Raw genomic sequence first — 1,136,908 nt, 5'->3', positions numbered from 1 at the left:
AAGCTCTTGCTCATAAAACTCAGTTCTGGTCCCACATATACATACATAGATGGTTGAGACCCTGAAATATTACATTTTATCTACAATTATTTTAACAGGAAAAGTTTAGGGTTACTATTCCCTACAGATAGCTAGTCTAGCCATTGGGGGGGTGGTGAGGATGGTTAATGAAGCACCCCCTGGGGCATCTGTTAGTAAGTAACTTGATTTCTTGGTGAAATTAGTCGCAAAATAGACCTGTGGAATAGTATAGAACTGGTGTCAGGTATCTGCCAAGATGAAAATGGACAACTTCAGCAGAGTTCATATAGCAGGACTAGTTGTCTTCAGAGGCCAATCATAGTGTAGAATTCTTTCTGTTTTCTGTAACAAGAGTGTTTGCGAGGCTGAAATTCAAAGCTTTAAGGCTTATAATAACCAGGTAAAATCCAATACAGTATACTGTTAGAACCATTCTATCACAAGCATGTCAAAAGACATGGATCATCTAATTCCATGTGAATTATTTTTTTCTTTATTGTACTCTAGTTCTCCATGGAAATAGCTACTAGGGTGCAGGTGTAACTGGTGCAGAATTAAGGTAGTGTTCGTGGGAAAGAAGAGAGATAAAGTGAAAACCAGAAGAATTTGGAACTTAATTGGATTTAAGGGTATGGGAGAAAGGAGGGAAAGAAATATGACTTTTATACTGAGAAGTGCTCTCAACTAGAAAAATAATGTTAACCTTAATAAAAACAAGAAAAGCAGGAATGATTTGTAGGGGCTGAAGATGTATTCCACAATCAAGGAGAAACACCAACAGGTAGTGGGCAAAAAGGAAGGTGAGAAAAATGGAGCTTGGGGAATCAGAAGGACAGAGAATGAAATCTACCCCTTCTTCCCTGATGTTTTATTATGAAAATTTTCAAATATAAAGCACTGAACACTCAAATACCCACCACCTATATTCTACTACTGACATTTTACTGTATTTTATCACATATCTATCCATCTAATATCTCTATTCATCCTTTAATCTGCCTTATTTTAAAAATATATATCTCAAAGTACACTTTACCCTAAATACCTAAGCATATCTGTCACTTGAGTTCAATATTTGTTTATGGGTTTTTTAAAGTAAAACTTAAGTACAATGAAATTCACAAATCTTAAGTGTATATTCCCTGAGTTTTGACAAATGCATTCACCTGTGTAACCCAAACCCCTATCAACACATAGACCGTTACTATAATTTCTGTCACCCCAGAAAATTTCATGTCCTCTCCTAGTTAATCCCTGCTCCCACCCTTCTAGAGGAAAATATTCCTCTGATTTTTTTCCCCAAAAACAATTTAGTTTTGCTTATTCTACAATTTCATATGAATGTAATGTGCACTGGGTCACCTAAAATGTTGTACCAGGAAATGCAAAATCTCAATTTTTAAATTTGATTTTTTAAGATGTTTTATTTTTTCGGGTTACAAAGGTAATGCTTGTGTTCTGGCAAGAGACAACAGAAAAACACACACACAAAATCACTATCTCACCATCTAGATGTATGTATACATATATATGTATATATATGTATATGTTTTTTATTAATAAAATTGATGTCATACTTCACATAGTTGTGTAACCATTACCATGAGATTCAAGGATGTTTTTATTATCCCACAAAGAAGCCCCACGGCCATTAGCAGTCACTCCCCATTCCACTCTACTCCCAGCCCCTGGCAACCACAAATTTACTGTCTTTGTGGATTTGCCTCTTCTGGACATGACATATAAATGCAATCATACACTACGTGACCTTTTGTGTCTAGCTTCTTTCACTTAGCATAGTGTTTTCAAGATTCATCCATGTTGAAGCATATGTCAATATCTCATTGTTTTTATGACTGAATAATATTCCAACATGTAAGTATATTGCATCTTGTTAATTTATTCATCAGCTGATGGACATTTGGATTGTTTCTACTTTGGGAATGAATAATACTGCTATGAACATGCATGCACAAGTGTACATACTCATGTACAATGTGCTTCTGTTTTGCCTGAATATATTTCTAGGTGTGAAATTGGTGTTTGACCTTTTTTTTTTTTCTCTTTAGCATTTTATTTTTTTCATTTCATATATGATATTATACATGTTTCAATGCCATTCTCCCAAATCATCCCACCCTCTCCCTCTCCCACAGAGTCCAAAGACTGTTCTATACATCTGTGTCTCTTTTGCTGTCTCGCATACAGGGTTATCATTACCATCTTTCTAAATTCCGTATATATGCGTTAGTATACTGTATTGGTGTTTTTCTTTCTGGCTTACTTCACTCTGTATAATAGGCTCCAGTTTCATCCACCTCATTAGAACTGATTCAAATATATTATTTTTAATGGCTGAGTAATACTCCATTGTGTATATGTACCACAGCTTTCTTATCCATTCGTCCACTGGTGGACATCTAAGTTGCTTCCATGTCCTGGCTATTATAAACAGTGCTGTGATGAACATTGGGGTACACATGTCTCTTTCAATTCTGGTTTCCTCGATGTGTATGCCCAGCAGTGGGATTGCTGGGTCATATGGCAGTTCTATTTCCAGTTTTTTAAGGAATCTCCACACTGTTCTCCATAGTGGCTGTACTAGTTTGCATTCCCACCAACTGTGTAAGAGGGTTCCCTTTTCTCCACACCCTCTCCAGCAGTTATTGCTTGTAGACTTTTGGATCGCAGCCATTCTGACTGGCGTGAAATTGTACCTCATTGTAGTTTTGATTTGCATTTCTCTGATAATGAGTGATGTTGAGCATCTTTTCATGTGTTTGTTAGCCATATGTATGTCTTCTTTGGAGAAATGTCTGTTTAGTTCTTTGGCCCATTTTTTGATTGGGTCGTTTATTTTTCTGGAGTTGAGCTGTAGGAGTTGCTTGTATATTTTTGAGATGAGTTGTTTGTCAGTTGCTTTGTTTGCTATTATTTTCTCCCATTCTGAAGGCTGTCTTTTCACCTTGCTGATAGTTTCCTTTGTTGTGCAGAAGCTTTTAAGTTTAATTAGGTCCCATTTGTTTATTTTTGCTTTTATTTCCAATATTCTGGGATGTGGGTCATAGAGGATCCTGCTGTGATTTATGTTGGAGAGTGTTTTGACTATGTTCTCCTCTAGGAGTTTTATAGTTTTTGGTCTTACGTTTAGATCTTTAATCCATTTTGAGTTTATTTTTGTGTATGGTGTTAGAAAGTGTTCTGCTTTCGTTCTTTTACAAGTGGTTGACCAGTTTTCCCAGTACCACTTGTTAAAGAGATTGTCTTTAATCCATTGTATATTCTTGCTTCCTATGTCAAAGATAAGGTCTCCATAGGTGCCTGGATTTATCTCTGGGCTTTCTAGTTTGTTCCATTGATCTATATTTCTGTCTTTGTGCCAGTACCATACTGTCTTGATAACTGCGGCTTTGTAGTAGAGCCTGAAGTCAGGCAGGTTGATTCCTCCAGTTCCATTCTTCTTTCTCAAGATTGCTTTGGCTATTCGAGGTTTTTTGTATTTCCATAGAAATTGTGAAATTATTTGTTCTAGCTCTGTGAAGAATACCGTTGGTAGCTTGATAGGAATTGCATTGAATCTATAGATTGCTTTGGATAGTATACTCATTTTCACTATATTGATTCTTCCGATCCATTAACATGGCATATTTCTCCATGTATTAGTGTCCTCTTTGATTTCTTTCACCAGTGTTTTATAGTTTTCTATATATAGGGCTTTAGTTTCTTTAGGTAGATATATTCCTAAGTATTTTATTCTTTTCGTTGCAATGGTGAATGGAATTGTTTCCCTAATTTCTCCTTCTATTTTCTCATTATTAGTGTATAGGAATGCAAGGGATTTCTGCGTGTTGATTTTATATCCTGCAACTTTACTATAATCATTGATTAGTTCTAGTAATTTTCTGGTGGAGTCTTTAGGGTTTTCTATGTAGAGGATCATGTCATCTGCAAATAGTGAGAGTTTTACTTCTTCTTTTCCAATTTGGATTCCTTTTATTTCTTTTTCTGCTCTGATTGCTGTGGCCAAAACTTCCAAAACTATGTTGAATAATAGTGGTGAAAGTGGGCGCCCTTGTCTTGTTCCTGACTTTAGGGGAACTGTTTTCAATTTTTCACCATTGAGGATAATGTTTGCTGTGGGTTTGTCATATATAGCTTTTATTATGTTGAGGCATGTTCCTTCTATTCCTGCTTTCTGGAGAGTTTTTATCATAAATGGGTGTTGAATGTTGTCAAAGGCTTTCTCTGCATCTATTGAGATAATCATATGGCTTTTATTTTTCCATTTGTTAATGTGGTGTATTACATTGATTGATTTGTGGATATTGAAGAATCCTTGCATCCCTGGGATAAAGCTCATTTGGTAATGGTGTATGATCTTTTTAATGTGTTGTTGGATTCTGATTGCTAGAATTTTGTTAAGGATTTTTGCATCTATGTTCATCAGTGATATTGGCCTGTAGTTTTCTGTTTTTGTGACATCTTTGTCAGGTTTTGGTATCACCATCAGGGTGATGGTGGCCTCACAAAATGAGTTTGGAAGTTTACCTTCCTCTGCAATTTTCTGGAAGAGTTTGAGTAGGATAGGTGTTAGCTCTTCTCTAAATTTTTGGTAGGATTCAGCTGTGAAGCTGTCTGGACCTGGGCTTTTGTTTGCTGGAAGATTTCTGATTACAGTTTCAATTTCCATGCTTGTGATGGGTCTGTTAAGATTTTCTATTTCTTCCTGGTTCAGTTTTGGAAAGTTGTACTTTTCTAAGAATTTGTCCATTTCTTCCACGTTGTCCATTTTATTGGCATATAATTGCTGACAGTAGTCTCATGATCCTTAGTATTTCTGTGTTGTCTGTTGTGATCTCTCCATTTTCATTTCTAATTTTATTGATTTTTCTCCCTTTGTTTCTTGATGAGTCTGGCTAATGGTTTGTCCATTTTATTTATCCTTTCAAAGAACCAGCTTTTGGCTTTGTTGATTTTTGCTATGGTCTCTTTTGTTTCTTTTGCATTTATTTCTGCCCTAATTTTTAAGATGTCTTTCCTTTTGAAAAATTGCTAAACATTTCCAAAGTGATGGCACTGTTTTACATTCCTACCAGCAATATATGAGGGTTTCAGTGTCTCCACATTCTTGCTAACCCTTGTTATTGTCTTTTTTTTTCCCCCCTATTATAGGGACTCAGGCTGATAGAGAGCCACCATTTTGCACACTGTTGTTCAGTCAGATGAAGTGGCATCCCACTGTAGTTTCAATTTGCATTTCTCTAACGACTAATGACTGTGGAATGTTCTGAAAGAGATGGGAATACCAGATCACCTGACCTGCCTCTTGAGAAATTTGTATGCTGGTCAGGAAGCAACAGTTAGAACTGGACATGGAACAACAGACTGGTTCCAAATAGGAAAAGGAGTACGTCAAGGCTGTATATTGTCACCCTGCTTATTTAACTTATATGCAGAGTACATCATGAGAAACGCTGGGCTGGAAGAAGCACAAGATGGAATCAAGATTGCTGGGAGAAATATGAATAACCTCAGATATGCAGATGACACCACTCTTATGGCAGAAAGTGAAGAGGAACTAAAAAGCCTCTTGATGAAAGTGAAAGAGGAGAGTGAAAAAGTTGGCTTAAAGCTCAGCATTCAGAACACGAAGATCATGGCATCTGGTCCCATCACTTCATGGGAAATAGATGGGGAAACAGTGTCAGACTTTATTTTTGGGGCTCCAAAATCACTGCAGATCGTGATTGTAGCCATGAAATTAAAAGACACTCGCTCCTTGGAAGGAAAATTATGACCAACCTAGATGGCATATTCAAAAGCAGAGACATTACTTTGCCAACAAAGGTCTATCTAGTCAAGGCTATGGTTTTTCCAGTGATCATGTATGGATGTGAGAGTTGGACTGTGAAGAAAGCTGAGTGCCAAAGAGTTGATGCTTTTGAACTGTGGTGTTGGAGAAGACTCTTGGGAGTCCCTTGGACTGCAAGGAGATCCAACCAGTCCATTCTAAAGGAGATCAGTCCTGGGTGTTCATTGGAAGGACTGATGCTAAAGCTGAAACTCCAATACTTTAGCCACCTCATGCGAAGAGTTGACTCATTGGAAAAGACCCTGATGCTGGGAGGGATTGGGGGCAGGAGGAGAAGGGGACGACAGAGGATAAGATGGCTGGATGGCATCACCAACTCGATGGACATGAGTTTGGGTGAACTCCGGGAGTTAGTGATGGACAGGGAGGCCTGGCGTGCTGCGATTCATGGGGTTGCAAAGAGTCGGACACGACTGAGCGACTGAACTGAATTGAATGACTAATGATATAGAGTATCTTTTCATGTGTAGAGTGGACAATTATATATATACACATATATATAGGTGGGTATATAGGTGGGTGGAAAAATGTGTATTTAAATCCTTAAAGGTTCATTTTAAAATTGGGTGTTTTTTTTTATTGTTGTGTTTAAGACGTTTTTTAAAAGATATATTTTGGATATAAGTCTTTTTCAGATATGTGATTTGCAAATATTTCCTCCTGCAAATTGTCTTTTCATACTTTTGACAGTTTTCTTAAAAGCTGTAAGGTTTTCTTTTTATTCTGATGAAGACTAATGTATCTATTTTTGCTTTCTGGCTTTTGCCTTTGGTGTCATATGTCTAATGTACCTGTAATAGTATACTTCATACTATTTAATCAATAGTATACTTCATACTATTTAATCAATAGTATGAAGAAGAGATCAAGTTAGATCAAGTTAAAAAAAATTAACTCAGTACCTGTCTATACCACTCTTATAGTCCAAAAGCTTATATACAGTTGGATCTGATTTGGGCTCATTGTCAAAGCTTTGTTAGTTTTTCTTAAGGTGACTCCCAAAGTACCCTGAGTGTGGCATCCAAAAGAATAGCATTACCTACAGTTTTGCCTCAGCTCACCTTTGTATAAACACACTCTAAGCCTTTTATTAAATGTTTATTGAGTTGAATTTAATTGGAAAACAGTTTTAGGGAAGAGAAGTGTGAACAATTTTGGAGCAGCCGACACTGTGATCCAGCACTGTTCACATTGTTCCCATTTCTGCTGAGGTCATCTCTGCTCTTGTCAAAACTCCTCTTTCAACACATTTTTCAATACAATTGAGGTCTTCGTTAGTGTTGTTTGTCAAATATTTCCAGTTCTCTCCTCTCTCTGAAGCTAGGTGTGATCACGTGCCTGGTTCCAGCAATGCAGTGAGTGAAAGCCTCCTGTGTCTGGGCCTGAGTTTGCTGGGTCGGCTGGTACTCTCCAGAGTTCTCTTTTATCTCCAGCAATGTGCAAAATGTGGTTTGATTGGATGGCATCACCGACTCAACAGACATGAATTTGAAAAATCTCCAAGAGATAGTGAAGGACAAGGAAGCCTGGCGTGCTGCAGTCCCTAGGGTCACACAGACTCGGACACGTCTTAGTGACTGAACAACAACGAAGTGCAGAATGGTGGCTGCTCTATCAGCCTGAGTTCATGAGTGGCTAAGGTTAGCAGAGCTTTCTCTTAAAGTTAAAAGAAAAAAATTTTGTTGTTTGAAGCCATTAAATTTAGGGGAGAAAGTTAATGAAGAATCACAGCTTAACCCAACCAGTATACTGATTACTATCCTCCTACTTGTAAGTCTGGGTCTGCCTTCTCGTGTGGAGGGTAAAGTATGGCTTTCAGGCAGAGCATGAAGCAGCTGGACCTGGAGGGCTTTCACACATAGGTCCCCATTCGCTCTTGTCAAATGCATAACTGCAACTACATTTTAGGGTAAGCTCACCACCTGGATACAGGACTTGAGTGTTCCAGAAGTGCTCCAGGGTCCAAAAGTGAAATGCCTGGGAAATTAACATTTCCATAAAGAGTAAAAGACATATTTATGTAATTGATCGAATAGGTAAAATTTTACAGAGGAAAAACAAAAAAATCCCAGTTTTCAGAGTAGGGCAAAACTTTCATTACATCCCAGAAATATCACTATAAAGAAATACGATTTCTAAATCACTATAAAGGAATACATTCACCCAATTTGATACATATTTAACCATTTTTGATCCGCTACAAGGCCTTTTATGCTTTATTAGTGAACATTTTATTATGCTCAATTTAATGGACGTTTACAAAACCCTTGATACTCCTACTGTGCCCATTCTCCCAAAACACTGAACACTGAGGCCTCAGCAAACTATAAATTGAGATAAGCTATGAACAATCGACATAAACAAAATAGGTGTATATATAATTTGATAAATTGATCATTTTGCATGTTGCTGCCTTGATCTAGAGCTTTTATGATCATAATGCAGATAACAGTTGAGAAAGAAAAGAGAGGAGCATTGTGCTATGGATTAAGGAGTTTTGATACACACTGGTTTGGGGGTTTTGTGTTGTTTCCTGGGTGATGATTAATTAGAATTTCAGTGTTTCTAGAAGAAAAAATCTAAGCTGAGAGTTTCAAAGGAAATTTAAGTTTATCCCCTTGGGTCTGTAAGAAACATAAAACTTCTTGGTATAAGAGCACTTCAATTAGGAAAGGATTCTACATTTTGAGGTTTAATGAACTGCCAGTATGAAATAATTATTAGCAAAGAAACTAGGACTACTATAAAACTAACTTTGGAATTAGACTTAACTATAGTATTCCACCAGCTAAATTGTATTGCCATCATTATAGGCAGGCAACTTAAACATTAACTGAAATAATACATTTTTATCATGCATTATTTTTATAAAAACCCTCACACTTTGCAGACACAAGTGTAGTTTCAAAATATGCCTGAATCAATATGTTGTATAAACATTTGATCAAATGCCTATAACCATATCTGAAGAGTAAACACTTTTAGCAAGCCAAAAGAAACAACATTTACTTTATAGATAAGTAACTGTCTTCATAGTCTGAAATCCATTATCTCCTCTCCTAACTTCCATCTGGTTAATTTTAAATCATTCTTTAACACTTGGGCTAGGCTTCCCCTTTCCAAAAGTCTTCCCTCACCCACACACACACACACACCACTTAAGGTACTTCTATGCTTACTCCTTGGAAGGAAAGTTATGACCAACCTAGATAGCATATCGGAAAAGGCAACGGCACCGCACTCCAGTACTCTTGCCTGGAAAATCCCATGGACGGAGGAGCCTAATGGGCTGCAGTCCACAGAGTCGCTAAGAGTCGGACACGACTGAGTGACTTCACTTTCACTTCTCACTTTCATGCATTGGAGAAGGAAATGGCAACCCACTCCAGTGTTCTTGCCTGGAGAATCCCAGGGACGGGGAGCCTGGTGGGCTGCCATCTATGGGATCGCACAGAGTCGGACACGACTGAAGCCACTTAGCAGCAGCAGCAGCAAGCATATTGAAAAGCAGAGACATTACTTTGCTCACAAAGGTCCATCTAGTCAAGGCTATGGTTTTTCCAGTGGTCATGTATGGATGTGAGAGTTGGATTGTGAAGAAAGCTGAGTGCCGAAGAATTGATGCTTTTGAACTGTGGTGTTGGAGAAGACTCTTGAGGGTCCCTTGGACTGCAAGGAGGTCCAACCAGTCCATCCTAAAGAAGATCAGTCCTGGGTGTTCATTGGAAGGACTGATGCTAAAGCTAAAACTCCAATACTTTGGCCACTTCATGCGAAGAGTTGACTCATTGGAAACGAGTCTGATGCTGGGAGGGATTGGGGGCAGGAGGAGAAGGGGATAACAGAGGATGAGATGGCTGGATGGCATCACCAACTCGATGGACGTGAGTTTGAGTGAACTCCGAGAGTTGGTGATGGACAGGGAGGCCTGGCATGCTGCGATGCAAAGAGTCAGACACGACTGAGCGACTGAACTGAACTGAACTGATGCCATTGTCCACCTCAAAACTCTTGCACATCTCTATCATGAGTTTTACTCTACTGTTTGCTACTTCTCCATGAGATACTCCTATTCTATCCACCATACAATAAATTCTTAAAGAAATGAATTTACCTTAATTATTTTTTATCCTCTAAGATCTAATATCAAGATGATAAATGTCTGTTGAATAAATTAATACCATGAAGTTTTCAATATAGAAATTTAGTTTGTCTATAAAATTCAAAGTCAAAATGCATAGAAGTTGTATTAATTGGAAGGAAAGCAATAAAAGTTTCACTGTTGGATTATACTAATTGCACACTTGTAAAACTCAAGAGAATCATATGAAAAATTGTTTTAAATAATAGAGTTGAATAACATGGTTGGGCACAAAATTACTGTTCAGAAATAAATCCTCTTTCTATATACAGATTCTCTAGAAACACAGCAGCCACTAGCCACATGTAACTATTTCAATTTTAATAACAATTAAACATTTTTAAAATTTGGTTTATTATTAATAACATTGTCCATATCCCAAGTTCTCTAAAGTCATTTGAAATGTGGGGGGAAAGAGCCAATTTGGAATTATTTTCCATAGGCCTGAGGAAAAAATAAACATGCAATAAAGGCCAGGAAAATCCTGAAAAAGAACAATAAGAGGGACAGTCTTATAAGACATTAAAACACAAGTTTATAACAATTAAAATGTTTGAATAGACTGATATAAATCAAACAAGTTCTAGAAAACTTACTCCAACACCTATAAAAATTTTGCATGTGACAAACAAGTTATTTCAAATCAATGGGAAAGACGAATTATTCAATAAAGCATGTTAGGACTAGCCATCTAGAGAAAAAAAATGTATCCCAATTTCACTTCTTACTTTAAAATTCCAAATGTAGCAAAGATGTAAAGATAAAAGAAAACCACATTACAGATTTGCAAAGAATTGGCAACAACCTGAATGCTCTTTAATGATTTAATAATCATGGTATATACATTCAGGGACTTCCCTGGTGGCTCAGACGGTAAAGCGTCTGTTTACAATGCAGGAGACCTGGGTTCGAGCCCTGAGTTGGGAAGATCCCCTGGAGAAGGAAATGGCAATCCACTCCAGTACTATTGCCTGGAAAATGCCATGGACAGAGGAGCCTGGTAGGCTACAGTCCATGGGGTCGCAAAGAGTCAGACACAACTGAGCGACTTCACTTTCTTTCTTTTCTTATATACATTCAATCTAATATGGCCTGCATGTCTGAAAGGAGCACACAAGAAATTGATTTCCTCTGGAGATGGGGACTAGTTGCTCTGGTTCAGGGGGTGAGAAGAGATTTCTTTTCACTGATGAGTCTTCTGTATCACTGAATTTTGCACAATATGCGTTATCTATTTTTTAAATAAATCAAATAATTTATTATAAAAGCCAAAGCCTAAAATTTATAAAAATACTGCATTTTCCCTACCTTCCATCCCTGTCCATGGTTTAGTTTCTCATATCAGAGCTGCCAAAGGCCTATGGCAGCAGGAATTTCAGGCTTCAGTGCAGTAAACCCTCATCTAGAAAGTTAGAATTTGGCAACCTACCCAGGAAGTGGTCAGTAGGAATGAGGATTTGATATCAGTGCACTCAGTAGGTCCATGTTCAGGTGGAATTTTCTGTTAATTAAAGAAGACTTTTTTCAAGGGGGTACTTTGAATTATAGCAAAAGGGCTAATGTAGTCTAGAGTCATTCCACAGTGTACAAATATAAATGAACCAGATGATGAGAAACATTCTAAACAGAAGAACACTTCACAGAGTGGAACGAAGGTCTCCAGTGCTCACTGTCCCAGCATACAGGCCACATTCTTGCAATACCCCTGCAAAGAGCCTACTATGTTTTAGGAGCCTCCCCCACCCACCCAGACACTTCTGTCTGTCTTCACAGTTTCTGAACTTACACTTAACATTCCCCAACACAAATTATATCTCATTTGCCTCTAGGAATGGAATTTTCTGATTCTACTTCTGCTGTTTGACAGCTCAGACAATTAGATCTTTTAAAAGGCAGAGTGAGTTTTTCTGGGTTCTGACAATATGTGCTTGAAGCCTGAAGAAATTATTTCAGAACAGGCTTATCTGTCAAAGACTATCCTAGCAAATCCCTGGGTAGGGGAAAAAAATTATGTCATGTAACACAATGTAACACTTAACAATTTCTTTTTATCAGTAGCTGTTTTAAAATTCAAGACAACCAACCTGAAGCATAAAAAAATCTAGTTATAATTAATTTTACTGTCCAGTGTTTATATATAGCCCTTGCTGGTTCACAGCCTTGTTGCGGAAAAGGGGCTTGCGTAACTCAATGATGCTATGAGCCATGCCATGCAGGGCCACTCAAGATGGATGGGTCATAGTGAAGAGTTGTGACAAAATGTGGTCCACTGGAGGAGGGAATGGCAAACCACTCCAGTATTGTTGCCACAAGAAACCCATGAACAATATGAAAAGGAAAAAAGATATAACACCAGAAGATGAGTCCTCCAGATCAGAAGGTGTCTACTATGCTATTGAGGAAGAGCAGAGGGCAATTACTAATAGCTCCAGAAGGAATGAAGCAGCTGGGCCAAGGAGGAAACACTGCTCAGCTGTGGCTGTGTCTGGTGGTGAAAGTAAAGTCTGATGCTGTAATGAATAGTATTGCATAGGAAACAGGAATATTAGGTCCATGAATCATGGTAAATTGGAAGTGGTCAAGCAGGAGATGGCAAGAGTAAACATCAGTGTCTTAGGAATCAGGGAACTAAAATGGATGGGAGTGGGCAAATTTAGTTCAGATAATCATTATATCTACTACTGTGGGCAAGAATCCCTTAGAAGAAATGGAGTAGCCTCATAGTCAACAAAACAGCCCGAAGTGCAGTACTTAGGTTCAATCTCAAAAATGACAGAATAATATCAGTTCATTTCCAAGGCAAACCATTCAACATCACAGTAATCCAAGTCCATGCCCAACCACTGATGCCAAAGAAGCTGTAATTGACCAGTTCTATGAAGACCTACAAGACCTTCTAGAACTAACACCAAAAAAAGATGTTCTTCTCATCATAGGGGATTGGAATGCAAAAGTAGGAAGTGAAGAGATACCTGGACTAATAGGTCAAGTTTGGCCTTGGAGTACAAAATGAAGCACGGCAAAGGCTAACAGAGTTTTGCCAGCAGAACACACTGGTCATAGCAAACACCTTTCCCCAACAACACAAGAGGTGACTCTACACACAAACATCACCAAAGGTCAATAACAAAATTAAACTGATTACATTCTTTGTAGCCAAAGATGCGGAAGATCTATACAGTCAGCAAAAACAAGACCTGGAGGTGACTGTGGCTCAGATCATGAGCTCTTTACTGCAAAATTCAGGCTTAAGTTGAAAAAAGGAGGGAAAACCACTAAGCCATTCAGAAATGACCTAATCAAATCCCTTATGATTATACAGTGGAGGTGACAAATAGATTCAAGGGATCAGATATGGTAGACAGAGTGCCTGAAGAACTACAGGAGGTTCATAACATTGTACAGGAGGCAGAGACCAAACTCATCCCAAAGGGGAAAAAAAAACTGTGAGAAGGGAAAGTGGTTGTCTGAGGAGGCTTTACAAATAGCTGAGAAAAAAGAGAAGTAAAAAGCAAAGAAGAAAGGGAAAGAAATACCTAAATGAATGCAGAGTTCAAAAGAACAGCAGGGAGAGATAAAGTTTTCTCAAGTGAACAATGCAAAGAAATGCAGGAAAACAATAGAATGGGAAACACTAGAGAGCTCTTCAAGAAAATTGGAGAGATCAGGGAACTTTTCATACAAGGATGGATACACAAAGGATAGAAATGGCAAGATCCTAACAGAGGCAGAAGAGATGAAGAAGAGGTGGCAAGAATACACAAAAGAACTATGCCAAAAAAGATCTTAATGACCCAGATATCCACGATGGTGTGATCACTCACCTAGAGCCAGACATCCCGAAGTGTGGAGTCAAGCGGGCCTTAGGAAGCATTACTGCAAACAAAGGTAGTGGAAGTGATGAATGCCAACTGAGCTAGTTAAAAACCCTAAAAGATAATGCTGTTGTAGTGCTGCACTCAATATGCCAGCAAATTTGGAAAACTCAGCAATGGTCACAGGACTGGAAAAGGTCAGTTTTCATTCCAATCTCAAAGAAAAGCAATGTCGAAGAATGTTCAAACTACCAGACAACTGTGCTCATTTCACATGCTAGTAACGCTATGCTGAAAATCATTCAAGCTAGGCTCAGCAGTATGTGAACTGAGAACTTCCAGATATAAAAGTTAGGTTTAGAAAAGGCAGTGGAACCAGAGATCAAATTGCCAGTATCCACTGGCTCATAGAGAAAGCAAGAGAATTCCAGAAAAACATCTACTTCTCCTTCATTGACTGTGTGACAGCCTTTGACTATGTGGATCACAATAAATGATGGAAAATTCCTCAAGAGATGGGAATATCAGACCACCTACCTGTCTCCTGGGAAACCTGTATGCAGGTCAAGAAGCAACAGTTAGGGAGAGGAGCTAAGATGGCGGAGGAGTAGGATGGGGAGAACACTTTCTCCCCCACAAATTCATCAAAAGAACATTTAAACGCCGAGTAAATTCCACAAAACAACTCCTGAATGCCGGCAGAGGACATTAGGCACCCAGAAAAGCAACCCAAGTCTTCGAAAGGAGGTAGGAAAAAATATAAAAGACAAAGAGACGAAAGAGGGAGGGACAGAGTTCCATCCCGGGAAGGGAGTCTTAAAAAGAGAGAAGTTTCCAAACACCAGGAAACCTAACTGCCGAATCTGTGCCGAGCCTTGGAAGCACAGAGGGCAACATAACATGGAGGAAAAATCAATAAACAATTAAAACCCGCAGATTGCGAGCCCTACAGTAACTCTCCCAGCGGAGAAGCAGCGCAGACGCCTGCACACGCCACTAGCAAGCGGGGGCTGGGTAGGGAGGCATGGTGCAGGCTGCATCCCTTAGAGTAAGGATCTGGCCTGAATACCCTGAGCGCTATCTGAGCAAAATAATTTGGGCTAGCAAACCAGACTGTGGGATATCTACCACGTGAAAAGCCAGCCCTAACCTAAGACACCGCCAGGCCCGCGCACGGAACAAAGGACTGAACAGAGATAGCCGGCTGCAGACCATCCCCTCTGGTGACAGGCAGCCAGAGCCAGAAGGGGGCAATCGCAGCCCCAGAGAGACATTATCTATAAAACTGTAAGCAGGCTTTTTTGCTAACTAAAACTTCTTGGGGGTCTGGATGGTCAACATCTGCCTGAGAAGGTGCGCCAGTTGTACACCTAGATAACCGAGCGGCGGGGAGGCGATAAGTCGCAGCAATCACCAAACACCTCATTACCTGAGCTGCTTGGACCTGGGAAGGGCACAAAACGCAGGCCCAACCGAGTCTGGGCCTCTGAGGACTACCCGAGTGCCTGAACCTGAGCTGCTTGGACCTGTGAGGTGCAGGCAGCCCAGGGCCGGCCATGGATGGTTCCCAGTGGAGCAACCTAGAGCCTGAGCAGTGTGGGCAGGGAGGCTACAGGCGCCGTGAGCAGGCGCAGACCCAGTGTGGCTGAGGCACTGCGAGCACACGCCAGTGTTATTGTTTGCAGCATCCCTTCCTTCCTCCCCACAGCGCGACTGAACAAGTGAGCCTAAAAAAAAAAAAAAAGTGTCCTCCACCGTCCCCTTTGTGTTAGGGCGGAAACCAGACACTGAAGAGACCAGCAAACAGAAGAAGCTATAACAGAGGGAACCGCCTTGGAAGCTACAGGCAATAGATTAAAACCCTGCGGTTAGTACCGACTACATAGGAAGGGGCCTATAGATCTTGAGAAATATAAGTCGGACCAAGGAACTAGCCAAAAATGAACTGAACCCACAATACTCACAACAAAACCAGAGAAAGTCCTAGATATATTTTTACTATTTTTACCATCATTCTTTTTTTTTTTAATTGAAAAAAAATTTTTAAGTCCTCTATTATTCCTTTAATTTTCACTTTTATAACCTATTACTTTGCAAAAAAAAAAAGACCCTATTTTTTTTAAAGCAAACTTCATATGTATACTTTTTATAATTTTTTTGACCTTTTTTTTTCTTCTTTTCTTTAACATTGTATTTTTGAAATTCCAAACTCTAGATTTTTAATTTTAGCTTTTTGGTATTTGTTATCAATTTTGTACCTATAGTTTTTTTTTATAATTTCTGTGACTTTTTTTTTCCCTCTGTTTCTTTCTCTTCTTCTTTTATATAACATTGCATATCTGAAAGTCCAAACTCTACTCTAGATTTTTAATTTATGCTTTTTGGTATTTGTTATCAATTTTGTACCTATATTTTCTTTATAATTTTTGCAACCTTGTTTGTTCATTTTCTCTCTCTTTCCCTTCTTTTCTTTAACATCGTATTTTTGAAATTCCAAACTCTACTCTAGATTTTTAATTTTTGCTTTTATGTATTTGTTACCAATTTTGTACCTTTAAGAACCCAATCTTCAGTACCCATTTTTCACTAGGGAGCGAGATTACTGGCTTGACTGATCTCTCTCCCTTTGGACTCTCCTTTTTCTCCACCAGGTCGCCTGTGTCTCCTCCCTAACCCCTCTCTACTCTACCCAACTCTGTGAATTTCTGTGTGTTCCAGACGGTGGAGAACACTTAGGGAACTGATTACTGGTTGGATCTGTCTCCCTCCTTTTCATTCCCCACTTTTATCCTCCTGACCACCTCTGTCTCCTTCCTCCTTCTTCTCTTCTCTGTATAACTCCGTGAACATCTCTGAGCGGTCCAGTTGTGGAGTGAACATAAGGAAGTGATTACCAGCTAGCCCACTCTCTCCTCTATTGATTCCATCTCATCTCATTCTGGTCACCTCTAACTCCCTCCTCCCTCTTCTCTTCTCCATGTAATGCTGTGAACCTCTCTGGGTGACCCTCATGGTAGAGAAACTTTTCATCTTTAACATAGATGTTTTATCAATGGTGCTGTATAGAAGGAGAAGTTTTGAAACTACTGTAAAAATAAGACCGATAACTGGAAGCAGGAGGCTTAAGTCCAAACCCTGACTCCAGGGAACTCCTAACTCCAAGGAACATTAATTGACAGGAGCTCATCAAACGCCTCCATACCGACATGGAAACCAAGCACCACACAAGGGCCAACAAGTTCCAGGGCAAAACATACCAAGCAAATTCTCCAGCAACAAAGGAACACAGCCCTGAGCTCCAAGATACAGGCTGCCCAAAGTCACCCCAAAACAATAGACATCTCATAACTCATTACTGGACACTTCATTGCACTCCAGAGAGAAGAAATACAGCTCCACCCACCAGAACACCGACACAAGCTTCCCTAACCAAGAAACCTTGACAAGCCACCTGTACAAACCCACACACAGTGAGGAAAAGCCACAATAAAGAGAACTCCACAAACTGCCAGAATACAGAAAGGACACCCCAAAATCAGCAATTTAAACAAGATGAAGAGACAGAGGAATACCCAGCAGATAAAGGAACAGGATAAATGCCCACCAAACCAAACAAAAGAGGAAGAGATAGGGAATCTACCTGATAAAGAATTCCGAATAATGATAGTGAAATTGATCCAAAATCTTGAAATTAAAATGGAATCACAGATAAATAGCCTGGAGACAAGGATTGAGAAGATGCAAGAAAGGTTTAACAAGGACCTAGAAGAAATAAAAAAGAGTCAATATATAATGAATAATGCAATAAATGAAATTAAAAACACTCTGGAGGCAACAAATAGTAGAATAACAGAGGCAGAAGATAGGATTAGTGAATTAGAAGATAGAATGGTAGAAATAAATGAGTCAGAGAGGATAAAAGAAAAACGAATTAAAAGAAATGAGGACAATCTCAGAGACCTCCAGGACAATATTAAACGCTACAACATTCGAATCATAGGGGTCCCAGAAGAAGAAGACAAAAAGAAAGACCATGAGAAAATACTTGAAGAGATAATAGTTGAAAACTTCCCTAAAATGGGGAAGGAAATAATCACCCAAGTCCAAGAAACCCAGAGAGTCCCAAACAGGATAAACCCAAGGCGAAACACCCCAAGACACATATTAATCAAATTAACAAAGATCAAGCACAAAGAACAAATATTAAAAGCAGCAAGGGAAAAACAACAAATAACACACAAGGGAATTCCCATAAGGATAACAGCTGATCTTTCAATAGAAACTCTTCAAGCCAGGGGGGAATAGCAAGACATGCTTAAAATGATGAAAGAAAATAGCCTACAGCCCAGATTATTGTACCCAGAAAGGATCTCATTCAAATATGAAGGAGAAATCAAAAGCTTTTCAGACAAGCAAAAGCTGAGAGAATTCTGCACCACCAAACCAGCTCTCCAACAAATACTAAAGGATATTATCTAGACAGGAAACACAAAAACGGTGTATAAGTTCAAACCCCAAACAATAAAGTAAATAAGAAAAAAGTCAAATAAATAACCTAACTCTACACCTAAAGCAACTAGAAAAGGAAGAAATGAAGAACCCCAGGGTTAGTAGAAGGAAAGAAATCTTAAAAATTAGGGCAGAAATAAATGCAAAAGAAACAAAAGAGACCATAGCAAAAATCAACAAAGCCAAAAGCTGGTTCTTTGAAAGGATAAATAAAATGGACAAACCATTAGCCAGACTCATCAAGAAACAAAGGGAGAAAAATCAAATCAATAAAATTAGAAATGAAAATGGAGAGATCACAACAGACAATGCAGAAATACAAAGGATCATAAGAGACTACTATCAACAATTATATGCCAATAAAATGGACAACGAGGAAGAAATGGACAAATCCTTAGAAAAGTACAACTTTCCAAAACTCGACCAGGAAGAAATAGAAAATCTTAACAGACCCATCACAAGCACAGAAATTGAAACTGTAATCAAAAATCTTCCAGCAAACAAAAGCCCAGGTCCAGATGGCTTCACAGCTGAATTCTACCAAAAATTTAGAGAAGAGCTAACACCTATCCTGCTCAAACTCTTCCAGAAAATTGCAGAGGAAGGTAAACTTCCAAACTCATTCTATGAGGCCACCATCACCCTAATACCAAAACCTGACAAAGATGCCACAAAAACAGAAAACTACAGGCCAATATCACTGATGAACATAGATGCAAAAATCCTTAACAAAATTCTAGCAATCAGAATCCAACAACACATTAAAAAGACCATACACCATGACCAAGTGGGCTTTATCCCAAGGACGCAAGGATTCTTCAATATCCGCAAATCAATCAATGTAATACACCACATTAACAAATGGAAAAATAAAAGCCATATGATTATCTCAATAGATGCAGAGAAAGCCTTTGACAACATTCAACATCCATTTATGATAAAAACTCTCCAGAAAGCAGGAAGAGAAGGAACATACCTCAACATAATAAAAGCTATATATGACAAACACACAGCAAACATTATCCTCAATGGTGAAAAATTGAAAGCATTTCCTCTAGTCAGGAACAAGACAAGGGTGCCCACTTTCACCACTACTATTCAACATAGTTTTGGAAGTTTTGGCCACAGCAATCAGAGCAGAAAAAGAAATAAAAGGAATCCAAATTGGAAAAGAAGAAGTAAAACTCTCACTGTTTGCAGATGATATGACCCTCTACATAGAAAACCCTAAAGACTCCACCAGAAAATTACTAGAACTAATCAATGAATATAGTAAAGTTGCAGGATATAAAATCAACACACAGAAATCCCTTGCATGCCTATACACTAATAATGAGAAAATAGAAAGAGGAATTAAGGAAACAATTCCATTCACCATTGAAATAGAAAGAATAAAATACTTAGGAATATATCTACCTAAAGAAACTAAAGACCTATACATAGAAAACTATAAAACACTAGTGAAAGAAATCAAAGAGGACACTAATAGATGGAGAAATATACCATGTTCATGGATTGGAAGAATCAGTATAGTGAAAATGAGTATACTACCCAAAGCAATTTATAGATTCAATGCAATCCCTATCAAGCTACCAACGGTATTCTTCACAGAGCTAGAACAAATAATTTCACAATTTGTATGGAAATACAAAAAACCTCGAATAGCCAAAGCGAGCTTGAGAAAGAAGAATGGAACTGGAGGAATCAACCTACCTGACTTCAGGCTCTACTACAAAGCCACGGTCATTAAGACAGCATGGTACTGGCACAAAGACAGAAATATAGATCAATGGAACAAAATAGAAAGCCCAGAGATAAACCCACGCACCTCTGGACACCTTATCTTTGACAAAGGAGGCAAGAATATACAATGGAGAAAAGACAATCTCTTTAACAAGTGGTGCTGGGAAAACTAGTCAACCACTTGTAAAAGAATGAAAGCAGAACACTTTCTAACACCATACACACAAAAAAAACCTCAAAATGGATTAAAGATCTAAACATAAGACCAGAAACTATAAAACTCCTAGAGGAGAACATAGGCAAAGCACTCTCTGACATACATCACAGCAGGATCCTCTATGACCCACCTCCCAGAATATTGGAAATAAAAGCAAAAATAAACAAATGGGACCTAATTAACCTTAAAAGCTTCTGCACAACAAAGGAAACTATTAGCAAGGTGAAAAGGCAGCCTTCAGAATGGGAGAAAATAATAGCAAATGAAGCAACTGACAAACAACTAATCTCAAAAATATACAAGCAACTCCTACAGCTCAACTCCAGAAAAATAAATGACCCAATCAAAAAATGGGCCAAAGAACTAAATAGACATTTCTCCAAAGAAGACATACAGATGGCTAACAAACACATGAAAAGATGCTCAACATCACTCATTATCAGAGAAATGCAAATCAAAACCACTATGAGGTACCACTTCACGCCAGTCAGAATGGCTGCGATCCAAAAGTCTACAAGCAATAAATGCTGGAGAGGGTGTGGAGAAAAGCGAACCCTCTTACACAGTTGGTGGGAATGCAAACTAGTACAGCCACTATGGAGAACAGTGTGGAGATTCCTTAAAAAACTGGAAATAGAACTGCCTTATGATCCAGCAATCCCACTGCTGGGCATACACACTGAGGAAATCAGAAGGGAAAGAAACACATGTACCCCAATGTTCATCGCAGCACTGTTTATAATAGCCAGGACATGGAAGCAACCTAGATGTCCATCAGCAGATGAATGGATAAGAAGGCTGTGGTACATATACACAATGGAGTATTACTCAGCCATTAAAAAGAATACATTTGAATCAGTTTTAATGAGGTGGATGAAACTGGAGCCTATTATACAGAGTGAAGTAAGCCAGAAAGAAAAACACCAACACAGTATACTAACGCATATATATGGAATTTAGAAAGATGATAACAATAACCCTGTGTACGAGACAGCAAAAGAGACACTGATGTATAGATCAGTCTTATGGACTCTGTGGGAGAGGGAGAGGGAGAGGGTGGGAAGATTTGGGAGAATGGCATTGAAACATGTATAATATCATGTATGAAACGAGTTGCCAATCCAGGTTCAATGCACGATACTGGATGCTTGGGGGTGGTGCACTGGGACGACCCAGAGGGATGGTATGGGGAGGGAGGAGGGTTCAGGATGGGGAACACATGTATACCTGTGGCAGATTCATTTCAATATTTGGCAAAACTAATACAATATTGTAAAGTTTAAAAAAAAAAAAAAAAAGAAGCAACAGTTAGAACTTTTCATGAAACAAGTGACTGATTCAAAATTGGAAAAGGAGTATGACAAGGCTGTATATTGTTATCCTGTTTATTTAACTTATATACAGAGTACATCATGTGAAATACCAGGCTGGATGAATCACAAGCTAGAATCAAGATTGCTGGGAGAAATATCAACAACCTCAGATATGCAGATGACACCACCTTTATGGAAGAAAGTGAAGAGGAACTAAAGAGCCTCTTGATGAAGGTGAAAGAGGAGAGTGAAAAACCTGGCTAAAATATCAACATTCAAAAAACTAACATCATGGCATCAGGTCCCATCACTTCAAGGTAAATAGATGGGGGAAAAGTGGAAACAGTGACAGACTTTATTTTCTTGGGCTCTAAAATCTGCGGATGGTGATTGCAGTCATGAAATTAAAACATGCTTGCTTCTTGGAATGAAAGCTATGACAAACCTAGATAGCATATTAGAAAGCACAGACACCTCTTTGCCAACAAAAATCCGTATAGTCAAAGCTATGGTTTTTCAAGTAGTCATGGACCATAAAGAAGGCTGAGAGCCAAAGAATTGATGCTTTTGAACTGTGGTGTTGGAGAAGACTCTTGAGAGTCCCTTGGACAGCAAGGAGATCAAACCAGTCAGTCCTAAAGGAAGTAAACCCTGAATATTCATTGGAAAACTGATGCTGAAGCTGAAGCTCCAATAATTTGGCCACCTGATGTAAAGAGTCAACTTATTGGAAAAGACCCTGATGCTGGGAAAGATTGAGAGCAGGTGGAGAAAAAGGCAACAGAGGATGAGATGGCTGAGTGGCATCACCAACTCAATGGACATGAACCTGAGCAGACTCCGGGAGGTAGTGAAGGACAGGGAAGCCTGACATGCTGCAGTCCATGGGGTCGCAAAGTTTCGGACATGAGTTGGTGACTGAACAACAACAATTTATATACAGATTTCATCGATAAAACACAGCCCCTTTGAGCCTCAATTTTTCTCATCCACCAAATAGGATAATAATATCTACTCTAATGACACTGGGTGGAGGATTACTGTGATAACTGAAGTTGTAAAAGCAATTTGAAAGATGTCAAACAATTTTAAATTGCCTATTATTATTCCTTGTTAAGAAAGAGGCAACCAATCCCTTCTAAATATATCAGATCTAATTCTTTTTGTCTTCACCACCTGTGAGATTGCCAAGTGTCCCAGCACTGAACTGTGGTTTAGTTTCTGTCCAGCAAAAGGAAAATTTTAAAACTAGATGCAAATGCTCTTTATCAGTAAAAAGTTATTGGAAATAAACTTTAAAAATAACATTATGCAGGTGAGTAGACAAAGCATTTTTACTAAGAGGAAGACGGGAATACCTCAGTAAATGACACCATTTGTGTAGTCTGTCTTAACAGATTTTTTGTCTTAACTTTTTAAACAAAATTTGAAATATAATCTATTGGCTTCCAATCATGAAAAGAGAGGTTTTCAAAATTTACAGTCCTCAATTTCATACACACACACACACACACCAAACACATGCATTTTTTTCCTCTAAACTAGAGCATAATTTCTGGTTAGATAAAAATGTAGCATTTATATTATTACACAGTAAGCTGCAGTGGATTCTGTGATAAGGCCGCAGCTTCCTCCTTAGGATAGAAGAATTTACCCTGCAGCTGTCAGAGGCCCTGCTGGCAGATGCCTCTCTACTGGCAGATGCTTTGGAATTAACTCAGCTTTTGGAAGTCATCTCCACTATAGCGAGACCCCTTCCGGGAGCAGCTGTCATTCATTCAGTGACTGCTCAGCATGAAGGTAAAAGGTGCTTGCTGCAACTTGGGACAGTTCTCGAGAGCCAGGCTTGCTGTAGAGCTCCCTATACGTTCAGCTAAGGCCTTCGTCAAGGCTCAACTTTCCCTTTGCCCAGTCCTACGTCTCTGCATTTTTTCCCTCCCACAGGTATTGACCTCAAGAGTTCTTCCTCATAAACCTCCTACTTGCCTGCCCATCTCTGACTCCAAATCTCCTTCCAAGGAACCCAACTCATAACACCAGTACCAGAAATGTTCTGAGAAAGCAGATGCTAGAATGGGATTTTGGAGCCAAATCTGCCAACTTGTTCATTGGGCCCCACTGCTGGTAGAAGGGGAGCACAGATAACACAGGTAACCATGGGACAGTTACACGCTGGTAGCAAATGCACCAGCATTGTATCAGGATTTGAACAATAGAGGGGAAATGATAACTAAAGGGACAGCAAAGGTGGCTACTGCTCAACTCAATTCATGCTGTGGAAAAAGGTAACAGACTAAGAGTGATTAATTGACTTTAAAAAGTGTGAAAGCCCAGAAGGCCTCCTCAGAAACATCTTTTTTTTTCTGCAGCAGAGATACAGAGAAAGTGGAGGACTAGGCTCAGGACTTAATCCTAAGGGTAACAGAGCTCCAAAATAGTCAGTCTCTCTGACAAGGCAGGTTTGCTATGCCAAGGTCAGGTCTCTGGTTGAAAATCAATAGGAGCCTGACATTAGGACAGAGATCTCTGGGTTCCCCTGCAGAACTGGTCCAGGCCTTCCTACAATGGGCTAGTTCCCCCCTCTCCTAGAAGAGTGCCAAAGGCCACTCCCCTATGAAACAGCAAGACCCCGACTCTTGCCCCAGCCTCCCTGCCTGGACACTGGGCCCATCATTACATGAAAGTCATAACACAACTCAGCTGAGGAGGAAAAGTGCCAGACACCGACGGGGTGCAGAACCCAGCCAACAGGTCCCTGCAGGGCCGGGAGAGACTCCACACGACGGGATTCAGAGGGTGTCGGATCAAAGCAGGCAACATCACTTGGATAAGAAAGTGTTTATTGGGAGCACTGTCTTGGAATATAGGAGATGGTGTGAACATGCTGTGAGGATGACCCCAGGAAGTAAGGAAAAAGCAATGATCCACAGTAAGTGAGATTTAAATGCCAGCATTGCCCTGGCAGATGATGGAAGAGGGGTAAGAGGCTCAGAGAAGTGGGTGCATTATAGTGGATGTATTCTATAAGGCCTAGATGACTGTGCTCTGGGGAGGGGCCAGAGTATACACAATCCTCCAAAGAAATAAGCTAGCAAGAAGGGTGCCACTGGCTCTGAGACTTTAGTGGTAGCTCTCATCTACAGACCAGGGATGAAGAGCTGTCTTTTCAGAACTGGGCTAACTGACAGTAGTGAGAGGCAAAGGATGACTCCCACCTTCCCCTCAACCCCCTCCTCACACAGCCCAGGTGGTGGTACTTCAGAAGCCAGGGAGAGAGTAGCCCCTGCTCACAGTAACTATATAAAGCCCATGTATAGCAACAAAGAACCAGCACAGTCAAAAATAAATAAATAACATTTAAATTAAAAAAAGAAAGAGGCTTGGTGCTCAGGAAGGCACAAGTATTCACAGTAGTGATTTCCTGATCCCCTAAGGGAACCATGACCATTTAATTGGGTATCTCTACACATGTGGAGAAGCTCTATACAGTCAGCAAAAACAAAACAGGGAGCAGACTGTGGCTCAGATCATGAACTCCTTATTGCCAAATTCATACTTAAATTGAAGAAAATGGGGAAAACAACTAGACCATTCAAGTACAACCTAAATAAAATCCCTTATGATTTTACAGTGGAAGTGAGAAATAGATTTAAGGGACTAGATCTGATAGACAGAGTGCCTGATGAACTATGGATGGAGGTTTGTGACATTGTACAGGAGACAGGGATCAAGACCATTCCCATGGAAAAGAAATGCAAAAAAGCAAAATGGCTGTCTGGGGAGGCCTTACAAATAGCTGTGAAAAGAAGAGAAGCAAAAAGCAAAAGAGAAAAGGAAAGATATAAGCATCTGAATGCGGAGTTTCAAAGAATAGCAAGAAGAGATAAGAAAGCCTTCTTCAGCTATCAATGCAAAGAAATAGAGGAAAACAACAGAATGGGAAAGACTAGAGACCTCTTCAAGAAAATTAGAGATACCAAGGGAACATTTCATGCAAAGATGGGCTTGATAAAGGACAGAAATGGTATGGACCTAACAGAAGCAGAAGATATTAAGAAGAGGTGGCAAGAATACACAGAAGAACTGTACAAAAAGATCTTCACGACCCAGATAATCACGATGGTGTGATCACTCACTTAGACCCAGACATCCTAGAATGTGAAGTCAAGTAGGCCTTAGAAAGCATCACTACGAACAAAGCTAGTGGAGGTGATGGAATTCCAGTTGAGCTATTCCAAATCCTGAAAGATGATGCTGTGAAAGTGCTGCACTCAATATGCCAGCAAATTTGGAAAACTCAGCAGTGGCCACAGGACTGGAAAAGGTCAGTTTTCATTCCAATCCCAAAGAAAGGCAATGTCAAAGAATGCTCAAACTACTGCACAATTGCACTCATCTCACACACTAGTAAAGTAATGCTCAAAATTCTCCAAGCCAGGCTTCAGCAATACGTGAACCGTGAACTTCCTGATGTTCAAGCTGGTTTTAGAAAAGGCAGAGGAACCAAAGATCAAATTGCCAACATCCACTGGATCATGGAAAAAGCAAGAGAGTTCCAGAAAAACATCTATTTCTGCTTTATTGACTATGCCAAAGCCTTTGACTGTGTGGATCACAATAAACTGTGGAAAATTCTGAGAGAGATGGGAATCCCAGACCACCTGACCTGCCTCTTGAGAAACCGATATGCAGGTCAGGAAGCAACAGTTGGAACTGGACGTGGAACAACAGACTGGTTCCAAATAGGAAAAGGAGTTCGTCAAGGCTGTATATTGTCACCCTGTTTATTTAACTTATATGCAGAGTACATCATGAGAAACGCTGGACTGGAAGAAACACAAGCTGGAATCAAGGTTGCCGGGAGAAATATGAATAACCTCAGATATGCAGATGACACCACCCTTATGGCAGAAAGTGAAGAGGAACTAAAGAGTCTCTTGATGAAAGTGAAAGAGGAGAGTGAAAAAGTTGGCTTAAGGCTCAACATTCAGAAAACAAAGATCATGGCATCTGGTCCCATCACTTCATGGGAAATAGATGGGGAAACAGTGTCAGACTTTATTCTTTGGGCTCCAAAATCACTGCAGATGGTGATTGCAGCCATGAAATTAAAAGACACTTGCTCCTTGGAAGGAAAGTTATGACCAACCTAGATGGCATATTCAAAAGCAGACAATACTTTGCCAACAAAGGTCCATCTAGTCAAGGCTATGGTTTTTCCAGTGGTCATGTATGGATGTGAGAGTTGGACTGTGAAGAAAGCTATTGGAGAAGACTCTTGAGAGTCCCTTGGACTGCAAGGAGATCCAACCAGTCCATTCTAAAGGAGATCTGCCCTGTGATTTCTTTGGAAGGAATGATGCTGAAGCTGAAACTCCAGTACTTTGGCCACCTCATGCGAAGAGTTGACTCATTGGAAAAGACTCTGATGCTGGGAGGGATTGGGGGCAGGAGGAGAAGGGGATGACAGAGGATGAGATGGCGGGATGGCATCACTGACTCGATGGACGTGAGTTTGGGTGAACTCCGGGAGTTGGTGATGGACAGGGAGGCCTGGCGTGCTGCTATTCATGGGGTCGCAAAGAGTTGGACACGACTGAGTAACTGAACTGAACACAGGTGGAAATGGAGGATCCAATCATTATAAGGACAGTTGGACATAGGGTCCAGGTTGACATTAATGCCCAGAGCCCTGAAACATCAGCATGGAATCCTGTTAAGAGTGGGAGTCAGGGCCAGTGTCACAGACATGTGTGTGACCTGTGAGGTTGTAAGTGTAGTTGTAAGTGACAAATAAATTCAAGGGATTAGATCTGATAGAGTGCCTGAAGAGCTACGGTTAGAGGTTCATAAAACTGTAAAGGAGGTGATGGCTAAAACTATCCCAAAGAAAAAGAAATGCAAGAAGACAAATGGTTGTCTGAGGAGGCCTTACAAATAGCTGAGAAGAGAAGAGAAGTGAAAGGCAAAGGAGAAAAGGAAAGATATACCCAAGTGAATGCAGAGTTTCAGCGAATAGCGAGGAGACATAGGAAAGCCGTATTAAGTGAACAATGCAAAGAAAGAGGGGGAAACAATAGAGTAGGAAAGACTACAGATCTCTTCAAGAAAATTAGAGATACAAAGGGAACATTTCATGCAAAGATGGGCTCAATAAAAGACAGAAACAGTAAGGACTTAACAGAAGAGAAGAGCTGAAGAAGAGATGGCAAGAATACACAGAACTGTACAAAAAAGATCTTAATGACCTAGATAACCACAATGGTGTGATCACAAACCTACAGCCAGACATCTTGGAGTGTGAAGTCAAGTGGGCCTTAGGAAGCATACTACAAACAAAGCTATTGGAGGTGATGGAATTCCAGCTGAGCTATTTCAAATCCTAAAAGATGATGTTGTTAAAGTGCTGCAATCAATACATCAGCAAAATTGGAAAGCTCATCAGTGGCCACAAGACTGGAAAAGTTCAGTTTCATTCCAATCCTGAAGAAGGGCAATGCCAAAGAATGTTCAAACTACTACACGATTGAGCTCATTTCACATGCTAGCAAGGCAATGCTCAAAATTCAAGCTACGCTTCAATAGTATGTGAATCGAGAACTTTCAGACGTACAAGCTGAATTTAGAAATGGCAGAGGAACCAGAGATCAAATTGCCATCGACTGGATCATAGAAAAAGCAAGAGAATTCCAGAAAAACATCTACTTCTGCTTCAGTGACTACACTAAAGCCTTTGACTGTGTGGATCACAACAAATGGTGGAAAATTCTGAGACGGGAATACCAGACCACCTTAGCTGTCTCCTGGGAAACCTGTATGCAGGTCAAGAAGCCACAGTTAGAACTTTACATGGAACAAGTGACTGGTTCAAAATTGGAAAAGGAGTATGACAAGGCTGTATATTGTTATCCTGTTTATTTAACTTATATGCAGAGTACATCATGTGAAATACCAGGCTGGATGAACCACAAGCTGGCATCAAGACTGCTGGGAGAAATATTAATAACCTCAGATATGCAGATGACACAACACTTACGGCAGATAGTGAAAAGGAGCCACGAAGAAAGTGAAAGAGGAGAGTGAAAAAGCTGGCTTAAAACTCAACATTTGAAAAATGAGGATCATGGCATCCAGTCCCATCACTTCATGGCAAATAGGTGGGGAAACAATGGAAAAAGTGACAGGCTTTATTTTCTTGGGCTCCAAAATCACTGCAGATGGTAACTGCAGCCATGAAATTAACAGACACTTGCTCCTTTGAAGAAAAGCTATGACCAACCTAGACAGCATATTAAAAAGCAGAGACATTACTTTGCCAGCAAAGGTCCATCTGATCAAATCTATGGTTTTTCCAATAGTCTGTATGGATGTGAGAGCTGGATTATAAAGAAGGCTGAGCACTGAAGAACTGATGCTTTTGAACTGTAGTGTTGGAGAAGACTCGAGAGTCCCTTGGACTGCAAGGAGATCAAACCAGTCAATCCTAAAGGAAATCAATCCTGAATATTCATTCTAGGGACTGATACAGAAACTGAAGCTCCAATACTTTGTCCACCTGATGCAAAGAGGCGACTCATTAGAAAAGACCCTGATGCTGAGAAATATTGAAGTCAGAAGGAGAAGGGCATGACAGAAGATGAGATGGTTGGGTGGCATTACTGACTCAATGGACATGAGTTTGAGCAAGCTCCGGGAAATGGTGAAGGACAAAGTAGCCTGTTGTGCTGCAGTCCATGGTGTCACAAAGAGTCACACATGACTTAGAGACTGTACAACAACTACAAGTGTGGTTTTATATTTGTCCAACATCCCGATATTTCCCTTTTGAAATTCTTAATTTTAGAACAAAGGGCTCTGCGTGTTCAACTTGTGCTGGGTCCTACAAAGTATGTTGTTGGCCTTGGTAGGATTATGAGTAGTCTGGAAATGAATGGAGCTCCAGGCCAGGTGTGGCTTGCTGTGCATCTACCAGGTCTGCAGACCCATCTGTAGTACTTTCCTGATCTCTGAATGTATAGTTGGCATTGACATTCCCAGTAATTGATACAATGCCATTCTTCCTCCTTGGCTGGTGGGATAAGAGATATCACGGTGAAATGGCCAAGTGGAGAGCTCTGAAACTGCCAACCCCTTACACACACACACACACACACACACACACACACACACACACACATCCATGGCCAAGATAGTAAATCAAAGACAATACTTCATCACAGAGGATCTGGCAGAAATTAGTGCCACTCTTAAAAACGTAAAAAATACAGGGGTAGTAGGAGGACCTCATAATATCTCCATATAACTGACCATTCTGCCCTCTGCAAAAAAACAAACAAAAAACAATAATTTGAAGGTAACAGTGGACTTTAAACACAAACAAGAAGTAGCCCTGATAACAGGGGCTGTGTCAGGTGTGGTATCTTTGCTAGATCCCATTTACTAGAGATTCCACCAACTCTCCAAATAATTCCTCTTTTAAGATCTAGAATCCTATATAGAAACCTACAATACATTTATATATTGATCTAAACAGTTCTGCAGTCTTTCCCTGTCTCTCAAGTCATTAACAATCTTAACACAAGATAAGACAATCATCAACCTCAGTGTGTACAATGCTTCCCATGATCGGACTTGAGCCATAGACTCTTGGAAGGAATACTGAAAAAATGATGCCCTTGGGGCTTCCCTGATGGTTCAGTGGTAAATAATCCATCTACCAATTCAGGAGACACCGGTTCAATCCCTGGTCTGAGAAGATCCCACATGCCACAGAGCACTAAGCCCGTGCAGCACAGCTATTGAGCCTGACCTCTAGAGCCTGAGACCTACAACTACTGAGCCCATGTCTCCTGGAGCCCGTGCTACACAAGAGAGACCACTGCAGTGAGAAGCCTGAGCGCCACAGTTAGAGAGGAGTCCCTACTCACTGCAACTAGAGAAAAGCCTGAGCAGCAAAGACCCAGCACAGCCAAAAATGAATAAATAAAATTATTTTTAAAATGATGCTGTGTTCTTACTTGACGCCTCACATCAGATGCACAGTGTGGACCCATCCCACTACTGGTAATATTAATTCCGATTTCCCATTATTTGGTGTCAGCCAGTTTTCTCCACTGTGAAGTGACCAGTTCCCCCTTTGTATTTAATTGGGATTTTGTGCAGGGCAATTCTGAGTGTATGCCAGTATCTGTTCCTCACCAAACCTCTACCCACAAGAGTCTTAGCCTCTATTTATGACCTTGTCTGTATCAGCTACCACTGACTATGTTGCCAGATGGTGATTATCCATTCCCATTTTCTTTCTACAATTATTAGCTGATGTCCTTTGAAAGGAAGGATTTCCTTTCTCCCTTATTTGTCTTTCTCAGTCTGGACTCATGGATTCCTATTTTAATCAAGGGCTATAATCCTATGTTTTTTATTTTTGTACTCCAATTGCCCCATTTTGGTGAGGAGACACCATTCAAGATGGCTCCTGTTTTTTTTTTTTTTTTTTTTTCCCATCTTCTCTTGTCATTCTTTGGCATTTCTTTATCTTCTGGCACAAGATGTTTCTGTGCATCCAGCCCCATGGAAAATGGTACTTAGAAACCAAGATCTGGGAAGAGAAGCTTCACTTACAGTGTTTTTTAAGTCTTCACTTGCTCCCTATAATATTTGTTTTTTCTAAGTTCCTTCTTGTTTTCTTTTTTTTTTTCCTCTCTCTCACTCTTTTAATATTTATTTATTTGGCTGTGGCATGTGACTCCTGGTTGCAGAATGTGAACCCTTGGTTGCAGCATGTGGGATCTAGTTCCCTGAACAGGGATTGAACTCAGGCCCTCTGTACTGGGAGCTCAGAATCTTAACCACTGGACCACCAGGGAAGTCCCTCTTTTTCTCTTTCATACTGGAGATGTTCTTAAAATACTGCATACCTTGGCTGTCTCTTTCACTAGAGTAAGGCACTGAAAACCTAGTTTAGAAGCCATGGGAGGCAGAGGAGGGAGAGATTATTGACTGATAGATTCGACTGTAGGTTGTAGGGTGACCTGGCCAGGCTTGGTCAGTTTCTCATAAGAATTCTCTAGTCTCCTGTCTGGACAATGCATATGTGAATGCCTATGTTTTTAGAGCTGAATTGAGTAAGAGGCTAGAATTCCACTTGCGTTATTAGATTCTCACATAATACCCACACCCAGTATAAAATCTTTAGTTCAGCTTCTCAGACTCAGGCTCTCCAAGGAATGAATTTCCAATGGTGATGGAGGGGAAAGGAGGTGGGAGGGGACAGACTGGGATTATCTACCTTTCACACAGATCTTCAGCTAATCCTGTTTTCTGGCTGGTGCCTCCACCTTCAAGCCTTTTGGGTGTTCTCTGGCCTTGACAAGCCTGCTTTCTGGATTCTCCCTAGAGATACTTTTAGTTTTTTTCTGATTCTCTAAATCAATGGCTATCAGCCAGGGCCATCTGACAATAACTGGAGATACTGAGTTTGTCACAACCGGGGAAGAGATGCTACTGGCAACTAGTAGGTAGAAGGCAGGGATGCTGTTAAACATCCTGGCTTTTTACAACAAACAGGTATCTGGCCCCCAAAGGTCAATAGTACCATGTTGAGAAACCCTGCCCTAAATCATTCAGTGCAAATATTTCTTCTAGCTTCCAGGTATTGGATGCCTCCTCATTTTTCCTTCCACTCTCACTTTTTGTGGTTTTATGCATTTAAAAGGTTTTAAAAATTCTTTACTGACATTTAAGAATTAGTTCTAGCAGAGTGATACTAAACATAATTGTTTAACTGGCACATTTAACCAAAACTCATATGGTGGAATTTGAAATTATATTTGTCAAAAATATTTCAATTCCTGTCTCAAATGCTGGCTTAGATGAATGGATAGTGTTAGGAAGCATGGGTGAACCAAAGAGTGAAACAGGAGGCTTGTGGAATTAGCAAGAAATGGACTTTGGGCCTTACGGAACATCGCATACAGTTGCTCTGAAGGCAAGCTGTCATTTTGGTAACAAATAGCAAAAACTCTACATTATTACTTGCTGCTAAATGGCACCCCACTCCAGTACTCTTGCCTGGAAAAATCCCATGGGCGGAGGAGCCTGGTAGGCTGCAGTTCATGGGGTCGCTAAGAGTTGGACGCGACTGAGCGACTTCACTTTCACTTTTCCCTTTCATACATTGGAGAAGGAAATGGCAACCCACTCCAGAGTTCTTGCCTGGAGAATCCCAGGGATGGGGGAGCCTGGTGGGCTGCCGTCTATGGGGTCGCACAGAGTCGGACACGACTGAAGTGACTTAGTCCATCGAGTCAGTGATGCCATCCAGCCATCTCATCCTCTGTCATCCCCTTCTCCTCCTGCCCCCAGTCCCTCCCAGCATCAAAGTCTTTTCCAATGAGTCAACTCTTCGCATGAGGTGCCCAAAGTACTGGAGTTTCAGCTTCAGCATCATTCCTTCCAAAGAAATCCCAGGGCTGATCTCCTTCAGAATGGACTGGTTGGATCTCCTTGCAGTCCAAGGGACTCTCAAGAGTCTTCTCCAACACCACAGTTCAAAAGCATCAATTCTTTGGTGCTCAGCCTTCTTCACAGTCCAACTCTCACATCCATACATGACCACAGGAAAAACCATAGCCTTGACTAGACGAACCTTTGTTGGCAAAGTAATGTCTCTGCTTTTGAATATGCTATCTAGGTTGGTCATAACTTTCCTTCCAAGGAGTAAGCATCTTTTAATTTCATGGCTGCAGTCACCATCTGTAGTGATTTTGGAGCCCAGAAAAATAAAGTCTGACACTGTTTCCACTGTTTCCCCATCTATTTCCCATGAAGTGATGGGACCAGATGCCATGATCTTCGTTTTCTGAATGTTGAGCTTTAAGCCAACTTTTCACTCTCCTCTTTCACTTTCATCAAGAGGCTTTTGAGTTCCTCTTCACTTTCTGCCATAAGGGTGGTGTCATCTGCATATCTGAGGTTATTCATATTTCTCCCGGCAACCTTGATTCCAGCTTGTGTTTCTTCCAGTCCAGCGTTTCTCATGATGTACTCTGCATATAAGTTAAATAAACAGGGTGACAATATACAGCCTTGACGTACTCCTTTTCCTATTTGGAACCAGTCTGTTGTTCCATGTCCAGTCCTAACTGTTGCTTCCTGACCTGCATACAAATTTCTCAAGAGGCAGGTCAGGTGGTCTGGGATTCCCATCTCTTTCAGAATTTTCCACAGTTTATTGTGATCCACACAGTCAAAGGCTTTGGCATATTCAATAAAGCAGAAATAGATGTTTTTCTGGAACTCTCTTGCTTTTTCCATGATCCAGTGGATGTTGGCAATTTGATCTCTGGTTCCTCTGCCTTTTCTAAAACCAGCTTGAACATCAGGAAGTTCACGGTTCATATATTGCTGAAGCCTGGCTTGGAGAATTTTGAGCATTACTTTACTAGCGTGTGAGATAAGTGCAATGTGCGGTAGTTTGAACATTCTTGGCATTGCCTTTCTTTGGGATTGGAATGAAAACTGACCTTTTCCAGTCCTGTGGCCACTGCTGGGCTTTCCAAATTTGCTGGCATATTGAGTGCAGCACTTTCACAGCATCATCTTTCAGGATTTGAAATAGCTCAACTGGAATTCCATCACCTCCACTAGCTTTGTTCGTAGTGATGCTTTCTAAGGCCCACTTGACTTCACATTCCAGGATGTCTTGACACATTAATAAACCCCTTTATTTATATGAAATCAAAATTGTTTTTGTAGAGTATAATTAGAAACTGCTAAAGACGATTACTCCTTGGAAGGAAAGTTTTGACCAACCTAGATAGCCTATTCAAAAGCAGAGACATTTCTTTGCCAACAAAGGTCCGTCTAGTCAAGGCTATGGTTTTTCCTGTGGTCATGTATGGATGTGAGAGTTGGACTGTGAAGAAGGCTGAGTGCTGAAGAATTGATGCTTTTGAACTGTGGTGTTGGAGAAGACTCTTGAGAGTATCTTGGACTGCAAGGAGAGCCAACCAGTCCATTCTAAAGGAGATCAGTCCTGGGTGTTCTTTGGAAAGAATGATGCTAAAGCTGAAACTCCAGTACTTTGGGCACCTCATGCCAAGAGTTGACTCATTGGGAAAGACTCTAATGCTGGGAGGGATTGAAGGCAGGAGGGACACCAGAGGATGAGATGGCTGGATGGCATCACTGACTCCATGGACATGAGTTTGGGCAAACTCCAGGTTGGTGATGGACAGGGAGGCCTGGCGTGCTGCAGTTCATGGGGTGGCAAGGAGTCAGACACCACTGAGCAACTGAACTGAACTGAACTAGAAAAGTTTTTTTTTTTTTTAATATAATTTTATCATTTTTACTTTCCCAATGGACTTTGGGAAATCAATTCATTCCTATGAAGAAGAAGAAACAAGAAACACTGTAGTAACAAGAATCGATTTTGAATACCTCTGCAAAGTAAGACTGGCGGGGTTTTGTGGAAACTAATACATGAATATAGGTTAAAATGAAGCTTTAAGGAGCAGTTTCTAAATTTATTCTTTAAAAACATTTTCCCTAATTTTAAGCTTTCTCTTATTTTCAGTCAAGTTTGTGGTTGTGTATTTGTATATGTCAATATACATATATGTATTATTGTTTAGTTGCTAAGTCATGTCCAACTTTTTTCAACCCCATGAATTGCAGCATGCCAGGTTTCCCTGCCCTTCACTCTCTCCTGAAGTTTCAGCAGACAGTTGGATTAAAGATTTACTGAGCATGGCCCTGCCCACCAGAGCAAGACCCAGTTTTCCCCACAGCCACTGCCTCCCATCAGGAAACTTACACAAGCTTACTTCTCTACCAGAGGGCAGACAGAAGAAACAAGTATAATTCCACAGTCTCCAGAACAAAAACCACCATCACAGAGAGCTAACCAAAATGATCACATGGACCACAGCCTTGTGTAACTAAATGGAGCTATGAGCCATACTGTGCAGGGCCAACCAAAATGTACAGGTCATGGTGGAGAGTTCTGACAAAATGTGGTCCACTGGAGAAGGGAATGGCAAATCATTTCACTACTCGTGCCTTGAGCACCCCATGAACATATATGCATATATATTAATAAAAACTGCCCTTTATAAGAGTTAAGCCTTTGATTGAAAATCATTCATACACTCCAACAACCACAGACTCCAGATGTGTCTTTTTCCATGAAAACCTCCATCATTCTCAAAAACACATGAGAAATACCTCAATAAATAAATCTTGATAAATTTCTATATTCACTACTAAATAATTGCTTCAATTATATAACCACTCCATTCATTATTTGAAGAGAAAGGTATTTGTGCGGCCTATAAAAAATGGAAGACTCAGTCATCATAGTCTTTAGATAAAATGGCTCTGAAACAAAATTATTTTAATATCTTGACATAAAATAAGGCAAAAACATACCATATCATTTCTCTCTCATGCCATTTTCCATTCTTATAAAGAAAAAACAAAAACTGCACTTCAAGTAAAGTATGTTGGTTGCCTAAGATTTGATCAGTTTTTAAATAATCAGAAAGTTTCTGCTTTTTGAGAAATAAGAAGTCTAGCTATGATCTGGGGTGAAATATAGAGCTCTCATAAACACAGCAATACCAAAAATCCATCTTCCAAAAATACGTGCCAAAGTCAGATGTTCCAGCCCCTCCCATGTGAGACATAGACAGTTCATTTAATTTTTTTTTTAAACTGGAGCATAATTGCTCTACAATGTTGTGTTAGTTTCTGCTAAACAATAACATGAATCAGCCATAAGTATACATATATTCCCTCCCTCTTGAACCTCCCTCTTATCAGCCCCCACCCCCACCCCCAGGTCATCACAGTGTACCAAGCTGGGATCCCTGGGGTATATAGCAGCTTCCCACTGTGTATGCCAAGTCGCTTAGTCGTATCCGACTCTGTGCGACTCCATGGACTGTAGCCCGCCAGGCTCCTCTGTCCATGGGATTCCCCAGGCAAGAATACTGGAGTCGGTTGCAAGGCCCTCCTCCAGGGGATCTTTCTAACCCAGGGGTCCAACCCACATCTCTTACATCTTCTGTATTGGCAGGCAGGCTTTTTACACTAGCACCCACCTGGGAAGCCCAAAAGCTAGCTATCTGTTTTACACATAGTAATATATATATGTGTCTCTCCCAAACACAGTTTGTCTCATACCCCTCCCCTCCCCACCCCTGTGTCCACATGTCCATTCTTCATGCTGCCTGTCTATCCCTGCCCTGTGAATAGGTTCATCTGCACCATCTACTGCACGGCGTTGAGGAGCGAAGCCTGTCATATGGTTTCTGCATCTCAGTCAGGGTGGCCTTCCTGCTGGAGGTCATCCTGGGAGGGGTTCCTGGGCAGCAGGGTCAAGGCAGCCAGTGGTGACAGAGCCAGTAGGCAGCATCATGTGACAGCTTGCCTGCGCCTCTCCGTTGTTCATGACTTTGGCTTCTAATGCCACCCAGGACACTTCAAGACAAAAAGCTAGAAATGCTACGCATCCTGAGACTTGCAGGGAAATGGTAGCTACAAGCCAACTCCTTGCCCTACACTCAGTGAAAATACTGTAATGCAAATTCCCACAGGGTTTCCACAGGGGTAAACTACAGAATTTCGGAAAATATTATTAGTAATCCAGTCATTATTTTCCTATACCTCCCCCACTCCCATCAAAATGACTATGAAATCTAGTTTGTTTGCTCTGCCAAACAGAGCAAGAAAAGAATCAGATGATCTCAAGGGAGACAGAGACAAAACAAAGACAGGGCCAAGGATCTTGTGAATGTGGGTGTCCACATTCACACAACTCCTCCTGGAGTCCCCTCTGCCGTCCCCTCCCCTGTTTACAACCCATTTTTGTTTCAATAATCCTAGGAATTGGCAAAAAGGCGGGAGGCGGGGAAGGATGCTGTTTTTCATCCAACACAAAGTATTTAGCAAGCCTCTGCAGGGAGGCAAAACTTCTCCTGTACCCTTTTACAGCTTACAGCTGGGACTGAGAATTAAATTGATAAAAGACAGATTAACAGGAGAGAAAAGCATGCAAATTCTATTTGATATTTTTACATGTACACAGGAGCCTTCACTGGAAAAAGAAGACCCCAAAGCAGTTAGGCCTAAGTGCTTATATACCAGGTTGAACAAAAAATAGTCATTGTGGAAAAGTAAAGGGCTCCCCTCATAGCTCAGTTGGTAAAGAATCTGTCCACAATGCAGGAGACCCTGGTTCAATTCCTGGATTGGGAAGATCAGCTGGAGAAGGGATAGGCTACCCATTCCAGTATTCTTGGGCTTCCCTGGTGGTTCAACTGGTAAAAAATCCAGCTGCAATGCAAGAGACCTGGGTTTGATCCCTGGGTTGGGAAGATCCCCTGGAGAAGGGAAAGGCTACCCACTCCAGTATTGTGGCCTCAAGAATTCCATGGACTATATAGTCCATGGGGTCACAAAGAGTTGGACACGACTGAATGACTTTCACTCACTTCACTAAAATATCTGTGAAGACAAAAGGAAGATGAGGGTTATTTTAGTAAACTCTGTTTGTACAGATTTCTATCAGCCTCAGCTTCCCATCTCTGCTCATCAGTATGTTTCTTTCCCCTTGGTACAGGGAAGGCATCTTTCACATGGGAGACTTATCTCCTGCTTTTAGGAAGAAAGGTGAGTTCAGCACACCCTTCATGAATGTGCTGTTTTTCAAGAGTCTTTAACTCAAAATAATCCTTATGACACAGTGGTATATTTGGGGGTATATATTCTGCCACTCTTCACCTCCACAAGCATACAAGGTGATTTTGTTGTTGTTGTTTGTTTGTTCTGGCTGCACCAGGCAGCTTGCTGGATCTTCTTAGTCCCCTGACCAGGGATTGAACCTGAGCCCCAGAAGTGAAAACACTGAGTTCTAACCACTGGACCACCAGGGAATTCCCAAACAGGTGTTAGAGACAAAATTGTGTCCCCCACCAAATTCATATGTTAGTCTTAACCCCTAGTACCTTAGAATGTGACCGCGCTTGGAGATAGGGCCATTTAATTACAGTTAAATGAGGTCATTGAAGTGAAATGAAAGTCACTCAGTCATGTCTGACTCTTTGACACCCCATGGACTGTAGCCTGCCAGGTTCCTCTGTCCATGGAATTCTCCAGGCCAGGACACTGGAATGGGTTGCCATTCCCTTCAGGGGATCTTCCCAACCCCGGGATTGAACCCAGGTCTCCCCCATTGCAGGTGGATTCTTTACCCTCTGAGCCACCAGGGAAGCTCAAATGAGGTCATATGGATGAGCTCTAATCTGATACAATTCATGTCCTTATAAAAAGAAAGAATACTGGGGCACAAGCACAGAGGAACAACCAGGTGAAGAAACAGCACGAGCGCAGCCGTCTGCCAGCCCAGGAGAGACGCTCAGAAGGACCCTACCCCACCAGCACCTGGACCTCAGGTTTCTGGCCTCCAGGACAGTGAGAAAATACATTTCTGTTGTTTGATGCACTCAGTCATGATGCTTTGTTATGGCAGCCTGAGAAGATTCGTATACGAGGCCAAAGAATACCACATAAAATGTTTCCCTGAGGAACTACCTAGACTTTCCTGTTGAAAAATCTCCTCAGTCCAGCAGTCTCACAAAACACGAGATGTATGTAAAGAAGTTCTGTAGCTACTGAATGATTAAACTCAGAGCCTGACTATTTACAATCAACACTGTCTCCAAAAGGTCACATCTTACAGGTTCTTGTCCACTGTGTGTTCCCCGCCTGGCTCCCTGATGACACTATCCTGAGTCATTGGGCAGCTCCCTAATTGGTTTTCTGTTTTCTGAGTGCCAGTTTCCTGATGAGAGCTGTTTACAGCCTCACCACTTTGGCCAGAGGAGGGGGCAGGAGGGAGACTGACTGCTGACAGAAGCTGTTTCTAAGAAACTCATCTCTTGTTTTCCCCAGATACAGTCTGTGATGGGAGAAGAGACTGAAGGGACAAACTTGAAGATAAAATATCAGATCATGAGCAGGGACGTGATTCCCAGCAGGGTGCTAGTCATTCAACCACTGTGGCTGGAGCTCCAATCCTGAGCCAGGTTCTGAGTCAGGCACTGAGGATGATGGCGAGAATCAGTGAAGATCTAGTCAAGTGTGATGTCTTAATTAATGAACCCTGAGACTAATGCTGCTCTAAGATGAAGTTGTGTGCATTTAAAACAAACAAAAAACTCACATTCTGCAGGCATCATAGAGAAGTTTGGAGCTCAGCATGAAGAAATGGGAGAAGGGAATCTAACTTCCAGAGATCTAAGTGGAAGAATCAGTAAGGAGGCAAGGACAAAGGAAGATGGGGAGACAGGGGCTGAGGAAGAGCCAGATTTGGTGAATGCAAGAGGGTTTGCCCTTCTCTCAGCTGTAACCTGCACTCATTTCACACGCTAGCTAGCAAAGTCATGCTCAAAATTCTCCAAGCTAGGCTTTAGCAGTAAATGAGCTAATAACTTCTAGAGGTTCAAGCTGGATTTAGAAAAGGCAGAGGAATCAGAGATCAAATTGTCAACGTCCATTGGATCATAGAAAAAGCAAGAGAATTTCAGAAAAACATCTGTTTCTGCTTCACTGACTATGCAAAAGCCTTTGACTCTGTGGATAACAACAAACTGAAATTTCTTAAAGAGATGGGAATACCAGACCACGTTATCTACCTCCTGAGAAACCTGTATGTAATGTAGGTCAAGAACCAATAGTTAGAACCAGACATGGAACAACGTACTGGTTCCAAATTGGGAAAGGAGTACGTCAAGGCTGTGTATTGTCACCCTGCTTATTTAACTTACATGCAGAATACATCATGTGAAATACCAGACTGGATGAAGCACAAGCCAGAATCAAGATTACTGGAAGAAATATCAATAACCTCAGATATGCAGATGACACCACCCTGATGGCAGAAAGTGAAGAGGAACTAAAGAACCCCTTGGTGAAAGTAAAAAAGAGGAGAGTGAAAAAGCTGGCTTAAAACTCAACATTTAAAAAATGAAGATCATGGCATCTGGTCCCATAACTTCATGGCAAATAGATGAGGAAATAATGGAAATAGTGACCCACTTCTGGGCTCCAAAATCACTGCAGATGGTGACTGCAGCTATGAAATTAAAACATGCTTGCTCCTTGGAAGAGAAGCTATGACCAACCTAGACAGCATATTAAAAAGCAGAGACATCACTTTGCCAACAAAGGTCCATCTAGTCAAAGTTATGGTTTTTCCAGTAGTCATGTATGAATGTGAGAGCTGAGCCATAAAGAAAGCTGAGCACCAAAGAATTGATGGTTTTCAACTCTGGTGTTGGAGAAGACTCTTGAGAGTCCCTTGGACTGCAAGGAGATCCAACAAATCCATCCTAAAGGATATCAGTCCTGAATATTCACTGGAGGGACTGATGCAGAAGCTGAAGCTCCAATACTTTGGACACTAATATGAAGAGGCGACTCATTAGAAAAGACCCTGATGCTGGGAAAGATTGAAGGCAGGATAAGGGGATGACAGAGGATGAGATGGTTGGATGGCATCACCAACTCAATGGATATGAGTTTGAGCAAGTTCCGGAAGTTAATCAAGGACAGGGAAACCTGGCTTGCTGGTCCATGGGGTTGCAAAGAGTCAGACTTGCCTGACTTGCAACTGAACAACAGCTGTAACATGAGAGCAGTCCCCACCCTCCAGCAGAAGTGCTGACACCTCTCTATGCTAGGAACGCCTTGCTATTCACAGGACTCCACCAGCTCTCTAGGGAAGAAGGGGGTGATGAGAAGGAAGGCCTGAGTTCATCATTTCTGGGGCAGGAGAGCAGCACCGGTGTGTGACTTGCAAGCTCCAGCTAGATAACCACATTGAGAGCCATCTCAGTCTCCCCCTCCCAACTTCAGACTGTCTATCAACCCCACCCCACCCCAACCGTGGGGACAGAAAGCAGATCCCCAAACAACAACTAGGTTCAACCAAACCAAAAGCTGATTCTTTGCTTTAAGTCACTACGTTTTCGGATAGTTTGTTAACACACTCATGAAAAACCAAAACACTTCTCTTCAAGTCTTTTCAATTGCTTCTTTTAAGACCTACATCAAGGGGAGGAGCCAAGATGGTGGAGAAGTAGGACGGGGAGAACACTTTCTCCCCCACAAATTCATCAAAAGAGCATTTAAACGTCAAGTAAATTCCACAAAACAACTTCTGAATGCCGGCAGAGGACATCAGGCACCCAGAAAAGCAACCCAACTCTTCGAAAGGAGAGAGAAGAAATACAGCTCCACCCACCAGAACACCGACACAAGCTTCCCTAACCAGGAAACCTTGACAAGCCACCTGTACAAACCCACACACAGCGAGGAAATGCCACAATAAAGAGAACTCCACAAACTGCCAGAATATAGAAAGGACACCCCAAACTCAGCAATTTAAACAAGATGAAGAGACAGAGGAATACCCAGCAGATAAAGGAACAGGATAAATGCCCACCAACCAAACAAAAGAGGAAGAGATAGGGAATCTACCTGATAAAGAATTCCGAATAATGATAGTGAAATTGATCCAAAATCTTGAAATTAAAATGGAATCACAGATAAATAGCCTGGAGACAAGGATTGAGAAGATGCAAGAAAGGTTTAACAAGGACCTAGAAGAAATAAAAAAGAGTCAATATATAATGAATAATGCAATAAATGAAATTAAAAACACTCTGGAGGCAACAAATAGTAGAATAACAGAGGCAGAAGATAGGATTAGTGAATTAGAAGATAGAATGGTAGAAATAAATGAATCAGAGAGGATAAAAGAAAAACGAATTAAAAGAAATGAGGACAATCTCAGAGACCTCCAGGACAATATTAAACGCTACAACATTCGAATCATAGGGGTCCCAGAAGAAGAAGACAAAAAGAAAGACCATGAGAAAATACTTGAGGAGATAATAGTTGAAAACTTCCCTAAAATGGGGAAGGAAATAATCACCCAAGTCCAAGAAACCCAGAGAGTCCCAAACAAGATAAACCCAAGGTGAAACACCCCAAGACACATATTAATCAAATTAACAAAGATCAAACACAAAGAACAAATATTAAAAGCAGCAAGGGAAAAACAACAAATAACACACAAGGGAATTCCCATAAGGATAACAGCTGATCTTTCAATAGAAACTCTTCAAGCCAGGAGGGAATGGCAAGACATACTTAAAATGATGAAAGAAAATAACCTACAGCCCAGATTATTGTACCCAGCAAGGATCTCATTCAAGTATGAAGGAGAAATCAAAAGCTTTTCAGACAAGCAAAAGCTGAGAGAATTCTGCACCACCAAACCAGCTCTCCAACAAATACTAAAGGATATTATCTAGACAGGAAACACAAAAACGGTGTATAAGTTCAAACCCAAAACAATAAAGTAAATGGCAATGGGATCATACTTATCAGTAATTACCTTAAACGTAAATGGGTTGAATGCCCCAACCAAAAGACAAAGACTGGCTGAATGGATACAAAAACAAGACCCCTACATATGTTGTCTACAAGAGACCCACCTCAAAACAGGGGACACATACAGACTGAAAGTGAAGGGCTGGAAAAAGATTTTCCATGCAAATAGGGACCAAAAGAAAGCAGGAGTAGCAATACTCATATCAGATAAAATAGACTTTAAAACAAAGGCTGTGAAAAGAGACAAAGATGGTCACTACATAATGATCAAAGGATCAATCCAAGAAGAAGATATAACAATTATAAATATATATGCACCCAACACAGGAGCACCGCAGTATGTAAGACAAATGCTAACAAGTATGAAAGGAGAAATTAACAATAACACAAGAATAGTGGGAGACTTTAATACCCCACTCACACCTATGGATAGATCAACTAAACAGAAAATTAACAAGGAAAGACAAACTTTAAATGATACAATAGACCAGTTAGATCTAATTGATATCTATAGGACATTTCATCCCAAAACAATGAATTTCACCTTTTTCTCAAGCGCACATGGAACCTTCTCCAGGACAGATCACATCCTGGGCCATAAATCTAGCCTTGGTAAATTCAAAAAAATTGAAATCATTCCAAGCATCTTTTCTGACCACAATGCAGTAAGATTACATCTCAATTACAGGAGAAAAACTGTTAAAAATTCCAACATATGGAGGCTGAACAACATGCTGCTGAATAACCAACAAATCACAGAAGAAATCAAAAAAGAAATCAAAATTTGCATAGAAACGAATGAAAATGAAAACACAACAACCCAAAACCTGTGGGACACGGTAAAAGCAGTGCTAAGGGGAAAGTAGCAATACAGGCACACCTCAAGAAATAAGAAAACAGTCAAATAAATAACCTAACTCTACACCTAAAGCAAGTAGAAAAGGAAGAAATGAAGAACCCCAGGGTTAGTAGAAGGAAAGAAATCTTAAAAATTAGGGCAGAAATAAATGCAAACGAAACAAAAGAGACCATAGCAAAAATCAACAAAGCCAAAAGCTGGTTCTTTGAAAGGATAAATAAAATGGACAAACCATTAGCCATACTCATCAAGAAACGAAGGGAGAAAAATCAAATCAATAAAATTAGAAATGAAAATGGAGAGATCACAACAGACAACACAGAAATACAAAGGATCATAAGAGACTACTATCAACAATTACATGCCAATAAAATGGACAACGTGGAAGAAATGGACAAATCCTTAGAAAAGTACAACTTTCCAAAACTCGACCAGGAAGAAATAGAAAATCTTAACAGACCCATCACAAGCACGGAAATTGAAACTGTAATCAAAAATCTTCCAGCAAACAAAAGCCCAGGTCCAGATGGCTTCACAGCTGAATTCTACCAAAAATTTAGAGAAGAGCTAACACCTATCCTGCTCAAACTCTTCCAGAAAATTGCAGAGGAAGGTAAACTTCCAAACTCATTCTATGAGGCCACCATCACCCTAATACCAAAACCTGACAAAGATGCCACAAAAACAGAAAACTACAGGCCAATATCACTGATGAACATAGATGCAAAAATCCTTAACAAAATTCTAGCAATCAGAATCCAACAACACATTAAAAAGATCATACACCATGACCAAGTGGGCTTTATCCCGGGGATGCAAGGATTCTTCAATATCTGCAAATCAATCAATGCAATACACCACATTAACAAGCAGAAAAATAAAAACCATATGATTATCTCAATAGATGCAGAGAAAGCCTTTGACAAAATTCAACACCCATTTATGATAAAAACCCTCCAGAAAGCAGGAATAGAAGGAACATACCTCAACATAATAAAAGCTATATATGACAAACACGCAGCAAACATTATCCTCAATGGTGAAAAATTGAAAGCATTTCCTCTAAAGTCAGGAACAAGACAAGGGTGCCCACTTTCACCATTACTATTCAACATAGTTTTGGAAGTTTGGGCCACAGCAATCAGAGCAGAAAAAGAAATAAAAGGAATCCAAATTGGAAAAGAAGAAGTAAAACTCTCACTATTTGCAGATGACATGATCCTCTACATAGAAAACCCTAAAGACTCCACCAGAAAAGTACTAGAACTAATCAATGACTATAGTAAAGTTGCAGGATATAAAATCAACACACAGAAATCCCTTGCATTCCTATACACTAATAATGAGAAAACAGAAAGAGAAATTAAGGAAACAATTCCATTCACCATTGCAACGGAAAGAATAAAATACTTAGGAATATATCTACCTAAAGAAACTAAAGACCTATATATAGAAAACTATAAAACACTGGTGAAAGAAATCAAAGAGGACACTAATAGATGGAGAAATATACCATGTTCATGGATTGGAAGAATCAATATAGTGAAAATGAGTATACTACCCAAAGCAATTTACAGATTCAATGCAATCCCTATCAAGCTACCAACAGTATTCTTCACAGAGCTAGAACAAATAATTTCACAATTTGTATGGAAATACAAAAAACCTCAAATCGCCAAAGCAATCTTGAGAAAGAAGGATGGAACTGGAGGAATCAACCTGCCTGACTTCAGGCTCTACTACAAAGCCACAGTTATCAAGACAGTATGGTACTGGCACAAAGACAGAAATATAGATCAATGGAACAAAATAGAAAGCCCAGAGATAAATCCACGCACATATGGACACCTTATCTTTGACAAAGGAGGCAAGAATATACAATGGATTAAAGACAATCTCTTTAACAAGTGGTGCTGGGAAAACTGGTCAACCACTTGTAAAAGAATGAAACTAGAACACCTTCTAACACCATACACAAAAATAAACTCAAAATGGATTAAAGATCTAAACATAAGACCAGAAACTATAAAACTCCTAGAGGAGAACATAGGCAAAACACTCTCTGACATACATCACAGCAGGATCCTCTATGACCCACCTCCCAGAATATCGGAAATAAAAGCAAAAATAAACACATGGGACCTAATTAACCTTAAAAGCTTCTGCACAACAAAGGAAACTATTAGCAAGGTGAAAAGGCAGCCTTCAGAATGGGAGAAAATAATAGCAAATGAAGCAACTGACAAACAACTAATCTCAAAAATATACAAGCAACTCCTACAGCTCAACTCCAGAAAAATAAATGACCCAATCAAAAAATGGGCCAAAGAACTAAATAGACATTTCTCCAAAGAAGACATACATATGGCTAACAAACACATGAAAAGATGCTCAATATCACTCATTATCAGAGAAATGCAAATCAAGACCACTATGAGGTACCACTTCACACCAGTCAGAATGGCTGCGATCCAAAAGTCTACAAATAATAAATGTTGGAGAGGGTGTGGAGAAAAGGGAACCCTCTTACACTGTTGGTGGGAATGCAAACTAGTACAGCCACTATGGAGAACAGTGTGGAGATTCCTTAAAAAACTGGAAATAGAACTGCCTTATGATCCAGCAATCCCACTGCTGGGCATACACACTGAGGAAACCAGAAGGGAAAGAGACACGTGTACCCCAATGTTCATCGCAGCACTGTTTATAATAGCCAGGACATGGAAGCAACCTAGATGTCCATCAGCAGATGAATGGATAAGAAGGCTGTGGTACATATACACAATGGAGTATTACTCAGCCATTAAAAAGAATTCATTTGAATCAGTTCTAATGAGGTGGATGAAACTGGAGCCTATTATACAGAGTGAAGTAAGCCAGAAGGAAAAACACCAATACAGTATACTAACGCATATATATGGAATTTAGAAAGATGATAACAATAACCCTGTGTACGAGACAGCAAAAGAGACACTGATGTATGGAACAGTCTTATGGACTCTGTGGGAGAGGGTGGGAAGATTTGGGAGAATGGCATTGAAACATGTAAAATATCATGTATGAAACGAGATGCCAGTCCAGGTTCAATGCACGATACTGGATGCTTGGGGCTAGTGCACTGGGACGACCCAGAGTGATGGTATGGGGAGGGAGAAGGGAGGAGGGTTCAGGATGGGGAACACAGGTATACCTGTGGCGGATTCATTTTGATATTTGGCAAAACTAATACAATTATGTAAAGTTTAAAAAAAAAAAAAAAGACCTACATCAAATCATCTTCTCTGGAAACTTATCTGACATATTCAGTGCCACCTTTATTTCATTTTATTTTATAACCTGATACAGTTTTGAATTATATAGTTCTATGCCTGCTTTTGGTCAGTGTAATAAATTAACCTCTTTTAAACTAGTAATGTTAATGGCTGATATTGAGCATCACAGACCAGGCAATATAGCTGGAAATACATAATATCATTCCCACTTTACAGATTAGGAAACTGAGGCATAAAGTGGTTAAGTAATTTGCCCAAAGGTGGTTCTGTAAAAGTACACTCCCAAATCGGCTCATTGTTCTGTAACTTTGGTGACATGCATTCTGAGCTTTAAATGCTAAAAAGGAAGCTTATGTGAAGAAAATAGCATTGCATCTATATTCCAGGCAAGAAGAAGAAGATTAAAGTAAGAGACTCAGAAACGTGTAGTATCAATACTTGGTTATTGGACTAATAATGTCATATACACTTGGGGGTATTGGCTGGGCCACCTCTGTAACGTGTGGGTCTATAGTGTGTAGAAGAGAAAAATAAGCCACAAAACCGTTGAGAAACAGGAAAGTACTGTTATGATTTTGGAAGTTTCTCAAGCCTAGTGGCATGAAGAATGGTTCTACTTTGACTGGGAGCCATGTAAGATGGTCTACTGGTGATCTGCTTTTGTTTTCTGCAACAAGATCTCTCTTTGAGCTAACTTGGATTGGTTTCTGCCTTCTGTAATGAAAAGCTCTCTGGCTAAGACTCCGTTCAGAAGATCACATCTGGATGACCAAATGAGATGGCCATAAAATAAAACATTGTAAAATCTATTTACTGGCTATGCTATTTTCTACTCAATGAACCACAGGTTTCTTGACAAATTTTATATTAGGAGAGAAATGAAGGATCATGCCAGGAAACACGAAGTTCTTCAGAAGTAATCTGATTATAAACCTATTTCCTTAATAGGATACAATTTGATTCTAACTCTCATTACCTTTTGACAAGAACATAAGACACTGGTTGCTTAGTCAACAATTCATGAAGCTTTCTCAAATGTTCACAGCCCAGTAGGGTGCATGGTAGATGCCAGCATCCATCTTCATTTTACTGATGGAATTGAACTCTACAGGACTGGAGAATATCTGAGATCATAAGGGTAAGTAAGAAGCTGGTCTGTTTTGGGGTTCTTGGTCCATTACTCTTTTTACCACTGTGTGTTATTCTATGGTGCCTTTTTTGCCCTTGTAAGCATCAAGGAAACATTTTTTCTGACCACACAGATATCCAGGTTTAATTAGAGCTTCTCCAGAGCTAAGTGTTACACACAAGCTGTTACTTTATCATGGTGAGTTAGGAAACTTCAAAATACAATGTTTATCACAAAGTCATCTTCTTGCAGATGTTTCCTTCAGAGCCCCCAAAAGTCAGTGCTCTGAGGACATTCCAGTTTTGAAATATTTTATTGAACCCACTTCTATAAATGCTGTGAAAATCACTCAAACTTCCATACTTTCAACAAGGTAACCATACAATCAAATTTTGAGGCACTGCTCACAATGGCATAGCATCCAAATAGGACAACAGAGTAATCTGTATTCACTTCCTGTGGATATTCTGGAATATGATTTTGAAAGCTCATATCTGCCTTCTGTTCCTAAAGGGGCAAGTCAGTGTGCCCCAATGTGGCCATCACCCCCTCCCAAATCAAGAGGCTTATTCTATTTGTGTATTATTTTGAAATGTTTTCAATTTTAAATTGCCATAGGAGAATTTGGTTAAGCTCCAAAGACACTTAAATATGAAAAAAATTTCAGGAGGATTTTGGAAAAAGGAATAAGCTATAACAGCAGTTCAAGTGGTGCACTGACCTAAGTTTAACATGGGAAGGTCATGTGCCATTTGGTGGGTTTTGTTTGACTCTCCTTCCCTGGTCAGGCGTGCCGTCCTTGACTCTTGCTTCCACTTGACCTGGGATTGGCCCTTATGCAACTTTAGGCAAAGGCCAAAGAGACTGTGGCCTGAAGGACTCCTGGGCCTGCCAACCTGCACCTTAGAAATTCTGCTGCTGCCTGGCTGTCTCCCTAATAGACAAGAGCAAGGATGGACTCTGTTGTCCATGTTGCATCTCTCAAAGATGGAACAGTCCCCTGTCCGTGCGCGTGCTTCTTGTGAGATGGCTAGGAAGAAGGCTTGCACCCTGACAAGTCAGGAACACCACAAAGCACCAGTTTCTCTCTCAGCTGTTTTTCTGCTTTGCCTTATTTTTTTGTGCCTCATGTTTTGATCACAAACTGAGGAAGGTAGGAGGTTGTTTAGACCTAAAGATACAGCTCCCTCTTTGGGGCTATTATCAAGAATTCCCTCTTTGGGGTTGTTGTCAAAAACAATCTAGAATATTTTTGGATCTGATTTGTGCAAATTTGAGAGAATCACACTCAATTTAGCACAGTTGTTCCTTGGTATACATGGGGAATGGCTCCGGAATCCCTGCAGATACTAAAATCCTGTGGATGCTAAGTCTCTTACATAAAATGGTGTAGTATGTGCCGATAACCTGTGCACATCTTCTCACACACTTTAATTCATCTTTAGATTACTTATAATACCTAATATGATGTCAATGTTACGTAAATAGTTGCCAGAGCATGACAAATTCAAGTTTTACTTTTTTGAAACTTCCTGGAATTTTTTTGCCAGAATATTTTTTCCCCCTTTTTTATTGTGGTAAAATATACATAGTTCAGAATTTACCATTTTAATCATTTTTTACTGTACAATTCAATGACACTAAATACATTCACAGTGTTGAGCAACTATCATCTTTATCTATTTCCAGAACTTTGTCATCATTCCAAACAAATTCAGTACCCATTACACAATAACTCCCCATTCCCTCCTCCCCTCAACCTCAGTAAACCTCTATTCTACTTTATGGATTTGCCTATCCTCAAATATTTTTTAGTAGAAGTACAGTTGATTCACCGTATTGTTAGTACCAGTTGTACAGCGAAGTGATTCAGCTATATATATAAAATTCTTTTCCAGATTATTTTCCATTACACAATAGGTTATTACAAGATATTAAATATATATCCTGGTGCTATACAGTAAATCCCTGTTGCTCATCTATTTTATGTGTAGTAGTTTATCTCTTAATCCCATACTTCTAGCTTATTGTTCCCGCACCTCCCTTTCTCCTTTGATAATCAAAAAGTTTGCTTTCTGTGTCTGTGAGTCTGTCTGTTTCTGTTTTGTATATAGATTCATTTGTATTATTTTTGAGATTCCACATAAGTGATACCAAATGATATTTGTCTTTGACTTACTTCACTTAGTATGTTTATCTCTAGGTCTTTTCATACTGCAAATGCAATATTTAGTAATACTCCATTGTCTATATGAACCACATTTTCTTAAACTAATCATATATTTACAGGCACTTGGTTTTTTTCCCATGTCTTAGCTATTGTAAATACTCCTGCTATGAACATTGAAGTGAATGTGTGTTTTCAAATGAAAGCTTTTCTCTTTTCCAGATATATGCCCAGAATCAGATTGTAGCTCTATTTTTAGTTTAAGGAACCTCCATACCATTTTTCCATAGTGTCTGCACCAACTTACATTCCCACCAGCAGTGCACAAGGGTTCCCTTTTCTCCACACCCTCTCCAGCACTTACTATTTTAGACTTTTTGATGGCAGCCATTCTGACCAGTATGATGTAATACCTCATTGTGGTTTTGATTTGCATTTCTCTAAGAATTAGCAATGTTGAGCATCTTTTATGTAGGCCACCTGTGTGTCTTCTTTGGAGAAATGTCTAATTTAGGTCTTTGGCCCATTTTTTAATTTTTATACTGAGTTATATGAGCAACAAATTGGACAACCTAGAAGAAATGGACAGGTTTCTAGAAACATACAGCTTGCCAAAATTATGCCAAGAATAAATAGATAATTTGAACAGGCTGATCACTAGAAGTAAGTCTGTTAAAAAACAAAACAAAACAATAATAACTTCCTGCAAATAAAACCAGGAAGGACCAGATGGATTCACTGGGGAATTCTTACTACACATACAAAGGAGAACTTATACCAATCCTTCTCAGACTATTCCAAAGTACTGAAGAGGAGGGAACATTCCCAAGTTCATTCTCTGAGACCGCCATTACCCTGGTACCAAAACCAAATAAAGACACTATTTAAAAAAAAAAAGAAGAAGATGACGACTACAGGCAAATATCTCCGATGAATATAGATGTAAAATCCTCAACAAAATATTACCAAACTGAATCCAACAATGCATAAAATGGATCATACACAAGGATCAAGTTAGATTCATCCCAGGGTCACAAGGATGGTTCAACATATGCAAATCAACCAATGTGGCACACCACACTAACAAAAGGAAAGACAAAACACACAATCATCTCAACAGACACAGAAAAAGCATTTGATACAATTCAACATCCAGCCATGATAGAAAAAACTCTCACCAAAGTGGGTATAGAGGGAGCATATTTCAGCATAAAAGCCATCTATGACGACAAACCTACAGACAACATAATACTCAACAGTGAACAGCTGACAGCCTCCCTGCTAACTTCAGGAACAAAACAAGGATGCCCACTCTCACCACTTCTATTCAATGTATTTTTCCCAAATATATATTTTTTTAATCATTAAAAGTCATTTTTATTGATTAAAGAATTTGAGGAATTAGAATAATTACAATTGATATAATCTTATTGAAGCATAGTATATTTATAAAATTATGTTAGTTTCAGGTGTATAACATAGAGATTCAGTGTTTTTACAGATTATAATCTATTAAACTTATTATAAAGTAATGGCTATAATTCCCTCTACTATGCAATATATCCTTGTTTCTTAACTCCCAAATATTTTTTATCCCCAACCAGTTGAATTCTTGAATGCAGAACCTACAGTTATGGAAGGACAGTTATAAATTTATTTAAACCAAAATAAGTATTCCTTAAAGGATCTACCCTGATTTATATATATTTTTTAAGCAGGCCTGAGGAATGAATTATCAACCAAGATACCCACCTTAGATTTAGCATATCTGTGCTTTAATCTCAGGACCCAGGTTAAAAACAAATTCCTCTTCCCACCAAATTAAATTCCTCAAAGTAAGCCCATCCTTTCTTCATTGGTCTAACCCTCCTCCATAGGCCTCTGTGATTCCACCAATTCATCTTAAACCTGAAAACCTGGAACAGCTGTGGATAAATGCCAGTGTTCCCCCTTTGACCCTTATGCCTTACCGTCTCATTTCTGCAGACAGAATTAATACGCTTCACAACACTGGGCAAAACTGAAGCAGAGCTTATAGGTATACTCAGAGTTTCTGAAAACTCTTCAACTCTGTGTGAATCTGTCTCCGTTTATTTCATGTGTTTTTATAAACACTAGGGGAGCAATAACCATTTGAAAGTTAAATTGATTTAACACAGTAAAATCCACTTTTTTTCAGTCTTGAAATAACACTGGACTTTGCTATTCTGACTATTTTGCTAACATTTCTCCTCAGCCCCCACCACCCACTAGTCTCGCTGCTCCTCAGGTCCCCATTACCTGCAATTCTTACTTTTTAATTTTCCAAACAACAATATTTTTTAGTATAGGTATTATTCCAAGGGACAATGCTGGGGAATATCCAGCCAAACGTTCAAGGAAATCAAATGAATTGGGAACAGAAGAGAGTGGAAAAGGAAAACTGAGAACACATATTTTCTAGGCCCCTCCAAATTAAAGCTTAAAAAACAGTACTTCACAAAATGTCACATTCAAACATCAATTTAAAAAAAACTTTTTTTGTTGGATGCACACTTTAAGCAGCCCAGGGAGGAGGCCCTGGGCTGGCCTGGGAAACCACATCCTGTGGGTCCAGGCTGACCCCAGAGGCTCAGGCCTTTCTACTAGGATAGGTAGAGAAACTTACATGGCTAATCTTTCTTACCTTTCTCCAGGCAGCAGGAGGGCATTTGAGGTCTGCAGTTAGGTCAGGGTGGTTAGGTCCACTCTTCCTCAGACACTGAGCCTGGTCTGGTGTCAAGGAAGTGGCATTCGGACACGAATCATGAGGCAAAGGGAGGAAAGAGTGTCTTCAGGTAAGGCTGCCCACGCTAGGTCTGCCCGTGAGCCTCCTGACGCCGCCGTGCAGCCCGAGGCCTCAGCCTTAGCCTTACCTGGTTCTCACCTGTGATCCAATAGAACTAATCGGGGACAGCTGTGAACTGTTCGGCGCTTAGAACACAGAATCACACTCAAAATTTAAAAGCTTCTTTTTAACAGCAGTTTTAATCATAGTTTTCCCTGTTCTTTTCAAAAGCAGGGCCTAGTCAAGATCTTGTATTGCCATGAAGAAGGTATTTGGTACTACCTTCTCTGAAGGAAGACTTCCCTGGTGATTCAGAAGGTAAAGAATCTGCCCACAGGACAGGAGACCAGGGTTTGATTCCTGGGTCAGGAAGATCCCCTGAGGAAGGGAATGACTACCCACTTCATTATTCTTGCCTGGAGAATTCCATGGACAGAGGAGCCTTGGCGGGCTACAGTCCATGGGGTCACAGAGAATCAGACAGGGCTGACCGACTAATGCTTTAATTTTCAATCCCTGAAGGAAAAACCCACCCAAAGGCCTCCCTGGCCCACTTCACAGCATGAGGTGATTAGCATGCAACTGAGAGGTTTAAGGCTTTTAATGTACTTAAGTTTACATAGAATTTGGTATTCTTCAAATTGTAACCCTTTAGAGATTGATAAAATCAATATAGTAAATTGCAAATAGCATTTTAAAAATCCACAACAAACTTACTCCCATGGCAGGTCTGATTTGAAGCCTTGAATGGTGAGGCGTATCTGGAAAAGGCCTACCCTGAGTTCTCCCACAGAGGCAGGCATCATCTCCAGCTCACTGTTTGTCCCAAGTCAGGTTTAGAGGTTTGAGGAAGATAGATGGGGAAACAGTGGAAACAGTATCAGACTTTATTTTTGGGGGCTCCAAAATCACTGCAGATGGTGACTGCAGCCATGAAATTAAAAGACGCTTACTCCTTGGAAGGAAAGTTATGACCAACCTAGATAGCATATTGAAAAGTAGAGACATTACTTTGCCAACAAAGGTCCATCTAGTCAAGGCTATGGTTTTTCCAGTGGTCATGTATGGATGTGAGAGTTGGACTATGAAGAAAGCTGAGCACTGAAGAATTGATGCTTTTGAACTGTGGTATTGGAGAAGACTCTTGAGAGTATCTTGGACTGTAAGGAGAGCCAACTAGTCCATCCTAAAGGAGATCAGTCCTGGGTGTTCATTGGAAGGACTGATGCTGAAGTTGAAACTCCAGTACTTTGGCTACTTCATGCGAAGAGTTGACTCATTGGAAAAGACCCTGATGCTGGGAGGGATTGGGGGCAGGAGGAGAAGGGGACGACAGAGGATGAGATGGCTGGATGGCATCACTGACTCGATGGACATGAGTTTGAGTGAACTCCGGAAGTGGGTGATGGACAGGGAGGCCTGGCGTGCTGTGACTCATGGGGTCACAAAGAGTCAGACACAACTGAGCGACTGAACTGAACTGAATTGAACTGAATATCCATTTCAAGGACTCACTAACACAGTGGTAACAAGTCTTTCCCCACTAGTTGCGTAGAATCTGCTTATAACGGGACACTTAGCCCATAGCCTCCTTCCCAAGCACAGGTACAGAGGGATACCTAGGCTTAGTAGTTTTTGTCTAATATAGGTTCTCTGAAAAAACATTTCTGGGGTCAAATATTTGAGAAACACTCTCTACTGTGGTCTTTTTGTAGATTCGCAGTGCACGTTAGCCTGTAAAGAGATCCGTTTAACTGTTTCACCCGTTGCATTCCCGGCACATTTGACCTTGGCTGCCCTTCATTAAACAGCCTCTATCGACAGTTCCATTTCCCCAGACCAAGCCCTTAGCCTCACAGATCCTCCCTTTGCTTACCACATCTCGGCATCACCCTTGGTCACGGGGGGACCCATGCAGCATTTACTCTGTGGTCCATGGTAGGTCCTCCACATTCACTTAATGGAGACCTGAAGTTAAGACTTGCCAAATCATCTCGACAATTCGAGGACTTTTTAACACTGGGGAAGCTGATCATAACTATCACACTTTGGCTTTCACTGAAAGACTTCCACTCTGATTTCTGCTATGACTGTGAAATTAAACTGAACTGCATCTAGTTGTTGGTCAGTTGATCGCTGTGGGTGAAGTCTGTTTCTTGGCTTTCATATTAGTTTATTTTTTTTCCTCCTTCTTCCTTGGGGCACTGTGCCATGGAGCACGATCTGAGCACCTGCTGGTGTGCACAACACGGTGAACTCAACCGTTCAGCCACCTTTTTTTTTAATTCACACAGGGACAAGCCATACTGGTCTGGAGTTCCTTAAGGAACTGAATTTATATATTGTTACAAAGTAATCAAGGCTGCAGCCTGTCCTTTAGAGACAGGTGTCAAGGGAGGAAATGTTTCATATTTTCCACATGGCCTGGAAGCTATCAGAGAGTGTTTATCCAATCAGTCTGTTTATGCAGTTAAATCATAGGTCTAGATTCTTCCTTTTGCCTCAGGTGTCTGGTTGCTGGCTCCTGGTCAACCTATCTCTGACCCTGTGTCTTTCCTGCCATTGGGTTGCTGTGCCAGCTGCCACTTCTGGGTGAAAACCTAGTTCTGGTCCCGTCCGGTATCAGCTGACTGGGCTATTTACAAGCTACTCTTTTCAACAGAGTCCCTTGGACTGAAAGGAAATCCAACCAGTCCATCCTAAAGGAGATGAGTCCTGGGTGTTCATTGGAAGGACTGATGCTGAAGTTGAAACTCCAATACTTTGGCCACCTTATGTGAAGAGTTGGCTCATTGGAAAAGACCCTGATGCTGGGAGGGATTGAGGGCAGGAAGAGAAGGGGACGACAGAGGATAAGATGGCTGGATGGCATCACTGACTCGATGGACATGAGTTTGAGTGAACTCCGGGAGTTGGTGATGGACAGGGAGGCCTGGCGTGCTGCGATTCATGGGGTCGCAAAGAGTCGGACACGACTGAGTGACTGAACTGAACTGAACTGAACTTTTCAACTAACCCTGCTTTGTCACTTCAGAAACCAATCCTGCTTTTCAGCAACTGGCTTGGACAGGGTGTTTCATGCTTGCTGACTACAGCAGCTATTTTCTGCCCCAATTAAGAGTCCCGGGGAGACACCCACCTACTCAGAGCCCCCCTGGGCAGGAGACATGAGGGGCAGCTCCCCTCAGTGCCAAAGTGAGAGGTGTCACTGCCCATGCTTCCACTCTGCCCAGCCATCTCCCACCCCTAACCCCAGTCCCCATCCTCTCTTTGTTCTAATTTCTACTTATTTTCCTCCCTTGCCTTTAAACAGCACCAATGAAATAATGCCAGTGTGAAGGCTTTTTGGGGCTTTGCACATGGCACTAGTAGTAAAGAACCTGCTGCCAATGCAGGAGATGTCAGAGACATGGGTTTGATCCCTGGGTCAGGAAGATCCCCTGGAGGAGGGCATGGCAATCCACTCCAGTATTCTTGCCTGGAGAATCTCAGGGACTGAGGAGCCTGGCGGGCTTCCAGCCATAAGGTTGTAGAGTCAGACACAACTAAAGCAATTCGGCACTCACAAAAGCTTTTTAAATGATAGGCTCTAATCATCACATTACCAAATTCTGCACGTCCCTACAAAGTAAGGCGTGGCCCTCTGAAGGTTTCATTTGTTCATTTTATAGGTATGCATGGACTGTTAACTATGTTCCAGATAGTTCGCCCTGAAGAAACAACAGGAACACAATCCCTGCCCTGGTACGTATGTGCTAATGAGGGAAGCAGATAATAAACAAAACAAGCCAACTATATAGAATGTTAGTGATGACTGACTGCTCAGGAGAGAAAATAAGGCGGTGAAGGGGGAGATGGAAGTTGGAGGCAGGGGTGGCAGGTGAGATTCTAGAGAGGGTGGCCAGGGAAGGCCCCTCTGACAAGATGCTGTTTGTATGAAGACCTGAACAGACAGAGGAGAGAGCTATGTGAGAGAAGCACATTTCAGGTCAAGGGACTGGCCTGTGTCAAGGCCCTGGGGCCCTAGGATATGCCTGGCAGGCTCAGTGTGGAGGGAGCCATAGGGCTGCTGTGAAGATTAAATGTCTATGGAGTACCTGGAGTAAAGATAGTGCTTAATAAATGGTAGCTATAATTACAATAGTCACCCATCAGATATTTGTGGTTTGATTGATGTAAATAAGTGCCTAGGTCCAAGTAGGCCCAAGTCTGTTCCTTGGCCTCAAAAGGAGTGTTTTATTACAGCCCCACAGACCTCTGAGTGTGACCCCAACCTGCAGCCCATTGACATCCATAGTTTTCCCTTTCAGTAGGGGCATAAGGTCAAAAAAGAAAAAAAAAAGAGTTGCTGAGCGGATTGATTTTTCCTACTACAGGGCAGTCATTTCCAAAGTCTCAGAAACACATGGGAACTTATTAGAGATGCCAAATCTCCAGCTGCCCCCAGATCTGCTAAGTCGGAAACTCGGATGGGGCTCAGGGATCAGGGTTTACCATACCTCCAGGTCATTTGACACAGGCTAAGCTTCAGAACCACTGTTTAAAATAGTCTCCCAGGGCAGGGGAAGGCTTCACTAAGGTCCCTTGGTCATTTCCTTTACTCTCTGTGGAACCAACTGATCAGAAAGATGGTTTGTTTTCATTGTTATTTCAGTTTCCTGAGATACCCTGTGGCTCTCTAGGGTTGTTGCTCCCCAGATCTCTAGAGATGGCCCATTTCCTATGTCACCCAATTCTGAATGAAAACTGCTGCTACTGAGCTCTGAGACCCACCTGGAGGACTCCCCCTGCCCTGATGACTCCTCTGCTGCTGCTAAGTCGCTTCAGTCGTGTCCGACTCTGTGCGACCCCATAGATGGCAGCCCACCAGGCTCCCCCATCCCTGGGATTCTCCAGGCAAGAACACTGGAGTGGGTTGCCATTTCCTTCTCCAATGCGTGAAAGTGAAAAGTGAAAGTGAAGTCGCTCAGTCGTGTCTGACTCTTAGCAACCCCATGGACTGTAGCCCGCCAGGCTCCTCCATCCATGGGCTTCTCCAGGCAAGAGTACTGGAGTAGGGTGCCATTGCTTTCTCCAGATGACTCCTCTAGCACTTGTAAAAATGATACTCCACCTCTGAGAGCTCTTCCAGGTTTTGCTATTATGGGATTTTAAAAAACAAAACTTTCAAAACCAAGATAGACCAGCTCAGATTTGCAGACACGACTCAGCGTTTTTTTTCTCTCCCTGTCCCAGGAAGATATTATCTTGCTGTTTACTGTGAATTAGATGAAGCCTGATGCTCCAGGAACCAAGGCCACTGCCAGTAACTTTTCTGGCATTGAATGGCAATGTAACCCAACTTTTCCATAGGGAAAGTGTGGTGTGGTTGACTTAGCGTGCTGACTGAGACCCTGCTGTAACAACATGGGGATGGGTGAACTGGCTGGGAGAAGAGGAAGAAGGAGGTCTTTGAAAATCTGATTTTGTTGCTTCTCAGTTTGAACCCTCTGGTAACCTCTGTTGTCCTAAGTAGCAGTTCTCCAAGATGATCTATGGCCTCAAAAGTGTGCTCAGTGAAAAAAGCCAGACACAAAATAACACCTATTGTATGATTCTATTTATATGAAATATCCTAAAAGGCAAATATATAGGGAAAGGAAACTTAGTAGCTGCCTAGGCTAGAGGTGGGAATAGGGAGTGATTAATGGGCACAAATTTCTTTTTTTTTAAGTGCTTAATAGTTTTATTTACATTAACAGTGCTTTAAATATACAGCCTTTATCAAATTTAGAAAGTTTTTAAAAATTCTTAATTGATGGACAGTTTTTATCATGAATAAGTGTTGAATCTAGAAAAATAGTAATTGTGTATGTGTGTTCAGTCATGTCTAACTCTTTGTGACCCCATGGACTATAGCCTACCAGGCTTCTCTGTCCATGGAATTTTCTAGGTAAGAATACTGGTGAGGGTAGCCATTCCCTTCTCCAGGGATCTTCCCAACCTGGGTATCCAACCCACATCTCCTTCATCTGCTACATTGGTAGGTGGATTTTTTACTTCTGGTGCCACCTAGGAAACCCATGAAAAGTGGTATGCTGCTGCTGCTGCTGCTAAGTCGCTTCAGTCGTGTCCGACTCTGTGTGACCCCATAGACGGCAGCCCACCAGGCTCCCCCATCCCTGGGATTCTCTAGGCAAGAACACTGGAGTGGGCTGCCATTTCCTTCTCTAATGCATGAAAGTGAAAAGTGAAAGTGAAGTCGCTCAGTCGTTCCCGACTCTTAGCGACCCCATGGACTGCAGCCTACCAGGCTCCTCTGTCCATGGATTTTCCAGGCAAGAGTACTGGAGTGGGGTGCCATTGCCCTCTCCAGAAAAGTGGTATAGATAATCTTATTTGCAAAACAGAAATAGAGACACAGATGTAGAGAACAAATGAATAGTTAGTTACCAAAGGGGGAAAGGGGTAGGGTGGGATGAATTGAGAGATTGCGATTGACAAATTTATTTTAGGAGTGATGGAGATGTTCTAACATTAGATTACAGTAGATGATTATATAACTTTGTAAATATACTAAAGTTCATTGAATTGTACACTTTAAATGGGCAAATTCTATGGTATGTAAAATATCTCAGTAAAACATTTTTAAAAGCAAAAAAAAAATTTTTTTAAGTTAATCCAGAAAAGACTTACCTGGGGCTCTTGTTTGAAATGTAGATACTCCTGGGACACTAAAACAAGTGCTTCTAATGCAGATAGTCCTTCATATTCTGGGGATTCTAGGAAATACATAGTTTAAATTTCTTAATTTCACAGGCAAATAATAGTTCGTTATTATGTAGAAGCTGCTCAAGACCAAGCTGCTACCTCTCAAGACCAAATCTCCTACCATTCTCCTTTTGTCATTAAGGATGATATTTGTTCTTACATTTTGGGAGTCTTTAATACATTTTATCACTTTTATAAATCTTGTTATTTTTATTCTTTCTAATTTACTTTGTTAGGAATGTCTGTTAAATTTTATTTTAAAATATTTGTAGGACTTAAAAGTTCATCAATAGATGAATGGATAAAGAAGATGTGATACACATACAATGTATATACATACATTGATATACATACAATGGCATAGTACTCAGCCATAAAAAGAATGAAGTAATGCCATTTCCAGCAACATGGATGGATCTAGAGATTATCATACTAAGTGAATAAGTCAGACATAGAAGGACAAATATATCACTTATAAGTGGATCCCCCCAAAATGCTCTCAATGAACTATTTTACAAAATAAAAATAGACTCACAGATATAGAAAAACAAACTTATGGTTACCAAAGGGGAAAGGAGGGGACAGGGATCAATTAGGAGATTTGGAATTAGCAGATGCAAACTACTATATATAAAATAGAGAAACCACAAGGACCTACAGTAGAGCACAGGGAACTATAGTCAATATCTCATAATAACTATAAGACTATAATGACTTAAGACTATAATCTAATAATCTAATGACTATAAGATATAATCAATATCTTATAATGGAAAAGAATCTGGAAAAGAATATATATATACACATAAATCTATGTTCAGCGATCTTCCTAAGGTTAGCCTCTTTTATCGTTTTAGGGATTGCCTGCCTCTCTCTCCTGGGGTCTTCAGCTTCTTTTTGGCTTAACTCTCACATTTTGATGGAGCACATCCCCCAAAGGCTTTATATGTCTATTGAAGAAGGGATACATAGAAGTTAAGCTGTTTTTAAAGATTCCAGAAAAAAAATCGTATTCTGTCTTCAAAACTGATGGTCTATTTGGCTAGGGTGTAGAATTATAGACCCGAGATAAGTTTTCTCTGAGAATTCAGAAGGCATTACTCCATTGTTTTCTGTAGAAAATTTTTGCCATTTTCATTCCTGATTCTTTGTATGTGGCTTGATCTTTTTCACTGCTTTATCCTAAGTGCTATGCAATTTCATAATAACGCATTTCGTCGGAGATTTTTCATTCTTGTGCTTGGCCCTGGGTAGACTCTCTCAATCAGTTCGCTGAACTTGATAATTTATTTGCTCTGTTTCTGTTCTCTATTTATGGAACTCCCTTATCATTCAAATATTGGATTTCCTCAACTGATCTTTGAATGTATTATCTCCTCTCTCTCTGGTTATATTTTCTTGGAAATTTCATCAAATTTGCCTTCCAATTGGGGTAACTAGATAAAGTATAAGATACGCAGGTAAATTTTAATTTCAGGCAAACTAAGCATTGCATGGGACATATTTATACTAAAAAAAAATGTTGTTTGAATCTGAAATTAAAATTAAACTGAGAATCCTGTATTTCTTTTTTGCTAATATTGACATTTCCTCTAATTCTTCTCTTGAATTATTCCCTTTTGCTATCCTATTTTTAATCTCCAATTAAAACTATATCTCTATTAGAACAGACTTGTGATTGACAAGGGAGAGGGATGGAGTGGATCGTTGAAGTTAGCAGATGTAAGCTATTATTTATGGAATGGATAAACAACAAGGTCCTACTGTGTAGCTCAGAGAACTATTTTCAGTATCCTATGACAACCCATAATGGAAAAGAATATTTAAGAGAAGAATGAACCACTTAGCTATAGAGCAGAAAGTAACACAATATTATAAATCAACTATACTTCAACAAAAAATATATATCTATAAATTGTTCTCTAAATGTTACTATTCAATTGCTTCTTTTGTTTCTTGAATATAATACCTTTTCTCTCCAGAGACATTGAGGGTTTTTTAAGTTTTCTTCTGTTGCCTATACTTTTTTCCAACTGTCTTTCTTTTTGGTCTCTGCCTTTCATATTAGATTTTCTCACAGATCTGGTGACCCTTGATTGTCTGCTTTTATTTAAAAGTGAGGCACTATATACATTAAAAAAAAAACAAAAAACAAATTTATGGTTATCAAAGGGAGCAAAGAAGGAGGGATGAATTAGGGATCTGGGATTAACAGATAAACCCTACTATACATAAAACAGATAAACAACAAGTATTTACTGTACAGCACAGGAAACTATATTCCACATCTTGTAACAACCTATAATAGAAAAGAATCTTAAAAATCTATTCCTATATCTATACACGTACACACGTATATGAGAGGGATAAGCATGAATGCTAGCGTTCTGCGAGGTATGGCACAGAAGACGACCTGGACCAAGGGATCCTACTCCTTGCTGAGGCAAGAGAGGAGACCTGGAAACCTAACTGCTTCATATATAAATTTTTACTTATTCTTTTTTATGAAAACAAGGTATTATTTTCCTCACCAATTTGGCACCATTTCCCCACAACAACAACAACAAGTGAAGTTGCTCAGTGGTGTCCGACTCTTTGTGACCCCATGGACTATAGCCTATTAGGCTCCTCCATCCGTGGAATTTTCTAGGCAAGAGTATGGAGTGGGTTGCCATTTCCTTCTCCAGGGGATCTTCCTGACCCAGGGATCGAACCTGGGTCTCCCGCATTTCGGGCAGATGCTTTACCCTCTGAGCCACCAGGAAATCCCATTTCCCCACAGAGATGCTTCATATCTCTTCTGAATCCCCCTCACTCTGCTAAAGATGAACGGTTTGATTTCCATCTTCCTTCTTTAGGCTTTCAAAGTCTTATTTTTTTCTCCCTCTCTGTCCACACATCAAAAGTTGCTATTTTGTCAAGGAAGCTCATGTCCCTGCTCTTCCCTGACTCAAACACTCCTCTCACAAAGTTACCTTGCTGGGTATGTATTTCGCTTTTTCTCTTTGGCTGCTGGCCCCTTTTAGATGGTGTTTTTCTGTGTGGGTTCTTTACATCTCAGACATGGTGGTTTATGAGTCCCAGTGATGAGAGCCCCACAGATGACAGAAGGTAAAGCCATCTCAGTCTCACAGGCTGACTTACAGAAGCTTTGGGAAATCCCCTCCCTGCAGACTCCTCACACGGCTCCAACTGCAGGGTAGAGGAGCCAGTCCCCATTCGGCTCCTCTGCAGCCTCTTGGGGTAGGAAGCCCAGTGCAGTCACACTTGGCCTATGTTGACTTGATCCCCAGTCACCCAACTCTTCTCAGTATTTGCTGCCTTCCATTCCTCCCTCCTGGCCTTTGACATCATTCTCAGGCACCTGCATAGCCAGCCCACTGGGAGAAGGAACCTCACAATTTTCTCTACTTGGAACCCACCAAAGCCCAAGGCCTCACCTGCACCCAGCCAACCACAGGAGTTAGCAGCTGTTTGGCTCCCAAGAGGAAGAAATTTAGTGTTTGAGAGTAGGAAAGATGAAAGTTGCATCCAGTTGGTCATATTCCCAGGACTCCCCTTCAGCCCTCATACTTTATTTTCATAGCCATTAATCACCTAGGGGGAGCCCTGATTAAAAGAACAGAGTTGGAATGAATAGCTGTAGTCCTGGTTCAATACCTGAATACAAGCTTATCCCATTCCTGAATTTCCTTCTGGGAAACAAACACACCCTGATTTTACCAGCACTGCATTCAGAGATAAGAGAGAACTACTGCACTTTCACTATGAAAAAAGCAATCAAAATGATGTACAATAAAAACATTTTTCCCAACCCTTCTTTATCTGATGAGATACCTATCTGCAAGGAGGAATCACTGCCAGTCTCCCCTCAGAAAGTTTAAAGATCAGGCTAGTTCTGGAAAGGAAGATTAAGTGGGCATATTATTAACCTAAATGGTATTAGGTTTCTGTTTCAATAAAGGTTCCCATTAAAGCTGAAAGCAATACAGCTTCAGCAGTGTGGCCATAACCACCCATTGCCTGTAGGAAGATGAGCTTAAATTACACATGGCTGTGCACCCCATTATCACTTTGCAAAAGGCAGTAACTTGAGGTGGACCTCTGTGGTCACAGTGTCCTTCAGGTGACAGCCTCAAAGGAATTCTAGCTTGGATGCAATCAATACTCCGAACATAATTTACTCATGTATCAGCACATGACAAGAGGCTGACAATGATTAATCAACTAATTATGATAGTCTCTCCTTCCCATTATACATAACTTATTGAATGTTTGGTATTTTTGTTTCTAGTTGCCATGAAAAGGGTACGACAGCCATATTTCATTCAAACTGTGTCCACCTGGAAAGGTAAATCAGCATCCTCAGCCTCGTCAGGCAGGTATCACCAGGGCCTACCACACTGGGGCAGGCAGCAATTCAAGAGTCTTTGTCTTCTTTGCCTATTTCCAGTCCGGTGAAAATTTCAATTCTCCTTAAAAGACTCAGGAAGGATGTGGTGCAGTGGCAGCCTGGGAGTTGCATCTAGCCCTCAGATGTCTTTTGTATGAGCAGCAGGGTTTAGAAAAATGAATTCACTGTCAAACTTTAAAATCGAAGGTTTTGACATGAAAGTCTGGACTTCCTAGCTTTTCTTGGAATAAAGATCATCTGGCCACTCTGGGCCCTGACAGCCGGCGGGTCTGAGTAGAGCTGCCCCTGTTTTGATGGGGGAGGTACTCTCTTGTTGGCCCCAGATGCAACACTTTTTTATATCCAGCAACTTCTCTTTTTTTTTTCATCAGCTGCCTGCCTACTGACTTGGCAGCAGTGAGGGGTGTGTGTGGGGGGGCGGCAATACAATGTCACCAGAAAGTTATAGTCAAGACCCCACTGCACTGGGAAACCCTGGGCCCCTAACATCACAATATGAAGGCTTTATGATATGTCAGGGAACAGGGAAGTGGCTGTCCCAGGGCATGAGTCCAGATTTCCCAGGCACCTGCAATGAAGACACTCTATGCAGGGCACAGACAAGTGCTTCCATTGCTCAGAGGCAAGGAAGGGGAGCAGGAAGAGGCAGGTGGCAGCATGCCTGTCGTGCAGGCGGTTAACCATTCCACTTCCTAGTTCCTCCACACCTGTTACTCTGGATCCAGATGAGAAGTTTGAAGAACCCCTGGGAACCTCCAGCCTGAGTCTGGCTTGGAGCACTTCTGTCCAGAGCAGAGTGCCAAGGGGAGTGTCACGTCCTGGATCCCACCCATTTGATGGGGACGTCTTCCTGGTAAATTCAGAGATCACAGAGCCCCAGGACCTTCCTGGTGATTTGAATCTGCTTTACCTTCAGCAGATGAAAACACCATCAACAGATTTAGTGGATACTGGGATCTTCTTAAAATGTAAATTCTGAATCAGAAGGTCTGTGGAGGGGCCTGAAACTCTGCATTTCTAACAAGCTCCCTGGTGAGGCTCATGCTGCAGGTCCTAGAACACTTTCAGTATAAGGGCTATAAAAACACCTTCAGTACCTGCTCAGAGACATCTTTTACTATTTTTCCTGGGGCTCTTGTCTGTTTTCTCTACCTTATCCCTCTTTTTTTCCTATCCTTCTTTTCATCTCTCCATCCATCCTTCTTCTTGTCAACTCATTATTCCTACCAGGCATCCCGACCATCTCCCAACCACCACCCCCCCCCCCCGCTTTTAAAAGATCTCCTTCCACTTCCTGCCCACAGCCCCAGACATTCATTTCCCTCTTGTCTCTTCTCAGTAGTGCCAGAGAAATAAGTCACCACTCATCGACAACAGGGTGCCAAGCACTGTCTCAGTGTGTTACTGTGAGCTGCACCCCACAGCAGAGAAGGCAATGGCAAGCCACTCCAGTACTCTTGCCTAGAAAATCCCATGGACGGAGGAGCCTGGTAGGCTGCAGTCCATGGGGTTGCGAAGAGTCGGACATGACTAAGCGACTTCACTTTCACTTTTCACTTTCACACATTGGAGAAGGAAATGGCAACCCACTCCAGTGTTCTTGCCTGGAGAATCCCAGGGACAGGGAAGCCTGGTGGGCTGCCATCTATGGGGTCGCACAGAGTCGGACACGACTAAAGTGACTTAGCAAGAGCAGCAGCACCCCCACAGACCTGCAAGCCCTGTAATTTCCCAGCTGCAAGACCCAAGAAAGAGCCCAGAGATAGAGACATCAACAATTTATTGGTTAGGGGGTCTTACAAATCTGAAGCAAAGTCCTGGAGCGACACCCCATCATTATGGCTACAAGAAGGAATCTTTGCCACTAAGGGGAGGAGGAGGCTAACATTTATAGGGGAAATTGATATCAAGTTGGCTCATTAGTTACCAGGGAAACTAGTGGCTGGCGCAGGGGGTAAGCACACAGGTAGGTACTGATTAAGCCTTATGATTAAGAGGATGGGACAGTCATGTGAGTTGGGTATAGGTGAAGTAGGGACTGATCTCGCAGGGAATGCGCACAGAGCAAGAGAACAGCCATCGTCAGTGGGCTGGCCATGTGCTGTGCTATGCTTAGCTGCTCAGTCATGTCCAACTCTTTGTGACCCCATGGACTATAGCCTTCCAGGCTCCTCTGTCCACGGGGATTCTCTAGAATACTGGAGTGGGTTGCCTTGCCTTCCTCCAGGGGATCTTTCCAACCCAGAGATCGAACCCAGGTCTCCATCATTGCAGGTGGATTCTTTACCGTCTGAACCAATACAGTTACCTATATTATTTAATTCTCACAACAACCCTACAAAGTATACATCAATACTGTCACTTTGGAAATAAGAAAATTGAGATTTGGGTAATTAAAGAAACTTTGTCTTCAACTAGGAAATAATGAGATGAGAATTTGGATCTGTCTAAAGCCAAAGGCTATAACCTTTCTACTACGTTATGCTCATATAAGATGAAATGGTCTAAAAGTCAGCAGGTAGGGGTGGGATGAGAAAAAAAGAAATTAAATGTCTCAAGCATCACTCTAGTTGTGCATCCTGTACAGTTCTCCACGCCCTCCTTTAGCAGATGCCCTATGGAACAGCTTGACACAGTAATAATAAGAGCTATTTTAGGAAAGCCCAGATTAGCTGGAGTGGGACAGGATTCCAAATAGCAGAGTAGTATTATTAAAACCCAACCTTGATAATATGCCTACATTTTCATTGGGTTCACAACTGTATACATAGAGCCTACCACCAAACAGAGAGTCCTACCATTAGCAGATCACCCAATAACATGGAGTCTAAAGGATGGTGCCAAATCTCTCTGATCAATCCACACAGGGTCCTCCTTGGATGTGTAGCCAACACCCTTCTGTCTTTCCAGTTTTTCTTCCATAACTCCACCTCTAGCATCCCTTTTTCTGCCTGACCTCAAGATCCTACCTGAGTGTCCTGGTTTCCAACCTGGGAGCCTTAGCTGATCTTAAAATCTTTGTTTCTTTCAACAGAAACAGAATCACAGACTTAGATATCAGACTGGTGGGTTGCCAAGGGAGAGGGGTTTGGTGGAGGGGTAGAGTGGGAGTTTGGGAGCAGCAGATATAAGCTTTTATATATAGAATGGATAAACAAGGTTTTACTGTTTAGAACAGAGAAGTATATTCAATATCCTATGATAAGCCATAATGGAAAAAACATAAAAAAGAAAGTATGTGTGTATATATATATATATATATATATATATATATATCTGAATCACTTTGCTGTGTAGCAGTTAACATTGCAAATCAACTATACTTCAATTTAAATAAATTAATTAAACAAATAAATAAATCCCTTTGTGTCATTCAGATTTTTCAAACTGAAGCATCTACAAAACAAACAAATCTTGCTTAAGTTGGCTATCTCACTCCCCTGACTTTTTTTAAGGCATAACAAAATTTTTAAAAATCTCCTTTTAAAGTCTCCCAAAGATCCTCCAAGGTATGAGAGGAGAAAAGGCAAGGGGTAGGGATGAACAAAATTCCATCTTGACACAAAAATTGTTGAAAGGTCTAAATTCACTCGAATGACAAGAATGAGCATTTTTTAAAAAGGAATGGACAGGGAGACTGGGAGCAGTATGCAGAAGGAGCCCTGGCCCAGGAGTCATGAGATTTTGGTTCTAAATACATCTTTGTCCCTAACCAGCTTCGCAACCTTTGATAAGCTGTATCAGTTTGTTTGATACCAGTTTCTTCATCTTTGAAGTGAGGGGATTGGATTGAATGATGGCCAAGATTCCTTTGATCTCTACTTTTCAATGTAGCATCTAAAATAAAATGAACCAGAAAGCTGTTGTGAAATAATAATGCATTTCACCAGAAAGTTAGACACAAACTAGGTTGAGTTAATGCATGAAAACAAGAAAGTAAAAAAACCAATGTTTAATAATGATAACTGAGTAATAATAATAAAATAAAAGACCAAGAAATTAAAGACCAAAAAATGGCTGATTCTATACTGTTCTCCTTAAAAAGATTTTAATTCTCTACCAAGTGGCCATCCACTATCCATAATTATCAGTTACTAGTAAAATATGTAATTGGGACAAGGCATGTTCCATTCTGCAATATATTATCATTTAAAAATTGTTTTCTAATAAAAGTATTCAATTATAAGGTCAATCACCAACATTTTTATTCTACACAATGGTAGGTAGGTCTGAAATAAAATTAGGCCAGTGTGAATAATTTCCTTCCTGGCAGGTTATGGAATTTAGTGTACATGGTATTTTCCATCTTTGAAGTTAATATGTACTTATGTTTGTTTTATGTCAACTCATCTGCCCCCAGTGTTTCAAACTGAAAAAAAGACAAAGCTGCCTGTAGCGACCATTCCCTCCATGCCTTTACCAGACCAGAAGAGAGAATTGCTGGGGCACAACAGCACTGGACTCTTGGGAAGTGTGCTTTGGGGGAGGCCCACCCAACAATAATATAATGGCAAAGGTAACATCCCTCTGTGTTTTAGAATCATCTGGATCAGTAGAAATGCTTCACTCAGTCTGCATGGACACCACCCCTCTCAGTCTGTAATTAAGGATGCCCTTCTGCATCTGGTCCTTGAAGACCTGACCTCTTCTGAAGGACTATCACTTGCCTTCTGGGAATCACCCTTCATCAACCCAAACCATGTGTGTAGGGGAATGCCTCAGCCAGGGGACTGCCTTGGCCAGGAGGACCATTTTCTGTGAGGATGCTACAGTTTGAAGGTTCATCTCATTATCTTCCTTCTGTAGCTCTCTCCTAGCCTCAGGTACCAATGGCCTCTATGCCAAAAATCACATTTAAAAATAATATTTTGATCCTTTGTCCTGAACTCCCCAAGCCTGACTTATTTACCATTGAAAGAATTCACCTTCATTAAATAGCATTCATTACCTTGGAGAACCCAAGTCCCATCATTTTGTGTCCACCATGTCCCAGATGAGGGACATGAAAGGCACCAAGAAGTCTGAAGTGTCAGAATCCTTAAGTAGATCAACAGACAAATCTGAGGGAGACTGTTTCCTCCCGCTGCTCTCCACTAGTCAGTAGGACTTGTTTACTTTTACCTTCATCAAGAACAACTGTAAACATGGCTGAAGATGTGGGTTGCAAATAGACCCAAGCCATTTGACCACTTGGAAATTATCACATCCCTGTGGTAAATATTGCTAAGTACGTGGGGTTAGAGGAGGGTATCCTTTCCCCCACCATCTCACCTCCAAGCAGGTCGTCATGGTGAAAGTCGTTCTTAGGCCAGTTTCTGCCACACATGCAAACCTTCATTAACACACAAATATCGAACCATGATATTATACACCTAAAACTTACATAGTGTCAATTACATCTCAATTTTTTAAATTACTTTACAAATGAAGGAATAAATACTTAAATTTATTAAAAACAAAAACAACCTTCCTTATCAAGCAGGCACAAAGTGGAAAAGGTGAAAGTGTGAGTCACTCAGCTGACTGTTAGTGACCCCATGGACTACAACCCACCAGGCTTCTCTGTCCATGAAATTCTCCAGGCAAGAATATTGGAGTGGGTAGCTATTTTAGCTTCTCTAGGGAATCTTCCTGACCTGGGGATCAAACCCAGGTCTCCTGCATTGGCAGGCAGACTCTTTACTGTCTGAGCCACCAGGGAAGCCCAATCAGGCACAAAAATCACCATCATATCCTTCCTTTAATCTCAGCCAAGTCCCCACACTTAGATATTAACAAGCACCTTACATGAAAAGAAGCAAGCAGACATCCCAATGTTCTGACAGCTGCTCAGCTGAGCTTCTCAGGGTATCTGGCAGCAGAGTCCCCAGGCAGTAGAAGGAGGCAGAGCCAGATGGATTTCTGGACTGGAGCACTGCCCCAACATGTAAGGCCCGTGGGCTTGTCGGAAAGATACCCTCTTCCCATGGAAGGATGGTGGGACCTATCGGTCTTCTATCCAAACTCAAAGCCTGAACTCTCTTCATTTAGCCAATTAAAAAAGTCTATTTTACATCACCTAGGCTAGTTGACTCTCTGGAATAGATTTTTATAACACTATTTACAGTGTTTACATAACCACTTCTGGATGGTGATTTCCTGATTAGTTTTCTTCACATGCTATCCATAATCCCTAGCGTGAAAATTAGAGCTAATTTATACATGTGCATCGCAGTGTTTATAATGAATTATTTTAAATTACCTAAGAGATGACTTTCTGACACATCCTATCTGCAAATTGGACATCTGAAAGCCCTCCACTACTCTCATCCATCGTACTGCTGGAGAAATTATGGAAATATGCAAATAAAATAACACCATGCTTTTTGAGTTTGCATCCCAGCTCCATGTTTAGCCATTATGGAAAATGTATTTGAATGGAGTACAGAGGAAGAAAGGCATGTGAAGACACGATGGGGAAAGAAACGGCCCAGGGACCTAGGAAGTTGTTTTAGCTTAATTAAATTGTCTTAGTAAAGCAGACTTTGCTACAAAGGATGGTGAGGGATGGGACAGAGGAAGGGATTGGAGAGGGGTGGGTGTGGGGTGGACAAAACAGTCTTCTCCACAGGCATCCTCTCTGCAAAAGGAGCCCAAGCCACTCCGTAGAGGAGCAATTCCCTTTCTGAGCTTTGCACGGTAGACACTGAGCATATTAATAGCAGTTTATAGAGCCACCGCTCAGGTAAAAGGAGCCATTGAGCAGATCCTTCCATCACCTGTTCATCAAGGGAACAAATCAAGTTCTTTCCCAGAGTCATTTTCCTTTGCAGACAACTCAGACCATTGTTCCCTGGTGCAGGACAATGACTCACTTGATCAGTAACCTGCTGTTTTTATCAATTACAGTAATTCATGCCTCACCCTCTTCTACTCATTGCTGACATTTGTTTTGGACAATAAGTTAGTAGATTAAAAGAGCAGCATAGTTTTATTTGGCCAAACACTCAGAAACACGTTCTGTACTATTCCCTATTATCTTACTTATCAAATATCAGTCTTGAGCTTTCATGGCTGAGTAGAAAGTTGTGGAAAGGGAAGAGCAATGAAAAAGAGACCTGGGTTCTTGTCCCAGCTTTCCCACTCACTAAACGTGTGGCAGCCTAGTCTCTTCTCTGAATTGAGACCAGACAACAACCTCCAAAGTCCTAGCATTCTTTCCCTTAACCATTTATTGAACATCTCCTGCCTGGGAAACATTGTTCTCGGTTGTGTCTAGAGGATCCAACAGTGAATAAAAAAGACAAAGTCCTTAATCTAATGGAACTGACATTTTAATGGAAGATAAAAAAGAAATACATATGAAAACAAATATACATCATATTTTGTGATAACTGCTATGGAGAGAAATGAAGAGGTGTAAGGGGGACAGGGTGCTGTCTTACACCAAGTGGCAGGAGAAGGCCTCATTCGCCTTTAAGCAGCAACACTGTCTCTGCGTTTACCGGGGTGAGGAGTGTTCTAGTAGAAGGAATAGCAGGTACAAAGCCCCTGAGGTAGGAATCAAAGAACAGTGATCAAAGAACAGCAAGGCAGTCAGTGTGGCCTTGCAGACTGGAGAGAGGAGGGTAGTGGAAAACAGGCTGGCGACTGGAGGGAGGGGGCAGGAGGGTATGTAGGAAGGTCTTTGGCTTGTACTCTGGGAAACTTGGGCGACCTCTGGGGGACTTTTGACCTGAGAACTGTCATGCTCTGACATATATATTGGAATAGGCTCCATCTAGTCACTGACTACGGGGGTGAAAGCCCAGACACAGGCCAGAGATGCTGGTGGCCCGGGCCATGTCAGAAGCTGAAGAGGTGGTGAAAAGTGGTTAGGTTCTGGATATAGGTTGAGAATGGGCCAATATTTGTAGGAGAAAGAAAAAAATCAAAGACATCACTAAGATTTTTGCAAATGGAAGAACAAGGTTTTGGGTTTTTTTTTTCTATTTGTTGATATAAAAATGTAGAAATGAGTTTGGCTTATGACCAGCCTCCTACCCTGCCCATACCTAAGTATGTAAAAATTTCTAGGTTAATTTTAGGTGGTGCCAGCGGTAAAGAACCTGCCTGCTAATAGAGGAGACATAAGAGACATGGGTTCCAATGTTCAGGGCAGCACTGTTTATAATAATCAGGACATGGAAGCAACCTAGATGTCCATCAGCAGATGAATGGATAAGAAAGCTGTGGTACATATACACAGTGGAGTATTACTCAGCCATTAACAAGAATACATTTGAATCAGTTCTAATGAGGTGGATGAAACTGGAGTCTTATTATATAGAGTGAAGTAAGCCAGAAAGAAAAACACCAATACAGTATACTAACGCATATATATGGAATTTAGAAAGATGGTAACCACAGTCCCCATGGCTCTGTCTGATGATTGATTATATTGGTCTGTTTTCTCATCTCTTCTACACTGAGTTTGATGGGGATCTGGGCCTTTCATCCTTGTTCCCCAGCTGAGGTCCCGGGTACCTCTCCCAGGAACATCTGCTGATCTTGCTGCTTCCATTCAATTCTCCACTCCCCCATGCTCCCTCTTCCAGAGTCATAGTTCTAAAACACTTAATTCCCTCTTTCTTTTCTATCAAAACCTTCCATTGCTTCTTATTGCCCAAACTCTGTAGCCCACAAGAATTCAAGGACCTCACCAACCCGACCCCACATTCCTCTTCCATGTTCTTGCACCATTTTGGCCATGCAGTTCATGCCCCAGCCAGGAATTCCCCAAAGGGGTCACAAAATAGCTCTCTTCCAATTTGGCTCCTGGGGTTTCTCCTATTCTGTACGTGATACGTTATCTTCCAGGTGAAACGTTACCAGTTAATGCCCTCAGCTCCTAAGCCAGAGCCCATCCCTTCTCTGGGCCCTGGTAACTCAGGCCAGCTCTGCTCAGCTTCTCCTTGGCAGACTGAGCTCCTGACTGGACACTTCAGCTGCACCAGCAGGTGGCAGCTGGGCTTGGTTGTCTGACCTTGTGCTCTGAGCCTGAGGTGAGTGCAGGGAGCTGAAGCAGCAGTGACTACCTCCCAGCGTGCGCACACACACACACACACACACCATAGACTCAAAATACACCTTGACAGCCCTTCAACAAGAGTGGACCAGCTGTCCTGCACACCAACCAGGCACCGCATTCCTCCGTGTCCATGGGTCCCTGTCCTGAACCCCATCTAGGATGGCCAGGGTTGCCTCCTCAGTGCTCTGTTACATGCTCAAGCAATCCCTATTAGCCTCAGGGCATGCATGCCCACTGGGTCCACTGCAGGCTGCTGTCAGGGAGGAAGAATTTTCCTCTACCCTTCCAAGTTCTACTGGCTGGTCTCATCTGACACAAGACAGACGAACAGAAAGTCACATGAAGTTTTAATGGCCTGCATCCATGAGGGAGACCCAGGAAAACTGAGTCATTTGCCACAATGGCTGAAGCTGCGCCTTATATACCACTCTCAGCTAAAGATTAAAGAGAAAGTTGAGGGTAGTGATTCGGGACTTCCCAGGGAGGACAATTCACCTGGAGATGGTAGAGCACACGTTTGGTAAACAGAAGTTTCCTGGGCCAGGCAGAGGCAATGGGACACAGAGAAATTTTAATAAACAGACTTTGCTAGATTCCTTCCTCTCTGCATACCTAGCTCATAATGCAACTATTTACATTGCTGTTGTTTAGTCACTAAGTCGTGTCTGACTCTCTGCAACCCCATGGACTGTAGTCCACCAGACTCCTCTGTTCATGGGATTTCTCAGGCAGGAATGCTGGAGTGGGTTGCCATTTCCTTCTCCAGGAGATCTTCCAGACCCAGGGGTCAAACTCACACCTTATGCATTGGCAGGCAGATTCTTTACCATTGAGCTACCAGGGAAGCCCCAATTATCTACATTAAAATGTAGTTAGAGGGCCGGGTCCTTGGTCTACCTACATTCTTTCATGCAGTTAAGGGAAAGATCAAAGGTTCTTTCTGAGTCTTTTTAAAACTTTTCAGCTTGAGACAATCTGCATACCAAAGAGACGCTTTTTGGGTGGCAAGTTGTATGTGCCCCCTACCCTCACGCGTGCACAGCCTTCATGAATGCTCCTTGCTACAATAGTGTCTTCATCCATTCAGGCTGCTGTCACAAAGTACCATAGACTGGGTGGCTTATAGGCAGCAGAAACATGCTGCTAACAGCAGTTCCGGCAGCTGGAAATCCCAGCTCAGGTGCTGGAAGGACTGGGTTCTGATGTGAGCCCTCTTTTAGTTTGCAGATGGCTGTCTCCTTGCTATGTCCTCACATGGTGGAGGGGGCCCTAATCCCATCCATGAGGGCTCTCTCCTCATGACCTAATCACCTCCCAGCTGCCTCATCTCCTAATAACTTTAGAATATCAACATATGAATTTTGGGGGGACACAAACATTCAAACCATAACAAGTGGAATCCACTTAAATCCTTCTGAAGAGGCAAAGAAGAAGCTCTAAAAAACCTCCATCTACCCTCTCACCAAATCTTGACAGGATCTGGTGCTTGGTTTTCTCAGGCACCCCCTGGAGAGTGGATAAGTATGGGGATGTGTACTTTCCACTCCTTCCGATGGGCCTTTCCAGACACACCTTCCCAAGCCCCGGACTGGACAGGTTAGAAGGACAGTGCAGTGTCTGGCTTTGAAATGAGTACGGACAAAACTGGATCTGTTCTAGGTGTTAAATAGGCCAAGTGCACACCAATCACAGCCACAGAAACATAGCCTGGTCCCTGCTGAATCATTTAGTCTTATCTTGGCTGTCCCCACCTCTGCAGTTACTCTTACTCACATACCTGCACCATCTCCTCCTCACTCTTTATTTGTGTGTGGGTAATATAGGCAAGGGCCTTCCTAGGTGGTATTAGTGGTAAAGAATCCACCTACCAATGCAGGAGATGCAAGAGATGCAGGTTCAATCCCTGGGTTGGAAAGACCCCTGGAGAAGGAAATGACAACGCACTCCAGTATTCTTGCCTGGGAAATCCCATGGACAGAGGAGCCTGGCTGGCTACAGATCATGGGATCGTAAAGAGTTGGACATTTCTTAGTGGCAAAAAAACAACAAGTGTAGGCAAGGAAAAAGCTTTTTCCTCTATCCTCCTAGATGTCCATCTGGGGCCCTGAAAACTAGACTGACAAAAGATGGGTTAACAAGGGAAAAACAAACAGAATTCATCACCTTGTGCATCACACACAGGAGAGAGAGATTCAGTGAAGAATAACTCAAAGGGATGGTCAGAACTTGGGCTTATATAGCATCTTAACAAAGAACAATAAATTTGTAGAGAAAGACAAGAAAATAGATTTTAGGTTTCCAAGGGCAGCAAACCTGTGGGAAGGTGAATACATGGGGGAAACTAACAGAAGATGTGTTGTTTTAGTAAGTGGATTCCTCTCCTGTTGTCACTGAGCTGATCTGATACGAGTCCCTGGTGGTAAAGAATCTAAGGCTGCTTGCAGGCAAATAGAAGGAGATGGGGGGCAGAGAGCTTTGTTTTAGCATCTGCTATTTCTCAATTGTCTTCAGCTCAAGATAATCCTTATGCCACAGTGGTGTACTTTGGAGTGGCGCATCCAGACTCCACTTAGGGGAAGCCCATGCCCTCCAGCTTCTTCCTGTCCACTGGTACTGTGCTTCTCAGAGGACCCAGGGTTTCTAGCTTCCACTGCCCTTCCAAGAAAACTGGGGCAGACGAACTTAGCAGGCTGCCTAGGGCCACATCCACGACCCTCAGCCTATGGATGGACGGAGCCCCAACACACCCTGGGGAATCTCAGAGCCTCTTCTTCCTTACTTAGAAAGGCATTTCTAAAAAGAAATTAGTTGGAAAGTACTGCAAAATATTCTCTGTACAAGCATGACTGAGTATTCCTGCCATGACAGGAGCACGGGGACTTCCTGACTCTATAGGTCTGTTTGCATATTTACACCCAGTGGCCCTCAGCCTTAAGTGATAGGAGATTATTTGAGCCTTTCTGAGGATCTGGTTCCTCATAACTGGAGAAATGCATTATTTTTTTTAAGTTTAGGTAGATGTCTTTCTGTTAAAGAGAATGCTGAGATAACACCCCCTATTCTTTACCCCCAAAGAACTCGGGACTTCCCTGGTGGCTCAGACGGTAAAATGTCTGTCTATGATGCAGGAGATCCAGGTTCGACCCCTGGGTTGGGAAGATCCCTTGGAGAAGGAAATGGCAACCCACTCCAGTACTATTGCCTGGAAAATACCATGGACAGAGGAGTCTGGTAGGCTACAGTCCATGGCGTCGTAAAGAGTCAGACACAACTGAGCGACTTCACGTTCATGTTCAAAGAGCTCATAGATGTGATAACAAAATTAGCCAGGAAGTTTCCAACTTCCCACTTTGCCCACAGCGTTGTGGTGAACCTGTCTATGTACAGAGAAAAGTTCACAGCGGGGCTGATTGTGACTTCTCACCTGCACAAAGCCTCTTCAAAGCTCTGTACCCGATTTCACATTCATAATTTGTACTTTTTCTTAAATAGAGTTCCCCAAATTGTATTAACTTTAAGCTACCCAATCCTGACTGACTCCTGCTTCTACATGTTCCTTTAATGGGCATGTGTGAGAATTTCTAAAAGACCTATGTCAAGAGGGGAACTGCTGGGTTATAAGGCATCTGTGCACTTAATTATCTACTACCAGATAATTCTCCAACCTGTTCTCCCACCAGAAGCAAGAGGAACCTCTGTACCCACACCTTGCCAATACTTGTCACTACCCAGCTTTCTAACTATGCTAGGCTAGTAGCTATATGCCTTACAGCTTAAATTCCTTTCAAATACCATAAAGTAATGATCTCTCATCATTACTTTAATTGGCATTAATTTACATTGCTCTGGTTACTAACAAGCAGTTTCTTTCATATACTTGAACAGCCTTTGGGTTTCCTCTTTTGTAAGTTGCCTATTTATATATTTAACCCATTTTTCTTTTGGTGTACTCTCTTTTCTAATGGAGTTGTGGGAGTTCTTTGTGTGTTCTAGATGTATATCCTTTGTTACTTCTAGACATCATAAACCTTATAAATCTCTTCTCCCAATCTGTCACCTATCTCTTAAATTCAATTCAACTGAGGTGCCTCGTTAAAAGAAACCCTTAATTTTGATGTAACTGGATCAATCATTTTGCCTTGTGGTTTGCACTTTCAAAATCTGATTTAAGAAGTTGTTATCCATTCCAGGTTACAACACTTTTCACCTGTTAGCTTTATAGTCTTACCTTGTGTATTTAGGTTTCTAATCCTTTGAAAATCTCCTTTGTATGTGGGGTTAGGGAGAGACCCAACTTTTTTTCCATTCTTTCTTTCACTGCCTGTTTTCCCATCACAGACTAAACAATCCATCTTTCCTCTGTTGATCTGTGGTGACAACTCTGTGTTAGATGAAGTTCACGGGTGAACACAGGGCTACCAGCAGGCTTTCAATTCCACTCCACTGCCTCATTAAAAACAACTTTGCAAGTGTCTAAATATTGGGTAGGCAATTTCCCCTTCTTTATTCTTCTGTTTCATGTTAATTTTGCTATCTGTGAAACTTATTTTTCCCTCTACACTTTAGGATATATATATCAAGTTTCTAAAAAAATTACAACTGGAATTTTTATTAGGATTACATTGAATTTATAATTTATAAATTAGAAAATATTTGATATCTTTTTAATTTAAGTTCAAGATATGTCTGAGGTAAGAAAATTGTGAGAAGAAATTAAAACAGCCATGCATGAATGTCTTTGAGCAGGCCCTGAACCCTGTTCTCACCACACCTCCTTATTTGGGTCTAGGGAGGTGTTAGTTGCTCCGTTGTGCCCGACTCTTTGAGACCCTATGGACTGCAGCTCCTCTGTCCATGAGATTTTCCAGGCAAGGGTACTGGAGTGGGTTGCCATCTCCTTCTCCAGGGGATCTTCCCAACTAGGGATCAAACCTGGGTCTCCTGCACTGCAGGCAGATTCTTTACCAACTGAGCTACAAGGGAGGTGGGGCAATAAAAAATCTCATGTTGGTCAAGGAGGAACTGGGAGGAGAGAGAACTGTGCTTTCCCAGGTGTGGGCTGGGAGCTCTGAAAGTATACAGGAGATGGCCTGACTGGCATGGTACCAGCAGTGACTGGGTGAGGGGCCAAGGATATGTCTCAGAGATGCCCACTCCCCTTCAAGGGGAAGGGAAAGCAGCCAAGTGAGCCCAAGGGACCAAGCACAGCTGGCTTGCAGACCCAAAGGAGCCTGAGATGAGGATCAGGAGAATGTGCACTTGGAGGCCTGCTGACCGGAAGCCTTGGTGGGACTGGGGGAATGAATGGTGCATGCAGTCCATGGTTATGAGGACCAGATGTGACACCTTCTGGCTGAATAGATGCTAGTTGGGAGGGTGGGCACAGAGGATGGCGATGATCCAGAAGCTTCCTCCCACCAATGCTAGGGGACTATGGTGCCCTCTTTCTCTCTGCATAGGAACTGGGATGGCCTCCAAGGAGAAGGAGGCAAAAAAAATCCAGAAATTGACTATTCAGAGGCATCTGAGTTTTAAAACAGAAGTTATCTTGAATTGGTAAGTTCAATTCTATAGAAATAAATGCTTGCTTTTTTTTGTTGTTGTTAAGTATCTGAGACGTCAGACTACAGTGGTTCTATAAATTTCATATCTACTCTACAACGTTTAGTTTCGACAGACTGGATTTCAGCAGTAGGAAAAAATCTGGTAAGGAGAGGCTGGGAGAATTAAATAAATGCCATATAACCATAAGGCAGGTAAAGGAATTAAGTCATAAAGAAACCAACAGCTTTGCTTTTCATCAGAATGAACAAATGGCAGGCAGCTACATTGTTTCCAATCCTCATTCTGGCTCTGAATTTAAACAGGTACCCTGGGAAAATTCTGGAATAACCTCCTTGAGATCACAGCCCTGCTCACAGGAGCTCTGCTTGGTCTACGATGCTAAACTGCAGAGGGAGGCGCTTTCCCCCAAGGCAGCCTGTCTCCAGGGTGATGTCACTGCCCCACAGGGAGCATCCCGCACACCAGGGCTGGCTGAGTTTCCTGTCACTGCCCATTGACCCCTCTCTCAGATAGAATGTACAGCCCCTTGCATGGCCAGGCCTTCTGCAGCTGATCTGGGAAGCCCTCCTTGTCCTGTGGTAAGATATGGCTTTGGCTTTTCAATGTTGCTCCTTGTACGTGGATTTAAAATGTTCTCTGAGGAAAGGCAGATGGTGCTGCTAAGAAGACCCACCGGTCCCAGGTCTCTTTCAGTTCTGGCACTGGGGAGCTCAGAGCATGCAGGTCCCCGGTCCCTCCAGCACAAGTAGATGAAGAGCCCCCCAGCCCCAGATACAGCCCTCCATGCCCCTCATCAGGTCCAGGACCCCAGAGGAGTGGAGAAAGGCTGCTTTCCCTCTGAGAACACCCTCATCCCACAGGGTCTCTGGGCATCAGCTGTGCCTCTGCAGTCCTTGCTGAAGTCCCCTGTCCTGTCATGGCCTCTGGCTGGGGTCTGGGCGGGTCTCTCTTCTCAGTCCAGCCTTCTCTGAACCTGCTGGCTGTAGTCAGCCTTCCCAACACTCTCTTCAAAACAAATCCAACACTGTAAAGCAATTATCCTTCAATTACCAAAAAAATGAATTGTTTTTAAAGGATGAAAAAAAAAAGCAGTCCGCCGAGCCCTGGTTTGAAGAGACTGTTGGGGAGGCTGACCGCAGCCAGCAGTTCCGAGAAGGCTGGGCTGAGAAGAGACTCGCCGCTGCTGCTCTGATGCTCCTGAACCACGGCGGACATGAAGCTTCGATAGGAGGCTCATAGCCTCCCCAGAACTCACATTGGTGGATGGGGGGAGAGCCCAAGACTTTTCAACCCTGAGGTCCCCCACATTTATTTGAGGCATCTGTTCCATACCCTGAACCCCCAGTACTCATGAAGGGCTGGAAGAAGGGACCTCAAACCTGCATCCTGTTTTGGTACAGCCCACAAGGTAAGGATGGCTCTTACATTTCTAAATGGCTGAAAAAATATCAAAATAAGAAGATTTTGTGACATATGAAAATTACATAAAATTCAAATCTAGTGACCATAAATAAAGTTTTATTGGAACACAGCAGTACCCATTCATTTACATATTGTCTGTGGCTGCTTTTGTGCTCCAAGGGGAGATGGAAGTAGCTGTGATGGAGACCATAAGACTCGCAGAACCTAAAATATCTGGTACTTTACAGTAAACATTCGTTGAGCCTTGTCAGGCATGACTTCCCTCTCCCGATTCCTGCCGACCAGTGAAAGCTATCACTGGTCTCCAAATAGTGGGGCAAAGCAGACAGAAAAGTCCCCACCAATAGACTGATAGACACCAGAGGGGGACCATGGCTTTCATCGCTGTATTAGGGATCAATACATATTCCTCCTACAGTAAATAATTTTCCAGAGCTCTAGTTATAAGTTCTCCTTATAACCTAACTAATTTTTATTTCTTTGGGGAAAAAAGGTTACTGCTTTCTTAAAATAAGTTAACTGTTCTTCAAAGTTACCATAGAGTGAATTGATAAATAACTTCCAAATAGGGAGATGATCTCAAACCAGTTCTGGTTTATTTGTAGGTGAATCAGTTGGAACCACAAACTTGGGTACTAAAACTATTGAGTACCATCCAAAATCAATTTAATTCCTCTGCACATGTGTGTTTATACATGTCTATTTCCATGTCTGTGAATGTGGGTTAGTTCAACAAACTAGACTGAGAATAGGATGGGAGAATTTACCTTCTTGAGGGAGATCTTAAAATCTGATTAAGGATTGATATTTTTAAAAATTAGCAGTGTGTCTCTAATCTCATGAAATAGGAAGGGCTTGGGGAAGAGGTGGGTGGGTGCTAGGAAACGTGGCATCATTTGTTCAACTTTGAGAGAGCCAAACTGAAGATATTGCAACCTAAGACAGTGATTGCAGGAACCAGTTTGTTCACTGGGGCTTTCAAAAATTCTCTGATTCAGTATTCATTTCCTGAGAACCCATTATTTACTATGCATAGCATTAGGAGTAAAAAGCTACAGGCCCCCATCTTTCCACACAGAAAGAATATGGTGAAGTACACAGGAGGCGGGGTCATAAGGAGCAGATGAAGGCACGCTAGCTCAGGAGGAAAAAAAAAATTTTTTTTTTTTTTTGGCAAAACTAAATGTGGAGCATTAATGGGGTTGGTCTTTCACCAACAGCCAGGGACTGGCACCAGAGGGGGCATCCTGGCACTGGTCCTGGGAAGCTCCTCTAGTTTCAGGAGACCATGGGCTCCATGGCAGGAGTTGGAGGGTCATGCCCACTGATTAATGTAGCTCAGCCTCTGCTGGGCTTGAAACTCTTCTCTCCTCCATCACTTCTGCTTGCTCATAGCTTCAATATTTTGTAATTTGGGCTCATTATGACTCATTGTGGCCTCAATTCTTACTTTCTTATTTCTAAGCATCCTACCAAGTCCTCTTCTATTGACATTTCCCTGTTTAAATTTCCAAGAAAGAAGCGGGGATTAACCCAGCTTTCATACATGTTCGTGTGTCTGCCAGGTTGTGTAATGAGTTGCTGGCCAGCCTGTTGATTGGCTGCATGTTGGCTGACCAACAGTTCAGGGCTGACCACCCTGAACTGACCAGCTGCAGAGGTGGGGTCATACAGGACAAAGCTCCACAACTTAAAGATTCTTCTTTTCGTTTCCCCTTGCAGGGTTAGTGGGAATGACACATAAATGCGAATAATTTGTTTACCCCAGAGAGAGAGACATATGAAATTAACTCTATGTTAACACTGCAAACCAAATTCACTAGGCAAACTCAGCAGCACAGGTAGTGGGAAAAAGAACCCCAAATTAGGTAGGATTGGGGGTGGGGCAACCTCTCTGTCAGCAGGGCTCCATCCCCCAGGGACAGCCAGGAGGGCAATAAGCAGAGGAGTTAGCAGCTTCAGCCTGTGTGTTGTATCCAAAGGGGTTCATGGTAGCCAGTCAGGCAGAATGGTGTGGTTCTGGGTGATGGGTCTGCTGAGAATCAGCAAGTGGTTTTATCATAACCAGGATAGGTTCTAGTCCTACAGGGAGGATCAACAAGAGTGGGACAGGATCTCCATGTTGTCTAACTTCAGAGCAAACCACTAAACCCAGTGAGGAACTGGAGTGCTAAGCAGACACCCATGATAGAGGCTCACTCTTCTGGAACATGCATGAGGCACACGTGTGTACATGTAGAGGAGCACACTGAAACAACTCTGAGGATATCAGCTGCCATAACACAGAGTCAGTAGTAACACAAATAAATTGGGACCTCCACCCATGACATGGCTTGGGCTCTTGGCCGGTGTGGAGGGGTCAGCAGGGCATCCATGTCCAGAGCTCAGAGGCTAGAGAAGGTGGGAGCAGACAGGAGTTTGTACAGAATTGGGGTAGCCATGACAGATGACTTTTCAGCTGACCTTTGTTCTAAGTATCAGAAAAAAAGGGAGAAAGGTGAAGAATTTTCCATGGTCAGTAGAACCAAAAGATTCTGAGGGCCCATCTGATATCCTCCCCTGGGCTCAAAATTGCCTACTCATCTAAGGAGATCATAAGGGAAATCAGAAGGTAAATTACTCCCAATTACAACCTCCAGACTGAGGTCCATCCAGGGAAGCCAGCGAGTAGACTGAATCGCCCTGAGTATTGGCAGGCACACTAAGAGGGGGCCCTGCTACTCTTCTCTTCAAAGAGCAGGGTCTCAGGGGCCTTTTTAATTGCTCTTTAAAAGTCTCAGCTGCTTCTGCTGCATCCATTAGTTCACCATAAAAACATACTCAGGTGGTTGCCCCAAGAGTTTTAACTATCTTTATCTGGAATCAACAGCAAAAGTTTGGCTAATTAGCAAAATGAATAATAGCAATGGCTTCTGTTGGCAAAAATAGTGATCTGTTAATTAACATAAAGGCAAGTCGCTCAGTCGTGTCTGACTCTTTTCGATCCCATGGACTGTAGCCCACCAGGCTCCTCCATCCATGGGATTCTCCAGGCAAGAGTACTGGAGTGGGTTGCCATTTCCTTCTCCAATTAACATAAAGGATATTATAAATGGGGTTTTACTGTTGAATCTTACTGGTGTTCAAGACATGAGCTTTGGCTAAAACATGAGGGGTATACTCTCTACTACATAGCTGAGAATAAGATTCGAGCCAGACCTTCAACACTCACCTTTCAGAATGGCATCAGAGGCATGATTTGGAACTTTTCCCATGCTCATCCACAATCTCAGAAAATTCTGCTTGTCTGATGCTAACTAAAATCTGGTCTTTAGAATATTGTCCTGTCACTCTCAAGAGAACTTTTCATGTAAAGTGTGGACAGAGCACCTAAAAGGTCCGGCAGCTGGACTTCTCTGCTTACAGAACCAGCTGTTTGAACATTTTTAGATCTTCTTACTTGGAGAAGGCAATGGCAACCCACTCCAGTATTCTTGCCTGGAAAATCCCATGGACAGAGCAGCCTGGTAGGCTGCAGTCCGTGGGGTCGCTAAGAGTCTGGACATGACTGAGCGGCTTCACTTTCACTTTTCACTTTCATGCATTGGAGAAGGAAATGGCAACCCACTTCAGTGTTCTTGCCTGGAGAATCCCAGGGATGGGGAAGCCTGGTGGGCTGCCATCTATGGGGTCACACAGAGTCAGACACGACTAAAGCGACTTAGCAGCAGCAGCAGATCTTCTTACTAATGAATACATATGTGTCATAGCACTTGGTCTGAGACCTTTCATTATTACATCTAGGTGGGGCTGTGGAGAGATGGGGTTAATCAGATCCCACCACGCCTTGGCTAGGAATAGGCTACCTCAGTGAAGCAGAAGTGGGATATTCTCTGTGCTGTACTCATCCATTCAGCAAATATTACTGGCATGACTTCTGTTTGCCAGTAATATTTGTGCTTGATACTGAGGGTACAATGTTGCATGGGGCAGACATGATCCCCTCCCTCAAGTAGCTCCCAGTCCAGGAGGCAAGTGATCAAGCAAATAACAACAATGAGTGGTGAGTATCACGGCAGGGGATGTACAGAGGTGTGGGAACATGGAGCAGAGAGAATATACAAACTGGGAGGTTATTGCAGTTCCTTCTTTTTTCTGGAAAAATTCAAGTGCTAGAATCGACCCCACAGGCCACTGGACAAACGCCCAAGGGCAATGATAAATCCTGACTCTGTTACAGAGTTTGCAGTTTAAGGATATTTTTGAGTTCCCGTGGTCATTCTCCTCCCACCAGTTTGAGCCCACGTGGACACCTGTCTCCCTCCTATTTTTATCCCAGAGGCCACTAGGTTCAAATCCACATGATGCAGTTGGCAGATTTCATCCCCAGAGACCGCACCATGAAGAGGCTCAGTGACTTGCCCAAGGGCATGTACTGAGTCAAGTGTAGAATTGGGAACAAAACTCAGTCACCTGATGCCAGGGCCAGCTTCCTTTCCCTTGACACATCACCTAACAGGGAAAATAATCTTCTGAAGTATCAAATAGCATTGGTCTTTTGATGAGTGAGCAAGCTGATGAGCAAATAATGAGAAAAGTGGGTATTGAATTTCCTTTAACATAACCCCTTTGGAAAATGCAGCAAAGGATGCGAGAAGAGTGTGACTTATACACGAAAGCAGAAATATTTTAAAATAGCCCCAGACGGCTGATTAACAGTCACAAGGATTAGCTGTGAGTGTCAGTGCAAAGGAGAGTGGAGAGGAAGGACAAAACATGTAAGACACTAGAGTTCTCATGCAGGCAAGAGAACCACTCAGGAGTTACAGTGTTTGCTTAGGGACTGAGGGAGCCTTTCTCATCTTCTTAGTTAAGAAACAAGAGAGGAGACATACATTTGAAACACAGATCACTTAAAGCAGCTTTGTTTTTATTTCTTTTTCCTTGGGGGATTGATCTAAGAAAATAGTGCTACAATTTATGTAGAAGAGTGTTTTGCCTATGTTCTCTTCTAGCAACTTAATGTTGTCATGTCTTACATTTAGGTCATTAAACCATTTGGAGTTTACTTTTGTATATGGTGTGAGGAAATGTTCTAATTTCATTGGTTTACATGTAGCTGTTCAGCTTTCCTAGTACCATTTGTTGAAGGGCTGTTTTTTCTTTTTCCATTGTATGTTCTTGCCTCCTTGTTGTAGATTAATTGACCATAAGAAATATAAGCAAAATTAACCAAATAGATCCTAATCAAACTTAAAAGTATTTGCACAGCAAAAAACAACCATCAACAAAACAAAAAGACAGCCCATGGAATGTGAGAAAATATTTGCAAATGATGCGACCATCATGGGATTAATATCCAAAAAATACAAACAGCTCATACAACTCAATATCAAGAAAACAAACAACCCGATCAAAAAATGGGCAGAAGACCTGAATAGACATTTTTCCAAAGAAGACATAAAGATGGCTAACAGGTACACGAAAAGATGCTCAACATCACTAATTATTAGAGAATTGTAAATCAAAACCATAATGAGGTATCATCTCACTCCAGTCAGAATGGCCATCATCAAAAACTCTATAAATAGTAAATGCTAGAGAGGATATGGAGAAAAGGCAACCTTTATACGGTGTTGGTAGAAATGTAAATTGGTGAAACCACTGTGTACAATAGTATGGAGGTTCCTCAAAAAGCTAGAAATAAGAACTACCCCATCAATCCCACTCCTGAGTATATTGTCAAAGAGAACAAAAACACTAATTCATAAAGATACATGTCCCCCAATACCCATAGCAGCATTATTTATAATAACCAAGACATGAAAGCAACTCAAGTGCTCATCAACAGACAACTGGCTTAAGAATATATATGTATACACACACAAAGCTTGCACTGAGTATACACATATACGTGTATTCCATTGTGTATATATGTATACACACGCTCACATTCGAATATTACTCAGCCATAAAAATGGAAATACTGCCATTTGCAGCAACATAGATAGATGTAGAGAATATTACGCTTAGTGGAATAAGTCAGAGAAACATGAATACTGCTGCTGCTGCTGCTAAGTCGCTTCAGTTGTGTCTGACTCTGTGCGACCCCATAGACGGCAGCCCACCAGGCTTCCCGTCCCTGGGATTCTCCAGGCAAGAACACTGGAGTGTGTTGCCATTTCCTTCTCCAATGCAGGAAAATGAAAAGTGAAAGTGAAGTCACTCAGTCGTGTCCGACTCTAGGGACCCCATGGACTGCAGCCTACCAGGCTCCTCCGTCCATGGGATTTTCCAGGCAAGAGTACTGGAGTGGGGTGCCAAATAAAAGATGAATATACATACAAAAAACAGAAACAGACTTACAGAGATAGCAAACAAACATGGTTATCAAAGGGGAGAGACAGGGAGGGACAAATCATGAATATGAAATTAATAGTTACAAACTACTATACATAAAATAGAGAAGCAACAGGATTTACTCTATAGCACAGAGAATTATACCCAATATCTTATAATAAACTATAATGAAATATAATCTACAAAAAACTGAATCACTATGTTGTATAACTAAAACTAACACAATATTGTAAATTAACTGTACTTCAGTTAAAATATTTTTTATTTTTTTTTTTTTAAAAACTGAATTACTATGTTGTATAACTAAAACACAATATTGTAAATTAACTATACTTCAGTTAAAATTTTTTTAAATGCATCAAACTTTACACTTAGAATGGGTGAATTTATTGTATAGAAATTATACCTCAATAAAGCTGGTTTTAAGAAAAATAAATGTATCCCCCTAGAAGGGCATGATACTTGGAACAGTGCCTGACACATAGTAAGTGCGTACAATGCCACTGTTAAACGAATGGATGGATGAACGAATGAATATTATTCCTTTTCCCTAGTGTTTTATACAATTGGGATAACATTTTTAAACTGATGTGTAAAAAAAGTGTTATGACTTGCCCTGACATCCCATGAATGGGATTCAAATTTCTCTCAATGACACATGTAAACATAAGACCTGTGCATGTCCTTTGGAGAAAAATGGTTCTGGAAGAACTCAGGAGACGAAGGCATCAGAGTGACACAAGCAGCAATTTCTGCTCGCCTTACGTATGGAGAGTGAGAAAAAAAAGCTGCTGGGGACAGGGGCGGGGTTGCAGGGGAGAGTGGGATGGGTGGGAGGGGGTGGCTACAGGCAGTTCTAAGTCCTGCCTGCTGAAAGTGTCCTTCCTGGAGCCCCAGGCTGACCTGGCCTCTGAAGGCACCAACACTTGCTTCCATTCCTTAGCTGCAAACACCATCTTTGTTCCCACAGACCAAGCGGCTCAGGAGAAGCAGGCAGGAACTACTGTCCAGACCACCACGTAAACGCCCAGACTCACTGCAGAGACTAGACATGCCCTGGCCTGAGATCCCCTTGACCTCAGGGGGCATGGCTTTTCCTTGGTTCACAGTGACCTAGACCCAGAGTTAGCCCTTGCTCAGTTGTCAAAGTTAGGAGTCCCTTTTCTTTAGAGAGACCTACACTTACAATCCCTACCTTTTCTTACAAAAGAAAATTTAGAGCTGGAAACAATCAGTTTGCTCATTGCTTCGTTTTCTGATGAATAAACTGAGGTCTTGGCTGGACCCTGACCAGACAGCTGGGCTAGATCTTTGTTTCCAGACGTAAGGCCAGCCACCAGCAGCCTCTTCAGAGTCCCAGGTCGATTTGTCCATCTCGAAGTGCTGCAGTGGGCACTGTGCTGCTTCTTTATGACTCAGCAGAGATTAACCCAGTTTGCTTCTCTGGTTTTCAAGAATACTTGGTTCATCAAAATAATGGATCTCAGAAATCAAATTTTCTTTCAGATTTTATCATTGAATGAATGAAGAGAACAAAAAGAGAAAAACAAATGGACTGATTTTCTGATTACACAACTCCCTTGGCTGGGGGACGAGAGACTGACTACCTGTCTTCAAATTTATCATCTCCCTGGGAGGGTGCCCACTTCTCTCCCACCTGTCCAAGCACACACAGACTACATCAGGTTCACTCTCTGCATCATTCAACACCTCCTCTTTCCCTCTCACACACCTGGTGGAGACTGTTGAATGAATAAACAGACAAGCTCATTGGAAAGTAGGTGGCATGGAATCCAGAATACATTTTCCAAAGGAAATGATGTCATGAGGGGGTTTGGGTTTCCTGAGCCTGCCCACAGAGCTGAATTAATCTATCACCCCACTGAAAGGCTATATATTCTAGTAGGAAATAAGGGGGAAAGAAGTACAGTTACCATACTCATCATAAAATAAACTAAAAGACCTGAACAAGAAATGTTTGCTGTGGGCAGATCTTATCCACACTGCACAGTGCCACTCAGAAGATGAAGGAGGGCTGTCTCTCTTTCTGAAATGAGGGATTATGCCTTGAAATTAGTGACTTCCTTTGCTAGCAGCCGAATCTCTCTCTGACAGCTGCTCGGATCAGCCAGGCATACATTACTTTCATCTTTAATAAACAGCCACTCTGAAGTCAGTGGCTGGTCTCCATGACAACCAGATCAAGTTTTTCCACTGACGCTGGGGGCAGAAAGAAAGAAGGAATAGATCACTTTTTGCTGAGGCGCTGCACCCTGAGAGGGCAGAGGAAGGTGAGTGTGGGGTACATGTACCCCCACATGGACCTCCACGTCTTTATGTGTCCCAGGAGAATGGGAAGTGACTATACCTTTTTACCGCATGTGGAGGAAGAGGAATCCTGACTGGCAATATAAGACACATGGGAAAGGGTTCCTTTGGAGAGCATAGCACACATCAAAGCCTGAACTGCCAAGCACCTAAATGCAATTCGATCTGACTGAATTTGAATTTGCTGTGTGTGCCTGGACCTCTGCTACACCCTGCAGGGGTTACTTACAGTAGAGGCTTTACAAAAAGTGAGGAGAGGCACCCTATGGTGAGGGGTGAGAAGGGGGTGGGGCAGGTTCCCAGAAAAGGCTCAGCCCCTGCCCCTCCCAGCCCAGGATGGCTGCAGCTTACAGTACCTACCCCTCCACCACCCCGCCTGCCATCAAGCTTAGCCTTACCTAGTCCTTGAACTCTAGCCAGGATGACTGGCAGCTGGTCAGGCTGAAATGAACAGTTTGTTGATGGTTCACTGAGGCAGCATCCATGGATCTTTATGACCTGGGGCCCACAGAATTTCCACCTTCTCTGAGCTCTCCCTGGTGGGTCCATTTGGTCTGCATGACTAGGATCTGAGTCACCTTGCTAACCCAGGCTGAAGCCCTGACACTCTTGCCTGGCGCTTGCCTGCCTCTTACCTCAGGCACCAGACTCATCGCTCCATATCCCCTGGTGGGGTTCTTCTCTAGGTGAGCTGGTTACCTGGAGCCACACTGACGAGACTTCTCCCTTAACTTCAGCTATCTGTGTCTCTGCCCCAGGAGGGGTCTGGACCCTCAGTTACTGATGGATGCTTACAGGAACTAAGCTGAGTCTGCCGTGGGCCCCTGGAACTGGACCCTGGCTACTAGCTCTCATTTTACCACCCCAAGATCAGTTTCCAGTCCCAAATTCTTCCCTTTCTCCACAAACCAGGTGCTGTGCTTAGTCACTCAGTTGTGTTCAACTCTTTGTGACCCCATGGACTGCAGCCCTCCAGGCTCCTCTATCCATGGGGATTCTCCAGGTGAGAATACTGGAGTGGGTTGCCGTGCCCCCCTCCAGGGGATCTTCCCAACCCAGGGATCCAACCCAGGTATCCCTCATTGTAGGCAAATCTTTACTGTCTGAGCCACCAGGGAAGCCCAAGAATACTGGAGTGGGTAGCCTACCCCTTCTCCCGGGGATCTTCCAAACCCAGAAATCGAACCAGGGTCTCCTGCCTTGTAGGCAGATTGTTTCCCTGCTGAGTTACCAGGGAAGCCCCCACAAACCAGGGCTGCTGCCAGGGGCTGGTCTGGCAGAGAGCCAGAGAGCCTCATTTTGGAGCCTGAGTGGGCTGTAATGAAGGTGGTTTTTGAGATGAGTCTTGAAAGCCAGCCAGGACTCAGATTAGGTAGGAAAGAGGACTTTCTGTCAAGACAAGGGTCCTTGATGAAAGTCAGAGGATGAGGATGCATAACTTCAGTGAGGCAATCCCAACTTCCTGCCTGCTCAGCAGGGAAGGGTGCAAGCAGTCAAGGGATCAAGTCCCACAGGGCATCTGTCTGGGGAGTTTTCTCACAATATTCTCCTGGAGTTGGGTAAGTACAGTCCCTATCCTCCCAGGATTCTTAAAGCGAAACTAGATAGCCAGATTCTGTGACCAGGATTGTAACTAAAATTTACTAAACACATTTACACATTATTTCACATTATTCATTCACAAAATAGATGGGGCTGGAGGAGCAAGCGAGGACCGGTCATGAAAGGCTCTTGTGAGCTACATTGAGGACTTAGACTTTTTAAAGAGATAATGCCAAGCTATAAAATAATTTTAATTTGGAGGTTAATGTGATCAGGTGAGGTTTTACGTTGTAGGCAGTGGAGGGAGGGGCAAGCTCAGAGCCTGAGAGGAAGGAGCCAGGACACCACTTGCCTCTCCAGCTGCTCCCTGAGGGACAGAAGACTCACAGGCTGCAGATGCCAAGGCTACAGGGGCCCTGGCCTTAGGGTCTGGTCCACTGACACCATCTGCGTTTTCACTGCGCTCTTTGCTGGGTCCCCTGCCCCCTCCTCACCCCTGCCGTGTCTTCTGTCTGTTCCCCTCGGTGTTGCCCTGCACTCACTTTCCCGGTGCTTTTCCACTTCCACCCTCACTTTAGCACCTGCTATCCTGGCCTCTCTTTTTCCTGCTTTCTGTTCCTGTTTGCCAAGTGGAGGGAAAGCTGCCCAAGAGACCCACCCTCTCCACCAGCTTTAGAGGAAAAGACTGGCCTCAGGAGACAAACACTTCCCCTCGGCTGTTGGAAACAAGCAGGCTGGTTTTTCCATCACAGAAGCAGAACGCTAAAGCTGTTGACTACACCAGTGGGTCAGCAGAAATGTCTATTAGGAACTTATTGCTCGTTTCTACCCATTCAGAGTGGAAGTGGAATATTCTGGGAGCTTCCTTTGACCCTCTCTTGACCTGAAATACCTCCTCTACTGACGCCCGAAAGCCCACCATTGAACCAGTCATTCCTGTGTGTTAATCATTATTTTTTCCCAATGGCTTTTCTTTGAACATATAAATCCTCCTGGAAGGGGAAACACATTAGCTTCCTAATGCCTTGATGTAACAAAGCACAGAGGGGAAAAATAAAAAAGGTTTCCAGTCCCTCATGAACATCATCTATGGGACTGGTGATAAATCTAATTTGACTGGATGTAGAATTAACAAGACACTTAAATTATAGAACTGTTGATATCCATATAATCATTTTCTTCTTTTACCTTTTCTTTTTATCCTCTTCACTAAAGTATAACACACAGAATAAAGTATACAAGTCTTAAGTGTACAGCTTAGTGAATTTTTACACATGTATACACCCATGTTAACTACCACCTATATTAAATATATTCCAGTACTCTAGAAGACTCTCTGTGCCTCTTCCTAGTTAATGTTCCTGCAAAGATAGTCACCATTCTGACTTCTATTATCATAGGTTAGTTCTGCCTGTCCTCAAGCTTTCTGCGAATGGAGTCATGTGGATTCCTAGCCTTTCGCTCAATACAATTTATACACACTGTTATATGTATGAGTCATCTGTCTTTTCCATTGGTGTTCAGTATTCCGTTGTATGAATATACTACAATTTCTTATTTTTCTGTTGATGAACACTTGGTGGGTATTTCTAGGGTTTGGGCTATTATGAATAAAGCAGCAGTGAACATTCTTATACAGGTTTTTGTCGTGAACACATGCACTAATTTTTCTTTGATATATATCTAGAGGTGGGATTGTTAGGTTAAAGAATAGGCATATATTTAACTTTATTAGAAACTGTCAACAAATTTCCAAAGTGACTGTGTCATTTTGCATTCTCACCAGCAAGTGTATGAGTTGCAGTTGCTCTGCATCCTTGTGAACACTGTATTGTCAGTCTTATTAATTTTAACTACTCTGGTAGAGAAACATTTATGATATGTTTGCCTGAGAGAGGTGGGTTCCTGAGCTGAGAGTTCCGAGCAGAAGAATGGAGCCCTCATATCAGTGACAGCTATGGGAGTGGAGTCCTGATGAGTTTCTGTGTTTGTTTTAATACAAAGAACCATAAGGGTGAGGCTTCCTGGGTAGGTCAGTTGGTAAAGAATCCTCCTGCAATGCAGGAGACTCTGGTTCAACTCCTGGATTGGGAAGATCCCCTGAAGGAGGGCAAGGCTACCCACTCTAGTATCTTGCCTTGAGAATCTCATGGACAGAGGAGCCTGGCAGGCTATAGTCCACAGAGTCTCAAAGAGTCGGACACGACTGGGTGACTAAGCACAGTACATAAGGGTGAGAAAACCAGAGGAATATTGTCTATTAGTATCAGCTTTAAAAAGCCAAACTTGGAGGCTGTGTCACCAAGTAGAGGAAAGAGCTAGTTTAGGCTAATTCTAGGAGAACATTCCAGACAGGATAGATTTGAAGATAACACTACACCTGTGATGGTCCAGCCAGAAAGTGATCTTGTACCAGAATTCTCGGCTGCAAGCAATGGAAACCAGCTCAGGCTAAGATAGCCAAGAGGGAATGTATTAAAAGCTATCTGGGTACTCACATGATGGATAGGAGCATCAAGGGTCAGGCCTAGAGATGGGCAGGAATCAAGGAGATTCTAAGAGGTCAGGAGCAGACAATTCAGTCTATTCAGCTTGGCTTCCTGCCAACTGTTCTGAGATCCTTGCGTCAGTTGTTCAAGGTTAAAGTTTCAGAACAGCTTATCAGATAGGTTGTGCTTAGACCACATGTCCACCCTCAGGGCTGAGAGAGGCAGAATCAGTTCTCTTTAAGAGCTTCCATGGTTCTGAGCAGACACCTGGGTTTATATCCCACTACAACTGCATATGTGGGGAAGAGGTAATTCCCTAAAAGAAATCAGACACCAACAGGAAGGGGGAATGGATGTTGAGTAGCCGAAGAAATACTATTAACACATATTTACCACAGCCCTGTCTTCCACAGCATTCCTTTCACACCAGGATGGTAATTATGGTAGAAGTGGTGACAGAACACTGGCCTGGGCCTACAGGGTGGGCAGGGAACGGGAATTTGACAGACAAGAAAGCATCACTGACTGGCTAACCTGTTTTCCAAAGGACTTGAATAAGATAAGATCATGTGATTCAACATTTTTTAACTTGTCTGTCATTTTTCAGCAAGTCTGAGTCACTCCCTGATCTCCTTAAGGTGTCTTCAACTCTGACTGAGGGAGTCTTGGGTAGATGTGAAGGGTGGGGACTGCCAAAAACAAGGGAAGATTACAGTACCCAGACGGCGCTCCTTTCTAAGTCCTCACCCCACAGGCTCTACAAGCATAGTGCCTAGGGCCCGTGAGCTTCTCAGAGACTAAGGAATTATCTGAGTCAGGGGGAAGTTACAGGTTCCAAAATACACAGAGAAAATTGCAAATTAAAAAAATATTTAATGCTTAATTAGCGTTTAGCTATCCTTTCCCCCTTTTCTGTGACACTCCTACCCCCAGCTCAGAGTTCCCCAACATTCAGCCTAAGGTGCATTGTTTCAAATTACAAAGCCACCAGCAAATGAGAGCAAGCCAGAGAGAGCAGGGGCAGTGACCTGGCTTCTCCACAACAGGTGCCTACATACTGATCATCATCTGAAATGAAGAGTCCAAGTCAGCCCTGGAAAGAAAGAACAACGACTCAAGCTTTGACCTTAGGTTCAGAGACCTAGTTTCTGAATCCCTTCTTCATTCCTCCAGGGGTTCAATGGAATTAACTTGACATGGTCCTTCCATTCAGGAAAGATTGTGAAAATGTCTGTTACCTGAAATTGGGCCAGAGGTCCCATCCGGCCTGGACATTCAGAGTGTGCATTTTCTTATAGTTACAGTACGCAGGACTGGGTGTCGGAAGACCCAAATATCATCCAGGCTGTCATGAACTCACTATGTGACCTCAGACAAGTTACCACCTTTCTTCTCTTTCCTCTTTTGTAAAATGAAGGCAGTTGATTGAATGAGCACTGAAGTATGTTCAGGTCCTATGATCACTTAAACTCTTAAGCAGATTCCTAAAACAAGGAAGAAACCACATTAGCTTTGCTGACACATCTTCCCTTATGCTCCACAGAAGACCAAACGCTATAATAAAAAGCATCTCTGTCCCCAAACCATACTTAATCTCCAAGTTATGCAACCTGTGATTAGTAGAACCTATTTTGCTGTAATTGAGCAGGGTAGTTCTAGGAAAAAATTATACTGAATTTCACTAAATGTGCATTCATTTGGTTAACCAGACCACTAAGGCTGACATACTGTACCGATTACCTAATATGAATACCATCAACATCCTTCCATTTTCGGTGAATTGGCTTTTTAGCCATCAGGCTAGAGCCCACTATAATTTATTTTCTTTGTGGTAGCGGCAAACATGTCTAAATTAGTTAAATTACTTTAATACGTGGTTGCTTTAAGACTCAAGAATTCCTGACCACTCCTTCCAAGGAAACATCAATCCACAACATGTGGAATAAATCTCCATTTTCATGTCTTTGTTTCATTTGGGGTTCTTTTCTGAATGACTTCATTTTTTGATGTTGTTGCTAAATCAACCTAAATTTGGGATCTGACTAAATACTCAGAGTTGTGCTCATCTTTTGACCAAACATTTCCCTTCATTTTGTTCCTCCAACCCCCACTGGGGAACATAATTGTGATCAATTACAAATTGCTGGATGGCAAGCTCTTCATTCTGTCCACAGCAAGATAAATGACTTCCTTGCCTAAACAACCTCTTGTGGAATAATATTCTGACCTCCTCTCGTTCTCCATCCTTCTCAGAGGAGGCCAGTCCAAGCCATGCTCTTTAGCCACGTGAATGTAATCGGAGCAGTTTGAAAAATGTGCAAACACATTATTAGCAACGTGTTTAAATAGCATCATTCCCTTAGGTGTTCATAATCCTTTAAAGCTATGATATGATTACTCCTTCCAGCATCACTCTAACACGTATACAGCACAGCAAGAATTATATTTGTCAAGAAACATGACAATTTTAAATTAATAAAAATTATTTCCCAGGTTACACACAGTATTTTTCTTTATTTATGGGATCTACTATCTTTTCTTTATTTATAGTATCTGTGTCCCTTTCAAAAGGATTTGAGTCATCTTACAAATGCTAACATTACAGCATAGCTCTAATAAAATAAGCATAAAACCACAATAGGAGGTAGGCGAGCTCTCCCCAAACAAGACAAGAAACATTAGAGTAAAGTGTGACAGATCTGATCTCACAGAAATCCAAAAGCTTTAGTTGATGAAGGTCAAGTAGCAGGCCAACAGATAAGGGGTTAACACCCAAAATATGACCTGTATAAAAATGCCTAAAACTCAACAAAAGAACAATCACTCAAGTGTGTATTTTATGCAAAGAATGTGAAGATTAGGCCAGAAGAAATAAAAATGATCAAATATGTCAGGGAAAAAAAATGCTTCATCTCTAGTTCCTACAGAAGGAGTTTCAAATTAAAACAAGGTAACACATGGATAACCAACAAGGACCTATTATATAGCACCATATAGCAACAAGGATCCCTGTATAGCACAGGGAACTCTGCTCAGTGTTATGTGGTAGCCTGGATGAGGGTAGCCGGGGGGAGTTTGGGAGAGAATGGATAAGTGTATATGTATGGCTGAGTTCCTTTGCTGTTCACCTGAAACTATCACAACATTGTTAACCTGCTATTTGTTGTTATTCAGTCACTAAGTTGTGTCCTACTCTTTGCAACCCCATGAACTGCACCACACCAGGCTTTCTTGTCCTTTACTATCTCCCAGAGTTGAGTCAGTGATTGAGTCCGTGACGCTATCCAATCATCTCATCCTCTATCACGCCTTTCTCCTCCTGCCCTCAATATTTCCCAGCATCAGGGTCTTTGTCAATGAGTCAGTTCTTCGCATTGGGTGGCCAAAGTATTGGAGCTTCAGCTTCAGTATCAGTCTCAGTCCTTCCAATGAATATTCAGGGTTGATTTCCTTTAGGATTGACTGGTTTGATCCTGTAGTCCAAGGGACTCTCAAGTGTCTTCTCCAGCTGCTGCTGCTGCTGCTGCTAAGTCGCTTCAGTCGTGTCTGACTCTGTGCGACCCCATAGATGGCAGCACCACAGTTCAAAAGCATCAGTTCTTCAGCGCTAAGCCTTCTTTATGGTCCAACTCTCACATCCATACATAACTACTGGAAAAACCATAGCTTTGACTAGATGGACCTTTGTTGGCCAAGTAATGTCTCTGCTTTTTAATACACTCTAGGTTTGTAATAGCTTTTCTTCCAAGGAGCAAGTGTCTTTTAATTTCATGGCTACAGTCACCATCCACAGTGATTTTGGAGCCCAAGAAAATAAAGTCTGTCATTGTTTCCATTTTTTCTCCATCTATTTTCTGTGAAGTGATGGGACCAGATGCCATGATCCTAATTTTTTGAATGTTGAGTTTTAAGCCAGCTTTTTCACTCTCTTCTTTCACCTTCATCAAGAGGTTTTTCAGTTCCTCTTTGCTTTCTGCCATTAGGGTGGTATCATCTGCATATCTGAAGTTGTTGATATTTCTTCCAGCAATCTTGATTCTGCTATCCTCAAATATAAAACAAAAAGTTAAAAAAAAAACCAAAAAAAATCCCAAGGTAACAGTTTGCACCCACTCAATGTCTGAAATAAAAAGAGTTATACAGTATTGTATGGCCATTTTGGTTGTTTTACATTTTATCCCAGTGCAAACATTGCTACAGTGAATGTCCTGGTACATATATCTTTTAGCAAATATACAGATATTTCTGAAGATAGGTTTCTAAAAACAAAATTGAGTTAAAATGTATATGCATTTTGAACAAAGATAAATATGGCCCATCTACTCTCCTAAAATACTGTTCTATTTAACACTTACATTCATAGCATATGAGTGTGTTGATTTCCTCTAAACATGCAATTACCACAGAACCCAGTAATTATGCTCATGGGCATTTATCCCACAGAAATATAAACTCATGTTCACACAAAAATTGTCATGAATGTTCAAAACAACTTTATTCATAATAGTCAAAAACTGGAAACATTTAAGCTGTCCTTTAGTGATTGAGAGGTTAAACCAACTGGTACATCCACACCATGGATACTACTCAGCAAGAAGAAGTTGATATACACAACCTGGTTGAATCCCAGGAAGTTATGCTGAATGAAAAAGCCAATTCCAAAAGGCGATGAACTACCTGATTACATTTATATAACATTTCTGAACTGACCAAAGGATAGAAATGGAGAACAGGTGAGTGGTTGTCTGGAGTGACAAGCAAGGGAAGGTGCGAGAGGGCAGAGGGGTGGGTATACAAGGGCAACACCAGGATCCTCATGGCGATGGAGCTGCTCTGTGTCTTGATTGTGATGGTTCACACAGGAACCTACACATGTGTAAGACTGATGGATTGTGTCACTATCAATATCCTAGTTGTGATGCTGTACTACAATTTTTCAAGAAGTTACCACTGAAGGAAACTTGCTAGAGGGTACCTGGGATCTCCCTGTTTTATTTCTTATGCTATGCTATGCTAAATCACTTCAGTCGTGTCTGACTCTTAGCGACCCCATGGATAGCAGCCTAACAGGCTTCTCCGTCCATGGGATTTTCCAAGCAAGAGTACTGGAGTGGGGTGCCATTGCCTTCTCCATTATTTCTCATAGCTTCCCATGAATCTACCACTATCTCAAAACATAAAGTTTAATTTTAAAAATATATGATAGATCTATATAACATAATATGAGGTCTAAGATATACTGCTGCATGGGAACAGCATGTCACAAAATAATAGGGACAGTATTATTCTATTTGTGATCAACAAAGTCACATGTTAGCTTATATGTGTAAGCAAAAAAATTTTTTAACACTGCTTACCTCTGAGAAGAGGAAGGAAAAAGAGAGCCCTTTTTCAGTCTGTATTTAGTGTGTCCTGTTGCAGTGCTTTACAACCAGCATGTCTGACTTACGTGACTTAAACATTTGTTTTTCATTGTAGAGAGGGATTAACTATAGCAATAATGAGGGTTAACCAACTGCTCCAGAGGACAGGCAGTATCTCCTCAAGCAAACTGGGCCAAAAGAGGTGTTCAGGGGAGAGGCAACTTTCAGTGAAGGTGACGAAGCCCAGAAGCCTGAGAGAGGCGCAGAGGATGTAGAAAAGGATTGGTCTGCAACAGAACAGGCACTGAGGGAAGGGAAGAAGGGAGAGTATCCTGAGAAGAAACTCAGACAGTCGAGAGTAAGAGGTTTCCCAGTGGGGACAGGAGTAAAAGATGGCTTTGGTGTGCATTTAGGGTAGGGCGTTTATCATTTACCAGGAGGTGGTGGCACTGCCATCAGAGCCCTCAGGGACAATGTGGGGAGCATTCCAGTTACTGGGGATGTCTCCTCCAGCTATGTATCCTGGAACAGGGGGTCCCATCAGCCTGCAGTCTCACTGGACCTCTTGACAGCTCATGTCAAGGCTCCACCATCTGATCTCAACAGCCACTCTAGTGAACCCAGATGGCATTTCTGATCAGGGGAGTTAGCATAAGCTCAGTAACAACCCCCCACAGAGCTGGACAGTGCTTTTTCCTCAGTCACCCTGATAAATGGTCCCTTGTCCCTCTAGGCTTGAGGTAAGTTGCAGAGTCCTTTCTCAAAAGGTCCTGGTCTGTGAACTGGCTTCAGTCTGGGGACTGGATGTGTTAGTCCCTCAGTCATGTCTGACTCTTTGCGACCCCATGGACTTTGCAACCCCAGGCTCCTCTGTCCATGGGATTCTCCAGGAAAGAATACTGGAGTGGGCTGCTACTCCCTTCTCCAGGGGATCTTCCTGACCCAAGGATCAAACCTGGGTCTCCTGCATTGCAAGTGGACTCTTTACCATCTGAGCTGCCAGGAAACTGAATAAGAGGCTATACATTCCCACTATGGTGATGCAACTTTGGTCCCTGCCCAGCAGAGCTAGAATTTTTCTCCCTACATTTGTAAGCAAGTAACTTAGTAAACCTCCCATCCAGTTCATTTTAGGAATCTGGTGATCAGTTAGCCATTGATTGCCACAGATCCCTGCATATAAAACTCTTATTTCTTCATCCCTATGGCTTATTAAGATAATTGCATTTATGTTGTCTCTGATGGAAACCAGAAACCAGGGAAATCAATCTCACTGCCACATCAGCATCATCATTTCTGACCTTCAGAGAGTCACGTCAGAGCTCTTCAGTGACTCTGGTGCCTCCTTCACCAGTGCATTTTCTCTTGCCATGGTTGGTCCTCCCAGGGCATTTGGAGAGGTGATGGTTTAACGGTTGGAGTAATTAATCCCTCCCAACATTCCCGTTTCCCTCGGCCTCTGGACTCTCTCCCCTCTCACAGTCTTGCTTCTCTAAGCGCAGTTCATGGACTAGCTGCATCATGGCATCACCTGAGAGCACATTAGAAACCAGGTCAGTCCTAGACCTGCCAAAGCATAATCAACATCTTAACAAAATCCCCAGGTGATTCATAAACACATTAACATTTGTTTTACAGCAGTGTTTCTTAAACTGTAATTGCAACTGATTCATTTTTGAAAGTGCAAATGCCCAGGTCCCATCTCCAGAGTTTCCAATTCTGTAAATCTAGGGTGAGATTCAAGAATTTCCATTTCTAACATATTCAAGGCTGATGTTGATGGTCCCAGGTGATGTAGTCACCACTGCATTTGAACCGCTGTTCTATATTATGCCAGAGAATTTACAGAATTTTGACCTAAAGAACCACAGGTCATCATAGACTCCAGGCTCTTGTTGGCCAATCCAGCAGACAATTCACACCAGTCCTTGGCACTTGAGCTAACCCTGAGTCTTAGGAGACGTTCCATGTCAGTATATTCAGCTGATGGATCCTTACTATCTTCCTCCAACACCCTTACAACCTCCTCCCACATACGATCTTCCTGCTCCTCCAGGTACCATGTGTTAAGATCTCGTAACTCTTTGGGTGAATAGGCTATTTTAGCTGAAAATGGCACTTTTCTATTTCTCCTTTTGGACCATATTGAGCTCTAACTCTTGTTACAGAGCTGGAGGCAAACAGAGGAGAGAGTGTGGGTCTGAGAAAAGGCAGCTCTAAAGGCAACTGCTCTGGGTGTAGTCACTGAAAATACTGTTCTGCAGAAAGAGGGCTCAGGAAAATCTAGAGCTCAAAGTTCTCAGCCTTATCCATGTCCCACCTGTGCCTTACACTGGTATTAGAGACCTAGAAAGGCTGAACTTTCAATTGGCGCTTTAATTTTACAACCTTGCAATGAGGTCCAGGGCTTGGGTGTTCATGGTAAGGACTCCAGATCAAGAGATTTCTTCAAGTTTTCCATGGAGGCTTGATTCTGAACTACAGGTGTTCTTAAATATATATATTATATATATATTCGTACTCATCATTTTGCCTATATATGTACTTTGGAGCTGTAAAAAGCAACAACAACAACAAAAACAAACTAGATGACACCACAACCTTTACAATCACTTCCTTTGACAGAGCAACTAAGTGCCACAGCCTCCTTTCCCATGTCTTGCCCTCCACTTACTCTTCATCCCTTGCTATGACCACGGATCATCTGAATCCTTATGATACTATGCATGCATTGATGATGAGTGTCCATTTCTATCCTTTGAAACTCCATGTCCCTGCAAGGTTCAGTTCCTCAAATATGATCAGCCCAATCCCAAAAGCACGTTATGAAGATCTATTGCCTGGGACAACTTCTAGTATCAATTACTCTATCAGTCAGAATACCAAACAGAAACATCAGGTGCTCATATGCAGATAATTTCAAGAGGGAACTATTTACGATAGTACAGACAGAATACATGGAAATCACAAAGGATAAGACAATAACTGGTGCTGGTAGCACTGAGCAGAACTGCCCTAGACTTGAAGAGGAGGGTCATGTGTAGATGCCTCATTAAGAGAAGCAGCGACCTTCAGTCAAGGGACTCGGGCAGCTCTTGGCAACCTCACAGACAGGGAGCTGTGGGAGTGAACACCTTGACCTCACTCTCTCCCTGGTTTCCAGTCTCTTCCCAGGGATCCCCAGTGGCCAAACCCAAGTGGAAGCCAGAGTCAAGGAAGCCAATGGATATAGTCAACTAAATCAGCCTCCTGGATGGAGAGTGGATTCAGAGGAGAAAATGAAAGGTGTCTGGCATGATGGAAAAGGCCATGACTTTAGTTCTAAACAAATGGGCTGGTGGCATCTAAGCAGAGATGTAAAGCAGGTAACTGAGAAGCTCTGGAGACTAGAGAAAAGTCTGGGCTGTTGTACAGATTCCAGAGCATAGAACTGAAGTCATGAAAGTGGGTGAGATGACTTAGACAGTGAGGAGTAAGAAAAGGAGAGGATCTAGGGTTAAACCTGAGCAGTTTCAACATTTAAAAATCAGTTAGAAGAGGAGAATCTGCCAAGGGACTGAGAAATAGAGGTGGAAGAAAAACCAGGGGAGTATGGCAGCTTAGATACCAATAAAAAATAGAAGAAGGTTAAATCAGTTCAGCTCTGCTGAGAGGTCACATACAAGGAAGACTGAGGTGTGCCCCTGAGATTTAGGGTGTGGAGGCCACCGGACACTTTAATAAAAACAGTTTTAAAAAAGAAGCAGGGGAAGATGCCAGTTAGATGAGGTTGATGGGTAAACAGGTGCTGAATGAGGGCAAAGGATGACTACGCACAATTCTCCCAACCAGTTTGGGTGTGAAGGGGAGAGAGGAAAAGAGTAGAACCACGAAGGAAATCTGGGGTCCGAGAGTGGGATTTCTTAAGTATAGGAGTGATTAGAGCATGTTCAGATGCTGACCAAAAAAATCCCTTAAGAAGGGAACAGAACGAGGCTAGAAAACGGGGGATATTTGGCAACATACCTTTTCTGAGATGGTTGGAATCCATGGCGTGGGGAAGGGAACTGACCTTTCAAGAAGGAGGAACATCACTTGCATTTTGTCAGGAGGGAAGTGCAGAGAATGGGTTCAGGTGCTGGTACAGATACAGGTTGGATTGTGGGTGCAGGTGGCAGGAATTCCCACCTGAGGGCCTCTGTTTCTTCTGTGAAGTATGAACAAAGACACCTTGCACTAGAGAGGGATGAGATGGGGCCTAAAGACTTGGAAAGTTTGAAATGGCTGTTCAAAGACTGAAAGATGAGTGGACAAGAGGACAGTGGGATTCCCCAGGGAGGGGAGTGATGATGAAGACTTTTCTAGGCTGGCGGGGGCGGTGGGGGCGGAGGGGGTGGTCCTTCTCCAGTTATGCCTTGCTGCTGAGGTAGGACGTGTAAAAAAGTATATTAATGAGTTCTTGCAGGATTGACTTTTTTCCTCCAGGTGAAAGAGTGATAAAAGGATGAGCTAGATGAGTAAGTTTAGGGTGTTGGTGAGACAGTGACTGACATGATGGACCACGTGTCTGATGTGGCTTCAAAGGGAAGCAAAAATAGGGTAGGTTGATGGATAAGGAAAAGTAGAGGGGCCGGGAGATTAAGAGCCTCAGTAAAGTTGGGGCACAGGCTTCCTAGGTAATGCTAGTGGTAAATAATCTGCCTGCCAATGCAGGAGATGCAAGAGATGAGGGTTTGATCCCTGGGTCAGAAAGATTCCATGGAGGAGGGCAAGGCAACCTACTCGTGTATTCCTGCCTGCAGAATCTCATGGACAGAGGAGCCTAGTGGGCTACAGTCCATGGGGTCACAGAGTCAAACACAACTGAAGCAATTTAGCACGCATGTATGCAAGGTTTGGTCTTCTCTGGTGGCTCAGATGGTAAAGTGTCTGCCTGCAACGCGGAAGACCTGGGTTCGACCCCTGGGTTGGGAAGATCCCCTGGAGAAGGAAATGGCAACCCACTCCAGTACTCTTGCCTGGAAAATTCCATGGACCAAGGAGCCTGGTAGGCTACAGTCCATGGCGTCACAAAGAGTCAGACATGACTGAGCGACTTCACTTTCACTTTTGTGCAAGGTTTGGGCACAGAGTGGGTAAGAAAGCAGACTAGCCTACAATGAGATGGGATTATGGACAGAGGGGAGATTTGACAGATGACAAAATCTATGGTGTAACAGAGAAGCAGGTGCTGGAAGAGATGGGGTTGATTAAAGAACTGAGAGGCCAGAATGCTGATTATGTCATCTATGGGTATCGTCCCATCTACCAGGAGGATGGCAGGGTTGCAGTGTAAGGGCATATGGTGAGCCAGAAGGAGAAGTTCTTGGGGAAGGAGAAGGAGTGTTCTGGTGGCCAGTGGGTGTCAACAACACCAGAACTTCCGAGAGCAGCCATTTTTACAGGAATGTTTGGATTCTGCACCAGGGAATGAGGACAGGTTATTCCCACCCCTTGTCCTGGGGGTGTAAGTGGTGGAAGAGTACTTGAGAGAACTGAAAAAGAATTGCTACTCTCTGGGTAGAGCTGAGTTTCAATTCAGGCAAGGAGAGAGAGGTTCTCCAGCAGCTGACGTGAACAGAGGCAGCAGGAGTGACCAGGGATGAAGAGGGAGGTTTCAACTTGAGTACATTTGGATCACAGCTTATAAAAAGAGTTGCCATTAGGAAGATTCAAAATAAGTATCTGTGTCCAGAAAGCATTATACTGCTTTTCAAAGACAGACACATATGCCAAGTCAAATCATCCTTCACTTTCAAGGGTGACCCTTTGTGTATGGTCTGGCTCTGGAGAATAATATATAACTAGAAGTATTTTTTCCATGCTCAGGGCTGTCCTCGGGTTTCTCTGGTTCCAGCTGCTGTTTGCTGAGTCTGGCATGAGTTTTACCTTCATCTCCTGTTTTCCTAGTTTGCCAGACTCTGTGGTTTGAAAAGACTCCCACCAAGGACAGTTCGGGCTTCCCAGGTGATGCTAGTGGAAAAGAACCCGCCTGCCAATGCAGGAGACATGAGAGACTTGGGTTTGATCCCTGGATCGGGAAGATCCCCTGGAGGAGGGCATGGCAACCCACTGCAGTATTCTTGCCTGGAGAATCCCACAGATAGAGAAGCCTGGGTGGCTACAGTCCATGGGGTCGCAGAGAGTCAGACGCGACTCAAGCAGTTTAGCACGCAAGAACAGTGTAGGTCACTGTTCTCAAGGATTTCTATGCTGCCTCTTACCTCATCTTTTGGCCTTGTACTTGCTCTTGTCCTCCAAAGATTTCTCTGTGCTGCTGTAACCCCTCTTCACTTCTGTGTGGGTATTCACCCTCTGCTTCAACCCATTGTCAGCACATCTAGGGCAATGAATGGAATTACTGGGCAGCCAGGGTGCTTCAAAGATCACTTGGTAGATGACGATGTAACTGATGTCTGTTCTCAATAAAAACGATGACATGAGACTAAACTTTCAGGACTTTTTAATTGTACCATCGGTGGCTAAACAAACTCTGCAGGTATCAGTAAGTAAAACAAAAGTCCATGTGTAAACTGTGAGACTGAACTTACCAATTTTCCCTTTGGCTCTCCCAATAAGCTTTTTTCCTTTCCTCCTGACTTGCTTATTAATACTAATTCTTAGGCTGAAAACTGTGACCCAGTCTTGACAAATAGATCACAAGTCTTTGTCATTGTTTTTTCTCATTCCTAGGAAGGATACTCATGCACCATAAATAAATAGGCCAAGTTAGACTACATATCTGGTTACATGTGAAAATACACTTAACAAACTGTTTCTCTATGCCACAGAGTAACTTAGAATAGTCACATAACAAATTATTGCCCTTTGGGTGCTTTCACTCAAAACTCTTCACGTAATTTTCAATCAGTGTTGTTCAATTTCATGTTGTCTTGTGATTATTGTTTGGGATTTTGTTGTTTCTGTGAGAGTCCTCAATATATTATGGGTGATGCTGTGAGCAGATTGGCTCTATTATTGGTACTATGATTATTATCATCTCTCACCTAAAATGCTTATTTGTTGCTGTTGTTCAGTTGCTAAGTCATGTCTGACTCTTTCTGACCCCATGGACAGCAACATGCCAGGCTTCCCCGTTTTCCACTCTCTCAGTGTTTGCTCAAACTCATGTCCATTGAGTCAGTGATGCCATCCAACCATCTCATCCTCTGTTATCTCTTTCTCCTCGTGCCCTCAATCCTTCCCAGCATCAGGGTCTTTTCCAATAGGTCAGCTCTTTGCACTAGGTGGCCAAAATACTGGAGCTCAGCTTCAGCATCAGTCCTTCTAATAAACACTCAGGGTTGATTTCCTTTAGGATTGACTGGTTTGATCTCCTTACAGTCCAGGGGACTCTCGCAAGTCTTCTCCAGCACCACAATTTGAAAGCATCAGTTATTGGCACTCAGCCTTTTTTTATGATCCAGCTCTCACATCTGTAAAATGCTTATAAATGGTCTCAAACAGTGTGCCCTTGCTGACTATCAGAGCTTGTCTTGAGGGACTGGAGAAATGACTGATCCTAGAGAAATCACCACAGTGCAGGTGATCATAGGCTTGTCAGTTTGCTCCTTAGCAACATAAAATAAGCGAGAATGTGATTTACTCTTGCTACAGGAGATTTACTTCTAAATGATCAAGATCGGTAGCTTCAGAACCTCCTTGATATCAGAGGCCCCTCCTAGGAACCTGAGCAGAGATTCAAGCTTAAAGTTACCCTACACATCTCAGTTTGGAAATCTTATTTCGGTAAACACTTTTCCCCTTATCAGCACAACTTAAGGTGGCTGAATCAGACTAAAGGGAAGGATTTATATTCCTTGCTTGAAGGAGGAGTTTTCTTGCTTTTTCTTTCTCCTGCTAGATGTAAACAAGTCTACATACATAACCCTGTGTGCCAGCAGATTTCTTAAAACCTGAAGAGACTCAATCTTAATGAAGACTTTGTGGAGAAAAGTGAAACAGGGAAGAGAAAATACAGGTTTTACTGACATCGCTGAGTTGCTGATTCAACCAGCCCTGGAACCTACCCTACTTCTGGAGTTTCAGTTTTGTAAGGTGATGAGTTTTTTCATAGGTAAGTCAGTTTGGCATAGTTTGCTTTTTAATTTTTTAAAATTTCTATTATTTGCCACAAAAAGCCTCCTAGGTGGCCTGTGTAACAGAGCAGGACCCAGCAGGAATATGAGTTACTGGGGGTAATTCCTGCCAATCTTTTTTTTTTTTTTTTTTAAGAATTTTTAATGTGGACCATTTTTTAAGACTTTATTGAGTTTGTTACCATATTGCTTCTGTTTCATGTTTTAGTTTTTTGGCTCTGAGGCATGTGGGATATTAGCTCCCTAACCAGGGATTGAACTCACACCCCATGTATTGGAGGGTGAAATCTTAACTGGCTGACCACTCGAGAAGTCCCCAATCTTTCCTTTATTTCCCTCCTTCAACCTGATTCCTAATATGAGGCTATTTGTGCTTTGAGTTAGCCTTCCTTTGTTTCTACCCTACCCCATCCCATTTTTTCTAGCTCTCAGAAATCCCTGTTAATCTCCATATAAATATAACATGACCTTCAAGTTGAATTTAAGCTGGAGTCAAATCAAGGTAAAATGTTTGGAGACCCCATCTGTTGGCCTCAAAGAGGAACAACAGATTATTGGGTAGGAAAAGTGTCCTCTAAAATTGCTTCCTGAAGTCAGCCAGATTCTGGGACAAGATCTGCAAATTTTGTCAGCATCACTGCTCCTTCTCAATATTTATAGCCTACCCCAGGCCCTATTATGCTTACAGAAATTCTCCTATGTCTTGTTGGTAAGTAGGTGAGACTGGGTGTTGAATCAATGACACCTAAATGGCTGAAATTATTCCATTTGGGATCTGCTGAAATTACTTTTTCTCAAATTTTTAAAATTTATAATATTTTTTTTTTTTTCACAATTTGGATTTTTTATTTAATTTTTTTTTCAGGCTGATTTTATTTTATTTTATTTTATTTTTATTATTTTTTTACTTTACAATATTGTTTTGCCATACATCAACATGCATCCACCACGGGTATACACATGTTCTCCATCCTGAACCCCCCCTCCCACCTGCCTCCCCATACCATCCCTCTGGGTCATCCCAGTGCACCAGCCCCAAGCTTCCTGTATCCTGCATCGAACCTGGACTGGTGATTCGTTTCTTATATGATATTATACATGTTTTAGTGCCATTCTCCCAAATCATCCCCCCCACCACCACCGACCAGAGTCCAAAAGACTGTTCTATACATCTGTGTCTCTTTTGCTGTCTCACATACAGGGTTGTCATTACCATCTTTCTAAATTCCATATATATGGAATTTATATATATTTATATATTCCATATATATTCCATGTATACTGTATTGGTGTTTTTCTTTCTGGCTTACTTCACTCTGTATAGTAGGCTCCAGTTTCATCCATCTCATTAGAACTGATTCAAATGTATTCTTTTTAATGGCTGAGTGATACTCCATTGTGTACATGTACCACAGCTTTCTTATCTATTCATCTGCTGATGGACATCTAGGTTGCTTCCATTACTGGCTATTATAAACAGTGCTGCGATGAACATTGGGGCACACGTGTCTCTTTCAGTTCTGGTTTCCTTGGTGTGTACGCCCAGCAGTGGGATTGCTGGGTCATATGGCAGTTCTATTTCCAGTTTTTAAGGAATCTCCACACTGTTCTCCATAGTGGCTGTACTAGTTTGCATTCCCACCAACAGTGTAAGAGGGTTCCCTTTTCTCCACATCCTCTCCAGCAATTATTGCTTATAGACTTTTGGATCACAGCCATTCTGACTGGCGTGAAATTCAAATAACCTTTTCTTCTTCATCTACTGTCTCCTCTCTTTCTGGGATTCTAATTACACATATGCTAGATTGCTTGATACTATCCTACAGCCTAAAGACCTGTTCTTTTTCTTTTACCTTTTTCCCCTCTTTGTTTAGATAATATCTATTGATTTATCTTCAAGTCTGCTGATAATTTCACATACTGCATCTTTTTTATCATGCCTAACCAATGAGTCTTCAATTTCATTCACTGTATTTGTTTGAAAGCATCAATTCTCCTGCACTCAGCCTTCTTTATGGTCCAACTTTCACATCCGTACATGACTACTGGAAAAACCATAGCCTTGACTATACAGACCTTTGTCAGCAAAGTGATGTCTCTGCTTTTAATATGCTGTCTAGGTTTGTCATAGCTTTTCTTCCAAGGAGTAAGAGTCGTTTGATTTCATGGCTACAGTCACCATCCGCAGTGGTTTTGGAACCCAAGAAAATAAAATCTGTCACTGTTTCCATTTTTGTTCCATCTATTTGCTATGAAGTGATGGGACCAGATGCCATGATCTTAGTTTTTAGAATGTTTAGTTTTAAGACAGTTTTTTCACTCTCTTTTTTCACCCTCATCAAGAGGCTCTTTAGTTTGTGGGTTAATTGACTGCTGTTTCTCTTTACTATGGATTACATTTTCCTGCCTCTTTGCACATTAATCTTTTTATTGTGTACTGAGTCTTGTGGACAATAAATTGAAGAGAATTTAGATTCTGCTATCTTTCTTTAAAGAAAGTTGAGATTTGTTGCAAGCAGTTAAATTATTAGCATATTATCTTGAACCTCTGGAGCCACAGCATTCAATACAACTTTTGTGATAGAAATGTTCTATACACGGTCCGATGCAATGGACATCAACCACAAGTGGCTACAAGCATTTAAAATGTGACCAGTGACTGATGGACTGCATTTTGAGTTTTATTTCATTTTAATCAAGTTGCTAAGGCCACATATATGTAGAGGTTACTGTATTAAATAATGCAGCTACGAAGAACTGGTTTTAAGCTCTGTCCAGGGGGGCAGTCTATTTGTGCTTTGCCTTTATTTCTAGGGTAAGGCTCTAGTCCTGGGAAGAGATCCTTACTCCTAAGGTGTGCCCTCCGGTCCCTGTGGAAAGTCTTGGGTGTTTGCCGTGCCCCCTAACCAGGCAGGAATTGAACTCTAAACTCCATCTCCCAGCATAAAGCAGCCGTAGATTAGCCTTCCAGCTATTGCTCTTCCCTGGGCTCCTGCACCTCACTCTGCACCTGCGCTGTCCAGGAGTCAGCTGGGGATTGGAGGGAAGTCTGTCCCCAGATTTGGGCACTCCCCTTCTGAGGCACCCTCCTTTCTGAGACTCCTTCCTTTCCAACTTTCAGCTGCTTGTGGAAGCCCCAAAGCCCACCTTCTGCTCCTCAGCCCCAAAGGCTGCCAGTTTCCAGTTGAGCTCTGACTCCTGCCACCATGGGAGGAAGTGAGTGCCAGCAGAGGAAATGCCTGATTGGCATAGACCTCACCCAGTGGGCTTCCCTTTTCTCAAGGTCATATCTTCTGCAGCTTTAGTCTTCAGAACAAAACCATTTTGGTTGCTCTCCAGGACCTTAGAACAGGTTTTGTTATTGTCTTGTTTTTGGTCCAGAATTTATCATTGTTTTTGGCAGAAGGATTAGTCAGATACTTAGTTGCTAAGTCAGAACTAATCTGAATGGCCAAGACTAGACACTAAAACAGTGAGTTCAGTGGGAAAGTTAGCCTATCCCTTCCTCCTGGCATACGCTCCCTTGTCTCTTTGCAACAGAAAGGGCTCAATATTTGCTGAACGAACATTTGCTGAAACTAAAAATTCTCTTGAAGGAGCCATACTTTGAAGCATTAGCAGAGTTCATAATTTACAAAGGCCAATCCTTTCCCGAAAGTATGATATGGGTCAATGAAAAAGAACAAGAGCTTCCTGGGTGTATCTGTCTTCTGATTACAAGTGGCAGAAAACATGCCTCAATTTTGGCTTAAGCAAAAGGAGAACTTGTTGACAAGCTTAGTTTAATACTCCAAGGTAGGGCTTAAGGCATAGCTGGATTTAGGGCTTATATAGTATCATCAGAAGGCAGGGGTTTTGGTTTGATTTTTGTTCCCAGCTCTCAGACCCACCTATCACACTGACAGAATTAATCTCAGCTTCCTGTGACTGCAAGAAGATGGCAACAGGTTCAGCTGTGCATCCTCTCATGTGTCCAGTCCAGGGGAGAAAGTGCAAGCCTATTTTTCATAAATACTCACAAAAATCTCACTTCCTTTCATAGGGTCTACCTGGGTTACATGCTTGGGTTACAGGACCAATCACATGGCCATGAAACAGGATGAAATGATTGGCCTAAGTGTGGCTCATCTGCTCCACTTCATAGTCAGAGGGCTGGCAGTTTCACCAGACCTACATAGGCTGAAAGTGGGGAATGGACAGGTCTCCTGACAAATTCTGCTGCTGCTGCTAAGTCAGTAAGTCATATCCAACTCTTTATGACCCCATGGACTGTAGCCTGTCAGGCTTCTCTGTCCATGGGATTTCCTAGGCAAGAATACTGGAATGGGTTGCCATTTCTTTCTCCAGGGGATCTTCCTGACCCAGGGATTGAAGCCATGTCTCCTGCGTGCCAGGCAGATTCTTTACTAGTGAGCCACCTAGGAAACCTGTCCTCTGATAAATATCTGGATTCTTATTCACTAGAAGGGCAGACACAACAGAAGCCCATTAAAAAGGTTATTGGAAGAGACTGGAACCAAGGTACCTGGAAGGGGTTAAAAGGTTACAAAATGAGAAGCAGGGAATCTAAAGGACCGGCCCCTTTTCCCACTTGCCCCTCGGCTCGAGGCTGCTGGAGGCAGGTGCTGTGCTGTGTCATTGCTTCATGGTGATAGTGCCTGGGGACCTGGGATGAGTGAAATCCACCAAGTTTAGATACCATAGCAGTATCTGTAAAAGGGATCAGGTGGAGAATGGCGTTTAATGTGGAATCCAGGCTTCCAATTAGAGGCTTGTTCCACTTGTTAAACTTGGCTTGAGTTAAATGCCCACCGACCTCTTGTCCCTATAGCATTTCATCACTGTGATGAATTCTCACAAACAAACCCTCTCCCCCACCCTTCGTAATGGTACACACTCTGTATACTGTTAGAAGTCTGAATTCTTTGCCCAGACAAATTGCCAGGACCTCCTTTCCATCTCTTCCACAGTAAGGATGAAATCCAAGGAAAAGACAACAGCGCCAGATACAGCAACGCTGCTGAACGTTCATTGACTTGGCCAATGCCTGACCGGCAGCTCCTGCAGTTCCAAACCATCCAGCAGCATCGGAGGGCGGGGGGAGTGGAGGTTTCCTCTTCTCCCCCTGCTTCCAGGAAAGCAGAGAAAATATAGCAGACCCCAGAGACCAGTGAAAAAATACCTCTGGGAGCCTCTCGATCTACTCAGTCCCCACTGACTGCTCCTAAGCACATTCTAACTTGAACCTGTTGGTCCTAAGAGAGCCCAGTAAAGGCTGGCCATTAAAAGAACTCTCCCCAATTTCTCAAAAAATGTCTGAAATTTTAGGATCTCACATTTTTCTACAATAAGCACGCTTCACTTTTGCCACAAAAAATTAAAATAAGTACGGATATTCAAAGTTTCAGGATTTTCACAATGCCTTGCCCACGTTGAAGTTCCCTCTGTAACCAGTGACTGACTCACAGTCGCTGCTCACAGTATTTCAGGCTTTTTCTGTCACTGCAGTTGCGTCTAATCATAAAAAGAAATACACTTCTGACAAATTTAAGAATGCAACATGGAAGAGACCTCTGGAAAAATTCCTATCAGCTCTTTTATACCCAGGTTCCCTCGGTGATAAAATCCTAGTCTTTTCAGGAAATCAGTTCATTCCTTGCTTGTTTTTATCAAACAGCTCACTCCCCGCTAGTCTCATCTTCTTGATGAGATGGTCCTTTTCAGGGCAGAAATACTCTGATTCCCTCCTCTTTCTTGCCCTCCCAACACTCACCCAACTTCTTCACTTGCTCTGCATCCTGCCATGCAGAGGACACCTGCCGCTGACCTCATTCTCAACTTTGTTTGTTTCCCCGATGAGATTACTGGGCAGGTGCTGTAGTCTTTGGTTTGCTGGGCAATTGGCTCCACGCAGTTCTGTGACCCGCGCCCTGGATGGCGGGACGTCTTCATTATTCACGATAAACTAGAGGTACAGTTACCAGCAGGTTCACCTCTGAAACTTGTTTAGCCAGTTTCCTTCTTTCACTGAGCTGTTCCAAGACGGGCACATGCAGATTGACAAAAACACCGAGAGTTTCTGTGTTCCCAGGAACCAGTACCACTAGAATAAGCCCAGGTCTCTTGCTGAACTATGATTCTCGATTCCTCTCCCCACACTCCCTTTCCTACAAAGCTATGGACCATCACGTTTTAATGCAGTGCTGAGTTGCTAACAAAAATGGTGCATTTTTTTTTTCCCTGAATGTCAGACAACATATGATCAAGAAGCATGCATAAAATATCAGAAAAACAAGTGTACGCTGTTCCTGCCTGGCATGCAAACGCACAAGTGGCTGGGCTTTAAAAGCTTCCGTGTTCACAAGAAGTCCTGGAGCATTAAAATTGATGCTGGGGATTAGGTTGCCTTTCAGAGCAGCAGAATCTGTATAAGCGAATCCTCCTGGGCTGAGCCATTTTCAGCCCAGGCATATAAAGCTGGCTGGCCATGAGTCAGCCTTTGTGCACACACGCACAGTATTTAACTGCACGTGCAGCAGACCCCAAATTAAAACCATATTTTGTTAGCACCACATGTTCCAGACTTGACAGTATTTATCAAAGGGGAAGCTGCTGGATTTACTGAAAGGAATGAATTTCATCAGGGTCTGGCAGACCCAACCCTGATAGGGAGTTGTTTTTTTCCCCCTGCCTGGCAAGTGGTACAGTGGCTGTGGGCACAAGGCTGTCGACCAGCTTTGGGCACCCTTTGCTACCAGATGTCTCTAGGGCCTGCCTCCCCACAGCCTGGGCCTCATGGAACATCATCAGCTCCACAGCTGTTTGTTCTTCAAGCCCCAGTTTGTGTTCCTTTCTCTTGAAAGGAAGGTCATTTCTTCCTCCCCAGATCTCTGCAGCATCACTTAGGGCTGGGATGGAAATGCAGAGTCCCAGGCTCCACCCCAGACCTCTGCATCTGCACCTATAGGTGTCTTGTAAATGCATGAGGGGCGGGGGTTGTCACAGTGGGGGGTGCCATGGGGAGGGATCCTTCCTGGCCTCCGTGGGCGGGAGGGAGCTGGGCAGTCTGCAGTGTGCAGCATGGCCCCACAGAAGAAAGACTTGGCTCATACATCATGTGACTCTCCAAAGTGCCACCAGGAGGTCAGGAAGCTGAAAAACCTTTATTTAATTCTCTAAACCTGGAACCTAATTCCCCTTTTCCACAAAGACACAAAGTGTTGTTTACACAGTTTCAGTAGCCAGTGAATTTTCTAGGAATTCAACTTCTGTGAATTGAGGGAAGACTGTGTTTTGTTTTGTTCAGAATTTTACCTTTGTTCTTCATTTTGGAAACACATCATTGACAGGAATGCTGCTCATAGCACTTCAATCTCCAGGACAATATATCTGTATCAATATGCTCTGGTAGCTGTCCCCAGAACAGTGATTTTACATCTGATGACTTCATTTGTTTTTGGTGTAAATGTGCCTGAGCATTTATATATTGAAATGTTGTTTCATTGCAAATTGATTTTATTTCTTCATATCAGAATTAAGCAATTCATTATACAGATTTTGAGTTCGTTTTATTATTCATGGATTCTGTTTTAAGAAAATAAAGCCATTTTAAATTATTAGAGAATATTGGGATCTGAGAGGGTTGAGAATCTCGGTGCTATGTCCTTCAGTTGGCCCTTATTACATGCTATCTAATCATCTTAGTTGTATTTTCTCCCCTACTAGATTATAAATATTCTTGAGGTAGAACTGATAGTTTATAAATGTGACATTCTAGACACCACTTAGTTCAGTATAATGCACCCACTGAGCATTAAGTAACTGATCACATGATTACTTTGAGGCGAGTCCCTCACCCTTCACCATATCCCTCTAATACTACTGAGTCCCTACTGTGTGCAGAGCACCAGCAGCCTGGCTACAAGAGTCATTAAGAAAGAGTTTGGCACATGGGATGAGCATAAAGCTTAACACAAAGACTTCTGAAAAAAGTGGAGGTCAGAAATGGTCCACTGGGGAAACAAACAAAATGCTAAGCGGTTGTGGAGGAGGAGACAATTCCAACATGTACATATGCACATATATAGTCTAGAGTGACAAATGTATGTATAAGTTCCCTTGTGTGTTTTATTTAACAGTTGACCACCACCATCTTTGCCCCATTGAATTAGAAGCTTTTTGAGAGCCATGCCCAAGTCCTCTAATTCCTTTGTATTACTGCCAAACTTCAGTGCTGCATCAGACAAAATCCCTTCTATTTCTTGGGACAAAGTCCACAGACACACAGTCTTTTCAATCTCGTGTGATAATATGATTGTGTGTGTGTGTGTGTGTATGTGTGTGTAGGCTAGATTGGCCCCATGGTCAGCATCTGGATTTTAATCTGTTGATAATTTGGAAAGGTCATTTTACCACTCTGGTGGTCATTTTCCTCATCAGAAAAGATAGATCAGATTGATGGTTCCCAAACTTGACTGTTCCTGGGGAGATTTTTTTAAATATAGAAATCACTGGGCTCTACTCCCAACATGTTGAAAAGACTTTGAATGTAGAATCCAAGTAGCTATAGATTTTTAAAGATATCAAATAATTCCAGTAAGTGACCAGGTTTTCTTTCTTTCTTTTTTGGCCACGTGGCATGCGAGATCTTAATTCCCTAACCAGAGATCCAACCCATACCACCTGCAGTGGGAGCTCAGAATCTTAACCACTGGACCACCAGGGAAGACCCTGGCCATGTTTTTTTTTTCAAACTTCAATGTGTATACAAATCACCTGGGAGATCTTAAGATGTAGATTTGATTCTTCCACTCAGGAGTGGGGCTTGGGGGCCTGCATCCTAACAAGCTCCCAGGTGACACAGATGCTGCTAGTCCATGAATCCTATTCCAGTGGCCAAGAATAAAAGAGTTGTAAGTATTTTTCAGTTAAATACTCTCCATCTACATCAAGGCGGTTCAAACTGTAAAGAATCTACCTACAATGTGGGAGACCTAGAATCGATCCCTGGGTCAGGAAGACCCCCTGGAGAAGGAAATGGCTACCCACTCCAGCATTCTTACTTGGAGAATTCTTTGGACAAAGGAGCCTGGAGGGCTACAGTCCATAGGGTTGAAAAAAGTTGGACATGACTGAGCGACTAACACTTTCACTTCACTTTCAATGTTATACAACAGGATACTTCATCCTCTGGGTTCTAACACCTGATGATTTGATGTGGATCTGATGTAATAAAAATAGAAATAAAGTGCACTATAAATAATGTGCACTTTAAGTAATGTGCTTGAATCATCCCCAAACCATCCCCACCCTACCCCCAGTCTGGGGAAAAATTGTCCGCCATGAAACCAGCCCCTGGTGCCATAAAGATTGGGGTCCACCATTAAAAATCATCTTTTTAGTCCATGTTTTAGTGTAAGATGACCTAGCCAAGTTAAATCATCATGGTAGAGTATGGAATCATTTCCTTCATTTATAAATTTTAAGTGATACTTTGAAGTAATCTCTGGAGGATTTTTTTCCTCTTAAGTTAGCATACCACAGTACAACATTGAAAGAGTTTTCAAAAATCCTCAGACTAGAAACAATTTTTCAACCAATCAGCAGACTTTGAACTGACCTTCTGTGGCACATGGAGCTCAAAGTCGGTGTGATCTGAATGTCATAGAAGGTGCTCTCTCTTCCCGAAACCTCCCATGGGCTAGCATATGCCTGAAGTTCCTTCAACAGAGGACAGAGTCTCTCATTCACTCTGCAATTAGTGAGGAGGCTTAAAATATCCCTGAGGAGGGTAAAGCACTGACTTTGCATCTTAGCAGAATAAAGAAATGATGCAGGAGATTTTTCAGGGAAAGAGGTTTTCACAGGAAAGAGTTGGATTGGGGGAGGTAGGCTGGAGCAGAGAGTGGAAAAGGTGTATCAGAAAGGGAAGCCAGGGGCCTGAAGTATGCTTGACCTTCTTCATAATTTTGTCAAAAGGAAACTGAACTAAGGGTTTTCAGAAAACAGCAGCAAGCCAAGAGAGCCACCATATTCTTAGGGGAGGCAGCGGAAGCAGGGTGGAGAGTGGTCTCCTCCTAAGGAACAGATATTCCGCCTAGTTTCTTTGTTCATCTCCTGCATTCCCATGAGAAGTTCTCAGGCATCTTTCTGCTGAGTTCAGTTCAATCACTCAGTCATGTCTGACTCTTTCTGACCCCACAGACTGCAGCATGCTAAGCTTCCCTGTCCATCACCAACTCCCGGAGCTTGCTCAAACTCATGTCGTCTTTCTGCTACAGTCATCTCTCTGCTACATGCTACAAACTCATGTCCTCTTTCTGCTTCAGTCCTGCAAACAAGCAGAGGAGTGGGTCCCAAGGAGGAGAAGGGTCAGAATGAGGAACATTCATGGGGTCTGAACTGACCAAGTGGGTTGCGGGAGGGAGAGGGTCCACAGGAGAACTGAGGTGGCCACTAGGAAGAGGAAGGTGCATGTGACCTAGAAGAGAAGGGGCCCCATAAAGCCAGATTTGCCTCCAACACTGCATAGTCTCAGACTCAAGTACTTGGCAACACAACCTATTCCCAATCTTCTGCAACTGATCTTGAGGTCATGACTGCCAGTTTAAGACATGTAAACAAGGCCAAGGAAATTGACCTTTCTTCCAGTAATTAAGACACTCAGTCGCTCCTACATACTTGTGACACTCAAGGACACCCACTCTCAAGGAATCAGTGAGGCAGCTGGAAGATCTTTGAGTCTGGCTGATGCCCAGGCTGGATTTGCCTCTGTGCATAGTGGCCAAGCATCTAAGAGCTGGAACCATCTCTAAGAGCAGGAGACAGACTCGGCACCTGATAGGCTGTTAAGCTGTGAAGAGCTTGCTCCAGCCACCTCCTTCTCAAGAAGTATTCTTTTAATCACCTTTCTCGAAAAGGAAGGGAGCTGAAGAGAAGCATACAGATCACATGGGCTATTGAGGTGGAGAGGAAAGGCATTCTAGATTCAAACGATAGCTCTACATCTATAAACCACATGATTCACTGAATAACAACTGACACGTGGACACTCAATTCAACTAAAACGGTGGGAGAGAAATTGTCCAGGGAAGCCTGTAGGAGCATGGCCTGACTGAGCAGGGCCATCCAAGCCTGCCACAGAGAGATGAGTGCAGGGTCACTGGTTCTTGCTGACTCATGGCAAATGGACAGAGTCTCTTCTCAGGGCCCCCGGGATGCAGGTTGCCCACCACAACTCCAGAATGAAGTCCATTTTTGAAGGACTGAAAAGAGAAGGATAAGAGAGGAGTGTTACCTTCACTAACATTAGAAGTCCCCTTAAAATCCTCCTATACTGTTCTTTGAATGTAAATTGGTACAGCCACTATGGAGAACAGTATGGAGGTTCCTTAAAAAAATTAAAATAGAGCTACCATCTGTTCCAGCAATTCCACTCCTGGGTATATATCCAGAGAAAACCACAATTTGAAAAGATAATGCAACCCAGGAATTTCCTGGAGGTCCATTGATTAGGACTCAGAGAGTTCACTGCCATAGGCCTATGTTCAAATCCTGGTCAGGGAACTAAGATTCTGCAGCTGTGAAGCCACCAAGAAAAAAAATATATGCACCCCAAAGTTCACTGCAGCACTATTTACTATAGCTAAGATACTGAAGCAACCTTAATGTCCACTGACAGAGGAATGGATGAAGAAGACGTGATACAGATATATAATGGAATACTACTCAATCATAAAAAGAACAAAATAATGGCACTTGCAGCAACATGGATGGACTAGAGGTTATCACACTAAGTGAAGGAAGTCAGAGCAAAACAAATATCATATTAAATCATTAGTAGAATATATAATAGATACTCTACATTATATCATATGTGCTTAGTCGCTCAGTCGTGTCTGACTCTTTGCGATCCCATGGACCATAGCCTGGCAGGCTCCTCTGTCCATGGGGATTCTCCAGGCAAGAATTCTGGAGTGGGTTGCCATGCCCTCCTTCAAGGGCATCTTCCCAACCCGGGGATTGAACTCAGGTCTCCCATGTTGCAAGTAGATTCTTTACCATCTGAGCCATATGTAGAATCTAATTTTTTTTAAATGATATAAAAGAATTTATTTACAAAACAGAAACAGACTCACAGTTTTCAAAAACAAACTTACGGTTATCAAAGGAGAAACATGGAGGGGGGAGAATAAATTAGGAGTTAAGGATTAACACACACACTACTATATATAAAATAGATAACCAACAAGGACCCACTGCGTAGCACAGGGAACTCTACTAAAAATTCTGCAATAACCAATATGGGAAAAGAATCTGGAAAAGAATGAATATATGTATAGCTGAATTACTATGCTATATACCTGAAACTAACACAACATTTTAAATCAACTATACTCTAATAAATTTTTTTAATAAGAAGTCACCTTACCCAATGAGACCAAAACCCAAGGTAACCTAAGGATTTTGACACTAGAATGGATGGATTTTTAGATCATTTAATTCACACTCATCATTTTATAGGTAGGAAAACTGAGGCCCAGAAAGAGAAAGAGGTTTGTACAAGTTCACAGGTAAATTCTTGGCAGTGCAGAGTCTAGAATCCAGCTGTCTCGGACCCACTCTCCTCCCTTCCCCCAAGTGCCTCCCCAGAGAATGCAGTGGCTCTCCTGGCTTGTTACAGTTTCCTGAAAAATCTGTGTTATTAGAAATCATACTCCCCGACCCTAATTTCCTCAGCCCTCTAGGTGGGGCTGGATGAGGCTCCCATCCACGCTATCCCAGCTCCAAACTTGAAGACTGGTGGGAAGAGGGTTCTTGCCAAAGGACCGCTATAGACTCAAAGAGACAAACCTTAGCTTCATGAACTTACACCACCTCCTTGAGAACTCCACTTCCAAGTTTAGGGGGAGAATTGAAAGCTCTTACTGGACCCAACTGGTGGGCTGGACCCAACTGGTGGGCCACACCCCACAGGTCTGCAAGCCTTGTAGTTGCCCAGCCCAGAGACAACAACAGAGACATCAGCAAAAGGTCCTGGAGCAACCTCCCACCATAGATGGCAGCCAGAGAAGAAGAAGCAAGGGAGAGAAGGAGGCTACCATCAATAGGTGGAATTGATGTCAGGTTGGCTCATCAGTTACCCAGGAAACCAGTGGCAGGGGCAGGGGCAAGCACATAGGCAGTTACGTATGAAGCCTTCTAAATAAGAGGATTGGATAGTTATGTGAGTAAAGCAGGGACTGGTCCAGCAGGGGATGAACAGAGAGCGAGAGAACAGCCATTTTGAATGGTCTGATCATAAACCAACTAATTCAGCACATGCTAAGACCAGCATGGGCGTGAGTCGGTACAAGGACGACTCTGGAGCCACGACTGGTTCTACATCCTGTAGTTATGATTCCACCATAGAAAATATCAGTAGCCTCCCATGGTTGGACACAAGCAGGGGCTGTACGTCCCCCACCCAACAAGCTTGCTGCCAAGTGGAGCTGTTGCAATAAATATAAGTCTCAACTCACCAAATTCTGTCAAATGCAGGGACATTTGATACACAGCAGACAAAATTAATTAAAAATGATCTCATTGGTAGTTGAGAAGACATGTCTCTCTTTTCTTCCTGCATCTCTACCACCACCCACCCTCCAAAAAGTCAACAGAAACACACAGGCAAGAGGGCTTGCTGTTCTCAACACCGTCCTTAAAGAGTGCCTTCCTCAGGCATCCTGTCCATAGAGGGTGATGTGTTCCAGGGACCCAGGAATGTGTCTACCTAGAGCTCATACCTCACCTTCTAGGCCAAGTACCCAGAGACCTCCCTGCCCAAGGGTCCTGAACTCACCTCCACAGCCTACACAGGCCTCTCCCAGGACTCTGAGTTCTGAGGATAGACTGACCCATGGCTGAGCTCACACCTAGACCTGAGGAATGGACAGAGGACAGCTCTTCACAGAGAACTGGGGAGTCCTCAACATGCGAGACAGAGTTGAGTGTGGGCTGAGAAGGGGGAGCCAAGGGGAGCAAGTGAAACCCTGATGGGTCTGAGGATTCTATATTCAGTCTGGGCATTCTGAGTCCCTCTGATGTAGTTTTCAAGGCAAGAGGACAGAATATATTCTCTAGTATAGGTTTTAGGTTAGTTTTACAGCTTTAAAATTATATTTCAGTTCAGTTCAGTTCAGTTACTCAGTTATGTCCGACTCTTTGCAACCCCATGAATCACAGCACGCTAGGCCTCCCTGTCCATTACCAACTCCCAGAGTTTACCCAAACTCATGTCCATCGAGTCGATGATGCCATCCAGCCATCTCATCCTCTGTCGTCCCCTTCTCTTCCTGCCCCCAAACCCTCCAAGCATCAGAGTCTTTTCCAATGAGTCAACTCTTCGCATGAGGTGGCTAAAGTATTGGAGTTTCAGCTTCAGCATCAGTCCTTCCAATGAACACCCAGGGCTGATCTCATTTAGAATGGACTGGCTGGATCTCCTTGCAGTCCAAGGGATTCTCAAGAGTCTTCTCCAACACCACAGTTCAAAAGCATCAATTCTTCGGTGCTCAGCTTTCTTCACAGTCCAACTCTCATATCCATACATGACCACTGGAAAAACCATAGCCTTGACTAGACGAACCTTTGTTGGCAAAGTAATGTCTCTGCTTTTCAATATGCTATCTAGATTGGTTGTAACTTTCCTTTCAAGGAGTAAGCGTCTTTTAATTTCATGGCTGCAGTCACCATCTGCAGTGATTTTGGAGCCCCCAAAAATAAAGTCTGCCACTGTTTCCACTGTTCCCCATCTATTTCCCATGAAGTGATGGGACTGGATGCCATGATCTTAGTTTTCTGAATGTTGAGCTTTAAGCCAACTTTTTCACTCTCCTCTTTCACTTTCATCAAGAGGCTTTTGAGTTCCTCTTCACTTTCTGCCATAAGGGTGGTGTCATCTGCATATCTGAGGTTATTCATATTTCCCCTGGCAATCTTGATTCCAGCTTGTGCTTCTTCCAGCCCAGTGTTTTTCATGATGTACTCTGCATAGAAGTTAAATAAGCAGGGTGACAATATGCAGCCTTGACGTACTCCTTTTCCTATTTGGAACCAGTCTGTTGTTCCATGTCCAGTCCTAACTGTTGCTTCCTGACCTGCATACAGATTTCTCAAGAGGCAGGTCAGGTGGTGTGGTATTCCCATCTCTTTCAGAATTTTCCACAGTTTATTGTGATCCACACAGTCAAAGGCTTTGGCATAGTCAATAAAGCAGAATTTGGACATGTGCAATTGGACACATGGTATATGGATCTCCACTTGTACTCTTGTCCGGTTCTTCAAACCTCTGTTGGAGGCAGACTTTTTGAAGTGAACACAAAGACTGGGCTCCTCTGGTTAATGGGTGGGGTTGGGGGAGGGTGACAGCCATCCTATCCCTGGAGACACCACAGCAGTGGGCTCCAACCCCTGGCCCTACATGAGGACATAATAGTGAGCTTGCTGATTTAAAAAAATTTTTTATTTATTATTTTATTTCCGGCTGTACTGGGTCTTTGCTGCTGCATGGGCTTTTCTCTAGATGCATCAAGCGGGGGCTCCTCTGCAGTTGCTGTGCGCTGGCTTCTCTTTGCATTGGCTTCTCTTGTTGTGGAGCACGGGCTCAGCAGTTGCAGTTCCTGGGCTCTAGAGCACAGACTCAATAGTTGTGGTGCAAGGACTTAGCTGCTCTGCGGCATGTGGGATCTTCCCATATCAGGGATCAAACCCTTGTCCCTGCATTGGCAGGCAAATTCATCACCACTGAACCACCAGCGAATCTGGGGCTTGGTGATTTTTAACCCTTATTCACACAAGGCAATTAGTCTTGTTATTGTATAAACACATATACCAAACACATACCGAAAAATCTGTGGGTCCTACTAAATCAAAAATTACTTCTAACATTTTTATGCAAATAATGCAACCTAAATTGTTGACAGAGACCAGAATTGACTTGCTTATTTTATCTACTAATTAGCCCACCCTGCCTGGAGAAGGAAATAGCAACCCACGCCAGTGTTCTGGCCTGGAGAATCCCATGGACAGAGGAGCCTGGCTACAGTGGATGGGGTTGCAGAGAGTCGGACATGCCTGAGTAACTGAGCGCACACACACCAAGAGTGAAAGGATTAGGATTTACTTGTTCACGTACATATCACATTACTCATGCCAGGGTATTTAAAAATGAATACAGGTGCCTCACAACAGCCAGCCTCCCAGGTTCCCCTTCGTTCCTCAGCTGGACATACCTAGGATGGTGCTGTGGGTCACAGCCCCCGGGGTGAGGAGTGGACCGGCCCTTGGAGCCCAAGACTAAGGGGCCCCCTGGTTTTTCCCCCCTGGAAGAGCCATGTCAGTCTCCAGAGGTGATTTATATCACTGTACCAGGCAACAGTTCTGCCACTCAACAAGCCACATGCCCCAGGTCTATCTCCAGGACTGGATAAAATATTCTCCCATATAGTCTCTCTTTTTTCCAATGCCAGTGCTCCATGTTAAGCAACTTCCCTTTATCTACACTTATTTTACAGGAACCTAAGAATTTTCTATTTACATCCATTTAGGGATTTATGTGGAGAAGGCAATAGCACCCCACTCCAGTACTCCTGCCTGGAAAATCCCATGGGCGGAGGAGCCTGGAAGGCTGCAGTCCATGGGGTCGCTGAGGGTCGGAGAACACTCAGCGACTTCACTTTCAGTTTTCACTTTGATGCGTTGGAGAAGGAAATGGCAACCCACTCCAGTGTTCTTGCCTGGAGAATCCCAGGGACGGGGGAGCCTGGTGGGCTTCCGTCTATGGGGGTCACACAGAGTCGGACACGACTGAAGTGACTTAGCAGCAGTGGCAGCAGCAGGGATTTATGGGGCTTCCCGGATGGATCAATGGTAAAGAATCTGCCTACAAGGCAGGAGACCCAGTTTTGATGCCTGGGTTGGGAATATTCCCTTGGAGGAGGGCATGGTAACCCTCTCCAGTATTCTTGCCTGAAGAATCCCATGGACAGAGGAGCCTGGTGGGCTGTGGTCCATGCGGTCACAAAGAATTGGACACAACTGAGCATGCATGTAAGCCGGGGCTTATGAGCTGGCCTGGCCAGGACCTACTACATGCTGATTTTCCTACCCTTTGCTCTGGTTACTCTTCACATAAACTTGTACTACTCTAACAATTGTTTTTCAGCATCTTCTGAACTTAAAAGAAGGCGACATTGAGCCCAAAACACAGGATCAGAGGTAAAAGCTGTGACATTTAAAAATTCCAGAGTTCTCTCCAAAATTCTGTATAAAGTCAAATAGAACCCCAGGTTAACTAACTGGGGAAAAAAATCTATATCATTTAACAACAGACAGTAGCAGATACAAACCTTAGTCTACAGATATGTAAATATTTATTTTTCTATGCATGCTACATGCTAAGTTCCTTCAGTCATGTCCAATTCTTTGTGACCTTATAGATTATAGCCTGCTAGGCTCCTCCATCCATGGGATTCTCCAGCAAGAATACTGGAGTGGGTTGCCATTTCCTTCTTCAGGGGATATTCCCCACCCAGGGATTGAAGCTGCATTCCTATGTCTCCTGCTTTGGCAGGTATGTTCTTTACCACTAATGCCACCTGGAAAGTTCCCTTATTTTTTCTATAATCCAACTTAATATCTATTTTGGCCCTCATCTCATGAGAGGAGTCAAAACTTTACCAATCTGAGGTTATGTCTTTGTTCTAGGGCACACATGGCTATATTGTGGTGGGGTGGGGGGAGGATTGGGGAAGACACCTAGTCTTTGTCATCTGTCCACATGTGCATCTGCTGAGACCATCATCATCTCATTTGACCTTGACCATCGTCCATGCAGATGGCAGCTGAGCTGCCCTCACTCCTACCCACTAAACCCTTTCAAAGCAGCCACTCTTCTCAGCCCCTCCCAGCAGCATGGAGGTAATTCCCTTGCTCTCAATCCATGCTGTGGCATGGGGAAGTTTGTGGGGCTGTTTCACAGCCCTGTCTGCCAAGACAGGTCCCAGATCCACTTCTTTAGGGTCTTGCCACTTTACCAGGGCTCCACCCTAGAAGTAAGGGGCAGGTTCCTCTTTCCAGTCTCACAACCTAATTGGTGGTTCTATCCTAGGGTTCCATTTCCAGCCACCTGGGACACACAACCCTGCCTTTAAGAATCCCTTAATGACTATACAGCTCTTGCTTTCCCTCTGCACCCCTTTATCCCCCAAATTCCCCAGAGACTGGAGACAGGGACCTTCAAGTGAAGCATCACATCTTCTCCCAAATCTCTGGTGGATGTCAGAGTCCTTCCTTCACACAGGGGCTTAGACTTGAGAAACTCAAAAGCCAGCAAAACAGGCACCTATATGCCTGTTATCTGTTGAGTTTCCATCACTGAGGTGATAAACACACACTAACCTTGCTTGAAGGAGCAAGGAGATGAGAGGTCGGTGAGAGGTGAATAAAGAGATGTTGGGAGAAGAAAGACTACTGGTATTTCAAAATTATAGCCTAGAATAATACTAACAGATGATAGAATGGTCTTTCTAAAATACAGATATGATGATCTAACTGCTAAGTCACTTCAGTCGTGTACGACTCTGTGTGACCACATAGACGGAAGCCCACCAGGCTCCCCCGTCCCTGGGATTCTCCAGGCAAGAACACTAGAGTGGGTTGCCATTTCCTTCTCCAATGCATGAAAGTGAAAAGTGAAAGTGAAGTCGCTCAGTCGTGCCCGACTCTTAGCGACCCCATGGACTGCAGCCTACCAGGCTCCTCTGTCCATGGGGTTTTCCAGGCTAGAGTACTGGAGTGGGGTGCCATTGCCTTCTCCGCTTCAAATCCTCCAGTGGTACCACATTGCCCACAAAGGCAGTCCAAAATCTTCACCTTCAGAGATGTGAAGGCAAGGCTCACTGAGCTATTCGCCTGGGAGATCTACCATTTGCATCAGCAGAGAAAGCAAATATTCACGTGGCCTACCTTACTACTAAAGCATCAGGTCCTGGAACCAATACTAACAATTTCCCAAACAGTTCTGAAACCTGGCTCTGACCTCGCCTTGGGCAAATATTCTGACCTAATTTTAGAAGATCCTGTTTGACTTCTTAAATCAAATATTCTTATCCTTCATGCACTATGGCTGATCTGAATCAACCAACACGAACAAGAGCAACATTTAAAAAATACCCCAAGGTCAATTTCAGTGTTGTCCTTCTCTCCTCCTTTCTCCTTGCCAGACTCTGGCTTCTCTTTTCCAAAACATGGCTGGAGGACCTCCTTCTCCTGAAGTCTTTGTCTCCATCGCTGACTCAATTCTTATCACACTATGGCTGTGTGAGCGGCATAGATCCTGTCTGTTGCAGTTGTGTATCATGTTGTTTTTCCCATCTTCTTTCTTTGATTAGCCTGTAAACTCTCCTGGCTGAGGCCTGCACCCCCACATCTTTTGCAGCACCCCAACGTCTTAGCACAATGGTCTGCACACAGAGGGAACATAATAAGTTTTGCAGTGTGATACTGGGTCCCTACTTCAACTGCTGCTGGGTAATCATTATCACTAAACAAATTAGTTATCAGTAAAACAGCCAAGGTTTCCGAGGGAAACATTTGTATTAGGTTGGTGCAAAACTAATTATGGTTTTACACTGTTGAACTTTGCCATTTGATACTGGAATACTTTCCTAAACAAAAGTGGTTGTGTTGTACATCATTTTAATGCACATTTCTTGCTTTATATTTTTTTGCTAATGACTTGTTACTTGCTGTTTATTTTATATTTATTTTAGACTATAGAAATGATGTTAGATAAAAAGCAAACTCAAGTGATATTTTTATTCGAGTTCAAAATAGGTCATAAAGCAGCGGAGACACCTCACAGCATCAACAACGCAGTTGGCTCAGGAACTGCTAATGAATGTACAGTGAAGTGGTGGTTCAAGGAGTTTTGCAAAGTGGTGGTTCAAGACGAGAGCTTGAAGATAAGGAGCGTAGTGGGAGGCCATTGGAAGTTGACAGCAACCAATTGAGAGCAATCATCGAAGCTGATCCTCTTACCACTACACAAGAAGTTGCCAAAGAACTCAATGTCGACCATTCTATGGTCCTTTGTCATTTGAAGCAAATTGGAAAGGTGAAAAAACTCCATAAGTGGGTGTCTCATGAGTTGACTGCCAATCAAAAAAAATCACTGTTTTGAAGTGTTGTCTTCTCTTATTTTACACAACAACAGGGAACCATTTCTCAATTAGATTGTGACGTGGGACGAAAAGTGGATTGTATACAACTGGCTGTGACCAGCTCAGAGGTTGGATTGAGAAGCTCCAAAGCACTTCCCAAAGCCAAACTTGAACCCCCAAAAAGTCATGGTCACTGTTTGGTGGTCTCCTGCCCATCTGATCCACTATAGCTTTCTGAATCTTGGCAAAACTATTACATCTGAGAAGTTCGTTCAGGACATCGATTAGGTGAACTGAAAGCTGCAATGCCTGCAGCCGGCATTGGTCAGCAGAATGGGCCCAATTCTTCTGCAAAACAATGCCCAACCCAATGTTTCAAAAACTGAATGAATTGGGCTGCGAAGTTTTGCCTTGTCTGCTGTATTCACCTGACCTCTCACCAACTGACTACCACTTCTTCAAGCATCTTGACAACTTTTTGCAGGCAAAATGCTACCACAACTGGCAGCAGGTAGAAAGTGCTTTCCAAGAGTTCATCGAATCCTGAAGCATGGATTTTTACACTACAGGAATCAGCAAACTTATTTCTCATTGGTAAAAATGTGTTGATTGTAATGGTTCCTATTTTGATTAATAAAGATATGTTTGAGCCTAGTTATAATCTAAAATTCACAGTCTGAAATCACAATTACTTTTGTACCAACCTATTGTTTCTACTGCTGGAAAAAACAACACATGCCACTCTCTTTGCAAAGAGGAATTTCAAAAGAGGAATGCGGTCATGATGCCAAGAGTGGATCTCACCTGAGAGTTCTGATACTTGTAACTCTTGGACATGGAAAGATGAATCAACTTTTGAGTCATGTGGTCCTCTGGGTTCATTTAGCCTAAAGGCGTAAAAGTCAGAGAAGGCGAATCCCATCACACCAGCAACAAGTAAGTGCACATATGGTCTTGGCTGAGCACCTGATAACAAAACTCCTGGGAGCCAAGAACCGCCTCAGCCCCTGAAGCACCCAGGATGGGCTCAGAGATGGCTCAGAGGCTGCCTTGGTCCCTACCAGGCATGGCCCCAGCCAGGTGCCAAGGCTGCTTCTTTATTAACAGTGGCTGATGCTCCTGCTGATGCCCAGAGCCTGCCTGCAGCTCTAAGCCTGTCCAGGAGAGGAAAGTCCTGTCCCTGGCCCCTCTTGGTCCCCTACTCCTGGTGGGCAGCTTCACAAGGCAGCCCAGCGCTGGGGGGAGCTTTTCCAGAAGGAATTCTTTCCCTCCACTTCCAGTCCCCACCTCCCTCTTTTCCACCTGCTACTCTCTCCCCTCACTGCGCCTTTACCAACACTAGCTGTAGTCTTGCCAGGCTCTCCCTACTACAGGGATCTGACACCTGGAGTTTGGAGTCAGACAAACTGTTCTTAAATTTTGACTCCCTCCCCAATCACTTCTCTTTCCTGAACTTCATTTTTGTCATCTGTACAATGTAGGTAATAAGACCTCCCTGTGGCGTTGTGAGGATGAGCAGCAATGTCAATAACACTGATAGCACCTAATGCCCGAGGGGCTTCTGTGTGCCGGTGCTGCGTACACTTCCCTGGAGCCCAGCATGGCGACTGGTCCAGATCAGCTTCCTTCGCATCGTCCTTTTCTCCCTCCTACCTTCCAAAGTGGGTATCTTATGAGCTGACTGCAAATCAAAGTCAAGTAGGGCCTGAAGACATAGTGTCTGGTCCCGAATGGGAGCTTTGTCCTCCCTGCAACGTCTTTCCTTCTTCCACCAGCAGTGTGGGAGCCCTCAGAACTCCCCGACTCTCCACCCACCAGAAAAGGGGATCTCTTCTCTCTCCTGCCCAAGTCCCTGCCCACCAGGGCAGCTCCACTGCATCCCTAGCCAGGTTTCCAAGCTCCACTCCCACATGGGGGTGGCCTCCAGACATGTACCTTGTTCCTGCAGGGAATGCAGTAAGTGTCAGCTAGAGCCAGGCTGGCTCCATGTACTCCTGGAACACAGAGGTGCCCCTGAGAGCCCTTTCCTTCCACCAGGGCACACAGGCATGCCTTCTGTGTCAGGCACACTGCAAAACAGGCCCAGATAACCAGTGCCTTCCCACAAATAACTTCCACCTGCCTCGAGCTCTGGAGAAGACAATGGCATCCCACTCCAGTACTTTTGCCTGGAAAATCCCATGGATGGAGGAACCTGGTGGGCTGCAGTCCATGGGGTCATGAAGAGTCGGACACGACTGAGCGACTTCACTTTCACGTTTCACTTTAATGCATTGGAGAAGGAAATGGCAATCCACTCCAATGTTCTTGCCTAGAGAATCCCAGGGATGGGGGAGCCTGGTGGGCTGCTGTCCATGGGGTCGCACAGAGTCGGACACGACTGAAGCGACTTAGCAGTAGCAGCAGCAGCCTCAAGCTCCACCCATTCCTCAGTGGCCTTTGTCAGAGCCCTTCGTGAAAAATTCATATCCTATCTTACTCTCCATGCCAATGTAGCCTAAACTTCTTTCCTTGAGGACTGTTGTGTTGGAGTCCTGACTCTTAGCTGAGACAGTCCAATTGTGTGACTTTGACTTCACTGAGACTTAGTTTCCTTCTCTGTAAAATAGATAATGTATGTGTGTGTGCTCCGTCACATCAGACTCTCAGCAACCCCATGGACAGTAGCATGCCAGGCTCCACTGTCCATGGAATACTCCAGGCAAGAATACTGGAGTGGGTTGCCATTTCCTACTCCAAAAATGAATAATAATAACATCTATTCCAGAGGGCTGGTGTTAGGATTAAATAGGCAAAACAGAAAGGTCCTAGCATAGTGTTAGCATGCAGTAAAAATTAATTATTTTACTGTAATGGTTTACTTCAGCTAATGGACTCAGATTATTTCCCTTAAGCTCTAGAAATATAAAAGAAAAACTTCAAATTAAGTTGTACTTTGCAACACGTATGTATTAAAGTTCTCACAAGAAAAATACATGGATTTTGGAAGGACCAATAAATCCTGATTGATTATTTTTTCTATTGCTATCATTTCAATGTAGATTTACATAAAGTAGTGTTCCCAAGAACTTTTTAATCCATTAATTAGATACTTTGATAGCCTCAAGGCAGAACTCAAGAAGCTCACCAGCTGCAATTTAGCTATTTGCGTATTTGGATACACTAACATATCTTGGCATACTTGACAATTAATAACATTTCTAATGATGAAGGTCAACTTGTTCATTTTAGAAAATTTAAAAATGAAAAGTATAAAATAAGAAATAAAAATTGTCTGTATACCTACCATCTAGAGACACTCAGTGTTAATACTGATTTATTGCTATCTTGTCAGCTTAAAAATTACACTTATCAAAATAAACCTGTTTTCATTGAATATTCAATAATGAGGATTTCCCATACCATTGTTCTTTTAAAGCACAATCCTTTTTTTTTTTTTAAACTTTACAATATTGTATTAGTTTTGCCAAATATTGAAATGAATCCGTCACAGGTATACCTGTGTTCCCCATCCTGAACCCTCCTCCCTCCTCCCTCCCCATACCTTCCCTCTGGGTCGTCCCAGAAAGCACAATCCTTATACTTGTATAATATTCCACAATAAATCTATCACATAATTTATGTAATCATTTCCATGTAATTGAATACTTAGATTGCTTCTCATTGCTCCCACTTTTAATGTGGACAGATAGATATCTCTGTACATAGATCTGTAAGTGATTCTGATTAGTTCCTGTATTTCCTCAGGTCTCATAACAACCTGTGGGTCAAATAAAATCAAATAACAATTTTGCCCAAATTACAGTAGTTCAGCTTTTCTTCTTTCCTCCCTCTTATCACCCGCTCACCCCCTCAACATAAAGGAAAGAACTGGATACTTGCTACAAAGTATCTGCCAGTTTCTATGGTTCTTATTTATCTCACTTGGTGTGGATAGGGCTTCTCTTGTGGCTCATCTGGTAAATAATCCGCCTGCAATGTGGGAGACCTGAGTTCAATTCCTGGATTGGGAAGATCCCCTGGAGAAGGGAAAGGCTACCCACTCCAGTATTCTGGCCTGGAGAATTCCATGGACTGTATAGTCCATGGGGTCGCAAAGAGTCAGACACGACTGAGCAACTTTCACTTCACTTCACTGGTGTGGATAGTCACACATTTAAATGAAGAAGTATTAGTATGCTTGATTACAGAGTGCTGCCCCAGAATCACCTAGAGATACATATAATATATGGTACGTGCACCATATGTCCTTACTAAAACCCAAAGTCTGACCCACAGGGTTTCCACGGTAAGTGACAATTCTCAATCTTGCTTTAGTTGGAATAATCGGGTACCCAGACCTAACTATTTTGATACAATTATTTCTCCCAGTTTTGTTTTTTAATATACCTTTCATTTTGAAACAATTACTGATTCATAGGATGTTGCAAAAATAGTTCAGAAAGATTCTGTGTACCCTCAGTTTTCCTCAGTGGTAATATCTTGAACAAAACCAGGACATTGACATTGCTACAATCCACACATTTCGTCAGTTGTACGTGTAAGTGGGTGTGTGCATTTGTGTGAGTGTGTATAGTTCTATGCAGTTTTATCCCATGTGTAGATTCAACCACCACAATCAAGATACATATTTCCACAAAGATCCTTGTGCTACCCCACCTCCCTCCTTGCCCCATTCTTAACCTCTGGCCCCATTTATTTGTGAGTCCCAAGGAGATGTGTCACAGAGAAACCTCAGACATGCTTCCCTCCTCCAAGTATGCCTGATGCTGTCACTTCCTACAGGCCCGGTGCTGTCCCTCCTGCCATCACTGTCCCTGGGTCTATGCCCTCTGGCTTCCATGACTTCCCCAAACCTACAAACCTTAGATATGCTGAATGGAGCCATGATATGTGTAGTTTACTCAGGATGATCTCATTAGAAGGACTGATGCTGAAGCTGATGCTCCAATACTTTGGCCACCTAATGAGAAGAACTGACTCATTAGAAAAGACCCTGATGCTGGGAAAGATTGAGGGAAGGAGGAGAAGGGAACGACAGAGGATGAGATGGTTGGATGGCATCACCGACTGCATGGACATGAGTTTGAGCAAGCTTCAGGAGTTGGTGATGGACAGGGAAGCCTGGCGTGCTGCAGTCCATGGGGTTGCAAAGAGTCAGACACAACTGAGTGACTGAACTGATGACTGATCTCTAAGAAATGGAAAGACTGCCCACCCTCCACCTGTGTCACACTTTGCCAGCTGGGTACCAGAGCAGGATTGCCTCTGCCAGAATGATAGACCCTCTAAACCTTGTCTTTGCTGTTCGCTTGTCTTTGGAGGTCAGCTCTAATTTCCTAGTGGCTCAGACAGTAAAGAATCTGCCTGTAATGCAGAAGACCTGGGTATGACACCTGGGTCGGGAAGATCCCCTGGAGAAGGGAATGGCAACCCACTCCAGTATTCTTGCTTGGAAAATCTCATGGACAGAGGAGCCTGGTGGGCTACAGTCCATGGGGGTCGCAAAGAGTTGGACACCACAACCAAGCAACACTTAACACTTCTAAGACCCAGTGCTGGGCTGGGCAGGCACTGCCCTTCCTCCCTGTGACTCCACCTCTGTCACCCAGGACCCTCTTTTCAAAGCTTCTTCACCACAATGTTCAGATCCCCCAGGTGTAAAGATATACCTGGGGGTTTCACTGCATACAAGTTCATCAGATAGCACCAGGCTAAAATGCAAAATCACTAAGTTAGGCTTGGCTGTGAGCCCCACTCATTTTAGGACAAATTCAACAGTTTTAAAAAGAGATAGAAAAAAAAAAAAAAAGACAGAGAGATAGAAATAACCAACTTAAGCTCAGGAACTATGTCATCAGTTTCAGTTCAGTTCAGTCACTCAGTCATGTCTGACCCTTTGTGACCCCATGAATTGCAGCATGCCAGGCCTCCTTGTCCATCACCAACTCCCAGAGTTCACCCAAACTCATGGCCATCGAGTCAGTGATGCCATCCAGCCATCTCATCCTCTGTCGTCCCCTTCTCTTCCTGCCCCCAGACCCTCCCAGTATCAGAGTCTTTTCCAATGAGTCAACAGTTCGCATGAGATTGCCCAAGTATTGGAGTTTCAGCTTTAGCATCAGTCCTTCCAAAGAACACCCAGGACTGACCTCCTTTAGAAGGGACTAGTTGGATCTCCTTGCAGTCCAAGGGACTCTCAAGAGTCTTCTCCAACACCACAGTTCAAAAGCATCAATTCTTCGGCAGTTTAGCACATCAGTAATCTCATTTAAAATATACAGGTTCTACTGAGTGTAGCTTTGGTTTAAAATGTTTGATTGTCTAAAGAAGATTCTCTCTCACTCCCCTCCCATCTAACATAAGACATATTCATGATAATTAACTGTATACTTCAGTATTTAAGTTATAGAATGGCAACAGGGGAGTGTGACTTTGCTAGGACAGGAATTAACATCACCCAAGTGACATATGAGGCACTCGGAACCTCTTTACAGGAGAGAGTAGCATGTTTTAGGTGATACAAGAATAACTGCCTCATGTGAGGCAAAAACAATGTTGCTATTGTCTTTATTTGGAAGTTAAACAGGAGTTGAAAACAAAAAAAAAAAGGGTATGAGAAAGCCAGGTTGACAAAGCATAGACTGTAGTGGCTTTGTACCTTGTGAACTGAGCTGAAATGGAACTATGTTTCCAAGAATTCCCTTCCCGGTAGGGTTCCAGGTTTGCATTGGCCACAGGCAATGTTTTGCTTCAGATCTGGAAGGCAGGAGTGAAGGAGCAGCCATGTTCTCACTTCCTGGAGGAACCTGCAGAGCCGCTGGTGAACATTGTCACCTGACCTGATGGCTTGGCTTGCTAGTGAGAGGCAACACCCAGACCATGGTTCCTCCAGCTCCTGCTAGATCTCCCCTGTCCATTTCCCTAAGGCCTGGGCCAGATGTGAGTGCAGTTCTGTCACAAAGGGCAGCAGCTTCTCCTGCAGGTCCCCTCGTAAGGAAGGTTGAGGGTAATGAGAGACAGATGGAGGTCCCAGTGTGTCTCTGCTCTCTCTGTCTGTCCTGTGCTTATCCACTTCTCAACTGTCCATCTGGCGGACCACAGCGACTTCAGGCTCAACCCTGGACGCTGGGCCAAAGATACTCACAGGCAGCTCCCTCGCCTCATCCAAGCATAAAAATAGGCCCCTATTCTGTACCCTCCAGTGCTTCTGCATCTTTAATCAACCCCGACTAACACAGAATTACGTATCGATTACCTCTCAGAGAAGAGATAACTGACAGAACTTGAAATTTGTTGATTAAACAGAAGATCAAGTGTTAACTGTGTATTGATTGCAGTTGTGGAAAATGAGCAAGAAATAAAAACACCCTCTGGAGATGCATGAAAATACATATTTTCTATCCTAAGCAAGAAACCCTGTGTGACACTGGGCCCTTCTTCTCTGACACTCAAATACCCTGCCTGTTCCTCAGACAGGAAGCATCTTTACAGGTACTCAATCGTTCATTTACTTGACAAGGTACATACTGTTTACCTCTCACGGATGTCTGCCCCAGTGCTATGCCCCACCTGGACTCAAAGATGTACAGACTATGGTTCAAAACATTTTGGCGGAGAATGAATGAATGTATATACATGACTGAGTCCCTTCCCTGTACACGTGGAGCTACCACAACATTTTTGATCAGCTATGCTGTTCTTAGTTGCTCAACCATGTCTGACTCTTTGTAACCCCATGGACTGTAGCCCGCTAGGCTCCTCTGTCCATGGGGATTCTCCAGGCAAGAATACTGGAGTGGCTTGCCATGCTCTCCTTCAGGGGATCTTCCCAACCCAGGGATTGATCCCAGGTCTCCCACAGTGCAGGCAGGTTCTTTACCAGCTGAGCTACCAGGGAAGCCCCTAATCAGCTATACAAATACAAAATGCAAAATAAAAGTTTAAAAATAAAAAGTTTGCTTATAATTCTCCTTTCTCCCACATTAGCCTTGACCCCTATCTTCTTTCACTTTAATTTTGTCTCTCAAACTGGAGGCCCTGACTCAGATCCCTGCCTTAGGATCCCTAGGTGTCACATTCATCTGTGCACCCTGGTATCTGGACCTCAATCTGCCTATGGACTCTGGCTTGACTTGGTTCTGTAGACCCTGGCACCTCTGTGGATCTTGGCAGGAACCCACAGCCCCAGCTCCTAGCAAAGTCAGCTTCTACTTTAGATGATTTGGATGGTGTTTCCCAGTGGGCCCCGAATGCAGGGCCCAGTATCCTGAAAGTGGAGTCAAGCCACATACAGAAACATAATGTAAGCATCTAAAGAGTTTTGCAGAAAGCACACTCCACTCCATCCAACCCAAGGTAATCAAGAAAGTCCTCTTGGGTTAGGTGACCTTTGCAGGACTGGTACAAATTTAGCATAACAACAGCTATATTTCACGCTCCAGGAGATGAACTTGGAAGGTAGGACAGGAAAAAAATGCTTTGGATAACAGGGGAAGATGGAGAATTAGAGCATGAGGCCTTGTGTGGATAAAAATCAGTTAAATGATTAAATTGGTGTAGAGAAAAAGATAGTGAATAAAGATGAACTCCAATTTTCTGTTCTAAAAAGGACCAAGGAAACTCTAGCCACCAAAAATAAGCTTTTAGTTTGTTGATCACTTAAAACTTGTCTTTCACAAACTTCTTCCTGGGGGTAACAAACACCTGAACAGTGAAAAAGAGGAAAAACCAGATAAATATAAAATATTAGTCTATGGTCTCCAGATTAAGAGTGCACTATTTCATAAGGGTGAGAGACAAGTACCAACTCTGAAACTTTGGGCAGTTCAGGGAAGCACACACTTCTCCTGGACCCCGTGATTGCTCTTGACAGGCTGAACTGGTAAACGTGACCTAAGAATGCATTTTTGAACCTGATAAAGCATATAAACAACTTCTCTAGTAAAATATATAGGATAAAAAAGTTACTGAAGATATTTCTGTTATAGATAAACACAGTACCACATCTTTCAGACAGCTTACGACAGTAGAAATTTTTCTAATAATAATTTTTTTTTAATTGCAAGGACATCAGCAGAATCATTGTTTCCTCTCTATTTAATAAACTCTGATTAGAAAGTTTCTTACCAGGGATTCCCTGGCTGTCCAGTTGTTAGGATTCCATGCTTCCAATGCAGGGGGCCCAGGTTCAATCCCTGGATGAACCCACAAGCCATGCCTGGCAGCCAAAATAAAATTTCTTTTTTAAAAAAGAAAATTTCGGGAGTTCCCTGGTGGCCGAGTGGTTAGGATTCTGGGCTTTCACTGCTGCAGCCCAGGTTCTATCCCTGACTGGGAAACTGAGATCCTGCAAGTTGCACGGCATGGCCAAAAAATAAAAAAGAAAATTTCTCATCTATGGTAATAACACAGGTCTTCTCAGATTCATCAGATTAGTTAAAGTAGAGATGAACTATGTCAACACTTACTGTAGACCCATTCAAAGGATTGTGACCAATCTCAGGATATCCAATCATGAAGCTGTGTGATCATAATATTGTGCCTCTGAATTGGAGCTAAGTGTAGAAAACCTTTAGAAAAGGAGGAAACACCGGAATATTTTTCATGGATAACCTGTATAGAACTGGAATCCACATGGCTGAGTCTCAGAGTTGTGTGGCGGTCAAAGAACTACAGTTCACTGCTAAGTCGCTTCAATCGTGTCCGACTCTGTGCGACCCCAGAGACGGCAGCCCACCAGGCTCCCCCGTCCCTGGGATTCTCCAGGCAAGAACACTGGAGTGGGTTGCCATTTCCTTCTCCAATGCATGAAAGTGAAAAGTGAAAGTGAAGTCGCTCAGTCACTCTTCACGACCCCATGGACTGCAGCCCACCAGGCTCCCCCACCCACGGGATTTTCCAGGCAAGAGTACTGGAATGGGGTGCCATTGCCTTCTCCAGAGATTATCATATTCAGTTCAGTAAGCCAGACAAAGATAAACATCATATGATATCATTTATATGTAGAATCTAAAACAAAACAAATAAAAACAAAGGAACTTATTCACAAAAGAGAAATAGACCCACAGACACAGAAAACAAACTTATAGTTCCTAAAGGAGAAAGGAGGGCAGGGATAAATTAGTTTAGGATCAATATCTATATATAAAAATAGATAATCAACAAGGATCTACTATATAGCACAGGGAACTCTACTCAATACTTTGTAATAATCTGTTAGGAAAAAGAATCTGAAAAAGAAATGTGGGTTGCCATTTCCTTCTCCAGGAAAAGGAAATATATATATATTATATATGTATAACTGAATCACTGTGCTATACATCTGAAACTAACACAACATTGCAAATCAACTACACTTCAATAAAAAATCCTTTTTTTATATAACAGAAAAAAACACTTCATCTCAACACATTGGTTTGTTGGTGGTGATGACGTGGAACAGACACTCTAAGACACTGCTGATGGCTGTGTTTGTTAGCACAACTTTTTTGGGAAGCAATTTGCAATATGTATCAAGAGTTATTAGCATATTCACACTCTGAGCCTGTAATTCAACTTGTAGAAACTAAAGAAAAATTTAAAACACAGAAAATGGTTTATAATGGTATATATTATGGATTCATTAATACCATTAAAATTATAAACAAATAGAAATATGATTAATATATTTTGGTAATCTCCTGAATGAAAAATTACCCCTTCATTAAAATGTGTTTTTAAAAAAAGAAAGAAAGAAAGGAATATAGTTCAGCACAAAAGGAAATTTCAAAGACTCACATTCTTTAGCTGAGGTTCTTGAAAACCATGAAGGTGCACAGCAACATTTATGAATTCTCCTTTCTTCTCTGCCCATTTCCACTCATAGCTGCTGCATTTTTTCTGAAGCATCTCTCTCCACAATTTCCTCATGCTTTTGTCCCAGCCCAACCCCACACTTGTCTTTTCTTTCTTTCTCTCCTTTTCTATCTCTTGATTGTGTACATTAATTAATACAGCCCCTCTCCCAGAAATTAAAAACAGAATATAATCACTCCCTCTTTAGGGGGGTATGGGGATGTAGAAATTGGGCAGGCCAGGATAGCATTATTTTTTGTAATCTGGGAAAGCGGGGGGGAAGGCTGGAGATATTCCCACATAATAATGTTTATCCTAGTGAACACCCTCCCTGCTAGAGAGAGATAAGAGAACTTCATTTATACTGAGATCAGGGTGGGGAATCCGATTCAGAGACAGAAATGAAACCAGGGCCACACATTCATGAAAAGCATACTTTTCAACCATCTTTGTTGGTTGATGCATTATTTCTTTATTGTAAGAGAGTAAAGTTTAAGATACTAAATAGCTCATGATTTTAAAATCATGAGGAGGCAACATAAAACCTGACTTAATGTAACAAATAAAAATAACAACAATAAATTAGGCATGCTGATACATTTCCAATTATCTCTCTTACCTTTAACAGTGTGAATAACAGAGACCTAATATTAGATCATTGGAAGGGTGTGGGGTCAGATAAAAAGCAAGGTTCTTCCTCACATAAAGGCTACCTCCTAACTCCAGCATGAGAAAACATCACAGAATTCACCCCTCATAAATCTCAGGCACTACGTCAGCCCTTAGAGCCACACCAGTGTTCCAATGTCTGTGAAGCCAGTTTTATCATTTATTAAAGCAAAATTCAATTATTGTATATATATTTCAGGGCTGGATTTTACCTCCCTGACCAAGTCGGGGCTGGGGTGGGGGTGGAGCCCTTGAGCAACGAGGGTTGCTGAGCTCCACTGCAGGAGCGTGGAATCTGGCAGAGAAGAGAGGCCTGGGAGGGAGCTGGGGGTTGGAGCTCCTGCAGATTACTCGAAGCCAAAAAGGTGTGGAGAGAAAGAACAGTAGGAACCTGACAGCCTGAAGCACATTTCTGGTGTGTGTCCAGGCAACCTGCTTTATCTGAGTTTTGGTAAAGTCCTCTCATACACAGAATTCAAGCATCCCTCTGTGACCTGCTTAAACCAGGACAAGGTGCACAGCCTATAGGAGCAAACAAGATGCCCCTCTCAACCTACCCCTAAAACAACTCAGCACAGCACTGCGCTTCAAGGACCCATAGCTCTGCCATGCAAACAAATTAATGAGCCCTGCAGCCCACAGTCAGTGACTTTACCCTCAAACCAACAAGGAATTCACCCTGGCAGGAAAATGCTGATCATATACACTACAGGTTTAGTCTGTAAACATATCTAAACAATAGAAACATTTATTTCTCACAGTCCTAGAAGCTAGAAGTTCAAGATCAAGATGCCAGCATGATCGGGTTCTGATGAAAACCTCTCTTCTTGCTCATGGCCACCTTCTTCCCGTGTCTCACCATGGTGACGAAGAGAGAGAAAACAGAAAGCTCTCTCGTGTCTCTTCTTACATGTGCACTAATTGCATTCATGAGGGCTCCACCCTCATGACCTAAACACCCTACAAATGTCCTACCTCCGAATATCATTACACTGGAGTTAGGATTTTAGCACATGGATTTGGGGGGTACACAAACATTTGGTCCATACACACACACACATATGTGCACGCGTGCACACACACAATTTATAGGCACAGGACTCCAAAATCACATAGCATGAATTCTCTTAACAGTCAACAACATTCTCTGATCATCTGTCGAAGCAGAGTTCTGCATTAAGGTCAAGAGTTTTGGGGGTTTAATTATAGGATACTGCACTTTGTTACGAAGAAGGCAATGGCACCCCACTCCAGTACTCTTGCCTGGAAAATCCCATGGACGGAGGAGCCTGGTGGGCTGCAGTCCATGGGGTCGCTAAGAGTCGGAGACGACTGAGCGACTTCACTTTCACTTTTCACTTTCATGCATTGGAGAAGGAAATGGCAACCCACTCCAGTGTTCTTGCCTGGAAAATCCCATGGACAGAGGAGCCTGGTAGGCTGCAGTCCATGGGGTTGCTAGGAGTCAGACACGACTGAAGCGACTTAGCAGCAGCAGCAGCAGCAGCACTTTGTTAAAGAATAAAGGCAGCCGCAATGATACTACTATTTATTTACTTGAGGAAGTTACTTGCCTGCTCAGAGGCTCAGTTTCCTCATTTGAAAATTTGGGGATGATAAAACCCACCTTATAGAAGTTGCATGAATACTTAAATGAATGAATGACTCTATGAAAAGCAGCTGGTCAGAAGTAGTAACAAGCAACAGAATTTAGAAAAAGGATTTGTTTGGCTCTTAACAGATGTTCTCCAAAGGGGAAAAAATGAGGTTGATGAGAAAGGCGGTTACTGGTTGATAAGGAGGCATTGAGAACTGCCTGCCTGCCACGTTTGATTTTGAAATCTCAGGCTCTTCGAAGCTTCTATAAGGGGACAAGTAGTCACAATGCTATAGCTTGTAGCGGATTGCAAAGATGCTTGTAAAACACTCAAAGCCTATTAAAAATTCCCAGCAGATCTCTTCTCCCAGATCCTTCGCCACTCCCCACCAATGAGCCGGTATACATTCAAGGGAAACAAAGAAGCAATTCTAAAGCACAAAGGAGCTGCCCAACTATTCCAGGAGTTTCCCCAGGCAGGGGAAATGTGCGTCCTGACATGCTTGGCTGGAACTGATTGGGAACCAGACTGTGTTCACTGAGCAAGTTGAGAAAGATTTGCCTCAAGCTTCGGCACATTATGATGTCATCTTTTGGCATTTTAAATATTCAAGTGTGTATCCTGAAAAGCCTCTTGCTTTCATTTCTTGTTTAGGTTGAATAAAATAGGCCTGCTTCCAGCTTGTGCTAATTTAAACTCTTAAGGCGAGCTTAGTTGCTCAGTCGTGCCCGACTCTTTGGAACCCTTTGGACTGTAGCAAGCCAGGTTCCTCTGTCCATGGGATTTTTAGGGAAAGAATACTGGAGTGGGTTGCTATTTCCTTTCTCCAGGGGATCTTCCTGACCCAGAGATCGAACCCACGTCTCCTGTGTCTCCTGTGATTGCAGGCAGATTCTTTACCTGCTGAGCCACTGGGGAAACCCAAAGCTCTTAAGGAGCCGGGTCTTATCTAACCCATTTGAGAAAAACAGTTCTGGTCTGACGGCAAGAAAGAACTGAAGTGGAAGACTGCACACTGGGTTCTGGGTCACTGCCTCGTGTGACCAGAAACGACCCAGGGACACGTTCCAGCCTCATTTCCTCGCCGGTAAGATGGACTAAGACATCTTTACGGTTCCGTTCAGCTCTGAGAGTGCACGACTTGAGGACAAACGAACCAGATAGCTAAAGGCTTGACTGTCACTTGTGGTTTCTGCTCCTTGAAAGGAGTGGGGATTAGCTGCCATTTAGACACAGGAATGCAGTGCTTTGATTATTTGGGTGTCTGTTTTCACAGGCATTGAAGCTGAACCCACTGCCAGCCGTAAGACCTGACCGGACCTCTCCTCTCCTTTGGAACTAAGCAGGCTGGGCTGATATGTGACACCATAGAGGTGTGGCCCCCCACCAGCCCCATTAGATTAAACCCCACCTTGTTGCTTACTTGGTGTGTGGCCTTGGTTAACCACAAACCCACCTAAACACCCCACTGGCAAGCCCGCTGAATACTGTTGCTTCTTACCCAGCCTCTTAGGGATATGATTAGAAGACTGACTTATAATGTCAAGATGTTACTTTCCTAAAGCCCTGGTTGTAACTCCAGGCAAGATGACTGTCTTAGCCACTTCATTCCTAGATGAGACTGAACTCACCCGGGGTCCTTGGGGTGCACGGAATAAAGAATGGTGAGTGAAAATAAAGCTTTTTTAGCAGTTAACTTAGGTTCTCTGAGCAGGTGGCAAAGGAAGAAAGTTTCGGCTTTACTTAAAAGGGCAATTAAAGTTCAGGGAGGGAAGGAAGTGTTGTTCTCCTTAATTTTTCACACTTTCCATGACCCCAACCTCCATCCCACAAATAGCCCAGGGTCCCCTTTGCTGCCAGCAGAAGTATATGGATACCTCTGGAAAGCTATGAATGATTTACAAGCTGGGTCAATAATTAAGTTGCTGGGGAATGTGTACAAGACATAACAAACCTTAACTCCTTAAATTCCAGGAGAAATGCTCCCAGGGTTGCCAAGAGAATAATGGTTGGGAACAGAACAAAATCCATGCAGATGTGAAATGTTTTGAGGTGATAAAATATGTCAGTCTGTTATTTAGGACCCGAACTTGCAACTTCTGTCTCAGATCTGCTCAGGGAGCCTGGGTGAGCTTGAGTGGACCTTTTCCTGGATCCAGCTGGAGCTCGCTCAAGGCCCTCCATCAATGAAGGTTTTTAATCACAGCAGAGCTAGATCATTCCCAAGGGAAAATCACCCCCATATACGTTTGAGGGAAGAGAGTCTGTTCTAGATCTGTGTCATGGACAGATGAGCCTGGTGGGCTACAGTCCATGGGATTGCAAAGAGTTGGACTGACTGAATGACTAACACATCTCTGCCTGATCCATGGAAGGTACAGCCCATCATCCACTCTGAAGAAGGGGTCAAGGAGAAAACCCCCAAAAGTGTCAGCAACAGAAGCCTGTGCATAGCGCAGAAAAGTTCAGAGAAGTCAGCCTCTCGGGTGGGGCAGGGCTGGATCCCAGCCTCGAGTGATGTGTGGATGAAGGACAGGACACTACAGGGTCAGACAAGAGCTTCTTTCATACAATCATCCAGCCATAAGCCTATGCTGAGTGCCACCTTCCATGGGCCAGACATGGGGCTGGGTGCTGGGCACACCTGAGTGACAGAGAAGGCCAGTGCTTAATACAGGCTGAGCTGTGTTACCCCTAATTCATATGTTGAAGCCCTAATCCCCAATACCTTAGAAATGACTGGATTTGGGGAAAGAACCTTTAAAGAGGCAATTACCTTAAAACGAGGCCACTGGGTAGGTCCTAAGCCAACCTGACTGGCATCCTTATAAGAAGAGGAAACATGGACACACAGGGAGGCGGCAGGGATACAGATGTACACGGGAAGACCATGTGAGCAGGTGAGCAGGTGCCATCCACAAGCCAAGGAGAGAGACCTCCGGAGAAGCCAAACGTGCCACAACCTTGGTCTGAGACTTCCAGCCACCAGAAGTGTGAACATGTACACAGCTGTGAAGGTGCCAGTTTGGGGCACTTTGTTATGGCAGCCCTGGTGGACTAACATGGTGCCCCCGCCCTCGCAGGGCCTGAGAGACAGAGACAATAGACACAAACGTACATTACACAATCAGTGCATGAATGACCACTGTGCCAGGTACTAGGAATGAGAGGCGTTTGAAGGCATCCAAATTGGGCAGAGGGAGTCCCAAAGCCTGGCCTCTGAGGAGCAGGGAGCATGGGGAGGAGCTGGACCTGATCAACCACAGTGGGTAGCGGAGAGACAGGCTGACAGCTCTGAAGGCTCGGGAACTTCAGAGCACAAAGCCCCTTGACACGATCAGAAGGATTCGGGCTCCATCTCCAAGGCAATGTGGAGCTCTTTCAGGTTTTCCAAGCAGGGAAACAGGAGAGTAAGACTTTGGGGAGATTTGTCTTCTGGCATATGCTGAGTGGCTGCCAGCATAGGGAAGGGCCTCCGGGAGGAGGGCTGAACCAAGGTGGAGCAGGAGGTGGGGATGGAGGGGAGAGGCTGCACTCGGAAAGCATTTTGAAGAAGTGGCAGATCTCGGTGATTGATGGAAATCTCTTTTTTAATTATCTTGTTCCTGCAGTGGCCCATCAATGATGCTACCGATTCAGGAAGGCCCTCTATAAACCCATCTCCAGGGTCAGTGGTTGCCATGGGACAGGCATTGTGCAAGGGACTTAAAGACCAAATAGAGAGTTTACCTGATACTTTCCTTCTCTGCCCCCTCCTCCCCCGCCCCCACCAGGCTGTGCACTCCTGAGACCCACAGAGCTTCTCAAATCTGCACAATGGGTCTCATCAGGACAGTGTCTGAAAGGCATTTGATCACCGCTGAAAGTAGTAATACCTGGTTAATGTCCATAAAGCCGTATTGCAGATCTCTTTCTGCGGTCTTCCAGATTCTTGCTGCATTTTCAGCTATTCGCAGCCAAAATAGGATGGCAGTGGAGGGGATGTGGGTAAAACAAATTATTGAAATAACTAAACTTCCTATGCTCCCCACCCTAAAGGGACATTCATGTCTGACTGACAGAAGCAGGCCAGCAGTTACTTAGATCTGCTGGAAAGGAGATGAAAAAATGAAACATACTGCGGCTAACATTCCAGAGTGCCTGCTGACAGCCAAAGACCATTAACTTGCAGAAACAGCCAAGCAGAGAAAGCTGTAAGAAAGTGGATCCTGGGCTGTCAAGGGCTGGATGAAGCTTGTGACCGGTGTCAAGGAGATGGGATGCCAAGCCCATGGTCAGGAAACCGTGGTTCTATGAACCAAACTTCACAACTGCAGACAGCTGCCAAGGCCAGTGTTCAAGCACAGACAGGAGAGTGTCAGCCTCATCTGACATCCATCAGGCTCCAGTGGTTAACTCAGAGGTCAAATTAGAGGCACTGCTCTCTGCAAGACCCGCATATGAAGTACATAGGTAAAAGCTAATACATGTGCATGTGGATAAAGCACAGGGCAAGAGAGTCCAGCAAAAAATCTTGGCAGGACAGCTGTCTCTAAATGCATTCTCAGGGTACTGGGGCGAGGGGGCAGAGGGACTATTTTTAAAGAGCAGATCCTTTAATAAACTATTTGTGCATGGTTGGCAGCATTCATTATTTTGCTATTATTAATACTTCTAAAAATCTCTTAGAACTATGTGACTTTAAGATGTTCCATTTGCCTTGGCGAGAAAAGCTGGTAAATGTTATTTGTAATTTGGTTCTGAAGACTGCCTGCACTAGCACGAGCCAGGAACCTGAGGCAATCAGAGAATCTCAAACCCCATCCCAGACCTGCTGAACCAGAATCCGCATATAAACAGACCCCTAAAAGCTTTGTGTACACCTTAAAAATGCTAAAAGCACCGCTTTAGAGCAAGTTAGGCAAAGAAGGGCTGAGACAGGTTGATAGCTAAGCACTGGACAGGTTGATAGCTAAGTGCTGGCTGGCTTTAAACAACAGGTAATGCTGTAGACCCTGGAGGAGGGTGTGGCAACCCACTCCAGTATTCTTGCCTGGAGAATTACATGGACAGTTGAGCCTGGCGGGCTATGGTCCATAGGGTCGCTAAGAGTCAGACACGACTGAGTGACTGAGCACGCATGATGCTCTAGCCAGGTCAGTGCCTGCTTTCACTCTCTGGGCAGAACTATTGATAGCAACACCCCCAGGGCCACAGTGAGAGGTAGAGACAGTCATGAAGAGACAGAGGAAGAAAGCCCTGCTTTGGCTTCTCCACTGAGAGGATAGTAAAGGTGTCCCTCACTCTACATATTGTCATAGGTCATCAGCCTTAAACCACAGAAGACCAAGGTCCCTAGGAATATACATAGTTCATGCAAGGAAACCTGTTCAGTTCAGTCGCTCAGTCATGTCCAACTCTTTGCGACCCCATGGACTGCAGCACGCCAGGCCTCCCTGTCCATTGCCAACTCCCGGAGTTTACTCAAACTCATGTCCATTGAGTCGGTGATACCATCCAACCTTCTCATCCTCTGTCATCCCCTTCTCCGCCTGCCTTCAATCTTTCCCAGAATCAGGGTCTCTTCCAAGGAGTCAGTTCTTCACATCAGGTGGCCAAAGTATTAGAGTTTCAGTTTCAGCATCAGTCCTTCTAATGAACACCCAGGACTGATGTCCTTTAGGATGGACTGGTTGGATCTCCTTGCAGTCCAAGGGACTCTCAAGAGTCTTCTCCAACACCACAGTTCAAAAGCATCAATTCTTCTGTGCTCAGCTTTCTTTATAGTTCAGCTTTCACATACATGACTACTGGAAAAACCATTGCTTTGACTAGATGGATCTTTTTTGGCAAAGTAATGTCTTTGTTTTTTAATATGCTGTCTAGGTTGGTCGTAGCTTTTCTTCCAAGGAGCAAGCGCCTTTTAATTTCATGGCTGCAGTTACCATCTACAGTGATTTTGGAGTCTCAAAAAATAAAGTCTGTCCCTGTTTCCACTGTTTCCCCATCTATTTCCCATGAAGTGATGGGACTGGATGCCATGATCTTAGTTTTCTGAATGTTGAGCTTTAAGCCAACTTTTTCACTCTTCTCTTTCACTTTCAACAAGAGGCTCTTTAGTTCTTCTTCACTTTCTGCCATAAGGGTGGTGTCATCTGCATATCTGAGGTTATTGATATTTCTCCTGGCAGTCTTGATTCCAGCTCGTGCTTCCTCCAGCCCAGCATTTCTCATGATGTATTCTGCATATAAGTTAAATAAGTACTCATTTCCTGATTTGGAACCAGTCTGTTGTTCCATGTCCAGTTTTAACTGTTGCTTCCTGACCTGCATACAGATTTCTCAAGTGGCAGGTCAGGTGGTCTGGGATTCCCATCTCTTTCAGAATTTTCCAGAGTTTGTTGTGGTCCACATAGTCAAAGGCTTTGGCATAGTCAATAAAGCATAAATAGATGTTTTTCTGGAACTCTCTTGCTTTTTTGATGATCCAACGGATGTTGGCAATTTGATCTCTGGTTCCTCTCCTTTTTCTAAATCCAGATTGAACATCTGGAAGCCTAAGCGACGTAAAAGAAAATAATTTGTTTTTTCAAATAACAAAGGGCAATGGACCTCTCCTAAAAACTGTGCTTGACGGTAAAAGCCACATAAGTGATTTTTCCTCTTGCTTACTTTTCCAGAGAGGCTCTACCAGGATGAACCTTGATAATTGCTTTCAGTCTGGTTGAGCAGTAACTATTCATAGTACCCATATTTCTCACTTGTAAGAACAGTGAGAAAGGGATGCAGTTCATTCAGAGTTGTGCTTGCATCCTGGCTGTTCTAGTTACCACATGACCCTGGACAAGCCTTTTATTTCCTGAAATAGAGATAGTCAACAATAAAATACTAAGTGTTCATGACAACTCATAACTCATTAGTGAGTGGAAGCGTTAGCAGCACGGTTTAGCCTGCCTAATAAAAGTCAATATTATCTCTGTTACAGCTGAGGAGACTAAAACTTTGAGAAGTATGATCCAATGTATTCCAGCTGGAAAGTGACAGGGCCCTGAACTGGTAGATGCCAGGACTGTCTCTTCCAAGAGCACAGAGGATGGTTAAACCTGATACCACAGTCTCGATGCACGGAAGGCGTGCTTTCTCTCCCAGTCCCTTCTACCCTGCCCCGTAACTGATGCTGGCACACTTTAAGATAAAACTACAAGGGAACCAGGTTTACAAAGGGGCTCATCGACAATTTCTGCTAGGAGAGTAATCAATACTCACACCGTTTATCTCACTACGCTTCTGACTGCAAAAGTCATTATTGATGTTTTAAATCGTGACCTGTTCAATCTTGGCTCTCCTTTGCTTCTGAATCATTTGATTCTTCTCTCCGGAAAACTCTAACTCTTCATGTCAACAAGAAAAATCTCAGAACAAGATGGTAAAACAAACATCCTATTGACTCTCAGACTATAAAAAATAAACTACTCCCTCTTTCTCCCCACTCCTTCCCCCTCCTCCCAGGTGGGTTTTTTTTTGTTTTTTTTATTTTTTTTGTTTTTTCTTTTAGAGCAAATGAAACTTAGCTTTGAGCTCCCTCCCAGGCTGGAGAGTAAGTATACCCTTAGCTTGAGGGAAACAGAGAAGGTTGAAACTGAAAGAGTGAATAGACTTGAATTAAAACAACTTTCTCTCAAACAATAGCATTTAAGAGAACTCAGCAAAGGTTAGGCATGCTGAGAATGCAGTATTTCCTGGTATCATCTGATTAGCTCTTACGATAATTAGTGGAGATTAGAGTATTACTTGAGCAACAACCACATTCCTGGAGAGACACAGGAAGGGGAGGGGGGTTGCTGAAAATCCTGAGCAGTAGCCCTACTGGTGCCGGGAGCCAGCGTGAGGAACTCCGCCCGTGGCAAAGGTCATGAGGAAGGAGGCTCAGCATACACAAAGGCGGGATCGAGCCTCAGGAGTCCCCTTGGAAATTCTCGAGCATCTACCCCCAAAACCAGAGTCTGCCTACTTTACTGCTTTGTGCTCTCACCTACACCTTTGACTTTACGGGGGGCTGTCCCCCACTACCTCTCTCTGAAAAAGAGTTAACTTACAGCTCTAGTTAATAAAGTTCCTGGGTGTGATAGTGTTTCAACCTACAAACTCCTTTGGAAGTCCTCTAGCCTGTCTGAATAGGTTTTTCTGGCCACATGTGATTGTTCAGAGCCTCCCAACTGTGAGGGGCATGAGATGTTCTAAACTGTCTAAATACAGATTCCTTTGAGCAGTTAAAATATTGATTAGAAATTGTATTGGTGAAGGGTTTTTCACTTGTTGGGCCAATGTTTGCTGCTAAGTCTCCATATCCCTTACCTGCTGTGTCCCTGGCAGTGTATTGATTAATATAATTGGTGTAAGTAGTAGCTTTAATGTTTGTAACCTTGGACCCTTGAGTTAATTCTTTTTTGTTGTAGCCCACCACACCTTTGCCCTATAGGAATGCAACTTTAATGCTTTTGGAGGGTGGCGCCTGACTAATCACCTTTAGAGAAAAATAAGTTTTCTGAAGAAAGGGTCTTATAATGTTAACAGGCCTCTGGGCCAGAAGATGATGCAAATCACCTAAACTTTTGCATATGATAAGTGTGCAGGAAGAAACCCTGGCTTACTGCATGACTCTACCCCTTCCCCCACTATCCTCTATGCATAACTTAAGGTATAACAACTACTTTGGAAAATAAAGTGCGGGCCTTGTTCACCAAAGCTTGGTCTCCCCATGTCGTTCTTTCTCTCACCTTCTGGCTGAATTATTCAGCCTCTTTTCTCCACTAAATTTTCTCACTGAGCTATCCTTATTTAACCACTCTTTATATCTTTAATTAACATTTAAATAAGCTGTTGTTTCCTGATCCCCGAAGCCGTCTCCCCTTTGAAACCCCTGACTCCACCAGGCATACTGGCTCACGGCTTCTTCTGCATCTGTGAATTCTCTCCCTGGCTTTAGCGACAAGTCGGTGACCGCAGGAGCAAGACTTTGATGTGTGTGTTTGGTGGCATTCACACTCCCAGCACTTTGCATGCATTATCCTTAGCTATTCATCACATCACTTTTCTGGGGGAACTATTTGCCATCCCCATCTCAAGAAGAAGGAAATAGCTGCATGCACACTCATCGTCCTCATAACAATCCTTTGTGGCACCTATTATCATTCCCATTTTGCAGATGAGGCAAGTGAGGTCTACACGAATTTAGTAACTTTCCCCATATAATCTAGTAAGTATTGAAGCTGGAATTAAACTCAACTCTCTGACTCCAGAGCCTGAGCCACAACAAGAAGTAACATTTCTGCCTTATCTTGCTTCCCTGTTTTACATCTACATTTCCACAACTGCAAGATAACAGAGACAAAAAATCATTACAACAAAAATGTCATGAATGTTCCCAATAACCAATGGGCCTCTTTTTTTTTTTTTTTTTTTACCATCTGGCTGGCCAAGCAGCCAAGCAGGTGCTGCCAGAATAGATATTCAACCAACTCTGGTTTCTTTCTCAATATGAACTACTTCTGAGTAATGGTCATAGTTTTTCTTTTTTTGACTGCACAGAATGCAGGATATTAGATCACCAACCATGGATAGAACTCATGCCCACTTCAGTGGAGGCACAGGGTTCTTAACCACTGGACTGCCAAGGAAGTCCCTGTAGTGTTTCATTTTTGAAAAATCTCTCCCAGAATTGCCACATTCTAAGAAGGAAAAAAAAAAAAAAAGGCAATTGCTGATACTTAGTGTGGGCTATGTTAGCACACAGACTGCCACACAACTCCTCCCACACTTCAACAGCCATCATTCATCAATCACACTACTCTTCCCTAGTAAGGCTGAAAGGAGCTTCAGAACTCTTCTCAACACAAAGCTTTAGACAACTATTAATACTGGCAATCAACTAGAGTTGGCACACAGGCTGACACCTATTTGTTCTTTCTCGTCTAAGTATGTGGCTGGATACTTTACCACAGTCCTTGTTAAACTACGCGGTTTCAGATGCAGGCTTGCACAGAGAAAGCAAAAGTCATCATAACACAAAAATATTCACTAAGGGAACCGACCACTCTTCTATGTCAGACCTGCTCAGCCATCCCTACACAAGTCAGTTTCCCAGAAGTAAGGATGTTATGCTCTTTGTAGACTGCTTTGCAAGGATGTATTCAAAAATGCAAAGAGATGGCAAATGTTAGGAAATAGAAACTTTCTGTGAAGTGGGAGAAAGTGATATTGGCAAACTGCTCAAATCAGACACATGAAGCCATCGATGAACGAGAATCTGGAAAAACTATACCAGCTAACAAATGAAAAAAGAGAAAATCTGAGGGTGATGACAAGACAGGTGCTTCAAAAGGGATCATTTAAATATCAAAAGGTTGGGCGGAAGCTCTTGGGAAAAACACGTAAAGCCTTGGAATATTTTTGCAAAAACAAGTGACCTTGTTTATGCATGTACTATGAAATCCAAACATAAAATGGAGGATTGTGTCAAAACCCTGCACAAGTTTGTCAAAAACCAATTATGCTGAGAAAAAAATCAATACTAGTCACTGAATTCTCAATGAAGTATTTTTGGTGGATAATTCTATACAAAAGGAATCAGATCCAGTCTCACCATTCATATTAATTTGGAATTTAATATGGAGCTTAGAGTTAGCTGGGGGGAATTTGTGGTTGTTGTTTTGTTTAAAAAGAAAAAAACCCTTAGGCCAAACCTTTTTACAAATGAATTGACTAAAGATCACAAAGAGAATCGGTGATTGGCTAAAGTCACATAGCAATCTAGGGCCTGGACTTAGTCCCAGAGACCCTGCAGATCCCCTGATCGGACACTTTCTCAGTCATGTCTCTGACCTGAACTTAAATTCCTCAGTTCCCCAGAGGTGATAATCAGTGGTGAGACTGGGTCTGATTCATTTTGTACAGAATTACCTGCAAATAAAATTTCATCAAGATTTCAAAGAAAGGCACATGTCCCATCTCCCACCCCATCAAATTTTTCACCGGTTATATCTCTCAAGAGATAAAGGGTTTCTGGTTGGTTCCTCTCCCAATCGGTAGGGCAAAGTCACAAAGCTCAAAGGGAACCTTCTACGCGAAGGCTCCTGGGAAATGTGCTCAGTGGTTAAGGCCATAGACGTTGAGTCTGACCTGGTAGAGTGTGGCTCCACAATGTACCAGCTGGGTGTCCATGAGCAGGTGAACTAATCTCTCTGAGCCTCTGTCAAACCGTTTCTGTAAAGGAGATAATAATAACCACCTCACAGTGTGTTTGTAAGGCTTAGGTCAGCAAATGCCTGCCGTGTACCCAGAGTAAGATTCAGTCAGAGACAGACTTCATTTCTCCCCTCTCCTTCCTATCCTGTCCTATCTCGGTCTTGGTCTAGACCTTTAGGAGTGCCTCCTCCCCTGTTGTAATGTTGCCAGCTCGAGGCAGAAACCTGCAATGCTGATGGCACGTAAGAGGCAAGAGGCAGAAGGAGCCTGGCTGAGCTCCCGCTGACCGTACCGCCTGAGTCCATCCTGTCCATAGTGTCATTTAAGGCCAGTGTTTCCTTATTGAATTTCTGTCTGGATGATCTGTCCACTGATGTAAGTACAGTGTCAAAGTCCTCTGCTTTTATTGTGCTACTGTAAACGTTTCCCTTTATGTCTGTTAATATTGTACTTAGGTGCTTGATGTATTTAGGTGCTCCTATGTGGGTGCTACAAGGATATATTGTACAGCAGAGGAAACATAGCCAGTATTTTAATAATAACTATAAATTGACTACAACCTTTAAACATTGTGAGTACAGCCTTTAAACATTGTCAATCACTATGTCATATACCTGAACATATAATATTGTACATCAACTATACTTCAATTCTTAAAAAAAAGGAATGCTAAGATGTGACTTGGGTTTTTTTTTTTACTTCTAATCTCTCACCAATGAACAGTGGAGTTCTCCAGCAGCTACTCAATGCTTACACATCATCAGTACTCCGATGCATGATGGAATGTGTTTGTGTTTTCTTTTGTTTTACAAATTTTTTAGCTTCAGTTTTTAATATGGTAAATATCAATAAAGGGAGCCCACTAAAGTTCTTTGAAATCAGCAATAATTTTTATGACCGTAATATATGGGTCCGAGGTACACATGCATAGACAATGAAAAGTACATTCTCCTTTTCTACCATGGTCCTCTCCCCAGAGGCAGGCACACCGTCACCCTCCTGTGATTAAGTCCTGAGATGATCAAAGCACATACAAACACATATGTGTCCCTGTGATCACCACACTAATAGCATGGGACTCCACACTTGCTCTCATCTGTCTCCCAAGTCATCTTGATGATGGTTTCCCATCACTGCAGGTCTGTACCACAATCTACTCAACCAGGCCCTTGTTGAAGGACACCTGGGTTTTCCTCTCCCTCTTCTGCAACTTAAGAACAATGCTGAGATGACTGCTATGCTAAGTCACTTCAGTCGTGTCCGACTCTGTGCGACCCCATGGACAGCAGCCCACCAGGCTCCCCCGTCCCTGGGATTCTCCAGGCAAGAACACTGGAGTGGGTTGCCATTTCCTTCTCCAGTGCATGAAAGTGAAAAGTGAAAGTGAAGTCGCTCAGTCGTGTCCAGACTCCCAGCGACCCCATGGACTGCAGCCTTCCAGGCTCCTCTGTCCATGGGATTTTCCAGGCAAGAGTACTGGAGTGGGGTGCCATTGTCTTCTCCAGCTGAGATGACTATGCCGCTACAAATGTCCTCTCACATATGGGGCAGTACGCAACTTTATCCTTTATTCCATCCTGGGAAGATACATAATTTATTTTGTCAACTCACTATTGAAAATCATTTAGGTGATTTTCAATTTTTTGTGACAAACAGTTCTGTAATGAACATCTTTGTATAGAACTCTCTTAAAATTATTCCTTAAAAAGAAATTGCTAGGTCAAAATGTGTTTGAATTTTAAATATTTGTCAATATTGCCAATTTTCCCTCCAAAGAGGTTGTACCAGCCTGCCCATCTCCCACCTGTGTTTGAGTGCCCCTCTCTCTGAAGCCTCCCCTAAACTGTTTGTTATAAAAACATTTTGATTTTTGACAATCTGACAGGTGAAAAATGTCATCTTGCTATTGTTTTTGTTAGCATTTATTTAATTATCCATGTACTTGCATTCTCCTTTATGTCAAAAAAGCATTTGTATTTCTTTTGTCTGCCTCTAGCTGATCTTTGCTCATTTTTCTACTGAGTTGTAGGTCCTTTTCTCACTGAGTCATAAAACTTTTGAAATATGTATTAAGTAAATTAGTTCTTTGCCTCCTACATATACAAATGTATGTCTCAAGTATTTCCCCAAGTTTTTATTTGTATTTTGAATGTCTTTATAGTACCTCTTTGCTATGTAGAAATTGAAATTTTGATGCAATCAACTTGCTAGTCTTTTCTTTTATAGCTTCTAGTTTCTGTATCTTAGCCTCAGAAAGTCTGGCCTCATTTAAAATTCTTTCATGTTTGTTTCTTTATGATTTCAGTTTCTTACACTTTGGTTTGTGACCACCTGGAATTTATTTTGGTGTAAGGTATAAGGGGTGTCCCACCCCCTCCTCCTGGGGTCTGTAGCAAAAGCCTAAAGCTTCCCAGGTTCTATTTGGCAGCCACATAAAACTCCTAATGAAAACATCATGTTTAAAAGGAGTACAGTGAATGATGTAGCAAAAGCAGCATACACAACTTCATTGACAACTCAAGCAAAAACTTAGAGGAAAAGGAATTTGGAGATACCATCAGCAGAGGGGCAGCCGGACAGAATGTAAAGGGCCCAGAGTGATAAGCCAGGCCTTGGCCTCTTGTTCCCGTCATGGGGCCTTGCCAAGTCTCCTCCCCTTCTCATCTATAAAATATGGAGCCAGAAAAGCCTGAGTTTCCCTCAGCAGTCACACTTGAGATTCCAGAAGTGCCTTGGAGACTCTTTCCAAGGCTTTTCCTGGATTCCCACTGACTGCTTGGTGGGATTCCCCTGAAGCAACTCACATGCTCTGAAGTATCCTTGACTTTTCTAGTTTCAGATCATGACCCTCATGACCCTAGAAGGAAGCCCCTCTTGTGTGCTGTTATTATTTTCAAAAATTTCTCATGAAACCAGCAGAGTCTCTCCGCTTCCTGGGTCTCACTCTTTGAAAGAAATAGTAAATTAGGATGATCACCCCAAGTTTAACAAGCTTCTCTTTTCAGCTAAGATACTAGAACTGAGAGACACAGCGTGTAAGGTCCTTGGAAAAGAGGAAATGCTAAAGTCCATCTCTTGATAAGGAAAAGAGGCCACTCCTGGGGGACCTTCATTCAATGTAGGCTGCATGTGTGCGTGACCCACCAAAGGTGCAGAACCCAGGTTATTGTCACTTCCACCCTGAAGCAACCAAACCAGGAAGTTCTCAACACAGTTATTGCACAAGAAATTTTGGGGATTTGGAACATGGGAATGATTGCTGCCTTTTAATAATATACATAAGTTAGGATTGTTTTCTAGGCACCCAGAAGTACACATGTCACATATAAGGCAGGCTGAAACTAAAAGCCTGGAGGCTTCCTTGAACAAGTCTAGCTAAGAGTTCATTTCAACCGCAGGCTCCACAGACCCAGATGAGATGGTGGAGGAGGAATGGGAAGCATTAAATACTAAGAATTTTGATGTGTGTGCAATTCTGGGTGAGCCAAGATTCTCTTTAGACATATTCATTACGACTTTATATTTCTAAATAGGATAGAGAAGTACAAAAAGGAAAAGAACTGAGCCTCCAACACCGAGAGGCCTTGGGATTGATAACCCAGTGGCATATTCTGGTGGTCTAAGCTTCTAAATTCCACATCTGTGGATACAGTGATTCAGCACTCAAGGTCTAAATGCTCTTTACTCATGCTGCAGAGGAAACGGCCTGAAAGGACTCATTTCCAATGTCAGCAATGTCTATATTGAAGTCCAGGATGGGGGTAAGGGAAGATAAATGGAACTTTCACTTTTTACTTTATCTGCTTCTGTGCTTTTTATTTTTTATAACAGATATGTTTTCCACTGAATGTGGCAAACACACTTTTTAAAGACCCCAGTGACATCATTAAATCCCATGAAGAAAATATGTGCCTGGACATTGCACTGGCGAGGAGGGTTTCACCAGAACTGATGGTCTCCAATTCTCCAGCCAGAGCTTCTGGTGTGAGCTGAAGTTTCCCTGGGGATTTTGTGTCATCTGCTCTCATCTCCTCTCCCACAGAGATGATTTGCCGATGAAGTTACTTTGTCAACCTGTCCTTGGGGTTAAGGCATGAGTGGGAGGCCAGAAGGGCAGTGTGGAAAATGGACCTAGCAGTCTGTGCAGGGAACCTGGAAATGAGGGAGTCAACGTCAGCCAGCAAGATCAGCATTGGAGACCCCACATGTTTGCTGGAATTCTCCACTTGCATCTTTGCCAGACTCTTATCTAGCGTTTTCAAGGCAGAGACTCGCACCTGCCGAACAAGGCAAATCCTGAGCTTTCTAATCTGGGAGGAGGGGCAATTTGGAGGGCTTCCCCTGCCAAGAGTCTGGAGAAGCTCAAAGGTGCAACAGATATCTTTTTTTTTTTTTTTAATTGGAGGCTAATTACTTTACAATATTGTGGTGGTTTTTGCCATACATTCACATGAATCAGTCAAGGGTGTACATGTGTTCCCCATCCTGAACCCCCCTCCCCATCCCATCCCAGTGCACCAGCCCTGAGCACCCTGTCTCATGGATCTAACCTGGACAGATTTCTGCTAAGAGAAATGAGAGACTAGTCCTGACCCCAGAACTAGCACAGAGCACCGAGAGAGGCTCAGGATCAAGAGAACAAGGTAAATCTCTGACTCTAACCCCTAGGGACTAGGTGACTGACTGGTTTCTCAGGGGCCCTGCTTTCCAGCTAATGGCTTTTTTTTTTTTTCCCCAGTTCATTAAATCTCTTATCAAAATTCTGGGTTAAGGTATGCCCTCTACGTAATTTTTCACCTGGTAGGGGGAGAGAGGTGGAACCAAAGAGGACTGAGATTTATGTAGTTTAAATTCCATGGAATTAATTTGTGTCTTTCTTCCCTCCCCCTAATAAAAGTTACATCATCTTTGGATATTTTCTGCATGTATACTTTGCATATACAAATACACATAATTCTCCTCCAGGTGAGAGCTTCCTATATTTCTATAGCATTGACGATCCTGCTGCTTATCTGTGTTCATTTCTGACACCTTTATACTGCTTCTATAATCTTTAGCCTCAAATCCTGGATCCAAATATCAAGCCTAATTATTTTAGATAGCTCTGTAACTTGATATAATCTCTCAGTATCATTTTTTTTTTTTTTTTTTGGTTATTTGCTTTATTTTTTGGCTCTGCTGGGTCTTCAGTGCTGCATGAGCTTTTCTCTAGTTGAGGGCATGGGCTTCTAATTGCAGTGGCTTCTCTTGTTGCAGAGCACGGGCTCTAGGGCGCTCGGGCTTCAGTAGTTGTAGCACACGGGCTCAGTAGTCACAGCTTACAGGCTCAACAGCTGTGCTGCACAAGCTAAATTGCTCCATGGAATGTGAGATCTTCCCAGATCACAACTGAACCTGTGTCTCCTGAATTAGCAGGAGGATTCTTTACCACTGAGCCACCAGGGAAGCCCCTTCAGTATCATTTTTGAACTTGAATCCAAGGTTACAACCCTTTACTTTAGCAATCTGTTCTGAAACAGACTAGAGCAGTAAGCAAGTGGCAGGTGGCCTCATGAGTGGCATCAGATTGGTGGCATTGAGCGTCCACTTTTATAAGTTTGAGTGGACTTGGATTTTTAGACAGTCTCTGATATAGACACATGGAGTCCTACCATAGAATGCTAACCTCTGACTTACGCCTCTTTCAGAAGAAAAACAGAAGTTCAACTAGTGTTTCACATCTGGCATCACCCTGGAAGAACCTTCACGGGACTGGGGGATCCTGAGGACCAAGGCTCTCACCAGGCAGACTCCCAGCTCAAGGAGGTAAGGAGGGATTTAACCTTGATAAAAAGCCTAATAGTTGCTGCTCAACTCTATCCCAGTCTGTCAAGTTTCTGGGCCCATCTCTGCTCTGCTTTTCTACCACAGCCCATACAAGCAATAATTTAACTGGAAGAAGACTTGAAAATTAACTACAAAACATCAGAATCAACAAGGTCTTCAGCACCCCCCAATTCAGCATCACTGTAGTATCTTACCCTGGACAAATAGGTAATAAAGACTTTTTTTTTGTACCTCTCTCAGGAAAGCTGAGCTAATTAAAAAATAAAAGCAAACAGCTGGTAGAGATCTTGGATCTGTGCTTTGAAGCCAATGTAATAAGCCTTTTGACTGCAAAATAAAGGACAAGGGGAAAATTCAGGGGGACTTCTGCACAGATTCTTTCTTATCATTTCATGACATGGCTTTCACATCAGATATTTAACAGTCCATCAATCTGATTATGGTACAATTAGTCCCACTTCCAAACCTGATTAGCCACTCTGGTCTTGTTTCTTACAAAGATTAATTTTAGACTTTTCTCAATTAGGATTAAATGTCAACTAAAATGTAGTACATGAAAAGTGTTATTAAAATTATCATAATAACAACTTATGCTCCCTCCACATTAAAGCATGTAACACATTTGCCTACAATGTGTGGTTGAAACTCTTTTCTTCCCAGACATAAAAGAAAAGCAAAAGATACTGGAATTGAATGTGAATGAAACATTCTGTCAAGAACTTTGTGAATGTTGCCCTAATTCATGCAAAATCAAATTTATTTCTGTTGGATTAAATTTAACTGGTTCAGATCCACATGGTTGCCAAAGATAGGGTGTTAAACTCCTTTAAGAAACAATAACTTAGGAAATATACATTGGATTCTTATACTTTTCTATTTGAACACTCAAATGCCCTTTACGAATTAGCAGTGAGATTGTACAGCACTGATTTTCCTTGGGAATTATATTAGATATTCTATTTTTAACCAGAAGCTTAAAAAGTGTGATGAAATCAATGGTTTAAATTAAGTCTGCATAAAACCTCAAGAAAAAGTTCTCATCAAAGGAACCAATGAGATTGCAAAAACTGAGGAGCAGATTGAAGAAATCCTGGCTATAATTCTTGATAGACAATAGCTGTTATTCCTTCTTGCCACAGAAGTCTGGTGTCTGAATGATGGTTTCAGAAAAGAAATTAAATGAGAAATACAACTTGCACATGATAGCCAGAAACTAGCAGAAATCCCCAGCTGCTGGCACTGAAGCTAACTTTGGCATTTATATTCAGAACCAGTTCTAGAGATGAAATTGCAAAGGCCAGGCCTGGGGGTTTAGCTGACAGAAAAATGAATTAGAAACATCTTCGATTTACATTTTGGAGAACGAAGGCAAGTATAAAAAAAAAATGCAAGCCACTCTTTATTCAACAACCCTGGAATGTAGATATAATAACTACTATTTCTAATATTTCAGGGGTCTCCAACCAATATTTTTGAGAAAGACAACTAGATCAGTTGTGTGGGTGTGTGAGTGTGTGTGTGTAGTCTTTTACAAACAAAACTGGAATTCCACATACAGATTTTACTACTGATATTCGTCAAATAGCTAACCCTACAGGCCAAGCTGTGAGAGGCTGTTCCTTCCTTTTTAACACCGATGGATGCCAGCAACCACCACAATAATGAAGGTATAAAAATGGTCTCTATGTTTCTCCTTAGGTGGCACTAGTAAGGAGCCTGCCTGCAAATGCAGGAGACGTAAGAGATTCGGGTTCGATCCCTGGGTCAAGAAGATCCCCTGGAGAAGGGCATGGCAACTCACTCTAGTATTCTTGCCCGGAGAGTCCCGTGAAGAGAGAACCTGGAGGGCTGTAGTCCATGGAGTTGCAAAGAGTCAGACACAACTGACACTACTGAGCATGCTTGTTTCTCCTTGCAGCACAAAAGCTGGTAGAATGAAGTGGGTGTAAGAGTTAATGTCCAAAGGTGGAAATCAAGGTGATATGGAGCCCATCATTTCAAAGTAATCATCAGGTTTGCTATGTTCAATTAAGGAAATCCTAGCCTTAAAAAGCTTGGCAAGGCTAGTCCTAGGAGGATGCTATATGTTCAGGAACCCATGTGACTGATGCAAGGGGAAATGGACACACAAAGGAAAGCCTTCCTGCCTCTACTGTGAGTCTTAGAACCACAAACAGGGAGAAAAGGGCACCACACTGAGCACCACTCCTCAGGTGCTCAGCCAGTCACTCTATGCATGTCATTCCCTGCAGCCCTTACAGCAACCTTGTAAGAACTTATTTTGCTATTAACAGTACTGAGGTTCACAGCCCAGACTCCCAGCTAGTAAGTGGCAGAGCCGTGACCTGAATCCAGATCTCTCCATCACTGAACCTCCCCACTATTCAACTCCATGTCACCAGAACGGGGATCCTTCTGTCGCTCGGTTACACAGAGGATTAAAGAGTACTAATGACTCCAGGTGTCTGCAGAGCCTCAGAATCCAAAATCCATCCATCCATTCACTCGACGACCACTAAGCATCTTCTATGTGCTGGGCACTGTCCCAGATGCTGGCAACGTAGCAGTGAACAAAGACAAAGCCTTTGGTTTGCGTTCAAGATAAAGAATAAACAATCTTAGAGAGACAGACTGACAGAGATAGATATATAACATGTCCGGCGCTGGTAAGAGCACACCTTGTCAAAGACGAAGGATGAAGGGACAGAGAGTGTCGGGGCAGGGCTGTGTATCAGTTTCCTGTGGCTGCCATAAAAAATCACCACAAACTTGATGCCTTAAAATAACAGACACATATTCTCTCCCAGTTCTGCAGGCCAGAAGTTCAATATCATCATTATCAGTAAGGCCCTGCTTCCTCCAGAAGGTGTCAGGGAGAGTCCCTTCTTTGCCTTTTCAGCCTCTGCAGGCTGTTAGCATTCCTGTGGCTGCAGCACTCCGCTCTCTTCCTCTGTCTGCATGTGGCCTTCTTACTGTCTGTCTGTCTCAAACCTCCCTTTGACTTTCTCTAACAAGGACACTTGGATTTAGGGCCCACCCAAACAGGGAGGGAGTAATCAAGACCATTCCCAAGAAAAAGAAATGCAAAAAGGCAAAATAGTTGTCTGAGGAGGCCTTACAAATAGCTGAGAAAAGAAGAGAAGCTAAAGGCAAAGGAGAAAAGGAAAGCTATACCCCTCTGAATTGCAGAGTTCCAAAGAATAGCAAGGAGAGATAAGAAAGCCTTCTCAGCGGGTCAATGCAAAGAAATAGAGGAAAACAATAGAATGGGAAAGTCCAGAGATCTCTTCAAGAAAATTAGAGATACCAAGGGAACATTTCATGCAAAGATGGGCTCAATAAAGGACAGAATTGGTATGGACCTAACAGAAGCAGAAGACATTAAGAAGAGACAGCAAGAATACACAGAAGAACTACACAAAAAAGATCTTCATGATCCAGTTAACCACGATGGTATGTATGATCACCCACCTAGAGCCAGATATCCTGGAATGTGAAGTCAAGTGGGCCTTAAGAAGCACCACTACGAACAAAGCTAGTGGAGGTGATGGAATTCCAGTTGAGCTATTTCAAATCCTGAAAGATGATGCTGTGAAAGTGCTGCACTCAATATGCCAGCAAATTTGGAAAATTCAGCACTGGCCACAAGACTGGAAAAGGTCAGTTTTCATTCCAATCCCAAAGAAAGGCAATGCCAAAAAATTTTCAATCTACCGCACAATTGCACTCATCTCACACGCTAGCAAAGTAATGCTCAAAATCCTCCAAGCCAGGCTTCAACAGTATGTGAACCGTGAACTTCCAGGTGTTCAACCTGGATTTAGAAAAGGCAGAGGAACCAGAGATCAAATTGCCAACATCCGTTGGCTCATCGAAAAAACAAGAGAGTTCGAGATAAACATCTATTTCTGCTTTATTGACTATGCCAAAGCCTTGACTGTGTGCACCACAATAAACTGTGGAAAATTATTCAAGAGATGGGAATACCAGACCACCTTACCTCACTCCTGAGAAATCTGTATACAGGTCAAGAAGCAACAGTTACAATTGGCCATGGAACAAGAGACTGGTTCCAAATCAGGAAAGGAGTATGTCAAGGCTGTATATTGTCACCCTGCTTATTTAACTTCTATGCAGAGTACATCATGAGAAACACTGGGCTGGAGGAAGCACAAGCTGGAATCAAGATTGCCGGGAGAAATATCAATAACTTCAGATATGACACCACCCTTATGGCAGAAAGTGAAGAAGAACTAAAGAGCCTCTTGATGAAAGTGAAAGAGGAGAGTGAAAAAGTTGGCTTAAAGCTCAACATTCAGAAAACTAAGATTATGGCATCTGGTCCCATCACTTCATGCCAAATAGATGGGGAAACAATGGAAACAGTGACAGACTTTGTTTTGGGGGGCTCCAAAATCACTGTAGATGGTGACTGCAGCCATGAAATTAAAAGACACTTGCTCCTTGGAAGAAAAGCTATGACCAAGCTAGACAGCACATTCAAAATCAGAGACATTACTTTGCCAACAAAGGTCCATCTAGTCAAAGTGATGGTTTTTCTAGTAGTCCATGTATGGATGTGAGAGTTGGACTATAAAGAAAGCTGAGTGCTGAAGAACTGATGCTTTTGAACTGTGGTGTTGGAGAAGACTCTTGAGAGTCCCTTGGACTGCAAGGAGATCCAACCAGTTCATCCTAAAGGAAATCAGTCCTGAATATTCTTTGGAAGGACTGATGCTGAAGCTGAAACTCCAATACTTTGGCCACCTGATGTGAAGAACTGACTCATTGGAAAAGACCCTGATGCTGGGAAAGATTGAAGGCAGGAGGAGAAGGGGACGACAGAGGATGAGAAGGTTGGATGGTATCACTGACTCGATGGACATGAGTTTGAGCAAGCTCTGAGAGGTGGTGATGAACAGCGAAGCCTGGCCTGCTGCAGTACATGGGGTCTCAAAGAATCAGACATGAATGAGTGACTGAACTGACCTGAACAATGTATCTGCTTATTTAAAAAATAATATATCTTTTCTGTCAACCTTTTGAGGGAAATCTTTGCACAAAAGTGTTCTGCAGAGTGGGATGGCTCTTTCTTAATGCATTGTCTTTCAGGAATGAAGGAGTTTCTTAGGAAGTAGAAAAGACTGCTGCTTCCGGTGCACACAACCCCAGCAAAGACTCTTTTCCTCCTGTTGCTGGAAGTGCTCCTAGGGCAGGCTTGGTTTCTACTCCACTTTCCTCATCAGCCACAGGCCTTGGGGAGGTCACAAAAAATACTTGAAGGCTCTGGGGGTCAGGGCCCTTCGCTGGTGCCTCTGAAGCTCCCCTGCTTGACAAGGACAGCTGTCTTCTCTGGCACCTATAGTACGCCTTATTCTGGGGTATTCCATAGATGATTTTGGGGTTTGCCTCATTGTTACGAAACTCTCTACTGCAAAAGTTAACTTCTTTTTTGCCCAGTTGTTTTGTTGGGTTTTTAAAAATATTTAGTTTTACTCATTCATTTATTTGGCTGTGCTGGGTCTTGGTTGCCACATGTGAGATCTTCTTGTTGCAGCATGTGAGATCTAACTCTCTGACCAGGGATCTGACCTGACCCCCTTCCCTGGGAGGGCAGAGGCTTAGCCACTGGACCACCAGGCACCTGCCTGGTTGTCTTTAGTCCTGCCCTTAAAGTCGGCTTACTTTTACTTCCTTCACTTTTCACATGTTGGCAGAAAATGCTTTTCTCATTTATCTTGACTCAAGTCCTTTATCCTCTCACTGTTCCCCTTTTATTCTTTTCTTCCTAGAAGCTTCTTGTCTCTTGCCATCCCACAGGGAGAGAAATGCTCCAAGGAGAAAAATGCTTTTGCTTTGTGGCATTTACCCGCAGTCTTCCTGTCTGGCGGCTTGGTAGGGGACTGGTCCCTTCAGGCAGGTGTGCAGGTAAAGGTCCAAGGAAGGCCAACCAAGGGTAATTGGATTTCTGGGGAAAGCCCATAGGCTCTCGAAAGCCCCTCTAGACAGAACTATCCACTGTTGCCATAGATATCAGAAATAATTTCTTTAGCACTGATCTGCATAAGACTCTGTCAAATACTGTTTTGAATTACAAATCAAGATTGTTCCTATATACCTTACCAAACATACATGTTAAAAGTGGCAAAGAGTAGAGTAAAGATCACTTAGAAATTTTGGTGACAATTTTGCAAGCAATTTGTTAGTACAGGTTGGAAGAGGGGGGAGGCGTAGAAAGGGTTCCAGAATGCACCATGGTGGAAGAAAAATTATTCTGAGCAGAAGACATTTGAGTTCTTGAAATTGCTTATCTGTCTCAAAGAAGAGCCAAAGTAAAGAAATTCAATTATCATAAATCCCTTCCCCCAGGAGCGACTGGAGACGACAAGTCTCCACACACTATCATAGACACTGTCACAGAATGATCACATCTTCTATCTTTTCCCCTAAGGGCTTCCCTGATGGCTCAGTAGGTAAAGAATCCACCTGCAATGCAGGAGACACAGGAGACCGGGGTTCGATCCCTGAGTTGGGAAGATCCCCTGGAGGAAGAAATGGCAACTCACTCCAGTATTCTTGCCTGGAGAATCCCATTGACAGAGGAACCTGGCAGGCTACAGTCCACAGGGTTTCAAAGAGTCAAACTCAACTGAGTGATTAAGAACAAGGGCTCCTTTATCTTTCCAGAGAGTCATGTCTTCCTGTAAATGTTGCTCCCTTCCCCTTCCCCTACGAAGATGATATGAAAGTCCCACTTTTTTTAACTGTACCTTTGAGTCACATTTTTCTGTGGATTCTTATAGATACATTAATAATAATATGCAATTAACAGGGAACTGTATTCAACATTCTGTGATAAACCGTAGTAGAAAAGAATATGAGAACCTATTTTATGGTAAACATAATAGAAAAGAACATGAAAAAGAATGCATATATATGTATAAGTGAATCACTTTGCTGTACAGTTGAAATTAACACAACATTGTAAACAAACTATACTTCAATAAAACAAATTTAAAAACAAAAATAGGGGGCTTCCCTGATGGCTCAGTAGTAAAGAATCTGCCTGCAATGCAGGAGACACAGTTTCGATCCCCGGGTTGAGAAGATCCTCCAGAGAAGAAAATGGCAACCCACTCCAGTATGCTTGCCTGGAGAATTCCATGGACAGAGGAGCCTGGTGGGCTACAGTCCATGGGGTCAAAATGGGTCGAACACAACTGAGTGACTGAGCACACACAACCACATATTTTTTAAAAAGGCAGTGGGGAAGCCCTGAAGGAGGAGCTCTCGGACATATGTCACTCACCACAGCTTACAGACACAAGCAGGAAGGAAGATTTCCTTCCCACCCCCTCATCAACTACAAGCTGCCCACCACCTGCAGCTTTGAAAAAACAAACAAACAAAAATAATATGTAATTAAATTTTGCCTTGTCTCTCACTAATATGTCTTTTTTCAGTTTAGTTTGCAGAACTTCAAGAACTATACCTAAGAGTTTAGAGGAAAAGTATATCCTCCCTGACAAGGGTTTAGGGTAGGTTAAGGGGAGAGAAATGCTGGCTGCTTAGTTACTCCAAGATAGTTAGTATTCTGCAAAGCATAAGCAAATAGAAAGTTGAAAGATTCCTTGGTATCTTTAAAATGTAAACTTTATACAAATCATGCAAATCATGATGCTTTTATACTGCCCTTCAAGTTATTTCTGGTATGTTACATTTTGCATAATACCTCCATTAACCTTGACTGCTTAATTAGAAAGCAGAATGACAGAAAAAGGACTATATTAAGGTATTAACACTGGATCTCAAGTATCCAGGATTCTAGATTGGTAGAGAAGAACAGTATTACTTCCCACTGGTCAGGAAGATCCCCGGGAGAAGAGCATGGCAACCCACTTGGGTATTTGTGCCTGAAGAATCCCATGGACAGAGGAGGCTGGTGGACTACAGTCCCTGGGGTCGCAGAGAGTCAGACATGACTGACTTAGCACAGCACAGCACAGAATTGTCTAATCTTCTAATAAACATGGTACTTCTTTTGATAACTATATTAACTGTTTAAAAATTTAAACTAGTTGTTGTTAAAAATGTACAAAATACTCTTGGTAAAACATTTAGACCGCAAACAAAATGAATGAACCAAACAGGTGAATTTCAACAGTTTCGTAAATATCAATTAGCAAATTCAAGTGCCAAAATTTTACATGAAACATTACTCCTCTTTCATAAAATCTAAGACAATGGTAATAAAGATATATAACTTTTAGAAATTTATTTGCTGCAATAAAACTCTACACAAAGGAAAGCAAGAATACATATGGCTGAGTCTCTTTGCTGTTCACCTGAAAGTACCACAACGTTGTTAGTCAACTATACCCCAATACAAAATTAAAAGTTTAAAAAAAAATTAGAAAGCAAGAGAATGATTAATTCAGGATGAAGATGATCCTGGCTTAGGTGGTGACAAGGGGATGAGATGGGAGTGAGGAAACCATGTGGCTACATGTAACTTATTAGAAAGATCTTAGCCTTTGTGTTTGTCATGGCATTTACTGCAGTATTTAATAATAAAGGAGAGAAAAGAAATCAAAGTTCACAAACAGATAAAGCATATTGGATCTCCAGTCCAATATCCGCACCTCGCCACACACACACCCCAAATATCCACTGTATCAGTTTCTCATATACCCTTCTAAATTTTTTCGTCTTAGTGTTTGTATTCTAATTCCCTATTTTAAAAGCAACAAGTAGCCTGCAAGCTCCAAGATTGGAAGAGAAGAACAATACTACTTTCCATTGGTCAGGAAGATCCCCTGGAGAAGAGCATGGCAACCCACTTGGGTATTCGTGCCTGGAGAATCCCATGGACAGAGGAGGGAACTCCTCTGGACACTCATGGACACTCCAAGGGAAAAAAGTGAGGTCATGAATGAAGTTGCTGTTGTTAACAGTGATTGCAAGAAGAGACTCTACAGTAACTTTGAAACTTTACAGTAAAGTCTTTGAAAAAGCAGTAAAATCTTAAGCAAAGAGCCTGAAAACTAGCAACAGAAACCAACAGCTTCCTCCTAGCTCAACTCAAGCTGTTTTCCCCTCAGAGTCGCTGGACAGACAAGTCTTGAAATGTTTTCTGTCTGCCCTGAATTCCTATGATTATCTAGAGCAATCAGAGGGGCTGATGAGGGCAGAGGGCTGTGAACAAAGTCCTCCATGTCTCCACCCACTAGGAAATCACAGACTTATTCAGGGCTTGTTCTCCAAAACGTCCACTTCCTCAGTCTCACCACTCAGCTCACACTCCCACTTGACTTGCGTGTGCAGAAAGAGGGCAGGAAGTAGAGATGAAAGAGGAAATTACATCCCTCACAGTTGCATCGAGGGACTTAGATGTAATTGCCTGGTTTAGGATGGTGGAATGCTGCACCAGCCCCTCTGCCCCTAACTACCAACTGAGCTGCCATCATTTCTTCAATGAGCAGTTAGATTTCATTAACATTTCACCCCACAATTGGACTATAACCAGTAGGATGCTGGTAAATACTTAAAAACTGGCTCCATGACAGAAAAGACTATAGTGTCTGTTTATTCCCATGGTGTAAATACTCCCACCATGGCCAATTTCAGGCTACCAACGTGATATCACAGAATGCACAGTTCGGAAATGATCGGTGCAACAGGCTCTCATGAGCTGGTCTGAGCAGGCGCCCTTCTATCACTAAGTCTAATACTTTCATTATAGTTTATTATTATTTGGGCAAGTCCTCTACAACTGTCTGATATTTTACAGCCAAGCCCCTGTTTCTTCATTTTTAAATACTTATTAATTTATTTAATTTTGACTGTGTCAGGGCTTAGTTGGAGCACGTGGGATTTTTGGTGCATCATGCAGGATTTTCTGTTGCTGGCACACAGACCCCTTGGTTGTGGCGTACAGGCTGAGCTACTCCACAGCACGTGGGTCTTTAGTTCCCCATCCAGGAATCGAGCTGGTATTCCCTGCATTGCAAGGCAGATTCTTAACCACTGAACTACCAGGGAAGGCCTTCATTTTTAAACGTGGGAAATAAGACCTACTTCTCCAGGCTTGTGAGGATCCAAATGACAGGCACATGAGGTTTCAGTTAATGTCAGTTCTGCTTCCCTCATCTCCTTTCCCTCTCACATTGCACTTTCACTCCTCTCCCTCATTGTGAAGTCACATTCCTACCAGGGATCTCAGTCCAGGGAAGGACCAGCTGGAGCCCAGGAGATAGAGGAGGTCTCCAACTGATGGCCAGCTGGGATGCTAAGAGGATATTTCCTCCTAGAAAGGTGCTAGCGGACTCCACACAAAATTGAGGTCTATGCCCTGAGAGGATCTCCCTGTGAAAGGTTCTGTTTGTATTTGGCATTCTCCCTAGCGGTGCCCTTGGGGATCCTTGTGGAAATAGACAATAGGTCCTACTTGGTGCAAGCTCCGGGAGATTGTGAAGGACAAGGAAGCCTGATGTGCTGCAGTCCATGGACACGACTTAGCAACTGAACAACAACGATCTATGTGGTGACAGGTCCCACACAACAGTGGGTTTCACATGGTGGTGGATGCTACAACAGCGCAGGCACCATACTGTACCACAGATGTGACATGGGTTAAACAGGCGATTTTGGGGTTGCCCCATTTCCTATGGAAGGCATTTCTCTGGGAAAATGCATTACTAGCTCCAAACTTACATAACCTATATTGAATTCAACCCATTACTATTTGGGGGTATAAATATGTAGACACTACGCTAACAAATAGATACTACAGAAGGTTTAAAAAATCTTCCTCCTCTAATTATGAAGTTACACCTCTTTCTCTTTAGAGTCAAGTTTCTAGAAAGAGCAGGATTACCTTCCCCTTGCTCAATGGCCCACATGGTCAAGTTTCTTTTTATCCAATTTCCTGACACAGCTCTGGGAGAAATCACCCATGGCTTCTGAAGTGGTTTTGAAAATATATCCACAAATTCTTGGATACTTCTCCCCTAAAGAGATGGAATGTGACTCCTGTCCCCTTGAGAGTGGACTGTGCATAGAGACTTGCTTCAAGTGAAGAGAAAATGGCACAGATGGTGGGTTATTACATCTAAGATTAGGCTGTAAAAAGACTACAGTTCTGTCTTGGATCACTTGTCATGGATAAAGCTACAGATACACCTTGGAGATACTATGGGTTTTGTTTCAGACCACCACAATAAAGCAAATGCTGAATAAAGCAAGTCGTATGAATTTTTCCAGTGCATATAAAAGTTACGTTTATATTATACTGTAGTCTATTAAGTATGAAGTAGCATGAAGTCTTTAAAAAGTACTTACCTTACTTTAAAAATACTTTATTGCTAAAAACTGCTAACCATCATCTAAGCCTTCAGTGAGTCACAGTCTTTTTGCTGGCAGAGGGTCTTGCCTTGATGCTGATGGCTGCTGACTGATCAGAGTGGTGGGTGATAAAGGCTGAGGTGGCTGTGACAATTTCTGAAAATAAGACAGTAATGAATCTTGCCTCATTAGTAGACTCTTCCTTTCATGAACGATCTCTCTGTAGCATGCAATGCTGTTTGGCGACATTTTGCCCACAGTAGAATTTCTTTCAAAATTGGAAACATTCCATTCAAACCCTGCCACAACTTTGTAAACTAAGTGTATGTGATATTCTCAACCCTTTGTCATTTCAACAATCTTCACAATGTCTTCACTAGAAATAGATTCCATTTCAAGGAACCACTTTGTTCATGCGCAGGAAGAAACTCCTCATCCGGGAAAGTTTGATCCTGAGGTCACAGCAGTTCAATGACGTCTTCAGGCTCCACTTCTAATTCTAGTTCTCTTGCTATTGAAGGTATTTCCTCCGCTGAAGTCTTGAACTCCTCAAAGTCATCCATGAAGGTTGGAATCAACTTCTTCCAACTCCAGTGAATGTTGACGTTTTAACCTCTCCCCATGAATCACGAATGTTCTTAATGGCATCTAGAATAGTGAACCCTTTCCAGAAGTCTTTCAATTTACTTTGCCCAGATCCATCAGAGGAATCATCATCTATGGCAACTACAGACTTATGAAATGTATTTCTTAAATCATAAGACTTGAAAATCAAAATTACTTCTTAATCCCTAGGCTGCAAAATAGATGTTGTGTTAGCAGGCATGAAAACAACATTCATCTCATTGTACAGTACATCTCCATCAGAGTTCTTGTGTGACCAGGTGTATTGTCAATGAGCAGTAATATTTTTCAAGGATTCTTTTTTTCTGAGAAGCAGGTCTCAACAATGGCTTAAAATATTCAACCATGTTGTAAACAAATATGCTGTTCATTTAGGCTTTGTTGTTCCATTTACAGAGCACAGGCAGAGTAGATTTATCATAATTCTTAAGGACTGTAGAATTTTTGGAATAATATCCAACTTAAAGTCACTAGCTACATTAGCCCTTAATAAGAGAGTCAGCCTGTCCTTGGAATCTTTCAAACCAGGCATTGACTTCTCCTCTCTAGCTATCAAAGTTCTATAAGTCTGTTTTGTTGACATTGAAAATCTAGTGTTTAGCATAACCACTTTCATCAACTATCTTAACGAGATCTTCGGACAACTTGCTGCAGCTTCTACATCAGCACTTGCTGCTTCATCTTGCACTTTTATGTCATGGAGATGGCTTCTTTCCTTAAAACTCGTGAACCAACGTCTGCTAGTCATATGAGTCTTTTTGCTTTTCCACTGCATATAAAAGTTAAGTTTATATTATACTGTAGTCTATTAAGTATGAAACAGCATGAAGTCTTTAAAAAGGACTTTAGTCAGTTCAGTTCAGTCACTCAGTTGTGTCCGACTCTTTGTGACCCCATGAATTGCAGCACGCCAGGCCTCCCTGTCCATCACCAACTCCCGGAGTTCACCCAAACTCGTGTGCATTGAGTCGGTGAAGCCATCTAGCCATCTCATCCTCTGTTGTCCCCTTCTCCTCCTGCCCCCAATCCCTCCCAGCATCAGGGTCTTTTCCAATGAGGCAACTCTTCGTATGAGGTGGCCAAAGTATTGGAGTTTCAGCTTCAGCATGAGTCCTTCCAATGAACACCCAGGACTGATCTCCTTTAGGATGAACTGGTTGGATCTCCTTGCAGTCCAAGGACTCTCAATAGTCTTCTCCAACACCACAGTTCAAAAGCATCAATTCTTCCCTTACTTTAAAAATACTTTATTACTAAAAACTGCTAACCACAACCTTTTCTTCTGCAGATTCCTCACTTCTTCCAGTCTTCATAGAATTGAATAGAATTAGGACCGAGCTTTGGATGAGGCTTTAGTTTAAGGGAATACTGTGGCTGGTTTGATCTTCTATTCAGACCTATAAAACTTTCTCTATATCAGCAGTGAGGTTGTTTGCTTTCTTTATCATTCATGTGTTCACAGAAGTAGCACTTTTAATTTCCTTCAGGAACTTTTCCTTTACATTCACAACTTAGCTAACAGATTGGTTCAAGGCCAAAGTCCTATCTCAGCTTTTGACATGCCTTCCTCACTAAGCTTAATCATTTCTAGTGCTTGGTTTAAGGTGAGAGACATGTGACTCGTACTTGAACACCTTAGAGGTCATTGAAGCCTAATTTCAATTTTTGTTGCATCTCAGGGAATAGGGAGGCCCCAGAAGAGGGAGAGAGATGAGGGGGTGGGTGGTCAGTAGGTGGACAGTCAGAATGCACGCATATATTGATGGAGCTTGCTGTCTTACATGGGCACAGCTTGCGGCACTTCAAAATAATTACAATAGCAACAACAAAGGTCACTGATCACAGGTCACCATAACAGATATAATAATACTGAAAAGGTTTGAAATATTACAAGAATTACCAAAATGTGGCACACAGACACAAAGTGAGCACATGCTTTGGGAAAGTGCTGCTGCCAGGCTTCTTGAGGCAGGTGCCACAGACCTTCAGCTTGTAAAAAACGCAGTAACTGCAAAGCTTAATGAAGCGAAGCACAGTAAAACACGGTGTGCCTCCATGTCTAGAGCCGGCCCTTAGAGAGGCCCACGGGGAGAACCTGAAGCCTCCAGCCAAGAGCCCTGTGAGTGACCATCTTGGGAGTCGATCCTGAGGCCCAGTCAACCCTTCAGAGGCTATAGCCCTGATTAACAACTTGACCAGCAACCCATGAGAGACCTTGAGCCAGAACCACCCAGCTAAGCCACTTCTAGATTCCTGACCCTCAGAAAGTATGTAACATATTAAATGTTTGCCGTTTTAAGTTTGTTGTTTGGGAGTGATTCATTATACAGTAATGGACAACTCAGTAGTGATATGCAGTAAGTATATCTACCTAAGATATACAGTCATGGATGACTAAGCTTTCTAGGGCACAAACCTCATGACTGTGTTTTTACCCTTTACTTGACTCAAGTTCTGTATATGTGACACTTCTTGTTCTTTTTCACATTACTTTCTAGAATCATGAAGCAGTCGGCTCCCTTATCTTCTGTATAGTCCCACTTCATGTATCAACATTTCTCTGCCCATCCCTTCCCTTGGTTCCCAGAATTTTATCTTTACCTTATTATTTTATTACTTTACACACACTGCCCTATCCACTCTCATGATTTTTATTAACACTTGTATTCTTTTGAAGGCAGCTGAGAATTCAAACTCGCTGATGAAGAGTATATTGCCTCATATAATAACTGGGTGAAGGGTTGGGGAGCAGGGCTGGCGCTCACAGAATTCCTACAAGATCTGCCAAAATTTGGCCCCAGGGACTAGAAACCCGGACTCAATACTTCCAGGACATTTCGTCTCTCATTACTTCTTATCTCTGCCTGCTCTGCTTTCTCTCTGAATGTTTGCCACATTCTTTCCCTGCTACAGACAGACTCTCTCTATAAGCTGGAGAAGACAGCACCATATCTGTCTGTCCCACTGAGACCACGTGGAGTGGCGGAGAAATACTTCTGCAAAATATTTCCATTCAGAAATAGTTCTGAAGGGATGACATCAGATAGAAGCGTCCTATGTCCACCACACTGGGAGATGGATGGATGGGTCCATCACTGGCCTAGTACTGCTTCCTAAACTCCAGAGCTGTGCCTCAACTGGCTCCCAGACATTTCCAGGTGGAAGGACATTGGGCATTGTGTTTGTGTGCTAGGGCTGCCTCCACAAAGCACCAAAACTGGTTGGCTTAGAATAGTGAAATTTATTGTCTTACAGTTAGAGAAGTCAGAAATCCCAAATCAAGCTGTTGACAAGGCCCTGCTCTCCCTCTGAAGGGCTGGGGAATGTCCCGGGGCTCTCTTGCAGCTTCTCGGCTTACGGATGCGTCACTCCAGTCTCCGCCTTCATCTTAGTGTGGTATCCTCCTTGTGTGCCTGTCTGTGTCCAAATTTCTGCCTCTTATAAGGGCACAGTCATATAGGATTAGGACCCACCCTCATGACTTCATCTTAACTTAACTGTATGCAAAGATCTCATTTCCAAAGCAGGCCACATACTGCTAGACTGGGGGTTAGGACTTCAGCATACGAGTTTCAGAGGGACACCACCAAACCAAAAACAGGCACAGGAAGAATTCCCATGGAGAATGCGTTGTCTTTGCTTGTTCTTATCCCCTTCCTGTTCTCTAAATTGATTCCTTTCCCCATATACATTGGCCTGGTTAGAGGTAATATTACATGTCCTGCCATCCAAACCAAAAAAAACTGGGTGTCATTATTTCTTCTATATTTAATCTTCATTAAGTCCTGCCAGGGCTACACCTTAAATGTCTCTTTAAATAGGTCCCTCCCTCTCCAAACCCACGGTGACAACTGCTTTAGCTCAGGTTCTTAATACTTCCTGCCTGGATGTTACAAAAAAAACCCTGCATGTTCTCTTTATTCTCCATTTTGGGCTTATTGTTCTGCCCACTCCACTCCCTCCCCTACCACCAATATATCCAATACCAAGAAGCCTGTGTGATGTCAATATACAAAAAGTTTTTTTTTTTTTAAGCTACTTCAGAACTTTCCCAGTAAGCCCCAATAAATAAAGGCAAAGCACAAAGCTATTAGTAAAGCACCCCTCCCACCCCACCCTACCCTGGACCTGATACTGTGATCTTTCACAGACTAACCTCTGGCCATGTTTCTCTCTAATCTTCTCCCAGACTGAAACGGCAGCACTTCCCTTAAGATCTCTGTTCCTCCCCACCATTTCCCTGTCAAAAGCTTCCCTATTCTTTAAGGATTAGCTTAAGAACTTTCTCTCATAAACCTTCTCTTAGTCTGTTTAGGCTGCTATAACAAGAAAGCCATCCACTGGCTGGTTTAAACAACAAACATTTATTTCTCATATTTCTAGAGATTGAGAAGTACAAGACCAAGGAGCCAGCAGATCGCGGTCTGGTAAGAGTCCACCTCCTGGCTTGTAGCAGTATGGAAGGAAAATAAAAAATGGAGTCAGTATTGCTAAGAGAGCTCCCTGAATGGAGCTAGAAAACCACTGAGGAAATGTGACTTATGTACGTCTTAGCCTGATTCTGGACAGATTCTAACCTTTTGACACTTACTATCCTAACAAAGGTACCCAGGACAGCTAACAGAAACTCAAGACACTTACCTGACTCTTACCCTAAAACAACTTGTCACACTCATCCCTGAAAGACAAATATTTCCTTTCTTGCATCAGAGCGCAACTTCATGGCTTTTGCCTTGATAGGCCCCTAGCTCTTTCTCTTCCCCAGAACACTCTTTCACTTTTACCCAAATCTCCAGAATAGCAATTCTTTTTTTCGTGAGAATACCTTTTTAACTTTTTATTTATTTATTTTATTTTGGCTGCACTTCATTGGGTCTTCATTGCTTCATTCATTTGGGTCTTCATTGCTTTTGCCTGGGCTTTCTCTAGTTGTGGTAAGCAGAGGCTCCTCTTTGGTGTACACGGGTCTCTCATCACAGCGGCTTCTCTTGTTGCAGAGCACAGGCTCTAGGCACGGGGCTTTGTCAGTGCAGCACGTGGACTCGTTGGTTGCGGTGCACAGGCTTAGTTGCTCTGCAGCAAGTGGAATCTTCTCAAACCAGGGATCCAACCTGTGTCTCCTGCATTGGTAGGTGGATTCTTATCCACTGCATCACCAGGGAAGTCTCTGAATTGCAATTCTTAAGGCCTCAAATTTTAGGACACTGACCTAGGGTCTGACAATTGCTGGTTGGTGTGGGAAAACTCCCCCTTCTTCGCTGGAATTGGAGTCAGAATCCTTTTAGGCATTGATCCCTCTGGGCAGCAGAGGGTGAGGTGCCAGATGCTGGCCAGGGGGGTTCTCTCTGGTACCAGAGGGTGGGTGGACCCACCGGCAGAGGCCCTGTCGCAGGCAGCTGGCTGGCAATGATGACCCAGGCGATGATGCTGGGCTCCTGGATCAGTGTTCCGCCCGAGGCCCTTTGCTAAGTCCTTTCACCCAACTCCTTCTGGCAGGAGGCCTCCTCCCTTCATGGGCAACTACAAAACAAACCAGCTAAGTGCCAGTCATAGAAGAGCCGGAACATTCAGTTTCTTCCATGTGACAATGGCCTCTCCTTTAGAGCATAAGCTAGGAAGGACAGGGACTGCGTCTGCAGCTTTGTAGACCCAGCACAAAGCACAGGTACACGTCGAGGGTGGTGATGCCAGCAACTGCCGTTTATGAGCACTATTCAGGTGCAGGACACTGCCAGAAGCTTAATATGTGCTCGGTCTTTTAATCTGCATAACAAGGCTCAGAGAGGTCAAGGTATTCACCCAAGGTTGCTGCTACTGCTAAGTCACTTCAGTCGTGTCCAACTCTGTACGACCCCATAGACGGCAGCCCACCAGGCTCCCCCGTCCCTCGGATTCTCCAGGCAAGAACATTGGAGTGGGTTACCATTTCCTTCTCCAATTCATGTAAGTGAAAAGTGAAAGTGAAGTTGCTCAGTCATGCCCGACTCTTAGGGAACCCATGGACTGCAGCCCACCAGGCTCCTCCATCCATGGGGCTTTCCAGGTAAGAGTACTGGAGTGGGGTGCCATTGCCTTCTCCATCACCCAAGGTTGGACACCTAGTAAGAGGCAGAGCAGGGATTTGAGCCTTGGCTGTCTGGCTCCAGAGCCCACAGTCTTAGCTTTTATACTCTATGGCTTATCAAGTAATAAGAAATAATTTTTATAAATATAAAAAAATGAACATGCCAGTATCCCACTTTATTAAAGTATACACAAAGTCACTTTTAGGGCCCCAGGAAGGTCATCTCAAGGCTGTAGTTTTCCATCCTCTAAAGCAGCTGAAACATGAAACCACTGTCTGGGCTTCACTGACTGTGCTAAAGGCTTTGACTGTGTGGATCACAACAAACTGTGGAAAATTCTTCAAGAGATGGGAATACCAGACCACCTTACCTGCCTCCTGAGAAATCTGTATGCAGGTCAGGAAGCAATAATTAGAACCAGATGTGGAACAATGGGTTGATTCAAAATTTGGAAAAGAGTACGTCAAGGCTGTATATTGTCACCTTGTTTATTTAACTTATATGCAGAGTACATCATGCGAAATGCTGGAATGGATCAAGTACAAGCTGGAATCAAGATTGCAGGGAGAAATATCAATAACCTCAGATATGCAGATGACACCACCCTTATGGTAGAAAGTGAAGAGGAACTAAAGAGCCTCTTGATAAAAGTGAAACAGGAGAGTGAAAAAGCTGGCTTAAAACTCAACATTTAAAAAACTAAGATCATGGCATCCAGTGCCATCACTTCATGGCAAACAGATGGGGAAACAGTGGAAACAGTGGGGCTCCAAAATCACTGCAGATGGTGACTGCAGCCATGAAATTAAAAGACGCTTGCTCCTTGGAAGAAAAGCTACAACCAACCTAGACAACATTTTAAAAAGCAGAGACATTACTTTGCTAACAAAGGTCTATATAATCAAAGCTATGTTTTTTCCAGTAGCCATGTACGGATGTGACAGTTGGACTATAAAGAAAGCTGAGCACCGAAGAATTGATGGAGAAGACTCTTGAGAGTCCCTTGAACTGCAAGGAGATCAAACCAGTCAATCCTAAAGGAAATCAGTCCTGAATATTCATTGGAAGGACTGATGCTGAAGCTGAAGCTCCAATACTTTGGCCACCTGATTCAAAGAACTGACTCACTGGAAAAAGACCCTGATGCTGGGAAAAATTGAAGGCAGGAAGAGAAGGGGTCAACAGAGGATGAGATGGTTGGATGGCATCACCAACTCGATGGACATGAGTTTGAGCAATCTCCAGGAGTTGGTGATGGACAGGGAAGCCTGGCATGCTGCAGTCCATGGGGCCACAAAGAGTCAGACACAATTGAGTGACTGAACTGAACTGAACAGAACAACTGGGGCTGCTTCCCAGGAAGCTCTGTGGTAAAGAACCCACCTGCTAATGCAGGAGACATGAGTTCAATCCCTGGGTCAGAAGATCCCCTGGAGGAGGAAATGGCAACACTCCAGTATTCTTGCTGGAAAATCCCATGGACAGAGGAACTTGGTGGGCTACAGTCCATGGGGTTGCAAAAGAATTGGACACGATTTAGTGACTGAACAAAACCAACAAAACAGAACAACCATTGATGAAAAAGACTGGAACTGACCAGAAAAGATTTTCTACAACTGAAGATATAATGAAGGAGCCATCATGAGGTGAGGAGGAGGTGCAATACAGTCAAGATGCATGTCCCCAGGGTAGGTGACTCACAAAAGAGAAGATGATTATTGGATTTGTTTGTTTGCTCCAAAGTTTGTTTGTTCAGTAAATATGTTGTTCAATAAAGTTCTTGGTGAAAATGAAAAAAATGTGTCTTTTATTTTTACTTAAAAGCAAAGGAACATTTTGGCCAACCCAATACCATTGTAGAGCTTTTACCAAAGGGAGTAAAGGATCCAAGATCCACATCAGGTTCCGCAGCTCAGGGTCCTGTACGAGAAAGACTAGCCCCCATATGTATGGCTTTGAAGGCCAGTGATGGTTTCACTTTCAGGAGACCCAGAGGGCTACGGGAAAGAGAGACTCTGCTCTTCACGGGCTCACACAAAATCTCACACTCTCTGGGACCCAGGACAGAGGCTGTACGTTGAAAGGAGCCTGGGTCAGACCTATCTGCTGATCTTACAGAGTCTCCCAGAGGAAGCAGCTAGAACGCACCCTGGAGACAGACACAGGTAGAAGCCCTTCTGGGGAACTCACTCTACCATGTGGACTAAGGTGCTGGAAAGAGCCATCTTGGAATTCTCCTTTTAGTTTTTTAGCACCGGGACCCAGCCGTACCCCCACCTCTGACTGATGGGCACAGCACCAGTACTGGGATGCCTCAGGCTGAGCAACTAACAACAGGGACACAACCTCACCCACCAGCATACAAAGACCCTCTGAGCCCACGGCCAGCCCTGCCCACCAGAGGTCCCAAACCAGGCCCCTTATGTCAGTGTGCAAGCACTAGGTCCAGGAACCCCAGGGGCCTGCAGTCAGAGATTCTGGGACCCAGCGCCCCCCACCAGGGGACAGATGCCTGTCCCAGAATCCCTGACCCACCCACCAGCAAGCCTGCTCTAGCAGCAAGACCAGCCTCCCCCGGCAGCTGGTATAGACACCACCGGCAGGATAACTGCAGCCCACCTGCCAGCAGGCCAGCACCAGCCCTGGACTGGCTGGGCCCTGGCACCACCCACTAGCAGGCCAACACAAGCTTCAGGACACCCTGGACTGCACAGACAGCTGTGTTAGGAAAAGGTCCCACCCATCAGCAATCCAATACCAGCTCTGGGGCCCCTGGGCCCTGCAGCCAGACCCCAGGACCCAGATCTGTCCACCAGTGGGACAACACAAGCCCAGGACCTGGCTTCACTGACCTGTGTCTGGGGTCCACCCCCAGGTCTGCTGGACCCCAACTCCACCCACAAATGAGCCAACATGAGCCCTGCCCCCTCCCAAGGTTCCACAGCCTGCTACCCTGTGACCCAGCCCTGCCAACCAGCTGCCTCTGCATGAGACAGGGCCTGGTACCAACCGGACCAGGGACCAGCTGAGCCAACCGGATCACTCTCATAGTCAGCCTGCCACAGCAGAAGGACCCACACCAGTCACACGGGGGCACCCCTATAGCTTTGGTGACGAGAAGGGAAATGTGCCTCTTGGATCATAGGATATAAATTATCACATATAAAATAAATAAGCTACAATCATATATTGGATAACACAGGGAATGTGGCCATTATTTTATAATACCAATAAGTGATGTATAACCTTTAAAATTTGGGAACCACTATGTTGTACACCCCCTTGGAGAAAGGATAGGCTACCCACTCCTGTATTCATGGACTTCCCTGGTGGCTCAGATGGTAAAGAATCTGCCTGCAATGCAGAAGACCTAGGTTCAATCCGTGGTTTGGGAAGATCCCTTGGAGGAGGGCATGGCAACCCAATCCAGTATACTTGCCTGGAGAATCCCCATGGACAGAGGAGCCTGGCAAGCTACAGTTCATGGGATCGCTAAGAGTCAGACATGACTGAGCAACTAAGCACAGCACAGCATGTTGCACACTTGAAATTTATATAATATTGTAAATCAACTGTATCTCAATAAAAAAGAGGAGGAGAGAGAAATAAGTTGCACTGAAAAAAATTAATCAGTATAGAAACCTTCAGTGTTTTTCACCTATAAACCCCAAACCAAAGCTATGAGAGCAAAGTCTCCAGTGCACCAGGGTATATTCACGATGGAGTAATTTCTCACACAGGTCACTGTTAGGGGTTGAATTTCTCCCCCCAAAAAGGTATGCTAAACTCCTAACCCCCAGCACTTCAGAATGGGACCTAATTAGGAAACAGGGTCTTTACAGATGAAGTTAGTATGAGAGTATTAGGGTGAGATATTAGGGCAATATGACCAAGCCCCTTATAAAAAGGGGAAATTTGGACACAGACATAGATACAAACACAGGGAGAATGCCAAGTGAGGATAATGGCAGAGATCAGGGGCCCCCGTCCACAAGCCAAGGAACTCTGCAGATGGCCCACAAACCCCCTCAACGGCAGGCTAGAGTGCAGGGACAGGCTGTCCCTCCCAGCCCTCGGAAGGCTCCAGCCCCGCTGACACCTTCATCTCAGACTCCCAGCCTCCAGCTGTGAGATAACATATTTCTGTTATTTAAGCCCCTACACGCCCTCAAGTTGGTGGTGGTTCCTTGTTACTGCAGCCTAGCAAGCTCACACAGCCAGTTTTTGTAGATGCCCCTGGGTGTTTGTGACTTGAATCGACACTCATGGTACATGATTCACCTGGGATTCTCCTGGGACTTAGGAGGTGAGCACAGAAATGAAAAGCAAGGGATACATAGTGTAAGTCCCAGTGGGCAGAAGAGGGCACATTGTAATCTCGGGATTGAACTGCCATCTTGAAAGATGGATGATATTAGGGCTAGCAGAGAGGAGAGGATTTTATGTGGAGGACCCAGCATGAGTAAGGGGTTGGAGGGCAAGTGTTCATGGGTGTTGGGAGAATGACTTAAGAGAAGGGGATGGTGGAGAAGAATTCATAAGACAATGACATGTAAAAATGAAAGTCTTAAAATGTCGCATAATTCTACATCAGAGATTAACAGGGAGTGCAAATAAACACTTATTCAGTAAACACATGCTCTTGAATGTTTATTGTGTTTGCAATACTGTGCCAAATGTGGGCATAATTCATGAAATCCCGAGACAAACTAAATGCTGAAACTTCAGCCAGCCTTCATCTTTGATGACAGCAGCAGTCAAACTGACTTTCCAATTTATAGCCAACTTTTAGTTCAGTGGAGTGATTTCTTTAAATAGAAATCACATTTCTTTCTGAATATGGAAACAAGATTTTTATTAATGGATCCCAGAAATGTGTGTAACAAAAGTCCTCTAGTTTTATAAGCATGCAGGTACTAACAGAGTTACCATGTCTAATGCTATGAGTTAGAAGATTTTGAGAGGAAATACATCTTTTCACTAAAGCCTTCCTGAAGTCCTCCTTCTGGTAAAGATAATCAGGAATGAAATTTAGGCCTCAAAAAAGGTATTTTAAAAAGGTAATGGGTTTCAATACTCAAGTCAGAGGTTTATTAAATTTCTTAAGTACGCTTTAATCTTTCTATAATCACCACCTGTTTTGTTCAGTTCTTATGACTGCCTACTCAGGGACACTGCTAATACAAGTCATATTTATTTTAGCTTTAGTCAATATTTGACCTTTTTAGTAAATGTTATACTGTTGATATTATACTGCTTAAACATTTATTAAGCAGTGAAAGTTGAGTCTGTACCTCATTTAGTATTTATCTTTGAACAGACCAGGTACAGCATAGATAATCATAGAATTCAGAACTAATTTTATTCAGCTTGAACAAAAGTCATTCTGTGTGCTTGGAAATGTGTGCAACCAAAGCAGTTCAACAAAGAGAAATAAACCTGTACAAGAACCTGGAAGCCCATTTATTAGTGATGCCACTAACTCCAGCCCTTGTTGGAAGAAACTAGTTGATCTTAAAATTGCTAATTAATTTTTTAATTAATCTTGAAGCAAGTGCTGAGCATGTCGGTACACTCACAGCAATTCTGTACCTTGAACAGTTCCTCATGTTCTACATTTCTTTTTTTACCAGGTAAAATTCTGAAAATACAGTGTTCTTCCTCTCCTAGCTGGAGTGCATCAGCCTCAGTGTGGCCAAAGCAGACTTGTAGAAGGTGAGAATGGAGAAGGGAGACTCACTTCTTTGATACCAGTAAGTGCTTTGAGTCTCACCAAGAAAAAGAGGAAGGCCATCATCTAGTGACTAGCCTGTGGATTTTGAATGCAAGCGCATTCATCCTCCAAATGTTTATGGAGCATCTCCTGTGTGCTACTGTGTGCCAGGCAGTATGCCAGGGGCTGAGGCTGTGATGTCAAAGCAAATAAACCACATTCCTGCTACCTTGAGGAGAGACAGAAAATAGGCAAATAAATAAGGAAACATTCAGATGTTAATTGTTTCAGGACATTTTTAATAGGATAATTTGGTAGATGATTGACTGGAGTCTCCTTTGGATTGAGCATCGAAGAAGACCCCTCTGAGGTGATGACAGCTAAGTCTGAAGGAAGAGAAGGAACCATAGGAAAAGCAGGGAGAAGAGCATGCCCAGGAGAGGACACAGTTATGCGAAGGCCCTGAGGCTGGAAGGAGTTTGTCAGCATCTAGGAATAGAAAGTCACATTTTCCCCCTAAATGTTCACAATGATCGTGTATTATTTTATAAAAAGGAAAAATACTATCCGGGAAAAAGTTCATACCCTTTAGCATATGTGGGCATCAATGTTAGTGAAATTCTGAATGAAGAAAAACCTTCTAGGCACACTGATATTCTTAGTAGCATCAGTAGTGAAAATAAAAAAATAGAAAAAAAACCTAAATGCCCAGGTCTAGCTCTGTGTTTACATAAATTGTAACATATTCGCTTGTTGGGGATTATATAAAATTTTGAGATAAAGCTAAATGAAAACAGATCGGATCAGATCTGTCGCTCAGTCGTGTCCGACTCTTTGCGACCCCATGAATCGCAGCACGCCAGGCCTCCCTGTCCATCACCAACACCCGCAGTTCATTCAGACTCACGTCCATCGAGTCAGTGATGCCATCCAGCCATCTCATCCTCTGTCGTCCCCTTCTCCTCCTGCCCCCAATCCCTCCCAGCATCAGAGTCTTTTCCAATGAGTCAACCCTTCGCATGACGTGGCCAAAGTACTGGAGTTTCAGCTTTAGTATCATTCCTTCCAAAGAAATCCCAGGGCTGATCTCCTTCAGAATGGACTGGTTGGATCTCCTTGCAGTCCAAGGGACTCTCAAGAGTCTTCTCCAATACCACAGTTCAAAAGCATCAATTCTTCAGCGCTCAGCCTTCTTCACAGTCCAACTCTCACATCCATACATGACCACTGGAAAAACCATAGCCTTGACTAGACAAACCTTTGTCGGCAAAGTAATGTCTCTGCTTTTGAATATGCTATCTAGGTTGGTCATAACTTTCCTTCCAAGGAGTAGGCGTCTTTTAATTTCATGGCTGCAGTCACCATCTGTAGTGATTTTGGAACCCAGAAAAATAAAGTCTGACACTGTTTCCACTGTTTCCCTATCTATTTCCCATGAAGTGGTGGGACTGGATGCCATGATCTTCATTTTCTGAATGTTGAGCTTTAAGCCAACTTTTTCACTCTCCACTTTCACTTTCAGCAAGAGGCTTTTGAGTTCCTCTTCACTTTCTGCCATAAGGGTGGTGTCATCTGCATATCTGAGGTTATTGATATTTCACCCGGCAATCTTGATTCCAGCTTGTGTTTCTTCCAGTCCAGCGTTTCTCATGATGTACTCTGCATATAAATTAAATAAACAGAGTGACAATATACAGCCTTGAGGAACTCCTTTTCCTATTTGGAACCAGTCTGTTGTTCCATGTCCAGTTCTAACTGTTGCTTCCTGACCTGCGTACAAATTTCTCAAGAGGCAGATCAGGTGGTCTGGGATTCCCATCTCTTTCAGAATTTTCCACAGTTTGTTGTGATCCACACAGTCAAAGGCTTTGGCATAGTCAAGAAAGCAGAAATAGATGTTTTTCTGGAACTCTCTTACTTTTTCCATGATCCAGTGGATGTTGGCAATTTGATCTCTGGTTCCTCTGCCTTTTCTAAAACCAGCTTGAACATCAGGAAGTTCATGGTTCACATATTGCTGAAGCCTGGCTTGGAGAATTTTGAGCATTACTTTACTAGCGTGTGAGATGAGTACCATTGTGCTGTAGTTTGAGCATTCTTTGGCATTGCCTTTCTTTGGGATTGGAATGAAAAATGACCTTTTCAAGTCCTGTGGCCACTGCTGAGTTTTCCAAATTTGCTGGCATATTGAGTGCAGCACTTTCACAGCATCATCTTTCAGGATTTGGAATAGCTCAACTGGAATTCCATCACCTCCACTAGCTTTGTTCGTAGTGATACTTTCTAAGGCCCACTTGACTTCACATTCCAGGATGTCTGGCTCTAGGTCAGTAATCACACCATCATGATTATCTGGGTCATGAAGATCTTTTTTGTACAGTTCTTCTGTGTATTCTTGCCATCTCTTCTTAATATCTTCTGCTTCTGTTAGGTCCATACCATTTCTGTCCTTTATCGAGCTCATCTTTGCATGAAATGTTCCTTTGGTATCTCTGATTTTCTTGAAGAGATCCCTAGTCTTTCCCATTCTGTTGTTTTCCTCTATTTCTTTGCATTGATCGCTGAAGAAGGCTTTCTTATCTCTTTTTGCTATTCTTTGGAACTCTGCATTCAGATGTTTATATCTTTCCTTTTCTCCTTTGCTTTTCACTTCTCTTCTTTTCACAGCTATTTGTAAGGCCTCCCCAGACAGCCATTTTGCTTTTTTGCATTTCTTTTCTATGGGGATGGTCTTGATCCCTGTCTCCTGTACAATGTCACGAACCTCATTCCATAGTTCATCAGGCACTCTATCTATCAGATCTAGGCCCTTACATCTATTTCTCACTTCCACTGTATAATCATAAGGGATTTGATTTAGGTCATACCTGAATGGTCTAGTGGTTTTCCCTACTTTCTTCAATTTCAGTCTGAATTTGGCAATAACCCCACATCCAAGGAGCTGTGGCTGCGCGGGCGCAGGAGGGCCTAGAGGAGCTATCCCACGTTGAAGGTCAGGAAGGGCGGCAGTGAGGAGATAACCCTCGTCCAAGTAAGGAGCAATGGCTGCGCTTTGCTGAAGTAGCCGTGAAGAGATACCCCATGCCCAAGGTAAGAGAAACCCAAGTAAGATGGTAGGTGTTGCAAGAGGGCACCAGAGGGCAAACACACTGAAACCATACTCAAAAAAAACTAGTCAATCTAATCACACTAGGACCACAGCCTTGTCTAATTCAATGAAACTAAGCCATGCCCGTGGGGCAACCCAAGACGGGCGGGTCATGGTGGAGAGATTTGACAGAATGTGGTCCACTGGAGAAGGGAATCGCAAACCACTTCAGTATTCTTGCCTTGAGAACCCCATGAACAGTATGAAAAGGCAAAATGATAGGATACTGAAAGAGGAACTCCCCAGGTCAGTAGGTGCCCAATATGCTACTGGAGATCAGTGGAGAAATAACTCCAGAAAGAATGAAGGGATGGAGCCAAAGCAAAAACAATACCCAGCTGTGGATGTGACTGGTGATAGAAGCAAGGTCCGATGCTGTAAAGAGCAATATTGCATAGGAACCTGGAATGTCAGGTCCATGAATCAAGGCAAATTGGAAGTGGTCAAACAAGAGATAGCAAGAGTGAATGTCGACATTCTAGGAATCAGCAAACTGAAATGGACTGGAATAGGTGAATTTAACTCAGATGACCATTATATCTACTACTGCGGGTAGGAATCCCTCAGAAGAAATGGAGTGGCCATCATGGTCAACAAAAGAGTCTGAAATGCAGTACTTGGATGCAATTTCAAAAACGACAGAATGATCTCTGTTCGTTTCCAAGACAAACCATTCAATATCACAGTAATCCAAGTCTATGCCCCAATCAGTAACGCTGAAGAAGCTGAAGTTGAACGGTTCTATGAAGACCTACAAGACCTTTTAGAACTAACACCCAAAAAAGATGTCCTTTTCATTATAGGGGACTGGAATGCAAAAGTAGGAAGTCAAGAAACACCTGGAGTAACAGGCAAATTCGGCCTTGGAATACGGAATGAAGCAGGGCAAAGACTGATAGAGTTTTGCCAAGAAAATGCACTGGTCATAACAAACACCCTCTTCCAACAACACAAGAGAAGACTCTATACATGGACATCACCAGATGGTCAACACCGAAATCAGATTGATTATATTCTTTGCAGCCAAAGATGGAAAAGCTCTATACAGTCAGCAAAAACAAGACCAGGAGCTGACTGTGGCTCAGATCATGAACTCCTTATTCCCAAATGAAAACAAGCAGAATATGAAATTTATGCTCTCAACTATACAAAAGTTTAAAAGGGGAAAAAAGGAAATATAAAATGTTTCAAAATTGTGTTTGGGGAATTATTAGAATTATTATATAGAATTCTATTAGAATTATTGTTAGAATTGTTTTTCTCTCTATTCTCTATTCTCCAAATGTCTTTTAATAAAATGAATTACTAATGATTTAAAAGAAACCTTCAAATAATATAGTCCTTTTTCTCCTCTCTGCTTTGGCTCCTGCAAAATGTTTTTCCCTTCCCATCCATCCTCCTCCTGAGCTTTTACTCAAGAGTGTAAACATGCATGGATTCTTCTATCTCACTGCAGTAGACATTTCTGTGTATACAAATATGTGAAATCCTGAAAGATGATGCTGTGAAAGTGCTGCACTCAATATGTCAGCAAATTTGGAAAACTCAGCAGTGGCCACAGGACTGGAAAAGGTCAGTTTTCATTCCAATCCCAAAGAAAGGCAATGCCAAAGAATGCTCAAACTACCGCACAATGGTACTCATCTCACACACTAGTAAAGTAATGCTCAAAATTCTCCAAGCCAGGCTTCAGCAATATGTGAACCATGAACTTCCTGATGTTCAAGCTGGTTTTAGAAAAGGCAGAGGAACCAGAGATCAAATTGCCAACATCCGCTGGATCGTGGAAAAAGCAAGAGAGTTCCAGAAAAACATCTACTTCTGCTTTCTTGACTATGCCAAAGCCTTTGACTGTGTGGATCACAATAAACTGTGGAAAATTCTGAAAGAGATGGGAATCCCAGACCACCTGATCTGCCTCTTGAGAAATCTGTATGCAGGTCAGGAAGCAACAGTTATTACTAGACATGGAACAACAGACTGGTTCCAAATAGGAAAAGGAGTTCCTCAAGGCTGTATATTGTCACTCTGTTTATTTGACTTATATGCAGAGTACATCATGAGAAATGCTGGACTGGAAGAAGCACAAGCTGGAATCAAGATTGCCGGGTGAAATATCAATAACCTCAGATATGCAGATGACACCACCCTTATGGCAGAAAGTGAAGAGGAACTCAAAAGCCTCTTGCTGAAAGTGAAAGTGGAGAGTGAAAAAGTTGGCTTAAAGCTCAACATTCAGAAAATGAAGATCATGGCATCCAGTCCCACCACTTCATGGGAAATAGATAGGGAAACAGTGGAAACAGTGTCAGACTTTATTTTTCTGGGTTCCAAAATCACTACAGATGGTGACTGCAGCCATGAAATTAAAAGACGCCTACTCCTTGGAAGGAAAGTTATGACCAACCTAGATAGCATATTCAAAAGCAGAGACATTACTTTGCCAACAAAGGTTTGTCTAGTCAAGGCTATGGTTTTTCCAGTGGTCATGTATGGATGTGAGAGTTGGACTGTGAAGAAGGCTGAGCGCTGAAGAATTGATGCTTTTGAACTGTGGTATTGGAGAAGACTCTTGAGAGTCCCTTGGACTGCAAGGAGATCCAACCAGTCCATTCTGAAGGAGATCAGCCCTGGGATTTCTTTGGAAGGAATGATACTAAAGCTGAAACTCCAGTACTTTGGCCACGTCATGCGAAGGGTTGACTCATTGGAAAAGACTCTGATGCTGGGAGGGATTGGGGGCAGGAGGAGAAGGGGACGACAGAGGATGAGATGGCTGGATGGCATCACTGACTTGATGGACGTGAGTCTGAATGAACTGCGGGTGTTGGTGATGGACAGGGAGGCCTGGCGTGCTGCGATTCATGGGGTCGCAAAGAGTCGGACACGACTGATCGACTTATCTGATCTCTGACGTAAACACCAATGAACCACATACTATGTAAATTGGTAGCTTTGACAGCTGACTTATACCATCAGCTCAGAGATGGCACTAAACAGTTAGCACCTGGATAATACATGAAAAGAAAAAGGCAGTTGTAGAAGGGGAGGGGATAAAAGGTTTTGATATCCTGGTAGAAGTGGAACTGCCCTGCAGGGAGGGGCACCAAAGATGAGGAAGCTAAGAGTTAGCCATGAAGCCCTGGGGGAGGATGGCTGTGGGTCTGAAAGCAGAATCGTAAAAAACTAGGGTTTGGGTTGTGTCATAGATCTGATTCCCTGGCAAATAGATAGAGATTTGCAGGCGGGTAATTTGTTGGTACTGTGGGTTGAATTGTGGCCCTTCCCCACAAAGAAATTGAAGTCCTAATACCAAATAGATAGAGATTTGCAGGCGGGTAATTTGTTGGTACTGTGGGTTGAATTGTGGCCCTTCCCCACAAAGAAATTGAAGTCCTAATCCCCATGCCTGCATATATGACCTCACTTGGAAATAGTCTTTGCAGACATAATTAGTTAAGGTGAGATCTTACTGGATTAGGATGGGCCCTTAACACAGTATGACTGGTGTCCTTATAAGAAAAAGAAAAGTTGTACACAGACAGCAGGAGACCATCATGATGTGATGGAGGCAGAGATTGGAATGATGCATCTACAAGGAACACCAAGGAATGCCAGCATCACAGGAGACTGGGAACAGACAAGATTCTCCCCTAAAGCCTTCAGGATGGAGCATGGCTCTACTGACAACTTAACTTCAGATGTCTAACCTCCAGAACTGTAAGAGAATACATTTCTGCTCTTAAAGCTGCCTAGTTTGTGATATCAGAGAAGGCAATGGCAAGCCACTCCAGTACTCTTGCCTAGAAAACCCCATGGATGGAGGAGCCTAGTAGGCTGCAGTCCATGGGGTTGCTACAAGTTGGACGCGACTGAGCGACATCACTTTCACTTTTCACTTTCATGCATTCTAGAAGGAAATGGCAACCCACTCCAGTGTTCTTGCCTGGAGAATCCCAGGGACGGCAGAGCCTGGTGGGCTGCCGTCTATGGGGTCACACAGAGTCGGACACGACTGAAGCGACTTAGCAGCAGCAGCAGTAGCAGTTTGTGATATTTTTTATGGCAGGGCAGCCTTAGGAAACAGATACAGTTGGGAAGACAAAGAGAGAGAGGTAGGACTGGGCAGTGAACTTGAACTGTGATGCGGCTGCCAAAGCAGCCTCAGCCCCTGGGAAGCTTCGGAGTTGGAAAGACCCTACAGAAATGTCTCAGATGGAGGCAGAGGGCCTTTGTGCCTCCGGCATCCATTCATCATTGGATTGACCCAGGAAGGGGTGAAACCTCAGATCAGGCAATTTCCTTCCACTGGGGGTAACATCCTAGGGAGGGACTCGGCTGTAAGCCATCAGCTTCTGTTTCAACAGCTGGGGCTTTGGGGCAGTAAGAGCCTCTGTGCTGAAGGGACAGCTGGGCAGGAGACCACAGCACCCCTTACCTGTGGCTGTGTTGTCTGAGCTTGGGAAATCTGGGGGCCCAGAGATAAAGGCCTATTTCTCTAGGGACCAACTGATTCTGGAGAGAGAACTTCAAAGGTCGGGGAGAAGCAGAGTGAACAGAGAAGATGGGCAGGGCTCTGAGAGCTTGAAGAGACATGAGATCTTTGCTGCAACCCCACAACTCAATGTCAGACTCTACCCAAAAGCAAAGGGAAGTGCAGCCTCCCTGTATGGTGACCCTCTACCTAGAGGATGTATTAATAGAAGTCCTTTCTTACTGTCAGCTGAGATCAGACTTCCTGTGACTCAGTTTTTTCCCCCTTGCCAAACCAAGCCTTTTTCACTCTCACCTACTTGTTCCCAGCAGACAGAAGATATGTTGAGCTTAATTTTTTTGTAGTTTTCTGTACAACTCTTTCCAATGACTCACATTCTCTCCCATCCCCTTTCTCAGACGCTGCTGAGGTTCACTGCTTGGGAGCACCAGGGAATGTGTCTCCCTTCCACCATCTGGTAGCTCTTCAAATACCAAAAGACAGTTAGTACGTCCTCCCTAAATCTTTTCTCCAGGCCAAATGTCCCCAGGACTGGATAAACTCTAGTTTCCTATCCAGCTATACAATTCATTACACTGGGCCATCCCTCAATCTTCTTTATATGCTCTTATTTCAAACATTCACTCAATCATCATGCGTTTATTAAGCCTCAATTTGGGGACAAGAGCTTCACTAGGTTCTGAGGATTCACCAAGAAACAAGGAAACTTCCTGCTTTATACTCTAAAGCAGAAAAGACAGGGAAAAACCAACCACAGTTGAGTGCAGAGGTGAAGAGCTCAGGACATGTAGAGATGTACTGCCTAGATTCAAATTGCATCTCCATCACTTGCTAACACTGTGTCTTCGAATTACTTAATCTCCTGACCCTAGTTCATTCATTCGTGAAAGCCATAGATACAATGCCTGCCTCATAGCGTTGTCATGAGGGATTAAGTGGACTCATACATGTGACACTCTTAAAACAATGCTGGCCACAGTGCAAGAGCTTAGTGCACGTGACCCATGGTTGTTGTCATGACTGCTACTGAATCAAAGATTCTATGGGAAAGAGAGGCATCAAGGATGATGTCCAAGGTTCTGCCAGTTCCACTGATGCAGGGTAGAATGTTTACTGAGACAAGGGGAAGGGCAGGCCCGGGATAAGGTGTTGTGTTTAGTTTTGCACATTTAGGTTTGAGGGAATGGTGCGACATTGAAAAATGTTGTCAGAAGACAACGGATGTACATTTCTGTAGCTCAATTCATAGGCACAGGTTGGAAACTTTCATAACCTCTTAGTATCCTAACATCCTCTTCTGAATTCTCTCCGTGTTCTCAGCCTCCAGGTTTTCAGAGCGAGACACAGTCCTTCACATATGACCAGAGCAGCCGGGGGCCTTATGTGTCTAGGCACGAAGGGCAGTTCTCACGTGTGGTCAGAGACAGCAAGCCCCTCCCTTTGTCAGTGCTGTGCTTCGTGCCAGGCACACAAGGATCATAACTCACACTTCTGCTCCCAAAGAGCTGGCTGTCAGCAAATCGGTCATTCCTGAGGTGGGGACAGAGCTCTGTCCTTAAACGTCCTTGGTTTTTTTAAGATCTCTATTTAATTTTCCATTAGGAGCCCCCATTCTACCGGGTGCAGAAACTCAATTTCAGTCAGTTTGGGTTTCCTCTGCCCCATCCCTGATGCTGTCTGTCTAGGCTTCAGGGGGTCTCCAGGGGCACCTGATGGAGGTCTTGGAACCTGGCCATCGTTTTTGCATTCCTCCACCGATATGGCTGTTAACCTCTCCTGCTTCTAGGTCAAGGGTCCACAGGACACCTGCAGAGCTGGCCTTCTGGTCCTCCCCTCCCACGGGGCTCCTAAGGCCCAGGGCTTGATCTCTCTCCCCTTCTCCTTCCCTACCTCCTTTTCTCCATCCGTCACTCCCCCCACCCCTTCTCCACACCTCTCTGAGATAGTCATGGGGAAAGGCTGGGAGGTCAACCAAGACACTGTTTAGCTAACACACCACAAAGCCCTTCCCATCACAGGTCCTCCTAGGAAGCCTGAGCCCCAGGGAGGCACAGGGTGCAGAGGGGTCACTTATCAGAGACCTACACTGTCTATCCACTCATTGATTCCTCTCTAAAATAGCTCCTCCAAACAAAATAAATACTATAAAATAAAGACATTCTTATTCTTTCCAAATATTATCATACCTTCCAGTCCACCCCATCTCTGCCCTGTGAAGCCAGGCGGATCCACCACCCACAAGGCTAGACTCTACAACATGTTGATTCTCATGGTTTTAACCTGATGTCCTCTCCCCATGGCCAGACTCATGGCTCCATCATTTTTCTTCCATTCTAATTAGAACTTCACTCAGTCAACCTCACTGTGGCTCAGTCAAATCCCCACCTCCAGTATCTCCTGGTGTTTGAGGCAGGAGAGTGAGGTGATCAAAACCAGAGGCAGCAAGGCAGGCAGGTCAGAGAATGTTGGCTGTAACTGTAATCTAGGCAAGATGTGATGAGGGCCTAAACTTAGGCAGGGCCAGTGGTATTCAATCCCCCTCCCTTGAGGGATGCCAAGGACATACCAAGCACCTGGCTAGAAGGTGTAGCGCCACAATCCAATCAAGGCTGAGAGATCATAAGAATCACAAAAGCAGAAAGCAGATCAAGAGGGATTCTGAAAGTATAATAAAGATGCTCCTGGCGGTTTTTGGTAGGGAGGTGTAACAATTATTAATACATTTAGAGGGACTATAGGGGACAGCCAAGGGAATGGAGAGAGTATAGGAGAGAGAGATTTACCTACAGAAATCAGCAACCAGTAGGTGTGGAGAACAAAGAACCTGACAAGCCCAAATTTCACATTGTAGGGAAGGAAAGACTTTCCTCTAGCCTCTGTGTTCAGGGACTGGGACCTGCAAATTAACCTGACAAAAGACTAGTTTAATAGGAGATCAGATCAGATCAGATCAGTCACTCAGTCATGTCCGACTCTTTTCGACCCCATGAATCGCAGCATGCCAGGCCTCCCTGTCCATCACCAACTCCTGGAGTTCACTCAGACTCATGTCCATTGAATCGGCGATGCCATCCAGCCATCTCATCCTCTGTCATCCCTTTCTCCTCTTGCCCCCAATCCCTCCCAGCATCAGAGTTTTTTCCAATGAGTCAACTCTTCGCATGACGTGGCCAAAGTACTGGAGTTTCAGCTTTAGAATCATTCCTTCCAAAGAAATCCCAGGGCTGATCTCCTTCAGAATGGACTGGTTGGATCTCCTTGCAGTCCAAGGGACTCTCAAGAGTCTTCTCCAGCACCACAGTTCAAAAGCATCAATTCTTTGGCGATCAGCCTTCTTCACAGTCCAACTCTCACATCCATACATGACCACAGGAAAAACCATAGCCTTGACTAGAGGAACCTTTGTTGGCAAAGTAATGTCTCTGCTTTTGAATATGCTATCTAGGTTGGTCATAACTTTCCTTCCAAGGAGTAGGCGTCTTTTAATTTCATGGCTGCAGTCACCATCTGTAGTGATTTTGGAACCCAGAAAAATAAAGTCTGACACTGTTTCCACTGTTTCCCCATCTATTTCCCATGAAGTGATGGGACTGGATGCCATGATCTTCATTTTCTGAATGTTGAGCTTTAAGCCAACTTTTTCACTCTCCACTTTCACCTTCATTAAGAGGCTTTTGAGTTCCTCTTCACTTTCTGCCATAAGGGTGGTGTCATCTGCATATCTGAGGTTATTGATATTTCACCCGGCAATCTTGATTCCAGCTTGTGTTTCTTCCAGTCCAGCGTTTCTCATGATGTACTTTGCATATAAATTAAATAAACAGGGTGACAATATACAGCCTTGACAAACTCCTTTTCCTATTTGGAACCAGTCTGCTGTTCCATGTCCAGTTCTTTTTTTTTTTTAATTTTATTTTTAAACTTTACATAATTGTATTAGTTTTGCCAAATATCAAAATGAATCCGCCACAGGTATACATATGTTCCCCATCCTGAACCCTCCTCCCTCCTCCCTCCCCATACCATCCCTCCGGGTCGTCCCAGTGCACCAGCCCCAAGCATCCAGTATCGTGCATCGAACCTGGACTGGCATCTCGTTTCATACATGATATTTTACATGTTTCAATGCCATTCTCCCAAATCTTCCCACCCTCTCCCTCTCCCACAGAGTAAGAGTCCATAAGACTGTTCTATATATCAGTGTCTCTTTTGCTATCTCGTACACAGGGTTATTGTTACCATCTTTCTAAATTCCATATATATGCGTTAGTATACTGTATTGGTGTTTTTCCTTCTGGCTTACTTCACTCTGTATAACAGGCTCCAGTTTCATCCACCTCATTAGAACTGACTCAAATGTATTCTTTTTAATGGCTGAATAATACTCCATTGTGTATATGTACCATAGCTTTCTTGTCCATTCATCTGCTGATGGCCATGTCCAGTTCTAACTGTTGCTTCCTGACCTGCATACAAATTTCTCAAGAGGCAGATCAGGTGGTCTGGGATTCCCATCTCTTTCAGAATTTTCCACAGTTTATTGTGATCCACACAGTCAAAGGCTTTGGCATAGTCAATAGAGCAGAAATAGATGTTTTTCTGGAACTCTCTTGCTTTTTCCATAATCCAGCAGATGTTGGCAATTTGATCTCTGGTTCCGCTGCCTTTTCTAAAACCAGCTTGAACATCTGGAAGTTCATGGTTCACATATTGCTGAAGCCTGGCTTGGAGAATTTTGAGCATTACTTTACTAGCGTGTGAGATGAGTGCAATTGTGTGGTAGTTTGAGCATTTTTTTGGCATTGCCTTTAGAAAAGGTACACAAATTTTATTTGATGTTATTATTTTAATTTTTTTTTATTGTGCACAGGAGGCCTTAATAGACAAGAAGTGAAGACCCAGAATGGCAGGTAGACTCAGTTTCTGTCTTGGAACCTGGGTGAGGAGTGGTGGCATTCGCTAATGCAGATGACCAAGGACGTGATTAGAAAAGATGAGCTCATAAGAGGTGTAGTGTGAGAGGTGGCAGTGAGAGCTAGAATCATGGAAAACAGTTTCGAGAGTGTGGTGCTGAAGGGGTACTGGCGGGGAGCAGCCAGAGTAACAGCAAAGTCCAGAATGTGGTCATGATATTGAAAAAGACAAAACTCCTTAGAAAGCACAGGCCCAGGACCTGTGAGCTGCAGGTGTCAGATGGGCGGTCCTCAGGGACAGGGATACATCGTGTGAGGTGTGAGGCCAGGCTTCCTGGCGTGGATGCTCACCCCTCTGTCACTACACACTGTATCAGCCATCCCTCCCCACCGCTGTCAGTTGAATAATCTGTGAACATTCCTTTTACATGACTCTTCAAGTTGCTGATAGAAATACTAAACAGGCCAGAGCTGAGTACTTCCCTTGAACGTGCTCGGGGAGTTCCAATTATGCTTTCAGAGTTATGAAGGATTTTGTTTTATAAAGTTAGTAAGAAATTAATGTTCTATGTAGTCAGCTGACTAATACCTCACCTCCACTTACCTTCCCATGACAGCCGGATCATAAGCCATGGCAGAGAGAGGAGACTGAGCTATTTATCTTATGGCTTATTTCCCAGATTTTCTCACGTATCAGTAAGTCAGATCTCCTGGAAGCTACTGAGTTCAGGTCCCATAGATAATCAAAAGCTGTACTTCTCTCAATAAAATATGTGCAAAATGCAAAAAGGCTCTTGGGCTTTCTAGCAGTGATGCATTTTCTGTTGCACCTGATTCTGATAAATTTCATATTCAAGGCTAGGATGGATGGTGGGGAGGGGGCAGGGAGGTAGAATAAGGGGATGCTATTGGTGGCGAACAGCCTAGAATGAAGACAAATTGAGTCACATAGCTGGATTCTCGCCCTGGCCCTGGCCTGAGCTGTGGGAAGTGGGCAGGTCACTGAGCTTCAGTTTCCTTTCCGCTAAGGAGGGATCATGCTAGTTTACTATGCTGGGGTTCATAGGTTAGTGTGGCAATAAAGGTGAGACAACGGGCTGGAAAGAGCTTTGTAAACTCTTAGCCATGAGAGATATGAAGTGAAAGTCGCTCAGTCATGTCCAACTCTTTGTAACCCCATGGACTATACAGTTGATGGAATTCTCCAGGCCAGAATACAGGAGAGGATGCTATGCTAAGTCACTTCAGTCGTGTCCGACTCTGTGCGACCCCATAGACAGCAGCCCACCAGGCTCCGCCGTCCCTGGGATTCTCCAGGCAAGAACATTGGAGTGGGTTGCCATTTCCTTCTCCAATGCATGGAAGTGAAAAGTGAAAGTGAAGTCGCTCAGTCGTGTCCGACTCTTAGCGACCCCATGGATTGCAGCCCACCAGGCTCCTCCGTCCATGGGATTTTCCAGGCAAGAGTACTGGAGTGGGGTGCCATTGCCTTCTCTGACAGGAGAGGATAGCCGTCTTTTTATGGAGAACTGCTGGACCTGTGTTTCAAACCTTCATCAAATCTTTGTTGCCATTAACTCTTTGCCCATCACTATGCACAATCTTTCCCCTCAGCAAGATTTTTTGAAACCCACGGGTTGTTTGAAGAACTGATTGATTCTGTTTGCACAGAAAAGCTTCTCCTGCCAATCTAACCTAAACCCAGGCCACCCTAGGCTCATCTTAGCACCAGGTGCAGGAGAAGAAATCTGAGTGTAAAACATCTTTTTTTTTTTTTCCTTTTTGGCTGTGCTGTGCAGCATGTGAAATCTTAGTTCTCTGACCAGGATCAAACCCATACCCCCTGCAGCAGAGTCTTAACCACTGGACAGCCTGGGAATTCCCTGAATGTAAAACATCCCAAAGAGTAGTTTTAAACTTCCTCATGGCAGAGGGTGTGCAGCCTGGGAAGAGGGAAAGTCTCCATCAGAAACATTCTCAAATCCTCATTAGATAACCCTCTCACCAAGGCCTGCTGTTCTCACTCGCGTTTTTCATTCTTAACATGGATAATTTTCAGATGCTTCTTTCCACCCATAACCTAAACAGCCCAGCAGGCCAGCTTTACAGGTACATTAGAGGAAATGCTGTGAATATGTAATTTTTTTTCCGATGACACAATGTTCCAGGTCACGGCTGCCTCTACCTTGAAGCTATGTATGCGTTGTGTCAGATTCAGCACAGTAGCAAGAGAAGAGATAAAGATCTTCAAGGCTCCACCTCCCACTCACCTCCAGCTCCTGGGCAGAGCCTGCTAACCCAGGGGGCTGCCTGCTCTCAGAAGCTGGAGGCCCTGGGTTGGTGGTTGGCTCTATGCCATGGCCCACTCCCTTCCCCTCTCTCTCCATAATAGCCACTGCTCCACAAGTTTGAGTCCCCAGGCAGGCAGGCAAGTGGCTCATAAATAGTTCAGTAAAGGGTAGCTGTTAAGATTACTAATAGCATGCTATGTGCTGTGGGCTAGTCAAGGGAAATATGACCCAACTCACATTCCAGACAGTTAAGATCTATCCATTTGGGTGAAAAGCATTTCTTAGGTTCTAATATGAGCTTCCCTTGTGACTCAGCTGGTAAAGAATCCACCTGCAATTCAGGAGACCTGGGTTCGATCCCTGGGTTGGGAAGACCCCGCTGAAGAAGGGAAAGTCTACTTTCCCTGGGTTGGGAAGATCCCTTGGAGAAGGAAAAGGCTAACGTTTTAATACAGAACCTTAAATCTGACAAGGCTTTGGGAAACCAAAGGTCTGGTCCTCTGCCTTTCAGCAGGAAGAATATCTCTAGTTTGCATATGAAGGCTCTGAGGCTTGGACAGATTGGCATTTTCCCAAGGTCATACATTTGTCTGGGGCAAGAACCAGATCTTCCTCTGGCCTTTGTTTCTCCTTAAGACAACGCTCATGTGTATTCCTCAGAAAGTAGCATTTGCCTTCTAAGTGTTAAATACAACACTAACACTGTGAACATGGATAATTCTATTGTTTCTACTCCCTTAAAGTATCTGGGTCATCTCAGGCTGAGGCTAATCAAACCCCTGGAGCTGTGTCTGCAAACCAGAAGGCAAGGGGCTGAAGTAGACACCACCTCTCCCAAGGAGGCTAGGTGGGACTTTAAGAGGGAGGGAAGAAAATGTGATGAACAACACGACAGCCATGTGACAACACCGGAAAGATCTTGAACATATTAACAACACTTTCTTTAAAAAAAGGGCAGGGGGGAGGGTGGCAAGGTGGGAAAAGGAAGAAGCAGAATGTGGCTTCAAGGAATGCAAGTACAAAGATGTGTTGACTAAGACATGTGGGTAGCTGCTCGAAGTTAGTGTAAAAGAAATAACCTGATCAGGTTAGACTCCACCAGTACAAAGAAATTAGAGAAGATGAAGATCTTTTCTCCCTTCCTTCCTTTTGGTCTCCCTGGCTCTCAGGCAGGCGTGCGCATGCGCGGCTCGCTCTCTCTCTCACTCACACACACTCGAATGGAGTAAATACTGTGACTGCAGCACAAACCACCACATCAAAGCTCATAATTATCCTATTTCAAGGTTCCTCCAACTCCAGTGCTTGAGATGATTTATTTGAAGAGCTTTTCAAATGCTACAGGCTACAAAAGTCTCTGGATGTTTCTATTTCTTACCTTTAAACTCAGCTGAAAGCCCCTTTCTTCTCCCCCTAGCTCCCTGAGATGGGAGTCTGTGATTTCATTAGCTGTTCTGAGATGGTGAACAGTGCAGTGCTGTTCGGCTGACCAGCAACTTAAATTCACCGGCTAGACTCTTGGTGGTGAAAACATCGCCTCAGAGGCCTGCCTTTGCGGTGGCTCAGAAAAATTCAGATCAGTGTTGACCACACTTCCCTTGACCCTCTAATGGCACGATTCTTCCCACACTTTCCTAGATCTGGCTTTTTGTTTTCTTTTAGTTAGTAGACCTTTTTCTTAAAAGGTTCAGGTTTATAGAAAAATTGAGCAGACAGTACAGGGTTCCCATATCCTCCTTCCCCCGTCCCAATTCCCCTGTCATTAACATCTTGCATTAAGTGCACATTGGTTATAGTTGATGAGCCAATACTGATGTTATTAACTAAAGTCCACAGTCTACATTAGGGTTCACTCTTTGCATTGTACGTCCTATGGGTTTGAACAAATGTATAATGTCATGTACCCCATGTTTCAGTATCACACAGTACTTTCACTGCCCTAAAAATTCCCTAAGCTAGTCATCACTTCCTCACCACAACCCCTGCCAACCACTCATCTTTTTATTATCTCCATAAGTTTGCCTGTTCCAGAATGTTACATCATTGGAGTCATACAGTATGTATGCATTTCAGATTGGTTTCTTTCACCTGGCAATATATATTTAAGGTTCCTCCATGTCTTTTCACAGCTTGTTAGCTCATTTCTTCTAGCACTGAATGATACTCTACTGTGGATGTCTCATAGTTTATGTATTCACCTACAGAAAAACATCTTGTTGCTTCTGAATTTTGGCAATTATGAATAAAGCTGCTAAACATCTGTGGGCATGTTTTTGTGTGAACATAATTTTTTAACTCCTTTGGGTAAATACCAAGGAGCATAATTTGCTGGATTATGTGGTAAGAGTATATTTGGTTTTGGAAGGAACTGTCAAGCTATCTTCCAGAGTGGCTTTACCATTTTGCATTCCCACCAGCAATGAGTAAGAGATCCTACACATCCTTGCCAGCTTTTGGTATTGTCACTGTTTTGGATTTTAATCATTCTTTTATGTGTGCAGTGGTATCTTATTTTAATATGCAACTCCCTAAGGATATTTTCATATACTCATTTGCTATCTGTACATCTTCTCTGGGGAAGTGTCTGCTCTAATCTTTTACCCTCTTTTCAGTTGGTTGTTCGTTTCCTTATTGCTGAGTTTTAAAAGTTCTTTATATATTTTAGATACCAGTCCTTTATCAGACATGTCTTTTGCAAGTATTTTCTCCCAGCCTGTAGTTTGTCCTTTTGTTCTACTAAAGATCCATCTATTTTTGTAAATCAATATATTTTCTAACCTTTTCTTCTCTGTTTCATTGGCAAAGTCTTCTATTTGTCTTCTGAAAACTAGAGAAAAGGATAGTTTTATACCAAAATTCCCAAGGTCCTAGGAAGGAAGTCAAACAAACCCAAGAGTCCTGAAACAACTTGACAATCTGAGTCCTAAGGAGAATTGACTCCTAACAGCTACAGCACCGGGCCCAGGAAGTAAAACCTGCTCCTGCCTTCGTGGAGCCTAGAATGGGGCACTGTAAAAGAATCTGGATGCTGTTTGCAGATTTTTAACTCCCAGAGAGAGAGGGAGCTCTGATGAGCCTGTGACTAGTTGGCCCCATCAACCCATGAACACTGCATACAGAAAGAATTAATAAATCAAATCTAAGAGAGTTAAAATGTCCACTGACAGATGAATGGATGAAGAAGATGTGGTACCTAGATACAGCCATAAAAAGGAACAAAACTGGGTCATTTCCAGAGACATGGATGGACCTAGAATCTGTCATACAGAGTGAAGTAAGTCAGAAATAGAAAAGCAAATATAGTACATTAACACATAGATGTGGAATTAGAAAAATGTTGCAGATGAACCTGTTTGCAGGGCAGGAATAGAGATGCAGATGTAGATAACTGATGCAAGGACACAGGGGTCAGGGAGGGTGGGGTGAACTGGGAGACTGGGATTGACATGTATATATATACACCATCATGTGTAAAATAGCTAGCTAGTGGGAACCCGCTGTAGAACACAGGGAGCTCAGCTCTGTGCTCTGTGATTACCTGGGGCGGTGGGATGGGGGGAGGATGAGACCCAAGAGGGAGGGGATAAATTCCCTGTGGCTGATTCACTTCATTGTACAGTAGAAACCAATAAAACATTGCAAAGCAACTATACCCCAATTTTTTAAAAAAAGGATACAGTTGCATATTCATAATAAGCTCATTATTTTCCACAGTGGTTCAGCTCTGGACTCTATCAAAGAAATTGATGGTATTGTCTAATGTAACCCAGACCACGGGAAGGAGTGCCACAGACAGGATCACACATGCATCTAAGCAGGAGGGTGCAGAGAGACCAAGAAAATAAACAACAGAAACCCAAGAGTGGTGATTCCAAAGGGAAGCCTGAAGTGTCTTCTCTAAATTGTTACAGTCTCACTTTCGCCCTGATTACTCTGTGGAAACAGGATGAACTAGTTGGATAGGTTTTACTCATTTGTTGTTGATTTTTTTTTTTTTTTTAACTGTTGCCAAACATAAGTCCCAGGAATTGTGTTTGATCTCTTACTCTCTTGCCTTTTCCAGGCCCTCTCTATTAAGCTCCATGGAATGGAAAAAAAAATCCTTGTACAGTTTATCAAGAGGGGCCTATAAAATCAGCTGTAATGTATCTAGTCTCACTGGGCAATGGGCTGGGCAAGAAAGGCCAAGAAGATTTACCTAAAAGGTAAACTGTCCCCTACATGTATCAGTTCAGTTCAGTTCAGTTCAGTTGCTCAGTTGTGTCCGACTCTCTGCAACCCCATGAATCACAGCACGCCAGGCCTCCCAGTCCATCACCATCTCCCGGAGTTCACTCAGACTCACATCCATCGAGTCGGTGATGCCATCCAGCCATCTCATCCTCTGTCGTCCCCTTTTCCTCCTGCCCCCAATCCCTCCCAGCATCAGTCTTTTCATGTATATTTCAAAATAAAATTAAACTATAAAATAAATGATGGGGAGTTTAAAATACTCTATTTTTTATAATGATTACATCAATACTTTTTTGTTTATCAAATAATATATCCTTTCTAAAATCTCTTTCTTTCTCTGCTGAAGCTGCTGATGACCTCAACAGGGACTGCGTAGCTGACCTGAATGATCTTGCATTGAAAGGGCCCAGCTTTACCCTGGGCTCCACTGGACAAATTACCCCACACTCAAGAATGGGCCAGCCCAGTCCTGGGGTTATCAAAGAGTGCTGAAGAAGATGGCTATTGACAGACATCATTAATCTTAGCTATTTTTTACGGCTTGCCCCACCTTTTCTATCACCAACTAGATCAACAAGTTGTGGTGACACAGTGTTTAATATGATGGTTGCTAAGGAAGGAAGTGGAGAAGGCAATGGCACCCCACTCCAGTACTCTTGCCTGGAAAATCCCATGGACGGAGGAGCCTGGTGGGCTGCAGACCATGGGGTCGTGAAGAGTCGGACACGACTGAGTGACTTCACTTTCACTTTTCACTTCCATGCATTGGAGAAGGAAATGGCAACCCACTCCAGTGTTCTTGCCTGGAGAATCCCAGGGATGGGGGAGCCTGGTGGGCCGCCGTCTATGGGGTTGCACAGAGTCGGACACGACTGAAGCGACTTAGAAGCAGCAGCAGCAGCAAGGAAGGAAGGGTATCTCAAAACCCCGATGGGGTTTTCTTTGCCTGTTACAAGACATTTCTTCTAGGTGGCTGACAATAAAACATTTATATCTATTTATTAATAATAAATACTACTGGATTGTCACATGTTCTGGCTTCTTTGCTATTTGACCAGTAATAGGTGAAATTTTACTTTTTTGTTTTGGCTGTGCTGCACAGCTTGTGGGATCTCAGTTCCCCAACCTGGGACTGAACCCGAGCCCTGGCATTGAAAGCCTGGAATCCTAACCCTTTGGCCACCAAGGAACTCCCAGTAAAATGTGAAATTTTAAAAAGATAAATTTTTAGACACTTTCAGGATTGGGAAATACTAATTTTCTACTCGACCTTGAGATTGTAATTTCTCTTTTTTGGCAAGATTTAACCTTTAAATTGGTTTTAAAATTAATCTGACGTTGCTTTTTTCTCTTCCTTCTCTGATCCTATTCATAATCCTCACAGTGGAGGCTGACAATTTCTTATCTTGGGAACCATAGCCACTCACATTCCAGGCCTCTCAGCCATCCCAGGTGGGGAACAAAGCACGGCTCTCTCTTCCTGCAGAGAATTTGAAGATGAAATGCAGTTCATATTAGCACAAGAGAGGCGGGTATTCCTTTTCCTGGAGATCCTTTCAGAAATAATTCTCTTGCCTAACAAACAGGTTGGCTCGGGTACTGCCCTGACTAAATAATGAGCAAGACAAGTTAGGAGACTTCTTTCTGCTGACAGATCCTTTACTGGTAATTAGGGGCAGTTTGGATTAAATTCAGAATGCAAGGTGACTCCCCCATCACAGATGGCCAACCCCATATCACTCACCTCATGGAAAAACCCTTCAGCTTATTCTCTCCAAGGTAGTAGAATATATTCATGACCACCACTAGCATCGTTGAAGAAGGGATCAATTCTACCCAAAATTCTAGGGCGAAATAATCAGGCTTAGCATAAGATGAAGAGTCTAATTCTTACTTTTATCAATGTGCTTACTAAAATTCTGATTGTTGTGACAAAGTAATTACGCAGAAGAGCTATTTATTACAGTTGATACTTTAATAAAGTCACAGCAGGGGGTTGATCCCCTAATGTTATGGGGTCAAGAATTACAGGTTGAAGCAAAAAATATAAATAAATGTCTCACTGCTCTTACATAGTTTGTATATACTAAAATTAATGGCTGGGACCTGGTGGTGCAATTAATTTGATATAAGGCCCAGGGTAGAGCATGGTAAATAGTACAGACAGATGGCCAGAGCATAATATGCAGACACATCTCTTAGCTAACTTCCCCCAAATCTGGAATGTAACTGAATGATGCAAAAGCGTCCACCACACCTGTGCTTAGAGGATAAAGGGGTTCTTTTTCAGGGTGAAGAATTTAAGAGACTGCTAAACACATGTAAATTCAACCCTAAATACCGGGACTGGCTAATCACTGCAGCAAAGGTGAGATTTTGGGCAATCATTCAAAGGAAGGCCTACAGTTTCTAGAACAGAGATAATATTTCAAAACAACCACAGATCCCACAAGCTCAAAATGTAATTTTGTATAAAATCTAATTTATGCCTAAAATGTTGACTCTCTTCTTCTGATATTTGTATTTTCACAAGGATTCTGTAGCTGTTCAGTTTCAGTTCCGAGATCGTTTTCAACAGGCTTTTTTGTTGTCCTCTAGTATTGCATCAAAGCAACTGAAACTCTGTATTTAATGTTAAGAAAGTATTCTGAAATGTCCAAGTTCTTAAGCCCCAAAGGAGATGGAGGCAAAGCTAAGCCCTTCACAAACAGTAACAGAAATGATCTCATTAAGCATTACTGTCCAAACACGTCCGCTCTTCAAACAGACCAGGTACTGAAAGAGTGAATAGAGGTGCCGGTTTCTATTTTATCTCCACCTAAAGGTTTCTCTCTTAAGCTGAAACTGAAGCTTATGTGCTTCACAGAGTTCGCTTGTTTTAGAAGGAAAGAAAAACATTCCAAAGAAATTACTCTAAAAACTAAAAATTATAGCTTAAATAATGCTATTGCCATTGGTCATATAGCCTGAAATATAAAATCAGCAACACAAAAAGACTCTTTAAGTGTTCACACGGATTTTTCCCCCTAATTTTGGTTTCCCTGCCGTACCCTCTCCACCCCCTCTCTTCCCCCATCATTCAGGGCAGCACAAGCACTCTCTGTTTCACAGCAGTTGTTTTAAGGGAAAACAAACCTCTATGCCACTTAACCCATTAGGAGCTAGTTGGTAACCTGTGAACGATTCAATTTAACAAATATTTTTGTGCATCTATTGGATGCTTAGGATACATCAGTGAAATAATCATAAAGAACCTCTACCCTTGGGGAGCTTATATTCCAGTGGGATAGACAAGCAGTAAACACTGTAAAGAGTAACTATTCGGTATGTCTGAGGATACTGAATAGAGTGGACAGGGTAGGTGTCACTGAGGAGTTGGGGGTGGGGCAGTGTCACAGAGTGGACTCCACATCCCAGGGGGAAGTCTTCTAGGCCGAGAGAAGCTGGGGTGGACGCTGGGAGGCTGGAGCAAAGCTGGAATCTTTGAATGTCCAGTGTGGCTGAAGTAGGGTGAGCAGAGGGCGAAGGGGAGTTTATTAGAGAAGGATGGCTGAATGTGGCATCCCAAAATATGCCTCTTCAGTGTAAGGATTATTTTGAGCTGATTATTTTGAGAAACAGCAAACACAGGAGAAGCTCAGAAAACAGAGTAGAAGTTCCCCTTACATAAGGGAAATTTATATTTAGAAAGAAAATTTCCCTGGGTAAGGGTGTCTCTCCCTCTCTGTACCAGGAAGAGAGTGAGTGAAATTCACTCGGTTGTGTCCGACTCTTTGCAACCCCATGGACTATACAGTCCATAGAATTCTCCAGGCCAGAATACTGGAGTGGGTAGTTGTTCCCTTTTCCAGGGAACCTTTCCAAACCAGGGATTGAACCCAGGTCTCCCACATTGCAGGCAGATTCTTTAACAGCTGAGCCATCAGGGAAGCGTACCAGGAAGAGAAGGTTCACGAAATCGCAAGAGACTCTTGTCACTGGAGAAGGCACCACTTAAAATTGTACAACAAGCCTTACCCTGTTTACCCTGTTTCCCTGGTAACTTCCTCATAACCAGTCTCCCCACTGTTGTTGTCCAGTCGCTAAGTCACGTCCAGCTGTTTGCAATCCCGTGGACAGGAGTACGCCAGGCTTCCCCGTCCTTCACCACCTCCCTGCGTTCGCTCAAACGTCTGTCCATTGAGTCGGTGATGGTGTTTAAGCTGGAGTTCTAAGTCACCACACAGGGTTTCTCATTTTTCCCTGGGTGTTTGTCCCATGCATTCATGAAGCAGACATGTTAATAAACTTCTATTTCTTTCTCTTATTAGTCTGTCTTCTGTTATAGGGGCCTTTGCTGAGAACTAAGAAATAGAATTTTTCCCCCCAACATGAAAACTCTGATTTCTCCTTCTCAAAGGAGACAAGATATTCTTAGAAAGGTACACATCTCACAGCACAGCCTTGACCCCCAGAGCACTTGTCCCATGTCTTCCCACATCAGAAGATGAAGCATGGTTTAATCTTCCTAACGTGCATAAGTCATCCCGCAAATCATTTATTGGTGTCTTTCATCCTTAACATTTAACTTGGAAATACTTTCCAGAGATAGCTCTTTCTTTTTATTTGCAGAAAAGATCTTCATTTTGGACCTTCTTGCTCTCAGATGAACATTGTAAACTTTACCTTTCTGCCGGCTACACAATTGTTGCCTCTCTGAAAAATGTTGTTTGCTTTCAATTTAGACATAAAACTTTTTTTTCCAGGCATACTTTCACCTCAATTGTGAACTTTATTAACTAAGACATTTCATCTCTTTCCAATTCTGAGTCTTCAACCCTCCACCTTCCACTCCCCCTCTTACTCCTCAGCCCTCTTTTCTGTGCTGTTTTAGAAAGGCAATTACCTCCCCATTATTCAGAGATGGGTGATCCATCTTGTGGCTCATTTATACCCTTTGCTCATTAACTTCTTTTCCTGTTTTAGTAATTTCAAATTATTATTACTAGAGAAGAGCTGGAGATAATTTTATAACACATATTTTCCCTACATGTTATAGAGAGAATGTCATTATTTCACCAAATTTTATTTTTCTCTTACTGGGCATTGGGAAACTGTTTTTCAGCTTACCTTGCTGTTCTTTGGGGCCATGTGGCTCAATGCTGGTCAGTGGGGGATGGGTGGAAGTGACATAAACCACTTCCAGGTCTGAATATTAAAATATATCATGAAGTCCTGCATCCTCTCTTCCCTTTCTTCAATAATCTTGAAGGCTACATGCTCAGGCTATATCACAAGATGATGAAAATACAGACTTCATGGTTTTCAGAAGGAGGAGAAAGTTCACTGACCTATGTCTGAATCCACTTTGGTTGTGCTAAGCCACTGAGTTTCAAAGACTGGGTTTCCATAACAATCCAGAATATTCTATCACTATATTCTATCTTATTCAATTATTATTCACTCTCCCATCTCCCTCCAAAACATTTCACAGATGGGGGAACCAGAGCTCAGTGATGCCTGTAGTCTGCATAAGCTAACGTAACTAATAAATGAGGCAGCCAGCCCCTGGGCCTCTCTACACCAAAGCCACCCTGTTTCTGGGGTTCTCAGTGTATACTTTCTGTTCTTTGTCATGTAGGAAAGGAAAAAAAATCTTTTCCCCTCTACTCTACTCAGATCTCTGGGTGGGGGCACTGCAACTCAGACTGACAAAAGACAGACTGAGAGGAAAAAATCACAGAAGTTTATTAATGCTTGTGCATACAAATGGGAGAGCACCCGAGGATGAGGAACTCAAAGAGGTGGTTAGAACTTGGGCTTATATAATGTCAGCAAAACAACAGAACATGTTTAGAGTTGTGACAAGACAAAGGAAAAGGACTTTGAGTTTCTAGGGCAGCAGATTGTAAGAAGGCACACATATGGGGAAACCACTGAAAGATACGGAGAGGGCAATGGCACCCCACTCCAGTACTCTTGCCTGGAAAATCCCATGGACGGAGGAGCCTGGAGGGCTGCAGTCCATGGGGTCGCTAAGAGTCAGACACGACTGAGCAATTTCCCTTTCACTTTTCACTTTCATGCATTGGAGGAGGAAATGGCAACCCACTCCAGTGGTTCTCGCCTGGAGAATCCCAGGGACAGGGGAGCCTGGTGGGGTTGCAGAGTCGGACACGACTAAAGCGACTTAGCAGTAGCAGCAGCAGTAATGAAAGATAAGGGTCAGTCCAGTTTATTGTGTAGATTCCTGTGGTGCCATCGCTGGGCTAATAGGGTCTAGAGTTATCTCCAGTAGTGGAGGGAAGTGAGAACTCTTTACAAATGTCCTGCTTTTAGGTAAATAGAAGGGGGACAGACAGTTTTTCTTCTATCAGTCTTCTCTCAATTGCCTTTCGCTCAAAATAGCCCTTATTCCAGAGTGGTGTATTTGGAGGTGGCATATTGTGCAGCCTTCTGTAGTGATCTACAACTCTTCTTGGGTTGTTCATCCCAAAGCATCTTACACTTAATCTCTTCAGAATGGTCATTTGCTCCTAACCACCATTACTCTATTAAAAAGCAAGGAAAAAGGGAACAGACACACTGTAGCTGTGGCCTGCTGAGGAATGATGGCAGACCTTTCTGATGTTTAGCTTATACAACCAAAACAGCCACACGTTTCATGCTTCCAGTCAAAAAGGCGAAGCAAACAAAAAGCCTTGCATCACAGCAGATGCTATTATAAGGTAGGGCCAAAGCAAATGTTACCAGCTACTATGAAAAGGGGCTGAAGCAAATCACTGTAATTCAGTATTCTCCTGTGCCACGTGGTATGGAGCCTCTACACCATCTAGTCCTTTTGCAGCAACATTGACATTTATAAATAATGATACCTCCCCAAAGACACAGCAAACATAATTCTACATTCATGGGTATGTGTGTATATGCCCAGACTTCAGAGATAACTCTGCAAATGTTCAGAATTTGAGCAATTCAGTTGAGAATTTCAGCACCCACCTGGTTATCAGAGCCAGGAGTCCAAGTGCCATCCCTGCGTCATCCGTTTTCTGCACCCAACGCCAGGTCCAATCATTCTTCACCCCGACTTCAGTCCATCTTTAGTGTTGCTTCATCTCTAACCTGAATCAATGGAGAAGCCTCATAACTGGTCTGCCAGCTTCCACCTGAAATCTCCATTAGCCCAATCTCCTCAGCAAAAGTGATCTAAACAAACAAACAAACCACAAACCAGATCATTTCATCCCTCCACCTAAATCTTTAAAATGATTTTTTATTGTGCTTACAATAGAATCTAAACTCTTCTCTGTGGCCTCCAAGATTCTCCACGACCTGGGTCCTCACCCTGATATCTCTGGCCTCATCTCACAGAGGTCTCCCCTCTCCCCACTCTCTAATCATGTCCTTCCAACAGCTCTGCCTCACCTTTGCCTTGGGATTTGCTGTTGTCTCTGCCTGGAAAGCTTTTGATTTTTAGACATCGCCTCACCAGGGAGGCCACCCTGACCACCTACATGAAGAAGGTCCCTCCCCCAGTACTGTCTATTATAGCTTTCAATCTCTTCAGAAAACCCATCACAGTCTGCAGTGATCTTAGCCATCTTGTGTCTTCTTGCCTGTTCCCCCCCGCCCCCGCCCCGAGAACATTATGTCATTAAAGGTAAAATAATAAGCTAATATTTTCTTTGTGCCAAGCACTGTCTTAAGTGTTTTATATATGCAAGTTCAGCCTGACAAATAACTCTTCAAAACACTTTTTGTTTTTTAATATACAAACTTCATAGAATGTATGTATCTCTCAATACAGAATTTGTCTGTTTTAAGATGGTATAAAATTTTATATTTACATCTCAAAAAATGTAATATATTTTAGCAAAACAATGTGGTGGAATGTTTTCCAGTTACCATCCAAAGTCAAGCAGTAGAACAGCAGGAATGATTGTAGACATTTTGAAAAGCACAGCAAGCACCCACAAAGCGGAGGTAGTCTTTGGACACTGCTGATGCTTCCAGTGACCTCCGAGCATCATGCTCAGAATGAGTCATGCCCTGTCACTGGCGCTGGTCCTGAATGCGTTTACCAGTGCTTTCCCCACTGAGCCATTGTGTTTTGCCCAGAGCTGTGTAATGAGTGCGTCCCCAGTGGCTCAGCGGTAAAGAATCCACCTGCAATGCGGAAAACATGGGTTCAGTCTCTGGATCAGGAAGATCCTCTGGAGAAGGAAATGGCAACCCACTCCAATATTCTTGCCTGAGAAATCCCATGGACAGAGGAGCCTGGCAGGCTACAGTCCATGGGGTCACAAAAGAGTCACATATGACTTAGCAACTAAACAACAACAATATACAAAGAGTACCAGAAAAGTTGAGAAAGTTTGAAGAGAATGGTGGATAAGGAATTAAAGGAATAAAAATAGCATTAACAATGGAAGAGATGCTACTATACATAAAGCAACTGTTTTAATTTTCTGGTGATCAATGTTTTAAACATTTTGCTCCTTAATGTGACCATTGTTAATAATATCTAAGTGTGTCAAGGGGAAAAAAACATTTTCTATACTCTCTTAAGTGGTGTGTGTGTGTGTGTGTGTGTGTGCACACTCAGTTGCTCAGTCATGTCTGGACTTTGTGACCCCATGGACTATAGCCCACTAGGCTCCTCTGTCCATGTGATTTCCCAGGCCAGAATACTGGAGTGGGTTGCTATTTCCTACTCCAGGGGATCCTCCTGACCCAGGAAATCTTTGAATCTCTTGAATTTCTTCAAGGGAATTTCTTCAAGGAAATTTCTTGAATCTCCTGCATTGGCAGGTGTTCTCTAGGCACCTGCAAATTAAGCTAACAAAAGACAGACTAGTGAGAAAAGACAGATTTTTATACATGTATATGTGTGTGGGAGTTCACAGAAAATGTGACTCAAGGAGGTGGTTAGAATAGTTTGCATGCCTGCTCAGTGACTTCAATGGTGTCTGACTCTTTGCAACCCCATGGACTGTAGCCCACCAGGCTCCTCAGTCCATAGGATTCTCCAGGCAAGAATACTGGAGTGGGTTGCCATACCCTCCTCCAGGGGATCTTCCCAATCCAGAGATCTAACTCTGCATCTCCTGCATGGCAGGCAGATTCTTTACTGCTGAGCCTCTCCCCAAGGCAGGTCCACATCTATCTAGTGCACCCACAGATCCCAAGGCCTGACAAGCCTCAGTCCAGAACAGATGATCAATTACTCGTCCCCAGTCAATGAATTTACAGATCAAAGGAAGCCAGAATATGTCACCCCAAAATATGCCTTTTTTTTATATGTCTCTTTGACATCAAAATTATTTTGAGCTGAAGACATTTGTTGTTGTTTGATCAGTTAGTTGCTCAGTTATGTCCAACTCTTTGCAACCCCATGAACTGCAGCACATCAGGTCTCTCTGTTCTTCACTCTCTCGTGGAGTTTGCTCACACTCATGTCCATTGAGTTGGTGATGCCATCCAACCATCTGCTCTGTTGTCCCCTTCTCCTTTTGCCTTCAATCTTTCCCAAGATCCAGGTCCTTTCCAGTGAGTCAGCTCTTCACATCAGCTGGCCAAAGTATTGGAGCTTCAGCTTCAGCATCAGTCCTTCCAATGAATATTCAGGGTTGATCTCCTTTAGGATTCACTGTTTGATCACCTTGCTATCCAGTTCACTTCAGTTCAGTTGCTCAGTTGTGTCCGACTCTTTGCAACCCCATGAATCGCAGCATGCCAGGCCTCCCTGTCCAACACCAACTCCCAGAGTTCACTCAGACTCACATCCATCGAGTCAGTGATGCCATCCAGCCATCTCATCCTCTGTCGTCCCCTTCTCCTACTGCCCCCAATCCCTCCCCGCATCAGAGTCTTTTCCAATGAGTCAACTCTTCGCATGAGGTGGCCAAAGTACTGGAGTTTCAGCTTTAGCATCAGTCCCTCCAAAGAAATCCCAGGGCTGATTTCCTTTAGAATGGACTGGTTTGATCTCCTTGCAGTCCAAGGGACTCTCAAGAGTCTTCTCCAACACCACAGTTCAAAAGCATCAAGTCTTCGGTGCTCAGTTTTCTTCACAGTCCAACTCTCACATCCATACATGACCACAGGAAAAACCATAGCCTTGACTAGATGGACCTTTGTTGGCAAAGTAATGTCTCTGCTTTTGAATATGCTATCTAGGTTGGTCATAACTTTCCTTCCAAGGAGTAAGCATCTTTTAATTTCATGGCTGCAGTCACTATCTGCAGTGATTTTGGAGCTTGCTATCCAAAGGACTCTCAAAAGTCTTCTCCAACACCACAATTTGAAGGTACCAGTTCTTCAGTGCTCAGTCTTCTTTATGGTCCAATACTTACATCCATACATGACTACTAGAAAAGCCATAGCTTTGACTATATGGACCTTTGTTAGAAAAGTGACATCTATGCTTTTTAATATGCTATCTAAGTTTGTCATAACTTTCTTTCCAAGGAGCAAATGTCTTTTAATCTTATGGTTGCAGTCACCATCCACAGTGATTTTGGAGCTCAATAAAATAAAATCTGCCACTGTTTCCACTTTCTCACCTTCTATTTGCCATGAAGTGATGGGACCAGATCCCATGATCTTCATTTTTTGAATGTTGAGTTTTAAACCAGCTTTTTTACTCTCCTCTTTCACCTTCATCAGGAGATTCTTTGGTTCTTCTTCACTTTCTGCCATTAGACGGGTATCATCTGCATATCTGAGGTTATTGATATTTCTCCAGGCAATCTTGATTTCAGATTGTGCTTCAAGCAGCCTGGTATTTTGCACGATGTATTCTGCATAGAAGTTAAATAACCAGGATAACAATATACAGTCTTGATGTACTCCTTTTCTAATTTTGAACCAGTCTGTTGTTCCATGTCTGGTTCTAACTGTTGCTTCTTGACCTGCACACAGGTTTCTCAGGAGGCAGGTAAGGTGGTCTGCTATTCTCATCTTCTTAAAAATTTTCCAGTTTGTTGTGATCCACACTGTCAAAGGCTTTAGTGTAGTCAATGAAGCAGATTCTTTTCTGGAGTTCTCTTGCTTTTTCTATGATCCAATGAATGTTGGCAATTTGATCTCTGGCTCCTCTGCCTTCTCTAAACCCAGCTTGTACATCTGGAAGTTTTCAGTTCACATACTGTTGAAGCCTAGCTTGAAGGATTTTGAGCATAACCTTGCTAGTATGCAAAATGAGCACAATTGTCTGATAGTTTGAACATTCTTTGACACTGCCCTTCTTTGGGATTGGAATGAAAACTGACCTTTTCCAGTCCTTTGGCCACTGCTGAGCTTTCCAAATTTGCTGACATATTGAGCACAACACTTTAACAACATCATCATTTAGGACTTTAAGTAGCTCACCTGGAATTCTAGCCGAACTATTTAAAATGAAGGCATTTAAGAAGCAGCAAATGCAGGAAAAGGTCTCTGAAACCTTCTCCTGTTCTGCATGAAGGCAGGATATAGATTCTCCATCTCTGAAGACAGACCCTTATCAGATGGCATAAGAGGAATCTGCAAACAACTCACTTCATTAAGTTTTCTATCATATATTTACCTTCCCACTGTTTGCCACCCTTGGAAACCTAAAACCACTTTCTTTTTCCAGTTATTTCTCTATAAATGTGTTCTTCTTTGTTGAAGGTAGTATGTAAACCAGAGTTCTAAGCCACCTCCTTCAGTTTCTCTTTCTTTGAGTTTCTCCCTTCTAGGAGACATACACATTAATAAACTTCTGTTTTTCTCTAGTTAATCTGCATTTTGTTACAAGGGCCCAACCAAAAATTTTGAAGGACAGAGGGACAAGAATTTTTTTCCTTCCCTTACAGATGAGGGTGTGTGTGTGTTAGTTGCTCAGTCGTGTCCGACTCTTTGCAACCCTACAGACTGCAGTCCACCAGGCTTCGCTGTCCATGGGCTTCTCCAGGCAAGAACACTAGAGTGGGTTGCCATTTCCTTCTCCAAAAGGAACTACAGAAAGAAAGAAAGTGAAGTCACTCAGTCATGTCCAACTCTTTGAGACCCCATGGACTATAGCCTACCAGGCTCCTCCACCCATGAAATTTTCCAGGTAAGAGTACTGGAGTGGGTTGCCATTTCCTTCTCCAGACAGAGGAGTAAGTAGATGAATTAAAATATGCTAATTAAATTTTGCCATAATATGGTGGCTTAGTCGCTGCCGTGTCTGACTCTTGCGACCCCATGGACTGTAGCCAGCCAGGGTCCTCTGTCCATGGGATTTTCCCAGGGAAGAATACTGGAGTGGGTTGCCATTTCCTTCTCCAGGGGATCTTCCCAACCCAGAGATCAAACCTGGGCCTCCTGCATTGCAGGCAGATTGTTTACCATCTGAGCCACCAGGGAAGCCCCTTTGCCATAATATATGGTCTGAAATCTTTAAAACCATTCTTCAGAAACAATGATTAGATTGAAGAAAGTCAAAGAGATATGACAACTAAATGCAGTGGATGCTCCTGAATTGAAATCTTTTGCTCTGAAGGACACTGTTAGGGCAGCCTGTGAAATCTGAATGGTGACTCTGGATTAGATGGTATTATTCATGGGACTTAAAGCCCACCTGAATGACACAAAGATTACGTCAAGGTGGGAACATTTACCCTACAACCAACTGGAAAGAACTCTTATCTGAACTTCCCTTATCTAACACATGGCTTTATGAGAGTCAGCCCCTCTCCAAGGAGACTTCCAGTCAGAGACCTGACCTTGGGCACCAAAAGATAGTGTAAACAAGCTTTATCCCAACCTTCCATCCTTTGAAGCCCCAATCACCACTACCACCCCCCTCACTAAGTTGATATGTAAACCCTTACCTCCAGCTGTTTAAGTTGCCTCTTAAAGCTGAAAGCTCCCACATGCATAAACAGACTTATCCTGTTAATCTGTCTATTGTGAGTTCATTCACAGACCACCCTCCCACCACCATTCAAATATAAAATAGTAAAAGAAAATTTTCCTTTGGATATGATCTATCTCTGTTAAGTTCCTGATGTTGATGGTTGTCATATGGTTTGTAAGAGAATGTCCTTGTTTGTCTGGAGGAAACTTGGCTCCTATGAATATTTTGCCATGGTATCAATAGGAGTTAGGGTGGTTTTTGTTTTGTTGTGGTTTTGTAACAGGAGGGAAAGGGGCAGGACACAACTTTTGAAAGAATGACATAGCCCAAGGACACAACATAAGCCAATTAGAGTCAAATGGGACCAAGACACGCAGACAAGACTAGACCTTGCTCTTCAATCAGCAGGTGAAATGACACACCCTGGGGTGCCATGGCAGTTTCAAGGCACTGTCAAAAGACCAAGGAGTGGGCAGTGGCCCAAATCCTGGAAGTTTCTACCCCTTCCCAAAAATACTTGAAATAATCCTCCCACTCATTAACATATGAAATTTCAGTTCAGTCACTCAGTATCTGACTCTTTGTGACCCTATGGACTGCAGCACGCCAGGCCTCCCTGTCCATCACCAACTCCTAGAATTTTACTCAAACTCATGTCCATTGAGTTGGGGATGCCATCCAACCTTCTCATCCTCTATTGTCCCCTTCTCCTCCTGCCCTCAATCATTCCCAGCATCAAGGTCTTTTCAAATGAGTCAGTTCTTTGCATGAGGTGGCCAAAGTATTGCAGTTTCAGCTTCAGCATCAGTCCTTCCAATGAATATTTAGGACTGATTTCCTTTAGGATGGACTGGTTGGATCTCCCTGCAGTCCAAGGGATTCTCAAGAGTCTTCTCCAACACCACAGTTCAAAAGCATCAATTCTTCAGCACTCAGCTTTCTTCACAGTCCAACTCTCACATCCATACATGACCACTAGAAAAACCATTGCTTTGACTAGACAGACCTTTGTTGACAAAGTAATGTCTCTGCTTTTTAATATGCTGTCTAGGTTGATCATAACTTTTCTTCCAAAGAGCAAGCATCTTTTAATTTTATGGCTACAATCACCATCTGCAGTGATTTTGGAGCCCAAAAAATAAAGTCTGATACTGTTTCCACTGTTTTCCCATCTATTTGCCGTGAAGTGACGGGACCAGATGCCATGATCTTAGTTTTCTGAACGTTGAGCTTTAAGTCAACTTTTTCACTCTCCTCTTTCACTTTCATCAAGAGTCTCTTTAGTTCTTCTTCAGTTTCTACTATATGAAATTACCCAGCCTATAAAAACTGACCTCGCCACATTTCACAGACACACTCTCCCTGTGCGATGGCCCACATTCTGTTTGTGGAGTGTGATTCTCTCTGTATCTGAATAAATCCACTTCTTACCTATCACTTTGTCTCCCACTGAATTCTTTCTGTGTTGAGACATCAAGAACCTGAGCTTTATTAGGCCCTGAAACCAGGTACCGTGGGTTTTGGCTGGGTTCAAGTTCAAGCCACGTAGGTTCAAGTCCCAAACTGGGTTTTGACTGGGTTCAAGTCCCAGCACATAGGTTCAAGTCCCAATCTGAGGTAAATGGTTTCAGCTTGGTTATTTTTTTAAAGTTATGAGATGAATAAAATCTGTACTCCCTTACAAGGGAAATGAAAAAGTCATAGGGCAGCAGAGGGGTGAGGGCTTATATACCCTAACCCTAACTCTAATGGCCACTTATAGCAAGGCTACAGCCGTACCCGTCAACACAGGCCAGAGTTAGTGGAACCAAGGGAACTGCTGCCAGGCTCAGACTCCCCCGAAGGCCAGGTAAATGAATCAGGAGAGGCACAATGGGCAGAAATTTGAGTGATTCTTACTCTTTTTTTTTTGGCTATGCCCACTTCCCTGATATCTCAGTTGGTAAAGAATCCATGAATGTGGGAGACACGAGTTCGATACCTGGGTTGGGAAGATCCCCTGGAGAAGGGAAAGGCTACCCACTTCAGTATTCTGGCCTGGAGAATTCCATGGACTGTATAGTCCACGGGGTCGCAAAGAGTCGGACATGACTGAGCGACTTTCACTTTCAGCAGTGAAGCACGGAGTCCTAACCACTGCCCCACCAAGGAATTCCCTGAGTGATCCTTACTCTTACGGCCATTTGACTGCCTCACATACCCCCGCCCTCCTGCAGATGATTACCATCACCTTGTGTATCCCTCTAGAGCCCACCTGGGTTCCCCAGAGTGAGACTAAGGGCAACACAGGGCTGAAGGAATGGGTTCAGAACATGCTGCCCCCAAATATGCCAATTTGACATTTTGATTATTTTTGAGCTAAAGGCACTTGAAAAGCAACAGGTGTAAGAAAGACTCCCTGATTTACTGTTTCCTTCTTGAGGACAGGAGACAGAACTCCTGTATGGAACATATCCTGCCTGAACCTGGAGGAAGAGAACATTCTTTTCTTCAGAGATGGCAAGTACAGGAGAAGAAGTATTGGAACAAAGAAACCTTGTTAAAATAACCCTTATCTTCCTTTAGTCTCCTCGTATAGTTACTTTCTCATAATTACTACTCTCTGCTCAACCTAGTACATAAAACACTTAGGCTTCACTGCCTTGGTGGTTTTCATTTCCCTGTGAAGGCTCCCACACATACATAAAGACAAAATTTGGATGCTTTTCTCCTATTAATGTTTTGCTAAATGCTAAGTCACCTCAGCTGTGTCCGACTCTTTGCGACACCATTGGCTATAGCCTGCCAGGCTCATCTGTTCATGGTATTCTCCAGGTAAGAATACTGGAGTGGGTTGCCATGCCCTCCCCCAGGGGATCTTCCCGACACAGGAATCAAACCCATTTCTCTTATGTCTCCTGCATTGGCAAGCAGCTTCTTTACCACTAGAGCCACCTGGGAAGCCCAACTTAATTTTCAGACCCAGCCAGAGTCACTAAGAGGGTAAAGGAAAATTTTTGCCTCTTCAACAAACCTAATAAAGTCCATGGAAGTTGGCAGGGGGCTGGGGACAGAGGAGAGGGTGCTCTGAAAATGGTGGCCACCAAAACAGAATTTTCCTTTTCTTTTTCAGAAGATTTGCTATCTTACAGGTACCTGGGTTTTTCTCAACGTCAACTGACCACATTTGTAACATGGCCTGTCTCCTGTGATCAGTAACTTGATTTGAGGAACAGCTTAGATTCCTGGCTCTCTGATTCCCATGCTGACACAAAGATAGATGCAATCAGTCTCAGAGACTTATTTTAATTCACTTCCATATATTAATTTGATACAAATGAATGATTAACTCCTCCACTGTATGTTTGTTCTCCTAATGTTTCCCTCTGCCACCTGGGTATCTGGGTGATTCCAACAGATGAGTGAGGGTGATTCTTAGCTGGAATATACATAAACAGCCAGTGGGGCTTCTAGTTCCTCCTTCACCTCTAGTACCAGCCATAGCAGCCTCTGTTTATGTTCTATTTGTTGAGTATCACTTTAGGCTTTATTTTCACTGTGTGGAGGATTTTATTACCCTGGTTTGACCCAGTTATTGCACCCATTTAATTATACTGCCTTACTTTCTTGTTTGGAGAAATCTCTCCAAATCTTAAGTCATTTTAGAGTGCAATCAGGCCAGTTCCCAAAAATTTACCCTTCACCACTTGAAAATTTTATTTAAAATGAGCATGGTTGTAAAAGAAAAAAAATTATTGGAGGAAAATACATCAAAATATGTTTTCTTTTTAATTTTCTATATGAGTTTATGTAATATTCATAATGAGAAAATGCAATTACATTGTTAAATAAATTGAGCCTAGAACATTTTCTTTCTTTTTAAAAAACTTTATATATATCTTTCAGTTCAGTTCAGTTGCTCAGTCGTGTCCGACTCTTTGCGACCCCATGAATCGCAGCATGCCAGGCCTTCCTGTCCATCACCATCTCCCAGAGTTCATTCAAAGTCACGTCCATCGAGTTGGTGATGCCATCCAGTCATCTCATCCTCTGTTGTCCCCTTTTCCTCCTGCCCTCAATCCCTCCCAGCATCAGAGTCTTTTCCAATGAGTCAACTCTTCTCATGAGGTGGTCAAAGTACTGGAGTTTCAGCTTTAGCATCATTCCTTCCAAAGAACACCCAGGGCTGATCTCTTTCAGAATGGACTGGTTGGATCTCCTTGCAGTCCAAGGGACTCTCAAGAGTCTTCTCCAACACCACAGTTCTTTAGATTAAAGTAAAGATAAGAATAAGATAGCCCTGGTTTGACACAATATTTTTCCCCCAAAATAACTATAAGATCTGACGCAAATCTCATTTCCAGCTGACTCTCACTGATTAATGATGTGGTTGCACTGAAAACTGTGTGGATCACAATAAACTGTGGAAGATTCTGAAAGAGATGGGAATACCAGATCACCTGACCTGCCTCTGAGAAACCTGTATGCAGGTCAGGAAGCAACAGTTAGAACTGGACATGGAACAACAGACTGGTTCCAAATAGGAAAAGGAGTACGTCAAGGCTGTATATTGTCACCCTGCTTATTTAACTTCTATGCAGAGTACATCATGAGAAACACTGGGCTGGAGGAAGCACAAGCTGGAATCAAGATTGCCAGGAGAAATATCAATAACCTCAGATATGCAGATGACACCACCCTTATGGCAGAAAGTGAAGAGGAACTCAAAAGCCTCTTGATGAAAGTGAAAGAGGAGAGTGAAAAAGTTGGCTTAAAGCTCAACATTCAGAAAACTAAAATCATGGCATGAAGTGGTCCCATCACTTCATGGCAAATAGATGGGGAAACAGTGGAAACAGTGACAGACTTTATTTTTCTGGGCTCCAAAAACACTGCAGATGGTGACTGCAGCCATGAAATTAAAAGACTCTTACTCCTTGTTAGGAAAGTTATGACCAACCTAGACAGCATATTTGGAAAAGGCAATGGCCTTCAGTGTTCTTGCCTGGAGAAGCCCAGGGATGGAGGAGCCTGGTGGGCTGCCGTCTATGGGGTCACACAGAGTCAGACACGACTGAAGCGACTTAGCAGCAGCAGCAGACAGCATATTATAAAGCAGAGATATTACTTTGTCAACAAAGGTCCATCTAGTCAAGGCTATGGTTTTTCCAGTAGTCATGTATGGATGTAAGAGTTGGACTATAAAGAAAGCTGAGCGCTGAAGAATTGATGCTTTTGAACTGTGGTGTTGGAGGAGACTCTTGAGAGTCCCTTGGACTGCAAGGAGACCCAGCCAGTCCATCCTAAAGGAGATCAGTCCTGGATGTTCACTGGAGGGGTTGATGTTGAAGCTGAAACTCCAATATTTTGGCCACCTGATGCGAAGAGCTAACTCATTGGAAAAGACCCTGATGCTGGGAATGATTGAGGGCAGGAGGAGAAGGGGACAACAGTGGATGAGATGGTTGGATGGCATCACCGACTCAATGGACATAAGTTTAGGTAAACTCTGGGAGTTGGTGATGGACAGGGAGGCCTGGCATGCTGCGGTTCATGGGGTCTCAAAGAGTTGGACATGACTGAGCGACTGAACTGATTGACACTGCACTGAAAAAAATTCTCTCACTAAAATGATGTTTTAAAAAGTTAAATAAGAAAGAATAATCTCACAAAACTACGGTAAGGTAGCATCTCACACCAGTCAGAATGGCTATCATTAAAAAGTATACAAATAATAAATGCTGGAAAGGGTGTAGAGAAAAAGGAACCCTCCTAACACTGTTGGTGGAAGCGTTAAGTTGGTGCAACCACTTCAGAAAACAGTGTGGAGGTTCCTCAGGAAACTGAAAACAGAATTACTCTATGATCCAGCAGTCCCACTCCTAGGCATATATCCAGACAAAACTATAATTCAAAAAGATATATGCACCCCTAAGTTGATAGCAACACTAGTCATGACAGCCAAGACATGGAAACAACCAAAATGTCCATTGACAGGTGAATGGCTAAAGATGTGGTACACATGTACAATGGAATACTATTTAACCATTTACAAAAGAATGGAATAATGCCATTTGCAGCAACATGAATGCAACTAGAGCTTATCATACTAAGTGAAGGCAGAAAGAGGAAGACAAATGCCATATGATATCACTTTTATGTAGAATCTAAAATATGACACAAATGAAACCATCTATGAAACAGAAACAGGATCATGGACATAGAGAACACCCTGTGGTTGCCGAGGGGAAGGGGGTTGAGGGAGGAATGGAATAAGAGGTTGGTGTTAGCACATGTAAGCTTTTATGTATAGAAAGGATAACAAGGTTCTATATAACACAGAGAACTGTATTCAATATCTTATGATAAACCACAATGGAAAAGAAGATTTAAAAAGAATATATATGTGTGTGTGTGTGTATAACTGAATCATTTTGCTGTTCAGCAAAAATTAACACAACATTATAAATATTTCAATCTTTAAAATTGGGGAAAAAAGAAACATCTCAGTAGTGAACATGTTGTACTTTTAAAAGTTGTGCGTGCTGGGATGACCCAGAGGGATGGGATTGGGAGGGAGGGAGGTGGGAGGGGGGTTCAGGATACGGAACACAGGTACACCCATGGTGGATTCATGTCAATGTATGGCAAAACCAATACAATATTATAAAGTAAAAATAATTAATTAATTAATTAAAAAAAAAAGTTGTGCATGTACTCAAAACAATGAATAATATAATTCTATTAATAAGGGAATCATTTATCTCTCCATCCATTCATTCAACAGTCATCCAATTCCTGAGCCCCCTGAAGTCTTGGGGATGTAGTGGTGAAGGAGACAGGCCCATCTGGCATTCTGAAGCTAGAGCCTGGTGAGGAATGACGGCAATGAAACAGGCCATCAGCAGTAATCAACCTGTGGGCATGGAACCCAGAGAGTAGAGACAGGGGCAGCTAGAATCTTTGAATGATGTCCCAATGAGTTTACTTAAATTCCACATTAAGACTTTTTTTAAAGATGCAAATTCCTGGGTAATTCTTTTTGGCCCACCCCTCAGCTGGGGGGAGCATGGCTCCCAGCTTTGGATGAAGCCCTTCCATCACAGCTCCTACTACTGGATATTGACATTATCTGACCCCTTCACCACCACACACACCCCAAGAGCTGATTCAATTCACCTACTCATCTTGGTATGCAGCTCAGGCCCTAGCCCAAATAATACATTTAATAAATGTTGAATGAATGGTTTGCTGGTAACAGGACTGCAGGTCCTTACTTTTTATCAGGGTACATAAGAATCACTTTATGAATCTAAGTAATGATGAACTCATGAAAATTATTATTCGTTACTGGTGGAGAGAGAGGTGAGGAGCTTAAAAGTATTATTTCTTAAGTGCAAAGTGTAAAATAGCTAACATTTATGTAATCTTGTGAGTGCTTCTCCTGATCTTATCCAGATGTGGCTATAAAGGTGACGGGAGATGATCCAGGCCAAGGGCCACTATGCATTCCACACCCGCATGCATGGGAGGGCAACATGTATCAACCCTGGTGAGTTTTCCAACTTGTCTGCTCCCTTAATCTACTCTGTGAGTCTCAACATTCTAGTCCCTTCTTCCAAGCTGTACCCCAGCCTCTGAGGACAAGCCACCTGTGACACATTTCTTCCTGGACTTTGTGTGATGGGGAAGCCAAAGGAGGATGGAAAGAGTTTGTGGGGGAGAAACCAAACAGTCTTCCTTCTACCTTTCCAGGTTCTCCAGCTGGAGCTTTGTAAATTAGACTGACCAAAAACAGATTAAGAGAAAACCAAAAACAGAAGTTTGTGAACATGTGCTTCATGCATACACATGGGAACAGTCAACAATGAGTAACTCAAAGTGCTGATTAGAACTTGGGCTTATATAGCATCTTAATAAAAGAACAATACATTTTAGAGCAGTGACAAGACAAAGGAAAAGGACCTTGAGTTTTTAGGGGTGGTAAATTGCAGGAAGGCAAACATACGGGGAAAGTAATGTTAGATGAGTACTAGTATTAGCAATGGAGAAGGCAATGGCACCCCACTCCAGTACTCTTGCCTGGAAGATCCCATGGATGGAGGAGCCTGGTAGGCTGCAGTCCATGGGGTTGCTAGAGTCAGACACGACTGAGAGACTTCACTTTCACTTTTCACTTTCATGCATTGGAGAAGGAAATGGCAACCCACTCCAGTATTCTTGCCTGGAGAATCCCAGAGACGGGGGAGCCTGGTGGGCTGCCGTCTATGGGGTCGCACAGAGTCAGACACGACTGAAGCGACTTAGCAGCAGCAGCATCAGCAAGGTTTGTTATGGAGATTCCTTGGGTGCTGACCCTGGGTTGATTGGGCTCTAGAGTTGTCTCAGGTGATCAACTTCTGTCCTTCATGGTAAATGTCTTGCATTTAGGCAAATAGAAAGAGGCCAGAGAACTTTTCTTGCATCTGTTTCTTCTCAACTGCCTTCAACTCAAACTATCCTTTATGCCATAGTGGTACAGCTAGGGGTGGCATACTCTGTTACCCTTCAAGTTCAAAGAGACTTAGTCAGTCTACAACCTGAGACTCCAGAGGAGGAGTGGAAGGAATGTAGTAGCCATGGAGAGACACCTGAGAGTGTGAATTACAGCGGAGTTTGAGGAGGAAGGAGAGAGACGTGGGAAAGACTGCTGGGAATTATAACTTAGACCTCCTTAGATGTCCTTTAAGAGACCAGAATAAAGAAAGCAATTTCCTATTTCTCTATCCACCTGTCCTAGTCCATTCAGGATGCTGTAACCAAAAACAAAACAAAACAATACAAATACCAAGCCACAAGGGTGGTTTACAAAGAGCAGAAATTCACTGCTCACAGTTCTGGAGCCTGGAGGTCAGAGACCAGAGTGCCAGCATGGTCAGGTGAGGCCTTCCTCCAGATCAGATCTCAGATTTCTTGCTGCATCCTCCCAGGGTAGAAGGGGCTAGGGAGCTCTGTGAGGTGTTCTTTATAAGAGCATTAATCCCACCCAAGGGCTCCACCCTCATGACCTAAGCACCTCTGAAAGGACCCACCTCCTAAAGTCATCACCTCTAGGGGTCAGGATTTCAAAACATTAAATGTGGTGTTCAGGGGAGGCAAACATATCTATCTACTTTGCCTTTTGGAATAGTACTTATTTAAATATTTCCAGGACTGAGTGATGAGGTCATAGTGTACTTATTAGTCTCTGCTTGGTTCTGATGAGAACTAATGAGCGTCTTACACTCCGTTTATCCAGCATTGAACTCCTGACCCTCCCCTGTAAACTGCACTACCCACAGCCCACTCCTTCTTAGCTGGTGGCAACTCCATCCTTCCAGATACCCAGGCCAAACTCTTAGTGTCCTCCACGGCTCCTTTCCCCTCAATCCAGTGTCCAATCTATCAGGAAATCCTCTAGGCTCTACCTTCCAAATACCTCCAGAACCTGACCACTTGCCTGGACCATGGCTCCTCCCAGTCAGAGCATCTGTCATCCTAGGTAACCACAAGGGCTCCCAACTGGTGTCCCCGCTTCTCCCCTCACCTTCCTACAACCTATTCTCAGCAGAACAGCCAGAATGATCCTTATATACTTTCTAACAAGATACAAAATAATTCAGCTCATTTATCTCCAATGCTTAAAATGCTGAAATGGATTTCCTTTCTGTTAAGACAAAAGCGAAAACCCTTTTAAAGGCCTAGAAGGATGTGTTCTGCCACACCCACTTCACCTGCTCTTCTCTGTTTGGAGAACTCCCCCTGCAGCCACAATGTCCTCTTCGTTCTTCTGCATGCTTACTGGGCACACACCAGCTAAAGGACTTGCTCTCTCTGCTGAAACACTGGTCTCTACAGCCACAAGGCTAACTTCCTCCACTCCTTCAAATCTTTGCTCAGATATCACCTTCTTAATGAGACCAACCCCTATCAAACTGGAATTTCATCACCTCCACTAGCTTTGTTTGTAGTGATGCTTCCTCAGGCCCACTTGAGTTCACATTCCAGGATGTCTGGCTCTAGGTCAGTGATCACACCATCGTCATTATCTGGGTCATGAAGATCTTTTTTGTACAGTTCTGTGTATTCTTGCCACCTCTTCTTGATATCTTTTGCTTCTGTTAGGTCCATACCATTTCTGTCCTTTATCAAGCCCATCTTTGCATGAAATGTTCCCTTGGTATCTCTAATTTTCTTGAAGAGATCTCTAGTCTTTCCTGTTCTGTTGTTTTCCTCTATTTCTTTGCATTGATCGCTGAAGAAGGCTTTCTTATCTCTTCTAGCTATTCTTTGGAACTCTGCATTCAGATGCTTATATCTTTCCTTTTCTCCTTTGCTTTTCACTTCTCTTCTTTTCACAGCTATTTATAAGGCCTCCCCAGACAGCCATTTTGCTTTTTTGCATTTCTTTTCCATGGGGATGGTCTTGATCCCTGTCTCCTGTATAATGTCACAAACCTCAGTCCCTAGTTCATCAGGCACTCTATCAGATCTAGTCCCCTAAATCTATTTCTCACTTCCACTGTATAATCATAAGGGATTTGATTTAGGTCATACCTGAATGGTCTAGTGGTTTTCCCTACTTTCTTCAATTTAAGTCTGAATTTGGCAATAAGGAGTTCATGATCTGAGCCACAGTCAGCCCCCAGTCTTGTTTTTGCTGACTGTATAGAGCTTCTCCATCTTTGGCTGCAAAGAATATAATCAATCTGATTTCAGTGTTGACCATCTGGTGATGTCCATGTATAGAGTCTTCTCTTGTGTTGTTGGAAGAGGGTGTTTGCTATGACCAGTGCGTTCTCTTGGCAAAACTCTATTAGCCTTTGCCCTGCTTCATTCTGTATTCCAAGGCCAAATTTGCCTGTTACCCCAGGTGTTATTTGACTTCCTACTTTTGCATTCCAGTCCCCTATAATGAAAAGGACATCTTTTTTGGGTGTTAGTTCTAAAAGGTCTTGTAGGTCTTCATAGAACCATTCAACTTAAGCTTCTTCAGTGTTACGGGTTGGGGCATAGACTTGGGTTACTGTGATATTGAATGGTTTGCCTTGGAAACGAACAGAGATCATTCTGTTGTTTTTGAGATTGCATCCAAGTACTGCATTTCGGACTCTCTTGTTGACCACGATGGCTACTCCATTTCTTCCAAGGGATTCCTGCCCGCAGTAGTAGATATAATGGTCATCTGAGTTAAATTCACCCATTCCAGTCCATTTTAGTTCTCTGATTCCTAGAATGTTGACGTTCACTCTTGCCATCTCCTGTTTGACCACTTCCAATTTGCCTTGATTCATGGACCTGACATTCCAGGTTCCTATGCAATATTGCTCTTTGCAGCATTGGATCTTGCTTCTATCACCAGTCACATCCACAACTGGGTATTGTTTTTGCTTTGGCTCCATCCCTTCATTCTTTCTGGAGTTATTTCTCCACTGATCTACAGTAGCATATTGGGCACCTACCGACCTGGGGAGTTCCTCTTTCAGTATCCTATCATTTTGCCTTTTCACACTGTTCATGGGGTTCTCAAGGCAAGAATACTGAAGTGGTTTGCGATTCCCTTCTCCAATGGACCACATTCTGTCAGGAATTCCAGTTGAGCTATTTCAAATCCTAAAAGATGATGCTGTGAAAGTGCTGCACTCACCATACCAGCAAATTTGGAAAACTCAGCAGTGGCCACAGGACTGGAAAAGGTCAGTTTTCATTCCAATCCCAAAGAAAGGCAATGCCAAAGACTGCTCAAACTACAGCACAACTGTACTCATATCACACGCTAGTAAAATAATGCTCAAAATTCTCCAAGCCAGGCTTCAGCACTATGTGAACTGTGAACTTCCTGATGTTCAAGCTGGTTTTAGAAAAGGCAGAGGAACCAGAGATCAAATTGCCAACATCCACTGGATCATGGAAAAAGCAAGAGAGTTCCAGAAAAACATCTATTTCCGCTTTATTGACTATGCCAAAGCCTTTGACTGTATGGATCACAATAAACAGTGGAAAATTCTGAAAGAGATGGGAATACCAGACCACCTGACATGTCTCTTGAGAAATCTGTATGCAGGTCAGGAAGCAACAGTAAGAACTGGATATGGAACAACAGACTGGTTTCAAATAGGAAAAGGAGTACGTCAAGGCTGTATATTGTCACCCTGCTTATTTAACTTCTATGTGTTATGTATTCTAGAGTACATCATGAGAAACGCTGGGCTGGAAGAAGCAAAAGCTGAAATCAAGATTGCCGGGAGAAATATCAGTAACCTGAGATATGCAGATGATACCACCCTTATGGCAGAAAGTGAAGAGGAACTCAAAAGCCTCTTGATGAAAGTGAAAGAGGAGAGTGAAAAAGTTGGCTTAAAGCTCAACATTCAGAAAACTAAGATCATGGCATCTGGTCCCATCACTTCATGGGAAATAGATGGGGAAACAGTGGAAACAGTGTCAGACTTTATTTTTCTGGGCTCCAAAATCACTGCAGATGGTGACTGCAGCCATGAAATTAAAAGACACCTACTCCTTGGAAGGAAAGTTATGACCAACCTAGATATCATATTCAAAAGCAGAGACATTACTTTGCCAACAAAAGTCCATCTAGTCAAGGCTATGGTTTTTCCAGTGGTCATGTATGGATGTGAGAGTTGGATTGTGAAGAAAGCTGAGCACCGAAGAATTGATGCTTTTGAACTGTGGTGTTGGAGAAGACTCTTGAGAGTCCCTTGGACTGCAAGGAGATCCAACCAGTCCATTCTAAAGGAGATCAGTCCTGGGTGTGATGCTAAAGGAATGATGCTAAAGCTGAAACTCCAGTACTTTGGCCACCTCATGTGAAGAGTTGACTCATTGGAAAAGACTCTGATGTTGGGAGGGATTGGGGGCAGGAGGAGAAGGTGATGACAGAGGATGAGATGGCTGGGTGGCATCACCGACTCGATGGATGTGAGTTTGAGTGAACTCCGGGAGTTGGTGATGGACAGGGAGGCCTGGCGTGCTGTAATTCATGGGGTCGCAAAGAGTCGAACACAACTGAGCGACTAAACTGAACTGACCCCTATCAAAAAAAAAAAAAAAAAAAATTCAGCTCTGCCCCAGGCCCCACATACCTGATCCCCTTACCCTGCTTTTTTGTTTTCAGAATTTATCACCTTATCTCTGATGCTGTTTAGCCTGACTGGATTGTAAAGTCCATGAGTCCATGAGGATGGATGTCTTTGTTTTGATCCCTATTATTCCTATCATTTGTAAAAGTGAATAGTGCAGAGCAACAGTTCAATAAGTATTTGCTGAATGAATGAAAGGAATCCATTTGTACCAACCAGCAATCAAGCATGGCTCCTAGACTAGGGGACCTGTGTCTGTGCCAGACACAGCCCTCATGTGCTAGGGAGTGAGCCTTGTCCTTATTGACAGATACAGGCTGAGGTTCATAGTCAAGCTCCAGGGACTGAACCATCTGGCACAGAGACTTTTGTCTTCATTACTAATCTGCTTTGCTGCAGGACAAAGGCAAGGACATTAATGTTGACACAATTCAAAGACAACTTCTATGGTATCTATGGAGCATAGGCTCCATTTTGTTCAAGGCTAGACATGTAGCAGGCCCAGGGGGCCAGGACAGATGAGTGCATCTGGATGGTTTCAACTAAAATCTTGTATGTATGCGATACATTTCCATATGGATATACTTGATATTCCTTTCAGAAGGTGCAAGTTGCAGACTAATTGGTCTCAAACACAATATCTGGCCTCTCTAAGCAAGGTGGAAAGGGAAGCCAGAGGGAGACTCACTGGTCTCTTTATCTCCTCCAAAGAGAAATAGTTACCTCCTCACCATTATGTTAAGAGCATTCAATGCTTGTTCCCTTCGTCAAGTACCAAACACGTGCAAATGATCTAGAGCTTCAGTCACAGGGTCTCACCAGTGAGCTGAAACCTAGTCCTGCAAGGCAGCTCCGTGAGACACCATGAACAAGATGTATCAATAGGCCCTGGGGGGAGGAAGCTGTGTGATACACATAAATAAGAAAATCGCTCTTTTTCAAGCTAGTTGAGTGTATGGATTGAACTGTGTGAATTGTATGGGTGCTAAAATTTTAGCAAAGTAAGATGAGGCAGAATTACCATATTAACTACACATTGAAATGTAATTTCATTTAAAAAAACTATTTATTTTTATTTTGGACTCTGCTGGGTCTTCACTGTGGCATAGGCTTTCTCTAGTTGTGGCGAACGTAGGCTACTATCTCTAATGACCCCATTATAACCTGATCATCTCTGTTAAGACTCTATCTCCACATGCTCACATTCTCAGGTGGGAGGGGGGTTTAAGAGTTCAGCATATGAATTTGGAGGGGGGCACACAATTGGTGATGGTGTCCGACTATTGCGACCCCATGGACTGTAGCCATCAGGCTCCTCTGAGTCACAACCCTCTGGGTTCACAAGAGTCAGACATGACTTAGCGACTAAACCAGCACCACCAAATATATGACCCCCCAAATTCACATGCTAAACTCTGAATCCCCTTCCCACCTGAGAATGTGATCATTTGGAGACAGAGTCTTAACAGAGATGATCAAGTTAAAATGAGGCCATTAGTGTGGGACCTGTCCAATATGACTGGGGTCCTTAGAAAAGGGAAAATTTGGACAAAGACATACACAGAGGGACGAGGATGTGAAGAGATATAGGGAGGAGGTGGCCATCCACAAGACAAGGAGAGAGACCTTTGACCAGATCCCTTCCTCCCAGCCCCCAGAGGGCACCAACCCTGCTGACACCTTGATCTCAGACTTCCGGCCTCCAGAGCTGTTGTTGCAGAAGTCACCCAGTTGTGGTCCTTTGTTATGGGAGCCCTGGCAGACTAACACCACAAGAAATTCCATTACAGGATCTCCCTGATGGTCTGGTGGTTAAGAATCTGCCTGCCAAAGCAGAGGGAGCAGGTTCAGTCCCTGGTCTGGGAAGACCCCACATGCCACAGGGCAACTGAGCCCATGAGCCACAACTACTGAGCCCCTGCTCTAGAATCCAGGCTTCTAGAAAGTAGTTCCCATTGGCTGCAACTAGAGAAAGCCCACGCCACAACGAAGACCCAGCAGAGTCCAAAATAAAAATTTAAAAATAACTTTTTAAAAATATAATTACCTTTCAATGTGTAGTTAATATGGTAATTCTGCCTCATTTTACTTTTCTAATATTTTAGAACTGGCTGTGATCTGATCATTTAAGTATGTAGTGCTGGGCAATGGGTACCACCAAATCACCCATATGTATTCAGTGTTTATATGTTACACAAAACTATCCACTACAGAGGTGGATGGTGTTAACTTTGGTTGCCTTTACCTGCTCTTTATTTCTCTTCCATCCAGGGTCCTCACAGGAAACTTGAAAAACTCTTCCCCAGTGTCAACACCTTCGACCCCTCCCCAAGGCAAATATTCAGTCACCTTCCAAGAATACGCTTGGTTAGTGATTTCTTTTGGCGAAACCTGATTGCTCTTTTTCTCGATTCTCTCTGAATCATCAATTCATGCCTTTCAGGCGGGCCTTCCACAGCCCTTTCCATGGCAGATTTAGTGGCCCTCTCCATCTTCCTTTTGCACGATTTAATCTGCTGCATTTTAATTGGGTAATAAAACTCTGTGTGCCACCCAGCAAAATTCCAGAGCAAGCAATCACCAGGGACATTCTCTCAGCAGCCAGTTTCTAATTATTTATTCAGGCCCAAAGCCTAATTCCACCCCTGAGTGCAGTGAATCTGAGCTGCTGCACTCCCAATAGAGGGGGGAGGGGGTGGGGCAGGCAATGCTGGGGATCCCCAACCAGCACATCCCTGGACAGCAGACTGTCTCTGAGGCAAGATGGCCTGAGTACCTGAGAAAAGCCCCTACTCTGCTGTCACAGCAGATGGGAGAACTGCCCTGGGGCGTCTGCTTTGTCAGCATCCCCACCCCCGCACCCCACATTGCTCAGGAATGAGACTGCCACAACCCATAAGGAGGTGTCCCCAACACCTAAAGAAAAACACAGGACTAGTCAACTCGTGGTGTCACAGTGTCAGCATAACTGGATAGCCATGTGGAAGCAAACCGACACAGAATAAATTCTGTATAAACAAAAACACTGAAAGACAACAGAATACCTATCCTAAAATATAACCCTGGGAGCTTAGGATCTGCCACCCCCAAATACAAGACTTTGTTAAAATATGATGCTTTGGTGCATTGATTATGTTGAGCTGAAGGCACTTAAAAAACAGCAAATACAGGAAGAAGCTTTCTCTGAACTCCCCTTATCTGCCTAAAGACAGATCCTGCAAAAGGAACTCAATTGTCTCAAATCCCCTCCCCGGAGCCTCATCAACTGGGGAGGATTGACTCCCCACAGGAGAGGAGACTAGACATCCACACGGCACCCAGACAAACTGTGTCACAAGCTGCCATACCTCCCACCTACTCTCCCAAAAGCGCATTCATCTCTCCTGAGAATCACTTCCTCTCCCCTGGGAGGGCTCCATTTCCTGTCCCCTTTCCCTGTTAGGATGGCATTTAATTCTAAATTCTAAGCCACTACAGGGAGCTCCTCGTTTTTCCCTGGATGTCTCCCATATACACATGAGGTACAAACGTTAATAAACTTGTGTTTGTCTTTCCCTAGTTAATCTGTCTTTTATTACAGGAGTCTCAGCAAAAATTCAGACAGGTCGAGGGAAAATTGTTTCTCCTCCTTTACAAGATCAATATGAGTATGAATTTATAAAAAAAATGTTACAGTAGAATGCAGAAGAATGTTTATAACTTCAGAACAGATTAGGTCTAACTATTACACAAAATCCAAAACCCTCAAAAGCAAAGACTGATATCTTTGACTATATAAAAATTAAAGTTTGTTAAAAGATGCATTCCTCTCCAAAAAAACCATAAACAGAGTCAGAAGATAATGACAGATTAGGGAAAATGTTTACAACTTATGTCACCCTGTTCAAAAACAAAATCCAACTGATACATTGTAAAGATCTTACTGGCTTTATTCATGAATCAGGCAGCACCCCAGCTAGCAAACAGAAAGGAGCTCTAAGAAGCTGTACAAAATGCAAGGTTTTTATAGGCAGAAGGGAGCAGGATCAAGGAAGTTACTAGCAAAGACTGGATTGTTTGTGGCAAGGTCACCTTCCTTGAAGGAACACAGGGGTCTAGCAGGTGGATTACCTCACTAGTGTTGACCAGGTAATTCCAGACTGACTGGTTTAAGATTCCACTTCTGGGAGAGTTTGAAACAGTAATTAAGTTAGGTATTAATTCTCAGTTTGGTGATGTGGGGCTTGGCAAATGTGACTTCATTTTTGGGCCTAATATCTCTTTTTTAACCTATATTAAAGATGTCCCCTACAAATTAGTAAGAACTATCAACAACCCAATAGAGAAGTTGCACATGTCTATGTAGAGAGTTTATTGAAGGAAAATGAGTACCTCTTAAACTTTTTTTAATGCCTATTACAAAAGAAATGAAAATTAAGATTATAAAGAAATACCATTTTTCACTTAGACTACAAAAGCTAAATCTCATACCCTTCAACCTTAAGAATTTATCTTCCAGATATACTCACATATTGTACAAAAGCTATTTATGACACATTGTCTGTAATAGCCAAAGATCAGAAGCCACCTAAATGTTTATCAAAAGAGAGTTGACTTCATCAACTGTGGTAAATCCATACAATTAAATATTCTGTAAAAGAAAAACAAAATATGGAGTTCTTAATGAATCAATATGGAAAAGTCATACAGAAGAATACAAATAGACATACCATATCTGTATGTAAAAGAGGCTGTCATGTATGTAACAGATAAAGGGGAATAAAATGCATCTACATGACTGATTTATGCATAAATATATCTGAGAGGATAAAAAAGAAAGAACAGTGTTTATTTGTTGAGGAGGAAAGGACCTAAATGAAGAGGGATAAGGTGGAAGACAGTCTTTTGCTTTATAGCTTTCTTAATTTTAATGTTTGAAACATGTGAATGTGTTACCTATCCAAAAAATTAAATTAAAAAAAAAATTTGCCTGGGGATGGGGGGACAAAGGGTATAGGGAGAGGAGAAAGGACACAGATCATACATATAGTGTGGTTTCCAAAAGGGCACTCCTCCCGGAATCCATCACAGTGATGATTGAGGTGGGGAGGAGAGGGAAGGGGATGAAGACAGAATGGCCTGAGTTCACATCCATGCAGTTCTGCTTTTGACATTGTTGTCAAATGAAATTATACATACACCATTGTATTTCTGTGTGTGAAAATGTTCCTTTGCTAAATGTAAACAACATGCAATCCTGTTTCATCCTTTCTTCTCAAGTAAAAATATACCAGGAGCCTAAAAGGAAGGAGGTCATCTAGAGTCCTTTCACCCTGGAGAAAGCTTGCCTATTGAGACTTTGTCACATCTCCTTTCTTTTCACCTTAAACTCCCCACCCTCTTCCTCCACACTGTCTATTGTATGGCAACCAACCAGTCAGTTAGTCAGTCAGTTCAGTTGCTCAGTCGTGTCCGACTCTTTGTGACCCCATGAATCACAGCACGCCAGGCCTCCCTGTCCATCACCAACTCCCAGAGTTCACTCAGACTCATGTCCATCGAGTCAGTGATGCCATCCAGCCATCTCATCCTGTGTCGTCCCCTTCTCCTACTGCCCCCAATCCCTCCCAGCATCAGAGTCTTTTCTAATGAGTCAACTCTTCACATGAGGTGGCCAAAGTACTGGAGTTTCAGCCTCAGCATCAGTCCCTCCAAAGAAATCCCAGGGCTGATCTCCTTTAGGTTGGACTGGCTAGATCTCCTTGCAGTCCAAGGGACTCTCAAGAGTCTTCTCCAACACCACAGTTCAAAAGCATCAAGTCTTCGGTGCTCAGCTTTCTTCACAGTCCAACTCTCACATACATACATGACCACTGGAAAAACCATAGCCTTGACTAGATGGACTTTTGTTGGCAAAGTAATGTCTCTGCTTTTTAATATGCTATCTAGGTTGGTCATAACTTTCCTTCCAAGGAGTAAGCGTCTTTTAATTTCATGGCTGCAATCACCATCTGCGGTGATTTTGGAGCCCCAAAAATAAAGTCTGACACTGTTTCCACTGTTTCCCCATCTGACCAGGGGCCAATCAAGCCTACCAGATCACCCACAGGAGTCAGCTTGCAACCAAACAAGGATCTGAAGAGCCCACATTGGAACACCCCTAGAGCATCTAGCCATGGTGATGAGAGGAGAGAGCATTGCTGGCACGCGTAAGACATCTTCTACAAAGGCTGCTTATCCAAAGTCAGGAAAAATAACTAACCTACCAGATACAGAGAAATACAAACAGAAGCTAGGCAAAATGAGGCAATAGAGGTACATGCTCCAAATGAAGGAAACAGATAGAAACCAGAAGACGAAATAAATGGAGTGAATATAGGCCATCTACCCTAGATAGATTTCAGGATAGTGATTGTAAAGATGATCAAACATTTGGGAGAAGAATGGATGCACAGAGTGAGAAGTTGAAAGATTTTAACAAAGCAGGAAAGCCCACAAAATATAAAAAACAACACAAATTGTGAGACGGGGCACTCGTGAATGTCCTGCCCTGGGCACCACAGTCTCCCCAAGAGGGTTTAGTCCCTCCAGTCCCATCTTTGGGGAGGTAAATAGAGGCCAGATGCTCCTGTTCCAAAGTATCTGTGCTCTTGGGAATTCAATATTCACTAAATATTTAGTGAGGGACTGCCGGAAGGTATCTTAATATAATAGGAATCTCACCACAGGGTTTCTGTGAGGCAACATCTCCATTTTGGGTTCAGTTTTGATCAACATTGCAAGGCAAGGGATGGGAATTTGTTGGCAAGGAAAAGGAACTGGTGTCTTTAAAGAAAGACAAAGCGTAGCATGAAGAAAGAAGAGCAGAGTCAGAATTCCCCCTGGGAAACTCACTACCACTGGCAACACCACATACTGTTTACTTAAAGTACCATACGGCACAAAGATTATCCAAGAGCTGACAGGAAAGACTTAGTGTTTCAGAGATAAAGTACTCAAAGGCAAACGTAAGTTTCTACAGAAAATAATGCTTAGAGAAAGACTACTCGCTCTCTGTGTGTGGAGTCACTGGTCGTATTGGTCATATATCTATGAAAGCCTGGGATTAAAAACTGCTGTTTGAAAGTCATTTTGTTTTGGGAGGTGGTTTTGTGGGGGAGAACACACTGCATGGCTTGTGGGATCTTAGTTCCCTAACCAGGAATTGAACCCAGGCCCTCAGTAGCGAGAGCAGAGTCCTAACCACTGGACTGCCAGAGAATCCCCTTGAAAGTCACTTTTGAAGCATAATTTGATAAAAAGGAGCCGTATCAAGGTACAGATTGGTTTGAGGAGGGGGACCAGGCCAAAGAAGAGGAGTCGAACCTGTCTCAGATGAAAGGAGAGGGAGCCAGAAACTAAGCCTCTCCGCCTGTGAATTCTTGGTAAAAGATCTTTTCTCTTTTCTTTTTTTGGCTGTACCTTGAGGCTTATGAGATCTTCTTAGTTCCCTGACCAGGGATCTAACCCAGGCCCTCAGCAGTGAGAGCTTGGTGTCTGAACCACTGGTCCACCAGGGCATCCCCCTAGAAGAGGTCTTCTGTATAACTGTGCACCAAGGTCCGCAGGTTGCCTGCCCCAGCAATGCAGGCATTGCCCTCCTCACGCAGCCCTCTGTCCCGCCTCAGCACCTCTTCCAGGTTCTGACGCTACTACGCTGCCGAAAACGGAGCTCCCGGAGGCCATCCCAACAACACTCCCGTTATTCTGCACCTAAGATAGAGGGCCTTGACTCTGAGGAGGGCAAAAAGACAACAGTGAGAGGTACAGGATAGGAGAAAATACTCGGGGGGGCTCATTCCTGTACGGGCCACCCGAATCCTGCAGCCTTCGTAGAAGCAGATTACCGTGAAGACGGGAGGAACACACTGCGTGGGCCCTGACTGTCCTCACCGGCCTCTGAGGCTGTTTGCCTAACGGGGAAGAGAGTTAGTAAGTGTCACACAAGGGATGAAAATGCCAAACAGATAACAAAAGAAACTTTCAGATGCCAAAAGAAATCAGCACGCATAGGTCAGGGCCAGGATGAGCGAGACCTCGGAAACTTTTTGGAACCTCAATAATTTCCTCATGTTTGCGTCTTACACTGTCTAGTGTCCTTCCTGGTAGCACAACTTGTAAAAACCATTAAAGCAAAAGGAGTCTCTGTGTTTGCTTTGAGAGCAACAGTTAATCGCGGGTGGAGTGGCCCAGGAGGCAGCCTGGAGGAACAGGGCAAGTAGGGCGGTTAGGAGAGGGCAGATGGGCATCGTGAGAAGGAGGCGGGAACAGCAATTCAGGCTGTTAGGTGTTCCAGAAACTTAGTCATTAAGGTTGCCTTAAAGCTTTGATTTTTACGCAATGATGCATTTTTGGTTTATTTGTTTATAACCTACCTTGTTCCACAAAAAGTTTAAGTAGCTTATAGAATATAAGAAATGTATACAATAAGATATAAAGTCAGGGGCAGGAAAAGGTAAATTTTTAAAAGAGATCATGACTAGGAGAAAGTTAGGATACATGTCCACATAAAGTACTGTTCAGTTACTTCATGGAAGGCTGGGGTCTTTCTCTGAATTTTCAGGCACCTGAAGAGGAAAGGGAAATCAGATGGGTTTACCCAATTCTCACTCCCCATGAGAAGACAACAGACAGTTGCTGAGGTAGGGTTTACGTGGTTCTTGTCTCTAAAAGATAAATTCTTTATGGTCCTTCATAAGATGATGGAAGAGAGATATGGTAACAACACCTTTACATTATCATCAAGAGAATAATTCATGAAGCTGTCTCTTACACACAGCTAAGAGGATGACTCCAAAGCAGAATTCACAGATGGCATTTCTATGGAAACCCTCCCCTCTCACCTAACCACAAAGTAGCAGAATGAGATTTGGAATCAGGTCATATGATGTCAGCTTCTGTTTCCTGTTCAACTCCTTTCAGCTACCTGCTTCTTACTCCTCTTTCAGCTTCAATTTAAACTTGACTTCTTTTTTAAAAAGTTTTATTTTTTATTAAAGTTCAGTTGATTTACCATGTTATGTTAGCTTCTGGTATACAGCACAGTGATTCATTTTATATATATGTATAATATGTGTGTGTGTGTGTGTGTGTATATATATATTCTTTTTCATATTCCTTTCCATTATGGTTTATTACAGGATATTGAATATAGTTCCTTGTGCTATACAATAGGAACTTGTTGTTTATCCATTTTATATATAGTATAAACTTCACTTCTTGAAAAAGATCTTCTCTGACCCTCGGCTGGGTTAGGCACCTGGATTTTCCCTATCTTTCATACATTACATTTTTTGTTTTTACTTACTTGGTGTCTATATTTATCAATGGACTGAAAGCTCATGGGAGCAGGAAACATCTGATCATCTCAATGCTGCTGCTGCTGCTGCTACTAAGTCACTTCAGTTGTGTCCGACCCTGTGTGACCCCATAGACGGCAGCCCACCAGGCTCCCCCATCCCTGGGATTCTCCAGGCAAGAACACTGGAGTGGGTTGCCATTTCCTTCTCCAATGTATGAACGTGAAAAGTGAAAGGGAAGTCGCTCAGTCATGTCCGACTCTTAGTGACCCCATGGACTACAGCCCACCAGGCTCCTCCATCCATGGGATTTTCCAGGCAAGAGTACTGGAGTGGGGTGCCATTGCCTTCTCCGGATCATCTCAATAGATGCTGGAAAAGCCTTTGACAAAATTCAGCATCCCTTTGTGATAAAATCTCTCAGCAAACCAGAACTAGATGTGACAAAGCTAACAATGGGCAACCAAGAGAAGTCTGCAGTTAACACACTGATGAAAGATTAAATGCTTTCTTTCAGAGATTAGAAACGAGGCAAGGGACTTCTCTGGTGGTACAGTGGTTAAGAGCCCACTTTGCAATGAAGGGAACACAGGTTTGATCCCTGGTCAGGAAACTAAGATCCCACCTGCCAGCAACTAAGCCCGAGTGCTCCAACTCCTGCGCCTGTGTGCTCCAGGGCCTCTGTGCAACCAGAGTCCTCACGCTGCAATGAAAGATCCAAGTGACTCACAAAGACCCCATGTGCCTGCAGCTAAGACCCAACACAGCCTGATAAACAGATAAATGTTGGGTTTAAAAAAGAAAGAAAGAAAGAAAAGAAAGAGGCAAGAATGTCCATTCACATTACTTATGTTCAACATTGTATTGGAGGTCCTAGCCAGTGAAATAATGCAAGAAAAAAATGAAATAAAAGGTATCCAGATTGGAATGGAAAAAAATAACTGCTTTTATTCACAGATGACATGAGCCATCTATGTAAAAATCCTAAGAGATTGCATCAGAAATGTGAAATACTTATGGATACACTTAACAAAAACGTGCAAGACATGTAAACTGAAATTTTGAAACATTTTTATGAGAAATTAAGGATGACCTAAATAAATGGAGATACGACTTTCCATGTTCGTGGATTGGAAGATGCAATACTGTTGAGATATCCATTCTCCCCAAATCTATCTATAGCTTCAGAGCAATCTCAAGTAAAACTGCAGAAGACTTTTTTCGTAGAAACTGACAAGCTAAATTTAAAATTCATATGGAAATACAAAGGACATAGAATAGCCAAACAATTTCATAAAAGAAATTTTGAAAGGCTCTATTACCTGATTTCAAGAATTACTGTAAAGTTATAATAATCAAGATAGTGTGATATTGCACAGGGATAAACATATAGATCAGGAGTCAGCAAACTTTTTCTATAAAGGCCCAAATAATTTGTTCGTAATTTGTAATTTGTTTCAACTCTGCCTTTGTAGCATGAAAACAGTCGTAGAGGATATTCAAACAAATGAATAGGTTTGACTGAATTCCTTGCAAAACTTTATTTACAAAACAGAGAATAGGACAGGTTTGGCCTTTGGGCCACGTTTGTTGATCCCTGACATAAAGCAGTGGAACAGAAACAGGCCCATAGATATACAGTCTACTGACTTTCAGCAAAGATGCCAATGTATCTAAATAGAGAAAGGACAATCTCATCAATGAAAGGTATTAGAACAATTAGACAATCATATACTTCATACCAAACACAAACAAAAATACCCCCAAATGAATCATAGACCAAAATATAGGAGCTACAACTATAAAATATCTAGAAAACATAGGATAAATCTCTGTATCTTTGGGTTAGGCAAAGATTACTTATGTATGACACAAAAGCACCAGCTGTAAAAAAAAAAGTGGGCTTTATCAAAATTAACCTCTATGCCAAACTTGCAAAGAATACAGTGCTGAATATGCATAAGCTGTGACTGATGGACTCAAACTTGCTCCCAGAGGTGAAGGTGGCCTCAGAGATCAAATGGTTTTTCTATATTTCAGTTTTTTAATTTGCAAAAGGAAAGTTGGACTTCCTTGGTGGGCTCAGACGGTAAAGCGTCTGTCTACAATGCGGGAGACCTGGGTTCCATCCCTGGGTCGGGAAGATCCACTGGAGAAGGAAATGGCAATCCACTCTAGTACTATTGCCTGGAAAATCCCATGGACAGAGGAGCCTGGTAGGCTACACAGTCCATGGGGTCGCAAAGAGTCAGACACGACTGAGTGACTTCACTTACCTTACCTGAGTAAAATCTCCATACAGGCCCCCATACAAACAATGTGAAACCAAGGGGAGCTCCTCTGTGCCAAGTATAGAGACCTATCTGATTTGCCTCAAGAGAAATGAGTTAACATAAGGACCCATGTGGCCAGGTACTGGAATTGAAAATCCTAGAAAGCAAAAAACTTCTAAGAGAGGGACCCTCTCAACATCTCTGTTCTCTTCAATTATCTGACTTCCTCTTTTTTATAGGCTGGCTCACTCATTCTTTTATGTTCTCTCACATACATTTGTTTTCCTGACCCAGGCCCTACCTTATGTAGCATCACTTCAGCCTCAGATCCACTGCTAACTGGGGTTTTCAGTTTCTGCTTCACATTCTCTAGAGAGATACATTGATTGGTTCTATCCATCTTGATGTCAGGTCATGCTGGCCAGCCTATGGATTTGCTTCCTACCCTGGTCCAATCAGCTGTGGCAAGGGTGGGGATAAAAGGGGCACAATGATATAGAGGGGCTTACTGTCCGGGCAGAATCCATGAAATACCTTCCGGGAGTACACGTAGTGACAGACTGATCTGTCCGGAACTGCCATTATTTCTGCCAGTCAGGTAATGATGCCATTTCATAAAGGAGTATTTCAGAGGAGGATGGAAAGTCCTGAGTCATCAGCAGAGTTAGTACTGGGTTTCTAAATTCAGTATTTGCATAATATGACTGTGATGGTTAATTTTATGTGTCATCTTGACTGGGCTGGGGGTGCCCAGATATTTGGTTAAACATTATTCTCAGTGTATCTATAGAAGCATTTCCAGAGGAGATTAGCATTTGAACTGATGACCTAAGTAAAGCAGATGGCCCGCCTCCAGTGTGGGTGGGCCTCGTCCAACCCGTCTGGGCCTGAAGAGAATAAAAGGGAGAGTCAGAGAGAATTCACTGTCTCTGCTTGTCTTTGTGCTGGACCATCAGTCTCCTGACTTCAGACTCAGACTAGAACTATAGTAATGGGTCTCCCGGGGCTCACGCCTGCATACTTGGTCGCATCTCAGCCTCCATAACTGTGTAAACCAAAACCTCACAGCGCCTATGGGCACACGTACATGTGCACACACAAAAGCTTCCTGTCGGTTTGATTCTATTTCTCTGAAGAATCCCAACTAATACAATGACTCAAATGCACAAAAATCAAACCAACAGGAACAACAGCAAGTGAAAGTGTATTTCACTCCAGACTTAGTGATTCTTCATACAGAGCTATATGGCATTCGGTTCTGCTGTGACGTCTTACCTTATACTCTCACCTACAAGATGGTAAACAAGAAACTGGAGACATGTGAGTGAGCTACATATTCACCCCCGTTTCTCTCATCATCACAAGTCCATCCCATCAACTCCCCACAGCATAAACTCCTTAGAACACTTCATGCTCCTCAGTTCAAAGAGAACCTCATGAACTGTATGCCACATATAGCCTCATTTTCTTTCCTCTGTTTACTTCATTTACTTTTATTTTTGTCTTTTTCATTGTGCAAAGTCAACTTCATATTTGGGTAAATTAGTCTTAAGTCTAATAATTCTTCCTTTAGGAGAATGCTTCTCTTTGACATTTACTAAGCATGATGAAAATTTCCAAATGTGCCCTGAACCACTAATATTTACTTCTTGTTACAAACGACCTCAGAGTTTTTTCTCCCATTAAGCACCTAAGGTGATCCCTCTTTCCTGCCAAAATAATTCCTATGGTTTTCCGTTTAGGCCATTGCTGGGAGACGCAGTGTCATAAGGAAATAGTTGATCTTGAGAACTTGGTTATTTACAGTAAGTAGATAGTGTGATTCCAGAGAAACTTCCTTGCATTACTCAGCAGGGAAGTAATCAGCTGTCACAAGTTGTACATTTGTACCTCTTTTCTCCTGAATGTCCTTTTCCATCATTCTAGGCTCACAACTGGACTTCAGTTCATGGCACTGCTCTTCAAATCTGAAAGTGCTTCCCTGGGGCGTTTCCCAATAGATCACTTTTCCCTGTGGGAACTATTAATGGTTTTTCTTTCCAGCTAAGTTTTGATAACTGGATAAAAGCAGTGTCAGTGGAATTGTGGAATGTTTCTTTCAAAAGCTCTAAGGAGACACCCGGTCTTTTAAAGCAGTCAACCATTTTCTTTTTCTTTCTTTTTTTTTAAATGTCTGTTCATATCTGCTTTGAATGTGAACTTGTTCTATTATGTATAAAGTAAGAAATAGCAAAGATTAATTCTTTGCTCTTACCAAACTAATGTGGTCAGTGTCTTCACAGGAGTATGAAACCATAAACCCTGTCACTCTAAACACATTTTCTGGTAGAGTCTAGGACACTAATGACATTTAATGTATTATAGCTTACCTGGCCACTGTCAGGATCACCACTACTTCTGAAATGGCTGTAAAATCAAGGTTTATCTAATATATCAGATGCTCTCCACAGATACTCATTTCCCACTGCTTATATTAGCTATTAGTTCCTAAATACGATCCAGACATGGTTGATGGTATTTAACAAAACCTGTTAGTCATTTTCTGTTTCTCATGCCATTCTTTATCCCAAGGTAATCTCTTTCCCATCAGAGAAAGCACAGGGCAGTTCCTAGAGATTATCAGGCCTACTGTCCCCATCTTACAGGGATGCTATAGAGGGCTGGAGGAAGCTTGATACTGGATAATCAAGGAAGATAAATATCTGTGCAGAGCCTTACCATTTTCTATTATCTAATCCTCACAAAAATCCCACAAAGTAGGTAAGACAGTTGTTATGATCATCTGTGTTAGTTACAGCAAAGGCCAACTTACTGTAACAAAGAGACCATCAACACAGTGCCTCGGAGAGCGAAGAAATGTATTTCTCATTCAAGTAACAGTGTTGAGGTGAATAATGCAGTGCTACCATACTGCTTCACACAGTTGCCGAGAGATTCTGGTTCCTTCCATCATGTAGCTCCGCCATTCCCTCAGGCATTCTTATGGTCAGAGCCGGGTAGTCAAAGATCCATCCCTGACAGAAAGGGGGTGATGGCACAAATGAAGCGCATCCAGTGTTTTGAGCCCCAGGCTCAGTGCAACATACTCACATCCCTTTCATTCACAGGCCATTGGGAAAAATGTGGCCACCTTGACTGCCAGGAGGCTGGGAAATGTAGGATAATGTGCCCACAAAGAGAATGGATTTTAGTAGGTGACTAACAATTTCCACCAACCCATTCTCATTATACAGATGAGGAAATTGAAACTCAGAGACTAATACAGATGAAACTTCTGCTCCTTAAGTCATGAAGAATTAAGTCATGAAGTAGTTTCACTTGCAAATTATATATAATTTCAAATGACAGTTATACCCCCCTCCCCAAAAATGAGCATGGTTAATGTAATAGTCAGGGTTCTCCAAAGAAACAGAATCAATAATATGGTATATACAGGGAGAGGTTTATAGAAATTCAGATCACTATAACAAGGAACTATAAATTATATAAAGGAACTGATCAAGATTAGACAACTCAATTGCTGAGATAAAAACCAAGCTAAAGGCATTGGCTATCAGATTAAATAATGCAGAATGAATAAATGATCTGGAAGATAAAATAATGGAAACTGTCCAATCAGAACAGCAGACAGAAAGACAAATTTTTTAAAATGACAGCAATATTATTGGATAATACAAAGCATGCCAACCTATGCATGATAGAAATTCCAGAAGAAGAAAGAGAAAAAGGAACTGAGAATGTATTTGATAAAATTATGGCTAAAAGCATCCCAAATCTAAAAAGAATGAAACAGATTATTCAGGGACTGGAAGCACAGAGTGTCCCAAACAAAATGAACCCAAACAGATCCAAACTGAGACATATCAAAATTAAAATGGCAAAAATTAGAGAGAGGATTCTAAAGGCAGCAAGAGAAAGAGAGTCAGTTATAAGGGAACCCCAATAAGGCTATCAACTGACTTTCCTACATAAGCTTTGCAGGCCAGAAAGGAGTGGCAAGATATACTCAAAGTCCCGAAAGATAAATTTATTTTAAGGAATTGGCTCTCCACGTGTGAGAGAGAGCCGCATGTAGGAGAGGGCAGGCTGGCAGGCTGGAGACCCAGGGAAGAGCTGATGCTGCACTTCATCTCCATAGGCTATCAGTGGGCAGAATTCCTTCTTTCTCCGGGGAGGTCAGCCTTCGTGGTATTAAAGGCCTGCAGCTGATTGGATGAGGCTCACTCATGTTATGAATGGCAATCTACCTGATTCGGAGCCCACTGATTTAAATATTAATCTGATCCTTCAGAATACCCTCACAGCAACATCCAGAATGTTTGACCAAATACTTGGTTTTCATGGCCTTGTCAAGTTGACACATAAAATTCACCATCACATTTAACTCCACAACCCCTCAGAATCTCTTTTACCCCGTGATTACATGAAATGCACCCAGTATCTAATTGAAACTGTGCCAGGAACTTCAACATCTCTGATTATCAGTTTACTCCTGAGCATCAACAGAGGAAAGGATATCATCCTTTCCCTCACATTGAGAGGATAGCAGAAGTACTGATACATGCAGCTATGTGAAGCTTTAAACAATTCTGAGCACTACCCACAGACCACTCATGCTTTTCTTCCGGGGGCCTACAGACTTAACTATTAAAAAAGAAGGGAGCAGAGAAAGGGAAGTAAGAGGGGAAAGGGTTACTGAGCACCCGTTTGCTGTACCTGTCATCTTTCAAATGTTCCCTGGAAGAGCGCTGCACGTTATCCAGCGTTATTCTCATCAAAAATTTACTGTTTTGTACTGTATTTGATGCTGTATCCAGCTAAGGGATGAACATCAGCTAAAGCAGACTTCCAATTAGAGTGTTTGAAAGCATTAGCTATCAGGTGTTTCTCCAGCTGAACAAACGAGGATGATTTGAAAAATCAACATCAATCATTTCTAGCCATTTTCTAAAAAATTTCTTTCCATCTGCACAGCACGTAGTATTCTGGAAAGTGTGTGCTCTGTTCTGACAGCAGCATACTAGAAACTTTATCCACTTCACATACTATAATGAGTATGACGAGACTGTCAGCATGGGGCTGGGCCCTCCTCCTGACCTGGCTTGGTTCACTGCCCCTCCATCCCCAACTATCCTCAGCTCTCCTTCCATCATTGTTACTTTCTTTGTAATCATCAAACTGATTTCTAAAGTGTATAAATCTGTTTTTTCAAAGTAGCTTACTACTTATGATAAAAGATAAAGCGTTCACATCACCCTTTTCCTAACAATTATAACAGAATCTCATAATTGGAATACAGATTTTGACCCTTTCACCACCTTGCAGCACACTGGTTTAAACAAGCCCTGAGATGCAGAATGTCCCACAAAGCAGCCCCAGTCCCTCTTCACACCACGCTGACTGATAAAAGTGTCTGATAATTAGTTGGTAAGACCCAGGTGGCTCAATGGCAAAGAGTCCGTCTGCAACACAGGAGACACAGGTTTGATCCTTGGGTCAGAAAGATCCCCTGGAGAAAGAAATGGCTATCCACTACAGTATTCTTGCATGGAAAATCCCATGGACAGAGGAGCCTGACGGGCTACAGTCCACAGGGTCACAAAAGAATCGGACCCGACTTGGCAACTAAACAACAACAATACAGTAAGACAGTTTATCCTTCCAGTTAATCATCTTTCTAACATGGAGTAGAACACTTTTTTCAAGATTTACTAAATACTTAGACTTTATTATTAGCATGCCCAAAGTACTATAAAATCTATGCATCTAAAAATGACAACAAAGTTGTGTGTGTAAAGCCAAGTTATCTGAGTGAATCTCACTAACTTTATTTTTGGCATATTAATAATGGTGGCAAGTGGTTTAAAAGTTAAGAAGAAAAGGCATACAGTCAAAAGTCTCCTTTTACCTCTATCATCTACCCATCCAATTCTTCCCACTTCCCTCTAAGAGAGCCACTGTTACTGACATCTGTTTCTTGTGTATACTTCTAGGGAGCCTTTATGCTGCTGCTGCTAAGTCACTTCAGTTGTGTCCGACTCTGTGCGACCCCATAGACGGAAGCCCACCAGGCTCCCCTGTCCCTGGGATTTTCTAGACAAGAACACTGGAGTGGGTTGCCATGTCCTTCTCCAACGCATGAAAGTGAAAAGTGAAAGTGAAGTCACTCAGTTGTGTCCGACCCTCAGCGACCCCATGGACTGCAGCCTTCCAGGCTCCTCCGTCCATGGGATTTTCTAGGCAAGAGTACTGGAGTGGGGTGCCATTGCCTTCTCTGAGCCTTTATGCAAACATACACAAATATGTATTCTGCCCTCCTTTTGTACAGTTGGAAGCCACCATGCACACTGTTCTGTAGGGTTTTTTTTCTGATTATGTATATCAAAGATCTACCTATATCAGAACATAAAAGAGTTGTTTTGTTTTGTTGCTTCTTATAGCTAAACAATATTCCATGGTATGGATGTATGGATATGTCATTACAGATTTAGCCAATCCCCTATTGGTGAACATGCAATCATTTCCTTTTGTGCTGTTATAAGAAGTACAGTAGCTAACATTGTATGGACTTCATTTTGCGTACACCCAGGTATGTCTATAAAGCTAAATTCTTTAAAATGAATTGCTCTGTTAAAAGATGTGCACTTTAAATTTTGACAGTCACTGCCAAATTGCCCTCCATAGATGTTGTACCAATTTATATTCCACCAGAAATATAAAGAGTGCTTGCCACCCTAATGTTTTATCCAGTATCTGGAAATTTGCCTATCTGATATGTGAAAAAAGGTATGCAATAAGTATAATTTAAATTTGTGTATCTCCTATTATGGATAATGTGGAAAATTTCTTTATTTATTATTATTATTTTTAATATAAATTTATTTATTTTAATTGGAGGCTAATTACTTTACAATATTGTATTGGTTTTGCCATACATCAACAGATATTGGACAACTCTTTGTATTTCCTTCTCTGTGGATTCTGGTCACAGCGTTTCCCCACCTTTCTACTGGGTGGTTGTTTATTTTTCTTATTAATTTGTAGAAATATGTTAAGGAGGTTATCCCATTATCTGTGACATGTGTTGGGAACATTTTTTCTGCTTGTTGTTTGTCTTATGAATGAGCTGATAGTTTTTCTGCAAAAATGTTAATATAGTTGAACCTGTCATTTTAAAATAGTTTTACATAGTTAGGAAGAATTTGTGAGGTGTTAAAATACTTTTCCCATGTTCTTTTCCATATCATTATTGTTCATTTTTTAAGATTTAAATCTTTGATCTTTTTAAAGAAATGTGAGTTATGGATACCTATTTATTGTCTTCCAGATGGCTACCCTCTTGTACCAAACACTTATGAAGATTGTATCCCTTTGGTCCCATTTATTAAACTGTTTCAGCATAGAACAAAGGCAGAGAAACTACGACCTGTGGTCCCACTCTGGCCCGCAGCCTGTTTCTGTAAACAGTGTCTGCGGTCATTCATCTCTGTACTGTCTGTGGCGACTTTTGCGCTAGGAGGCGGATGAGTGGTAGCAACAGAAGCTGCATGGCCTGCAAAGCCTAAAAGATGCAACTTTCCGGCCCTTGCCACTCTTAATACAGAAGGAGAAGAGGAGGAGTGGAGGATGGAAAAAGGAGAAAGCAAAGATATTCTGTACACAAATCGTATTTTCTGGGCATCAACTGTGCAGAGGGAAAATATTCATTAGGAGAAAAAAAAATTGAAATGAGATTGTGAGTTTATGTTCCTCTTTTATAGTCTTCTCACTTGGTAGAAGCTGAAGCTGGTACAGTTTGCTTCACAAAGACCCACAAATCTCTCATCGTTTTTCTACCAGGCAAGGCCAAAAGTCCCTACAGAAATTCCAAGTCTTGTGCCTGCTCACAAATTTAATGAGGTGTGGATGATCTCGGGGGACTCTGTGGAATGTGGAAAGCTGGGAGGTTTTTTGAACACATCTCTTTGGGATGTTGTGTACTACCACCTTTCAAATCTCCTTCTTTCTTTTAGGACTAACAAGAACACCTCTAAACTGGCTTTTATTATTACTTTTTAAAAATGTGTCGTATAGGACCCAAAGGATTTGTTTCCCCAGAAAGCAGTGTTTTTTCCTTCCAAATATTAAACAAAGGAATTTCTAGTTTGGTGTCTCAGTGGGTTACACTGGTGTTTTTATGCTCCAGCTGATTCCCTTCTGTTCTTAGACACAGTGGTTTTTCACAAGTTACTCACTAATCTCCTTAGGCCCTTTACAATCATCCTGAGCATGCTTCACCCTCTTCTCTAGCACCTATGAAGTACCAATTATTAAAAATCAGACTGACTTGCATGAGAAGTTCAAGAGGAAACAAAGTTTCTTTTATTTATGAGCTATAATTATGATGATAAACTCTAAAATGCTTCAAAAATATTTAATTTATGTTATACTATTATTTCAGGTTTTTTTTCTTTAGCAGTACTTTTTTTTTTATTTTTTTTTTACTTTACAATATTGTATTGGTTTTGCCATACATCAGTTTTATGTCTGATTATACACTGAAAAATTAAAAAAGAAGACATAAAGAGTGTCCATACATTATTATTAGAAATAAGCATTATATATGAAGAATATTTATATTTTCAAAGCACCTTTACATACATCATTCTATTTTATTCTCAGAATAATCAAAAAGGTATGAATATGTCCATTTCATAGTTGAGAAAACTGAGTCATGGGTAATTTATTATTAAAAAAAAAAAACAAAATCCACCCCCCCCCTTTTTTTTTTACCATGTCCAGAGGCATGTAGGATCTTGGTTTGGTAATCAGTGATGGAACCCATGCCTGCTGCAATAGAAGCACAGAGTCCTAACCGCTGGACCACCAGGGAAGCTCCTGCTTATTTTACAAATATAGTCAAAACATTCACATTAGTCCACATTCAAAAGGAACATAAGGGTTTACAGTGAACAACTTCCCCTCACCTCTAATACCTGTCTCTCTTCCTGGAGGCAATTGCCCTTTCCTGTGTCTTATATATTCTTCTGGAGACATGGTACGCTGATGATGAACCTAGTTCTTTTTCATTTAATTAGTTCTGAACCTTGTTCTTCTTCATGTAATGATATATTCTGGAGATACTTCATATGAGTATATAGCAAACTTCTTTCTTATGGTTTCATAGTATTTGATTGTATAATGTATTTGAAACAGTCTTACAGTGATGCACTTTTTAGGTTGCTTTTGATCTTTGCTACTTTTTCTTTTTAGCTGAGCCACATGGCTTGGGGTATCATAGTTCCTTGATTGGGAATTGAACCTGGGCCACAGGTGAAAGCCCACAGTCCTAACCACTAGGCCCCCAGAGAACTCCCTCCATCTTTGCCTTTAATGAGCAACCTTATGCATGTGGCATGTACATGTGTGCAAATGTATCTATTGGAGAATTTCTATGTTGGAATTGTTGGATCAGAAAATACATAGACTTAAAAATTTGAGAAGTATTGTGACATTTTCCTTCATCAGATTAGACAAAGATTTTAGGTGACTTAGTCAAGGCTGAAGAGCTAATTTTTAATGGATTTGGAGTTAAAACAAATGTTTCCTAACCAGAAAATAGGAGCCATGATGAATGGTACATCTGGGGGAACACTAAGTTCTTGTCAAATATAATCAATTTGGGGCATCTGCAAGAGAAGAGGAAGAAGATTCACCTTTTGGGCCTACTCCATCCTTTCTGCTGCCCTCTGGGAACTTGTTCCCTGAACTGGAGGGCCAAGTGATGAACCGACCTCAGCAAGCCCAGATGGGTTTACCTCCTGTCGTCCTGGGCCAGTCAGTCTCATAGACAACTGAGATGTGGGCTTGTACCAAAAAGTTGAAGAAATTAAAGGGCTTTACCTCAAAAAATAGAAGGCTAGGAAGAAACAGGGAATGAGTTTTAAAAGGCCTTCAAAGATACTGCTCTTCTGCAAGATGACCCCTCATGAACAGGCTCTCTTTGTGAGTCACTGTCCGTGGTGCTGACAACATCCCTGTGGGCTGAGGAGGGGTTGCTTTTCCTATTTCTGGGGCACTAAAGTGTCTTAAACAAACCCTCCTGGGGAATTCTGGGCAGGACAGAAAGGCAATCAAGGGAAACAAGAGAAGCAGAAAGGATAAGAGCTAGTTAAGTTGACTGTGAGGTGGGCGGAGAAGGAAGAGGGATTGGTATATGATTGGATATTGTCTACAAATCATAGTGATGGGGACTGGGACGAACATTTGCACATTGCGTTGGCATTCCATTATTGTATGCATGTATTTCCTGAGGACTTGAAGAATCAAGTGAGGCTATAGAAAATACCTTAGAGAAAATTATCATGTGGAATTTCTTGAGTGGACAATTTTAGAAATAAGATGGATTACCATCTGCCTGAACTGATTTAACTATAATCCTGCCAAGAGAGGGAATAGACTGAATAACCTCCGGAGAACCTCATAATATTTGAAGTTACAACTTCAGTGAAAACATTCATCCTATTCTTGCTCTTTATCTCTGAGCTTCAGGGCAGCCTGGATTTAAACTAAAGTAACATCACAAGCTATACTGATTTCGTCTTATCTATAGTCATTTGCCTTCAAGTGTTGTTTTAATACACACGAGAAGTTAATAACTCTCTCAACCTGTCAGTTCTTTCCTCAGCAGCATAAAAATATAACACAGAACATGAATTCAATAAATCCAACTCACTCCTTATCGCTGCACTGAAATTGAACAATTTTTCCTTCACATGATTAAGTCTACAAAATATTTATGTTTTGGTACAAAGAGAAACTCTTGGATTTGTATTAAATTTAAGTGTAAAAATGTGATTTTTTTTTTTAACATTTCTATCCTTGGCTTTGTTTTCATTTGAAATGCTAAATTTTCTGGTTGGAAAAACTTTATAATATTGGAAATTAGGCCAGAAACTCCATAAATGCCAAAATTTATTTTTCAATATTTTAATGGCCTCACTGGCAATGCAGTTGGCTTTGTGTGCTTGGCTGTGATTATAATCATTGCCGCTATAGGGACACACTAGTTTCAAACTGAGCTTAGGGAGCTCTTGGGCATGAGCAGTCAAAGTAACATCCAGAAAGTCTCCAAGGGCCCCTACTAGTGTATCTGTCTCCACACAGGGTGAGATTTCCCCGTAGGCCACCAAGAAAAGAAGCTGTTTTCCCCAAGGGTTATCTAATCCTGCCTGTGGGCATCGACTCCTCTAACCCTTCTCGTATTCCAAGTTTAGAGACTGCCCTCAAGTTTCACATCAAATTTCTCTATTCCAGGGCTGTGACTCAGCTTCAATCTAAAATCCACTTGAGAAAAAACACTGAAGGGAAAGAGGATCATCCTTTCTTCTGGACTGGCTCTCAACATTTTCTTTTCCTCATACACAGTTAACAAAACTGTCATCTCTTATTACACGGTGGTGATTCTTTGCCAAAGTCTGGATGGGCAGGGCAGAAGGGTTGTCCTTTTCTGCTTCACCCAGAGATACTTATCAAATGGAGAGTGGGGTAGGTGAGAAACTATAGAAAAATCAACTCACTCACACATAAATTCAACAAGCTGGCTATATTTTCTGACCAAATCTAATAAGTACCTGTCAACTCTTTTGAGTTTTCTTTGTAGACAATTACATAATCTATAAATTATCCAAATTTGCTTTTTTTGAGGTTCCATATTGTGTACTGCATGTACTATTATCATGATTATCATCAGAAACAACAACAAATACACACTGAGTGTTTACCAGGTAAAAGACTAGAACTGACCGATATAGAGATCTAAGGGATGAAGGAGACAGGCTTCTTCCTCTCCAAAGCGTGATAATTGGGACACGGTTTGTCTACTTCTTTCGCCCCTATATGTTGGCAGGATGCATGATCCTAGATGAGCCACTTAGCCACAATTCTCCATTCTCCTCTTCCTTTCCCCTTGTTTTGAACAAATGTCCAGTGCACAGTCTATGGTCTGAGTCGTGAGCATCAGATATTAGAAGTAAATGGAAAAGGAAAAGCAGAGCAGGGGAACAGCTATGGCTCACTCTGCCATTCTCTCCATTTGGCAGGGCTTCCAGACTCCCCCATAAAGCAAAGATTATCATGCCCACAAAAGACTCTGAAATCTTTTCCAGAAACCAATTGCCAGACTGGGAATTCTGAAGAACATAACACAAGTGAATATACATTATTTTCTTCTCTAAGAGCAAAAGATTATAAAAAGTAATAAAATAAATACAGTCATGAAATTTGGATTAAGGAGACAGTTATAGGCTGAGTTGCAATTTTATAGACAATTTTGAAGTATAATAGTTAAGATTTGGCTAATCCATAGCATGGATTATTATTAAAAAAAATTTAAGTGGTTTACAAAATAGGATATATAACAAAATATGTTTTCATAAAAAATAAAATAAAGGTATATTTATGTCCAGAAAAGACTATCAACTCCAATTGTTCCTAAGCACTGTGATTTTTTTAGTTCATTTTATTTACATACTGGGTCGAAATAGGGGATGAGGAAGTAAGAGACCAGACTATTTTGATAACAAAGCCCACAGAACTATTTAACTTTAAAAAATGTGAACATTTTTCTCTTTGTCAAAAATTTTAAAATCATATTTTTCAATTAAAAAATTTAATCTAGCCTTAGAAGCCAAAAAGTGCTGCTATCCAGTAAGCAGTCAATAAGTGATTGCTAATGTTATTATGCAGTGAGAATTGTCTTGAGAAAGGAAATCAGGAGTATATTGCTTCTGAAGCTTCTGTAAAATCAGACTTCACCTCACCAAGTTGTTGACAAAAGGATAACATTAGCATGGGAGCTACAAAGTAGAGTTCACGGAGCAGGAACTGGGTGGCCAGTATTAAAATCATACGGTGTCAGAATTTCCCTGATGGTGCAGTGGATAAGAATCCACCTGCCAAAGCAGGGGACATGGGTTCAATCCCTGGTCCGAGAGGATTCCACATGCAATGAGCACCTAAGCCCATGCACCACAACTCCTGAGCCTGCGCTCTAGAGCCCGCAAGCCACAAGTACTGAGCCTCGTGCCACAACAAGCTCATGCACCTGGAGCCTGTGCTCCACAACAAGAGGAGCCCCCACAATGAGAAGCCCTGTGCGCCATAACAAAGAATAGCTCCCACTCGCAGCAACTAAAGAAAAGACAGCACACAGCACAGCCAAAAATTAACTAATCTGAAAAGTCATACTGTGCCAAGGCCAGATCCTGCAGAGAAAGAGACTGGGATGCTAACTTGCTGGCAACTTGTACCCTTTGAAAGAAAGTTCATTGAGCATCACTGGGGCCATCTCCCTGACCTTTGATTCCTTGATCCTCTGCTCACCACACAACATTCTGATGGTTAGCAAAGTACAACTGGTGTGGTGACTGAAGGTTTATTTCCTTTATTGTGAACTAACTGGTTTGCACAGTAACATTGGGTGAGTGTTTTTGATGTTCCCCTGAGTTGAGGAGCAAAGTGTGTAGTGAAGGAAGTAAGCCTGGGACATAGGGGCCCAAGAACAGATAGTTCCCCTGGGAGTCTCCCTCTGAGCAGTAAGGCAGCCTCTATATAGTTCATGGCTTTCTTATCTATAATCCCAACCACAATATTCCCATGTGAAAACCAAGTGTGCACATTACCCAGAATATTTACTCTGGACCACAGCCAAAACTTGACTCGTTGATTAACGCATACACTGTTTATGGTTTTTGTTGGTCTTCCTTATCCTCCCCGCTTCTCTGGGAACTGACTGTACTCCCAAACCAGAATTGGGCATGTAAGCTGGATGAAACACAAAGTAGTCTCTACCCTTCTGTGGTCAGTGATCCTGCCAGTGATGGGAGCATGACTCAGGACAGACCCATCAGAGTCCTGCCCAGGATTGTATCCAGCTGGACTCCATTTGCAAAACAAAATATAAGACTGAGCCACTCATTCAAGTAGCCAGAAGACTGTAGCACTGGTCCAGGGAAAACAGCTGACTGACCTCAGGCAAGTCACTTAAACTCATTGGAACGAAGTTCCTTCTTCTACAAAGTAAGAACTCTGATCATGACCTCCTGGAAAGTTCTGACATTCAGAGGTGAAACCTCTCTTTTTCCTTTTATGTAGACACTGAACCAAAACAACCTGTCAGCTAGAGTCTACTGCTGTGAATTTAGTCTATTGATTCCTTCTCAGTCCAACAACTGGGTTTTCCAGGAACTCAGATAATTGCAATTGGAGGCCAAAAAAAAAAAAAAAGCACAACATAAAAAAAAAAAATCATACACCATGACCAAGTGGGAGTCTTCACAAGGATGGTTCAACATATGTAAAATCAATCACTGTGATACAACACATACACAAAAGACAAAAACCACATGATCATCTCAATATACGCAGAAAAGGCGTTTGACAAAATTCAACATCTATTCTTGATAAAAACTCTTACCACAGTGGGTATAGAGGGAACATCTCAAAAGTGTAAAAACTATTTATGACAAATCCACAGCCAATATAATACTCAATGGTGAGAAGTCAAAAGGCTTCCCACTAAAATCTGGAACAAGACAAGGATGCCCACTCTCACCACTTTTCTTCAACATAGAAGTCCTAGACACAGCAATCAGACAAGAAATAAAAAGTATCCAACTTGGAAGGAAAGAGGTAAAATTGTCATTAGACACAGATGATATGACACCATATATAAAAAATCCAAAAGACTTCACACAAAAACTACTAGAACTGAAAAATAAATTCAGCAGGGTAGCAGGACATAAGATTAATATGGTGGCATTTCTTCATACCAACAATGAAACATCAGAGAGAGAGTGTGAAAAAATATTAGTTTTTAAAATCTCTCCAAAATAATATACTTAAGAATAAACCTCACTAAGGAAGTGAAAGACTTATACACTGAGAACTATAAAACATTAATAAAGGAATTTGAAGATGATTCAAAGATATGGAAAGATAACCCATGCTCTTAGATTGGAAGAATTAATACTGTTAAATTGAACATGATATCCAAAGCAATCTTCAAATTTAAGGTGATCCCTATCAAATTACCCGTGCCCTTTCTCACAAAACTAGAACAAATAATCTTAAAATTCATATGAAACTATTAAAGACCCAGAATTGCCCAAGCAATCCTTAAGAAAAAGAACAAAGCACAAAGTCATTACCATCCCAGACTTAAGACAATATAATACAAAGCTACAGCAATCAAAACAGTGTGATACTGATACAAAAGCAGGCATACAGATCAATGGAACCGAATAGGCAGCCCAGAAATAAACTCACACACCTACAGTCAATTAATCTTCGACAAAGTAGGCAAAAACATCCAGTGGATCCAATACCAAGGAATTGGTATTGGGAAAGTTGGACAGCCTCAAGCAAATCAATGATGTTAGAACATGCTCTCTCACCATATACAAAAATAAACTGAAAATGGCTTAAAGACTTAAATATAGGATATGGCACCATGAAATTCCTAAAAGAGAACATAGGCAAGACATTCTCTGACATAAATCATACCAGTGTTTTCTTAGGTTAGTCTCCCAAAGCAATAGAAACAAAATCAAAAATAAATAAATGGGACCTAATCAAACTTACAGGCTTCTGCACAGCAAAGTAAATCATAAAAAAAATGAAAAAATCCTGAGAATGGGAGAGAATAGTTGTGAACGATGCAACTGACAAAGGCTTAATTTCCAAAATATACAAACAGCTCATACAACTTGACAACAACAACAAAAAAATAAACAACCCAATCAAAAAAGGGGCAGAAGACCTAAAAAGACATTTCTCTGAAGAAGAAATACAAATAGTCAATATATATAGGCACATGAAAAGATGCTTAGCATCACTAATCATTAGGGAAATGCCAACCAAAACTACAATGATATAGCACTTCATGCCAATCAGAATGGCCATCGTTAAAAGGGCTACAAATCACAAAAGCTGGAGAAGATGTAGAGGAAAGAGAACCCTCCCACACTGCTGTTTGGTGCAGCCACCATGGAAAACAGCATGGAGTTTCTTTAAAAACCAAAATAGAGTTACCATATGATCCAGCAATCCCAGTTCTGTGCATACATTCAGACAAAACTACAGTTTGGAAAGATACATGAACGTTCACTGCAGCACTATTTACAAACAAGCACTATTTGGAAACAACCTATAAGTCCGTTAACAGATGAATGGATAAAGCAGATGTGGTGTATATATACATATACATGCGTATATATAGATATAATAACATATGAGATATATATATCATATACTGTAGTTTTGCATAATATTACCATTGGTGAAAGTAGATAAAAATATAGGATCATTCTGCATTATTTCTTACAACTGTATATAAATCTACATGATCTCAATAAAAACCTATGGCTGATTCATGCTGAGGTTTGACAGAAAACAGCAAAATTCTGTAAAGCAATTATTCTTCAATAAAAATAAATTAATTAAAAAAGAAAAAAGTTCTAAAAAAAAGGTTCAATGGTGTAGGGGATGAAGAGGTATAAAACCTATTACGCATAAAATAAATAAATTACAAGGATATATTGTACAGCACAGGGAATAGAGCCAATATTCATGATAATTTTATTTTTTAATATAAATTTATTTATTTTAATTGGAGGCTAATTACTTTACAATCTTGTATTGGTTTTGCCATACATCAACATGAATCCACCACAGGTGTACATGTGTTGGAATATAATCTGTAAAAATATTAAATCACTACAATGTGCAACTGAAATTCTATAATATAATAAATTAACTATATTTCAATAAAAATTTTTGTAAAATAAATTTTGTTTTTATACCAGTAGAACGAAACAGGTGAAGCTTTATCCTGATAATCCAAAGAATGAATTCTTAACATGAAGCCTCATTTATCCAGGTCAGCTTTGTCCTTTATTTATGTTGTCCTTGAAATCACAAAGAGGCAAGCAAACTAGTGGTCATGATTCCTATCTTACATGGTTTAATACTGATCAGGAATGTTTAGACCTCATTTTCATAGAGTACATCATGAGAAACGCTGGACTGGAAGAAACACAAGCTGGAATCAAGATTGCTGGGAGAAATATCAATAACCTTAGATATGAGAGTCCCTTGGACTGCAAGGAGATCCAGCCAGTCCATTCTGAAGGAGATCAGCCCTGGAATTTCTTTGGAAGGAATGATGCTAAAGCTGAAACTCCAATACTTTGGCCACCTCATGGGAAGAGTTGACTCATTGGAAAAGACTCTGATGCTGGGAGGGATTGGGGGCAGGAGAAGAAGGGGATGACAGAGGATGAGCTGGCTGGATGGCATCACTGACTCAATGGACGTGAGTCTGAGTGAACTCTGGGAGTTGGTGATGGACAGGGAGGCCTGGAGTGCTGTGATTCATGGGGTCGCAAAGAGTCGGACACGACTGAGCGACTGAACTGAAGTGAACTGATGCAGATGACACCACCCTTATGGCAGAAAGTGAAGAGGAACTCAAAAACCTCTTGATGAAAGTGAAAGTGGAGAGTGAAAAATGGCTTAAATGTTGGCTTAAAGCTCAACATTCAGAAAACGAAGATCATGGCATCCGGTCCCATCACTTCATGGGAAATAGATGTGGAAACAGTGTCAGACTTTATTTTTGGGGGCTCCAAAATCACTGCAGATGGTGACTGCAGCCATGAAATTAAAAGACGCTTACTCCTTGGAAGGAAAGTTATGACCAACCTAGACAGCATATTCAAAAGCAGAGACATTACTTTGCCAACAAACGTCCAGCTAGTCAAGGCTATGGTTTTTCCAGTGGTCATGTATGGATGTGAGAGTTGGACTGTGAAGAAAGCTGAGCACTGAAGAATTGATGCTTTTGAACTGTGGTGTTGGAGAAGACTCTTGAGAGTCCCTTGGACTGCAGGATCAGCCCTGGGATTTCTTTGGAAGGAATGATGCTAAAGCTGAAACTCCAATACTTTGGCCACCTCATGCGAAGAGTTGACTCATTGGAAAAGACTCTGATGCTGGGACGGATTGAGGGCAGGAGAAGAAGGGGATGACAGAGGATGAGCTGGCTGGATGGCATCACTGACTCGATGGACGTGAGTCTGAGTGAATTCTGGGAGTTGGTGATGGACAGGGAGGTCTGGCGTGCTGCGATTCATAGGGTCGCAAAGAGTTGGACACAAGTGAGCAACTGAACTAAACTGAACTGAAAAGTGACTTACAAGTTAAAAAGTAACATTTTATGGGTATGTTAGTGGTAAAGAACTCACCTGCCACTGCAGGAGAAGTACAAGAGATGCAAGTTTGACCCCTAGGTTGGGAAGATCTCCTGAAGGAGAGTATGGCAACCCACTCAAGTAGTCTTGCCTGGGAAATCCCATAGACAGAGGAGCCTGGTGGGCTATGGTCCATAGGGTTAAAGAGTTGGCAAAGAGTTGGACATGACTGAGCAACTTAGAACATGCTATTGGGTTGGCCAAAAAGTTAGTTCAGGTTTTTCCATGTTACAGAAAACCTGAATGAACTTTTTGGCCAACCCCATACTTTTATAAATTAATATGGAGAATGGCATATAGTAAAATTTTAAACAACCTTGCAAGAAACATCATTTACAAGAGATCCACCAAAAATAGTCCTTCAGTAGGACATACTCTCCAGTACTCTTGCCTGGAAAATCCCATGGATGGAGGAGCCTGGTAGGCTGCAGTCCATGGGGTCGCAAAGAGTCGGACACGACTGAGCTACTTCACTTTCACTTTTCACTTTCCTGCATTGGAGAATGAAATGGCAACCCACTCCAGTGTTCTTGCCTGGAGAATCCCAGGGATGCGGGAGCCTGGTGGGCTGCCGTCTATGGGGTCGTACAGAGTCGGACACGACTGAGGCGACTTGGCAGCAGCAGCAGGACATACTGGTAATATTTAAGTTAGATTCTTCCCCAATACAAAAAATTAGAAAGACAGAAAAAAAAAAAACACACACACACGGATACAAAGGAAACTAAAGATATTTGTCAGTGGATACTTCATTTAACGTTACTAATATATATAAAACCTGAAGGCAGCTAAGAATTTTCTAGGAATATATGAATTATTAAATTTTATTCCATTGAGTAATGGTGGGATGAATGGAGAATCTTGACAAAGCATTTTAAAAAGTTCCAGGTCCAGATGATTTGACATGTGAATTCCTTGAAATCATCAAGAGCAGTTCTATCTATGCTATTTAAATCATTCCAGCACATAGTAAAAGAATGCAAGCCTTCCAAATATTTTTGACAGCCAGCATAGTGCTGAAAACAAAGGGCAAAAATTACAAATCAATTACAAAACACCCTAAGTATAAATACTGATGCAAGCATCTTCTGTAAAACATTACCAAGTGAATCCAGCATTAGATTAACAGAATAGTATACCAAACCAAGTAGAGTTCATTTCAAAAATGTAAAGCTGGTTCAGCATACAAATTCTATTAATAAAATTCATCATCATAATTTTTCAAGGTAAAAAACCACATCATTAAGAGATTCCAAAAGTCATTTAAAAAATTCCACATCAATTGCTGATTAATTTGATCCCCAGGTCAGGAAGATCTCCTGGAGAAGGAAATGGCAACCCACTCCAGTATTCTTGTCTGGGAAATTCCATGGACAGAGGAGCCTGGTAGACTATAGTCCATGGAGTCACCAAAGACTTGGACACATCTTGGCAGCTAAACAACAACAATATTGTGCTCAATTGACAATTAAAACCAAAGTTTAAAAAATAGTGACACAAAGATGTCTTAAACATGACAAATTATATATTCAAAATAGTGTCACATTTAATAATTAGATATAAGAATTATTTCCATAAATATAATGAATAAGCTAAAGTTGTCTATGATTTAATCTTGTAGAAGTCCTTGTCAAACAACCAGAAATGGGAAAAAAGAGGTGCAGAATATTGGAAACAGACAAAATTATCATTTTTCAGATGTTACTATCTATCTGAAAAACATGGCAGGTTGAATCGCAAAGGTATTAAAATCATTAGAGAGTTCTATTAGGTGGTCAAATTAACATTAAACACAAAGCTTTCTCAATTATACCTCAGTAAAACTGAAATTTTTTTTAAACACTAAGCTTTTTTATATGTTGACAATATCAGTTAAAAAAAAGATGGTATTCACAATAGAAACAAAATGCATAAGACACTTATAAATAAACAAAATAAGTAGTGTACAAATTAAGAAAATCATAAAACAACAAGAAACACTGCTACTGCTGCTAAGTCGCATCAGTCGTGTCCGACTCTGCGTGACCCCATAGGCGGCAGCCCACCAGACTCCCCGTCCCTGGGATTCTTCAGGCAAGAAGATTGGAGTGGGTTGCCATTTTCTTCTCCAATGCATGAAAGTGAAAAGTGAAAATGAAGTCACTCAGTCGTATCCGACTCCTAGCGACCCCATGGACTGCAGTGCACCAGGCTCCTCCGTCCATGGGGTTTTCCAGGCAAGAGCACTGGAGTGGAGTGCCATCGCCTTCTCCAACATGGGTGTACTGCACACCTATTTCTGTTGCCCTTGTTGTCATTGTTACTGCCTTTGTCCCCCAGAACATCCAGGCTTCTGTTTCTGGAACAACTGCTTCCTATTCTGTGGCTTCCCTGGTGGCTCAGACAGTAAAGAATCTGCCTGCAATGTGGGAGACTGGGGTTCGATCCCTGGGTCGGGAAGATCCCCTGGAGAAGGTAATGGCAACCCACTCCAGTATTCTTGCCTGGAGAATTCTATGGACAGAGAAGTCTGGTGGGCTACAGTCCATGGGGTTGCAAAGAATCAAATATAACTGAATGATTAACACTTTCACTTTCTGTGGGTTTCCTGTCCCACTGTGTGCAGACTTGTTATGCCTGTTATCTATGTGTCTAGCCCTTTTTCAGCCAAGGGGTAAACAAGTTACCCAAGCGAGGATCACTGAATTCTCTCCAGAATCTGAAAACTGAGCTTCGGACAGAAAGCTGGTGGATCTGAGGAATTTGAGTGGAGCTGCAGATCACTATAAGTACTCTAGCTCTTTTCATGCCCAAATCCAGTCCTTCAGCTTTTCTTCACATCTGTTAGCCCCTCCACATCCTTTCAGGAATTCCTTATGTTACATTTTTTCTTTAAGTCAGTAAAAATTTGCTTCTGATTTTTTTCAACCAAATAACTGTAACTGAGTCTATAACAGACATACTTTTACAATGATGTCAATTACCTCTAAATTAATCTATTATTCAATACAATACAGGCTCAGCTGGTTAGTAATTTGCCTGCAATGCTGGAGACCTGGGTTGGGAAGATCCCCTGGAGAAGGGAAAGGCTACCCACTCCAGTATTCTGGCCTGGAGAAAGCCATGGACTGTACAATGCATGGGGTCACAAGGAGTTGGACACGACTGAGCGACTTTCACTTTCAGTTTGCAATAAAATACACACCAAAATCATAACAGAAATGGAACCAAGCAGTCTTAAATTTCATCTTGAATCACCATCAACTTTGGTTACATGTTAGAATCATCTGAAGAGTTTTCACAACTCTCTTTTCCCAGGATGAATCCCAAAGCAATTAAATTAGGACCTCTGAGTGCAGGACCAAGTGTTTATTAGAGCTCTTTGAGTGATTATGATGTGCTGCCAACACTGAGAATTACTTCTCTAGAAGAATAAACATGTAAGACTAGTGAGAAATTTCTGGGGAGGAAAAAAAGAAAAAATGAGCAGGCTTGTCCCATGGGCAACTGAAATATAAAGCTATAGCTATATAAGTAAAGCAATGTACTCCTAGCATAAGAACTGACAGACAAATAGAACAAAATGCATACTCCAAAAGAGTCAAATCCAAATCCGTACAACTGAAAATATAATAGACATAGCATTTAAAATCATTGGGGAAAAGAGGGACTACTCTGTGAACAATGTTGGGACAACCAGCTAGCCATTTGAAACAATGAAGCCATTAAAATAAATTCTAGATGACTCAGAAGTGAAAATTAAACTATAAAAATATGCTGCTTTTGCTTATGCAATATATATCCATCCTTATCTTGGTAATGAAACCCCAGTTTTCCCTGGGAAGCTGCTCATCAGCAATTTTCAATCCATTTGACTGAGGGTTGAAGTAAAAAGATGAAAAGATATTAACTCTGTCCCTTAAAGAATATAAGAAAAGCAATGAGATATCACTTATTGACCATCATACTGGCAAAATAAAAAAAATTTTTGGTAATAGCTGGTCTTGTTTAGTATGCAACGATTAGAAACTCTCAGAGTGTAAATGGCAGCAAACACCATAAATATATATACCTTTAATCCAGTACTTCAACTTTTGGTAATATAATACAAGCTTACAGTCAATCACAACCACAAAGATTTTATTGATCATAGCTTTGTTTTCACAGTGAAAAAATAAATGTCTTTCAAGAGGATAACTATACATGTGTTGACATTAAATATGTTCATGACTCTTGACACTTATTAGAATTACTATTATTAAAACACACAGAAAATAAGTGTTAGCAAGGATGTGGAGAAATTGGAACCTTTGAGTACTATTGGTGGGAATGTAAAATGATACAGCCGCTATGGAAAATAGTATTGTGATTCCTCAAAAAATTAAACATAGAATTACCATATGATCTAGGATTTCCACTTCCACTTTGGGTATATACCCAAAAGATTTGAAAGCAGGAACTCCAACAGATATTTGTACACAGTCCTCACAACAGCATTATTTGTTGTTGGTCAAAAGTAGAAGCAACTCAAGTGTCCATCGATGGATAAATAGATAAGCAAAATGTGGCCTGTATGTTCAATGGACTATCAGCTTTAGAAAGGAAAGATATTCTGATACATGTACAACATGGATGAACTTTGAGGACATTATGCTAAATGAAATAAGAGAGTCAGCAGAGGACAAATATAATATGATTCTACTTATACGAGGATCTACAGTAGTCAAATTCATAGCAGAAAGTAGAATGGTGGTTGCCAGGGGTTGGAGGGCAGAGTAGTGAGTTCTTGTTCAATGGATAGAGTTTCAGATTTGCAAGATGAAAAAGTTCTAGAGATGGATGATGGTGATGGCTGTAGAACAATGTAAAATGTACTTACTGCCACAGAACTGTGAGCTTAAAAGTGCTTAAGATGGCAAATTTTATGTTAAACATATTTCACAATAAAATTTATTTTCTATTAAAAAAGAATTTGTTTATTTTGATTTCCTCAAGATTTGTCTTTATTAATATTGTCTGGGAAATTTGCTTTTATGATGAGTCATTCAAGAATGACTCTGAAACACAAGTTTTGCGATAAGCAGAGCTTCCTAGAGGTCATTCTTCATGGTTGCTTTTATAGTTTATGATCTTCAATCATATTTATTTGTAATCATTTTTCACAAAGTAGGAAAAGTCCTTTTTTAAATAATTTCATTAATTTATTTCTGGCTGTTGGGCCTTCATTGCCCTGCAGGCCTTTTCTCGAGCTGTGTGTGCAGGCTTCTCACTGCGGTGGCTACTCTTGTTGTGGAGTGGGGACTCTAGGGCTCACAGGCTTCAGGAAAGGCACATGGGCTTGGTAGCTGTGGCTCCCAGGCTCTAGGGCAAAGCTCAACAGTTGTGGTGCTCGGGCTTATTTACTCTGCAGCATGTGGGATCTTCCCAGATCAGGGATTGAATCCGTGTCTCCTGCATTGGCAGGCAGATTCTTAACCACTGAACCACCAAGGAAGCCCAGGAAAAGTCTTTTTAAAAAGAGAGAGAGAGCAGAACGCTTAAAAACATCAAAGAGGATCCTTATACAGGGTCAATAGCAAATGCAATTATAGAAAATTAGGTGGTGACATCATATCTTAAGTTACAAGTCAGTTCTTTGTGGGGTAATTTTCCATGTTGGAATTTTGCTTCACATTTTTTCAGCAGCCCTATTTCACTCCCAGAAGCTAGCTGCTCATAGATTCTAGTGGCTCAGTCATGCATGCCAGGGACCCAAAATCTGAGAGGATTCACTTGGTTAACCAAGAACCCTTAGCCAGAGGCAATCTGGTTTCTTTCCCAGGGCTAGTACAAAACAGTGGAAATATTTCCACTCCAAATAGAAACTACAATCTAAAAGTAGCCCCGTTCCCTTTTCTTTTAAAATTTGAACACAAGCAGAAACAAAGAGTAGGATTTCAGTTTATCTTACACTGAGGTTCAAGAAAGGAATTGTAGCAAATATAAAACAAAATTTTAACTGGCACTAGATTATATGACAACTACTACACTTAAAAACTGTATCTAGCGTTTTCATGAAGATGGCACCGAAGGCGAAGAAGGAAACCCCTGCCCCTCCTAAAGCTGAAGCCAAAGCAAAGGCTTTGAAGGCCAAGAAAGCAGTGTTGAAAGGTGTCCACAGCCACAAAAAAAAGATCTGGACGTCGCCCACCTTCCGGCGGCCCGAAACCCTGCGGCTCAGGAGGCAGACCAAATATCCTCAGAAGAGCGCCCCAGGAGAAACAAACTTGACCGCTATGCCATCATCAAATTCCCCCTCACCACCGAGTCAGCCATGAAGAAAATGGAAGACAACACACTGGTATCCATTGTGGATGTCAAGGCCAGCAAGCACCAAACTAAACAGGCTGTGAAGAAGCTCTATGACATTGACGTGGCTAAGGTCAATACTCTGATCAGGCCTGATGGAGAGAAGAAGGCATATGTTCAACTGGCTCCTGACTATGATGCTTTGGATGTTGTCGACAAAATTGGGATCATCTAAACTGAGTCCAGCTGGCTAATTCCAAATATAAAAGTTTTCACTATGTAAAAAAAAAAAAAAAAACCTGTGTCTAGTACAGTTGCTTAGTATAGAACCTGATCAGGAGAGAAGAGAAATAATGCCAACTTCTTGCCAGAAAATCAAAACACTAAGCCATCTGCATATATCTGGACAAAATTATAATTCAAAAAGATACATGCAGTCCTATGTTCATAGCAGCATTATTTACAATAGTCAAGACATAGAAGAAACAAAAGTCAATCGACAGAAGAATGGATAGAGAAGGCGTGGTAATATAAACAATGGAATCTGACTCATAAAAAGGAATGAAATAATGCCATGTGCAACAACAAGGATGGACCTAGAGGGTATCACACCAAGTGAAGTCAGTCCAAAAGAGAAAAACAAACACCATATGACATCACTTATATGTGGAATCTAAAATATTACACAAGTGATCCTATCTACAAACCAGAAACAAACTCAGACATAGAGAAAAGACTTGCAGTTGCCAAGGGGGAGAGAGGGTGAGAGAGGATGACTTGGGAGCCTGGGATGAGCTGATAGAAACTATTACATATTGAATGGATAACAACAAGGTCCTACTGTATAGCATAGCGAACCTATATTCAATACTCTGTAATAAGCCACAATGTAAAAGAAAAAAACACTAAGCCATTTGTAAGCAGATAAATACCTTCCAGTAATATCCATTTAAATATGTACTGAGGTTTATAGACAAAAGGTACCATTGTGAACACAGGTTAGGATCTTAGGATCCTATGTAATGTGATCCAAGGAACCAGATGACTTTGATGAAGTTCCCCCTTTGCAATCAAACTCAGCAATATTGTTCAAAAGGAACCAAGAGAACAGGAAAAATCTTCGGAGTCAAACCAGTTATAACTGGTCTCTGACCAGTAGTGTTTCTGTTCCAATATAAAGTCACTTTTCTAGGGGACTTCACACCATCTGTTTCTGAGGTTTATTTAGACCAGTTTTAGTGATTTTATGCCAAAGGTGCATAAAAAAGTGTTGTTTAACTCATATTTGGCAAGATATTTCTTGAATAAATGAAAGAGGCATGACACCTTCATATTTCTGACATTTTAAAAATATTTTCAAACAAAACACTGAAATACTATATAACAAAAATATTATCAAAGCTCTGCCTACTCTCATTCTTGCATGTGATTATAAATCATTCACTCCGGTCACCCACCATCCATGGGCATGCATCTAGAACTTAAGTGGCACGCTGACTCTAATAAATGCCAGACCTTGCCGAGAAACCTCAGAAATCCATCCAACAGTCGATGGCAAAGAGTCACATGACTAAAATAATCATGTGACTAATGGCTATGCTCTTAGTATAGCTGAAAATGAGAAGACCTCATGACCCAGAGATGCCAGGACTAGGTATAAATACAAAAATACACTAGGAAAAATACGAGACATGACAGCATGTTCATTCAACACTGTCTGTAGTAGCATAACTGGGAAAAACCTAAAAGTTCATCAGCAGAAAATTAGATGCATAAACTGTAATATAACTCTATAACTGAATAACAGAATTTTAACTTACAGATGTTAAAATGAATGATTACTATCCATACTAACTTAGCTCTTTAAAATATAATTTTAGTGGGTAAGAGAAATATTTAATATTTCATTCAGTATAATACCATTTATATATACTTTAAAGACATACAAATAGTGAAAATTTAAAATGACCTAAGTGTCCATAAAGAGGAGACTGGATAAACGAAGGCAGTATATAATGGAAGGTATCATTGTTTAAATGATGGTGTAGAGCTCTATTGATTGACGATGAAAAGGTCAGTGATATTTTGCTAAATGAAGATGCAGTATGTATACTATGATCTGATTTTTACTTTCCAAAAAATGTGTGTACATGCATAAGAAATGTTAACTCAGGCTATTTCTGGATGATGGGATAATTGATAGGCTTTATTTTCTTCTTTATACCCTTCTGCATTTTTCTGAATTTTTCTCTGCAATTAGTATTACTTTTATAAGCAGAAAATAACATTTTACTATAAAAAAGAAACAACAAAAATACAATGTAGCAGATTTCCAAAGATGGCTGTACCAGTATATTTCTCACCCCCCCATGCTTTTATTACAGTATGACTTTGACATTTCTCCATAGAGAGCTAGGAAGGAGCCTCTGTTCCCACCCCTTAAAAAGGGGCCAGCTTTTATGAGTTGATTCTAATGAATAGGATGCAAAGTGACTGCATTACTTCCAAGGGTAGGTCTTAAAAGATGACACAGCTTCTGCCTAGTTCATTCTCTCTCTCTTGCCATCTCTCCTTACCCTTGGAACCTAGCCACTGTGTCATGATTTAGCCCAGGTCACATGGAGAGGTTTCATGGAGATGTTCAGGCCAACAGCCCAGCTAGGGCCTCCCTTAGCTAAGAGCCAGCATTGACTACCAGACATGTGAGTGAACTAGCCTTTGAATGATTCCACTAGCCTCAGCTTTTGCTTCATTCAGTTGAGGCCCCAGACACCTCTGCGCCTTGCCCAGAATCTGTGAGCATAATCAACAGTTGCTCTGTGCCACTGTATTTTGCAGTAATTTGCTACACAGTCCTAGAAACTGGAACACACACAACAAATAATATTACTTGTTGTTTCAAGCTACACATGTGGTCAGAGTAAATTAATTGACTAAAATAATCAGTTTTAGCTATCTCATAGGGCTGAAAATGAACATATCCCCGTGGCCAAGCAACTCCATGTCTAGGTATAAACCCTGGAAAAAAAGTGCTCAGTGAAACACAGACTAGCATGTTCATGTCAACATTGCTCACAGCAGGGTAATTGGAAAAAAACTAGAAGTCCATCAGCAGGAAATTAGGCATATAAATTGAGGTGTAATTGTATAATAGAATACTCATAGATGTCAAAGTAAATAAATTATTGTATGCATTAACTTCGCATGGATTGGATACATACCAAATTCTTTATAATAATTTCTCCTAGGAGTATGGGAGGAAAATGGGACCTGAGAGAGGATCCCATGGGACTTTTAAAGGCATTTTCAAGGTCAAAAATTAAAAATAATAATAATAAAACAAATTTTTAAAAACATTGATTTGAAGCAAATATGGCAAAATGCTAACATTTATCCTAATTATGAAAATCCAGGTGATTATAACTGCCCACATACTTTTCTGTATTCACTTTCTCCCTACTACACCAAAAATAAATCTAGTATTTAAAGGTTAGTGTTTCTCTGACATAAACCACAGCAGGATCCTCTATAATCCACCTCCCAGAATATTGGAAATAAAAGCAAAAATGAACAAATGGGACCTAATTAAAATTAAAAAGCTTCTGCACAACAAAGGAAACTACAAGCAAGGTGAAAAGACAGCCTTCAGAATGGGAGAAAATAATAGCAAATGAAGCAATGGACAAATAATTAATCTCAAAAATATACAAGCAACTCCTGTAGCTCAATTCCAGAAAAATAAACAACCCAGTCAAAAAGTGGGCCAAAGAACTAAACAGACATTTCTCCAAAGAAGACATACAGATGGCTAACAAGCATATGAAAAGAGGCTCAACATCACTCATTATCAGAGAAATGCAAATCAAAACCACAATGAGGTACCATTTTACACCAGTCAAAATGGCTGCTATCCAAAACTCTACAAGCAATAAATGCTGGAGAGGGTGTGGAGAAAAGGGAACCCTCTTACACTATTGGTGGGAATGCAAACTAGTACAGCCACTATGGAGAACAGTGTGGAGATTCCTTAAAAAACTGGAAACAGAACTGCCTTATGATCCAGCAATCCCACTCCTGGGCATACACACTGAGGAAACCAGAAGTGAAAGAGACACATGTACCCCAATGTTCATCACAGCACAGTTTATAATAGCCAGGACATGGAAGCAACCTAGATGTCCACCAGTGGACGAATGGATAAGAAAGCTGTGGTACATATACATAATGTAATATTACTAAGCCACTAAAAAGAATACACTTGAATCAGTTCTAATGAGGTGGATGAAACTGGAGCCTATCATACAGAGTGAAGTAAGCCAGAAAGAAAAACACCAATACAGTATGCTGCTGCTGCTGTCACTTCAGTCGTGTCCGACTCTGTGCGACCCCATAGACGGCAGCCCACCAGGTTCCCCCGTCCCTGGGATTCTCCAGGCAAAAACACTGGAGTGGGTTACCACTTCCTTCTCCAATGCAGGAAAGTGAAAAGTGAAAGTGAAGTCGCTCAGTCATGTCCGACCCTCAGCGACCCCATGGATTCCAGCCTACCAGGCTCCTCCATCCATGGGATTTTCCAGGCAAGAGTACTGGAGTGGGGTGCCATTGCCAATACAGTATACTAATGCATATATTGGAGAAGGCAATGGCACCCCACTCCAGTACTCTTGCCTGGAAAATCCCATGGACAGAGGAGCCTGGTAGGCTGCAGTCCACGGGGTCGCTAAGAGTTGGACATGACTGAGCGACTTCACTTTCACTGTTCACTTTCCTGCCTTGGAGAAGGAAATGGCAACCCACTCCAGCGTTCTTGCCTAGAGAATCCCAGGGATGGGGGAGCCTGGTGGGCTGCCGTCTATGGGGTCGCACAGAATCTGACACAACTGAAGCGACAGCAGCAGCAGCAGCAGCAATGCATATATATGGAATTTAGAAAGATGGTAACGATAACCCTGTATTCGAGATAGCAAAAGAGACACAGATGTATAGAACAGTCTTTTGGACTCTGTGGGAGAGGGCAAGGGTGGGATGATATGGGAGAATGGCATTGAAACATGTAAAATATCATATGTGAAACGAATTGCCAGTCCAGGTTTGATGCATGATACAGGGTGCTCGGGGCTGGTGCTCTGGGGTGACCCAGAGAGATGGGATGGGGAGGGAGGTGGGAGGGATTTCAGGATGGGGAACACATGTACACCCATGGTGTACTCATGTCAATGTATGGCAAAACCAATACAATATTGTAAAATAAAAATAAATAAATAAATAAAACTGAAAAAAAGAAAAAATAAAAAGGTTCGTGTTTTGGGGGTTTTTTTGGTTGTTGTTTCCCTCTCTACTGGAAACAATAAATTCCTTAATTAAAAAATATCTTCACACAAAGTTAATCACTTAAGGATCCAACTTAAAATCCTTGACAATTTCTCTTGATAATTTGAAAGGGGTTTTTTTTGTTTGTTTTTTAGGAAAGTTACTTTATGATGTCAAGGTAGAAATTGATGTTATACATTGAAATATACACATTATGTTGCTATAGATTGAAACATATGCAAAATACGCATTACCATATGTAAAATATATAGCCAGTGGGAGTTTGATGTATGACCCAGGGAACCCAAAGCCATTGCTCTGGGACAACCTGTAGGGATAGGCTATGGAGGGAGGAGGAATGCGGGGCTCAGGAGAGAGGGAACATGTGTATGCCTATGGCCTATTCATGTTTAATTATCCTATTAAATAAATAAATTTTAAAAAAGGAATTGATGCTATAATTATTTGTGAACATATTTCCAGATAATAATAGATCAATAATAATATAATATGGGAGGAGCAACTCCACGTCCAAGGAGCGGCAGCTGCGCGGGTGCAGGATGGCCGAGAGTAGCTACTCCACGTTCAAGGTCAGGAGGGGCGGCCCTGAGGAGATACCCCTCATCCAAGGTAAGGAGCAGCGGCTGCACTTTGCTGCACTTTACCCCACAACCAAGGTAAGAGAAACCCAAGTAAGACAGTAGGTGTTGCGAGAGGGCATCAGAGGGCAGACACATTGAAACCATAGTCCCTTTGACTATGCTAAAGTCTTTGACTGTGTGGATCACAATAAACTGTGGAAAATTTTGAAAGAGATGGGAATACCAGACCACCTGACCTGCCTCTTGAGAAACCTGTGTGCAGGTTAGGAAGCAACAGTTAGAACTGGACATGGAACAACAGACTGGTTCCAAATAGGAAAAGGAGTACGTCAAGGCTGTATACTGTCAACTGCTTATTTAACTTATATGCAGAGTACATCCTGAGAAATGCTGGGCTGGAAGGAGCACAAGCTGGAATCAAAATTGCTGGGGAAAATATCAATAACCTCAGATATGCAGATGACACCACCCTTATGGCAGAAAGTGAAGAGGAACTAAAGAGCCTCTTGATGAAAGTGAAAGTGGAGAGTGAAAAAGTTAGCTTTAGCTCAATATTCAGAAGACTAAGATCATGGCATCTGGTCCCATCACTTCATGGGAAATAGATGGGGAAACAGTGGAAACAGTGTCAGACTTTATTTTTGGGGGCTCCAAAATTACTGCAGATGGTGACTGCAGCCATGAAATTAAAAGACACTTACTCCTTGGAAGGAAAGTTATGACCAACCTAGATAGCATATTGAAAAGCAGATACATTACTTTGCCAACAAAGGTCCGTCTAGTCAAGGCTATGGTTTTTCCTGGATCATGTATGGATGTGAGAGTTGGACTGTGAAGAAAGCTGAGCACCGAAGAGTTTATGCTTTTGAACTGTGGTGTTGGAGAAGACTCTTGAGAGTCCCTTGGAGATCCAACCAGTCCATTCTAAAGGAGATCAGTCCTGTGTGTTCATTGGAAGGACTGATGCTAAAAGCTAAAACTCCAGTACTTTGGCCACCTCATGCGAAGAGTTGACTCATTGGAAAAGACCCTGATGCTGGGAGGGATTGTGGGCAGGAGGAGAAGGGGATGACGGAGGATGAGCTGGCTGGATGGCATCATTGACTCGATGGACATGAGTTTGAGTAAACTTCGGGAGTTGGTGAGGGCCTAGGCCTGGCGTGCTGCGATTCATGGGGTTGCAAAGAGTCAGACACAACTGAGTGACTGAACTGGAACTGGAATAATATAATATAATAATATTATATATATCAATAATATAATAATAAATATGCTAAAACTCCTCCATGGTAAATGGAAACTGTGCTTCCTGGATCCATGTTCTATATGAAGAGTCAATAAGTTTTAGGGACAGGCCACTCCACTCTAGACAGTGGCTTTGTGTATATCATATTGGGGAGAAATCTGCCAGGAGTTCCATGAGGGGCTTTGTCACTTTCCCATTCTAACTCTGGGCAGGAACCAATCATGGGCTACACTAAGTCATGTTGGCTCAGTACAGGCTCAGGGAGTACAAGCTTATTGCAAGGCAGTCCCCAACCATGACCAGCACTCAGGACCACTGCAGACATCCTACAGACCAAGAGAGGGACTGGATCAGATAATATGAGAGGGTAAACTAAGATGTCTTGGAGGGTCCCCTATGTTTTAACTGTGATCTTTGGGGTGAGCCAAACGAACATATAACAGGCAGGGCCCTGAAAACACTGAAAGTACACCAAAAAGGTTTAACTGAAGCAAACTGAATGAAGGAGTTACTTGCAAAAACATCAGGGTTAAGGTTCCCAAAGAAGGAAAGTGAAGCACACAGTCCAGCAACAGTGAGTGCTGACCTCCCTCAAGGGCCACAGCGTTACTGGAGTGGGAGAGAATTGCCCTGTGGAAGAGCACACAGAGGGAGGCGCCCACTGACCAGACCGAAGCCCAGTTGCTAAGGAAGTAAATACCTCAGCCCGCTCCTCCCACCCTCCAGCCTCCTGCCAGTGCCCCCACTAACTGACCCAACCAGTAGCTAGAGGTCAAGGGCATCCAGCAATGAAGCCCGAGCAAGGCAGCACCGCGGGACACAGAGCAGGGCAGAGAAAAGCAGAGAATGAGTCTTGGGGCCAAACAGAAAGTTAACCAACACATACTTCCCTCAGAGAAGACGGAAAGACAGAATTATCCTATGGCATAGTCTGATTGCCAAAAAGTATCCACCAGAGGCAGATTATACAGGTGAAGATCAAACACTCTAAAACCCCAAACTCTGTATGTTTTGTAGATGTTAATAGATAGTAACCTACAAAATAGTTCACGTCCAGGTTATTTAAGAAAACGTTTGAAATAATCTTTGGAAGTATACAATAAGTTAAATTACTTAATGTTGGCATTCTATTGATCATTTTATATGCTACATATAGCTGATAGCTAGAGATATAGACACAGAACATATATAAATATATAGAATGTATTCTATATGGACAGAATATAGAAGTATATATTATATATATTGTATATATAGAGAGAGAGCATTTTATTATATGTCTGTATATAGAATAGGAGAAAACATTTGCAAATCATATATCCAATGAGGGGGTAATATCCAAAATATGTAAAGAATTCATACAACTTAATTACAAAAAACAAAACAATCCAATTAAAATATGGGCAGAGGATTTGAACAGGCATTTTTCTAAAGAAGACATACAGATGGCTAACATGTACACGGAAAGATGTTCAGCATCATTAATTAGAAAAATGCAAATCAAAACCACAAAGAGATATCACCTTACATCTGTTAGAATGACTATAATTAAAAAGACAAGAAATAAGTGTTGGTGAGAAAGTAGAGAAAATGGATCACTTGTACGCTATTGAGAAGGTAAACTGGTGCAATTACTATGGAAAATACTATGGAAGTTCCTCAAAAAATTAAAAATAGAACAACTATATGATCCATCAATTCCACTTCTGGAGAGTTACCAGAATAAAACAAAAACACTAACTCCAAAGGATATATACACCCCAATGTTCAGCATTATTTACAATAGCCAAGATATGGAAACAACTAACAACCAACAGATGAATGAAGAATGCAGCATACACACACACACACACACACACACAGAAATATTCTTCAGCCATAGAAAAGATGAAATCTTGCCATTTGCAACCACATAAATGGATCTGGAGGGTACTATGCCAGGTGAAATAAGTCAGAGAAAGAAAAATACCATATGATCTCACTTTTATTTGGAATCTTTAAAAAGAAAAAAAAAAGCAAACTCATAGATACAGAAAAGAGTGGTGGTTGCCAGAGACAGAGGGTGGGTGGTAGGCAATATGGGTGAAGAAAGTCAAAAAGTACAAACGCCGGGTTATAAAATACATCAGTCATGGGGATGTAAGGTACAGCACAGCAACAGTTAACAACACTGTATTGCATATTTCAAAGTTACTGAGAGAGTAAATCTTAAAAGTTCTCATCACAAGAAAAAAGTTATGTTGACTATACCTGGTAACCAATATTAACTAGACTTATTGGGCTTCAGCAATATGTGAACCATGAACTTCCTGATGTTCAAGCTGGTTTTAGAAAAGGCAGAGGAACCAGAGATCAAATTGCCAACATCCGCTGGATCATGGAAAAAGCAAGAGAGTTCCAGAAAAACATCTATTTCTGCTTTATTGACTATGCCAAAGCCTTTGACTGTGTGGATCACAATAAACTGTGGAAAATTCTGAAAGAGATGGGAATCCCAGACCACCTGATCTGCCTCTTGAGAAATCTGTATGCAGGTCAGGAAGCAACAGTTAGAACTGGACATGGAACAACAGACTGGTTCCAAATCAGGAAAGGAGTACATCAAGGCTGTATATTGTCACCTGCTTATTTAACTTATATGCAGAGTACATCATGCGAAATCCTGGGCTGGATGAAGCACAAGCTGGAATCAAGATTGCCAGGAGAGATATCAACAACCTCAGATATGCAGATAGTACCACCCTTATGGCAGAAAGTAAAGAAGAACTAAAGGGCCTCTTGATGAAAGTGAAAGAGGAGAAAGAAAAAGTTGGCTTAAAATTCAGCATTCAGAAAACTAAGATCATGGCATCTGGTCCCATCACTTCACGGCAAACAGATGGGGAAACAGTGGAAACAGTGACAGAGTTTATTTTCTTGGACTCCAAAATCACTGCAGATGGTGAGTGCAGCCATGAAATTTAAAGACACTTGCTCCTTGGAAGAAAAGTTATGACCAACCTAGATAGCATATTAAAAAGCAGAGACATTACTTTGCCAACAAATGTCCATCTAGTCAAAGCGATAGTTTTTCCAGTAGTTACGTATGGATGTGAGAGTTGGACTATAAAGAGAGCTGAGCGCCGAAGAACTGATGCTTTTGAACTGTGGTGTTAGAGAAGACTCTTGAGAGTCCCTTGGACTGCAAGGAGATCCAACCAGTTCATCCTAAAGGAAATCAGTCCTGAATATTCACTGGAAGGACTGATGCTAAAGCTGAAACTCAAATACTTTAGCCACCTGATGCAAAGAACTGACTCATTTGGAAAGACCCTGATGCTGGGAAAGATTGAAGGCACAAGGAGAAGGAAATGACAGAGGATGAGATGGTTGGATGGCATCACTGACTCGGTAGACATGAGTTTGAGCAAGCTCCGGAAGTTGGTGATGGACAGGGAAGCCTGGTGTGCTGCAGTCCATGTGTCACAAAGAGTTGGACATGACTGAGCAACTAAACTGAGCTGTACCTACCCTGACCACTTTCTAATCAGTTCTCAGCTGCATCTTTCCAAAATAAACATTTAATCACATCACCCCATCCCACTCCCAACCTTCAGTGACTTTCCTTTTGGGTTCGTTTGTTAGGGCTACCATAACAAAACACCACAGGCTGCGTGGCTTCAACAGTAGAAATTAATTTCCTCACAGTTCTGGAAATTATACTGGCAGAGCTGATTTCTTCTCAGGCCTCTCCCCTTGACTTGTAGGTGCTAACTTCTCTGTCCACAGACCGTCTTCCCTCTGTGCATGTCTGTGTTCTAATCTCTTCTCATAAAGACACCAGTCATTGAATTAGGGCCCACCCATGTGACTTCATTTTACCTGAATTACCTCTTTTAGGGTCCTATCTCCAAATACAGTCACATTATGAGGTACTAGGCTTAGGATTTCAACATATAAAGGGGGAGGGGATGGACACCATTCAGCCTCGAACACCACTGCTCTTAGGGTAAATCCAAGGTTGTGTCCATGGCCAGGCTGGAGATCTGTGGTTTGCTCCTCCCGATTCACTCTCTACTCAGCCTCACCCCGTCCACTCAGCCTAGAGGCTGACCTAATGGAACATGCTCTCTGGCTGCCAGGAGGGCCTGGCAAACCGAAGGGACCAGTAGGAGATCTGGAGGGTGGAAGGTGGGTAAGTTTGAGGCACCTTCCCCAGCCTTCTCTTCTGCCAGTCACCTCAGGATGACTGCATCACAGTACTGAAAAGCCACAGCTCCTGGCAGGCAGCCCTCTCCACACAGTGAATAGCTCAGTTCCAGTACCTGCTCCTTCAAGCTTTGGTCATTAAGGGCACCCTGCTAGCACCAGAGATAATGTCCATGCCTATCAACCTTTACTAAACTCTGTCCACATCTTTGAAAGTCATCTCATCGCTGAACTGTCCTCACATTACCCAACCTGATGTGTCATCTGCTTCCTGCCATGCCCCAATGTGCCACTTTGCAGTCCTTCATGGTCTGGCCCTTGCAAAACTCTGCACACTCATCTTACACTGTTCTCCCCCTCCCCCTCTCGGCTACTACCACTCTAGCCTCCTTTCAGTTCTGCAGACAGGCCCACCGATTTGAACTATTAACAAGGATATATCCCTGTTGTTTTAACACTATTTAGAATTCTCTAAAACCGTATGTAACATTTTTGCCTTAGGTCAGGTTCCCAGGGGAGCAGATGCTGACAGGAGATCACCTGCAGAGGTGGTAGGGAGACGCCCTGTGAGTCACACCTATGAAGGGGAGGGAAGTGGTCCTGGGCATAAAGATCAGCTGGGCTGTGATGCATCAGAAACAAAGGCCCTACCAGATCCCAGCAAATTTGAAAAACTCAGCAGTGGCCACAGGACTGGAAAAGGTCAGTTTTCATTCCAATCCCAAAGAAAGGCAATGCCAAAGAATGCTCAAACTACCACACAACTGTACTCATCTCACACGCTAGTAAAGTAATGCTCAAAATTCTCCAAACCAGGCTTCAACAGCACATGAATCATGAACTTTGAGATATTCAAGCTGGATTTAGAAAAGGCAGAGGAACCAGAGATCAAATTGCCAACATCCGCTGGATCATCAAAAAAGCAAGAGAGTTCCAGAAAAATATGGACTTCTGCTTTTATTGACTATGCCAAAGCCTTTGATTGTGTGGACCACAACAAACTGGAAAATTCTTAAAGAGATGGGAATACCAGACCACTTGACCTGCCTCTTGAGAAATCTGTATGCAGATCAGGAAGCTAACAGTTTGAACTGGACATGGAACAACAGACTGATTCCAAATAGGAAAAGGAGTACATCAAGGCTGTATATTGTCAACTGCTTATTTAACTTATATGCAGAGTACATCATGCGAAATCCTGGGCTGGATGAAGCACAAGCTGGAATCAAGATTGCTGGGAGAAATACCAATAACCTCAGATATGAAGATAGTACCACCATTATGGCAGAGAGTGAAGAACTAAAGAGCCTCTTGATGAAAGTGAAAGAGGAGAGTGAAAAAGTTGGCTTAAAGCTCAACATTCAGAAAACTAAGACCATGGCATCTGGTCCCATCACTTCATGGCAAACAGATGGGGAATCAGTAGAAACAGTGACAGAGTTTATTTTCTTGGGCTCCAAAATCTCTGTAGATGGTGACTGCAGCCATGAAATTAAAAGATGTTTGCTCCTGAAAGAAAAGCTATGACCAACCTAGACAACATATTAAAAAGCAGAGACATTACTTTGCCAACAAAAGTCTGTCTAGTCAAAGCTATGGTTTTTCCACTAGTCATGTATGGCTGTGAGAGTTGGACTATAAAGAAAGCTGAGTGCCAAAGAATTGATGCTTTTGAACTGTGGTGTTGGAGAAGACTCTTGAGAGTCCCTTGGACTACAAGGAGATCCAACTAGTCCATCCTAAAGGAAATCAGTCCTGAATATTCATCATAAGGACTGATGCTGAAGTTGAAACTTGAATACTTTGGCCACCTGATGCGAATAATGGACTCATCTGAAAAGACCCTGATGCTGGGAAAGATTGAAGGCAGGAAGAGAAGCGGACAACAGAGAATGAGATGGTTGGATGTCATCACCAACTCAATGGACGTGAGTTTGAGTAAACTCCAGGAGTTGGCAATGGACAGGGAAACCTACAGTCCATGCGGTTGCAAAGAGTCGGACATGACTGAGCGACTGAACTGAACTGATCCCAGGAGCCGGAGCTGGGCTGGCATGCCAGAGCTGACTGAGATCGTGGCAAGGAGACTGGGCCTTTTGACCTCCACAACCACAACCGCCAGATGTGAACTGCCCCAGAGGAGGGCAGAATCTTAGGAAGAGGCAACTTCTTTCAGCCAAGGGAGGTCTTGGGAAGGGATCGGTTGTGAGCTGTCAGCAGTCACACTCTCAGAAGTGGGGAAATGAGTTGCTGGGTCCTGAAGGGAGAATCCAGGTGACAGCCACAACATCTGCCAAAAAAATCCTACTCCTAAGAATTCACTAAAAGGAAACAGAGGGACTTCCCTTGTGGTCCAGTGGCTGAGACTCTATACTTCCAATGCAGGGTGTGCAGGTTCAATTCCTGGTTGGGGAACTAGGATCCCACATGCTGCAAGGAACAGCCAAAAAGTAAAATCAAAATTTATATTTAAAAAATGTCAAGTTATAACTTAAAAAAATGGAAATACCAATGAAGAGATTTGGAGGAAAAAACAAGGAAATAGAGCTTTCCAGCAACTGTGAAGCTGGAGTGATCCAAGTGAGGAAATCTCATTGTCCTCCCAGTCCTTCAACCCTCCTCCAAAGCCCCTCAATAAAATGGTTTGACCTTGTCCCCCTCAAAAAGGGAAAGAGATCAGATCAGATCAGTCACTTAGTCGTGTCCAACTCTTTGCAACCCCATGAATCGAAGCACGCCAGGCCTCCCTGTCCATCACCAACTCCCAGAGTTCACTCAGACTCAAGTCCATTGAGTCAGTGATGCCATCTAGCCATCTCATCCTCTGTCATCCCCTTCTCCTTCTGCCCCCAATCCCTCCCAGCATCAGAGTCTTTTCCAATGAGTCAACTCTTCACATGACGTGGCCAAAGTACTGGAGTTTCAGCTTTAGCATCATTCCTTCCAAAGAAATCCCAGGGCTGATCTCCTTTAGAATGGACTGGTTGGATCTCCTTGCAGTCCAAGTGACTCTCAAGAGTCTTCTCCAACACCACAGTTCAAAAGCATCAATTCTTTGGCGCTCAGCCTTCTTCACAGTCCAACTCTCACATCCATACATGATCACAGGAAAAACCGTAGCCTGGACTAGACGGACCTTTGTTGGCAAAGTAATGTCTCTGCTTTTGAATATGCTCTCTAGGTTGGTCATAACTTTCCTTCCAAGGAGTAAGCATCTTTTAATTTCATGGCTGCAGTCACCATCTGCAGTGATTTTGGAGCCCCCAAAAATAAAGTCTGACACTGTTTCCACTGTTTCCCCATCTATTTCCCATGAAGTGGTGGGACCGGATGCCATGATCTTCGTTTTCTGAATGTTGAGCCTTAAGCCAACTTTTTCACTCTCCACTTTCACTTTCATCAAGAGGCTTTTGAGTTCCTCTTCACTTTCTGCCATAAGGGTGGTGTCATCTGCATATCTGAGGTTATTGATATTTCTCCCAGCAATCTTGATTCCAACTTGTGTTTCTTCCAGTCCAGCGTTTCTCATGATGTACTCTGCATATAAATTTAAAAAACGGGGTGACAATATACAGCCTTGACGTACTCCTTTTCCTATTTGGAACCAGTCTGTTGTTCCATATCCAGTTCTAACTGTTGCTTCCTGACCTGCATACAGATTTCTCAAGAGGCAGGTCAGGTGGTCTGGGATTCCCATCTCTTTCAGAATTTTCCACAGTTTATTGTGATCCACACAGTCAAAGGCTTTGGCATAGTCAAGAAAGCAGAAATAGATGTTTTTTCTGGAACTCTCTTGCTTTTTCCATGATCCAGCGGATGTTGGCAATTTGATCTCTGGTTCCTCTGCCTTTTCTAAAACCAGCTTGAACATCAGGAATTTCACGGTTCACACATTGCTGAAGCCTGGCTTGGAGAATTTTGAGCATTACTTTACCAGCGTGTGAGATGAGTGCAACTGTGCGGTAGTTTGAGCATTCTTTTGGCATTGCCCTTCTTTGGGATTGGAATGAAAACTGACCTTTTCCAGTCCTGTGATCTAAGCAAAGAACTAGGTTAAAAGATATTTATTAAAATATTATTTATTTATTTATAACTGGGAGAACATTGGATGGGCTTCCCAGGTGGGGCCAGTGGTGAAGAACCTGCCTGCCAATGAGAAAACATAAAAGGCAATGATTTGATCCCTGGGTCAGGAATATCCCTGGGTCGGGAAGATCCCCTGGAGGAGGGCATGGCAACCCACTCCAGAATTCTTGCTTAGAGATTCCTGTGGATAGAGGAACCTGGCAGATTACAGTTCATAGGGTCACAAAGAGCCAGATACGACTAAAGAGACTTAGCATGCATGCTAAGTTGGATACAATCTAAATATTCAACAACAGATTTGAGTAGAAGATACACAGATTAAGTATAAGACACCTGAAGAATATATTATGTAGATATTTTAAAAACATGTTGCAGAAATTACCAATGGTGCAATAATAATTATATTAAAAGGCATGTAATAAAACAATTTTGTTGAATTATATGTTTGTATGTACAAGTATCTGTATAAATGCATGGGGGGAGCAAAGGAAGACTGGAACATGCAAGTTGTAGGTATTTCTGGTTGTAGGATAATAGGTGACTTGTACCTTCTTCTTTATACTTTTTCTCCTTTATTTTTAACAATGAACATATCAGTTCAGTTCAGTTCAGTCACTCAGTCATATCCGACTCTTTGCGACCCCATGAATCGCAGCACGCCAGGCCTCCCTGTCCATCACCAACTCCCAGAGTTCACTCAGACTCACGTCCATCGAGTCAGTGATGCCATCCAGCCATCTCATCCTCTGTCGTCCCCTTCTCCTTCTGCCCCCAATCCCTCCCAGCATCAGAGTCTTTTCCAATGAGTCAACTCTTCGCATGACGTGGCCAAAGTACTGGAGTTTCAGCTTTAGCATCATTCCTTCCAAAGATATCCCAGGGCTGATCTCCTTCAGAATGGACTGGTTGGATCTCCTTGCAGTCCAAGGGACTCTCAAGAGTCTTCTCCAACACCACAGTTCAAAAGCATCAATTCTTTGGCGCTCAGCTTTCTTCACAGTCCAACTCTCACATCTATACATGACCACTGGAAAAACCATAGCCCTGACTAGACGGACCTTTGTTGGCAAAGTAATGTCTCTGCTTTTGAATATGCTATCTAGGTTGGTCATAACTTTCCTTCCAAGGAGTAAGCATCTTTTAATTTCATGGCTGCAGTCACCATCTGCAGTGATTTTGGAGCCCCCAAAAATAAAGTCTAACACTGTTTCCACTGTTTCCCCATCTATTTCCAATGAAGTGATGGGACCAGATGCCATGATCTTCGTTTTCTGAATGTTGAGCTTTAAGCCTGATGATCAAGCTGGTTTTAGAAAAGGCAGAGGAACCAGAGATCAAATTGCCAACATCCGCTGGATCATGGAAAAAGCAAGAGAGTTCCAGAAAAAACATCTATTTCTGCTTTCTTGACTATGCCAAAGCCTTTGACTGTGTGGATCACAATAAACTGTGGAAAATTCTGAAAGAGATGGGAATACCAGACCACCTGACCTGCCTCTTGAGAAATCTGTATGCAGGTCAGGAAGCAACAGTTAGGACTGGACATGGAACAACAGACTGGTTCCAAATAGGAAAAGGAGTACATCAAGGCTGCATATTGTCACCCTGCTTATTTAACTTCTATGCAGAGTACATCATGAGAAACGCTGGACTGGAAGAAACACAAGCTGGAATCAAGATTGCCGGGAGAAATACTAATAACCTCAGATATGCAGATGACACCACCCTTATGGCAGAAAGTGAAGAGGAACTCAAAAGCCTCTTGATGAAAGTGAAAGAGGAGAGTGAAAAAGTTGGTTTAAAGCTCAACATTCAGAAAATGAACGTATACTGCTTACGTAATCAGAAAGAAGCAGTAAATTTGGAGACTGAAAAATATTATTGTGGTTGCAATGGCAGAGAACACTAATTTTCTAATTGTTTTGCCTTGGAAATTTTTGCCTAATTGACATTTAGACATAAACCCTAAAAAGGAAATAGATTACCATGGCAGTGCTCTGCTTGGGAAGGGGTTAGAGGGGAGAGGGAAGTGGAGAGGAAAATGTGGTGAGGCCTAGTCTGCTCAGTTTTCTCCATCATCTGCCCCCACCCCATGTGCCTCATGGGGGTCCCTTCACATCCTCAACAGAGGTGATGATGGTACGGTGGCTAAGAAGAAGGAGCCACAGGACATGGCTTCAAATACCAGTTCACTATGGGGTAACCTTGGGCAAGCTATGGAATGTCTTTCTTCTTTTTTTTTTCTCAGAGCTCCTAAGATTATTTTATTTTTAATTTAAAAATATTTTATACAAATTTTAAAGGTTACTTTTCATTTTTAGTTGTTACTAACATTGGATATATTCCCCGTGTTGTACAACATATCCTTGAGCCCATCTCATACCTCCCATCCCCCACCCCTGTACTGCCCCTCCCCGCACTGGCAACCACTGTCTTGTTCTCTGCATCTGGGGTCTGTTTATTTTTTGTTGCATTCACTAGTTTGTTGTCATTTTTAGCTTCCACATATAAGTGATACCACACGATATTTGTCCTAAGATTATTTAAGACAAAGTACTGGGACAAAGTGTTAGTCGCTCAGTAGTATCCAACTCTTTGCAACCCTACGGACTGTAGCCAACTAGGCTCCTTAGAAATATGTCAAGTATTAAATGGACAATTATATGTAAAAGCATTTAGGAGAGTTACTGATACATGCCATTTGCCATTATTTTCTGCTTAATTTATATAAAAAGCTCAATTATGGAACTTCTCTGGTGGTCCAGTGGCTAAGACTCCCAGTTCCCAAAGGAGGAGGCCCAGGTTCAATCCCCTCGGAGAACTAGATCCCCCACTTGCCACAACTAAAGAACCCTCATGCCACAAGGAAAATTGAAGATCCCCCATGCCACAACTAAGACCCAGTGCAGCCAAATAAATAATTTTTTTTTTAAAAAAAAGCTCAATTACAAAAAAGAATATTCATGCAGCATGTTGGCCATATATTCCTCTAAATATTCTGGGTTTTTTCCCTATAAATAGTCAACTAGAGAGGCACAGATTTGGTTAAAACTATTTTGGCTGCTGAAAAAAATATGTCTGCTAAATTATGCTTTGCTGTGTCACTTGTCTGGATGAAAATGATTAGAAATAGACATCCATTACAAACTCGCTGTTGCCACTGCTGCAGGAATGGTGTCAATGACATTGACCGTATTCACCCAGAGGCCTCCTCCTACAGATCCACACTAGAAGCTTTCCCCAGAACACGGTACTTATGGTTTACTCACATATTTTAAATGCACAGGCAATTAAGCTTCTGTTTCTAATCATGGCTCTTTTCTTCCAGTGACTACAGGAGCTACTCATGACCTTACGACAAGCGTTCTCAATCCTATCCATGAATTCACGGTTTCCTTCTACCCTTATTTATCCTCTACCTGAAATTCCTCATCTATTTGTAACCTGGTGTATAATGCATGTTTCTGTAAGCGGACTCAAGAAATTTTTTAATTGGAATAAAACATAGAATAAATAAGTAATAAGTAAACACAAAACCAAATGCATACTGATAACATAGTGTCAATGAGGAGGCTAATAAGGGAAACTGTTTCCTCACTGCGTTCACACCCAAGCCTCAACAAAGGTTGTGTCACTGGTCACATTTCACAAGCCCAGTCAAACAGTTCAAAGTTGTTGCAATCTCATTTAAATTGAACAGCAACTACCAATTAGACTATGCTAATCTATCATTAAGAGAACCCTTTTCCAAGTCTTCAGAAAATGCAGTAGAATGCAAAATGACAACCGAATAACAGAACAAATGAGTATGATGAACGCCCAGTATCTCAAGTAATAACAATGAATTTGCATTAATTTTTGTAGACTCAGCATGGAGTACTGAACCAATTTTTTCATGGATGTGAGAACAGGCTCCCAAAAGCTTGGGGGTTGGGGGAGGCGGGGATCTGAATCACAGAATTTAAGTTGGATGAAATCTTTATATTTTTCAACTAGAAAATATCTCCAAAAAGCCCAATCCTCTTAAAGCCCAGAGAGGCTTCCAGAGCCCATGGAGCAAGTTTTCAGAACCAGGACTGGCACCTGTATCTACTTATGATGCTGGCTGAAGCGCTAGAACCAGAGGACTCTAGCATGAGTCTCTGTGTCCTTTCTGAGTTGGGTAGAAATCCAAACAATGGACTAAAGTGACCTTACCTGCCTCCAAGCACAGCTAACCCTGCTGTGAGCATCTTTGGTAGTCACAGGGATCTGAAGCCAGGAGCCAGGTCTGTGTCTGACTCCCCAGCCACTGCCAGCCAAATGATCTAAAAGAGCAGAGCTGCCCAAAGCTGCTCTCAGGCCCGTGCTTCACAATTTGGCTGCACTTTAGAATCACCTGGGGAGCTTTTTAAAACTACGATGACTAACCTCCACCCAGACCAATTAAATCAGAACTCTCTAAGTAGGCAAAGGTGACAGGCATCACCTTTTTAAAAAGCTTCCCAAGTGATTCTAATATGTAGTCAGAGTTGAGAACCATTGTTGCAGATAAGCAGGTTGCCTATCTGATGAAAGCTGAGCAGCCACTAGGGACCAGCCTGTTTAGAAATAGCCCTAACTACCTTCTTGTGCTTCCCCCCAAGACCTAATATAGTATCAGAGAATTTCCTTCCCCTCCCCCAGTTACACCACTGCTAAGATACCACTGCTGGCTGTTTTACTAACTCAGTATTAACTGAGCACCTACTCTCAGTCACACATCAGGAATCCAGAAATGAAACGTGGCAAAGTTCCTGCCTTCAAGGGGCATAGACAAGCCAATGCAATGTCCACACATTTGTAAGAAAGAATGCTGGCCAGTGTTTATTGAGTACTAGCAATGTTCCAGATTCTAAAACTTTATTGATAGGTACCTTTATTATCAAGCTCATTACAGACAGGACTCCTGGGCCACAGAGAATTTATGTCCATGCCTGGGCTCCTTTCACTAGTCACAGCTGGGCTAGAAGTCAAACTGAGGCAGCCTGGCTCTAGCACCCACACCTTTAATCGCTATACTCAGTTGGATGCATGGAGGCATTCAAAGCCATGGAGGCATAAAAAGACATTGTTGATTCAGAGAACAGTGGGCAATGCAGTATGACTGAAAATGGGGCTGAAAAGGGGCTGGGACCAGGCTATGGGAAAGCCTTAAGGTCTGTGAATGGAGGTTTCTATTCTATCTTCTATCAGCCAAGTGTAGCCAAACTTTTTAAGTTAGGAGCAAAATGATCACATCTATATTTCAGAGAAGCGCCACAGGGTGGAAAGACCAAGGGCAGAAAGGCACGGCTTTGACAGAGGATGCAAGTCAGAAGAAAGCAGCAGAGTGCGGAGAGAGGCAAGATGCTCAGACATTTCTGATTCAGAAGTGACAGGGTTTTGTGGCTGATTGGAGACTGGGAGAGAAGAGGAAGGAAGCTCCTGGGTTTGTGATGAGAGTGACTTGGCAGGTAGGTGCTCTGAATAGAGAAGCAGCGGGTCTGTGGAGGGGAAGTAATGAGTTCAGTTTTGGACATGTTCAGTTCAGTTCAGTTCAGTCACTCAGTCGTGTCCGACTCTTTGCGACCCCACGAATCGCAGCACGCCAGGCCTCCCTGTCCATCACCAACTCCCAGAGTTCACTCAGACTCACATCCATCGAGTCAGTGATGCCATCCAGCCATCTCATCCTCTGTCGTCCCCTTCTCCTTCTGCCCCCAATCCCTCCCAGCATCAGAGTCTTTTCCAATGAGTCAACTCTTCGCATGACGTGGCCAAAGTACTGGAGTTTCAGCTTTAGCATCATTCCTTCCAAAGATATCCCAGGGCTGATCTCCTTCAGAATGGATTGGTTGGATCTCCTTGCAGTTCAAGGGACTCTCAAGAGTCTTCTCCAACACCACAGTTCAAAAGCATCAATTCTTCGGCGCTCAGCCTTCTTCACAGTCCAACTCTCACATCCATACATGACCACAGGAAAAAACATAGCCTTGACTAAATGAATTTTTATTGGCAAAGTAATGTTTCTGCTTTTGAATATGCTATCTAGGTTGGTCATAACTTTCCTTCCAAGGAGTAAGCGTCTTTTAATTTCATGGCTGCAGTCACCATCTGCAGTGATTTTGGAGCCCCCAAAAATAAAGTCTGACACTGTTTCCACTGTTTCCCCATCTATTTCCCATGAAGTGAGGGGACCGGATGCCATGATCTTCGTTTGCTGAATGTTGAGCTTTAAGCCAACTTTTTCACTCTCCACTTTCACTTTCATCAAGAAGATTTTTAGTTCCTCTTCACTTTCTGCCATAAGGGTGGTGTCATCTGCACATCTGAGGTTGTTGATATTTCTCCCAGCAATCTTGATTCCAGCTTGTGTTTCTTCCAGTCCAGAGTTTCTCATGATGTACTCTGCATATAAGTTAAATAAGCAAGGTGACAATATACAGCTTTGACGTACTCCTTTTCCTATTTGGAACCAGTCTGTTGTTCCATGTCCAGTTCTAACTGTTGCTTCCTGACCTGCATATAAATTTCTCAAGAGGCAGATCAGGTGGTCTGGTATTCCCATCTCTTTCAGAATTTTCCACAGTTTATTGTGATCCACACAGTCAAAGGCTTTGGCATAGTCAATAAAGCAGAAATAGATGTTTTTCTGGAACTCTCTTGCTTTTTCCATGATCCAGCGGATGTTGGCAATTTGATCTCTGGTTCCTCTGCCTTTTCTAAAACCAGCTTGAACTCTCTTGCTTTTTCCATGATCCAGTGGATGTTGGCAATTTGATCTCTGGTTCCTCTGCCTTTTCTAAAACCAGCTTGAACATCAGGAAGTTCACAGTTCACATATTGCTGAAGCCTTCGAGAATTTTGAGCATTACTTTACTAGCGTGTGAGATGAGTGCAATTGTGCAGTAGTTTGAGCATTCTTTGGCATTGCCTTTCTTTGGGATTAGAATGAAAACTGACCTTTTCCAGTCCTGTGGCCACTGCTGAGTTTTCCAAATTTGCTGGCATATTGAGTGCAGCACTTTCACAGCATCATCTTTCAGGATTTGAAATAGCTCAACTGGAATTCCATCATCTCCACTAGCTTTGTTCATAGTGATGCTTTCTAAGGCCCACTTGACTTTACATTCCAGGATGTCTGGCTCTAGGTCAGTGATCACACCATCGTGATTATCTGGGTCGTGAAGATATTTTTTGTGCAGTTCTGTGTATTCTTGTCATCTCTTCTTAATATCTTCTGCTTCTATTAGATCCAAATATCTTCTGCTTCTGTTAGATCCATATCACTTCTGTCCTTTATCGAGCCCATCTTTGCAGGGAATGTTCCTTTGGTACCTCTGATTTTCTTGAAGAGATCCCTAGTCTTTCCCATTCTGTTGTTTTCCTCTATTTCTTTGCATTGATCGCTGAAGAAGGCTTTCTTATCTCTTCTTGCTATTCTTTGGAACTCTGCATTCAGATGCTTATATCTTTCCTTTTCTCCTTTGCTTTTCACTTCTCTTCTTTTCACAGCTATTTGTAAGGCCTCCCCAGACAGCCATTTTGCTTTTTTGCATTTCTTTTTCTTGGGGATGGTCTTGATCCCTGTCTCCTGTACAATGTCACGAACCTCATTCCATAGTTCATCAGGCACTCTATCTATCAAATCTAGGCCCTTAAATCTATTTCTCACTTCCACTGTATAATCATAAGGGATTTGATTTAGGTCATACCTGAATGGTCTAGTGGTTTTCCCTACTTTCTTCAATTTCAGTCTGAATTTGGCAATAAGGAGTTCATGGTCTGAGCCACAGTCAGCTCCTGGTCTCGTTTTGGCTGACTGTATAGAGCTTCTCCATCTTTGGCTGCAAAGAATATAATCAGTCTGATTTCGGTGTTGACCATCTGGTGATGTCCATGTATAGAGTCTTCTCTTGTGTTGTTGGAAGAGGGTGTTTGTTATGACCAGTGCATTTTCTTGGCAAAACTCTATTAGTCTTTGCCCTGCTTCATTCTGTATCCGCAAACCTTAACATTTGCCAATTGCTAACAGGCATAACAGTTAAACCTTTGGGCTCACAAAGAGATTTCTTTGCAAAATCATAAATATGGAAACTTCCTAAAGTTTCTTAGAAATGCATATGATTTTAAATTTAGATGTAATTTGAAGAGAAACTGACAAGTAAATCATGATGATGATTGTGTTGTTTCAAAAAGTGCCATCCTAATAAAGTTAGAAAAAATACTCTCTTTATACTAAGGAAAGAATCCAAAAATAATCAAGCTAACCCCAAATAAGGTCTATGAGGAACGAAAAACACATACTTTTCAGCTACCTAAATATTTGAGCTCTATTTTAAGGACGGTGGCATTGGGTGTGTGTGTTTAGAATATGTTTAGTTCTAAACAGATTTTTCTCATCTTAACCCTATCCTTAACCTTTTCCCTAAATTATCTGCTTTTATCTGCTAAGGCTCAACTTAGTTCGAGAGACACCCATACAATGGCTACTCATTACTCAATTTAGCCATAAATTATATGACTAGTATTTCAGCATGAATATTTAGAGTATAACCCCAAAATAGAAATTTGGGTATTTTTCTAATAAAACAGTTCATGTTTGTTTAAAGCTATTTTCAAAGAACAGTTGAAAAACTAGTTATATTTCGTCCTCCATGAGTATCGATGATTACTTCTTAAAAAACTAAACTCAGCTTTTTCATTGCTTTTCTATAAATTTATGTTAGACCCAGGGTTGGTATCAATAGTCTCTTTCAAGATTTCAGAGCAAAGCTCTGCCATCCTCGGCAGGCAGAAACCCTTCCTGAAGAAGCAGGATTGGGCTTGTTGCTGGGCTTTAGTAAAGACTGAATGCTTGAGGGGATTGAAGGGCTTCTCTCATGGCTCAGTGGCTAAGACTCTGAACTCGCAAGGCAAGGGGCCTGAGTGTGATCCCTGGTCAGGGAACTAGATCTCACCTGCTGCAACTAAGAGTTCAAACGCCACAGCTAAAAGACCCCATATGCCACAACGAAGACAAAAGATGCCGTGTGCCACAATTAAGACCCAGGGCAGCCAGATAAACAAATACATATAAATATTTTTTAAAAAAAGACTGAATGCGTAACCACAGACCACCATGCAGCCTGAGCTATCCATGATGACCTGGGTATGGTCTAATCATCAACCCATAAAACTGGCTGTGCACAATAGCACCCCATTGTCAAATAAAGGTGGCATGGAGGATGTTGAGCTTCAGGAGGCCCTAAATATACATACAGTAAGTCACCTACATAGAAATGAGTTCTGTTCTGACAGTACGTTCGTAAGTCCAATTTGTTTGTAAGTCCAACAAAATTACCCAAGGTACTCAACGAACACAATTGGCTATGTAGTACTGTATTGTCATAGGTCTATATTTTTCACACAATACATAAAAAAAATACAAAAAAAATAAAGAAAACATTTTTAATCTTACAGTACAGTGCCTTGAAAAGCACAGTACAACAGCTGGCATACAGGGGCTGGCATTGAGTCAATAAGCAAGAGGAGTTACTGGCTGGAAGAGGGAGAGGAAGTGGGAGATGGTAGAGCCAAAGGATTGTTAGCAATAGGAGATGGAGGGCAAGCTGTAATTTCAATCATGCCTGATGCTGATGGCACAGGTTCCGTTTCCTTCTATTTAACTGCTTGAAAAAATAGGATCCAGCGATGTCCAGGTGTAGTTCCTTTTTTCTCATCACAGACGACACGGCAGCACTGGATTGCACTCTAAATGGCTGCTGAGACCTTCGTGTACCATTCCAAGTTCGGGTCCTGTGCCTCAGAACCAACAGTGGCTCCTCCAATAAAGACAATTCCCTGCCATTTCCTGCATCGTGAATGTCTTCAGTTATCCAGTTACTTCTTTCTTTCATATTTCTTTGTCCTTTCTCTGGGCTTCCAATTCCATCAGTTCTTCATTAGTAAGCTTCATGTTTGCATCTTCAAAAGTTCACATGTAGGGGACTTTATATACTAGTAAGTTACAGGAGAAAGTGGTCCAAATGCCCCTGGGCTGTAATTTTGCTACATTACCATCTCTCTCCTAGTCTGTACCTATGTCTTTGTGAGGAGTTAATGATTACCAGCTGACTGAGGAAGAGAAAACTTGGACCTGGTTTACAGAAGGTGCTGTACAATAAGCAGGCGACACCTCAAAGTGGACAGCTCCAGCTGTACAACCCCTTTCTGGGACACCCATCAAGGACAGTGGTAAAGGGAAATACCTCCAGTGGGCAGAATTAAAAGCAGTGCACCTGGTTGTTCATTTTGCTTCAAAGTAGAAGTGGCCAGAGGTGTAAATCTATACTAACTCGTGGTCTGTGGCCAACAGTTTGGCTGGATGGACTTGGAAACAATATGATTGGAAAACTGGTGACAAGGCAAGCTGAGAAAGGTATGTGGATAGACCTCTCCAAATGGGAATCTGAAGATATTAGTGTCCCATGTGAATGCTCACTAAAAGGTAACCACAGCAAAGAGGGGTTTTAATAATCAGGTGGATAAGATGGGTGTGGATGCAGACCCCTGACCGTTCTGGTTATCAGTCGGCTCATGAACAAAGTGGCCACAATGGCAGGACAGAGATTATGCATGGTCCCAGCAACGTTGGCATATGTGAAGACTGATCTGGTCACAGCCACTGCTGAGTGCTCAGTCTGCTACATCAGAAACCAACACCAAGTTCCTTATATGCTCCATTGCTTGAGGTGACCAGCCAGGTGGAATATTGACTACATGGGACCACATCATCTAGAAGGGTAGCATTTTATTCTTAAAGAAATAAACAGTTATTCTGAATATGGATTTGCCTTCCCCGCATACAATGCGTCTATCAAAACTACTATCCTTGGACTCACAGAAAATCCTATCAACCATCATGGAGACCCACGCAACATTTCTTCTGATCAAGGAACTTACTACCAAATTGCAGCCTTTCTCTGGCTAGAGCTAAAAGTCCAGGGCTTCCCAGGTGGTGCTAGTGGTAAAGAATCCACCTGCCAATGCAGAAGACACAAGAGTCATAGATTCAATCCCTGGTTCGAGAAGATCTCATGAAATAAGAAATGGCAACCCACTTCAGTATTCTTGCCTGGAAGATTCCATGGACAGACAACAGCCTGGCAGGCTACAGTCCACAGGGCTGCAAAGAGTTGGACACGATTAAGCAACTAAGCAGCGGAAGTCCAGGACTACACTTTAATAAGAGTCAAAAGAGTTCAGTACTAAAGGAGCAGATGGAAATGTGGCCTCCTGTACAGATATGAAAATAGTGCCAGTGATTAAGCAGACTAAAGGATTTAGCTTGTGTTGTTCCCCCCACCATGATTTCCTCCAGATCCTCCATGCTGCTGCTGCTGCTAAGTCGCTTCAGTCGTGTCCAACTCTGTGCGACCCCATAGACGGCAGCCCACCAGGCTCCCCCGTCCCTGGGATTCTCCAGGCAAGAACACTGGAGTGGGTTGCCATCTCCTTCTCCAATGCATGAGAGTGAAAAGTGAAAGGGAAGTCGCTCAGTCGTGTCCGACTCTTAGCGACCCCATAGACTGCAGCCTACCAGGCTCCTCCATCCATGGGATTTTCCAGGCAAGAGTGCTGGAGTGGGGTGCCATTGCCTTCTCCTCCATACCTCAGCTTAAATGTCCAAGACCATCCATACTCAGTCACAGCTCATGACTTGCCACTCTGGCCTGTTTTCCTCACAGCACTACTTGCCAGTGTACTGCCTATTTGTCATTATGCATACTCTTTTTCTCAATTATAGTAAAAAGCCTTGTCGAGCAAGTTCAGCATTCAATCAAACTTCAGTATCCTGACGCATAGCTGGCATTCAATAGTTGCTGAGTAAGGGATGCCCACTTAAAGCCTGAAAGATGTCATTTTTCAGATGAATCCTTTAATCAAGACATGTTGCTAGTTGCCAATGCAAAACAGCTTAAAATGTTCTGTTTAATAGGAAAATATTGAGGTATGTCCCTAGTGGTTTAAATACTCATACAACCATGACAAACTCACAAAGTATTCCAGGCATTGGGAAAAACTTATAATTCAATGGATTGCTCTTCCAGCCATCTCTTTTTATTTACAGTTTGTGTTTAATGCAAATCAATTTCATAACATGAAAAGTTACTATGAATCAAAGCATAAATACACAAACACAATATACAATCCAAAACAGATATACAGCATTCAGGTGTGAAACAAAAGGGAATGTTCATTCACACACACAGTAGCTTGAGATCTGTTGGATATGTTTATTCCAGTGTTGGTTTCTAAAGATGGAAAAAAAAATGACTTTGGTTTTCAAAACTACTGTGGCCATATTAGATTCTGGAATATCTAAGCATCAGTGTGTGACCATGTGAACAAAAGACTTTAGGGAGTATCTATTTTTAAAAAGGTTACTGTGCATCAAGGCAGTTGTGAGAAGATTTATTTTCCAAAATCAAGCCCATTTTAGGCTTAGGACCAGGTTCTAACTACCTAAAAATATCAAATGATAACAAAAAGTGTTCCAAATGTGGCTACTCTGATTCAGTTTAAAAAGAAGTATTTACAGAAAAGAGTATAAAAGTTTTTCTAAATTCAATGTAAGCAAGCTTCCAGTATTGACTTCACAAATATTTGATTTAGTTTGGCTCCTTCACATATTAGCCTTTTTCCATTTCAAAATTTGTCAATTTTACCTTCAAAACAGATCATTTTTTTAAACTGTAAAAGTTATTCAATGTATGCAGAAATAAAAAATATTTTGAAATTCATTGACAGCAATGTACTTCTATTCTTTGTTATCTGTTTAAATGAATCTAGTGTTCTTTTTGAATAGGAATAGTATGTAAGCAAAATGCATTCATTATGCTTGAATTTGGGGTAGATTAATCCATCTTTGCCCTGGCACTATATAAAAAGTCAAATGCAATGTCAGCCCAAAGCCCCAGAGGAAAAGTTCAGTTCCCAAGAGAACAGTTGATAGCTTAACATAAAATTTTAATCTATCGTATGTCAGCATTAAATTAGTACTGCTGAAACAACACTTTGAGAATTTACAGGAACTCCTGGAAGTTTCTGCTAATGTACATACAAATAGAATCATAGAAGCTTTCTGTTTTACCTAATTGTTTTATGGCCTTATAAATTTAACAAACCAAATGCAAACTGAATCTGTTCCACAGCCCATTCTTTATCTCTAAGTAAGATAAAATCTATTCTCATTTTCAAGGTAGAGCTTTATGTGTCCATACTTCTTAAGCCACATTTAAGGAAATCATCTCAACTAATTTTGGACGTTGTCTCTCTTCATCTTGTACAGGTAACTCCAGCAGATTTAATATTGGCATTCATCATCTAGTCAGACCCTTCACATGCTCTTCAAACAAATTTGGGATCCTCAATAATTTCTGTCAATTAAATAAGGTGTGGAATTAGCAGATTTATTCAATGAAGACTTCTTTTTCTCTCTTTTTTTTTCCTTTGTCACACAGGATGTATAGATGCCATTTGAACTGGATTTAGAAGATGGTGGAGTACAGATGTTTCTTCGCCTGAGTCTCTTAACAGTAGAGATGTAGAAGGGAGACCGAGATCACAAAGAGACTGGCTGTTGACTGCAGAGTACCATCGCTTGCCTTGGTGGTGGCATTGGCTGGATGAGGGGCAGGTGAGGTAGTCTGGGAGGAGTTACTTGGTGTTACAACAGTTGTTTGATTTGAGTAAGTCTAAAATATATAAAAAGTTACACTGATCAATTTCCACATTACAGTTGTCTCTCCACATACATTTTATATGCCATTAAGATAGATGATACAGTCTCAGGTTGGTTTTTTTTCCCCATTATTCCCTTACCCACATCATTTCATTCTGAATTTCTTAGTCCCACCAAGATCCTTTAGTTTCAAAAACAACTACCTAGTGATGATTAATGACTGCAAGTAACAATAACCAAAAACAAGCAAACAAAAATGTTCTTCAATAACTATGTAACTCCCAAGTATATGACTTGACCCTTAATTCTTTATAAAGTAATAAGGAACCAAGGTAACTAACCCACTTTCTGTGATTATACTGACTGACTGGTGTTACAAATAGGCTTCTTCTACTTTCTCAAGAAGGGGGAGATTTTAAAGTTGCACTAATAATTTGGATTTTAAAATACAGTAATTTGAGACATATGTTATGAGAATTGAGTCTCTGTCTTCCTGAATTCGCTGGATAACTTTCACCTACCTGTTTAATACAACCTTGCACTAAAAGTAAGGGGCCCTGGATATCTTATCTGCTCCTTTGAAGTCTGGAAACAGTATACAGCCCTTCTCAAAAACGGCCACAATATTTGTTTTAAGTTGAAAAATATAATGAGCCTCTGCCTTAAGGCAAAATGATTTCACCCAAAGCATCATAAAGTCGGAATGACTTCACAACAGACGAGACGGTTTGATGTTGGTTTCACGAGCAGCAGCCCTCCTGCCTGGTCACTAAGCCCAGCACTGTGGCCAAGGACCAAGGTCCCCCAGCACCCCAGTGCCTAAGTGGCATCATTCACCACACTGTTTTTCAAGTCATAAAATGCACAGTCCAGCAGGGCACATGGTAATCTCTTCTTTGTCAGGGAACAAAGGCAGATGGGAGATTTCAGCTCTCACTGCAAGAGAGGGTTTTAAAGGGCTTCTGATTACAGCTGGAACAAGAACCTGGCACCAAGCAGGTCTGGGCCACATGTATGTTTGGCTACCAATCAATTCAAAGATAAAACCATTTTATCCTTTGTTGTAAATCCATAGAAAACCCAGCTTCTTTTGTTGTAAAACCCATAAGGACATTCAGCAAACATCGACTAAAAATTTTATAAAGCCTATCTAAAATAGACTAATTTTAAAAATCTCAATGAAATCAAATATATTTATTTGGCACCTACCCAACAGAGTGTGCTACCAAGAAGAAAAGCACTCCTAGTAAAAGGAAAGCATTAATAATATGGGGAACAATTTAAAACAGGGCTCCTTATTTGGGGGCAGGACCTGATTTGGGATCCCTGAAGGTAATCTGTTCTTATCCAACAAAGCCTTGGTGCATCAGGTGAGTTTAAAAAAAAACAAACCAGAGCCCAGTGCATCCATAGGAGAATCAAAGGGTCCTCCACACCAATGAAAAAAACTAATGTTAATATATGAAATTGACAGTAAACATAAATTTCCCTACTAAGCTATCAAAGATTTATTTGCTTAACCTCAAACCTCTGAAATTTAGGGGTGTGGGACGGAATCTGGCTGGGAAAGGAGATGGGGCGGGGTGGGAGAGACCAGCGTTTCCAGTGGCCACGCCCCTCCCCCACCGAGGAATAGAGAAAGGCTCGGGAGAGCAGCCGACCCGCAAAACAATAGGGTACAGTTACCCGGTCCGCGGAGCGGAAGACGAGGAGCGCACCTCTCTCAGGCTGCGCTCCCAGGTGAGCCCGGCGGCTGGATGTCTGGGGACCTGGCGCACCCAACTTTTTCGGAAGAAGTGCTAAGGAGACCCTCCTCAGAAAGCCCCAACGGAAGGCGATGGAGACCCAACCGCTCGGGCACCCCTACCTACCCTCCAAGTCCAAGCTACCGGAGACAAATGCCCCTTTCTTGCCCTCCCAGCGCCCCCCGACTTCGGTCTCTCAGGCTCAGCCGCCGCTGGCCTCCCTCGCGGCCGCTGCGCACCCACCCGCCGGACACCGTGGGCAAGATGTGTTCCCGGGACAGAGGATCTGAGGAGGCCGCGGGGACAGGGACAAAGCCTGGCGGGGAATCGGGACACAAATGTCCCATCCGCCGCCTGTCCAGAGATAGCCAATCTGGCTAACAGAGGGTTCCGTTGGTGACTTGTAAGGTCGTCCCCAGGATAGCACAGGGTCAGGAGAGGGTCCCCCCCCCCCCCAGACTTCAGCCCCGAAACACGCGGGACTGGGGTGGCTTAACAGGGTCAGTAACTGGGGCTTGCTAGGGATCCACGAACTAGCTCTGAGTGGAGGATGGGCGAGAGCTGCGCCCCCCGAAGGGGATCTTCCTCTCTCTTTGTGTGATGCGCTAGGGGACGCGAAGACACTCGTACAGGGAAGCGGGGCGCTCGTGGGATCCAGGGACGACCTCCCCAAAGGGTCTGAGGTCTCTGGGTGCTCCAGGGGTAGGGAGAGCGCCTTCTTTCCCGCTCTGCATGAAAGCGGGCAGTGGGCGACAGGCAGCCTGTGAAGGGCTATACGAAACCTGGGGTGGGGCAAGGTCCTCCTAGCCCACGCGTGTAGGTGCTTTGTTCTCGGGGCTGCCTAAAGGGTGGGGACAGCCTGCTAGGAAGTGGAAAGTGGGCTCCAAATTGCCGCCCCCTCTCCCCCCAGATCAGATTGTACTAGATTCTCTCTCCTAGTTCGGGTCCACAACCGAAGGTGGGGGCGCAGACCGGTTCCCTGGGGGCGGTCCCACCCGCCTCGGGCGCGGCCCCTGAGCCCCCTCGCCGGGCGCCAGGACCTCACCTGCGTAGGTAAGAGCAGCGCCAGAAGCAGCAGCCCCAGTCCGAGCCTGGCTACGATCGCTCTCCCCATGTCCGCTCCGTCGGTGCGCAGCGCGTCTCGCTGGATTGCAGGGTGCCGAAGGATCGCTGGCGGGGTGCAGGCAAGGTGGGGAGCGCGGCCGGCGGGCGGGACCTTATATACCGGGCCAGCCACAATAGCCGTGACGTGGCGCCGCCCGCCCACCCGCGCTCCCCTCCTCCACCGCCGCCCCCCGCGCGCGCCCGCCAGCCGCCTCCCCTCCTCCCTGCCTCCCGGCCCCGGCCGGGTTCGCAGCGCCCTCTCCTTCCGCCGGCCCGGAGACCCCGGGGCGGCAGGTGGGCGGCCGGCGCCGCCGGCTCCCGGAGGGATGCTTTATGTTTTCCCCCGGCGGGCAGTGTGCAGGCTGGCGCAGGGCGCCCAGTGACTCCCACACAGGACCCGGGGCGAACTCGTGAGCCGCACACTCCGCTCCCAGGCCCGGGCCCAAGTTTCCTTTGTTTCCCCCGACCTGCCATCTTATCCCCCCAAAAGAAAAGTCTTCAGCCTCCCGCGCAACGCGCAGCCTCCAGTCCTGGCTCTAGCTGCTGCGCGGACCCCGACTTGGGTTTTCTCAAATCTCCGCCCCATAGGAAAGGGGAGTTTTCGGGCTTTGCGGTGTCCCGGACCTGGCAAGGGGCACCGGGTGCCGGCAGGCGCGCTCCCTTCTCAGGCTGGTCGGTCGGGCTCGCAGGCGGCGCCCGCGCTCGGAGCACCGCGTGTGCTCTGCCCCTCGCCGGTCGCGCCTTCCCCTTCCCCCCGCCACTCGCTTTGTTTTTGGAGCTCCTCGTGCTCGCCGGTCTGTGAGGGTTCCCTGGGGCATCCCACGTCCGCATCCTCCCGAGAGGTGGGGAGCCGCCCACCGGGCGCAGACTGGCTGCCCTGACACTGGCGACAACTGAGTTTTGGTTCTCGGCGCTCCACCCTGCCGCCGCTGGCGGACAGGGGCGAAGAGACCGTGACCTGCCCTGACGGATGGTCCCCCTCCCCAGCCCTAAAGGCCCCTTCAGCCCTCCCCACGTGGCTTTGCTACTAGGTCCCACCCAGGGAGCGGGAACCTCCCTGGCGGTCCCTCTAGAATTCGCTGCCCCAGTGGAATTCCTGGGGACAGGCTTTTTTGGCCTCTGTTGCAACGCACTTGCTCGTTGTTTTCTGTTTAAAGAGCAAAAGCTTTTGGGATAAGGCTATTACTTTTCCATAGCTGCCATTAGGCAGTTTAATGAACTGGCGCCTGTAGGAGATTAGTCCTTATTATGCAGATTTGAGTGGAATATATTTTCCAACCATCCTACTGTGAAAACTTTCAAGAATACAGTGAAAAGTAGAAACTATTTTACTGGTGGATATTTAAAAATTTAATTTGTAATTGCGTTACTTAATCTTTTTTACTTAAAGTTTGCCGACTGTTTTCAGGTCTTGGAAGCAGAGTCCAGACATAGTAAAGCTATTGTTTAGTGGCTCAGTCCTGTCCAACTCTTTGCAACCCCATGGACTGTAGCCCGCCAGGCTCCTCTCTGTCCATGGGATTTTCTGGCAAGAATACTTGGGTGGGTTGCCCATTCCACCTCCAGGGGATCTTCCCGACCCAGGGATGAAACCACATCTCCTGCTTGGCAGGCAGATTCATTATGGCTGAGCCACCGGGAAGCAGTATGGCTGTAAATGTATTTAACTGTTACTTTTGCAGAACAGCCTAGTTAAACAAGGTTTGTTTTATGGGAGCAGAGTAGAGATGGAATCCACAGTACCCGGTCTGTGACTGAATGGGCTTGTGCCCTTCTGGCCAGTCACTTTAACTCAGTAACTTTCCACTTTAGTACATACTTGGGAACACAGGAATTTCTGTCCTGCACCAGTGGACTTTCCTGTTTTACAGTGTTATCACACTGTTTAGAAATAACCTGGTCTTTTCCAGGGCATGAATGGGCTGTGGCCCAGAAGTGCCTAGTCCCAGGGGAGGTCCCATAGTAAGTTCTTCAGAGAATGCTTGTTGAACTAAATGGTGGTATTCACAGGATACATTAATTATTTTGTCCTTCATCTTCTTTTCCTATTCCTTCTTTCCTCCTCCTCCCTCCTCCTTGTTACTGATTTCAAGAGATGAACTAATGGAGTGCTAAAGAAGACTCTAGAGCCAGCTCTCCTTGGTCCAAATCCTGGTTGTGCTACTTCTACCTGCGGCAAAAAGCCTGTTTCTTCATCTTTAAATTGAAGATGATGGAGACATTATTAAATTTATATAAAGGGTTATTGCGGGACTTGCCTGGCGGTCCCGTGGCTATGCCTCCACACTGCCAATGCAGGGGGCCCAAGTTCAATTCCTGGTCAGGGAACTAGATCCCACATGCCGCAACTGGGAGTTCTCATGCCACGACTAAAAGATCCTGAGTGCCGCAACTAACAATCCCACATACCAGAACGAAGATCAAAACTCCCATGTGCCGCAGCCAAAACCTGGCCCAGCCAAATTAATGAATAAATATTAAAGGGTTGTTGTCTATAAAGTGTTAGAACAGAGCCTGTCTTACACTGGGAGCTCTCAGGTAATGTTTGTTCCTGCCCTGAAGGTGCCAGGAACCTTCTTTGCAGCTGTATGATTCATGAAAGACATACCAAGCACCAAAAAGTACTTAAATCTGGTAAGGCAACTCATCACCAGTTAATGATCACGCATAATTCACAAAGCAAGACCCTTCAGATCTGTCTAGCAGTTCCTCTGGACATCCTATAAGGGGCATTACCTATGGCCATTTTGTGGCCTGGAGGCTTAACGCTCCTAGGGAAGTCCTCATTACAAACTCCCATGCTGCTCTATTTCCTATATGGCAAGAATCTCAAGTAAACCGCTTAAACCTTTCTTCCAGGTTTCTTTCAGTGAATTCCTTCTTCCTATTCATTCTTCTTTTCTGGTTTTCCATAGTGGTTTGCTTTTCCCTTTAGCCAATAATAGTTCATACTCCTAAGACTAAATTGAGAATCTCAATGGTTATCCTGGAATATTTAAGACACATGGCCAATTTACATTTTTATAAAGAAAGTATTTCATGGAATGATCTTGAAACTGATGGATTCCATAAATTGGAATCGTAGCTTTAAGTTTTAATATTTTTTCATGAGATAGCATGTGACCCAACTTTTAGATGCTAGTTCTAAGTAAAATTAAGGGAGTGATACATACAATTTCTAAATGCAGAACTGTGAAGAGTGATGAAGAACCTGAGCCTAGGTAGACTCTGGGGTCAGACCTGGACTTAAACCCTGCTCTATCACTTTCTAGGGATCTGACTTTGAGTGAGTTTTCCAACCTCCAATGACTCAATTTTCTCATCTGGAAAATGGGCCAATAATACCTGCCTCACAGGGCTATGATCTTCAATGAGATGACATGTACATTTAGCAGAGTGCCTGGCACATAGTAAGGACTCACTAAGCTGCCATTTCTACTGCTGTAGGATCTAGTAATTATAATGTGTCTTTTGAAATCTTTCATTTGTTTAGCAATTACTCTTTTTTTCAGCATCTTTGCAGGTGGTATTTTCTACGGGCACCTATGAGGTCAGTAAGGCAAACTTCATTTCTGAGGCACAGAGAAGTTAAGTTGCTTACCCACAGCCACATAGCCAGTTTATAGTGCCTCACCTAAAGCCAGAACCAAGGTTTCCTGACCCAGGTCCCAAGTGTTTTCTGAGAGGCCCATCTCCCTTACCCCACATTCTCTTCATTGAGCACTCAAACAATATTTACTAGCTGAATAGGCTAATATTAAGGGAGCAGATTAATTTGCTTTTTAAGGCAAAATAGTAATCCTAATTCTAGGGGGACAGAAGATATTATTTGACATGTTTAGCAATTGTCAACAAAATGGATGTGAAATGTGATAGAAATTCCATGTATTTAATTTTGATCTATCCTGGTTTTTTAGCTAAGCTTTTGTTCCACACCCAGGAACTCCAGCTGGGAGATGGCAGTGAAGGTAACCAAGTGAAGGAGCATTTTTAGTTGAGTAGGTTCCAAGTCCCCTTGCTAGAGTTTGTTCAATCAGCAGATGATGCAGCCGGACTCTCTGTGGGGACATGCTGCCCCCTACTGGCCATATAAACCCCTCAGTTCTCACTGCCAGAAAATAAAACCCCTCTGTTGTGCGAACCATAAAAGCCTTGAAATGTTGAAGACTTGTAAAGCTAATAAACTTTACTAAAGAATCCCCTGATGAAGGTAAGAGAATGAAAAAGTTGGCTTAAAATTCAACATTCAAAAAACTAAGATCATGGCATGTGGTCCCATTACTTCATGGCAAATAGATGGGGGTCGGGGGCGGGGGGGGAGTGAAACAGCAGCAGATTTTCTTGGGCTCCAAAATCACCGCAAACGGTGACTATAGCCACAAAATTAAAAGCCGCTTGCTCCTTGGAAGGAGAGCTATGACAAGCCTAGACAGCATATTAAAAAACAAATGTCACTTTGATGACAAAAATCTCTATAGTCAAAGCTATGGTTTTTCCAGTAGTCCCGTATAGATGTGAGAGTTGGACAATAAAGAAGACTGAGTGCTGAAGAAATTATGCTTTCGGACTGTGGTGCTGGAGAAGACTCTTGAGAGTCCCTTTGGACAGCAAGGAGATCCAACCAGTCCGTCCTAAAGGAGATCAGTCCTGGGTGTTCATTGGAAGGGATGATGTTGAAGCTGAAGCTCCAATACTTTGGCCGCCTGATCCGAAGAGCTGACTCATTGGAGAAGACCCTGATGCTGGGAAAGATTGAGGGCAGGAGAAGGGGGTGACAGAGGATGAGATGGTTGGATGGCATCATCGACTCAATGGACATGAGTTTGAGCCAACTCCGGGAGATGGTGAAGGATAGGGAAGCCTGGCATGCTGCAGTCCATTGGGTCACAGAGTTGGACACAACTGAGCAACAACAATCAATCTCTTAGGCGAATTTGGTGTCTCCATTGTGTTTTGACAAGGATGTAAGAAAGCCAGTCTTCTCATCCATGCTGATGGGATTATGGAATGGAATTTTATATTTATCAATATTAAAAATATATGTCCCCTTAGACCTAGCAGTTCTAATTTTAGGAACTTAGCCTACAGATATACTTACAGAAATGCAAAAGGGTATATGTTCAAGGATATTTTGCAGCATTGCTTTTAAGAGTAAAGCATTAGAAATTACCTAATTATCTGCAGATAATGTCCCAACTAATGATAGTATATCCAAATATCACAAAATATTATAAATCATTTAGAAAAGCACAATATGTACTACAAAGGAAAATATCCAAATAAATTCTTAAGTGAAAAAAAGTAATGTACAGAATAATGTATATACTAGGGAACTGTGTTTTACAAAGAGAGAAAGAAAAGGCTAGGCAGAAAGAAATTATTATTATTTCCAAAGGAATAGGCGAGAAATAGATAGTGGCACTTGCCACTGAGGAGGAAGCTGGCTGGTCAGGCCACAGAAGAAATAAGAGCCATTTTTCATTACATGCTGGTTTGTACTCCATTCACAAATAGATAAAATTATTTAAATAAAGTAATGTCAATACATTCTGTAGCTGACTCCTATAAAGCAAGTGTGTTTGCATGCCCCCTCCCACCAAGGAGCCCTCCTTCCATCATTGACAGGTTCTTGAAATTATAGTTTTGCATCAGTTCATCCATTCTATGACAACTCGTCCCATTAAAAGAGTAATATAGGTCCAATATAGAAAATTTTGGAAAATACAAAAAAATTATAGTAAAGAATATTAAAATTACCCATAGCCCGCTAACCAGAAATAACCACTAATAATAAATTTTTAATATTTTCTTTTTGATTATATATGTATATATTCAGATTTAGAGTTTGCTGACTGACTTGTTTTGCTGAACTAGGAGCAAATGTGCATAAAGTTATCTTTTTTTCCCACTCAATAGAAAATAGTAAAAAACAATCATAAAATTTGAAATCACATTACATGATTAATGAAATGATAGGGTGACCTGTGCAGGTGACAACCAGGGTTTCTGCAAGATCCAAATTCACCTAGGGCTTCCTGGCTTCAGTTTGGTGCACTGGGAGCAATTATCTGCTCCAAATATTGACGGGGATGATTCAGGCTTTGGGGGTTGGCAGGACTTCTGAGATAGCAGTGTCAATTTCTGGATGTTTTTGGAGCTGGGAGTACACTGGGGTATCTGCATCCCTGATCTCCAAGAAGGGATGTCTGTGGTCCCCCTGCCCAACCTTGTCCTCCCTCTATTCCCAACACCCTAGAAAGACTTTAGTTCAGCCTTATTAGCATTAGACAAGAGGAGCCAATAAGGATGACAGCCAGTAGCATTGTATCTGAATTCGTGTTATCTCAGGACATATTTTTGGCAGGCTTTACTGTATTTTTCTTTGTCATTACATATTCTTCAAAAATATTATTCATAATGACTTTACAAAATTCTTTTTTATTGGATGTTTGTTCCTCTTATAGATAACCTCATAAACATCCTAACACGCATTTTGTTTTCATTTCTAGCTATTTTCTTACGATACATTCCTGGTTTGGATCCTGAAATAAACTGCCAAGTTGTTGTCTAGAAATGTGCACTTAAAACAGCAATGTGTGGGATTGCCAAATCCACAAATCTTTGCTAAATGTGAGAATTATATATTTTTTAAAATTTCATAGGACAAAAATCTCATTTTTATTTGCATTTTCACTATTGTTGTTAAGTCACAAAGTTGTGTCTGACTCTTTGTGACTCCGTAGACTGCAGTACACCAGGCTTCCCTGTCCTTCACCGCTCTCCCAGAGTTGGCACAAACTCATGTCCATTGAGTCGGTGATGCCATCCAACCATCTCATCCTCTGTCATCCCCTTCTCCTCCTGCCTTCAGTCTTTTCCAGCATCAGGGTCTTTTCCAGTGAGTCAGTTCTTCGCATCAGGTGGTCAAAGTATTGGAGCTTCAGATTCAGTATCAGTCCTTCCAATAAATATTCAGGATTGATCTCCTTTAGGACTGACTGGTTTTTATCAGCTATTTGTTAGTCATTTGGAATTTTCTTTCTATGAATTGTTCTGCATACATTTTTCATATCCACAAAAGTGACGTGTCATGAGTGTGCTCAGGGTGAGGAGACAGTAGACTCAGATGTTACTTGGTTAGTTCATCTAGAACCTACATATGGAAGGGTTGCAGAGGTAGGTCAGTGTAGTCAGCAGGGTTTCACAGAGAGATCTGCAATATATTTTCCAAGATAGTCAGAACATGTCTTCAGACCCTGAAATCCTTGGGGGTACATAATCGCAGGTGATAAAATCTGGGTGAATGAGGGTGAGATCAGACTTTCTGTAAGCTTACTGGTCTCTCTTGACACTTGGTCTTACATACATGAGAGTAAAACAACTCTGTAGGTAAACTCTAAACATGTACTACAGGCCACAGCCATGAGACCTGGAACATCTCTTCAATCCTAGAGATACACTACACACTTCATGATTACAGGGTATGGTACCCTGAGGCACGAACTTGGTCCTCTTAATCACTTTCAGCCTCAAAGAGGAACACATCCTAGTTCAAATACATTTGGAAGTTAGAATATTTACTGTAGGTCTTAGTTCACATATCTGTGGGTATCAAGCTAATAAGTTCTTGAGTCAGCTAAAAGGCTCTCCCTGTTCTGTTCTTATGTGTTGTAAGAACCCTCTGTTGGTGTTTAGTTGCTGAGTCTTGTCTGGCTCTTTTACAACCCTAAGGACTGTAGCCCGCCAGGCTCCTCTGTTCATGGGATTTCCCAGGCCAGAATACTAGAGTGGGTTGCCATTTCCTTCTCCAGGGGATCTTCCCAACCCAGGGATCAAACCCACGTCTCTTGTGTCTCCTGCATTGGCAGGCGGATTCTTTACCACTGAGCCACCTGGGAAGCACTAAGAACTCTTTACATATTAAGAATCATTTGCTCATTAGAGATTCATATGAGTGAGGCGTTTGCTCATATGCTTATAACTGACAAGAGTCCAATTAAGGCTGAGGGTGGCCAGACAGTACCAAGTGTACCAATCTAGAAGGGACCCTACAGTATCATCAGAAGTAAAATGAGAAAGAAAACATTTTCTTTAAAACTATCCTCTTCAGAAAATTCTGTATGTGGTTAAAAGAAATATTTGATATGCACATGGGGAAGTACTCAATGCAGTAATATCCCAACTGTTACCTGTTTTCTTATTTATTTTGCCAGCTAATTTGTTTGAGATAATGGAGGACATGTTGAATGGTGCAGCCACTGGGAGCCCCTCTTCCTTCAATTTCTGAAACTCTTCTCTCAAGAAAGGTAGAAATGGACTTCCCTGGTGGTTCAGTGGTAAAGATCCACCTGCCAAGGCAGAGGACACAGGTTCAACCCCTGGTCCGGGAAGATCCCACATGCTGCTAAGCAACTAAGTCCGAGCACCACAACCTCCAAGCCCTTGCTCTGGAGCCCGTGAGCCACAACTACTGAAGCCCACATGCCTACAGCCCCTGCTCTGCAACAAGAGAAGCCACCACAAGAAGTCTACACACCGCAACCAGAGAGTAGCCCGTGTGCAGCGAGGAAGATCCAGCACAGTCCAAAAAAATTATGATATAAAAAAGAAAAGTAGAAATATTCTAAAATATTGAAGACAGTCTACACACCGCAACCAGAGAGTAGCCCGTGTGCAGCGAGGAAGATCCAGCACAGTCCAAAAAAATTATGATATAAAAAAGAAAAGTAGAAATATTCTAAAGTATTGAAGGCACAACAGTTAGTCATCCTGCCCAGGGTACCCAAATACCTTGGTGACCTTCTACGTATTCTCAGCACTTTTTTTCTGCCCCAACAAGCTACATTAGCACCAGTAGCTCTGTTAGTTGTTCCGTCATGTCTGACTCTTTGCGACCCCATGGACTGTAGCCCACCAGGCTCCTCTGTCCATGGAATTTTCCAGGCAAGAATACTGGAGTGAATAGCCATTCCCTTCTCCAGGAGATCTTCCCGACCCAGGGATCGACCCTGGGTCTTCTGCATTGCAGGTATATTTTTTACCATATCAGCCACCAGGGAAGCCCAGTAACTCTGGACAGCAACCAATTCCCAGGGGAGTCATTGGGAGCACAAGTCTGGGGAAAGTCAGGCCTTCAAAGGGCATGTGGTTTGAAAGAGTTTCCTAGAGTTTAAGATCACTAGGGATAGCATTATAGCTTTATTAATTAACCACAGAGGGTATAACATAAGTTATAAAGCATTAATCAGTAAAAGGCACACCTATGACCCAATGAGTAAACAAATAATTCAAAATAATTAGCATTTATTCCCTGGTTGTGTAGCTGCCATTGCAAATAAGGAGTTTCAAAATATAGTGCTTAATTTGTAATTTTTTCCTTTAATTGCATCTGCCACCTGCTGTTAATTTGAAGCAAATTAAACCCCGAAGGCAGCATCCAAAAGTAAGAAGACTAAGCAGATTTCAGCTTCGGGCAAAAATTATACAACAACTTCCCCCATCTTCAAAAGGGTGAATCATTCTTTTCCAGATGTGACAAACTATTTTCTGATGAACTGTTTCCATAGCATACCCCAAGAAGTGACAGGTGATACTCAGGGTATAACAATCAACTCCCTTCAGCATGCTGGGTTACAAAAGCTCCATGAAACCCTTATCTCCCTGGGGTTCTACACCTGTGCTGTCCAATATCATTATAATGCAAGCCACATATTGTAAATGTTCAATTTTCTAGTAACGACATTAAAAAAGTAAAAAGAAACAGGTAAAATTAATTTTGGTAAGGTATTCTATTTAACCCAATATATCCAAAATATTATCATTTCAACATGTACTTAATATTAAATTATTGATGATGGAATTTATATTCTTTTTGGGTTCTCTATTAGTTATCTATTGCAGCACAATGAATTACTACAAACTTAGCAGCTGAAAAGAACACATTTGTTATCTCATAGTTTCTGAGTATCAGGAATCTAGGCATGATTTAGTAGGTTCTCTGCTTCAAGGTCTCTCAGTCAAGAGAGCTGCAATCAAGGTATAAAACCGAGGAGGGTCTCATCCAAGGCTTGACTGGGGAAACCATCCTCTTTCAAGCTCACATAACTGTTGGCAGGATTCAGTTCTTTGTGGGCAGTCAGACTAAGGGGCTCACCTTGCCGCTGGCTATCAGCTGGAATCCACTCTCAGTTTCTTGCCACATGGGTCTCTCCATATGGTGGGTTAGTGAGGTATCATTAAAGCCAGCAAATGAGCATCAGTAGAAAGAGTTTACTGATCGGATGGAAATTACAATCTATGTCATCTGATTGTAGAAACATCATCCCATCACTTTTGCTATATTCTGTTAGGTATAAGTGAGTCAGGTCCCACCCACATTCAAAGGGGAGGAAATTCCACAAAGGTATAAGGCAAGGATTATTGGGAGCCATCCTAGAATCTGTCTATCCACAGTTGGGGTCTTTGAGATCCACTTTGTATTTTCCACTTACAATGCATCTCAAGTAAGACCAACCACATTTTAAATGCTCAGTAGCCACCGACTAGTGGCTACCATATTGGGCTGCACTATTCTGTAATAACTAAGCCCAGATATCTGGGAATTACAGGGGACCCAAACACTGATGTAAAAAATGTGTTTATATAGATAACTAAAACTCAAAAAATTGAAAGTATAAAGATATAGAAGTTTAAAAATATTTTGTTGCTTTTAATAGGTAAAGAACTTAGTACTATCATTTTAAATCTGGATCCTCAAATCATGTAAAGCCTGGAAAATAGTTTTGCATTTGTTTTTACAATTTTATACTTCACACTTCCCCTGGCTTATTGGGCAAGTCCTATAGGCTGAGAGAATGAGCTAAACAAAGGCAATTTGCAGAAGGGTTAGGTGACCATAATATCACAGGGCTCCCAGGAAGATATCTTGGTAAGTAATCTTATACTTTTCCCCTTGATTCCTAGCAGGACCACTTTAGCCAGTCAACACAAAGAATCGATCCTTGCAAAACATTTTACTAGAAATAGGAGGCTCAGAGGAGGGATGAAGCTGGGGATACTTTCCAAGCAATTCTCCAGTTTCCCACTTGACCCCTGTGTGAGGGAGCCCTGTGTGAAGAGGATCTGATTCCTGTTAAATTAATTAAACAGGGATGCCATTAGTCTGAGGTGGCTCTATGCCTTGGCAGCCTACATAAGCAAACCCAAACCCAAGCCTGTCAATGCCTCAAGGTTATGAAATTGAAACCTAAAGACAAGCCAGCACAAACAGCCAACTAGGTTTTCCCAAATAAGGCAAACACTTCAGCTCTACAGCCAGTCAAAAACTGCCTTGCTTTACTTCTGCATCTGTTCTCTAAAAGTCTTGCCCCAGCCCCTGTCGGTGGGTCTCTCCGAACCACTTCTGGTTTGATATTGCCCAATTGGAATGGACGTTTGGTTAAGTAAACTCTTCACAGGTTTAATGTGCCTCAGTTTATCTCGTAACAATCCCGAGCATGAGCTGGTAGTCAGAGAAGTCTGCAGAGGGACGGCTTCTTTACCAGAGCCTGCGCACCCCATCACTCCAGCTTCTCTGAGCTCTTCGGGCCACATCACATACAGTTCAAACATTAACTTCATATGCAAATGTGCACTTGTTTCAGCTGTTGACGTGATCTGTTCTCAGGCCTTTTGCTGTCACTTCTCTTAAGACTGCTCTAAACCTACCCTGACTCCTTGTGGGAATTTACAGTCCCACCTCACCAACTGTCTCCTGGATGTTTCACTCTGAATATTCCCCTTCTGTTTTCCGCTCCGCATATCTAACAGCCAAAGTCAAACATTAAATGCCCTTCCATGGGCTAGTCAACCTCAGTAAGGACTGGTGAGGTGAGGGACTGGAGGTGTTCTGTGGAACAGAAGATGAGTGTGTGTGTTGGGGGGTTTGGGGGGTGTGCATCAGAAGCCATGCAGTGGCACTGCCCAGGTCAGGGCTATTTCCACACAATAAATAGATCCCATAATTTGAAAGCGTTTAATCTTCTCCATGTATATAATCTGGAGAAGGCAATGGCACCCCACTCCAGTACTCTTGCCTGGAAAATCCCATGGACGGAGGAGCCTGGTAGGCAGCAGTCCATGGGGTCGCTAGAGTTGGACACGACTGAGCAACTTCACTTCCACTTTTCACTTTCATGCACTGGAGAGGGAAATGGCAACCCACTCCAGTGTTCTTGCCTGGAGAATCCCAGGGACGGGGAAGCCTGGTGGGCTGCCGTTTATGGGATCACACAGAGTCGGACACGACTGAAGCGACTTAGCAGCAGCAACAGAGTGTATATAATCATATAGGTAGACATGAATGAATCAGAGTTATTTTCCCCTTGTGTCCCAGAAAGCCCTTGCCTCTGAGAAGGGAAGTACTCCATTAGTGTGCCTCAGTGTCTTAGTCAGTCCCTCCCTTCTTCAAACACCAAGGCTATAGGGACATTCCTGGTCTTGGGGAAACGGAAAAAAGAAACTCCCAACTCATGGTTCCCCTGGTGACGATAACTGGTAGTACAAAATCATCCTAAATCTTCATCAGTGACTCACAGTCAGATGAAATATAAGATTCATAAAACTGGCACCCAGGGTACAGAAGTGATAGCACCAAATTTGATTTTATGTGACGAATAGCTAATGAAGGGGAAGGATAATGTACTGAAACAAATGTCCTCACTCGTTAAATTCTTATAGTAGAAAGAGTAACATCGTTTTACAAATCGTATAAAACAAAGAATATCATGATGGTGTGACGTTATCATACTCCTCCACTTACCTTTTATCAAACCATTCTAAGAGACCAAAATTTCATTTATCACCAAGACCTGAGCTAATATATGTATATTCTAAATTGAAGCATAGTTGATTTACTGAGCTAATATATTTGTAATATCAACCTAAAAAACAGTCACAGCCTAAAAGTTGAGAGCTGTTTTATTTGCTGGGAATTTTTAGGACTTCAAGTCTGGGAGACAGCATCTCAGGTGACCCTGAGAGAATTGGTCCAAGGAGGTCAGGGGTGGGAGGGGAGGAGTCAGGTTATATAGAAGTTCGCAATGAGTGGCAGGTAGCCGGAACATCAAAAGTATTTTTGTGAATGAAAGAAAACCAGATACCTCAAGTTAAGGAATTTAGCGATTTTCTGTGTATGGGAAGATGCAAGAATCTAGTCTCCCTGAAATCATTCCTTTCATAGGCATCTCAGCTATCTGGAGTCAGTATCCTGTGACTTTCACAACCTGAGTTCCTCAGGACTCCCTGAAAGGAGTGGCTGCAGCCTAATCTTTCTCCTTTCTGAGTCCCCTGAAGGGCTGGAATCCCTGATGACTATGACAATTTGTTTATTGATATGGCAGGAAATATTCCAATTCTCAGTAATAAAATTCCAGACCCTGGGTGCTATAGACTGAATGTCTCCCCCTAAAATTCATATTGTAGAAGGGAAAAAGTAATTTTTTTCCTCCATCATTCTAAGCTCTTGGCTGGGGCCCCTGTAACAAGACAGATTAACAAGGAAAAAAAAAATAGGAAAAAAGAGTTCTTTAACATGCATACTTCATGTATACATGGGAGATAGCCAGGAGAAAAATTAGTAAGTCTCAGAGAGGTGGCTTAGAATTCAGGCTTAAACGTCATCTTCAGCTAAATTAAAAAAAAAAAAAAAGGAAAGATGTAGGGGACCAATTATGGGTAGGTGACCAGGAGAAGTTTGGTGCCTTCACCACTGACAAGTCTTTAGCGATTTAATCTTCCCTTCCTGGTAAAGCCCCTGGTGGCTCAGACAGTAAAAGAATCTGCCTGCAATGCAGGAGATCTGGGTTTGATTTCTGGGTTGGGAAGATGCCCTGGAGAAGAGAATGGCAACCCACTTCAGTATTCTTGCCTGGAGAATCCCATGGACAAAGGAGCCTGGTGGGCTACAGTCCCTGGGGTCACAAAGAGTCAGACATGAATGAGTGACTAACAATTTCAATTTCAACAATTTCCCTTCCTGGTACAGGGAGGGAGTCACCCTTACAAATGGAGATTTCCTTTGTAAATACAAATTCTCCTTACAAAAGGTAACTTCTGGTTTTTAGAGGTTCTCTTGTGTCTACTGTTTTTCAAAATCATCCCCTCAACATGATCCAAAGGGACATATTTTATGGTGGCATATTTTGCCATCCCACAATATGTTGAAACCTAATCCCCAAGATGATGGTATTTGTAGGTTGGGCCTAGGGAACTGTTAGGGATTAACGCCCTTATAAAGAATCCCCATAGAGCGCCCTCACTGTTTCTGCCAAAGGAGGACTCAGAGAGAAGAGGGCTATTTATGAACCAGAAAGTAGGAAGAAACAGAATCTGCTGGTGCCTTGATCTTGGACTTCCCAGCCTGCAGAACTGTTAGAAATACATGTGTTGTTTATAAGCCATCCAGGCTGTGGTATCCTGTTGCAGCAGCCAGAACTGAATAAGACAAGGTGTAGGCACATCTAGGCATGTACTCTGGCCACCTGATGTGAAGTCAACTCATGGGAGAAGACCCTGATGCTGGGAAAGATGGAAGGGGAAGGAGAAGAGGGTAACAGAAAATGAGATGGTGGGATGCCATCACCAAATCAATGGACATGAACTTGGGCAAACTCCAGGAGATAGTGAGGGACAGGCTGGCATGCTACAGTCCCTGAGGTCGCAAAGAGTCGGACACAACTTAGCAACTGTTCGGTCTCGCTCAACAACAAGACACACCTAAGCCTATGCTACACCCAGATGAGGCGGCCCCAGCCCGCGCCTGTGCACCTGTGCACCTGTGCCTCTAGGATGCATCCACTCTGTGACTAAGGCCAAGCACTTCTCCACATCTCTCACCCTCTGTCCTCAAGACAAAGGCAGGTCAGTTGGTGGGTTGGGCCACTGCCAAAGTGGAAGATGGACATTGCCTCGGCTGTGGGAAAGATGTGAAGGGCACAAACATTTAAGTAAGAGAAAAACTGAATTAATTTACTTGCCAGTCCTCCCTCTGAGATGCAGTAGGTTTTCACATAATGGACTACAGTTTCTCTGAGGCCTGAAACTGCTGCTGTTTGTGTTGTCATTTGAAGTTCTGGAGGGTCTCATGGCCCTTCAGCAGGTCATGGAGACTGGGATTCAACACAATTGTCTACAGCTGCTGAGGAGCATCTTGCAACATGAAACAGAAATTTTCATACAGATAAACTTGCTGTACCATGCATGAAGCAAGATGTCAGTTCTTTACACTGGAAACAAGGTGGATACTGACCACAAGAATTTTAATTGCTTTGCTTTCACAAAACTATTAAATAGTATTTAAATTAAAAAAAAATAAATTCAAGATGTTTTATTTTATTCTTTAATGCTTTGAAGAATTTTGATTTAAAATGTTGATATTCATTAAAAATTTGCTCTTTACTTTTTAATTTTAGCAGATAATTTGACTATTTCAGAATGAAAGTAAGGTTGAAATACATATATTAAATAATTAAAATTTCTATTGTTTGTATAAACTTTAATATACAGTTTAATGATACACACTACTATATATAAAATAGATAACCAATAAGGACCTATTGTATAGCACAGGGAACGATATTCAATGTTTTATAATAACCTACAAGGGAAAAGAATCTGAAAAAGCATGTTATATATATATATATGGGCTTCCCCAGTGGTTCAGCAGTATAGAATCCACCTGCATGCAGGAGGTACAGGAGACATGGGTTTGATCCCTGGGTCAGGAAGATCCCCTGGAGAAGGCAATGGTAACCCACTCCAGTATTCTAGCCTGGAGAATTTCATGGACAGAGGAACCTCACAGGCTACAGTCTATGGAGTCACAAAGAGTTGGACACAACTAAGCCACTAAGACTTTCACACATATATATATATATATATCTGAATCACTTTGTTGTATACCTGAAACTGACACATTGTAAATCAACTATACTTCAATAAAAAAAAATAGCCTGCATAAGCTATGTAATCATAAATATATATACACACACACACACATACACAGCTTAATGGAAATCTCTTCAAATAATACTTGAATACAACTATATTTTCATTTTTAATCCTCTGCTGCTGCTGCTAAGTCACATCAGTTGTGTCTGACTCTGTGCGACCCCATAGACAGCAGCCCACCAGGCTCCCCCGTCCCTGGGATTCTCCAGGCAAGAACACTGGAGTGGGTTGCCATTTCCTTCTCCAATGCATGAAAGTGAAAAGTGAAAGTGAAGTCGCTCAGTCGTGTCAGATTCTTAGGCATCCCATGGACTGCAGCTTACCAGGCTCCTCCGTCCAGGGGGTTTTCCAGGCAAGAGTACTGGAATGGGGTTTTAATCCTCTAGGCCATTGCTAAAAATCTTGATAACATTATTAGTAATTTTGCTGAAGTGAAAGAAAAACAGATTTACAGAAATACTTATGAATTATGTATCTTTTTTTAATCTCATCCAAACATGAGTAGCTCATCAACAGAACACTCAAACATGTGCAATTAATAATAAGATGTAGTCAAATTTAAACTTCCTGTCATATAAAAACCATCTCTTTAAACATGTTTTATTTTTGTCATTATGAAGGTATATTTATCAATGTAGGAGGGCAAAGCATACTTTATTTAACAGCTGTTAGCTTGATTTATAACTTTTAAATACGTAAACACTTGGAATGTGCCTCCATTTGAATGCTTGCCCTGCATTTTAGTGACCCAGGATGAATTAGGTGCCTGTTACCAATCCATCAGAATTAAAAGCAGTTTCTGTCTGGCACATTTACTCACAACTGAAATCCCTGGGGTCATTCAGAAATAGAGAGTCTTTTTAAAAAATGAAGCTATTCCTGAAAATTGTCCATTTATAATGCTGCCTTATGACAGAATGTCACGGACAGAGACAGACCAGAGACATCCTTTGTAAAGTCATATGCAAAAAGGTCATATATCATAAAGGGACAAGAAAACCTCAGCAGGAGATAGAAAACAGATAAACTGAAGGAAACATATTTACTGTTGTTGAAAGGACCGTATCAATGAGCCCCTAATAGACAGGAGGGTAAGATTCTGTTAGACTTTATCACCAGGGAAATGAGAAATCAGTCACTCCTGCAGACAGCAATATACTATGGACAAGTTGATAAGCAACTTAAGAGAGGATCAAAAAAAAAAAAAAGAGAGGATCAAACCTGCAAGGAAAAAAGGACAGGAATTAAGGGTTGCTGAAGCATCTAAGATACTCTGATGCCTTCAACTACATGACACACCAGTTTTTAACAGGATTTAATATATTAAAGCTATAGAAGGGAGGCTACTTAACCTTTAATGTAATTAAGCAATGGGCTCGTTTGCCCACCTTGCAGAAAGCCAAACGGCAAGCATTTTCAGCAAAATCAGGGTGTATTGTAGAGCATTGAGCAAGGAAATGGACAACAAGCCTTAGATCCACTCCAACTTGGTCTCTGAGTTGGGAAAGTCTTAAAGAGGAAGAACCAAGTAGCTGGGATTAATCATCGTCTTGTGACATTTCTTTATCGTAATCTCAGGAGTCTAGATGCCTATGATTTATGAGTCTCTGGTCTGGTGGTGCATGACCCCGGGGTCTGTGAGCTCATCTTGCCCTGGAGAAACAACCTGAGTCTGTGCATTAACAGCAGCAACAGCAATTTCAGTACTCTGACTCTGGTTGATTAGTATTCAGTTAGCACAGGATTGTGGTCAGAGGGGACAAGACAGGGAATTAAGTTTTGGGTAGACAGGTTGATCATAAACTCAGCAGTGGAACTGGGTTTTAGCGGGTTGCATTAATGCCTATAGCTTCCCAGGTGGCACAGGGATAAGGAATCCCCCTGCCACTGCAGGAGACTCAAGAGACAAGGATTCAACCCCTGGGTCGGGAAGATCCCCTGAAGTAGGAAATGGCAACCCACTCCAGTATTCTTGCCTGGAAAATTCCATGGACAGAGGAGCCTGGTGGATTACAATCCATGGGGTCACGGGAGTCAGACATGACTGAACATGCATGCATATACGTGCACACATACACACACATTAAGTTTATTAAGCAAGTTCAAACTGGCTAGTGTTGACTTAAAAAATAGTCACCACCTTAAAGTTGAGCATTATGTTTTATTTGGCAGAAACTTTTAGGACTTAAGCCCAGGAGGCAGCATCTCAAGTGGTCTTGAGAGAACTGCTCGGAGGAAGAAAGGAAAGGAGAAGGTCATATAGAAGTTTTATAACAAAGGGCAGGTAGCCTGAATATCAAGAGATTATTATTAATTAAAGGAAACCAGATATCTCAAGTTAAGGGATTTAGTGATTTTCTATGTATGGGAAGATGCAAGAGTCTGAGCTCATTGAAATTATTCCTTTCTACACATCTCTGCAATCCGCAGCCAGTGTCCTGTTTCCACATCCTAGGTTCCTCAGGGCTCCCCATAGGGAGTGGGTGCAGCCTGATGGCTACCAGATCCCACAGGTATTCTTTTCCTTTCTGAGTGGCCTGGAGGGCTGGAATTATTGATGACTGTGACATCACTCACCTAGAGCCAGACATTCTGGAATGCGAAGTCAAGTGGGTCTCAGGAAGCATTACTATGAACAACGCTAGTGGAGGCGATGGAATTCCAGTTGAGTTATCTCAAATCCTAAAAGATGATGCTGTGAAAGTGCTGTACTCAATATGCCAGCAAATTTGGAAAACTCAGCAGTGGCCACAGGACTGGAATGGGTGAGTTTTCATCCCAAAGAAAGGCAATGCCAAAGAATGTTCAAACTACCACACAATTGCACTCATCTCACATGCTAGCAAAGTAATGCTCAAAATTCTCCAAACCAGGCTTCAACAGTATGTGAACTGTGAACTTTCAGAGGTTCAAACTGGATTTAGGAAAGGCAGAGGAACCAGAGATCAAATTGTCAACATCCTCTGGACCACTGAAAAAGCAAGAGAATGCCAGAAAAACATCTACTTCTGCTTTATTGACTATGCCAAAGCCTTTGATTGTGTGGATCACAACAAACTGTGGAAACAAGAAGCAACAGTTAAAACCAGACATGGAACAGCCTGGTTTAAAATTGGGAAAGAAGTACATCAAGGCTGTACATTGTCACCCTGTTTATTTAACTTATATGCAGAGGATATCATGCGAAATGCTAGGCTGGATGAAGTACAAGCTGGAATCAAGATTGCCAGGAGAAATATCAACCTCAGATACGCAGATAACACCACCCTTATGGCAGAAAGTGAAGAAGAACTAAAGAGCCTCTTGATGAAAGTGCAAGATGAGAGTGAAAAAGTTGGCTTGAAACTCAACATTAAAAATACTAAGATCATGGCAACCGGTCCCATCACTCCATGGCAAATAGATGGGGAAACAGTGGAAACAGTGACCAACTATTTTCTTGGGCTCCAAAATCACAACAGATGGTGACTGCAGCCATGAAATTAAAAGACACTTGCTCCTTGGAAGAAAAGCTATGACCAACATAGACAGCATATTAAAAAGCAGAAATATTAACTTTGCCGACAAAGGTCCATCTAGTCAAAGCTATGGTTTTTCCTGTAGTCGTGTATGGATGTGAGAGTTGGACCATAAAGAAAGCTGAACACCGAAGAATTAGTGCTTTTGAACTGTTGTGTTGGAGAAGACGCTTGAGAGTCCCTTGGACTGCAAGGAAATCAAACCAGTCAATCCAAAAGGAGATCAGTCCTGAGTATTCATTGGAAGGACTGATGCTGAAGCTGAAACTCCAATACTTTGGCCACCTGATGCAAAGAATTGACTCCTTGGAAAAGATCCTGATGCTGGGAAAGATTGAAGGCAGGAGGAGAAGAGGACAGAGGGTAAGATGGTTGGATGGCATCATTTCATCAATGGACACGTGTTTGAGAAAGCTCTGGGAACTGGTGATGAACAGGGAAGCCTGGTGTGCTACAGTCCATGGGGTTGCAAAGAGTCAGACACGACTAAGCGACTGAACTGAGCTGTGACATCTTTGTTTATTGATATGGCAGAAAATACTCCATTTCTTACTAGTAAGCTTCCTGCCACCTGTGTCCTCCTGGCCCTAATTAGCCACCCAATCTCCCCCTCCCCCAGCATACTGCCCTTCTCACTGTCCCTAGCACACCAGCCATTTCATGCCTCTGTGCCTTTGCTCATACTGGTCATGTCACGTGGCTGGGGATGCCTTAATCCACTGGCAAAATCCTACCCATCCTGCAAGCCTCAGCCTGAAACAGAGGACAATGTGGGGTTCCTGGGCACGGAAGGCTTTCTGCATCCCGTTTCTTGTTTGTAGGAAATAGGCTTTAGCCTTTATGACCTTCCCTGAGTTCCAAAGGGTAGATTCAAACCATTGCTAAACAAGGAAGGGAGGGGATATGGAGACAGGGAGAAGCAGTCAGAAACAATAGTGCAGCCTTGGGGCAGGGTCCTGGTTCCACCTCAAAGGATACACCTAACAATATCTTTGAGCTCTTCCGAAGAACCAAAATCCCCAACAAACACATTAACTACTTGATGAGGCATTCTTCATTCCAGAGAGGTCACAGTTTGATAACCTCAGGGACCACAGAAGCTCATCAGGAGACTACCTGAGGCCCTGCACACACCCTGACCCTTATCAGCAACGCCACCTTTCAACATTGCCATAAAACTCCCCACCAGATCCACCTGGGTTGGGATACAAAGTTTTGAGGGCAGTAACCCACTATGTTCCCATTTTCCTGGCAAAGCAATAAAGCTATTTTTTCTACTTCACCTAAACTCTGTCTCTGAGATTCGATTCGGCACCAGTGCACTGAGGCTGAGATTCAGCACCAATCTCAAATATCGCCTTCTCTGTGATATTTTATCAAACTCTTCCAGGCCCAGGAAGTTTATTTCCTCTGTCTCCATAAAAGCTTCCACATCATCATATATATTACAATATGTCATGCTGCATTACCATGACCTGTTCTTATGCCTGTCTCCTCTAGACAGTAGTTCCTCATGGACAGGGCAGTGTCTCAGCACCTACACTATTCCTGGAACACAACAGGGATGCAATAAATGCACACTGACTAAAAGAGTAATTGAATGAATATACACAGGTACTATTTACTGAACAATAACATGTAAACAACAGACATGTGAGCAACTATCTAGAATATCTCAGAGGAGCTCACTTTCCTTTTAGTTCAGTCTGCTGAATGAGATCTGAGCATTACCTTTTCTCACCAGTTTGTTTGTTTTTTGGCCATGTCATACAAAATGTGGGATCCTAGGCCCCCAACCAGTGGAAGTCCCTACACTCCTTTCTTGGTAATATCTTTGAGTCTTATCTTTGAGGCAATCTTGATTCCAGCCAGCCCAGCATTTCTCATGATATGCTCTGCATGTAAGTTAAATAAGCAGGGTGACAATACACAGCCTTGACATACTCCTTTCCTGATTTGGAACCAGTCTGTTATTCCATGTTCAGTTCTAACTGTAGCTTCTTGGCTTGCATACAGATTTCTCAGGAGGCGGGTCAGGTGGTCTGGTATTCCCATCTCTTGAAGAATTTTCCACAGTTTGTTGTGCTCCACACAAACAAGTGAGTGATTCAAATGATGTGACTTTGAATCATATAACGTGCCAACAGTAGATCACTTTAGACCTGTGCATCCAACAGAACATTCAGCAGTGATGGAAATACTCTGTTTTCACTTGCACAAATGGTAGCCACTAGTTAAATGCAGTTACTGAGCACCTGAAATGTGGAAAGTGCAAATAAGAAACTTAATTTTTAATTTTAAATAATTGAAAATAACTACATGTGACAAGTAGCTACTATATTGGACAACATACCCTTCAATTCAGTTCAGTCACTCAGTCGTGTCCGACTCTTTGCAACCTCATGGACTGCAGCACGTCAGGCTTCCCTGTCCATCACCATCTCCCGGAGCTTGCTCAAACTCATGTCTATCGAGTCGGTGATGCCATCCAACCATCTCATCCTCTGTTGTTCCCTTCTCCTCCTGCTTTCAATCTTCCCCAGCATCAGGGTCTCCTCCAATAAGTTAGTTCTTTGCATCAAGTGGCCAAAGTATTGGAATTTCAGCTTCAGCATCAGTCCTTCCAAAGAATATTCAGGATTGATTTCCTTTAGGATGGACTGGTTGGATCTCCTTGAAGTCCAAGGGACTCTCAAGAGTCTGCTCCAACATCACAGTTCAAAAGCATCAATTCTTTGGCACTCAGCTTTCTTTATAGTCCAACTCTCACATCCATACATGATTACTGGAAAAACCATAGCTTTGACTAGACGGACCTTTGTTGGCAAAGTAATATCTCTGCTTTTAAATATGCTGTCTATGTTGGTCATACTTTTCTTCCAAGGAACAAGAGTCTTTTAATTTCATGGCTGCAGTCATCATCTGCAGTGATTTTGGAGCCCCCAAAATAAAATCTCTCACTGTTTCCATGAAGTGATGGGACGGGGTGCCATGTTCTTTGTTTTCTGAATGTTGAATTTTAAGCCAACTTTTTCACTCTCCTCTTTTACTTTCATGAAGAGGCTCTTTAGTTCTTCACTTTCTGCCATAAGAGTGGTGTCATCTGCATATCTGAGGTTGATATTTCTCCTTGATTCCAGACAGCCCAGCATTTCTCATGATGTACTCTGCATTTAAGTTAAATAAGCAGGGTGACAATACACAACCTTGACATACTCCTTTCCTGATTTGGAACCAGTCTGCTGTTCCATGTTCAGTTCTAACTGTTGCTTCTTGACCTGCATACAGATTTCTCAGGAGGCAGGTCAGGTGGGCTGGTATTCCCATCTCTTGAAGATTTTTCCAATTTGTTGTGATCCACATAGTCAAAGGCTTTGGCATAATCAGTAAAGCAGAAGTAGATGTTTTTCTGGCATTCTCTTGCTTTTTCAATGATCCAACAGATGTTGGTAATTTGATCTCTGGTTCCTTTGCCTTTCCTAAATCCAGCTTGAACCTCTGGAATTTCACTGTTCACATACTGTTGAAGCCTGGCTTGGAGAATTTTGAGCATTACTTTACTAGCGTGTGAGATGAGTGCAATTGTGTGGTAGTTTGAACATTCTTCGGCATTGCCTTTCTTTGGGATAGGAATGAAAACTGACCCATTCCAGTCCTGTGGCCACTGCTGAGTTTTCCAAATTTGCTGGAATATTGAGTGCAACACTTTAACAGCATCATCTTTTAAGATTTAAAATAGTTCAACTGAAATTCCATCACCTCCACTAGCTTTGTTCATAGTGATGCTTCCTAAGGCCCACTTGACTTTGTGATCCAGGGTGTCTGGCTCTAGGTGAGTGATCACATCATCATGGTTATCTGGGTCATGAAGATCTTTTTTGTACAGTTCTTCTGTGTATTCTTGCCACCTCTTCTTCATCTCCTCTGCTTCTGTAAGGTCCATACCATTTCTGTCCTTTATTATGCCCATCTTTGCATGAAATGTTCCCTTGGTATCTCTAATTTTCTTGAAGAGATCTCTAGTCTTTCTCATTCTGTTGTTTTCCTCTATTTCTTTGCATTGATCACGGAAGAAGACTTTCTTATTTCTCCCTGCTATTCTTTGGAACTCTGCATTCAAATGGGTATATCTTTCCTTTTCTCCTTTGCATAGCTTTAGACAAGTTTAACCCAAAACATTGTAGGGAAGTTCTACTTCATAATTTTTCTGTATAAAACCCCCAAAACTTAGCCACTAACAAACTAGGTAATCTTGAGAACTTTCTCAACTTTTCCATTATCTCCTTCTCCTGTAATGCCAGCAATGCTGCTGCTAAGGCGCTTCAGTCATGTCCGACTCTGTGCGACCCCATAGATGGCAGCCCACTAGGCTCCTCTGTCCCTGGGATTCTCCAGGCAAGAATACTGGAGTGGGTTGCCATTTCCTTCTCCAATGCATGAAAGTGAAAAGTAAAAGTGAAGTCACTCAGTCGTGCCCGACTCTTAGCGACCCCATGGACTGGAGCCTACCAGGCTCCTCCATCCATGGGATTTTCCAGGCAAGAGTACTGGAGTGGGGTGAATGCCAGCAATAGGGACTAGATAATGGAAGACTGATAGCTCAGAGCTCTGGGGATGTAAAGCTCTGGGGCTCGGCTGTCTTTGCACAGCAAACCATCTGGAGGGACAGCAGATGGAAGCACCCCTCAACCTCTTTCCAGGGTGAAAGGGCAGGCATAGGCTTATGCACCCACAGGGATTCCAGAGGTTTGAATTACAAATGGTAGGATCATTCCAACCTATGAGTGAGATGACCATACTGAAAACACCTAAGGTCACTGGGGGAAATTCTATGTTCTAAATCTTTAAGAAGAATGAGAAAAGGCCTCACTGCTGCAAAGCACTGCATCCTCAGGCCCTTTCTGTTCTTCAGGTTGGAGCTGTCTCAGGTAGCCACCTGGGTCGGGGTAAATCATTCAGCTTCTTTCATTTAGGGTTTTGAGTCTTAAAAGAGTGAGGCTTGTAAGGCGAGCTGAGTTTATAATCATGTTTATTAAGCCTGTTATCTAATTTCCACTTGTTAAGAAAAGGGAAAAAAAAAGCACTTTGCAATTCCCCAGCTCCAAGGAGAGAAAATGCTAAATCTCCTTCCTAAGTTCTCAGAAAACTGGACTCATGTGTACATAAGTTGGAAACACCTAGCCCATCCCTTCGGAGAAGGCAATGGCACCCCACTCCAGTACTCTTGCCTGGAAAATCCCATGGGCAGAGGAGCCTAGTGGGCCGCCGTCTATGGGGTCGCACAGAGTTGGACACGACTGAAGCGACAGCAGCAACGGCAGCAGCACCACCTGGGACGTGCAAAAGGAGGACAAGGGTATCATTTACTGATTATAGCAAAAATCAGATTCATAATTTCCAAGAATGTGAGTCAGCACAGTACACACACAAGGGGAGTGCAAAAAACATCAGATATTGGAACCCCATGACACCCCTGAAGACGAGACTACTGCAATTCAACAACTAAACTATTCTAGGGGACAGATGGCAGTAACAACATAATAAGAGTGCACTCTGGAACATCAGAGTTTGAAGTTATTCAAATGTTCTTCATTTGACAGTTAATACTGCCTGACAGTAAATGAGTGAATTGTACTTAGTTCTTTGTGATATTGACTCTTTCTGCTCTCCCCCTCAACTCCCCATATCAGTCATTTCCCCCCCAAGTTGTTTAAAAGAAAACAAAGCCCATTAACAGTGTGCTGAGCAACTGAAATGCCACCAGTTCCCTGCTTTAGACTCAAAGTACAAAAAAAAAGGCTTATTTCTTGATCAGATCCCAATGGTTTATCAGAAGTTCAACATTCATTTAGTAGCCTTGGATTTTAAGGTTTACCAATTGTGACACAATTACTTATGGTGGTTCTTTAACTTTCTCCCATTTTTTTCTCTTAGCAGAAAAGAGAGTTTCCATGACAATGCCATAGATTTGCTTCCACTCAAGCTCTAAATATTCACATTTGAGCCATATGAAATTGGCATCTTTGTAGGTTAAAAATGGTTAAATATCTCATGCAGTTCGACCTAATGTAAATATACCCAATACACTTGCCATTTGCAATGACATGGGTGAACCCGGAGAACATTATACTAAGCAAAATAAGCCGGACACACAAGAAAAAAATCTGCATGATCTCAATGATATGTGAAATCTAAAAATGTCAGATACATAAAAAGCAGAGAGCAGATGGTGTCAGGTGGGGGAAATGAGTTTGGTCAAAAGTTACAAAGTTGCAGGTATGTAAGATGACTAAGAGGATGTAATATACCATATGATAACTATAGTTAAAAATACAGTATTGAATATAGAAATTTACTGAGAATAGATCCCAGGTGCTCTCACCACACACACAAATGGAATAATTATGTAACGAGATAATATGTTAATTAGGTCAACTATAGTAATCATTAGAAGACTTTATACATGGACATCACCAGATGGTCAACACCGAAATCAGATTGATTATATTCTTTGCAGCCAAAGATGGAGAAGCTCTATACAGTCAGCCAAAACAAGACCAGGAGCTGACTGTGGCTCAGACCATGAACTCCTTATTGCCAAATTCAGACTTAAATTGAAGAAAGTAGGGAAAACCACTAGACCATTCAGGTATGACCTAAATCAAATCCCTTATGATTATACAGTGGAAGTGAGAAATAGATTTAAGGGCCTAGATTTGATAGATAGAGTGCCTGATGAACTATGGAATGAGGTTCATGACACTGTACAGGAGACAGGGATCAAGATCATTCCCATAGAAAAGAAATGCAAAAAAGCAAAATGGCTGTCTGGGGAGGCCTTATAAATAGCTGTGAAAAGAAGAGAAGCAAAAAGCAAAGGAGAAAAGGAAAGATATAAACATCTGAATGCAGAGTTCCAAAGAATAGCAAGAAGAGATAAGAAAGCCTTCCTCAGCGATCAATGCAAAGAAATAGAGGAAAACAACAGAATGGGAAAGACTAGGGATCTCTTCAAGAAAATCAGAGATACCAAAGGAACATTTCATGCAAAGATGAGCTCGATAAAGGACAGAAATGGTATGGACCTAACAGAAGCAGAAGATATTAAGAAGAGATGGCAAGAATACACAGAAGAACTGTACAAAAAAGATCTTCACAACCCAGATAATCACGATGGTGTGATCACTGACCTAGAGCCAGACATCCTGGAATGTGAAGTCAAGTGGGCCTTAGGAAGCATCACTACGAACAAAGCTAGTGGAGATGATGGAATACCAGTTGAGCTATTCCAAATCCTGAAAGATGATGCTGTGAAAGTGCTGCACTCAATATGCCAGCAAATTTGGAAAACTCAGCAGTGGCCACAGGACTGGAAAAGGTCAGTTTTCATTCCAATCCCAAAGAAAGGCAATGCCAAAGAATGCTCAAACTACTGCACAATTGCACTCATCTCACACGCTAGTAAAGTAATGCTCAAAATTCTCAAAGGCTTCAGCAATATGTGAACTGTGAACTTCCTGATGTTCAAGCTGGTTTTAGAAAAGGCAGAGGAACCAGAGATCAAATTGCCAACATCCGCTGGATCATGGAAAAAGCAAGAGAGTTCAAGCTGGTTTTAGAAAAGGCAGAGGAACCAGAGGTCAAATTGCCAACATCCGCTGGATCATGGAAAAAGCAAGAGAGTTCAAGCTGGTTTTAGAAAAGGCAGAGGAACCAGAGGTCAAATTGCCAACATCCGCTGGATCATGGAAAAAGCAAGAGAGTTCAAGCTGGTTTTAGAAAAGGCAGAGGAACCAGAGATCAAATTGTCAACATCCGCTGGTTCATGGAAAAAGCAAGAGAGTTCAAGCTGGTTTTAGAAAAGGCAGAGGAACCAGAGATCAAATTGCCAACATCCGCTGGATCATGGAAAAAGCAAGGGAGTTCCAGAAAAACATCTATTTTTGCTTTATTGACTATGCCAAAGCCTTTGACTGTGTGGATCACAATAAACTGTGGAAAATTCTGAAAGAGATGGGAATCCCAGACCACCTGATCTGCCTCTTGAGAAATCTGTATGCAGGTCAGGAAGCAACAGTTAGAACTGGACATAGAACAACAGACTGGTTCCAAATAGGAAAAAGAGTTCATCAAGGCTGTATATTGTCACCCTGTTTATTTAACTTATATGCAGAGTACATCATGAGAAATGCTGGACTGGAAGAAACACAAATTGGAATCAAGATTGCCAGGAGAAATATCAATAACCTCAGATATGCAGATGACACCACCCTTATGGCAGAAAGTGAAGAGGAACTCAAAAGGCTCTTGATGAAAGTGAAAGTGGAGAGTGAAAAAGTTGGCTTAAGGCTCAACATTCAGAAAACGAAGATCATGGCATCCGGTCCCCTCACTTCATGGGAAATAGATGGGGAAACAGTGGAAACAGTGTCAGACTTTATTTTTCTGGGCTCCAAAATCACTGTAGATGGTGACTGCAGCCATGACATTAAAAGACGCTTACTCCTTGGAAGGAAAGTTATGACCAACACAGATAGCATATTCAAAAGCAGAGACATTACTTTGCCAACAAAGGTTCGTCTAGTCAAGGCTATGTTTTTTCCTGTGGTCATGTATGGATGTGAGAGTTGGACTGTCAAGAAGGCTGAGCGCCAAAGAATTGATGCTTTTGAACTGTGGTGTTAGAGAAGACTCTTGAGAGTCCCTTGGACTGCAAGGAGATCCAACCAGTCCATTCTGAAGGAGATCAGCCCTGGGATTTCTTTGGAAGGAATGATGCTAAAGCTGAAACTCCAGTACTTTGGCCACATTATGCGAAGAGTTGACTCATTGGAAAAGACTCTGATGCTGGGAGGGATTGGGGGCAGGAGGAGAAGGGGACGACAGAGGATGAGATGGCTGGATGGCATCACTGACTCGATGGACTTGAGTCTCAGTGAACTCAGAGAGTTGGTGATGGACAGGGAGGCCTGGCGTGCTGGGATTCATGGGGTCGCAAAGAGTCGGACACGACTGAGCAACTGATCTGATCTGATCTGATCGTAATCATTTCGTTATGTATACATATATCAAATCATCATGTTGCATAAACATAAAATTTTTATTAAAAAATAAAAAATTTAAAACATGCATGATATATAAATAAATGCAATCCTCCTTCATTCTTCTTGATCAGTTCACTCAGTCATTTCTGACTCTTTGCAACCCCATGGACTGTAGGACACCAGTTTTCTCTGTTCATCACCAGTTCCCAGAGCTTTCTCAAACACATGTCCATCAAGTCAGTGATGCCATCCAACCATCTTACCCTCTGTCCCCTTTTCCTCCTGCCTTCAATCTTTCCCAGCATCAGGGTCTTTTCCAATGAGTCAGTTCTTCGAATCAGGTGGCCAAAGTATTGGAGTTTCAGCTTCAGCATCAGTCCTTCCAATGAATATTGAGGATTGATTTCCTTTAGGATTGACTGGTTTGATCTCCATGCTATCCAAGGGACTCTAGAGTCTTCTGCAATACCACAGTTCAAAAGCATCAGTTCTTCAGCGCTCAGCTTTCTTCATGGTCCAACTCTCACATTCATACATGACTACAGGAAATAACCATAGCTCTGACTATACAGACCTTTGTCAGTAAAGTAATGTCTTTGCTTTTTAATATGCTGTCTAGGTTAGTCATAGCTTTTTTCCCAAGGAGCAAGCATCTTTTAATTTCATGGCTGCAGTCACCATCTGCAGTGATTTTGGAAACCAAGAAAATAAAGTCTGTCACTGTTTCCATTGTTTCCCCATCTATTTGCCACGAAGTGATGGGACCACATGCCATGATCTTAGTTTTCTGAATGTTGAGTTTTAAGCCAGCTTTTTCACTCTTCTCTTTCATCTTCATCAAGAGGCTCTTTAATTTCTCTCTGCTTTCTGCAATAAGGGTGGTGTCATCTGCACATCTGAGGTTATTGATATTTCTTCCAGAAGTCTTGACTCCAGCTTGTGCTTCCTCCAGCCCAGCATTTTGCATGATTTACTCTGCATGTAAGTTATACAAGCAAGGTGACAATATACAGCTTTGATGTACTCCTTTCCCAATTTGGAACCAGTCCATTGTTCTATGTTCGGTTCTAACTGTTGCTTATTGACCTGCATACAGATTTCTCAGGAAGCAGGTAAGATGATCTGGTATTCCTATCTCTTGAAGAATTTTCCACAGTTTGTTGTGATCCACACAGTCAAAGGCTTTAGTGTAGTCAATGAAGCAGAAGTAGATATTTTTCTGGAATTCTCTTATTTTTTTGATGATCCAACAGATGTTGGCAATTTCATCTCTGATTCCTCTGCCTTTTCTAAATCCAGCCTGAACATCTGGAATTTCTTGGTTCACAGTACGTGAAGCCTTGCTTGGAGAATTTTGAGCATTATTGAGCTTCCCTGGTGCCTCAGATGGTAAAGCGTCTGCCTACAATGCAGGAGACCCGGGTTCAATCCCTGGGTCGGGAAGATCTCCTGGAGAGGGAAATGGCAACACACTCCAGTATTCTTGCCTGGAAAATCCCATGGTCAGAGGAACCTGGTAGGCTACAGTCCATGGAGTTGCAAAGAGTCAGACACAAGTGAGCAACTTCAGTTTCTTTTGCTAGTATGTGAGATGAGTGCAGTTATGTGGTAGTTTGAACATTCTTTGGCAATTGCCTTTCTTTGGGATTGGAATGAAAACTGACATTTTCCAGTCCTGTGGCCACTACTAAGTTTTCCAAATTGCTGGCATAGTGAGTGCAGCACTTTAATGACTTCCTGGTCATTGAAACAATAACAGAAATGTTCCTAGTTACCTATCCAATATCCACCCACATATGGATCTTGAAATTATGGGACAGAAGAAAATGAATGGTGGCAAGGCGCATATTCATGGAAGATTAGAACAAATTATAGAGTTAGAGTATGAAAAGCTGCCTTCAGAAGCTTCCAAACCATATGGTTCAAAGAACTGAGAAAATTTCTGGCCAAAGAACTTCCCCTTTTCATTTTACTAGTAAACTGGAATTTTTGGTTTCTATTTCAGGATACAGTAGAGAACAAATAAGAAGCACATTAAAAAAAAATGCCATTTACCCCAATATAATCCTTAGTTGTTTTGTCGCTAAATTGTGTCCAACTCTTTTGTGACCTTATGGACTACAGCCCGCCAGACTCCACTGTCCATGGGATTTCCCAGGCAAGAATAATAATCCTTGGTATTTAAGTATATTTGGGGGCTGAGACTGTTTCTCTTCATTGTTTCATAGGTTTGGGTCACTTTGCTTCCTTGCTTACTATTGACATTGTCTTATTCCTATTGATTTCAACATCCTTATAGCAAAGGAAAATATTAGGACTGCAGAACTTCAAGGAAATAAGTCACAACAGAAGTATACAACAGATTTACTTTCCTGTAGATGTTCATATCTTAGGGTGATTACCATAGTGGCTTATACTTAATAAGTACTCAAAATTTTTCATTTACCTGCCATAAATCAATCTATACCAGAAATCCCAACTGTGGTCCAGAGAATGGTATTGAAGGGACTTCCCTGGTGGTTCAGTGGTTAAAATCTACCTTGCAATGCAGGGGATGTGGGTTTGATCCTTGGTTGGGGAACTAAGATCCCACATGCTGTGGGGCAACTAAGTCCAAAAGCCACTATCAGACAGAAGCTCGCGCAGCAAAACTAAGATCTGTTGCAGCCAAAAGGGAAAAAAAAGGAAAAAAATAGGAGAACCCCGCACCCACACACTGTGCAGCCATGAAGGTCCTCAGTAGCCTGTGCAAGAAAGTTAAACTGAGCAACAATGCACAGAACTGGGGGATGCAGAGAGCAACTAATATCACCTACCAAGCTCACCATGTCACCAGGAACAAGGGAGATCAAGTGGTGGGGACCACGGGTGGCTTCTGTGGTTACACAGTATGGCTAACAGGCTTATCTGGAGCAGGAAAGACCACAGTAAGCATGGCTTTAGAGGAGTACTTGGTTTGCCATATTATTTCATGCTACACTTTGGATGGTGACAACATTCATCAAGGTTTCAATAAAAATCTTGGCTTTAGTCCTGAAGACAGAGAAGAGAATGTTCGATGCATGGCGGAAACAGCTAAGCTGTTTGCAGATGCTGGCTTAGTGTGTATCACAAATTTTATATCACCTTATACTTTTGCTTTATTGACTATGCCAAAGCCTTTGACTGTGTGGATCACAACAAACTGTGGAAAATTTTTCAAGAGATGGGAATACCAGATCATCTTACCTGCCTCCTGAGAAACCTGTATGCAGGTCATGAAGCAACAGTTGGACCTGGACATGGAACAATGGACTGGTTCCAAATTGGGAAAGGAGTACGTAAAGGCTATATGCTGTCACCCCGCTTATTTAACTTATATGCAGAGTATATCATGCAAAATGCCATGGTGGATGAAGCACAAGCTGGGATCAAGATTGCTGGGAGAAATATCAATAACCTCAGATGTGAAGATGACACCACCCTTATGGCAGAAAGCAGAGAGAAACTAAAGAGCCTCTGAATGAAGGTGAAAGAGGAGAGTGAAAAAGCTGGCTTAAAATTCAACATTCATAAAACTAAGATGATGGCATCCGGTCCCATCATGTCATGGCAAATAGATGGGGAAACAATGGAAACAATGACAGACTTTATTTTCTTGGTTTCCAAAATCACTGCAGATGGTGACTGCAGCCATGAAATTAAAAGACACTTGCTCCTTGGAAGAAAAGCTATGAAATTTAGACTGTATTAAAAAGCAGAGACATCACTTTGCTGACAAATGTCCATATAGTCAAAGCTGTGGTTTTTCCAGTAGTCATGTATGGATGTGACAGTTGGACCATAAAGAAGGCTGAGCGCCAAAGAACCGATGCTTTTGAACTGTGGTGTTAAAGACTCTTGAGAGTCCCTTGGACAGCATGGAGATCAAACCAGTCAATCCTAAAGGAAATCAATCCTCAATATTCATTGGAAGGACTGATGCTGAGGCTAAAGGTCCAATACTTTGGCCACCTGATTTGAAGAAGTGACTCATTGGAAAAGACCCTGATGCTGGGAAAGATTGAAGGCAGGAGAAGGGGACAAGAGAGGGTAATATGGTTGGATGGCATCACTGACTCAATGGACATGAGTTTGAGCAGGCTCTGGAAGATGGTAAAGGACAGGGAAGCCTGGCATGCTGCAGTCCATGGGGTCACAGAGTCAGACATGACTGAGCAAGTGAACAACAATACTGAGAAATGCAACAATGTAAGGCACATTCACAAGGGTGCAAGTTTATTTTTCTTTGAAGTGTTTGTTGATGCTCCCCTGAATGTTTGTGAACAGAGGGATGTCAAGGGACTCTACAAAAAAGCACGGGCTGGAGAAATTAAAGGTTTCATTGGGATTGATTCTCATATTTTCTGATATGAAAAACCAGAGGCCCCTGAATTGGTGCTAAAAACAGATTTCTGTGATGCAAATGACTATGTTTAGCAGGTTGTGGAGCTTCTACAGAAATGGGATATTGTGGATGCCTCTTATGAAGTGAAAGAACTGTATGTGCCAGAAAATAAACTTCATTTGACAAAAACATACAGAAACCTTACTGGCACTGAAAATTAATAAAGTGGATATGTAGTGGGTGCAGGTTTTGGCAGAAGACTGGGCAACCCCACTGAATGGCTTTATGAGAGAAAATGAGTACTTGCAGTACCTTCATTTCGATTATCTTCTGGATGAGGCTGTCATTAACTTGTCAGCACCCTAAAGTCCTGACAGCTACTCAAGAAAATAAAGAGACTAGATGGCTGCACAGCATTTGCTCTGATATACAAGGACCTCTGTGTGGCTATTCTTTGAAATCCAGAAATCCAGAGTTATTTGAGCACAGGAAGGAGGAGCGCTGTGCAAGGAAACAGGAAAAACATGCAAGAACCACCCTTACATCAAGATGGTTATGGAACAAGGAGATTGGCTGACTGAAGGACAGCCTCAAGTCTTAGATTGAATTTATTGGAATGATGGTCTTGATCAGTATTATTTTACTCCTACTGAGTTATAGCAGAAGTTTAAAGATATGAATGCAGATGCTGTCTTTGCATTTCCATTACACAACCCGGTGCACAACGGCCATGCTCTATTAATGCAAGATACCCATAAGCAGCTTCTAGAGAGGGGCAACTGTGTCCTGTCCTTCTCCCTCACCCTCTTGGTGGCTGGACAAGGGATGATGATGTCCCTCTTAGAAGCATGCTGCAGTGCTGGAGGAAGGAGTCCTCAATCTTGAGACCACAGTGGTGGCCATCTTCCCATGTCCCAACTGAGGTCCAGTGGCATTGTAGAGCACTGATGGTTGTGGGAACCGACTTTTACATTGTTGGATGAGACTCGGCTGGCATGCCCCATCCAGAAACAGGGAAGGATCTTTATGAGCAGACTCATGGCATCCAAATGTTGACTATGGCCCCTGGTCTGATCACCTTGGAAATAGTTCCCTTTCAAGTTGCAGCTTATAACAAGAAAAAGAGGCAGATGGACTACTGTGACAGTGAGCACCAGGAAGACTTTGAATTGTCTTAAAAACACAAATGCAAAAACTTTACCTAAGAAGGCCAGAAATCTCTTGAAGGTCTCATAGCTCCTAAGGCCTGGATTGTGCTGATGCAGTACTACAAATCCTTGGAGAAACTTTAAGTTGTTAACCTAGTTATTTCACCTTTTGACACCTCACTGAGTAACAAGAGGAGACAGGTACTTACTGCTGGCATTTCTTTGTGTTGGTATCTGTCCGGACATGCTTCCTAAAAACAGACCCTTTTCCTTAACTATTAATAGCATCAGTTTGGACTGCCTTATGAGTTCTGTTCTGAACTAGTGTAACACACTCCTGGCTTTAATGTATCTTTATTATAGTTATATTCCTACAGTACAGTTTTAAAATCTTGTCTTTTTGTATTATATTCATACTTCTGTATTATCATTTTTTCAAGCTATTATATCAGTTGTAGCCAGTAGTATACACTTTGAATCTCACTATTCATCTCTTGAAAAAAGAAAAAGCCCACTAAACAATAAACTTGGCTAGACCTTGTTTTGGGAATTGAAAAGAAAAAAAAACCCTGATGTTTGTCTGTCAAAAAAAAAATTAAACAAACAATAGTATTGAAAATATCTGTGTGTAAAGTTAAAGCAATTCTTAGAGGGGAATGTATACTTTCAATTGTTTATTAGAAAGTAAGAGAGGGTAAAAGTTGATGAGACAGGCATCTAGCTAAAGAAGTTAGGAAAACACAATGAGATAAGTCCATAGAAAATAAAAGGAAGAAAATGATAAAGAAAAAAGAAACTAAAGACCGAAAGTACAATCAAAAGGATTTTTTAAAAGCCAAAAGTTGGATATTTAAAAACACTATTAAAAGTGACAACCTCTGGCAAGATGGATCAAGAAAAAGAATAAAGGAGGCAAACAAACACATCAGAAATTTTCAAAGATTTTTTAAAATTATGAACAATCTTATGCCATTTAATTAGGAAATATACACAATGAAAATAATTGACAAAATTTTAACCTAAAACTAATTCAAGAAATAGGAAGCCTGGATAGTCCAATTTTAAAAAATAATTGAATTGATAAATAAAAATCTTAATACACAGGCACACAAACACACATACATATACACCTGAGTCAAGACATATAATCTACCAGATTTTAAAGAATTAACATTATTCCAATCTTATATAAATTCTTCCAGGGTATGAAAAAAAAGGCAATATTCTTGATACAGAGATTCTAAAGCTATTCAAAGATAGTATAAGAAAGATAAGAGGCAACTTTTGCCCATAGGTACATAAATCCTACACAAAATATTAGCAAATGAAATTCACAAGAGTGTCAACCAAAAAACACAACTCTCCTATGTTGTCAGCAAGAAAACCACTTTAAATATAAATGTCATAATGGAATTTTTAATGACCAAGTTGGGTTTATACAAGCATGGTTTAACATTAGAAAGTCTATGCATACACTTTATCACATTAACATACTAAAGGAGAAAAATCACATAAACTTCTCACAATATGAGGAAAAGATATTTGATAAGATTCAAAATTCATTCATGATTAAAATATATAAAATATTCTATAGTAAAATAAGTATTGAAGGGTGCTTCTTGACCTGAAAAAAAGTATATGCCAAAAATTATTAGCAAATTATTACTTTTAAGGGTAAAAAAAAAAATTATAAGCATTACTTTTAGAATGAGGAATGACACTATGACTGCTTTTGTTCAACACTGTACCAGAGCACTTAACCAACAGAGACAAGAAAAGGATTTAAGAAGTAAAAAGATTTAAAAAGAAACAAAACTTATCATACATATGCAATATGATTGTCCACATAGAAAGTCCCCACTGTATACAGAAAAACAAACATAGAAACCATCAATATATAATAAATGAGAACACAGTGAGTTCACGGCTCAATAGGAGTTCAATATATCCAACTTAATTGCATTGCTAAACACTAGCAAGAAGTGAAACTGAATTCCCAGAAAATTTAGTTCCTTTGCAGAGTTTAGGATTTACCTCTCTATTCAAAATGTTATTCCTTTTCTTGTCCCATACCTGTTCTTCTCAGGATTGAGGAGCATCAAAGAAAAGGAGGGACCGAAACAGAGCAGGACCCAATGGGGTCTCCCGGGTATAAATTTGTTCCATTTCCCCCATTGCTTGTTTGTAAGAAATAAACTTCATTCCGTATCCTTGACCTTCCCTGAGTTCTGAAGGGCAGATTCAAACAGCTGCTAACCAGAGAAGGGAGGGAATACAGTAACAAAGGAGGAACAGTCAAAAAAACACCGTAGTGCAGTGTCCTGGTTCCTTCTCAAGGAATATACATTATATGTAACAATAACTTTGAGTTCTTCTGTAGGAACTAAGGCCCCCACCCACACGGGGGATGCTAACTTTGGGCTGAGCACAAGCTTCCTGGAACACCACCTTGGTACCTAACCACCAACCAACCAGAAGAAAGTCTGCAAACAGTGGAAGATGATAGACTCTGAAAGTCTCTCAGTCGTGTCTGACTCTTTGCAACCGCATGGACTGTAGCCTGCCAGGCTCCTCTGTCCATGGAATTCTCCAGGCAAGAGTACTGGAGTGGGTAGCCGTTCCTCTTCAGGGCATCTTCCCAACCCAGGGATTGAACCCAGGTCTCCCAGATTGCAGGCAGATTCTTTACCATATAAGCCACCAGGAAAGCCCAAAGACTCTGACCCCCTCCTCAAATGATTCTCCCTTTAAAAAACTTTCATGGACAAGCTGAATTTTTAGAATTGGTTTTGGGGCACAAATTCAAACAAAGCTGTTATATTAAAATTCTGTAGATTTGGTATAGGGACCAATGGACTATAACAGAGAACTCAGAAACACATACACCCATGTATGAATACTCAGCATGTGACAGAGATGTCATTCAGATCACTGATGAAAGAATGCTTATTCAACAAAACAGGTTGAGATAACTAGTGGTTCTTATGAGTAAAGATGAAATTGAATCTTTTTCCCTCATCATACATAAAAAAAAATAATTTCAAATGGAACAGAGACTTAAATATCAAAGATAAAACTAGAACTGTTGGAAGAAACTATAAAAGAACACCTTCATGACTTCAAGGTTGGGAAGGAGGTTTTAAACAAAAAACAAACTGTGTTAATCATTAATGATAAGATACAGACAACTGTGAAGGGGATCAGAGTATCTCACTTTAACATAAGGATTATTTTGAGTTGAAGGCAACTAAGAAACAGAGAAGGCAATGGCACCCCACTCCAGTACTCTTGCCTGGAAAATCCCATGGATGGAAGAGCCTGGTGGGCTGCAGTCCATGGGGTCGCTAGGAGTCGGACATGACTGAGTGACTTCACTTTTACTTCTCACTTTCATGCATTGGAGAGGGAAATGGCAAACCACTCCAGTGTTCTTGCCTGGAGAATCCCAGGGACGGGGAAGCCTGGTGGGCTGCCATCTATGGGGTCGCACAGAGTCGGACACGACTGAAGTGACTTAGCAGCAGCAGCAGCAGCAAGAAACAGCAGATGCAAGAAAAGGTCTCTTCCTTCCCCCTTTTGCCTAAGTGAAACTGTTACTCGCTCAGTAATGTCCGACTCTTTGCGATCCCATGAACTGTGTAGCCCACCAGGCTCCTCTGTCCATGGGATTCTCCACGCAAGAATATGAATACTGGAGTGGGTGGCCATTCCCTTCTTCATGAGATCTTCCGGACCTAGGGATCAAACCCAGGTCTCCTGCATTGCAGGCATTCTTTACCATCTGAGACACCAGGGAAGCCCCTTGCCTGAAGGAAGTGTGTAAATTTTCCCTTATGACAGCTTCCTCCTCCTATCTCCAGGTAGAAGAGAACCATCACTCATCAGTCTAGAAACTGCCTGAGGTTGGGACGCTTGCAGACTGAGAGTCACAGGATACAGACAGGGAAGAAGGCCATGTGACTGAAACCAGGCAGGATCCTGTAAGGCTCCTGGGCACTGTTTGTAGAGAACAGACTCCAGTCTTCATGACCTTTGCCGAGTCCCAAAGGGCAGATTCAAACAACTGCTAATAGGTAAGGGAGGGGATGGAGAGACCAGGGAGGAGCAGCCAAAAAACAACAGTGCAGGTGTTGCCAAAATCTTGGCTCTCTATGCGCCAGAAATACAGAGACAGTTACAGAGGAGAAGCACACTGACTGAAACCACCCACCCTGGGCAGGCCCTTTAGTAACCATTCCCATGAGCTGTTTTATGACAGGAGATTCTGGTAAGGAATACAGAACTAATAAGCCACCACCAACCGGAAGAGTTCGGGAAAGGTCAAAAGGAGACACCGCGTGTTTGTCCACTTCCCAGAATCCCTCTTGCTAGCATCCATCCTGGCTTAGCGATGCTTGCGTCACCAGGAAAGCCTCTGAATTAGAATGATTGGCCAAAGACACCCCAGAAACTAATCCTATCACCATAAAACCACGAGATTGCCAGCCAAGTGGCAGAGCAGTTCTCCTGGGCTCCCTTACCCTACTGCTCTCCACGCGGATGCCCTTTCCCAATAAAATCTCTTGCTTTCTCAGCACATGTGTCTCCTCGTACAATTCATTTCTGAGTGTTAGACAAGAGCTGTTTTGGGTCCTGGAAGGGGCCCCCCTTCCTGCAACAGAAACAGTGACTTCACTACTTTGCCAGGCAAAATGAGAACCCAGTAGGCTAGTGCCCCTCAATAACTCCACCCGCTCTCCACCCCTGGTGAGTAGGGAAAGGTTTTATAGTCAGGAGTATATGATAAGGATCAAGGCATTAACAGTCTTATATTCCTTCTTCTGCAAAGTTTCAAAGGGTGGGGTTGCTGACAAGATTAGGGTGTGTGCAGGGTCTCAGGTGGTCTAGTCTCCTAATCTTGATGAGCCTCTCTGGTCCTTTAATCTCATCTCAGGTGGTTTCCTTGCTGTTCTTCCCTTGATTAGCAACTGCTCTGTAGTTTGGAACTGAAAGTCATGGAGGCTGGAGTCTTGCCTATAAGAAATGGGGGACAAAATGGGCTCCGTGTCCAGGTGCCCCATGAGGCCTTGCTCAGCATCACAGGGACTTCCCTAGTGGTCCAGAGGTTAAGAGGCCTTGCTTCCACTGCAGAGCAGTGTGATGGGGGGCAGGATCCTGGATCCACCTCAAAGAATACACACAACAATATCTTTGAAGTCTTTGGCAGAACTGAAACACCCAACAAATGGAACATGTTAACTACTTGATGAATCATTCTTCTTTCCAGAGGTCACAGTTTGAAAACCTCTTTGAGAACCACAGAACCTCATCAGGAGACCACCTGAAGTGAGAACAAAGGAGTACATGCTCTGCACGCACCCTGATCTTTACCAGCAACCCCGTCCTTGAACCACTGGTATCAAGTCAGTCAATCAGTTCAGTCGCTCAGTTGTGTCCAACTCTTTGAAACCCTGCGGACTATAGCATACCAGGTTTCCCTGTACATCACTGACTCCCAGAGCTTGCTCAAACTCATGTCCATTGAATCAGTGATCCCATCCAACCATCTCATCCTCAGTCGTCCCCTTCTCCCACCTTCAATCTTTCCCAGCATCAGGGTCTTTTCCAATGACTCACTTCTTCAAATCAGGTGGCCAAAGTATTGCAGCTTCAGTTTCTGCATCAGTCTTTCCAATGAATATTCAAAATGGATTTCCTTTAGGATTGACTGGTTGATCTCCTTGCAGTCCAAGGGACTCTCAAGAGTCTTCTCCAACACCACAGTTCAAAAGCATCAATTCTTCGGCGGTCAGCTTTCTTTATGGTTCAATTCTCACATTCATACATGACTATGGGAAAAATCATAGCTTTGACTAGACAGACCTTTGTCGGCAAATAATGTCTTTGCTTTTTAATATGCTGTCTAGGTTGGTCATAGCTTTTTTTCCCAAGGAGCAAGCGTCTTTTAATTTCATGGCTGCAGTCACCATCTGCAGTGATTTTGGAGACCAAGAAAATAAAATCTGTCACTGTTTCCATTGTTTCCCCATCTATCTGCCATGAAGTGATGGGACCAGATGCCATCATCTTAGCTCTCTGAACGTTGAGTTTTAAGACAATTTTTTCACTTTCCTCTTTCACTTTCATCAAGAGGCTCTTTAGTTCCTCCTCACTTTCTACCATCTCCCTGCAATCTTGACTCCAACTTGTGCTTCATCCAGCCCAGCATTTCACATGATGTACTCTGCATAAAAGTTAAATAGCAGGATGACAATGTACAACCTTGCTATACTCCTTTACCAATTTGGAACCAGTCTGTTGTTCCATGCCCAGTCTAACTGTTGCTTTATGACCTGCATACAGATTTCTCAGGAGGCAGGTAAGGTGGTCTGCTATTCCTATCTCTTGAAGACTTTTCCACAGTTTATTGTGATCCACACAGTCAAAGGCTTTGGCATAGTCAATGAAGCAAAGGAGATAATCTTCTGGAACTCTTCTGCTTTTTGATGATTGAACGGATATTGGCAATTTGATCTTTGGTTCCTCTGCCTTTTCTAAAACCAGCTTGAACATATGGAAGTTCACAGTTCATGTACTGTTGAAGCCTGGCTGGGAGAATTTTGAGCATTAATTTGCTAGTGTAAGAGATGAGTGCAATTGTGTGGTAGTTTGTACATTCTTTGGTATTGCCCTTCTTTGAGATTGGAATGAAAACTGACCTTTTCCAGTCCTGTAGCCACTGCTGTGTTTGCCAAGTTTTCTGGCATATTGAGTGTGGCACTTTCACAGCATCATCTTTTAGGATTTGAAATAACTCAACTGGAATTCCATCACCTCCACTATCTTTGTTCATAGTGATGCATCATAAGGCCCACTTGACTTTTCATTCCAGGAGGTCTGACTCTAGGTGAATGATCACACCATCATGGTTATCTGGGTCATGAAGATCTCTTTTGTATAGTTCTTCTGTGTATTCTTGCCACCTCTTCTTCATCTCTTCTGCTTCTGTTAGGTCCATACCATTTCTGTCCTTTATTGTGCCCATCTTTGCATGAAATATTCCCTTGGTATCTCTTAATTTTCTTGAAGAGATCTCTAGTCTTTCCCATTCAATTGATTTTCTCTATTTCTTTGCATTGATCACTGAGGAAGGGTTTCTTATCTCTGCTTGTATTCTTTGAAACTCTGCATTCAAATGAGTATAGCTTTTCTTTTCTCCTTTGCCTTTTGCTTCTCTTCTTTTCTCAGCTATTTATAAGGCCTCTTCAGACAACCATTTTGCCTTTTTGCATTTCTTTTTCTTGGGGATGGTCTTGATCACTGCCTCCTGTACATGTCACGAACTTCCGACCATAGTTCTTCAGGCACTCTGTCTATCAGATTTAATCCCTTGAATCTATTTGTCACTTCCACTGTATAATCATAAGGGATTTGATTTAGGTCATACCTGAATGGTCTAGTGGTTTTCCCTACTTTCTTCAATTTCAGTCTGAATTTGGCAATAAGGAGTTCATGATCTGAGCCACAGTCAGCTCCCGGTCTTATTTTTGCTGACTGTATAGAGCCTCTCCATCTTTGGCTGCAAAGAATATAATCAATCTGATTTCAGTATTGACCATCTGGTGATTTCCATGTGTAGAGTCTTCTCTTGTGTTGTTGGAAGAAGGTGTTTGCTATGACCAGTGTGTTCTCTTGGCAAAACTCTGTTAGCCTTTGCCCTGCTTCATTCTGTACCCCAAGGCCAAATCTGCCTGTTACTCCAGGTATCTCTTAACTTCCTACTTTTGCATTCCAATCCCCTATAATGAAAAGGAGACTTCCCTGGCGGCTCAGATGGTAAAGCATCTGCCTACAATGCAGGAGACTTGGGTTCAATCCCTAGGTTGGGAAGATCCTCTGGAGAAGGAAATGGCAACACACTCTAGTACTCTTGCCTGGAAAATTCCATGGGTGGAGGGGCATGGTAGTCTACAGTCCTTGGGGTCACAGAGTCAGACACAACTGAGCAACTTCTCTTCATTTCATAATGAAAGGAAATCTTTTTTGGGTGTTAGTTCTAGAAGGTCTTATAGGTCTTCATAGAACCCTTCAACTTCAGCTTCTTCAGAATTACTGGTTGGGTCACAGACTTGGATTACTGTGTTATTGAACAGTTTGCCTTGGAAACGAAGAGATCATTCTGTCATTTTTGAGACTGCAACCAAGTACTGCATTTAGGACTCTTTTGTTGACTACAAGGGCTACTCCATTTCTTCTAAGGGATTCTTGCCCACAATAGTAGATATAACGGTCATCTGTATTAAATTTGCCCATTCCGGTCCATTTTAGTTCACTGATTCCTAAAATGTCGATGTTCACTCTTGCCATCTCCTGCTTGACCACTTATAATTTCCCATCCTCAACATCCTCTTTTATCTTTAGCTCAGAATGGTATTTCAGCCATTTTGGTGACCTAGTCTTTCTGGGTCTCTCTCATGTATACATGTTAAACTGTTTGATTTTCTTCTGTTAAAAAGATAGTAAATTAAAACCTGAAAATAAAAAAGCAATTCATGTGCACATTTTCAATTATATCAAAACCAAAAACCAACAAAAAACCTAGAAAGAAGTCATAGTCCATCAACAGATAGCATCACAAACATAATAACTCAGGTTGTTTCTTGATGGCACAATAAATCCAGAGAGCCCTGATCACTTGGTTTATGATCCTCTGGCCAGAGACATCCTGACTCTCAGAACTACAATTTAAGAAATGTCACAGAAGGAATTCCCTGGTGGCCCACTGGTTAGGGCTTGGCATTTTCACTTCCATGACCTGGGTTCAATCCCTGGTTGGGGAGCTAAGATACTGCAAGCCAAGTGGTGTGGCTAAAAGAATAAAATATAACTTAAAACTCACCTATACATAAAACTAAAAGTGCTCTGATTTAGACATCACTATATGTAAAATTAAATATTTGAGCTATATTAAAGGCTGGAGTCCAGACTTGTAAGCTCAACTCTCAGTTCAATTCTCAGTGTCTTTTCTTCTGACCTAGTGTAGCCCTATGAGGGAATGTAAACTTGGCCCTCTAGGTGGTCTAAACTAGTCAGAACTACAATGTCCCACAGCAGGGGCCAGTTTCTATGAAAAAAATAAAAAATCACAAATACGTGTGTACACACACAAAACTACTTCTTAACCTCACAGCAGTTTTAAAAATATTATTTAGCAATTTAAAGTTAAAAAAATAGTCATCTAACAAAGTGTTGATTTTTCTAAAGGCCAGCGACTAAGTTGACTTTATGTAATCCAATAGCACTGTATTCTTTTATCTCCTCCCAAAATCATGCATAATCACACAGCAGTTTTCTCAGTTGATAATAATACTGATTAACTCCTATTACTGGCAGATTTAACAGTGTATCTGTAGTCTTTTACAAATGACTTAAACTAGTAAATGTAACTGTGTATCACCTGTGTAAAATGTCAACAGTATAATCTGAATTTGTTAGGGGAAGCACACTGACCGACCGCCTACCCTGGCCAGGCACCGCAGTGACTATTTGCATGAGTCGTTTTAGGACAGGAGGTCCTAGTAAGGAACACAGAAGGAATAAGCCACTACCAACCAGAAAACTTTGGGAAAGGTCAAAAGGAGACAATCAGCTCCCAGAATCCTTCTTGCTGGCATCCTCTTGGCTGAACAATGCATGTACCTCTAGGAAGGACTCTGAGTCAGAATGATTGGTCTAAGACAACAGGGAAACTAACCCTATCACCATAAAACCTGAGACTGCAAGCTATGTGGCAGAGCAGTTCTCCCGGGTTCCCTTACCCTACTGCTCTCTGCCCAGGTGCCCCTTTCCAATAAAATCTTTGCTTTGTCAGTATGTGTGTCTCCTTGGACAATTCATTTCCAAATGTTAGAGAAGAGCCCACTTTTGCGCCCTGGAAGGGGTCCCCCTTCCTGCAACAAATTCATATAATATATGAAGTTTTATCACTTCAGCACCAGATATAATTTGTAACTGCCTTTGCTTACTGCACAAATGCAACCAAGCAGGTTATAAATTCTTGGGAATATATGTATTTTTCTAGAGACAACATTTATAACTCTCAAAGATGTTCAAAGGGGTTGGTGATTTCAGAAAACTCAAGGCTCACAGTATTTTTAAAAGCTATCTTCCCACACACTAAAGGCCAATTAATCTATGACAAAGGAGCTAAGAATACACAGTGGAGAAATGAGAGTCTCTTCCATAAGTGTGCTATGAAAACTGGACAGCTACAAGAAAAAGAACACAATTAGAACATTCTCTTATACCATATGCAGTAATACTCAAAACGGATTAAATCCTAAATGTAAGACCAGATACCATAAAATTCCTTGAGGAAAACACAGGCAGAACACTGTTTGACATACTTCACAGCAATTTTTTTTTTTGATCCTTCTTCCAAAACAAAGGAAATAAAAAGCAAAAATAAATGAATGGGACCTAATTAAACTGAAAAGCTTTTGCACAAATGGTACTGTTAAATGGAAGAAAAATTTTCCAAATGATATAACTAAGAAGGGGTTAATACCCAACATATATAAACAGTTCATTCAACTTGACATCAAAAGACCAAACAACCTGATTTTAAAATGGAGCAGAACTGAACAGATATTTTTCCAAAGAAGAAATGTGATTGCCAGCAAGCACATGAAAATATGCTCAACACTGCTAATCACCAGAGAAAGGCAAATTAAAACGACAATGAGATACCATCAGAGACATGTCAGAATGGGTATCCTCAAAAAGAACACAAATAACAAACAATGGTGAGGACTGGAGAAAGGGAAATCCTTGTACACAGCTGGTGGGAATGTAAACTGATGCAGCCACTGTGGAAAACAGTATGGCAGATTCTCAAAAAAACTAAAAATAGAACTACCATGTGCCCCAGCAATTCTGCTCCTGGATATATATTTAAACAATATAAAACACTAATTCAACAGAAGAATGGATAAAAATGTGATGCAAGTACAATGGAAAACCACTCAGCTGCAAAAAAGAATGAAAATTTGCCATTTACAACAACATGGATGATTTGGAGGGCATTATGCTAAGTGAAATAAGTCAGAGAAAGGCAAATACTGTGTATCACTTATATGTGGAATCTAAAAAATACAACCAGGGAATATAATAAAAAGGCTGACTCACACATACAGAAGACAAACTAGCAGGATAACAGTAGAGAGAGGGAAGGGGGAGGAGCAATATAGAAATACAGGATTAAGAGACACAAACTACTCACTTTAAAATAAACTACAAGAATATTTTATAAAACAGGGGGAATACAGCAAATGAGTATAACCTTTAAAAATTGTGAATCACTATTTTGTACACCAATAATTTATGTAGTATTACGTATCAGGCTTCCCTGGTGGCTCAGACGATAAAGCGTCTGCCTGCAATGCAGGAGGCCCTTTGGTTCCAGGGTTGGGAAGATCCGCTGGAGAAGGACATGGCAACCCATTCCAGTATTCTTGCCTGGAGAATCCCATGGACAGAGGAGGCTGGCGGGCTACAGTCCACGGGGTCCCAAACAGTCGGAGACGACTGAGCGACTTCACAAACACACACAAACGAGTATCAACTAGACTTCAATAAAAAATTACTTATCTAAAAAAAAAAAAAACTCAAAACTCTCTTCAACCACGTGGAATCAATCACCCGGAGGTGGCTTCCGGTCCAGCTCACAGCTAATCGGTCCTCCAGGCCGCCCACACTCCCCACGCAGTCCTCCTAGATACCGCTTGCAGCAGAGGTCGCTGCGTCGCCATCACCGCGCCCCGGCGCCTCGCCCAGCCCGCTCTCAACGCGCCGGCGCCGACGGAAGGGGCGGGGCAAAGATAGGGCGGGGCCTGGAGGCAGGCGGTCTGCAAGGCCGCTGGGAGGGGGGCGGGGAGGGAGGAGCAGCGCTGACGTACAGGTAACTGCGCCCCTGCCGGGCCAGCGGTGACCCAGGCCCGCTCCCCCCTCTGTTGCTTCATCGCGCGCACGTGGGAAATACAGGAGCGGCGAGCTCCCCTCCCCTGGCTGCGCTCCCGCCAGGGCTCCGCGTGAGTGTCTCGCGTCCTGCCCCGGCCCGGCCAGCTCGGGACGCCCCGTGGACCCGGGGGGCCAAGGCTGTCCGCTCCTGGGTCTGGCTGCTCCTGCTGGCTGCAGACGCAGACTGCAAGCTCGAGGACTCTGGTGTCCAGTTTCCCTTGACCTTGAGAACCTGCGAAGGTGCGCAGCCCGAGGGGGTAGGGAGGGAGCGAGGGGAACATGACCTTGTCTCAGCAGTTTGTCAGCCTCTGAGCCAAGAGATTTTTAGTTGCAATTGACCTAAAAGCAGTTCAATCAGGTTCTCCATTCGGAGTAGTTAACGGGCTCAGGAACGTGGAGCGATTCCAAGTGTCCCGCGGGTTCAGGACAGCGTCGCCTCTGCATTCAGGTAGTTGCTGTTCTTACAGACTTTGGTTAGTTCACAGATTTTATATCTCGCCTGAAGATCTCAGTCAAAACCACCTTCAGGCCTCCTGCCGCGATCATCCCTTTATGTTCACGCTGTCGCGCCAAAGAAATCTTAAAAAGCACTACTGTCGGATCACTTCCCTACCTAAGATCTTTCTATAACTCTCACACACTCTGGATAAGTCCACGCTTTGATATGGAAGGCTCCTGGCGATCTCACCTCTTACCCGTCAACCCAACCCCCTCTTAGCTCTTCATTCTAACGCACAGGTTCTTTTGCTGTGCTTTCACTTCACAGTATTTAATCAAGTACTTACCACGTGCCAGGCACTATTCTGGGCACTTGGGCTTGAGCAGAGGAAAATAGCACCGGTAACAGTTTATATTCTACTAGCAGAGTCATTTAAAAAAAACAAAAACAAAACCAGTAAATTATATAACATGATAGTAGATAATGCTATGATGGAAGAAAGTAGAACAGGGGAGATTGGGAGGACAAGATACCTGTTAAATGGAGTTGGAATGAGTAGACTTCACTGAGTTAAAAAATGAGTTATCCCTGCAGATAACCTGGACTAAGGGTGTAGTAGGGCACCTGGAACAAAGGAGTTTACTCAGAAGTTTGCCTGTTGTGTACGAGGATCTTCAGGAAGGAGTTGAGTAAGCAAGGGTGAGAGAGGCGGGAGATGAGGTCAGAGAGGAAATGGAGGGGGCAGATCACAGGGCCTATAGGGCAAGGGAGGGAGTTTGCTTTTTCAGTGCTTTTGTAGGATTGTGAGGGAAGGAGAGACGTGATACAAATTCTTTTTAAAAGAGTCTATCTGACTGACTGCTGTATGGAGAACAGACTGTGATGGAGCCTTGGTAGTCATCCTGATGATAGACCGGGGCCTGAATCTGTGGTAACAGTGGTAATTGTGAAAGGGAAACCAAATGTTTTGGTTTTGGAGATAAGCCAACATGATTTCCTGACATAATGGATCTGAGTAGGGGGGAAAGAGTCAAGAGTGACTGAAAGCTTTCCTTTTCAGGAACTAGAAGGGTGGAGTTACTATTAACTGAGATGGGGACGGCTGCAGCTAGAGCAGATTTGGGGTTGCAGATATATCAGAGTTTGTTTCAGGGCCAATTAAGACTGGAGTCCCTGTTATGCATCCAAATGGATATGTCGAATAGGCAGTCAGATACTATGTCAGGATCTGCAAGACCACCTCTAGGTTCACTGATTTCACTGGGAAGACTCAACAGGACTCAGCTATGGGTCATGGCTATGATTTACAACAGAAAATGATACAACATGCAAGGTTCAAGATGCCTGGGACAAAGTCTAGAGGAAACCAGGTGAAGTCTTCCAGGAGGCCTCTCGCAGTGGAGCATACAGGACATGTGGCATGACTGTGCCTCAGTGCCTCAGGGAACAATCACCTAGTTAGTGGTGATTACAGTTAGTCAACTGTAAGATGAACCACTGATGTAAAAACAGCTTCTTGAGGAAAAAAGAAATCACCATGTTAGATGTATATAGCAAGCATAGAATGCACCTGGGTTTCACAAATGCTACGTGAGATGGTATATCTTAGAAGCAGCATAATATGGTTAAAACTGCAGGCTTTGTACCCAGACTACTGGGGCTTTAATCCTGGCTCTCTGTGACCTACCCTTTCTTTCTCTGCTAGCTAATGAATCTATTAGGAAGAAGATGTGAAAGGGGGTAGAATGCAGATCTGTACAATTTGCTCATTCCTAGCTCTGATTTGCTGTAGTTGGAGGTTGAAAGTTGAGAGACTTACTCTGGGTTTATAAAGTGATGATCTAGTATCCTTGGCAAAGTCCATTATTGTAAGCTTGTAATGTATGTCAGTAGACAGTGTTTCTTGTTCTGAGATTTTTTTTTTTTTCTCTAAAATCATTAAGGGCATTCCCTGGTGGCCTAGTGGTTAGGATTCTGGACTTGTCACTGCTGGGGCTCAGGTTTAATCCCTGGTTGGGGAACTGAGATCCTGCAAGCTGCATGACATAGCCAAAGAGGGTGGGGAAAGCACTGAGCAGTCAGTACCCAAACTAATTTGGGGGAGTGAGAAGAGTGGAACCTGTGTTTTCACATGTATTAGCATCCAGTTTGACCTTCATGACTGTCCTATCAGGTCAGTACATTAAGTACAGCCAGAAGACTCACCAGGTACAGTGTGCATGGCCTTGGTTCGTGTGGACCCAACATGGCCTTTTGTAGGAGGGAACATGGTACAGTATCAGCTGTAACGTGTTCACAGTGTGCATGGTTTATGTAGTAAGAATGCCAAGATACCACACTTGTGAACTAAATCTGAATTGTCTGTTTCAGGTAGTATGTGCCATGGCTATGACTAGTGTCAGACTGCCCAGCAGCATTTTAAGAAAGCCAGATGCCTGGATTGGACTCTGCAGAGCACTTCGAGGGACACCTTCACATAAAGGCTGTGCTTCCTGGAATCGATACTTGTATTTGTCTAGTGCCAAGTTAAATGCATCAAATTATAAAACACTCCTCCATAACATTTTCTCACTGAGACTCCCAGGGCTTTTAATATCTCCGGAATATATTTTTCCATTTTCCATAAGACTCAAAAGTAATATAAGCTCTAAAAAATCCACTAAAAAGACTCTACAAAAAGTGGAAGATGAAGGGGACTCTGATGAAGAGAGGGATGAGATGAGTGAGCTGGAAGAGGAGCCCGAGGACAACCCCAGTGAGGTCAAAGACTATAAAGACCTGGACAAAGCAGTACAGTCTTTCCGGTATGACGTTATCCTGAAGACGGGCCTAGATATCGGAAGGAAGTATGTGCGTTTTCATACAAAAATCACTTGTCTTCTTGGTTGTTTTAAAGCAGCATTACCAATCACATGGCTCATATTACAGTGAAGGGTAACCACAGATGTGAAAGAATCTTACAGGAACCTGGTCCAATTATTTCATTCTATACGTGAAAAAACTAATTCCCAAAGAAGTCAAATGACTGCCTGCAAATCCCATGTGCCGTGTTTCCTTGACTCTAAGACATAGTCAACTGTAAGATGAACCACTGATGTAAAAACAGCTTCTTGAGGAAAAAAGGAATCACCATGTTAGATGTATATAGCAAGCATAGAATGCACCTGGGTTTCACAAATGCTACGTGAGATGGTATATCTTAGAAGCAGCATAATGTGGTGGTTAAAACTGCAGGCTTTGTACCCAGACTACCGGGGCTTTAATCCTGGCTCTCTGTGACTTTGGACAAGATACTTAAAATCTCTGTGCAGTTCCCTCATCTGTAAAATAAGGCTAATAGAACTGGCTTTAGAAGGTGGTGGCTAGGATTAAATAAGTCAGTCTATCTTCCTGTAGCATTTACAACAATGTGTGGCACCTGGGTTCTCAATGTATGTTAGCTATGATGATGAAAATACTATGTGCGTTCATGTATATAGTGTATGGAGATATTAAGCATAACCTTCAAGGTTTCTTTAATCTCCTTGTTTCTTCGCTAGACCTATTATATAATAATAGTGATCGTCACTGTTCATTCATTCCTTTAGCAATCATTGTGTGCATACTGCATGCAAAGTAAGAACTGTCATATGAATAAGAAATTAAGATTCCTTTGTCTAATTTGTACCTTTATGTCCTAATTTAATGGCATAGTTTAGTTTTTTAATCCATGAAACTTAAAGACTCATAAAGATGACTCTGAGCGCACAGGCACCCTCATCAGGACTTCAATGTTCTGTAAAGTCTGGCAGGCTCGTTAAGGGCCTCCCTGTCTCTCACAGTAGTAGCTAGTACTGTTATTAGGAAAACCCCCAACATCAATCACCAGGAGTCTGAGCGTTAAGACGAAAGGGCACTCATTTTTGTCTGTATCTGCCTTGGTCTAGTCGCTCCACTGATTAAATTCAGAGAGATCAGCAGTGGCTGGATTGGCATTTCCCCAGCCTCAGTGCAGATCAGCAGAGGGTTTCTTAACAGCCTCACCACAGGTGTGGTAACTGGTTTTTCTCTCAGAGCATGTGAGGGGAAGGTAGCACCCACTCATGTTGACTGTCGTGGATCACGGGAGCTATCACCTGCGTGAAGTCCCAGCAGAGCGCTGCTTACCTGCCATCTCACTCTAGCAGATCTTTGCAGCAGCCACATCTACTCAGCAGTGCCCTTCGGTCTCCCTGTTTAGATTCATATAGGAGCAGTTGACTTTCACTTTCCCAATGCCCAGAATGGAGATTTTGTGAGTAGGCTGGTCACTGTCAGGAAAAGCATTATTAATAGCCAGTATTTTCCTCAAAATTATATAATTGTCTTGAATATATTTCTATTTTAAAGTACTTTGACTTTTTTTTTTTTAAGCAAAGTGGAAGATGCATTCTACAAAGGTGAACTCAGGCTGAATGGGGAAAAACTATGGAAGAAAAGCAGAACGGTAAGATACTATGACAACCAAATATTTTTGTGTGTTGTTCTGTACTCAGTTAACGCCTTCCCCAGTCTCCCCTGGGGCTCCTTCCTTGGGGCATCAGTGGCTCCTCAGGTATGTCTGTCTTACCACCTTGAAGGTCTCCCTCAGGCCTAGCCACACAGCTTCAGTCACACAGACCACTTGCTGATTGTAGCCATAATGACTTTGAGATGAAGCTTCCTCTTTTTCTTTAAAATTTTAAGACAAGTCACTATCAGAACTAGAAAAAATCTATTAATTAAACTTCTTAAGTTATTAATGTTAGCCTCTCTGAAATCATAATAATCAGGCCAAAAAGAAATGTTTGATCCATGTAGAGGTTTCTTTGGCCTGCTGTAACCTGAGCAGATGTGCGATTCTGTTCAGCTCAGCAGAAGTTACACTGCTCTGTGTGCAGAGCAGCCATCAAAAAGGTTCTATATTTCCTGATAGCCCTGTTGATATTGTTGTTTTATGACAGAATCATTAATAAGTGTTACAAGAAAATGAATTTCTAGTATCTGATGTTATAATAAATGATACATATTCTTATAAAAATGTATTTTTGTAAAAATAAGTTACATATATACATATATCTAGATTAAAATCGGAGAAGGCAATGGCACCCCACTCTAGTACTCTTGCCTGGAGAATCCATGGATGGAGGAGCCTGGTGGGCTGCAGTCCGTGGGGTCGCTCAGAGTCGGACACGACTGAAGTGACTTAGCAGCAGCAGCAGCATTTATCTTTGAGTGGGCATTGTGAGTTATGTTCATGTGTTTTATTTTCTGAATTTTTTATGAGTATGTTTCACTTTCATAATTGGGAAAAATAATAATGATAGTAAAAGTTAACAAGACAGTTTTAAAAAGTATATGGCAGAGACCCTTAAAAAGTGTGGCAGACACTGACCCTTGAGGCATTAGCAGACAGAATATAACTCCCAGTCAGTGTCCAGGGAATAAATGTTCTAGCGGAGTTAGACACACTTTTGAAGGTTTTTATTTTAGCTTCTCTCGTATTTCAAAGCAACCCTGGGATCGGAGAACGTGAGCTGCATCCCGTTCCCCTGGGACGTGGGAGGGTGTGAGCCATCAGCTGTGGACCTAGATGAGCACGGAGGCTGTCTTCAGAGGCCCTGATCCTGTGCTGAGTGGTTCTTGTGGCTGGGTGGACTGAAGAGGGGATCCCCAGTGCTTTTCTTGGCCACCAAGTCTCAAGGCCACTGTTCCTCTGAAGGCACCCAGCCTGGCAGGTTCAGACTTCGGGTGTCAGCCCTTGCTCTGTGAGCTGCAGGAAGTCAGGCACTCCAGACGGGCATCTGGACATCAAGTCCTTCTTGTCCCTTAATTGCTTTTCCCTGTGTAGCCCAGCCCCCTCTAGCCAGCCGCAGTGTTCCTAAGACAAGACCTGTTCTTGGTGCAGGATGCCTCTGTCAGGGCCTCATTTGCAGATACCACAGATCTGTTTTTTCTCCCTCTGCTTTGCGATATTGTTAACTACAGTCTAATTGCTGCTTCTTCATTCTGCCTTGGGTGTTCTATTGTCTTGGCTGCCTTCCAGATTTCTCCTGAGGGTCAGCAAAGGAAGGGCCCAGCATTAACACACGGCTGCCTTGTTACTAGGAGGCCTGGTAGCCATAGTAACTGCAGCTAAGGGGAGATTGGAAATGTAGATACTTGGAACAGCCCCTAATCCCAGCCAGTCTTGCTTTGTGTCTACTGCGCTGTCTCCCACAGTTGAAGGGAATGAAGGACACCTCCCCTTCCGTGGCCTGCTCCATGGGGCTTGTGCCCAGCTGCTGAGGATACATAACGGGTTGATTTTTCTCTGTATATCCTTTTATACCTTTTACATCTTGTATCATGTGCATTAATGTATTCCTTTATTTAAAAAGGAATTTTAATGACACAGAGTTATGCCAAAAAAGGTAAAGCAGCGTTTCCAAGTCTTGTATTTCTGAACATTGATTTTAAATGCCTATATAGGTTGGCCACATGGTCATTTTTTAAAAATTGAACCCAGCAGAACTTCAGGAGAACTGACTCCCCTCTGCCCCTGCATCTGGCCCAGATGATGCCCTCATACCCACAAAGAGAAGCAGTCATCATGCCTCACTATGGTGTTAGTCTCTCTGCTTCTCAGCCCAGAGGGGAGAAAGTTAATGGTTTAAAATCAGCCCTTTGAGTTTTGGGCTTCCCGAATCTGCCTGCAATGCAGGAGACTGCAGTTTGATTCCTGGGTCAGGTATTCTTGGGCTTCCCTTGTGGCTCAGCTGGTAAAGAATCTGCCTGCAATGCAGGAGACCTGGGTTCAATCCCTGGGTTGGGAAGATCCCCTGGAGAAGGGAAAGGCTACCCACTCCAGTATTCTGGCCTTGAGAATTCCATGGACTGTATAGTCCATGGGGTCATGAAGAGTTCGACACGACTGAGTGACTTTCACTTCACTTGTGAGTTTTATATCCAGCTGCCAGGATTGACCGGTATGGTGTTGTGGTGAGCAGGTGTGCGTTCCCACGCTGTTGACTGAGTATTGGGCCTACGGATGTCTTGAGTGGGTTGCTTGCCCTAGTGAAGTACAGATATTCCAACAGCATGAAGTTAGGACCGCCTTAGGGAGTATTCATTGGAAAATGCAGTAAACGTAAGCATTTGGCACGATGGCTTCTTAAACAGAAGCCCCCAAGCAACCTTTTAAATGGGTACCTATGCCCACTTAAGGGTCCGTGGCCCACACATGTGGGTCCCTCCCTGTCTTCCTGTCCTGCCTCTTCAACCCTGTGCCCGTCCCGGGCTCGGAAGTGGTGGTGAGTGGTCTGAGATGGCCTCTGGTCACCCTGGATTGTGTTGTAGCAAAAGCCGCATATTGCACCTGGGTCAGTTTAGCCCCTTCCTGAGTTACTGGGCAGATGCCCTGGATACTGAGCTGCCAGGACCCGGTGTCTGTCTCGGGCTGTTTGCACCCGGGCAGCACGAATGTGACTGCCCCCCAGGGCATGTCCTGCACTCACTCAAGCCAGAGCTCCTCTCTGGATAAAAATGGGTTTGATCTCAGCCCTTTTAACCCAGGTCAGCATCCTCTTTTCTGGGGCATTCCATCCTTGTTCATGGAGTCCTGTCTCTTCTTGATGATGTGTCATCCCTGGGGCTAGCCAGTACCGGAAAGCAGTTTCTTTACTTCCATTTCTTAAAGAGATACGGCTGTTGTTGCACTGTGATGAATTTCCAACAAATTATGCCCTGTATGCAATGATGTAGCTTATCTGGGTTGAAATCAGTGAATGTGTTATACTGAAAATTGTCTTCTCAGTGTCTTCCCAGTGCCTGTAGTAATTACTATGCTCATACTCTCTAAAATTATGTCCCGCTTCCTTTGTTTTTTGCCATTGTTACCAAAATAAATGCTTCCATTCAAGAGTTTCCTTAAGTCATGCAATAGGGATGAAAATCAGAGCCACACAGGGCCCATCCTCAAGCAGCTAGCTGTCTCAGCCTGAAGGAGTGACACTGGTCCATGTTAAGCCACATGGGTTTGAGGCACCTTCCCAGAGAGGGAGGCCCTTTCACCTGGAGGCACTAAGATAAGTGACTGTTTCAAAGGAGTACCTCCCCGCCAGGGACTGGTTCTCTGGGGAAAACCCAAAGTAGAGATGTTTGCATTGGCCTGCATTTCCCCAAACGACAGCTCTGTTTTCTTTTTAATTTTCAGGTGAAAGTGGGAGATACGTTGGATCTTCTTATTGGAGAGGATAAAGAAGCAGAAACAGAGACAGTGATGAGGATTATCCTGAAAAAAGTGCTGGAGGAGAAGACCAGCAGTGAGAAGCACAGAGTGGTGTTACGACGGTGGAAAAAATTACAATTGCCTAAAAAGAGTATGCTCAAATAAATGGATTGCTTTTCAGTGACAAAGCTGCTTTGTAGTGGTGCAGGAAGGGGCCAGGTTCAAAAGAAGATGTTTGTATTAAAATAAAGTTCTCCCACCATTTGTAGAAGATGCTGAGCAGTTTTGTGCAAGTCAGGATCCGCATTGTGGCTCTTGAAGACGCTTCCCTTGGACTGGATTTCCCTCTCAGCCTTGATTTATTCACTTTTTGACCTCATGAGCAAGAGTGAGATTTGTAATGAATGAACTAAACTCAGAGACAGTTTACATGATCAGCCCACTGTTTCCCAGGTTAACAGCCTTGGGAGGGAGAGTAAAATAAACTGACCTTGTTCTTAGTGTCTTTATTTCAGTTTTATCCCCATCGACCAGCTTCCCTGGGTTCAGGCTTAAGGCAAAACCAAGCTGAGTCCAGGTCTCCTTCCTCTCCTTAGGGCAGCAGCACTGGACGACCCCCTTTCTCCATCGACCTTTCTCAGTTACCAACATGTTGGCCTGAGTTCCCTTCAGTTTGTCTCCAGAGGTCTGGATAGTAAAGTTGTTCCAACTAATTCCAAATGGTTTATTTCGGGCCCATTTAAAATTAACTGTTTAGGTCAAGGGTTTGACAGACGAAGGCAGCCACAAGCCTTTTGTCTAACACACAAGCACGGCTTGTACATTTTGAGAGGCTTTTTTTAAAAAAAAGAGAGAGAGGGAAATATATAATAGAGACCTTATGTAGCCCACAAAGCCTAAAATATTTACATTGACTCTTTACAGAAAGAATGTAATGACCCTTTCTGGTTTAAGCTGATGGTGTACTTTTCAGCTGAAAGTAGGAAATACACAGATTTTTTATCAGTGAAGAGAATAAAGCATCAGAGGCCAATTATTTTAATTGTCAAGACAGTGTTGTAAAGTGAAGTGAAGTCACTCAGTCATGTCCGGACTCTGCGATCCCGTGGACTATAGCTACCAGGCTCTTCCATCCATGGGATTTTCCAGGCAAGAGTACTGGAGTGGGGTGCCATTTCCTTCTCCAGGAGATCCTTCCGACCCAGGGATTGAACCTGGGTCTCCCGCATTGTAGGCAGACACTTTACCATCTGAGCCACAGGGAAGTGTAAAAGGGACTGAAAAAACAAGAGCAGTCATAGAAAGGACACACATATACACATCATCTAGAAAAGGGCATCCGCAGAAATAAACTGATTTGTAGATTCTCAGGAGCAGTTTCCTAGCACTGGAAGGGTCGGCTCAAATAGGAGACTTGTTAGACTATGTCATGTAAAAAGACTTTGTTGGGGTCTTTTTATCTGCCCTCCAGAAATTCTTGAGAATTCAGGTTAACTGGCAGAAGGGAAACTTCTATAGCCCAAAGCAGTGCGATATTTGGGCCCGTGAGTCTGGTAGCCTTATCAGCTCCGATTTCAGAAAACTCAGGAAAAATTGATTTTTATTTGAAAGCTTAAATAAACTCCCAGGAAGAAATAATAAATACTCTGCAGTGTAACAAAAGGAATTTTCCTATTTTACCATTTGTTAATTACGCTTTTACATCAGTAAAAATAATTAGTACAATTAATCTCACCATGAGTTAGAGTTTTATTTTAGTAAATTATAGTAATGACCATGATTCTCTTCACCTCCCTGTGCCTTTCTTCCACTCTTTCCCACCCTCCCTCCCTCTCTTCCTTTTTTTTTTGTTGCGGGGAGGAGGGTGGAAGTGAAGTAGAAAAGGATAGCTTTATTGCTTTGTCAGACAAAGGGGGACACAGTGGGCTAATGCCCTCTAAACCAAATGTCCCAACTTGGGGAAGATAATGACAAGTTTTATAGTAAAACAGTGTCTTCTCTTGATTGCTCTTTGGAAAGTAATAGAAAGCTGAAGATCTCTTGTATGGTGAGGGGGGCAGCATGACCTAGTGATATGTCAGGGGTCCTGGTTTTTAGGCTCTTGCCTGTACCAAGTTGGGTTACCTTGGTCATACTCTGGCCTTAACCTCTCTTGAGCTTCAGCTTCCTCACAGGTCAGAAGGGGATTGGCATACTAATTTCCTTACCTTGTCAAGTCTTCTAAAGAGGAAGAAAGTTAAAAATGTGTTGTGTGAGACCGGATGAGCTGATAGTATTAATAGCTAGAAAGCAGCAAGGGCCATTTGAAAGGCTTTTTTCACTCTGTTGGTAATTAAGTCCTTCAACTTAGCTGGTGGGATTTGACCCATTCCAGGCTTCTCTGTTTTTGAAAATCAAAATAAGAAAAAAGACGTCTGGTGGTACAGAATGTTGATTTGGTCATAGCAAGTGTCAAAAACGTATCTCTCATAGTTATCTATAGCACAAGGGACTTGGAACATATTTATGAAACAGCAGAAATAAAAGCAATTCATAAAGATTTATGGAACTCTTGCAGCCCACTCTAAGATAGCTGCTTCATAATGCCAACTTGGCAAGGCCTCCTCAGTGAAAATGTGACCAACATGATGAAAAGATATGGGTGTTTCTAATGCAGTGCATCTCAACCCAGTGTGATTCTGCCCCCTGGGGACATCTGGCAATGCCTGGAGATATTTTTGTCTGTCACAACTGAGGGGGTAGGATGGGTATCTAGAGGGTAGAGACCAGTGCTACTAAACATCCTATAGTGTACCGATAGTCTCCAGACCTCAAATGTCAACGGTGCTGAGGCTGAGATATCCTGCTCTAATGAGGTGACAAGGAAGAATTTTTACTCCAATAGATCTGGCTTTCACAGCAATCAGAAAAGAAAAATAAAAGGTACTCCAAATCAGAAGGAAAGAGGTAAAGTTGTCACTGTATGCAGATGACATGATACTCTATAGAATACCCTGAGACTTCAAACATACAACTGATAAATGAATTCAACGAGGCAGTAGTGAAGTTAAATCATACCTTCACACCATACACCAAAATAGAACGGCTTAAAGACTTAAATGCAAGGCATGCAAGACACCACAGAACTCCTAGAGAGAGTATAGGCAAAACATTCTCTGACATAAATCGTACCAATGTTTTCTCGATAGAAATAAAAGCAAAAATAAAAGGGACCTAATCAAACTTACGAGCTTTTGCAAACTTACAAGCAAAGGAATCCATAAAATGAAAAGACAACCTCCTGAATGGGAGACAATATTTGCAAATGATAAGACTGACAAGGGCTTAATTCTCAAACAGCTCATACAACTCAATAATAATTTTAAAAAACATCCAGCCAAAAAATGGGCAGAAGACCTAAACAGGTATTTCTCCAAAGACACAGATGGTCAACTGGCATGTGAAGAGGTGCTCAAAACTGCTAATTATTAGAGAAATGCAAATCAAAACTACAATGGGCTATCACCTCACACAGGTCAGAACGGCTATCATCAAAAAGACTACAAGTTACAAATGCTGGAGAGGGTGTGGAGAGATGGAAACCCTTCAACACTGTTGGTGGAAATGTAAATTGGTACAGCTGCTATGGAAAACAGTATAGAGGTTCCTTAAAAAACTAAAAATAGAGTTACCATACGATCCAGCAATCCCACTCCTGGGCATATATCCAGAAAAGACAACTAATTCGAAAAGATACATGGACCCCTAAGTTCAAAGCAGCACTATTTACAAGAGCCAATGCATGGAAACAACCCAAGTGCCTATCAACAGACGAACAAATAAAGAGATGGCATATGTAAAAAAAGAATGGAATATTGCCATTTGCAGCAACATGGATGGACCTAGAGATTATCACACTACATAAAGTAAGAGAAAAACAAATACTATATAATTTATATGTGGAATCTAAGAAATAATACGATGAACTTATTTACAAAACAGAAGCAGATTCACAGATATAGAAAACAAACTTATGGTTACCGGAGGGGGGAATAAATTAACAGTACGGGATTAACAGATGTGCTCTACTACATATAAAATAAACAACAAGGATTTACTAAATAGCACAGGAAATATATTCAGTATCTTGTATAATGGGAAAGAATCTGAAAAAGTGTGTGTATGTGTTTGTGTATACACACATATATAGATCTGAATCAGTTTGCTGCACACCAGAAACTAACACAATATTGTAAATCAACTATACTTCAATGTAAAAATAGAACAAAAATTTAAAAATAGGTCTGGCTTTCCCAGCAAAGTCTGAAAATGCTTCTAGTGCATGTTTGCAGTTTTTTAAAGATGAACAATCTAAAATTATGACTATTTTTGTAGAGACCCATCTAGCCTTTTTACCAGTAATGGTTAATCCTTTCAAAGAAATAGCTCTCCTCTGGGAAATGTGATGCTAATTGCACTTCTCTGCCAAATAGCATTTACCATCTTTCATGGAAAATTATATAGATGGCTGGGCAATAGTTTCATCATCATTATTTTTCTTTTTTAGCATTTTGGGGATAAAAGTAGATATTTGTGGAGAAATTTTTAGGTCATAGTTTATTTGATCAATAATTATTAGGGGGGTAGAAACTTTAATTTTTCAAGAAACTAAAAAGAAAACAGATTTCCTTCAGGAAGGTGGTACATGCTCTATAAACTTTCTTACAGGGTGTGCAATGTATAGGAGGCAAATAAAATGACACTGTACTAAAGTCCTGCCTTATCTTGGTTGTATATATTTTCGTTTCCTAAAAGTTACTGCCAGAATTGTCAGTCAGCTTATTGACCATCTTGAGACATTAGAAACTCCATCCAGCAGACTGCAAAAAGCAGAACGTGAGCATCTCCCAAACTGCTTTCATGAGTCACAGGGTTGGCTTAAAAATCAGCCACGGTAGGAGGAATTTCACCTTGGCAATCAGCAAACACCATGAACCAGGACTGATTTTTTTCCCTTGGAAAGCTAACTGTCACACATTTACCAACACACCCCGGGTGGAATGGAGAGGCGCACCTATCAGAATTTCCACTGGGAGATGCTGGGGCACCAGTCCCTACCCTCCAAGTTCTTTCAAGTCACTGTTTCTCTTCTCTTGTTCTCACGTCCTCGTCCCTTACCTTAGCCAATCATCGGATGTGTTTAATGTATATCTTTTTATTTGCATTCTTGTGAAATGTGCTTTGTTGTTTTGTACAGATATATTTATAGTTTCATAAGTGACATTACTATATATTTCATTTTGGGTCTTACTTTCTTACTCAGATCCATCCATGTCACTCTAGGTACAGATGATCCATCGCTTCTTGCTCCGTTGCTGCCTAATAAATACCGAAGTGCATCCACTACGTTTTGCCCACCCACTCTCCCAGTGACATTCTCCCACCCGACTCCCTTCACTGCAAAAAACACAGCACTGCTTCTTCTCCTGGACATCTGTGCCAGGCTGCCCTCTCACCAGCCACAACCAAAGTGACTGAAGACGCACAGCCTCACTGAGCCCCTGGCATGACCCAGCTTTCTGATTTCTGCTAGTCTAATTATGAGTGTAAAAAAATGTATGAATAGTCTGATATACACTCTTCTTAAGAGTGTTCTGCCTGTGCTTCTGCCTTTGGTAACTGCTACTGCCCAATGTGTGCTTAGCATTTCTCTGAGGGCTCTGAAATTGGACAAAACTCTCTGAGACTGCCACTCACTTCTTTCCCTCAAAGATACACTTGCTGGCCCTTTTTTTCGTTTCAAGTTTTTTTTTTTTTTTTCGTTCATTATTGGTTAACAGATCAGGTACATCAAAAGAAGAATGGTGAAAGTCAACAATTTTGCAAGATCCTGAGGACGTGGATCACTCACAATGCACTTGATTCCCTTGTAGAGATGTCAACTGCATTCAATGGAACTTTGATCCTGGGACTTTTTTCTTAAACCTAGGGAGACCTTCCCCAAGGCAGACAAGTGAAAGCCTAAAGACTGCAGTCAGAGTAGAATAGCATGTGTCTAAAATGGGCAAGTTCTGTTTAGAGATCTCTACTGGTAAAACCCATTTCTGGAACCCACTCAGAGGGCTTACTTAGATACTTCCCCACAGAATATGTAGGGAATTTTCTTTAGGATTGTAGGAGGAAATCCCTTAACTTTTGATTCTGACATAAGAGAAAAGTGAGGCTACAATAATAGCAGCCAACTCATTGGATTCAAGAAAATAGTATTAATTACATGAAGACAAGGTAGGCACCACCATATACTGAAGTATATGCCTTGTCATGCCTGACACTGTGCCTGCACTGAGATTTCAGCTAATCGGATACAGTGGGGAGATTTGGGTTTAATATATCATGTCAGAAATAGGATAACTTAGCAACTCTGTTTCAGCTCTGAGAGCCAGGAGAGTCAGGAACCTGCCTTCCAGTAGGTGTGCCTCCTGCCACGGTCTCAGCTGTCTACACGGGGCAGAGCCAAGGTCCTCGGTCGGCTTATACCCAAGTGCATCTTGAAAATCAACTGAAGGCAAGAGACATTAGGTTTTGTGCTGTTAACGATCAGAACCTTCTCTCCAAGCTTAAACAGGCTTCTTACCTACCAATTAGACTTGTTAGAATCATGGAACTATGCTCAGGAGATAGTAGGTGTTACAAATATTTTTGCTAAATGAATGAACTTCTTTTAGAGGTAGAGATGATTCTTAACTGCCTTCCTTGTTCTATTTCCTGTGGCACAGGAAGGATGAACAAATTCCCACTCCTTAAAATAAAGTCAACGGACAGGCTTCCCTCTGCAGAAATGTTCTGGCGCCAGCCACCATATTTGACCTGATGCTGAAACATTTGTAAAGCTGCCTCTTCCCACTGACCTGAAAGCTACATGATGGCAAGGTGACTAGAACAGCAGTGGAGGAGGGCAGCCTTACTGGGCAGAGGAGGCAGAGTTCAACACGATTGTATCAGAACTGAGTATTCCCCTCCCTACTCAGAACAGGTGAAGGGTTTCTTCTTTTCTTACTGATCCAAGGGCAATTCAGTGAAGACAAAGTCCTCCAGCCCCAGACTGTTTCTGCAGCTTCACGAAACTCCTCCTCCTCTAGTTCCACCCTCCATTGGCCACCTTTAACTGTTTCCTAAGAGCTGCTTCTCACACCCCAAAGCTTGTTTGCATGTTGAACTTTTCACCTAATTAATTCTTCATTCTCAAATCTAGGCTAGCCATCCAGTTCCTTGGGGAAGTTTTCCCTGATGACTCCACCAAGGACCAGCCCCCCTGGTTTCATAGTATTAAGGACCCCCTCATTAATAAACTTATAGTTTGTAATTTTCAAAAAGTCAATTTGGAAACCACTTATTTCAGCTCAGATCTAGCTCTACTAAGTGCTAAGCTTTCCGTTTCTGGGATGTACAGTGTATTTTTTGAAGTTACATGTTTCTGCAGCCTCTGGACATCAGCACCTGGCACCATCTCGTTAGAGAGGGGGAACTTCTTAGAAATGCAGATTCTCAGGCCCCACTGTGAGAATTCAGGTTCCAACAGACTGAGAACCTCTGGCAGATGGGGCCCCATGACCTGGTTAAACATGCAGTCTGGTGGGTCTGCCCCTTAATGGATGCCGATGGAGTCCCACCCAGATCCCCTGTGCTGGCACACCCACCCCCTCACTGTTGAGGGCCAGCTAACCACTCACAATGGCTCTTCTGGAACACTGCCCTTGGCAAAGGGAGCCACCCTGCCAGGCCAACTACCCCTTTCCCTGGAGGAGACCTCAATGACCAACTGGCGCCTTTGCTTCACCTGGTACTAATTCTGCAAAACAATTCATGTTCTAGGGCCTCACAGCGCATGGCAGTGAGGCTGGCCTGCAGAGACCACACTCCTGCTTATGGCCTTCCCTGGCCCTGTTCTGCTTCTTTCGCACCTTTTCTCCTGGGAGCAGGTCCTCAATCAACTGCACAAGAACCCTAGTCTCAGACTCTGTTCCTAAGGAATCCAATCCATGGCAATTACTTTCACAATCTCAAAAAATTTACTCTTACCAGAACATGTCTGTCCACAAATGGCCACAATTATTTCAGCCAGGGCAATTTGAGAACCGGCACATATATCTAACATCAGACAAACTGAGTTTCAGGTCTGAATCTCTGTTTTATACTGCATGCGGCTCAGGGGGTGTTTAGTGTCTGAGACGGTTCGGCGTACAAGGCAGACTCTCATCTTGGCATCGCAGTTTGTTTGGACCTTCTTTCTGCTTCCTCACCACAAAACGGAAATAACAACATTGCCCAAGACACGGAGTTTTTACAAGAATTAAATGAGATGGTACACATACTGTTCAGGGCCTTAGGTTTCTTAACAGGCTTAATTAGGGAACTTACCTCACAGGGCTTCTGAGATCTTCACCAGCTATGATCCAGGAGAAACTCTCAGCAGTGTGCCTGGCATGTTGTATACACTCAGGTAGGCCCAACATTGCCATCCAAGCAAGTGGGCGATGCATGTTCGTGTCTTTCCCATCACTGGTTTGGCGATTTTAGGTTTCTCTGGAAGCTCTTAAAGTGTCCACTGCATCTCACCATTCCAATAATCAGAATAATCTGGTGTGGAATTCTTATTTCTGAGAACTGGCTTTTACAGGTAAGCCCACTGAAATTCTCTATTATTGTTATTCGCAAGACAGCAGCAGCAAAGAGCTCAGCTTTTTATTGAGCCTGTCTCTAAAGAGGTTTAGTCAAAAAGACCAAAGCCCCAGGTGATCATCACACTTCTCAGAGTCCTGTTTTCACTTCCTTCTCCTCAGCTGGGGCAGGAGGGGTGGAGGGGCAAGACCTCCTGCCCGGTAGGTCCCCCAGCCCCCACACCGCAGATGAGGTACCCAATGTTGACATTGACCAGAGCCTCTGCAAACAAGCCTGGCCAGAAAGGCTCACCGTTTACACGCCGCTCTAATGAGGGCATTGACCTTACCCTCAGTGACGGTCACCTCACCCACCTCACCGTTCCCTTGAAGGCTGAACAGCTGCCAGTGAACTCAGTGGATGGAGGCCACGCTGCGGACAGGGGCTGCCGCCCGCCGTGTGACGCTCGGATGGACCGAGCACCTTAGTGGCAGCTGAGGAAACGGACTTTATTTTTTTTGGTCAAAAACAAAGATACATACGGCCAGAAAGGCTCTAAAGAATCTCGCCTTCAAGTCTTGTTTCGACTTGCCTATGGAGTAAATCAGGCTCCAGCCCTGACCAGCCCTCACCTGTGCACGGCTGCCCGCACAGGTGTGCACGCTCTGGGCCGAGTGCTTGCTCGCTCCAATCACAGGCCACGACGCACTTTATACCACGTGACCTCTAGGTCTAAAAAATGTTTGATAGCTTGATATTATTTTTACTGTGAAATATTAATGATTTATAATTCGCCAATGAGGCAAGAGAAAAACATGCATCCTTTTGTTATCAGTTAATAATAGGTTTGCCTTGAGGAACTAAATCCCATTTAATCCAAAGTGGAAAAGAAAGAGTGAACTGAAACTCCTCCAGTTTGGCAACAGGGCGGGTGTGGCAGCCGACCAGGAAAGGAAAGGTCAGCTGTGCCTCTACCTCATGGCTGGGACGCGATTTGTGTAAGAAATGCTCTAGGGCTCATTTGGAGACGTCTCAGTCATTCAGCTGTGACAAACTGCACCGCGTCACCCAGAGTGTGGAAGCCCGAGAAGCCATGGTGCCCCGAGTGCCCCTGCCCTCCCCTGGGAGCGGGTGGTGAAGCCCCAAGCAAAGACAAATAGACCCATACCTTCTGAGAGACCTCTGCCCTAAGAAAATAAGATGTTAGGAGACCGTATTTTTATAACATTTTATATAGCTCATAAAACAGTGCTTGTATAAAAATTCACACAGTTGCTAGAGAGCATACAATTTCCAAAAAATGTCCTGGGTTTTTGTTACATTCAGTTTTCTAAGGGTGCACTCAAATCAATGGTAAAATGCAGACATTATGCAATGTTTCATTATCTTTGGTAAAACTATTCTCATTATTTTGTCTCCTCACAGTATTAACTCTGATATCCACTTTGCGCAGGGTCTGCTATCACTAGGATGTCAGAAAAACATTAAGGCTGGATCTACAAGAGACAAGTATCTCTGAACGACATTAAGAGTCCCTTGGCCCAGGGGCCCACTTCTTTTTTGGCCCTATAGCATGTGAGATCTTAGTTCCTTGACCAGGGATAGAAACCGTGCCCCCTGCAGTGGAAGCAGGGAGTGGTAACCACTGGACCACCAGGGAAGTCCCACCACTTCATAGCATCTCTCTCCATGGTGAGGCAGGGTTAAGAGCTCAATGGCCTCCAATCTGAGGTCTTGAGACCCTCCTCCTCAATCAGGCAAGAAGTAAACATTTGGGGCAAAGGTGGAAAATGAAGCCATGTCTGCAGGAACCCAAGTGGCCATACTATGGTGTGGTCAGGCCAGTGACTCTTAGCATTTAAACAGTTAATCCACTTACCACTAAGTAGATCCCATTGGTTGGTTGATGATTGCTGCTGATGTGGTACCCCCTCCCACCAAACTTAAAAAGCAGGGAAGGGTGGGGTCCAACACTGAGGGGGAGGGGCACACTAACACCCATGACACTGGGCACAACTTTATTCCCTGTCAAACCTGTGTTGTCATGTAGACACAGCCAAAGTGAACGGAAGCAGGATTAGAACACTTAGTACATTCATGACTATCTTCGTACATTCTTTTAAAACTCACTAACAGAAAAACGAGGGACACTACCACCTATTGTGACGTGCTATTTTACTCAATATCAGAATGTGTCTGTGCTACTTCTGGATGTGAGGGAGAAAAAATTCCCCAAACACAAGCAAGTATTAACAAAAATCAAAGAATTTAGATGGGGAGGGAGTAGGGATTTTGCCAACAGATTATGGAAAACATTACATTTTGAAAAAAATTTAGGTATTTTATAATTCTATTGCTTCATGTAAAAAAAAAAAAAAGCCCCTGGAGCCCACCTGTATGGCTGGAGGCTGAGGACACCACGCAGACAGACTCAGGACCTGCAGGTGGTTCCTGGTGAGTCGGTCCAGAGAGACAAGATTACAGCTCACAGAGAGCGTCCACCTCTCTTCACTGGAAGGGACTCTAAGATTTGGGGGAAGAAGCCCCATACAGGAAAGGTATTAAAGAAACCATCAAAACACAGTTTCCAAAAACTGGACATGCTCTAGGTTGTAAAGAGATATATTTAATTCCTAGAACCTGTTGATGTCTCTTGTGGGTAGACAGGATGATTAAAAAAAAATTATTAAATGATTGTGCTTCTGAAGTTGCAGGGTCACATTCCACCCTCTAGAAAGCAGGGCAATTTTCACATGGCTTGGAATCCTCTTGGATACATCCTAGAGACCAGAACAAATTCCACAGCACCCTCCCACTCGCAGGATCCCGGTGAGGGAGAGAGTGCCACTGCCATCTTTGGGTGTGTGTGCACGCACATGCACGCAGGCATGCATCTGTGTGCTGGAGAGACTAAGGCATAGAGAAAGGCCCAGGAGAGGGGGAAGTGAGTCTCCGGCTGCTCCAGTCCTCCTCCTTTCCAGGCACAAAGAGGTTGAGCTTGTTATTCATGTCGGTCCCCTTCATCTCACTTCAGTTTTTTACTAAGAAATGTGTGTGTACACATGTATGTGGGTGGGTGAGAAAGAGTCATTAAGTCCCTGTGTGTTTCCAAATTGTAATAATTTAGGTCCGCAGTTAACAACTGAAATAATCTGTAAATGACATTTAAAAGCAGATTTACTAAAGTTAGATCGGCAACTTCACACTGCTCAGAATCCTGGCATTAAAAAAAAAAATGGCCGCGAGTGCAGGCAAAGTTCCATCAGTCAGTAATGCTGAAGTCCTTATCTGTATGAAAAGAATTCACAGATTGTTTCTATTATTTCTGCATTTTAAGGTAGCAAAATATTAAGCCATTAGGTTATTAAATTAACATTCCACAAGGGTTTTACGACTACCCTGTGTGATTCAATTTATTTTCTTGCTTTCTGGTATAATGTATTGTGTTTAGACTGTTCCCTTTCCCTCTTAGGCACTAGCCCCCAAAGTCAGGTAGGTAAAAGTACTGTTTTTACATTAAGGACTTTACCTGTTGGGGAGTTTCCTGGTTGGAATCCTGGAGAGCATGCCACTGGCCTGGAGCAGTGTGACCTTCCCAACCAGGGAAGAGAAAAGAGGTGTCTCATCCTGAGGCCGAGGGACCGGCCAGATGTAGGAGAGCAGGACCTTCTGGGGGCCGAAAGAGAAAGCTCTGAGTGGACCCCGGAAAGGGATATGGGAGCCCTATTTCGGATGGCCTGTGTCCTTCCAACACCAGGTATCCTCAAGACAGGCCACGGTTTAGGCCCGGCCCTGAGGAACAAGGATCTGTACTGACTGTAGGAGCCAACACTGAGGTGTGGTGAAGCCACCATACAGCTCCCAGAACCTGGGTTTTATACAAATACACACATGGAAAGTAAACAGTTCTCAGTGAGCCCAATGGGGCCCATCCTTAAACAAGAAGCCAAATAACCACACACAGTTTTCCAAGGAAATGTTTGCCCCTCTAACCAGCATCCTTGAGGAGGAAGGAAAGAGGGCAGTGGAAGGACACAGCTCAAATGAAGACACTGTGAACGTGTCTCCACGTCTATCTACATTCATATCACCATCATCACCATCCAGTGTTCTTGTCTACAGGGTGAGCAACATTCACCTGGCACAGCAGGGTGAGACAGGCCAGGCCAGCCGTCCCCGCAGCCCCTTCCTCAGCACCACAGTGGGAGGGAGCGAGCAACTGACCGTGGCCAGAAAGGACACCGAGCTACCCCATCCCCTCCACCGCCATCCAAGAGGCGTCCTGACTCTTCCAAAATCCGATGTATTAATAAAAGACAAGGTCAGTAAAATCCGTCTCTATGCCACCTGAAGCTATCAGCCATCATGCATGAACATGGCACTTCTAAAAATTTCATATATCTGAAACCATCTTAAAAAAAATTCCCAGTGACTCAAGTCATCTTACAGTACATCTCAAATATTAAAGAAAAAAAATTTTTTTTCTGAGTAAAATGGCCTCCACAGAGCCCAATGATTTACTTAAAAAGGGTTTCTTTTTAATTAAAAAAAAATTTTTTTAATAAAAATTGAAGACGTAAAATGTGGGCAGAGGAACAAGAGGGTTGCTTGATTTGCATTTCAAATGGTGAGGGGACTGGGAGGACAACTGCTGAGGAGAGGGAACCCTGACGGCCCCTCTGCCCTCGCAGCTCTGCTCTCCCAGGCTCTGGCTGCACCACAGGAACACAGGACAAAAGTTTTAAGTACAAGAGACCAAATGCGAGGCTTCTTTGTGTGGCCGTGACCGGCTGGGCGATCGCGTGTGCAAATGCAGCAGGCCCCGCCCCGCCGATATAACGTGCGCGGCTGCGGACGCGGCTCGGGCTCGTGGTGGTGGGGGGTAGGGGCGACGCTCAGTGCCCCTGGTACCCCTCACTTCTCCACCTTCTTGGCTTTCTTCAGGATGTCGCATTTCTTTCTGTTGGGGCGGCGGCAGCGTTCGTCGATGCTCGGGATACATTCGTAGTGCCACACCTCCTCCATCTTCTCCACCGGGTACACGGCCTCCACGTAGTGGCGGATGAGCCGCAAGCGTGTGGGGTCCAGCTGCTTCTTGTTGCATGCCCCGGAGTGGTTGTACTGCAGCCGCAGGTTCTCGGTGGTGAAGAGTTCGGGGAAGAGCCTGACGAGCAGCCGGGCGGCGAAGTTGCCCACGGAGAGGCTTTGCTGCACGATCTCGCGCACTTCTTTGTCGGACAGCAGGTACGGCGAAGGCACCGGGAAGTCGGGCGAGGGCACCACCAACTCGTCCAGGGGGATCTTGCAGAAGTCCTTGCTGCTCCTTTCGGGGGGCAGCGGGGGCCCCTCAAATTCCTCCCGGAACCGCTCAGGGTTGATTGCATAGCTGGCCAGGTCCCTGCACTCAGGGCCCGGAACGTGGACCTTGCGCTGCTGCTGGTAGGAGCGCCTCTGCTCCGTGTCCCGGCGCCGGCAGCGCTCGTCCAGTTTGCCCACGAACTCCAGTGTCCAGACACGGTCATTCTTGGCCCGTGGGTAGAGCAGCTGCACGTAGTGGCGGATGAGCTTGATACGGGACGGGTCCAGCTGCTTCTTGCCCAGGGAGCCGCTGCAGTTGTACTGCTTGCGCAGGTTCTCGTGGGTGAAGAGCTCCGGGAACAGGTGCACCAGCAGGCGCGAGGCAAAGTTGCCGATGGACAAGCTGCTCTCGTAGATGCTGCGCAGCTGCTCCTTGCTCAGCAGGCAGTCGGCGCCCGGCACCTCGAAGTCGGGCTGCGGGATCTCCAGCTTGTCGAAGTCGATGGGCACCAGCCAGATCTTCTTGGACCGCCGGCCGGGCCGCTCGCCCTCGAAGCTGTCTTCCACCTTGACCACGGAGATGTCATCGGGCAGGCTGGATGAGTCGTAGCAGTCGTCTCGCGGGGGCTCGCCCTCGCTGCCCGCGTCCAGCCCCAGGCCCTCCAGCTCGTCGTTGATGCGCTGGGCACACTGCTGCAGCCAGGCATCCTCCTCCTGCATGTCGGGGAAGTAGATCTCTGTGTAGTTGCGGATGATCTGTAGACGCTGCGGGTCCAGCTCCTGCTTGCCGCCATCCCCATAGCAGCTGTACTGCTCGCCCAGCTTCCTGTGGTCGAAGAGCTCAGGGAACAGCCGGTGCAGAAGGAAGACCGCAAATTCGCCCGGGGATGAGGCCTCGTCCAGGAACTCGGTGAGGTCCTGCGTGTCCACCACATGGTCAGAGGCGATGGTGCTGCTGCGGTCCAGGGACAGGGCCTCCTCCTGCTCCTTGCTGTCCAGGAAGTGGCCAGCATCCACCTGGGGCTCGGCCTCGAAGAAGCCAGACACCTGGCCGCTGGGCTGGCTGTCCTCCATTTCCCGCTGGGCCCAGAAGCGGCTGAAGAAGTCGTTGAGCTGGGGCAGGCACTCAGCCTGCCAGACGGCCGTGTCCTTCACCGATGGGTAGTAGACCTCCACATAGTTCCGGATGAGCTGCAGGTGCAGCGACTCCAGCTTCCGCTTGGCCGCGAAGCCACAGGCGCCACAGCCCCGGGAGAAGTCCACGTCGCTGAAGAGCTCTGGGAAAAGCTGCACCAGCAGGCGACAGGCCAGGTCACCACCCGACAGGCTCTGGTCCACGATCTGTTTGAGCTCGGCCGCCGTGAGCTGGTACTCGGGCGGCGGCTGGAACTTGGCCACCATCTCAGTGGGGCTCACCTGCTTCTTGATGCGGCTCACTTCCAGGGAGAGCAGGTCCACCTTGCTGTGCAGCTGCGACATGTTGGAGGAGAGCGTGTTGAGCATGTAGAACATCTTCTGGATGAGAAAGTAGATGTTGGGGTCGCTGTCTGTGGCTGCTGCGGGGCCGCCAGTGTCCCGCTTCTGTGTCTCGTTCAGGAGCCGCAGCGGTGAGGGGCTGTTGCTGGGATTCACTTTCTCTGAGAGCTCATAGGTGTTGAGCATGTCCCCCGCGGGAGGGTTCTTCTTCTCCATAATCTTGTGTGAGATACCATACAGAGGCTTCTTGTAGGAGGGCGTGCTCACGTCGTGGCCAGGCTCCTCCTCTCCCGGCCACATGGAGCCCAAGTTCTTGCCCCGGCCTGCCGGCTCCCCGTTGCCCTGGCAGGGCGAGCTGTTCTCCCGGTTCCGCATGCCTGCTAGGAGTGCCTGAAAGACAAAAGGTATATCAGGTGAGGGTTCTGATCTATGTCACACACAGAGGGGCCCAGGTCAACCTCAGGAGCCTATGAGAAAGTGTTTCCCTTGCCTGGGAACCATTCTGTGGGTCCAGAAGTGAAGTGAAGTGAAGTGAAGTCAGTCGCTCAGTCGTGTCCAACTCTTTGCGACCTCATGGACTGTAGCCTACCGGGCTCCTCCATCCATGGGATTTTCCAGGCAAGAATACTGGAGTGGGTTGCCATTTCCTTCTCCAGGGGAACTTCCTGACCCAGGGATCAAACCTGGGTCTCCGGGATTGTAGGCAGACGCTTTACACTCTGAGCCACAAGGGAAGCCACCAACACAAACCTGCATCCCAGGGCCAAACTTGCTTGCTCTCCCTAATCCCTGAGAGGCTCAGGCTGGACCCTGGTGGCTTTCAATTCCCATAGGACACCATCCCTGAACTTCCTGTCCACAGACCGAGCACAGATGCTGACAAGGCCTGGCGAGAGCCCATGAGGGATGGGAGAGAGACCCCAGGAACAGGAAGTGCTCCTGTGGCAACCTGGCTATGGACAGGTCACCTAATTGCCCTGACTGCTCTCAGACAGGCAGGAGTCCTGCCAATAGCATCTACAGAAAGCACAGCTTGTTGTCCAGTCTGCAGACTCTAGGAGAGCAGGCATCTCTACTCTGGACAGCTCCCAAGATGCACGGTGCTGAGCATGGAAGAACTGGAATCTAGAGAACCACAGTCAGCTGCCAACTCTACCACTGCCTGGAGTCATGTCTTATTTCAGACTGAAAAGGCCCAGAACTGCCCCAGGCCCAGCCAACTGCAGATTCCGTGAAGCGATGAGGCCTCCCAGGTTTCTAAGTCTCAGTGTCCTAGTTCCAGCAGCCCTTCTCAATCAGAACTGCCAAAGAGTTTTAAGCCCCAGGTCCTAAAGTACCCACTGTGTGTGATGAATTAACACCTTTCCTATGCATCTAGAAAGGTACTTTCGATGTACTCTCCAGCCTTGCTCAATAAAAGACAGTGAGAGAATTAATGATTTTAGGAATTATCTCCTCAACTTGCCCAAGGCTGACATACTTTGCAGGTCCACTCTCAATGTACTCCCAGGACCTGTTCGAGATACCAAAGCTTGAGTCCAAGCTTCATACCAGAAGGCGACTGCCCAGACCATTTGGGATCCCAGGGTCCTCACTGCTTTTATTAGTGGTTTTCCCTATTGCCAGGCCCTGGATGGTTTAAGAGGTTTACTGACATATATATGGACAAATGATTTTCAACACAGGTTCAAAGGCAATTCAGTAGAGAAAGGAGAATCTTTTCAACAAATGATGCTAGAAATATTGGACATACATGTGCAAAAAAAAAGAAAAGAAAAAACTTTCATCCTACATGTATCATATAAAAAATTAACTAAAAAATGGATCATGAATGTAAAAATAAAAACTAACTTAAAATTCCAGGCTTCCCTTGTAGCTCAGCTGGTAAGGAATCCACCTGCAATGTGGGAGACCTGGATTCGATTCCTGGGTTAGGAAGAGCCCCTGGAGAAGGAAAAGGCTAGCCACTCCAGTATTCTGGTCTAGAGAATTCCATGGACTGTATAGTTGATGGGGTCGCAAAGAGTCAGACACGACTGAGCGACTTTCACTTTTCACTTTCAAATTAAAATTCTAACACCTCTAGAAGAAAACAGAAGAGCAATCCTTTATGAAAACTGTTTTAGGCAAATACTTCTCAGATATAACACACAAGCACAATCCATAAGAAAACAAATTAATAAACTGGACTTCATTAAAATTTAAAACTTCTTTAAAAAATGAAAAACAAGCCTGCTGCTGCTAAGTCACTTCAGTCGTGTCCGACTCTGTTTGACCGCATAGACAGCAGCCCACCAGGCTCCCCCATCCCTGGGATTCTCCAGGCAAGAACACTGGAGTGGGTTGCCATTTCCTTCTCCAATGCAGGAAAGTGAACAGTGAAAGTGAAGTCGCTCAGTCATGTCCGACTCCTAGCGACCCCATGGACTGCAGCCTACCAGGCTCTTCTGTCCATGGGATTTTCCAGGCAAGAGTACTCGAGTGGGGTGCCACTGCCTTCTCCGGAAAAACAAGCCTAGACTGGAAGAAACCAGACATATCATTTATCTGATAAAGGACCTGAATCCAGCTTACATAAAGAACACTCAAACTCAATGACACAGAACCCAATTAAGTTTCAACAGTCACTTTAGAGAAGCTATATAAATGGCAAATAATCATATAAAAAGATGCTCAGTGGGACTTCCATGGAGGTACAGTGGTTAAGACTCCACACGTCCACTGCACAGGGCATGGGTTGGATCCCTGATCAGGGAACTAAGATCCTGTATAAAAGATGCTTAAGAACATGCATGACATTAAAACCACACTGAGATAGCATATCACTCCCCACAAGAATGGGTATAATCAAAAAAGACAGATGAAACTGAGTGACAGAGATGACATGAAGGAACTAGAATTCTCATAGGCTGCTAGGGTAGATATAAAATGGTATAACCACCTTGGAAAACAGTTGGTATTTTTTTTAAGAAGTTATATGTTGGACCATATGATCCAGGTATATTCCACTCCTAGTTATTTATTTACCAAGCAAAATGAAAGCACACGATCAAATACTTTTATGCAGATATTCATGGCAGCCCTGTTTATAAACAGCTCCCAACTGGAAACAACCCTAATTTTTATGAACAAGTATACAGATGCACTGTGTTTACAGCAGAGTACTACTCAGCAGCAGAGCTGACCAACCTGGTACTCATGATGAACCTCAAAATAATTAAGCTGAGTAAAAGAAACCAGATAGATAAAAGAGGCCTGTAGGATGCCATTCGTATAAAATTCTAGAAAAGGCAAACGCATCTTTAGTGACAGAAAGCAGGGGAAAGAAAGGACGCAAAGGGACACAAGTAAACTTTCAAGGTAACAAGTGATGGCTTTGTTTCTCATCTTGAATGTGGTGTGGTTTCACTGGTATATACACGTCAAAACATATCAAATGGTATGCTTTAAATATGTTGTTCATTACATTTCACTCATAAACCTGTTTTTGACAAATGTTGAATTTGACCCCAAAGTATACTGGAATATATTTTTGAGCGCCTATTTAAGCAGAAGAGCTAATTGGAGAGCAGTGGTGGGCGTCAGGGGAGCAGGTAGGGTCGAAGCACAAAGCATGTTCTTCTACAGACATGTGCGAGCCTTGGGCAACTAGAAAATGCAAGAGAATAAAGCATCCTTAGGACGCTGGGGGAAAATATGGCTGTGTAGTCTGACCTACCGCGGCACTTCTAAAGTCTAATGTCCATATATATTGCCTGAGATCTAGTGAAAATACAGATTCTGATTCAAGGCTCTGCATTTCCAACAACCCATTGGGCCTCTCTGGATGGCCAGGGCTAGAAGACAGTGTTTATCCCTGGTTTATCTCATTCAGGCAGATTGGGTGTCATTTATAAGCCTTCAGATAACACTAATGCCAGCATAACACAGTACACGAGGTGCTTTACTCTTGCAACCTTAGGAAAAAAAAAGAAAAAACACAGGGAAAAGAGACAGTCTCTGAGGGGACTGCCACTACAGCAGCAGGTGAGCAATACAAAGGCCTGAGTTGGAAGGAGACCATGGACAGATCTCCCTATTCATGCCCCGTGCCCCCTGCATGGAAGCTGGGAGTCCTTGCCATTGGACCGTCACAGAATTCCCCAGACCTTCTTTTTTAGATAATGGAATCATCAGACTCATATTAAACACAGGTTAATTTTTCTCCTGCATCTCTGCTGACAACAACTGTGCAAAAAAACACCTACCTTACTCTCAGGAACCTAAAAAATAATAGGATTCTTTCAAGTGCTTTAATTATCCCATGTATGACTGTATTATTCACTCAGTTATGTCTGACTCTTTGGAACCCCATGGAGCCAACCCTGGGATGGAACTTGGGTCTCCTGCATTGCAGGCAGATTCTTTACCATCTGAGCTACCACGGAAGCCCTAATTATCCCATGGAGGTAATTAGGTAATTAGGGTCAGAGATCCCTGACCCTCCTATTACTGCCCGTGAGCAGAGGACCAAGGGCTACTGGGCTGGAGCGAGCCTGCTGTCCACCCCTCTCCCTTGTGGGGTCTCGTCCCTGAGACCTATCTGTACCCTCACCACACTGCATGATGGTTACCTGTGGGACCAGGTCTTCCCTACTCCATCTCCAGTGTCCTGCAAAGTGCCTGGGACACAGAGCGCTCACTGAACATTTGTTAAGCAGGGTAAAGTGTCTATCCCTCTCAAATAAATGTTTAAGAAAAATGTTCACAGAGGCTACTAGCTTCATGAATAACATGAGTGTAGGGAGGTATAAGGCCTCCCTGGTGGCTCAGTGGTAAAGAACCTGCCTGCCAATGCAGGAGACACGGGTTCGATTCAATCCCTGGGTCGAAAAGATCCCCTGGAGGAAGAAATGGCAACCCACTCCAGTATTCCTGCCTGGAAAACCTCATGGACAGAAGAGCCTGGTGGGGTCCATTCCGTGGGGGTGCAGAAGAGTCATACATATCTAAATACGACTATAGTCCTTGGAATCACAAAAGGTCACACACAACTTAGCGACTAAACAACAAAAATAAGGGAGGTATAAGGGAGTGGATGGGTCCTCTGCGTGACCCCTCACATGTCAGCTTCCTGTGTGTCACTCAGGAATATATAATGGTCCCTGTCTCAGGTACCAGGGTAGCTATGAGGATCTAATTAGATAATGAACATGATGCGCTGAGCCCACGTCTGAATCACAGTAAGTGTTTAATAAATGTTTACTGTTATAGTACGACTGTTATTAACAGTGCTCTTCCCAGCCAGAGCAGTGACAATACAATGGGCTTTTTATTGAACTAGTTGTAATGATTACTGCTGCTGCTGCTAAGTCGATTCAGTTGTGTCTGGGACTCTGTGCGACCCCATAGACAGCAGCCCACCAGGCTCCCCGTCCCTGGGATTCTCCAGGCAAGAACACTGGAGTGGGTTTCCATTTCCCTCTCCAATGCATGAAAGTGAAAAGTGAAGTCGTTCAGTCGTGTCTGACTCTTCGAGACCCCATGGACTGCAGCCTACCAGGCTCTTCCGTCCATGAGATTTTCCAGGCAAGAGTACTGGAGTGGGGTGCCACTGCCTTCTCTGTAATGATTACTCTTAACTATTAAATAAAGAGGAGAACTTAAGAACCTGAGTTAAGGAAGGTATAAGTAACTTAAGAACTTAAATAAAAGGAGAACTTTCCTCCCGTGTAACAGTGTAAGTCACTCATAGAAGGAATTCTTAGAGGTCTGTTTGCCCTAAAGGCTGGGCTGGAGGAGTCCAAGAAGCACAGGTGAGCTCGAGGTAGGGTGTCAGACTCTTTTCAGTTGTTTAGTTCTGCTATATGGCAGAGAGCAAACGATAATTTTAAAAAGGAAGGAAGAAAGGAAAGAAACCACGTTACACACATCAGAAATATGGAGAAAGGAAGGAATGGAGACGGTTGAAAATCTTTACCCCTGAGGCAGCGTGTTTGGAACTGTGGTTTGTCATATGACCCATTCAGAAATGATGACACTGATTTGATAGATCAAGACCAGCATAAAAGAGGGAGGGGAGGAGGAAGTGTGAAAGACAGGAAGGAAAGAAAGAAAACAACAGAAAATATCAGAGGGCACTGCACACAGTAAATACATTCAAGAAATTCTGTTCTTTCTCTGTGTCTATATATGTACATACAAATCCAAATATGTGAACCGAATGACTCTGTAAGGTGGATTTACAACTGTTGAAAAGCACTGCCCTAATAAATTCAAAACTTCTTACCTGCTGATTCCTATAGATTATAAATAAGATTTTTAGCAATTTACTCACCATTAAATTTTACTGCACCAAAATAATTTTGGAGGTCCTACGGATTATGAGATTCACATGAGGTTTTACCAATGTAGAGAAATTTGAGTGTGTAATGCCAATTATTAAAGAAAATCATAATTATATTACAGCTGATTTTAGAAAGGGACAAGCAAAGGCTTTGTAACAAGCAGTTCCACTAATACATTTAAAATAAGATTCTATGCAGAGAGGTTACCAGAAACTCACATGCCATGCAACAAGAGTACATGTTCTTGAAGGGGATCTGCCTTCATTAATACTCGGAGTAGGAAATAAGCACAGAGAAAAGTTTTTGGGTGAACTGTCTGAACAAAACAAACAGAAGTAGTTTGACCCCCGCCACATTCCTACTGCAGGCAGAGGCCAGAGTCGATCAGAACTGGAAATCCCCCCAATAACTCTCACTAGTCAGCCTCATTAATAAAAATATTTCAGTTTCTACCAGGCATGTTAGAAACACTGCCATCAATACAAACATTTTTGGCTAACTTGCTTAAATAAAAATTAAGTTAGAGTCCCAGCAGAGGGCAATATTCCTCGCTCCCAGAGCCCTTGGATACACAATCCAACATAGAACACGGCACGAGCACCAAAGAGAAGGTCCTAAGATATGCCCGCACTGAGGTTCTGTCCACTCAGTGCTCCGTTTACTTCCACAAACACTGCCAAGGTGACGATGGACTGGCTGCATTTGCTGCTGCTGATAAAATCTCTGCTCAGCTGTCTAGGAGTATCAAGAAATCTTTAAATCTGCGCTACTTGGCACTGGTGTCTGGCTGACACCATTCCCAATTCTCCAAGGCTCATCTTCCAACCATATGGGAACTCTGCTACCCAGCTCAGGCTCTGCAGTACCAGATCCAATCGCACGTTTCGTTCTTCTGCTAGCACTCAGACCCAAGCAGGAATGCCCGACTCTCTGAGGTGGAGAATCTGACTGATCAAGAAGAAGCTGACGTAAAGTTACCAGTGAGGCACGAGCAGGTTATTAAGGGGGCTCCCACATGTCCATGCCCAGTGACATCTTGGGGATTGGGTCACCACGGAGAGGCTCCCAGCACTGAGCATCTTCTTCAGGACTCCAAATGCAAGAGCAGTCACTGAATTCAGTTCAATGAAAGAGGAATAGCTAAATGGTGCCCAGAGTCAGCAAACTGGAACACCAAGAAAGCAGCATGCCTCCAGTGTAGGGAACTGAGGACTGCTGTGGCATCAAGGGCGGACCATGCAAAAGGGCTCCTAGGGGGCTGGCAGCACCACTCAAAGTGAGGCAAGGGTGACGCTCTTCACTTTTAATAGAATGTTTATCTTCATCATCATCATCCTTAAATAACCAGGTATAGCTAGTGACAAGGAATGGATAAGCTGTCTACCACACAGAGCCAGTAAACAAATATTACAAGGCCCTGGGGACACAGGGAACAAGCCAGTCTCTGCCCTCATTGCTTTTATCCTTTGGGTCATCCTTACACTGCTGACAGTGTATGACAAGGATGAAGAATGTGCTAACATGCCCCCAAAAATGAGAATCTGGGGGGATAAAGCAACTATAATGAGGGGTGAAGAGAAAGACCATAGGGATGGCCAAATATCAGAGCAGGAGCTCCTCACAGCATCTTACAAACACCCCACAATCCTCAGGGTCATCCGTGTTTAAGTGCAGTTCCAAATCAAGCAGGCGTGGGAGCACTAGCCTCTTGGAGGTTCACTCAACTGGGAAGGGTCACAGTGCCTATCCGCTAGGGCTGCTGTGGAAACGACGACGAACCTCCAGCTGGGATCACAGTGAATGACACTTAGGAGGTCTTCAGTACATTTGCACTGATTCAACGAGATGGCATTTCCACTCTCCAGTTGAAAAACAAACCACAGACACACTTTAGGATTAAAAACAAAGATACAAGGAACCCCAGGAGAACAAAGCTAACTTCTACCTGGCACAGGGCTCTTGAATATCACTCCCACTTCTGTGAACAAAAAGATGATTAGCAATAAAAATGCTGGCTACTCACCTCCCACATCTGCTGTATTTGGCTATGGTGCCTTTCCCAGCGGAAGCGCCAAATATGTCTTTATACAGCCTTTTGTTAAATTTTTGGAGGGAGGTTTTATTTTTCTTCTAAGCATTGTACTAAATGTCACTCATGAACAGGCCTTCAGCACTGATAGGGGTTTGAAGTGATGGACCTTTAGCATCAGGGCTGCCAATCAATTCCTCCCCTCGCCCTCACCCCCTTCCTTGGGGTCGAGGGAGAAGATGGAAGGTGCTCAGAATCAAGGGCGTTCAGGCCTGGGGTGTTTGGGAAGGCATCAGAAGGCCTCTCTTGGCAATTGCATGTCATTTTCCTCCTGATAAATGTGGAGGGAGGCAGCTGACCATAATGGGTGGTAGTTGGAGATGGGGGTTAGGGAGCAATAAATAAACCCTTCTGAAAGCTGACATGGGGCAGGCTCTCTGCTGGGCTTGTCTTGATGCTCCACACAAGGAACCAATGAGGGAGCTGTGTCACTCCCATCACCATAGAGGGACCTGAGTTTGGGAGCTCATAGTACCAGCCAAAGGCTCCATGGTGAACTCCCCCTTATCTGACTCCAGGCTCCGATCATTCTGGAAATGACCATTCCTATGGGCTGGATCAGAGAAGGTGGGGCTCACCTCCTCGATATGAAGCAGGGTGCTGAGTGTTCTAAGTCACTCCTGACACCTCACACCAGCAACAAGCCTGCCCCACTGGCGTTCTGGCACTTGACTTAAACTTATGTGGAGGAGATACTAATTCTCTCATCACTGTTATATGGATTAAATGAAACAAGAAAAGGTATGTGGGGCTTCCCTGGTGACTCAGTGGTAAAGAATCCGCCTGCCAATGCAGGAGACACAGGTTCAATCTCTGGTCTGGGAAGATGCCAAGGAGCAATTAGGCCCATGTATCACAACTATTGAGCCTGTGCTCCTCAACCTGAAAAGTCCACACTCAACTACAGAGTAGCCTCTGCTTGCTGCAGCTAGAGAAAACCCAGCACAGCCAAAATAAAATAAATAAATGAATGTAAACCTCAGTGTTCCATGATGTGGAATGCAGAGCAGTCCTCATTATAATGTAATATAAACATGCATATTGAAATCCAGTGAAAATCTTAAATCTTATGACTTTGCTAATTAAGAAAAAGGATAGTTTTTACTTTTCAAAGGCTCACTAAATCTCTAAAACCTATCACCTCCCAATCTGCTGTAGCATCTAACAGAGGAGAATTAAAACAAACCAAGAGCAACCCAGGGAGTCCCAGGCGGACACCCCATGTATGGGCTAATGACAGTGAGCTCTGAAACTTGGGCTCTGTTGGACAGACATGAAGAAGTTGAAATGCCTACCTGGGTCCCCCAAAAAGTGTGTTGGGGAGGGGGAGGGGAGGGGGCTGGAGAGCTTGGGAAAATGTTCTGCTAAGAGTTTAAGGTGTGATCTGGCTATCTGCAGGGAGGCTCTGCTGACCAGGCATTCTCATCTCCCAAACTCCCCTCTCTCCTCAGTCTTCACTGTTTTGTGAACCTGTCTTGTCTCCCGTGGGAACTGCAGGCTGCTCGAGGGGACCACCATGACCAGTTTCATTTTCTCTCAGAATTCAGCCAAGTTCACTATAACCAGCAGGTGATTAGGAAATAAAGCAAATTTATAAAATAGGTAGGTTAGGGGTAACGGGCATATTATAAAATAATTGTCCTCTTTACAAGAAGATTCACTGAACAAGCTCCCCGAATAAATACAAAAGATGGACCTGATTTAGGAAAAGCCCTGCTGAGCCTCACTTGCTCCAGTAAGGTGCAGGCTATGTGAAATGTGGTAGGCTTTCATTAACAGTCCTTGCTGTCAACAAGTTCCTGCTTTCCCAGTAAGCCCTCACCTCGGGAATAAGCCGCCGCCTCTTCACGCTCGGGACTGAGTCCAGTGGGCCCTCGCCACCCAGGGGCTTTCTCTTGCTGGAGTCCTGGACAGCAGTGAAGACGCCATCCAGAGGGTGCTTCTCAGCGGACCTGGAATTCACTGAGCAGTCCAGAGCAGCATCTTCGGCCTCTGTCTCCACTTTCACAGTGTTGTTTTTTAGAACTGTGGCAGAGAAGAAGTGGGGCTCAGTGGGGAGGCCACTGGGCAGAGCCTGGTTTAGCAGGGTCCCCAAGCACCAGGCTGTATGCAGCCACCTTTTGATATTCTCAAACAACAGTGTCAAGAGTAATAATCAATGAAACTGGCTTTCCAACCAGCCAATTTATATTTCACCACACTAGTCATGCTATACACTGATATTATATTCCAAGAACATTCAGTTTAAAGCAGCTTTTAAAGTCTTTTCTTGGAGAAGGGAGAAGAGATGGAAGGAGAAAAACACACTACTCTTTTAAATGGTGCTTTTAAAAAAGTAACCCTGGAAAGATACATAAGATACCGTAAGTGTGAGTGGAGAAGGATGGCAATCAGTAACGAGAGGAGACTTTTCCTTGATTTTTCATTGTGTGTCTTTTAATACTGGGTTGGCCAAAAGGTTCGTTAAGTTTTTCCATAAGATAGCTCTAGTAGCTCTTAACTGTCTTTAATTTCATCAGAAACAATTTTGTTAGACTGTACTGTGATAACTATCATATCAGTGTGCATTTAAAAAAAAATCAAAATTGGTGAATTTTTGTGCAGCCATTTTAATATTGAAGATGAAAAGAAGAAAAAGCAATATTTTCAGTATATTGTTTTATTACTTCAAGAGAGGTAAAAATGCAACTGAAACACACAAAAGATTTGAGCAGTGTATGGAGAAGGTGCTGTCACTGATCAAATGCATGAAAAGTGGACTGTGAAGTTTCACTTTCAGAAGTCCAGAGACGGTCATACAGACCAGCTGAAGTTGGCAGTGACAAAATCAAGACATTAATTGAGCACAATCAACATTATACCACTCAGGAGATAGCCAATATATTCCCAATACCTCAATCAAGCACTAAAAATCATTTTCTCCAGCTTGGTTATATTAAATTGCTTTGATGTTTGGGTTCCATATAAGTTAAGTGAAAAAAAACCTTGACAGCATTTCCAGATGCAATTCTCTACTTAAATATAACAAAAATGGTCCGTTTTTAAAACCAGTTGTGATGGGTGATGAAATGTGGATATTGTACAACAATGTGGAACAGAAGTGATCATGGAGCAAACAAAATTAACCACCACCAACCACACCAAAAACGTCTTCATCCAAAGAAGGTGATGTTGTGTATATGGTGAGATTAGAAGGGAGTCCTCTACTACAAGCTCCTTCTGGAAAAGCAATCAATTCCAACAAGTACCGCTCCCAATTAAACCAACTGAAAGCAGTACTTGACAAAAAGTGTCTGGAACTAGTCAACTGAAAATGCATGATTTTCCATCAGGATAACACAAGACCTCATGTTTCTTTTGATGACCAGGCAAAAACTGTTACAGCTTGTCTGGGAAGTTCTGATTCATCCTCTGTTTCACCAGACATGGCACCTTCAAATGTCCATTTATTTTGGTCTTTACAAAATTCTCTTAATGGAAAAAACTTCAATTCCCTAGAAGCCTGTAAAAGGCACCTGGAATAGTTCTTTGCTCAGAAAGATAAAAAGTTTTAGGATGACAGAATTATGAAGTTGCCTGAAAAATGGCAAAAGGTAGTGAAACACAGCAGTGACTATATTGTTCAATAAAGTTCCTGGCGAAAATGAAAAATGTGTCTTTTAGTGTTACTTTAAAAACCAAAGGAACTTTTTGGCCAATCCAGTAGTTTTGAACCACGTGAATATATCTTGAAAAGAGTATTAAGTTAAACTACTTTTTAAAAAGAGGCTTTTTTTTTCTTTACCTTCTTCTACATCTTCACTGAATTCAGTTGCGTTCATCTTCTGTTCCACTAAAAGAAAAGACAAAGGCAAAGTCTTGACTTATTGTTTATTTTTTAAAATTTCACCCACCCATAAGAAATCCCCTTACCCTCCCAACCCTGGCTCTGGGTAACAGAAGGTTAAGTTGATATGACTCTGCAACATCAAGGAAAACTGCATCCTCTTGTTTGCAAATGCTGAGAAGCAGCCAAGCCTCCTGTGCACCTGCTGGGAGTTCTCCAAGACTTTATGTGGGCAGAATGCATCTTAAAACATCAACTGAGAGCCACTTATGGAATGAAAGGATCTGAGAAACTCAAGGCTTACAAAAGACCTCAGCTTGGATGATCTGTCAGTCCCTGCCTTAAACATCTAACCACAATGTGAAAAGGCTGACAAAGGTCCACAGCAGGCTGTGGAGCCTGTGAACCTGAGCTGAGGTCCTAAGATTCCAGGTGGTCCAAAAAGACCTGTGCTGTCCATGAGGGTGGCCACTAGTCATGCGTGGCTCCAGAGGACTCGAAATGTGGCCAGTCCAAATGGAGATGTGGTGTAAGATACATGCTGGATTTCAAAGACTCAGCAGGGCAAAAAGAATGTAAAATATCTTGTTAATAATTTTTATACTGATTACATGTTAAGATGATAATATTTCAGATTTATTGGTCTAAGTATTAAAATTAATTTCACCTTTTTAAAAATGGCACTGAGAATAGTGCCATACATTATAGCACTATGTGAGTGCCACTAGCAAGTTTAAAATTGCACATGTGGCTTTCACTACTGTTACTGGATGATGCTGGTCTAGCCCTTTCTTCAGAAGCAAGAGGAGAGAGGCACTATGGGTTCTTAAAGCTCCTGAGCTCCATACAGTCTGGTCCAAACCACTCTATTTATTGATGAGGGAATGAGACTGGAGGGGTTGGCAGTACCTCCTTCGTATGGGCTGCAGGGTCTGGTGGAGAATCAGGGGCTGGTTTCCCTGCCCCAGCCGAAATGGAATGGACATCATGGTTAAAAGTACCATTATGCCTTTGAGATTCCCCAAATAACGTAACAGCATGTCCACAAATTGGATAAAGTATAAATGTGGTAGTAATGTTGACAGCCTTTACTGATGACGTTGAGGAGTTGTGGTTCTTACCACTGGTGAAGCTGCCTGCAAGTACTGGGTGCCCATTCCAGTTAACTGATCAGAGGGCAACAGGCCTAACTTCACGAAATTTGTATAAGGAAGGGGGATGCCATCTACAAAGTTCAGTAAACCATTCAACAAGCAACTGTGGAATGGTGTGCGGTCCCGTTTTAGACAGGTCAGTGGAGGGACAACCAGAGGATGACCTGTGTACAGGCTAACAACTTCAAAGGTCACTAAGAATAGCAATGCACAATGCATGGCACTCTTCTCAGTCATCACAATTAGTTCATGACAGGAACAAGTGTCTTCATCTCTGTGTTACTAATTTTCAAAGGAATGAATAAGAAATTTTAAGATTTATTTGAAACTGAAATTAATTACTACTTACTAAACTATCTACTATCTGAAAAAGACATGCAGGGAGATTGAGTGAATATAGACAGTGAGTCAGTCAACTTCAAGGGGCCAAGAACCACTTTACCAGAGCTGAATTTTTATCAAAGACAATCTCCACTGTATTCCAGGGAAATAAACCTCAAGTCTGGGTGTCTCTGAGGGGAGAGCTCCAAGTAGGTGGCGGGGCATCAGAACTCTTTTCAGACAGCAAGGTTGGCCAACGCTGGGTAGAAACTCAGGCCTGACTGGTAAGGGGCTTCTCAAGGAGATGAGAATGAGCCTCTCCGGCCCAACCTTGACCAAGACTGGGCTGCCACCTGCCCCTGGAGACCCTACTGCACCACCACAGAACCGGTCTCCTCAAGTGAGAAACAGCCGAACGGCGGAGGAGGAGAGAGTGCGGGGCAGCCGGACAGGGCCCAGTGCACAAAACCAATGACATTCTGGAGAGGAGAGGCAGGGATGGGAGAAGGTGGCACAAGGCTTATTTGGGGGTGGTGCGGGCTGGAAATCCACAAAGCCTCTCCGGCTAAGCAGAAAGCATGAAAAGGACAAGTGACTCCTAGAGGAAAAGAAAACAGGAGGTGATGAGAAAACCTGGCAGAGAACCACAGGCACCGAGCAAAGATGGTCTGGATAGTTGACACTCCACTTCAGAGGAGCAGCGAATGTGGAGGTCCCCACGAGAGTGAGACTCGGTGAGCGCCACTGTGCCACGCCGCCAGCTCAGCACCTGAATCCCGAGCTCTGCTGCTTCCCAAGGCAGAAGGCGATGAAGGAAGGGTACACACCTGAGCCGCCTGCGGGTGGCAGGAGGGCCGGAGGGGGCTGCGCAGCCTCACGGGTGAGGTGGGAGGCAGGGGTGGCGGCTTCCTGGGCACTCAGAGTGCATCTGCTTTGGAAAACATTTCCGTGTTCATTTATAGACCAGTGACAGATGCTAGATTAGCACAGAAATCACCCAGAATGCAGTGTGGTGGGCCCCTTCTCTCCTAGACAGTGAAGAAGCCATGCTCATTGAGAAGCTGGGCAATGTCCCATCTGCAAGGCCTGGAAAACTAAGTGCCTCTGGCTCATGTGCTGGGGAGTGAGGTGAGGGTCCCCATTCACATCCCTGGCCTGCAAACTTGGGGCCTGGTGCTGCCCGGCCATTTCATGTGGCCTCCATCTCACCCTGAGCGATTTCAATCCCAATTTTACCAATAAAAAATACCAAGGGCATATACCTTCAATATTTACCATTTTTATTTGTCATGCATACTTCAATGAAGCTGAAAAATTATTTTTATGTCATTCTGATTACAGGAATAAAGAATTTGACTACTGCAAGGGGAAGGAGGTACTTGATCAGTGTCACGCAGCTAATAGGTGGTAGAATTAGGATTCAAACCAAATCTGTGTATATCTCCAGTCAGCCACCATGAGAGGGAATAATAGAATTTGCATTCTTCTGTTAAGAGTCTTCTGATGAACACCGAGGGCAGTTTCCAGCCTTGGATGTCTCTGACCACTAGCATCTGGAAATCTCCTTTCACCTGCATGTCACTACCAGGAAGACAAGGCTGCTCTGTGCTTATACAGACTCCATAATTTGGAAGTACTGACAAGAAGGATGGGACGTGTGGGTCGCTTCCGGGTATTCCAAGCTGACGTACAGACAGCGCGTCAACACCATCCCATCCCTCCACTTCCTGGTCACCTTCCAGATGAAGGTCACAAGGCTATGCATCCTGGGCGGACACTAAACACCCGCATGCCAAGCATGCCGCAGAAATTCCTTTCGATTACACAACTATAGGTTCTGTGAGAGCTGCCAACTTCTGCAGCGTCCCCCACCAGGCTGCTAGGATTACAATCTCCTTTGCCTGCAAGTCTTTGGAGCATTTGTTTTACCATTCTCTCCTTCTCAAAATCTTCTTATGCCTTCACCACGAATCTCAAAATGTGAGACAGTCTAACCATGCATCCCCGTGTCCCTGAAAATCAGCTTCTCCCCTAAAGGTGCCTGTTTCATGTTCCTGACCAAGCCCAGGGGAACACTGAATCTAGCGAAAGGGGCGGGTGTCACTTGCTGCTGCCTCTAGTTAAAACGCATAGGCCCTAAGACACGGATGACCTCTGGGAGGGTAACTCTCAAACAGGACTAATCTCCAGTGAAGTCAAGTCGCTGAGTCATGTCCAACTCTTTGCAACCCCATGGACTGTAGCCCACCAGGCTCTTCCATCCATGGAATTTTCCAGGCAAGAGTACTGGAGTGGTTTGCCATTTCCTTCTCCGGGGGATCCTCCTGACCCAGGGATTGAACCCAGGTCTTCCGCATTGCAGGCACACTTTACTATCTGAGCCACCAGGGAAGCCCAATTCCAGTAGTTACTCCAATTAGTGAAAATGCTAGTTTTTTGTTTAACCAAATAGCCTAGAAAGCCTCAGGTGAGGTGACCATCACTGGTAAAGTAAGGTTTTAAATACTTTAAAACCTTTAAGTTTTACATAGTATACATAGAGTATACATAGAGTATATACAATTTTGTTAGAATATCCAATAGTCTTTATCTTTCTTCATAGAGTGAGAGGATAGTGTAACCCCAAATGTTTAAGAAACAACAGGATGCTTGAGACACTCAAATACCAAATTACAAAGGATAAGTTGCTTAAATTGGCTACATAAATGCAGTAGCCCTGGGAGGCCTACCTCTGGGCCTCATGCTGGAAAAATGGCTGAATCTGCCTCCTGCCTATCCTGGCTGGGAGCTGGAAGTGAGGGCGGAGCAAGACAAGGGGCGAGCGGAGCAGTGGGAACCAGTCACTGGTGTTTCCAAAGAGCCAGTTCTAAGAGATCCCACAAACAAGTGGAAAAGCAGAAAAGACTTGCCAATTATAGATAACTGAGAGAGTGCACTTTATAAAGGGAAGATACTTAAAGTCTTCTTTTCTTTTGACTAGATACACATGCATCCGAAAATTCAAAAGGTATAAAAGGACATTGGTTAAAAAAGCTCCCTGTTCTCCAGTCACCAGGTTATTAGTCTCTTGGAGGCATCTCATTGGTTTTCCTGAGTTTCTCCATAGACACTCTGTACCAGAGGGTCTCAAAATGGGACGTGAGTTGCCTGCACGGACTGCGTTTCTCTCCCCGACTCCAGCACTAGTGGAGTCAAGCTGGTAACTTGCAATTGTCGGTGGTGGGAACTTACACCACGGAAACTGACATTTGTACAAACCTTGGTTCTGCGCTTTTTTTTTTTTTCCTTTTTGGAGAGTCTGTTTATCAGCACATCCAAGGCCCTTTCACAAGGTCCATGAAATCAAAACTATTTTCATTACACTGGGGTGCTGTTGCCTCCTTCATTTCACAGGTGTGCTACATGATACTTTATTATGCAAAAGATTGAATACAGAGGCAGATATAAAACCTCTGCAGTCTTCGATTAAGTCTGATACTAAAGAGATTTGCAAAAGATGTAAACAATACCACTTTTTCACTTATTTTCTTTGGAAAAATAATTTTTTTTCCATAAAAATATAGTGTCGACATTAATTCATGATGCCCTGGAGAAAGGAATGGCAATCCATTCCAGTATTCTTGCCTGGAGAATTCCATGGACAGAGGAGCCTGGTGGGCTGTAGTCCACAGGGTGGCAAAGAGTGGGATACGACTAAGTAACTAACACTTTCACTTTTCACTTTTCAGGTAATGGATTTATTTTGGTTATTTTTCAGTGAATTGGTAAATAAATATTTAAACTTTTTTTTTTAGTTTCTACCACGTAAATATTGACAGGAACTCATATAAACAAAAGTTCTTTGGGGGTCCTAAATAATTTTTAAAGGTAAAAGGGATCTTGAGACTAAAAGGTTTAATATCCTTGTTCCTTGCTTCTTTGGCTTAATGTATCATGAAAATCTCTGTATCACTTTTTATTTTAGTTTAAATTCCCCTAGAAGCAGATTTTGATGCGAGGATTTGGAGAGAGTCGTTTCTTTGGGAGAAGACAGAGAAGGGCTGAAAACCAGTACGGGGGCCTGTTAATGGGCTTCTGGTGGGTGAGCTGAGGGGCTCCCCAGCTCACCTGGGCACCCCTGGAAGGCGGAAGCCCTGCTGTGCCATTCCCTTCCACCTCCTCACCACACTGCCCAGTGCTCTGCCACTCCACAAAGACTCAATGCAAAAGACAGCTGCCTACACCATGGAAGAGGCTGTGCTAAGAGCTCTACTAAGTGGACATAAGCTAACAAGCTTAGGGGGCAGACACCCTTCTTAGGCTCATTTTACAAGTGAGGAAACTGAGGTAGAGTTTCAGAGGCAAATGGGGCCTCAGAAATCATCTTGGGTGGCTCAGTGGTAAAGAATGCAGGAGACACGGGTTTGATCACTGGTCTGGGAAGACCCCACATGCTGTGGAGCAACTGAGCCTGTGCGTCGCAACTACTGAGCCTGTGCTCCAGAGCCCAGGAACTGCAACTGCCAAGTCCGCTCACCCCAAAGCCTGTACTCCACAACAAGAGAAAAGCCCATGCAGCAGTGAAGAGCCAATACAGCCAAAAATAAATAAAATTATTTTTAAAAAAGAAATCATCTTGTTTAATAGGTGTGATACCCAAGGCTCAGAGAGGTTAGTTAGTAGCATGCTCAAGATCCTGCGTCGGGAGTCGCTCCCAGGAGCCCTGTGCTTTAGCGGTTACACTCCCACTGAGTGATGGCTGCTGGTGGGGTGACTGTCCTCTGTGCAGAGGGGATCGACCGGCCGTACAGCTTATTTACAGGGATTGAAGCCAACACAGGGTAGAGATGGGAGGGCCTGGGGGATGAAGATGGAGCTCTGGGAACTTCTGTTGGGAGGGGATGATGGGTAAACACCAGATGATAACAGGAACAGGAAGGAAAGAGCAGTCAGAACCTCAAGGTTAGAAGATATTACATTGAAGTTTCTATAACAACCATAAGTCCCATCTAATAAACACAGGCCGCATGCCACAGCTGTGTAGAAGACCACTGGTGCTTACAATTTTGTGACATGGATACAAATAATTTTAAATTGATATATACTTTCAAGATTTCTTCCCCCGCTTTGGGGGAAGAAATAACATTAAAGTACATGCTTGAAGAAAGTATTTGCTTTGGAAATAATGCTGCCAATGTTTAAATGGGTATATCTTGATCTTCTTCATCACTTTCAGCTCCTAAAGACCTACAGCCAATCTTTCTGTCACAGAGAGCCCCACACACTTGACAATTATGATAGGAAACAAGCAAAGGTCAGAAGAGCAAAGAACCTGGGCTGGGGGTCTTTAACTCGAGCTGATCTCAGGTTAAGCACAGGCAGGAACTCTAGCGTCAGGCTGAGGAGATCCTGGGGCAGAGGAAGCCCCCTGTAACTGCAGTCATTACTGGGGGTGGTTTAGTCACTCAGTCGTGCCCAACTCTTGTGACCCCATGGACTGACCGGTAGCCCTGCCAGGCTCCCCTATCCATGGGATTTTCCAGGCAAGAATACTGGAGTGGGTTGCCATTTCCTTCTCCAGGGCATCTAATTACTCATAAATTCACAAAAAGCTGCAGAAAAAATGGAAGGAACAACAAACTCAATATGACCTGGATTGAGACCACCTTTGATCACTACTGTTATTTCCAATATACAAAGTTAGAAAGTCAACTGCTAGACATTTTTCCCAACATGACTTCTAAACCTCTACTGACAGGAAGAACTGAGCATTAAATTAAGTGTAAAGATTCAAAATCAATCGTTCATCACAGCGCCACATAGTCAATAACAACATACTTCAAAGTTCAGTGGGGATATCTCTATAATCAAAAAATGCCATAAAGCAGACAGAAGAAAACATTCCAAAATGTTAATTACCTCCAATTAGGATGATTATGGAAAATTCTCTTCTTCAGTTTCCTCTACTTTCCAAACATTCTACAATGAGCATGCAATTCTTTGAAACTGAGACATTTTTTTAAATAAAAAATAAGAAGTTTTGCAATCTTCACTGCCTAGCCATGTCATATTCTTAAGTTATACCCATAACAGCAACAAGCTAAGAACATAAAATCAAATCCATTCAAGCACTGAAATTACTGATGCTCTAAGAAACAATACAATAACTGACAAACTAGTGCAGACCTTTCATTTTGTAACTGTCCCTGAATTACTGACTCTGAAAGTGTAAAAAATTCCTCAGTACGGAGTATGCGGAAGATCAGAAAAAAGTCTCATCTCAAAAGCTCAGGTGTGAACAAGAAGGTGAAAAGATCAGCTTTGAACAGTAAGGAAATATCGTTTCCTTGTGGGTATATTATAGGCTTCATCAGTTCATTGCATGATATGTGGGAGTGTTTTTCGAAATAAGCCAAATCCATTCATGGGATGGGGAAAAAAAAAACCCCAAGCCTGGACCAAGTACTCCGGATCAGGGACCTGAGCTGAGCGCTGAAGTCAGGGCATTTAGAGAGTCTGTGGTTGTCCAGGGAAGCACCTTAGCAATTCTCCAGCCAGGCTTGCTGGGTTCCTGCTTTCTGGATGACGGCTGGCCCCTTCGGGGTTCTCTCAGGTCTGTGCCCGAGTACCTTGGGAGACTTCTTACCCACACTTGGAGCCCTCCTTCTCTGACTTCTCAAAACCAGACTAAACTGGGCAAGTCAGGGACCTGCTCCAGGGGCCGTGGCTCCAGGGTGAAGCAGCAGGATGCAAAGCAGAGAGGGGAGGGGAGGTCTGGGAGCTGAGGAGTGGCTGGGCCACAGAAAAAGGAAGGAGTGTGCCGAGGTCACCGGCTCCAAGTGTGTAACAAGGAGTCACGCGAGAATCTGCCAGAGAGGTGGGGTGGTGGGGTGTCTTTGTTAGGAATTGGATGCGAGACCGCAGCAGAGCAAGCAGGGGGCACCTGGCTTGGAGGTCCCTTGGCAAAGCCCTCTGCCTGCACTGGATCACTGGGCTCTTGGGTTCTTCCCTAAGCACCCCACAAGGAAAATGTCCTCTAGGGCCGCCCCCAGGGGCTGGGAGTCACCCAAAATGCCTCAGTTGAGAGACTCTAGCCCAGGCTAATCAGAGGCGCCGGAGACTTGTGGCTGCCCGAGTCACACAGGACAAGCGCCAGGCCCAGAAATGGGAAGTACTTGGGCTTCCTGAAACCTCGACGTGCAAATCCCGGCCAGCTGACTCAGAACTCTGCTCCACCGCCTCGGAAATGTCCACAGGACTTAGGACTCGCCTCACAACGAGGTTTGTCCCCAAGACCTGGCCCAGCTGTGTACCCTCAGGCTACCCTGGAGCAAGTCCTCCTGACCTCCATTCCTGTTTCCGGAAGCAAAGTGAGGCAAATCCGCACTCCCCCAGGGCCTCCTTGAGAATCTGAGACCCAGAACAGGAGTGATAAGAGCCTGAGACTTTGGGGACAGTGGCTGTGCAGCCCCGCCACATACAAAGGGAGAACAGGCCCAGACCATTTCAACGGTGTTATCAACAAAATACACGCTAGGATTTAAACGGTTTATACTTCGGGCTTCCCGGTGGCTCAGAGGGTAAAGAATCTGCCTACATTGTGGGAGACCTGAGTTGATCCCTGGATCAGGAAGATCCCTTGGAGGAAAGCATGGCAACCCACCCTAGTATTCTTGCCTGGAGAAGTCCATGGACAGAGGAGCCTGGCAGGCTACAGTCAATGGGGTCAGAAAGAGTTGGACACGACGGAGACTAAGCACAGCACCTGCTGTTCACGGAAAGCCACATGATCTGACTTTGTGAAACCTCCCCATTGCAGGTCACACTGATGTTTAAAAATTAAAACACAGAAAACGACAGGGGTGGGATGTGGTGGAGGTTCAAGATGAAGGGGACATATGTACACCTATGTCTGATTTATGCTGATGAATGGCAGAAACTAACACAATATTGTAAAGCAATTATCCTCCAATTAAATTTTTTTTTTTTAAAGGAAGACATCAGCTAACATTCACGTAGCACTGGCTCCAAGGGCTAAGTTTTACACATTCACCTGTGCAATCCTGGCAAAAATCCTCTTACTTCACAGGCAGAGAAGTGGGAAGCAGCAGGCTGTGCCTCCGTTGGAGTGCTCCAGAGAGTAAGCCGAGGGAAAGAGGTGGGGTGGACTCATGCTGGCTTTCCAGCAAGAGCTGGGACTAAAGGGGGCTCAACCATCCCTGCTTGGCTTTCTCCCTTCCTTACTGAGCACACATCTGTAGGCTGGGCTCAGATGCAGAAGCAAGTCAACAGGCCAAATGGGCCTTTGGATTACCAAGTACAGCTGATCAGTACAGCTGATGTGGAAGAAAATGGAACTCCCTACTAAACTTCAGGGGCAGACGACCTGGGTTCTATCTAACCCTGGCTTCACCTACGTTTAGCTTCTACCGCTGGGCAAGAGGCTTACCCAGCCAAGCCTTGGTGCTTTCTTCTGTAAAAGGAGCTGCACACCACTACCTTACCTCCTAGACTCTGAAAACTACAGAGGAGAAAGTGCCTGGCACACAGCACTCAGTAAATGTTACTTAATATAAAGTCTCTTTTTTTTTTTCTTAAAGATGCGTTAAGCACATTTTAATAGTGAATATTTTAAATATTTTTAAAAATTAAAATAAAATGGTTTAAAACTTTGAAAAAGTTTGGTAATGTTTCTTTCAAATAAAAGAAAAAAGAAACATTACACTGGAAAGGAAGAAATCAAAATGCTCTCCCTAAGGACAGGAAGAATGTTCCCATGCCACCCACCCTTGCTGGGCTCAGTCTCTGGGTCTGCAGGGATGGCTGGGAGCCTCGGTGCTCTCAGAACCCGGCCCTTTAGGCAGTGGCATCCTGCCCATGGGACTTGCAGGACATGTTTGTAATTTGTCTTTATTTTTAGACACATCTGCAAATGCAGTTCGAAAAATACCAGTCTTCAGAAAACCAGGGCAATTTCCCCCTCGAGTTTTTCTAAAGCTCTAATTGTCGCTTCCCTCCTTACTCTGTCGGAGCACAGCCTCATCCTTCGGTGCAGTGAAGGACGACCTCACAGCCTGCGATGCGGCGTCTCACCCTTCAGACACTGCATTTGCTGAATGTGACTAAATGTGACGTCTTTCTCAGCTAAGGGCTTCTGCTTATTAAGCCCTCCCTGGCCTCACAAAGGACTGGCTACCTCCTTCAACATCAGTGGTAGGAGGTGTCAGACTCTGCTTTTAACTTTAACCTTGGCGTCCAGAAACTGGGGTCAAGGAGAAAAGGAAGGCCAGCATATCCCAGCAGCCACCCACGTGATGGATTAGACAATGGTGACTAACTTTCCTAGAGATATAAGCAGAGTTTCCTCCATACTTCCCACTTTTACAAATGTGCCGTCTTGTGACCACATGAGCTAATTACTAAACCCCCACATTCCCAGCCTCCCTCCTTCAGTTTACTAGCTCCATGCTCAACCCCTTGCAAACAAGAAAAGAACTGAGCAATCAGTGCCTTTACAGATACCAATGCAATGGTGTTTCACTGGCCATTGATAACTGAAAATCAGAGGAGAGGAGAGGAGAAGAGAGGAGAGGAGAGATGGTGGTTAGTAGAGAACAAAAACCTTGTAAGGGCTGATTTTAAGAACAGCCAGCCTTCCAATCTGTGGGTTCCTAATCCGAGGATATGGAGGACTTGCTGTAACAGACTTTGAGCATCTGGAGATTTGGAATCTGAAAGGGGTCCTGTATCCAATTCCACACAAATATTGAGAGATGGCTGTACATGTGTTTCAGGTAGAATTAAAAATGGAGGAAGAGGGAAATATAACTGCCATACGACCCAGCAATCCCACTGCTGAGCATACAAACCGAGGAAACCAGAATTGAAAGAGACACGTTTACCCCAATGTTCACTGCAGCACTGTTTACAACAGCTAGGACATGGAAGCAACCTAGATGTCCATCGGCCGACGAATGGATAAGAAAGCTGTGGTACATATACAAAATGGAATATTACTCGGCTATTAAAAAGAATGCATTTGAAATCAGTTCTAATGAGGTGGATAAAACTGGAGCCTATTATACAGAGTGAAGTGAGTCAGAAAGAAAAACACCAATACAGTATATTAACACATATATATGGTATTTAGAAAGATGGTAACGATGACTTTATATGCGAGACAGAAAAAGAGACACAGATATAAAGAACAAACTTTTGGACTCTGTGGGAGAAGGCGAGAGTGGGATGATTTGAGAGAATAGCACTGAAACATGTGTATTATCATATGTGAAACAGATCGCCAGTCCAGGTTCCATGCATGAGACAGGGCACTCAGGGCCGGTACACTGGCACCACCCTGAGGGATGGGATGGTGAGGGAGGTGGGTAGGAGGTTCAGGATGGGGGACACATGCACACCCGTGGCTGATCCATGTCAATGTATGGCAAAAACCACTATAATACTGTAAAGTAATTATCCTCCAATTAAAATAAATTAATCAAAAAATATATAAGTTGAGTAAATGAAAAAACAAACAAACAAAAAAAAAAACGGAGGAAGAGTATGTTACCAGGTGAGCTGCTGAGAAAATTGAGCTGTAAAGCAGCTGTGCGGGACTTCCCTGGCATCCAGAGGTTCAGACTCTGTACTTCCAGTGCAGGGGGTGCAGGTTTGGTCCCTGGTCAGGGAACTAAGATCTTGTAAGGTGCAGCCAAAAAGTAAATAATTAGTTAAAAAAGAGAAAAACAAGTTTGTAAAATGTCTGATCTTTCAGTGACTAATAGACCAGGCATTAACACCAGTCCAAGTGAAACTGCACCACTCCTGTTTGACACATTGAAGGCCTGATGCCAGGGTGGAGAGCCCTTAGCTAGCCATGTGCATGCCATGTGTGGCAGCTCATTCCAGAAACCACCACAAGAGCCTGGACTGAAATGATAATCCTGCAAGAGATACTGGAACATCAGAAGGGGAAGAGTCACTGTTCAATCTGCTGAGGAAAGAACAGCAAGGTAATACTCACAAAGCACGTATTTCATGTGTGTGTGTCTGTGTGTGACTTTAAATTTTATTTTTTTTAATTACCATACAGCAAAATTTACTCTCTGGTTGAGGGGGGGAGGGCATACAGTTCTATGAAAGGTAGCACAGATATACATATCCCTGTAGCCACCATCAAGAGGATACAGAAAAGTTCCACCATCCCAAAAGCTGATTCTACAAATAATTCCCCCAAACTTGCTTTAGCCAATAATAGGCACAATGAATAACAGGGGAGGAACCATAATTTGTCATCAAAATTAAGTGCCAGGAAAAACAAACACATCACACTCCAACCTCCCATACACTGAATTTTTTTTGCTGGTTGACTAGCAGCCTTCATGTGTCTCTACATTATAAAATTTGAGGTATTTACAAGCCACATCCCTCTATTTTTTCACCGTGGAATCAATACAATTCATAAAAGCATGCTATTTCTTGTTGCTTCAGGGCTTTCCAGACAAGTGGCTGGTGGGACATTCTGCAGGAGATTTAAAATTTCACCTAATCAAACCACTGTTAGGGTAGATTCCAGTTCTTTTCTTCCTAATTATTAGACATTCTCCTCTTCTTTTGCTCACTTAAGGGATGCTTAAAAACTCAGAAGTTCGCAAGTGGGTAAAGTAAATGTGTCTAAGTGGTACCTTTAACAGACTACTGGGATGCTGACCAGCTTGTCTACTAGGTCCTAAATGGTCTTGCTTTTGGAGGTTACTAATGCTTTGTGCGTGATGGGAGATGGGAAGGACATAAAACTTTGTTAAATCCCTTCAACAAGGAGATGGCCTCTATGGCAATATCTACGTTCAGTTGTGGAGTTGTTATGTGATGGATATTTTAAAGGCTCTGGTTTTTCCATAAATTTATTTCAAGGGCCATGAGCATGCCAGCCAGCCCACTAATAGGAACAGGATACACTGGTCCTCTTTCTCCTGGAATCCAAGAGGTTCTCCGTATTCATTTAGCAAAACTTTACTGAGCACCTACTAAGTTATCAGATCCTGGGTTAGTGGCTGGGGATGTAAAACTGTTAAGATATAAAATCTCACGCAACCTCAGTACTGAGGTAAGGGACATGAAACTGGAAACTAAGGATGGATGGTTTAAAAGGAGGGTGGGGGAGGAAAGAAAAACCAAAGGGGGTGGGACTGGGAGTGTGCATAACAACAACAAAAAAAACCCCTCCACAGTGTCAATCCTTCTGGGACAACAGGAGCCAGCCTCAGCCCGAGAATTCACTTCCTTGCCTCAGTTTCCCACAGCCTCAGCTTCAGGGCATTCCACGTGTTGCCCCGTGGCACGGGGAACAGTTAATAAGTTACAAAAGTTACGTTAAGAAGGTGAACTTGAACGTTTCCGACGCTGAAGCGCACAGCCCTCTTCCGCACATCCTCTCCCAGTTGGCATGTGAGTGTAAAATTCTTCCAGACAGGCCACCTGAGCACTCAAATTCCTTTACCTCTGCAAAAAACCTTGGGAAAAAAACGTTTCGGCACGCAAGGCCCTGACGAGCACTGCAGCACAACTCACGGGCGCAGCGTGCACAAAGTCTGCGTGGGAATCACGTTTACAAGAAAGAGGGAGGGGGCGGTCACGAGGGGCGGCGGGCGCCAGGGCTCCGGTTCCGCGGCCGGCCGGGAAGGCCTCGCGCCAGCCGGGCGCACGCCCAAGGCGCCGGGCCCGCCTCCAGCTCCCGGGCAGCGGGAACCGCGAACCGCGCCGTGGACGGCCCGGGAGGGAGCGCTGCGCCCCCTGGCGGCGGGGCCCGTCCCTGTCCGCTGCCGGCCGCCGGCCGTCGCCGCCGCGGGCCTGCCTCGCTCCATTTGCTGACTCCGGAGGCAGCGTCCCTCCGAGCGGCGGCTTCTCGGGCCTCCCGCTCCCTGCTCCGTATCTTCCTCCTGTCCCCGCCCCCTACTCCTGCTCTGACACCCCTCTTCTGCACGCCGAGCCCGTTCCCAGCCGCAGCCCGGCGGAGCGCGGACACCGAGTCCGCCGCTGGCTTCGCAGAGCCTTCCGGCGGCCCCGGCCGCTCCATCGCGGCGCCCGGCGGGGGTGCGGGGCCGGCGCGCGGCGCGAGTGGGGCGGTGGCGGCGCGGACTGTTCCACTGCGCGTTCCCCCCCGCCCCCGCGCGGCGCGCGTGCTCCCCGGAACGCCATGGAGCCGCCGCGTTCCGAGCGGGCACAAAGGGGCGCGCGGCACAATGGGCGCGGCGAGCCCGTGGGCGCCCGGCGCCCGCTCCGGCGACTCGGCCCTGCGCGGGGGTGGGCGCCCCTCCCGCCGAGCGCTCTCCGGGCAGCCCCCCTACGCGTCCCCTCCCTTGCTCCCGCCCCCCACCCCGGCATGGATGTTGCAGCCACTAGCCCGTCCGTCTGCTCCGGAGCCGCCGCCACCGCGCGGCCGGCTTGAACCGCCCCGCACTTACCTGGGACACGAGTTCTGTACTTTGCAGAGCGGGCCCGCGCCGAGTTGGGGCGCCACGTGGGGGGTAGGGGGAGCGCGGGGCTGGGGAGTGGGGGCCGCGCGCGGAGGGCCAGGCCGGGGCGGCCCGGGGAGTTGCTGGGGGCAGCGGGCGGGCGCCGTGTATTTTCCCCTCTCTTTGTGTGTGTCCGTGCGCTGCGCTCTCGCGTGACGTGACGGGACTCCGTGTGTCATTTCCGCACAAGGACACAGGAGCCCCCGCTGCAGTGGAACCACAACCCCTCCGCCCCCACCCCCAGCCCGCCCCTCCCCCTCAGCGGGGCACACGCGGGACCGGCGGCGGCGCTCGGGCGTGAACGGCCGCGGCAGGGAGCTGGGGCGCGCACTCCGGGGACCCGGGCGGCCCAGCGCGCTCATCCGGTGCCGCGCCGCTCCACGTGGGCCCGCGCCCGCTGCCCGGGGCGGGGGGCGGCGGCCGCGCACCCACGGTGCGCCGGGCCAGCGCTGGCTAACAATGTACCCTGCACATCGTGTGTTCTCCCCCCGCGACTCATTTCTCTAAAACGTGGTTTCTCAGACCCGAGGAGTTTAACCTGAAAAGCCTCTTTTTCTACTTTTTTTTTTTCCCCTCCGCGGATCGGCGACTGTGCGGGGCGCCTCCCTCCGCGCCCGCGCCTTTCCCGCATTTTTTGGGATCTCGGCCGTGGCCCTGTACCCCCCGGGCGAGAGTTCCCCCGTCCGATGGGCACAAAGACTTCGGGGCGCGGGGACCCTAGTGGCCCCCGCGGAGCCTGCATGGAGTCTGGCGGGCCGCGGGAGACTGACCCCGGCGCTGGGAAACACTGGCTCTGGCCACTCCCCCAGTAGGGTGGCCGCCCTCTCTTGTAAGTCTAAGAGCTAAAATCTGCCTTCTACTTGTAACCCGAAGTTTTGAGGTTTGAGGCTGCGGAGTCTGAGATTCATAAGTGCGCGGGCTCACAGACCCACATGCCACAGACAAACCCACGGGATAGCTGCGCCGAGCGCTTAAAATAGAAAAACACGAGTCACCAACTCAATAAAGGCTCATTCTTTCTACTCCTGACTCCCGGACTGGAGATTCCAAGTTGATAAATAACGAAACCTACCCCTCGGGTATTTTCTCCAGTCTCAATGACTTCAAGGGGTGTGGTGTGTGAGGGTCAGGGAAGCCCAACCCAACAGTTAAGCCACGTTTATATTTAAGGCAAACAATGAGAATGTAAAATTTAAAAAATCCTTTAATTTGCGGGTCGAAGAAAGTATAAAAAGAAAAATGCAAATGATCCCATCTGCTGCTCACAGCTGACTGGCTGCAAGGGGGGACCATGTGGCCCGGCCCTGCGCGGTCAGTGAATTGGTAGAATAGATTTTAAAAAGAAGGCATATGCTGGCTCCTTGCTGCCCGGGCGCGGGGAGGGTTTGAATTAACGTATAGTTTTGCATTACGTATCCTCTTCCAGACCGCTCCAACTGGGAATTTAGCAATTATGCAAGTTCTTCCCCTTTGGGTTTGAAATCTATAGGCAAGTGGTTATCTAAGACCTTTGAGTTTCTACATGGAACATTCTCGAACTGATTTTGAAAAGTCAGTACTAATTGCTATGCAAAATTAGCAAGCAGCAGGGAGAACCTAGCCCTGCGTCCGGGGGTTGTTTTATAAAAGAATCCATACGTGCTCAGTGTCATTCAAAAGAGGATGATGAAAAGAATGGGGCCGAGATAGCAGCCCTTCAAATTCAAAAGACTTGAGTCGCCCTATCTACATTTAAAATAGGGCGGAGGGAGAAAGGGAGGAGGACCGCTTGGGGCAGAATAGTTAATTTATACATTCCCTGAAGACAGAATGGAGGCACTTCTATTTCTGCCGGGAACTTGACTTTTAACATTCGCACATTAAATAACATGTCTGATATAGTACATCGCTTGACTTAGTTAACATATAGCAGTTTTAGTTTCACCTTCAATTTAATGTGACAGTTTGAATTTAAAAAGTATAAGTTGCATTTCATTAATTCAGTTTTCTAGGGTTTCCCAGTGGAAGAGTTAGGAAGAATTAAGAGAAGCATTTAAGCTCACTTTGCATTTTTAAACCACTTTACTTAGTGCTTTAAAAATGTAAAATGACCTTCTTACGTTTTTACAAAGGGGACTAGATGAAATGTGTTATAGGATATATCTATAGCCAATCATTAACAGGTATTGGAGGAAAAATTAAATAATACATCAGTGGAAATAAAATAATTAAAAATGAACATTTCCCTGTTCACATTGTTCAGAACCAGAAGTTTTGTGAAATAACAATAATTCTATAGCATCTAAAACAAGCAGCGTGCTTAACTGATACAAACTGACTTTTCAAAACAATCTCTCAGGAAACTACAAAGTGACCTTGAGTATTATTGTAAATTATGTATCTTAATTTGCAGAACTGGATGAACATTGCTACTTAAAGTAAGCTATTCCAAATGAGTTGTTAGCAAAAATGGAAGTTACTGCAATGTGGGAAAGGAAAACGACCTACCTTCAAATGGTTTTGTATGTTTATATGAATTTCTTTTTTTTTTTTTAATAAGGAGAAAAAGCAGGACAAAAGATTTTTTTAAAAAGGTAAAAACATGCATTGGAGTTGTCATGTTCCAGTTGTACCTTAGAGTCTTTGAAAAACAATATTTTTGAAAGTGCTATTGGATAAATGTAATGCCTTATGAAAAAATATGAATAAACATGGAGTAAGATGGGGAGAAGGGCTTCCCTGGTGGCTCAGTAGTAAAGAATCCTCCTGCCATTGCAGGAGATACAGGAAATGCGGGTTCGATCCCTGAGTCGGGATTATCCCCTGGAGAAGGAAATGGCAACCCACTCTGGTATTCTTGCCTGGGAAATCCCATGGACAGAGGAGCCTGGTGGGCTATAGTCCATGGAGTCAAATAAAAGTCAGACATGATTTGGAGACTAAACAAGAACATGAGGAGAGGAATGAAGTTTTAAAAAGCACAATTCTTGCCTGAGGTAATCTTAAGAAGTCAGCAGGAGTGACTGCTAATGATTCATAAGAATATGTATAAAGACCTGAAAAAAATAAAAACCTTAGATTTAGAGGTCTGCTTGATTGGAAATTTCTTCATTAGAAATGCATTTTTCAAGATTTCAAATTAGAGCTGCTACAATTGATCTAATGAATTCATTTCCAATTTTACCTGAGTAAAAGGCAGCAGGGAGTAAATTTGGCCATACAAAGGACTCACATAAAACACTAAATGTAAAAACTCTAAATTATCCAGCATTTAATGAAGAGTGGGATATCTTTAATATCAATCAATGTATATAATAAAGAGTGGCAGATAGACATCAGGTTTCACATATCCTTTAGCTGTTGTTCTAAAGTTTTTGATCATCATAAAATGTACTTATAGCTGCCTCAACAGTATTTATAGGACTTTGTATCCCTCAGTAGTTAAGTCTTAAAACAATGCAACAGATTTCACTGTTACTTGTAGACATTTCCACTTTACTACTTGCCTGCTGGATGTATAATTTTGCCAAGCCTTCAACTTCAAACAGAAGTAGCTGGCAGATCCAGATTCCGTGAATACTCACAAATGAAGTAAGAGGGAAAAAGAGGAGGAGCAGAGAAGCTTGTATTAACTTTATTAAATAGAACCTACTGAAAGACATCTCGCTGAGTAACTTGCAAAACTGACTTTTGTTTGTGAAGGTGGGCTCAAGGGCTTCAGTTTAACCCTTTGTGTGCTGGGAATGGGGTGTGAGGGGAACCAACCCCACCTTTAGTGGAATCTGGAGCAGGTAAATGACACACCATGATCCAGTGTGGGAAAGAAAAAAAAAAAAGAGGTGTTGCATGAAAAGTTGCAGAGAATTTGTGCTGGGCAGTTTTCCTTATGTATAGAAGAACTATTGAATAATTTATAGTACCTTGAGATTTTAAGCACCCAGCATAACCATTAAGATATGATTTTAGTAGAATATCTGGCTTGCACAATAGGGAGTCTGCAAAAGGAAATCTTAAGGAGAGCGAAAACTGCTGCAATCCCAGTCTCAATTTCAAGCCCTTGAGAAAAAAAATGCCAGTCTGAACGATAGCTCATTCTGAACCCAGAGTGCTAGCTGGAGGCGCTGCAGCCACCAGGGCCCAAAGCCCAGAGGGGTGCCCAAGGGCCTGCAGTCGGAGGAGTTCCCCACACAGATCACACAGCAAAGCGACAGGCAGGAAGCAGGGAGCGAGGGGAGGCTGGTTTCCCAGCCAATCAGAGTACACTAACAAAGAAAAAAAAAAAGGAGGTATACACTCCTCTAGTAATTGGCTGGTTTTTAAGAAACTATTTCTTGCTTTGGGCCAAAAGACTCTAAATGAAATGCTCTCCATACATATATATACATTTTTAAAGTCTTATTGGACTTGCCTGAAATCTCCTCTGTAAAATTAAATACCTTGTAGAAATGAACTTGAGATCCAGTGATTCTACTTCTAGGAATCCATCCTAACTCAACCAAGGCTACAACTACAAACAAATGTTGTATGTTCACTGCAACATTGCAAGCAAATGTTGGATGTTCATTGCAGGATCATCCATAACAGAAAAATTGGGAGACAACTTGGAAAATAGTCAAAATGATGACACATGCTATGGCACACTATCTCAGCTTTAGAAAGAGGAAGGTAATCTTTTTTTATGGGTACAGAAAGTGTCTATGACATATTGAGTAGAAAGAAAATTACAGATCTCTATGTAGTGTAAACCCACTTTTGTAAAAAAAAAAAAAGAGAGAGAGAAAGAAAGGAAAACATGTATGTACCTATATCTGGGTGTGAATAGAAAAGGTCTGGAAAGCACAGGGGTAACAGTGGTTACCCTGGAGGTATATAATGGTAGAAAGAAGGAACTTACTAGTCCTTTTTCATGTTCAACCTTTGTGAAATATTTGATTTCCTTGTTGTCCCCCAACAATGAGCATCTATTGCTTTTGTAACCCTTTCCCCCCACACACCAAAAAAGAGTTGTCACCTTGGCCTAAGGAACAAATCACCCTGGAGTAACTAAAAGTCATGCAGGGTTTCACTGGTGGCTCAGCGGTAAAGAATCTGCCTGCCAATGTAGGAGAGATGGGTTCTGTCCCTAATTCAGAAAGATCTCACATGCTGCGGAACAACTAAGCCTGTGTGCCACAGCTACTGCGTCTGTGCTCCAGAGCCCATGAGTCACAACTACTGAGCCCAGTATCCTCCAGCCCATGCTCAGCAACAAGAGAAGCTACTGTACTGAGAAGCCTGTGCACCACAACTGGAGAGTAACCCCCCAATTGCTGCAACTAGAGAAAAGCCTGTGCAGCAAAGAAGACCCAGCATGGCCAAAAACAAACAAATAAATATATAAATAATTTTTTTTTTAAAGTCATGCAACTTTGGTGTGAGTGCCTGACTTGACACCTGTCACCTGACTCCCCTTCATCAATCTATTGTTTTGCCTTTAAAAAAAAGAGAGTTAGAAGAAATCTCAGTAATAATGCTCCCAAAGTAAATATAATATTTGGCTACAGAATCCACAGCTCCTTTTCCACAAACTTCTGAAATGTCAGCACAGTATTTTAGTGTCTAAGGATTTCACTATAATCATGGCACATTAGGGCCTGAGAAATAATAGATGCCAACAGCCTGGTTTTACCAATAAGGAAACCAAGGCAAAAAGAAAAGGTAGCTTGCCCAAGGCACACTGGCCTTTGGAACAATGTTTTGGGGTTCCTTTTGGTATGTCACGCCTACCAAAGGCCAAACAGGTTTCAAAATAAATCAGAGTCCACCAAAGAGGAAAATTTACAAGGTTAGGGTTTCACACAGTTGTATTCACGAACGTGGTAGCTCAACTCCGGCCTCGACCTTCACTCCTCAGCAGCTTAGCTCTCTTCCTCAAGAGGCCTCGTGGGTCCAGCCTGGGGTGGAGGTCCCTGCTCTGAATCTCCCTGTCATAGAGGCTATTACGGACTTAACTGTGCCACCTCCCATCCCGGTACCTAGTCCCCCCAGGGGTTGGAGTCCTAACCCCCGGTGTAGCTCAGAATGTGGCTGCATTTGTATACAGAGCCTTTAAAGAGGTGGTTAAGGTTAGGTGAGGTTATATGAGTGGGCCTCAAGCTCATGTGACTAGTATCCTTATACAAAGAGGGATGTGCCTACACAGAGAAAAGCCCATGTCAGGACATTTAGGTGGCTGTCTGTAGGCCAGGAAGACAGCCTCAGGAGAGCCCTGCCGGCAGCTTGATCTTAGACTTCCAGTCTCCAGAGTGAGAAAATAGATTTCTGTTGTTTAAGCCCCTCAGTCCATGGTATTTTGTTATGGCAGCCTGAGCTGACTGGCACAGAGACCCTGTTCACATGAAGCTATAATGGACTTTCTGTCTGTCTCTTCAAGTAGAATGTAAACTTTTGGAGGGCAAGACCATGATCCTACACTATCTCCAAGTACCTGGCTCTGTGCCTGAGACATAATCAATTCTCAACAAACGGTTGTTGGAAGAATAAGTGAATTGTTGTTAGATATCACATGTCCCATTTCTCTTCCCCTTTCTATAGATGAAGAAACAAATGGTTGAAGGCTTGGAGCAGGACAGCTCCTAGTCTATGTGAATGGTGCCTCCTGGAATGGCCCCTATACCACCTATGTGTTATATGGGAAGAGCCCAAAGACAGGCGGCTGAGTCCTGGCAGGATCTGGGCCACATGTCAGAACCCTCTCACCTCCCAGTTGAGGACTTCATCCACCATTCTATACCAACTGGAATAATATCACACAGGTATAAAGTTCTTTCCATAGCTGTCTTAGTCTCCTCAGGCTGCCATAATAAAATACCATACCCTGGGTGCCTTAAATAGAATAAGTTTATTTTTTCACAGTTCTGGAGGCCTGAAGTCTGAGATCAGGGTGCTGGCATGATGGGTTCTGGTGAGAGCTGTCTTCCTGGTTTGCAAATGGTCACCTTCTTGCTGTGTCTTTACATGGTGGATAGAGAGCAAGCTCCGTCCCTGGTATCTCTTCTTGTTATACATGCTCAGTCACTTCAGTCGTGTCTGACTCTCTGTGACCCTGTGGGCCATAGCTGGCCAGGCTCCTCTGTCTGTGGGATTCTTCAGGTGAGAATACTAGAGTGAGTTGCCATGCCCTCCTCCAGGGAATCTTCTTGACCCAGGGATCGAACCTGCGTCTCTTATGTCTCCTGCATTGGCAGGCAGCTTCTTCTTATTAGGCCACTAATCCCATCATGAGGGCCCCACTCTCATAACATCATCTAACCCTAAATACCTCCTAGTCGCTCCATCTCCAAATACCATTATATCAGCAGTTAGGGCTTCAGCATATGAATTTGTGAAGGACACAAACATTTAATCTATAATAATAGTGTTTTCACATGTTGTCCTTCTGTTTGCTCTTGATCACAGACCTGAGAGAGATGAGCAGCCATACTACCTCCCCACACCAACCCACCTCATTTTTAAACAAGTGGGGAAAAAATAAAGCCCAGAGAGATGACATGGCTTGTAATTCATTCTTTCATTTAACAAATAATTATCTCAAGCTAATATGTGCCAGACTCGAGATGCATGACTGGCAATTGGCATGACTTACACTATATCCTGAGGACTTCCCTGATGGCTCAGACGGTAAAGCGTCTGTCTACAATGCGGGAGACCTGGGTTCAGTCCCTGGGTCGGGAAGATCCCCTGGAGAAGGAAATGGCAATCCACTCCTGTACTATTGCCTGGAAAATCCCACGGACAGAGGAGCCTGGTAGGCTACAGTCCATGGGGTCGCAAAGAGTCAGACACAACTGAGCGACTTCACTTTCCTTTATACTATATCCTAAGTACTAATTCTTCTACTGTTTCCCAATTAAGTCTGGTTATTTCCCAGTTTAGTTCTTTGCAACATCAGCAGTACTGACCAGAATAGAATTTAATCTTTTCAGAAAATTCCATCCTACTCTAAGACACAAGGGAGTCCTTAGGCACACCTTCCTGCTTAGGCTGGGCATTTCTATCTTCTTTGCCTTTGCTTGTGATGCTTCTACACCGCTCCTGTGAACTCCTATTCATCCTTTGAAGCCCAGCCAAATGTCTACACTGTTGTGGGGTTTTCACCATCCCTCTCCCACAGGCAGGCCTGTACTCCCAGTGTTCTAGTTACTCTTCTACTGTAGACGACCCCTATTTCAGCCTAACTGGTATTACTTGACTGTACCGTTTATTCGTGTTTTCCATGATGCTCTTGTACTGGACTCCACAGAGCCTCAACATCATCCCTCCTGTTGCCTTCTGCAGTATCTCAAGTGGCTCCCCCCTGCTGTGACTGATGCATGCACTGGACACTCCAGCTGGTTGGACTGAGGGCTGAAGCTTGAAATATGAGTAGTTGCTCAAGGCTGCATGTGGATGATGCCAGACTTCCCAGTGGCTGGGTACCAGCCCTGCTCAGCAGGTCTCTGAAATGGACAATGACAAACCCACACAACAGAATCTTCTTTTTTAAAGTGTGTACACCTTGGGTGATAGTTTTCTTTCCTGGGGGTGCCATCATAAAATAATACAAACTGGATGGGTTAGATCATCAGAAATTTATTGTCTCAATGGTTCTGGAGGATCAGTTCAGTTCAGTCACTCGGTTGTGTCCGACTCTTAGAGACCCCAAGGACGACAGCACTCCAGGCTTCCCTGTCCATCACCAATTCCCGGAGCCTACTCAAACTCATGTCCATCGCATCAGTGATGCAATCCAACCATCTTGTCCACCGCCATCCCCTTTTCCTCCTGCCTTCAGTCTTTCCCAGCATCAGGGTCTTTTCAAATGAGTCAGTTCTTCACATCAGGTGGCCAAAGTATTGGAGTTTCAGCTTCAGCATCAGTCCTTCCAGTGAATATTCAGGACTGATTTCCTTTAGGAGGGACTGGTTGGATCTCCTTGCAGTCCAAGGGACTCTCAAGAGTTCTCTCCAACACTACAGTTCAAAAGCATCAATTCTTCGGGGCTCAGCTTTTTTATAATCCAACTCTCACATCCATGCATGACTACTGGAAAAACCATAGCTTTGACTAGACAGACCTTTGCTGGTAAAGTAATGTCTCTGCTTTATAATATGCTGTCTAGGTTGGTCATAGCTTTTCTTCCAAGGTGTAAGCGTCTTTTAATTTCACAGCTCCAGTCACCATCTACAGTGATTTTGGAGCCCCCCAAAATAAAGTCTGTCACTGTTTCCACTGTTTCCCCATCTATTTCCCATGAAGTGATGGGACTGGATGCCATGATCTTCGTTTTCTGAATGTTGAGCTTTAAGCCAACTTTTTCACTCTCTTCTTTCACTTTCAACAAGAGGCTCTTTAGCTCTTCTTCACTTTCTGCCATAACCATGGTGTCACCTGCGTATCTGAGGTTATTGATATTTCTCCTAGCAATCTTGATCCCAGCTTGTGCTCTATCCAGCCCGGGATTTTGCATGATGTACTCTGCATATAAGTTAAATAAGCAGGGTGATAATATACAGCCTTGATGTACTCCTTTCCCTATTTGGAGCCAGGCTGTTGTTCCATGTCCATTTCTAACTGTTGCTTCCTGACCTGCAATACAGATTTCTCAGGAGGCAGGTCAGGTGGTCTGGTATTCCCATCTCTTTCAGAATTTTCCACAGTTTGTTGTGATCCACACAGTCAAAGGCTTGGCATAGTCAATAAAGCAGATTTTTTCTGGAACTCTCTTGCTTTTTCGATGATCCAGCGAATGTTGGCAATTTGATCTGTGGTTCCTCTGCCTTTTCTGAATCCAGCTTGGTTCATGTACTGTTCATGTACGGTTCATGTACTGTTGAAGCCTGGCTTGGAGAATTTTGAGCATTACTTTGCTAGCATGTGAGATGAGTGCAAATGTGCAATAGTTTGAACATTCTTTAGTATTGCCATTCTTTGGGATTGGAATGAAAACTGACCTTTTCCAGTCCTGTGGCCACTGCTGAGTTTTCCAGATTTGCTGGCATATTGAATGCAGCACTTTCACAGCATCATCTTTTAGGATTTGAAATAGCTCAACTGGAATTCCATCACCTCCACTAGCTTTGTTCATAGTGATGCTTCCTCAGGCCCACTTGACTTCGCATTCCAGGGTGTCTGATCACACCATTGTGGTTATCTGGAGGATAGGAGTCCCATATCAAGAGCTGGATAGGCTCTGTCTGAGGGCTATGCAGAGGCTCTGTTCCAGGGCTCTCTCCTTGCTTCTGGGGGCCTCAGAAGTTTCTTGGTTCTTAGATGATATTCTCCATGGATCTTCCCATCCTTTTCCTCCAGTACATATCTGTCTCTGTGTCTAAATTTCTCCTTTTTAGAAGGACAAAGTCATACTGGATTAGGGACCCCCCACAAATAACCTCATCTTAACTTGAGTATCTGCAAGGACTCTACTTCCAAGTGGACCCTATTTCACAGACAATGGGGGTAAGGAGTTCAACATCATCTTGAGGACACAGTATAACTCATAACAGTGGGGAAAAAGGACTAAGCTCACTTGGACTCAGTCCTAACATCCCAGAAGCACTGGGTCCCAGAGTGAATATCTGCTGACAGGGTGGCTTTCTCTGCTACACCACAACTCCAAGGATCACTGCTAACATCTCTGTCACTGCATGAATATGCTTTCCCTTTTCTTTCTAAAGAATGTGCCTAATTTAATTTTGCTACTCCTTGGGGACTTGGCCCTTTGCATTCACATTTCCATGCCTCCAGCCCTACTGCTGCCCTGCAGGTAGCAGGTGCTGATAAATGCTGTCATATTTGATGGTGACATCAAGGTGATGTTGGCTGCAGAGTGCAGGGCTCATGAAGTCAGACAGACCCCTGGATTTGAATTCAGGCTCCCACATGTACTAAGTGTGGGATTTTGGACGCTGCTTAAGCTTTTAGCATCCATTTCCTTTGTCAAGGCATGGGGCACCATGCAGGATGGTTTTAAATGAGGCAGGCAGCTATGGGGAGCACCGCAGAGCGGTTGGCAGAAGCTAAGTTCAATAAAGGATAGTTATTTTTATTGGTTATAAATGGGGTGAGCAAACTGTTGAAATAACTAGCCTGGGCACATAACAGTTAAGGTTTTGAAAAACACATTTCTAGTTTAGCAGCAAAAGCACAAAGGTTCATATGATGGTCCTAAATGCTGTCTGGAAGACACCACTTTAAATTCAAATTCCACCCAGGAAAGGGAAAAAGACATCATCATGTAATTCTAAAACATGTGATGCCCCCAACCCTCATGTCCTTTCTCCTTACCCCTCTCATAAGGAAAAGACAGTGTCTCTGCTGTCTTTCTCTAGGACAGGCCCCGGTCACCTCTGCCATGAGTGCATGTTGGTGCCATCAGAGCCCTGAGCTAAGTAACCAATCAGCCAGAAAGAAAAGGTGCTGCATGCAAATCTCAGTCCGTACACTTGCATCTGTGAAATAACGATTTTTCTAATTTACTTTCTGTCTTGAGCCCTGTCCTTTTGGAGTCCTCCCTACTCCCACCAGAAGCTTCCAGCGGCCTCTGGCCTCCAGGCATCTGCCCACATGGGTTCTGGCTGAGACGTCCATCATTCTGCATGCTGTACCCTGCAGGCAGTGGCTCTGCCATGCCCAACCAGGGACGCGGTCATCTCTTTGCAAGGCTGCCTGGAACGCGGAAGCCATGATCCAAATGCCTACAGGGACCAGGCTGGGAGAGCTCGTGAGTGAAGCGTGCAAGCGTGCAGCTTGCCTATCAGACACATAAGAACATCTTCCCTTCCATGGAGGAGTGCACCGGCTCCTCTTTCTTTCCTGAGCCATCTTTAGTTTATGTTTCATTTCTTCATTTACGGAAAAAATCTGGGGTAAAGAGGACCATTTTCTATTGCCGGGAACAGTGCCAGTGTCACGATGAGTGACAACTAACCCCTGGCATCAGTGTAGCAATGACTTCCAGGGATTCTGGCAAACTAGAGCATTTATTCCTTATCTAAGGCAGGCAGCCTTGGTGCCATAAGAGACTGAACACAGTGTGGCCAAATCTGCTAATTATTCAAGAGAAGCTCCAACCTGGACTTCTGTGTAAAATTGCCTAGATTTATAATGCTCAGTGACTGAAATTCACATGGTCGAACAAAGTCAGATGTAATGCCTGTAGTTTGCGGTCTCAGCTCCCAGCCACAGCCACAGCTTCTTGGGGGCAGGCCTGCCTCCCAGCCAGACTGCTGGAGAGCCCACCCACACAGCAGCCTGCCCATCCCCACCACCGTGTCCAGGGTCCTCCTGCTTCTGCCCACGCATTGTGCCTATGGCTCAAATCTTCTCCCTGCTGGGTTTTAAGATTTTAGAAACAAAAGCTTGAGGGCAATTTCAACTTTCTACTCCATCTCGTCCCTTCACCAAGATAATAAACCCAGATGGGAATATCTGCTTGGAGACAGGGAAGGGAAAGGAGGAAATACCAGGAGAATAAAAATATAGATTAGTATCTCAACGATACACTCTTGGCACACATACTTACTGACCATATTTGATCTGAGGTTACTATAAAACAGCTTCAGAATTTCTCTCTGTTGCGGACTCCTAGGAAAGAAGCACCAGGAAAATCTTTTAGAAAGGAAATCTCAGTTCAGCCAATTAATCAAAAATTCCGTTTTTTGTTGTTGTTTTTTTTTACAGTAAAATAGATGTATCTAACACTGCATGTTCTTAATAATATATTGATAGTATGATGTAACATTTACTTTTATTAGTATATGTCCCGTGTTTTCTTGATTCTGCCATGGGCAATTTCTGATTTCAGTAATAAGGTTTTTGAAAAAAATATGTAATACCTTTGAGGTTTTATGCATTGAGTTAATATTAATAGTAAACACAGTGCTACTTATTACTGAGCCATCATTGGTTTAAAGGACTAATGTTATTACAGGAGTCATTACTGGTGTGAAGGACTAAAGCAATATAACCCTTGTGCTCCGCGAAGATGACAAATTTGGGAGCAGAAAGTTCAGACTCAAATTGCATTTGTTTCATCATTTTCTTGGGTGGAGGGAGAGAGATGCAGGTCTCCCTGTAATACTGATTTGAGTGGTCAGGAATGGGGCAAGAATATTAGAAATATACCAGATGAAAATCCTTCAAATAAATGACCTTATTACCCTCCTGACCTATATAATCAGCATGGAGCAAAGAGAAATGATTGTGCTTTGGAACTCAAGTGTGTGAATTTGAGGAAAGCTACCAGAGGAATCCAATAATCCATATTACTTGCTTCTTCCCCCTGAATGTTTTACACTAGAAATTAGAGAAGTTCTCGGTTACTTGTCTCTAGTAAGGTTACAAACTTTTTTTAAAAAGAAGGTGTTAGGAACAGCAGGTATATCTATGATGGCAGGGAGAAACCCATGTTTGAGGACAAATATGGTGTTTATGTTATGATTCCCTAAGACTCAAACATTTGGTATTTCCTGAATTTTTCTAGAGATACTGAAGTTTTCAAATGGTGTCTATAGTAAAATATATTACATCCAAGTTGATATCTAATGATTTAATATTTAAATATTAAAAAATTAAGACACATAAAAGGTACAGCTTCTATAACCACGCACGTTCTTCATGAGATTCTTGATGCAATCCTGGTTTTCAGTAAGTAAACTTTGTACTTGTGGAAACTGCATTTATTCAGCCTTGACATTAGGAAAGTAAGCAAATTATTTCAGTGCCAAAGAGATGGCTAATCTAGGCTGGGGTGAGTGAATGTGCTTTCCCAATGCCTATATTCCTGGAGAATTTTTGCAGTGACAGAATTTGGCTCATGTCAACTGTAGAGAAAGGTGGGGGAGACCATTTAGTACCTAAATATAGGGCTGGGCACCCATGCAGTTGGCAGGAGGAGGTGAGACTTCTTTGGAAGATGGCCTGGCCGGCTTTAATGTGACAAAGGCTTTCAAAGTTAAACAAATATTTATTGAACACCTACGACTGCAAAGCTTTGAGTTCTTTGGGGAATTAAGAAACAGATAAACAAGGTCCCTGTCCTCAAAGAGATGTCATTCTAGCCCAGGAATCAATCATGAACCCTGAAAACTGATATAACGCAGAAGGCAGCATCACAGGAGAGACCCAGAGTGGGGATGACTGCGGAGTCAGAATAAACCAAGACGCTTCTGTGGAGAAGGGGCTGTCCTGGGAGCCCGCAGGAAGGCTGAGGGATTCTGACCCACAAAGGGCAGGTGAAGGGCATTCTGAGTGGGCAAAACTTCAGGCAGTAGCTACGGCAGGGAACTGCAGATCCTATTTGGAAAACTTTAAACAGCCATTTTGAGTAAAACACAGAGAGCCTTGAAATTAGAGGGTGGGCAGAAGTAACAGGTAAGATCAAAGCGATTGGCAGTGGACAGGTTAAGGCCTTTGCTGGTCTGTGCCACGGTTCTCCCAAGATTTGACACTCAGCTTGGTGTATGACAGTTTCATTGAAGAAACCTGTGACCTCTGGAAGCCATAAGGCAAGAAGACTCTGATCTCAAAATGCTAGTTCTGCCGGTCTCTCAGACTGCTTTGCCCTGACTCTGTTGTAGTGATCCAGGTAACGCAAAAGTGGGAGGATACCCGGAAGGGTGATGGGGACAGAAACTAAAGGTAAGTGATAACTGATCACTACCCGCTCTGTCGTCGCGCCCCTCTATGCAGCTTCCAAAAAGCCTAGGAGGTGTGTTCAGGGGAGACGCCTGAAAATAATGGAGCAGGACAGCATGTTTATACAAGGAAGGGAAAGCTGCTCCTCCACATCGAGAAGTTCAACAAAGAAATAACCGAACTAAGAATTTCTGATCCTACCAGGCAGTAAGAGATCATCCACAAAAGCAGTTATAAATCTAAAATTTCATGGCATTCATGTAATAGGGTTAATATTCTCAGGATGAACTTTTCTACTTTTGCCTGTCTTCCCTTATTTTTGCTGCTTGATATGTTATTGTAGTTTTTTTGGCCACACCATGTGGCCTGTGTATCTTAGCTCCCAGACTACAAGTGACTGAACTTGGGTCCTTGCAGTGAAAGCACTGAGTTCTAACCACTGGACAACCAGGGAATTTCCTTGAATTTCAATTGGTTTCTGTCTAGTAAAAGCTTTTTATAACCAACCAGAAACACTTGTAGTAAAGACGCTAAATAAAAAATATAGTGTTGCTATGTTGTAAGCATTCAGGGCATCCTGGATAAAACACAGTAAAAACTCATTTTTAAAAAATATATAAACCCCATTATATTAAAATATAATTTTAGATATTCTGCAGAATGGGCAACTGGCCCCCATTTCCTGTCTAGCCTCTACTTGAAAACAAGGCAGGGATAAGGGTCATGAAAGTGAAAGTTGCTCAGTTGTGTCTGATTCTTTGTGACTCCATGGACTATCATCTACCAGGCTTCTCTGTCCACGGAATTCTCCAGACAAGAATCCTGGAGTGGCTAGCCATTCCCTTCTCCAGGGGATCTTCCTGACCCAGGGATCAAACCCGGTCTCCTGCATTGCAGGTGGATTCTTTACAGCCTGAGCCACCAAGGAAGCCCCAAGGGTCAGAGGTGGGGGTTAAAGGTCTATGCTACAGTGGGGAAGGGGATCTTGGAATGGAGGTCAAGGTCATGAAGGTGAAGGAAAGTCATTAGGAAGTTGTTTCAGAAAGAAGGGTGAAGAGTGAGTCTCTAGTCGTCAGTATTCTCCTAGCTGAATTTTTGAATCTGGCCTACAAACTGGTACATCTCTGGGATCACTGATCTTGTCCTGCTGCCTCTGGACTCAGAATTATCCCTACCAATATTTAAGTTGGCTCCAACCACCACCACCAGGTGGCACCAAATCACAGCTGAGTTCGGCATGAATTTAGGTAGGGCAGCTGGCTCCCAAAATTCCTCACCAGCTAGGTCTATATGAGTCATTTGTTTGTTAATCTTAAAAAACAAATTGTGACCTCATATTTCACATGACTGAATTTTTGGATCTCACTTATCCAATTACTAATAATTGAGGAAAGTATTCTTTTTGTAAACTAAATACCAAAGGAGACTAAATTAGACATTGTGCTAATTGCTTTACAGACATTAGCTAGTTTAATTCCTTCAACAAACTATGAGGAATAATATGAAACTGTTTTTAAGAGGCAAAAAGTTCTCATATTCACATTTTTACATAGTTGAATCTAATATTTACTAACCCTTTGGTGCTGAGCTCTATGTATACTTCATAGATTGAGCTTATTAATTACATGATTCAAAATTTCATTATGTATATTTTATGTCTGCTTGATTTATCAGTTTCTGAAAGACGTGGCTAAAATCTTTTAACTATAATTTGATGTATTCATTTCTCTCTGCTACTTTTTTTCAGTTGTTCCTTTGTGTATTTTGAGGTTGTATTGTTAGGTGCATACATGTTTTTGATGGTTGTATCTTCTTGCTCTATTGTTCCTCTTACCAGCATATGACCTTCTTTGTCCCTTATATATATATTTTTTGCCTTATATCCTATATTGTCAGATACTAATATTCTCTTTATTTTTCCTTTTGGTTCATATTTTCCCCATCTTTTATTTTCAATCTTTCTCTGTCTTTTGTTTTTAAGTTTCTCTTTTAGACAGCTTATTGGATAGTGCTTTTTAACTGAATCTGAGATTCTATTTTTTAGTTGGTGAATTTAATTAATTTATTGTAATTCATTCTAATATAAATACTAATGTATTTATATCCATTCTATATTTTTCACTTTTTACACATTTTATACTTGTTTTCCCTTTTTTGCTTTATTTTTTAAGAATTGAGGTACAAATACATATAAGATTAGTTTCAGGTACAACATAATGATTAGATATTTGTATATACTGAGGGATGATTACCACAATAAATCTAGTTAACATCCATCAGCATATATAGTTACAAATTTTTTTTAGGATTTACTCTCTTGGCAACTTTCAAACGTGCAACACAGTATTTTTAACTATAGGTCACCATGCTATACATTACCTCCCCATGGTTTACTTTATAACTGTAAGTTTGTGTCTTTTGACCACCTTCATTCATTCCCCTCTTCCCTCCATCCCAAATCCTGCTGCTGGCAACCACCAATCTGTTCTCTGAATCTATGAGTTCAGTTTTTTTCAGATTCCATATATTAAGTGGGATCTTACAGGATTTATCTTTCTCTCTTGCTTTCTCCTGGGTGTGTGCGTGCTAAGTTGCTTCAGTGGTGTCTGACTCTTTGAGACCCCATGGACTGTAGCCCGCCAGGCTCCTCTGTCCATTGAATTCTCCAGGCAAGAATACTGGAGTGGGTTGCCTCTTCCTCCTTCAGGGGATCTTCCTGACCCAGGAATCAAACCCACATCTCTTAGGTCTCCTGCATTAGCAGGCAGGTTCTTTACCCCTAGAACCACCTGCTAAGCCCCCCTTCTATTAGGTAGGGTTCTTTTTGTTTGTTTGGCTTAAATGTTGAGCATTCCAGTTTGGCTGGAATCTGTCTTACTTCAAAGTTCATGTTTTGTCTTTTGTACCACACCAAGAATTAGATGTCAATAGAACCTTATAAATTTGTTATCTACCCACTGGATCTAAAACTGGTGTGTGTGTGAAAATTACTTGGAAATTTATGAGAAACACTGACCCTGGACCTCCTCTTTAGATTCAGCTCAGTAGGTCTGGGTAAAGTCCTGATTCTACATCAAGTCCCAGATTTTGATGCAGGTTCACAGACCACAGCATAGGAAAACTGTTCCCATCCAACCCCACAGCTCTCCAAACTGTAAGCTTTACACCTGTCTTGGCCCTTTAAATATTGCTTTTTAAAGATACACCCTTGGGTGGGCTCTATCACCTCCTTTCTAGATCTTTTCTCACCTTATATTGTCCTATATGTTAGAAGAATTCTCTAGATTTACTTTAGATATTCTAATTAGTTTCCAATCCATTGCTCCTTTACTATTATTCCATTTTACTTGCTTGTTCCATCATTATAAAAGCAAACATATTCAACATTTCTTGGGAGTGCCCTGGCAGCCCGGTGGTTAAGACTTGGCACTTTCATTGCCATGGGCCCAGGTTCCATCCCTGGTCAGGGAACTAAGATCCTGCAAGCTGCGTGGCATGGCCAATAAAATAAAATAATTAAAAAAACAGTATTTCCTTTAACAGCATTTACTATCAATCTCTGTAATAGGTAGAAATACACTTTCAGGCACTCAGCAGCTACTTCACTAGCAAGCATGACTATCTCCATTTCTACCAGAAAGCACGATAAAGCTTGGAGAATTTGCCTAATATCACATTCAATGGAAAAGCTAGTCTTTGAACTCAGATCTGTCTATTCTACTTGTCATAGCCCACTTGCCTTCAAAGAGACTCTGGTCCACAGAAACCTACAGTACAGTGGGGAAAGACACAAATAATCTCCCTTTCTAGTCATGCTTGTATCCACGATAGTGCTTTGCACATAATAACACTTAATATACATCAGTGAAAAGAAAACATGAATTTATCCTTGGTGTCTTTTTTTTTGTTGTTGTTCTACTTATGGTCAGGAGAATCACAATCTGGTAAAACAAGAAATAAAGAGGACTCTTTGGGACTTCCTTGGGGGTTCAGTGGTTAAGACTCCAGTGCTTTCGATCCAAGTGGGACTGGTTCAATCCATGGTTGGAAAACTAAGATCCCACATGCTGCATGTGACAGTCAAAAAAAGAAGAGAGAGAGAGAGAACTGTTCGGAAAAACACAAACTCAGAGACAAAACAGAAAGAACAGTCTGTGTCATACAGAGAATTTCTTCCTCTGAACAGCTACTCTAATAGGTCATCAAAGTCCCATTATGTGAAAATATCCATTATAACAAGCTAGGGCTACTTCCATTTTGAACTCTTTATTTTCCTAATTAATTCACTAAAAGTCTTTAAGAGATTCAAAAAAGTAAAATCAGTACTATTTTCTCCTTCCTGGACTCAGTTTTATAATACTGATGTTGAACATAATCAACTATATGTAATTGCAGAAATTATTGCCGGGGATTTGCATATGAAATATACACCTTTCATTGCCTCTAGTTGGCATTGTTAACTCTATTATAAATAGTACAGCTGACACACTGCAAACAGAAAGCTCTTTTTGATGGGCAAAAATGGAAGACTGCTACGAATGGAAGAAGTGTTAGCACACAACGTTTAAGTTGGTAAGCTTTCATTAGAACTAGTCAAGAGGGAAAGTGGTTTATTAACTAATCATAGACATGTTTAAGAATCCAATCATACAGAAAAACTTATGTTAAGCTTTCTAAAAACCTATATTTATGCTACTATTTAGGTAAACAAGTAATATATCCAGTCTATAAACATAGTTGAATAGTGTTAATGGGCCCTTTTAAGAAAATTAAGCTTTTCCTTTTGGATTAATTGCATATGCAGTGAGGCAAAGAAAGTAACAGGACTGAGATATAATACTGGAGAGTACAGTTTATATTTATACCACTCTTGAAGATAAAGCTTACATTAGGTCATTTTGCTGAAATTATCTACTAGAATTTGAAAATTTTAAAATTATTTGAAAAATTTTAACCATTGAGAAAGAACAAAAAGATGCCATTCATTGTGATTGCATTACCATAAAATTATAATTAATAGGACAGTATTTTTGCTGTTTTACATTGCTTGAGGGCAAAAAAAATCAATCACTGTTACCACGCAGGCTGTTTCAATCATTACAAGGTATAGGTACAAAGACTAGTGATGACTTTTGTAAATGACATTTGCAGACATCATTATATTTTTATGCACTGTAATAATTTGGTTTTCAAAAGTTTCGGGTTAATTTGTTTTGTTACAGATGTAAAGCAATTATGACACAGAAATTCAATGTTGAACTACTCATCCAGATGACAGGAGAGGTAAGGGGGCTAGGGACAAAATTTTCTTCCTACACATTTGTTTTTAGCTATTATATTTGCCTGAGTGCATTGGTACCATAGTGACAGCTTAGCAACAGCTAGATACAAATTAAGGCAATGTGTCACGCTAGCTTCTGATCATAAAAAGTTGGTAGGTAGGACACGGGGAAGAAAAATACAGATGTTTAGATATTTAATGGTTTAATCAAAAAGAGACTTGTTCTTTTACCTGTCCTTGTCCATCTCTTCATCTTCTATCTCTGAATCTCTCTATAAAGAGATGAGGATCTAAAAAAGAATCCCAAACAAACCTCTGTGTTTAAATTGATGTAATAAAACAGAAATCAAACCTTTCCTAAATATGAAATGAAACACAATTTAATCTTTCTTAAATAGGATCTAATGATCACAGTGCATGGAAAAAAAAAAATTAATCACTTAGTCATGTCTGACTCTTTGCAACTCCCATGGACTGTAACACACCAGGCTCCTCTGTCCATGGAATTCTCCAAGCTGTCTTCCCGACCCAGGGATCGAACCTGAGTCTCTTGCATTGCAGGCAGATTCTTTCCCATCTGAGCCACAAGTGTTTTGCAAAGATGTTTCCAAAGGGTTTTTTCATACTAGTGGACATGTGATTTCCATTATGGCTATTAGAAGAACAAAGTTACACAAAATTTAAATACCTTTGGACCAGCAGATTTAAGATGACATGATGGATACTGTCATTTTTAAAGTCAACATATCATCTGATGTCTTTCATTATCTTTATTATAATTTATATGTAAAAACAGAGAAAGTAAAATAATTTGAAAGGAAGAACATAACCTTTGGAAAGCCAGAAGTAAATAAAACCACCTTGATTTTCAGAACTACTAATTTTATTTCAAATAGCCTGAAATGGTAAAATATAGGTTAAGCATATAGTTGTTGACTAGCTGAACAGAGATGGCAAACAGACTTCAAGTTGATACAGTAACAGTGCCTGCCTGGAGAGCTGTGTTGAGAATTCTGAGGTTCTGTAGGAAAAGGGCTGTGAATGAAGAGTGAATGTCTGTTAGACCTGAGAAGGAGACTAAAGGGTAGAAGACTTGCTAAGGGGCATGTGGGGAGGTGGAAAGGAAGAAGAGTTAGCTCACAGCACACAAATAAAGGCTTTAGATTTATTGTAAGTCTTATTTTTTATATTATAATGAGTGTAAATCTTACATGTAATTCTATAATATATATATATATATATATATATATATATATATATAGTATGCTATAAAAGTTTAAAAACTCATTTGCAGTTAAATTACCTAATGTTAGCTTTGTGGGGGAAAAATATGTTCCTGGACAATGTGTGTGTTCATTCTGTGGCTTCCACAGCATGTGGCAGGCTGCTGAGTATCCCTGGGAGTCTCTGCACCCCATTTAGGGATGCCCACACCTGGAAGGGTGATAGAAATGAAACCGTTTAAATTTGTCTATGATAATGGAAGACTGAGAGAAGTAAATTAACCTGCTTGTCAATGGCAGAGCTGGGATTTGAAGACTCTAAAGCCCAATTTCTTAACAAAGACTCATTTATATTCTTCTAAAGACAAGTACCAGGATTCCCTGGGATTCAGGGTTTGGTGTTAAATTACTGATCTGAAAAAGAATTTTGGGGGCCATAGGAGACCATATGGTAACTAGTAAGTTGGCAATTTCAGTACTGCTGGTTAAAGAAAAGCATGGTTTCCATTTGGGGTGATGGAAATTTATAGAAATAGTGGTGATAATTGCAAAACAATATGAATGTAATTAATGTCACTAAAATGAAAACTTTAAATTATTGTAATGGCCCATATCATTATATAGATAGATAGATAAAACCACAATAAAAAAGAAAATCATGCTTCATGGATTAGAAGATTAATATCATTAAATGGCAATTATCTGAAAATTCTTAAAGAGATGGGATTACCAGATGACCTGACCTGCTTCCTGAGAAATCTGTATGCAAGTCAGGAAGCAACGGTTAGAACTGGACATGGAACAACAGACTGGTTCCAAATAGGAAAAGGAGTACGTCAAGGCTGTATATTGTCACCCTGCTTATTTAACTTATATGCAGAGTACATCATGAGAAACGCTGGGCTGGATGAAGCACAAGTTGGAATCAAGATTGCTGGGAGAAATATCAATAACCTCAGATATGCAGATGACACCACCCTTATGGCAGAAAGTGAAGAGGAACTAAAAAGCCTCTTGATGAAAGTGAAAGAGGAGAGTGAAAAAGTTGGCTTAAAGCTCAACATTCAGAAAACTACGTTCATGGCATCCAGTCCCATCACTTCATGGCAAATAGATGGGGAAACAGTCAAAACAGACAGACTTTATTTTTGGGGGCTCCAAAATCACTGCAGATGGTGACTGCATGAAATTAAAAGACGCTTACTCCTTGGAAGAAAAGTTATGACCAACCTAGAAGGCTTATTAAAAAGCAGAGACATTACTTTGCCAACAAAGGTCCATCTAGTCAAAGCTATGGTTTTTCCAGTAGTTATGTATGGATATGAGAGTTGGATTATAAAGAAAGCTGAGCCCTGAAGAATTGATGCTTTTGAACTGTGGTGTTGGAGAAGACTCTTGAGAGTCCCTTGGACTGCAAGGAGATCCAACCAGTCCATCCTAAAGGAAATCAGTCCTGAATATTCATTGGAAGGACTGATCCTGAAGCTGAAGCGCCAATACTTTGGCCACCCGATGTGAAGAACTGACTCATTTGAAAAGACCCTGATGCTGGGAAAGAGTGAAGGCGGGAGAAGAACGGGATGACAAAGGATGAGATGGTTGGATGGCATCACCAACTCAATGGACATGAGTTTGAGTAAACTCCGGGAGTTGGTTTTGGACAGGGAGGCCTGGCATGCTCTAGTCCATGGGGTCACAAAGAGTTGGACACAGATCTGAAATTAGATGCTCTAGTCCATGGGGTCACAAAGAGTTGGACACAGATCTGAAATTAGATCTATATACTCAATGCAATCCCTATCAAAATCCCAGCAGACTCTTTTGTAGAAAATGACAAGTTGATCCTAAAATTTTTATAGAAATGCAAAGGACCCAGAGTGGCCAAAACAATTCTGAAAAAGAAGAACTACAAGTATAAATGGGGAAATCTGAATAAGATTGATGGATTGTATCAATGTCAACACTCTGGTTGTGATGTTATCCTATAGTTTTATAAGATGCTACCATCAGGGAAAATGGCAAAGGGTACACAGAATCTCTCTGTATTATTTCTTATGACTATTTGTGAATGGGGTGACAGAGGATGAGATTGTTGGATGGCATCACTGACTCAGTGGACGTGAGTTTGAGCAAACTCCAGGAGATAGTGAAGGACAGGGAAGCCTGTCATGCTGCAGGCCACGGGCTCACAAAGAGTTGAACATGACCGAGTGACTGAACAATGACTTGTGAATCTACAATTATCTTAAAATTAACAGTTTATTTAGAATTAAGCTGCAGGACTTCTACTTCCCAATTTAAAAATTTAATATAAAGCTACAGTAATCAAGGAGTGTGGTATTGGCATAAGGAGAGACACAGAGATCAATGGAATAGAATTAGCAGTCCAGAAGCAAGCCCTTAGATTTAGGGTTAACTGATTTTCTATAAACTTGTCAAAGCAACTCAAAGGAGGAAAGAATTATCTTTTCAACCAATGGTTCTAGAACAACTGGATATCCACATACAAAACTAATTAATTTAGTCCAGTGGTTTTTGATGGGGAAGATTTTGGCTTCCCAAAGGCAGGGAGCATTTGGCAATTTCTGGAGACGATTCTGGTTGTCACAGCTAGGGGCAGGATGCTGCTGGCATTTAGTGGGTAGGGGCCAGAAATGCTGCTAAACCTCCAACAATGCACAGGCAACCCTCACAGCAAAGAATGACCCAGACCAATGTGTCGACGGTGCTGAGGATGAGATACTCCCATTTAAACCTTTACCTCATACTATATACAAAAATTAACTAAAAATGGATTATAGACGTAAATGTAGGAGCCAAAACTATAAAGCTCTAAGAAAAAAACATAGGAGAAAATTTTTGTGACTTTGGGTCAGGCAAAGATCACTTAGATATGACATGAAAGGTATGATCTATAGATGAAAAAAACTGATAAAGTGGATTTCATTACAATTAAAGACACTGCACTTCAAAAGGAATCATTATGAAAATGAATTTAAGCCATAGATTGGGAGCAAGTACTTGCACATCATATATCAGATAAAGGACTTATATTCAGAATACATAAAAAGTGTTTATAACAATAATAAGATAAAGAACCTAATTAACAAATAGGCAAAAGATCTCAACAGACATTTCACCAAAGAAGATATATAAATGACTAACAAGCTCGTGAGAAGAGGCTTAAACATCATTAATCACTAGGAAAATGCAAGCAAAAATCACAATGAGATAATAGTCTCATTCCTACTAGAATAGCTATAATAAAAAAAGGAACACCATGAGCTGGCAAGGATGTGAAGAAACCGGAACCCACATGTGTTGGAAAGGTAAAATGAAACCTTTGGAAAACAGTCTGGCAATTTCTAAAATGTTATACATAAATTTATCATAAATTTTACTCCTGAGGATCTACTCCTGAGGATCTACTCAAGAGCAATGGAAACTTTTGTCTACACAATGACCTGTACACAAGGATTCACAACAGCATTATTCATAATAGGTGAGCAGTAGAAATAACCCAAATGCCAATCAACTGGTAAATGGATAAAGGAATATAATGTATCTGTACAATGGAATATTATTTAGCAATAAATGAATGAAATAATGATTAATTCCACAACATAGATAAACCTCAAAAAACATTATGCCAAGTGACAGAAACCAGATGCAAAAGACTAAGTATTGTAAAACTCCATTTACATCAAATATCCAAAGAAGGCAGACCTATAGAGACAGAGAGTAGTAGATTAGTGGCTGCCTAGGACTAAGGATGGGAGTAAGGGTTGACTACACACACACACACACACACACACAGAAGTCGCTCGGTCGTGTCCGACTCTTTGCGACCCCATGGATTGTAGCCCACCAGGCTCCTTGGTCCATGGGATTTTCCAGGCATGAATACTGGAGTAGGTTGCCATTTGACTGCAAATGGGCACAAAGGATCTTTAAAAACTGAATTGTGATGATGCTTACACAACTCTGCAAATTTATTGAAAATTACTGAATTGTATACTTACACTAGATGGATTTCATGATGTGTAAATTTTACTTCAATAAAGTTGCTTTTAACAATTCAATTAAAGCAATTTTAAATCTTCAAAAAAGAAAGAGGATAAAAACAAAGGATAAAAACAAAGATGCATAAATAGGCAGCAGTTAGGAAGTTCACAATTAACTTGATCATATTCCATGTACAAGTCAAGTAACTGCAATTCATGATATAAGGCAGGAGGCAGGCAGGGGACTTCACTGAAATTTGGAAAGTGACGAGTGATGCAAATAGTGAAGTTATGAAGACTAACTTAAGGAAAGAAAGGCTGCAGGTATAGCTTAATTCTTTGAGAATGATACTGTTTTCTCATCCATTTGAAGGCTTAAAAAAAAGGATTCAAACAAAGCAAGACAATACAAAATACGGTAAGCTCATGCTGTCACAGCATGAAAGACTCAAGTCAGATAAAGGTCATTTTGTTTCCCGTCAAACAAACCTGAGGAGTTTCCTTCTCCTAAGTCTTTGAAGCAGCAAAGATAGCTTATCAATTCTTAGAAAATGATTTCTACATGGTCTTGGGCAAGAGCAGAACCTACCACAACTGCCCAAGGGCCTTTTCTGTCCTGGGAGATAGTTAGCTTCAGTGACAAGGAAACAGTCATCCTACAGAAGTGTGGCTGACTGAGAACTTGCAGTGAAGCAAGAGGAAAATGCACAGACGTATCAGTCTATTTTGAGCATCATCTTGAAAGAATGGGAACCACCAACGGAAAAGATCACTCATTCAGGTTGAAGAGTTTTAAGGGAATTCATGTCACAGTTTTAACCTGCTGCTGTGGAGAACTTGCAGGGGCATTATCTTTCTATGACAGAGACTTTCTTAAATACTCATAAGTATTTAAGAGAATACCCATTTACCTCAGAGAAACCAATCAGGAATAGAAATTCAAGGTGACTTGTGTAGAATTTAAGCTACTTATTAATAGCGGTTATGAAGACTGCTTCTCTGGTGGCTCACATTGTAAAGAATCTGCCTGCAATGCAGGAGACCCAGGTTCAATCCCTGGGTTGGGAAGATCCCCTGGAGAAGGAAATGGCAGCTCACTCCAGTATTCTGCCTGGGAAATCCCATGAACAGAGGAGCCTAGCAGGCTCTTTGTATGGGGTTGCAAAGAGTTGGATGTGACTGGGCGACTAACACTTTCACTTCGCTTCACTGAATTGATACTACTGCATATAATTACAATCATGCAAAAAAAAAAAGATAGGCATGGCAGAAAAGGCTGGAAGAAATACAAAGGAAGTGGTGATGCTGATTATGTGAACATGGTGAGACTCAGAATAATTTTTTTCTATCTTTCAAAAATTTTTTATGTTTATTTACTTAAATGTATCAAAAAGTGAAATCTTCCCAACAACAGTCAGGGCAATGGGGAGCCTACTCATCTGCTCACAGGATGCAGTGACAGGTACAATGTCAGTCTTTGAAATGAACAGGCCACATTGAGAAAGATGATAAGAGCTTTTCCATGAAGATGGAAATAGCATCTATGAAAAAGGAATGAAAGCCTGCCAAACTTTCCCTTTCTATGGAAGAGTAAGAAATATATATTCAAGAGGAACATTCCTCCACCAGCAGAGGCCTAAAACCTGGTACTTCAGAGCTCCAAGGGCAGGTGGGGGAGCTAAAGGGAGAGGTGGACCCCTCTGTTCTGGCCCCTCTGGTGTCTCCACAGGTGACCTTCTTTTTAAAAAGTATGTTATCTCCTTAATGGAAAGGCAGGAACCATTCTGAAAGAATAAAACAGCTGATTTGAGAAGAGATTAGGAGTGACTGGTAGGAAACGAAGAAAGGGGCTTTGTAAAAGACTGTCTTGTTAGATTGCTTCATGTTTTAAAAAGAAAGTGCAAATAATTTTATTATTACTAAAAGGTGATTAACAGTAATGGAAACTATTAATAATGGAATAACAATTGTGTCCTCACAGTTAAACAGACTGAAAAATCAACTCTATCTATCTCTGTCCTTGTGGGTTTTAGCAAAGGTATGGCATGCCTTCTCCAGACTGAAAGGCAGTCAGTCATTCTAAAGATAAATCCCAGAACTTCTATTGGTCAGAAAGGTGAGATCTTAACAAGAGGATCTCATAGTGGGAAGACAAATGAAGGGGCGGAAAGAATCTTCCTGAAACTAAGAAATCTAGGAAGCAATGTGAAAAGAGTTTTCTGAAAAGCAAGTTCTCTGTATATGTGATGGACCTGCTGCTCAGTTAAAGAGTTTTGTTTTTTTCTTTTGGCAATGCCACTTGGCTTACAGGGTCTAGTTCCCTGACCAGGGATTGAACCCAGGCCACAGCAGCCAAAGTATCAAGTCCCAACCCCTAGACTGCCAAGGAATTTCTAGTTAAGAATCTTAAAAAAAGAGAGGGAGAAAAAGAAGTATCCTTTAGCTGCAATTTTGTTGATTAAACACAATTTTCCCAAAGCTTCTTGCCCAAAGAGATCTATATTACAGCAACTTATCAGGTTGTGAAATATCATCAAGGATTATTCAGATTGCTTTCTGGTCACCTGGGCTCACTGTGTGGTGGGTTCTCGGCCTTAAAAAAGGTCTACATCTTTTTGGAGCATTCTGCACTGACGTATACATCTTCTACCCCAGGTTTATAGGTTTCACCTGCATCCCAGGCCATAGTAATAACAATATAGATAAGAGACAGTCTCAAACTTCAGAGAATGAGGCCTGGGTCAGGCACACAGTGTCACCCATCATTTATTTCTAGGTGTGACTAGGTAACTACATCATAGGAGCAGAAAAACATGATGCGGATTTAATGTTCTCATCAAGTAAAGCGCACAACCAAGTTTAACGATAGTCATAATCCTTATCTTTTTTCAGAGTAATTAATTTGCAGTTCGCTCAGTTGTGTCCGACTCTTTGCAACCCCATGGACTGTAGCCCACCAGGCTTCTCCATCCATGGTATTTTCCAGGCATGACTACTGGAGTGGGTTGCCACTTCCTTCTCCAGGGGATCTTCCCGACCCAGGGATTGAACCTGGGTCTCCTGCATTGCAGGCAGACGCTTTACTATCTGAGCCACCAGGGAATATGGCAAATAACTATCTAATCAGTATCTAATTGATAACTGTTTTTTTAGAAACTGTTTTTCTAAGTTGGGGGAATTAAAGGAAGATGACAGTGGCACAGGAAACTGCTTTGTAGTTCCTGGGGAAATAGAACCTTAAATTTTAGAAAAGAATGTCTCTAGGGGTGGGACTGAGAGCGAGATGTGTGAGACACCAAAGAAGTGTAGTTGAGAAGGGTGGGAGTGGATCACAGGTGCTGGGGGTGAGGGAGGAAGCTGCAGCTGGCTACGTAAAATCATGTAGGACGTCTGTGTGCAGGGCTATGGCTGTAAATTTTACAGTGAGGCCACCACCTGTGAGCAAGAAGGCATCTCCGTGGAGCAGTGCTATGAGACCTGATAGATGTAAATGTCTTTGAGTATCTGAAGTGCCAGTGCTGGTCCAGATGGTGGGGACTCAGTAGTGAATTCAGTGAATGATGAACGGCAAAGGTTAAATACTAGCCTGTAAGAAGGAGTACTGCTAATGCTAGGAGGAAAAGAGTGGAGGTGGAAGGATAAACAGGGGAAGTGAGGGGAATTTCATTTAAGGGAGAACTGAGCACATTCACAGCCAGCAGAGGAAACCCAAAACTCAAAACCAGAGACATGATACAGGAGGCTGCACGCTGAAGATCTTTGGAGAGTGTCAATAGATGCGTGCGTGCTCAGTCATGTTTGACTCTTTGCAACCCCATGGACTGTAGTCCCACCAGGCTCCTCTGTCCATAGAATTCTCCAAGCAAGAATACTGGAGTGGCATGCCCATTTCCTCCTCCAGGGGATCTTCCCAACCCAGGGATCGAACCCAGGTCTCTGCGTCTTTTGCATCTCCTGCACTGGCAGGCGGATTCTTTACCACTGCGCCACCTGGGAAGCATCTTTGGAAAAGAGTAGAGTCTTATCTGGAAAGAGAAGAAAAGGAAGAGAGAAAGAGGCATTGTCTGGAAAGACTTTAAAATGGGGAGGGGAGTGTGAAGGCAAGCCAGTCAGGCAGAGGTGGTCCTCTCTGCTGGCTACTGCATCTATAAATGGGGGATAAGTCTTAGCCCCAGAGAGTAGCTATGGGATTCGAACAAGATAGCACTGTTAAAGCCTTCAGCAGAGTGCCTGGCATGCCCGCAGAGCCCTCACTAAGCCTGAAGAAAAGACCGACAGGGAGGCAGAAGTCAGGTGGCTCAGGGGCTGAAGTGAGTGAGGTTCGCAAGTCCAGGTGGAAGGAACAGGACAGTGGCTAATGAATGAATTCTTCCCTCTAGCAAAAGACTACGGTGATGCAGACGGGGAAGGAGGTGGCATACTAAAGTCACTAACTCTGCTGACAGCACCCTGGCACTAGGCCAAAAAAGTGTAATTAAATGTGTCTTGCTGCGCCCAAATTTCCCCCGAGAGACTGTCCGAAGTTACAAGGGTTTAGAATGGATGAATAAATAAATATCCCTGAAGAAGGGGAGTGGAGAAGACCATCAATGTTTAATACTTTAGAGTGACTAAGCCAACACAGGAGGTTTAACAAAGGCAGGGCTGTCACTCCACAGTGAGGGCAGAGCTGCTGCTTCCAGGGAGCCAGGACACGAGGTACAGGAGAGGGGACAGAGGCTGGCAGGGCTTCTGGGGAGATGAGAGGGACGTAGGAAACATACCAAAGAAAGCAGAAAGGCGGGTGCTGAAACGAGTTCAAGACTGTAAGTCACACAACTGGAGAGCTGGGAATTCTTTCGGTCACCTGTGGGGCAGCTGGGCGAGAAGACAGCCATTAAGACTCATGCACTCCTTCATCACCTGTCTTTGGGTTTCACCTTCTCTCTTCTCTGAATCTCACATAGCATCTCTGTTATCTAGAGAGTCAGAAATGGGAAACTTTTTGACAATAAAGCAAAGGTGGAGGGGACTTCACGTATTTCCCTGTTTAACCTTATTTTACAAATGCGGAAATAGAGGCTCCGAGGGAAGTGCCTTGTTCAAGGTCACACGGTGAACCTGGTGCTCAAGCAGACCTAGAAGAGCCCTAGAATCCTGTGCTGTGTTCCCCGGTGCCTGACCATCCATTTGATAAAACCTACAGCTTGCTGAAGTTCCTGCACAGCCAGAGAACGCAAAGCAAGCCTCCTCCTTTATGGAAGTTAATGATTAAAACCTAGTCTGATCTAAAGCATCTAACCCTAGTTACTAATTAAGCCAATTTCTGTGAGAAAAGACATTTCAAACAGAAGAGTGCTGTGTTCTCTTCAGCTAAATCTATAGGCCTTCAAATTATAGCAGCGTAAACTGCACAATTACAGTGTTTCAAGTATGCTTAAAAATATTTCATAATGCAATACCTTAACCTCTGTAACTTCCATTTTCTCTTCATTGCATGCCACATGCTGGGTCCTGCTAAAATGATTTTGTAACTTTTGGAGAAGGAATGTAACTAAAATGACTTCACTTACAGTGTTTGAGTGAAGTAGGTAATAAAATCTGTTTGCTGTGTTCGATGTCTCCAGATAGGGCTGTAATTACACCACATAAGGAAGAAAGGTGGCTGAGTCTCAGCCTAGATCATTTATGTAAACTCAGCCTTCTTGTCAACGGTGTTCTCATATTGCCTGCCTCCAAACCGCAAAAATCATCTCCTATGAACCACACAGAGACAGTGTCCGATTGCAGGCCTGTGAGACTGCAATTCTTTCCGTAATTGGAAGTCTGTGGTTCAAGACCAAAATCTGACATTCTGAGGTTAAAAACAAACAAACAATCAAAACTCACCAATGAATTCCCCAGTACAACAACTATATATCTGACGCTTGTAAAAATTAAGGGTATTCTTTACACCAAAGTATTACAAATGAATACATTTACTTTAAAAAAAAAGAAAAAAAGCATCCTGTTCAGCTTAAAAGAAAAAAAACAAGTTTGCTTCTTTGAAATGCACTTGAAAAAAAATTTGGTCCAGAAAGAAAAGCAGGCAATTTCTACTATAACCAAGTTAATATTCGACAACATTTTAATCTCCTACTTCAAATATTTGGCATTATTTTTTCAACAATTTCCACCCTCCTCCCCCAAATCTTACAAAAACCAAGAAGCAAAGAGTATATCCAGACTGTATCTATAAATACAAAGACATAGTTGCAAGAAGACAAAGCATGTGTTTTTCTTAATCACTAGATTACCCTCCATTATGACAAATTGGTCACTGGGTTTTCATTTGACAGTCCTCCCTGGCCAGCACTGATAGCGTTTCTCTTGACACCTGCAGCTCCCAGCTTGCCCTGTCCTCTCTAGAAGGAAAACCACAGGCCACCGCCCTGGCGCCATCCCTGGCTCGGTCCAATCAATAAGGACTTATTTCCTGTCCATTTGCTGAGGTCACAGGAGCGAATCTCATTAATTATTTCTGCTACTGAAGCCTCAAGTGTGCTTCTGGCATGACAACTGAAAACTGCTTGACCTTTTTTCTTCTAATTTTGTTTGCAGCAGTTCCAAAAAGAAGGCAGTATTCATTTAGCAGTGTGATAAAAAGAAGAAAAAAATGTATATATTGTTGAAGTCATTAACACATTTAGATATTTCATCATGAAAGCTCTCCCGATCACCTCCTTCCCCAATTTTTTCAGCCAACAAACAACAGTCTTTTTAATTTGGTATCAGGAAAATCTTGTCATAGCAAACACAATGTTTTCTAAAGCAGTTCTGGCCTCCGAGGGAGGAAAGCTCTCCAGGGCCTCCAATGCTTTGTTTCCATGGTAACGACACAGGTCAATAGCTGAAGTCACACCTTTGCCAGCTTTGATTGTTTCTCGTAACTGTTAAGAAACAAATGCACAGAAAAAGTCAGTTTTTAAGGTACTACAATTAAACTGGGGAGGGGAGCTGGAAAACAAAGAAGGGGAGAAACAGAACAGATTCACTGTTTCTGCTTTTGAGGTTAAAGAGGACATCATTCCCCATTGATTCGGAGGCACTAACATTGCCTAAGGCTGCTAGGTGTCAGCCCTCCAGAGCAGAACAATAGGCTCCAATCAGCCTAATTACACCTCCTCCCCAACTGCCACGCTGTGATAGCTTGAAGTGAGCCCGGCTAGGGGGTGGAGGTGAGGAAGGTGGAAGGGCATTTACATCTCTGGCATTTTGAATTCAGCAGCTTGATATTCTAAGGTGAGGAAGATTTCATTAACATCCTATTAATAACTAATATTTTTACACCGTATGTTGACACAATAGTTCACATGAAAATTCAAGAAAGACACACAGAAGATCTGAACACTACATTACTAAAGCTGTAAGACTGGGGCAAATGAATTAAAATGCCTTTTGTAAAGCGTAAGGTCAACTCTTGCTCCCAAATGGAGCTGATTTCCAGTCCCTCTCCTTGACAACCAGAAAGGACCAATACAATAGTTACACTCTGGAGCTGAAGAAGAGTGGTAATAATTTGGCCGGTCCACTTCTCCTTGCCCCATTCCATCTTTTCTTTCTCAGTGAAAACCTCTAATGTCTGCCTCACTCCCTAAACCAGATACTTGGGAGTCCTCCTTCATCCATTCAGGCACCATGGCTCACCCATGGCTGAACTTTTTGCACACCCCTCGGTTGGGTGAGGCCCACTGACAAGTTCTAGTCCATGAGACGTGAATGGTGCGTGTCACTTTTGGGCTGTAGCACTTAGCCATCCATGGGAGTCCCGCCAGAGCTTTCCCTCTGGTACATCAACTGGTCTTATTGGAGAAGTTCCTCAGGGACCGGAGTGACCACAGTGAGCACCATGGAGCCTCTCCAACCAGAGCAGAACGTCGTGTGGGCAAGAAACATGTCTGTTGTCTGAAGAGACTGTCAAGTTGTCTGTGGTCATCTTGACTGATATACTCACTAAGTCCCAGCCATTCTAGCTCATACAGAGCCCTCATATTATCATCTACTCTTCACTCTCATTGCCACATTAGTTCAGGCTATCATCATCCCTCGCCTGGGTTATTTTTGCAATCACCTCCTGAAGAGTCTTCCCACTACCAGCTCTTTCCCTCTGGACTCCATCCTTCATACTACCAAGGAGCTCTTTATAAAATGCAAATATGATCTTGCTTAAAACCCTCCACTGCCTTCCAAGAGCTCTAAGAAAAAAAGAAGTCCAAGCTCTTTCATGAGGCATGGAAGTCCTTTATCTATCTAGCTCTTTCTCAGCCTGTTTCTTCCCTTTCCCTGTTTCATCATTACTTAGGGAACCTACTTGCATCTGATGAGGTCTTCCCTGATAGCTCAGTTGGCAAAGAATCCACCGGCAATGCAGGAGATCTGGGTTCGATCCCTGGATTGGGAAGATCCCCTGGAGAAGGGAAAGGCTACCCACTCCAGTATTCTGGCCTGCAGAATTCCATGGACTGTATAGTCCATGGGGTCACAAAGAGTTGGACACGACTGAGTGACTTTCACTCACTTCACCTGTAGGACTGCTGGTGGGTACTACGTGAGACAGTACAGGGTGTTTGACAGTGTCTGAAACACTACGGATATTCAGAATGACTTAATTCTTCTTCCTTCTCAAGCCCTTTGCCACTGCCAGGAAAGCTACTCCAGCCACCAAGATCAAGTCTATTTTAGCTTGATGCATAACAACCTCATAGGTAGTTGAACTTGGATCAGATCAGCTTAAAGATTTAAAAAAAAAAAAAAAAAAAAAGGAAAAGAAAGGATATACCTCTTATTTTCATTAGCAGGTGTTAGGGGAACCAGGGTGGGGGTGGGGGGGCTGCGCTCTGAAAACCAACCTAAGAACTTTATTAAAAAATTCTATTATCAAATATTTTTAATTTTTCTTTTCTATTTTTTGGCTGTGCTGCATGGCATGCAGGATCTGTTCCCTAACCAGGAATTAAAGCTGTGGCCCCTGCAGTGGAAGCCTGATATCTTAACCATGGGACCACCAGGGAAGCCCCTTGAATATTTTAAAAGTACAGAAAAGTTGAAAGACTAGCACAGGAGTTGGCAACCTATAGCCTCAGACCAGAGGCTCAGATCAGAAGGACTGATGCTGAAGCTGAAGCTCCAATACTTTGGCCACCTGATGTGAAGAACTGACTCATTGGAAAAGACCCTGATGCTGGAAAGATTGAAGGCAGGGAGAGAAGGGGATGACAGAGGATGAGATGGTTAGATGGCATCACTGACTCGATGGACATGAGTTTGAGCAAGCTCCAGGAGTTGGTGATGGACAGGGAAGCCTGGCGTGCTACAGTCCATGGGGCTGCAAAGAGTCGGACACGACTGAGTGACTGAACTGAGCCTCAGACCAAATGTGGCTTCCCTGTTTTTATAAATTAAGTTCTATTGGAACATAACATGCCCATTCATTTAAGTATTGTCTATGGTTGCTTCTGTGCTGTAACGGCAGAGATGCAGAGTTGAACAGCTGCCACAGAGACTGTATAAATTGCAAAGCCTAAAATATTTACACTTTGGCCTTTACAGGAAGTCTGTGACTCCTGGACTAACAGAACACATATCCTCTACCGAGACTCAACAATCATTAATACTTTGTTATTTTTGTCCTATCTCTGAATCATTTGAAAGTAAGCTGTAAGCAGTGGTAAGCTGCTTAATTACTCTCCAGAGGAGAAATTAATTTTCTAGAGGAGGAAAAAGCCCTACTTGTAGATTTTGTGGTTTGCATACTCCCATCATGGTGGATTTCAAGCTACCAATGGTTGCAGAATCACAAAATTCTTAAATATTTAACAATTGGCTCTGAGCTGGCAGGACATGACTTGGATGCACCACAAGCTGTAGGATGCTTTACCCTTGTTTTGAGAAGTATCTCCTAAGATAAGAACATTTTCTTACACGGTCAGAACTCTATTATCAGAGCTCGGGAAGTTAACAGTAATACTCTTCTATTATGTAATATCTAGTCTACCTGTAAGTTTTCCCAACTGGCTCCAAAATTTCTTTTTTAGCCTTTCAACGCCCACCCTACCCCCTTCCCTGAAACTAATAAATCCTGGTTCACACACTTCATTCATTTGTTATGACACTTTAAATTTCTTCCTCCCCATACTGTATTGCCATTTTGAAAGGACCAAGCTATGTTGTACAGTGTTCTACATTCTGCATTTCTCTGATTGCTATGCAGAGTTTGTTAGTCTATAAACTTTATTCAGTCAGGCTCCATTGAATATTTGATGCTGACTTACATGGCATTTAGTGGGCTTCCCTGGTGGCTCAGATGGTAAAGAATCTGCCTGCAATGCAGGAGACCTGGGTTCACTCTCTGGGTTGGGAAGATCCCCTAGAGAAAGAAATTGCAACCCACTAAGTTTTCTTGCCTGGAGAATTTTATGGACAGAGGAGCCTGGTGGGGTATGGTATTTAATCCTACATGTGTGTATGCCAAGTTGCTTCAGTCATGTCAGACTCTTTGCAACCCCATGGTAGCCTGCCATGCTCTTCTGTCCATGGGATTCTCCAGGCAAGAATACCTGAGTAGGTTGCCATGCCCTCCTGCATTGGTAGGCGGGTTCTTTACCACTAGCACCTCCTGAGAAGCCCATTTAATCCTACAATGAAGGGTAATTCAGATTAGGGCAAAACAGCACTCAGGAGGGCTTCACTGGTGGCTCAGTGGTACAGAACCCACCTGCCAACGCAGGAGACGAGGTTCAGTCCCTAAGTCAGGGAGATCCCCTGGTGTAGGAAATGGCAACCCACTCCAGTATACTTGCCTGTGAAATCCCATGGACAGAGGAGCCTGATGGGCTACAGTCCATGGGGTCACAAAGAGTCAGACAGCTGAGCAACTGAACACACACAAGCACCCAGGAGGACATCTCTAAAAGTTACTCATGCCCTAAAAAGAGTTAATTTCTCCTTCCCAATGACTATTCTACTTCCAGTTAATACTCCAATCTGCTCTCCACAGAGCTGGCTCACAAGATGTTGCATACCAAGGACCTAACAGCTTCCATGTGTAAAAGTCCCATTTCAGGACTCACTGGTAATCTAATCCTTCATGGAAGGCATTAATATTCTTCTTCATAGGCATCTGTATACACTTTCACCAACTAAACATAAACTACTGGTTCAAAGGAAATCCTTCAGATATAATTAATAGGGCATAACTGAGATTCATTTTTACTATAAATTAGAATAGGCCATGAGTTCATCCAGAAAAATACAATATTGGAAAATATAGAAAAATACAAAAACAGAAAATACAAATATACAAAATACAAATACTATAAAAATAATATACAAAAAAATAATACAAAAATACAAATACAGCAAAATACAAAAATACACAAGACACATTAAACTGGAGTTCATAAACCTGGCTGATTATAAGATTCACCTGGGGAGCTTTAACATACAGATACCTAGACCTCATTCCTGGAGATGGATTCAGTAAGGCCTTAAAAAAATACTTCTTAGGTAACTCAATGATTAACCAGATTTGGGAGTACCTCACTCACTGGGACATGTATTTGGAGCGATGATATTTTAAAATTATCATGTTGGATTTATACTGTTTTAACCACACTTGCAAACTGTTGTCTTTGTGGTGATCAAATTAAATTCAGCAAGCATTTATTGGGCACCTCTATGCCATAGCTCGGAGAAGGCAATGGCACCCCACTCCAGTACTCTTGCCTGGAAAATCCCATGGACGGAGGAGCCTGGTACGCTGCAGTCCATGGGGTCGCTAAGAGTCAGACACGACTGAGCGACTTCACTTTCACTTTTCACTTTCTTTCTTTCTTTTTTTTTTTTGATATTTATAGCACTTTTATTCACAGTAGCCAAAAAGTAGAGAAAAATCCAACTATCAATGGATGGATTTTAAAAAGCACTAAAAAATGAAATATTGATAAACAATGCAACGTGGATGAACATCAAAGACGTTATGTGAAATGAAAAGAAGCCAGACACAAACTTACACAGAAAGTAGATCAGTGATTATGGGGCTGAGATGGGAATGAAGAGTTTAGGTGTTTTAGTCACTAAGTCGTGTCTGACTCTTGAGACCCCATGGAGTATAGCCTGCCAGGCTCTTCTGTCCATGGGATTTCCCAGGCAAGAATACTGGAGCGGGTTGCCATTTCCATCTCCTCACTTTTCACTTTCATGCATTGGAGAAGGAAATGGCAACCCACTCCAGTGTTCTTGCCTGGAGAATCCCAGGGACGGGGGAGCCTGGTGGGCTGCCGTCTATGGGGTCGCACAGAGTTGGACACGACTGAAGTGACTTAGCATAGCATGCCATAGTTATATAGTAGGGGCTAGAGGTACAGAAAGAGACACAGTTGCTGCCTCCCAGGACTGCTTGTTAGAGGACTTGTCATTGGGCTGCAGAACCAGGGAGGGCTGAGTGGAACCTGGAGGGATTGGACCCAGGATGTTGGTTCTTATAGCTGCAAGAGAAAAGACCACAATAAAAAAAATTCTTTTCACTTTTGCCTTCACCTACATTTTGACTGGGCAAATTCCCAACTGATGCACAAATACAACTTTCCACATTAGGATGTGGCTAAAATGCTCATAAGCCCATTCTGGCCTTTATGACCTGAAAACCACTTTAGCTGTAGGATAAATTAAAAAAATACAAAAAGGTGAATTATCATTTTGCATTTATTTCCATGATTTAGCACTTTAGGGCAATAATTTAATTGAACCTCTAATTAAGTGAACTGAATAGTTGTATAAGTACAGTATCACCTGAAATAAATTAAGTCCAAATTGCCTGATAGAGGATCCATTAAAGATATTAACACAGAGAGAAGAGAATGCATAGTACTTAAAATTAAGTGCATTATTATTAGTATTTATCAAAAGGTATCACTTTTCAGTGACAAATGTATCTTTTATGAGACCATTTTAAGAAATCATTGTAAGCCTCTGAAAACTATTTGGTTTGAAAGTCCTCTGAAAATTAAAGACAAGCCCCTGCCACAGGGTCTCGGTAGCTTTAGAAGATGAGGAGGCAGCAGCTCCTTCCGTCCGATGAAAACAGAGGAAGACTTTAGAGCTAGAAGAAACCCCAGGCACTGTCTTCTCACCTCGTTTTGCAGGAGAAGATACTGGATGAGCGAGGCTAAGTGGCATGGACAAGAGTCAACAGCAAATTTGAGAAATGGCCTGGGTTTCATTTCTGCACATCCCGAGCTCTTCCAGCCTATAGCACTGGAAAAGACTTGGAAATAACCCCAAGTTTTATTTCACCCAACCAGAACAGGGATACTAAAACCCATCTGGAACACAGGTTAGACTGTGTTCTGAAGAACCTGTATAACACAGTAAGGGAGTATGAAACAATGTAAAGTTTTGGGTTTGTTTTTAGTGGTTGAAAACAGCTGGATGAGGATGAAAGAAAACAAACAGAAGCCATGCTATTAGGGGAAGAGACCACATACCTCCCAGCCAAGAGGTAGGAGTGGACCATGCTTGCTTAATAGAGATTATAAGCTGGAAGAAAGGTACGATGCAGTAATGACATGGAGCTTCAACCTGTGAACAGCTGCTAAAACTTGCATTCTATGGTTGACAAATTCTTGGTGTGCCTGACTGATAATCTTATGTATCAGAAGAGAGAAGAAGCACTTTTGCTTAGTTATGTCAGCATAACTGGCTATAAATGTGATAGGGATTAACAAAAAATTAATGGCATCCTGGTATTAGAATCGGCTTCTCTGGTGGCTCAGATGGTAAAGAATCTGCCCACAATGCGGGCCACCTGGGTTCAGTCCCTGGGTTGGGAAGATCCCCTGGAGCAGGGAATGGCAACCCACTCCAGTATCCTTGCCTGGAGAATTCCATGGACAGAGGAGCCTGACAGACTACAGTCGATGGGACTACAGTCGATGGGGTCGCAAAGAGTCAGACATGACTACGCAACTAACACTTTCACTGGCATTAGAATCAGTCCTTAGAAAGGACTAGCAGGTGTGGGTTTGGACACCTGGACTGTGTGTTAGGAAAGTGCATTGCAAAAGTGAGTTAGTGAAAAGATGGCCATGATTCCAAGAATCTATAACTGGAAATACAGTTCAAGGGTGACAGAAGCTACTGAAAAACTAAGCTCCAACAATAGTCATAATTAATTATGAAAGTGAACAAAATAATGGCTGCTGAAAAAACTCTCTCAGGACTCACATTTGAGAAGGCATGGGTGTAAAAGGAGGAGCCTACCAACCCCTCCACTGCACAGAGAGCCACCGTGGAGATCGGGTCCTATCCCTGGCTTGAAGGAGCTGACAGAAAGAGAGGCAGAAAGCTGTAAAAATTGTGTAGGACTCCACCAATAGGTTTGTACTGTCACCAGGATGCCTCATAGAAAATGTTCAGAAACAAACAACCTTATCAAAACCTGCTGAAGTGTGATGGGCATTCACGGGGGCAGTACGGGGAGGAGATGATGACAAAAATGAGGGGCTTTGAAATGTAAAGGCTGTATGCTGAGTAAGAGCAAGTATGTACAAATATTTGCAAAAGATAACGTACTATTAAAAGAAGACAAAGGAAATAGAACAACTGAAGAATGAGTTCAAAATTGTAAAGACTAAATTCCACAAAGATGGGCCTTTAAAGATGATGCATAAGATATTATGCATTCAAATAGCCCATTACAGCTTGTCAGGGAACCTTGGATACAGCTACCATCTTGGCTTTTGGTGTCCTTAGCTTTCCAAGCCCACCCACTCTTCTCATTCTAAACATTGTATTATCCTCTAAGACAAACAGCTGTGCAGCTTTCTCACTTCCTGTACCTGATGTTCCTGTCCAGTTTTCATTCTCTGACACTTCCTTCTTTGCCTTCCTCCTCACGTCATCTTCCTCTGAAGATGTAGTTCCTGGTCTAGAGCACCTTCACAGACGCACCCATCCACCTCTGTCCTGCTCTCATATGCTTGGAATGCATATAACTGTCCTTCCCAGCTACTGAAAGACTGTGAGAAATGTCAGAAATGGGAGTCAAATGACTAATGCCTTCCAATACTGGACAAAAAAATGAGAACAAATGTGCATTCTGTAACACAGATCCATGAACTTATAAAAATTATGGCAAAAATCCAGAAGAGGTTAATAGACCGATTGTGAACTCTAGAGAAAAAGCAGTGGTGATCACAGCCCCAGGATAGATAGGTCACAATGAGCACATTATAACAGAACAATCTCATTTTTCTTTTGATATTAACTTGACTGCTAGCTTCAGAAATAGTAAAGTACATTCAGATATTCATCATGGATAAGACAGAGAAACAGGATCTGTATTAGAGTTTGGTAATATGGATTCAAATATGTAAAACAACTATTCCTAGAAAATGTTTAGCAGTGGATTTATATTGAGCAGAAAGGTGATACCTGGTATTGTACTGCAAGACTCAGTACTTGGTTCCTTTCCCTTATCACAGTGATTGAAAGATGATGGAGAAGAAATGCAGGTTAAATTTTAATTTTCAGATGTCACACAGTCAAGAGAGAAAGCTAACACATGGACAGCATCTAAATTTTAATGGTTTTGACATGTTGAGCAATAGACTGATACTAGCCAGATGAAATGGAACAGGGCAACCGTATAGTTGAGCATTTAGGTTTCATAAACTAATTATAAAAATGTAAACCCCAGTTTGGCAGTGACTCATAGAAAAATGCTGAGAATCTTTGATAACGACATTCTGTATATAAGCCAAAACTGTGACGCAGATACTAAAAAAAAGCAAACGCAAACCTTGGCAGTATAAACAGATGCACATGTCCAAAAGACAGGCAAGAACAGTCTCACTGCAGTCTTTGATAGCTAATCATTTTTAGAAAACTATGTTCAAATCCTGGGTGCCATGTCTCAAGAGAGACACTCACAAGATAGATAGGGTCCAGCATGAGGATGAAGAAGTATTTGGAAACGTGTCATCTAAGGAATGCTTAACCTGGAGGAAAGGGTTAAAGGAAGATATTAAACCCATCCTCAAACTACCAAAGCAATTAAATGGAAGAAGGAGCAGTCCTGTTTTATATGCTTCAGGGAACAGAACAAAGAGCAATCAGGTGAAATTTCTGGGAAGCTTCAATTTCAATTACAAGTAAGAAAGACCTTTCAAAAGACTAGAGTTGTCTAACAACGAATAATTTTTTTTGACAAGCTGTAAACTCCCTATCATTGAAAGTCCTCAGAAACTTGATGCCCACATCAGAGAAGGTATAAATGAAACTCTAAGCTGAAGAGGGAGGTGGGACAAGGCTGTCTCCAAGGTGCCACGCCACTTTAAGATTCAAGCTGACTGTGCTTCAACTGAATGGTTTTGCCAGCTTCTGAGTGGCAAGACTTGGTACAAAATGAAAAACAGTAATTAAAACCTTTCTTTAATACAATAAACTGTGAAATGTATCACAAACAACATAAAAATTTCCTCTTTACTTAGAATGACTTATTTTACTTAGAATGACTTATTTACTTATTAAAAAGCAGAGATATCACTTTGGCGACAAAGGTCCGTCTAGTCAAAGCTATGGTTTTTCGAGTAGTCATGTATGGATGTGAGAGTTGGACCATAAAGAAAGCTGAACGCCAAAGAATTGATGCTTTTGAACTGTGGTGTTGTAGAAGACTCTTGAGAGTCCCTTGGACTGCAAGGAGACCAAACCAGTCAATCCTAAAGGAAATCAGTCCTGAATATTCATTGGAAGAACTGATGCTGAAGCTAAAGCTCCAATACTTTGGCCACCTGATGCAAAGAACTGACTCATTGGAAAAGACCCTGATGTGGAAAGATTGAAGGCAGGAGAAGGGGACGACAGAGGATGAGATGGTTGAATGGCATCACCAACTTGATGGACATGAGTTTGAGCAAGCTTTGGGAAGTGGTGATGGACAGCGTATCCTGGTGTGCTGCAGTCCATAGGGTTGCAAAGAGTTGGACACGACTGAGTGACTGAACTAAACTGAACTAGAATGACAAATTATTTAAAAGAATCTATAGGAATCTACAGGAAAAAAAATCTACTGATCTTAATTACTTAATCTATTGATCTAATGACCTTAATTAAATGTCTTATTTTGGCAAAAATGGAAGGAAGTGGAAATAAGAGAATTTTTAGTTATTTCCTCCATCATATGAATTCACAGGTGAAGACACAATTAGAATGGTAGTGTGTCTCAATATTAAAATAGTAATAATAATATAATAATAATAGCAATAGCAACAAAGACAACCCCATATATAGTACTTACATGTGCCTGCTACTGCTGCTGCTAAGTTGCTTCAGTTGTGTCCGGCTCTGTGCGACCCCTGAGATGGCAGGCCACCAGGCTCCCCTGTCCCTGGGATTCTCCAGGCAAGAACACTGGAGTGGGTTGCCATTTCCTTCTCCAATGCATGAAAGTGAAAAGTCAAAGTGAAGTCGCTCAGTCGTGTCCGACCCCTAGCGACCCCATGGACTGCAGCCCACCAGGCCCCTCTGTCCATGGGATTTTCCAGGCAAGAGTACTGGAGTGGGTTGCCATTGCCTTCTCCAATGGCCTGGTGGGCTGCAGTCCATGGGGTCGCTAGGGGTCGGACACGACTGAGCGATTTCACTTTATTTTTTCACTTTCATGCATTGGAGAAGGAAATGGCAGCCCACTCCAGTGTTCTTGCCTGGAGAATCCCAGGGACGGGGAGCCTGGTGGGCTGCAGTCCATGGGGTCGCACAGAGTCGGACACGACTGAAGCGACTTGGCAGCAGCAGCACTCTTCCAATATATCTATATAATACATATAAGATACATATAATAGTACTTACCTCATAGGACTACTGTGAGGATTGCATACACAAACATATATACCTTCTGTTCTATATATCTTATGAGGTGTATGTGTGTGTGGATCTATCTATCTAGGAAAAATTCAAATTTCATCTGAGAAGAGAACACATATGTTAATATTGTCCTTTGCGCAGGGCAAACTTTTAAAATACGCATTCAAATCACAGATTTTAAAAAATACATCAAATCAAATACCTTTGGATAAAACCATATTTACAGAGATGACAGAAACCTAAGCCATCATTAGATTATGTACCTCTAACAGCATACACATTTTTTTTTCTACCACAAGTAAAAATGCCATACAGTTGTGGAACAAATGTCAATAGGAATTGGAGGTGGAAAATGCCCACATTTTCTGCTAAGAAAAAGCCATAAATACCTCAATATACTTGAGTAAGTATATTCTTCTAGACATACTTTTTAAACAAAAAGGCAGTGAATAAAATGAAACTAGTATATTTGTACCTAAAAAATTCTTAATAACAGAAACTTTTTGTTTTAATTAAAAATCTCAACCAAAGACTCTGACTGCAACATTGGTATTGGGGTTTCATGCAATCAACTGGACACTGCCTCTTATCATTTTCACAATTAAAAAAAAAATTTCATGGTTCGTCATGCTACATTGAAGTCACTGGATAAAAGATAAGTTCAAAATGACAAACATAATTTATCACATGCTTTAAACATTTTTACTATTCTCTAATAAAATATCAGAGTATTTTTCCTTTGTAAAAGAGCCTGTAAAATTACTGTAATATAGATCTGTATTGACTTTTGAGATACTAATTTTTAACAAGTTCTGTTTATTGTTTTGAAGGATTAAAATCATTCTGTATAACTGTGTGAGAGTTCAGGACACACATGACATTTGTTACACTGCTCTCCTTTTCCCTGGCTAAATTCTGGAAGCCCATGGAGATGGGAGGTAAGAGAGGTGGACTCCAAGAGGGACAAAATGCCATGTATTTCCAGACTTGATGGCCTTTCAAGCACCTTGGAACAGAATCCTCCAGAACCCACACAGGAACCTTTTTTAAATCTTATAACAGGATGAGATGTTCCCTTCCTAAGACTGATTAATTCATTTATGCTGTTTCATAATAATACAAAAAATAATCATAGAGAGGCAATAAGCAGACTGCCTCTCTCCCTGGCAGTGGGGAAACTCTGGGCCTGGACATGTGTGACCTTGGACAAAGTAACTTCTCTAAGCCCACCTCACCTATAAAATCACAGAGATAATATTTATGCCACAGGCAATTATTATGAGGAATGAATAAGGTAATATATGTGAAATTAACATCAATAAAATGCTTTACAAATATAAGGTTTGAAGAGTAAGGGAGCATGGGGATACATTGCAAAGCTCACATTAACATTTATATAATGTACCTGGTTCGTTTCCAAGGCAAACCATTCAATATCACAGTAATCCAAATCTATGTCCTGACCAGTAATGCTGAAGAAGCTAAAGTTGAATGGTTCTATGAAGACCTATAAGACCTTTTGGAACTAACACCCAAAAAAGATGTCTTTTTCATTATAGGGGACTGGAATGCAAAAGTAGGAAGTCAAGAAACACCTGGAGTAACAGGCAAATTTGACCTTGGAATATGGAATGAAGCAGGGCAAAGGCTAATAGAGTTTTGCCAAGAGAACGCACTAGTCATAGCAAACACTCTCTTCCAACAACACAAGAGAAGACTACACATGGACATCATCAGATGGTCAACACCGAAATCAGATTGATTATATTCTTTGCAGCCAAAGATGGAGAAGCTCTATACAGTCAACAAAAACAAGACCGGGAGCTGACTGTGGCTCAGATCATGAACTCCTTATTGCCAAATTCAGACTTAAATTGAAGTAAGTAGAGAAAACCACTAGACCGTTCAGGTATGACCTAAATCAAATCCCTTATGATTATACAGTGGAAGTGAGAAATAGATTTAAGGGACTAGATCTGATAGACAGAGTGCCTGAAGAATGATGAATACAGGTTCGTGACATTGTACAGGAGACAGGGATCAAGACCATCCCCAAGAAAAAGAAATGCAAAAAAGCAAAATGGCTGTCTGAGGGGGCCTTACAAATAGCTGTGAAAAGAAGACAAGAGAAAAGCAAAGAAGAAAAGGAAAGATACACCCTTTTGAATGCAGAGTTCCAAAGAATAGCAAGGAGAGATAAGAAAGCCTTCCTCAGTGATCAGTGCAAAGAAATAGAGGAAAACAATAGAATGGGGAAGACTAGAGATCTCCTGAAGAAAATTCGAGATACCAAAGGAACATTTCATGCAAAGATGGGCTCAATAAAGGACAGAAATGATATGGACCTAACAGAAGCAGAAAATATTAAGAAGAGGTGGCAAGAATACACAGAAGAACTGTACGAAAAAGATCTTCATGGCCCAGCTAATCACGATGGTGTGCTCACTCACCTAGAGCCAGGCATCCTGGAATGTGAAGTCAAGTGGGCCTGAGGAAGCATCACTTCGAACAAAGCTAGTGGAGGTGATGGAATTCCAGTTGAACTATTTCAAATCCTAAAAGATGATGCTGTGAAAATGCTGCACTCAATATACCAGCAAATTTGGAAAACTCAGCAGTGGCCACAGGACTGGAAAAGGTCAGTTTTCATTCCAATCCCAAAGAAAGGCAATGCCAAAGAATGCTCAAACTACCGCACAATTGCACTCATCTCACATGCTAGTAAAATAATGCTCAAAATTCTCCAAGCCAGGCTTCAACAATATGTGAACTTTGAACTTCCAGATGTTCAAGCTGGTTTTAGAAAAGGCAGAGGAACCAGAGATCAAAATGCCAACATCTGCTGGATCATCAAAAAAGCAAGAGAGTTCCAGAAAAACATCTACTTCTGTTTTATGGACTATGCCAAAGCCTTTGACTGTGTGGATCACAATAAACTGTGGAAAATTCTGAAAGAGATGGGAACACCAGACCACTTGACCTGCCTCTTGAGAAATCTGTATGCAGGTCAGGAAGCAACAGTTAGAACTGGACATGGAACAACAGACTGGTTCCAAATAGGAAAAGGAGTACGTCAAGGCTGTATATTTTCACCCTGCTTATTTAACTTATATGCAGAGTACATCATGAGAAATGCTGAGCTGGATGAAGCACAAGCTGGAATCAAGATTACCAGGAGAAATATCAGTCACCTCAGATATGGAGATGATACCACCCTTATGGCAGAAAGTGAAGAAGAACTAAAGAGCCTTTGGATGAAAGTGAAAGAGGAGAGTGAAAAAGTTGGCTTAAAGCTCAACATTCAGAAAACTAAATGGCATCTGGTCCCATCACTTCATGGCAATCAGATGGGGAAACAGTGGAAACAGTGGCTGACTTTATTTTGGGGGGCTCTAAAATCACTGCAGATGGTGACTGCAGCCATGAAATTAAAAGACGCTTACTCCTTGGAAGAAAAGTTATGACCAACCCCAACCTAGACAGCATATTAAAAAGCAGAGACATTACTTTGTCAACCAAGGGTCATCTAGTCAAAGCTATGGTTTTCCCAGTAGTCATGTATGGATATGAGAATTCGATTATAAAGAAATCTGAGTGCCGAAGAATTGATGCTTTTGAACTGTGGTGTTGGAGAAGACTCCTGAGAGTCCCTTGGACTGCAAGAAGATCCATCCAGTCCATCCTAAAAGAGATCAGTCCTGAGTGTTCATTGGAAGGACTGATGTTGAAGCTGAAACTCCAATACTTTGGCCACCTGATGTGAAGAGCTGACTCATTTGAAAAGACCCTGATGCTGGGAAAGATTGAAGGCAGGAGGAGAAGGGGACAAGAGAGGATGAGACGGTTGGATAGCATCATCGAGTCAATGGAGATGAGTTTGAGTAAACTCTGGGAGTTGGTGATGGACAGGGTGGCCTAGCATGCTGTGGTCCATGGGGTCTTAAAGAGTCAGACATGACTGAGCAACTGAACTGACTGACTGACTGACTGACCTGGCTTTGATTATAAAGATTCACAGACTATTTTACATAGATTCATGGAAGTATTTTAAATATTTTAAAACTGTGATTATTAGAAAATAGGAAACATGCTTGTTCTGAAAAATGAATTTCCAAATCATTTTGATCATTGAAAATTCAGTCTATTCTCCCTAAAAGGGAAAAGAAAAACACATGATAAAGACAGATAAGGTATCATTTTTCTTGCCCTCTCTTCCACACGAGTCTATTAAGCTCAGTCTGGATGATGTGGAGCCTCCTGTTGAGAGTGAGATTTCAGAACTCATTTCAAGGCTCAACCTGTCAGCTAAGTACATCTGAGTCTGTGCTGTGAAATACTATCCAAAAAGACCTGAACATAATCAAACAACTCATTGCATACAAATTACCATATCTGAATATATATGTATATTATATGTATGCTGTACTTAGTCGCCTAGCCATGTCTGACTGGTTGCAATCCCATGGACTGTAGCCCACCAGGCTCTTCTGTCCATGGGGATTTTCCAGGCAAGAATACTGGAGTGGATAGCCTATCCCTTCTCCAGGTGATCTTCTGGACCCAGGAAATGAACTGGGGTCTCCGGCATTGCAGGCTGATTCTTTACCAGCTGAGCTACCAGGGAAGCCCATATTATATGTATAAATACCTCTAAACAAACACCCATAGATACATATATAATTTATAAATATTTTCATATCATTAAAAACATTTTATTGGCATAATCAAAACTGGCCAAAACTGTTCACTCTATGTCTGAGTATTCAGGTAAAGTTGTGCTTGTTGCTTAAGAAACAAGAGGTCAGCTTGGAGCTCAGGGTGTGTGCTGATTTCAATAGATGTGCTTGATTTCAAAATGTAATTAAAGGGAACTAAACAATTTTAGTTTTTAAAGTTAATTTATAAATTTTCATTAACATTTGGTAAGTAAGGTATCTGAGGGTGGTGGTGGTGCTCAGTCATGTCTGACTCTTTGCAACTCCATGGACTACAGGCCACCAGGCTCCTCTGTTCATGGGATTTTCCAGGCAAGAATACTGCAGTGGGTTGCCATTTCTTCTTCCAGGGGATCTTTCCAACCCAGGGATCAAACTTGTGTCTCTTGCATCTCCTGTACTGGCAGGTGGACTGTTTACCGCTGCGCCACCCGGGAGGCCCCATCTGACATATGTATGGAATTATATTAAATTGAGGCTTAATTCCACAGGAAAAGCCATTTTTACTGCTTGGTTATCATGTCTTCTAGAGGAAAATTTAATGGTACACGCACATCATGTATGTAAACCATCCTGGAGATTATGAGAGAAACACACAAATTATGCAAGAGTGATTTGGGTTTCCAGCTTGACTTGAGTCTATATCTTATACATTTCTCTTTTTAAAAATTAATTAATTAATTTAAAATTTTTGGTTGCACTGAGTTTTTCCTGCTACATTTGGGTTTTCTCTAGTTGCAGTGAGTGGGGGCTACTCTGTTGTGGTGAGCGGGCTTCTCATTGCAGTGGCCTGTTTTCTTCTGGAGCATGGGTTCTAGAGCATGGGCTCAGCAGTTGTGCACAGGTTTAGGTGCTCCAAGGCATGTGGGATCTTCCCAGAGCAGGGATCGTGTCCTCTGCATTGGCAAGTGGATTCTTATACACTGCACGCCAGGGAAGTCCCTTCATTCATTTCTTAAATTCTCCTCATATCCTGATTTTTCATCTGCGAAAACCTTGGGATCACTTACCTTAAAACCACTATTACCACCAGCATCACTACTATCCACTGAGCCTAGATTCCTGGCATCCCAACATACATCCTGATACAAAATGAGCTCAAAACACACGACTTCCATCACTGGTCTTTTGTGTGCATGCTAAGTCACTTTGCTGCTGCTGCCGCTACGTCGCTTCAGTTGTGTCCAACTCTGTGCGACCCCATAGACGGCAGCCCACCAGGCTCCCCCGTCCCTGGGATTCTCCAGGCAAGAACACTGGAGTGGGTTGCCATTTCCTTCTCCAATGCATGAAAGTGAAAAGTCAAAGTGAAGTCGCTCAGTCATGTCCGACTCCTAGCGACCTCATGGACTACAGCCTACCAGGCTCCTCCGTCCATGGGATTCTCCAGGCAAGAGTACTGGAGTAGGGTGCCATTGCCTTCTCCAGGGGATCTTCATGACCCAGGGATCAAACCTGCATCTCTTATGTCTCCTGCACTGACAGCCAGGTTCTTTACCACTAGCGCCACCTGGGAAACCCTCCATCCATCACTGGAAGGCACATCAAATGACACAAAAACAATACCTACTGAGAGCAATGAAAACCAATGTATACCTCAGCCAGGCCTTCCAGGCAGATCACATCAGACTGAGGGCACATGCAGGAAGCAATACTATGGGGGTGATGCTGTTACTCTGTACCATATAAGTGTAATCATATCTACAGGATTAACACCTCTTCCAGATGTAGCAGGGTTCGACATTATGGTGCTATGGTATTTGTTAACACAGACCCTTGCTTTCATTGAGAGAACAGTGATGAGAACTTGTTTTATTTTTATTTTTTTATATGTATTTATTTGGCTGCATCAGGTCTTAGTTGTAGCATGCGGGATCTTTGATGCTTACGTGGGATCTTTCACTGCAGTGCATGTGGGCTCTTAGTTCCCCACAAGGGATTGAATCTGCATCCCCTGCACTGCAAGGCTGACCTGGGCCACCAGGGAAATCTTGAGAACTTGTCTTAAATGCTCGTACCTCTAAAACTTTTTTGAAAGAGGGAAGAATGCATACCATCTTAGGAAAAAAATCACAATAATTACTGAACTAGTTCAGCAAATAAATCCTAAGATATTCACTTACTAGACAGTCACTATCTCCGAGACCAGAATTATGTTAGGATTATAGAGTAATGCATACCATTTTCTGGATTTTGGTAAGACCAAAGACTGACTACAAATTCTCTTACTTCTTTTTGTTGTATGTCTAAAGCACCCTGGAAAACAGTGCGGGAGTGAAGAGTACAGTGTGGAGTCAATAGGCCTGGCTAGAATCATGACTGTGAGATAGTAACTGTGTGAACACTGTCAGCTTATTTAATCTCTTCTCCATAAAATGAAAGGATTCAGAGACAGAATCTGATAGAACCACTTGACTGAAGTGCTCAGTGTATGTCTTTAACAGAGTGCACACTGAAGAACACGCTTACAATGACATGCATCTTACCAGGGTCATAGGATGTAGAAAGGCCTACAACCTTTTCTAACAGGTACATAGGAATGAAGACAAAAGGCAGCAAGATTTCTTTGGATCTAGAACAGGGAGACCTTCCACAGGGGGCACCATGCATGAATCAATCTTCAGAGGCACATGTTTGGCTTCAGTACTATCTGATGGATAGGTAAGATCTTTCCTCAAGCCAGAAAGTCAAGCACTTGGAAGAAAGAAAAGATCTACTCAATGGTAATCTTTAGTTAGTAGCATCGTACACATCACTGATCTATGTTATAGGTTCTGTCATCTCTACTGTGACCTCAGTAATTCTGTTTAAAATTGAGGTGCACAGCTACCATGCCATTTCAGAAAGGCGGTTAAGCACATCTAGGATCGATATTCAGTCTCACGTGTCAGCAGGGAGGCTAAGTAGTGCTTTCGACACAGCTGAGGAAACACGAGGGAATGGCTTCAGATATACCATCTGAATGAATTATAGCTTTCTATAAGATCAAACATCTTGACATCACAGAAGTCCTTAATTCCACGTAAAATCAGGCTGTAGGATTAGGGAATAAATTTGGAAATAACAATCTAAGGCAATGACAGACTTCCGACTTACTGAAACCAGATTCAACATCGACACAGAGGTGCCTCTCTTTTCATTCTCTTTTTGGAAAACTCATGTCCTTCCACTGCTTTTGATGACACGGCAAGAAACAGTATTCCCTTCAGATCTACTTAAAACTGTTTCATGGACTAAGCAGACTCCTCCAGGGGACAAAAGTCTCACTCCTCCACATAAAGTCACACAGTCACTCCCTGTGCACAGGTGGGTCCTGATACCACAAACTGGGAACAATAATTGAATCCAGCTACCCTACCGTGCGGAGCATTTATCCACAGAACCAGCCTGGTAAGCATCTGCAGTTAGCTTTCTAGACTAATATTCAAAAGGTTACACCAAATGAATCTTTGTTTTAACCCAGGGAGTGTATGACATTGAGGAGGCATTTGATTAAATATACTAGGGGAGAAATAAGAGGATCAAAGATGGAGTCAAATACATCTTATGAACTAAATGGAACATTGGTACAAACAGCTGGCACATCTTGGGTTATTCATTCATTCAATAGTAGTTCAGCATATATTTATTGGGTACCCAGTATGTGGCAGGAACTGTTTTAGGCCCTCAGGATATAAAACCAGACACGATTCCAGGCTTACAACTAAGAACTCCTCTTCACCAACAATCCAAGTTTGCCTTAGCTTCCTAATAAATGTGAGATATTATGCAGACATGTAATTTTTCAAGAACCAGTAATTCAAAATTATAAACCTAAGGATGGCAGAGATTGCCCCACTAAATATTATTGCTATAAACAAAATAATTCAATATATTATATATAAAATTAGGATGAAAGGCCAATAAGCTAGAAACATATGACATAAAGAAAAATAAAGAAGATATATAACTGTTTAGGGGATTTAATTCAAAGAATATCAATAATATTTGGGCAAACAGCTGAGAGGGTGGCATTATTTTATGATGTCATAAAGAGGCTTATCACTGACATCATTTAATAATTTTATTCATGATCCATGAGGGACTAGAGATTATGATCATTAAATCTGTTGATGCCATTGAAATGTGTGGGACTGCAAACACCTCAGAGAACGAGAATCTAATTTTAAAATAACATTAAGAAATTAGCAGAATAGATCATCAAAGTAAGATGACAGTCACTGGGGACAAATGCAAAATACTATACTCAGAGACTTAAGGAGGAAAAGAAATAGCTTGATAATAGGGGAAGGAATGAATGAATGAATGTCCAGAGGGTGACTGTTTTGCAAAAAGACTTGAGGGTCATAATAAGGCACAACTCTGGCTCTGGAGACTAACTACTGCATCTGCAACTAGAACTTATTTTTGATGAAAAATTTTACATGGTACAAAAGCTTTTTGGCTTTATTATGAACAGAAATAGATTAACAGTTACTTTTCATCATTGATAACTGTATTTGAAGGAGATCTGGAATCAAAGTAGTAGTTGCAAAAACCAGCTTTAGTAAATTAATTGTTTTGAAAAAAAGATTAAACAAAATTATTCATTATTGCTGGGAAAAAACCCCAAAACAAAATCTCCCTACTTTTCTGAAGTGTGACTGCCAAAAGAAAAATAACTGGTTATATCTGATTTTCAGGAAACAGGGAGTGGAGGATTTAAAAATTTCAGATGGCCATCCTGACGGGGTCTTTCCGCCGCACCCCTCTGTGGTTGGCAGGACATCAGTGCTGCACCACAGGTTGAGCCCAGGGTTTTCTTTTTCATCTTTCTCAACTACTCCCTGGCACCTCAACCACGGCTTGAGGCCTTGCACAAAAATTCACAGTGTAAAAAATCATATTTCAGAAAACAAACTTTTGATTATCAAAGGAGGAAGTGGGGGGGATAAATCAGGAGTTTAACATATATACACAATTACATATAAAACAGATAATTGATAAGGAACTATTGTAAAGCACAGGGAACTGTACCCAGTAGTTTATAATAATCTATAAGGGAAATAATCTGAAAATATAAATAAATATATATGCGTGTATATGTGTATAAAACTGAATTAGTGTGCTGTACACCTGAAACTAACACATTATAAGTCAACTATACTTCAATTTAAAACATTATTTTTAAAAATCCATGTTTTCCAGTGAATTCCTTCTACTGCCATAGAAGCAAGCAATACTTTAGGAGCCTAGGATTAAATTCTGGTTATGAACTAAAAACATGAGTTCAGGAAAATTATTTTTCAAGTCTCAGTAGCTCAGGTGGTAATACAGAAAAATTCCAATTCAAATCAGAGTCTACACTTAAAACTGATACCTTTCAGAAAAAAAGTTATTATCTTAATGCCCGTTTTACATTTTACAAGTTGTCATCCAGTCTTTATCAAGCATATAAAATGTTATATAATTGCACTCATATCTTAATGGTATCTGGATTTGGATTTTTTCCTTTAAATTATATTATAAACATCTCATATAATTAGGCCACAAATTCTTAATGAAAAAAGAGGGGGGAATGTCATTGCTTCTAGATAGTCTCCATAATTATTACAAAACCAGAAATCCTAAATGTTAAGACAGCTTCAAGAGGTTAGAGGAAATGAGAGATTTAGTGCATACAATGATGCTGTTTGGAAAATTTTACCAAAGGAGCTAATGCAAAGTCCCAGAGTAGGAGAAGGAGCATCTGCCCAAGAAAGGGGTACAGGGAAAAGAAAATACAGCAACATCTGGTCTCTAAATGTGCCAACATGAAAAATTCTCAGAGCCAGTTAGCTAGGGTTATGAGAAAGAACAAGCCGGCTAAAACTGTCTGCCAAAAAAAAAAAAAAAAAAAATCTGGCTTTGTCAGTAAAGAAAGGACAATAATATTTATAGAAAATTTCCTACACTGGTTCAAAAAAGAATTTTAGATTTGATATGCAGCAAAATGGTTGAAGCAACCTATGGATAATACATGGGAAGAAACGGCTAAAAGGGCAAGCCGTGGAAAGGAGAACCAGGACACGAGAGGAAGTGATGATGTGTGATCATGCAAATGCAAATGTCTGTGGACGGCAGTTTGCTGTTGGGAAGGGAATTTTAATGTGTACCCTATGCAAATGTGTTTTATAATAAAATGTGCAAGGCCTGAGCGTGGGGAGGGACGAAGCGGGCAGGGGCTCTAGACGTTGCTCCTGAGGCAGGGGAAAGGGCTACCCTGAGACCTGAACGAATTCCGGGAGAGGGGATAGCAAAAACCCCACTCCTTTCAAAAAGCCTCTCTCACATTTGACTGAGAATTGGATGCCTGATAAACTAACACATGCAAAATCTTTCTTTACCAAGTGCTTAACCTTGAGCAATTCTCTGTGCTTCAAGTGAACCTCAGTGGGAAGACACAAAAAACAACTTTCTTTTCTGTACTGCGTCATGGGAAAATTATATGAACTACACACAGTAAAGGCTGGAGATGAATACCAAGAAAGCTCCTATAAACCATTTAGAGTCTTTGCGTCAAAATTGGCATGACTGTCAAAGCCCATGTAAGGCCTAGTCCTAGGCACTTGAGCAGGAGGGTAGCCCACAGGGCTGAGAGTCTGGTTCTGACCAAGTGATATTTATCCATAATCTGTATATCTGAGGCAATTATTAAAAAGAAATTGAGAAAAGTTCTGTATCCCTGCCATCTCGAAAGTGTTAAAAAATTAAAATTGTAGAAACCCGAACCATAGGTGCCATGTTTTGCCTGAAGTGGTAAAAATACCATCTGCCTCAGTCTTTGAGCAGCATGCTTCTTTCAAGGAGCAGTAGGCTAAACTACAGGCATACGCTCAGCTCCAGCTGGGGAAAATACACAGACGTTTGTAGATGTTTTTCTAAGAGTAGCCAACATACTTGTTTTCCTTCAGACACATATTAAGTTACCATAGCAAACCAAGAGTGAATGTGGCCTGAGACACTTCTCCACGGGTCCCCACACATGTCCATGAATTTCTACAATTCAATAGGTGGCACTCTTCCCTCTAACACTGAGCTCAATCTGCTTGGGGCCAGAAACCTTGGGAACACGGAATAGTCCCCTATTCCCTAAGAGAGGCACACTCAGGGCTGAACACCAGTCATGTAAAGAAGATCCTCTTTGTACTGCATACGTGAGCAAAACTGTCAGCACCAGATTTTTGGTCACAATTCACTTCTGGTAAATACATTCTGTCCAATAAAACTTCTACAGTTTTAACTACGTAAGTCACTTCTTGTTTTTTCATTTTAGAAGCTGGGTAGGATCACCTTACAGTCAACAGCTTCCATCCTAGGCCAGCCTCAGGTGAATGAGCTTCAGGAGTGGGTAGAGTGCTCCAGGACTGGTGTTAACCACTTTCCAGAAGCGCGACAGACTTAATGAAGGGATAGTTGCTGAGTGCTTTAATATCTGTAGGTGAAAGGCACTGCAGCAGTGTAAAGCATTCACAATCCAGGCTCCATTGCAACAGGAACTCAATTAAGAAGTAATTCAATTTCTTTTCTGAGTGTTTGACGACACACCACTGTTTTGTTGAATGTGACTGACACTCTATAGAGATCTAGCTGAGACCGATTTTGATCACCACTTCTACCCTCTCCTCTACTTTCTTGCCATTCTGAGACTGACAAAATTGGAGAGATGGCATATGAAGCCACAGAGAAAATGGCCAAAATAATTTGTACTTAAAATCTGATTTTTCAGATAAAACTTGGCTTTTGAGAAAATGTTCACCACTTGGAAATAAAGAAACATCCAGCAATAAATAAATTTCATGACACTCTCCAGAAATGGCCACTGAGTTTTTAAAATGTAGTTTTACAGGTAAACCCACCAGGGGAGCCCTAAGCTGCCAAAGCACGATGCCTGCATCAGTCAGCATGAGACCAGGACTTCATCATGGGCCCATGATATGCAGCATAAGAGACAGTTCTGCAGACGTCTCCCGGACACTTGGCAGAGATGGATACAATCATTCTATCTGTGGTGCTTGGATTTGGGTCTATGCATGGATAACAGGTCTGGGTTAACAGCTGAGATCAAGTTATGCCCTTAAATATCTGCACAACACCACATACTCCAGTAGGGTGGGTTTCTGTTAGTTGGCATGAGAACTATTGTCACTGGGTGCTTGGGAAGGCAATCTTAGGGCTACTGAACATAGGGATGGACAGTGTCCTATCGTACACTGACTACATAATGGCTAATTTGAGTCTATGATCCCCAATCCCAGACTTCTGAGCTGCCTGCACTTCTAGCATCTCACTAATGCAGGCCTTGTCCATACACATTTGTCAAGCACTCCTGTATATAAGCCTGTGCTGGGCACAGACGATGCTACGATGGACAAGGCCACTGAAGGCCCTGCCTTCAGGTCTTGCCTTACAGTCTACTGGAAAAAGAAACAGAACACAGGGAACTAAATAAAAATGATAATTGTAGATTATGATAAATGTTAAGGAGGAAAAAAACAGAGCAAAGGGGGACTTTTGATAGGAAGGTCTAGGTTAGGTCTTTGCATATATTAAATATCAGATCCACCATGCTTGGGTGGATGAAGTAGATGAAGGAATGAATCTGGACCTTAATAGTATATAAGATAAGAATGTTCCCTCCACCCACCCCCCCAAAAAAGAATGTCTCCTTTCAAGTTTGGGCCTGGAGAGTAGAACAGCACTGTTATAACCTGCTCCTCTCATACTAAGGAAACTGAAAGAAAAAAAGTAAGTGAAGTCACTCAGTCGTGTCCAACTCTTTGCGATCCCATGGACTGTAGCCTACCAGGGTCCTCCATCCATGGGATTTTCCAGGCAAGCATACTGGAAAATACTGTAACCTGCTCCTCTCATACTAAGGAAACTAAGGGGAAACCAAAAAGATTAAGTGACTGATAATAATTTTGCAGTGAGTTGGTGACAGAGCCATTGCTTGGTTCAGAGTGTTTATCTGTGTCTCCATTTTCTTTTTTTCCTTTTCTTCCAGTCTCTTCCACTGGCAGGTACTTCTGCAATAAGAAATCCTCAGAGTTTTCTGAGTCATAAATAAGCAGCAATGATATATAATCATTCTATTGCCAAATCATGATGTCACTGCCCTTAATTTTTTGCTTATAAGTTATTTCCTTTATCATAGTGAAATCCCAGCATTTATCTCCAAGTTAGTTCATTAACTTTCTCAAGCAATCTTCTTATCCCTGCTGATACTTGCAACTTGTGTCAAAAGCTTTCCTTTCCTCTGTGACTGAAATAAAAAACCATATACCAGAATTTCTCCTGCAACTAATGGCATGGGTCTTCTATTTTCTTATAACCTCACTCACTCACTCACCGTTTACCAAGTGCCAAGCACTGTGTTAGGCACCAAGCGTACAAATAAGTTACCATCTCTGCCCTCAAAGAGCTGACAGTCTATGATCTTTCTCACAAATGGTCATGATGAATAATGGAGTGAAGCATGACAGAGATGCACAGTGTACTAGAGAAAGGAGGAAAGAACCTCATCCAGCCCAGGGAACCAGGCAGACTTTCTCTTGGAGATGATCCTACGTTAAGCCTTACAGAAGAGGCAGGGGAAGCCAGATAAAGGGGGACACCGCTGCATTACAAGCAGAGGGGACAGCTCGGGTCAAGGCACAGAGAACAGAAACAGTATGTTTTATGTAATTTGGTGCCACTGGAACACAGGGTGGAGGACATGAAGCTGCAGAGTCCCTCCAAGGACCGAGATCACAGTGCTTTATATGCCACTCTAGTAAGCTTTGAATGTGCCTTATAGAAAACATGGAGCCAAGGAAGCGTTTTAAGATGCAGTGTGAAACTGCCAGACTTGTGGTTTAGATAGACATTCTGGCTGGTGATGGATCTTTAGGGACAAAAGAGAGGCATAGAGACCAGTCACAGGCTTTCTAGTGGTTCAGAGCAGGATACAATGTGAGCAATGGAAGAGGCATCGAGAGGAGGGACTGGATTTAAGAAAATGTAGGCTATAAAACTGGTATGACTTGGTCATGGAACACAGGGGTGAGGGGTAAGGGCATTTGAGAGTGACTTCTAATTTTCTCACATGATTCACTGGTGAGATGATAGACAACATCAGGAGACAGAACAAGTAATAAGGACCACAGATACAACACTAACACTAGACCGTAATGTCAATGATGGACTTTGGGTTATAAAGATATATTAATGCAGGTTTATTGATCATAACAGATGTTCCAATCTGCTGTAGGACGCTAACAGTGGGGAAGGCTGTGCTTGTGTGGTGTCAGAGGGTAATGCAAACTCTCTACACTTTTTGCTCAGTTTTGCTGTGAACTTAAAAACTGCTCTAAAAAATAAAGTCTACTAAAGAAAAGGTGACCAGAGATGTTGGGAAGATATCGAGTTCAGTTTAAGATGCTTTGAGCATCTCTGCCTGTGGGAGACCATTTAGGTATAAGGCTCAAGTAGACATCTAAGAAGGAAATGGCAACCCACTCCAACACTCTTGCCTGGAGAATCCCATGGACAGAGGAGCCTGGTGGGCTACAGTCCATGGGGTCACAAACAGTTAGGCATGACTGAAATGACTTAGCACAGACATCAAAGATAGAGTGACAGACACAGAAGTCTTCAGTATAGAGATACCACTCTTAATCTAATTTTTCTTGAAGCACACATACGTTTGTGAGACCGAGAAGGAAAGAACTGCACTTCAGGCAAAGAAAAGGCATGGAACCGTGGGTGTGCACTTCAGGGCTGCCAAGAGCACAAGGTTCTAGATCAGCCCTGCAGAGATCACCGGGGGGATTCCAGCTGTCCCAGTGCAAGCAGAGCTCTTACAGGTCCCATTTCTTCCTCCTTGTCTTTGGAGTACAGGTGTGCTCACGCTCTGGCTATTCTCGACTGTTATAAAAACCAGATGGTTAGCACGTTCCTTTAGTCAAGCAGCTGTATACATCCCACACACCTGCAAAAATACTCCATTTGTTCCTCAGGAGAAAACCCAACTGTGTTCAAAGGCTTGCACAGGTGCACTGAAATCCAACATCCCACAGCAGTTTTTGAACAAGGCTATGTGTCAAAATGATCTGTGGAGCCTTTTTTCAAACCCTTCCATCCTGTCCCTGGCCAGCTCTGCCTACCAGGGCATTCTGATGTTGGTGAAAGAGGTATGGTGCTGTGGTAACACAGGCATGTATGTTTTCAAAAGCTCCACAGGTTATATGAAAACTACTGCCTCTAGGAATCCAAACCTTCCCTGGATGGTGCTTCCCAGGTATTACCTGATGATGCTAAAAGCTCTTTTCCATAATCCAAAGACATCTTTCCAGCAACAGTTAGTGATCTTACCCAGTTAATTTTTCCTCAGGGCACTTACCACCAGTTAACATTATATTATGTATCCATTTAGTTGTTTATTAATCACCTCCTCAACTAGTTTGTAAATGTCATGAATGAAAGAACTGATCTGGTTTATTCTCGTATTCCTGATGCCTAACACAGTGTCTGGAAAGAAGTAGGCATTCAATAAATAAACTTACCATTAAATGAATCCCATTTTACCTGTTACTTCACATGGAAGGTCCCTTAGTTTTGAATGTGATGCTTTTCTTTTTACTTTTCAAATATAAATAAAAACCAAATAGCAAATACAAGTGTATAAAATTGTGTAGAATGTACAAAATCTACCTACCTTAGCATAGTCTAATCTTCCTTTCTCTTGAGCCTAAAATAGAAAAGAGGGGAAAATCAATTAGTTCTTTAAAAGTCACTTAGTATTTCTATAACTTTTCTTCTCAAAGAATAAGCCAACTTTCTTCCCCCTCTCCACTTCCTCTTCTATCTCTACATAGTATATAGTGAAACATACACGTCTGTATGTATATACATATATACAGAACTCTCAAATGTATTGAAGAGTTGAAAGTTCAGTACTACAAGCACACATATATACTCTAGGTTTGATAGTGGCAGACACCATGACTCCTCATTCCTTCATGCTTCAGCAAACATCTCCTAAGCATAGGACAACTCATACACGACCACTTTCAAATTGAAAAAAAACAAAACAAAACAATAATGCCATACCATCTGATATACAATCCATACTCACATTTCTCTAGTTGTCCCAAGAATATATTTTATTTTAGCTTTTCTTCTCAAACTAGAATTAATCAAGATTCACACATTGCATTTGGCTTTTATCTCTGTTTTGCCTTTTAAATCTAGACTAGCCTTTCCTCATTTTTTAAGAAATGAAAATAAAAATCATTAACTTTTTTGATGGAAATAACTGACTTTTTGAGGAGACCAGGACAGCTGTTGTATAAAATGTCTCTCTTTTATTATTATCACTTTTTCATTGTGTCATTTAACTTGTCCCTGTTTGCTTACAAACTCAAAGTTGGGTCTGAAGAAGCTTGCTTAGATTTAGATTAAACATTTCTTGCAAGAATATCTTCTATGGAATACTATATACTTCAACTGCATCGATTCAGGAGGCACCAAATGTCAGGCTCTCCTGTATCTCGGTAATGCTATAAATTTGATCACTGGGTTTAAGTGGTGACTATCAGATGGTTTCACTGTAATGATCTATTTCCTTCTGTACAATTAGTAAGCAATCTGTGGGTTCATTTTTTCCCCACTCCCTTTGGCATAATTTTTAATATGTGGTATTGTGTAAAAGACCCCCACCTCATCCCACTGTCACCAGGGATGAGGAGAAGGAAGAAAGCTGGAGGTGAGGAGACATCCTATATAAGGTCAAATTTTAATATTTTTAGTTATTAAAAAACAATTTGAAATTAAAACATATACTCAAAAGCATTATTTATCAAATCCGAACATGATAGAGACAACCAATGTGTTAGTCTTTGCTGGTAGGTTAGCTCATCTTCTGTGGACTTGAGAACAAAACTCCTGCCACCCCTGCACAGAACGAGTGCCCTTCAACTTATACATAGGTTAGGTCTTGAGACCATTTTGTTTCTGAGTCCAAAGTGACACTATACAGATAATGACACTAAATGTGGGCAATTATTTTCATGAGAGAAAATGAGATCTTTATAACATTAGTTTAAAATCTTTTTGCTTCTTTATAATCTTAAAAAAATTTATCCTAAGAGGCCTAATTTTGTTTTTCTTATTTTCATAAAAAGCAACTTCTAATAAGATACTGCTCATGTATAGCTTTTGACACCATCACAAATGCCTTAGTTAAAACTGGGAATTGCAAGATTTCAATGAAACAAAAGGCCTCTGCAACCTATGTATTGTAAAAAAGAATCTGTGGTTTTCAATCTGTTCTTCAAAGATGTTTTTGGGATCTAAGATTTTTAGTGAACTAAGAAGGGTTTGAATTTAGTCCTGAGATGTAATATACCAGCAGGAATAAGAGTCGGTTCTTGCAGATATTTTAAAATGAGGCTCATTCTTCTCTCTGCTCAGGTATTTTATATCTACTGTCCAGGGACAGACTTGTCTTTTCCCCAAGTTAAAACAATTCTGTCTACACTGAAATCTCTCTCCCAACACTGTAACTTCTGCAGGCGTGGTGTGGAGCCCCAGAACATCTGCATGGTGCACTCATGACCTAGCTACTCACTTTGATATCGTGCAAATATGAACTGGCTTTGATCTCATGAATAATCCATGGCTTGTGACCAAAACTTCAGCAGCAGCATTTCACAATATGCTTAGTCTTCAAGTTCTCAAATTCTCACCTGTCTCTCAAATTCATTTTGGATTAAGGGATATCTGACATGGAGGCTGATTCTGTGGTCACCAGTTTTCCACCTTTTCAATTGTTCGTCCTTTCCCTTGTCTCTTGCTGGGTTTCTCAGGCAAGGGTTGTCTCTTGCATGGGTTTCTCAGGCACAGCACTCTTCCAATGATGCACAAACTGGGAGCCCCACAGAATTATACTATCAAACAACTCATTTCTGTAACGTGTCAGCCATTTCCTCACTACTTTTAGTTGTGTTTCTGTTCTATCTACCTCCTCTTCATTCTAGCACTTTCAACGTTCTCATCTTAGTGTTTAACATAAAGGACATGTGAGAAGTGTTGAAAGTGGTGTTTGTTGAAAGTGAGAAAGTTGAGTACCTTTCATATCTTAATGTTGCAGGGTAAAGTGCAGAGAAACTATAATTTACAACGATGGAGGTGGACTTTTCCTTTGGAGGTACTAAGCCATTTCCTCAATAGTCTCAGAAAAAAAAAATCAGTTTCTTCATATAGTAACAGTGACTACAATGCTACTTACAGATAAAGACATCTAGAGTAGTCTCATCACATACGTTGCTTATAAACTAATCATCATAGAGAATTCTATTATTTTGAAGTACTTGTGCTTTAATCAGTCACAAGCTATTTTCTTTTTTTTAAAAAATTGAAGAATTGATATACAATATTATTTTAGTTTCAAGTGTACAGGATTCAACATTTTTATAGAATCACATGCATACTAAGTTCCCCCACCTCCATTCTACCAGCTAAGTTGCTTCAGTGGTATCCAACTCTTTGCAGCCTTAAGGACTGTAGCCCGCTGGGCTCCTCTGTTCATGGGATTCTCCAGGCAAGAACACTGGAGTGGGGTGCCATGCCCTTGTCCAGGGGGATCTTCCTGATCCAGGGACAAAACCCATTTCTCCTGAGGCTCTTGTGTTGCAGGTGGATTCTTTACTGCTGAGCCACTGGGGAAGCTAAACCTCACCCTTTTTTTTTCTTTTTTAATAGAATCACAGCTATTTGCAAACCTTCTCATTTTATTTTGTATTCCTAGATTGGCCACCACCTTTTACATGGTGGAGATATGCTTTGCTGGGGATGATGGCAAAGAAATACCATGTATGTAAATCCCTATTTGTTTAACATCAGCTCTTAAATGTTTGAAAGCTGAGAGACTAGAACCCTACAGACAATGACAGCCACAGCCAATACAACCTGAACAAACTGTAACTGTTGACATGCTGCTCACCTGAATGTCCTTTCTATTTTGTCACAACAAACATTCCAGTCTTGTGAAGACCATTTCATCCTTGACTGCTTTAGCTTGTACATAAAAGTATCATTTATTTTATAAAATAAAATACTATAATTAGATCTTTATAGATACATATTTTCAGCTGCTATGTGAGTTAATATCCACGTATGTCAGACACACACCTGGAAGTACACTCTGATATAAAATTTTTTTTTCACAAAAAGCTTTTAGAGCTTATAAAATACGGCAAATTAGAAAAAAAGTGCACATGGCTTAATCCCCTACATAAATAACATTTCTTATTGAATGTTACCAATTGTTTCAGCTTATAAAACAGTTAATTTCAGGAGGGCCATAATTTCTGTTTCATCTGACGGTGCTCATTCGTTCAATACTTGTCCACTGTGTACCTGATGGGTGTTGGATATTGCTCTGGCACTGGAGACACAGCAAGGAACAGAACAAATAAATATCTCTTCCTCTAGGGGGTTGTGTAATCTTGTTTTCACATACAATCTCCCTCTAAGCTCCATGAGAATATGGACATTTTCTCTCCTGATCATAACTGTAGTCCATGTCTAGATCAGTGCCTATAGACAGGAGATGGTCAGTATCTGGTGAAAGAGTGAATAAATGGATAAACGCTCTTTCTTAGTAAGTGCTGGTTATATACTGTTTATTCAGGAGACTTACAGAGCAAAGTTCATATCATTCCTAGTTCTAGGGAAGCTGGGTGTTTAGATTCAGTCAGTATTCAGTTAATGGGAAGTCAATATCTGCTGTCTTAAAAATAATTTTTACTCATATTGAACAGTACCGTATTTTGATTTTATTACTCAACTTCTATTTAGAAGTAAGCTGAAGATAGGAATCTATAAAAAATAAATTCAAGAAATTTGTGAAACTCAACAAAAGAAGAGAACAGAGAAAAATAATCTACCAAGCCTCTCATAGATGCAGCGGTTTAGAGTAATTAAGAGTCTCAACCTTGATAACAGTGACTGAAAAGAAAAGAGCCTGAATGGAGGTCATGAGACCTCAGATTTCAAATGTGCACCTCCAAACCTCAGGTGGTAAGTAGGCCCTGTCTACGGAGGGAAACTGGTGACCTAAGCTCTTAACTGTGACCACTTTAAGAGGCACTGTGACCTCCTGAGAAATGGATATGCTGGGAGAAAGGAAATATGGTTTCAAGTCCATAATAGGATAACACCTCAAGAAATTTTAAATTTTTACATGGATCTTCATTTTCTTATTTGTAAAATAAGCATACTGGGTCAGACCAGGTGTTCCCAAGTACTGGCCTGGCTGTATCAGAATCACCTGGGCAGCCTGTTGAAAATGTAGGTCCTTAATACCCTAGCCCTGAATTCTGAGTCATTTGAGGGTCACTGATGTGGACTATGCCTATCATCCGGCTTCTGTATGCATCAGGGTTTATTTCAAAGGCTAAAAAGAGAACAACTACATAAACTCTGTAAGTCTCAAGGAGAATGCAGTGCTGTAACTTTATCCGCACCCCCCCCCCTTTTTTGACATCTGCCACTTACCATGTATATTTCTAGCAGAGCAAGATATTAAAATAACTTTCTCACTGGGGCCCAAAATAGGCTGATATAAAATAAATGCAGACTGTATTTCAACAGCCGGCAGTCCTGAACCTCTTCCTGCCACACTGTTCATCTCCAGAAGCCACTGTAAATTCTGCCACGCACGCCAATTCCCTGAGGGCTTCATTACTTGGGTCTTTAAAAGGGATTCACTCATCCTTTGGCTCCTGTAGGTGTGCTTCTTGTCAATCCAGGTCATGAGAAAAGAAAGTAATTTTTCCCGGTCTTTAGCAGTTCACAGAGAATGTGTGGTTTGAACCTTGTTTTATCTTAAAAAAAAAAATGTGAAAACAGACAAGTTGTGTGCCAGTGCTCATGACACGGAAGGCCTCCTCTGACAGCTACAGTGAGCGCTGCAAAACAATATTCCACACCAGAGAAAACAAAGCCAGTGCTCTGACTTGAGAGGATGCACAGAGGGATTAATTCCAAAACGTTTATATACTAGCCTCTGCAGACCAAAGGCAGATAGATTCCCTGTTGGTAAGTAATGGATGTACAATGTGGTCTTTTACTTTAAGAAACAAATGCTTTTTTATAAGTCAGGTAACAAAGAAGGACTGGATGACAAAAATGAACTGCTTCCAGTTTCTAACTACTATTATCTGGACTTGAAAACTGGATATGGAAAAACCTTTTTCTAAAAGCAGAAAAATAATATTCCACAGCAGGGAGTGCAGAAATTGCTAGAGACGGATCACCTCTACTTATCATGTTATTCTTCCCCAATGCTACCAGTTATGTTTTAGAATAACAATTTAAAAAATAAGATTCTCATCTTAAACTAACTTTCTTTTAAAATTTTTTAGTTGAAAGGACATAAAGAACACCTATTTGCTCTCCAACTCGACTGGTTAGTTGCTAATATACTGCCGTCTTTGTTTTCTCTCTAAATGATCATTTGCTCACTATATGGGATTAAGTTATAGACATAACGATGTCTCATTTCTAAATATGTCCCTCAGCATTTATCTCATAAGAGCATTTTCTCCTACACAATTACAAACCCATGACCACATCTAATAATTTTAACATTTATTATATTTAACATAATGTCCATATTCAAAATTTCTAGTCCAACCAATGGAATCCTTTAGAGGTATGTATATCCCAATCCAAGATCAAATTAAAAATTATACATTCCCTTTGGATGTCACAGCTTTTTAATCTCTTCTCATCTACAACAGTCTCCACACCACCACCTTTTCTCTCTTTTATGTCATTTTAAAAAGGAATCCATGTTAGTTGCCCTGAAGAATATCCCTTATCCTGGACTTGTTTTCACATGATTAGATTTAGGTGAAGATAGTTTTGAAAGACAGCTACACAGATGATGTTGCACACTTCTCCATTACATTAGGAGTCATGCAGTATCAGCTGTCTTATTATTGGTGAGACTAAGTTTGTTCACTTCTCCCCTCTGTCTTCAATATGTAATCTGTAAGGGTGCGTTGAGTCCCTGTGACTATTTGGTTCCCTTACTAACTATTCATCCAACTGTTTTAACCAATTATTCACTAATGATTCTTGTTTGAATAAAAGATTACATTGGTGGCTGCAAAAATTAAAAAGATAATGATATTTTAAAGGTCTGCTTTGGTACTGCCAGAAATATCACTGACTCCTTTTGAGAAAAGGAATTTCAGGTCTTACTGAAAACAAGTTCGCTTTGCATTTGCATTGGTGTGAAGCTGTATAATTTAGTATGTATATATAAGATCTATTGGTGGACAGAGGAAGGGAGGAAGGATATCTCATCCTAGAATGGTTTGGGTACAGTGTATGAGGATTTCAAAAGGTAACAAATCAGACATCTACTAGATCTGTCAGCCTCCACATTGAAGCAGCCAGCTAGCTGAGTTTGGTTTGGGAGGGGAAGCAATCCTTGCTGGGCTCTTCAGTTCAGTTCAGTTCAGTTCAGTCGCTCAGTCGTGTCCGACTCTTTGCAACCCCATGAATCGCAGCACACCAGGCCTCTCTGTCCATCATCAACTCTCGGAGTTCACTTAGACTCACGTCCATCAAGTCAGTGATGCCATCCAGCCATCTCACCCTCTATCGTCCCCTTCTCCTGCCCCCAATCCCTCCCAGCATCAGAGTCTTTTCCAATGAGTCAACTCTTCGCATGAGGTGGCCAAAGTACTGGAGTTTCAGCTTCAGCATCATTCCCTCCAAAGAAATCCCAGGGCTGATCTCCTTCAGAATGGACTGGTTGGATCTCCTTGCAGTCCAAGGGACTCTCAAGAGTCTTCTCCAACACCACAGTTCAAAAGCATCAATTCTTCGGCGCTCAGCCTTCTTCACAGTCCAACTCTCACATCCATACATGACCACTGGAAAAACCATAGCCTTGACTAAACGGACCTTTGTTGGCAAAACGTCTCTGCTTTTCAATATGCTATCTAGGTTGGTCATAACTTTTCCTTCAATGAGTAAGCGTCTTTTAATTTCATGGCTGCAATCACCATCTGCAGTGATTTTGGAGCCCAGAAAAATAAAGTCTGACACTGTTTCCACTGTTTCCCCATCTATTTCCCATGAAGTGATGGGACCGGATGCCACGATCTTCATTTTCTGAATGTTGAGCTTTAAGCCAACTTTTTCACTCTCCACTTTCACTTTCATCAAGAGGCTTTTGAGTTCCTCTTCACTTTCTGCCATAAGGGTGGTGTCATCTGCATATCTGAGGTGATTGATATTTCTCCCGGCAATCTTGATTCCAGCTTGTGTTTCTTCCAGCCCAGCGTTTCTCATGATGTACTCTGCATAGAAGTTAAATAAGCAGGGTGACAATATACAGCCTTGACGGACTCCTTTTCCTATTTGGAACCAGTCTGTTGTTCCATGTCCAGTTCTAACTGTTGCTTCCTGACCTGCATATAGGTTTCTCAAGAGGCAGGTCAGGTGGTCTGGCATTCCCATCTCTTTCAGACTTTTCCACAGTTTATTGTGATTCACACAGTCAAAGGCTTTGGCATAGTCAATAAAGCAGAAATAGATGTTTTTCTGGAACTCCTTTGCTTTTTCGATGATTCAGCGGATGTTGGCAATTTGGTCTCTGGTTCCTCTGCCTTTTCTAAAACCAGCTTGAATATCTGGAAGTTCACGGTTCACATATTGCTGAAGCCTGGCTTGGAGAATTTTGAGCATTACTAGTGTGTGAGATGAGTGCAATTGTATGGTAATTTGAGCATTCTTTGGCATTGCCTTTCTTTGGGATTGGAATGAAAACTGACCTTTTCCAGTCCTGTGGCCACTGCTGAGTTTTCCAAATTTGCTGGCATATTGAGTGCAGCACTTTCACAGCATCGTCTTTCAGGATTTGAAATAGCTCAACTGGAATTCCATCACCTCCACTAGCTATGTTTGTAGTGATGCTTTCTAAGGCCCACTTGACTTCACATTCCAGGATGTCTGGCTCTAGGTGAGTGATCACACCATCGTGATTATCTTGGTCGTGAAGATCTTTTTTGTACAGTTCTTCTGTGTATTCTTGCCACCTCTTCTTAATATCTTCTGCTTCTGTTAGGTCCATACCATTTCTGTCCTTTATGGAGCCCATCTTTGCATGGGCTCTCCAGTTATGGAGCTGGAAAGGTGTCAGAATATAAAGGAACAGGGCAGCCCTTCTCTTTGCTATCTTGATCATTCTTATCTAATATTAATAATAAGAAAGCACAGAAGGCATCTGCAAGGAAGTGAACATCCTTCAGAACTGGACTGCGTAGGTACCTGATTTTACCACCTCTCTCCAGGGAAAGCTGTTTTTTGGAGGCAAATGTGCATGTCCATGGAATTAGCTTTCTTGTATTCTCTTCCTTCCCCTTCAGTGTAAGAGGAAGAGATGCATAGATGAGGAAGGCTACGGTACCCCTTTAGGGCTTCCCAGGTGGTGCTCGTTAAAGAACCTGCTTGCCAATGCAGATAGACATAACAGACGCAGGTTGACATGACAGACACAGGTTCCAGTCCTGGGTTGGGAAGATCCCCTGGAGGAGGAAATAGCAACCCACTCCAGTATTCTTGCCTGGAGAATCCCATGGACAGAGAATTGTGATAATCTACAGTCTGCAGGGTTGCAAAGGGTCAGACCCGACTGAAGTGAGGTAACACATGGTACCCCATTAAAAAAGAGCAGAGGCTTTTATTACCTACATGATAGACCCCTCTCTGTTCAGAAGTCCTGTTATCGCTTTTAAGCCCTTTTTCTTACCATGCTTCTCTTGGAATCCAGAAGAGATGTGAAATATAAAATGACAGTTTGACTAAGAAAAAAAAAAATCTACCTGGATCTCACAAAGGCCATGAGCAAGGAAATGAGGCTGACAGAACTGAGTTGCTTCCTCCAGTAGCTATCTCCCAAGGTGATGGCCAGGTCCCAAGGTGATGGTCACCAACCCTGATGGTATACTCCAAGCTCACCGTGTCAAAACCCAAACTTGTCCAATGTCCCCACTTAACTTCCCTATTTTTATTAATAGCACAATTCTTCCTGTTATCCAAGTTCTATATCCTGGTTTTGGCCTCTGAACACCCCTCACTAGTATACATCTGCCAGCTTCTTCCTGTCATATCAGTTTTCAGGTCCAATACATTTCCTCTCTAAAGTGAATTTTATAACTAACCTCCTTACTTTTCCATTTTCATTGCCAACACTCTGATTAGGACCTTCCCCCCGCACTTATCAACAGATTCCCCACAACTCTGACTGCAGTATCTATAGCATCTTCTTGCTCTTCTGCTTCTACATAATGTAGTTATATACACCTCTCTAAAACACATTTCAAACCCTGACATTACCTGGCTCAAAAACTTTCAGTTTCTGCTCCATGACTTCTGAATCAAGTTCATTTTCTACAAACATCCCAAAGTCTTATTTTTTCAGTTGGGGCAAAGTTCACATCATGAAAAATTCACCATTTTACTCAATGACATTTAGGACATTCACAATGTTGTGCAACCATTACCACTATCCAGTTCCAGAACATTTTTGTCATGGTGGAATACGTATCAATACTTCATTCCTTTTAATGGCCAGATAATAATCCACTGCATGGATACATTATCCATTCATCATTTGATGGGCACTGAGTCACTTCCATTTTTTGGCTATTGCTATACATGTTTTTGTTTGAACCAAAGTCTTTAAGCATAGTCATTATGTACTATTTTGGCAATTCTTCATCTTCTCTATACTGCCCTATGTTTTTTCTCTTCCATCCAAATTATAATTTTTTTCCCTTTGAATACATGGCACACTTGCCCATCTGCAGCTGTTCTTCTTCATGGCTTCTGTTGTGTAGGAAGCCCTCACTCCCATCTTCATTGTTAAGCTTTTCTTCAAGGACAATCTCAGATATCACTTACTTTACAAACCCTTTCTTGACATTTTCATCCAGATTCAAACTCTCTTTCCTCTGAGCTGCCCAAATGGCATCAACTACAGTATTCCTTACATTTGTGTTTCTCTTAACAAGGCCACAGACAACCTTCAGACAACTAACTGCTGTTATCTCCTATATTCAAGCACTTTGTTTCCTTAAGTGCATCAGAAAACCTTAAGAAGTATTTTAATTTAGGAGATAGTTAGAGCCATTTCAAAGTGTTTGTGGTCCCCTTTCAAATGCCTATACTCTACATGGTAGAGAATGTTGTCAGTATTATTCCTTTTGAAACTACTAAAAAATAACATAAATAATTAGAAAAATATCATATGGCATTAATGAGGACTCTCTGAATGTGTACCTTCTCTTTTGTTTAAGAATATACATGTGTTACGTTTGTGCACACTAGCCTTTTCTAGCAATTTTTTTTGAATGTTTTATTTTTTGAATAAAACGTACGATAGCTAGGGACAAGTGAGTTATAGTTTAGTACCAGTCGTATGTATTCACTTAAGGTATTTTGTGGACGGCTATGACAGTGTCAGAATGTCACAAGCCTAAGTGACATTTCAGTACTTTCAGACATAGCCAAGAAAAAAATTATCATAATTCTTATTTCTTATTGTAATGGCAGCAGGAAACTAGAAGGATCATTAAAAATAAAGCATGCTGACCTGCAATAGCCCCTGGAGTCCCTGAGAGAGTCAGAGCTCTGTGGTTCTCTGAAAGATTCTAACTTTCTTTTATTAGGAATCAAAATGATAGCTGAGTAATGACTTCACTTCCCTAGGGTGAATCACCCATTCACTATCAGTATTTCTACCTGATCATTATTTTTCAGCAGCTACAAATTTAAATTTAAAATTTAGGTAGGGAGGGATCTGTAGAATTTAGTATGGAGACATTGCTCAACAAATATCTTTCAGCTGTTTCTGATCTGGTTTGGGGCTCTACACTGCCTCTTATAGAAGTGCATAGTGTGTGTACTGCGGGTGCAATGGAAGAGTGCCGTCCAATCTCAAGACTTGGGGAGGAGGGGGAAGTTGGATAGAGTGATACGAAAAATTTCAGAGGTGCTCTGCTTCTTGGCTTTGCAGTGATGTTGAATGGGCACTAAGGGTATGTAATTCCCTCTTCTCTTCCTTGTCTAGTCATTAATTCTCACTCTCCCTAAGCAGGAAATTGAAGATAGATGGGACTCAAACCTACCTGAGCAGAGCAGGGAAATAATTTTATATGTGACAATAAGAAATCATAATTGTCTTTCATCACTGGGAGCAAGATGTTTCTATTTCTCAAAGGTGTCAAAGGTAGTACTTAGCTTCTAATACAGATAAATATTTTTTCTTACCACACATTTCCTGTTTAAGAGTTTTTTAAAAAAGAAATTTCTTGGATTTAAGAGTTGAAAGGGACCTTAGAAATGATCTAGTTCAATGCCATCATTTTACAAAAAAATAATAAAAAAGATGTTAAAGAAAGTGATTAAGGTAAACAGATGCTGCCGCTGCTAAGTTGCTTCAGTCGTGTCCGACTCTGTGCAACCCCATAGACAGCAGCCCACCAGGCTCCTCCATCCCTGGGATTTTCCAGGCAAGAGTACTGGAATGGGTCGCCATTCGCTTCTCCGAAACAGATGCTAGCAAAGCCCAAACCAGAATCTAGGTCTCCCAAATCCTGGTCCTCTATGGGCCATTTCTGTTAATACCACCTTGTCTATTTCTATTTAACAAAACAAGCTGCCACCAGTTTTGTCCCCAAAAGACTACACCACACACACTTTTTGACAAATACAGCCCTGGGATTTCTTTGGAAGGAATGATGCTAAAGCTGAAACTCCAGGACTTTGGCCACGTCATGCAAAGAGTTGACTCATTGGAAAAGACTCTGATGCTGGGAGGGATTGGGGGCAGGAGGAGAAGGGGACGACAGAGGATGAGATGGCTGGATGGCATCACTGACTCGATGGACGTGAGTCTGAGTGAACTCCGGGAGTTGGTGATGGACAGGGAGGCCTGGCGTGCTGCGATTCATGGGGTCGCAAAGAGTCGGACACGAATGAGCGACTGAACTGAACTGAACTGAACGGATGACTGGGGATTCCCAGGTGGCAGTAGTGATAAAGAACCCACCTGCCAATGCAGGAGACATAAGATAGTCTTTCTTTAGTGGTAAAGAATCCACCTGCCAATGCAAGAGACATAAGATACACAGGTTTGATCCCTGGGTCTGGAAGATCCCTTGAAGGAGGGCATGGCAACCCACCCCAGTATTCTTGCCTGGAGAATCCCATAAACAGAGGGGTCTGGAGGGCTACAGTCCATAGGGTGGTCCACAAAGAGTTGGACACGACTGAAGAGACTTAGCAAGAACACACAATTGGATGACTACTCCAAGTGAGTCATTATGCAAGTATCATTGGTAATTCAAAAGTAAATTCACTATTATCCTTAAGAATCTTACAATAAAATTCAAAACCTGGGGGAAGAAAGTATCATAAAAATGCAGAGGAGAAAAATATCACAGGAAGTTGGAAAGAGAGCACTAGAAGTAATTTCAGGATTAATAAGCAGCCTCCTTGAGATTGAGGATAGAATGTCCCTCTCAAGTGTTACCCAAATTGTGTTCCCTAACTCTGACTAGGGGATATGCACAGAATAAGATTATTATTGTAGACAGCTTTATATAAACATGAATATAATTTAGAAAATTAAAATAAACTCAAGTAAGGAGTTTTTTAACCTGAGGAATGTTGTTCCCTGCATGATAGAAACTAACTTCTTACATTTCTTATTTGCTTCAGATGAATTCATCTTTTTTTCTTCTGTGACCCTGTTCATGACTCAGACATGCAGATATAAGAAGGGCCTAAAAGCCCTGAAGTGAGTAATAAACTGCTAGTTTTTCCTGAAGGATGAGGATTTAGAGATGATCACAGGAGACCTAGGTTGATGGACATAACCCTGTTTGCTCATGGGTTTCATCTCAGCAGAGTTTACTGACCGCTGGACAAGATCTAGTTAATTTACTAGAGTTAATGCCTAGATGGTGGTTTAGTTGCTAAGTTGTGTCTGACTCTTGCAACCTCATGGACTGCAGCCTGCCAGGCACCTCTGTCCATGGGATTCTCCAGGCGAGAATACTGGAGTGGGTTGCTATCTCCTTCTCCAGAGGATCTTCCTGACCCAGGAATCGAAGCCAGGTCTCCTGCATTGCAGGAAGATTCTTTACCAACTGAGCTATGAGGGAAGTTACCTGAATTCATGCCTAAGGCATAGGCTATTTGGAAAGGATATCCCTTTGAGCTGAAAATCAAGTTTAAGATAATGATTTGGGGATATTTCACCAGCTGTTTAGGAAATCCTGGACTCTCATATAGTCTATATTTACAACTTTGTAAGCTTGCAAAGACACTAAGAGTTAAATATGTCCCTTTTCTGTGAAGCTTCTTTAAAATTCTTACCTGTGTTACTCATATATATATTATATATGTATATATGTGAATAGCCAACTGAGACTTCATAGCTTTCATTTAACATATTTAGCTGGATCTTTTCAACCAAAGTATATAAATTTGCAATGTATTCTAATGTAACCCAATTAGAGCTACTAACGCCATCTGTATATATATATTTTTGGTTCAGCTGTCAAAAAGCACACAAATACAATCCTTGTAATACAATATTCAATAGTTGTATAATGTTTCTTTGTACTATACTTCATTTAACTTTTTTCTATTTTCAAGTGGATCAATTTTCATTTTCTTCCTTTTATAATTAGTATCTTACTATATATTTTAATATATAAATCTTGCCCACATCTATGATATTTTTCCTGGGATACATTATTAGAAGTGCAATTACTATAGCAAAGTATATAAAATCTTAAACTAAAGGTTTAAAAACAAAAACAAACATTTGTATAGTAATTAAAGACTCGAATAGCGCAAGGCTTCTAACAAAATACCCTAGCACTCTTCAGACCTCGTCTGTCTCATTTTTCCTCTCTTTGGCTATTTCTTTTATCTTCAAGTACTGTTCTTTCTTGATTTTTAAGTTTTAGACATTATCTATTGATCCTATTATGATAACAGGAATAATTACATTTCTCATATGACCAAACATATTCCTTTCCCTTACCCTCTCCTCAGTGATCGTATTTTTTGGTTTAAATTAGTATTTGGTATTCACATTTTTATGCTATATAAATATTATTCTCTAAGCCATGTAAAGTATTATGATTATATTTCCTTTCTTCTACATTGAAATTTTTTCACTATGGCTAAGAATTGCCTCATTTAATTTCACATGTTTAATGTGGCTGTTTATACAAGTGGACCCCAAACTGATTGACATTGTTACCAGTGACAGATGAGGTACATGGGTGCCTCCCCTTGATTCTGGGGGGGCCTGTGATTATTTTCAAAGGAGACCATGAAAATGAGAGGTGACACCAGAGGCTGGTCATAAAAGAAAATGCAGCCTCTGCCTTGTTTGCTGGAAGGAACGCTCTGTGTTTGGAGTTCTGAGTTGTCAAGTAAGTAGTCTGACTACTCTGAGGCTGCCATTTTGTGAGAAGCCAAGCTAAGTTGGGGGGGTGGGGGGGCATGTATGAGTACTTGAGTTGGTAAGAAACCTTGTTTTCTTGACAGCCCAGCCCAAGTGCCAGATGTGACTAGAGCCTCCAAATGATTCCAGTTTCCAGCATCACTGAATCACCTCCAGCTTGTGAGTCTTCCCGCCCGAGGTCCCAGACATCATGGAGCAGTCATCCCCTCTGTGCACTGTCCCAATTCCATCCATGAACATAATAAAATGGTTATTATTATTATTATTATAATATTTTTTTGGCCAGGCCATGCAGCATGTGGGATCTTAGTTCCCTAACCAGAGATCAACCCCACACCCCTTGCATTGGAAGCTCAGAGTCTTAACCACTAGACCACCAGGGAAGCCCCCTAAAATGGTTATTTTTAAGCAGTTAAGTTTTGGGGTAATGTGTCAGGTAAAAGTAGTAACTAGTACACTTAGTTTCTATGTTCCTGTCATTAATAGTTCCTAAATTCTCAATATGGCCAAGCACATTAGGGGATCATCAGTTCCATGTTTTCCTTAGAGATATTTCTTCTGGACATCTCTGTCCTCTTGTTCCAATGTGGCTTGGATGCAGAGCCATCAGCGAGGACTTGCTTGGAGGAGAGATAGTATAGCATGCTGCTGTATTTAAGGATATGGGTCCTGTAGTCGGCTGCCTGAGTTTGCATACTGGCTCCATCACTTGCCAGCGCTGTGTGACTGCGCTCAAGTTAATCTCTCTTTGCCTCAGGTTTCTCATTAGAACGGTAGGTGGCACACAGCAAGTGCTCTTATCGTTGGCATTCTTCTTTCTTGTTGTTTATTACTCTTCCTTTCAGTGTCCTGGGAATTCCTATCACTTCACACCTATGGCTGATGCCCTAGTTCCTAAACTCCATGCCTTTTTCTTTTTTGGTTACTCCCTTGATAGAATATATAACCGGTTCCCTAAAAAAAAATGCTTAGGAGGTTTTCTGAAATGCTGTTTTAAGTTGTCTTTATTTAATATCACATTTGCTAGTACGACTGGCATAAAATTCTAAGTTGGAAATAATTTCTCTTTGAATGTTGAAGTTATTACTTCACTGCCTTGAAGCTTTCAGTGTCAGCACTAAGACAATTCTAACTCTTGATCCCTTGTACATTGGTATTTCTTTTTCTTTCTGGAAGTATTAGGATCTCTTCTTTATCCCCACTGTTTCACAATTTGATAATGATAGTACTTGGTGTCGGTCTTTTAAAATTCATAATTTAGAGTACCATTTCAATTTGGAGACACCTTCAGGTCCCTCAATTCTTAGAATTTTTCTTTTCTTTAATCCTTTGTTAATTTTTTCATCTTCATTTTCAGTTTTCTCTTTCTGGGACTCATCATAGATGTAAGATCTTTCAATTGGTCCTCTAATTTTCTTACCTTTTCTATTTTCCTATTGTCTTTTTAGTCAGTTTTCTGGGGATTTTCTTATTTATTTATTCTACTCTTCTGATTTTTTTTTTAAATCTACTTTCATATTTTTATACTTTATAATTCTGATTTCTTATTTTTGAATTGTCCCATTTTACATATCACCTGTTCCTTTTATTTTAAATGATTTTATTTATTTCTTTATTTTTGGCTGTGCTGGGTCTTCATTGCTGTGAAGGCGTTTCTCTAGTTGCAGCAAGCGGGGGCTACTCTCAGGTTGCCACACGTGGGCTTCTCATTGCAGTGGCTTCTCTTGCCGTGGAGCACAGGCTCTAGAGCACACGGGCTTCAGCAGTTGTGGCGTGCGGGCTCAGCAACTGCAGTTCCCAGGCTCCGGAGCACAGGCTCATAGTTGTGGCCCCTGGGCTTAGTTGCTCTGTGGCATGTGGGATCTTCCTGGATCAGGGTTTGAACTTGTGTCTCCTGCACTGGCAGCCAGATTCTTTACCACTGAGCCACCAGGGAAGCCCACCATATCACTTGTTCTTATTTCATGGATTTATTATCTTATCTCACTGAATATATTGATTACAGTACATTTGAATTTTTGTTTTTTCCTTGCACTGTCTCTGTTTCCTTTTTTTTTTTTTTTAATCAGTTAGCTTTTGACTCATTCTTTCACGGCAGAGGCTGCTCTGAAATGCCCAAGGGTCCTTTATTAGCTATTCTACTTCAGTTGGATAGTTCTGTGCCCTTGGACACTCCGAGGCTTGTCAACTGTTGGACCTCACTGTAAAGCAGTTGGTTAGGGACATGGCATGTTTACTGAGGGAGCCCCAAATGTCCACATCTGCAGGGCTTTTCCTCTGAGTTTGACAGTTTCTCCAGAAAGGAATCCTCTCGTTTTCTACCTGGTGAATATGAGGAATTTTAAGCTGGCTGTTGGCATTTTGAGATCTGTTACAGAGGAGAGGTGGGAGAGGGAAAATCTTATTTTTCCAAAAGCAGGTATCTCTGCTCTCTCTGCTTTACGTATGTTATCTACCTCCACCTCAACTGGGCCTGGTTCCCCAGGCTGTGTCTCAGATTAACCCAATCAATTAGAACCACCAAGTTAAATAAATTCCATGAAGCTCTGGATAAAAGGCCAAGAACTTTTAAAACCAGAGTTTCTGGATTAAAAAAAATCCAAAAAAGTTTCCTCTCATCTTCCATACCGTCTCTCTCTCACACAAAAGTAGAAAATTTACCCAATTCAAGTTCCTTAACTCCTCCTACTTAACTACACTTTTTTTTTCCTTTCTTTCTTCTTTGATAATGCCTCAGAACTTGAGTATTCAGGGTCCAAGATCGTTTTAAAATAACCCAATGAGCTGACAGACGGAGCTCCTGGAATTCTGCAGCTTGTGCTAGAGTCTACAGATGGGAAATTGCTGTCAGTTAAAGGGTAGTGCTATTACCATAGCCCAATTTTTGAAAGCCTTTAGGAAAAAAAATCATCTGAGTTAATTAGCATTCACCACAGGCACTAGTTTTGTATTACAGTATTCTATAAACTCAAATAACAAGAAAATACAGTACTGTAGTCTCTAACTTTTAACTAACATTTAACTCTCAAAAATTGTATATTATAAAGTAAGAATTTTACCTGTTACATGAATAAGCTCTTATATGACTGATCTATATGCTCTATATGACTACTGCTCTTAGATCGTCATAAAATATGAGTTATGTTTTAAAATTAACTAAATACTATTGGTATCTAAAATAAAAGCAATTTCATTTTACCTCTCTGATCTGCTTTATCCACAAATCTCTTCCAAGAAACTCCTGGTGTAAGACTACAGGAGCTGAGTTTAGATTAAAAGTCAAGGAGTCACCGGTCTTTTCTTTAATAAAAGGCAGGAGATCAGAATTTATCTAGAAAGAGTAGTCAAAGAGTTAAATCAGTAAATGCATATACTTTGGCATGTTTCAATCATATTCAGAAAGCACCAATTATAGTGTGAAAAATAAAGCTTAAGGAACAATTTTTAAATGTACCGTAATAAGCAAAAGAACAGCTCATATGATTAACAATAATCTTAAAAAAATTTTTTTAAATAGTTTTTCCCTAAAATATCCCTTTTTTATTTAAGTTTATTTTCCTTTTTAAGTTTAAGCTAAGTATTTAGAAATTATATTAATATATTAATAAACTAATCAATGATTTAATAAAGTACATAAAAACTCATCTGGAAATATTACATATTTCCCCCTTCTTATGAGCTGTTTAAGCAGCATCTAAGAAATACATACTAAATGGAATTTAAAATAACATATACATAGATATAACAATGGAGAAGGTGATGGCACCCCACTCCAGTACTCTTGTCTGGAAAATCCCATGGCCGGAGGAGCCTGGTAGGCTGCAGTCCATGGGGTTGCGAAGAGTCAGACATGACTGAGCGACTTCACTTTCACTTTTCACTTTTTATGCATTGGAGAAGGAAATGGCAACCCACTCCAGTGTTCTTGCCTGGAGAATCCCAGGGACGGGGGAGCCTAGTGGGCTGCAGTCTATGGGGTCGCACAGAGTTGGACACGACTGAAGCGACTTAGCAGCAGCAACAGACATAACAATATAACAGCTAATCTCAAGACTTTTTTTTAAATTTAATTTTATTTTTTAACTTTACAATATTGTATTGGTTTTGCCATATATCAACATGAATCCACCACAGGTATACACGACTTTTTTTAAAATTTATTTTTAATTGGAGGATAACTGCTTTACAGTGTGTGGTTTCTGCTGCACAATGTGCATCGGGCACAAATACACATATATCTCCTCTCTCTTCAACCTCCCTCCTTTAAGACATTTTATATTTCAGTTATTGGAATTAAAGCTTTCAATTTTACTCCATATATTTCTAAATTTCATTAACTTTCCACAATATGTTTTACATAGGAACTATACGGAAACTGTAACAAAAACGCAAATATTCTTGCATTTTGTTACTAGCAACATTACATGTTATTTAATAATTTGCAATAATTCTTTCAAAAACCTTTCAGGTGGTAAGAAAAGACAAACATCACAAATATGGCTTAAGTAAGCTCTAGCTTTCTATCAAAATTATGCAGTGCTCACTAATCATACTGTTTATATTACATAATAATCACCATGAACAATAGATTTTATGTACTCAGTAAACAGTTTCTGATATATAAAAGCAGTTTATTAAATGGTAAAAGGCTTCTTGTGTATCATTTTAGCTATTTAAATACTGAAAAAACAGAAATGGTGTGCAAATACCTTATGACTCATAGCCATGTGCTTCCCATACTGAAATGCCATATCCTGAACCTCAGCATCATGCTTTGCTAATTCCATTGCAGCTTGGCAGCTCTTTGCTAGTAAGGCACCATGGGAGAGAAAAGTCTGCTCCTTCCAAGTCGATATTCCAATATCATCTGTGATACGATTTTCCTAAAAAAATGCAACAAAAGCCAAGATTAAAAAGATTTTAGGAGTAATTTAATTGTTTCGGTTTTTGAAAAGCAAGTGTTAAGAAATGAACTATTGGGATGTCCCTAGTGATCCAGTGGCTAGGACTCTGTGCTCCCAATGCAGGGGACCGAGGTTTGATCACTGGTCAGGGAAATAGATCCCACGTGCCCCAACCCAGGGTTTGCATGTTGCAACTAAGGATACTATGAGTCGCAACTAAGACCTGGCACACTCAAATAATTTCTTTTTTTAAAAAAGAAACGAACTATTTAAAACACTCAGGTTATCACAAGAAGACAGAACTGAAGGATGTTGACACTCACCTCCACCTGAAGGGAACTAAGGAGGTGGGAACTGTTTTTTAGGGTAATTGAAAAAAATGAAAGAAATGTTGAAGCAAATTTTATGTTGAACTAAGGAATTTCTATTAAAATATACTTTAGGGGAACTCCCTGGCAGTCCAGTGGTTAGGGCTCTGCGCTTCCAGTGTTGGGGACTCAGGACAGATCCCTGGTCAGAAAACTATGGTTCCACAAGCCACATGGCAAAAACAGACAAAACAAATTTTAAAAATGATATAAAAAGTATGTATTTGTAGATCTCTATCTATATTTCTCTCTATATATACTTACAGGATAAGGCAAAAATATTAATAGAAACTTAAACCTTCAAACTAACTCTTCTATATTTGTATCAGTTCTTAATTAAGTGCTAGTATTCCAAGATACAGGAATCCTATTTAACTTGTGTTAAAATGTCAAGGGCATAATGAAGGAACTGCATCCTCTTATAACCAGGTAGACAGAAAAATCAGAGGAGGTAACCCATTATTATAACGGAGTATGATTAAATCACACTATTCAACAAAGTTTATTCCCATAAGAAGAAAAAAGGTATAAGGGAAGATATAATTGTAGTTTATTTAATTTCATCTTTTTACATTACAAAAATTACAGTAGTGTCTTTAAGTAAGCATACACAAACCTACTGACTGTAGACCAGTGATGTCAAATAAAAATATAATGTATATACCTCATATGCAATTAAAAATTTGCTAGTAGCTACATTAAAAAAGAGAAAAGAAATACAGGTGGCATTAATCTTAATGACATTTTATCTCCTTATATATCTAAAATATTACTAAAACATAGAATCAATATTAATAATCATATACAATCATACATAATCATAATTACTATTAAAATATTTTATATTCTTTTTTATACTAAGTCTTTTATACTAAGTGTGTATTTTCCACTTATAGCATATCACCAGTGACATTTCGAGTACTCAACAGGTACAAGGAGTTGGTGGCTATCCTAGTGGACAGCTCTACTTTAGGCAGCGAGCTCCCTGAGAAGAATGATGAAGCCATATGTAGAACAAAGCTCATTTCACAGTGTTTCTTTGAAACCTCAAACTAACTAGAAAGCACCCATTAATCCAGAAAGATGAATGAACCTAAACACTTTACTTCCTGCTGCCCACACTGCAATCCTTCTTCTTCCACCATTATGTGGTGACAAAATAAAAAACAGTAAGAAAACTTAAACAGAGAGGTCATTGAAAAATGACCTCAGATTTAGCCCCACCTCTTTCACCACGCTGAAGGGAATCTTCAACCATCGGTCAGATCAAATTCTCAATTTTATATGCTTTTAAACAAAAAGAGAGTTCCACTTATAGCAACAGTTACAAATATGCAACCTACTATTGTGTAATAATCAAAAAAGCCACACAGGGAGAAACAGTGCATAGACTGCTTCATAAAACATTACAGACAAATAACAGCATTTAATTTTAGAAATTTGAGAATGGATTTTAAAATGTACAAAGTTAATATATCATATTAATAGCCTAGATAAAAACCATATTATCTCTCCAGATATACTAAAGATGAATTCTATAAAATTCTATTCTTGATGGGAAAAAAAAGCACTTACTAAAATATGTATTTTTTTAAATGTATATACTGCAATCCTATTTCAAATACATAAATGAAGTTAGCGTGTAGAAAATTTAAATGAAACAGTACAGTAAAAATAGCAGAGAACCAAAAAAATCTAAAAAGGCAGCATACCTAAAGCATGAGAATTCATTAAAGCTTCATCTTTGGGTTTTGATTGACACTTGACGGTTGCAAATTTTGAAACAAACTTTGATATCACAATGACTATTCTGAAGAGATTCCAGCACCAGCACTAAGATTTGTACGTTCAGTTGGTTTGCAATTGACTTATTAGCCATTTACACAGTGTATAGTACAGATTTGTCACAGGACAGATCACAGTGTTAAAGGAAAGAAGAACCTTCCTGTAATGAGAAAGGATCCCCTAAACTGCACACAGCTTATGACATCCAAGATACAAGAGCATAAAAACCATCATAATATTGTGATTCCAGGAAAGACAGTTTTGGTCAGGAAGATAACCTAAGACCCTGTTTCCCATTTTAATTTCTAAAATCTCTTACAATGACAAAACTGTCACGTAGGACAGAAAGTATACAGTGCTGGGAAACATAATGTGACTCAGCACTGGTTCTGTCATTTAACACAGACGTCACGTTAATATTAGACCAAAGCACAAAATGTTTAGTGCATAAACCAGTTTCTCTTTTAAGACCTGGCATTTTTATCACAGTCTTTTATCTTACTTTGGACCACTTGTACCCAGTACTCTATCCTACTATAGACTGTTTAACTTAGTCAACAGAAACAAAAGTAATTTCTGGTGAGATTTATAGGGGACATAAACATTTATATCATTAAAGTGTCTGCATAACCAAAAGTACAATAATAAAAATGAAAATGCCTCCTGTTCCTTTTAGAAAAATAGTACTTCATAAGCTTGCTGCATTTTTATTGCCTTTACTATTGCATGACATTGAATAGTGGATAGAAAAAAAGAACTATATAGTTGAATTATGATAGCTTAATCCATCACAAATTAATCTAAAAATGAAGCTTTTAGGGGTTTCCCTGGTGGTCCAATGGCTAAGACTCTGTGCTTCCAAGGCAGGGGGCCCTGGTCTGATTCCTGGTCAGGGAACTCGATCCCAAATGCCGCCCTAAGAATTTGCACACTGCAACTAAAGATCCCAAGTGCTGCAACTAAGACCCGGGACAGCCAAATAAATAAATAAATGAAGTTTCTACAGAAACAGGAACTATTTTTTGAAAGATTTATTTATTTACTTAATTTTTTCAGGCTGTGGTGGGTCTTCGTTATTGCACAAGGGTTTTCTCTAGTTGCAGGGAGCAGAGGCTACCTTTCATTGCCATGGGCAGGCTTCTCATTGTGGTGGCTTCTCCATTCTTGTGGAGCAAAGGCTCTAGGGCATATGAGCTTCAGTAGTTGCAGCCAGTGGGCTCCAGAGCACAAGCTCAGTACTAGTGGCTCATGGGCTTAGTTGCTCCACTGCATATGGGATCTTCCTGGACCAGGGACTGAACCAGGTTCCCTCACCCTGCAAGGTGGATTCTTAACCACTGGACCACCAGGGAAGCCCAGGAACTATTTTAATAAGGGGGGAAAAATGCCCTCATTCCAGATGTGTATTTCTTTAATATGACAAGTGTGTGTGTGTGCATGCACATGAACACACATGATCACCCAAAAGTTAGCAAACACTTTATGGGGAAACATATGATCCTTTCTTCCTAAAATAAGGAACAGGACAGAGGTGAATACAATATCATGGCTATTTAACAAAGTAATAGAAGTGGTGAAAAAAGGATAGGTGTATAAAAATTAGAAATGAAGGGTTTATCACTATTTGAAGATAATATAACTGCATATTGGGGAAAACCAAGAGACCCAACTGAAAAACTACTAAAGCAAAAAGATAATTCAGTAAGGTAGCAGATATTACATCATAAAACCTCAGTAACTTTTTAAAAATGTGCACCTTTAGACAGACAAACAATGAAACAAAATAGGAAGTCCAGGAATCAAACTACACATAGGAATTTAATATATTTTAGGGAAAAGTTGGACTTTTTAGTAAATGGCGCTGGAATAACTGAACAACCTTCTGGGAAAAACAACACTGATCTGCATTTCACACAATTTATCAGGATAAACTCCACATAGTAAAAATAAAAACAAAAGAACCACAGACAATAACTGAAGACAAAAGACAATAAGGAAAAGTATTGGATTTGCCAAAAAAGGTCATTTGGGTTTTCCCATATGAAATTAAAAGACGCTTACTCCTTGGAAGGAAAGTTATGACCAACCTAGATAGCATGTTCAAAAGCAGAGACATTATTTTGCCAACAAAGGTTCGTCTAGTCAAGGCTATGGTTTTTCCTGTGGTCATGTATGGATGTAAGAGTTGGACTGTCAAGAAGGCTGAGCGCCAAAGAATTGATGCTTTTGAGCTGTGGTGTTGGAGAAGACTCTTGAGAGTCCCTTGGACTGCAAGGAGATCCAACCAGTCCATTCTGAAGGAGATTGGCCCTGGGATTTCTTTGGAAGGAATGATGCTAAAGCTGAAACTCCAGGACTTTGGCCACCTCATGTGAAGAGCTGACTCATTGGAAAAGACTCTGATACTGGGAGGGATTGGGGGCAGGAGGAGAAGGGGACGACAGAGGATGAGATGGCTGGATGGCATCACTGACTCGATGGATGTGAGTTTCAGTAAACTCCGGGAGTTGGTGATGGACAGGGAGGCCTGGCGTGCTGCGATTCATGGGGTCGCAAAGAGTCGGACACGACTGAGCGACTGATCTGATCTGATAACAGCTTAACAGGAAAACCCGAACAACTTTTTTGGCCAATCAAATATTTGTATTTCCTATCACAGATGAATGACAAATCTTCCTATGGTTGGCTAATCATGGTCCCCCACAAAGACAGCCACATCCTAATCCCTAGAGTCTGTGAATGTCACCTTACATGGTAAAGGGGACTTTGCAGTTCTGATTAAACTTAGGATCTTCAGTTCAGTTTGGTTCAGTTGCTCATTCATGTCTGGCTTTTTGCAACCTTATGGACTGCAGCATGCCAGGCTTCACTGTCCATCACCAACTCCCGGAGATGGAGGAATTATCCCATAACTGGATGAGCCTAATGCAGTCAAAAGAATCCTCATAAAAGGGAAGTAGCAAGGATAAAAAATGGAGGATGAAGCCACAAACCAAAAAAATGAAAGTGAAGACTAGAACGGGTAAGGAAAGGGATTCTCCCCTAGAGCCTCCAGAAGGAATGCAACCCTGACAACATCTTGATTTGGGGGCTTCTGATCAAAAACACCCACACTTTCCATCTCCTTAAGGCTTCACTCAGTGTTGGTGAGGCTGTAAAGAGACAGACCTATCAAATATGACTGGTAGGAGTGGAAACTGGATAGAAATTTTGTAATTTCTTTCACAATTACAAATGTATTTGCCCTGTGACCTGTCAGTCCTACTTCCAGGAATTAATCCTTCATATAAGCCCCCACACTTGTGAAATTAAATACATACAAGGTTAGGGTCTAATGTTCATCCAGCTGCCTGGGTGATCCTTTTAAAACATAAGCCAGACAGAAGCATACTGGCATTTGTGCTGAACAATCCAGGCCTGTTCCTCCTCAGGCCTCTGTGCCCAGTAAATAGAACACATCCAGTTCAAATATCACTTCTTTAAGAAGCATTTGCAAACACCCCCAACATATACTTTCCTCTTTAAACAAACATAACCTTATGCATATTTCAAAACAGTTCTTAATTCTCTATGAATTGTATGCCTGCTTATTTGCTTGTTTCCTTAAGGACTGGATATAGTGTTAGTCACCTTCACCATTTTTAATCATTTAGGCCATATTTAACTTTCAACAAATGCTTGTTAAATGAACAAAAATATGTTTATCTATTACATTAAGTAATTTTGTGTTCTTTTAAACAATTTAAAAGTTAATGAGCAGATATGTCTATTCAATGGAATGCTACTGTGCAAAAAAAGAGAAGGAAGTGCTGACACCCACTACACCATGGATGAACCTCAAAAGCACGATGCTCAGTGAGAGAAGCCATCCATGAGACCACATACTGTATGATTTTATTCTTATGAAATGGAGGTTAGTGGTTGCCTGGTCCGGGGTGGGAACTGTAAATGGCCATGAGGGAGCTAATGAGGTGTGTGAGAAAATTTCTAAAATTGATTTATGGTGATGATTGTATTACTTGATAAAGTTACTAAAAATTACTAACTGTAATTTTGAAATGGGTTAAACTTTTTTCTTGGGCTCCAAAATCACTGCGGATGGTGACTGCAGCCATGAAATTTAAAGACGCTTGCTCCTTGGAAGAAAAGCTATGACAAACCTAGATAGCATATTAAAAAGCAGAGACATCACTCTGCTGACATATAGTCAAAATATGTCAAAGCTGTAGTATAGTCCGTATAGTCAAAGCTACAGTCAAAGCTACATCCAGCAGTCATGTATGGATGTGAGAGTTGGACCATAAAGAAGGTTGAGTGCAGAAGAATTGATGTTTTGAATTGTGGTGTTGGAGAAGACTCCTGAGAGCCCTCTGGACAGCAATGAGATCAAATCAGTCCATCCTAAGAAATCAATCCTGAATATTCATTGGAAGGACTGATGCTGAAGCTGAAGCTCCAATACTTTGGTAACCAGCTGCAAAGAGACAACTCATTAGAAAAGACCCTCATGCCAGGAAAGATTGAAGGGAGGAGGAGAAGCAGAGGACAGAAGACTAACTGGTTGAATGGCATCACCAACTCAATGGACATGAGTTTGAGCAAACTCCAGGAGATGGTGAAGGACAGGGAAACCTGGTGTACTGTAGTCCACAGGGTCCCAAAGAGTTGAACACAACTAAGGGACTGAACAACAATTTTATGATATGTAAGATTTATCTCAATAAAGCTGCTAAAAAAGAAAAAAGGGTAATGAATATAAAATTTTACATTTCTTGGTCTCAAATGCTTAAATTATCATTTAAGAAATTAATTTTTTGTGGCTTGTATACCATCCTCATTTATTCATATAACATTTATTTAGTTTCTGAGTTAGATTCTTTGTAAAGTAATATAAATACGAATATATTTATTAATAAATAGCCTGTTCTCAAGAAACTCACAATCCAGGTATGGCATCTATATATCTATCTCTATGTGAATATTAATATAATAGATAAATTATCTGATAGAGTTCTATCTCAGAATAATTCTTGGAAGATTTCCAATAAAAGATTCAGTTTTATATTTTCCTTACTGTGATTGACATTTTATTATTCATCACTTTTACATTTTTAATGCAATAGTACACAGTCACTGAAAATACTCAGCAAATTCAGATAACCAAGAAATAATTAATGTATAGTCTTTTGAAATCTGCTATTGTAAGTTAATCATGTCATAAATCAGTAATTCCATTCTAAATTAATCAGAAAATTTATTCCCTGAATATTAAATTACTACCTGTCGTGAACTTGGTTACAAATGAAACAAAGCCCCTCCATCCATTTCTGTCAGCTTGCCATGTATACATTAAGAGAGCATGCTTTATTACAAAGGAAAAGTTAACGCACAATTTTTGATGTGGTTTAATAATCATATCCGAATTAGTATCTTCATACATCAGATATATAGAATTGATATGAAATGAATGAATGCAGTCAGAGTAAATGAGATTCAGATATACTTACAGCATCAACTTACATTTGTGCAATTTACAGAAGGAAGATACATACAGTTGATATTCACTGTTGATGGGATTTTCTCTTTTTCAGAAAGATAATATATGTCAACATACCTACTGAATGACTGTCAGACTGAAGTATATTAATTTAAAAATGTAGGTTTCTTATTCATTGTAACCTGACCTTTTTGCTCAAGTAAGGCTAGTTTCAAAAACACAACCTGAAGCTTGCAAGGTGTTTCCCAAGATAGTGGCACTGGGTTTCCTCAGATACAATGTTCTGCTCTGCTGCTGAGCTGTCTGCGGGACATGCACTTTAAGTTGCTTTCCTAATGGTAGTAATGCATTTGTATATACCTATTTACATGAGATCAAAGTGTATTTTGTAAAGTGGCTGCTGCTTGGGATTAAAGGTCTAGTCCATGGTCACAGAACAAAGGCAAGCTAACTGACCCAGGAAGATGTCCAAGCCCCAACCAGAACCTGCCAAGTCAAACTTTCAGAAGAGTGATAAGGGTACTTTAAAGAAAGAATGCAAATATTTCCTGTTTCATGCTTCCTACTTCAGATTCATATACTAAGCTGCTACCTTTATAATTTACCTTTAAAATATATTTATGCAGCATAAATTTGGGTTTGGTGAGAGATCACATTCTCTAACGTCACATTTTACCATCTTAAATGTCTGGTTTGAATTAGCCTCTTCACCTATTTTAAGAAGCTAAACAAGAGCCAAAATGTTTATCAGCCTAATTGAAAAAAATATTATTTGGCTGTGCTGGTTTTAGTGACAGCAGGCGATCTCTCAGTTGCAGCATGTCGGACCTAGTTCCTGACCAAGGATTGAACCTGGGCCCCTGCATTGCGAGTGCAGAGTCTTAGTCACTGGACCAACAGGAAAGTCCCTACTAGCCTTTTTAAAAAAAAAAAAAAAAAAGGCAAGGAAAATTTTAATAAAGACTCTCTAAATTTAGGGATAAGAAGGAAGCAAAGGGGAAAACAGAATCTCCTATTTCCTGGGAGCCAACAATATATGATGACACTTCCATGTTCATTATTATATTAGCACTTAGATTCTATCTTGTTTAATATGTAATAGAAATACTTAAAAATATCTTCAATAGTTTAAAAAGTAGGTTTATATATGAGTAAATGACATGTTTCATTGATGTATCAACAAAGAATTTTAAACCTATAATTAAGTCTTCTAATAATATAAATTAAAAGTTCCAAGAATCCAAAGCATATAAGTAACAAGATTAGAAACAGTACATATCATAGTATTTTTTTTTCAGGAATCTTGAGGATCTGATCTGATGTAAATCATGGGAGAGAAACTGATAAGATGTGATAAGTGTATAACTAAAGTCTGTTTTAAGAAGTGCTTCTATATAATAAAGTATTAAGCTTTTCCTCACACATTAGAGAGCAGGGTTGTCAGGGAATTTAAATGTCAGGAATTCTTTGGTCTAGGGCTAGCCAGCCCCTTCCTGTACTCCCCACCAGTCAGTTCTTGCTGAGATGAATGGGAATGATTCTGATGAAGAAGGGTCAGGATGGAGAAGGAAGACTTGACAGCTCAAATTCTCCAGCAAGGGGTAGCCTTCAGATGGGGAAAGCTTTGAATAGCTAGAGGGCAGCAGATAGTCTTCCGAGGGGTTGCTTAGAGGGGCAGTAGGGAATGCTGATTGATTAATTCTTTGAGATAAGCAAAGAGCACCAAAGGGAAACTTGGCTTGCTTTGAGATGTACAGTATATGACGGTGTTTGACATACCATGTAAATGTGCAGCAGATGCAGTTTAATTAATTTTTTGTGTGTGCTTACTATGCCAGGCATATTTAATTAATTTTTGTGTGTGCTTACTATGCCAGGCATCATAGATTTGAGAATTAGGTATTCCCCCTTGACCTTTAGAAGAAGTTCAGCAAGGGAGAAAGACAGTATTTAGGAAACAGTTTGGTTTTATGAAAAGAAAGCTATGCTTACAGTATAGAGAAGGGAGTGACTAGTTCTACCAAGGAAGGCTTCAGTGTGAGAACTATTAGCTGAATCTGGTTCTGAATAATAACCTGGAATTAACCAGGAAAATAAGGTATGAATGCCTTTAGGGCACCAGTATTAGTTCTATATTGCTGAAGCAGACAGTGGAAAAAGGAGGTGAAGGACAAGACTAGTTAGGTAGGTAAGAGGTCCAGAGGGTTGTATCTTATTATTTAGGTGCTAGGAGACTGACTTCAGCAGGAAATTATATGACTACATGTGCAATCACATGGGCTGCTTCAGAGGCAGTTTGGACTGGAGGGGCAACAACTGGGATATCCATTAAGGGTGAAGTTATACTCCAGGTGAGCAGGATGACATAAAGTGGTAGCCAGTGGGAAATGAGAGGCTTGACCATCATTCATCAAGGATCTACTTTCCTCTCCCTCCTTACTAACGAACCCTAATTTTGTTCAGGCAGTCACTGCTGTTGCCAACGATTAATTTAGGAATGGGCATGTGGTCCAATTTTAGGCAATAAGACATAAGGAAAGTCTACTGCAGAACTCCTAGAAAGAGATCCAGAAAAAAGTGGCACCTGTGGAAGGTGCTCTGTCTTGATGAGCCACACTCAGGACTACTGTAGCCAAACCACTACAAGCTTGATAATAAAGAGGACACTAGGAAGCAGAACAGAGAGGAAAAACCTTGATATCTGGAGTTCTCTTGTTAACTGTCCCTTGATGCCTGATTGCTTCTGCATGTTCAGTTAGAGTAAAATGTGTTTCCTTACTTTTATATCTATTTAATTGGATTTCCCATTCTTTGGCAACTGAAAGCATTTCCATGAATTAATTCTTTCCTTAAGATGAAAAATGTTTATACTATATAAAGTCTGCATATGCCAACATTAACAAACTACTAAAACATTTTAAGAAGATTTTCCTTAGGATGGAGTATTCATTGCCACATAACAAATTACCCACAAACACAGCATCTTAAAACAACAAACACTTATTATCTCAGAGTTGCTGAGGGTCAGGAATCTAGGAATGGCTTAGCTGGCTGGTTATGGCTCAGGATTTCCCAGGAGATTGCAGTTAAGCTGTTAGCTTGGGTTACAGTCACTTAAAGGGGCTGGACAGTCCACGCCCAAGCTCCTTCAGCTGGTTGTTGACAGTCGGTGTTAGTTCCTTGCCACCTGGGCCGCTCTGTAGGGTGGCTCACCTGACATTGTAGTTGGCTTCCCCAGAGCAAATGATCTAGTAGAGTAAGAGCACACCCAGGAGGGGAGTTCCAGAATCGTTCATACCCTATCTTGGAAGTGACACACTGTCTTTTCTGTGGTATGCTATTCGTCATACAGACCAACCTAGCACAGTATGAGAAGGAGTGAGACAAGGAATACTAGGCGGTGTGGCTCACTGGCGGCCATCTTGGAAGCTGGCTACCACAGATAGAGTCTATGATTAGAATCACTAGGTAAACATATCTGAACATTTTAAAATTTCTTAAACATTCTGCAAACTGTTTTACAGAAAGTTTCTTCTGATACGTACCTTGACCGGCTAAGTTTGAGACTGTCTTGTCACTGAGTAGAATTGTTTTACTTGTGAATTTAACAGGTGAAAAGTGGCGAAAGTGGAAAGCAATTTCATTGATTAACCAGTTGTATTTCCTCCATTTATTCGTTTATTTACTGAGTATCTTCTACATATAAGGCACTGTTTTAGGTGTTCACACCAGTGAGAAAACCAGAGCATCCTTGCATTCATAGTTTATAGTCTAGAAGGGAAGTCAGACAATCATAACCACACAGATAAACATGTAACTCCAAACTGAGACATTTTTAATGGGGAAAATGAACATACTTTTATGACAACAGCACTAAGAGTACCTGACTGAGACTGAGGCTTTCGGGAACTGTTTCCGTGAGGAAGTGACACTGGAGCTGACACAGGAAGGATGAATAAGGGATAATTTAGTAAAAGTAAAGAGGTACACAAGGATTGCATAGTAGGTTGCAAGGACTGCACATACAAAAGAGAATGGTAAGTCTGAGGTAGGAGAGAGGCTCTTGGGGCTGATATGTAGACAGTGAGGGTTCAAATGGTAAGACGAGAGTCTGGAGGGATAGACTGGGTCAGATTATGCAGGGTTTTCTGGGTCACGTTCAGGATTTCAGTATTTATCCACAGAGTGATGGGATGTTACTGGGGGTTGAGATGAAGGCACCACAGCATCAGATTTGCATTTTGAGATCTCTGGTGGTATGGAGAAAGACTAGTGGATGGGAGAATTGTAAACATGGAGGTGAAGGAAGAAGTTATAGGAATTGCTCAGGCCAGAGAGGATGACATTGTGGACCATGCAAAAGCGGGAGGCATGGGGTAAAGCTAGACTGCAGCTTGTGCCATCGATGGTGGGCCAGTGAGGGCATCAACAAGGTATTGCCCTTTTTGTTTTTTTCAAACTTTAAACTTTTAATGTTGTTTTGGGGTATAGCCAATCAACAATGTTGTGGTAGTTTCAGGTGAACAGCGAAGGGACTCAGCCTTACATATACATGTATCCATTCTCCCCCAAACCCCCTCCCAGCTACTGCTCTTGACTTCTTATGGACCGGATATATGTGTCCCTGCAAAATTCACAAGTTGAAGCCCTAACTGCCAGTGTATTTAGGGTAAGGAAGTAATTAAGGTTAAATGAAGTCATAAGAGTGTGGATGAATGTTCTTATAAGGAGAGATACCAGAGAGCTTGCTGGGCTCTCTACCACGTGAGCACACAGTGAAAAGACAGTCATCTGAAAACCAGGAAGACAGTTCTCATCAGAAACCAAATTTCTAGAACCTCCATCTTGGACTTCTCATTTCCAGAACTGTTAGTAAATAAATTTCTGTCATTTAAGTCAATTCAGGCCGTGATATTTTGGTATGGCAGCCAGAGCTGACTAGAGCAACTGACTTCTCTCTAAACCTTAGAATTCAATCAGTGAAGTTTTGAAAGTATATTTATACTGTTCCTCCCAACATCTTTTCAGCACTGTCTTAACAACAAGCACATAGAAAAGATCTGTAGTCTAGTTATCTATTTCTGTATAGCAAACCAACCCAAAAATTAGTGGCAAAAACCAACAACCATTTTACTATGATCACAGATCCTATGGGTCAGGAATTCAGGAAGAGAACAGAGAAGATCTGACTCTGCTTCATGATGTCTGGGGTCTCAGCTGGGAAGACCTAAAAAAGCTGGGGATGAATCTAGCCCCAGAGGGTTGGGGCTAGAACAGCTGAACTACCCGGGATCTACTTCCAATAAAATGGCTTATTGACCCATACATCAACCAGGCACACCTGGGATGGATGACTGGAGCCCTTATTCAGTCTCTCACTCATGGCGCTTAGGTTCTGAGGTGGGGAGTGGGGAGAGGGAGTGTTTCAAGAGAGTGAGTATTCTAAGAGACCCTTTCCTGGCACAGACTGAGAATTCAGGTAGTGTCACTTCTACTGTACTCTGATCGAATGAGGGGCTCACAATCCTACTGAGGTTCAAGGGAAAGAGTCATAGATCCATACCATTTGATGGGAAGTGATGGGAGGAAAGATAAAGAATTTGAGGCCTTTTATTGTTTGTTCTTAACTACCATAGTCTACCGCTGAAGAGGGTGCTGAGGAAACCAACTTGCTTTCTCTGCTCTCTCCCAGTTATATTTCTGGCTAAGCTGAGGATATAGGAGATGGAGTAAGGTAGTCATGGGGACAAGTGCGGTGAAGGAAACAAGCATTAAGGATGACTCATAAGTTTCTGACTTGAAAATCTGGATGAATGGTGGTGCCCTTCGTGAAGACAGAGGATAATGGAGTGGGTCTGGGGAGAAAGATCATATATCTGGTCTTATAAGTACTGAGTCTGAGATGAGTGGGATATCACCAGATGGAAATATTGAATAAGCAACAAAATATTCAGCTCCAGAGGTCAGGAGTGAACTGGGATGGAGATTACTTTGGGACTTACTGACATATAGACAGATGGTAATTGAAGGCTTGAGCTTCATTTTTTAAAAGGTCTGTTCTTGTCCTGTGATCAAAATGGTATTCTATTAAACAATTTACAAGCTTAATAGTGATGTTTCATCTCTCAAGCAAATAAACTGCCTTTTGAGATGTTTTGCTACAATAGCTGTCAGTGAGTGACCTGGAGTACCTCTAAATGGTGCACAAATTCAATTTAAACAATAAAAACATTCACCAACCATACCCACTCTAAACTTGAGAGCCTGCTTAATCAAAAAGGCCATTATATACACTTAGCTTTCTTAGTCACTAACAGCTTTTCTGCCTTCTCTATATCAACTTTTGCTTTCTCACCTTTGCCTATCTAACCTAATACTCCTATATTTGATTTCTAACATGCTTACTTCATGATACATGTGCTATTTTTTCCTTTAAATAAAAACATTTTGTGGATTAAAAAATATAGACAGCACTATTTCTTAAATGTGGTATGGGCAGCTAGGTGTTTTATTTTCATTCTTTAAACTGTATGTATCTGCCATATACACTCTTTGGTATGCTTGATACATTTCATAACAAAAAACATTTAAACTATTTTCAATAGCCTTAAATTTTTATTTGCAACAAATGATTTAAGACTATGTCTATTTTATGAAAAAAGGATGTTATTAAAATTATAGGTATTTATTATCACCACCACCAGCATCTTCAAAGTCTTGGATATGTGAGTGATATAAGCTTGAACAGATGCCCAGCAAACAATAAAACATGACATGGCCTGTTTCATTAGCTCATTAACACATGCCTTGGGTACAATATGAAAGACAGGTTGTGAGTAAATGTACCAATGAAATATACCCCAGAGTATCTTAATGCTTTTATATTCTACTCACAGTTTCACTTCTAAACCTCTTAAAATATGTATTTTTTTAAAGGTAGCTTTTACATGTATATATACTTGGGATATTTCTTACTTCAAAGAAAGATAAATAAAATTTTCCTATTTCTAATCTACAAAAGAAAACCTTCAATATGAATTCCATTCCACTTTGATGATGTTAATTAGCATCCTTGAACTCAAACTCACTGATTTCCTCTCTCTAACTAACCTCCCCGGGCCACCTTTACCCATTTTTATTGGAATAGTCTGCAAGGCCCTGAATTTCCCATCATTATTCTGTGCTTGTTTGCACATGGCACAATAATCTCTCCACAGAAAACACTGTAGTCCTCTCTGACTGCCTGAGGATTAATTATCATCATGAACAACATGGTAAATGTCCCAACCAGGAAGTACATGACCAATAAACTACTTCAGTGGAAACAAATGATCACTGATGACTTTCATCCTCAGTGCCTTAGATAGAAATTTGGGGAAAGCTTGCCCAATGTACCACACTTGATGTCATCTTTGAATTTGGATTAAAAATACCCTTTTTGGTAGTGGCAAGACACCTGGCTTCAGTCTGATTTAAAATTCATGAAGCCAAACACAGACTTGTAAGACATGGTCTTAATGAGAAGAAAAAGATCTCAAGAAAACTGAAAACATCAAAACAGACTGAAGAAAGTTGGTGCTGGCAAAAAGAAGGTGCAAATTTTGCAATGACTATCTGTGGTGATTGTGCAAATTTTTTTTATAAGAGAATATACTAGGGAAACTTCAGGAAAAGAATACAAAAAAACCCCACTATAGGTGTTTCATGAACAGTCTTGATATGAATTTCCTGCAACTCCAAATACCAAGTCTCTTCTCTTTCTAGCCAGGGGGATATTGGCTTTCCAGTTACTAAGTGAGTCCTAGCCCCTAGAAAGTAAGGCTTCGGTCCTCAGGCTAGAAGCCTACTCACCGGCTTAGCCTAGACCTTCAGGTTCCCATGGCTCCTCTGACTCTATCTGACTCCAGTTCACTATTAGAAAAGCTACCCCAGACTCAGTGGCCTCAAACAATAATCATTTATTATTGCTCATGTGTCTGTGGATCAGCTGGGATTCAGTTAATTGAGACTGGTGGCTCTGCTTCTCACTGCATGTCTCTGGACTGGCTGGAGACATCTGGTCTGCTCCAAATGTTTCTCATTCTTCTTGGACCAGCAGTCTAGCCAGGATATGTTTTTCTCATGGCAATGGCAGAGGCCCAAGAGAGCCTCCTATTGGCCAAAGCAAATCAGAGGCAAAGGGCTAAGTGTAAGAACACCCTACCCAAATGCATCACAATTACACGGCAAAGACATAGATGTATACGTTGTTGTTCATTCACTAAGTTGTGTCCAACTCTTTGTGATCCCATGAAATGCAGCAAGGCAGGCTTCCCTGTTCTTCATTATTTCCCGGAGTTTGTTCAAACTCATGTTCGTTGAGTCAGTGATGCCATCCAACCATCTCATCCTCTGGTGCCTTTGCCTTCTCATCCTGCCTTCAATCTTTCCCAGCATCAAGGTTTTCCAATAGTGGGCTCTTTGCATCAGGTGACCTAAGTATTGGAGCTTCAGTTCCAGCATCAGTCCTTCCAATGAATATTCAGGGTTGATTTCCTTTAGGGTTGACTGATTTGATCTCCTTGCTGTCCAAGGGACTCTTCTCCAGCACCACAGTTTCAAAGTATAAATTCTTTGGTGCTCAGCTTTCTTTATGGTCCAATTCTCACATCAGGACATTTAACACTGGAAAATACCATAGCTTTGACTTTATGGACCTTTGTCAGCAAAGTAATGTCTCTGCTTTTTAATATGCTGTCTAGGTTGGTCATAGCTTTTCTTTCAAGGAGCAAGCGCCTTTTAATTTCATGGCTGCAATCACCATCTGCAGTGATTCTGGAGACCAAGAAAAAAAGTCTGTCACTGTTTCCATTTTTCTCATCTACTTCCCATGAAATGATGGGACCAGATGCCATGATCTTAGTTTTTTGAATGCTGTTTTAAGCCAGCTTTTTCACTCTCCTCTTTCACTTTCATCAAAAGGCTCTTTATATCCTCTTCAGTTTCTGCCATTAAGGTGCTACCATTTGCATATCTGAGGTTGTTGATATTTCTCCAGGCAATCTTGATTCCAGCTTGTGAATCATCTAGCCCAGCATTTCGCATAATGTATTCTGCATAGAGGTTAAATAACCAGGGTGAAAATATACAGCCTTGAAATACTCCTTTCTCAGTTGGAACCAGTCCATTGTTCCATGCTCAGTTCTAACTGTTGCTTCTTGACCTGCATACAGGTTTCACAGGAGGCAGGTAAAGTGATCTGGTATTCCCATAAACATTTTCCAGTTTGTTGTGACCACACAGTCAAAGACTTGACTTCAGCACAGTCAATGAAGCTGAAGTAGATGTTTTTCTGGATTTCTCTTGCTTTTTCTATGATCCAACAGATGGTGGCAGTTTGATCTCTGGTTCGTCTGCCTTTTCTAAATCCAGCTTGTACATGTGGAAATTCCCAGTTCACGTACTGTTGAAGCCGAGCTTGAAGGATTTTGAGCATTACCTTGCTAGTATGTGATATAAGCACAATAGTAAGGTAGTTGGAACATTCTTTGGCATTGCCCTTCTTTGAGATTGGAATGAAAATTGACCTTTTCCAATCCTGTGGCCATTCCTGAGTTTTCCAAATTTGCTGGCATACTGAGTGTAGCACTTTAACAACATCATCTTTGGGGATTTAAAATAGCTCAGCTGGAACTCCATCAGCTCTACTAGCTTTGTTTGTAGTAATGCTTCCTAAGGTCCACTTGACTTCACACTCCAGGATGTCTAGTTTGAGTTGAATGACCACACCAGTGTGGTTATCCAGGTCATTAGGACCTTTTTTGTACAGTTCCTCTGTGTATTCTTGCCACCTCTTCTTCATCTCTTCTGCCTCTCTAAGGTCCTTGCCGTTTCTGTCCTTTGTTGTGCCCACTGTTGCACGAAACGTTCCCTTGGTATCTCTAATTTTCTTAAAGAGATCTCTAGTCTGAATGCGTATATTAGCTACCTATTGCTGCATAATAAATTATCTCAAACTTAGTGGCTTAAAACAATAATGAACACATTATGTTTCAGAAGGTCTGTGGTCAGGAATGGCCCAGCTGAGTGGTAGCATGGAGCTTCTCATGAAAGACCAAAAATGCTCTATTTTGTAGACAAAGAGACTCCTGTACAAATATCCTATATTTCTATTTATTGTCTATTATTTATTAAAATATATTTTTGTGCAATGCAATACATTTTATGGGAAAATGTTGTTTAGAGAGTTTTTAGCAGCAAAATAAGTACTGTGATTGTTAAACAATAGGCTAAAAGATGGTGAACATTAACTCAATTCCACAAAATAATACATAGCAAGGGAATAATAAAACAGGAGACATAAATTGCAAATCACTTTATAAATTGAGAGATAGGATACCTGCGGAATTCCTGGGCCCTTGCCCTATGCTTGTTTCTACTGCCAACAATCTTGTCTTTTGCTTCATACCTGTGTTATTTCAACACTGTTCCAGATGGTATCTCTGCTTCTGATTGCTTTGGCTTCCAATTTACCTTATTCACAGCTTCTAAATAATCTTTTTATAAAAAACTGTAGCTTATTTTCTTAATATTTATTCTTTTAAAAATTTATTTATGTGGCTATGCCAGGTCTTAATTATGGCACCCGGGATCTTCAAATTTTATTCAGCATGAACATCTTTTTTTTATTTGAGATATGTGAACTTTTAGTTGTGGTATGTAGGCTCTAGTTCCCTGACCAGGGATCCAACCAGGGCCCACTGCATTGGGGGTGCAGAGTCAGAGCCACTGCACCACTAGGGAAGTCTCTTAAAATAATCTTTATCAAAGATCTTCTCTTGTGTAAGATCCTATGATACTTTCCTTCTATATACCATTTTAAATCCAAACTCCTCAATACACATGTTCAGGATCCATTCATTCATTCATTGATTCCTCTTAAAACTATCAGCCATCCCTAGCAAAAGCCCTTTGCTCCAGCTCTGACAATAGCTTTGTCTCCATCTCAGCTTTCAAAACATAAGCATCTGATTTGTCCAGCACAGCTGCTAGTGAATAATGGGTACTCATTATGCACTTGCTGAATGAGCAGACCTTGAAAATAACTAGGTAACCTAAAACAAAATTATAACCTTCTCTTCTCAGTTCCTCTGAATCTGTGTTCAAAGTACCTTCATAATTGAGCCACATATATTTTCATAATACCTGTCTGCCTCTCTAAACTTACCTCCGACCACTCTTCTGTTCATCCACCATGTTTCAGCTGAGTGGGCCTACTTTCTATTTTCTGGATACATTAAGCTCATTCCTCTCTCAGGCCTTTTCCTAAGCTGCTTCCTCTTCTTGGAACACTTTTCCCTATTTTTTGTTATTTTTTTTTCATTCAGCTAGCTGCTTTTTGTCATTAAGATCTCAGTTTAAAATTATTTCCTCAGAGAGGACTTCCATGAACATGCACTTTAAAGTAATTCCCTCAATCCTTAACTATCGTGTCTCTCTTTTTAGTTCTACGCTGTGCAGTATCAGCTATTTCTCTTGTTCATTTATTTATGTGATTGTTTACAGTTGGCCTTTCTACAAAGATGTACACTCCATAAGAACAAAGATGTCTTATTCACTGAGCACTTATATTGCTAATGGCTGCCCATCTGGCAGATGCTCAAAGATGATGTTAAATGAATGAATAAACAAATAATGTTTATTTTCAATCTCCCAGATAATGCTCTGATCCCAACAAACCTCAATAACTTCTCTTAATTCATTTCTACTATACCTCCTAAGACTCTAGTTAAAAGAAAATTAGCTCCTCCAAAAAGCTTCCCCTGAAATACTCTTCATTCCTGATGTTGTACATTCACCTATGCATTTAGCCTATATCATAATTTGATGTGTGGTCTTCTGGGTAAATTGCTCTCCAGTGGTTCCATGCACATGTTTCTTCTCTGATCTATAGGTATCATCAGATCCCCAAGAGCATATGTCCATTTTTGTTGTAGCTTTGAGTGTTCTGGTAGCACTTAGTATGCTGTTGTAGATATAGCTGCAATTCAAGCAGGCCTTACCTGGTGGCTCAGATGGTAAAGAATCTGCATGCAATGCAGGAGACCTGGGTTCAATCCCTGGGATGGGAAGATCTCCTGGAAAATGGAATGGCTACCCACTCCAGTATTCTTGCCTGGAGAATTCCACAGACAGAGGAGTCTGGCAGGCTATAGTCCATGGGGTTGCAAAGAGTTGAACACAACTGAGTGACTAACACACACACATATGTATCATCAGATCCCCAAGAGCATCTGTGTGTTTTTTGTGGTAGCTTTGTTTTGAGTGTTCTAGTAGCACTCAGTGTGCTGTTGTAGACATAGTAGCAATTGAAGTTTACTAATAAGCACTTCCTCAAAATGGCCTAATACAGTTCTTTAGCCAAGCATTTAACCAAGATGGTGGAGTAAAAGGATGTGTGCTCATCTTCTCCTGCAAGAACACCAAAATCACAACTAGCTGCTGAACAAGCATCAACGGGAGAATATTGGATCCCACCAAAAAAGATATCCCATGTCCAGGGACAAAGGTGAAGCCCCAGAAAGACGGTAGGCAGGGCAAAACTGTGTTTGGAAACAAACCTCATACCCACCAGAGATGCTCAGAGGGCACAAACAAAACCCTTGTGTGCACAGGACCCAGGGACAGGAGCAGTGACCCCCATGAGACTAAGCCACACCTGCCTTTGAGTGTTTGAGTGTCTCCTGCAGAGGCACAGGTCAGCACTGGCCTGCCGGGGACACAGGGGCTCTGGCTACAGCACACCTGAGAGGCACAGAGTGTGGCATAAGTCCTCTTGGAGGAGGTCGCCATTAGCCCCACTGAAGAGCTGCTGAGCAGACAACCCACAAAGTGGAGAATAATTATACCAAAGAAGTTCCCACACTTTTGCAAAAGTTCTAGGGCCCACAACAGATTTCCCAACCTGGGGATCTAGCAAAGGGACTGAGAACCTCCAGGGAATTTGACTTTGAAGGGCAGTGGGATTTGACTACAGAACTTCCACAGGACTGGGGAAACAGACTCTTGGAGGGTACAAACAAAACCTTGAGCACACCAGCACCCAGGACAAAGGAACAGTGATCCTACAAGAGACTGAGCCAGACTTGTCTGTGAGTGTCCATGAGTCTCTGGCGGAGGCAGAAGTTGACCATCAGGGGCACTGAATAAATAGTCCTGGGAGCCTCAGCGTGCTGGCCTAAGTCCTTTTGAAGGAGGTTGCCATTACCTCCATTAACCCTATCACAGTTTGACCTCAGGCCAAACTACAGGGAGGGAAGACAGCTCCACCCATCAACAGAAAATTGGAATAATGATTTCCTGAGCCTGGCCCTGCCCACCAGAGCAAGACACAGTTTACCCCACAGCCAGTCCCTCCCATCAGGAAGCTTCCACAAGCCTTTTAACCTCATCCATCAGAGGGCAGAGAGAATGAAAACCACAGTCACAGAAAATGAAACAAAATAACTGTATGGATCACAGCCTTGTCTAACCCAATATGAGCCATGCCATGCAGGGCCACCCAAGACGGATAGGTCATGGTGGAGAGTTCTGACAAAATGTCATCCACTGGAGAAGGGAATGGCAAATAATTTCAACATTCTTGCCTTGAGAACCCCATGAACAGTATGAAAAGACAAAGAGATATGACACTGAAAGATGAACTCCTCAGGTTGGTAGGTGCCCAATATGCTACTGTAGAAGAGCAGAGAAACAGTTCCAGAAGGAATGAAGAGGCTGAGCCAAAGCAGAAACAATGCTCAGGTGTGGATGTGTCTGGTGGTGAAAGTAAAGTCCAATGCTATAAAGAACAATATAGCATAGGAACCTAGAAGATTAGGTCCATGAATCAAGGTAAACAGGAAGTGGTCAAACAGGAGATAGCAAGAGTGAACATCAACATTTTAGGAATCAGTGAACTAAAATGGACTCGAATGGGCAAATTTAATTCAGAAGAACATTATATCTACTACTGTGGGCAAGAATCCCTTAGAAGAAATAGAGTAGCCTCATAGTCAACAGAAGAGCCCCAACTGCAGTAAGTGGGTGCAATATTAAAAACAACAGAATGATCTCTGTTCATTTCCAAGGCAAACCATTCAATATCACAGTAATCCAAGTCTCTGCCCCAATCACTAATGCCAAAGAAGCTGAAGTTGAACAGTTCTGTGAGGACTTACATGACCTTCTAAAACGAACAGTCAAAAAGGTGCCCTTTTCATCATAGGGGACTGGAATGCAAAAGTAGGAAGTCAAGAGATAGCTGAAGTAACAGGCAAGCTTGGCCTTGGAGTACAAAATGAAGCAGGGCAAAGGCTAACAGAGTTTTGCCAAAAGAATGCACTGGTCATAGCAAACATGCTCTTAAAACAACACAAGAGAAGATACTACACATGGACATCACCAGATGGTCAATATCAAAATCAGACTGATTATATTCTTTGCAGCCAAGATGGAGAAGCTCTATACAACCAGCAAAAACAAGACTGGGAGCTGACTGTGGCTCTGATCATGAACTCCTTATTGCAAAATTCAGACATAAATTGAAGAAAGTAGAGAAAACCACTAGACCATTCAGGTATGACCTAAATCATATCCCTTATGATTATACAATGAAAGAGACAAATAGATTCAAGAAATTAGCTCTGATAGAGTGCCTGAAGAACTATGAACAGAGGTTCATGATATTATACAGGAGGCGGTGATCAAAACCATCCCCAAGAAAAAGAAATGCAAAAAGGCAAAATGGTTTTCTGAGGAGGCCTTACAAATAGCTGAGAAAAGAAGAGAAGGGAAAGCAAAGGAGAAGAGAAAATATATACCCATCTGAATGCAGAGTTCCCAAGAACAGCAAGGAGAGATAAGAAAGGCTTCCTCAATGATCAATGCAAAGAAATAGAGGCAAACAGTAAAATGGGAAAGACTAGAGATCTCTTCAAGAAAATCAGAGATACTAACGGAACATTTCATTTAAGGATGGGCACAATAAAGGACAGAAATGGTATGGACCTAAAAGAAGCAGAAGATATTAAGAAGAGGTGGCAAGAATACACAGAAGAACTATATAAAAAAGATCTTCATGACCCAGATAACCATGATGGTGTGATCATTGATCTAGAGTCAGACATCCTGGAATGCAAAGTCAAGTGGGCCTGAGGAAGCATCACTACAAACAAAGCTAGTGGAGTGACGGAATTCCAGTTGAGCTATTTCACAACCTAAAAGATGATGCTGTTAAAGTGCTGCACTCAATATGTCAGCACATTTGGAAAACTCAGCAGTGACCATGGGACTGAAAAAGGTCAGTTTTCATTCCAAACCCAAAGAAAGACAATGCCAAAAAATGTTCAAACTACCACACAATTGCACTCATTTCACATGTTAGCAAAGCAATGCTCAAAATTCTCCAATCTAAGCTTCAACAGTACATGAACTGAGAACTTCCATATATTCAAGTTGGATTTAGAAAAGGCAGAGGAACCAGAGACAAATTGCCAACATCTATTGGATCATAGAAAAAGCAAGAGAATCCAGAAGGGTATCTACTTCTGTTTCATTGACTGTGCTAAACCCTTTGACTGTATGGATCACTACAAACCATGGAAAAATTCTTCAAGAGATGGGAATACCAGACCACCTTACCTGCCTCCTGAGAAACCTGTATACAGGTCAATAGCAACATACAACTGGGGACAGAACATCAGAGTGTTTCTAAATTGGGAAACAAGCACGTTAAGGCTGTATATTGTTTATTTAACTTCTGTTCAGAGTACATCATGGGAGATGCTGGGCTGGATGAAGCACAAGCTGGAATCAAGATTGCTGGGAGAAATATCAATAACCTCAGATATGCAGATGATATAACCCTTATGGCAGAAAGCAAAGAGGAACTAAAGATCCTCTTAATGAAGGTAGAAGAGGAGAGTGAAAAAGTTGGCTTAGAACTCAACATTCAAAAACTAAGATCATGGCATCCAGTCCTATCACTTCATGGCAAACAGATGGGGTAACAGTGGAAACAGTGACAGACTTTATTTTCCTGGGCTCCAAGATCACTGCAGATAGTGACTGCAGCCATTAAATTAAAAGATCCTTGCTCCTTGGAAGAAAAGCTATGATCAAACTAGACAACATATTAAAAAGCAGAGACATTACTTTGCCAACAAAGGTCTGTAGAGTCAAAACTATGGTTTTTCCAATAGTCATGTATGGATGTGAGAGCTGGACCATAAAGAAGGCTGACCACCAAAGAATTGATGCTTTCAAACTGTGGTGTTGGAGAAGACTCTTGAGAGTGCTTTGGACTATAAGGAGATCCAACCAGTCCATCCTAAAGGAAAGCAGTCTTGAATATTCATTGGAAGGACTGATGGTGAAGCTGAAACTCCAATACTTTGGCCACCTGATGCGAAGAGCTGACTCATTGGAAAAGACCCTGATGCTGGGAAAGACTGAAGGCAGAAGGAAAAGGGCATGACAATGGACAAGATGGTTGGATCACATCACTGACTCAATGGACATGAGTTTGGGCAAGTTCCAAGAGATGATAAAGGACAGGGAAGCCTGGCGTGCTGCAGTCCATGGGGTCACAAAGAGTCGAACATGACTGAGCAACTGAATAACAAGCCGAGTATTGCCAATGGGTGCAAAGAAACTACAAAGTGTGGGGGAAAAAAATAGCTCCTGCTCCCATCAGCTGGAGTGGGAAAACAATTCACAGGGTATCAGTAGGCTACTCTGAAGGGTTTGCCTTAGCAGCGGGAAAAATGTTAGACTAAATGTTACTCTGATCCTCTAAAAGCTTAAAGGTAGGACCTGAAAGTATCAACCTGTTTCCAGTAACTTAACTGCATTCCAGAAGAAAGTTCAGGAATATTCATGGAGACACAAAAATGTCTAGCATCAAACAATAAAATTCACAGTGTCTGGCAGCCAATCAAAAATAACCAAGCATGCAAGAAAAAACAAATGGGGAGGAAAATAGCAACACATAATGAGGAATAAAATAAGTGAATTGAAATCAACTTAGAAATGACACAGATGATAGAATTAGTAGATAGGGATAGTAAAATATTTTCCATGTGGTCTGGGAGCTACAACAAATACTGAGTATGTTAAGTAGAAGCATGGAAGAACTGGTGAACTTGAATGCATACCAACAGAAACTATCTAAAATGAAATACAAAAAGAAAATTACAGGGGAACAAAAAAAAAAATACAGCGTAGTGGACTCTGTGATAACTTCAAGCAGTCTATTACTCATGTAGCTGGAGTCCCTATGATAGAGGAGAAAGAAGGAAAGATCAAAAAATATTTTAAGATAAAATGACCAAAAATTTTCAAAATTTGATTAAAAAAAAATAAAGTCACCAGAACCAAGAAGCTCAAAGGACCACAGACACAAGAAACATGAAAATAAAAAGAAAAATGACACAAGGCATCATAATCCAATTGCTCAAAAACAGTGGTAAAAAGAAAATCAGAAAAACAGCCAGAGAAATTTACACACGTTATGTACAGAAGAACAAACAGCAGTTTTGGAAACAATTAAGTGAAAAGATAATGAAGCAATACCTTTAAAACACTGAAAGAAAAAAAAATTATCAATCTTGAATTCTATATCCAGTGAACATATCTTTCAAAAGCAGTGTTGAAGTAGACTTTTTCAGACACACAAAAGAAAGAATTAATCACCAGCAGGCCTGCACTATAAGTAGTGTTAAAATACATCTTTTAGGAAGAAAAAAAAAATACCACATGGAAATTGGGATCAACACAAAGAAATGAAAAGCACTGTAGATATTAACTATGTGGGTAAATATGAAAGATACTTAAATGCTTGTCTAAAGTATCATGATCTTAATATTTTTTCTGATTTTTCCCAGATAAAATTTTTGTTCACATTTTCCTCCTGTTATGGTTTTCAATGGCGGAAACTTAGCTTGTTTATCTCTTTATTATATATTAGATGGTGGCATAGGCTTTTGCAAATAAGAGATAATGTACAACTTCCTAGTGGACTGAAATAGCTTATTTTCATGTTTTACTTGAAAGTTGCACAAGAATCAAAATAAGATAAACATAAAGATAAAACAAGTAAGTGGATAGAAGCTTCCCTAGTGGCTCAATGGTAAAGAATCCGCCTGCAACTCAGGAGACGCAAGTTTGATCCCTGGGTTGGGAAGATCCCCTGGAGAAGGAACTGGTGACCCACTCCAGTATTCTCGTCTGGGAAATCCCATGGACAGAGGAGCCTGGCAAGCTACAGTCCGTGGGGTCCCAAAAGAGTTGGACATGATTTAGTGACTAAACCTCTGAAAATAGGGAAGAAGTCTGCTGTTCCCCATTTCAACAGCAATAGAAATTGAAGACACATGCCTTGCAGAGGACCTTGATTAGATTCCTAAGGAGGGAGCAGGAGTGGATGGGAAATAAACAATAAAAAATCAGAAAAAGTCAGTGTTGGGGTTCCTAAGATCACTCCCAAGTTTGATGATTTGTTAGGAGGATACACAGGACTCAGCATATAGTTGAACTCACAGGTATGGTTTATTACACCAAAAGGATACAAAGTAAAACCAGCAAAGGAAAAAGGTGCATGAGATGAAGACTGGAGGAAACCAGGTATAAGGTGTTAAGAATTCTTCCTCTTCTGGTAGAGTCACAAAAGATGTGATTAATTACTCCAAGAATTAACACATATGAAAACACACGTGAAATGCTGTCTAGCAGGTATATTCACTGGTGACTCAGTCCTCAGGGTTTTGGTTGGAGCTGGCAATGTAGGTATCCTCTGCCTAGCATGTACCAAAACTCTAGACTCTCAGAAGGAAAGTAGGTGATCAACATAAACCATACTGTTGGCAGAGACTGTTTAGGTACAGTGAACTGCCCTTATCAGTTAGAGAATGGGGGAAACATTTCTAAAATCCAAGTTTCCAGATGCTAGCCAAAGGCTAACCCTACAAGCAGGTTTTTTTTTTAAGGACAGTAGTCCTTTTCTGCATAGGGATATATTAAAAATATTCTTACTTTTTGATTCAAGAATGTGACTTTCATTCAGAACTTTTTTAGCAAACAGTATGAAATACAGCAAAGTTATATACGCTAAAATGTTCATCATAATATCGTTTACATTAGTAAAAAAAAAAAAAGGAAAGGAAACAAAGTAAGTGTCCAAAAACTGTGGAATGGTTCAGTAAATTATAGTACAGTATATGAATGAAAGTAATGAAGAAATATTAAATACCCATTAGATATTTTGAAGACTTTTAGTAACAAAAATGACTATCCTGGGGAGTAAATCAGAATGAAAAAATTATATATACAATAATAACTCAAAAATGGGAGAAATTAAAAAAAAATGGGAGGAATACAGAATGAAAGCTAGAAGGAAATACACTAGAATGTAATCATGATTCATTTCTGGGGGATGGCTTATATAAAATAATTTTTATTTTCTTTGACCTTTTCCTGTGCTGTCAATTTTTAGTTAACGAACACATATTTACTTTTCTAATTAGAAACTAAGTTATAATAATAACATAATTGTGTTAAAAAGATTTTAGATATAATGGCCTATGGATTCAAAGCAACTTTAGCTAATCTATAAAATATTTAGTATGCACAGTGAATAATATGAATAGAATGTTAACGAGGGAACTTTTAGCATGGCAAATGACCATTTAAAGTGTATTTTTAAATCTGATGTGCTTCTTTGTTTAATTAGTTAACAAGAAAAGAAAAAACAGGTAAATGGAAGGAAGATATAAACACTAAAAAAAGCACAATGACTAATTTTTATTGCAAGGAAGAAATGGCTCACAAACTAGCAAAAATACAAAAATAAAAATGTTATTTGCAAAGGATAGCACAAGGATGAATTTTCTAAATAACACTGAATCCCAATTTACATACAATCTGTTAAGCATTACTAACATAAGTCACATAAATTTTCATAGTTTTAAGGAGGATTAGGTAATTACTCTACAAACTTCCAGAGAAGGTGATTTTTAACATATTTAGTTACAACTCCCCTCCATTTGTTTTAATGCATCTACTCTAGTCAGAGATACTACTCCATAGAAAGCTATTTTTATACTACCCGGCTTCTTCATCACTGCACTAAGAAAGGAGCACTAAGGAGGGAGAAAACAGACCACTATTGTATCCTCTTATCCCTGGAGAGATGAAATGGTTTGCAGCTCATTTTAAATCACAAAGCAATTCTTTTGTGTACGAATTGGCCCCAGGAGAGGAGGTTGTGCAACTCACTTTCCACATGACCTCCACTTGTGGCTGCTTCCCAATCGTGTCAGAACATGAAAACCTTGAAGGCACTCCATGTGGGGCAGTGCTCTCTCTGCCTCTGAAGTGACTCCTGGGCCAAGTTAGAAAAACCAAATTCTGAAGAGCCACTACAATGGAAAGCACACTCAGAAGGAGGGTAAAAAACCCAGAATTTTTCTGGTTAGGAAGGGAAATGTGGTTAACCTAAATTGGTCCTAAAGAGCAAATGGAGGCATCAAGAAGGACTTCTGCTTCAGTTCAACTATGCATTTTTGTTTCCGTTATAAAAAAAGAACAGCTCTTTAAATGGTTTGGCTATATTCAGAAATGTAACTGCTTAAAAAAATTCTGAAGTGTCTGGGAAGGTAGCAGGGAAAGAGGACAGATGACAAAGCATTGCTAGAGTCTTCTGAGTAAAATTTACTAGATAATCAAAGTCAGCAACTGGTGCCTACTAACAGGTGGTTCATCGAAGACTTTGTTGCTACCTCTCTTCTCTTTCCCAGGAAGAAAGATTATACGGGACTTGGAGTCAAAAAAACCTGGGTTCGGATCATGTCACTGTCAAACATGTGTTAACCATTTCCAGACACTATGTTTTCCTGGCGTTTGTCATCTCTGAATTTTAGGCTTTTTCCTCTATAAAATGGGTATACCAAGAAATGATACCGTTTTCATAGGTGATTATGTAGAAAGAAAGTATAAGCAAACTGTAAAGTGCTAAGCATTTATTATTGTTGTTGCTAGTAGTTCTGCCTGAAATACAGAAAGTATTTAACAGATGTTCACAAAGTTATTAATAAACTGTAGCAACTATAATGGACAAATGGTAAGAGTAAATAAGTCAAGAACCTTAAGATCAACAATAACATTTTCACTTAAAACTTAACAGATATTTAACAACAAAACATTAATATCTTATATGGAACTATTAGGTTGGTGCAAGAGTAATTGCAGTTTCGGGCCATGAATTTTGAGTCATTATAACTAGGTTCAAACACAGCTTCATTAATCAAAATAGGAACCATTACAATCAACACAATTTTGCCAACAAGAAATAAGTTTGTTCCTGTAGCATAAAAATCTGTGCTTTGGGATTCGATGAACTCTTGGAAAGCAATTTCTGCTTTCTGGTTGTGGAAGCGTTTTCCCTGCAAAAAGTTGTCGAGACACACAAAGAAGTGGTAGTTGGTTGGCAAGAGGGCAGGTGAATGTGGCGGATGAGGCAAAACTTTGTGGTCCAATTTGTTCAACTTTTGAAGTGTTGAATGTGTGATATGCGGTCAGGCGCTGTCGTGGAGAAGAACTAGGCTGATTCTGTTGACCAATGCCAGTTGCACGCATTGCAGTTTTTTGTGCATCTCATCGATTTGCTGAGCACACTTCTCAGATGTAATGGTGTCTCCAAGATTCAGATAGCTATAGTGGATCAGACAGGCAGCAGACCATCAAATAGTGACGATGAACTTTTTTTGATGCAAGTTTGACTTTGGGAGGTGCTTTGGAGCTTCTTCTCGGTCCAACCACTGAGCTGGTCGTCACTGGTTGTCATATAAAATCCACTTTTCTTTGCACATCACAATCCGATCAAGAAATGGTTCGTTGTTGTTGTGTAAAATAAGAAAATATGACACTTCAAAAGAACAACTTTTTTGATTTGCAGTCAGTTCATGAGCTACCCACTTACGGAGCTTTTTCACTTTTCCAATTTGCTTCAAATGCCGAATGATCATAGAATGGCGTACGTAGAGTTCTTTGGCTACTTCTCGTGTAGTTGTAAGAGAATCAGCTTCAACGATCGCTCTCAGTTGGTTGTTGTCAACTTCCAAAGGCTGGCTACTGCGCTCCTCATCTTCAAAGCTCTTGTCTCCTTTGCAAAACTTCTTGAACCTCCAGTGCACTGTATGTTCATTAGCAGTTCCTGGACCAAATGTGCTGAAGTGAAGTGAAGTCACTCAGTCATGTCCAACTCTTTGCAACCCCATGGACTGCAGCCTCCCAGGCTCCTCTGTCCATGGGATTTTCCAGGCAACAGTACTGGAGTGGGTTGCCATTTCCTTCTCCAGGGGATCTTCCCGACTCAGGGATTGAACCCAGGTCTCCTGCATTGCAGGCAGGTGCTTTACCCTCTAAGCCACCAAGGAAGCTGCAAATGATCTCTGCTGCTTTACAACCAAGCCATTTGGAATTCAAATAAGAAAACTGCTAGAATTTGCTTTTTGTCTAACATCATTTCCACAGTCTAAAATAAATATAAAATAAGTAGCAAGTAATAAGTCATTAGCAAAAAATATAAAGCAAGAAATGCGCATTAAAATGATGTATAACATGAGTGAGTGAGTGAAAGCTGCTCAGTCGTGTCCGACTCTTTGTGACCCCATGGACTATACAGCCCATGGAATTCTCTAGGCCAGAACACTGGAGTGGGTAGCCGTTCCCTACTCCAGGGGTTTTTCCAAACCCAGGAATCGAACCCAGGTCTCCTGCATTGCAGGCAGATTCTTTACCAGCTGAGCCACTAGGGAAGCCCGATATATAACATAATCACATTTATTTAAGAACGTATTCAATAACAAACAGCAAATTTTGACAATGCAAAACCATAAATAGTTTTGCACCAACCTAATAACACCTCCATCCATGGAATTATCTAGGCAGGCAGACGCTTTACCATCTGAGCCACCAGGGAATCCCAATAAACACCTAAGAAATATCCCAGGGGAAAAACAATGCTGCCAGAAGCATGCATGCACACTCAGTCATGTCTGACTCTTTGTGACCCCACGGACTGCAGCCCGCCAGGCTCCTCTGTCTGTGGAATTTTCCAGGCAAGAATAATGGAGTGGGTTGCCATTTCCTTCTCCAAAACTGCCAGAAGAGGTCACTGCAATCATCATATATGGTGGGATCTCAGGTATGGCAGAGGCATGCTTGCAGATCAGGTTTCATTAAGGTACAGGATGAGAGGTTAAGAGCTGAGTTCTTAAGTTCAAATCTCAACTGGCAAGTTGTATGACTATGGGTACATTAATCTTTTCTAAGCCTCAGTTTTCACAGATGTAAAATGGGCAGAGCAGTAGTCTCTGCTAGCAGGATTACTGTGAAGACTTCAAGGAAGACACTCATGAATTACTTACCATAGTGTTACGTGCTTGTTGTTGTTTAGTTGCTAAGTTGTGTTGGACACTGTTCGACCCTGTGGATTGAAGCCTGCCAGGGTCCTCTGTCCATGGGATTTCCCAAGCAAGATTGCTAGAATGGGTTGCTATTTCCTTCTCCAGGGGATCTTCCCAACCCAGGGCTCAATCCCAGGTCTCCTGCATTGGCAGGTGGATGCTTTACCACTGAGCCACCAGGGATGCCCATTATGTGCTTACCTACCATCATCTTCCTCATACTTTATGTGAGGTGTCTTTTTATGAGTGGAACTAGACCAGGTCCTCCATTTACAAACTGCTATTTACCCTCAGCCGTGGCAGAGAACCATGGTATGTTTTTGAAAAACACAGCCAATGGGGTCTACTGTGGTCATATATCCTGCCAGTCACCACACAGCACTATGCTACATAGCTGAAGTTAAGATATGCCTGCCAGGAACTGTGTTCCCTGAACCAAATGTTAGCAGATGTTCAAGGTACCGTTCTTCATATTTCACTAACCACTCTCTGAGCCATCCAGAATCCCTGGGTTATACTTTTAAATTTAAAATTTCATATCCAGGTTGCTCATGCCCTATGTTTCACTTCCAGTAAAATTTATCTTTCTTTTTTTTCAAATGGAAATGTCAAAAAGCTTAAGATGTGCATACATGCATATTTTTCCTAATTTTAGTGAGTGGAATCTTGCTAATGCAGAAAGCTAAAGAAGTTAGAATAATGAAACACTAATAAAGGAGTCCCTTATAATAGCATATAACATGTTAAATGATGGTGGTGGTCAATGAAGCAATTGCTTCATATTCAATATCCTGCTGAAATGAAATAACTGCATTTTAAGGAAATAAAACATAACCCTTTTTGAGATGTCCTGCTAAATGAGTCAAAAAACCTTAATTCTAGATCTATAAAATTAATCAAAATAATCCAACTGTGCAATCACTCTACATCTTATCATAGAGAATCTAATAGTGCAGTAAATTCTAGATCTTGGATATAAAAGACATTCCTCCCTTATGCCCCCAACAGGTCACCTTCTTGGGATCACATCCACACTTTTGGGACACGGAAAGCCTCTTCTTCCGAGGAAAGCCTGGGTCCAGCACCTCACCATGAGCTGCTTCTCCAGCCTGTCTGCCTTATTGACAGTGCTACCTGCCAGCCAGAAGCATCCTGGTGTCTACTGGGCTGCTGCAGACGGAGCAGACTGTGAATCCAGCCAGAGGATAAGAGGTTGTTTTAATTGGCTAAATCTGCTATGTACTAAGCGTATGGCCATGAATTTGTAGCCAAAACACTAATCTAAACACAAAACAAGAATGACATTTTCGCTCAATTCTAGTTCTGCCATGAGGGTTTTTAATCTAACATTTTATAATGAGTACCAAATCCTTACCTTTGCTAAAGTAGAATTTTCATAGTATACTCCTTGTACCAAATCCATAAGAGCACTTGCTAAAAGTTCCACAACCTAAAAAACAAGAAAACAAGAAAAAAATCAGAAGAATTTAAAAAATGTATCCCCATTTTTACCTCAGACTGCCTCAGGAGGCTCAGTTGCAAGGGAGTATTGTGTTTGATAGAAAAAAAAGGGGGGATTATGCACAAAAATCCTGGCAAATGGCATTGTCCACCTGGATATTAGAGCTGTGATCCAATTTTTCCAGTCACAATTCAAACAAACAAAAAAAATCTTACAAGCATAGCATTTAACTAATATGTGAAAAACCAGTAACAGTCATATTGAACATAAGTTTAAATTTCAGATAATGAATAAAATCTGAACCCAATTTATTTTCTGAATGTTTGTTTCTGTCAGGTGGATACTTTTTCAATATCGCCATTCTGGGAGCCATCACAATGCCAATTTTCATACTTAACACAGAAAGAAAAGCAAAAGCAAAAGAACAGTTAACCTTTCTAATGTGTTCATTCTGGTGCACTAAAAATGTGCTGTGGATATATTTGGTATAGGGCCTTTGGGTCAAATGTACTACAACACTGAAAATTTTAATAGAACTGTAATAGTAAAATTGTATTCATCTAACCTGTATTATTTTCAAGGCTTAGACTATTTAAAAAATCAAACAACATCAACAGCTTTGAACTTGTTCCAGAATGAAAAACAAGCAGAAAACAGCAATGGTCTCCTTGGAACTACTGTACAATTTAGAGCTGTTTGCATAAACCATAATTCAAGAGGATAAAATAGTGGTATTTATTATAATGTTCAATGCAGTCATTTCAAACAACAATTCTCAAGGAAACCCTATCTGTTTCTTACCAAGTCTTATTATCTTGTATATTTAGCTCTCTATGTTATGCAGTCTTATATCAAATTCCCACTCTTGGCTTCCTAAAATTTAGCTTAGTTCTGATTGAATTAAAGGATTTTGTTTCAGCTTTTATCATTCTTGTAATTGAAGACATTATTAAGCCAAAGGATACAGACTCAAACAACAAGTTACTTCAACCTCAGGTACCTTGGATTTAATAAACATTTTCTTAGAGGTAAATGACATTAATTTGTAGAAAGGTATGCTTTAAAATTTTAACACATAAGCATTTATCTCCAAATTTATATTTACATTCATCCTGCATAACACACACAAGGCTGCTGATATGGAAATTTTGCTGATTAAAGGGATATTTTTTTTCTAGCTCTGCAGATGGGTTAATTTGTAAGACCTATACAAAGTCTTTTTTTTTTTTTCAATCGCATTGCCCTTTAGGTAACCAAATACTTAAGAAATATTGTAGCAATATAAGCTGCAGAGGAACTACAAGGACAATGATCCTACAGTGTTACCAGATGTGTTGAGTTATTTAAGTGGGGAAAAGAGAAAAATGAATGGATTTTTTTTCCCCCTGAAGGTATCAGATAAGCTCTGCTCTCAAATCCAGGAGGATAGAGTATCGCCAATAGGTCTATGAAAGACTGTAACTAAATGCACAGCATCAGATTGGATTACAGTTTACACAAGCAACATCCCAAGGTCCCTCTGATGGCTGGACACATAATACAGATCAATCAGTCACTAAGAATGTTATGGTTTTGAAACAGTTTGAGGTCTGAGATCAGCACTGGTAAAGTGAAGAGGGATTTACAAAAAGAAACTCCGACACTAATTTTAACAGTGGACTTGGGTTTTGGATAACCAGAATTGTGTTCCCTTACTTTCTGAAATTCCAGACCAGGAAGAAGCAACAAAAACATTTTATTTTCTGATTCTTTTTCTGTTAATGCAATTAGCAAATATACCTGTATTTACAAATTTATAATTTATAAGTGACCTGTACTTCCAAATGACCATCCTTGCTTAAGCAGAATATAATACCTCCATTGCCAACAACAGCCATCAAAGAAAAAACTTTGGACTCGCTTTGGTTAACAAGTCCAGGAAGGTAGGAGAGTATAAAAAGCAGAATAGCCTAAGGGAGCTGCTTGTGTCCCAGACAAAAGTGACTTATCCAGCACACACTTAAGTATCTTTCCACTGTTTTAAATGTTTACTTTTAAAATTATACCCCAAAAAGATGTGTACCATTCTCCTTTAGAACCACAAATATTTCTAGGAAGATGATAGGGCTATCAGCCCGTATATATGTTAATAAGAACATTTAATGATCCGATCTTTTTTGTTCATTACATGGCTTACTACTATAGGCATTCACCTGTTTAGATATTTACTGTACTTAAATATAAGAAGGCACCGGGGGCTTCTCTGGTGGCTCAGTGGTAAAGAATCCACCTGCCAATACAGGAGACATGGGTTCAATCCCTGATCTGGGAAGATCCCAAACGCCATGCAGCAACTAAGCCCACGTGCCACAACTATTGAGCCTGTGCTCTAACCCAGGAGCCACAACTACTGAGCCCAGGCACCACAACTACTGAAGCCCATGCTCTGCAACGAGAAGCCACTGACCATGCAGCAGCAAAGACATAGCACAGCAGTAAGTAAGTAAATAATTTTTTAAAAAGGCACTTGCTTAATGAGCTCTCCCCTCCATCCCCAATTCCTGCCTCAGATTCTTGAGGAATGATTTGTTTAGGCAACCTATCTAAAATTTACAGTAGCAAGGATAATGATAGCCAGAGAAGAACCTATAGCCTAACTGCCACACTTCGGTGCTTTAGATAGAAGTGACCCTGAGAAGGATTCAAGGACTACTGTTCCAAGCCCTTGGGCAGAGGAGGATAGGCGGGGCAAGCAAATACTTTCTATTAGAAAAAGATAGGCTAAAAAGACCCCCGAAGTTAGCCACCCTCAGAAGCCCAACAGATTAGAGAGCTGTAATGAAATAAAGCAAAACACTACAAGGGAGAAGATCTAAATTTTACTGCAAGGCGTTAACTACCAATTTCATTGTGAGATTTGGGGCAAATCAATTATTTCTCTGAATCTTGGTTTTCCTCAACTATTAAATGGGGGGGGGGGGGCGGCAGTTGCAAAGCATAATTCCTTGAAGTTTCTTCCAGTTCTAAAATCCTGAGTTAAAAAATAAATAAATAAACAAATAAAATCCTGAGTTTACAAATGCAAATCTTAGTATTTATAATGAAGAAATTAATTTGAAAACTGCTTTTTTTGTAAACTGATGAGACATCTTTGCTCATGATATTATTTTTAATCTGTTCTCTTCACATGGACCTTTCCCTCCAACTAAACTTTAATGATCACTTTCTTTGTGAAACTTTTTGTACACAATCCCTCTTGGTTCTAATATCTGAAATTATAATGAAACTATTTCTATTTTTTAAACCACTTTAAGTCATTTCCATTTTTTAAACTATAATGACTGGCAGCCCACTCCACCAACTGGCAAAGAAGTCCTAGTTGGGTCAATTAAAGGTCACACTGCTAAATTCTGGTCTTGAAGGGCTCTAATACTTGGAAATAACTCATATATATTGAATTCAGAACAATAACAGGTTTAAGTGCAAAGTTGCAACAAACAATAACGGCATAATTGACCATATTGCTTCCTTCCTTCTCTAATGAGTAAGTATGTAGAGCACTTAGAAGGGAATCTGGAACATAGTCTCAGGGAGTGTACAATATAAGTTAGACAGATGAAAGGCACAGCATGGAAACCAAGATTAAAGTGTGTCCAGATATTTGGGAAGAAAGTGGGTTTTAATTCAACAACTGAACACATGAAAAGACTATTTTAACCAAAATCAGAGGTCTCTAACACTGACTTACAGTTTTTTGAATCACTATTTCAGACTATATGACTGTCATTATCAATAATATAAAGTTTATTTTATAATAAACTTTAGAGAGTTTATTACTGCCTACAGAGTAATCAAACAGGAAACATGTTTCTTCATTTCTAGAGGTTGTGAGAACAGCAGAATAGCTTACCTGTACAGGCAGATGCAAAACTGCTTTTTGCACAAAAATGGATTGTGTCATGTGTTTAAGTCTGACTCTGCGGCAATGTCATACACTATCTCCAATCTTCTAAGTAACGCCTTAGATCTCAGTGAGCCAGAAGTCGTAACCATTCCCCATGTCAGTGTTATGAGCTGGTTTCTCCTGCCACCTTGTTTTTGGCTACCAGGGAGAAGGCTGCATAAGAAATGAAGTGGACATCAAATTGCTGTTCTCAAGCAAAATGTTGATCTTTTCCCATTTTAATCACTATTCTCTCACCGAAGATTAAAGATTAGGTATTTTTTAGATGCAGCTGAACCTTAGCACAATTACAGATCCGATATAAGTGATCTTTGGAATGGCTTTGTTAAATGGTTAATTCACGGGACAAATTTTACCAGTTGCAGGGGAATATGTCATTGCTTCATTCTTTATCTTTTGGCAAGGATAACCACAATTCAACAATTTTTTCAACTGAAAAACTAAAGTGTTGTGATTATTATGCCCTAAGCTATAATAAAATTGTCATCTTAAAAATTAGAAATTGAGAGAAGTAGGAGGTGGCATCCTCACTCACTGCTCTACAAAGATGTCGGTAACATATTCTTAAGGAAAAGAAAAAGAAAAGCTGGTTACAAAATAGAATAACATGACAGGTATTCTTTTTAAAAAAATCAGCTCAATCAATGTTTATGTATGCTGAGAAAAGTCTGATACAACAAAATAATAATAATAATAATGTAATCTGTAAGTGGTAAGAGTCTAGATGTTTTTAATTAAATTTTTTTCAACTTTTCTAATTTGCTTAAATTTATAATCACTTACTATATAATGTATTACATATTCTCCCCCCTTTATATATCTTACCTTTATAATCAGATACAACAGAAAACCTACTTCTAAGGCAGAGGGACAGGAGGAAGCACACCCTGCTTTAGCCTCAGAAAGGCTTCAAGCTAAGCTGTGTCCACAAATTGATTTACGGAATATAGCAACAGAAAGTCCCTGGATTCGCAAAAATAAGATCAGGAACTGGTAATAAGCATTCTGTGCAGACAACTTGTGCCCTTCTCAATAAATGTGATTCAGGAGTACTGTCAGTTAGCATTTGACAGATGGAACAGACTCAACAGAGTTGTAGATGTTTCACTAGTAAACCAGACCACTTTGGTTTCAGCAAAGGAGTGCCTATTCTAAATTTAAAGTAAAATGCAACCACATCTTTGGAAAAATGTTAATTCTAAACTGATGTGGCTCAACTGAAACTTAAGCCATCATAAGCTATCTGAGTTTATATAAGAAGGTGGTATAATTGTATTTTAATTCACTTTAAAAAGGTCGCTATGTACTTAATCTGCCTGGTATATTAAAACTGTGGAGACTATTTATAATAGTCTTATAATCTATTTATAATCTTTATAATTTATAAAGATTTTATACCTTTCAAAAACTTGCACTGGAAGGTTATTTTAATGATTTTTTTTTACTACAGTTTGGAATGACAGGACAATGTATGATCCATCATGCTATCTGGGAAGCAAAAGAACACACAGCCCCTCAGCCTTTAGTACTCTTAACAGCTGCTAGCAAAGGAAACAGTCATGTGTGTGCATGCATCTGCCGTGCTCATGGCATTAATTATGCACAAATTTATTGCATTCCTCCCCCAGCCCCTAGGAACAAATAGCAAAGCATGAAGCGGTAGCAAAGGTAAAACACCCTTGAGGGAGAATTAATTCTTGGGAGGAACAAAAGATGGACTTGGTGCAAATACGTCCTTTTCAAAGAGCTTTGGCATTTGAAGGGATATTGTCAAGAATTTTTTTTTAAGCCACAGAAATTATATTTTCAGTGAAAACATTTTACAGAAAAATACTTTTATAGGTAAAGGATGCCAAATAGCCTGCTAACAGTAATCAGAGCCACTTGCTTCACACTTCTATTCCTCTACATTCAAATGGAGCACAAAGTATTTGAGAGATGCTTTTAAAGATGAAAGATTTACTTATATCACCAAGGTAAAGTACAGGAGGACTGGTAAAGGATGAGCGCTCTCCCATAGAGGCCAGTAATATCTAACATTTGTAAAGCACTTCATCATTTACAAACTGGGTGTAAGCAAACTATCTGGTTCCAGGTGGATTCAGTCCTCAGTACCTGGCCAGAGCTTCCAGGCTGGCAGCTTCAGTGGAGAAGCAATCTCTGAAGAACATGGGGAGCAGCAGCAGTGGCCAAATATAGGGTGAATCTGCTCACTCACCACCTGGGCACAAACCACCCAGATGAGCCCTAATCTGTATGCTGATTAGTATAAATGAGTGGCTTTAATAAGCCATTGATGAAGGCTATGAAAGAACGGTTCTCTCCACTCCTTCCTACCAGACAAGGACCAGGTTTAATGAAGACAATGATAAAAAGTCTGTTGTAGCAAACACACCACTAACTCACAGGAGTTCTGGAAGAAGCTTCTAACTCGGCTTTTTGAAGGGAGTCTTTTCAATGCTGCCAAATGTGTAAGGCCGTGCTTATTTGTGGGAGGGATGGCAATCTGTTCAAGTGAGCTGGAAGTTCTTTCTGGCTAAGGGGGAAGAGCAGAGAGAGAAATGGCACTACCAGTAGGACAGGTGCAGCAAAAACTAAGCAAATTGATAATCTTAATTTTTAATTTAGAACAGCTGATACATTGGTTTATAAACTCTAACTACTGGTAACATTTGTCAAAAGGGTTCATGAAAATTCAGTGAACTACAGAAAAGTAAAAAATCACAGCTGATAAAACAAATAGTCCACAAGTTCAGGGAAATGGCTTGCATATAAAGTTTGAAATTTAATATTACATTGGGTAGTGCACTCATTTCAAAAACATGTGTTGATAGCCTACTATGTACCTGGTACTGTATTAGTGAGAGAAGTGATGGCCATACAGAGAAAAAGGCCATTTATTTGTCTTTGATCACCTAGAAGGATAATACACAGATGAGCTGCATGACCTTGGGCCAGTGCATCACTTCTTAGGGGCTCAGTTTGCTTATCTAGGTAAGAGGTAACTGTATCAACAGTAAGCCCCAGGATCAGAAATACCTAAATGTGCACCTATACTGTGCACATTTGTAAGGAATGTCAATTACAATGTGCAATTGTATGTGTGTTAGTCACTCAGTTGTGTCCGACTCTTTGTGACCCCATGCACTGTAGCCCACCAGGCTCCTCTGTCCATGGGATTTTCTAGGCAGCAATACTGGAGTGGGTTGCCATCCCCTTCTCCAGGGGATCTTCCTGACCCAGGGATTGAACCCGGGTCTCCTGCATTGCAGGAGGTTTCCTTACGGTCTGAGCCACCAGGGAGGCCTGTGCAGTAAGTTATAGCCAATTAGCCAAAAATGTGGATTTCTTTTATTAGCAATACAAAAGTAATTCAAAAGTTGCTTACTTTTTGAATGAGGGTGTATGATAGGCTGTGTTTGTCACTGAGCAGTGACAAATATCATTTATTTAAACAATAATTCAGTTCAGTGGCTCAGTCGTGTCCGACTCTTTGCAACCCCATGAATCATAGCATGCCAGGCCTCCCTGTCCATCACCAACTCCCGGAGTTCACCCAAACTCATGTGCATCGAGTCGGTGATGCCATCCAGCCATCTCATCCTCTGTCGTCCCCTTCTCCTCCTGCCTCCAATCCCTCCCAGCATCAGGGTCTTTTCCAATGAGTCAACTCTTCGCATGAGGTGGCCAAAGTATTGGAGTTTCAGCCTCAGCATCAGTCCTTCCAATGAACACCCAGGACTGGTCTCCTCTAGGATGGACTAGTTTGATCTGCTTGCAGTCCAAGGGACTCTCAAGAGTCTTCTCCAGTACCACAGTTCAAAAGCATCAATTCTTCGGCGCTCAGCTTTCTTCACAGTCCAACTCTCACATCCATACATGACCACTGGAAAAACCATAGTCTTGACTAGATGGACCTTTGTTGGCAAAGTAATGTCTCTGCTTTTGAATATGCTATCTAGGTTGGTCATAACTTTCCTTCCAAATAATTAGGTTCCTGAAAAAGTGGCGGGTAATTTAAAATGCTGACATCAAGATCAAACTTTTCAGAAGAAATAAAGAAAAAGGAGATGCTTTTGCATATTCATTGGAAGGACTGATGCTGAAACTGAAGCTCCAATACTTTGTCCACCTAATGCGAAGAGTCGATTCATTAGAAAAGACTCTGATGCCAGGAAAGACTGAGGGCAGGAAGAGAAGGGGATGATAGAGGATAAGATGGTTGGAGAGCATCATCGACTCAATGGACATGAGTTTGAGCAAACTCCAGGAGATAGTGAGGACAGGGAAGCCTGGTGTGCTGCAGCCCATGTGGTGCAGAGTCAGACATGACTGAGTGACTAATAACAACAAAAACATACCTTGTTATGACTGGACTTTCTCTGAAGAAAATAATGTCTGCCATTTCAGTGATCTGCACACTTTTCCCCATGTGGCCAATAACCTACATTTTGCTTTCACTGCTTCTTCATTTGAGGGCCCTCTCAGTGATGTTAAGTGGTGTTTTCCAAGTATGATTTTATTGAAAAGTTAATTCCACTTTTGAGAAGTTCACAGTGTGACTCTTCAGAACACCAGAATCATAGTAGAGTATTTCATGCAACTGAGGATGCTGCTGGCTAGGACACTGCCTGGTAGTACTGGATTTCAAAATTTTTAAATGGTAACCCAGAGTAAGAACTGTATTTTACATCATGACACAGTACATGTATACATGCATATGTATAAAAATGAATGAAAAGCTTTATAAAACAAAGGTTTAATTATTCCTATTTTCTTTTGTATTTCATAAAAAAAAAAAGGTGTTAATAGTTACTTACTAAATCGATTTCACCACCCACCAATAAGCAGGATGTGATCTGTGGTTTGAACCATTATCTCACATCATGCTGATATGTCATGAATAGCTCATAGCTTGTCATATATGACTCATATTTTGATATGTGGTTTGAACCATTATATCATGCTGATAATGTCATGTATAGCTCATACCTTAGCCATCTTTTAAAATTTTTTTAACTTATTATTAATTATTTATTTTGGGCTGTGCTGGGTTTTCTTCGCTGCATGGGCTTTTCTCTAGTGGCAGTGAGTGGGGGCTGCTTGTCCTTGTGGTGCACAGATTTCTCATTGCAGTGGCTTTTCTTGTGCAGCATGGGCTCCAGGGCACGCGGGCTTCAGTAGTTGCAGCTCTGGGGCACTACAGCACAGGTTCAACAGCTGTGGCACACAGGCTTAGTAGCTCAGCAGCATACGGGATCTTCCTGGATCAGGGATTGAACCCATGTCTCCTGCACTGGCAGGAAGATTCTTTACCACTGAGCCACCAGGGAAGCCCCTTGGTTAGCCATGTTAATTGCAAAATCCCCAAATTTTTCATATGCAGTTTAAACATTGTTATTCTGAAATATATTTGTAAAGGTGTTAATTTATCACTTTATACCAAAAACAAGTAAATCAACTGAGTATAAACAGAGGCAGGATAAAACAGAATCATTCTTGGGTACTGTAGGGTATATTCTGTTAGGGTACATATCAATCTTGTTGGTTTATATTACTGATGTTGACTATTAGCTTTAATTGCATTAGATTTATGAAAACAAATTGGCTTAGACCACATTTGGCCAACGAGTTAAAAACTTCAGCATTTTTCTGGGATTCACATATACATCTTGTAAATTCCAGGGATACCATGTCCTATTGGGTAACACAGTTCACCTTTCAGCATAATCAGTTCCTGTTCAAACTGGGCCACATGAAAGGCAGATGTTTGTAATTTAGAGACGTCCCAAGGTCTGCACTTCAAAAGCAGTCACAGAAATAAAAGCATGGCTCATATGTGTTAAAAACCCATGCATCTTGTCTAAAACTGAAATTGTATTTCTTCCAAATACCTTCACAGTTCTTCAAAATCTGTGATTCAGTGAAATTCTAAAAATAATGGGCCCTACTAATACTGCATTCTAGAAAATTAAGACAATCCATTTTCCCCTCCTTTTAAAAAAATTAGGTAGTGAGAATTGAGACTAGCTGCATTGTTCCCTTGAATCAAATAATGAATACCCTTGGGTTAGAAATTCTCTAATTTATAAAGATACACAATTGACTTTTAAACTGATATCTCTATCTCGAATGCTTAGCACATGAACAAAAATTTTTGTTGAATTATCAATACTGTTCTAATGTGTGAATTCACTGTATAAATCTTAACTATTTCAAAATAAATTTGCACAATTACCACTCTGTTCAATTGCTGTTTTCATTTGTATACCACCTTATGGCTTAAACTACTTGAAAAAGTGAAGCTTCTCATCACAAAATATAAGTTTCTCATCACAAATCAGCCATAAAGATGAGTGCATAAATTTGGGGTATTACTTTAGATTGCTGAAATACGCATGTCCAATCTCAAGATCTCTGATAGTTACAAAACATTTTGATTTTTCTACTACACCTCTGATTTTATTACAAAGTTTTCTTGATTGCTTTTCTTTATATTGAAAGTCTTTTTCAGAATCTGGTTGTATGTTGTAGCTTTTGAGTTTTTCCCACAACACTCAGAATTGCAGAATATTGGAACTGGCAAGGAGGCAGGGGATGGAAATAATGCTGCTTTTATAGATGAGGAAACTAAGAAAACAAGTTGCCTTTGCTTAGTAGTTGTTTCTCTAAAATGTTTTATAAAGGCTTATTGATATTTTTATTGAAATGTTTATTTAAAAACCACTAATTGTTTAAGATATTATAAATTCCAATATCTCTAAGTGCAAAATTTCTGGCAAAAAAGCTATTGTGGTTCTTTCTTTGTTTGTTTTCTTCTTCAGTTAAGCATGAGGATTTCAAAGCTGGATTGCCTGGATTTAGACAGCAACTCTACCACTTATTAGCACTGTTATCACAAGGAAATTAGCTCTTTCCTTTGTCTTGGGAGAAGTTATATAGGTTAATATACAAAAATCACAACAGTGTCTACTACATAGTAAATACTCAAAAGTATAAGCTGTTAGTATTTTAATAACTGGTAGTAATTTTAATAACTATTATATATTCTACATTATGAAGTTGCTAATTTCATTTCCAAAATGGTGTATTAAGACATTAGATAAACAATCTGGAGAAAAAGGTTTCATCTGGAATTCTGAGAGATAAAATGAGTTGTCCAATGTTAAATGACTATCTTTTTTAAACAAGGTAGAGATAGGAAGTAGGTCTACACACTTCAACATCAGGGCTATTTCCACGTCTCTTTGTAGCTTTATATGACATCACTAAGGAATATAAAATAGATAAATGCTATAAAGCTTAACACATTATGAAAACATAAGTAATCCACAAGAGTGTAGCTGCTTAGCAATAAAGTAATTAATCTGATATTCTAAATAGGAAAACTGTCCTTCAAAAACTAAAGATTAGACAGACACACACAGTATAGTTTTAGTGTTTATTGATATCTGACTTGAACAAAGAACAAAGACAATTAAGCCACATGAATAACAGCAAACAACTCAATGTATTTTCTAAATTCTTAAAAAGAAAGTTCCTTGGCACAACCATACTTTCCAACAACCCACTTTAATGTTTTCACAATTTATGATATCAGAAATGACCTCAGGGTCAGGCATTTGTCAGTTAATGACCAGTTGGGCTAATGGCCTTCAGCTTTGCCTTGGGCACACAAGTCCTCCAGTAGGTCATTAGCTGCCAGAAAAGGGCTCTTCCCAATCACTATTGCTAAATAAATAAAATTTGCTTCTGGGTTAAGGCCCTGTAAGCCAACTTGGGCTTAGAGTGAATTTTTTCGTTGGGTATTTACAACTCAGAAGAAAATGATGGAAATGCTAAAACCAAAGTTATATCACTATAATTAATGAAAAGTAGTCACATGGATCCTTTTGGATGCTCTTAAATTTTCTTTTGCTTATGGTATCCAAATTCAGTATTAATTTAATATAGCAGGCATGAGATTACAACTGTAACACATTTAAAATTTTTTATCTATAAGTAAATTTTTTGGAGCTCATACTACATTTTCCCAAAATATAAGGTTATATATGATGGCTCGGTTTCCAGGGCAACCCACAAAAGCTTATTTAGTCCATAATATTAGAAATACCTTATGCCTGTAATAAAAAATTGGATAGAAAACCACAATCTTCCAATACCTGCAACTAAACAAATAGAAAAACAAAACTAAATATGAAATATTTAAAAATGATCTTTAAATGCTGATAGTTACAGGGAAATTTGGTTCAGTAAGAGAATGAGGATAGATACACTGGTTCTTTCCCATGCCTATTTCATTTCTATTATAATTTTCCTTTTATATACCAAGTTTTAGTTCTTCCAACTCCAAGTAAACTTTGTTGGTTTATTTTTCCTCTTGAAAAAAGTAAAGAGAAGGCAAAAAGGTGGATGACAATTTTTCTGAAATAACAGGTAAAAGGAAAACGAAAAACTGAAGGAAAACAATTAAAGAGGATGTGTATACATTCTGAAGACTGCCTGAGGTGAAATGAACTGAGTAATGCATAGTAAGAGACAAAGAAAGGGGCGCCGTGTACAGGTCCACTGCGTGAAGAAAGGGTGGGTGGAGAAGAGTCTTGTCATCAGTATTTTACTTGTGGAAATCATTCAATTAATTGTTTTCATCCTCTGTGGTTTGACACCCAGGATTAATATTCTTTTCTTCATATAACCCACTCAAGTGTAGATTTTCATGACTAGAATAAATATGCACAGAACCTAAGGGAGGTGTCATATATTGTAATGATAAAGGAAACTATCTTCATATCACTTAGAGAAGTCAGAATGCTATTATAAAATCACAGTTTCAAAATTCTCAGAATAATTTTCCAGTTTTTTCTTATCATATGATGCTAACATAGCCAAGTATTAAACAGACACTATATTTATAGTCTGAATCTGCTTCCTTGCATATAAAATAAAAGTAATACATGTTTGAGATGTGTACTAGAAATAAGACAAAATATTATGTTCTTTTAAAATTTATTATCTCATTAAAACCTTGAACTTTACCCTTTTGGTGCCAAAAAGCAATGAAATGTCTTTTGCGGGTAAAAGTGAAGTGAAAGAGACAGTGAGGTCGCTCAGTCGTGTCCGACTCTTTGAGACCCCATGGACTGCAGCCTACCAGGCTCCTCTGTCCATGGGATTTTCCAGGCAAGACTACTGGAGCGGATTGCCATTTCCTTCTCCAGGGGGTCTTCCCGACCCAGGGATCGAACCCAGGTCTCCCGCACCGTAGACAGATGCTTTACCGTCTGAGCCACCAGGGAAGTCCAAGGTCAAATGCCATTATGCAAAATAGATACTTCTCTGAATTGTCTATGTCAGAAACCTGAAGACTAGAAAAAAGAGCAAGAGAAGCATTTCTTCCATATGCTTGGCATTTAAAGAAACTTATTTTTTTTAAAGCCTGTTTTCTACAAAAATACACCCTCTGAAATGGACAGAGTTGAACCATGGTTGGCCATGAGAGGTAGAAATATACTGATTATGGCAATCTTATTGTACACTTCAGCAATCTCAATTTTTGTAATTCCCTTTACCCACTTTCTAGAATTCATATGAATTAAATCTACTTTTTCCCCACCAATTTCACTAGCATAAGTTGCTGTTTCTCCAAAGTCAGAGAGAGGAAAGAAAAGTATTTTCCAACTTGAGTTATTCAGTATTCTAATTTGGCCTTTCTATTGATTTTATTCAAGGGACTTCCTGAGTTCAGAGTTTACAAAGTACTGGGCAGATAAACAGCTGATTCCTTCCTCTTCATCCTCAGCCACGTGACCCTGGTCTGTAAACACACAAGGTCACAGTAATCGCTATTTTAAATGAATATGACAGAGAAAAACTTAAATTTCATATGACATAGGCATGTTTTTAGGTTTCACTTTTCAATAGGAATTTATAAGTAAAATTAATATAACAGATAAGAAAAACATCAAATAACCAATAGCAGCTGCTTTATTAAAATATATAGACGGTACAAAAGGAGATTTACATGCATAAATTGAGCGTATTTATACAACTAAATTTCTTCCTTGTAAACAACATATTTATGCCTTTAGGAAAACAAAGTTAACATAAGGAAATACATCAGCTATGTAAGAAGTACATCTGTGCCACTGGTTATTTAGAAATATAAATCACTAATGCTTAATAAAATGGTGCCCAGTAGTGATATCATGATGATGTTTCAGGGTGCTTAGACAAGACCCAGGCTAACTCTCAGATGTGTAAGGATAGGTCCATTAAATGAAAATCACTACAAAGGTTAAAAATAATAATATGGTGAATTAAATTTTTTAAATACTAGGGTTATCACTGTACATATAAAATAAAACACTCTTTTTATATATTTTTTTTAAGATGACAAGTAGTAATGTGCACTGTCTTATTTACACTGTGGCTTAATCCTAAAATACAAATCTAGTCCACAAATAAATACAGGGAACCAGGGAAAAACTGTAACGGTCAGCCAGATTTCTAAATTATAGTGCTTTTCCATGTCATGATTTTCTCCCAATTATCTAGCATGTCTCGTTGATAGCCTGATGCTCAAACATTAAAATTTTAGATTCTGGCATGACCTCATCATTTCAGCACTCAGCGATGTTTTACACGAACACAATATAGAGCAATTTATTTCAAAGGAGTCAGAGAATTTATGGCTTAAAAAGAGGTATTCTGAGGTCTCTTAGTTCAGGGTCTTTATATAGTGAAGTACTAAAATAAAAAGTTGCCCTTAGGTTCCATAACTGAAAATGAATGAAAATTCATTAATTTTTAAAGCATTAATTTTTAAATTCACTACTGAATTCAAAATCTTGTTAATTCACACTTATGTGACTATAGCTATAATAGTAAGACAATTACCAGAGGATTAATATACCAATTTCTATACTTAGAGATATTTAAAAATCTAAGTGTTACCTAAGGCAATTACCTTGAAGACCCCTCATATCTTCAGGGAAAAGCCAAAGGGAGAATAATTGACTTTGCTAATTTTACCCTTGGCAATTATAAAAGAGCTCTGAATTTCATATGACTGCAGAACACTTCATCTAATGGTCTGCCCCAGGAGAAGTACAATGACAAACATATAACACAGAAATTCAGACAAGAATTCAGTAGCAAAATAAAGTGGGATGTTGGTAGAATGAGTAAGTTATAGAAAATTAGAAGTTGCTACAAATATGCTAACTTTAATTACCAAGTTAAATATATACTCTCAAAGAAAAACCAGGCTGTTACTGTGAAAAAACAGAATACTATATACAGCATTTTTGTGCTATGTTCTGCCTGTCCCCTTATGCTGAGGTCTCTTGTTTATGTTGCTAATGCTGACAAATTTTCTTTCTTATGAAAGAAAGTGAAAATGTCAAACAGACATCTAGCTTTGTTAAGACATTATCATATGTAGAGATCTTACTTATCGCCACCTTTTCCTCCCCTCGGACTCCCTCTTTTAATAGTAGTATACTGAAGCTTCTGGGAGCTCATTTAATAAAATTAGTCCTCTTTTGAGATAAAACTTTACTTTCCTTAAAAAAAAAAAAATTCCAAGGGGAATACCACCATGTATTTAAATGAAAGGAACCAGTTCTGAATATGGGAGATTTGCTTTATCAAAAGATTTTCTCTGAAAGAGCACTTTAGTTACCCTTTACAATTTACTCAGTTTAAAACAATATTCACATGATTTGGAAATCATCCATTATGATTAAAATACGGCTACAGAAAGCCTAGATTTGTAGATCAATTATGGACCCTAGATATGGTACTCAAGGTCTTTCACAAAAAGTGAGCCAGTGAAGCATCTTTTGAAAGTGAACTTGTAGAACCTTCAAATGACCCTTTGAAGAACAATGTGCAAAAGATCTGTTTCAGATGAACAGGGGGGATGCATACAATAAAGGCTTCAATTTAACACACAACTATCAAATTCAGAAAAAAACATACCATGGCTTAAAAAGAAAAAACTTCCTCACCAGACAAAGGTTGATAAAATGCCAATCTAAAGGTGCAAACCTGTGCAGAGATCATGAAGGTACAGGACTTGATGGGAAGGGAATGCTTGACCATTCTTATTTCAAGGAGAAGCTTCAGGCTGAACTGTTGCTTGGATATGATCAGTTTTTTTTTTTTTTTTGTAAATCAAGTAGTGCTACTGAAATCCAGTGCCTAATGGAGCAGATGGTGGAGGTCTTAGACTCTGGAACATTTATAGTGATGCTTCTGAATGCAAAGCATCAGAAGAATGGATTTCACAGGCTATGAATCTGATTTGATTTTGATGAGAACAGAGCCTCCATTTTCTCTGAACTTGAACCACACTGAAAGAAAGAATGTGTGAATGATACAAGCTAGCTAAGAAAAGGCACATTTTAAATATTATTTCTATAAAGTGAAGTGGCTAAAGCAAGTGATCACTTGCTTGTGTCATTATAGTATGTTAGTAATATTTGTACTTAATACCACCATCTTAACCTTATATAAAAGGTTAATGAAAGTGAAAGTCGCTCAGTCGTGTCCGACTCTGCAACCCCATGGACAGCAGCCTACCAGGCTCCTCTTTCCATGGGATTTTTCCAGGCAAGGATACTGGAGTGGTTTGCCATTTCCTTCTCCAGGGGATCTTCCTGACCCAGGGATCGAACCAGGGTCTCCTGCATTGCAGGATTGCAGGGAGCCCAACTGAACTACCAGGGAAGCCCAATCTTATATAAGACTCCATCAAGGGCTTCCCTAGTGGTCCAGTAATTACGAATCAGCCTTGCAGTACAAGGGACACCAGTTTGATCCCTGGTCCAGGGAGATACCACATGCCACAGAACAATTAAGCCCCTATGCCACAACTACTAGGCCAGAACTGTATACAGCCCATGAGCTGCAATAACTGAAGTCCTCACACCTACAGCCTGTGCTCTGCAACAGGAGGAGCCCCTGCAGTGAGAAGCCGGTGCACCGCAACGAAGAGTAGCCCTAGCTCATCACAACTAGAGAAAGCCACGTGCAACAACAAAGAACCCCCACTGCCAAAAAATAAATATATAAATCTTAAAAAAAGAAAAGGACTTCATCAGAATAGCTTAAAGTGAGTTAAAACTGATGATCAGAGCAAACAGATATAAATTTGTCCCATGACATGTCTTCCTCTCAGGTATGTGGATCTAAACCATGAGCGGTCAGTGTGTGTGGTTAGTCATGTGCAGCTCAAGGCAGCCAGAAACCATACCAGATCCGCACTTTCTGAGGCTTCCTCCTTCTCCAAGACCCAAAGTTCAACAGAGACCATGGCAGGTATGGTGAAGAGGGAAAATGTAGAGGGTGGCTCCCAAGTAAACTGAGATTATTTATAATTCCATTTTATATGGCCAATAAATTTCTTTCTTTAGCCTCCTCTTCAGATGAACACAAACTACATACTAAAGGCACCATACTGTTCTCCCTAAAACCAGCAGGTCTGTCTTGTGAAACTATGCGTTAACCAAAAAGTGTGAAGGGAAGGTAGGGCAGAATGCTATTTGTCTCCCAATATCTATTCTCTGTATCTTCCAGATTTTTGGCTGGGCACATGGCAACCCACAAAAGTTTGTATATCCTAGTTTCTCTGAGAGCTAGGTGTGACTGTATCATTAAATTTTAGCCAACAGAATATATGCAGAAGGATTTCAAATAACTTCTGAGAAATGTCTTCAAAGCAGTATGACACTATAAAACTTATCATCCAAACTGGGCCATGTAAAAGGCAGTAATAAAATAATTAAAACTTTGTACTTTTTGAAACTTTTGTAGAATTGCAATTAATGAAAACAAAGTTTCCATGGGAATTTTTCCCTACAGAAGGAAAGAAGGAATTGAAGAAAATAAATGGTAAGAACTCAAATGCTCTACAAGATTAAAATGTGCCATTCTGTACTTGTGATTTGGACTATCTCACCTTGCAGGAAGACTCTTTTGGTGGGGTGTGTGTGTGTGTGTGTGTGTGTGTGTTAGTCACTCAGTTGTGTCTGACTCTTTGCGACGCCATGGACTGTAGCCTACCATGCTCCTCTCTCCAGGCAAGAATACTGGAGTGGGTTGCCATTCCCTTCTCCAGAGAATGGTCCCAACCCAAGGATCAAACTCAGGTCTCCTGCATTGCAGGCAGATTCTTTACCATCTGAGCCACCAGGGAAGCATCTGATGAAACTTGTACTAACTAATAATTGATTTTATTACATTGGGGGACTTGTTAACTAGTTCTATTCAAAAATTACTTCCAAAAAATACACAAAATTTCAAAAGAAATAAAAATAACATATATTCATGTACATTAAAATAAAATAAAAAGAACTTTTTATATTGATTATATGAATATTAAAAAATAGTAGAATCACTATTCTTGGTACATATTCACATACTTTTTTTCTTAGCCATATCTGTCTCTAATATAGCGTCACTGGCATTTTTCTGAAGGATGTGTTTTCAAAAACATGGCATTTAAAGATAAAACCTCCAGCAACATTCTCCACAGCTGCATTTTGTAATTAATTAATTTGAAATTATTGACATTTTAAAGGATTCTTATTGGTAGATGACAATACCATCATTGATGGTATTGGTAGATGACTGGTAGATGATAATTGGTAGATTTAATTGAGAAAGATGCTCTTTCTACAGGTTCTGAGTTACTTGGTAAGTTCAGAGCAAATTTGCTAAATGGAAGAGATACTCAATTCTAATTTTCTTTTCATATTGAAAATTGTAACTATTCCACCCCAGATATTTTCAAGGTACTGTATTTTTGCTTCCTTCAGAGTACCTTTCTTTGACAAATATTTTTATAAGACAAAACTTGTCAAATAAATCGACTATGATTCTTTTGAATGTTTTGTCAAAATTAGATGTAGCAAAATCTATATTTTCTCAATTTCATTTCACTCATATATGTGTATAATTTATTCAAAATAGGAGCACCACCAAAAGATTCTTCCTGCAAGGTGAGATATTCCAAATCACAAGTATAGAACTGCATGTTTTAATCTTGTAATCTTTATTCTTTGCATTTGAGTTCTTACCATTTATTTTGTTCAATTCCTTCTTTCCTTCTGTAGGAAAAAGTTCCAATGGAAACTCTGTTGTCATTAATTGCAATTCTACAAAAGTTTCATTGGGTACTTCATTTGTTGAACACTTGATTTCAGATTTCCAATTGATTTTGAACAAAATGTAACCAAAACTATGATGTCCATTTAGAACAAAGTTCAATACCATCCTTGGACATAAAGATTTCTAAAATCTGACTAATGACAGGCAACAAAGAGAGAAGGCACATACTTCTTTGAAATATGTGGTGCTGAAGTATAGTTTTACACTCAACATCAGCTATATCCCCCAAATCTTATAGTCCTGAGATCTGACTATAAAGATATTTGTTAGTTTTGGTAACAATAGCTTTTATTTCAATTAGTAGAATGTTGATGCTTGTTTTGACGCAAATATGAACTATGAGTGTGCTTCAATTAGCTCCAACTAGTCTACAAGTTTCTCAGTATAGTTAAGATGGTTACTTTTATCACAACACCATGGTGTGCTTTGCTTAAATTTGTACTTGTATTATTATTATGAGCTAACAATTTTCTTTCATGTTCAACTTTTAAACTGAATTTCCAGTCTCACTCAAAATGGCTTTACCTTTGATAGAATATACTTCCAAAAGTTTTACCTTGATTTCATGAATGGACTGAAAAAGAAAACATTTTTAGAATTAACAAAAATGATTTAGTTACTTGACGTACCTGACAACATTCAACTGAAACTGGAATTATCTAGCTATTTGCAAAATTCTTCTATCATTGGAGTCAACAGACTTAAAGCTACTGCTTTTGGTCAAAAATGAATGAAATTAATTTAGAGCAATAGTAATTTATCTCAACAAAAATTAGGCATTACAGAGTTGTATGTACATATACTTTCTCCAGCCATATGTGTTAAACCATCATGTTTAGGAAGTCTCCCTAAAGTAACTACTAATTTTAGTAGTAACTACTATTAATCTTGACAGTTTTTCAGCAGATTTGAATCTTCTCTTTTCCATGTGGTCAGTGACCCAACTATGGCCTCCACAGTGAACAGCAAACGTCAAGGAACATTTTATGCAAGTTATACATTCCTTATTAAATTAACTTTTCCAAGAAATTGGGTGATACACCAAACAGCCAGCTGGAGCAGCAGTGTCAAATACTTCTACCACCTGAGACAGGAAGGAGCTTTAACTGTCTCTAGACATTCAGTGTACTTTGTATTAACAACTGTCCTATATTCTGTCCTTGATTGCGGTATCTGAATGCACTGGGAAAAGAGAAGAGTTATTGCTGCTTTTCTTTCAGATTTAATAATACCTTAATATGAGAATTTCCCTTACAGTACATGGGTCTCACCTATTATTGGCCTATGTGAGACGAAAATCGAGGCAGAAGCTGGGAGTAGAAAGCAGAGCTCTACCAACCCATTATTCTAATGTAATTATAAGTAACCATTCTCTTTTAAAAATAAAAGTCTAGGACAAATGCTAAGTCAGATGGGATTCTGGGATGGCAGACTTACACTGAGGCTGTACTTGGGTGTCCAGGATGCGTATTTACTTGATCTTTAATGGAGGAGATCTGCCCTTTTTTTGCCCTTCCTTCTCCTTCCCTACTATTGACTGGAGTGAAGACATAATGGCAACTATCTTGGGCCACAAAGTGGCAAGATAGGAATGGCAGAGCAGTAAGATAAGAGGAGCCTGGGTTCCTGATTTTAGAATCACCATACCAACCTTGGATTGCCTAGTCCCAGATAGTAATAATATGTTTAAAAAAAAAAGAGAGAGAGAGAGAGGGAGAAAAAAATAAATTCTTATCTTGTTTTGGTCACTGTTATTTTATAGTCACACCAAATCCTAACTGATAAATGAAGACTACATCTACAGTCTTTTTAGAAAGCAGCTTGACAATATGCATCAAGAATACTAAAACTAAACCCTCTGAACCACTTCTAGGCACTTACCTTAAAGAAATAATCTGAAATGAAGAAAAACTGATGTGTAAAAATGTTTAATGCAAATCTATTTATGAGAGTAGAAAATTAGAAGCAACCTAAATGTCCCAAAATAAGGAATCTGTTAAATAAACAACACTACATCAAAATAACTGAATACTGTGCAACCATTAGTAAGCTTATGAAAAATGTTAATGATATGGGAAAATGCATGTCATTTATGCAATGGGAGAAAAAGGTAGGATTAAAGAAAGCTTACACATGTTAAGTTTTCACTTATGCTACCCCCAAATCCACACATCCAAAGGTATGAATAAACAAATACAGACTGGAAGGAAATATATGAAAACAGTAACCTATAGTAATTATCTCTGGATAGTGAGATGATAGGTAATATTGATGACATCATCTTTATCCTGAGTATTTAACACTACCTATAATTAACAAATAATTCCATCTGTTACCAGAAAAAAAAAAAAAAACCAACAACTGGAAATTAATTTCAAAACTCTTTCCTAGCATTTACCAGTTTTAACTAGGGTTGATATTGCCATCATCATCATTACCCTCATCACAATTTTACTGAGCATCTATGTGTGTGGAGTTGGGGCAGCAGGGTGTCCAGACCTCTGTGGCTCCCGCAGTCAACCAAGAGCCACCTAAAGGCCGTTCAGATAAGAACAAACCCTGCCCAGTTTTACCTTGGTGTTCTGTAGGAGAGCAAGTCCATTGCAGGCATTTGCTAGAAGAAAGTCTCCACTCAGGATAGCTATTTTATTTCCAAATTGCATATCTTTCAGTGGCCCGTCAGAAGATTGCAATTCATTTAAATTTACAATCCCACGATGTACAAGGAGAGCAGTATGGATAAGTTCTGTGATCTCTGCCAAACTTCTTTGACTAAAACACAAAGGTAAGATTTGTCTGAGTGTAAAGAATACCATCTTATCAGTATTGTCAGATTTCAGGTTTCAACAACAAAATATTTCATAGATTAGTGTCTCTTTTTTCAGGTTATTCCTTTTTAATGAAGTTTTTTTCTATTGAGATATAACGGTCACATAACATTATATTAGTTTCAGGTGTACAATATAATGATTCAGTATTTGTACACACAGCTGACTCTTGAACAGCACAGAACCATGTGAGTCCTTTTATGAGGATTTTTTCAATAAATATGTAGGTAGTACACAATCTGAGGTTGGCTGAATCTGCAGATGTGCAACCACAGATACAGAGGGTAGACTATGGGCCTTGGACATCCGTGGATTTTGACATCTGAAGTGAGTCTGGGAAGCAATCTCCTGTGGACACCAAGGGACGACTGTATTGTGAAATGATCACTGCAGTAAGCCTAATTAAATCTGTCACCATACATAGTCACAATTTTTTTCCCTGTGATGAGAACTTTTAAGATCTACTCTCTTAGCAACTTTCAAACACACAATACAGTATTATTAACCACAGTCACCGCTTACACACTATATCCCCAGTACATTATATCTTCATGTTTGTCTTCTTTTTCTTGGTAATATGTAACTAGAAGCTTGTAACTTTTGACCACCTTCACCCATTTTTTCCCCCCTCCCTTGGCCCATTCCCACCATCCCCCCCAACGTCTGGCAACCACCAATCTATTTTATGAGTTCAGTTTTTGGTTTTGCTTTGTTTTTTATATTTCACAAATAAGTGAAGTCATATAGTATTTGTCTTTGACATACTTCACTTAGCATTTTGAAGTTTTGTGGAGTTTTGTTTTCTTTTTAAGGTTTCAAATGTACTTTATTTCTTCAATCACGCCATATTTTAATGGGTACACAGTGCTTTTATTTACGTGGCATCAATTATGAGTTCATTTTGAGGCAATTCAGTATTATACAGCTAGATGATTACTGATTTAGCTGGTTCAATATTGCCAGTAGGGGACAGGGTCCAAAGTATTCTAATCCGTGCTGCTGCATATACCCACATAGCAACACAAAGTGACTCCACTAGTATTACCATATTTGCACTGGAAATCAGGCATACATTTCTGGTGTCTCTGTCTTAGCTGAATGCATCAAACTCAGGGAAACACCATGAAGCTGAAGACAGAACTATGGCAAGTGCAGCTGAGGGTTTGGTGTAACTTTGTATCAGTGCCCTTGCAGAGAGACTTGAATGAAGTTTTTCTTAGAGACTTTTCCACTGAGTTACTTGGGAGCTACAAGTAGATCCTGACACCACCTTCCTTCTCTCTACCATTCCCTATTCTCTACCTCACGAGTCACCAGGATGCCCCAGAGAGAAGACGACCAATAACGGCCACCCCCCACAATTCCATTCAGATAGTTTGTTATCAGTATAACTTCAGGATTTCTAAGAATCCTTACTAGTATCTGACAAAATTCCAATTTAGGTGGAAATAGAATTTGTGCCAGTCATTACGCCAAGCACTTTTACACATGATCACTTTTAATCTTAAATACAAGGCTGTGGGATTTACAAAGATGAACAGATGTGGTCCCTTCCTTCAAGGACCTTATCTTTCAGAATAAGAACCACGATATATACCTACAGTAGTAATTAAAATAAAGAAGACCCTTGAGGAACTTATAGTATAGGACTGTATCAGATGGCATTTCAGATGTTTGTTTTCTTGTTTATACTTTTCTATAGTTTGTACATTTTCTAAAATGACAAAAGAATTACTTTATAATCATTAGAAAATCAACAATTACTAAAAATTTTAAACCTCAGAACCACCCTATGAAGGTACTATTAACTCTTATTTTACAAGTGAGAAAATTGTTATACATAGTGTAATGACTTGCCCAAAGGCACACAGTAATACAGAGCTGGAAATGCATTGAAATCAGTTACAAATGACCCCATGTGAACCACACTTCTTCATTCCAGGCCCCTGTGTAGTCCCCTCCACACTAACTTTGGGCTTCACCATATGACTTACTTTGGCCAAAAAGATATTAGCAGAAGTGACATAAGCAAGGCCTGGTAAGTGTTTATCCATTAAGGCTTGTCAATGCGGTCACATGAGTGATCCCAGAATGGTAAGAAATAAAATGGCTGTTTCAAGTCACTAAAATTTAGGATATAGTTTGCTATACAGCAATAGGTATCTGATACAGAAACTGTACATCTAGGAGTGGCTGCTGTGGCAACAAAAGCCTAAAATATATGTCAATGGCTTTGAGTCTGAATGTTTGGGGCTAGAGGTAAAGGCTGAATAAATGACAAACTCTCGGCAGAATCTGGAAAGGCAGTGAGGAAACTTACTGGAGGAGAGAGCAAGGACATATGGTATTATAAGGGAGTGAAACAACTTGCAAAACTTGCCTGTGGTAACTTGAAAGATAGAAAATATATCCAAATAAAATCTTAAAAAGTAGGTAGTGAAACTACAGTGATCAGAAGAAGCTATAACAAAGGCCCAAGGGACATGTAACAAAAGGATTTGACCTAAAGGTCAAATTTAAGGATTTGACCTAGAATAACAGCCTTAGAAAAGGAGACAAATATATATAAAACAATCAAATAATAAAAGACTCTTCTCTAAAAACAATGTACTACTAGTTTGGCAACTATAAATTATATAAAGATGCAATAAAGTAAAGGAACCAAACAATTTGGCATCTATAAAGAAAAAGCATGTTTCTAATTTATTCCTTTGCTTAAAAAAAGTAAAAGAATATGTAAAAATGTTCCAGTGTACATAGTGTACCTGAATACAAATTGGGGAAGTAGGAAAAGAGGAACCAGTGAGTTAAACAGCTTCTGAAAAGAGTAAATTCATGGTTTAGATGAAAACCTCACTACATCCCAAAGAAAATCACTGAGGATGGAGACTTAAGGACTGTTGAGAAGTTAACAGAAAACATTTTTTTAAAGGGAGCTAACAGTTAAAACTGTCCTTTAAAAGAGTAACTAAAAGAAATGAATAAAAGTGTACTTTATTGGTACCCTGCAAATGTATTCTAGTTTACAAAAACGTCCACTGCTACACTTCACAAAAATTAGCACAATGAGATTATGAGCAAGTATAAACCTCAAGAAGGGTTAAGCACTGGATAAATCTCTCATGCAGTTCAGCTTATGAAAGAAAGCAACAACCAGGCAAGTCAAAGTTGTAGGTGTTTTGAATTACCCTAAGGATGAAAATGAATTACTGGGAGCTTTTAATAAAGACATCCATAATCATAAAGCTCCATTCATTAAACAAACGGCAATCTAAAAGCCTCATGGCCAGAAACAACAAGAACAGTGGTAATAATGAAAGTGAAACCATAATTTGTATAGTACCCACCATTCACAAAGAACTTTTACTTACTTTATCTACTTGTGATTCTAATTACAGCATGTGTGGGGAGCTTAAATACCTGGTTGGAACATTCAGTTTATGAAAGACAAAGCTGGAACTCAGAGCCTCATGGTCATAGTGTCCAATGATGGTTTAAAATGGGGGAGGGGGCAAAGTTACAACACTACCAAGATTGATACATGCTCACCACAGACTTGTCCAATTTTCATCTTTAGTTCTAAGCACTACAGAAGACTTCTCTGGGAGAAAGTATGACTAGACTTGACTCTCTGTTATAGTAGCTGGAGAAAGTAACAAGTTGTTTCAAAAATAATTTGGTTATACCAAAATAAGTGATTTAGCTCAATCAGAGGGAGCTAACAATTCTCCTTCTGCCTATAACAGTTTGTGGGAAAATCCCTTAAAACTCCAAGGTCGTTCGTCTTCTTATCTCTGAAAGGAGGGGAACTGGAGAAAGTCTCTTCTAGTTCTAAGATTCAGGGATTTCTGTCCTAAATTTAATATTCAGTCCTAAAATTCTAAGATTTGGAGATTTAAAGAACTACTTAGACTGGTAGTTTAATAGTTATGTGTGTGCCTTGTTGCTCAGTCATGTCGAACTTTTTGGGACCCCATGGACTGTAGACCACCAGGCTCCTCTGCCCATGGAGACTTCCAGGCAAGAATAATGATGGAATGGGGTGGCATTTCCTACTCCAGGGGATCTTCCCAACCCAGGGATCAAACCCACGTCTCTTGCATCTACTACATTGGCAGGCAGATTCTTTAGCACTAGCACCACCTGGGAGCCCAGTTAATAGTGAAAAAAGACAAAATTATTGTGATGATTAGTACATACTTTCTAAAGAAACAGAAATGAACTGATTGGTCATCTTGAAATCTGTCCACTCTAGTACTGTGTTCACAACTTCTAAGATTTTATCATTAGAAAAACAACTTCAGGCCACATTATACAACTTATAATTTAGTGTTACAGCAGTGACAGTATGAGAATCTGGGAATTTTTCCTTTTCATTATCTTATTCCTAGTTTAGCCACCGAAAGTAATCTAGTAAACTTTCAGTGTACTGGATTTTAAAAAGTATCTTATTTTATGCACATATATTTTAGTACTCAGGTATTTTTTCATGCTAAATCTTGATTGGATAAAAGTCATAAGTGAATACTGCTTATGTTAAGTAATCAGAGTAAGGAAGTAATTACTACATTGAATGTAACCCTGAGGATTAACCAATATTTTTACAAAAACTTTCACCAAATTACTTTCTTTCTATTATATGTTAAACAACTTAATCTGCTTTGATACATATTCTTCCAACATTTCTCCAAATTGTTTAGCATCCTAAGGTTTAGATATGAGAGGACAGACATTGCTAGTTACCTATTTCCTCTCTCCTTCCTCACTACTAACATACCTGTGGCTGTATTTGGAGAGACAAAGTACTCATTTAAAAAACTCACCTCCTCAAAATCCCTTGAGGCTAGAGGTGATCCTGTAGCACAGTTTGGCCAATGAATGTAAGTAGAAGTCCACTAGGTGAGTCTCTAAGGAAACTACTGAGTTTCTAGTATAAGGGAATAGATTCAGAGGGCATGCACCTTTGGCATTTTGAGCTTACCCCTTCCTCCTGTTAGGAATATGGCTCAGCTGCTTGGGGGCACCATAGAAACTTTAAGCATCTCAAGAGAGCCCGCAACCTAAGGATGGTAGAGCATGAAAAAATGAGAAGCCTGGACCTCTGGTGATGTCTTAGGGCTACTCTAGCTCTGATGCACCTATCTTTACACTTCTTGATATCTGAGATAAATAAATACCACTTTCCTTTAAGCTATTGTTTGTTGAAAGATACAGTCAATAAAAACTATATCACAAAAATATGTTTATATTTCTGCACTCTGATTTTATTTACCTAATATTATCTCTTGGAGATAGTTTCATGTTATTTACAAATAAAATCTCCTTGCTCTATTTAACATCTCTTCAGAGGTCCATTGTATAGATGTGCCATACTTTTGCTGCTATAGGGTGAATGAGAAGTGAATTTTTGTTTAAGTAATTTTTAAGAATCAGTCCATGCATCACTTTTGGGAAGTCTTTCCTCGCTTCCCCAAGGTTAACTCTTTCTGCACTTGAAAGCCTTTGAACATAACTCAGTCATTTGTTGTACTATGCTGTAATTATTACTTGAGCCATCTTTCTTCTGCCACCTCTCTTTCTCCCAACACTATAAATGATACTATCCTATTTCCCTCTTTTAAATTAATAGTTCTTTACTTAGTAATCAATTTTATAAAGGTAGAGGAAACAGCCATCACTCTTGAGTTTCAAAAAATAAGGAATGATGTAAACTAAAAAGTCAGATTTACAGACTCAGAGTTGGAAGTGACCCCAGAGGTCAATTAAGCTCAATTAGCCCCTTCCAGGGATGAGTAATAAATTACACAGGAGCCAAGTCTGCTGATGAACAGTTTTATCAGAAATTGTTCCTAATATTAACTTGCATGTTAAGTTGCTTTAGTCATGTCTGACTCTTTGGGACCCTTTGGACTATAGCCCGCCAGGCTCCTCTGTCCATGGAATTCTCCAGGCAAGAATACTGGAGTGGGTAGTCATTCCCTTCTCCAGGGGATCTTCCTGACCCAGGGCTCGAACCCAAGTCTCCTGCATTGCAGGCACATTCTTTACCATCTGAGCCACAAAGCCAGTTTGGAAATATTAACTTGAAATCTCTAAAAATGTTTTACACGTTTAAGTTTGTGTTAAAGTAACAGAAGAGTCAATAGTGTTTCATCACTCAGGCAAAGGAGATAAAAGACAATAGTCTTCTTTCTTATTTTATTTTTTCCTTTTTCTTCCTCTTCCTTCCTTGCTTTTCTTCTTGAGAGGTCTATGATATAGTAAATAAAAAATATTTCCCCTTAGAAATAACAAATGTTTACCCTTTGCCATTTTCAACAATTTTAAGATGTATTTCTTAAAAAAAAAAAAAGATGTATTTCTTGAAAAAACTTTATTTGCGAATTTTCAAATATAACAAAAAGTTGAAAATGTAGCATAAAGAACCTCCGTGACCCTAACCTTGTTTTAGTTACATCTTTCATTCTCCTTCCAGATTATTTTGAAGCAAATGTCAGGTTATCATGTCATTCCATCCGAAGATACTTCAAATATCCTATTTTTAAAAATGCCTAATAGTGGAAGTGGCTCCCACTTATTAAATTACTTTGAGCCAATTAATTATGGTATGCTGAGCAACTTTATATAAACTTGCAAGCACAATAATAGTTTGATTAACAGATTAGTAAATAAAATAATGTAAAATTCACAAAAGCTCTCTGAGGTAAGCATTATCTCTACAACTTCCTTCAGAAGGAAGCTGGGTGGGCAGAGTAAGTAACTTGCTCAAGTCTACCTAGGAGGTAAACTGCAGACCTGGAGCTCAAGGCCAGGGCTCTCTGATTCCAAAGCCCAAAACACAAAATATACAAAAGTCCAAGTTCTTCTGAAAGTTTAAAATGGTAGGCAAGAGTCACTTATTTAAAGTCATTTTATTTGAGCCCTAAAAGATTTTTTTTTAAGTTGGAAAACTGATTTTTACGTTCATGTGGGAAGAATTTGAAAATCTTAGAAGAGGCTGTCATTCTAGATTTTAAAACTTATGAAGTTATTGCAATTTTAAAAATAACAGAAACACCATGAGAACAAACTAATAGATTAGTGGAACAAATTCCAGAAAGAAGTAACATTTCCAATTGTTAGAGAAAAGATGGAATATTCTTATATACAAAAAATGTTGGGGCAATTGGCTATCTATTAAGGGAAAGAATAATGAAGTTAGATCTCTATTATACTCCATGGATAAAAATATTAATATATTTAGATAAGCCAAATATATAAATGTGAAAAACAAAACTGTAACTTTAGGAAAACATTCTTATGACCTTGGGGTAAGAAAGCCTTGCAAAATAAAATAGGAAATCATAAGTTATGAGGAAAATAATGAATAAAAATGAGTGGCTAAAATATACAAAAATGTTTATATAATAAAATACAGGCTGAGGCAATACAGACTTGAAGTAACACATTTGCAACATACACAACAGGCAAAGATTACATTCAAAATACATGTGGAGCTTGTCCAAATTGGACAAGAAATTAATAGGAAAAAGATAAACAGCTTAAGAACAAAATGGGACAGGATATAATGAAGTAATTCCAGAAGAAACACAAATGGCCAAAACCATATAAAATGATGCTTAACTAATAATTTGGAAATGGAGTATTATAAGAATAATGAGATAATATTTTTAGTCCATTAGCTTTGCAAAAATGAAAATGATTAGAAATGAGGCAAGCAGGAAGATGAAGAAACCATGAGGTCATCACTTTGCTCCTTTGCTCACGACCCTCCAGGAGCTGGCTCCCCATCTCACTCCAGAATAAAACCAAAGTCCCAACAATGGATTCCAAGGACCAACACAATCTTCCCCTGAACCTTTACCTCTTACCTCTCTGACTTCATTTGCTACTCTTTTCCTCTTTGCTTACTCTTCTCTAGCTATATTAGCTTCCTTGGTGCTCCCTGAACATGGCAAGCTTGTTCCTACCATAGGGCTTTTGCACTGTGGTCTAGACTAATCTTCCCTTATATATTTTGCAAGGTTTAGTCACTTGCTTTCTTCAGGTCCCTTCAAAGTGTACCTGAGCAGAAAGTCTTCAGGTGCTACTGTGCCAGGTTCCAAACTTCAAGAGGACCAAAGTTCCTTTGCTACCCTATGAATCTCTTCATCTGGCTACTGGTTCTTATGCTTTATTTTGTTGCTGTTCAGTTGCTAAGTCAGTCCAACTCTTTGCAACCCCATAACTGCAGCACACGTGGCTTCCCTGTCCTTTACTATCTCCTGGAGTTTGCTCAAATTCATGTCCATTGAGTCAGTGATGCTATCTAACCAGCTCATCCTCTGCTGCCCCCTTCTCCTTTTGCCTTCAGTCCTTCCCAGCATCAGTGTCTTTTCCAATGAGATGGCTCTTCGCATCAGGTGGCCAAAGTATTGGAGTTTCAGCTTCAGCATCAGTCTTTCCAATGAATATTCAGGGTTGGTTTCCTTTAAGATTGATGCTTTAATATCCTCAGTAATAAACCATTCTTCTAATCCCTTCTTTGCCCTTCTCTCCACCATGGGGAGGCTGACCCCCTAACACTCTGCATCTCCTGAGCTCCCATACAGCTGGTTTCCACTTAGATTGGGAGCTGACAGAAGGAAACTGGAGTTTGGGAGGACACAGAGAGATTTATTTCTTCTCTGCTGCCTCCATGTCTATGGGTCTTAACCAGATGGTCTTTCCTTCACAACTTCAGCTGTGATTCTGAAAACAGCATCTCCACCCTTGTTCCATCAGCCTCACAGACAGGAGAACCAAGAAGGACTACAATCTTGCAGCCTCCAGAACAAAACCCACCACTACAGAAAGTTAAACTAAACAAAAAGGCACAGGATTATGTCCCAGATGAAGGAACAAGAAAAAAAAAAACCCACCAAGTGCACATGACCAGTAAGGCCTTCTCTGACTACTCCATTTACAACAGCAACCTTCCATTCAAGTCAGGCTCTACTTCCTGTCTTTTTTTCCCCCTCCACAGCACTTACACTAGTTATTCCATCTGCATTTTGTTTCTCTCTCCAGGGCGCCACAGACAAGAGCAAAGAATGGAGAAAGTAGGGAGGAAACCTGATAAGAGCAACAGAATTCCTTACATGTACTTCAAAAATGCCAAAATATCAAAATAGCAATAATAAAAAGAAACACTATATGCTTTTAACACTAGGTAAAAGAACTTTCATGGTGATAACTTTTAACTAAGTATCAACTCTGAATTTAAGGTTCTCCATGACTGCAGCAATCAAAACTGATCTTGCTTCATTCTATCATACCTGAATGAGAATTCTGATTTTAAAAATGGTGACTAAACCCAGAATCTCAAACCTGTAGGCTGTAGTAATGGTGACTTCCAAATAGAGATCAAGTCACAGGTTCAAGGGCTGAAATATTGACCAGGCCTTCTTCCAGCTCTGACCACACACACTGAGCAATCCTAAAAACGACTAGGGGCTCTATATCTCTTTTAGGAAAGCTAACCTGACAGTCTAAGTTAGAATACACAGAAAAGAGGCAGAAAGCAAACGGTCTTTGCATCTGGTTTCGTTCAAATGATTAGATATCTAAGCAATGTTAAAATCTTTCTATCCCATGAAAACAAGATCTCAAAGTGAGGGGTAAGAAAAGACAAAATCCTTAAGCAGTACTTCAATGAGAACCTTTAAAATAAACAAAAGTAAAGTTCTCTCATATTCAATATTATAATTTTGAACTACTAATAGTTTTGCAGAAATGATTTTTAAATAATTATAACTTAACACAAAGATTTATCCCTCTTGATTAGTTTCCATAAAAGAAAGTTCAGTATTTTTTAAGATTTTAAATAAAATTACATATATTTAATGTATTCAACATGACGCTTTAATAAACATATAGTGAAATGATTCCTCAGTATTGATCTGTTCTGTAATCAATTCCCTCCATTTCAGGGGGTCGCAAAGAGTAGGACATGACTGAGCAACTGAACTGAAGTGAACTGAACTGATATCTGCCAACAATCCACAGGGAGGTGAGCTGCCTTCAGTGGTGGTACTCATACTTGAGAAAGCAGAAGATGCAGGGACTCAGCAGGAGTCATAATAGTTACTACTAGAAATCAGCCAACCAAAAGAAAATCTGTAATGCAGTTTCTCTTTATGCATGAACATAATAAAGTTCTGCTTAGTGATCATCTAATACACCTGTGAAACTAATAAACCATAACCAAGCTAGGTAATTTACTGCCCTTAAGAACATTTTAAGAAACATTACTTTGAAAAACTAGATACAACTTGACACGGTCACATAATTATCTTGCAGGTTACCAAGATGCTTATTCTAAGGAGACGTACAGCTAACCTAAGAGTATGTGGTTTCTGGAAAGGCTGCTGGGCTGGGCTGCTCTCTGCCAGAGAAGCAAAGGGCAAGCCTAGCTAGGCCTCCTTAGCTAGGTCCCTAAAAGTACTTTCGGGTTTGCATATCACAAAAGGGGTTAAAAATACCTGAGACTACCAAAAAACCTAACAAGACATCTGGGTGCTGTGGCTGTCACTGTCCGGACAGTCCTTGGAGGGAATGCCCATATCAATTCGGTTTATCAGATGGACAGCTGATCAACATTAAACAGATTTGCTCTGGGCAGACTGAGCTGAGCTTCCTGACATGAATTCCAATGAGAGCCCTCTGCACTCTACCACTGAGCTCTGCCATTTTTTACTGCTGCAGTTCCCTGGACATATGGGAATCCCTAGTGATGAGCACATAAAGCTGCCTCTAACTCAAGTGACGGCTCATTTCCCCCGGCTGAAGGCAGACATTAATATCCTGAGGAGATCAGACCCGCCTCTCTGACCCCCATCTACTGAAGCAAAACCACTGTCCTATTTCTTCATTTAATAAGCTTTTAATGGAGAAAAGCAAAATCCCCTCTCTGACTGTAGCACAGTTCTACATGAAATGGTTATACAAATACATCTGATGATTCTGTGTCAAAGTTTCCAAAAAACCTGTCCCTCTTCTGGCTGGAGTGTAGATTCTATCACTTGCCCCCCTACAGTGTCATTCTTTCTGCTGAAATACAAGAGTTTGGTTCTCTGCTCTGATAATTATGAGCCATCGCTACATTAGGGCAGGTGGAGGATTAAAGAACTGGTTACAAAGAGCAAGCTGGTGTTTCAATTTTCAATACAAACCTTTCTTCGAAGATTCATCATTGAGTTATGAAATTTCCTACAGGCTCAATCAGACTGGGAGAATTAACAGTTCAGTGAAACCCAGACAGTACACCAGAAAATGCTTGGGAGCTATATTATAATATGAGAAACCTAAAAATATTTAGTGAATTGGAGTTGGCATACATACTTTGGTTTTAGGAGTGGGATGGCAAACAAAGAAGATATGCAGATTTTTACCTGTGATTCTCGGAAATTGTTTAAAAATAAGGGGAATCAGAATCATTACTGAACTTTAGTGCTGGATCCACTGCCTATTGCCAGGGCTCTGTGAGTTCTGAACTGTTCATGAAAGACTGTGGTTTGAGTTTTCTCTTCTTTTGAAAGCAAGTAGGGGTTAGGAGAAATGCGAAGGCTGCATGTTAAATGGGGCACAGGAAGCACTGTGGGAGGGAAATGTCATTCTGCAAAGACCTCTCCAACTGAATAACAGGAGGCAATGATGTCTGCAAAGGGAACCTTGGCAGGCTTCATTTAGACCATGAAATGTGTCTGAGGCTGGGAAATGTGAAGGTAAGGTGAGCATAAAGTGGCAAAGATTTGTTTCGTATGAAAAAAGGTGTCAGGATATAGGCTATATAATGACATGCTTTAAATCTGATGACTTACACTGGCTACCTAATCAACCTAGGAATCTAGAGTCACAGATCCTAAATGTTACCCCAAATATTTTGTGTATGAAAGTATGGTGGGTCCCCATATGTTTAAACCATAGACAGTAAAAACCATGGGCAGGTACTCAGTGTGCAGATTAAGGCACAATTCATAACCTACTACAACCCAGATACTTTGATTTTTAAAAACAAAATGTCATTTAACCTTCACCAAGTTTAGTTCTTAACTACATTTTATAGACAAAGAAATAGATTTCTACAGGGGAAAGAAATGTTAGAGATCCTCTCCAGGAAATACTGCCCAAGACAGGGAAAGACAGGAAGATTTAACATCAAATGGCATTTCCAAATACCACTTTAAACAATTAGATCCTACAAAATACTCTTGTTACCAAGCATAAAGCTATTTTCAGATCACATATATGGCTATAAAAACTATTAATATGGTCACTGAAGACTACTTTATCTTCTTTTTAAAAAACAGGTTTGTTGAGATTTAATTTATAGATCATAAAATTCACCCATTTTTAACTGTACAATTCACTGAATTTTACTATTTACAGAGTTGTGAAACCATCACCACAATCAAGTTTTAAAACATTTCCATCACCCTAAAAAATAAACCTGATGTTCATTTAGAGTCATTCCTTATTCAGGTTCTTTGTTTTGATTTTTGTTTTAATTTTTCAAGTATTTGAAGTTTTAAATTAATTATAAAGAGCAACAATTATAAAATGGAAATGTCAATATACTTTTACTAAAAAATAACACAATCTATGACAAAGAGTGAAATCTCCACATGATATACATGTTCTTCAAACCCAAATATAAGTGACAGATCTATCAGGTATCAGAAAGTAAAGTTTGCTTTTTAAAAAACAGACTATAAGGTATCCCAAAGGACATATGCAGAAAATGGTATCTATACAACTTTCAAGCAAATTACTTTAAAAGGTAAATGTACACAGTCAGTTTATTCATCAAAAATTTCCCAAACAAACAAACAAAAAACCCATTATGGCATAAAGTGAAGAGGAACTAAAAAGCCTCTTGTTGAAAGTAAAAGTGGAGAGTGAAAAAGTTGGCTTAAAGCTCAACATTCAGAAAACGAAGATCATGGCATCTGGTCCCATCACTTCATGGGAAATAGATGGGGAAACAGTGGAAACAGTGTCAGACTTTATTTTTTTGGGCTCCAAAATCACTGCAGATGGTGACTGCAGCCATGAAATTAAAAGACGTTTACTCCTTGGAAGAAAAGTTATGACCCACCTAGATACCATATTCAAAAGCAGAGACATTACTTTGCCAACACAGGTCCATCTAGTCAAGGCTATGGTTTTCCCAGTGGTCATGTATGGATGTGACAGTTGGACTGTGAAGAAAGCTGAGCGCCGAAGAATTGATGCTTTTGAACTGTGGTGTTGGAGAAGACTCTTGAGAGTCCCTTGGACTGCAAGGAGATCCAACCAGTCCATTCTGAAGGAGATCAGCCCTGGGATTTCTTTGGAAGGAATGATGCTAAAGCTGAAACTCCAGTACTTTGGCCACCTCAGGCGAAGAGTTGACTCATTGGAAAAGACTCTGATGCTGGGAGGGATTGGGGGCAGGAGGAGAAGGGGACGACAGAGGATGAGATGGCTGGATGGCATCACTGACTTGATGGAGGTGAGTCTGGGTGAACTCCAGGAGTTGGTGATGGACAGGGAGGCCTGGCGTGCTGCGATTCATGGGGTCGCAGAGTCGGACACGACTGAGCAACTGAACTGAACTGAACTTTATAATCACAGCCCACATCCCAGGCAACCCTTCAGTTTCACATTTCTCCTTTAGTGTGTTTTTGTTTACATCCAAAGAAACAACACATACGAAGTAATGAAAAAGTCTGTGAATCACAATTTAGATGTGATAAAAAGCTATCTCCAATTCTTTTTTTCGAATTACACTACTTTATTTTAGTATGGACTTACTGTGTGTTCACTGGAATGAAAATCCTTGACTATTGATTTCAAGTGAAGCAAGCATGCCATCCAAATTTCTTTTAAATAGGAAAGTGGTATAGGAAGATTAAAAGATAGGATTATGGACTCCGTGGGAGAGGGAGAGGGTGGGATGATTTGGGAGAATGGCATTGAAACATGTATATATCATATAAGAAACAAATCGCCAGTCCAGGTTTGATGCAGGATACAGGATACTCGGGGCTGGTGCACTGGGACGACCCAGAGGGATGGTACAGGGAGGGAGGAGGGAGGGGGTTCAGGATGGGGAACACGTGTACACCCGTGGCGGATTCATGTTGATGTATGGCAAAACCAATACAATATTTAAAAAAAAAAAAAAAAGATAGGACTAAAACTCACCTTTAAACCTTCACAATAGTTAAATGGACTACTTACAAAAATAAATCATACAAGTCAGATGAAAGCGTATTTTTATGGTAAAAAAAATACAAACAATATAAAAATATATTGAGCTACACCGTTCACTGTGGTAGATGCTAACCACATGCAACTATTAAGGACTTCAAACATCACTGCTCTGAATTTGGACGTGCTTAAGCATTAAAGACTTAGTAAAAAAAAAAAATCTCAGTAACAAATGCTTTATACTGATGATGTTAAAATGATAATATTTTAGCTTTGTTAGCTTAAATAAAATATATTAACAATAATTTTACTCATTTGTTTTCTTTTATATTTTTAGTGTGGTTACTAGCAAATTTAAAATTATATCCCTATGAGGTCCTACCAGGTTCATCATCCCTTCATCCTACTTCCTTCTCCAGGAGTTATCTGTCTTTGGCAAATTTTCTTTCAGACTTTTTTTTTACATGTAAACATGTTTACAGAGACTTCTAAGACCACATTACTTTTGCCTGCACCTTCCCTACCTGCCTCTAGTTATCTTTGCCTTTCCCAGCATCTAACTATGACTTCTCATCCTGGCCTTCTGGACCCACAGTGCTCACCTCTACTCCTGGAAAGGCAAGTAACATGCTTATTTAAATAAGCACACATTTTAAGAACATAGTTTTTAAACAAACAACTAACAAAATATACTTCCAAAGGATGGCCAAGCGTGCACACAGTTCTGCCAATCTTGTATCTGTGATGTGCCAGGCACTGTGCCTGGTGCTGCCCTTACCCCATAAACACACTAGAGTACTTACTATTCCCAAGGAGCTTAAAGCCTAGCAGGGACAAAAAATCAAAACCAAAAACAACAAAATCATTGTATATTAATGCGTACAAATGAAACCTAGAAAAATGATACTGATGACCCTATTTGTAGGGCAGGAAAAGAGACGCAGACATAGAGAAAAGACTTGTGGACACAGTGAGGGAAGGAGAGGGTGGAATAAACTGAGAGAGCAGCATTGAAACATATACATTACTCTGTGTAAAACAGACAGCCAGTGGGAATTTGCTGTATGATGCGGGGAGCTCAAACCTGGTGCTCTGTGACAACCTAGAGGGATGGGATGGGGTGGGAGGTGGGAGTAAGGTTCAAGAGGAAGGGGACATAGGTATATCAACGGCTGATTTATGTTGCTGTATGAAACCAACACAATACTGTAAAGCAATTATCCTCCAATTAAAAGTAAATTGCAAAAAATCCCAACAAAGCTAGAAACAGAGACATCTGAACAAGCCCCCTGTTCACCTCAGAAAATACATTAACTTTATGAAGGGATAAAACTATATATCCCAAATAGCAAACATTTTATTCATGCTTTCAACTGAAATACAAGGCAGCATCTTAAAATGTCTGCTGCTACTGCTACTGCTAAGTCACTTCAGTCATGTCCGACTCTGTGCGATCCCACAGACGGCAGCCATGAGTTCTAACCACTGGACCACCAGGGAATTCCTTCCATTTAATTATCTAAATGATAATTAAATGGAAGGAATTCCCTGGTGGTCCAGTGGTTAGAACTCATTGCTTTCAATGACATGGGCCCAAGTTCGATCCTTAGTCAAGGAACTAAGATTCTGCAAGCCACCTGGGGCAGCCAAAAATTAAAAAAGAATTAAACAATGACCCTGAAGCTCATCTAATACACTTCCAACCCATAGACAAGCAGTTCTATTCCAAAGACATTTTTTGTAGGCAAGCAGTTGAGAGTATGGCTGCCTGTACTATTGTGCTTATTCTGAGCAAATTCTGCAATGTCTAACTTTCAAAGTAATCTGGTCTTTTTCCTCTTCTTATGGGCTTTATCTTGCCTTTCATGTTTTTATACATTCTCAAGATGATTTTAATCACCTTGGTACTCTGTTACCATTTTTATCCTCCCCACCCAGTAATGTAGTTAGTTCTTATGTCCACAGCACGATTTTCTCAAAGGATACCATCTTCCTTTCACCACTCTGCATTCTAAGATATTCTTTCAATCAAGTCCAATCATTTAAAGAGTAATCTAAGCCTACAGTGATTTTAAAAATACTGATCCCTCTTTTCTTTATAAATGTGTAAGTTTTAAAAATAAGAAGGCTATAAAGAATAAGATAAACCTGAAATAACTGAGTATAAGTCACCAACTTCCCTTATTAAAAAGCTTCCTGATAGTTGATGATATCAAATGGTTCACAAGCTAATTGGGAAGTCAAAGCTCAAAAAAATGTAGTAAGAAATGAGAAATCGTTATTTAATAGACACTCACTCAATTCAGACCACATTTACTTCCACTACAATAAACTATGTTAACCTTAATATACATATAACAATATGAAATAGCTCAGTCCTGAGTTAATTTATGGGAGAAAAGCTTTAAAAGCAATACCTTGACTATTTGTAACTCAAACAAGTCAGAATAGGTGAAAATTGAGAAAACTGTTAATCTGGGTTATCTGATTATCACCATTGTCAGTAAAATTATTAATAGAGTACCTACTTGCCAGACCCCAGAAATGTAAATTATAAAAGTGTTTTTTTTTGTTCTATCCATGAGTGTGTATCAAAGTATGAGTACACATGTATTCTTTCTCTTAACATTGTTTAAGACATGGTCTGTGCCCTGAGGACTCACAGTTTAGTTCCATATAGACTATAATGACAAAAAAAATTAACAAAAAAAACTATACAGCATATGATAAGTGTAAAATGAATGCCACAGTCTGTACTTGCTGTAAGGATACACAATTATAATCATTGAAGATACGGGGGGAGAATGGGAAGGCTTCATGGAAGAGTAACAGGAGATCTGGGCTTTTCTTGATCAATGAGAACAAAGATGTTGCTGCTCATCCCCCACTGTGCCCTGCATGGCTGCCATAGCCCCACTGTGCCATGTGTGGCTGCCACAGCACTGCTGGGGGTTATCTGTATGAGGTGGAGGGTGAGGGGCGAAGAATGGCTCTGCAGTTGGCTCGCTGATACTACTGATGCTGCTGGCCTCAACAGGTTTCACTGCCCCTGCCGGACAATAAGCAAAGTCAACTGCTGCCATGGAATAGTTCGAGAATGGCTGCAGTCAGAAAGAGGAATATGGGTGAAGCATAGGTTTAGGACAAAGGCTTGGGTATCTTTTCTCAGGGCTTGAGAGGAAAAGAAATGAGAACAATACAAGAAAGGAGGGAAAAAGTTCAGGAACATCCTCCATCCTCTGGCCACAGCCCAAATGACTTGGACAAAGTAAGGAGAACACAATTAACTCAGACTGAAAGCAAATAAATGAATAAGCTAACTTAGCCCTTTGTCTTCAACTTCATTCTAAAGAGAAGAATGCAGTGAAGACTTTATCAGAGAAGGTGATACAGAAAACACCCTGGCTTGCCCTTTTAGCAAGCCCTCCTGAAAGATAAAAATGTACCCATAGTTCAGCCTCCCTGGGTCTTAGGTTTAGGCATTAATTTAGATAATTCCTAATTGAACTGCCTTCAGACATAAAGGTCTTGCCCTTCTCCATAGGAAAGGACTAATAAGCCAGGAGACCCAAGAGAGGGTATTGAGAGAGGGTTGCTGGTGAAGCCTTGGTGCCCACAGAGAGAAAAGGGTATGAAGCTGGGTTGCTCCTCAGGGGGCTAAAGGTGAGTGGCTGTCATTCTGAATCTCTGCTAATACACAGAGTTTGACTTCTCTGTATTTCTAAAAAAACCTTATAATTATTCCACTCATGTTATTAATGCCATATCTTGAGTAATTTTGTGGTACTACCTTTCGTTGGATATTTATGTTATCAATTATGAACATTTCTTTATATAATATCTGATTTAAATTCTAAATCAAGACATAGAATAACCTACTCAGCAATATCTGTATATAGTTTTTATTGTTTGATAACATACTAAAGTCAAAAGAAAATTAAATTTTGCTCATTACAAAACATTTAAAATTTAAGTTCATTAAAAAAAATAAGCATGGTTTAACATTTCATTTCTTTCTTCTCTAAAGCACAATTTTGATAGGATCTAAGGGTAAAAAATGACTAAGACACAGTACATGCCTTGAAGTGTTTGCAATCTGACTCTTAAAGACAAAAGCAGACAATGTCAACAAAGCATGGCACATACACTGCAGTTATTACGAATAGGAGTTTGGAGTAAGAAAGACCTGGTTTAAATCTCACATCTGCCACTTATGGCTGTATGATCTTGGCTACACTACTCAATGTCCCCAACCTTTACTGTCCTCATCTACCACTGTTGCTGTTAGGTTGCTAAGTCATGCCCAACTCTTTTGTGACTCCATGGACTATAGCCTGACAGGCTCCTCTGTCCATGGGATTTCCCAGGCAAGAATACTGGAGTGAGTTACCATTTCTTTCTCCAGGGGATCTTTCTAATCTTTCTCCAGGGATTGAACCTACATCTCCTGCCTTTACAGGCAGATTCTTTACCAGGGAAGCCCAATCTCTACTGAGCCACCAGGGAAGCCCAATCTCACTATTGGCCCTTTAAGACCGTTGTGAGACATGTGTAAAGTGTTTTCAACACAATGCCTGGCACATGGTCTGTACCCAGTATATGATAGTTATTACTCTCACTTATTAATGCTATTCCCACTAATATCTGTATAGGCTTATGCCCAGTGTGCTATAAGAGTCCAGAAAAAAGGTATTTAGCTTAGCCTGGTGGTCAGGGAAGGTTTCCAGGAGAAGATGAGAGCTAAGCTGTATACTAAGGAACACTTTCTTTATAGCTCAGTCGGTAAAGAATCTGCCTGCAATGCAGGAGACCCGGGTTCAATTCCCAGGTCGGGAAGATCCTCTGGAGAAGGAAATGGCAATCCACTCCCCTAGCCTGCAGAATCCCATGGATAGAGGAGCGTGGAAGGCTATAGTCCATGGGATTGCAAGAATCGGACATGACTTAGCGACTAAACCACTACCACCCAGAGTTAAGTCAGATGAAGAAAAGTAGGAATGGCATTCCATACTGAGGTAACACCACAGGGTATGAAGGGCGCTGCAAATATTTGGTATTTGCTGGCAGGTCTCGCACAAGAACAGTCATCTCTCAGTTCCCCCTTTCCTCCGTATCCCATAGCATAGCTGCTTTATTCTTCCTATAGTTTACCATTTATCTTCCCTAGAAATACCCAACCTATCCCTGACAGCTATGTTGGTGTTGTCCTTTAAGAATAATTCAGCCTCACAATGAAAGGCAGACCAGGCCTCTCTAGAACGTTATGAGAATCTTCTCTTTCTTTTATGACATGAGAAAGGGTAAACTGCTGAAGTAATACAGCTGAGTTGAGTGTGGGCTCTGGAGTTAGACTGCCTGGGTTCAAATACTGGTCCCATCAGTGTCACTTTGGGCAAGTTGCTTCACCTCTGTGTGCTTCAGTCATTTTTATCTGTTAAAAGGGGATAAGAATAATCTCAGAATTACTGGGAGGATTCAGTGAGCTAACACATGTAAGAAAATTTGAACAGGGTCCGGCTACTAAGGATTAGCTAATATCACCTAACAAAATTACGATTCCATGTTTCATGGACAGGACATCCTTGAGAAAGTAGAGAATGCACTAGATTAGAAATGTTATCTGTGATGGGCAGAGGAAGAAGGGAGAATAAAAAGAAGTACGATGTTTATTGAATACCTACTAGGTCTGATTGTCCCTGTTTCTATACATGGGTACACTGGGGCTCAGAAAGATCAAGAAATGTGCCGAGACAAATGGGCAAAACCACGATTCAAAACCATGGGTAGATGAATATAGAGCTATGCTCTTCCAAACACCTGCTTCTCTTCACCAAAATGGTGAAAATGGGCCTCCATTTTCTTAGCTTGAAAATTATGATATCAAACTTCACATTGCTAAGAAGAAACCTGAGAGCTGCCTAAGTTTTTACATGATTTTTTGGGCTTACTCCAGGAAATATAAACATATTTCATGGTATGATTTCATGTGCTATGCTGAGGATTCCATTTCATAAATATCATGAACTACAGGATATAAATCAAGCGTACATTTGCTTGTCTGAAGTTCAGAGCATATTACAATTACACAATGGGTAACAAAAATACAATTCTTTAGAATCCCAATTTTACATTTTCAGACATAACCTGACTAGACCTACATTTGTTTTATAACAAGAGGTAGGCCCAATTCTAGTCTTTAATTTCCTTCCCCATCCCCACAAACTTAAGTATTGTATAAGGTGTTTGGTGGGATTTTAATATACTTGAGATTGATATTTCATAGTAATCTGGCTTCTCAGGTACCTTTTTTTTTTTCCTGCCAAAGAATATAAATTTCTTATAACAAAATGAGAATAAAGCCAGGAAAAAATAAAGTTAAAGAAAACCATGGGAAAAGTGAATAATATAAGACTGTCTGGCTACAAAGCATTAACTTCATGAGTTGAACTCAGAAGTATACACGACGGTCTTATGGATCTTACACAAATCTAGGAGCTTTTCATATTGTCACTTCTTTGTCAATGAAGATACTTTTTTAAGTGGGGAGGAAAATCAATCTCTCTCTCTCACACATACACACACACACACACACACACACACACACGGGATTTGTCACATGTTGGTCCTATAGTGATAAAAGAGCACCAATCCTCAGGGGAAACTTCAAATACTCAAAGACAAGAAGCTGCAAAGGGGGGTTGAGGGGCAGAGAAGAGCAGACAATCCTGTATAGAGATATTTTATATACATACATACAATTTTTTAACCTAAAATATATAATTTTTTCTTTAATTACAGTTTCCTATATAACCACTGGTGGGTTCCAGCAATGCAAGCCATATTTATTAGAAGCAGCATGTCAAATAGGAGTTGACAATTACAGTCTCTATCAATACATATTATGCCAGACGGTAATGAGCCATCCACAAAGGGCTAGCCATCCAAAATAATCATGTCGCTTTCCAGAGAAATGTCAAAGAGGTTATGGTTTATTACACAGTGCTCATTAGATATACAGTGGCAGCATTAGCAATTTTTCCTTCATTTGCGTCTCATTTAAAGATCTGCCCCCACAAGCACAGTCAAATTAGTACACAAGGTTAAAACCATTATGCCCAGAAAAAAATTAAGTTGCATTTTATTTTACAGTAATGGTGGATCAAAGGTCCTCAGAATCTATTATTTGCAAAACCATTATCTAACATAGAATATTAACGAAAGGGAAAAGAAAAGCAATGCCCTGCCAGCATGGCTTTGACAGGAACAAAGACAGACTGTTTGAAATAAGTAAACACCACATTACTTAATTAAATATCCTTAAAAAAAAAAAACTATTTTAAAAATAATACTAAGGTTGTGACATCAACTGACAAAAGTCACAAGACTAAAGTTAATGATGAAGCACCAACCTATACTTTGAAATGCTTTGTTCACATCAACTTATTTTTAAACATTTTTAAAATTGCCTTTGTGCACAATTTGATTATAAATCTACTTATTGCTATACAGTATTTACTTTCTTAAGATAACCTAGGTTCTCATCTTTGGGGCAAATGCACATTTATAGATATCTATTAAATTGGAAATTTGGATAAACTATTATAATCAGAAAGATCTGGTCGAGAAAGCAAATTTTGGAGTAGTTAATAAGACGCTTACTCCTTGGAAGGAAAGTTATGACCAACCTAGATAGCATATTCAGAAGCAGAGACATTACTTTGCCAACAAAGGTCTGTCTAGTCAAGGCTATGGTTTTTCCTGTGGTCATGTATGGATGTGAGAGTTGGACTGTGAAGAAGGCTGAGCACCGAAGAATTGATGCTTTTGAACTGTGGTGTTGGAGAAGACTCTTGAGAGTCCCTTGGACTGCAAAGAGATCCAACCAGTCCATTCTGAAGGAGATTAGCCCTGGGATTTCTTTGGAAGGAATGATGCTAAAGCTGAAACTCCAGTACTTTGGCCACCTCATGCGAAGAGTTGACTCATTGGAAAAGACTCTGATACTGGGAGGGATTGGGGGCAGGAGGAGAAGGGGACGACAGAGGATGAGATGGCTGGATGGCATCACTGACTCGATGGATGTGAGTCTGAGTGAACTCCGGGAGTTGGTGATGGACAGGGAGGCCTGGAGTGCTGCGATTCATGGGGTCACAAAGAGTCGGATACGACTGAGCGACTGAACTGAACTGAACTGAATAAAAACTAAACTGTGCTTAGTTGCGTCTGACTCTTTGCTACCCCATGGACTGTTACTCGCCAGGCTTCTCTGTCTGTGGGAATTCTCCAGGCAAGAATACTGGAGTGGGGTGCCATGCTCTCCTCCAGGGGAGTTTCCCAACCCAGGGATTGAACCCAGGTTTCCACACTGCAAGCGAATTCTTTACTGTCTAAGCCTCCAGGGAAGCCCATGAATACTGGAGTGGGTAGCCTATCCCTTCTCCAAGGGATCTTCCTGAACCAGGAATTGAACCGGGGTCTCCTGCATTATAGGCAGGTTCTTTACCAGCTGAGCTACTATGGAAGCACTAAAATAGGTACTACCAAATAATAAATAGTGGATTTTGTCAAATCATCAGATAGCTGATTAACAGCACCTGAATTAGGGACAGTAAACAGTTGTACCAAAGAGATCTTTTGAAGCGATTTCTAAAGTCCTGCTTGGTTGTATACCTTGCCCATATTTTATTATTAACAGACTGTAATTGTAGTGGATATTCAAAGATCTCTTACTTTCATTTGGTGGACATTTATTTAGTGTCTGCCACATGTCAAACCATGTGATAAGCTTTGAGAATTCATCCAAAAATGGGGAGGAAGGGGCAGAAAACTTAGAGCTGTGTCATTAAGAAGCTCATGGCCAGAGCAGTGAAGGATTCAGACATGAACTAAATGATTTCAATCATAGGCGACAACTTCGATCAAAGAAGTAAACACACAGGGGCCAGGGGAGCCCAAATCTTAATGGAGGAAGGCAAGGGCTTTCAAAGAAAGTAACACCTAAAGTGGGGCAGAAAGGAGAATTCTACCCTGCAGAGAAGGGGAGGGAGAAATACACTGAGAACGTGGAGAAGTGGAGAGCGAGGGGGCTGAAGTGGGATCATTCACCTCAGAGAATCAGAAAACACAGTTTTAAGGAACCTCTTAAAAGCTGATCCAAATTAGAGGAAGTATCCCGACACTGGAATCATGGACTTTATGAAATAAAGTCAGCAAGAAAGGTCTAGGAAGTTCAAATGACCTTTTTTTTTTAAGTATCTTAAGGAAAACAGTTTTTGGTTAGGTCTATGTATGATTAATCTAATTTCAGAGTGAATATATGTTTTACCCATTTAATGCTAACTGTGAGACCAACTGAATAACTTCTATCTTGCCATGACCAAATTTTGAATTTCACTGGTTATTCTAATTGTTCTTTACCCCTAAAAATGAGAGAAGTATCCTTGTCTCTTTTCCCTTAAACTGATAAAAATATGAACTATAATATACTGTAGTCTGTGTGTGCCTGCTCTCAAAATACGTGTAAAACATAGCACACTTTTAGAGAACAGAGAATAGAACTATTTAATTCTTTTGTTATGGCACCCAGTACAGGTATAGATACTCACAAATGTTTGCTTTCTTTTTTTAACAGAAATGCCATTATGTCCTAATACAGCCTCTATACATAGCTATGGTCAACGATACAGTGAATTCCTTAAGAGATTGTAGCATCATGAGAGAATATTTCATTTCTTCCAGAGTATAACAGGTATCCTTTTTTTTTGAGTATTGTGATGTTTCTAAATGAGGTCCTATATATCTATGCTGTTTTAATGAAGTAGTATTTGACCTTTTAAGACATTCATCTCTTGAACAAAGTAAAGATTCCAAAGATTAAAAAAAAAACTATATGCAAAACATCTGTAACTGTGTACATATTATGTACATATAGCTTTGTGTAAATGGTTGCAGCATCGTTCCTGACTTTGAATTTTGCTTGGCTCAATTTTTTTTCTATCAAGAAAAGCCCTAGCTAATGAACATCAGAAGTTACAGTTAAGCAGTATGAGATGGTAACTGTAATACAACAAGAATTCATATTGTTAAACTACAGAAAAAGAAAAAGCAATGAGGTCCCACACTGGTTACTTATTGCTCTAAGTTCACATCATTACTATGTGTAATTATGAATTGCAAGGAAAAAAAAATGAGACTGTTGAAGGTGTATGGAGAGAAGAGCATGGGTGGCCCACTTCATGAGAGCATCCAGAAGCCCTGCAGGAACAGCTGTTTTGTCAATGTCTTTTCTTCCCACCATTCTAAGGACTATAATTTATTCATTTGATCTCATCTCTGTCTTATTCTACAGAATTTTAAATGTTTTAGGTATGTTCGATAGCAGATAAAAAGCACAACCAGTAGATGTGGGGAAAACATGAGACAAAAGTGTAATGAGATAACGTATGATACATTGAGAAAGAAAAGCACAAAATGGAAGGGAGGCAGGAACCCACAGCAATAAGCTAATAGTCTGAATTACTGACTTTAACGGAGCACCCAGAAACAGAGCCTTTTCCTGCGTGTAACAAATGTGCCATTTTATCTCAAAATGTTAACGGCTGAGCTGCATCACCAAACCAAAGACAGTACCTTGATTAAAATCTTGCCTGATCTCCCAGTTTTAGGAAAGAAAGAAATTCTGTTTTAGAAACCCTCATGGCTTTGGGTTATAGCTCCAAGTCCTATTCTATGAGTACAAATAAAAGCTTCTGAGTCACCATTTATAACAATAACAGAGGGGCTCACATTTTACTATTCGAAAGTGGCACTAAATTAGAAATGATCACCATCTGTATAGCAAAAATATCTGAGCCCTTAATTGCTCGATAATACACTCTAAGAGAGTAGCTCCCTGTCTGGATTTCCTAGATCTTTAAGGATTCTTCACAGGAGGTGAAAAATTCTTCAGAGAAATGAGCTTTTTTCCCCTTTCCAAAATGTCTAAGGAAACTCATTCATTCACCCCTAGACAAAGGTATATCTGTTAATAAAAACACCAATTTCCTTTAGTGCTGTATTCATTAAAAAGATGTGACAGTAACAGTTACATTTTGGTCACTAGGCACCAAGACTGTTAGTTACAAGTGCATCTGATAAAATAGAAAATCCACTAATCATCATATTACATATAAAGTGTGCTTGGTAAACAGACTCCTTTACAGAAGGTCAGGGGAACAGCAAAAGGAGTCTTGAGTGCTGAAGAGGCTGAGAGGTTATCATCACCAAGCCTACGGCTGGCTAACTTCCCTCTACTTTTCCTTGGCCATCTGCTTTCACCTAAAAGACAGCGGCTGTCCACTTCAACGACACATCTAACAGGAGGCCAGAAGAGGTCAGTGGAGAGCAGTGCTAGGCAACCCATTCTCGCACCCAGACGTCTGGACTCTGGCACTTTTCAGGCCTCTGTTTACTCAACAGGAAGAAGCCACACACACACACACACACACACACACACACACACACACACACACACACTGAAAACCCAGAATAAATCATTATACTCAATTTTTTATTCTGTCACAATCAGAGATGACTTTAAGGCTACTGTAATGTGTAACTTAGAAAAAAGAGATTTGAAATAGAAAACATTTTCCTATGACAATGCTCCAGCTTCTAAATTAATTTTAAACAAAGAGTGAAAAAATTAAACATGTTGTTTTGAATGTTTTAAGTATTTAAATATAAAATTTTCCTCTCTTTTACCTCCAGGGAAGTATAAACTAAATAAAAAGCTCTTCCTTCATCAAGAGCTGAAGAATTACAAGAAAAAAGGATATAGACTTTTAAACACCAGTTCCTGTGTCTTTACTTCTCTCTCTTAGGAAGCTCCTTCACTGAAGGCCCACCTAAAATGTACAGAACCCAAAAGTGAGCTCCAGTCCTTCACAGAGGAGCTACTTTCCCAGCAAAATGGAAGTCATGGTCTGGGCATATGTATCCAATATAAACTTGCAGTAGTGTACCAGGCACAGAGAGAACCGCAACCACGTAAGACTACGTGGTACCCTGACTTTAAGGGCTTTATGAATGTAAGAGTGAAACAATAAAATTAGAAAATGCTAACTGCTACTGCTGCTGCTAAGTCGCTTCAGTCGTGTCCGACTCTGTGTGACCCCATAGACGGCAGCCCACCAGGCTCCCCCATGCCTGGGATTCTCCAGGCAAGAACACTGGAGTGGGTTGCCATTTCCTTCTCCAGTGCATGAGAGTGAAAAGTGAAAGGGAAGTCGCTAGGTCGTGTCTGACTCTCAGCGACCTCATGGACTGCAGCCCACCAGGCTCCTCCGTCCATGGGATTTTCCAGGCAAGAGTACTGGAGTGGGGTGCCATTGCCTTCTCCAGGAAAGACCTAAAATAGGTGGATTATAGAAAGGTCCAAGTTATCTTGCCTACCCTTCTAACTATTCCTGAGGAAGATTAACTTGCAGTCAAAGTGGTATAGACAATATAAAGCAACATCTGCACGAAGTATCTTTGAAAAATAACAAGTTGTCTATTAAACACTGTAGATACATATTTTAAAAAGCTAGCTTTTATAAAATCAAAATCATAAATTGAATTAAATTCTAATAATTTAGTACCATTCCATTTAAATTCTCTGACAACTGATTTTTCAGCTTATTGTTTTTGTTGAGCTACTCTGGCCTGTACAAAGAAATAAAAAATAAATTCCTATTTCTAAAGTTCTGAATTGAATGGTATAAAATTAAATACAGAGATGTATTTTAAGTGCAAAGTATCCTTCCACTGTTGCCAGAAAACTACTAACAAAGGGGAGTTAAGTAATTTCACAGCCGTATTTTCTCACTCTCCTTCACTGAGAACACAGTCGTTTGCATGGCATAATAAGCTGTAAATTATAAACATTTTTACATAGCCTGCTGCAAAGAAAAGTCTGCCAGCTACTATATTGGATAGGGTTCAAGTGATTAACTACAGCTTTGGAAAGAAGGGGTGGAAACTTGTTTTGCGTCTCAGTTTGTTGGTTCTCTTATGCATAGCCTCTAAAAATCTGTTACATCATTATTTGCAATGAATATGTAAGTTATTCATTGTAATTATAGTAGAGAACTAGAAGCTCCGTATTACTGCAAGATGTAAATTATCCATGGACAGCAGCAAATTTTGTAGGTGCATAATTATCCAAGTACTTCCTTGAAACAGTGTCTCCAATGAGTATGAATGTAATGGGTTTTAATACCAAAATTTATAGCATTGAGCATTTCAGGACTAAAGACAAATGAAACAGACTTTCCTCTTTGTCTATAAGGGAAGCCCATTAGACAGAACATCTATTTGGGGCAGGTCTAATTTTAAAAATGGTTTCTGTATCAAAGAAAATATGCAGGAATCTATATTCCCAGCAGATGAAAGAATAAAGGAGATGTGCAATGAAAGAGGTATAGTCTGCAAATGGAAATGTTTTTATTTTTAAATTGTATAGAACATTACTATGATCCACATTCAACCTCTAAACAAAAGAATTTTGTCTGAATAAATCAACAATAATTGATGGAGCACTTGAGTGCCCACTATGGTGCTTAGATTTTAGAGGCTAAAGAAAAAAGTCTATAATCTGGTTTCTAAGCACTATGTAATTCAATACCACTAAATATAAAGATTTGTGCTCAGAGGTGAGGATGTCAAGATGAAAAACAAAGTACAGTTGGCCCCCTGTATCTTTGGGTTTCGCATCCCTGGATTCTACCAACTGTGGAGCTGGCTATATCGGCAAATGAGAAACCCATGGATGCAGAGAGCTGAATGTACTCATTGTACTGTATCATTTTATATAAAGGACTTGAGCATCTGTGGATTTTGGTATCCATGGGAGCTCCTGGAATCAACCCCCTGTGGATAACAAGGGGCAACAGTATATTTGGGGCACTCTAATCCAGAGGCTGCCTACAATAATGGAAAGAGCATGAATTCCATGGTTAAATGCGGTTTGAATCCCAATTCCTTCATCTATTTACACTATCAATTTTGTTAGGTTATTAAATTTCTCTAAGCCTGTTTCCTCCCAAAAGTGATTTTTTGTTAACCAGTACTGTAAGGATTAAATGAGTTAACATTTATAAAGCACAGGGAGGATTAGCAGACATACAGAAAATTCAGTATGTGTTAACTATTTAGTGATTATTTCTCTATATTTATCACAGTCAGCTTTGCACATAGCAGGCACTCAATAAATGTTGAGTTTGAGTGACTGAACAAACGTAGTAGAAGGATAAGTACATGTGTGCTAAGCTGCTTCAGTCGTGTCTAACTCATAGCAACACTATGACTGTAGCCAACCAGGCTCCCCTGTCCATGGGATTTCCCAGGCAAGAACCCTGGAGTGGGTTGTCCATTCCCTTCTCCAGGGGATCTTCCTGACCCAGGGATCACACCCATGTCCTTTATGTCTTTGCATTGGCAAGTGGGTTCCTTACCACTAGCACGACCTGGGAAGCCCAGATAGGTATACAAAGTGAAGTGAAGTCGCTCAGCCGTGTCCGATTCTTTGCGACCCCATGGACAGTAGCCTACCAGGCTCCGCCATCCATGGGATTTTCCAGGCAAGAATACTGGAGTGGGCTGCCATTTCCTTCTCCAGAGGATCTTCCCAGCCCAGGGATTGAACCTGTGTCTCCTGCATTGCAGACAAACGACACTTTACCATCTGAGCCACCAGGGAAACCCAGATATACAAATTACTACAGTATTAACAACAACAAAAAAAAAGGGCCTCAGAGGTACAAAATATAATAAAAGGCTCAGTGATGGGAGAGGTGCTGACTTGGAAGATGGCTAAAACACAAGGCGCTGACTTCAAGAACTGGGAATTTAGGGAAATATACCTAAATCTGTCATTACAAAAAATATGTCGGGGCTTCCTTGGCGGTCCAGTGGTTAAGACTCATGCTTCGAATTCAGGGGGTGCAGATTAGATCCCTGGTTAGGGGGCTAAGATTCCATATGCTGCATGGCGCAGCCAAAAAATAAATAATTAAAAAAAAAACACAACCATGTGTTAAGCGTACTAAAAATTCACAGAATATCCCTCTAAGTTCTGGCTCTAACTGAGCCATAGCTTGTCCTGGGGTACTGAAATCCCCATATCTTTGTGAGTAGATTCAGTTAACCTCCTACAAGCCACAGACTGAGGAGTTGAGAGGTGGGACTGGTGCTCTGTTTCGGGACCATCTTGAGAAGCCACTGGTGGACTTTTTACCACTACTTCTGGCCGTCACTCTGTGACATGACTGGAGTCCTCACCATTTTGCTTAGTTTGGTTCTCTTGATTGACATCAGTCACGTGAACTGTCCACACTGTAGTTTCTCAATCTATTCAATTCAAATGCTGTCAACCCCACTCTGAGGAAAAACTAGAACTTACCATTTACAACTATTCTATTTCTGAAATCAATTCATATCTCCTACCGTCTACCTACAATCTCCAAACCTCTTAGTTCTCTCATTCACTATTGCTTTTCCCTCTAAAATATGAATTTTCATGACCTCCAATATTTGATCACTGCTAAAGCTGAAACTCCAGTACTTTGGCCACCTCATGTGAAGAGTTGACTCATTGGAAAAGACTCTGATGCTGGGAGGGATTGGGGACAGGAGGAGAAGGGGACGACAGAGGATGAGATGGCTGGATGGCATCGCTGACTCGATGGACGTGAGTCTCAGTGAACTCTGGGAGTTGGTGATGGACAGGGAGGCCTGGCGTGCTGCAATTCATGGGGTCACAAAGAGTCGGACACGACTGAGTGACTGATCTGATCTGATCTGATCTGATTTAACCTAATTTTGGACTCCCTCAGCCTTCCTTCCTTCCTGAGCCTAAATAGTTCTACTAGGTGGGCAAATAAAAAATCATAATCATGCTTTTATCTCTATTATTTCTACTTTAGGGCAGCTAGAGATTACCTGTTGCTGTTAAGGAATTCAGATTTAATTCTGTAGGTAATAGGATACCACTGAAAAATTAAGGATTTTATTCCACTTAAAAACTTGAACAAAATAGAAGGGAATGGGGCAATCTTAGTAACAGAAAATGCACACTCAGTATGCCAGTAACTTTAGAGAAGGATTAGAGTTTGAGATAACCAACCTGAGAATTTTTGCCTCTATGACCAGCAAAGACCCTGATGCTGAGAAAGACTGAGGACAAGAAGAGAAGGGGGCAACAGAGGATGAGATGGTTGGGTGGTATCACATGAATTTGAGCAAACTCCAGGAGATAGTGAAGGCTAGGTAAGCCTGGTGTACTGTAGTTCATGGGGTCGCAAAGAGTCAGACACGACTTAGCAACTGAACAACCACCACCATCACCACCCAGCTACCTGTCCAAGAGCAAGAAGAAGAGAATAGTGAAGGAGGAGTTCCTTGGGCACTAAGCTACCAATGGACGCCAGTTTCTCCAAGGATCTTATTATTAGTCACTCAGTCATGTCCAACTCTTTGTTACCCCATGGACTGTAGCCATCAGGCTCCTCTGTCCACGGAATTCTCCAGGCAAGAATACTGGAGTGGGCTACCATTTCCTTCTCCAAGGGATCTTCTTGACCCAGGGGTCACACCTGCATCTCTACATTGCAGGCAGACTCTTTACCAACTGAGCCACCAGGGAAGCCCCCCAAGGATCTCAGATGAAGGATATTCATGATTGTCTTTAATTAAACAAAGGGTTGCAAGTGGACATGGGTGGATTGTGGACCCAATAGTGAATACGGTTACAGCTCTGGAAGTTAAGTTCAAGAAACAGAGTTCTAGAAATGAAGTTGCATCAATGGAGTCAGAAGGCTAATAGATGCATAAATTGTTTCTTTACCTTGTCATTGGAGGTCAAAGACTACTTCTGATTAATATTCACATTTCCCTTAGTGCTCAGCCCTCTGACTTGCAGGGAGGAGGTGGTCAAGATAGACCAGAGTCTACTTGAACTTAGCTGGATATGTGCCTGTGAAGCTCTCTGATTTAAGTTCATTTTATCTTTATCTATATTATAGATGAGTAATCACACAGCATGATTAGTGACTTGCCTAAGATCAAATAACTAATCAGTTACAGATTTGAGACAAGAACCTTTATCCATGTCTCTTTTACATCACACTGTTTACCAATGCAGGGTGCTTCGAGTTTGGGTTCAAAGGATAAGCATTAAGTCATGAAGCTATTAAGCAAACTCTGTCATTAAACATTTTAAATGGCTGCAATTCTTCTGATAGAACTAACATTTTACTACAGTAAATGTCAAGAATTGAGCACCGTTTAAATTTAGATTAGACACTGGATAATGCCTTTGCCTATGGCTTCTTACTAGTTAATGTAGAGCCCTTCTTTAAAACAGAGTTTAATTTTTTTACTATTGACAAAACAATTTATGCAGCTTGTTTTCTGTTGTTATGTAGTCAAGCAGGCTAATCTATATCAAGATATTTATATACAATTAACTCTCAGCAGAGTAGATTAGTAGCTGAGCCCACCTACTTTTTGTGGTTAATTATACTTGTTTTGTAAGAGGCTGTTCCTATTTTGTGCTTTTCCAACAGCTCTGGTGAAGTAAAGACTTCTGATGTACTGTACATGGAACATAAAGAGCCTTCCCCTTTCTTACTCAACATATAATTGCTGCATTTGTGCATGCTGTGTAAGTTGAAAATAACAATAAAAAGTTAATGAAGAAAATAAGTACGGGTTGTAATGAATTAGTAATATTACTGGATTTGTATCTGGAGTTTATTTTTATTGCTATAAATGGAATACAATCAATAGTAATATGTAATCAAACTGCACATGCTTTCATCTCTTGAGAAATCTCTGAAAAGGAGCTGAGATATCTTTAAGAAATTATCTTCAAAAGCCTACTCTAAATTCAGTTATTCAGCATAGTCATTTTAAATCACTGTCAATAAGTATTCCTCATTTTCTAATTTCTTGTAGTACAAAAAGGTACATTTCTTAAATAGGTTGTTAATGTTTTATAAGAATGAAATATAATTTCCTTTTAATTTTCAAGTTAATTTAGATTTTCTTTATATAAAAAAAGAAATGAGTTCCCTTTGATTATTCCCGTTCTTAAACTTTTCCCCATCCCCACTTCCTCCAAACAGTTACCATCAAGTGAGTAAGGTTTCCTCAAAGACTTTTTTCTATACATTTACACATGTCATTTGAAAAAATAATAATAACAATAGTTTTAAAAAATGCTATACAATATTAATTATTGCACTTTAATATAATTAAGCACTAAGTAAATATAATAATAAGTTTCTACTTAAGCCTCATTTCTTAAGGTGTTTTTTGATGTGGTCAATCCCAAGGGAAATATAGTTTGTTAATTTTGTTTTTGTTGTTCAGTTGTTTAATCCTGTCTGACTCTTCGCAACCCCATGGACTGCAGCATGCCAGATCCCCTATTCTTCACCATCTCCCGGAGTTTGCTCAAACTCATGTCCAGTGAGTCAGTGATGCCATACAACCATCTCATCCTCTATTGTCCCTTACTCCTTCTGCCTTCAATCTTTTGCAGTATCACGGTCTTTTCCAATGAGTCAGCTCTTCACATCCAGTGGCCAAAGTACTGGAGCTTCAGTTTCAGTATCAGTCCTTCCAATGAATATTCAGGGTTGATTTCCTTTAGGACTGACAGCTTTGATCTTCTTGCAGTCCAAGGGACTCTCAGAAGTCTTCTCCAGCATCACAGTTCAAAGGCATCAATTCCTCATTGTCCAGCTCTCATATCTGTACATGACTACTGGAAAAATCATAGGTTTGATTATATGGACCTCTGTCCACAAACCAATGTCTCTGTTTTTTAATATGCTGTCTAGGTTGGTCAATGTTTTTCTTCCAAGAAGCAAGCATCTTTTAATTTCATGGCTGTAGTCACCGCCCACAGTGATTTTGGAGCCCAGGAAAATAAAGTCTGTCACTGTTTCCATTGTTTCCCCATCTATTTGCCATGAAGTGATGGGACCAGATGCCATGATCTTAGTTTTTTTTGAATGTTGAATTTTAAGCTGGCCTTTTCACTCTCCTTTACCTTCATTAAGAGACTCTTTAGTTTCTCTTCACTTTCTGCCATAAGGGTGGTGTCATCTGCACATCTGAAGTTACTGATATTTCTCCTGGCAATCTTGATTCCAGCTTGTGCTTCATCCAGCCTGGCATTTTGCATGATGTACTCTGCATATAAGCTAAATAAGGTAAGTTAAATAAGCAGGGTGACAATATACAGCCTTGATGTACTCCTTTCCCAATTATAAACCAGTCCGTTGTTCCATGTCCAGTTCTAACTGTTGCTTCTTGACCTGCATACAGGTTTCACAGGAAGCAGGTAAGGTGGTCTGGTATTCCCATCTCTTGAAGAATTTTCCATAGTTCATCATGATCTACACAGTTAAAGGCTTTAGTGCAGTCAATGAAGCAGAAATAGATGTTTTTCTGGAATTCTCTAGCTTTTTCTATTATCCAATGGATGTTGGCAATTTGATCTCTGGTACCTCTGTCTTCATGGGAAATAGATGGGGAAACAGTGGAAACAGTGTCAGACTTTATTTTTCTGGGCTCCAAAATCACTACAGATGGTGACTGCAGCCATGAAATTAAAAGACGCTTACTCCTTGGAAGGAAAGTTATGACCAACCTAGATAACATATTCAAAAGCAGAGACGTTCCTTTGCTTACAAAGGTTAGTCTAGTCAAGGTTATGGTTTTTCCTGTGGTCATGTACGGATGTGAGAGTTGGACTGTGAAGAAGGCTGAGCGCCGAAGAATTGATGCTTTTGAACTGTGGTGTTGGAGAAGACTCCTGAGAGTCCCTTGGACTGCAAGGAGATCCAACCAGTCCATTCTGAAGGAGATCAGCCCTGGGATTTCTTTGGAAGGACTGATGCTAAAGCTGAAACTCCAGTACTTTGGCCACCTCATGAGAAGAGTTGACTCATTGGAAAAGACTCTGATGCTGGGAGGGATTGGGGGCAAGAGGAGAAGGGGACGACAGAGGATGAGATGGCTGGATGGCATCACTGACTCAATGGATGTGAGTCTGAGTGAACTCCAGGAGTTGGTGATAGACAGAGAGGCCTGGTGTGTTGCGATTCATGGGGTCACAAAGAGTCGGACACGACTGAGCGACTGATCTGATCTGATCTGACCTCTGTCTTTTCTAAAACCAGCTGTACATCTGGAAGTTATCAGTTAACATACTGTTGAAGCCTAGCTTGAAAGATTTTGAGCATTATTTTCCTAGATTGTAAAACTGTGCAAGAGTTTGAGCATTCTTTGGCATTGCCCTTCTTTGGGATTGGAATGAAAACTGACCTTTTCCAGTCCTGAGGCCACTGCTGACTTTTTCAAATTTGCTGGCATATTAAATGCAGCACTTGAACAGCATCATCTTTTAGGATTTGAAATAGCTCAGCTGGAATTCCATCACCTCCACTAGCTTTGTTGGTAGTGATTTTCCTAAGGCCCACTTGACTTCTCACTCCAGGATGTGTGGCTCTAGGTGAGTGATCACATCAACATGGTTATCCGGGTCATTAAGATCTTTTTGTATATTTCTTCCGTGTATTTTTGTCACTTCTTCTTAATATCTTCTGCTAGATGCATACCGTTTCTGTCTTTTTTGAGTGCCTGTATTTGCATGAAATGTTGCCTTGGTATCTCTAATTTTCTTGAAGAGATCTCTAGTTTTTCCCATTCTATTGTTTTCCTCTATTTCTTTGCAACGTTTCCTCTATTTGTTTGCATTAGAACCAGATATCCAATTGCCAACATCCGTTGGGTCATCAAAAAAGCAAGAGAGTTCCAGAAAAACATCTACTTCTGCTTTATTGACTATGCCAAAGCCTTTGATTGTGTGGATCACAATAAAATCTGGAAAATTCTTAAAGGAATGGGAACAGCAGACCACCTGACCTAGCTCCTGAGAAATCTGTATGCAGGTCAAGAAGCAACAGTTAGAACTGGACATGGAACAACAGACTGGTTCCAAATCGGGAAGGGAGTACGTCAAGGCTGTATATTTCACCCTGCTTATTTAACTTACATGCAGGCTACACCATGCGAAATGCCAGGTTGTATGAAGTACAAGGTAGAATCAAGATTGCCGGGTGAAATATCAATAATCTCAGATACGCAGATGACACCACCCTTATGGCAGAAAGTAAAGAAGAACTAAGGAGCCTCTTGACGAAAGTGGAAGAGGAGAGTGAAAAAGTTGACTTAAAACTCAACATTCAGAAAATTAAGATCATGACATCTGGTCCCATCACTTCCTGGCAAATAGATGGGGAAACAATTGAAACAGTGACAGACTTTACTTTTTTGGGCTCCAAAAGCACTGCAGATGGTGATGCAGCCACAAAATTAAAAGATGCTTGCTCCTTGGAAGAAAAGTTATGGCCAACCTAGACAGCATATTAAAAAGCAGAGACATTACTTTGCCAACAAAGATCCATCAAGTCAAAGCTATGGTTTTTCCAGCAGTCATGTATGGATGTGAGAGTTGGACTATAAAGAATGCTGAGCGCTAAAGAATGGATGCTTTTGAACTGTGGTGTTGGAGAAGACTCTTTAGAGTCCTTTGGACTACAAGGAGATCAAACCAGTCCATCCTACAGGAAATCAGTCCTGAATATTCACTGGAAGGACTGATGCTGAAGCTGAAACTCCAATAGTCTGGCCACCTGACGCAAAGAACTGACTCATTTGAAAAGACCCTGATGTTGGTAAAGATTGAAGGTGGGAGAAGGGGACGAGAGAGGATGAGATGGTTGGATGGCATCACCGACTCGATGGACCTGAGTTTGAGTAAGCTCCGGGAGTTGGTGATGGACAGGGAAGCCTGGTGTGCTCCAGTCCACGGGGTCCGCAAAGAGTCGGACATGACTGAAGTGAACTGAACTTTGCATTGTTCACTTAAAAAGGCTTTCTTATCTCTCCTTGCTGTTCTCTGGAACTCTGCATTCAACTGGATATATCTTTTCTTTTCTCCTTTGCTTTTCGGTTCTCTATTTTTCTCAGCTATCTGAGAGAAAAAAAAAAACAAACCATTTTGCTTTTTTGCATTTCTTTTTCTTGGGGATGGTTTTGATCATTGCCTCCTGTAAAATGTTATGAACCTCTGTCCAGAATTCTTTAGGCACTCTGTCTAATTTTGTTTGGCATTTTTAAATGCCAAATACTAATATGCAGTGTGAAGGTAAGAATTGATAGTCACAGCCTATTGTGAGTATAATCAGAAGTCATCAGAAGCTAATTAGGACTACATTAAAATGATAAATTATGCACCATAATATTTGCAGCTGAAATCAAGTCCCTAAATTTAAAGATTTATTTTAAAAGAAAAAAAATCATCTTGTTTCTTCACAGCATTTCATGTTCTCCACTTACCTTCATAAATTAAGATTTCAAATAGGCCTCCAAATATTTTACTACCAGTTCTCCTAACAGTACACCAAGTCTGACCAATTTTCACTTGGAGGAGAAAGTAATGTTTAGATTAATAATTTGATTATAAGCTATTTTCTAGATTTAACTTATATTTATAAGGCCTTTTATCTGATTAGTTCTTTAAGCCCAACAATTATCTTTGATGTTTAACCTTAATCATTAATTTAACTTTAATCAATTGAATAATATATTGAGTTGAAAAAGAATTAGCCCAGTTACCAAAAAGTTGATAGTGTCCATTTTAACATGGATGGCAAACCTAAGAAAGTTAATTAAAAGATGTCATTTTGTGTCACTCCTGCTTTCTTTATTTAAAAAACATCTAGAGTCCATGCATTTTCATAGGATATTTTATCCTGTCAAAGGGGAAAAGATAAAAGCTTAAATCAGTTCAAAGTCCTTCATTTTAATAGTAGGATAGAATTTCTAAGCTAACTACCTGCAATCAACAAAAATTTTCACTGCTTTTTAACAAGTACATAAGTAAAACCTGTATAAATGAAAAATAATTCAGACCACTGAACAGGACATAGAATAAACAAAGTCTCTCATCCCGTTTCCCCTATAGCTGCCACTCCCCAGAGGTGATCACTATTAACAGTTGTTTCTGTCTCTTTCCTTCTGAGATATTTTACATGCAAATAAAAATCCACTCACTCACTCAAGCCCCAGTGGGACCAAACTATTATAGAGTACGTTTCGGAGTCTTGCTTTTCTTACATGTTCTTTGAGCTCTTCCCAGATCGGCACATACAGATTTCCTTAATTCTTTTAAATGATCGTTTGATATTCCTTTGCATCAATAACATAACATGTCCCCTCCTGATGGACACTTTGGTTGTTTCCTTTTTTGTTGCTGTTCCTGCAAAGTATACTACAAAGAACATTCTTCTACATATATGTTTGGGCACTTATGTTAATACATTAGTACAAAATTTTGCTAAATCAATGCATAGCTGAATTAAAATAAAATTTACAGCTATTACCAAATTGGTCTCTAAGCAAGCATACCAATTAACATCCCTACGAACAAAGCATTCAGGTGCCTTTTTCCTCACAGAGAAATGTTGGCTATCAAACTTTTTAACCTTTGCCAACCTGACGGAGGGAAACTATGATTTTAATTTGTCCTTTATGATGAGGTCCAGCCTTTCTTCTCTTTTGTTTACTAACCATCTATGAGTTTTCTTCCCTGAACATCCTGTTCATGTTTTTCGTCCATGATTGCATACTACTATCTTCTTCCTGATTTACAGGATCCTCAACTGATCTGTTTATTAAAACTTAGCCCTCTGTCATGTATGTTGCAAATATTTTTGTAACTTTGGCACTTAGCTTTTGACTTTATGGGACATTTCTTTCCATTGAAGAATTCTTTTTTAATGAAGTCAAATCTTTTTGATTATGGGTCCAGAATGTTGAAACACTTTAGGAAGGTCTTCCTTGCTTCAAGATTAAATAATAATAATCACAAAGATAACAACAGTTACCAGGATTATTCCACTCTAAGCAATAGTCAACTGACTGGCATCTAAGTACTAGGAACATGCTGAATACTGGGCTCCTATGAAGAAAACAGATCATTTGAACTATGTTTAATGGCACACACAGCACAATTGCCTTTTATCAGCACTACAAATAAATACATAAAAAGATCAATCCATAATTTTATTCCCATTTATCAGCTCACCTGCCACTCAGAAGCCAAATAAGTAATATGATAAAAGTACTTCTTTTACAAACAGAATTGGAATGATTGACAAATGTATCATGATTGGAATAATTGAAAAATGTATTGACCCACATGTATCCTGGCCAAAAGACAATCTAAAGGACAAAAATAACAACAATTACTTTGTTGCTATTGTTTAGTTGCTAAGTCATGTCTGACTCTTTGCAGCCCCATGGATTGTGGCTCATCAGGCTCCTTTGTCCATGGGATTTCCCAAGCAAGAATACTGGAGTGAGTAGCCATTCCTCCTTCAGGGGATCTTCCCCACTCAGGGATCAAACCTGCATCTTGTTCATGGCAGGCAGATTCTTAGTTACTGCTGAGCCACCTCAACACCTCAACAATCAGCAGTTTGTTGGGAAGCCCAACAATCACTTTACTCCTGATTCATTCAATACTTTTTCTTGTAGGTTCTACTTATCACTGAATTTATCTCTAGCAAATAGATTAGAGACAGAGAAAGGTGGGCAAGAAGAAGGTGGCACCATGTTTATAACATGTCAGGACACTGCAGATCTTTAATTAAATTCAGTGGCTATGCCTCAAAATGACAGGTATGCATTACAGTTCCAGACAGACAGGCTGCTCTGCTATGATTCTAATGGCTGCAGGAACACTCTCACCGCAATGGTCCCTCAGCAGCAGCTCTTTCTCCTCCCTCTGCTGCCCAGAGGGAATTAAGTTCAGAAGAGTCTACAACCTATTAGTAAAATTCAAGCCGTATAGATACCAGAATGGAAGTTGCAGATAACAGAGATGAGTAATCAAAATATAATTTTTAAAAAAGGAAAGGAATAGGTGGAAATATTGAGGAAACAAAATGAACTTTTGATGGGACTTTTAAGATTGCCCAGTAGATATTGGGCAATACTTTAAAAAATTTTTGGCTTTTTTGTGTGTGTTTTTGTTGATACTTCATTAACACTTTTCATTCTTTAAATAAAACTATATATTGCTTTACATGATAACTAAGGTAAAAATTAAGACTATTCCATGAAGAGTACTTTAGTGTCTGATTACAGCTCACGTCCTAAATTACAAGTTGTAAAGGACATAATAAGATATAGTGATTGTAGGTTCAGTTCAGTTCGGTCGCTCAGTAGTGTCCGACTTTTTGCGACCCCCATGGACTGCAGCACGCCAGGCTTCCCTGTCCATCACCACTTCCCAGAGCCTACTCAAACTCATGTTCATCACATCAGTGATGCCATCCAACCATCTCATCCTCTGTCGTCCCCTTCTCTTCCCACCTTCAATCTTTCCCAGCATCTGGGTCTTTCCAATGAGTTGGTTCTTGATATCAGGTGGCCAAAGTTAGGTAGAGTCCATGTAAAACTACTCTAAAAAGCACATTCTGTAAAATGTGTGATTCAAATGTTTGTTTTGGTGTAGAACAGTTATGTATATTGAAGATTCAATCATCCAGACAAAGATTTAAATGAATACTATGTCCAACACACTGGTGAGATGAAAATATGCACAAAGCCAAGGGCCTGTCCTGAAGGAGTGAGAAATCTGGTAAAGGACACAAAGCAGCATGACAGGGCTCTGAAATAACAATAAGAAATCACACTTGTTAAATTCAGTCTACACACACTGTCTAAGTGTTTTATTCCAATTACCTTCTTTGATCCACTCAACAAACCTATGAGGCACAGAGAGGTAACCTAACTTATCTGGGGTCACACAGCAAATAAGTGACAGAATAAGGAATTAAATTGAGGCCACCAGCAGGATATATTTCTTCCCCTACCTGATCACTAAATGCAGGATCTCAGAAAGTTACTTCACCTTTTTGACTCTGTTTTCTTATTGGTGATTCTGTTATTTCTGCATCACAGAGTTTCCATTAGCACTCAAAATTAGGTACCCTAACATAACATACGGAGAAGGCAACGGTGACCCACTCTAGTACTCTTGCCTGGAAAATCCCATGGATGGAGGAGCCTGGTGGGCTGCAGTCCATGGGAGTCACTGAGTCGGACACGACTGAGTGACTTCACTTTCACTTTTCACTTTCATGCATTGGAGAAGGACATGGCAACCCACTCCAGTGTTCTTGCCTGGAGAATCCCAGGGACAGGGGAGCCTGGTGGGCTGCCGTCTATGGGGTCACGCAGAGTTGCAACATAACATAAGGTGGACCAAACTGTTTCACAGTATTCCATAAGATGTACTGCTGACAGGGGTTTAAGGGTTTTATAGTCAAATAACCAGGAAATAATATCTCTTCTTAAAGATTCTTGATGGATGGCATATATACCTAACAATTCTTGAGATTTCTGAAATGAAGAAATCTTTTAAACTCTGTTTAACCTGGAAAAACCAAATTTATTTGACCACAGGACCTTTTGTCTCACTGACTACTTAATAAAACCTTCATCCTAAATGAAGCACAAATTGGGAAATGCTGGTAGAAAATGGCATGAGATCAAAGGATCTAATGGGTCTAAACCCAACTCAGCCAACTGCTAACCTGCTGCTTTGGGTAAAGACTCCGTAATCTCTCCAAGTCTCAGTTTTCGCTCTCAGCAACCACTTAGACTATTTCAATAACTCCTTGGCTGGTCCTCTTTACCTCTTGAACCTCAACTCTCTGGGTTATCTTCTCAACTGATTACATTCTAGAGCACAGATATATTAATATGATCCCCTCACTTAAAGACCTTTATAATGTCTATAAACAAAAATAAACATGTACAGAATGCTTACTATGCTATGCATTACTCTATTCACTCATTTAATTCTTAAAACCATTCTCTGAAAGGTGAGAGCTGAAATCTGAGGCACAGCTAGTAAGTGAGGTAGCCTGTTTCCAGATTCCAAGGCTAGTCTATGCCTCTTGGATGGCTCCCCACTGTTTCTCCAGGATAGAGCTCTGATCCCTTAGAACCTTCACAATCCAACTTCAACCTTTCTCTTCTAGGCCATTTCCTCATCAGTGGTCTGCAATATGTTAGTTTGCTGGGGCTATGAGGGACAACCCTGTTCTATGCCCCTCTCCTTGACTTGAAAATGACCACCTTCATGTTCATAGGGTGTTCTGCCTGTATATGCACATTTGTGCCCAAATTTCCCCCCTTTTTACATAAGGTCATTTAAATTATGGCTCATTCTAATGACCTCATTTTAACTGGATTATCTCAATAAAGACCCCATCTCCAAACACGGGCACATTGTCAGGAATGAGGGGTTAGGCTTCAATGTATGAATTTGGGAGCAGGGACAGAATTCAACCCATAACACCTACACGCATGATGCCCCAGTCTCTATTATGCAAATTCATGCATTCACATAACAAGTTATGTACCAAGTGCCCATTATTGTGTCAGCACGGTGCAGGACCTGCTATGTACTTCCAGACCACATGTTTGGTGAGTGTGTTCCTCACTTTCTTTACCTTGAACACAGCCACCTTTTACCAAACCCCTTGCCTACCTGCTTTCCTCTGATAACCTCCTAGTTACCTTCAGAATCCATTTATAAGTTCCCTCTTTGTAAAAGTTCATATGATCTCTTTTAATGAAATTTTCTTTCCTCCTCCCATTCGATTCCTCCACAGAATTCTACTTATACTTTACTTACAGCATCTACAGCATTGTATTATAGTTGGCTGTAAACTTGTATGTGCCCTAGTTTGACGCTAATAATGTCACTGAGGGTAAATATACTCACTATTCGATTCTGTCTTCCTGCACCTGCCTGGAACATCACATCAGTTCAGTTCAGTCACTCAGTCGTGTCCGACTCTTTGCGACCTCATGAATCGCAGCACGCCAGGCCTCCCTGTCCATCACCAACTCCTGGAGTTCACTCAGACTCACGTCCATTGAGTCAGTGATGCCATCCAGCCATCTCATCCTCTGTCGTCCCCTTCTCCTCCTGCCCCCAATCCCTCCCAGCATCAGAGTCTTTTCCAATGAGTCAACTCTTCGCATGAGGTGGCCAAAGTACTGGAGTTTCAGCTTTAGCATCATTTCTTCCAAAGAAATCCCAGGGCTGATCTCCTTCAGAATGGACTGGTTGGGTCTCCTTGCAGTCCAAGGGACTCTCAAGAGTCTTCTCCAACACCACAGTTCAAAAGCATCAATTCTTCGGTGCTCAACTTTCTTCACAGTCTAACTCTCACATCCATACATGACCACTGGAAAAACTATAGCCTTGACTAGACGGACCTTTGTTGGCAAAGTAATGTCTCTGTTTTTCAATATGCTATCTAGGTTGGTCATAACTTTCCTTCCAAGGAGTAAGTGTCTTTTAATTTCATGGCTGCAGTCACCATCTGCAGTGATTCTGGAGCCCAAAAAAATAAAGTCTGACATAGTGACTGCTTAATAAGAATCCATTTAATGAGTGATCAAAGCAGGTGTTCAATTTAACAAGACCCAGAAAAAAAATTGAAGGAGAACTATATAGAGACAGGAAAACCTGATAGACAGCTACTGCTAAAATCTAAACATGAAGTAATAGAGGCCTGGAACAGGAGAGAGGAAAGTGGACTGAAAGAAAAAACAACCTGGAGAAACCTGTGAGTCAGTGGTTTACTGGGCACAAAAGCTGAAAGACAGAGTAATCAAGAACCACCAAATTCACAGGGATAACCAGGTGACAGAAAGCAGAAAAATATTAATTACTATGGCACTATTGGTGGCTCAGATGATAGACTCTGCCTGCAATGCGGGAGAACTGGGATTGATCCTTGGGTCAGAAAGATCCCCTGGAGAAGGATCTGGCAACCCACTTCAGTATTCTTGCCTTGAGAATCCTGTTGACAGACGACCATGGCAGGCTACAGTCCATGGGATGGCAAAGGGTCTAACATGACTCAGCGACTGATAGACACATGGCCCTATTATTAACAGATAAACCCTAAAGTTAAGTGGTTGAACAAATAGGTTTTCCTCTCATACATCAAGACTATATGGATATTCCTGATGGACAGGTGGCTCTCCTTCGAGGGGTGTAGGCACCTTTCATCTTGAATAGGTATCTACCAAGATCATCTGCTTAAGGTGTACTGCAAATGTGCGATTTTTACGGTCAGGAAACAGTAAATTTCACTTATATCCTATTGGCTAGATCTCATTTATATAGCCCAGCCAACTGCAAAGGAAGGCTGAGAAATGTAGTCTAGCTGAATACTCAGGAAGAAAAGAAAATGTTTGGCAAACTTGTTTCAGTCTCTTCTAACATAGATAACAAGAGGTGGTAGGAAATTTCAGGGAATGAAGGTAGAGTGAAATTTTGTGGTCTGTTTACAATCACTAGTTGGATGAGAAATATTTGAGTTGGTTCTTCCTAAAGCAACTGAGAAAACTGAATCATTATTCACAAAATTCATGTGCATTTCTTTAAATGTAATAATCATGTCACATTAGGGAAGTCTATACTTTGTAATACTGTGTATTATAGTTATCTATCTTCTATACACAAAAATATCCTATCACTAATAGAATAAGCTGTAAACTTATTTTCTCAGTTGTAGTTAGGGATGCTTGCAAATTTAAAAATACACTTTTTGCCTGATCACCTTTGTAACCAATTTTTAAAGTCAGGGTTGGAGGAATCAACCTAAAGCCCATGGTCTTGCTAGCAAAAGGTCATGGTAGGTGTTTATAGTGCATTTTTATAAATGTGACTCACTTACCTATTTTTCAAAATGTTATTACATTTTAGCCAAAATTTTGCCTCTTCTGGCCATTATGTGATAAGTTCATGAGACACATCCACAAGATATATCCAGCAGTTATAGCCTTAGGCCAAAAAAAAAGAGATCACCTAACTCCTTTTGTTCCCTTAGGTAATTTACTCAGGTCCCATTAACTGACATCAAAGTCAAGTTTATGAGAGAAAATCACCAACAATGTAAATCCCAGTAGTTTGGCAGTGAATTAAAAAGCTCCCAAATCAGCACTTTCCTCAAATGTTAAATAATTCACTGTGACATTATAGATACAAGCCTCCAGCAAAAGTTACACTTGAACAATTAAGGAAGTAGGAGCCAAACAAATGACTTTAGGGATACAGAAACAAACGAATGGTTTCTCGTAGTACTATGCCAAATTACATTTTCACATTAACAAGTGTGTAGAACACCCAAGCATCACCAGTGACTTACTAGATAAAGTCTGATTACAGAAAAACAGCCTGGAACCATATATCATTTCCTAAAGGTAACTGTGGATTCTCTACACTTGGATGTGAAACCCATTTATACCATTTGGGGAATTTTTACATTTGTAATGTACTACCTATTCTTTTGCAAAGTTCTTTTATAATATTCATATTACCACAACCATCAACCAAATATATTATGTTCCTATGAAGAATCGGAAGGCAATGCAGCTGTTTCTTAGAGGCTAGATAAGAGACTGGAAACACAGCATCACAACACAGTGCACTGCACATACAGGTAACAGCATCTGCACAGTGGAGAGAAATACACTTTAGATTTAAATTCTAACTCTATCATTTTATACCGAGAGAATTTTAGACAAGTTTTAATATCAGTGTTTGTTTCTTTTTCTATAAAATGGGAATGATTCATTTATGCAGTAAATATTTAATTAACACTTACTAAGTCTCAAAGACTTCCAAGTGTTATTTTAAGATTAGTGATAGTAAACCAGCTGATATTCATTAGAGATATGTTGTTGTTGTTCAGTCGCCCAGTCGAGTCCAACTCGTCATGACCCCATGGACTGCACATGCCAGGCCTCCCTGTCCCTCACCATCTCCCAGAGTTTGCCCAAGTTCATGTCCATTGCATTGATGATGCCATCCAGCCATGTCATCCTCTGTCGCCCTCTTCTCCTTCTGTCTTCAATCTTTCCCAGGATCAGGGTCTTTCCCAATGAGTAGGCTGCACGCATCAGGTGACCAAAGTATTGTAGCTTCAGCTTCGAATGAAGCATCAGTCCTTCCAATGAATATTCAGGGTTGATTTCCTTTAGGATTGACTGGTTTGATCTACTTGCTGTCCAAAAGTGAAAGTTGCTCAGTCATGTCTGACTCTTTGCGACCGCATGGACTATACAGTCCATGGAATTCTCCAGGCCAGAATACTGGAAGTGGGTAGCCTTTCCCTTCTTGAAGTGGGTAGCCTTTCCCTTCTCTAGGGGATCTTCCCAACCAAGAGATCGAACCCAGGTCTCTTGCATTGCAGGCAGATTCTTTACCAGCTGAGGCACAAGGGAAGCTCAAGGATACTGGATTGGGTAGCCTATCCCTTCTCCAGTGGATCTTCCCATTCCAGGAATCGAACTGGGGTCTCCTGCATTACAGGTGGATTGCTGTCCAAGTGACTCTCAAAAGTCTTCAACACCACAGTTCAAAAGCATCAATTCTTTGGCGCTTTGCCTTCTTTACATATTCAGCTCACAACTGTACGTGACTACTGAAAAGACGACAGCCTTGACTATACAGACCTTTGTCGGCAAAGTATTGCCTTTGCTTTTCATCGCACTGTCTAGGTTTGTCATAGCTTTCCTGCCAAGAAGCAATCAAGGCTGCAGTCACCATCCGCAGTGATTCTGGAGACCAAGAAAATAAAGTCTGTCACTGCTTCCACTTTTTCCTCTTCTATTTGCCAGGAAGTGATAGGACCCGATGTCATGATCTTCTTTTTTTAATGCAGAGTTTTAAGCCAGCTTTTTCACTCTGCTCTTTCACTTTAATCAAGAGGCTCTTTAGTTCCTCTTCGCTTTCTGCCATAAGGGTAGTATCATCTGCACATCTCAGGTTATTGATATTTTTCCCTGCAATTGTGATTCCAGTTTGGGAATCCAGGCCAGCATTTCTCATCATGTACTCTGCATAGAAGTTAAATAAGCCGGGTGATGATACACAGCCTTGATGTCCTCCTTTCCCAATTTTGAACCAGTCCATTGTTCCATGACCAGTTCTAACTGTTGCTTCTTGACCTGCATACAGGCTTCACAGGGGGCAGGGAAGGTGGTCTGGTATTCCCATCTCTTTAAAATTTTTCCAGCTTGTTGTGATCTACACAGTCAAAGGCTTTAGCATAGACAATGAAGCAGAAGTACATGTTTTTCTGGAATTCCCTTGCTTTCTCTATGGTCCATGGATGTTGGCAATTTGATCTCTGGTTCCTCTGCCTTTTCTAAATCCAGTTTGTACACCTGGAAGTTCTCGGTTCATGTACTGTTGAAGCCTCGCTTGAAGGATTTTAAGCACTACCTTGCTAGCATGTGAAATGAGCACAATTGTGTGATAGTGATGAGGACTGATTTTTAAAGTAAATCAATAAGATGTATTAACCAGAAGTCTAAGCTTCGAGAAATAGTTCTTTTTGTGAGGAAAATTCCCTTGTCACCATGTTTTTGGGTGCTTTAGTTTCATGTGCCAAAGTCCACCTGCAGACTGTTACTTCTATACAGGTTTTCAACACAGTGCCAAGTACACTTCTAAGATTAAGTAAAGTTATTGCTGATATATTATTACTAAAAAACATTTTTAAAATCACATTTAAAAAATCACAACTGAAATTTTAAAGTTTGTTTTATATGCAGCAAAATAATATGTACTCATCAATTTATTTTTTAATCTAAATGTGAGATGTAAAAGTTTCTTATTCCAGTTAAATAAAAACCTCTTCACCATAAAAATAAACAAAATAAAGTTAATGATATAGCATTGAAGTAGACATCTCCTAAAATGGTAGTTGCATCATTATCTATACAGCTAAGTTATCCTATTGAGGTTTAAAAACCATGAATCCTGGACTAAATGATACAGAGTTCTCTACAGAAATAAAATGATATCATGATGGGGCAGAAGGGTAGTATTCAATAAAAAAATTTAAATCCTCAAGGTAGAAAGTATTAAACAAAAACACAAGGGAAAATTTACCAGAGTTCCATACAAAGTAGCTAAGACTATTAGATTTATTAAGAACAATAAAAATCCATCTTTTAACCTTACAAAATATTTTAATCTATCTCTGAATCAGAGAATGACGAAGAACTAAACAGTGATTTCTACTGACCACTGTATGAAAATACAATTTAGAGAGCAATTTCAAAATTTCTTCTTACCATGAATAGATCCCACTGACCATGTCATAGTTTTGACACGAAGCATTCACACTGTTGGGCCCAGCTGCCTTAGAAATAAGTAACACCACCAAGCCCCTCAACTGGAGGTTATTCTGTCTGTCGTGTATAAGACCCCTGCCAACAAGGAAAGAAAGAAAATCACAAAATAAGTTGGATCAAGTAAGAGAACTGCTGCAAATATGCCCACGCTTCCAAAATCAGACAATGGGACCCGCTGAAAAGAAATAGGATTGTGGAAGAAAGAGTTAACAGGAGGAAGCAGTGACTGCAGGAAACATCTAGAGAAACCCTCAGCTAGTTTTGAAAGTGATAGTCTCAAAACTGTAAGGCCTACTGACTTGGCTTCCTCCTCTTTCTGGGTTTTCCCATGCAATCTTAACCATGTGGTCTGATAATGAGAGGAACCCATAGTGTTAAACTGTTTTGTGGTAGTTGACTGCAGGTGAAATATAAATTGTATGGCTTTGATGAAGTTGTATTATGTGGTGATGGTGCTGGTAAGGGGAAGGGTACAAAATGATTTCTGTCTTTACAGGTCGAAAATTTGAGAATTAAAATGGAAATGAATGCCATGGGCAAATATTTTACCATTTCTTATTTTTTATGCAAAAGAATAATCATTCTAGGCAACATTAAGCTTTAACATAGAATATAATTTTTTTGCTATGAATATTCAATATTTATAATTTCTACTATAACTAAGGTCAGAATACTTTCCTAGATTACATTTTTATTTAAGTATCACAAAAGGTTATCATATAAGAACTAAAGGGCAATATTAGAAAAAGAAAAAAAGACAGAAAATTATGGGTAACATATTATAATGGGCTCAGACAGTAAAGAATCCACCTGCAATGTGCGAGACCTGGATTCTATTCCTGGGTTGGGAAGATCCCCTGGAGGAGGACATGGCAACCCACTCTAGTATTCTTGCCTGGAAAATCCCCATGGACAGAGAAGCCTGGCAGGCTATAGTCCATGGAGTTGCAAAGGACATGACTGAAAGACTAAGAACAACATATTATAATAAATTAACACTTACAACAATCTTCATGAGCACTAGTCAAATAAGTTATACTAAAAAGTATACATAAATAACATACAAACAAAATTCTTGAATGTGGTAAAAATAGCAAAAAACTTTTATTAATTTTTATTGAGTTTAGTTGATTCACAATTTAAATACAGCTGTATTAATTAAGCTGTACATCAAAGTGAATCTGCTATACACACACACACACGCACACACACACATTCTTTTTTAGATTCTAATCCCATATAGGGCATTACAGAATATTGAGAAGAATTCCCTGTGCTATCCAGTAGGTTCTTATTAGTTTTCTACTTTATATATGTCGTGTATATGTGTCAATCTCAATCTCCCAGTTTATCCCTCCTCCCCTTCCCCCTTTGGTAACCATAAGTTTGTCTTCTACATCTGTGACTTTATTTCTAAAAACAGGAAAATTTGTATTCTGATACTTCACTGACTTATTAAGACTTCCTTGGGTGACTTCTGAACAAAGAATTAATTTAAATTAAGTTTATATAGTCAAAATTAATGAGTTAGCCCATTACTTAAGAAAATTTTCACCCCTCATGCTTCCAAGTAAATTTTTAAAAGGGCCCCTTACTCTTTCATTAGTTTCTAAATAAGACATCTTCAGGCTTCCTGCAAAATAACAGTTACAGTTCTTTCTTTACTTATATTTTCTCCTTAATCTAGTAAGTGATCTTCAGTAGGTTAGAGTGGTTAATGATTTTTACAAAGAAGTTCTAATTTCCTAGAAAAAGGAAGTTAATTTAAGGTAATTAAGCTATACTATAGTAGAAACAAATAATCAACAGAAATATCCAAAGCTCTTTATTATAATGTAACAATCTACTTAAATCCTACAGACCTGAACTGTAGGGAGGCTGGGAAGCATAGTATTTTGGAAGAAAATGTAAAATGGAGTGCTTTCCAAGTTTTTGGCTTTGAATTACAGATTTTAACTTATGCTACTGTGTGTGGGTGCTCAGTCGTGTCTGACTCTTTGCAACCCTATGGACTGTGGTCCGCCAGGTTTCTGTCAATGGTATTTTCCAGGCAATAATACTGGAGTGGGTTGCCAATTCCTCCTCCAGAGCATCTTTCCGACCAGGGATTGAACTTATGTCTCCTGCATTGGCAGGTGGATTCTTTACCACTGAGCCACCTGGGAAGCCCAACTTACGCTACTAGATCCTTATACATGTTTTACCTGAGGTATATAATAACAATATTAAAGAGAAGCTGTGAATTGGCTCCTAATTACAGAAAGGGAAAAGAGAAAGGTGAGGCTGTGTGTGTGTCTGTGTGTTTGAGGGGTTGAGCCTGTTTAGGAATGAAAAGCTATGGTCTAGTCAAAGCTATGGTTTTTCCAGTAGTCATGTATGGATGTGAGAGTTGGACCATAAATAAAGCTGAGTGCCGAAGAATTGATGCTTTTGAACTGTGGTGTTGGAGAAGACTCTTGAGAGTCCCTTGGACTTCAATGAGATCAAACCAGTCAATCCTAAAGGAAATCAGTCCTGAATATTCATTGGAAGGACTGATGCTGAAGCTGAAGTTCCAATACTTTGGCCAACTTGATGCAAAGAACTGATTCATTTGAAAAGACCCTGATGCTGGAAAAGATTGAAGGCAGGAGGAGAAAGGGACAACAGAGGATGAGATGGTTGGACAGCATCAACGACTCGATGGACATGAATTTGAGCAAGCTCCTAGAGTTGGTGATGGACAGGGAGGCCTGGTGTGCTGCAGTCCATGGGGTCACAAAGAGTAGGACATGACTGAGCAACTGAACTGAGGAATGAAAGATATGAGGGTAACACTTAACAACTTGAAACTTAAAACTTAAGTTGTGAGTTTTGAGACATAGGGCCAAGTCAGACTGAAAAACAGTCCTGGCAACAGTTCTGATAACACCTTCCATAAACTTCTGAGAGAGGAGACCTTTCACAGAGGACACATACATCATCATCATCATCAAAATACAATAGCAGCAGCAGCAATAAATCCTTAAATAGAACCTCACAATGCCAGGAACTGTTCTGAGTATTTTACTATATAATAATCAAATTGATTCACAACAACTCTAGGAGGAAGGTACCACAATTATTTTGATTTTAGAGATGAAGAGAATGAGGCACACAGAGAGATCAAGCAACTTTCCCAAGATACCATAGACAGTAAGCCTTAGAACCCTGATAGGGCCAGGATTTGAATCCAGGCCACCTGGCTCTAAAGTCTATATACATGTTTATCCATTATGCTAGACTGACTCTCCATCGGCTTCATTTCATTCATATACCAACTATTTATTGAGTCAGTAGAATAGTGACTGCTTTAGAACCAGGTCTGAAAAATCCTTCTGCCATTTATTAGTTGTATGACTCAGACTATCACTTTTTCTGTAAAACGACGTTAAACGACATGTGTTTCCTGTAGTCACCGTGTGGAAGAGACGACGTGAGTAAAGCACACACCACTGTGGAAGCACAAGCAAGGCGATAAGGTAGTCAGAAAACTACATTCCCTCTACTTTTTTGCCATGTATTTTTCTTAATTCTTATATCTTACAACCCCACGGACTACAGCCTGCCAGGCCCCTCTGTCTATGGAATTCTCCAGGGAAGAATACTAGAGTGGGTAGCCATTCCCTTCTCCAGGGGATCTTCCTGACCCAGGGACTGAACCCGAGTCTCCTGCACTGCAGGCAGATTCTTCACCGTTTGAGCCACCAATTATTTCCTATATTGTTTCTTCTTCTACTCCCCCAAAATAACAAAAGTTAAGGAATCCTTCCTTCTACGAGCCTGAAACATCATATATGGCTGAAACACATTCCACTTTCAGAAAGCACTACTGAAAAAGGTCAGGAGAAGAAACTCTAGTGCACCCACCAGTTGATAGAAATCAAGAGAGCAGTCAGAAAAGCATGCCTTCTAAGCATCAATTTTCACACAAGACAATAGTTGACAATCCAAAGAACAGATTAATAGTGTGAGTAAATTAAATGTTTCCAAAACACCACTTCTTTAAATTCACTTCATTAACAGCCTTAAAAAAAAAAAGGAATAAGATCATTTGATAATGTCTACTACTTAAAACTTAGCTCACAAGAAAAATAAGAAATTCAGCTCCTGAGCATAAAAAAGTCCCTCAGATTCTAAATTTGCAGAGATAATGTTTCATATAATCCAGGTCATATTTTCACCTGGAACATTACAATTTATTCTGAGTGCCTCTCTAGGAGAAATACGAACAAACTGGAGCATATCCAGAAGATCGTGAAATTATTTACGGCCACACACTTGGCTGACAAAAAAAAATGAATGCTAGCTTGGAGAATAGTAAAAACGGTGTTCTCAAATTTACGCAGCCAAAAATGTAGTAAATGCTTACTGTAAGTCAGGCACAGTGCGAGACAGACAGTGGAGGACATAATGACATACACTGGTGTGTTGTGATCTCCCTTCGTGTGGATTATATAATCTGGATTTAAAATAATAATAAAATGTGGCATGAGCTACTTAGGGATATCAACAAGGGCAACCAACATAAGCGGGGTGAAGGAGTGGTGAAAGAGACCTCCCTGAGACCTAAAGGATGAGAGGGAAGGAGTCACAGGATCTGAAGCAAGGAGGGGAAGTGAAAAAAGAGTGTTTTAGAGACAACACGTGTGCAGGTTTGAGGACAGAGAGAAGGACACAACTGTCTCCAGAACCAACAGGACAGGAACGCAGTGTGTGTGCAGGGGAGGGCTGGGAGAATTAAAGCTAGAGGAGTACATGATGACTGTCTGCTCATCCGAAAGGGTACCATGTGGATAGAAGACAGACTTGGTAAGTATTACTTTAGAGGGCACTAATAGATAGAAAATATAGGTGGTGAATTTTGGCTTCACATGAAGAAATTAAAGAACAGAGGAGCCTCTATTGATGCTGAGTCCCTTGTGAATAAAGATGTTCAAGAAGCTGCACAGCCTCTGAAACAACATATCAAAGGGAAGCCTGGATTATTTGACATCTGGGCTTTTTTCCCCTAACTCTGTGATTCTTTATGATTTCACTTTACTACATGTAATTATCTAATACTCTTCCCTGGGGCTCAGATAGTAAAGAATCTGCCTGTAATGCGGGAGACCTGGGTTGGATCCCTGGGTTGGGAAGATCCCCTGGAGGAGGGCATGGTAACCCACTCCACTATTCTTGCCTGGAGAATTCCCATGGACAGAGGAATCTGGCGGGCTACAGTCCATGGTGTCACAAAGAGACAGACACGACTGGGTAACTAAGCAGTTTACTTTTTTTTAACTACAATATATATAATAAGTATAAAAATTGGGAGAAATCGTTAACATCATCGAAGTGTCATAAATGAAAGCAATATTTAGTCCCTTGTAATCTATATCACTAAAATTCTACAGAATTGTTTCCCTTTTGCTAATATATATATATATATATATATACATACACATATATTTAGACCCTTCATCATTCATTAAACTAATATAAACCAAATACCTTCCATACTTTAAGCACTGCGCTTGCCACAGATGCCACAGTGAGCAAAACCAGGCAAAGAGCTTACGAGGCTTACAAGCTGATGCTAGAGACCAGTAATAATGAAAGAATCACAAATAATGTAAAATTACAATGCTAATAATGCCACAGAGTAAAAAGAGATGATACTCTGAGAGCTTACAACTGGGAACTAGCCTAGCCAGCAAAGGCTTCCTGAGGAAATGATGACTGAGTTGACATTCAAAGGAAGAATGAGCACATGCAAAGCTGAGAACACTGTACAAACGAGGCTAGAAGTAAACAGGGACTCGACCGCACAGGTCAAACAGCCTGTGATTAGACATTGGCTCTTTATCCAAAGAGTAATGTGAAACCACTGCAGTAACTTCAGCATCTGGTCATGTAATCAGATATTTTAAAAAATATACAAAAAATGTCTTCCCTCATCAGTGTGGAAAAGTGACTGATGGGTGTGTTGGCGGTGGGGGAACAAAGTGGATATGAGGAGATCAGTTGGGATGCTTTTGCGGTAGTCAATGAGAAATATGGAGGTAGTAGCTTGGTGGACAAACTAGAGATGTACCAAATCTAAAACAGTATTTCAATCAAGTTAAAGATAAGTCAGATACTATGTAGTCCTGGAAAATTAGCTACTATAGACACATCACTGGGGTCGCTAAGAGTCGGACACAACTGAGTGACTTCACTTTTGCTTTTCACTTTCATGCTTTGGAGAAGGAAATGGCAACCCACTCCAGTGTTCTTGCCTGGAGAATCCCAGGGATGGGGGAGCCTGGTGGGCTGCTGTCTATGGGGTCGCACAGAATTGGACACGACTGAAGCGACTTAGCAGCAGCAGCAGCAGACACATCACTAATTTTAAATAACATCATTCTGAAAAGTCTATAAGTTGAATTTTGGGCGAAGGAATTTGGCCTTCTTCAAAATTCTGCTCTAGAACTACAACAGATCAACAATTAACACTAATATCCTAATAGCTTTACAATTTCATGGAAATAAGGATTTTACAAGTGAACTTCGTGCAACACAATTGTATGGCCTTCTCACATCGTTGTTTCTGTGGTTAACTGCAGTTCCTACTACATCATCTTATCTTTCCATAACTATTAACTATTTTAAATCCTCAAATGACAGCTATGGAACCTTTCCATACTCTCTCAAATTCCACTGTTTCAACACGTATATATACTATGAGGAATACAAAGAAATGAGGTCTATTAAAGGAGCTATTAATGACATGTTTCAAAAATGGTTAAATTGAAAAAACAGTGGTTAAATTGAATAATATAAAAACAGATAACAAAGACAGTAGAGTATCAATAAGTTTTCCATAAACAAAGGAAGAAAGAAAACGGCTTCTTGTTAGAGGTGCCCCTCCCAGTGGAGACAGACTTCAGACTGAGCCTTAAAGATGGTCAAATTTTCCTGAGCAGAGAATGGAGGGAGGAGAGGGATGGAGTTATTGGAATGGAAAGAATGGTACTTTGGGAGAAAGGAATAGGTTTGAGTGATAGCAGGTAAAAGAATGGGAAGCAGGTTCAGGACCTGTGGGGCTAATCATTTGGGCAAAGTGTGAAGGTGAATAAGCCCAGGAGACAGCCTAAAGAGTGAGGGGCCTTGAGAGGTTTAGAATCAGGACTTTATTCTGCAGGCAATTTGAAGGCATGGATGGTTTGTCAGCAAGGGACTAATGTGTTTAGGGCTAAAGACTAAAACTGCTACTTGGGGCCTAATATTGTCACTCTGGCAATAGTGTGTTGTTGGGTACAGGGGAAAGGAGAGGGAAGATTAGTTAGGAGTAGCTTCTTCCAATATTCCAGGTGGGAGATAATGAGGGCCTAAATTAGGGTAGTAGCAGCAGGGATGGGAAAGAAAACCTGAATGATGGCAGCAGCATGGAGGTGGGTCAGGTTAGTCTGGCCAACTGACTGCATGAGCAAGACATCAGGAAGGCACCAGGAAGCAAATACAAGGGCTGAATTTAAGATTCAAACTTGTCTGCTGGAGGTGATGACGCTAGCATTAGCAAGGACTGGAAAGAAAAGGAGTGTTAATGGGGAATTAATGAGTTCAGTTTTGGACATGTTAACTTTGAATGCAAGAAGGACTTCCAGATGGAGATGCCCAGCAGGCATCTGGAAATGCTGTGGATATAGATTTGGGAAGCATCTTCATAGGGGTGATAGCTAAAGCAGTAGGAATTGATGGATGAGTTTTGGGTGGGGGGTGGAGAAAGAAGAAAAAAAGGGAAGGGAAAAGGGGAAAGGAGGGCATGAGAAGAGAAAAGGAGTTTTAGAGGATTCCTATATATGTAGGGAACTCAGTAAGGATGAGTGTGACCCACAGGAAGGAACACAGCATGTCCACAGATAAAAGGGTCTCCACCGACACCCGGAAAGAAAAGTGAACATAAATGCACAGCGGAAGCAGCAAACAGTGGCTGTGCGGCGTGCAGAACCTGGGGTGAGGCAGCTGCCTCTTCCATGGGCTTTTTATTATAAACGTCTAGCCTGGCACTTAATACGCTGAATAAAAACGGCATCGAATGACACAGCTACAGCATACTATAAACATGCTATAATGCCAGGCACGTGCTAATTTATATATGTACATTCTTATTCTCACAAAAACCATGTAAAAGAACTAGTAATATCATTTTACAGATGAGGAAAACTAGCAAGCAGGCTTAGAAAAGCTAAACAATTACTAGTCAATTAGTAATTTAAGTGCCAGGATTTAGATATAATTTTCAGTCTTGCTATTTAATGATTGTATCTGTTCTAAGGTACTCCTCACAAGGCTGTGAGAATCTTAAGGGCCCTCAGGCTTAGTCATCTTTGGATGCTCTGCACCCAGCAGAGTAACTGATACAGAATAAGTCTCAAAAAATGTAAGATGAGAGAGCAAATGACTTCCAAGAAGCAGAGCAGCAGACACCATCTTACCATCTTACCCAAACAGACCTATTACTAGTCCCAACCTTACTCATCTCTCCGTCATCTCCATTTGCTACACTGAACAGGGGGCTTCCCAGGTGGTGCTAGTAGTAAAGAATCTGCTTGCCAGTGCAGGAGACAGAAGAGATATGGGTTCGATCCCTGGGTTGAGAAGATTCCCTGGAGGAGGGCATGGCAACCCAGTCCAGTATTCTTGTCTGGAGAATCCCACGGACAGAGGAGCCATAGGGTCACAAAGATTCAGACACAACTGAAGGTACTTAGCACACACACTGAACCTTGAGTTCAGTGTCTTGAGTCCCTCTTCCTAAATCATAGTGGATTCTTTAAAAGTGATAGCCACACTGGGGAAAAGGACCAATGCACTACAAAATGACATGCTGAGAGTTTAATGTGATGTTGAAAAATTAATTTATATAAGAACCATGCCATATCAAAGGACCTATCTCTTAAGCTTTAAGCAGACAGAACTCAATATACTGGAGTGTTTAAGTGCTTTGTCTCTTCGTTTAGGAGAACTTACTGAATTCACTACTGCAGCAGTGCCTGTGAGAGGCTACACTCAATTTGAACAGAAGGTAGGGGAAGTTCCAGATGGTGAGCTGAGGTAGGATGGCAGAACCAGAGGAGAGAAACCTAAGATTTATGCTCAAGAGTTCATAATTCTAACTTATGCCAGTGACTCAGATCACAGTCTTTTGGTAAACTGATAATCAAATATTAAGGAAACAACTTATCAACTATAAGGGATCATCACCCTTGAGTTAGTTTGTGCATGCATGTTCAGTCACTAGGTCATGTTCGACTCTTTTTCGACCCCATTGTAGCCCACCAGGGTCTTCTGTCCATGGGATTTCCTGGGCAAGAATACTGGAGTGAGTTGCCATTTCCTTTTCCAGGGGATCTCCCTGACCCAGGGATCAAACCTATGTCTCCTGCTTGGCAGGCAGATTATTTACTGCTGAGCTACTGGGAAAGCCCTGTGTTAGTTAGCTCAAAGCTTCTTAAAGTACAACTGAATGGGAAAAATCAGAACTTCCCAGATCCCCGCAGTGGAAAAACTCCTTCCAATGCTAAAATCTAGAGGTATAGAGTTTGTTTCACTATTTGACTACCTCACTTTAATATATCCAGTTCTAATAAATCAATCCAGAAAATGTAAGCATAAAAGATGGGTGTCAAATCTAATATACATGAGGGAGATTGGCTAAAAAGGTTTCTAATAATATTTGTGACTGTGACCCCTAGTCAAAAAAAATTTTAAGTTTATATAGATAATGGAAGCAAAAGGACTAGAGGATGTACATTTTTTTTGCCAAAGAATCACAGGAATACCCTGATCGTCTCTATTGTTTTTTTTTTTTTTATGTTGACTATAGCCTGTTAAATTGCCTTTATGACCTACTAATGAGTTTTAACCTGCAGTTTTTTGAAAAAGTGCTTTAAGTCATGTATAGTATGTGATATATTAAGTTAAAAGAACTAGAAGTAAATGTAAAATTAAATAGGGATAGAATTACCATTATTTAAAAATAAAATCTGTGCAAACACTAGAACAAATTTAGTGTTGCAACAAAGCACTAAACAAATTTTAATGATATGGGAAAATACTTAAAATGTTAAAGAAAAGATAAAATTATAAAACTATAAATATAATATGATCCCAATTATGTTTCAATAGATGCACACACACATATATATATAATAAACAAGGCCATGAACTAAGAATAAATATAATAAAACATCAACATTTTATTTTAATTCAAGTATAGTTGATTATAATCCTGTGTTAGTTTCTAGTAATATATATATATCTTTTTCACATTCTTTTCCATTATGGTTTGCTGTAGGATATTAAACATAGTTCGCTGTGCTATACAGTAGGACTTTGTTGTTTACCTATTTCATATACAGTAGTTTGTATCTGTTAATTCCAAACTCCTAATTTATCCTTCTCCAACCCCTTTCCCATTTGGTAACCATGTTTGTTTTCTAAGCAGTAACGTTTAAAATCTGAGTGTCACTATATTGGTATTCAATACACAGAGTGTCCATGTATTTTTTAGTGTATTTAAAATATTTTGTTTAAAAATTGAAGAGAAATAATAGGAAGAAAATGCCTCTAAATGGTAACAAGTGTTAATCAATGGATTTTCAGATTAAGGGTGATTTACATATTTTCCAAATTGCATAAGAGCACAGATCTCTTTGTAAGTCTGGAGAAAAAGATAACTATTTTTAAAATATCAGAATATTAAAAAGGCAAATGGCTTACTATATTATAGCTGTATTTCTCACTTGAAGAAAAAATTTAACTCACCTTTAATGAACCCCAAAGTTCTATCTAGATGTCTTTTGGGTTCTTATATCTCACTTTTAATTTCTCTAAGGTTTAAATATAAGGCCAAAGTTTAAATGGTATCAAAGTGATGTTAAATATATATATATATATATAAAATATATATATATGATTAGTAATTCAGTGACAGTAATATTACTAAGTTGTAAAAGAAAAACATTAGCACTCATAAAAATTATCTTAAAGCACTCTAATTTGAAGACTAAAAATAGTCTGCATGTCACAGATTTTTATATAAAATTAGCAGACAAGCTGGAGGTTAATATCCATTGACAAAAATGACCCAAATTGTATTATTCCTGCCGTATCTGTCCTGAGACTAAAATGCTCTAGACTTGAAACATTAGGGCCTGAGGTGGACCAGTCTTTAGAATCTGGGAGCTATAGCAGCCACTGACATGGCTCGAGGGCCACAGGCACATCCCACCCACATTAAATCCCCAAGGGACAGCAGGGCCAAGGAACTGCCTCAACAAAGCTCTCACAAAGCAGCAATTAGGTCTGATGGGCATGTGGCAGAAGACAGGCAATGGAAAGAAAGGAAGAGAGAAGAGAAAGTAGAACAGGTATTGGGCACAGGAGTTGTCGAACAGAGGGGAAATCAAACAGAGCTTTTTAGAAATAGTTAACGAATGAACACCAGTAGTTTAACAAAATATGATTGAAATAAAAAACAAGTAAAATAATGCTAATAATCAAGTTTGCAGCAAGATATAAGCTGGCCGCCTTAGAATTAAACTATCACTAGGGGGAGAAAAAAATGAACAAAGATTTCTGAACTCAAATGATAACTGAAGATTTATTTTAAAATACTAACGTAGTAAAACAGGTCGTTAAAAAATATTTCAGCCACACTGAAAACTCCATTAAAATGATCTCACACAAGTTTTACACACAGACCCCTTTTGTTCACGTTAGAAAAAAATCAATTTAGTGTTGAAGCAAAGGGGTAGAAAAACCAAGTGCTGGAATATAAGCATCATTACACTATTCCGACACATGAGACTCACACCACCACTCAAGCAGTGACACTGGCTAAAAGCTGACCTGCTGTGAATCACACCTTCCACTATCAGAGTCCGCCTGTGTAGGGAATAAGTCAACCAAACGTGAATGAGTGCTCCCTTAGTGCTCAGTGCTTTTCTCAACTTCAAGTCCTCATTTCAGCAGACTCTGACACTCAAATTCAAGGGAACTGCTGTCAGACTAATCCTCTATAATTGCGGGGGGAGGGTGGTTACTTGGGTAGAAATACATTTTTATCAAAAAGAATATCTCAATGTAAGTAATAAGTATTTGTTTAGTACTTGGTGGGTCAGTCCTACTAGCTAATGAAGGTGGTTCAGTTGTGCAAAATTTAGAATATTTGCCTTAGGACAAGTTGGAAAAGACAAAAAGAGAAGGTCATTCAATTGGCTTTACACAAGATACTATTAAGAGGCTAAAGCCAAATGTAGAAGCTACAACAGGAGATGGAGGAATCCAGTAAAAATAAGCAAATTGAAAAAAAATTATAAATTACTTTACAGGTAATACATCAAAGGCAAACTGAAGTGGGAATGGGACAGGGACAGAAACCATCATGGGTTTTAGCTGGAGAAATTACTCTTGAAAAAAATGAATGGAAAAAAAAAATTAAAACCTAGAACTGTATTATAGCAATATGATGGTTCAGAAATCAAGTGCAAATTTTTTTTTGGTTTTGCTTTTTATTTTTTTAATTAATTTACTCTTTATTGATGGATAATTGCTTTACAGAATATTGTTGTTTTCTGTCAAACCTCAACACAAGTGCAAAATTTTTAGGAAAAACTCATTTATTTTTCCAAAATCAACACTGAAATCAAGGTACAGGAGACTAAAACATGGGAGAATTAGAAGTGACAGGTGCAGGACATACACTGCTTGTGTTCATCTTCCACAGAAAAACTTTGACCAGGAAAGATTCCATGTTTGGTTTCCCAAGTTAAAATCTATTAGCTCTCAAAATTCCAAATATTGCTACCCAAATAACAATAAGGCCTTATAAATATTTAAAATAGCCACCAACAGAGGTAGTAAAGGACAATCATTACCATAATAGTGGCATCTCTCAAATTATAGGTGTCAACAGGGAAACATGATTCGATTTCTTAAAGTTTCATTTACATGGTATTAATTAATAGATGGCACCTACTGAACCAAGAGAGAGAGACACTTGGAATAAATTACACACATGTTACTTTAGCCAATTTAATTCTCAGAGAACATAACACTTGCTCCATTCTAGCAGGTCAAAAGGTTCTGGGAAGACATCCCTCATTTACCAGATGGCCAGCAAGTGACCGAGAGGCAGACTGTCTCATCCACCCTGGTATATCCTCAAGCCTTCATGGTGCCAGCTCATCTAATCTGACAACTATCCTGGGAGGTGGTAGTTTTCCTCATTTTACTGATGAAGATATTAAGGCTCACAGAGCAAGTTTATTTTTTACACATCAATGAGTACACTGATAAACTACATATTTGTATTCACTTATTTATTGTCTTCCTTGACTAGAACACAAGCATATTACAGCACATTTACTTGTCCACAGTTGTATCTCCAGTGCTTAGAATCCTGCCTGGCACATAGACATTCAATACATACTTGTGGATGAATTAATACGGTAATCTGCCCAAAATTATATAGCCAATAAATGAAGGACCTGGGGTTCAGTTCAGATGTCTGCTTCCAAAGCCAGCCTACAGAAATAATGATCACAGCAATAACACACTGAGCAAAAATGGGCAATAGCTTGAATTAGAGCTCAGAAAGGACCTTACAGGTAAAGACGTGAAAAAAATTTTATAGTTGACTTCTCGTAAGCACTTCCCTGAAACTTCTCTTGATTACTGGCTGGTGCACTAATAGCTAGACACGAATTTGGGTGCTGCCTTCTCCTTACATGCAAGTTCAACAAGACTCCCAAGCAGAACAGAGCAGAGGATGTGCGGTCCATTAAACACAGAGCCATGGGAAGCCTTGAATAGCCCCCATTCACAGGAGGCTGAGAAAAGTTGGCACTGCAGTGAAAATACAGTCCAGGTTAAAAACCACAACTAAAAAACAATAACAACAAAAACCCACACAGACGGCAGGAGTAGCCAGGGTCTATACCACAGCCAAGGAGTCTTACACTGAAATGAGGGTCTGCACAGGCCCGCTTGTGGCATGTGGCTCTATGCCCTTCTGATGGCCTACAACAGTCAATCTAAAATACTCCACAAAACTATAACTCTTAGGGAAGGAGGAGATCATAGTTTTCATCATTCTTTACTGAATACCTTGGTTCCTTTCCTTGAAATTGGGCAAAATACACATTCCTCGACTGAAATATTTCACTGAAGGACTACTTAGTTAAAAAAATAATTTATATACATTCTATGTTTTAATTTCTAGGAATATGTTAAATAAGACAGGAAATTTATATCTGAAGAGGTTCTGTTCCCATTTTAATTCATACTACAATAATTCATTTTTAAAAGGTAAAAGAAACTAAACACTGCTCATTGATACACTAGGGATCCAATCTTGCAACTTTGTCCTAGAAAGGAAAAAGCAATAGGCTCAACGTTAATATCTGTTGCAAAAACTATCCTTACACTTTAAATATATAAAAATGTATATTTATATGTATGTTTATATGTATGTATTTATTTACTTATTTTCTCACTTAAACCTCATACAAGGCTATAAGGTACTATTCTTGATCCTGATTTTATGGATGAAGAAACTGAGACATAAAGAAGTTAAGTAATAAGTAATAAGTAGGGCCATAAGTAAGTGGTAGGGGCCATGGTCACAAATACAAATTTTGTTTTAATGATGCTTTAATGTTTGCTTTAAAAAAGATACTGATACTGAAAAAATACTGAATTGAGCAAAGAGAGAGAAACTAGGGTAGATACGAAATTAAAGGGGCAAAAAATGTTTTTTACTACATTAAAATTAAAAATAACCTTGATGAAAGTAAAAAGGAAATTACTCTTCTCATGGTGCAAATACAGTTCCAAACCCTATGGATTTGAGGACAATGACAAAAGTGTGAAAACTCTGTCTCTAAGCACATGTGTCAAAAATCTAACAAATTTCAAAGACATATAACAGACACTTTGGTCCCCAAATGCGGTGATGATTTTTCTTGGTATAAAGTTCTAGTGTGGTTATGTTAATAAGAACTGGATTATCTGCATCACCTGATACCAAAAGTTTCCCCCTTTCTCCAAAAGTAGCCAGATAAATGCTAAATTTTGAGATCTGGTGAAGCCTGTGGCCAATATATTTCAGGATTGTTTTGTTTATGCGCAGGTAAAAACCAGAAACTTATCAATAGGCTATTTAGGCCTATCAAAATGTTGGACTGTTTGGATGCGTTTCGCACCTTCAAATATTGTATATTTAAATCAAGGCCTGGTGAATGGTTCTAACTGCTGCATATTATTCAAGAGCTGAAAAGTACTTCAACCTAGACATAAAAAGCAGAGACATTACTTTGCCAACAAAAGTCCATCTAGTCAAAGTTATGGTTTTTCCTGTAGTCATGTATGAATGTGAGAGTTGGACTAAAAAGAAAGCTGAGTGCCAAAGAACTGATGCTCTTGAACTGTGGTGTTGGAGAAGACTCTTGAGAATCCCTTCGACTGTAAGGAGATTAAACCAGTCAATCCTAAAGGAAATCAATCCTGAATATTCATTGGAAGGACTGATGCTGAAGCTGAAATGCCAATACTTTCACCACTTGATGTGAAGAACTGACTCATTGGAAAAGACCCTAATGCTGGGAAAGATTGAAGGCAGGAGAAGGGGATGACACAGGATGAGATGGTTGGATGGCATCACGGATGCGATGGAGTTTGAGTAAGCTCCGCGAATTGGTGATAGACAGGGAACCCTGGTGTGCTCCAGTCCATGGGGTCCCAAAGAGTCGGACACGACTGAGCGACTGAATTGAAAAGTACTTCACAATATGTTGTTGCTGTTGTTTAGTCATTAAGTCGTGTCTAACTCTTTTGTGAGCCCACAGACTGTAGCCTACTAGGCTCCTCTGTTCATGGGATTTCCCAAGGAAGAATACCCGAGTGGGATGCCATTTCCTTTTCCTGGGAATATTTCTGACCCAGGGATCGAACCTGAATCTTCTACATTGGTGGGCGGATTCTTTATCACTTAAGTCACCTGGGAAGTCCCACTTTACAATATATTAATAGAAGCACTAGCAAACCTGGGCCTCGTTCAATCTGGTCTCAAAATGTGATATACTGTGCAAGCTTTTGCCTGGATAAAAATGATAGCTAAAATTCACAATCATTTAAGTGCATCTAAAAGGCCTAATGTTCTTATTCTTTCCAAAAAAGGTATTTTTCTCTACGTCTGCATTCTTTCAAAGTGTTCTTCAGTTAACTGTAGTGAAATGCAGTAATTTCCTACCAAACTACATTAAATAGAGTCATTTATTAATATACATTTCTGAAGTAATCTTTCAGATGATAGAAAAATGTTTTCATATTTTTAGGAGAATGGGTTAATAAGCTAAGACTATTTGGTAAAGAAACTTGAGAATCACAGAAACCTGATTAACTTCGTCAATTCAGAGGCCTGCTGAGTTCCATTTCACAGTATCACAATTTTTAAATGTTGCTAAGAAATAAATGCTTTTTCTATTAAAACATTCATAAGAAAATACAACAAAACAGTCATATTTTTCAAAAACAGCAGAAAATTAGCCACCACAACAAATTAGCATTGCTAGTATGAGTATTTTTTTTAGGATTTTTTAACTTTGTAATAAAGGTCCATGACTGACAATCTTCTAATTTTTCAGAATCAGAGAAAATATTCACACAAGACTGAACTATACTCAAATATTCCTCAGAAAATATTTAGAGGTCAATAACAGGAAAAAGAGAATCATCTTAGTTTGGCACTTACAAGTTGAATACATGGAAAGGATTCCCTCCAATTTTTAATATATGAAAATCAGCAGATGATTCTAAAATTTTGTTATTAAAATTCTTTTATGAATATGTAATTTTGGTGCTACTTACATTAATTACTCCACTTGTTTCATTTTGTTGCACAAGTTTTCAAAATCCTGGATTAAAAAAAGCTATCATAATACATGGGGTCTGGTTAAGTTATTCAGATGAATATCAAACAAAACTGTAGATTAGCTGGTATTAAAATGGATGGTAGTAGGGGTATACAGCATGTGAACAGCAGAAAGTGGTTTAAAAACTATTTCTACCAGAAAAAAAATCAAACTGCTGGTTCATCTAGAGCAGTGATTCTCAGATGGGAGGCAATTTTAGTCCCCCAGGAGACTCTGGTAATGTCTGGAGATATTTTTGGTTGTTACAACTTGGTTTCTAAAGAGCAGAGGCCAGGTCTGCTGTTGAACATTCTACAACATAACTGATAGTCTCACATGACAAAGGACTACCAGCCAGCCCAACATGTCAATAGTGCCAAGGAGGAGAAACCTGAATTTAGAGACTGTACTATGTATTTATAGGACTTATTTCATAGGATTATTATGACGTTTAAATATAAACATTTAGCATGTAAAAAGCTAAGTATACTCTCTGGCACAACTATGTGCACAATATGCATCCGTTATTATTATTATCAGTATTATTATTGCTATCCACATAAGACAAAAAGTTTTGGCTTTAGTGAAAGCTAGTAGCTCAGTCATGTCTGACTCTTTGCGACCCCATGGACTGTAGCCTATCAGGCTCCTCTTCCGTGGGATTTTCCAGGCAAGAGTGCTGGAGTGGATTGCCATTTCCTTCTCCAGGGGATCTTCCCAACCCAGGAATCGAACCCGGGTCTCCCGCATTTCAGGCAGACGCTTTACTCTCCATATTCAAGCTAGAACAGGTGTAATCCTATTTTATCTCCCGCAGTGTAAAAACATTAACAATAACTTTTAAGAAGTTGGAAAAAAATTTTTTTAAAAAGAATATAGCAAACAAGCTTCCTGAGTGTCTATGTAGACCCCAGGTTTACATAAACAAAACATTTGAATGTACAGTCATTTGGGATTAAAAAAAATTAGTTCTAGTTTTTATTTACAGTAAGAACAACAGTACAACATATCTCAATACTTCACTTCTTTCTTCCCTAGGGAGAATTCCCAGGAACATCAACTGATTTTATTTACAGTTAACAAAATATTTTTTAGTAGCCACAATTTTAAAGTCAGAACCATTCTGTTTAAAGTCAAGTACTTCCCTCGGTAATTTTTATCATATCAGCTAATATGACAGCAATAACTAAACATTGTTAGCTTATGTAACTACATTACAACTGCTTTTCCTTCCCAGATACCATGTTGTCGTATCTGTCACTTCTTCAGGCTCCTTTCTATTGTTACTCTAGCAAAAAGTTTTTCTGAAGAAGTAAAGCCTTTACTTATAAAGACAGGTGGCAGCCCTCAATAGAAAAGTGCTAACATTTTCTCGCCAGTTCTTGAAAATACCAAAGAATTCTCAAATTAAAAGTCTCTCAATTTAATTCACGAAATCTTGAGGCAAAATATCAGCCTAGAAATAATAAATGAATTTTACAGAGAATTCACTTTAAGAAAATCATAGGAAATTTTAAAATGTACTCTATTCTTTTGCTCAGAAAAAATGCTTATGACTTTAAGGTTGGAGAATTTAAGCAAACACTCAGTGGTTTTGGAAATGTAGTTTCCATGGCAACCAACATGGTCTTCTTTATATAGCATTATAAACAGATGGTAAAGAGTGGTCATGTTTGTTTCTTTGCCAGTATATCAATAAAACTGATGTAATACAGTATTGAATACACTTGAACAATTTTATAAATTTAATATACTAACCATGAGATCTAGTAATTTAGACAGATGAATATAATTAACTAGTATCTGGGTGGGTTTTTTTTTTCCTTTTTAATAAACACATGAGGATCTTGAACAGTGAAGTCACTATACTCCACAGAGTCAACAGTGTTTCTTGGCAAGACTTTGAGCAAATGTTTTCTCAGCACTTGCCATGCAGGGCATATCACCACAAATATGAATCTGATGAGGAGAAAATAATGCATTGAAATAATAAAAGTGGAACCACATCTGTAAATATATTCCTTGGCCATCTTTTCTTAAAGAACACATGAGAAATTAAGAAGCACAAAGAGTTTCTTTACAATAAACAATAGGTTGTAAAGCAAATAGCAAAACTGTTGTTTAAAAATCAGATCCATTTCATGTACAAAGTAATGCCTTCAGAAATGCAGGTGCTCTGAACTCTACTGATTTAACTGTAGTTACCCGCTAGGTACTATTTGCTAAAAAACTAATAAGCCAAGAAACCATAAATGTGATTAGTCTGGCAGTAAAAGTTTGAACAGCCAATTCCTACATGAATCATCAACACATTTGGGGCAGTGACTGTGTCTGGAAGGCAGTCAGTCAGAAGGGGCCGTACATGAGGTCGGGGCTTCACAGGGGCATTGGCACTCCTTGCTAACAGGCCCATCTTAGAGGCTTCTACATATTTTCCAAACAAGGCAAGGAATGCTTACATTAAGAAAACAGGGGACAATACTTACTATTTTAAATTATATAAATGGCTATTTTAATTACACTTATAAAATAACATTTGGTAAATGGTATCTCTGCTACATTTTCTCTCTCATGTATCTATCCATAAATTTGATAAATTTTATCATCTATAAATTCTTCCTATGGTTCTCACATCACAGCAAGTTTATTGGAAACAAGATATTTCATTTTACAGAACAACCCATGATGGAAATACAGAAAAGGGGTATGCATATTTATGAAAGGAGTGAATTTTGAATGATGGTTTACATGAAAAACAAAAAAATTTAAAACTTTTTAAAACTGGTAGAAACTGTCCCTGATTTATATTTGAATCAAAACTAGGAAAATTTTTAAAAATTATGTATCTTGGATAAGCTACAGTGAACTCCACAGTCTATTAAAAACTGTTCCCATTACACAGTTCTAGGGGAATTATTTAAATCTGGAGAACTCAGGAAAGAGCCTCCTTTCTCATATGAAGCAACCTGGAGAGTCTCCAACAAGGTACCAAGCTCATCTAGCCAAAAAACATGCCTACCTACAGTGAGGGATCACTATCTGAGTGACGATGTAATCAGAAGCCCTTTTCAAAGGATTTTCAGTTTGCCTTCTATAGTACATGTAGTATGGGAGAGTACCTTCAAAGTTTTAGATATAACAATACCCATATTCTAACATATGCCAATTTACAGCCAGAAGCTCCAGGGGTGGGGCTCAGGCATTGGTAGATTAAAAACACTCCTCAGGTATTATTTTAATATACAACCAGCATTAAAAACACACACACCATCCCAGTGTGTGTTTGTGTGTGTTTAGTCACTCAGCCGTGTCCAACTCTTTGCAACCCCATGGACTGTAGCCCTCCAGGCAAGAATACTGGAGTGTTTGCCATTTCTTCCTCCAGAGGATCTTCCGGACTCAGGGATCAAACCTGCATTTCTTGCGTATCCTGCATTGGCAGGCAGATTCTTTACCACTAACACCACCTGGGAAGCAGAGACTGTGATTCACATTTCTCTTTATCCATGGTGAGAAAGAAATCTCAAATCACCACTCTCATTTTCAGTATACACAGTTTAGAGTTATATTTCCTATCCACAGATAGGAACAAGACTAAAGAACATGCATTGCTGGACTGATTTATTTGATGTGGTAAATTTTATTATGAAGGAGTTCAACAAAACACAAAACCAAGGTGTGAAAAAACTTTTCCCAAGAACTATCCCAGATAGTAATGTTTGTCTCTTAAAAAGACTATCATTATGAAGAAGACTTTTGAATGGTGATTTTATTTGCACTCCTTTTGGCACATACCCTGTGTCTGAGCTAGTTACAATGTATTCTCCATCTTCAAAAGTCAGAAAATAAGTGCCTTCTGGATTTCTAGTGCACTTAACACATTTTCTGAAGAACTGATTTAAATGATAAGCAGTGTAATTCTCACTTATTACTTCAAAGATAAGATACTGTTTCAAGAATGATCTTTAAACTATCACCAACAGCAGTGAAAATTCAGGTGTTTGAAGAAGGAAAAGCTGCCCAAGAATGATGCCATTTACCTTCTTCTGAGTGTATATATATATACATATATACACACATACACACAAACAATTTAAAGAAACTTGTTGATATGCTATCCCCAAAAGGAAGTAGCAATGAAAGCAATGAATCACAAATATTATTTCAAGCCAGATACTCATAGTAAAATTCTACTATGTAGAAAAATGCAAAGGTCTGGTAGCTTGTGATAGTAATTCTTTATATATATTATTTTTTCTTTTTTTCTTTTCAAAGTATTTGTAAGAAGACTAATTACTTCTTGCTTGCTATGAAATATCAAACAGAAATAAAACAACTACCAACTCTCTGAACTGTCAGTGATAGTAAATAGGGAGAGAAGTGCAGTTAAGTACTCTCAGAGGACAAACCATGATAATACAAGGGCCTTGGAGTCTATTTCTACATTTTTGTTTGCTTTCTTACATTTCCACAGGCTATTAAGATTTCCACAAGTCATTTATTCTTTCCTTGAGGAACTTTATTTGGCTATTTGTGTGTCTGGTGCTATTAACTCATCGTAATTTTATATCAAATCCTCATAGTATAACATAATTGAGGTTTAATTCCCCCTAAAATTCAAAACACACAAAACAGGAAAAAATATCACCCTAATGCATTTGGGAAGAAACAACCTATTAAACGGAATATGTGTGTCTGGCAGAATTCTAGAGATGACAGAAAACAAGAGGAAACAACATTTCTTAATGTTATTTAAACACACACACAGGAGACGAGGAGATGTGCTAGGACAGAGAATCAACAGGAACTCTAGTCTTCCTGCACATAGAATAGAGCTTCATTAACAATAAAGGAACAGGTGTCTTGGGACCCATTTATGCAGGCTATTAACTATTACGAGCTGCTGGTATCCAAATTTATTTTAGTACTAGGCAACTGATTAAAAATAAATACGAATTTAAATTCAATCTATTAGCATGTGAAAGCAATGCCTAGCTTTCCAGAGTCTAATTTAACACAAAGGTATTTTTTTATGGTCCTGATCATAGAGAATATCAAAGTTCATATACATTATTTCCTAAGTCCCCAAATAAAAACCTTCATACTAAATCTCCTTTGAATGCAAAAAATTGATGAGTGGCCTTTTGTCTTGACTCTTGAGAGTCCCTTGGACTGCAAGATCCAACCAGTCCATCCTAAAGGAGACCAGTCCTGGGTGTTCATTGGAAGGACTGATGTTGAAGCTGAAACTCCAATACTCTGGCCACCTGATGTGAAGAGACCCTGATGCTGGGAAAGACTGAGGACAGGAGGAGAAGGGGACGACAGAGGATGAGATGGTTGGATGGCATCACCGACTCGATGGACATGGGTTTGGGTGGTCTCCGGGAGTTGGTGATGGACAGGGAGGCCTGGAGTGCTGCGGTTCATGGGGTCCAAAGAGTTGGACACAACTGAGCAACTGAACTGAACTGAACTGAATAAGAGCAAATAAGAGCTTTGTTTACCAAGAACTAAGTTTTTATCCAAACTTAAATAATGAAACAAACATGCAGTTTGGGAGAAAAGTGAAAGTGAAGTCCTCAGTCATGGCCGATTCTTTGCAACCCCATGGACTGTAGCCCACCAGGCTCCTCTGTCCATGGGGATTCTCCAGGCAAGAATACTGGAGTGGGTTGCCATTTCCTTCTCCAGGGAAACTGGGAGAGGGACTCACATACACTCCCACTTTATTCAGTGCATTTCACATTATATTCTACTTACTTTGAAAAACATGAATAGCAATGGCTATCTTCTGATAATTTTTACTGTCTCATCTATAAATACTGATTAATAACCTAAATACTTGGGCATTTATGAGGAATCAATTGTACATCTTAATAAAGATACTTAGAATAATGAGTTGGAACTGCAGCAGGGACAAAGTTTGATACATATTTTACGTATAAGGAAATAAATACAGTGAGGCTTATTTGCCTAAATAGCAATATGTGACAACATAAACTGTCAATATGCTATTATACTGTAAAATTAGTAATAATAATATCTATCTCCCAAAGATGTTATGAAAATTCAATGTGTTACTGATCTTAATGTTATTTCAAACTATTACATTTACCTATGTCTAGTTTTTTCAAAAAAAACTTGGTTTATTCACTTATGTATGTTCTAATAGTGATATTATTTCTACTTGTTGCAGAAGTATTAAGTGATTGTGCTTTTTGTGCCATACTCTGTGGAGAATAAAGATGGTACAGCATGATCTATATCCACAAGAATCTAGTAAAAGCCACTGTAGAAATGAAATGGTGAAAAATTTGAGGGATTGATGAATAAGTCAAAGATCGAATTATGATTCTCAAAAAATGTTAGGTAGAGAGTTAGGCATGAGCAACCAGGTGTGGCCTAGCTGAAAAGGATGCAAACTGATCTCTAAATCCCACCCCAGACACACCCAGGGCACTGAGACTTTCCAACTCCTGCACAGGCACCCTGGGCACACCATGGATACAAACCAACCACAGGGGCTTCTCCAACACCACCAAATGTGTCCTCCCACACAGTGGACACAAACTAACCGCAGGGGCCTCCTCAAGCAAACTTAGGCAGTTAAGAGACCATTAAGGGTTTATAAATATCCTATATGTATATATACATCTGATTATAACAGACTGAATTATGGGAAGACATGTGCAACACAGTCTGTTGCTACCTAACTTGCAGCGGTTAACAGGCCTTGAGCATACGTCCATTTGCCTTCTCTTTCTTGATTGGTGGCAGATACAAGCCCTGTTTTGCCCAGGGCACAACTGAAAGGAGACAGGAAGTATAAAAATGGGGGAAGCCAAGAGGGACAATGACTCCTTCAGGGTCAGCCTGCTCCCATGTCTCTGGAGTGTCCGTTTAATAAAAGTTCTGTCTGCTTGAGCTATAACTGAGCTGTAACTTCTCTGTTGTTTTAATAAACTCTTTAGTCCATCATTCCAAATCTTTGCCATGTTGAGACTAATTTCATAAGACCAGCATTTCTCAAACTTGGCACAACTGGCATTTTGAGCTGGAAAATTATTTTCTGTAAGGGTTTGCACACTGTAGGCTGTTTAGTAGCATCCCTAGCTTCGACCCACGAGATGCCAGTAGCACCCCCCAGCTGAAACTACTCAAACCATCTCCAGACAATGCCAAATGTCCTGAGGGGGCAAAATCATCCTTGGTTGAGAACAATGGATAAGGCAGAATAATACATCTTATGCTGCTTTTCAAGCTAATGACATGTACTAAATATCGTGTACAGACAAAGCAAATCTGAAGCTTTAGTATTCTAAAGCTGTATCTAAAGATAGCTCTGGCTCTAAGGCATCAAGCATCAGGGTACTGAAGAGAGGAGTAAAAGCACAAACACAACATCAAGGTGTGTCCTGGGTTCTGATTCTACCGTTTTCTGCCACTCATTTCCCAAAGTCCAAAGAAATACGAATAGGTCCATATTCCTGGTAAGAGACAGGTTATCTTTCATTATATTTAAGTTTCTCAAATTAGAAATAACTCTGCCACCTTTCAAGAAATCCTTAGCACTTCCTTTCCTACCTTTCCAAAATATAACTTGTCATTTTGCTAAATCATGAATTCCTTCCAAGTACAATTCCAGGCTGGCCACTACTAATGTGGCAAGCAAAGTCAGGTCTACATATTATAACAAAGGGAAGAACTGACTTCCTCTGCCTCATGCATCATCTTCTCTCGCTCTCTTCTCTAGCTTTCACTCCTGCTGAAGTTATGACACTCAAAACAATTGCTTGGTAATGGCAGCACTTCATTAAAAATCTGGGGCACAGGGCAAAGTACTCGACAAGAAGACCACTAAGAGTAAAAGATGGAAAGGAATGTGTGAGAATCAGTGACCAAGCATGAGTCAGTTCAGAATGAATTTTTAAAAGAATTAGGGCCACTGGAGGCATAGTCCATGAAATAGGATTGTCATTAGTGCCCCCATGGCTTCTGGGAACCTACAGGATCTGTACTGAAAACAAACAAGCAAACAAAAAGTAGTCTGAACAACTGACAAATTTGAGAATCATAAACATTAAGAGGAGAATGTTGCTCACTTTGGTTTTGCTTTTACTTGAAAAGTTACCAAGTGGTCTTCATTTCACATCTCAACAAACTTTCTGTTTCTTCAACATTATGAAAGAAGATAACGGTCTGTTTTCACAAAGGGATGCCTACAAGCTGAAAAGTTCTGTTAATACTATTTTGTTTTGACTCTATGTATAGTGATATCTCCAACATTAGAAATTTGGACATAATCTGCTAAAGCTGAATTTACATACTGGGCAGTATTTCCTTTAACAAAGTCTAATTGTAACAGTAATTTTATGGTACATGAAAATTTAGTTTCAAATGTTAGAGATACTGAGAAATCTGATTTAGACAGAAGACAACTTATTTTTAGTTGCAAAAAAACTGCAATGCCAAAGTAGTTTGCATTTAATGCTATAATTTACATATATTACAATATTCATGATATATGCTAAATACCCAAAGCCTATTTGGAAAACCTTCATTGTGAAAAATCAGAATTTTAACAAAATGGTGTTTCACATTTTAAAGAATGCTCTCATTTAGAAAAAACAATAAACACATCAGTTTGGCAAATGATACTGAACCTATGACTAATAAATTCAGGCTCCTTTGATATTCCTTAAATAATTCTAAATATTAAAGGTAAACACCACGTATGCTAATAAATTTCTAAATTTATAAAGTAAACAGGAACCCTGCGTTTTAGATACATATTGTGGATATTTCACACAGGTACAGGATTACTTCAACAAATGATTCTTTAGTTATTATAGGCAACATGCTGCTGAAAACTAAAGAGGAAGAAGTACTAAAATAAATTGAGTTCTCTGCCCCATTTCATTTATAAAGTTGTGTTTCAAAGGAAATTTTTAGGGTTGACATTTTCTACTTGACCCTACAAATATCTTTTCTCTAAAGTATTATTTCACTTAGGTAAGAAATCATCTATACTTCTACACAATGGAAATGGAAACTTCCCCCAAAAGACTAAGCAATTCGATGCTGCTGTGCTGTGCTCAATCGCTCAGTCTTGTCCAATTCTTTGCGACCCAATGGACTATATAGCCCCTCAGGCTCCTCCATCCTTGAGGATTCTCCAGGCAAGAATACTGAAGTGGGTAGCCTATCCCTTCTCCAGGGGATCTTCTGACCCAGGAATCGAACCAGGGTCTCCTGCACTGCAAGAGGATTCTTTACCAGCTGAGCCACCAGGGAAACCCAAGCAATTAGATATTTATATATAATGTCAACATGTCACACATGTAACATAACCCAAATTACTACTGCTTAAAAAGTATAGAGGCTTCTGACTGTCATGATGAGTGAGGTGGTGGACAAATCCTCCCTTAGTAACAATAAAGCTGGACAAAGCTATCAAAAGCAGCAATTTTAGCACTCTAGAATTTAAAGGCATACACTTCATGGAAAACTACTGAACTTCAGAGAGGCACAGTGTGAGTCTTTTGGGGGGCTGCTTCAGGCCAACCCCTGGCTCTATCAGTGCAGCAGTCCAATCAGGGCAGGGCAGGCTGTGCACACCAGCAGCATCATCCCCTCTGTCAAACAGGGATCACTTGATCTGGAGCACTGTCATAGTGGTCATCTCTGTGGCAGGCAAACAGAATTGGCCAGTGGCTTCTTAAGCCTGAGAGTAGGCCTGTTGCAGACAAGCAAATGAGCCAGGGATTTAACAGGGAGTTCCAGCAGCCAAAGGGGGCCTGACCTTTTATGTTTGGGGTTGACTAGAGGCTGTGTGCATTGCTGCACAGGCCAGAGAGGGTCCCTATGTCCTTGGATGATGGAGACTCAAGCATGTGAGGTGAGACACGAGAGGGTCCAATAATGAGTAAAGCCCAGGTAGCCTGAAGTGTGAATGTGCTACCCCAGCTTTTTGCACACAGACCCAGGAGGAGAGGTTTGAAGACTTACTGGCTCAAGGTGTTTCAGCATAACTTCTGATCAATCCTTGGTCATTAGATATAGGGGCCATCCCTAGAAAGCCAAGCTTACAAATAAAACAAAGGAAAAAACAGTAGGCAAAGGTAGCAGCAGCTGCACACTGTGGGGGATTACAGACTTCAAAGACTCAGTTCAGGCAAGTTATTAAAACAAACAAAACAACAACCAACATCACCGATGGAGGGGGCAAGTCACAAACTAGAGTTGCTATATTCTCTAAAATGTTCAGAATTCAAAAGAAAGTTATGAGTCATGCAAGAAACAAAAATATGTGATCCACAAAAAATGCAGTCAATAGAAAATGCCACCAGTTGTCTTTAGATCTTGCATTAAACAAGCTGTGCTGTGCTTAGTCGCTCAGTCATATCTGACTCTGCAACCCCATGAAGTGTAGCCTAGCAGGCTCCTCTGTCCATGAGGATTCTCCAAGCAAAAATACTGGAGTGAGTTGCCATTTCCTTCTCCAGGGGATCTTCCCAACACAGGGATCAAACCCAGGTCTCCTGCATTGCAGGGAGATTCTTTACCAGCTGAGCTACCAGGGAAGCCCATTAAACAAGCTAGCTATTATATATATGTATCTACAGAATCTCAGTAGAAGTTTACAAATTATTTTTCAAAGAACCAAAATGGAAATTCTGGAGAAGAAGAGCACAATGAGTGAAGTGAAAATTTCACCAGAGAGGTTCAACTGTAGATTTGAGACAGCAGAAAAATAATCAGTGCATTTGAAGATGGGTCAATAGAAATTATTCAGTATGAAGAACACAGTGGGCAAAAAAGGACCAAAAACAAAAAAAAATGAGGAGAGCCTCAGACACCTATGAGACAAACTAAAATATGTGTGATAAGGGTCCAGAAGGTAAGGAAAAGCAGGAAAAACTAATAAAATATTGGATGAGAACTTCCTAAATCTAAATAAAATATTAATTTATAGAGCTAACCTACTCAATGAAATGTGCTATAGAACAGGCACAAAACACCTAAGCACATCATAGACAAACTGTTAAAAGACAAAGAGAAAATACTGAAAATAGTAAGAGAAAGGTGACTCACTATGTACAAAGGAACTATAATAATGGCTGATTTCTCACCAGAAATGATGGAGGCCAAAAGGCAATGAAATTAATTGCTGTGGGAAAGAGAATTTTCTGGCGGTCCAGCTGGTTAGGACTTCACCCTTCCATTGCAGGGGGTTTGATCCCTGGCTGGGGAACTAAGATCCTGCAAATCACACAGTGCAGCCAGTATAAACTAAGTGCTATGGATGTGAGAGTTGGACGGTAGAGAAAGCTGAGTGCTGAAAACCTGATGCTTTTGAACTGTGGTGTTGGAGAAGTCTCTTGAGAGTCCCTTGGACTGCAAGGAGATCCAACCAGTCCATTCTGAAGGAGATCAGTCCTGAGTGTTCATTGGAAGGACTGATGCTGAAGCTGAAACTCCAATACTTTGGCCACCTCATGAGAAGAGCTGACTCATTGGAAAAGACCCTGATGCTGGGAAGGATTGGGGGCAGGAGGAGAAGGGGACGACAGAGGATGAGATGGCTGGATGGCATCACCGACTCAAATGGACATGGGTTTGGGTAGACTCCGGGAGTTGGTGATGGACAAGGAGGCCTGGTGTGCTGCGGTTCGTGGGGTTGCAAAGAGTCAGACACGACTGAGCGACTGAACTGAACTGAACTGAGGGTTAAAAGGCTGGCAACTAAGAATTCTATATCCTTTAAAAATAAAAGTGAAATAAAGGCTTCTGAGCTAAACAAAAGGTGGAGAAAATCTGTTATAAGACTTGCCTTACAAAAAAACACTAAAGGAAGTTCTTCACACTGAATAGAGTGGTATCAGAAAGCAATCTGAATCCACATGAATAAACAATGAGCACCACAAATAGTGAATATATGAGTAAATGTGAAAGTTTCTATAAATAATTTTTTTCTCATTTCTCTTAAATTTTCAAAGTTTATATAAAAGAATAATTATAACAATGTATTGATGGATTATAATGCATACAGATACTACATACAGATTAATAATAATACAAACAAAGGGGGAAAGGAGACATACTGGAGGAAATTTCTACATTTTGCTGGAATTAAAATTAGTGTCATTCTGAAGCAGACTGTGATAAATGAAGAGGCACACTGTAAATCCTAGAACCACCACTAATAAATCAAAATCATATAGTTTTTAAAAAGCACAACTGAGAATTTAAAATGGTATACTAAAATATATGTATGTAACATAAAAGAAGGGAGTAAAGAAGGAAGAGAGGGACAAAAATGACATGAGATCAAAAAAAAAAAAAAAATGACAGACTTAGAGCCAACTATATCAATAATTAGATCTGATATATATTGTCCAAATACCCTACTCAAAAGGCAGGGATATTCAGACTACATTAAAAAGGAAGCCCCACCTGTATGCTATATCCAAAAGACAAACATTAGACACAAATACACAGTTTAAAATAGGATTGACAATGATATGCCATACAAATAGTCACCATAAGAGAGCTGGAATGGATATATTTACATCAAACAAAGCAGACTTTAAGGCAAGAAATGTTACCGGAGACAATGAAGGACATTTCATAATCATAAAAGCATGAGTACACCATGAAGATATAATAATTATAGATGTATATACACCAATAAGAGACCCAAAGTGAAGGAAAAACTGAAAATTTAAAGGAGAAATAGTCAATTCAGCATTAAAAGTTGGCGATTTCAATACTCCTCTTTCAGTAATTGATAGAACAACTATACAGAAAATCAACAAGGATACAGAAGACTTTAACAGCACTATCAACCAACATGATGTAACTGACACCGATAGAGTACTCCACAAAATGAGTACAGAATACACATTCTTTTCAAGCACACATGTAATATGCTGGACCACAAAACAAGTCTCAATAAATCTAAAAAGACTTAAATCATTAAAAGTATTCCATGACCACAAATGAATTAAGTCAAATATCTCCAGTGGAAAGAAGTCTGGGAAAATTGACATAATTAGTAATTAAACAACATACTTCTAAATACCACAGGAGTCAAAGAGAAAATCATATAGAAAAAAAATTAAAATATTTTGAACTAAATGAAAACAAAAACACAATGTACCAAATTTTGTAGGATGCAACTTAAAAAGTGATTAGGGCTTTCCCAGTGGCTCAGTGGTAAAGACTCCGACTGCCAAGCAGGAGACGCGGGTCTGATCAATAGGTTGGAAAGATCCCCTGGAGAAGGAAACGGCAACCCACTCTAGTACTCTTGCCTGGAGAATCCCATGGACAGAGGAGCCTAGTGGGCTACAGTCCATGGGGTTGCAAAGAGTCGGACATGACTGAGCAACTGAGCACACACACAAGGGAATATTATAAACAACCTTATACCAACAAATTAGATAACTCGGAAAAATGGACAAATTCTTAGAGAGAAGCATATTTCCAAATCTGAGACAATAATAGAAAATATAGATAGACCTATAACAAGCAAATAAATGAATTTTTATTAAAAATCTCAAAAAATCTCAGGATTTGCTGGCAAAATCTATCAAATATTTGCAAAAAAGAAATATCAACAGTCCTTCACAAATTCTCTAAAAAGAGAGAAGGAAAAAAAAGAGGAGAGAAACTTCCCAACTCCTTCTATGATGCCAGTATACCCTAACACCAAAGCCAGACAAAAACATCACAGGAAAAGCATAGATCAATATCCCTCATGGATACAGACCCAAAAATCCTCAACAAAATTTTAGCAATCTGAATTCAGCAACACAAATAAAGGCTCATTTAAGTCAACCAGGTAGGATTCATCTTAGGAAAGCAGTTTGTTTAACATCCAAAAACCAAGTAATGTAATTGGTTGTAATAAAGTAATTCTATATTAATAGAATAAAGAACAAAAAAAACCAATGACTATTTCAAGAGACAAAGCATTTAACAAAATCCAATACCCATGATAAAAACTCTCAATACACAAGAACAGAAGAGACCCTTGTTAGCCTAATAAAAGGCATCTATAAAAAACCTACAGCTAACGTCATAAAACAATCAAAGAGTGAATGTTTCCCATCAAATACTGGGAATAAGATAAGAACATCAGTTCTTGCTTTTTCTATTCAACATTGTACTAATATTTCCAGCTAGTGCAATAAAAAATTAAAGGCATTCAAACTGGAATGGAAGAAGAAAAAAAGTTTTTATTCAGGGGTGATCATTTTTGTACACAATTCTAAGGAACCTACAATAAAAATATTAGAATTTATACAACATTCTTTAAGGTATCAGAATAAACATGATCAATAAACAAAATGAACCATATTTCTATACTAGCTAAAAATGCAAAAATTAAATTTAAATAACAATTCTATCCATGATAGCATTAAAAAGAATACTCAGGAATAAACCTAACCTCCCCCTGCAAAAATGCAATATTTAACACTAAAAACTATAAACTTTACTGGGAAAAATGAAAGAAGATCTAAATAAGAAACATTTCATTTTTGCAGACTGTTAACCTCAATACTGTTAAGATATGGTATGCATGCTAACTCGCTTCAGTTGTGCCCAACTCTTTGTGATGCCATGGGATATGGCCCTTCAGGCTCCTGTCCATAGCATTCTCTGGGCAAAAATATTGGAATGAGTTGCCATGACCTCCTCCAGGGCATCTTCCCAACCCAGGGATCAAATCCGTTTCTCTTATGTCTCCTGCGCTGGCAGGCAGGTTCTTTACTACTAGCACCACCTGGGAAGCCCTGTTAAGATATTTTGTGTGTGCGTTGGTCGCTCAGAAGTGTCTGACTCTTCGTGACTCCATAGACTGCAGCCTGCCAGACTCCTCTGTCCATGGAATTCTTCACTCAAGAATACTGGAGTGGGTAACCATTCCCTTCTCCAGTGGATCTTCCCAACCCAGGGATCGAACCCAGGTCTCCAGCATTGCAGGTGGATTCTTTACCATCTGAGGCACCAGGGAAGCCCTGTTATGATATTAATCTTTCCCAAATCGATATACAGATTCAATACAACAGCTATAAAAATTTCAGCAAATTTTTTATAGAAATTGGTAAGGTGATTCTAAAATTTACAACGTTGGAGGACTTATGCTCTCTGGCCTCAATATAAAGCTACAGCAACTAAGGCAGTGTCAGTTCACTTTAGTCACTCAGTCGTGTCCGACTCTTTGTGACCCCATGGACTGCAGCACACCAGGCCTCCCTGTCCACTGCCAACTCCCAGAGTTTACTGAAACTTATGTCCATTGAGTTGGTGATGCCACCCAACCATCTCATCCTCTGTCATCTCCTTTTCCTCCCGACTTCAATCTTTCCCAGCATTAGGGTCTTTTCAAATAAGTCAGTTCTTCGCATCAGGTGGCTAAAGTATTGACGTTTCAGCCTCACCATCAGTCCTTCCAATGAATGCTCAGGACTGATTTCCTTTAGGATGGACTGGTTGGATCTCCTTGCAGTCCAAGGGACTCTCAAGAGTCTTCTCCAATACCACAGTTCAAAAGTATCAATTCTTTGGTGCTCAGCTTTCTTTACAATCCAACTCTCACATCCATACAATACTACTGGAAAAACCGTAGCTTTGACTAGATGGGCCTTTGTGGCAAAGTAATGTCTCTGCTTTTTAATATGCTGTCTAGGTTGGTCATAACTTTACTTCCAAGCAGCAAGCGTCTTGTAATTTCTGGCTACAGTCACCATCTGCACTGATTTTGGAGCCCCCCAAAATAAAGTCTGTCACTGTTTCCACTGTTTCCCCATCTATTTGCCATGAAGTGATGCGACCAGATGCCATGATCTTGGTTTTCTGAATGCTGAGTTTTAAGCCAACTTTTTCACTCTCCTCTTTCATCAAGAGGCTCTTTAGCTCTTCTTCTCTTTCTGCCATAAGTGTGGTGTCATCTGCATATCTGAGGTTATTGATATTTCTCCCAGCAATCTTGAATCCAGCTTGTGTTTCATCCAGCCCTGTGTTTCTCATGATGTACTCTGCATACAAGTTAAATAAGCAGGGTGACAATATACAGCCTTGACGTACTCCTTTCCCAACTTGGAACCAGTCTGTTGTTCCATGTCCAGTTCTAACGGTTGCTTCTTGACCTGCATACAGATTTCCCAAGAGGCAGGTCAAGTGGTCTAAGGCAGGTCAGTTGGTCTAAGGCAGTGTAGTATTAGCCTAAAGACAGGTACACAAATAGATGGAATACAGTTGAGAGTACAGAAATAAATCCTTAACATTAAGGTCAGTTATTTTTTATAGAAGTACCAACACAACTCAGTGGTCAAAGAATCTTTTCAATAGTGCTAGAGCAACTGAAAAGTCATAAATATGACTTGAATAAAAGATTAATTTCTTCCTTTCCAATTAGATGTCTTTAAGTTTTTATTGTACTGGCTGTAAACATTAATATAATGTTGAAAATAGTGGCAAGAACTGGCAATCTTACCTTGTTCCCAATCATTATACATATAAACTCAGATCCTCATCCCATACCATCCACAAAAATTAACTCAAATGAATCACAGATCTAAGTAAAAGAGCTGAAACTGAAGTCTTCATCAAAGAAGACATATCAATGACTAATAAGCATGTGAAAAGGTGCCAACACCTTTAGACATTAGGCAAATGCAAAATAAAATCACACGAGATATCACTGCAAACCCATATTGCAGACTGACTACAATAAAAAAAGAGAGATAATATCAAGTATTGATGAGCCTGTGGAGAAACTGGAACCCTCATACACTGCCAGTGGGAATGTAAAATGGCAGTTATCCTACTTCAGAAAACAGTTTGGTAATTTCTTAAAAAGTTAAACATAAATTTACCATGGGATCCAGCAATTCCATTCACAGGTATCTAATACAAAAGAAATGTAGACCTATGTGTACATGAAAATTTGTCATGAATGTTCATAGCAGCATTATTCATCAGAGCCAAAAAAATGGAAAAACTGTCCATTACCTGGTAATGGATATCCATACCATGGAATACTATTCAGCAATGAAAATGGACCAAAATACAGATACATGTTAGAACACGGAGAATCTCAAAAACATGTTATACGTTAAGTAAAAGAAACAAGATGCAAAATATTATGTATTGTATGAATCCATTTATATGAAATGTCAGAAAAGACAAATTTGGAGAAGAAAGCAGATCAGTGGCAGCCTGGGGCTGGAGGTTAGAGCAAGGACCAGCTGCCAATGGGGTCAAGGGGGCTGTTTGGAATGATGGAAATGTTCTGTTATAAAAGAAGATGATGATTATGGCTACGTGAGTCTATACAGTTATTAAAAGTTATTTATGGTATATAAACAACACCTCAACAAAGTTGAATTTAAAAAAGAAGCAACACAAAATTGACTCTACCTTTTGTAATCAAAATAGGGGATTGTGCTAGGGTGTGGGCAGCCAACTAGCTGAATACCTTGAACATGGGTGGGCAGAGTAGATGGAAGACTCACTATTAGATTTTCTTTTATAGGAGGGGGTTATCAAATTGCTCAGGAGGCAGAGTACTTTCAAACCAGAGTAATCCTGAATTTTTCCTAGTTCACAGAAAAAAAAGTATGTTAAAATTGACATAGTCTTCTCACTAATAAGTTTGTCCTACCATAATTATTCTTCCAGCACAGTAATTCTTTTAGTATAAGAGTATAATTATCCTTTTAGTATAATACAATCATTATAACATCACCTATGCTGCTAAAATATTTTATTTCCATTATTTTAAAGTTCAAAGTTTATTTTTACCTTACTTTGTTTGATAAAAGATTTAAGTTAGGTGATTTTTTAAAATTTCACATAAATTTAAGAATTTCAATTTGTACTTTAATAATGTAATGTTAACTGAACATAACAACTATAAGAAACATCAGAAATTACATGTTATATGAAATATATTTTCAAATAATCAAACTTAGTATTGTGCTTTCTTTTACCTCTAGTCTCAGATATAATGTTCATTATAGCCAGTGGATTCCAAACCATTCTTGGTCTTCAAGCTGATCCAAGTTGCTAAGAGTTGGACAATACTGAGTTTCCCCACTTAAAAGGAAATAAAAAATCAAAATGGACAAAAATCTTCTCAAATTCCCTTTCCATACTTTACTATAGTTTTCCTAAGCTGTTAACAGCTACTACTGTGGACTACTATGAACACTTGATTTGGGTCATTTTGGTCCTACCAAATATCACTTGAAGGAAAATGACTTCAACATACTCTGCCACTTAAATAAATTGGAGGGTCAGTCCAAGGTCATGCCATAAAAAGACTTATAATAGAATCCTACTTTTTCATTCCAAGATCCAATTATCAGTAAAAAACAGCGTCAACAGCCTTAAGACTCTGGTTTCAAGTCAGAATCTAGTAGCCAAGTAAATATTCCAAAATTTTTCACCCCAGCAATTTCCCTATCTACATTCAATTTCTGTCAAAGTCCTACATCATTTGGTTAATTCTGTCAGTTTCATCAGATTACAAACTAAACTGAGGAGAAAGATCGTTTTATTCATCTTTACATCTCTTCTATATGAGATCAAATTGCCAACATCCATTGGATCATAGAAAAAGCAAGAGAATTCCAGAAAAACATCTACTTCTGCTTCATTGACTATGCTAAAGACTTTGACTGTGTGGATCACAACAAACTGTGGAAAATTCTTAAGGAGATGGGACTACCAGACCACCTTACCTGCCTTCTGAGAAACCTATATACAGGTCAAGAAGCAACAGTTAGAACTGGACATGGAACAACAGACTGGTTCCAAATTGGGAAAGGAATATATCAAGGCTGCATATCGTCACCCAGCTTAATAATCTATACATAGAATACATCACGCAAAATGCTGGGCTGGATAAAGCACAAGTTGGAATCAAGATTGCTGGGAGAAAAAAAAAAAAAAAGATTGCTGGGAGAAATACCAATAACCTCAGATACACAGATGACACCACACTTACGGCAGAAAGCGAAGAACTAAAGAGCCTCTTGATGAAAGTGAAAGAGAGTAAAAAAGTTGGCTTAAAACCCAACATTCAGAAAACTAAGATCATGGCATCTGGTCCCATCACTTCATGGCAAATAGATGGGGAAACAACAGAAACAGTGACAGACTTTATTTTTGGGGGCTCCAAAATCAGTGCAGATGGTGACTGCAGCCATGAAATTAAAAGACACTAGCAGTGTTCTTGCCTGGAGAATCCCAGGGACGGGGGAGCCTGGTGGGCTTCCGTCTATGGAGTCGCACAGAGTCGGACACGACTGAAGCGACTTAGCAGCAGCAGCTCCTTGGAAGAAAAGCTATGACCAATCTAGACAGCATATTAAAAAGCAGAGATATTACTTTGCCAACAAAGGTACATCCTTCAAAGCTATGGTTTTTCCAGTAGCCATGTATGGATGTGAGAGTTGGACCATAAAGAAAGCTGAGTGCCCAAGAATTGATCCTTTTGAACTGTAGCAGAGAAGACTCTTGAGAGTCTATGGTATAATTTACAATTGAAAATCTGGAAATAAAAGGTTAAATAAAAAGGAAGTATATTCAACTGGACAGAATGTTAGACAGTTGTTAAAAAAAAAAAGTATGAAGATTATGGCAATATGGAAAATGTGTACATCTAGCCAAAATGAAAAGTCAAAAATAACTACATATATACTATGACAACATCTATATAAAACATATAAATATGAATAAATTTGGAAAGGAAAAATATTGGAAGGTTGCCCCTCAAAATATATGTTAGATTATCATGATGGGATAATTGGCAAATTTATTTTCTTTTACTTCTGAAATGGTAAATATATATCATATATATTTTGTATTTGTTTTGACCCGGGACAAAGCTGGCAACCCTTTTCTGTAGATATTTTTAACTACTAAAAGGGACCATTAGAAAAAAGACAACACACATATTTCCGCAAAACTTATTACTATTAAGTGATTTAAAAGAACTTAGTAATAAGCACTTTTAAGGCATAAAATGAATGCCAAAAGACCTTTAACAATGAGAAATAGTTTTCTCAACTATGAAAAATAAACCATAGTTTTGAACTTTTGAAGTTTGGAACCACTAAAGAGGTGGAGTGATAAAGAGCAAGAGATACCTTTGAGAGTATCACCTCATATCCAATCCTCCAGTTACAGTTCTCTCTGGATTATGCTGAAGAGTTGTGGCAGGTTTGTTAAAACTTACAGAATCATCATTGTGAGGTTCAGATATTTTTAGTAAAAATTACCAGCAAAGTCCTAAGTAATTTAGATAATATTCACCAGTGTTAAGTGGGATGGACCAGTGAACACATGAGCAAATCTTCTCTGGGTGACTTATATAAGATCACCTTCAAAGGTATCTCAATTTGTAGTTCTATTTAGTAACCCAATTGGAAGAAAACAAGACCAGGCAAAGACATGAATAACCTACCAGACTGATTTCCACAAAAATTTCATCAGTAAAAGAAAAAATCTTGATCTGTAGTTTCCACTGGGAACTTGGCATCCAATAACATCTGCAAAATTAAATAATCTCTGGATGACAGAGGATGAAATGGCTGGATGGCATCACTGACTCGATGGACGTGAGTCTGGGTGAACTCCGGGAGTTGGTGATGGACAGGGAGGCCTGGCGTGCTGCGATTCATGGGGTCACAAAGAGTCGGACACAACTGAGCGACTGAACTGAACTGAACTGAAAGATAGTATGGTGTGGTTTACAATGTTGAATCTAATGTCTCCCACCTGAACACAGCTGGAGTATATTTCAAAGATAAGGAAGTACATATTAAAAAATAATGAAATTTTAATTTCTCCCTCTCCAGTTATAATGCAGAGTATTCAACATCAATTCTGTTCTTTCCTCACTTAACAAACATCAATCCTCAATCTATAGATAACAGCTCTAGAATAATGTATTTTATCACCTCCTCTCAAATGGCAGAAGGCAAGATAGCTCTTTACAATGCTAAGAAAATCTAGGTACCTCTAGGCCTCCAGTTTCTAGTTCATAATCAGAGCAATCCTTTTCACCTCTTTAAATACAGATGTAATAAGTGCTTTAAAAAAAATGTCAACTATCAAAAACCAAAGAAAAGCTTACTGAATATAAGATTTTCCTATAAAATTTCATTAAGGTCAATTTATAGGTTACTACAATCATTCAACTTGGTTTAAATGGACGAACTTCTTTTTACCAAAAAATTGGGATACACAAAATTCATGTAAAATGAGAAAGGAAATAGAGTATTTTAGATTTTATTTCTAGCTCCCATATTAAGAGGAGGATAATGTTAAGATTATGGTTTGTGTCTGCCCTCTGATGCCTCTCACAACACCTACCATCTTATTTGTCTAACTCAATGAAACTAAGCCATGCTGTGTGGGGCCACCCAAGACAGATGGGTCACGGTGGAGAGGTCTGACAGAATGTGGTCCACTGGAGAAGGGAATGGCAAACCACTTCAGTATTCTTGCCTTGAGAACACCATGAACGGTTTGAAAAGGCAAAATGATAGGATACTGAAAGAAGAACTCCCCAGGTTAGTAGGTGCCCTATATACTACTGGAGATCAGTGGAGAAATAACTCCAGAAGGAATGAAGGGATGGAGCCAAAGCAAAAACAATACCCAGTTGTGGATATGACTGGTGATAGAAGCAAGGTCTGATGCTGTAACAGCAATATTGCATAGGAACCTGGAATGTTAGGTCCATGAATCAACGCAAATTGGAAGTAGTCAAATAGGAGACGGCAAGAGTGAATGTCGACATTCTAGGAATCAGCAAACTAAAATGGACTGGAATGGGTGATTTAACTCAGATGACCATTGTATCTACTGCTGCGGGCAGGAATCTCTCAGAAGAAATGTAGTAGCCATCATGGTCAACAAAAGAGTCTGAAATGCAATACTTGGATGCAATCTCAAAAACGACAGAATGATCTCTGTTCGTTTCCAAGGCAAACCATTCAATATCACAGTAATCCAAGTCTATGCCCCAACCAGTAATGCTGAAGAACCTGAAGTTGAATGGTTCTATGAAGACCTACAAGACCTTTTAGAACTAACACCCAAAAAAGATGTCCTTTTCATTATAGGGGACTGGAATACAAAATTAGGAAGTTAAGAAACACCTCGGGTAAAGGGCAAATTTGGCCTTGGAATACGGAATGAAGCAGGGCAAAGGCTAATGGAGTTTTGCCAAGAGAACGCACTGGTCATAGCAAACACCCTCTTCCAACAACACAAGAGAAGACTCTACACATGGACATCACCAGATGCTCAACACCGAAATCAGATTGATTATATTCTTTGCTGCCAAAGATGGAGAAGCTCTATACAGTCAACAAAAACAAGACCGGGAGCTCACTGCGGCTCCGATCATGAACTCCTTCTTGCCAAATTCAGACTTAAATTGAACAAAGTAGGGAAAACCACTAGACCATTCAGGTATGACCTAAATCAAATTCCTTATGATTATACAGCAGAAGTGAAAAATAGATTTAAGGGACTAGATCTGATAGACAGAGTGCCTGATGAACTATGGAATGAGGTTCATGACATTGTACAGGAGACAGGGATCAAGACCTTCCCCATGGAAAAAAAATGCAAAAAAGCAAAATGGCTGTCTGGGGAGGCCTTACAAATAGTGGTGAAAAGAAAAGAAGTGAAAAGCAAAGGAGAAAAAGAAAGATATAAGCATCTGAATGCAGAGTTCAAAGAAAAGCAAGGAGAGATAAGACTTCCTCAGCGATCAATGCAAAGAAATAGAGGAAAACAACAGAATGGGAAAGACTAAGATCTCTTCAAGAAAATTAGAGATACCAAGGGAACATTTCATGTAAAGATGGGCTCGATAAAGGACAGAAATGGTATGGACCTAACAGAAGCAGAAGATATTAAGAAGAGGTGGCAAGAATACACAGAAGAACTGTAAAAAAAAGAGCTTCATGGCCCAGATAATCACGATGGTGTGATCACTGACCTAGAGCCAGACATCCTGGAATGTGAAGTCCAGTGGGCCTTAGAAAGCATCACTACGAACAAAGCTATTGGAGGTGATGGAATTCCAGTTGAGCTATTTCAAATCCTGGAAGATGATGCTGTGAAAGTGCTGCACTCAATATACCAGCAAATTTGGAAAACTCAGCAGTGGCCACAGGACTGGAAAAGGTCAGTTTTCATTCCAATCCCAAAGAAAGGCAATGCCAAAGAATGCTCAAACTACCACACAATTGCACTCATCTCACACGTTAGTAAAGTAATGCTCAAAATTCTGCAAACCAGGCCTCAGCAGTACGTGAACCGTTAACTTCCAGATGTTCAAGCTGCTTTTAGAAAAGGCAGAGGAACCAGAGATCAAATTACCAACATCCGCTGGATCATCAAAAAAGCAAGAGAGTTCCAGGCAAACATCTATTTCTGCTTTCTTGACTATACCGAAGCCTTTGTGTGGATCACAATAAACTTTGGAAAATTCTGAAAGAGATGGGAATACCAGACCACCTGACCTGCCTCTTGAGAAACCTATATGCAGGTCAGGAAGCAACAGTTAGAACTGGACATGGAACAACAGACTGGTTCCAAATAGGAAAATGAGTATGTCAAGGCTGTGTATTGTCACCCTGCTTATTTAACTTACATGCAGAGTACATCATGAGAAATGCTGGGCTGGAAGAAACACAAGCTGGAATCAAGATTGCTGGGAGAAATAGCAATAACCTCAGATATGCAGATGACACTACCCTTATGGCAGAAAGTGAAGAGGAACTCAAAAGCCTCTTGATGAAAGTGAAAGTGGAGAGTGAAAAAGTTGAGTTAAAGCTCAACATTCAGAAAATTAAGATCATGGCATCTGGTCCCATCACTTCATGGCAGATAGATGGGGAAACAGTGGAAACAGTGGCAGACTATTTTTTGGGGCTCCAAAATCACTGCAGATAGCTATGAAATTAAAAGACCCTTGCTCCTTGGAAGGAAAGTTATGACCAACCTAGATAGCATATTGAAAAGCAGAGACATTACTTTGCCAGCAAAGGTCCGTCTAGTCAAGGCTATGGTTTTTCCAGTGGTCATGTATGGATGGGAGAGTTGGACTGTGAAGAAAGCTGAGCCCCAAAGAATTGATGCTTTTGAACTGTGGTGTTAGAGAAGATTCTTGAGAGTCCCTTGGACTGCAAGGAGACCCAACCAGTCCATTCTAAAGGAGATCAGTCCTGGGTGTTCATTGGAAGGACTGATGCTGAAGCTGAAACTCCAGTACTTTGGCCATCTCACGCGAAGACTTGACTCATTGGAAAAGATCCTGATGCTGGGAGGGATTGGGGGCAAGAGGAGAAGGGGACGACAGAGGATGAGATGGCTGGATGGCATCACCAACTCGATGGACATGAGTTTGAGTAAATTCCAGGAGTTGGTGATGGACAGGGAGGCCTGGTGTGCTGTGATTCATGGGGTCGCAAAGAGGTGGACACGACTGGTGACTGAACTGAAGTGAAAGAAGAAAGCAGCAGCCATTCTCCTCCCTTGAACCACCTGCTAGCCTAGTGCCTCTCTATATGGATGAGAAAGGAATTATCCACCCCCTTCTTTCTTTTAGAGACCACAGTTCATTAAGCACAAAATCCATGGTTCTGGGGATCAAACCTGTTTTTGTCACTCTGACGATGGATAATATAGAAGTTTTAGCAGAGCCTTCTGTCCCATTTCCAGACCTGGGTTACTCCTTAAGAGATAAGGTTTTCTCTTCACAAAGGAGATTGTGTGAAGATCTAATAAATTATCACTAATTAAACAACTAAAGGAAGCTAATATTCTTTAGTACTGTTGCCAATGTCAATGCTGAATGTTAAGACAGAAAACCTTGATCTCTTCATCCAAACTGCTAACATAATCTAGATATGTTCTGATTTAATTCATTTTTACAATTTAAAATGGAATTAGGCAGTCTTTATTTAGTTTGACGAATGCTGAGAACCTACCAAGTGCCAGAACCTACTAAATGCTAAACCTTGGACATAAAAATAACGAAGTTCAGTTGCTACCAAATCTACGTGCTCAAAACTTAGATTGTTTGTGGGGTGGGGGGTGGGGTGGAGGAAGCTGTTAACAAAGTGTGTTAAATGACACAACAGTGATTTGCACAGCTTACTCCTGAGCACAGAAAATATTTCTGAGAGGAGATGATGCTAGATGAGCATTTTTATAGAAACGTTTTCTTTACTTATTTTATTTTTATTCTTTTCCTTATTTTCTTTAATCTTTTTAATCACTTAGTTTATAGTCCATTTCATATTTTCCTATATCTTTGGTTCTGGAGATGCAAAGTCTCCTGTTTACTTTTATTTCTGGTGGGTAATGTCCATGTTTTGTCATTTCTGTTCGAGTGTACACCACCAAGTATTATTTTCATCATGGCAATCTTACATGTTCTGGATTCTGGCAATGTAACTCCAAACCAGTTTTGTATTTGTTAACACTGTAGTCCCAGAAGACCAAATTATGATGTGGTTACAAAGGAATCTCTATTCCTTATTCTGGGCTTAAGGATCCCACATCACATAAGCAGGTTAAAATCAGACTTTAAATTCACAATAAGACACAGGTTTGGGGGTGGTAGCTGACTATATTTCCAAATTTGGCTATAACAGCAGCTCCCATTTCAAATGTTCTTTCTTCTTTGAGATCCTGACATTTCTCCCAATGAAGCAGTAGAATCTATGTGCTATCTCGCTAAACTGGACAGGCCTTTGTGACTACCTTAACAGAATATGGTAGGAGTGACCCTATGACGCCAAAGGGTAAGTCATTAAAATGCCACATACATCCTGCTAGTTCCTTTAGGATGCTTGTTCTTGAAACTGAGCCAAGTGCTGTGGGAAGTGTAATCAGCCCATGGAGAGGCTCATGGGCTCATGTGGAAGGAAACTGAGACCCTAGTCAAGCTCCTAGGTGATTGAGTGGCAACATATCAGCCATGTGACTGAAACACCTAAAAAGTGACTCCCCCTGCCTTAGTTTAGCCACTCCAGCGCCATATGGGGCAGAGATGTAGTTTTGTGAGTAAAATAGATGATAGCTTGTTTTAAATCACAAACTTTATTACAGTGGTTTGTTTCTTATGTAACAACAGATAAATAAAACAGAATCTCCTCTTTTCACTAGATTTTTTTTTTTTTCATTCTGAGTATCAAGCGGATACTGTTGAGGAAATATCCCTCTGTAATAAAACTGTACTGCATGCTAACATATAATAGACAAGTTTTACTGGACAAACAATACAACCTCTTTCAAGTGTATGTTATCAGTACCCTTGTTAATTACCCTTCTGAAAATTTTAACTTAGGACTACAAACTTCAGGTACACCTTTCCTCATATATTTTCCTCATGTGGCAGGGTCTTATATCTTCCACCTGAGTGTCATAGGTTCATTCCTCCCCAGCTGACCACAAGCCAATTCTTAGTGCATGGAGGCATGTCTTCAACTATACATATGTATAACAAAAAAGCCTATTATTTTGATGCACACAGGAAGCAGAGTATGGTGGTCCCCAGCCTTTGGCTAGAAACCTGTTTTCTTTCCTTCCTGCAACACAGTCCTTATAATTGAAATATTCTCATTTTAAACCTCTGAATCTGTGGCCTTATTTTTTTAAGAAAACAACATTGCTTGCAGTCTTCCTGAGCCAGCATAAAATTTCTCTAGATAGCCTTTCTCTCTGTGTAGCCCTTCAAAGATTTTGGTTTTATGCAAGGGTATGCAACTCTCTTTATCTTAAAAGCCCAAGGGTTCATTGTCTCTGAACGGACATTAAGACTCAAGCCCCAACTCGGGAGAGTCTATTTCTGGGTCCAATAACTCTCTCTCCCCACTAAAGACCAACACGACTACCTTGTAATATACTTATTGTGACTTTGGGGTATGTCTTACTTTCTAGCATTCTGAGAGTTTGCTATTTTTCTTGTGAGCTAAGCTGTGTATTTAAACTACACCATTTGTTTTTTATATACTGTGGGATACTTGCAACAAGAGGGGTTCCATATGATTACATTCTACCATGTTTAGAAAAGTAAGCTCTTTAGCCAAGTAGAGAGAGAAGGAAAAACATTTTACATAGAGAAAACAGCATCTGCAAAAACTCAGTTGAGTAACAACTTGGTTACACCCTGGAACTCTAAGAAATCTACTACTGTTGCAGTGCAGAGGCAATACAAGGTAATAAGTGGCAAGAAATGAGATGGCAAGGTAGGTAGTTGCTAGATAATAAGCACTTTGTAATACAAGCTAAGGAGCTTGAAGTTTTTCTGTAGGAAATGGGAACCACCAAAGACTGTAAAGACATATTTCAGTAGATCACTTCAACAGATTATACAGCATATAGATTTGGGTTGGGGGTGGGGGACCTGACAATAGAAAGATCAGATATCTTTGGTGGGGGTAAGAGGGGAAGTGGAGAACAGAGGCCAAAGATGCAGCTCCGAACTGTGGCAGTAATAGTAGTGACTGAGAGAAAGGTAGAGGTCAGAAATTTAAGGAGTTACAATGAATATGGATTAGAGAATCAGGAAGAAGAAAGAATTTAGGCTATGTTCCAGATCTGTAGTTTGAGCAGCCAAGTAGATATTGGGTTGTAGGAGAAAAGGGTTTGAGATGAGGAATTCAATTTTAAATGCACAGTCAATATCCTGATGGAGATGATCAAAGAGCAGTTAGATACCAAAGGGGAACTGTGGAAAACGGAGGGACCCCAATTCCACTGTGGATTCCATTTTTTTGTAGGAATTTGCATGTCCAACACTACCCAGCTGACATTAATAGTGTCAGATATGGTAGCTAGCGTAAGCTCATCCTAGCAACCCAGGAGATTGAACGTAAGTCTCCGGATTCAGGTATCCAAGCTACAGTTATGGTGACCATGTCTTAGGTCTTCTGAAATACTCACTTTTTGGTGAGTAAAACATCTTTACTGAAGCTGTATCATTCCAACACATACACTGAGAAAGGCATTTAAGCCACATTTTTCCTAAGCACCAAGTGCCTAAGAAGAAAAACAGTGGTTCAGGTCAGAAACAAAACAGATCATTTGAACAGCCCAAGGGGTCTCAAAGAGTCGGACACGACTGAGCGACTTCCCTTTCTTTCTTTTTTTCTTATCAGATGATCACCAAGAGTGTCACTTTTTACTCTAGAGTCTCCTTTCCTTCCCAAACAAGACTAAGAAGGAAAAGAGAAATGTTTAAAGTCCTTAGGAGGACAAATATAAATTAATAATTTCTCAAGTGCCTTAGAGCAAAACTCCTTTTGTTGAGCAATTTTTTCCTTTTAACTTTTAATTTTGCCATAATTTGAGGCTCATAGAAAAGTTGTAAGACTAGCAGAAAGAATCTCAACATACATTTCACCCAGATTCTCCAAATTTTAACAATCTACCAATTTGCTCTATTATTTTCTCTATATAAAACACTCATTTTTTCCTAAACTGTTTGAGAGCTAGTTGCTAGCCTGATGAGCTTTTACCCCAACTACTTCATTGTGTATTTCTTAACAACAAGGTCATTCTCTTATATAATTCAGTACAAATATCAGGAAATTAACAGTGATACGATATGATTATCTAATCAACGGACTCCATTTGGCTTTGCCAGTCATCCCAAAAATGCCTCTCACAGCAAAAGAAAATCCCAGATCACACTGCATTCAGTTGTCAGTCTCCTTAACATGGAACAGTTTTTTAGTCTTTGTTTTTTCTTTTGAAAGCAAAATTTTAAAATTTATTTTGTAGCAAGTCCCCCATATTGAGCCTTTCTTAATTTCTCTCATGATTAGATTTCAGGTTATACATTTTTGGCAGGAACACCATGGAAGTAATGTTGAGGTCAGTTTGTCACAATATTGGCGAGGCTGGGTTTACAACTTAGTTAAGGTGGTATCTGCTGGTTTTCTCCCGTTACTATTTCTCCCCAGGTGGAGAATGCCTGACACGTGGCATGGAGCCTACAGGATGGAGGTTGTCCCAGCCACCACCAGGTGCCCGCGGCAGGGAGTACACAGGATAGAAGACCCATTCTGCCTCGCCCGCCGCCCTTGGGTTGGCCAGAGACCAGAGGTGGTACCGCGAGTCAGCTCAGTCATACGCGCACACAAGAGCCCGCGCACAGGCCCGGGCAGGCTGCTCCAGCCGCAAGGGCCAAATCAGGCGCCAGGTGACGGTCCAAAGGCTCAGAGCCCCGTGCATATCCAGAGCCCCAAAGTCCTTGGCGGCAGACACGAAGGAGACTGTGTCAGCAGTTACTATGTTTCCCTTAGTAATTAATAAGAATATTATGGGTAGATACTTTGAAACTATCAAAATATTCCATTACTGATAAACTACCTACCAATTTTAATGTCTATTGATGATTTTTGCCTAAAACAATTATTATTTTGATGGATGCCAATTGCTGATTTTCTATTTCAATTATTCTTTCTACTTTCATAGTTGGCATTATATTGATACTTTAACAAAGAAATTTCTCTTTTCTTTTACCTACCTATCTATTTTCATCAGTATGAACTCACATGTTCTTATTTGGTTCAATGAATTATAACTCATTATTTTCACTCCTTTGATGCTCAGTTTGGGTTTTTTTTTGTTGTTGTTGTTTTTTAGCGGGTCTGAGTCCCTCTAAAGAAGAAATTCTTAGTGTTTTTCCATCCCCTTATATGAGAAAGAAAGCATACAGGGGGCTGAGCTGCCTAATTGCCCTTTCCTAGGTGAGATAACAGAGAAGGCGATGGCACCCCACTCCAGTACTCTTGCCTGGAGAATCCCATGGACAGAGGAGCCTGGTAGGCTGCAGTCCATGGGGTCATGAAGAGTCGGACATGACCGAGCGACTTCCCTTTCACTTTCCACTTTCATGCATTGGAGAAGGAAATGGCAACCCACTCCAGTGTTATTGCCTGAAGAATCCCAAGGACAGGGGAGCTGGTGGGCTGCTGTCTATGGCGTCGCACAGAGTCGGATACAACTGAAGTGACTTAGCAGCAGCAGCAGCAGGTGAGATAAAGCTCTAGGAGTTTCCTTGGAGTGTTGGCCCTCCTTACTGAGAATAGAACTGGGAGCACTCCAAAATGCTTACTTTCCCTTTCCACCTGTCAGAAGCATAAGGGGATTTTTCTCAGATCTTCAACATGAAAAAGTGGTGAGATACCTGGAGATAAAAGTCATAAAAGTGTGGGAATCTCCTTAGACTGGATTCCCAGGAGTTCTTAAGTCTCAAGCTAGTCCACACTCAGTCTTCAAGCAACTAGTAAGCTATCATTTAAGTGATCCTACAAACTGCAGCAGCTCGTGATCTGTATTCACCTCTCTAGTTTTCAGAGTGGTGACTGTCCTATGACCTCAACTCTGAGAAATATATTAAAAGTTACTGGTTTTCAGTTTCTTGTTGTAAGAAGGGGAACAACAACTTCTAAGCTCTTCACATGTTAGAGCAGAAACTGGAAGTCTCAAGAGATATAGATTTATTTTTCTACTATTTCTTGCCCCAAAAGTTATTAATAATCTAAATTAAGGCAAAGAATGTGCTAAAAGAGGTAAAAGAAAAAATTTAAGGTTTATTTTAGGTAAAACAATACCCACTAGATTATGTTATACACCATCCTCTCATTTCTCTTTATCACTCTACCCTACTGTGGCAGGAGCCTTGTTAGCCATGGGCATATTGCATGCCTGGTGCATAAAACAGCATGTGGCACATAGTAAGCATTCAATAAATATTTGTTAACTACTGAGCTAGGAGATAAGGTGCTTTTCTTGACTCTGATCTCCATTATTATAAGGCTAGAAAGGGGCCAAATCCAGCCCTTGTCATCATCTGGGTTTTGTGTTTCATCACCAACTGAAATAGAAAACAATTTTAAATCAAAGAGCTTTAAAGTATATTTAAAATACTATTAAATACTCAGTAACAACAGAATTCTTTATGGCAACAGAAAACTGACTCATCCTCTTGGTCATCTTGGACACGAGATTTTTTTTTTTAACCTCATTTATGGATATGTTCCATTTTTTCTTATGATACTGCTTATGTTTACTTACCATATCCAAGAAACTGAAGTAGTAAACTCATTAGATCTAGGCAGTATGGTCAAAGGCAGAATTTAATATTTAGAACATCTGGCACATTCAAAGACCACAATTAGACAGATCTGCTATGACTGACTTTCACGCAGTACACCTAGAATGCTTTCCTTACGGGATAACTTTTGCAGCTGTACTTTTTGACTTCCATTTTAGAATGTCAATATACTTTAAAATACTTCATCTTACTTATGCTGCTGCTGCTAAGCCACTTCAGTCGTGTCCGACTCTGTGCGACCCCATAGATGGCGGCCCACCAGGCTCCCCCGTCCCTGGGATTCTCCAGGCAAGAATACTGGAGTGGGTTGCCATTTCCTTCTCCAATGCATGAAAGGGAAAAGTGAAAGTGAAGTCGCTCAGTCATGTCCGACTCTTCACGACCCCATGGTCTGCAGCCTACCAGGCTCCTCTGTCCATGGGATTTTCCAGGCAAGAGTACTGGAGTGGGGTGTCATTGCCTTCTCCATCATCTTACTTATACATATTTCATTAAAATTACAGTATTTAATTAAAGTATACTACAATACACAAGCCAATATTGGCAATATGGAAGCCAATATGTTAAGATAAAAAGAGCCTGTTGCAAATTTTTTACAGCTACAGATAAAATTTTAAGAGGTTTAATACTAGATACACAGTTTATAAGAAAAAACAAATATTCACAAAGGAAGATAGCAGGGAACTTACTAGAAAGATGTTAATGTTGAAAAAAGTTCTCATAATTTGATAAGATAATATTAAAATTAATAAGAACTCCATCCTGAAAGTAATGGGAAGTTACTTAAGAATTTTAATCAGGAAAGTAATTAGATTAACTTTTATAAAGATTATTTTGTTTCATTTCCTTCATCACACTGTCTAATTGTTTTAAACTTATTTATTATGCTTCCCCAACTAGAGTGTAAAGTCTAGGAGAATATAGATTATATCTGACATATTCATTGTTATACCCCCCAATACCTATATGTCACATGCAGCAGATAAAAAACAAAAGTGGCTGAATGAATTAACATAAACAACCAGTTAAGAAGCTAATGCTTTTGGGTGGGGCTGGGCAACAAAACAACAACAACAAATAATTAAGATCCTAAACCAATGAATTGTTAGTAGGGGCACAGTCTCAAACCAGCCTGAAAAATATTAAAAAGTGAGATTTGAAAACTGGTAACCAAAAGATGTGGGCATTGAGGAAAAGTAAAAAGTAAAATATCATGTGTGGAATTTCAAAACTTACTACAAAGCAAAAATAATAAAGACAGTGTATCAATGGCATTAAGATAAACAAACAGATAAATGGAATAGACTGGAAAATCCAGAAACAAACCTTTACATTTAAAATCAGTTAGTTTTTGATAAGGGTGCCAAGTTCATTCAATGTGGAAAGAACGGTATAAATGGTATGGGACAATTGGGTAGCTACATACTAAAGAATGAAGCTAGACTCTTACCTCACACTATATACAAAAATTAATTCAACATGGATCATAGAAATAAACTATAAACTCTTAGAAGAAATTACCAGGAGTTTATCTTCATAACCATGAATTAGGCAATAGCTTCTTAGATATAACATGAGCAACAAAAGAAAAAAAATAAATAAGTAGGATATCATAAAAATTAAAAGCTTTTGTGCTACAGAGGATACTATCAAGAAAGTGAAAAAACAACCCATATAATGGAAGAGAATATTTGCAAATTATATAGCTGATAAGAGTTGTACCAATATTATATAAAGAACTCTTACAATTCAACAACAAAAAGGCAAATAACACAATTTTTATATGTGGAAAGGACTCAAATAGATGTTTCTCCAAAGAAAATACTCAAGTAGCCAAAAAGCACATGCAAAGATGCTCAATGTTATTAGCCATTTAGAAAATGCAAATTAAAGCCACAGTGATATACCACTTCACATCCATTAGGATGGCTAAAATTATAAAAGAGAGAACAAGTGTTGATGATGGTATGGAGAAACTAGAACCCTCACTCATTGATGATAGAATTGAAAAGTTACATAGTCACTTTGGAAAACAGTTTTAAAAGGTTAAACAAAGTCAGCATATGACCCAATAGTTTCACTCATAGGTATATCCAAGCCAAATTAAGAGCATACAGTTTATATAAAAACTAACATACACATGTACACAGCAGTATTATTTGTAATAGCAAAAAAGTAGTTAACAACTCAAATATCTAGCAACTGATTGATGGATAAATAAATGTGGCAAATCCATATAACAGAATACTGTTCAGTCATAAAAAGAAATTAAGTATTAATATATGCTACAAAATAGATGTACCTTGAATATATTATGCAAAGTGAAAGAAGCCAGACACAAAAACACAAATATTCTATAATTCCATTTACATGAAATATCTAGAATACGCAAATCCATAAACAAAGAAGCCAGATTAATGGTCACCTCAGGTTGATGGTGGAGGATTAGACCACTAATGAGTTCAGTTCTCTCGGGAACAATGAAAATGTTATAAAATTATTAGAAAGTGGCGATGGCTGTACAACTCTGTGAGTATACCAAAACTCAAAGAACTCGTCTCTTTAAAAGATGAATTTTATCATATGTAAATTATATCTCAATAAAACTATATTAAGATAGCACACACACACACACTTCTGGACTTTTGAATAGATCATTCCCCTCCCTGGTGCTTTCCAGCTGACTGCTGCAAAATGCTCAAACAAATTTCAAAAATAAAACATACCAAAACTCTTCCAGATTTATAACTATAGGCCTGAAAGTTAATTTAAGGAACTGTTAGAGTGTGAAGTCCTTGACAGCCATAAAACTATCAATAGCATAGTTCTGTTTCCCTTCATTCCTGACCCTGTTGTTTACTTCCTATCACATTATCTTATATATAGTGAGCGCGCAATAAAAGTTTGCTCAAATGAATCTTCAAAAAAACTTCTAGGAATGTGAATGGTTAGAAGGAAGTATTGCTATAGTGAGGCTTTCCAGAGGAGTACTGATTTCTGAATTCCATCTCTTTCTATTTTTAGCCTTCAACCATTTTGAGGGGAGGAAAGATTTGAAATGTGAGAGTTGGACCATAAAGAAAGCTGAGAGCCAAAGAATTGATGCTTTTGAACTGAGGTGTTGGAGAAGACTCTTGAGAGTCCCTTGGACTACAAGGAGATCAAACCAGTCAATCCTAAAGGAAATCAATCCTGAATATTCATTGGAAGGACTGATGCTCCAATACTTTGGCCACCTGATACAAAGAGCTAACTCATTAGAAAAGACCCTGATGCTGGGAAAGATTGAAGGTGGGAAGAGAAGGGGACGACAGAGGATGAAATGGTTGGATGGCATCATCGACTCAATGGACATGAGTTTAAGCAAGCTCCAGGAGTTGGTAATGGACAGGGAAGCCAGGCATGCTGTGGTCCATGGGGTCACAAAGAGTTGGAAACAACTGAGCGACTGAACTGACTAACTGAAGATTTGAGAAATCTTCAGAACATGATCCTAATATAAAGGGTGCCAGTATTACCTTCTTGAATTTTTAATTAAAAACATCTTTCATACAGACCATCTCTAACAGCAGAGTTGACATAAAACACAACAAACACCCTTGTACCCTCTTAGACTAGGGAATGGGGCAGTCTGGTTAATATCCACTCATTAAACATAGATCAGTACTTGTCAAATGAATTGGAACGAAATGTACAACAAATTGAGTTGATGTGATCTTATCTTTCTTGAATAAATCAGACAATATTTAGGTATCTTGCACTGCCTTAGGGTCACGGCTGTAACCAACTATCATTATTCTTTATGTTAGGTTGTTGTTGCATGTGTACTCAGTGAGGAAGTTTCAGTTAATGCCAGATAGACTAATTTTTACTACAGGACGGTGAAACCAAGAAAATTAAAAGCTCAAATCTGCACGCTGAAACATCTTTTAAAAAACAAATAATCTGTAATTTACCACTAAATTATGAAGCAAAACAAAAGAAAAGCTGAATGAAAACTTAACTAGGAGGATTGCTGGCATTTGGGAATCCTTTCAAAGAGGAGGGATCAAAGGAGTAAGCTTCATACAGTCTTTCAAATATGAAATGTTTGGTGGACTATAAAGAGAGGTGGAACAGAAGGATGTCTGCAAATGCTGGTTTGATGAAGACACAAAAAGAGAAAAGCTAATTTATTTATTTGTGCCTTTTAATTTCTTTCTCTGTGTCCATTCCAAGAAACAGACAACCACACCAGGCCAAGCATTCACGGATGCAGAGTTATAATGCTCTTTTACATGTTAAGTTCACAGCAGCAATTTTATATAGCCTGGAAATTTCATCAAATCTGTAAGTTTCCAGGTGTTGCCAATTCCACCTTTAAAAATCACTACTGTACACATCAGCAAAAATACACTGCTTAAAATATCTAACAGGGTGGCTTACTGGAACAAGAGATAGCCCATGAAAGGCACAGTAAAAGTCTCCAGAAAACCATATGTAATACTAAAATGTCTTATTGCTTCTTAAGTAAACAGAACATCTACCTTGGAACTACATGTTAAGTGAAGGTGAGGTTAGCCTCCCTACCCCACTCTCTTCATTCTCTAGCTTGTCCCCTAAGATAGTGTCTTTGAAAAGGCAGCTGCAAAGTTTCCTCTTTGAAAATCAACTCTAACACATTTTAAAAACTAAGAAATAGCTATATGTATTCACAAGGGGAAAAATCTGGCGCTGAACTTTTCTTCTGAATTCCCATATACAGGAATCACAACAATTTACAAAAGATATCTATAAATTAGACAAGTAACCTCATGCATATTAGATACATGCTGAAAGATTATAATTTTAAACAATTATAATTGGGGATATAGATTTTTAAAAAACAAAAACTAAAAAGTTGATCCTATATTAAAATGTCATTTGAACACAGTAAACATTGTTCTGTGTTTTATGAAGGCTCACGGCAGGGCTAGGTTTACATTTAAATCATTGACATTATTTGGTAATTATTCATTTTGGGGTAAAATCTAATATGGCCACTCATGTCATAAGACTACATACTATAGAGATGGAAGGTATCCAAGAGCTCACTAGTCTAAATTTTCTCATTTTACAAAAGAACGAGGCCCAACTTGTTAACTGATTTGTCCAAAATGCCTGGTGCTCTCAAGATTCAGACAGAGCAAAATGCTAGGTTTATTATCTTTAACATTGAAACTATCTGAATCACATTTAATCAAGAAGAAATATCTTTCAAAAGCTTAATTTTTTACTTTCACCATAAAGTGATTTTCTGAGTTTGAAAGAACATTAAGTAGCAATCACTTTTTAATAAAGGAAACCTTCAAATATTTCCTCAAGATCTAAAGCAATGGAAAATTTTAAAATAATCCAGGATAAAGAACAAGGTCCTACTGTTTAGCACAATGAACTATATTCAATATCCTATAATAAACCATAATGGAAAAGAATATAAAAAAGAATGTATATATATGTAAATACATATATAAAACTTAATCACTTTGATATACAGTAGAAATTAGCACAACATTGTAAATCAACTATACTTCAATAAAAACAAATAAATGAATAAAAATTAACCAGGGAAGTCCAAAGTTAGGGTTCTCCCTTTTATCTTTTTCCCATAGTAGTAGATGCAGGAATCTTATATCTGAATTCAATCTAAGGAAAGGAAAATCACTAATGGAGCAATTTAATCCACAAACTGCCATCTCCTCAAATAATTCTGATGGGTTTGTCAATTTTCTGCTAACCATTGCAATATGCTTTGGTTATCCTGACCACTGTGGACTAGACATTCCCAAAGAGGGTCTGACTTGACCTACTTAGACCCTGACATCTGGAAACTGCATTGTTCCCCATCTTCTCTCCACCACCTGTGAAAAAGATCAGAAAGGTTAGTTGGCGGGTCCTAAAGATGAGATGACAGGCCTGTAGATGCACCTGTGGCCTCTGACCTGTGAGCAGAATTCTCACTTGCATGACAAAGTGAAGCACCAGCCTGGATTTCTAGAAATATAAGCAATTTTCATTTAAATGAATTGTCTCTAGAGACCCTGGGTAGATAGCACAAATGAGATGCTCATAAATTTTCTTAGCAAATCCTTAACCTTTGTTTTTACTGACACCATTATTTTTGTATAATAAGAAAGAGTAAGTAAAGAGATCTGAAGGTAGAAATTTTTTAAAGAAAGAAAAGCGTTATTTGCTCTGTTTGGCTTCAAGATAAAGCTAATATGCAGCATGCCAATGGTTAACCAAAATATCTAATCTGGAATCCAAAGAATAAATATGAAAATTAAAATAACACTGAGACATAAAGATCTGAAGGATAACAGGTACCCACAATTACTATGCAGATGTTCCACAGACAAAGATGGCTTTCTGGCTCTGCTGTCTATCCCTAGAGGCTTCAACCTTAAGTCTGATACAGAACTACATTCTAAGCTGTAATGATTTCATTTTCTCTATCCTTTGAGATATTAGAAAGGTCCAAATTATGGTCAGACTGCAAAACTAAAAGTAAAAAAAAATGCACAGAATTGCCTGTGGGTGCCATTAAAGAAAGTGAATAGACGACTAGAAGAGTGATATCACAACGAGGAAGTTCACAAGGAGACTGGCATCATTACACAATGTCAACCATTTAGCCAACTGAATTACTTAATTCTGATTTCCTTTACCTATTTATTCTTTAATCCACCATTATTGAAATTAGAAGATCTAAAATCATGCTTCTAATGAGGAAAATCATATCTCTCAACAACAACAACAAAATATACTGGACTCAACAGAGTCACCAAAATTCCTCACAAAGAGAGTCACAAAACATAAGAAGACAGAATATGTCATTATGCTTACTTAACACTGCATTGCTTATCATACAAACCAGGACACTTATCAAAAGTGAAAGGGGACACTATTAAAACTTACACTAGGAAAGGATGCAGAGAAACAGGAACTCTCATTTACTGCTGACAGAAATGCAAAATGTTAATAGCCACTTCAGATAGTCTGGCAGTTTCTCACCAAGTTAGACATATACCCACCATATAACCAACTCAGCAGTCATGTTTCTAGTTATTTTCCCAAGTGAAATGAAAACATGTTCATGCAAAAATCTGTATGTAAGTTTTTACAGCAGCTTTATTCATAATCACTAAAAACTGGAAGCAACCAAGATACTGTTCAACAGGGTAATGGACAAACAAACTGTGAGACACCCATACAATGTAATAATATTCAGTGATAAAAAGGACCAAGCTAGTGATTCAGATAAGGTAGATATAACTTAAATGCATCTTCCTAAGTGAAAAAAGGCAGACCTGAAAGGTTGCATATTATGCAATTCTCTTCATATGACATTCTCCAAAAGGTGAAAACTAAAAGTACAGAAAAACAGGTGAGTGGTTGTGAGGGACTGGGGGAGTGGGCATCAGTTTACTAAAGGGGACACATGGGAAGTTTTAGGGTGGAGGAAATATTCTGGAGAGGTAGAGACCTGATACTATGTATCTGGTAAAGCACAAAAACCCTACAACACAAAAAGTGAACTTTAATATATGCACATTAAAAAAAAAAAATCAACCAAGAGGTTGGGGACCTCAAGATGGAATGCAGACATAATCTCACTGAAAAGGGTACAAGAAAAAAAAAAAAAAGGAAGGAGCTGACTTAAAATTACTTTGGAAAATAATGTTTTGATTGGAAACAATAAGAGTAGAAGAAAAAGGAAATGTATGTGAACAGTTTTCTAGTTGGCAGGTTGTTCTTATAGTGGTAGAAGTTAACATTTCTGAAACTGCTTTACCTGTATGTCATAGTTGAAGAAATAAGGAGATGGATGACAGACGGTGGAAGCCAGGCTAAAAAGTTCAGATAAACAAAAGGGGAAAGCTAAAACAATTCTATGGTACGGGATTAGTTAGCGTTACCAGTATGAACTGATGTTTAGCTTAATATACAAACAGATTAAAAGATACAGAAATAACTACAGATGTGAGATTATATATATATATATGAGAATTAGTATATATACATGTATTTCCTTGCTCTGTCTGTTGAGAAGGCCTAGAAACAGTGACATTCCAGTAGCAATGAGCATATTCATTGCCCAGATATTGGTTTATAAATACCACTAACCATGGAACCAGGACTTCTTGGAAAAATGGTTGATTCTAGGACTAGGGTAGGCAAAATACAAGATGAGCCCATAGCATCCTGCAGTGCCAAAAAGTAAAGAAGTTTTCAAAAAACCCAAAAGGATGGGGACTTAAGAGCCAACCTGAAAGAGCTTCCATCTGCCAAGTTGGAACCACCCGAACAGCAAAGTAACATAGTAAGGAATTATAACTCTAAGTATAAAATAAATATGCACAAGTCCATATTGATACAAATGACTGAAGAAATGAATGAGGGAGAAAAGACAGATCTTCCGTACAAAATTTCAAATAATTTATGCAGATACTCTAATTATACCCCTCCTTTGATCATGGGCTGGACTTAGTGACTTATGAAGAACAAAGCATCGGGCGTTGAGGTAACCTTATAGTGAAGAAGCCTAGCAAACACTGCCTTGGCCAGATAACTCAAGGTTAACATCAACAATGGTAAGTTATATTGATAGAATGTACCCCTAATATTATGTGATGAGAAGGGCCATTTATTTCTGTGGTATCATTCCTCCCAAAAACATAAACTCAGTCTACATGAGGAAAACATCAAGCAAACCCAAACTGAGACATGATAATAAACAAAATAGCTGACAATACTCCTCAAAACTGTTAAAATTATGAGAGATAAAGACTGATAAACTGTCAAAGAGCAGAGGGGACAAAGAGCCATGATACCTAAATGCAATGTGGTATCCTGGATTGAATCACAGAACAGAAAAAAGACATTAATGGAAAAGCTAGCAGAATCTGAATAAAGTCTGGAGTTTAGTTAATAGTAATGAACTGCTACTGATTCTTAGTTTTGACAAATGTACCATGTTTGTATTACATGTTAACAATGGGGAAAATGAGATGAGGGATAAAAAACTCTGTAACATATTTGTAACTTTTCTGTAAATCTAAAATTATTCCAATAGTGTGATTAAAAAGGAAAAAAATAGGACACTGTACTCATCTCATGTATGGTCCAAGTCTACCTTCACTTTCAGCATCCTTTGTTGAAAATCTAGAGCACAACAGTTGAGTTTGTGCTATCTGGTGATAAATAGAAAATCTAACTGGATTCCATCACTGCTAAAAAAGATTTTTTTAGACTTGCTTTTATAATTTCTAGCTATAAATATATATTTTAAAAATGCTTTAAAAAAGGCTCCCTGAGCTGATTTGGGGAGGGGGTGTTGGGGATACATAAGAAAAGATAATTTGTTATGAAATTTAGAACTTCCTTTCTGTTCAGGTTTTATATTTAGGGCTTAAATATTTTATTCTTGCAGGAGATAAGAACAACATGGCAACTGAAAAAGAAATCCCATTACTCACAAGATCAGTGATGAACTGGGGAGTCCACAACGCTACTGTACCTCAAGAGAGGTAAGAAACAAATTGGTAGAGTTTCAAAGATCACTTATAAGGATAAATGGGAGTAAAAGAAGATAACTGAAAACTGACAAGCCATCTTCTCTCCTCGGCTGGTAGCAAACAGGCTGCATGTTTTAATTAACTTTTTGTATTAAAACAACTCTGTCTGCTGAAGTAAGATGAACATTTTCCTTAGAGAGCTCTTGTTGCCAGAAATACCTTCTATTTTGGTGGGGGGTGGGGTGGGGGTGGGGTGGGTGGGGTGGGGGGGTGGTGGGTGGGAATAAATTACAGATTGAGTATAGAAATCATTTGAAAGCAAACATTTTTCTTGATGCTCTTCTCCCTTCAATAGCTGTATGAAGAGCAGAGGTGTTTAACGGAGTTACAGATATTTTTAAGTACACTGCTGCTGCTGCTAAGTCGCTTCAGATGTGTTCGACTCTGTGTGACCCCATAGACGGCAGCCCACTAGGCTTCCCCGTCCCTGGGATTCTCCAGGCAAGAACACTGGAGTGGGTTGCCATTTCCTTCTCCAATGCATGAAAGTGAAAAGTCAAAGTGAAGTCTCTCAGTGTGTCTGACTCTTAGCAACCCCATGGACTGCAGCCTTCCAGGCTCCTCCGTCCATGGGATTTTCCAGGCAAGAGTACTGGAGTGGGGTGCCATTGCCTTCTCCGGGGAGGTGCATCACAAACTAGAATTATAGACAAAATTACTTTTCAGTATGTCCAATATACCAATGTGCATTATACCTGAACCTAATATAATAGTAACACAATAAATATTACCCTTAATTTTCCCATAGAATCCATTTTATTTATTCATTTAGTCAATAAATATTTACATTCCTTATGTGCTAGGCACATTTTTTTTTAACAGCTCTGTTTGTTTGGGGAGAGAAAAGATACATGCTCATTATTTTACAATTCAAACAAGTACAAAAATGAAAGGCAGTCAAAACCATTCTACAACTTAATACACCCAGCATTTAACATTTGGTGAAAAAGAATCTAGACATTCCTCTTTTGTCAGGCACATTAATAATTAATTTATTAAAAGCAATTTAGCCACTTTTCAAGTAAGTTTCTTTAAAAAAATAAAGGATAACTCAGCTAAAAATTTGAATTTTAAAATCAATATTAACCCTAGACTCTACCCTTATTAAAAATAATCTGAAAATTCAGCCCAATGATTTTCCTTCACCTGAAATTTATCTAATAGAACTTTTCTCTGACTATTTCTACTTAGCCTATGGTACATAAATGGTCACTTACTATCTGCAGCAGTAAAAAGTAATAGTAAACAACAAAACAAAACCAAAGAAAAAAAAACAGTAAAATACTTAAGTGTTGAAAATCACATTCAAAGGCAGGGATAGAGGGGTGAAGACAGGGAGCTACACAAGTCGTTGCACATTTCTCTTGATTTTTACTTCCATGTTCATCTTGAAAATTCTCAACAGAAAAAAGTTCAGGCATTTTCTTACTAAATACAATTTTAAGTTAACTTGGGCTTGATTCACTAGGTTAAATCTGAGAGTGAAAATGACCATATCTAAAGCTTTCACAGCATCTGAATTTTTAATTCAGTGCAAACAAAACATACTCTCTTCTAAGCAATCAGTTATCCCTGTTTCCACCCACCTTTCCTTTCATTCCCACTTACACTGATATGAATAGATGACTTGATGGATCCCCCTGACTTCCATCCTGGCCTCCCTTCGCTTTCTCCTCACCTCACTCTAATGTCAGAAGTTATAGGTATACTTTGGAATTGATTTCAGAATGGTTCCACTAAGAAAACTTGGCATTCCTCTTCTTGAAGCTTAGCCCTTGTTTTGGCTCTTCTCTTGCTGCCCCATAACTCAATACCCCGTCTTTATGTCCAACTACGGACTGCCTATGTCTCTACCTACTCTTCTCAATATCATTTCTGATACTGCTGAGGCTATTGATCTTTTTAAAAAAACAAACAAAAAAACAGCATTTGGCTTTACTATTTTTCCTTTATTATCTATTTTCTATATCTCTGATTTCTGCTCTTATCTTTATTTTTACATTCCTTCTACTTACTGTGGGGTTACTTTGCTCTTCTTTTCTAACAGACTTCAGCTAGAAGATTACACCATTGTTTTAAAGTGAGCATATTTATTTTAGCTATTACAACATTCTTGTCTGTTAGTTCCATCATTTCTGCCTTTACTCAGTCTGTTCATTTGGTTGTAAGTTATATTTTCTCAATTTTTGACACATCTATAATGTTTTTACTGTATGCTAAATATTGCTGATTTATATTCTTGAGTGTTAGATTCTGTTAAAAGAGGATTGGACTTTGTTCTAATGGGCAGTTAAATTACATCTAAACCAATTTGATCCACATGGGGCTTATGTTCAGGGTGGGTGTAGAATAGTCTTCATTCTAGAATTTAGTCCTACTACAAAGTGGGTGACCCTTCTGAAGTCTTCTCTGAATTTCCCATGTATTCAGAAAGGTTTTTTTACTCTGCTGATGGGAACCCAAATGACTTCTGATTCTGTACAAGCACTGGGAATTTGTTCAGGTTACAGCTCTTAATAACTTCTTTCCTAGAATCAGTTCTTTTCCAACATCATGGCATTTCACCATAGCCAATGTGCAGAAGTGTGGGACTCCTATACGGATTTCTAGAGCTCTTTATCTATATAACTCCTTCCTCTATGGTATATTACCCTTAAATTCTAGCCACCATGGCTTCCCCAAACTCTGAAGTTTGTGTCTCACACCACTCAGCAATACCATCGGGTTCTATTTGGGATTTCCCTCCTGTACCACAATCTGGAAACTGCCTCCAGGCAAAGAGCCACAGCAATTGCAGAGCTCACGTCTTCTGATTCCTCTAGGAATCAGACTGTTAGACTGCCAGTTGTCCAGTCTGTGAGGACAACTGTTTCAAGTATCTGTCCAGTTTTCCAGTTGTTTATATAGAGCAGCAATTCTAGATCCTGTACTCTCATGGTGAGAAACAAAAGTCCTTTCTCACAGTATTTGACTATATATAAAACAACTGTAGAGACTACATTAACAAAAATGAGTGCAATCAGCCTATTACTTCAAAAGTTAAAAATATCAGCATTTGTTGCCAACAATAAAATTAGAACTTTCAGGCAAAAATTAGAATTGCAGAAAACATATCAGGGACCATAACCTTGACAGCTTTCCAATACTTACTCCTCACTACTTTTCAGATAAGATCAGTGGTGATACTAACACATGTGTGGAGTTTTTATACTGTGTACTAATGGTTTGCACACCTCAGTGAACCAGTATTTCCAAATGACCAACGCATGGTACAAAATTATGGGTGAGTAAAATATTCATTCAAAATAAAAGACAGAACAATAGATTTTAATGTAATAATATACAAAAGTTCATTGAAATGATTTCAGATTCCACACTGCAACTAACCTTTAAGAAACTACTACCTGTCAAGTTCTGCCATAAGATCAAAGAAGAATACTCAACTACCTGAAAAAATGATTAAATTACTCCTTCTTTTTCCAGTTGCTTCTGCTGCTGCTAAGTTGCTTCAGTTGTGTCCAACTCTGTGCAACTCCATAAACGGCAGCCCACCAGGCTCCCCCATCCCTGGGATTCTCCAGGCAAGAATAATGGAGTGGGTTGCCATTTCCTTCTCCAGTACATGCAAGTGAAAAGTGAAAGTGAAATCACTCAGTCGTGTCCAACTCTAAGCGACACCATGGACTGCAGCCCACCAGGCTCCTCCGTCCATGGGATTTTCCAGGAAAGAGTACTGGACTGGGGTGTCATTGCCTTCTCCACCTTTTCCAACTAAATACCTAAGACTAGATTTTCTTCATTTACTTCAACCAAAACAACACTTTCCAACAAACTGAAGGCAGAAGCAGATATGAATATTCCATTGTCTGCTATTAAGCCAAAGATTTACAAAAATATAAAACAATTAACTCTTTCTAGTATTATTTATATTAACATTCAATAAGTTCATTATTATTGTTTTTTTTTTTAATTTTATTTTTAAACTTTACATAATTGTATTAGTTTTGCCAAATATCAAAATGACTCCATCACAGGTATAGATGTGTTCCCAATCCTGAACCCTCCTCCCTCCTCCCTCCCCATACCATCCCTCTGGGTCATCCCAATTTCTCTTATAGTAAATACCAACAAATACAATCCACTGAAACAAAATCTCCTTGCTATCTTCAATAATTTTTAGCATTGAACAGGGGTCCTGAAATCCAGAAGTTTGAGAACCTAGCAAGTCTAAGTACTGTGAAACTGTAAGAGATTTTGCTCAGTTATACCAGGCTAACTCCAGCCTCTGACACTGCCCCAACACTTAGCAAGTGTCTGTGCTAAGTCACTTCAGTCATATCTGACTCTCTGCGATGCTAGGGACTGTGGCCTGCCAGACTCCTCCGTCCAAGGGATTCTCCAGGCAAGGATACTAGAGTGGGTTGCTAAGCCCTCCTCCAGAGGATCTTCCTGACCCAGGGATCGAACCCATGTCTCTTACCTCTCCTGCACTGGCAAGTAGGTTCTTTACCTCTAGCGCCACCTGGGAAGCCCAAGTGTCCAGTGAAGAAAAAAAAAAGGCTATGCATTTTGGGCTTACCTCAATTTCCATCTGTCAAACTAGCCCACACAACTGTTAAAAGTTCTTCTGATTTCTCTTTTCTCCTCTGGATTCCCTCTGCCTGGAAAAAAACTAATCCTAAAAACATGCCCATACTTAGCAATTGCTCTCAGGAAAAAACAGCTAGCTATCTCAGTTCACATGAGAAGGAATCTCTAGAATTTAAGTTTACCTCTTCTCTTTGCTTCCATAGCTCTATAGCTTTCAAAATAAGATTTTTAGAATTTATCCAATTTCTGCATAACATCTATAGCCTGCCACTACTCACTGTTGCTGCTGCTACTGCTGCTGCTAAGCTGCTTCAGTCGCGTCCGACTCTCTGCAACCCCTGAGACGGCAGCCCACCAGGCTCCCCGTCCCTGGGATTCTCCAGGCAAGAACACTGGAGTGGGTTGCCATTTCCTTCTCCAGTGCATGAAAGTGAAAAGTGAAAGTGAAGTCGCTCAGTCGTGTCCGACTCTGAGCGACCCCATAGACTGCAGCCTACCAGGCTATTCCGTCCATGGAATTTTCCAGGCAAGAGTACTGGGGTGGGATGCCATTGCCATATTACGCAGGCCTTATGATGCACTTGCTGGTGTTATTTAGTTGTTAAGTTATGTCTCACTCTTGTGACCCCTGCACTTTAGCCCACCAGGCTCCTCTGTCCATGGGATTTCCCAGGCAATAATACTGGAGTGGGTTGCCATTTCCTTCTCCATGGGATCTTCCTGACCCAGGGATCCAATCTGTGTCTCGTGCTTGGCAGGTGGGGTTCTTTACCACTGAGCTGCTACCAAATAACAATAGCCAACACTTATTAACTAGCTGCCAAACAATATTCTAAGCATTTTATATAATGCTTAGAACTCATTTAATTCTCAAGAGAACATGATAAGGTATTGTCACTAAAGTTACACAGCTTATAACTGGTAAAGTTAGAATTCAAATCCAGCAGTTTGGTTTCCAAGTCTTTAACCTTTGCCTTATCTACTGTACATTTTTCCCTCAGGAAATTCAGTTCAGTTCAGTCGCTCAGTCGTGTCCGACTCTTTGCAACCCCATGAATCACAGCACGCCAGGCCTCACTGTCCATCACCAACTCCCAGAGTTCACCCAAACATATGTCCATCGAGTCAGTGATGCCATCCAGCCATCTCATCCTCTGTCATCCCCTTCTCCTCCTGTCCCCAATCCCTCCCAGCATCAGAGTCTTCCAATGAGTCAACTCTTCGCATGAGGTGGCCAAAGTCCTGGAGTTTCAGCTTTAGCATCAGTCCTTCCAATGAACACCCAGGACTCATCTCCTTTATAATGGACTGGTTGGATCGCCTTGCAGTCCAAGGGACTCTCAAGAGTCTTCTCCAACACCAAAGTTCAAAAGCATCAATTCTTCAGTGCTCAGCTTTCTTCATAGTCTAACTCTCACATCCATACATGAACACTGGAAAAACCATAGCCTTGACTAGAAAGACCTTTGCTGGCAGAGTCGTATCTCTGCTTTTCAATATACTATCTAGGTTGGTCATAACTTTCCTTCCAAGGAGTAAGTGTCTTTTAATTTCATGTCTGCAATCACCATCTGCAGTGATTTGGAGCCCAAAAAAATAAAGTCTGACACTATTTCCCCATCTATTTGCCATGAAGTGATGGGACCAGATGCCATGATCTTCGTTTTCTGAATGTTGAGCTTTAACTCAACTTTTTCACTCTCCACTTTCACTTTCATCAAGAGGCTTTTTAGTTCCTCTTCACTTTCTGCCATAAGGGTGGTGTCATCTGCATATCTGAGGTTATTGATATTTCTCCCGGCAATCTTGATTCCAGCTTGTGCTTCTTCCAGCCCAGCGTTTCTCATGATGTACTCTGCATAGAAGTTAAATAAGCAGGGTGACAATATACAGCCTTGACGTACTCCTTTTCCTATTTGGAATCAGTCTGTTGTTCCATGTCCAGTTCTAACTGTAGCTTCCTGACCTGCATATAGGTTTCTCAAGAGGCAGGTCAGGTGGTCTGGTATTCCCATCTCTTTCAGAATTTTCCACAGTTTATTGTGATCCACACAGTCAAAGGCTTCGGCATAGTCAATAAAGCAGAAATAGATGTTTTTCTGGAACTCTCTTGCTTTTTCCATGATTCAGCAGATGCTGGCAATTTGATCTCTGGTTCTTCTTCCTTTCTAAAACCAGCTTGAACATCAGGAAGTTCTTGGTTCACGTACTGCTGAAGCCTGACTTGCAGAATTTTGAGCATTACTAGTGTGTGAGATGAGTGCAATTGTGTGGTAGTTTGAACATTCTTTGGCATTGCCTTTCTTTGGGATTGGAATGAAAACTGACCTTTTCCAGTCCTGTGGCCACTGCTGAGTTTTCCAAATTTGCTGGCATTTTGAGTGGAGCACTTTCACAGCATCATCTTCCAGGATTTGAAACAGCTCAACTGGAATTCCATCACCTCCACTAGCTTTGTTTGTAGTGATGCTTTCTAAGGCCCACTTGACTTCACATTCCAGGATGTCTGGCTCTAGGTCAGTGATCACACCATCGTGATTATCTGGGTCGTGAAGATCTTTTTTGTACAGTTTTTCTGTGTATTCTTGCCACCTCTTCTTAATATCTTCTGCTTCTGTTAGGTCCATACCATTTCTGTCCTTTATCAAGCCCATCTTTGCATGAAATGTTCCCTTGGTATCTCTGATTTTCTTGAAGAGATCTCTAGTCTTTCCCATTCTGTTGTTTTCCTCTATTTCTTTGCATTGATCGCTGAGGAAGGCTTTCTTATCTCTCCTTGCTATTCTTTGGAACTCTGTATTCAGATGCTTATATCTTTCCTTTTCTCCTTTGCTTTTCGCTTCTCTTCTTTTCACAGCTATTTGTAAGGCCTCCCCAGACAGCCATTTTGCTTTTTTGCATTTCTTTTCCATGGGGATGGTCTTGATCCCCGTCTCCTGTACAATGTCACGAACCTCCGTCCATAGTTCATCAGGTACTCTGTCTATCAGATCTAGTCCCTTAAATCTATTTCTCACTTCCACTGTATAATCATAAGGGATTTGATTTAGGTCATACCTTAATGGTCTAGTGGTTTTCCCTACTTTCTTCAATTTAAGTCTGAATTTGGCAATAAGGGGTTCATGATCTGAGCCACAGTCAGCTCCTGGTCTTGTTTTTGCTGACTGTATAGAGCTTCTCCATCTTTGGCTGCAAAGAATATAATCAATCTGATTTCGGTGTTGAGCATCTGGTGATGTCCATGTGTAGAGTCTTCATTTGTGTTGTTGAAGAGAGTGTTTGTTATGACCAGTGTGGTCTCTTGGCAAAACTCTATTAGCCTTTACCCTGCTTCATTCTGTACTCCAAGGCCAAATTTGCCTTTTACTTCATGTGTTTCTTGACTTCCTACTTTTGCATTCCAGTCCCCTATAAGGAAAAGGATATCTTTTTTGGGTATTAATTCTAAAAGGTCTTGTAGGTCTTCATAGAACCGTTCAACTTCAGCTTTTTCAGCATTACTGGTTGGGGCATAGGCTTGGATTACTGTGATATTGAATGGTTTGCCCTGAAAACAAACAGAGATCATTCTGTCGTTTTTGAGATGGCATCCAAGTACTGCATTTCGGACTCTTTTGTTGACCATGATGGCTACTCCATTTCTTCTAAAGGATTCCTGCCCACAGTAGTAGATATAATGGTCATCTGAGTTAAATTCACCCATTTCCCTCAGGAAACTTAGCCCATTTTCATGGTTGTTACCAACAGCTCAAGAGTGAAAATATCTAAATCTTTATCTCTAGGTCTAATCTGTTTAACTGCTTGCTGAACTTCAACCTGGATATTCAGCTTATCTAAAACCAATGTATGTTTCTTCTTCACACCCTGAAAACTTCCTTTTCCAAACATTGCTCTTTCACTGTTACCATCCTTTCCACCTTTGGTCAATCCAGGCAATTATAATTTTCTTTTCCTCTAAATTTCAGAAACATCTATGTTAGTAATTCCCAATGATCCATAACCAAAAGTCTACTGTGGTGCATAAAAAACAGTAATATAATGTGTTGTTCTATTTAAAATCTATCCTTAATTCTAAGATAATTCCTATATTTTATTGTTAAAGTCTTTTTTCTTTTGTGAAATTGTGATAATAGATAATATTTAAAAAAATTTTTTTCATGAATTGAAAAGTTGACAACATTATAATGATTCCCAAGTTATTTGGTTGATTTGTTTTAAAAATTTACTGATCTAGGAGATTTGAAAATCTGCAAACTACTCATCTATACTAACATTATCAGTTTATCAGGATCTCCTTTTGACTGACTCCTTGCTTCTCTAATATCATCATGTATATCAAGTCAGGAATTCTTCTCAAAGACAGCCCAAACAAAAGTAATAAAAGTTAGTAACTTTTGGGTCAGTATCAAAGAGTTAGAAATGTGCTGCAATTGTCCAAATTCCAATTCTATGATGGAATTGGATATATGATATATCCAATTGATATATGGATTATGAATTATGGATATATGGTTATGATATAAACCCTCACAAAAATAGACTTAATAGCAAATTTTTTCACTATGGTCCAATGTGCGAAGTCACTTTAGTTGTGTCCAACTCTTTGCGACCCTGTGGACTGTAGCCTGCCAGGTTCCTCTGTCTATGCGATTTTCCAGGCAATACTGGAGTGGGTTGCCATTTCCTCCTCCAGGGGATCTCCCCGACCCAGGGATCAAACCTGAATCTCCTGTGGCTCCTGCACTGCAGGTGAATTCTTTACCACTGAGACACGGGGGAAGCCCAATTGCACAAAACAGGCGTTATCAGTTGGTTTTTCAAAATGTTCAAAAAAGATACTGTTGTCTTCCTGCCTTTAGACTCAGTTAACTATTCTTAAACTCATTACCTTCTGAAATACTAGACCCACCTATTTATGCAATAAAGAATTATGTTCCTTACTTAATTCTTAAGCTTTTCTAACAGCTTTGCATGGAAATCTTTTTACAGTCTTAAACATGGTAAAATCACCTTTTACCAAGCACTTTCTTTTTACAGTCAGTCTTAATCAAGGTAAAACCACCTTTACCAAGTACTTTCTGATATATAATCTTACTTAATTCACAAAACACCTAAATGGATTTCCATCAATTTTTACTTTTATCACCAGGATGAAAGCAAGTAGCATGTTTTGAATAGCATATCATTGAGAAGAAATATGAAATATCTGCTCTAAAACCCTTCATTTCATAATTAAGAATAATGTAGCTTAAACTCACACAGTTAGTGAATATACACAATTGAGACCAGAAAGCTAAGCCTTCTAGATATCTAAGGAATTGCAAGAAGAAGGTGTAATTCACAAGAAGAACCCACAGTCATATAGAACCAAGTCAGAAATTACTATATTCCTAGAATTAAGCAAAACAGTGGGTTAGGATGAGGTCAGAATATACATAATACAACAGCTACATTAATGGCCAAAGGGAGCACAATTGCTTTGGGGTCACAATGACCAAAAGTCATGCTGATGTGCAAGCTTCCTGGGGCAATTTGAGAGAAAGAAACCCAAGAAGCGAGTAAGGATGAAGAACAAAAATAATCTACCCTACAACTTAGCCACTAAGGAAGGTGCAGTGCAGTCAAAAGATTATAGAGTTTTGATCCATCAATAGATAAATGAATAAACAAAATTTAGTATATCCATAAACTTACTTGGTATATCCATAAACTTATTCCTATAGAATATTACTCATTTATAAAAAAAACTGAAATTCTGATACATGCTACAACATGGTGAATCTTGAAAAGTGCTCAGTGAAGTAAGCCAGACAGAAAAAGACAAATATTGTATAATTCCACTTATATGAGGTACTCAGAAATGGGCAAATTCATAGAGACAGAAAGGAGAATAGAGTTTACCAGGCATGAGGAGAATGGGAGTGAGGAGTTATTATTTAATAAGCACAGAGTTTCTGTTGGAATTATGAAAAATTTCTAGAAGTGGATAGTGGTGATGACTGTACACCAATGTGATTATACTTAGCATCAGTGAAGTATATACATTAAAATGGTAAATTTTATGTTATGTATATTTTATCACAATGGAAAAAAATGGATGAAAAAATTAGAATTTTGGATGTATGAGGAATTTTTGGTTTTCTAGGCTACTCACTAATTTATCACCTTGTTAATTAAGAGTTATTTCCCCTAAAAGCATTTCTTGAAAAAATTAGTAAACTCAAACATTTTCATCAACAGGTACATATTTTGACAAACATGTAAGAATTACAGGTAGCTCCAGAAAACAGTCCTGGCAGTAAAACCAATCCTGTTCTTATTCAATGGTTATATAATCGTCCTAAACTTATTTCTACAAGACATTGCCATTTTTTAAAAAATCTCATTTACCAGGGGAGGGACCAAGAACTCCCTTCATCAGGATGCCAGGGGGATGGAAGACCTCTGAGACTAAATAACTGAACCATTTCAGCAGATCATTGATTTTAGCCTCTCTTGCTCTTAATCTAATAGTGTCCTACCTCACTGTGCCTGGGGTCACATTTCAAAAGCCTAAAGAAGCCAGAAGCCAGGCAAGAAATGTAAATTAATGAAGCATGGGCATGAATTTGGGGAGAAGCAGGAAGATGAAGAAAGCTAGAGCAGCCTGGAGTGTTTCTGTCATACCAACAGAGCACTGTCAATTGCTGCCAAGTGGTAATGCTAGCCCACATTTCCCATACTTTCTGAATTTTTTTAAAAAAGGCTGCAAATTCAGATCTTTCAACTTACTCTAAAAGCTAAGCAAAACAGATCTGAGGACCCCAAGTAGCCTACGGACCCCAAATCTGTGCTTTTTGCTCCATGCATATCCTTCTCCAAACCGTGAAGGAAAATGGCAGGAAACAATACTTTCTAGTTATGCCATATCTCATTTTGCATAAGGACTTCAATTCCGTGAAAGCAAGGCAGCAAGCAACATTCAAGGAACATAAAGAAACCAAAGGAGTGAACCAAAAAGAAAATTTACATACTTAATATATGAAAAGTAAAAACCTGGCACTTTAATCATTCAACTTTCACAATGTAAGGAACTGAGATGAGGGCTATAATAAGTGGAGAACAGTGGAAGAAAATACTAAGCAGCAAAAAAAAAAAAAAAAAAAATACTAAGCAGCTAGAATAAAAGTTTTAAAACTCTTTAAAGCCACTATAAATTACACAATAGGGAATATGATCCCAGTGATTTAAAATAAACCTGTCCCTCTATGGCACAACATGAAATATCTGCTGTATCATTTTTGATCCCACTATCTTGAATTCTACCTGATTTTTACAACTGTGGTTGATATGACAAATACAGAACTGCAAGTGTAGGTGCAACTTCCCAGATTTCAAGTGAAAAATTCTATTTTGTGAATTTTTTTTGAAACTACTTCCTACTTGAAAAAGATAAAGGAAGGGAGAAATGCAACTGGAAAAAGGAAAATACTTTGGGAAAAAAGCTGCTTTCTTGCAGTTTGACAGATACAGGAGCCAAGAACAGTGGTGAAATAAAAGCAAATTTCTTTGTTGTTTGTTTTTATTTTTTAATTTATTTATTTTCATTGGAGACTAATTACTTTACAAATAAAACTAGCTACTACCCTCCAAAGGTAATCCCGTCTCTGGCCAAGAAGAGTCAGAATTCTTCCTTAAACTTTATCCAGTTAATTTATCCACAAATGGTACCATTTCCTTCTACTCAAAACAAAATATATACTAGGATCCAGTAGCATTACATGCTTCTATGCTAGGCACCATGCTAAGCATATCGCATGCATCATTTAATACCAGAGTTAAAAGGAGTTGGGTAAGGCACTACTAATTCATGGAAAAGGCAAATCTAATCTTATCCAAGAAGACATCTCTGAGGAAGTTAACATACTGTTGAGTCAAAGGCTAAACATGTTTCATCTAGGCAACGTCTCCTGGCCAGGGTAAGAGCATGAGAAAACGCCCTGTGATGGAAGCAAACACAGTAAGTTTGAGGTGGAGTATAAAAGCCCATGTAGCCAAAGAGAAAAAGAACAAGGGAAAGCATGCTGTGTGGTTAGGGCAGAAGAAAGAGGCCATCCAGGGCCCTGATACTTACAAGTCTCCATCTTCAGAGGAACAAAAACCACTAAAGTTATTAGAAAAAGAGGTAGACAGCATGATTCGATTTGTGGGTATCTTTATGCATTTTTAAATAAAAGTAAAAATATCTACTCTCTTAGCAATTTTCAAATACACAATACAGCATTGTTAACTCATCATGCTATATGTTAATCCCCAGGACTTATTTATCTTATAACTAGAAGTTTGTACCTTTTGATCACCTTCAAGTATTTTGCCCACCTCCCACCTCTCACAAGCTACAAGGCGGCTTCCCTTGTAGCTCAGTTGGTAAAGAATATGCCTGCAATACAGGAGACCCGGGTTCAATTCCTGGGTTGGGAAGATCCCCTGGAGAAGGAAATGGTAATCCACTCCAGTATTCTTGCCTGGAGAACCCCACGGACAGAGGAACCTTAAGGGCTATAGTCCATGGGGTCGCAAAAGTTGGACACGACTTAGCAACTAAACTACTACCACCTCTCACAACCACCGATCTATTCTCTGTAATCTGTAAGTCCTTCTTCTTTTATATTCCACATACAAGTGATATTACACATTTGTCTCTGTCTGAGAAAATACAGTATGAGCCTTTCTCTGACTTATTTCACTTAGCAAATGCCCTCAAGATTCATACACGTTTTCACAAAGGCAAGACTTCCTTCTTCTTTATGGCTGAATATTTCAGTGTCTGTGTGCATGTGTACCAGACTTTCTTTATCCATTCATCTGCTGATGAACGAACATAGGTTGTTCCCATATCTTGGCTATTGTAAAGATAGCTGCAATGAACAGAGGGCTGCAGATTTTTTTTTTTTGACATAGTGATTTTATTCCCTTTAAATAAATACCTGGAAGTGAAATTGCTGGGTAATATGGTATTCTATTTTCAGTTTCTGTGAGTACTCTCCATACTGTTTTCCATAGTGGCTGCACTAGTTTACATCCCCACCAACAGTGCAAAAGTCTCACCAATATTCTCACCAACACGTATTTCTTATCTTTTTGATACAAGACATTCTAATAGGTATGAGATGATGTTTTACTGTTATTTTGACTTGCTTTTCTCTGATGGTTAGTAATAGTAAACACTTTTTCATGTACCTGTTGGCCACTGGCATATCTTCTTAGGAAATGTCTATCAGATCCTTTGCCTACTTTTTAATTGGATTGTTTTTTCCACTGAGTGTATGAGTTCTAAACATATTTTAGAATTTCTTATCAAATATATATTTTGCAAATAATTTCTTCTATTTAGTAGGTTGCCTTTTCATTTTGTTGATGATTTCCTTTGCTGTATAGAAGCTTTTTAGTTTGATGTAGTCTCACTTGGGTTTTTTTGTTTGCTTTTTTTTTTTTTTTTTGCCTGTTTTTGGTGTCAAATAACAAAATAACAATAATCATTGCCAACACCTATGTCAAGGAATTTATCCCCTGTTTTCTTCTAGGAATTTTATCGTTTCAGATTTTATATTCAAGTCTTTAATCCATTCTGAGTTGATATTTTGTGTATGTTAAGATAATGGTCCATGTTTCATTGTTTTGTATGTAGCCATCCCTTTCCCAACCTCATTTATTAAAAGAAACTTTATTCCCATTGTATATTCTTGACATCTTCCCCCATTGTATATTCTTGGCTCCTCTATTATAAATTAATTGACCCTGGATATACGGTTTTATTTCTAGGGTCTCTACTTTGTTCCATTCATTGATGTGCTTGTTTTTAGGTCAGTGCCATAGTGTGTTGATTACTACAGCTTTGTAATTTAGTTTAGAAATCAGGAAGTGATAGCCCCAGACTGGTTATTCTTTCTCAAGATTGCTTGACTATGTGGGGGTCTTTTAAGGTTCCACATAAACTTTAGGATTGTTTATTCTATTTCCATGAAAACTGTCACTGGAATTTTAATAGGGGTTGCAATGAATCTTGAATTTCTCTTCTGACTTTACTCACGGACTTTGGTCATATAGATCTTTTAAAGGCAAATAAACTAACACTTTGAGCTTAGGATTTTGAGTCATAATTTTAGAAAAGCTTTATAACTCTAAAGTTATAATTAAATTCTCCCATCATTTCACATTTTATGTTTAAATCTCTGACCAATCTGGAGTTTATCCAAATACATAATGTCAAGTATTGACCTAACACACTCTCTTTCCAGATGGCTACACAGTTATACCAATACCAGTTATTAGAGTTCATCCTTACTCCCACTCAAATAAGATACTGCTTTTACCATATCCTAAGTTACTATACTTTCTAATTTATTCTGAATTCTCAATTCTGCTCTATTAGCTTGTCAATTCATGCACCAGTATTACATTGCTCTAACTGAAACTTCATAGTATGTCTTAATATCTAGAAGGGCTAATCCCCTTTTCATTGCTCTTCTTCTTCAATGTTATTCAGGGTTCAGTATGCACTTTATGATTAATGTTTCAAGTATTTTCATTGAAACCACTTTAATTTGTAAATTAGCATGGGAGAATCGGCTTCCCTGGTGGCTCAGATGGCAAAGAATCTGCCTGCAATGCAGGGGACCGGGGTTCAATCCCTGGGTCAGGGAGATCCCCTGGAGGAAATGGCAACCCATTCCAATATTCTTGCTTGGAAAATTCCACCGGCTATAGTCCATGGGGTGGCAAAGAGTCAGATACAACTGAGTGACTAACACACACACATGGGAGAATCAGTGCTTTATGATGTTGAGATTTCCTATTTGAGAACATGATATGTTTATGCTGACATCTACTTTTGAGTTTTTCAGGAATATGGGGAGTAGATTGGAGGGAGGCCAGGCGGATAGATTAGACTAATAAAGTTTGTAGTAAGTGAAGGATACAGAAGGGATAAACTGGAGAGAGAATAGGGTGGTTAAGAGGGCATAGTAACATTTAATCACCCAGAAAAGCCTGCCAACGGGGGAAGGAGTGGTAGAAAGAATAAAATCAAGCAAAGAATGTTTTTCAAGAAAAAAAACTGTCAACAATTAGGACAGAAACATTTTAAAATAAATCCATTAGATTTGCTGATACAGAAGTCTTTAGTGATCACACTCAGATCTATTTTGGGGAGACTTATAAGGCTGGAAGCCACAGTGGGACTTCTATTCCATTATGGCCAAATATAACAATTTTGTTCTAATTTGATCCTAAAAGGGTCTTCCTGAAGTCAAAATGCACTAAATTTGGAATATAACTCTACATAATTATTCCTAAAATGGAGTTCAACCATAGTCTTAGAAAAGGGCTGTGGAATAACTCATGCAAAGAATGCATGGCTCCAGAAAACACTGCCAATAGAAAGAAGTATCAGGAAACAGAGCAGAAAGTAACAGCTGTAGAGCAAAGGGGATGGCAAACATGAAGCAAATTTTCTCCAAATCAAACTAAGCTATAACTTTACAGAACGATTTGGCCTGAAGTTAGGCCCTGCTAACATTCTAAAGCACAGCTGGAGATTCAGATAAAATAGGTGACTCCTTAAATAAGATGCAATGAACAAGCCCCAACTGCTCAGAAATACTTGCTTCTGCATCTTTTCAAGATTCCACTCTCTCCCTCCCTCAACTTCATCCCCAAATCCCATTTGTGCTTTCTCTTTTGGTTAGTCCTAATAGAAGCATGCAGACTTCCCTGGTAGGAAAGTATGGATACTGGTAGGAAGTTAGGTAAGAATTATTCTTAATTCTTTCCTAATATTCAGACAGCGGAGGAGGGAATGGCAAACAACTTCAGTATTCTTGCCTTGAGAATCCCATGAACACTGTTGTTTTTGTTTAGTCGCTCAATCGTGTCCAACTCTGCGACCCCACAGACTGAGCATGCCAGGCGTCTCTGACCTTCACTATCTCCTGGAGTTTGCTCAAACTCATATTCATTGAGTCACAGATGCCATCCAACTACCTCATCCTGTCACCCCTTCTCCTCCTGCCCTCAATCTTTCCCAGCATCAGGGTCTTTTCCAATGAATCAGCTCTTTGCATCAGATGGCCAAAGGATTAGAGCATCAGCTTCAGCATCAGTCCTTCCAATGAATATTCAGGGTTGATTCCCTTTAGGATTGACTGGTTTGATCTCCTTGCAGTCCAAGGGGCTCTCAAGAGTCTTTTCCAGCACCACAGTTTGAAAGCGTTCAGTCTTCTTTATAGTGCAAATCTCACTTCCATACATGACTACTGGAAAAACCATAGTTTTGACTATGTGGACCTTTGTCAGCAAAGTGATGTCTCTACTTTTTAAGACGTTGTCTAGGTTTGTCATAACTTTTCTTTCAGGGAGCAAGTGTCTTTTAATTTCATGGCTGCAGTCACCATCCACAATGATTTTGGAGACCAAAAAAATAAAGCCTGCCACTGTTTCCATTGTTTCACCATACATTTGCCATGAAATGATGGGACTGGATGCCATGATCTTAGTTTTTTGAATGCTTAGTTTTAAGCCAGCTTTTTCACTCTCCTCTTTCACTTTCATCCAGAAGCTCTTTAGTTCTTCTTTGCTTTCTGTCATTAGGGTGGTGTCATCTGCATATCTGAGGTTATTGATATTTCTCTCAGCAATCTTGATTCCAGCTTGTGCTTCTTCAGCATAGTATTTCACATGATGTACTCTGCATATAGGGCTTTCCTTGTGGCTCAGCTGATAAAGAATCTGCCTGCAATGAGGGAGACCTGGGTTCGATCCCTGGGTTGGGAAGATCCCCTGGAGAAGAGAACGGCTACCCACTCCAGTATTCTGGCCTGGAGAAGTCCATGCACTGTATAGTCCATGGGGTCGCAAAGAGCTGGACATGACTGAGTGACTTTCACTTTCACACTGCATATAAGTTAAATAAGCAAGGTGATGATAAACAGCCTGGACGTACTCCTTTCCCAATTTGGAACCAATTTGTTGTTCCGTGTCCAGTTCTAACTGTTTCTTCTTGACCTGCATACAGATTTCTCAGGAGGCAGGTAAGGTGGTCTGGTATTCCCATCTCTTTAAGAATTTTCCACAGTTTGTTGTGATCCACACAGTCAAAGGCTTTAGTGTGGTCAATGAAGCAAAAGTAGATTTTTTTTGGAATTTCCTTGTTTTTTCTATGATCCAACGGATGTTGGCAATTTGATCTCTGGTTCCTCTGCCTTTTCTAAATCCAGTTTGTACATCTGGAAGTTCTTGACTCACGTACTGCTGAAGCCCAGCTTGAAGGATCTTGAGCACTACTACCTTGCTAGCATGTGAAATAAGCGCAATTGTGCAGCAGTATGAACCTTCTTTGGCATTCCCCTTCTTTGAGATTGGAATGAAAACTGACCTTTTCCAATCCTGTGGCCACTGCTGAGTTTTCCAAATTTGCTGGCAATTAATAAATACAGCACTTTAACAGCATCATCTTTGGGGATTTTAAATAGCTCAGCTGGAATTCCATCACCTCTACTAGCTTTGTTCATAATAATGCTTCCTATGGCACATATTTGGACCAAGAACAGAAACAAAAAGATCACAGCACTAACAGGCAGGAGTTCCAGATCCCCTCACCATATACCAGCTGCATGATCTCGGCACATTAACTGTGTTACACCAAAAAGCCCTGATGAGATCTCTTCTAGGTATAAGATCCTTGTTCATTAAAAGAGGATACTCCCAAATAGGTATATCCCAAATTTTCTTTGGATGCTAAAGATCCCAAACAGGATCAGTAGATTCAACTAAAATCATTAAGGTAGAAGTTGAAAAGAAGGAAAAAAGGGATCTGAAATTTAAAAAGGCAATTAACAACTCTCTATTGTAACTACATCAAGGAGGCTGATTATAATTTTCTTCAGATTGTTCTTCACTGTACTGTACCCCCACACTCTAGTCCACTCCAATGTTCACCCTATCATGGTGGTATTCAAATATATTTGGGTCAACTAAGGAAATGTAATGCTTCTAAATTATTCTGTGGAACCAATAATAAACTTCTAAATTATTCTGGGAACTAGTGCCATTGGCTGTTCATCCTGCCATCAGCCTTAAGGAAGGTATTGCATCAGAAAAATGCATTCACTTGGTAAAATCTACTCCCTAATACCAATTTCCTACATAAGCCTGACTTGAAAGAAAGAGGAGCTGTTTCAGTTTAATCTGCGTATCTCTTTTTTGAAACTAGTGGGCAGTAATAGAGGATATTAAAGGATGTGATGGCTATTCTAGGGGGCACAGTTTTTATTTCTTTATAGAATTAGAACTGCTAGTTTTTACCAGGGCAGCAAGGAATAAATCACATATTAGTATATTATGGTGACAGTTTATTTACTGTTACTGGGGGGAATGCATTCTATCCCTATAGTAAAGTGACAGAATTCCCTCCCAGGCATGTACCTAAACCTTATTTCAAAAAAAAAGAATTTGTAAGCACAGGATTCCACCAACTTACAGCAGGCTGAGTGGGGGTACATGAGCCATGAAATGGGAAACAAACAGGAAAGAAACTGGGCATAGGCATTTGAGGGTAATAAATATAATAGCAATCTAGAAGATGAACGGTTCATGTTGTTTATGATTACAGACTGATTATCCCTCTAAGTGCAAAGGCTATCCAATAAGTCATATCCGGGTTGATTTGTTAGCAAGGTACTTTCACCAGATAATAAATTAGAATGTAATTAAAGTGCATTCTGTCTGTTTATCATGGACTAAGATAGCTCACTATAATTCTCAATTATCTGCATGAAAACACAACATGACAAGCATGGTGAGTAAACCTTTCAGCGAAGGGCAATAAACATCTTAGGAATGCACTAAAATTGCTAGATTCTTCTCTAGTCCTTTTAGAATTTTGTCTCCAATTTTGATAAATTATGTGAATGGAACCAAATTAACTTGCTACTTGCTTTCATACAGTAAGTCATACAGTAAGTTTGGACTCATAAGTCTCCAAACTTCTTAGCTTGCTGACAATTCACTGAGGGTAGTGACTAAATCATGAAAGAAGTCAAAGAAAATAAGACTGAATATTTACCACAAAACTCTCTGCTAGATAGAAAAACTTAAGCACAGAAAAATCACAAAGGAAACAACATGTATGAACATCTAAAATTTAAAAATGTGTTTAAAAAGCATTTGTAGCACATAAAATAAATCCACTGTATAAAAACCTCAAAAGTATTAATAAGAAGAAACTCAGACCATAGAAATAAATGAACAAGACAAAGAGAAACTAATAAACAGAAACATAAAAAATAATTTCAAGTAAATTAAATTTAAATCAGGGCAACATTTTTCTATATATCTAATAATAAAAAGTCCTTTTTAAAAATTATAATGACCAATATTGGCAAAAATACAGCAACATTTGTACTCTCACATTGTTGTACAGTCATGTTGTTAAGTCATGTCCAACTCTTTGTGACCCCATGGACTGCAGCACACCTGTCCTTCACTATCTCTTGGAGTTTGCTCAAACTCATGCTCATCAAGCCAATGATGCCATCCAACCATCTCATCCTCTGCTGCCCCCTTCTCCTCCTGCCTTCAATCTTTCCCAGCATCAGGATCTTTTCCAGTGAGTCAGCTCTCATACACTGTGATTATTTCTTGTAATAAGTTGATTAGAACTCTTTAAAAATACAATTAGGCATTTTGAATTTGGAGGTATAAAAATGTTTATGTTTTAGTTCTGTATTCCCACATCATGGAATCTAATAAACAAAAATATTTATCACAGTTTCATCTATATCAGTAATAAAAATCTGAAACAACAAAAATCCGACAATAAAGATACAATGTAAAATATGGTATAATCATAGATGGAATATTGTGTGGCCATTTTAAGTGATGATTATGATAAACTAAGTAGAAAAGGCTAGAAAACTGTATGTAAGGTGATCACATTTAAATTAAACATATGCATATTAAAGACTAGGAAGGAAAACACCAAAGTGATAATCATATTAAGCTGGTATGATACACTGAATAACTGCCCCTCCCCCTATTACCACCATCCAAAGATGTTCAGGTCCTAATGCCTAAAACCTGTGATTTTACTTGGCAATAAGAACCCTGCAGATGTGATTAAGTTAAGGATTTTGAGATGAGGAGACTGTCCTAGATTATCTGGATAGGCCCAACATAATCACAAGAGTCCTTATAAGAGGCATTCAGAAGAGTTACTCTGAAAAGGAGATATCACAACAGAGGCACAGGTTGGAATGATGGACCACAACCACAGTTGAAGAAAATGGGCAGCCTCTAGAAGTTAGAAAAGATAAGGAATGGATTCACCCTAGTTTCTAGAAGGAATTCAGTTCTGCTGACACCTTGATTTTATCCCCATGAGATTCATTTCTGACTTCTGACCTTCAAAAAGTCAGATAATAAACGTGTTATTTTAAGCCACTAAGTTTGTGGTAATCTGTTACAACAACAGAAAACTAATAGATGGTAAGGTTGCCCTTTCTAAACTTTCTGCAATGTTCAAATTACTTCTATTGATGCATTCTAATATACAACTTTAGCTAAAATTAAGATTCTAGATGAAAAACTTACTCTGCTGCAGTGGTTCTCTACTCTGGTTGCCTATCAGTATAGGCACACCTCAGAGATATTGCAGATTCAGTTCCAAACCATCACAATAAAGTGAATAGTACAAAAAAGCAAGTCACACAAATCTCTTGGCTTCTCAGTGTATATAAAAGTTATGTTAAAGTTATGTTTACACTACACTCAGTCTACTAAGTGTGTAACAGCATAAGGTGTAAACAACAATGTACATACCTTAATTAAATAACACTTTATTGCTACAAAATGCTAACCATCACCTGATCCTTTAGCAAGTCATAATCTTTTTGCAATAGCAACATCAGAGCTCACTGATCACAGATCACCATAAAAATAATAATGAAAAAGTTTAAAATACTGCAAGAATTATCAAAATGTGACACAGATGCAAAGTGAACAAACGTTATTGGAAAAATGGTGCTGAGAAGATTTGCTCAACACAGGGTTTCCATAAACCTTCAATTTGTGATATCTGGAAAGTACAATAAAGCAAAGAACAATAAAACGAGTATGCCTGTATCAAATAATCAGCTTTAAGAAAAAAAAAGAATATGAATGCCATGCTTTCTTACCATTCCCAGAGATTCGGATTTAACTGTTTTAGGCTCAAACATCAGTATTTTTTAAATGTCCTAAAAACTACTGTGTGGCCAGGGTTGAGAATCAATGTTTTTATATATCCTCTCATGACTGACAAGTTTCCCTAACTCAAAACAGGAATGTTTACCTATCTAAAACTACATTTCTTTCAATAATTCTGAAAATGAAAATACTCAATGATAACTTGTCTTAAATTTAAGATGGAGAGCTGTGTCTAGTTGAACTGATACTGTCAAAGGGAAAGAAAAAATAAAGTCACTTCCTCTTCTTCCTCAATGGTTTTCATTTGTGGACTTCAAAGGGCTAATATCTCTTTAGAGATACTGTACTCCAAGAAAAAGTTTCTTATTAGCTATTACCTCGAGGCCTCATATTTAAATAAGAGAAATCTGTAAGAAAAATTGTTCTTCTCTCACTTTTCTATTAACAACTGATTTTATTATTACTAAAACTATGTAAGATATTTAGTCTTCGATTTTTTGTGAAATGTTTTAAAAATAGTACAGACTATCCAAGTCTGTCAAATTCCACTTACAATGTATTCTTTCAAACTGTATTTCCCCTCAATTTTCCAAGTAGCAAACTTATACATTAAAAAAATAAGATACAACACACATACTTTAGTATGTTTGTGAGCAAATGCATAACTTAGGAGTTTTAAAATTTGAGACTGAAGGACTTCCCTGGTGGTGCAGTGGGTAGGAATTTGCCTGCCAATGCAGGGGACACAGGTTGATCCCTCATCCAGGATTCCATATAACAGCGAGCAACTTAGCCCATGTGCCACAACTACTGAGCTTGTGAGCTGCAATACCAAGCACATGTGCTGCAACTACCGAAGCCCACAGCCTAAAGCCTGTGCTCCGCAACAAGCCCATGCGCTGCAAAGAAGAGTAGCCCCCACTCAGCAAAACTAGAGAATGCCCATGTAAGGCAACAAAGACTAAAACAATTAAATAAAAGCCGAGATCAATATTCTCAGCTAGAGAAATCACTGGCAAAGTCTTACGCATCTCTTGGTCAACTCGTAGCAGCAATATCCATATATGAGAAACATCATTATCAACCAAGCATGTCAAAGGTTGATCTCCATAGCAACTGCAACTCTGCCACATGTAGCATAGAAGGCATCAGAGTTAACATCACATGCACACAAAGTGTTGGTATTATGTAGTCCAGACTGCAGTTGCTGTAGAAACCTAAAACCAAGTCCCTGACAACAGTGGATAAAATGAAAACAACAGAAAGATCCTTGAGTACTTAGCCATATACTACTTTGCTTTCAAGCAGGATAATGCCATTCTAAACACTACAAAATAGTCTTGAATTGATATCATTAAAGGAAAATCTTCTACAAAAATAATATTAAATGATGCCATGTATCTGTTTAACATTCAGTTCAGTTCAGTCACTCAGTCGTGTCCGACTCTTTGCGACCCCATGAATCGAAGCACGCCAGGACTCCCTGTCCATCACCAACTCCCGGAGTTTACTCAATCTCGTATCCATTGAGTCGGTGATGCCATCCAGCCATCTCATCCTCTGTCGTCCCCTTCTCCTCTTGCCCCCAATCCCTCCCAGAATCAGAGTCTTTTCCAATGAGTCAACTCTTTGCATGAGGTGACCAAAGTATTGGAGTTTCAGCTTTAGCATCAGTCCTTCCAGTGAACACCCAGGACTGATCTCCTTTAGGATGGACTGGTTGGATCTCCTTGCAGTCCAAGGGACTCTTCAAGAGTCTTCTCCAACACCACAGTTCAAAAGCATCAATTCTTCGGCGCTCAGCTTTCTTCACAGTCCAACTCTCACATCCATACATGACCACAGGAAAAACCATAGCCTTGACTAGACGGACCTTTGTTGGCAAAGTAATGTCTCTGCTTTTGAATACACTATCTAGGTTGGTCATAACTTTCCTACCAAGGAGTAAGCGTCTTTTAATTTCATGGCTGCAATCACCATCTGCAGTGATTTTGGAGCCCCCCAAAAATAGTCTGACACTGTTTCCACTGTTTAACATTCAGTTCAGTTCAGTTCAGTTGCTCAGTCGTGTCCAGCTGTTTGCGACCCCATGAATCGCAGCACGCCAGGCCTCCTGTCCATCACCAACTCCCGGAGTTCACTCAGACTCACGTCCATCAAGTCAGTGATGCCATCCAGCCATCTCATCCTCTGTCGTCCCCTTCTCCTCCTGCCCCCAATCCCTCCCAGCATCAGAGTCTTTTCCAATGAGTCAGCTCTTCGCATGAGGTGGCCAAAGCACTATCATCTATATTTCCTAAAAAATTCTCCTTCCCACCCTGGGCTCAACTGAATGTTCAAAACCTCACCCCAACAGAGCACTATCACCTCACCTCCTCCTGGCCTCAGTCAGAGTCAGTTCCACACAATGGCAAGAAGAGGTACCAGGGTTTGCTGCCACCACCATAACTACAACAAGCTTGAGGCTTCCCAGGTGGTGCTAGTGGTAAAGGATCTGCCTGTCTAGGCATAAGACCCAGGAGACTTGGGTTCAATCCCTGGGTGAGGAAGATCCCCTGGAGTAGGAAACAGCAACTCGCTCCAGTATTCTTGCCTGGAAAAATTCCATGGACAGAAAAGCCTGGCAGGCTACAGTCCATGGGGTCACAAAGAGTTGGTCCTGACTGAGTGACTGAGCAACGACAGACAAGCTTATTTGAAAACAAATTTACAAAAAAGAAAAGCAGGAAAAATCACTCTATCTGATGTAAAGTCTTACTATATGGTCACTGTAATCAATACACAGTAGTACTGGTAAAGGAAGAGAAACATAGATCAATGGAACAGGTAACCCAGAAATGGATCAATGCAAATGCATCAACTGATTGTTTATCAAGATGCAAAAACATTTCAATGGAGGAAAGAGAATCTTTTCAACAAATCATCTTGGAATAACCAGACATCTATAGACAAAAATGAACCTTGACTTAAAGCTTAAGGTATATACAAAAGCATGTGCAAAATTAATCACAAATTTTAACATAAAAAATGAAACTACAAAGCTTTTAGAAGAAAACAGAAGAATATCTTTTGGACCCAGGGCTAGGAAAGGAGTTTTAAACATCACATCAAAAACTTGATCCATAAAAGAAAAGAAAATCAATAATTGAACTTTATTAAAAATTTTTACTTCGTGAAAGACCCCGTTAACAAGATAAAAAGATGAGCCACAGACTTGGAGAAAATATTTGCAAAGGATTTGCAAATCCAAAGGATTTTGTATCCATAGTGTATAAAGGACTCTCCAAACTAAACAAGAAAACAATATGAGCTTCCCTGGTGGTTCAATGGTAAAGAATCTGCCTGCCAATACAGGAGACACAGGTTACATCCACAGTCCGGGAAGTTCCCACATACCATGAAGCAACTGAGCTCATGTGCCACAACTATTGAGCCTGTGCTCTAGAGCTCAAGAACCACAACTATTGAGCCCAACGTGCCCTCAAGCACATGCTCCAAAAGAAAAGCCACTGCAGTGAGAAGCTTTCGTTCACACTGCAGTAAAGAGGAGCCCTCGCTCACTGCAACTAGAGAAAAGCCCTCACAGCAACAAAGACTCAGACAGCCAAAAATAAATAAATAAAACTATTTTTTTTTTAAGTCAAAAGGAAAACGATCTATTTGAATACGGGCAAAAAGACCCGAAGAGACACTTTACCACAAGATATTAAGATGGCAAATTAGCACATGAGAAAATGCTCAAAATCATCATTCACTTCAGTTCAGTTGCTCAGTTGTGTCCCACTTTTTGTGACCCATAGACTGCAGCATGCCAGGCCTCCCTGTCCATCACCAGCTCCAGGAGCTAGCTCAAACTCATGTTCATCAAGTTGGTGATGCCATCCAACCATCTCATTCTCTTTGCCCCCTTCTCCTCCTGCCTTCAATCTTTCCCAGAATCAGGTCTTTTCAAATGAGTCAGTTCTTTGCATCAGATGGCCAATGTATTGGAGTTTCAGCTTCAGCATCAGTCCTTCCAATGAATATTCAGGATTGATTTCCTTTAGGATGGACTGGCTTGATCTCCTGCAGTCCAAGGAACTCTCAAGAGTCTTCTCCAAAGCCACAGTTCAAAAGCATCAATTCTTCGGTGCTCAGCTTTCTTTATAGTCCAACTCTCACATCCATATATGACCACTGGAAAAACCATAGCCTTGACTAGACAGACCTTTGTTGACAAAGTAATGTCTCTGCTTTTTAATATGCTGTCTAGGTTGTCATAATTTTCCTTCCAAGGAGTAAGCATCTTTTAATTTTATGGCTGCAATGACCATCTGCAGTGAATTTGGAACCCAGAAAAATAAAGTCTGACACTGTTTCCAATGTTTCCCTATCTATTTGCCATGAAGTGATGTGACCGGATGCCATGATCTTAGTTTCCTGAATATTGAGCTTTAAGCCAACTTTTTCATTCTCCTCTTTCACTTTCATCAAGAAGCCCTTTAGTTCTTCTTCACTTTCTGCCATAAGGGTGGTGTCATCTGCTATACTGTCTCATTTTATATAAAAATGAAAAAAATTTAAAATCAAACAACACATACTAAAGAAGGTTCTTTCAACTAGAGATTTTTATATATTATAATCCTGAAACCTACTTGATGTTTTTAGTGTCACAGAAGAAATAAAACCATCCTGTCCAGTACAGCAACATTTGCTTTTTTGCTATGATTCTGCCAGGTTCCTGGAAAGATGTCCTTCATTTCTATTCCAAAAACAAACAAAACTTGAGCAAATATGCTTTAGAAAACAGTCCATGCAACCTAAGGACTGTTTATGTCCATTCCCCATGAAGTTAATAATCTCTACATCTCTATTTATATCTAATTGTAAATGGCAATGAGTACAGATTTAGATATCTTTAAATAGATATTAAAACATACTGATAAGTGTACTCTATAAAATAGCAAAGGAAAGACAGGGAAAAGGGAAAAGAGACTACAATGACAATAATGATAATAACATCTTCCTTAATGATCTTAAGAAATACAGAAGCACTTTAGTACTAAGGACAAGAAAGAAGAAAGATACCAAGAAAATTTTTTTCCTCCATATTCTGGTATTTTGTATCAAGCTTAGAATATCTGAAAGCTTATTTGATACTATGTAATTACCAGGACTTACTGTCTTAACATGTTGAAGGCTAAGGTTTATCCAGTAGAGACACATGGCTCCTTTGAGCATGTTCTTTCCCTCATGCTTAGATCTGCTTGAAGGTCTAAGCTTAAAAATAAAATATCGCTGCTTTAATAGTGAGTATCTCAGAGGGCATCACTCTCTAAGCCCTTCCAGCATTTAAAAAACTTTTTTGCTTTTATTTTACAGGCCTGAATTAAGAGGATTTAAAATATGTCAAAATCATCAAGAGTTTTTCCCTGGCTCATGAAGTTAAAATTCTCCCACATAGTTAACTGCTGATTTTTATTCAAAATTACCATGATAGTAACTCTCTCTTCCAGACTTCCACACTTTAAACCTCATTTGTTTACATCCAGTTTCCTCAAGGACACCGATTCCTTGAGTACATACAGGAAGCTCTTTTACTATGTTTTAACACACAGTAGATGGTCAATAAATATTGGTTGGAATCATAGCTATTCCTTTCCAGTTCACTCCTCAACTGATACTAATTTTTTCTTCAAGTCTTAGCTATTATTCCTCCTCCCTTCCCTCTGCTTTATTTATAGGGACAGAACTACAAAACAGAGGCTGAAGACAGGGACTTGGAAGGGCATTGTTTTCTCCTTGCAGCAAAACTTGTTTAAACATTGTAAAAGAGAATCAAACTAAACTTATACTTTTGGCAAATGTCTTTGAAAGTAAAACAACCATCATTTAACAAATAAGCTACCTTTGTTGAGGAAGAATCTAAGGGAAAAGCTAAAGGAATAACCCTTGTGCACTAATGGATTTTAAAGGATTGCTTTTCTCTAAAAGCATATGAACTCCATCAGTGTCAGCCCGCAGTGCTCCCAAACTCTGCACTCATGACTTGTGGGAGCCTTCATGAATTCAAATATACTTTTACCAATCATATGACTTCTATCTATTCAAGAGAATTATTCTGTGCCAGAAAAGTTTTATGATTAGGGGTCCATTCTTTTAGGAATATTTATAGTGCCTAAATAACTCCAGATGTTTTGCTTTGGTTTTTGGTTAAGGGTGGAGGCAGGAGGGCAGAAATCAAAATGAGGATCCCCCCAGTTAGAAATGTTTGCCATTCCATCCTAAATGAGCTCTTGTATTTCTGCCTCAAAGTCCCAGAATTTAAACTTATGACACTCATACATGTAATGTCAAAATATGAGGATTTAGATATAGGATTGCTACTTTATCTTAAAAAACTGTTTGTGTATAGCATACATCTAAATTATTTTTACAATCATATGAAACAGAGATTGCTCCCTGCATTTGTAATTAATTTGCCAATAGTATGAAGAAGCACTCTTTGGAGGCAGCTGTTTTTCACAGAGGAGCAAATTATGGAATGACAAATTCCGTATTTTTTGCAGAATTTGTGCACCTGCTGATTATAATCTGTTCTCAAATTCTGTCTAAATCTATAGTCTTAAAGCTAGTATATTTTCAATATTATATATTAAATATAGTAAAAATTGTCTGAGACATTCTGAACATCACTAGACTCATAAGGAATTTAATTTTGCTTTTTCTGCCTTCAAGAAGGTATGTGCCAATCCCATGGAAGATTTCAAAATAAAAGGATATAATAGCCTCTCATGGTAATTCATTCCTAAAAAATGTAATAGTTAGGAAAAAGTTTCTCTACCTAATTGTAATCAACTCTGCTACAATTCAAGTGCATTATTTTTCCTTCTCTGTCTTCAGGCAGAGTTGATCACTATCTTCAACCATGACAATCTATGCTATGAAGAATAATATGTAAGATAAACACCCATGATCTAATTAAATTGATGAATAAGGCAAAAAGGTCAGAAAAAGTCCTCTGGTTAGGAAAGGTTCTCTGTATCAAATATATGCCAAGTAATATGAATATAAAGATAAAACAATCTCTTTCAAAAAGTTCAGTCTTAGAAATACTAATACCTAAATCAGAGGTTCAAAATAAAGGAGCCAGATAGGCCAATTAATCTATGAAGTGCCTGTAGCTAGAGAATCTTGAATGGTAAACTGGAGGACATAGGCCCAATCTTCCCCCCTCCCCCAGTTTTATTGAGGAATAACTGACAAATATAATTGTATATATTTAAAGTGTACATGCCCAGTCTAAGGCAGCCACCACTTGACACCAGCAGACTAAGACAATGGAAAATGCAAGCTCAATAGTGTCATAGCTTCCAATTTTTTGAAGAGAATGAAAGGTAGAGGATGAGCAAAACATCTAACCTGGAGAAATCACAGAATGCTTAGCAAAAGAGCTAACATTTAAGTCCTCAAGGTGAAGCAATGCTTAACCAGATACAAATGTAGCTGGTTTATCTTCTATGGCTATTGCCTAGGGTGGAAAGAGGGGGAGTGCCAGAAGTGACTAGAGAAGGAAGGGATGTTTTGCCATGCACAGGTCAAACTGTATCCTACAGAACACAGGAAGCTACTAAGGAGTCTCTGACCCCACATCATAGAAGGGTAGGATCTATCAAAGTAGGAAGCTTTACCAAAATGCTATCCAGTGAGAGGTCAACCTTTGATAGGCATTTTTAGAACTAGACACCTTGCTCATAATCCATAAAGCTAGAGGGAGCACTGTCATATCTAAAAACTTGTCTTAGACCTCTAACTACTGTGATGTCTAACTGTTCATATGGCTCCGGTAGCAGCAATGACTGCTTAAACAGATAGCAGCCAATTTACCCATGGAAAAGAGTATCAGTTCAGTTCAGTTCAGTTGCTCAGTCATGTCCAACTCTTTGCGACCCCATGAATCGAAGCACTCCAGGACTCCCTGTCCATCACAAACTCCCGGAGTTCAGTCAGACTCACGTCCACCGAGTCAGTGATGCCATCCAGCCATCTCATCCTCTGTCGTCCCCTTCTCCTCCTGCCCCCAATCCCTCCCAGCATCAGAGTCTTTTCCAGTGAGTCAACTCTTCGCATGAGGTGGCCAAAGTACTGGAGTTTCAGCTTTAGCATCATTCCCTCCAAAGAAACCCCAGGGCTGATCTCCTTCAGAATGGACTGGTTGGATCTCCTTGCAGTCCAAGGGACTCTCAAGAGTCTTCTCCAACACCACAGTTCAAAAGCATCAATTCTTCGGCTTTTGAACTCAGCCTTCTTCACAGTCCAACTCTCACATCCATACATGACTACTGGAAAAACCATAGCCTCGACTAGACGAACCTTTGTTGGCAAAGTAATGTCTCTGCTTTTGAATATGCTATCTAGGTTGGACATAACTTTCCTTCCAAGGAGTAAGCGTCTTTTAATTTTATGGCTGCAGTTACCATCTGCAGTGGTTTTAGAGCCCAAAAAAATAAAGTCTGACACTGTTTCCACTGTTTCCCCATCTATTTCCCATGAAGTGATGGGACCAGATGCCATGATGTTAGTTTTCTGAATGTTGAGCTTTAAGCCAGCTTTTTCACTCTCCTCTTTCACTTTCATCAAGAGGCTTTTTAGTTCCTCTTCACTTTCTGCCATAAGGGTGGTGTCATCTGCATATCTGAGGTTATTGAGATTTCTCCCAGCAATCTTGATTCCAGCTTGTGTTTCTTCCAGTCCAGAGTTTCTCATGATGTACTCTGCAGAATACTAGGAAAGTTCTGGAAGATGCTGTCAGTTTTACTTTAAAATGAGAATATGGTGTTTCTGTATTTTATTGTTTTCAATAAAACTTCTTAAGTGTTTTGGAAAAAAAAAAAAAGAATAAGTTAAATAAGCAGGGTGACAATATACAGCCTTGACATACTCCTTTTCCTATTTGGAACCAGTCTGTTGTTCCATGTCCAGTTCTAACTGTTGCTTCCTGACCTGCATACAGATTTCTCAAGAGGCAGGTCAAGTGGTCTGGTATTCCCATCTCTTTCAGAATTTTCCAGTTTATTGTGATCCACACAAAGGCTTTACTAAACCCCAAAAGAAAGTTTTGTGAGATCTACCATCTCCAGACGTTTCTCCTTTATTCTTGGCAAGAGTTTTTAAAAATGGAAAGAGAGAGATAATACCTTACTCATTGCTAAAATGACCTAGAGTTAAGAGATCTTGACATATATTATTCTCTCCCAGCTAAGAGATCCCTTGGCTTCTTATTTTCTACTCTGTCTGGTTTATAATACACTCACAGCAGCCAACTGTATTCCTAGCTTGAACTCCTTTCTTTATACTAAACCATTTCAAATTCTAAAATCTTTCAGGGCCACAGGTTAACCAATACCCCTACTTTCTTCATCCTCCTAACCCATTAGTTATCTACCTAACCCACTGGTTGATCCTATTTTACTTGCAATAAACTCTAACCCAAAATTAATCTGTATTTTGCTTCAGAAAGGATATTTGTTTTTGCCAGGGACATTTCCTAGTCTCCACTTAGAAACAGGGAAAGAAACTATGTTGTCCCCTAGGCCTTTCATTCAAGCCTCACAACAGGATAGGTATCATCATTACTCCACAAGATAGGCATTGTTCTTCTCATTTTCAGGGATGAGAAAACTGAAGCTCTGCATAGTCAACCTGTCCAACAGCAGCTGGTAAATGACATAAGCCATGTCTGAACAGGTCAATCTGCTTCCAAAACTATGCTCCTTCCACTATATTAAACAGCTTCAACTGCTGTTTCTAATAATAAGTCATAATACTCCACTTCCACCTTATATTTGTACAGTGCAGTATACCTTTCAAATCATTTTCATTTGAAATATCTCTCTGGGTTCCTAAAACTATCCTTCAAGTAAACATAGGCAATGGGGGGAAAAAAACTGATCTAAAATCACAGAAAAAAAAATTACTAGGCACAAATAATAGCTAATAACAGCAACGAAGTTTATAGAGCATTTGAGCTGAACATTTTACAGTGTTGTCTGCTGTAATCCTCATTACAATCTTGTGAATAATAATGTCATCTCTTTTACAGATGAGGTTCAGTTCAGTTCAGTCGCTCAGTCACGTCCGACTCTCTGCGACCCCATGAATCGCAGCACGCCAGGCCTCCCTGTCCGTCACCAATTCCCGGAGTTCACTCAAACTCATGTCCATCGTGTCGGTGATGCCATCAAGCCATCTCATCTCTGCTGTCCCCTTCTCCTCCTGCCCCCAATCCCTCCTAGCATCAGGGTCTTTTTCAATGAGTCAACTCTTCGCATGAGGTGGCCAAAGTATTGGAGTTTCAGCTTCAGCATCAGGTAACAAGGCTCAAAATATTCTGCAGTTCACACAGCTAGGAAATGGCAGTACTGGAATTCAAATTTGGGTATTGGTTAGCTCACAAGCCCATGCTCTTCTCTAAACCTCAGCCAGTACTGCCTCCCTGTAAGCAGTGCTCCTTTTTTATGCTCTCACTGTAATTAAGTTAAACAAAATTTATTTGAAATTCCAAGTTAAAATTAAAATCCATATGCATTCCCCAGGCCACCACTAAATGAAAGTGGAACAAGCAGCAAACAGGTGGCAGGATAGTATCAACCAGGAATTTAAAAGAAATTCTTCACTGGAAAACTGACACATAGATAATCAGAAATTCAATAAAGTTTCAAGAAAAATCAAACTATCAAGCTCCCAGGACTACCCTTTTATGGGACAAGAGACATTACCCTAACCATTTAACAAATGAATATATTATTCTAACAAACATTCAATATCAAGAAATTATTTTTTTAACATATCCTATGAAACAGTAGAAGTCACCGAGGATGGAAAAGCTCCATCTCAGTTTTTCCGTAAGTTGCCCAGGTACATCCATAAGTATTTTTAAAGTTAGGTTAAAATGCTGGATCCAAGACCACGATGTTTATTTCTGGGGCTCTTTTCTACATACTCATAAATTCATACCAGGCACACTTTGTCATATAGTCATGCTTATTTTTAGTCAGGGGTACTATGGAATAAGCAGCACATGAAAAAATAAATAATACTTAAAAATAATATAACTACATAAAAATGTTTTTAATAAAAGCTTTGTTAGTCTTATTAAACTAAATGACATTCTTTTAGATACACAGTAATATAAAAGAAACAGCCTACAGTTACAAAGAAATGTTGATGAAGATTTGTGAAGCCACTATTATTGAGGATAAAATACATTTCATTTATTTGGTGATATTTAACCATTTAAGATATAGAAAGTACCTGTCACAAAGCCCTGTAATTATTAAACACTATAAAGAATATGCTTATGCAAATTACCAATGCTTGAAACATTCAAAACACACTGCTAAGTTTTTAGAATATGACATAATATTCACTAGAAGTATCTGCAGCCTCACAATTCTGGAAATAAAACCAAATCAATTTGCTAAATAAAAAAAAAAATCTCTGGAGCAAACGAAATAAACTTCCAAGGAGATTCCAAGAGAATGGTAATTTTTAAAGCTATTTTTAAATATTTGTTAAAATGAAGTTTCAGTGCACAAAAATAGAAAAAAATGAAAGGCTTTGAGAAGACACTGGTGAGTCACAGGAAGAAAAGCAAATCCAGCTGCACTCCATAAATCAAAGATTTGTATCTGGAACTTCGAATAGGATTAAATCAGAAACAACTATGTGAATGGTTAACATCTAGTATCCAATTTTAAAACCTACTCTAGGGTAGCTGTTCCTGGGGAAAACATTCATTAAGCTCTGAAAACCACAAAACAGAGATAAATAAATGTTGGTAATGAAAAAACCTCCCAGGTGTGTAAAACATGTACACACACACACACACACATACACACACACACACAAGAAAATTCTGAATCCTATAAAAGAATCAAGGACAATTATAGAATACATATTGATGAAAAGCATTTGGTGATGCAGTAATGAGGAACATGAGAAGAGAGATGTGGATATCTGAATCCTAATTCATGAAAATTCAAACACAAAAAAATAAGTATTATAGCACTTTAGAACCTACAACCAACTTTATTAACTGGGCCCAGAATTAAGAACACAGGCTAGTCAGTATTCCTCAACTTTGAGCAATATTTGGAATATTTTTAAAGGGTAAAAATTCAGCTATCCAGTATGCCTTAAATGATTTTTATTAAGATGTTCTTTAAATGTGTATTAATATGAAAATTATAATAAACACTGTATGGATATGGTTCTTAAACAACTAAAATTACAAATCGGCATTAAGTTACTATGACAGATGATGGTGCTTGACTGAAACCGTTGCTGAAATGCAAGTCTGTGTGCCTGACACTCGGTGCGGCCAAACAATACAAAAATGTCAGAGTTTGGAATAGAGAAAGGTTTATTGAGGGCTGTGCAAGGAGATAGATGGCTCCTGCCTTAAAAACCCCAAACTCTCCAAAAGCCTTTAGCAAAGCCCTTTTCTAGGAAAGGTGAGGGAGAGACCTGGTTAGCTGTTGTAAACTTCTTGGTGTCAGTCTTGAGGTCAGGTCATGGTCAGGTAATGATATTCCTGTAAATCTCCACCAAATGAACGTTACTCTGTTCTGACAAGAAACGGCCAGGTCCCAAGACACAATTCCTGCTCTGAGGTCCTGGTCCTGGAGGAGAAAGACAGATCTCACGTGGCAGCTCTCACAAGACCAAGTCCCCAGACACCGCCCATCCATAGCCAGGCTCCCAGGACACAACTGGCCCTCAGATTCCTTAGGCCGCTCAAGGCGGGTGGAGGCGGGGCGGCGGCAGGCCCCCACCAGGTCCCATAGGTGGGGACAGGGGAGATGTTCACTGCTGCCTCAAGACCTGGGCCAAATTCAGTGGGTTGATGAGGGCTCTGGAGCCCTGCCGGAAACAGCCTCCAGTTTGTTCCCTGGGCCTCCCAGCTCACTCACTGGCCCGAGGCCAGGTGAACTGGAGGGCTGCAGGGGAGGCCAGGATTCACCTCTTACTTCACTCTATACCAGATGACCACCATTCCACAGACGGTTGGCTGAATGGCCCACTGACGGCTGCTCACTGACAGCTGGCTGCTTGTGGGAGGGGTCTACTGTGGTGTCAACCAATGGCTGAGCAGGACAACCAACAGTCACTCATTGACAGTTGGTTGCTTGTGGGAGGGATCCAGGTAATGGCGCACAGCAAGTTCTGTGTGCTAAGGGCTGCACTGGCCACATGCTATTACAAAGCTAAATTGCAATGACCAGTATGAAAATGGTTCTGACCGTATGGGGTGGATCTTGAAATAAGTAAATCCCATGGGAAAGATAGGCTTCCCAAGTGGTGCTAGTGGTAAAGAACCTGCCTGTCAATGCAGGAGATGTAAGACCAGTATGAAAATGGTTCTGACCGTATGGGGTGGATCTTGAAATAAGTAAATCCCATGGGAAAGATAGGCTTCCCAAGTGGTGCTAGTGGTAATGAACCTGCCTGTCAATGCAGGAGATGTAAGAGATGTGGGTTCAATCCCTGGGTTGGGAAGATCCCCTGGAGGAAGAAATGGCAACACACTCCAGTATTTTTGCCTGGAGAATCTCATGGACAGAGCAGCCTGAGAGGCTACAGCCCATAGGGTTGCAAAGAGTTGGACACGTCTGAAGTGACTTAGCACGCATGCATGGGAAAGATGCTATCCTCTCACCACTATTCTTTATTCAAACTATACAAAACTTTTATTCATTAACATATTCATATTCATATAACTGGGCCCAGAAGACTCTGTAAAAGAGCAGGATAAGCCCAGCCCTTAGCAGGCACCCATTGCTGTGCCTCATTACTCCACACCCCATTACTAGGCAACAGGTCTTGCTCAGCCATTGGTCCTCAGGGCCCTGCCCACAAGCAACCAACTGTCCATGAGCAACTGTTGGTTGTCCTGCTCAGCTACTGGTCAGTGCCACAGTGGACCCTGCCCACAAGTAACTGTCAATGAGGGACTATTAAAGAAGTGATTCAGCCAACAGTCAGTGGTGTAACAGTCATCAGGTAGAGAGTGAGGTAAGAGGCAGATTTAGGCCTTCTCCTGGAAGCCCTCCAGCTCACCCAACCTTGGGCCAGTGGGTGAGCTGGAGGACCCAGGGAACAGATTGGGGACTACATCCTGCAGGGTCCAGAGCCCTAATTAAGGCCCTTGAATGTCTTGGCCCAGGCCTTGAGCCAACAGTGAACCTCTCCCCCATCCCTGTCTCTGAGACGTAACAGCAGTGATCATTTGCTTGGGTTGCAGGCTGTGAGACCTGGTCTCCCCGACTTGGGCAGCCTGAGGAGACTGAGGCCAGTGGGGTTGGGTGCCTGGCTCCCTTAGAGATGACAGCTGGGCAAGGTGTGGGAGCCCGGTCATGGATGGGTGGTGTCTGGGGACTTGGCCCTGCGAGAGCTGCCAACTGAGATCTACTCCTCTTAGCCAGGACTGGGACCTTAGAGAATGAAAGTTGTGCCTTGGACCTTGCCCTTTTTTATCGAGACAGAGAATAACATTCGTTTGGTAGAGATTTCAAGGCAACATCGTTACCTGACCTCAAGAGCAAAGGATCTGGCACCAAGTCTGCAACAACTAACCAGGCCTATCTCTCACCTTTTGCTTTTAAAGGGACTTGCTGAAAGCTTTCACTAACTTTGGGGTTCTTAGGGCATGAGACACCCATCACCTCTCTCTATGAACCTGTGATAAACCTTTCTCTGTTCCAAACGCTAATGTTTTAGTATTGATTCGCTTCACTGTGCATCAGGCACACGGACTTGCAATTCAGTAACATCTTCACTTTTGACACAAGAAAAAGATTAGTGAAGGGTATCCCACAACCATTACTAATCACTTTAGTGGCTTCTAGAAAGGGCTAAGGATTTAGGTGGGAGAGACTACAAATGAAATGGACTCCCTGAACTCAGAAAGTGATGGTAGTAGCCCAGGGAAGGCTGGATCTAGTGGAAGCAGTTAACTGCCAGAAGCAAAGGGGGCATGGTGACTCTTAGAGGCAGCAAGGTGGATATTGGGAATACTAGGTATTTCTCAGGTTTTGTTGTGATAGGCAGAAATCCCTGTCTATATTTAATTGATCAGACCCAAGAATTCAAACCAACAGCCATCCCACTAAGATCTGTTTTGATTTAAATAATCAAAAACAAATAACTCCAGGTCTAGTGAACAGAGACCTATCTGAGGCACTACTATAGACAGTCCTGGCCTCTCAGTCAAATCTAAGACCCTCGGTTCTTGGATAAGAGGCCAAATCCCTTCTGGAAGATTATTTTTCCCAAATGCATCTCTGTCCATTAACCAGATAATGGTGAGTTGGCAAAAGGGAAATACCCAATCCTCTTGAGGATTTTTACCTACTAGCTCTGAGCTAACATTAATTAGTAGGCATTAAGAATACTTCTTGTCCCATTACTAAGGCATAATTGTTCTGGGTTCTCTAGAGTGTCCAGCTGATCCAAGAGTCCTTTCCACACTGTCCAGTCAACTTGCATGTCTCCCGGTTCCCCAAGAACTCTGAGAGTTATGCAGCTTTACAGCGCTCCTGCCTCAGCGAGCTTCCTCCTGTGTGTGCTGCTTAGTTTTCAGCAACAGACTCAAGTGGGCACCTGAGATTTCTGGAGCCCTTCTGTGCATGCTCTCTCCTCTTCTGCATTCTGTCCCACATTTCCAGCTGCCTCAGCCTCCCCCAAATCTGATCCATCTCTTCAATTCAGCAGTGTCAGCATCCTCTGCTAGAGTTTCCTCTCTCTGTGCTGCTGTTTGGAATGTACCTCTCAGCAGAAAGTTTCAGTGATCATAGCTCTCACCTCATTTGTTTTCTCACTCAGAGGGATCACAAGCCTGTGCTCCTTGTACCCTAAGCAGAATATGGTTGTTCATATTTTTAATCCAGTTTCCGACCTGTTTGCAGCATGTTATCCTATCTTAGAAGAAGCAGACATTTCCAGTCTATTCTTTTTGCCTCATCCATCCCATGTTCAGGGTACACCTAACTACTACTTCCCTACACTTTGCTAGGCAACTTCTCTTGTCTTATTTTTTCCAGCCTTAGTCATTTCCTTCTCATCCAACATGTCCCAATTCATATGTCACCTCAACTTTGGAAGTCTTCAGTTTTCTCTAGAGATTTTTTTCCCCCCTCTGCATATTGCTCATACATACTACAGAATTTATCTCAATATCCTCTATCTGCATGCCTCCCAACTAAAAAAACTTTCTAATAATAAGGATAACTGCTAAATTGTGACTACTTTTTATGTTCCAGGTACTCTTCTATATTTGCCCATTTACTCTTCATAAAACCCTAAGACATATTAATATGTACCATTATTATCCTCATTTTACAAATGAAGAAACTAAGGCATAGAGAGGTTAAGCAAATCTCCTGAGATCCATACCTTGGTAGGGGCAGAGTCAGGATAGTCTGATTTCAGAGCTCGTGCTCACTATACTGCCTCTCATGAATTCCTGAAGGGCAGCAACTATGTCTTATTCTTGTTTGTACATCCATGCCGAGAGCACCTCAAATATTTGTGGAATGAATTAAAATTTATAATTTTCTCCAAGTCATCCAAGAAAAAGTCCTTCATAAGTAAGGTAGGCTTTCAGTACAGTAATTACAGAACTGAGTCTAGAAAGGGTCTTTCATAAACATGGAAGAGACTAAAATTAAATATCCAATAATAAATTCAAAGAGCTCTGAAGAATTTTACCATGCAGAAAAGACTAATAAGGTTTTTTAAGTAGTAAGAAACTGCAGTAAAATCAGGAACAAAAAGTCTCTACCAAGGTATCAACACCCTCTAAGAGAGGGATTAAATGTCATAATTTGTCTCCAATAGAGGCATACCAAATTGATCCCATCTATCTAAACCTGAAATAGAGATCACAGTTTTCTCAAGGCAACAGTAAAAAGACAAAACATTTAAACAAAAATTTTATCCTAAGAGTCAAATCTGTCAAGAGTAATCAATGAAAACAGCCATATTGCACAATGGAATCAGTTATGTTAAACAACAAAAATGTAATCAATTCTACATGAAAAAAAGTATTATTCATTACCTTTCAAACAATTAAAGTGTCCTCCATGTTTATTAAAAGTTCTTGACGATACATAGCACATGCAGCGAATTCCTAAAAGCTGCTGCTGCTAAGTCGCTTCAGTCGTGTCCAACTCTGTGTGACCCCAGAGACGGCAGCCCACCAGGCTCCCCCGTCCCTGGGATTCTCCAGGCAAGAACACTGGAGTGGGTTGTCATTTCCTTCTCCAATGCATGAAAGTGAAAAGTGAAAGTGAAGTCGCTCGGTTGTGTCCGACTCTTCGCAACCTCATGGACTGCAGCCCACCAGGCTCCTGCATCCATAGGATTTTCCAGGCAAAAGTACTGGAATGGGGTGCCATCGCCCTCTCCTATTAAAAGCTTTAAGTTCTTGACAACAGACAGCACATGCAGTGAATTCATAAAAGCTAGAAATACTCAAAAATAATACGATTTATACAAATTTAAATGATTAAAAATAAAAATATAGGGTTTCCCCAATGGCTCAGTGGTAAAGAATCCAACTGCCAATGCAGTAGACCTGGGTTCGATCCCTGATCAGGGAAGATCCCTCATGCCTTGGAGCAACTAAGCTCGTGCGCCACAACTACTGAGCCCGTGCCCCAGAGCCCAGGAGCCACTACTGCTGAGCACACGTGACCTAGAGCCCATGCTATGCGACAAGAGAAGCCACTGCAATCAGAAGTCCATGCACTGCAACTACAGAATAGCCCCTGCTCACCACAGCTAGAGAAAAACCTGTGAGCAATGAAGACCCAGCACAGCCAAAAATTAAATAAACACTTAAAAATTTTAAATAAATATATAAAAATGTATATTTTGCACAAATGGATAATTACATTTAATTCCTTGTATTAAATGGTGGGTTCAGCGGTAAAGAATCTGCCTGCCATGCAAGAGATATGGGTTTGATCCCTGGGTTGGGAAGACCCCATGGAGAAAAGAAATGACAACCCACTCCAGTATTCTAGCCCAGATAATCCCAATCCATGGGGTCGCAAAAGAGTTGGACATGACTGGGCGACTAAGCAACAACAACAGCAAGATGGCAATGACCATGGGGTGCAGGCGGTACTGGAAGATGGAGACTGATACACCGTCATGACCTTCAGCCTCTCCCACGTGACTCATCCACACACATACGTGGACTTCTCCTCCACCCTGCATACCTCTGTCTGGCTTGGACAGGTCCACAATCTCATCCAAAGTCCCTGAAACTGAATGTCTTTCAAAATTCAACATTTTTCTGAGTTTAGAAAGGTGCAATTCATCTAGCACTCCAGAATAATCTGTGGCAGCAGCCTGGAAGCAAACAAATTTATATTTCTGTAGCAAAATGCAAGAATATTCGCATTAACTTGGATACAGAACGACTATGAATGATCTCACCTCAGTTCAGGTCAGATTTATGAGTCTAAGAAAACATTTTTTTTTTATGTAACTACTCTTTTTCTTTTTAATTTAAATTTATTTTAATTAGAGGCTACTTAATTTACACCCAAAAAAGATGTCCTTTCCATTATAGGGGACTGGAATGCAAAAGTAGGAAGTCAAGAAACACATGAAGTAAAAGGCAAATTTGGCCTTGGAATACGGAATGAAGCAGGGCAAAGACTAATAGAGTTTTGCCAAGAGAATGCACTAGTCATAGCAAACACCCTCTTCCAACAACAAGAGAAGACTCTACACATGGACATCACCAGATGCTCAACACCGAAATCAGATTGATTATATTCTTTGCAGCCAAAGATGGAGAAGCTCTATATAGTCAGCAAAAACAAGACCAGGAGCTGACTGTGGCTCAGATCATGAACTCCTTATTGCCAAATTCAGACTTAAATTGAAGAAAGTAGGGAAAACCACTAGACCATTCAGGTATGACCTAAATCAAATCCCTTATGATTATACAGTGGAAGTGAGAAATAGATTTAAGGGCCTAGATCTGATAGAGTGCCTGATGAACTACGGACGGAGGTTCGTGACATTGTACAGGAGACAGGGATCAAAACCATCCCCATGGAAAAGAAATGCAAAAAAGCAAAATGGCTGTCTGGGGAGGCCTTACAAATAGCTGTGAAGAGAAGAGAAGTGAAAAGCAAAGGAGAAAAGGAAAGATATAAGCATCTGAATACAGAGTTCCAAAGAATAGCAAGGAGAGATAAGAAAGCCTTCCTCAGCGATCAATGCAAAGAAATAGAGGAAAATAACAGAGTGGGAAAGACTAGAGATCTCTTCAAGAAAATCAGAGATACCAAGGGAACATTTCATGCAAAGATGGGCTTGATAAAGGACAGAAATGGTATGGACCTAACAGAAGCAGAAGATATTAAGAAGAGGTAGCAAGAATACACAGAAGAACGGTACAAAAAAGATCTTCACGACCCAGATAATCACAATGGTGTAATCACTCATCTAGAGCCAGACATCCTGGAATGTGAAGTCCAGTGGGCCTTAGAAAGCATCACTACGAACAAAGCTAGTGGAGGTGATGGAATTCCAGTTGAGCTATTTCAAATCCTGAAAGATGATGCTGTGAAACTGCTGCACTCAATATACCAGCAAATTTGGAAAACTCAGCAGTGGCCACAGGACTGGAAAAGGTCAGTTTTCATTCCAATCCCAAAGAAGGGCAATGCCAAAGAACGCTCAAACTACTGCACAGTTACACTCATCTCACATGCTAGTAAAGTAATGCTCAAAATTCTCCAAGCCAGGCTTCAGCAACATGTCAACCGTGAACTTCCAGATGTACAAGCTACTTTTAGAAAAGGCAGAGGAACCAGAGATCAAATTACCAACAATCCGCTGGATCATCAAAAAAGCAAGAGAGTTCCAGAAAAACATCTACTTCTGCTTTATTGACTATGCCAAAGCCTTTGACTGTGTGGATCACAATAAACTGGAAAATTCTGAAAGAGATGGGAATACCAGACCACCTGACCTGCCTCTTGAGAAACCTATATGCAGGTCAGGAAGCTATAGTTAGAACTGGACATGGAACAACAGACTGGTTCCAAATAGGAAAAGGAGTACGTCAAGGCTGTATATTGTCACCCTGCTTATTTAACTTCTATGCAGAGTACATTATGAGAAACGCTGGGCTGGAAGAAACACAAGCTGGAATCAAGATTGCCGGGAGAAATATCAATAACCTCAGATAAGCAGATGACACCACCCTTATGGCAGAAAGCGAAGAGGAACTCAAAAGCCTCTTGATGAAAGTAAGTGGAGAGTGAAAAAGTTGGCTTAAAGCTCAACATTCAGAAAACTAAGATCATGGCATCTGGTCCCATCACTTCATGGCAAATAGATGGAGAAACAGTGGAAACAGTGTCAGACTTTAATTTTTTGGGCTCCAAAATCACTGCAGATGGTGACTGCAGCTATGAAATTAAAAGACGCTTACTCCTTGGAAGGAAAGTTATGACCAACCTAGATAGTATATTGAAAAGCAAAGATATTACTCTGCCAACAAAGGTCCGTCTAGTCAAGGCTATGGTTTTTCCTGTCGTCATGTATGGATGTGAGAGTTGGACTGTGAAGAAAGCTGAGCACTAAAGAATTGATGCTTCTAAACTGTGGTGTTGGAGAAGACTCTCGAGAGTCCCTTGGACTGCAAGGAGATCCAACCAGTCCATTCTGAAGGAGATCAGCCCTGGGATTTCTTTGGAAGGAATGATGCTAAAGCTGAAACTCCAGTACTTTGGTCACCTCATGCGAAGAGATGACTCATTGGAAAAGACTCTGATGCTGGGAGGGATTGGGGGCAGGAGGAGAAGGGGACGACAGAGGATGAGATGGCTGGATGGCATCATTGACTCGATGAACGTGAGTCTGAGTGAACTCCGGGAGTTGGTGATGGACAGGAGGCCTGGCGTGCTGCAATTCATGGGGTCGCAAAGAGTCGGACACGACTGAGCAACTGAATAAACTGAATTTACAATATTGTATTGGTTTTGCCATACATCAACATGAATCCGCAACGGGTGTACACGTGTTCCCAATCCTGGACCCCCTCCCACCTCCCTCCCCATACCATCCCTCTGGGTCATCCCAGTGCACCAGCCCCAAGCTTCCTGTATCCCGCATAGAACCTGAACTGGTGATTTGTTTCTTATTTGATATTATACATGTTTCAATGCCATTCTCCCAAATCATCTCCCCCCTCCCTCTCCCACAGAGTCCAAAAGACTGTTCTATACATCTGTGTCTCTTTTGCTGTCTCGCATACAGGGTTATTGTTACCTTCTTTCTAAATTCCATATACATGCGTTAGTATACTGTATTGGTGTTTTTCTTTCTGGGTTACTTCACTCTGTATAATCGGCTCCAGTTTCATCCACTTCATTAGAACTGATTCAAATGTATTCTTTTTAATGGCTAAGTAATAGTCCATTGTGTATATGTACCACAGCTTTCTTTATCCATTCATCTGCTGATGGACATCTAGGTTGTTTCCATGTCCTGGCTATTATAAACAGTGCTGCGATGAACATTGGGGTACACGTGTCTCTTTCAATTCTGGTTTCCTCAGTGTGTATGCCCAGCAGTGGGATTGCTGGGTCGTATGGCAGTTCTATTTCCAGTTTTTTAAGGAATCTCCACACTGTTCTCCATAGTGCCTGTACTAGTTTGCATTCCCACCAACAGTGTAAGAGGGTTCCCTTTTCTCCACATCCTCTCCAGCATTTATTGCTTGTAGACTTTTGGATCGCAGCCATTCTGACTGGCGTGTAATGGTACCTCATTGTGGTGTTTATTTGCATTTCTCTGATAATGAGTGATGTTGAGCATCTTTTCATGTGTTTGTTAGCCATCTGTATGTCTTCTTTGGAGAAATGTCTATTTAGTTTTTTGGCCCATTTTTGGATTGGGTTGTTTATTTTTCTGGAATTGAGCTGTAGGAGTTGCTTGTATATTTTTAAGATTAGTTGTTTGTCAGTTGCTTCATTTGCTATTATTTTCTCCCATTCTGAAGGCAGTCTTTTCACCTTGCTTATAATTTCTTTTGTTGTGCAAAAGCTTTTAATTTTAATTAGATCCCATGTGTTTATTTTTGCTTTTATTTCCAACATTCTGGGAGGTGGGTCATAGAGGATCCTGCTGTGATGTATGTCAGAGAGTGTTTTGCCTATGTTTTCCTCTAGGAGTTTTATAGTTTCTGGTCTTACGTTTAGATCTTTAATCCATTTTGAGTTAATTTTTGTGTATAGTGTTAGAAAGTGTTCTAGTTTCATTCTTTTACAAGTGGTTGACCAGTTTTCCCAGCACCACTTGTTAAAGAGATTGTCTTTTCTCCATTGTATATTCTTGCCTCGTTTGTCAAAGATAAGGTGTCCGTAGGTGCATGGGTTTATCTCTGGGCTTTCTATTTTGTTCCATTGATCTATATTTCTGTCTCTGTCATACTGTCTTGATGACTGTGGCTTTGTAGTAGAGCCTGAAGTCAGGCAGGTTGATTCCTCCAGTTCCATTCTTCTTTCTCAAGATTGCTTTGGCTATTCGAGGTTTTTTGTATTCCATACAAATTGTGAAATTATTTGTTCTAGCTCTGTGAAAAATACCATTGGTAGCTTGATAGGGATTGCATTGTATCTATAGATTGCCTTGGGTAGTATACTCATTTTCACTATATTGATTCTTCCGATCCATGAACATGGTATATTTCTCCATTAGTGTCCTCTTTGATTTCTTTCACCAGTGTTTTATAGTTTTCTATATATAGGTCTTTAGTTTCTTTAGGTAGATATATTCCTAAGTATTTCATTCTTTCCAAGAAAATGTTTTTTTCCCTGACTTTTCAGGATTTTTAAACAGTAGGAAAAGGATGATAAATTTGTATTATATACTGCATTCAATCTACTCATCATTACCTGTCTGAGAAGTGACAACAGCTCCCTTAGCTACCATGCTCAGTTACAATACCAATTTCTACTAGGCAGAATTGGCAACACCTTTGGAAATCATTTAGTCAAACTTCTTATTTCATTACTTAGGAAATTAAAGCCCAGAGATAGAATAACTTACTTAAGGTCACACTGTTGACACCTACTGACAGAGATGAAACTAAAACATACATGTAAGCTTCCTGTCCTGCAGGTTACTTACTGTTTGTTCATTTGTTCGTCCATCCATCCATCCATTCATTCTCTCTGTTAGAGGTGATTTTTTTTTTCTTTAGCTTTTCAACATAACAAAATAATTACAGACTCACAGAAAGACATAAAAATAGTACAGTCTTCACTAGGTATCCAGAGAGGGATTGGTTACACGACCCCAAAATTTGTGTTGCTATAAAATGGTGTAGTAGTTACATATAACCTATGCACATCCTCTAGTTTACATTAAATCATCTCCAGATTACTTACAATACCTAATACCATGTAAATATTATGCAAATAGTAGTAGATACAATGTATGTTATATCAAAAGTTGCCTGGCTTAGCAAATTCAAGTTTTGTTTTCTGGAAATTTCTGGAATTTTTTCCCCAAAATATTCTTGATCCATGGTTGGCTGAATCCATGTATATGTGGAACTTGTGGATATAAAGTCCTTATGTATCTTTGACCCAGCTTCCTTCAATACACAACTGTAGGATAATACCAAAACTAAAAATTAACACTGGGACTTTTCTGGTAGTCCAGTGGTAAAGAATCTGCCTGCCAATGTAGGGAACATGGGTTCAATCCATGGTACAGAAAGATTCCACTAAGCCTGTGAGCCACAACCACTGAGCCATGCACCACAACTACTGAAACCTGCACACCCTAGAGCATGTGTTCTACAAAAGGAGAAGCCACCGCAATGAGAAGCCTATGTGCTAACTGCAACTAGAGTAGACTCTGCACAACACAACTAGAAAAAGCCTACAACAGCAACAAAGATCCTGTGCAGCCAAAAATAAATAAATAAAACAAAATAAAAAAATAACATACTTCCACCACCTGATGAAAAGAGCCTACTCACTGGAAAAGACCCTGATGATGGGAAAGACTGAAGGCAAAAGGAGGAGAGGGTGGCAAAGGATGAGATGGTTAGATAGCATCATCAACTCAATGGACGCTGAATTTGGGCAAACTCTGGAAGATGGTAAAGGACAGAGGAGACTGGTATGCTGCAGATCATGGGGTCACAAAGAGCTGGATGTGATCTAGCAACTGAACACCACCACCATATAGAGTTTTAGGGCTTCCCAGGTGGCTCAGTGGTTAAAAAAATCCACCTGCAATGCAGGAGACCCGGGTTCCATCTCTGGGTCAGGAAGATTCTCTGGAGAAGGAAACTGCAACCTAACCAGTATTCTTACCTGGGAAATCTCATGAACAGAGGAGTCTGGAGGGCTACAGTCCATGGGGTCACAAAGAGTTGGAAACAACTTAGCAACTAAACAAAAACTATTCCACTGTATGGATGCACCACAGTTTGTTCAGCATTTCACCATTCAGTGAGGTATGAGTTGTTTCCAGTTCTTAGCTGTCACAAATAAGGTTGCTATAACCATTCCTGTATAGGTTTTGATATGAGTTTTTATTTCTCTGGAATAAATGCTCAAGTGTGATTGCTGGGTTCTATGTTATGTGTATGTTTAATTTAATAAAAAACTGCCACACTGTATTCCAGAGTCAGTTCAGTCCAGTCACTCAGTCATGTCCGACTCTTTGTGACCCCATGAACCACAGCATGCCAGACCTCCCTCTCCATCACCCACTCTGGAAGTTTACCCAAACTCACGTCCGTTGAGTTGGTGATGCCATCCAACCACCTCATCCTCTGTCGTCCCCTTCTACTCCTGCCCTCAATCTCTCTCAGCATCAGGGTCTTTTCAAATGAGTCAGCTCTCCACATCAGTTGGCCAAAGTATTGGTTTCAGCTTCAATATCAGTCCTTCCAATGAACGCCCAGGATTGATCTCCTTTAGGATAGACTGGTTGGATCTCCTTGCAGTCCAAGGGACTCTCAAGGGTCTTCTCCAACACCGCAGTTCAAAAGCATCAATTCCTCAGTGCTCAGCTTTCTTTATAGTCCGAATCTCACATACATACATCACTACTGGACAAACCATAGCCTTGACTAGATGGACCTTTGTTGGCAATGTAATGTCTCTGCTTTTTAAATATGCTCTCTAGGTTGGTCATAACTTTCCTTCCAAGGAGTAAGCATCTTTTAATTTCATGGCTGCAATCACCATCTGCAGATATTTTGGACCCCCAAAAAATAAAATCAGCGACTGTTTTCACTGTTTGCCCATCTATATGCCATGAAGTGATGGGACCAGATGCCATGATATTAGTTTTTTGAATGTTGAGCTTTAAGTTAATTTTTTCACTCTACTCTTTCACTTTCATCAAGAGGCTCTTTAGTTCTTCTTCACTTTCTGCCGTAAGGGTGGTGTCATCTGCATATCTGAGGTTATTGTTCTTTCTCCCGGCAATCTTGATTCCAGCTTGTGCTTCTTATAGCCCAGCGTTTCTCATGATGTACTCTGCATAGAAGTTAAATAAGCAGGGTGACAGTATACAGCCTTGATGTACTCCTTTTCCTATTTGGAACCAGTCTGTTGTTCCGTGTCCAGTTCTAATTGTTGCTTCCTGACCTAAATACAGGTTTCTCAAGAAGCAGGTCAGGTATTCCAGAGTGGCTGTAACATTTTTACATTCCCATCAGCAATGTTCAAACTATGGTGCTACAGAAGACTCTTGAGAGTCCCTTGGACTGCAAGGAGATCAAACCAGTCAATCCTAAAGGAAATCAACCTTGAATATTCACTGGAAGGACCAATGCTGAAGCTGAAGCTCCAATACTTTGGCCACCTGATGTGAAGAATTGACTCACTGGAAAAGACCCTGATGCTGGAAAAGGCTTCCCTGATAGCTCATTTGGTAAAGAATCTGCCTGCAATGCAGGAGATCCTGGTTCAATTCCTGGGTCGGGAAGATTTGCTGGAGAAGGGATAGGCTACCCACTGCAGTATTTTTGGCTTCCCTTGTGACTCAGCTGGTAAAGAATCCACCTGCAATGCCGGAGGCCTGGGTTTGATCCACTTCAGTATTCTGGCCTAGAGAATTCCATGGCCTATATAGTCCATGGGTCACAAAGAGTCAGACACAACTGACTGACTTTCACTTTTCACTCTGATGATGCAAAAGACTGAAGGCAGGAGGAGAAGGGGGTGACAGAGGATGAGATGGTTGGATGGTATCACTGACTCAACATGAGTTTGAGCAAACTCCAGGAGATGATGAAGGACAGGGAAGCCTGGCATGCTGCAGTCCATGGGGTCGCAAAGACCTGGACATGACTGAGCGACTAAACTATTTCAAGTTTCTATTTCAACTATTTCAGCTGAGCTATTTCAAGTCCTAAAAGATGATGCTGTTAAAGTGCTGCATTCAATATGCCAGCAAATTTGGAAAACTCAGCAGTGGCCACAGCACTGGAAAAGGTCAGTTTTCATTCCAATCCCAAAGAAAGGTAATGCCAAACAATGTTCAAACTATCACACAATTGCACTCATCTCACACGTTAGCTCAAAATTCTCCAAGTCAGGCTTCAACAGTACGTGAACCAAGAACTTCCAGATGTTCAAGCTGGATTTAGAAAATGCAGAGGAACCAGAGATCAAATTGCCAACATCCGTTGGATCATTGAAAAAGCAAGCAAGTTCCAGAAAAACATCTATTTCTGCTTTACTGACTACGCCAAACGCTTTGACTTGCACTTGCCTTTGGATCACAACAAACTGTGGAAAATTCTTCAAGAGATGGGAATTCCAGACCATCTGACCTGCCTCCTGAGAAATCTGTATGCAGGTCAAGAAGCAACAGTTAGAACTGGACATGGAACAACAGACTGGTTCCAAATTGGCAAAGGAGTACATCAAGGCTGTATACTGTCACCCTGCTTATTTAACTTACATGCAGAGTACATTATGCGAACTGCTGGGCTGGATGAAGCACAAGCTGGAATCAAGATTGCCGGGAAAAATATCAATAACCTCACATATGCAGATGACACCACCCTTACGGCAGAAAGTGAAGACGAACTAAAGAGCCTCTGGATGAAAGTGAAAGAGGAGAGTGAAAAAATTGGCTTAAAGCTCAACATTCAAAAAACTAATATCATGGCATCTGGTCCCATCACTTCATGGCAAATAGATGGGGAAACAGTGAAAACAGTGACAGACTTTACTTTTTTGGGCTCCAAAATCACTGCAGACGGTGACTGCAGCCACGGAATTAAAAGATGTTTGCTCCTTGGAAGAAAAGTTATGACCAACCTAGACAGCATATTAAAAAGCAGAGACATTATGTTGCCAACAAAGGTCCGTCTAATCAAAGCTATGGTTTTTCCAGTAGTCATGTATGGATATGAGAGTTGGACTATAAAGAAAGCTAAGCGCCAAAGAATTGATGCTTTTGAACTGTGGTGTTGGAGGAGACTCTTGAGAGTCCTGTGGACAGCAAGGAGGTCCAACGAGTCAATCCTAAAGGAAATCAGTCCTGAATATTCGTTGGAAGGACTGATGCTGAAGCTGAAACGCCAATAGTTTGGCCACCTGACGCAATGATCTGACTCATCAGAAAAGACCCTGATGCTGGGAAAGACTGAAGGACGGAAGAGAAGGAAACAGAGGATGAGATGGTTGGATGGCATCACCAACTCAATGGACGTGAGTTTGAGCAAGCTCCTGGAGTTGGTGATGGACTGGGAAGCCTGGCGTGCTACAAAGAGGTCAAAAAGAGTTGGACACGACTTAGTGACTGAACTGAATGACTAAACAACAATGACAATCAGCAATGTATGAGAAATCTAGTTTCTCTGCATCTTCACCAAGATTTCATATTGTATTTTTTATTTTAGTCATTCTAATAGGTATGCAATGGTATCTCATCATGGTTTTAACACACATTTTTCTAATGGCTAATATTGTTCAACAACTTTTCATATACTCATTTTCTGTTTTTATAGGCTTTGTGCCCATTTTCTAACTGTTTTCTTACCACTGAGTTCAGAGTGATCTTTATATATTCTGGATGCAAGTCCTTCAGGTAAGTGATTTACAGATGTTTTCTCCCTGTGGCTAATCTTTTGAACCTATTAACAAGGTCTTTCCACAGAACAAAGTTTTCAATTTTGATGAAATCCAATCATTGATCTTTTTTTCTTTAATGAACTGCATTTTTTGTTTCACATCTAAAAACTGTTTACCGAGTCCACATTCCAAATATCCCCTCCTATGTTTTCTTAAGTTTTATTTGATAGTTTTACATTTCACATTTAATTCCATTTAACGTAGATTCTTTTTTTTTTTAACATGGTGTGAAGTTTAGGTCAAGGTTTACTTTCTTGCCTATATAATGTCCAAATTGTTCCAGCACCATTTATTGAAAAGACTATTCTCCCTCCATCAAACTGCTTTTGCATCTTTGTCAAAAATCAACTTGGGTGTATTTGTGTTGATCTATTTCTGAGTTTCCTATTCTATTTCAATGATCTATCTATTCCTCTGCCAATACCACAGTGTGTTAATCAATGAAGTTATATATATATCTTAGACTTAACATTAGGTAGAATGACTCCTTCCATTTTCTTTTTATTTTCTTCAATATTGCTTTAGCTATTATAGCTCTATTAATACTGTTCACTTTATCACACTGCTTATTGTTGCTTTTAAGGTCCTCCCTGAAGAATCCCATGGATTGTATAGTCTGTGGGGTTGCAGAGTCGGACACGAATGATCGACTTTCACTCACTCACTCACTATGCCTATAGAAGAAGTATGTCAGCCTGGAGAAGAAAGGAAAATGAAAAGAATCAAGAAGAAAAAAACTGTAATAAATTACCACCATCCTAAAAAGACTACACATGTAGTTTTCATCCATCTATTCTCATCACACCCCAATTTCTTCATGAAAGATTCTCTACTATTCTAGGCCACTTTATTTTTTATGTTTGTTATTGAGGGACAGTTAATGTACAATGGTATACATTTCAGGTGTACAACAAAGTGAATCATAATTTTTAAATTATTATAAAAATAATTCATAATTATTCATAATTATTATAAAAATACTAGGTATATTCCTAGTGGTATACAATATATTCTTGTAGCTCATTTAATTTATACCCAGTAGTTTATACCTCTTAATCCCCTACTCCTTTCTGGCCCCTCCCCACTTCCCTCTCCCTACCAGTAACCACTAGTTTGTTCTCTATATCTGTGAATCTGTTTTTGTTGTTGGTGTTGCTGTTGCTGTTATATTCACTAGATTATTTTTTTATTCGATATATAATTAATATCATACAGTGTTTATCTTTCGCCAGGTCACTTTAGTATCTCTAAATGTAATAGCTAATGTATCTCTACTACTCACTAGTCACAAGTCATTTATCTCCTTCTGTTAGATATCTGTAAATATACTTGTGTCCAACACGATGCCTATTCTCAAAGGACATGGTCCATGTTATAGAGTTCTTTATACTCCTCCACAAGCTTTAATAAACATTGAACTGAGGATTATTTATCTAATTGGAACTTACAACACAGAGATACTAGAACATCTAGAAGAACAAGAGTAAAAAAATTAATTGCTACACTATTGTTAGCAATATGATCATTATCTCACCAAATCTTAAGATTTTAAATTTAATCTCACTTCTCAATTAAACTGTTACAAAAGTAAGTTCTAGGCTCTTTCCCTTCTTATTGATGAGATAGCTTAGGTAAAGAAAGAGAAGGTAGTGAATAATGAATTATGGTGATTTCCTTCTTTTCTCCTCTTGTTTGCCAAAAAATGTCACTGTACATCTAAATTTTAGGGCCATCAGATATGATTCATCCCTAATACACTGTGTTTATCTACCCAAAAAGTAAAATGACCCAAGGGATCAGAATATCAATATAAGTAAATAATGGAATCTCAAAATGTAAAACAGAACTAAGTAAAAGAATTTACCAAACCCAATTTTTTATGGTCTTATCTATATTAACTATATGGGGTCTTTGTGTCCTTTGGCTAGCATACTGAGATACTCTCTGTCTTAATTATCAATGCTTTGCCAACAAGATTTCAACAAAGTAAGGTGCAGCATGTGAAACAATATAGCTACTTAATCCATGTTTTTAGCTATAATTTACAATAACCACAATCTGCCTACCCTATGGATCAAATGCTTGCTTCTTTGCTGAAATAGGTGTATACAGGATCACCTCCCCAAAAGGTTTTTGTTCACTGACTGCCTGTGAGTTTAGACTGTTTAAAGAATTTAAACATGTAACAAAACTATATACAGATTAACTCCTCCTTTTCTTACAAAATAAAGTAATCCACATATGTTACTATGGCTTCGCTGAAACTTTCTCCAATTCTTTCACTGTATTAGATCAGGGACAGGCAGGCAGGGGAGGCTACAATCAGGAAAGTTTCAGAGCCATTAGTCTTACAAGCTTTCATCTAGAGTGTCTCTGGTGGTCTCAGAAGGAGTCTTCTCTAAGACCCCAATTGATACTCTGACAAGTAGATGAACTGCAATTCTCAGAATATGCACATTTCTAAGGCTTTTTCTAGTTCTGCCCTTTTCATGTCAATGCTTTATTATAGACACTACAATATGCATATGCACAATGTAATATGTAGTCCAAGGGGATTAGATTCAGGAACTCCCATGGATATCAAAATCTGAGGATTCTCAAGTCCCTCACAGTATCTGTGTATAATCCAAGGTACATCTTCCCCTATACTTTAAATCATCTCTAGATTACTTACAATGCCAATTCTATGTAAATGGTTGTATATACAATATTAGTGCTATAAAAATAGTTCCTGGTGCACAGCAAACTCAAGTTTTGTTTCAGGGGGACTTTCTGAAACATCCCCACTGAATATTGAACCTACAATTGGTTCAGGGTGTGGTTGTGAACTCACAGATCTGGAGGGCTCACTGTACTACCACATCCTCCACTGCTAACACTACCATATTCCCATCACATACAGAGAAACCCACTATTTGATTGGCAAAAAATAAGACATTTCATGGTTCATGTATTGTGAGAACACAGAGTAACTTGAACTCAGACACTGCTGCTGCTGCTGCTGCTGCTAAGTCGCTTCAGTCGTGTCCAACTCTGTGCGACCCCATAGACGGCAGCCCACTAGGCTCCCCCATCCCTGGGATTCTCCAGGCAAGAACACTGGAGTGGATTGCCATTTCCTTCTCCAATGCATGAAAGTGAAAAGTGAAAGAGAAGTCACTCAGTCGGGTCCGACCCTCAGCGACCCCATGGACTGCAGCCTTCCAGGCTCCTCCATCCATGGGATTTTCCAGGCAAGAGTACCGGAGTGGGGTGCCATTGCCTTCTCTGTCAGATACTGCTAGTAAGAATGTAAACTGGTATAACGACTTTGGAAAACAATTTGTTATTATCTCCTAAAGCTGACCATGTGTATACCCGCCTTTATTCTCTCAAGACAAGTACACCAGAAGACATGTTCAGGATATTCACAGCAGTACTTTTCATAACACCACAAACTGCAAACAACACAAATGCTGATCAAAAGAAGACTATGGTATTTACACAGTAGAATCTCACACATCAGTGAAAAACTAACAAAGTATAGTTAACACAACAGGGATAAATCTTAGAAACAATGACAAATTTAAAAAGCAAGTCACAAAGGACTACATGCAATAAACTACAATATTTGTAAATTTTAAAAATGAGCATTATTAGACACATTACTATTTAAGAAAACACTCATGCAACTTTAAAAAGGAAAAATAAACACAAAATTCAGTTCAGTGGGGATCAGGGAGATAAACCAGTGAACAGAGATAGCTTCAACAGGATTGATAAAAGTTATATTTCTTCAACTGGGTGGTAAGCTCATTCCTCTCACTATTAAGCTTTAAAAGATACATGCCGTGTGTTCTGAGTGTGTACCATCTAGAATCTCTGGAGAATTAACATTTCAGCTTCAAAACAAGTTTAACCTACTCATAAAATGACATTCCTGATAACTGGGAATGATGCCCAAGAAATAAAATCTCTCTACTACTGCTATTTGGTATTGCTATTTGGTAACTTTTATAGTAACAAAGAAATAGCAGATGTCTCATAAAAAATTAAAGCAAGAGAAAGGGAAGTAAGGGTAGCTATAAAAGAGCAATATGAGAGATCCTTGTAGTGATGGAAATGTATCAGTGTCAACATCCTGCTTGTGGGACAAAACTGCAAAGGATACATTGGACCTCTCTATAGTATTTCTTTCAACTGCATGTGAACCTCCAATTATTTCAAAAGTTTGTGCTTTTTCTTTAATAAAAATGATAATTTTGTCCAAGATTTCTCCACAATGGTACTACTGACATTTTAGTGTACCTAATTCTTCACGGTAGGGAGTTGCCCTGGGCACTGCAGGGTGTTTAACAGCATCTCTGGCCTCTTACCTATTAAACACCAGCAGCACAGCCCAGTTGTAACATTTCCATACATTGCCAAATGTTCCCTAGGGGACAAGTAAGTTGCTTATTGTACTAGAGTTATGTAAAGAATATTCCTATGCTTAAGAAATACACAATGACGTACTTAGGGGTAAAGGAATGACATATGAAATGTACCACAAACGATTCAGGAAAAACATGTGTATGTATATATATTTTATTTACATATACATGAATAGTGTGTGTGTGTGTGTGTGTGTGTGTATAATAGGTGAATATAATTAAAGTATGTTATTAATTTTATTCCTGCAACTTTTCTATGTGTTTGCAATTGTTAATATAAAGGTGGGGTTTTTTAAAATGGAACCCAAAGCTGTGGTCCTTAAAGTCCTAAAAGCAGGTTTCACAGTAGCAGTCCAGCATAAAGTGATAAAAATCCCAAGGGAAAATGAATACTGACTGGATAAATTCCTACTTCAAGCCTGAGACAAAAGTTGCAAATGACTGCCAAACTTTTGGCCTATCTCCCCCCAACCCATTCTTTCTAGAGGTGACTTCCTGAATAATGCAGAACCGAAAATAAAACTATCCCACGTTTAAAAGACTATTTCTAGGAAGTGACTCAAACCCACATCCCTACTCGATGTTTCCACAAATCACCGAGGCAACTTCACCTTTAATAGCCATGAAGCAAAAATGCGAAAATCGCACGTGTTCTCATTCTTGCATCGCAAATATTAATAAAAGTATGTTAAGGTGAGTGGACTAAGACACAACACCGAATGTCTAGGATGGCTGAGGAAATTAAGGAGTAAAAAGAAATAAACAGGCAGTCTGAGAGAGGCAGGAAAAGTGTATCGGCCAGAAAAAAGGACTAGAGTGGGTGAGAGTGTGTCAGGGCGAAGGTGTAGCTCACCTGACTGTGGTAAGCAGAGGGTGCTGAGTCCCCACCAGCTTCCGCACCTGCATAGCGATGTTGCAGAGCTCGTCGCTCAGCAGGCAACGGAGGCTCATGAAGGACGTGGGGTAGCCCACGATCTTCTCCGCCTCTGACACCACTTGGTTCCACTGGGCCGGGGACCTGGAGGACTGACCACGACAGGAGATCACCGAAGAGATGGTGTCGAGGGGGCCACGCAGGGGACCCGAGGCCCCAAGATAACGGGGCAAGCGCAAAAGCAGCTGCCGAAGGCTCATAGTTTGAGTCTGAGGGTTTCAGGGACTTGAGGGTGTCCGGAGGTGGCGCGGGGAACAAGCCAGGGACAGATGAGGAACTTGCGGGAACTAGAAAAAAGCGGCGATTCTTGACCCTCAAGAGGGTGGGTTTTTGGAGTCGTGACCAGAAACGAACTTTAACTGCAGATCCCGCAGTCTGGGTTACACACATAACACCCTCAACCCAGCACTGCCCACATCCATCTATGGTAGAAACCACGGCCGCTGCCTAAATGGGGAACGCCATATTAGAGGAGTGAAATACGACTTGCCGTAAAGACGGAGGCGGGCTGTTCTGCAGCAAAGAATTTTCCCTACTTTGCGGCGCAGCCCGGACGCCCCGAGGGGCGGGGCTCTGGAGGTGATCCCGGGAAGGCGGGGTAGGGTGCAAACCTCAGCTCCTCCCACCTCTTCCTGGCCTGTCAGGGCGGAGGGTGACAGGGATGGGCGAGCGGTGTCCCAGCCCCTGGAGTTTGGGCAGAGTCCGATTCATCGTGGGATACCCAGGGCCCACCACGGAGTAGGCACGCATAAATATGTGTTCTGAACCAGGGTTGGTGTCTGCTAAGTGTCTTTTGCTGGCCCCCAGCCCTCCCTGGAGAAAGGGATGGAGCCGAAGCGCCAGTTCCTCTGGGAAGCTATCCTGAGACTCTGGCAGTGGTAGTGAACGGGCGTGAGGGCACTCTCTCGTATCATCTGTGCCCAACCTATGAAATGTGGCACGGCCTCGCAGAAACGGTGTTTTTTGTTTTTTATTTCCCCAGGGTCTGTCCTGGGTCCTTGCTTCTGGCTCCTCGCTGAACCTTGGGTTCCCCTGTGTGCAGCTCAGGCAGAACCAGCTGTGCCTCCTGAAAGGGTGCAGACAGGCACTTCTAGAAGGATGTACTCCCTCACCATGGAGGATCTGATACAGAGCAGAGCCCTGTGGGATTCCTGGGCACAAAGCCTTTGTGTCCCCTATTTTTTTTAAATTATAGGAAACAGCTTTCATTCATAGCAAACATTATTACAAAGCTCGTGGAGGTGATGGAATTCCAGCTGAGCTATTTCAAATCCTAAAAGATGATTCTATTGAAGTGCTGCACTCAATGTGTCAACAAATTTGGAAAACTCAGCGGTGACCACAGGACTGGAAAAAGTCAGATTTCATTTAAACCCCAAACAAAGGCAATGCCAAAGAATATTCAAACTACTGTACAATTGCTCTCATTCCACATGCTAGCAAGGTCTTGCTCAAAATCCTTCAAGCTAGTCTTCAGCAGTACATGAACTGAGAAATTCCAGATGTACAACCTGGATTTAGAAAAGGCAGAGGAACCAGAGATCAAATTGCCAATATCCACTGGATCATAGAAAAAGCAAAGGAATTCCAGAAAAATATCTGCTTCATTGACTACACTAAAGCCTTTGACTGTGTGGATCACAACAAACTGTGGAAAATTCTTAAAAGATAGGAATATCAGACCACCTTACTTGCCTCCTGAGAAGTCTGTATGCAGATCAAGAAGTTCCAGTTAGAACCAGATATGGCACAACGCACTAGTTCAAAATTGGGAAAGGATTATGTCGAAGCTATATATTGTCACTCTGCAAAATTAACTTATATGCAGAGTACATCATGTGAAATGCCAGGCTGGATAAAGCACAAACTGGAATGAAGATTGCCAGGAGACATATCGACCTCAGATATGCAGCTTATACCATTCTAATGGCAGAAAGTGAAAAGGAACTAAAGAACCTCTTGATGAGGGTTAAAGAGGAGAGTGAAAAATATGGCTTAAAACTCAACATTCAAAAAATTAAGGTCATGGCATCCAATCCCATCACTTCATGGCAAATAGACGGGGAAACAATAGAAATAGTGACAGATTTTATTTTCTTGGGCTCCAAAATCACTGCAGATGGTGATTGCAGTCATGAAATTAAAAGACCCTTGGTCCTTGGAAGAAAAGCTATGAAAACTAGAGAGCATATTAAAAAGCAGACATCACTTCACTGACAAAGGTCCATATAGTCAAAGCTATGTTTTTTTCCAGTAGTCATGTACGGATGGGAGAGTTGGATTATTAAGAAGGCTGAACGCTGAAGAATTGATGCTTTTGAATTGTGATGCGGGAGAAGACACTTAAGAGTCCCTTGGACAGGAGGGAGATCCAACCAGTGAATCTTAAAGGAAATCAACCCTGAATATTCATCAGAAGGACTGATACTGAAGCTGAAGCTCCAATCCTTTGGCCACCTGATGCAAAGAGCCGACTCATTCGAAAAGAAACTGATGCTGAGAAAGGTTGAGGGCAGGAGAAAAAGGGGCAACAGAGGATGAAATGGATGGATGGCATTCCTTGGTAGCTTAGTTGGTAAAGAATCTGCCTGCTGTGCAGGAGACCTAGGTTCAATCCCTGGGATGGGAAGATCCCCTGGAGAAGGAAATGGCAAACCACTCCAGTATTCTTGCCTGGAAAATCCCATGGATAGAGAAGCCTAGCCAGCTACAGTAGATGGGATTGCAAGAGTCAAACATGACTTAGTGACTCAACCACCACCACCACCAGGAGATAGTGAAGGGCAGGAAAGTCTGACGTGCTGCAGTCCATGGGGTCAAAAGGAGTCAGACACCACTCAACAACAACAACCAAGACCTTCCCTGAGCTCCAACGTGCAGATTTAAGTAGCTGTTAATTAGGGAAGGGAAGGGATACAAAACTAGGGAGAAACAGTCAAGAGCAAAGGCCCTGTTTCCCCATCAATGGATACACATAACAGTATCTTAGAGCTATTTTGCAGACACTGAAACCCCCTCCAGGTGGAAGAAGTTAAAGATTAACAATGGTATGCTGCCCCCAAGCATGTAGATGACCAGTTGTACCTGAAGATTGTTGATGCTGACTCCTACTCACCTCACCACCAACCCATCAGAAGAATGTCCACGAGCTGATCACACCCTCTTTGAACAATTACAATAAAACGTCCCACTATCTTCTCCAAGTTGGGACACATGGTTCTGAGGGCATTAGCCCACTGTCGCCCCCCTTTTGCCTGGCAAAGTAATGAAGCTATCCTTTTCTACTTCCCTCAGAACTCTGTCTCTGAGATTCAATTCAGCACCGATGTACAGAGAAGCTGAACTTTGCCCATCAGATCCATAATTATCATCTACTCTAGTGCTTTCATTTACAACTCATGTATTAGCTCATTTAATCCTCAGATCAACCCCATTAAGTAAATAATATTGGCATTCTCTGTGTTTCATATGAGGAAACTTAGGCACAGCCACGTAGTGTAAATTGCCTAAGGCCACACTAGGCAGGATACTATACCCAGGCAATCTGGTTTCTGAATCCATGCTCTTAGTCATAACGTTACTGTTTAAGTAACAGGTTACCAACCACTCTTCTCGCTCTGTCAGTGTGGCTCTATAATGCTGCCTATTCTTATATCAGGTATGCCTAGCATCCTACTCCCTTTCTCATCACCCAAAACAAGTATTAACAAACCCTTGTTAGTAATAAAGATGTATCATTGAATTTTACACCCTAAAAAATAGCTTGTAAAATGTTCGTTAACTTTCAAAATCTTTTAAAATTCATGATTGATATTTTTTAAATTAGCATCATGCATAATACTGGGTAAGACTTGGGCTACATTAAAAAAAATTCAGACTTAAAATCGGGCAAATTAAAGAGTTATTATTTGCTTTGTACAAAAGATGCTTTTCTCTTAAAAGATTTAGCCTCAGACTCCCTTTGAATGGCAAATTTCCCTTGTGATTTAAAATTTTTATTTCCAAAAATTCAGTTTAGGCATAACTTTTCAGGGGTACATTTTAGGTAAATGAATTATGCTCAGAAGTATTAAAAACAGTCTATGCCCAGTAAATAAATAAGGCAAGCCAAAGTTCAAAAACAATTCGTGTGAAAGAGATAATAGCCTCTTGGCAATAAAATTTAGGTCTGTTCTAGATGAAAATAAATGTGGAGAGTGAGCTACCTTACCATTCTCAAAAGTTCCAAAGTCTGAGCATCTGGGTTATCCAAGGTGAAAGAAGTCAGGAAAAAATGAAGGGAGATAAAGACTGAATGTGATATATTGTGCACCTGAGGCTGTTGCCTCAGGATCATGGTACTTTAAGACTAACTTTTCATGCAATTTCCTTAATACCAATTCACAGCATGTACTTTAATTTCTCCACAGAAGCCAAGTGCATTATTCTCTGGTCATACTCTATTAACCAAGTTTTTGATTATTCATGGGACTTTCAGTCCCATTTACTTTAAATAAATAGCACTTTTCTTTATTCTTACAGTTAAAAGGTTGCATTATACCTAATGATTATCAGTTTTTAGAAGATTAAAATGGTATTTGTTATTTAATCTTCCAGATAAATACATAACTCCTTAGAGTTTGAATAAAGAGATTTCTAAATTGCCACTGATTTTTGGAGGTGCAAAGACAGGGAGTCTCTGTGACTCTGCCCTTCCCCTGCCACAGATTACAGTCACTTTGAGGATGTCTGTGAATGTGTGCATAAAGGAAGAATACAGCAGGGTTCCTTACTTTGGCATTAATGACTTTTTGAACCAGATAAGGCTTTGTTAGGGGAGGCAGGGGGCTGGGAGGCGAAGGCTATCCTGTGCATACTAGATGTTTTGCAGCATTCTTTGCTTCTACTCACTAGATGTCAGGAGTGCCTCTCTCCAAATTTGTCTGAGGACCTGGCCAAATGTGACCTGGGGGGCAAAATTGCCCATGAGAATATAGAGAAATGGGAGCTGCTGAAAGAAAAAAATTTCTATCCATGACATTTACTCCTCCTACAAGGCGGCAAAAGAAGAGGTCCTGGGTGTAGGCAGCCCTGCAGGTGAAAGAATAGTCATGCCACACTCTGTGGAAAGCACCCATACCCAGGGATGGCTCCTCCTTGGCTTTGGGATTGTTCTGGAGACAGAAACCTGACAAAAGATGACCACAGTTCCTCCTTCATCTTTCTCGGGATCCTGAACCTGGTAAAGTGCCAGTGAACTTCACTTCCTGTCCTCTCTGCATTCTCCTGACCTTAGAAAGAAGTGAGGTCATATTTGTTGTCCTTTACTTTGTCTGGAAACCCAAACCAGCTTTTGGAAATACAAGGTCTTAACACAGATGGTGTGTGCTTTGGGCTTTGGCATTTCCATGATTAGGTGAGTGGAAATACATAGGGACAGTATAGCCACCCTCCCATTACCCTCATTACAATCACCTATTGTTTATGCTAACAGAGTTCTTCCAAAAGTAGATGAAAGCATGACATATATCTTAGGGCAGAATAAAAGGAGGCAAGTAATCAGATTAGCAAAAATCAAAAAGTTTGACCACCTACTGAGTTGGCAGGCTGGAGAACAGGGATGGCACATATTTCGAGTAAGAATGTAAAACGCTGTGTAAACAGCACCTGTGGAAGGGAAATGATAATCCCTAGCAAAATTACAACACAATTGCACTCATCTCACACACTAGTAAATTAATGCTCAAAATTCTCCAAGCCAGGCTTCAGCAATATGTGAACGGTGAACTTCCTGATGTTCAAGCTGGTTTTAGAAAAGGCAGAGGAACCAGAGATCAAGTTACTAACATCCGCTGGATCATGGAAAAAGCAAGAGAGCTCCAGAAAAACATCTATTTCTGCTTTATTGAGTATGCCAAAGCCTTTGACTGTGTGGATCACAATAAACTGTGGAAAATTCTGAAAGAGATGGGAATCCCAGACCACCTGACCTGCCTCTTGAGAAACCTATATGCAGGTCAGGAAGCAACAATTAGAACTGGACATGGAACAACTGGTTCCAAATAGGAAAAGGAGTATGTCAAGGCTGTATATTGTCACTCTGCTTATTTAACCTATATGCAGAGTACATCATGAGAAACGCTGGGCTGGAAGAAACACAAGCTGGAATCAAGATTGCCGGGAGAAATAACAATAACCTCAGATATGCAGATGACACCACCCTTATGGCAGAAAGTGAAGAGGAACTCAAAAGCCTCTTGATGAAAGTGAAAGAGGAGAGTGAAAAAGTTGGCTTAAAGCTCAACATTCAGAAAACTAAGATCATGGCATCTGGTCCCATCACTTCATGGGAAATAGAGGGGGAAACAGTGGAAACAGTGTCAGACTTTATTTTCAGGGGGTCCAAAATCATTGCAGATGGTGATTGCAGCCATGAAATTAAAAGATGCTTACTCCTTGGAAGGAAAGTTATGACCAACCTAGATAGCATATTCAAAAGCAGAGACATTACTTTGCCAACAAAGGTTCGTCTAGTCGAGGCTATGGTTTTTCCAGTAGTCATGTAGATGTGAGAGTTGGACTGTGAAGAAGGCAGAGCGCCAAAGAATTGATGCTTTTGAACTGTGGTGTTGGAGAAGACTCTTGAGAGTCCCTTGGACTGCAAGGAGATCCAATCAGTCCATTCTAAAGGAGATCAGTCCTGGGTGTTCTTTGGAAGGAATGATGCTAAAGCTGAAACTCCAGTACTTGGCCACCTCATGCAAAGAGTTGACTCATTGGAAAAGACTCTGATGCTGGGAGGGATTGGGGGCAGGAGGAGAAGGGGACAACAGAGGATGAGATGGCTGGATGGCATCACCATCGACTCGATGGACAGGAGTCTGAGTGAACTCCGGGAGTTGGCGATGGACAGGAAGGCCCTGCGTGCTGCAATTCATGGGGTCGCAAAGAGTCAGACACGACTGAGAGACTGAACTGAACTGAACTGAAGCAAAATTATATATACATTTAAATGCATGCATACTAAGTCGCTTCAGTCATGTCCAACCCTTTGTGATCCTACAGACTATAGCTTGCCAGGCTCCTCTATCCGGGATTTCCTAGGCAAGAACACTAGAGTCGGTTGCCATGGAATCCTCCTCCAGGGGATCTTCCAGACCCAGGGATTGAACCTGTTTCTTAAGTCTCCTGCATTGGCAGGTGGGTTCTTTACCACTAGCGCCACGTGGGAAACCCATATATTTACATGAAAGTGAAAGTGAAGTCACTCAGTCGTGTCCGACTCTGCGACTCTGTGGACTGTAGCCCACCAGGCTCCTCCGTCCATGGGATTCTCCAGGCAAGAATACTGGAGTGGGTTGCCATTTCCTTCTCCAGGGGAATCTTCCCGACCCAGGGATCAAACCCAGGTCTCCTGCATTGCAGGCAGACGCTTTAACCTCTGAGCTACCAGGGAAGCCCATATATTTATATACTGTATATTCTGGAGACCACTCCACATCAGTGTAAAGAGATTATCTTTTTCAGAATTGCATAGTGTGTTTCATTGTATGGATCTACCCCAGTTTATTCAACTAGTCCCTTACTTATGGTTATTTGGTTTGTTTCCAATCTTTTTTGTTGTTGTTGTTATTGTTGTTTCCAATCTTTTGCTAACACAAATAATATTGCAGTGAATACATTTGTGCATAAGTCACTTTATATGAATAAAATTTAATTGGTGTGATTATGCCACCAACTTAATATACAGTTAGGTGATTTACTTCAGTTGTTTTCAAGTTTTAGGAACCACATTTATATGTGACTTATGCACAAATGTATTCACTGCAATATTATTTGTGTTAGCAAAAGATTGGAAACAACAATAACAACAACAACAGCAAAGACTGGAAACAAACCAAATAACCATAAGTAAGGGACTAGTTGAATAAACTGGGGTAGATCCATACAATGAAACACACTATGCAACTCTGAAAAAGATGATCTCTTTACACTGATGTGGAGTGGTCTCCAGAATACACATTGGCTTTAGATAACAATAAAAACACAACCAACGGGCAGAATAGTATAGTATACTTTTTTATAAGATAGGTGAACTATAAATATATATTGCATACATTTGGGATAGGGGAACACAGGTGGAGAAGACAGGCATGGAAGCAAACTACTCTGATGAATAGACCTTGACTGTATAGTTCTGACTTTAGAATCATATATATAGACTTTATTCTTATATTCAAAATAATTTTAAATGCAAAAGAAAAATGTGGTACCTAAAACTTGAAAACAACTGAAGTAAATCACCTAACTGTATATTAAGTTGGTGGCATAATCACACCAAGTAAATAATTTAATCACTTTAGAAAATAGTGTTTTCACTGTATATTCATGGAGGAATATGTTCTTGGGATAGATTTATCTATTTATATAATTATATAAATTTATCTAATTATATAAATAATTTATAGAAGTTTTAAATTTTGTTCAGTGTCTTATTGCTAGTAGAAATATTACTTTCAAATTTTTCTTGTATATTATCAGTAAATACTAATGTTAGAGTTGTTAGGGATGATTTTCAAAGAATCCATGTAAGATTAAAAGTAAATTGAAAATTCTATGAACTTATGATTTTTCCTTTTCTAAAATGTTTCTTAGAAACAGACTCACAGATATAGAGAACACACTTGTAGCTGTCGAGGTGGGGTGGGGAGGGAAGGATTAGGAGTTTGGGATTAGTAAATGCAAACTATTATGTATAGGATGGATAAACAACAAGGTCCCACTGCACAGCACAGGGAACTATATTCAATATCCTGTAATAAACCACACTGGAAAAGAATGTGTGTGTGTGTGTGTGTGTGTATAACTGAATCACTTCACTGTACAGCAGAAATTAACACAATATTGTAAATCAACTATACTTCAATAAAATGAATTTTAAAAAAATAAGTTATGTACTTTTCAGGGGAAAAAAAAGTTTCTTATGTCCCCAAAAGAAAAGTTTTACATTTATTGAAGAAGAAAAACATTTACTTGCTTTATCCCCTGAAAAAGCCTAGAAGTAATGATAATTATGTACCCATGAGCACCTTTAGCTCATAATATGTACTTTCAATACATCATTTCCTATTAAAAGGAAGGGCAATCTTTGGAGGAATGACAGATATCAGGTCTGGGGCTAGAAATGTGCATAATCAGCTAGGACATCCTGTTGTACCAGAAGCTATTCAAGTGTAAAATCTAATGGGACAAGTCAAAGGGGAAAAGCTATCAACATAAAGGAGGCTCAGACAGTAAAAAATCTGCCTGCAGTGTGGGAGACCCAGGTTCAATCCCTGGGTCAGGAAGATCCCCTGAAGAAGGGAATAGCTACCCATTCCAGTATTCTTGCCTGGAGAATCCCATGGACAGAGGAGCCTGGCAGGCTACAGTCCATGGGGTCACATAGAGTCTGACATGACTAAGTGACTAACAGTTTCATTGGTTGAAAAAAAGACAATGTGAGTATCTAAAAAGAGTAAGACAACAACTGATTGAAATTCATTGATGACATATAAATCCTAGAGCTTATTATTAGATACAGCTAAGGTAGTACTCTGAATATTTGCAATATAATGAAAGAATTGAGCATTTATCCTGCCTTCCCTGTATGAATTATATTTAGTGGTGTCTTAGCCTGGTTTACCCCCTTGAAAGCTGAACCTGAGACAAGGGCCTACTTTAAGGTGGTTTATTTTGGACAGAAATCTCAGGAAACAGCAACGGATGACTAGGAGAGTGAAACACAGCACGTCAATACAAGGGTGTTCTTCAGTTAGTCGTTACTTAGTCACAGTGCGCAAAAAAGGCCTCAAGCCTGAGGGGACTCCTTGAGTTGCTATGTAGAATACACTTCATAATTATCAGCTTGATGCAAGAGAGGAGCAGTTATCAACCCACTTGCACTGCCTATTGGTCCATATTTCCCCCTTGGAACCTCAGTCCCTTGCATCTCTAAGCTGCCCTGTGAGCGCTAGCAGATGTCCCACCCTGAGTCAGAGTCAGAGGAACTCAAGAGCAGAATGTGAGATGTATGCAGTGCATATGGGGAAAGATGCTGTCAGGTTACACCTGCAGGAAGCAGGTTCCTTCAGTGGTGGCTGTAGCAGGAGGCAGACTGAGAGGATGTGATATTGGGAACAACTGCCTCTTCTAATGCGGTAACCAAATAGCTCAGGCTGGTGAGGGGGAAGTTTATCACACAATTCCATTGAATAGAAGGGGAATAAAAGGTAAGATTAGGAAATCACCATATTGTAATTCTTCATAAAACAATCGATCCAGGTAACAGTCATCAATAGATAAGAGGCTGGTAGAAAACTTCACAATGGAGGCTCAGGCTGACACCACCTGCAAGCACTAACCAATGTCAGCATCACTAGGAGCGGGGAGTCCACACTGATGTTCCTCCTGATGTGGCACATTATGAAGCACAAAACTACCTATGAAATATTCTTGCCTAAATGTTGTTGTTGTTTAGTCGTTGAGTTGTGTCTGACCTCTTTTTTGACCCCATGGACTGTGGTCTGCCAGGTTCCTCTGTCCATGGGATTTCCCAAGCAAGAATACTGGAATGGGTTGCCATTTCCTTCTCCAGGGGGTCTTCCCAACCCCGGGATCGAACCCACGTCTCCTGCATTGGCAGATGGATTCTTCACCACTGAGGAACCTGGGAAGCCCTCTTCCCAAATAGTTGAAACTAAATCTCATCAAGTGTGTAGGTCTAACTTCCAATTTTCTAGAAACATAGAAGGGAGCTGGACAAGTGAGACAGCCTCACAAGGAAGCAAACAGACTAAAACTGCTTGTAAAATATTCTACAAGACAATTGACAGCATTTATTCAACAAGACAAGGAGGTTAAGATGGAAATGAGTAAAAGGACTCCTTCTACATTGAATGATTTCTAAGGGGCATACCAAACCAAGTATAATGTGTGAACCTTGTATGGATCCTGATTCTGAAAAAACAACTATAAAAAAGTAAGTTTTGAGACATTTAAAGAAATTCAAGGCTTCCCTTGTGGCTCAGTTGGTAAAGAATCTGCCTGCAATGTGGGAGATCTGGGTTCAATCCCTGGGTTGGGAAGATCCCGTGGAAAAGGGAAAGGTTACCCACTCCAGTATTCTGGCCTAGAGAATTCCATGGGGTCGCAAAGAGTCAGACACAACTGAGCGACTTTCACTTCCAAGTCATAGGTTTGATATATTAGATATTCCAAAGGAATTATTATTAATCTTATGTGTGAGTCTATAAGAAAAATGTCCATATTTTAAAATGATACATACTAAAGTATACAGAATATAGAATATATAGAATAACACAATGTCAAGAATTCACTTTAAGACACTTGAGGAGGGGAAAAATAGACAAAGCAAGTATGCCAAAATTTTCAAAGTTGTTGATTTAGGATGATAAATATATGGTATTTGTTATTCAATTTTGTGTATGATTGAATATTTCCATAATAAAAAAATTAAAGCAGCAAGTAAATATCCTTTTTTATAAATGCAAGGAAGTCAAATGAATCTCCCAAAGTCAGAAAGCTGAGAAGTGGTAGAGCTAGAATTAAAGCTCATCTCACTCCTTCCCCTGTATCCTGTTGTCTTCAGAACTGAATGCATTTGTTTATTTATTCGTTTATTTTCCAGCCTCAGCTCCCACATAATTGCTTCTTAACACATTTTTATCATTGGTCCATGCATTGCTCTTTTTTGTTTTATTATGGTGGTAGGCACCCTGCAAGGTGATATCCAGTGACCCCTGTCATACCCTGTGGTCCCCTTCCGTCTTGTCTCAGGGTAGGTATGAATGATCAATAAAGTCCAACAAAAGTGATGATGTGTTAATTCATTATTAGTTTTATGAAAGACATTGCAGAGACTTTCCTGCAGTCCATTGGATTAGATTCCGTGCTCCCAGTGCAGGCAGCTGGATTCGATCCTTGCTCTCGGAACTAGATCCCCCATGGCGCAATTGAAGATCCCACATGCCACAACAAAGGTACCACACACTGCAATGAAGACCAGGCGCAGCTTCCCTCGTGGGCTCTTGATTGCTCATATTCTCTGTCTCTGTCTCTCTCTCATTATTTGCTCTGGTGGAAGAAGGCAAGTCACAAGCAGTCCTATGAAAAGGCCCAGGGATCAAGGAACTGAGCCTTATGCCAAAAGCCATGTGAATGAGCCATCTTGGAAGCAGATCCTCCAGCTCTTTCAGAGACTACAGCTCTGACTCACAGCTTGACTGCAACCTCATGAGAAACTCTGAGCCAAACCACCCAACCAAGGTGCACTGGATGCCTGACCCAAGAACCTAAGAAACTATGTGTAATAATAACTATTTTTAAGTTGCTAAGTTATAGGATAGTTTGTTATGCTACAATTTAAGAACTAATACAATTATCTATAAATCTTTGTATAACATATATAGTGACCCTATTGTCAGCACAAGAACTCGAATATTGACAATAGCTTATTTTTGACTATGTGACCTTCCTCCATACTATTCTCATTTCTTCCTTAATCTAAGGTTATTTTTATCTTCAATTGGTATTTATCATTCCCATGATTTTTATAACACATAGTTTAACACTATGTGTATTCCTAAAAGTATATTAATTGGTTATTTTTAGCTTAAAAAAGGTGGCCCCATGCTAGATGTTGGAGAGGGAAATGGCAACCCACTACAGTGTTCTTGCCTGGAGAATTCCACGGACAGAGAAACCTGGTGGGCTACAGTCCATGGGGTCACAAACAGTTGGACACGATGGAGTAACTAACATACACACACACACACACACATGCTAGATGTAATTTTCTGTGACCGTTTTTATTTATTCAACTATTTTGCTGCAATTCACCCATGCTGATGTTTGTAGAGACAGTTCATTTGTTTTGACTGCTGTATAATATCCACTGGGTGAAAACACCACACTTTATCCCTTCTCCAGTCAATGGACATTTGGATTTCTTCCAGATTTTTTTTTCTATTACAACAATGTTGCCATGAAGAGGTTTACAAATGTCTCCAGGTTCACCTGTTAAGAGTTTACATCTACCATTGGAATTACTGGGTTGCTCACACACACACACACACACACACACACAATGTATGTGAATATTCAAGTTTAATAGATAATGCCAGTTTTCCAAAGTATCTTTTCCAGTTTATACTTCCACCAGCTATTTATGAGAGATCCAGTTGATCACTCCCTCTCAACATTTGATATTGTCAAACTTCTTAAATTTCCAACAAATGGGTATATAATGAAATCTCTTTACAGTAGTAATCTGCATTTCCCACATCACTGAATGTCCTTTCCATCTTACAGTTTAACCTTCAAAGATGATATGGGAAAGTATATATAATTCTTCATTGTAGTTTTCATTTTTGTTTAATTGTTACTGCTGCTGCTAAGTCACTTCAGTCGTGTCTGACTCTGTGCAACCCCATAGACAGCAGCCCACCAGGCTCCCTCATCCCTGGGATTCTCCAGGCAAGAACACTGGAGTGGGTTGCCATTTCCTTCTCCAGTGCCATCCTATGAATTGTAACCCGCCAGGCTCCTCTGTCCATGGGGGTCTCCAGGCAAGAATACTGGAGTGGGCTGCCAGTCCCTCCTCCAGGGGATCTTCCTGACCCAGGGATCAAACCCAGCTCTTCTGTGTTGCAGGCAGATTCTTCACCATCTGAGCCCCCCTACAGAGGAGCAATGTTGAATTGACTAGCAGTGCTGCTAGTTAATTTCACACTAGGATTAGCTCAATGCAGGGGAAGAACTTGGTCCTTTTCTTTTACAAAGGGTCTTTCTGGGAGACAATTTTCTTTAAGGATCTTAGGATGGAAAAAAAATCTGTTGAGAAGGTTTTTACTTGAACATAGACAGTATTAAAAATGACTTGCAATCTGAGTAATACAGCTCTGACCTAATCACTATATGATCATGGGTTAGTCATTAAACCTTCTGAGATTAAAATTACTCATCTGAAAAAAAAAAAAAAAGGAGATGATCTCTGAGGTCCAGCTAAGTATCAAAATGTTTTTATTCCATTATGAAAAATTAGCTAGTAGACTAATCTGGTTCTTACTATCATTTCATTCTCTGTCTCTCTGGTCCAGCCAACCCAATTGATCTTGACATTAACATAGGTTGAAACACTAAGCCCACAAGGAAGATTTTAGAGAGGACCTCATAATTCTTTTTTAACTGTTCTGTTTGTAATTGCATCCTCAGTCTTAATACAGTGTCTGCTGAAAAACAGACACTATGTAAATATTTGTTGGCCAGTTGAATAATGAATGAATGAACTGGATCTTTATTCTCCATTCCTATCTTCACTTCACCATCACACTCAAGTTCAGAAGTTATTTGAGTTGTGTTTTCAGAGCAGGAAGTCCAGCGCAGAGAATGTCTCCATGACTACAAGTTCAGCTAGTTCTTCATTGCCACTTAAACATTTCTGATGAAGACCAAAAAGCCACCATGACCAACTGAATCAATATCTCTGGAGTTGAGGACCAGGTATCAGTATTTTTCAAATATTCCTCAGGAGATTCTAATATGCAGCCAGGGCTGAGCATCACTATTCTTAAAAAATTGTAATCTAAACTTTTTTCCTATTATTTCTTATTGGTTCTCTCTCTCTTATATCTAATTTCCTTATTTATTTTCTTTCTTTGTTTCTTTTTTTAAAAATAAATATATAGGTCAGACTACATTACCTAAAGTTTTAGAGAAATTGTAATAGAATTCTATATAGAGAAAAACCTCCTTTTGTTGCATGGAATGTATATATAGGTAACATCAGGCAGAAAGGGATTAAGACATACTGCATTTATTATATTTATAAAGGTTGACAACTTCAAATTACAGAGTTGTCAAGGAATCTTGTCAGGATGCTGCTCTGCAGTCATAAATATAACACCTAAAATATTTTACCTGAAAATATTTTCTCTGCCTTAAAAGGCAGTTTTCTTCCCAAATTGGAAAATGGAAAATTCAAGGATAGATGGGTGAACAATAGATATCTATGGGTGAACAATCAAGTCAGTATGGCCAGTTAATTCTAAGAAATCACTTTTCACAAATTTACTGAAAGAAGTCAGTCAAGCCATTCTTTTCATAAGTTCAATGATCAAGTCAATTAAATAAGTCAGTACAAAGCCCCATGTAGACTCAAACTAATTCTTATCTAGAAATAGCTATTAAAAGTCCTCCAGGAATTGGGATGGAGAGGCTTCAGGAGTAGGCCAATTTGAATTCATGGACTAAAACTGCAGAATAATTGTAGTTTGCCAAGTTTATTTCAGGTTATAACATAGGTATTTCAACTAAATTCTTAATTATGCTGCATGGATTAAAAAGCCCCAAATTAAAGTCATCATATGCAAAGGTTATTGTGATGTGGCACATAGATAAATAGATCTTTGAAAAACTCTTCTTTCCCAAATAATGTGTCTAAATGAGAGAGAGAATGAGAAAGAGATTCCATTATTAAACTTGGAAATATGGAAGTCATATCAACTTGCTGGGCTGAAAAGAACTCGCAAAAGACCATCTGAGAGAAAGTGATAAGTGATTAGGACAAATCACTTAAGGTCATTTCCCAACAGCTGACACCCACACAAGAGAGATGTCATTGTCAACTACTACGGTGTTGAACCTCTTTCTCAAAAGTACCCTGCTTTAAGTCAAAACAGCTTGCTGTGATGTTTCTCTTCTTTGAAATCACACCATAAACAAATATCTGTAATAAATACGTTTGAATATTATAGGGCTGGTATGACCATGTTGGGAGTAATAAGTTTGAAGTACATAACAAAACAAAAAGAATATGCTGATGTCAAAGGGAGTAAGAGTTACTTTATTTTTCTAAGAATAAAACAGACTAGCTCCCCAAAGTCTAAACAAACAACTCTACAAGACACTCTTTCCATGGAGAGTGAAAGAACTTAGTGATTAAGGGCTTATGACACAAGAGTCAGATTCCTTGCATTTGAACCCCAGCTTTGCTATTAACCAATAGTGCAAGCTGGGCAAAATATGTCATTTACCATCAGTAAAGTGGGAAGAACAATATTACCTATATTAATGAGTAATTTTGAATATTTTCATGAGTTCATAAATGTAAAGTACTTAGATTAGTGCCCAGCACATAGAAACCTTGTTCTATCATCATTCTCCACTATTCAACCATAGATCCTCCCAACTTCAAATCAATAAACAATATAGATATAAAGTACTTTTGTTTCTGATACTTCTAGGAGAATGGCTGTTTTTAACTCCAGAACAAAGCATGCAATTTACCCACATAGGATAAGCATGTATACACTGCAAAAATGATTGAAATACTGTTTGCTTGCAAATATTATAGTCATGAGTTGTTCTAAAGATGTTGCAAGTTATATGGCTTAGAACTTTATTTTAGATAGAAACCCGTTCATTGTTGAAGCCCTCTTTTGAATTAGACTTCTCTTACAGAGGTCTTTTTGTGGTGTTTTTAAATGGGTTTTTTTTTTTTTTTACTTTTTATTACATTCTATTATAGTTTTCAAACTTTACACAAAAGTAGGAAAAATAGGATAATGAGACCATATCTGCTTATTACCCAGTTTGGGCAGTTATTCACATTTTTCACTCCTCAACAATTCTGGAGTATTTTGAAGCAAATCCTGGATATCCTATTTTGCCTCAAAATATTTCAGAATTTATTTATAAAAAGTAGGACTTCTTTTTTTTAAAAAAAGTAACTACAATTGCGCCTAACAAAATGACCAAAATTCTTAATATTCCAATTGTCTCAAGAATGTCTTCACATGGTTGATTTAAGTTAAGATCCAAACAATGTGAAATGGGTAGTTTAAGTTCTAAGTATCTGGTTTTATATTTTGGAAGCTGTCTCAGCTTCATGCTTTTTCTAAAGGGAAATGAATGACCACGGCTGCAGTTTGAAATTGAAATCATCATGATAACAGAGGAGAGAAAGCTAGAGTGAGAAGTAGGAATCTCATAGTAGGTGCGGGTTTTGCTTGTAACACTGACCCAGGGTCTACTTCATGACAGTAGATTCTTTTACTACTGTAGAAAGAAGAAAAATAATCCTTCTAAAGTACTTGTGCCATACTAAGCATAGGGAGTTAAAAAACAGCCTGTCTGTGGTCATTCCAAGACACTGAAGCCAAATGGATGGGTCAACATCTCAATCTTTGAAGTCCTCTGGGTGCAGAACTCCCTTCTGTTTTTCATCTGTCTCAGATTCTAAGAGAGACAGTCTCTTTCTTAAAAATATTTCCAAAGGATTTATTGGGGATATTTGCACCCTGGTTCTCATATTTAATAATCATGTCTCAGTTTTTTTTATACAAGACTATTTGCATGCCTCTTAAGACTTGGACTTAATGTTTTTATTGGATTTCATCATTTTTAATATTGATTTACTAGGACTACCACTGAAGCCCCCAAGTGTGTTTTACAAGGAGACACTTTATAATTCCTTTATATTAGGTTACTTGTAATGACCAGAATAAATGAGATTTCCCTTTCAAAAGAGGTAGATAGGAAATAAGTAACACAGATAGTATTTATATAGATATAATGTTAACATATTTGTATGGTGGGAGGGATCTAAAAATAAATGAACCCACATCCTTCTGTGGGTTCCTATAATACTACCTCTTGCAGCGATGAAAGCTAATGTGAAAATCGTCTTTATTGATTACAACCTCAAAATAGTCTGTTATCTTGCATATGTGTTTTCCTCAGGTCCTATTTATTACTGTAAAATTACCACTGCTTTTAAATTTCCTTTTATAATGCCTTCTGGAGTATGGTTTGTTAAAATCGCATAGGTTGAAAGTTAAGATCCTAGGCTCCAGAATCAGGCTAGATCTAAATCTAAATCTTGGTTCTGTTACTTCCTAGCTGAATGCCTTTAGGCAAGTCACTTAACATTTTTATGTTTTGGTTTATTCATCTTAAAATGGATGTAAAAATACCTATATAATACCTTATTATGAAATAATTTTGATTTTAGTTCAGCAAATATTTAAGCTCCTTTAGGATGGCATTTGCAGCCATTGATAATCTGTTTCTATCCTACCTTTGGGGTGATCTCACAGATCCCCTTTAATACACTCATCCTAAACCCACTGAATTATCCCCCTTCCCTTTGCTCCATTTGCACTTTCATGCCTTGACACCTTTCTTCATATTGTTCTTCCTGCCTAGGATACTCCTCCTTCTCCCTCCCTCACTTGTCAATATCCTACTCATCGTCCATCAAGGCCCAACTCAAATGGTTGCCATTTCTATCCTTCACTAGGATTAGTCTCCCTTTTTCTTATCTCCCTAGGCAAACTCATAAGCCGATCAGAAGTTTGGCTAATAAACTAATATTGGATGCTTTCATGGCCGTTACATTTTCAAGGTCAAGTGGTACTATATGTTTCTGCATTTGTAATTGAATATATAGCCATTTCTTCCTTTACATTAGGAAGTGATAATTCTTTTTTACAAAATAAAAATGTTAATAAAAGGTTACAAAAGGATTAGCCTAAAATAAAAAAACAGAAGTTTGCCTAATGTATATAGAATGTATACCCTGAGATCTATACACACTTGTCGCAATCTACGCCCACTGCACTTTACAACCACATATGGTGGCATCAGTAATTCTGAGGCATTGCAAAATCGTCACAATCTAAGTATTTTATAAAGAATTGCAGTGACAAGATCTCAAATATAAAGGTTTGTGGGTCTTTTTAGGGGCTTAATCACTTTTAGTTAGAAATTTAAGTTAACAAGAACTATTCCATTCCCTAAACATTCCAATTAATTGCTGTTTAGCATATGGGTTATCAAATTTGTCTTTTTTAAGTTTGCATTTAGAGATTGCAGATAAATCTATTAGGATGAAATTCTAGGTCAGTCAGGTTTTGATTTGCAATATTTAATGTTTGCATAATTCCACCTTTGCCTGACCTTTCAAAATTATTTTAACAGCCCTACATTTACTTTCCTAATGGAATGATTTGCTACAAAGCGGCTACAGCGGGTAGTCTGGAAGGACATTATAACATTCCTTTGGCTGTCAAAATCCATCTGTCCTTGTGTTTAGGGGAATTCTTCATTGCATGTGATCTTGGGATATAAGACCTCACTTTCCACTGTAGATGCCAAACAGACTGAATCTCACTCTCCCCTCACCCTGGAATATGGAGCAGGGGCCCCAGTGCTGGGCCATGGACCCTCCCACACAGGCCCGTGCACTCCGAGATGAAGGAGGAGCATCTGGAGCAGTTCAAGGGGTCAGCATGATGTCCAGTAGTCATTTCTAGAAGGTGTGGTACAGCAGAAGCAGAGATGGTGGCATCTTGGATAGAGTGTTCCTATGGCCTGGCCTCCTTAGGTCCTGGGTCCTGCCTTGTTTCCCAAGCCTGTTCTTCCAGCCTCTCAGATTCTATGAGCCCCCTTTCCTTCAACATTTTGTTTCCTTTAGATAGTAAGAGCTCATTTTGTTGCTTGCAAGCAAGAACCCTCATCAAAACCATTGGTATTGCAAGGTGGCAGGAAGAATTCTGGATTCCGGTCAGATTGTTGGCCCACTTAGTAGGCAACTGCTTAATGTTTCCATTTCCTCATCTACAAAATGGGACACAGTCTGTAATTGTGTCAACTGTGTGAGGATCGAATAAAATAATTTCTTTAAGATATTAAGCACAGTACTACTTATTAAAGTCCTATTTATTAAAAAGCATTCAATAAATAGTAGCTTTTGTATTACTAAATTCTATGTAATTGTGTGTTCAGGCCACAAAACTCTACTGCTCTTCACATAAAGAGATGCTCGTGTGCACACTCTGTTCAGTGTTGAACTTCCTTTTATTTCCCCATGCTGGGGTTTGGTTTGGTTTTGCTTTGTTTTCCAGCTTAGGACTTGGGCACTTTCCCATATTGTACATCCCGAGACTTCCTCGGGGAGCGCAGCCTGCAGTCACTGTCCCTGGATCTTCTCTCTTCCCTTCCGTCTGTCCCTGCCAGCTCTCCCTCACCTCCAGACTCCAAAAGCAATAAGCTGCCCTAAAGACTGACTAACTTCAGATGGGAAAGGCAAAACTGAGTTGAGTGAGTCCTACTTCAGCATCTGGTATACAGATTTAGTAACTTTAATGGATTTAAAAAACAAGGCAAAACAAATGCACAACATATATCCCAAGACTTATTATAGCATCTTTAATTTATCTACTTAGCTTTTGATGAAAAATTTTTTCTTCCACTGAAATGTGTAATGTCCTCTCATAGTTAAACTGTGGAATCTTTTCCACTCAAATTCTTCCCTCTGGGATGCAATAAAGAAACAACTTATGGCTCAATAGCACATTGGAGACAATTTTTCTGTGAAAGAAAAATGTTTCTTACAACATGTAATGTTTCTCAAAGGAGGTGGGTCAAAACATAGATATCAATTCTCTGTAACCATTCACTGAATACCATATTCGGTTTGAGAATATTACAGTGTAGTATGTTATTTTTGAAAGGTTGAGTATTGGTCATGGATATTTTAATTCCTATAACATCCAGGTGTAAATTAGAATAAAGTAGGAATTAGAATTATTTACTGTATCTGCATATTCTCTTTTCCCCAAAAAAAGTGATAGAAGTGCTGAGCAGAGAAGAGCAGAGTGTGGAGTAGGTGGCAGCATACCTCACCTGTCTGCAAGTTGGCCAACTGAAGATGTTTTTCTGGATCAACCATTTCCTAGTGTGACCTTGAGTTCAGCCTCGGTCTCCTAAGGTGTAAAACGGAACAATTACACTCTTAAGAATGCTTGTGAGAAATAATTGACACAATTTGTGCAAAATACTTGGCTCTAGCAGGACTTCAAGACATGATTGTTGATGATACAACTCAACATCAGATTGTAAGAGGGCTAATCATTTTAATGGCATTTGATTGTCTAAAGGAAATACGATATTATTATATCTACATTAGTATCTACGGAGAAGGCAATGGCACCCCACTCCAGTACTCTTGCCTGGAAAATCCCATGGACGGAGGAGCCTGGTAGGCTGCAGTCCTTGGTGTCGCTAAGAGTCGGGGACAACTGAGAGACTTCATTTTCACTTTTCACTTTCATGCATTGGAGAAGGAAATGGCAACCCACTCCAGTATTCTTGCCTGGAGAATCCCAGGGACAGAGGAGCCTAGTGGGCTGCCGTCTATGGGGTCGCACAGAGTCGGACACAACTGAAGTGACTTAGCAGCAGCAAATCTAATACAGAGAAGAGACCTGATTTCATCAACGGATTTCATTGGGGAAGGCAATGACAATTCAAGATAACTCAGATACTAAGTTGAAATTTGTATTTACAAGAAATTTGGGATAATTATTGAAAATGTTCTATGTTTAAGTTGGTCTTATTATGATATTAAGGCCATACCCTCAAGGAAAGCCATTCTGGTTTGGGTGATACATTTTAGATAGTAAATAATCAGGCAGATAATGCACAAAATTTACTTCAGGAGTCAGAAAACTTCCTTTAAAAATTGTTTAAAAGCAGATTTGAGTTATAGCGTAAAATATATGTGTGAGCTATAAGTATCAATGTAAAAACTTCAGGTATTTGCTACATGTGAAAGATGACACTGTGAAAGTGCTTCACTCAATATGCAAGCAAATTTGGAAAACTCAGCAGTGGCCACAGGACTGGAAAAGGTCAGTTTTCATTCCAATCCCAAAGAAAGGCAATGCCAAAGAATGCTCAAACCACCGCACAATTGCACTCATCTCACACGCTAATAAAGTAATGCTGAAAATTCTCCAAGCCAGGCTTCAGCAATATGTGAACCATGAACTTCCTGATGTTCAAGCTGGTTTTAGAAAAGGCAGAGGAACCAGAGATCAAATTGCAAACATCTGCTGAACCATGGAAAAAGCAAGAGAATTCCAGAAAAACATCTATTTCTGCTTTATTGAGTATGCCAAAGCCTTTGACTGTGTGGATCACAATAAACTGTGGAAAATTCTGAAAGAGATGGGAATGCCAGACCACCTGACCTGCCTCTTGAGAAATCTGTATGCAGGTCAGGAAGCAACAGTTAGAACTGGACATGGAAAAACAGACTGGTTCCAAATAGGAAAAGGAGTACGTCAAGGCTGTATATTGTCATCCTGCTTATTTAACTTCTATGCAGAGTACATCATGAGAAGTGCTGGGCTGGAAGAAGCACAAGCTGGAATCAAGATTGCCGGATGACACCACCCTTATAGCAGAAAGTGAAGAAGAACTAAAGAGCTTCTTGATGAAAGTGAAAGAGAAGAGTGAAAAAGTTGGCTTAAAGCTCAACATTCAGAAAACTAAGATCATGGCATCCGGTCCCATCACTTCATGGCAAATAGATGGGGAAACAGTGGAAATAGTGGCTGAGTATTTTTTTGGGCTCCAAAATCACTGCAGATGGTGATTGCAGGCATGAAATTAAAAGACGCTTACTCCTTGGAAGGAAAGTTATGACCAACCTAGGCAACATATTAAAAAGCAGAGAGATTACTTTGCCAACAAAGTTCAGTCTAGTCAAGGCTATGGTTTTTCCATTAGTCATGTATGGATGTGAGAGTTGGACTACAAAGAAAGATGAGCGCAGAAGAATTGATGCTTTTGAACTGTGGTGTTGGAGAAGACTCTTGAAGTGTCCCTTGGACTGCAAGGAGATCCAACCAGTCCATCCTAAAGGAGATCAGTCTCAGGTGTTCACTGGAAGGGCTGATGTTGAAGCTGAAGCTCCAATACTTTGGCCAGCTGATGTGAAGAGCTGACTCGTTGGAAAAGACCCTGATGCTGGGAAAGATTGAGGGCAGGAGGAGAAGGGGACGACAGAGGATGAGATGGTTGGATGGCATCACCAACTTGATGGACATGGGTTTGGGTGGACTCCGGGAGTTGGTGATGGACAGGGAGGCCTGGCGTGCTGCAGTTCATGGGGTCACAGAGTCAGACACGACTGAGCGACTGAACTGAACTGACTGAACTGAACTGAAACTTCATTTCTTTATAACTGAACCCAACATCTGTTTCACAAGACTTCTATGCTAGGAGGTGGAAATGAAACCTCCAGATAATCTCAGCTGATTTAATCTTCTCTTGTGTCCACCCCTACACTCTTCTCACTGGGCTGGCATCTACATGACAGGGGGGTGGGTGAGTGGGTAGCATTCACTCCTCAGCCACAGTCACCTCTCCAGCTGGCCTCCTCTGATGTGGAAGTCCTAGTGGAGTCTCTGATCAAACATTTTAGGGGCAGATCTACTTAGACTCTGTAGTCTCATGGAAGCAACCTACATGCCCTTCAACAGATGAATATACAAAGAAGGAGGTGGTATAATATTTCATACTACAATGAAATGTTACTCAGCCATAAGTGAATAAACCCATTTCTAACAACATGGATGGACTAAGTGAAGTAAGTCAAAAACAGAAAGACAAATACCATGTGATATCACTTGTATGCAGAATCTAAAATATGATACAAATGAATTTATTCACAAAATGGAAACAAACTCACAGACAGGGGTAGGGGGACAGATAAATTATGAGTTTGGGATTAGCGGATATAAACTACTATATATAAAATAGACAAACAACAATGTCCTCCTGGTATAGCATGGGGAGCTATATTCAATATCCTGTAGGAAACCATAATGGAAAAGAATATGAAAAAGACTATATATATGTACAATGAGTCACTTTGCTGTGCACTAGAAACCAATAAAACATTGTAACTCAACTATACTCCAATACAAGATTATGTATAAATTAAAAAAAAAAATTCTGCAGTCTCTCAGAGCCACACCTACTCTACTCTCAGGCACACATGAAACGCACACTATGGTGAGTGGAGGGTATTTATAGCAACCCCAGAACCTTCTGTCCGGGTTCCTGCACACCACTGTGCCTACCCGCACTGTGCCTGGCTGTGCCATGCTGCACAGGTGCTGTTCTGGGCTCCATCTCAGGCAGGAGGCATGATTCACCTCTACTCTGTGCCCTCTACCTTCAGACTCCAAACCTAGCAAATTCTGACCTCTTATCCATCCCTTACCTACAGGCCCCAGCACATCAGGCCTCTGCCTTCCTCTTTCACTGCCTCTCCTACTACTCTCCATGGTCCAGACACTTTCAACGTCTCCAGTGTACTGAGTGCATTCTTCAGCTCTTTTAGAATTTGAACCAGAACACTTTTCTCAAGGATTCTAAGACCTCTGCAGAGGCAGTCCCTCTCATCTTTCCTATTTCAGATCAAATATTCCCTCCTAAAGGTTAATCTTGACTATTTAGCTAAAGTAGACCCCAACCTCTTTTTTCAATTCCAGTTCCTATCACAAAGTCCTTTTTTCTCACCTATCTGAATCTAAAATTGTCTCTTTTTTAATTATTATTTATTGTCCCCTTTGCAGATTATAAACTTAATGAGATTTGGGAACTTGTGTGTCATCTTTGCTGCTGGATCCCAGGAACTCAGAACATCATGCCTGGAATATACTGGGCTCTCAACACATAGTTGTTGAATAAAGGAATGAATAAATCATGAATCCCAATTGAGAATGACCCATTCCTCAGAAAAAATGCACTGATGATTTGGTATATCCTTTTAGAAGGTTCCAAAGCCCTGAAGCTCACCTGTAGACTTCCTGAATTATAGTTATGCTGTTTCATAACGTTCTTTTTGAAGAATTCTGAATTTTGTTCTTTGAAGTTAAGCATGAACATGAATTTTGAAAGTGCACTTATGATGGATATAACAGATCATAGGCCAACTGTTGCTCATTGGTTTTATTAAAATAGATCCATGATATTTACATTAACTGATTCTAATGATCATATTTCATAAATGCTTGCCCATATCCGGCTCTTCACTCTGGAGAATGTGGTAGATTCAATTCCCAGCTTCCCTAGCAGTTGGGCAGAGCCATGTGACTAATTCTAGTCAATGATTTGTAGGCAGAAGTGACCTATGTCACTGCTAAGCTGGAGCATTTAATTGCTGTGTGAGATCCTCCAAGGTTTTACCTTCTACTTTGTAGCTACAGGAAGTACATACTGGTACAAAGATGCAGTGCCCGCTGGAGGGTCACACAGATCTTCAGCAAACTTTGTGTGAGCAAGTAGTATAAGCCTCTCCTGTGTGTGTGTGTGCATGTGTGTGTGTGTGTGTGTGTGTGTGTTTTAATTTGGCTGCACAGTCTTAGTTGTGGTATGCAGGATCTTTAGTTGAGGCATGTGGTATCTAGTTCCCTGACCAGGGATCGAACCTGGGCCCCCCACATAAAGAGTGTGGAGTCTTAACCACTGGACCACCAGAGAAGTCCCAAACTGATCTTGTTTTAAGACTCTTAGATTTTCTGATATTTGATATTGAAGCATAACCTACCATAACCAAATACACCACTGTTTTGGAAAATATGTGATTTCTTCATATACCAACGTGGCGGGGGTGGGGGGAGCTGTTGTTACTTATAATTTAAAGAAGTATTATAAGATATGTCACAATTTCAGAGATGTTAAAATTTGAAAAATGTGGGCCTTAGATTATACAAAATACAAATTGTCAAAAGGAATATGTCAAAGTAGATTAGCATAGTGTCAAGAACTCCAAATCCAGAGTCGAAAAGAAAGTTATAGATTCAAATCCCAATACTTACTAGCTTAACTTAGCTTATGCAAGCCTTAGTTTCTTCATCTGTAAAATGGGGATCACAGTACATGCTGCCTTATAGGGTTCTGTGGATATTAGATGAGATAATTCTTATAATGTGTTCAGCATAGTAATTTTCCCACATATTTTAGTCTCCACATTTGGTTAGATTACAGAGCTTGTTCAAAATGAGCATTAATTTTAGACAATATACAAAAGTAAGTTTGTTATTATATCATACTAATCAATCAGCAAATATCTATTAATTTCTTTTAAGTCATGAAGACTAGGCCTCTGAGTTAGGTGTTCTTGGAGATAACAAAGAAGCAGATTGAGAGGTTGAGGGCTGAAGGCAAATCACACTGGGGTCTTCTTCCTATCTACTCTCTGAAGTATTTTCTGGATTTATCAGGCTAGAATGAACATTAAGAGCGACCTTGAAGAGTAAAAGTCATAAAAATGTATCTGAGGAATTAATGTAATGAAAGGTCAATCTTGTGCTTATTTTGGTGACTGGCAGGGCTAGTAAAGGGAATTTTTCTTTCAGGGTTTGTCTTGGATGTGCGCTTGAGTGTCTGTGTGTGTGTGAAAGAGAGAGGGCGCTAATGATTGGGAAGCATAAAGGTAATTCATAGAATAAAGGGTGGCTCTTCCAAGATAAGTAAGAGATTGTCCTGTCCACACTGGGTTATACTCTTACAGAGTGTCTGAAGTTATCCAGGGAACATTATTGGACTCATGATAATATCCAAATTCATAAAACAGCAACCCATTATATAATTGTCTTCATCTGTTCCCTGGTGGCTCAGATGGCAAAGAATCTTCCTGCAATGGGGGAGACCTGGGTTCAATCCCCTGGAGAAGGGAATGGCTACTCACTCCAGTATACTTGCCTGGAGAATTTCATGGACAGAGGAGCCTGGCAGTTCATGGGGTTGCAAAGAGTCAGACATGACAGAGCAACTTTGACTACATGTTGTCTTTGCTAAGATGTAAAAATCATAACTTCTGAGGTTTATTCAAGACTAAAACTCTCCTCACACATACTTTATGAGCTTTCATTCTGTCAATGATGACATGCATTGTGGATTCTAATTTGATGTTCTCACCTCAGTTTTCTGGAAGACATGTGCCTGTGAAGGAACAGGTGGCTGATTAATATGATTATTTGTATTAAATGCCTGAACTATGGCAGAGCAAGTAATTTTCTTTAAAGGAAGTGTAGCTGCCTCTAAATATAACTCTGGGCTACAGTTCACCTTTTCTGTTTATTTTATTCTTAACTTGTGAAACTGTATCTTAGGACTTGGGGTATATAACCTGTTATTTGATATCAACTAAACAACTGTGAATCAATTGTAATGGTTCTGGCACCAAAGGAAACAGAGGGGACTTAAATATGTCTCCAGAAGACAAAAAGCTTTTTTCTGTGTACACTTTACAACATACCTTTCCACAGTTATTTAAAAGTAAAAAAAAAAAAAAAAAGTTTTCTCACTACTTCTCATTAAAAACCGAGAGGACAAAACAGAGAAAACTAACTCCAACCCACATCCTATTTATCAGATGTTTTGGATGAAATTCAGTTTGAAAAATCAAAAAGATTTCTTCTTCTCTCTCTTCCAGCAATGGCATTAGGATGCTTATTTCTCACTGAGAAATACACCCACTCTCACACACTCATTTAAAAATGAGAATGTTGTGTTAGCGTTCCAGGAAGGGGGCGGGGGTTAGCGCAAACAGGTTTTGGCTCCTCCCGGTATTCTCGCTGTCTGGATGGTCTTGGGTCCCACTGTGGGTTCCTGAGGACTCCTGGCCCTAGCTGGCCACAGCACTTGGGCTCAAAACCGGTGTATACCTGGGTACGCTCCCAGAGGCTACCGTAAAAAACCTCCAACTCTTGTACTGCAGAGCACTCCCTAATACTTCAACGGTCCTCTTGAGTTTTTCTCGTCCGGGATAACCGCCCCAGGATTTTTCACTTTCCTTGGGGCAAGGGTTTCGCGTGGACCCCTTTCAGGAGCGGAGCCCGGTTTGGCCCCGCTGCTTCTGGCCTCTTGGCTCGCCTGGGATCCACGAGCCACGCGGAGCGGGGTGCGGCTTCTCCTCTTTCTCCAGACAGGGAAGAGAAGAGACGAAAGGAGGTGCTCAGCTCTCCTGGGTACACGCCCAAGCATCTGTAATTTGACCTTTACGAAACAAAACGATGCTAAACGGCAAAATAGCCAACGTGGAGGTACTCAGTCCTCCCGAGTACGCTCCCAAAGAGCTCTAATTCGACGTTTAAAAAAAAAAAAAAACAATGCCAAGATGCAAATTAGGCAGCGTAATACCCAGGATGAGCCTCGTTTGACAGGCCAAACTGAGATTTTAATGGAGAGCTTACTCATATCCTGCACACCGAATTCATTCTTTTAGTAAAAATTTAGTTAAAAAAATTTTTTTAATTGTGCAATTTTAAGTTCCACCACTGTCACAGTGCACACTCTACAATAACACTGAATGGAACAATGGACACCCCCATATCGCATTGTGTCAGGTAATTACGAAGTGTCGCGGCGCGGGAAACCGAAGCCGGGAACCTCAGCTTGTCCCCCGCCGCGTGTACGAGGCGTTTAGAGCTGCGTGTCTCACCGAAAACTCATCAAACCGTTTAGGCCACTGCCTCGACCCAAAGAGGGACAAACGCCATCCGAGCCTGGCCCCGGGCGTAGACGCAGAGGGCCAAAGGGGAGGCGCGCCAGCGCAGGGGGAGCGAGGTCGACTTGAGAGAAGATGCGCGCAGGGCAGTCGAGGGCAAAGAGTCACCCAGCGGGTGGGGAAGGGTCCCGCCGGAGGTGGCCAGGTAGTCCTGGTCTCTGGAGAATGGAACCCCACGCGGGACGCTGCACTCCCAGCGGCATCTAATCTTGGGGGGCTGGTTTATATCAAGCGCACCGGGAGACGGGTGCGCACGGGGTAACGCTGTTAACTTTGTAGTGAGACAAAACACACGTGTGTGTGTATGTATGTGTGAGCGAGAACTGGAGGGAAAAGAAAGAAAAGAAAGAGCAGGGAGCTGTAGGCCGAGATGTCCTACTTCTAAGTGGTTCGTTGGGAGGCAAAAGCTTTCTTGCAAGCGCAGTCGTCACCCGCGCCGCGTTGGGGACCAGCCGAGCAAGGCGCAGGGATCTCCAAGGGGCCTCCAGCCTCCAGAGCCCTGGGGTGGCCCCCAGAAGGCGACACTGTCCCCGACAGCTGTGGGGAGGTCAGGACTGTGGTTTGCTTTTCCCGAGACCCCGACCTTGCCATCCGAAGGGGGCGAGCTCAGTCTGCTTTCTTCTGGGCAGGGGGCGGAAAGCGGCCTTCTATCAACGCGACCTCTGGTCCCCACGCCCTCCCACCGCCCTATCTCCTCCCCGCAACCCCATTCATTTTTCCTAAGCAGCTTCCAGTTCGGGCTCAAAACCCAACTCCAAGCCCACCCGAGAGCTCATCACGGAGCTGAAGGGGGCGGCCGGGGTCGGAGCGGGGCCCCGGGGGGCATCGTACCGAGGTAGCGGCCGCGAGGGGCGCCGTGTCCCGCCGGGGCCGGCCTCGGATGAGCCCGGCGGCCGCGAGCAGCCCCCCGGAGCCGCGCAGCATCCGCGTCTACTGTGACGGTGGAAGCCACGCCCGCTCGGGAGCTGGGGGCTGTCCTAGCGCCCCCCCCCACTACCTTTCCCCCGCCCGCCCCCTGCTCCCGGCGCCGGCCCCCGGCCCGCCCCCGGCTCGGCTCGCGGGAGGCGCTGGGTGCCTGGGCTGGCGCGCTCTCCCGGGCGCGCACACACATACACACACACACACACACACACGCACACACACACACATCCACGCACGCACGCCCAGAGCCGCTGTCTCCGCGCCGGGCCCTCGTCCCCCTCGCCCATGCAGACGGACAGAGCGCCGGAAGATGGCTGACGACTCCACGGGGCACCGAGGATGCAGCCCGGCGGCGGCGTTGGCGGCGGGAGCGGCGGCGGGAGCAGCAGAAGCAGCGGCGGCGGCAGCGGCAGCGTTGGCGGCAGCGGCGGCGTTGGCGGCGGCGGCGGCGGGAGCCGGAGCGGCGGCGGCGGCGGCATCCCCGAGACCCCTCGAGCTACCTTTCCCTCTGACAGCCACTGACGTTCTCCGCCGCTAGAAGAGACCGCGCTTCTCCGGAGCCTGCCTCCCCTCCTCCCCCGCCCAGCCCCGCGCCCAACCCCGGCCCCGGCCCCGCCAGCACCGCTACCTCCGCCAGCACCGCCACCATCAGCACCACCTCCACCACCGCCACCACCACCACCACCACCGCCGGCGGCGGCAGCAGCCATTTCATCTCCACCGAAACCAGACACAAAAACATGGCAGAAATGGAGAAAGAAGGGAGACCTCCGGAAAATAAAAGGAGCAGGAAACCGGCTCACCCAGTGAAAAGGGAGATCAATGAGGAAATGAAGGTATTTTTTGGACTTCGGGACCAGAGAGCTTGAGCTCTTTCTTCCGCCCGCTCCCTTTGGGCTGTTGTATGGATTTTTTTGGGAGGGGGGAGGGGGTGTAAGAGGAGCGCTTGTCAGTTTCCGTAGGATGCCCTGAACGACTCAGCTCCTCCTCCAGGTGCAAAACAGAGGCCAACTGTCGGGCTGCATCCCGGAGATTTGCCTGCCTCGGATTTGATGGGGGTGGGGGTGAGGGGCGACCGGGAAACCACAGACTCTTTAACCTTATAAACCCCAGTTTGGGACAGGCGCGTTTCAGGGAGGAGGGGACCCGGAGCCCAAGTTGAGGGTGGGTATGGTGAAGAGGCTTTCCTGGTCGGTGGGATAGTTTTTTTTCCCCTCTTCTTCGGCAGCCATCCCCGGATCCCTCCAAAGTTAGGAAGCCGCCGAGCCAAGGGTACCCCGGGAGCGCTCGATTCCACCCCCCTCTTCCTAGTTCATCTCCCGGTTCCTCCGTACCGCTTCCTAGTAGCCTGCTGCATCGGTGTAAAGGGGCTGTCAGTGCCGTGGCGAGTTGTGGCCCGAGCGGCGCGGGTCTAGGTACCGTTTTTGACGGCCGGTTCGCCTCGCCAGCCCCTGCTAGCTCCTCTCACTAGGTTGCCTCCGCCTCCCTCTCAGCCTTTGCATGCTTCACTTCCCAGTTTAAGCAGACCCGGGCAAGCCCTGCTGAAAAGATAGCTGTCTGAGGGGCGGCCTTCGCAGAGCGCCTGCCCATTGTTCGGAAAGGCCGGCCCGGAGTGCTGTTGGCGAGGCCGGGCTCCCCGCCAGGCCAGCGGTGCTCCAGAGGTGGCGAGCGCGGCAGCCTGGCGCTCCAGCTGTTCGCGTTGGAGTGATTGCACAAGAGCCCCGCTCAGCTCCGGATCCCCCTCGTCCCCCTTCACCCCCACCAACTTATTTTCCATGAAGTTGCAGCTTTTGCCCGGTGAGGGTTTTGTTTTGTGTTGATTTCACGAGTCTCCCTTGATTTTTATTTTTAATGTTTTATTTGTAATTTTTGTCTTTCTGTGAGTTACAAGCAAGTAGCAGATTTCAGGGAGGACTTTGGTTTTCATTCTGCAGCCCTCTTGGTGTTCCACATCTTCTGCATAGAATCCTTAACACTGCCCACTGATTTGGTCTGGTTGGTTAAGTTGGTATTTAAAAGACAAACGAGGAAAATGGCAAGCAACTAAGTAAAATCTATTGCAATTTGACATCGTCTTGATTAGAACAAGCATATTCTAGAGAGTGCCTTGAAAGGGGCCCATGGATAATAATACTATTTATATTATCATATAGTACCTAGGTGTGTATGGTTAGCGTTCCTTTCTTTCAGAAAATGTCTGTAGCAATCAACGTTTTGGAATAAGAGTTTTTTGATTTCTGGGTGAGGAACTTAGCACCTGGAAGCGTGCGGTGCAGCTTCAGTCCAAGGAGAGTTAAGGAAGATTTGCCTTAGAAATCAGTGCCATTCCTTGTGATGGAAACCACCACTGATTCCATTGATAGTTTTGTTGTTTTTTTTTTAAGATACTGGTAGGAGTTGTCTTCCCATGGGGGCTGGAATTCAGTTTAGGATAACCATTCTTCCTCACTCACCCTTCCCTCCTGTCTTGCATTTCCAGATTACTTTTCTGTTTCATTTTAGATTGGGCTTGGAGGAAGAGGAGGGAGGTGAAGCCACCAAGAAATCACAGTGTGCACTGGCCCTTTAAAACACTCTGCCTAATGTGATCTATATGGATGGCAGCTTTTAAGTTTCATAGGTTCTAGGATTACAAATTAGCTAATTTTAATCAAAACATGTGAAATGTTATCCCGGCTGGATATAAAGGCTGACTGTGCTCGATGCTTGGGGCTCACGTTGTTGACTTTGGCTGCAGGAGCACTCCGTGGTTTGGGAGATAGTTGTCCTTCTACAGTATAACAGATGTTTGTCTGAACTGGTGAGGAAGAAACAAAAACAACATTGTGTGAAGGGGAAAAATTACACAATTTTTAGCCAGTGCTGCAGGACTAAGTATGGAATTAACCTTCGTGCACAGAATTTCCTCTTTTTAAAATGTTATTTTTCTTCCAAATCGCCATCTACTATTTGAAGTTTTAATCCTTGTCATTTCAGTACAGAGTAGCATTAAATAAGAAGTTTTATGCAGCAAATAATTCAATTGCTTGAAGGATCCATATTTTTTCCCTAGTTTGGAACAATGTGTAAGAGACCCCAGGTCAAAATCTTTAGTCAGGTCAGTGCACAGCACGCCAGTGAGTGATGAAATCCCATTTCTAGAGCAATTCTTCAGTATGCATTCTTCTAATATAATAGCGCCCAAAGTTCTCATTTTTAAAGTGATTTCTCAAAGTCAAAAGGTGGGTTATCTTGAACTCATCAATATTTTATGCTTTTAATATTAATAACCACATCCATAAAGCCCCTCCCCAAACCTCCTGGTATTACTGCCTCTCCATTTCCCCAAACCTAAATTGTAGAGTAATGCAACAAGTTGATTGCCCTATGTAAAAATATGTGCAACAAAATGTCACCGAGAACACAATGTGGCCTTGTGCAGCTTCGTATCGGTGCTGCTGGAGCTGCCTGGCTGTGTTTGCCTTCATCTGAACGGCTTTCATCTGGACCAGCGTAAACTAAGCTCTGGTAAGTAATCACTGCCCGGCAGAAAGAAAGGAATGTATACAGCTAGCCCGGCCTAAGCTGTAAAAACGGAAACCTGAGCCCCCACCGGGGATCACGTATCAAGGCTTGAAGGTAGGGGAAATGAAAGGGGGAAAGAGGAGAGAGCGAATGCAAAAGTCAGCCTGGGAAGTGGAGGATCAGGAGGAGGCCCCCCTTAGGGAGAGTTGGCTCAGGGATTAGGGAATTTTATCGTGGTGTACAGTGACCTACTCAGGTTTCAACACTGCTTGGATCAAGTTGCTTCTCTGTGAGCTGAAAGAAAAAGGACTGGTGTGTATGTGATTTTTTTTCCCCTTGGGGTAATAGAAAGGACATTGGTACAAGTGTCTATTTTAAGTACAGCAAATGCAGGGCACTGAAAATGAGCACCAAAACTGCCTCATCATAGAGACTTCAAGATTTCCTAATTGAGATAGTCACACATTTATTTAAAAATGGACGGAGAAGACAAACTGGCAGAGGTTTAGCTGACACCAGTAATGTCATTGGAGATTGTCTTCATGTGGCTAGAAGCTAATGTTGGTTGCTGTTTCACTAGATCAGATATTGAGTTACATTTTCCTTATCACTGGTGTAATGTACATGGCAGTTGTAACAAATTTAAATTTGATACAATATAATTTTGTGTGTGAAAAGTACATGACTTGGCATAGCTTGCCTTTAGTGTCCTCTAGTGAAAATATCTTCAAGTAGAAATGTTTGTCTCATTATGATCTTTACTATGTTTCATTATCTTTCCTTTCCCCCACTTCATCCTGGTTTTTCTTAATTAAAAAGACTTGTTACATTACCGTACTTACAATCAGTCTGACTTGTTTAGTAAGTGACCAATAGAGGGAATTTTAAACAATCAGATGGCAATTCAATTTATATTTTGAGTACTTTCGGTTTCTAAAGTGAATATTGTGATTGTATCTAATGTAATATACCTTCAATATATTGTTAGCTCACATGAATCATAATAAGTGGCCCTTAGGAGGAAATTTGACATATGGAAGTGTTAATTTGTTTCAGGAGTTCATCCAGAACATAATATAGAAACTAGATGTAATATTGGATGTGTAAATGTACATATATGAGTAAGTGTAAATATAGTTGCACTTAAGGGTATGTATTTTATATGCAGAGATCTTGGTGAGCATGAACATGATTAGTGACTAGCAAACAGTAATACAGCTCAAAAAAGTCTAAGCTATGAGTAGAGATAATGAGTCAGATTTTCATCTTCTAAAACTCTTTGACAAAACCAATGTGATTAGATCATGCACTCTGCCCTGGAAACTTTCCTAAACAAACCAAAATTAACGCATTTACAATGTTTGGCTTCCTTATCAATTGCTCAGGTACAGGATAAGCTGTGTTACATGTCTTAGGTTCTTTGCTGAAGAAGTTCTCTGTCTATAAATATTCTTAATAAGTAATTTGTACCTAAAATTATGCTTCAGTCCTAATGTTAGAGTCAGGCACATCTGTTAGAGTTTAGTAGTAAACCCACCATAAGATTTTCTAGTTTAGTTTCTGATGGTCCCCATTTGGCATTAAAAATGACCTGTGTTAATTGCATAGACAATAAAGCAAGTTGCAGAGTTGAGCTTGTGAGTGTGGTGATTTAAATAGCTTGTCATAAAATAAAACAGTGATATCAGAATGTGGATTGGAAAAGTCAGCATGTTTAAGGTTGAAACCAGCTCATTACTAAAACAGGTATATTTTAAGATTTGCTCCTGAAACTCCATCCTGATGTCAGAAACAGTAAGTCTCAGGAACCTAGGAAGTGGGCTTGGGACCAGATCTCACTGTGGCATTCACAAATTATGTCAGACCTCCCTGGCTAAGAAGTGGTCTGGGGTGTGCTGTGCGGCAGGGCTGGGAACTTATGTCAGGTGGGACATGGCCCTTGCCCCTTGGGAGCTGGTATAGGATGTTCCCTAGCCCACTGGCCTTGTCCTCTGCGTTGCTCTCAGTTGTCCTGCTCAAGGCTCTAGTCTCAACCCATAAGAGAAGTTCCTGGGAGGGCAGAAAGAGCTATGAATCCTGCTCTGTTCAAACTTGGAGTTTTCTGAAGAGTCTCTTTCTCCATCTGTGAACCTGTGAGGATGATGTGTGGTAGAGCAAGACTCTCTAAGCCTTACTCAACTCACAGGTTCCAGAGAGGAGGAAATGGAAAGGAACCATTCCACTTCCTCCCGAATCTGAAATAAACATTTGAACTAGAAGAAAATGAGTCTGACAGACTCATTCCCTTCTGCGTTTCCTGCCTCTGTGCTTGCCAAGCACTGCTCTGAGAAGCCAAGCTCTACTCTCCTTGTGTGAAAGACAGACTCATAGAAACCAAGAGGTAACAGAGTTTTTAAAGGAAGTCAAAAAACAGGGCCTCAAAAAGGGCAAATATCAGTGAATACACACTACAAGTGACTGTTTGAAAATGGAGAGTTCAGGGAAATAGACTATCTTGCTAGGGTGACCAGACTTCTTATATCTTCTAAGGAAGTATTCTTTTTATTGAGTCTTTATACTTTTTCTTTTGAAAAAATTATTAGAAGTAGTAGAAGGTGGATCCTTTAAAAATCTCAGAAGTCTAAAACTTCCTTTTGTGGAATGGGAAGTCAGCCACATTTACACTCCTAAGCTAATAAGATTATTGAATATTTTCCTAAAAGAAAAGAGATATTCCAGGGTAGAATGGAAAAAAAAAAAAAAGCAACTTTGTTTTTGATGGTGCCAATTGAAACATGTAAACAGACATGAAAGCCTGAGGTGGGTGAAATTTGTTAAATGTATATTATCGAATCTGTAGACCGATGGGTGTTAATATCTCTTATATAACCAAACGTCTGTGGAACTCCTGCTTTAAGGCTAGTGGCTTTGGGATGGACAGGAAAACAATGTCACAAGTCTTGGTGATTTTGAAGCCAGTGCTGCAGCTGTGAATAGGACACAGCTGCCCACAGCTGCACACCTGCTATGCCCGCCAAAGTGTTAGCCCAAGGGCTGGCCTCCACGATTTCACACATTTGTTTGACCTTTTTAGGACATTTGATGTCCTGGCCACAGATTAAAACATGGGGTCATCATTGTCTACTCCATGTCACAACAAGACAGTGAAGCAACGTAGATTTTTACATGTGGAAACACACACATTTTGGTTTCATGTGATAATTATACAACCTTCCTATTGAGACTGTGTCAGCAAGAGAGCAAGACTTTCTCCTCAAGCCTGCTCCAGGTCGGAGCTGGACTTTAGTGTTCTGATGTATCCCCTGCCCTTAGAACCGTGTTATAATCCTTGGTCTTGGCTGAGAACAATGCTGCAAAGTGACCCAAATGGAGCTCAGTGACCTTCTTCAAAGGATTTCAGGCCAAGAATCTGTGTGTGGTTCAGGGACAAACAACAGGGTCAATGGGTGCAGTCTGCATACAGAGTATGAATCTGGCAGCTCTTCATGACATTCATGTGAATGATTCTCTAATGAGACGTCTGTGTCAGTGGCTTTTCCTTAAGCTGCCTTCTGATCCTGTGAAGTCATGAGCATGGAGGTAGTTTGTAGTCTGTAGACACTTCTTTTCCACTACCTAAATTTTACCTCCTTCTTGCTAAAACCTTTAAAATGAAACTGATCCATTAGATCTGTGTTAAGAGAGATGACTTCAAGTTGAACCAACTTGAATTCCCAACAGTCTGAGAGTGCTTGTTAACATTGGATGTTATATTTTTTTTTAAATTTCAGATCTAGGGGATAGATAGAGCTAGAAACTGATTTCTAATTAAGTTTAATTCCTACTTCCTACAGAAGAAATTGCGTCTCTTCTACGGCTTCCTCCCCCGAGCCCTTTGAGTTCAGTTCAGTTCAGTTGCTCAGTCATGTCCGACTCTTTGTGACCCCATGGACTGCAGCACGCCAGGCTTCCCTGTCCATCACCAACTCCTGGAGCTTACTCAAACTCACGTCCATCAAGTTGGTGATGCCATCCAACCATCTCATCCTCTGTCGTCCCCAACCCTTTAAAAATCTTAATTAGCAAGTCCAATGATGCTTAATAGAAATCTACTTTACTACTCAGTCAGAACACATGGAGGTGAAAAGGGAGATAAAATATTTTCCAGAAATAACCATCATTCTATTATTTATAACCTTAACTGGTAGAGATACTAGCATTTCTTTCCCCGCCTTGTAAATTGTTCAGGACTGGGGGTTTCCTTTTCCTTTGAAAGTATTTCTCATATGCTCCACTTTCTTCGATAATGTGTGTCAGAATGTTTTGAAGTTAAGTAATGTAACTGACAGATCCTTTTTACTGTCATTAAGACTATGAATATGACTGACATGGTTGTCTGTGAGAAGACTATGTGTTAATTTTTAATTAAAACTATTTTTTTATTTTTATAAATAATCATAGGCATGACAGAAATAGCAGAATAAGCAATACAAATAGCAAAAAAAGAAAAACAAAGGCTATAATTTTCCCACCCAGACACAATTACTGTCAACATTTTGATGTATGTCTTTCCATGTTCTTCTTTATGTATGATACATTTTTAAAAAATGGTCTTATAATGTATTAGCCTTCCTTTTTGAATTTAATATAGTGTTAACAGTTTTTCATGGCAGTAAAAATTTATCCACAGAATATTTTAGTGGCAAAATAGTATTCCGTCTTAGTAATTTTATGACTAAGCTATATTTATTTAACCAAATTCTGATTGTGTTTAGTTTATTTCTAAGAAAACAACACTGAACATGCATTGTTTTGCACATATATCCTTAGAATAGTTTATACCTAGAAATAAATAAAATTGCTGAATCAAAGGGTATGTAAATTCTTCAGCTTTTATTGCATACAGTCAAGTTACCTTTTCTAAAAAATGAATCAACTTGAATTCCTAATAGTTTGAGGATGTTCATTAACATTAGATGGTATAGTTTTTTAAACTTTCACACATTTTTTTTTTAGAATCATGTGTCCTGAATTTTGTTTCTATATTTACACATTAGAAAAATATGGAAAAATCATATTTCTATATTTACACATTCAAAAAAATATTTGTGGATGTATCCACATTTATTGATTAGCTCCTAAGTGCTGGGCATTGTGCTGGATGAGGCATAAAATGAAATAAAAAGTTTCTGCCCTCAGATAACTTACAGTGTGTTTGTGAGGGAGGATATATTTTACTAGCACTGGAAAGGGATATAGGACTTGGAGTGAAATGGAAATTATATTTGTGAGAAGAGGGAGAATGTGGCTTTCCCCTCATTTGAATGAATGATTGGGAGCTTTCCGAAAACTTTCTGCTTTCTTGGGTAGGATACCAAGTTGAAAACAAATCGACATTTGGTTATGCAAGGCCTGAGATGAAAGACATCAGTGACGCCCACCCTATATTTTAAAGTTGGATTGGTGTGTTCAAAATAAAATCATTAGTCCTCTTTGAAGACCTTGAAGTACTTTCATTTCAGAAGTATTTTGAGATTTTTGTAATTACTGTGATTTTCAAAATGACTTGAAGTCAAGTCTTTATTGTTTACCTGGTAAAATGTTCAATTAAAAACCATTTAGATTGAACTTTGACATGCATACAGTATTTCTAGTTGAGTAAGGAGAATGTCTAATGAATGTCCTGAGAATTAAATTCCAATGAAAGTAAATTTTGCCAGCGTAGAAAGAACTCAGAGGAATAAGGAAAAGTAAACTTTCCCATCTTTCTACTATTTATTATTTCCACCTTTTTTTTAATTCTAGGAAAAGATCATGCTTTCAGACTAAATGTTAGAATTTTCTTCTTTCTTTAGGAACCCTGGAGATGAGAGGGGGATCTGAAAGGGAGAGGAAGGGTATGGGGGTAAAGTATTAAAAGTGCAAAGCCATTAGAGTCAGATGTGATGTCAAAAAGTTGTCAAATGAGAAGATTAAATTTTAATTGTGAATTTAAGAACCACTATTCCAACAGTACAGATAATTAAGGAGAGTAGAGATCAATGACCAAATCAGAAAACAAGTTTACCAGAGGTAGATATGTCCTGGTTGGAAAGCTCTTTGTATGTGAAATTGACATCCTGTAATATGATTTCTTTGCAGTCCTTTGTTGGACCAAGGAAGTAGTTATTTTGGAGCTGCTGACACATTGGACTGAACAGAATTTATAGTAGAAAGAGTCCGGGCATAAGAATCAGAAGATCTATATTTTTGTTCTGACTTTACTAGGTGATCTCTCATGCCTGCCATTTACCTTCTGTATATTCCAGTTTTCTGTTGTAAAATGAGGATGTCACAGAGGTTCACCAAAAGTTTACTGTAGAAACCAAACACCTAACTTGCAGGGTTGTTGAAAGGAACAAGAGAGTTAAAGGATGTGGAAACACTGTCAAGTGCTATAAGAGTGTTAGACATTATCATTGTAATTATAGTGACCTATTTTCCAAACCCAAATTGGACCACATGGTATGAGAGAGGATTTTTGTGTCACTTCCAAGGGCGAGAGGCAGTCTGCAAAATGTGTTTTGGGTGCCAGAATATTGAAATTCTGGCACTTTTGGTGGTGTATGGGAACAATGATAAAATATTTGAGATAGTGGCTGTTCAGTGAAATTTATGGTGTGTGATCACTGTAATTATGATATTTCTTTGTGAAATGTATTTTGTTTCATGTGTAAGTAGTTCTTTGATTTCACAGAATCTTAGCGCTGGAAGGGTCTTTAAGAGACTGTACTTGAGTTTCCTGCTGTAAGTCTCCATGAGAAATTCTGGGTAAAGATTTTGGGGGAAACCAACTTTACAATTTCTATCAGTACAGTAGCTTGACCTTTTATTTGAACATCCTTACCTCAAAAATCTGTCTGCACTTAACTCTTATCACCTCAATTTTCTGGTAGAAAAACTTGAAAACCCTTATGGACCATAAACATTAAATTCACTTCTCTTAGAATATGTTATGTTTCTAGGATGGTTACTGCAAAAATCCATTTCATTTCCTTTGATTTAGCACCATAACGAGCCCATATGATGTCTAGCATCAAATTCTAAGTTTAAATTCTAAATCAAATTAAAAATTATTTATTCCTTGGGGTTCTTCAGTTTCTTAGTATAGTATAGTATATAAGACAGAGGTAATACCTATTTCTTGTAAGTTATACTACAAGAAACTTTGGTGTTTGTTTTCTCTTTTATCTTGTTCCTTTTTTTATGAAAGGTTTCAGATTTGTGGCTCAAGTCTTTACAAACCTTTTGTTTTCTGATCTTGCAATCATATATCTAAACATTAAGGTGTTTCTTTTTATTTTCAGTGATAAGAAAGGAAATGCTTGGAGTTTATTTTCACTGACATTTACAGTAACTCAAAAATCATGAAATAGATCACGTTCATATTGATTGTTCCATGAGGCCTCTGAGTTTTCAGCACAAACCATAAACTGAGTGATGCAGTTAAGGTGCCCAAATAATACAAATTGGGTATCAATAATCCAGTTGCAATTTCAGTTTTTACCCAAATGTTTGAAACTTCTGGATCCCATCCTTGGGATTGGTTCTGAAAGGCTGAAGGGATTTGCAGCTGGACTGAAACAAACAAAATCTGTATCCTTGACTGGGAAGTTGCTCCATGAATGATGCATCTGTAGCTTTTGTGTCACTTCCGAGGTTAGACACAACCAGCGAGAGGCACCCAGGATATAAATGGCCTAGAAAATTAGATATGGTGGCCAGCAGTTATCTTGTTGGCTCATTTCTCTTAGAGATTCAGGCAGACAGTATACATTACCAGTAGGATGGCTTGAACTTGGCTTTTAACACTGTTGGGAATTGTGGGGCTTTTGTTGTTGGTTTGTTTTTTAATGCAAGGTATAATCGTTATCCTTGAGGTTTCTGCTGCCAGACCCCTGCTGGAAGACCTCTGTTTGTGTACCTAGGACTGTCATTCTCCGTCAGGCACTCAGTTCAGTGCAAGAAATTGAGAGCTAGGGAAGACTGATACCTCATTCAATTAGGAATGTCTTTTGATTGAGTAGTGCAGTGTTTAGCTGAATCCTCCTCAGTGGTAGTCCAGAAGTTGCTGAGCTTATTATACATATCAATCATATCATCTTTGCACATTCATGAAAGGAATGTCTATTTAATGTGGACATGACCAGCCATCAGAGAGAATAAATGCCTCACTAAAGCTTGATATGGCTGACTGTTGGCCTTGTGGATGGTAACACTGAATCAATCTGTCTAGATTTTTAAAAAATTGCTTGTGCATTATACCATCACAGATTGACCCATTTGGAGCTCTGAGCTCAAGTGGGTACTAAAGCAAAAAGAAAAAAAGTCTAGCATCATGTAGGTGGATTGAAATGCCAGGGTTTTGTTTTTTTTTTTGTGGAGTAGTGTAATATCCTTTCTTTTTTATGCAACTCTGCTGAAATCTAAAGTGAAATTCAAAAGAACATGGAACTTGCATGTTGAGGCTGTGCGCTTGCTGGTTGAGCCTGGGTGCTTTGTTTCAGGTATAAATTATACATCCCAGAGTAATTCAGAAATGACAACTTCTAGGGAGAATGAGAAAAGATTCTTTGAGTCACAGAGTAGGTTAAAATATATAGCTTTTCTAACTCCATCTAGGGTGCTCAGGCTGTCTTGCCTGATAAAGATGCCTTAAAAAATTTAGATGCCTTAAAAAAATTAAGGTCCATCTAGTCCAGGCTATGGTTTTTCCAGTGGTCACATATGGATGTGAGAGTTGGACTATAAAGAAAGCTGAGCGCCGAAGAACGATGCTTTTGAACTGTGGTGTTGGAGAAGACTCTTGAGAGTCCCTTGGACTGCAAGGAGATCCAACATGTCCATTCTGAAGATCAGTCCTGGGTGTTCATTGGAAGGACTTATGTTGAAGCTGAAACTCCAATACTTTGGCCACCTGATGCAAAGAGCTGACTCATTGGAAAAGACCCTGATGCTGGGAGGGATTGAAGGCAGGAGGAAAAGGGGACGACAGAGGATGAGATGGTTGGATGGCATCACCGACTCGATGGACATGGGCTTGGGTGGACTCCGGGAGTTGGTAATGGACAGGGAGGCCTGGCGTGCTGCAGTTCATGGGGTTGCAAAGAGTTGGACACAACTGAGCAACTGAACTGAACTGAAAAAAATCCATTCAGCAAGCATTTATTAAGCTCTTACCCTATGGTATAGGATTCTTCCTTCTATTAATTTTTCCAGTTTTATTGAGATATAATTGACAGAAAACATTGTATAAGTTTAAGGTGTACAATGTGTTGGTTTCATACATTTATATATTGTAAAATGACTACAACCACAATATTAGCTACCATCTCTATCCTGTAACATAGTTACCTTTTTTACAGTGAAAAGACATAGAATCAACTCTCTCAGCAGCATTCAAGTGTATGATAGTGTCCTTAGCTACAATCACCGTAGTATGCACCATTCTGTACTATACCCTTTGACCAGTCTCCTCATTTCTGCCACCCCTCAGCCCCGGTAATCCCTTCTCTACTCTGCGTTTCTCAGATAGAAATACTTTAAGGCACCCGCAAGAATTAAGACCTAGCATTTGTTAAGTTCATTAAAAATAGTCACCTGGTAGTATAAGCTTTAAATTTGTTCAACTATTATTTACCCATTATTTCCACAGCTTGACATCTATACTAACAACAATAATAATACCTTACATTTATAGAGTTGTCCCTCCAAATCCACAGGGGATTGGTTTCAGGGCATCCCACCTCCACACTGGAATACCAGATTCTTCAGTACTCAAGTCCCTTGTGTGAAATGGTGTAGCATTTTCATATAACCTATGTGCATCCCTACCATATACTTTAACTCATCTCTAGATTATTTATAATACCTAATATAAATGCTAGGTAAAGAGTTGTAAGTACAATATAAGTGCTATGTAAATAGTTGCCAGCATGACAAAGTCAAGTTTTGCTTTTTGGAAATTTCTGAAAATTTTTTCCTAAATATTTTCCACAGGGGTAACTTGAATCTGTGGATAAGGAACCTGCAGATACGGAGGGCTGATTGTATATTGATTTGTAGTTCATAAAGTGTTTTCGTGTGTTATCCAAAATCTGAGCTGACTAGTAACCTCAAAGTTATTAGGTGCTTTTATGTTATTTATCAGAAGACAATCATAGTGACCTTTGATTTCATGGGGAAAGAATCCGTCACTAATGGAATTCATAAAGGAAATTATGCTTTGATGTTTAAAGACTACTGTTACAAAAGGTAAAATTAAAAAGGAAAACCCCTGTAGCCTATTCAGCTCCCTAGATGGTAGTGGTTGACAGTCAAGGAATTATTTCTTTGCTGAGATTTTGCTTTACCTGAGATCAGAGTCATGTTAAGAAACAAGGCAATTCTAATTTAAATTAATCTGAGCCACAAAATGCTCGATTGTTTTCAGTTTCAATATCTCTCCTTAGCTGTTTTCGTACTTTTACCTTTCAATATTTTCGTATTAGTTCAAGATACAGACTCTGCAGAAGGATATGCCAAAATATGACTTCCTATTCTTAAGCAAAACTGACAAATGCCTTTTTTCTTATTATCTTTAAATTGCAAATGTCTGAAGGCCTGTCATAATTGGATGTGTCATCCTGAGATTTAAATGCACGACAGTTTTCAAACGTGATTTGAAAAATGAACATGACTCTAATGAAGGAAGGGCGAGGCTGGCAGAACACAGGATGGTGCTAATAGAATTCGATGTATGCATTCTCTTTCAAATAGTTACTGGTTATATACATAAGTAGCCTATGCTTTTCTTTCAGAACTTTGCAGAAAACACCATGAATGAACTCCTTGGCTGGTATGGCTATGATAAGGTTGAATTGAAAGATGGTGAAGATATTGAATTCAGGAGCTATCCTACAGATGGAGAGAGCCGGCAGCACATTTCTGTTCTCAAAGGTAATGACATTTAATGTCCCTTTGTTCATGCAAACAAGGATTAACTATCTCAACCTGCCAGAATTGAGTTGCTCTGGGACTCATTTTGTTGATTATGCCAATAGTTGATTTAAATGTACATCCCCAGGAGTGCTTTCCCATAAGCAGAATATAAGAGCACAACGTAAAACAAAAACAGTCACAGCTTAATTTCCTTCCAGCAATGGGAGGGCTAGCTAGACAATGCTAGGGATCCTAAGCACTGCGGTCCTGCTCACAAAGGTAGAGAAAGGAACAGCGTTTGCTAACTTCTACTTTCCTAAACCCTTTGATACATCAATTGTTAAGGACTGGTGCTTTCTGTTAAGTGAAATGTTAGGTTTAAAGTTTCAGACTGCAAGAGACAATCATGGTTAATTTGGTAATTTCTCTTCTTGCCCCCCAGTTTTAGGTGAGAATTCTAAAGGAAAGCCCTACTTCTAGTTTCTGTTTGAAGTTTTCACCTTATCCCCACAGCCTTGGATAGGGTAAGAAGAAAAGTAAGAGAGTAGTAGATGATTGGATCCTATATTATTCTTTAGGAATTATCATCGAAGCCTGGCTAGAGAGTAGAAATTAGAGGCTTGGCAGAGTTGAATTAACACTGATTCTCCCAGTGGGTAGCAATGCCAGATACCCCATGAGGGAAGCCTAGAACCCTTGGTGGGTGTTGCTCTGCGTATTGAATTAACCTAAATATGGATGGAAGATTAGTTCATCAAAGAAAAGAAGAGGAATATGTGAAGAAGCTATCCATTTGGGGAACTTGAATAAAATGTGGGCTAAACTAATTGTGTGATATCATTGGCAATTTGATCTTTACTTTCATTGCATTCAAAATCTTTTGGCATATACTACCTGTTCATGCACTTTATTTCCAGTTTCTAAGATAGTGCTTTTCCTTCTTATATGCCAAGCAACGAAATGTAAATGAGCTGTCCTGCGGGCATGTGGGATTGAATGTACGTGACAAATTTTATGTTAAGCTTGCTATGAAATTGTACATATCATGTTACAGAGATAATATCCATTTCACTGTAAATGAAAAATGCAAGTCATGAGTTTATAGTCTATAAACTAATAGCTCATTTAATACTTGGTCTAGGTAATAATCTTTGCCTCTGGGGAACTTGGAGAGAATGCCATGATATGCTACTGAAGGGGAAAAGTTGTTTTCCATGGTTGAGTGTTTTATTTATTTTTTTAATGGTTCATATGTGAGGATAAAATTCACAAAGTTCATATCATTATAAGTTTTCTTTATGATCATTTTTGTTAATTTGTAAAAATTATTTTATTTATTTTTGACTGTGCTGTATCTTCATTGCTGTGTGTGGGCCTTTCTCAAGTTGCGGCCAATGCGTGGGCTCAATAGTTGTGGTTCCTGGGCTCTAGAGCACAGGCTCAATAGTTGTGGTGCATGGATTTAGTTGCTCCAAGGCATGTGGGATCTTCCTGGACTGTGGATCGAACCCGTGTCTCCTGCATTGGCAGGCGAATTCTTTACCACTGAGTTACAGGGAAGCCCCATTTTTGTTAATTTTAATGGCTATTAATGGGTTAATTTAATGAGTCTACCCTGTGAAATAACAGTTTGTGTTCTTTTTTCCTAATCATCAGCTTCATTCTCATTGGTTCTTTTGATTATATTACCACTCAACTTTATAATATATCAGGACCTGGTTACCATGGTAGGGGGGCACTTTTTAAGCTTCTCCTTTGGTAGCCAGAGAGCGATGCCTGCCATATATCACTTTGTACATGTAAAAGGTTAATTGCCTCTCACTTTTCTATGGGCTTTTACAGTGCTAAAATTCATCACTACGATACAGTAGAGATATTAGCTATCATGGTGGAGCAAATTATGAAGGAGCCCATAAGAAATTTACGGTAACATAGCTGAGAAAGGTTCAGGATTAAGTTCTGGTAAAGTGTTTAAAGAATGGCAAGAAAAAATTTTTTATTCCATAGCCATTTTACTTGAGAAAATGTGGTTGTAAGGAAAGTAAGTCTTTTCATCATATTGAATGATTTTTTTTTTCTTTTACAGAAAATTCTTTGCCAAAACCCAAATTACCTGAGGACAGTGTTATCTCACCATACAATATAAGCACAGGCTATTCAGGGCTTGCCACAGGAAATGGACTCAGTGACTCACCTGCAGGGTCGAAGGATCATGGCAATGTGCCCATTATTGTACCTTTAATTCCGCCACCTTTCATAAAGCCGCCGGCAGGTAAGTCACTACTGGGGTTTCCAGTGATAATGATTTGCAGAAAATTGTTTGAACTGCCCTCTGATAATTATTAAATGCTTAAGTTTATTTTGGAAAAGACTGTTTTAGGGACATTGCAGCTAAGACATGTGAGTGTATGTATCATTTGAAGAGCATTACTTTAGTAAGCAAATACCCCCAATCTACTACTGCTTAGGCTGTTGACCTTCAACTGGCAATAAATTTTCCTACCCCTGGCTACAAAAAAAGTTACTTTCCTTCTTTGAAATCTATTTAAAATTAAAAAGGATAAATTAATTTAAAAAGAAAGATATATACTGATTGGTCAACAAGAAAAACAGGAACCATGGTTGAGCTCTTTGGTGTGGTGCAGTGAGGACCACGTCTCCCTGGCGCGTTTCCCAAAGGAAGGGGCGATTTATAAAGCGTGTGTGGCAGGCTTGTTCCCCAGCATGCCTTTCTTCTGAATCCACTTAAGAAACAACCCAGGTTACTCATCTCATACAGAGTTGTTTCTAATTCCTGGAAAGCTTTCTTTAAGAGCTTTTTGAAAAATGGAGATTCAAATTTTACTTGGATGAAAATGTAATCAGTTCTTGTATATTTCCAGAAAATTAGATGGCAGTGTATTAAGCTAGATGGCAATAGGCTGAGCATGATGTTATATTGCAAGTTAGGTTACAGTTTTGTTCCACATGGAGAAAGAAGTTCAGTAATATTGTATCTGGCTTGTTGTAAAATGTTAGAATTTTGCTAGAATGCTTAATTGCTGTGCTGGTTATTTTTCTGTATGTTGAATTAAGCAATGATAAATAATGAATTTTGATAGCAGTACTTATAACTCACTAAAGGTAATGCTTGTATTTTTTTTTTTTTTTGCGGGGAGAGAAGATAGGTGTTTGGTTATATTTCCATAAACGGTGAATATGTTTGTAAGATATAAATTACTGGGCTTACATTATAGATATATTTATACCATCTTCTAAGTGTTACTAACATTTTCCTTCATGGTATGGGCACATCCTCTTACTTGACCGATTACATTTTAGCAGCAAAAGTGTCCTTTCATACTGAGGTCCTCACATATGTCATGAAAATCCATTTACATATCAAAATCACTTGTGATCGTGTTTGTCTACTAAATACTAACATAATTTTTGTTTCATGTAATGTTTGTCTTTGTAATGCCACTGTTATTCTTTGGTTGATTGTTTTATGGTGCAGAGGGACCCAAATTTATCTCCTAAAGGGTCAAAGATATATTTTGCGTAGGACAACTGGAGAGAAAATTGACTAATTTTGTAAATGTAGGATTCTTTGTTTCGATGTATGTCCAGTGGCTTCAGTGTGTGGTGATGTTGAGGAGGATACCAGTAAAATAGCCTGACTAAGTGAAAAGAACACGGGTTTCAGGTTCAGATAGATTGGGTTTGAATCTAGACTTTGTCATTTACCGGGTCTGTGAGTGTAGAGAAGCTATGTAATTTCCACCTGTATAAAATGGGGGTCGCAGTTTCACCACCTGAGATAGTTGTGGCCCTGAGACGAGAAAATGTATGTAAAGGACCAGCATAGTGCTTGCCGCATGGAAACCATTCGGTACATACCATGCCTCTTTTTCTTTTTTTTTTTTTCAGACCTTATTCTGCCCTAGAGTTATCATGCACATAATTTGTGCATAAAAAGGTGTGCATCCAAATGCAAATTCCCCTCTAAGGTTTATTTGAGCAAAGCAAACAGCTCTAGAAATTAGCATAGCTGAGGCTAACATGAGTTTGGCATGCCAAAAAACCTGCCCTGGAGTTTCCTGCTGAGCCAGCCACGTGGAATTCAAGCACACAGCTCCTTTTTAACTCTAATTCCACATCAGATCAGGAAATAAATATGCAAAGGATAGAGGCCAAAAATTGAGCCTTGGAAGTCTTAGATGTAAAAACTCTGAGGAATTAAAAGCCAGAGTAACTGAACACCAGTGGTTTTGTGCTGTCTTCCATGGAATTCTGGGACACTCATCTGTTGAAAACAGAATATAGGGGAGGACATGTTTAATTTTCTGTATCTGCTCTAAACCTTGACCCAATCCTACTCCAGGGTTCCATATGACAAGACAAAGGTACACAAAGTTCTCTGCTTTCAAGGAGCTTACTCTATTATTCCCTAAGCAGAAACTTAGAGGAGAGATGAGTTTTGACTTATGTTATCTAGTGCAGGGGTCAGAAAGCTTTGTCAATGGCCAGATAGTATTTAAGGCTTTGGAGCTATACTGTCCTGTCACAGCTACTGAACTCTGCTGTGGCAGCAGAAGAGCAGCCATAGATAAACAGGCCATAAACAAATGAGCCTGGTTGTGTTCTAATAAATCTTTATTTACAAAAAGAGCAGCAAACAGGGTTTGGCTCAGGGAAAACAGTTTGCTGACCTTGCGTTGGGGTAAGATTGGCAAAAGTCTCATGATAACAGGAAGGTGAATAGAGTTTCTAGGAGTCGGGCTGTGAGCTTTGTCAAAGTGCTGTCTGTTACATCATAAGGAAGGGACAGTGACAGGTTAGGAAAACAGCAGGGTTTTCAGGGAATGTGGTGAGCTCTGTCACATAATAGTAGTCCACCAGGGTCTGTTGAATAAATGAATGAATGACATATTCAAATTCCTGTTGCACATATATAAGATAGTACAGGCTACTTTGTTGTTCACTGAGAAAGTGCGAGGATCTTGTTTGAGTTAGTCTCAAGCTTTTTGACCATGACCATAGCCTTTGTGACAGTGGTTTGAGTACTTATCCATAGATAAGTGTAAAGTTCACCAATTATCCAAAAAGTTCACCAATTATCCTATCTAGTTAATTATTTCAGTTCTTCCTTTTGTTAAAACTTTTACCAGAGTTATTATTCAAGATAAGTTGAGGGACACTCACTGTCAATTTTCTCGCCATATATAGGTTAATGTGGCATTTCTGAGGGAAACTAATCATACAATGGCTGAAAGAAAGTGGCCCCTTGATAATCAGGCCCTGAATAATTTAGAGTTGACTGTATCATGCAAGTGTCCACCTCTCAGGATAGGGAAGATGAGCACTGTATGTGTACTCTGGATTCCTGGAAAGAAAATAACAATCAGTGTTCAAATTATTCCTGTTATACTGTAAACTAGCCATGTGAAAATGCTCACAATACCTTATGTTCATAGTAAATCCTGTAGTTATGAAACTCATTCAAATTTATTATTTTATTTACTTTGATCTTAATAATAACCCCGGGAAATAGCATTTGAGATATCATTAAGTAAAGAAATGAAGCTCAGATAGTTAAATGGCTTTCTCAAGGTCAGGTGGCTTCCAAGTACTTGAGTCAAGACTAGTACTAAAGTCTTCTGATTCCTAATCCAATATTCTTTTTAATATAAAGTTGCCATTTCAGCATATTTATATTGAATTTCCCTAGACTGTATCAGAATAGGAATACTTGTTAATATGCTACTTCAGATTCCTTAATGACAGGGGATACAACTTGTTTCTGCAGAAGGTTATTTTTTTCAAGCCCACATCTTTTAGGAGACTTGATAAGTTCTCTAGCTCTAAGCATCTGTGGTTCTGTGAGCCTGGGTGACCTAGTAATAGCAGTAAAACCCCAGCTTGGTTTTAAAGTCTTGCCATCATGAGGCAAGACTTCTGCTCCGAGGTACCAGAAGGCTACATCTGGTCAGGCACTAGCTCCAGAGAGTGTTTCATGTGCTCAGGCAGGCTCACCACTGGATCTCATCCACGTTTGGCAGCCAGTGGGCCCAGTGGAATTCTCGTGATCGGGAACACGGTGATACCACACTCGCTTGGATTTCCACTCTGCTTTTGCACAGCTGCAGACAGAAGTGTGGGGGTAGGTTATTTCTGGGCCTCGGGGACTGCTTTTCTGTTCCTGCACCCCTTTTCTTCTGAGGAGGGGAACTCCTCATGCCTTGGTGATTACCACAAGCTTTGACCTCGCTTTGGCTGCATGTTTCCATCCAATTTCAACCAATCCCCGAGGCTAAGCTGCCCTTCCTCCCTCGGAGACAGAATCTGGCCCTTGGTGTAGGGTTTGTGACATCACGGTCGTTGCTGTGGTAATAGACTTGTTATAAACACAGAATAATAGCTCTGCTTTTACTTTTTTTTCCCCCCTCCAAACAAATGAAGGGAATCACCATGATCCTTAAATAAAAATCACAAACTTTTCTGCAGTGGACAGAGTAAGGTTTTGCCATACAGAGTAGCCATTTAAAAAAACAACTGTAAGAATATAGTTATAAGAATAATATTAGAAAATAATAGAAAGTATTGGCCAACTCTTTTTATGCAAACATTCCTTTATCCTTTAAGTTAGAATGAATATGAAAACCTCCTTCTTTGCTAATTTAAAAAACCAGAGTGTAAGCATAGTCTGAAGTGACAGAATATATATCAGCAAGAGTTTTGAAAGATAACTCAGGTTAATTACATTGTAACCTTGCTGTAAATCTTCTCATATTAGAGATTTTTAATATGGGTTCAACCCTTTGGGACTTCATTCAGAGAGGGTTGTACCACTAAAGGACTTTCGGCATGGATTATAAGAGCTGTACAATAGTGAGTCTCCATCAAAATACTTATGTCTGCTCTGCTCCCTACAAGTTTGACTGCTGAAGCAAAGCCATTCAAAATGTATTTTAAATTCAGTAATTTTTTACAAAGACCTTATATTGGTCTTTATTGCTTTACATATGTAATAGCACTCAGTTCCATTGACCAGGTAGCTCAGATGGTAAAGAATATGCCTGCAATGCAGGAGACCTGGGTTCAATCCCTGGGTTAGGAAGATCCCCTGGAGAGGGGAGTGGCTACTTACTCCAATATTCTTGCCTGGAGAATACCATGGACAGAGGACCCTGGCGTACTATACAGTACATGGGGTCACAAAAAGTTGGACACAACTGAGCAACACTTCCACTTCCATTTACATTGACTAGACATCAACCCTCTGCAGTAGTTGGGCAAGGTTAGGTCTCCCCACCTTGCCTACTCCTGGTTAAAGTAACCAGCTGGAACTTGAACCAAGATTTTTTTATCTCTTATTCTTAGACTTGTCCCAAGAACAACATTTTGTTCCCAAGACTTAAAAATATCAGTGAAACGATTAGTATGATTTGTTTTGCTGATGAGGTAGCAGAGACTTTGCTAGTGAAAGTTTCACTGAGCCCGGCTGCAGAAAACACTGTGTATCTAGGAAACAGCATTTTAGATCTGAGTCTTTTGACAGGTTTTTCTGGAGGCTTATAACTTGCCGGTTACAAGTCCAGAATCCCTCTAGATCTCTGAATACCTTAAAAATAAAATGAACGTGAAAAAAGGAGGGCATATACTTCTCTGGATGCATTTATATGGCAGTTTTGAATAACATGTCTTTTACCTTCAATGGTAAGTGCCCATATTCTTATTCCAGTATGTCCCCATGTGTGAGCTGAGACATAGGGCCCATCCACACGGCGCTTGCAGGTTTATGTGGGGGGCTTGAGATTAAGCTCCTAAGACCAGTTTGGTTTCCTTTGTGCAGAAGCATCTTGCCTTTCTTGGAAAACAATGACCATTTCCTGTCTTCCAGGATGGTTTGCTTTCAGTGAGCTTTCCACATTTATGTTCAGTCAAAGTCATGGAAATGTATTTTTTCAGGCAAATCTTGAAATTCTTTAGGGGTTATAAGAACTGGGCTCTAAGGAACCATTAGCTTAACGGAGAATATGGAAACATTCACGTGATCTGCTAAGCTCTATGTATATAGCTGAGTAACCCACAGTTAATAAGCATGTTACTTTTTGGCTCTTGTAATTCTTACATGGAGCTGTACTTGCAGGGAAGTGGGAATCAGAATGTGGTTTGCATTATGATCATTATTTATTTTATCTGTTATTCAATATTCTTGGGGCTTGCATATGAATGCTGTATTCCAAATACCCATTGAGAAAACAGGATTTAATACAAATTGCTTTGCCATTTATTTCTTTGTCCAAATTTTAAAATATGATTATTAAATAAAATTACCTACGGTTAATGGGATTTGGATGGGTTACTATTTATGTAGCAGATATATTTCTCATCAAAAAGAAGAGGTTCACTGAATCCTCAGATTTGGAGAGTTTTCCAAACCACTTAGGACAAGGACAGGAGAAGTTATGGTAAACGGCAAGAGTACTAGTAGTTAATAACAGTACTGATATAATCTCATCAAGCTAATATTTTCTGAGCACTTATTATGGGCCAGGCAATGTGCTAATAGATTATCTCATCTAATTCTCAGAACAACTCTGTGTGTATGCTATTATTAACTTTGTTTTACAGATGAGGAAACTGAGACCCAGAAAAGTTAAGCAACTTGTCTGAGGTCACACAGGTAATAAGTGGCCAAGCTGTTAGCTGAACTTAGGTGCAATGTCTCCTTAACTCATATTCATACCACTGGACTATCGAAAACACAGTATCAGTCTTTTAGTCAATAATGTATTTACTGAATGTTCTTTATATTGTATGAGATAAGATAAATATATACAATATAGATACATCAATATAAACACAAATTATATATAATATATATATTATGAAACATCATATATATATACACACACACACATATATATATGGTGAGCTTCCCAGGTGGCACTAGTGATAAAGAACTTGCCTGCCAATGCAGGAGACATAAGAGATACAGGTTCGATCCCTGGGTTGTAAAGATGCCCTGGTTGAGGGCATGGCAACCCACTCAAGTATTCTTGCCTGGAGAATCCCCATGGACAGAAGAGTCTGGCGGGCTACAGTCCATAGGGTCGCAAGGAGTCAGACACAACTGAAGTGACTTAGCACACACACAAGCACACGTACATGGTACAAATATATTTATCATCCCTGACCACCAAGCACTTAACAGTATTCTTGGTATACAATCAAAACATCATTCTACTTTGATTTTGGGAAGTATAATACGATTTTAGCAGCATTGGGAGGGTACATGGTGACAGTAGAAGGCAGTTAAAGTGGGGCAGTAGAAAGTCTACAGGCAGATTCTCCGGAACTGTTGTGTTTGTACAGTTAAGGAGAAATGGCATCTGAAACATAATGTAGGCTAGAAGATAGTCACTGAAAATTCCAAGTGATAAAAAAGACACAAAATGAAGCTTTAAAATGTTAACTGCTATGATATGGGTCCTGTTTTATCTTTTTAAATATAATCAAGGGGTCTTGAAAAGTTATGTCAAATTTCAACATGTTCAGTCATTCTTTTGTTTTTTTTTTTTTTAATGAATTTATTATTGATTGTGCTGGGTCTTCCTTGCTAACACGCAGGCTTTCTCTAGTTGAGGTGAGCGGTGGCCACTCTTCATTGCAGTGCACAGAGGCTTCTCATTGCGGTGGCTTCTCTTGTGGAGCAACAAGGCGTTAGGCATACAGGCTTTAGTAGTTGCAGCTAGAGTGCTGTTCAGTCATTCTTAATGCCAAATGGAACGTGTAGTTTGAATGCTAGCATGATGCGGTGGAGAAACTACCAGAGCAAGAACCAGGAGACCTGGATTGTTAATGCCAGCTCTGCCATTTATTGGTTGTCTAACCTTGGATAAGCCACTTAGCCTCTCTGAGCCTCAGTTTCCTTGTCTGAAAAATGATGTAGTTAATTTAAGTAATCTGTAATTTCCCTATATTTGTAAAATCTTCACTTTGTGACTTATATAGTGAATAGCCTAGATAATTTTATGATTTGAAAGGGTCTGTTTTAACATGGACTTCCCTGGTGGCTCAGACGGTAAAAGTGTCTGCCTATAATGCAGGGGACCTGGGTTCGATCCCTGGGTCAGGAAGATCCCCTGGAGAAGGCAATGGCAACCCACTCCAGTACTCTTGCCAGCACAATATACATTTGTTAATTGATTGAATGTATTTAAAGCCAGTTACCTATGTGTATAGTTACAGCAGCTGAAAGTCTGATGGAAGATTTATGCTACTTAGGGCAACTTTCAATTATTGTTAATTTTTACTTCGAAAGAGTCATAAATAAATGCAGAAAATAAACTTATGGTTACCAAGGGGGAAAGGTGGGAAGGAGGGATAAGCTGGAAGACTAAAGAACCTATGTATAGTACAGGGAACTCTGCTTAATGCTCTTTAATGAGCTGTATGGGAAAATAATCTAAAAAAGAGTGGATATGTATATAACTTATTGACCGTGCTGTACTGAAGAAACTAACACAACATTGTGTATCAACTATACTCCCATAAAAATTAATAAAAGTAAAATTGAGAAAAAGTGCTAAAGTGTTAAATATGAGTAAATAACAAGATTATATCACTCATATGTTATTAAATGTAATCATTTTGATGTTATACATAAGTTATGATCACTAAAAGTATTTTCCAAAATTTCTGACAAAGAGAAGTCACATTATGTCAAATTTAATTTACCAAAACAGGCACAAGAATAAATAGAAAACCTGAGTAATTCTACATTTCCTGAGTTGTAAGGAAATTAAATAATTAAATCATTTTACAAAGGACATTCTAGACCTAGATAGCTTCAATGTTAAATTCTACAATTTAAGGAAAAAATAAAAACAAACTTAGAGAAACTCTCCTAGAGAAATAGAAATCATTTTATGATCCCAGCATGACCTTGATCTCATCACATGACAAAGGAGTTAAAAATAAAAATGATAATTTAATGTAATTAGTTTATATTAACATGGAAAAATCGTATATCATGAACAATGATTCAAAAATCCTGAAGAAAATCATAGCAAATCAAAGTCGGTGATATAAACAGTAGGATAATGTGTCATGACTAAAGAATTTTTTCTAGGAATGCAAGGTTGATTTAAATTGTAAAAATTAGTTAATATAATTAACTAATTGACAGAACAAAATAAAGCTCATGGAATATTCTAAAAAAATGCAGAAATTTAAAATTTGATAAAAATTTAATACAGTAATAAAAACTCTTATAAAAGTAGGAATAGAATGGAACTTCCATAATGTGACAAGCAATATCCACAAAAACCTACTGCTAACATCGTACATAGTGGTGAAATATTGAAAGCTTTCCTCTTGAAGTCCAGAATCAGATAAAGATAACCACTATCACCGTTTCTATTTAATTTTGTACTCGAATGCATAGACAATGTAAGAAGACAATAAAATAAGCAAAAAATATAAGATTTTAAAGGTAGAAATGCTATTTTGTTTAGAACCTCTCTTCCTCAACAGTGAACAGGTAAACTATTATAATGAATGATTAGTGCTAAACAAATTAGTACCCCCAAATCCATTATATCTCTATATTTCAGCCACACACACACACACAACCTTAACAATACATTTAAAATAGCATCAAACCATCAAATACCAAGGGGGAAAAAACCTAATGAACTGTGTGCAGGATTGCTACACAAAGAACCATAAACATATAAACTATAAACACCAAGAAAACCTAAATCGGTGAAGGGACACGCCATGTTTAAGAAGTGGAGACTAAATGTTCTAAAAAGGCAGATTCTTCCTAAATTGATTGATACATTTAATTCAGTTCTGATAAAAATTTCATCATAAAATGTTGTGGAAATTAAAAAGCTATTTCTAAAATATACATGGAGATGCAAAGAGGTATGAGTAACTGAAACTATCTTGAAGAATAAAAGCAAAATTAGAAGACATACTGTCAGACATCAATATTTATTACAAGACTAGAATAATTATTAATATTATTAGTGTTAATTGTTGCTGTTGTTATTCTTCTTTCAACCATATTTAAAATTATCCTTTAGGATTTATTGATCTATATTTGAGATATAAAAGAGGTAAGAACACTTTCTGTTTCATGTCAATTCTCTTTTGGTTTAATGTTGTATAGAACTTTTCCTTGCAATTATGAAATATATAAATTTTGTAAATGTGCATAAAACATATATGCATTCTTTTACAAATAGTGATCCTTGTGTACTCAAACCTTCTTTCCTCCATAGGGTAACTACTTTCATGGTAATTATTGCTTTCCTTTCTTCTATAGTTGAAACAACTTAGTATGTCTCCCTAAGTAATATAGCTTAGTTTTACCTTTTTTTGGACTTTATGAAATTATGGTAGCCAGCTTCCAAAATGACCCCCAATTATCATAGTCTCCTGGTGGTATCTTCCTACATTGAATCAGGGATAGTCTGTATGACCAACTTCTAAGGCTATCATAAAAGGTTATTGCAGTTTCTGCATAATTCTCTCACATTATTCACTCTGTGGGGAGCGTGAAGAAACTTAAGCAGTCCTGTGAGGAGGACCCACATAGGCAGGAACTGAGGCCTCCTACCAACAGCCAACACTGACTTGCCAGCCCTGTGTCTGAACCACCTTAGAACCACAGGATCCCCCTATCTAAGTCAAGTCTTCAGGTGACTGTAGCCCCCAAAGACATTTGGTTGTAATCTCATGAGCAATCCCGAGTCAGAATTGCTCCAAACCACTCTCAAATACCTGATCCACAGAAACCATGAACAATAATAAATGATTTCTGTTGAATTTTTTAAAAAGACAAGGAGATAATGATATAAAGATATATATATAAGCCATTGCAATAGAATCCAGAAAATAATCTCGATTGATTATTTATGACAAAAGTATTAGTCAGCTTGGGTTTCCATAATAAAATACCATAGGCTGCATTGCTTAAATAAGCAACACTAATTTTCTCACAATTCTGAAGAACGGAAGTCCAGAGCAAAGTCATCAGGGTTAACATCTGGCAAGAACTCTCTGAGTTGCAGGAGGTTGCCTTTTCCCTGTGTCCTCACATGGCAGAAGGAGATAGCATGCTCTCTTGTGTCTCTTCTTATAAGGGCAAGAGTCCCATCAGACCAGGGTTCTACCCTCATGACCTCATCTAACCCTACTTAACTCTCAAAACACACCATCTCCTAACAGCATCACTTTGGGAGTTAGAGCTTCAATATGAATTTTGGAGGGACAGAAACATTCAGTCTGTAAGAACAAAAATGACTGTAAAGCAGTGAGGAAAGAATATTCTTCTCAATAAAAGTTCTAATGATAAAAAATGTATGTTGATTCTTCACACCATTCACAAAAATCAGTTCTAGCCATAGATCTCAATGTGACAGGTAGAACATTAAAGCTTGTAGAAGAAAACCTCAGAGAATATATTTATGATCTCTAGTAGGCCAGTCGGAGAAGGCAATGGCACCCCACTGCAATACTCTTGCCTGGAAAATCCCATGGACGGAGGAGCCTGGTAGGCTGAAGTCCATGGGGTCGCTAAGAGTCAGACACGACTGAGTGACTTCACTTTCATGCACTGGAGAAGGAAATGGCAACCCACTCCAGTGTTCTTGCCTAGAGAATTCCAGGGATGGGGGATCCTGGTGGGCTGCCGTCCGTGGGGTCGCACAGAGTCGGACACAACTGAAGCGACTTAGCAGCAGCAGCAGCAGGCCAGTACTTCTTAAACTATATACTATAGACATTAACCATAAAGAAAAAGGTTGATTAAAATAGACTCTGTTAAAGTTAAGAATTTCTGTTGATTAAAAGATATCTTTCAAAAAAATGAAGTGGAAAAGCAAAGTGAGAAATTGTGTTTGTAATACATGTTCCACAAAAGACTCATTCACAATACATAAAGAACCCCTGAAAATAAAAAAGAAAACATCCCAATAGCAAAATGAGCAAAAAATATAAACAGGCACTTCATTAAAGAAAATATCCCAGTGGCCTATAAACGTATTAAAAGTTGTTTAGTCTCATTAGTCATTAGGAAAATAAAACTTAAAATCCCAGTGAGATACCAGTATACAAACAAGAATAGCAAAAATGAAAAAAATTGACAATACCCAGTGTTGGAGAACACAGAGCAACTGGAATGCTCGTACATTGCTGGTGGGAGTATAAACCAGTATATAACCACTCTTGAAAGCTGATTGCCAGCATCTGTTAATGCTGAACATGTGTGTTTGTGCTCAGTTGCTCAGTTGTGTCTGAGTCTTTGTGACCCCATGGACTGTATAGCCCACCAGACTCCCCTGTTCATGGGATTTTCCAGGCAAGAATACTGGAGTGGGTTGCCATTTTCCTCCTTCGGGGGTTCTTCCTAACCCAGGGATCCAACCTACATCTCCTGTGGCTTCTGAATTGGCAGGCAGATTCTTTATCACTGAGCCACCTGGGAAATCCAATGCTGAACATACACATATCCCATTATCCAATAATTCCATCCTAGGTATATACTCAACATAAATGTGTGTGTGTATGTATGTGTGTATGTATATATATATATATAGTCCAGTTGCTAAGTTATGTCCAGCTCTGCAACCCCTTGGACTACAACACGCAAGGCTCCTCTGTCCTCTACTATCTCATGGAGTTTGCTTAAATTCATGTCTGTTAAGTCAGTGATGCTATCTAACCATCTCATCCTCTGTCGCCCTCTTCTCCTCTTGCCTTCAGTGTTTCCTAGCATCAGGGTCTTTTCCAATGAGTCAGCTCTTCAAATCAGGTGGCCAAAGTATTGGACTTTCAGCTTCAGCATCAGTCTTTCCAATGAATATTCAGGGTTTATTTCCTTTAGGATTGACTGGTTTGATTTCCTTGCAGTCCATGGGACTCTCTCGAGTCTTCTCCAGCACCACAGTGTGTATATATATATAGAGAGAGAGAGAGAGAGAGAGAGAGAGAGAGAGAGAGAGCCAAAAGCATTTTAAAGAACCTTTATAGTAGCATTTATTCATAATAGCTAAAAACTGGAAACTATTTAAATGCTCAGCAACAGTAGTTAACATTGTCTCCTAGGGATTCCTTGGATGGGCCTATGTAGATGAGTGTGGGCCTTGAAGTTAAGTGTGAAATTGTGTGTATATGACATGCACAAAATTCAGATTGAAAAACCCTTGTCTCAAAAGATCTTGAGTCCTTGACTTAGAGACCTAGATTTCAAAAAAAAAAAAAAACAATTAGCTGCTTCCTCTCTTGATTTCATCAACTAAGCCCTAGAATGTAGCTTTAACATTTTTATCCTTTATGTAGCCTGTTCATAGCTTTCTCAAATTGAGTATTTAAAATCTCATCATTCCTTATTATTAAGGAATTATCATTTATTTACATAAATTATATCATGGTGAAGCCTAAAAATTAAGTTACAGGCATGAGACATAAATGTCTCTCAAAGTGATCTGCTTGAGAGCTGCTTTTGATATGGTGTAAAGTAGAGAGAAATGAAGGGTCACTGAATGAGTGACAAAAAAGTAGGATACACATTACTCTAGAGCAGTATGGTTCTTACCAGTGGGTAAATTTGCACCCCGCCCCCACCAAGGAGGACATCAGACAGTATATGGAGATCTTTTTTGTTGTCACAGCTGGTAGAAGGGATGATACTGGTGTGAGTGAGTAGAGGCCAGGGATGCAGCTAAATATCCTACAATGCACATGACAGCCCCACACAAGAATTAAAACCTGCAGTGTTAGTTGCAGAATGAGTTGCCTGCAGTGATGGCAGCTCTGTGTGTGGGACACCTCTTGTGTCCCACTGCAGCTCCTGTTGGTCCCACAGTGACTCCTGTGGTACTTTGACACCTTAGACATGTACATTCTGAAAGGGCCTTGCCTCATGCTTCTGCCATATGTTTCTAGTTTCTTGCCCTGGGACTTCCCCGATATGGCAGCATGGGCTTCATGTAAATCATTTTGGCAGCACATCCACAAGTGCAAACCAGAAATATAGAGGGATTGACACACTAGGTCAATGGGACATGAGATGTGATGAATAAATTATTTCTCCTTTTGCCCCCCTGGTTCCTTGGTGGCTCAGATGGTAAAGAATCTGCCTGCAATGAGGGATATCTGGGTTCAGTCCCTGAGTTGGGAAGACCCCCTGGAGAAGGGAATGGCAACCCACTCCAGTATTCTTGCCTGAGAATTCTATGGACAGAGGAGCCAGGTGGGCTACAGTCCATGGGGTCATAGAGTCTGACACGACTTAGCAACTAACATTTTCACTTTTTCATTTCAAAGAGTTATGAAATTTATTTCACACTCCAAAGAATGTTCTCTATGACTGAATACCAGTGTCCTTTAATAGTGGCCAACTTAGTACTACATTGTTACTTTGGCTCTTTGGCTCCCCAGGTTCATTTCCCTTGTCCCCTACGTCTTCCTGGAATCACATGCCCAGTAAAACACATGCATGCAAATCTTTGTCTCAGATTGTGTTTTCTGGGAAGACTCAGGATAAAATACTATGTGTGTGGAGGTTCACACTGAAAGGTCAGAAATTAATGGAAAATAATATAAAAAGTCAGAATTTTATTCATGTTTATTTCTTTAAAGTGAAACATGAAAATGTAATATAGTATTAAAAAGAGGGTACCAGATTTGTGGTGGCACAAGTATTGGAGAGCTTAGAAAGGTCCACTTCTAAAATTGTCCCATCAGCCAAAGACTTTTCTAAGCCTCTTCTGTAAGGGCAAGGGACAACAGTTGTGGTCATACAGAAGGAGAAAAAAGAAAGAAATTAAATGAGGGGTTCAAGAAAGGAAACGAAAGGAAAAAGATTATCCCCTGGCTGCACTCCTTTAAATGGATCTTTGTTTTGAGAAATTTAGAATCCTAGATTTTTAGTTAGAAGGAACCTAGGAGATCACCTATGGAAATTTCCTCTCTTACAGATGAGGAAAAGAAGGCTAGAGAGGCTAAATGAGCTTCTTAAGGTCACCAAGTTGCTTTCATGGCAGAATTAAGGACACCATCTAAACATGGATGCTAAATTACTCATCTCTGTGATACCTGAGGCAGCCTGGAACTTTTCTTGGCATTTTATAAACTCTTTTGAGGAGTATGACCAAGCTAGGATTTTAGAACACCCTGCCTCAGGTCACCAAGGTGCTAAGATGCTAACAGGAAATAAGAGGAAATGTCAGCTGTCCTTGCCCTTGCTTGTAGAGGGCAGGTGTGTTTCTGAAATTAATTAAGACTTGACTGAAGTGTTTGAAATTAATTATTTGAAGGTATAAATAAAGTTTGGTTGAGAGAGAGGAGTGGAGGTTAAGTTGGTAACTCTTGTCATTCTAGGGACATTCTCAATGCTGACTTCTCAAAGTTTCTGTTAAATTGAGAAGACTTAGTTCATGGGCTTGGCCAAGGAGAGTGGAAATAACCATTGCATTCTGTTTGGGGGCTTTTCACTGGTGTTTCCTTCTAAGGCAACTTTGTTCTGAGTGATTAGCAAAGAGGGTGTTCTTGGTTTCCTCTCCCACCTCCTGCCCCAACTCTGGACATCCAAGTACACAAAGTGTGTCTAGTAAGGATTCTGCTTTTTCTTCTTATGCTGATGCCCAAAGTCAGACATTTCCTTCTAGTGGACAAGACAGATACGATCTCTGTCTTAACTAGCTCACAGTTTGGTGGAAAGGACAGACATTAAAAACAAAAACAAAAGAAACCTCAATCAGGTCTGATGATGATCAAGTCCAGAGTGCTTTGGTATCTGATCAGGTTTAGGGGCAGGAAGAGCTTCCATAGGAGGAGATTTAAGATAAGATACGAATCGGCTAAGGATTTTGAGGTTGTACATGAGGGAGGAAGCAGCACATGGAAAGGCTCAGAGGAGAGAGCACCTCAAGGTAAACAAAAGGAGGCACAGCCCAGAGAGTAGACAAGCTGAGAGGCTGTCCTGGGCATGGGAGCCATGGGACAGTTTGACTTCTTGAGGGCAGGGGATACCACTGAAGGGTTTGAGGCAGGTGAAAGCAGTTAATCAGATTTGCTTCAGAAGAATTCCTCATTTCCACAGTGGAGGGAATGAGCTAGATGGGAGTGAAGTGGGAAGCCACCTGTAGTATGGGCGAGAGGTGTTGGTGGCTTCCTTGGAACGGACAGCAGTAAACTCCATGGTGGTGGGTGTTGTATAGCCTAGGACAGTGCCTGGTACGTAATTAGGCTGCGTAAATAGTAACTGAATGAATGAATAGATATATTGTAAAAAATATTTAGGGGGACCTGATAATTAATCAGAATATAGGAGGTGAAAGGGAGGGAAGGGGCAGGAAAGATAACCAGATTTCTGCTCGCAGGTAACTGCATGGATGGCCAGGAACTGAGATGGAAAACAAGTTATGGGAAGGTTGAAGGGGCAGGTAATGGGAGGGGTGTATATATAGCTTTGGACGTGACAGGTTAAGATGCTGGGAGGCAGTTGGATATAAACTGAGTAGTAACTGTATTGATTCGGAAATCTTCATCTTATGGATGGTAGCGGGGGTCACAGGAGTGCGTAGATGATATGGCCCAATGGGAATATGCAGAGAGAAGAGAGGACTCTGCAGTGTTACAGTGGGTGTGACCCTCTGCTTTTCCCATCGCAGGGCTGTTTGGGGGCACGTGATGGCCCATGATATTTCCAGACAGGGATTGGCATGGGGGCCCTTCAGAGAGCCCTGCAATCACTCATTATTCTCATTCAAGAAATCTAAACGAATATTTCAAAGATCGGAAGATGAAGAGGAAAGTAAATTATCTTTTTGACAGTGTTCCAGCAGGTTCATCTTGGTTCTTTCAACAAATTTAGTTCAGTGAAGGTTCTTCCCACTCTTCAGTCTGCTGAACTTGCAGTTCAGGTCATGGAGGGAGGGGAGGGGCTGAGGAGATGACAGCAGTGTGTAATGCGAAGGCTTTACCCTCCCCGCGTGTCCCTCTGACCCCCAGTCTCTAGGCTGTCAGTTCCTGTTCCCTAGGATGGTAGCTGCAGCAGGTACTCTGCCTGTTTAAACTACCTGAAATGCCGAGAGGTGGAACATGGCATGCTGGTCAGTCACACTGGGGCTGCCGATACCCCCTCTGTGGTCACCAAGAATGCCTGACTTTTGTGACCCCTGGGTGGTGACAGAGAGCCCTGGGGAGCAGGCTTGCTTTTCCCACAGTCCTTTTCTACTGTTTGTTGGCATTTTATGCTAGGGGCAGCCATGGAAAGCTCCTTTAGGACTGGGATCGAGTCTGTCTTGTTTGCCAGACACAAAGTTGAGTAAATAAACGAATCCTTTGTCTACAATGAAGATTTCCCCTCTGGGGAGATTTGTCAACCGCTGTGAGGCCCATTAAGCATAATTAATGGGACAGCCAGATTTCAGAAGGAGAAATGAGCCCTTCAGATAAATAGTGGGTAATGGGAATACTTTTCTTATCCTGAAGTCCTATATGAAGCAGTTTGGCCCTTTAGTCCTAATACGCTGCTATTTGTCTTTCTTTGGAGATGATACCCCTCTGTGTAGAGCAGGGGCTTGGAATTGCTTTTCCAGAAGTGATCAATGTGCTGCTGCACACTTTTTGACCTTGCTCCCTTGTCCCTAGTCATGTGCATCTGTTGGCTAGATGCTGAGACTTGGTGCCTGGACTTGAGCCATGTAGAAGAGAGAGAGGTCCAGAGGAGAGCAAACCCATCACTGCAGCAGAATCGTCCCAGAGCACCTGAGGTTGGATAGAGGGTCTAATCGAGGACTCAGGGATGGGGGACAAGATTTTCATCGCGTTTCTTGTCCATGGCAACCACCCAGTGAACCTGAATTATTCGGTCTATTAGGAGTGGTGTTACTCTCCCATTGCCTTATTATTGATGTCTGCCCTTTTCTCTGTAGGACTTTACAGTAGAAAGGGTCGCCTTCTCTGTATATGATGCATGTAGCAGACACCACAGGACTTAGTGGCCCATGGGTGTCTTTGTTCAGCCTGGCGGCATTTACTGAGGACTAGTGGGTGTCTCAGCACACCTAGCACGGGCCCCACAGCGGCTGGCCTTGTCCTTTTGCTCAGTGCAGACAGAGCTGCTGGCAATGGAGGATCCAAATTCTGGGCTGAAGAGAAGAAACCTTCCTGGTAATTAACGACCCACACAGAAGTGCTCATGCTTCGGTACTAATACAGGGCAGGACTGTAGACCATCTCAGGCAGATGTCCTTGGAAATCCAGTCTTGTGGATTCTCTCTGAAAACACCTGTCCGTGGTCACATTTGTGAAATACAGCACACTCTTGTCTCCCTCTTGAAGATTCCTAGTGACACATTGGTAGAACCCAGAAGTCTTACAGCAAAGAGCTTGTTGTTTAGCTTTGTTTGGCCCAATGCTTCCCATACATGTTTGACCATGGCAGTTTTTTTTTGTTTTAAATAACACCGCTCTAAGTATCCCATGGTATTAGTGTTCTGTGGGGGTGTATTTTAGAAAATGTTGCATCAAGAATTCTGTTTTTTTGTTGTTTTTTTTTTTTACCTCTTAAGTTCTACCCTCTTCCTTTCTTATTCCCCCTTCTTAGGGTGGGTACATAGGAAAGACAGACTTTCTACAGTGAGTACTGAGAAGTGAAGGTGAGGTTTTCGAAGAGACTTAGAAGACGTCCCTTCACTGGCTAATCAGTGAAAGTATTTAACTTAATGTTAAGCTGCTGCAGGCACGTATACTCAGTAGCGTCTTGTTAAAGAATTCAAGTTTAGTATGGTATGCAAGAGGGAATGACTACTTTGGGACTTTATGGGATCTCTCCTCTTAATACTTTCTTTCTTCAAATGTTGGGAAAATGAGTAAGGAAGGGACACTGGAAGTAAAGCAAATTCACTTTGAATTTGACTACAGAGTCAGTTTTCACAAAGAACTCTTTGGACTTTTCCTCTGATATGCTTTTTTTTTTTTTTTATTTTTAAACTTTACATAATTGTATTAGTTTTGCCAAATATCAAAATGAATCCGCCACAGGTATACATGTGTTCCCCATCCTGATATGCTTTGATTAGAGACATAGGGAGATGAATTCTCTGAATTTGGGTGAGTTACATTCCTACATTTTTGTGATTGTTGAAGTCTCTTAAGTCTATCCTTTTCATTTGTACTGTTACTGTATAGGTTCAGAACTTCATCTCCTTTCCTCTGCATCCATCCATCCGTCCATCCATGCTTTTATGCATTCACTCAACATACTCTCAGCATTGACATGTACTAGTTGCTGAACACACAAAGGTGAACGAGTTGTGGTGCCTGCTCTCCTGTTGCCTATTTCTAAGATGTGGAACGAGAGTCCAGCCTTTCTGAATTTCTCAGCACATCTCTCATCCTGTCATGTCCTTTAAGAAACATTTGGGAGCTCCTTATTACCTGTGGAATGAGGAGGAGCCCCTTCCACCCCAGAGCAAGATGATATTTAAGGGACCCTTCATGCAGGCCCCAGCGGTCCCAGTCTCATCTCTGACTTTTCCCTTCGTACAGTTGTGGAAACTGAGGAGAAGACCGCAGGGCTTCTCCCAGTCCTTGAGCATGTCTGCCAGTCCCTGGCTGCTGCTGGTCCTCTGTCCTGTGCCTCCTTCTCTTGAACTTTCTCCCTCTTCAAGGCCCAACTCACAAGCTGTGTTCTCTGGGCTTTAACAGGCTTCTGAACCCTCTCTTCCCACATTCTCCTGTTTTAGACTATGAGGCACAGACTTCTTGGGTCTGTTCTCTTGGGAGCAGGGTCATGTCCTGTTCAACTCAGCATTCTTGACCAGTAACCTAGTGCAGGGACCTGCACCTGGATGTAAGTGTTTAATTCATTCTGGAGCCGTATCTTTGACAAATATGTATGTTTATGTGTCATATATATATCCCCATAAATATATATATAAGTAATTCTAAATTAGCTAGAAAAGTTCCATTAGAAAATTTAAAATTAATTTTATTAGTTTTTAACTTTTTGTACTTTGTACATATTTTAGCAAACTTAAAAAATCTTTTGTGTAGTTCTTGTTAATATTTATTTATTTTTAATCAGTTGAATGCTTTACAATATTGGTTTGATTTCTATCATACATCAACATGAATTAACCATAGGTGTACATATGTCCCCTCCCTCTTGAATCTCCCTCCTACCTCCCACCTGTTCCTAACCCTCTAGGTTATTACAGACCCCCAGTCTGAGTTCCCTGAGTCATACGGCACATTCCCATTGGCTAGCTCTTTATATCTGTTATCATATATGCTTCTATGATTCCATCTTTTTCCTGTCATTCTGTATAATATGTATATAATGCTTTGTATACATATTATATAATTTGTATAATATGCTCATTCCTTTTATATGTGTGTGTGCTAAGTTGCTTCAGTTGTGTCCAGCTCTTTGTGACCCTATGGACTGTACCACAGCAGTCCAGAAGGGCCCTTCCACACCAGAAAAGCCCTTCCTTTTATATACTGGAACCAAATTTTAGTTTATGTATAGCAATTTAAATTTTATTTTGGAGTTAAGTACTATATTCGGGCTTCCAAGGTGACTCAGTGGTAAAGAAACCGTCTGCCAATGCAGGAGACATGGGTTCGATCTCAGGGTTGGGAAGATCTCCTGCAGAAGGAAATGGCAACCCACGCCAGGATTCCTGCCTGGAAATCCCATGGACAGAGGAGCCTGGCAGTCTACAAGATCATAGGGTTGCAAAAGAGGTGGACACTACTTAGCGACTAAACAATAGCTACCCTATTTGAAGGGATGTGGACTATTTTAAATCTTGAAATCACTTCAGATAATTCTACTTCCAAAAGAAAAATGGGGGTTATTTTAGGTACTATAAAAAATCATAACTGTATGGAACCACTATCATTTAATTGCATCTCTCCTTTTAATGAGAATTAAGTGCAATAAAATTTTATTAATTCAGACTCTATTCTTTGGCAATTTTTAATAGTTCAGTTACCAAGGTGGCAGACATTTTCAGTTGTTACTATATACTTTTTAAAAGAGCAAACTTCTCAAGTGTGTAGAAAGATCCACCCATGTATGGATAGTTGATGTAATAATTACAAATAATTCCCATCTATTAATTACAGAATATCTAGCAGTACAGTGATATATTTGGCAACACCTTGTCAACTATTAATTTAACTAATTTTTAAAAAGAATAAGTGTAAGTGAAGCTTTTATTAAATGGCTTTATTCTTAAATAGTCTGAGTTAATGAAATTTAACCAATTACTGGGTTGTTCTTTGTATTCAGAGATATTGGGTCTATAGATATCATCCACTGGGTGGGAAGGATGTGATAGAAGGGGCTGGTACCTACTCACTGGGACTCCCAGACTGCATACAGCCGTCACCTACCCTTTTCTTATGGCGCTGTGCTGTGCTGTGCTGTGCTTAGTCACTCAGTCGTGTCCAACTCCCTGCAACCTCATGGACTGTAGCCCGCCAGGCTCCTCTGCTCATGGGATTCTCCAGCTTATGGCTCTAATTGCAGTAATTTTAAGGAAGTCTCATTTACATGGGGAATGTGCCTACTTTCTCTCATTTGATCCCCACCGCAGCTAGAGTTAAGGTGGGTATTACTATTCCTTGAGTGACTTGCCCATGTCACACAACTGGAAGGGGCAGTATTAGTACTTTCACCTGTGTTCTCTGTCTCCCTCTCTCCACACTTTATCATACTGTCTTTCAAATAATAGCGACTTAAGTTTGCAAAGGAGTAGGTATCTGTTACCTCATTTGCTTAAAAACAGTCACCCCCTTGAGCTGTAATAAGTGGATCTGCCTGTTGCTTTTCTTTTCTGGAGATCCCTAGCTATATGCCATTCTTCCCACCTCCTTCAGCTTCTCCTGTGCTTTAAATTCACATCTAACAGTCATTCTGAAAATATTTGACATTATGCTGCAGTATGATCAGACAGTAGGCTTTGGCCACTCTGCCTTCACTTCTTGGTCCTCAGCTAGCTCTACCTCTATGCCCAGGGCTAAACATTAGCCAAGTAGTGAGCAGAGGCTTCTTGTGCCCTTAGCTTCTCCCATCTCTGCCCTCCTTTTTTCTCATGGAGCTCTCTTCTTAGCTCTTCTCTCCATTCTCTGTGAAAACTTGTTCTTCCGAAAGAATCACTCATTTTAAAGCATAAATCATTATAGATAAATATGTATTGAGCCTTACTGCTTTCAGGGAATTCATGTTTTAATGGAATATAAGAAATATTTAGCCCAGGAAATTACTCCATAATGGTAGAATTGGACTTCTGTGAGTAGGTAAGGATAATTTTTGAAGCTAGAATATTCTTATTGGAATCTTCAAAGTTACACATGTATAAGCGGTTCCCTACTTCACCCACATGGAAAGTCAGTCTTATCCATGTCCTACTCCTGATCCCCCTCCTTACAAAAGAAAAAGCTGAGAAAAGTATTGCTTGCCTATGAGTAGAATGACTGCTTCGTGAGACCCAAGTATATTGGTTCTGTCTCATCATTTAATGTTCAAGTGGCCCTTGAGGGTGCAGACAGAATGTTTGCAGCAAATCCAAGTCGCATAGTCATAAAGAAGCATAGGTTTGCACTGTGGGCCTTTAACTTGTTTCTTAAAATCGACCAACAAATACTGATTAACACTTCAGCTGCCTCCTCAAAGACATTTTGACCTTTCTGATTCCGTTTTGTCTATTAGTGTGTTATGGAGAGGGCAATGGCACCCCACTCCAGTACTCTTGCCTGGAGAATCCCATGGACGGAGGAGCCTGGTGGGCTGCAGTCCATGGGGTCGAGAAGAGTTGGACACGACTGAGCGACTTCACTTTCACTTTTCACTTTCATGCATTGGAGAAGGAAATGGCAACCCACTCCAGTGTTCTTGCCTGGAGAATCCCAGGGACGGGGGAGCCTGGTGGCCTGCCGCCTATGGGGTCGCACAGAGTCGGACACGACTGAAGTGACTTAGCAGCAGCAGTGTTATGGAGCAGTGTGCTGTGCAAGTAGCAGAATCTGTGACAGCTTTTAGTCTTTTTCTTGCAAGGTTGTCTGTGTGGATGGTGTATAATCTCACCCATTTAGAAAGACTGTGGTCTCTAAGGTGTAGTAATCAAGAGCTTGGGCCCTGGAGTCAGATGCCCCAGTTTTCATCTTGGCTTTGGTGTGTAATGACTGTATGATTTGGAGCAAACTACTTGGCTTCTAAACCTCACTTTCCACATCTGCATAATGGGGATACTGTTGGTACCTACCTGCCTGGGGGGTGGTAGCTGTGATTAAGATTAAATGATGGATTTAAAGAACTTTGCACTGTGCCTGGCACCTACTAGCCATAATTATCTTCCTTTTGGTTCAGTGGTCCAGATTTTCTCTTGGTCTCCCTTATGTTTATTTCTAGAACACAAGGAATTGTACAGAAGCTTCTGTAGGACTCTAGAGACTTTTAAATTAGATTGCCTTAAGGTTCTTGAAATTCAGTTATTCCAAGAAGGGCTTCAAAGAAAGCAAACTTTAATCTTAGTTTCTTGCCTGCTTTCCAGGCCATGTATTTATTCTGTTCTTAAGTGTAACTTCTCCAGCAAATAGTTTGAATGTTACCTGTGCTTTCGTTTCATAGTGTGGAAAACACGCAAGAATCACTTCAAGCTGTCTTCCAGCTTGTTTCAAACATAATTCAAGTCTTGAAATGATTATCTGGACATATGCATTCTAGGAACTGTTGGAGGAGGGAAACAGCACCAGCAGATACTTTTAGATTTGTTTTCTCAGTCTTAGATTCCCATGAAAGTTACAAAAGGGTGGTGAATCACTTGGAGTCCATTAAGGCCCTCCTGATTTGCTTTGTGCTCTGGTCAGGTAAGCTAGTATGCATGTTCATAACCAATTAAAATGCCTCTAGAATGGCATTGACCAAGGCCATCCTTATTTTTAAGTCCCCAGATAAGTAATTTTTCAACTTCAGCAAGGCATTCCAGAAATGCTTGACTTCATACTTCTCTGCCTTGTGATAAATAAATACAATTTTGATTTTATCTCAGAGTAATTAATTTAGATTTCTCCTTCTGGGATATAAAGTAGAATAATGTTCTATAGCTCTTTGAACATTAGATTGGAAAGAATATGCCCTAAACATTTTGCTTAATTAAATCCTAAAGAGGTGGTACAAACTTTTCATGATTAATTGAAACATGCCGGTTTGGACTGATGCATATTTATATGATATTATCATATGAAGAATTTATCATGTTATATAAACTATTCACTATGGGAATGTGATTTAAAGCTGTAAGTATTTTGCATTTGTTGCTGCATTGTTCATTATGAAAAATACACAGGCTAATAATGGCTATAAAGGAAAAATCTGTTACAAGAATTTTTGGGGGGCTAATCTTGTCTCTAATGACCCAGATTTTAGCCTAGATATAAGAGATCAGGTTTTCCTAGTTTGAAGAAATATTTTTAAAATTAAAAAATTTTAAAGCAGATAAGGTTCAAAAGACTAAAGGGCTGGGGCGTTCTCTTTTGCCAATGTAAAGCATGCACACAATTCCTGGGTTTCAGATTTTTAGAAAAAGATGTGATTGTTAAAATAAACCAATTCTTTTGGCTTTAATGTTTCCCAGGTGATGCTACTGGTTAAAGAACCCACCTGCCAATGCAGGAGACTCAGGAGACCTGGGTTCAATCCCTGGGTCGGGAAGATTCCCTAGAGGAGGGCATGGCAACCCACTCCAGTATTCTTGCCTAGAGAATCCCATGGTCAGAGGTGTCTGGTGGGCTACAATCCACAGGGTCACAAAGAGTCAAACATGACTGAAGCGACTTAGCATGCACACATACATTTTGGCTTTAAGCACTTAAGAAAAGCTCATTTTCTAGGGGTAAGGACATGCTGTTTAAGATGGGGTACCATCTCATGTCTGGTGGCAGAATTTTCAGCTAAGTTTTAGCTGACAATTTTAATAACCAAAGTTCTTTCTTATTTCTTAAATATATTAATAAAAATGACTTTTATTAAGACTAGAACATCTGAGATATCTGAAAATGTTTTCTTGAACTTTTGGAATAATCCCTTTATCTGACTCTTCTTTGGAGCATTAGCTGTTGATAACAGTTTGGTGACAGAACAGGAGATATCTGATGGCAGTTTTCCAAAGAGTTTGCCTTTATGAAACACAATTTTATGAAAAACGGAAGAGAATACTGAATTATTTAACAAGACAGATGCTAAGTACCATTCTAAGAGTTTTCCAACTGCCAGATACAAAAGTGCACAATTTCTTTTGTCTCATTTTCTCTATCGTTACTTTGTAGTACAAATTATTTATAAAAATAATTTGCTTTAAAATTATACTTTTTATTTGTTAGCTCTATTGTAAAAAACTATCCTTGCCTCTCCTTTAAAAAAGACAAGTAGGACTGTGTGGTGATGATGGAGTAAATATGAGACAGACCTGTGAGTGGCCTTTTTGCCTTGGGCATCATTCCTTCAGGTCAGGCCAGGATTCAGGCCAGCTGCCCAGCCTTCTTATAGCTTTGCTCTTTACCCTCTGTCATCTTGCTTTTAGCCTATGATAGTTAAAGATCTAGGACTAAAACACTTACTTCCCCCACATCCCTCCAAATCAGACTATTTAAAGGAAGAAACCGCAAGGGGAAACCTAATGCATGTTCTAAAGTGGCTCCCGAGGAAGTGGGGTCTCCTCATTGAACTTTGAGGCCAAATAATTTCCCCCGTAAAATCTTTTTTCCCTTATTTCACCAGAATCAAGCTTTTTGCCAGTGGATCATTTGTGAGAATTCTGCTGTATCATCTTTTTTTCAGGAATTTAAGATTTTAAAGTAGCTAACTGGAAAAATAGAAACTATTAGTGCTAGTTAGTTTAGTAATGATAGATGATTATTTTCTACATATACTCTTTCTAATCTAATTTTAAAACACCATACTCTAAGGTAAATTATAGAGTCTTGTTAATTTTTCATACCATGTAAAACATCTGTAGACAGGTGCCATATTAGTAATCATACAAAATATAAATAAAGCTTTCTTTGAATAGAATACATTATTAAATAGTCATTGCATGACATTTGAATTCATGTTATGACTCCATTTAAAGGAAGTTATTTTATCAAAAATGTTTGATTAACATCAGAGGTTCTTTTTTTATAGTGTCTCATTTGATAATTAACAATCAATTACAACATGTAATTTGTGAAATAAAAATGATCATTAAAATGACAATACTTATTCCATTAAGGTAAACAAAATGCTATCCAGAGTTCTGAGTGATGACACTTGGCAGGGGGTGGGGGGGGGGAAGCCATATCACTGCACTACAAATTAGTTTGCTTCTAATTTTGCAGGCTGATGACCATACTGCCTCAAACCAAATCTTTTCCACTGGAAATGGAATGATTGCATGACAGGCTCTATGAACCATGAATATGTCAACAACTCATGAACCAGGCCTTGCTTAGCAATTAGTCTTTGGGGGATTTTATTCGGAAATCAGACAACACTATACCAGAGCTTGTTGGGGATTTTATGATTGCCACCCATGTCTGGAGCATGAGTTTGGTTAGTACAAAAAAAATCCATAAAGGAGGAAGACGTATGGCTAATAGTGGCAATCAGTCATACACACACACACACACGGTCAATTGGGATGACCATGGAAACGTAAGATACAGTGAGAACCCCCTAGGAGGTAGCAAGGAAATATTCCTTAGATTTCCACTAAGAAATCGTCTCCTATTTTCTGTGTAAATACCCCAGTGTTTCCCTGACTCCAGTCATTTGAGTATCACCATCACATTTTGTTACAGCATCTTATCACCTGCACTATGATTTACTCAAAATATATTTTATTAAGTGACTCACTTTAAAAGCCTTTGTTTGTCTTAAGCAATAATATTTGTGATATTCTGAGCTTGTTGTGCCAGTTAAATTTGTTTTTTTTCTCTTACAAAGGACAAGAAATACAGTAGTTAAAATATTGAAAATATCTGTCTACCACCTAACATTAATCTAAGTGTTCCCACGACATGGGTAGCAGGTTCTACAGAAGCTACTAGGACCACCAGTGGCTGAGAATGATCTGGGCAGCTGAGTGACCTCAGGCCTCATGGCTGACACCCCCCATTACCAATCCTCCATCCAAGGACCATGAACCACATCACCTGGAGGGGAATTTGAATCAGTCCTGCGCCTCCCCAAGGATAGCCGTGAGGGAAGGCTGTCTCATAGCAGACTGCTGAGTGAGCTGGGATACTGCCTTCCTTCCGGAGAACCTGGCCACTCACACCTTTCCTTTCTTTGACTGACCCTATATCACCTGGAAATCGTTATATTGCAAGAGTCAACAACACCCCCTTTCACGTAACAGTAATTGGGAACACAGCAAGATTGAGCCTGGCTCCTGACTGTCCCAATTCACATGGGGACATCACTTTTGTAGGTTAGCACTGGGCAACCCACTCAATATGGATCTTGTAGGCTGTCAGCAGTACCCTTGAAGAAAGGAGTCACTTTCCAAGCTTCATTAGTACAGAGCCTGGTTTAACTAGGCAGAATAAGCATTTGTACCAGGACAAGAAGCCCTGGGAACCCTCGTGGCTCTGCAGTCATGCTTTGGTTTTTAAATAAATGATGTCTTTTGGAAACATAGGAGCCAACCAAAAAAAGAAAGAAAAACGAGAGAGAGAAAAGCAGTAAGTCTTTCCACCAAGAGCTGCCTGTTTTCCTAGGTCAGAAAGTGGTGAGGTACTGAAATTAAGATCAGACCTCAAGTAATTCTCTGAGGTTCAGGGTGTGTCTAAGTTTGAAGGGATGTTTGCTTCTGATATGAACATTTTTCTTATACTTTTATTATAGAAGATGATGTGTCAAATGTACAAATAATGTGTGCCTGGTGCCAGAAAGTGGGAATCAAGCGCTATTCCCTGAGTATGGGAAGTGAGGTGAAAAGCTTCTGCAGCGAGAAGTGCTTTGCCGCCTGCCGACGAGCCTACTTCAAGAGAAATAAGGTAAGAGCACCGTAGAGAGAGGCGGCCCATGCAGGCCTCACCGCCCCGTGCGCATGCGCCTCTTAGCTTCTAGCTGAATTCACTGCGCACCCCGTACTTTGATTCTTTCTGTTTTGTCTGTTCTCTTTCTCTGTCATACTTAACCTTCTGGATTAAAGAGCCCCCTTCTAATGTGTAACCTGTCCTTCAATTTCTCTTGTCTTGGTGTTTGAATTCTGAGAGGGTGAATGAATCTGATGAAGACGCAGTGGTACCCTAAGTGACAGTCTCTCTGGCGGTAGAGTACTAGACGAGGGTCTGTGAAAGAGAAGTGGTAGGAATTTCCTGTCGAGGCTGAAAAACTAGCCACAGAAGCGTGGCCAGAAAGCTTTTAGTCCGCTCAGCTTTATACTTGTTTGCAAGGTGAATGTTGCTCTGGCTCTTTCCAAAATCCGACCCACAAATTCTAATCAGGAAAAAGTCAAGTTTTTCTTGACACCTTACATTAAAATTGATTGATATTGAGAGAAGATGAAATAATGAATATAGGAACCAACCTAGCTCACACAGCGAAGTGTTTGTGAGAAGCATGGTGGGTGAACACAGGAACAGCCATGGTTATGGTTTCTTTTTTTGTTTTGCCTTAAGACATCTCAGATCTGAAAGTGTCCTTTTAGAATAGCGTTAGCCACCATTGATGGGAAGTGGAATGCATGATGTTTTTACAATCAACATACACACTCAGTTAATTTCCTGATCTTTTAAGAACCGCTATTGCATTCTGCCACTAATAATTGAAGTCAATTGCTAGTTCTTGATTTTCCATTGATCTGCAAATCTTCCTTAATTCATAAAATCGTCCACATTTTGCTAAGCATTTCCATTAAACAATGTCAAAATCTGTCCTTCTTTGAAGCAAACAGTTACTGTTTTTTTAAGTCTGATATTTGCAATCCTGAAATGCTAATTTGGGGCTCACTGCATTGCAAGAAGCACTGTTGCAGCAAATTATCTCCTTCAAATTTGGGTCACATCATTCGGCCAAAAAGCATAATGCCAAAAGAATTAGGCTGCAGAATTCAGCGAGGTGGAATTTTAGTAGCAGTCTCTAAGAATTAGTCTCATAATCTTCACTGGAACAGGGAGACAAGTAAGGAAATTGGAATTCTTTTGGGACAGTCAACAGTTCACTTTCCCCTGGGAGGGGCCTCACGGGAGGGGCTGGTGAGGCTTTAGAGGAGGGTGGTTGGAACAACGCATGGGAGACACGTTTTGTTTTAATATTTGGGGATTAAAATGATCTCTGAGACCCTGAGGCTCCCGTTTTGAATGCTGAGCACTGGGGTAACAATCACAAGAGTGGGCCCAGAGCTTTCATCTTCAAAGCCGTACTTACCACAACAAAATACTTTGCATTCCATCCCAGAAGATGGCTATAGAACAGGGGTTTTGTCTTTCTATTATTCCAAAGGGTTATGGGTCTGAATCTTGATGGACTGCCTGTAGTGAATAAAATCAGGCAAGATAAATTTGTCACAATCCTGGTAATACATGTTGCACTTTGCACAGTGATCCAACTTTTTAAGCCTTTGATAAAAGGTATCTGATTCAATATGAAAAAAAAGTCCATATAATACATATCATATATATAAGATATACATATTTATAATTATAAAGTTTAAGGTCAAACTGAATTTAAAATTCCATAGCATACAGTTTTGAAAAATGGATAACTGGGAGCCAAGATAAGAGTATTTGGAATACTTAGTAGGTAAAATCAGCAAAGGGAGAAAGACCATTACTCTTCACTTCCTGCAAGTAGTTATTGGGGTAGTTCTTTGAATATCCTGTAAAACCTGGGAGCGGCAGTGACTTGACGTTTAGCCAGTGACTTTGAGGGCTGACCCCCCCCCCAGCCCATTAGTGTACATACAATACCTGTCATTTCTGCAATCTTCATGCTTATTTATGTATTCCAAACCTCTGCCCCACTAGACGGTGTCGTTTTTCAGATAGAGAAATAAACTGGTCACATCGCTTGCTAGATTCTTTTTTTTTTTTAATTTCAAGAGTGTTATCTCTGCAACAATATCCTATTGTATTACAATAAACATGTACAGCTGCTGCATTTCTGTTAACTGATAGGATTTTGTGGTCATTTCATTTAGGGCTTGGGTTTCCTAATGGATTGTATTAGATACCAGTCTCCATCCTGCCATTTCTAAGAACTGCTGTACTAAGCCCCAGGGTGTTCCTCACTGAAGACAATAGCAAATAGCTACTTCTGTTCTTGTATCATTTAACAAAGTCTTTAGTCCTCATTATTAAGATTGTGGACTGCTTAATCTTAGAGGGCAGAATTCCTCCCATTCCTACATAAAAGATTTTCTGGCTAAATTCTACACTTTTAAATACTGAGAAGTGGATGGAAAACAGAGTGAATAATGTGTATGCAGAACAGAATTTTGCCTTAGGTATAATGTAGAATCTAAAAAAACATGTAAAATTAACTATGTTGTAAATTGTGCTTTATAATGACAGCCCACTTCTTGGTAGATAGCATGCTGGGATCTAAAAATGGTCTCTAAGTTGAACCCAAATTGCATGCATAACTTTACAAAGAAAAATCCTGGTAGAAAAGGTAGCTAATTAGGAGCAGTATTCAGCTGACCTCTGTTTTGTGTCTGAGCAACACCTGCATTTGTGAATGTAAATTGGACAGCTGTGCCTGTGCTTCCCCTGCCATCCTCTTCACAAATGCTTGGGTATAAAGGCAGGAACTGATTTTCTGCTAAAAAACAAGGACAAAAATAGCCCAACTCTCAGAATGAAGGCCCGCTGAAAATTGGCTCTTTAAATTTCATTTGCTTCTCAAACCTCCTTTCTGCTGGGGTCTCTGTGTTTGTTTGATGGAATAGGTTAAGAATGACACATCCCTCTCTTCCAAACCCTGGTGCTGTGAAGTAAGAGGGGATGGAAGGAAGCCAAGTTAACCCTTTGTGGCATGTAGGTTATAATTTTAAACCAACTTAAAATTCAATTTGAAGAGTAATTTGGATTGCTGTAAGTATGTAGGCTTTCTTCGGAATGCTTCTGCTAGAACTGTGAGTCACAGCTGTATTCATTTAAGGAGCCCAACTACCAGCTTACACATTTCAGGATGTTGGCTCTAGGAAGTGTATGGTGTTGATTCATAATCATATTTCATAGAATCCTTATCCCCAACAGGCTCGACTGCTGACTCCAAAATGTTTGAAACAATGGGTAAGACAAATACTTTTGTAGTCTGTGGGCATCAGCCGAACAATGGGATGTCAATCTCATTACTTGATGCACTGCAGACTTTTCAGGGAACTAATAGCTCATTCTTTTCCCAGCCCCTTCTTGAGGCCACAAGTAGAGAAGAACTTGAGAACATTTCTAGCCTAGTGTTTTCCCTAGGAGTTGGAAAGTCGTATACTCCTTAGTGGTTTTGTAAGAGATGCTGAAGTGTTTAGTCCAACTAATACCAGTTTTACTTTGCACAATAACAGACACTTAAAAATATTCTTTCCTAAGGGAGTGATGCCTTGTAACCATTATCCCACTTAAAACAAGAGTAACAAACAAGACCACAAATAGTAGTCTTTTCCAAATATCCTGTGTTTGATCTTTTTCCTTCTGCATGGGAAATATCCTGTTGTCTAAACTGATGTCTACAAATCAAGCAAGAAATCAAAATTCAAGACAAAAGGCTAACACAGGCAACGTAAGGAGGTTTTCTTTCCTTGTTCAGATACCAAATTTATAGGGGTCTCACTGATACTTTAGTAATAGACACAAATTCCTAATAGCACTGAAGTTTTGCTTTTTGTTCTAATTGTTCTGTAATTTGAGATAAGAATAGATGGAAATACGTCTTCAGTATCACAACATTGCTGTTCTTCCACAGACTATAGTGGGAAATATCTATGTAGATAAGAGATAAAGATGAATTAAAAATAAAAAGGTTATATAGACAGAAACAACATTTGCAGATGATATCAATAAGATCTTCATAACAATCATGGTAATAATAACAAATATTCAGTGAGGAGAATATTGTATAATAAGCATTTCCTTTACTTTCAAGCTATATTGCTGGATACACAGCATGTATCATCATAGTATTTGGAGTTACATTTTGTTTAGACTATTGGGCTGTTTATTAAACTTGAATATATCCTGGGGAAGATTCTCAGTTTCAGACCTCACTATAGAACCTAGTAGTGCAGAAGAAATGTGTAACAATTGCCTTGTTAATCTAGTGATTAACCTGTCTACTTTTTTTCATTTAAACACCTGCAAGATTTAATTTGCAAAATGGCTATCATTCATGAAGGTTTAGGGAAGGACATTAAATTACCTGTAATTAATGTCCCAGTTGCCTGAAGCTTAGGCCACGGACTTGCTTTTGCCAGTTGTTTGCAAATATTCTTCATTGACAGAATTCTTAGGGAGCACCAGATTTCTTCCTGTAGATTCACCGTGTTTTTATGGGGTGCCATTTTTTTTGGTGCCAATGTTTTTATGGGGTTGAGACTCTATGACTATATAGCTGCACTCTGGCCTGAAGAATGTCTGCTTTGGTTCTGCATTGTCTTCGAACTGTGCTGCGAGCCTGCCCACTGCCTGCCTATAGAGTGGCCGCTGCCTCCCAGGACTTTAACCCACAGGCTCCGAGGCTGAGTTAGTTCCTTTTCAGTTACAGCAAACAAAGGTGTCCTCAGGAAGCTTTGGGGGAAAGAATAACAAACCCACCTGTTTTCTTGTTCTCTAGTATTTTGAAATATGGGATGGAATATTGATGAAATTCTGCAAATAAGAACCCGTGAAAAAAACACCAGCAGAGGAGAGGAACTGTGTTAGTCCTTTGAAACACATTCAGGGTAGGGGTAGAGCAAAAGAATTCTGGCCAGAGAAATAAGAAGCAAATCAGGTTAAAGTGATGCCTGGACCCTTGAGGAGGGACAGAAAGAGTCTGAGGGCAGAGCTTCTGTAGGCCAGGTAGGATCCAGTGCCCTAGGAAGCCATCAATCAGAAGCTTGGGGGAGAGGCATGCGATCTTGAGTTTATCAGAACACTTGAACACTACTTGAGAGACACTGAACTCAAGGGACCCCCAGAACACAAAGAGAATGGGGCAAGCAAAAGAAAAAGGGATCACAACCATGTACTGAAAGAAAGGAATAGCAACCATGTCCCATAGTTTTGAATGGGCTACATGTTGGGATATTGTGGGGAAACAGAAATAATTTTAAACTATTACCCAGAATAGATGTCAGCTTCTGAATAATATTAGATATTTTAGATTAAATATGAAAAGATGATTAAAACTCCAAAATAGCTTCAAGCACCAATACTCTATTCAATGTTTCTTTTCAATGAGCAGAAGGAAGAGGGGCTACTTTCCATAGATTCAAATCCCGTCACCCAGAGACTGATACACAGGGTTACTGACATAGATGCTTGAATGTTAATTTTCAGACAGTCTCTGGCCATCCTTCTGGTGATAGCTAATGCTTTACACTTAAATCAAGTTTTTCTCATCTGAACTGCCGGTAATTATCCAATCCATCTCAAAGGCACACTCCCTTTTCACATTAACCACAGTGTCAGATTGCATCAGCTGCACTGTGCTCCGGTGGCTGCGGCTGCACAGTGATGAATGTTTGTGCTGAGTTCCTCGTCCGGTGTCTGTTTGGTTAGTGGGCAGTTCAGGGAAACAAATGATTAGGAAGGGTTTAGTTATTTGGGACCTGCGTTCTCCTTATTGATCCAGTCACTCACATCGTCAACTTTCTCACCTTGCTGCTAACAGTGTTTAGGTGTATCTGAAGAATGAGCTTTTGAAGAAATGGCTCATTTTCTTGTCCTTCTCCAGTCATCAGCTCCATGAAGCTCAGAGTTAGTCTTTGTGCTGATTTTAAAAGGAAGGTGTCATGCAACTGTACTAGTAACGACTAGGAGGGGGAGAAGTTTCTAAGAGTGCTTAGTGCACTGTCTGGAGAAACCAAGAGAGATGATTGTGCATTTTCCTAGGATTGTAGTTATGCTCTGTAAATTCAAATGCTTCGTTAAAAACGTTAACTGTCTAAATAAGTGCATGCATAAGACAGGCCAGGTGGCTTGCTTTGAGATATTTTAAGATAGTAGTTTGAGTCCAGAATTTCTCTCATACACTTTTGCAATGTCTGGTCATAAAACCTAGTACGCCCAAGAGGGCCATATGCAGGAGATGCAAACTATAGGCACACCCGTGGTTATTTTTATTTCTCTCCCATCTCAGTACCTCTGGATAGCTTTTGTACACATAAGCAAAAGTATGAACTGGGCAAGCCACGTGCAATTTTTTGTTCCTTGGGCTCTCTGCTCTTTGTTCTTATTCTCACAGATTAGGATAGAGTAAAGAAAATCTTGCAGCAGAGGGCCACTTAATTTCTGCCCCAGCAGCTCAGACTGAGAATGGGAAATTCCCTAGGTTGCTATCCACTCTTAGGGTGGCCATGCACACAGTAAAGTCTAATGTCTCCTGACAGGCTGCCCTTGGAGGTTACAAATGCCAGTCTGTTGTATTCTCTGTAAACACAGGCTGTGGGCCAGAGCAGGGGCCTACTACAAGCTCTGGAAGGCAGATCAATGGTTTAATGAATCCATAAAAGATGCTTGAACTCTGCTGCAATTTACTGAGCACTCTAGTTAAATGAAACTCCTGTAGTCTTTAGCAAAGATGGAGATAATCAATGGCCATAGATAGAAGCCAGCGTCTGATAATCACAACCTCCCGGAATTTGTGTTGTGGTCTCCTGGCTAACAGAGTGTTAGTCAGGTCAAGGCTCTGGAGCTCACCACATCTGTATTGATCTTTTCTGAGTGTTTGAGCTGAATTTGGCCTGGAGATGACATAAGTGTAATAGTGCTACTTCTGTGAGAACTGTTTTTAAAAGCTATGAGATATTATTTAAAATAAATTTTTCTTAAGGCAGAATGATTAAGCTCAAGAATTATATTTATTCTAACACGTGGTGGCTTTGAAAGGCATCCCTGTGATGAAAAGTAAATAGGTGAATAAAATTCATTCTTGATTAAGTCCTCAAAATGTCAAATTGCACAGTGTTAAGAGCCCTGATTAATCCTTCTAAGGTAAAATATTCCTCATTAGTTTGCTATGGTTAAGGGTTAACCTCTTCTATTATAAATTCAGATAGTAATGTATTTAATGTATTTCCTGCTTAACTCATCTTCTAATAGAAGAAAATATAGTTAGTAGATGTGCGTTTTTTTTCAAATGTGCTCTGGAAACATACTGATCTGTGAGAGAGTTTTGGATGCATGTAGGAGAATTCTTTCTTAAATATGCTGAAAGGTATTTGAAAGTATTTAATCACTTTTGATTGTGAGAAAACAACTTTGGAATGATTATTTTTCTCCCACAGAGATAGTAGATTTTATGACAAATGAAAGATTTTGCATCCAATTTTTGTCACAAAAACTTAAACTGAGTTTAAGAGAGTCTGCTCTCTTAATGCAGGCTCCTACCCCAATAAGTATATTTGGGGGGTTCAATGGGTAATAGGAATTTTGAGGTATAAAGACTGCTAGTCTTCTTCACAGGCGAATATCACAAGATAAATTGGTGATTTCTATATGGATCCAATAAATAATATGTTATCTTGTATTCTGTTTTGATAGAAAGGTTGCATATTATTTATAATGTGGCAAGCAGTTCTGTGACTGCACATCCAATGCTTTGCTATAAGAGCCTTTGAAGGCCCTGATACTTCCTGTGATCATCTGTGGGATTGCCTGTTTCATAAGTGGGAGCAATTTAAGTTGTTGGTGTCAAATGCTTTAGAGATACAGAGATCCAGGAGCCGGTGAAATAAAGCTGGGCAAAAGGTAAAAACAAGGGGGATTTGTCCAACCAGAGGCAAGTGCCTCTCTGCTGCTCTTTTGTTTGTTTTTGGCCAAGCTTAAGGAAAAAAACCTTGTTACTTATTCATCCATTCATTTTTAGAAGGTAAAATGAAAAGTATATTGAGCTCCTATAATGTACTGGGTACTATTTTAGGCTTAGTGGCTACATCATTGAACAAGAGAAAAATCCCTGCCTTAAAGGGACTTACAGTCCATTCTTGAAGGGAGATAGATAATATACAAGTTAAAAATATGTATGTATTGAACACAATTTCAGGTAGTGATATATGCTATGAAGAAAATGTAGGGTGAGGGGATGGATAGTGGTGAGGTGCTATTTTGTACATGATGGTCATAAAAGTTATCTCTGAGGAGGTGAAATGTGGGCAGGGACAAAATGAAGTGATGGAGTAGTCATGTGAAGCGTTTATAGCAGAGGGCTCCAGGGAGGGAGCGAGTGAAAGGCAGCGGTCAGGCAGGAACAGTTTTGGCATTTTTGAGCAATAGCAAGAAGGCCATTGTGTCTGCAGTTGAATGATCAAGGTGGTTAGTGGCCAGATCATGTAGGGTGGAGAGGTAATAGTTTGGATTTTATTCTAAGTATGATGGCAGCTATTGGACGGTATTGAATAGGGTGTGTGACATCTGATTTTTGTTGTTGATTGGATTTCTATATCAAGGAAGTAATAGATTTAAGATCCTGGAGGCAAAGGGGATTTTGAGAGTAAGAAAGGCAACAGCATTCCCATCAAAGTTGGGTGTGTCTGGCAATAGAAAATTTAAAATATCATATTCACTGAATTATTCATTCGTAGTTATGAAACATTTCCCAGTAGCAAAAGTGTGTTGAACCAATTTAGGTTTCTTTTTCATTTGTTCTTTTTTTTTGGGCACACTGTGGGAAGAAATGAATGAAGGATGGATGTTGTTCGTTAAATGATCTGACACAGCAGTTTTCTTTCTATGCAGTTGACAAGGCTTGCTCCCAACCTAATGGGGAGGTTAAGGCCTCAGGAGGCAAGCTCAAGTGCCATATGGAACTCAAGTCTTGTCCTGGGAGACATATAACATATACAGGCCTTCTCAAGCTCTACCCCTCAAAGAAGCATGATGAAAAGGAGGTGGAAACTTTGAAGGGACCATCTTTGGATCAAATTATTTAAACTTTATTTAAATAAAAATTATTTAAAGTTTATTTTAAGTGTGTTAGTCACTCAGTCGTGTCCAACTCTTTGTGACCCCATGGACTGTAGCCCTCCAGGCTCCTCTGTCCATGGGATTCTCCAGGCAAGAATACTGGAGTGGGTTGCCATTCCCTTCTCCAGGGGATCTTCCCAACCCAGGGATCAAACCTGATCCCTGCATTGCAGAATCTGCATTGCAGGCAGATTCTTTACCATCTGAGCCACCAGGGAAGCCCAATTTATTTTAAGAGTAGACTGAATTTGGTGACTGCATACTTTTAGGGTGTAGGACTTCCCTGGTGGCTCAGACGGTAAAGCATCTGTCTACAATGTGAGAGACCTGAGTTCGATCCCTGGGTTGGGAAGATTCCCTGGAGAAGGAAATGACAACCCACTCCAGTACTTCTTGCCTTGAAAATCCCATGGATGGAGGAGCTTGGTGCAGGCTACTATCCATGGGGTCGCAAAGAGTTGGGCACGACTGAGCGACTTCACTTCACTTCACTTCAGAATTTTTTAATGCAAGTAGCAGAAGACCCAACTCAAACTGATTTAAGAAATAAAAAGCTTCTTTTATCTGATGGAACTGTAGAGTCCTAAGCTAGAGTATACTTCAGGGTAGGTTGATCCTGCAGTGCAATGGTCTTATCATGGTCTCATTTCTTCCCACTTCTATATTCTTCTGGATAGAGTGTTGACCATATTCCAAGGCAAGCTCCTCAGGGCCATGGAATGGCTAATAACAGCAATCAGGGATAGATGTCTCTTCGTTCACATCCAATAGAAGACAGAATGCGTATGGCCTAGTGTTCTGAGCAAGAATGTTGAAATTCACACTCATTGTCTGTGCTGAAGTCACATGCTTAGGCCTGAATTTGGGACTGTGACCAGAGCAATGGATATTTGAATTAGCTTGAGCCAGTGATGATTTCCTTCTGACAATGGAGTTGGGCTCATTTTCCTCTAAAGCCCAAGGGAAGCTGCATGGGGGAAGGGTAGCTACCAGAATGAAAATCTGGACACTTTTTAAAGAGGGATGAGGTCAGTGTGATGGCTGATGATATGTGCCAGCAAATGTCCATGAGAGAGAAGGAGAAGTGATCTCATGATGTTGAATTCTTTACACAACAACCATGTCATGCCCATCAACTTTTGTCATGTGGAAGGACTCTGAAACCCGTATGTGGACTGAAAGATAAAAATGTGGTTAACATTCATCAAAGGGCCTTTAGATGCACTACCTCATCTCTCCAGGACCAGCTGCTTTGACAAACCCGATAATTAGAATGTTGGTTTTAGTGCCAGGACCAAAGTGCTGACTCTTTTGATTCTTTTTGGAGTCTATAGAACACGAGATTGCACAAAGCTAAGACAAAGGGACTGTAGTTAGCTGTTAGATATACTCATTTAGGAAGAGGAACAAGGGTGCAGTTAGAACAGCAGATAACCCAGCATGTGGCTTCATCAGTGTAGTGGCCTGGGAGATGTTGGCCATGGCCCATATTGGATGTGGGGAGTCAGATGCCTGGGACTAGATGGTGATGGGATGAGGCTGCTGTTACCCATCAAGAGTTAGCCTGCTTGCCTATACATTTAAACTTCTCTCTCTCTGGCTGAAAACTGAGTCTCCTAAACTGAAGGGAAGGGAGAGTGTCCAAACAAATTGTGATTTAGTCTGAGGCTGAATACAAGTTCAGGTGGGCAAAAGAGCAGAGACCTTGGAGACTTCAGCTTTCACAGTTATTAGTTAATTAATGAATCAATCTAACAAATATTTGTTCAGTAGCTACCATGTGCCAGACACTGTGCTAGTCATTGGAACTACAGTGGCCAATAAATAAATAAATAAAAGACCTAGTTACTGCCCTCATGAAGCTTACAATCCAGTGGGGGACAGAGATTTGTTTAAATAAGAATGCAGTTGTGAAATTACCACTGTGGCAAGAGCTATGACAGTGTGGGCGCAGTGCTGTGAGGGCCTCTCATAGGGAGATTTGGCCAGTCGGGAGATCTGGAAGCTTCTCTGAGAAAGTACTGCTTGAATTGAAGTCTGAGAGATCTGAAGGGGTGTTAAGTAGGGGAAACGGGGAAGGAAGAACTCACTGGGCTGAGAACACAGCAGCATGATTTCCAGTCCTGGCCCTAGTTTGCTGCTGCTTTGCTCATTTCAAGTTCTTTGGAAGGAATGGAATTTTACCTACAAGCAAGAGAACAATTGAACAAATAAACATTGCCTAGGACAATAATCTCATTTATCCATTTGTTTGTGTGTTCATTCATCCATTTGTTTATTCATCCCACCAACCTTTAGAAATGCGTGACTTGCCTGCTGGCCTCTGCCTTCTTTGATCCTTCACTCAACCTCATAACTATAGAGTTCGCCCATTCATGGTACTAATTCATTTCAGGGAGTATATTGACAGTGCGTAACTCCTGTGGGTAGAGGCAATTTGTAAATAAATAATAATCAAAATAAGGATAAGACTAAGAACCCAAGTGTGTTTAGTTATCAACTATATCAGAAAAGCAGCAATGACAACAGAAAAGATTGGGTAAAAATGTGCTGATTTGAAAGAGAGCAATAGTGTTATTATTGTCTGATAGATATGGTTGGAAATAAACCTAACCCCTTTCCACCCCCTACCCATGACACTTAGTGTGGAAAGAGGTATGGTTTTGTTATAGAAAGAAACCGTAGAGCTATGTTGGGCTTCCCTGGTGGCTCAGATGGTAAAGAGTCCACCTGCAATGCAGGAGACCTGGGTTCGATCCCTGGGTTGGGAAGATTCCCCTGGAGGAGGGCACAGCAACCCACTCCAATCTTCCTGCCTGGAGAGTCCCCATGGACAGAGGTGCCTGGCAGGCTACAGTCCATGGGGTCGCAGAGAGTCGAACATGACTGAGTGACTAAGCACAGCACATAGAGCTATATTAACATTAATGTTGAGGGCAGACAGGAAGTTTGGGTGATGATATATTCCAACAAAGAGGAATGCTTATTGACACGCAGCTCCCCAGACTACACAAGTTGTTAAAGTGGAAACAGAGCAGCTCCTCTGCTGGCATGCCAACACAGGGCGATTCTCAGGGCACAGTGGTGTGGTGAGAAGTGAGGAATCCCCGCCCTTTCTCTGGATTCTTTGTTTCAGCCTCTTGTTTCATTTAGTGGCTAGGATCAGGATGACAAAGCCATAGACATGTGGTAATAATAAAAAGGAGGTAGGTGAATCAGATTTAATGTTCCTGGGTCTTACTGGGTGATGTGGACATGGCTATTCTAAATCAAGGGGTCTCCACCAGTCTTCAGGATGCCAGGCAGAGAAGGGGACCCTTATCAAGCTCCGTCATGCCTGCACCTGCCTCAGGAGACTGTGAATGGAAACCCAGTACAGTTCAGCTGGAGTCAGTGGCCCCCTTTCAGTTCCAGTAACTTCTGAAAACTACATATAGTGACAGCCGTCTCCAAAAGAGGCTGATTTTAAAACTGTGATGAAAATGGCTAACAGCAGGCTGAAGGTTAAAGTAAAAAACTTAAAAACCATAAAATCTGCCTGGAGGCTATTTAAGCAAACTGTTTTCGAGGCACAGATGGTTCATATACCTCTGAGCCAAAAACAAAAAAGTAAAAAAGGGACAGTAAAGCTGGCGTGATTAAGCAGACAAGTATGAAAGTTTTATTAGTACTAAAAAGGCATCCTTTAGAAAAGTGAAAAATCTGTCTCAGGAAACTCAGAAGACATGTTAAAGACCAGTGAGAAATGGAGAGGGCAAATGGATGACATTTCAAAAAGCAACCAAAGATGGCAAAAACATGTAACGTGTGTAAGTACCTAGGGTATCAGAAGCTGTGCTCCTAGGACATCAGAAAGCAGTGTGAGAGAAAGATGTAGTGTGTGGAGAGTTGGGTGTGGCCTCCCTGTCCTGCAGAGCAATTTTTATAGGGAATTCGATGCACCTTAAATGGTGAGTTGAATCTCCAAGAAAAATCAGCTGAGGCAAATTTGAGAAGCTTACGTGCAGTAAATCAGAAGGTCCAAAGCTCATGAAGGAAATAAATTACGATGTTGCTATTAAAAATTGTAAGCATACCTGAGAAGTGGGAACTCACTGCGTGGGAGGGCCTCCAGCCTCTCTGGGGACCCCAGAGTGCTTAAGGGTGCAGTCGTGCAGTGCGTTCCTTGCACGTGCAGTGCAGGGGCGTACACACGCATACACAGAAAGTCCCCAGACTTTAGGTTGCTGATATTCTGTTATAATTTTGAGAGAAGTCAGATTCTGAAGAATCACAGAACAATACAGAGTTTATAGGGTTACCGTTTGAGAAACCTCCCCAGAGGAAAGAATATAGTACTTGTGTTTCAGGTTAACATTCAATATAAACCTAACTAAAAAGGACCAAGTGGCTTCCCTGCTGGCTCAGATGGTAAAGAATCCGCCTTCAATCTGGGAGTCCCTGGTTCGATCCCTGGGTGGGGAAGATGCCCTGGAGAAGGCAACGGCTACCCACTCCAGTATTCTTGCCTGGAGAATACCATGCCCAGAGGAACCTGGCTGGCTACAGCCCATGGGGTCACAAAGAGTCGGACACCACTAGTGATAACACACACACACACACACACACACGACCAAATATAGCCTTGCAAAATGTCAGGTAAGTTTGGATTTTCAAAAATCTAAGTAGTTCACTTAGAGTTTGGCTGACTCCCTCTGAAGGGACCCTTGAGGAAAATAAATAACCAAAGGCAAGGAATAAAGCCTAGTCTTGGATTAAGAACCTAGGTAGGGAGTGGATGATATTCCTCAGAGTACAGTTAAATTAATAGCATTCCATCTCAGGGGTTTATATTAGGAGTAGTGTCACTTAATATACTGATTGCTTGTTTGGGAGTAGATGTCTAGGAAGGAGGAGAAGTTTGTTACTTTTCTCTAAGTTGCATTCATTTGAAACACCACAGAGGAATATCTGCAAAATATCTCTATCCCCCTTGCCCCCTCCCCCTGCTAACCTCTGCTCTACAAACATATAATAAAGTAACCTGACATCAGATGCAATTCCATTCACTGAGCTGTCGGCTAGCATGATGATGGTGGTGGTTTAATTGCTAAGTTGTGTCTGACTCTTGTGACCCCATGGGCTGTAGCCCACCAGGCTCCTCTATCCATGGGATTTCCCAGGCAAGAATACTGGAGTGGGTTGCCATTCCCTTCTCTAGGGGACCTTCCGCAGTCAGAGATTGAACCTGCATCGCCTGCATTGCAGGCGGATTCTTTACCTCTGAGTCACCGGGGAAGCCTGTGAGCTAGCATAAGAGAATGAAAAGTTTCAGTTTCCATACTACTTGATATGGCCTATCTCTCAGCATCTTCAGAGAGGGGAACTTGGTCATGTGTGAAGGGAGCTCAGTTGTGCTCCTTACCTAGACTAAAAACAAAACAAAACGATCTTTGGCTGCATTAAAGACAGGTTTCTAAAGTGCACAAAAATACATGAGACCATATGCTGATAATCAAGTTTTGTCCCATCTTCACAGGAAATGTGAAGTTCATTCTTCTTTAGCCTGAGTTTAATAAAAGGCTAATGCTGAACTTTAAAAGAGTTGACATAGAGGATTAAATACATTTTCATTAGACTCTAGGCTATGCAAATATGGGACACAAGAGCCTGAAAAGATATTCTGTTGAGGACAAAAGAACCAATAATAAAACCAAAGACTTGGTACAGATAAATGTAATGATAGTATACTGTGCCTCTTAACACTCACAGGTAACCTTTGCAGTTGGTCACCATGGAGAAAGACTGGGTCAGACTTCGTGGCAGATGGTTTAATACATAGTGCATATATTAACCCACCGAGGCAGCCCTGGAAATGCAAGCAGGTTGTTAATGATCGTGTATAGCAGTCGTGAGCTGCTTCTGCTCTTGCAGTAAGGTATTCAGATGTCATGCTTCAGGGTTCAAGTTGATGAGTTTCTGGGTTGGGAAAACATTTTCCCCTTTGTGTTGCAGTGCACAGCTGATGAGGCATGCTTCAGGGAAGGGGTGATTTAGACTATGTCAGCTGGATGGAAGGGAGACAAGGTGGACTCACATCCCAGGCCCATGATTTAGTTTGACTTCTTACTTCTGGTTAAAATGGTACCAGCGAGAGTACACAGAGTGTGAGGAATTCGTGAAGCAAATGTGAAGGCAGTGGACATCACTGCTATAAATCTAGTAAAACTTAGAATCTGATTAGCAAGTCAATACTGATTTAAAAAAAAAAAAAAAGAATTCCCAATCCTATAGCCTGTTAGCACCATAGAGAACATGTACCAATGATGTAATTTTCATTTTCCTATATCCTTAATTGTTTAATAAGTAAAAAAAAAAAAAAAAAAAAGTACTGGCTTCCCAAATTCCAGAGCATTAAAGTTGACTTAAAGAGTGGTAAGGAATCCGCCTGCCGACGCAGAAGATGCAAGAGACACAGGTTCAATCCCTGGGTCGGGAAGATTCCACCAAGTAGGAAATGGCACCCCACTTCGGTATCCTAGCCTGGAAAATTCCATGGGCAGAGGAGCCTGGTGGGCTACAGTCCTTGGGGCTGCAAAGAGTCGGGCACCACTGAGCAACTGAGCACACAAAAGTGAATTAAAAACAGATAAACGCCAGAGAATTAATTATGAAGAGGCGTACTCCCAAGGCCAGGGATGGAGCTCATAGAAATTATTTGTATTTATTGAAGCTTAAATCAAGACAGCCAGAATTAAATAGAAATTCGGGAAGAATTGGGTGAAAAGTTTAGAGGCCTTATCGTGTTTCATTTAGGGCATTGTTTTGTATTAAATGTGATGAGAGAAGAAAATTAAAGTGCACCAAAGTCAACAGAGGCGATACTAACATTTCCATTCCCTGCATGCAGAAGTTGCCTCCTCATTCAAGCCGTTTTGCTCACTTCCTCTGCATTTCTAATGCAGCCATTTATTACTTACCAAATATCAGTGAAATTTAATTCTTTGTAACTATGAAATTCAACTCTAGATGAGGAGACGTTTGACTCGCCAGCACCTGAATACTTGGTCTGGGGCTGACAATGGTGTTGTGGATCTCAATTTCTTTCTCCCAGTGTATGCAGGGAGATAGGAGGATATATTAAAACCTATATCAAAGTGATTATTACAGTTTTCCTCCATCACCTGTGCTCTCCAGAGACATCCAGGGCCTGGAAGTCACCAATCATGTTGCTTTAAACCAGCTGTGCAGGGTGTGAGAGGTAGGGACGTGGGCCTCACTCATTCCTGCATAGCCCCGCACTCGTGGGGCTCCTCCCTCCCACACCTGGAAGGCACAGCTTCCTCTCACCAGGGACAGGAAGAAGCTGATTGCTTCCTTCTTGGTTGTGGGTCCTGAAATAACTCCCTCTGTCACTCAGCCCCTCCCCAGGGGCTGCTGCTAGCAAGACTAGGAGCAGGGGGACCCAGTGCTCTTGGCTCGGGCCAGAATACTGGCCTCGGTTGGGGAAGTGAAAGGCTGGAGAGAAGCACAGGGGTTTGGGTACAGATCATGTCTGTGGGGCCAGTGAATGAACCAGCAGCTCAGTTAGGTTCTCCAAGGCTGGACCTGTCTCAGGGCTGGGTGCCATGGAACACAGAAATCTGAGCCGTGGTTTCTGCTCAGAAGAATGTCTGCTTGAGTGTGTGTTTGCCTGTGCTTGCGTGGAAATTGACCTCATGCAGCACTTCTTTTCCTTTACCCACTTATGCTTCATCCACAGCACACTGGGCAGTGCTGTGTAGCTGGGGAGACAAAGGTAAATAAGGAGAGGTCTCTGCCTCCAAGGCTCTCATTGTTGAACAGGGGAGACTGACATGTAAACAAATAATATGGTACAAGGCAGGCTGAACAGATGTGGGTAAGAAGAACTGGGGCCCAGATGGGGCCTCCTCCAGCCCAGGGGCCAGCACGAATGAACACATGTGAGGATGGAGACCAAAGTGTAAATTCAAGAAATGGAATGGCCAGGAACAAAGCTAAGGATGGTGAGGCAGGAAAAAAGGCTCTGAGTCAGGAACGAGAGCTCCACATGCCACATGTTAAAACACAATGGTATAACCCTTACTGCCATTCCCACGTTATGTTTTAACATTTTTAAAACGTTACAGACATTATAGGAATACTTAACATCATTCTGTCTCGGTTTTATGGGAAGCTGCTTCTACAGGAGAGAAAGGAAGCAGGGAAGGAGACATCCCACAGGGCTCAGGACAGACATGTAAAGAGTCGCATGGGTATCTGCACACTTCTTGGACTGCTCAGAATGAAAGTGCTGTTAGGAAGCTTCTCCAGCATCCTCCTCGTTCAGACGAGAAAAGAGAAGGGGTCACACAAGTTGTGAAGGGCAGATACCTCAGTTACTGCGAGTAGGGTGAGGTCTCAGAAGTCACCACGGGTGGAGAGTGGTAATGGTGGTTGTCTGAAGAGCGGTGGAAACCGCTCTTCTGTCTAATTAGAATATCAGTATTAGTAAGTGCACATATAAATTTTATGAAAGGGCTTAGTATGCTATTTTTCAAGCTTTTATTTTCCATGAACCTGTGGTGAGAAATAAATTTCACTTTGTAATTTAGTATACACTCTCCCATCAAACAACGCACACACACACATAAGCTCATACCATATTCATGTATCTAAGTCACTGATGCTGGCAGTTTCTTGATTTTACCAGAAAGTGTCATCAGAAGATTTTTCCACAATTATGTCATAACTGCAACCTGGCTGACAGCAACTGTAAGATGCATCACGACTTTAGAAGTGTTGCAATGTGAAAAAAGGTTTAAGCTTTAGAATACACAAAACAGGGTATATCTATTTAAAACTGAAACAAAAGTTTCATGAAACAATACTTAATTTTCTATGTGATGTACTCTGATATTTTCTGTTTTGTTCTGTTCTATCTCATTAAAAAGTTGCTGGTTGGATCTCATGAATGGACTGAGAACCCAGCTTGAAAATAGATGAATAGATAGATTTGTATTAAATGTAATTAAGGACTTCCCTGGTAGCTCAGCTGGTGAAGAATCCACCTGCCAATGCAGGCGATGCAGGAAATGTGGGTTTGATCCCTGTGTCAGGAAGATCCCCTGGAGAAGGAAATGGCAACCTCATACTGGACTGTGACAACAGTCCAGTGCTTGCCTGGAGAATCCCATTGACAGAGGAACCATGGAGTTGCAAAGTTGGACATGACTTGAGCATGCACGCACAATAGGGACCCTTCAAGTTCTCACTATTGGATTCTCCCTGACCTTAACTCTACAATTTTACTAGGTTAAATTGAGGTATTCCTATCAGCTATTCTAAACTTTCATTGTGGACTGTCTTAATTGTCATATGTATCCCTTAAAATGGCCTATGGGTGCCCCATTTATAATTTGTTTTCAAGTATGCATTTGTCTTGATGGAGAACTTAGAGTGATGGATATACTGATCAGACAGGGAAAAGAAATCTCACATTTAAAATATGCTATGCCAATCTCTTGAATCAGGTGAAAATGAAGTAAAGGAAGGTAGAGGTGACTTGGTGAAGAAAGCCAGGGGGATGGAGGGAAATTGGACAGGGAGGAGAGGTCAGAGAAGAGGTGTGAAGGAGGAGGAGCAGCTTCCCAAACAGCTTCCACTGTAGTTCTGAGTCTTGGGCCAAAGGTGATGAGTTAAATGACCGGACTATCCAACATTTGGCCTGGTTTTCTCACCACAGTCAAAGAAACAACAGCCAGGCCTGTTGCAGGCCAGAGCTGCTCAGCTCATCATGACATGAGGGTCATTCCTCACAAGGGCTGGCAATGCCAGGGGAATTGTTTGGGAGGACAACTTGGCTGTCAAGGAAAGAGTGGTTGAATCTAGGTTTTAGTAGGTTGATGAAGAAATGACAATGAAGGCTTTCCCCATTTAAATAATTCTATACTCACAGCTAGATTAGACGCAGAGTGAGGATGGAGTGGGACATAAACCTATAGAAGCTTGTCTGGGGCAGGGGTTCTTAACCTCTTGTTTGAATCATGGCCTTCCTGGGTAATTCAAGAAAGCATCAGAGTAGATGTTTTCTCTAGGGAATAAATATACACACAGATTTTACAGATAATTTCATGGGCTTTCTGAAATTCATAGACCCCTTGATTCCAGGTTTAGAGTTCTAAGTAAGGATTACAGGAGGTGGGAGAACTCAGCTCCCCATCTGTTCTAAAAGTTAGAGTTCTTCCCTTAAACCAGAGATAGAAGACAAAAGGTTTTCTGACCTGTGCAGCCTAGAATAGAGGTTTGGAACAGGTGGAGGTGAGAGGTAAATCCGTTAGCATGAGAGACAATACAAGCAGACTGTGGGTTGACTGCTACTGCTGAATGTCCCCAGACAGATTTTTAGAATAAGGGTCCAATGGGACTTCCCTGTAGCTCAGATGGTAAAGAATCTGCCTGCAATGCAGGAGACCTGGGTTTGATCCCTGGACTGGGAAGATCCTTTGGAGAAGGGAATGGTGGCCCACTCCAGTATTCTTGTCTGGAGAATCCCATGGACACAGGAGCCTGGCGGGCTACAGTCTGTGGGGCCACAAAGAGTTGGACATGACTGAGCGATTAACAATACAATATAATAATAAATAATAATTTCTCCCTTAGTGACAGAGATGATGCTCCTCCTTTAGGCCTTGAGAATCAAGTGGCACATTTTTTAAATCAATTTGTCCAGTACTTGGAGCAGACAGATACTTCTCAAAACGGATGTCATTAAAGTCACAAAAACTAATAATGTTATGGACAGGTTCTTCCATCTGCATTGCAGAGACATAACAGATGTGGGGAAGCCATCAGTCTTAGCAAGATACTGGATTAAATAACACTTGATGCCTGGATGTCCCGTCAGATGCCTTGTAGTACTTAACCAAACTCCTTGCTACTTTTAAAGGAATTTAACTGCAGCCCATTTAATGCTCATCTCCAATGTGAAAATTTTAGATGAAGGCTATTTAGTTTAATTTACCAAGATGTCCCTTCATGTTTGGGGGAGAGGAAGCAGGGCCGGAGTCCATCGGAGCTTCCCCTTTGCAGAAGTCTGGAGGACACGTGGCACAGAATGGCCTCTTTGGGTCACGGTGGCATTTGTTAGGTGAGAGCAGTGCCACCCTGCTTCTGTCTGCCACTCCCACTCTGGATAAAAGTATCATTCATACCACCATTCTGCAGACACTGGAATGGTCCAAGCACTGACCATTCTTTCTTCAGGGCTGGAGGGTGGGCTAGGGAGAGACTGTAGTTCTAAGACTGGGACTGTAGATGGAAGGCCTTGGTCAAATCCAGCAGCTTTGTGCTGCAGTTAGATTTTTGTGTTTTTTTTTTAACCCCCTTCTGAGGGAAATCTGTGATGACATTTTTTTTTCTCTGCACAGGTGCTAGAATGCATTGCACAAATACAAACATATCCCACTTCATGAGAAAATTTGGAAGTCATTTTCCTTCCATCTGTCTAAAGTAGACTGTGCTCTAAAACTGGCCATGCACCCACCCGTTCTCCCACGCACCTTCCTGGTGACAAGGAGGAGATGGCATTGTAAGAGCAGGAAAAAAAAAAGATGAACCCCAGGAGGCATTTAAAAGGATGGCTTATTAGTATCATTTGGGCAGCTATGAATAACACATGGCCGCTTCTGGGGCTGCATATGATGCCCAGAAGAGTAGCCTGGGTTTTCCTTCCCTCCCTCCCATTCCAGTGTCCCTTTATTAACAGATCACTTTCTCCATGTAATTTCCAACTCCCTGCTGAACCTGAGCATCCTTTGATCACAGCTGCTTTTCCTGTATCCGAAGTGAGTTCTCACCCACATAAGGTAGGTAAGCAGTGCTCTTTTAGAAAAGGGAGGTCGTTTCCAGAGGCTGCTGCAGCTGTAAGCGCTCTGCAGTCAGACAATCAGAGGCCCAGCGGGGCACCTTCCGAGCGCAGCTGCACGGCTCTCCTCTCGAGCTCTCCAAGGCCCTGGACCCTACGTGCGGATTCCAAGCTACATTTAACACAATTGCCCATCAGCACTTAGGAAGCAGTTACCACAGAAACCCAGCAGAGACCAATTAGTCACATGATTAAATTAATTAAAATAACCCAGGGCGTCTGCCATCTTGCCTCTTTCTGCTACAGATAGCGCCTGACCCAGACAGAACTGTAACTGGTTAGCAACACTGTTGTGTCTCTACATCCTAGAATTGTCTTCCTACCACGGAAGGGGGTTCTCATGATTTGCTTTTCTTTCCCTAAAGAACTCTCTTGGGTTGTTTTGGAAGATACCCCTTCCCTATAAGCCAGGCAGTATCAAATTTACCAAACATCAGATTTCATAAACAATGGGATTTGTTATGTTGGGGATAAGAGGATTTGGAAACATTTCCAGTTGCACAGTGGAAGACTTTCGGAGGTTCTTTAATGAGGGCTTTAACAATACATGCCAGAGAGTGCGCTGTAATATGCATTCACACTTGGCCTGAGAATTCTGTGGTGAATCAGGGAAACCAGACCTCAACTCTGCTTGTTAAAGTAATAGGGGTGTTATAACAGGGCACAGGTAACCTGTGTTCTAAGATGGTCCTGAGTCAAGGATGGTGTGCAGAGATCCCACTCAGTGGGATTTGTAGAAGGCAGAAAACCCACACTCTAAAGCTAATACAGTATATCAGTGCTTTGTCCTTGGTATGCTGCTATGCTATGCTAAGTCACTTCAGTCGTGTCCGACTCTGTGCGACCCCATAGACGGCAGCCCACCAGGCTCCCCCGTCCCTGGGATTCTCCAGGCAAGAACATTGGAGTGGGTTGCCATTTCCTTCTCCAATGCATGAAAGTGAAAAGTGAAAGTGAAGTCACTCAGTCGTGTCCGACTCTAGTGACCCCATGGACTGCAGCCTACCAGACTCCTCTGTCCATGGGATTTTCCAGGCAAGAGTACTGGAGTGGGGTGCCATTGCCAATGACCTAATAATGGCCTCTCCAAAACCTCCATGCAGTCAGAGGTTTTCTGTTATATCAGTGCCATACTTCTACATGCATACACACAAATCAGCTTACTCAGACTCTCACAGGGCTCACGGTAGTGTGATTTCCACCACCTTAGCCACTTTTCTGGAAACCCTCCTTATCCATCGCACCTGAGAACAAATGACTGAACATGATTTAGAGATACCAAATGAGATAATGGTGTGGTTTCCCAATTCTCTTTCTTTGTGAATTGGCTTGACAGAATGGCCTGAATTAATTATTTAGTCCAACTGCATTAATTTTTGCCTAACAAAGCTAGTGGCACAGTCTCATCCACAATCCTTGACTCTGAGCAGGAGAATCCTGGTTATTATACACGAACAAGAGGTAGCATGTAAGTAGTCAGCTGGGGCGGATCTTTTGGCAGCTGTAGGCACTGGCCTGTTTGAACTTATTTCTTCCTGGGTGAATCAGAGTCTAGTCAGACCTCAGAACAGATGTGTCCATCTGGCAGTTCTGAAAATCAGGTGACTGATAAAAGAAAGCTGCATGGTAACTCAAAAAGCTGTGGCCTAACCTATTATGGAGTGAGCCTTAAGGGAAATCAATTGATGGGATGTCACTAGTAGCAATAGTAAGAATAAGAAGACAAGATTCTATCACATTTTATCATTTACAAAACAGTCACGTCCCTCCAGGCTTGGACTTAGCCTTTCCTCTGATCTTCACCAATTGTGTTATTTAATTACACATATTTTGTGTACACTTGGTACATTCACTTTGTTACTGGTGCAAGGATTACTTTGTAGATAAACATAGTATGAATGCAAAGCAGAGCTAAAATTAAGGGAGAGAAAATGTATTTCACATTTTAGAAAGTTTTTTTCTTTGAAATAAACAAAAATGAAAACATATGAAACTTTCTTTGCGTATGTAATTAATAAATACTTCCAGTAGAGGTGATTTGAAAAATAAAAAATATATTTTAACTATTTATTATTAAATAAAATAGTTAAAATATTTAGTGCCTCTGTGAACCATAGGCTTACTTTTACCAGCAGAAAGCTGTTTCTGTTATTTCCATATAAAATTTTTTCTCAAGCTATGAAAAATTATGGAATATGCAGCCATTTAAAAACTGTTAACAGCTACTCTTTTGAGAATGGCAAAACGAACCACAAATCAAAGTGTGTCTTAATTCCTATAGTTGCATATCGGGTGTGGTCAAAATTAGTCAAACTTTCAGAAAGTTATTCTAAAGTGTTTCAACAGATAGACACTGAGTGCCAAGAGATTTCACATTGCTAACATTTTGTACAGACCAAACTTGATTATCCAGGAATTGAGTTTTCACAGCAGTGCATGGGTTTGCCTATCATCATCATCACCCTAAATTCTGGCTGCCAAGAGAAACTTTGAGGGACCAAGATTGATTATGGAGGGGATATTAGTTATGCATGTTCCATTGCAAATTTTAGATTAGCCTTTGTCTTGTGTGATTCAGACTTCTCCCATCCTATCAAAGAGGAAAAGCAGAAGGTGACTGCACAATTTTTGAATAATTTCCCCCTTCATTCTGCCTCCACTTTCCCATGTCTTATTAATATTCACTGTATGTCAACAAGAATATGAAATCTGAATGTTTTAAAGTCACAAAGCTAAATGCAGGATCAATCCTGATATGCTTCTGAGATTGACACATTGTGAAAAAAAATCACAAAGTTAAATTTCTATGAAAATTGGGATTATAAGAAGTGGTTGCTGCCTGTATTGATTTTTAGCCTTTTCATTTGCTCTTCCTAGAAAATCTTGGTTCTGAGTACTTACTGACACACTTAAATTGTCAAGGAAATCAACTTGAGAGAAAATGAAATATTTTGGAAATGAGTTTGTGTGTCTTCTATTTTCATAAAGATCTAGTTCTTCAGTAGTAAAGAGACAGGGCAATTTGTGGAACTGCATAGTGGCTCCACCATAAATCTTGTCAGGAATGAGAGAGTGTATAAATAAATTAATAAACAAAATTATATTAATAAAACTGCATAACATCAGGGCTACATGTTTGTTCCAGTGTACTAATTCATAGCACACTAGGGAAGGTGAGAAAAAAAAAATTAAACTCACTCTAATGACATTAAAAATTGAGCACTTGTTGTTTTATTCAACAAATATCTATTAAGATCCTCAGTCCCCATCACTCTTAACATCTTTCGACTGCTTTTCTTTTCATAGCATATAATACTACTGGATATCATATATTTTTAATAGATTTATCTATTTGTCTATTGTCTGTACTTCCCATCGTAATAAAACCTTATAAAGACAGCAATTTATCTGTCTTGTTTACTGGCATATCCCCAATGTTTAAAATAGTGTCAGCCATATAAAAGAATCTTGATAAATATTCATTGAATGAATGAATGAACTAGGTCTGAACTAAATGATGAACTCAATAAACTAGATCAGACTAGGATCATGGAAAGGAATGTTAATTTGTTTACCAAATTAGATGAATTAAATGTTAAAAAATCTAGTTTATAGGCTAATAAAAGTGAAAGTTGCTCAGTTATGTCTGACTCTTTGCAACCCCTTGGACACGTGGCCAGAATACTGGAGTGGGTAGCCTTTCTCTTCTCTAGGGAATCTTCCCAACCCAGGAATCAAACCCGGATTTCCTGCATTGCAGGTGGATTCTTTACCAACTGAGCTATCAGGGAAACCCAGTAGATAACCTCATTTTTACCATCAAGTGTTGGTTGCATTTTTTTAACCTGGAAGGCTTCAATAATAAGTGGTAAATTAGTTGATCGTTGTAGTTTTTCTTTTTCAATATGTAAATCCTTTGGTACAAATAATCTAAATGGATTAAAGATTAAAAGATTCAGATGAAATTAATTTTAGCCAAGAAAACAATAGAAATAGGCATGAAATAAGAAAAAGAGGAAATATTGGGAAAAGACAGAACTACAATGTATGCATAATCCTGTCTGAGGTAAATGGACCAAGAGTCGGGGTCCTTATTCTCCTGATTGCTTATCCACATGGCTTTGTTCCCGAATCATTGGGTTGTATAAAACCCCTGCAGATGAACAAATCTGTCTTCCCAGGTTTATAATAGTAAGAATAATTATCTTGTTATCAGCCATTCAGTGGTATCACCATACAAAACTTTTATTTTTTGTTGTGTGAAAGAATACGGATTTGGCCAAAGTTCAGGTGACATATAGATCTGATTATTTTCTCAATACTATCCACACATAGTTTGTACCTTGCAGCAAACACAGACTTGTGATCTAAAGTAGAAATCTCAGTCATCAGTCACTCACTCATTTGCAATATATATGTCAATTTTTTTTCTCCTTTGAAAAAGCACAGTGTTCAATGCATTGCATAGAATGACTGACCTGAGGAAGCTATTTAACTTCTCTGAGTTGCAGTTGCCTACCTCTTAAGATGAGGACAAAAACACTCTTTCCTTCAAGTTGTTATAAACTTGACATGTACATTGCATGAAAAAAGTTGACATGTATATTGCAAACCAGTGAATGACTTACAGACTTATGAGGAAAGAGAGCAGCAGTGAGGAGGGGTTGTCTGGTGCCCCAGTGTATAGCAAATGGAGCCTAGAAGAAGGTAAAAAATAACTAATTCAAAATAACCTTTTGGATAGTTGAAATAATACTGTGTGCCATAAAAGAACCTCTACCCCTGCCCACCCCCCACCCCCCGCACCGTCCCTCATGTCTGCCTGGTGATTTCTATTTTCTTAACAGCTTCCTGCCTTCATCTTACCAACCAGCCTGTAAAAAAGAGGATTTCAGGAGCCTTACCTAACCTTCCCAATCCCAAGTGATGTTCAGATAAACTTCATGCAGCTCTCTCTAGGGTCCCTTGAATGGATTCTCATGGTAAGGATAGGACTAGCTCAGGACTAGCTCATTTGAGAGGTTTCCTGGGCACCTGCTTAGGAGACAATGCAACACCAGAATGAGAGGTGAGCCAAGTTGCAGGAACCTATCCTGCACTCCCTCCAGGTGTCACCTCTGCCCATCCCCCAAGGAGTTCCTTCCTCTTTTGTTCCTCTCCTTCTAAATCTTTTTCCCAAATCCTGGCCCTGAGAGCCTTCATGACCCCAAGGGTTATTGTGTGTGTCTATAAACCTGTGGATACTCATAGTTCCTCCCGTTTTTAAAGTTCTCACTACATGAGATGAGCCAAGCGCTCTATGTTGTTTAATCCTCACAACAACCTGATGGAAAGCGTGTTTTTGTCCTCATCTTAAGAGGGAGCAACTGAAACTCAGAGAAGTTAAATCGCTTCCTCAGGTCAGGCAGCCCGTAGTGACCGGGTTGGGTCTCCTGCCCCACCAGATGCTGCCTTGGACTATCCCTGCGCCAGGCTGAGGGTGGCTGCACACTGTCCAGGCGTGCAGCAGTGCCACGCACACGCTCAGTGCTCTGCTCTGCTCCTTGTCTTCTCCTCACACAACCTAAATCCCTGGAAAAGCCCAACCGTCTTTTCAGGTTTTGGTTTTTGTTTTTTCAGAAATGTGTGCTTGCAGTGAGCCTACTGTCAATGATATACTTGCTTTCAGTTTCATAAACACTTCCGATGCCTTCTCTCTAGGAAGTTGTTTCCAGGGTTATCTGACCTATGAGCGCGAGATGCCAATTAAATCCATGTGCAATCTATAAACATTTACAAATCAGGGGTGTGCCGAGCCTAAAGATTGTAGGGTCATCAGCACCTTCCTTGGAAGTGTCCTAGCTAGTAGATAGAAGTTTAGGTGAATGCTTCTGCCAGTCTTTAAAACATTCCAGCTTCATTTGATCCAGAGGATATTGTGAAAGGGAAAGCAGAGAGCTTATATACTTCATATACGCTTTACATGAAAATAATTTCTTTTTTCTTTTTTTTAAGAAAGAAACCTAAGCTAAAATTTCATCATCGTTGGAGGGAAGTTGGACTTAGTGTTTTCCGCCAGATGTGTGGACAATTTCTCCAACTAGAGTCCTTTAATGGGAATTACATTTTCCATAGACTTTCATTTCCTTGAATATTCTGTGCTTGCACAGCATGGCTCCAAAAACACCCTGCTGTGGCTGAGGAGGTCTTCTCCATGAGGCCAAGACAAGTCACTGGGCTGGGCTGGGCCATTCCTCTGGGACGAGGTACTTTTTCTAACCTAGTCCTGTGTGTGTGCAGAGCTGCCTGGTGGGGAGCTCTGAATAGCACAAAGGATCTTGGCTGGTCAGACTCCTTGTCAGGTTAGGAAGCCCTTTGTTTCTGTTTAGTTTTCTGAAACAAGACAAATTATGATATTTTCTGTTAATTTCTTTCCTTAATGAGTTTCATTAAAATCAAAGCTTCCGGAAGACTGAGCCTTGACAGCTGTCTAAGGACTGTTTCATTTACTGGGGGCTGCTTAGACTGAATAATTATTACAGCTTGATAGTTTAAAAAGAAGTAAGAACAACAGAGAGAAATAGATCCCTTGAATGGTGTGTCATACGTTTCTATTTCTTTCCAGGGTCTGTGATTCTATGGTGTTCAAACAGATCATTAAAATCATGTATTCTTTGAACTAAAATATTATTAAATCATCACACGCTTGCTTCTTAATGGCTCCCTGGTTCTTAAATACTGAATTTCACTTAATGATGGTAGATTAAAAGGAAACCTTTTAGAGGTTAATAAAAGAAATTTTAAAGAAAGGCTGTCTTTAAACACCGGCAGGTCATTCAGTGCATGGTGCCGTGTTGTCTTGATGAGAATATGGGCAACAGCATATTTTATCTCATGGTTACTGAGTGGTATAGTTATGCACATTCACTTGTCTACCCCAAGTAATTTTGTATGCCAGTTTGCTTAAAATTTAAATTGATGGCCAGAATCTCATATTTCATGATAGGGTCTTCTTATTTGTATGGCAAGCCTTCCCCCTACCCCCTGCCTACCCTCTATCCAAAGCAGAGACAGTGAATATGGTACATTGAGATGCTGAGATCCTCTGAAATCTTCTGTGATGGTTTACATGAAGACCAAACCTGAAAAAAATCTCAAAAAGGAAAAGAAAATAATATCAAAATTATTCAAAAATCGATAGAATGAAATATATATTGCTGATGGCTCAGTCAGTACATAATCTGCCTGCAATGCAGGAGAGACCTGGTTTGATTCCTGGGTGGGGGAGTTCTCCTGGAGATAGGAGTGCTTACCCACTGTAGTATTCTTGCCTGGAGAAATATGGACAGAGGAGTCTTGTGGGCTACACTCTGTGGGGTTGCAAAGAGTCGGACACAGTTGAGCGACTAACACTTTCATAAGGATGCAATGACTCAGAATTATTTTAAATGCTTCTTTGAGGAGAAAAGAAAGAGTGGATGAAGCAAGTGGAATAACAATTTGATAATTGTTGAAGCTAAGTGATGGGAATTTGGAGATTTACTATTCTGTTATCTTTATTTTTGTGGATATTTAAAAAATTCATAACAAAAAAATTTTAAGTGATAAAATCTTAATAGGAACATGGTATGCATGAGGTAGAAAAACAGGATCATGGATGGTAGCAATTTGATGGGCCCAGGATAATTTCACGAGAAAAGCTTTACATCATTTGAAAAAAAGCATATCGTTGGAAAATTTACATAACTGAGAAAAAATTAATGAGACACAACTCTGCAATCTTTCACGTTCTGATTTTTTTTAGCAGATGAATTACTGATTTAGGAGAAATTAAACTGGGGAAATACTCTGTATTGGGGGAAGGATTTCTAGGAGCGGGTTTAAATTTCACAAAGGAAGCCCCATTAGTAAAAGTGAGTTTAGTGGCTCAGGTGGAAGAAAAGAAATTGGATATAAATTATGAGGAACAGACTACAGAAAAGAATATGCATTTTCATTGTTCTTTTTTTATCCCTAGCTGTTTAAAAACTTGTCAGAGACAAAAGAGAGCATTGCTCATGGATTCACCTATATGCCCAGAAAAGCAGAGGGTCCCCTTCTCACCATGGTCTTTGGTTTGGGATGGAGTCTTAGAGCTACACTCTCCATGAATGTGGAGGCTCAGGAAAGCACAGGGAAGCCCCCCTCCCTCCACAACTTGAGATGGAGAGCCAACTAGCTTCAGCTCTTGGGAGGAATCAATTTTGTTGGCTGTGTTAGCCCTCGATAATGTCCCGTAGGGTTTCCTAGCCTTTGTGGAACACTTCCAAACCGCTCCCATTTTCTGATAGTTCTGCTTAGGGATGGAACTGGATGAGTAGTTGGACCAGAGAGTTTTTAAGTGTCCTTCAAATTCTGAGGTTTTTTTTTTTTTGATTATCAAAACAAAGAGAAATGAAGACATCCTCAGCAGTAACTGAGGTATTTGTATGTAAGATAGGTATGTCTGCAAATGTGCCTCTGCATGTTCCCTGTAAAGAGAAGATGTATCCATATTGTGAGCCGTAGGCTGGCTGCCCACCAAGTAGCAGACTGGATGTAATCTGGTCCTTCTATTTCTTAAAGCTTTTAATACCAGGGAGCCTGGTCTCTCTCAAGAACTCCTCATTAAAGTATAAAACACTCTCCTGTAGTTTCGACGCTAGGAAGGCGCTCTCCTTCCGAAAAGTCTCTCGCTGTCTTATGGAAATGTCTCCCCTAGGAGGTCAGTGAGCCCAGAGCTGCAGCTGTGTTTTAATAAGGGCTGGATAATTTTATGACCAATAACATTTGTCGTTACACATGCTACAAGAAGGTTAATCAAATCTCAGCCTTCAGGGCATAATCTGGGCTCTCGCGGGAATTTACCCGCAGAATTCTGTGTTTGCCTAGGGAAGCTTCCTTCCCTCCTCACACATTAGTTGTTGACTGTGGCTTCTCTAGTCTGGATTTGCACCGCCATTGTCTCTTACTATCACTGGAATTTTGCAGTGTTTGGAGGGCGCCAACCTTGTTTGGGGGCATCAACCTGATGGTACGGCTTGAGGAGGCTGGATTTTAGAGCTTCTGGGCTTTCAGGCCGATACTTTATTTTTTTTTTAACTTGAAACTTCAGTGAGACTGGAGTATTCAATCTATCTGTTTCATTTGCCTTAGGGAGCCAAAGTTTAAGGCAACTTTCAGACCTGAGATACCAAATATTTTTCCAGCATTTCTCGGTTGCTTAGGAAACTCATAAACTGGTTCAAACATCTCACTTGGGGAAATATTGAAGTGACATTTAACTCAGAAACAAACTGCTTTTGGTCTGCTAAAGAAAACAGCATCACTGCCTGGAAGGGCAGCAAATCAAAATAAAGAGGGCAAGAGAGAAAGAGGAGACGGCTCTTGAAAGCTGAAGTTCGGGTGGCGGGAACACAAAATTTGAGATTGTGCGTGTTTTTTCCTTCAGTTTGGATTCTGTGGCTGGATCAACTGGTGGTATTTCACATCCTGCTATAACAAAGAAGTGAAGTCCCCTTGTCATTTGAGGGGTCAAGAGACCTCAAGAAGTCTTTTCTTCAGGATTCAGTGATATTTAATGGCACAAAGGAGGGGATATAGATAATCAGAAATAAGATCTAGCTGTCCATGGCTTCCAGAGTCTCTGTTAGGCCCTGTTGAGCTGGCCTCTGTTTTGATTTGCTGTAGACTATCTGCACAAGGCCACCCTTGCAGGTTCTGTGTGGTGGAGGCCATGTTGCTTCAGAGTCTCCACCATGGTAGAGTTCTCCCTACTTATTCCCTGCCTTGTCATGCTGGTTTCTCCAAATCCAGCACAAGGCAGGCGCAAAGGCCCTGATTCAGATTGTTTGAGTACTGAAAAGGCTGTGTGTGCATGAGCACGTGTGCATGTGTATTGAGGGGGGCACCAAATATGACTCTGTTTCCATATGGTCACCTAAGTAGGAGGTGACATGAGCCTACTCTAGGTTCCCAGGGCTCCTGGGTTAAGAATAGAACCAGGTAGGTGTGGAATGGAGTGGGTGGAGTCCCAGGAGAGGAGGCAGAGTTCAGGGAATAACTCTTTACTCCTTAGCACTTTCTTGGACATTGGCTATAACTGGAGGTGTCTAGAGATAAGTAAAATGCATGCATAATATTAACTGAACAGAAACAGAAAACAAAAATGAGATTCTGTTAGATACCAGATTATACACCTAATCTCTAGGCATTTTGCAGAACCAGAGACTGAACAATCAAAGTGCACCTAATCTGAGTATTCAGATTAATCGACCAGTCTCTGTACCTTCCAAAACTATAAGCTGGAATACGTGAGATGGAAATGAAGGGAACTGGGAAAGGAAGGCATCCTGCCTCATCCCGCCCCTCCTGGGCGGAGAAGGCGCTAGAAGCCATGTTCTCCAGCTGCTTCAAGCATAATCCTGTAGTGTCCCCCGTGGGCTTCGGCTCAGGTTGTGTCAGCTTATGTGTACAAACAGATTTTAAAAATTGTCCCTTGCTAAGGGAGCTGACATCTGCCACTCTCGGAAATTAGAAATGACAGATGCCCTGAAGGGTAAAAGGCAGTGGCTGATTTTCTGTAAAAAAATAGAATCTACTCAGACTCCACTTTTCACCAAACAGACAGCATTGTCTAATCCACGCATTTAGTGGTGATTTCAGATAACAAAGGAAAACGGGCAAACTCGTTGTGTGTGTTAACACTGCTGTTTTCTCCTGCAAAACAAAAGCAGAACCATCCTCACTCTCCTAAGGTTTAATGCAGCGCCCCCTGCATCGGACCCAACAGGTGATGGATATTTGTGATGAGATATGTGGTATTGCAGAATCCTCATGTTTGGTCACCCTGGGAGGCCCCTTGTGTTTGCAGTAGCCACGTCCCCTCTCCGCCACGGAGAGAAAGAACACAAGCCTCGGTACGCTTGAAAGTGAGTGGAGTTAAACTGAAGATAGAAGTTCTTGTCTATTTTAGCCAGGCTGTTTGGGAAGGGGAGCTGGAATTGGAACTAGGAAACAGTGAGAACCGAGGCATATTTAGGGCTTGGCTTCTCTCCACCTCCTCTCTCTCGGTATCTCTGAGTTTCTCTGGCTGTTGGCTTCATGTTTTTCTATCAACCAGACTTCGTTGCTTCCCCACAATTCTTAGTCTTCATTACTTCCGTATGCACAACTCCATCGTGGCCTCTCCAGCTCCTCTCAATATTGTGATTTTTTAGTTCAGCTCCCATTCTTACCTGTTATAATCTCTCTTTGTGTTCTAGTTTTTGTTCCTGAGAGAAAAAATCTGATGGAATCACTCCATCATTTTGCAACAGGGCATTTCACGGGTTGCTGGGCACCTTGTTTAATGGCTGCCCTTGGGTCACATGCTCCACTCAGCTAAGGCTGGTCACATGGTACAAAACAGAGTACACACTCTCTTAGAAAGAATGTGATGGGTTGACACCTTGATTGATATCTCAAGTTTACTGCCCAGCATTTACTGAGTGTTGACCTGTGTCAAGCACTTTGCTAGACATCACGGGTGATCAAAAGCCTTTTCCCCCTATTTATGTAGTAAGGAGGGAAGGAAAAAAAAAATGGCTCCATCTAGAAGCAGATAAGAAATAGCAGGGAGCACATGAGGAAGATGTTAAAAGTAGATTTAATCATGTATAACCAAATTTGTGGTTCTGATCCAAAATCCAGAGTGTACTTTCTTCCTCTTTAGTCTTGCTCTTTGGGTGTGAAAAGATGGGCAGATCCTTAAAGATGACTAAAAACCCCTATTGAAAGCCTCCTTCCAGGGCTCAACTAAATCCCATCTCTTCCCCACCACCTTAGCCCAAAAAGGTACCTCTCTCCCATGACCTTGGCAAGCATGTATGTATGTATTTAAGCAAGAATCTGTCACATTTTTCCTCCCTTTAATATATATATATAGGTCTCATCTTCTTAACCAAGCAGAAAACTCCTTGAGTGAAGGGGCCAGATCTTATGTGTCTCTTTCCCGTAATTCCCATAGCCAATGAGATAAAGAAAGTGAATTCAGAATGCTGGAATAAGTTCATCTAAGAGGAGCCTTGATTAATGATTTGAATATACTACGTGTGAAAATGCAGTCCAGTCCCAGAATTTAGTTAGTAACATATGCAGGTATTTTGATGATATGAAACAGCAGAGCTCTTGAGGAAGGATGTGGTGTAGACAGTGGTTGGTCATCCAGGAGTGAGCTGTGGTGCTGAAGGTGTGCGTTTGCTCTGGGGGTTCGAAGGGGAGAACTATAGAGATACTCTGAAAGTAGCCCAGAGCATCTCCCTTGCCTCTGCCTTTCTGGCTCTAGTGTGGGTGTATGTGGAGAGGGGCAATGTTTAAACTCAGCTGGCTGGTTCTCTTATGACCTTGTTCATTTTAAGAACCTGGGATTTTATCCAAAAATGTAATATGTTTCTTTCCCTTTGGTTTACATATACTGCTCAGAAGACTCTGTTAAGAATTTCAAATATATCAGTAATAATTCATCACACACTGTGTTAATAGATTAGAGTTAAATGGCAAGAGTCACTTCCAATGATTGACTTTCTTCTGTTTTCTGTATATTTCAACTCATTTTAAAAAAAAAGAAGAAAGAAAGCAACCACAAGAGCAAAACAAAGAAGAATAAGGCAGGACAAAGTGCTGAACAGTGGAAAGTGTGGCGAAGTTGCCTGTGGAGTCCTTATAAAACACAGTCTTTTAAATATGTATTTTATTGTTTCTAGCAACTCGACAAACTAAAACCATATTGAAAACGAACAACTGACTGAAGTAAGCCGAAGCATGCCTCAGGCAACTCAGGGCTTCCTGCCAGTTTGGGGTTAACTTCTGTCACTCCTAACATTTGCGAGAGATTCTGAGTAACATTCTGAGTAACATCGAAGTCACAAATTCTACACACAGATAAAGTGAGGAAAGGAACAAACACACTCAGTGTTATTAAGCCTACTGCTCCTTTATAACCTCCGATGTTGCAACAACAAAAGGTTTAGGAGGGGAGAGGGATGTCCTTGAATGGGGAGGAGCTGCTAGCAGATAGTGGGGACTGTATTGGGCATGACCTTGGGTACCTTCTGCTGTTTTCCTTTTATCCCTTAACCTGTCAGTGTCTTGCCAAGAACCCCGTATTATGATTCTTTCATGCCTTCAGTTGGATCACCCAGTTACACCTCAGTATCTTCCATTTGTGAAACAGGGACACATTACCATTCTCAGCAGGCTGAAAAAGTGCAATGGAAACCTTAATGCATTGACCCCTATAAAAACTGACTTCATTTATTACAGAGATCTTTACACTCTCACACCTTTTCCCTATGTATATAAAAGGCTAATAGGAAAGAAGGGAAGACCTCTGATTTAAAGGGAGAATGGATTTTTATATCAATCCCCTTCATTAGGAACCATTTATTTGAAAAGAGTTATCTTAAGAAATCATACTTCAGTTGGTAGTGGGGCGCGATCAGGAAAGGAAGAGAGGTAAAGAAGGAATCAGAACCATCCAGCACTTTGCCCCTTTTACATCCCCAGTAAACAGGGAGTCCTGAATCTTGAGCCATATCAGATTTCCATTTTTAGAAACACTTAGGAAGTGTAAATGAAGCCATTGACTGGCTAAAGGCGGTGGCATCTCATGACAGGATGGTCAGCTGAAGACTTCAGGATAAAACTGAGGACAAAAATAGCCATTGCATCACTAGCCCCTACCAAGGTAAATCTGAGAGATTTTGCTGACATTTTTCCATATAAATTTCAAGCATTCCAAGAGTGAAAGCAGCTCTGGATCCAGGCAGAGGTTCCCCAGGGGGCACTGTGTGTGTAGAAGGGAAGCCCATCTTCAGGTCTGAAACCACAGGATGAAGAGGAATGAGGCTCTGAGTCCTCGCCTTGCAAAGCTGCCTTTTGTTGCAATGAGTGTGAAGCACATGCCTTAACTTTTAGTTACTTTGGCTTTTTTGGCTAGTGTCGCATCTTATAAGTCACAGTCTAGCTTCTCCTGTCCGTATTTTTACTGCACAGAAGGTTTCCCAATTTGCAAGCGTTTGCAGCACGGCTGGGCCCGGAGATAAAACAGAATGTGTATGTAGTACAGCATGCATTCAACTGATGCACAAGATTCTTTCCACCATATGTGCAAAGTAGTGTGCTTTTCACTCGAGGTGCCACTGCCAGAATTGCCAGGAGCACATGAATAAGTGGAGGAGAGACACCCCGTCCGCCGTGCGATGGATGGGGTGCCAGGCCTCACCCTGTGCTTGGAAGAAGACCCTTGCTTTCAACACCCACCTGTAGTTTTACCCTTCCTTTTTAGCTCCTCTGTCCTGCTGTGTTCCACTCACCTTGACACGGCTCCCCTAACCTCATCCTCTTCCCTCAGCCTGGGTGTGGGGTGCCTGCCATTGTTAAGGTTGGTGTGGGGTCCCGGATGCCCTTCCAGTAGGAGAGGAGAGGTGTAATTAGCATTTGTCCTGATGAGGATAATAAGACCGTGGTTAAAAACTCATCAGTTATGGAGAGGAATGGCATGAGAGGAAAACCAGCTGATGTTTTATTTTTTTTTTCTTCCCTGTAAATGTTTATTGTTCTTCATCTCAGGCAAGCATAGCTTATTGAGCCTTTTTACAGGAAAGTAACATTAGTCTGGTCTTTACAGGTAAATCTTTCAGTGGAACACTTTTCATGATAAGAAAAAAAAAAAGATGAGAGATATAAAAGAACTGTACTTTTCACTCAACTCTTTGTATCTCCTTGTCTCCTTTAGCTGAAATAAGCCAATTCAGAGAGTTTTTGGTTCATTGTATTTTACTTTCATATTTGCTGCCTAAAATTTGAGTTGTCACCTCCCTTGGTTTTTCTGAAAACTTATTTGTTTGAAAGCATATAGTATTTCTGGCCAGAAGATGTCAGTGGACTCATGACTCAAACTCTCTTCTTAACATGACCTCCATGTTAGTTTTACATGGAGGTCATAACCACTGTCTCATTCAACCAAATGTAGGTAACAAGTACTAGCACATCTTCACAGCTGGGGAACCAGGCCACAGGGCAGTAACTGCCTTTCACCTGTCCTTCAAATTCTTCAGCCACTGGCCTGGGAGGTAGGGCTCCTCCACCCACAGGCCTTGCAGCCGGAGCAGTTGGTGTATTATATTTGATGAAGCATAATAACAGTGTTATTATAATCAATCTGTTGCAACTAAATCATTATCTCAACTTTCTACATTGATTTCGTGTGAGTTATTTTCCTCCTTTTTTCCCCAGCAGGTTAACAGATAACCTTTGGGCCAATCGAAAGTGTGATCTTTGGGTTTACATTATTTGTGAGTGCTGACGGGTTTGCTGTTCTCGACCATGCCCACAACATGGAACAATACACGGCTTCTGTCTTGGCTCTCTGTGTTGCTACCCCACCTTTCCTGAGCTGGAGATCTATTGGAAACTCTTTGCCTGGGAGGATACAGTGGGAATGGCAGGGCCCTTGGGTTTTAGCATTGTCCTGTGCCACTGTGGTGGCTGGGGGAAGGTGATGCACACCACAGGGGAAAGGACAGGCTGATGGTAGATTTCGCCCTGTCCATGTGGAAATTTGGGTGAGCAGACAGCCCTTGTGCTAACGTGTGCTCTATGAGAAGTGAAGCTGATGTGTTCTGGAAAGGCCAAGGACAGAAAATGACAGGGATGTTGAGAGATCCCCACTGACCATCCCTGGTGGCCCTGTTGGAAGCTTTAATCCTAAGGGCAGCGACCAGCAGAGAAATGTCCTGCATTTTAGCAGATTCCTTGTGGAGCAGGAGAATCTTCTTTCCCAGGCTTGCAGAGCATCCTTCCTTGGCTGGGGAAGAGCACAGAGACTCTCCTTCAAGCCCATGTTTCAGATGCTTTGCAGTGGTGGCGACAGTCACACAAGGGCTCGACCCACATTCATTGGGTAATTGGTTATTTTAACACAAACTGTGACTAAGGAACATGATTACACACCTGTCAGCCATGTGACGGGGAAGAGAGCTGTCTGTGAGCAGGGGGACTGGCTGCATTTCTTCCCGGGTCTCCGTGGAGCCTTCTCCATCAAAGATGTCATTTTTCATTTTTACCTTGAAACAAGACAAGCATTAGAGCTACTGCCTTGTCTGTATCATTTATAGGAATTGAGGCCACAGATGCTAATCTAAACTAATTCAATTTCATTCTGATTATATCTTTGTAGCTCTCACATCCTAGAGCACAGGAGGGCAGGATGTAATATGAAGAAACAAATGAGCATAAACATTATATGGTGCCTGTACAGCAGCTTCCTGTGACAGGGCAGGGGTGGAAAGAAATGAAAGTGTTTTGTACAAGGACAACATTTGAATTTATGATGAAATAGATCAGAAAAAGAAAGCCGTTTCAGATTGTACAGGTGACTAAGTGCGGGAGGGGATTCCCACTTGTGGTGAGGGGATTGCCAGGTGATTCAGGGTCCTGTCTGGGGGTTTCAAAGGAGGAGTGATGTCTCAGAAAGATGGGGATAAACACATTAAGAAACAAACAAACAAACAAACCTCAAAGGCAACAATTTTGAACTTAATTCTAAAACAAATAAGGACCTAATAAATGTTGCAACATTTAGTTAAAAAAAAAAAAAAGCCCTAGCCTTTTGAATAAGAAAATAGTATCCATTCATTTGCACATTGACTGAGAATGCTGAATCAAATATTAGACTGTTCAGAAGTTCTCCCTCTCCTTTATTTGTCTGCTCCTGTCCATCTTTGGTGAGGCCATTCGGCTTGGGAGATGTGCTTGTACCAACAAGCATATGTCCAGCCTCTGCAGAGAATTGAAGCAGCTGATACATGTGTTTTCTATCACTGAGTTAGAAACAAAGTTGATACAGGATGAAGTTAGTAGCTGGGAAATAAGGAATCAAGGGAGATGGTGTGAACGGTAAAGAAGGGGGACTAACAGTAAAACCTAGGTTGTTATTTGGAGGAAGTGTGGTGAAGGCAGTGGAATTCAACATGCAACAGTCCCCCCAACATGCAACCCTAGGCCGCTTATGTGGGTGGGATCTGCCCAGTGAGGGTGGAAAGTTTCTTGATGGAGATGTTACTCATGAAACATAAGAGGAGATAAAGAGAGAAAACAAAACGATGCCTTATTTGCAGGGGGCACTATGGTAGTCAGAAAGCAGAAGAGAGAAGAGGTCATTAAGTGCCTGTTGTGTCTAGGCTGCATAGAGGGATAGGACCCTGATTAGAGAGTGTATTTATGCATTTCTAAAAGCCCTCAGACCTTCACCAGTATCTTCACCTTTGCCTTTGGCTGCTGAGCATGCCCTTTAACTGCGTGCAACTTAATTTTAATCAAGACTTTAACGATAAGAAAAGATACTGAGTCCCTATGACCTTCCAGTCAGCTGAGTTTTTCCCTCCAGAAAAGCAATGGGTTTGTAAAATTTAAATAACTGTCATTTATTGAGTTCTTACCCTGAGCCAGACATTGTATGGGACATGTAATGGATTTTCTCATTCAATCCTTGCAACGAATTCTTGAGCTGGATATTAACATCCCCTGTTTTTACGGTGGCCCCAGAAATGGAACTCAGCTCATTATAGGCATCAAATGCCTCTCCTCACCCCTTTTCTGTATTAACATCTTCAGCCAAATGGCACATGGGGTGCTCAGCCTTTAAGAATTTGCTCTTTTTCCCCTTGGTTTTCACTTCCTCATAATTCTTATGTAATTATGAGAATATTTTCTAGTCCTTACTTTTGTGGTTTATTTATAATTATTTAAAAATCTAAATTTTAAATAGGATATAAATGTATGATATTTGACACTTTGAAAGGTGTATGATTAGACCTTGTCAGGGAATCGTTTGTTCTATTGTTATCATTGAAGTTAAAAAATTAACGTGTGTTGAATGTTGAATGGGCTGGATCCCATTCATTTTGTATCCTTCGTTGTAGATGCTCAATAAATAATGAATGAATGAATGAATGAGACCTAAGGAAAAAATTGTTTAAATGCCCCTGTCATTGCTACCCATTTGAAGAGTTGACTCATTGGAAAAGACTCTGATGCTGGGAGGGATTGGGGGCAGGAGGAGAAGGGGACGACGGAGGATGAGATGGCTGGATGGCATCACTGACTCGATGGATGTGAGTCTGAGTGAACTCCGGGAGTTGGTGATGGACAGGGAGGCCTGGCGTGCTGCGATTTATGGGGTCGCAAAGAGTCGGACACGACTGAGCGACTGATCTGATCTGATATCAAACCATAACAATTTTCTGTTTGACACTTAGGGCAAGAACCACAGGGTGAGTTTTATGAGTTTAGAATCCTTTGTCCTTGAAAACATGTCTCAATCCATCTTGAAATCCAAGAAGAGATTTGGGCTCCCATTCTCAGTTAGAATTCCATAGTCTTAAATTCATAGGATGTGTAAATGAAACCAAAGTATAGGAGAGATTTGAAAACAAGCCGGCCCCCCAATGAGAAGTCTGTCAAGTTCAAAGGATGTGCCCTTCCCCATCTCCAAGCAGTTTCTCTGGCTGCTGCACAAGACCCCCCCAGCACACTCCCACTTCCTTGTCCGCTCCCCAGCCCCCCTCCCCACTCATTCTTCCCCATCCCTGCCCCACGCCTCGGGGGCAGATGCTTGGAAAGACCGCTGCCTCGGGTGGGCTCAGGGTTTGGGTCTGCTCAGCCTTTGGCTGTGTTTTTGTTGCTTGTGTTGCCTGTGGTCTAATAGACCACAGTCTCCTGTCGGTGGTGGGGAGGGGGACAGCTTCCACGAACACCTCCATTTGAGTTGCGTTGGGTGTCAGTGCTTCACCATGAAATAAGGAGACCAGAGGGCAAGGTTTCTCCCTCTCCCACCAGCACCCCAGGGATGTTGAGCTGTCACTCCTCTGCCTCCTGGCGGTGTCTTCAGTTTCTCTTGCTCGTCATCAGCCAGGCTTCCGCTGCTGGCTGTGCTGATGTGGAAGAGCCCCTTGTGGTGTGGGGGCAGGAGCCTGCGCTTAGCGTCGAGATGCCTGAGTTCAGAGCCCAGCTCTGACTTTATCAGCTCTTTAGCTTTGGACAAGTCACTTACCTTCTCTACACTTCAGATTCCTTGCTGGCAAAATGGAGATGGTAATGATAATATAGACCTCATAAGGATTTGCTGGGGGGCTTTGATGAGATGAAGTCTGCAAAATTCTTAGTGTGGTGTCTTGCACAGAACAAACTTGAGTCTTGTGTTACTGTCAGAGGTACTTCTATATTGGGTTTTCTTCCTTTGTGGTGACAGCTCCATGAAGCAGTCATTGAGTGGGAAGTTTCTGGAAGTGTTAATGTTCTCTCAGTCCAATCTGTGGTCTTGGAACCTCCATTATCTCTGGGAGATACCTACCATATCTAGATCTACCACATCTCATATCTAGAATCACACTGAGCAATTGAAATACCAGGGTGCAGAGGAACTGGAAGAGCTTGGGAATTTTGGTACCAGAATGGTTGGGTTAGGGGTGGGGCGAATAGAGCAAAACAGGAGTGGCAGGTGGGGACTGCTCACTGTGCAGAGCACCTGTTCATCTCTTGTTCTAAAAAGGGAGAGGATGTGGAAACCCAGGTCATTTTTTGTCTTTTATCACATGGACCTTGATTCCAAAATCTACTTCATGGGATAATAATAATGATAGTGGAGCAAGTGTTCACTGAAATTGTCATCCAAAAATGAGTCTCAACCTGATACTCAGCTGTTGGCCTCAATGAGCCTTTCCCTCAACACCAAATTCTGCTAGAATGATTATCTCCCATTTAAACATGACACAACCCCACCTTTTATTACCTCCATTTATCATCTACAGAATGACTAGGATTTAAAACTAAGACTCCAGAGAGTATTGTTTGAGTAGAGGTCATTATTCATGAAGCCTCTGAGCCACCATCTTTGCATTTGGGTCCTCAGAGAGGCTGATTGGCCCTAGGGTTGGAAGCAAGGTAATCTAGACTTTGTTGCTCCCAGCCTGATAATGCCTATATTGATGTGACAGGTCAAGTGGCACATGAATTCTAATTGAAGCTGTCAGGAGGGTCCATCCTGTTCACAATCGCATTCCAACTTCACGCTCTGAAAGACCCAGGGGGCAGAGCCAATGGATTGGTCACCCTGCCTTTCTCCTTTGCCTGCCTCCAGCACATAAATCACAGCACCACTCCACGTTGGTCAGAACATTTGTGTGGACAGTGCACAGTGACACCAGAGTTATCCTCCTAGTCCTCATCTTTCTTCATGTTCAGGCCAGTTTTATAAACATTGTATAATTTCAAGATCTGTTTCTTGCTAAAGAAATCTTACCTTTAAGGCAAATTGTACTTGACATAACATATTGGATGCTGACCATAAAGCTGTCCCAGGCCAGAGCAGTGACCAGAGTAAGTCTCCTGTGTCTGTCCTGAGTGGAGGACCAGAGTGGTGGGTCCACAGCTAAGTCCATGAGAGAAAGCAAACTCCAGGCAGGCCAAGGGCATGGGTCAGAGGGTCCATGGCAAAGCCAGAGCCAAGGGTGAGGGTGGAGAGCTGAGAGTGGTATGGAAGTGGACTCAAAGTTGAAGCTGGTAGGGAACCAGTGACAAAGTGCAGAGTGATTGCGAGATCAGCCTTGGGGCCTCTGTCATGCTGCTTAGTGGACACCCAGGGGACAGGGTTGACTGCAGCTTAGCATACGAACCATCCAGAGAAGATGTAGGTGACCCTGCTGTATCTGGACATTGATTATGGCATTTCTTTGGCTGCTGGTGGGAGAAAAGAAAGTTAAATTGGTCTGAGCACTGAACTTTTATCACAGATAACAATTGTGACATCATGGTCATTGAAAAATACTGCTGCTAATTCAGAGCTTATAGTCCTTGACCTCAGAATTAGGGAATAATTCAGAGAGACCATTTGTTTCCATTCATGACACATAGCTCTCCATGACCACTATCACTGGGGTATGCCCTTTGAGATATTTCTTCCAGAAGTAGTGAGAGACATGCCCTGATCCAGCCACATCCTCTCACATGTTTTCTGGTATCTATCACCCTTTGGAAGACCTGTGTGCATATGTCACGAAGAAGGGTGTGTTCTGGGATGGAGACACAGAGCAAGCTAATTGTCCCAGGACCATGACCCGCACCTCTTACATCATCGTCCCACCATATTATGCCCACCGACTGAGCTAAGCAGCCATCAACCTGATCAGAGTGCATTGCTGATGCTCTGTCTCGGTTGTCCCTAGTAGTGGGCGGGGTTGTGGTAATGAGCAGAGGCCCATATACTGGGCCTTTGGCTCCCCACCCCTCACCCTTCAAGAATCACCACAGTCCAGGCCCTATTTCTCCTCTAGGCAAGTCCAGGGACTCAGTGTCATGAATTTGTATAGGGGGTTCCACTGCTTTGATGAACTGACTCATGTTAACTAAAGTCACAACCTGCACTTATGTACCAGAGAGCTGGGAGTAAATGAGATAAGACACACAAACATCTTTTATAATTTGTATGGCATTTTCTATGGGATTAATAAAAAATCATATGATGATATTGATAATGCTTTTAGAAATTCACAAAGGAAATTACTAAAGGGTCTGAATAGTTGAGTGAACTCTGCAGGGGGCATCCTTCTGGAATTGATGGACTTAGCTGTCCTGATCAACCATCTGAAGGTTATTTAGTAAGAATTTGGTTAAAGAGGTTGGTTTGTTTTAAGGGTTAATTTTATAGCTTTTGAAGTGCCATCTGCCACAGGTTGTGCAAGAGAATTACTGTCTCCTGCTTGCTCTTGGATTTCTTTTCCTAGTGTCTTTGCAGACCATCCTTCCCTCTTCGGTTGTATCTGCCATTAAATACCCTCATTTTCTAATTTCCTTGGTGTATTCAATCTTGGACTGCTAAACCAAAGACTTAAAAAAAAATTCCCTTAATAATAAATAATACATGTTTTAAAATTAATGGCATTAGTATTTTCAAGTTATTCCGTATTGATTCATTTTTGTCACTAGCAGAGAGGTGGTGGAGCATCAGAGTTTCGAGTGGTCACCCTGAAGGCACATTGCCTAGGTTTGAATCTTGATTCTACCACTTGTTAGCTGTGTGACTTTGTGTAAACTGTGTAATCTGTCTGTGCTCTAATTTCTTCATATAAAAATGGAGGCTAATACTAATACTGATACAAAACTCCTAAGGTTTTGTATGGTGTATGTGTGAGTGTGTATGTAAGAGCAGTTAATATGTATCAAGCACTTAGAATGCTGTCTGGTGAGTACGTTAGCGCTGCAGGAATGTGAGCTGTTCCTATTAATCCCTGATATTATCCAGAGCAGTATCTTCGTCTGTTTCTAGTGTGTTTCTTATTCCCCTTGGAGACCAGGTTGTTTTGGGGGGAGACTTCCTATGGATAGTAAATTTCCCCCGTAACATCTGGATCCTTTCCTAGCCTTACAGGTGGGGTCCTGAGGTCTCCTTCCAGTCCTTGCCTGGTTCACATTTTCTCTAATTTCTCAGGTCCATCATGAGAGCTATATATAAAGACCAGGGTCCAGACCCTTTGCCTAGTGATTTCAAAGAACAGGAATAAAAGAACCACCCGAAATGCTCAATTATTTGAGCATTTTATAGGGGTCAATTGGTAGCAAAATGGTGTTATCTGTGTTTCCCTGCCTTTTGTTTCCCCTCTAGGGTCCCAGGGTAATAGATGCAAATAAGCAGTGAAAAGTCAAAAGGCAAGCGATGGGCAGAGGCTGGAGGTGGGGGAGGGGAGCAGTCATTGAGTCTGGATCAAGGGTCCTGGGATAATCAGAAGCTGCCTAGATGTAACGGTGGTATCGCTTTAGCTGAGAATTGAAAAGAAGAAGCCACATGCCCCAATTGCTGGGTCTTACCTGTGGTCACTTTGAAAAAGCTGTTCTTACCAAACAAAGACGCTCAGGTGACCTGACAAAGAGCAGTGCGAGATAAATCCTGAAGGGCCACCTGTTCGATAAAGGGAAAATAGATTTTAAAAATGAAAAGCAGAAACAGGGATTTCAGAACCACTCAGCAACTGCTCTGATAATTCCAGACACAGCTGAAAAGCATGCTGGATGGAGGATGATATATTTTCGTCCACGTGGTAGCTGTATTTCAGGCTGATGTGGAATCTGTTGCCGTAACTGTCATGCAATCCATTAGGCCCCTGAGTGAGGGCAGCCATTAATCAGGCAGGAGATCAGCCCCACAGCCTCACACGCTTGCGGCTCTGAGTGGCTCTGACCTGACATCGTTTAAGGCGATGCTCATGGAGGCCATAAACATGATTCGATTCCCATTATCTTCGTGTTGCATGTTTGTTACCGTTATTCTTTGAAGACTCCAAGTTGGATATTAAAAATTTATGATATATATAAAGATTTGTATGGAGTGAAAAAATAGCTGCAGCAAATAAGTCCATCTCATTCATCAGAGATGTGTGAGCTGTCAGAGGAGCCTGAAGAGGGATGGAGAGAGCCCCCTGCTTGCCAGCTGAGGAGGATGGAGACTTAGAAGGAACTTTGCTGCGGAAGACAGCTTCTCCCTTGGCCCACACGCTAAGTGGGAATTTAAATACATTTTGTTAAAAGAACAAAGTAAAACAGGTGTCATTGCAGGATCCCATAGTCAGTCTTCAGTGACAAGCTAATGAAAGGGAAGGCAAGGGATACAGATGCAAAGATTAGGAGCAGTGATGAGTTGAGCGAGCGCCTGGTTCCACACACCCATGTTTCTGGGTGCCTGGGATGTCGCAGAGCAGGGAGCCTGAGGCCAGATAGGAGTCCCCAGTCTAGGAGAAATTTCTCTGCCCAGGCTGCATGCATACACAATCCTGTCCATGCCCCATCCGCCATCTGATATTCAGTGACTTGAATATGTACTTACATCGATGTAGGCAGTTCAGAGTGAAGAAAGCGCACTTCCGGGCCTTGCCTTAAGGAAGGGGAAGGATTAATGAATCCATTCAACATATATGTGGAAAAGGAAATGGCAACCCACTCCAGTATTCTTGCCTGGAGAATCCCATGAACAGAGGAGCCTAGTGGGCTACAGTCTATGGGGTTGCAAAGAGTAGGACATGATTGAGCAACTATCACTTGCTCACTCGACATATATGTATAGGCTTGTTCTACAAGGTACTCGCTGAGCATGGGGCCTTGGTACATAATGCATAGCCTCTGCCCATTCTGGTTGGAAAGATAAGACAGGAGTCCTGAGCCGGGTGAGTTACACCAAGGTGTCCTGGATGGACTTGGCGCAGTGTAACTAGGTGAGATAGAAAAACAGAGCAAGGCACCAGGTTGGTTAATCCAGGAACAGAATTTTGGGGATGAGAGTTTTGTAGGCAAAGACCAGAGGCTAGACTGATTTTTCTTAGGCGAAAGTCCATCTGGGTGGGCGGTAGAGGAAAGAAACATGTGGGGAAAAGGGATTATTGGCTAAAGTCCAAATTGAGTACTGATCTGTAAGCTAAGACCCTGAAGTCTAACCACATGGGAGGGATGTGTGTTGGGCAGAAGTGCATGGAATAGTGAGAGGTCAAAGTGTGAGGCAGATGTGATCAAAGAGCTCCAGCAGAGGCTGAGACGCAACATGGCAAGTACTTCTGGGTTCGGGGGCAGAACACTTCCTCTAGGGACTGCAGTGCAAGGCAGAATGTCCAGTTGTTAGGGTTAAAGCATAGGAACGCATTCATTCATTCTCCATTTATGTGGCCTTTATAATACGACAGGAACTAGATGAGGCTCTTACAGCTTGCAGCTGAATAGACCGCAGTTTCTGCAGTCTATTCACAGGACCACACAGATTCGTGGGGAAGGCAAACACATAGATGGTCATAGTACAGTGCAATGGATGGAGTGGATATGGAGAGCACAGAGAGGTTAGACCAGGAGGAAGAGGTCTCAGATCGGTTCCTAAAGGAGCTGCAATCTGAATGAAGGCTTACAAGATGCTTGCGGATTTTCCAGGAGAAGTGGGGAGGAGAGATGGAGTCTGGTTTTGCCCTGGTAAAATGAGGTAAGGGTCAGGAATCTAGGTGAAGGGAATGGACTTTCAGTCATGAGGACTTGTGTGGTGACTCCAGAGGCCTCCCTGTGCTGTTCCAGCCCAGGGCCGGCACTGGCTGCACTTCACTGAGAGGTGAAGACACTGGGCTGATGCTTACATCAAGTTCACAGGATGTTCAGAGTGCACTGGAAGGCCGTGTGGCAGCTGCCGTCATTCCTTGCTGAGCTTCCTCAGGACAGCATGTGTAGACACTTAGCAAAGGAAGGACGGACCAGAAATGACGTAGCAGAAAATGAATTCCAAGGGTTTTTGAAAGTTGTCGGCCCGTGATAAATTCCATTTCTCTTGCTAAACTGATAGAGTTAATTTATTTTGAATTTTGAAAACATATTCTATGGCTTCTGGTTCCAAAAATTAGTTATAAAAATATAATTTCTTTTTGCTCTACAACTCTTCATCTCTAAACTTATTCCCACAACTTTGAGATGCACTATTTTTGATGTTCCCAAGTCTAGTCACCACACCACATGTGTGAGCTGACATGTGCTACATCTGCTGAAAAGTTGCAAAGCAAAGTCTGGAAGCTCTGCAGCACTCTCCCAAGCTCTGATTCTAGGCAGAACCTTTTCTTGTTTTCAAAAGAAATTCTGAAATCACAATGACACGAAAGTGTAAAACCCCATTCATCACAGGGAGGTATTAACTCTGAAGCCTAGTTTTCTTTCCACTTAAATGGCAACAGTATTAACCTTTTCATAGAGTCAGAGACATCTCACTTTTCTGGGCAGGTAGTGGAGTTGTTTTTAGAATGTTCCACGTTTTCTAAAGGAGTCCTCCACAGGAGAAAAAATGCTAACCTTGCTTGGATCTGCACATGATACCAAGACTCTAGACCAAAGGAAGAAGTGGATTCTTTGAAAGAGAACTTAAGTTTGCTATATGTAAGAATCAATATTTAAAAAGTAAATTAGTGATGATTCACAGGGAAAGAGAGGTGACTAAAGAGTACTTTAAGCCAGAGATGTTTGAGATAGAGAGGCAATTAGTTTAAGTTTCTCACATCCGTGCATGCTAAGTTCCTTAAGTCCCGACTTTTTGCAACCCTGTGGACCATAGCCCACCAACTTTTCTGTCCATGGACTTCTCTAGGCAAGAATACTCGAGTGGGTTGCCATTTCCTTCTCCAGGGGATCTTCGCAACCCAGGGATCAAAACCATGTCTCTTATGTCTCCTGTGTCTGCAGGCGGGTTCTTTACCACTAGCATCACCTGAGAAACCCTTCTCACATAATCTATTATTTATTCAAATATTAGGCATGGCATGAAAATAGATGCATGACTGGCAGCAAGATGGGAAAATCCCTTTGCAGTTTAGTTGAACTTGTTAATTTCTATTTAATGGCAAGAAGTGAAGGTTTCTGAGAGTAATAGATCAAAAATGCATCCTTGGTCTTACAATCACATTTGTAGTAAAACATGATAAACAGCTTCCCGTTTGCTTTTCCCCATAGTTGGCATAAAGATCTAGCATATTAGTCAGAATAAAGCTGTTGAGAATGAGACACACGGAGAGACTTAGTTCATCATGATGTGTCGACATTACTTCTGTGTGAACTGGTCACTTTAAAATGAACTCAGACACCAACATTGGTCTTGTGGCCCCAGTAGTTGCTAAGAGCCCATGGCAGTGGTCTGCCTTGAGACGGACAAATAGAGGGGGCACTGTCTGTAGAGAATTCAAGAACAATAATAAAACCAGCTGAAAGTCGATCTGCCTTGTGTTATTACCATTAGCAGTGATTTCGAGAAACTCCAGTGTTTGCACAGCCTCCCTGCAGGGGTCAGGGGCTCCCTCTGTCCACTCACCTTGCTATGCCATTGTCTGCCACCCAAAATGGGGCTGATACAGAAGAAGGCACTGGCTTCGATACATAAGAGCTTATAAAACATGCTGAAGTGAATCTGCATATAGGGTAAGGAAGTTCTAGTGGGTTTTATCTAATGTTGCCATAGTTGATATGGAATGACAATGAAGCTTGTTCCTACAGAGCACTTACCAGGCTCTAGTCAGTGACTGGGGCCAAAGATCCAATGGTGAGAAGCCCTTAGGAAACTCGCAGTCTAGTGGGGAAGACAGAAGTCACAGCAGCCAGTGTAAGGGTGCATCTGTGTCAGGCCTAAGAGAGGCAGATGGGAGCTATTTGATTTGGTTAGTGAGGTTCAGGAAGGTCTTTTTGAGGATGAGGTATAGTAGGTCTTCAAGACTGTCATACTAGAAACTAAAAATAAATGGATTTTTTTTTTTTTTTTTTTTGCTTACAAGCAACTAGCCATGTGGGGCTTCCCTGGTAGCTCAGTTGGTAAAGAATCTGCCTGCACTGCAGGAGACCCAGGTTTGATTCCTGGGTGGAGATGATCCCCTGGAGAAGGAAATGGCAACCCACTCCAGTATTCTTACCTGGAACATCCCCATGGACAGAGGAGCCTGGCAGGCTAAATCCATGGAGTAGCATAGAGTCAGACACAATTTAGCAACAAACCCACCACAACTAGCCATGTAATCTCTTCAGTCTTCAGAGTAAGCCCCACTGCTGGGTCCCCATCCTGGATCTTCCTAGTGTTGCATAGCTGTTCACTCCAGAGGGCCTGGGGCCTGGCTGTAGACCATCCAAATTCACTCAGGGTCTCCTCTCAATTCTCCCCTCCAGGCAAACTTCTTATATCAGTGCTTCTTGGGCTGCCTGTGCATTACTGTTACCTAACAGCTTAAAACAACAACAAAAACCACCCATGTCAAGGCCCAATTAAATTAGAATCTTGGAAACATGGCGGGATTGTGGGGGTCAGGCACCAATATGTTAAAAACCACTGCAGACGATTCTACTGTGTAGCCAGAGCAGAGAACTACTGCCTTAGATGGATTCAGTTAATTTCACTTAGGCTGAAAAGTAATTTAAACTTTTACATTAAAAAAAACTTGCGAACTCAAAGGGGATTACTTCCCTGTGAGGTGTGTGAGTGCTTGTGTGCACACATGAGGGTGATGGTGCTGGGTCTTCCAGTATGTTGCGTGCTTTCCGTCTCCGGTGTGTGGTGGAAACACAGTGAATGGCCGGGGGATGGAATTTCTTAGACTCAAGAATCAGGTTGATTGTCAGAGGCAGACTGTTCCAAGCTCCATGGAGTGTGACGCAGAGGCAAATGCATGGCTTAGTAAAGAAGCAAATTTCTGCCTTTCTCTCTCCATTCCTAATCATTCCAACCCTCCTTTTCCTTTCTTTTCCCCTGATGTTTTATTTAACCTCATAATTTATGAGGCTTTATATAAAATCTGTGGCCCCTTTGACGAAGCACATTCAAATCTTAATGGGTTTTTTTTTTTTTGTCCTTTAAAAACAGAAAAAGCATTGTGAGCACCTTACATGTAAGTGGAATGAATGTATTTTTGCCACTAATGTTGAAAATATCCCCAGGCATCTGGTGTGTATGAATGTGTATACATAGTACATGCATAATAAACATATTCCACCTTATGAATATTTATACACAAAATACATATATATTGAATATAGACATATATATGTAAATAGTAGCCCTTGCAAACTATATGCAATGTATGTTTCCAAGCATTTGCATCATAGTGCATCAGGAATATAATAAACCTACCACCAAGTTTAGCATATTTTGAGGTGGCATTTTTCTACAGAGCTGTGCTTAGGTCTAGTTACTATCCATGTATGGGTTTTTTTTCACCACTGAAATGTTTAAGCACTGACTGAAAGTAAGTGCTGGGTGTAGCAGGCTAAGAAAGATGAAATAGATGTGGTTTCTGCCTTCAGGAAACCTGTAGCTCTACAGAGTGCCTTAAAATTCACTTAAGAAGAATCTGACGTGTTTGCTACCCATTGGCATCTTATTGCTTTTTATACTGCTGCCTTTTATGTATACACTCTGCTTAAATGGGCCCCATTTAAGGCTCTATTGGCTTACTCTCTGATGGAGCTGCAAAGTAGGACTGATGCTGGGAGAAGAAATATCATTGGTTCCAGTGCCTTGATAGCCACTGGGCATGAGCATGCTTACACTTTTTTCTTTGTTACACATAGTCCAATCCTGCAACTACATTTTCATTTTACTCTGATTTGGTGGTGGGTTGGGAGGGAAGGTACAGGTAAAGGGTACAAAATCCCAGAGATGTTTGTAAATCTCAAAAATACTTATTGTAATCCCAGTATTCCTACCATGACAGTCCACTTGCAAATTCCATCAGTTCCTTCCCTGCAATAAATAGCAGAAGCCTTTATTAAAGACAAGCTGCCCCTTCTAACATGTATAGAATAGGGATCCCTTTCTAAAATGACAATCCCTAGTCTAGCTGAGAGCTCTGAGTGGTGCTTGTCAGGGGCAGCTTTCACGCCATTAACAGAGAAACACTACTCGGCGCTGCCACCGCTCTGTGCCGACGTATGCTCATTGTTTTCTCCCCCTCAATCCATACATCACAACAGGTAGTTCTCAGCTGTTCCCCCGGTGCCAGACATACATTTTATCTAAAGAGACAGCAGACAGAACTACCTGCTGCTTCCTGTGCGGCTCTCCCTGTGTTTCTCTCCTTTTTCCTACTTCACTTGGGCTTTTTAAAATCAGCTGGCAGGGAGCCAGGAGCTCATCATTTTAATGCAGTGCAAAATGGAATATGCATAATTATATGCAAGCCATATGTGAGGGAGACAGCTCAGCTGTGAATTTCAGAAGGGCCAGGAAAGAGAGAGCAGTTAGGGCTGCGATAAGAGGAGAGCAGAGCGGAGTGCAAGTGTCACCCAAATGGATGGTTTAATGAGTGCGCTGCGGACACGCCTCCTTTCACCTACCCGTTTTCTTCTCTCCAACTCCAAACCAGAAACTGATGGAGATTAGAAAGGGAAGACTGTATGCAAGGGGTATTGCTAATGGGTTCTGTTAATGTCTCCATTTAAACTTCAGCTTTCTTAATTAACAGTGTAGATGAAAATAACCAGTAACTTTTAATGCAGCTTCTTAATTAAATCTTTTTTATTTTTACTGCATTTGATTTAAGAATCATTGTTCTTACTAGATCATTGCTCCTTTCAGATCTTTATTTAAAAATTGAGGGGAATCAGTATATCTCTAATAGTATGACAATGCAAAATATAACTATGCAAATTGCTTTTCTTATGGCCTTGCTATTACAATTTTTTTAAAGTGCATTATCTACAGATTGCTTAAGCATGCCAAAAAGTTTAAACACGTATGTATGTCATATAATCCTAAATGTGCAAAAAAAAGTCACTGGAAGTCTGAAGTGGTGGTAATTTTCAGCAAAATTATTTGATTTTGTTTTGTTTCATGTCATTTAAAATATTACACCACAATGAATTTGCATGTTCAAACTGAACTATGTGAAGAAAAATAAATCCCAAATTTTGATATCTAAAAGGCGTACTGCGTATTTAAACAAATTTCTTAATGATGTTGTGATTTCTGGATTCCCGTTTGTTTAATGATCTGAGCTGTTATGCTTTTAGCTTTTTTTTCTTCCATTATTTGTAAGTCCCTAAATAGGCCATTATATTTCCCTTCAGGCTAGAGATGAAGATGGACATGCTGAAAATTTTCCCCAGCAGCACTATGCTAAGGAAACTCCAAGGCTTGCCTTCAAGAATAACTGCGAACTACTTGTAAGAATAACATACTTACAACAAGTCTAGAATGTTACTTTAGCACAGTGAAAACAGTTTTTGAAAGGGTTTGTTCATTATTACATAATTTTTGAAGTATTATAGTTTTTCTGTATAGAGTTCTTACTGCTAATTCTGATATCACTGAATATGAAGTATAAGATCTCAAATTGTTTGCACATCTTTTATATCTGATTATAGAGCTTGGATGGCCCTGTCTTTATTAGTTTGTTCTGTATAGTAGTTGATTAGCAGCCATTTGGAGAATGGCTAGTAAAGTTAAAAATATAGAGAAAGACAGTTGATATATGTAAGCTTGGAGAGAGAAAAAAAAAAAAACACAACAATTCCTCCCCCTTCCCTCCTCCTACTTCCTAATTGTACACTATTTTAGGCGACAACATGGTAATATTTTGTTCTGCTAGGAAAGATAGCAGAGTTGACACGCAGTACTCCCTTTAGAATTCAAGTATTCCTGCACTCTCTTGCCAAACTCAATCAGGCGCTTTCGTCTCTCCTATGTAGAAGTCAAAGCAGCGACAGGATGCGGGGATGTTTCCAAGTCGTGAGAGAGAGGATCTCAGCTGTGACAGGGACTCTGTTCCAACGCAGGGTTAATTTGCTGTTCATTTTAGCATTTACAGTGAGACAAGATGAAAAGAGAGCAGGAATGCCTATTATATTTCTATTAAATGAATCTGTTGGGACCTAATGTTCTTGATTAGCTTTTGAAAACGAGTGCTCCGCAATGCATTTTCTGTTTACCTAAAGTAAACAGAGAATGAATTGTCATTTATTTAGAGGTTCAAACACTGCTTTTGAAAATGAAGCTTTATGAGGAATCTAGCTATGTTGTCCCTAAATGTTCTTTTCTTTTCAATTGCATTAAAGCAAAACATTTGCTCCAACTAAATGAAAACACTGAAAGAGAATGAGGATGCTCACTTGTAAGATTCTGAGGTAGTCTCATTTCTGTTTAGTTTTTTGGCGGAACACATTAGGAAATCGCACATGTAAGAGTCTTTGGACTTAGCTCTGATACCAACTATTCATTAAAAATAAAATGTCCAAAGAGCAGGAGAAGAGAGGAAAATACAGTTCTTACTCGTTCTAGCCACAGTAGCTAGATGTTGACAGTAAGAAACTCCTTCCCCCTCCACAGTCTGCATGGTTACGGTAGCATCACTTACTGTGTGTGTCGTCCCTTGACCAATCAATCTGCAGGCAAATTTACTGCTTATAAATGAAATTTTTTCCTGAAATTTTAACTCACCTCGTATTTTATCCCAGGGCTCTTAAACTTCCAGGGTTGCTAGTGTTACCTATTTCGGGGAAACCCTTTTCACTTATTTCCATTTTAGTGTTTCACTCTGTAACTCTGGTTTTCTAGCAGAAGACCATAGGGGCCATTTATTCTGTGTTTTGGTATTAAAATGCTTTGGGGGATAGCTTGCTTCTTTTTAGAGATACTGTTTATAGTAATATGCCATATTTTACTTTTTTCCTATTTACTGGAAAAACAAATGTGCTTGAGTCCAGATTGTGGTCAGTTTATACTGGAGAAAGTAAAACATACATGTGAACATCTTTTCCAGCTATCTTTAGAGAAAATATATGTTTAGTCATTGATGTGCTTAAATAGAGTATTGTATTGCCAGTAGTTTCGAGAAATCAGTGCAATCTTTGTCCTTCTAGTAGCTATTAGAAATACTTTATTTTGGTCACCATAATTTCTTGTGATAAGAGAAAAAAATTAATAGAGTGAAAAAACAAGTGAGCTTATTTCTCCAAGGAGAAACGTAATTTTTTTCAGCTGCAAGAGAAGCGATGGTGTTTGGCTGGTTATGAATCTCTGAGAAGTTATGCTTCTCTGTGAAAGAGATTTGTTCCTTCATAAGAGAGGAAGTCCTTGGAGTTTTCTCAGTGCAGCTTAGGGCAAATTTAAAAGACTGTAAAAGAAGATTGCAAGCCCTGCTCCAGAGGGCTTTTCTTAGCTTGAGGGTGAGTCTGCCCTCCTGTGCAGTTCACTATAACAGGCGTGGGTTTAGAAAGTGGGGGAGCTCTTTGAGGGATGATGATGGCTCTTGGGAGAAAGCATCAAGGGAATGGATTATTCTGGGTTCCCAGGTGATCAGGGACACATGGCTGGAAGGTTAACCCTCTGGCCCACAGCTCCTGACAGAAAGTGTCCTGGCCAGGGAGACAGGACATAGCCTCTGACTCTGTTACTGACCGTTGATGATCTCTGCCCTCCTTCCCATATCCCCAGTCTCTGCTTGTTGGAAGAGGAGGAATATTAAGTAACCTAAACAAAAGCAAAGTAGAAGCGATGCCTAGAATGCACAAGTATGTGTAATCAGAAGGCACTGACAAAGAAAGCATTGGCTGAAAGAAAAATTTGCCACGCAACTGTCGATTTCCTGTAGGTACTGATTTGCCCATTTAAACCTCAAACTATGATGTGTGCCTTCACACCTAACGTGCAACACAAATGACTAGATGTTTAGCTTGGTGGCCAAGATTCCTTGCTTGGTGATTGTGCAGCAGTTTCCTTATGTTTTCTTATTAGTTTTGAAAATGCAAGGCTGTCAAGATGAGTGAGATAAGATAAAATGTGCATATTATTTGATATATCACAATTCACTGTGGCCCCATCTACCACTTCATAAATAGATGTGTACACACACACACACTCCTCAGGGTATTTTGCTGGTCTGTCTAAGCTTATGACCAAAGCAAATAACTTACAGTAAAAGACAATGTGGGGAATTCATATCCCTTCCCTGAACAATATAACAACACGGGGGACTTCCCTTGTGGTCCAGTGGTTAAGATTTTGCCTTCGAATGCAAGGGTGCAGGTTCGATCCCTGGTCAGGGAGCTAAGACCCCTGTGGCAGAAAAACTGAAACGTAAAACAGAAGCAGTATTGTAACAAATTCAATAAAGACTTTTAAAATGGTCCAAAAAAAAATCTTTAAAAATCAAAAACAATACAGCAACATAGCTTATGAGAGCCCAGAGGAGGCAGCATTTAGAGCCAGCTTTGGTGACCAACACTTGTCCTAAATTACAACTCTGTTGCTGATCCCTTTACCATTATTGCTTCATTCTTTTGGGACTGGAAGTCCTTCTTATTTCCCCTATTAAAATGCTCATACTGATGGTTGGAGTTGGATTAAGAGCCGGAATGGGAGGAAGGCCTCGATCATACCAGGAGCTTATACCTTCTTGTTAGTCAGTACTCACTCAGTTCATGAAAGCCACCTTGGTAAGACCTAGCAGCACCTTAGGTAAGAACTGAGCCCAAGTGTTCTTCGGAGCAGTTCAGAGAATACAGAGAGCGTCAGTGTATTCAGGAATAAGGTCAAAATATAGTCAAAGATGTGCAGAAACCAGTGTGGTGTAATTTGGTTGGAAAGAAACTAGGTTTAGGAAGTCTGAAAGGGGAAGGGGAAAGCAGCCTATCTTCTTTAGCTCCAGATTACGGATCATTACCTGGACAGTCTGATTCCTTTTGGCTTTTCCTTAGGCTGTTGAGGGTGGCAGTTTTGCAGAGGAAAGGGGGAGATGCCCTTAGTTGGGAGTGCATACGTGTGTGCACGGGTGTCTGCTCGGTCTCTAAGTCATATCTGACTCTTTGAGATCCCATGGACTGTAACCCACCAGGCTCCTCTGTCCATGGGATTTTCCAGGCAAGAATACTGGAGGGGATTGCCATTTCCTCCTCCAGGGGATCCTCCCAACCCAGGGATCAAACCTGCATCTGTTGCGTCTCCTGCATTGGCAGGCAGATTGTTTACCACTGAGCCACGTGGGAAGCCCCTTAGTTGGGAGGCTAAATAGAAATAGCATCAGGAAATAATTCTTTCTGGTCATTTACAATGCCAGTGTAAGGAGAAGGAAGGTGAAAACTATTTTAGTTTTGTGGCCTTGTATATAAAGCTGGTGGAGAGGAGAGATGCTGGGCAGTTCTGTGGGCTGCTTTGTCCATCTGATTTCCTTGTGAGGCAGAGAGGTGGATTATAAGAGTTGGATCTTACCTCTAAGCAGAACTGCTCTGTATTAATTCAGAGTTCAGTTAAGAAGACATTACTGAGCATCTATGTATAAGGCATTATGCTAGACAGTGTTTGTAAGGGACAGAAATAGAGAAAGACAGTCCCTTCCCTGAAGGAGCTTAAATTCAGTAGGAAGAACAAGGATAGTCAGTATTGTAGTCATCAGGAACATGGGCTCTCCAGTCTTCCTGGAAGTTAGAATTTTGTCTGATTTATACCATATTGCTCTGATGGTATAGTGAAGGATCATGGGCACAAAGGCTTAACATTTATGGTGACACATCTGACATCATATCATATTGGATCACCATTGTGCCTCATGGACCTCTGCATTTCGGATCTTCATCTGTAAAATGTGATACTAAAAGGTAATAGCCTCAAAGGGTACTGTCAGGATTGAAAGTGATGACACATTTAACGTGCCTGGTACACAGTAACTTTCAGTACATATTGGCTGCTGTGGTCATGCTCCTTCTTTATTTCATGATTATTATTGTTACACAATGAGCTGTGGCCCAAGAGAGCACCAACAAAGTTCTGGAGTACAAAGGAGGAAGAGATTATTTCCACATGTAATTAGAGACTTAACCAAGGATACTTTTGATATAGGCCTTCCAGGGTTGGATTTTTTTGTAGTTGGAGCTGGGGTATAAGGGTCATTCCCAGCAGAGGGAAATAACATGTGCAAAGGCAAGGAGGTGAGAAAGTTCAGATCGAGTAACTCACATCTCAGTTGGCAATTAAGTTGACTGAAGTGAAGGAAGCTGAAGGATACAGAGTGAGCTGGCAGGCTGGTCCATTTGCAGAGGAAATGGGGTCGCTAAGAGTCAGACACGACTGAGTGACTTCACTTTCACTTTTCACTTTCATGCATTGGAGAAGGAAATGGCAACCCACTCCAGTATTCTTGCCTGGAGAATCCCAGGGACGGGGAGCCTGGTGGGCTTCCGTCTCTGGGGTCGCACAGAGTTGGACACGACTGAAGCAACTTAGCAGCAGCAAATAACTGTCTTATATTTGGGTTAAAGGCTCAGTGGGTAAAGAATCCGCCTGCTATGCAGGAGACACAGGAGACAGGAGTTTGATCCCTGAGTCAGGATGATTCCCTGGAGAAGGAAATGAAACCCACTCCAGTATTCTTGCCTGGAGAATTCCATGGACAGAGCCTGCCAAGCTACAGTCCATGGGGTCGCAAAGAGTCAGACATGACTGAGTGAATAAGCACACACAAATAACTGACACCATCCTATCAAGTCTAGACTTTAGTAATTTTACTTTTGGAAATCCCTAGTACTTCTGTGGATTAAAAAATTATTATGGAAAATTCCTAACATACAAAAGTAGAGAGTCATAAAACAAATGTCCATGTACTAACAGTTATCAACTATTAATCTTGCTTCATCTACCCCTTTACCCTCTACCCACTCCACCCTTTTATTCTGCTGAAGTATTGTGAAACATATGCTTTTTTGTTTGGTTTAACATTTTTTTTTTTGGTAAAGATTAGCCACACCGCTTATCTGGCTAGAAAGAATCCATTGAGACTGATTAAATTGGGAATTGGAGCTTTGGGATTAGGAATACATGAAACAAATGACTCTTGGTTATGCAGTGCGCTCTTCCTCCCTGCTCAGCACAACTCTGTGAGGCTTGGATGGTCAGATGGAGTGTTAAAAACCCTTAAGGTGAAAGACATGCCACAGTGCTAGTGATGACTTTATTTTCTTTACTGTTAGACCCCTGGTTTTATTGTTTTATTTATCTTTCTTTTTAAAAATTGATGTATAGTTGATTTACAATATTGTATTAGTTTATGTTGTACAGCAAAGTGATTCACTTATGTATATATACATTCTTTTTTATATTATTTTCCATTATGGTTTATCACAGGATATTGAATGTAATTCTCTTTACTACACAGGAGGACCTTGTTGTTTATCCATTCAATATAGAATAGTTCTCATACACCCCTGGTTTTAAATGTATTTATTTAAAAATAAGATCTCTTTAAGCTTACCTCATGCGAAGAGTTGACTCATTGGAAAAGACCCTGATGCTAGGAGGGATTGGGGGCAGGAGAAGGGGACGACAGAGGATGAGATGGCTGGATGGCATCACCGACTCGATGGACATGAGTTTGAGTGAACTCTGGGAGTTGGTGATGGACAGGGAGGCCTGGTGTGCTGTGATTCATGGGGTCACAAAGAGTCAGACATGACTGAGCGACTGAACTGAACTGAACTGAAGCTTACATGGGCAAGAAAATAGGACAAAATTTATGATTAAAATTTAAAATTAAATGTAAGAAATACATTTCTACAAGCAAAAAAATTAAGATCTCTTTGCAACCCAGCCCATCTTACCAGTACATGTTGACTTCATCACAGCAGTGAGGGGGAATTCTGGATTGCTGTCAGATATTAGCTATTGCTAGGACTTTCTAGCTAGATTATGGAATCTCAATGAGAACCTTCAAAAGGATGATAGAAATAGCCACATTTCACGTGAAACTTGATAGGCTTTTCAAAATAGGTATAATTGGCCGAAGACCTCCCTTAATGCTGCTAGTCTAGCAGAAAGCCAGATACATGCCCTGGTTCAACTTGATTTGACACACTGTTTTTTTGATGTTACAGCTGAGCAGCCCAGGCATTGAGAATTAAAATTCATGGTAACACACTTGGACTCCCATAACATCAAATAAAATATCATATGACCTATGCGTATGTAGTATGCTGTGTACCCGTTTCCTGAAATAGTCATTGTAAAAACCCCAAAGGTGTAAAATGACCCAGAAATCCCCAGGGATTGGTTGCTGTCTAGAGAGAGTTGGCCTATTCAACCTTTTTTTTTTCCCCTCCCTCACCACCCCTGCTCCTGACCCCTGTAGTCTAGAGCTATTCTGGTGTTCTCTGAAGGGTTCTCTGAACTAATGTTTTTAGAATACTAAAACTTTTTAGAGAGGAGAGGACCAATCTTAGACTAAGCAAGGAGTAGTTCTGCTAGAGGTGGCCCCAATACATTCTCCATCTAGACCATCCAGACATTAACACAGGCAGAAGAGTGGATTCTGCCTGAGCTGTCCTATTTCCCCTCACATTCCTGTTTCCATCTGTGCTGTTGTTTCACCCTCTTTCCAGCTGGCCCTGCTGCTTCTCTCTTTCTGTTTTTAGCCCTTTGGCTCCCATGACTGCCATGGTCTTGTGATTCAGAGCCTTTTCTTCTCCTGTACAAAGACCCTCTCCCACAAAGACTGTCTCCCTCACTTACCACCCAGGCAAATCATACTTTAACTGTCTCTTTTTAGTTTCTTTCTTTGGGACAGAAGCTGCAGGAAGGCTGGAGTTCCCCTGCTTCTGCTCTGGTGTAGGTACTTTTCTTAGGATGAGATTTAATTGGAGACCCCTGGTCCCCTGTAAGCTCCCTTTTCCAAGGCATGGAGATCTTTGCCTTTACCAGTTTGGGGCCATTGCACAAAAAAGATAAGAGGCATATGGTTTGGTGTTCATGTTGACCTACATGAACAGTACATCACAGTGGTTCTTGAGAGAGACACGGAGGACCGTGTGTTTTTCAGGTAAGAGTGGGTGTCCCAGCCCTGCTCTGCAGACATACCAGCTGTGCAAGCTGGTCAAGTTTCCCTGAGCCTCAGTGCTTTTATCAATACAATGAAGATAAATATAGTAACTGCCTCATCGGTTTGTTTTCAGGAATAAGTGAGATCATGTATATGAAGCACTTACTATGCCTGACATATACTGAGTAAAAGTTCAATAAGCCTTAGTTTTATTATTAACAGAAAGGATCTAGAAAGTAGCATTAATTTAAGCAAAATCTTAAGGCAGATGCTGGAAGCACCCGCCTTTCTTCTCTACTAGAGTCTCTTCCCAGTTGGGTTTGTAGAAGCCCATAAAATATTTAAAATTAAATATTTTAATTTAAGACAAAACTTCAGAGAAACTCTTGAACATCCACTCACTTGCCTATATTTATGTCAAGAACACTACAGATCCCTACTGGCTGCACAGCAAATGTTTCTGATTTGTAAGGTACTGTAATGTTAGGGTAATTTTCAAAGAAGGATTTAAAACCTCCCCAAAATAGTATGGTGTTAGGTTGAAGAGCTTGGACTCTTGAACCGGACTATTTGGTTTAAATTCAGGAAGCTCCTTCACTTCCCCCACTGGCTATGTGACCTTGGGCAAGTCACTGAACATATCTCTCTGTCCATGTCCTTGTCTGTGAAATAGGGAGAACAATCATATCTGTCTGGTAGGGTTGGTGTGAGGTCTGAATGAATGAATACCCGCAAGATGCTTAGAACAGTATTTGGCAAACACTTGGCATTCCATTGAGGTTGTTGTAACTAAGATTATTTCTTTCAAGGTTGTCTACTTACTAGCACATCATAGAATACCACTGACTGAATTTTCTAGCAATTGATTATCTGAAAGTCTTGAGTATGAATATTTGCAAGCCAAAGCCATGAAATTTCCTTGTGAACAATGAAAAGGAACAAGGTATATCATGCAGATAATTCTTAGAGCTAAGCTTTAAAAAAACTATCAAAGAAGATTCTATGGGGTCCAAGACCCCTTCATCTTGCCTTCCCATTTAATAGTACAATTGTTAATCTTAGAAATAGGCAACTATTAAGAAAATAAATGCAAAGCAAAGGAAAATATAATTTACACATGGAAGTATCTGCAATAGCAAATGAATGTGCCTCTGATAAGCTTGTTAAGGGAAAGAGACAAGAAACCATCCTTTGTGGGGTGCCTCCAGTGTGCCACTGTGCTTGGTCTTTACAGACCCTTTTTGAGACCCTGTATGCTCTATACCTTTGCTAGTATGTATTGTTATTATCAGGGCTTCCCAGATGGTGCTAGTGGTAAATAACTCACCTGCCAATCAATGCAGGAGATGTAAGAGAGACACAGGTTTGATCCCTGTGTCAGGAAGATCCCCTGGAGAAGCGCACAGCAACCTACTCCAGGATTCTTGCCTGAAGAATCCCATGGACAGAGGAGCCTGGAGGGATACAGTCCACAGGGTCTCAAAGAGTCGGACATGAATAAATTCACTTAGCACAGCATGGCACACACATTGTTATTATCATTTCATGGAGGGGGGAATTACGAATTGGAGATGTTACATTCCTTGCTCTGGGAGATGGGAGGAGATGTAGTGACAGATTGCAGAGCCTGATTTGATTCACATCTCTGTGACCTGTGCTCAGGCCAAAATACTGCCAGCTTCTCAAGGTAGGGACCAGGTCTGATATACTCTTCCATCCGTGGGTGAGAGAAAGGGTCCAATCTATGTTTGTGGGATGAATTAAGCAATCAATCCAGAATCACTCTTTCTGGCTTCTTTATGGTAACGGTTCTTTGGTAGAATTCTGAATCCAGAAGGAACATCTGTGGGAATGTTAGGAAGGGGAGTTTATTCAGAAAGGCATGTCAGTGTTTGAGAATTTCCAGTGAGTACTAAATTGTAGGGAAAGGAACCAAAGTATATATTTTTAAATTTGGTAGTCTGTAGAAAATATAACTTTCAGTGTGTAATAAGCTTTTGAGTGGGTTTTTTTAAAATCTGACAGCAATAGATGGTATTTGATAAATGTTAAATCTTCTTTTGAAGATTTTTATTTTTTTATGATCAGTAAAGCCATTTCAAAAAAACTTGGCCTCTTTTGATTTGGTGGAGTTGTATTCTTTGGGATGAACCTGGTAAACCAGGTTTAAACTGATCTTGCCTTCAAGACCTCTGGCCATCAAGTTAGCATACTGGAGATAAGTGTCAGTGACATTTTCCTTCATTGTTTTAATTGCTAAGACTGAACTATTACCTAAAGTACCAAAGAGAATTCACCTCTGATGGCTTGATAGAAACTCTAGATCATATATCAAACAAAACCAGAAAACCAGACAGGATATTAATTATCAATATAAAGGTGCCCAAGAAACCAGCCGGAAATAATATTAATCATATTTAGTCATATGCTTGGTTTGTGGCTAGAACAAGCTAACGAAAGTCTCTTGGGAGAAAAAGGAAAAGGAATAAAAAATATCTGGACTTGAGAAGAATGACATACATGAGTAATAAAGGAGGCAAAACATTGGAGATGGGGATGTGGAGGTGATGGGGGACTGGTGAGAGGGAATTTTAAGAGAGAAGAAAAAGACCATGGTGAAGCTGCAGATAAGGTCTTTAATGTATTTTCCCACTGCATTTGGCTTGGAATGCCTTTTGTGGCCATGTTTTTTGCACACTCTCTGCTCTTCTGGTTTGAGGCATTGGACTTTCCTGGAGAGCTCTCTTCTTAGCTTCTCCTCCCTAGCCATATTCAACCAGAAGTTGAGATGCCCTCCTTTAATTCCAGACAAGGCTCCCCTGGCTCAGAACTCTGCGAGACAAGACCTTCGTCTTTACTCACTGTACCCTTGACAACCGTGCCTGCCCACCCCGTATTTTATGATGCACCCCCCAACATGTCTACATCTCAGAAATGGGATTTCGTGGTATAATTGATGACCTGTCATTTTTTAAAAATTGGCAATGTTTTTCCCTGCTGGTATAAAAGAATAGCATCTTAACAATCAGTGGTGATATAGATTCTATGAACTGTGGAAGTAGGTACTCAAAAATTATTTGTTGGATGAATACATGAAATAACATATTCTCCTGGTTCTAGTTCAGGTAAAAACAAAATGCTTAAGGTTGGGTCTGGATTGTTCATGGGCCACGGACAAAGTGGAGTGGAGGGTGGGCCTGTTGTCTTGGCTGAGAATTTGACTGCTGTATACTTGCCTTTCAGTGGAGCTGATAGATGGCTTTGTTCATAACTTCAAGTGAAATGTTGAGCCAGTTTAGACATACTCTCAGTAAATCAGGTTTAAAATAATAAGCAGTACTTCTGCCTTAACTATTGAGAAAATTGCTTAATGTTCTACGTTGGATTGTATATCCATCAGTATTTCTCTTAAATATCCATGAAAATACATTGATGGAGAAGCAATGCCTTCTCTCTCTCTCACACTTTCTCAACAGAACAAGCTGTAGATTTCATTAGGATAAAGTATGGGTTTTTTAAATAAATTGGGATTTTTTTTAACCCATCCTCATCACCAACACCATCATCTCTTAGAGAGGTTCCCAATCTGGAGAAGAGACGAATACACATAGACACATACATTCCCTGCACTTTGAATCTGTAATCCACCTTCAGGATATCAACCGAATTATACCCTAAATTTAACTGTGTGAAATACTCTGCTGTTTTATAGTGTTCAGATCTCAATATAGTTTAGTTTCCTTTGAATGGAAAATTTGAATCTGATTCTGATATTGCAGCAGAATCTGTTATAGTCTTCTTGGTGTGAACACGGAAGGGGAAAAAAACCACATAAACATTTTTAAATGTCAGAGCCTGAGATAGGAAGGGAGGCAATATTTAAATATTGAGCATATGCTCTGATAAGACCTTCACGGGGAGATATCCTGATTATTAACATATATGAAACACTTTGGGGTCTCCATTATGTAGCCATTTCACACAGTGATGTTTTTTAATTTTTAAATTGTCTGATAACTGTTAGGACAAAAAGAGTATAAACACTAGTTTTGGCTTAGAGAAATATTTATATACTTGCCAGATAGCTTGCATCTTGACAATATGTGATATCATTGTGTATATACACATACAAAATACAATATATGGAAGCAAACATATATCCCATGCAGAAATGTCGATACATACATAAAAGAAAATGAAAATAGACTGGAGCATTACAGAAGTGCTTATGAGCCTATGGCATTTAACACATCTCAATCATTTATGCAGTATTTGATGTAAATATCAAAACATAATTTGATGTTTATATATGAACACATAAAAATAAGTAACATGGAAAAATAAAATTGTAGTGAAATTTTCATTTTTCCTTAGCACTTTTATTTTTAAACAATGTTCTGACTGTCATCAAATCATCCAAGTTAAAAATTGAGTGGCATCAGTGGAGACAGCTGGTCTTGATAATTCAAACCCCAAAGTCCTTTTCTCAAGGGATATATTCTCTGGTGTGTTTGGTCTGGATAGTTTCTTACATCTGTAATTTCTTCTGTGTAATTTGCATGAAACAATATATATATATATATAATTCAATGCAATATCTATAAATATTTAAAACCTTTTCTAAAAACCTGAATATTTAGTGTCATAGACACATCCCAGAAAGTAGAATTAATATGAGTAAGTGGTTATGGGTGTGTATATGACCTAGATTTTGAAGACATTTGTCTTCCAATCAAGATGCATTTATTGAGTACCTACTCTGTCCTAAGTGCTGTGCTTAAAAGATGGTGTAAGATGTGGATCCTTCTCGTTAGGCATTTATATGCAAACTGTGCTGGTGTGAACAATGAACTTCCAATGTTGATTAAAGTGCCAGATGGGGTTGTATGATTAGAGAATAGAAATACATATTAAAGTATTATGTGTACAAAAAGGAAGTAAAAGTTCATTTAATGGGGAAGAGATGGTGAGCTGGAGTCATCAGGAGTAGATCCTCAGGGGATGTGGGGTCTGGGCTGGTTCCTGTAGGGTAGATGGGGAAAGGAAGTATACCACAGAGGAAGAGGAGGCTGTTGGTACAATGATGGGAGCGAGGTGAGCATGGAGTACAGGGGGGCCATTGAGACACTGCCTGGCATCATTGTGTGAGTGGTGAGAATAGTTAACTCAGTAGGTTATGGTCAGATAATAAAAACAGTGAGAGCAAGGCAGCTAATTTTACACTTGGTGTTTTAGGCTATGGGGATCTGTATTAGGAACCTGAGCAATGAAGCACAGTTATGAAAGCCGTGCTTCCACCCCTTGGAGAATGGGAGTGGTGAGGCTTCTAGAAGGCAGATAGAAGTCTAGGTACACTGTGATGAGGACAAATGCTTCTCACAGCTGGAAAGGCAAGAAAGAGACTGCAGATGACTGTCCAAAAATATTGGTCATCAAGTTCTTATGACCATGTTAATATAAATAACTGGCAAAGATTTCATCTCCAGCCAATTTTCTTATAAATTTAGATTTTGGGTAAGAGTCATAATTGAGTAAGTAGCTAGTTGTGTGCAATGGGAAAAAGTGAGAGCAAAGTAGAAGCAAGAAACTGAGCTGTGATCCAGAATGATTCAGGGATCAGTGTGATTTCACTGTAAAAACACACACTGGGGGAAGAAGGCTCTTAAATTTGAGTTAAAGAGGCATCGAGTCTCCCTTCACAAGAATGTGAGAACCCCTCCTCTCAGAGAATTGCACAGAGGCAGTGCAGATTACGTGCCCTGGAGTTACACCAACCTGGCTGGGTGGTGACCAGCTTTGTGGCCTTGGGAAGGTTGGTTTCTGTAGCTGTAAAATAGAAATAATAGCTGTACACACCATTTAGAGTGTCTGTAACAGCTAAATGAAATAATATATATAAAGTATTTGGTATATAATAAGCCTCAGTAAAAAGTTACTAGTAAAGAGAATAAGCCCCCCTGCCTCTTTTTGTATTTAACTTTCAAGAGAGAGAAGGAATTGCCAATAAATAAAACTCACAGGAATATTTCAATTCCTTGCTTTTTAAAAATAAAGAGAAAATTTTTACGACATATAGTTTTGATTGTGTGAATTTAGCTTACTCTTTTACACCTTGCACGTGTACAGGACTCTAGAAGGATAACTGGTATTTTTCTAGTAATGACCCTAAAGATTTTCAAGATCTTCATAAAGAAAAAACATCTTACTGAGTTTACTGTCTTTACTAAGATAGAGTATTAGACTAATATTAAATGGTTTTGGGGTAAAATAGTCTTACACAAAGAGGGTTTGCTAGTTAAAACCCAAAATAAAATTTCTTATAATCCCACATTCCCTGATTTTCCTAATTAACTGACTATTTAAATTCTACTCTTCTTTAGGAAGTAAACACCATCACCCACTTGTTTGGGCATCTTCTTTGTTCATATACTGATAAATTTCAGGGTATATCAGTTAGGCACTTACTTATTTGATAAATCAGTTTTTCTTTGTCTGATTTAATAGTTTGGAATGCACTGGGGACTCGATGCAGTTGTAAAAAAGAAAAGAAAAAATCCAAAATAATGTGAGCAAAATGTCATTAAGTGAACCTGGTAAAGCTGGAGAGCATCTCTCTTGGTTAGAATTCCTCTTTGAAATTGCTGGTCTGCCTCTACCCTACACAGATTATCAAGGTCATGTTCAAGATTAAAATGAGCTGTGGGACAATAAATTGCCTGTTATAGCAGAAAAACATACAAACAGAAAACGAGACCTAATATCTTTCCACATGCCCTGATTTTTTTTTCCTTCTGAGCCTAATACACCTATTTAGTCTAATTTAGCTTTAGCATTAGTTATGGTTTCTAAAATTACAATGTGTGTGAAGATTGGAATTTTCCTTCTAGCAGGAATGAGAGTGTATGTAATATGCTTTCTCTCCTCCCTCAGGGAATGGTAGAATTCCATATCTCCCTACTCTCTCTGTGTCTGGTCAGTCTGCTGTGGGAATGCCTCTCACCACACCTACTATGGGAACCATACCTCCCAAAACAGCCCCATAGCCTTGCGTCTAGACGGGCCCTCATGTCACCAGTGTATTAGCCCCAGCAAACAATGAAAGTACAATAATGTCTTTTTAGATTGTGAAACTTACCATATAAAGTTAATTTTAGATTTGGAAGTACGACTTTAAAATACATGGTTGAATCTTTTGGTTTTTTTTTTAATGACTGCAATACAAAGGTTTACATTTTAAGTTTTCTATTGCAAGAAAGGAATGACTGGACTGGTAAGGATGCTAATGGTTAGAGCAAGAGACCTGGAAATAGACAAAGATTCTGGAGTCAGTTCTCCTTCACTAGGCTGCTGTCATTGTTACATCTCTTTGGCTTATCTTGGCCATGCATTAACATCTCTTAACTGTTTCCATAAATTAAGGAACTTTATGCAAGTGCCACACACAGTCAAGCTTTCCTCAAAGCCCATGTCATCAATCTCTTCCATCATTCAGTCAGCATGATTTTGGGAGGATCCCCTGGAAAAGGAAATGGCAACCCACTCCAGTGTTCTTGCCTGGAGAATCCCATGGACAGAGGAGCCTCGTGGGCTACAGTCCACGGGGTCGCAAAGAGTCGGACATAACTGAGCGACTAACACGACACACATACACACACGTCATGTTCAGGGCATACGATCATCTTGGGTGGGTGTGAAGTGAGCTGCATTTTCACAGAATCCCCCGTGGTTTTTTATAAATTCTTTGTATACTTACTTTATAGTATAGGTAGATGATAGATATAGATAAACATAAGTATTTCTAAAATCATCTTACTATAGGCCTTGAATAGGTGCTCAAGAAATACCGACGGTATGAATGAATGAACAAACCGTCCTCATGTGGCTCCCTGTGGGCACTTTTCCACAGCCAGCTCAGACGGCAAGGTCTCTCCTGTGTCTAGGGAGTTGTCAGGAATGTCTGGAATGCCGCAGCCTTGGCTGAGTGGACCTCCTTTCTGACACATTTCTGAGTTGTCCAGTTTCTTGGGCAGAATGAATAATGGCAGAAGATGGAGGAGCCACCTTGGGGTTCTGAGAACTCTCTGGGGCTCCCTCTCTAAACTATGGTATACCTCATCCTCCCCACCACCCCAATCGTGGTCCATGTTTGTTTCCCAAATAAGAGAATGGAGCCTGAAAAGAATTTTCTCCAAACTGCATTCAGCGCCTCCATATTCATGTATATGTCTGAATTTAGCTACTAGAGAAGGTATCAGATGTAGTCCTCAAGGCATTAGATTTAAAAATATGTAATTTTTCATTCTTTTTGAACTATTTAAACTAAGATTTTTAAATGAAAGAATTGCTTTGTAAACATGACGACCTTCCTAGGTTTAAATGAGACATTAGCTCTAAGGATGATAAGCAAAGCAAGCTTCCAGAGACCCTCATAACCCTCCTTCCAGCTCCCTCTCTCTCTCAGGTGATTTTCATACAAAATGTCAGTGAGTCCAAGATGTAGTTTTTTCCTGGGACCCTCATTCTGCTCAATTGGCCCCATAGAATGATCATACTTCTTTTTGAAATAGAACTGTGCAAAGTCTTGAATTTTATTACAGAATTTAATACCAATAATTACTTAAAATTTAATGAATTTCACTACTGACTTAATTGCTTTTGAGTAGTTCCACTTAACTTATTAAAGAGAAGCAAGGACATATTCATTTAATGAGCAGCAGAAGTCTTGCCCTCACATCTGCCTACATTCTCTTTTCAATTAATCAATTATAGTCTGATGGTGTGTAATTACACATTAAGAAAGTTATTGGATATCGCAGCATGTCTGTCCCGGGGGGCTCATGAATACACGAATATAACACACCTGTAATGACCTGCACTGAGTTCTGCAAATTACACTCATTTCTCTCCCTCTCTTCCTCTCTCTTTGCTAAATTAAGATGAGACCAATTACCATTAACTTTTTGAGTCACATCTAGTCAATGTGATATGGAGAAAGTGAAAAAGACTGAAAGAAAAGTAAAAATGGAGGGAAAATCTCTGAGTGTGAGTAATCTGTCTTTTGAAATGAAGCTTGCCAAGACCTGGTCCTGAGAGCCATCGCAGCAGTGGTTGGTTGTCGTCCGTCAGAACCGTGTCTACTGAATCGTACTAAATACTTGAGAAAATCAGGCCGACATTATTTGAACTCAAATAGTGTCTTGCTTCCCAGCTTCCTTCAACCTCCTGATGAGAGAAATAGGAAAACCTTTTGAAATCACATTCAGGCAAATTTGCTTGGCTTGTTTCAAATCAAACCAAAGTCTGGAACTGATCCCCAGGCAGGAGCGCTAAGCCTCCGCATAGCAACTAAGCCGCGTTAAAAAAAAAAAAAAAAAAAAACACAAAGAAAGAAAGAAAAAAGAGCCCCCTAAAAGTGCAGCACAAACAAAGAGCAAATTTTACTACGTTCATGGCCTAAAGGCCCTGGTTACGTGAAGGGGTCTATTCCAGTATGTCCTTCTGATTTATGCTAAATCAGTAAAACCCAACAAGAACCTCTTAATCCAAATTATATAGTCAGAGACATTCTAAATGCCTAAACCAACCAAGTGATTTTAAGCAAATGCCCTGTTAAAATAAGCTTTTGATGTCTGCACAACTCCAACTCAAGAAGCAATCTGTTGACATTTTCGGCAAATGCTATCTTCGTCTGAGACAGAGGCAGCCGTGGCTCCGTCAGAGTATTTTTCAGAGTAAAGTGGTTCTTCTCTTTCCCTTTCTCCTCCTCCATTAAAACCTCTGCTTCTGTCATCTCCTCACTGAGGTACTGACATGGTCAATTCTGTTGTGATGAATGGCTTTCCATCAGGATAGTAAGGAGGACACATTGATCCTCAGCTATCAGATACCCACGCACATGCAAACGAATGTGGTGAGCCTCCTTGCTAGAGGAGGATTTGCTTTGTTGATGTTTTTAACTCTGCAGCCAATTTGGGACATTTTGTGTGCTGTTTCCCCCGCATACAGCCACTGGCCGTCATACTCCGCCATCACTTGGGCAAAGCCTGCCTCTCAGTGCACCTCTGAGGGATGCCCAAGACCCCGCTGGCCCAGGACAGAGGATGTGTGTCAGTGGCAGAGGCACCCCGTGTACTTTCAGGGTGTGCCCTTTCCTGGCACTCCTGGCCTGTCGGGACAAATGTCTCTGCCGAAGGGGCCGTCTTCCTGTGTGGGCTCCGTTTGTGGCATCCCATGGGCCTCCATGGGGTTGAGTTGTAAATAGTGGCCACCACATAAAACATGCCATCTGTACCCCTGTGGGTAGTAGGATGGAACACAAAAAAAGATTTATTCCAGGAATATGAACTGATGTTTACAGACATGCCAGGACTGGCTTTGAAAACACAGTGGAAAACTGTCTCAAAAGCAGTTTAAGTACCATGTAATAGCAGCCTGAAAAAAGTGCTATAGGAGCATGAAGGAAGCCTCTATGCCCGGGGAGATGCGCCAGCTGGTTTGTCCACACCAGCCCCCTTCTCCCAGAGACGGGAGGTACCGTAAGGGAAGGCAGGGACAGGGGGCAGGGGGTGCCTGTGGCTCTCATGCTTTGGGGACCAAGAGTCCCCCCAAACCCCAATCCCTGTAATAATTCCATAAAGACTGGAAAGTAAGGAGATAAGTTTAGATTGAGCAAATTGGATTGCTAAGTTTGGGTTGAGCAAATTGGATTGCCCTGGGAAACTTTCACTATTTGCTGCTCTGGGGTTCAGGGCTGTATCAGGGGGCATCCTTTGTTGGTGGCGTCATACCCAGAGGCAGAGACAGGAACCTTAGCTCTCGGGGTGTCACCCGCGAAGCCCAGGATTTGCACAGCCTTCCCAATTTCACCTTTATCACCTGTTTTCATAAACCAGTGGTCCTCCTCAAATGAGTTCAGGTGCCCAGCATTTGGAAGGAGCATCACTCTTGGGAACACTATGAATTATTGACCTATTTAATCCCCATTGTGTGAACTCGGAGTAATTTTTGCCATCTGTAATCCACTTATGAAATAAAATCATAAACAGTTCACCAAATACATTATTAAGCTAACTAAGCAGGACCGACAGTTTCCTGTTTCCCACTCATATTCCTTTGCTGCCTGCCCGTTGACTTTGTCATCTTTGAAAGCTTGCTAGCAGACACAGAAGGCTCGGTCTGTGAGATAAGAAAGTCCTTTTCTACTCAATCTGAGTAATTTCTATTCAGGCATGCTGTTGGTTACTGCCTTGTGAATTGATTTCCCTGCTCAGCCTGTTCTGGAGACCTGGCCACTCCGTGTCTGAAGAGACTGGGGTCTCACCTGAAGCAAGTGGCGGCTCGTATTTCCCACATCTCTAGCCCTACCCAGTTACCACCTTATTTCCCCTTCCCTTCGGGAACGGAGAAGAGTGAAGTCTGGGGATAGGCAGGCTCTTCTTGGCCCTGACCACGGTGTGGATGTCTGTGAGGGCGCCCCCTAGTGATTTGCGGTATAATAACGCCCTCCAAGTTGGCCCCGAAGTTGGATCCTGCCTCTGGACCCAGGCCTGCAAACAGTGCCAGCACTTTAGGACCTGTGAGTTTGATATTTTAGGTTCTCTCAGCCAGACTGTGGTGTGTGTGTGCTGTGTGTGTGTGTGCTGTGTGTGTGTGTGCTGTGTGTGTGTGCTGTGTGTCCTCACGTGGGCGTGCATGTGCATGCAGTTTTTACGGAAGGTTTGAGTCATCGAGGGCTTTTATATCACAGGACTGTGAAAAGCTTAAATATGACATTCCAGTTCATAAAAGTTTTCCAGCCACCTGCCCCCAGGAATTTCTCCCTGGCCACATTTCCCCCCAGGTTCCGGTCACCTGTCAGCCTGCTCAGAGTCACCTTCCCCTCCTCCCCTCTTTCTCTCACCTTTCTGCCTGTCCACACCTCAGGCTCAAATCCCCTCAACTTTTTATGCTGAATGGACTAGCTGTCACCCAGCATCCTTTGTGCGTCCCGTATTCTGAGTCCGTTTCCCTCTCGTTCTCACATCTTGTGTACTGTAATAGCTTTTTTGAAGTTCCACTGGGAATAAAGCAGGTCAGAGGAAGCTGAGGCTTGTGCTTTGAAGACCAGGCAGCTGCCATTTCACAGACCCACGGGGGCCCAACAGAGCTGAAGTGGGGGGACCCCCGCGGTGGTGGAGCTCTGGGGTCACTGCCTCTTGCTCACTTAGCTGCCTTTCTCCTACTAGAGATTCTCCTGCCATAGCTATGTCTTGAAGGCTTCTAATGAAAGCTGAGGAAGATATATAGGGGAAAAACATAAATTTGCAAAATCAGTGCATTGACATTTCTCCTCAGTGGTCTGGGAGAAGACAAAAGTGATTTGATTGCAATAGCAGCTCCAGCTGGTCCAGCTTACAGGCAAACAGTGTGTCCTCGGAAGTTGAATTTGAGAACCACCACCCCCAGTCTCTGAGAACGTCCCAGGAAGTGCAAAGCTTCAGCCTCCTGCTGCCGCTCCCACACCGCCTCTGGCTCCAGGAAGCAATCCCAAATGTTTCCTCAGCCCATAGGCCCTGGTTTGAGGTTCAGAAGGTATGCTTCCCTTGACGGTGGGCTCACCCTCCCACCCCAAGTTGACTATCAAAGTGTCCACACACCAGCAGCCTGGATTCCATTTGGGCCCCTGGCAGGATTGCAAATCTCAGGCTGCACCCAGCCATCCTGAATCAGAACCTGTATTTTAACAAGATCCTGGGGGATTCATATGTACCTTAAAGTTTTTTGAGAAGCTCTGGGTTAGGATTTTTATCCTATAAATTTGGGTCTGTTTCAGTGGGCCCCGCCCTTATCCTCACAGGACATGTGCCCACAGCTTATTGAAAAATTCACACCCCACACTCCTTCCCCTGCTTTCACAGCCATTGAAAAACTTAGAACAGATAGAATTTTGTCTCCTCAGCTGAGAGAGTATCTTGCTGGGAAACTTTAGAAGGAGCAGGTTGGGGGACTGGTAAAGGTAGGTGGGAGGGGGACAGACACAGCTTCGAATGACTGCAGCTCCACGGGAAAGTCAGCCCACTGCTTCAGTGCCTTTGCATATTTGAAGTCTGAGCCTTAGGGCTCCAATTTAGGAAGAGAAAGTGAGGACTCTGATGGGAAACTGAAATCCAGACTGAATTCTGGAGCCTGATATTTGGGCTTCATTGTTTAATCTCTGGAGGGAAAAGGGAGGGCTCCTGTGTGGCCTCTCATCTGAGGGGAGATGGCTCAGCAGGGTGGGATGGGAGGTGGGTCACAGGCTGGGTGGGGTGGAGGATTGAGGGGGAGGGTCAGCACCAGGATTTACCCCCTTGTTTTCTGCCTGGAGGACCAGGAGAGGCTGGGCTTGGCTGGCCTCCCTCTGCTCAGACAGAGCAACAATGTGCAGTGGGAAGGATAGCCGGGACAGTCCCAGTGCTTGCCACGTGACTTCAAAGTAGCTGTCCACAGTGGCTCCGAACTTGGGGCTTAGCACCGTCCCCATTCCTCTCTCCCTTCCCCACTCTCTGCATGGAACAGGTGAGGGAGCTTAGCACATGACAGACTGGGAGGCCTTGGGTTTCTCATTGTCTGGGGACAGAGGCTGTTGTCCATACCAAGAAAGGGAACTGGGAAGAAGGCGTGTGTGACAAGAGATTAGGGCCAGTGAGCATTTGACCTTAAGTCTGGTCCTGGGGATGTGCTCTGGTTGATGTTATTCATACAGCTACTGTACATTTTCCAGGGCACCTGGTTTCCAATGTTCTGCCTGTTGTCACTATAAATCATCAAGATGACTTGGGGCCTCAGCTATACATCCCAGTCTGCCTTACACACCAGGGCAGATCAAATACAGGTCAGATCATGTTTCCTGATTTCTTTTGTTCAGGTAATTGGTGACAATTTATTGTACAACAAGAAGTGGACAGTTAAAGGATCAGGTCTATGGCCACCTGGAAATTTCTGGAATAGGCCTGGTGTAAAATACTCTGTCCTGTTATCTTGAAACTCCCAAGGAACACTGGTGCACCTCCAGCTAGGCCTTCTTGTTCTACTGCTGATGTCAAATACAGGCATTGTTGCAGAAAACAATTAAGTTAATGAATATAGTTTTTTTTTTCATTGAAGAGTCTAATTTTTCTTAAGCATTTAGTTCCTGGTACATGCTGTAGCAAGCATATGTTAGCACTTGATAAGCTGAAGATGCAAGAGAAAAACCTTAGTACTGAAGAGCTCAGGAAGAAGCTGCTCCTGTGTGGTTCAGGAGCCTTTTGTGTGCAGGTGGGCAGTACGTGGCTTGCGGTTGGCTTTTGTTAATGATGCACATGTAGTACAGTCAGTACAGTCACATTTTCTGGGTATAACACTGTTTTCAGTTCGAATGATAGAATTAACCGTATCAGCATTATGTGCTGTTCTCTGACCAATATGAGAGACTCTGTGTCAGTCAGCATCCTTACAGCAACTGGAGCTGTGGACCTCTTTACAGGGCCAGCTGGAGAGAGGTGGATTGGTTTGTAGTCATTAATATGCTGTGATTTGAGAGGCCATACCCTCAAAGGGAAGGTATGGCCACCCACTCACCTGAAATTCTACCATCAGAGGTTATTTTCCTTGGGTTTTGAGGCTATCCAAGGTGAAAGCCTTGGTTTGACATATTGGGTTTATTTGTCGGGGATCAAGGCCCTGAAAGAAGGATAGATAACCAAGGGGAAGACAGACTGATGAAGGAGATGGTAGGACAAACACCTTACACCTCACACGTCATAGTTCTGTTGGGAACGGACTTCTCTCTTCTTCAGCCGCTCAGGGGAACAGAGTGTTGTCAGTGACTTGGTTGGAATTGTGCTGTGGCTTCCCTTCACCTCACTTGTGTCTAAATGGTGATTCCTGGACTAGGGCATGATAAATGGGAAATGAGAATGCTGTTTAGGTGCTAATTTATATGGAGGTATAAGGTCCCAGTCTTTTGTGGGGATGGATGATCTTTTCTTTCAGAGCTTATGTCTTTCAGTTGTTTGGCATTAAAATGTCTTTTTTCTTTTCTTTTAAAAAATGAGATTACAGTGATAATAAATACTGATGGCTCAGCAGTAAAGAATCTGCCTTCATTGCAGGAGGTTCAGGAGACGTGGGTTCTATCCCTGGGTCAGGAAGATCCCCTGGAGGAGGAAATGGCAACCCATTGTAGTATTCTTGCCTGGAGAATCCCATGGACAGAGGAGCCTCATGGACTAGAGTCCGTGGGGTTGCAAAGGGACACGAGTGATCACATATCCACAAAATTCTTTAGGCAAAATTAATTTAAGGGATAAGGTGGCGAATTTAAAAGCTGTTTTTGAGTTTTTACTGGGATGGAATCCGAAATCAGGGAAATACTTAGTGCCCAGTGACCTCACTCTGACAGGGTCATCTTTTTTAAAAGGAAAGCTCTATGTTGCAGGTGTTCTCCATCAGCTACTGTATGCAAAGTCTTTAGGAGATGAGTTAAGAAACAGACACTGCCCTCAAGAAGCTAAGAGTCTAGGACAGACATGATAAAAACTCAAGTAACATCAGATTAATAGTGACCTGAGCTTTGAGCAAGGGGAAAAGTGCCAAAGAGGGGTCCCAAGGCAGGAAAATCTTACATCAGATCCGAGAAAGGAAGTCAAGTGAGTCTATTAGATTTGGCGTCCAAAAGCTCCTTAAGAAACAAGGGGCATTCATCACTTTTCATCTGTTCTTTACACTCCTAAGTGTAAAGAAAACCTAAGGAGTAATCATCCTTGCCCTGCAGCTATTCACACCCTAATCTGCTGCTTTCAGTGTTTCATAAAAAGTGAGGCCCCATTGTGCCTTAGACCTATGATCTCAAGTCAAAAAACCTGTGGGTTTTTGATTACATGCCCAATCAATTAAAAAAAAAAAAACGAAAACTAGATGCCCTAATATTTTCTTCCATCCCTTCACTGGATTGTCCTTGCACCCTCTGGGGTACCCAACCCTGCCTCAGATATCGACAGTCTAGAGAGGAGCACATAGGCTGCTGAAGGAGACTGGGTTTTGTAGGAATAGCTCCTCTAGACATGAAAAGCCCCAGGATGTATACTGGTAGGCTACATGTCCTATTTCTGAGCAAATCTCAAGAATACATGGATTTTTGTGTATGATAGAAATTATAGAACAACCGTGGGGCACAGTGCTGAGATCTTGGTTGTAATTCAGCTTGTAATGCAGAATTTGTGTGTAATGCATAGGTAGTTGATACATTGCCTATGTCCTATCTGCTGGATCCCGAGGAGTTTTCAGCCTGGGGTGGTAGATAGTGTTAGCAGCCCTGGTCCGCGGGGTGACCTTGCCCACTGGCTGCATTAGGCATTAGGAATCCCAGGTAGAAGGAAGAGGACAGAGTTTCTAGGAGGACTAATGGGGAAACCCTGCACCACCAGATCACCACTATCCCTGGTGAGGACTAAACTGTGAGGAAAACACTAAGTTAAGGCTGGGCAGTGGGGTCATGATCTTAGATGCTGCCCCCAGGCTTTCTCAGGGCTCCAATCCTCTGGTGCTCTTTGACCCCTTTCTGATCTTGGGATCCAATTCTAGGAGGATTCCCCCCACCATAAACACTCATCTCCAATTTCCATAAGCAAAGTTGGGTCCCATAGAGGGATCAATTCATAGGAATTAATTTAAAGAGCCTGCTTTTTTATGATTTAAAAAAATATATGTATTTAGCTGTATTGGGTCTTATTTGCAGCACACGAGATCTTTGATCTTTGCTGTGGCATAGGTGATCTTTTTTAGTTGTGGCATGCAAGATCTTCAGTTGTGACATGTAGAATCTATTAGTTCTAATCGAATAGTTCTAATAGATCTAATCGTTCCCTGACCAGGAATTGAACCCAGGCCCCCTGCATTGGGAGTACAGACTCTTAGCACTGAGCACCAGGGAAGTCCCAAAGAGCCTTCTTCTTAGTCATATCTCCTCTCCCAGTTGGAGATGGGAGGGGAATTATATGGGTATTCCCTTCCAGTGGCACTCACTGGGTCCAGAGCTGCCTGGGGTGACCCTGAGCAAGGCAGCTGGGCCAGGACTGTGGAGCTGGCCCATCTTTCTTTCTCAGGGAGAAGGAGCCATAACTGCTCTCCTGACTGTCTCCTGTCTAGAATCCTCACCAGGGCGTATCAGAGGTGGCTGGCCCACAGAGGCAGCAGGGAGTGAGGCAGGCTGGTCTGGGAAGGAGGCACCCAGCACATCTGAGCAGCCAAAGGATCTGTGAGTGAACCTGTGGCCTTTGCTAAGGAGGCCGGGCCTGGTGCCACGGGGTTGCCACGGAGCCCTGACGGAGGCCCCACCAGCTGCAGGCCAGCTGAGTCAGAACCCCTGAGAGTGGGGACCGAGCAAAGCTTCCCCAGTAATTCTAGGGTGCAGTGAAACACTCGGGGCATCTGAAGGCGCTTAGGTCATGTTCCAAGCAATATTTTCTGGCTGGTCCTGAAAATACCTAAGGCAACGTTTCTCTCTCCCTCCCTCTCTCCCTGGCTCCCTCCTTCCCATCCCTCCCTCCCTCTCCCTTTCCTTCCTCCCTCTCTCTTTCTCTCTCCCCCTCACACACACCCTTGGGCAGGAAAAAAGGAATAATAAAGGCTATTGAATACTTGTCTTGAGAAAAATTGAACATTTGCTCAAAATGCATCATTACCATAGTTACCATTTGCTGGGTGTGAATATAATACCTGAAAAACAAAATTCTTCCAGCACGCGGGAGGGAGCCGGCCGTCTGCCTGGCTGGAGCAGGTGTGGCTGCTGATCGGTCCCCAGACACAGGAGTCTTCTGCTTCCCAACCTGCTCAGCCCGTCCTGTCAGGCTCCATCTTTTCCTTCCGAAGGTCGAGTGATCCTACGCCTGGATTCTGCTTGGTTCCCTCTTCCCTAAACACTTCAGAGGCAAGGGCCTGTGATAATAACTGAGAACCCACATGAGGCCTTTGTGGGACTGTCTGAGCCTGGGGTGTTTATTATCCTTCTGAATGGCGTTCTCCCTTCAGGAGGGGGCCCTGGCAGAGCCAAAGAACAGTAATCTTCGGAAAAGAAAGACAAGGGCCAGCACCAGCAACAAAAACTTCCTGCAGATGTGGAATTTGAAGGAATCCAGAGAAAGCGAGCCTATTTTTAGCAGGAGTGAGAGTGCAAACCGTGATCGTCTCCACAGGCTGCTGTCACTAACATTTGTCTATAAGCAACATTTTCATATTTAAACATGACAGCCCTGTGAATTGAAAAGAACCAGTACTATCTGCTTGCTGAGTAAAAGCTATCGCCTTGCCTCAGCCTGGTGGGAGGACCCGCTCCACGCGGTCCGCCCGGCCGGGCATTGGGTTCACCTGTGTTGCCATGGATATTCACATCAGCCTCTGATGGCAGGCTACTCAACAGCAGTGATAAGGGGTGCTGTTTCTTCCGGGTGAGAAAGCTGCGCCGTTACCTCTGTAGGGAAAAATGCCCAGTGCACTTTGCTCAATTAAGCATGCATGTGTGGAAATACAGCTCTCAAATGAGCAGGAATAAAAATATATTAAATTTGTAGAAGTTAAGTAATACCATTGGGAAAACCAGTGAACTTGAGGTGAACCCAAAAATGTCAAAAAAGAGAATCTCAGAAATGTGAGCTCTTTGGCAGTTTAGTGGACCCTAAACGAGACACATGCATTACATCCTTTATGCCTCGTGTGACTATCTCGCCCAGGTCAGTATCAGGAAGCCTGGCACACAAATTCTTTTGACACATAGGCAGCAAGGACTTTAATAAATCCCATTAGAAAATAGTTCATCATTAAAGTGGTGAGTTTAGACTGGGGAGGGAGACAGTCCTCTGAGAATGAAGCCCCTGAAGATGGCTTTCTCCATGAGCCCACTGCCCATTCGGACTTGTTCCTGTCTCCACTCTGCTGATGTTGGTGTTAGTTACTGGCATTCCTGAGGGAGAAAATCACAGGGCAGCCCTGAGAGCCTCAAGTCGACCTGCATGCAGCTGCTTTTATTATCCCCAACCTCAGTTGACATTGGGCTTCCCTGATGGCTCAGTGGTAAAGAATCTGCCTCCCAATGCTGGAGAAGCAGGTTTGACCCCTGGGTTGGGAAGATTCCCTGGAGGAGGAAATGGCAATCCACTATAGTATGCTTGCCTGGAGAATTCCATGGACAGAGGAGCCTGGCGGGCTACAGTCCATAGGGTCACAAAGAGTCAAACACGACTGAGTAACTAAACAGTAGCATTGGGTTGGCAGTATTATACATGCAGAGAAGTTTGACCTTTTCTAGAGGATGAGCAAAGCAGGAGAAGTTGAAGGGTTGATCAGCCTCATTTTGGGCTCGGGGCAGTGATTTCAAAATGTGGTCCCCAGGCCAGCTGCACCAGTTATCACCTGGAAGCTGGTTAGAAATGCAGATTCTTAGACCCCCCCTCCCAGACCAGAATCACAAACTCTGGGGCTGTGGCCCTGGAATGTGTGGGGTTATAATTTTTTAATATCGTAAAATATAATGTAACATAACATTTGCCATTTTAACCATGTAATTCAGTGGCATTCTCAATGTTGTACAAGTGTCACCACTGTATATTTCCAAAGCTTTTTCATCACCCCAGACGGAAACTCTTTAATCATTAGGCAATAACTCCCTTCTTCCCTCTTCCCCCAGCCCCTGAGAATCTCGAATCTACTTTCTGTCTGTATGAGTTTCACACAAGTGGAATCCTGGAATATGTGGCCTTTTGCGTCTGGCTTCTTCCACCTAACCGTGTTTTCAAGGTCCATCCATGGTGTACCGTGCGTCAGCACTTTGTTCATCTTTATGGTTGAATAGTATATCATCATATGCATACGCCACGTTTTTGTTTATTCATTCATCTGTTGATGGAAACTTGGATTGTTTCCATCCTTTGGCTCCTGTTAATAATTCTTCAATGAACACTGGCCTATCGATATCTGGAATCTGTGTTTTAACATAACCACCAGGTGATTCTGGCGTGTATCTAAGTTGGAGAAGCTCTGGCTCAGAGCCCCAGAGCTGTCTTTATGCAGAACACTCAGTGCAGTGTGCCCTACTGCAGCTTTATCCATTCCAGTCAGGGGTCAACTCTGTGGCTACTTGCATTTTATTTTTCCACACAGGGATCAATATTTAGAATTTCTTAAGGGTCCTTCTAAGACTGATCCCAGAATAAAAATACCTGTCCCATTTAGAGATTCTCTTTAACTTAACTTCAAGGATGATGCCTCACAATATTTCAGAAGGATAGCAGAAAAACATTTATTAAAAATGCCTATCCATCCATTTGTTGTTGACTGGAATTTCACTCACATGTTTTATGTTACCCTTGATGACCTCGGTATTAACTATGATGATGACACAGTCTACTATCTTTTTTCTGAGAATTGTAGAGATGGTAAGTAGAAAGAAAAGAAAGTGAGAAGGAAAAGTGTATCTGCTGTAAGTTCATAGATACTTGGGTAATGTTCAATGACTATTGTCTGTAAAAAATTTTATTTTTATTTATTTTTGACTGCACTGGGTCTTCATTGCTGGGCACAGGCTTCCTCTAGTTGCAGTATGTGGGGGCTTCTCATTGCAGTGGCTTCTCTCGTTGCGGAGCATAGACTGTAGATGCACAGGCTTCAGTAGATGTGGCAAACAGGCCTAGTTGAATAGTGGCATGCGGCATCTTCCCAGACCAGGGGTTGACCTTGTGTCCTCTGCATTGGTAGGCAGATTCTTAATCACTGGCCCACCAGGGAATCCCTCAATGACTATTGTCTTAATTTGCCGACCCCAATACCTTATTCTCAACTAATTATTCTTCCTATTCAGAGAGGTTAAATAATATGCTTGTGGTTGCATAGCTAGAAAATGACAAAGCCAGCAATTAGAATCTAGGTCACAGTCCAAAATTGCTGAATAAATCGATTTATACTGGCTGTGAGTGGTTTAAAATATTATCCCTTTGGGGATATTTGGATTTTTACTCCTGGAATTTGTAACATCTTAACCTAAAGAAATAAGTCTTTAAAGGTAGAATGCCATTTCTGAGGAAGAGGAAAGGAAGACCTTTCCAACAAAACCACACCACGAAGACTCCTGCAAGCTAAGCGCTAGCAATCCCTGGAGGGCAGTCTCAGAAGAGTGTTTTGTTTTACCCTGGGTGTTACATATTAAAAATGGAATGGAGGTGAGATGGAGGCAGCCTGGATTGGGCCAGTCTGGAAGTCATGATGCCTTAAGGACAATGGAAGTGACTAAGGATGCTCTGCTTAGACAAAAAGGCCAAGGGAACACGTAAGCCCATTGCCAGGTAGATTCAGGGCAGCTGTATGGAAAAGGATATAGCCATGCTGAGTGGCTCTAGGGTAGAGGGCCAGGCCTATGGGTAGGGGTTGCAGGAGGACAGATCTCTTCTCAGTATCAGAAAGAGTTTGCTAACAAAAGTAGGATGGACACACTTGTGAAGTAGTGAGTTCCCCATTGGCAGAAGCGTCACAGTTGAGTCAGATGACCAGCCAAGCAGATAGCGGCAGGGCTGCCTGCACTGACTGGAAGGTGAAATGCAAATGACACCCTGGTGCCCGCTCATCTCAAGGCGTTATGACTTTGGACTTCTGCAAGTTGCTGAATTGTTATATGTGGAATGCAAAACCAATATCGAAAAGGAGTTTGGTAGTAATCTATCATTTTCACTGTTTACCTTGTATCCTTCCTTAAAAAAAGTCTCTCAGCATCACTGATGGAAATTTTTTAAATATTTAGAGGTAATTATTCTGCAGGGATTTTGTCCCCTGTTTATAAATTCAGTGGGAGCATCCATTTGAATACCCTCCGATAACTGTTTACTGCTCTGACCTGTTGGAATTTCCCTTTTTAGACTAATAATTGGAACACTCACAATGGAGCCGCTCCATGGGTAAGGATCCTGGGAGCTAACAAAGCAGGGAAGACCCAGCTGGAGTCTGAGGCAAACACAGGGACTGTTTGTGTTACCCTTCTTCCTATTGCATTTGGCTCACGTTAGGTCTGAGGATTGGGTGGTTGGCATGACCATGGTCTTCAGACATCTAAAGGATATAAACACTGAGGAAGGAAGGAATTTATTTAGCTTGAGACAAGGGGTTTCATTAGGGTAAGAATGAGGGAATGAAATTAAGCAAAGAAAGATTTAGACTGAATATTAGTGGGCTACTTCCAAGCAATAGACTGGTAAAGCTTTTAGATATTTTCTAGGGAATATGATCCTGTGTTTTCCAAGTCACTTGAAAATCAGAGGGACAAAGGCTGAGATAATCTTGAGGAAACCACAGTCTCTGGGGATCAGGCAAACAGAGAATGCTTAACTTTTTCTGCTTCCTTGTCTGTCTCATAAACATAAAAAGCTCACTGGGCAATCTCCTACTGAATGACTTCTGTCCACCTATAGCAAGTACTTGCTTTTCTTAAATCCAGGAATTATTCAAATGTTGGTGTGTTCCCAAGGGTAAAATCTGAATGTGAGAATCAGTGGAGCGTTCTGGAGAATCTAGGGTGGAGCAGGCATCTGACTGCTCCACGTGCTTGTTAGTGATGTCTCTGAAGGGCAGGAAGAGGAGGCGAAAGTCATCTGTTCCTGTGATTGGTGGAAAGGACCTTGAAACTCTGGGTCAAAAGGAGATGCCTGCTGCAGGGAGATTTGAACGCAATGGCTTGAGAAAGATGGAGGCCTCAGCCACTGCAGAAGCCCCCAAGAGCCAAGAGCATTTCCCCTACACACTAGAAATCTACTTGTTCTTCCTGAAGTCTGGTACAGACAAGCCTTCCAGGAGGCCCTCAGCTCCTGGGGACCACCAGTCACTGTCTGGGACTCCAAGCCTTCCCGGACTAGCCATTGTAGGCGCCATGCATTGCCTGGAGGGTGTGGGACTGGGCTTCCTTCTGAGACTAATTAGAGATGTTTGCATTGAGGTATTTTGCGTAAGCCATTCCATGACACTGACAGGTAAAACAGAGAAAGATATGTTGACATTTGGTAGAGATCTTTATGTTTAACCTCTTGAGGTATCAGTACCTCCAGCTTCCTCTGTGGTAACAGAGGTGGGCAGTCCGAATAGGGGTGCTCCTTTTCTATTACAAAGGTAGCTCCCAGGTAATTTTCCATTTTGAATCCTGCCTCTCTTTTTACGAAATAAAATAGGATTTTACTCTTTAAAACAGGCCATCACTGGTCTGCATGGTCAGCTTTATCTTAAAAGGGAATAAAATTCATAAATTGAAACCAAATTGGAGACCATTCTGTGGCACACTCTGTGAGGGCTAAGAGGACACACGGGTCTGCTGATGACCCCGACTTTGGAGACCATGGAGTCGTGGAAGCCTCACTGCACGGGTTCCCCCTGTCCTTGGATTTAGACAGCCCTTGATCATCCTGCCTGGTCTCAGGTCCTGGATTCCACTGATTGTCCAGCCTCAGGCCATCTGCTGTTGCATTTAGGCTTTTGGGAAGCCCTTGTCTCTGTCATCAGGATGTTCTGCCTTGGAGCTGGGAGAGGCAGACAGGCAGCCAATATCAGAGTCAAAAACCCCCAGCAGCAGAGAGAAGGGCCCTGAGGAGCTGGTGACAGAGCTGATGAGAAGGAGGCAGGGAGGCCACAGAATGCCCCGGAGGACCATGTCTGCCGGCCACCGAGGAAAAGTCCTCTTGGCATGGGGGCACTGCCCAAAGCAGGGTTAGCCCTTAATGAGGTTTTATGTGTGCTCTGGGTTTTGGAGTTTTCTGCTGGCATCTCATCACAGTGTGAGATAGTAGCCAAGGAAACCCTCACGTGCCTTCACATCCATTTCCCAACCCTGGTTCTGCAGAGGGCAGGATGCCTCCCACCCCTGAGGTCTCAAGGGGCATCATAAAACTCTCCAAATAAGATGAATTTGGATTCTTGCTAATTAAAAATGTCAGCGTAATAATGAGTATGTTGGAAAATGAAGAAGCTGTGTTGTAAAAGGCGGGTAATTATGGTGCAGGGTTGGGTTGAACCGAGGGCTGGTGTCACGTTACTGTTACTGAACATCAAAGATGTCAAGCTAGGAGCACAGTCGTCTCTCACAGCGTGACTCTCGTTTACTGCGTGTCAAGCTGCAGGAAGTCCAGCTGATGTAAATAGATTAATATTTAAAAACTAATACAGAAGAATGAGGTTCCAAACATGTAATGTTTAATTATTAAAAACCCATAATGGAATTCTAATCTGAACTCATGTCTCACTGGTGCTCAGCGAAAAAACTCAATTAAGCCAGCGAGTCTGCTCACCCTTCAGCTCATTTTGACTACCTCAGGCCCAAGCCCGTGTTCTCTGAAAGTGTCTAGAAACAGGTATGGGTGGCTTAGGTCATGTTAGGCTTTCCCAGTAGACAATTGTTGCAACCTTTCATTTAAGTCAGATTTTTGGGCAAAATGTGGACTTAGAGAAGAGTTTGAGGTACTTCCAACTAACAGGACTTGGGAGAGTAGGTGATCTGTTGGAAACACAGTATGAGGCCCTCCATGCTGCTGCTGGTTTATCAGGCCATGAAGTGTGTGTTACAGGATGCAGGTGTCTGATTAGAAACACGAACTTAGCCCAGGGATAGCTAACCACCCATTCTCCTTTGGAGACCACAGTTCTCCTGGCCCTTTGGGACACACATTCACACTCTCGATGAGGGTGGATTTGCCCAGACACCTGTGGTGGACAATAGCCAAAGGAAGAGATAACACGATCAGTGTGGCTTGGAGTAGAATAAACCTCATGGGCAAGTCGAATTCCATTCAAAGTCAGTGTGCCTGGAAGGCTGGTTGGGGTAGTAGTTCTTGATTTTATGTTTTTATTCAGCAGGACAGATAAGGATGGTTCTTATGTGACCATGTGTCTGAATATGAAAATACCAACGGGCCATTTGTTTTCCTTGTTGTACTCTGTGAGTTTGCTTCTCGCTTGTGACACCTTGGTTCTCAGGAGATGCTCATGCATTCATCTATAACAAGAAAAATGCAGTGTGACCTAAAATGCTCTTGGGTGGAGCTTCAGGGTGTGGAAGGTCATACGAGAGGTAATGGCATTCATGACATCCTGTGGGCTGGCGGGCGGTATGAAGTAACCAGAACTGAGAGGACAGAAATTGAGTTTGTAGTGACTGCAGAAGCTGAAACCACAGGGTGAAATGTAATAGGGTCCAGGCCTGGGTGAGCACAGGAAGCTGATTAGAGGGGAGCGGGGAGCTGTAGGGCTGAGAAAAGTGCTGTAAAGGGATGAAAAATCTTGATTGCTGGCAGGACAGAGCCTGCGAACATCCAGAAGGGCAAAGGCATGGGAATACTATCACCTTCTCTGACCGTTCAGGTAACAACAGACATTTGCCTATGGGAAGCCTTTTCCTGTGCGAGAGTGTGCTGGGGTGTAAGGGCCCAGGCCCGGTACCACAGAGGAAACTTTTCATCAAAGGAAAAATCCTAAGGCCCGGGTTTCCTGGCTCTTACATGCATCCAAATCATGACAGTAGCATTTTCCAAAGTGATTTTCTTCAGGATCCTACTAGGAAAAAAAAAAAAAAGAAAAGTTCTATTTTTGGAAATTTGAGGAAACTCTGGATTAGTGAAGTGAAACGTTTCTTTTCTGCAGAACTTCTCAGAGGCTTAAATATGGCAACATACATTGAGAATCTCCCAGAGGAATATAGGGTGTACAACTTTTCCCAAACTTATATGACCGTGGAATCCACTTTTAGGGCAGAGCATTGATGGGCCTGGTATTTTTCAGGACACCCTGTAGGCAATAGAGTTGGAAGTAGGAGTGGTCAGTGAGTGGGGCAAGGGGGAGGATGCTGCAGTGGATTTAGGAATAGGCAAGGACTCAATGTGGCAGTCACATTTCCTTTCTGTGGTGACCCTCAGAAATAGCCCCGGTATAGAGAGGCCTGTGTCAGAGGCTGTCCTGGGGTCACCTTCCTGCTTTCCTGGGCCGAGGCTGCCCTGTGCACCTTACACCCATAGCAGAGGGTTCCTGGTGGGATGAGGCCACAAGGAGCTCCTTAACCACAGGAGGAAGTAGTGTCGGGCCAGAAGGGACTTTGAAGTCACTGCCTCTTCCCAGGAAGGACTTTGAAGTCACTGCCCCTTCCCAGATTTTCTTCATCTTTTAATAGAGAGTAACACTGACAAGGGCTGAGAAAAAGTGAAAAGGGCTGTGGTCAGGATTAAATCGGAGAAAGTATACACAGCTGGGTTAGATTCTTGGCCTCCCTAAAGTTGGAGGCTCACTGTATAGAAGATCAAGGAAACAAGACAGAAATAGCCATTGCTGCCCGTGCTCACGGAGCCTGGGCAGTTGTTCTGGCAGCAAAGATGACCCCACAGGCCTAAGAACTTGGTGGCTGGACTGTCTTTTTGCCCCCAAGGAGCTGGCACCATTACTTCCTGCTCTAGCACACATCCTTGGAGGACTTGCAACTCCTGCCACTCCCAGTTCTTTCAGCTCCAGTCGGCCCCATGACCTGCACTGCCCCGGGGCTTCTGCTTACTGCCTGGCTTCCGTGGTGCTCTGGCTTTCAACCATGTGTTTCTGCTCACAGCCATTGTTCCCACCACTACTTAGTCTCTTGGGGTTACCTTGATTCCCAAACCCCAGAGAAGAAGATCTGATTGGCTTGTTGGATTACTCATCTCGTTAGGCAGAGCCCCACCCCAGGTCTTGAGGTATCCTTGGGTCCAGTCTGCTAAGGCCAGGAAACCAGCTGGGCAGTGGCCACAGCAGGCATTCAATGTGTAATGGGTTCTGTTCTGATACAAAGGTAGTCCCTACAAGTTCTTTTTCTCCTCCTCTGTCTCCCCTTTCCTGATCCTCCCTACTTCTGTACATGCACAATGTATCCAGTGTGAGTGCTAGAAGAGCCGCTCCATCTCCAGTGTTTTGATTACCCTCCTGTACACCTTTCTTTTGTATCTTACTGGATCTGAGGTCCCTTACACAGGCGATTTGGATTAGACAGCGCATCATACTCTTTTCTTTTTTCACTCAGGAGCCAATAGTCCAATTGTACAGTGCGTCAAATAGCAGGATCCTTTCCCATTTCATTTCCTTTCTTCAGAGTTGATCAAAGAATGATGTAGTTATTTACCCATGGCTTATGAGGTGGGGACTTTTACCCAAATACTAATAGTGGATATATAGTTATTGCTCGTTTTAATTTGGGCTTCCCTGGTGGCTCAGTCGGTAAAGAATCCACCTGCAATGCAGGAGACCTGGGTTCAGTCCCTGGGTTGGGAAGATCACCTGGAGAAGAGCATGGCAACCCACTCCAGTATTCTTGCTTGGAGAATCCACATGGACAGAGGAGCCTGGCGGGCTCAAAGAGTCCCCCATGGGGTCACAAAGAGTCGGACACTACTGAGTGACTAAGCACAGCACGGTGCAGTCTTAATTTATCTGTATCTAAAATAAGGTATGTTACCTGACTGCTGATCTCTTGCAGACTTCTGGTGAGTCATATTATGATAGTGCCTATTATACCACTTGAATTTTGAAAGAAATTATAGAGATAACAAATGTGTTTAAACCTATATGAATACATATCTTTGTCCCAGGTTTTCTTGCTGTCTACTGTTTAGCACTTCAGACATTCAGCCTGCTTGGGGAGATGGGGTTGAGCTAACCCAGGATTCTCTTATGAGGATGGAAGTGTAAGAGAGACGCTCAGTGGCACATCTAGCATTAGTGGAGTGCTGGCTTTCCACTAAGTAGTTAGCCCAGCATAATAGCTGCATTCTCGGAGCAAAGATGGAAGAGAACTAGGCAAGCTGACGGCCCACAAACATGCAGGAAGCTTTTCAGAGACAAAGGAACCAACGTGGGGATCTGAAGTCAGAAGCAGTCCCTCACATCCTTGCCAGACACCTAGGAAAGTGTCGCTAAGTGGGTGCTCTCACACTAGCTTTGATTAACTAAAAAAGATAACAGGCAGCCTAAATTATTTCTTTTCCCCAAGTTTGTGAGTTCAGCTCTCTGAGCCTTCTGAATTTGTAGCATTGTGTACCAGGTACCATTAATGTCACATTTGTGTGTAACTGAGCATAAGGGATTCCATCGGTGACTCTGGCCCAGGTGACCGTTGCTGGCCTGAAGCTGAGCCTAGGGCTAAAACATCCATGAGCTTCAGACCACAACCTGGCTGGCAAGCCTCCTCATTAGTGCAATTATGTTACTGTCAAACACTCCACAGCCTTTGCAAACACAGTGGAGAAAATTTGGGGTCAAATGTATTGTTGATTTGGGTTTCTGGGTTTTATTTTTGTGGTGTGCTTTTGACTTTGAAGTGCACATCATAGGAAGGTTCACAGTAGTGAGTTTTCTCTTTGTTTTTAATAACTGAGATTTAATAAAAGAATAATCAGTAAATAAGAGTATAGGTAAACCAGGGAGCTCTGTTTTAAACCTGTAAAACTGGACCCAGTGAAGGCAGCATGTGTGAATAGTGCTGAATGGAATAGTGAAAAAGGAGGCCAGTCCCTTTCAAGAGTAAATAAAGTCATGAGCAGGAACAAACGATGGCTTCTGACGTCTCTCTACTGATGCAGAGACTGGAAGAACCAAGTTACCCTGGACTGTGGGCACAAAAAGATAAAAACAATCTCAGTGATACCACTGAGACTTGTGTGTAGGGGGTGGGTTATGCCTAGACGAGAGCTGACATATAGAACTAAAACATAAAACACCATATCCCACCAACATAGCTAGTAGGTGGGTAAAATTCAGGAAAATACATCTTTGTATGGCAATACATGGTGAAATTCAAAGTGGGAATTTTAAGGAAATAAAAGGAAACAACCAAAGAATTATTTGGAGGGTAATGAGTACAAAACCTGAAGTAGAGATTAAAAACAGATCAATTAGCAACAAAGCAAGATAAGGGCAGTTTACCTACATTTTGCTAAGAATATCAGTCTCTTAGAAACAGCAGGTGATCCTTCTTCCCATGCCTCGTGGAGAGTTCTGAGAAGGCAGAGAAGCTGTGTGAGGAATCCTACTTTGACGACCATGGTGCTTAATACAGAGGAGAGCTGCTTGGCATGGAAGTGGCCCAACCGTCTTGGAATGTGCACGGATGTGATCAACTATGTTCCCTGGAATTTAGAAAAGCAGACATTTTTAATCCAAGGAAATGTTACTTTGTTCGCCAAATCAGAAGCTCAGTGTAGTTTGTGCTGGTGAGGAGGGGAAATGGAAGGTGGGAAATTCTGAAAATGGATATTGTGTCAGGAAGGCTAGGGTGCATGAAGGAATAAACGCTTGGGGGAACTGCCCAAGATAATAAAATGAACTTTTTAGGGCTCTGCTCATAGAAGCATGAAGTATACTTGGAGAGATCAGTGTTCAGAGCAAATGGTGAAATGTTTAACAAAAGAGGGTGAGAAGGCAAGGCTCGACACCTTTTACTTGTTCTTTTTTCCATTGTTTCCAGAAAGACAGTGCTCTTTGTACTGGAAAGGGTAAAGCAGATCCATAAAGAGGACTATGAATCCCACATTGAGGGCAAAGAGGTAGAGAGCACCTGCCGCACTCACCAAATTCAGCTCTCCCTGCCATGTGGGGGAAGTGTGTAGATTATTTCATATCAACTTTTGCATAATCTCTCTTCCATCATGATGAACAGGAAGGGTTTCAAAAAGACATAAATGGACTAACATTTCAAAACCGGGAAAGGGTTTCTGATTTCTGAAAGTCTAGACCAGTCGGCTTCATGGCTTACCCTCAAAAGTCTTTGAATATATCATTAAACAAGTGGTTGATGAGCACTTAAGAGAAAAGGGATTTGGTTGAGCAACAACTCAGAGTGAAGCAAGCAGCATGGTGGAGTGAAAGGAGGATGGGTTGGGAGTTCTGATCTGGATCCCAGCTCCATTCTTTGTAGGCTGTGAGAGCTTAGGGAAACCACATCGTCTCTTTGAACTCGTGTTTCCTCATTTTCAAGTAAAATGGGAAAAACTGTAGCTCCTTTACAAGTTTGTTGTCAGTATTAAAGGAGATCAGTGAAAGCTTCAAGCTTCGTACATAAGAGACATTCAATAAATGTTTGTTTTGAAAAAGCAAATAACTAACAGCGGGATACAACTAGCTTAAGCACATGTGTTCTAGGGTGGCATTAGTGGAGCTAAGGTGTTCCACGGGAGAGAGGGAGAGGAGAACGCCCTGGACGCGGCCAGGTGGCTGCATGCTGTTCTGGGCGTTCCCAAGGTGAAGTGGACACCTGGGTCAAGGACAGACAGGACGGGAGGGCTCTCGGAACTTGTCCCTGGCGAATGGGTGCAGGATCTGGGGAAGTTTAAAAACAAAAGCTTGGGGGGAAAATGACGGCTCTTTTTAAGTATTTGGGAGGCTGAGCTTTGGAAGAGGTTTTGACCTGTGCTAGGACACCCCGGTGAACAGAGCTACTAACAGTGGGTGGAAGTGACAGGGACGTTGAATGGTTAAACGTTCTAACACTCAAAGCTGTTCACGGACAAAATAGGCTGCACAGGGCTCTTCACAGTCTTGCAGCCTCTCTGGAACTCTGGCCATGTGGACAGAGCTGGATGGCCACCCTGTCATAGGAAGATAGGGCCACCTGGAAGACCAGCTCTGTAGAAGGAAACCCACCCTTCCTGGGGGACACGGGTTTGGCTTGACCCGTGAAGTTCCTTAGAGGTCTAAATGTCTGCGATTCCAAAATTTCAAACTAAAGTTATCAAATACAGACATACCTCGGAGATATTGTGGATTTGGTTTCAGGTCACTGAAAATAAAAGCAGATATTGGAATAAAGTGAGTCACATGAATGTTTTGGTTTCCCAGTGCATATAAGAGTGACATTTACACTATACTCTAGGCTGTGTGCAATAGCACTTTGTCTATAGTAATGTACATATCTTAATTAAAAAATACTTTATTGCTGAAAAATGCTAGCCATCACCTAAGCCTTCGGCAAGTTTTATTCTTTTCCCAAGAGTAACATCAAAAATCACTGATGACAGATCACTATAACAAACATAAAATGAAGTTAGAAATACTGTGAGAATTACCACAGTGCAACACAGAGACACGAAGTGAGCAAGTACCGCAGGAAAGCACCAATAGATTTGCTCGATGCAGGATTGGCACCAACCTTCAATTTGTAAAAAAGCATCTGAGAAGTGCAATAAAGCAAAGTGCAATAAAACGAGGTGTGTCTGTATTAGTCAGTCATTTTAATTTGTAGTTTTAAAGGAAAATGCCAAAAATCCTTGAGATAGTGGAGCAGTATAGGCTTTGAGCCAGACTGATCTAAGTTAGAATCTGGATCTGCCATCCCTTATCTGCATAGGTAATCTTGGGCAAATTATTTAACCCATCTAAACCCCAGTTATCTAGGTGGTAAGGTACTTGTGGAGATTAAAAGAGGTAATTCATGTAACATGCTTAGCATGGTGACTAGTGCTTAAATAATCTAAGCTCTTATTACTCATAGAATCTATTATTGTTACATCAAATTGGTGCTTCCACTAGGCATGATAATAAAAACCATAGCTTTCGATGGAGTGTCCTGGAGAGATCTGAGAACTGGGCAGCCATGGATACCAGGGGGTGAAATGGGCAAGCCTGGCACCCACAGATAGGAGCTGGTTCAGTCTGGAACCCAGGAGCACAGAAATGTGCAAAACTGTTAAAAGAGGATTGAATGAGGCATTGGGCTTCCCTGTGGTTCAGATGGTATAGAATCTGCCTGCAATGCAGGAGACCTGGGTTCGATCCCTGGGTTGGGATGAAGGAGGCATTGGCTTCCCTGGTGGCTCAGACAGTATAGAATCTGCCTGCAGTGCGGGAGACGCGGGTTCAATCCCTGGGTTAGGATGAATGAGGCATTGCAGGTGAAGCCCTTTGCCAAGTAGCTGGAAGATTTTGAGCAATCAGAATATAGTTGGTAAATAAATGAGAGTCACCAGGAGCAGCTGTGAGCCTTCGAGAAGCTGCCAGAGAGGGAGCTGAGGAGCATGATTGCCAGAGGAGCTGTGAATTCTGCCCAGCAAGTGCCTTTGACCTGGACCACCAGCATGCACACAGCCTTAATGTTGTGGCATTTCAGTGGTGCTGCTCATCACTGATGCCAAGACACAGCCCGGGTGGGTGAGGAGGCAGATACAAATAACATCCCTAGGGAAAAAAGAGATGGTTTCAAATATCACAGATAACAATAACAATCCTTCCGAAGAGTCATATTATTGATGTATGATTAGCTATGTTGTGGAATTAAAACCTTGTATTGAAATATGATTTTTTGCATTTTCTAAAAAGTCTGTATGAAGGAAGAAATGAGGTGAGTGACCACAGATAAAAAGAAGCCAGGTAACTAGTATACTTCACTTTTTAACACATCACATTGATGGCTCTCCTTTTATACAAGTGCAACCCAGAGTCCCTCTATATAGTTTTTTTCAGGCAGAGAGAGAGCTCTTATAATGAAATTTCAAATATTCAAGTATGCATTTAGGAAACAGAGTAATGATAAATGAGATCAAAGTACATTTCAAAAGAGATCCATATATCTATTTTGAAAACAAGGAAAGTTTACAATAACCAAGGTAAATACATATCTGAAAGAAGATTCTGATATACATTTGATAAAAGAGGAGTCACAGGGTAGAGGAGCAAAGGGGAGTTAGATACTGAGAGTAAAATATTAAGACTATTTTTTAGTTAAAAACTGTTGCATTCAGAACAAATCTGGGGAGTGGGGCACACAAATTTCTCCCATGACTGTTGTTGATGTTGTTTTAATATTTATCTATTTGGCTGCACCAGGTCTTAGTTGAAACATGCAGGATCTTTGTTGCAGCATGTGAACTCCTAGTTGTGGCCTGTGGGTCTAGTTCCCTTACCAGGGATCACACCCAGGCCCCCTGCATTGGGAGCACAGAGCCTTAGCCACTGGACCACCAGGGAAGTCCCTCCCATGTCTGTTAATAGATTCTGAGCTTCTTGAGGGCAGGTGCTAAATCTTTACTGTACTGCTTCGCAGTTCAGTGCCTCCTGAAACAAGGAATCCAGTGAATGAATAATTGGATTTGTGATGGCAGAATTTTCAGGGCAGGTCACAATTAGAATATCTGGAGTTGATATAAAGGAGAAAAGATCGAGTCACAGGGCATGGCAGCAGCGATTCCCTGGAGGATAGGGTAGGACATGGCTCTCTGCTTTTATGGGGCACATTTTCCATGTCTGCAGTCACTTGCTGGTTCTTTCTTGGCCACATGTTTCCTGGACAGTGCGTCCCGATAGACGATCTCAGTTTACAGCTGAGCACCTGAGCTGAGCATGATTAAGTATTGCCCTCCCAGGAGCTGGAGGCTGGAGGGGTGTCCCCAGTGATCTCTGAGGTTCTGCTCAGGGCTGAATTTCATTGCTCTGAGATCTCCTGGACTATGTGTCTGTCCTCTCAGAGCTGCAGAACTGAAAAACAGAGAGGCAAACATTTGGCATCAGGTGGGCCAGATTTTCCAATGTTTGAATTTTTCAGTTTCCATCTGGATGACTTGTGTTAGGAAGATGTAAGTAGCATTTATCCAGTTTTAATGAAGTGGAGAGTTTTGTGACGATACACTAATGCGCTTAGGCAACCAAACTTGTCAGAACAAAGGGAAAAATCACCTTCTTCTGAGTCATATGTTTGGCCATGAGGATGGATGGACCCTCCATCACTGAATACAGGGCAGGAGTCCATCTCTTGCTTTGGCTGTAGAAACAGAGACTTGGGTCAGTAAGGAGGCATTTGTCAGCACTCATGAAATCCTGGAAGCCATTTGTCAGCGCTTTGAGATCCTAAAAACCAAGCATATCTCTGCTCTGCCTCTCAGAGCTCATGGCATGTGTGAAAGAGAAGGCTCTGCCCTGGTGACCTGGCCCAGGGTTTCTGAAATCCAGCTGGAAACTTATAAGTAGTAATTGAGTCATGGTATAAAGTTCCTACAGGGCAGCTTTCTAGGGAGATGTTCAGTTCTAACAAAGATGGTTGTTAGTGTCTTCTTGAGTTCCAAATCCTATACGAGGAAGAGAGAGACCAAGAGATAGGGGTGGGGGTTGGAGAGAGAGAAGCCCAACAGCAAAGCCAAACAAAAAACCAAATAAGACGCTTATACAAAAAGAACTATGTAGCAAACACCATCATGTTGGACTCTAAACCTGCAGAAAGTTAGTTTTTTTGAGAATGAACTTCTCCATGAATTGACTTAAAAAAACAACAACACAATAATAGCCTTTGCTCATTCTAAATCCCTCTCCTGATTTCTGTGTGGCTATGCACGTCTAAGGTTAGGTCATCTTCTTCCTTCCTTCACTGTAATCCAACTCTGCAAGGAAAGTTGGAATGGTGAACTTGGTCTCCCCCATCAGAGTTTGGCGCCCCTCCACAGGGGCTTGCCCTCACACACATTCTGCCGTGCCGGCTCGGGTCATCCTGTCTTCAGGGCATGTGATACCGTGGCTTCTGGCCCTTCCTTTGGAAGATAGTTTCTGCCATGTAATGAGTCAAGCAGATCGTTCATCAGTTCTGTTTTTTAATAAAACATGAATAGCACAGTTTATGGCTTCCACTATTCAAACAGCAGTTGAGCCTAAGAGGAATTACTCATCTTAATGGTTCTAACACTCATTTCCATGCAGCCGTGCTGCTTTTTCAAGCTTTTGCCTGAACTGGAGAATGACTGGCCTTAGAAAAAGTGGGCTCAGCAGGAACTGAATAAGGCCTTCCCAGGAGGGTGGGCAGTGGGACTCACACAGGTATGTCATCCAGTTCCTTGTCTCTGCAGACAGTCCTTCTTCACCCTGGAGTGGCAGGATGGAGCTGGCTCTGTGAGGTTCAGCATGTGTTTGCCCAGAGAGAGATAGGCTCCATTCTATGTCAAACACACGCAGGCTCCTAGGAAAGCCTGGATGAAAACCTTCATTTTCCTCCTCACGCTGCCATTAGAAACATCCTCCCATTAAGTTAAACTGAACTTAAACATATGGGATGTTCCTAGGAAATCAACAACCATGAGGGAGGCAGGTTAGGAACTGAAAAAATATTCCATAAAGGTTACTGATATGCCCAGTACACCAGCATTACCCATCACTACTATTAGCTCCATTTCACAGACGAAGAAACTGAAGCTGATGTTTTCGTAAGGCTGTGCTGCTGGAAAATGATGGAGCCCAAACTCACATCCATATCTTCTGATTCCAAATCAATCTGCTGCCCAAGTGCACCAAATTAGGGCTCTGATAAAGGCAGAGCCTGAATCCAAAGGAACAGCTGGTGCTGGGGCCATGGACTGCAGGGTTGAGCTGAAAGCAGGTGTTCAGGCAGGATCAGTCTAAGGTCCTTAATTCATGCTATGAGGTGATTATCTATAGGTAAAGCAGACCCAAACTCTTCAAAACAGTGATCACCCCTGTGGTCCATGTCTGTCCAGCCTCCTTGGCTTCACTCCTAGGTGAGCTCATGATTTTTTGAGCTGGCCTGGACTGCAGGATCAATGCTGTGTTCAACAGGCCAAGATCTAGAGAATCAGCCTCTTATGGCAAGCTCCCGTCTTGGTTACAGCAGCTACAATTTCTGAGCTGTTGTTACCTGAGTGCTGTATTCATGAAAAGTCAGGAGCACAGGAACCTTTTGTTTTGTTTTCAAGTTGTTGATGGTATTCAAGGATTTGCTAATATCTTTTTACTGTTCCATTGCTGCAAATGTCTTTGCCCAGTAAGAAAGATTTCAGCAAGAGTTTCTTAATATTGCCTGATGCTGGTCACCACTCAGAAGGCAGTGGTGGGTGGATTCCACTGGAAGATGAACTTCACTCCCACAGCTGACAGCTGATTAATGTGTTAATTAGGAACCCTGTCCCCCCTCCCTCACTACCCGAATCTTCTTCTAAGCCCAGCCGAGTGTATATATTGTGCCCATGTGGGTAACCTCATGGCATATTTTGGCTTTGACTTTGGACGTTTATATAAAAATAAAGGCTCAGTTGCCAACATGAATAGCTTTCTTTCTTTCCAGGGGAAATACAAGATGGAAAGAGTTATAGGAACCAGAAGTCCTGCTTTTCAGTTTTCTTGTATCAAGAGCAAGTGATATTTCTGCTGAGGCAGTGTCTTTTGAGCAGTTTAGTGGTGTAGGTTGCCACATTTATTTCACAGGAAAGGAGTGAATCCATCAGGCCACTGAGCTTATAAGTACTACCCTGGCAGTCAGCCACCAAAATATAAATACTCTAAATGGACTAAAGGAAATGTTCATTCTGTTGTTTAGAATTGGACACATCCCAGGAAGGTAAATTTAATCTTTTTGAGGACTGCTGTTATAGGGTTGAATGGAATACGAATTTGTTTATCTCCTTTGTGATCTTTTTGTCTTCCACGTGATACATTATGTATTTGTGATACGAAGCATTTCAGCTGTCTGGCTCAAAGGCCTCGCATTAGCTGATTGTTCGGTCCCCAGATTGCCATCATTAAACAGCTTCAGCCTCAGCTCCATCCAATCTGGGACCTGTTAGGGGGAGAAGTGGAACCAAAGAGGCCAGATTCCAACAGAAACAAAGCCGGGTGGAATTAGGGGAAATCATTCCAGAGCCCAGTGAGTTGAGCTCTGCACTTCTTACTCTTTATCTTCTAAAATATCTGAAGGAATTTTGGTACTTCTTGGCATAATGAGGAAAAAAATAATGCCTCAAAAGGTTAAAAAGAAAAAATTAAAGCCGTCTGTGGGAAAAAAGACGGGAAGGATACCCTATAACACCACAATTCAGAAAAACCATAGCTTATGAGACACATGCTATGTATTTCATGGATATGCAAATGTTATTTTATTAAAGAGAAAGATCTACAGTATATATTTTTCACCTAACTACTACATCTTAAGTAATCAGCTCAGGCTCTTATGATGAAATCTTTAATTATGAGAAGTGTGTCATTAGTTAGATGTAGAATGAATGATGTGTTGCATTTTATTGCTTCACATGATATAGCCATTTGTGCCATAAATTCATTGACCCAATCTTAAACGATGTGTCCTATAAGACAGACGTGATTCATTATGTATTAAGTGACAATTTTTTTCCTCTAATAATTTTTCGCTTCACCAGAAAGATTGCTTTACTGTGTTTTTAGACCAGTGTTCAGAATTGAAATGTAATAAGACAAGCATACACACTCACACTTCTTACCCAAAATGAGATAGTCATAAACTGTCACAATATTATGTAAACCCTTTGGGATGCTGCAGAAAATCAAGTAGGTAACCATTAGGCTTTTGCTTTAACTGGAAAGCCTGATAAAACAGAATCTGCTTCGAACTTTGATGTCTGTAATTCCTTTTATGAGGAAATAAATAAAATATGGTGGAGAACACTCCTTGGATAATTGGGATAGATCTATAAGCATTCCTTATTCATCAATGAATTATTGAAAGTGAAGGAAGTAAAGGGAGAGCATTTAAGTTATATTTAGATTATTTTTTGTTACTCTACTTGAAAATATTTATTTAGCTTGAGGAAACATAGGAATCCTCTGGAGGCAAATAATTCAGTCTGGCAATTTGAAAACCAATTAAGGATTTCAGAAAACTCTTTCCCCTTATGGTTAAAAAATATGATCCAAAAGAAATATGCCAGAAATTTTAATATATTATTTTAATTAGTTTAATTCATTGATAATGTTTGTTTTTTTAGTTCATGATTAAAGAAGCTATATTTGATCCTTCACTTAGGCTTCATTTTAGGCTTTCTATGGATTCCTAATGTTGAAACAGAATCTGGTGGCTTTATTTCATATTGGAATGTAAATGTCATGTCATTATACATTAATTTTATAAAAATGATCAGGTTTTAAAATCAATAACTTATGAGCATCAAGTTTTCAATAGTTTATTTGGCCTTTATCTAGATGAGAATTTTAAGAGTCTGAGAGATTGTGTGTGTCTCTTCTCATCAGAGGCAATTCTGTGCTTATTTGTAAACTAGACATCTCAACTGTGATAAAAATAAAAACACAACTCTCAATTCTGGAGAAACTTGAAACACTGTAATGAAACACAGGAGTGTCTTAGCATTGTTTTTTTGTTTGTTTGTTTGTTTTTGCAACAAGCATTTTGAAAGGGTTTTTTGATATGAGACCAAACAAAAAACTAATGTATGCCAATAAGTACGTGTTATTCAGTCTCACACCATCAAATATATTACCTGCAATATCAGGGGGAAAAGTGAGAAGGAAAAGAGTGGATTTACACATACAGACACATCTGCCATGAGTGTGTACACTCAAAATCACATACTAGCCTGCCACCACTGTTTACAGTCTAGGAAAGCTGAGAGTTAAATGAGATGAGTAATCAAATGCCCAACATATGTTGTTTTTGCATTGTTTATGTGACCAATCATTACTAAAATTTATCATTTTTAATGCTATCAGTTTGCCATAGTTAAAAAAAACAACATGCACCAGCAACAGAACAACAGACACCCTTCTCAACAAAAACAGGGCTCCGTTCAGAGCAATACTGGAACCAGGGCTTTATTGAAAAGAGATTCAGATTCAATGAACTCACCATTGCATTGTGTTTCAGAATTCTTCCTCTCCTGCTGTATGGCTTGAGTGCTGAGGAAATGACCAAAAAAAAGAAAAAAAGATTGTGTGTGTAATGTTCAGTCAAAAAAGTAAGGCACTGAAAGAACTATTGAAAATTTTGACATCTGTTTATCTGTTTATAGCTATGGCAAGATTACTCATATTAATTCTTGTTTAAAATGCCATATGAAGGAAAGACATTTGTGCAAACAAGAGTCATATTTGAATTGTAGATCATGTCTTCACCATCTGTGAGAGCTGATGGTGTTGCAAAATTAATGTGTTAATGAAATCACAATAATTTCTCCAAAGTAATGGGTTCTGAAGCCGAGAATGACTATTTTTTGAACTTTGATGTCTAGTGATTTCCAATTGGGAAAAGCTCTCAGCCTTTAATTAGTTCTGCAGCCCAACTTTAAAATAAATTTGGTGATGTCTTTCTTTTGCCAGGAGTAGATTTGAAGGGCGGAAAAGCCATAAAAACTTTTGGAAAACGTTCTCTGGTGTTTGAAAAGTTGTTAAATAAGACTGCCTGCCAAGAAATGTCACCAAAAATTCTGACTACTGAGAGAGAGTGGGCAAACAGCTCAAAAAATAATTCTAGCTTGCTGCAACATCACAGGTTGGGAATAGCTAAACCTCACACAGACTTCATGACTAATTCCAAGTTTCCCCTTGGAAGCCAGACATAATGATGTTCAGTGCTCTGTGTTATTGGTTAACACAGCACACCCCTTCCAACTGCATTATCCAACAGTCAGTAGTGTAAAGTGACTTTGTGTGAGGAGAATTTTAAGGGTCTATATTTCAAAGCCCACTGAACTTTTGGGAGAATTCTTTTCACCAAAACTATCTAGATTTGCATGAACAATGAGCCTCTTTGACTGCGGAAAATATATGGGCAGGTATATGTACTCTTTGTCAGATCCACCTTTAAGTTATGCTTAAAGGGGAACAACAGTTTTTTTTTCTTTTTTTAAAATAGGAGATGGTGGTAATTGCTAGTCTGAAGAGTTAATATTTATAAAGCGATTCTGGCTTCCAAAGAGAAATCATTTTACAAACATTTAAGAATTTTACCTTTTAGAAGGAAACACTTCCACCTAGTTGAAAAATTATGATAAAGTTTGAAAAGAACCTCTATGTAAAACATGAAATGCTATCTACCAAAGTAGATTGCTTATCTTTTTTCTTATTACTGTGTTGTAGGTATGTGACTGGTGTAAGCACATAAGACACACAAAAGAATACCTGGACTTTGGGGACGGGGAAAGAAGGCTTCAGTTCTGCAGCGCGAAATGTCTCAATCAGTACAAAATGGACATTTTCTACAAAGAGACACAGGCCAATCTTCCAGCTGGGCTGTGCAGCACATTACACCCTCCCATGGAAAATAAAACAGAAGGCACCGGGGTGCAGCTGCTCACTCCAGACTCTTGGAATATCCCTCTAACAGATGCTCGCAGGAAGGCCCCCTCCCCGGTGGCTGCAGCTGGCCAAAGCCAGGGCCCTGGCCCATCGGCGTCCACCACCGTCTCTCCATCTGACACTGCCAACTGCTCTGTCACTAAAATCCCTACGCCAGTGCCCAAGTCCATGCCCATCAGCGAGACGCCAAACATCCCTCCTGTCTCCGTCCAGCCACCTGCGAGCATCGGGCCTCCCCTCGGAGTCCCGCCTCGCAGCCCTCCCATGGTGATGACCAACCGCGGCCCGGTCCCGCTGCCCATCTTCATGGAACAACAGATCATGCAGCAGCTCCGCCCGCCCTTCATCCGCGGCCCACCGCACCACGCCTCCAACCCCAACAGCCCCCTGTCCAACCCCATGCTCCCCGGCATCGGGCCCCCGCCAGGCGGCCCCAGGAACCTGGGCCCCACCTCCAGCCCCATGCACCGGCCCCTGCTGTCGCCCCACATCCACCCCCCGAGCACCCCGACCATGCCGGGGAACCCCCCGGGTCTGCTGCCCCCGCCGCCTCCCGGCGCACCCTTGCCGAGTCTCCCCTTCCCGCCGGTAAGCATGATGCCAAATGGCCCAATGCCTGTGCCCCAGATGATGAATTTCGGGCTGCCGTCGCTCGCCCCGCTGGTGCCGCCCCCCACCTTGCTCGTGCCATACCCCGTGATCGTGCCCCTGCCCGTGCCCATCCCCATTCCCATTCCCGTCCCCCATGTCAGTGATTCCAAGCCCCCCAACGGGTTTTCCAGCAACGGGGAGAACTTCATTCCGAGCGCCCCCGGCGACTCCTCGGCGGCAGGAGGCAAGCCAGGCGGACACTCCCTGTCCCCCCGGGACTCCAAGCAGGGCTCGTCCAAGTCCGCGGACTCGCCGCCCGGCTGCTCCGGCCAGGCCCTGAGCCTGGCGCCCGCGCCGGCGGAGCACGGCCGGAGCGAGGTAGTGGACCTGACGCGGCGCGCCGGCAGCCCCCCCGGCGCGGGCGGCCAGCTCGGCTTCCCCGGCGGCGTGCTGCAGGGCCCGCAGGACGGCGTCATCGACCTGACGGTGGGCCACCGGGCCCGGCTGCACAACGTGATCCACCGCGCGCTGCACGCGCACGTCAAGGCGGAGCGCGAACCCGGCGCCGCCGAGCGCAGGACCTGCGGCGGCTGCAGGGACGGCCACTGCAGCCCGCCCGCCGCTGGCGACCCGGGCCCGGGCGCCCCCGCGGGCCCCGAGGCCGCCGCGGCCTGCAATGTCATTGTGAACGGCACGCGGGGCGCCGCCGAGGGCGCCAAGGGCGCGGAGCCGCCGCCCGAGCAGCCCCCGCCGCCGCCGCCGCCGCCTCCCGCGCCCCCCAAGAAGCTACTGTCGCCGGAGGAGCCGGCGGTGAGCGAGCTGGAGTCGGTCAAGGAGAACAACTGTGCTTCCAACTGCCACCTGGACGGGGAGGCGGCCAAAAAGCTGATGGGGGAGGAGGCTCTGGCGGGGGGCGACAAGTCAGACCCGAACCTTAATAACCCCGCGGACGAGGACCACGCCTACGCTCTGCGGATGCTGCCCAAGACGGGCTGCGTGATCCAGCCTGTGCCAAAACCCGCGGAGAAGGCTGCCATGGCGCCTTGCATCATCTCCTCGCCCATGCTCAGCGCCGGGCCCGAGGACCTGGAGCCTCCACTCAAAAGGAGGTGCCTCCGAATTAGAAATCAGAATAAGTAAAAGGTTTGTATGTTCACCGGGGCTCTTCTCCGCACGAGTCAGTGCACTGCTCCTTACTTCTTATAAGGCAAACGCGTGCAAAGGGGATAGAGAGGGAGAGAGAGTTGTGTTGACAATCATGGTTTTACGTTATGTGTTGTACACTACGCCTTGTGTGGTCACATACTACCATCATTTTGATCCAATTCCTATTTTACAGCTGAGGGAACTGAGTCAATAGCAAGTGCCATGCCCGAGGTCACTTAGTGATAAAGCCCAGTCTTGAACCTGAATTGAAACACTGTCTACTAATTACACTTTTGTTCTTAGGCTCCTGTCTGTAAGTAGAGGAGGATGCAGGGAGGAAGGAGCAAACGATTACTCGGAACCTGTACGTGTTCAGTCATGAGATTATAGACTGACTGTAGTAAAAGGTGAGCTGAGCCACTTCCTGGAGCTAGCTGGTACAGGCATTGGCAGAATGTCCCAACTCACCAAATGTGCTCAATAACCAGGGAATTCCATTTGCAAGATGAGAATAAAATCTAAGCTTCTTAGATGCCTATGCCAACTGAACCCAGGCCATGAAGCCCCATTTGCCTGGTCAGGTGTTAGAGCAGCTCCTGTTCTTGGGATCTCTTCCTTCATTTGTCACCAACCAGCATTCCCCAGGCTAGGCCTCAAGCATCACTGACCAGCTTTGCTTTCTCCCCTTTTTGGGACTCAGCAGCTCAGCTGATGGGCTGCTCACCTCGCCAAGCAGTGGGAGGCTCTGGCAGAGAAAAGGGCAACAGTCATTGAAGTGGGTGAGAGTGCACATCCCTGACCTTGGGGGGGCGGGGGCAGGAATCATTAATACCAAGTGAACCATGAATAACAAGTCCAGAATTTCAGTTAGGGGGAGGGCAGTGAGCCTGTGTGGCTGCCTGTTCCTCCCGCCAATCCTGGTTGAATAAGCATTGTCTGCATTTACAAGGATGAAGATGAGGCTTGGAGATGTTGCCCAAATCAAAGCTGGTAAGTGAGGGAACTGGTATTCGACTCGGGCCTCCTGGACCCAAATCCTGGGTGCTCTCCTCTGTCCACAAGGACAGTTAATGTTCTGCTGGGGTTTATCAGCTGTTTATGGAGAGGAAAGCAGGGGAATGAATATTTATTGAGCACAAAGCTTGTGCACAGCTCTCTCCAGGAGCGGAGGTCAGGGGAGTGGGGCGGGGGACAAAGTGAATCTGGGGCAGCGCCTGTCCTCAAGGCACTTTCAGTCTGGTGGCGGTGTACGCCGGGAGGAAGGAGGTCTGGCAGGAAGTGTAGCTTTTAGGAAGAACAGTGGCTCATATTTGTATGTGCAGGTCTTTCTCTAAGTATTTTTCAGTAGGATATCTTTGGGTCAGGTTTCATTTGGCAGTTGTCTTCATTTTACTGATGAGAAGACTAAGGTGTAGAAATTAGGTAACTTGCCCAAGATTCCAGGATTTCCATGTTAGTAAGTTGAGATTCAAATTTAGGCTGTCTGACTCCAGGGAATACACTGTAGATATTAATTGGTCCCTTTGTTATCCTACTTGATGAAATTCTTTCATTCACCTCAGTTGTCTTGGGGGAAATTTCCTAGATAAAAACTAAGCCTACCCACCAGCTTCTCTAAGTGTTTAGACAGTGGTTTTTTGTTTGTTTGTTTTTAGCATTTTCAGTTGTATTTTTCAGCAAGAACAATGAAAAAACGAGAATACCAACCCATTACTTCACAGTAGGAAATACAGATGTGGACAAGAACACTTGATGTGATGTGTCCAAACCATTGTCCCTCGAAGTCAGCACCTTTACCCAGACACTTACCTGACTTGTAACCAGGAGTTTGCCTGGGAAGCTCGGAGCCCGTGAAAGGGACCTTGATGGATGATGCAAGAAGGGTTTCTCATAATTTGAGGCTTCCTTTTTCATTGATGGCTTTGCCAGTAGGAGCAGAATACTAAAACTCAGCTCACCAATCCTTGATTTTACATCTGCAAGTTCTATTCTCTAAAGACAGTCTCAGCCTTCTGCTAGTCACCTCAGTTGAAAATGGCCCTAATTTCTCTACCAGCGTAGTTTAATCTGGTTGACAAAGCAGTGAGTAATGCAAAGATGTACTACCAAAAAAGTGATGGCCTTTAGAAAGCCAAAAAAGCATCAGGAACTGTCATTTTAAACACATTCTAGTGTCACTCATTCAAATGACATTAAAGAAAGAGCAGGAGGGTGAAAACTTTTACTACCATTACTAGAGTGAGAAGTGACCAGGTCAGGGAGAGTGTCACTAGTCCATAAGTAGCATGGGGCCAAAAGAACATAAAAGCATGAAATATATGAGGGCTATTTCGATGATATATATTTCTGAATAAGGAATCAGGCAAGGGTCTTGTACGTGGACCAGAGTCATTACTAAAAATATTAACCTGGCTTCAGTCAATTTTAGAAGATGCAGTGACGAAATCGCCTACGGTCCCCCTGAGATTGGAAAGTTCTTTTTTATGATGGGTTTCCCCAAGAAATTACAGCTTTTCTCTAAACCTAGAGACTCTCAGTCTTTGCCAGCTACAGTGGGGTGACAAGGCAAGTGATTTAAGCTGGGGGAAGAACGCTTCTGCCCCTCTAAATCACATCGCCTCTTGCCCTCTGTAGTTCCATGTCAACTCATAGCACAGTCTCAACCTGCTGTAATTCACTCACATCCTCTGACCCTTCCTGATTTTCTCTGCACACGTGGAGCTGTTTTTCTTCTATGCCTTCAGAAACCCTGCCCATGTGTGGTTACAGAAATTGGAAATGCATCCATTAAATAAAGGACTGCATGACTTTTGTGACCTGACAATGAACACTGTTTGGTGACAAGTTAAAGCCAAAGGGGAAGCATTAAAAACCAAAAGCAAACCCGGGCTGAGTTGGGGTAGATGAGGCGGAGGTGAGTGATTCTTCTTGAGCTTGTTGGTGACTCGTATTCTCTCTCGGCATAGAGTTTGTCAGTAACTGCCATCCAGGTTTTTCATTCCTTTTGCTATGCCCACAATTTTCATACAGTATGACTATTTTAAAAAATCATTTAAAATAGATTCAAAGCAGACTGTAACTTGAAATCAGTAGTCCAAGGCAGCTGCTTGTTACCTTCAAAGAAATCATCATTTTTGCTAGTTCTCGGCAATCACAGGGTTTTGTTTTTTCCTTTTGACTGTTTCTGTTCCTGGTTACCTGACTTTATGCATTCTTGTTCGTTGATATGATTACAAGTGATTTAAATAGGCAGATATTTTCCTAGATGCAGAACTAATTAAGTTTAGTTGAAGATTTTAAAAGGTTGGAAACTTCCTTTAATCTTCAACTTTTAAGATGCCAAATACCAGTTCTGCAGCTTCTGTAAGCTGAAAATAAAATCCCTCCAAATAATAAGGAAAACAATGTATAAACATTTCCCAAACTCTTCTCTCCACAAAGAATTCCATTTATAAATGGAATACTCCTTTCTTTGTCTTTGCCTTGGAGTTTGGGGGATAGCTGTTTGTATTTGTGCATTTTCTGAATTTCAGCAGTTTACACTTGTTTATGGTACAATGGGGAGTTCACAGTAACCATTTGCAAATGTTTGAAGTTATTCAAAAGAAAATATCCCCCCTCCTTGATTTTCCAGGGAAATGACATCTTCTCTTTAAGTAAAATAATCAATGGAAAAAATGTGTACCATGAGTAACCCTTTCATCCTCACTTTTTCCATTCCCAAGGAGTGGCAAGACCAAGAACTCCCCACCTTTGTGGCCCCCAAATTTCTTACGTGTTTCTAAGACCAGAAAGAAAATCTGAGAGTCTTGTCCCCAGCTCCCACTCCAAGATGCTCCCCTAACTCCAGCAGCAGGAGTTCCTTCCACTTTTTGTTTGCTCTGAGAGGGCTGAAGAAGGGATGGGGGGTGTAGTTTTGACTTTTGGGAGTTTAGAGTTTAATTATTAGCCTGACCACGGAGCCACAATCCCAGAAAGGACTGTTTCAAGAAGAGGGCAGGGGACTCGCCTCATTAGGAAAGCCCAAAGGATGGAGGTGACAAGTAACTTTTTGCCAGTTCAGTTTCTCCAGCTAAGTTTGAGAGAGTCGGCTGTCTGCAAAGTCAAGTCCATATAGTCGAAATTGACTATGGATGCCAACCATGAAAGCAAGTAAAAGAGGAAACCCTTCGACTGAGAAGAGGAAGTCAATACAAATAAGATGTGCTCAGATTCTCTGCCAGACTTAAGATTTTTAATGTGCTAGTACTTAGTTACTGGAAACATTCATTGGCGACATCATCCCTGGTGGTGCAGCTCTGCCTGTTTGTTGGGATGCAGATGGCTGCCCAGCTCTAGGTCCAGGTGGTTCAAAGAGCCAGCAGTGAGGAACGGCCAGGTCTGTGTCATGCACACACGTGAGTGGTGAGAACCGGAGAGAGCGCTTGCTATGATCATTGCAGACTCATCAAGGAGAGACTTATGGATCAAGGAGAGACTTATGGATGAACAGTGTCAAAGCTGCTCTTAGACACATCTCGCTTAGTATTGCTGGGTCTCTTTTAACTTTTAGGACAAGGAGATTGAAAGAGGGTTTTAATATGTAGGCATCTGACTTTAGATATTATTTCAATCAAATTATGATGGAATAGGAAATGACATTTGTGATCGGGTATTTATTTCTTTTAGATATACCACAGCCCTCCTCCTTCAACAGGGCTGGGACTAGAGTGAGGCCAGAGAAATGCTTAGCAAGGACTCCAGGGTCAGGCAGTGTGGCATGAGTCATGGACTTGATCCTGATCTGTGTGGCAGCTCCCCGACCAAAGCTGGTCTCCATGAACTAGTCTATGCACAGCCTTCAGCCACTCCCCCTGGAATTTTGTGGAAAGCTTTATGTGCCTGTGAGTGGAGGCATTTTCTTGGGAGGAGCAGTTCATAGATTTTTGACTTCAGAAAAAAGTATCTTACATATCTGACGTATCTGCAGGGTTATTTTATGTGATCACCAAGCAGTATCTGAGTGGAAGTTTTTCTTGTTACTCTGAGGAAGCTGAATTAATTGTAAATTTCCCTTAAAACTTGGAATTTACTTTTAGCAATTTTTGCTGTGGACCTAATATTGCAAAATCATTGTTACAGCCATATAATGTAACCCTTGTCTCAGTAAGATTGCCTAAGTGACAAAATGCAAAAGGTCACAGACCTTTCTTCAAGTTACTATAACCTGTGAGTATCTGTGGGGAAAGCAGAAAAGGGAAGCAAGGAAAGGAACAGGTTCAATGCTTCTTCACCACTTGGCCTTTCAAAGTTTATGCTGTGTAGGCAGCGGCTGTCCTTCACTGGAAAACCATCAACCCTGCTGTTAAGGCCAAGGGAGTGGAATGGCTCGAGTTGGAGAATTGGGTAGATCAGTAAACACCAGAGCACTGGTGTGGCCATATCTGGGAGCACCACCAATACCCATTGTTCCTTAGCACATGCTTCTTCACCTGGAGAGAGTGTGCTTGGAAAGGTGAAGGCATTTGACTAGCTATTAACAAGCCATGGCCCAGAAGGGCACTGGAAATAAGCTCCCCATCTAGTTTCCAATGAATCGCTCCCTTGCTGGCTCGAATGACTGCCTGGGCATCCTGGTTCAATCATTTACACCTACCTCCATGCAGACAAGCATCGTGGGGGGCAGAGGTGTTTGAGGACCAAAACACTCTGCAGCATGAAACACTTACCTCATGTTGTGGAACACCCCCACCACCAATACACTGCCTTTCCCAGACTCTCTTGTCAAAGGGATTGTGTCAGCGGCTGAGGGTGGCCGCCGTTCAATCTTCCTTCACCCTCTCCCATACAGAGTTGTTTTGTATTCTTTTGTTGCTGGTTTAAATAAATATACATGGATGCATGTTAAGGAAATGCATTCTGCATTTGTAAACTTTTTTTTTTTGAAATGCCTCACAAACATAAAAGGAATCTATTTAAGAGAAACAAATAAATTAGTTTTAAAAGATAAACAATTTAGCCCTGGCATCATTTAACATGGTCTTAGTCTCAAGAAAAAGGAGTAAATGCCATCTCAGATGCCAGCTCTAAATACTAACCCCAGAGAGGAGTTCTCCAGATCTGTGGATTTCCACAGCACTCGGCTTGAGGAAAAATCAGGGTGGGGTCAGGATGGGGAACATGAGGCCATCAGCAAGGAGGGGAAACATGCACACACGCATGCAAATTATTTCAAGAGTCATTTAAAAGATTCTAGTGAAAATGACTAGAGCAGAAGCAAAGGATGACAACAACAAACGTTGGAATAAATCTCCTATGCTTTGAAAAGCTCCTGCATGTACTAAACGTTCTTAATTTGGACCCTCCTCAAGCTGCCCCTGAGATCCCTTAGCTCTGAGCTCCTAGGACCACGCTGTGGCCATAAGCAAGAATGTGCCTGTGCGATTTTACCCAATGCACAAGTCTGAATAGGGAGACGGGAACGCGAGAGCAGAGCTGCCTGGCCACGCGGGTGTGGGGTCAGGACTGGGACAATCAAAGCTGCCTCACGCTGCCCGGCCTCATTCCATCCAGAGACTTGGCTGCGATGCTGGTTGTCTCATCATTTCCCCCTTTGAACCTCTGGTTTGTTGTCTTTCTGTGATAGCAAGCTGTGTTTTGTTTTGGGTAGAAAGGGAAGTAAGAATGTGACAGAAGAACAGAAGGGAGAAACACACTTTATGGACTCGTTTGATATGAAACGTTGACCTCATGTCCAAAAGATGCAATTAAAGAGTATATCTCTCCCTCATTTGCATGGCTTATTTCCCCAGACGTGTTTTTGGTATTGAAAATGAATGGTATTCCCATACAACATGTGTCTCAATTTGTAATGATATCCTCCTTGCAGCTGGCTTAGTTCTCCAACTGTTTCTAAAATGTTACTGTCTTAAATTTGAGCCAACCTACAATAACAAATTATCTGGAAGCAACGTGGCTGAGCTGCATTTGGTGAGAGAAGGGGAAACCCTATATTTCATCCTTCAACTCTTGTTTTGGAAATTCAGAACCGTAACATGATCTTTTTCTAAGGAAATCTACACATGCACACTTTAAAAATTGTGCATATTGGGTGTTGTGGGAGCAAGAATGAGCAGGTTTAGGTTTCTCTGCAAAGTTCTGCATCCCATCAACAAGCCCTTTTGATATTTTAAACCCATATTTAGAGTAATTTCAAGATATTTGGAGCACATGTGGTTAAATGTAAAACTTTGTCATTATGATTTGTTGGATGCTTTTATTTTAAATATTTATAAGCCGTTTTTAAGTACTTTATCCAAAAGATTTCTCCTGCTAAAATACTATAATTGAGTGGTATCTGAGCATCAACTGAGCGTATAGTAGACAGAGGGTGAAGTCACTGCAACACGCATGCACGTTCTTCTTGCTTTTCTGGTTTTGATTCAAATGTCGTTTTTAGTAGATTCAGCTTATTTTTTAACTGTATAAAAAGTCATGAACTGGATTGGTTGTCTCTGATATTTTTTTAATGACCAAATCCCCCAAAGGTAAAATGTTCAACTTGAATTATGTCGATTCCTACCTCTTTTTTTTATCCTGAGAGTAATTAATAAAACTTTCCATTAGAGTGTTGGATTGGAATCTGTGCTCGTAGGAACTTAAAAGTGTCATATTGTTCCTCTGACATGTCTTAGAGACAGTTTATTGGTGGTTAGATTCAATTCTTTACTATTCACCCTCAGCCATCAGAAACTGAGACATAAGATCCCATCTTTATCATAAGTAGCCTGTTTGAGTACTTAATATGAAAAAGAGGAGAGGGGGAGGAAAAAACCTTTTTCCAAACTTAAAATCCATTTAACCTTCAGAAGTTATAAATTTCAAACTGACCACAGGCCTCTGGGGCTCACACTCTTTATGGCTGGCAAAATACAACTTTCTGGTAAGAATGGGGGAAAGAAGGCTTTAAAAGGGCTCATAAACTTGCTTGGACATCTACTAGCTCTTACCAAACAGCATTTTCATGAGTTAAGTGTAAATGAGTCAGAAACATATAGATTGAATTTCTCTTAAAATACACATGGGTTTAAAAATTAAGGCCAAAGTGCTTGGCAAAATAAGTTTTGGTTTTAGCCAAACCCCAAATGTTTGAAAAAAATAGTTCTACAATTTGCCAAACCAAAAATATATCCAGGTCCCTCCATTCCTCTCATTTAATACGATGGCATCATAAGCATGGGACTGAATGTCTATTTTCATATCCACCAGGGTTTGAGCAATGTGACTCCCAAATACTAACAGAAAAACTATGAAAAATTTTTTTGTGGAAAAACCATATGACCTTGAAAATGAAGATGAGTAGTCACTGGTTCAGAGTTGTGATTTTGATAGCACTTCTCACTGTCTGATCCTCTGATCAACTTGTTCTCTGTCTCAGCTGTGTGTGTGTGTGTGTGTGTGTGTGTTTGATGTACAGAATAATAACTTTTTAAAGATCCTGTATTTGAAATGCTTAATTTTTACTTAATTAATATACCATGATCCACAAAAGTTAATAAACTCTTAATCATATCCGAACAAAGGGAGGCAATCCCCTTTTACTCATTATGGTTCAAAGTTAGTCTTCATTTATTTCCCTAGAGGGTAAAACTTATCCATTTTCAACCAACTGTCTTGAATACTGACTCCATGCAGGAGACGCTGTTATTAAGAATTAGAAGGAAGGAAGGAAAGAAGGATGGAGGGAGGGAGGTAAGGAGGGAGGGAGGTAGGAAGGTGGGGAGGGGAGGAAGAGAAAAGCCAAAAAGTGGGAGAGGGCGTGGCAGGAGTCTTTGACTTGTTTTGAGGAGCCAGTGACCTGAGAGAGACAAGAAATAATCAAGGTCACTGTTACAAGCCTCATGCAGAACCTGCGAATGGATGTGATACTATAGACAGAGTGCTTTGACAAGAGCAGGGACCCAGGCAGTTCACACTTTGTCATAACTTAGTACCCAGCTTGGGGCTGGCAGGATGGGCACATGAATGAGAAGAGAGGGTCAGGAAGGGCGTAGTTAATGGTACCATGGTAGGGCTCCATACAGCAGGTGAATTTGGGGTTAGGTTCTAAAACCCAGAAGGGCCGTAAACTGGCAGTCAGGAATGGGGGAATAGGGGAGGCAGTAGGGTGTCAAAAGCCGCAGGTGAAGAGAAGAGAAGCCACATGAGGGAGGGCTGTCCCCTTCACCCGACTGGAGCAGAGGACTTGGCTGCAGAGAGGGCGAGGCGGGAGGCTGGACGAGAGCAGAGGACTTGGCTGCAGAGAGGGCGAGGCGGGAGGCTGGACGAGGGCAGAGGACTTGGCTGCAGAGAGGGCGAGGCGGGAGGCTGGACGAGGGCAGGTGGGTAGTGGAGCAGGGGGTCGTGGAGCTTGTGCTCAGAACATCAGGCAACGTCAGGAATGGCTGGAGGTCTGTGTTTGAGGAAAATTCCTTTAGCAGCTGTTTGCAGACTGAAAGGAAGCAAGAGAGAGACTGGCATCGCTGAAGCTGATCCCTGCATTCTGATGACAGGCTAATTACCAGAGTGAATTCTAAACATGGCAGGACGTTCTCGCTGCAACATGGGGGGATGAGCACTGCCACATCCACATTTTAAGTATGAAAAGCCATCGTAGCAATGCACAAGGAGGATGGACTCTTTTCTTTGAGCCCAGAGTAGGCCTAAAAGGCTTCATGGCACACAGTGGAAGGAAACCTCAAGACGACAGATCATCCCGAAGTTCAGGCCCCAGATTGTCATGGAAATAGGGCTCCATCCTTCTGACCACCCACCAGCACACCACCCCGCCGCCGCCGCCGCCCAGCCCACGGCTGCTCTGAACCTTAGGCTGCTGGGGCAGGGCGTGGTGCAGGCTGTCAGTCACCTCTTAGGTGCTCAAGGAAGGCAGTGGCTCACCTAGCAAGGGACGTCCCTGGATGGACGCGGAGCCTGGACAGTGGCCATAGTGATGCCCAAAGCTCTGTCTTTGGACTGAAGAGCAGCCACAGGCTTGGGTGGCTTGCTCAAGGTCAGACACCGGGAGAGATCTTCACAGAAACTGAATCAGATCCCCCCAGGGCCAGCAGGTACTTTTAAAAGAGTTTGGTGACTGTGGGAGATGTCCTTTTATCTTTTTAACTCCCCAGACCAAAGGCCTTCTGAAACTTTTCCTCGTGGTGAAGTGGACTCCCGGTAGGAAAGGGAGGCAGTGTCTGGTTTAGGGGTACACACCTATGCCTTGAGGTTGGGCCGGCCTGTGTTCAGATCCCAGCAGAGCGGATGATTGAGGGAGGAAGTGGTTTCTCTCCTGGAGCCTAAGTCCCTAGCTCATCACGTTGCTGGGAAGAACAGATGAGGAAACCTAGGTAGAGTGTGGTGCATGTGCGGTACCCAGGAAAGCGAGTTCCTGTCTTATGAGAAAAGCTACAGTGCCTGGGAGAGGAGCCCGGGGCTGGAGTGAGGTCTGCTTGGGTCTGAAACTGGCTATGTTGCTTATTACCAGCTGTGAGTTTGGACAAGTTTTATAACTGTGTTGTGCCTACATCGTTCTCACTAAACAGTTGTAATAACTAATATTTCCTGCAGCCTTTTTAGATGTAAGCAGTGTTCCAGATGTTATATGTGCACAACAACCCTCTGGGGTTTTGTTATTAAACCAATTTTATAGATGAAGAAACTGAGGCACAGAGACGTTAAATATCCTACCCAGAGTCACTAGCCAGTAAATGGCAGTCCTGGGATCTGACTGGCAGCCTAGCTTCAGAGTGTCCCTGCAAAACCACTGAGCATGTCTTATATACAAAAAAAATGAAGGTAATAAGCCCCACTTCATAGAATTATCGGGCTCTAGTGTAAACAACGGAAGTACAATGCCCAGGAGGTTCCTGGTGTATGTATAGTAGGTGCTCATTATAAGAATTGTCGGGGTAACGCCTGCAGCCCAGAACTTCTTCCCTCAACGTGTCATGGGACGTCATGAAACACTTCCATGCTACCAACCTCGGAAGTTAGGGAAACTATTCCAGAAACCCTCCTAAGATGTCTGGTTCCACTTTTATAAGCAGAGACTGGGACACGCAGAGCACGCAGAGCTCAAGGTCACAGAGTGGTGCAGCCAGGATTAGAACCTGAGTCCTCTGCCTTTCCTCACAGTGGGACACGGGATACGACCTGGGCTGCTTGAGTTACACACCTGGTGCCAAGGACCAGAATCATACATTTGCCACCTGCAGCATTGCTTCCTCACACCGGGCAGCTGATTTCAGAGAGGAAATAGGTTGTACCTGAGTATCTGGGTGGAAAGGCCGGAGAAAAACAATTATTAGCCACACACTCCATCTCATTGTCTGTTGGGGAGGGGGCGGCCGGGAATCAGTATGCTTGCTCTTATTTTTCACATGAAGTTTCCTTAAATATGAAGCCCTTCTCTCTCTATTTCTCCTTCTGTCTTTCAGCTAAAGGGCTGGTTGTAAAGAATAAATGAAGTGTCAGACCTGTTTCCCAGACCTAGCCTAAAAATCTTAAAGTCTGTTAATCCATAGACAATAGCTACTTGCCACATAAAGCTGCCTTTTTCTCTCAGTTTTTTTTTCTTATCTTTTCTTTCTTTCCTTTTTTTTTTTTTTAAACTTAGACTGCCTCATTCAGATTATATAAATAAATAACAAACTCAATCTTAGTACAATAAACATCTACTTTTGTGTCCAAGGCAGATTTTTTGGAAGGCACATGAGCCAACATCAGCTAGTTTGTGTATTGGCTAGGACTTGAATGAAAATGCAATTATTATTTCTTGTCAAATAATTTCTTGGAGTTCTTGTCTCTAAGGCCTCTGCCAGCTTTGACATCTGCTTGTCAGGGGGAGGAAGGGGAGAGATGAAACCTGGACTAGGGGGCAGCACTCCGAGGGGAGTGTGGACTTTGGGGTTGTAGGAGCTGGACTTCAGATTTGTCCCTTTCTAGCCGGTGACCTTGAGCAAGTAAGTTCTTGGCAAAGTTTCCTCATCTGTAAAATGGGGACAGTGATAAATACTTCATTAGCATTGTTGTTTCAATAAATCAGTATATAAAATACACTTGTTTTCAAGTGAAATAAATATGTAAAAGTGCCTAGTCCAATACTTGACATAAAGTAAGTGCTCCTTAAAATTTGACTCTTTGAAAACACTGCAATTTTCCCAAACTGAACAGGAAGAGCTTGGTCCCGAAAGTCAAGGGGCATAGGGATCGAGGCTTTTCTTCCAAAATTTCTTGCAAAACATTAGCTATATCATGTAATTCTTTGTTTATTTTTCTCTTTCATGAATGGATGTAGCCACTTGCTCCAGCACATTTGTAAAAATGTGTGCAGTTAGTCATGAATCCCTGCCTGTTTTTAGAAAAGGACCAGAGACAGGGTAATTTGTTTTGCTTAAACTCTCAGGTTTTAGAAAGGACTTGAGGTGGCTAAAGAAGATCCATTGTCCAGGGAGAAGATAAAGGCTTTTGCAGTGCACAGGAGGGGTTCTGCAGCTCAGGCTTCTTTGTCCCCCAGGATCTTTTAGAGGTCAGCGAGAGATAGCCGTGGCCACTCGTGTGAATAAACAAGTTTCTCTGCCCATTTGACTCATAGAACCAGCTAAACAAAGAAAAACAAAACTTAAATTTGTAAAACAAAGAATTAAAGATGGAGTTATCCCCGTTGGGGGTCTTATATGGTTGGAATTTTTGTTGATTAAAGAGTAAAATAAGAGATATTGCTTAAGGAGGAAAATTATTTAAAAAAAAATCAAGGCCTTATGTTTGGTCTAATTTTTTTTTTCTTTTAGATAATATGAACCTTAGCTTATCAGAGCTGTGGGGTGGGCAGCTCAGCAGTGATGGAACTTACCATTGGTCCCACAGCCTTCTCATCATGGGTTATTTCCCAAAGCAATCATGCTATAAACAAGAAGCGATGTTTTAAAATTACTTTCATCAATTAGCAAGCAAGCTCTAAGAAAAGAGATGCCATGTACTTTGTAAATTAAAATGGTTTCCAGCTTGGTAAAAGCCATTTCAGAACTCTTCACAAACCAATGGTGGATGGAGGAAAAAGGGAACCATTTTTTGGCAAAACCTTCCCAAGCTGTAGCCCTGTCCGGGATGGGCTTGGTGCAGAGACCACGATCTGGCGTCACACCCGGGCTTATCAGCCAGTGCAGGCAGCTCTGTTCATTGACCATGGGGCTCTCCCCTTGTGAGTGTCCCAGAATAGCTGCAGCTACCTGAGAGCAGTCCAGTCCTTGGGGACTCATTATTGTCACAGATAAACAGCATGGCTGAAGCCAGCACGTAATAGCTGTATTTAACTGTGATAAGTGATGGGCCGACGTGCCCGAGTGAGTGGCATCATGGCAGGGCCGGGATAACTGGACAAAGACAAGCCAGCCTGGCAGTGGGCATCTCGTGCACATCATAGGGTTGATGCCACAGGATTTTGGATTCTGGGGAATATATATGACAGACCTGGAGAGCTTACATTCTAGAAGACAGGACAGACCTCCAGGATTTTGATTATGCTAATGACAAAGGTATTTAAGGAATCAAAGAAGAATAAAAGTTTGGAAAATGGATTAGATTAATGGAGGCAGGCTTCCTCACAGAGGTGGAATCTTGTATCACGGAGGGATTATCTTGAAAATACAGAGTAAGACACTTTTCCTTGGAATACAGAATAAGACATTTTCTGTGGCTACACATTTACATTTGGGAATGTGTAAATTAGAAATTTTCCTTTTAAATGCAACCTGCATCTATCTTGTTTAGTCGCTAAGTTGTGTCGGAATCTTTGCTACCCCATGGACTGTAGCCCACTAGGCTCCTCTGTCCATGGGGATTCTCCAGGCAAGAATACTGGAGTGAGTGGCCATTTCCTTCTCCAGGGGATCTTCCTGACCCAGGGATCAAACCCAAGTCTCCTGGATTGGCAGACGAATTCATTATCGCTGAGCCGATAGTTAGGCTGTAAAGGGCAAAGAAGAAAAGGTGAGAGTGACTGTATGCTGACAGCATCAATGTTAAGTTATTAACACTCAGGCCTATTTTTGTTTTCTATTGTGCTCTGAAAGTGCTCGTGTGATAAAGGAAAAGTAACTCAGTCGGCCTTAGCAGTGCTGTCCTCATGAAAAGGGAAAGTGTTGGTGGACAGAGGCTCGCTCAGTGCACTTGGCATGCAGTTGTGACTCCACGAAGGAGACACTGCATTTCTCTGGCCAACGGGCAGCTGGGCCTGGAGTTCTGAGGGCACCAGCTGTTGTGCCTGTCGGAGATCGTGCACTGCGGAGCGGTTTTCAAACATGGTGCCTGCGTGGTCCACGGGATGGGCTGCGTGCGTGTGTGTGAGAGACATTCCATGTGGCAGGGCCCTGGGCTGTCCTGCCTTCAGCAAACCCCCAGTTCAGAGGAAAACCCAAACGTGAGGCACAAACAGAACTGCTTGCATTAAGAGACACTTAAGAGAGGAGTGTGTGTGTCTGTGTGTGTGTGAGAGAGAGAGATAGAAAGAAGGAGACTTTTTCTAAAACTTAGGACTTCAGGGTAGAGATGTTAATAGTCTTTCTTCTCAGTGTGTACTTCCATACTTGATGATGGCTTCGGTCCAAAGATCCTATAAATACAGTCACAGAATATGAGAGATGGAAGATAGAAAATCTCACCAAGGCCTTCATTTCACAGAGGAAGAATCCAGGCTCAGGGGGTTAAGGAATCAAGGTCACACGGCTGCAGAGGGTTCGTGCTGGACTATAGTCTACATCTCTGTCTCACTTATTGTAGAACTTTCCCCTTTACTCAGATCAGGAAATTTAGACAGAGAGGACAGATTGTCCCATATGATGTCTCTGCTGGGCAAGGGTCAGCTCGGGCCCTGGAACTTCCTGCCACGAGCACTTTCTAAAACCCCAAGCTCACTCCCTCCCCACTCTTGAGTTTCATACCTTGCCAGCCAGTAGCTCTCAGGAAGGTGACTCCCAAGCTTGGTTCTTCATTTTCATTGATTCCTGTGTCACCAACAGAGGGGCTGCCCTGACCAGCCAGAGCCAGGAGGACAGAGGAGGAGGCCTTCAGTTCACCCCCTCCTCAGATATCATCCGCTGAGAGCAACTCGCACTTCGGCAACACCACCATCCTGCCTGGGTGGGTGTCCTAGACTCGGCACATGCGTGGGGAGAGGGAAGGAAATGGCACGGATCTTGCCTTTAGCCATTAAAATAAGCTTGGTGTGAGGAGGCTTTCCGAGCAGCAGGAGTGGGGCTGCAAAAAATAGAGTGCGGTGCAGCTGCACCCTTTAGAACTTTGGGGGAAAACACATATTATTTACCAGACAATAATAGATACCAGCGAATAATAATGATTATTATAGTGTTTGGGATGGCAAACGCTGTAGTTAAGGTTCCAGAATGGCTCTCATTATAATCCCGTTTTCCTGGTCCCTTATGAAAGCCTGGAGATTTTCTCCAAGCAGGCTGTTGCTGTCCGTGTTTGGCCTTTGTCCAAAGGCGATTTCAATATAAGGAGACTTATTTGAGACATATTCCCCTTTGGAGGCGGTCATGCTCACATTAAAGAAAAAAGCTATATCCTTGAAAAAGCAGTTGTAGCATTCTTAAGTGAGTAATTCAAAATGGTGGTGCTTCCCAGTCACTGGAAGAAAGCGTTAAACACCTTTTTTTTTTTCCTTTTTAAAGAAAGGATTCAGAGGTCCCCTCTGACTATGAGATTTGGTCACTCTTGGTCCCAAGCCCAGAGGTAGGGATGGCTTTCCTCCCTTCACAGCAAGTTTCTTGCTGTGCTTCTTACACAAAAATAAATCCTCCCCAGAAAAGCTATGCTCTGTCCATTTGGATCAGTTTCCAAGTTCTCGTCTCAGTCCTTTGTGACCTCTTATTTGATGGTGGCTCTTAGTGTTTTTGTTTTGGTACCTTTTTTCACCATTGTCTTAAAGAAAACAAGAAAGAAAGAGAAAGGAAGGAATGAAAGAGAAAGAAGAGAGAGAGAGAAAGAATAAGAGGAAAAGAAATTAAAGTGAGCTCTTTATTCTGAGATAAATAGCCACATTTCCAAATCTGACCATGCCAAATGAAAAGGTTTCCATGGCCTTGTAATTCCACTCCCATTGCATATTTGTGGTGTTTTGCATTTTCACTTTGGTTATTTAATATACATATTAAATGCACACGGATCTGGTGATTTAATGTGATTTGGGGAACTCAGGCATTTCCTGTCATGCACATTCAGATTTTCAAGTCTTGTTTTTTGGCCGGTCATTATTATGGTTACCATTAACACCAGGATTTGGATAGCAGGGTTCAAAGCACAAGCTTGGATGTAGTCCTCCCAGTGGGCATTTTGACCTCTTCACACTTGCGCTAAATTCATGCTGCAGACACTCTGAGCACGTTTCCAGGTCTCTTTGTGGCCTCTATTTCTTCGTCTATAAAATGAGGAAATTGTGTATATTATCTCTGGGGTCTCTTCAAGTTCTCCATTCTATCACCTGAAATTATTTGTTCATTGTTCTAGGAATAATCTCAACAGTTGTAAAGATGTTTACGATCCCTCTGCTACCACATCATGTTAGCCAAATTCTACCCATTCACATTTCTGACATCTCCATTTATGGGCAGGGGGGAAGAAAGTACTGTTTGGGGACATGGGGGACAAGAGTTGTTTGACTCCCATTCATTTGACAAATGTGTGTTGAGCTGAACACGTTTGTCCCTGGGTGTAGGGACGTGAACAAAACAGACTCTACCGCACACCTCAGGGACTTTACAGTTTGGTTGGCCAACTTCTAAATGGCTGCTTCCTAGGGGTGATGGTAGAGTGTCTTCAGGAGGTTGTATTTTAAGCCAAGAAACTGGTAGCAAATGAAATAAGCCAGTAAAGATAGAGAGGCAGAGCCCGACATCTGTGGTGGAAGTTGGGATGGGCGTTCCCCACTTTCCTGGTGACCGTCCTTCATACCTGATGTACTGGGATGAGTCCCACGTTGGGTTTGGATAGGAAGGGATGTGAGTGGCTCACCTTTCAGGCTGACCCACAGAGAGGGACACTTCTTCCAGCTCAGTGGTCCCTGTAGGAAACCCCTAAAGAGAGGTCTAGGTGTCTCAGGAATTTTTCACATGCTAAAACGTTCATCTCATGGCCTTCCTCCTTTGCAGCAAACCTCGGGGCTGTTACATGAGGTATGGGGTGAGGTCTGCAACTCCAAGTCCCCTAAGGAGCTTGCCTGTCTTTGGGGGTGCCCTTGAGCAGCTCCAAAGACCTCCTGCCAGTTAAGGGTGCACTAACGTGGAGAGCGAAAGCTGCCGGGTCGCAAAGGATGCCGCTGTGGTCTTTGGGCGAGGGCGTGGTGCGCCATGCTCATTATGGTATTCCAAAAAGCGACTCGAGTTTCATTTCCTCACACAAAGCTGGCAGGGCTGACCCTGCACAGAACCGTGAATGAAAGTTGTGTGGAAACCAGGCTGTGCCGCCCCGTTGTGGGGCCTCCTCTCTAGTCTGACCTGCCGGCTGGAGAGCGCGCTGCTCTGACTCATGCCGGGGTTCTCCCCAGCCTGGGGGTGGGGGGCGGTTTGGTCCAGTGGATTCTAACAAACCCCTTCTCCTCTATTTCTAGGAACGCGCACTCACAGGGTAACTTGCATGGAGAGAGGGCGCAGAGCAAACCATATCTCGCCATCCAATGACACCAGCTGGTCCGCTCACCACCCCCTCTGGCTAAAACTCAAGCAAATAAAGCCGCTTCCTGTCATTAAGCATCTCAGAGGAAGCAGCTCTCCCTCAGTGGCCTCTAGCCCAGAGAAGCCAGCACGTCTTGGACCCACCAAGCGGGCCCAGCCTTCCTGCCGCCACCATCTCTGCTTCTCCCCAGAGGAACTTAGGGATTTTGCCCCTGGTTTAAAAAAAAAAAAAAACCCAACAACAAAACACCAACAAGCCACAAGGACCAATGTAGGTATTCTCCCCGCCCCATCTTCCAAGGCTCAGAGGGTGAGGCTGGAAGACGATCTGGATTTGAAAACAAAAATCTTTTTTAAATCTTTTTAAAAACTGCTGTGGTTTTGCTGCTACACGAAGAGTTGTGATTTGCATTGTATGGTTTTGGACCTATACTGTTCACGTTTTGACGGCGGAGAGGGATCGTACTGGAGTCCCAACGCTTCCAGATTCATCTCTGTCCTGCCCAGGATGCACTTTTAAATGAAGAGTTAGAATATTTTATTGGCTAATATACTTTTCTTGTTATTTTTACAAAGGCCACCTTTATCCTTTTTAATGCCATATTTTCAGTGTTACACTTTTATGGCTTTTAATTTTCGATTTGACAGATGTAAGAAGCAGCATGAATAGTTTATACTGTGGTTTTTCAGAGACTGAATGCCAAGAGAACTCGGTAAATGTTTATTCTTCTCAGCTTTCTCTTTAAATTCCCCTAAATAGCGCCCCATTTGGGAACAGAGCAAGAGTGTTGAACTGAAGACCAAAATGCCCTGAAGGTGTAAAATAATCCGAGGGGGAATATTTGCTGGGCGTCACGAAAGACTTGGATGAAATTTCAACCCTGATGGTTTTCGGTGATCCAGGAAGTCAGTGAAGCAATCTCTCTATACGCAGAGCCCTTTCATGATAATTAGAATGGTATGGACAAACCAATGAAAACAGGAGGGAAAGTGAGAAAGCTCACCCATGATTCTGTTTCACTGTTTGCTTTCTCCTGTCATGGTTAAGAGAAATGTGCAATTCGATCCTCAATCAGTGGGTGGAGGATAACAGGGTAGATTTTCTTGTGTGCACTTGTACAGTTGTAGCTGGGAGTCCAGAAGTCCTCTAGAGCATGTGTACTGGCACTGAGTTGGTGAGACAGTTGTGGAGTATCCCATTCTGATGAGTACAGAAAAAAAAAAAGAAAAAATAAGAAAAAAATCCAAAAAAAGAAGAAAACAAAAAAAAAAAAAAAGAAAAAAAATCAAATCACCTTGTGATTCAGTGTATCTGTTTACTAACTCCAATAAAGCAATTGTTCCCTCTGGAGGGGTCCAGGTGCCCCCGCCCACAGGCCGCTGAGCTGGCAGCAGGAGGGGGCGGGTGAGGCAAGGACGGTGTCATGCTGGCCCTGAAGCACCACGGGGCCGTGGATGCGGTGTACATACTGTATTTCTATATCCTCCTTTGTACAGAGTCACTTAACAAGTCAAGCTACTGTCTTACAGGTGCTCCTTATTTATTAGAGCTGTGAGAGCTTGGGGGGACACACCTGGCGAGCGAGCTCGCTTTTTAAAAATGAAATGTGGGGGGGCAGGGGAAGGGGGCGGGAGGGAGGGGAAGCTCGCAAGCCCAGGGAGAGATTTATAAAAGTGAACAAAAGGAAAACTTCCAGCCACCGATTAAACCAACCAACCGACCCCAACACCAAACCCGCCCATGCAGGACGCAGCAGCCCCACCTCTGGGCACCCCTTTCCCTGCGGGGGGCCCCCAACGTTTCCTCATTCCCTGACACAGTGTCCGATTCATCAAACAAAAATAAATCTCTAAGAAAGAAAAATGCACTTATATGTGCTTATTTTGCTTTTCTCATTATTATGACTATTGTTGTTATTTTCCTTGTTACAGAAGGTATTCATGTCTTTCCCCCAGGGAAATTTTTTTTTTTTTACATAAAGCTAGTTTTAAAAGATGTCGAAATAGAAGAAGTGAAGCTGGCCCTTCCCAACCTGCATCTCTGCAAACACGAGCCCACCTGGTCTGTTTGAGGGTCTGATTTCCCACCATGTCCATCATTGACAACACACAGCACATGTGGAGTGAGCTCTTGGGCCTGTATACTGGGGTACCCCTTCCCAAAGGCTCTCCAAGTCCTGATTTTTTTGGTTCCAAGGGTTTGGTTCTAAGGCTCAGGAAGCGCCATGTGCTAGAAGCAAAACTCCCCGGTGCACTCCGCTCCCATCAGTACATCAGTTCACCTGTAGGTCAGGAGTGCTTCATGAATGGGAAGAGTCAATCTGGTTTTGCTTTGGTACCCGAATTAAACATCAGAAAGTTTCTAAGATGGAGAGTACATGAATACCTAGTTCTAGTCAATGTAGATCTACCCCAATCCTCTTGTTTTACATATATAAAAAAAAAAAAAAACAACTGAAGCCTAGAAAAGTGAATTGACCTGCCCAGGCTCCACACTGAGTTGGTTTCACTTGTCAAAAAATAAATGTTCATTAAAAAAACGTAGGCACCATCAGCAATCTTCTCTAAATAACCATTCTTGGGGTGGATTCTGACGACCTAGTTTCTTTCTCTTGTAAAGCCTGAGCGATCTTGGAGGCTCCGAGTGTGGGTTTATGTTTATGACTCCATGGGAATCCCTCAGCCCTAGCCGAGTTCATACAGGGGCGGGCACCAGCTGGGGCGGTCTGGTGCAGAGTCCCTGATAGCATTATTTATCTGGACTTGGCTGTAGACACCATCGCCCAGGATACTGATTCTGCTTTTGTCTGTAGTCCAAGATTGTCCAGCAAACATGTTGACCCTTCAGGAAACAAAAGCTCCCTTTGTTTCAATAAGAAAAGATTCTGTGGTGTCTCATCAGACAGCACACCTTTTCCTCTTTCTCTACCTTCTCTTAATCTCAGTGTTCCCTGAAATACAGAATCCTCTTGGGCTATCAAAACTGTATAGAGAAAAATAGAAATAATTATGCCAACATTTATGAACACTATGAACATTATGAACATTTATGAACATTATGAACATTATGTTGAGTACAAGTACATTATTAGCCTCATTTACTCACAGAAGGTCCTAGTATTTCTCCCCTTTTTTTAATTGCATGTGAGGATCTAAAAGCTCAGTGTGTTTAGTAGTCACCCCAGATCATGCAGCCAGTGAGTGACAGAATGGGATTCAAACCCAGGGGTTTGGCCCAGAACCCAGGTTGCACGTCCAATCTGCATGTTGACATCTTCATGGATTGTCATTTTTGTAAGTTCCTGGCAGTGATTCAGTTTGTTGTTCTAAAGTGGCCCTCATTTAAAACTAAGCCAGAGAGTTGAGTGTTCATGGTTACCCCACTCCACGGCTTATTGGGTGTGTGGATAGGCTGAGGCCACTCTGCTTTCGGAGAAATTAGGTAGTGAATTCCCTGTTGGTTAGCAAAGGCCCACTGAACACACCCATATGTGATGCTGAGGGTAGCCCAGGAGAGACCAGAGCTCACCACTCCTGCCCCGGGTGGCTTACACGTGGTGGGAAGGTGGGGTTGTGGAAAAGATGGACCACTTCTTGGTCTCAGCAGGACCTCTCTGTAAGTTCCTAAGGTTTATATGAATGCACACTTTGAGCCTGGATTCACAGCTACACAAAACCACTTCTTTTGCAGATGTTCCCTTGACACTGGATGGGCAGCCTGAGTTTCAAGCAGACCTGTAGATGCCAGCTGGTGCTGCCCAGAGGGCACAGCCAAAGGCCAGGGCTGGGACCCAGGGGCAAAGGCACTCAGGATTCGCACCTGCTCCCTGTCCTCTCTGGCTCCTCCTCTACACTTGAGCTTAGCTTCAGCTTCCTTGACAAGCTTCCACAGGGTCCCTCCCGGGAATGTGTCTACCCTGCTTACAGCTCTTCAGCGGTTCCCTGTGGCCTATGGAGTGGCACCCAGAACCCTTCCCGCTTTGGCCCCTGCTGGCCTTTCTAGCCCCACTGGCTCCCTGCCCTCAGCCTCACCTGCACACCATCTGCAGAATTAGGAACTGTTTCCTGACACCCCAGCTCTCTCTCCCACTCCTGTGTCTTTGCACAGGGAGTTGGCCTTGACTGTCTGTCCCTGTCTTCCCAGGGCAGTATCAGTAGCCCTTCAAGACTTGGCAACTACTCTAGGAATGCATTCCTGGGGAGGCTGCAGGGCCCACTTCCTCCCCTCCCCTCTGGGCTGAGGCCCCTCCAAGCCCACCTCCGTCCAGTGCACAGCACACTCAATTTGTCCAGTCACTCACCTGGCCATGCCTTTACGAGTCTGTGAAGTCCTTGAGGAAGCGGATCCTGCTTATCTGCCTCGTGTCTCCTAGGCCCCTCACGTGGAAAGCCCTCCTTCTTACTATTATCTGTAACCACAATGAACAAGCCAACCGCTTCAAAGCTTAGTTGATGTGCCACCTCTCCGTGGAGTCAGGCCTGCTTCCCTGAGGGGCAATTGGTCGTTTCTCCCTCTGGCTCCCACGGCTCTTGTTTAAATGCACCAAGGCCTCGTCTCACACTGTTCTTCCCACATCATCCAGGCTCCTCAAGGGAGGGCACCTTGGCCTTCCTAACTCGGCATCCTTGAGGAGCTATTCTCCATCCTTGCAACAGAAAATGTCGGCTGAGTTGAGGCCCTTTTCTCCTACAAGCCTAATGGGAGGAGAGGACAGGGAACCCCAGAAACCAGAGCCACCGTGAGGCAGACATGGGAAGGCTGCGTTTGGAGTTTCATTTTTTGTTTCTGAGGCTCAAGAGAGGAGGTGCTGTGGCAGCCCCAGTTCAGTACATCTTCAGGCAGCTTTTAAAAGCGAGGCACGACACAAAAGGGAGAAGACTCAGCGCTGCCCCAAGGCTTCTGTGCTCTGCAGTGACTCCAGGCAATGGGACGGTTACACATTTTCCCCCCAAAAGCCTTAGAGATCATTCCTTGACCCTCGGGTACATATATAGATGGCAAGTTAGTCTTCGTCACCCAGAAACGGCCTCTTATTCTCCATCTTCGCCATGGTGGACAGAATGAGCAGTTGCCATCAGTGTGTGGCGTTCTCGTGAAAGGAGGAGCCTCGGCTGGTCCCATCCTTAGGTGCTTCCTTTGTGTGCAGCCCCAGTTTTGCATACATTCGCTACTAAATTCTCATAACAACCCTGTGAGAGAGGCACTAGCTTGACCATCATCCCCATTTCAGTCAAAAAAACCTGAGGCATGACAATGAAGGAGGCTTCTGTCCACAAATGGAGGCAGAACCCAGCAGTGAGCTCCAGTGGCCACACTCTCTGTGCAGTGCTAAACAACCTTACCAGTGCCCAGGAGGCCCGGTGGTTCAGGCAGAGTTCAGGTCAAGTGTGTGTGTGTGTGTGTGTGTGTGTGTGTGTGTGTGTGGTAGGGGGAGGGTACTCAGTTGCTCAGTCGTGTTGTGGCTGAGTTGACTCTTTGTGACCCCATGGACTGTAGTCTGCCAGGCTCCCTGTCCATGGGATTCTCCAGGCAAGAATGCTGGAGCAGGCTGCCATTTCCTACTGCAGGGGATCTTCCTGACTTAGGGATCAAACCTGCGTCTCCTGCATTGGCAGGCAGATGCTTTACCACTGTGCCACCTGGGAAGCCCCAGCCTTGGCACCCAAACCATGCACTTCAGATAGCTTTGACCTCTATATTGTGTTCAGAGAGGAAAAACTAATCTACTTCTCTTGATGCCTGGTTTTGAACATCACCAAAAACACGACTGTCACTGTTTCCATAGGGAAAATTTGAGGGAGATGGGAAGGGGCCTGGGCCCGCAGCTAAGAGAAGAGAAAGGCACTCTGGTCTCGTGTTAGGTTTCCTGCGGCAGGAAGAAAGGGGGCATGTGGGCCAGGGGCTGGTTTCCATTTCCCTTATTCTGATTCGGGGAGCTGTAAGCGGGGCTTTCTCCTGTAGCTCTTGTTTGGATGGTGAAGGGGTGTCAAGTGAGAGCAGCATGGGACTGCCGGGGCCACACAGGACTGTGTCCCTCTGCCCAGTGGCAGGGGGCTAGAGCCCGTCTTCACCGTCACTTTGGGGCTGGACCACTGGATCCGAGGTCAGCTAGCTGACTGCACAAATGGACAAAAATGTTGAAAGTCCCCGAGTGCCAGACTCCACACAGGGCAGTCACTCAGATGGGCCCAGACAATTTTTAATAAACCCCATGCTATACAGTCAGTGTGATCCTCATTTCTGGATGAGAAAGATACAGTCCAGGAAGATTAAGTGATCTGCTCAGGTCACTCAGCTGATAAGGAAGAAACTCACAATTTGGGCCCTCAGCCCCCACGTGCAGTGCTCTCTGGTGATAACACAGCTGCAGAAATACCAGTGTCAACTCAGGTCACAACTCAGTACGAATTTGAATCAGCCAACGGGGCACATGCCTGATGACATCATTCCAGTCTGCTTCTAGACCTCTGGAAAGAGATCACCCTCTCTTTCCTCGCCCATTCCTCACCTGCAGGGTAGGGCCAAACCAGCAGATGTGACCCCCTCCAAGAGGGAACGAACTCCACCAGAATAAACCCCACCATTCATCTTAATGGGCATTTACCCAACATGTTCTAAATGCCACCTTGGTTGCATTATTTTATTTATGCCTCATAACAGCCCTTAGGAGGTAATTACTATGATTATTCCCATTTTACAGATGAGGAAGCTGAGCACACAAAGGCTAAGTAAGGGCAGAGCCCGCTGCTGCATCTGGGCGGTCGGATATCTGGCCCTCGCCTCACCAGCACACTCACGTTTCAGCTTCCCTCTTGTGGATGGATGGATGGATGCCTGAAAGCATCTTGTGAGCGCAAGAGCATTTAATTGAGTATTTTGAGGCCAAATCATACACTTTCATGTATGTCATCATCTTTGAGAGTGGCTGGAGCATCAATCCTGGAAGTCATGTGGACGAGCACAGAAGTGGTTCCCATCTCCCTGAGTTATAGAAAAAGTTAATTGCCCATTTCTTCTCCACCTAACCGCCCATCAATTCCTGTCCTGAAAAAGAACTCTTCTCTGCAAACCCTGCTGGCCTCACAATCCAGCAAATAGGAATGCTCAAGGGGATTCACTCCAAAGCTCTTTGCTGTGCTTATTTCCACTCGTGTGCTTCCTTTTAACAGCCTGGGAGCAAGGACCAGGGGTAATTCATCTTTGCATTCCCTTCACACACCTGTCACGCAGGGCACACTCAGTGTCAAAGGAGTTGTTAGATATGTAGATTCTGGCTGCTGCACCTCCCTCACTGTGGGACCCTGAGTCCCTCAAATCTCCTCCACACCCTCTATGTCTGTGAAACCCCCTACCCCATTTCCTGTTCCCCTCCAGGATGTCCGAGCAGCAGTAAGAGGCCACCACCTGCCCAGCGGTGTGGACAGGCCGGCTCAGGAAGCCTCAGCTGTTTGGGGAGAAAAAGGAAAAACCGCTCCTTATTTCTCCTCTCCTACTTCTCCTGCCAACACTTCACTCACGTTTCATTTAAATGTCCTGTGTAAGATAATTTCTGGTATTGGAAGTAGTTGAAAAAAATTTTTTTGTTTAGGAAAGGCTGGTGTTGGAGTGAATGAGCTCTGGAAGGCGTGCCTTTTGACCTTGACCAAGAAAGGGAAGGTCAGTGCCAAAGCGTATTTAGCCACAAGCTTTGGACTGTGGGGTATTCTTATCCCTTTCTTTCTAGGTTTATTTAAACAAAAGGGAAAGATGATCACAACATAGAAAAATGAAAACAATTATAGGCAGAGAAAGCAGAGTTTCATAAAATAACAGCACCCAGGAGGGCTCCTCTGGATCACGTTCTCCCAGCACTGGAGCCCCCAGCCCACACCAAGACCTCCCTTCCAGGGCTCGGCCGTACGCCTCACAGTACCCTTCACGTTCGGTAGCTGGATTAGGGCTCAGGACCAGAGGCCAGGAATGCAATAAGATACTTTTCTATGTATTGATCCTTTTAAAAAAGAGTTTGTTTTCATGAAACTTTAATTCACTTTTCTTTTTTTTTAGCTTTTTAGCCTAACTGCTACACATTTTATCCCTGTTCTTTGTGAAATGCTAATCCAGCCCAGGGTTTTCATTTTCCGGGTGTAACTTTTCAGAAATTGTATATCTGCATAGCAACCCAGCAAGGGCTGCCTATGTCACGGTATCATGTGTCAGAAAGATGAAAAGGACTCCAAACCCCAGCTCTCCACACACTTGGCCCTCCGATCCCAGGGCAGAGAGCTTCTTGGCCTTAATATAAATGGCAGGAGAGTCATTTCGGGGCCAGAGAGGTGCAAACTTTTATCTTGTTGATGACAGAAAACGACACATGACCTCAGCTCAGCTCAGCGGGGACGAGCAAACCCGAAACAAAGGCCGTATTTTTCTCAGCTCTCGTCCCGGCTGTCAGCTTCCAAGTGCAACCTGAGCCTGGATTCCGAACCCAGTGTCCAGATTAGAGATTGTTGACTCAGATTTAGTGGTGAAACGTGAGCCCAACTCTGTTGATGGCAGGCCTTGAAGGAGCAAGTTTAGTTAAGCCAAGAGAGATTGTATGTCAGACGAGAGCCTGGCTTCTCTTTATCACAAACTTCCTGATCTGCCTCTGTTTTAATAGTTTCCACCACCACCACCAAAAGAGAGACAGCGAGGGAGAGACAGAAACAAAGGTGGAGAGAGCCAGAGACAGAGAGAGGGAGAGACAGAAGGAAGTTTTGCCCTCAGTTCATCTCCTCAGTGTCATAAATCAGGAAATTAACAAGTGTGTAACTGGCCTTTGCCACAGTCAAAGACAATAAGCTTTTTGTGTTTCTTACCGGTGGTGAGCTCTTAACATAATCAATGGAGAGCTCCACTCAGAAAGGATGAAAAATGTGGGCTTGATCTTGCCACTTAAAGGATATTTCCCGATACGCAGGCACATGGCTTTTATGAGGCTCAAACATGGCTTAGAAACTTGCCTCTCTGGTCTGAAGGCAGGTCATTAAGAGAAATCATTACATCGCTTTCCCTGTCTCTGTCTCTCCGTTTTTTATTTTGGCGCCTTCCCGGCTTTTCCTTGGCTTCTGATTTCATCCCTCTTTTAGATTCTCTGTGCCTTCAGTAATTTATGTGCAAGATATTTTTCCCAACCTCCAAATGTTTTTCCATTTGGCAAACCATGTCCCGATGCTTCCACACAATGTAACTGTAGAGTTCATTTACACTAGAAAACACAAGCTTGGTTAATGGAAAAGCCGAACAAGCCGACGTCGGTGACCCCGGGTGCGGGGCCGATTCACAGACGATCTTCCAGGCCACCCCTGGGGACACGTGGGGGTGGGTGTTGGGGAGCAGTGTCTGTCCTCGCTTGCCACAGATGCTTGGCTTCAACCCTCCTTGTCTCCGAAGAGGAGAGAATTCCTTCCAAGCCCCTTTCTCGTATAGTTTTTGGAAGCTTCAGGGCACCATATGGAGAATCATTTCGTGATTCTCCTGATGGCTTTTACGTGAGCAGCTATAAATTGGATGGTTTCCTTCAGGTCTGCTATCCCTATGGAACCTGCTAAGGACTGTCGGGAGTAATCACTGAAGATGTTAGTCCTGAGTGTTCTCTATGGGAGAGAAAACCCAGGCCTCCTCCTGGCTGGGCACAGAGTTAAGGAGCCCGGGGAGGGTCTGGGTGGGGTGGGGCAGGCCATGCAAGCCTTCCCAATTGGTCACAAGGGTGCTTGGCCCCAATGACTTTTTCATTCCAAAGTCAAGGATTTAGGATACAGGCGGAAGTTGAGGCCCCGCCCCCCCATTGGGTTTATGTCCAGTCACAGGGCACATCTAGACAACATTTTGGCTTCTGAAAAATGAGTTTTATTCATTAACTGACACTCTTTCTTCCTTAGCAGTTGCAATGATGTAGAGTAGACTCCCTGCATTTTACCTTTTAAAAGTGGCTTTCCCTCAACCCAATACTCTCTTAATTTAATAAGCCAATCAAAGGCAAATTGTTGTTCTAATAAGGATACAATTGAAAGTGAATCTTTTTAGAGTGTTTATTTTGCTTGGATAGCATTTCCTTAAGTAATTTCTCTGGCCCTCTGGATCAGCGCCAGGAGGGCAGAGGGTGGCTAATATCTTCTAGGGAACCACAAATGAAGTACCAAGCCTTAAAACGGTTTCCCAAGCACTTCTGTTTTAAAAAAAAAGTTAAATATAAAAATCATAATACTAAAGATTGGTTGGCTCTAGGAACTCATTCCCTTGGATGTAATTTTAGGCTTTTGTTTATCTTTCTTGATTGATAAAGTAATTATCAAAATGGGTTAGAAAATAATAGCCAACTGGTGAGAAAAGGAACAGTTGGAGGAAGCAAAGCAACGGAGGAAAAGCCTGCACAGACTCAACTCCAAGCTTTCCAGTGAAGCTCCATGTAACTTCATCTTCTCTTTTGCCTCTCCTGTCCCTGGGGGCTGGCCATGGCTCTGGCTGGATGAAGCTTCTCCATCACCCGGTAGCTAATGAACTCGTCCAGAAAGGCTGCTCTTGTCCTCTCTCCCCTGGTTCCTTCTCTCCTTCTCACCTTTTCTCCACCCGCTTCACTCTGAAGCCTGCCACAGGCCAACCAGAACCCCAGCAGATGTTTGTGTTTTATGAGCCAAATGGGAGCCTGAAGGATCAACCAAATACCAGCCCCAGTGAAAGATGGAACCAGGCCATCTGACATCAGAAACACAGAATGCCCACCCAGGCTGGGCTTCCAGGGAGCAGAAGGAGGGCTCGATAATGAGCTGGCACACCCTACGTGCTGGCCCATTGCTCTACCTTCTGAAGAGCACACAGGGCCCTTTCATGGAGGCTTGGGGAGGTTGGGCAAGACCTTCCACAAGCTCACCTCCCTGGATGGCAGTCCTGGCGCCCAGCAGCTTCCCCTCTCGCCAGAGCACCGTGTGGTGCCCTGACTGTGACTCCTGGCCCAGGCACGAGCTGCAGGTTAAGGACCACGACCATCAGTGGCTTGGAAGTGCCATGTGGCTCAGTAGACAGCCCTGCCTTCACACCACTGTAGGACCAAATAAGGAGAGTGGACAGAGTGTGGGGGGACAGATGGAAGATCTAAGTTTCTGTCTCAGCTCCACCATTTATGCTGCTGTTGGCTGTGTTGGTTTTTATCATCTCTGAGGCTTGCTTTCTCCATTCGTGATATGGAAATCGTAATAGTCACTCGGGGTTACTTCCAGGATTAAATAATCCAGTGTGCGCTAGCTCTGGGCCCATTCCTTCACTTTCCCTGCTCTGCCCTGTATGGGAGGGAATCAGACTATGACTGAGTTCAGCCAATGGGAATGTGGGAGAAAGGTTTTTTCCCCACCCCTCACCCCAGCCCCCCTGCTTCAGGCAGCTTTTCCAGTAACAACTTCCTCTCTGTCGAGTCTCCTGTCCCCTCTGGAAAGCCCAGAGTATGGCAGGTCCCTGAGTGGCCTCCTCCCTCTGTTCCTCTGTCTTGGGGTGGTCTCACCACCCTTGCCTAACTGCTCAGCTTGCCATCCCCTTCATTGAATTCCCTTGCATGTGAACGTAAGCGCTGAGGTGCTTTCTGTTTCTCTGGTTGGACCTTAGCCGATAGAGTGTGTGAACGTGCAAATGTATCTCACACCTAGAGGAAACAGATGTCCTGAAGATCTCAGCACACGAAGATCAAGGGGGCAGGGCCACTAACCTGGTTCTTCTCACTCTAAAGCATCAGATCCTGGGCTTTAACCATGAGGTCGGGGTCTTCCTGCACCAGCTGTCAATCAGAAGCAATTTCCAGAGGGGTTCTTCAACTTGGGCTTTTATAAAGACAGAAAAATGGGATAAGATCTACATATTTTTTAAAAATCATACATTAGTTTAAAAACATACTATAATGCCAATATCCAGTGGACTTCTGGTCTGCTTTCCACGCACTCTCTGCTAAGGCAACTATAGGCGGTGTGGCCTGGTGTGTCTAGACTCTTTCACGGTCGCTGACCTCCTGAGTCTCCTGCTACTCCTGTTCCACACCTGGGAGCGTTTTCTCCTTTCCCAGCTGTGTTCTCCAGTTCAGTGAGTGAGCATCCCTGTCTTACCAAGGAGGGTGTGTATGTGTGTCCATCAGCGCCCTGCTCCGTCCCTCCTGGGCTTGCTCAGCCCTCGGTGCTATCTCTCTCCATCTGCCTTCTGTCTTCTGGTTCTTCTGTGCTGCGGGGATGGGAAGGTTGTGCTCCACTCCTTTTGGCAGGAAGTGTAACTTCCTCATTGAGGTCAAATTGAAAATGGATTTCCCCACTGGGCAGAGAGAAGGAGGCCCAACTTCCCTTTCGCGTTATTAATCAGTGCCCCTCCCCTGCCGGTGGCTGCCGGGCTCAGGACAGTCTTGCTTAACCATTTCTTGCTCAGCATCCTGAAATCTCCAAAGGCACCACGGGAGCTCTAAAGTGCTGGGTTTTGGATCATTGTGCTCTGTGGGCATCTCTCCTCGGGTCCTGGGCTACTGGTGCCGTGTGGGGAGGGGGACAGTTAGGACAAGAGTGCCTTTGCCTGAGGAGTATATTTAATGCATTTTTCTCACTCCCATCTCCATGGGCAGATTTATGCTGTTTCATCTCAAACTGACAGGCCTAGGAAGACATTCTTTATGGGTATGTCTCTCTCCTCCCCTTTGACTGGATTCATGTCATTCCTATTGAAAGTATACTAACCAAACCACATGCAGGCATTTTAAACACACCTGCGACCTCATAGATGACATTGTACACTCAAGTGTAAATGGGGGTATCCTTAGTTTTGTGCTTCCAACCTCTCCCGGATTGCAGCCTTGCAATTTAGACTCATGTGTTCCTCACACAGTCATAAAATCGTAACACTTCAGGCCTGGAATGGACTTGACTGTTCATGCCGTTCAATGCACCTGTCTTTGCACCTGAGGGAACTGAGCTGTGGACATAGGTTGCGTGACTTGGCCAGTGGCAGGTGGCCAGTGAGGGGCAGTGTCAAGGAGAGAACATGGGTCTTCAGGGACCTCAATCTAGTGCTCCTTCCAGTGACACTATGGTGATTAAAACCAACAAAGCTTTTGTTGCGTTGATGCGTGTGAGTTGTGTTCCACTGACATGACACTCAGAGACGATTAAGTGTGCCCTGGTGTTTAACCCTGGGCTCCACGGAAAATACACAAGTGCATATACATAAATACACACATGCTTTATAAATTTTTGCTGATATAAAACATGTTTAGCATACAATTTACACATCATATAATTCAACCCTCTTTTGTTATCTATTCCCTATTGCCAGTTAATTCTCACAGGATGTTTTTGTTGATCTTGGCTGAATTCTTGTACCTGTACCTGGCTGCAAAAATGAAGAAATGTTCAGTGGTATTTTCTTGTACATTAGCCAACAAGACAAAAGTAAAGCCACAAAAACACAAGTTGAAACTTTGCTTATTCTTCAGTGACAGCAACGATATTTTCCTAAATCAGCTAGTAGCCTTCAAATATGGGGAGGATATTCTTTCAAGTTTTTGTGCTATTTGCAATATCACAGCCATAGATAGGACATGTTTTGAGTTTAATCCTCAATATAATATTAATATTTTCCATCATCTTCCTAAGTTTAGACAATCAGCAAACAATAAATCAAGCCCTCGGGTCTAGCATATGCTGATTTCTGTGGCATGAATATTTTCATTATGATCAAGCTACCAGTGTGATGTCACTGAACTCGGAGTTGGCAAGACCTGTGCAGAGGCTCCACATTATGCAGTATTTCCATTATTCAGATACAGTAGGTGTAAATAACCCCAAGAGCAGAGAGAAGAGTATAAGGTGGAAAATAATTGGGAAGTGGTATGTTTTGAGCATCGATTACTTTTTAACATCTTATTGAATTGTAATATGTGTAATTTAAATTTTAACAATGTCTGTATTTAACAACTGACTCAGAAAATTCCTGAAAATTAAGAATCAGCTCCTATGAGCCCATAGAAGCAGCCTCCAGCACAGCACTAGCAGGATATGGGTGGGAAGGTGCTTTGTTCCTGCTCAGGGCATGCAAAAGGGCACCAGGCTGAGGAGACCAGACACTGGCCATCTGGGTAAGAAGGCCTGGACAGAACTCAGGTGAGGCATAGAAGGCAGATTGAACATCATAGATCAGATCCTATGTAGCAGGTGAATAAAGATGGGGTTGAGTTTTTATACATCTTTCTAAAAGTTACAGAAAGTAAAGTTTTAAATATTAGACAGTGTTGTTCCATCACCAAGTCATGTCCAACTCTTCGCGACCCCACGGACTGCAGCACTGTCAGGCTTCCTTATCAGGGGAATTCAAAAGGAAATTGATAGTCAAGGAAATTGAATGGAAAAGGCGGGCAGGAGAAAGAGAAATAAGGAGGAAAAGGACTAGGGTTTTTAAATATCCTTTATGGAGAAAGCAATGTGCTGACCCAAATCCTAGGCCAGCTTTTGCGGAGGCTCCCACGGCCCGCCCACGTGTGTGCCTTGTCAGACACAGTGCTGCCGCCCTGGGCAGTTCCCTTCGTGAGGACCTGACCTCTTACTGCTTTGGAAGGGGAGGATGAGATTACCAGAGCTTTGGATCCATTTTTGGATCAAATGAAAACGTCAGGCTAATCCTTAGCGTCTCCCTCTCGGCTTACAGATGCCGCCTCACCCTAGGGGTGGGGCATCAGAGATCTAACAGTCCCCCTCTGTCCTAGGACGGGTGGAAGGTCACATGCTGCTCACGAGGCCTACAGCGCCCCTCCCGACCTCCGTCAGCAGCACCTTGTCTGCCCCGGGTGACCCAGTCTTTCCGGACAACCCCAGAGTCCCCTCGAAGCCCTCAGGGGCGATGTCCTAGACGGTTACCACTCTCTCCTCCTCCCTCCACAGCATCTGTTATCATTTGCTGTACCTTCTGTTCACTCGTCTCTGTTCCCAGCAGGACTGTGGGCTTTTTGAGGGAAAGGATCTGCTCTGGTCAGTGTTTGGTGCATATAGATCTCAATAAGCCTTAGATCCCACATCAGCTTGTTTCCTGCCTCTCAAACACTAGTACATAAGAATTACCTGAAGAATGGATTAAAATGCAGACCGCCCCCAACTCCCCACCCAGACCCCAAAGCAGTCATTTTGAAATCTGGGTCTTTAATAAGACCACGTGACTCTCATGCACACATGTTCACAAACCACATTTTAAGAAATACAGGTTTGTTCAATCTTTTCATTTCATAGGTAGGGAAACAGAGGACTAGAGAAGAAATGATCTGCTTCAGGACCCTAAGCTACCAAGTGTAATGGGATGTCATGGTGCTTTGAGATAGAACGGTCTTAAGTTCTTATTAAGCAAATCACAACCCCACGGATGGTTACTGGTGGGAATATTAAAAACAAACAAATCCTGGACTGAAATCACTGCACACTGCATCTTAAAAGAGCGATTGCATCTCAGACTCAGATATAATGCTTCCACTAGAAGGACGTACAAACAGGTATCAAAAAGCACCCCTTTTCCAGAGCTTATCAGCGTCCCCTGAGAATATGAGTTGTGGAACAAGGCCCCAGATGCTTTCTGCCTCTAAACTTGCCTCAGTGGCTGTTAGCAGGGCTGTCTGTCACAAGCTCTATTTCCAGCAGTGTCCTCTGCCCGCTTTCTGATGCTCAGGTCTGTAGCAGCAGACCCGGCATTCAGGTGTCCGGTTCAGGCCTATTTTTACGAGCAAATCCTTGTTTCATCTGTCAGTTGCTTGGCGAGTGCCCTGCGTGCTGGTTACCGCTTTGGGCAGCAGGTGCCACCTAGAGGGCCCTGTGACAGCCACCGTGCTCACCGTCAGGAGCTGGACAGTCCCGGGGCCTGAGGAAGCGCTGCAGCCACCCACCGAAGGTTACACCAGCTCCCTAGCAAACCTGGCAGTAGGGGTTCAGAGGAGGGGCTTGCCAGGGGAGCCCGGGAAGGACAGAAAAGATCCGGCCGGCCCTAGCCTTGTTCAGCTTCCTTGTTTGATGGGGTTCCGGGGTGGGGAGTGGGTGGGCGCTCTTTCTCTCGGCCACAAGGTGGCAGCAGTGGGCTGGCCAGGTGCCTGCTCTGCGCGGCTCCAGGAGGAACGCCCAGCACGCGGAGAAGGTGTCGCCGGCTGCTCTTTAAAATTCCTCGTTTTGAGAGGGATTTTTTGAGGAACTGCCTTTCTTTTTAGCAGGAGCACTGTATTGAAGTTACCAAAGCCCCTCCCTCAGTCTTGCCAATGGACCAACCACAGGCCTCTCTCACTTCAGAGGAGTAAAACGGCCCCTGCGGGGCTTCTTGACCAAACCACAGTTTCAAGAGGCGGAGACAGGTGGGAGTCGGGGGCGGGAAACATCCAGAAAGCAGTGATGCACCAAGTGTGGAGACAGAAGAGTAAGGACAGTTTTTAAATTTATTTTTAATCTAGGCGTGAGTTTTGGCTTGTTTGCTTGCTAGCTGTGAATCTGAAGCCTAGGTTTGCTTCCCATCTGTAAAATGCCACATTCCTTTTTCAAATGGCAGTAGTCGCAGGGTTGTTCTGTGGATCAAAGGAGACAAAATGGTTTGCAAACTGTGATGTCCCATATACACAGGGGTGTCGTTGTTGGGGTTGGTCTTTCGAGCTGAGCCATGTCACAGCGCTTTCTTGGGATTGGAGGCACAGACACCGGCAGGGCAAGGGGCCAGCTCCTCTCCCAGAGGGTCACTGCAGTTCGTGCATGAGCTGCAGGCTGTCAACTCCTGATCCAGCCTGATAGTCATCTTCCAGTGAGATTCTTCCTGGATGCCTTTCTGTGGCAGGTTTCCAAGCAGAGCGCTGGCAGTGGCTGCTCCCCCTTCCTCCAGTGAGCCTGCTTTTCCATACTGGAAGAAGATGAAATGCACATTTCAGAATGTAAGTTTTTCCTGCAGGACACTCTCCCCAATGGTGGAGTGATGGAGAAAAATATTAGATGAAGTCAGGGGATAACTGAGTAACATACTGATTTATAAACTCATGGAATGAAATGAAGGCGTTTTTTCCACTAGTGGGGTTATTTATTATGTCCTAGTTGGCCAGAGCCAAGGGTTGAAGAGGCTTTGGTTCCTGAGCAATAGAAATAGCAGGAACCAATTTTCTATGTTCCTCCTCTTTCAAAAACACAGAACTCAGCCAGTATTGAAACATACCCAGTCGTAGGTTTGACTGGATACTCCTCTGCTCATCACCCTATTGGGGTGAATGGGAACTGAGACCCAGACCCCATCACCCTGGGATGGTGGCAAAGAAGAGATCAGACTATCGTCAGTGGTCATTGCTCTGTGGAGTTTTTCCTGTGGCTTGTCCCTCCATGGAAATTAACTACTCTGGAAATATCCTATGAAAAACTCTGATGCTCTATGTTAATTTGTAGGAAAGTGGCATCTTTGCAATATAACATTTTTCCTTGCATGAACATGGTGCATCTTTCCATTCATTTCATTTCTTCTTTATATCTTTCAGCATAAAATTTTATTTCTTAATAAAGCTATTGTACATCGTATGGTAGATTTATTCCTAAGTAAATTATAGCTTTTATTGCTATTATAATGGTATCTTTAAGAATAGCTACCTCTTCTAAAAACCTGTTTATTGCTTTGCCAGAACAACTGATTGACATCAGAGAAGATGGAAATCTATAGCCAAATTTTAACAAAAGTCTTTCCATAATTGGTGAATGAAATTTAGTTAAAACAGCCAATAAAGAAAATTATGGATTTATGTTTCTTCATGAGACATATTCCTTAGTTGCAAAAACCACTACAACAAAACACTGGAGAAAATGAATTAACAAACATTTAAATGATTGTTGGACTATAAAGAAAGCTGAGTGCCAAAGAATTGATACATTTGAACTATGGTGGTGGAGAAGACTCTTGAGAGTCCCCTGGACTGCATGGAGATCGAACCCATCCATCCTAAAGGAAATCAATACTGAATATTCATTGGAAGGACTGATGTTGAAGCTGAAACTCCAATACTTTGGCCACCTGATGTGAAGAGCTGACTCCTTGGAAAAGACCCTGATGCTGGGACAGGTTGAAGCCAGGAGAGGGGGATGACAGAGGATGGGATGGTTGGATGGCATCACTGACTCAATGGACATGAGTTTGAGTAAACTCCGGGAGTTGGTGATGGACAGAGAGGCCTGGCATGCTGCGGTCCATGGGTTCACAAAGAGCCGGACATGACTGAGCAACTGAACTGAATGGAAGTAAATGATTGTATCACACATTTTTTTGAGTTTCAGAAAATAGTGAAGCATATTCAAATATAAAAATAATTTCAGTGAGAACAAAAAGACTTTGTTTCTTTAATAATTAAAATAAAAATAAAACCATGTTTATTTCATCATGAACTCAGCCTCTTTGGGTTATAATGGTATAGACTTTATGCTATGCTCAACAGATATTGACACAGTACTTTGTCTACAATTTTAAAATAAATAAGTATACATATAGTAAAAAAAAAAAAAGAATATCTACATCTAATTATCTGTGTGTGTATGTAACAGTTGATTGAAGCCTTATTAGTTCTAACAATTTGCCTGTTGCTTTGAATTTTCTGTGTAAATAATCATATCAAATAAATACCAGTTTTAGTTTTTCCTTTTTAATCCTAAATATGCTTTATTTCTTTCTGTTTTCTTCCAGTGCTGATTAGCATTCTGAGGTCATTTTACCACTCTTCCTGACTTGAAAAGAATTTTTTTTTGCATAAATATTTTATTTCAGAACAATTTTAGTCTACAAGGAAGTTGCAAAGATAGGATGCAGAGTTCCTGTATACCCCGCCCAGTTTCCCCCACTGTTAGCATCTTACAGAACACGGTACCCGTGTCAAAACTAAGAAGCCAAGACTGGCACGTTGATTTGAACTAAATTCCAGATCTTATTCAGATTTCAGGAGTTCTTCCATGAGTGTCCTTTTTCTGTCCCAGAATCCGAGGCAGGAAACCACACTGTTTGATTCCTTTGTCTCTTAAGCCTCCTCTGGTCTATGATAGTTTCCCACTTGTCTTTCTTTTTCATGACCCTGACAGTTTTGCATACTGGTTGGGTGTTTTGTAGTGTATCCCTTCATTTTTTTTTCTTTATGATGTATAATTTGGCTTTAAAGTTGAGTGATTTGTCTAAGGTCAAAGAACAAGGTGTTCTGGAAACATCTTACTTTTCTCTGATAATAAATTAAAACAATACTGAGAGAGAAGAAGGTGGCGGAGGAGTAGGTGGACATGGAGTACATCTCTCTCCATGGATACATCAGAAATACACCTTCAGACACAGACGTGCATGCAGAACACCTACATATCTCAGCTGAGAGCAGACAGGAGTACCTAACCAGTGGAAAAGAATATATAGAACCATGCAAAACTCGGTAGGACGAAGGAACTAGGGAGAAAAGCGGGAGTGTTAGTAGGACTGGACCTCCCCTCTGCTGGTGGGGGAACTGAAGCAGGGGTCTGATCCCCACAGCAGGGCATTTGTCTGAGTCAGAGGAGAAACATTCAAGGCTGAGAGTGAAATAGCTGATCTGTGGCAGCCTAAATGGGGTGAGAATCAGACAGTCCTTGCTGCAGCCATACATATCCCGGACAGGGACGCAGGTCCGGTGGAAGGTACAGAGGCTGGGAGCTGAGGATTAGGGATTGTGGACCAATCCCAGGGCGAGGGCTGCTGTTGACTGCGGAGAGAAGGATCGAGGGGATGTGAGGAAGGAAATTGTGAGGGGAAATGCCTGTGGAGGAAAGTCAGGCAGCCATGGAGGCAAGGTGATACTGCTGAGTCACACATAGCAGTGTGGAGCCATCACCATAGCCTCTCTCCCCGCGCCAGCATCAGCAGCTGAACAATAGAGAGGCTGGCCCATCAAGTGCCTGACACTGAACTACAGAGTAGGAACCCAGCCTGGGGGCCCCTCTATGTGCCTGACACACCAAACAACAGAGAAGGACCCCAGGGAAGGGAACCCTCTAAGTACCTGAATGGGCAGAGCTATGGAGAAAGACTGGCCAAAAAGGCCTTCTGATCGCCAGCTACAAGAGGCTCGAAAAAGACTCTGATAGGGCCATAACTCCTGCGGCAGAGGCAGTCTGTGTCCCTGCACACTTGGTGCCACCAGGGTCCCCACAAGCCAAGTAGCTGTGCCACCTTCACGCTCATCTCTCACTGGGGCAGAGCTGCCATAGGCAAAAAATGTCTTGCATCTATGCATGCAGGGTTGCTTTGGTTGTGTCCTACTCTTTGCAACCTTGTAGACTGTGTGGCCTGCCGGGCTTCTCTGTCAGGGAGAGGGGATCTCCAGGCAGGAATACTGGAGCATATTGGCCAATACTGGTTGCCATACCCTTCTGGAGCACTGTATTTCCTGCTGCCCTAGCCACCAACTCTCCTGAGTACCTGGTGCTGCCAGAACCCCTGCGACCCAAGCAGCTGCACCACCTCCACACCTGGCCCTCACAGGGGCAAACCCAAGTCCTCCAGGGCAGCCTCAGGAGCAAACCCCAGTGGAGGACCCACTTGTAGAGGTGGAAACAAAACCACAGTTGACACTCAGGGGCAGTGTGGCTAAGGAAGAAGACCCAAAACCTTCCCACCAGCTGTACAAGCTGCAGATTAAATCCACACAATCAGGTAGGCAGACTCTGTGTCTATGGAATATATAAAAGGTCATTGAGAGCTCCCACAAAAGAAAACACACTAGTTCTGAGAGCTGTGGACAGGAGTAGGACCAGATTAGAGTCTGAGCTGCCCCCACAGCAGGTCCAGAGATCAGCACAGTGTTGGAGGGCTTCCTAGGGAGATGAGGTGGACTGCGACTCCCAGCGAGGGAAAGGACTCTGACAGCAGTGACTCAAGAAAAACATTTATTATTCTTATTTTTTGACTTGTTCTGTAGAATCTTTTGGATTTTTTCTTTTTTTTTCCTCCCCATCCCTGCGCCCCTCATCTGCCCATTGTAGTTGTAGATTTTATTGGCACTATGACAGCCAATTAACCTTTTGAACTTTTTTTTTTCCCTCAGTCACATTTTTTATTGCTGTTATAAACCTCTGCCTCTACATTGGACTTTTGCAGTTCTGTGGAGTTCTCCCTTTTTTTAAAAAAAAAAAAAAAACTTTTCTTTTTTTAAAAAATTTTTTAAACTTATTATTATTTTTTCTACATTTATTCCTTTGTTTGCTTTTCCTATTATTCCCCTTGCAGTTAATCTTTAATGTAAATAAATCTTCTTCATCTACCTCTATTTAACTTTGCATATCTGTTCTTTCTTTCTTTCTTTCCTTTCCTCTCAACATATTTGTTAGTTCTGTTTTCATTGCTTTATTTCCCACTTGGCCCCTTGCTTTAGTTTTCTTTTCCAGTTTGTGCTTTAATTAGTTTTGTTCTTAACTGGTAAATATTATTTTTTATTTCCTTTGTCTGCCAGGTCAATCTACTGTACTTTATTTTTGTTGGACTGTTTTGACTTTGCTCATGGGTGTATATGTATACATGTATATTCCATTATTTTAATTATGATTTGCCTGATTTTGTAACTGCCATTTGTCGGGTTCATCTTTGGTCTCTCATTTTTGGATATTTGTTTTAATTTCACTTAATGCCATAACAAACCACTTGTTGAATCTTCATTCCTGACCAGAGATCAAGCTCTGAGCCTTTGGAGTGGAAGCACTGACTCCAAGACCCTAGGCCACCAGAGAACTAACACCCTAGGGAGTATCAAATAATGAGAACTCACACAAACGAAACTACTTGAATATAAGACCCAGCATCACCCAACCACCAGTAGCACCCTGTGCAGGACACCTCATCTAAACAACAAAGAAAACAAAAATACAAACCCAATCATCAGCAGACAGGATTACCACCTGACTCAGCCTTGCCCATCAGAGGAAAAACAAACAAACAAAAACTCAGCACAAATCTCACCTTATAGGAAACTTTCACAAACCACTGGACCAATCTTAGGAGGGCAGAAACCAAAAGGAAGAAAGAATTCAACCTTCTTCAAGGAAAGAATTCAACTTTCCTTGAAGCCTGGGAAAAGGAGACCTCAAACACAATAGGTCAAAAAAAAAAAAAAAAGAAAGAAAGAAAAGGCAGAGAAATACTACACAAATGAAGGAACAAACTAGAAACACAGAAGTCCAAATAAATGAAGAGGAAATAGGCACACTACCTGAAAAAGAATTCAGAATAATGATGGTAAAGATGATCAAAAACCTTGAAAACAAAATGAATAAAATGTAAGAATCAACTAATAAAGGCCTAGAAGAATTAAAGAATAAACATATAAAGACAAACAACACAATTACTGAAATTAAAAATACTCTAGAAGGAATCAATAGCAAAATATCTGAAGCAGAAAAATGAATCAGTGAGCTGGAAGATAAAATGGTGGAAATAACTTCTAAAGAGCAGAATAAGGTAAAAAGAATGAAAAGAACTGAGGATAGGCTCAGAGACTTCTGGGACAATATCAAAGGCACCAACATTTCAATTATAGGGGTCCCAGAAGGAGAAGAGAAAAAGAAAGGGTACAAGAAAATTTTTGAAGAGATTATAGTTTAAAATTTCTCCAGCATGGAAAAGGAAATAGTCAACCAAGTCCAAGAGCCACAAAGAGTCCCGTACAGGATAAACCCAAGGAGAAACATGCCAAAACACATACTAATCAAACCAGCAAAGACTAAACACAAAGAAAGAATATTAAAAGCAACAAGGGAAAAGCAACAAGTAACATACAAGGGAACCCCATACACTTAACAGCTGATCTTTCAGCAGAAACTCTGCAGGCCAGAAGGGAATGGCAGGATATATTTAAAGTACTGAAAGGGGAAAATCTACAACCAAGATTACTGTACCAGCAAGGATCTCATTCAAAATTGATGGAGAAATAAAAAGCTTTTCAGATAAGTAAAAGTTAAGAGAATTCAGTACCACCAAACCAGCTTTACAACAAATGTCAGAGGGACTCATATATTTAAGAAATACAAAAGAAGAAAAAAGATCTATAAAATCAACCTCAAACAATGAAGAAAATGGCAATAGGAACATATATATATATATATATATATATATATATATATATATAATTATTTAAATGTAAATGGATTAAATGCTCCAACCAAAAGACACAGGCTGGCTGAATAGATACAAAAACAAGACCCATATATATGCTATCTACAAAAAAACCCCATGGGGTCACAAAGAATCAGACACGATTGAGCAACTGATCTAAAGACACATATAGACTGAAAGTGAGAGGATGGAAAAATGTATTCCATGCAAATGGGAAGCAAAAGAAAGCTGGACTATCAATCCTCATATCAGACAAAATAGACCTTAAAATAAAGAAGATTACAAGAGATAAGGAAGGACACTACATAATGATCAAGGGATAAATCTAAGAGGAAGATATCACAATTGTAAATATCTATGCACCCAACATAGGATCACCTCAATACATAAGACAGACATTAACATACATAAAAGGAGAAATTGACAGTAACACAATAATAGTAGGAGACTTTAACACCCCACTCATACCAATGGACAGAGCATCAAAACAGAAAATTAATAAGGAAACACAAGTCTTAAATGATACATTAAATGAGATGGATCTCATTGATATCTTCAGGACACTCCATCCAAATGCAGAAGAATACACCTTCTCAAGTGCATATGGAACATTCTCCAGGTTAGACCACATCTTGGGTCACAAATCAAACCTCAGTAAACTTAAGAAAATTGAAATTGTATCAAGCATCTTCTCTGACCACAATGCTACAAGACTAGATATCAATTACAAGAAAAAAAAATGTAAGAAAAACAAACACATGGAGATTAGACAACACGTTTCTAAATAACCAACAGGTTGCTGAAGAAGTCAAAAGGGAAATTCAAGAACTTCTAGGAACAAATGACAATGAAAACACAACAACTCAAAACCTGTGGGATGCCGCAAAAGCAGTTCTAAGAGGGAAGTTTTTAGCAATACAATCCTACCTCAAATAACAAGAAAAACATCGAATAGACAACCTAACTTTACACCTAAAACAACTGGAAGAAGAAGAACAACAAAAAAAAAACCAAATTAGTAGAAGGAACAAAATCATAAAGATCCAAGCAAAAATAAATGAAAAAGAAATGAAAGAAACAATAGTAAAGATTAATACAACTAAAAGCTGTTTCTCTGAGAAGATAAACAAAATCAACAAACCTTTAGTTAGACTCATCAAGAAAAAAAGAGAGAAGAATCAAATCAACAAAATTATAAACAAAAAAGGAGAGGTTACAACAGACAATGCAGAAATACAAGGGATTATAAGAGACTATTATGAACAACTATATGGCAATAAAATAGATAACCTGGAAGAAATGGACAGATTCTTAGAAAAGTTCAATCTTCCAAGACTGAACCAGGAAGAAATAGGAATTATGAACAACCCAATTACAAGCACTGAAATTGAAATTGTGATCAAAACTCTCCCCAAAAACAAAAGCCCAGGACCAGATGGCTTCACAGAAGTCTATCAAACATTTAGAGAAGAGCTAATGCCTTTAACTAAAACTCTTTCAAAAAATTGCAGAGGAAGGAACACTTCCAAGCTCATTCTGCGAGACCACCATCACCCTGCTACCGAAACCAGACAAAGACAACACAAAAAAAGAAAACTACAGGCCAATATCACTGATGAACATAGATGCAAAAATCCTCAACAAAATTTCAGCAAACAGAATTCAGCAACATATCAAAAAGCTCATACACCCTGATCAAGTTGGGTTTATTCCAGGGATTCAAGTATTCTTCTATATATGCAGGTCAATCGATGTGATATATCATATTAACAAATTGAATGATAAAAACCATATGATAACCTTGATAAATGCAGAAAAAGCCTTTGACAAAATTCAGCACACATTTATGATTAAAACCCTCCAAAAAATGGGCATAGGAGGAACGTAACTCAACATAGTAAAGACAAAATATGATAAGCCTACAGCAAACATTATTCTCAATAGTGAAAAGCTGAAAGCATTCTCCCTAAGATCAGGAACAGACAAGGGTGTCCAGTTTCCCCACTATTATCAGCATAGTTCTGGAAGTCCTAGCTACAGCAATCAGAGAAAAAAAGAAATAAAAGGAATCCAGATCGGAAAAGAAAAATAAAGCTCTCACTGTTTGCAGATGACATGATACTGTACACAGAAAACCCTAAAGATAGTATCAGAAAATTGCTAATCAGTGAACTTAGCAAAGTTTCAGAATACAAGGTCAATACACAGAAATCACTTGCATTTCAATATACTAACAAAGAAAAATCAGAAAGAAAAATTAAGGAATCAATTCATTCACCATTGCAACAAAAAGAATTAAATATCTAGAAATAAACCTACCTAAGGAGGCAAAAGAAAAGTACACAGAAAATTATGAGACACTAATGAAAGAAATCAAAGACAACATAAACAGATGGAGAGATAGATATTCCATGTTCTTGGGCAGGAAGAATCAATATTATAAAAATGACTATACTACCAAATGCAATCTACAGATTCAATGTGATCCCTATCAAATTACCAATGGCACTTTTCACAGAACTAGAACAAAAAAAAAAATCACAATTCATATGGAAACACAAAAGATCTCGAATAGCCAAAGCAGTTTTGAGAAAGAAGAATGGAGCTAGAGGAATCAACCTTCTTGACTTCAGATTACACTACAAAGCTACAGTCATCAAGACAGTATGGTTCAGTTCAGTTCAGTCGCTCAGTCGTGTCCGACTCTTTGTGACCCCATGAATCGCAGCACACCAGGCCTCCCTGTCCATCACCAACTCCCGGAGTTCACTCAGACTCACGTCCATTGAGTCAGCGATGCCATCCATCCATCTCATCCTCTGTTGTCCCCTTCTCCTCCTGCCCCCAATCCCTCTCAGCATCAGAGTCTTTTCCAATGAGTCAACTCTTCACATGAGGTGGCCAAAGTACTGGAGTTTCAGCTTCAGCATCATTCCTTCCAAAGTAATCCCAGGGCTGATCTCCTTCAGAATGGACTAGTTGGATCTCCTTGCAGTCCAGGGGACTCTCAAGAGTCTTCTCCAACACCACAGTTCAGAAGCATCAATTCTTCAGCACTCAGCCTTCTTCACAGTCCAACTCTCACATCCATACATGACCACAGGAAAAACCATAGCCTTGACTAGACGGACCTTTGTTGGCAAAGTAATGCCTCTGCTTTTCAATATGCTATCTAGGTTGATCATAACTTTCCTTCCAAGGAGTAAGCGTCTTTTAATTTCATGGCTGCAGTCACCATCTGCAGTGATTTTGGAGCCCAAAAAAATAAAGTCTGACACTGTTTCCACTGTTTCCCCGTCTATTTCCCATGAAGTGATGGGACCGGATACCATGATCTTCGTTTTCTGAATGTTGAGCTTTAAGCCAAATTTTTCACTCTCCACTTTCACTTTCATCAAGAGGCTTTTTAGTTCCTCTTCACTTTCTGCCATAAGGGTGGTGTCATCTGCATATCTGAGGTTATTGATATTTCTCCCGGCAATCTTGATTCCATCTTGAGACAGTACGGTACTGACACAAAATCAGAAATATAAACCCATGGAACAAGATAGAAAGCCCAGAAATAAACCCATGCACCTATGGGTACCTTATTTTTGATAAAGGAGGCAAGAATAGACAATGTTGCAAAGAGAGTCTCTTCAATAAATGGTGCTGGGAAAACTGGACAGCTACATGTAAAAGAATGAAATTAGAACACTTCCTAACACCATACACAAAGATAAACTCAAAATGGATTAAAGGCCTAAATGTAAGACCACAAACCATAAAACTCTTAGAGGAAAACAGAGGTAGAACACTCAATGACATAAATCTAAGCAAGATCCTCTATGAGTAATGGAAATACTTCCATTACTCCTAGAGTAATGGAAATAAAAACAAAAGTAAACAAGTGCGGACCTGATTAAACTTAAAAGCTTTTGCACAGCAAAGAAAACATAAGCAAGGTGAAAAGACAACACTCAGAATGGGGGGAAATAATAGCAAATGAAACAACTGACAAAGGATTAATTTCCAAAATAAACAAGCAGCTCATACAACTCAATACCAGAAAAACAAACAACCCAATCAAAAAGTGGGCAAAAGACCTAAACAGACATTTCTCCAAAGAAGACATAGAGATGGCTAACAGACCCATGAAAAGATGCTCAACATTGCTCATTATTAGAGAAATGCAAATGAAAGCTACAATGAGATATCACCTCAAGCCAGTGAGAATGGCCATCATCAAAAAGTCTACAAACAATAAATGCTGGAGAGGGTGTGGAGAAAAGGGAACACTCTTGCACTGTTGGTGGGAATGTAAATTGATACAGCCACTATGGAAGACAGTATGGAGATTCCTTAGAAAACTAGGAATAAAACCACTATATGACCCAGCAATCCCACTCCTAGGCATATATCCTGAGGAAACCAAAATCGAAGAAGACACATGTATCCCAATGTTCATTGCAGGGCTATTTACAGTAGCTAGAACATGGGAACAACCTAGATGTTCACCGTCAGATGAATGGATAAAGAAGTTGTACATATACACAATGGAATATTACGCAGCCATAAAAAGGAATACATTTGAGTCGGTTCTAATGAGGTGGATGAACTTAGAATCTATTATATAGAGTGAAGTAAGTCAGAAAGAGAAAGATAAATATTGTATTCTAACGCATAAACACAGAATCTAGAAAAATGATACTGAAGAATTTATTTACAGGGCAGCAGTGGAGAAACAGACATAGAGAATAGACTTATGGACATGGGGAGAGGGGAGGAGAGGGTGAGATGTATGGAAAGAGTAACAAGGAAACTTACATTACCATATGTAAAATAGATGGCCAACGGGAATTTGCTGTATGGCTCAGGAAACTCAAACAGGGGCTCTGTATCAACCTAGTGGTGTGGGGTGGGGAAGGAGATGGGAGGGAGGTTCAGGAGGGAGAGGATATACGTATACCTATGGCTAATTCATGTTGAGGTTTGACAGAAAACAACACAATTCTGTAAGCAATTATCCTTCAATAAAAAATTAATTAAAAAACAAAAACAATACTAAAAATGCAACGAAAACTAAGGAAATAAAGATAGCAGAGACATCAGTTTGCCAACAAAGGTCCGTGTAGTCAGAGCTATGGTTTTTTTCAGTCGTCATGTATGGATATGAGAGTTGGACCATAAAGAAGGCTGAGCACTGAAGAATTAATGCTTTTGAATTGTGGTGCTGGAGAAGACTCTTGAGAAGTCCCTTGGACAGCAAGGAGATCAAACCAGTCAATCTTAAAGGAAATCAACCTTGAATATTCATTGGAAGGACTGATGCTGAAGCTGAAGCCCCAGTACTTTGGCCACCTGATGCAAAGAGCTGACTGGTTAGAAAAGACCCAGATGTGGGAAAGATTGAAGGCAGGAGGAGAAGGGGATGACAGAGGATGAGATGGTTGGATGGCATCACTGACTCAATGGACATGAGTTTGAGCAAACTCTGGGAGACAGTGAAGGACAGGGAAGCCTAGCATGCTGTAGTCCACAGGGTCACAAAGAGTCAGACACGACTTAGCAACTGAACAACAACAAAAGATAATCTAAAATTTCGTCACCCCAGAGGAAAGCTCACTTTATATTTTGGTGTATATTTCCAAATTTAATTTTAGCAAAGAGCAAGTTTAGAAGTTGAACCTAGACCAGAATTAAGGCCTCTCGGTCCCTTTTAAGAGTATTTGCTTTTATTTATTGAGATATATTTCAAATCACAATAGTACAAAAATCCAAGAAGCCAAGGCCCACGTGTAACACATTTGCATATTTACTTCAGATACCTTTTGTTTTAGTAAACACGATGTGGCCGAGTTTTGATACCCTTCCCCACCCCCAACCCTTTCCTCTCTCCTGGAGATAACCACCCTCCTGAGGTTGAGTCTCTTTCCCATGTGTGTTTTTCTATTTTTCTATGTGTATTTACATACTTAAGCAATAAGGTATCATTTTTGTATTTTTTAAGATTGACACAAATTTTATCAATATCCTTCGACTTTTTTTTTTTGCATTCACCATTGTATTTCTTGCTTTATTCATGTTGACGCATCTGTATTATTTTAGTTACTGTATTGTAGCCCATTGTTGGAGAAGATGATGGCACCCCACTCCAGTACCCTTGCCTGGAAAATCCCATGGACGGAGGAGCCTGATGGACTGCAGTCCATGGGGTCGCGAAGAGTCGGACACGACTGGGCAACTTCACTTTCACTTTTCACTTTCATGCATTGGAGAAGGAGATGGCAACCCACTCCAGTGTTCTTGCCCGGAGAATCCCAGGGACGGGGGAGCCTGGTGGGCTGCCATCTATGGGATCGCACAGAGTCGGACACGACAGAAGTGACTTGGCGGCGGCAGCAGCCCATTGAATGAATATATCAGAGTTAGTATATCCATTCCCTTGTTGATAGGCTTTTAGGTTGGTTCTAATGTTTGGCTATTTCAAGCAATGTTGCTGTGAATATATTTGGCCTCTTTGTGAATACCCATGAGAATTTCTAGAAGTGGAATTTTGCTGTTGTAGTATAGGCACATGTTCAACTTTGTTAGATGTCACCACATTGCTCTCTAAGATGAGATTCAGGTACGAGTCCTCCAGGTCTGCACCCTCTCCCTGGATTCCGGCTGGAGTTGGAGTAACTCTAACCACACCTTGAGCTGTTCCATCTTGGAGCTGGGTGGCTGCTGTGTCTCCACCACTGCCCTCGGCCCAGGGCGGCTTGCAGGCATGAAGTGACCATGCTTGCCATGTACTCCTTGTAAAGAGGGCTGGAATTATTGCTTCCCTGCCATATCCATAGCCATTGCCATGTGCCTATCCTGTCCCTCCCATCCAGAGGCCTGTCTCCCCTTCCCTGAAGCCCTTGTGACTTCTTTGACTAATAAAATGTGTAGGAAGGACTTGTGTGACTTCTGAGCCTCAGCCCCAAGAGAACTTGCAGCCTTGTCTCCCCTCGTTAGAGCTCGATCCTGCCATGTTGGGAAGCCCAGGCTGCCCCCTTGAGGGTGAATGACCATGTACAGAGAGAGGCCCTGCCATCAGCAAGCAGCTAGATGACTGAGTGTAGCTGCCTAGACCATTCAGCCCCAGGTGAGCCCAAGTGAGCAACCGGATGCCTGTGGTTATGAGCAACCCCTGGCAAGACCAATAGAGGAAACGCTCCACGGCACTCAGCCCAAGATGCTTGCCTGTAGCGTCATGCTCTCATGAAAGTGCTGTTGTTTTAACTTAGGGTGGTGTGCTCCGCAGCAGCACACACCTGTCACAGTGCCCTCCCACATGCCAACCACCCAGTTCCTGCCTCTAACCTGCTGAGATGTGGGAGGCCACCGGTGCCCATACAGACACACCCGGAAATGGCAACTGGCATGCCAGTACCAGTGGAAGATGGGAGCTGGAGGTAAGTCCATCTCCCTCTTCCCCTTGGGGGGACTGTCTGAGGATGGGTTGTGTCATGTGGTCTCTGCACGGACGTGCTGCAGGACTGAGCAACTGCTTTCTCGCGAAGCCATGAGCAACTTGGTGACCCGCCTCCTTATGTGTTTGCCTTCTCTCTTCTCGTTTCTCTTATCTTCAGTTCTGCTTCCCCCATTTCTCAGGAAAGTCTTAGCATTTAACCTTGGCTCAGACTCTGTTTTCTAGGGATTCTGGGCAGAGACAATTCCCAGTGTGGCCCTAGAGAGCAGATCCTCAGGATGGATTTGGGAGTTGAATCACCTCCTGGTCTGAAAGTGCTGGACCCCCATTGCTTGGGGAAACAACCCTGATGTGCCCTGACGTGCAGTGGCCACGCTAATACTTTCACAGCACTGCAGGGAGATGCGAGTCAAGGTGCCAGGATATGCCAGTAGTTTCCAAACTGCTGCATGCTATAATCATGTGGGGGAGCTTTCAACCCCCCGCTTGGGCCCCACCACTTATTTATTAAATGGAACTGTCTCTAGGTGGAAGCCAGGTGTCAACAATTTTTGAAATTTATCAGGTGATTCTTGTATGCACCAAAATTTGGGAACCTTTGAACTATGCATGGGCTTCCCAGGTGGCACTAGTGGTAAAGAACCTGCCTGTCAAAGGAGGTAGACATGGTTCGATTCCCGGGTCAGGAAGATCCCCTGGGCATGGCAACCCACTCCAGTATTCTTGCCTGGAGAACCCCATGGACAGAGGAGCCTGGCAGACTGCAGTCCATAGAGTCACACAGACGCAGACATGACTAAAGAACTTAGCACATGGTCTGTGCATGGACCATGGTTCTCGACTGGTGAAATGGGATCATTATAATGGTAAGGATTGAAGAAGGTGCTGGCTGCTTTTGATGGCATTGTAACACTTGATTAAAAAAATGTTTGGGATACTTTACTGCCAACTTAGAGCATGCTGGGAAAGCCAAGGTTCTCTGTGGCCACCCGTGACTCTCATCGCCTGCGTCCATGGTGCAAATTGTGCTGAAAATCAGCCCTGAGATCTGATCATGGTAGAGGCAGAGTTGCCAAGGACACTGAGTGGACAGCCTGAGGTTTCCGGCAGCTAATCCACGGTTCTAAAAGTGACAGAGTGGGACCCTGAGATTTGGGATGGAGACATTGACTGGAAGCATCTGGGAATCTTCAGCCCCCCAGTTTTCCTTAGTTCTCCAGGTCAGCAGAAGCAGACCCCTCTCACTGAACAGAGGGGTTCCCTTTGCCTGGAGACAACGTAAAGTCTTCCTCTGAAGCCTCACAAGCTGGTCCATGGACTCTTCGAGATCTGCCCCCTCCCCCTGACCTCACTCCAGGCCCTGGCTGCCTCCGGGTGGATTGCCAGGGGCAGGGCTCAGCAGAGCTAAGTGAGGACACACAGCCCTGCTTCAGGAGGGCATGTTCACACGCCATGTCATCCGGGACCTGGTGAGCGTCTGCTGGCAGAGCAGCGAGTGCACACGTGACTGTGAGTCTGCAGAGGTGGGACCGATGAGAGCAGACTCTAGCCAGACAAGGAGGACTCCATCGACGTGGGTCACTCACCAGTGCCACGGGATTCAGTGTGCTGGCAGGGATGTGAATCCTGAGTTTGCTTGAAAGTTACACACCACGAGGGTCTACAGTAAAGGATAGAGCACATCGGCTGGGAGTGCTGTGTGAATGTGTAAGAGTTGTTGAGTGTATTTTGAGTGTGTGAGTGTGAGCTCGTGTGCTTCTACTGAGAGGAGGCTTTATCCTTGCCTTCCTCCAGGTGGGCAAGGTGACAAAATCCAAAATTTCCCTTCATTCTTGTGCTTGGCATTTTGACAGCTTTTGAGAGGTTTATATTCATAGTCTCTGAGAGAAGGGAAAAGGTCCCCCTAGACTGAGGACAGGGGTTTGTGAGCTGGTTCTAGCCTAGGACAGAGGTCTGATCAACAGACCCGGTGACCAGCCTCGATCCTCATGGAGAACAAAGGCCTCCCAGAGGACAGAGCACCTCGGGGCGTGCTCATCTGGCCCTCCAGATGCCCACAGAGCAGGGTGGGTGGAGGAATCAGCCACGTGTTCATGTGAAGCACCCAGGGCTGACCTCGACTCTGAGCAGGAACCGAGGGGTGCCCATACCTGGCCTGCTCCAGCTGGAGCTCCACAGCTGCCCTCCCAGGCCCCGAGCTCGCTAAGGCCCTGCCTGGGAGGTTGCTGCAGGCTTGGGTTGCATGCTGGGAACTGGCCTCTTGGAGGGGCCGCCGCCCAGCTGCATAATCAAACATTAGGAGCCCAAATGAGAAATCACAGCTTAGAATTACATCCAGAGCCTCCACCAGCTTCTCAAGTCATAAATCAAAGTCAGTTCTCTGAGAACCATGGGTCATGGGGCCCTCAGGGCACCTCACAAAACAGCGATTTCAGCGGCAGTCAGAATGCAAGCAATGGGTAGGAAACCAGGCGACAACCCACGGGGCTCAAATCCTCCCTGTCTGGGGAGAGAGGGGGTCTGTGTCAGTAAAAGGGGAGGGAGAGAAGCCCAGAGCACTTGGTCCTGGCCTTTCCCAAAGCCCAGCGCCCCTCTCCAGCTCTGTGCAGATGGAGGCCCATGGGGGACTCTCAGAGCTTTACTGGATGCCTCTCTAAAGTATCTAATTTTAATGAAGAAATCTTTCATCTGCCGTCCTGTTTCCAGGAGACAAGTTTGGAAGGAATTTTCACAAGTCACTGAGGCCCTTGGAAGAGTGTTTGCGGGTGGAAAATGTAAGGCAGTGAGACTTGCAGAGGGATGGCCTTGCTGGGGTGGGGGCAGAGGAGGCAGAGGAGGAAGCAGAACACCGAGAAAAAGTACTCCGAGAGCCAAGAGGAGGAAGGATGCAGAGGTGCAACCAAAAGGCGAAAGAATTGGACTGGAGATGTGTAAAGAGTCATTCAGCCAGAAAACACAAAGTCCCTCCCAGGGGAAATCATATGCAGCGCCAAGAAATGCTGGGGACCAGAGGATGCGTGGGAAGGGGTGGGTGAACGGAGAAAGGGTGGGAGGGAACGTCATCCACGATGCAAGGAGGCAGAGAGCCTCCATATGTAAACATAACACACCCCACACACACACACCCCACACACACACACTCCACACACACACCACGCCCCAGAAAAATTCTCAAATTCATACCCTCTGGAGCTTTTTAAGCCAAAAGGAAAAAAATCAACCAAACAAAATAGCTGAATTGGAAAGTGGAGCAGTGTGGCGAGGGCATAGCAGGTCGGCTGGGTTGCATCTGTGAGTGTCGGGGAGAGGCTGAGACACAGCCATGCCCCTCTGGAGATGAGGCTGAAAGGGCTCCACTGCCTGCTCTGGCAGCAGCTCCCGCCCTGCATTTTGCATGGAGGAAACGGCTCCTCTCGCCTACATCTCTCCATCCCACAGTGCCTCCCAACAGCTGGAGGACACACTCGCCAGGACCCCGCCTCCCAATCCACAGGGGATGTGACGCCATCTTGGTAGGAGGTCAAAGCAGACGCCAACATCTTTAGCACCACCTGGTCCTTCCCCAGGCCCGTGGGGAAAGCGATGGGTGAGCCTGTATGAATGCATGCAGAGGAAATTTGGCAGATGAGGCTCTGGGATTTAAACATCAGCAAGAGCCAAGGGTGGGGAGGTGTGGGGAGACAGGGAGACAGAACTCAGAGCCCTGGAAGTGAGAGCTGAGGGGGGTTAATGGAAGTGGTTTTGTTGAGGCCAAGTGGCTCTCCTGGATCACTAAATCACTGCAAAGTCTCCTTCAAGGCTAATAAGCACTGCGACCTGGAATTGGCATTGACTTAGCCAGGCTCTTACAAGCCTGTGAATTTACTCTCAGTGGACTCGAGAGTGTGTTTCCTTCAGCTGGTGGTGAACAAAGGAGCTGCTTCCTACCTCTTTCTGATTTACACTCCACACCAGCACCAAACAATGGGTGAGCAGGGAAGTGGCAGGCTAGCACAACTATAAAATATTTGGATGAAAGCATCAGTCTGATTTGCACACAAACAGCATTTTCAATGTGCTTCTGTTTACCCTATTTCTGCTAACGAGATACTACTTGTAGATGCAAAATTTCAAGGATGTTATCTTCAGCCTGGAGAGAAAGAAACTGTAATTTGCAGCTTTTGCTAAGTGATAACCTTATTAAGTAATGGGATTCGCTGATTAACTGCTGCTAACAAAACATCCTTGCCAAACCTGTTAGTCTGAAACCGGCAACAGAGCTACTGTCAGATCCACTTATTCTTCACCTCCCAATCCCGGGGGATTTTACAGAAATATTTAAATAGCCCTTGCCTCTCAATAGATTTTTTTTTTTTTTTTTTGCTTCCACTAATAGGTTAACAGTAAGTTACCAGCTACTCCTAGATGGATTTTTGAATCAACCTTGGTGAAGAGTTCAAGGAGAAAAGTAATTTTCCTTAAAAAATGATTTTTTTTTAACGAAAGGGGTAATTGGAAAATGTGCAAGTTCATTGAGCACTGAAATGAATGGAAGTTCTTAGCCATCAGTAGGCAAGCTGTGTCCGCCCTCAGTGTGACGGCACTTTACCTCCCTGCAGTGGAGCAGTATCTCTCTCACAGGAAATTCTCTTTTCTGGTAACTTGTCTGAGAAAAATCAACTGCATTCTGTTCTTAAGAATAACCTTCCCTTGTCGATCCTTAAGGAGAGACCCTGACATAGGTGGTCATCTTGGTCCCAGCTAATTAAACTCCTCTCTTCTCCTCAGGGCCCCACGGGTTTCCCACCAGCTCAGGACTCTCAAGATCTTGACAGGAGAATCTAGGCACACATGGTCTTTCTGCGACCAAGCCGCAGGCTCAGGGCGGCTGGAGTGGTCAGGGTGAGAGTGGGAACGTAGACCTTGGCTAGTCTAACACCCTTGGGGTCTGGAAAGTTGAAGTCATTTCCCCAACATCCGCAGCTGGTCGGTGGGAAAGTCAAAACTAAAACCCAGGCTGGGGTGGCTTCTGGTCCAATCTACTGATGAAATAAAATCCATCTTTTATGGCAAGACAAAAATGTACATAAAATGTTTCTCTGCCTGCTTGGGTCTCCTCCTTCTCCTTTAGGTGTGTTTGTGCATTTGCATTACCCAGACCTCCTTAGGGGATGACGTTCCTTCTTCATTTCATAAAGGGCTGTGACGACCCACTGCCTGCTTTGTCCGTGCAGCTCTGGATTGTGCAATCTGTCAGAATGTCACTGGATGCATAACCTTTTGTCTCAAAAACTTACTGTTTTGACCTCTAATGGACAGACCGGTCTTCAGAACTTCCTGGATTATAATATGCAGGTTGGCTTGGATAAAAATTTTTCATTTCTCCCTTAGATTGACTACTGATTAATTTTTTTCATTAACAATATCTTCTGGCCCTTAAGAAACAGAGAATGAGGCAGGGTCTGTGTGTGCATGTAGACGCATTCAGGGGTTTACACGCTGACATGCCAGCTTCAGACCTGACCATGCACACCTGCTACACTAATCCTGCCCTGCAGTGATGTCTGCACATCATGTAGCTGTTAAAATCTCAGGCAAGATGTATCCCTCCGTCGTGAAGTTCCCTCCTTCCTTTCCAGGTCTGCAAGCATTCAGCTGGTCAAATCTATGTTCAGATTTGACAGAAAAGCATATAGCATTTATTTCAGGATTTCTTCTCCACATGGACAGTTTATAATTAGGATACTACAGTTGGTACAAAATAAGAAAAAACTAGTCATGGAAGGTGGGTTTTCAGAGCCTTCGTCTAACAACTGGGGAAGAGCAGGCTCAGGGAAGGGATCCTTAGGACCTGTGTGCCTGGGTTTTCTTGGGGTGGCTCAGGGGCTCATGGACATGTGAGAAAGGCCACTAGCTTGGTCCTGGACTGGAGGAGAGAAGGGAGAGATGAGTTTGAAAATGGTTGTGTTCGAGGCAGGGCAAATAGTAAGGTTAATATTTTCAGAGGCTATTAAGTTTTAAGCAAACCCATGGCAGATAGCTGGAGAAGGCAATGGCACCCCATTCCAGTACTCTTGCCTGGAAAATCCCATGGACAGAGGAGCCTGGTGGGCTGCAGTCCATGGGGTCGCTAGGAGTCAGACACAACTGAGCGACTTCACTTTCACTTTTCACTTTCATGCATTGGAGAAGGAAATGGCAACCCACTCCAGTGTTCTTGCCTGGAGAATCCCAGGGACGGGGGAGCCTGGTATGCTGTCATCTCTGGGGTTGCACAGAGTCGGACATGACTGAAGCGACTTAGCAGCAGCAGCATGGCAGATAGTGGGAGAAGGCTTTGGAGATTTGCACCCCAACCCTTCCCAAGAGCTGTCCCCAAACCTTTCTTGCTGGCTTTATCCAGCCCAGAGAACACTGACATGAGAGGATCCCCCATCCCGGATTGTTTCATTGAGAACCACGTTGCCCTTGTCAGGGATTATTGCAAAGTGCCAGGGATGGGTGGGAGGCCTCTGGGCAGGGAACTGGCCACTCAGGGTGAGGGCTGGATCAAAAACCAGGAGGAGCCATGACCCCTAAACAGCTACAACCAATGGGAGTAAACAGCCTGGAACAAGGATTCCAGATTCAAAGGACTCTGTTTGAGGAGCTGTCCAAGCATTGCAATTTTAATCTTCCCAACTGTCACAGGAGGCAGCCCTCTTGTCTCTGATTACTGACCTAGAAGAAGATCCTGGTCTGAGATGACCCCTGGGGGACCCTCACTTTGAGCCTCCGACCAGATCGAGTTTTCCTTCCCTGCCCAGGGGCTGCCCGGTTGTAGTCATGAGCTGAAATTAGAAGATCCGGGGAGATATGAAGTGTACTCAGCAGAGACCCGCAGGCTCCTGTAACAAGTCCCTCCTGTGCAGTTGTGGGGCTGGGCCTCAGGCAGCCGGTGGGAGTGGCTTTCCAGACAGCTGTGAATCAGGCCTTTGGGGTCTTGGCTGGCAACAACCTTCATCTGAAAGACTTTTCCTTGTTAGCCACTTACAGGAACTAGTCCTAATGTAATAATAATGAACATTAAAATGTTGATCAGATAAAATATACAGAGGCTCATAGAAATTCCATTCTTTATTAAAAATACAGAAATACTTTTTACAGCATGAACAGAAAATACTGCATTGTCTTGGAATCTTAGGATTCAGAAATTTTATTGAATCAGTCCCAGGTCAATGATACACTGTGCTAGAAAAAAAAAAAAATACTGCATCAAAAATGGGGGGAAAAAGCACCTGAAAAATATTAAAATCATTAAGGCCAGTAGTGTTTATGTAATGAAACTGTACGTATCTATCATGTACCTGTAGTGACCATTTAAGGGAATACATTAAAAACAGACCCCTAAAAAATGAAAGAATTGTCAAAGGCAAAGAGTTACAGATAATCAAAAGGTTTTGAAAAATTTAAAGCACATTTTGATATGGTGTCTCACATAACAGTCTGTTTGTTAATAGTCCATTTGCACTGTACGCTGTAACAAATAAGCATATCAGCTCACTCCTGAATGCAGTTCATTGGAGCCTGCACATTACAAGTAAGAGAAAAACTGGAAATATGTGCGGTAAAAAACCATGTATGTTCACACACAGATAATGCATCTGTATGGACAATGTGTGATGAAATTAAACTAGAGGATAAATAACTTTAATAAGATCTACACCTTGAGGCACATGAGGAATAAAATTCATGTTCTTTCTAAGTTACGGACACAGCATCTTTTCTCCCCATGTGTTTTTGTACCTTAGTGTAATGCTTATTGCATTTAACCTAGTTATCTTATGTTTGCATGCTTTGCAAACCGAATTACAGAACCAAATTGCCTATTACAATTTCCCATCATGTGACACAATTACACAGGAACACTTTGAGGTGAGAGGATTGTCCCGATGTCAGGAAACACTGATTGCATCATGCTCGCAAAGAGCAAAAATTAAGGAGCCGCTGTTTCCCCAGGTGATAGAGTCTACTGCTCTGTCTAATGTAAATACTGTTCCCCATTACAATGAGTTCCATTCACTGATTTCTGGTCTGCAAATTTAGATCCGTTAGTATTTTAAAAATAAAAAAGCCAGATCCTAAGACAACACCATTTCCTAATCGAAGCTCTGCATTCCTTGCACACTTCTAAATAAAGCAGGGAGTTGAAGTAATGTTCCAGAATTAACTTCTAACCATAAAAAGTAAAAGCACAGTGGATTTTCAAGTAATTAGAGTATCTGCATCACACTCACCAGGCCCTTCTTGCACACATGCCTCGGCACAAGCAAATGCTGTAAAAATTTCCATCATCCAGTAAATGCTGGATGAACTTTGCCTCAAATTTACAAACTCAGTCACAAGCACTCATGTGAACATCCATGTAAACGCACCCTTTCACAATCTTTAATTAGAAAGGAGGAGAGACCATCTAGGTTGAGAAAAGGGATGGAGTCAACCCTGTTTCTCTCTTACTGAGATGAGGGGATGGCCTATTTTCACCTTCATTAAAAGCAGAACTTCACCAGAGAAAGTGAGCAGCTGCAGTCAGTCCCCCAGGTGGAGAGAGCAGAGGGTCCCCTGTGTTGGCATATTGAGGACCAGACACAGAATAAGGAGGTGGAAATGTGAAATTAACTAAGGCTGAGTTGAAAGAAAGAATCTGAATATAAACTCCTCAGCTTACCAAACAAAAGGCACAACATTTCAATCATCATCATTCAGTCTCGAGAGTTTAGTACACAATGATTTCCACTTACTCAGAATTCCTCGTTATTTACCTAGAGCCTTGTCAGATAATCACAACCTAGCATAGTAAAACACAAAACTTTTAGCCTCACGATGCTTTGTGATGTTAAAACGGACCTTAATAAAAAGTTTTCACTGTCAATGTGGAGAAAAATTTGCAACAGAATACAATTATGATGAAATGATTTTATTTCATCTATTTATTTAGTTTTCATGTGTATGGAATAAAAAGTCAATTTATCTAAGGATGTACTTTTAGTATAAAATCTTTGTATTTATAAAATTATTTTATGTATATACAGGAAAGAAATAATCTAATCAACCAATAATTATAAAATGAAAATATACACTATATAAGACAACTGCTATTTCAAAAGATCTGGAGGATGAGATAAGAAGAGCTCATTTTTTAAAATCCTCATGTGATCCAAGATATAGCTGGAAGTTGACAGAAAATTAAGTACTGTGACTTAGTAAACAGTGGAGAATGAAAGAAATCAAAGTTCTCCAAACTCTTTCACATTTGAGCAGAGACACTTTCGGTTCCTGCGGAGGCAAACAAGTTTGATTTCTAGAAAGACCTTGAGCAGGTATGACAGTGTTAGATAAAGGCCAGGAACAGAGCATCCTTGTTCCAGAATTTTGCTGTCTTTCTCCCCCGTCGAAACCACATTTTCCTTTGGGAAATATGTCATCATCTTCCCCTTCTGAGACACAAGCCCCTTAACACTGCACACATCTCAGCAGACTTGTAAAATGCCTAAAAACAACCCTCACCCTAGAAGTGCCTCTGATGTAGGTCATTGTGCCTCACCTCTGATCCTGGCTGCCCTCCTCATTTAAACGGAGACCCTGGCCTGGTTTTGGTCACTGGGAGGTGCAATCCGTGCTCAGCGGGTCTGGACAAAGCTACACGTTCTATGAAGAACAGTAGCATGGCCAGCATTGCTTCTGGAGGGCAGAGTGACTCCATGCAGGCTACAGGAGCCAGCACCGCTGGGAGAAACAACTCATGCTTCTCAAGAGGCGTGTGTGTCCCAGCGGCTCCAGGTCACTTGGCTCTGGCCTTTGAGACTGAATGAGGAGGGACAGCTGACAGGGTGGGCACTAGGGCCGATGCTGGGCGAAGGCTGAGGAGGCCTAGGAGGGAAATGTCAGGGCGAATCCAGAGTGAAGCCATTAAAGGGACAGGACTCTTGTTCCCAAACTCAAGGACAGACTGAGAGGGCAGGACCTTGAAGAGTGGAATGAGCAGGTGGAGATTGGGCCGGAAGCACCACAGAGCTGAGGAATGTTGTAGGTGGCTAACGATGGGATGGTGGGAGGCAGGCAAGGGCCAGGATGGCCCAGTTAGGCAGGGAAGAGGTTACTTGTTAATTCTTTATTTCCCTCTCCATTTCTCCTCTCTCTCCCCCAAGGCACTGGGGCGGATGGAATGGAGAAAAACAGAAAAGAGGAAACAAAGGAAACACAGAGGCAGAAAGAAAGAAAGAAATGGAAAGTAAAAATAATGAGAAAGGGTATCACAGTGATACTTCAGTGGCTTTGAGGAGGAGCCATGGGACTTGATGCTGAGGCTGAAGCTCCAATACTTTGGCCACTGATGGGAAGAACTGGCTCATTGGAAAAGACCCTGATGCTGGGAAAGATTGAAGGTGGGAGGAGAAGGGGACGACAGAGGATGAGATGGTTGGGTGACATCAATACCTCGATGGACATGAGTTTGAGCAAGCTCTGGGAGTTGGTGATGGACAGGGAAGCCTGGCGTGCTGCAGTCCATGGGGTTGCAAAGAATCAGACACGACTGAGTGACTGAACAACCACAATGGGCCAGTGAGAGAAGAGAATGAGAAAACACATAGACAAGGTCAGACAGGAGGAGAGGCAGAAGCTGGAAATCGTAAAACGGAATATGGAGGAGCCAACAGCCCCACTGGCCTTTGCTGGAAGTAATATCTGTAAATGCCTTTGAAGGACATCTGGATCCCACTTCTTTTCCAGATGAGGAGATAGGGTATGAGGCAACTCGGAGGGCTCATTTCTTTGCACTGCACCATAATCTGCCTCCAGAATGGTGAGAACCAGTGGGAGAAGGCTCTCCCCTGGAGGTGAGCCATCCAGGTGTCCCCCAAGGCTTCTTCCTCCCAGTTCCCCTGCCATTTGGGGCTGTAGGGACAGTCACAAGATCCTGAGCTTACGATGCCTAGAGATACAGCGGCGAACTACAAACGAGCTTTACAATGAACATGTTGAATGTTCATCCAGGTGATGTTGCCCTCCAAAGCAGTCTCTGCGGTGCAGCTCCTTATACTGATATATTCAAGTTAACAAATGAGTTGTGGCTGTTATTGTTCAGACCATCTGCATCCACTAAGGAAACGTGAGGAAAAGACAAACTGATGAGTATGGAGACACACTGACATCTCAAGTCGATCAGCTGTGCTGCTGTGCAGACATGACCCCAATCCCTTTGACTCCAGAAAGAAAAAAGAATCCACCCTCAAGTGACGACAATGGGCTTTCCACTTTGACGAGAATGTGTTCTAGCTTCTAAAGATGACCCCCAAAAGAGATGCACTAGAAATATTCTAAGCAATGACAACATCCTTGGGACACACGCTCAGGCTTTTGAGCTGATTTCTTTGAAAGTGAAACACTCCAAAATTTGGTGTGGTTGTGGGGGAAAAAAGTCTGTCACGTAGTTCTATTTTCAATGCTCCTGTGTAACTATGTGGGAGAGACAGAAGCCCCTGATCTCTCCAAATCAGCTCTCAAGGGTAAAGACGGGTGAAGAGTGAAAAGGCAGGAGAAGGTGGTCCCCTACCACCTCCTGTAGGGTGCGCCTTCCCAACCGGGTCACCACCAAGAGATGACAGAGTGGCTTGTGGGGGGCTTGTCAGCTCTGCTGACCTGCCCTCTCCACAGTCAGCAAGGCACTGGGAGCGCAGGGCTCAGCGGACATGCCCTCTGACTCCCGGGGACCCTGACTGTCCTCGAGTGATCAACCAGCCCATGGAAACCCTACTCAGTGCTGAGAGCCATCATGGACTAGGAAGGAAAAGATGTCTTAATAGTAAAGCTGGAAAGAGTCTATTGTTATTCTCTGATACTTTGAGTAGCACATGAGGCCACTGAGAATGTGAGATCCTAAGACGAAAAGAGGAGTGAGATGGAGTTTACAACTGAGGGTCTGACCTCCCTGAGCGTTTGGGAAACTAGAGGAAACGAAAGGCTTCAGCTCTTCTTTTGGCCTCCGCCCTTCAGCACTTCTCCTTTCAGTAAAGATATGGTGTCCCAAAAGGAAATCAGTGGCTTTTTTGAATAAAATATGAAAACTAGTCAAGCATTCCTGCTTTCAGCCGATGAATATTAATGAGGTAGCTTTTATATGGCAGGTGCCACGAGGCAAGCTGCTGGATGGTAGCTACTTTTTCCAAATACCAAGTTTTAAATATTTTCAGAGAATCTGTTCCATTATCTAGAATTTTATCTCAGCAAACTACATAATCTACATGTTACTTTGGGATCTGATTTCTAAATCATTGCTCGATAGTTCTCCTGAATAAGAACGCTCTAGAAAGCAAAAGCTCCCTTTTGCAATCCCTTTTCATACCTTCCTCAATTCCCACCTCTTATTGCACAAACTCACAAATACACAGTTGCCAGGGCATGCACACACAAGCTTGGGCTTGGCGTCATAAACTCCATCACTCTTGCTTAAATTCACAACAGACCTTGTTTTTGTCTAAACTAAAGCTTCCTTAGTTTATTACATCACCAGCGAGTACAATTAAGAGGTAGGACCTCCATGTCTTTTCCAGTTATTGAGGAACATGGACTTACAGATTTGTTCATGCAATCTTTTCTAACTCACATGCTTATGTGACCACAGCCAGATTTACAACTACAGTAAAGATTCTCCCAGGACACCCTTTTCTGTGTGTGTGAGGCCGCAAGAATTTCGATAGTTTTTCCTGACAGGGCTGATGAATCTGATGGCCATGACCTATCTAAGTCCCCCATTTATACACAGTGTCTGCCGCTCTACGCTAATATAGTGGGGCTGGGGCCTACTTGCCAATGTCAATTTGTATTATAGGTGTGGTTACTGCACGGACAAGCTCCGTTGAAAAGAGAAAGATTGCAGAGTTGGCTTCGTCTCAAACGTCTGTGTCTGATTCACAGACATCTGTGTCTCCCTGAGAAATAACGTTTTCACAACCAGAGCCGTCCAACAGAGAAATAAGCCACTTCCTATGGGACTGAACTCCCCCTAAGGGGAAGTGGTCAGGCAGAGCCATTTCTCAGGGGTGTCGGGAAGGCATTCCAGCGTTGGAGGGGGAGGTGGGGCCCACCTGAGGTTTGAGGATGCTACGTTTATGGTGGAGGTAGCCTCCGGTCACGTATGCTTACTGTAAAATGACACCCAGCGAGGGTCTGCTATTTCATAGTGAGCTGCTTGGAGAAGCAAGGCTTTGGTTGTGTTCCAAAGTAGGATCCAATAGAAGGCGTTTGTGTTGGCCTTTACAACACGCATCTGATATGGGGAACAATACAAAGGCTCAGGCCATGAGGTGGAGCTACAGAGCAGAGAACGGTGGGCCTGCGGCCCTCAGCAGGTCTGAGTGGTACGTCTAGACCCTTCAGAGGGAAGATGCCCACACTGTCTGCTGTCATCACTTCATCCACTCTGAGCAGCTCTTGGCTCTCAGATGCATCTCCATTCCTCTCGGGCCTCGTCTGCTGATGGTGGCCCGGTGGGGAAGGCACAGCCCACATGAGGTGGACAGAAGACCACCTTCCACTGCCTTTTTCACTCTTTACTCTGTATTCACTCTGGGCACCATGCACTGACCTGGAGGAAGGTGTCACTCTTTAGCTCTGCTGGCTGTGTTTCCTCTGGAGGAGATCAAGCTCATGGCTGAGAGGGAGGAGAATCCCAGGCTCTCTAGATGGGACTTGAAGAGCACAGGTCTGCAGGCCTGTTCAGAAGCAGAGAGTCAAGGAAAAGTACACCCTCCTCTAAAAAAAATGCTTTGCCCAGAACTGCTTCTAAGTGAGGGGAATTTCCTGCAGCCTGGGAGAGCCGGAGTGAGTGTTCTTCTCAAGTTCAGCGATTTGGTGAAGTCCGTGTGTGATAATACCACTGTAACCACAAAGGAATTCACCACAGGAAGTGTCCCAGCTGTTGCTTATTAGCATTAGAACAAATTACACAAAGCAAATTGTTAGCAGACATGTTTCCATAATATTTAACTGGTGGCAATAAATAAGAACGATTCTCTTTCAAGTAAATGCTAGATTTCAAAAACATCCAGCTTCCAATTGTCCATGAAGGAATCGTCTTCGATTAGGATAAAGGTTGGAGGGAAGGGCACCCTGGAAGCGGGGGCTCCCAGCCCTCTTCCTGGGGCAGTGTGGCCAGGAGTCACGTGAGAGGAGCTGCTGGGGTGACCTCACGAGATGGGAGCAGGACTCTTTGTACCACTAGGTGGCTGACCATCTGCGGGGCTCAGCACCTGTCTTCTCAGCACAGTCCTCCCCTGCCACCGGGGCTGTGGCAAGACTACAGCAGGGTTGTGTTAATTCTTGGGAGTGTGTTAGTAACTACAAATAAACCTTGCCCACAGACAGGTGTTCATCCCTCTCCTTAACCAAAAATCATCTCCTCCTTCCCCATCTTCTGTCTTGTTATCTGAGGTGTAAGGGAAAACAATGAGTCTCTCCTCCTCCCCTAAGCCCATCAGAGAAAAGTTGAAAAAGCACTGGTCAGAGCAAGTATCACAACTCACCTTCTCGCACGGATGGAAACCTGTCTGGTTCTTTAGAAAGAAAACAAAGTGTCTCCATCTTTTGAGAGCTTCTGACAATGACTAAATTTGAGTCCCTGGTCACTTTTGGGCATTTCCAATCTTATCTTCAGAGCTATAACAAAATTCTCCTTAAAACAATCTCAGAAAGTAATAAGAAAAATAATTTTAATTAAAAAAGAGAAATATTCCATATTCCATACAGCACATAAATACAAAAATAGGTCCTTGTAGCTGAAAGAGTTGGGCCTGTTAGAGGGGTGTCTGCTTTCTAAGACAGTCACTTTTGGCTTCCTCTCCTCAGTTTCCTCCTCACATACGCCAATCTCAACTCAGTCTTCCTTCCCAGTGTATTTTACTATCCTCTTTGTTTCTCTTGAGGAGCGTCCCATTCCTTTCTCCTGCTGTAAAGGAAAATACCGGACAGCCCTGCTGCCGGGAAATGATGGGAGTGCGTGGAGCTCTGGCGGGCACCGTACCAGGCGCTCAGGAGCCCAGTGGGCTCCCTGGCGAGGCCTGTCCTCTCAGTCACGGGGAGCAGAGCCTGGGCTGGCTTGGTGCGCCCAGTCAGTGCCTGACAGCAGGCAGGTCCAGAATCCCAGCACCGCCCGCCAGCTGCCTCAAGGGTGCACCCTGCTGCCTGGGGCGGGTTCTACCTCAGTGCTACAGAACTGAGAAGGCATTAGAAACAAAGCAAATGCGAGAGCTGATACCTTCCCAGCCACGTTCAAAGGCTCTTCCCACCGCACTGCCAGGAAGTACGCATGTGCCTGCATGCGCGCGCGCACACACACATACGAAATGCACATCTTTCACCTAAAATCTTCACAAAAGGAATAATGTGCTTTATAAAATATTTTAAATGCCTTAGGCAATAAAATTGTCTCAGATTTTTTTTAAGTGTTTAACAGACAAGTATAATTGGAAATGTTTCGAACATGAACGCACACGCCCGCGCACACACACACTCTAATTTGAAATTATGCAAAACTATATCATTATTCACCACAACCTGAAGCGAAGCTACTGCCATAGAATAACAAGTACCACATCTGTACAAGCGCAAGGCCTCCCCCCAAATAAGCGCCCATTTGGATCAGAGCGACACACATGGCCTGACTCTGTAAGGTCCATGTAGCGGAGATGGCCGGCATGTTTTACATTTGCTAAGCTATTATATCTGCCTGGTTTGACAAGATTTTTGAAAAGGGTGAAAATTAATTATAATTGCAGGATTGACGACAATAATTTGGCCAGCTAATTGCATCTCAGTGTAAAAACAGGCAAGGAAGAATTTCCTCCCTGGGTTATTCTCTGATGTGGCAGCATTCATTTTAAGAGTAATGAGATTTTTTTAAAGTCAAACCTTAAATATCATGGCTGCAGCAATCTGTCTTGCTTAAAGTTTAAAGCAAAATAAGACAGCACCTCTGTGAGAGCAGATCCACATGAACATGGACCCAATTTTCTCAAGATGGAAAAATCTCTCTCCCCTGAAAACTCCTCCAAGTGTCTCCTCAATATTGTTTGAGGATGATTTTCACTTGGTGGCACCAATGTCGGTATTTTTGTGCCAAGGGAAGCACTAGCAAGAATGGTAGAAAGTTTTGAAAGTTTCTGTATGAGGTACAGGGCTTCCCAGGTGGCTCAGTAGTAAAGAACCTGCCTGCCAATGCAGGAGATGCGGGTTTGATCCCTGAGTTGGGAAGACCCCCTGGAGAAGGAAACGACAACTTGCTCCAGTATTCTTGCCTAGGAATTCCCATGGACAGAGGAGCCTGGCAGGCTACAGTCCATGGAGTCATAAAAGAGCTGGACATGCCTTAGCAAACAACAGCATACAGGGTATATGTTGATGGAAGAGGCACCACAAGTCTCAGTGGGTTTGGAGTGAGGAACATGGGTTGTGGTGGAATTTTTCTGGATCTCACTGCTTTCATCCTGGCTGTTCTGAATATATACACTCCCCATGGTTTTCTGAGAGAGACTATTTAATTCCAGACCAGCTGTGAGCACTTCACGATGAGCAAACTTAGAGAGACAGAGTCAATTTATTGCTTCAAAATCGTGAAGGCCTGATTCAGGATAGTTTAGTCAGCGGCCGGGACCGACAGACATTCAGCTCTTCTGTAGCCTGATAACTCCAGCTCGGCTTCGTGGGCAGTTTTAGGACATTCTCCTCTGTCCTTTACATTCTCCTCTGTCCCTTCTCTGTCGCACTTTAAGTCAGCCACTGTTTGTGTGTCTAAAAAGGATTCTGCTCTGAGGTGCTTCCTCAAATATCACTCATTAAATGGGTCTAAGAGCATGGCATGGGAGGTTTCTTAGGGATTTTATCCATGGGATTTTTCAGACGAGAATACTGCAGTGGGTTGCCATTTCCTTCTCTAGAGGATCTTCCGACCCAGGGATCGAACCCTCATCTCCTGCATTGGCAGTTGGGTTCTTTACCACTGAGCCTCCAGGGAAGTCCTAGTAGAGGGGTGGGAGGCTGCACTCACCTCCTGCTCTACTCACCGGAGAGACACCTGTCCAGGTTGAATCCTGAGGACGGTGTGCCTTTTCTGATCACTGGGCCAAGGGAGGTCTGGAGTTATCGTTGATCCTCCCCCTCCCAGGGAACACAAAGTCTAAGATTCATCTCCTCATGACCAACAATATGGATTTCTTTTTCTTTTCTTTTTTTTACAGAAGAGGATATGCCCATGGCAAAGACGAATTCATTTTGAAGATATGTTTCCTATTCAGTGAGAGAGGAAGGAAAAAGGAGACAGGAAAAGAGAGAAAGGAGAAGATAAGAAGAATGGAGATGCAGTTCCCCTTCTGCCTAGTAAATTGTGGATTCACTGCCCTTCCCTGGACACAGCTGCAAAGGGGTAGAAATCAATTTTTTTCTATTATTCCAGAGTGAGAAAGGAAAACCGATTTGTAAATTGAATTAAACCCAATAATGGCATGTCTGTGTACATGCTATTATTATTAAAATTAGCCACAGATACAACTATATAATCCCACAGTGTAACTAGAAATCAACACCTTCCGATTTCAAAGCGTAGTTGGGATAGCTTTTTTCTTTTTGAAAGAAATGCTGTGGCTAAATGTCACTAAGAGTCTATAGTGTGCCAAAACATTGACACCTCAGTAAGGACTCTGGAAGAGAAGGGACTCCAAAGCCCCATCTGGGAAGAATGTGCTTCCAAATTTTTGCCTTTGCTGCTTGTGCATCTCAGTCAGTCGATAATGACTGGTTATGAACAAGAACCTTCTAGAAGATGGTTTCTTCCCACATTGCAATCTGTGGTGCTGACTGTGGAATAAATTCTCTGTGTCTGTGTAGGCTAGATCTTGTTCCCAGAAACCCTAATTCATCCACTGGGTACTGAATATCAGGCTGCTGCAGTGAGGGTCCTGAAATTACATTGGCAGCCTGCCCCCTAGTGGGGCAACACAGTACTTCAGATAACTAGGAATAGAAAAGATTTTTTTTCTTCTTCTTCTCTTTCAGAGAGCAAAAGAATTCAAGTTTTCCGGATAGTGCAAGGTGAGGCATTTATCCTCAGAAGACAGCTTCCAGAGCTGAATCAAGCAAGGTTGACAATGATAGGTCTCCAGGTCAGAGTTAAAGACGGGGAGCTGCTGTGGTGGGCATCCCCACAGAGCCTGCGGAGACAAAGGTTCTTCCCACATGCTTGGAAATCTCCAAGGTCCTCCTTGGGTGATAGCCTTCAGTTCCCCAAACTCTCATTATAAAAACAGGACCTACCCTAAGAGCAACAAACCAACTAGAAATGTTTAAAAATAATGGGCCTTTTTTGGGTAATTTTTTGGCAAATCATTAAAACAGAGGAACCTTTCAAAAGGGCCATGTTGAATTTTTTAAAAGGTCAAGAACTATGAGTTTTATTAAAAAAAAAAAAAAAAGACCAAGCCTTTGTGACAGTTCTTTTTCAGAAGAGAGTCCTTGTGATGGTGGTGATGTTGGTAAGGCAGATGGTCTGGAGATTCTGCTGTCTGGACTTTGCTTGTGTCTTTTAAACACCTTCAGAACTTGTCTTGCTTCAGTTTATCAATATGGTAGCAGAGTTTCAGCGCAGGCCCCAGCTTCAGGCCCAAGTATTTCATGATCATGTCACTCTTCAGCAACAAGAGGGCATTGCCATCAATCTCCTGGTGGAACAGGATGAGAAAAGAGAAAACCCAGAAGGTGGTCAAAGTAATCAAATAGTGGCCACGGTGAGAGTGTGGTCAGGAAATAAGGTAAGGGAATATAGATTTACTTAGATGTATACTCTCCTGGTCCCACAGCAGTGTCTTCAAAAAATAAATGAAAGCCCACAAATACTATGTGCTCGTCATGCCACATTCGCCCTGGGGTCATAATCCACTGGATCTTTCATATTCCTGCTCTGTCCTGATAGAAGGAATCTAACCTAATCCCAGCCATATTCCCAATACCATGCATATGTTTACCTCTTTATCCAATCTAGGGCTGTAGGAGTGAGAAAGCTCCAGTGGACTGAATGTGTCCTCCCCAACTGCTCCCCAAATTCATATGTTGAAATCCTAACCCTCAAGCGATGGTATTTGGAGGTGTGAGTTTGGAAAGTGCATAGGCCATGAGGGTGGAGCCCTCTTGAAGGGGATTAGTGTCCTCGTGAAATGAGAAGGTAGCAGTCCAAAACCTGAAAGAGGGCTCTCACTGAAAGCCGACTTTGATGGCAACCCAACCTCAGACTTCCAGCCTCCAGAACTGAGAAATGAATTGCCGTTGTTCATAAGCCACTCAGTCTACGGTGCTTTGTTACAGCAGCCTGAACTGACTAAGACAAAGTATCATCTCATGAGACCCTGAAACTAGTGGTTCCCTTTCCATTCCAGGCGCTGGTATAAGGCCCTGACTTCCATTCATCATCCTAATTGCTGGTTTCTATTCTTGGCAAGCCCACCAGCTTTCAACGGATTATCAAATTGCTAATGACAATCTAAAAGGGATTTCAGGTGCTTTTTGACCCTGTCAAGAATACTAGGTGGCACACAACTAAAAAATGCACCTGCTTCATCCCAGGGTTTAGCACAAACACATACTGAGGGAAAGCCAATCCTTTGAGGTCCTGAAATTGCTCCCATTTGTCTCTGAAAATGGTAACCCATCCAGACTGCATGCTGAGTTCACAAACTTAGTAAGGCTGGGTTTCCTCCTTCATCTATAGTGCTACTTTCAGATCACTAGAGAGAGAGGGTGGAGATTTTAGGTGCTCGGGTGGGAAGAAGAGGCACATACAGGACTCACATAACTTCAAGTGTTATCAGCCCCTCCCTTTCCTCTAACCAGCCAAGCTGTTCAGCCAGAGAAGCACCTACTCTGTGTCACTCACACTCCATGTCCTTGGTAGCAAGGCAAAGCTCATCTGTGAGCCCTCCCAGGGGCCTCTTTGCCTAATGTTCTCTCTTTACCCACTGCCTAGACTTCTGCTGACTCCTCTCATGCTGGAAGGAAGCCAGAGTCCTCCCACTCAGATCTGTCTAAACATCATCCCTCTGCAGTCCTTGCTCTCAAGTCCCCACTGTGAACTGAAGTCAAATATATCCCTAATAAAATATGAATGTTGGGTGAGATGACGATCCTCTCCAGGTCCGAGTGTATGATTTTTGTGAGTTTCATTTCAAATAAAAATAAGACAAGGAGAAAAAAAAAAGTGGTAATGCTGGTAGAAGAATGCTCCCTCTCCTTCACATGAGATGTCTACATCCTAGTCCCTGAAAGCTGGGAATTAAGGCTGCAGATGGAATTAAGCTACTAACCAGCTGCATTTAAAATAGAAAGAGTGTCCTGGATTATCAGAGAGGGAGGGAGACAATACAATCACAGGGTCCTCAGAAGTGGAGGAAGAAATCAGAATAAAGAACCAAAGAGCTGGCAGCTTGAGAAGGACTCAGCTTGATGTTGTTGGCTCCAAGGATGAGGACGGGAAGATAGGAGCCAAGAATGAAGGTGGATCTCGATGCTGAAAAGGCAAGGAAATGAATTCTTCCTAAAGCTTCCAGAAAGATGTCAGCCCCACCAACACCATGGTCTTCTCTCAGAGAGACCCCTGTCAGACTTCTGACCCACTGAATTGTAAGATAATAAATTTCTGTCATTTTAAGTTACTACATTTGTGGTAACTGGTTACGGCAACAATTGTAACCATGACACACAAGGCTTGGCAGATAAAATACTAATCATTACCCATCTAATTTACCATCTTTATATATTTTAGAATCTCCTAAATAACGATACAAATGCCTGCTAACCAAAGGCCATCTTCAAGCCAGGCACTGTGCATTTTTTCATTTAATCCTCAAAGCAGCTTAAGAATAGGCACTGTTAGCTTGCTGGCACGTTGTAGGTGTGTTACCAATGTTTGCTGACTGCACAGACAAATAGACGGGCGAGAAAACAGGACTCCTGATAAAGGCCACGTGAGGGAACAGATGGGACAAACGTGCCTTCGGTACAAGACTAAGTGGCTGTTCTGCTCTGAGAAACCTGTGGTCCCATCTGGCCTCCCTTGAGTGGTGCCCCCAGGGTGTAGTGCAGACGCTCCCCAACCCCACAGCTCCCTGAACCCCACTCCCGAGGCCCACCATGGTGCATACATGCTTCCGGAAGAGCTCCACATGGGGCCCCAGAGCCTGCGGGTCTGCATCTTTCAGGAACCAGACCACATCCTCCACGGACCAGCTGGAAGGGTTCCTGCTCCTTGGCCGCCGGGCATCCTGCCTGTCCGGAGAAGGGTTTGAGGCTGGAGGGGAGAGCACAGAGAGGGAGGCCGTGAGGCTGCGGGCTTGGGCTCGATGCCCACCTGGTGCTGCCTGCCCCCTTGCCTGGCCCTTGAGTCCAAGGTGGCCTGAGTGATCTCCTGTGGCCGAGTGAGGCTAGAAGTGCACTGGAGACGGCTCCCAGAGGCAGCCCCCCACCCCCTCATCTGTACAGAGGAAAGCACCAGAAGAGGGATCTCCTCCAGCAGTGGAAATGCTGACCCATGTTAGACTTCAAAGACCCCTCCTGACCACTTCTGTCTCCGTGGGCCTCGGACCTCCTGTGACCCAGGCCTTGGTGGCCAGAGAATGCTTATTATGATAGGCTCTGGAGTGCTGTGATGCCAAAATGACGTCAGGTCCTGTGTGACTTCACTGGCATCACCCTGAGATGACATGGCAGAATGGAGGCCACATTTCGGTGCTTGTCCTGGGTCTCTACTGCCATGGTCTTGGAAGCCCTGTCTGTGAGAGGTCTGTACCCTGCACCCACTCTGAGCACCTCCCCAGCCCTCGGTTCTGCCGAAGCGCTCACTCCAACCTCACCACTAGACGGGGTTGCTGGACAACAGGAGCCTGGTTCCGTGCCTGGTCCATGCTGGTCAGGGACTTGAGTTGCATTGTGGTATAAATGCTTTTCCCCCAGGGCAGATTAAATGGTGTAAGATCAGTGAAGGAGGAAGAGAGTAGGGAGTCAGTATTTAGGCAATATTTGGGGATGGTGTGTTTTGTTTTTCTTTTGTATGTCCCAAACTAATCCATCCTCTTTCCCTAGAAGCAGCATCTCCTCCTCTTCATGCTTCTGAAACCTCAGTCATCTTTCCTGTCCTTTATTTGCTCCTCAAATTTAATTATTCTGAAGCTCTTAGAAGGATTCCTCTCACAGGGCTCTCCTGTCTTCCATCCCTGCTGATTACAGCATGGGATTCATCCATCCATGGCATTTCACATGATGTTCTCTGCATATAAGTTACATAAGCAGGGTGGCAATATACAGCCTTGGTGTAGCTGTTTCCCAATTTTGAACCAGTTTGTTGTTACATGTCTGGTTCTAACTGCTGCTTCTTGACCTGCATACAGGTTTCTCAGGAGGCAGGTAAGGTGGTCTGATAGTCCCATCTTTTTGAGAATGCTCCACAGTTTGTTGTGATCCACACAGTCAAAGGCTTTAGTGTAGTCAATGAAGCAGATGTTTTTCTGAAATTCTCTCGCTTTTTCTATGATCCAACGGATGTTGGCAATTTGACCTCTGGTTCCTCTGCCTTTTCGAAATCCAGCTTGTACATCAGGAAATTCTTGGTTCATGTGCTGTTGAAGCCTAGCTTGAAGGATATTGAGCACAACCTTGCTAGCATGTGAAATGAGTACAGTTGTGTGGTAGTTTGAGCATTCTTTGCCATTGCCCTTCTTTGAGATTGGAATGAAAACTGACCTTTTCCAGTCCTGTGGCCACTGTTGAGTTTTCCAAATTTGCTGGCATACTGAGTGTAGCACTTTCACAGCATCATCTTTTAGGATTTGAAATAACTCAGCTAGAATTCCATCAACTCCACTAGCTCTGTAGTGATGCTTTCTAAGGCCCCCTTGACTTCACATTCCAGGATATCTGGCTCTAGGTGAGTGATCACACCATTGTGGTTGTCTGGGTCATGAAGATCTTTTTTGTACAGCTCTCCTGTGTATTCTTGCCACCTCTTCTTAAGGTGTTTATCCTTCCTCCTTTCCAAAGAAGTTCTAGTAGCCATCAAAGCTCAGGTAGATCCCTTCACAGGCAGCATTTCCATGTCCTGCCATCTGGATGTCACCTTCCTCTACTTTTAACCCCCAAATCTTTGTTCTTCTCTTAAAGATGCTCTGCACATTCTGCTTAGTATTACCGTTATGCATGTGCTTGCCTGTAACCTCCAGTTATCTTTTAAATTCTTGAGGATAATCTTTTTCATCTTCCCCCTAGTCATCCACAGACACCTAATGAGCATCTCTTCTGTACCAGGTCCTGGGCTAAGAGTTTGGTGAAAAATGTAATCTTCTCATTGTGTGCGTGCATGCTAAGTCACTTCAGTCGTGTCTGACTCTTTGCAACCCCATGGACGGTAGCCAGCCAAACTCCTCTGTCCACGGGATTCTCCAGGCAAGAATACTAGAGTGGGTTGCCATGCCCTCCTCCAGAGGATCTTCCCAACTCAGGGATTGAATCCATGTCTCTCACGTCTCCTGAATTGGTAGGCAGGTTCTTTACCACTAGTGCCACCTGGGAAGCCCAGAATCCTCTCATTACAGGGTTTATAATCGTTAAGTCCTCCATGGCTCCAAGCAAATATATTTGTAATATGGGTTCAATGAATGTAAAACAAATCAATACACTTCGCAAAAACAGTATTAGTAATTTACACAAAAGCTTTGTGTGTGTAATCCTTAATCTTATTTTCAGGCTCTGAACAATGAAGCAGCTTCCCTACCGAGTAATTCTAAGTTCGTAGTTGAAAAGACTTCCTTTCCATTTATGTTCTTTAATTTCAGGGTGCAGCGGTTTTTCTGCTGTCTCTTTTTTCCTCCTCTTTTCAATGTGCTTGAGAAGGGCACAGCTCTGCATTGGTGCTGAGAAAAGTACATTATCACATTGCTGTGTCTATCCTCAATACAATGGTTTGGTTGAGAATTGGATTTTCTTTGAGATTTTCCCTGCCTTTTCCTTGTTAGACCTGGAAGGGTCCCCTTAGGTGATCTGGCATAAGGTGCGGGCTGCATTTTGCCAGGAAACTGTTAATGCACCCCGGGGCTATCTGAATGTGGATGCATGCTTATTAGAGATGATTTCATTGCATTTAAGGACATCTGCACTCAACAAGGGGAGGAGGAACCATGGAAATCGCATTTGCCTTTGGAGCCTGCCCCATCGGAGTGTCGGCAGTAATCAGGGTGATAATAGATGCTCTGATTACAAAGGCGGGAAGCCTTCAGTGCCAAGAATGATTTTTAGAGTGATCAGAGCAGAGGTCAAATCTAATTTCCCATGTTTGACAGGAAGGAAAAACACCAGACCGACTCACAACACCATCCATGGGAGCCTAAGGTCCTCTGAGCAAGGCCAGGGAAAGGCTCTCTCAGTGAGCCACAGCCATGGGATTGAGCAAGGGGTCTGGCTTGTCTTTAGGGTGAGGCTCTCCACGTAATGAGCATGAAGGGAAAGTGGCTCTGCTCCTGGCACCTGGTCCTAGCTGTGGGCATTTTTGTGTTTCCTCTTTGAGGGGCTTTAGAGTCACACAAGACAGACAGTAGCAGGAAGCTGTCACACCTAGAGACCAGCTCAGGATCCAAAGTGAACTAGCTCTAGGAGGGAGAGAGGGAGCTTTCCAGCTTCTGCCATGCTCACACAAAGATAATAACCACACAGTCCCTTCAGCTGCTGTCAGGCTGTCAGGAAGACACATGGGTCTGGGCTGACATGGCCAGGCTAGGCAGATGTGACTGCACAGTGGTCAGACACAATAGATGTGAAAAAAATCTTGTTCCTAAAAGAACAGAGTGTGCAAAGCACTCGCTGATTGCCTTTGTGAAAGGGGGGCATTCTCCAGTGCAGAGAACTTGGTGCACGGTCAGGTCTGTTCCCTGGGTGCTGCTGGAGACATGTGCAGAGTGAAACCCAGCTGTGAATGGATGTAGGATGAAGATGGTGGTGGCTCCTTCTAATGCTGAATTCATACCCACCAGGAATGGAATGACTGTGAATCCGTCTAAAGTAATTCCGGGCACCTTCACAGCCCGGTCCGCCTGCGGCTGCCTGTGTATCACTCTGTCTCACACAGGCCCACAAGCACAAGCATAATTTCCTTTTGCTCACTCATAATTCAGAAGACACTTTATAGCTCATGATAGAATCCGATGAAGGAAGAGAAGGGTCAATGATCCAGGAGTCAGAGGCCCCTCCACCCACCACCGTGCGAGTGTCTCTGTGCTTCTCTGCTGGGAAATGAGGAGTTGGGAAGGATCGCCAAGGTCCCCTCAAACCACCGCCTCTCCTGGGCAACACAAAGGCACTACATTCTCACACCTCTGAAGCCTTATCAGCGTGTCTGTGGGCAAAGTGCAGTGAATGAGAGCCGGTGGCCAGGTTTCCAACCCCTTCCCAGACCTGATCATCTTATTCTTCATGGGCTTTAGGTTCTTCATGCTGTTTCTCTAGAGTATTGTAAGAATCATATGATTCTGTGGCTTTGGGCTGGAGCCTGATGACAAGCATCCTGAAGGGAAGCCCATCGGCTTCCAAAAGGGGCCCCTCGGTTTTGTTTGTTAACCATCAGTCTCTCTGCAATTGGAGACTGTCCAAGAACAGGGCCCATATCTATCTTGCTCACAGCTCCACCCTTAGACCTTAGACAAGCATATTGTGCTCCATGAGTATATGCTGGCCAGGACTGACCAAAATCCCTCTGAGTCTTAGCTGCCTCAACAGTCAACTACCTACCACACTGTGAGGATTAAATGTGATAATGTGAAGCATTAAACAGTAAGAATTAATTAAAGGTAGCTGCTAGTCTTCTTACTGTTATACGTCAATTCCATAGTGGCCAATAGATTTGTCTTCCTGAGTTCTGTGGCCACCATCTCACGTCCCTGTTCAGAAATGTCTGATTTCCACAGAGTAAAGAAAGCCCAATCTGCTTGGTTTGAACCCCAAATCTCCCAGCATGATTTCCGTCCATGTCCCTGCACAAACTCTTCTCATTCCTCGGAATGAATAAGCCCTACTACACCTTCACTCACTTTACCCTCTGCCCCACATAGAGTGCTGTTCCCATTCTTCTTTTTCTGGCTGAATCATTCTCTATGCACCACCCAAGGCCATACCCTATAGACTCAAACTCGAACCCATGGGAAGCATGTAGGTGGTAAGGTAAGAACAATGTTGAAGTCACTTCAATTCTGAAGCTTGGATGCACTCTCAGTTGGGAATTCTACAGCATCTCCTGTTATCCAAAATCTCTTTATATTACTAGTTCTTAGTGATTATATCTTGGATGAGAGACAGAGGTGAGCTCTCAGATTTTCACCTGAGTATCAGCAAAAAATAGGAAAATGTGTCCTGTGAATACACCCCTTGAGTCCATGGGCAGAGACGATATATCAAGCCAGTAGTAGTCCAGGGTAAGAATTCATGTGAGAGAGAGGACTGAGAAGTCTGTCACATCACTGATACCTACCTTCTCACACAGTCTCATACCAGTTTCTGATTTCTGCAGGTTTAAACCATTAAGGTTAGCACCATGGGGGAAAATCCATTTCTAGGTCCCTTCCAGTTTTATGACTTGGGTCAAACCCTCTTAAAGAAATATGGTTTCTTAATACCGACTGCTTTCACTTGGGATGCAATTTCAGAGCAATACCAAGCACTTCTTTGGACAGAGGGAAAACTTAATAGCCCTCCAGAGGGCCTGCGGCAGCACCCAAGCTGACTGCTAGGTGACTAATGGGTAAGGAGGCCAGGATTTTCTCTCCTATTTTAATCTACCTTCACTCAGTTTAGCATGGTTTATCTCTATGGTTTCCACATGTGTTTAGCTGCGCAAGCTCTGTTTAAGCTACACAAATGGAGAACCCCACTCTGCAAATGTGAAGAGGCCCTGGTTACAGAGGGTGGTGGTAGAGTCCTGTCTGCTCCCATCCCCTCCAGCCTTCCCCTAGAACCTCAGAGGGACCCACTGAAGCCCACTGAGCATGTGAAAATCCCAGGCACAGTTTTTGAAAGCCAGCTTTGGAGCCAGCTTAAGTCAAATCCTGGCTCAATGCTTGACTGACCTCTTGATCTTCACATGCTTTATCTGTGTATCGAACCTAATAATGCCTACAATAATAATATACACCTGACATAATAATAGGGCTTCCCTGGTGGCTCATTTATAACTCATAAAAGTCATAAATAATGTGTGGAGAGTGTCTGGCCCATAGTAGGTGCTCAATACATAGCTATTTAGGCTATGCCTCAGACAGGCCACTTTTCTGGGGCTGCAGAGGATTCGAATTAGAGGGAAGACCTCATGAAGCCGAGAGCTTGGCTCCTACTGTGAGATGGAAGGGAAAAAGTACGAGAGATGAGGAGACACAGCACCACAGGAGGAAACAGGCAGAAGGAAGGAACGTTTCTAATCAGCAATGGCTGAAAACTGCTAGTTACCAACCCAATCCACCTGCTAGATGCACGGAGCATGGCGGCCACAGGGAACAGCAGAGCCACAAAACGGATGATCCCAGGTCTCTGAACTGTGATGCACACACCAACTATAAAGACTTCTACTGTAGCTGAGCCACTGTACATTTTGGATTCTCCTTATTCCTACAGTTTAGCCCACTCTCATACACCATTGTCTTTGCTTGTGGTCAAAGGTTGAAGTCAGCTGCCTTCAAGAATAACAAAAGTCCACAAAGGGATTTGTGGAAACATCTGATTTCCCTGTGTTCCCACATTCAAACAGCCACCGTCCCCAGTCCCTCTATACTCGGTGGTCTCAGGGCAAGGGCACAGGAGGTCAGGTCATGGGGAAGCCAGATCATGCGTTACATTACCACATCTGTTTCCTTCAAGAGCGGTCCCGTTCCTCTTGGGGCTGGAGCCAGGAGGCCGCAGCCCAGGTGCCGAGGGGCCTCCGGGGGACAAGGGGCTGGCGCGGGGACCACTGACTGTGGTGGCTGAGCCGCCCCCAAGGTGGCCGTCTCCAGAGTTCTGCCGCTTGCAGTACAGTGAAGAGGAGGTGGGCAGGGAGCCCCTGTGGCTAAAGGTGGGGGAGGAAGTGTCCACGCCGTAGCGGTTCATGCTCGCAGGGTTCACCAGGCACTCCTCGGCGGTGACTGTTTTTGCTAGGCAAGAAGGCAGAGCAGAGAAGCAGAGATTAGAGAGCAGTCAAGAGGCCACCAGGCGCTGGGTCTTGGAAAATCTTTCCCCAGCAGCACGGGTGCCACTGTGTGTGGGCATGACAGAGGAGAAGGAATGGACCCGGGTGCCACTGTGTGCGGGCATGACACAGGAGAAGGAATGGACCCGGGTGCCACTGTGTGCGGGCATGACAGAGGAGAAGGAATGGACCCCAAGGCATGCACCCCAGTAGCTCAACCCTCAGCAGAATGACACCTGCCTCACCAACAAAGCAGACTTTAGTAGGGATTAGGACATGTGACCCTTCGTGTTCCAAGGAAAATGAGATCATCTTGGTTATTGATGACGTGTAAATAAAATTCAAACAAAGGTCTTTCTTCCTCTATGGCTCTGCTCCTCCAGGAGTCTCTGCCAGCTTGTTGGAATCTCCTGGCTCCCTCTTCTTTTGCCCATAACCACTGCCTTCCTCACCTGGCCCAAGATTCCTGGGAGAGATCAAGCCAGAGTCACGGTGTCCCAGAGTCAGGAGAAACAACTTTGGCCTGCGTTCTGGTACAGGTGTGGCGGCGCTTCCTCCCCACACTTTCAGTTCCAGTATACATGAGGGCACTAACCTTCCACCAAGGTGAACAAACTAGGGACATAAATGACGATCTGGATGGCCCCATGGTCCTCCCCAAACCCTGCAGATAAGAGAGAAAGACCCCATCTAAAGTACAGAGAGAGTAGAGGACCTGAAGAGCCTGCCAATCTCCTCCTCAGCTCCCTCACCGAAACAGATCAGGACTTTCTCCACTTTTAAAGCTCATTCTTACAGCCTGTTGAACTCTATCTGTGAGCTATACAAATGGTGTGGGGCGTTTTGTTTTGTTTGAAAAGACAAGGCCTAGAGGAATTATAGGGATAGAAAGAGGAAGAAAAATATTCTAGCAATTCCTTTTCTTCTTGACCCTAGACAAGATCATATCTGTCTAACTCCATCAATAACCATCCAAATACCACACATGATAAAAACAGATATGGACATCCCCAAAGTGACTTTAAAAAAGAAAAACCAATGGACCCCCAAGGCTGGCAATAAGTAAGCACATCTGGGGCCATGAGATCCAGATGTCTTCTTCTGTAAACCAGTATGGGTTATTCCCACAATATAGGTATTAAAAGATAAAGACTTGATTTAATTAGGGCAACTAGCAGGTCTTCTCACATATGGGGATGCATATGGAGCTTGCCTAGAAATAAAAACCACTGCATATGGAATACAGCTAAAGCAGTGCAGTGCCTAGAGCAAATTTTATCTGTTAATATTTATATTTAAAAAGAAAAATCTTAAATTAATAACCTAATCTTCCTCAATAAAATGCTGGAGTAAAGGAGGGTAAACCAAACCTAAAGCAAGTACAAGGAAGAAAATAATAAAGACTGAAGCAGAAATTAATTAAATAGAGGACAGAAAAATAGAGAAAATCATGAAACCAAAGCCTAGCTCTTTGAAAAGATCAACAAAATTGACAAACTTTTTAAGCTAGATTGGCTAAGAAAAAAAGAAGACTCAAATTACTAAACTCAGAAATGAAGGAGATGACATTAACACCAATCTCAAAGAAATAAATGGATTATTAAATAATATTACAATTATCACCAATAAACTAGGTAAATTAGAAGAAATGGACAGACTGACAGAAATAGACAATCTGAATCAACATAAAGCAAGTAAAGAGATCAAATAGTAATCAAAAAACAAAGAAATCCCAGACTTAAATGGCTTCAGAAATTAATTCTATGAAGCATTTAAAGAAAAATTAAAACCAGTTCTTCACAAAGTCTTCCAAAAAGTAAAAATGGAGTGCTATGGACTGAATTGTGTCCCCCTCAAATGTTCATATGTTGAAGCTCTAGCCCCCCCGGGCAACTATACTTGGAGAGAGGGGCCATAATGAGATAACTGAGGTTAATTAAGGTCTTAAAGGTAGGGCCTCAACCCAATAGTACTGATTAAAAAGAAAGTACTGACAAGAAGAGGAAGAGACATAAGAGAGTCTCCCTCTTCATACACACGTACAGAGAAGAGGCAATGTGAGGACACAGAGAAAGTGGCTGTTCACTAGCCAGGAAGAGTGGGCCACTGGAAACCAACCCTGATGACAGCTGGATCTCAGACTGCTGACATCCAGAACTATGAGAAAATAAAGTTAAAGGATAGAGGATGAAGTTTCTATTATGGAAGCCGGGCAGACTAATATATGGAGAGAATATTTCCCAACTCATTCTATGAGAACACCAATGCCCTGACACCAAAACTAGACAAAGACATCACAAGAAAACTAGAGATCAATGTCTTATTAATATGGGTACAAAAATTCTCAACAATATACTAGCAAAACAAATCCATAACATACAGAATAACTTACAAATCATGGTCAAGTAGGATTTGTTTCAGGGATGCAGGGTTGGTTTAACATCTGAAAATCAATTAATGTAATACATGACATCGTCCATTAATGTAATACATGATGATGTCCATTAATGTAATATACAGCTTCCAGATATTCAAGCTGGTTTTAGAAAAGGCAGAGAAACCAAAGATCAAATTGCCAACATCCGCTGGATCATGGAAAAAGCAAGAGAGTTCCAGAAAAACATCTATTTCTGCTTTCTTGACTATGCCAAAGCCTTTGACTATGTGGATCACAATAAACTGTAGAAAATTCTGAAAGAGATGGGAATACCAGACCACCTGACCTGCCTCTTGAGAAACCTGTATGCGGGTCAGGAAGCAACAGTTAGAACTGGACATGAAACAACAGACTGGTTCCAAATAGGAAAAGGGGTACGTCAAGGCTGTATATTGTCACCCTGCTTATTTAACTTCTATGCAGAGTACATCATGAGAAATGCTGGGCTGGAAGAAGCACAAGCTGGAATCAAGATTGCTGGGAGAAATATCAATAACCTCAGATACGCAGATGACACCACCCTTATGGCAGAAAGTGAAGAGGAACTAAAGAACCTCTTGATGAAAGTGAAAGAGGACAGTGAAAAAGTTGGCTTAAAGCTCAACATTCAGAAAACGAAGATCATGGCATCCGGTCCCATCACTTCCTGGCAAATAGATGGGGAAACAGTGGAAACAGTGTCAGACTTTATTTTGGGGAGCTCCAAAATCACTGCAGATGGTGATTGCAGCCATGAAATTAAAAGACGCTTACCCCTTGGAAGGAAAGTTATGACCAACCTAGATAGCATATTAAAAAGCAGAGATATTACATTGCCAACAAAGGTCCGTCTAGTCAAGGCTATGGTTTTTCCAGTGGTCATGTATGTATGTGAGAGTTGGACTACAAAGAAAGCTGAGTGCCAGAGAATTGATGTTTTTGAACTGCAGTGTTGGAGAAGACTCCTGAGAGTCCCTTGGACTGCAAGGAGATCCAACCAGTCCGTCCTAAAGGAGATCAGTCCTGGATGTTCATTGGAAGGACTGATGCTAAAGCTGAAACTCCAATACTTTGGCCACCTCATGCAGAGTTGACTCATTGGAAAAGACCCTGATGCTGGGAGGGATTGGGGGCAGGAGGAGAAGGGGACAACATCACTGACTCGATGGACATGAGTTTGAGTGAACTCCGGGAGTTGGTGATGGACAAGCAGGCCTTGTGTGCTGTGACTCATGGGGTCACAAAGAGTCGGACATGACTGAGCAACTGAACTGAACTGACAGCATTGATAGAATGAAAACCAAAGATCATATGATTATCTCAATATATGCAGAAAAAAGCATTTAACAAAATCCAACATTTTTTCATGAGAAATACACTCAACACACTACGAATGAAAGGGAACTTCCTCCAACTGAAAAAAGGGCATTCCACAAAAAACCCTACACTTAACATTATAGTTAACGGTGAAAGACGGGACACTTTTTCTCCTAAAATCAAGAACAATGCAAAGATGTCTCTATTCTTACTACTTCTATTCAACACTGAATTAGAGGTTCCAGCCAGGGTAAATAGGTAAGGAAAAGAAAAGCCATCTAATTTGGGAAGGAAAAATTAAAACTGTTTATGTAGAAAATTCAAAGGAATCCAATAAAACACTACTGAAATTAAGAGATGAATTCAGCAAAGTTACAGGATACAAAATATGTAAATATCAATTGTACTTTAAGCTATGGTTTTTCCAGTAGTCATGTACAGATGTGAGAGATGGGCCATAAAAAAGGCTGAGCGCTGAAGAATTGATGCTTTCGAATTGTGGTGCTGGAGAAGACTCTTGAGAGTCTCTTTTACTGCAAGGAGATCCAACTAGTCAATCCTAAAGAAAATCAACCCTAAATGTTCATTGGAAGAACTGATGCTGAAGTTCCCCTACTTTGGCCACCAGATGTGAATAGCTGACTCATTAAAAAAGACCCTGATGTTGGGAAAGATTGAAGGCAAAAGGAGTTGGGCGGGTAGGGGTGGCAGAGGATGAGATGGTTAGATAGCATCACTGACTCAGTGGACATGAATTTGAGGAAACTCCAGAAGATAGTGGAGGGCAGAAGAGCCTGGCGTGCTGCAGTCCATGGGGTTGCAAAGAGTCAGACACAACAGCACACACACAGAAAACTGGACCCTCACACACTGCTGGTGGGAATGTAAAATGGTACAACCTCTTTGGAAACATCCTGGCTCTTTCTCAAATGGTTAAAAATAAGTGCACCATGTGACCCAGCAATTCTACTCCTAGGTATATAAATTTCCAACAAAAGTGAAATTTCCACACAAAAACTTACACATGAATATTTACAGAAGCACTATTCATGAGAGCCCAAATGTGGAAACAACCCAAATAACTATCAGCTGATGAACAGATAAACAAAACATGGCATATCCACACAGTGGAATATTATTCAGGCATAAAAGTAATGAAGTATTGATCCATGCTACAGTGTGAATGAAGCTTGAACTATTATGCTAAGTAAAGAAACCAGGCCACAGAATATCACATATTAAATGATTTCATTTGTATGAAATGTCCAGGATGGGCAAATCTATAGAAACAAAAAAGTAGATTAGTGGTTGCTTAGGACCTGGGGATTGTGGGGGCTGGGGGTCCTAGCTAAGGGGTGTGCTGTGTTTGAGGTGTGGAAAACGTTCTACAACTGACTGAGGTGAGAGCTGCACAAATCTGTGATTCTACTAAAGCTGTTGAATTTAAATGGGTGAATTGTATGATACATGAATTATATCTCAATAAAGCTGTTTTTAAAAACATCGCAGAGGCCCCAGTGTTTGGCTGTGAACAGATTCCTGAGAGTGCTATGCAGTCCAGTCTGACACTGCTTTGGCTACTAGGACAGGGACGTGAGAAACAGAGGGGAGGCCTGCGTGCCCTGTGCTTGTCTTTTGTGGCTAACGCAGTGCTGCAAGAGGTCTGCAAGAACCTGGAACCCCACACCTCTGCCTGGATGGCCTCCATTTCATTATCCCTCCTGGTCAGAAGACATCAGCGGGAAGGAGCTGGCTATGAAGCTACATACTAGGCTGCTTCTTGAGTGGAGTGCTGAAGAGGAAGACAAACATTTTTGAGAATCTACTAATATGGCCAGCACATTCCTAGCCAGTCAGCAGCAAGGCTGCCACTCCATTCCCTTTATCAAAAAGTATTCCTAGTCTGGGATACTAATCCTTTCTGCGTCCCCAGTGGCAGGTGCTTTGATGTATGTGAGGAAGCTACTCATAGGGTCTGGCCTGATGCTTGGCATACAGAAGGTGCTCAATACATATTTATTAAGTAGGCATTTGGGCACTAAGGCTGATATTACAGAGAGGATGCATTAAAATTCATATTATTAAGAACTAAATATGAATGCTTCATGTAGATGCATGACAAACAATGAAAAACTCTAAAACATTTATTCTGTTTATTAAATATTTCAAATCCAAATTAAATATGCCTATGGAAGTCTGACAGTCTACAGTAGTGAATGTAGATAATTCACCAATCTGCAGTATGGCTGAAAAATACAGATGCAGATGGAATTTTGTTCTCCTATGACAACGTGTGGAGATGTGGAACAAGGGAATGTGGACTGTATTGGTTTAAAAACTGCTGACAACCATGGGTGAGATCAAAGGTAATAAAAGTCAGCTTCTGGGCTGTGATCCAAATGAATTCATCGTAAAGTAAAACTGACTTGAGAGAGCGTCAAACAATAGCCCTCTACCTGGCAAAGGCTGTGCCAGTGACTCCAAAGGCGGTCAGGTGGACAGTCGTGAAGATGGATCAATAAGCCGCAGACATGGTCCCGCACAGCCTGCAGCTCCCGGGAAGCCCAGGAGAGAGCAGCACGCTCAGGTGACACTCACCAGGGTGCCGTTCAGAATTGAAGAGATGCACCTGCTCCAACCCAACTAAGACAGCCTTTTCCTCACCTTTACAAATAGGGGTGCTGACACTTACATCACACCCAAGGGTAAAAATAACTGACCCAGTGAAGGCCGTCTTTCAACCACAGGACTGAAAAGGACCCTCACTGAGCACCCTGCCCAACATTTCCTCAAGTGTTAAAATGTGTCCCACTGGCCCACCAGGGGCTGATTCTTGGTGGTACTTAGGTGTATTCGTTTCCTAAGGCTGCAGAAATTACCACAAATCTGGTGACTTCAAACAACAGAAATCTATTCTCTCCTAGTTCTGGAGGCTACACGTCTGAAATCAAGGTGTTGGCAGGGTCATGCTCTCCGAAGTCTCCAGAAGAAGATCCTTTTTTGCCTCTATCTGCTTCTGGTGATAGCCAACGACCCATGGTGTTCCCTGGCTGCAGACACAGCACTCCAACCGCTGCCTCTGTTGCCACATGGCATTCTCCCTGTGTGTCTGAATCTGTGTCCACATTTCTTATAAGAACACCAGTCATTAGATTGGCACCCATAGTCCAGTGTGACCTCATCACAGCTTGATTACTGCCAAGACCCTATTTCCAAAGAAAGTCCCTTTCACAAGTATCTGCAGTTAGGACTTAAACGTGTTTCTTTTTGGAAGACACAAAAACTGGTGAACGTTATCTTTTTATGGCCATGTATTTTAGTGCACAGCAATAAAATATAATTAACCCATCAAACTATGCTTCCACTGATAAGATATCACTGCTTGAGAGGACTAAAGGCTAAGGTTAAAAGAAATGAATCCATTTAAAGGAATATCTTGAGTAAATACTTCTATAGGTTTCCTCAAACAAAGCAAAAATTACGAAGGTGGTAAATTAACGGAGAAACACCTGGAGCTCACTCCAAATTCTCTCTTCAGGCAGGGGTGGTGTTTGTAATGGAAAATAAAGTAAATAGCTGAGCCTCTTATTTAAAAGCTTCCCCAAAGAGATTTTACAGTCTCCTCACAGTTAGGTCATTATGCCACAAACCTCACTGCCTAAAACTTCTTCCTTATATCTAACCCCAGTTCCTATTGCTTCAGTTAAAAAAATGACTGCTGGATACATACAGTTTATACTCTTAAAACCATTAAGCCATCCAACATACAGGGAAGATGAATTACAGGTAAGCATAACTTCTAGTAGTTTAAGAACTTAATGAAGTGTGGCTCATGAATTGTTTGTTACAAAATGACTATTTGAAGAAGAAGAAGGACCAAACCTATCCTTGGAGACAGAACTATATTTTTCAAGCGGTTTTGTGGATGACTGGGGAGTGAACACCAGATGGGGCCAGCAGACCTGGGATTGTCTGGCGAGAGTGCCTTATGAAGATCCGGCTCCCACACGCAGACTCATGGCAAACCAGAGGGCTGACAGATTAACACATTCCTGGTCCTTTTCCCCCAGATGAGATGAAAGAGAAAATTCCTTCTCATCTGAAATGAGTTGTCTTGTCACCTGGCAGCTCTCATTAAACAGGAGGCAACAACCCAGCCTCTAGTTAAAGCTGTTTCATCGCTGTGGACACCAGCACAGTAGGGTGAACAGGAGGCACTCTGTGTACTTCTCTTCTATAAACCCTGCCTCTATCCAAGACACTAAGGATGCCACTTGTAAATCATGAAGTCTTTCCTCCCGGAAAAGGACTGATCTGCTTTTGTACAATCACAAGAGTGTGCTTAAATAGAAAGGCACAGGCACAAATGGCTCTCACAGAAGCCTGCCACATTTTCAGGATTTGGTGTCTTGGAAACTTTCAAAAGAGGCTTGGTGTGCCTTTTTCACTGTGGCTAGTCTGTGGACTATGGTTTCCCCCAGCTGCTACATATAAAGTCTGCCTATTAGGCCAAAGAATACACTGCGTGCTCTGTGTGTGCTCAGTTGCTCAGTTGTGTCCGACTCTTCGCGACCCCACAGACTGTAGCCCTGAGACCAAACTATGGTGGAGGTAATGAAGATGAGAAAGACTTCTGCTTTATTGACTACGCCAAAGTCTTTGACTGTGTGGATCACAACAAACTGTGGAAAATTCTTAAGGAGATGGGAATACCAGACCACCTGACCTGCCTCCTGATAAAACTGTATGCAGGACAAGAAGCAACAGTTAGAACTGGACATGGAACAACAGACTGGTTCCAAATCAGGAAAGGAGTACTTCAAGGCTGTATATTGTCACCCTGCTTATTTAACTTCTATGCAGAGTACATCATGCGAAATGCCAGGCTGGATGAAGCACAAGCTGGAATCAAGATTGCCGGGAGAAATATCAATAACCTCGGATATGCAGATGACACCACACTTGTGGCAGAAAGTGAAGAAGAACTAAAGAACCTCTTGATGAAAGTGAAAAAAGAGAGTGAAAAAGTTGGCTTAACACTCAACATTCAGAAAGCTAAGATTGTGGCATCTGGTCCCATCACTTCATGGGAAATAGATGGGGAAACAGTGGAAACAGTGACAGACTTTATTTGTTTGGGCTCCAAAATCACTGCAGATGGTGACTGCAGCCATGAAGTTAAAAGACGCTTGCTCCTTGGAAGAAAAGCTATGACCAACCTAGATAGCATATTACAAAGCAGAGACATTACTTTGCCAACAAAGGTCTGTCTAGTCAAAGCTATGGTTTTTCCAGTAGTCATGCATGGATGTGAGAGTTGGACTATAAAGAGAGCTGAGTGCCGAAGAATTGATGCTTTTGAATTGTGGTGTTGGAGAAGACTTAAGAGTCCCTTGGACTGCAAGGAGATCCAACCAGTCAATCCTAAAAGAAATCAGTCCTGAATATTCATTGGATGGACTGATTGCTGAAGCTGAAGCTCCAATAACTTTGGCCACCTGATGTGAAGAACTAACTCATTGGAAAAGACCCTGATGCTGAGGAAGATTGAAGGCAGGAGGAGAAGGGAATGACAGAGGATGAGATGGCTGGATAGCATCACCAACTCGATGGACATGAGTTTGATCAAGCTCTGGGAGTTGGTGATGGACAGGGAAGCCTGGCATGCTGCAGTCCATGGGGTCACAGAGTCGGATGTGACTGAGCAACTGAACTGAACTGAGACTGTAGCCCGCCAGGCTACCCTGTCCATGGAATTCTCCAGGCAAGAATACTGGAGTGGGTTGTCATTTCCTCCTCCAGGGATCTTCCCGACCTAGGGATTAAATCCAGGTCTCCTGCATTAGCAGGCAGATTCTTTACCACTGAGTCACCTGGGAAGCCCAAAGAATACTCCAGAAGAGTTCAAACCTGCTCAGCCTCAAAGGATACCCCTTTGCTCCTGAATCTGCACCAGGTCTAAGCCTCCTCGTTCAGGGAACACAGCTCTAGGGTCTGAGGAGTGTGGACTCCTCCCTCTGCCTGTGCCCCTGCAGAGGCTGGGGCAGGGTTGTTGGGGGAATGCCCCTGCATCCTCAGCTTCCAAAACACCCAGCACGGCCCAGCCTGCTGCATTTCCGGGTCAACTGAGTGCCTGGAATGTGGAGAACCTCTGAGGAGAAGCAAGAAGAGGCAGAGGTACAGGAGGGAGAAAGCCAAGAGCCAGGAAAGTCCGAGAGCAGCAGGAGTGGCCAGGGAGTTCTTTTGGGGGGTGTTGACCTATTTTCATGTAGGACACAAGACCCAAATGCTCACAGTTAAGTGAGCTTGGACTATTTAATTTATTTAAAGAATTTTTATGGCACTTAACTTGGATTCTCTAAAACAAAGCCTTGAAAAGTGGCAACACCACGATCTGCAAAATTATTCTCAAATAGGATCTCTACATGCAATAATAACCCTACACCCATCTCAGACCCTGTTCTTCCCAGCACTAAATAGTTCTCTCTCTCCCCACCCCTTCTCTATGTCTCTCTCTCTCTCTCACACACACACACACACACACACATACAGACATACTCACCCTCCATTCCCCATCTTATTTCCCCACATCAGTCACAACTTTCCAGCTGAAGGAACAGCTGCACAGAGTGAACCCTTTCCTCAGTCATCTCTATTCCTGGCAGATTGATTGCCAGCAGGTCTGACCAGCCCAGCCGGCCACACAACTCTGCCCAGGCTGGCAGGAAGGTCAGACCACGGGATCAGTGTCCAGAGGGCTCCGTGTGTGAATGCCTTGGCTCTGCTGCATAACGAGATGGCAGCACCACGGATCTCTAGCCCTGAACCCCAGATTAGAAGAGAAAGTAATACAGTCAACCTGATTACACCACCTCTTGATTATCTGTGGGGTAACTATTCCCCTCTGCTTAATCAGGTGCCACCACCTAAGAAGCACAGCCAGTACACTCTGAAAAGCAGGGAAAGAGACCTGCAAAAAGAGAAACAGAAAGAGCTAGGGAGGAGGGCCAGGAAACAATCGCAGGTCCCAGTAGAGCTGCCCTCCCCGGCTCAGAGCCCGACACCTGGGTTCCTACCTTGAGTGGCTGCTCCACCAGGTGCCTCACACACGTTCCTCTCCAGCACCGCAGGTGCCCAGCCCGTGCTCGGTGCTGTGGGACCTAGGGAGGACCTCTGAGGGACTGCCTGGTGTCAGAAACCCCCAGATTTCCTCTCTGCCTTCCTGCCGCCTTTTGCTGAGGTTCTCGCGGAGGTCTGCAGGTTTCCTTCTCCTGCTTGGTCCCGCCCCTTGTTCTTGCTCAGATAAGCTCATCGTGTTTTCCCTCAGGGCCCTCTGCAGCCTCTTGTCCCAGCCTTCCTGGTTCAAAGGGCACTGGGCCACACCACCTATGAGGCTTAGCCTTTCATTCGCCTCAATTAAATTTTCCATTAACTTGGTCTCTGGCCAGTATAGATCTTCCCTTCAAGCTTGTCTCTAAGTTCAGATCGCTCAGCCCTCAGAATCAACCTTACGACTCCCCTCGGATCCATTCAAGCACATTTATACTTATCCTCCCTAATGAGATGTACAGAAACCAACCGTAATTTTAATGCCTGACACCTGAACTTCTTTAGTCCTTTCTAATGTTGATGGTTTGCCTGAGACTTTGTTCTTTATGATTTAAGATCTTCCCTCGCAGAAATTTTGCCCAAAGGCAATTTGGCCCAACGTTGGCCACTTTAGAACAGTGAATGCCCTTTCAGTCTCCAGAGGAGAACAGGTTCCCTCTCTGTAGTCTTTTCTTTGCAGCTTTGCCAAAGCCTTTACCCAGAGGCTTCTGGGAATTTCCAGAAGGAGGGGGAGGGCGAGAGTGGGGAGCTTTCTGCCGTCAAGCTCTGTTTCTTCAACAACTTTTGGGTCTTTCATAGGAAACTGGGGAAACTTAGAGTGACCCTTACTCAGGAAAATGCTGGAGTCCCTGGAATAGAGGACACCATATAAATTCTGGTTCCAAATGGACATCCTGACTTTTAGGAAGGCATTCCAATATTTCTCGAGTGGGTGAAGTAGGCTGCCATGTTGTGAGCATCTCTGTGGACAGGCCTACATGGCAAGGAATCAATGGCTCATGGGAAGCAGAATCCTGCCCACAACCACATGAATGAGCTAGGGACTGGGTCCTTCCTTAGCTAAGCTCTGAGGTGCTTGCCACCTTGTGAGAGACCCACAGCTGGGGAACACAGTCAAGCTGCACCTGAATTCCCGATCACAGAAACTGTAAGATGATACATGTTAAATTAAATTTTAGGGTAATTTGTCACACAGCAATATATAAATATTACAGGTGGGAAAGGAATAATACATTCCTCTTGACTCTGCATATCTAGGTTGGAAGTTACAATTATTAACTCAATAGCAGTTAAGATGTATATGCTATTAGAATATTTAATTCTCTGTCAGGAAGTTTATGGGATTCTTTTTTTTTTTTTTTTCCAACTGTCAAAGGGTTTGCTACTTATGTCTGAGACCCAGAAATGACCCACTAATAGGAGAAAGTCTGTGGAATTTATCTTAGATGCCTACTGGTTTCCAAAGTTGCTTCAATTCCTCTTGACAAGGTTTATCATCTTATTCCTAGTTCTGATACATGGTCAGTAGATACTGGTGTGGATAACCTGCAGCTATTACCTTAGAACCCGCCACAGAGGCTCAGGGTACAGGTCCAGAGGAGCAGCCCAAAAGATAGTCTCTGGTTACAGCTCCTGTGGGCCCTGGAGATTTGGGGATGGCCACATCTCATATACTCTTCCATCACAGGCAGGAGCCTCTTTGGACAGGCCTGCCAGAGACACAGAAGGCCTTCTGCAGCTGACCCAGATGTCCCCAGCATGATCTCCAGTACTAGAGTGGCTCATGGGGGACTAATGGGTAGGGTGTCACCTGAAGGACAGTTAGCTTCATGAAACAAAGGAAAAGATTTCCAGTAGATTTCATTATTTGAAGAGAGGCATGGCGTTGGGGTAGAGGTATCTTTTAGAGAATTCCTGAGGCCAGCCTTGTGGGAAGAAAGAGTCTACACCACCTCTTTTTTGACAGCCTCGTTTCTCCTTCTTACTCCCTCTTAGAAGGAGCTCTCCCAAACAGGAGAAAGCCTACTAGGGATTTACAACCATCATCATTCTGCTCCTCAAGTCTTGGTGTCATTTAATCCACAACATGACTTTATTTGTGACCTTGAAAGAGGAGCATTATCTTTGTTTCTTTTTGTTTCATTTTAACATTAAAATATTACCAAATTGGTCAATGTGATTCAATACTGGGTTATTTATCTCATATTGAAAGTACCTTGAGTGACTTCCTTGGTGGTCCAGTGATTAAGACTCTGTGCTACCAATACAGGGGGCTGGGGTTCCATCCCTGGTCAGGGAAGTAGATGCTACATGGCGTAACTAAGAGTTTGCCCACTGCAACTAAAGATCCCACATGCCAAAACTAAAAGAGACTGCATGCCTCAACAAAGCTCGAAGATCCCGTGTGTTGCAATGAAGACCTGGTGCAGCCAAATAAATGAGTAAAATACCTTGGGAGGTTCCAACAATTTAATTGGAGCATTCATTCATTCATTTAACCAATAATTATTGAATCTTTGTGCTTCCTCAATATCTGTAGGATTTGAAAGAGAACCTAAGCCTTACAATGCAAAAGAATTCAATAAATTGCTGAACATGGTAAAAATCTATTTAAGATTCTACAAAACCCAGTGTTTTACTTAGAGGTTCCTTTTTTCCCTTTTAGTTCAGTGTTTTAAAAAGTACAGACAGTACACTTTCATGAATGATATCATTGAAAATAGAATAAATAGCTTTTCCTAAATGAACTCATATAGGCATACAAGCAGAATTAAGATCAGGAATTCTACACTGGCAATCGGTCCCTCTCCCATGCTGTAAGAGCTCTGGCTGGGCTTCTCCTGAACATATCTGTCTAAAAATATAGGAAGGCCTTTGTATTTACGGCAGAACTTGTGGACATTCTATTTTTTTTTTTCCTGTGGCATATGGAACTTCCTTGACCAGAGATTGAATCTATGCCTCTTGCATTGAAAGTAGAGTCTTAAGCATAGGCCTGCCAAAGAAGTCCTGGACATTTTCCTTTTCATGTGTCCATCAAGACTCTCTCAAAGATTCTTAAAAACTGAGCTTGGCACTAATACTCTTTTCTCCTTCCAAATGACCCCAATTTCAATACATGGCTCAAAAATCTAACCACTCATTTTGTTCACATAGCCCATGGCTATACCAGGATGAACATAGCTCTGCAATATTCTGATCATTGGCCTGCACATGGCTTCCTTCATTTCTCTTTTTTTAACCCAATCATTTCATATAGTATTTAAAATACTGGGTTAAACCATGCCTGGGGCTTCCCAGATGGCTCAGTGGTAAAGAATCTACCTGCCAATGCAGGAGATGCAAAAGACACTGGTTTGATCCCTGGGTTGGGATCCTCTGTAGTAGGAAATGGCAACCCACTCCAGTATTCTTGCCTGGGAAATTCCATGGACAGAGGAGCCTGGTGGGCTACAGTCCATGGGGTCACAAAGAGTTGGACATGACTGAGTGAGCACGCAAACCATGCCTAGCATTGGTGGAGTAGGCCACTTTGTTGGATTTTGTAGGGATGAGGAAGTTCTCCTGGTGTCTAGGATGATAGGTTCTGCCTGTCCTGTGCATGTCATCCAGCAATGACGCAACTAGGGCACGAGGATAAGGATGAGACACTCCTTGTGGCCAAGATATTAACCCAGAAGGAGAAAGGATAACTGATCTACCTAGAGTTCAGTTTCTGCCTGGATTTTGCTAAGTGGGCATTGGTGTTTGTTTTGTTCTTTTACATCTTTGCTAGAAGAAGTGACACAAGGGTACCACAAGCCACTTGTGAACATCCATTTTGTGTGGTCACACTTCTGAGCCAGGAAACAAGACATATACCCCACTCAGTGAGTGCTGGGTAATGGGGCCTTATCAATAGGCTTGGGAGGAAAAGCAAAGGGCCAGGGAGGAGACCTGGGCTCAGTTTCCACTTTGCTGCTGCCTTTCTGGTTGGCTTTGAACAAGTGGCCTCAGCTCTGCAGGCATCACAAGTAGAGGGAACTCAGAACACATTTGCTGTCTGGCCATATGGATGTTTCTATATAATGGAACTCATGCCACTTGGTACACTCTATTGCCTTTTAGAAATAAACAACCTTTTGGAAAGAGATATTCTCTGGATAGTCATTCTTTTGTACAGCTATTACATTAGACAAATTTGTAGTTCAACAAAGAAGCAGATTTGATTTCTAGATGCTGGGTATGCAGAAGGTACTGTGCATGTCTGTTACTCCAAGAGTTTTCTGGTGCCTGTCTCCAAGACCACCAGCCAAGGACAAAAACATCAAGCGTCAAGAATCAATGGCCTTTCTCATCTCCCACTCTCACCATTTGTGTATCAAAAAAGCTACTCAACAAAAAGTAAACAATTTGTTCCCATCAAGTCAAACCTTTAGAAGGCAGGAAACCAATCACTAAATTAGATCTCGCAAAAGACTTCAGCTATCACATTTGTGGTTTCCAAAGAAGATCTCCCCAATGCTTGGTGAGCACAGTTTGTTCTGTTGTGTCACACCGAATTGGAGTCAGTAAAATATTTACTGCGGACTTGTGTTTCAGGCTGTCCTCAAGTTCCCACCGTCAAGTCTACCTAGGGAGATGAGGTCTGGACCTGGATTCTAGCAGTATAAGGCAGAATTAAGAGCCATGAATGCTGTGCAGACAAGGGTCTGAGAGAATGGATCCCTAGGGTCTTCTAGGGATTCTGGGAAGCTCGGAAGGCAACAAAGACCCTCCTGCCAGTGCTGGTCGGAGGTCACAGTGCTTTTCCGTGCTGCCACACTGAGAAATGTGCCAGTCATCATTCTTTTCTGTCTTTTACCTTCTTCCCCAGCACTGCAAACCTCCTTTTTCTCACCTGCATTTTCACCTGTGCCACTTTGCCTGACCACTCTGCCCCTCACACCCATGGACATCTCATCCAGCTCATCCTCAGCGTCAGTGCTCCTACAGGGCGGCAGCATCCTAGAGTAGATAAGTGTATTTTACTGAAAACCTGACATAAATTTCCCTCTGTGAGCAGGACTCAGTCAGCACACACCTTCTCATTCCTTGTGTTCCTAAGCAGCAACGGCAAAGGACATCCCCTGGGAGCCTGTCAGAAACACAGGCTCTCAGCCCACTCCAGCCATCCTGAGCCAGAGTCCATATTTCATCAAGATGCCCGGGTGGTTCCAGGGCACAAAGTGGAGAAGCACTGGCTAAAGCTTACTTATAACTGAGACCTTTTCCCCCCAACATTCAAAGTGAAGTTTCTCAGTCATGTACAACTTTCTGTTATCCCATTGACTGTAGCCTACCAGGCTCCTCCATCCATGGCATTTTCCAGGCAAGATTACTAGAGTCAGTTGCCATTTCCTTCTCCAGGGGATCTTCCCAACCCGGGGATTGAACCCAGGTCTCCCGCATTGCAGGCAGACGCTTTACCCTCTGAGCCACCAGGGAAGCCACCATTCAAAGGTAAAGTAAAATTGTTATCAAATGCAAATCCAGAACCAAATGTTATCAAATCCATGATTTTGCTTCCACTTTCCTAAAGGCACCCAGAGAGCTGCTCTCCACCCGATAACATGAACATTTGGTGGTCAGTTAATAGACATAGAGGAAAATGACTGAACTTCCCAATCTAAAGCCAAGAACTCCACGGTCCAGACTGAATTCAGGCAGCTGAATGGGTCTGAAGCTTGTTTTCCCTGAACATGAGAGAAAGATCATTTGGTGAGAGAGTTTATATTTGAAAGGTCTGAGGAAGAGATGTGGAAGAAGCACGCTCTCTGCTCCACTGTGAGCCCTTCTACCTTGGTATCCTCATCTTCCCTCCTGGAGGATCCCACCACAGGGCTCCTGGGGGCCCTCACCTCTTACTATCTGTGGCTCTTCTCTGCCACTCCCAGCTGTGACTCTCAGCTTGGAAGGGACCAGAGAGGACATCTTGCTCTTACATCCTCTGGATGCCTGAGTTCAGCCTGACGGCCCTGACAAGTGGACATCTGCTTTTGTCACCAGTCATGAGGAGATCACACCATCCAAGCAGCTCCATCTACTTCTAACCAGTTTTGACTTTTCAAAGATCTTTACAATGTCAATGCCACCTGACTCCCGAGGGAGCCATCTTCTGAGAGTTCCACTGTGTTATTCAGCTTCCAAGTCCTTTACCTGGGAGAGTACTCCTTACACCCACACTTCTCAAACTTTAATGTGTCTTTAAACACCTAGGATCTGTTGCGAAGGAGTGAGGGAGGGCTGTTGAGCTTTTCCTTTCTCGGCTGATGGTGATGCTCCTGACCAGAACTTGAGTGACAAGACTTGAAGGTTAATTAAGTATATCTTCAGGACCATAGAGGACAAATCCATGTGACCTGGTGTCACATCCTAGAACAGAAAATCATTTCTTTCCCAAATCATCCTTTAAAAAAAAAAAAAACCACAAACATCTTAGTTTCTGTGACAGTTCCTTGTGTGTCCTGGCTTTGTATTTTCTTAACTGTCTGATTTACTGTCTTCTGGAAACGCCCTAATGAATGCTGACAAACCCTCTAACTGTGTGGCACACTCCAGCTTTGAATGAACAACCTTGGGGCAGAGCAGGATCTGGTTCAAATGAGTTCAAGACTGTATGATCTTGTTTAGGAATAACATGGATATGAAGCCTTAAGTCAACAAAGACCTCCAGCCCTTCCCTCATAAATGCACCTGCCTTTCTTGCCACAATGGTGGGAAAGTGGGTAATAAACTAGTTCCTCATCCAAGGTAATAATAACATGATATGTTATCCTTTAAGGGAACTTTGGGGCTTCCCAGGTGGCACTAGTGGTAAAGAACTCACCTGCCAGTGCAGGAAACATAAGAGACAGAGGTTTGATCCCTGGGCCAGGAGGGTCCCCTGGAGAAGGGCACAGAAACCCATTTCAGTATTCTTGCCTTAAGAATCCCATGGACGGAGGAGCCTGTTGGGCTACAGTTCATAGGGTCGCAAAGGGTCAGACATGACTGAAGCGACTTAGCATGCACACAAAGGAACTTTGACAAGGCAGTCCTACAGAGGCAATGTCTTATTCTAAAGGCAAACTCTTTAATGGTATCATCCGAGGCCCCATGGAGACAGGTAGGAGAGACATGTGCCAGGGGGCTGCTCAGAGCCTACCATGCCATTGCTGCTTCTTCCACCCTCCCCGAGGCCCCTAGACACATGAAACACACAGCACTTGGTCCTGTAACACCTAGGGCATAAGGAGCAATTTCCACAAAGTTGGTTGATTTGGAGCAATTCATTTTTTCAAAGCATCCCTTGGCTGGGGAAAGGTTCTTGACGACAACTGAAGTAATTGCTTCTAAAGCCACAACACCTAGGAAGGAAATCAGCTTTAGGTAGAAATACCTGCCCCAGTCAAGGGAAGAAACAACGTGGCTACTTCCAGGAAAAAGACAGGAACTTCACTCAGCATGTTGAGTTTGGAAGGGGAGAGAATATGGTGGAAACCAAGGCAAGGGTTTCTTCAATGATCACTTAAGGAAAGCTGGAGGGGGGTTCCTGGGACAGGATGTTAACATGAAATTATTTTAGTTTTAGTTTTGGCTGAAGCTGCACGACAGTAGGCTCCCCATACAAGAGTCAAGTGTGGAAATCTTGCAAAAAGAGATGGAGGTGGTGGAAAGCCAGTTTTACAGCTGTAGATGACCACCCACGTGCAGCGGCGCACCCAACTGCAGAGGCTGAAAAGCAGGTTGAATAGAAGATGAATTGTGGAGAAAAAACTGTCCCACGTTCCCATGGGCTTCAGTGTGGCCCTGTGAGTAGCTTGATCTCCGACCCTGGAGCTCAAGAGACAGAAAGTATTATTGTTTCATTTCCATGAGAAAAAAGTCTGATGGAAGAACAAAGGAGAGGTGGTACAGAAATCAGCCCGCAGGCCCTGAGTCTGTTTGCGCAAAGGATGTGTGAGTGTTTCTAAGAGACCAGATCTGAAGTGAGATCAGCTTAGATCCTTTCTATGGGACTATCTGGAGGCACAAGGGGCCTCAGGAAAGAGAAGCCAGAGATTTACCTGCAGATGCCTTGAGGCTGTGGGAAGAACTGTAAATGATCAGCCAGAGAAGAGTTGCCTTCGTCTTTGACAATGAACGTGCAGATGAGACATGGGGACTCTCCAAAGGACTCATGGAAACAGTGTCAGATTTCATTTTCTTGGGCTCCAAAATTAATGCGGATAGTGACAGCAGCCACAAAATTAGAAGATGCTTCCTCCTTGGAAGAAGAGCTATGACAAATCTAGACAGTATATTAAAAAGCAGAGACATCACTTTGTCGACAAAGGTCCATAGTTAAAGCTGTGGTTTTTCCAGGAGTCATGTATGGATGTGAGAGTTGAACCGTAAAGAAGGCTGAGCACCAAAGAATTGATGCTTTCAAACTGTGGTGCCGGAGAAGACTCTCCAAAGTCCCTTGGACAGTAAGGAGATCAAACCAGTCAGTCCTAAAGGAAATCAACCCTGAATATTCATTGGAAGGACTTATGCTGAAGCTGAAACTCCAACACTTGGGGCACCTGATGTGAACAGCTGACTCGCTGGAAAAGACTCTGATGCTGGGACAGATAGAGGGGAAGAGCAGAAGGGAACAATGCAGGATGAGATGGTTGGATGGCATCACTGACTCAATGGATGTGAGTTTGAGCAAACTCAGGGAGACAGTGAAGGACAGGGAAGCCTGGAGTGCTGCAGTTCATAGGGTCGCAAAGAGTTGGACACAACTTAGCAACTGAACAATAACAACAAGAGCCCACAGGATGAAGAATCAGCTTGAAACACCCGCCAGAACCAGGGAGCCTCATGCCAGCTCACAGTGGGATTAGTCAAGCAAAAACTCTCCTACCTCTTTTCTCTCCTCCTTCCCTCACTCTGATCAGGAAGGATTTGGAATCACCGTTAGTTCCACACAGAAGGGGCAAAAACACAGGACTAGGCAGGAGGTGAAGAGAAGCCAACCATATCTTCCTTTGCTGCTGCAGGCAACTGGCCCAAAGCAGGGCTGTGCTGGGAATGGGAAGTAGTTACATCTTTGAGTGAAAATTAAAGTTTGATGATCACACTGACTGGATGTTAACTATTCACTAAAGAATGTTTTGTTTTCTGAAAGGAGCCAGGAAAGGCAGGAGATCTGCCCTAAATTTCATCCATGGACAGGGAATAAGTGGTCTCACAGGCGACATTTATTTCAAGGAGAATGGGAGACATGAGTTCTATGACTTTATGATTATGTCCCCTAGGTCATTGCTTATTCAATGTAACGATGACTTAAGAGTTTGTCAAATGAAATCAGTCATCTGCTGTTCTCATTGCAAGATTCACTGGAAGATACATTAGCTTTACAATATGTTTCTGAGTCAACCAAGGTTTATAGGAGAGGCCAGATTCATAGACTGTCAGAACCAGAAGGTTATACATGAGCAACTCAACCCCTTATTTCACACAGGAAACTGAGGCCCAGAGACATGAGAAGACTTTCTCAAGTTCAGACATATAGAGGCATCAAGAAAACACAGAAGTATAGAGCATCTGCTCACACAGGCTATATTTAATTAGATACCTTTCTTTGTAAAGGCCAGATTTCTTCCTGTTTCCCAGGTCTCAGAGAGTTTAAAGTAAAATTGTAGACAAGATTCTTGACATTATATGAGAAAAATCTATGCTAAGAATCTTCCCTGATGTCCTCCTAGGCTTAAAATATAGCCACTCTGATTATAAGTATCCTTCTGCTGAACTCTCTAAACCTGTCTGTGAGCACATAACTGCAAATGTATTGGTTTTTTCATTATTCACACTGGTCACTCAATACCTCAAAAACTTCCTAAGCTCACATATTTGCCTTATTCCAAGACAGGGTCTCACAAGGTACTTGGAATAGGAAAGGGGTCAGCAAATGTTTGCAGAATGACATAATGGCTAGATTTCAGTTTCACCATCTATGTGTTCTTTATGTATCAACAACACTGCTTCCAGAGAAAGACAAAAGGCGACATGTCTCCTCATCCTTGAAACCTGAAACCTAGAATCTGGACTCATGTTCTGCTGCTGCTAAGTAGCTTCAGTCATGTCCGATTCTGTGCGACCCCATAGACGGTAGCCCACCAGGCTCCCCCATCCCTGGGATTCTCCAGGCAAGAACACTAGAGTGGGTTGCCATTTCCTTCTCCAAGGTATGAAAGGAAAAGTGAAAGGGAAGTCGCTCAGTCGTGTCCGACCCTCAGCGACCCCATGGACTGCAGCCTACCAGGCTCCTCTGTCCATGGGATTTTCCAGGCAAGAGTACTGGAGAGGGGTGCCATTGCCTTCAAATCCATAACTCAGGGCCACTACGTGGGGGATGAGCAGCTCCCGCTGGCACCTAGCCTATTGGGCAGACAATGGTGTGGCAAGTTTGTCCAGGTGGTCTTGCCCTTCCCACCGACCACTTCCCTACACTGAGCTATTCTGGGGCTGGTGGTACAAAAGGCATTTAGCTCCTGGGATACCTTCTGTCCTGTGATGAGGGAGAAACACTAAGTCTCACTGGAGGACATATATGATTTACAGCCAGGTCAAATTCCTGCCATGATAGACACTGTATTACAGTTTTACTGTAATACACTGTATTACTGTTTTATTGACCTGGGTAGGAACCTGAGGCCCCCAGACAGGACCAACGTAATCACTTCGTTAGCCCTTGTTTCTTCAGGATTTCTTTGTTACTTAGGTTAGTAGTCTTTCAATTATTCGACAATGATGAATAAATGCTCAAGAGTCTTTATTAGAAGAGAGGAAAAAAGATCACTCATTACAAGTGATGCCGTCTCAGTGTCTACATTCTAATAACATAGGCCTAAAAGTTACAATGTCAGCTCTCAGTAGCTGGAGCCATCTCTTCCACTGCAGCCTGGGTGGGGACCGTCGGGGTGTCCTTGGTCCTGGCCGGTTCTCACCGTGCCTCAGATGCCCAGAGGGGCAGCTCATGAACCTCTAGCAGAAGGAGGGAACCTCTAGCTCCTAGAGCTCCCAGGAGCCCCCTCAGTGGCAGCCTCCTCTGCCCTGGGAGGGCAGGGACACCTGGAACCACCTGCAGGCCCCGAGGACAGACCACAAAAGCCTACCTGACTCCATCCTGCCTTCCTGGCTCTCGGGGGCGTTGTCGGAGGCGCTGGTGCCCCTGGGGAAGGGCTGGTGGCTAAAGAGGTCGTCACATAGGAGACTTCGGCACAGCTTGGTGAGGAAGCGGAGGACGTACCCGACGCTATTCACCACAGGCAGGCTCCGCAAGTGCTGCTTCCCATCAAAGGAGGCGGAGACTGGAAGAGCACAGACACAGCTACTCAGAGCAGGACTCTGGAGAAAGCCACAAGCCCATCAGCCCTGGGGAACAGGTCTTGGTGTGGTCAGTTCTGCTGTGCTTTTAACTAAGTTTTATTTGGATTTCACCTGTTTTTTCACTAACACCCTATTTCAGTTCCAGGATCTCATTCAGGAGATCATATTGGCTGTACCTGTTGCGTAAACTTGGTATCCTCGGGTTTGTGACTGTTTCTCAGTCTTTTCTTGTTTTTCATGATCTTGACAGTCTTGAGGAGTACTGATCATGTATTTTGTAAAATGTTTCTCAATTTGGTTTGTTTGACATTTTTCTCATGATTCGACTGGGGTTATGGTTTTTGGGGAGCTTCCCTGATGGCTCAGACAGTAAAGAATCCATCTGCAATGCAGGAGTCTGTGGTTTGATCCCTGGATTAGGAAGATCCCCTAGAGAAGAGAATAGCAACCCACTCCAGTATTCTTGCCTGGAGAATTCCATGGACAGAGGAAGCTGGTGGACTACACTCCAGGGGGTCATAAAGAGTTCGACACACGTGAGCAACTAACACCCACTTTCACATGAGTTTTTGAGGAGGAAGACTGCAGAGGCAAAGCGCCTTTCCCCTTGCATCAGATAGACACATGACATCTCTGGGATGTTAACCTTCATCTCCTGGCCAAGAAAGTGTTTGCTATGTTTCTTCACTGTATTCTTCATATTCTGTTCCTGGGAAATAAGTCACACGGTCCTATCCACATTCAAGGGCAATGGAGGGATTAGGCTCTACCTCCTGAAGAGGGAACAGTCTCTATATAATCTGAAATTCTTCCATAAGGAAGACTTGTCCCTTCTCCTCCACTTATTTATTTGTTTATTCATTAATAACAGTGTAGACTCAATATATTTATTTTGTACTGTGGGCTGTCCAACACTATGTTATTTATTTTATTGCTAAATTATTCCAGTTTTTATCTTTTGGGAGCTTGCAGATTTACTCCTGCATCCCTCTGACACACCGTCATTTTTTAAGCAACTCTAGATAAACAGATTTGGATCAAAGGTGGGTCTTGATAAATGTCTGTATCTAGATGTGACTGTGTGTGTGTGCGTGTGTGTGCACGGGTGTGTGTGTTCAGTCCCTTCAGTAGTGTCTGACTCTTTGCAACCCTATGGACTGTAGCCTGCCAGGCTCCTCTGTCCACCAGATTTTCCCAGCAAGAATACTGTAGTGCGTTGCCATGCCTTCATCCAGGGTATCTTCCAGACCCAGGGATTGAACCCACATCTCCTGCACATCTCCTGCACTGCAAGCAGATTCGTCATGCCACTGGGGAAGCCCAGATCTAGATATATATGTATATTCAAATAAAACTGAGTTCATACTGAGGTGTCCAATTCTAACCCAGTGTTCAGGGTTCTTTCAGCCTTCTGGGGAGGAGTCTTTATAAAAGAACTCCAAAGGTGTTCTCGGTGTTCTCTCCGTAGTGATGCTAGATCACACTCAATTTCTCTAGGGCTACCAGAATTTTGAAGAAACATCCAGTTCCTCCAGCTGAGAACTTGTTTCTTTGTGTAATCCTCCTCACGGAACTCTGTTGCCATGTGAAGCTCACACACCAGCTCCAGTGTGGGGAACACATAAGAAGATCCCCAGCAGGACATTCTGCTCCCCTCCTCCTCCAGGCTCTGCCCTCAGTGCGCACATGTGGAACGCAGCCTGGACTTTTATACTCTAGCTCCCAAAGGCTAGCGCACTGCAAGGACTGGGACAAGGCGACCAGAGCTAACTTTGATTTCAGAACTGAAAAATAAACTCTCACACACACCTACCCATTCAAATTGGAAATACAAAGAATCATTTCTTTTGTGTAACTTTTAATAATTTAACAAGAGCTTTCACGTCTATCACCTCATTTATGCTGTCTGACTGTCCTGTGAAGACAGTGGAAAGAAGGTTATGATCCCATAATGTAGACGAGGAAACTGAGAAGGCCTGAAGTGTTTTTCCAGCTCCTGTGGCCTCTAAGGGGCGTTTGCCTGTCACTTTAATACTCCATAATAATGACTCTGATTGGGAGGGTCAGCAAAGAGCTGCCAAGGGGCTCAGTAAGGAGGATCTTGACCTCTGGGACATGCTGGAGATTCCCTCTTGGGTTGGGGGAGGGGGGAAGTGGGGAGGGGCAGGCACTGCTGCTCACCTCCCATACCTTAAAAGACTAGTTGAGATGGAGACTGACCACACAGCAGGTGGATCTGGGGCATCAGGCCTGTGCCTTAGATCAGGGTTTCCACATTCCCAGAGATTCCTGGAAGCTCACACAGTGGGAAAATCCCACCTCCTGGAAGCAGACATGTAATATGTGAGATCTCAATAGCTACCCCTCTGGGAGAACATGGTTAAGGCAGAGCATCCCAACAGGTGTGCCGGGAATGGGCCATGGTACTGGGACATGGGCCCTCAGCCTCTGGGGTGGCCCGAGGCCCAAGCATGGAGGTTTGAGTTCTTCAGGTCCACGATGCCCACACTAGTGTCACCATTTTCTACACGTTGTGCCCACGAGGATGTTTAAAAAGCAGTGTCTGAAGGCTCAGGTTCTAGGTGGAGAGTGGGGGAGACTGGGTCTTTCTCCTCAGGCCCCTCCCTAAACCACCTTGGAGCAATCATCATCTTGCTGGGCTCCCACATCACCACCAGAAAAGTGGAAGACCACTGTGCCGCTTCACAACCTCAAGGAGGAGGCTCCTCAGTGCCACTGCATTCTCCAAGACCAGGCACTCCACTCTGGCCTTCCTGGGAATCCCTCAGCCAAGGGAAACTTGGCAGGGCTTTGCCTGCTCGGATGTTGGTGTCAGGCTCTGCAGAACCTCCTCACCAGTGCCAAGGCCCCTGAGGCCACAGAAAGGCTGAGCAGCAGACCAGAGAGTTAGGGGTCTGCTCTCCCAGCCGAGGGCAGGGCCACAAAGAACCTGGGTGGGATTCACTCAAGAGGGAGGGGCACAGAGTGCAGGAAGAGCTTTCTCTGAGCACTGGTCTGTGTCTTGAGCTCTGCTGTTTAGCCAGGAAAAGGACAAGGCTTTCAACCTCAGAGAGTAGTCCAGGTTCGAGAACCTGGCTCTCAGATCAGGAAAGAACAACCAAGGAGCCCTCAGAGGTCTGACAGTGGGACTCTCCTCTTGGGCCCCTCTCGGTGCAGTTCTTCTTCCTCCTCTCTTCTGCCCGCATCTACTGGAGTCTCTTAGAAGTCACCCTGGGTCAGACACATGCACCCAGACCTCGCCAAGTTCTGTTTTAATCAGTTACCAGCTAGACAGATCCAGCTTCTTTCTCAGAGGGAGCTCCAGAAGGAGGGCTGAGTCAGGATGAGCTGGTGAAGCTGTGCTGCAATATCTCCCCACCTGCAAACCCTGGTTATTGACCTGGAGTCCAGGAAAACACTTATGTTTTGGTTTTGCAGGACACAGCCACATTAGAGGCCCCTCTCTCAAATCCTCTCTTAGCCAGCCAGCAGGGTCACCTGTACTGCCCTGTGAATGGAAAGTTGGCTCCCTTTTGCCTGGGTATATGGAGGCTGTGTCCATGATGCTGGGCCAGAGAAGACACCAGGCTGTCCTCTCGGATTCAAAGCATCTTGCAAAGGTGTGGAGCTCCAAGGCCTTAAGGGCAAGTGGTGACAACCACTGTACACGTGGAGAAGACAGGCAGTCTCGGTCAGGGGAGCAGCTGAGGGGGCGGAGCTCTAAAGTCCTCCTCCACCTTGTGGTGACACCTCCCCCTCCCTCTGGATGCTGTTCAGTCAGGGTGCAAACTGGAGGAGTGTGCTGCGACGTGGGATTGAGCTCTTGTTAAATACAAACAAAAACATATCCTGTGAGATAGGTTGAGACCATGAACTTTCCCCACTTCCCTGCACAGTGACAAGTGCTATGAAAAAGGAATGAAATGGAGGAAGGGAGAATAAATAGTGACAAAGGCTGATATGTCAGACAGGGTAGTCAGGAAAGGGATTTTTGAGAAGGTGGCATTTGACTATAAATCTGAAGGAAGTCTAGGAGCAAGTCACATGGACACTTGGAGAAAGAACATTCCAGAAAGAGAGAACAGCAGGTGCAAACGTCCTGAGGCAGGAGGAGCGTGGTTGGAGGACATACGAAGGAAGCCATTGTGACCAGAGTCAAATGGAGGACTTAAGAGAAGTGACCAAAAAAAAAAAAAAAACAAGAGAAGTGACCAGAGCCAGGTCACATGGGGCCTGGGAGCCCTTGTAAGGATGTGAGCTTTTTCTGGGAGTGACATGAGAGCTGTTGAGGATTTGGAGCAGAGGAGGGGCATGATCTGGCTTAGATTTGGAAAGAACCAGAGTGATTACTGTGGGTCATGAAAAGTGGCTTGATTCTGAATGTATTTGGAAGTTAGAACAATAGGATTTATTGATGAGCTGGAAGTGGAGATGAGAGAAAGGGACAAGTCAAGGGAGAGGATTCAGATGTCTAGTCTTCTTACCCAGGTCCGGGAGCCTCTTCTCCTCAGGCCCCTTTGGCACACAGGCTCATTTAAGGCCCCTGGAGCCCAGCAGATGGAGACAGACCCTGGCCACAGTCCCCCAAGCCTGACTCAGCTGCTTTCCTCTTTGGAGACACCCATGGATGCCATGCTTAGTCGCTCAGTCGTGTCTGACTCTTTGCGATCCCATGGACTGTAGCTTACTAGGCTCCTCTGTCCATGGAGATTCTCCAGGCAAGAATACTAAAGTGGGTTGTCACGTCCTCCTTCAGGGGACCTTCCCAACCCAGGGATTAAACCCAGGTCTCCTGCATTGCAGGTGGATTCTTTACTGTCTGAGATACCAGGGAAGCCCAAGAATATTGGAGCGGGTAGCCTATCCCTTTTCCAGGGGACCTTCCCAACCCAGGAATCGAACCAGGGTCTCCTGCATTGCCCTCCTCATACCGTCCACTCCAGGGCCTTACCTGACACCATCTCGCCACCGTAGCCCTGCTTGACCAGGGAGAAGACCAGCTTCTGCTGGTGGGCACAGTCGATGCATGCTTGCACAGCCTGCTGCAGGACTGCTGACGGCCGCTCAGGCCCGAAGTGCTCAGGGAGCTGCTGCACCTTCCTCCTCTCCAGGTACGGCCCTGCATTGGCTTGCTTGTTGATGTAGAGGCAGACTGTGGAAAGAGACCCACAAAGCCCTCAGTATCGAAGCACATCAGGCCTGCAGTGGCTCCTGTATTCGGGGCTGGGGATGGGGGGCGGGGGCAGGATGCCTCAGCCATGTCCCCTTGGCTCTGGCCTTGGGAAAGCTGAAAAGGCCAAAGTGGCACCAATTCTTCCCAACTTGACAAGTAAAAGAGACAAAAAAAGCCCAACTACCAGGGCTTGCTCTCAAGACAGCCTCCTGGTTGGGAAGAGACAGACAGGTGTGTCCCCTCCGATGTATTCAAATCTGAAGCATAGACAGTTATGGACCGTGTGTACAAATGTATTTCTATGCTGGGAATATACACATATAAAATCTTCCCTCTGGGCAAACTGAGAGAGTAGCACTGAAACATATGCATTACCATATGTGAAATAGATAGCTGGTGGGAAGTTGCTATATAACACAGGGAGCTCAGCCTGATGCTCAGTGATGACCTAAAGGGTTGGGATGGAGTGCAAAGTGGGAGAGAGGTTCAAGAGGGAGGAGACAGGTGTATGGCTGATTCATGTTGTGTGGCAGAAACCAACACAGCATTGTAAAGCAATTATCTTCCATTTAAAAAAAAAAAAAAACCTTCCCTCCTCCTCTCAAGAAGCTCTCAAGCTATACATAATGTTTGGCATTTGCCATCATTGTTGTTGTTAACCTTCAGTTAAAAAAAAAATCGACATGATGCTAATTACTCCAAAAACTATATATTCGATGAGTTCTAAAGAGAATTCTATCAACAATCTCAGGGATAATGAATACTCAGTAGTCCATTTAGGTGAGCCCAACCAGAAGCCCCTGTAGTTTTAGTTTTGTTTTTTTTTCTTTTAGAATTTTATTTATTTTTGGTTGTGCTGGGTCTCTGTTGCTGCATGCAGGCTACCCTCCAGTTTCAGTACACTGGCTTCCCATTGTGGGCTTCTCTTGTTGCGGAGCATGGGCTCTACAGCATGGGTTCAGTAGTTGTGGCACACAGACTTAGTTGCCTCGAGTCACGTGGGATCTTCCTGGACCAGGGATTGAACATGTGTCCCTTGCATTGGCAGGTGGATTCTTAACCCGTGGATAACCAGGGGAATCCTCCCTGCAGTTTTAAATACATCATACTGGTAAAAAAATCTTTTAAGCATGTGTCCCCAAATGTGTTTATTTATTTATAGGTTATAGACCTTCTCAACCATATTAATGTATTGCATACATTTAAAATGCAACCAAAAAATAGAAAAATTTAAAGGGTGATATAAAAAGAAATACTAATAGTAGCTATCATATTTTCTTCTACAGGTTAATGACTCCTCTTACGTCTCCCTATGTCCCCAGCCCAGATATGAGCATCTTACCTTGGGGGCCACTAGTGCAGAGGAGTGTTGAAGAAAGACTTTAAGAGGAAACCATAAGAATTTTGGAAGGATTAAACAGTAATAAAGTTGAAGAAAATTAGTTTTTACTGAGCAGCTACTATATAGTCCAGGCATTGTATATACTTTACCTTGTTTGATTTTCAAAATAAATCTGAGAACTACATATTATTATTTTGTTGGTAATGAAGAAACTGAGGTAAAAAGTGGTGAAGTGGCTGCTCAGAAAGTATAATTAGTGGTGCGACAGGGATTTGAACTCATGTCTTTCTGATGTCATGACCTGTGTGCTCTTTTCACTCTACCAGGTTGCCTTCTCCCCTACTAAGCCCAGATGATTCGGTAAAACCCCGAACTGACAAGGGACCTTCATGCCAGGCAGTAGTGTGCTAGGCCCCACAGAGAAAATGGTGAACCAAATCGACATGATCCCCGGCTTCAGAGAGCTTAGGGCCCTGCAGGGGAGAAAGATCTACTCAGAGAACTACAGAAAGTGAAGTGGGACCTTGGCTGCAAAAACACTAGGGAGGGGCTGGAAGAGCTCTTCCTGGGAACCCTGGCAGGAAAGTCAGTGAAGGCTTTTTTGAGGGAAGTACCTGAGCTGAGATGGGGCTTCTCTGGTGGCTCAGATGGTAAAGAATCGGCCTGCAATGTGGGAGACCTGGGTTCCATCCTTGAGTTGGGAAGATCCCCCAGAGTACTAAATGGCTACCCACTCCAATATCCTTGCTTGGAAAATTCCATGGACAGAGGAGCCTGATGGGCTGCAGTCCATGGGGTCACAAGAGTTGGACATGACTGAGCGACTAAACCACCACCACTACCTGAGCTGAGATACAAGAGAGGGTGACCAGAGGAAAGATCATTCCAGAAAGAGAAGGGAGAATATGCAATGATCCTATGGTGGGCCCTAAAGACTAGAGCAGGGCCTTGTAGGCCATACTGCAAAGTCTGGTTTTTACCCAACAGTATGGGGAGGGCACCAAGGAATTGAAATGGGATGGGGCTGGGGGTGGTTTGTGATGAGGAGGATCTGTGTGTGTGTGTGTGTGTAAGAGAGAAAGAGACCATCCTATTACTGTTACTCTTGGGATGGAACTGTCAGTCCACTGGTGGACACCCCATCAGAGAGACTGGGCAGAGGTCTACCCTGACTGGACTGGCTGGTACTAGGTGGGACTGGGGGACATCAGGATCCTTAGGAGATCTGGAAGCACAAACACAGGGACAGAAACTCTTTGAGGTGAGCAGGCTCACTATTGGTACAAAGTTAACCTGTCTCTGAAGAGAAGAAGATGGGCCAACAACCACTCTTTCTAGTCCCCATCCACTCACAGCAACCAGCGAATTCAAGATGCATTGAAAAACAACTGCAAATAATTCAGGCTGTGAGACATTTAAATAGATGTTCTCAGAGAATTTGGTCATCCTATGTGTTGTCCAGCTAACACACATTAAATCCTTCATTTGAGCCATCTCGGTGGTAGCTCACTAGCTCACAAAAGAACTTTAGCTTGTGGACAAGTCATCACAGCCTTGGAGTTCATTCACCTGACCTACCTGTGAGAGCCTGTGAGGCTGCCAAGCTGGGTACCGTGGCTGCATCCTGAGGGATGGAGCTGAGGTCGGGCTCTGGTGTGCTCCGTGGAGGAGACAGGGCTAAAGGAGTCATGAGAACTCGAGACTTAAGCTGCAAGAGAGAACCCATGGAATCAGTGAAAAATCTGGAGATGCTCCCTACACCTTCCCAAGCTCATTCCTGGGCTCAGTTAACCACTGCTACTCCATCATGCTTCCTACTGTGCTGCTTTGGAAGCTGAACTTCAGATTCGAGTTCATGAGCAAGACTCAAGTTTGGATCACAACCAGAGCTGAGCTCTGCACCCCGTCCTTACAGTGGAGCCACCCAGGAAATGACTGTGTCAGGCAGTGGGTGTGGGACACACAGAGGTGTGAAGAGTTGAAGCCCGTAAGCCTCCTGAGGGCAGGATGCAGGGTGGGGTCCGTTCCCCGCCTGAGCCCCTGTGCTCCTGAGGTTCCTGAGACAGGGTTTTCCAGCCAGCCAGCCAGTGAGCAGCCCTGAAGCTCTGTCTACTCTGCTGAGCTTTCTGCTCACAGAGCGCACTGGATCCTGCTGGCAAAGAGAGCAGGAGCTGGTCTTCCAAATGCTTCTCGGGAGTTTTTTCCTGCGGTGGAGCCTAAGAGTGCAGATGAGTGCATTCTTTAGTGGTGACAAGCAGCCACCTTGAACGTTGTTCACTTGAAATCACAAATGAGGAGCTGAAATTTGCTGTTATGGATTAAGGGAGAGATGACTAGGTGATGGATCAATACCAACAAATCACTCTTTGTACCATGGTTCAACAGACAAGTTTCTAATTTCAGTACTCCACCCTAAAAATATGAGTAAGTCAGTTACTTCACCTCTTCACTGCTGACCTGTGTTTCAACCCTGCTCCAGACTGCTTTTCATTGCTGCTTTCTTTTTTAATGGCTTGTTTTGGTTTTTAATGGATAATATAAAACAAAATGCTGCTATCTTCATTTCTAATACCATTCTTCAATCAAAGGAACCAGGTATCCTTGGAGAAATGGCTGATTCTAGGGCTAGGACTGGAAACATACAAGATGAGCCTGGATCATCTTACTGTGCCAAAAAGGCAAGTACTAAATTAAAAAACTACCTACATACACAAACAATGAAAGGGGTAGGTCCCAGGGACAAAGGAGTCATCTGAAAGAGTTTCAGTGGTCAAACCAGGAGCAACACGAGCAACAGATAAAGAAAGTAGTTTAAAAAAAAATAAAGTCTATAGTGAATATCCATGACTCCATACTTACATAAATGAATGACTGACTAAGTAAATATATGGGGAGAATAGACAAATCTCCCAGGGATAACAATTCTAAGTATTTTATTGTGGAGCATAGCTCCTCACTCCTGAGTGTGGGCCACGCATAGTGACTTCCTTCCAAAGAGGACAGTATGGAAATGGGGAAAAAGTATCTTTACAGGAGATAAGCCGGTCAAACACCACCTCAGTTAGGGGAGCCAGATCACCATCCACAGTGATAAACCATGTCAGTAGTATGCACCCTTGATAAGACATGATGGTAATGGCACCTTACTTGTGAGACCTCTTTTCCAAAAACCCATAATCCCAATCTAATCATGGGATAAACTTCAAACAAGTCCAAATTGCAGAATATTTCATAGAATGAAAGTGAAAGTGTTAGTCACTCAGTTGTGTCCTACTCTTTGGGACCCCATGGACTGTAGCCTGTCAGGCTCCTCTGTTCATGGGATTCTCCAGAACACTGGAGATGGGTTGCCATTCTCTTCTCCAGGGGATCTTCCCGACCCAGGGATCAAACCCAGGTCTCCCTCACTGCAGGCAGATTCCTTACCATCTGAGCCAGCAGGGAAGCCCTTACAGAATACATGACCAATACTCCTCAAAACTGCCAATGTCATCAGAAACAACAAAAGTCTAAGAAACTTTCACAGCCCAGAGGAGACATGATGACTGAATGTGTGATGAGGTATCCTGGATGAATTCTGTAACAGAACAGGGAAGAAGTAATGAATCTCATTAAAATAGTGATATTATTTAACAATAATGTATTATTATTAATTCACTAGCTGTGACAAATGTAACACTATAATGTAAGATGTTAACAATACGGGGAACTAGGTGTCTGGTATATGAGAATCCTCTGTATCTTTGCTACTCTTCTCTAAACTTAAATTATTCTAAAATATAGTTTATTTTAAAAATCTTAAAAACAGAATCTGGCACAAATAGAAAAAAAAGAAAAACACAAATAGGAAGGAAGAAGAAGAGGCCTCTTTCTTGGCAGCGTAGATTTGCTGCCCAGGACGCCTTGCTCTGACATACAAGAGCTAACCCTTGGCCTTCAAAGCCAACAGCCCCATACAGATGCTGTCAGCTTTGGCACCTTTACCTGAAATTCAAAACCATAATCAAATGGGTGTGGCGATTCCTCATCCAGGGCTTGGTTGCCAGTGGCTGTGCTTTGCTGTGTTGAAGTATAGTGAAGGGATGAAGCAGAAGGGTAGAGGTGGCCCCTGCCAGCTGGAGCCTCCACCAAAGGGGCTGGGGAATTTGGGAGTGGCTCATCTTTCTTTTCCATTCACAGATCCAAAGTAAGGGCCTGGAGTGTTTCTTGTTCCTGCTGTCTTCAGCGGAAGACCTTCTCTAAGACACTTGCTATAGAAAATCACTGACAACAGCTGGGAAGGGATTCGCTTACAAACTGAGATGTGTGGCCAGGGCATGCTAAAGGAGAAGGGGTCAGAATGTAAAATTCAAGTATTTTTCTAGAAATATGCAAGTGTGGCAGAAACAGATGTACTAACTAAACAGTATTTGTTAGATTGACAACAAGAGGTGGGTAAATGAAGGATATGCAGTGTGATCTGGGGAGTATACATATGTGTAGAGGCTTCCTTGATGACTCAGATAGTAAAGAATCTGCCCACAATGCAGGAAACCCAGCTTCAATCCCTGGGTCGGGAAGATCCCCTGGAGAAGGAGATGGCAACCCACTCTGTATTCTTACCTGGAGAATTACGTGGACAGAGGAGTCTGAAGAGCTACAGTCCATGGGGTCGCAAACAGGTGGACATGACTGAGCGACTAACATTGCATATCAGCAGAGGATGAAACAACAGAGCAGAACTTAAAAATGAGTTCAGGAACTTCCTTGGTGGTCCAGTGGTTAAGAATTCGCCTGCCAATGCTGGGTACACGGGTTGGCTCCCTGGCCTGGGAAGGTCCCACATGCCATGGGGCAACTAACTGACTTAACTACTGAAGGCCGCGCACTCCGGAGCTTGTGCTCTTCCAGCAAGAGAAGCCACCACAATGAGAAGCCCATGCACTGCAGCTAGAGAGTACCCACCCCCCACCCGCCAAACTAGAGAGAGCCCACACACAGCAACGAAGACCCGGCACAGCCAGAAATAATTAAGTTCAGCAGAGCAGTGGGCACATGCAGTGGGGCACTAGCTTTTGGATCTGGGTTCAAAACCCAGCTCAGTCACTCATTAACGCTGTGCTAAGTCTTGTTACTCAGCCTTCAGAGTCTGCCTTTTCTCATCTGTAAGGATGATACCTTCTCACAAGGATGGTAAGAATGAAGTATAAACATTTAGTACAGGGCTAGTGCAAAGTGAGAACTCGGTAAACATTTATTATCATCATTGCTGCTGGTATTATACTTTTATTATTAGAAATTCCAGAAATACAAATGAGTTCCAAGTTTCCTGCTCCTGTAGCCACAGCAGGAAAGGGAATTGTCCATCTTCCTCCCAGGACCCATCTACATTTTCTACACCTACCCACTTGGGACCATATCTCCCCAATCTTTGAAGACCCACCTTCTTACCTTACAACTTGCTCATGATCCCCTTTAAAAAACATATTCCCAATACATTTTGCAATGGTCCCTAAGTATTGCTTAGGCAGGAGCTGCTCTTTCCAAGTTGCATCATTTAAGCTAAGTCTGAAAAGGGAAAAAAAATTCATTCCATGAGGTAGTCATTCACTCAACAAATATTCATTGAGCACCTACTGTGCACAGGAAACTGTTCTAGGCGCTGAAGATACAGCTGTGAATGGGAGAGATAAGGTCATTGTTCTTGATGAGCTAATATCATAGTAGGAGGAAACAAGAAACACACAACAAAAATGTCACATTGTGATAAGTACTACTCTGAGAGGTAGAATATGGTGATGTGATAAAAGGGAACCGGTGACTGGGGTAGGCCGATAAGGAAGTGACACCTACTTCAAGATCTGAATAACAAGAGGGAGCCTGGGGAAAAAACTTTCCAAGCAGACAGAGTGGTCAGTGTAAACCTCCTAAAGCTTGGCTTCTTCAAAGTACAAGGAAGCCAGGGTGGCTGGAATTGTAAGCAAGGCAGAAGGAGGTAAGATGGGGTTAGCCAGGTGGTCAGGGCCCAATCATGAGGACTTTCTAGGTCAGTGCTGTAGACTGAATCCTGTCCCCCTCAAGAAGACATGTTCAAGTCCTAAGCCCCAGTACCTGTGAATGGGACTTGACTGGGAAATAGGGTCTTTGCAGATGTAATCAAGTTAAGATGAGGCCACACTGGGTTAGAGTGGGCCTTAATACCAGTGCCTTGTGTCCTTATAAGATGAGGGAAATCTGAACACATACACACAGGTAGAATGCCATATGGCAATGGAGGCAGAGATTGGAGTGATAGGTCTACAGTCAAGGAACACCAAGGATTGCAGGCAACCACCAGAAGCTCAGAAGAGTCAAGAACCTTCAGAACCACTCGAACCTTCAGAGAGAGCATGTCCCTGCCAATATCTTAATTTTGGACTTCTAGCCTCCAGAACTCCTGTTTCAAGCCACACTCTTTGTGGTACTTTGTTATAGCAGCCTGAGTAAATAAATACAGTCTCTAAGAGGAATGGAAACAATTACAGCATTTTAAGCAGAGAAAGACACATCCTAGATTTTATTTTATAAAGTAAAGTATGGCTGCTATACAGAGAATAGATGAGAGGGTACAAAAATAGAGAAAAGAACACTAGTGAGGAGGTTGTCATATGGTGCAGGCAAGAGGCATAGGTGGCTGAACTAGGGTAAAAGTAGTGAAGACAAAGAATTGGTTGGATTCAGGTGTATTTTGGAATTGAAACTAGGGTGATGGGAGAGATAAAATGCAAAAGCAAAGATAACTTCTAGATTTATTCACACAAACTTTGTTTTGATAATATATTTCTATTACATTAGTTTAAAACATTAGCATTTTACTTGTTGCTCATTTAGTTAACTTTGCGGAAGACTCACTTGTCTCCAAGATTCTAAATATTCCTCCTCTACTACTCAAGCAGTAAGCCTGCAAAATACCACACGATAGGTTCTACATAGTACTTCTGGGAGAAAACATGAAGAGAAGCTAAGCATCCACATTTCCTCATCTGGGAAATGGACACTGAGAACTGACATGATTTCATATTGCCCAGCAAACTGCAGGGGAGTGAAGAGAACACAGGCCTCAGAGACGCTGGAGTTCTAATCCTGGTCCTGCCCCCAGTTCACACGGGACTCTGAGGAAACCACTCAATACCTCTGGGCTTCATCCTCCGAATGAGGGTGTGTGCCTGCCAAGTTGCTTCAGTTGTGTCCAACTCGTTGCGACCCTATGGACTGTAGCCTGTCAGGCTCCTCTGCCCATGGGATTCTCCAGGCAAGAATTCTGGAGTGGATAGCCATGCCCTTCTCCAGGATATCTTCCCAGCCCAGGGATAGAACTTGCATCTCTTACGTCTCCTGCACTGGCAGGCAGGTTCTTTACCACTAGCACCACCAGGGAAGCCCTAAATGAGGATAGGGTTGTTGGATTTATTTATTTATTTTTGGCTGTACCAACAGCATGCGGGATCTTAGTTCTCCTGACCAGAGATTGAACTCACGCCCCCTGCAGTGGAAGCATGGAGTCTTAACCACTGGATTTCCAGGGAAGTCCGGGTTGTTGGTTTCTAAGTTCTCTTTCAACTCATCATGTTATTTATGTACCCTGCATTAGACCACTTTTGAAAACAAAGAGTTTGAGATAAAACCAGTGTCAGTGCCATATTTTTGAGTGTTGATTAGAAGAAATGTGGCATCCTAAGTTTCTTTGGAGCTTTGTTTCTGGGAATATAGAAAACTATGTTATTTGGATCAACTGAAAACAACTACTTACAATGGATAAAATGTAAGATTAGTAAAAATAGGAGGAGCTAACAATATATAATATAAAGAATAATTGGGCCCAAATACAGGTGAAATCTAGGCCTTGGAATTGCCATAGATCCCAGGGTTCACCCGAAGGGTTAAAACCTCTGGGTAAGTGTGAGCCAGCTAGCTGTAAACTTGTCCTGTTTCATTCACCACACCCATTCCTGACTCTCAGGAAAGTTGCCTTAGTACAGGGGGCGGGGGTGTGCAGAATCCCTGGGAAGATATTGCCACAAGCCAGAGCTCACATAGGTTTGCAGCCCAAATTCACAAAATTTGGGTCACCAAGAAAACTTTAGCCTGTGAAGTTAGTTTAAAAATTACCCAATCTGGCAATGCTCCCAGATTACCTGAAAAAACAAACTCAAATCATCACTGGAGAAAGGTCTCAAAGAAATCTCCAAAATAATTTTTCAAAGTCAATGAATAACACAGCTCAAACACACAAGAAAGCAAGGAACCAAGCAAGAATGGGCAATAAAAACACACAGCAATCAAACTCTACAAATACTTGAGATATTTCAATTATCAGACTGAGATCATGAAAGCAACTCTGATATTCTGTATAAAGATATAAAAGACAAGTTTGAAAATATCTCTGGAGAACAGAAAACTATAAAAATAACAGCAAAACTACAAAAGAACCAAATTGAACTTCTATACAATAACTAAAATTAAAAACTAAATAAACAGATCTAACAGCATACTAAACATAGCTTCCAGGTGACTCAAGGGTAAAAATCCACCCGCCAAGCAGGAGACATGGTTTCAACCTGTGGGTCGGGAAGATCCCCTGGAGAAGGAAATGACAATCTGCTGCAGTGTTCTTGCCCGGGAAACCCCGTGGACAGAGGAGCCTGGTGGGCCGTAGTCCACGGGGTCACAAAGAGCTGGACATGGTTGGCACCCCACCTCCAGTGTTCTTGCCTGGAAAATCCCATGGACGGTGGAGCCTGGTGGGCTATAGTCCATGGGATCACAAAGAGTTGGACATGGCTTAGCGACTAAACAACAACAACAAATATAGCTAAAGAATGAATTAATGAGCCAGAAGATATGTGAGAAGAAATTCATTAAAAAGTAGATAAATGCATAAAAACTATGGAAGAAAGGTTAATAGACAAGGCAAATATAGACATTTTAACGTTAGAGTTTCAGAAAGAATGGAACAGAAGTTACATTTGAAAAGATAATGGCTTAGAACTTTCCAGAGCTGATGAAAATTCTAATACACAGATTCATGAAGTCCAACAAATTCTAAACACACTAAATAAAAAAGAAATCCATAGGTAGACACAACAGGATGAAATTGTAGAATGTTGAAGAAAAAGAAAAAAAAATCTTAAAATTAGCTTAAAAATACAAAACCTTATTGGAGGGAACGCTCCAGTAAGTCAGATGGATAGCTGAGCTCTTTACAACAATGTACCCCAGGAGATAAACAAAATAATATCTTCAATGTGCTGCAAGGAAATAAAAACCTAGAAATCTACAATCAGACGCAGAAAAAATATTTTTTTTCCAAAAGTGAAGATGAACTAAAGGTAATTTTAGATAACAAAAGCTAAGAGAATTCCTCACTAGAGGATCTATAAAGAAGACTTCTAAAAGATGTACTACAGGCAAATGGAAAGTGATTTCAGGTAGGATGTATGATATGTAAAAAGGAATGAAGAATTTTTGAGTGGTAAGTAAGCAAGTGATTCTAAATGAAAATGACTCTACAAAACAAAAATAATTGTTTTAAGGGGACTAAAAAACAAAAAATAATTAAGATGTATGTTGACAATAATATTCAAATATGGTGATAAATCGAGTTAAAAGTGATCTAAGGTCCTTGTATTATCTGGAAAGAAGCAAATGTAAGATTAACTTTAGAAAACTCTACTATGTAAGCATGCTGTAATTTCTAGAGCAATCAGTAATATACTAGAAAACACAGTGCTTAAACTTCAAGGAGTAGAAAAGAAAGAATTATATGTTTAAAAAAAGAAGGCAGGAAGACAGGTAAAAGGAACACAGAATGAGTAGGATGAATAGAATACACAAAATATCGATTTAAACCCAAATTTTTCAAGAATTACTTTAAATATAAATAGACTAAATGCCTAGTTTAAAGATAAAGATTATTACACTGAATGCTATGGATTAAAATGTGTCTCCCCACAAAAGATGTTAGAGTCCTAACCCCCAGCACCTATGAATGTGATCTTATTGGGAAATAGGGTCTTTGCAGATGATCAAGTTAAGATGAGCTCATTAGATCGGGCGCTAATTTAGTATGACTGTGTCCTTATAAAAGGGGGAAATTCAGACGCAGAGACAAACATGCACAGAGGGAAGACAATCCACAAGCCAAAGAACATCTGAGGCCCCCAGAAGCCAGGAGAGAGACCTACAAAAGGTCCTCCCTACCAGCCCTCAGAAAGAACCAACCTGGCCAACCCTGATCTGATTTCCAGCCTGCAGAACAGTGAGTCAATAAGTTTCTACTGTTCCATCAACAAATGAATAAAGAAGATGTGGCATATATATCCAGTGGAATAGTATTCAGATTAAAATAATGCCTTTTGCAGCAACATGGATGGACCTAGAGATTATCGTCCTAAGTGAAGTAAGTCAGACAGAGAAAGACAATATATACGTATATTCTACCCAGGGATTGAACCAGTGTTTCCTTTGTCTCCTGCACTGCAGGCATATTCTTTACCTGCTGAGCCTTCTGGAGGAGGAAATGGCAACCGACTCCAGTATTGCTGCCTGAAAAATCCCATGGACAGAGTAGCCTGGTGGGTTACAGTCCAAAAGGGTCACAAAGAGTTGGGCATGACTGAGCGACTAAGCACAACAGCAACATTATAATATAATGTTGTTATGTATAATATTATATACATACAATTATATAATGATATATATACAATTATATATACAATTACAATATATACTATTATATAACATTATAACTATATTATATAATATAGAATAAATATTTTCTTATATATGAAAGAATACATATATATATCACTGATTCAGTTTGCTGTATACCTGAAACTAACACAACATTGTAAATCAACTATATTTCAATTAAAAATAAATAAAATTTTCATAAAATTTTGTATTTTTTAAGTCACTCAGTTTGTTGTATTTTGTTACAGAAGCCCTAGGAAACTAATATACTGGGTTCTATTTTTTTTAATCATGTTTTCCCTACCTTCACTTTTTAATCATGTTTTCCTCTCTGACTCCTTTGGAGGATAGCTTTGTCCACGTCCCTGCCCATTGCTTTCCCTGGGGACCCATTGCTCCTTTAGGTTCGCTCTATTTCTTCACACAAAACTCCCTCAGGGTTCTGCAGCGATGCAGGAAGTGGGGTTGGGGAAAACTGAATACCTCACCGTGTTTAACCTCAGACTTCAGTCTAGAAAAACTTGCCTGTTGGAAATGCAAATCAGCTCCAACAACAAGAAGTTTGTGGCCAATGACCTAATTCCATTCCGAGGAGTCAGCCTGTCTGAGTCTACCCACACCTTTTTCTCCTTGCCCTTGGGAGAGATTAAACATGCAAGGGATGGAGGGGCCAGTATCCTTTGGCCTTGGGACCTGCTTTGGCAATATACCCCTCAGTCAAATCTGAGATCCCAGTTAACCAATCTTTGCACAAACTTCTCAAGGAAAATAAAATTACCCCAATACGATATACTGCCTGCATAATAACGAAGACAGAAGAGGATGCTCAGAGATGGGAGGGTAATGGTCTAGTCTCTTCTGCTTTTCAGGGGAGCAAATGGGATGGGAATAACATGAGGATGCTGGAACTTTCTCCCACCAACTCTATGTTGGGTTTATATTCTCCTTTGGGCCCAGAGAGGTAGTGAAACTGGTGAAGTGCAACAGGGTGGGTGGGCATGGGGGGAGGTGGTGGTGGTGGTGCTACTGTTCTGTCTGGGTGGGACTGAAGAGAATGACTTAAATTCCTCCTGACAGAGGCGATCTGGAGAGGAGGCAATGAAGCCAGTACTCCATGAGTTATCAGGAGACAGAAGGAAGAAAAAGGAAAACAAAAATAACCATCACTGGCTAAAGTGGAATTCAGAAAAACAGATCCATTCATGTGAAATATTTAATGGAGTGTCCACTCTGTCCTGTGACCCCGACAACCTTCAGTAGAGACCACACACTTCAAGGAATGTAAATTGCTGTGACTGAGTTTCTTCAGAAACGGGGGAGGCAGCTAAGTTCTATGCATCAGCAGGCATGGGGTCAGCCCTGCAGATAAGAGGGGGGATATGGAACGTGCAGTTACAGGCATTCTGTGCATAGCAGAGCTCAGAGCAGTGGTGAGATGGAGCAGCTTATATCAGTTCACAAGATATGATTGTTAAATTTTCAGGAATATTGCAAGTTGTTTGCAATATCTGTGTTTAAACACAGCAATTATTAAAAACTGAAGTGCATGTACTTACAGAGTATTAATCAAAACTCACCACTTTCTAATTATTTTACTGCTGCATCTGTGTGGAAATACAGTTACAGGAGTGATACTGCAGTATCTTTGACCAGCTCCACGTTCTGGAACATTACATTTGTGCCTTGAAATTGGCCATGTTGGGAATATTTACACCTTGGAAACTGGCAAATGCTACAAATAGGGCTGGATTTACTGTTTTGTTAACTCACAGGTTTAAGAGAGTAATGGAGAAAATACTTAAAATGCAAATTAAACTTAAAGTGTGCCTTTTCTGTAGCCATTACACAGTGAACAGCATGAAAACAAACACTTTTTGTTTTCACCAACTGGTATCCGATTCAGCAAAGTCAATCACATCCTTGACGAATGAGTGAAATTTCAACATACAACTTCATTGTTTACATTTCTATTACTCCTCAAAATAAGTGAAAATACCAACTAACATTCATTTCTGAGTTACATTCAAAATGCTGATCAGAAAACATTCACCAGGTACCGCTGCCCCTGACCCACTGCTGAGCCTCACCTCTGATGACTGCTCAGCCCCACCTCTGATCACTGCTCAGCCCCACCTCTGATCACTGCTCAGCCCCACCTCTGATCACTGCTCAGCCCTAGGGTGGGAGTGGGGGTGTCACAGAAAAACCACAGGGGAGACGGTCCCTGCCCTAGGTGCTGCACACTGTTCAGCCCAAGGGAATGCCCCCTGCCTTGTGCCCATGTAGTCATTTCCCTCATGGCCACAGGTGGCACATCATATGCACCATCAGCAGGTGAGGGACAGGAAGTAGGCACAGGAAGAGTTAGATGTTGATTCTTCCCTTGCATACTATTAGACTACATTTAGTGTTCATAACTATGACTCTCAAGGCAATACAAGATCTGGATAATCAAAGAAGCATTGAAACCCATTCAGCGTTTATAACGAAAACACATTTTAGAAAGAGGCTTTAAAGAATTTTGTTGAAATAAACAAAATCCTTTCTACTTTCAGCTTGAGCATTCTCTTAATTGAGATTTTTGGGAATTTGACATCCTTGTTACAGTGTCAAGAACACACACTTTTTCAGTGGGGAGAAGGATGACAATAAAAAAGGAGGAACAAAACCAAATGTTGCATTTACCCATGTTCTTTAGAAAAGTACTTTCTTCATAAAGTTAATTCTCCAGTTAATGGAAGACTGTCCTTTAAATTCTTAGCAGAGATTGCTAGTTCTTCCCAAATATCCATGCCCCTTTCTTCATTAATTAATGCGATCTCTGAATTTTAGCTCATCACCTTGTCACTCAGCACTACATTTTGTCACCTCCTGTGGAGCTAAGTGTGGCCAAGTGACTTAGTGAGTTCTGGCCAGTGAGTTCAAGCATGAGGGTTGCGTGCAATTTTGAAGCTTTCATCCTTAAAGAGGAACAACTTTCCCTCCGCTACCTCTGTCCCCATTCTGCTGGCTGGACTAGTCGGCTTGTGGGACCTGGAGGAGCCATCTTAGAGCATGAAGTAGAGACTGTGTCTTAGGATAGCACAGCTGTGGTCACCTCAGTCCTGCGACCCCATGGACTGCAGCCCGCCTGGCTCCCCTGTCCATGGGATTTTCCGGGCAAGAACACTGGAGTGGGTTGCTGTGCACTCCTTCAGAGGGTCTTCCTGAACCAGGAATCAAACCCATGTCTATTACGTCTCTTGCATTGGCAGGTGGGTTCTTTACCTCTAAGCACGACTTGGGAAACCCATTAGGATAGCAAAACAACAATATAACAGAAGCCTGGGTCCTCAACACCAAGGCATGAAATCAGCCCCAGATGGCCTTCCCAGACACTAACATGAGATAGAAATTACTTTCTATCATCCTTAAGCCACTGTTCTTCAGTCTTTGTTACAGCAGCTGAATTTGTTTTTAATATTTCGGGGATGATGTTCTTTCTACATGTTACACTTTCCTCAGCTTGTTAAACAGAACAACGTAATCTACTCTTTTTTGAATCAGGAAACATAATATTATTCTGAACAATAATGCAAAGAGATTGCTGAGGGTCTAGAGTGCTCCTGACCTGACAGTTATGTGGTCTCAGACTGCAGGGTGTGGTTAATTCATGCCTAATTCCTGCCACTTTTCTGACTCCTCTCACTATTGAACTATCAAGGATATACAAGAAATACATATATATATAGTGCTTAAGCTCAGAGACTCAAATGTAGAAAGTGTTCAGTGTTACTTATGACTATTATTGCTATTAGTATTGATTACTGTAATTGTGTATTGGGGACAAATGGCTATCTTAAAAACCCATCACTTTTTCTCCTGCTTAAATTATAAAGACACAGAAGCTGAAAATTCTGCTATATGGAACCATTATAACCAGCTATGTTTACAGAATGGAAGCTAGGGTTTGTCCCTGGAGCAGACCCTCTCTCTTTATCTTTTTAAAAAGACCTCGATGGTCTCCTTAGTCATGAAATGTAAGGAAAGCCTACCTGTTGGCCTTGGGGAGTCTCTGAGCTGACAACCTAAATCAATAGCAGATTCTTCAAACTGAGGTATAAATGTTCTATTTGATAACAAGGAAGGTTGTTTTCATGGCTCTTAAGGAGAAATTATGATGTTAAGAGGTTTTTCCTTCCTTTGACTGGGATGAGTAGGGGGCAATAAGGCCATAAAATGATGCTCTCACAGTAGCAAGCATGCCCCAGCAAAGTGGCTGCAGGCCAAGGCCAAAAGACATAGCCAGATGGGCCCTGGGAGAAGGGCTGACCCATGAACTCTGGAGCGCTGACATCTGACCGCTAGTTAGACTCTTCCTTTTCTGCCTGTAATTTACTCATGTTATTCTCAAGACACAGAGAGAGGGTTAAATGTCACAGCCTGTGTTCAGCTGTGCTTGAGTCTCAAAGGGAGAGGCTTGTCCTCATACTTGGACCTGAGAGATTTTCCATGTCTGCTGGGACACGGAGGTGGCTGACTGAGCCGCTTGGGACAGCACTAGGCAGGAAGTGGCAAATTTCAATGAATACAAACCGGTGATACAGTCGCTACGACAAGGCCTCCTCAGAATCCCCTGGGGAAAAGCCTGTCAAAGGCTCAACATTTGTCATTTTATGATAATATTGCTAACATAAATATATCATGATAATGTACTGATATAATAAAAGTTATATTATGTATTATTTTATAACATTGATAATATTATTGTTCTAAATTATTAATATGAAATCATATAATTATACTTTCAGTATCCAGCTGAGTATGCTATCTTCCCCAAATATCTTTACCTTTAAATCGAAGGCTATTAAACTGTGATAATCAAGCCTGTAAGAAATGTGTCTACAACAAAGGTAAATAGACTCTGAGGGAGGATTTGGAAGCATTTTCTTAGTAATAAAGTACAAGATCTTTAAGGGTAGACCAAATAATATCTTATTTCACTTGCTCAGGAGTTTTTATTTTTAACAACTCTGGCTCCCCAACTGTATCCCAGATAGTTAAAATCGCCAAAATGAGTGACCATTTGGTAAATGAAATCAAACTGTACAGTTTCCTTGTTGACTTCTCCACAATTAAAACCATTTTGTTAATGGTAAAATGGGGCTTCAGGGTCTAAGAAATTGCCAAAGTAAAATCGGAGAGACTTAACAGGTTGCTAACTTTATTTTGCCAAGTAAGGACATTATTTTTTTTAAGATTACCAAACCCTTGCAACATACGGCACTTTATAAACTTTAAACAACAAAATAGCAAGAAGCAGATATTTCAGAATAAAAGATGTCCCTTTAGTCTGTGAGGACTTTTAGATATTTTTCTCCTCTCACCATCAACAGGTCAGGACTTCCGGCAGACTGGCGCCTGGTTTGGAGCTGTTTTTCTAGAACATGAAGCCCATGGCTTGGGGAGCTATCTGGGAGCTGCTGGCCTGAAATAACTCCCACAATTCCCTCAAACATATGGGAGATGGACTAAAGAAAGAGTTGCTACTGCTACTGCTAAGTCGCTTCAGTCGTGTCCAACTCTGTGCGACCCCACAGACGGCAGCCCACCAGGCTCCCCTGTCCCTGGGATTCTCCAGGCAAGAACACTGGAGTGGGTTGCCAGCTCCTTCTCCAATGCATGAAAGTGAAAAGTGAAAGTGAAGTCGCTCAGTCGTGCCTGACTCTTAGCGACCCCACGGACTGCAGCCTACCAGGCTCCTCCGTCCATGGGATTTTCCTACCAGGCTCCTCCGTCCATGGGCAAGAGTACTGGAGTGGGGTGCCAGTGCCTTCTCCGAAAGGAGGAGCAGTGGCCTGTTATCCCCAGAAAAGAGATCTTCTGAGGCATGGGAGTCAGATCCACCTGCTGTGTGTCAGCTAAGGGTTCCCAAAACTTTCTTCCTGCCCTGAGTTGTCTCTGAACGTTGGGAGCCCTGAAAACTGCCCTTTTCAAGAGATGGGAAAACTGCAAAGTTGGGCTCAATCCACAGAGTGAATTTCCATTTTTCCTGGCCGCATAAATGCTGTGTCTGTCGGTAATTTTCATTCTTGGGTCACAGCTCCCAGGGGAGCAGGAGAAAGAGCAAATAGGACAGAAACATTTTCTGTGTGTTTCTTCAGTTCCTAGATTCACCCCCTGGCTCTAGCATGCAGAAGGGCTGCCCTGCTCCAGCCTTCCAGGTGCCATTCCCAGACCCCAGCAACTGTACACGTAGCTGAGCAGAGAGACCTGCCCTGGGCCAGCTTCAGAGACACAGTTCTGGAACCGGTGTGTCCATGAGAAAAAGGAAGCTCTCTTTGTTAGGAAAAGAACCGGTGATGGAAGACTTTGCTGCAAGAGCTGGCCGAGTAAAACCTTCTTTTACGAAAACCAGTGACCCCCCAAAAAACTTTGAGTCACCTTCCCCCTACCTCACTGCATCTATTTCCCAGCAGTTGGAAGAACTATGGAGAGCCAAAGGGACAGAGGTTGAATTCATGACCGATCCTTCTGGAAGCTTTGTCTTTCTGCTGACCAGAAATAATTTCCATACATTTTCCTAAATATATGAGAGTTAATTGCCAATTTGCATCTTGGTTTGAGTATTCAGATCTCAAGATGGAAACATAAGCCCTTTATTTCAAGAAAAATAGACAAAGGAAAACGTCTGAAGCTCATTTTCTAATGCCCAAAAGGCTCATGGAAAACAACTCAGTGGTCTTTCTTCTCCAGCAGACTCTTCACAAACATCTTGGAGGAGAAGCACTCCCTTGGGTTTGAGTTGTTTTATGTGATTTCAGTTACATCAGAGAATTTATTCTCCACCCCCTCAAGCCTCGCCAAATCATTAATTCTTGAAAGAGTAACAAGATTTTCATTTCGCTTCATGTGCCTCCTTGTAGCCAAACTTGACGTCAGCACCTTTTGTAAGCAGGAAACTATGAATTAACACCCTGCATTTTCATGATGAGTCCCCTTATTGAGGCTGTGTTAGGGAAAATTCTTCACATCCTTTGACACTAACTTGCTCGCATTATTAATTTAAATGTCTCAGGAACATCATCTGCTTCTACTAAAATTAATGACAAATGAGTTCTGGAAAGTGGCTTCCAGAGCCGCCCTCATAAGAACAGTCAGGGGAAAGCTCAGTGTCTGAAACGCTAATTGAGATGCGAAGCTTAATAACGTGTGTTTAGCTATGACCCTAAAATCTGCTCGCCTCACAACTTTCCCCATCTGGTGTAATTTGCTTTCTCTACTTGTAAAAATGCACACGACAGCAACAGCATGTATTGTGTGCCATGTTGCAACAATGAAGCTTCGTCTGGCACATTCTTCACCAAGAGAAACTTATTTCTCACCCTGTCTTTACCCAACTTCCAACCTTTCATTACACTTTGCACTGGAGGTCTGCCCAAGCACCATGCCCCGGCCCAATCCCACTTTGGAGAAAGGAGATGATGGAGCCATACCTTGTACCCGGGTTTCCGCCCTCTTTTCTTTGGGATCTTCACTGCTGGTAAAGAACCAGCTGAAGCAGAATAAATGTTATGAACTGCCATCTTCACAGGTGTCGAGTGAAGTGGGGGTCGGCCTCGCTTTCTCCCCGGGATCCTCTGAGACTGCATTTCTGCTGGTGCCAGTCTTACAGAAGGAAGTGACAAATCGCTCACAGGCAGAAGAGGTGCTAAGAATTAGTCCAGACACAAAGCAAAACAAAAACAGAAGTGTTTGTTTGGTTTGCAAGGCAAACATGGATCCGGTTTGGTGATTTTGGCCATACCTACCCCAAAGGGAGGGGAAGACCAAATAGGAGAGAGCCAGGCATTAGTTGGAGCTTTTAAAGTGCTTTTGGGCTCCTGGTATAATTTCAAGGATAGTGAATTTCCATGGGACTATAGTGAAGTAAGGAAGATACTGGCTAGGTGAAGAGGACAATAGATTCCCAGCAACCAGTACAACCAGTAGTATCATCAGCAAGGAGACAGTTTTATCTATGTGCCTCAATTTCCCAGTTAGTTCAACTTTGAACTGAAATAATAATAGCATTAAATAAACACAACCAGTTTTTTCTCACATTCACTCCTATCCCTTTGGCTGGGTAACAAATAGTTATACCTTTTTCCCCCCATGAAATAAATTTAATAGAGGAAATCAATTGTATTAAAGTTGATTATGTTCCTCAATCAAAATGTAGACAGAGATTTGCATACGGAGACGTTCATTTTTATGTGATCCAGCTTCCATACTCTCAAAAATAAAATGAATAGAGCCCAATAACAAGCAATCGGGGGATGGTTAATACATCTAAAGAATAACACAATCAGCTAAATACAAGCCTTTAACAATACTCTTTTTAATAACATGAGGTTGAGTGAAAAAGCATCCCACAAAGTGCAGGTAAAAGTTGTCTCAACTCTGCAAAATTTTATGTGGTGATAAAGTGGCCAGTAGCAAAGACGGTGGGACTATGGGTAACTGCTCACCATGTACAAGTCCTTCCCCCTTGTACTGCTATGCTCAGCATTAAAAATACTTAAAATAAGTGCTCCAACCAGGGATTGAACCCACACCCCCTGCTTTGGAAGGCAAAGTCTTAACCATTGGACCGCCACAGAAGGCCTACAAAGCTCCTTTTGTTGAATAGGTTTTGAAGATTAAAGAGAGGGTAACAAACTAATCAGTACTTTACCCTAAGAATTCGTATTACTCAAAATTACACTTAACTATCCCCAAATCTCTCAATATGCCAGCAATAACTTCCTAAGGAAAAATAGTCATCTTTTAAATTGCATTCTTTTTTTCTACTTCCCTCTCCCTAGAGGGAGGAAAAGCCAGGATTTGTGCTGCTTTCCAAGTCCTTCTATAGAAAGCACATCAATCTCAGGAGTACAAAGGACCTTCCAGGGAACTAAATTGATCAACAGACTTCACGCCAATGGAACAACAGTGAAGTATTTTTAGTGGAATACTAAGTACCTCCGTGGTTGGGGAGATACTTGGAGAGAGTCTTCTCACAGTCCTCTCAATTCACAAAACACCTGAATGATTACGTATTGTATTTCATCCATCAATCAGGGAGATGCTGTTCACCAATTCCTTGTTACAAATATAGACCATTTTAACACAGAGTCAAATCCAATTTTAAGTAATGGGACAGAAATTTTTAAAAATTAAATAGGTTTTTAAAAATTAAATAGGTTATTTAATAGGGGAGTCTCAAAATAACTTCTTGGAATAATTTCAGAGAATTGGAGGAAAGCATCTACAAAATGGTCCTTTCAGTAACAAATCTAGACATTCTGGAAAAGATGGTGTCAAAAGTCCAAGGTCCCCCAAATCTCCCTTTCCAAAACCAAGATATGAACAAAGAAAAGTAAGAATAGCAAATATGAATACTTTTTTTTTTAAGTACCAATATTAGAATACAGTGGAAACAAAAAAGATGCATATTTTTTAGGGAAAATGTAACTATGGATGATAGACAACCATAATTTATCAAATGTTTAAGGATAAGATCAAGACTAATAGCAAACTAAAATACTCAAAGATATATTAAAAGGCTGTCATCAAGCATTAAGAGTTTCTATGTGTCTTAAAATTTTTTCTTTAAGAATGAACAGCAAAAAATTCCTAAAAAAAAACAAAAAACACTCAAAAGCAAAAAATCTATAAGCATTTAGGCAGAACAAACAGATCATTTACAGTGGGAAAAATAAAAAGGCTAGCTGTCTTCAGCACCATTAGCCAGAAGATAATGGAATAAGTATGATGGTCATTTTTCCCGTTATTTACAGTCTCCAAACTTCCTCCCATCACAGGGACTTTGCACATATAGTTCCCTTTGCCTACATTGCTCTTTCCTCTCGCTCTGGCTTAGTCCTCTCATTCTTCATGAGTTAACTCAACAAAACTCACCTTGAGCTCTCATTAGAGTTTCCTAAGCTTAGAGTTCCTCAGCTGTGACAATTGCATGTAAAGTATCCACAATGGAACTTGGACAAAAGAAGCAGATTGGAATGTGAGGATTATACCACCTGCAATACCTCTGACCTAGCAGTCATCTTTTTTTCTGCCAACATCTATGACACCAGGGTGGGCTAACTTGTTTGCTTGCAGAGGATAAAAGTTCAGACCCTTCACTATTTTTCATATAGAGTTAATAAGAAGTTGAAGGATTCATTTGATGAAAATATTAGTTTTTGAAATTATAATTATACCCTAAAATAAGACTTGAATAAAGAAAAAGTTTATCATTGGACAAATTGGTATTTTACCTAAATTATTCTGTAAATTAAGTGCAATCACATTAAAAACCCAAACTAATTTGGGGGGAAAAAAAGACAAAACAAGTCTCAGGACAGACTTGCCCTTCTGTTTCTTAAAATGTGTTTTTTGTTGTTGTTTAGTCACTAAGTCATGTCTGACTCTTTTGCTACCCCATGGACTGTAGCCTGCCAGGCTCCTCTGTCCATGGGAGAAAACTGTAAAAGTGGCAGTAGTTTGGGTACAGAAATAAGCAATCAGATCAATAGAAACATTAGTCCAGAAATTAAACTTATATTTTCATTTGTTTGAAATTTAGAATCATTTCATATCAATGTAGACAGCTCAATAAATGGTTTGCGGACAAAGGGCACTTAGAAACCAATAACATTTTACTATATTTATAAATCCTAGAGATATCCAAGACTAATACATACAAAAATAAAAGAAATATTAAGAGGTGCTGGAGACAATATAAGTCAATACTTTTATACTCTTGGGACTGGAAAGGACTTTCTAATATGATGGAAAACTTGGGAAGTGGGCAGGGAAAGGCTGACAGACATGACCACAAATGCCTTCATACAGGAAAAGGAGAATCATGGAGAAGGTTGCAAATAAATGAAAACCTGAGGAAACTATTTGTGCATATGGAACCAACAGAAGGTTAATATAAAGAACTCTTTTAAATTATTAAAACAAAAATGACTCTCCAATAGAAAAATGGACAAAGGACACGGAAAACTCACGAAAAGTGCAGGCTATGTTAGAGAAGGCAAGAAAGAAAAGAACAAGAGAAGGAAGTGTGGGGGGTGGAAAGAAGGAAGAAAGAGAGAGAAATAAATGATCAGTTATTACAGAACAAAAAAAAAAGGATTCTGAACTTTACTGGTTATTTCCCAAAAAGTAAATTGAGGTACATTTGTCATTTATCAGATTGACAAATGTGAATAACTCTGACAATACTAAATGTTGGTGAGGGTGCAGAGGACATTTCCATTTATTGTTGGTAGAGTTAGAAATTGGCTAACTTTTCTGGAGGGCAATTTGAAAATCACAAACTTTACTGCTGTGCTGTAGCTCAGTCGGTAAAGAATCTGCCTGCAGTGCAGGAGACCCGGGTTTGATCCCTGGGTTGGGAAGATTCCCTGGAGGAAGACATGGCAACCCACTCCAGTATTCTTGCCTGGAAAACCCTATGGACAGAGGAGCCTGGCGGACTACAGTCCATGGGGTTACAAAGAGTCAGACACAACTTAGTGACCAAACCACCACCATTTACAAACTGTATACATGCACGCTCCTATTCTAGCTATATCACTCCTAAGGATTTGTCCTAAGAAGATAATCTGGGGAAAAAAACAAAAATATAAGGCTAAGGATATTCTTCAAACATCATTTATATTAGTAATAGTAAAATACTGAAAGCAATCAAAATATCTCTCAAAGCAGCCTCAGTTTAGTAAATTATTTTGCATTCATAAAATGGAATACTTGTGTGTATATATTAATACACACATACATATATATACATGCATCTATAAAGACTATAAAGTAGCATTTATAGTATGATTCTATTCATAACCTTTTTATATATACAGATTGAAATAAATCTGCATGTGCTTAGGCATAGAAAGAGTTCTGGGAAAGATAATCATCAAAAAGTCTGATAGTAGTGGTCTCTGGGCAAAAGAATACTGAAAGATGTTTTTGCTTTCTTTTTTGTACCATTCTGCATTGTTTGAAAACTTTAAACCATAGGTAGGAAAACAGTTTAAAGGGAAAAATAAACAATGAGTGACTAATTCTCATTCTCTGAAAGTTTCTATTGGAAATTTTTGTTTCTTTCGATGGCCTTTTGTTTTCTTGTTTTCTAATGCTTTGGGCTCCAAAGCCACAGAACTTCACTGGCCACTGCTTTAGCATCTCAAGTAAACTGTAACAAAAGCCAAAAAGACATTATAACCAACATTACAGAGAAGGTTGTTTCAGAGCTAGGAAGACTATCCATAAACAGATGGTGGATGGGGTGCTTTGCTGGGCCCCTAAGAGAACCAGCTCACCACCCTTACCCACCTTGACACCACCTCCTGCAGGCTCTTCTATCTAGTTGGCTCCTGGGTTACTGCTCTCCACCCAGAGATTTCCATTCATCTCCAAAGACCTTCAAAGACCTCAAATGCTGTCCAAGGACATTTGAGCCATGGACACATAATCTAATATCACCAATCATATAAATCATTTGAGAACTGTCAAAATCTCAAGGTGTATATGACACCTCTGAATTTCTCTGCTTTCTCTTGAGGACTTCAGTGAATACAGATGGCCTCTGTTCACTTCAGAATCAGAGCCATCTTGGAGCAAAGAGTTTTAGTAAACATTAAAAGATTCTGTCCCTAGAACAACTTAACATTCAAGTTTCTAAATCTCCAAGTTATAACCCCTTAAGCAGTTGTCAAAACCTGGCAACATATTAAATCAAGTGATTTGCTGCTGGTTTCCTAAGTTTCCTTCATCTTATACCACCACCCCCCCACTGAAAAAAAAAGGCTTGGCTAGAAATATTATAGCTGAAGCCAAGAGAAACTAAGATCCAGTCTTTGAATTTGGGGATGACAGTTTCCCTGTTAACCTTGCAAATATAATACACATAAATCAAGATTCTGGCTAATGGTGCTTCATCAAGGTAAAGAACAAGGAATTACCAAATTCAAAGCACACACCAACCCCATGGGACCACTGAGTCACCTAATTCAATCCTGAGGCATGTGTTATATATCCATTCATTCATTCACTCTTTCATTTATTAATTTATCCAACAAATATCTGTTGAATATGCAGTGAGTGTCGAGTACTATGCACAGGCACTTGGATTACAGATGAGAATAAATCATTCACATCTCCTCAGATATTCACTGTGGAGAAGCAGACAAGTAAGAAGGCAACAATAATACATGAAGTAGCTGCTGCTGCTAAGCTGCTTCAGTCGTGTCCAACTCTGTGCAACTCCATAGATGGCAGCCTACCAGGCTCCCCCATCCCTGGGATTCTCCAGGCAAGAACACTGAAGTGGGTTGCCATTTCCTTCTCAAATGCATGAAAGTGAAAAGTGAAAGTGAAGTTGCTCAGTCGTGTCCGACTCCTAGTGACCCCATGGACTGCAGCCTACCAGGCCCCTCCGTCCATGGCATTTTCCAGGCAAGAGTACTGGAGTGGGGTGCCATTGCCTTCTCCGACATGGAGTAGAGGGTATAACAAAGATTTCCTATTAAATGACATGCGAACATCAGGGATGAAAGAAATCATTCTTTTAACTGGGTTGGAAAGAGTGGAGGCAGGAGAAGCACAGAAAAGGTGACATCGGAGCCTGGCTTTTCCAAGCAGAAGAAGCTAAGCGCACAGAACTGGCAACAGAGTAGGTATGTGCAGGGATGCTTGGTGGTCCCTGGAGAAGGGATGGGCCAACCAGACTGGAGGCAGGGGCAATGGCTGCCTGTTGTTTCTAGAAGTACTGAGAGGAGGTAGTTACAAGGCTCTCTAACCTCCTAATGGACTTGAGATTATTTCCTTCTGCATGGGATGGGTCCCTGACCTTAGTGTCACACTCTTTCTCACTGTCACTTTAAAAATACAACCAGAATCCTATTTTCTCTTGTTCTGGGGCACCCGTTGAATTCACCATAAGCCAGAATTTCTAGTGTCATTTTTTTTACCAGCAGCCTTGTATGCACCTTAATATCCACGGCTCCCCACTCTGTTTAGGTCTGTATGTGAGGTGGTTTCAAGCAATTAAGATGCGCCTTGCCATCTGTCTAAAATTCGGCTGCTCTGCATGGTGGCCCAAGTCTTCCTGCTTCAGAGACTTTCCCTTCTACATACTGGTCTCTGTCTTCTCTCAACTTTCTTACTGCCTATTGCTTGTACCACTAGTTTCAGCAGGCACTGATTGAGTGATGGTTTATCTCATTCTCTCATTGTTTCATGCACATACATGATTTCTGTGCACCCCTGGAGGCCAGGGGCTATGTTTCTTTCCTCTGTCATTCTGCACTTCAAAGCACCTGGTACAACGTTGCCCCCACAGAGTGCACCTGGCACCTGGGGCAACGCTGTTCACTGTGGAGTCTGCCATCTCGCTGAGGCTCATGGCCCACAGTCAGGGTCAAAGCTCTGGGTTCAAATGTTTTAATTTTGGATAGAAACGTATCAATATAATAGAACATTTTGCTGGTCAACGAAAGCTTCATACCATAAGAGGCAGGACACTAACATAATCTGTTGAATGGAAAAGTATATTCCCTTAAGATACATTTTTTCCCCAATTCTGTCACAAGAATTGGGCCAACAGAAGCCAAAACCAACACTCATGTAGACTCACTCCTAGCACTCACTTTTTGCTCTCTGATACTATTTTCCACTTAAAATAAAACCAACACTCCTTAGAGAGCTGATTCCATATCTGGGGGACAGAGAAAGGTCGGAATTAGCTTGGAACATCTTATTACTACCAGACAAGGATGACTGCTAAGAGGACAAAGAAGCAAGTTGTAACAATTTATGAATCAACAATAATAAATGGTGATACAGTAAATTGGAATGATTGTGAAAGGCTATGAGTTCTTTATGATATTCAGAAGAGTAAGCTAAGGTGCACCAAACTCTATTTGTAATTTTTTTAATGCAATAGAAATAAGAATAGAATAAAATATAATTTATATTTCTTTTGTTGATTTTAATAAGTATAGGAGAGTTTTGTTGTTGTCATTGTCATTTAATCACTAAGCTGTGTCTGACTCTTTTGCAACGCCAAGGACTGTAGCCTGCCAGGCTCCTCTGTCAATGGGATTTCCCAGGCAAGAATACTGGAATGGGTTGCCATTACCTTCTCCAGGGGATCTTCCCCACCCAGGGACTGAATTCACATCTCCTGTGTTGGCAGGCAGGTTCTTTACCACTAAGCCACCAGGGAAGACCATGGGAGGGTTTATCTACAGGTATTTTTGTTCCACTGATTGCATACTGATGTGCCCTTGTCTTTCCATGTTTAAATACACATGGAGATGATAAATGTCTTTCCATATCTAATACAAAGAAATTATAAATAAGTCAATTTGTTCTGGAAAAATAAGAACCAACTTAGGAACAAAAAGGACTGGGTAGCCCCAGTTGTTGCACATAATAACCAGGTAAAAAGTGGGTTGAACAGAACATTCTTAGGTGATGAGTCTGTTAAATGTCTTTAGAGGGGTTACAATGTGCAGACTTATTCCCTCAATCCCTGACATGTAGATTCTAGATGCAGATAGTAAGTATATAGAGACTTCAAGGCATAAGTGTCTCCTTGCCCACAGCCAGAACTTCCAGCTCTGCTGCCAGGTAGGTGAAAGGCCTTCCCACTCCCTTGTAACTAACTGGTCGTTGGCTGAGAGGGCAGATTCTAAAACCTGTCACATCCATTCCACCCTTGGCCAAACTTATAAAAGCTCTTTCCTTGCTAATACTGGAACCTTCCTTGTATCCAGTAAGGGTGAGGTAAGGGTGCAGGGTGATAGCCAAAATGTATATATTTAAGGAGGAAAGATACATGAAGCAAGAGCAGAGAATATGCACCTCAAAGTGGGGAAAACATGCATCCCGATCTTCAGGGTTAGAGAAAACATTAGAACATTTGAAAGCATGAGAGATAGGCACACTACAGAGTGACAAATTATTTACTGACTGGGCAGTAAATCAATCAACTATTTTCTGGGTCTCACCAGTCCCCTCAGCCAGCACAGGAAGAAGAGAAATTTGCTTCTAACTCCAGCACTGCCGTCTGGCCTAAAGCTGCTCCTAAGAGGTGTACTTGAGAGAACAAGGGAAAGCAGAGGACAAGCCCAGAAGGCACTGGCTGCTACCTTGTTGGGGAAATGAACATGAAAGAAGTCTTGTTTGGGTTTCAGAAGCAGGAGACCAGGCCTCTGACCTGCTTCTGATCTGCCTGGACCCAGACCAGATTCTGTGCATGCCTGCAAGCATAGCAAGTCAGGTGGCACTTTAAAAAGAAAGGAACGGAGTGGGTCTTAGAAGTCTTAGGCCCCCAGAGGTCTGGCCAACCCTGCCTCCCCACCCTGCCTGGGGTCTAAGGAAATCCTATGACTCACAAGGTGAAACAAACAGCATTATAAAAAGTAAAATCAGAGCTTCATTTTTGCATGCAAACTAATGGTAACATCAGTGTGCAGCCTAGAATTAGAACCAGGAGCCCCCAAACTGCAACTTGAAGTCTCACCCATGGGGTGTATGCACTGCCCAGAACCTTTTCCCAGTTGGGATTCCCGATTGCTGTTAACAAGGGACTTTCCCAGCGCTGTTTAAGTCTGGATGTTGGTCAACCCAATTTGGTGATGTACGTGCTATAACTCTTTTCTGTTGTTTCTGTTTCTCTTCTTTTAATGACTGTATTTTCAAATTAAGCCAAATAATCCTCTATTAAATATTGAAATTGTTTATTTTGTGTGATGAGTGATTTCTTTTTTTAATGAATCTTTCAAACCTAAAACATAAGTAAAATTTTTGGCAAAACACACTTTCTTGTTTCAAATGTTCATCCCTTTCTAAAAAAATCAAGTTCCCCACACTGAGAGGCCTTTCTTCCCTTTCAGGTGACATCCTTACAGAAAAGAGCTCTCTGGAGATTCTGTGGGCCAGCACTGGGCCTATCTCTTTCAAGTCCCATCCTTCACACTGCCCAGCAATTTTCTATATGAGAGGCCTGGTACCCAAGGTGGCTTTCCAAGGTTGCCATGACAGCTGACTGCTGGCTGGGTTTGCCCAATGGGAAGTGCCAATCTGAGTTTGGAGGGTGGTTGATGGCATGGGTGAAGCCAAGGGCTCTATCATCCACCATCTTTGCTTTGCTAGGCTCTGCCAGAAACCACCTATGCTCTGAGGCTCCAGCTCCCACTAGACAGGCCCACACAGTCCCACACTCTGCAAGGTGGCCTGGCCCTGCCTGCAGCACCACCACCTCCTCTCTAGCCTACAGTAGTACCACTGCAGGGACTGTGGCTAATGGTCCAGCCTCCTGGGTTGGCCCGTCCATCCCTGTACCTCCATTTCCCTGCGTGACATGCCCAGCCCTTAAATACTAATGAGATTTCCTAGTTAGACCCCTACAGGCAGACATGGAATGGCAGGTCAGTTAGTGACCAGGCAGAACTTTGTAAGAAAGACTCCTTTGGGAATTTCCCATCTTTCCTTCTATCTCAAAGAATGGAGTCTGTCTTTCTGTTGCCATATCTGGAGCTCTGCATAGCTGCAAACCCCTCGGTTGTGTGGAGGAGGGAGGTGATAGAATGCTTTCTGCCATTGCTGTGGTCAGCAGAATTGTGGTTAAGAAAAATAAGAGCACATAATCTTCAAGATAAATGTTTAATTTTACATAGTAGCACGGATAGCCTGCTATCATATGGTAGGTGAGGAAGATACACTTACATATACATATATTCATAGATAAATATATACACTTTTATATGCATAAAATATCTCAGAAAGTATTAAAAAATGGCAGCAATCATCTGGAAGTTGGTAGCAGGGGGACTGGAACTTTTCTCTGCACACTCTTTTCTACCTTTTATATTTCGTGTCTATTCAAAAATAAAAATAAAATAAATTAGCGCATCTACAAATTCTTACTCCAGAGAAGAATGAGTGAGTGGCTCTGCCATCCACAACCACCGAGCAGCAGGGCTCCCTGCACCAACATGTGGGGGGTAGGATGGGGCAGGTGCCCTGGACTCTTCAAGGACCACAAATCACAAGTCATCCTGTGGGCGCCACACTCATCAGGTGCCATCGTTGTGTGCATTCACACTGACCAGATACCTAATATCCCAGTGATGTGACTGATTGGACCAGCAGCCATTTCAGTGGGCATTCACAAATTCACAAATTCCTTCAGCTGCCTCCCAGGGTCAGCCCTGAGTAGCATGCCAGGAGCTGGCAATGGAGCTTGCTAGAGGCACAAGGGGGGAACCTGACCCTTCAAGACACATTTCCACATCTCTATAGGCTCTAAAGAGATGGCACTGACACAAAGAGAAAGCTTAAGTGGTACTCAGTTCAGTTCAGTTCAGTCGCTCAGTCGTGTCTGACTCTCTGCGACCCCATGAATCACGGCACGTCAGGCCTCCCTGTCCATCACCAATTCCTGGAGTTCACTCAAACTCATGTCCATTGAGTCGGTGATGCCATCCAGCAATCTCATTCTCTGTCGTCCCCTTCTCCTCCTGCCCTCAGTCCCTCCCAGCATCAGAGTCTTTTCCAATGAGTCAACTCTTCGCATGAAGTGGCAAAAGTATTGGAGTTTCACTAGGCAACACAATCAACTCACTGAGCATGTGATGACTGGAGAGATACAGGAACACACTTATTTGGCCAGTGCCTGTGACCCACGGGCTGATCTAAATACTTTTAGAGGATTATTATAGTTTCCGTAGCAGTAGGGCAGCTTGTACTGGAAGACGCTGTCTCTGCTGGGAGGTGGAACCAGTGAATTTCTGTCACTTGGGCTCTGAACTCAGTTTACAGTGTAAGGAAAGTCACTTTTTAGGGCAGCTACAACTATATCATTTTTTTTGCAAACCACGATTTCCTGTTTTGTTCTCTATTTATACTTTACATTTAGTTTTAAGAAAGCACTAGCGGTTTGGTGTTTTGGTTGTTTCTAGTTCAATCTTTATCAACAAAGCAAACTTTCTTTTCAAGACTATGTTTTGTAATATAAGTGAACTGTAGGCCTAGATTCCTTTAGAATACTTTGCTCAGAAAGATTCTTAAAGCTTTAATAATAAGACAAATCACAACTCTCTAAATCAATGTCTCATGAAGTGGGAATCCACTCAGCAGTCTTGAAGGTTGTGAATTCCTCAAGGATTTCACACAGGGGTGTTTTAGACAGCATCCTTTCAACACAAATGTTTTCACACAAAATTTCAGGCACACAGTTGTCCAGGTTGAAGTGCAGAAATGTGTAACTATGATATCTGCATTATGATACTCTTCACAAAACACTAAAGTATCCAAGACACTTTGTTAGTTGTCTCAAGACTTAGCAACTCAATGTTTGCCCTTGAAGAATTTGTTGTCTAAGAAAGATACACACCTTGGCTCCACGTAGGCATGATACATCACTCAATAGAATACAAATACGAAAACAACTCAGGAACCAAAGCCCTCACCTCTTTGCAAGTCAAGGAAAGATGTATTTTAGAGATGAATGGCAACAGCCCTTAAAACTGATTTTGGTCCTCTGTGTTCACTGGCAGAGCTTTGCTTTCCCAGTGTACAAGGACCGTGTGTGTTTCTTTGATTGCGGGGCTTATAGGAGGAGCCGGTGCGGCCAGTGAGCAAGGATCAGGTCTACACACACACCACCTTCCAGGTGGCCCCTCTGGCATGTTGTGGTGTGCAGAGCACGGCCAAATTCTCAGTCTCAGTCTTTCGGGATGGCTCAGAGCCTGATGATGCTCTCAGGTCACTGGAAAAGGAGAAGCGGTCATAGCACACACTTGGGGTCCAGCTAAGGAGCGGTGGCTGGTCACCACAAATACAAAGCCTCTGCAGAACAGGCCTGCCAGCCCATGGTACAACAGCCAAGTTTATGTTCAGGTTTTCCCTGAGCAACTCCTGCTTCCCTTGGGACACACCACCCATGGAGCATGGGATCCCAGGTCCCACCAGTCCCCGTAAGCTGCTTCCCTCACATCTGTGCCTGAGATGCTGCAGGTGCTGGCCCTGGTAGACGTGGCAACACACAGGACCAACAAGGTAACAAACAGAGGATGGATCAGTAAATGGATGAAAGAAGCATCTGAACGTGCACACATTATTTAGTTAAATTTTCACTATGAGCCTTTAAGGCAAGTATTATTATGTACCCCCATTACACAGATGAAGAGTCTGTCAAACCTACACAGATGACGGCTCAGAGAGGCTCTGTGTCTTGTGCCAGACACAACCTCTCCCAACCACCACCTGGTTAACAAGATGTTAGCCACTGAGACCCAAAGGGGTGTCACCTCTCAGGGCTTTTTGCTTCTGGCTGGAGGTGGAGTGGAAGATGTTGCATTTTAAAATGTCTGACCAAAAAGTCTGGAAGCCTCGCATACAATTTGAGAGAAATCAAGGATGTTATTATTGTTGTACCTGGGCAGGGTAAAGTTAGTGTGACCTCCTGGGGCTCTGCAGGCACTGAATCCTCATCAAATATGATTTTACTGACTCATAAAAAGAAAGGGAGGGAGAAGAGCACACAATGACACAATTGTGGCCTTCTATTGCTGGGTTGTGAAAGAAAAGGTCAAAAAAAGAAAACAAATAATGACTTTCATCCTGGCCCCTCTCCAGTGGGATAGCAGTCAGCAAACAGGGGCCTCCTGGATAATTTTCCAGATCTTCTTCCCTTCTCAGAGGTCTCCTGAGGCTGTGCAACAGCAGTTAAATCAATTCTTAATTAGCTTTCAGCATTTATCTTTTGAAAATCCAGACCTATATGAATATTTATTGAACACTTACGACTTACTAAGCGCGGAGCATGTGTGCCAGGTCCTGGAGATACAAAGGGGGATCGGGACAAGCCTACAAATGGAAAAGTATCTGCAGCGGCAGGTGCACCTGGTCTGGGACGAACCTTGCATACTTGCCGCGGGAAGCAGGCGGACAAGTCTCAGCAGGAGTCAAAGCACAGAAGGAGCTGAGGAGCAAAAAGTGCTGAAGAGTACAGAGGGGTGCCACTGGGCTAACTTTTATTTTTCAGAACAAGAAGAACAAGGATGGGATTAGCCTACTGCTTGAAGTAGACTCGAGAGGTCACAAGTGACAGTGAACCAATACAACAGCTCAGGGACTATTTGCTTCTGTTTAGGATGGAAAGGGGAAGGATTTCAAACTGGGAGATGGCAGAACACAGAGTTAAGAGAGAGGATGGCTGCCTGGGGCCGGTGCAGAAGAATTGGAAACTGTTCATCACTTTCATGAGCGCAATCCCTCTGGGCTCAGACAAACCCTTCCTCCGGGGCAGTAACAATTTACACATAGGGTCTCAGAGCTAGTTAGAAATCTCTGAGGACTCATAGAAAGAGAAGTACTAGAAGAGCAAAGGGGCATATTTTATCCCAATTTTCAAAACTGTTTGAATTCTGGATGTGAATAATCCATTAGTGAACTGATTATTAAACAAATTGGCAAGCTCTTATAAAAGAATGAGATCATCGCTAACATTGGAACATTGGTTCACTAAGCGCAAATTCCCTTAAAATTTAAGGGTTAACCTAACTAGATTTATTGGTGGGGTAAGAGGGTGAGATGGGCAAGTAGAGATTAGGTGGAAATAAGGAATGCTATAACCATGGGCTGTCTTGATATCTCAAAGTTTTGACAAAATTTCCCAAGATTATTTCATGGATCAAGATAGTAAATGTGAGCAGAGGATAATACTTTTGGGTAGAATTGTAACTAATCAAGTTCCAATTTGCATAACTAATGAAAACACCAATCTACCAGTTGCCTCCATTGGCATGCTACATGTCTCTAGTTTTATTAATAGTTATTAATACATTCTCCCTGATGACATGGATGAGGATCCGGAAAGCAGACCTATCAAATAAAAGCAGATGATACAAGTCTGGGAGGGACAGCTAATGCTACACATTACAGAATTAAAATTCAAAATTTTTCTAGCCAGGTAGACCAAATCAATGAAATAGAAACTTTAAAAAATGAAATATTTAAAATCTTCATTTACAAATGTAAAGGAGAGGTTTGACAGGAAAGGTTTCCTATGTGGAAAAGATCTAGGAATTTTAGTTAATGACAATAAGATCACATTCTGAAGTTCTACATTGACATGAACTTTGGAGGAACACTATCCAGAGCAGTATAAGTACTATATATTGATCTTTGATTTGGGGAAATCAACTTGGGCTTCCCTGATGGTTCAGTGGGTACAGAATCTGCCTGCAATGCAGGAGACACAGGAGACTTGGATTCAATTCCTGGGTCAGGAAGATCCCCTGGAGAAGGAAATGGCACCCACTCCAGTATTCTTGCTTTAAAAAAATCCCATGAACAGAGGAGCCTAGCAGGCTACAGTCCAAAGGGTCACAGAGTCAGACATGACTAAACAATTAAGCACAAGCACTGTCTTTATCTTACCATTTGTGGTGGCATGTTAACTAGAATATGAATTTCTTACAGAAGTCTTTTGCTCTACTTTAAGGCATCCCACTCCAGTACTCTTGCCTGGAAAATCCCATGGATGGAGGGGCCTGGTAGGCTGCAGTCCATGGGGTCGCTAGGAGTTGGACACGACTGAGCGACTTCACTTTCACTTTTCACTTTCCTGCATTGGAGAAGGAAATGGCAACCCACTCCAGTGTTCTTGCCTGGAGAATCCCAGGGACGGGGGAGCCTGGTGGGCTGCCGTCTATGGGGTCGCACAGAGTCAGATACGACTGAAGCGACTTAGCAGCAGCAAGGCATTTTTATTCCTATATCGCCTGGGAAGAAGAAAACCTGATAGCCCTTTTTGTAATTTAATCATGATTTATTTACATTCAAGCTAACTTGTGCAAGTAAAGTTTTCCATTTTACATTTAAATTTCCCAAGTACAAATATCTGTTTTAATTGAGATACAAATATATACAGTGAAATGCACAGGTCTTAAAGGTACAGCTTAATGAGTTTTGCCAAATGTATATACCAATGTAATTCATATATCCCCAGTAAAATACAGAACATTTTCTTCAACTCAGAAAGTTCCTTTATGCCTCTTTCCAGTCAACTGCACTCCTCCAAAGCCAACCATTGCTCTGATTTCTATCACCATAGATTAGTTTTGTCTGTTCTTGAGTTTCATATAAATGGAATTATACAATATGTATTCTTTTGCATCTGGCTTCATTAGTTCATTAAGTATATTTTTACATGTATCAGTAATTCGTTCCTTTTTATTGCTGAATAGTATCCTGTTGTATGAATATTCCATAGTCTGTTAATCCATTCACCTGTTGATAGACATTTGGGTTATTTCTGTTTTTAAGCTATTTTGAACAACTTTGATAAAAAGATTCATGAACAAGTCTTTTGTGGGCATATGTTTTCATTATCTAAGGTAAATGCCTAGGAGTGGACTATCTGGTTCATGGGATAGGCTTATGTTGAGCTTTGTAAGGAACTGCCAAACAATTTTCCTGTGGTTGTGCCCTCTTCACTCCACCAGCAGTGTGAGTATCCATATCCTCACTTTCAGTGCTGTCAGTCTTTCATTTCAGTCATTTTAGTGGGTGGAATTGAATCTTCATCTCTTAGATGAGTAGAGATGTTGAACACCTTTTTTCATGTGTATACTGGCTGTTCACGCATCTTCTGTTGAAAGTACATGTTCAAGTCTTTTGCCTGAATTTCATTGAGTTGTCTTTTTTATTATTGAGCTGTATGAGTTCTTTATATATTTTAGATACAAGTCCTTTGTCAAATACCTGTATTACAAAACTTCTCTCAGTCTTGCCTATTTACTCTCTAACTAGTGTCTTTTAATGAGCAGAAATTTTGGTTGTCTTTTTTTTTTTTTTCATTGAAGTCCAACATAGCAATCTCTAGTTGATTAGTGAGTTTTGTGCCCTCTCCAAGGAATGTTTTTTCACCCTAAGATCATGAAGTTATTCTTCTGTTTTCTTCTAATTTAGAAGCTTTGTGATTCTACTTATTACAGTTTAGGCCTATCAGTTCAGTTCAGTCGCTCAGTCGTGTCCAACTCTGCGATCCCATGGACTGCAGCACGCCAGGCTTCCCTGTCCATCACCAACTCCCAGAGCTTACTCAAACTCATGTCCATCAAGTCAGTGATGACATCCAACCATCTCATCCTCTGTCATCCCCTTCTCCTCCTTGCCTTCAATCTTTCCCAGCATCAGGGTCTTTTCCAATGAGTCACATCAGATGGCCAAAATATTGGAGTTTCAGCTTCAATATCAGTCTTTTCAAAGAACACCAGGACTGATCTCCTTTAGGATGGACTGGTTGGATCTCCTTGCAGCCCAAGGGACTCTCAAGAGTCTTCTCCAACACCACAGTTCAAAAGCATCAATTCTGCGATGAACATTGGGGTACACGTGTCTCTTTCCCTTCTGGTTTCCTCAGTGTGTATGCCCAGCAGTGGGATTGCTGGATCATAAGGCAGTTCTATTTCCAGTTTTTTAAGGAATCTCCACACTGTTCTCCATAGTGGCTGTACTAGTTTGCATTCCCACCAACAGTGTAAGAGGGTTCCCTTTTCTCCACACCCTCTCCAGCATTTATTGCTTGTAGACTTTTGGATCGCAACCATTCTGACTGGCATGAAATGGTACCTCATAGTGGTTTAGATTTGCATTTCTCTGATAATGAGTGATGTTGAGCATCTTTTCATGTGTTTGTTAGCCATCTGTATGTCTTCTTTGGAGAAATGTATAGAACAGTCTTATGGACTCTGTGGGAGAGGGAGAGGGTGGGAAGATTTGGGAGAATGGCATTGAAACATGTAAAATATCATGTATGAAACGAGTTGCCAGTCCAGGTTCGATGCACAATACTGGATGCTTGGGGCTAGTGCACTGGGATGACCCAGAGGGATGGTGTGGGGAGGGAGGAGGGAGGAGGGTTCAGGATGGGGAACACATGTATACCTGTGGCGGATTCATTTTGATATTTGGCAAAACTAATACAATTATGTAAAGTTTAAAAATAAAATAAAATTTAAAAAAAAAACAAAAACAAACAAACAAAAAAGCATCAATTCTTCAGTGCTCAGCTTTCTTTATAGTCCAACTCTCACATCCATACATGACTACTGGAAAAGCCATAGCTTTGACTTCATGGACCTTGGTTGGCAAAGTAATGTCTCTGCTTTTTAATACACTGTCTAGGTTGGTCATAGCTTTTAGGTCTATGATTCATCAAATTAACAATTGCATTTGGTGTGGAGACAAGATTCAGAATTCATTCTTCCCCCATACAGATATTCAGTTATCCCCAAAACAATTAATTCAAAAGGTTTTCTCTCTCTGTTGAATTGCTTTGGTGCCTTTGTCAAAAATCAATTTACTGTATAAATTTGAGTCTATTTCTGGACTCTCTTGGTGCCAATGTCTTTTGGTTACTATAACTTTATAGTAAATTTTAAAATCAGGTAATGTGAGTGCTCCAACTTCATTTTCCTTTTTCAAGTTTATTTCGTGAGTTTCCACATAAGTAAAAAGAAATCTGCTGGGTTTTTTTGTTTTTTTTTTTTGCTGTGCTGCATGGCTTGCACATTCTCAGTTCCCTGAACAGGGTTTGAATCCAGGCCACAACAGTGAAAGCCCAGAATCCTAACCATTAGGCCACGAAGAAATTTCTGCTAGCATTTTAATTGGGATTGCATTGAATCTATATATAAATTTTGGAAAAATTGAAATTTTACTAATATGGAGTCTTATAACATGTATACAGAGTATATCTCTCCATTTATTTATGATTCCTTTGGTTTTCCTTGGAAATATTTTTGTAGTTTTTTGGTGTAGATATCTGGTCATTTAGAAGTAGCTTACTTTTAATAGAACATATAGTCAGTGTACAAAAGTCAATTGTATTTCTACATAAAAGCAATAACTGGAAAATGAACCATTCCAGTAGCATCAAACACCAAAATATACATAAAGATATAATTCACATGTTTTATTAAATGTATCATTAAATATGCTTTGGTTTTTGATGCTATTGGAATGGTTCTTTTTCCAACTGTTACTTTTGTATGGAAGTATAATTGACTTTTGCACAATGACTCTGTATTCTACTAGTAAACTACTTCTAATGACCAGATATAGTAAGGTTTTTTTGTACATTCCTTTAGATTTTCTTTATACACAATGCTGTCCGTGAATTTAAAATTATATTTCTTTATAATTTTTTAAAAATTTGTTTTCTTGCCTTCTTATAACATCTGGCACCTCCAGGATAACACTGTACATAAATTGTGAAAGAGGATAGACTGGTTTGTTCCTGATTGTAGGGGAGAAGTTTTTCAATATTTTATCCTTAAGTGTAGTGTTATTTCATTTTCCATAATTTCAAAACATTTACAACCTCATTTATAATCTCTTATTTAACATAATGGTTATTTGATAGCATATTTTTTATTTTCACATATTTAGGATTTTCCTAATGTTTCCATTATTGACTTTCAAAACATTCTGTATGACTTCAATCCTTTGAAATTTGTTATTATTTTATGGACCAATTTTTGGTCTATCTTGGTGAATGTTCTATGTACATTTGAAAGGAAAGACTATTCTGCAGTTGTAGGGTATAGTGTTCTGTAAATATTAATTAGGTTAATTTGGCTGATATGCTATTCAAATCCTCTATACTTTTATAAATTTTTTCTATACTTGTTGTTCTACCAAGTATACCTAAATGTGCAGTATTAAAGTCTGCCACACTAATTATGAGTTTGTTAATTTGACCCTTTAGTTCTGACAGATCTTATAACATGTACTTTGAGGCTGTTGCTGAGGTACAGATACATTTAAGATTTTAATGTCTTCTTGATGATTTGACTGTTTTATCATCATGAGTATCTCTATTTCTGATAAAACTGTTTTTAAGTCTACTTTGTCTGATATTAACATATAACTCCATCTTTCTTATGATTAATGTTCATGCAATTTATATTTTATTGATCTTTTACTTGTAACCTATCTTCAGTTTTATATTTAAAATGTGTCTCTGGGGGCCAGCTTGCTAGGTTTGTTTTATTATCCAATCTGACAAAATTACTGCCTATATGTATGAGGTATTTGGTCCATTTGTATTTAATGTAATTATTCAAAGAGTTGACTTTGGGTCTACCATCTTGCTATTTGTTTACTACTGGTCCTTTATTTCTCTTTTCCTATTTTATTTTGTGTTAATTTTCAAATTTTATTTTACCCTTGCCTTTCAATTTTGAGCTGTTTGCTTTCTTTCTTAGTTGTGTTCAAGGTCACTTATCATTTGTTCTTCAATGGCTAATCTGTTGTTAAGGCCATCCAAGCGTGTCTTGAATTTCATTTATTTGTCTTGTATTTTATGTCTTATATTTTATTTTTGTATTTTATCTTATATTTTATTTTACTTTTTAGCTCTAGAATTTCCATTTCCATTTATTTTTATTTCAGAGTTTTCATTTCTTTCCTGAAATATCCTTCTCTTTCCCTTACATTATTTAAGATATTTATAACAGTTATATAATTATCAGTACTTATCTGATAACTCCAATACTGAGTTCATCCAAGAATATGTTCCTATTGTCTATATTTTTAATCAATAACGAGTGACATTTTTTCTGCTTTTTTACATGTCTCTCTCCCTCTCTCTTTAAAAGTTATGCTTCAGAGAATTGTGTATAGAAAAATAGTGGAGAATGGAACATAATCTTTACCCTGCTTTTGTTTACTTCCCAGGCTGCAAGCCCTTTCCTCTGCCAGGTAGCTATTCAGGTTTACCTAGAATTGAGTTGAAATGGTGCTGGTGCAGTTTTATTTAGACTGAGTCTACCTAAAATTATTCAGATTAATTTACCCAACTTCCAGCCAGTTTCCTTGATTTTTTGTTTACCTTTGAACTCTTGTACAGCCCCCAGAACTTAAACACCAGGTGAATGTTTGAAACTATGTGGTTTCTCTCTGCCTACAAGCCACTCTTCCACTGGTGCTGTCCCAAAAAATTTAGAAAGGGGGAGATAATAATATTGGGGTTTTTGCAGGTTTTGTGAATATATTTTTGTGCCACTTATTAATTTATTGCTTCCCAGCAACAAATGTGTCTTTCTTTGCTCTATTCCATGATACCAGAGCTGGATTCTACAGACTGTATTTCACCTTTGCCAGTTGGCTTGATGCTAGCCCCTGTCAACAGACGGTATTGGAAAGACATTGCAAATCTGGAAGAGAAAGACTTTTTCTTCTTCCAGTGTTTTATTTTTCTACATGGTGGCAAGTGGGTCAGTATGCAGGGGCCCTGGCAGTGTTCCTAGCACGAAAGATGGTTCTTGGGTTCAGAAGCAGGCTCTCTCCAACACATGTCAACACACTGTCTCCACAGGCAGAGGTCTGAATCCTAGCCTTACAGGGGCCTCTTCCTCTGAGTTTCTAAGTTTCTTCATTAATCACTTATCCTTCAGCTTTAGGGATAGTTACTGTTCTCTGCAGTTACTACTTTAGAGTTCTTCTTTACCTCTCTCAGTAATTAACCATCTTTTACTTAGCAATTCTTTATATTAAATCTTTCCTACTAAAGTTGCTGTGTGGTTTACACCTTGGACTGATCCCAGGGGTCTTTTAGTGCTTCCTACCAGCACACACTGTTATATAAAGTCCAAAAATTGTTTTTTTCTTATAAACTCCCTTTTACAGGCCTACTCCATTATAGACCCACACTTTCTCTGGTCCCCACACAGTGCTGTCTATGCACACACTATTCTCAACTCCTCGTATCCCTTCCCGCACCTCCCTTCCTGGCCTGGTGCACTCCAAGTCATCCTTCCAGATGGCTCAAAGGCATTTCCTTGAGGAAACTCTACTTCTACACCTACCTATACCTGGCCATCCCTTAGGTATGGAAGCTAGAGTTCTCTGCTACACCTAGGAAGGGCTCATTTCTCTCTGGAATATAGTTCATCAAGGTATCTTTGCATCCTTCAACTTTTTGCTAGTCTCATTGAAAAATTTGGATTTTATTTTTCTAGCTTTTTCTTGTTGCTTTCCATGACCAAAAATATTTCACATTGTTTTTACATCCTAACTGGAAGTAGAAGCCTCTAGGTGTTCTTACACGTGCAAAGACAGTTTCCAGAAGTATATACTAATACAATGCCAAGCGTGGAATGGGTTTGAGCACATAAATGGGTAAAGAGAGACGTCATTTACTTTCTACTATGATCTTTGTTAATTCATTCATTTATTCAGCAACTACTTATTGAGCACCTACTATACACCACTGTACGAGCACCTACTTCTGAGCCCTAAGAATATAGTGTTTAGTTCAGTTCAGTCGCTCAGTTGTGTCTGACTCTTTGGACCCCATGAACCGCAGCACACCAGGCCTCCCTGTCCATCACCAACTCCCGGAGTCCACACAAACCCATGTCCATCGAGTTGGTGATGCCATCCAACCATCTCATCCTCCGTCATCCCCCTTCTCCTCCTGCCCTCAATCTTTCCCAGCATGAGGGTATTTTCAAATGAGTCAGCTCTGTGCATCAGGTGGCCAAAGTATTGGAGTTTTAGCTTCAACATCAGTCCTACCAAAGAACACCCAGGACTGATCTCCTTTAGGATGGACTGGTTGGATCTCTTTGCAGTCCAAGGGACTCTCAAGAGTCTTCTCCAACACCACAGTTCAAAAGCATCAATTCTTCAGCACTCAGCTTTCTTCACAGTCCAGCTCTCACATCCATACATGACCACTGGAAAAACCACAGCCTTGACTAGATGGACCTTTGTTGGCAAAGTAATGTCTCTGCTTTTTAATATGCTGTCTAGGTTGGTCATAACTTTCCTTCCAAGGAGCAAGCGTCTTTTAATTTCATGGCTGCAAGCACCATCTGCAGTGATTTTGGAACCCAGAAAAATAAAGTCTGACACTGTTTCCCCATCTAATTGCCAGGAAGTGATGGGACCAGATGCCATAATCTTAGTTTTCTGAATGTTGAGCTTTAAGCCAACTTTTTCACTGTCCTCTTTCACTTTCATCAAGAGGTTCTTTAGTTCTTCTTCACTTGCTGCCATAAGGGTGGTGTCAGCTGCATATCTGAAGTTATTGATATTTCTCCTGGCAGTCTTGATTCCAGCTTGTGCTTCCTCCAGCCCAGCGTTTCTCATGATGTACTCTGCATAGAAGTTAAATAAGCAGGGTGACAATATACAGCCTTGACATACTCCTTTTCCTATTTGAAACCAGTCTGTTGTTCCATGTCCAGTTCTAACTGTTGCTTCCTGACCTACATACAGGTTTCTCAAGAGGCAGGTCAGGTGGGCTGGTATTCCCATCTCTTTCAGAATTTTCCACGGTTTATTGTGATCCACATAGTCAAAGGCTTTGGAATAGTCAATAAAGCAGAAATAGATGTTTTTCTGGAACTCTCTTGCTTTTTCCATGATCCAGCGGATGATGGCAATTTGATCTCTGGTTTCTCTGCCTTTTCGAAAACCAGCTTGAACATCCGGAAGTTCATGGTTCACATATTGCTGAAGCCTGGCTTGGAGAATTTTGAGCATTACTTTACTAGCGTGTGAGATGAGTGCAATTATGCGGTAGTCTGAGCATTCTTTGGCATTGCCTTTCTTTGGGACTGGAATGAAAACTGACCTTTTCCAGTCCTGTGGCCACTGCTGAGTTTTTCAAATTTGTTGGCATATTGAGTGCTGCACTTTCACAGCGTCATCTTTCAGGATTTGAATATAGTATGAATAACAACAAAAGGTCACTGCTGTCATGGAATTTATATTCTAGTGGGAAGAGACAGGCAATAAACAAACAAATATGTGATAAGCTAGGTAATGATAAATGCTATAAGAATAAGTTAGGTTAAAGGGGATAAAGTCTGATGGTAATTAGGGTGCTATTTTATATTGATGGCCTGGGAAAGCCTCTCATCAAGGTCTATTTGAGCAGAGACCTCGAACTTGGAGAGTGAGCCCTGAGGATATGTGAATGAAGAATATAGCAAGCAGAGAAAACAGCAAGAAGCCCACAGTAATTATGTACTTTGTGTACTAGGACAGTGAGAAGGCCAGAATACTCAGTGTAGACAGTCTGAGGGGTGGGGTGGGAGAAGAAGTGAAAGAGAGAATAAGGGGCCAGAGAGTGTAGTACCCTGTAGATCACTTATGAGTGTTGGTTCTTCCTCTGAGATGCAGAATCACCAGACATGTCCGAGCCAGAGAAGTAATGTGACTTGCTCTGGCTGCTGTGTGGAGAACACAGCTATGTGAATTCCATACCAATTTACTCATTTTCATCTTAAACATGAACATGTGTGTGTACAACTTGTATAACTAAAAAAAAATAGTTTAAAATAAATAAATAACCCTCAACAGCCTGCTACAAAGTTAAGCCCTGGCAGAGTGCCCACCATTGCCTGAGGCCAGACCTCCTGGCAAGGAAAGGTGGGGTCCAGGGCTCTGCTTCTCAAGTTTCATTTCAGCCTTACAGATGCAGGATACCCAGAGGGGTGTACAAAGAGACAGAGAAAATGGAGCCAGATTGAAATTGCAATATGTTGGTGAAGCATCCAAGGACCTAATATTGGAATCCAAACACAATATTTTATACCTATGTATATGTGTATACACACACAGACACATAAAACCTTTTAATTTTAAAAGTTGGCCAGCCCTCTATATTTCTCCTGCTAGCAGAGGATATTGTCCAGCTGTCCCACTTTTTCTCGTCCCTTAAAAAGAAAAAGTGTGACAAAACTGAGGCTCTTGAGGCAACCCAGAGCTGAGCTGGACACACAGCCCTTACCTGGGAGGAAGCTCTGCTCTCATCCTAGCCTGAGGCATGAGACCAGCACCTGTCATCTGAGCAGGGTTGGGTGAGGGTGGAGTTCAAGTTCACCTCTCCCTCTCATCCCATTTATGAGTCCTCCTATGTTTGGCAGAGGAGCCAGTCCCCACATTTGCTGCCCTCATATGCCATGGGCCTACACATGGTCTACAGAAACCTGCTCCATTGCTAGATATGACTGATTGCAAATTCTTCTTGATCTTGAGCTGAACCTTGCCCTCCAGAAACTTCTCTCCCCTGGTCCTAGCTCAGTCTCTGGATTTACATGGGGAAGTCTGCTTTCCCCTCCACATGGAAGCTAATTCTTTGTTTCTAGAGGATAATCATGGTGAGATTCACACCTTTAGCCTGCCTTTCTCACCTTGTCTCTCTCCATTCCAGACCCAAGGCATGTTCCCCCTGATCTACAGACAGACTGTCTTGTACACACTGTTTCACCTGTGCAATCCCTTCCCACCTCTGCCCTGGCACACTGAAAGTCATCCTTCCAGAAGCTTCCTAGGTCATTTCTGTGTCAAGACTCCCTACCTGTCCAGCAATGAGGACCACCCTCTTCTTACACTCCCATGGCACTTTGTAGGAACTCCTCCTCAGCAGACCTCTCAGTGCCTGGTAATGATGGCTGCGTGTGACTTGCCTGGCTCGCTTCTCTGCACCAGACTGAGAGCTTCTCTTAGGCAAGCGCAAACTTTTCATCCCCAGGCCTTTCATAGAGATGAACATATAGCTGATGCTGAATAAGTATATATTGAGTAGATTTATTATTTAATGAAATTAACCTGGGCACCTATGTATTTTCACATGACCTGAATCCTATATTGCTTTCTTCCAAGTCTTAACAAAGATGGGGGGAGAACAGTAAACAGCCCCCTCTTCCCTAAACCCCAAGGAAGGAGGCCCCTGCCCTTCCTTAAGCAGCTGGTGGAGGAGAAAGAGATCTATTGAGCAGCACTTGACACATGCCAAGTGCTGACACAGTGCCTTTCACTGATCTACTTGCTGAATTCTCATAAATCCCTTCATGAGGGAGGTCTTGCTGTTCCCACTCTGTAGGTGAGGTTCTTGGTGCTATGTAAGTTGCCCAGGCTCTGTAACATTACAGACGATGATGCAGAAAGTGTGCTTGACTCTAAAGCCCTCCTTTTCTACAGCTCAATCTATCTTTAAAAGGGGAAAACATAAGGAAGAAACAGAAATTAACAAAGAGATGATGGGAAAGTTAAAGTAGCTGGAGACCAGTTGGATTGACAAGAAAAAGAATGGTGGCTAGAGGAGATTCCTCCTCAACTCTCCTCCTTTAAAGCCCTCTTTAAATAGAGAAGACCTAAGTGTGTTTCTCGGAGAAGGCTAAGGCACCCCACTCCAGTACTCTTGCCTGGAAAATCCCATGGATGGAGGAGCCTGGAAAGCTGCAGTCCATGGGGTCGCTGAGGGTCGGACACGACTGAACGACTTCACTTTCACTTTTCACTTTCATGCATTGGAGAAGGAAATGGCAACTCACTCCAGTGTTCTTGCCTGGAGAATCCCAGGGACGGGGGAGCCTGGTGGGATGCCATCTATGGGGTCACACAGAGTTGGACACGACTGAGGCGACTTAGCAGCTTCAAGTGTGTTTCTAGGCAAAGTGTAACAGGACAGAGGGATGGTAGAACGTTCAAGAGAAAGAGCTGTATGGATAGTAGTCTTGGAGAAGATGTTTGGGTTGCAGTGGGGCACGAGTCAATGATCTAACCTCGGAGAGGGGAGGGATGTTACTTTCTCAGATTCCTCTGGAAGGAAGGGAGGCAGCCAGGGTCTGAGTGAGAGCTTTACACTGTCACCTTGGTTCATCCTCACAATCAGCCTGTGCTGGAGATCCTGCCAGCTGTCCTTTGGGTGAGGAGACCCTGGGTGTGCATAAGGTGAGGAGTGAGGGTCAGCAGGCTGAAGGGAGGGAGGGGGGACTGGAGAGCTGAGGGGCGTGGAGAAGGCACTATTGAAGGGCTGCAAACAAAATGGCCCATATCCTAAAACATCTGACAATTTGGCCCTTTACAGAAAATGCTTGCTGACCCCTCCAGTATATCATCAGCTCCATGAAGGCTGGGACCATGACTTAACTTTTTTCTTGTATTCCAAAATAGTGCCTAAAATGTAGAACTGCTCTTAGATGTTAAAATATGAATGGATGGGAAAACATCAGATACCACTTATTTTTAATAGCGTGCTTTTTCTCCCTCATTGTGAGAACAATGGAGATTGTGGCCTTCAAAGCAACATATGATGCCATTAGCATACCCTCATTTTCTAAAAAGTGAGGGATGGCAGCCAGTGCAGGAATATTTAATAGAGTACCTTGAAGCTCTGACATTGGACTGATTTTATGAGCCCTGATGTTTCTGTTAGATGAAAGCTGCCAAACTACACCTGAAAACCCCAATTATGCCCAGACCCAGCCAAAGCCATATTTTCAACCTGACTTTGTGTTCTCCTAAACTATAAAATTTCCAACTTAGCTAAGTGAAGAGTGACGTAAAGTTTCCTATGTATGGTGAGCGGTTTTATGGGCCCTCAGATCTAAGAGCACATGATAGCTAGAATATTGGAGACCTGAGGAGAAGTTAGCTTGGGTCTAAAATATAACATTCTTAATTATAATAGGAACAATGCCATTGAAATGGACAAATGTTATCTCTGAGGAGAACCAGGATTGCTGGGGATCAGAGAGCATGAGAGCCCAGGGATTCATGTGGAGAAGGCCACGGTTATGAGTTCTTGATCTATAGATTTCTGCCAGCTTCAGAAGAATATCTAAGGAGGAGTTCATCTTCTCTTCCTTCCTCACTGAATAAAATAAGATTTATCATAGGGCCAGGAGACACATAGGGAGTTCTGGGCCTACTACCTTCTCTACTTCTTCCAAGCAGCTATCAACTTAGAGGGTCCCCTATCAACTCAGAAGGACAGACAATCAGAAGGAGACTTTGTCCTCACAGACAATGAACAGGGGCTCAGTTGAAAATCCACGTGCTAAAAGACAGACTCACGTTAGCTTCAACTTATTGCACACTCCCTGTGGCCAGGCAATATGCTAGTGTTATACCCATCTTACCTTGTTTGTTTCCAGAGCTACCTGGGATACAGGTGTTCATGTCTGCAGAGCAGTGGGCCCATCAGGGGTCAACATAAGGAGCAGAACCACCCAGCTGTGCCCTGAATGGTGGTTACTAAGTCCCTCTGCTAGTAGTGAAGTAGAAACCAACTGGTGTTGTTACTTATGTTTGTTCAGTTCAGTTCAGTCGCTCAGTCATGTCCAACTCTTTGTGACCCCATGAATCGCAGCACACCAGGCCTCCCTGTCCATCACCAACTCCTGGAGTTCACCCAGACTCACGTCCATCGAGTCAGTGATGCCATCCAGCCATCTCATCCTCTGTCGTCCCCTACTCCTCCTGCCCCCAATCCCTCCCAGCATCAGTCCTTTCCAATGAGTCAACTCTTCGCATGAGGTGGCCAAAGTCCTGGAGTTTCAGCTTTAGCATCATTCCTTCCAAAGAAATCCCAGGGCTGATCTCCTTCAGAATGGACTGGTTGGATCTCCTTGCAGTCCAAGGGACTCTCAAGAGTCTTCTCCAACACCACAGTTCAAAAGCATCAATTCTTCGGCGCTCAGCCTTCTTCACAGTCCAACTCTCACATCCATACGTGACCACAGGAAACACCATAGACTTGACTAGATGGACCTTTGTTGGCAAAGTAATGTCTCTGCTTTTGAATATGCTATCTAGGTTGGTCATAACTTTCCTTCCAAGGAGTAAGCGTCTTTTAATTTCATGGCTGCAGTCACCATCTGAATGTTTGTTAGTAATAGTTAATTAGTCAACTTGACAAAAAATTACTAAACTCCTCTTGACAGGTGAGACACACAGAAGAGACTTACTCTGGCCATTCAGATGGACAAAGTCAGATCCACTAGCACCAGAAGCAAGTCTCCTGCCCTTTAAGGATGACCTCCTTCAGGAAGCCTCCCTGCCTTCACCCAATTCTTGTACTTTCTCTTAGAGAGCCATTCAGGTCAATACCTCAATCCCCTTAGATTGGAGGTTATCTATTTCGTGTGTGTGACTGTGACTTGTCACTGAGGGAAATCTCTGAGGACAGCTGCTGCCTCGCACTTGAGGTTGTGATGCAAGACTGGTGTCTGAGCAACCCGGGATTTGAATCTCAGCCCTGCCACTGCCAAGGTGATTAGGTCGCCTCTTTTCATCTCTCTGACTCATGCATCTCCAAGGCCAAATCACTGACCTGAGGGCAGCTGCCATATCTTTCTCTTGGTTCCCTGGCTCTTTGCCCATATGGTGCTGGTATCTGGGCAGAGCTTTGATCTCCACCCTACAAGAATCCCCCAGCTTGTCTGATGGCAAAGAACTGGTTTCCCCCACCTTAGGGCTCAGGTGCTCCTCTGTGATAAATCGCTGGCAACCAGAGCACGTGCATCAGCAACAGGGGAGGGAGAGGAGGGAAATTTAAATGAGTCTTAGGGGATTGGAAAATTATTTGGTGAAATGTTCCTAAGCTTTTTCTACTTAATACCCATAAATTTCAGGGGCCATGTGCGCTAACAGCTTTTGATTTACAATGTCTTTATTCTTGCATTGTATTTATGCCAAATTATGAAAAGGTAGCAAGAGTCAAAAGAACCTTTTAAAAATGCTTGGGGACCCATCATGGGGTCGAGCCATTTCTGTCAATCTTTGCCACCACTTGCTTAAAACGAGGGCTCTGGGTGCTGACAGCTGAGTAGCTAATTGGTGTTGGACGCCAGCCCACCAGGAGTCCTTCTCTTCATAGAAACTTTTTCCTCCCTTCCCCCAGCTCCCTGCCTTGGGTAAGACCTTTTAATGGCTGCTGAGGGCAAGGAGGAAAGCCCGCCTTGGGTAAACTTTGTGGGGCCAGGTTTCACTCAGCTACAACAGCAGAGAAATATTCCCAAGACCTCTAATTAAAATGCCTACAGTCAACCAGTATGCTCCTGTTTCATTGCCCAGGGGTTGCAAAGCTCCCTGCTAATGCCGAACACAAATTAACTAAATGCTGTGTCAGCCTTTCTTGTCCCATTACAATGTTATTGTCATATTTATTAGCACAATTCCCTGTTGGACACTGGCTGGAATATCTGAAAAGCGAGTTAAGCACTCTCCTTGGCTAGATGGGAAAAATGCTTGGCCGTTTCCCTGCACACTCATCAACTCTGTGATTTGTGTTCACAGCAACACCCCGCCAAAGACAAGCTGCCCTGCCCTGCCGATGTTGTCTGCATTGGATGGAGACAGTTTTCCAAACTTGATGGAGACAGTTCCCACAAACTGTAATTGTCTTTCATTCACATGACTGTTAAACGACTAGGTTGTTGCCACTGATTTTACTTCAAAGAACAGCTCTATTACCTGCTTACTAAAATTTAACCATCTATAGTGCTTCCTTGAATTAATTACAGTGTCAGGGGAAAACAAACATCACGCATCACATTGCTCCAAATCACATCAGCCCAATTGCGTGATATTCAGAATTCAGTTTACTTTTGCACATCTCCCTCAATGACTCCCTCCTGCTTTGTCGGTCTGGCTGCATGCCTCCACACTCATCTGTGGGAGACATATTTTACCCAGAGTAATAGAGAAGCTGGATGAAAAAAAAAGAAAACATAAACACCTCTTTGGGATGTTTGACCCTGCTACTGTCATAGACACAGCAGCAAGAGCGCGTCAGCCTCCTCACACAAAGCCTGTTAACCACATGCATCCGAGCATCAGTGTCAAATTCAGGTCACAATAATTATCATTCATTTTCAACAGGTTAACCTCTCAAGAATAAGAAGGAACTACTACACTGAAGAGTTCAAGAAAATCTAGTTAAAGGGATGAAATGTAGATTAGTAGTTTTCACTTAAGTAGAATCTGTATCTTCAAGCCTCCCCCCACCCAACTGGTGCACAAAGCATCTTAGGATGTCTCCCAGGACATTATCTTAGGAGGTCTTGTGTCCTACTGAGAGGGGCAGTATGCACTGTGGAAAGTTCCATCTGTCTCTCAGACACTGAAGTCAGGGAGAGGACGAGTACAGGCTCTGCTGATTCACAGCTCCTTGTGTGAGTGAGGGCTGTCCAGAGTACCCCCAGTCGAAGGAACCCGCCTGGAGGAAAAGATGTGTCTTCTTCAATCCCACTGAGGTACCCACCTCTGATTTTCTGTTCTGCTATAAACCTAAGTCAAAGGGGTCAAAGAGATAAAAATGTTGTTCTAAGGACTTTTCATCCCACCTCCAAGGGCAGTTTGGACACAACTTCACAGAGAGAAGACAGAAGATAAGTGAAATTGATGGTGTCACACAGCATCATCCAAACAAGCCCAGCCCAGAGGGGCATATGAAAATGTCCAACTCCCGTCATGGTCATGAGACATGGACTTATTATAGCACCTATGATGTCACACTGTATACATCACATCTGAGCTCCTTGTCACCATTGAGCCAGACTTCACATTACATATTGAGAGATGATGTCCAGCGACCCTGACTCCCAGGGTAGACACTCTCTTACGAGAGGACCAAGCTGGCTGTGACATACAATTCTGTGCAGGAGCTGGCAGGGGTGGCCTGAGGTGCCCACAGAAAACAGGGCAACCAGCTGTGGGGTGCAGGGAATGGCCATTCCCAGGAAGACAGCTGGAAGTCTGAAGGGTGGCTCAAATCTCCCCAGAAGAAGAGTCACCAACAAGGAAATTCTCTGATCTAAAATCTCCTCTGAAAGCCAAAGTATAACTTGTCCAGGCACATTACAGGGAGGATTCAGAGTCTCACAGCCTCTATAGGTGAACTAAGCAATATCACCAAGAATTTTAGCTCCAAACTCTCAGACCCTCAATAGGGATGGCCCAGGGTACAATACAGTGCTTAGCCAACTTTAGATCCTTAGCTACAACTTTTGTGATGTCTGTCATGTCTGAACATCTCCTATGGTGATGGTGAATTTTGTGTGTCAACTTGACTGGACTGTAGGACAACCAGATAATTTGGTCAAACGTTATTCTGAGTGTATCTGTGAGGATGATTTTGGATAAGATTAACATCTGAGTCTGTAGACTCAGTAAGCAGATTTGTTCCCTCTAATGTGGGTAGTGAAGGCCTGAATACAACACAAAGGCTAAGTAAGAGGGAATTCTTCCTGCATGATGGCCTTTGAGCTGGGACATCAGGTTTTTTCCTGCCTTCAGACTTGAACTGAAACATCAGCTCCTCTTAGGTCTCAAGTCGGCCAGCTTTTAGACTGGAACTACTATTGGCTCTTCTGGGTCTATAGCTTGTTGACCAGAGATCATGGAACTTCTCAGCCTCCATAATCATTTGAGCCAAGGTGGGAGTGGGAGGAAGGGGCAGGGAGCCACGCTGCGTGGCTTTCAGAATCTTAGTTCCACAACTGGGCATTGAACCCAGGCCACAGCAGTGAAAGAGCCGAGTCCTAACCATTGGACCACCAGGCAATTTCCTGCCAATTCCTTATAATAAATCTCTATCTCTAATTAGTCTATCTATCTATCCTCTTGGTTCTGTTTCTCTGGAGAACCCTAATAATATGCCTCCTGTACCATATTTACCTAATAACTACTAAATCTTTTAACAGCCTATTTAAATAAATGAATTTTAAAATGCAACCCTGTCATGCTATGCTATGCTAAGTCACTTCAGTCGTGTCCGACTCTGTGTGACCCCATAGACGGCAGCCCACCAAGCTTCCCTGTTCCTGGGATTCTCCAGGCAAGAACACTGGAGTGGGTTGCCATTTCCTTCTCCAATGCATGAAAGCGAAAAGAGAAAGTGAAGTCACTCAGTCATGTCCGACTCTTAGTGACCCCCATGGACTGCAGCCTACCAGGCTCCTCTGTCCATGGGATTTTCCAGGCAAGAGTACTGGAGTGGGGTGCCATTGCCTTCTCCGGCAACCCTGTAATATTGATGTTTAAATCAAACATTTTTATATAAACATATAAGCTAACTGTAAGATTAAATACACGCATTAAAATAATAGCTCTCCTGAAAATACATACTCCTGATGGTAACTGTATGTGGACCAAACTTCTCTCATTTCAATTCCTACCAAATGGAAATCAAGTATATTTTATAGTGAATCTTACCCTCCTTTTTAAGTGGAAAACCCTTCTCTCTTAGGCACCAAAAATAATACCCAACACACAGTACAACACACAGAGTGACATTACTATGTGCTTTAATGTGGCCACACTTAAAAACTACTCCAACTACTTGTGGCTTATTATGCAGGTCTCATCATTTTGTGGGTCAGGGACTTAGGAAGGGCTCAACTGAGCAGTCTGTCTCTGATCCTTGAGGCATCAGCTGTAAAGGCTGGGACAGGAAGATCCACCGCCAGGATGGCATCTTCACTCACATATCTAGTGGCTCCATGTATCCTATCTCTTTCTCTGTCCCTTTGGGTGTCTCATTCTCCAGGGTCTCCAGAGCTTCTTGTGGCCTGGCAGCCCTGGGGCAGTCACGCTTCTTGCGTGGTGTCTCAGCACTCCAAGTGTGAGCATTCCAAGAGTCCCAGAGGCTCTTTACCTCTGTCCTGGAAGTCACATCTTACGAGCCAAGCAAGTCACTTAGGACAACCCAGAGTCAAAGAGAGGGAATGAACCCCTACAGCTCCATGGGAGAAATGTCAAAGAATCTGTGCCATCTTTATTCCTTCACCCCATTCTTGTGTACGGAAGAAGGAGAAAGTACTCCGACATGAGGTTTCCACATCATGGATAAAAGTGTATCATGTATCCAGAACGAAGGCAGGAGCCAGGTCACACTGGAGCAAAGGCATCAGTTTGAAGTCAGGCACAGTCAGCTTCGAGACCATATATACCACCGACTGGGTGACCTTGAGCTTAACCTCACTGAATCTCAGGGGGTATGGGGGTTGCATGGGGGAGTCTTGTCTGTAGAGTGGAATAATGGTATGTTCCAGGGTTATTGTGTGGATACCTAGTAAAAATAAAAACTTTAATCAGTAAGAATTAATGAGCTTAAGCAAGCCCAGGAAAACAGTGATGATTTTACAAAGGTATTTATAAAATACTGTATTTACCATAAAACCTACTCACACTCTGAAGGAAAATGAGACATAATAGAAAGAGCCTTCTCACTTAGCTTAAAAGCTACAGTTTTTGGAGGAAATTCACCAGCAAGCATCTTCTTAGAATGTCAGTTACCCCCAAATTCCTACCGTGATACCTGAGATGGCTCTGCTTAGTAATCATGTAGGGAGCTGGCAAAACAGCACCATCTTCTTTCTAAGCCATAATTAATCAAGTGTTTGAGGAGGTAGTGAAATGCACAGCAACTTGGCAGGCTCTGATCCTCCAGGTGCTTGGTGATGGTGATAACACCGCTTGTGGAGGGGCATTTTAGAAGTGTGTGGGAGATGCTTTTACCTGGTCCGCAGCTGGGGGCAGGGTGAACATTACTGGAGGGTGGCGACCAGGGACGCTGAGTGCGCGGAGCTGTCCCACATAAGGTGGCAGTGTCATACCAGACCATCACATGAGGGAAGACCTCATTTTTCTGAACCTAGAACTAACTTCCTGTACATGTAAACATAATGTATTTCTATTTGGCTATGATATTTTCCAGGCATTCAATCAGTACATAAATCAAGGAAAGACTCTTCTCAACTCCAAGAGTTGTTTACCACTTTGGAAAATCCTGTCACTGGCAGCAGCGTGAGTGCGTGCTATCCAAGGGCCCAGTCCCACTCACTGTTCCAGCTGCACTGGAGGTGGCAGGTCATGCACCTGATCTCGTCACTGTGGAGCATCCAGAGCCGGGCACCTGCGCTGGAAGTCATCACAAGTTATGCTGCCTTCATTCCTCTTTGTAATACCTCACAGGTGACATCATGCTGACTTTTCTTAAATCATGGATGTGGGTGGGTTATATTATCTGGGAAATTTGCTTCAGGACTGTAAGTGAAAGTCGCTCAGTCGTGTCCAACTCTTTGCGACCCCATGGACTATACTGTCCATGGAATTCTCCAGGCCAGAATACTGGAGTGCCTAGCCTTTCCCTTCTCCAGGGGATCTTCCCAACCCAGGGATCAAACCCAGGCTTCCTGCATTGCAGGCAGATTCTTTACCAGCTGACCACAAGGGAAGACCAGGATTGTAAACAGGGTGTGAAAAAGTATTTGTAATAAAAATGAGAGTTGAGTTTGACAAGCCTGAGAGCCCATTGCTTTAAAAAAAAAGAAAAAGAAAAAGTTTGCTCTGGATCAAAAATGGCTTGCCAAGTGGAAACACCAGGGAATCATTTCCTTTTTGGAACCTGCTGGACCTAGGAGCAGCCCAGCCAGGCTGAGCAGGAGCAGCTGGCACTAAGGCACGAAAGAACTCTTTCTCTTCACCCTCAGTGGTGAAGAGACACGGACACTTCATCAGCTTTTCAAAACTGAAGGCAAGGCTCAGCAGACTTCACGGGGCCATGTGACCCACGACAAGTTAAGCCTTGGTTTCCTTATCTGTGTAATGAAGGTAAAAATAGCCCCTCCCATACTGACTTACTATGTGGATTAAATCAGACAGATGAGATAAAGCATGTTTCGTGCTTTCCTCAACACCCCTGAGCATATGGTGCTCAATAAATGGAAACAGGCATTTACTACTGGGATAGGCTGGGACCTGGCACCCTTTGCTTCATGCTTGCACCTGGACAAATGTCTCTTGGAGCAACAAAAGACAAAGAAATTATATGGGACTAAAAATAGCTATGTGCATGTGCAGTTGAGGCAAATTATGGATAACGAGATACAAAAAACCAAAAACCCAACTGCTAAGTCACTTCAGTCGTGTCCGACTCTGTGCGACCCCATAGATGGCAGCCCACCAGGCTCCCCCATCCCTGGGATTCTCCAGGCAAGAACACTGGAGTGGGTTGCCATTTCCTTCTCCAATGTGTGAAAGTGAAAAGTGAAAGTGAAGTCGCTCAGTCGTGGCCAACTCTTAGTGACCCCCTGGACTGCAGCCCACCAGGCTCCTCTGTCCATGGGATTTTCCAGGCAAGAGTACTGGAGTGGGGTGCCATCACCTTCTCCGACTGATACTTCTTAAAAGTGGGAAGCAAAAGAAAGCTGCTGGAAGCAAAAGCAGGGTATTATGCATGGCCCCTGCACACAACATCACCAACGGGGTGGGCAAACCCCACTCTGCCCAACCCCTGGACACACCCCCTACAGCTCACCCCATATAAGCAACCAGCTCAGCCCTCCTCAGGGAGTAAGCAAGGGGGCAAGGGAACCTGTTACTTGTCCTCGCTCCCTCCTGCTTCAGGAGGGGCCCCAATAAAGCCTTGCCTGAATTTCTTTCCTGGCCTTTGATCAATTTCCATTGATTAAGGAGGCTAAGAACATTACCATTTGTATAGCACTTTACAGTTTATAATGCCCTTTTCCATATACTGTCTCCTTTGAACTTTATGTACATTATCCCAAGTACCCTTCCCAACAACTAGACTGAGGCTTGCCCTGGGAGGGAGACCTTCAAAATCCATTCAGTCAAAGAATCTTGCGATCACTTAGAGACCACTTCTCAGAGTATGTTTTCACTTTTAACTCTTCAAATGTCAGATGTTTTTCCCTCAATATCATTATTTAGGCTATTATTTTAACCTTCCAGCTTCCACTGAGGGGTGAGCTGGCTAGAAAATGGTCCAAGACTTAAGTGGATCCACAGTCTCAGTGTAAATTCTTATCCTGTCCCAAATCTAGCAAGTGCACAAGCAGAATATATGAAATCTCAACCAAAGGGCAGCTGGTCACTGCTTAACTTTGTCCAGGAAGCCACCTAAACCACCCTGTCCACTGTTGGAAATCTACAAAGACCAGCTAAGTCTTGGTCCCATGGAAATATTTTTTACTTGGGCTTAGAAATGTCAAGTATAGTCATAAAAGCAGTGGCCCGAGAGAAACAGATCTTTTTTTTTTTTTTTCTTGATGACTGTGCTGTGCTGTGCTTAGTCGCTTAGTTGTGACTGACTCTTTGTGACTCCATAGACTGTAGCCCGCCAGGCTCCTCTGTCCATGGGGATTCTCCAGGCAAGAATACTGGAGTGGGTTGCAATGCCCTCCTCCAGGGGATCTTCCCAGCTCAGGGATCAAATCCAGGTCTCCTGCATTGCAGGTGGATTCTTTACTGTCTGAGCCACCAGGGGAGCCCAAGAAGTAGAGTGGATAGCTTATTCCTTCTCCAGTGGACCTTCCCAACCCAGGAATCCAACTGGGGTCTCCTACATTGCAGGCGGATTTGACTGTACTTCCAGTTTATCCTACACTACTCTGGTCTCAAGCCAACTAGTAGGAACTCAATTTCTCTACACTTCATCCTAGCAGACTTGGGCTGCTTCCAGGGAAATGTGTGTAAAAGACAAACTTTTCTGAATGTATTTTTTCTTTACTCTGCTATCAGAGAATTTTAGGTACTTTAATCTTTACTGGGTTCATGCCAAATGACTTCATAACTAAAAGAAGGGCAATAGAAAGAAAGGACCAGACCATTTATAGCATCTTGTACCTTTGGCCCCCACACATCACCACACACATTGCACCCCAACTTCAGTTTCTAACTTCAATTCCCTGGAGAGAGTTTATATTCACTTAGTCTCATTAACACAAAACAGTTGTACAGCTTCTCACTGTGGGACCAATTAACTATTTCCACATTAGGCACCAACACAGTCTCACCTTACAGTCTGCTCTTATTATTTATGCTAAATACTTAGTATTAATTACATTGCAAACACTCAATACAAGGGCTATATTTTCACACTGTAGGTGATGATTTCAGGCATTAGAGCCAGATGGATTTTTTTCCCCACTGTTCCTATGTTTTATAATTATGTGCACCAAAATTTAAGCTTTCTACAGCTTTCCACTTGAAGCACCTTTGCAAATGAGATTGTAAAGTCAAATCAAATGTGCTTGAGTATCTTTTGGCATCTGTAAGGGGGAATGCTCAATAGAAGTGGGAACGCACAGATGGCTATTGACCCCCAAATCTGGCAGCAAAGCCCCCCAGCACAGGCAACAATGGCAACAGCATGAACCACACTAGTGACCACAGGTTTCTCCGGACTGAAAAATGATAGAGCTGCATTCCGACAGTGGAGTTCTTTCCTGATCAAGAAACCCAATGCCTCACCCACTTTCGGATAAAGTTATTCACTTTGGGATAAAGTGAATTTAGGAGTTATTCACTTTAGAATAAAGAGCATATCTTCAAAGCTAATGGTTTAATTAAACCTTGACATCACCATAATTTCCCAAGTGAGGGCACTAAATCCTAAAGGCTGTGAAGAAAAGAGGTCAGCCTCTTTTCTGGAAGGCCACAAAGAATGAGAATGATTCCTCCTGGCTTGTAATAGTTTAGAAATGGTTAGACCCAGAGGAATTAAGTAACACAAGCTCCAACTACCAGCTCCAAAACAAAAAACATGAATGCCCTAAAGTTGTTTTGTACCATGGGTTTTTCTCAATTCTTCCTTTTTTCTTTTACCAGAACTCTGTCAAAACAGGATTCAAATCCTGACGCCAGCCCCAGGCCTGCTCAAAGGCTGCATTCAAGGCAGACCCCGACACATGGCTGCTGAGTGTTAACGTCAGTCCAGCAAGAGGGCTCAAGGCCTGGCTCGGGACACCAGAGAAAAACACACTCCTTGGCGTTCCACCCTGGTGTTCTCATCAGAACAACCATGTCTCAGGATGAATTGTGGACAAATGTGAAAGGGAACACAGAAAATCTTTCCTTCCCAAAGAAAACGAACGACCCATAAGCTCTGTGAGCTGACAGCCATGAGCTACTGTCGGCTCTTACTGAATCCTTTCTGAACTGCACCAAGGGATACAGGAAGAGAGGGTGATGGTCAAGTCCTCGTTGGAAGAGGGATAAAACAGGCTCTCTCCCTGGTTTTTACCTTGGTTCAGTGCTATTTTCCCTGGGATGGACTAGGACCCAACCCATATAATTCTTTGCTTTGCCCGGATCAGCATTTGCTCCCAAGTTTAGTGCCCATCTTGATGAAAGGCTGTCTATTTCATTAGAATGAATTTCAGCCATATGTTTCTGCTTTGAAAGAATTGGGGCTTTTGCTCTAGAATGGTCAGCACAGAGAGACAAAAAGGGCAAGGCTTTTGTTACCAAAGATTCAGCTCCCAAAAGTTGAGTCACAGTCATGGAGCTAACCAGACAACATTACCGCCTTTCAAAGTATAGCGATGACACTATTTTTCCCTGGCACGTTACTTTTCTCACAACAGCCAACTCCACTCCTCTGCTTCTGTGTTGAATGCCCTATGGAGACAGGAAGGCCACCACTCCTCAGCCCAACCCCTTCCCCAAAGGGCTCAAAGGAGGGTGCAATCTTTCCTAAAAAGCACTAACATGAAGAGGGAGTGGGGTGGGAAGCAGCAACACTGGGACCAGCTTCCACTTATGTAATCAATAAATGCAGCTGATGACAATGAAATGCACACCTGCCTCCCCACAAATAAAAATTCAGGGAGAATGTGTCTGAGCTGGTGGGATGGTAAAGAAGCGTTTCTACAATTCTCTATAAATCACAACTGGTCAAACAGTAAGGACAGCAATCCCAGGGAAGCCCCGTTGTGGATCTCAGAATACACTCCGGTTACTCAGGGTGTCACACAGACTCGGTGGAATGACTTTTCAGTTTAATGCAAAGTGAGAACTGCCACTGGGTAATAAATTCCTTTCTGGGCTAAAATAGTAGTCCACGAAGTAATCACTGCAAGAAGCAAGAGGTGTTTTATCTCGGTGGTGGCAAAGTGCCTCTTCAGATTGAAAAATGCTGATTTATTCCAGAATGCACAAATTCTGCTGGTTGTTCCTCTCCATTCCCCACCCCGCCAAGGGAGGAATGATCTTGACTGCGTCAGAGCTGCCAGCTTAACCCAGTAGGAAGCTTTGTCTCCAGCATCCCGTCCTATCCAGCCCTCTTGACTGAGAGAAGTAACAGCTCACCGATGCTAATGTTTAAAGAACCCAGAGGGTGAAGAGAGAGGTCTGACTCCTGAAGGAGCAATCTACACCCATCACCACTTGCCTTCCAGCCTCTGTGGCCGGATAGCAGCGTCCCTACTCAGGCTGCCCCTGAATGCCATCCACAAGTGACCAGCAGCCCCGGGAGTGTGTGGTAGGGGAGGGTTCGCGGTAGAGCAGGCTGCTCAGGGCTCCTCTGCCTCCTCAGACGTTAATCCTCATAGCTCAGAATAAGCCCGATTTCAAACAGCCCTGAGCACGTCGAAAATGGCCTGCAGCTCTTCTCATCAGTCTCAGTCAATCTCGGCATCGGACAAACCGCGGGTGAGAGTTTGCAGACATATTGAGGAACGAACCCTTGCCAGAACTGAAACCGAGATGAACGCAACAACAATGAAAAACACTTAGAACCACGTGGGCTCAGAGCCAAACACTCGAACTTGGTCTGTACGTAGCAACAAACGCAGGCTTCACCACATAGATTTACAGCAGAGATTCTAGCAGAGATTTACAGCAGAGACTAGCTTGTGGCGTTCTTGCAAATGCAGAGGGTTTTTTTCGGGGGGGGGGGGGGGCGGGGGGCGGGCCGCGGGGGAAAGGTAGAAAAGGAAAATGAAGAAAGACAAAGCGACAGATGCAAAGGCAATCCAAACACTCTGAGCCACTCTTTCAAACTTCAGAAATTTACCACAATTTGGGTGATCCTAATGGTCTCTGAATCACGTTAGAAAATGTCACAATAGACATTTGAATTAAAATCCAGTAGGTCTGCCAAAAGACCAATTGTTAAAAATTGGCAAGTTTCCAGAGAATTTACTAGGCTTCATACTGCCCGGGGCTGAGAGAATTGCTAATTCCAGAGAAAGTTAATTATCACCTTATTGATAAAGGGGTAATTTTTAAAGCTTATGGTGTGGCTTTTGTGACTCATTAATTAAAATTTAGAGTAATTTACTAGACACAGTGGTGGCTTCTGTTGTATTATATAGGGACCAAACCATTTGATTTTTCTCCCAGTGGCTGTTTTTAATCCCCCTTGCCTCTCCTCACCTGTCTGCCTTTGAAAGCAACAAAAGCATTAAAAACGTGTAAATCTTTAAAAAGCCTTTTGAGAGACTGCAGGATTAAGAAGTAGAATGTCCAGGGGGCACTCACACAAAGTTCTCTCCTAGAAATGTCAGATTTGCCCACGGAAATGAAGAAGCACATGTGCTCACACCAAAAGGGACTGCTCTTACAAACTTCAGCTCCAAAATATTAAACCAAATTGTATGCCCTTCAATAATCTGATAGAAAAGAGTCTTTCCTCATCTCTTTTCTTTTCTCTCCCACACCATCCCCAAATAAAAGCAGAGGCTCGGTGGAGGAGAAGCCTCAGGGAATGAAACTGGAGGTGTCTGGGCTCTTAAGTTCCCAGGTGGTGTGGTCTCCTGCTCTCTCCGGGACGGGTGGATCGGGGTAAGCATGCCGGGCCACCTGGCGTTGGGGTGACGCTGCGGCTTCCAGGGTAAAGCCTCGGGAGGAACCTCAACCCGCGGAGCTCTGTCCGGAGCCCCAGGGTGCCAGTTCTGAGCCCCGCCTCATCTCTGCCCGACTCGCGTTCGCTCTAAAGCGTCCTCAGGAGCGAGTGAACATGTGTGATGTGTCCGCCCACCGCGCCAGACTGTAAACAAACCTACCAAACCCTGTAAAATCTAACTCCCCACGTGTGCATAAAGATTATTTCTCTCTGGACATCCCTTGTTTAAAGGGCACTTCAGCAATGTTTCCTTAAACTTGTTGAAGTGTTTAAGGTCCAAAATTGAGATTTAAAAATACATAAAAGCCGCCACAATATGAGAGGTTTCTGCTTTTGATTTTTCACATCAATTAAAGTCTAAAATTAAAAAAAAAAAAAAAAGAAATCCTATCTTTGTACTTTGGGGCATCGCTTGAATTTTTATAATAAGGAAACATTATTTCACATTTAAAAAGTCATTATTTTTTGAATTTTCAATACAAAAGCTTTAGAGCAGAGACAGTACCTGGGGCTGGCTTGTGTTCTAGCAGCTCGACTGCGTATATTACCTGCTGCTGGAAGAACCCCTGCGACCCCAAACCCCAGAAACCAAGAACTATAGAAAGTGAAACTGCTTCTGCTGGTTTCACTTGCCTCAAAAACACACCACAAAAAGCAAATAAATGACCGAAAGCAATTTATTCTTGTTTTCTATTATTGTTCATTTTCTTGTTAGGTTTTTATTATTGCTGTTGTTTTGGGCGGTGGGCGCTGGCAGCAAAATAAAAGTAATTTAAGTGGCACAGGGAAGAAATTTAAACGTGTTAAACATAAAAGAACTGGGTGTTTGTGGAATTTTCACTTTTCTTATAATTCAACAAATCAAGCAGACATATATTTACCAAAATGATACATAGCCTCTCCACATGCACAACTTACAGAGATAAAGAAAGTACATTCATATTTTTTAAAAAATATCTGTCACAAATATGTTTGAAAGATAAAGACCGTGAAGTCACCAAACTACTTCCCTAAAACCGAAGGTTCTACATTCACATTTTATTTGAGTTTAGACGATTCATTAATGCTTTGCTAGGTAATCACCGAGCGCTGTTGCTCAAATACCCGCTTCATTTTTTCAGGCTAGTTTTACCAAACAGCACACACAAAAAATCGCTGCACAGGAATATTGCACCCTAGGTAGTTTACTTTTCCATACTGTAAATTCCTTCAAAGTTATTTTATGCTTTCACTCTAAATAGCCTATTAAAAAAAAAAAAAAGTCGTGAGGATGAAAAAGAACCAAGTTTCTCAGTTTTCAAAAATGGTTCCTCAGAAAAAGAAGAAAAACAAAGTATACAACAAATATCTGGATTCTGAAGTGACTGGATTACTTTCTCAAATACCACAATTTCTGAAACTAACCCCAAAGCCACTTTCTCAGGAAGCTACTGATTGTCTTGACCCTCATGAGTATTATTGTAGAATCCAGAGCCTCTTCTCCTAAACTGCTACAGGTAGTGGAAAGAACTTTTGACTTTGCACCTGAACCATCAATGAAATGATTCCCTTGCAGCTGGCACCTCACCCTCATTCACTGTCCTGTCCTATACAGCAAGCAACCTTGATAGGCAGCTTCATGCTGCTGGATTCAAGTCACAAAAAGCCCCACCTGGGAAGGAGGTGACTCTGTATTCGAACTTGGGTAAACTGTTCCTGACACTCCACAATCACCTGGGTTTTTTTGTTGTGTTTTGTTTTTTTGTTTTTTGTTTTTTTTTTTTTGCCAAAACTAACCAACACCAGCAGCTAGCAATAAATAGTATTCTCATCTATCCTGGTAAATTAGGCAAACCAACACAAAGACATATGAAATATTCCATCTGAGATATAAAACACAAAATTCAATGTTAAAAAGCGCTCTTGCATGTTCACAACATATTGATTATAAACATTAAATTTTAGGCTAATATATTTTATCCTGAGATGAACTGTAATTTTTTTATAATTAAAAAACAAAAAAAGTGAAATCACCATGCCCCAAAATAAGCGAACCAATTATTTGAGTTCACATTTGGGAAAAACAGTAACTCTCTACATATTCAAATGCAGAGTGAAAGTAGTGTGCACACCAAATGGGTAAACTATATAATTCTATACCACATCTCCCCCTCTGAGATCTGGCCAAGACATCACTGTATTCTGAGTAGAAGGAACTAAAGTTTACCTGCCAGCCTCAGCAGTTTTAGTGCAGGATGCTTGTGCGTTGTTGTAAAGGTAGACATGCAACCCAGAAGATCTGAAACAGGTAACCTGTCATGCTGATAGTGAAAACAGAAGGATCCCATGGCAGCGGCACACCCACCAATTGTGCATCTCCCTTACCTACAGTTCGTGCACCAGAGCCCTGATCAGGTTCTTTACCAGGCCGGGAATGTTGACTCAGAAGACAGATGACTTTCAGTACATGCAAACCGAGTGTTGCAAAAGCTAATCTTCCACCCGTGTGTTAGTAGCTCATAGTTAGTCTCCAGCAGCCCTGCTCTCCGGCTGCAAACATCTCATTAGACTAATGCATTCAGCACAGGCAGAAAACTCGATTTACCATAGCTACAGCAATGAATTTCCATTACGATGACAGCTTCAACCACATCATGTCCGGAAAACCAGCCAACCACTGGCTTTTAAAGAACACACACATTTTACATGCAGAAAACGAGGCGCGCGAGTGTGTGTGTGTGTGTGTGTCTGTGTGTGTGTTTCCTTCCTCTTAGCAGCCCAACTAGAGAAATGTGCAATGTAGCTTTTTTGCCAACACGAGCTGCAAGGTAATGACACTTCTGCTTCTTTAGTAGTTACATCCTTGTAATAACCTGAATTATGTTACAATTGTCAGAATGGGTGTTTCCAACATTTCGGTTTTCATTACCCCTCCTCTGTTGCCATGGAAACCAGACTGTAACATCATCTCTTTGTCCCAGTCCTGCAGCAGTGTGAGCCAGCACCGGGCTTATAAGATACCGGTGATCTGAAAGAGTGAATGTTTGACCTTGGACAAATAAAACAAAAAGAATTATTCTAATGACATCATTGTTTAGGAGACTGCATTTGCCAGAAGAGTGTGCCTACACAGGTGAACATACCATGGTCATATGTATACAGCTACATACAACGCATATGGTTAGTTCTTTTAAACAGGGCACTGACCTGGGCCCTGGACCTATGTGTAAATGCAGAAGTGTAAACATGGTTTATACTCATAAATATAATAGGGGCCTCATGAGGTGGAATGGTCCTTACATGGGAGAAGGGCTGCTATTCACCCTCCATGCCCTATTGTATTCTCTGTGGCAAATCAATTTATACTGGTAAAGGGACTTTTTCTTCTTTTCTTTGTTAAGTGGAGCAAGGCTCCCCATTGCCCACCTCTTTCACCCCATCCTGATGTTTTATTCCCAAGTATTTCCTACAAAATGAAACATCCATTTAATATGTGACCACCCACAGGCTTACTCCTGGGGATGAGCAACAAGCAAATTTAGCCAGGACCAAACATCAACCAGGGCTAATTAAAGTTTAGGCCACAACTTGGACAGTTACTGAGAGTGAAAAAATGAAATTACAACTTGAGGTTTTTCTGAATATATATACAGAGTCCCATAAGAAAGAAATAAGAAATCTCCCTCCTCAGATTATAAACATAGAAAAAAGTTAAATTTTTCTGAAATCAAAGCATTGTACTTATTGAGCAAGAAGTAAATTCACCACTTTAATTTACTTAATCATGTAATTTTGTTGTTTTGCTTTGTGTGGGAAAAGGCAAGTTTGGTAGTTTTTCATTTTGCTCATTTAATACAAGTTTATTTCATTAAAGGGGGAGAGGAAGAAGAGGAGGAAAGAAAACAGGACCCAATGGATGCTTTCCGTTTGGCCAGCAGTGGTAGTATTTTATGCCCATGGCCTTGAACATAATCCTACACTATACTCAGCAAAGTATGTTGGCCTGAGATGACCAGTCTTCACTTTAAAATGGTTCTTCAGAGAAGTCAAATAAAATTTTCCTAAATAATCGAGACTATTTCCCAAATCCAGTAAAAGAAGAAAAAGGCTTGGCAGGATCTGCCTGAAATAAAGGAATTTTCAGTTGTTCTACCCAGCTCTGTGAGGGTTTGTAATTCTGATCCTTGGGGCCCACAAGACCTGTCCTTAAGTCAAGGGTATCTGGGATACAGGCATTGGTAGCATAGGTAAATCGTATAATGAGGCTTAAAATAGAAATTAACTAAACTTGCTTTAAAAAACTAGATAGATGGCAGCTAGATTTTTTAAAATTGGCAATTTTACTGGGATTTCTTTCTTTACACAACCATGACTATAGGTCTTAAGTAATTAAGTTCATGTTTTTAATTCCAAGAAAATTTTAAGTCAAACACATAAGAGAAAAGAAATTTGGTAGGATGGTTGCAGACAAGCTCAGGAGTCTGTGGGAAGAAAAGGGGCCCTTCCGAGCTAATGTATCTCCAGGTCTTGGGCTACATCCCTGGGCTATGATCAGGATGCTTAGCTGTGCCATGTTGTCAATTTTCTTTGATACTGTGGTTACATTTCTGTCTCAGACCATAGGCAGCATGCTCCACTGTTTCCAAACAAATGCTACTGGATTTGTAGTAAGCAAGAAGTGTCCAGAGGGAGCAGGCTAATTTTAGGGCCTCCCAAACACAAACCTACTTAGAGTAGCCTCTTTCTGAAGAGTAATCCTCCTCTGTCAGCTGCTGGTGGAGAGCTGTGGTTCCAACACAAGAATCAGGTAAAGAACTAAGACTGTGTCCTGGACAAGGGCATCAGTGCTATAGAAAACACAACCCTTGTTATCATAATAATAACAAACATTTACTGGGGAAATATTATGTACCAGTCCTTTTCATATGTTATCTCGTTTACAGCACCCCTACGAAGTACGTATTATGAGTATCACCCCCATTTTACAGATAAGGAAACTGAGACTTGAGGATTTTAAATAAGTTCCTCAAGTACATAGCTCAGAAGTGTTAGATACAAGACTGACCCAGGCTGTTTGTCCCAAAGACACAGTACTTAGTCATCTGGTCACACAGCCTCCTGGCACTGCTCCTGTTTCAGCTCTGCCATTAACCAAATAACACTGGGTGAATCACTCTCTATAATGTAGGGATGGGAGTAGGAGACTAGAACACCTTTCTGGTCTCTTATGGTCCTAACGTTCTACAGCCTGATGAATTGCTTTACCTGCTGGTCTGGAACAGACTAATACTTTGGTATGGACGTGAATTCAGTTGCGGTTGTGGCTATGGCCATGACTACTAAGGGGGAAAAAGCACCCTCTCTTTCATGAGAATAAGATCTGATAAACTAGTGCTTTGAACTGTCAATTAGGGACGGTGACAGTGGGGGAGAGAGCATGGAGAAAGAACAGGGAAGTTTTAAAGGCCAAGATTCCATTCCAAAGGCCTAAAGTAATAAAAGGAGTCCCGTTTTCCATGCTCAAGAGGCCCCGTGACACTGTTTCTACATTATTCAAAGCATACTTTTCCCTAAAATGTCCCTGAGAATTTAAGAAATTCAGCATTATGGAAGGCATGAAGCTCATGATCACATTTTGCCAGAGGGGGAGTTGAGGCAAATGGTTAACTTGATTAATCAGACAAGAGACACAATTTGTAGACCCAGATTTCTTGGTTTCCCCAAACTGCCACTTCTTCAATTCAAAGCTCTGCCTTCCACAGGGTCAGATCTTTGTTTAAACTATACAAGCAGGAATCTTTGGAAATGAAAAGCAAAACTGCTCTTTGTAGTGAGGTTAAACAGGAAACAACTTCAATGACCAATAAAAAGAGATTAAGTTAATGTATCACAAAGACGCTTGCTCCTGAAAAGGAAAACTATAACAAATCTAGACAGTATTAAAAAACAGAGACATCATTTGTTGACAAAGGTCCCTATAGTCAAAGCTATGGTTTTTCCAGTAGTCATGTACGGATGTAAGAGTTAGACTATAAAGAAGGCTGAGTGCTGTAGAATTGATGCTTTTGAACTGTGGTGCAGGAGAAGACTCTTGAGAGTCCCTTGAACAGCAAGGAGATCCAACCAGTCTGTCCAAAAGGAAATCAACCCTGAATATCCATTGGAAGGACTGATACTGAAGCTGAAGCTTCAATACTCTGGCCACCTGGTGCGAAGAGCTGACTCATTGGAAAAGACCCTGATGCTGGGAAAGATTGACAGCAAAAGGAGAAGGGGGCAGCAGAGGATAAGATGGTTGGATAGCATCACCTACTCAATGGACATGAATCTGAGCAAACTCTGGGAGATAGTGAAGGACAGAGGAGCCTGCATGCTATAGTCCATGGGGGTCACAAAATGTTGGACATGACTTAGTAACTGAACAACAGTCACATGTCCACATTATAGAATATACAACATAATCACCAAAAAGGATGCCACTGAAGGCCATGACATGAAAACACACAAGTTACAAAAGAATATGCAGAATAGAATCTTATTTTTAAAAACAGCGATTTGCAAATACTGAATACATCACTATGGTAATAGTGATGATCACTTGGTGATAGGATTATGAGTAATGTCTATCTTCTTAATCTATCTTTTTTATATTTTCTATAAAGGAAGATTTACTTTTGTGGTAATAAAAAGTTAATGTGAATTAGTTGATTAGTGATAATTTTTTCTTATCACATCTGCAAGCATATTTGCTTATAATTGTCATAAATCTTAAATCTCAACTTTTTTTCATCAATGAAATAATAATTAATCCTTTGCCTGGTGGTTGTAGGCTACCTTCAGCCACGGCCTCAGCCAGTGCTTTAAGCTTGAAGATTGCTCCTCAACTCATTCAGGTTATCCTCCTGTCCCCACTCAGCTTCATCATCACCTCATATCTTTGAGCCCATGCATCGTGCTCAGCACAACTAACACAAAATCAGGGACAGACTCCCTATCCTTCCATACTAAGAGCTTCCACAGTCTATGGGGTTCTTTTAGACCTGATAATATGTAGTCTTGTTTTAGTAAAGCCAAATTTTAAAGATAAAAGAGTTGAGGAGGGGGAAAGGTGATCAAATGAAGTTAAAATCACTCCCATTCAAGGAAAAAGTGACTCATTCCAATTCTCCTGGGCCTAAAATATAGTTCCTTTCAGATGGGGCCTCTAACTTTGTGGCTCTGGGCCTGTGGCCTTGGCTGATATTCAGGGATTGACTTAGTGGAAATATTTGTCTCAGGACCTGGCAGTTTTGGTGGTAGCAAGTCTGGTGACCCTCATCCCAAGGGCAGTGTCTGGTAACAGAGTTGGTACAGTGACGGCGTGTGCTGACAGCCAGCAGAGCTGCGGGGGCAACAGCCAGGGCTTTTCCTTTGGTCACTAGTTTGTAGATTGTAAGCTGCCAGGGAAGTAGGCTTGCTCTCCACTAAATCCCCAACATGTGTCTGGTCTGTAGTAGGAAATCAACAAATACTTTAAGCTTAATGAATAAAAGAAATTAGGGGTTAAAAAAGTGACCTAATTTTAATCAATATTAGTATAGTCCTTTACACCCAATTCCTTCCTTTTCCCCACCCCAAAAAGGATTGATTTTGGATATCTGCCATCAGAAAAAAAAAAAATCTTAATTTATTAAAATTGAATGGATGACTTTCATTTCCCATCTCCCACCTCCTCTATGCTCTGAAAATGCTGTCTCCTTGGCATCATTACTGCTTTGAACCATGTTTGTTTGAAACTGATGAATTTTTATTCAGAATTCATACAGCTACTCTCCAACACTTTTGGCTATTTTCTAGTTCTCCTTTTACCCCCTAAAATATTTTCCCTAAGTTAAATATGAGAAACCAATGTTGGAGTGCTGAGAAACTCCTAGAATTGGAGAAAGTGAGCATCAGTGAAATCTGTATATATACTCCAAAAAGACAGAAAAAGAGATTTCAAATAAAGTGAAGAGTGTATGCAATATTCTCTCTCTTTTTTTTAACCTGAATAGCCAAAGCAATCTTGAGAAAGAAAAGCAGAGCTGGAAGAATCAGGCTCCCTGATTTCAGATTATACTCAAAGCTACAGTAATCAAAACAGTATGGTACTGGCATGAAAACAGAAACGCAGACCAATGGAACAGGAGAGACATTTCAGAAATAAACACACACATCTACGGTCAATTAATCTATAACAAGGGAAGCAAGAATATACAATGGAGAAAAGACAGTCTCTTCAATAAGTGGGAAAACTGAATCGCTACTTGTTAAAGAGGGAAATTAGAACATTCTCTAACACAGTATACAAAAATAAATTCAAAATGGTTTAAAGACCTGAACATAAGACTGGATACTATAAAACTCCTAGAGGAAAGCATAGGCAGAATACTCTTTGATATAAATCACAGCAATATCTTTTTGGATCCATATCCTAAACAGAGTAATGGAGGTAAAAAATAAAAATAAACAAATGACCTAATTAAACTTAAAATCTTTTGCATAGCAAAGGAAACTATGTAAAAATGAAAAGATAGCCTACAGAATGGGAGAAAATGTTTGCAAATGATGCATCTGACAAGGGGTTAATTTCCAAAATATACAAACAGCTCATACAGCTCAATATCAATCAATAAATAAATGACTCAATCAAAAAATAGAAAAAAAATGAAATTAGACATTTCTCCAAAGAATACATACAGATGGCCAGCAGGCATATGAAAAGATGCTCAACATCGCTAGTAATTAGATTAATCCAAATCCAAACTACAATGAGGTATCACCTCCCTCCAGTTACAATGGCTATCGTCAAAAAGTCTACAAATAAATGCTGGAGAGGGTGTGAAGAAAAAGGAACCCTCCTACACTATTAGTGGGAATGTTAATTGGTATAGCCACTATGAAAACACTATGAAAAGCCAATATGAAAGTTCTTTAAAAAACTAAAAATAGAGTTACTAATACCATTTCATCCTGCAATCCCACTTCTGGGCATATATCCAGGGAAAATCCTAATTGGAAAAGACATACACACTTCAATATTCATTGCAGCAATATTTATAATAGCCAAGACACGCAAGCAACCTAACTGTCCATCAACAGAGGAATGGATAAAGAAGATGTGGTGTATACACACACACAATGGCATATTACTCAGCCAAATAGAAAGAAATAATGCCATTTGCAGGAATATGGATGGACCTAGAGATTATCATACTAAGTGAAGTACGCCAGACAGGGAAAGACAAATATCCTATGGTATGACTTATATGTAGAATCTAAAAAAAAAAAAAAGATACAAATGAACTCACAAAACATAAATAGACCCACAGACATAGAAAACAAATTTATGGTTACCAAAGAGGAAAAGGCAGGAGGAAGGATAAATTAGGAGTTTGAGATTAACACGTACACATTATTATATACAAAATAGATAAGTCACCCAAGCCAGGCTTCAGCAATATGTGAACCATGAAATTCCAGATGTTCAAGCTGGTTTTAGAAAAGGCAGAGAAACCAGAGATCAAATTGCCAACATCCACTGGATCATTGAAAAAGCAAGAGAGTTCCAGAAAAACATCTATTTCTGCTTTCTTGACTATGCCAAAGCCTTTGACTGTGTGGATCACAATAAACTGTGGAAAATTCTTCAAGAGATGGGAATACCAGACCACCTGACCTGCCTCTTGAGAAACCTATATGCAGGACAAGAAGCAACAGTTAGAACTGGACATGGAACATCAGACTGGTTCCAAATAGGAAAAGGAGTCCGTCAAGGCTGTATATTGTCACCCTGCTTATTTAACTTCTATGCAGAGTACATCATGAGAAACGCTGGGCTGGAGGAAGCACAAGCTGGAATCAAGATTGCCAGGAGAAATATCAATAACCTCAGATATGCAGATGATACCACCCTTATGGCAGAAAGTGAAGAGGAACTAAAGCGCCTCTTGATGAAAGTGAAAGAGGAGAGTGAAAAAGTTGGCTTTTTCAGAAAACTAAGATCATGGCATCCGGTCCCATCACTTCATGGGAAATAGATGGGGAAACAGTAGAAACAGTAGCAGACTTTATTTTGGGGGGCTCCAAAATCACTGCAGATGGTGCTTGCAGCCCTGAAATTAAAAGACGCTTACTCCTTGGAAGGAAAGTTATGACCAACCTAGACAGCATATTAAAAAGCAGAGATGTTACTTTATCAACAAGCTGTCTAGTCAAGCCCCTGGTTTTTCCAGTGGTCATGTATGGATGTGAGAGCTGGACTGTGAAGAAAGCTGAGCACCAAAGAATTGATGCTTTTGAACTGTGGTGTTGGAGAAGACTCTTGAGAGTCCCTTGGACTGCAAGGAGATCCAACCAGTCCATCCTAAAGGAGATCAGCCCTGGGTGTTCATTGGAAGGACTGATGTTGAAACTGAAACTCCAATACTTTGGCCACCTGATGGGAAGAGCTGACTCATTTGAAAAGACCTGATGCTGGGAAAGATTGAGGACAGGAGGAGAAGGGGACAACAGAGGATGAGATGGTTGGATGGCATCACCAACTCGATGGACATGGGTTTGGGTGGACTCCGGGAATAGATGATGGACAGGGAGGCCTGGCGTGCTGCAGTTCATGGGGTCACAAAGAGTTGGACATGACTGAGTGACTGAACTGAGCTGAACTGAACTGAAACCACAGGGACCTATTGTATAACACAGAGAACTATACTCAGTATTTTATAATAAACTATAAGGAAAAACAATCTGAAAAAGAATTTATATACATATGTATACACACACACACACACACACACACACACACAACTGTATCACCGTGCTGTACACCTGAAACTAACATAACATTGTAAATCAACTATACTTCAATTAAAAAAAAAAAGGAATATATGCAATTTAGCTGATAACAGTTACTGCTTCTAGACCCAATTTCTACAGAAAGGGGTGTGTGTGTGTATAAAGTAGGAAGGACATAGCAGGGGGCCCAGCTAAGAGAAACTACATTTTTAAAATGTCGCTTAGAGAATAGCCTGTTGTGGGTTGCCAGAAGTTTCAGTTTCTGGAATAAAGTCATTGATCATCTGAAGCTTCATCTCCCTTTACTTGAGGGAAGATCTCCAAGATGGGACCTTTAGTCACCGAAGGGCAAGAATACAAACATTGTCCTTGAAACAGAACTTGAATGAGATAATGCAGCCTAAACTTTTTCACTGTCTTTAGATTTAAAAACAGTTGGTTGGTGAATAAGAAGCAAATAGTTGATGAGTTCTCTATAAGGATAATCAGCTTTACCATGAGCCATTTCTTTGACAAGCCCACTTGTGTTAGAAGCTGAACCCAGAAAACTTGAGTCTGGGGCAAATAAGAAGGAAGAGAGAGGTAAAGTTACATTAACAGAAAAAAACAAACAAACAAACAAACAAAAAAAAAACCCACCTCAAGATTGGCTTTAAAATAAAGACCATTCATTGGCAGGGAGTCCAGTGAGTTTTCAGTGACGCTGACCCAACTCAGTGATATAACCAAAAGTGAAAGTGAAAGTTGCTCAGTCATGTCTGACTCTTTGTAACCCCAAGGACTGTATGGAATTCTCTAGGCCAGAATACTGGAGTGAGTAGCCTTTCCCTTCTCCAGGGATCTTCCCAACCCAGGGATCGAACCCAGGTATCCCACATTGCGGGCAGATTCTTTACCAGCTGAGCCACAAGGGAAGCCCAATACAACCAAAGAGCTGGTGTGAATCATCCCATGCCTGGCTTTCAGCATCCCAGTATGGCTTCCACTTGTTTCCAGGCTACATATTTCCCCATTTACATTCAACATAAGAGAGAGCTTCTCAAGGTACCTCCCACAGAGGAGCTAAGAAGTTTCTTTCCTAGAGAATCTTCTCATCTCATTGGCTGGAACTGGTCCATGCCCCATCCCTGAACCAATGACAGCCACTAGTATATGCTGATTGGCTTAAGTCCACCTTTGGAGAAGGTGGGGGATGGATTCTGCTTTCTTCCAGGCACAGTAGCTGCCTGGGGAGGGCAGCTGCACAACTGAATAATTGCAATGTTCTGCAATGTGTGCTAAAGGACCATAACTAGCAAGAAGTGACTGAGTAGTAGAAGGTAGGGAGGCGGAGAGGTAGGAGAAGAGAAGAGCAGGGGCCGGGGGTGAAGAGACAATAGGATGGTGTACGCTGTACATGTGGCCGTCAGCCCTACAGCACTCTCAGACACGATCTCCAGGAAAGACCACAGAAATTGTGACGTGCTTGATGTGGCTGAAGTTCTTGTAGAAACTGGTGATGAGGCTGAGTTTTGTATCTTGGGTTGATGCAGGTGAAACCAAGATAGCACATGAGAAGCCAGGGGCCAATACCAAAGGGATTTAGCAACTATTAAGCCTGGAGAAGTAGGTAACTGTTAAGCCAAAGTGGTGGGACTCTGTGGACTTCCCTGGATGTGAAAATCCTGAATTTAAGGGACGGAAAGGCAATCAGCAGGCAAAGGGGCTAGATCCATGTAGATTAGGTGTATAATTAGCCGTATTGCATCCTTTAGTAATGAGGTGGGATTTTCTGGAGGGAAAGGGTTGCCTGGAATTGCAACTTGCCAGATGAGATATTCAAGATTGAAAAACTCACAGTCTGAGGAAAGTGTTGAGAACTATTAAGATTACCTTAGCCTAGCTGTGAAGTTTGTCCCTCAGCTGTGTGTGTCTGTTGTGGAATGGGAGATAAAAGCCAGGCCTTGCCTGCAGGTAATGGATGGGAGGATGGGGGCTGTAGGCAAGCCTTGGGAAAACAGCCAGGCGAGAACTCAGGGATACTGTGGGGATGCAGGAACTACTGGCTTTCGGCAGTGACAGGACATGGCAGCACCATCAGGGAATGGTCCTTTACTGACCTTCCAGTGATTGAAACCAGGAACAATCCTGAACTAGTACAAAACCCAGAGAGTCTGGGGGACTCCCGAATGAGGGATGCCCATCTTCTCCTGCTTTGTGGGAGTTATATTCATATGAACACTAAAAGAGATGGGAATAGCAAAAACTAAAATGAAAATAAATTTTAACAAGAAACATGTAACTTTCATGTGATGCTCAGTGGCTTAGAGCAAGAATTCTGGCTTGACCACATCTGTACTCTTAGCAAGAAACTCAACCGCTCTGTGCTTTATTTAACTTCCCTCATCTGTAAAATGGGAGATAGTACTACTGTTGTGAGGATTAAATGAGTTAGAACTGATATAAAGTCAAGATGTTAGAATAGTGCCTAGAATGAATGGATGAATGAATGAATAGTTACAGTAAGGAAAAGGGAATCCAAATGACACAAACACACTTGAGAAACAGGAGGAAAAGGAGATAAAAGTAACAAAACTGTAGAATCTGCAAAGCAGTTGGGCCAATGGACAAGAGGAAACTGATCTGGTGGGGACTCCTAAAATCTGAACGTTTATTCTGAAGTTAGGGATCCCATGAAGCACACACTTCACACCATGAAAGCCTCTGAAACTAGAGACTTTGGGAATCTCCAAAAGTGGAAGTGAGGGGGGACTAAGAACAAGAAGACCAGACCCCTTCCCCCTCTCATGCTGCTGGTGACGGCCCCTCAACACAACGCAGCTGAGGGCGGAGATGCTGTAACCAAAACCAGATCCAGGAAAACTCGTATCCTTAACAGTGGGACCCGCAGAGCCCACCCTACTCAGCCATCAGACTGTTTGCAGTGAGACTTAGACCCCCAGGCAGGATATCGTAGGGAGAAAAGATCTACACACCTGGACAGGTGGGGTTCACGTGAAAGGCCCAGCAAGACCCCCACCAGTGACAAGGCTGCCCATACACAGAAAGCTTCCAGTCACATTTTAAGGACCACTAGGGAACTCCCTCGGAGAAGGCAATGGCACCCCACTCCAGTACTCTTGCCTGGAAAACTCCATGGACGGAGGAGCCTGGTACGCTGCAGTCCATGGGGTCGCGAAGAGTTGAACACGACTGAGCGACTTCACTTTGACTTTTCACTTTCATGCACTGGAGAAGGAAATGGCAACCCACTCCAGTGTTCTTGCCTAGAGAATCCCAGGGATGGGGGAGCCAGGTGGGCTGCCGTCTCTGGGGTCACACAGAGTTGGACACAACTGAAGCAACTTAGCAGCAGCAGCAGCAGCAGCAGGGAACTCCCTGGCGGTCCAGTGGTTCAGATTCCACACTTCCACTGCAGAGGGTATGGGTTTCATCTGTGGTCTGGGAACTAAGATCCCACACGCTATGTGGTGTGGCCAAAATAAATAAGAACTTCACTAAATTTGGGTCTTGAACATAAAAGGCAGAGACCAAAACCAACAAACAATAAGAAATGATTTCTGGAGAAAACAGGCAAAATTCAGGGAGGAAAAAAAAATTTTTTTTAACTACCATTAATGTCCTGGATGACATAGCATACTGCATCACTAACATAAGAATGGGTTGTTATTTAAAAAAAAAAAAAAAAGACATTAAAAGGATAAAAGAGGATCTTTGGAATTAAAAATATGAGAGTAGAAATGGAAAATAGAAAGATCAAAGGATATTGTCAAGATAAGAGAGAAAAAACTAAAAGAAACTAGAAGAAATTAGGGGCAGTGTAGGAGAAACATGGCAGGCTGATGCCCCTTGAGGGGTCCGCAGAAGTGAGATACATGCCCCTCCTGGCCTCAACCCTCCTGCAAGTTTATTATAGCCAGGTTTTGGTTGTATTTGGATGTCTTTTGGGGGAAACAAGGGTTTTGGAGCTTTCTAGACCATTTTGCTGACATGAATAATCTTAAGTAAAATCTGATTGCAGCAGTTTTTGTTCCCCTGCTTTAAGATGTATATTAGAAGCAGAGAATAAATTTCTTAAGGCAGATTTATACATCCTTTTAAGAAAACATTCTGGTTTGGAAAAGTATGTCAATTGGAATATTGTTGCTCTCTCATTTGAAAATACTTTAGCAGGAGAAGTACTCTAAAGACACACAGATGGATCTGGAGCTGGCACAAGAATGAATCCTGTAGGTCAGAGGGCCCTGTTGCCTTATTCTCAGTTTTATCCCTCACCTACCCAAAGGCCACATCATCAACATCTTAACTGATAAAACTGCACTTCAGGTACCACTTTGGGTAAAGTCCAATTTTCAGATGCTAAACTTCTAAGCATCATGAGAAACACTGGGCTGGATGAAGCACAAGCTAGAATCAAGATTACTGGGAGAAATATCAATAACCTCGGATATGCAGATGACACCACCCTTATGGCAGAAAGTGAAGAAGAACTAAAGAGCCTCTTGATGAAAGTGAAAGAGGAGAGTGAAAAAGTTGACTTAAAGCTCAACATACAGAAAACTAAGATCATGGCATCCAATCCCATCACTTTATGGCATATAGATAGGGAAACAGTGGAAACAGGGGCAGACTTTACTTTGGGGGGCTCCAAAATCACTGCAGATGGTGACTGTAGCCATGAAATTAAAAGACACTTACTCCTTGGCAGGGAAGTTATGACCAACCTAGACAGCATATTAAAAAGCAGAGACATTACTTTACCAACAAAGGTCTGTCTAGTCAAGGTATGGTTTTTCCAGTGGTCATGTTTGGATGTGAGAGTTGGACTATAAAGAAAGCTGAGCACCGAAGAATTGATGCTTTTGAACTGTGGTGTTGGAGAAGACTCTTGAGGGTCCCTAGGACTGCAAGGAGATCCAACCAGTCCATCCTAAAGGAGATCAGTCCTGAGTGTTCATTGGAAGGACTGATGTTGAAGCTGAAATTCCAATACTTTGGCCACTTGATGGGAAGAGCTGACTCATTTGAAAAGACCCTGATGCTTGGAAAGATTGAAGGTGGGAGGAGAAGGGGACGACAGAGAATGAGATGATTGGATGGCATCACTGACTCAATGGACATAAGTTTGGGTAAACTCCGGGAGTTGGTGATGGACAGGGAGGCCTGGCATGCTGCAGTCCATGGGGTCACAAAGAGTTGGACACGACTGAGCGACTGAACTGAACTGAACTGAAACTTCTAACCATATCACAAGACCTAGGGACTTTCCACCCAGGCCTTCCCAACAACAGGGGGCACCCTCACTGTCTCTGGACCTCCCAAGCACCACCCTGGCCACAGCATACATCATTCATCTCTTTAGTCAGGGATGGGAGGAGCTCTCCCACTAATAATTTTGATCGCCCAGATAAGTGTGGTGACTCCACAAACAGGTGATGGCATCTGTTAATCAGTATTTTAGTACAACCAATTCATACAAAACAAAGCATGATACACATTATATTATATAAGCTCCCACTCCTTCCCCCCAGAAATGCTAATCAGGAATACATATCCCAGGGTTTACTCAAAAATCTGCCTGAAGTTAGCCATTTCTTTATGTCTGCCTTGCTAAACTCTGGATGTTTGGTGAGTTGCTGGGATACAAATACCACAGTCTTCCCCACAATATCACATACTCTTCCGTTTTCAGTGGGGATATGATCAGGGCTATGAAGTTGTGGAGCACCACACTTTTCAGAGCCATCCCTCCTACAGTGATATATGTCCAATCTCTCAAGTGGTCTTTGTCCCTCCATACATCGGGATTTGTATATTCAAATGCTGTTCTGGAGCTTATCCTGGGTTCTTGACTCCCAGTCTCGATTTCCCTCCCCACCCACCTTCTTCAGAGAGCCCGAGAACATCCATACATGTCTCCCATGTCCAGTAGGTACTATCAGTGCTGGCAGACCATTTGTGGGTAAATTTGTGATAGGTACTTAGAAAACCAAGAAAAAAAATTTTTTTTTAATAGAGAAAGAGACAGAATTATTAAGTCAGAGAAAGACAAAGAAAATGTAACTGTAGTACATTACATGGTTCAATTCAAATGATATATAGTTTTTCAAAACAATATTATCATTAAGTATTGATTTCACTAAATATTATGCCATAACTTTATTGAGAGGATGGAAAGAGAAAAAGGTGGGATGAGGTCTTCAAGATAAAACTTTATCTTCAGATAAAAGAGATCAACAGACTGTATCTAAAATAAAAAAATAAGAAAGGGTATTATATGCAGTTTAATTAGAAATTTAGGCAAATATCAGAAACAACAGCTGAAAACACTGTTGTCACTGGAGAGTAGGGACAGGAAACAATTATTCTTTATGTAAATTTTACAGAGTTGTTTCCCCTTTTAATTTCTTTCTCAATACATACATATATTCATATACACTTAAGTTTAACTGTAAAAAGCATTAAGTACAAAATTTTAAGCATGCCCATTAAAATGGAAAAAAGATCACTGATCTTCTACCTCTGAGAGTGGAGGAACTTATAAATCCTAGGAGCATGATTTTTTTCATGCTAAGAAGAGTTGGCATTTCAACCTAAGAAGAGTTGGCATTTTGAAAAAATATGTAATGAAATCCAACCATAAAATAAATTTTTTTAAGATTTTAAAGTAAATCTAATCAATCACACTGGGTGTTTTTACACATAATAAAAAATGTCTGTGTTATTACAGATTCTTTAGGAGAATACCAACCATTGCTCTCTAGTTGGACACTGGAAATTTTTTTCTTGGATAGATCCAGTGAGCGATGTAGTGCCTAGAACAGTGCCTGTCATATAGTGGGCACTCCATAAATGTTTGTTAAATGATGAATAAATGAATGAGAGATACTAACTCATTAAACACTTGTGAACATCTAGTTTTCTAGATTAAGAGTTCAGTGACTCTAACCCTATCTCTGAGTGAGGAGAAAAGAGTTCCTTGAAAGCAGAGACAGCGTTGGATCTATTTTGGGGTCCTGATCTGGAATAACTGACGTTACCCATTCTGTGTCTAGTACACCCCTATTTTTACAGGGATTTTATACTAAATAGGCACTTTTTGAGCTGTCTGGTATATCAGGTGCTCAAAGATGACTAATTTTGGAATGCCCTTCCCCTAACTTGTGATAAGTGAAATGACCGGAAATGTTTACTCCTTCATCCACTCAACAGTATGCAGTGAGTGCCTTCTGTGTGCCAGGCACCATTCTCGGCTCAGCTTAACAGACCAACATCTATAGCTTCTTGAAGCCCATAGATTACAGAGAAGTGTGTTAATTGCCAAATATTTGGGAATTTTCCAGATATCTTACTGTTACTGATTGCTAGCTTAATTCTAGTATACTTTAAGAACATACTTTGTGAGATTCCCTTTATTTTTTTAACCTGCCCACCTGCCCTCCGTCCCACTGGCCCAGCAAGGATGCCATGCACACTCTGTAGGCAGCACCACCACTCCTGCCCACAAGCCAAAACTCCAGGAACCAAGAAGAGGTTTCCATTTTAAGCCTGTTAAGGTTTTCTTTATGAGCCACTGTATGGTCTACCTTGGTGAATATTTTGTTGGAAATAAATGTGTTGGGGGAAAAAATGTGTTTTCTGCTCTTTCTGAGTATTCTATAAACATCAATTAGGTCAATATTGATATTATTCAGATCTTTTTTGTCTACTGTTTTCTGTCTACTTTTTCTATCAGTCCTTGAAGTCTCCACCTATAATTGTTGAAGTCTCTTTCTCCATTTTTTTTTTCTTTCTCCTTGCAGTTCCAGTAGTCTTCCTCATGTATTTTTAAGTACTGCCTTAGATACACAGATATTTAGGATTGCTATGTCTTCTTAGAAGATTGATCCCTTTATCATTATGTAACATCACTATTTATCCCTGACAATATACCTTATATTAAAGTCTAATTTTTCAGCTATTAATATAATATAGCTATTCCAGCTTTCTTTAGTGTTTGCATATTTATTTTTCATCCTTTACTCACAATGTATATATGTTTTTATATTTAAAACGAGACAATATAAAGTGGTCTAATATAGCAATTGAAATACAAGAAGGAGAAGAGAGAGAATGAGGCAGAAGAAATACTGGAAGCACTAATGACTGAGAATTTTTCAAAATTCATAACAGACACCAAACCACAAATCCAAAAGCTCAGAAACATCAAGCAGAAAACAAAAACATCATACCTAGATATATCATTTTCAAACTGCTGAAAATAAAAGATGAAAAGGAAATCTTGAAGACAGTCAGAGGGGGGGAAAAAGGCATATTACATTCCCTGGGGAAGACTAGAGACTCTCAAAAAGTAGTCAGAAACATCATTCCAGTACCTCTTTAGAAGATCATCAATCCGAAATTTTAAAAAGGAAAAAACAGAATTGACTTCACCAAACCTGGAGCATCTGTTTTGCAGCAATCTTAACAATTTCAATAACGTGCCTTTTGAGCACAAGACATTAGAGAAGCGCCTTATTCAAAATAATCCAGAAGAACAACTCCCCACACACCATACACTTCGTTTACCAGTTTCTTCATCAACCTGCCTGCTCTGCCCACCAGCCCTGCAGGTGACTTCTGAGCTGTTCCCCCACAAGCCCTACAGAGGGGCACTGGAGAAGAGCAGGACCCCTGTAGGCACATTCAGCTTCAGGGAAGGAGACTAAACATATTGCCAGGTGGGAATGACCCACCCAAATTTCTGGAAACAGGCTGGAGGGGGCCAGATGGGGATTGATCACACCTGCTCTCGAAAGAACTAGAGAGCTCACTGGTGAAGAGCCTGGGAGGTATGGCAACAGGGCTGCTGGTACCAGGGCTGCTGGCGATGTTGATCAGTTTCAGCACCTGTGATTTGGTTTCCACACCCCTGGGAGTGGGCTTCCCTCATAGCTCAGTTGGTAAAGAATCCACCTGCAATGCAGGAGACCCCAGTTCGATTCCTGAGTCGGGAAGATCCCCTGGAGAAGGGATAGGTGACCCACTCCAGTATTCTTGGGCTTCTCTTGTAGCTCAGCTGGTAAAGAATCTACCCGCAATGCGGGAGACCTGGGGTTGATCCCTGGGTTGGGAAGATCCTCTGGAGCAGGGCATGGCAACCCACTCTAGTATTCTGGCCTGGGGAATTCCATGGACTGTACAGACCATGGGGTCGCAAAGAGCCAGACACGACTGAGTGACTTTCAGTTTCACTTCCACCACTGGGAGAGAAAAACCAAAGCAACAGAAAAAAGGAAAAACTGTAATAATGGCAAACTGAGTAGAAGACACAATCAAGAGCACAGTATCAGAATAAAACAAGCATGTGTTTGCTAAAGAAAAGCTAGATGTAAGATGGTAGACCAGGGTCTCCTGCATTGCAGGTGGATAAGATGGTAGACAAGAAAATTAAGATAAAATGTATACCATGACACAGAACAATTAAATGATGGGACACAGGTATGAATGTATGTCAGGAGGAGAAAAAAGAAATGAACTGACAGGAAGAAAGCATATGTTGTGCACGGGAAGGTGAGTGGGTACCCTGGGGCAGAGCTGACTCACAAAAGCATGGGGGTACATGTTGAAGGAGGGGGCCGAAGAGGGAAGGCAGGAAAAAGGGCGGCGGCGCCCGTGCACACAAGCGATTCGATTAGTCTTCCACCCGAAATCTCTTTTCACCTAAAATGCATGAAGGAACATTATTAACGTGCTCACCATGGATCAAGAAACTGATGATTTAAATGATCTGTAGGCACTGATTAGCAGTCATAGCTTCCAACATCTTTAAAGGTGTACAGAAGGGTGTTAAGGGCTCTCTGCTGGATCAAGGCTTCCTCACTTTGCCAAATAACTTTATTTTTAAGGACAGAGTCCAATTCATTTTACAAACTACCTCCAAAGCCCCAAATGGCACTGGCCGTCACAGAATGGGGACTTCCTCCCTGAAGCCATTCTCCATCCCATTTGTTCACATATCAAATTTTGCACCTTCAGTACATTAATATTGTAGGGAAATTGAAAACTCATATCCCCAACATAGTAAGACAACAGATCTCACTTTGGCAAGAAGGACCATTCAAAATTGGGCCTGGGGGCAGAGGGTTGTCAAAAATCTTTCCAAACATGGCAGGACGTGATGGCCCTGACTACCAAGTTAGCATTGGTGGGGCCTGGAGACTCTCCCGGAGGACCAGTAATGCTGGGAGACCGCATGTGCTATTAGCCTGATTTCACTCTGAACTTAGCAGCTACTGGACAGGTGATGGTTCTCTGGAAACTACAGAGTGATTGACTGGATTCTTTTTGTCTCCATAAATCACTGGAGGAACTGGGATTCTCCCACTTACCTGAAAGATTTCCTGTTACTAATTAGAATATTAAAATCTTACGGAACAACAAGGTGACCAAAGCCTGAGTTTGAAACTCTACAGTGACTATACTCAGAAAGAATTAGGCAAAGCATTGTTTTGAATCTTCAGATTTCAATTGTATATGACAGAACACAGCACTGCATTAGAGTTCTATCATCCAAGTAAGAACATACAGTCCAGGGAGGCAGGGTTTTATGAGACCCAAATTATGATAAACATTTACTACACATTATTAAAATTTTACCTCAAGTCCTCCAAATGCCTGCCCTTGTTTTTCTTTCCTGGACCAATTCCCAGTTCCCCAGTGAACTTGGGTGTCACGTGTGTTGGACAAATCCATGGAGGATGCTCTGCTCAGGGTCCTGTTTTCACCTGCAGTGAAAGAAGACAAGTGGGCCTCTGCCCTGGGGAAGACAAGAACCCCCTCCCTGGGGCGAGCATCTCTACCACATAAAGGCTCATATGTGGAGAGGAAAGCACCTCTCCTGCTAGGAGCTCAGCTGGTTTCTTTGACCAAGTTTAAGCATCTGATGGGAACAGTGGGCTCTCCCAGGAAGCCAGCACTTCCTGGGTTTGGGGAGCTTCCTAACCATAGCTCCAGCCTGGCAGCCAAAATGCTGGCTATCAAGGTCCAGATGGGATGCCCCTCGCCCCCAGTCATCTTTCAGGTACCAATGAATTGCACTTTCATTCAGCGGGGTTTTCTTGGTGTTATGGGTTGAATTGGGGCTTCCCTGGTGGTTCAGACGGTAAACAATCTGCCCACAGCAGGAGACCCGGGTTTGATCCCTGGGTTGGGAAGATCTCCTGAGAAGGAAATGGCTACTCACTCCAGTATTCTTGCCTAGAGAATTCCATGGACAAAGGAGCCTGGTGGGCCACAGCCCATGGGTCACAAAGAGTTGGACACGACTGTGTGACTAACACACACACACACACACACACACAGGTTGAATATACTTTCAAAATATATTGAAATCCTAACCCCTACTTCCTCAGAACATGACCTTATTTGAGATAGGGTCTATCACAGTAAAGTGACATCATTAGTTCAGTTCAGTTCAGTTGCTCAGTTGTGTCTGACTCTTTGCCACCCCGTGGACTGCAGCACACCAGGCCTCTCTGCCCATCACAAACTCCCAGAGTTCACCCAAACTCACGTTCATTGAGTTAGTGGTGCCATCAAACTATACATCCTCTGTCGTCCCCTTCTCCTCCCACCTTCAATCTTTCCTAGCATCAGGATCTTTCCAAATGAGTCAGTTCTTCTCATCAGGTGGTCAAAGTATTGGAGCTTCAGCTTCAGCATCAGTCCTTCCAATGAATATTGAAGACTGATTTCCTTTAGAATTGACTGGTTGGATCTCCTTGCAGTCCAAGGGACTCTCAAGAGTTTTCTCCAACACCACAGTTCAAAAGCATCAATTCTTTGGTGCTCAGCTTTCTTTATAGTCCAACTCTCACATCCATACATGGCTACTGGAAAAACCATAGCCTTGACTAGACAGACCTTTGTTGGTAATTTCTCTGCTTTTTAATATGCTGTCTAGGTTGGTCATAGCTTTTCTTCCAAGGAGCAAGTGTCTTTTAATTTCATGGCTGCAGTCACCATCTACAGTGATTCTAGAGGCCAAAAAAATAAAGTCTTGTACTGTTTCCATTGTTTCCCCATCTACTTCCCATGAAGTGATGGGACCAGATGCCATGATCTTAGTTTTCTGAATGTTGAGCTTTAAGCCAACTTTTTCACTCTCCTCTTTCACTTACATCAAGAGGCTTTTTAGTTCTTCACTTTCTGCCACAAGGGTGGTGTCATCTGCTTATCTGAGGTTATTGATATTTCTCCCAGCAATCTTGATTCCAGTTTGTGCTTCATCCAATCCAGCATTTCTCATGATGTACTCTGCTGCTGCTGCTGCTGCTAAGTCACTTCAGTCGTGTCCGACTCTGTGCGACCCCATAGACGGCAGCCCACCAGGCTCCCCTGTCCCTGGGATTCTCCAGGCAAGAACACTGGAGTGGGTTGCCATTTCCTTCTCCAAAGCGTGAAAGCGAAAAGTGAAAGTGAAGTCGCTCAGTCGTGTCTGACCCTCAGCGACCCCATGGCCTGCAGCCTTCTAGGCTCCTCCATCCATGGGATTTTCCAGGCAAGAGTACTGGAGTTGGGTGCCATTACCTTATCTGCATGATGTACTCTACATAGAAGTTAAATAAGCAGGGTGACAATATACAGCCTTGACGTACTCCTTTGCCTATTTGAAACCAGTCTGTTGTTCCATGTCCAGTTCTAACTGTTGCTTCTTGACCTGCAAACAAATTTCTCAGGAGGCAGATCAGGTGGTCTGGTATTTCCATCTCTTATGAATTTTCCAGAGTTTGTTGTGGTCCACACAGTCAAAGGCTTCAATAAAACAGAAGTAGACGTTTTTCTGGAATTCTCTTGCTTTTTCGATGATCCAGCAGATGTTGGCAATTTGATCTCTGGTTCCTCTGCCTTTTCTCAATCCAGCTTGAACATCTGGAAGTTCACAGTTCACATACTGTTCACATACCTGGCTTGGAGAATTTTGAGTATTACTTGGTTAGCATGTGAGATGAGTGCAATTGTGCGGTAACCTGAGCATTCTTTGGCATTGCCTTTCTTTGGGATTGGAATGAAAACTGACCTTTTCCAGTCCTGTGGCCACTGCTGAGTTTTCCAAATTTGCTGGCATATTGAGTGCAGCACTTTCGCAGCATCATCTTTCAGGATTTGAAATAGCTCAACTGGGATTCCATCACCTCCACTAGCTTTGTCCATAGTGATGCTTCCTAAGGCCCACTTGACTTCGTATTCCAGGTTGTCTGGCTCTAGGTGAGTGATCACATCATCGTGGTTATCTGGGTCATGAAGATCTTTTTTGTATAGTTCTTCTGTGTATTCTTGCCACCTCTTTTTAATATCTTCTGCTTCTGTTAGGTCCATACCATTTCTGTACTTTATTGTGTCCATCATTGCATGAAAAGTTCCCTTGGTTTCTCTAATTTTCTTGAAGAGATCTCTAGTTTTTCCCATTCTATTGTTTTCCTCTATTTCTTTGCATTGATCACTGAGGAAGGCTTTCTTATCTCTCCTTGCTATTCTTTGGAACTCTGCATTCAAATGGGTATATCTTTCCTTTTTTCCTTTGCCTTTCACTTCTCTTCTTTTCATAGCTATTTGTAAGGCCTCCTCAAACAACCATTTTGCCTTTTTGCTTTTCTTTTTCTTAGGGATGGTCTTGCTTACTACCTCCTGGGCAATATTACGCACCTCTGTCCATAGTTCTTCAGGCACTCTGTCTATCAGCTCTAATCTCTTGAATCTATTTGTTACTTCCACTGTATAATCGTAAGGGATTTGATTTAGGTCATACCTGAATGGTCAAGTGCTTTTCCCTACTTTCTTCAATTTAAGTCTGAATTTGGCAATAAGGAGTCCATGATCTGAGCCACAGTCAGCTCCCAGTCTTGTTTTTGCTGACTGTATAGAGCTTTTCCATCTTTGGCTGCAAAGAATATAATCAATCTGATTTCGGTATTGACCATCTGGTGATGTCTATGTGTAGAGTCTTCTCTTGTGTTGTTGGAAGAGAGTGTTTGCTATGACCAGTGCATTCTCTTGGCAAAACTCTATTAACCTTTGCCTTGCTTCATTCTGTACTCCCAAGGCCAAATTTGCCTGTTACTCCAGGTGTTTCTTGACTTCCTACTTTTGCATTCCAGTCCCCTATAATGAAAAGGACATCTCTTTTGGGTGTTAATTCTAGAAGATCTTTTAGTTCTTCACAGAACTGTTCAACTTCAGCTTCTTTAGTATTACTGGTCAGGGCGTAGACTTGGATTACCGTGATATTGAATGGTTTGCCTTGGAAATGAACAGAGATCATTCTGTTGTTTTTGAGATTGCATCCAAGTACTGCATTTCGGACTTTTGTTAACTGTGATGGCTACTCCATTTCTTCTAAGGGATTCTTACCCACAGTAATAGATATAATGGTCATCTGAGTTAACTTCACCCATTCCAGTCCATTTTAGTTCACGATTCCTAGAATGTCAATGTTCACTCTTGTCACCTCCTTTTTGACCACTTCCAATTTGCCTTGATTCATGGACCTAACATGCCAGGTTCCTATGCAATATTGCTCTTTACAGCATCGGACTCTACTTCCATCAACAGTCACATCCACAGCTGGATTTGTTTTTGCTTTGGCTCCATCCCTTCATTCTTTCTGGAGTTATTTCTCCACTGATCTCCAGTAGCATATTGGGCACCTACCAAGCTGGGGAGTTCATCTTTGTGTCCTATCTTTCTGCCTTTTCATACTGTTCGTGGGGTTCTCAAGGCAAGAATACTGAAACCACTTCAGTGGTTTGCCATTCCCTCCTCCAGTGATGTCATTAGGGTGGGTTCTAATTCAATATGAACTGGTATCCCTATAAAAAGAAGAACTTTGGACACAGACAGACATGTATAGAGGGGAGACAGTGTGAAGAGACACCAGGGGGAAACGCCATCTACGAGCCAAGGACAGATCCTGGAGTGATCCTTTCCTCACAGCTCTCAGAAGGAACCAACTTTGCTGACAGCTTGATTTCAGAAGTCTAGCCTCCAGAACAGAGACAATACATTTCTGTTGTTGAAGCCACCCCGTTCGTGGTGACTTGTTAGAGCAGCCCTGGGAAACTAATACATTTGACTTCCTCTCCTCCCAGACTAAGCACGTCAGGACCAAGGAGAGCATATCTAGATCCGAGTCAGTCCTGTTTTGGATGGGATTCCACAGTGGAGTGAGGAAACAAGCTCAACAAGGGCCAAGCAGTGTTACTAGGAATTTTATAAGGGATCAAGTCCCTCATTGGGGATTGAGTCCTTTGACCCAAAATCTAAATGTAACAGACACACAGACTGTTGGGGGGTGTGTGTCCTATAGGATGGTGGTTGTAAAATGCTTATCCAGAAGTGAAGTCTCCAGGAGGCTTCCAGCAGGCTTTGCACAGGGTGGTGTATCAGTGGCATCATGAATTCCATATTTCTGCCCCACCCAACAGTCCTACTCAGCCTGGTCTCCAGTCAGAAAGTAAACCTCTCTGCCAAAATGACAAAGCACAAATTTGCCTATTAAAAGAAGTTTACTTTGGCCACCTGCTGCAAAGAGCTGACTCACTGGAAAAGATTCTGATGCTGGGAAAGATTGAGGGCAAGAGGGGAAGGGGACGACAGAGGATGAGATGGTTGGATAGCATCACTGACTCAATGGACATGAGTTTAAGCAAACTCAGGGAGATAGTGAAGGACAGGGAAGCCTGGCACACTGCAGTTCATGGGGTCGCAGTCAGACACCACTTACCAACTGAACAACAACAACAATATAAAAACATTAAGCTTCTCAAAAGGAAAGGTTCCATAGACATAAAGGGCAGCAGCTTTAACTGAATTCCATGATCTAAGTGATTGGCTGTTTCTTTTTAAAATCTGTTAAGAAAGCTGATGGCTTGGGAGAAAAGTCACAGACAAAACTGTACTTGAGTTTACCAGAAACAAAACAGAGAGAAATTGTATTACAAAAAAAAAAAAAAACTATCCAGGTTTTTACGAGTGGAGTTTAAAATATATAGATAAGAAGACATTCAAAAGAACAGAAATGAGTATCTGAGTACTGAGAGCGTCACGCATTCTTCCATTCATCTACAGGTTGCCCTTCCTCCCTCCACATAAATTCATTCTTGGCTAGTTACCAGAAAAAATATAGGACATTCAGTCAAATTCAAATTTCAGAAAAACAAGAAACACACACACATACACACATATACATTTAGTATACCAAACGTATATTCCTGATACACGTATATTTATTAATAATGTTTATACATATTATGTAATGTATTTAGCATATTTTCCTAAAAACATAGTATAAAAATATATAGTTAAATACATTTCAGTATAAGTGTGTACCAAATATTGCATGAGACACACATCCTAAAAAAATAATCTGTTGTCTATGAGAAATTCTTATTTACCTGGCCTTCTTTTGTGTGTGTGCTAAGTCTGGCAACCCTGTTCCTGGCCCCAGAGCCAGGCCCCTGGCAGCTCGGAAGGAATGTATTTATCCTGGGGGTGCCTGTATTTTCTCCCTGCTCTAGCAAAAGACCCCCAAATTCCCTGGGTCACTCCTCCGAGGCAATGACCGTAGGAAGCTGTCGGCCCTCAGGATAGGGCTCAGGGGCTGAGTCCTGGGGACAGCGGGGAGGGGGGCGGACTCTGGGCAGGGCGAGAGACCAACAATCAAAGCGACAGTGACTCCTTTTTGCCTCCAGAGGTCCGAGGAGAAGCAGCTCGGTCCGGGGAGTGGGAAGGGGGTTCGTGGTCGGGACTCCGGGCCGCCCGGACCTCGGGAGTGGCGGGGGCCTGCCCTGCGGCCGTCAGGCGCCGGCGGGGCTGCGGGAGCGCAGCGGCGTTCCCGCCACAGAGGTTCCGACCGCCGGCTCCGGGAAGGGGCCCCGGATGTCCCGGCTCCTCCTCGGCCTCCTCGCGCCCCCTGGCGGCCGCAGCTGGACACGCGGCACATCCTGAGTCCCTTCCTGCCTGAATCTGAACACCTGCACTGAACACCTGCATGGAAGGGGCAGAGTCCTGGGGGAGCCAGTGCTTCACGGGACAGGGCAGAAGAAAGTGACCCTTTCAACCGAAGGCACCTCTTTCAGGGTCTTCAAAGACAAGGGAATAACTGAGCTCCTGGTTAAAAGTCCCCCAGGAACATCCTCACTACTTCTGAGAGCACTTTTGCCCATGACTTCTGCAGGTATTAGCTTAATGCTCTGCTAGCCCCACCACTTAGAATAACTTGCGTTAAATGTGATGAAGAGCCCATCTTTTCAAACACAAGACTTGCCAAAGTGTAAGAAAGATGTAAGTGGATATCTTGCTTACTCAGAATTAATAATATCCTCAGGCTCTTGCTGCAAACTCAAAAAGATCAAGGTCTTGGGCCTTGTTTTACCTGATTCACACAATGAGTCCATCCTCTCCATTTCCCACAATGCTGTGTGCACGTTCTCTAGGTGGACAGAAAAATCAGGAGGCAGACGTTCTAGTGAAAACTGAAGGCAAGGAGTCCTAGCAGCCGACTGACTGTCTCCCTCCTTCTCCACCCAAGCAAGTTAATTGACAAATACTGTCAAAGTCTTCACAGTGAGTGGTAATTTTATGTGTCACTTTGGCTGGGCCAAAGGACTCTCATATTTCAAACACGTGTCTGGATGTTGCTGTAAAGGTAGTTTTTAAATGAGATTACCAGTTTGATCAGTAGACTCTGAGTAAGGTAGATTATCCTCCATAATGTGAGTGGGTCTCATCCAATCTGTTGAAGAGATCAAAAGGGAAAAGATTGACTTCCCCCAAGGAAGGTGGGAATTCTGCCTCCAAACTGCCTTTGGACTCAAGACTGCACCAACCCTTCCCTGGTCTCTAAGGCTGCCAGCAGCCACCCTAGAGATTTTGGGCCTGCCCAGCCTGTACAGAGGATGAGATGGCTGGATGGCATCACTGACTCAATGGACTTGAGTTTGAGTAAACTCTGGGAGTTGATGATGGACAGGGAGGCCCGGCGTGTTACAGTCCATGGGATTGCAAAGTCAGATACAACTGAGCGACTGAACTGAACTGACTGAACTGAGTCTGTACGATTGTTTGAGCCAATTACTTAAAATGCCTGTCTGTCTCCCTCTGTCTCAGATACATAGATATAGAGATGTCTATATCTGGCTGGCACCCAGCTCAGTCCAGACTCAGTCCAGCTCATCCCTCTTCGCCTACTGCAGAACCTGGCTTCAGCAATTCCCCTCTCTCGTCTTGTAAGTTTTTCCTCTCTAGTAGATGATTTCCTTCTGCATAAGACACACTGTTATTTCATTTCTCTTCCAGCCACTACTCTCTTTGGTCTTCCCCCACCCCCCCCACCCCCACCCCCACCTTTGGTCTTTTTGTAACAATATTCTTCTAAAGAGTTGCTTGCACTCTTTCTCCAGTTCTCTCCTCCCATTCTTTGTTTACCTTTTTTATCATGAAAATACAACACATATACAAAAAAGGGGGGAGGGGAGTGGAAGGTAAAAACAGAACCATAATGCTTAATGATTTATTTGAAACAAATACCTTTGCTAAAATAAAACAGAAGCCTTCCTCAGGCCCTCTCCCACTTCCCTGTCTGCCCCCAAAGGTAGCCACCATCCGGACTTTTATGACCAACACTTGCTTGACTTATTGTTTTGCCTTTTAGGCATGCATCCCTCAACACTGTAGTTTTACCTGGTTTTTGAACTTTAACAGTAGGATAATAAAAAAATGGATTCTGATCCTGGCTTCTTTCGTGCGATATCATGTTAGTAAAATTCACCCATGTTGACAAATGCGACTGTATTTCATTTATTTTCATTACTTTATAAAGCCCCATTGCGCTAGTTATCTACTGCTGTGTAACAAATTACCCCAAGATTAGTGGGTTGAAACTAGCATTAATGATATCACCTACCTCCTAAAAGTCAGGGATCATTTATGGCTTAGCTGGGTATTCTGGCTTTGGGTGTCTCGTGTAGCTGTAGTTAAGCGGTTGCCTGAGACTATAATCACTGAAGACTTAGTCTGAGTTGGAAGATCCTCTTCCGCTTTCACTGACATGGCTGTTGACAAGAGTGTTGCCACAGGGGCCTCTCCATAGAGCTGCTCATGACATAGATTCCCCAGAGTAAACAATCCAAGAGAAAAAAAAAAATGTGACTGAAGGAGCTCCCAAGATGGAAGCTGCAGTGTTTTGTGTAACCTAATCTCAGAAGTGACACGTTGCTGCTGTAAGCTGGTTGGTCACACAGATCGTCCTGGTCTAGTGTGGGAGGGGACCACCTAGGGTGTGAGCACCAGGAGGCAGGCATCCCTGGGGGTCACCTTGGAGGCTGCCCACCTCAACCTTTGGATAAACATAGAAAACTTGATTTATCCGTTCTATTATCAATCAATACTTAGGTTACTTCTAGTTTGGGACGATTATGAATAGGGCTTCTTGTACATGCCTACTGGTGCATATATGCATGCATTTCTGCTGGATAAATTCCTAAAGGTGTAATTTCTAAGTCACTGTATATGCATGTCAAGTTTAGTGTCGGGGGGGAGCGGGGTGTGCTCAGTTGTTCAGTTGTGTCCCACTCTTTGTGACCCTATGAACCCTATGGAGCCCGCCAGGCTCCTCTGTCCATGGGATTTCCCAGGCAAGAATACCAGAGTGGGTTGCCATTTCCTCCTCCAGGGGATCTTCACCACTCGGACTGAACCAGCGTCTCCTGAGTCTCCTGAATTGGTAGGTGGATTCTTCACCTGAGAAACCCCTGAGCCAGCTGAGAAACCCCATCAAGTTTAATAACAAATGGCAAACTGTTTTATATAGTAATCTACAAAGTTACAAGCTTATCAGGAGTAGATGAGATTTCCAGTTGTCCTCAATATCACTTGGCATTGTCAATCTCTTCAATTTCTGCCATTCTTGTGAGTCTGTAGTGATATCTCACTGTAGTTTTCATTTGCATTCCCTGATGGCTAAAGGATTTGAGCAGGTTTTTGTGTGTCTTTTTGGACCTTAGGATACAGTGTTTTGTGAACTGTAGTAGATATGGAGACATGGTACTCAGCTCCTTCTTCCAGGAAGGACTTACTGCCCAGCAGCAGGAAGTGTGGTCCCCGGACAGCCTCCAACCAGCGGCTTCTTCAGGGTCAGCCTCAACAGCAGAGAACCACCTTGTCCGAGGTCATGCTCTTCCTGGAAAGCTCACACTCTGGCTGAGCAAGGTACAGCTGCATCAACCTGGCAAGGGACACAGGACACATCAATGAGCAACCTCCACTGGATTAACCTGGGCTTTGCTGAGCCTGCCTCGAAGTTCAGCTGCTTTCTCCTCCCAGACCTGCTTCTTCTCCCTTTGGTTCACAATAAGCATCTTGATTCTTAACAAACATCTCATACCACAAACTCCTTCTCATGGTCTGCTTCTGAAGAACCCAGTCTGTGACACAAAGTGTCTTTTTAAGCCTGACCATTTTCCTATTGAGTTATCTGTCTTTTTTTCTTACCAGTTTTGTCAGCATTTTTTATTTACTATGGATACAAGTCCTTTGTCAAATACATGTGTGGCAAATATCTCTCCCACTATGGGGCTTGCTGTTTCATTTCTTTATTGTGTCTTTGAACAGAAGTCCTTTATTTGGATATAATTCAGTTTCTCAATTTTCTTTTTTAGACATGCTCATTGTATCCTACCCTAAGGTCATGAATAAATTCTCCTATATTTCAAAAGCATTCATTGTTTTGCCTTTCAATTTTAGACTTACATGCATGCAACCTGGAATTAATTATTGTATAAAGCATGAGACAGAAGCCTTGCATCTTTTTTTTTTAACCAAATGGATTTCCTATTGTCCCAGCACCATATTTTGAAAATGGCTTCCTTTCCCCCATTGTCTGCAGTGCCAAACTGTCACATATATTAAGTGTGTGAGTCTATCTGCACATGTGGGATTGTTTCTGGATTCCCACTCTTGAGTCATGGGCCTCCTTGTCTGCTCTGGTCCCAATACTGCAGTTATAATTCCATTTGGAATTTCAAGCCTGCGTGGAGTAGGGTTTTTGTCTCCAATTGTCCCACTGAAATGGCTGTTATAGAGATCAGCACCTTCTACCTTCAAAATATGCACATCCCAAATCCAAACACTACACCCCACCTCCACACGGCTGCCAGCCCATAGAAGCCCCAACTTGGACAAAGGGAGAGCTATGCAGGCATAGAGGCTTCCCTGGTGGCTCAGACTGTAAAGACTCTGCCTGCAAGGCAGGAGACACGGGTTCAATCCCTGGCTCAGGAAGATCCCCTGGAGAAGGGAATGGCAACCCATGCCAGTATTCTTGCCCAGAGAATCCCATGGACAGAGGCGTAGGGCTACAGTCCATAAGGTCGTAAAGAGTTGGACATCACTAAGCGACTAACACTTCCTTTCCTTCATACAGGCATACCTAGTTTCATTGTGCTTTTTTTCTTTTTTATAAATTGAAAGTTTTTGACAACTCTGTTTCAAGAAAGTCTATCAAGCCCATTTTTCTACAGAATTTGCCTACTTCATGCCTTTGTGTCACAATTTGGTAATTCTCACAATATTTCGAGCTTTTTCTCTATAGTATTTGTTGTGATGATTTGTAAACGTAATCTTTAATATTACTACTGCAAAAAGATTGACTCGCTGAAGGCTCAAATGATGGTGCTTTAGCAATAAAGCATTTTTAATTAAGGTACATATGTTTTTTTAGACATAATGCTATTGCACACTGTTATAGTATCGTGCAAATATAAGTTTTATATGCAGTGGAAACAAACAAAAAAAAACCACCTGTGACTCACTTTATTGCGATACCTGCTTTGCTGCAGTGGTCTGGAACAAGGCTGCAGTCTCTGAGGTCTGTCTGTATATTACCCATTGCCTCATAACACATGTAAAAATTCCAGGGAGAATTCTTCAGTAACCTTCTAACTGGTAGTCTTACTTCAACCCCTCTCTCCTTCACTTGGTTTTTTTTAAACACAATAGCCAGAGGAATCCTTTGAAGACAGAAGCCAGATCCTGTCATTCCTGTGTTCAAAACCCAGCAGTGGCTCTTTCTTCACTCAGAGCAGAAACCACAGTCCTTAAACAACCTTCAGGGCCTTTCCTGCTGCACCCTTGACCTTCCTCGTCTCTCTGAGCTCCTCTCCTGCTGTTCTCCCCTGGCTCTGCTCCAGCCACTTTGATGTCCCCTTGCTGCTCCCCACGCTTGCAGCTGCTTCTGTCTTACAGCCTGTGTGTCCGCTTCGCCCTCTGACTAGAACGCTCTTCACCCAAACATCTGCAGGCTAACTTCTTCACTCCTTGGCCCAAATGTCAGCTTTGAGATGAGACCCGTCTTGACCATAAAAATTAAAACCTGTTTTCCATCTGCCTGCTTTGCTTTTCTCTACTTTCTTTTTCCCATCACTCTTATCACCATCAATGTGTGCGTGCATGCTCAGTCATGTCCAACTCTTTGTGACCCCATGGACTATAGCCTGCCAGGCTCCTCTGTCCATGGGGATTCTCCAGGCAAGGATACTGGAATGGGTTGCCATTCCCTTCTCCAGAGGATCTTCCCGACCCAGGGATTGAATGGGAGCCTCCTGAGTGTCCTGCATTGGCCACAGATTCTTTACCACTAAGCCACCTGGGAAGCCCTATCACCTTCAGTGATACTATATAAATTTTGTTTATTGTCCTTTCTTCCTCCTCTTCTAGAATGTCCCCAGGGATCTTTGTCTGATTTTTTCTTGTGTTGCTCTCTTTGCATCCCAAGCACCCAGAACTGTAAACCACAGTCCACTGTTCACGCATCCTCTGCTGCTCCCCTCTACCTCAGGTACCTGCACCTGCAGCCCTTGGAGGAGCCCAGGCAGTGGTGGGCTTTGGGTCTCGCCCTGCTATTGGAAGCAGCTCCAGGTCTGTCACCAACTGTGACGGGTCACTTCTCTTACCGGCATCTTCGTTTCCTTGTCTCTCCCTCAGGTCAATCCCCTGCCCTCTGTGGGCGCAGATGGGAGTACGACTTACTCCGAATCAGAGCTGGGGACAGGGAGCCTCCCAGGGCCTTGGCATGTACACTCATGCTCTCATTAACTCCCTACTGTAATGCCACCCGATGGAGGTAGCGCCAAGACTAAAATCTATGGATTTTGCTTCCATACCTATATCCCGGGCTCTTTTATTAGGCTGTGGAGGGGGTTGAGGGAGGGCAGGTGTGGGCAGGCACTTGGTTCAATCAGATTGTAAGTACCTGGTACTAAATGCAAAGAAAACTTTACAAATCACACCAAGGGAGATGAGTTTTTTTTTTTTTTTTCTCATTCTAAAAATTATTATTTCAATACACTGAAACAGTCATGATTCTACTCAAAATTCAAACCTAAGCTCATCTGAAATGTGCTGCTCCTGAGGTGTCATTCCTGACACTCAAAGTGATATCCTGTCATTAAGTCAGAAGACTTGAAAGATGTGGGGGCTCAGTGTATAAAGAAATAATGCTATGAGTCATAACACTAGTTTCATTTCCAATTCTCAAGAGCACCCTGCTGAAAATCACATTAATCCTTATAATTTCCATGATAATAGACCCAGATCAGCACTTGGGGAGCGGGGTGGGGTAGATGGAGCAGTATCTTCTCAGGATGGTGAAGGAACTGTGGAGTTCTGAATGCGGACTTAGTGGTGGGAAGAGTTGCAACTCCGATACTTGAAAGGGAGGCCCTGCTTCCCTTCAACTGGGGGCACCTCTCTCAGTGTTCCCCTTTCTCTCTCTCACTCATATATGTGTTGTCATGTCAAAAAGAGGAACTGTAGGCTCCTGGAAAAATTTGAAAAGTTGATGTACAGTATAGTCGGCACCTGGTGTCACGAGAAAAGTGGCAGAGAATCAAGAAATTTAAAAGCTGGAGACACTGTGGATGCGATTATAAAGTAGACTAATTCCACAAAGATATATATAGATGTGGATTAATTCCTAAAAATGAGGGAGGCTATACTTACCCTGTTGGAGAAGTAAACGGCAACCCAGTCCAGTATTCACGCCTGGAAAGTCCCATGGACCGAGGAGCCTCAGATCAGATCAGATCAGATCAGTCGCTCAGTCGTGTCCGACTCTTTGTGACCCCATGAATCACAGCACGCCAGGCCTCCCTGTCCATCACCAACTCCCAGAGTTCACCCAGACTCACGTCCATCAAGTTAGTGATGCCATCCAGCCATCTCATCCTCTGTCGTCCCCTTCTCCTCTTGCCCCCAATCCCTCCCGAGGAGCCTGGTGGGCTACAATCCATGGGGTCGCAAAGCGTCGGACACGACTGAGCGACTTTTGTGTGTGTGTGTGTGTGTGTGTGTGTGTGTGTGTACTTACCCTGTTAATATTACTGAATGTCTCCTTGGGAGTCCTCAGTGCACTTTAAATAAAAATCATGATTTTTTAAAAAGTCACTCATTGAATTTTAGTCACATGCTTAATTTTTCATTGAAATAATCAGCAAATGTGACTACCCTCTAAATTTATTTGCATCATCTCTAAATACTTTTCACAGGAAAAAAATAAATATTCTTTCAAAGGATGATCAGATGCCAGCACAACTGTTCAGAAAAATATTTCAGAGGTCTCTCAATTATTTCAGTCAAAGATGTTCCGAAGACTTCTTGGACTTGGGTAGCATCTTACGAAAAAGGACTGGCAGCTGTTCTACAAGGATCCAGACTCACTTGGAGGCACAAGTTCAGTTTGTTGGGAAGAGTGTGATTTAGGAGAGAAGGTGGATGGGTGTCAGCGAAGGACATGTTTTAGTTTGAGGTTTTGGGGAAAGGCACAGAGGCAATTATCAAAAGATTTTATGGTTACAATATATAACAACTATAGTTGTTCATTTTTAGACACCTGTTTTTCCACTGTCACACTGCTCTGGATTCAATTTGGAAAATTTTGGACCTTTTTTTAGTTGGCACACATAAGTAAACTGTCAACTGTAACATAAAATTATCTTTGACAATAAAACATTTGTGAGAGGTTTATTGTCAAGGAGGACGGTCTCACTGGTCCTGCTGCTGCTGCTGCTAAGTCACTTCAGTCGTGTCCAACTCTGTGAGACCCCAGAAACGGCAGCCTACCAGGTTCCCCCGTCCCTGGGATTCTCCAGGCAAGAACACTGGAGTGGGTTACCATTTCCTTCTCCAATGCATGAAAGTGAAAAGTCAAAGTGAAGTCGCTCAGTCGTGTTTGACTCTTCACGACCCCATGGACTGCAGCCCACCAGGCTCCTCCATCCATGGGATTTTCCAGGCAAGAGTACTGGAGTGGGGTGCCATCGCCTTCTCCGCTCACTGGTCCTAATTTTCACTAAATAGAACTCATTCTGTTTGAAAATAAGTACCCCATGTGCTCAGTCACTTCAGTCATGTCTGACTCTGCGACTCCATGGATTGTAGCCCGCCAGACTCCTCTGTCCAGAGGATTCTCCAGGCAAGAATACTGGAGTGGGTTGCCATCCCCTCCTCCAGGGAATCTTCCCGACCCAGGGATCAAACCCAAGTCTCTTGTGTCTCCTTTATTGCAAGCAGATTCTTTACCTGTTGAACCACTGGGGAAGCTCATGTCTTTGTAAATACAGATACTATATATTTTGAATTCCAACTTTTGAGAGACAATTTTCTATAGCTATCTCATGTTTCTACAAACCTTGTGAGCAGAGGCACACTGCTTTTGTTCCAAACTATCCTTTTATGTTTGCGTAAGGAACAGCCTTGGAAGAAAGAGTACCTCCCTCTTGGGGAGCTATGCTTGCAATACACGTGAGAGAGGTTTCTTGAGCTCAGAATTCCTCAGCATATGCAGCGTCCACCTGGGTTGCTCTACGTCGGCCCCAGGTGGGGCTGTAGAGCGTCCACCTGTCCCTCTACGTCGGAACTAGGGGGGACAGAGAGTAACTGGGCAACAGGAAGCTGTCTGTGATGCCTCTGACTTGGGGGTCTCCTGTCTTCTTCCAACATCTATGACACTGCACAGAGTGTTAGCTTGCACAGTCAGACCCTTTCATGGTTTTTGACACTTGCCATCCCAAAACCAATTTCGTACAATAAAAGGATTTCTTTGTCCTACCTGACTTCCCACTTCTCTCAGGCAAACAATCTGATACAATTCTAGCACAATTAATAAATGTGGATTGTCTTCTGGAGTTTGCTACAAAGGGGCTCAATGGATCAAGCCAGAAAACCAAGAAGTTTAATATATTAAAAGACATATATAAGAAGTAAAACACTAAGGGGGAAGGAAGTAAGCCTAGAAGGTGATGACAGAAATAAATTACACAGCATGTCTTCAATTTTGGTTGTCTCACAAACTAAACCACTCTTTTGCTAAAGAAAATTGTAGCCCTATCGCCCTCTACCGAAACCAAGCTAGAAACTACAGGAAAGTGGTTTAAAGTTTTCTGAAATTTGCTCATACCCTTTGTGGTATCCAGGGGTTTCCCAGGTGGCTCAGTGGTACAGAAGCCTCCAGCCAATGCAGGAGACATGGGTTTTATACTTGGGTCAGGAAGATCCCCTGGAGAAGGAAAAGGCAACCCTCTCCAGTATTCTTACCTGGAAAATCCCATGGAGAGAGGAGCCTGGCAAGTGACAGACCATGGGGTCTCAAAGACGAGGACACGACTTGGCAACTTAACAACAAAGTGGTATCCACTGCAGCAGTTATGCAGATTTTAAAAAGTAAACTTCAGGTGTTCACGAAGGTAAAAGGTACACAGCTCCCTTTGCATACCAAGCCTGACAGGTCAGTGCTGGACCATCTAGTGCTAAAGAGTGGACAGCCCTTCTCACACTCACCTGCAATTTGCAGCAGCCACTGACTGCAGGGACCACTAACAGAGCTGCAGACTTTGCTGAAGTCCCTGGCAGCCGCACCTAGCACTTCTGCCCTCAGCCGTTCCACGTTCATTCTGTGGACAACAGCTGCTTAGAACCCTCTGCTCATCTATTAACAGTCACCATACCTACTCAGTTCCACCTCAGAAAATAACCACTTTGCTACACAGTGAATGCTGACCCTTTGACTCTAGCAAAGGAACATCATCTTGTGAACTCAAATGGTAAGTACTAAAACCCCAAACCTTCATTTCTGCTTAAATGGCACTATACCAACACTTTAAACAGCACTACAGCAACACTTTAAGGCAGCATATCCAAATATTTGATCAAGCATTGAAATCAGAAAAAAATGTCTAATACGCCAATAAATGTATTTATTTATAAATTATAGTGTACAATTGTACAATATATTATGTACATTATAAAACACACAAAAATAGAAATTTAAAAGGTTGAGATTAAATACAAACAACCACTTTAACATTTTCCCAATAGACTGATTACTGCATACTCCTGGGAGGTACACATCCCCAGCTAAAACCACAGCCCTAAAGCATGCCAATGATTGCTAGATTTGAATTTTTAGCTAGTTACAGAAAAATGTACAAGATCACAGCTTTTTTTAAGTTTTGCAAAATAGCCTGAGCATCAAGTTTAAATGTGAAGATGCTTGATGCTAACTTTTTAAGACATAATTGGACTAATCACTGCACAGCTGGTAAAATGTCACACTATAGTTCACTGATAGCTGTCTCAGTTATCATAGAGCAGATTACACTGGGGAGTCTGTAAAGTTTAATATTTGGGGAGGAAAAGCTTTAAAGAAACATTCAAAACCAACAAATAGCTAGCACCTAAAAAAAAAACTCCTCTGCCTACAGTGGAAAAACAAACAAAAAAACGCATTCCAAACAATGACCATTAGAATGCAAATGGATTAAAATAGATTGCCATACATTTATTTGCCTGCCTTAATACCTGTGAGCCATAAGAACACAAATTCTTTTTTTTAAATAGCCCCAGTGTCTGATCACAGACCTGGACACATTGAAATTCAGTAAACAGGTGGTGAACAATGAACAACTCTTCGAAAAATATGTGAGATGTGGAATTACATGTGGAATTACAATTGTTGCTAAAGACCACTCCAGTATCCATCTTTGCTTGGCTGAAGCAAATGACTGGATAAATGTTGTGGTCAGGAATAACACGCTCAGAGCCTCTTTACATTCCTTCACACCCTTGCTCCCTTTTCCCACATCAGGCCATTGGTCCACCTGCTCTGCTTCTACCCAGGACTTGAGCTTCCCCCCTCACAGGGGAGCCCTGTGGCCAGACAGGCTCATCCTTCTCCAGCACGCAGTGCAAATTGGGATAAAGAGAACACAGTTATGTTCTACACAGAAAACCTTATTCCAAGTACTCCTTAATTTAAAAAAAATTCACAAAAAATTTTTTATAATTTTTAAAGGATATGAACACCTGACTTTGAGATTGAGATATGCACGTAGAGCTTCAAGTTGTGCAACAAAAATTTTTAACTGAAAGACTTTCACTGATGGTCTCCTCTGGAGGAGTACCTTTTAATAGGTACTTCACCAATTCAAAAAGATAAAAATACTACACAATTTAAGTGGCTTAACTTCATTAAAAAAACACTTTCACTTTGCATACACACACTGATGGTTTTCATCTGTATGTTCATCTGTTCTGTTGACAAAATGTCAGTGTTTGATGGGACCAAATTGAAACTACACTTAATGAAAGTCCCATTTGATTAAATGCACACAAGGGTAAATTAGTTACTCTATCTCAAGAGAAGGAAAGAAGGGATGCAGAGTTCAGAGACTCGCTGGAGAGAAGAGAATGATAAAACGAAAGCTCAGTCATTTCACTATGGCAATATGGAAAGAGCTTACTGAAAGTACTCATTACAGGAAAATGTGTTACTGGTTGTGAAGTACAGATATATCACACAAATGGCAAAGCAACACAGACCTGTAGGATTTCCCAATGAGGTGATGCTGGCTTTTTTTAAGCATTGTGGTGAGTTACTAGGTTGTGAAATCATCCTCTTGTCTTAATGAGAAAGCCAGTTGTTTGAATAACTTATAAAACCTCTTTAAGACAAAACAGCCACTAGAGTAAGTACTTTTCTGCAAAAGTGTCTTTCAAGAAAGCCAGGACTGTGTAGCGACACCGTTTCATTTGCTCATTTTCACACCGCCTGAGTTTTCTCTAACCTCTCCTTTCCCTGGATGCTACTGGCTGGCTTGCTCCCTTCCACCTCACTTAGGTGACCAGCAGCTTCCCAGCAAAACCTCACCTGAAAATTAAACCTACCCTCTACTTACAAAATGAAACAAATCCTCACAAACAAATCAGTGGTACTCCTGCTTGCCAAGGAAGGGTCTCACTAACACCTTTAAAACAAAAACAGACAATGGAGGCTCCAGAGAAAAAAATCTGCTTTGACCATATTATAGGAAATACTACATCCCAAATTTAGAACCAAGAAAAAAAAATAATAATTCATGCTTTGGTCAGTTTCAAATTTTATTTCCAACTACTGCAGTAACAAAATACCAGTGGTAGTTCTGCATGGGAAGTGGCAACCTTTTAAATAAACAAGGCCACAAATTAGTATTCTGACAGCACTTGGATCTATGGAGATTTTGATAGGGGAGGATTATTACCATAAGTACTATAATATAAACTTATGTTTCCTCCATATTTAGTAACAAAAATATTCATTTTACCTCAATAATTCATCATGTACACATTTCTACTCCTTGTAAGCATGATCCTTGCAGGCTGTACTGTGTGAGAGTGTAAGATTGGGAAGTTCCCCTCAATCACAGGTTTTTCTATAGTATACAGAAACAGCACTCACTTTAGCAGTCATGGACAGTATCACTAAATTTTTAGTTGAAAAATAAAAGAATGAGTTCTCCTATTATATCCCTTTCTGGGAGTAAAAAGACACACACCATTACAAACATAAAATGAGTCAAACTTCTATTTTATTGACAGGAGTCCAAAATGAATACAAAAAAACGCCTCCTTTGCATGTTATATTTTACCTTAAAAGGCTTCTGACAGAGTCAGGTAGATTAAAAGCTAACAATGTCTTTCAGCTTTTATAGTGACCTTTTTAAAAAGGTTTAGTAACACAATCACCAACATCAGAGAACGTATGGTCCCACAATCATTTTTAGATCTATAGCTTATAAAAAGAATTAGATCTTGCATTGATCTGCTAAAATAGAGGCTTAAAAATGTTTTAAGCCATTAAAAGCCATTTTTATAATCTTTCTGGTAACTCTGGGCAATTAAGAAAAGGAAAATCCCAAAATGTAGCCCTCTAGATTATGTGGAATGTGGCAGAATGCCAACTTATGACCAAGACAGGCAAAAATAAAATGTTTAAAGCTATGAATGGAGCTGTTATAAATAGTCTTATATCACTGCAACATGTCAGTAAATGAATAATAGAGCTTATTAAGACATTAAAACTTGAGCAGATGTTACTTAAAACATTTGTGGTGTTTATCACACATACTTTAATGTTAAAACTAAAGCTAAACAAAGAAAGGTCACTCATTTATAGATTGTTTTTCATGTACCTTTACTTTTACTGGGACCACAGATGATCAGATAATACATAGCCCACACTTCTGGACAGTTATAACAAAGGGTTTATTATCATTTGCAGATGAAATAAATGCACCATCCCATACCTGAAAGCTTTCACAAACCTTAAGCATCTTTCAGACTGTACCAAGGCACCACCACTGCCTCGGTAACACACCCATTTCTAGGAACACTTCCCTCAACATCAGTTCTGCACTGCTTTTGGTTTATTATACACTTCCAAAACAGCAAAAATTTGCAAATATGTGCAAATATTGTGGTCCCTGCTTAGTCATCATCTTCCTCCTCTTCTTCCTCTTCCTCAAAGCTGTCTTCAAAGCCCTCACTGTCCTCCTGGTCTTCATCCCCCTCTATTGCTGTATCCCACTGTGGGTGATTTTCTGGCACAGGCTTAGCCTCATGAACTTCCAACTAGAAAAAAGAATTAAATGCAGACATTAGAAATCTGAGGAGGAATAATGGAAGAAATATCTGGTACAGAAAAGGTTTTCTTTGACAGCAGCACTTGAAAAGATTACATCTTTTAACTCTAAATTTAACATATTTAAGAACACTCATCCACAAAATAAAAACATGAATCTAGTAACATGTTAGTATAGTTAAGTTTCTAGTGTAGTTTAATAGTATGATTTTACAGGCGCTATATACTATTTATTCTGCAGCATGAAAGATGAATAATTCTGACTCTTGAGCAGGAACACTGTTCTTAATAAGTCTTCTGTGGATGGAAAAAAAGTTCAAGTGTGACTTCCAAAGAGGTATTTGCAGCCTCCAGACTACTCATGAAGTTAACATCCTATAGCCAATGGAAAGAAATACAGCGCCCTCATGGGGAAAAAAAGCCATGCCTTTGCTGGCTCCTTTCAGTTGAGTCCCAGTACACAGCGCAACACTTCTTCAGCACAATCTCTCTAACACAATAGCATGCCTTTTATAAAAAGCTTAAGAGACTTCCCTGATGGTTAAGGGTCTGCCTACAATGTGGGAGACCCAGGTTCGATCCCTGGGTCGGGAAGATCCCCTGGAGAAGGAAATGGCAACCCACTCCAGTACTCCTGCCTGGAAAATCCCATGGACACAGTCCACAGGGTCGAAAAGAAATGGACATGACTAAGCAACTTCACTCCTTTTACTTTCACAAGTGAAATGGTAACATCGATGAGAATGTGCTTCAAATGATACTCACACAAGTGTATACTCTAAAATGAAATACATGTGTCTTTCTAAAGAAAACAGAAACCATCTGGTGAGGCCCTATAAAGGTATGGCATACTTTCAGTGCAGTTCAGTTCAGTTGCTCAGTCGTGTCCAACTCTTTGCAACCTATCACACTGGTAAGTTATACTCAAGGTTCTAAATCATCATACTCCTTTAACACAAGTTTATTATTGAGAGCAGTCCATCAAGTGTATTATGTTAAAGTATGAGAGGATCTCTTTCCCTGTTATTCTACATTTCAAAACTAGAACTGCTTCCTTAAGATGTAATACACTTATTCAAATAGATAACCTTATTTTTTTAAGTTCCCTTTATTACTTCAAAAATGTATAAAAAAATTTTTTGTGTGGTTTGATTCACTCTTTTTCTCTGTGTATCTCTCTTCTTCCTTCCTTCTCAGGTATTTGAAAATTTGTCAAAGAGGAGGAAGTGGTAACTTTTATTTCCCACCCAAGTATAATAATGCAAATCCATACCCACCATAAATTTAAAAAAAAATTCATTTTCAAAGAAACGTTATTATTAGAATATAGCTGATTGACACGGTGTATAGCAAAAAGAATCAGTTATACATATACGTAAATCCACTTTTTTTTTTAAAGATTATTTTCCCATATGGGCATTACAGAGTATTGAGTAGAGTTCCCTATGCTATACAGCATGTTCTTATTAGCTATCTGTTTTATATATATAGTACTATGCATATGATCAATCCCAATCTCCCAATTTATCCCTGCCCCCTCACTTTTATCACCCCAGTAACCATAAGTTTGTTTTCTACATCTGTGACTCTATTTCTGTTTTGTAAATAAGTTCATTTGTAGTTTTTTTTTTTTTTAGTGTGCATATATAAACAATGTCATATGATATTTGTTCTTCTGTGTCTGACTTACTTCACTCAGTATGACAATTTCTAGGGAACACCATATTTACAGAATAGTCATTATTCTTACCTTCAGTGGTTTAATCTGATCCAAACCCATATAGGAGTCTGATCTCAGGAACACTGTATATTGATAATTTCCAGGCTTGCCTGGTGCAGGAAACTTCAGTTCTACCTAGAAGATAAATCAGAACTTAAAATCTGTATTTTAAAGAGTGGAAGAAACAATAAGTCCCTCCTGACATATTTAGACCAGAGAGTATTTAATAGCCAATGCTTACTCAGATGACAGAAGAGGTCCTAAAACATGTTACAAAAGTTCTAATGACAATAAATGTATTTACATATATGACATTTGTGTCATATATATACTATGTAAAAAGGAAATAAAAATAGGCAGAATTGATGGGGTTAATTTCTATCTCCAGAATTCAAGAAAACATATTTAAAGCAACCAAGTTCTATCTTGATAACTTGAAGAAATGAAGCTGTGTATAAAAGTAAAATAAATGAAATGTTGAACTAAAACAGACTTCACCAAACAGGAATAGTTCTTGCCAAATTTTCTTATTTCTAGAACAAATGTTGAGAGAACAGAAAATACATTCATCACACACATATATATATGTGTCTCTGCCCTCAATCACAGGCACAGAGCTTCTCAAATCCCTGTAATTCCGAAGTGACAAGAGCACATAAGGAGCATCTTCTGTTGTAAAATTTGGTCTTTGGGTCTGGTTCCTGACACTGAACTAACAAATCCCTTGGAATTTCCTGGATGGTAAGAATGAGTTCTCTTCTAATGAGGCAATTCTTGGTCTCCTAGATGAGGACCAGTCACCAGAAAGCCCAAGCCATGAGTAGAAGCCTGGAACTTTTAGTCCTACCCGCTATTCTCCAGAGAGGCTGAAAACTGAGTTAATGATCAATTATGCCTATGTGATAAAGCCTCCATAAAAATACCAAAATAAGGGGTTCAGGGAGCTTTCAAACTGGTGAACATGCAGAAGTGCTGGGAGAGCGGATTGCTCAGAAAGAGCATGGAAGATCGACATCCCTTCCCATATACCTTGCCCTATATATCTCTTTCATCCGGATATTCATCTACTTCATCATACTATTTTCATAACAAATTGGTAAATATGTTACCCTGAGTTTTTGAGTCATTCTGGCAAATTACTGAACCCAAGGAAGGGATCGTGGAAACCATGATTTACAGCCAGTTGATCAGAAGTACAGATGACAACCTGGGACTTCCAACTGGCATCTAAAGATGGACAGCGGGGCAACAGCAGTCCTCTGGGACTGAACCTTAATCTGAGCTGTCTGGGGAAATAGTGTCAGCACTGAGTTAAACCACAGGACACTCAGCTGGTGTCACAGAGAAAAAGAAAGAGGTCAAAACCATGGATGAATGGTCTATGGGGGCACGATAATATGCCTGCAACATTTTTCTATATCTCACAAACTGAGAGGCAATGAACATACTACACTTGACCATTCTTTCTCCCTATGGAGAAATAAACATTTAACAATATCTATCAAAATTACAATGTACAGAGCCTCTAATTCATTAATTCTACCTCTACGAATTTATCCTATAGATGTGTTTGAATGATATGAGGTTATTCATTGCAGCAAAAGACAAGAAACACCTTGTAAGTCCACTAAAGAGCTGAGCACTGAATAAATAAACTTCCACACAAAAGAATATCAGGCAGCTGTAAAAACAAACAATGAAGCTTTTTTCTGTATTAATATGGTACAAATTCCAAGTTTTATCACTGAGAAAAAGGTAAGGTGCAGAACATGATGTATGCTACTTTTTGTGCAAAACTGGGAAGAATATACCTATGTATACGCTTGTACTTTACTACAATATCACATGAAAAATACATAAAAATTTGGTAATATCGATGGTTTCCAGGAAGTGGAATGGGTGACTGAGAGACAGGAATACAAGATACATTTCAGTGTGTGCACTTCGGTATATCTTCTGAAACACCAACTAGGCAAATGAATTATCCATTCAAAAATGGGTAAAATTTAAATTTTAAAAAATGTTAAAATTACTCTGAGAAAGAGATACCCATAAGTTGGCACTATCGCTAAGTGTCAAACAACAATAAACTACTTTAAACATTTACTACTTGGTTACAAAGGTAGGAAAAAACTTTTGGGATTTAAAAAATCATCATTATAGAACTCTCTTGAAATTCAAAAGCTTTGCTCTTGTCCACCAAGTCCAGGTAGACAGAACCTTCTTTCTCAAATAGTAACGTAAAAAAATCAAGAAGAAAAACAAGGAAATCCAAGGTCAAAATATGTTCATCACAATGTTATTTAAATGATGTCACTGACAGTGGACAATCCAATAAAATAAAAAATTCCACTTTAAAAAATGAACCACTAGTACTTACATTTGTTTTTAACACAAAAGCACTAATTCAATGAGGATACAAACCATAATTTCTGAGCACCAATCCAACGAGGATAAAACTCACAAGCATTTGTAAAACATAACTAAATTCTGGAGATATGGTAAGGCAAGTATTAGTGAAAACTAATAGCTGAGAACAAGGTTTTAAAAGACCACCAAGTTGTCTACCTCAATTTAATACTCTATAAATTTCCAATGAGCTCCCTCCAAAAGCTGTCAGAGAACAGTTATAAAATGTGTTTTCAATAAAATGCAATAAGCCATATATGATAAATGGATTTCTATACTGTTTTCTATATCTAAATAATGTTGTTGGATACTTACCTCTTCCGTATCTTTTAGTGTACACACATGATATGGCATAGATATTAATGTCTGTTCCTTCCTATCTGCGATATAAAGCCACCACCATTCTTGCTTTTCCTGCAAAGAAAAAAAGAGAAGAGTATAAATAGCCAGAAAGAATTACAGAAATACAGTTTTGCCTTATCTCATTTTAGGGGTATGGTTACTCCTTGGTACCTGAGGGGGACTGATTCCAGACAAGCTCCCGTTTCACCCCCACAATGCGGATACCAAAATCCATGAATGCTGGAATCTCTTACATAAATTGGTGCAGTACTTGCATATAACCTATGCACATACTCCTGTACACCTTATCTAGCCTCTAGATTAGATTACTTATAATATCTAATACAATGTAATTGCTATGCCAATACCCAGCAAATTCAAGTTTGCCTTTTTAGACTGTCTGGAATCCACCCCCAACATTTTCAATCCACAGGTGATCAAATCTATGGATGCAAAACCCACAGATGCAGAGAGTCAACTGTATTGCCCTTTAGCCACTGCTGTATCCCCAGCACAGACACCATGGTTGGTACAAAATAGATGTCAATAAACATTTACTGAATGAATAAATTGTTCTTAGAGCCACTCTCCAACAAAAGAATTTTGTATGTAATTTTGGGGTTTCAAATGGCCCCTTAAACCCTACTGATGAACCTCTGTATTTTAAAAACTCCTGATTAACCTTAAATGATAAAAGATATGCTAAAAAATAAAACAGTATAAGCTATCATGAATTCATCTAGCAAATAATTTTAGTAATCTTACCTAGTAATAAGCAAAAGGCAGAAAGCAGGAGTGGAAGGGACTTAAATGGTAACAATATCAGAAATCAATACATTAAAACATGTTACTTATAAGACAGCATCTCAGATTCTAAGAATCTATTTGTACCATTTACGGTATACCATTTCAATAAGCTCAGCATTTTCAGTTGTACTACATAAAAGATTAGGAGCATAAAAAAGGCTGAGTAAAGAAATTGTCACCAGAGTGCACAATGACAGCAGGAAACACTGACAGGAGACAAAAATCTAGGGAAAAAAAAAAAAATAGAAGACCAGTCTGGGAGCGCCAAACTTCAGTGTGGTCAGCAACCACCACTGCATCACAGCACAGATCAGTAACTTTTTATTCATTCATCCACTTTGCATCCACTGTTTAAGAATGGGATAGGGAAGATACCTTTCTAAAAATGACTTTAAAAAAGTTTTAGACCTAAAAGTAAAATAAATTGTATCCAATTAACCAAAGCAACACTAGAGTCTCAATTATCCAAGAAAAGTTTTTAAAAATAACTTTTTATTGAAAATAGTTTCATAGGAAAAATGTCCCTAAGCCAAAATCACTTGTGCTTTCTATTTTATTTCAATCTTAAGACATTAAAATAGTTTATTATCTTCCCAATAATGGTATACTAAGCTCAACTAAAAGCTTTTGTTTAAATGCCTTAAACTACAAGGCAATGTAACATTAATAAACAGGATAACAAATCATAAATGGATGACTAACTCAACTTCTGCTTAATCCAAGGGTTAGGACTACAACAAAAGGTATAGTTTGTATACACATGTCTTTCTACGTGTGTTTTGCACACACAAAATGGGCAGAAACACAACAGACTCAAAGTGGAGTACTGTTGTACTCACAGGAGATCGATTCCAGGATCACTCCACCTCCAGAATACCAAAATTCATGAACGCGCAAGTCTGTTACATAAAATGTCGTGGTATAGTTGGCCTGCCACATTTGCAGATGCAGAACCCACAGACTTAGAGGGCCAAAGAGTCTGCTATAACTACTCAACTCTGCTGTAACTGCTCAACTCTGCCATTGTATTACAGAAAGAATGAGTGTGGCTCTGTTCCAATAAAACTTCATTTACAATAATACTTCATTTATAAAACAAGCTGGGAGGCAGATTTGTCTGCAGGCAAGTAGTCTGCCAATGTCTATTTCAAAGTCATCCAGACCCAATTATTTCACTCCTTGAAACCTCACCCTTTTTCTCTGTTAAGTGATGAATGCTTACCTCAAGTTGTGTTGTGAAGATAAAGTGAAATAATACAAAAAAAAAAAAAAACCTGTTAAAATGCCTAGGACACAGAGTCCAATAAAATTACAGTTACATCAATATAACCACTCTGGAAAACAGTATGGAAGATCCTCAAAAAATTAAAACTACAACTACCATATGATTCAACAATTTTACTTCTAGCAATTTATCCCAAGGAAAAAAAGCAGACACTAATTTGAAAAGATATGTGCACATCAATTCATTCCATCATTATTTACAATATTCAAAATATGCAAGCAACTGAAGTGTCCACTGATGGATGAACAGACAAAGAAGGTACATATAAACAATGGAATATTACTCAAGCCATAAGAAATCAAAATCTTGACATCAGAAACAACATGGATGGACCTAGAGGATATCATGCTAAGTGAAGTCGGAGAAAGACAAAATACCACGATCCTGCTTATTTGTAGAATCTAAAAAATGAAACAAAATAAGATGAAAACAGGCTCATAGATACAGAGAACAAATATGCGAGAGGGGTGGAAGTGGCAGGAGAAATAATGAAGGAGATTTGGAAGTACAAACCTCCAGCTATATTAATAAATAAGTCATGGGATGTAATGTACAGCATAAGGAAGATGATCAATAATATTATAGTAACTCTGTATGGGAACAGTTACCAGACTTACTGTGGTGATCATCTCATAATGTGTGCAAATATCAAACTACTAGATGGTATACCTAAAACTAACACAATGTACGTCAACTATATTTCAATAACAATTTTAAAAGTAATGATTATTAATGAAATGAGGTAAACATTTCTATCTTTAAGCAGTCTGACATTTCATTTTCAGAATCATTACTAGAACATACATGTTCAAGAATGTGCATTTATTCTTTATCTCTATTTAGAGAATGCCTCCCACTGCCCCAAATCTATTTGATTAAAATCAGATTCATTTAAGAAAAATAAACATTAAGAAGCTAGTGATTGTCAACCTATGGCATTGAACCCAGATTCTCTTGATGCACATGGTTAAAGCAGAAAAGAGTCTCTACCATGAGTTATTTGCACTTTAAACAAAACTGGTTTTTTGTTGCGTGGGATTCCCAACCATTTTTGTTAAATATATGAGTTTTAATAACATTTAAGTCAATTATGAACATAAAACTTTGAGTACTATAAGTGGTTAGTGTGGTGGATAGGTAGGTAAATGAGAAGGTAAACAGGTAGGAAGTTAGGAAAATCCCAAATAAAGTCTATCTGATAAACAGCACTTTGAGATGTTTTACCATGCAGATAAAATTACAAGAAGGCACTTTCACTGCTAAAATGTTCTAAGGGAGTAAATGAATGCTTTGCCTATTAACTAAGCATGGTCTAAAATGAAGCTGTCTATTATAAGGGTACAAATTATGCAGCTTACAGCATCCCATGGTACTTTTAAAACCAATCAATGAATGAAATTTATTCGCTTGATTTCAGGAGCCTTGGTGTTGGCAGACTATACTGCAATGGGCGAAAAGCCCCTAACAGATGGGCTATAGCTCAGGACATGCCAGAAGATCAGCGTGCACAGTAAGATGGAATCCTGGGCTGACTGCTCTCCAAGTCAAAAAACAAAAGTCTGTGCAGAGCCACTCATTTATTAGGAGAGCCAAATTACTAGTAATAGGAACTTGCCTTCAGCAGCCCCCAGCAACTATAGATTGACATTCTAGAGCAGAAAGCATATTTATACATGAAATCACCCGCCAAACACAAGTGGTGAGCAGAAGGTTCTGTGGCAAAGCTGTGAAGCAGTCTGTGGAACTGCTTCCCTGAACTAAAAGGCAATAGTCCTTGACCTCTAGCCACGGAGAACTGTCTGCAAAAGCAATATGTCAAGATCTCAAATTGATCTCAAATTCATCTGAAAGACAAACAGCCTATCAAAGAGATCGAAAGCTCAACAGGCCACAACCACAAAGTAAACAAGCACAAGGGAACAAAGAACATCGAAATGATCAGCCTGGAGCTTGGGTATCAGCTCTTACTCAACTTAGTGGGTCCCTCAGGCCTGGGCTTGCCTTTTTCCCATGGATCAGGGCAATTATCAGAACAAGTCTAGTGTCTCCAGATGGCCAGTATAGGACCCCCAGAAAAAAATCCATGAGCAGAATTTAAGAACATTTTCATCCTATTCAAAACATGGCAGAAGTAAGAGACAAGTGTGAGACTCACAAAAGCCACACAAAGTCAGAGGCAAAATATGCATTTGTCTGATTAAGACTGCCTGAGCTGCAAATAAGAAATCATCAGTAAGTACAACCCTCAGAAATCCAGGCACAGGAGAGACAGAAGCCCAGGACAACAACAAGGTACTCAAAAAGTTGACAATTCTCCTTTTAAACAACTCATTTACTCAAAGTAATGCATACTGAAATATATGCTTCAAAAATGTGACATATCGAGAAAACACATTCAGCGCATCTGAGTCAGTACACGCTACAGAGAGGATAAGAGTCAATTCACGCTACAGAAAGGATCAAGAGCAACTAAGAAATATCTGACTAGAGGAAGGAAAACACTAGGCTGTGGATGAATAACTCACCTCAGGAAAGTAAAGACTATAGACAGGATGTGTTATCTTTGATTTGGTTTCCAGTAGTGCTCTCTCCTTTCGCTGAATACTTTGTTGTAATTCTTGCCACTCCTAGTAAAGTGAAAATTAGAAATAATGGAAATCAAGCATGTTTTTTTTTTTATCATTTTGAAGGGTGTCCATCTTCTTCCAGATGGCATTCCTGACAATGCTAAATACTAGAGTTCAGTCCCACAAATCACTTCCCTGCTCAAAACTTCCAATGCTTCTTTTCATAAATCAAATCTAACCTGTCTAGCATGAACTACACTGCCAATCATGACCTGACCTGAGCCTGTCTCTCCAGTCTCCTGTCACTGCTTTCCTCTCTTCACTTTTTATTCTAGTCATTTCAAACTGCTAGACTTACTTCACTCTTAAACCCTGTTTGGATTTTTGCTTTCTTTTTTCTCTACCTGGCAGATTCATCATACTCATTATTTTTTCAGGAGCACCTGGAGCCTAAAGTACGAGCTCCTGGGTCCCACAGACCATCCTCTCAGAGCTGAGTTGATCACACCGGTCTTTGTGCCATCACTGCCCCTTGCACAATGTGCATAGTCTCTTTTGTACTTATAATGTTTATTCACTAGTCTGCCTTCCCCTTCAGGCTACTATCATTCAAGAGCAGAAACTGTTTCACATTTGGCTTTGTATTCCTATTAGTATTTGCTATTTGTATAACTGTCAACTGAATGAATGTATTTTTGGTCATCTGAAGAAATCAGTTTATCAAAACCCCAAAGTCACCTCTGCTGCTGCTGCTAAGTCACTTCAGTCGTGTCCGACTCTGTGCGACCCCATAGACGGCAGCCCACCAGGCTTCCCCGTTCCTGGGATTCTCCAGGCAAGAATACTGGAGTGGGTTGCCATTTCCTTCTCCAATGCATGGAAGTGAAAAGTGAAAGTGAAGTCGCTCAGTCATGTCCGACCCTCAGCGACCCCATGGACTGCAGCCTACCAGGCTCCTCCACCCATGGGATTTTCCAGGCAAGAGTACTGGAGTGGGGTGCCAGTGCCTTCTCCGAAGTCACCTCTACTAACCCTAATATAATCACAAAGAAATATGTCAACTTTCTGTCAAAGCAAGAATGTTGTGTTTAGTTGTTCAGTTGTGTTCAACTTTCCTGTGACCCATGGACTGCAGCCTGCCAGGCTCCTCTGTCCATGGGATTCTCCAAGCAGGCATACTGGAATGGGTTGCCGTGCCCTTCTGCAGGGGATCTTCCTAACCCAGAGATCTACTATGTCTCCTGCACTGCAGAAGGATTCCTACCAACTGAGCCATAATCAGAAAGAAATATGTCAACTCCTTCTCAAAGAAAGGGAGAGGTAATAATTTCTTTGATAGGTTTTAATTTCATGGCAACCAACTTGATTCTCAAAGTACAGAAAACACTCAAGGGCCAGCAACTGCTAAAAACAGACATCCTTATTTTTCTCCCATCCCAAAGGCAAGTACTTTATCTCCTTATACTTTTATCTTTTGCCCTCCCCCGCCCCTTTTTTTTCCAGCCTCTGCTTTTGCTTCAGAGGCTATTCAGGGAATCTCTTTATAACTCCTAAACCACAGGAGTTATTTTTAGACCATGGCCCAGTCAAGAACAACACAAACATTAAAAAAAAAAAAAAATTGGCTGATCAAGTTACAGTTCATCTGCAGTGAGCATCTATGGGCCATTATTTGTTCACCAAATATTCTTTTCTGAAGCCTTCTCGTAAGTCATGTGCAACTTCATGCCATGCCATGAGATTTTTTCTATTCCCTATACCCTTACCATCTTAATCCCTCAGTGACTTCCCCTTTTCCTCAACGTCTTATATACCTCTTGAAACAAGGTGGCATTCTGTAAATATTAGCTTTTCCCTTAACCAACCTCTTGACGTTAGAGCCCACAGCAATGTTTCTTTACCCTAAACACTGCCTGGAATTTTTGAGAACCTCTTCCAAGTAACTGCTACCTATTTCATAACCCACCTTTCCTTCCTCATATTTCCAGAGTTATCTCCAACACAAAAAATTGCCTTAGGAGAACAAGCTAAGTTCACCTCAGACCCAGGTCTTACTCTAACAATATAAGATTTAAGAAAATTAGGATTTCCAGTCCTTGTCAGAAATAATTTTTCTTCATAATTACAACTACCATCTCTCAAAAACATTGTCTGAAAGTAATGCAACACTATAAAATATACTAATATTGTTTAAACGGAGAAGGCAATGGCATCCCACTCCAGTACTCTTCTTGCCTGGGAAATCCCATGGACAGAGGAGCCTGGTAGGCTACAGTCCATGGGGTCGCACAGAGTCGGACACGACCGAGGCGACTTAGCAGCAGTACTGTTTAAAACAAGCAAAGAAAGTAAGCAAGCAAAACAAAAACAACAACAAAAACCAAAACTATCATCAGAGGTATAATTCCAGTTATTTAAACCTATGTCTTACTGCTTCATCATCCTTGTTTTGTTTTTCATCTTGCTCTCTATCAGAGTCTCTGTCACTACCATCATCTTTTTCACTCTGAGAGTCTCTATTGGTTTCTTCTTCCTCAGAGTCACTGCCTTTGTCAGAAACTTCTTCTTCATCTTCCTTTACTGCAGCTTCCTAAAAGGAAAAAGCAACCAAAAAAGTTCTGAATGTTTCAGTGAATACATCCTGAGTCCCTCAAACTAATCTATGGTCATTATAATTAAACTGGCTCAAGACTACAATTTCACTATTGATATAGAATTTAAAAAAATTTTTATGAACATTCTTATATATAAATATATGGGAGTTGGGCTGAGGAGCTTTAATGTTTGACTTATTTGCTTATTTGTCAGTTATTTTATTCATTCTTCATAGCTCATGAAACAAAAAAAAATTTTTATTTCTATTTGCAAAATATACTATGACAATGGTAAGCTGATTCATTTTTCAAAAACATCAATTATATAACATTTTATACAATATAATGAGAAGTTTATAGGAAAGAACTGCTTTGGGAATTTAATATTATCTTCAATAACTAATAGCATAATGCAGAAAGGAAAGTCAATGTCCCAGACAAAATAGTCCATTTCAAGAAGCAAGAAAAACAACAGCAAGTTAAATGCAAAGAAATCAGAAGCAAATAATACAGATCAGAAATCAATTAAAGAGAAAGCAGATATGAAAAAGGGAAACCCAAACAAGATTAAATGTTGGTTCTTTAAAAAGATTAATAAAATTCATAAATTAGGCAAGACTGATAAAGGAAAAGAGACAATAAAATTACCAACATTAGGAATAAAAGATATATAACTACAGATCCAAAAGACATCAAAAATAAGGATATTATGAGACATCAAAAATAAGGATATTATGAATAACTTTGTCAATAAATTTGACAAGTTTGAGGAAATAGACAAAGTCCTTGAAAAACACAATTTACTAAAACTGATATGAGAAAAAAAGTAGACTATGTTAAAGAAATAGACTCTTTAACTAAATTCTTTTTCAAACTCCAAGCCCAGATGGCTTCTGTATGTACTTCTTTCAAATAAGAAACAAATCCAATCTTACACATCCTTCCAGGAAAAAGAGAGTAATCTCTAACTAATGAGGCCAGCATAAATGTAATCCAAAACCAGGCAACAATAATACAAGAATGACAAACTGATATTCTCTCCTAAAAATAGATACAGGGATCCTAAACAAAGTATCATCAAACCCAGATAAACAGTTTAGACATCATACTCAGTGGTGAAATAATGTATGCTTTTTCCATGAGACCAATAAGACAAGGTGACTGCCATCTTCACTTCAAATCAACTACTGCAAGTTCTGGCTGGTACCAGTAAGGCAAAAAGGATGAAATAGCATAAATATTAAAGTAAAGCTGTTTCCATACCCAGATGGCATGATTGTGTATGTAAAAAATCTTTTTTTTTTTTTTTCTGGCTCTTAATTTTATTTATTTATTATTTTTTAAATTTTATTTTATTTTTAAACTTTACATAACTGTATTAGTTTTGCCAAATATCAAAATGAATCCGCCACAGGTATACATGTGTTCCCCATCCTGAACCCTCCTCCCTCCTCCCTCCCCATACCATCCCTCTGGGTCGTCCCAGTGCACTAGCCCCAAGCATTCAGTATCGTGCATCGAACCTGGACTGGCATCTCGTTTCATACATGATATTTTACATGTTTCAATGCCATTCTCCCAAATCTTCCCACCCTCTCCCTCTCCCATAGAGTCCATAAGACTGTTCTATACATCAGTGTCTCTTTTGCTGTCTCGTACACAGGGTTATTGTTACCATCTTTCTAAATTCCATATATATGCGTTAGTATACTGTATTGGTGTTTTTCCTTCTGGCTTACTTCACTCTGTATAATAGGCTCCAGTTTCATCCACCTCATTAGAACTGATTCAAATGTATTCTTTTTAATGGCTGAGTAATACTCCATTGTGTATATGTACCACTGCTTTCTTATCCATTCATCTGCTGATGGACATCTAGGTTGCTTCCATGTCCTGGCTATTATAAACAGTGCTGCAATGAACATTGGGGTACACGTGTCTCTTTCCCTTCTGGTTTCCTCAGTGTGTATGCCCAGCAGTGGGATTGCTGGATCATAAGGCAGTTCTATCTCCACACTGTTCTCCATAGTGGCTGTACTAGTTTGCATTCCCACCAACAGTGTAAGAGGGTTCCCTTTTCTCCACACCCTCTCCAGCATTTATTATTTGTAGACTTTTGGATCGCAGCCAAAAAATCTTTTTTTCATATCTGAAAATTGTTACAATTATTGTCAATTCATCAAGAACCCTTGATACAGGGTAAATATTTAGAAGGCAACTGTATTTCTATACACCAGCAATAAACACTGAAGAATAAACTTTTTTTTAATGCTGTTTGCAACAGAACTAGAAAGCATCAAATACACAGGAGTAAATCTAATGAAAGGTGTGTCATTCTCTGCCAAGAGAAATCACAAAACACTGCTGAGAAAAAGGGAGATAATAAAGCATAATTATGAATAAAAACAGCCAATACTGTTAATCTGTGAATTCTCCCCATATTGCACCAAAGATTAAACACAATACCAGTCTAAGTGCCAGCAGCTTTTTTGGGGGTGGAAATTGTCAAAATTATTCTAAAATTTTTAGCTGAAAATGCAAGTGACCTAAAGTAGTCAAGACAATTTTGAAGAAGTAAAATAAGAGTTTGAGGACTTACATTATTCCATTTTAAGACTTCAAGCCACAATATTTAAGACAGTGTGGCACTGGCACAAAAAGAGACAAATAATCAATGGAAGGAGAGCCCATAAAGAGATTTCCACATATACAGTTAAAGTAACTCATTTTACAACAAATTATGACTGCAATTCAGAGAGCTTTCCAATAAATGGTGCTAAAATAAATGGCCCATAATCCCAATCTGACACTATTCACAAAAATTAAAGATGCATCATAGAGCTAAATATAACAAGTAAATTACTGTAGTAATACTTATAGAAGTAAACAAAGTATCTACCTCTCCTTGTGTCCTTGGGATAGGCAGATATCTTAAACAGGACACAAAAGCCCTTAACCATAAACACTGATGAAACACTTATTAAAGAATCATCTAAAACTCCATTAAGAGTTAAAAGAAACACTTATCCACAATACATAAAAGAATCCTAAGAGCTGTCTGAAGACAAATAATCCAAAAATAAATGAGGATATCCAAATGGCCAGTAGGCATGTGAAAAGCTGTTCAATACTATTAGTCATAAGGTAAATACAAAAACGACCACACACAGAAATACCAACTACAGATCCATTACAGTGGCTAAAATAAAAAAGACTGGTAAAACCAAGTACTGGTGAGAATGTAGAACAATTGGACTCATATTTTGCTGGTAGGAACATAATAAGGTACTTTAGAAAATGGGCTCTTTCAGCAAGTTAGACATACACCTATTTTATGACCCAGCAATTTTACTAAGAGGCACATATCAAGGAAAAATGGATATCCACAAAATGACATGTATCAAATCATAACACCTTTATTCATAATAGGCAAAAACTAGAAAAACCTGTATGTCTACCAATCACAGGACAAACTGTAGTATATTCATATAATGGAATCTCTCAGTCTCTCTCTCTCTCTCTCTCACATACACACACACACACACACACTTGCTGCTACACATAATACAGAAGAATGTCAAAGACAATGTTGAATGAAAGCTGCCAAATGACTCTATTTACACGCATTTTAAGAATAGGCAAAACTAATTTATGGTAATAACAGCATAGTGGGGAAGGGAGTGGGGGTGGACGGAGGGGTCACTGACTGAGAAGGGTACCAGGGAGCCTTCTAGGGTGCTGGTGGGTTTTATATCTTTATCTGGGTATCATGGGTACATACATTTATAAAACTTCAGGAGCTGTACATATAAGATTTAAACATTTTAGTGTACTTCAGATCTCAACAAAGATGATAATAATGATAGTCTTTACGTAAGATAGTAAACTTACACTCCCAACGACTCCGTTAGCCTGTTTTTGTTTCTGTTGCTTTGGTTGAGATAAGGGCACAGGTGTAGGCTTTTTTTTTAAAGGTTTCTTTTTTTTTGATTTAGCAGTTTTCTTGGGTCCTTTACTCTTCTGTTGCCATCCTCCTTTTGTCTTGTTCTTGTTAGTATCACCCTGCTATAAATCACAACACACATACACACTCAGACATTGTAGCAATAGTTTCATTTGGCAGTCATAGTAAATTTTAGATGGAAATGGCTTAACTAATAAAATGTTTTAGTAAAGTGAATTATTCTCCACAGCAAGATAAACCAATCAGAGGACTAAACAAAAGAGTTCTTTTACCAGAAAAGATAGGTAAACTCAAGTTTTTACCCCATCGTCTGCTGGCTGTTCCTCTGCAGCACAGATGGACTGCTCCTTTTCAAATACTTCCTAGAATAGAGGGAGCAAGAAAAATAAAACCTTTGTTCCACTTATATTTAACTTTCATATAAAACAATCTTTCAATATATATTATCAGTAAGTTTATTTATTTTTGGCTGTGCTGGGTTTCGTTGCTGTGCAGGCTTTCCTCTGGTTGCGGAGAATAGAGGTTAATCTCCAGCTGCAGTGTGCAGGCTTCTTACTGCAGTGGCTTCTCATTGCAGAGCACAGGCTTTAGGGCGTACAGGCTTCAGCAGTTGCGCCACGTGGGCTCAGCAGTCGTGGCTACCAGGCTCTAGAACATAGGCTCAATAGTTGTGGAACACAGAATTAGGTGCTTCACAGAATGTAGGATCTTCCTGGATCTGGCATCGAACCCATCTCCTACACTGGCAGGTGGGTTCTTTACCACTGAGCCATCAGGGAAGCCTTATCAGTAAGTTTATTAACTGCTGACAAACACAGGAGGTGGGGACAAACACATGGCTAGACAGAGGGCTTTTAGCAATTACTAAATGATGTATGTGTGCAAATTTGGCCATCACTAAAGGACACCTTAGAAGCTACCTTCTAAAGTATCTCACATCTGTCTTGAATGTATTTTGAAAAGTACATTCTATTTAAATTTATAAATGCAATGCCTTAAAATATGTAAAATTACTATAAAGTCAGTCATTTCATAATTTAAATTTTTACTTTTATTCTAACAGTAATCAGACATCACTATTTTAAAGTTATGAAAATCTGAATACATTATATTACTCTAACATCAAAACTTTATGAGACCAATATTAGTTTATTATATTAGTTTATTTATGATTGTACGCAATATTGCTATTATAACTGATATAACTTAGATATAACTAAGTGGAACACCAAGAAAATCTACATATCTGAGACATACCCACCTACCCAATAATCCATTCTGAATCAGTACAGACACTATAAATTTAGAATTTGAAATCCAGTAAGAATTCAATGTGACTCTATATAGAACATGATAAGTGAGTTGTTCCATAAACTCCCCAGAATTATTAAAGCTAACAAGTGAAAAATGATGATAACTATTGGGCTCTAAACTGTTGGCCTAATGCAGGGGCCAGCAAACTATGGCCCATTTTTTGCCTTTTTTTTTTTTTAATTTTATTTTATTTTTAAACTTTACAATATTGTATTAGTTTTGCCGAAAATATCGAAATGAATCCGCCACAGGTATACCCGCGTAAACAAACTTTTATTAGAATACAAGCATGCCCATTTGTGAGTTCAGCCATTGCTACAGAGACTGTATGGCCTGTAAAAATCAAAAATATTAATATTTACTGACTGAACCTTTAGAGAAAAAGTTTGTAATCACCTAGCCTAATTCTATCATCTCTGCTTCATTTCTTCATTTGTTAGCTGAATTCTAATAATTTCTAATTATTCTAATAATTTCTAATTATTCTATTATCTAGAATTTCTAAATTCTAATAATTCTAATAAAAGCTAATTATATTGAAATACAATTGATACTAGAAGATAAATACTTGATTCTTCCCCTTTCTCCAGGCCACGTCTGCTTTTTCTTTACCAATTACCTGAGAAATGTCAACAGCCCAAGGACAACTTTGTGCTCATTTTTCGGGCTGGGAATTCCAAAGCACGTAGGCAGTGTCGAAACCTAACCCTGGCCACCAGCTTAGAGCAGCCTCATCTCCCAGGAGGCACCTCTCATCCAGAGTCCATGATATATACAAATGCTTCCTTTACCACCTGCTACCATAAAATCAGTATCTTTGTTTTGATATGTCCTACTGTGAATCATAGAATGGCTATCCACTCCAGTATTCTTACCTGGAGAATTTCATGGACAGAGGAGGCTGGCAGGCTATATAGTCCATGGGGTTCCAAAGAGTCCAACACAACTGAGCAACTAACACAACAACAACTAAAAATATGCTTTTTCTACCACAGGTTTTAGACATGGGTTTTAAATGCAGCATATTTCCTGCAGATGCCCATAGACCTCAGGGTAGAATAGGCTAAAATCTACCACTGGTTCAATAAAACTGAGCTGAAATACTATATAGTTTACTAAAAAGTAGTTACAACTATACTTGCAACTTGGGAGGTGTGCTTAGCTTGGCAGGTAATATAAATATGTAACAGAAACTGAGAAAAACAAGATGCAGGAAACATACATATGACTAGATTTAATGAAAAGGAATGAGAAAAGTACCAGCATACATATATATGCATGTACATATATGCACTGAAAGGTCCAGACAGTAAACATGAGCATGGAGAAAGATACAAAAGGATTTACACAAGACTGAGTTCTGGTCATCTGGGTCTGATAAGGTGGCTTTCTAAGGAAGCAGGGGTGAAATAAGGGATCCATGTTATCAATATCATTTTAATTCTGTGGGTATTCAGGCATCAGGCTATCTAAAGGGATGAGCTTCAAAAATGATGATCTCAGAGTGGTAGAATTTTAGGTCATTTTAATTTCTTCCCATACTTTTCTGCATTGCCTAAATTTGTTTCCTGGACAGCATAAATTTTTTACATAATTAGGAAAAGAGCTATTTTACTGTACTTTTTAAAATAAAAAATAAAAGGGAGTAAATTCTCTCAAGAACTGATTAAAAAGGAGTAGGTAATGTAAGTTCTCAACAATAATCAATAATCAATCTCTGTATAACATTTTATAGTTTAAGAAAGATACCCAGATTACATTATAATGCTTTATAGGGAATTAACAAATCATCATTTGAAGAATTCATCTATCTTCCAACTTTGTGTGTGTGAAAACAAATGAGAAAATCTAAAATTAAAATTTCAAAATGGCTAACAATCTGCAAAATTAGATTTGCAAAACTATATAATTTTGATTTTGAAAATGCATAACTTAAAGTGAGAAAATAAACATAAATATCTTAAACTCTCAGATACATAAACTTTCAAAGCATAAAAATACAGACTACTTACTGCCATTGTTTGCCTTGTCAGTTTAACCAGAACTGTAACTAAGGATCCTACTGTGATGTTGTTGCTATCTTCATCATCCAATACTGTAAGACATTAAAAAAAATAAATAAAAATCAAGCTCTACGTCAAGGCAAACAGCAAAACTTTATTTATCCAAATCAATCTGAGACTTTAGTATTTCAAACATATAAAATTTTAAGGCTACTAAATGAAAAATAATTTACTATTTACTCTATATAAATTTCTCCAGAAGATGTCTTCAACAATGTACTCAATTAATCCTTAAATTAGCTCTTATTATTATTTCTTTAAAGAGACTGAGGTTAAGGAATAAAGTAAAATGCCCAAGGCCACAAAATGGCTATGCTGGCACTGCCAAGTTTCAAGTCCAGATGTTTTAAAATATAGTATATTGAGGATTACCATAGCTTTCTCTCAGTGATAATAAAAGAGGGTTCTGTCACTCTGTTAAATTGTATAAACTTTATACTCACAAGATTTTACCTGTATAATCAAATACCTCCAAACTAGTATTCTAAGCAATGTTAAAAATACTTATTTTTTAAGGCAAGAACTTCAAAATAGTTTATATGAAAAAAGCACCTTAAAGATGTTTTCTGCAATGTTTTTTTGTCTATTTTTTTAAAACACATTTGCTATACACATCCCCAAAAGTCTTAATAATAAAATGAACTTAACTACAAGCCCTTTAAAAACAGGAACGATTCCTAACACATCCTTGTATTCTTGGTCCCACAAGAATATTCTAATAACAGCAACTTAGTAAATGCCAAAGCTCAGAATAATGTCACAATGAAGGAATGGAGCAGAATAATCTCTAATTCTGTCACCATTCTAAAATATTATATTCAGTTGTAAAATGGGAATCATAGGACAATTATGTAAGTAAAAAATAATCTCTCTTTTTCCACTCCAAGCAGACATAAAAATGAAAATAAGTCAAGAAAAACACATGAAATGTGGCACAGAGCGTGGTGATTTTCAAAGCTTAATATGTATAAATAAGTTAGGTTTTTAAAAAAATTAATTTTAGAACTAAGCAGCCATTTTATACTAACAATAGACATATTTCAAATATCTTCCATTACATTTGGAAATCTCTTCCATTATTTGAAAAGTTAAGAGTTGAACTATAGAACAAAAGTGTTCTCAAACCAAAACTACATCTTTCATCACAGCAAATCTGACAGGTAAACCTACAATTCTACAGTCTAATTAAAAGTTATGAAGTGAAGTGTTTTGAGAACCTTGAGCCAAATAAACAAGAGCCGGTCCATCAAAAGGGAAACAACAGGAAACCTGTCACTTACCCTGTGACTTTATGTCCATAGTCACATATGGGAAACTTCCAAGGACAGCCATAACCTCTTCATATTTTTCATCTTCAAGGAAATGCAACAGATTGTGACGATCTGATTCTTTTAAACTCACCAAATCCTGGATAGTTTTAATTTTGAACTAAATTTAAAAGGAGACAGAAAATAAATCTTAAAGCCATGAAACTCTTCATAAAAGAAAATTACTAGTATGTTTACTAAAAATCCAAAAGCTTTTAGAAAAATGTTAAAATTATATACATTTCAAAGTAGAAAATACAACTTTAGTGGCATTTCACAGCCTTTTTCTCCAAGGAAATTTAAATTTAAGAATTTTTTATTCCAAAGTTAATACACAGTTATTTTTTAAATTAGAAAAAACTAAAGTTGGAGGAAAAAAATAGTAACATTCATATAGACTCTTGACCCAAACAGGAACTACTGTCATTTAATTTGTTCAGTTTGCAGACCTCTGTATACTTTTGTATGAAGCACCTGACTTTGATAAAAACCTTTAAGTATGAATATGAGGTTTTACTATGCAATATTCTTTTATTTTTTAGAAATTAAAAGACACTTCCTCCTTGGAAGAAAAGCTATGACCAACCTAGACAGCATACTAAAAAGCAGAGACATTACTTTGCCAACAAAGTCCGTCTAGTCAAAGCTGTGGTTTTTCCAATAGTCATGTATGGAAATGAAAGTTGGACCATAAAGAAAGCTGAGTGCCAAAGAACTGATGCTTTTGAACTGTGGTGCTGGAAAAGACTCTTGATAGAGTCCCTTGAACTGCAAGGAGATCAAACCAGTCAATCCTAAAGGAAATCAGTCCTGACTATTTATTGGAAGGACTGATGCTGAAGCTGAAGCTCCAATAACTGGCCACCTGATGCAAAGAACTGACTCACTGGAAAAGACCCTGATGCTGGGAAAGACTGAAGGCAAGAGAAGGTGACGACAGAGGATGAGATGGTTGGATGGCATTACCAACTTGATGGACATGAGTTTGAGCAAGCTCCAGGAGTTGGTGATGGACAGGGAAGCCTGGCGTGCTGCAGTCCATGGGGTCGCAAAGAGTTGGACAGGACAGAGTGACTGAACTGAACTGATGCAATATTCTCATTCTTGTTATTTTCTAAATATAACTGTTACTGCAGTAGTACCAATCCTGGCTAAATGAATACCAAGGAGAAGGTTTTTTAATTTCTGAGTACTTGGTGCCAGTTATTAATTTTTACTTTCACAGATAGGGATTAGATCATAAGGCATGTGAAATGCCTGCTTTTGAATGCTGAAGTTTTCAATTATGACTTTAAATGTGATCAAATTTAAAAGAGCAACACACTTACTTGAGAGAAGAGTGCTCTGTTAAAAATTTCTAATATACATTTATTAGTTCTACCTTACTACTATCAAGTCCAATGTCTATCTTCTGTCCTCTAATATATACAAAGTGGTTTAAAATTATAATTTCATTCCATTTTTTCCTATATTTCCTCAGGTTTTTCATTTACATACATATTTTGCTGTGCCTTAAGATTCATTCTCATAATCTATATACAGACTATAATTTCTAAATAAGAATTATCTTTATATGACCTACTTATATATTGAATGCTTAATTTTTTTGTTCATACTCAACAAACTGCTGCTCAAGCTTTAAACCATTAATGAAATAAATGAAAAGTATACAGTGCATTTTTACACAGTACATTTACTTTTGGCAACATAAAGAACAAAGTGTTAACTGCTAAAATTTTGACCACCCCCAAAGTAGTAAGATCATTTCAGTAGTATTAATAAAATGTTATCAAACAGCTATCTATTCAAGAAAGTGTTAACAGAATCACTTGAGGCATAGTTTTAGAATGCCTGAAACATTGTAAATCTAAGATGTTCATATAACCACTTCTAGAAAAATTTTCATTCATGTTACCTTTAAGTGACATGACAAACGGCTTAAAACTAATATTAAAGTGCCAAATTACCTTTTTATGATTAGAAACTCTTCTAAGATTGTCTTCTTCAATGTGAGGGAGCTGCAAAAGGGGAGACTTAAACTGCTGAAGGCCTTGCACAGCCATCTGGGAAAGCTTCATGCAGTTTTCAAGGGATGCCAAAGTTGGAGCACGAAACTCCCTTTCTTAGAAAGAACAGAAGGAAAAGCAAAAACAGGGCTGGACTATTTATATGTTCAGAGTACACAATTCATAACAAACACAAATCCACGTGAACATCCTTAACACCTCAAATTTTATGATCACAGTGTTGACTTTCCTTTAAAAGTTACTGGATAAGACAGAGAAAATATACAAACTTGATCAAATGTACATTAACCAGCAACAACCATTGATTTTAATAGAAACATTCTTTGTACCACTTCCAAACCAGTAAATCATAAGACGTTTTTGGTATTAAGAACATATTGATGTCATGCCACAAAATTACATCATCCATAACAACAAAACACAACCACTCCCTTCTTTTTTAAGGGTCTCTTTCCATTATAGACCATAAACTCCCTTGTTCTTTTTCCCTTGATGCAAAAAACACATGTCAGATGAATCATCACAGCACATAAAAGAATTATTTCAAACTCATTGTTAACCTAATTCTAAAAATATTCAGAGGAAGAAAAGGATATTTTAAACTTTTGTAAACAAGAAAAAAATAAACAATAAAACAATGAAAAAACTGAATTAAAAACCATAAGTTGTGGTACCTTACATGATAGAAAATACAGGAAAAATAAGAAAAACCATAAGCAAAACTGGGAAAGCCAATTCAACTTAAAGACAGAAATATATTAGGTTCCCATAAATCTTAAAAGTATAATCTGTACTATATGCTTGCGAGAAAAAGTACAACATAATTATGCTTCCTCCTCACCTTCACGGCTCCTGGCCATTATTATTAGCTGGCAGATTACATTAACCATTTCTTGAAGTAGGGCAGGGCATTTTTTCAGCATAAATTGCTGATCTGCAAAACAATAAAACACCTGAAACAAATCATTCTTCTTTTATACAAAAACATTTTTATTACCTGTAGTCCAAGACTAAAGCTAAATTTAAGTTGTCGAACAAATTTTTCATATGACCTCAGAATTTTATAGGCTGAACACAACTGTTTCTCCTCGGCAGCACCACATCAAAAAATCAGTCAGAAAACCCTAGCTCAGATTAAATGTTTTAAAGGCAAACTTTTAATATCATGGTTTTTGGCTTTATAAATTACTCCCTACCTTTTTTTCTGGTAACAGTCTTAAACTTAATCATAACCTCACTAACTGAAGAACTTCAAAAATTTTCTTCTTGTGCATCTAAGTTTCTATAATTATGGATAAGTCCAAAGACTAAGACTGAGAATAGATGTCAACTAAATGGAGAGAGAGGATAGGAGAAGGGGAGAGAGATTCTTTCACTTATACTGCAATAATAGTTAACCACTGAGATCATTCAGTGGGGTTGATAAAACTAAAATAAATTTGTTTCCTCTTCCTTATATAATTGGTAAAAATGGAGATGGCTTCATATCTGTACAGAACATTAGCAACAGAATTACTACTTTGCAACTTCAATAAACAACGCCTTAATAGTGTTCCTTAATTCCATCATACGTAGCCTATGGTACTATCATTAATCACTGAGCATCAACTGACCTTGTTTTCAAAGGCATTTCACTGCATTATTGGCTTAAAGCAGGGGGAGGGTGGGTTGGTTCATTCAGAAAGAAAATTTATTCTCTAAGGATAATAACTTTCTTTTAAAACTTTCAATGGAAATAATACAAGTGAAAAGAGGTGACATTCAAATTCACAATATTCCTGGAGACACCACAGTCCTAATCTAATGCTTTATTTTTTTTAAGTAGAACAGATGGCTTCAAGTACTGATAAAGTTTTAAGTAAAGATTAAACAGACATTTTATTGGTAACTACTGCGGGAGTATGGGGAGAAGGCAATGGCAATCCACTCCAGTACTCTTGCCTGGAAAATCCCCTGGATGGAGGAGTCTGGTGGGCTGCAGTCCATGGGGTCGCTAAGAGTCGGACACGACTGAGCGACTTCATCTTCCCTTTTCATTTTCACGTATTGGAGAAGGAAATGGCAAGCCACTCCAGTGTTCCTGCCTGGAGAATCCCAGGGATGGGGGAGCCTGGTGGGCTGCCGTCTATGGGGTCGCACAGTCGGAAACAACTGAAGCAGCAGCAGCTGGAGTATGGTGGTGGTACTAGTGGTGATAACTGAGATATCTGTTGTGAAATCCATGTTTTCTCCCCGCAAAAAGCTTCAAATTCTTTTTTTTTTTAAGTCATCAGGAATTATTGAATAATCTGCAATTAACTAGACATTTTTCATAGAGTATTCTCTTACCCTGAAATACAACATTTTAACATTTGCCAAATCATTTGACTTTACTAAGACCTTCAAAGTATTTGTGAAAGTAATTATGTATGTAGCATATAGATTTGTTTTTAAAAGGTCCTTGAGTAATTATCTGATTGAGCAAAAAAGAACAGTGACAAAAACACTGCACCATGAGGCCTAATTACATCTATTGCTTTTGTACCACTAAAACCCTACAGACAGTAGAATCAAAATACCTTCTTCAAGAGTCTCAGGAATTTTCATTCTAGCAAGATGAGACAGTAAAAGAACTCTGGCCTTCAGGCTATAAGGACAGGTAAGTGGAGGCTCATTCTTCTTTAAATTAATGCTGCCAATTTCTCTGATGAGCTAGGGAAAAAAAATAATTATTTAAAAAATGTATACTTAATAAAGCATAAACTTTAATATTTAAATGTTTATCAAAGAATTTGGGAGACAGGCCTAACCTGAGGTATTAAAATATTATCTGTTGGTCTGCTTGTGGCATCTTTATTATACTGAGGATCAAATTCAGAGGCTCCAGCCAAAACCATGATAAGACCTAAAGAAACAAAAGAAATATGAAGAAAAATAAATTTACTGACCCGTAATCATCCTCCCCAAACGATACCAGATTAATCCTAGAGGAAGGCAGTTTTCTAATCACACACAATGCTAAAATCAATATTAACAGGTATAAATTTCTCTCACAACAAAAGAAACATCTCATTTTTAAAAAGTGTTTGTAATATTACCTATCACAAGTAAAGAGAAATACACGTCAAATTAAGGACCCAGAAGCAACTAGGTGCATTAAAATCACCACAAATAGCATTGGTTTCTAGAGGTTATCATGTTTTCCACATAAAATTTCTTTTTTAAAAAGAATCAATTTTTATCGGAGGATAGCTGCTTTACAGTGTTGTGTTAGTTTCTACTGTTTAGCAAAGTGAATTAGCTATACGTACACATATATTCCCTCTTTTCTGGATTTCCTTCCCATTTAGGTCACCACAGAACACTGAGTAGGGTTCCCTGAGCTACACAGCAGCAGCAAGGATTCTATGTGACATTACTAACTGCTTTAAGAGAAAAGGGGGTTCAAAAGGGTTTCAGGTTTCTTCACTTCATGACTCCTCAATGCCATGAGTAATCTAAAATATACTGTAATTTACAAAAATTTTTATTACAGAATCATGGAGGGCTTTGTGGGAACAGTGTTCCTTGAAATACACATGAGTTGAGGTCACATATATTAGTGTTACTTTTCTTAGTCTATACAAGCTCTTTAATGACTGGCACTAGAGTTATCAATCTTCACCTTATGGCAGGAAATGCAAGCAGTGTTCTCACAAAAATCAGGACAGTATAGGAGTTAAGTGCATAAACCCTGAAGCTTTCAAGTCCTAGCTGAATGACCTAAGACAATATTCTTCACTTCTCTATGGGCCTCAATTTCTTCATATGTGCCTCATACACATAAACACAGTAATGTGTGTGAGCTATTACTATTACTACCCTCAAATGTTTGAATGAAATCAACGGTTCCTAAGACAGCTATATAAATGGTGCCAGTCCTAAAACCAATGATAACTAACCAAACAAAATTAAATAAAGCTAAACAAAGCTTTTCTGACAGAATTGTGTAAGGCTAAGTACCACCCTCAGAAATGAAACAGAAATCAAGATCACTGATCCAAAAAACGTATTAAAACTGGTTACAAACAGGAAATATTTTCATAAAGGAGAATGTTTATACATTAATATTTCAACCCAGCACAAAGAAGAGTGTACATGTGCACAAGGGAGAGTAACATTCACTCATTCCTCAGAAATAAAAGACCTGCTCATTCTTCAGAAATACAAAATCAACTCACACAGTCATATAATCCTGGGATTATATGATAAATCTCTTTCTCATTACCAAGAGCTAATCAAATGGGCAAACACAAAATATGACAAAGTCCACTCAGGTTTTGGAACAAAAATGCATCCACCCATGAAGCACAATTTTAAACTTATGTCCTTTTTTTTTTTTTAATGTATAAGATTTCAACAGAGCAGTGATTCTGAAAGGTAATATAAAGTATTCCAGGGATAAAATTTACAATGTTAGCTTTATGGGATCAAAGAAAGTATTTAGGATGTTACTTTTTATGTCATAATAAATTCTGAAATAAGCCTCTGGGAATGAAATATTTTGGCAAATTTCTTTAAACACTCCCAGGACCTCTACTTATTTTACGCCATTAGCATGGTATAATGTACTGGCTTGGGAGCCACACTGCTTGAGTTCTATCCCAGCTGTCACTATGTATCCTTGAGCTCAGTTTCTTCATCTATAAAATGTGCTTAAAAACAGCACTTATTTATGGGAGCATACAAAGATTAGATGAGTTAATACATGATAGTGCCTCACAATACTTGGCAACAACAAATACTCAAGAAATGTTAGCTGGAATTACTACAAAATTAGTCCACAAGGAGCTTTACCATAAAATCTCTGAAGGGAAAATGTATACATATACATACAGCTGAGTGAATGAGAATAACAGAGCTACAGATCAAGAAATATGACAAAAGGCATTAGCATCTTCCTCCAGCTTTATGCTCAGCTCAGCTATAATGAACTGAATATCCCTAAAACTATAAAATGGAATTTCTCCAATTGAATACATATACCAATTCCACATAAATGACTCAGAAAATAATTTACTATCACAGTTACTTAAATTTACTTACGTTTCATATCCATATTTCGAGTTTTATAAACAAAGTAGGTATAAATCTGTGTTGTGCGTATTAGAATCTGGTCTCCGCTATAGCGTATTGAGCGATACCACCAAGAGCCCTAAGACACAAAATTAAACAAGGAAAAAACATGAAAACCACAATAAATGTTAACTTTGATGCAGAATGTTTATGGTCAAATTTTCTAAATGTTCATAAACCAATAAAAATATCTGCTCTTTAGAACAAATACCTTTACTATAAATTTCAAATGATTTATCTGGCAAGTATTTATGCTGCATGATGCCTAAATACCAGCCTATCTCATTACATATATATGATTTAAAGATTTAAGTTTCAACTAGAAATTGTTTATAGACAAAACAGGAATGAAACAACCCACTGCTATAAGCAACAAGTTGGTTTCTGACACATGGCATGTCTTCAATAAATGTTTGACAAATAAGTGTAAGAGCAATTTTACAGTTGATATACTACTTTCATTCACATTATTCCATACAATTGGATTCTAACACAACAATCCTATGAAGAAAGCAAGACAGGTTAACTGTAAGCCTCACTACAGGATCATAGGAACCCTAAGATCAGTAAGAATACCACCAGTCATGAAGGTAATAAACAATAAAATCATAAACATTATGGTATCTCTATATTTGGGGTCGTAAAGAGTCAGACACGACTGGGTGACTGAACTGACTGAACTGATGCAGCCGTTTTTAAAAATGAGCTTGTTCTACATGTTGTATTCCTGTATGAAGCAAAAAAGTCACAGGACAATATATATAATAAGACCACATTTTAAAAAACATGTATATACATTTAATGCATAGAAAAAGATCTGAAAAGGAAATCAACAAACTTAGCAGCGATTATCTCCAACAGAGAAATGGAATTGGGGGACGTGGTGACAGAAGACTTTCATTTTAAATTCTAAATATATCTGTATTATCTCATGTGTGTGTAACTTTTGAATCATGAGGAGACACATTTTAACATACTAAAGTGATGTCACCTTTAGAAGACCTTAAAGGATAGTTGAATATGAAATTCTTAAAACTCAAGGATTAATGGATTATGGATTATATTCTAATACAAATTACGATCTTATAAGGAGACCCCAAATCATGCCATCCACTCTCTTCCCTAAAAAATGTTAATAAAAAGAGCTGGAACTTACCACAACAACTGGAAGGATAACCATGAATGCCAAGCCATATACAAGTAAAACCTTGAATTGAAAAGGAGAAAAAGAAGACCATTTATTCCTTCATGAGGTAAATTACAACATCCATGAACACTTATTTTGAGGCTTACATAGAGGCACTATTAAAAGCACATCTTATGTATTTCATTTAATCCTTACTTTCAAACTCTATGAGGAAGGTACCATTATTGTTTTCTTTTTGCAGATAGGGAATCTGCAGCATATACAGTCATCCCTTGGTATCTGAGGGGAACTGGTTTCCAAACCCCCAAGGATACCAAAATTCAGGGATGCTCAAGTCCTTTATATAAATTGGTGGTAAAAGAGTATCCAAGGATGTGAAACACGCTGATAGGGAGAGCCAACTTCAGTTGACTTTGAGTAATGTAAGGGCTGGGGGACCAACCTCCTTGCAGTGGAAAATCCACATATAACTTTAGAGCTGGCCTTCCATATTGTGGCTCTGCATCCATGGATTCAACCATGGATTGTGGAGTACTGTAGTCCATATTTATTGGGGAAAAAAATCATATATAAGTGGACCTACACAGTTCTGGTGGCTCAGTGGTAAAGAATCAGCCTGCAATGCAGGAGACCTGGGTTTGATCCCTGGGTTGGGAAGATCCCCTGGAGAAGGGAAAGGCTACCCACTCCAGTATTCTGGCCAGGAGAATTCCATGGATGTGTAGTCCATGGGGTCGCAAAGAGTCAGATACGACTGAGCGACTTTCACTTTCACTTTACACAGTTCAAGCCCCTGTGGTTCAAGAGTCATCCACATCTTAGCAAGTAGTTAGTGCCTCAGAAATAAATGATAGAACCTGGTTTCCTTGCCTCAATATCAAACAGAACATATAATGCTGTTTGCAGGTAATTTCCATTGGTAGGATTTTTGTCCTACTACTCAATCCCAAATCTGGTAGCTAACAATCTTTCTCTTCTCTAGTATTCCCTCAACATGCTTATATACAACAACTATATACCCTGGAAGAAAACATGTAAATAAATAGCCATAAAATGACACTAGCCATTTTCAAAACAAATGACAGACTATAAGGATTGTAACAAATGTTACAAATGACAGACTGGTTTTTATTGCTTTAAAGACAGCCCCTAGATAATTATTTTCAAGAAAGGAGAAGTAGCGAATTCCTAAACAACAGGTTAAGATAATCTCTGACGTTTTAAGAGCTGCAGCCTCTCATCACTAATTGAAGTCTGATCATCCTGCTGCCCCTTAAAGTACCATATAGAATATGGTACATTATGTTAGGACACATTAAAATTAATTTAGCTTGGATAAATGCAGAATACAGGGTAATTTAAATTTTGAGTACTACTTAGGGATAAATGTCAACACCATAAGAAACAGTAGTTCCCTAAACCAAGGGTAGGACCCAATCTGAAACTACCTCCAAAACAAATCACAATTTGAAGGTTCTAAAACTACACTAGAGTACAGTCCCCCAAACCTCAATGTAATAATAAGAACCAATTCTTTTCTCCATTACGTAAGAAGTTTCCATAATACACAGTTAAATTAGAAACACTATACTGGAATTTTCTTTGTAATGTTATCTTTACATTACCAAGATATATCTAACACATTATCATGTGTCTTATTAAGTGTACTCACCAATATTGAATTTTTCTGGTCAACGATCCAAGCTGGGAGGGCAATTCCAAAGCTTGTGGCTAAAACAGGAAGAGTATTTTTGAAGAGTCTGAACTTCCAGCTTCATTTATTTATATCCCGAAATTCTACCTCCCCTGTCACTTCCAAAAAACTTTAAGATTATCTTACTATGTGTGTCTCATACACAAAAGTTGATGTGATATGGTTTATCATCTGAAACTTCAAATTTTCCCAAAAGAAAAAAAAAAAAATCAAAGTACATGAATTCCTTCTTCTCAGAACACTTAAATCCATTTACATGTCCTGAGTTTATGTAAACACTATGAATATATGGGAAAATGTTTAGTCAGTAAAGAAAAAACAGAGTTTTCATCCTGTTTTTATCGACCACTAACTGGAAATGAATGATGCTAAAGCTGAAACTCCAGTACTTTGGCCACCTCATGCGAAGAGTTGACTCACTGGAAAAGACTCTGATGCTGGGAGGGATTGGGGGCAGGAGGAGAAGGGGACACCAGAGGATGAGATGGCTGGATGGCATTACCGACTTGATGGACGTGAGTCTGAGTGAACTCCAGGAGTTGGTGATGGACAGGGAGGCCTGGCGTGCTGCAATTCATGGGGTCGCAGAGTCGGACACGACTGAGCGACTGAACTGAACTGGAAATGATGAATAATGAAACTGACTACTCTTCTCATCAAATCAAAGACCTATCTTTCCAACTAATCTCTAGAAAAATTAAGTAAAGGAAGCTCAATTTACGTATCCATTTAACTCTGCGTGGTTGTAATTTTTCTATTCACAAACTAAGAAAATCAAAACGTTCTTTTAAATCTAACATTTTCATAATATACGCAATACCTTAACCCCAGTATTTTTTTAATCATCATTTACCACACCTTGAGGCCCATCTGGATTTCCAAATTCTTCCCAATTTTTCCGGGATTCTTCATCAGTTAAACTAGCATAAAAAGAACAAAGGTGCAAAATTAGAAAACCACATCTGAAAAATAAGTACTCAACTACACAAACTCCATTAACCAACCAACTCATTTCTTAAAAGAAATAATTTCAGAGAATCAAGAAAAACCCTCTGAAATCTGAAAAAAAATAGGGACAGGTAAGGAAGGAATTCAGCATTAACAAAAAATGCTAATTAATGAACCCAGATACAAATTCTTAGTTGGCCCAAGAGTTCTCAAGTTTAGCCAGTTCAAGACAGAAGATCAAACTTTAAAGGCTATTACATTTTCTAAGGAGGCAGGGGAAATTAGACGTGACTTTTTTCAATCTTATACACTCACTTATTTTCCAAAATTTTTTCAATGGGCATGCTTTTAATAATGACATATACCTATATTTTAAATATAAACTTAATACATGATTAATAATAATCCCTCCAAAACTTGCACCACATTCTCAAAGAAAAAAATAACACCTATAAAATTCCACTGCTGTGGTAAAGGTCATTTGTACTGTGCTGAGATCACAGTTTTCTCCTAAGCCAACTTCCAGGAAGACTAGGCAAATACTTGCTAAAGCAACAGCTTCCCAACTCAGGCAATATGAGGGACAGTGATTTTTTAAAAAAATATGTAAACATATATGACCTGGGCAATGGTTCAAGGCACGGGGTAAGAGTAGCTTTATTCCAGGTCCTGGCATAGATGTTTTTAAAAAAAAATAAAAACATTAAAAGAACTCTTTCCTTCAGAAACTTTACAATGTTGTTAAGGAGACAAGGCAGTCAAAAACATACAAAAATGACCAATAACATAATAAGGAAGACATTCTTACAGACCTACTGGCAAAAGATTATGTTTATGTTCAAACCTAATTTTAGCCAAAGATGGAGAAGCCCTATACAGTCAGCAAAAACAGACCGGAAGCTGACTGTCACTCAGATCATGAATTCCTCATTGCAAAATTCAGACTTAAATTGAAGAACGTAGGGAAAACCACCAGACCATTCAGGTATAACCTAAATCAAATCCCTTACAATTATACAGTGGAAGTGACAAAAAGACTCAAGGGATTAGATCTGATAGACAGAGTGCCTGAAGAACTATTGACAGAGGATCATGACAGTGTCCAGGAGGCAGTGATCAAGACCATCCCCAAGAAAAAGAAATGCAAAAGGCATTTTTGCATGTAAGGCCTGAGGAGGCCTTACAAATAGCTGAAAAACGAAGAGAAGCTAAAGGCAAAGGAGAAAAAGAAAGATATACCCATTTGAATGCAGAATTCCAAAGAATAGTAAGGAGAGATAAGAAAGCCTTGCTCAGTGATCAATGCAAAGAAATAGAGGAAAACAACAATGGGAAAAACTAGAGATCTCTTCAAGAAAATTAAAGATATCAAGGGAACATTTCATGCAAAGATGGGCTCGATAAAGGACAGAAATGGTATGGACCTAACAGAAGCAGAAGATATTAAGAAGAGGTGGCAAGAGTACACAGAACTATACAGACAAGAGCTTCAGGACCCAGATAACCACGTTGGTGTGATCACTGACCTAGAGTCAGACATCCTGGAATGCAAGGTCAAGTGGGCCTTAGGAAGCATCACTATGAACAAAGCTAGTGGAGGTGATGGAATTCCAGTTGAGCTATTTCAAATCCTGAAAGATGATTCTGTTAAAGTGCTACACTCAATATGCCAGCAAATTTGGAAAACTCAGCAGTGGCCACCAGACTGGAAAAGGTCAGTATTCATTCCAATCCCAAAGAAAGGCAATGCCAAAGAATGCTCAAACCACTGCACAATCGCACTCATCTCACATGCTAGCAAAGTAATGTTCAAAATTCTCCAAGCCAGGCTTCAACAGCATGTGAACCATGAACTTCCCAGATGTTCAAGCTGGATTTAGAAAAGGCAGAGGAACCAGAGACAAAACTGCCAACATTCTGGATCATCAAGTTCCAGAAAAACATCTACTTTTGCTTTCTTGACTATGCCAAAGCCTTTGACTGTGTGGATCACAATAAACTGTGGGAAATTCTTAGAGATGGGAATACCAGACCACCTGATCTTTCTCCTGAGAAATCGTATGCAGGACAAGAAGCAACAGTTAGAACCAGACATGGAACAACAGACTGGTTCCAAATTGGGAAAGGAGTATGTCAAGACTGTATATTGTTACCCTGCTTATTTATAAACTTCTATGCAGAGTACATCATGAGAAACGCTGGGCTGGATGAAGTACAAGCTGGAATCAAGACTGCTGGGAGAAATATCAATAACCTTAGACATGCAAATGACACCACCCTTATGGGAGAAACCAAAGAAGAATTAAAGAGCCTCTTGATGAAAGTGAAAGAGGAGAGTCAAAAAGTTGGCTTAAAACTCAACATTCAGAAAACTAAGATCATGGCATCTGGTCCCATCACTCCATGGCAAATAGACGGGCAAACAATGGAAACAATGACAGACTTTATTTTGGGGGGCTCCAAAATCACTGCAGATGGTGACTGCAGCCATGAAATTAAAAGACACTTGCTCCTTGGAAGAAAAGCTATGCCAAACCTAGACAGCATATTAAAAAGCAGTGATATTACTTTACCAATGAAGGTCTGTCTAGTCAAAGCTATGGTTTTTCCAGTAGTCATGTATGGATGTGAGAGTTGGACTATAAAGAAAGCTGAGCACCGAAGAATTGATGCTTTTAAACTGTGGTGTTAGTAAGACTCTTCAGAGTCCCTTGGACTGCAAGGAGATCCAGCCAGTCAATCCTAAAGGAAATCAGTCCTGACTATTCATTGGAAGGGCTGAAGCTGAAACTCCAATACTTTGGCCACCTGATGTGAAGAACCAACTCATTGGAAAAGACCCTGATGCTGGGAAAGATTGCAGGCAGGAGGAGAAAAGGACGACAGAGGATTAGATGGTTGGATGGCATCATTGACGGGATGGACATGAGTTTGAGTAGGTTCTGGGAGTTGGTAATGGACAGGGAAGTCTGACATGCTGCAGTCCATGGGTCGCAGGAAGTCAGACATGACTGAGCTGAACTGAATTTTAGCCATAAATTTATTTCCCAGGGCATATGTACCTAGGATACAATGTATTTTCTATTTAATAAAGCTCCAAGTTGAGACAAAGAATGCAGAAATACCTTAATAAAATTGCAAAATTTTTCAATGATTTGAAAATATTTTTATACTTATCAATTTGGTCACTTATGAAAACAAGCACCTTGACATCTTTAGTCCTTATTCAACTGTAACTTCACTTACACTATTTGACCTAAGGCCACAGTAAAATACAAGAGCCGAGGAAAGGCATTATTAGACTGCAAGTTAATAAGGAGTGGTGCTAAGATTCTTTTCTGCTAAGGAAGGGATATTTCTCAAAAACGTTTGCCTTGGTGTCCCTGTATAATTGTCCACTTCATCAAGAGCTTTAGCTATTATTTCTTTAAATTTTCTGTCTCCTAATCAGATTCTTTTTCCCAAAATAATTATCTCATTCCTTTCTGCCTTTCTAATGATGGCAGGAACATAAACTGTTCTGTTCTCTATTCAATGCCCTCAGATTAGCAAAATAAAGCACAGCTCACATCAAAGAAGCATTTGATTTTTCAACCTGCACACACATCTGATTAAAATTTCATTAATTCATTCATTAAACCAATCTGTGTACAACTGTTGTATAACCAGTCTGTATAGTCAAAGGAATTATCAATTTTTTTTAAGTCAGTTTAAGAAAGCAACTGATTTTTCACTTCTTGTTAGTGCTTCAGTATAATACCATTTCTAAGACTTAAAGAACTTAGAAGCTGTGTGACTTCAGTATAATTTATATATAATAAGCTCACACAACACCACTGGTACTAATGTAATTTTTTTTTTAATTCAAGGAGAGTCAAGTTTCCTAAATATGATTATATTCCTTGACTTTGAGGGTGGGAGGTTATACCATAAATCCTATTAGGAATCTAAATCTAGTGAAATCTATGCCCCTCTTGTCCTGGAAAAAAAATGCACATTTACAAATACACATAAATTCTGTATACTGTTTCAGGGACCTCAGATTTTAAATCCTAATCCAGAGAATGCCTTCACTAAATTATATATGAGTGGCCTGAGTTGGCTATACACAGCTAAGTTACGTATTCATACGTAAGAATATGTGCAAACATAGGCTATAAAAATTAAAATAGTTTTAAGGATGTTATCTCATGCTGCCCATGTGTTAAAAAATAGTTTAAACACAGGTTCTACACTCAAAAGCAAAATCCCAACTGTATCCAGAAAAATGAATCAGAGAATTCATAAGTTGGCCTAACTCTTCAAAAATAACCATACCTCCTTCAAGTAACAATCTGGCCCGAAGAAATAGAAATGACCCACTTATTTATTATAATGAGCAAATAAGGGAAGAGAAAGTAGCTTAAATAACCAAGGCAAATTCTGAAAAACTTTGTAGATCAAAGTCTATAACTGCATTCCACAAGTTGCTTGAAATACGTATCTTAGGACAGCAGCTTCAATTCAATGACTCAAACCTATTACATACATATTCAGTAAAATGTGCCCTTTTAACTAATCTAGTTATACTTGTACAAGTTACAACAACTCGAGTTCTGGGTCCTGTAATCATTTTACTTCTTCATCTGCCTGATAGACCATCAACTATTTTAGACCCTTTACATACAAAACACTCTACATCATGATCATGCAACTAAGTTAAAACCAAAAGCCATATATTATTCTTCAGTACTTTTTAGAATAGTGACCATACATAATAAAGCCAGATTTCCAGTAACCTGAGAAGAAAATCATGACCTTGAAAATGTTACAATACCTGAAAACTAAGGGGGGAAAAGTAACTGTACCAAAAACACTAAAATTAAAAACGCTAATTAATCTTGGCTATCTGACATCTGGAAATCTCCAGTTCTTCAATTACCTGAAGACAGCAACTAAGGCATTATATTGTGATACTTGTGCACCAAGGGTAAATGCATGAAGGAGACACTGAAAAAAGGGGGAAAGAACACACCAACTGAAAGAACAATCTGGAGAACATCTGCTGTACAGAAAAGAAAATGTAGAGCACACTTCAGAAGCTCCTGCAAGTACTGCTTTATTACAGAAGCATATTCACACAGAAAACACCCAATGGAGGGGGTGGGGGAGGAGGCTGTAGGGAGAAAGGAGACACGGTCAATATACTTCTATTAGGCACAAAAATGCATAAGACAGTATTTCCCAAACTTTTGTCATTCATATTCCACTTTCACAGCCTGCTATTATATCTGCATATTCTATTACTTATATTTTTTAAGTTAGCTTACAAAATTGTACATTACTGAGTTTTCCTCAAAAACAGATAACATCTTGTCTGTATTTTACTCTTTAATTCAACGTAAGGGTTGTGTGGGATATACCTATCATAATTCGTGAAGAATCCAGCTACCTTTTTATCTCCTGCAATATTAACACCCAAGAAATAACTAAATTTTATATCCTCTATCCTGTTTTCCAAAAATTAAACTCACCTTTAAATAGTTTAAATGAAACAAGCTATAATGCTTGTATGCTTGTCTCATTTAAAAGAACTAGATCTAGCCTAATAAAAAGCCTAGAAATGAAAGCAAAGTGTTAGTATATCCTCTTCTAATCAGTATGCTTTGAAAATAGCTCAATTAACATATCACTTACTACTTAATCAACTCACATGGCAAAAGCACTACCGTGAGCTACTTAAAATTAAGGTTTAGCTAAATTACCCCTGCAGGGTTATCAGGAAGTTCCATAGAAGACTCAACATATGAGGTCAACACTTGAAAAAAGTATATGACAATTATTTTACTGATTACTATTTTATTCCAATAGAAAACTTAAAAATGTATAACAAGTCCTAAAATACTTACGCTGCATAAGCTTTTGCTATTCTCATGAACATAACTTCATCACCTCCTTTATCTGGATGATATTTAAGAGACAGCAAACGATACTGTTTCTTAATCTCTGCTACAGTTGCCCCCTAAAAGAAAAGACTTTCTTTTAGTAAAAATAAGCAGGCTACTGTAAAACATAATCCATCCCATTCTGAACTTAAAATATTGAACTACTCAATATTTATAGAAAATGAAGTTTTCATCCTATATATCTTGTCCTATAAATTTCACTCACATATTTTTAAGTAAAAATATTTATGCTATTCGATATATTTTATTTTACTGAGCATCTAACTATATGCCATGCACATAGATGATTTGAGATTGATAATATATGAATGCCATTTAAATAAAATAAAGTGACAGAGAATTTTAAATATCAAAGAATGATCAAGTTAATTAAGTCTGGCTGAAAAAAAAAAATCAAAGGTTAACCTCTTTTCTAAGAAATAATCTGAAGACTATTTGGTTTCATCTGTTTGACAACATTTTAATATTAAGTAACTTAGTTTACCTTAGTTGTTTCCTAATTAGATTCAATTTCTATTCATCAATTTTTCACATTGATTTTTTTTATGGCATTAAATTGTCCCCAAACCTTTAAAACTTAAAATAGCTCTCTTGATGACCATAATCATCACAATAAGAAAATTCAGATGGTATGCAAACTTTTCTTCTACAAAGCAGAAAACCAGAAGATAAATACACTCCTTACTTTGCATTATGTGAATCTCTGGATCAAGCCATCTACTGAGCAGAGACAAGAAATAAAAGAGAGCAGTATGGGGGAGAAATGGAAAGAGCACTAGGTTCAGCTTGTTTACTAGGAAGTTATGGGACACCAGACAAAACACAGATTTTCCAGGCCTCATTTCCTCCATCAGAAGAAAATGCTAGATGATCTCTAGCATACATTTCAGTTCTAACTTGCCACAGATAAATTTAAAAGACTAATTTTCTACTTAGATCCATCAATCAAGTTCAATTAAGAAAGTCACCTAACACACAACACTGTAAAGCGACTATACTCCAATAAAAATTAATTTTTAAAAAATGTTAAAAAAAAAAAAAGAAGAAAGTCACCTAACAGATACATTCCAGGTTAATCTCAATTTCTATGACAAAGCTACCAGTTCTTTACAAGACATAAAGACTTAACATACTGCCTTAGTGTCAACTAAAACAGGGTCCTATCCAACTAACATAAATAAACCTCCTGGTTCTAACTTTGCATTAAACCAATCTTAGAAACGTCTTTTAAAAATATACTAACTTCTCACCTCCAAATATTTTTTACATTTTAGCAATTACAAACCAACTCTTAATAGGATGGTAATTGACCTCTGTAGCTTCAAAAACATATATATATATATGCATTAGAATAAAAACAGATTAGGTATCTTTTTAACTGATCGGAGTCTGATTTCTTTAGGCACAACTCACTTTCTTTTAGGCTGTGGGCCTACAGTATTTTCAAGAGATCATTAAACTAATGTACATTATATAAAAATACTACTTACGGGATCTAAATTTAATACTTCATAAGGATTGTATTCTTGATATTCTCGGTCTGTTTTGGAAACTTTGTATGCAAGGAATAAGAACAATGCCCATCCTGCAAGAAGAACTATTTTCCTGTTGAGAAAAAAGATAAGTGAAATATAAGTAAATACAACTCTTTGGGTTTACTTTAGATTCTAAAGACATTTTGGCAAGACCAAGGCATAGAATAATCTAAAGTAGTCTCACTGACTTAAATTAGTGTTATTGACTTAAATTCTGTAATCACTGGGTTGTAAGATATAATAATGACAGTGTCTTTATGCCCCTTTGAATTCTCTAGAATCTAGCAGTGCCTGGCATGTAATATTCTCTCAGTTCCTATTTGCAGAATTTAAGTAAGAAGTTAATTCAACTCTCATTTACTGGATGCATTAAATTAGATCAAATATATTATACTTACTATTCAGTTAACCATTTAATGTAAAAAAGAACTGCTCTTGACCTCGCAATTACACTTCTAGTAAGGTAAACTACAAAAAATAATTGGTCAATTGCGCAAAGATAAGTGGCCTTAAGTAGTCCTGTTTACCATAACAGTAAAAATTTGGAAACAAACTTAATGTCCATTTATTGGGAACTAATTAAATCATTCATAGGAGACTAATTAAATAAACCAAGATAAAGCCACAAAATGGAACATTTTTAGCTAACAAATACAGAAAGACATGTGGGCTTTCCAGATGGTTCAATGTGTAAAGAATTCGCCTGCAATTCAGGAGACACTGGAGACTCAGGTTCCATCCCTGGGTTGGGAAGATCCCCTGGAGGAGGAAATGGCAAGCCACTCTAGCATTCTTGCCTGAAAAACCCCATGGACAGAAGAGCCTGCCAGGCTACAGTCAAAAGGGTCACAAAGAGTCAGATGCAACTGAGCATGATAGAAAGATGTGCACTACAGGTTAAAAAAAAAAAGACATAAAAATCATTTCTTTCTACTTCAGTATGTTCTATTTAATAAAAACATTTTAAAAATTGATATTACCAGTGTTGGAGAAGCTAAGGAAAAAAGGAACTCTCATACAATGTACACTCTGACGGAATATCTGGCAATAAGGTTATCAAAAGCCCTAAAGAACTATATATCTTTTAAACTATCAATCTACTCCACTTCAAGAAATTAAGAAGCAAATAAACTAAAACTAAGTTTATAAAGTATAAGGGTGGTAACAGATATAATTAATACCTGAAAACACATATAAATGTCCATCAGTAGAGTACTGAACAGATCAGTAACAGTATATCTATAGAGAAATGCTATCTAGACACTAAAAATACTTGCTGTGGAAGATTCTCTACTTTGCAGTGTTAAAATAGAAAAACAGATTTCAAAGCTGTATGTACAATGTAATCCTATTTTTTGTAAATAAAGTTTATTATAAATAAAAATATAGAAGGTAAATCATCTTAATGGTGTTTATCTTTAAGTGATGAAATGGAATAATTTTTATTTTTTATATGTTTTGTATCACAATCTGTTATATTAGATAGGAACTGTTAAACAAAGACATAAATGAATCATAGGAATCCTAGTCAAACAAACCGAAGTGATCTGTTTTCAAACACAAAAAGAAAACATTTCATGCATTTAAGCTCTCTTGATAGAAACATAGCTTAAAACATGTTTATCTGGACTGAGTTTCTCAGGCCCAATTCCTACCTACCTCTTTACTTTTATCATCCTAGTTTTTCAAACAAAATAAATCGCCACCTCCCAAAGTTCCCTAAGTTTTTCCACCATCATGCTTTTGCTCTCCTGGGTCTTTCTACCTAGAATTCCCATTCTTCATTTCTACATATCCAAACTGCACTTATCCTTCAAGACTCAACTCAAATTATCTACCCAATCAATAACCGCTGTCAAGATAATCAACAGGAAGACCATGATTACAGTCACAAAGAAACATAAACCATGACCCTCTGGCTCACTGCAAACTCCTTGAGCATGTGGACAGGATTTTATGCTCAGTTCTAACTAACCTCAGAGTAACAAACACAAATGGCACTCAGACACAAATGTTGTTCTACCTGGCCAAATCCACGTTCTAAACCTTATTAAAGGGCATAATACTGGAAGCTGCTTTCCACATGCCCAAAGACAAAGAATACCTAGAATACTTCCAGTTTTACCTTCCTATCCAGTGATAGGCTCTGGAACAAAAAGTCAAATCCCAGTTTTACCCCTTATTACCTAAGAGATCTTGGCAAGTTGTTTAGCTCAGTTTCCAATTTCTAGAGTGGGTCCGAGAATTAAATAAGATTAGCACCCCACTTCAGTACTCTTGCCTGGAAAATCCCATGGACAGAGGAGCCTGGTAGGCTGCAGTCCATGGGGTAGCTAGAGTCGGACACGACTGAGCGACTTCACTTTCACTTTTCATTTCCATGCATTGGAGAAGGAAATGGCAAGCCACTCCAGTGTTCTTGCATGGAGAATCCCAGGGACAGGGAAGCCTGGTGGGCTGCCATCTCTGGGGTCGCACAGAGTCGGACACGAGTGAAGCGATTTAGCAGCAGCAGCAGCAGCAGCAGCAGCAGCAGCAGCAGGTATATAAAGAAGAAACGGAAAGATACACCCAATTGAATGCAGAGTTCCAGAGAATAGCAAGAGATAAGAAAGCCTTCTTAAGTGAACAATGCAAAAAATAGAGGAAAACAATAGAATGCGAAAGACTAAAAATCTCTTCAAGAAAATTGGAGATACCAAAGGAACACTTCATGCAAAGATGGGCACAATAAAACAAAGAAACAGCAAGGACCTAACAGAAGCAGAAGAGGCGGCAAGAATACACAGAACTGTACAAAAAAGGTCTTAATGACCTGGATAACCATGATGGTGTGGTCACTCACCTAGAGCCAGACATCCTGGAATGTAAAGTCAAGTGGGCCTTAGGAAGCATTACTACAAACAAAGCTAGTGGAGGTGATGGAATTCCAGCTGAGCTTTTTAACATACTAAAAGATGATGCTGTTAAAGTGCTGCACTCAATATGTCAGTAAATTTGGAAAACTCAACAAAGGCCACAGGACTGGAAAAGGTCAATTTTCATTTCAATCCCAAAGAACGACAATGCCAAAGAATGTTCAAACTACTGCACAACTGTGCTCCGTTCACATGATAGCAAGGTAATGCTCAAAATCCTTCAAGCTAGGCTTCAATAGTATGTGAACCAAGAACTTCCAGATGTACAAGCTGGATTTAGAAAAGGCAGAGAAACCAGAGATCAAACTGCCAACTTTTGTTGGATCACAGAGAAAGCAAGGGAATTCCAGAAAAACATCTGCTTATGCTTCACTGACTAAGCTAAAAGCCTTTGACTGTATGGATCACAACAAACTGTGGAAATTTCTTAAAGAGATGGGAATTACTAGACCACCTTACTAGCCTCCTGAGAAACCTAGATACAGGCCAAGAAGCAACAGAACCAAACATGAAACAACAGACTGGTTCAAAATTGGAGTATGTCAAAAAAGGAGTATGTCAAGTCTGTATATTGTCATCCTCCTTATTTAACTTAAATGCAGAGTAAAGTGAGTAAAGTGAAGTGAAGTTACTCAGTCATGTCTGACTCTTTGCGACTCCATGCACTGTAGACCACCAGGCTCCTCCATCCATGGAATTTTCTAGGCAAGAGTACTGGAGTGGGTTGCCATTTCCTTCTCCAGGGGATCTTCCCATCCCAGGGATCAAACCAGGGTCCCACATTGCGGGCAGATGCTTTACCATATGAGCCACCAGAGTACATCATGTGAAATGCCGGACTGGATGAAGCACAAGTTGGAATCAAGATAGCCAGGAGAAATATAAAAAAACTCAGATATGCAGATGATATCACTCTAATGGCGAAAAAGCGAAGAGGAATTAAAGAGCCTCTTGATGAAGGTGAAAGAGGAGAGGTGAAAATGCTGGCTTAAAATTCAACATCAAACAACTAACTCATGGCATCTGGTTCCATTATTTTATGACAAATAGAGGGGGGAAAAAAGTGGAAGCAGTGGCATATTTTATTTTCTTGGGCTCCAAAATCACTGCAGACAGCAACTGCAGCCATGAAATTAAAAGACGCTTGCTCCTTGGAAGGAAAGCTATGGTTTTTCCAGTAGTCATGTATGGATATGAAAGTTGGACGATAAAGAAGGCTGAGTGCCAAAGAACTGAGGCTTTCAAATTGTGGTGCTGGAGAAGACTCTTGAGCGTCCTTTGGACAGCAAGGAGATCAAACCAGTCAATCCTAAAAGAAATCAACCCTGAATTGGAAGGACTGCTGCTGAAGCTGAAGTTTCAGTACTTTGGCTACCTGATGCAAAGAGCTGATTCACTGGAAAAGACCCTGTTGCTGGGAAAGATTGAGGGCAGGAGGAGAAGGGGGCAACAGAGAATGAGATGGTTGGATGGCATCACTGACTCAATGGACATGCGTTTGAGCAAACTCCAGGAGATAGTGAAGGACAGGGAAGCCTGGTGTGCTGGCGTGCTGCAGTCGGTGGGATTGCAAAGAGCCGGACCTGACTTAGGAACAACAACAAAGGTATGTAAAGCATCTAAAAGGCGCTTCACAGATGATAAACAAACAACTCATGGCAGCTCTCGGCTGTTACCACTAACTCTTGCCCACGTCTCAGCTCTCAACTAGGACCCCTCACTTACTCAAGAATGCCTTCACTGTCTCAAGCCAGTTAAGAGCCCTACCTCTGTTCTTTCATGGCACCCCAATCCTCCTTTACAACCCTTACTAAACTATTATCATTTGTTTACTCGCCAGTATTTTGTTACTCACAGTATATCAGCACCTAGTATAATATCTGACACATACACAGCACACAGTAACTACTTATTGACTGAATAATGAAAATAATTTAAAATAGGAACTTGTGACTCAAAGCCAAAGTTTGCTAATACCCTCAATATGCTAAAGAACATTTAAAATTATATTTTATTTCCACACAAACTTAGTAACTCCACATCTTGTTTTGCCAACTTTCCCAAAAGGCTACAAAGCTCAAAAAACAAAGATAAAAGAGAAACTGAAAACCACTAAAGTAAAATTTTTAAAGCAAACAAGGTTAGAAGAGAAAGGGAACAAAATACCTAAAATGCACTACACCCCATGTTAGACTGCTCTATGTGCGGCATCTGGCCCTCTGAGCCAATGCATAAAGGGACAAGCAGAGGTTGACGAGAGAATTCCCAAACTGATGAAAACTACCACAACCAATAAAAACCATCCTGATTTCCTGAGAGCGAGACCAAAGGAAGAAACATAACAGATTACATCATGCTCTGGGTCCAGTTTTTTAAAAGCATGTTTGGTTTCTCTGAAAAGACATGCATTTTCCTTACATGTGGCTTCAATAATTAGTGTCCTGTGTTTTTTCTTTAAGCATACCTTAAAAGTCATTTTGGAAGCAACTTCCAGAAATTAAAGTAACAGATAATGACTGCTTAATTTTGAAAGAATGCTTCAGGGTCAAGTAGCAAAAAAGTTTTGATGGCTCCTGACCTTATTTATATTTTTACCAGTATTATTTAATTCTTACTTAAATATCCAATAATCTGAAGTTCAATTTAAGTAAATATCTTTACTAATTACTGAAGAAAACATCACAAAGTTAGGTTTTTTCCCCTTGAAATTGAGGTTCAGATACCCACAATGTGTTGACCAAAGCCCAAAAGAGAAGAAACTGGAAAGCCAAATATATCTGCCTTGGTGCCTCATAAGTTTAATCTAAAAAGAGAAGCAATAGCAAGGAATACATAGCAAATATGAAACTACTCTGGTAAACACTAATTTTGCCTTTTAGTTTCATAACATTAAAGCTAAGATTTCCCTCCCTCTACAAAGGAACTATTTAAGTCTCCTTAAGTAATACACATATGTTGAAAACTATCATCATTTAAACCAAGATTTAAAAATAACTGGTTCTGCTTTTACTAATTTCCTCTGCCAGGTCTTGCCCTCCTATCTACTAGATAGATATATGCAGGTAATTCACAGGGTAAAGTCCTTCAGACAAAGTAGGCAATGGCACCCCACTCCAGTACTCGTCTGGAAAATCCCATGGACGGAGGAGCCTGGCGGGCTGCAGTCCATGGGGTCACTAAGAGTTGGGACATGACTGAGCGACTTCACTTTCACTTTTCACTTTCATGCATTAGAGAAGGAAATGGCAACCCACTCCAGTGTTCTTGCCTGGAGAATCCCAGGGACAGGGGAGCCTGGTGGGCTGCTGTCTATGGGATCACACAGAGTCAGACACGACTGAAGTGACTTAGCAGCAGCAGCAGCAGTCCTTCACTAATGACAGCTCTTTCACTTCCCCTCAGTTTCATGTTACCTCTAAACTGATGACTTAGGGTGAAGATCCAAAGCCCAGGTGCTAACCAACAAAGCCTCGAAAAATCAAAGACATCTACTCTGATTAAACATGCTAATGGCCTATTTATGTAGATGGCCTTGCAAAAATAAAGAGTAATCAGATCCTCACTCTACCACTTCTTGCTGCAAGAACTTAGTCAAGTTTCCTCATCTTCTTAGTCTCAGTTTCCTCACTTGAGAAAAAGCAAAAACATCTACCTAAAAGTTAATATAAAGCTAATGAGTAACATATGAAATCCTAGTACAGCACCTGCCACACAGTATGCATCCACAAACTTCAATCACTATGAAATGCAAACTTGACTGTCACCTCCATGCTTCTGATAATCTTTTAAAGACTCCTCCATAGTCTGAGACAAAATTCAAATCCTGACACAAGACATTTAAAATCTTCCTTCAAAATTTGACTTCTTTCTCCTCTCCTCCCTCTAGTCAGAAGTACCCTCTCTCTCTTTTGAACTTCTAAACCACTCAGTTCAGACTGTTCTCAAATTTACTAATCACATCTTACTCCTACTAAGGTTACAATTTCTTCACAGACACAGATTTTATTCATCATTATGTGCTTAGTTGTATCTGACTCTTTGTGACCCTACGGACTGTAGCCCACCAGGCCTCTCTGCCCATGGGATTCCCCAGGCAAGAATACTAGAGTGAGGTACCATTTCCTACTCCAGGCAGTTCCCAACCAAGGATTGAACCTGGCTCCCTTGTGTCTCTTGCATTGGCAGGATTCCTTACCACAGCGCCACCTGGGAAGCCCATTCATCTTTATACCCCTATTTCATATGATACCTAGCAAAGAGTAAACACAACTCATGTTTTGTTTTTAATTGAAACCAATTACTTACTTTACTGTAGGAATAATATTTGGCTGGGGCTTTAATAACCGTAAACGGTACCACATACATCTTCCATATACTTTTCTGATATTCTTTAATCGATTTTGCTCTGTCAAAAAAGAAAAAGAAGGGGATAAGTTAAACCATTTTCACAGTGAAGGCAAAATCAGAGTTAAAACCATATTAACCTTCATTATCATGCTAATACTTCACTGGAACATCAAAGTACTCTCTGTGCTGTGCTTAGTTGCTCGGCCGTGTCCAACTCTTTGTGACCCCATGGACTGCAGCCCACCAAGCTCCTCTGTCCATAGGGATTCTCCAGGCAAGAATACTGAGTGGGTTGCCATGCCCTCCTCAAAGTACTCTCTACTTAACGTTTTAAGAAAAATTCACAAGATAGGCTCAATTTTCTACCACTTAGAACAAGTGATCTACCTGGAAAATTTTATTCAACTACCAGGCAATCATTTCTCATGTGAGATATAACTTTTAATTGAAAAACTTAAAACCTGACTTGAACCCAAAATATTTAATTACATAGTAGTTTCTAAGAAAATTCTCTCCTCCTTCTCCTTCTGCTATAGAAGTAACAAAAAGTGCAAAATAGTTGAAATATGAAATATGTTTGATATTCTTCAAACATAAAAATAATTAAGTTAAATGAGAAAAGTCACACAAACTCATAAGAAATTAAAACAGATTTAAAAGTTGTAACAAAAGGCATTATTCTAGTCCCCAGGAAAAATCTGCAATTCAATTTTAAAAGGAATTAAACCAAAGACAAGATACCATATACTGTTTTTCTAAGCTCACCACAATCACTTGGTTTAAATAAGTCTCCCAAGTTTAAAAAAGTTTTAGATTAAGTTTTAAAATAAAAATCTACCTTTTCATGAAGACGGCATACAAAAAGCAAAGAAAGAAGCCTATGTCACACCAAAGCCAAAGACGAAAGCTTGGAAGGCCAAGAAGGCAGTGCTAAAAGACATCCACAGCCACAGAAAGAGAGAAGATCACATTACCCACCTTCTAGGTGGCCCACGATACTCCAAAGGCAGCCCAATTACCCTTGGAAGAGCAATAAGCTTAATCATTGTGTCATCATCAAGTTCCCCCTGAGCAGGAAGATGGTCATGAAGACAATAGAAGACAGCAAGCAATACACTTGTGTTCATTATGGATATCAAAGACGAAGTATCACATCTACGAAGAAGCTCTACAACATTGATATGGCCTAGGTCAACACCCTGATTAGGGCTGATGGAGGGAAGGTATATGTTCAACAGGCTCCTCACTATAATGCTTTGGATGTTGCCAACAAAACTGAGATCATTAGCTGTTTAGTATCAAATAAAACATCTTTCATAACATTAAAAACAACGAGACTTCCCTAGTGGTCCAGTAGTTACGACTGCACTTCCACTGTTGGGCGTGCAGGTCTGAACTCTGGTCAGGGACCTAAGATCCCCAAAGGCCACGTGGCATGGCAAGAAAAATAAAAAAACACCTACAAAACCAAAGTCCTTAAACGAGATACCAGATAAGTAAATAAAAGAACTCTGCATATAATAGAATGCTCCAAAGCTGCCATCTAAGAAGTCTACCTACCTGTTACCACCATGCTTTGAGGAAAGAATCCCCATGAGAGCGCTATGTGGCAAGCGTTATCAGAATTGGGTAAGATGAAGAGGGATTCAGGAAGGGGGAGGAGCAGTTGCAGAAGGGAGAGTGGTAATATGCAAGGAGACTTATCAAGTAAGTTAATAAAGTAAGGACAACTGGAGTCAGTTTTTCATGTCAGAGAAGTGAGTTACATGTATGATTAGAAAATATGAAATGACCTCTGTGGTATTAAGACTGGAACTGAAGGCATCAGTATGAACCAACTAATATCTTTTAATATAGAAATACAGATGTAGACCGATACACATACATACATACATCTTTCCTAACTCAACTAAGTGAGCCTAGGAACAATGACATCTCAGTAGCAGTGAACACACCTAGCACCCAGATCTTGATTTCCAAATAGCATTCTCCACTAACAGGAACCAGAGATCCAAGTATCTTCCCACAAAATATTACAAAAGGAAGAGAATGACTTTACAATGGGGAAGTGATATGCTGAATAACTGCTCCCCCTGAAGATGTCTACGACATCCTAGTACCCAGATTCAGTGAATGTATGATCTCGAATGGCAAACAGGACTTCACAGATGTAACTAAATTAAACATTTGAGATGGGGAAATTATTCTGTATTATTTGGGTGGTCCCAATAGCTGTGAAAAGAAGAGAAGCGAAAACCTAAGGAGAAAAGGAAAGATATAAACATCTGAATGCAGAGTTCTAAATAGCAAGGAGAGATAAGAAAGACTTCCTCAGCGATCAATGCAAAGAAATAGAGGAAAACAACAGAATGGGAAAGACTAGAGATCTCTTCAGGAAAATTAGAGATACCAAGGGAACATTTCATGCAAAGATGGGCTTGATAAAGGACAGAAATGGTATGGACCTAACAGAAGCAGAAGATATTAAGAAGAGGTGGCAAGAATACACAGAAGACCTGTACAAAAAAGATCTTCATGACCCAGATAATCACGATGGTATGATCACTGACCTAGAGCCAGACATCCTGGAATGTGAAGTCAAGTGGGCCTTAGAAAGCATCACTATGAACAAAGCTAGTGAAGGTGATGAAATTCCAGTTGAGCTATTTCAAATCCTGAAAGATGATGCTGTGAAAGTGCTGCACTCAATATGCCAGCAAATTTGGAAAACTCAGCAGTGGCCACAGGACTGGAAAAGGTCAGTTTTCATTCCAATCCCAAAGAAAGGCAATGCCAAAGAATGCTCAAACTACCGTACAATTGCACTCATCTCACACGCTAGTAAAGTAATGCTCAAAATTCTCCAAGCCAGGCTTCAGCAATATGTGAACCGTGAACTTCCTGATGTTCAAGCTGCTTTTAGAAAAGGCAGAGGAACCAGAGATCAAATTGCCAACATCCGCTGGATCATGGAAAAAGCAAGAGAGTTCCAGAAAAACATTTATTTCTGCTTTATTGACTATGCCAAAGCCTTTGACTGTGTGGATCACAATAAACTGTGGAAAATTCTGAAAGAGATGGGAATACCAGACCACCTGAACTGCCTCTTGAGAAATCTGTAAATAGGTCAGGAAGCAACAGTTAGAACTGGACATGGAACAACAGACTGGTTCCAAATAGGAAAAGGAGTCCGTCAAGGCTGTATATTGTCACCCTGCTTATTTAACTTATATGCAGAGTTCATGAGAAACGCTGGGTTGGAAGAAGCACAAGCTGGAATCAAGACTGCCAGGAGAAATATCAATAACCTCAGATATGAAGATGACACAACCCTTGTGGCAGAAAGTGAAGAGGAACTAAAGCGCCTCTTGATGAAAGTGAAAGAGGAGAGTGAAAAAGCTGGCTTAAAGCTCAACACTCAGAAAATGAAGATCATGGCATCTGGTTCATCACTTCATGGGAAATAGATGGGGAAACAATGGAAACAGTGGCAGACTTTATTTTGGGGGGCTCCAAAATCACTGCAGATGGTGACTACAGCCATGAAATTAAAAGACGCTTACTCCTTAGAAGGAAAGTTATGACCAACCTAGATAACATATTCAAAAGCAGAGACATTACTTTGCCAACAAAGGTCTGTCTAGTCAAGGCTATGGTTTTTCCTGTGGTCATGTATGGATGTAAGAGTTGGACTGTGAAGAAAGCTGAGCACCGAAGAATTAATGCTTCTGAACTGTGGTGTTGGAGAAGACTCTTGAGAGTCCCTTGGACTGCAAGGAGATCCAACCAGTCCATTCTAAAGGAGATCAGTCCTGGGTGTTCTTTGGAATGATGCTAAAGCTGAAACTCCAATACTTTGGCCACCTCATGCAAAGAGCTGACTCACTGGAAAAGACTCTGATGCTGGGAGGGATTGCGGGCAGGAGGAGAAGGGGATGACAGAGGATGAGATGGCTGGATGGCATCACTGACTCGATGGACTTGAGTTTGAGTGAACTCCGGGAGTTGGTGATGGACAGGGAGGCCTGGCGTGCTGCGATTCATGGTGTCGCAAAGAGTCGGAGACAACTGAGCGACTGAACTGAATATAATCACAGGGTTCCTAATAAGGAAGCAAGAGGGTCAAAGAGAAGATGATGTGACCTTGGCAGCAGAGGTTGGAGTGACTTCCTTTGAAGATGGAGGAAGGGGCCACAAGCCAAAGAATACGGGCTGTCTCCAAAAGCTGGAAAAGATAAGATTCTATTCTAAACCCTCCAGAAAGAACCTGCCCTGCCAACACCATGACAAGCCAAGTAAAACCTGCCTGGCAAGTCTGCCCTTCAGAACTATAAAAGAATAAATGTGTATTGTTTTAAGCCACTGAGGTGGTGGTTTGTTACAGCAACAACAGGAAACTAATACAAAAAATCTGATGGGCACCATCTTAATCAGGTGTCAGTAAACATCACCACCAATGAGACAAATGCAATTATATGCCATCTGATAGAACACAAAGAGAAGAACACAGAATCAGTTTTGCAAAATTCTTCTCTAAGATATATAACCTGAATCAAATCATAAGAAAACATCAGACAACAGAACTTTGGGTCCATTCTACAAAATAATTGGCCTAAGATCTTAAGTCAAGAAAAAAGTGAAGAACTGTTCCAGCGTGAAGGACAGGCAAGAAACACGTCAACTAAATGTGATGTGTGATTCTTAAACAAATCTTCTGAAAAGGACATCCACTGAGACAAGGGACAAAAGTTGAATAGGTCTGAAAATGATACGGTTATAATGTTAATTTCCTGATTTTCACAGTTAAATTATGGACACTTTTGAAAACATCACTGGAGATTTTTAAATCTGTATTTCATTAAATTAAGCCTCCACAGTCTCCCATTTTAAGCATAAAACCAAGGAAACATGTTACAAGAACATGCTGAAGTCTCTTTAATAACCAGATGGCTTGATCTATTCAAAGGAATGATATTCTCCCAATGTTTCTGTCCAAGAGAAAGTACACATGGTTTTTAGCCCCCAAAGTCTTGCACAATGTGTACATGAACCTTGTCTTCTTACTCCCAATCCAAAACTCACACCCTAGCCTTGTAGGAGGATATTTAATCAGTAAGTAGCATGGGGTTTGGCTGACACAGTAACACAGTGGCACCCAACACAACTAAATATTCACAGTACACATTCCAAAATGCTATAGACCTCAAGTCAAAGTAACTGTCAAAAGGAAAATCTTTCCACAGGGAGGGCTGGCTTGGGAGTTTGAGACCAGCAGATGCAAACTACTATATACAGAATGGATAAACAACAAGGTCCTATTGTAACCGCACAGGGCACTGTACTTGACACCCTGTAACCATTATGGAAAAGAAAAAAAGTGAAGTCCTTCCAGACCGGTTTCTTTTAAAGACACTTAGAATAAAAAGGAATTCATTAGGAGAAGGCAATGGCACCCAACTCCAGTACTCTTGCCTGGAAAATCCCATGGACAGAGGAGCCTGGTAGGCTGCAGTCCATGGGTCGCTGAGTCGGACACGACTGAGCGACTTTATTTTTCACTTTTCAGTTTCATACACTGGAGAAGGAAATGGCAACCCACTCCAGTGTTCTTGCCTGGAGAATCCCAGGGACAGGGGAGCCTGGTAGGGGGCCGTCTATGGGGTTGCACAGAGTCAGACACGACTGAAGTGACTTAGCAGTAGCAGTTTATACAATTACTAGTTTCATGGCCAGGAAAAACTACCTAAGTAATATCATTAATTTATACTTTTTAAAGAAATTACTCACATTTACAGAAAAAGGAAATTACAAGGTCATAAAATAAGTCTGTGATTTAGAAAACAACAGAGCAACACATGATGATTGCTCTCAGCAATCATAAAGTCTGTATGTTCACAGGAATAGTCCAGGTTTGGGGATAGGTTATTATGATTGGGATTCATAAGCTATACAATGCCTTCACTAAAACAGTCACATCCATCTGTCCTGCAGAATGATCTGCCAGTCTGTAGTACAGAGTGAACCCTTAGCACCGTACTCCTAGAATCTGAAGAGCTAAAAGAATGTTAGCCAGATGAGATCTTCAAATCTGTGTGCCTGCTTATTACAAAAGAATTTAAAATCATGTACCTTCTTACAGAGTTCTAATTTGGCATCTAAAATTTTCATTGTACATTTGAAGAGGTGGCAAATATGTCATTTCCAACATAAGTTGACATTTTAAAATAAAAGTTTCATCGCTTTTAGATGTACCAATGAAATGTGAAAACCACAGCAATTTCATACCCACCATCATCCATTTACAGAAATTCATGAACAAGCTCTTCATCCTACCTCCCCCACATAATTTTATCCTAATTGTAATATATTTTTATCCTAGTAAGTCATTTCTTATACTACTGACACATCCTTCTTAAAATTAATGTTTTATTCCGGGACTATTTTTCCCAAATTTTTATATTGAAAATTTTCAAGCCTTCAGAAAAGTTGAAAGAATATTACATTGAACAATACCCTTCACCTAAATTCACCAACTATTAATATTTTGCAACTCTTGGCTTTATTTCTAGTTCCTTCTTTCCCTCTCTCTCCCCCATTTTTTTAGAGTAAACTGAAGATATCAAGACACTTCACCTCTAAATGCTTTGGCATACATGGCCAAAGAACATTAGGAAAGTTTAACACATCCAGAAGTTTTTTTTGACATGTTAAAATTTCTGACGCTACTTTTATCTGTATGCGCGTGCATGTCTGTGTGTGCTATCAAGGCAACATAAATATTCAGTTCAGTCTCTCAGTCGTGTCCAACTCTTCATGACCCCATGAATCGCAGCACGCCAGGCCTCCCTGTCCATCACCAACTCCCGGAGTTCACTCAAACTCACGTCCATCGAGTCAGTGATGCCATCCAGCCATCTCATCCTCTGTCGTCCCCTTCTCCTCCTGTCCCCAATCCCTCCCAGCATCAGTCTTTTCCAATGAGTCAACTCTTCGCATGAGGTGGCCAAAGTACTGGAGTTTCAGCTTCAGCATCATTCCCTCCAAAGAAATCCCAGGGCTGATCTCCTTCAGAATGGACTGGTTGGATCTCCTTGCAGTCCAAGGGACTCTCAAGAGTCTTCTCCAACACCACAGTTCAAAAGCATCAATTCTTTGGCCCTCAGCCTTCTTCACAGTCCAACTCTCACATCCATACATGACCACTGGAAAAACCATAGCCTTGACTAGACAGACCTTTGTTGGCAAAGTAATGTCTCTGCTTTTGAATATGCTATCTAGGTTGGTCATAACTTTCTTTCCAAGGAGGAAGCGTCTTTTAATTTCATGGCTGCAGTCACCATCTGCAGTGATTTTGGAGCCCAGAAAAATAAAGTCTGACACTGTTTCCACTGTTTCCCCATCTATTTCCAATGAAGTGGTGGGACGGGATGCCATGATCTTCGTTTTCTGAATGTTGAGCTTTAAGCCAACTTTTTCACTGTCCACTTTCACTTTCATCAGGAGGCTTTTGAGTTCCTCTTCACTTTCTGCCATAAGGGTGGTGTCATCTGCATATCTGAGGTTACTGATATTTCTCCTGGTAATCTTGATTCCAGCTTGTGTTTCTTCCAGTCCAGCATTTCTCATGATGTACTCTGCATGTAAGTTAAATAAGCAGGGTGACAATATACAGCCTTGACGGACTCCTTTTCCTATTTGGAACCATTCTGTTGTTCCATGTCCAGTTCTAACTGTTGCTTCCTGACCTGCATACAGGTTTCTCAAGGGGCAGGTCAGGTGGTCTGGTATTCCCATCTCTTTCAGAATTTTCCACAGTTTATTGTGATCCACACAGTCAAAGGCTTTGGCATAGTCAATAAAGCAGAAGTAGATGTTTTTCTGGAACTCTCTTGCTTTTTCCATGATCCAGCGGATGTTGGCAATTTGATCTTTGGTTCCTCTGCCTTTTCTAAAAGCAGCTTGAACATCAGGAAGTTCACGGTTCACATATTGCTGAAGCCTGGCTTGGAGAATTTTGAGCATTACTTTACTAGCATGTGAGATGAGTGCAATTGTACGGTAGTTTGAGCATTCTTTGGCATTGCCTTTCTTTGGGATTGGAATGAAAACTGACCTTTTCCAGTCCTGTGGCCACTGCTGAGTTTTCCAAATTTGCTGGCATATTGAGTGCAGCACTTTCACAGCATCATCTTTCAGTATTTGAAATAGCTCAACTGGAATTCCATCACCTCCACTAGCTTTGTTCGTAGTGACGCTTTCTAAGGCCCACTTGACTTCACATTCCAGGATGTCTGGCTCTAGGTCAGTGATCATACCATCGTGATTATCTGGGTCATGAAAATCTTTTTGTACAGTTCTTCTGTGTATTCTTGCCACCTCTTCTTAATATCTTCTGCTTCTGTTAGGTCCATACCATTTCTGTCCTTTATCGAGCTCATCTTTGCAAGAAATGTTCCTTTGGTATCTCTGATTTTCTTGAAGAGATCTTTAGTCTTTCCCATTCTGTTGTTTTCCTCTATTTCTTTGCATTGATTGCTGAAAAAGGCTTTCTTATCTCTTCTTGCTATTCTTTGGAACTCTGCATTCAGATGTTTATATCTTTCCTTTTCTCTTTTGCTTTTCGCTTCTCTTCCTTTCACAGCTATTTGTAAGGCCTCCTCAGACAGCCATTTTGCTTTTTTGCATTTCTTTTCTATGGGAATGGTCTTGATCCCTGTCTCCGAAACTCAAATACTGTTAAAGATATAATAGCTTTAAAAAAAAAAAAGCAACTTAAAACACAAGGATGTACATCCCACTAGAACCTTAAACACTACATACCCCAAAGTAAAAACAATTCACTGAGCTGAAAGGGCCCACAGACATAAGAGGTACTGACAATGTCTTCCTCAAGATCATAGCCAATCTGGCCAGAGATTCTTTAAATAAGCTTTTAGACATTAATATAAATCCATATAATAAATTCAGCATATATATAAGAGCAGAAGGAAGAAAACATTCACCATTCCAACACCCAGGTAATAATCACTAATAACATTTTAATATGTTTCCTTTGTAGTCCTCTTTAGGAGAACATCTGGGAAGCAGGAAAAAAGCTGGCAAGGTGGATGGTACATACTCAGGAAAGATTTCTCTGTGAACAAGGCAATTCCAGCAACTAATTTCTAGGGACAATATGCTTCTCTCAATTGAAGGGCTGTGGGGCTGCCTCAATCAAGACTCTCAAGGACCCTCAAAACCCTCTTTTCAGCAATAAACATGACATCTACTACTATTCCCAGTGCAACAAATGCCCAAGTGAGTTTCTCAGACAGCAGAACAAACAGGACATACAAAAGCTAATTTAAGGAAAGCACTGTATAATGTACCAATGTCCAAATGGAGAGACACAAACACATAAAGCTTAAGTTTTAGTTTTTTAATTTCTAAATATCTCCATGTTTAGAAACTTGTAAACAGTATTTAATGACTACTAATAACCAAATAAATTAAGACACCATAATATACCTACCATCCTATATAATTAGACATATAAACTGTTCCTAACTTCTTGGCATTATGGGCATACAGGGTGTTCTTTGAGATGCAATTTCCAAAGTGAGGGTGGGGAAAGTCTCCATACCTCCAATGAGCAATTCTTGGAACACCAGCTAGGTGTCCAAGAATTCAACTCAACTCTGACACCATCTACCCAAACTGTAGGGTTGAGGGTTCAGTCCTCCAAGACTGTACACCCAAGCCCCCCTACTTTAGATGCCAGTCATTAGCCCAGATAATAGACTGGGGGTTCCAACAACCTCTTCCTTTGGTTTAATTTGCTAAAGCAGCTCACAGAACACAGAGAAACATTTTACTTACTATATTACCAGTGTATTAGAAAAGGATACAACTCAGGAATGGACAAATAGAAGAGATGCACAGAGCAGGGTTTGGAGAAAGGGCAAGGAGGTTATACATAAATGTATATAAGAAGTACATATTTGGTCATTCAGATGACCATAATATATTTAAGTCACAATATCACAGTATCTTTCTCTAGTCCTGTATTTAGACCTATATCCTTAGAACACTGCCCTAGAGGTGGAATTATTAAATTTAAAGTTTTTAACATGTATATAGCTCTCTTCTAAAAAAAAGAAGTAGGACTATACATTCTTTTTCAGCAGTTTGCATGAATAGCACTACCATTCTTCAGCAGCCAGTAATAAAGTCCATTTTTATTAATCTGCACTCAACTCCTGGAAGCAGACATTGTTTTCTTATACATAATCACCCCTCCCCTTTCCAGCTGCCAAGAATATAATAGGTACTATATAAATATTTGTAAAGAACGTACAGAATTCCTTTATCTAGAAAACATTATTACATGTCCTTTATTAAGTACACATTGGTAAGTACCTACTATGTGCCCAGATCTTTCTGGACACTGAGGACACATCAAAAAACAATATAAAAGTCCCAGCTCTCACAGACCATACATTCCAGTTCAGAAGACAGCAGTAAAAAAATAAACTTTATAGTATATTAGAAGATGATAAGTGCTGTGAAGAGAAATAAAACAGAAAAAGTGAAGAGCTTTTTTGCAGGCAGAAAGAAACTTAACAACTTAAAATAAGGTGCTCAAAGAAGGCAACACTGAGAAGATGGCATTTGAGCAAGGCCATAATAGAGATGAGGAAGATCACAACAGGCTATCTAGAGGAAAAGCATTCCAGGCACAGGAAGCAATAACCATAAAGGTTCCAGAGAAGCATGCCTCACGTGCCCTAAGAACGGTGGAGCAGCTGGTCTGACTGGAATGGAAGGAGCAAGAGAGAAAGGAACAAGAAATGAAGTCCAAAAGTTCATGAAGGATTTCATAGACCACTCTATGACTTTAGCTTCTATTCAGATTGAGATGGGAGAGCCTTAAAGGGTTCTGAGTCCAAGAGTGACATGCGCCAGCTTCAGTTAAAAAAGGATCACTGTGCTACTATTTCGAGAACAGACTGCAAGGAGCAAGGGTGGACACAAGGAGACCAGTTTGGAGACTAACGATAATCTAGGCAATAAAACAGGACAGTGCTGGTAGCAAAGCAATTAGAAATGGTCAGACTAGATGTAATTTGAAAGTAGAGCCAACAGGACACACTAACATCTGGAAGCAGCACATAAGACAGAGATAAGCCAAGAGAAACTCCAAGACTGCTGGCCAGAACAGTTGAAGAAACAGTTGTGATTAACTGAAATGGGAAAGCCTACAGGTCAGGAAGGTTGGGAGAATGGACAGAAATCACATTGATTTTTTGCATAATAAGATCTCTATTAGATACACAAATAGAAATGTGGAGAGTTCAAGAAGAGTTCTAGATTGGAAATGTAAGTCTGGGAAATGTAATTTTTATGAGTCACATAGATGATACCTAAAGTCATGAGACTGGGTGAGATCACCAAAGGAAGTACAGATGGAAAAGAAGTTAAGGTATCAGCCTAGAGGTATTCTAATATTGAGGTCCTCACTGGTAAACTATGCTCAATAAATCCCAAGAAAAAACAGATACTACCCTCACATCTACAGCCAAGTGATTCTTGAAAAGACTGTGTTCATTCAGTGAAAAATGAACAGTCTCTTCAATAAATACTGCTTGGACAACTGGATTTCCACCCATAGGAATATACTCAAAAGAACTGAAAATAAGAACTCACAGATTGGTATACAATGTTCACTGCAGCATCACTCACAACAAAGAATAGAAATAACCCAAGTGTTCATCAATAGATGAGTGAATTAAAATATGGATATATCCATACAACAGAATATTGTTCAGCCATAAAAAGAATTATGTTCTGATATATGCTACAATATGGATGAATCTAGAAAAATTATGCTAAATGAAATAAGCCAAACATGAAAAGGCAAATACTGTATGATTCCCCTTATACGAAATATCTAGAATCAGATCAGATCGGATCAGTCGCTCAGTCGCTCAGTCGTGTCCGACTCTTTGCAACCCCATGAATCGCAGCACACCAGGCCTCCCTGTCCGTCACCAACTCCCGGAGTTCACTCAGACTCACGTCCATCGAGTCAGTGATGCCATCCAGCCACCTCATCCTCTGTCGTCCCCTTCTCCTTCTGCCCCCAATCCCTCCCAGCATCAGAGTCTTTTCCAATGAGTCAACTCTTCGCATGAGGTGGCCAAAGTCCTGGAGTTTCAGCTTTAGCATCATTCCTTGCAAAGAAATCCCAGGGCTCATCTCCTTCAGAATGGACTGGTAATAGGCAAATTTATATAGTTTTGTCTATATATATGGAGTTTACCAGGGGCCGAAGGAAAGGGACAATAAGAAGCTACTGCTCAACAGGCAGAGTTTATTTAAGTTGATGAAAAATTTTGGAAACAGTGGTGATGGTTGCGCTGCATTGTGAACCCTAATCAATGCTACTGAACTATACACTTAAAACAGTAAAACTACAAATTTTCTCTTTTGTTTTGTGATCCCATGGACCAGAGCCCACCAGGTTCCTCCGTCCATGGGATTTCCCAGGCAAGAATACTGAAGTAGGTTGCCATTTCCTTCTCCAGGGGTTCTTCCCACTGCAGGGATCCAAACACGTGTCTTTGGCACTGGCAGGAGGGTTCTTTACCACTGAGCCACCAGGGAAATCCCTCATCCTTTAATAGTCCAGTCAAAATCAACCTAACTCTAAAGAGACTTTCCTCACCTCTAGATACTGACGACTACCACCAATTAGATGCAAATACTTTATCCAACTAACTTCCACAGCACTTATTTTCACTTTTCCTACATTTTCTTTGCTGTGTTTTGGATATATTAATAATAATTCGTATTTGTCTAATTCTAATTCTCCCACCCCATCAGGGTTATAAACTAACAAAAGACTGTATTTACACTGCATGCCTCTTTGTACTGTCGGCTGTTTTTATATAGGTAAACAGTGAGTGCTCAATCAATAACTACTAGATTTAACTAAACTGGCAAAAATCTATAGCAAAAAACATCTGGAATACACATGAGAAAATTCCTTCATCCATACTGACACAAATGTAATTCCAAAATGTAAGGAACACCTTATGTTACCATACCCAACTTTGGGTTCACCCACCTACCACAGCAAAGCCAATTCACTGATGCTAGGTGTGGTGAAGGACGCTATAGTGTTTATCGTGGATGCCAAGCAAGGAGTAGGGGCAGCTCATGCTCAAAAGACCCGAACTCCACAACCCAAACTCCAAGGGTTTTTAAAGGCAACCTCTGGGGGCTTCGGGGATGCAGGATACACGACTTTCTTCTGACTGGGGTGGTGAGGTGGAGTGGTTTCAGGAATCTCAACTATCAACCTTCCAATGTCACCTCAGGGATGCGGGTCTTAGTTCCTAAAGAACAACTCCAAGAGATCCTTCAGACTGTCCTGTATATTCCTTGAGGATGAACTAGCACTCTTTTTACTCATGACTTCCCTACTTAAGTAACTACCTATGCCTGCTCTATGGAACTCAAGGAAGGCCCACGAGACTGAAGTCTTTTTCTACAAACAAGAAATGGGGAACACCAAAAGGCTTTTGTACCTGGGAGGGTCCTGCAGGGTCCTGCTTGGTTTCAGTCCCCCATTCCTTTGATACTCTTCACTCTTGAAAAGAATAGGTACAGGACAAGGAAGGGAATAATTTTGGATAGAGGTTAATCATAAACTCTGCAGAGGAACTCAGGCTCTAGGGAGACTTAGTTTTCACTTATTAAGAAAATGAACAATAATGCCTTTCAAACAAACAATATGATGGTGAGATGGTGTAAATATATTTATTATCAATAAAGTCTGGTAACAGGAAACTTTTTTCAAAGAAGCCCAAGTACAATATGGATACATTTGTTGTTGTTGCTTAGTTGCTGAGTTGTGTCCATCTCTTTTGCAACCCCATGGACTGTAGGCCACCAGGCTTCTCTGTCCATCAGATTTTCCAGGCAAGAATACTGGAGCGGGTAACCATTTCCTTTTCCAGGGGATCTTCCCCATGCAGAGACTGAACCTGCATCTCCTGCATTAGCAGGCAGATTCTTTTACCACTGAGCCATCTGGGAAGCCTGGATACATTTGTTTGGACTTTTTAATTTCTGAACAAAAAGTGTAATTAAGGGAATGAACATCTGAAAGTTGTATTTGATATGAAAATAAACCTATCTTTGTCTTTCAGCTTCTCCAAGATCAAGCTAGAATGCAAGATGACCTTTAAATAAAAACAATTTATGTAATGCATTTACTAATCCCAATGTTTGTCACCATATTTATAAAACCTAAACTTGTACTGCCAGGTTTTCAGCTGGTTTCCTCGACTGTGTGGAACTTAAATGTGTCTATGCTCATGTCTGGTACCCTTTCTGTCTGGACAGAACAGAGACAATGACTTGATTTTAAAATGAGTCAAGCTTTTTAGATCTCTAATACCCCTTTCAAAATCTAAAATTTTAGGAAGACTGTATGTTCTAAGTGGAATATGAACATTCATAAAATATACTGCCTTGCACACAGCGCTTTCCACTTCTCATTTTAATACTTATTATAATGCGTTATACTAATTACGGAGGGAGTGCAAGGTAGTGGCTAGCAAGAGAAGCTTTGGCATAAGATGAATTTGGGTCCAACAACCAATCTTCCACTTAGCAGCAATATGGCTTTAAGCAAGTTGGTTAGCTCTTCTTTGGCTCTATTTTCTCATTAATAAAATTGGGATAACACTTGAGTCTAACTCAAAGTGATACAGTGAGTGCATTCAGCACTTCCCATCCTGAGGCTAGTAAACATTCAATGAACAGCTGCAGCGCCTGACATGAGGATTACAATCATCTGTCTCAGACTGGAATGGGATGTGGGATCTCCCCCAATACGAAAAGGGACTACTACACCTAAAGTCATCTCAAAGGAGATGCCCACACCAAAATATTTTAACTGTTTTTGGGTGACAGAATTACAAGCAATTTTTGTTCTGTCCCTTTGATCTTTTTTGCATTGAGTATATGTAACTTATTAAGAAAAAAGCTCTAAACCCTTAAAAGCCTGATCTATCACCTAGAAGCAGCATCTAGCAGTCTTATATGCTCTATGTGTGTGCTCAGTCACTCTAGTCGTGTCCAACTCTGCAACCCTACAGACTGTAGCCCACCAGGCTCCTCTATCCATGGGATTTTCCTGGCAAAGATACTGGAGCAGGGTGCCATTTCCTCCTCCAGGGGATCTTCCCAACCCATGGATCAAACCCAGGTCTCCCGCAATGCAGGTGGATCCTTTACCACTGAGCTACCAGGGAAGCCCATTATGCTCTATAAATAACTTGCAAAATGAACAAATTTCTACAGTGCCTTTAGTTTTAAAGCAAACATGTTTATATGCATTTATTTCTTTGCTTCTCATCATCACTTCTTGGTAGGTAGAGCAGTTTATTATTACTACTCTTAGAAAATGAGGATGAGAGTTCAGAAACAACTAATCAGGGACTAGGCTGAAACTTAAACCCAAAACCTCTAATTCAAATGAGTTTTTCACTTTACTATTGAGCACTAAAAGTGAACTCTTACATTCCCAAGTCAGAGAGCTAAATCACTTGTACATATCTGAAAGGCAAGGAACAAAGAATAAAGGAATGCAACTTTTAAAGTTTCATTAATCCTTTCAAACAATCTGAGTACATGAGTGTACCAAATCAAATTGTTCCAGAAAGTCCAAGTAACCAGCAAAAACAGCAGGCCCTAACAGCCCCAATATGTGCCAGACACTGTTCTAAACACTTTACATATACCTATTTTATTAATTTAATTCTATGGAACATAACTACTGTCTCTATTTCAGAAATGAGTACACTAAAACACAGAGAAGTTAAACCACTTGCCTAAGATTAACAGTAATTGGCAGACCCAGGTTTCAAAACTAGTTTTGCAAAGTAAGGAGTAAAAAAAAAAAAAAAACCCAAATTTGGGAAAAAGTAATGACATATTTTATCTCAATTCAAATGATCTATAATCCTTAACCTATGGAAAGAATAGAAGTCCTCTCAGGATTATTTGAGAAGGAAATGGCAACCCACTCCAGTATTCTTGCCTAGAGAATCCCAGGGACGGGGGAACCTGGTGGGCTGCCGTCTATGGGGTCACACAGAGTCGGACACGACTGAAGCAACGCAGCAGCAGCAGCAGCAGGATTATTTGAATTTGTAATAATTACAGCATTAATTTTCTCTTGTCAAGTATCACTGTAAACCTATTAAAGTTACTTTAACAAAAATATTCTGCTTTCAACTACATTATTTTATAGCACTGTTTTACTCTAAATGCTTCTTAGCTTGGTAAAACCAAAAGGCTAAGACATTAGAGACTTTTTTGTTTTTATCAAAGTGCCCATATCAAAAGAAATATGCCACCTCCCCAAACGACAATTCCAGCTAAAGACCACTACCTACTTTAGCAACTCAACCTAGCTACAATTTACAACCTTGTAAAAAACCAATACATAGCACTCACTCCAGATCAATTAAATCAGAGTACCTGGTGATGGTCATTCCCCCAAATGATTCTAACAAGGAGTCAGGGCTAAGAACCACTGTTCCTCAACCACTAAGGAAATCCAAACCCTCCATGTTATTACTTCAAACAGAACTTTTTTCATAATGGTCAGAAAAAGTATTCAGTCACTTATTCAGTCAACTTGCAAACAACCAAGAGAGTAAGATAAACAGGACCCTTCAACTACTAAAAGGGGTATTAATTATAAGTGCACTTAGCCCAACAGATTAGACAAAAGTTAAGGCAAAATGGGGCTATCCAGGTGGCTCAGCAGTAAAGAATCCATCCACCAGTGCAGGAGACACAGGTTCAATCCCTAAGTCAGGAAGATTCCCTGAAGAAGGAAATGGCAACTCATTCCAGTATTCTTGCCTGTGAAATCCCATGGGCAGAGGAGTCTGCCAGGCTACAGTCAATGGGGGTCGCAAAAGAGTCAGAAGCAACTTAGGGACTAAACAGCAACAACAGAAAAGGGATTCCAGTAATAATGTTAACAGAGTAACTTCAACTAACATCTCAAATATGCCAATGCAAAGACCAAGCTACTTCTATTTTTCAAATCCAAGATTTGCACACCTGAAATGGCGCCATGCTTTCTTGATGGACTCATGGGCCCAACAATTCCGAAAGAGCAACACTGAAACAACCGTCAACCTGAAAACTGAAAGCCCCCAAAAGTGTTATCTTGTAAAAAATAACTAAACAAAGATTAAACTCAACTTTAAGGTTGTATAACTGCTGGCAAAGGAAATCTTTTTATGTTTTCACATAGAAGATACCCCTGAAAAGTCAAGACTGCCCTAAGAACTCTGAAATTCAAAATCATCATATGCCTACATATGTTTGAAGGAAAATAATTTGGTGACTTGTACTGATAGGAGGCTATTTATAATCTTTATTCATCTCACTTAAAAAGTAGTCATTAAGTCACTCACTTAAAAAGCTGTTGGAATAATTTGCTTGATTATTAGTGATGTTTTAGACCCTTAATGGCTTGTTAGGGCAGGTATTATCTTTCTAAAATCTGAAAAATTCTGTGGTATATCTGTCCTCAAGCATTTTGAATAAAGGGTGTGGGTCTGTAGTAGTAATTTTGAATAATACAACATGATATTTTAATATTTGAACTTATTTTATTTTCCTGTGAAACAGTAAGCAGCCAAAAGCACTGAATCAGTCTTAAAGCTTAACAAGACCTGGGTTGATTCAATGCTTCACTGGGTCACAATGTCCCCAAAGTAAAGTATATCACCTGGACAACGTAGACCCCCAACACACCCAACTTGAGAGTCTATTTATTCAAGTTACCAGAGCTCTTGAGAAACAGAAAACCTTCCCTAAATGTTCATACTCAAAACCTGTTACTGTTAACGCACCATAAGCAACCTCCATAAACAACCTATTAAGGCCTTGCAGTTCTATCAGTCTTAAGAATATCACCTGCCATATGTCCTAACAAGAGTGCAACAAATGGAATCTAAACATTACCCAAACATAAAATGCCTTGACAAGAATCTATTTAATTATGTGTTCTACACCAATGTCGTTCAAAGTGAAAAAATTTAGAACTGAAAGAAAATGGACCAACCACCTCACAACCTATCTACCTACAAGCCTTAATCCTTGCTTCATACTTAAGCTTTTTTCGCCATAAACAGGAAACTTCGAAGAGAAGGAAATAGAGAAATGCCTAATTCTTGCTAAGGAGAATAACATCATTGCTTCCAACCCCCACAGTGTGAGTGAACAAATGAAAAGGCAACGAGGGAAAGGCACGGAGAGGTGGGGGACGGTTGGGGAGCTCAGCTGGAGTCCTATACATGCCACCCAACTCAGATGGTGCCCTAAACATCTGTAACGACAGCTGCAACAGGGAAACGGGGGTGTCAGGGAAAGAGGACCGTGGCTTGGCGGCTCAGAGTGGAGCCTGCACGCTTGTCTTCTTCCTTTGCCAACTCTTCTCTCACCTTCCAATTCCCATCCTCGCGATCCCATCCTGCTCCCTCCATAAAGAAAAATACCAATAAAACCCGAGGCAGAGAAGACAAAGGGGCAGGACACGGCTGCAAGGAACGTCCAGAACAATAGGGGAGAGGGAGCACAGCGAAACTCCTGAGGAGGACAATAAGGGGGGTGGGAGGAGCCCAGAGAGACACCCAGGGAAACACCACCGAGCCCGGGCCCCGCGGGCGGCGGACGCCTGGACGCGAGGCCCGGCCGCGCGGGCGTTATCACCCTGTGCGCGGCGGGCTGGGCTGGGCCGGAGCGGCGCGGCCCGGAGGAGCCGGTGGGGCCTGCGCGGGTCAACAGGCAGCTGCCGGCGGGACTCACCGGCATTCTGATCTCGGGGCCAGAGGTAGTATGTGGCCGGAATCACGATGAGCCCCACGAAGGAGGTGAGGAAGTAAAAGAAGGTGTTCCCGCTGTCATCGTACTGGAACTGCTGCCCCGCCATGGCACCCCCTCCTCCGCCTCCCTCTTCTCACCGCCGCCGCCACGACCCCGCTCTGCAATCCAGCTCCCAGCTCCCCGACCCCGTGTGGCGTAGCTCCTACGCCGCCGCCGCCGCCGCCGCCGCCTCTCCTCCCCGCCCCCACGCTACTCTCAGGGACACGCCGCCGCCACTGCCGCTGCCTTCTCCAGCTCTCGCGAGAAGAGAGAGCTCCCGCCCCACTCGGTTTTTCCCTCCCCCGCCCTTCGCTTCTCCCTCACTAGCTCGCTGAAGGAGACGTGGCGCGCGCAGCCGAAGATCTCCGCGAGGTCCCGCCCTTAGCCCTGCCCGCTTAGCTTCAGCTCCGCCCCTCGAGCTCTGGTAGACCCTCTTTTAAGGCCCCGCGTCTACCCTAAAGTTTCTCGTCCCCCCCCCCCCACTTCCGTTTCCTGGCCCAGGGTCCCACTCCAGGTCGCGAAGATCTGTTTATTGGGTCCAAGCCGAGGCTTCCCGGCCGAGCAGTGGGCGCGGGCGGTTCACCTGCCTGCGAGCGGGGTCGCACCCATTCGAAGCAGAGCTGAGTCTTCCTTGCCTCCCCTGTCTTCCATACCTACGTCACCCTGTCATACACTCTCTTCTATTTCCCTGGTTTGATAAGAATGTTTCTTTAAGTTCCGAATCGGCTCCTCCACAGTTTGGAAACTAGGGTCTCTCAGGATAGGGCGGCGTGGGGACAAAGCGGGAGCTGCGAGGAGGGCCGGTGAGGGGTTTGTTAGGGGCCTTTTGCAAAGCGATGTTAGCTCTTAAAAGACCGCAATCTACATTGCGCCCATTTTGCAGATGGAGATTTCCCACGCTGGTAGAGATGGTGACCGACCTATCCCAGAGCTAAAATATTCATAGCATTTTCTTCGACACACGTGGTAGGCAAAGACCTTTATTGCTTTAAATGATGGTCGGCGAATTCCTTGGAATAAAGCATGCCCACTCTCCAGATAAAGGAAAATGAGGCTCAGATAGATTGCCTACAGTCAAGCACAGTAAGAGAAGGTCTGGGGGTTCAAACTCAGATTACGCTGACGCCACAAAGCCAGAGCCCCCTGACTACCAACTCGTCGCTGACCCTCGCATTCCCCTGAGAGCAACTGGCACTCCAGCGCAGAGCGTGGGCAGGAATCTGCGCTAGGAGGAGGGACCGCTGGGGGAGCAGACGCTCTCTGCAGCCTCTTTGTTCGCCGACTGTGAGATCCCAGAAGCTGGTGTCAGCCAAACTGGGAGCCGAGACTGCTGGTGCCCTGATCTGCGAACGAGCCTGTTTTCCCGAGGCAGTTCTGACCGGGGCCTGTCCCAACATCTGCATCGCCCCTCAGGGGACCAAAAGGAAAGGCCCACCCGACTCACCTCACAGAGCTTTTGTGAAGATTAAAGGCTGTTTGGCAATCCACTCCAGTACTATTGCCTGGGAAATCCCATGGACAGAGGAGCCTGTCCATGGGGTCGCAAAGAGTCGGACACGACTGAGCGACTTCACTTCACAGTGAAAATTGGAAAACAATATGATAAATATTACACTGTATTTTAACTCACTTTAAGGTTATATAGTCTATTTACTAGGCTCCTTTCAGTATACCTTCCATTGTTAGAAAAGAAATCTGGTCACTTATCATCTTCTATTTCATGTCCTCAAAGATAGTATTTATCATAATCAGGGATGACTTCATAACAGACTATATGCACATGCATTCTCCCCTTTCAAATGTCCTACCTACCCATTTTGAAATGAAATTTCAAAAAATCAATTCTCTGTATTCGTATCCTCACTTTTTTCTGTATAACGTTTTCAAAGACGGTATTTGAGGGGAAGAAGTAGAACAGAAGTGAGGGGAAGAGAATTGGACTAAGAAGTCAGCACAGCACTGTGATCACCGAATGCTGATATGCCCAAAGCAATTTGCCTTGCTTCAGAAACAAATTTGTCATAAAATTGGCTCAACTGCAGTGGGTAGGATCCCGAAGTTCCTCTTGTTTCTCTTGAATTTGTAATAAAGTTTTCCCAGGTTTTAATACTGCTGAAATGGTTGCTTTTTATTACTCTGATTATAGGTTTTACTCAGCATTTGTATAAAGATAATACATCAGTTTTATAACCTTGTGTCAATATAAATTATTCATGATAAATATTCCTCTTCTGATGCTTTTTCTGCAGGAGTAATTCGCTGCAGCTTTGGGTCATGCATATGAGTGGTTTGAACAGAACTGAACCATGAAACAAAATTTTGAACAAATCACATTTATTTGCTAAACTCTAGACCAATCTAAAATATGAATTTTTTTACCAAATTAAAATATTAAAGATTTGAAAATGTATCTTCTATTTTCAAAGGTATAAATTCACTTTGTCTTAGAACTTAATGTTATTCATCATAGATGAACTCAGGTCACCCAAATATTCTCCAAGGCAAATCCAAATCATACCTTTAATTAATCACAATTTTCTGACTCTAATTTTTTTAATTGTTTTTAGACAATTGTTTCTTTCAAGATATCTTTTAATTGAAAGATATAATAGCAGTGAATTTGGTTGAACTAGAGCTACCAATACATTTTCTTTAGTCTACAGGACATGTTAAAAGACATTTTTAAAGTTTTCTCTATATGTAAATTTATTCTGTAGGTGACAATTTTCACCAATTCATTTTAATTACTAGGTAGATATTTCCTCTCAAATGTAAAAAGCCTAGCTGTTCTTTCATTCCTCCTAATAATTTGCTTTTTCCTTAGAGTGAATCTTTCACTCATTCATGCTTGCAACTACTGGCGTTGACTTACATTTATACATACCAAAATACATTTGTGTAGCCATAGTCAACATGATTTAATTTTCTGCTTAATGTAATTAACCTCAAAGAGACTGGAAAGAACCAAATTAATAAGATACATGCAATTATTTCCAGTCTTTTCCCCCTTCTCCACCCTAGGATAACCTTCACTATCAAAGCTTAGCAAATCTTCTTTAACATTATACCTCATTACTTGATTTCAGTGTCAGGATTTTCCCCATTAACAGCTGAATCTCCTCTAATATAAATTGAAGGATATTATTTGGTTTCACAGAGGTGACAAGTTATCCGCATTATGATGACAACAATAACATCAACAAAGTAACATTTGTACAACACTTTTAAAAAAATATTTGTTTGGCTGTGCTGGTCTTAGCTGCAGCAGTGGGATCTTCAATATTCATTGCAGCATGAGGGATCTTTAGTTGCTACCTGTAGGATCTAGTTCCCTAACCAGGGATGGAACCTGGGCCCCCTGCAATGGGAGCACAGAATCTTAGTCACAGGACCACCAGGGATATTCCTGTACAAATTATTTACAAAAAGCATCCTCAACATTATTCCGGTTGAAATTTGAGAGCATGATCCACATGTTGGAACTTTGACGAGGTAAGAAGTATTAACCCATTGCAGTCCTTTCATTCAATAGCTTCCTAAGGCCCTTAGGGTGCAATGAAACCTCAGTCTTAACACTGGAGAGAATGTGAAGGGAAGTATGGGTTGAAAAGACATTAGAATGGGTAATGCTCCACTCTTTATTGACTACGCCAAAGCCTTTGACTGTGTGGATCACAATAAACTGTGGAAAATTCTGAAAGATATGAGAATACCAGACCACCTGACCTGCCTCCTGAGAAATCTGTATGCAGGTCAGGAAGCAAGAGTTCAAACTGGACATGGAACAACAGACTGGTTCCAAATCAGGAAAGGAGTACGTCCAGGCTGTATATTGTCACCCTGCTTATTTAACTTGTAAGCAGAGTACATCATGAGAAATGCTGGACTGGATGAAGCACAAGCTGGAATCAAGATTGCCGGGAGAAATATCAATAACCTCAGATATGCAGATGACACCATCCTTATGGGAGAAAGTGAAGAAGAACTAAAGAGCATCTTGATAAAAGTGAAAGAGGAGAGTGAAAAAGCTGGCTTAAAATTCAACATTCAAAAAACTAAGATCATGGCATCTGGTCCCATCAGTTCAGTTCAGTTCAGTTCAGTTCATTCGCTCAGTCATGTCCGATTCTTTGACACGCCATGAATCGCAGCACGCCAGGCCTCCCTGTCCATCACCAACTCCCGGAGTTCACTCATATTCACGTCCATCGAGTCAGTGATGCCATCCAGCCATCTCATCCTCTGTCATCCCCTTCTCCTCCTGCCCCCAATCCTTCCCAGCATCAGAGTCTTTTCCCATGAGTCAACTCTTCGCATGAGGTGGCCAAAGTACTGGAGTTTCAGCTTCAGCATCATTCCCTCCAAAGAAATCCCAGGGCTGATCTCCATCAGAATGGACTGGTTGGATCTCCTTGCAGTCCAAGGGACTCTCAAGAGTCTTCTCCAACACCACATTTCAAAGGCATCAATTCTTCGGCGCTCAGCCTTCTTCACAGTCCAACTCTCACATCCATACATGACCACAGGAAAAACCATAGCCTTGACTAGACAGACCTTTGTTGGCAAAGTAATGTCTCTGCTTTTGAATATGCTATCTAGGTTGGTCATAATTTTTCCTCCAAGGAGTAAGCGTCTTTTAATTTCATGGCCGCAGTCACCATCTGCAGTGATTTTGGAGCCCAGAAAAATAAAGTCTGACACTGTTTCCACTGTTTCTCCATCTATTTCCCATGAAGTGATGGGACTGGATGCCATGATCTTCATTTTCTGAATGTTGAGCTTTAAGCCAACTTTTTCACTCTCCACTTTCACTTTCATCAGGAGGCTTTTGAGTTCCTCTTCACTTTCTGCCATAAGGATGGTGTCATCTGCATATCTGAGGTTATTGATATTTCTTGGCAATCTTGATTCCAGATTGTGCTTCTTCCAGTCCAACGTTTCTCATTATGTACCCTGCATATAAGTTAAATAAGCAGG

The 1,136,908-nt window shown here is 41.5% G+C and overlaps 8 protein-coding genes, 3 long non-coding RNA genes, 1 other non-coding gene and 2 pseudogenes across 27 annotated transcripts; 5 read left to right on the top strand and 9 right to left on the bottom strand.

Annotated features, from left to right (window-relative positions):
• Positions 1–53,054: 53,054 nt before the first annotated feature.
• On the bottom strand, positions 53,055–207,409 carry LOC133253888 (uncharacterized). Its single transcript, XR_009738490.1, has 4 exons — positions 206,864–207,409; positions 94,466–94,711; positions 60,005–60,090; positions 53,055–54,145 (listed from the first exon to the last, which is right to left on the bottom strand). It is a non-coding gene; the product is annotated as an uncharacterized LOC133253888 (long non-coding RNA).
• A 54,317-nt stretch (positions 207,410–261,726) lies between these two features.
• Positions 261,727–262,240, top strand: LOC133253887 (large ribosomal subunit protein uL23-like; annotated as a pseudogene).
• A 27,233-nt stretch (positions 262,241–289,473) lies between these two features.
• On the bottom strand, positions 289,474–294,829 carry CD24 (CD24 molecule). The gene is made up of 3 exons (XM_061427681.1): positions 294,608–294,829; positions 293,925–294,095; positions 289,474–291,147 (listed from the first exon to the last, which is right to left on the bottom strand). Exons 1-3 carry the CDS (start codon positions 294,812–294,814, stop codon positions 290,983–290,985), a joined length of 543 nt encoding a protein of 180 aa, XP_061283665.1. The 5' UTR covers positions 294,815–294,829; the 3' UTR covers positions 289,474–290,982.
• A 30,259-nt stretch (positions 294,830–325,088) lies between these two features.
• On the top strand, positions 325,089–328,190 carry LOC133254341 (bifunctional 3'-phosphoadenosine 5'-phosphosulfate synthase 1-like; annotated as a pseudogene).
• An 11,727-nt stretch (positions 328,191–339,917) lies between these two features.
• Positions 339,918–349,189, top strand: MTRES1 (mitochondrial transcription rescue factor 1). 7 transcript variants are annotated; one of them, XM_061427680.1, is made up of 4 exons: positions 339,918–339,984; positions 342,853–343,328; positions 344,875–344,947; positions 348,674–349,189. In XM_061427680.1, exons 2-4 carry the CDS (start codon positions 342,865–342,867, stop codon positions 348,851–348,853), a joined length of 717 nt encoding a protein of 238 aa, XP_061283664.1. In that variant the 5' UTR covers positions 339,918–339,984; positions 342,853–342,864; the 3' UTR covers positions 348,854–349,189. The 7 variants fall into 7 exon arrangements, with proteins under 7 accessions (XP_061283664.1, XP_061283661.1, XP_061283657.1 ...); XM_061427677.1 differs by having other exon boundaries at positions 339,926–340,114; positions 342,853–343,286; XM_061427673.1 differs by having other exon boundaries at positions 339,928–340,114; positions 342,857–343,328.
• Positions 349,190–360,484: 11,295 nt separating this feature from the next.
• Positions 360,485–422,448, bottom strand: BEND3 (BEN domain containing 3). 2 transcript variants are annotated; one of them, XM_061427665.1, is made up of 7 exons: positions 422,003–422,448; positions 411,455–421,408; positions 391,258–403,890; positions 378,643–378,746; positions 376,299–376,346; positions 374,337–374,539; positions 360,485–364,489 (listed from the first exon to the last, which is right to left on the bottom strand). In XM_061427665.1, exons 3-7 carry the CDS (start codon positions 391,668–391,670, stop codon positions 362,240–362,242), a joined length of 3,018 nt encoding a protein of 1,005 aa, XP_061283649.1. In that variant the 5' UTR covers positions 391,671–403,890; positions 411,455–421,408; positions 422,003–422,448; the 3' UTR covers positions 360,485–362,239. The 2 variants fall into 2 exon arrangements, with proteins under 2 accessions (XP_061283649.1, XP_061283650.1); XM_061427666.1 differs by lacking the exons at positions 378,643–378,746; positions 411,455–421,408; positions 422,003–422,448 and having other exon boundaries at positions 391,258–391,341.
• Positions 410,150–686,203, bottom strand: PDSS2 (decaprenyl diphosphate synthase subunit 2). Of its 3 annotated transcripts, XM_061427670.1 has the most exons (9): positions 685,617–686,203; positions 572,561–572,695; positions 524,810–525,008; positions 503,033–503,107; positions 470,330–470,503; positions 468,820–468,951; positions 450,765–450,797; positions 426,740–426,834; positions 423,226–423,358 (listed from the first exon to the last, which is right to left on the bottom strand). In XM_061427670.1, exons 1-9 carry the CDS (start codon positions 685,895–685,897, stop codon positions 423,325–423,327), a joined length of 1,158 nt encoding a protein of 385 aa, XP_061283654.1. In that variant the 5' UTR covers positions 685,898–686,203; the 3' UTR covers positions 423,226–423,324. The 3 variants fall into 3 exon arrangements, with proteins under 3 accessions (XP_061283655.1, XP_061283653.1, XP_061283654.1); XM_061427671.1 differs by lacking the exons at positions 423,226–423,358; positions 426,740–426,834 and adding an exon at positions 410,150–411,513 and having other exon boundaries at positions 685,617–686,202; XM_061427669.1 differs by lacking the exon at positions 426,740–426,834 and having other exon boundaries at positions 422,539–423,358; positions 685,617–686,200.
• LOC133253883 (uncharacterized) lies at positions 666,128–681,020 on the top strand. The gene is made up of 3 exons (XR_009738489.1): positions 666,128–666,216; positions 680,228–680,307; positions 680,935–681,020. It is a non-coding gene; the product is annotated as an uncharacterized LOC133253883 (long non-coding RNA).
• Positions 686,204–697,546: 11,343 nt separating the features above from the next.
• Positions 697,547–715,739, bottom strand: LOC133253881 (WAS/WASL-interacting protein family member 1-like). Its single transcript, XM_061427672.1, has 3 exons — positions 714,940–715,739; positions 706,425–706,504; positions 697,547–697,811 (listed from the first exon to the last, which is right to left on the bottom strand). The coding sequence occupies exon 1, from the start codon at positions 715,737–715,739 to the stop codon at positions 715,086–715,088; it is 654 nt and encodes a 217-aa protein (XP_061283656.1). The 3' UTR covers positions 697,547–697,811; positions 706,425–706,504; positions 714,940–715,085.
• On the bottom strand, positions 711,005–711,077 carry TRNAK-CUU (transfer RNA lysine (anticodon CUU)). Its single transcript has one exon. It is a non-coding gene; the product is annotated as a tRNA-Lys (tRNA).
• A 30-nt stretch (positions 715,740–715,769) lies between the features above and the next one.
• SOBP (sine oculis binding protein homolog) lies at positions 715,770–880,297 on the top strand. 2 transcript variants are annotated; one of them, XM_061427667.1, is made up of 7 exons: positions 715,770–715,865; positions 729,351–729,489; positions 731,558–731,743; positions 759,380–759,531; positions 811,187–811,282; positions 858,772–860,724; positions 878,366–880,297. In XM_061427667.1, exons 1-6 carry the CDS (start codon positions 715,770–715,772, stop codon positions 860,719–860,721), a joined length of 2,619 nt encoding a protein of 872 aa, XP_061283651.1. In that variant the 3' UTR covers positions 860,722–860,724; positions 878,366–880,297. The 2 variants fall into 2 exon arrangements, with proteins under 2 accessions (XP_061283651.1, XP_061283652.1); XM_061427668.1 differs by lacking the exon at positions 811,187–811,282.
• On the bottom strand, positions 879,529–890,628 carry LOC133253882 (uncharacterized). Its single transcript, XR_009738488.1, has 3 exons — positions 890,538–890,628; positions 890,147–890,258; positions 879,529–879,630 (listed from the first exon to the last, which is right to left on the bottom strand). It is a non-coding gene; the product is annotated as an uncharacterized LOC133253882 (long non-coding RNA).
• A 25,455-nt stretch (positions 890,629–916,083) lies between these two features.
• SCML4 (Scm polycomb group protein like 4) lies at positions 916,084–1,027,773 on the bottom strand. Of its 6 annotated transcripts, none has more exons than XR_009738485.1 (9): positions 1,027,370–1,027,521; positions 984,152–984,366; positions 967,545–967,674; positions 964,403–964,603; positions 959,238–959,432; positions 936,922–937,212; positions 930,187–930,344; positions 923,542–927,726; positions 916,084–922,731 (listed from the first exon to the last, which is right to left on the bottom strand). XR_009738485.1 is itself a non-coding variant. In XM_061427663.1 (9 exons), exons 2-9 carry the CDS (start codon positions 1,027,425–1,027,427, stop codon positions 927,601–927,603), a joined length of 1,374 nt encoding a protein of 457 aa, XP_061283647.1. In that variant the 5' UTR covers positions 1,027,428–1,027,441; positions 1,027,528–1,027,773; the 3' UTR covers positions 916,084–927,600. The 6 variants fall into 6 exon arrangements, 4 of the variants coding, with proteins under 4 accessions (XP_061283647.1, XP_061283648.1, XP_061283645.1 ...); XR_009738484.1 differs by having other exon boundaries at positions 916,084–923,701; positions 926,077–927,726; XM_061427663.1 differs by adding an exon at positions 1,027,528–1,027,773 and having other exon boundaries at positions 916,084–927,726; positions 1,027,370–1,027,441.
• A 38,100-nt stretch (positions 1,027,774–1,065,873) lies between these two features.
• On the bottom strand, positions 1,065,874–1,132,194 carry SEC63 (SEC63 homolog, protein translocation regulator). Its single transcript, XM_061427660.1, has 21 exons — positions 1,131,875–1,132,194; positions 1,112,948–1,113,047; positions 1,105,680–1,105,794; positions 1,104,133–1,104,245; positions 1,098,155–1,098,216; positions 1,097,255–1,097,313; positions 1,095,592–1,095,642; positions 1,094,406–1,094,514; positions 1,092,131–1,092,225; positions 1,091,900–1,092,032; positions 1,090,183–1,090,275; positions 1,089,282–1,089,436; positions 1,087,288–1,087,435; positions 1,085,957–1,086,039; positions 1,082,933–1,082,992; positions 1,082,558–1,082,731; positions 1,078,504–1,078,662; positions 1,076,031–1,076,132; positions 1,071,387–1,071,485; positions 1,068,693–1,068,797; positions 1,065,874–1,066,932 (listed from the first exon to the last, which is right to left on the bottom strand). Exons 1-21 carry the CDS (start codon positions 1,131,996–1,131,998, stop codon positions 1,066,789–1,066,791), a joined length of 2,283 nt encoding a protein of 760 aa, XP_061283644.1. The 5' UTR covers positions 1,131,999–1,132,194; the 3' UTR covers positions 1,065,874–1,066,788.
• Positions 1,132,195–1,136,908: the final 4,714 nt, after the last annotated feature.

Source organism: Bos javanicus, chromosome 9 (assembly GCF_032452875.1).
Source record: "Bos javanicus breed banteng chromosome 9, ARS-OSU_banteng_1.0, whole genome shotgun sequence".
Lineage (NCBI taxonomy): Eukaryota > Metazoa > Chordata > Mammalia > Artiodactyla > Bovidae > Bos > Bos javanicus.
Note: the sequence above shows the minus strand (reverse complement) of the source record. Positions and strands in the feature narration are given on the sequence as shown.

Bases quoted from the DNA above. Each gene is read 5' to 3' on its own strand.
- CD24 (XM_061427681.1), bottom strand. From the start codon at position 294,814: ATGCGGACGTGGGATGCCCCAGGGAACCCTCACAGACCGGCGAGCACG. The intron at 294,096-294,607 runs GTCCGGGACACC...CCGGTATATAAG, and splicing joins CACCCGGTGCCCCTTGCCAG to GTCCCGCCCGCCGGCCGCGC. The intron at 291,148-293,924 runs GTGAGGTCCTGG...TATATATTTTAG, and splicing joins CGCTGCTCTTACCTACGCAG to ACTTACTCAAATCAAACAAC.
- MTRES1 (XM_061427680.1), top strand. From the start codon at position 342,865: ATGGCTATGACTAGTGTCAGACTGCCCAGCAGCATTTTAAGAAAGCCA. The intron at 343,329-344,874 runs GTATGTGCGTTT...TTTTTTTTTAAG, and splicing joins GGCCTAGATATCGGAAGGAA to CAAAGTGGAAGATGCATTCT. The intron at 344,948-348,673 runs GTAAGATACTAT...TTTAATTTTCAG, and splicing joins TATGGAAGAAAAGCAGAACG to GTGAAAGTGGGAGATACGTT.
- BEND3 (XM_061427665.1), bottom strand. From the start codon at position 391,670: ATGAGCGCGCTGGGCCGCCCGGGTCCCCGGAGTGCGCGCCCCAGCTCC. The intron at 376,347-378,642 runs GTGTGTACCCTT...CTTTTCTTTTAG, and splicing joins GCCACCCGCAGGCGGCTCAG to TGGAACAGAAGATGAACGCA. The intron at 374,540-376,298 runs GTAAAGAAAAAA...TCTCTGCCACAG, and splicing joins CAGTGAAGATGTAGAAGAAG to TTCTAAAAAACAACACTGTG.
- PDSS2 (XM_061427669.1), bottom strand. From the start codon at position 685,897: ATGAGCCTTCGGCAGCTGCTTTTGCGCTTGCCCCGTTATCTTGGGGCC. The intron at 572,696-685,616 runs GTGAGCTACACC...CCTTGTTGGCAG, and splicing joins CCTCTGCTTACCACAGTCAG to GGGTCTTATACACGACAGAC. The intron at 468,952-470,329 runs GTATTTGCACAC...TACTCTTTCTAG, and splicing joins ACATGGCTATGAGTCATAAG to ATAAATTCTGATCTCCTGCC.
- LOC133253881 (XM_061427672.1), bottom strand. From the start codon at position 715,739: ATGGCTGCTGCCGCCGCCGGCGGTGGTGGTGGTGGTGGTGGCGGTGGT.
- SOBP (XM_061427667.1), top strand. From the start codon at position 715,770: ATGGCAGAAATGGAGAAAGAAGGGAGACCTCCGGAAAATAAAAGGAGC. The intron at 715,866-729,350 runs GTATTTTTTGGA...CTTTTCTTTCAG, and splicing joins AGATCAATGAGGAAATGAAG to AACTTTGCAGAAAACACCAT. The intron at 759,532-811,186 runs GTAAGAGCACCG...ATTTCCCTTCAG, and splicing joins CCTACTTCAAGAGAAATAAG to GCTAGAGATGAAGATGGACA.
- SCML4 (XM_061427661.1), bottom strand. From the start codon at position 1,027,490: ATGGGATCCTTCTGTTTTCACTATCAGCATGACAGGTTACCTGTTTCA. The intron at 967,675-984,151 runs GTATGGCTCCAT...TCTCTCTTGCAG, and splicing joins GGCGGAAACCCGGGTACAAG to CTTAAGTCTCGAGTTCTCAT. The intron at 930,345-936,921 runs GTAATGTAACGC...TCTCCCCTCCAG, and splicing joins TCTTGAAGGAAACAGATGTG to CCTCAAACCCTTCTCCGGAC.
- SEC63 (XM_061427660.1), bottom strand. From the start codon at position 1,131,998: ATGGCGGGGCAGCAGTTCCAGTACGATGACAGCGGGAACACCTTCTTT. The intron at 1,092,226-1,094,405 runs GTAAGTAAATTT...TTGTTTCTTTAG, and splicing joins TCGAAATATGGATATGAAAC to GTCTTATCATGGTTTTGGCT. The intron at 1,089,437-1,090,182 runs GTGAGGAGGAAG...GTTCTTTCTAAG, and splicing joins AATGGCCAGGAGCCGTGAAG to AAAGGGAGTTTCGTGCTCCA.